This window comes from Macaca thibetana, chromosome 6 (assembly GCF_024542745.1).
Source record: "Macaca thibetana thibetana isolate TM-01 chromosome 6, ASM2454274v1, whole genome shotgun sequence".
Taxonomy (NCBI): Eukaryota; Metazoa; Chordata; class Mammalia; order Primates; family Cercopithecidae; genus Macaca; species Macaca thibetana.
The window spans coordinates 43,900,063-45,053,495 of NC_065583.1; the positions used below are offsets into that span (position 1 = coordinate 43,900,063).

At 41.8% G+C, this 1,153,433-nt stretch overlaps 5 protein-coding genes and 4 pseudogenes across 10 annotated transcripts; 4 read left to right on the forward strand and 5 right to left on the reverse strand.

Annotated features, from left to right (window-relative positions):
* Positions 1–25,174: 25,174 nt before the first annotated feature.
* LOC126957559 (putative neuropeptide Y receptor type 6) lies at positions 25,175–26,350 on the reverse strand. Its single transcript, XM_050795618.1, is given in 1 exon segment — positions 25,175–26,350. A coding segment is annotated over 1 exon segment (609 nt). The 5' UTR covers positions 26,119–26,350; the 3' UTR covers positions 25,175–25,509.
* A 13,219-nt stretch (positions 26,351–39,569) lies between these two features.
* LOC126957561 (transgelin-like) lies at positions 39,570–41,725 on the forward strand (annotated as a pseudogene). The gene is made up of 2 exons (XR_007726820.1): positions 39,570–39,944; positions 40,940–41,725. The product of XR_007726820.1 is annotated as a transgelin-like (transcript).
* Positions 41,726–62,908: 21,183 nt separating this feature from the next.
* On the reverse strand, positions 62,909–63,653 carry LOC126956110 (peptidyl-prolyl cis-trans isomerase A-like; annotated as a pseudogene). Its single transcript, XR_007726246.1, has one exon. The product of XR_007726246.1 is annotated as a peptidyl-prolyl cis-trans isomerase A-like (transcript).
* Positions 63,654–73,037: 9,384 nt separating this feature from the next.
* HNRNPA0 (heterogeneous nuclear ribonucleoprotein A0) lies at positions 73,038–75,886 on the forward strand. Its single transcript, XM_050795613.1, has one exon. The coding sequence runs from the start codon at positions 73,399–73,401 to the stop codon at positions 74,308–74,310; it is 912 nt and encodes a 303-aa protein (XP_050651570.1). The 5' UTR covers positions 73,038–73,398; the 3' UTR covers positions 74,311–75,886.
* A 15,079-nt stretch (positions 75,887–90,965) lies between these two features.
* On the forward strand, positions 90,966–208,702 carry KLHL3 (kelch like family member 3). Of its 4 annotated transcripts, XR_007726823.1 has the most exons (16): positions 90,966–91,489; positions 106,756–106,875; positions 117,367–117,473; positions 128,630–128,751; positions 134,625–134,787; positions 147,370–147,479; positions 163,747–163,863; positions 167,514–167,663; positions 186,363–186,480; positions 187,188–187,385; positions 188,929–189,030; positions 192,136–192,264; positions 197,790–197,930; positions 200,328–200,471; positions 202,632–202,752; positions 204,104–208,702. XR_007726823.1 is itself a non-coding variant. In XM_050795621.1 (15 exons), the coding sequence occupies exons 1-15, from the start codon at positions 91,476–91,478 to the stop codon at positions 202,640–202,642; spliced, it is 1,746 nt and encodes a 581-aa protein (XP_050651578.1). In that variant the 5' UTR covers positions 90,966–91,475; the 3' UTR covers positions 202,643–208,702. The 4 variants fall into 4 exon arrangements, 3 of the variants coding, with proteins under 3 accessions (XP_050651578.1, XP_050651577.1, XP_050651579.1); XM_050795621.1 differs by having other exon boundaries at positions 202,632–208,702; XM_050795620.1 differs by lacking the exon at positions 202,632–202,752.
* A 9,964-nt stretch (positions 208,703–218,666) lies between these two features.
* Positions 218,667–835,134, forward strand: SPOCK1 (SPARC (osteonectin), cwcv and kazal like domains proteoglycan 1). Its single transcript, XM_050795625.1, has 12 exons — positions 218,667–218,670; positions 318,539–318,706; positions 319,323–319,508; positions 546,826–546,871; positions 674,505–674,619; positions 702,447–702,573; positions 749,133–749,247; positions 817,771–817,887; positions 821,726–821,947; positions 825,442–825,504; positions 831,017–831,154; positions 831,653–835,134. The coding sequence occupies exons 3-12, from the start codon at positions 319,323–319,325 to the stop codon at positions 831,841–831,843; spliced, it is 1,320 nt and encodes a 439-aa protein (XP_050651582.1). The 5' UTR covers positions 218,667–218,670; positions 318,539–318,706; the 3' UTR covers positions 831,844–835,134.
* Positions 438,302–440,490, reverse strand: LOC126957565 (cyclin-dependent kinase 1-like). The gene has a single exon (XM_050795624.1). The coding sequence runs from the start codon at positions 439,999–440,001 to the stop codon at positions 439,108–439,110; it is 894 nt and encodes a 297-aa protein (XP_050651581.1). The 5' UTR covers positions 440,002–440,490; the 3' UTR covers positions 438,302–439,107.
* Positions 835,135–946,303: 111,169 nt separating the features above from the next.
* Positions 946,304–947,151, reverse strand: LOC126957355 (ankyrin repeat domain-containing protein 49-like; annotated as a pseudogene).
* Positions 947,152–1,047,947: 100,796 nt separating this feature from the next.
* Positions 1,047,948–1,072,020, reverse strand: LOC126956111 (uncharacterized; annotated as a pseudogene).
* Between the last annotated feature and the right edge of the window lie 81,413 nt (positions 1,072,021–1,153,433).

The window sequence follows — 1,153,433 nt, forward strand, 5'->3', positions numbered from 1 at the left end:
ATAACTTTTCTGCCCCCAACCTCTCTAAACCCTGCTTCACTGCTGCCAAATCCAGACTTGGACGCCCCATCCCATGAGTGCACTGAGATACTGGCTCAGGTGCATGGGGTGCAGGAGGACCTGCAAGATCGTCCGCTCCCCGACACAGAACTCATCTGGTTCACTGATGGCAGCAGCTACGTCCACCAAGGCCAGCGGTATGCAGGAGCAGCTGTAACGTCAGAGACTGAGATACTTTTTCAGGATGGACAGAAGCGTTCCCAACTAAGAAACTGCTCAGGTTGTAGCAAAGAAAATTTTGGAAGAAATCCTCCCCAGGTATGGCTTTCCCGTCCAAATAGGGTCAGACAATGGACCAGCCTTCGTTGCTAAGGTAAGTCAGGATTTGGCTTCCATTCTTGGGGCAAATTGGAAATTACATTGTGCTTATAGGCCCCAAAGCTCAGGACAGGTAGAAAGGATGAATCGGACTCTAAAGGAGACCTTAACTAAATTGACCATGGAGACTGGCGCTAATTGGGTAGTACTTCTCCCCTACGCTCTGTTCCGGGCCCGAAATACCCCTTACAGACTGGGCCTCACACCATATGAAATCATGTATGGCAGACCCCCACCCCTGGTCCCCAGTCTAAAAGATGACTTACTCAAATCTGAAACTGAAAATGTCTCTGAGCTCTTGTTCTCCTTACAAGCCTTACAGAAAATTCACCAGGAAATTTGGCCCAGACTACGAGAACTGTACGAGGCAGGACCTCCGCCGACGCCTCATCCGTTCCAGCCGGGAGACTGGGTCCTAGTCAAGCGCCACCGGCAAGAAACTCTTCAACCCAGGTGGAAAGGACCACTGCAAGTACTCCTGACTACTCCCACCGCTCTCAAGGTAGAAGGCATCGCTTCATGGATCCACTACACACACGTCAAACCAGTGGACCCAGCATCCGACCTTCTCGGGCTGTCTGGAGCACCGGTTACATGGACTGTAGACAAAGCTAAGAACAATCCCTTAAAGCTAACCCTGCGCCGTCATCCCCATAGCCGTAACCATGTCTAGCTTACCTATGCTTTTATGCCTTATGCATCTGACTCTCCTCACTGCTGCGCCGTCTAATCCCTATGTCTGGAGGTTCTGGCTCTATGAGAACAAAACTCACCCCGGGGAAACCCCCCAAGCAGGTAAACTGCTAGCTAGCGCAGACTGCCCCCCCTCAGGGTGTAATACTATAGTTTACCTCAATTTCACTAGGTTCCAGATTGCCCAACCAGCAATACCCATGATCTGTTTTGAATATGATCAAACTGAATATAATTGTAAAAATTATTGGTGGCACCAGAGTGCAGGTTGCCCATATAGCTACTGTAAGACGCACTCTGTCCGATACTGGAGAGAACAACAAGGGTGGTATTTTTACAAAACTGAGTCTCCCGTCACTTACACTTGGATAATTAGAGACCCATGGGACTCTCGGTGGACAACCCCACAACATGGGGGAGTATATTACTCATCAACTAGTACCTGGCCCAGTAGCCATTTATATCTGTGGAGAAGTCTAGTCCAGATTCAACCCTTAATCCATACACAAATCCACAGGCAAGAAACCAAGCTATCACAAGACTTGCAGCCCTTCTCCTGGCTAACTCTATTACAGGAAGGGCTAGCATTCGCCAACCTCACTGGTTTAGGCGACCTGTCCTCTTGCTTTATGTGTGCAACCCTAGGAAGACCACCATTAACGGCTGTTCCTCTATCCTCCCCTCCCACAAACTATACAGGTTTTAACTCATCGATAGTCACGATACCCGATGTGGCCCTGTACCGTGACCCATACCAAGAGAAATACCCCTATTGTTATTCGGCATTTAGCAACAGCCTCTGTAACCAATAGGCTACATACCCTAATAGTCCCATATATGCTCCCCCTGGTGTGTTCTTCTGGTGTAATATGACTGTCTGTTAAAAACTCTGTCCAAAAGCATCTCTGACGGACAGTTGTGTATCCCTGTTACCCTAGTTCCCCGACTGACACTGCTAACCCCGGCAGAGTTCATAGGCTGGGCAGGGACCGCCCCAACTAAAACTGCGCGACATAGACGAGCAGTTTTTCTACCACTAATTGCCGGAATATCCTTAACCACCTCTGTCGTCGCAGTGGGGTTAGCAGGAGGGGCCCTACAACACTCCATGATAGAAAACGACAAGCTGTTACAACAATTCTCTGTTGCTATGGAAGACTCCGCCTATTCCCTAGCCTCCCTTCAGCGGCAGCTCACCTCCCTAGCACAGGTCACCCTTCAAAACCGCAGAGCCTTAGACTTACTCACGGCTGAGAAAGGAGGTACCTGTATGTTCCTCAAAGAAGAATGCTGTTTCTATATAAATGAGTCAGGGTTAGTTGAGGAAAGGGTCCAACACCTACACAAACTAAGCTTAGAAATGAAAAAGCAACAATTCACTAGAGCCGCTAACAATTGGTGGAGCTCTTCAATGTTTTCCCTTCTGGCACCCCTTTTAGGCCCCCTAATGTCTTTACTACTTCTATTCACTATAGGCCCCTGTGTGGTAAATAAAATTTTACAATTTGTCAGAGAAAGGTTTGATACCATCCAACTAATGGTCCTCCGTAGCCATCACCAGCCTCTCCTGCACCCAGAAAGTGAGGCTACATTATAAGACTCTGGAAATCCAAGATTGGACATCCAGTTACTTATGGGAGGGGGAAATGAAAGGACACAAAGATACAAAAATGCGTACCCTCCCTTCCCCCACCGATGTTGCCAAACTCTTTGTTCTGCTTTCTAATCTCTGCACGTACCAGAGGTTTCGTAAGTTCTGTAAGTACATGTTTTTCTTTCTGAGGCCAGGTCACAAGGAATGTTTAAGTAAGATAGCCAGGTCACAAGGTGTGTTTAAGCAAGATAGCCATAAACTGGTCGTGCAACCTGATGCAATATAATTAACTGCCTTTGTGTAAAACTGCTCTTCCGCCTCAAGGGTTGTACTGAAATATCAGAAATGGCGGGAACCAATCATAGTTTGCCAAATCGCTTTGTTCAAACTCCAGCCAATCATACCTCTAATTTGTATAATGATTCTATGCCTACTTTCCTTAGACTATATAACATTGTTTGGAGCTCAGTGGGGGAGCTCTCCTGCCCGTCTCGTTTCACGAGCAAGTGAGAGCTCCAGGTTCGAACCTGTAGTAAAGATCCTTGCTGCTTAGCTTTGACTCTGGACTCTGGTGGTCTTCTTCGGGGAATAAACGGTCTGGGCATAACAGAATCTCTTATTCACTCTTAAAGTGATTCCCTTCCCTCACCACCATACCACCAAGTGCCCCTGGCTAACCTAAGGAAGTCCTGTACCTGTTTCCTGAGCTGCTTGCCTGGGCTCCAGGGTCCTTTCATTCATCCATGCATCCACCTCCAGCTTTTCCTAATGAAATTTTGACTCACTTTGGTCCTGCCTGTCAGCTCATCTTAAAGGCTAATTCTTGATAATTAATTCTGGAGATTTCTGATGGGTTAATGTATAACACTAATTGGTTAACATTCACATTTAAAAGGCCATCCAGAGGTTTGCTTTAATTCCTATTTATTTAAGGCCTAGCTCAAATACAATCTTATTTATTTAACGATCACTTCTCTAGTGGTACCGTGGGTCATATACTGTGCTAGAATGAGTAAGACCTAACTCTTGCCCTCTGGAGCCTCACATTCCTGAAAGACAGACCTACAAACAAATACAAGTTCATGTAAATACAGTAAAGGAGGTATGAACAAAGGTTCTGAGCACTCAGTGGGGGAATTGTTTGCAAGACCTAGGGCACTCAAGAAGAAAGACTTTTGTAATGGGCCTGCAGGAGAAATAGGAGTGGAACAGTCTGAGAATGTGAAGAGAATACTGGGCAAAGAAAACATCATCAAAGACACAGAGATAATGAAAAATGTCAATTGCTATTTGCTACGTCTTTCCTATGGTTCATGCACAAAGCTTTGCATACATTCTCTCAATTGACTCTCACAAATACCTTTTTAAATAACTGTCTTTATGATATGTACTTTACAGATCTGCAAACTGAGGCTTTGTGGGGGGAAATACCAAAAGTTACCCAAGGTTGTCTAATATGGCAGAAGTAGGATTGGAACCAAGATCTGTCTGATTGCAAAACATATACTCTTAATCCTTAACTTACTAAAGAAAACTCGTGTTCAGAATATGGTAGGGTGAGGGCAAGGTAGTAGTAGGAGAGAAGGCAGGGAAGGTTTGTAGAGGGCAGACTTCCGAAGGGTTTTATATGTTATACATCCATGAAATAGCTTTTTTTAAAATCCACTTTTGTCCCCTAACTCCCAAACCAGAAGGAATCTTATTTTTTTTTTTCTTAACCCCCAAGCACTTAATGTTTATATCTCACATCCATTTATAACTTTTTTTCCCCCCATTTCCCCATTTCCCATTAGGCAACACAGTTTTAATCAAAGGAATTATTTCTTTTTTGAAAAATTGTATAAACCAGGCATGGTGATGTATGCCTGTACTTCCACCCACTCTGGAGATCGAGGTGGGAGGATCACTTGAGCCCAGGAGTTTCAGGCTGCAGTGAGCTATTATTGAGCCACTGCACTCCAGCCTGGGTGAACAGAGTGAGACTCTATCTCTTAAAAAAGATAACAAAAGAAAAAAATAATAAAAATTATATATATTTAAATTATACAACTTGATTTGATATACATATTGTGAAATAATCACCACAATCAGGGTAATTAACCAATCCATCATAGTTACCTTTTGTGTGTGTGTGAGAATACCTTTTGTGTGAGAATACTTAGGATCAACAACAAATTTTAAGTATATAGTGTAACATTGTTACTAATAGTCACCATGCCATACATTAACTCTCCAGAATTTATTCATCTTGCATAACTGAAACTTTCTACCTTTTGACCAACATGTTCTCATATCCTCTTTCCCTCAGTCCGTGGTAAATTCTATGAATTAACTATTTTAGATTCCACATATAAGTGACATCATACAGTATTTATTGTCAGGCCTCTAAGCCCAAGCTAAGCCATCATATCCCTTGTGACCTGCACATATACATCCAGATGGCCTGAAGCAACTGAAGATCCACAAAAGAAGTGAAAATAGCCTTAAATGATGACATTCCACCACTGTGATTTGTTTCTGCCCCACCCTAACTGATCAATGTACTTTGTAATCTCCCCCACCCTTAAGAAGGTTCTTTGTAATTCTCCCCACCCTTGAGAATGTACTTTGAGATCCACCCCCTGCCCGCAAAACATTGCTCCTAACTCCACTGCCTATCCCAAAACCTATAAGAACTAATGATAATCCCAGTACCCTTCGCTGACTCTTTTTTCGGACTCAGCCCGCCTGTACCCAGGTGAAATAAACAGCCTGTTGCTTACACAAAGCCTATTTGGTGGTCTCTTCACATGGATGCAAGTGAAATTTTAGTGCCGTGTCTTGGATCTGGGGACCTCCCTTGGGAGATCAATCCCCTGTCCTCCTGCTCTTTGCTCCGTGAGAAAGATCCACCTATATATCTGGTCCTCAGACCGACCAGCCCAAGGAACATCTCACTAATTTTAAATCCAGTAAGTGGCCTTTTTTTACTCTCTTCTCCAACCTCTCTCACTATCCCTCAACCTGTTTCTCTTTTCAGTCTTGGCGCCACACTTCAATCTCTCCCTTAATTTCAGTTCCTTTCCTTTTCTGGTAGAGACAAAGGAGACGCGTTTTATCCGTGGACCCAAAATTCTGGCGCTGGTCACGGACTTGGGAAGACAGTCTTCCTTTGGTGTTTAATCATGCGGGGATGCCTGCCTGATTATTCACGCACATTTCAGAGGTGTCTGACCACGCGGGGATGCCTGCCTTGGTCCTTCACCCTTAGCGGCAAGTACGGATTTTCTGGGGGGCAAACCCCCCCCAACCCCTTCTCTCTGTGTCTCTACCCCTTCCCTGCTTTTCTGGGGGGCAAGAACCCCCCCCGACCCCTTCTCTCCAGGTCTCTATCCCTTCTCCGCTTTTCTGGGGGGCAAGAACCCCCTGACGCCTTCTTTCTGTGTCTCTAGCCCTTCTCCGCTTTTCTGGAGGGCAAGAACCCCCTAAGCTCTTCTCTCTCTGTCTCTACTCTCTCTTTTCTCTGGGCTTGCCTCCTTCACTATGGGCAACCTTCCGTTCCTCCCTCTTCTCCCTTAGCCTGTGTTCTCAAAAACTTAAAACCTCTTCAACTCACACCTGACCTAAAACCTGAATGCCTTATTTTCTTCTGCAACTCTGCTTGGCCCCAATACAAACTTGACAATTGGCTCTAAATGGCCAGAAAACAGCACTTTCGGTTCCTCTATCCTACAAGACCTACATAATTTTTGTAGTAAAATGGGCAAATGGTCTGAGGTGCATTACATCCAGGCATTTTTCACACTTCGTTCCCTCCCTAGTCTCTGTTCCCAATGCGATTCCTCCCAAATCCTCCTCCTTTCCCGCCTGCCTGTCCCTTCAGTCCCAACCCCAAGCGTCTCTGAGTCTTTTGAATCTTCCTTTTCTATGGACCCATCTGACCTCTCCCCTCCTCCCCAGGTTGCTCCTCGCCAGGCTGAGCTAGGTCCCAATTTTTCCTCAGCCTCTGCTCCCCTACCCTATAATCCTTTTATCACCTCCCCTCCTCACACCCGGTCCAGCTTACAGTTTCATTCCGTGACTAGCCCTCCCCCACCTACCCAGCTATTTCCTCTTAAGAAGGTGGCTGGAGCTAAAGGCATAGTCAAGGTTAATGCTCCTTTTTCTTTGTCCAACATCTCCCAAATCAGTTAGTGTTTAGGCTCTTTTTCATCAAATATAAGAACCCAGCCCAGTTCATAGCCCATTTGGCAGCAACCCTGAGATGCTTTACAGCCCTAGACCCTGAAAGGTCACAAGGCTGTCTTATCCTCAATTTGCATTTTATTACCCAATCTGCTCCCGACATTAAATAAAGCTCCAAAAATTGAATTCTGGCCCTCAAACCCCACAACAGGACTTAATTAACCTCGCCTTCAAGGTGTACACTAATAGAATAGAGGCAGTCAAGTAGCAATGTATTTCTGAGTTGCAATTCCTTGCCTCTACTGTGAGACAGAACTCAGCCACATCTCCAGCACACAAGAACTCCAAATGCCTGAACTGCAGCTGCCAGGGGTTCCTCCAGAACCTCCTCCCCCAGGAGCTTGCTACAGGTGCCGGAAATTTGGCCACTGGGCCAAGGAATGCCTGCAGCCCGGGATTCCTCCTAAGCCGTGTCCCATCTGTGCAGGACCCCACTAAAAATTGGACTGTTCAACTCACCTGGCAACCACTCCCAGAGCCCCTGGAACTCCGGCCCAAGGCTCTCTGACTGACTCCTTCCCAGATCTTCTTGGCTTAGCAGCTGAAGACTGACGCTGCCCGATCATCTTGGAAGCCTCTTGGACCATCACAGATGCTTTGGGTAACTCTTACAGTGGAAGGTAAGTCCATCCCCTTCTTAATCAATACAGAGGCTACCCACTCCACATTACCTTCTTTTCAAGGGCCTGTTTCCTTTGCCTCCATAACTGTTGTGGGTGTTGATGGCCAGGCTTCTAAACCCCTTAAAACTCCCCAAGTCTGGTGGCAACTTGGACAATACTCTTCTAAGCACTCCTTTTTAGTTATCTTCACCTGCCCAGTTCCCTTATTAGGTCCAGGCATTTTAACTAAATTATTTGCTTCCCTGACTATTCCTGGGCTACAACCACACCTCATTGCCACCTTTTTCCCCAGTTGAAAGCCTCCTTCACATCCTCCCTTTGTATCTCCCCACCTTAAACCACCAGTATAGGACGCCTCTACTCCCTCCTTGGCGACCGATCATGCACCCCTTACTATCCCATTAAAACCTAATCACCCTTACCCCGCTCAACGCCAATATCCCATCCCGCAGCACGCTTTAAAAGGATTAAAGCCTGTTATCACTCGCCTGTTACAGCATGGCCTTTTAAAGCCTATAAAGTCTCCTTACAGTTCCCCATCTTACCTGTCCAAAAACCGGACAAGCCTTACAGGTTAGTTCAGGATCTGCACCTTATCAACCAAATTGTCTTGCCTATCCACCCCGTGGTGCCAAACGCATATTCTCTCCTATCCCTAGTACCTCCCTCCATAACCCATTATTCTGTTCTGGATCTCAAACATGCTTTCTTTACTATTCCTTTGTACCCTTCATCCCGGCCTCTCTTTGCTTTCACTTGGATTGACCCTGACACCCATCAGGCTGAGCAAATTACCTGGGCTGTACTACCGCAAGGCTTCGTGGACAGCCCCCATTACTTCAGTCAAGCCCAAATTTCTTCCTCATCTGTTACCTGTCTCGGCATAATTCTTCATGAAAACACACGTGCTCTCCCTGCCAATTGTGTCCAGCTAATCTCCCAAACCTGAACCCCTTCTACAAAACAACTACTCCTTTCCTTCCTAGGTGTGGTTAGGTACTTCCACCTTTGGAACCTGACTAAACCATTATGTAAACTCACAAACACAAACCTAGCTGACCCCATAGATCCTAAATCCTTTTGCCACTCCTCTTTCTGCTCCTTAAAAACAGCCCTAGAGGCTGCCCCCACACTGGCTTTCCCTAAAAAGGAAAAGCCAGTGTGTTTCATTACACACAGCCAAAGTACAGGGCTGTGCAGTCAAAATTCTTACACAAGAGCCGGGACTACGTCCTGTAGCCTTTCTGTCCAAACAACTTAACCTTACTGTTTTAGGCTAGCCCCCCACATTATTCCTGATACCACACCTGAGCCTCATGACTGTATCTCTCTAATCCACCTGGCATTCACTCAATTTCCCTGTATTTCCTTCTTTCCTGTTCCTCACCCTGATCATACTTGGTTTATTGATGGCAGTTCCACCAGGCCTAACTGCCACACACCAGCAAAGGCAGTCTATGCTATAGTATCTTCCACATCTATCATTGAGGCTACCACTCTGCCGCCCGCCACTACCTCTCAGCAAGCTGAACTCATTGCCTCGGGCCCTCACTCTTGCAAAGGGACTACGCATCAATAAAATTAAATATTTATACTGACTCTAAATATGCCTTCCATATCCTGCACCACCATGCTGTTATATGGGCAGAAAGAGGTTTTCTCACCATGCAAGGGTCCTCCATCATTAATGCCTCTTTAATAAAAACTATTCTCAAGGCCGCTTTACTTCCAAAGGAAGCTGGAGTCATTCACTGCAAGGGCCATTAAAAGGCATCAGATCCCACTGCTCAAGGCAACACTTATGCTGATAAGGTAGCTAAAAAAGCAGCTAGCTTCCAGCTTCTATCCCTCATGGCAGTTTTTCTCCTTCTCATCTGGTCACTCCCATTTACTCCCCCACTGAAACTTCCACCTATCAATCTCTTCCCACACAAGGCAAATGGTTCTTAGACCAAGAAAAATATCTCCTTCCAGCCTCACAGGCCCATTCTATTCTGTCGTCATTTCATAATCTCTTCCATGTAGATTACAAGCTGCTAGCCTGCCTCTTAGAACCTCTCATTTCCTTTCCATTGTGGAAATCTGTCCTCAAGGAAATCACTTCTCAGTTGTTCCATCTGCTATTCTACTACTACTCAGGAATTGTTCAGGCCCCCTCCCTTCCCTACACATCAAGCTTGGGGATTTGCCCCTGCCCAGGACTGACAAATTGACTTTACTCACATGCCCTGAGTCAGGAAACTAAAATACCTCTTGGTCTGGGTAGACACTTTCACTGGATAGGTAGAGACCTTTCCCACAGGGTCTGAGAAGGCCACTGCGGCCATTTCTTCCCTTTTGTCAGATGTAATTCCTCGGTTTGGCCTTCCCACCTCTATGCAGTCTGATAACGGACTGGCCTTTATTAGTCAAATCACCCAAGCAGTTTCTCAGGCTCTTGGTATTTAGTGACTCCTGGATGTAAATCGCCACCCTTAAGTCTCTCTTGAAGTGGATCTTCAGTGGCAAGGTACCCTCCAATACTTTCACCCTGATGAAGTCCTATTCTTTACTTTTATACTCACTCTTATTCTGGTTCCCGTTCTTATGCCACCCTCTACCTCTCCCCAGCTATCTCCACCACACTATCAATCTCACTCTCTCCTAGCCATTTCTAATCCTTCTTTAACAAACAGTTGCTGGCTTTGCATTTCTCTTTCCTCCAAAATTGCCGAGGCCTCGACTTACTCACTGCTAAAAAAAGAGGACTCTGTATATTTTAAATGGAGAGTGTTGTTCTTACCTTAATCAATCTGGCCTGGTATATGACAACATAAACTCAAGGATGGAGCCCAAAAACTCACCAACCAAGCAAACAATAATGTTGAACCCCCTTGGAAACTCTCTAATTGGATGTCCTGGGTACTCCCAATTCTTAGTCCTTTAATACCTATTTTTCTCCTTCTTTTATTTGAATCTTGTGTCTTTCATTTAGTTTCTCAATTCATACAAAACCTCATCAAGGCCATCACCAATAATTCTATACAACAAATGCTCCTTCTAACAACCCCACAATATCACCCCTTACCACAAAGTCTTTTTTCAGCTTAATGTCTCCCACTCTAGGTTCGCATGTCGCCCCTGATCCTGCTTGAAGCAGCCCTGAGAAACATCACCCATTATCTCTCCATACCACCCCTAAAAATTTTTGCTGCCCTAACACTTTACCATTATTATTATTTTTATTAATATAAGAACACAGGAATGTCAGGCCTCTAAGCCGAAGCTAAGCCATCATATCCCTTGTGACCTGCACATATACATCCAGATGGCCTGAAGCAACTGAAGATCCACAAAAGAAGTGAAAATAGCCTTAAATGATGACATTCCACCACTGTGATTTGTTTCTGCCCCACCCTAACTGATCAATGTACTTTGTAATCTCCCCCACCCTTAAGAAAGTTCTTTGTAATTCTCCCCACCCTTGAGAATGTACTTTGTGAGATCCACCCCCTGCCCGCAAAACATTGCTCCTAACTCCACTGCCTATCCCAAAACCTATAAGAACTAATGATAATCCCAGTACCCTTTGCTGACTCTTTTTTCGGACTCAGCCCGCCTGTACCCAGGTGAAATAAACAGCCTTGTTGCTCACACAAAGCCTGTTTGGTGGTCTCTTCACACAGACGCGAATGAAATTTATCTTTCTATGTTTGGCCTATTTCATAATGTTCTCCAGGTTCATTCATATTGTCACAAATGGCAGGATTTTATTCTTTTTAAAGGCTGAATAATATTCCATTGTACATGTATACCACATATTCTTTATCCATTCATCTGTCAATGGACATGCAAGTCATATCCATATCTTGGTCCTTGTGAATAATGCTGCAGTGAACACAGGAATGCAGGTATCTCTTCAAGATCCTGATTTCACAAAGGAATTATTTCTTATTTGTCACCTTTATCCCATACAATACTCCACTCATTTAGTGAATGTGCTCTACTCACAAGGAAGGAAGGAAGGAGGGAGGGAGGGAAAGAGGGAAAGAGAGAGGCAGTGAGGGAGGGAGGGAGAGAGGGAGATCTGTGGGTTGTAGAAAGTTTAGGCACTTGGGCTTTGCATTTCTTTTATTTATTTATTTTTGAGACAGGGTCTCACTGTTGCCCAGGCTGAGTGCAATGGTGCGATCACAGCTCACTGCATCCTTGACCTACTGGGCTCAAGTGATCCTCCCCACTCTCAGCCTCCCCCATAGCTGGGACTACAGATGCATGTCACCCACCTGGCTAATTTTCTCTATTTTGTAGAAACGGAATCTCACTCTTTGGCCCAGGCAGGTCTTGAACTCTTAACTCAAGCAATCCTTCTACCTCGGCCTCCCAAAATGCTAGGATTACAGGTGTGAGCCACAGTGCCCAGCTGCAATTCTTTAAGAAGTTGTGGTTGCCTTGGAGAAATTGGAAACTCTCAGATTCTTAGGCTATCCCTATGTACTAGTTGGTAAGTCATAACTCCAGCATTGCCTACTGGGTTTCAGTGTGCATGACATCCATATGGGACAAGCCACCTGAGCTTTCTGCCAAAACTTACAGGAAAATCTGGGCTGAGCCACAAATATTACGAGCTCTAACCCAGGGACATAGCAGCTCTCCCTGTAGTTTTTGCTGATTTCTAGATGTTGTGGCTCCCTTGTCTGGGATCCGTTTGGTGTTTAGCACTTAGCCATAAATCAGCCTTGTGTCCTATGGGTAGGCTAGGGCTGGAAAGTAGAGGGAGGGAGAGCAGCTGGAGAGACCTAGAGATGTTAACTGAGAATGTGCAAACCGAGAAGGAAGACAGGAACCAAGGCTATCTACGTACCTTTTTCTAGAGACAAGTCGACTATGTAGACCTTTTTCTAAGCGGCCTGGTTGTGGCCTGTGGCCAATTAGTTGTGTCTGCAGAAGAAATTGAGCCTTTTCTCTTCTTAAGCCTCCTTCCTTCAAATTCCTAGACCTGGAGCATACCTAAACCTCAGTTTTACCCGTTTCCCTACACAGCAGAGAATGAATCACCTGATTTAGAATCAGGGAATGTGGGTTCAGGTACTGTCAGCTACTCACTGTGTGACCTTAGGCAAGTCACGTAGTCTCTCTGAGCTTTGGCTTTTCCAACAGAGTTGGAGTTATGCCTCCAGTCCTGCCACCCCGCCCCCTCTGCCCCCTCCCCCCGCACACCTCCCCCTTCCCCTCCCATAGTTGTTGGAAGAATGAAATGAGATAATAGGGTTAAAAGTGTTTTGTGAATGGTCAAGCTCTGTGCAGTTAATTGTAAGGGAGGAGGAGGAGGTTGTGGTTTCTTGAGGGGGATTTGGGTTGCATGACCCTATTGAGTAAGCCCTTCTTTCTGTGATGCCTAAAGTGCCACCAGGTGGCAGCAGGATCCTATCTTTGCTCATCTTTAGTGGAGGATAAATCTTGAAGAAGATGGGAAAGGCCTTTGGATGCTGCTTTGCTCTATCCTGCAAAGGTTATGTGGATTTATTTCTTTACCACTGTCTACATTTCTCACTCCACCAAATCCCTCTGGTTAATAATAAATACTTCCCCAAAGGACTCCCCCATCTCTTTTTTTTTTGAGACGAAGTCTCGCTCTGTCGCCCAGGCTGGAGTGCAGTGGCACAGTAGCGAGATCTTGGCTCACTGCAAGCTCCGCCTCCCAGGTTCACGCCGTTGTCTTGCCTCAGCCTCCCGAGTAGCTGGGACTACAGGCGCCTGCCAACACGCCCGGCTAATTTTTTGTATTTTTAGTAGAGACGGGGTTTCACCATGTTAGCCAGGATGGTCTCGATCTCCTGACCTCTTAATCTGCCTGCCTCAGCCTCCCCAAGTGCTGGGATTACAGCCGTGAACCACCACACCCAGTCAGGAGCCCCATTTTTTAAACTAGAATCTCAGGACACTTTCTCCACTTTTGAAGAGGCACAAAGAAGGGACATAATTTGTGCAATATTAAACAATTAGTTCATTTGAGAAATAAGACTTCAGTTTAGGTTTCTTCCTACGGGTGCAGTCCTTTTGAAAATGTATTTTCAAGATGTTTTGAGAGGCTTGAAGCGGCTTTGTTTCTTTCAGGGGAGGGGATTTTGAGGGCCTTCTGAGACAGAGGGAAATAGGAAACCTGTCTGTAGCATTCATCTGAAAATCTTTTGAAGTGTTGCCTTGATTAAGAAACTGATTGGGGTACCTTATTAGGAACCACCAAGTATCTGAAAGGCATGTACGCTAGATGGAGTGCAACAGACACCTCAGGAGAGAGAATCCATGGTACATTGTGTTAAGGGTTGCATTTCAGAATATGGAGTTTTGCATCAGACTTGCCTTCCTGATTATATTCTCCTCAGAGGCAAATGTTCAAACGAGACTATTGTCAGTACATACTGGCTTATGGCAAAGGAAGGTGAGAATGAGGGAAGCCAGCCTTAACTATTTGGTGTTGATAATCCACATAAGGTGGCAGAGTAACAGAAATAAAAGCATATGGACTTGAGAGTCCAACAGATGCTGGTTCAAAGCCTGCCCCAGTTACTTACTTTTACAGGTAATTTTCATAGGTTCCAGTTTTCTTATAAAATGGTAGTAATAAGACCTACCTTGTTAGCTGTGTAAGCTTTGACAAGCTATTTAGCCTCTGTGTAACTCAGTTATGTCTGTATAATGAGGGTAATAATCAAATGAAAAGTCCTACTTCATGACTATGCATGACATATAATAAGCACTTGGTAAACATTAGCTGTTATTTTTGGTGTTATTATTATCATCACCATAGAGGGTTGTTAAGAGGATTAAATGAGACAGTGTATGTAAAGGTTTTAAAGAGAGTAGACACTCAATAAAGTGGTATTTATTTATATGTAACTAATAACCACAGTGATGTAGATAGTATTCACCATAAATGAACCTGCTTATGATGTAAGTACGAGAGTATTATTTTGTCTTTTGTTTTATGTTCATTCTTACTCCATTATTTGAGGATATTCTTGGCTTTTTAAAATAGGATCTATCTTTTTTTTTGTAATCTAAAGGCAATAATAATGATTAACATTTATTGACCCCTTTTTATATGCCAGACCGTGTGCTTTATGTATATTGTCTTAGGAAAATTTAGTAACTTGTTTAAGTCCATACATCTACCAAATGATAGAACTGGGAGTTGAACCCAGACAGTGTGATTCTAGAGTCTGTTTTCTTTTATACTATCCTGCCTACTTAACAAAACATTTGGACTAAGAGGATCCCATATTTTAGCAATAGAATTGTATCTTGCAGCTGAAAGATATTTAAGAATTAATCATAAAATTTGTAATACATATGAGGTGTAATAAAAATGTTCATTACCAATGATCTGGCAGATCCACTTTTGGATATCTAACCTCAGGAAATAATCCAAAATACAGTCACAGTTTTATGGATAAAGGTGTTCATCACAGTGTTATTTATATTATAATTTGGAAAAGTTTTAAGGTATTCTAAACATCTGACCAAGGAATGGTTAGTAAAAGATGGTATATCTACTTGATGAATTATTATGGAGGTCTTAATAATTGTAAATGGTGATACTGTTTACAACTTTGTAAGAAAACAGATACTGTATGTATGTGAAGTCATGAGAAGATAAGTAATAGATGTTTTATTTTTCTTTCTTGTATGTTAATCTTTTATTTCCTTATTCCAGCAAGATGAATAGATCAAAGGGATTCTCAGTCCTTTTATACATTAGGAGTTGGGGAATTTGGATAATTTTTGTTTTTTTGAGACAGAGTCTCGCTCTGTTGCCCAGGCTGGAGTGCAATGGCGCGATCTCAGCTCACTGCAAGCTCCACCTCCCGGGTTCACGCCATTCTCCTGCCTCAGCCTCCCGAGTAGCTGGGACTAGAGGCACCCGCCACTGCGCCCGGCTAAGTTTTTGTATTTTTAGTAGAGACGGGGTTTCACCGTAGTCTCGATCTCCTGACCTCATGATCCGCCCGCCTTGGCCTCCCAGAGTGCTGGGATTACGGATGTGAGCCACCGCACCGGGCCCGAATTTGGGTAATTTTTAAAGGTTGAATCTTCTGTCACCAATAAGAAGTCTCAGGGAATCTTTTCTTTACTCAGCAAGTAGATTTGGCCTGTTAGTGTACACTTAGGGAGAGTCAAAAGATATAAAGTCCTGAATCTTCTAGTGAGATGCTCACAGTTTTGTTAGCAACAAGTTTGTGGCCAGGAAGCAGAGTGGTATATGTAGAATTAGAGAAGGGCTGGGCAACAGGAATAGACTTTGTATACATGCACTGAGGGGACCCAAGGACTGGAGGGACAGTGTGGCAGAGCTGAAACACAGAGGGGTTAAGTGGCATGCTTAGGGCAGCACAGTGAGACCATGGGAAGAGTTGGGATGAGAGTCCTTGGACTCCTGGCTTCCAGAGACATTGATAGTCCCCATCTCTCCAACGCCAGAGGCAGTTTTGTTGTAGTTCTAAATGTATGAGTAAGTGGATGCTCCTCGTGGCCTCTCAGAAGGATGCGTAAGCATATGAACTGTTTCCCACTAGTTGTTCTATAGAAGAATTGAGGAACCTTCACATAATACCGTAGATCAAGTTTCCACTCAGTTATTGACTTAGAAATCATATCTCAGACTCATTCCACGAAGCTAGAAGCCCAGCATTTTCATTAGGCTCTAAAATCAGATTTAACATCTGCTAGTGAAAGCTCCTGGCTGAAGCTCTTCCGGGAACAACTCGGAAATCCTGGTTTCATACGTCTCTCAATTCCTTTTAATCAGAGACAGGGTATTTTTTGAAGCCATATGGGTGAGGAGGGGCTTTATCTGAAAATGTCCATGAAATGCTCCAAGGTTATGGCAGGCGTGATTAGCTTATATATGTCTTTCTAAGAGTCCGTGAGGTGAATGCTGAAGTTCCTCATCAGTTTGGGAAGGCTGAAAGCCTGTTTATTCTGTGTAATAAGATGATTGCATGCCATTTGGATACCCATTCCTCTGGAAGATCCTCACCTGAAGAGACTGGCTTAATGGTATGGTAGATAGCAGACAGAACTGTTGCTCAAGGCCAGTCAGGGATGCTGGATTTGAGCTATAGGTTTGCAAATTTATCAATCTGTCTAGTCTTTCTCAGTGACCATATACGTACCTCCTGGATTTTTTGGAGAAGCTAGGGAATTAGATTCTGATGAAAAGGCATAGTCCTACTCTGCCTCTTTCTAAATACCTAACCATGTTGTAATTGTCTGGATTAGTGACATTGCCCCCTCAGGAAGTGCATTCATCAAGAGCAGGGATCCAATCTTAACTGTTCTCTTTTTCCGCAGTGTCAGGCAGATAACTTGGCGGGTACTCAGTAAATGATAGTTGAACAATGAATGAAAGAGGATGGAATTTGAAGCTGGACAGATCAGAATTCACCACTGTGTGACTTCAGGCAACTTGCTTAATTAACAGTTTTAAAATTTGTAGATTGGAATAGCATTACTTATTTACAAGAGTGTTTTTAGGATTAAGTTAATGAATGGAGGGACCTGTTAAGTGATGTTCCTTTGGATTCTGATACAGTAACAGTAACGAAGGTTGGAACATAGAATCACAGAATTACAAAGCAACTAAGAGAAAACTAGCCTCATTTCTGCCTGGCTAAGTCCTAATCCTTTGGATATCAGTTTAAAAATTATTTCTTCCAAGAAGTTTTTCTTATCTACTTCCTGTCCCCATTGTCCCCTGAGTAGGTTAATTCCTCCTAAGTACCTTCATAATGTTATAGTTTCTCTGTTACAGCACTTGTCACAGTTCTTTTTTTTTTTTCTGAGATGGAGTTTCACTTGCCACCCAGGCTGGAGTGCAATGGCGCGATCTCAGCTCACCACAATCTTTGCCTCCTGGGTTCAAGTGATTCTCCTGCCTCAGCCTCCCAAGTAGCTGGGATTACAGGTGGCCACTGCCACACCTGGCTATTTTTTTTTTTTTTTTTTTTGTATTTTTAGTAAAGATGGGGTTTCACTATGTTGACCAGGCTGGTCTTGAACTCCTGACCTCAGGTAATCCGCCTGCCTCAGCCTCCCAAAGTGCTGGGATTACAGGCGCGAGCCACCACGCCCGGCCTTATCACAGTACTTTTAAAGTATTATCTCTGTTAGACTGTAAACTCCATGAGGGCAGGGATTATGTCAGTCTTGCTCACTATTGTATTTAAGCACAAGACGGGCGGATCACGAGGTCAGGAGATCGAGACCATCCTGGCTAACACGGTGAAACCCCGTCTCTACTAAAAAAAAAAAAAATACAAAAAACTAGCCGGGCGAGGTGGCGGGCGCCTGTAGTCCCAGCTACTCGGGAGGCTGAGGCAGGAGAATGGCGTGAACCCGGGAGGCGGAGCTTGCAGTGAGCTGAGATCCGGCCACTGCACTCCAGCCTGGGCGGCAGAGCGAGACTCCGTCTCAAAAAAAAAAAAAAAAAAAAAAAAAAAAAAAAAAAAAAAAAAAAAAAAAAAATATTTATTGATTGAATGAAGCAGGGGCTTAGGAAGGATAGGTAATTTGCCCACAGCACAAGCTAGATTCCACGTCTCTTGACTCCTTGCAGCACAACTGCCTCATGGACAGGCATTTTGGATTCTCAGGTTTTTAAAAAAAGTTTTTGTTTTTTTCTCCTTCATTAAGAAAAATTATATAAGCATTGTATGTTCTTAGTAGAATATTTAGGAAATACAGTTAAGCAAAGAGACAAAAAGAAAGAGAGAAGGACTTTAGAAGGCACGGTGCAGATTTTTTTTTTTTTTGAGATGGTGTTTGCTCCCGTTGCCCAGGCTGGAGTGCAATGGCGTGATCTCGGCTCACTGCAACCTCAGCCTCCCGAATTCAAGCAATTCTCCTGCCTCAGCCTCCCAAGTAGCTGAGATTACAGGTGCCCACCAGCATGCCTGACTAATTTTTTTGTATTTTTAGTAGAGACGGGATTTTGCCATGTTGGCCAGGCTGGTCTCAAACTCCTGACCTCAGGTGACCCGCCTGCCTCGGCCTCCCAAAGTGCTGGGATTACAGACATGAGCCACAGAGCCTGGCCACGATGCAAAGATATTAAGAAAATCTTAAAGCTAGTGAATAAAAGCCACATTGTCTTAGAAGGAATGAAAAAAAAAAAGAGTTGTTTCCCAACTGAAATTATGGAAGACAATAGGATAACACCTTTAAAATAATGGAATAAATAACTGTCAATCTGTAATTCTATATCTGGTGAAAATATTCTTTAAAGGTAAAATTTAAAAAACATACATTCATTTTTAGACAAAGAAGTTGCTTGTTTACCCCTACTAGGCAATGAGATAAGAATAATAAATAAAAGGTTATATGTATAGGAAAGGAATATAAAATTGTCATTATTCACACACAAGGCCGAGCACAGCGGCTCACACCTGTAATCCCAGCACTTTGGGAGTCCGAGGTGGGCAGATCACTTGAGCCCAGGAATTTGAGACCAGCCTGGGCAACATGGTGAAACCCCATTTCTGCAAAAATTCAAAAATTAGCTGGGCATGGTGGCACACATTTGTAGTCCCAGCTACTCTGGAGGCTGAGGTGGGAGGATCACCAGAGTCCTGGAAGGTTGAGGCTTTAGTGAACTGTGATTGCACCACTGCACTCCAGCCTGGGTGACAAAGTGAGACCCTGTCTCAAAAAACAAAACAAAACAAAACAAAAAAAAACGACAAACAACCCAACATGATTATGTCCACAGAAAATTCAAAAGAAGCTACAGGTGAATCATTAGAATTAGTAAATGAATTTAGCAAGAGCTCAGAATACAAGTCAGCATAAAAATTGCTGGTATTTTAATATACCAGCAACAAATAATTAGAAAATCAATAGTACTGATTGAGTTTTACCTTAAAAAAAAAAAAAAAGGCAGCAAGCTGGAACAAGTAGGAAAGAAATAAAGACATAAAGACACATTACCCAAAAGTCTTATCACATCACCTGGGGATAAACACTGTTAATGCTCTGGGATACTTTCTTTCAGACATTTTCCTGAGTGTTATGCACATGTGCATACGTGTGCACACACACATAAATTAAAATATTTGTCTTTGTTGTTGAGAAATGTCATAGAAAATAGGAAGGGTTTATAACTAGAATTATTAGGAAACCAGGCTATCTAGTGACAGTGTCCAGAAGAAAGGGACACTGCTGCTGTGGAAAAGCAGAAAGCATCTTTGGAGACTCTAGGATGTAGAAAATGGCCTCCAAATCAATAACTCAATAGCTTTTACTTTTAGGCTGTATGTTCCCTTAATAGAGAAGGATTTGGCTCACTGACAAGGATAAAGTTCTGCCCTGCATTGGCCTTTTAGAGAGAATCTGGTTCTTCTAATAGAATCATAATGGGGCCTGCTCTCCTGGAGGCTGGTTGCCCTGGAAGGCCTTTTGTTTCTAAAAGCTGTTCCAAGAACCTGTCAAGGCAATTAATTAAAAGTTAATAGAGCATTTTCTTCGAGTCCTAGGACTTGTTCAGCTATCTTGTTGGCACAACTCTTATTGGCAAATGACATTTGAGCTATAAAAGTCCACCTTGCCCTTGAGCTTCCTTGTGACCAATGTGTGTTTTTATTTGTCCTCCTGCCAGTGTAGGTATCCTGAGCTCTTATATTTCAGATGGAAATTTAGCTTTCTGCTTCTTCAGATACTAAATCTAGAGGGTATAGTCCTCATTTACTATTCAGATCCACACACCAATTTCAAGCAAAGATTGTCATCCCAGATGTTATTCTACACCTACAGTTTACAAGTATCTGTTGAGTTCCCCTACTTTGTGTCAGATGCTGTACTTGGCACTGGAGCTACTACAGTAAATAAGGTACAAGTCCTGCCTTTGAGGAATGCATGTTCCTTGAAGGCACACATGTAAACAGGTCTTCCTGGTACTGCATGGTAGGTATACATAGCGTGTGGGAGCAGTGACTAGGGGATCCTAATAGCCCTGGGGAATTAAGAGAATGTTGTTGAGAAATGTTTAAGTGGAATCTTCAAGTCTCAGAATTTCATGACTTATTGACGGTACTATAATCCCTGTGTAATTAGGATTATTTCTTTATGTTCTCATTCGATAATTAATGGAACATAGGTTTGAAAACATTCCGGCATTTAATAAGTAAGTAATGCTGCCTGACTTGTTTTTCGTTTTCTTTTTTTAAAGATAGGGTCTTGCTCTGTTGCCCAGGCTGGAGTGCAGTGGCATGATCATAGCTCACTGTAATCCCGAACTCCTGGGCTTAATCCTCCTGCCTCAGCCTCCTGCCTCAGCCTCCGGGTTAGCTAGGTGCATGCCATCATGCCCAGCTAATTTTTAAATTGTTTTTGTAGAGACAGGGTCTTGCTCTGTTGTCCAGGCTGATCTCAAACTCCTGGTTCAAGGGATCCTCCTGCCTTGGCCTCCCAAAGTGCTGAGATTACAGGTGTGAGCCACTGTGCCTGGCCCTAACTTGGTTTTTAAAGAAGTAACTTTCGAGATCTATATGTATTAAATTCTTTTTCCATGCCTAGCACTGGTCTTTGAAAGTTCACAGTCTAGCTGAGAACAGGGTTATTTACCTAAAATAGAGAATAGCAGGAAACAGTCAATGACCAGATGCAACAGATATGCTTCTGTCACTAACATCACACATCTTTTCTTTCTTTCTTTTTTTTTTTTTTTTGAGGTGGAGTCTCGCTCTGTCACCCAGGCTGGAGTGCAGTGGCGCGATCTCGGCTCACTGCATGCTCCGCCTCCCAGGTTCAAGCGATTCTCCTGCCTCAGCCTCCCATATAGCTGGGACTACAGGCGCCCACCACCACGTCCGGCTAATTTTTTGGATTTTTAGTAGAGACGGGGTTTCACCATGTTAGCCAGGATGGTCTCGATCTCCTGACCTCATGATCCGCCCACCTCGGCCTCCCAAAATGCTGGGATTACAGGCGTGAGCCACTGTGTCCGGCCCCATCACACATCTTTTCATTCCTCAGGGGAAACACTATCCCAGCCTAACAAGGAGCTTGATTTGGGCGCAGAAACAGGAGAGAGAGACCTGTCTTGCCTCCCTTATCCAACTGGAAATATTCGTCTTCTTCTTTCTTCAATTTATTGCATGATCACATTTATTGCGTGGGTGACTTCAGGAAGGATTTTAGGGATTCCTGGAAATAATCAATCTTGAAATACTCCCCTCTTCTCCTTTCATCTAGGATGCTTCCTCTTCTCTCAGTATATTCTCACTTATGGGTATAAAGGTAAGTTGAGTCCTCCTTTGATATTAACTCTGCCTTCAGTTACCCTTAACTTTCCTTTAGTCAGCTTTCAACCTAGCCTGAAGGGAAGCCTTTGGCACCCTTGTGTACGTGTTGATGGGAATGTAAATTAGTACAGCCATTGTGGAAAACAGTGTGGAGGTTCCTCAGAAAATTAAAATTAGAACTACCGTGTGCTCTAGCAATACCATTCATGGGTATATATCCAAAGAAATTGAAATCAGCATATCAGGGAGATATATCTGTACTCTCATGTACATTGCAGCATTATTCATAATAGCCAAGATATGGAATCAACCTAAATGTCCATCAATGGATGAATGGATAATGAAAAAATGTGACACACATACACAGACACATACACAGATATATATCTATATACACAATGGAATACTATTTGGCTTTATAAAGAAGGAAATCCTGTCATTTGCAACAATATAGATGAACCTGGAGGACATTATGCTAAGTGAAATAAGCCAGGCACAGAAAGACAAATACTACATGATCTTAGTTTTATGTGGAATCTTAAAAAGTCGAACTCATAGAAGCAGAGAGTAGAATGGTGGTTACCAGGAGCTGAGGGGTGGTTGTGGAACTGGGGAGATACTGGTCAAAGTTTCCAAATTTCAGACAGAAGAAATGAGTACAAGAGATCTATTGTCTCTCATGGTGACTGCAGTTAATAGCAATGTATTGGATTCTTGAAAATTGCTAAGAGAGTAGATCTTAAATGTTTTCACAACAGAAAGTGATAAGTATGTGAGATGATGGATATGTTCATGAGCTTGATTTAACCATTTCATAACATTATACATATATCAAAACACATTGTTCATTATAAATATATATGATTTTTGTCAACTATACTGTAATTTTAAAAAGTAAATTAGAAAAGAAAGAAAGACTTCAAAACCAAGACATTGAATTACTCCCCTGGTATATTGTAAATGCTTTAAAGCCTCAGCTTGGTTGTAAATTCTTTAAAGCTGTGTCTTGTACTTTTTCTATACCAAATGCAAAGCTAAGTATATAGTAAAGGCTTAATATATTTTTCTTGATGTATCATTCTACAAAAAACAAAGCTTACAGGAATAGAGATTGACTCTGTTCATTATGCTGATGAACTATGCTGTTCAGGCAGAGAGGAAACTTAGGGAACTTGTTGCAAGAATGTTTTAGCATTTTCTCATTCAGCTCTGGTTTACTGGACAGACATACTCAGGATAGTTTACTAATTCTTTGAGGACATAAACACTTATTCATTCTACTAATAGTCTTCTTTTCTAGAAGCTTTTAAAGATATGAGAAATTATTCTCAATCCAAAATGATTTGAGGTTGGGGGATAGGAGGTTTTTGGAGTGCTGGCTAGAGGAACCTGTTTCCAGGACTATCTGGCAAACATGAAAGTCCAGTCTCCTAAAAGGCTTATCTGGCAACTGGAGAGAGGGAGGTGAGACCTTGTTTCATACACCAGTTTGCTCAATGATAGACCAAATTGATGTGAACTATCCACAGATACTGCAAAAATAGAGGAAATAAAGGCTGATTTTCTGAAGTCTTTCCGTGTTTCTTCTCATATATGAGTTTTATCCACAATATTTGGTTTATGTTTCCATTATACCTTCTTCTCGAAGTAGCTGCTTATAGACTTGTGTTCACCCACCTGTCAGAATGTAAGCCCCTTAAAGGTGAAGGCATGCATTAAAAATACATTTAATTCACTACTTTTTTTGAGGTAAACATAAACACAAGAAAGACTATTATTGATAGTTATACCATTTGCTCAAGAAAAGTTGAAAAGAAAAAACAAAACATCTTTATGGAAGACAATTGCTCTTATCGAGGAAAGAACACCATACTATTTAGTCATATACAGGAGATCTCTTCTGCGTATTCAGGGTGCAAGTTGGGATTAGAGGAGACTGGGTATATGTATGTGGGTGAGAGGAGGGAGGAATATTAGAATTTGATGCCATTTCCTGCTTTTGCTGGTGTGTTAGTTTGTTCTGAGTTGCTATAAAGGAATACCTGAATTCCTTTTTAAAAAAAATTTTTATTTTTATTTATTTTTATTTTTTATTTTTTTTGAGATGGAGTCTTGCTCTGTCCCCCAGACTGGAGTGCAGTGGCTGGATCTCAGCTCACTGCAAGCTCCGCCTCCCGGGTTTACGCCATTCTCCTGCCTCAGCCTCCCGAGTAGGTGGGACTACAGGCGTCTGCCACCTCTCCCGGCTAGTTTTTTGTATTTTTTAGTAGAGATGGGATTTCACCGGGTTAGCCAGGATGGTCTCGATCTCCTGACCTCATGATCTGCCCGTCTCGGCCTCCCAAAGTGCTGGGATTACAGGCTTGAGCCACCACGCCTGGCCTGAAGCTGGGTAATTTTTAAAGAAAAGAGGTTTATTTGGCCCGTGGTTCTGCAGGCTGTATAGGCATAGCACCAGCATCTGCTCAGCTTCTGGTGAGGCCTCAAGAAGCTTACAGTCATAGTGGAAGGTGAAGGGGGAGCTGGCATATGACATGGCGAGAGAGGAAGCAAGAGAGAGGAGGAGGTGCCAGACTCCTTAGACAACCAGCTCATCTGAACTAACAGAGTGAGAACTCACTCATCACTAAGGCAGTGGCACTAAGCCATTCATGAGGGATCTGCCCCCATGATCCAACACCTCCCGTCAGGCCCCACCTTCAGCATTAGGGATCACTTTCCAACGTGAGATTTGGAGGAGACACACATCAAAACCACATCAAGTGGTTTGATCAGAATCATTTTAGTAATGGCAACTAGAATCATATTTCTTTTCTTTTCTTTTTGTTTTTGAGATGGAGTCTTGCCCTGTTGACCAGGCTGGAGTTCAGTGGCACAATGTCCACTCACTGCAACCTCTGCCTCCTCAGTTCAAGGGATTCTTCTGCCTCAGCCTCCTGAGTAGCTGGGATTACAGGTGCTCACCACCACACGTGGCTAATTTTTGTATTTTTAGTAGAGATGGGGTTTCACCATTTTGGCCAGGCTGGTGCGAACTCCTGACCTCAAGGGATCTGCCCACCTTGGCCTCCCAAAGTGCTAGGATTACAGGCGTGAGCCACCATGCCCAGCCTAGAATCGGCATTTCTTTACCAAGTAAGTAAAGTAACATTTACAGCTACTGCCATGAGATGGTTAGATTTTATTTCGTTTGTGTGTTCTGCAGTGCTTTTGTTGTTCTTTATTCCAAAATGATAAAACAGAGAAGAGAAATCCTGAAGAGAATGAATAAAGAGAGAATAAGGGAAGAAGGGAAGGAGGAAGAGAGAAAGAGATTTTCAGGAGAGGAAAATGTGAAAGCTAATGTGCAAGAAAAAGCACAATAGAAAAATCACAGGTGTTCACAGAAATATTACTTTTTATTCAAAAGAAAATACAGTTACTTTTTTTTTTTTTTTTTGAGACAGGGTCTCACTCTGTCACCCAGGTTGGAGTGCAGTGGTGTGATCATGACTCACTGCAGCCTCGATCTCCCAGGCTCAGGTGATCCTCTCATCTGAGTAGCTGGGACTACAGGTATGCATGACCACACCTGGCTAATTTTTTGTATTTTTAGTAGAGATGGAGTCTCACTGTGTTGCTCAGGCCGGTCTTCAACTTCTGAGCAAAAGTGATCCTCCCACCTTGGCCTCCCAAAGGGCTGGGATGACAGGTGTAAGTTGCTGAGTCCAGCTTACAGTTACATTTTTAACATACAAATAAGCTGCAGTTCAAATTTGATAGATACAGGGGAGGTTTGTTCTAGGTTGCGGAAGGGCTCATCAGTGAGGTGGTAGGACAGGAAGAAGGGAATAGACAGCAGAAGGGAAAACAGCCAAATCAGTGTGATGCTCCAGTAGGCATGAGTCACACTGGGCTTCCAGCCACGGGGGTTCACAATTAGCTGATATCTTTCGACAGCAATGAGTACAAGTGAGAATATGGACACAGAGATTGAGACACTCTGCACATAGGATGTGAGTTTGCACATGGTATCCCCAAATATCTAGTGGTCCATCAGAGTGTAGATGATATTAAAAGGGATGCACATGACACACACCAAGATATCAGAGAGGGAGAGATTGATAATCAGTATGCTGGTGAAATTCTGAGCTTTTCTATGCTTCTTAAAGATGATGATGATGAGAGAGAGGTTTCCAAAAAGGCCCCCAATTAAGACCACAGTATAGGCTATAAGTAATAGGAGTAAAGCTGGAGAAGGGGGTTGACAGGACTCAAAGTAAAAAAATGCTGAGTTGTTCTTTGTGCTGGTTGTATTAGATGCTGGGTGGTTTAGGGAAACTTCCATTATGTCAGGATTGTAAGAAGAGATTTTATAAGCTTATTTGTCTTGTGGGTGGATATTTTGACCATTAGTTCTTGGAAGGCACTTTGTTCTGAGGCATCTGATGAGAAATTAGTAGGGTTTAATCTTCCCTGATCTGTGTCTGTATTTGATGGAAACACGTGAATGACTTGAGCATGCTCTTGAGACCCTAAAAAATGAAACAGAACCCAGAATATTAATGCAAGTTCTTAATATGGATAATTCTCTAGGGGTAGCAAAGCCCCTGAGAGGACAGAGAACAAATATCCAGGGGATCGCTCTGTACCTTTACTCTCCTCTCATCTCATCTCAGGTGCTTTCTTTGTCCCGCTAGTTTAGTCTTTAGAGCTCATGAGGCAAGGAAGGTAACAGCATCTTGTTAACTATAGAAGCAGCCAAATGTGTTTCTATCCCTATCAACTTCTGTTTTTCTTTTTTTTCTTTTTCGACACAGAGTCTTGCTCCGTCACCCAGGCTGGAGTGCAGTGGTGTGATCTCTGCTCACTGCAACCTCCACCTCCCAGGTTCAAGCGATTCTCCTGCCTCAGCCTCCCGAGGCAGGAGATGGGGACTACAGGAGACTGGGACTACAGGTGCGTGCCACTATGCCCAGCTAATTTTTTGTATCTTTAGTAGAGGCAGGGTTTCACCATGTTAGCCAGGATGGTCTCGATCTCCTGACCTCATGATCTGCCCACCTCAGCCTCCAAAGTACTGGGATTACAGGCGTGAGCCACCGCACCTGGCCAACTTCTATATTTTTTTAGGGTCACCTGACTGTGCACCCACTTGCTTCAATGGACTATAAAAAGTCAGGAGGATAGGGATTGTGTTGTGGAGGCCTGAGTACTGTGTTTGAAGTTGGATTCTGTTATGGTTTGTTTGAATGTTTGTGTTCCCTCCAAAATTCATGTTGAAACTTAATCCCCAGTGCAGCAGTATTAAGAGGTAGGGCCTTTAGGAGGTGACTAGGCCATGAGGGCTCTGCCCTCATGAATGGATTAGGAGGCCCTAAGTGAGTTCGCCTCTTCTGTCCCTTCTGCCATGTGAGGACACAGCAACAAGGTGCCATTCTGGAAGAGAAGAGCCCTCACCAGACACTGAACCTGTTGGCACCTTGATCTTGGACTTCCTAGCCTCCAAAACTGTGAGAAATAAATTTCTATTGTTTATAACTCTGTGATATTTTGTCTGTGTTATTTTGTTAAAGCATCACACGTGGACTAAGACAGGTTCCAGTTGGAGCGTCACTTCTTGGTATCTGTCTGAATTTGATGTAGGTCAGTTACCCCTCCTCCTCAGTTTTCTTATCTGTAAAACAGGGATAGATAATATCTATCTATCTGAGTAGTTGTGAAGATTAAGTGAGAACACACATCTGAATTTGTCCCTCAGCCCCAACATAGAGCACATAGTAGGTACTCAGTATATGTATGTTGAATAAAATTTGTCAGCTCTACTGCCCAGAGACAGTCTACAGCCTTTAGTTTGGGAGCCAGAATTACAGAACATGTCTGCTATGGAATAGCATATGCCTTCTCTTCTTTTCACTTCTTCCACTCTCTGGGATTGAAGCCATAGGCAGTTTCTGGGTACATTGCTCAGATTTTGGAGATCAAGGCAAGGAAGGCAGCCAGTGTCTAGTGAGCTATTACCCAGAATTAACTTCATTTAAAAAGCATTTCAGGCCGGGCGCGGTGGCTCAAGCCTGTAATCCCAGCACTTTGGGAGGCCGAGACGGGCGGATCACGAGGTCAGGAGATCGAGACCATCCTGGTTAACACGGTGAAACCCCGTCTCTACTAAAAAATACAAAAAAAACCTAGCCGGGCGAGATGGCGGACGCCTGTAGTCCCAGCTACTCGGGAGGCTGAGGCAGGAGAATGGCGTAAACCCGGCAGGCGGAGCTTGCAGTGAGCTGAGATCCGGCCATTGCACTCCAGCCTGGGTGACAGAGCGAGACTCCGCCTCAACAAAAAAAAAAAAAAAAAAAAAAAAAAGCATTCCTCCAGTTCTTCCTTCCTGCAGATCCCTTCTTCTAACTTCCAGAGGAAAAGCAGGCTCTGATTCTATGGCTCAGCATAGTTTAGGGTGGTTATATTCAGTAGAATTATTCATACCACGATGTACAACAGGCTTGAAGGATTCCTTGCCATTCAAAGTGCTGGGATTTCTGGCCCAAAGAGAAAACTTGGAAAGACAGCAAAGGGGGAAAAAAACCTCATCTTGGTTTATTCTTTAGGAGTTTGAGGAAAACAACATAAATAATGTTGATAAAGGGAACTGAGCAATAGGAATGAAAGGGAATGCAATTTTGTTTGCTATTTGAAATTATGATGGCCTGTTCTCACATTCCCTCTGAGATCTAAGGCTTAACAGTTTCTTATTGGAAAGAAATCACCTTAAGAATACTTAGGTCTGTCATGGTTTCAACAATGAAAAACACAATGAGGAACAGCATAAAAATACCACAGATTAACTGGGCATGGTGGTGTGCACCTGTAGTCCTAGCTACTTGGGAGGCCGAGGAGGGAGGATCCAAGGAACTGATCTGTGGCTCAGATGTGTTAAAAGAAAAACTTCAGCTGAATTAAATTTGAAGGAGTTTAACTGAGCAATGAACGATTTGTGAATTGGGCAGCCCCCAGAATCACAGCAGATTCAGAGAGACTCCAGGGATGCCTTGTGGTCAGAACAAACTTACAGATAAAAAAAAAAGGGAAATGATGTCCAGAAATTGGAGGTGAAGTACAGAAACAGCTGGATTGGTTACAGGTTGACGTTTACCTTCTTTGAACACAGTTTGAATGCTTAGCAGTCTATGAGTGGTTGAAGTATGACCGCTGGGACTGGCCAAGACTCAGCTATTGTTACAGGCGCATACTCCTAAGTTAGGTTTTCAATCTTGTCTGCCTATTAAGCTAGGTTACAGTTCATCCACAGGGACTCAAATGTAGAAGTACGGAGTCCTTCTCAAGCTATATTTAGTTTGCTTTAACAGACACTATGTGGTAATATGTGAAATAGCAAAATTTACAAATAATGGTATTCAAAAGGAAAGTTTAAGGCCTGGATGACTCATGAGACCCAGAGTTCACAGATATTGACCAAAGGAGAATTTCAAGTCAAATTTAAGCTCTCTATACAGTTGATAGATTAGAACTATACATGAGAGATAGAAAGCTTTGATTTCTAATTAGAGGCCTCCTGCGAAGCAAGCCTCACTTGAAGGAGGATAGGAATGAAAGGAAATAGGCATGAACTGCATATGTAGTTTGGTAAACTAGAATGAGCACTATATTTCGTGTCAGGAGACGTGTCCTGTTGTTTACTAGCCGTTTGATCTTGGGCAAGGCACTCTCCTCTTGGCCTCAATTTCTCTATCTGTCCAATGAAATAAAAAATAGCCTCCCTACTTCATACCTTGTTATAAAGGCCAATGAAATAATATATTTAAAACATTTTGAGAGGATTGAAAAATGACCTATCGGGTAGTATGCTTGTTACCTGGGTGATGAAATAATCCATACACCAAACCCTCATGACATGCAATTTACTTTTTTTTGTTGTTTGTTTTTTGTTTTTGAGACGGAGTCTTGCTCTGTCACCAGGCTGGAGTACAGTGGCATAATCTTGGCTCACTGCAACCTCTGCCTCCTGGGTTCAAGTGATTCCCCTGCCTCAGCCTCCCAAGTAGCTGGGACTACAGGCACGCACCACCACACCCAGCTAATTTTTTTTTGTATTTTAGTAGAGACAGGGGTCTCACCATGTTGGCCAGGATGGTCTCCATCTCCTGACCTTGTGATCTGCCCACCTTGGCCTCCCAAAGTGCTGAGATTATAGGCATGAGCCACTGCACCTGACCAACATGCAGTTTACCTATATAACAAACTGCACATGTGCCCCTGAACTTGAAAGTTTTTTAAAAATTAAAAAAATTGTATAAACTGTTAAATCCTGTTCAAACCCAAGTGCTCATTATCGTTGTTGTTATTCTTGTTGAATGTCTCAGACACTTGGACTGAACTGATCCAACCCTCATCCTCCAAAGAGCTATAAGTGCTTTCATATCTGCTATGCTGTTTATTTCTCCATCACCAGTTGTGTTAGGGAGGAGTGGGATTGTTATAGTTCCATTTCATAGAGGGAAAAACCAAAGTACACAAAAGTCCAAGGAGTTAGCTAAAACCAAACAAACCCAGCAAAGTCTTGTGTGTTTTTTCTTCCAACTCTTATTATCTACAAGAAAGAAAAGCTTCCTATGAATCTTGCAGGTTTTCTCTTTACAGATATGAAAACTCATATAATTTTGCAGGGTTCCTAGCAGATAGAGATGAGAATAAACATCGGTAGCCCTTGTGTTGCCTATTCTTGTCAATCTGGGCTGACTTCATAGTGAATGGGGATTATCTCAGTTTGGAGCTCAGAAAAGCCTGTAGGTCTGAAGGGCCTCATCTTAGGAGGGAATCAAAGGAGAGTGCTGGAGTTACATTATCCAGCACCCTCTACACCATACAGAGAAGATTAAATAGGAAAATGCCCAAATACAGACTTTAAATGGCAATGTGGGATTTACACTTTACATACTTGGTAACTATTAAGTTAAAATATTTAAATCCTGCCTATCTGGAAGCAAAATACTAAGCCCTGGTTCATAAAAAAATTCTTGGGATACATTTCTATTTTAGGAGAGTTCATCTTTGGCTTGTTTGGTTGGAATTGACCCATGGAAGTGAGATCTCAAATTATCAAGCGACATTTTGCTAAAAAATATTAGTAGCACATGGCAGCAATTAATCCTAAACATTCAACTTGATTGTATCTAGCTCATGAGGCACCTGCTTTGAACTAATTCAGTTTATGCCTTTTAATGTAAAAGTACAACATTATGTTAATTTTTTTGGGTAGTTTTGTGTTTAAAGTTTTAAGATGAACAAAATAAGAGCATAATTCCACCAAAGTTTTTATGTGCGTTATTTATTTCTGCATCTGAGTGTCATTTTGTTAGTGTGTATCTTTCTTCTGTCTCTTTAGTCATATAATTCTTTTTTTGAGGGGGAGGCAACTGGGGGTAGAGTTTGTGTGTGTCTGCCTTTTGGTCTGTTTTTTTCATTACCATTTATTCTCTTCCTCTCTTTCTGTCCATCTGTTTTATTTTCTACTCTTGTTTTCCCCCTTTCCCTTAATTGTCCATAGCATAGAAAAATTGTATTTTACATTATTTGTTCTATTTCATTTGGGGCTATGGTGCTTTGATCTGAAAGAGACTATAAAGGTCCGCTAATATATTCCTTCCATTTGGCAGATATTGCAGCATTGCAGTTAAATATTAGTAGAACAGGGACCAGAGCCCAAGTCTTCTGGCTTCCAGAGAGTTCTGTGTTCTTTCCATGATTTTCTATTGCCTCCTGTTTTATAGTTCTTATAACAAGTTCTGTATTTCCTGTTCTTAATTTTAAAAGCAAAGAAGTAGAACATTTTCTATTTGTTTTATGTGAACAAAATTCTGTTATGTAACTTCAGAGAGTTTATGGCTTTGGGTAAAGTTTTGTACATCTCCCAACCCCGAGTATATATGTGAGGATCCCAAAATAGGGTAGGACCACACTGTGAGCATCTCTCATAGAATTCTCTCTCCTTTTTCTTAAATCTCTAAGAATACAGATTCTGTGGTTGTGCTGATACAGATAATGTCTCATACTCTTCAGGGCTTAATGATTTTTAAAGCACTGCATTGTTCATTGATTAATTCAACAATAATTCATGTGCGGACAAGGCTTGCTATCTTACTTTATCTCTACAGTAGCCCTGTACTCTAGATAGGAATGATACTTTATTTCTGATTTACAAACATGGAAACTACGATCTAGTGGATTGGCTCATGGTTGTGTAGTTAGCTGCAGAGCCAGGAATAGACATCTACTTCCTAAATCATATACAAAACAATATTTCTAGTTTATTTGGTCATTTCACTTTTTAAAAACATCAGTCAAATTAATCATTTGTGTTCCATGAAAACAAATAGACTAGAATCTCTGTAAAGGTACATCTTAGAGCTTACCCTAAGAACAAAGAACTACATTAAGTAACCACACTAAGCATCAAGAAACAAATGCCTAATCTCTTACAGCGTTATTAAAAAGTATAATTGGTCTGGTTATTCAACATCATGCAAACCTCCTTAAGTTATTCAACTATTCACCTATTCCAAACATCAAATTTCATATCTATCTATTGCAGAAGTGTGTGCTGTCTTTTAAGACTTGAGGATTACATTTGACCCAACCATTCTTTTATTACATGTACTTTGATTTTCTCTGCTGAAAATGATTTATATGTTTTTTTTTTTTTTCCTCGAATTTGACCATTGCCTGAACCCATATAAAGTGGTAGTGGAAAATATACACGCTTCTCAAAGCTACTCTTTTAAAAACAAGCCAACACAGCTTGTCTAAATTGACTTTGATTTTCTTTGAAGGTTAATAACCGAACTTATCATTTTAGGAATGTGGGAGTTTTCAGTTCTTTAAAATAATAAAACATTAAGTGCATTAAGAAAGGAGATCTCAACTCTGCCAGTGAAAATAAGTATACCAGATTTTTAAGATTATTTACTAAAAGATAAACAAAAGTAATTAAAACCCCATTGTGCCAATACTAGCTTTTGGTGATTTCTTTTTATAATTTTCTTACAGTAGTGCATTCTACAACTGTAGGGTTTTTTCCAAATCATATACGTAAAAAGGCATCTAGTACAGTTTAGCCTAAAAGCACTATATTTCCAATTTTTAATGATCCTCACTTATTTTTAAAACTGGATTATTCTAACATGAAATACACATTGGATAAACACATTTGCAATATTTTTCTTAAGCATTTTAGAGGTTTGTTTCCCATTTTCTTACCCGTCGGAAATTTCCAGCTTTTTTGCTATTCTTTTCATCTTCTGTTGTTTTCTTTCTTCATTTCTATTATTATTATTTTTTAAAGTTTATGACATGTTAGCCTCTTCTCAAAAAGTCATAACATCTCCCATTCTTTCTTGGATTATTTATCCACTAGACAATCTGTAGCTTCATTTCAGACACTGATCCCTGCAGTTGGAATCATTGCACAGAGGAGTGAGCTTTGGAATCCAGTGGGCACTGAAGGCCACTGAAGAGCCGGAAGGGAGGAGTCAGAAATCTCAGCAGCAGTGACATTAGGTGGAGCTGTTTAAAAGATATTTTCAGGCCGGGCGCGGTGGCTCAAGCCTGTAATCCCAGCACTTTGGGAGGCCGAGACGGGCGGATCACGAGGTCAGGAGATCGAGACCATCCTGGCTAACACAATGAAACCCCGTCTCTACTAAAAATACAAAAAAATTAGCCGGGCGAGGTGGCGGGCGCCTGTAGTCCCAGCTACTCGGGAGGCTGAGGCAGGAGAATGGCGTAAACCCGGGAGGCGGAGCTTGCAGTGAGCCGAGATAGCGCCACTGCACTCCAGCCTGGGCGACAGAGCGAGACTCCGTCAAAAAAAAAAAAAAAAAAAAAAAAAAAAAAAAGATATTTTCAAAATGTCACTTTCAGTCATCTTGTAGAGATGATAATAAGAGTGCATCTTGAAAATCTGTGACATTTTCTGGCATATATATATACTTTAAAAATTAGCATTGCCAAAATCAGACATTTAACATAAATATTCCTGGAAAATTATTAGTAAACATTAATGATGGTTCTTAGAGCATTTACTGCATTTACTGTTAGTTAAGGGATGGACACATAGAGGGCAACAACACACACTGGGGCCTTTCGGAGGGTAGTAGGTAGGAGCAGGGACAGGATCAGGAAAAATAACTAATGGGTACTAGGCTTAGTATCTGGGTGATGAAATAATCTGTACAACAAACCCCCGTGACACCAGTTTACCTATGTAACAAACCTGCACTTGTACCCCTGAACTTAAAAGTTTAAAAAAAGAGATGGTGCTATTCCAGATTTTGCAGTAATTTATAAGATTAATAAAAACACTTCTAAAATGGAAATTAACCCCAAGTTTCTGGGCAAGTATGTATTATAAATATAAGATTTTTATCAACTACTTCGGAGCTGACAGCAGCTGAGCTGCTTATAGACTATAGATGAAAGTGGGGACTAAAAAGCGCTTTTCCTGTATTTGAAAAATTATTATTGTAAGGGGCCTATTTCTCATCATTATAAAAGACTCAAAAAGTAAGATTTATATTAAATATAAGAAATATTTTCTTATAATGAGTGTTTGAAGACTTTTGAAAACAAGGTTGTAGAAAATTGAGTGTAGTTGAAAATATTTGTGGCATGGTCTAGTGGATGAGCACACAACATTTTCAAATATTACAGTTCCTAAGCCAAGGACTCAGTGATAGAGCCCCACATTTTAGTACCAAGCCATGTGATTCAATTCTGTTTCCCTACCCAAATACATCCAACTACCCAAAAGAAAGTCAAAATTTCCAGGTAGTCAACAACATTGACATTGTGTATCTGTGTTTTATAGAATCCTGCCGGGTCACTGGCTGTGTGGACTTGCAGGCAGAGTAGGAGCAGGATGTGTACTACGGACGTGAAGCCAATCTCCTCCTCTGTAAGAACTTGAAGAGCAGATACTGTCAAAGCAGTTTAGTGGCTTGTATTTCTTTCCCCAGTCAGCTTTTAGCAGTGTCCCATTACTTATTTACCTGTTTGTATTTAAAATACAGAGAGCAGCAAACTTTGGAAGATTGTAGGGCTATTGAAAAGTACATTTTCCGTACATAGAATATTGGCAAAAGCTAGTGGTGCCACAGATTTGGTGGATGTTAAGAGATCATTTTAGTTATTTGTGATGATGATGAAGATTTTGAGAGTCAGCTTGAGTGGGAGAGAGCTAGGTCTGAATTTGGATTCTTCAGCATTACCTAGCTGGGTGATCTTGAGCTTCTCTCTAACCTTTTTAATTTTAATTTAATTTTATTTTTTGCCATCCAGTTCTGCCCCAAAAGGAGGAAGTAATAGATCTTCCTTTAATAACTTCCCAAAGTGTTACAAATAAAAAAAAGGAGCCTAAAGCATTGCGGGGGTGGCTGAACGCAGAGCAGGAAAGGATTTGCTCCTCTGCTTTCTAAGCTTTTGATTCCTTTCCTGTGAGGTGAATATAGCCACCTATCCTGCAGGATTATTTTGAAGATTAATGATAGAACATAGTAGATATTCAATAGTTAGTAGTTGTTACTGTTGTTGTTATTGTTTAGAATTTCCCTTAGTAGAAACATGTAATTTGAGTTAATAACAGAATTTATTGTTTATTATTCCAAAGAAAGTCTGTAATGAGTGGAAAATTAAGAAATGACAAAACCAGAGTCGTTTTTTAAAAAACTTGTAAGGGGATGTTTGGTGTAAATCTGTGTTCTGAGATGGAAGGTCCACTCTTGTTAACATTTTTGCTCACCTAGGTACACATAGAAAGTTGTTATAATCTGGTGTAAACAAATGATGAGGGGCTAACACAATGTCCATTTATTTGTTTTCCTTTTCAAAGACACTGCTTTGTCATCAAGGTTGGGTGTGCTTAGGAACTACGGTATATATATAAATGGAAGCCTACTAATTAATACTTCTGATTTCTCTGGAATCACCAGGAATACATTAATGCCTTCAAGAAAGATGAAATGGAAAAAAGGAATGTTTAGATGGAAAGACTGAATATTATAAAGGTTTTGTTTCTTCCCAAGTTAAATTGTATTTATAATTCAATTCCAATGAAAATCCCAAGAGGGGTTATAAAAAATTACCTATAAAAGATTCGTAAGTGCAAATAGCTTTGAAAAATGGAATAATTAAAATGAAAAGCATGACTAACAACACCAAATATTTTAAAATATTATAAAGTGTGAATAATTAAATCAATGTAATGCTCGGCCAAGAATTAGCAGACAGATCAAGGAATGGAATAGACAGAAATAGACCCTGGTATATATAACATGTTAATATATGAAAGCAGTGAGGATTGCTTTTTTTTTTTTTTTTTTTTTTGAGATTGGGTCTCACTCTGTCACTCAGGCTGGAGTGCAATAGCATGATCTTGGCTCACTGCAACCTCCGTCTCCCGGGTTCAAGCAGTTCTCCTGCCTCAGCCTCCCGAGTAGCTGGGACTACAGGTATGTGCTACCATACCCAGCTAATTTTTGTATTTTTTGTAGAGATGGGGTTTTGTCATGCTGCCCAGGCTGGTCTCGAACTCCTGGCCTCAAGTGATCTGCCCGCCTCGGCCTCTCAAAATGCTGGGATTACAGGCGTGAGCCACCATTCCCCGCCAGCAGTAAGGATTTCTGGGGAAGGAATGAATTATTAAGTAAATATTGCCAGAATAGTTAACTAGCTGCTTAGAAAAAATATTAATTTAGTTTTGTAGTATATACTACAATAAATTCCAGGCAAAAGAATTTGAGAAGACAGACTCAAAAATATTTTAGTAGACAATACAAGAAAATATAGAAAATAGGTGGCTGATGCCTGTAATCCTAGCACTTTGGGAGGCTGAGGAGGGCAGATCACCTGAGGTCCCAAGTTTGAGACCAACTTGACCAACATGGTGAAACTTCGTCTCTACTAAAAATTGCAAATATTAGCCACGTATGGTAGTATGTGCCTATACTACCAGCTACTCGAGAGGCTGAGGCAGGAGAATCACTTGAACCCAGGAGGCGGAGGTTGCAGTGAGCCAAGATCATGCCACTGCACTTTTGGGGTCAAGCGATCCTCCTGCCTCAGCCTCCTGAGTAGCTGGGACTACTGGCATGCACCACCTTGCCTATTTAATTTTAAATTTTTTATTTATGGAGGGAGGTTCTTGCCATGTTGGCCAGGCTGGTCTCAAACTCTTGGTCTCCAGCAGTCCTCCCGAACTGGTCTCCTGAGGCACTGGCATTGCAGGTGTGAGCCACCTTGCCTGGCCAAATAGAAACTCTTTGAAGGCAAGAAATATGTCTTATCTACTGTTGTGTCTTTAGTGTTACTGCATAGTTTCTGGCACATAGCAAGTCTTTGGTGAATATTTGTTGAATGAATGAATGAATAAGCTTAAAATCAAAAGAAGAAAATATAAGGGGAAAACTTGAGATGCCTATTTAAAAATTTTTTAACTTTCTTGAAAAACTCAATATGTAAGTTAAGACACAAAAATGGAAGTAATCACAATAAATATGATGCAAAAGACAATATTTTTCTTTATGAAGCATATATATGAATCACCAAGAAAATAGATATTAGTATCTATTAGTATGTATGGACAATTAACAGAAGAGCAAATAAAGACTAACAAATATTTGCAAAAAAAGGTTCTGTTTCACTAGTAGAGAAATAGAAAACAAAACAGCAATGAATTATTTTCATTTATCAGATTATCAAATACTGGAAAAAAGTCATGAATACCTGATACACTGATAATGGAGGGTGAAAAGGGCACTTTATACATTATTGGTGGACATATAATGTAGAATACCTTATTAGAAAAAACTGGTGACAAACATTCAAGGTATTTAAAAAATACGTATTTTCTTGGTTTCCATAGTCTAGTTCTACCCTAAGGAAATATTAGGAAATGCAGATAAAGATTTATAAATAAAGATATTCATCACAATGTTATTAGAGTAGTAAGAAACCAAAGATCAACCTAAACCTCCAACATTAGGGGAATGGTTAAGCAAATTAGAGTATAAGTCTGCATATGACTTATGCAGCCTTTGCAAATGATATTTAGGAATAATAAAATAATATAAGAAATGTTTATGATGTAAAGTTAAATGAAAAATGAATGGTTTAAAATCATGGTTCACAGTATGATCTCAAATAGGCAAGGCAGCATACACAATAAGGGAAATATAACAATGTTAATAGTTTAGGGTTAGGATTATGGGTGACTTTCATAGTTTATACCATTTTATATTTTTGTAGTTTTTAAAGTTTTTTATAATGAACATATATTACTTCCATAATTGAAAAACAAGTTTTGTTTCTTTTAAAGCATACAGTGTTGGATATAGTTCTCTCTGTCCTGTAATCGTTGGTGATAAAACTTAGTGAACAATAGGGTTTTGTTTGCCTCAAGTTAAAATTCTCTGCTTTAATTGCAAAAGTTAATTTATAGGCCAGTAATCTTATACAGCAGGCAGTTTGGTTGATAAAAATATCCAAAGAAAGAACTGAGTATCTGACTTTTCTTACCTCTCCAGAGCCTTTGTAACATTGATTTCTGCTCTCTCATTATATTGTGTTTTATTTTTAGTTATAAAATATGTTTTATTGCCTTTAATCTGATATACCTTTATAAGCTTGAATTAAGACACGAGATGATTTTCTGAACCCAGGTTTTTACCATATTAGGGAAAGTTAAGATTGAAAAATACAAGTAGTAGGTTCTAAACTCCCAGTCATCCATGTTATAATTAGTCAATTATTGCAGAAACTTGGTAGAGAAAGGTTTCCTGTTTTCTTTTCTCCCCCACTACAGCCATCTTTACTTCTGTCAAGAACTCTTCTGACTTTGTTAACAGCTCTCTCATTATATACATTTTAAAAAGAAAAGCTGTTATCAGTCTGCTCGAATTTTTTTTTTTTTCTTAGATTTCAGTAGATCCTGGGTGAAATATTCACTAAAGTTTAGAGTATCACCTTAAGACCTGGGCAACAGGGGCCCCTGCTTTGGATCTTACTTAAAGGACGCATATATCACAAATGTTCAAAATATAAGTGTCATTTAAGATCCAGCACTAAGTGGCATAGTACAATTTGTAATCCAAATGTCCACTGTAGTGACCTAACACCATTCAGGCTCCAGATAACACTTTCCTCCATCTCTTGCCGTGTGCCATTGAAGCAAAAAGTGATTCTGTGTGAATGTCATGAAGGTTATGGGCTGTTGATGCTGGTTATGGACACTGCTTTGGAGTATGGGGAGGATTTGAGTGACGTAAGTTCTTAGGTGAGGGAAAAGACAAATTAGCACAAACGCAGTAGATTCTTGCACATTGAAGTAATATTTCGCAGGGCTGCTGAGCATCCATTTTCTTGTTTCTCTTTGTATTCCAGTATGTGGTTCTGGAGATATAAATTAGGATGATATTTGTAACAGTGGCTCATGGCAGTTGAAGAATATTTTGCAATGTTAAACAATTCATATTACTCTTAAATTTTATGTGTGAAGGTGCTGATATTGTGGACATTGGCCGTAGATGAGCCTTGAACTCTAGAATTGTGAGTAGTTCTGTATTCGTAAAAATACATAATAGGACTTAGCTTTTTAAAAAATCACATTAAAGTTTAAACTTTATTATAATAAATTTACTTAACATTTGGTAATTGTTAATTATAATTTGTATTTTGTCTTTGAGTTTTTATAGATAATTTTGAATATTTTAGAAAAAAGATAACATATGATAGCTGGGCACAGTGGCACATATCTGTAGTCCTAGCTACTCGGGAGGCTAAGGTGAAAGGATCACTTGAGCCCAGGAGTTTTAAGTCCAACTTGGGTAACATAGTGAGACCCCATCTCTTAAAAAAAAAAAAAAAAAAAAAGGTCTGTCCAAGCCCAGACAAAGTCTTCACTCCTTCCCGAGGCCCGAGGAAGCCCTCTCTCCCCAGACATGGCCAATAAGGGTCCTTCCTATGGCATGAGCTGCGAAGCTCAGTCCAGAATTGAGAAGAAGTACGACGAGGGACTGGAGGAACGGCTGGTGGAGTGGATCATAGTGCAGTATGGCCCTGATGTGGGCTGCCCAGACCGTGGGCGCCTGGGCTTCCAGCTCTGGCTAAAGAATGGTGTGATTCAGCAAAAGAAACTACCATCAGAGTGAACAGGCAACCTACAGAATGGGAGAAAATGTTTGCAATCTACTCATCTGACAAAGGGCTAATATCCAGAACCTACAAAGAACTCAAACAAATTTATAAGAAAAAAACAAACAACCCCATCGAAAAGTGGGCAAAGGATATGAACAGTCACTTCTCAAAAGAAGACATTCATACAGCCAACAGACACATGAAAAAATGCTCATCATCACTTGCCATCAGAGAAATGCAAATCAAAACTGCAATGAGATACCATCTCACACCAGTTAGAATGGCAATCATTAAAAAATCAGGAAACAACAGGTGCTGGAGAGGATGTGGAGAAATAGGAACACTTTTACGCTGTTGGTGGGACTGTAAACTAGTTCAACCATTGTGGAAAACAGTGTGGCGATTCCTCAGGGATCTAGAACTAGAAATACCATTTGACCCAGCCGTCCCATTTCTGGGGATATACCCAAAGGATTATAAGTCATGCTGCTATAAAGACACATGCACACGTATGTTTACTGTAGCACTATTCACAATAGCAAAGACTTGGAATCAACCCAAATGTCCATCAGTGACAGAATGGATTAAGAAAATGTGGCACATATACACCATGGAATACTATGCAGCCATGAAAAAGGATGAGTTCGTGTCCTTTGTAGGGACATGGATGAAGCTGGAAACCATCATTCTCAGCAAGCTATCACAAGAACAGAAAACCAAATACCGCATGTTCTCTCTCACAGGTGGGAATTGAACAATGAGATCACTTGGACACAGGAAGGGGAACATCACACACCGAGTCCTATTGTGGGGAGGGGGAGGGGAGAGGGATAGCATTAGGAGATATACCTAATGTAAATGATGATTTAATAGGTACAGCACACCAACATGGCACATGTATACATATGCAACAAACCTGCATGTTATGCACATGTACCCTAGAACTTAAAGTATAATAATAATAATAAAAAATGGTGTGATTCTGAGCAAGCTGGTAAACAGCCTGTACCCTGATGGCTCCATGCCAGTGAACCTGCCCGAGAACCTGCCCTCCATGGTCTTCAAGCAGATGGGGCAGGTGGCTTAGTTCCTGAAGGCAGCTGAGGACTATGGGGTCACCAAGACTGACATGTTCCAGACTGTTGACCTCTTTGAAGGCAAAGACATGGCAGCAGTTCAGAGGACCCTGATGGCTTTGGGCAGCTTGGCAGTGACCAAGAATGATGGGTACTACCGTGGAGATGCCAACTGGTTTATGAAGAAAGCGCAGGAGCATAAGAGGGAATTCACAGACAGCCAGCTGCAGGAAGAAAAGCATATCAGGGCAGCAACAGAGGGGCCTCCCAGGCTGGCATGACATGCTACAGACGACCTTGGCAGATCAACAGCCCTGCCCTCCCCCAGCTCCTTGGCTGCAGCCATCCCGCTTAGCCTGCTTCACACATACCCATGTGGTACCTTTAGCTCTGGCCAAGCTTTGAGGCTCTGTCACTGAGCAATGGTAACTGCAGATGGGCAGCTCTTCCCCAGTACCCCCAGCCTCAGCCCAACTTCTTACCCAAAAGCATCACTGCCCTGGCCCCTCCCTCCCGGCTACCCCTGCCACCTCTACTGTCTCCCTGCCCTGCACCTCCTCTTCCCACCCCCCTGGGCTAAGCAGGGGAGAAGTGGGCTGGGGGTAGCCTGGATGTGGGGCAAGTCCACTGTTTTCCTTGACGGCAAAAGCCCATTGAAGAAGAACCAGCCCAGCCTCCCCCTATCTTTTCCTGGAATATTTTTGGGGTTGGAACTCAAAAAGGAAAAAAAGAAAATTACATCAATGTTTTCTCAAAAAAAAGAAGGCCAAGGCGGAGCCCAGGAGTTCAAGACCAGCCTGGCCAACGTGGTGAAACCTCGTCTCTACAAAAAATACAAATTTTTGTATTTAGCTGGTGTGTGGTGGCACCACCTGTAGTCCCAGCTACTTGGGAGGCTGACGCATGAGAATTGCTTGAACCTGGGAGGCAGAGGTTGCTGTGAGCTGAGATTGCACCACTGCACTGCAGCCTGGATGACAGAGTGAGACTCTGTCTCAAAATAGAAAAAAGAAGATAACATTTGAAAACCAATATGAAACTTTTAATTTTTAATTTTTTACATTTAATATAAATTTTGGTGATCTTTAAATTTTATACACTTTTTTCTTATGTCAATGTTTATTTTTTAATTGACATGAAAATTATATGTATTTATAGTGTACACATGACGTTTTGATATATGTATACATGTGGAATGATTAAATCAAGCTAATTAACATATCCATCACCTTACATCCTTACCATATTTTTGTGATGAGAACTTTTAAAATCTATTGTCTTGGCAATTTTTAAGTACCCAATATGTTATTATTAAACATTTTTTATGGTCTAAATAAATTGAATTTATTTTTAATCCTTTGGATACTTACTGGCAATATGATACAAATTTTGAGAAAAGGTTGTTAATAACCTGATTAGTGATTTGATAAAATTAAGGTAGAAAGATAAATTGTATGGACTATATTGTAATTTAAAAATTATATATGTCTTCATCTTATTTTTTATCTAGACACTGCTGGCTCATCAACATTATATCCAGACATGTGCAATAATGCTTAAATTCAGTTGTCTTTGATATTCTGTCAACTTTTAGTTATACAAAAATCATAACTTTAGGTTAGGCATGATGGCTCACACCTATAATCCCAGCACTTTGGGAGGTCAAGGTAGGAGGATTGCTTGAGGCCAGGAGTTCAAGCATGGGCAGCATAACAAAATTCTGTCTCTACAAAAAACAAACAAACACCAACCACAACAACTTAACCAGGTATGATTGGCATGTACCTCTGGTCCCAGCTACTCAGGAGGCTGAGGTGGGAGGATCCCTTTAGCCCAGGAGGTCAAGGCCACAGTGAGCCATAATTGCACGACTGCACTCCAGCCTGGGTGACAGTGAGACTCTGTCTCAAAAAAAAAAAAAAATCATACTTTTATTCGTATTTTAAAATTTTCATCAAGACACATGAATTAAACATTTTATTTAACAGATTGTTTTATAATTTTTACATTTTTAGAGATATACTATGGGCTTTCATTTATACTCTGGCTGTGGACCTTGCAAATATTAGGCCTGGATTTGCTTACAAGTATCTTATTTGTTTGCTTTAGAGTTCAATTATTTTAAAGTAAGTGATGTTTTAAAAATTTTAGATGTAAGTACCATTGTTTAACAAAAACTTGGGAAATACCATGAGGGGAAAAATAATCTTAATATTGTCACTGTAATACCTCAATTTTAGCATTTTAAAGGATTATCTGCTTTAAAATGTGTCTTTAATTCATCCTTTTTCAAACTCCATTGCCATTCTAGTCATCCTAGTTTAAGCCACCATCATTTCTCACCTGGACTAAAGCAATAGTGTGTAGTTACTTGTCTCTCTACATTTTCTTTTACCTCCTTCCAATCATTTCTCCACACTGCATCAGAGTAGATTTTGAAAAAAAATATAAATGAGATCATGTTGCTTTTTCTTCGTCTAAAGCTTGTTGACAGTATCTAATTGCAGTTGTGGTAAAATCCAAATTATCTACTATTCCTTATGAAGTCTTATATGATATCTGCCTCTCCAGTTTTCTGTCATATCTCTCGCCTTCCCCACATCTATTAAGGCCTTCCCAACGTTAGTTTTAGAGAGAAGTTTTAATAGAAGGCAGGATATCTTCTTCACTCTACAGGAAGAACTCTGTAGCTTGATTGTTAAATGGCAGCTAAAATAAATATTTTATTTTTGACAGTGCTTACTTTTATATCTATGTTATTATAGGATCCCACCTTCTCTTAACACTCTTTGATGATGGCTGGTTAAGTTTAAAGGGGTAAGGTAGAGGTAGGGGTGGGAATTGGCTACATAAATTAGAAAATATTTCAAAAATGCTACTGCTTTTATAATAAAAATCTATTTTTTTTGGACAGAACATAGTTTAACAGGTTTCTTGCTGATGGACATAGATTGTTTCTAGTTCTCCAGTCCCATTTGAAATACCGCATTATAAACAATGACTTTCGTGGTCATTTCTAGGAAGTAACAGTCTGGGGGACACTGTTAAATATTAGCCCACACTCATTTCTTAAGGAAGTAACAGTCTGGGGTACACTGATGTTTGAGCGTGCCTGACACATCTTCATATCCAGACCTAATCAGTATGCTATGATGCCATGGCAGACAAATATGTCAGAGCATAAAAACCATTGAAATAACTTTTACTAGGATTTCATTTGGAATTTTGGAGTCAGTTAATTGTACAGAGTTCTTTCATCCTGTCATCTTTGGTTTTTCCTCAAAATGTAAGCCCATTCAGGCACTGTGCCCCTCCAGTACCATCTTGCCCATTTTGTTCAGAGCATCACATGTTGCTTTTCTGACGACCCTGATTCCTTTGCTGACTTAACTGAAAATGTATGTTCTCTCACAGTCCAGGCCTCACAGGACTGAATACAGTAGTCCTCCCTTATCCTTGAGGGATACGTTCCAGAATCCCCAGGGGATGCCTGAAATTGTGGATAGTGCTGAACCCTATGTACATAGTGTTTTTTTCTGGACAGTAATGGATGGGTCGCATATGCAGCATGGATATACTGGACAAAGAGGTGATTCATGCCCTAGGCAGGATGGAGCAGGATGGTGAGAAATTTCATTATGCTACTTGGAATGACAATTTAAAATTTACGAATTGTGTATTTCTTAGATTTTCTGTTTAACATTTTTGTACCATGGTTGATCCCAGGTAACTGAAATCATGGAAAGCAAAATCCTGGGGGAGGGGGACTACTGTATATATATTCAGTTGAGCCTCATTCAAGGATTCTGTGTTTACGAATTTACCTACTCACTAAAATTTATTTGTAACTCCAAAATCAATACTCAGGACTTGCATGGTCATTTGTGGACATGTGCATAATGGTTCAAAATTTGAGTCACCTGATGACCCATTCCCAGTTGAGGTTGAACAAGGCAACATTGTCTTCTTACTTCAGTTCTCATACTATAAACAGTTGTCTTTCTGTGGTTGATTTAGCGCTGTTTTTTTTTTTTTTGGTTTGTTTTGTTTTTTTAACCTCTTTTTGCTTTTTGTTGGTGATTTCACTGTTTAAGTGGCCCCCAAGTGTAGTACTGAAGTGCTTTCTAGTGTTCTTAAATGGTTGAAGGCTGTGATGTGTCTTATGGAGAAAGCATGTGTTCAGTCATGAGTTACAGTGCTGTTGCCATGAGTATATTAAGTAAAGTATCATTAAGCAGAAACACTTATAAAACAAGTTATATATTGATTGGTTGATGAACATGTTGTGACCAGAGGCTTACCAGGAACTTAGCCCTATATTTCCCCTAAGATCAGTGCTTCAGTATTTGCTAGTGCAGTGTTCACGACAGCTTTATAGAGACAACTACTGTAAATGACACTAATTTTCTTTATTTCTGGCTGTCTCTTGCTATTTTGATGACTTCTTTTCTATTTTGTGGAATTTCATTTCATTTGGGTGTGCACCGCTAACCTTTTACTTCAATGACATTTTATAACTCAGTTCATCATCTTCAACAAACATTAATGTAGTGCTTTTCTGCTTCTTAGGAAATTCTTCTTTATCCTGAGATCATGAGATTTTCTCCTATATAATCCTCTAAAAGCTTTTCAGTTTTTATTCTTACATTTAGGTTTATAATCTATTTGAAGTTGACTTTTTGGTTTAGTACCAGCTAGAAATATAACTTCATTTCGTTCTCACAGATATTTGATTGTCCTACTACCATTTATCGAAAAGACAGTCCTTGGCCCTATTGCTTCACCATGCCATCTCCATCATTTATCAAGCATCTGTATATGTGCAATGGACTGATGTTTGTGTTCCCTCAAAACTCCTGTGTTGGAACCCTATTCCCAGTGCGATGGTATTTGGAGGTGGGGCCTTTGGAAAGTAATTAGGTCATGGGCGTGAAGCCCTCATGAAATAATGGGATTAGTGCCCTTATAAGAAGAGGCCAAAGCTGGGCATGGTGGCTCATGCTTATATAATCTTAGTGCTTTGGGAGGTTGAGGTGGGAGGATCACTGGAGCCAAGAGTTCTAGACAAGCCTAGGCAACATAGCAAGATCCTGTCTCTACAAAAAAATAAAAATAATAATAAAAAATAAAGCAGGGGCCCGAGAGCTAGAGAGCTTCTTTCCTCATGTGAGAAGCTGGCAACTGCAACCTGGAAGAGAGCCCTCACCAGGAGAGGCCCTCGCCTGGAAGAGTGCCCCACCAAGCTGGCACTGATTTTAAATTTCCTGCCTCCAAAGCCTGTGGTACTTTGTTACAGCCGTCTGAACTGACTGAAACAATGTGTATACAGCTATTTCTGGCTGGCTGTTTTGTTCTGCTTGTCTTCTTGCCCACCCTTGCATCAGTATCTTACTATATTAATTAGTATATTTTATTAACCTTGATATCATAGACTAAGTCTTCCTAGCTTGTTTTTCTTCTCCAAGAAAAACCAAGTGCTATGGTTCGAATATTGTCCCCTTCAAAACACATGTTGAAATTTAACCCCAAATGGGCCTATAGTTTTCCTTTTGGGAAGATTTTCCGGAAAAACGGAATGCTTGCAGGGTGAATTAGTTACTATTGGCTGCATTTGGTAATTTACAGCAATAAAGAGATGAGCTCAAAAAAGAATTGGCTTATTTGCAAGCAGAAAAGGAATTTAATTATTTAAGTTGAAAGGAAATTAAGAGAGCACATAAATTCAGTAGTTGCACGTTTGGAAGATACAAATGATTCTCATTTCCAGTTGGTAAAAGAGAAAACTGAGGCCTTTGAATATTAAAGTCTGATAAAAATGCTTAGCTGCTTAAGCAAGGATCCCTTGAGGATGTGACCATACAGTCATTGTTAAAAACTTCTGGGTGAGTTAAAGTAGTGTTGATTAAGTCCTTTTAGCTTGACAAAATGGTCAAGTAAAAGGAAATAAGAATGCCATCAAACCTGGTAGGTTTAAGTATCTGAACTAACTTAAATGAGGGAGAATTGTTTTGAAAAGAATTGTAGGTGTGGTTATTACTACAGGCAGCAGACTAAAACAAAATAAATAAAAAGTCAAGTACGTTTTTGAGAAAGAACTGTACTTCAAAAATACCACAGCCTGGACTAAAATTGTCTATGACTGTTGGCCCCCAATTTCTACAGGAAGGAAGCATAAAGAGAAAGCTGCTCAGTTCTCAAGGAAGGCATATTTTTCAGTGCCTTCTTTAGCACGACCAAGGAGGATAATTGAAAAGCAATGACATCCTGCCAGAGAGAAGACCAAGGGCCATGGTGAACAATGGGTTGAGGAGTCCATTAGTATTAGTGAAACCAAGAGCTATTCAAGAAATACTCCCCCTCCCCAGAGTAGGAACTCCTTGTAATCATCTGCCCAGTGAGATTTTAGAATTGCATTTTCCATCCTTCTCTTTTCCAAATGGGAGGGTTTATTGGAATTATTCTGACCCTGTTCCACTATTGTATATTGTATATGTATTAGGGTGGGTGGAACAAATAACTTGTTATAAATTTGTAGGTATCTAGGTGGAAATCAACCTCATCTGGATCTGATGTAGAGATTAAGGTATTAGATCTTCAATTTAGAGCTCAAGTCAGTGACTTTATGGGACTTTAGAGGTTTTTTTCCTTGGGGAGGAGGTAAGTATATTTGTATGTGAGAGGGTACAGAATCTGACAGAAAATTGAGCAGAGCTAAAGGGCGAATTAGAGAACTAGAGGATAGCTCAGAAGATATTGTCCAGAATGCTTTGAAAAGAGACAAAAGGATGGAAACTATGGAATATAAATTAAGATATATGAAGGAAAAACTAAGAGAATTTATCATTCATTTAGTTGGAGTTACATAAGGAAAGGAGAGCAAGAATGGGGCAGAGGCAGTATTTGAAGATGAAATGGTTGCAAATATTTCAAAATGAATTAAAGAAGCCCAATAACCCCAAGTAGGATAAATAAAAAGAAATCTATCCAAGACACATTCTAGAAACTGCAGCAAATAACAGGCAAAGAGAAAAATATTAGAGACACCAGAGGAAAAAATTAGATTACTTTCAAAAGAGCAACAGTTGTATTATCACTTGGCTGCTTAACGGCAAAAATAGACGCCAGGTGACATGGACTGGTATTTTAAAAGGGCTGACAAAATAGCTGCCAATCTAGAACTTACACTAAACAAAAAATATCTGTCAAGAATGAGGGCAAAAGAGACATTTTTCAGATAAACAAAAGCTGAGATAATTCATCTCTAGCTCATTTCAGGGAATTCTAAAGGATGCATACTTCAGACAGAAGGGAAGTGATCCCAGAGGCAAGAGCTGAGATCTAAGAAGGAAAGAAGAGCAGAGAAAGTGGAAAACATATGGGTAAACCTAAACAAAGACCTATTGTATAAAACAGTGACCATAATGTCCTGGTAGGTGTAAAAAATTAAAATCCTTAGCACAACAACAGTATAATCCAAGAGGGGGATAAATGGATTTTAAATGATCCTCGTGTCATCTAGGGTCAGGATAAAGATGTTTATTAATTTCAGTTTTGATAAATATGCATGTGATGATTCCTAATATAACTACTAAAAGAATAAAAACAGTATATTATTTCAAAACCAATAGATGAAGGAAAAGAGATGATAAAATACTCATTCTTTACAAGATGAGAATTAGGGATGCAGCAAGGATGATGTTAGATTTCCTGGATTTAGCAACCAGGTGGGGATACTATTCCTAACTGATTTGGGAACAGGAAAAAGAAAAAGTGTGGAAGGAAGGTACTGAGTTCTGTTTGGGACAAGTTGAATTTGAGGTGCTTGAGGGACAGCCATTAAGTTTCCTCTTGGAACTAGGGCAGCAAGTTTTCCTTTTAAAACCATTTTTTGGTACCTTTTTGAGCTAAAGTGATTCTTAGCTCTTTCTGGATTTATGAATTTGCCGAACAATTCTGAGCTCCATTAGGCTGTGCTTTACCGATGTGCGTTTTTAACAGGTTTCCCAATAATAAGTTAAGGGAAAATTGTGAAATTGATGTCTCTGGAAGCCTTTGAAAATAAGATGCTTTTCTATTTTAAAAGATTTAAGTTTGCCTTCCTTCCAGAGGGCTGGACTTCTCCAGGTGTCAGAGTCTTTCTTTTGATATTTAGGAATTTATTCTCTGCTCTTCTCTGCCATCTGGTGGCAAACGAATGGAACACTGCATTTGGAAGGAAAAGAGGGAATCTGAGCTTTTTATTTTAATTAATTTATTTATTTGGGGGGACAAGTGCAGATTTTTAAATATGCACATATAGCATAGTGGTGAAGCCTAGGCATTTAGTGCACCCATCACTGGCATAGTGAACATTGTACCTAACAGGTAATTTTTCAACCCTCACCCCCCTTTCACCTTCCCACATTTTGTAGTCTCCAATAGAAATTCGAGCTATTTTAAAATATGTAACTTGATGAAGAGAAGCAACCTATGGTTGTGTGTGTTTGTGAATCCAAACTTTGAAACCCTCAAACCACAGCAGTAGTTTTAGGGCACAGAAATTGTCTGTCTGTGGTATTTTCTTTATTCTTTACTCACTCTTCTCCTACCTTCATTGCCCTGCCTTACCATCTGGTATTTCTTTTCTTTCTTTTCTTTCTTCCCTCCCTCCTTCCCTTCCCCCCCCCCCCCTCCCTCCCTCCCTTTCTTTCTTTCTTTCTTTTCTTTCTTTCTTTCTTTCTTTCTTTCTTTCTTTCTTTCTTTCTTTCTTTCTTTCTTTCTTTCTTTCTTTCTTTTTCTTTCTTTCTTTCTTTTTTTGACAGAGTCTCGCTCTGTCGCCCCGGCTGGACAATATAAACATATAATCTCTCTCCTGGTTGTAGTGGGGGATTAGGGGTGGGGAGAGAAGGATGGAAAGGGGAGAGAGGAATGGAAGAAGGGAGAGAGAGAGAGAGACAGACACGCATGGAAGAAAGCAGAAGAAATTTGAAGCATGAAAGGAACTAGACTCACGACTGTTGACTTCGAAGCTCGAGAAAACGGACCATGAACCAAGGAAGGTGGGTGGCCTCTAGAAAGACACAGATTCCCCCCGAGAGCCTTCAGAAGGAAATGCAGCCCCGCTGAAATTTTAATTTTACCCACTGAAGCCTGTGTCAGACTTCTGGCCTACAGAACTGTAAAATAATAAATAATCTTGTTTTACTTTACCAGTTTTGCGATGATTTGTTATGGCAATGGTGGAAAACTGATACAAAGCTCCACCTTGTGTTAATGAGTTCGGAACCTCCACTGGGAGAAGTGCAGAGCTAGCTTGACTTTGGGCTAGTGGTAAACTTAGGGAACTTGAGGTAGAGAGATAATAAACTTGTTTCTTTGGCAAATTTAATATTTCTTCTTTCCAGGTTATATTGTGACCATCAAGTGCCCATCTACCCTATTATTTTACCCTCCTTTTTTTTCTACGTTATGTAGCTGCCTTTTTCCCTCCATTTTTCCTAGACTAAATGCAGGAGCTTGTGATTATTTTACAAATATTGATTGAATGCCTATCACATACAGGGTTATTCATGGTCCCTGACATGAAAAGGTTAATAATTAAGTGGGGACAAATGACAACAAACACTAAATAATGTTTGTTTCCCCACAAGTTATCATTTAGTGGGGAAAACAGAGAAGTAACAAAACCAAACATTTTCTCTCTAGCATTATCAATTTCTCCATCTGTATTGATTGATTCTCATCCCATCTTAGAAAAACAAACTCTGTATTTATTCCTTATGCCTCTGTAACCGGTACCCCATTTCTCTGCAATTACAACAAAAGTTTGATTCCACTTCCTCAGTTCTCATTCCCTCTTAGCTTACCCTAATTACCTTTCTCCATCACTTCACTAAACATTTGTTCATCAAGGTCACTAATGACCTCTATGCTACCCAATCTAGTGGTCTCTATTCTAATCAGCTCATCTCTCAGCAGTATTTGTTCTAGGTGATCCCTCCCTTATTTTTTTTAAACAGCTTTATTGAGATAATTTACATACCATACAATTCACCTGTTTAAACTGTATAGTTCATTGTTTTTAGTTTATTCACAGGGTTTTGCAACCATCACTACAATCTAATTTTAGAACATTTTTGTCCTCCCTAAATGAACTCTGTGCCCATTAACCATCACTCCTCATTTCTCCCTCCTTTTCTTCCCCTAACCCCATGCAACCATTAATCTACTTTCCGTTTCCATTGATTTCCCTATTTTGGACATTACATATAAATGGAATCATACAATATGTGATCTTTTGTGACTAGCTTCTTTCAGTTAGCATAATGTATTCAAGGTTCACCTATGTTGTACCATGTATTAATACTTTATTCCTTTTATTGCCAAATGATATTCCATATTTATTAGTTGATAGGCATTTGGGTTATTTCCACTTTTTGGCTATTATAAATAATGCTGCTATGAACATTTGCATACATACTTGTGTGGGAACATGTGTTTTCACTTTTCCTTGGCTATATATCTGGGAGTGAGGTTGCTAGGTCATATGGTAACTGAATGTTTGAGGAACTACCGAACTGTTTTCCACAGTGGCTACACAACTATTCACAATAGCAAAGACATGGAATCAACATAGATGCCCATCCGTGGTGGACTGGATAAAGAAAATGTGGTGTGTATACACCATGCAATACTATGCAGCCGTAAAATAACAACAAAATCATGTCCTTTGCAACAACATGGATGCAGCTGGAGGCCATTATCCTAAGCAAATTAGGCAGATACATAAACCAAATACTGTTTGTTCTTCCTTATAAGTGGGACCTAAACATTAAGTACACATGAACACAAAGAAGGGGCCTACTTGAATGGGGAGAGTGGAAGGAGAGTGAGGGTTGAAAACCACCTATCCGGTACTATGCTCACTACCTGGGTGATGAAATTATTTGTACATTGTACCCCAGCGACAGGCAGTTTACCAATGTAACAAACCTGCATGTACATCCTGAACCTAAAATAAAAGTGGAAAAAGTAAAACCAAAAACCAAAAACCCCAAGTGGCAATACCATTTTTACATTTTCACCAAGCAATGTATGAGTGTTCCAGTTTCCCCACATCTTCACTAATACTTGTTATTGTCTGCCTTTTTCCTCTCTCCCTCATTACTGGCCATCCTCTCTCCCTCATTACTGAAATACTTTCTTGCCTTGGCTTCCAAGATGTTACATTCGCCTAGTTTTTCTCCTACCTCACTTGCTGCTTTGTCTGAGTCTCATCTGTATGTTTACCTCATCTTCCTGCTCATCTTCCTCTTCTTTCTCCTCCTTGTTCTTATTTTCTTCCACCAAACTTCTAAATGTCGGAGTGCCCCTGGGTTCTGTCTGGAAACATCTTTCTATCTACACACTCTTACTATGTGATATTATCTCATGTCTTTACTACATGAAAATTACTTCCAAATTTGTATTTTTAATCCTAACCCTGATATCCAACTGTTTACTTAACAACTCTTCTTAGATCATCTAGTAGGGATTTCAGATTTAACATATCCAAAACAGAACTCATGGTTTTCAACCATGGACCTGCCTCCTCTTCATCTTCCAAATTTTGGTAAATGGAGTTGCTATATACCCAGTTGCACAAGCAAGAAGGCTGTGAGCTATTCTCGATTACTCTTTCTCTTATGCCCTATATCAAGTCCATCAGAAAATACCTTTTGACCCTGCTACCCTAATGCCTTTCAGAGTCTCACTCTGTCGCCCAAGCTGGAGTGCAGTGGTGTGATCTTGGCTCACCGCAACCTCCATGTCCCGGGTTCAAGCGATTCCTGCTTTAGCCTCCTGAGTAACTGGGACTACAGGCATGTGCCACCACACCTGGCTAATTTTTGTATTTTTAGTAGAGATGGGGTTTTGCCATGTTTGCCACCCAGGCTGGTCTCAAACTCCTGACCTCATGTGATCTGCCTGCCTTGGCCTCCCAAAGTAGTGGGATTACAAGTATGAGCCACCACGCCGGCCTCCAGTGTATTTGAATTCATTCACTTCTTTTTCTGTTTTCTACTACCAGCCTAGTCCCAGCCATCATTATCGCCTCCTTGAACTGCTGTGGTAGACTCCTACTGATTACCCTGCTTTCTATTCTACAGTCCAGAATTCTTATAGCAGCCAGTCATCTTTTAAATTTTAAGATATCACATCATTGGAAATGCTTTCATTTTCCAATGAAAGAAAAGGAAGAGGTATTAGATTATTTAAATGAAATTTCAGTTGTGGTTCATTTTAAAATGGTTATAAAAACTGTTTTAAGTTTTCAACCACTTATGAATAAAGCTTCTTGTGGATGGTGAATATAAAAAATGGAAAAGACTATCATTAAAAAGTTTTGATCAGGAATTGTATATGGCCATTGCAAGTATGAAACCTGTTCTTTTCTTTCTTTTCCCTTCTTTTCTTTCCTACTTTCATTTTTTTTCTAAATAATTCAGTAAAAAACCCATTAGGCAGGGCTGAGCAAGATAGACGTATGCATTGGATGGTGCTGGGGGCAGCCTGGCATGGGGTATCAGAACCCGTGTGGAGTGGGAAGGGGTCTGTGACGGGGAGGGTTGTAACAGCCCATGTGGTGGTTGGAACTTGAGAGAGGTGAGGAGGTTTTCTACATAGGAGGGTGGTAACAGCAGAAACCTGGCATGGGGTGTTGGGGCTTGAACCAGGTGAGGAAGGCACCTAGATTTTGGGATGGAGTTCGTAGCTCAGTGATAAATGTTAGAGCCTAAGTGGGGTGAGGAAGATACTTGCTGGCTTGGCACCATGTGTCAGAGCTTGATTGGGGTGGAGAGAGAATCTCTGCAGAGGGATGGTTGTGGCCTGGCATGGGGCATTGAGGCACAGCAAGGTGGGGAAGGCATCTACATAGGAGAGGCCTGTGACAGCAGTGATGCGCCAGCGCAGTGTATGAGAGTCTGAGCAGGGAAGCAGGCCATCTTTGTGAAGGGGTGGTAGCAGGAAGGGAAATTGGTTATACATAGGCAAGACTGAGCCAATAAGTAAATATATTGAGGAAAATGGGAGCCAAGTTTTCCACTGTCAGAGAAGAGAGTTATAAATATGCAAAAGAAAAAAAACTGGAATAAGCTTTGTGGTATTGGATTGGAATTGAGGTACTGGTGTGAACTCATGGTTAAATAGATTGATGTAGAAATAAATATAGATGTAAATGTGTGAATTACATACATTAATGTCTGTGTATACATAATGTGCCATGGGTATGTATATATACATATATCCCCAGCTCTGTCTTCGGGCAGCAATACCCCGACAGCAGTGTGCCATATCTAGTGCCAATAGTTGATTTCTAAGTACCATTCTCCACTAAAAGGAACCAAGATTTCTTGAAATTGCTGATTCCAGGATAGAGCAGGGAAAGTTCAAGATGAGCCTAAAATATCTTGTCAGGCCAGAAAGTAAAACGTGCTCAAAGAATTATGGAGACATGTCAAAAGAACACAGAAGTCAGTTTGAATGAATTCTCAGTGGCCAAATCTGACATACTTTGGGTGCCAAAATAAATAATAGGAGTAGAAGATTACAACCCATGGAATAAAAACAAGAATTCATAAGTCCATATGGATATAAATAAATGAATAAATAATTGGGGAGAAGAGATCTAGTAAGTGTAGATGTAATGCTTGAGTAGGAAAATCACCATTTATAAATGATCATGGATTTATAAATGATTGTAGATTCAGCCAAGAATCATCAATGAATATTAAAAATTAGTGGATGAAAGTTTGATAAGGAAAGGGATATTATGTAGTTTCAAAATACCTCCACACAAATTTAGTACTTACAAAGTGGAACAAAAGCAACTTCAGAGTGGAAAATCTGGCAGACACTGCCTTAATTGAGTGATTAAAATTAACAGTAATGGGACAAAAAGAAATCATGTGCTACCTGATAGGTTGCCTTGTCACTTCTGTGACATTCTTATCAAAATATATAATCTTAGTCTAATTATGAGGAAATATTAGACAAATTCAAATTGAGGTACATTATACAAAGTAACTAACCTATAAGTCTGCAATCTTCAAAAGAGTCAGGTTCAACAAAGGCAAGGAGACTTAAGAGGCATGACAACCAAAAGCAGAGCGTGATTCTGGACTAGATCCATTCACATTATTCGGACAATTGTCAAAACTTGAATGGAGATTGTGGGTTCATTGGTAGTGATGGATCAATGTTAATTTCCTAATTGTGATGGTTATATTGTGGTTACGTAGGAGAATGTCCTTGTTCACTGCAATTATACACTAAAGTCTTAGTGTACTGGGGCATCATGTTAGCAATTTACTCTCTACTGTTTCAGGAAAAATGTTATTTGCACTATTATTGTTGCAACTCTATTGTAAGTTTGGAATTATTTCAAATTACAAAGAAAAAAGTAATTTTTAAATTAGTAAGCTAAAGGTTTTTGTTAAAATAACATTAAGTATCAAGTATATCTAAATATCTTAAATATGGATATTTCTTAAATATTAAATATCTTCTGTATCGAATGTTTTAGCAAGTTCCTTGTAAATAACACCACATTCTTTCCACTTTACAACTGTGTATTATATAAATATTTTTTTCTGTGTCCACCATGACATTAAAAAGGCTGTGGAACATTAATTTAGACAAAGGGTGCCATATGTGCAAAGGCCTGGAGCTCAGAGAGCATGTCTTTTAGGAGAATTGCAAGCAGTTAAGCATATCTGGAAAGTGGAATTGGTGGTGGGGTGGTTGTCAAGGGAAAAGACATCTAGCAACCTCAGCTGGATGGTGGTGCCATTCCCTGATCTAGGGGGTCACTTATATGGCCCTAAAACTGATGGCACAACATTAGGGAGGGTGTACCCCAACTAGTAAAGCAACCACTTGTCTAGAAACTTTTCCCAAGATGCTTCCTGACATCAGAGTTCAAACACAAATTGCCCTAAACTTGTGCCTGTAAGAGGGAGACCTCAGAAATGTGAAGAGGGATAGAAAAGGTGGCTGGCCTCTGTCATATCTATTATACTATCAAGTAGTTTAGCAAAAAGGACACATTACAATAGACACATGTGATAGGATAATTGTTTAGTGCTCAATAGAATAAGGCTTTAATTGTTGATAATAAAAATAATATATGTCCATTATAGAAAATGTGTCAAAGTAAAAGAAGAAAATAACAGTCATCCATAAATCTACCATCTGGATAGAATCACTGAACCATTATGGCATATTTCCTGACAGTGGTATATAATGTGTTTCTTTGTTATGAAGATTTTCAAACATATAAAAGTTAAAAGTTAAATACAATGAGTACCCATATACCTTCCTCCTAGAGTCAGTAATTATATATACTTTGCCATATTTGCTTAATCTCGTGTGTGTGTGTGTGTGTGTGTGTGTGTGTGTATGTGTATGGGTGTGTGTGTGATTTTTCTGTTAATACCCTGTGTTGTTCAATGTTCTTTTTTAAATCTCTGCTGATTATTTTTTTTAATTTTTATTTTTTGTGGGTACCTAGGTGTATATGTTTGTGGGATACATGAAATATGTTGATACAAGCATGCAGTGGGTAATAATCACCTCAGGGTAAATAGGGTGTCTGTCACCTCAAGCATTTATCCTTTGTGTTAGAAACAATCCAATTACACTTTTTTAGTTATTTTTAAATGTACAATTAAATTATTATTGACTATAGTCACCCTGTTATGCTATTGAATACTAGCTTTTACTTATTCTAACTCTTTTTGTACCCATTAGCCATCTTATTTATTTTTTAGACGGAGTCTTGCTCTGTTGTGCAGGCTGGAGTGCAGTGGTGCAATCTCGGCTCCAGACATGATTAACTGCTTGCAACGTCTGCCTCCCGGGTTGAAGTGGTTCTCATGCCTCAGCCTCCCAAGTAGCTGGGATTACAGGCACTCGCCACCACACCTAGATAATTTTTGTATTTTTGGTAGAGACGGGGTTTCACCATATTGGTCAGGCTGGTCTCAAATTCCTGACCTCAGGCGATCTGCCCTCCTTGGCCTCCCAAAGTGCTGGGATTACAGGCGTGAGCCACTGCGCCTGGCCCCTTTAGCCATCTTCACTGCCTCTCCGCTAGTACCTTTCTCAGGCTCTCTATCTCCATGAATTCAATTGTTTTAATTTTTAGCTCCTACAAATAAGTGAGAACATCCAAAGTTTGTCTTTCTATGTCTGGCTTGTTTCACTTAACATAATGACCTCCAGTTCGATCCATATTTTTGCAAATGACAGGATCTCATTCTTTTTTATGGATGAATTTTCTGTATCCATTCATTTGTCGATGGACACTTAGGTCGCTTCCAGGTCTTGGCTATTGTGGATAGTGCTGTAATAAACATGGTAGTGCAGATGTCTCTTTGATATACTGATTTTCTTTCTTTTGGGTTTATACCTAATAATGATATTGCTGGATCCTATGGTAGCTTTATTTTTAGTTTTTTGAAGAACCTCCATCGTGGTCGTACTAATTTACATTTCTACCCACAGTGTACGAGGGTTCTCTTTACTCCACATCCTTGCCAACGTTTGTTATTGCCTGTCTTTGGATAAAAGCCATCTTAAATGGAATGATTTATCTCATTGTAGTTTTGATCTGCATTCCTCTGACGATCAGGGATGTTGAGCACCTTTTCATATACCTGTTTGTCATTTTTATGTCTTCTTTTGAGAAATGTCTATTGAGATTTTTTATCCATTTATTAATCAGATTGTTAGATTTTTTCCTAGAGCTGTTTGAGCTCCTTACATATTCTGGTTATTAATCTCTTGTCAGATAAGTAGTTTGTAAATATTTTTTCCCATTCTCTGTGTTGTCTCTTTACTTTGTTGATTGTTTTCGTTGCTGTGCAGAAGCTTTTTAACTTGATGTGATCCCATTTGACCATTTTCACTTTGTTCACCTGTGCTTGTGAGGTATTACTCAAGAAATCTTTGCCCACTCTAATGTCCTGGAGAGTTTTCACAGTGTTTTCTTTCAGTAGTTTCATAGTTTGAAGTCTTAGATTTAAATCTTTAATCCATTTTTCTTTGATTTTTGTATATGGTGAGAGATAGGGGTCTCGTTTCATTCTTCTGCATATGGATATCCAGTTTTCCCAGCACATTTGTTGAATACTCTATCCTTTCCCCAATGTGTGTTCCTGGTATCCATGTTGAAAATGAGTTCACTGTAGATGTATGGATTTGTTTTTGGCTTCTTTCTTCTGTTCCATTGGTCTATGTGTCTGTTTTTATGTCAGTACCATGCTGTTTTGGTTACCTTGACTCTGTAGTATAATTTGAAGTCAGGTAATGCAATTCCTCCAGTTTTGTTCTTTTTGCTCAGAATAGTTTTGGCTATTCTGTTTTTGTTTTTGTTTTTTGTGGTTCCATTTAAATTTTAGGATTGTATTTCCTATTTCTGTGAAGAATGTCATTGTATTTTGATAGGAATTGCATTGACTCTGTAGATTGCTTTGGGTAGTATGGATATTTTAACAATATTGATTCATCCAATCCATGAACATGGACTATCTTTCCATTTTTTTTGTGTGTCCTCTTCAATTTCTTGCATCATTGTTTTATAGTATTCATCGTAGAGATCTTTTGCTTCTTTGGTTAATTCCTAGGTATTTAATTTTATTTGTAGCTATTATAAGTGGGATTACTTTATTGATTCCTTTTTCAGATTGTTTGCTGTTGGCATATAGAAATGATACTGATTTTTGTTTTTGATTTTGTATCCTGCAACTTTATGAATGATTTTATCAGTTCCAACAGTTTTTTTTTGGTGGAATCTTTAGATTTTTCCAAATATAAGATCATGTCATCTGCAAACAAGGATAATCTGACTTCTTCATTTACAATTTAGATGCCCTTTATTTCTTTCTTTTGTCTGATCTCTCTAGTTAGGACTTCCAGTACTATACTGAATAACAGTATAGTATTCAACAGTATAGTATTCAGTATAGTAGTGAGTATTCAGTATAGTAGTGAGCATCCTTTTTGTGTTCCAGATCTTAGAGGAAAGATTTTCAGGTTTCCCCATTAAGTATGATACTAGCTGTGAGTCTATTATATGTGGGTTTTATTATGTTGAGGTACACATTGTTAGGTTATTTATTTGAAGTTTTTCTTCTTCTTCTTCAATGTAGACACTTGTAGCCATAAAATTCCCTCTTAGTACTGCTCTCACTGTCACCCATAGGTTTTGGTATGTTGTGTTTCCATTACCATTTGTTTCAAAAATTTTTTCAATTTTTTTTCTTTCTTCACTGACCACTGGTCATTCAGGAGCATATTGTTTAATTTCCATGTGTTTGTCTAGTTTCCAAATGCCTCTCATTATTGACTTTTAGTGTTACTCCATTGTAGTCAGAGAAGATGCTTGGTATTATTTCAATTTTTTTTAAATGCAGACTTAATCTGCACTACAGACCAAATGGACCTAAGAAATATTTATGGAACATTTCATCCAATGGCTGCAGAATATACATTCTTCTCACCAACATATGGATTATTCTCAAGGACAGACCATATGTTAGGTCACAAAAACAAGTCTTAAAACATTCACAAAAAATTGAAAATATACCAAGCATCTTCTCTGACTACAATGGAGTAACACTAAAAGTCAATAACCATCACACTGAGGGTTTTAATCATAAAGGGATGCTAAATTTTGTCAACTGTTGGTCTGTCTATTGAGATGGTCATATGATTTTTGTTTTCTTTTTTTTCTTTTCTTCTTCTTCCTCCTCCTCTTCTTCTCCTCCTCCTCCTCCTCCTTCTTCTTCTTCCTCCTCCTGCTCCTCCTCCTCCTTCTTCCTTCTTCTTTGCTCTCCTTCCTTCCTTCCTTCCTTCCTTCCTTCCTTCCTTCCTTCCTTCCTTCCTTCCTTCCTTCCTTCCTTCCTTCCTTCCTCTTCTCCTTCCCTTCCTTCCCTCTCTTTCTCTCTTTCTTTCTGATGGAGTTTCACTCTTGTTGCCCAGGCTGTAATGCAGTGGTGCAATCTCAGCCTACTGCAACCTCAACCTCCTGGGTTCCAGCGACTCTCCCGCCTCAGCTTCCCAAGTAGCTGGGATTACAGGCGTGTGCCACCATACCTGACTAATTTTTGTATTATTAGTAGAGACGGGGTTCTGTTGGCTGGGCTGGTCTCAAACTCCTGACCTCAGGTGATCCACCCACCTTGGCCTCTCAAAGTGCTGGGATTATAGGCGTGAGCCACCGTGCCTGGCCGATTTTTGTTTTCAATTCTGTTTAGGCATCACATTTATTGACTTGCATATTTTAAAGTAACCCTGCATCCGTGGTATGAAACCCACTTAATCATGGTATATTGTCTTTTTGATATGCTGTTGGATTGGTTAGCTAGTATTTTGTTGAGGATTTTTGCATCTTTGTTCATCAGGGATATTGGTCTGTAGTTTTCTTTTTTTGTTAGGTCCTTTCTTGGTTTTGGTATTAGAGTAATACGGCTTCATAGAATGATTTAGGGAGGATTCCCTCTTTATCTTTTGAAATAATTTCAGTAGGATTGGTACCAATTCTTCTCTAAATGTCTGATAGAATTCAGTGTTAATCCATCTGCTCCTGGACTTTTTTTTGTTAGCAATTTTTTTAATTACTGTTTCAATATTGCTACTTGTCATTGGTCTGTTCTATTTCCTCCTGGTTTAATCTAGGAGGGTGTATATTTCCAGAAATGTATCCATCTCCTCTAGGTTTTTTTAGTTTTTGTGCACAAAGGTGTTCCTAGTAGCCTTGAATGATCTTTTGTATTTCTGTGGCATTGGTTGTAATATCTCCCATTTGATTTCTAATTGCACTTATTTGGACCTTTTGTTTTCTTTTCTTGGTTAATCTTGCTAATGATCTATCGATTTTGTTTATCTTTTCAAAGAACTAGCTTTTTGTTTCATTTATCTTTTGTATTTTTTTGTTTCAATTTTATTTTGTTCTGCTCTGATCTTTGTTATTTCTTTTCTTTTGCTGGGTTTGGGTTTGGTTTGTTCTTGTTTCGGTAGTTTCTTGAGGTGTGACCTTATTGTCTATTTGTGATCTTTCAGACTTTTTGATGTTGGCATTTATTGCTATGAACTTTCCTCTTAGCACTGCTTTTGCTGTATCTCAGAGGTTTTGATAGGATGTGTCACTATTATTGTTCATTCAAAGAATTTTCTAATTTCCATATTGATTTCATTGTTGACCCAAAGGTCATTCAGGAGCAGATAACTTATTTTCCAATTTCCATGTATTTGTATAATTTTGAGGGTTCCTTTTGGAGTTAATATCCAATTTTATTTTACTTTGGTCTGAGAGAGTACTTGATATAATTTTGATTTTCTTAAACTTATGAAGACTTGTTCTGTGGCCTATCATATGGTCTGTCTTGGTGAATGTTCCACGTGCTGATGAAAATAATGTATATTCTGCAGTTGTTGGGTAGAATGTTCTGTAAATATCTGTTAAGTCCATTTGTTCTAGGGTACAGTTTAAATCCATTGTTTCTTTGTTGACTTTCTGTCTTGATGACCCGTCTAGTGCTGTCAGTGGAGTATTGAAGTCCCCCACTATTATTGTGTTGCTGTCTATCTCATTTCTTAGGTCTAATAGTAATTGTTTTATAAATTTGGGAGCTCCAGTGTTAGGTGCATATATATTTAGGATTGTGAAATTTTCCTGTTGGGCTAATCCTTTTATCATTATATAATATCCCTCTTTGTCTTTTTAAACTATTATTACTTTAAAGTCTGTTTCATCTGACACAAGAATAGCTACTCCTGCTTGCTTCTGGTGTCCATTTGCATGGAATATCTTCTTCCACCTCTTTACCTTAAGTTTATGTGACTCCTTATGTATCAGGCAAATCTCTTGAAGACAGCGGATACTTGGTTGGTGGATTTTTATTCATTCTGCCATTCTGTATCTTTTAAGTGGAGCATTTAGGTTATTTACATTCAGCATTAATATTGAGATGTGAGGTACTGTTCTATTCATCAGGCTAGTTTTCTTGTTCCCACCTTAGGTAGACAGAATAATGGTCTTGCAAACACGTCCACATTTTAATCCCTGGGACCTGAGAATGTGTTATGTTACATGACAAAGAGGAATTAAGGTTGCTAATCAGCTGACTTTATAATAAAGGGATTATTCTGGTGTCTTAGTTTGGGCTGCTATAACAAAGTACCATATCCTGAATGGCTTATAAACAACAAAAATTTATTTCTCACAGTTCTGGAGGCTACAACTCCAAGATCAGAGTGCCAGCATGGTTGGGTTCTGGTGAGGGCCCCATCCAGGTTGCAGTCTGCCTACTTCTCATTCATTGTATCCTCACTTGGTAGAAAGAGAGCTAGCTAGCCCTCTGGGCTCTTCTTATAAGGGCACTAATCCCATTCATGAGGGCTTCACTTTCATGACCTAATTACCTCCTCAGGGTCCCACCTCCAAATACTGTCACATTGGGATTAGGGTTTCAACATTTTAATTTTGGGGGGCACATTCAGTCCATTGCACCAGGATTATCTGGGAGACAGAAGAGTTAGTGTCAGTGAGAAAGTCTCAACTGGCTTATTGTTGGCTTTGAATATGGAAGAGGACCACAGGCCAAGGAATATGAGGCTGGCATTTGAAGCTGGAAAAGGCAGGGAATGAGATTCTCTTATAGAGCCTCCAGAAAGAAAGAAAGAAACACAGAAAGAAACACAGCCCTGCCAACACCTTGATTCTGACCTACAGAACTATAATATATTTGTGTGGTTTTTTTTAAGTCACTAAATTTCTGGTAATTTCTTACAGCAGCAATAGGAAACTAATATATACCATCACTTTTTTTTGTTATTTAGTTTTTATTTCATAATCATAAACTTAACTCTGCAATCCAGCAGGCATGGGAGGGAACAAGGAAAACATGGAACCCAAAGGGAACTGCAGCGAGAGCACAAAGATTCTAGGATATTGTGAGCAAATGGGGTGGAGGGGTGCACTCCTGAGCTACAGAAGGAATGGTCTGGTGGTTAAGATAAAACACAAGTCAAACTTATTCAAGTTGTCCACAGTCAGCAATGGTGATCTTCTTGCTGGTCTTGCCATTCCTGGACCCAAAGTGCTCCATGGCCTCCACAATATTCATGCCTTCTTTCACTTTGCCAAAGACATGCTTGCCATCCAACCACTCAGTCTTGGCAGTGCAGGTGAAAACCTGGGAACCATTTGTGTTGGGTCCAGCATTTGCCATGGACAAGATGTCAGGACCAGGACCTGTACGCTTTAGGATGAAGTTCTCATCTTCAAATTTCTCCCCATAGATGGACTTGTGCCATTATGGCGTGTGAAGTCACCACCCTGACACATAAACCCTGGAATAATTCTGTGAAAGCAGGAACCCTTATAACCAAATCCTTTCTCTCCAATGCTCAGAGCACGAAAATTTTCTGCTGTTTTTGGAAACTTGTCTGCAAACAGCTCGAAGGAGACGCGGCCCAAGGGCTCACCGACGACGGCAATGCCAAAGACCATGGTGGGGTTGACCATGGCTGGTAGTACAGGGTTTTCCTCAGTGGCGGCGTCTGCAAAGCACACCATCACATTTTTGATAGTTACTTTTCAATTCCAAACACAGCATGTACACACACCATTTCCTGTACCTTCTTGTAGGCCTAAATATTATACGTGCTTCCGAAGTCAGTTTTCATTTGAAGAATTTACTGAACTCTGGGTTTCTTCATTTCTATCCTAATACACTGTGTTTACAACTTCTGTTATACTACTTGTCATATGTATTTTAATTGTTGATTTTCTCTTTCTCCCAAGACTGTTGAGCTCCCAAGACTAGAGGCCAGAGACTTTTCTTTATTCACAACACCTAGCCCATGAATGAATTAAATGAAATGATAAATAAATGACAGTAGAAAGCTCTAAATACTTTCAATTTAGAAGGTACATATTCTGTGTATGAGTTTGTGCATCTGTATGTACTTGGGTGTGTGTGTTTTAGGGAACAGATATTCTGAGAAATGTTTAAATTTGTTTAGTCCTCTAATTCTGATCATCTGCCTCAACCTCCTACCCATCTGGCTGGCAATTCAATCCCTGTTATTACTAGAGTTGTGTATACAAAAGTTCCAGGTTTACGTGGATCTGGTTCCAACACCAAGGTGGTATACCTTACTTTCAAGATAATTAATGTTCAGCCTTCAGTGTTATCAATGATGTGGGGGATGGGGTGGAGTTGGGGGTGGAGGGGGCTGTATACTGGCTTCCTCCAGTGGGGAAAACTCAGAAGCTTCTTGTCTTCTAGACTTGGGAAGCTATCTTTTATTCACACTAAGCCCTCCTCCTTCAACTTTTTTTTTTCTTTTTTGAGACGGAGTCTCGCCCTGTCACTCAGGCTGGAGTGCAGTGGCTCGATCTCGGCTCACCGCAAGCTCCACCTCCCGGGTTCATGCCATTCTCCTGCCTCAGCTAATTTTTTGTATTTTTTAGTAGAGACGGGGTTTCACCGTGTTAGCCATGATAGTCTCAATATCCTGACCTCGTGATCCACCCGCCTCAACCTCCCAAAGTGCTGGGATTACAGGCATGAGCCACTGCGCCCAGCTCTCCTTCAACATTTCCTTCCATCTGGAAGAGACAAATACAATTCTCCCGTCTAAAAGCCTAGATTTTGCTCTTGAGGCAAGGGAATATACAGGCAGAAGAACAAGGTACAATTAACATCACCACAACAAAATGGTCTGTTCATTTTCTCACCTCAGGAGAGACCCTTTTAAAGACAATCCTCCTCTTGGGGTTTTTTTTTTTTTTTTTTTTTCCTCCACAAAAAGCATTTTATTAAAGAGAGAGAGGCAAGTGCCTTTGCATGAAAAAAGGTAGAAGGAACCCCCGTAATGACATGTTGACATTTTTGCCATTCTGACAAGTATGGGGTTCAAATTAAGTCAGACTTAATTTGATTTGGCAAAATAAATAGTGTGACTTTTTATACATTATCTTGATGGTATGAGATTTATATCTAAATGCAAGTCATGACTTTTTCCTCTGTAATATCAATTTTAGTACTTCATAATATAGTATTCTTACCTGGAGCACTTAATTGTTTCCCTATTTATTAGATAGCTATTTTGGGACTATTAGGTCATTTCCAACTTTTTTTCTAGTATAAACAAATTAAAATAAATATCTTTATAGCTAAATCCTTATATAGGTCCTGAATTATTTCACTGTGATATAATTCTGGAAGTGTAATTGATGGTTCAAAAGAATGGGCCAAATTTAAAAGCTTTTGATATGAGTTGTTAGGGTCCACTAGAAAAAATATACTTTCACCACAAGTGGCAAAGAATGCCCTTTTGAAATGTTCACCCTGAATAAATAAAAATGGAACCTGTACTAGTTTGCTAATGCTGTCAAAACAAAATATTACAGAATGAGTGGCTTAAACAATAGAAATTTATTTTCTCCTAGTTCTGGAGGATGGAGGTCAAAGATAAAGTGCTGGCATTTTGGGGTTCTTCTGAGGCCTCTCCTCCTTGGCTTGCAGATGGTCGTCCCTCTATGCACTTGTGCTCCTGTTGTCTCTTCTTGTGACACCAGACATATTGAAGTAGGGCCCCATCCTAATGACATCATTTTAATGTAATCACCTCTTTCGAAACCTTATCTTCAATTATGGTTACATTTGGAGGTACTGGGAGTTATGACTTCAATATATGAATTTGAGAGTGGGGACCAGGGGTGCACAATTTAGTTCATAGCAGAATCCTCACTGCACAATAAACATGGATGTAATTTTAAAAAGTTGATTTTAAAAAAATCACAGTTGCTGCTTTCTGGAAATATAGCTGGCCATAGTCTTTCCTTTCTTTCTCAGTTCATTCTTTCTCTTTCTATGTATAATTTAGATATATTAAAACACACTCTTTTTAGTGTGTGGTTCTATGACTTGTGTAACCATCACCTTCCATTAGGTTTTTGTAATCAAGCTTGCAGGAGGGATGGAAGCCAAAGGTAGTCTAAATTTCAGTTATATTTTTAAATGTTTTATTTTTGAAGGCTGAGATACCTGTAAGCAAGTTAAAGAAACAAAGTAAACTCAGGCAATGATCTAAAAGGCAAAGTAGAAAAAAATAGTTTTTCCCCCTTAATGACCTAGAGTAGGAAATTGACTGCATCATTTAAGTATTTACATAACACTCCTTTTATTGACTGTCCCTACCTTTACTGATCTAATCTCCAAAAAGAATCTAACATTCTGGCCTGGTGTGTTGGCTCATGCCTGTAATCCCAGTACTTTGGGAGCCAGAGGCAGGTGGATCACCTGAGGTCAGGAGTTCAAGACCAGCCTGGTCAACACTGTGAAACCCCAACTCTACTAAATATACAAAAATTAGCCAAGAATGGTGGCACATGCCTGTAATTCCAGCTACTCAGGAGGCTGAGGCAGGAGAATGGCTTGAACCCTGGAGGTGGAGATTGCAGTGAGCTGAGATTGCACCACTGCATTCCAGCCTGGGTGTCAGAGTAAGACTCTTGTCTCAAAAAACAAACAAACTGACACAAAAAAACTTAACATTCCAATCATACTGCGTGTATCCTGGCTTTCTTAATGTCTCTACAACATTCTTGTATTGTCTCTGATCATCCCTCCACCCTACTATATGTAAGTTGTCTAGACCTGACATTTGCCTCTATGAAGCTTTATTAGTCAATAGAAATGAAAACCCTAATGGATCCCCATTTAGGTGGTATAGGTCAGGGGATCCCACCTCCCGGGCCATGGACTGGTATCGGTTTATGGTCCATTAGGAACTGGGCCGCACAGCAGGAGGTGAGTGTTGGGTGAGCGAGTGAAGCTTCATCTGTATTTACAGCTGCTCCCCATTGCTCACATTACCTCCTGATCTCCGCCTACTGTCACATCAGTGGTGGCATTAGATTCTCATAGGAGCATGAACCCTATTGTGAACTGCACATGCGAGGTATTTAGGTTGTGCACTTCTTATGAGAATCTAATGCCTGATGATCTGAGATGGAGCTGAGGTGGTAATGCTAATGCAGGGGAGTGGCTGCAAATACAGATTAACATTAGCAGGGAGGTTTGACTGCACAGAGACCATAATAAATCACAGACTCATATCAAAACCCTATCAGCAAGTGGCAAGTGACAATTAAGCCATGGCTGGTGGTAGGCTTTATAGTGGCAAGCGAATTGATGTACTTCAATTGTACAGCTACAAGTGGTGGCAGGCTGTCAGAATCTGACACTTATTTTAGTCTGAGCATGGCCTGCCCATTATTTTATTTACCACTTCCATCCATGCCTCTTTCCCACGCTATGCACTTGTCTCAGTCACAGTTTTGTTAGCCCACAAGCTAACCCTAGCCAAAATGAGTAAAAAACAAATGTCACTGGAGAGCTTCTTTGTCAAGGGGGACAGACCGAATCATGAGACATCAGAAGACATTAAGACTGCCATCAAAAATAAAGCTGCATTTAAAAGAAAACACCAAGAGTCCTACTTAAATTACAGGTTCATTGCAACAGGTGATTAACATTCTACAAGCCTGCTTTGTATAACATATGGCAACTGGCTATCCAGCAAAGCCATGAAACCTTCAAAACTGCTTCTCCACATGGAGACCTAGCACCTTGTATTAAAAGTCAAGGCTTTGGAGTTTTTCAAAAGTTTTTCAAATGAACACAAAGAGCAGAAGCAATTGGCCAGGCACGGTGGCTCACACCTGTAATCCCAGCACTTTGGGAGGCTGAGGTGGGTGGGTTGCTTGAGGCCAGGAGTTTGAGACCAGCCTGACCAATATGGCGAAACCCTGTCTCAACTGAAAGTACAAAAATTAGCTGGGTGTGGTGGTGTGCACCTGTAGTCCCAGCTACTCGGGAGACTGAGGCATGAGAATCACGTGAACTCAGGAGGCAGAGGTTGCAGTGAGCCAAGATTGTGCCACTGCACTCCAGCCTGGGTGAAAGAGCAAGACCCTGTCTGAAAAACAAACAAACAAAAAACCAGAAGCAATTATTGAAGGCCACCACTTCATCAAATGTATCTGTACTGAGAGCATCATTCTTAGCGGCTAACTGCATTGCTAAAGCTAAGAAGCCCTTTACCGCTGGTGAAGAGTTGTTCCTGCCTGCTGCTAAGGACATTTATCATGAACTTTTAGGAGAGGCTGGAGTTCAAAAGGTGGCACGTGTTCCTTTTTCGGCTAGTACCATAACTAGACAAACTGATGAAATAGCAGAGGATATTGGGGCACAATTGCTAGAGAGGATTAATGCATCACAATGGTATGCAATCCAGGTTAATGAGTCTACCGATGTTGATAACAAGACAACAATGCTTGTTATTGTGCCATATCTTTTTCAGGAGGATGTGCAGGGGGATATGTTATGTGCACTTTTTTTGCCAACCAACACACAGGTGCAAAACTATTCAAGACTTCGAATGATTACATATAGGAAAACGGAATTGGTCATTTTGTGTCAGTATATGCACAGAGTGGCTGACATGACTGGATGACTTTCTGGTTTCACTACTCAGGTCAAAGAGGTCACTTCTGAATGTGAGTCTATGCACTGTGTCATCTATAGAGAAATGCTGGGTAGCTGAAAATCATCACCCAAACTTAACGTTTTGCAGGATGTGATTAAAATTATCAATGACATTAAAGTGCATGCCCTTAACTCACGTCTATTTGTGCAACTCTGTGAGATGTGTATAAGAAATGAGATGCCTTTCTAAAGGTAGATAACTGGCCAGAGTTTTTGAGTTATGAGAGCCACTCCAGAGATTTCTTTTACAAAAACAGTCACCACTGGCAGCACATTTCAGTGACATAGAATGGGTGGCAAAACTTGTTTACTTGTGTGACACATTCAGCTTGCTCAACGAATTCAATCTGTCACTTCAGGGGAGAACAACAACTGTGTTCAAATCAGCAGATAAAGGGGCTGCATTCAAAACCAAACTGGAATTTTGGGGGCGACGAGTGAACATTGGGATTTCTGACATGTTTCAAACATTAGCAGAGATTTTGAAAGAGGCTGAGCCAGGACCTTCTTTCTCCCAGCTGGTGCATGATCACCTAGCTCAGCTTTCAAAAGAGTTTCAGCTTTACTTGCCAACCACAAAAAAACCCTGAACTGGGAAGGAATGGATCCACCACCCATTTGTGAATAAGCCAGGAGAATCGACTTTGTCCATACTGGAAGAGGATCAACTGCTTGAGATTGCAGGTGACGGCGACCTTGTATGTTTGAGACAACTTCAAATTTCCATACATTCTGGATTAAAGTCAAGGTGGAATATCCTGAGATTGCCACAAAAGCACTGAAAAGCCTGCTTCCATTTCCAGCATCCTATATTTGTGATGCAGGGTTTTCTGCAGTGACAGCAACCAAAACGAGATTATGGAGTAAACTGGACATAAGCAACACACTTTGGGTGTCACCCCTAGATGGGAACCGGCTAGTTGCAGGAAAACAAGCTCAAGACTCCCACTGATTCTATGTTATAGTGAGTTGTATAATTATTATATTTCATTGAATATTATGATGCAATAATAATAGAAATAAAGTGCACAATAAATGTAATGCACTTGAATCATCCTGAAACCACATCCTGGTCTGTGGAAAAATTGTTTTCATGAAATAGGCCTTTGGTGCCAGAAAGGTTGGGCACTGCTGGTAAACTATTATTTAAAAACAATGTAGACAAAAACTATCTACTAAAATTGTAAATTCCTAAAGTAACAGTTTTCGTAAGTTATGGTCTTTATTCCTTCGGAAGTTCATCTTTTACTGGTTTAAGATTTGGATGACTCTAAAACAGTGGTGCCATCTCCGCTAACAGTAGCGTCTGCCTCCTGCATTCAAGCAATTCTCCTGCTTCAGCCTCCCAAGTAGCTGGGATTACGGCATGCGCCACCACGAATGGGGTTTCAATTTGTTGGCCATGCTGGTCTTGAACTCCTGACCTCAAGTGATCTGCCTGCCTCAGCTCCCCACAGTGCTGGGATTACAGGCATGAGCCACTGTGCCCAGCCCACTTTCCCTTTTCTTTATTATCAATAGGCAAATCCTGACATTTGAATTTTTTTTTTTTTTGTAATAACATGGTTAATAGCTTTCTCCTGTCCTCTTTCGTTTTTTTTTCCAATGTAATTTATCACTATCTAACATGCCATATACCACTCTTGTTTATTGTCTGCTTCTTCCCACTAGAATGTAAGCATCATGAGGGCACAGGTTTTTGTCTGTTGTTTACAGCCATATTGCCACCACCAGGCATAGGATTCATATAATTGGACAAACTGAGCACTTACTATGTGCCAGGCATGTATACATGTAGAATCTCTTTAATTTTCACTACAACAGAAAGATGTTTTACTATTCCCATTTTAAGATAATAAAACTGATTACATTTTTAAAAAGGTTAAGTAACTTGCCCAAAGTCACATAACTGGATGGTTACAGGGTAAGTGATAGACCAGACGAGTTTACCCTCAAACTTTAGTCCATCTATTTACCTTTGTTACAATATCCCCCTAACTACTTAACCTAAGATTCAACACATTCCATAGTATCATTTCATAGTATCAAAGACCCTCAACCTGTCTTACCTCTTACTGTTTTCTATCTAAAACTGCCTGCTCCTCTCAAACTAACTGGTCCACTCCCTGTCTCTTGAAGCTTATGTTCCCTCTGGATTTTGCTCAAGTAAACTCCATATAGAAATCTTTTTTTTTTTTTCCTTTCCAATTTTTAATTTTAGGTTCAAGGGATACGTGTGGAGGTTTGTTATGTGGGTAAATTGTCTTGGGGGTTTGGTGTATAGATAATTTTGTCACCCAAGTCACCAGCATAATACCTCATAGGTAGTTTTTCAGTCCTCACCCTCCTCCCACCCGCCATCCTTAAAAAAGACCTAATGTTCCCTTCTTTTGTGTCCATATGTACTCAATGTGTAGCTCCCACTTATAAGTGAGAACTTGTGGTATTTGGTTTTCTGTTCCAGCCTTAATTTGTTTAGGATACTAACTAGTCTTTGGCTCTGAGGTTCAGTGCAACTTCCAATTCTTTCCTAAATCTTTCCTGAATACTTGAGGATACGGTGAGGAATTCCTCTTAACTTCTTCAGTATTTACCATATAGTTTTGGAGGCTTTTGGTCACGTAATGCCTCATATTAACTATGTCCCACCCCATGTATCTTGCTTGGCACACAAAGGCTCAATAAATGGAAGCCGTTGTAATTTTCTTCCATTCCCATCTGAGTGAGGGCACTAAAAGCAGTGACTTGGGGCTATATGATCTCTCTTTCTCTCTGTAAAACGTTCGTCTAACCAACACCTTTAAAAAGCTAACATTCTACTTTTAGGAGGCCGAGGCGGGAGGATCACTAGGTCACGAGTTTGAGACCAGTCCGGCCAACATGTTCACCCTGTCTCTACTAAAAAATACACACATTAGTCAGGCGTGGTGGTGCGTGCCTGTAGTCCCAGCTACTCGGGAGGCTGAGGAAGGAGAATCGCTTGAACCTGGGAGGCAGAGGTTGCAGTAAACCAAGATCGTGCCGTAGCACTCCAGCTTGGGCGAGACTCCGTCTCAAAAAAACAAAAAACAAAACAAAACACAAAAAACAAGCAAAGCTAACATTCTAGGCCAGGCGTGGTGGCTAACGCCTGTAACCCAGCACTTTGGGAGGCCGAGGCAGATGGATCACCTGAAGTCAGGAGTTCCAGACCAGCCTGACCAACATGGTGAAACCCCATCTCTACTAAAATACAAAAATCAGCCGGGCATGGTGGTGGGCGCCTGTAATCTCAGCTACTCAGGAGACTGAGGCAGGAGAACAGCTTGAACCCAGGAGGCGGAGGCTGCTGAGCCGCGATTGCCCCACTGCACTCCAGCCTCGGCAACAAAAGTGAAACTCATCTCAAAAAAAAACAAAAACAAAAACAAAAAACTAACATTCTAGTTGAAAGAAAGCAACACATGGATGATGTAAATTACACATAAAAACCCATTCACTGAGGTTAAATGAAAATTTTGGAGTATGCCAAGGGGACCTGAAAGGGCCTCCTTCTGAGAGGGCGTCGTGGGAGGGCTTCAAGGATGGCGGGAGGGTGGCAGGGATGTCGCGCCTCGTCTGGTTCGTAATGTCTGAAGCTCTTTGGTTCCGTTGTCTTTCACACTGCCGCCTCGGGCTCGCTTTTGCGCAGGGCCACGTGGCAAAGTTTTAGTTTAACCGCATGTCGGCCCACCGTAAACGGTTAATAACCGCCTTCGTGGACCAGGCCTCTGCCCTCCATCTTTGTGCGGGCGGGAGGTGGGGCGGGGACGCCAGGTGTAGCGGACAAGCGGAAAGGCGGCGGGTAGATCCGGGCCCCCAACCCCAACGTCAAGTTTTCAAAAAGCCCGCGCGTGGCGCCCCAGGCCGCATCCGCTGGGAATGGCCCCCAGCGCGCCTCCTGCTCTCTCCCCTGCAAAGCCCTGGGCTGCAGAAGGCGAGGGGGTGGCAGACAGGCTCTGCATGCTGGGGGCGCCGGGGCAAGCGCGCACCGGGGAGCGCGCCCGTCCAACAGCTGCCGAAAACGGAAGTGGGTGCGAGGGGATCACGGTGATTGGCTGAACTGACATGTCTCTCAAGGGGCTGGCGCGAACGCCACTGCGGAGTTGGGCGCGGAGATGAGGAAAGGGGAGGGGGAGAAACACTGGGAACAGCCGCAGTGCTAGGAGGAAATGAATCGCGGCGGTGCGCGGAGGGCAGGGAGGGACCCATGTCAAGGGACAATAGGGCGCTCGGGAATGAGAGCGGGCTGGCAGAAGGGGAGGCGGGAGCGGCACAGGCCGCGGGCTTGAATAGACCGCGGAGGGCGGGGAGTCCGTGATCTAGAGCGGCGCTGCGGCGCGGTAGGCGGGATTAAGGGGAGCGAGGCGGGGATTGGAGGGCAGCCCTAGGCTGCCGTACGTCGGCGGTGACGCACGCCTCGGGGAGGGTGCGCGCGCGTTCAGCGGCCTCTTTGTGTGGTGCCCAGATAGGGGAGCGGAGGTGGCGGCGGCGGTAGCGGTGGCCTTGGTTGTCTTCCAGTCTCCTCGGCTCGCCCTTTCGCCGGCACCGCTCCCCTTCCCTCCCCCTTCCTTTCTTCCTTCCTTCCCTCCCCTTCCCTTTTTCCCTTCCCTGTCGGTGACCGGCGGGGGTGGCTCCAGCAACGGCTGGGCCCAAGCTGTGTAGAGGCCTTAACCAACGATAACGGCGGCGACGGCGAAACCTCGGAGCTCGCAGGGCGGGGGCAAGGCCCGAGCCTTGGAGATGGAGAATTCCCAGTTGTGTAAGCTGTTCATCGGCGGCCTCAATGTGCAGACGAGTGAGTCGGGCCTGCGCGGCCACTTTGAGGCCTTTGGGACTCTGACGGACTGCGTGGTGGTGGTGAATCCCCAGACCAAGCGCTCCCGTTGCTTTGGCTTCGTGACCTACTCCAATGTGGAGGAGGCCGACGCCGCCATGGCCGCCTCGCCCCATGCCGTGGACGGCAACACTGTGGAGCTGAAGCGGGCGGTGTCCCGGGAGGATTCGGCGCGGCCCGGTGCCCACGCCAAGGTTAAGAAGCTCTTTGTCGGCGGCCTTAAGGGAGACGTGGCTGAGGGCGACCTGATCGAGCACTTCTCGCAGTTTGGCACCGTGGAAAAGGCCGAGATTATTGCCGACAAGCAGTCCGGCAAGAAGCGTGGATTCGGCTTCGTGTATTTTCAGAATCACGACGCGGCAGACAAGGCCGCGGTGGTCAAGTTCCATCCGATTCAGGGCCATCGCGTGGAGGTGAAGAAGGCAGTCCCCAAGGAGGATATCTACTCCGGTGGGGGTGGAGGCGGCTCCCGATCCTCCCGGGGCGGCCGAGGCGGCCGGGGGCGCGGCGGTGGTCGAGACCAGAACGGCCTTTCCAAGGGCGGCGGCGGCGGTTACAACAGCTACGGTGGTTACGGCGGCGGCGGTGGCGGCGGCTACAATGCTTACGGAGGCGGCGGCGGCGGTTCGTCCTACGGTGGGAGCGACTACGGTAACGGCTTCGGCGGCTTCGGCAGCTACAGTCAGCATCAGTCCTCTTACGGGCCCATGAAGAGCGGCGGCGGCGGCGGAGGCAGCAGCTGGGGCGGTCGCAGTAATAGTGGACCTTACAGAGGCGGCTATGGAGGTGGGGGTGGCTATGGAGGGAGCTCCTTCTAAAAGAAAATTTAAAATGCCTGGGAGTGGCTATTGGGGTAGCTCTTTTCAAAAACCCAAGTGGGGTCAACTCCTAAGCCCCACCCCCTCACACCCACACCACCGCCTTCCCTGTTTTGCCCTTGGGGGAGCCACTTCTAAGGCTGCTTACCCTTGGGGGTGTTCCTCTATTTGCCTGCCACCTCTCTTGTCTCTCCCTCTGAAGATGGACTCGGCCCCACATACACATTTTTGTGTTACAGTCATTGATGGACTCTATTTTTTTATTATTACTTGGACCTTGGTCGTTTTTATACTAGCAAAATGTCTTGTTTTAATTTGTGTTTTTTGGGGGGAGGGAGGGAGTGAACTTGCTGATTCTGTAGCAAAACCTGGGCGGGGGTTGGGGTGGGGGGTAGTTTACTTTGTTGTAAGGACTTGATAACCTGGCTACAGCGTTTTCTATGAAATCTACTTGGATCCCATGCCTGAAATTTGGAAGCATATGTACAAAAATCATTTTTACGTTTTATTTTTAATAAATCATTGTGTTTGACCGTACATGTCTAACATTTCTTTTCTAGGATCCATTCCGTACCGTTTTTAAGGGATATTTGTTTAAGACTTTACGTGTTAATTCTTTATTCTTGATGTGTACTTAGAGAAACTTAAGAGGTCCTGTGGTCCCCCTCCCGCCCCCCGTTGCCCTGCTAGTTGCGTGTTGAATTATATCCCTTACAGGCAAAACTTTTGAAGTGGTGGATGTGGCTTTTTAAACTCTTAAGTTTCTGTGCATCCATCTCTTGTACTAAGCGATTTGCTTACCATCTTGACATGGTTGGTCATTTCTATGACAATTTACTTCAAACTGTGTACTGTGTAGTTCTATATAGTTTGTGTTAAGCATGTCATTCATATAAACTGTTTAAAATTTTTCAGATGGCCTAGTTTCATCCCTTTTACTGGTTTATCTGTAATGAATGGTTAAAAATAAGGGTTATATTTTACCCTCAGATGCGTTTTTGTACTTTCAGAGCAGGTTTAAACGGTTTTTTTTCCCCCCCCATATCTGAACTGTTGTCCTCATGGAAATCCTTTTCCCGATCTTTGTAGCACCACCTACTGGCAGAATGGCAGAGTAGCTGCGAAACAATTTGTTTAAAAACTTGCTTAGGACAATTGCATCAGATATAGAAGTTTTGCCATCAGAATTCTTTGCAGACTTGGAAGTTACACGTTTGCTTGTAACTGAGATGGGCTTCACAGGAATGTAGTTGCCAGTTCATATCACAATTGCCCTTTCTATATGAGGTTTGAAAATGTAAACTGCTATGCATAGCTTGGGCAATAGCCCTAAATTGCTATGACAACTAATGAACCAGCTACGTATACTGGTATTTTAGGTGCAAGTTGTAAAGCAAAATATCTGTGTATTCTGCTTGGTTAACAAATGTATATTTGTAGCCCTTTCATGCAATAGCATTCAAGTTGTTGTTTATAAGAGAAGAAAAAACTGATAATAGGAGAAAATTGCCTTTCTGAATAGAAATATAGAATAGCAACGTTTATGGATATCACAAATAAAGAATTCAATTCTTTACATGATTGAGTGAGAGTATGTATAACCTGGTGGGTGGGTTCAGAGTACCTTTTAATCTAGTGTGCTTAACTTGATGTTATGATAATATTTAACTTAAATATTTGACTTAAATATTGATGTTGAAGGCTCAAAGCTATACTAAGAAACTTTCTGAAAGATTATTGGGCTTTAAAATAAAATAATATTTTAATATTGAACCATTTTTTAACTTTTTGTCACTGTTCAATTCCTAAAGGTCTAGTTCTTGCCAGATTTTTTTTTTTTTTCTGATTGACAGGGCTTTTAAAGAAGTATGAAGAAAGGTTAAGATTATTAGGCTAAGTTATGGCTGCTCAGTAGTCACTTTGACAAAGGGTAGCGGATGCTTGGTACAAATAGTGTTATATCCTCTGACAAATGGGGTGAATGTTTTTGCACATTGATGTGATTAACACATAGTCAAATCCTTTGCTCTCAAATCTACAGTTTCCATACATTTCTGTCTTTTTTTTTAATTCTAGTGATATACAAATTACATGTGGGCTACTTCATTTGGTAATTTGGTCCAACTTTTTGTTGGCTGTAGAGTGGCCTCTAGGATACAGAAAATGATTCTGAGATTTTTCGTTGCAATTGTTAAATACTACTCTGCTTGACTTACTCAGTTTTGGTGGGAAGACCTGGGTCAATTGGAATAGTAGTTCACCTTTCTCAGGGTTTTCAGTTTAATAAGGTTATTGTCATTTTATATTCCCAACATGGGAATATAGTGGCTTCTAAAGTTTGCAATTGAATTATGTAATAGGATTTTCTGTTTATTAGGAAGGCAACCTGTCCTGTTCATGGTATATTAACACTTCATTGTCATGTGTCTACCCTTAAAATTGCTATAAACTGTAGTGAAGAAAAAAGCATAGTGGTATTTAGTCACTTCTGGGTTCCTCTTGTCACTTTATATGCAAAAGCATTTTGGCATGTGGGACTTGGGGAGGACGGACAACTGGTTGTATGTTTTGACCCCTTCCACCTATGAGAATTATCTGAACATTATTCAGATTTAAGAGTTCATGGGAGCAGGTGGTACAGAACCTAGTGTTGAATATAATTTTCGTGCTATGCTTGAATGTATTTTGACGGATTAGCAAAATAAAAGTGAACCTCCTATTTTTAATCCTATTTTTCATCTTAATGTGAAGAATTTTTGCATTTACATTCTTTTAAAAGTCTAAATGCAGTAGTCTTTAGTTGAAAGTGGTTTGAAAGGCAGTTAAAGATGATACAGGTTGAGTATCCCTTATCTGAAATTCTTGGGCCCAGAAGTGTTTTAAGTTTGGATTTTTTTCAATTTTTGAATATTTGCATTATATTTACCAGCTGAGCAACTCTCATACAAAAATGTAAAATCCAAAATGCTCCAATGAGCATTTCTTTTCAATGTCATGTCTGCACTCAAAAAATTTCAGATTTTGGAGCATTTTGGAGTTTTTGATTGGAATACTTACCTGTAGTGTTTCAGGTCATTTAAAAAGCTCTCATTGGTACTGATTTACTGTATCCAAAAAAAAAAAAAAAAAAAAAAAAAAAGCTTGCAAATGGTTAAGGTTCACAGTGAACTATCAAATCAGAGTGACGATTCACAGTGATAGCTATCAAATCAGAATGACTATACTGATTGATTGTACCCATTCACCCATTGTTAGTGATTTGGAACATCTCATATTCAAATCTAATTTTCATAATTTTTGTTTTTAAATAAACCTAAAAATTAAGGATACTCGAGAATTTTGCTTTATGATTTCCTTCAAAACCAGAAGTGACAGTATCAATTACTGGATTTGTAGGCTTATTTAGTTTACCTTTTAAGTGTGCTTAAGTTTTGAGAATTTGCATTTTAGGTTAAATTTTGTCTGCCTGTGTCTGCTGATTGCAGATAGGCATTTGCATGTTGGATTTTGAGCAGAACTGCATCTAGACTGCATGGATTTTACCCAAAAAAACAGCACTTGCACTTAGGGTGTCTTTCTAAATCTTAACCAACTTACCGAATCACTTTAAGGTGATCATTGGGGAAATTTTCCTCCTCTTAGCCTTATTTTGGCCTTTTGAAATAGCAACAAAGACTGCCTCATCAAATAACTCCTTAGCTGCCCTGCTTTTGAGTGAACTTCATATTTGCCTTAAATGAGAATGTAAATGTTACAAGATAAAACATTTATTATAAAAAATATATTTAAAAGCTGCTATTTAAAAAGGAATTCCAAACTAGGAAGATTAGAAAGGGCAATTGTCTATTTTCCACCTATTTTTTTACTTTCATTTGAAGCTAGATGATTTGAACCTTCAGAGAGGAAAAGGATTCAGGAAGACACCTTTGGTGGTAGTTCTTAACTGCTTCCTTCTCTATTCAGGCAGACTTTCTTTGTCTGTTTGATTCTTTTACCACTTTGTATGGTTTACTTAAAAAGTCTATCTGAAATAGGTATCATTTCCTGCTCTAAAGTTCTCAAGTGTAAACTTTTGCCATTTAAACAGTGTGCTTATTTCCCAGTGTTTATCCTCAATTTCATTGGGTGTTAGGCACCTTTGTGTAAGACAGTTCTATGTCTCACAGCAGTGAGACAAACGCGGTTGCTGTCTTCACATATCTTGCGTTCTTGTTGGAATTCAATTTATTTTGAGATGATGCATCTTTTCCTTTACAGCATTGGGTCACAATCTCTTATTGTTCACATCATCCAAATTGGAGTTAGTTCCATTGTCATTGAATGTATATTCTCTGATGAAAATTAAGATTCTTCTCCTTAATTCGTTACTTTTTAGAAATCAAAGGTATATTTTGTCTTTGATGCTTATGTTGCAAATGTAATTTGCTTCATAGTGGGTGTCTGGTTTAATATTTCATAGCCCTTAAGGACATAAATTTGGGCATCTAATAGATCAAATTCTATTCCTGACACAGTCACTTTATAGCACTGCGACCTTGGACAAACTGGCCCGAGCCTCACTTTCCTTATTTGTAAAAAATAGGCTATAGTAATACCTACTGCATAGGATTGTTGAGCAGATTCAATGAAAGAATGCATATAAAGAAGGGCTTACTATAGTCTCTGGTACACAGTAATCTTACTATTTGGCCCCTAAGGAAGAAGTGGGACAGACTAGCAAAAGGCATACTTTTATATCTTAGTACCCGAGACATGCATGGTCTTTAGGCTTTGCTCTTTACTTGCTGGGTGAGCTTCCATGTGGTAGTTATCTAAATCACTGCTGCTTCAACTCTAGTAGGAGAGAGATGAATCATGTTAGCTATCTGTAATGTTTTAAGTATTTGTTAATATTAGGAAGGTATAAATAATGTGAGTGTTGAGAGGTGACTTCAGGCAGGAAGAAGGATCAAGAAAAGCATTGTGGAGCATATAACATTTAATCTTAAAAGATTAAGGTTCTCATAGAGAAGGTGGAAGGAGAAAGGGGGCATTTTAGGTAGAGGACAGATAGGCAGAAACATGGAGCATATTCAGAGAAGTTTGCTAATTGATGTCCAACACTAGGTACATTTACAGATGTTCTCATTGCATCATTTAGTAACCTTCCGCTTCACAGATAAGGTTGCTAAATCTCATGCCAGAAAAGTAACTCCCAAGGACCCCCAGCTGATGACATGATAGAACTGAGAGTTGAATCCAAGTCTGACCAATTCTAGTCATTTTGCTCTTTTCATTAAGCTTCATTGACTTCCAGATAACAAATGACTAATTTGTACTAAGATAAAAGAGAGTTGTGAGAAATAAATTGGGAAAATTAAGGTGGAACCAGATTACTGAGGTCTTTGAGTAGTAGGCTAAGGAGTTTGGACTTACCTGGTAGGCAGTAAAAGTCATTAAAGGTTTTTGAGCAACAGTAGTGGTAGTGAAACTAATTCACAGAGATTAGTCCAGTAGCATTGAGTAACATAAATGGCAGTGGGGGATGTTTCAAAGTGGCAAGTTTGCTAAGACAACTGATGTTAACCAGGTAAGAGAATGAGAGAGCATGAACAAAGAGGTGGCATTGGAAATAGACTGACAGAGAAGAGGTAAATTGTGAAAGCATAATTGACAAATGATTGGATATATGAAGAATGAGGAAGAGGGAGTAGATTAATCAAAATTACTGTGTGAGTGAGAGGATGGTGATGCCACTGGTAATAGAGAAGATTTAGAAGGAAGATTTGGACATAGTCAAAGATGCTGGTAGCACATTGAAGCGTTGTGTCTTGTGCATATAGCTTTACAAAATGGCCATTGTGCTGGATATTCTTTTTGCCCTTTCTGATCCACTTTCCATCTTTATCTCTCTTGCTCTGTGTTCCTGGGAGGTTGACTACTAAAGAACTGCATACTCTCTTTTCTGGCTTTATTCATGGTGGGTTTGGACCGTGATACAAAGGTGAGGCTGAAATATTTGTTCCTGCTCTTTCTCATATACTTAGCAAGAGATTGTCAGTGGCCACAGCTCTGCTCCAATGGCTCTAGGTCTTTTCTGACTTCTCATAACTATCTCCTATTTGCTAGATTCTCTAGTCCCAATATGGTTCAAACCTTGTTGATTTGCCTTAACTGTGCCCACACTCTTGTAAATAGTTCCTTTTATTAAAACTCTTCAATAACTGAATATACTGTGGTCATCTCTTCAGTGAAATTTGAAAAAAAACTTTCACATTTTCTAATGACTTGATCTTCCAACACCACCAGACATGAAGACTTAGCTATTTGCACTAGGTTACTACCCCTAAATTCAGTGCCTCCCTGTTTCTTACTATGTCAAATTAAAATTTGTTACCCTTCTGCTTTTTGATTCTGCTGGAAATACAGAAGAAAAAGACAAAAATCCCTGCCCTCAAAGAGCTTATATTTTACTGGGCAGAGACAGGCAATAAGACATAATAAATTATATGGTGTGTTAGAAGATGAGAAGTATAGAAAAAATTAGGGTGAGGAATGGTGAGTGTTGCAAGGGATGTTTGTGAGGATAGCATACTTTAAAATAGGGTGGTATGGGTAGATCTATCAGAAAGTGACATTTGAGCAAAGACTTGAAGGAAATGTGGCAGTGAGCAATATAGGTATTTAGGGGAAGAGAAAGAGCATTCTAGGTAGAGGATTAGGAAGAGCAAAAGCCCTGAGGCAGGACTGTGTCTGGCCTCTGAGGAAACGCAAATTGTTCAGGGTTGCTGGACCTGAATGAAGAGGAGAAAAGGAATAATGAGGCCAGAGAGGGGCCAGATCATGTAGGGACTTGTAGGTTGTTGTAAGGATTTTGGCTTTTACTAGATGAATGGTGAGCCATTTCAGTTTTGAGCAGAGGAGTTCCATGATCTGATTTGAATTTTAAAAGATTCTGCATTTCTCAAAATTCCCATTCCTGTCATACAGCTGCTTTCAATGAAGGTTTATAAGGAAAGCAATTGGAACTACTTGGATAAGGCATGAATGATCCACAATCTTTTCAACTCTAACATAGGTATATACATATATATATTGAGAGATGCTGCTTTTTGGCTAAAATGAATCTTGAATTGGGGGTGTGCAGAAAAAGTTATATCTGGCCTGAGACTGGTATTTTTTAGAATGGCCTACTTGCATGGTTGGCCCTTATCTGAACATGTGGATTTAGGGGTATTCCCACTGTTCACTAACTAATAAAGGTGGTTCACCGTACCTAGACTGTGCAAACAAGATGATTTATACTAAATACCTGCTTTCCTTCTAGTAGTATGGAATTTTGATACATGCCAGGTAAAGGGTGTCTATATGACCAAACTCCCAGTGAAAACCTTGCATACTGAGTCCCTAGGCAGAAACATCGCTCGTATAAAAATGTGCTCTGTGTGAATCTTCATGGGAGGGAGAGATCCTAAAGAAGATTGCACGTGGATTCCTCCAGATTCTGCTTATGTCTTTTTCCTGTATGATCCAACTGTGTACACCTACTGTGTCACTGTAATAAACTTTAGCCACGAGTATGATACTTAGTGCTGAGTTTTGCGAGCCCTTCTATCGAATCTCTGAATATGGGCTTGGTCCGGGAGATCTCTGACACAGCTAGATTTTTTTTTTTTTTTTAAGAGTCACCAAGTTAATTGGAAAACATCAGGTTGTGGATAGAAGAAGCAGTTGGGCAACCTATCACAGAAGTCAGCCAGCTCTGTCTAGTGGAGAGCTCTTCTGAGCTGTTTATGCTTTGTTAATTCCTTTTCTTTTCTCCAAAAGCTTCCCTCCATTTGGTTTTGTCACACTTTATACATTTGTAACAAATTGCTGACAGGAATTTGTCCATCTGGTTATGAAAAATGGCAAATGAGAGTAAAATTATGGATTTATTTATTAAGAACTATTAAAGTATTCATATGCTTTGGGACACCATTACTAGGAATTTAACCTAACAGATAGTTTATTGAAAAATTTATTGAAAGGAAAACAGTCTTTGCATAAAAATTACAACGTGGCAAAAAATTGGAAACTGTCAAATATTAGGGAAATGTTAACTGAGGTCTGTCAGAAGGTGAAATATTAACTCAGTGTTATCAGGTGAATGAATTAACAAGATGTGGTATATACATACAATGGAATATTCAGCCATAAGAAAGAATAAATTTCTGGTATGTGCTACAAGATGAAGGAACCTTGAAAATATGCCAAGTGAAATAAACCTGACACAAAAGGACATACTGTGCGCTTATATGAGGTACCTAGGGTAGGCAAATTCATAGAGGTAAAAATGGAAAATTACTGTTTAAGGGGTACAGAGTTTCTTAAACTCTGTTTAAGGGGTACAGAATTTCTTAAAATTACTGTTTAAGGGGTACAGAGTTTCTGCCCTGTTGCCCAGGCTGTAGCACAGTGGTGGTGCAATCATGGCTCACTGCAGCCTCAAACTCCTGGGCTCAGGCGATCCCTCTGCCTGTGCCTTCTAAGTAGCTAGGACTACAGGTGCACACCACTATGCCTGGTTAAGTTTTAAAGTGTTTTTTTTGTAGAGATGAGGTCTCACTATGTTCCCCAGGCTGGTCTCAAAACTACTGGGCTCAAGTGGTCCTCTCTCCTTGTCCTCCCAAAGTGCTGGGATTACAGGTGTGAACCACCATGCCCGGCCAAAAAAATTTTTTTAATGAAATCATGGGACATTGAAATTACTTATTTGCAAATATTTACAATTATGAATACCTTTTAAAAACTCCATAGAATTATTAAGTTCTCAATTTATTTCTGTTCTCATATCATCCTCTCTCTCTCCCCAACTGGAAGTTGCCTCTTCTTCCACCGAGTTTCCATGATACCTTTTCTGTACTTGACTCTCATACTTTTTACCATTGTATATGCCTATGTCTAATTTTCTCAAACAGCTTGTATGCTCTTTGGCATTATATTAATATAGGATTTATGCTGTCACTCTCTGGTACAGCCTGCATAGTAGACATTCAGTGAGACTTAGTTGACTGAATTATAAGCATGCTATTTTATGAAAGTAGAGATTTACCAAAATATTTGAGCATACTTGCCCATGGGTTTTATATCACTTAAAGTGTGTGCCTCCCTCAATTCTCTGTACTTGCTAGATGTGCAGACCCGATCTCACCCACATACACATCATTGTATTCTTGACTTTGGGGCTTTGCATCCTTTATTTATATTTTATCTTTTAATGTGAAACAGCCCAATTTTCTTTGGATCCAGAAAGGAAAGAACTGCAGACGTGAGGCAGAGGCAGCAGATAGAGGAGAGGATCATTGCAGTCGGTTTAAAGTTGCATATACCTATTGGAAAGTCGTAAGTAAGAAATAGTGTTCTTTCCTGAAGAGAATGTCTATGAAGGAAGCAGATTTTTTTTTTTTCCTTCCTAAGCCACTGGTGTAGTAATTAGGTTTTACTTTTGTTATGAAGAGATGTATACTTTTGCCAGCAGAGGGCACCACTTGTAGGTTGCAGATTCATAGGAAGACTCAGAGACCAGTGTGCTGGTCTGTGTGAAGTACTCTGCTTGTTGCTTTAGTTGGTCTGCCCCAGAGCTGCCCATTTTTTTTTTTTTTTTTAAATTCCCTTGGGGTCTGGTGGTACTCTTCCAGCTTTCCCCAAGAGCATTCTTTGGCTAGTCCTGGTCAATAAGCTAGGTGCCCAGAGGAATCCAGGTGGAAGGACTTTAGTATAGTAACTGTTGGGAAGCCTTGGATGCCAGCCTGTATGTAATATCTTTAGGAGTTCAAAGCTGTTTTTCCTCATCCAGAGGTAAGGTGAAAAGGGCATTAGGCCAGGCATCTGAGGGTCTGGTTCTGCACTGAGCTTGGCTCTCCAGGTAGTTTTGACCCAGTTACCTTTTCTCTCTGTCTCAATTAGCTTATCTCTAAAATGGAGATAGTAAGATAGGGGTAGTACATTCTGTGTATAGCTAATAGTGGCCTCTGAGGTCAGGCAGAACTGGGTTCAAATTCCAGCTTTGCCATTTACTAACTGTGAGGACTTGGTTCAAGTTATTTAACTCTCAGAACCTCGATTCTCTCTTGTTTAAAAGAGAGATAATAGTCCCACAGGGTTGTGAGAATTAAATGAGAAGGGTACACGTGAAGTGTGGAATACAGGTTCTGGCCCAGAGTAAATATTCAAGGAATGGGAGCTATTATTACCATTCAGGGGATGTTGTCTTAAGTCAAAGGAGATGATGGATATGAAGCACTTTGTAAGCTTAAAAATGCAACACAAATGGCATGAGTGATTATACTCTGGAATCTACTTGGCGTGAATTATTTTACCTTCAGAGGAAGAGTCCTTATTCCTCTGGATAAGGTGCTGTTTTGTTTATCTTTTGACTTTTTGGGGTCTCAAGTTCCTTTTCAATTTCTGCCTGGCTGTCTGAGGGCACTTGGCAAGTGCTCCTGAATATGAGAGGGCATTTTGGTGATACAGGTGTGGGTGGACCTTAATTTAGCTTTGGTCTTGTCTAGTCCTTGTTGGTAATAGTAACCAGTGGAGATGTGAAAATAGCTCCAGGAGAGGCCCTGTTTAATTTTCTTCTTGAACCTAGGACCGAGTGCTCACAGAACTATAGTTTGGTAGCATTGGCATAGACAATGAAAATCATAGCTGCTAGTAGTTGCTGAGTGCTTATTATAGGCCAGGCTCTCAGCTAAGTGCTTTACATACTTTCACATTCTAACCTAACAACGCTGTGAAGTAGGTACTATTGTTCTCACCTTTTTTCAATCAGAAAATCGAAGATTGTAACTTGCCTAGGGTCATGTTTCTGGTAAGTACATTTGAACCTTGCCCTGTCTGATTTTAATGGTCTGGGCTCCTTTCATTGTTCAGGTGATGTTTGCATCCAGCTGTGCATTAGAGTCACCTATGAAGTTCATTAAAATTCCTGTTCCCAGTGGGTGCAGTAGCTCACACCTGTCCATCCCAGCATTTTGGGAGGCTGAGGTGTGAGCATTGCTTGAGCCCAAGAAGTTTGAGTCCAGCCTGGGCAACATAGAGAGACCCCGTCTCTAAAACTAAAGGAAAAAATTTTTTAAAATTCCTGTTCCTCAGGCTCTAATTCTATGGGTGTGAGGAAGAGCTGGACCCTGCAGTGTTTTTTCATTTTTCCAGATTTATTGAGGTATAATTTGCATAAAATAAACCCTTTTTAAGTATATAGTTTAATGAAATGCAGTACTTGTATACAGTTGTGCAGGTATTACCACAGTCAAGATACAGAACATTTCTATAACCCCAAAACTTTCTTCATGCCTATTGATCCGACACCTACCATTTTAACCAGCTGGGCAGATGTTTCTGATGCACAGCTAGGTGTGGGACCATTGTACTGTGTTATGGTGCCTGCCAATGTGAGGAACTGATGTCCTGGAGAAGGAGGGTAAAAGCGAGAAAAGAAAAAGGGCATTTACAAGGAAGAATGATTGGCTTAGCTGTCTTCAGATAAACTGTACTGGCTCCCTGTACAGAGATAGAGTATGGAAGAGAGAACTTTCTAGATAAAACCCAGCTTAAAGAAGTTTCTCCTCCCAACATGGTTTCTTCCTAAGCCACATAAGAGCTGAATGATTCTAAACAAAGTCGGTGTAGATAACTGAATAAATTGCTTTGGGGTAGAGATCTGGGGTCACTGGGGACTTTTGATAAGCTGTAGAAGAAGGCTGGGGTGTGGGAAGGACTAGGCTAAGACGGGGGTCCCCAGGTCACAACCGGTACTGGTCCGTGGCCTGTTAAGAACTGGAATGCACAGCAGGAGGTGAGCAGCTGGTAGGTGAGCATGACCACCTGACCTCTGTCTCCTGTTAGCTCAGCAGTGGCATTAGATTCACCTAGGAGCATGAATCCTATTGTGAACTGTGCATGCAAGGGATCTAGGTTGTGCACTCCTTGAAAAGCTATCTAATGCCTGATGATCTAAGGTGGAACAGTTTCATCCTGAAACCATCATCCTCCCTGACCCCCCACCCCCATCCTTGGAAAAGTTGCCTTCCATGAAACTGATCCCTGGTGCCAAAAAGGTTGGGGCCCGCTGGACTAAGACACTATTATTGCTGGGCAATCCGACGATGGTACCTTTTTCTCCAGACAGATACCACTTTCATTCTTTTGACTCTCCTCTACTGCAAGACTCCAACAGCAACTGTCCTTAATCTGAAGTCCAGTCAGGAAAATTAGCCTAGAGCAAACAGGTTCAGGCTGTGGTCCAGAGAACATTTGGATAATAAGGTAGAAAATGTAAAATGTATCTCTGAAACTGGAAAATATTGGGGGTAGGAACTTTGTGCTAGGAGTCTGGAGACTTTGCTTCCTGACTCAGCTCTGTCCCTGGTTTTGCTAGATAACCTTTCTTCCTTTTTTTTTTTAAATTTCAACTTTAATTTTAGATCAAGGGGTACATGTACAGGTTTGTTACATGGGTATCTTGCATGATGCTGAGGTTTGGGGTATGAATGATCCTGTCACCTAGGTAACGAGCATGGTACCCAGTAGCTTTTCAACTACCTTTTAAGGCTTGCTCCTTGTATTAGGTGGTTATTGTGTTGCTATAAAGAAATACCCGAGGCTAGGTAATTTATAAAGAAAAGAGGTTTAATTGGCTCATGGCTCTGCAGGCTGTACAGGAAGCGTGCTGGCATCTGCTTCTGCGGAAGCCTCAGGAAGCTCACAATCATGGTGGAAGGCAAAGGGGGACCTGGTATATCACACGATGAGAGCAGAGGCAAGAGTGAGGAGGAGGGTGCCACACACTTTTAAACAACCAGATCTTGAATGAACTCAGAGTGAGAACTCACTCATTATTTTGGGGACAGCGTGAAACTATTATGAGTGATCTGCCCCTATGACCCAATTACCTCCCACTAGGCCCTATCTCCAACTCTAACACTGAGGATTACATTCCAGCATGAGATTTGGATCCTACCAACATCCAAATCATATCACCCCTTTTCCCTCCCTCCATCCTCTAGTAGTCCCCAGTATCTATTGTTCCCATCTTCATGTCCATATGTGCCCAGTGTTTAGCTCCCACTTATAAGTGAGGACATGTGACATTTGGTTTTCTGTTTCTGCATTAATTCACATAGAATAATGGCCTCTCACTGCTTTCATGTTGCCTCAAAGGACATGATTTTGTTCTTTTTTATGACCGTGTAGTATCCATGGCGTATATATACCACACATTCTTCATTGAGTCCACCATTGATGGGCACCTAACTTGATTTTTTGTCTTTGCTATTTTGAGTAGTGCTGTGATGAACATGCAAGTGTGTGTACCTTTTTAGTAGGATGGTTTATTTTCTTTTGAGCATATACATAGTAATGGGATTGCTGGGTCAAAAGGTGGTTCTATTTTTAGTTCTTTGAGAAATCTCCAGACTGCCTTCCATAGTAGCTGAACTAATTTACATTCACCAGCAGTGTATAAGCATTCCCTTTCCTCCACAGCCTTGGCAACATCTGTTATTTTTTGACTTTTTAGTAACAGTCATTTTGACGGGTGTGAGATGAGATGGTATCTCATTGTGGTTTTGATTTGCATTTCTCTGGTGAGTAGTGATGACGAGCATTTTTTCATATTTGTTGGCTGTTTGTATGTCTTCTTTTGAGAAACGTCTGTTCATGTCCATTGCCCACTTTTCAAAATGGGTTTATATGTTTTTTGCTTTTTGAGTTAAATTCCTTATAGATTCTGCATATTAGACCTTTGTCAGATGCAGTTTATGAATGTTTTCTCCTATTCCGTACACTGTTTACTCTGTTGATAGTTTCTTTTGCTATACAGAAGCTCTTTAGTTTTATTAGGTCCTACTTGTCATTTTTGCTTTTGCTGCAATTGCTTTTGAGGACTTAGTTGTAACTTCTTTGCCAAGGTCAATGTCTAGAAGGGTATTTCCTAGGTTTTTTCCCTGGGATTTTAATAGTTTTAGGTCTTACATTTAATTGTTTACTCCATCTTGAGTTTATTTTATTTTATTTTATTTTTTGAGACAGAGTCTCACTCTGTCACCCAGGCTGGAGTACAGTGGTACAATCTCGGCTCACTGTAACCTCTGGGTTCAAATGATCCTTCTGCCTCAGGCTCCCAAGTAGCTGAGACTACAGGCACATGCCACCACACCTGACTAATTTTAGTATTTTTAGTAAAGATGGGGTTTTGCCAGGTTGGCCAGGCTGGTCTCAAACTCTTGACCTCAGGTGATCTGCCTGCCTTGGCCTCCCAAAGTGTCGGGATTACAGGCATGAGCCACTGCACCTGGCTGAGTTAATTTTTATATATGGTGATAGGGTCCAGTTTCATTCTTCTGCATATGGATAGCCAGTTATCCCAATATCATTTATTGAATAGGAAGTCCTTTCCCTATTGCTTATTTTTGTTGACTTTGTTGAAAATCAGTTGGTTGTAGGTGAACAGCTTTATTTCTGGGTTCTCTTTTCTGTTCCATTGGTCTATGTGTCTGTTTTTATACCAATACCATACTGATTTGGTTACTATAGCCTTGTAGTATAGTTTGAAGTCAGTTAATGTGGTGCCTCCAGCTTTGTTCTTTTTGCTTAAGATGAGCTTTCTTTTCTAAATGGCGTCTTCTGAGTATTCTCTATTCTGTCTACTTCCTGTGAATCGTGAGTGGTGAATAAAGTATGAAGGTGTAGTAGTATGGTTTTGACACATACATTATAATGATATCGGTTAGCATGGCAAAAGTGGGTTGCAGGGAAATTTTGTGGGTTTTGATATTGGCTCTTAATAGTTGTATTTTGAAACTTGAATACCCACAACCCTTACATATTTCCTTTTTGGATCTTTTTTCTTTCTGTCTGGTGTATTAGATGTGGCATTTCCCCACCTTCCTGTAAGGCAAATATGTAAACGTGGGTATGTGCAAAGGAGTCATCTCTTTCTTATGTCCCTTTTATGAATCACCCAGTTGTCTTCCTGGTGGATGTCTGAACTCTGGCATGGATTCCGAGATTCAATTTCCTTATTTGTGATGTTCAGTTTTTTGTGGTCCCTGTGATTGACCTCAAGAGGAAATATCTGGAGCAGGGCCACAAGGCTGATTAGAGGAGGAAGGGACATAGAGGGAACAAGATAGGAGGGGTATTGTTGTGAAAGGAAGAAGTGAAGATACAGCCCTGTGGGGTGTAAATGAAATTATCCAGGCCTCTTCTCACTTGAGAAAGAGTGAGTTTGAGTAATGGCCTCGTCTAAGAGAACACTGAGGTGCCAGGGGAGGTAATCTTTGAGAATAACCCTGTAGCCAGTTTGAGTTCAGGAGGCTATATAAAGTATTAGTTACTTTTACTTTCTGTCACCCCAGTGTTTCTCTCTTCCTTCTGTGGTTTTAGAGCTTTGTAGTAGTGAAGACATTTATCAGGTTAAAATGATAAGAATGATAGATTTACTAAGCGTCTCTTCATACTTTCACCTACATCATGTTATCCTCCTTGAAGCCCCCTACAAAACATTAGAGCCTAGTGTTCCTTCTTAAACAATCATACAGATTACTCTGAGAAGAAAAACAGACCATTTAAAACATTTTTAGAATCCTGTGATTTTGGAGCTGAAAGGGACTCTAAAGACTGTCTGGTCTTGACCCTATATTGTGAATGAGTAGCTGAGCATGAGGTCCAGAGTGTGGAGAACACTACTCAGGAAAGTCACTCACCCAGTGAGAGCTGGTGCAGATTCGGAAAAGCCCAGGAGTGTCTTGAGGGGTCCCAGAAGAGAGATGCTCATAGCTGATTTTTCTGAGGCATTAGGGTAGCTTCTGCACCACTTTTTGTGGCTAATTGCCCCAGTTACCTCTAAGCCTCTGTGGCTAGGATATACAGACTGGCCTCCTGCCTTCCACAAGATTATGTTTTAGTTTGGGAAAGAAGATTTATAAATAATGAATTAGCCAAGACAGTATATTAGGTGTGAGATGACAATACAGGACAGTATAGTTTGTAGCTATTTTGGTGGTGATTGGCTGTCATTGGTGTGATTCGGGAAGTTATGAAGACATGGGATTTTGACTAGCCTCCCAGAAAGACTAAAGGACTGGGATTGGAGAAGCCTTTCCAGGCAGGGAGAGTTAAATTAGTCTAAATAGAAGCTTAGCAGCTGGAGATTACAGGATGTGAAAGATCTTTGGCTGGATATGGGGGTTCAGTGGGAGACTTACTAGTTGGAGCCACAGCTTAAGTTAAATTCCAATATGACAGATTTTAGGAAGATATTTTAGGATTGTGCTAAGATATTTTAGTATTCATTGTGATAGCTTTACTGCAGTAGTCTTTGGCCTCTTGGAGTAAAATAGAGTTTGTTTCCGTTTCACCTATTTGTACTACCTCTCTTTTTCGACTAATTTTCCAATTTCTCTCTGTATTCTTTTAATTTCTCTCTGTGTTCTTCTCACTTCTGTCAGGTGCTTTTTCCTTAACTTCTCCCCATCTATCAGACACTCAGAACTACTATAGAATTTGGGAGGAGGATTTGGAACATAAACTGTGACCTACAAGTGAATTTCCCCAGGTGGATGATAAACTCCACTGCAGGCCACAGAGGGGCCTCCTCATTCCAGCAATCTGGCCAGGCTAACAGACTCATAGCCTATGGGGGCAGGGGAGGGTGTAGGGGCCAGTATTTCTCGGGCTAGTGACGAACTGCCTGATTCTTTGCAGCCTAGACAGAGGAGGCAGGAGCCCCAGGGGCGGGCTAATCGCCTGGGCTGGGGATGCCTGGGCAGATGCAGAGGCAGCTGGAAAGGTGGCAGTGCACCTGGGTCGCTGGAGCTGCTGCCGTTCCTAGGAGACCAAGGAGCAGCAAGCCTGCGGGGGAGGGGGAGCAAGTGGGTTGCTGCTTTTAGCAGCTGAAAGGGCTGCAGGGAGCTCTGGGTAAGACATTTTCTGCTGCTGCTGCTTTTGCGGTAGAAGCTGCTGCGAGTAAGTCAGAGGAAGGAGGATTGAGAAGGGAGGAGGCTTCACTTGCAGCCATGCTGAATCACTGTTGCTGATCAGATCTCCCACTGGTCTGCTGGGAGAATCAAGAACAGAACTAGGATCCCCGGGTGCATGCACACAGTTCAGCGGCTACCACCCTGACTGGGCCTCACACAATGGAGGGTGAAAGGTATGTATGTATAAGTATGTGCTGTGTTGTGTGTGTATATAAGTAAATGTGTGCTTGCGGTACAGCCACCAGCTTTTGTGTTTGCATTGGCTAGGCAGGGTTGGAAAACCTGGCCACTGATGGATCTCAAAGGGCGGCAGAGCAAGAGCAGGAAAGCCGCTTTCCAAACCACCCATTCCAGGGCTTGAATCTCCAGAGATCTGGCTTCCGCAAAGGCAGGTCTGGGTTTGCTAGGCAGCGGAGCACCCTGAAAGAAGGGACTTCCTGGCTGGTGTTCGGGAATAGTTTCAGCACAGGCTGAATTAGATTGCCTTTCTCAGGCTGTTTCAAGGAGGCGTTTCCCTTTCCTGGCTACTTTCCCGGGGTGTTTTTTCTTTGGTGGGGGGTTTTTGATGTCATAGTGGGGCTGGCCTGACATAGTGTACTTGCATTTTCACGCAGGAGTGCTCGAATCTTCAGCAGGCATGCCATGCTGATGGCTGTGTGTGTGTGTGCGCGCAGGCACGCCGTGTATGCCTGTATACACACACATTCAGGGATGAAGGAGAGAAATCCAGTCAGATGACACTTGCTCTGAACTGAGTTTCATATTTGTATTGAAAAGTTTATGAGTTATACTGGAAAGTCTGTGCTTCCTCCATCAGGGATTTCTTTTGAAATACGAACCAGCAGAAAAGATTTCAAGTACTTTTGTTGAGCTGGATCTAACTAGCGAGGCAGTTAGATCCTGGCAGGCACACCCATCTAAATTTTTAAATTGTTATCTGAAGATCTGAATCTTTCATTGTGAAAGTACTCAGTGCAGTGCAGAGGTGACATTCCTCTGTCTATGAAGTAAAATATCTCTTGAGTGCCAACCTCTTCATTCTTTGGTCTGCAGTTGGTAGAGTACAGGGCTTGCCATTTTATCCGAGGAGAGAGCACTGCAGGGAGGGGTCCGGCCATGGCAGTGCACCACTGAGGGGAAGGCTGCTGCTCCAGGTTGCCAGTTTGATGCAGACAGTAACTATCTGGTTAACAATAATAGGCTCAACTAAGTCAACACTAGAGAATCTCTCAGTGAACACTTTCCTTTTCATGAGTTGTTGTGACTTCTGCGTCTCACGGGGCTCAGTGATGCCATTGAACATCTCTAGACCCTATTAGAACTGGCATGATGGTTGAGTGTCATCTCATTCTTTTGTCCGTAGAGGCCCTGGGAATTGTGTTCTTGATGACTCCCACAGGAAGAGCCTGGGACTGACTGTGCTGCTGGTGCATCGTCTTTCTGGGTGCTCTTTGTAACAGGAGTTTAGTGTTGAACTGCATGTGGCCTGCTGGGCAGCAGAACATGTGAAGGCTTGTTTCCTAGGTGTGGGGCAGAGGTGAGCAGTGTCTTTGGTCCCCCAAACAGTGTTCCATTGATCTGGTAGGTGGCAGAGAATGGGGCTGATGTGATGAAGGTTTAGAGATTCTGGGCCATGCCTATTTGCTTGATCTGTGGTGTAACTGGGGTTGAGAGATCAGTGTGAGACTACTAGCAGCGGGTCAAATGGTTTGGGGCACTGTGTTCCCAGTTCTGTGTTCAGAAATGTAATGAGTCCCTGCCCCTGTCCTGGGGCCTCTCAGCTGGGATGGCTGATGTCTATGGCTTTAGAACACCAGGTTGCACATGTTCTTGTACTTTTCCTCTGCTGAAGGCAGATGGTAGACAAGAAATCCAAACCGAGCAGCTTCCAATGTTCACCAGGTCATACCTTTTGTTCCTGCCTCAAGCCCAGCTTACCATGCCAGGCATTCAAGTCTTCTGAACTCCAACTCCTGTTCCCATTCCCACTGCTCACTCATAAACCTACTAACAATTCTATTGATCTCTTTCATGATCACCCATCCTATACATTACTTCATCTAGCCTCATATCCTTAGCTCCCAGAGTTTCTTTTGCTGGATGTCTTTCCCTTCTAATTTTGCAAAAGTTATCTATCAAGGTTATTCTAAAATTCTACTTTATCTTGGAAACTCAGCTTTTCTAGTCCTGGCTGATGTTCTTCTGAATTCTAATCCCTCTAGTTTGCATCTCATAGTTGGACACTGAATAATAGGCCCATCAGATCTTTTAGTGCTTTTATTTCATATATCTTAGCAGTCCCCAAACTTGGAGACAGGTCCTCAAGGGCAAGGCTAGTACCTTGTACTTCTAAATACGCCCATTGACTACTGTGTGGGTACACAAATAGCAGGTGCTGAATAGTTATTAGCTGATTAACTAATAACCTTTGTGTGAGGCTCTGATAACTGAAAAGAAAGTTGGTGAGAGAAGAGACTGAAGCCTTTGGCCAATAGGTTCATCTTTGGATATCAGCCTTATTATCTTAGCACGGGTAACTGACTCCATGGAATGCTTTGAGGTAGGGGGGAGAACAGAGGGAAGTAGCCTTGTTTTGCAAGTTCCCTGGGAAATTGAGGTCCGGAGAAGCTGAGTGACTTGCCTAGGATCACATGTCCAACCTCCAGAGACTGGAGGGATCCTGAATCTGGTGCTTGTTCCACACTTAACCTGCTGAATCTTAATTGGGGCTGTTTTTAAGCATTACAAAATTTCAACCAAGAGATTGCTAATGAACAATTTTTTTTCTTTGCCACGAGGGTATGAAAATACTTTGTACCTTGAAAGGCTATTAATTAAAAGCATGGGCTTTGGAGTAACTTAGACCTAGTGGTGAATCTACTTTACAGTGTGACCTTGAGTGTGTCACACTCTTTTCAGAACTAATTTTTCTCTTCTGTGTAAAGGGAATAATAACAGTACTTATACTTCATAGAGCTGTTGTGAAGATTAAATGATACAATATGTGTAAGGTACCTAGTAAAGTTTTTTAGGCACTGAGTGAGTACTCAGTAGATGGTAGTTGCTATTATCATTGGTATCTACCTATTGCTATGTTGTAGCCTATACCTCGCTGCTGGGTTACTAACCAAGGCATATTTTAGGACCTCTCTCTGTTTATCATCCAAAGCAGATTATGTAGAACCATTTCCATGAGGAAATGAGGGAGCTTATCAGGCCATCATCTTGCTTCTTACCTAAAACTATCTCCGTATAGTAAGTTCCCCCATAGGGTTTGGCATTTCTTCTTTTAGGTTTCATCAAGATCTACCTTAATCTTTCTTTTTATAGACAACCTGTGGCATCTAGTTGCCTCAGTGATTTGGAACCATGGGCTGGATACATGTTTGTTCAGGCCAAAATCTCAAGAAGAACTTGTGAATTTGCACTAACCTTTTCTGTATCTTTCTAGATTTCCAGGTCTCTCCTGGAACTTATGATACTAAGTCTTCCCCAGTTCCCTCTGTGGGAGAATCACTGTGGCTTGACCAGTCAGACGAAGGTGATTTTGTCTTCTCTTTTGCAAAGGGAAAGGGTCTCTGGCTGTTAGCTATTACAATGATAAATTGTGTCCATGTGAGTGGGTATGTAGAGAAGATAGGTATCACAAATGGCAGTTGTCCTTGCAATTGGGATTTTATTTCAGTTCTGGAAATCAGCCTTGTGGATAGCTTAAAATAAAATTTCAAAATAAATGGTTAGTCAGATTCATAGAGACAGAAAGTAAAATGGTTGCCAGGGGCTGGAGGGAGGGAGGAGTGGGGAAGTTATTGTTTAATGGATAGAGAGTTTCAGTTTGGGAAGATGAAAGAATCCTGGAGATGGATGGTGGTGATGGTTGTACAACAGTACGACTGTACTTAAAAATGGTTAAAATTATAAATTTTATATTACATCTATTTTACCACAATAAAAAAAACATTCAGGCCCAGACTGTGGCAGATCTGCAAGAGTTACAGAGCAGCACAACTTTGGAAGAAGCATCATAAAAAGGGGAAGTTAATTGTCTATTTTTCTTAAAATCATGATTATTTTCTTCATCAGAAGCACAGCGATGCCCCTGCTTGAGACGGGCATCACGTACCGGGCACTGTGCTGTGATTTTGTGTGAGGTGTCCTCAGAGGATAGTTCTTACTGACTGGTTTTTACGAAGGAGAGCCTGTTCCTGGACCTCAGGGAACTTCTGATCCAAAGGAGCTCATCTATTTACCTTTGATCCAGGAACGACAGATAGAGAATATTTTCTGAGGAGACAAGACTTTGAAAGCCAGTATACTTTAAATGTTGAGTTTTCTAATGTCAGGTTAAATGCTGGCAAGACCCAGGGAAGAGCAAGTGTTGAGCAACCTCGCCTTTTTTCTGTTCCCAGTGGCAAGTCACTTAGTCCTCCCCGAACCTTAGAAGTCAGGGATAGAAAATTCTGTAAAAAGTTTTGGGCATCACTGCTGCCTGAAGCAGATGTGCATGCATTTCAACCATGATAATTGAAACCAAATTTTTCCATTTTGGAAATACTTTTTGGCAAAGTAAAGTTTTCAACTGCAAAAACAAAGTCAGGGAAAGAAACCTCTTGATTTCCCTGCACCCAGATTTGGATTTTTAGGATTTTGCTTGCTAAGTTTTGAATTGGTAAGACAGATCTGGACAAGATAATTTTTGTGTGAGTTTTCCTAAAGCAAGTGCTTTATTTGATGAAATTTGCCATCATCAAACTAACCTTTTTTTTTTTTCATTTTCTGGATGAATGTTCAAACTAGGTTAAACGGAATAGAGCACTAATAAACCATGTAAAAAATAGATTGAACATGTGCTGGTAGGTTTTTTCGTTTTTTTGTTTTTTTCTGAGACAGAGTTTTGCTCTGTCGCCCAGACTGGAGTGCAGTGGTGCCATCTCGGCTCACTGCAAGCTCCGCCTCCCGGGTTCACGCCATTCTCCTGCCTCAGCCTCCAGAGTAGCTGGGACTACAGGCGCCCGCCACCACGCCCAGCTAATTTTTTGTATTTTTAGTAGAGGCGAGGTTTCACCATGTTAGCCAGGATGGTCTTGATCTCCTGACCTCGTGATCTACCCGTCTTGGCCTCCCAAAGTGCTGGGATTACAGGTGTGAGCCACTGCGCCCAACCCAGATTTTTTTTTTTTTCTGTTAAATAAGTTCAATGCCTCTCAGGTCAGAGATCTAACTTTTTATCATTTATGAGGATTTTTGGAGTCTTAGCACAACTTTCCTGGACTTTTCATTTTCATTTATGAAAGTATATCGTAGCCACTATCAAAATCACACACATGCAAGGGCTTAGCTCTCCTATTCAAACTAAACATAAACTTGGCTTCCAAAATGTCACATAATGAGTAGCATGTTTTCTTTTAGTCTTTCTCTCTTCTTGTCTAATTTTATCTGTCTGTGTAAAATGTTTTACATTTTTACATAGCCCATTTAAGAGTTTTCCCCTTGAGTTTTGCAGAAAGTGGTCTGTGAGTTGGGGTTTTAGGAATGTGATTAGTAACATACCTGTTCTTGAGCTTGTTTATGAAGGAGCACATTACAGGAATGACAGCAGCTGCTGGTCATCTTTGGTGAATCATGATTGGCTTGTGTGAAGGCCCCAGTGTGTAAACTCCAAGTTCAGTACAATTAATAACACTGACTCCAGTACACACTGCAATTTCCTATAATCAGAAGTGAAGTAGTGCTATATCACAGGTCCTAGGAGATTTAGTCTTTTTTCATTTGGCCTGGTTTGGTCGTACAAGGAAGAACGTCAGAGAGTGGGACATGAGGGGTTGTGCCTCCCTTGGTCTGATGGGCTATGGACATTATCCTGAGTCGGTGGACATTGTTATTAAGAGCCCAGGCCTTGGAGTCAGATAGGCCTGAGTTTCAGTGCCAGTTCTGCACTTACTAGTTATGTGGGACTTTTGGACAAATTTTATCTCTGTACCTTAAGAGATAATACTGCCTACTTCCTAGGGTTGTTCTGAAGATAAAATGAGATAATGGAGGTAAGGTGCTTTAACATACCCTCAACTTTCAGGAAATGTTAACTCAATCTATACCTTACTAATGCATATGTTCTGCATATCCATGTGGGCTATTACAGGGGTTCAACCTAATGCTATGAACTGAGGTGGCACTGCTGAAAGAGGATGAAGAGTATGGGGCTCTCTGGTAACCTGTGTGTAAATGGTACTTTGTGGTGGCAGGACTGCACCACCGAGTCCTGAATCCTGCTGGCTGGACATCTTCACGAGTCAGGTTCTTCATTAATCCAGAAGTAGCAATCTAAGTTTGGTCATTTTGGTCTTGAACTTTAGGATTGGGATACTTACTAGATCTGCAGTTTGACCAGAGTGCCAGGGGCTCAGAAATCCTATCTGGATAGGGTCCCATTGCTGCCCAGAGTTGGAGAAGCAGAGTCATGCCAATGACCTCATGAGAACCTAAAGTACAATAGTCAACATGTCATCAGTTTATTGATTTACAGTAAAATATTACTGGCAAGATATTCCTGAGGGCCTGCAACCACATTCTGGCTCTCTGAAGGACAACCACGGGGGAGGCCAAACTGGTCAAAACACTGCAGAGTAAACTAGGGACTGAGTTATGGCATTGGAGTATTTATAGGCTTCAAGCTCCACCATGGGGATCTGACCTGAGGCTGAACCAGCTGATGACATCTAGTGATTAAATCACTTTCCTAGACAGAGTGAGATGGGTTGGACCGAGGGCTTTCTTCTCTGTCTGATTCTTAGTTTTTGGTTATTCCTTTCTAAATTACACTTTCTTTGTTGAGAGTTTTTAATGCATTCAGCACAGCTTTGCCCTGGCTCAGAGTTGTTTTGCCTTCATTGAGTGGTTTTGCCTCTTTATTCCATCTCATCTCTAGCTTGAACATAATGTGCTTCTGCCTCTTGTATGTGGCTAGTATCAGCTCACGACTTCTGAATTTTATTTGCATCTCTTGGAGACCTTTAGAGGTGAAACAGATCATAACCTTTAACAGCATTTCTCAGACTCCCCTTTCCTTCCTTCTACATTCTTGCACACCGAGGATGTTCTGGAGCTCCTCATTTGATTTTTCTTTCTTTTTTTTTTTAACTTTTATTCTAGGTTCAGGGGTACACGTGCAGGTTTGTTATATAGGTAAACTTATGTCACAGAGGTTTGTTGTACAGATTAGTACCTGTCATCACCCAGGTAGCCAATAGTTATTTTTTCTGCTCCTCTTCCTCCACCCACCCTCCATCCTCAAGTAGGCCCTAATGTCTGTTGTTCCCTTCTTTGTGTCCATGAGTTCTCATCATTTGGAGCTCCTCATTTGTTAGATTCCCCCAAACATGGCTGCACAATCAGCCTGCTTGGAGACTCTTCTATCTCCTGCCTTTCTAGCATGTTTTTTAGTATCCTTTGCTTTCCATTCACTGCTCCATTTTCCTCAGCAATAGAAAGACTCTAAGAATTGACACAGTAAGCAGCAACCCATCTGCCTTTCTTCCCTCTTCTCCAGTTGTTGCTGGCTTTCTCTCACCCCCATCCTCCTGATTCCGTGTCATCAATGCAGGGGACTGGGCTGCCTAAGAAAGTACTCCTCTCTGAATGCGGGGTGGAGGGGTTATGGAGAGGAGGTTGAGGAGGACAAAGCCATCAGTATTTTAATGAAGGGGAGTAAGGAAAGCTACAGTGGTCAGTAGTTAAACCTAATTTACTTATCTATCAATTAATTTACGCAATAGTCATTTATTGAGCACCTATCACGTGACAGAAGCTAAGAATTCAGAGGCAACTAAGACACTGCCTTGGTTCTCATGGAGCTCACAATCTAGAGGGGGCAGCAGTGTGCTGGAGTCAGCACTCACCCACTTGCAAAAGCTGTTTGTTAAATTTTCAGGAATTTTGTGAGCCAATTATTAAATGTTGCCATTATTAACGATTAAATTATGTAACATAAATTATATTAAAATTGAATGTAATAAAGTACCCCAAACTCATCACTTTCTAATTATTTTTACTATAATCTTCTAGGGCTTTGAGGTTGTGTCTATTGCGTCTTGCTGTAGAAATACTATACAGTGATATAATGGTGTGCTGTTGCACATCTCTTCCCAAATCTCATGTTTGGTGGCATCATGTTGGTAGCTTAAAATCTGCCATGGTGGGAGTATTTACACTCTGGAAATTGGCAAATGTTACAAATCAGGGCTCCTTTCCTCCCAACCAACTATTAAACATTTACCAGCACGCAGTGTGTGGGGCAGACAGATAAGTAAGAGGTAATTAGAATACAATACAGAAGGTAGCACAGAGTACTGTGGGAATGCAGAAGAGGGGAAACTAACCTAGTTTCCCACTAGATTTTATCTAATCTAGTGAGTAGTGGAGTAAGAGAGGGAAGGCTTCAGGGAAGAGGCTTGAAGGCTGGTAGGAACTAGCTAGACACAGGGGAGAGTGAGTGGGGAATAGGATAGAACAGTTTTCTAGTCAGACAAAACTTCACAAGGCAGAGAGCCTAGTGTATTTTGGCTATTGCAAGTATTTTAGTATTACAGTAATGAGAAGTCTTCAGGGCAACGATGGGATTAAGGGCCAGGCTAGGTGCCTGAGATTTATTCTGAATGCAGTGAGGAATCAGTGAGGCTTCATGTAGAACATGCCTTGAACACATTGACACTTTGGAAAGGTCCCTCTGGAGTGTGGGAGGAGGTTATTAGAATAATCCTGGCAAGAAACAATGATGGCCTGGAATGGGGTTGTGGTGGTAGTGAAAGTGAGAAGGAAATGGGGTGCAGGGATATTAACACATAGGATTGATAATGATTTATGGCTGTATGTGAGGAGTGAGAGAGAGAAAGGGAGGAAGATATCAAGGATAACACCCCAGTTTTTGACTTAGATAGGTGATTGGGTGGTTGGTTATGCCTCTGAGATAGAGAATACAGAAAGAGTAGCAGGCTTAAGGAAGGGTAGGGAACTTAAATTTTGACTAAGTATGAGTTACCTGTGTAAAATCTAGGGGACTCAAATAAGACATTGGATATGTGGATCTGGAATTTAGAGGATAGAGGAGGGCAGGAAAGAAGGCTTTGGAAGGTGTGGTGCTGAAAGAGGGCCTAAGTTTTAGAGCTTATATATTTTTATCTATAACTTTTATAATTACTATTTTATGTATATTTATTTATAGTTTAACTCTGAAGGCCAACTCTATTTTCATTAAAAAATAAAAGTGTTGGTCAGACTATCCCCTTCTGCTCTATCATCTAACTCTTGTAAAGACAAGTGAAGGGTTTTCAGGTAGAGTTCAGATGACAAATATGTAATGAGGACCTACTGTGGGCATGGCCTCATGCTGGGCAGGCTAAGCTATACAGAGTCCTCAGACACATGTTCCTTGCCCTCCAGGTATGTTGAATCTAGTGTGAGGCAGGTAGATAGTTGGATTTGTACCATGAAGAAGTAATCAGGCACAAGGCAGAATTCTATGTGCCAGCTGAGTTACAAGCCAGAAATACTACAGGAATTCAGAGAAGGAAGAGCTCATTTAGAACTGACGTATCCCAAGGGCTTCATAGAGGAGGCAAAGCTTAATTGGTCCTCAAATAACAGGTATTTAGATTATGATACAGGGAAAGAGAAGGGAAATCTAGGTGTCTGCAGTGAATAGTTCATCTGCTTGGCACATAATAGGTACTTAGTAAATATTTGAGTAAACGAGAGAGGTAAGGCTGGTATTTAGGTTCAGTCCAGGTCAAGGAAGTCCTTGAATACTAGGCAAGAATCATGACTTTATCCTGTAGACTGATGATTTTTCAGCTGTTTAGCTATAGAGTCCTTTGAAAGGAAATTTTATTTGGACACTCAACATATAGAACAAATGGAGGCAGAGGGCTGTGACTGAAGCTTCAGCTCATAAACCTCATAGCCCCTGAAGAGACCTGTGTGCAGTGAGGATCTGAAAGTCATGGTCAGATGACATTTTAGAAGGATGAGTTTGGCAATGGTGTGCAGGAAGTACTTGGAGGGAGAGTATCTAGAGTGGGAAACAGCAGGTGGGAGGCCACTGTAACAGTCTAAGTCAAGGGAAAAGAGAAGCTGAAAGCCCAGGAAAGAAGGGCCAACTATGTCTATCCTTATGGCCATGAAGCTTGACTGTCTCACATGTATGTCTTCTTGAATGGGGTCAGTGGGTATCTGTGAGTGTGAGGTAAGTCGGAACCAATTTGGACACCCTTTCTGTGGACTGTTGAAGGAATCATCCACTGCAGTGGGTTCATCATGGCACCAGTAGTGGTTCATATAAGCAAGTTTACTAGTAACAGGCCAGTGTGGAAATTAATTAAAGTATTGAGCCAGGTATCTGATGCTTTGACAAAGTTGAGTAGATTTATGTGTTCTGATTGTGCTGCAGCTTATTTAGAAAATGGCTTAGATGATCATTTCTGTATATTTCTACAGCAAAGAGCAAAGATTCTGCCTGGCCCATACTTTCTCACTACATCTACGATTGTTGACCCATTTGAATCTTAAATATGGCTGCTCAACTTGAATGTTGCTGGAACCCTGGACAGTGGGATACAGATGAAAGTTCCTTTGGTTAGCAGCTTGAGCTGCAGGTCTGGTGGGAGGGGCACATATAAATTAACATTGACTATGGTTTTTAGTAGAATCTGGGGCCAGTTTTTGCTCTTGGTGAAATCAACCATTTTATGCTTAGAGTAAGGGCATTTACTGTGAAATGCTTTTCAACAGAAAACATCTTGTGGCTGAGTCTGCCTGGAAAATTGTGTGTGTGCGTGTGTGTGATTTTGGTTGGGTCTGGGTAGGGTGAAAAGTATGGTATTAGACTTGAACAAGATAGTGGGAATATACCTTAGTGTGGTCTGTGTTTCACAGGCGAGGAGAGGGGATCCTCTAGCCTTATTTTGGAACAAGAACTGAGAATTCTTGGGATTGGGACTTGATAGCGTGGGGATGGGGCAATCTATTGAGGGTTAAGTAGTTAAGATCTGGTATGAATGGAGGGAAAAAGGTTTAGGGGATGAAATGGTAAGATCTAGCAACTCTGTTCTTGGGCATGTGACCTTAGGTTGAGAAATATGTATACGTATGTGCATTTGTGTACATGCGTGAACTATATTGCTGGAGGGTATAGGTTGTGAGCTTCAAGTACAGGATACCTAAACTCAGATCCCATCTCTACCACTTACTATTTGTACAATCTCGTAAATATTTTTTTGAACGTCTCTGGGCCCTCAGATGTTCTTTTCTTAATTTCTTGTTCTCTGGAAGGTTGATGAATTGCCAAGAAGCTTGTACCTTCCAGAGACCAGGGACTCAGAATCTCTTCCAAATTCCCTGTGTCTTTTCATGGAGGAGCAGAGGAAGAAAGGAACTTTGGGTTCCTTCAGATGTCAAGCCTTGCCTGTGCATCAAGGGTGGAAAGGGCTCTGAATGGATTTGGGGAAACCGGTATCTTTCCCTAGCCAGCCCTATGGTCATCAGCAAGTCACTTGCTCTTTCAGGGAGGCTCTAGTGTGAATTATATTTTGTTGAACATTGATCCTCTGATAATAGGCAATCTGTGTTTGAGACCTTTCGGTAAACACAACATTGTATTAACAAGGATACATCGTTATTGGACCATTTTGGAAAGTGCAAAGAGCAACACACCAGAAGAGTGAGATTTCCTGCTCCCTAGCTACACTGGAGATTGTGTCAGTGCTTCTAAAATGGCTCTTTTTAGTTTATACCTGTTCCATATCTTTGAAGTGAAGCTAATAATATCTGTTCACTAGGCTTTTCTGTGCTTTAATCTTACTAATTCCCTGTCAAGAACCTTCAGTGGTTCCCTGATCCATACCAAATTATGCTTTCTCATCCTGGCTTTTAAGTCTCTCCACAGTTTGAAGACAATATTTATAATGAATACTTACAGAGTATTTTACAGTTTGTAGATTTATCCCAAGGATGCAAGTATGGTTTAGTATTAGAAAATATATGTGTCATTCATCACATTACAAAATTAAAGGAAAAAACCCATATGAACATCTCATTAGATACACAAAGACGTTCGATAAAATTTAGCATAACTTTATGACTTAAAAACTCTTAATAAAAATAGAAGGGAATTTTCTTAATCTGACAAAAAACATTTACAAAAATCCTGTAACAAACATACATAATGGGGAAACATTAGAAACATCTTTAAAAGCAGGGATATGACAATACTACTCATTAGCATCCTTTCTGTTTGACATTATGTGACCGTCCTAGCCAGTGCAAACTTTTTTCAAAAAAGAAATTAGAGGCCTAAGAATTTGATAGGAGAAAAATCTCTGGCATTATATGCAGATAATATGACTGTCTACATAGGACACCTAATTTATGTTCAAATAGTTAGGAATAATAGGAACATTGACAATGGCTGGATATATGATCAATTTGCAAAAATCAATTGCATTTTATAAACCGTAACAATCAGAGAACATAATTTAAAAATACATCATTTCTATTACAAAAGAGCAATAAAAACCATAAAGTACTTAGGAATAAATCTAATCAAACGTGTAAGGTCTTCATACAGGAAAATCTAAAAGTTTGAGTGACATTAAAGAAGACTTAAATAAATGGAGAGATATCCTGTGTTCATGGATAGGAGGGCATAGTATCAGAAAAATGATGGTTCTATCCAAATTGATCTATAAGTTCAATGCAGTTTTTATCAAAATCCCACTCGAGTTCTTTACGGAATTTGACAAGCTAGTCAAGACACTTCTCAAAAATAATAATAGGATTGGGAATTTTCCTGTCAGATATCAGACCTTATTATAAAGCTACAGAAATCATGTGGTACTGGTACAGAGAGAGACAAACTGACCAGTGGAATAGGTTAGTAAGTCAAGAAATAAATCTCTTTATATCTGGAACTTTAATATATGACCTAAGATGGCATGACAGATGCATGAGAAAAATAAAAAGTTTTAAATACATCGAATTTATGGAGAAAATGAGATCCTTATGTCATATCCTGACATAAATATCGGTATTAGGACCTGGCACAGTGGCTCACGCCTGTAATCGCAGCACTTTGGGAGGCTGAAGTGAGCAGATCACTTGAGGCCAGGAGTTTGAGAACAGTCTGAGCAATATGGTGAAACTCCCCATCTCTACTAAAAATACAAAAATTAGCCAGGTGTGGTGGTGCACACCTGTAATCCCAGCTACTTGAGAAGCTAAGGCACGAGAATCACTTGAACCCAGGAGGTGGAGGTTGAGCTGAGATCTGCACTCCAGTCTGGATGTCAGAGTGAAACTATCTCAAAAAAGAGGAAAAAATCAGTATCAGATGAAATAAGGGCTTAAATACTAAAAGCAAAAATGTTAAACCTTTAGTAGAACATAGCAGATAATGTTTTTCTAGCTTTGTAGTAAAGAAAGACACCATAAAATAAATTATGCTTATGGAATTTCTCATCTTTTGAAGAAATTTTTCATCTTTGCTGGTTGCTTCCCCTTCTGATCACATTTGCTGGCTTGAGACTTTCTTCACTTGCTTTAAACACAACTCTAAGCATCCTCCTTTGTGCACATCTTCCTCTGCTCAGCTAACTTCCTTGTACACAGAATCCAGACAGTCCCAAAGTTCAGATATTCATGGCTTACATTTGCATGATGAACTGACGGTGGGGAAGGGAGTCAAAAGAGGAGTCTGTTATGGTCAGACAAGCTGTGGGTCTGCCACGCTGGTTGTATTTGAATGTTCCAGTAGTTACGAATTCCAGTGTGAGATCTATAGGGATTCTCAGGCCTCTGAAATATACTCTCAATCATAGAAGCCTCTTTCTCTAGCCAGTCTGCAAAGTTAAGTGGTAGCATGGATAGAGGCTCACTAGGGAAAATCAAAGGAGAGTACCATCATTGTCCTAGAGTTGGAGTGAACTATGGGTCCCTGAATCTACACAAGTGGAGAAGGTTCTGTTGTCCTAGTAGCAAAGCAAAGCTTCACCTGGTTCAAACAGGTAACTCCAAGGTCTCACACTTGACCTGGGAGCTGAATGGTTTCACCAATTTGGGGAGAAACACCTTTCCTTGCTCATTCTTTTGATTCCTTTTTTCCAGCTTCCATAAAGTTGAAAGATGTTGCTCAGGAGTTGTTGGGTAACTAGCTGGCACCCCACAGGGATTTGAATTATTTTGTCTTTCTCTTTCACTTTTTTTAAGAGACAGAGTTTTGCTCTGTTGCCCAGTCTGGGGTGCAATGGCATGAAACTCCTGGGCTCAAGCAGTCCTCCTACTTCAACCTCCTGAGTAGCTGGTACTACAGGCATGAGCCACCATACCCTTGTCTCTTGATTTCAGTAGAGAAGGCATTGAGATTATGGTTGACTCTTGCTAGATTTTACTTACTCAGTTAGTCTACACAGATAGCCTTTCTTTCCATAATACTTATAATCCTTTTGTCTTTCTATGGGATTCTTTGCTGTTGTTCCACTGCTTCTTGGAGTGTAGCCAATGTGATTTTTCTAAAGCACAGATTTGTTTACCTGCTTTCTGTCCCAATTCTCTGTTTAAAACCCTTTGATGGCTTCTCATTATTTCAGAAAGAAATCCAAACTTCTTAGCTTTGCTTATATGACACTTAAAAGGCTGCTCAGTCTTCTAGTTTTTTCTCTTGATAGTCCCTCTTGTGCTCTCCTCTAGTTTTACTGAACTGCCAGTACTTTGAACACACTTTGTGCTTTTTCTCCTCCAGGTCTATGTGTATACTGTTTCCTCTGCCTGGAATAATCTTCTTTCTCTTTACCTGGCTTGTTTCTGTTCTTTCTTCAGGTCTCAGATTCTAGGAAGCTTTCCATCAACCTGTCATCACTGGGACGAGTTGGCCATCCCCTGTGCTTCTGTAGCTTCTATCAAATCATAATACTTAAGATGTGATGTTTAAATGTTTACTTGGCGTTCTCCTCTACTGAACTCTAAGCTTTGTGAGGGTAGTGATGGTGGCTTTGTCTATCGTTTTGTTTCCCTTAAATCTAAATGTGTGCCTGGCACATAGTAGCCTCCAGTAAATGCCTGTTTAATGAACAAACAAACCTGTGAAGTGAGTGATAGAGTGCTTAGTCCCTTTCAGTTTTCAGGATGGAGAGATGGAGAATGAGGACCTCACACAAAATCACACAGTACTTGGTGGAAGAAGCTGAACTATGACTTTCCTTCCCTCAGAGGAATGCACTTTGCATTGGAAGATACGAAGAAATTCCCAGTACATTCTCTTTCCTACTGGGTCTGTGTGAGAACAGGCTGATAGATGCCTCTGGTGGGTGGGTAAATGCATGAGCTTTTGGCAGTTGGATGAACGGGTTTACCAATGAGTGATTCTCTTTCCCTCTCTCTTCCTTCCTGTTCACAGCATCAAGCTGAGCTCCCAGACTCTGACACAGGCTGGAGATGATGAGAAGAACCAGAGGACGATCACTGTCAACCCTGCCCATATGGGGAAAGCATTCAAGGTTATGAATGAACTACGGAGGTACTTTTTCTATCTTGTCTATGCCCTTGCAGAAGGAACTTGTCCATGAGCTTCATCAAGGACTAAGAATAGAAGTCAGAATATGACCACTTAGGGAATTCTGACTCTTTCCACCCACTCTCAGTCACTTGGTTTCCCCTTTCTTTCTCTCTGTCTCTCTCTCTCTTTTTTTTTTTTTTTTGAGATGGCGTCTCACTCTGTCACCCAGGCTGGAATGCAGGTGATGTGATCTTGGCTCACTGCAACCTCTGCCTCCCGGGTTCAAGCAATTCCCCTGCCTCAGCCTCCCGAGTAGCTAGGATTACAGGTGCATGCCACCATGCCCAGCTAATTTTTGTATTTTTAGTAGAGATGGGGTTTCGCCATGTTGGTCAGGCTGGTCTCGAACTCCTGACCTTGTGATCCACCTGCTTCAGCCTCCCAAAGTGCTGGGATTACAGTTGTGAGCCACCGCGCCTGGCAGGTTTCCCCTTTCAAACTCTGCTTGAGAAAGAATGACTTTGCCAGAAAACTGTCTTTCCTTTGTATGTATTTAACACCTATCATTTTAATGATTAATCACAGGGGAAAAATCCTTTATGGTTATAGCAAGTCTGTTCATAAACTTGATTTCTAACAGAATGAGCTACTTGGAAACCAGTAATAGAATGATTGCAACACCCACACACAATTGCAGATTAAAGACTGGATGTCATGTATTTTCTTCTAGTTTCACTCTCTCTTTCACTGGTCTGAACTTAGGTTGGCAAGACAACCACATGGGTGGAAGAATACCTGGCTCCTTAAATGTAAAGAGAGAAATGAAATGTGAATATACTCATCCTCTCTGAGCTAATAGTGAGGGGTACACGGGCTGTTTGTAAGGCCAATGTGCATGTTTGACAAGCTTGTTGTAAGGCAGGTTCAGAGCGCTGAACATGTGTTTCTGTACGTGTTTTCCTGTACAAAGCCTGTGCACATGATCTCTTCTTTACCAGAGAGCTCAGAAGCTTCCTTTGCCCATGCAATTATTTACTGCATACTTCATCCTGTTATGAGGTGTAATTGTTTATTTCATCTTTTCTGTGTAGCTCATGAACTCTCTGAAGGCAGAGGCAACTTTTGAGTAATTTTTATCTCTAGCACCTGGCACTTCATAGGAGCTTCTATTGATTCACCAAAGATGCCCAGAGGCACTGGCTAGGCCCTAGAATGGGTCAGTGGGGTACAAAGTAAAAAATAGAAATAGGTCAATGAAAATAATCCTTCTGTAGTACAAATAGGTATTATGATGGCGGAATGCATCCACTGCCTGATAGGTGGTAGGTACGCAATAATTATTTGTTTCTTAAAGAGGGCCACAGAAGCAAGTATGACAGGTGGGAACTTTGGAGAAGAGGGTTGATGCTGGAGCTGAATTTTGAATGACAAATAAGAGTTAGACAAATGAAGGGTAGTGGGGATAGGGAGAAGCCTTCCAGGCAGAGAAAATGGCACATAGCCAAAGAAGTGTGTGTTGAGTGGGGAGTTGAACTACTTTTAAACAAAAGTTCTACCTGATTCTATGTTTGTTTTCTTATTTCTCCTTTCTACAGGGCCTAGTCTTTGGCATTAATAACCATGTTAAATTAAATTTGCCTTATGCTCCACTGCTCAATTTTTAGTAGGCCTCCTGCCAGATTTCCTGGAAGCTCTGCCCATAGCTGTCTTAGGCATCGGGCTGTGCTGATGTCCATGCTTATGGGCATGGTTCTCTTGTTAACTGAAGAATTTGTCTTGTGTTCCCTAGACACTATTGAAATTCCTCATTTAGTTCTTTTGGGTATGCTTGTGCCCTTTGTCCGATTGAGGAGTCTTTCACCAGGCCTTATTTTGCCTGGTATTATAGTCAACTCCAGTGATGGCTGAAAGGGAGAATTTAGGAATAGATATGTACACAAGATTCCCTGCACCCTTGCTTTCTATTACTAGCATCTTTTCTTTGTTTGTTTGTTTTGTTTTGTTTTTTAAAGAGACAGAGTCTTGGTCTGTCACTTAGGCTGGAGTGCAATGTCCCAGTCACAGCTTACTGTGACCTTGAACAACTGAGCTCAAGCAGTCCTCCCACCGTGGCCTCCCAAAATGTTGGGATTATGGGCATGAGCCACTGTGCCCAGCTCCCTTTTCCTTAATTAATTTTTTAAAAAGACATCCTAAGTTCTCATTACTTCTGTTACAAGTTACTAGGTTTTTCTCTTTCCTCAAAAGCGTTGACTTAGATTTAGCCATCTCCAACTGTCCTGCTGCTTCTTCTCTTTTGTATAATTCGGCATTTGTCAAACTCTGTTCTGAGAAATGCTAGTTCCCTTAAGATGCTCTGTGAGAAAAAAGAGCTCTGTGCCCCAATGAGTTTGAAGAATGCTATATACTGTACCCCTCTCTGAGGTTCATAATGCCTACTGGCATATTAAACGCTCTGAGAAGTCCTGCACTAAATTTGTCTGATTGAGGGTTTTCCACACATATTTGACTATAGAGTCTTCTTTGGTGGTGGTTGTAGATAGACCAAGTGTTTTGTGAAATTTGTTTTGGGAAATACATTTCTAATACCAGACATAGTCCTTTGCTGAAATTTAAGTGAATAATCTTATTCTCCCTCTTTTTGTGTTTTTTCAAATGGACCACAATCTGTATATATTTGACTGGCTGGGAAAATTTTAATTCAGGTTTAGGCATAGATTTTCCTATCATTTTTCTTTTAATTTTTGTTCTGTAAAAGGAATATATTTGTTATAGAACATTTAGAATATACAGATGAGCAACAAGTCATCTATAATTTTAGTACATAGTGGTAACCATTGTAATACTTTGGACAATATACCTCTCTTCTTTAGAATATATGTCTCATTGCAAAAGACACTGTGGCACAATAAAAGTCTCTACGTTCCTTAGCATAAATCATTTTGGCAAAATATTTATTTATTTTTATTTTTTTGAGGCAGAGTTTTGCTCTTGTTGCCCGGGCTGGAGTGCAATAGTGTGATCTCGGCTTACCACAACCTCTGCCTCCCGGGTTCAAGCAATTCTCCTGCCTCAGCCTCCTGAGTAGCTGGGATTACAGGCACCCGCCACCATGCCCAGCCAAATGTTTATGTTTTATATAGCTAATGGCTACAAGTCTTTAGCTAAGACCAAGATTACAGTAGTTCAATGTATAGAACTTACAGATAAGTCAATTTAGTAACTTTGCATTTTGGCTTTGGTTTTTGGCTATGTTGCTTAAAAAGTTTTATGGGTTTTGATGAGTGCCTGCCCACCTCCGTTCCCATCTGACCGGGAGTATTTAAATTGGCTGTAAGTCTTTTGGCTCTAAGTCCTTGGCCATAGGGGTCCCACCAAGGGACAAGATGGACCTGGGGCAGGCAGGCATACTACCCTGGCAAAGAGATAGGACAGAATGAAGGTTTGGCCATCAATGCTGCCCCTGGCAGATCTTGTCTAAAAGGGTGAGAATGTAAATTAAAAATATAATTCTAAGCCCCGCAGTGGACTGGAACAGACCATCCCTTGGCCAAGGGGGCCCCTGAGTAACTTTGAAAATGGAGTTCTCAGCCATGATGGGATGGGAGGGTGGTCAGACCCCCTCCCTTGGTGACCGTGATTAAGCTTTCCTCCCTAAGGTTCTAACAAAAAAGACCCCACCACTGATATAAACAAACTTTCTGACACTGCCCTTCCTTTTTTACCTGATAAGAGACCACTGACCACAGGAGTGGTTCTGGCTAGTCTTTTTTGAGAATGTGCAGTAAGGGGTTTCACGGCCTCTGCTTCACTTTTTAACGTCAGAGGACTGAAAACTCTGCCCTCTGATCACCTCAGTTTTTGAACTTGGAGAGCAAGAACCTCAATTGCACATGTGTATGTTTCTCCTTTCATAAATATTCATGGCTCCTTCAATAGCTTATTGAATATGTGTATTTGGCCACCTTGATCAGCATAAATTCCTGTTTCTTTTGCCACTCTCTCGAAGTATCTTGTTTCTGGCTTCTGACTGGAGGCTGTGCTTCCCAGCCTGTCAGAATAGCCACCCTGCAGGCCATAACCTTTAAAAGAAATAAAGTTTCCTCTTCTTTTAAACAAACAAACAAATGAACAAACAAACATGTGCCTTAGTTGGGCATGGGAGTTTGTGACTATAATCCCAGCTTTGCAGGAGGATCACTTGAGCCCAGAAATTTGAGGCCAGCCTGGGCAACATAGTGAGACCCATCTCATTAAAAAAAATGAAATTTACGTCTCATCCTAACTTAACACTATATTGAACACATTTTTCTGTGTCATTAACTGTTCTACAATATTAAGTGGATCAATGATATTCTATTTTTCATTTATTTTTTAAAAACAGTTCCCTATTGTTAGATGTCTAGGTTTTCCCAGTTCCTCATATAAATAACCCCTGCTGTGGTTGTCTTTGTAGCCGTATAACATAGTGGTTACAAACATAGACTCTGGTTTCAAATCTTATCTCTAGTACTTATTGTGTGACCCTAGCCAAGTTAATTAATCTCTCTGATCTCACTTTTGTCAACTATAAAATGAGGCTAATAAGAGTACCAGTCTTGCTGGCTTGTTAAGAAGATTAATGAATAAAATGCTTAAAAACAGTGACAACACATATATTACTGTTGTTGAATACTTGTGCACATTCATGATTATTTGTATAGAAGAGAAGTAGAATTGCTGATTTGAACAGCCTGTAGAATAATAATAATAATAATAATAATAATATTCCTTAGATACTGTTGTGAGATCCTGGCACATAATGAATATTCTGTAAGCATTAGCTATGATGATGAGGATGATGATGTGCTAAGCACTGTGCTAGGTTCGGGAATATCATAGGAGATGAGAGGACCAAAATCTTGCCCTTAATGAAGCTTGTATTCACATGTTGTTGAAAGGCTACATCAAATTCCAAGGTAATTAAATGGCTAACTTCTGAAAACTAGAGTGGAAAGGGGAGGCAGGGAGGAAGGGGGTCTGCATTGATACTTTATTGATCTGAGTGAGTTTAATGGGAACTAGAGAGAGGCTGGGTATACTTATGGAGGTCTGGGCTAAAGAATCTTGCCATCCAGGGGTTAAGCTAATAAAATGTTACATGATATTCCAGGGATCTGGGATTCTTTCTTGCATTGCTTTCACATTCCCTTCCCTTAATTTTAAGCTATTTGAGTTAAAGCACACATGTTATTTGCAATTTATGAATCACAAATTCATGAGTTTCCTATTCTTTTTACCTCCATGGTAGAGAATGGCTGTTGGCATAGTAACTGCCAAGGCTTCTTCCTCCTTTTGCACTTCGTTGCTCTGCTGTGGCCAGACCGCAGCTGCTGCTTCTGAGTGGCAGAGCTCTAGTGACTCTTACTCCTGACTTACCATCCAGCCAGCAAACGGGACTGTGGGCCTTCTTAGAATAGAACATCCTAACCAGGCCTGAAAAGAAGAGGGCAGAGAGAACGGAACAACCAATGAGTAGAATCCACATGCAGTCTTTCTTTTCTCATTTTGACAATTTTAATCTCCCATTTCACCATTGCAAACAGTTCTCTGCTCTCATTTTTTTTTGATGATCTGTCACTATGCTTTTATTATTGTTATGAACCATCTTAGCATATTGCTTTCTGTTTTTCTTTTGGTAACAGCTTTATCAAGACATAATTCAGATGCCATACAATTTACCTGTTTAAAGTATACAGTTTAATGGCTTTTAGTTTATTCACAGAGTTGTGCAAGCGCAATCTTAGAATATTTTCATCACCCTAAATAGAAACCCTGTATTCTTTAGCAGTCATCCCCTCCATAGTTTACCCTGTCCTTACCACCACTCCCCATCAGCCCTAAGCAACCACTAGTCTACTTTATGTCTCTATAGATGTACCTGTTTTAAAAATCATACAATATATAGCCTTTTGTATCTGGCTTCTTTCATTTAGCATAATGCATTTAAGGTTCATTCATGTTGTAGCATGTCTCAGTACACCATTCCTTTTTATTGCAAAATAATATTTCATTGTATAGATATATCACATTTGACTTTTGGCTATTATAACTAATGCTGTTATGAACATTCATGTACAAGTTTTTGTGTGGATGTATGTTTTTGTTTCTCTTAGGTATATGTCTGAGAGTGGGATTATTGGGTCATATGGCAACTTTAATCTTTGGAGGAACTGCCAAACTGTTTGCAGAGCAGCTGCACCATTTTACCTTTCCATCAGCAGTGAAACTTCTAATTTCTCCACATCTTCTCTGACACTTGTTATTGTTTGTGCTTTTGATTATAGCCATTCTAATGAGTGTAAGGTGATATCTTGTTGTGGTTTTGATTTGCATTTCTCTGATTGTTAATGATGTTGATCATCTTTTCATGAGCTCTTTGGCTATTTCTATATCTTATTTGGAGAAATGCTTATTCAAATCTCTTGTTCATTTTTAATTAGGTTATTTTTCTGTTTATTATTGAGTTGTAACAGTTTGAGTTCTTCACATATTCTAGATACAAGCTAATTATCAGGTAGATGATTTGCAAAAAATTGTTTATCATTCTATGGATTGTCTTTTCATTATCCTGATGGCATCCTTTGAAGCACAAGTGTTTTAAATTTGGATACCTAATTTATCAGTTTCTTTTATTGTTTGTGCTTTTGGTGTCATATCTAATAAACCATTGCCTTATTTGGAGTCATGAAGATTTACCCCTGTGTTTTCTTCTAAGAGTTTTTATAGTTTTAGCTCTTACTTTTAGATCTATGAGCCATTTTAAATAAATTTTTGTATATGGCATGAGGTAGGGATCCAACTTCATTATTTTGCATATGGCTATCCAGTTGTCCCAGCACAATTTGTTGAAAAGACTATTTTTTCCCAGTTGAATGATCTTTCCACCTTGTCAAAAATCAATTGAACATAAATATGAGGGTTTATTTCTGGACTCACAATTTTATTTTATTGATCTATATAGCTATCCTATACTAGACCACACTGTCATATTTTTTGAGATGGGGTTTCACTATGTTGTCCAGGCTGGTCTTGAACTCCTGGGCTCAAGTAATCCTCCTGCTGCAGCCTCCCGAGCATCTAGGATTATAGGCATGTACCGCTACACCCAGCTACACACTGTCTTTTTTTTTTTTTTTTTTTTTTTTTTTTTTGCTGGTTATTCCTCCCTTCAACCTCTTAACCATCTCACACGTCTGAATTCCAGAACCATGTAACCACTTGCCTGCTTGGTAACCTTACTTACGCATCCAGTGGGCAGCTCAAACTTAACATGTTCAAAACTTAACCTCTAATCTTAAATGAAATATTATATGGAAAAAAGAAGATATGGAGAAAAAGTGAAGCAGACAGTCGAAAAAAACCAATTTTTTAAAATATAATTTTTTTCAAAATATGAAAAGTTAACATTTGCTAAATATTTACTATTAGCACTATGCATTACCTGATTTACAGCACATCTTAATTCCGTGACACTCTGGGGACATTGTATACTTGGCTACACTAGAGAGTGGTGAGGCAGAGGTTTGAGAGGCTTGAACTCAGGTAAGTTTGATTTGAGAGCCTGAGCTCCTTCCTAACAGCTACACTGTACTTTTCCACAAATGGCAAAGTGTCTAGTCCTACTTTTCTCTCCTCAAGATGGAGTAGTGATAGCTCAGAAAAAAGGATCCCATAGGATCCCAGGTAAGTTGAATAGGAGTGCTTGTGAGCCATGCAGTGCTTTAGAGCTACTACTTCCTTCTTCCATGTAGCACGTATACATAAAGATGTCTCCAGTGTGCAGACAGACTTCCCCACCCCCAGGGAAAGCCCATCTTAAGTATTTGGCAAGTTTCTTTTGGCCAATTTCCCAGGTTAGAATTTCTCTGGCCTTAAGATACACTTTCCACCCATCAGAACTGCTGTCATCTATTTGCTTAACTGAATTCTCCATCTTTATTCTTCATTCCCTTGTGTTTCTTTCCCATTTGTTCAAAAATTGTCAGCCTCCCTGGGTTTGTGCAAGATAACACACCCTGACATTGTTTGTTCAGCTCCTAGCACTGAACATTTGCTCAGCATTTCTGACTCTTCTCTGCCAACAGTTTTCTTATTAGTTACCAAAAAATATGACCGATTACTCTATTTTTTTATTTTTTAGACAGAGTCTTGCTCTGTCACCCAGGCTGGAGTGTAGTAGCATGATCTTGGCCCTCTGCAACCTCTGCCTCCTGGGTTTCAAGCAATTCTCATGCCTCAGCCTCCCTAGTAACTGGGATTACAGGCATCTGCCACCAAACTGGGCTAATTTTTTTTTTTTTTTTTTTTTTTTTGTATTTTTAGTAGAGATGGGGTCTCACCATGTTGGCAAGGCTGGTCTCAAACTCCTGGCCTCAAGTGATCTGCCCACCTCAGCCTCCCAAAATGTGGTTACTCTTAAATGGCAGTGATAATTCAATTTTCTTCCTAAAATTGTTAATATAAGTAAAAATGTCCAAAATGAGTCTATTCATGTTGGAAATACATTTTTAGAGTAAAATTTAATGAGACTAAAAGGCCGTTTTCAGATGGCACCTGTAATCCCATTCGGCCCCCATGATATGTGTCCCAAAGGCAGCTAAAACAGCTGAGAAACTGGGGTGACCTTATTTGCCCATGGTCTCATAGCCAGTTAGGGGCAGAGCCAGTTCTGTTCCTGGTTGCACTGGTTTATCCTGATATAGTTGGTGATTAGGGTCTGCTGTCCATTGTAGGGTAAGATCTCAATCCCCCGGTTTTGCCTCTTGCTGCCAAAGGTCTCACCCTTCCAGGAAGCCTCCTTAACGATACCTTATTCTACTTCCTGACCACTTCTCCCTGTTGAGCTAACCTGTCTTCTGTCTTTTCTCATTCTGAGTGTCAGCCAATCATGAGGCATTGTGGTACTGTGGAAAAACTACTGTATCTGGAGTAAGGAGAATTGGATTCAAGACTTAGGCTTCTGTGGCTTTGGGCATCTTTTCACCTCTCTGAATTTCATAGACCAGATGATCTCTAACAGCATTTGCAGCTCCAGCCTTCTCAGGCCCTGTGATTCTATTTCTCTGATACGTGAACCTAAACAAATATCTTAGTAGTTGACAGTGACTTAATGTGCTATACCAGAGATAGCAAATATGTAGCTTTTCTTCCATCTGTCAACCATGGCAGACTCATTAATTGGCCTCAACATTCTCACACAGAATCTAGTCATGACCTCAGCCCTCTCAAACCAGGGTAGCGTGCCAAGTAACCACTACCAGTAGCTTACAGTTGAAGTGGGTTTGTCCTCCTTGTCTTTCCTCCTCTCTCCAGTGCTTTAATCTCAAGGAGGAATGAGTGGTGATCAAGATACCACTCAACTTAAGAGCATGGGTTCTGGGCTTCAGCTGCCTTCATTTAAATCCCGTTTCCACTGTTGCTTTTCTGTGTGGCCTTGGGAAAATTACTTCTCTGGACCTCAGTTTCTTCACTTGTAATATAGGCATAACAATTAGCCCTATCTCATGGGGTTGTAGAGAGGATTAAAAGAAGTAGTATGTGTAAAAAAGTGCTTAGAACAGTGCCTGGCACATGTAACTCAATAAATATTAACTATTATATTGTTAACAGTCATGATAAGAGCTTAGGAGAGTGATGAAGGAAAAATTCTTGGGTTGATGGAAGCTCGTGGCACCCTATCAATCTCTAAAGTAGTCAGATCTCCATTCTGTCTATGAATGTGGATTGATTACATTTCATTCATTAATTTATTTATTCAGTAAAAATTTAGGGTCTAATATGTGCTAGGTATGCAGCCAGGTGTCTAGGATATGACATTAAATAGGACAAGTCCCTTTCTGAGTTCAGTGGGGGTGACAAACAGAAAGGTAATTACAGTATTTTTAATAATTTCAGTGATTGGAGTTTGCACAGGGTCTTTAGGGAGCACTGTGTTTGCAGGCAGAGTCTTCTTGTTGAAAGTGTTAAATCTGGGTGGAAAGAGAAATACCTAAGGCTGGCTTGCCTCTTACTGGTGTTACATATACAGTGGATCCCGTGGGGAATCGTACTTGGTCTTGCTGGTGATACACTCAGTGGTATGCTCACGTTCCTCAGCATTCATTCGGTCACTCGAATGATAGCCCCAAGCTTTTGCCACTGTTCCCTGAGCCACTAAACCCCTAATTCTTAATCTGAGCTGATGGAATTGGGGAACGGAGAGGTGAAGATAAATGAAGCAGCCCAGAATTTACAGCCAGAGAGTAGTTGGATCTCTCCATGGACCTTAGGAAAGCATGAATGTCAGGTTTCTCAGGGACTTGGAAAAGTCAGTGAATCCACCCGCCTCTCTAACTCAAGGTAGAGCAAGTCCCTGTGACAGCTTTGTATAGTGATAGTGTGAAATCTGGGTGGGAGAAAAAAATACCCTTGTAAGATGAGGGTAGGTGTCCATGCTGTGACCCATCCTGTCCTCTCACTGGTGTCTTACAGTAAACAGCTGTTGTGTGACGTGATGATTGTGGCAGAAGATGTCGAGATAGAAGCCCACCGTGTGGTCCTGGCAGCCTGCAGCCCTTACTTCTGTGCAATGTTCACAGGTATGGTGAGTGGCCAGCATTAACCCATGGTTATGGGGCTGCAGCCCCAATGGGAGAATGTTGGGGGTGTGACATGAGGGGAGGGAGGAAAGAGAAAGCCCTTAGCCCACTATGAGGGGCTTCTCTATGCCAGATATTGTGCTTTGTGCCATGGAGGACTTGATGGAACCAAGTCCAGGCCAGTTGGGCATGTCGCCAGTGTCCACCATGAGGAAAAAAGGTAGACTCACATAGTCCATTAGTTCTCAAAACTCAGCCTGCACCATAATCATGTGGGGGAGATTGTTAACAATGTAGACTCCTGGGCTCATGGCCAGGCCTTCTGATCTCTCACTTTGCAGATGGAGGACACTGAGGCCGAGACAAGGGAAGAGACCTGTCCAAGGTCACAGTGAATGAGTGGGACTTGGCTTCCTGGCACCTGGCCCAGTGCTTTACCAGCTGGCCTGCCTATTGTCCTTTCCTAGACCTTCATTCCAGACAGGGGCCCTGGGCCTCCTCTAGTCTTTACAGAGTGGAGGAGATTTGGAAAAATGATGATGGATTTTGAGAGGGATGAGAAATAGGTATAATCAATATCTGACATTCAGTTTCAGCACCTTTGCCAACTTTCCAGGGTCCCTATTTACTGGGCATGCCCAATAGTCTTGTCCAAATATTTCCCATCTGTTAGTTCTGAGATTGAATTACCTGAAACCCATGGGCTAATCTTCCTGTCTATAGTTTCTCTCAGCACCTCCCCTGAACCAGGTACTTTCAGTGCTCTGTAAATCACTGCTGACAGAAGGAGGCCATCTGGGCTTGGTGAGACCTCCATACTGGGTCAGGTGTTCCTTCTACATGCTTTCCAAGTGCCTGTGCCTACTCTGAGTATGGCAACTGTCACCCTGCATAATTGTCTGTTTCCTGTGATCTATAATGCCCATGCCCTGTATCTAATGTAACTGACTGCTTTCCATCCTGCAAATGTCTCCTCCTCAGGCAGGCCCCCTCTCACCACTCTGACCATAGTTCCACACCAGGCCTCTCTCTTTCCTATAACTTGACTTCATCTTTTCATAACATTTATCACCATCTGAAAATCATCTTGGTTTGTCGTTATGTGTTTTTTACCCGTCTTGCCTCACTAGAATATAAGCCCCATGAGGACAGGAACCTTGTTGGGCTTGTTTGTTACCATATACTGAGCACCTGGTACATGGCAGGACACAAATATTTTTTAAATGAGTGAATGAAGTGTCACCTGCACCTTACTGTGAGCTTTGGGCACTTGGGGAACATGTCTTGTTATTGTTGAATCCTCCATGCCCAGCACAGGAGGTAGTGAATAAGTGAATGTCTGAAGAATGAACACAAGCTTGCTAATGATGGGTGAGTGCAGGCATATTTTTGCTGAATGGGCTGTAACTCTTTTCCTAATATGGTACACAGCTGGGAAAGACTGGTTTTGTTGGGAGAGACTTGGCACTTGTGCATTGAGAGTTTGTCACATGTGTTTCCCCCTTGACTTGTCATGTGAAGGAGCTGCTCTCAACTTGGAGTCATGCCTCTGCTAAATGGACCAAGCTACTCTTACCTTACTTTCATCCATGAGCCAGGAATTTCACACTGTAGCCTGGAAAACTAGCTAAGTTCAGTATCTGGAAATTTTGAGCTGCATTCCGTTTTGAGTTGTCTTAAACCCTAGTTGCAAGGCCTTTATTTCCTTTTTTCCCCCTTTCCTTCATCCATCTATATTTTAAAATGGTTCATCTTGTCTGTAGAAGTTATTTAGCTATAACTTCAATAAATACCTCTGCCAGTTATTCTTTGTGTGTGGGGTTTGGAAAGTTCAGTGTTGAGAGAGGAATCTGTTTGGAATTGCAATGAATTGTCATGCTGGCTCCACTTTTTGCTGATGAACTTACCTCTGAAGTAGCGGAAGTGTCATAGCAAAACCAAAGTGATTTTACAAATTGGAAGAAAAAGTGCTTCTGGGGCATTCTTAGATTCTAGGAATTGAAGGGACGGGAGAATCAAGAGAAGAAAGCAGTGTAATGCAATGCCCAGCCCAAGCCTTCCATTAAACCCTGGTTACCAACCATCCTTCCACCCATCCATTCAACCATCCATCCAAATACTGTTCACATGTGTTTATTACAGATAAAAATCAGAAACTGTGGGCAAGCAAAAAGTAAAAAATTATGTGTACTACAACATCTAGGTAAGAATATGGTTTATGTCTTTTTAGATTTTATATTTATGAATGTATACATATATAAAATATATATTTTAACAAATAAGTGCATTTAATGTGTACAGTAGAATAGTCTTTTTTTTTTTTTTTTTTTTTTTTTTTTGAGACAGAGTCTTGCTCTTTTGCTCAGGCTGGAGTATAGTGGTGCAATCTCAACTCACTGCCACCTCCGCCTCCTGGGTTCAAGTGATTCTTGTGCCTCAGCCTCCTGAGAAGCTGGGACTACAGGTGTGTGCCACCATGCCTGGCTAATTTTTGTATTTTTAGTAGAGAGTGCGTTTTGCCATGTTGCAAAGCAATCTTGAACTGCTGGCCTCAAGTGATCCACCTGCTTCGGCTCCCAAAGTGCTGGGATTGCAGGCGTGAGCCTTTGCTCTCAGCCGAAATAGCCTTTTTCGATGTATGTTTTTTTTTTTTTTTAATTACTATTCATCTTCCTGGAATGTTCTGTCCTCCGTCTCTTGGCCTGGCTGACTCCCATTCATCCTTCATTACTGCTTAAGCATCACTTCCTCAGGAAGGCCTTCTATGACCTCTCTGGCTTAGGTTAAATTCCTTTGCTACTTACTCCCATGGTACTTTATGCTTCTCTTTAGTATTACTACTGATCTTATTACTTCCTCAATATTTGATTTCCCTGGCCAATCATAAGCTTTATGAGGGTAAGAACTATACCTTTAAAATTCACCACCACATCTCTGCTACCTAGCATGGTCTTCCATCTAGCAGGTGCTCAATAAAAATTTCTTTAATTGAGCTTAGCAATATATAATGAATATCTTTCCATGTCAATGAAATTGCAGTTACAACCTAATTTTAATGCCTTCATAAGATTCCATTATATGTACTCTAATTGAAAATTCATTTCCTTCTTTGTTGGAAATTATAGTTTTATGTAATATTTTATTATTATAAATAATGTTATAATGGGCATCCTTGCATCTTAGTCTTTATTTACATTCCTGATTATTTTACTAGAATAGATTCCTAAAACAAGAAGTACTTGGTTAAAAGGTATGCACACTTTGAAGACTTTTGAGACATGTGCCGCATTGATCTAAAGAACAGTTGTATCAGCTTATACTCCCATCAGTAATATATCTAAGATTTATATATTTTAAGGCTCCTTGGCTTTGCCTAAACCTTGGTAAGTGGGTACTAAAAAACTCCAGTAACACTGCAAAATTTTGTTCTAATTATCTGGTTCAACTTCAAAACGTGTAAAATGCATCGTGTCCTGGGGGTAAGAGGCTGACTCTCGTTAGGTCCATTTCTATCAGTATGTTTAAAGCCAAAAGGAAAGTAAAATACACATGGCTTTCTTCTGACTTGAGTTGTGTGATTACGGTCTTTTACTCAAGCTTAAATGTTTTTATTTTTTTGTCCTCTGAGTTCATGTTGCCCAAATGTCCTGAGATGGTTCCAAATACCAATCCCACACTTCTTGACCATTGTCCTTTGGACAATAACTTGGAATAAATGTGAAACTGAGGTCTGAGTGCCCATCAGAGAGTGTCCCAATCCAACCAGTCTATGAGAAGATCTGGGGTGAGCAGTCAACCTATTTGCCCTTTACTGCTTTCAGCATAACTTGAGTGGGGAGGCCAGCAGTGCTGTGTTCTGCCCATCTTTTTCCTATAAAGATGAAATACTTAAGACTCATTCCCCATCCTCCCCATCTGGCACCTCCATCCCAAGGGAAGCAATTTTCCCAAAATCTCCTCATCAGTGTTTCTCTCTTTTTATCATGCCCTTTACCATGGCTTCTGTGTACTGTAGTATTTGTTACTCCATATGGGTCCCTGACCTACATGTCATTCAGATACAGCCCCCATTTTATAGTGTTAAAGAAACTGAGGTCTACAGAATATATGCGCCCAGGGTCTTATGCCCATAATCATGGCTAAAAGACACTTGGGCTTCCATCGCAAATGAAGCCCTGGGAGTGATCTGTCCCACTCATCTGGTCATATTGTACTGTATGTAGTGGCTGATTTAGATTGGTTTTTTAAAGAGGAGTTACTGTCCAGTTTTTATTAGATTTAGGCTGATGTTTGACTGGTATCTTTGAATATATGGTAAGTAGAAATAGGGAGGAGAGTTCAGGAATATGCTGGGGGTGAGAGACAAGGGGCTTAGACTTGGAGTAGGCATGAATTGTCCACAAGTCAGAACCATGAGGGCCTGGCTGTCTTACTCACTTCCCAGGCATGAAGTTCCTTCCATAGAACTGTTTTTTCACCCTTGCTGCCAGCCAGACTCTACCAGGCCCTGGCCTGTGGCCCGTGTCTGTGTTCCCGGTGTTTGTGTGGTGTATCGATGCCTTTGAAGAGCTCTGCATAACATGCAGCTCAGCAAAACTGAATACAAGGCAATGGACAATGAGAGAAGGAGAACTAGGGAATAGAATTCTTTTCTTAGACAAAGTGGACCTTCAGAGAGGTTGCAGAGTAATAGTGGTAGTAGATAGCATCTGGTTTATGAGAGTTTTGCCTCTGAGGAGTCAGGGATTAGGTAGAATGGTTCAGAGAAAAAGGGATGGAGGTGTGAAACGCTGCCTGGGATCAAGAAGCAATGGCTTCACCTTCCATGTGACTATCTTCTAGAGTTAGTCACTTTTGGACTAAGTGACAGTGACATAGGGCTTCTTCTTCCTGTCCCTATCATACCACAATAAAGTCAGGCATGTTTTTCTGGCTCAGGAGACGAAGATTTGAGGGTGAGGGAGCCAGCAGTCCTGTCTAATAATGTTACCCTTGATGCAGAAATGGCAAGTTTTTTGAGCAGGAATTTGGCTTGTGGTTCAACAGAGGATGGTGTGGTGGTCAGGAATAGAGACTGCTATTCACTCCCAGTGGTTTCTCCATTAAGGTGCAACTGGTTTGACTGAGATGGTCTGAAGTAGACTTGTTTGGGTTTAGAGTAGCTCAGCCTTAAAATTGAGACCATCGTTGGAAATAAACTATTGGTAAGGAATATTTTATGAATGTTCATAGAAGAGGTTTGGAGTTGGTGATGTGGAGAGGCCTCTTTACTAAAGATTAAACACAAGTGTGGTAATGCCACCTTGCACTGGGAGATGGTGTGGTATCTTGGAAAGGGCTTTGGAGTAATAATGACCTGTATTCCAATCTTAACTGCATAGGTGTGTGGAGAATTCACTTTCCTCTCTGATCCTCAGCTTTCTTATTGAAGAGACTGGAATAATAACAATAACTAGGGAACAAATATAGGTAATGGGTATAAGGCACTCAGCACTGCGTACTTAATAAAGACTACTTTTATTATTGTAGAGTATGTCATAGTTTTAAAAATTCTTGTGGATATTGGGGGTGGAGGTGATAGGGTTGATTTTTTTTTTTTGTAGTCACTATGTAATGACACAGAGGCATTTTTTTCCTGACTTTGTGCTTCCTGTGCTTCTAGTTGAGCAGAAATATATTTCCAGGTGGAGGAGGGATGAGATTCCAGGGAGGGTGGGTGAGGAAGCGGTGTCTATTACTGTGGTTCTGCTGGATCCTGCTGTCCCACCTTTCACAATCTCATTGTCTCCATTGATTCTCACACAGCCTTGGGATAAAGGCAGAACAGAGAATGTCTTTATTTCACAGGTGATATAGGGTAACCTGTGGTTCAACAGAGGACTGTGTGGCACCCAGGAATACAGACTGCTATTCACTCCCAATATGACATAAGGATCTGTGAACTAAGGACATTCCCTGATCTGCAGTCAAATGGCCCAGACCACTCACCTGCAGCAGGGTTGGCCAGGATTCAAGGAGATGGCAGAGCATTTCTTTCTCTCCTGTGAGGTTAATGTCTTTGGCCTTAGAGCTCAGCTCTAGCCAAGTGGGTTGGCAGCCCAGATTTTAGGACTTGGATGAGGGTTGGAGGGAAGAAATTCAATAACCATCTTAGTGCCCATGAAGAATCATTGTGCAAAGGATAAGGATTTTCCTGTTTTCTCTCTACCCAGAACATGAGACTAAATTACAGTACTAATTCAAGTTAGCAGCAAGAAGGTATTCTGTGGCATAAGGACTCTTGAATACCCCCTTTTCTTGTTTCTAAGGACATATAACTATGTAGAGGTGGTCGGTGGTTTAGCTGTGGTGTTCTTCAGAGAGACCTGCCAACCAATCTATTACATTTTCATTCTCAAGACTTTATTTACTTAATAATAGGGTTGCTTTTATACCAATGACCTGGAAGATGAGCTAGTGATTTTTCTAGACATCTTGAGTCTTCTGTGATAATGAAAGATTTTCCTTTCACTCCTCCAGTCCATCCTTCTCCCTCTTGCTCTTCTTTGGCAGTCTTCCACCTAAAAATATCTCAGCTGTGCACATAGTGTGCTTGTTAGGATCTAGAATGAAGACTTAGATGCTTTTACCTAATAGGCTTCTGGGATTGCTTGCTCTTCTGGGCCCTCTGTGGTTCTCAGAGGCTGCTAAGTGCAAGGCCGTAACGGTCTAAGTATTTAAAGAAGTTCAAGATACAGTCAGGCCAACATCATCTTTTACCTGATATTCTGCAGCAGTCTTCTAATTGGTCAGTCTGCCACCTGTTTTGTTTTCCCATTCCCCACCCATTCTCCACACTGTGGCTACAGTGATTTTCCCAATATTAAAATCTGATGTATCCCTTACCTGCTTAAAATCTATCAGGGGCTCCCTGTTGCCCTTAGGAAGGGTCTAAATTCCTTAGCATGGCTTGTAAGTCCCTCAAATGGTCCAGCTCCTGCTTTCATCTACAGCCCCGTCTCATCATTCTTCCCTAACATGCTCCAGCCAGACTGAACTTGTTATGGTTCCCAGACAGATCACACCCTTTGTTACCTCCAGACCTTTGTATATACTATACAAAGTTTATGTCTGGGATACTCTTCTCTCATTCTCACTTCTCTTCTGAATAACTATGACTCCTCCAGATCAGTGGCTCTTAACCATTATGCATCAATCTGATGAAAACAATGGACTTTATCTCTGGAAGAGCAAACCTGTGCTCTTGTGTGCTCATCATTTTGCATGCAGCTTTAGGGTGCAGGAATCCCTGGCTTGAGGACCTTTAAAGCTAAGTCCCCATTTCTAACATTTGACATCTTTTGCATTTGTTGGTTTTCTTGTCTCTCTCTCCACCAGACTGAGCTCCATGAGGGCAGGGCTGTGACTTGTTAACCACTGTATTATCTGGGCCTAGCACAGTGCTTGACACGTGAGGACACATCTGATACATGTTTGCTGAATTGAATAAATGAACAAATATCTGCCCCTGAGAGAATCATGTTGTCTTTGGAGAAACAGGACATGCATGTTGGCAGATGGTGAGCAGAAGATGGAAAGGGTAAAAAGATGTGCAGCTGACAGACATTCTCTGTAAGTTCAAAGTCTGAGGTGGCTGTCTGGGCCTCTTGGGAAGAGCTAGCAGAAGAGAGCACTTGGACTGACCACAAACATGGAAGGACTTACAGGGTTCATCTTCTGTTTTCTGGAAATACTTTGTCAAGCTATTAGGGATGAGTGAAGGAGCAAGAATGACCAAGTCCTTAATGGTTTTCCCCCTCTAGAATTACTGAAGCCCATGGAATTATGATATGTCAAGAGAGCCTCCCTTCTTTTTTTTTTTTTCTATTCCAATAACTACTTTTTAAGTGCTTCTTTTATGCCAAGCACTTTGTTATGTGTTGAGGATAAGCCACTTGGTTTTTGCTAGATATTAAGTACTAACTTGTCCTCAGAATTAAGATCAAGGCCTTGAGTTTGGGAATACTTTTATTAAGGTTATTAGTTAGGGTGAGATTTTATTGAGGGATGTATTAGAAATGACACAGGGTCTAGAGTTAGGCCAAAGTTCAAATCTCAGTCCTGCCTCTTAGTATCTATGTGTAAATCCCTTTTGAAATGCCATTTTTGGCCAGATGCGGTGGCTCACGCCTGTAATCCCAGCACTTTGGGAGTCTGAGGCGGGTGGATCATCTGAGGTTGGGAGTTCGAGACCAGCCTGACCAACATGGAGAAACTCCGTCTCTACTTAAAAAAAAAAAAAAAAAAAAAAAAACAAATTAGCCAGGTGTGGTGGTGCATGCCTGTAATCCCAGCTACTTGGGAGGCTGAGGCAGGAGAATCACTTGAACCCGGGAGGCAGAGGTTGCGGTGAGCTGAGATTGTGCCATTGCACTCCAGCCTGGGCAACAAGAGCAAAACTCCGTCTCGAAAAAAAAAAGAAATGCCAGTTTTATAATTTGTAAAATGGAAGTAATACTGTCTACCTCCTGGACTTGTTTCAAGGGTTAAATGAAATAATGTGGGTCAGATACACATTAGTGTACCTTAGCAGAAGGTCAGGTATACAGTAGTGACTATTACTATGAGTATTTTTAGGGCCCATTTAAACTAAAGTCTTAGTTTGGTGTAGTCATTTTTGCTGGTTCATAAAAGATAATAAGATTGGATTCTACAAGCTTTCTCAGAAAATAAGTGGTGTGTTTGAGCCCTTAGTTTTTCTTTCACATTGTTTTTTTCTTGCTTGTTTAAGTTTTAAGTACTTTATATAGAAAATTAGAAATTTGAGAGTCACGTAAAGGAGCAAGGAAAAGTCTCCTAAAGACCTACTGTCTAGAAAACTGTGTCTTAAACTTTTCTGAATCATAGACACCTGTAAGAATCTGATAAAAATGACCTGTCATCCCCCTAGAAAAAGTGAACTTTTGCACATATAGAAAAATATTTTATTACAATTCCAGGAGTTTCCATTTATTTACCCCAAAGTTACAAAACCCTAACCTGACTTTCAACCACAAATTCCACAGGTGGAAAACAGTCAGCCCAGGCTCTGATTTACACTGCTGTGAGGGCTTCTGAATCCCTTGGTTCTTACAGTCCGGCTGCTGTATTTTTTTAGTCTTATTTTTTGAGGGCTAACTCCTTAAAAAAAGAATCGGCTATCTTTGATTATCTTTTGCAGTATAATTACCAACTGGACCCTCATCAATGAACTTTTTAATAGCTTAACTTCTGATTTCCTTGTGTATGCATGTTTTTGTTTGTGTGTCTCAATAAACTCAAGAGAGAGATTGTGGAGCCTGTCTTATGGGTGGAGGAGGAATATACTATTTTTCCCTGTTTTTCTTTACCTGTTCGTTCTGCCCCAGGGCACTGTGCTGAGGCCTTTCACGGGCTTCCACTGGCAGTCAGAGAAGAGAGACCAGGGTGGAGGGTCTCAGGTCCACCTGATCTGGCAGTTAAGGGAGCAGGCAGGGTTTGGAATGTCTCCCCCGTTACTTTCCTCTCCGTTCCAGAGTCATTCAGCTCTAGAACTGTGTCAGGATGGGACTCTGGATTGGTGGAGGAATCATGTGCAGTCCGTACAGCTTGGAGGTGGGTGTCTGCAGCCCACATGCTGTACTGTACTTTATTTTCTTGGCTCTGGTGTATGAATTCCACAGAGAGAAAACAACCACCCAGGCTCTGTTTTCACATTCACATTCACATTCACATTAAGGCTTCTGGATCTCTTGTTTCTTGCAGTCAGGTTGCCCTTTATTTTAGTCTACAAAGACATGTGTTGCCTGTCTTTCCTGAAATCAGCAGCCCTTGTTGAATGGGCCTGGCTTTAGATAAACCCGTGTGTTGTATATAGAGTGCAGGCTGAAGGCAAGGGGCCTCAGGACTGTGGAAATGTGGTGCTGCTATTGCCATTATTTACAGCCCTGCCTTCTTTCTTTCTTGGATTATTATCAGGGCCTCCAGGTGTTCTCCCTGCATGTAATCTAGCTTCTACCCTGCATCCAAAATTTCATTCAAAAATGCCCATCTGTTGATGTCATTTCCCTGTTGAAAACTTCTCAGTGGTGCTACACCTGGGATAAAGTCCCAGATTGTTTACGTGACTTACAGGGCTTGTCAGGTCCTGGCCCTATTTACCTCTCCAGCTTCCTTCTTCTTACTGTTACTCCATGTACCAGCCACACCAACCTCTTGCCATTTTACCAAAATTTATTCTTTTGGTACTTTCCTCTCTTTGCATGAATGGATTCCAGATTCAGCTCATCCTTCCTCACCTTTGCTGCCTGTAGAACTCTTCCTCATCCTCTAATGCCTCACTCAAATGTGACCTCTTAATAGGATGCCTGACTGGAGTTCCCAGGAGAGATTTGTTGCTCCCTCCTCTGTGTTCTTGGGATTTAGTATAACATGGTGGTTACAAGTATGGACTCTAGAGTCAGACTCCCTGGGTTTCCACCCAACTTGGCCTTTCCTAGGTGTGTGACTGTGGGCAAAATGAATTACCTACCCTCCTGTGCTCAGTTTCTTCATCTGTAAAATGGTGATAATAGTAATAAACCTCATAGGTTGTTGCGAGGATTAAAAGACTTTAAAGTGCTTAACACAGTGTATGGCCATAGTTAGCTCTCAGGAAATGTTACTTATTGTTGTTGTTATCACAGTACTTTGTGTATAACTCTATCTACTAAGCTGTTGTCACCTCTGTTTATAAACACTTTTATATATCTGCCTTACTTGTGTTCCTTAAGGACAGGCCTAGACTTGTGTTCCTTAAGGACAGGCCTAGACTTGTGTTCCTTAAGGACAGGTGCATATCTTGTTCACTTTGTCTGGCCTTGTATATGGAAGTTTACAGTAAATGTTGGTTAAATGAGTGATTGCACACAGATTTTCCTTCAAAATGGAAGTGGGCAATAGATAGAGTAAGGAATACTTAAGGCTAGGTTTGTAGGTGATCACACATCCAAAGTTGATGTGACTTTGATATTACCTGGTTTATCCTCTTCTGCGCCTGAATCCCTTCTGCTGCCTCCTGGAGCCCAGGTAGTGCTTTTATGTTTCCAAGACAGGGCAGGAGGCCATGTGGAAGGTAAACATATCCCATATGACCTTTTTGTTTTTGTTGTAAACTCTAGGTGACATGTCTGAGAGTAAAGCCAAAAAGATAGAAATCAAGGACGTGGATGGGCAGACACTGAGTAAGCTGATTGACTACATCTATACTGCTGAAATCGAGGTGACCGAAGAGAATGTCCAGGTAAACTCAGGCTCACTAATAGCTCAGTGTATTGCACACTCAGGACCCACTGTTTTACAGTGTTATTTTATTTAACCTTCACAACAATTCAGTTGGTTACTGAAGAGGAAACTAAAGCTCCAGGGAGGTCAGGTGACCTGCCCTGGGCCACATGGCCAGGAGGTGGGCCAACTGGTCCTCAAACTCATGCCTTCCTGGCTTGGGCACCCATGCTCCTAGCCACTAGGCCATGATATGCCTGAATGAGCCTGGACCCTGGGAGTAGAAAGTCTTTAACTCATGTCTGTTCAAAATCTTGTGAAGGAAAAGCTGGGAGCTTGAGTGACTCCTCTTCTCCCCAGGTCATCATCTCATCTCAGAATTCAAACAGCTCAATAACTTTTGGGTACGAACAGTAAATGCAAAGTAATTTGGTATAAAATGAGTAGAGGGGAGGTAATAGAATTCTATAATTGGGACCAGCTCTCTTTGCTCCTTTCATCATGTATTTATTTAATAACTTTTTTTTTCCTGTAAAATACAAAGTGTTTCCAAATTTGGATAATTAGAAGATATTCTACTCTGGATCCTTATTGCCTGGTTAGGATTAAGAGGTACATAAAGCAAGGTATAGTTTGTGTGGACATAATGTTCACTGTTTGGAGGTCCTGAGTCCAGAAGCTTCTGTCTTATGAGGTTGGATTATGTCACCCTCCCAGCATATGGATGCTTTCACCAAACTGAAAATTCTCTGAACTTCATTGTTTAGGGACTTTTAACCTCTTCACTTTAAACTGTGGTTAGGTCAAGGGTGATGTTGGAGAAAAAACAAAAAAGATTGGGAAGGGGCTGGGCATGGTGGCTCACACCTATAATCCCAGCGCTTTGGGAAGCTGAGGCAGGCAGATCACCTGAGGTCAGGAGTTTGAAACTAGCCTGGCCAACATGGTAAAACCCCATCTCTACTGAAAATACAAAAACTAGCCAGGCGTGGTGGCAGGTACCTGTAATTCCAGCTACTTGGGAGGCTGAGGCAGGAGAATCACTTGAACCTGGGAGGCGGAGGTTGCAGTGAGCCAAGATTGCACCAATGCACTCTAACCTGGGTGACAGAGCGAGACTCTGTCTCTGGGGAAAAAAAAAGATTGGGAAGAAGAGAGTTTGGATCAAAATGTGGATTCTTCTCCATGCTGTTATGTATCTGCTGAGGCTGTTGCTCACAGGTTGTCTGTGAAGACAGGAGGTATTGAGGATTTGGTGCACTGAGGAGATGAGCATGTAGGCACTGGGGCTCTCCTGAAAGCCTTAGAAACAAAGGTCAGAGATCTGGGACTTGGTTAAATGGCTGAGAGCTATACCCCGAGTCGCTTCCCAGCCACATATACCTTGGAGAGACCCTGAGTTCCCCTTCCATGGTGGAGGTACCAGCAGTCATAACTGACTTACTTTTATAAGCAAGCATATGCCCATCAATTCACATGCATTATTCCATTCAATTTTTATAATCACCCATTGGACCATACCAATATGATCCCTCCTTTACAGCTTGAAGAAACTGGTGCTCAAAGGGGTTAAATAACCTGCCATGGTCACATAGAGAGTAAGTAGTAGAGTTGGGAGCTGAAGCCAGTCCCCGCTGACTCACTGTGCTCTGTGGCTATGATGAATTCTAGTTTCTCATTAAATGAATGATCAGAACCTTGACTTTGGCTCATAATGGTTTACAATAATAAAAACTAACATCAGCTGAGCACTTCCTATGTACGAAACACTGTGTTAACTGCTTTCAATTTTTCTCATTTGATCCTCATAACAAACCTTATTGTCCTCATTTTATTTTTGAGGAGACAGAGGCATTGAGAGGTTAAGTAATTTGTCCTCAGTTGCATGGCTGGTAAGTGGAGGAGTCAAAATTCAAAATGACACTTAATCACAGTGCTGTTCTATCAGCTTCCCTGTTCATCTATATACCCCCTACCCCTTTTCCTTTCTTTCTTTATGTGGCACTGATTCTGTGCCAGACCCACTGTGTGGTTGGGGCAGAGACCCTGGGTGGCCCCAAAACCTGGGCCCCCTGGCTGGTGCCCTCCCTCTGTGCATGGCCCTGCCTCCCTGCAATTCCAGGAGAAGGTGCTTTCTGAGGCAGGGCATTTCCTTTTGTTTTTACTAAAGGAAGCAAACTCTGTGGCAGGATATCCTCTGCTATGTTTTCATGTTATCTGAGAGAGAAAAAAAAAAAAAAAAAAAGGGGCCTGCACATGAAAAATGGAGGGGAAGCCATTGCAAGCTGAAGGGTAACCTGTAAACTCTTTGCCGGGGGCCATTTCAGGGCCTGTTTTCCAAGAACTGTAATGCTGAGGTGGCAAAAGGCAAGCTAGAAGATTTTTGACTTAGGGTAATCTTCCATCCTGATGGGTGGTTTTGGCCAACTACTCCTCTGATCTCAGCCTCCTCCCTCCAGGGACCAGGCGGTACTGCCTTAGTGATTCTATGAGGATGGTCTTGCTTCCGAGCTGAGGACCCACGCTTGGCCTCTTGTTCATAGTCTTGTCACTGCTGCTGCTTTGAAGGAGTAGAGTTTTAGGCAAGATAAAAGGAAGTCCTCTCAAAGTCCTGTTGATGTGAGGAGCGGGAACTGAAGACAGTCATTTCATGGATGTGTTGCTCTTTTTTCTTTCAGAGCCTCCGGGAATGTGTTTTGTACTTGTGTCTAGATCCCAGAACCCCATTGGATGGGGCCCTAATTTATCCCTGAGACTGAGTCTGAGCAGTGATACATCTTCCAGCCTCCAAGCCTTCCCTTCAGTATTCTGATTTCCTTGACTTTTTTTTCCATACCTTTCTGTATGAAGCAAGTAGAAGGAAGAAAAGGGCCTTTGACTCTAAGCTAGTCTCATAGTCAAAGAGAGGGAAAGAGCAATTAGAGAAACCAGAAGCCTAATTCATTTTAGGAAGTCAGTTTGGGAAGGCTTTTGGGTAGGAGAGGACTCAAACAGGATAAGGTGTGTGGAGTGGTAGAAATCCTTATAGTTTTTGCCTACTAAGTAGGTATTGTGAACAGTAGGGAAGTTGAAAGCTATGTGGATAGCTCTATCCAGGGAGGTTTTAAAAATTGAAATTGTAACCTAAGGAGTATATTCAGGAAATATTTATTATTTCATTTCTCTGGCTGGTTGTCATGAGCTTGAGAATTTAAGCACCACACTGTGCTGTTGTCTCCTTGGAAGAGGGGAAGGGGGAAGGGACTGTGTGTCACTGGCATGATCTTGTGTATGTGTATAGGGTGGGGGAGCTCACTGGAATGCAGTCTGGGGGCAGATTGGACTCTCAGAAATTCTCTTGGGTGGTGGGTGATGGGGAGAGGGTTGCTGTTGAATTCCTGCCTCTTCTCACATCTGGCCCTTTTGGAGTTACCACACCTCTGAGTAGGGTGTGTGCTGGCTAACATTTGATGGCTTCCTCTCCCTCCGGGGCTTCTTAGGGTCACTGGTTAGAGGTTACTTCTCCCTAGGATGAACACCTAGCCTAGTTTGCCCAGAAGTGAGAGGCCTTCTGGAATGGGGACTTTCAGCGGTAAAAATGGCGAAGTCCCAGGTAAATCAGCATGATTGGTCAACCTATGGCCTTAACTCCAGTCTTAACTCTAGCTGATACTGGCCAGGGGGCGTCATGGAGGTCATTTGGAGACTGGGGGCAGAACTTTTTATTCCTGGTGTGCATTCAGCAAGAATGGTTAATGGATCTCCATTTGACTAGCAGGCAGAGACTAATCTGGTCCTGGAATCTGTTCGGCCAGGCTGAGCAAGCTCACAGGTTAATTGAGTTTCCCAGTTTATGTCTGCTTAGTGGGGATGGTGGCTGCTTAGTGGGGATGGTGGCTGCTTAGTTGGGAGAGAGTTCAGGTGGTTAGATTAGATTTGGATCCTACCTGTGTTCATTTATAGTCCAAAACTTTCAGAAGAGGGTGATTTTATCTTTTTCTTGCTCAGGAATGTATTAGTGGTTCAGAAAATATCACAGACATGGTGTTAATTTACTGTTTTCCTGCTGGGGATATAGGATAGTGGAAGAGAGGGTGGAGGAAGGGAAAAGGAGCACATTTTCTAGAACTCAGCTGTCGTGAGGGAGAAGTGTAAGCCTGTGGGTAGGAGCAGCTTTCCTTGTTGAGCGTAGGCATTTGGCTCAGGAGTTCGAGCACTGATAGTGGAGGCTCTTGCTGGTTATTGTCTGTGGGCAGGGATAATGAAGGGTGACCGACTGTCCCACTTTTAGCCCTGAAAGTCCTGGGAAACCCCCCAGTCCTGGAAAAACTAGGACTGTTGGTAACCCCAGTGGAGGGACAAAGCCCCCAAATGGGCAGTGGGGCAGAGTTTTTGGCCTGAGTACATAAAAGTGATGAGAGTCAGAGCTGAGGACTCAGACCTGTCTTGGGAGAAAGTCAGAGTCCAGAATTTAAATCACTTAAAAAAAAAGGAGTCTTTTTTAAGTGTCCTGAATCAAGAAAACAAATACATCTGCAGCCCATATCTTCCTGGGCAAGCGCTTGTGGATGGGAACAGCTAGAGTGTAGCTGGCTCAGTCACTCTGTCTCAGAGCCAGGGCAGCAGCTAAGAGCAACGGACTGGGGCAAGGGGATTATTCTGGGGTGAAGTGGATGCCGGGGTCCCCAAGATAAGCAGCCTTAAATCAAGCTATTCTGCAGTGTGTTTTTTAAATAAATTTCTTTTTGGAAAATAATTCTCAGACTATCTGCTGCTTCCATAGGTGAAGGTCAGGGTAGCAGAGCTGAAGTGGGACAGGACTTTGGCCTTTTGTCCTGTATGTTTGACCTAGACGCAGGCTTCAGCAGCTGAGGGAAAGTCCTAGGGAAACTTGACAGAGGTTGGCTGTCTGAGCACCCAGCGGGCCTGCTCAAGCCAGTCTTCCCTGACCCTTAGGAAAAACACATGCACATATACCTGAGCAAGAACTATTTCTGTCTTCCAGCATATAGTATAAGTAGTCATGTGTCCTGTGACCTTTTAAATGGAAACTTAGCCATCCTTTCTCTAAGAATGTACCCAAAGATGTTCTTTGCTTTGTATCTGTTCAATGGGAGAATGAAGTGTCATTGCTTGAGTCCTGAGGGATTTGGGATGAATCTTGTTCCAGTAGACTCTAAGCTCCAGGAGAATAGGATCTGGTTTCTCTTGCTTACCCCTGAATCCCAGAGCCTAAACTAGTGCCTGGCACATAGATGTTCAGTAATTAATAATTCATTAAGTACCTTTCTGAATGAGGACAGTACACTGAAGGTTGTGGGGCAGTGGCTCTCAAATGTGGCTGCACATTAGAAGCACCTGGGGAGCTTTAAAAACCATCTTAATGTCCAGGCCACACTCTATACCTATTAAGTTAGATTCTTTTAGGGCAAGACCCAGGCATCAGTAGTTTTAAAACTCTTAAGGTAATTCCAGTTTGCAGCCCAGCATGAGAACCGTGTGTGTGTGTGTGTGTGTGTGTGTGTGTGTGTGTGTGTGTAGAGTTTTGTTACTCAGAGTGTGGTTTGTGGACCAGCAACTGCAAGTATCACTTGGGTTCTTATTAGAAATGCAGGCTCTCAGATCCCATCCTAGACCTAATGAGTTAGAATCTGTATTTTAATGAGATCCCCAGGGAATTAAAGACTGGGAAGCATGGCTGTAGGGATACAGAGAATCTGCTGGTGTTTAGGGTCCATGAAGTGCAGAGTAGTGGGAAATAAGGCTGGAAAGCAGGCTAGGAAGTTTGGACTTATTGGGCAGGCAGTGGAGAGCCATGAAAAGATCTTGAGCATGGAAGTGATATGATAGGAAAAAGGGGATGAGTCCCTGCCAGTAGGAGCCAATGTCTGAGAATGTCACTTTCTCTTCCAGGTGCTGCTTCCGGCAGCCAGCTTGCTGCAGCTCATGGATGTTCGGCAGAACTGCTGTGACTTCCTGCAGTCTCAGTTGCATCCCACCAATTGCCTGGGCATCCGTGCGTTTGCAGATGTGCACACCTGCACTGACCTTCTGCAGCAGGCCAATGCCTACGCAGGTAAGGGGGAGCTGGACTGCTGCACCTCCTCCGAGTTTGTGGATCTAATCACCTGGTCTTCTGCAGACTCCTCAGAGATTATGAGAAGTGGTCTCTGCTGTGAAGCAGCTATGATTTAGGTAGAGATACAGGTGGAAAGATAATTAATGATAGGAGAGTTTAGCTCATTGCCAAGTGGAAAATGATTGATTGCCAAGGGGATGGTACAGACAGTAATTTTCACTAGAGTAGAGGAAGGAGATCCAAGAAGACTTGGGCGGTGGGGAGAGCAAACTGAGCTAGGTCTTGAGCTAGGTCTTGTTATTATTAAGAAAACTTTTGTTTTTTTCTGAGTGTTCCATGAACATTCTTTTAAAAGTCACGTACTGGCTGGGCGCGGTGGCTCACGCCTGTAATCCCAGCACTTTGGGAGGCCAAGACAGGCGGATCACAAGGTCAGGAGATCGAGACTGTCCTGGCTAACATGGTGAAACCCCCGTCTCTATTAAAAATACAAAAAAAAAAAAAATTAGCTGGGCGTGGTGGCGGGCACCTGTAGTCCCAGCTACTTGGGAGGCTGAGGCAGGAGAATGATGTGAACCCGGGAGGCGGAGCTTGCAGTGAGCCGAGACTGTGCCACTGCACTCCAGCCTAGGCAACAGAACGAGACTGTGTCTTAAAAAAAAAAAAAAAGTCACGTACTATTGCAGGGCTTGTAATGATGAGGAGTGCCCTGCTCCACCTTTCCACACCAAGTCTTGTGCTCCAGAGCCACTCACTTTCAATCCTTTAGGAGTTAAAATCCTGGTTCTGATCCAGCTAAAAGCTACTTCATCTACTACTCACCTCCATTTATCAAAATAATATGTATAACTGCTATTCTTTGATTTATTAGTTTTAGATATTATTTGTTGACTTCTCCAGAAGAATAAGATTGAGCTTTTGCAGACTTTCCCCTTATACACATGCAGCCATCCCTGTCTTTATTGTCCAAATATAATTTCCACAACGGAACTAAGTCATCTATTACAATTATAGTGTTTTTTAAATCAGAAAACTTTAATCAGAAGGGCAGTTAGTAATTGTCTTTTTCTCTTGCATAGTGTATGGTTCTACCACTACTTCTTGTTAGAACAGTCCTCAATGCATCAGATAATCTGTTGGTTCACTTATTTTTCTTGGAGATGTTCTCTGTGCTAGAGCTTGTCATTCTATTATTTTAATGGGGTTTTGGGAGGGAGTAGAAATGAACATTTATATTCAGTCCACCATGTTTATTTAGCTAGCTGGAAAGAAATCTTCATTGCCACTTGTTCCAGCCTGAGGAAAGATGATGAATGACTAGGAAATAGGTCTGATCATTTAAATTGAAAAATTCAGTCATGGCCACCTTCTTCCCTTGCAATATGGCACCTCCTTCTTCCCCCTGCTCAAGCACTGTCATGGCTGCTATTCTGTTCAGTGTCTCCTGTTCAGCCAGTGTCTGGAAATTAGCTGAGGACCTACTGGCTGCCCACCTGCCAGCTAGCTACCTGTGCTGTGCTAGCCTCTTGGTCAACAAAGCAACAAGCATTTGCTCTGTTCCTTGGCATGCTTTTTCTCTCTGATTAAGTCCCTGACCCCAGGAGCCTGCAGAGACTCTTATGTCTCCCTGCAGCCTGTTTCTGAAGGCACAAGCAAGTCTTCTTTCTGAAGACTTGTAAAGATAGTCTTTATATGATGATTTTTGTGAAGGACATTACCCAGTAGCCTCAATTCTGAGTCCTGCTGATTCTTTCTGGTTCTGAACCTTGACCCTTCTGCCTCTCTGCTGTTCCTGTGCTCTCTTTTCCCTGCATATTCTCCACTGCCTTTCCACCTTCGCTTAGGGAGCCCTGGGGAGGGTTCCCAGTGAAGCCTTTGAAGAGGTCACTTTCTAGATGGATGGATGTGCTAAGGCTTTGCTTTAGCAGGAGCCAAGCTCTTTGCTAAGGCAAACATTTTCTCTGCAGATTGTTTTCACAAATATTTGCTAGTGCAGTGGCAAAGGGAGAGTGCTTAGATGTCAGAAATTCTCTGTCTCCTTCTTCTGCATCTCTTCTTGCCAGCCCTCTCCTTCCACATAGTGTGTGCATACATGTGTGTGCACACCTAGCACATATCCCGCCCTAATTGGCTGGTATGGTTGTCTGAGGTTTGGGGAGTATACTGAATCCCCACCTTTTTTAAAATTTAAAATTACATTCTAGATTCAAGAGGTACTTGTACAGGTTTGTTACATTTGTATATTGTGTGATGCTGAGTTTTGGCTTCTGTTGATCCCATTACTTAGATGGTGAACATAATACCCAATAGGAAATTTATCAGCCCTTGCCCCTACTCCTTTTGGAGTCCCCAGTGTCTGTTGTTCCCATCTTTATGTCCATGGGCACCTGGGGTTTAGTTCCCACTTACAAGTGAAAACATGATATTTGGTGTTCTGCTTCTGTGTTAATTAACTTAGGATAATGGCCTCCAGCTGTGTACATGTTCCTGCAAAGGACATGATTTTATTCTTTTTTTTATGGCTGTATAGTATTCCATGGTGTGTATGTACCACATTTTCTTTATCCAATCCATTGTGGATGGACACCTAGATTGATTGCATGTCTTTGCTATTGTGAATAGTGCTTAATGAACGTATGTGTGCATGTGTCTTTTGGTAGAACAATTTATTCTCCTTTGGGTATATACGCAGTAATGGGGTTGCTGGGTCAAATGGTGGTTCTATTTTTAGTTCTTTGAGAAATCTCAAGACTGTTTTCCACAGTAGCTGAATTAATTTACATTCCCACTCGCAGTATATAAGCATTCCCTTTTCTCTGCAACCTTGCTGGCATCTGTTGTTTTTTGACATTTTAATAATAGCCATCCTGACTGGTGTGAGATGGTATCACTTGGTAGTTTTGATGTGCATTTCTCTAATGTGAATCCCCACCTTTAATAGGGCTCCCAGGCTCTTCTGGCCTGTCTTTTCCCAACTTTCAATGTCTATGTTTTCTCCCTTTGCCCCTTTCACTCTATGATGATGAGACTCATCTGTGGGAGAGTGCAGCAGATGCAGCTAGGAACACATCCATCATTCTGGTGTTCCTTGGTCCTGTTGCTGTCATAGTGATTGTGTTCTGTCCACATTATGGGTGTGTGTATGCAGACATCCTGATGAATTATTCTTAGCCAGTGTTTATTGAGCTCTCCCTTTGGGTCATACCCTATGCTAGGCATTTTATTGGCATCATCCCATTTAATGCATATGATAGCTGAGGAAACCAGGGCATAGAGAGGTGAAGTAATTTGTTGAGGTCACATCGTGACAGATGGGACAGAAGGCAGGATTCAAGCCCAGGCAGTGCTGACTCCAGAGCCAGTGTTTATTACATTCTACAGCTTCTAGGCCCAGTTTGGACATAAGGATGCCCTGTGAATCAGTAACTGAGGAGTGCATGTGGCTAGAGTTGGCATTTTCCATTGAAAGCATGTTCCTGGAAGCCTGTGCAATGTAGTCACCAAATCCCAACAACCAGACAGTGTAGACAGACATCCAGCTGTCCACTAGACACAGGGTATGTCGTCATCTTGGGATGGAGGAAGCACCATGTGGGTGCTTCTGTTCCCTGTCGGGTGACTTCCTCCCAGACACATGGAGCCTGTTCCCTCACTGCATGAGTGAGTAGGCCCTCCTACTTTCCCTGGCTGGGTCAGCATGATCTTCAGGCTGAGAGTCTCCTCCCTGTTATGTAGGCCTTCTGTGGAGCCTGTGATCCTCTCCTGGGTAGCTTTCTCTGCAGCCCACTCTGCTCTACACACTAGGGAGGTAATATTTTTAAAGTAGTATAATGCAGAAGATAAGGCTATGATGCAAAGATGTTAGAAGAAGGGAATGAAGGTTAGATTTTGCAGTATTTAGAGAAGAAGTAGAAAATGATTATCTATGCTTACACACTTGAACCCACCCACTGATGTGGGCCTGCTTTTTTCCTTGTACCCTTGACTTTAGATGGAGCCTGGGGTTCTCTGCCATCGCTGCCTCTTGAGACAGACCTGTGACCTCACTCTACTGTAAGTGCAGGGGTGCAGGCACCCACTAGGGTCACACACACGGGAAAGCATTGGTCTCTGTGGTCAGAGGCCTCCCTGGACCCAGGCCTTGAGTTAGAAGGTACTTCATGCCAACAAACTACAAGGAGACCTTCCAGATCAGAACTAGGAATCAGACCAGCTAACACTTTGGAGCTGAATAATCCTGAGCCTATTTTCTCCTCTCTATCCTGGGAGTAGCACATCCTATCCTGTTTCCAGGATCATCTGGGGAACAGGGGGAATGGGGAGGAGAGCATTCTATGGAAGTAGACACCACTGGGGCTGTGCTGTGGAGCCTCCCTCCCAGCCTCATCATCTGCAGTGAGGGAGCCTCAGAGTTGGGTCCAGGCAGGAGAGACAGGAATCCTCAGGTCACTGCTGTTGCAGACCACATGCACTTTGTGGGAAGAAGGATTTCCAGTACTTCTGGTTTTGGTTTCTCTTTATCTAGATGTCTACTGCAGGCAGGTATGTTCTGTGCAGCCTCCCCTACTCTTCCCAGTTTCTGGCTAGCATTGCTTTGCCTTCACTTGTCTGTAGATTCCAGTTTTGCTGCTGAATCCTCTTTCTTTTCCTTCTCTAAAAAGCTTTCTTTTTTGTTGTTATTATTGTTGTTGTTATTGCTATTTTAATAAAAACTCATCCCTGACTATTACAGAAAAAGCACACGGGTGGGAAGAATATACCACAATCCTACCCAGAGAGAACTGCCAGCAGCACCTTGATGTGTATCCTTCCAGATCTTTTTCATTGTACATGTATGCTTTCCAGTTTAAAAAAATTCTAGCCAGGTACAGTAGCAGGTGCCTGTAGTCCCAGCTACTTGGGAGGTTGAGGTTGATAGCTCAAGCTATCATGCATAGCTTGAGCCCAGGAATTTGAGTCCAGCCTGGGGAACATAGCAAGATACCCCATCTCTTAAAGAAACTTGTTAGCAGTATATTCTGAATGTCTTTCCATGTTAGCAGATACATTTCTATACCATTGTTTGAGAAATGTAGGTAATATATTCAATAAAAGCAATTTATACTCATGACCAAAAAATGCAAACAGTACATAGAGGTATAAAATGCAAAGCCAGTCTTCTCCCAGGCTGTCTTTCTGAAGTGGGGAGATCCTTGGTAACCCCACAGAATTTATATATTATGCTTTTTAACTTGCACAAACAGAAGCACTCTGTACTCATTGTACTTTTGTTTGACAATACAAATCTTGCAATTATTTCCAGACCCTTGTGTATGGCTATATCTTATTCTTTTAACCTGCTGTATCACATGGATGGAGTATAATTTATTTAACCAGTCTTCTAGTGATGGACATTAATGTTTCCAGTTTTTTCTTTTATTTAAAATGCTTCAGTGAGAATTCTTATACATAATATTTTGGAGTATACTTGCTAATATACCTATAGGGTGCAATCTTAGTAGCATAATTGCTGGATCAAAGAGAGTATACATTAAAATTTTTTTTGATAGATTTTGCCAACTTGCTCTCTAAACAAATGTGACTTTATTTTAAAGCCAGTTCTTGTCTTCTGATAGGTCCTTGGCTTTTCCAGGGAGAGCACAACTTTGTGGGGGCTGAAGCTTCATCTCTATGTCCAGCTGCCTATTTCGTTTCCTGTTTGGAAGGGCCCTGTCTCTTCCTGCTGTGGCAGTCCCTCCTGCTTCCTCTGGATTCAGTTTCCCCCTCAGGGAAGTCCCCCAGATCTTTGCTATGATATATGTTATTCTGAGGTAGGGAGGGTAGGTCCTGCATTTAGAAGCTGACTGCTCAGACTCTTGCCTCAGCTAATGGCATCACAGTCTTCCTGGGCAGCTAGTAGCTGGGAAATGGACCCCAGTGTCTTTCACAGCCTGTTTCTTATACCTCATTATTGTTGTTTCCAGGGACTGCTTAATCTTTAACCTCAGAGGCCAGGGCTTAGGTTTATGGGGACTTTGTTGTTTGGTAATTGGACAGCCATGCACTGGGCCATCAGCAGAGCTGTTTCGGAGGGATGTTAATGGGACTTCATTAATGAAGTAGCAATTAAAATTCTTTGGACATGTTGTTTACATCAGGCTGCCAAAGCTAAGCGAAAACCTCCAGCCATGGGATGGAAAAGCCATTGGATTTCACGTGCTCATGGAGTGAAATGGCCTTTTTTTGATTGATTGAGTCATTTGAGATCATGGAATGAAGTAATTAAATTAAGGGCAGCAGAAAAATTTGAAAAAGCATTAAAAAACATAAATCTCTGACTCAGTGAGAGTCCTCTTCTAAAATTGCTGCTGCTAACTTGTCACCATGAAATAATGATGATGATAATGATGGGCATTTCTATCAGTTTTGAACACTTGCTAGGTGCCAGGAATGGTGCTACATGATTCATAGGCATGGCCTCATTTTGTTCACTTAAGTATAAGAGATAGTTATTATTTTCTCAGCTTATAGGTGAAGAAACTGAAACCCCAGAGAGGTTTAGTAACTTGTCCAAGATCATATATTAACAGCTTGTAAGTGGCAGGGCCAGAGGGAGGCCAGCTGACTGCAGAGGTCTGTGTCCTAAGCCCCGCTACTTATTTCTCACCCACCCAGACCAGCCCAGCCTATTTTCCATGATGGTTGCCTCACTCCTGCCTCTCTTGGATTTTCTGCATCTAATTTGAAGGTGGCAAATAAGGCAGTAGTGCAGACACAGATAGGTTTCGTTGCTTGCTCTTTGTTAGGATTTTAGGAAACTTCCCTTGTTCCATTTTCTGGGTTACGGGGAACCTCACTGTTGAATCAATAGCACTGTTATGGCCCTTGGCTGTGTGTGCATGCGTGTGTGTGTGTGTGCGCGTGTGTGTGTGTGTGTGTGTGTGTGTGTGTGTGTGTGAGAGAGAGAGAGAGAGAGAGAGAGAGAGAGAGAGGAGAGAGAGGACAACACATAATATTTCTGGAGTAAGGCAACATGGAAAGAGAGCTTATTTCCTGCCTTCCCAGGGAATGTGGAGGTAATAATATTTAGAGTCTGAGGGCTGGTGGTCATGACCCTTCTGAGAAGAGATCAAGGTAGGTCTCTGTTACTTCCCTGTGGGAGCTGAGCCTTTTCCCTAGAGCAGAGAAACTGTGAGCCTGGAAAGCTAAATATTGATTCAAGAAAGCTTGCCTCTGGCCTCTAAAAACAGAGTAATAAGGGGCAGAAGAGAGGGTTTTAAGGCAGTTCTGTGGTTTTATTTTTTCACCCTGCCAAAATGTTTCCATTTTGTTTGTGTGTCCACCTGTGTCAGCCAGTCTGTCCTGAGGGTGTGACCTGTGGTTCAGTTCAGAGGCACTCACACCTGTTCCCTGGGGCTGCTGGCCCTGGGAATTATGGCTCTTATGGGGTTTATTTCATCTGTGCAGGTCAAGGAAGTCACAGATGGGTCATCATTCCGTTTGTTCTAAGCTTGTAGGTTAGATGAACCAGATCAAAGGTTTAGGTTTATTTCATTCCATGAAGAGAGAGGAATAGTCCTGGGGCTAGCTTGAGAGGTTGCCTGAGCCCTAGGCAGTCTTGAAGAACAGTCAGGAAAGTGCAGTAATAATTTTAGAGCTCAATATATACAGATATTATGCTGGAAACTGAGAATTCAGCTTCAAATAACACAGACTTGGTCCCTGACCTCATGGGGCTCCCAGTCCCAATAGAATAGAAAGATTCATGTAATAAAGCAGGGTGATTAGGGATATGATTGTTATTTCTTGTTTGAGGGGCTTTGGGAACCCCAAAGACTATCATTTCCTCTGGCCTAGTGGATGGAGGGATTAGGGAAATATCTTAATTCCGGTGTTAGGTCTGAGATTTGAACCCAGAACTGACTCCAAAATGCCAAGAAGTTAGGAATTTAGGGACTAAGATTATTCTATTTTTTCCCCAAAAAAAGGTTTTTAGATGCATATCCTCTGTCTATGCCTCTCTCTGTCTCTTTCTATGTCCAGCACCCCGAGAGGGATTCTTAAGGTTTTCTGATGTTTGTGTTGAATTTTATCCCAGTGGACTGCTCAGGATTGGTGTTTATCTTGGTACCTAAGATACTCGTCAGAATATCTGTTATTACAATTGGGCAGTCTTGTTTTCAAAACCTGACTCTACCAGGTTTACTGTTCTGTAAACCTAAGCACATGTCTTAGACTCTCTGAGCTTCTGTTTCTCCATCTGTAAAATGGGGTGTTGATACTCACTTTAGTAGGGCTTTTGTGGGGATTGAGAGACATAATATATGTAAAATGCTTAGAATGGTGTTAGCTAGTATTAGGAAATGGCCTCAACTTTCTCCAAGATGCAACTGTATCCCCAGAGAAAGCCCTTGCCTGGGAATGTATCACCCAAATTTTATCATCCTTTTAACATTGGGAAGATATGTTTGTGTTGCTTGGATGGGGAAAAGACTGAAAGTTATATGGTGCCTCTTCCTCTTCTCTATAATTTCCCATCCACATGGACAGGAACATACTCATTGTGTTTTACCAAGCAGGATATGGAACTTAAACAATATTTGTTACTTATAGTAAAGCCTGGTTAACTAGGACTCTTAACCAGAACTCTTAATTAACTGACTTATTTTTCTCTGTGTCCACTCCTCTTTAAGAAAAAGACGCAAAACGATAAGAAAAGTTAGTTATTATTAGAGAGTTACCCTTCAAGGGCTAGCCCATGGTTAAAAGGTACTATGCCCCCTGGCACATGAATTCTTCCCCCAGAATCTAGCCTTTTCTGCCTCTCCGTTGCATCTCCAAAAGCCGGGCAGAGCTCCTCATACTTAGGGAGTGCTCAGCAAACCTTTGTTGGACGAATGAAGACATCACCTAGGTTCTAGCTAGACTTCACTATTACTGTTCTTTACACATGCTCTGAATTTTCCTGTTCCCTATCTTTGTTTGTACTGAAAGTACCTCTCTGAGTCATGTGAGAGATAGACTTTGGGATGGAGTTATTGGTGCCTTGTTTTGTCTTGCTTGTGAGGCTGCTTGTAGACATCAGTTCTAGTTTCTTCATTTTTGAAGAAATGCTGCATTTGATGCATCATACATTATGAGTTATCTAGCACCTGCAGTGGACTCAGTAAATGTGAGTTACATCTATTTCTTTATTTAATGCTCATATCACCTTTATGAGATATGTACTATTATTATTTCCATTTAATATATGGGAAACCTGCAGCCTCAAGGAACTGAATAACCTATATCACTGGACAGTTTGCTGAATTCGATAGAATTAAATTTGGTCTCTAAGATCTTGCAGGTGCACAGCCTTGCCCATAGGACCTGCAGTCCCAAAGGATGTGTTACATTTTTTTTTTTTTTTGTAATAGAGAGGGGGCCTCACTTTATTGACCAGGCCTGACTTGAACCCCTGGCCTCAAATGATCTTCCTGAGCAGGCTTCTAAAGTGTTAGGATTATAGGTGTGAGCCACTGTGCCGGGCTCCAAGGGATATCTTGATTATACAGAAAATCTTTTCTGTTAAAGAGTGGTGCTGCTGGCCGCAGTGGCTCACACCTGTAATCTCAGCACTTTGGGAGACTGAGGCGGGTGGATCATCTGAGGTCAGGAGTTCGAGACCAGTCTGACCAACATGATGAAACCTTGTCTCTACTAAAAATACAAAAGATCAACTGGGTGTGGTTGTGGACACCTGTAATCTCAGCTACTCGGGAGGCTGGGAGGCGGAGGTTGCGGTGAGTCAAGATTGTGCCATTGCATTCCACCCTGGGCAACGAGCGAAACTCCATCTCAAAAAAAAAAAAAAAAAAGTTACTGCTCACAGAACCGGACTTTGGAAAGCGGGAACACAGGTTGATAATATTCATCCTTCATAAAATGGATGGCAAAGCCTGGGAAGAAGTGACTATAAGACGTGAGCCCAGGTCTTCTGACCCTTTAGCCAAGGCTCTTTACTATATTCTCCATTAATACATTAAAAGCAAAACAAAACAAAAAACCCAAATAATTGTTCAAAATAGAAGATGATTCAGGAAGGTATCTTCTGGGAGCAAAGTGGGTTCTTTCCAGGAAGCAGCTGTGGAGAGGGCTGACTGGAATACAAAGTCTTCTGGGGAAATCCTATTTCCCAGGAAATGGAGTTAGCTGGAGCATCCTGTTTCTGTCTTTTCTATCCTGTTGTTTCTTGAGTGTTGCTAACAGAGAGGGGACCCTAGTTCAAAGACTTTGGGGGTTACCCCTGTCTCCTCAGACTAAATGGAAAAGGGAAGGCATTTTCCTCTTTGATCCTTTTCTTTGTCTCTTTCCGCTTATGCCCTACAAACCTCACAGATCCCTGGGTGCCAGCCCTGGGTGAAAAGCTGCTGCCTGCTATTTCTCTTGTTGCCCCTTCCCCACTAGATACTGCTTCCTGGGAGGATTTCTGAATGGGATTTCAATGGAAGGTTTCCAGATGGGCAGAGAAGCGGCCCACTTCAGAAAGAAAGGGTTTAGATTCAAACCTTGCAGCAGGGGAGGGACAGAGAGATGGAGGTGGGGTGCTGACTACTTTCTGTCTTGATTTATCTCTAAGGATTTCTAATTTGTTCCCCACATCACCTAGAATATACATTACTGCACTTCTTTTATCTTCCCTTTTAAAATCGAAGCCTATCTACAGCCTTATGAGCTCTAAGGAAATTTTTATTTCACAGCATAGAATTTTACTTTCTTACCTCCTCTTGTTCTTTTCCCTTCTCCAGCTGTCAGGTATTTGGTCAGCCAAAGATACATGTGGGAAGGCCAGATGTGGCTCTGGGCCAGAGATGTTGGTGCTGGTTTGCGGGACTCTCCTTAGAACCATGTGGTCCTGCTGAGCTCAGCTGTGGCTGGTCCAGAGAGCCTCAATGTCCTGTGCTTGCTCATGGTGTGGTGGCTTGTGTGGTGACTACTGTTTCTATCTGCTGTTTCTTGGGTGTTACCAATTGACAGGGGACTGTGGTTCAAAGACTTTCTGGATCAGAAAGGGAATGGAGGGAGAATCCAGTACTTTCCCAGCCTCCAGCCCAAGAATAAATTCTCACCATCCAACGAAGATTGCTCTCTTGCTTTTATTTTAAGATCTTTAGCAATGAACACTTAAAAAATAATACTATCTAGTCTTAAATATTTCCATAGTTAAGAAGGTTTTTTGAATGTTTCACTTAAAAATTAAAGGCTTTTTTTGTATTGATATACAGAGAAGCAAAGACCAGCTTCTTACCATGTTGATGTTGACAGTTGGTTCCCTTCATAAAGAAACTGACTTTCAGATTTGTCTTATTATGTGTAAATATTTCTGAGTTTCAAGATGGACAACCTTTAGTTGTGACCATGGTAATATCAATAGGCTGGTGTGGAGCAAGTGGGGAGCCTTTTTTGTCCAGTGGAAGATGGAAAATATTATTTATAACTCAGTATTTGAGAATAAACTATTCATGTTTAGGGAATCTGGATGAAGGTAGAAATTTGTGTGAGAATTCTTTGGGTCTGAAATTATTTCAATATAAAAAGTTAAAAATGATTTTCACAAGAAATGATTTAAATCTTAAATTATTTGTTTGATTTTTATGAAGTTAATGAAGTCAGGTGCAGTGGCTTGTGTCTATAGTCCCAGCTATTCAGGAGGCTGAGGCAGGAGTATCACTTGAGCCTAGGAGATCATGACCAACCTGGGCAATATAGCAATGATGCCGTTGGCCCAAAAACATAATAATAAATGGCAAAGCCAGGGTTTGAACCTAGGCTCCTTCTTTCTGAAGTAGATGACATTTCAGTGAATATAATTCTCTAATAGCAGGATGATGACCTGGAAAAATGTCAGGGTAGGAATTGTTCCTGGCATTTCCCTTCTGTGGACCTTCGGCCTGTGGGTTTTATCTTATTCTAGTTGTCACCACATTCCCCTCTGTCTTACAGTTCCATAGGCCTGGCTCCGTCGACTGTTCTAGGGGTGGTGGGGTCACCTTGTTGCCACCACACCTGGATGAATGCTTAATTGGGCCTCCTCATGAACCAGAGGCTCACAATAGTAGGCTTGACTTTGGGCAAGAAAGAATGATCCTGTCTTCTGACCTTCTAATGTTGACTTCCTATAAGAACCCCCAGAGATCTCTCAGACACACAACAGTTCTGACCCATTTTTGTTTGGCTGAGCTTCAGGGTGCACTGTCTGCAACTCCACCAGCTTACACTCTGAGGGGAAATGAGCTCAATTATGGAGGCAGGTCCCAGTGAGGCTTTTCTGCAATGCTATTATTAATCTCATGGAGCATGGAAAAAATACAAACTCAGATCTGTCTGCCCCATTTTCGTCTGTGTTGATGTTCAGGACAGAGGATCATAGTGGATGCCATCACTGCTGAATTAAAAGGCAAGTTTCCCTCCAGCCATGCTGTCTCTGTCTTTGTTTCACTCCCTTTCCCTCCATGGCCCCCCCGGCCCCCTCCAGGACTCTACTGTGAATCCCACAGATTGTCTTGGAAGGGCAGGAATGTGTTATAACTTTGTTTTGTTCTGCTTTTTTTTTTGGAACAGAGCAGCACTTTCCAGAGGTGATGCTAGGAGAAGAATTTCTTAGCCTGAGTCTGGACCAGGTGTGCAGCTTGATATCCAGCGACAAGCTGACCGTTTCTTCAGAAGAGAAGGTATGATGTGGCTCATTGGGGAAACAGGAACCTCACTCGTCAGGTGGTCATGGGAAGGACTTGTGGTTTGGTGAGATCTTTTCTTTCTTTTTTTTTTTTTGAGATGGAGTCTCGCTGTGTCGCCCAGGCTGGAGTGCAATGGTGAGATCTTGGCTCACTGCAACCTCTGCCTCCCGGGTTCAAGTGATTCCTCTGCCTCAGCCTCCTGAGTAGCTGGGGTTATAGGCATCTGCCACCACGCCCAGCTAATTTTTTGTATTTTCAGTAGAGACAGGGTTTCACCATGTTGACCAGACTGGTCTCAAACTCCTGACCTCAGGCAATCCGCCTGCCTTGGCCTCCCAAAATGCTGGGATTACAGATGTGAGCTACTGCGCCCGGCCAATCTTTTCTTTTCTTTCAGAGAAAAACAACAGCTTTTTTTTCTTTTAAATCCCTTTAAAAATAATAATAAAAAAAAGACTTTCTGGCTCATGACGGCTACATTCTAGACTCTTTAGAGAAGAAATGACAGTGATGACGATGACGACAAAGCTGTCACTATTTACTGAACACTTATAGTTTGCCAAACACTATGCTGAGTGCTTTATGTTCTTGGGCTCATTCCCTCTACGATAACCCGGTGAAGCAGGCATTGCTATTGTCCCCACATTACAGAAGAGGAAGCAAATTCAGATTCCTCTTCTACCAGGAAAAATGTCTCTGTGCTGGTAGATGTAGTCTACTATAGTGAAAATAACATAAGCTTCGGTGTTGGCCAGCAGGGTCCAAATCTCAGCTCCAGTATTTACAAATTAGTTATGGGACCTTGGGTGAGGTACTTTGCCTCTTCTTTGTTTCCTCATTTTGTAAAGTGAGGATTATAGTATTAGAACATATTCCACAGGGCAATTAATTGGGATAATATATGTAAAATGCCTGGTATAATCCTTGGTACCTAGTAGGTGTTCAATCAGTATTAGCCCAGTTTATTATTTACCCTGCACCTGGAATTAATCCCTTCCTCCTCTGTGTTTCAGGATAACACTCACCTTGTTCTCCTTTTCATTATACATAGTTAGTTCTGAGCTGATCCTCCTTCCACATTCAGCTGAGTTCCTTGATGGTAGGGACTACATCTTATTCCTTTCTGTACCCTCAGAGATGCTCAATACATGGTTTTTGAATGTCTTAGTTCACTCTTTGCATCCAAGCTTGAGGCTCTTTCTTGAGGGAATATTTCAGGAGAAACATTGACAAGAATTTTATATACGAGATGAAATTGTATTCGCATGTCCAGAGAATGGGGTAGAATTCACGAACCCCTGCCTGCCATCCTGGAAATGTTTGATCAAGAAGAAAAACAGTCGTTTGTTAAAACTGTGGGCTTCCCTGAGATTAGCAATGGATCCCCAGAAGGTGACTGGCACAATCAACTGGACTCTCCCTTAGGCTCAGGGAGGCCTCAGCTTCCTTGAATGCATAAGTGCACATAGGACCCTTCCTGCCTTAAGGTCAGAAACTGAGAGGATGCCCTTCCTTCTTACCAAGCATATTTACTGTCTGCTCTGATTTTGCTACCAAATTGGCACAATTGGAAGGAATGAACCAGTCAGTTGATTGGCTATGTGAATATTGAGACAGTTGGTCAATTTGGGGCCCCCTTGGTTATGTTCTAAGTGTAGAGTGAGAAAATGGAAGCACTCATATAAACAGCAGGATTTGAATCATCTTGGGGTATGTGGGTTGAGAGTGGGGGACCCTGTTACTTTGAATTCATGCTGGCCCATCCTGCTCTTGAGATCATAGAAAGTTTTCTGCACATGAAGGCTAATCTGTGCTTGCTGTGTCTGGGTGGGAGTAGGGGTGGATTGTTAATAGGGAGAGGCATTATAGTGCCCTGAAAACCACTTGGGCTTTGGACACAGGCAAACCTGGTTCTAGTGTCTGCTTTCTGGCTATATGACTTTGAGAAGTCACTAGTCTCTTTCAACCTTAGTTTCCTTAAATTTAAAATGGGAATTCTGAGTCCCTCCTCTATAGCGTTGTCACGAGGCTTAGAGATAATGGATATAAAATACCAAATAGAGTGTTTGGCAGGTGCTCAATAAATGGCAGTTGTCATTGTAATTGCCACAATCATCTGTTTTTAGGCACCATTAATAATGATAATGGTATCAATTTTGCCATTGATAATGGTAAAATATGCCATTGAGTTAATTATATCTTTCCAGAAACAAAGAAACATGACTTTAAATGTATACACTTAAACATTGTTTGCAGTGTTGCTCAATAATTCATATGCTTACATATGAGTTGCTCTTTCTGTATAGCCAGAATTTGGAGTATAGGTATTTTTCACATTAACGAAGTTCTATTTCATATTTGCTTCTTGGAAGTTATATGTAACTTCAGAATTATGTGCTGCTTTTCATGATCTTGATCCCTTTAGTACCGTTAAGGTTGGCAGTGTAATTTTGAGGTTTATCAAAGAATAGTGGGGCTTGGGCTACATTTTCTCTTTGGCTAACCTCATAGTTTTATTTCTCCATAATTGATCATGTCTTGCTGGAAGTTAAATAGCTGGAAGCTTCTGACAATTGGATGTTTTTCATTTTAATGCTAGTCCTTTAGGCTTTGAAAATTCTGTGTCTGCTCCAGGAGATTTAGTGATTTCTACCCCCTTTAATTACATTGTGTGTGACAAGCAATCTCTTGCATGCATAATAACCTTTCCTTTCAATACTGTTTTATAATGGAATTTTAAAATGTATTTGAAGTAATATTAGGAATCTTAAGTTAAAATTCAATGGCATATAATGTTAACAGTTGCAGAAAACTCAACTGGGTTGGTAATCAAATAACTTGTGTTCTGCTAAATCCACACTTAACAGCATAACAGCAATTATGACTTACTCTGCGTGCAGCCCACAGATTTCTTTGAACATATATTATAAAATGAAGCCAGATTTCACACATTAACAGGTAAAAAACACATGCATCTTAAAATAGAGGAAATGTAATATTTTACTATTAATGATGAGTATAAGTAACAGGCAGCTTTCATCTTGGGAGTTTGCAAGTATAAGTTGTACAGTCAGAGGGGCTGAGTTTGAATCTTGAGTTCCCTACTTAAACAAGCTGAGAACCCTGGGCAAGTTGTTTATCTCCCACAAGAATGTATGTACCATCTACAAGTAGACAGACAGGAATTTTGTCTGTCTGCTTGTCACTGCTGGAGTGGTATCAGGTTCACGGTAGACACTGAAAAAATAGCTGTTGAAAGAATGAATAAAAGAACCTCCCCATGGCTCAGTTTTCTCATCTGTAAAAGGTGAGTAATGGTAGCATAGTATCTATCTTGTAAGGTTATGAGGATTAAATGGGATGATATATGAAAAGTGCTTAGAATAGAGGAACTGTTCATTACTGTAAGATACTGTTGTTATTGCTGCTATTATTATGGTTATTACTACTAGTACTGCTCCTAGTAGTAGTCATAACTGTTGACTGGGTCCTTTCTTAAGGGGAAGTCTTCCCAGTGCCCATCTTGGTCTGGGCTGTTGGCGTGACCTGGGGCCCAGTGCCTAGCAGAGTCAGAGAGTGATTGTGACCTCATGCTCCCCAGTGTCCCCAGCCCTGCCTGGACCCCTCCCAGAGCTCAGAGACTGTTCTTCTTCCAACATCAATTACTTTTGCTCATTCCCATTCCTTATCTCCTCTACTGCCCTCAAACACCTTGAGGGCTGTGAGGGTACCTTAGTCATCTTTGTATCACACACAGTGCCTGACTCAGTGCCCCAGGAGGTGCCACGGAAGGACTCAGCAGATGTTCCCCAAGGGATTGAGGCACACTGGGGCTGGACTCTGCACTGAGCCAGCTGAGGTTATGGGAATAATTTTAACAGTTTTCTAGAGAGTAAGGACAGATAGGGGAATTAGAGGGTAGGGGAGGGCATGAATCCTTGCCATTTTCGCTCTTGTTTTTCCTTCATGTGGTTTCTATTTTAGAATTCTTGTTATTGAGAGAGGTCAAATGGTTGTGATGGGAGTTACACAAAATCACTAGTTCACTGTGTAGGACCTTCCCCTTCCTCATGTCATGCCAGACCCCTATTGACTTCAACAGGGATGGCACCATGTTCAAGAGGTTGAAGAAGAGGCCTGGAGGCAGTGAACAAGACTTAGGGTTTATTGAGGGCACTTACATACCGGGCTGTCCAGTGGTGGCAGGCTGGACAGGAAATTGCAACTGCTTGTAAAATACATGCAGTTTATATAGCATTTTCACTTAACACCCTCCTGCTGGTGACCTTCACCTGGCAACCTTCATTTAACACAAAACAAAGGGCCTCAATCCCCGACATGGCCTGCGTTTCCCAGGATGGGCTGGGGTTCAGATGTTCCTCATAGATAAGGAATGAATCTCCAGGTTCTTGATTCCTTAGCTTGGAACACTGAACACACATTCTTTGTAGACCATAGAGTCATTCTCAGGGTATGCTTAAGTTATTGCTGTCAGGTGCATCTATCATACATTCCACTACTCTGAGGGCAAAGCCAAGAAGATTAAAGCAAGGCATCTGATTCTTCCATATGGTGGGTGTTGAGGGGTCAGGGCTAAGCCTGTAAGCTGACAGCATGTTTATTGTATTTCCTTTTGAGACACAAAGTTCAGCTCTGGCCATGAACATCCTCAGTGACCAGTGACCCAGGGGCAGTGTAAACAACCTTCTGGGACAAATCCACTCTAAGGAAAGAGATATGACTCCTGAGTTCGAGCGCAGTTTTGCCGTTGAATTGCTCTGGGACCTAGCAACTTACTGGCCTTCTTTGAATCTTGGCTTTCCTAGCTGGTAAATATATTTCTCCATCTCAAGATCCCATGTCTTCTTATGAAACACTATTGAGGCTTTTCAGAGACACCTCTGAGTGAGACTTAACAGGGAAATGGCCTGCATTTTAGATACCGGTCAGGGAGAAATTTATTAAGTCTCTTTAAAAAATTAGTGTTAAGTATGTTCTGGAATAAGAACTACAGGTTACTTTCTCTTTGCACTATCACATTTTAAAATGTGCTGTTGTCTCCTTAAACTGCATTTTACAGGTCAAATTCTGATATCTTATTTCTTGGGAGCAACTGGGCCCTTGTCTCCCAGGATCATTGGTGTTCCATGCCCTTCTGTCTGAATTCTTTGCCTTTCCAGCCAGGTGGTTGTGGGAGGCAGGCTGCGAGAGGCAGGCTGGAGAGCCTCAGCCGGTGGCCTGGGCTTACATGATTGCTGTGGAGGCATTGCCAGGTGACTGAGCAGGTGTACCCTGCTGTCTAGGCCGAGCTGTTGGCAGCCCTGCCTTACTCTGAGGTTATCAGAGTTGCCAGCTTCTCAGCTTGCCAACAGTGATCTGTTAACGCCCTACCTTGGTGTTACTCTTGCACAGAATGGGTGTTCTCCCAAAGGACACCCATGCACAGAATACCACAGCACTGTGCCCCCAAATCTACCATGACCAACCAGTGTTCTCCAAGTACATTTCACACATCATTTTTGTTTTAAACAGGAAGCTTGTATTGAAGTAAGTTCATGGAGAAGTAAACAAATAAAGTATACAACTAAACTTTTTACAAAGTAAAATACCCACATAACTAGCACCCAGATCAAGAAACAAACCCCAGAACCCCCTTCCAGTTACTACCCCCTATCCTGGGAAGGGCACCTACCTTCTTGGCTTCTCACCCGTTGGATGAGTTTTACCCGTTTTGGAAGTTTATATAAACTGAACAATGGTGCATGTGTGCTTTTGTGTCTGATTTTTCTTGTCCAGCATGACGTTCAGAACATCATTTCTTACCCTCACAACAAGTTGCAAGGCAGAGATTACTGTCTTCATTTTGCAGAGGAAGAAACTAAGGGTCAGAGAGGTGACACAGCTCATTAACAGTAGACAACTCCATGATGTGAAGCTGTGTGTGTCTGCCTCCCAAGGCCCGCTCCTTATTAATGCATCCCCACCCTGATGAGGGGTACAGAGATGAGTGACAGCTAGTCATTACTATTCAGGGGCTCATAGTCTGGTGGGCAGACATACTGAAAACATGTGTCCACAGTATGTGGCCAAGAGAAATAATTGCTTATAATTATAGTTCAAGGAAAGCACGTGGAATATTTTATTCCAGGTTGTTGGATAGGAAAGACATCATGGAAAAGAGAATCTTTGAGCTAAACTTTGGAGAATGAGAGTAGAATTTTGGAAAGCCATTTAGGTTGGAGGAATAGTAGGACTATTCCTACTGAAGACTTGGAAGTTTGGAATAGTTTGTTCTTGGGGAGAAAAGTAACCTCTGTGATGAGAATCAAGGATCTTCGATGGGGTATGGTGGGAGATGAGGCTGGGAATGGGGTAGGAGTCTGTGAAGAGATTTAAGAAATGAGAACTTTCTTCTTGAAGTCAGTATTTGCCTAACTGTATCCCATAAAGATAATATTACAAGATTTTTTTTTTTTTTTTTGAGACAGTCTCACTCTGTTGCCCAGGCTGGAGTGCAGTGGCGTGATCTCGGCTCACTGCAAGCTCTGCCTCCCAGGTTCATGCCATTCTCCTGCCTCAGGCTCCCGAGTAGCTGGGACTACAGGCGCCCGCCACCACGCCCGGCTAGTTTTTTGTATTTTTTTAGTAGAGACAGAGTTTCACCATGTTAGCCAGGATGGTCTCGATCTCCTGACCTCGTGATCCGCCCGTCTCGGCCTCCCAAAGTGCTGGGATTACAGGCTTGAGCTGCCGCGCCTGGCCAATTTTTTGAATTTTTAGTAGAGATGGGGTTTTACCGTGTTAGCCAGGATGGTCTCAATCTCCTGACCTCGTGATCCGCCCGTCTCGGCCTCCCAAAGTGCTGGGATTACAGGTGTGAGCCACCACGCCCAACCAGTATTATAAGATGTTTATAGGTGTTTGGGTTTTTTTTTTTTTTGTTGTTGTTGTTGTTGTTTTTGAGATGGAGTCTTGCTCTGTCACCCAGACTGGAGTGCAGTGGCATGATCTTGGCTCACTACAACCTCTGCTTCCCGGGTTCAAGCGTCTCTCCTGCCTCAGCCTCCCCAGTAGCTGGGATAGCTGGGATCACAGGTGCCCACTACCACACCCGGCTATTTTTTTTGTATATTTAGTAGAGATGGGTTTTCTCCATGTTGGTCAGGCTGGTCTTGAACTCCTGACCTCATGATCTGCCCTCCTCGGCCTGCCAAAGTGCTGGGATTACAGGCATGAGCCACGGTGCCTGGCCAGGTTTTTTTTGTTTTGTTTTGTTTTGTTTTTAAAGCATTCTCAGGTACATTTAGAAGACACTGGCTGAAAAGAGTAACCGGGTTTCTTTACTACAGGACTTGTCAGAGCTTTTATATGGTAATGAGCTTTGTGAACCTTTAAGGAGTATTTGAGGATACAGTATGATGTGTTTCCTAGGCTTATTTGGCCCCTGAGCCCCTTTGCTACAGAATATCTCCTGCACCTAGTATCCTTAGGAACACATTATGGAGAAGAGTCTTTAAGCCACCTTTCATTGGTTGTCCCAGGTATTCTACTATTTTTTGTATCTTTGATATGTCTTTTGGTAGTTCATTTCCTTGGTGATTTACAATTTTTGACTGTCACTCCATGTTCAGAGGATGTCATATCCTGGGAATCTAGGTTTTCCCTGGGCTGTGGACCCTATAGGGCAGGTTTACTGGTTTAGGAAAAAGGTTTTGTATTAGACATTGTCTTAGATATTTCCTATACCACCTGGGTGATATCAGTTCAAACTCTAAATTTGTAGGTGGCATGAGCCTAGGGTTTGGGTTTCTTGAAGATGTAGTTTTTACTCCCTATCTTGCCCCTTTCCCTTGCCTCCCACCCCACTGCATTCCTCAGCCCATAGGAGATGGTGAGCTTCCTTCCCCTTACTCATAGCACATGGGCAGAGTTCATGTAGTCTTAGTTTTACAGCTGGGGCAAATCTGTCCACAGGAGCCTATGGCCTAGACACCCTACCCAATGGGACACCAGTCCTCAGTTAAAGCCCATATCTGAATTGTCTCTGGGAGCCATTTTGGCTTCAACTTCCACTCAGCTGCCTGGATTGAATTCCTTCTTATTTAAAACACTCAGGCATTTTCTTCTGGCTTTTGTGTATGGCTCAAATCTTTATTTTTTTTCTGTAATACATCATTTTCACGTGTTTGGAGCTACAGGGAAAGATTCCTTCCAAAGCAGCTCAGTCTACCATATTGACTGGCAGACATTCTCCATCCCTATGTCATCCTGCACTCATGGTTAGAATTAGTTCCACTGAAGTCTCTCAGCTTGTAAACGTTCCTATCAAACCAGTATGCTTCAGTCCTTTCCTTATTCTTTGTGGACTCATAGTGAAAGTCTTTTTTACTGACTGTAGGCAGTAATAGAAAGCTGAAGAACGATTTCCAGGCTGAGTGATGTTGCTGTTTTAATTTTTTCATCATTTTTGGTTATCTGAAGTCAGATATCTGGTAGTGTACTGCTGTAGGAAGAGAACCATACGTACATTCACTCATGCTTTTATTAATTTATTCATCCTATGAAGAAATATTTCTCTGTGTGGCAAATAGCGTATTAGTCACAGGAGAGACACTGGCAAACAGATAAAAACAAGATACCTGCCTTTGCAGAACTTATAATCACATAGAGGAGAGAGATTTTATCAAATATGTGGACAAATAAATATATAGCTACAAAGTGAGAGATGTGGTATGAAGGAAATGTGCAGTGTACTGTGAAAGTGTGGATTGAAATCAGTGGTTCTAATTGCTGTCTTCTCAACAATTTGCTGGGTAGTGTCAGGCAAACGACTTTGTCTCTCTCTGCCTTGCTTTCTCCTTTTGCAAATGGCTAGCAGTTTCACAGGGTCCTTGTGAATCTGAAATGAAGCGACTACAAGAAAGAGCTTTTAAGTATTGTGTGAAAGGGTGATGGTATGGTCAGAAAGGAGAATTCAACGGGGTAGGTTTCTAGGGAGCCTTCAGACCAGGACATCGCTCAGTCAGTGGTGTGCTGGCAAATGTTTAACTGACTCTCTAAAAAACATTCTAAAAGCCCTGATTCATGTGTTGATTCATTTGCTGATTTCCATGGTGTAAATATTTTCATCAAGGCTGACTTCAACTACCAGTGTAATGTCACTAAACGTGGAGTTAGGAAGAGATATGCACAATGAGCTCCTATTGCCACACACCACTGCTCCCAGTTGTCCCTGGAGTTGTGTGTGGCAATGAGGTGAGAGTATGTTAACAAGAGAGTTAATACAACTCCTGTTAAGCTTTCAATTAAGAAACGAAAACAGGAATCCGACAGAATCATTCTTTTGTCTAGAAGCACTATCTTCTTGATTTAAAAGCATGGCAGGAGATTTGGTAAATGGTATTGCCTCAATCCCCGGGAAAGGAATAGGAGACCTAGGGGAGATGTCCCAGGAGGGCTGGGGGATTGTAATTAGGATTATAGGTTTAGGAACTTAGTTTCCCAACTCAACAGTCTGCCCAGGTTTTTGTTTGTTTGTTTGTTTTGTTTTTTGTTTTGTTTGTTTGTTTTGAGACGGAGTCTCTCTCTGTCGCCAGGCTGGAGTGCAGCGGTGCAAGCTCAGCTCACTTGCAACTTCCACCTCCCGGGTTCAAGCGATTTTCCTGCCTCAGCCTCCCGAGTAGCTGGGGACTACAGGCATGCACCACCATGCCCAGCTAATTTTTGTATTTTCAGTGGAGACGGGGTTTCACCATGTTGGCTAGGATGGTCTCGATCTCTTGACTTCATGAGCCGCTTATCTCTGCCTCCTCGGCCTCCCACAGTGCTGGGATTATAGGCATGAGCCACCATGCCTGGCCTAGGTTTTAAAAATTAATTTTATCTCTGAGGTGCAAATTGCATAATGTTTGAGCATGGGTTTTTGGAGTTAAAGGTGAGTTCACATCAGATCTACTCTTCCTGGCAGTGTGACCTTGTACAGCTTGCTAACCTCTTTGAGGCTGTTTCCTCGTCTGTAAAAATGTGAGCAGTGACACCTACTTCACAGAGATTGTTGGTAGATTCAATGAGATCATATGTTTAAAATGCCTAGCACTGTGCTTGTTGTTATTGATAAAGTTAGTCCTTCTCAGATCGAATAACAAATCAGGTCCATGTATAGGAACCTAGTTTTTTTTCCCCTGATAGTGTCAAAATTAGCTTCTTTCCCTTCTTCCTATGTTTTGCTGAGAATTGCTCCCAATTGAACTTCTCCCCTTGCCAAGTCAGTGCCCTGCCTTTTTAACTCGAGTCCTTCTTGATCTTCAAAACACATTTTGAAGCAGGGAAAAGTGCCCCAGGACTCCTCATTTTCCTTGGGACATGCAAGTCCACCCTAGCTTGGCTGCCTGTCTGTCCAGAGGGGTGGAGTGGAAGGACTGGATTCGTCTGGTATTCTCTGACCAAGACCTGTGCTTACATCTGAAGTGTGGTGAGCTGGGAGCTATGGAATCTGATTTTCTCCAACTGCTTTCCACATGACAGTCTTGTAGCATACAAGAAATTGGTTCTAGGACATTAATCAGTGAGGAAATGGGGCTATTTCTTTGTTTAAAAAGTGAAACCCTAAGTGTACCTATGAGCAGCTGATTATTTCATCACAAAAAGTAGTAGCTAAGTAGATACCACCCTGTCCTATGATTGAATCTATAGTCTCTGCTTAGATTTTATAGACCAGGGGTTGACAAACTTTTTCTAGGAAGGGCCAGATAGTAAATATTTTAGGCTTTATGTGTTATGGCTTCTCAACTCTGCTACTGTAATGTGAAAACAGCCATAGACAATACGTAAACGATGAGTGTGGCTGCCTTCCAACATAATTTTATTTACCAAAACTGGTGGCAAGCTGGATTTGGCCTGTGGGCAGCAGTTTGCAACCCCCCTGCTATTAGACCTATTAGACATTTGAGAGTCAGCTAAGAATAATGGGTTTAGAGCATGAGCACTGAAGTTGGTTCTGTATGTAACCAAGCAGAGCCGGCTCTGCTGCTTTTCAGTTCTGGGAGTTGGGCAAGTCATTTAACAAGTCATAAGAGTATTTAATCATTGGGTTATCTTGAGAATTTGGGGAGGCATTGTTTATGGAGAGTCTCTTGGTGGGAAGGGTTTTTGGGAATCATTTTAGGTACATTGAAAGCTAAAGCAAGTTGGAAGTTTATTTGCTTGTTTATTTTTCAAGCATGAAGTCTAAATGAAAAAAATATGTGGCCTTCTCTAGCTGCTGAGAAGGTCAGTGTTGTTGCCGAATGCTGTGGCTTTCACAGCTGAGTAGGTAAACAGTGCAACTAAGTGGAACCAGTTAGACAAGTGAAACCAAAAATAAAGATAAGGCTAAATATCGACTTTGGTAGATCAGCTTGCTTTTTTGTTTTTATAACAAAAATTAAGCTGGTTGATGGGGAAGAATGTGACCAATAAATGCTACCCACTCAAAGGACTTGTCGTTCATTCTTCAGCAAAGCTTTGCCAATTAATTACCTTGTGTTGTGCTAGGCAGCATTGGGGGATGGCGTGCAGAGACAGAGCTGGTATACTTCTCACTCTGCATAGGCTCACGGTCTAGTAAAGGGGAGTAGAAAGAGGTGTGGCTAACCGACCACATACAAGGCAGAATGGGGTTGTGGCTGCCCATCACCTAACCTAGCAAAGGCAGACTTTATCTGCCTTTGACTCTGTCTTACCTACCAAGATTCCAACTGCCTGTTCCCCAGCCCTGCTCTGTGCTCCAGCCCGGGCAGCTTCCACACATCTCCTTCCATGCTTATTCTGAATTCATTTTCCATTCATTCATTTTAAAAATATTTGAGTTTGTGTTATGTGCCAGCAAATAAGACAAGGTCTCTCATGGATCTTAAGGGCTAGTGGAAGAAACATAGTCAAACAATGCTGTGAGGGTACGGGACATAGCTCGATGAGAGTTCCTAATAAAAAATGAACTAGACAAGGATTTCTATGGTATATGTGCTTATGTTTGTACACATACATGTTATTTTATATAGAAATAGGAGCAAACTATACATACGTACTACCCCTTTCCTTTTCTGCTCCCTTCCCTTCCTTTCCTTTCCCTTCCCTTTTCCCCTTCCCTTTCCTTTCCTTGCCAAATTCAAGTTATGTCCAGCCTGACTTAAGTGTATAATTAGGAAACAGGGGCAAAGCATCATTAGCATATTAACACAAAAAAGTGTCCTTAGGTTATGAAAAATTGGAGTCCTTTTTTCCCCGGCAGATAAAGCTTTCATTTCAACTTTCTGCCATCTTGTAAATTTTGTAGTTTTTTCCCTTAGAATTTATTTTCTTCTCCCTTACACTTCTTATTCTGAAAAATTAAAAACCTCTTGTAGGTTTGAAAGAATGAACATTCACGTAGTCTTTACCTAAACTCACCATTAACATTTTGCTTCATTTACTTTATCTCTCTAGATTTAATCTTTCATTTTGCTGAATCATTTGACGGTAAATTGCAGACATTATGACATTCACCCCTAAATATTTTAGCATGTATCTCTTAAGAATGAAGAAAAATTCTCTTTTCTAGCCATAAAGCCAATTATCATACCAATGAAATTTAATATTGATCTAGCAATATTATCTAACATATAGTAGTTATTCACATTTTCCTATAGCCCCCCAAAAGTCATTTATGGCTATTTCTTTTAGAGCCATAATCTAATTAAGATTTATGCACTGCATTTAGTTACCTTGTCTATAAATCTCTCTAATCTAGAACTGTCTCCCTATCTTTTTTTGTCTTCCATAATATTAATAGTTTTGAAAATCCAGGCTAGCCATCCTGTAGAATGTTGCAAACATAGAGTTGTCTGATCATCTCCTCACTGTAAAATTCAGGTTATATATTAGTATTTTAGGAAGAATTGTAGTTAGGAGATACTGTGTCTTTTCCATTAAATCACAATCAGGAATATAAGCTTGTCCTCTTATTGGTGGTGTTAAATTTGGTTCTTTGTTTAAAGTGTTGTCTATCAGGTCTCTCTATTTGAGGATATTTTCCCTCCACGTGATATGTAATCTGTTGGGTGATTCCTTGAGAATTGTGAACGTTTCCCCATCCAACAACATTATTATTATTTTTTTAAAGCTAGGCTCTTGCTGTGTTGCCCAGGCTGGAGTGGAGTGGCATGGTTACAGCTCACTGCAGCTTCAACCTCCTGGGATCAAGTGATCCTCCCGCCTCAGCCTCTCAAGCAGCTGGGACTACAGACACGTGCCAACATGCCTGACTGATTTTTTTTTTTTTTTTGTAGAGATGGGGTCCTGCTAAGTTTCTCAGGCTGGTCTCAAACTCCTGGGCTCCCACCTTGGCCTCCCAAAGTGCTGGGATTACGGGTGTAAGCCACTGCACCTGGCCTTTAACAACTTGATTTTAGCATTCATTGGTGATCTTTGTTCAATCAGTTATTACATTGGTGGTATTGCAGAAATGGTGTTTTTCTAATTCCATCATTCCTTTTTCAGGCTTTTTTTTTTTTTAAATAGAAGAGACCTTCTTGACACTTTTTTAGTATCCATATGGGCTCATGAATTTTTTTTTAAATTATTATTATCATTTTTTGAGACAGGGTCTCACTTCGTCTCCCAGGTTGGAGTGCAGTGGTATACTCATGGCACACTGTAGCCTCGACCTCCCAGGCTCAAACAATCCTGCCACCTCACCCTCCCTAGTAGCTGGGACTATAGGCATGCATCACCATGCCTGGCTAATTTTTGTATCTTGTAGTGATAGGATTTTTCCATGTTGCCCAGGCTGGTCTTGAACTCCTGGGCTCAAGCGATCTGCCTGCCTTGGCCTCCCAAAATGTTGGGATTATAGGTGTGAGCCACCATACCTGGCCATATTATAATTTTTTTTTAAAAAATTAAGAATATTTTATATTGAGGTATATGGATATTAAACACACAACTTGATTAGTTTTGACAAACATATATGCCCATGTAATGCCCACCCTAAACCACAAAAAGTTTCCTTTGAACCTTTTTCAGTCATTCCCTGACCCTCCTTCCCCTCAAAGCGGCAGCACTGATCTGATTTCTTCATTATTCTCTTTGATATTTAACTTGTCCCAAATATTGGCATTGAAAGCCCCATCCAGCTGGCTCTTTTTGACGTGTCTTCTCTAATCACATATAAGAAGATGTTTGCTTTATTCTTTTTAATAGCTGAAAATAGAGTTGGCACTCTGTATCCATGAGTTCCACATCCATGGATTCAACTAAGAAAATATTCAGAGGAAAAAAATTCCATAAAGTTCTGAAAAGCAAAATTTGAATTTGCTGCAACACCAAGTACTACATCGAATCCACTTGCACGAAGTGATGTATGGGTGTTATATTAGGTATTATAAGCAATCTTATATAATTATTTAAAGTATATTTATTATTTATATACTTTAAATATATATATTTAAAGTATTTAAATTATATGGGAGGATGATTTAAAGTATATGGGAGGATGTGTGGAGGTTATATGCAAATACCATGCCATTTTATATAAGGGACTTAAACATTGGCAGATGTTGATACCTGTGGGTAGTTGTAGAACCAGTGCCCTGAGGCTGGCCGTGGTGGCTCATGCTTGTAATCCCAGCACTTTGGGAGGCTGAGGCAGGCGGATCACTTGAGGTCAGGAGTTCGAGACCAGCCTGGCCAACATGGTGAAACCCTGTCTCTATTAAAAATACAAAAATTAGCCGGGTGTGGTGGTGCACGCCTGTAATCCCAGCTACTAGGGAGGCTGAGACGGGACAATCACTTGAACCCAGGAGGTGGAGGTTGCAGTGAGCCCAGATTGTGCCACTCCACTCCAGCCTGGGCAACAGAGTAAGAACAACAACAAAAACAAACAAACAAACAAGAAACACCCAGTGCCCCAAGGATGCTGAGGGATAAGTGTATCTAATGGTATTGATACTCCTTTAATAATTTCTCCATTAGTGGGCTTTAGGTGGTTTCATTTTTTTATCCCGTTACAACCATGCTGCAGCAAAGATCTTGGAGCACATATTCTGTTCTCTTACACTGATGTGAGTATAGGCTAGAGCTCTAGAAGTGGTATTTTATTTTATTTTATTTTATTTTATTTTATTTTATTTTGAGATGGAGTCTCGCTCTGTCAACCAGGCTGGAGTGCAGTGGCATGATCTCGGCTCACTGCAAGCTCTGCCTCCCAGGTTCATGCCATTCTCCTGCCTCAGCCTCCCCAGTAGCTGGGACTACAGGCGCCCGCCACCACGCCTAGCTAATTTTTTTGTATTTTTAGTAGAGACGGGGTTTCACCGTGTTAGCCAGGATGGTCTTGATCTCCTGACCTCATGATCCGCCCACCTCGGCCTCCCAAAGTGCTGGGATTACAGGCGTGAGCCACTGTGTCCGGCCAGAAGTGGTATTTTAAAGTCAACGAGTATGCACATTTAAAATTTTGATCGATATTGCCAATACTTCCCTCCCCTCTTAAAAAGCATTATTAATGAAATTTTTACAGACACTGCTGGTTTCCCCATGGCCCCTCCAACGTTGAATTTTATCTGCCTGTGTGTGTCTGGTGGCACAGGGTTTGAATTTGGACTTATCCTTGAGTAGAGTGAACATCCAAAGTATAGGTCCGCCTTTTTGGTTCTAAGCCCTCTAGTTTTGATTCGCATAGAAATGAAATCTCTCCTCAAGGAGAAATGTTTGCCATTCCTTGTCATTCAGTGTCACATTGACCATCACAGCCGGCTTTGGGCAGAGGGCATTCTTACTGTTTTTATTCTGCATTAACTTTACACAGGACATAAGTGAGGAAATGGAGGCATGGGGGGATGATGACATTGCCCCCAGGGTCTGATCTTCCTGAGCAGCCTCTATAAATTTGGTTCACAGTTACTGCTGTGTATTTTTACCCTTAAATAACTATTGGAACTGGTTTTTATTTTAGAATGAACCATGATGATTCTACGTTTGGGATAGCAGGTTTGTCCTTGTGTGTGTGTGTGTCTGTGTGTCTGTGTGTCTGTGTGTGTAGAGTGTGTGTGTGATCACTCTCTGAGGCCAGCAAGTAAACCAACGCTTTCTGTTTTTATTTTAAATATGAGTCTCAGATTAATTAAACACCTGTGTGGATGACGCATAACTTTTTCTCCTTTTTTTTTTTTTTAATAGATTGGGGGTTGTTTGAAAGCTTTTATCTCTTTACTGAAGTTGCCCATGTTGCTTTTCTTTATAGGTGTTTGAAGCTGTGATTTCATGGATCAATTATGAGAAAGAAACCCGTTTGGAGCACATGGCAAAGCTGATGGAACATGTCCGGCTTCCTCTCTTACCTAGGGACTACCTAGTCCAAGTGAGTGTTGTATGAAGAGCCAAGCACTTCTGTGTTCAGCCAGGCCTCTAGGAATAGCAGTGGGCAACCCTGGTTGGACGGAGTAGTTGAGGGGTTTAGTGGGTGGTTTCCGTATGTGCTGAGGGAACCAACCCACTGGGTTAAGTGTTAGGTGTTGTAAAGTTGAAGATCATAGGCTTGAAAATAGGACACTTAGGTTTCAGTCTCTGCTCTACTGCTTATTAGTTTTGGATTTTTATTTAACCTCTTCAAGCCTCAGTTTTTCTTCCATAGAACAGATATTATAGTAGAGCCCAGCAGGGTTGTTGTAGGGACTAAAGGAGTAGAGTATGCAAGTCAGCTGTTTAGCATGGAGCCTGGGGTAACAAATGTTCCATGAAAGTTAGCTGCCTTTGTTGTAGAAGACTGAAACAAGAAGGGTCATGTCCACAATGTTTCTATGTTCCCTTTTTGTCTTAGTTTTAGGCAACTTGAAGCCAAATTCAAGACTGTAAAAACTGGGTGCCTAGAATACGTAGTGCTTCCACTTCCTCTGAAGAGGAAAGAAAAATTAAGAATTATGGGGTTCCCTTATGGTGCCATATGTTTTCTCATTTAATCCTTATAATAACCCTGAGGGGCAAAGATTGTAACTCCTTTTTTACACATGTAGGCCTTGAGGCTTGTGGAGGTTGGGATTTATCAGGGGTCTCCATCCTTAGGGAGGCTCAGGATTCAACTCCATGTCAGTCTGGCTCTGCAGTGCATAGTTCTTCCACTAAGCTAGCTGCCACCATTGATACGCTCTTTTCTGCTTACCCATTACGTGACTTATTTTATATAGTAAATGGCATTAGATACTTTTATAAGCAGAGAATAAACCTTAAAATATATGAACAAAACAAAACATTGAGACAGCAGGTTAGCCCTCAGCTGTCTCCAAGGAGTCTCTGGAAGGAAGGGAAGGTGTGATGCAAGGATAAAGAGGAGGTTTAGCAGCCTAGCAGCCCAGCAGACCAACTCTTGTTACTTTCCAGCCATATAATACCAGGTACATACTTAACCTTTTTAAACCTCAGTTTTCTTATCTGGAAAAAATGGCACTTGCTTTATAGGATTGTTTGGGGATAAACAATAAAATGAGATAATCCATGTAAGGCCTATAATACAGTGTTCGGTGAATGTTACTGATCTTACTCTGTAGTTTTTGTGACCACTGCAGTGATTCTTAGTAGCAGGTGACACAGTATCCTCATGAGCATGTGTAAACTCCTCTGCTGGTAACACTTGTTGATTGCAGGTATGAGGGGTCAGTGAAATGTTCCCTGAATTGCCTTACTTCAGCCTCCTCAGGTGCTGAGGGATATGCTTGCAAGCTCTTAAATGGGGCATGCATGCTACTTTGGGTGGTACCACTGCCACCTGGTGGCAGCATATCTTTCCTTTAGAAGAGGTCCCCTAAGCGGAGGGAGTGAACCGGCCTGAGCATCCAATGTCAGTCAAACCTCCCACTGTCCTGTGGGAAGCTGGCCAGAGGTGGAGGAGGCACCTGGACTCCAGCATAGTCTTGCTTCCACAGGGAATGTTGGCGACCTGGGGACCTGGGTTCCAGAGAAAGCTAAAGCACCTTAGAGACCCTTGGTCACAAACTCCCATCAGGCATCCACAACTGAAACTTAAATGTCACCATTAGGAAATGGTTCTTGGGTTATTATGCCAAAGTAGAGTTTAGATCTGGAAAAGAAGGGGGTCGGAGGCAATGAGCATGAGAACTGTAGTGTGGGACTCCTCCTCCCTTCGCCCTTTTTTCAGAAATGCCTTTTGTCAGGTCTCTCAGAGTGAACACCTCTGGAAGGGGATGTTTCATTAACATTCATTTGACTTTGAAACTTCAAATGAGTATAATTGCTGGGATGGCTGATGGTGATGGGGAGGAGGAGGAGGAGGAGGAAAGGAAAGCCCTGGGCAGACCTCCACCAATGCTGCCTGACTTCTGGGAGAGTTTTTTTTTTTTTTTTTCTTTCACAAAAGGTAGCATTTATTAGGCTTTTACTCAGCATTTAAAATATTGTACTAAATATATAATATGTTGTGATAAAATATATATAACGTAAACTGTTATTTTAACCATTTTTAAGTGTACAATTTAGAGGCATTCATTACATTCAAATTCAGTACAACCATTACTATAAAGATTACCAAAACTTTTTCATCACCCCCAAAGTTGAAACTCTTGTACCCATGAAGCACTAATTTTCCAAGAGAACTTTTAATTCAAGCTGAGTAAGTTCTTCTGGAGAAATAGCTGCTCATGCATTTCTCCTTCCTTCCAAGCTTTTTTAGACATCATCTCCCACCCTTTTCATTTTGTAATTGACCCTAGAAGTTTATGATTTGTCTCAAGCTGGCTCAGTTCCTTACTGGGAGGGGGAAAAATAAAACCTTCCAAGGAAAACAGTTCTTGGGGACTGTCTCTGGGGAGGGAGGTGGTCAGAGGTACACATAGGCCTTCTCTTGCCAATTGTTTTTTCCCTGCCAGCTCCAATGCTGCCCAGCAGGTGATGGCCCTGGCCATGCTTTCATTCCTAGTGACAGATTGGGACCCAGGAGAGGCTCAGTCATGCCTTGTACATCACTGACTTGAGGGCTGAGATAATTGAGGTGGGAGGCCCTTCTCATTCTCTGACTGGACTTGAAGTCTTCAGGGTCAGAAATTTTGTCTTGTTTATCAGTTTTCTTCTTGGGGACCAGCACAGGACTGCCCAGCCAGGAGACATTCAATCAGTGTTAGCTGTTGAATAGAATTGATCTTTCCTAACACAAAGCAGCCTCAGAAGACCACACTGCCCATTCCAGATATACCACACAGTGATCTGACCTGGGCCAAAATGTGGAGATTCGAGAGTTAGAGCACCAGAATGGCTTCATGCTTGGTCTTGCTCATGAAACCTTTAGGCTTACATTTGCTGAGCACTTGCTTAGGTCCTAAGCGCTGGAATAGGAGGTGAAGAAGTCAGAGCCCCAGCTTAGATGGAGTCCTAGGTGAGGTCAATAGGTGGGACTTTGTGCAGGATAATTTTTCTGCTCTGATGTTGTTACTCTGTTAGAAAGAGCTCACTGGCCGATTTTCTGCCCTGAGACCTTCACTATAAGACAACAAATATGAATGTTTCTCCTTGACAAGCTTATTTTACTCAATGCCTCCAAAGGTTGGCTGATGGCTCCCACACCCTTTCCTCTTTCCCCTCACTCCTCCTCTCAGATATCTGTTTGCCCTAAACATTATAATGCATTCAAATCAGGAGAAATGTGGTTAGAGGCTTTCAGCATGGCTACTTGTCTTTTGTTTTGCATAAACTCATTTAAGCCTCAAAACAAACAAAACTAGTCAGGTTGTAGATACCTTTAATATGCCCATTTTACAGATGAGGAAACTGAGGATCAGAGATGTTAAGTAGTAGATCTGGTCTAATGCCAGAGCTTGATCCCTTATCCCACTGTGTTCTTAAAATTCAGGAGGTAAGCAGTAAGTTGTAACTCTTTGGCTTCTGAGATGATGTGGTGAAGGAGTGAATGAGTGTGGGAGTGCAGGAATGACTGAGCCCAGGGTGAAAGCTTGGGAAATGTGGCTGAGCTCTGCTCCAGGATCACCTGTGGATTATTACCTCTAGACGGTTGAAGAAGAAACTTTGATAAAGAATAACAACACCTGTAAAGACTTCCTCATTGAGGCCATGAAATACCATCTGCTCCCTCTGGATCAGAGGCTATTGATTAAGAACCCAAGGACCAAGCCCAGGACTCCAGTCAGCCTTCCCAAGGTAAGCCCCAGCCCAGTAACCGCCAAGAGTCAGGAGTGTGCCCTGGGAAAGTGGCCTTCCACTCCTGCCTCCAAGTCTTTCCTCACCCATGGCTGCCCTGCATCTGGGTTGCATTTACAACCTAGGAGATGGAGTCTGCTGGTTCCTCTTGAATCTGCTGGTACCTCTCTCTTCTGGGGTCTTCCTTTCCTAAGAGTTTCAAGGTAACCTCCAGTGTCATCAGGGAGGTTTGAGAATAACTCAGAGCTCTCTCTCACCCCCACCCTGACTTCTCATTTCACACCATGGCTTGTACTCTATTTCTGTTGGAAGCAGAGGAATGGCTATGTTGGTTTCACTTAGTGATGGCCATAGTATTCCTCTTTCTAGGCCATTCTTTGAGTTAGAATAGTCCTAGTCTGTTTCTTTCCCCCACTTCAGGGAAGGACAAAAAGGACAATTAGGGCTGCCAGAGGGAAGAAAAGGGGTTCTGAGAAAAGGACCCTGTCGAATTGAGGAGTTCGACAGGTCATGAAGCAGAGGAAGGAAATGGGAGAAATGAGAATTTGTGAGGGAGCAACCAGGGAAAGGGAAGGAAGACATAGGAGGGGACCCCATGATCTAGAGATCTAGAGTTTATGGTGTGTGCTGGCTGCTTTGGTTCCCTGCAAGTCTCCTTTCCTCTCTGATCCTCAGGCTCCTTATCTACAGAATGAACGATGCTCCACTTGATCCCTAAAGTTCTGTCTGGCTTGGCACCAAAGTAGTCGTTCTAGGAGTCTAACATGCTGATGTCTGGGGGAAGGAATCAGTCAACCCAAGAGGAAAGGTGGGAGGAGAGGAGTGGGTCATGCTGTCTCATTGATGACACAGTAGGCAGCACCAGGAAATTATTTAGCTCTTGCTTTGTCCTCCTCGTCCTCCTCTTTCCAGCTGGCTGCCGTCCTCCCTGCCTGCTTCTTCCAGGAAGGTTTCACAGTGGCTGGAGAAGCATGTTGTTTTCCAAGACCAGGTGTTGGAATTCTCTGAGGTTTGCAGGACCTTCTTTCCCCTCTGCTCCATGACCTTGGATCATGGGGAATATATTGGTTGCAATGTGAACAAATGTCTCAGTGTCCCAGATAATAATACAAGCAGCTAACCTTTATTGAGTGCTGAGGTTATCACTTGAGTATCTTATTTAATCTTTTCAACAACTCTACAACGTAAAGATAGTTATCCTAGTTTTATAAAGGAGGAAACTGAGGTTCAGAGAAGTTAATTTATTTGCCCAAGGTCAACACAGCTAATGTGGTAGAATCAGCATTTGAACTGAGTCTTTATCACTCTCCATACCTGTTTTCTGAACCCATACCATCCTGCACCTGGCTTCACCTTCGTAAACCTGAGAGTGCATATTTGCCTGCTGGCCTCATGTTGCCTAGTGCCGGTTAGAAGAAGGCATAGCTGCAAGGCAAGGCCTTGGTCTGGCTGGACATTGGTCTTACTGCAGGTTGATGCCTTTTGTTTTGTTTGGTTGGAATATTGCATAGAAACTTCTTCAATATTTTTCAAAATGAAAATAACTTAGCTTTCTTTAATTATAGACATATGTGCTTATTGTAGATTATTAAAAGGATACTACAATTTTGAAATTAAGTAAAAGTCACTTGAAATGTCTCCTAGGGTAAGAAATCTGCTATTATTTGGAAAGTTTTCTTTCAGACATGTCTCTGTGCACTTTTTCACAGATAGATAAAAATGTACAGTGTATCGCTACACAGATTGAAATATTTGCCCCCCATGCAACCATGTGGTGTAGACTGCTTTTAATATTATCATATAGGTGAAATCAGCATTTAAATTGTAATAGTACCTGGTACTTAATTTTATGCACTATTATGTACATGTTATAGACAGTCCTCTACTGATGGGCTTTGCAGTAATTTCCTTTTTTTTTTTTTTTTTAATTGTATCCTTTAAAAGATGGCATCAGGTTTGAGTTCATATTTCTTTCATTGGGAGTGAGATTCATCTTGGTTTCATATGGTTATTGGCAGTTGTATTTCTATTTTGGAGAATTCTCTGTTCATGTCCCTAGCTCATTTTTCTGTTAGATTGTATATTTTTTATTAATATTTTTTTTATTCCTTTGTTTTCTTCTTGAGGCAGAGTCTTGGTCTTGTACCCAGGCCAGAGTGCAGTGGAGTGATCTCAGCTCACTTCAGCTTCAACCTTCCAAGCTCAAGCGATCCTCCTACCTCAGCCTCCCGAGTAGCTGGGACTGTAGGTGTGTGCCACCACACCCAGCTAATTTTTTTTCTTTTAATTTTTTTGTAGAGACAGGTTTTTGCCATGTTGCCTAGGCTGGTCTCGAACTCCTGAGCTCAAGCAATCCACCCACGTTGGCCTTCCAAAATGCTGGAATTATAGGTGTGAGCCACTGTGCCTGGCCTTATTTATAGTTTTTAAAGGCTGTTTGTACATTAAAGAGGTTAGGCCTTTGAATGTATATATTTCAAATACGTTTTTTCTTAGTTTGCAGTTTGTCTCTTGCTTATAGTAATTTTTTAGTCCAAAAAACCCCAGTTTTTAAGGAGTCAAATTGATCTATCTTTTGCTTTATAGCTTGGGTTTTGTGTCATGTTTAGAAATATTTTCTTTACTCTGAAATGATTTAAAGAATGTCCCCATGTTTTCTTCAAGTACCTTTATAATTTTTGTTTTACATTTGAATCTTTGATGCACTTAAAATTATTTTGTGTGTGTAAGGAGTGAGGTCAGGGATTCAGTTTTATTTGTATTGCAAATGATGAGCCAGTTGTCTCAAGGTTATTTTATTCATTAATTCCCCTTTTCCCCCATTGGTTTGAATACTATCTTTATTATGATCTAAGTTTCCACAAGCTTCATGTCTTGAGAATGTTGATTCTAAGTGCACTGCTTTTTATTTAGCATTTTTACTTCCCTGGGTTTTCAGCTGGTGTTCCGTCTGTGACATTTCCCTTTGGAAGCTGTGGTTCTCATCCTCTATAATATCAGATGAATGACATCTTTGCCTGAGGAGTGTAGCTTGGAGCTAAGGGAATGGTTCAGTGCTGGCCCAGCTTTTTTGTGTAGAAACCATACCTAGTGACTTCTCCTTTTCTGGACTCCATGTCTAGCTCTTACCACATATACCCATAAAAAGATAGTTTGAAAATTAAAGCCCAGTTTGTGCCTGAGCCTAGACGAAGCATGCTGAGAGCTGCTCCACCATCACCCCTGTTTCATCCTAGGGATTGAATCTGTAGTTGAGAAAGAGTCTACCCCTTGTTTCAGGAGGTCAAAGCCATCCTTCTGTCTACCCTACTCCTTAAGAAACATTTATTTTCTGAATGAAGACATTTAGATTCCTGGGCCTTCTGCAGGCAACTGAAACCATGACTTCCTTAGAATCTGTTAAAGAAAGAAATAAAGAAGACATCACTGCTGTTTGTCTCATTGTTCTCCTGTATTCAATCCTTGAATGATTTAAGGTTATGTTGTCTAACCTGCTTCTTAAACTATACTCTCATCACCATTGTTTGAGCACTTAAATTAGTGAGGGGATCCCCACTGAGGGCTTGAAGAATGAATGGGGTATGCTGAGGGAAATGATTACTTAGGGATTATCAGATCGTGTACTGTCTTAATAAATCATCACAGTAATAGGTCTGTACTATTCATATCCCCACTTTACTGAGATTACTCAGAGAGGTTAAGAAATTTGCCCAGTTAAGTACTGGCTAAGTGCAGTGCTGGGGTTTGGTCTGTCTCACTCCAAAATCCATGCTTTTCTTTTTACACCAAACTGCTTCCTGAGAAACAGCTTTGAGGTTTTGGTAGCGGTTTAAAGAGATTTCTTTTAGATTAGTTGAGGTATAATAATTTATATGCAGTAAAACTCACACTTTTTAGAGATATGTGATAAGATTTTACAAATGCACCATCATGTAACCACCATCCCAATCAAAACATAGAATATTTTAATCACTACAAAAAGTTTCCATGTGCTGCTTTGTAGTCAATCCTCTTCTTCTACCCCCAGCCTCTGACAACTACTGATCTGAATTCTGTCCCTACGGTTTTGCCTTTTCTAGAGTGTCATATAAATGGAATCATGCTGTATGTAGTCCTTTGAGCTTGGCTTCTTTTTCTTACCATAATGCATTTGAGATTCATCCCCGTTGTTGCATGTATCAGGAGCTCATTCCTTTTTATCACTAAGTAACATTCCATTGTATGGATGGACCATAATTTATTCATTCACCAGTTGGTGGACATTTGGGTATCCAGTTTTTGGCTGTTACAAATAAAGCTGCTGTGATTTCACTTACAGATCTTTGTGTGGACATATGTTTTAATTTCTCTTGGGTAAATACCTAGGAGTAGGATTGCTGGGTTATATGGTAAGTATATGTTTAACTTTATAAGAAATTGATAAATTGTTTTTTAAAATGACTGTACTATTATGCATTTCCACCAGCAATATATGAGTTTCAGTTATTCTGCAGTCCTGCTACTACTTGACATTATCTATTTTAAAAAAATTTTAGCCATTCTAGTAGGTATGTGGTGGTATATCACTATGGTTTTAATATGCATCTCTCTAATCGCTATGCGGTTAAGATTTTCTCATGTGCTTATTTGCCACCCATATTTCTTCTTTGGTAAAGTGTCTGTTAAAATCTTTTGCCCATTTGAAAAGTTGGGTTATTATTTTCTTATTGAGTTGTAAATGTTCTTTATATATTCTGGATACAAGTCTTTAATAAGATATATATTGTGTAAATATTTTCTCCCAACCCGTGCCTTATATTTTCATTTTCTTAGCAGTATCTTTGGAAGATAGTTTTTTAACTAATTAATTTTTTAATTGACAAAAGTTATATGCATTTATCATGTACAACATGAGGTTTTGAAATATAGTTACATTGTGGAATGGCTAAATTTAGCTAATTAACATATGTATTACCTCATATACTTATTTTTTTTTTTTGTGGTGAGAACACTTAAAATCTATACTCTTTTTTTTTTTTTTTTTTTTTTTTTGAGACGGAGTCTCGCTCTGTTGCCCAGGCTGGAGTGCAGTGGCCGGATCTCAGCTCGCTGCAAGCTGCGCCTCCTGGGTTTATGCCCTTCTCCTGCCTCAGCCTCCCGAGTAGCTGGGACTACAGGCGCCTGCCACCTCACCCGGCTAGTTTTTTTTTTTTTTTTTTTTTTTTTTTTTTTTTTTTTTTTTTTTTTTTTTGAGACGGAGTCATGCTCTGTCGCCCAGGCTGGAGTGCAGTGGCCGGATCTCAGCTCACTGCAAGCTCCGCCTCCCGGGTTCACGCCATTCTCCTGCCTCAGCCTCCCAAGTAGCTGGGACTACAGGCGCCCGCCACTTCGCCCGGCTAGTTTTTTGTATTTTTTAGTAGAGATGGGGTTTCACCGTGTTAGCCAGGATGGTCTCGATCTCCTGACCTCGTGATCCGCCCGTCTCGGCCTCCCAAAGTGCTGGGATTACAGGCTTGAGCCACCGCGCCCGGCCTTTTTGTATTTTTTTAGTAGAGATGGGGTTTCACCGTGTTAGCCAGGATGGTCTCGATCTTCTGACCTCGTGATCTGCCCGTCTCAGCCTCCCAAAGTGCTGGGATTACAGGCTTGAGCCACCACGCCTGGCCAAAATCTATTCTCTTAACTATTTTCAAGAATACAATACATTGTTATTAACTATAGTCACCATGTTGTACTATAAATCTCTTAAAGGTATTTCTCCCATCTCACTGAAATTTCGTATCCTTTGATCAACATCTTCCCGGCCAACCCCTTCCCCATCCCTTGGTAACCACCGTTCTATTCTCTGCTTCTATGGGTTTAACTTTTTTAGATTCCGCGATGAATGAGATTGTATGTTATTTGTCCTTTTGTGCCCTGCTTATTTCACTTAATGTAATATCCTCCAGGTTCATCCATATTGTCACTGATGACAGGATTTCCTTCTTTTTTAAGGCTAAAGAGTATTCTACTAAGTATGTATACCACAGTTTCTTTATGCAGTCATCTGTTGATGGACATTTAGCTTGATTCCACATCTTGGCTATTGCAACTAATGCTGCAGTGAACATGACAGTAGGTATTGCTCTGACATACTGATTTCATTTCCTTTGGATATATACCCAATAATGGGATTGCTGGATTATATGGTAGTTCTGTTTTTATTTTTTTTGAGCAAGTTCCACACTGTTTTCCATGGTGGCTATACTGTACTTGGAAGAGCATAAGTTTTAAGTTTTTCAATTTTTTTTCTGTTATGGTTTATTTTGTGTTCTATCTAAAAAAATCTTTGCCTAATTTGAAGTCACAGATTTTCTCCTATACTTTCTTCTAGTAGTTTTAGGTTTTACATTTAGGCCTATGGATCCATTTTGAGAAATTTTTTTTGGTTTTAATATGGTGCATGAGGTGAGAGTCTAAGACTCATTTGTTTTGCATATGAATGTCCAGTTGTTCCACACCATTTATTGGGAAGATTCTCTGTTCTCCATTGAATTACCCTGTTACTTTTGTTATAAATAATTGATTGTATATGTGTTCATCTATTTCCAGGCTCTCTTCTGTTCCATTTTATCTATTTGTCTACCTTTACACCAATACCATGTGGCCTCGATTACTACCTTTCTAGTAAGTCTTGAAATTAGGTAGTATGAGTCCTCCGGTTTTGTTCTTCAGTGTTGTTTTTGTGAATCTGGGTCCTTTGCATTTCCATTAAATTTCAGAATCAACTTGTCTATCTACAAAAAAGCTTGTAGGGGTTCTGCTTGGAATGGTATTAAATCTCTAGATCAAATGGGGGAACTACCATCTTAATAATATTAAATCTTTAGATCCATGAACACAGTATTACTCCATTTATGCAGGTCTTCTTTAATTTCTCTCATCAGTGTTGTATAGTTTTCAGTTTATGGGTCTTATGTGTCTTTTGTTAGATATATCCCTGGGTATTTTATAGTTTTAGATGCTATTGTAAATGTTTTCTTTTGAAATTCCAATTTCTAATTGTTTATTGCTGATATGTAGAAATGTAATTGGTTAGAAAGCTTATTTAATGGGGGAGAGGTCAGGTTGGTGATGGCTTCATTGCTTTCTGAACAACAAGGACAGTAGTTTCAGAAGATTACTGAGTAGCCCAGACTGATGCTTCAGGCATGCATTTTGGGCTCTCTTCTAGAGTGTTAGCTCCTCAACGCAACTGTAGGTTCCATGGCAGCAGGCGTTACTCATCTGTGTCCTTGGCACATGACCTCAATTAAAGAAATACATTTTTAAAGATGAAATAACCTCATTATTTATTAATACTTAATACTGACCATTTATATTACCCCTCATTTTTTCCTGATGGGCTTATCAGCATTCATACCTGTGTTTTCACATGGCTTTAGTGAAGATTTATATCCTACTTTATATCCTCCTTTGATCACTAATGTAGGTTGACCCTAGTTTGATTCAAGCCTACAAGTCCAGATTAGAATGAATCCAATTGTCGTTTCTAGAGGATTAGAAGGGTTGTAAAGCTCTTTGTTTTTCTTTTTCTTCTCTTTCTTTCTTTCTTTCTTTCTTTCTTTCTTTCTTTCTTTCTTTCTTTCTTTCTTTCTTTTTCTTTCTTTCTTTCTTTCTTTCTTTCTTTCTTTCTTTCTTTCTTTCTTTCTTTTTCTTTCTTTCTTTCTTTCTTTCTTTCTTTCTTTCTTTCTTTCTTTCTTTCTTTCCCTTCCTTCCTTCCTTCCTTCCTTCCTTCCTTCCTTCCTTCCTTCCTTCCTTCCTTCCTTCCTTCCTTCCTTCCTTTCTTTCTTTCTTTCAAAATCTGAAATCCAGCTATAAACAATCATGTATGCATTAATTCATTACTTTTCTTTGAGATGGAGTTTTGCTCTTGTTGTCCAGGCTGGAGTGCAATGGCATGACCTTGGCTCACTGCAACCTCTGACTCCCGGGTTCAAGCGATTCTCCTGCCTCAGCCTCCCAAGTAGCTGGGATTACAGGTGCCTGCCACCATGCCCAGTTACATTTTTTGTATTTTTAGTAGAGATGAGGTTTCACTATGTTGGTCAGGCTGGTCTCGAACTCCTGACCTCTGGTGATCCGCCCTCCTCAGCCCCCCAAAGTGCTGGATTACAGGCGTGAGCCACTGTGCCTGGCCGATTCATTACTTTTTAATTCACTCATCCAACATACTTCCATAGAGAAACCACTAATTGCCAGGCACTGGGGTAAGTACTGGATTCATGAAGGCTGATATGAACTGGTCTCTTCTCCAGGGGACTCCCAGACCAGAAGGAGGGGAAACAGCTGTGAAAGGACAATTACAATGGAGTGAGTAAACGCCCCCATAGGGGTACAGGCAAAACACTCTGGGAGCACAGAGAGGGGTAAGGAATTAAGGAAAGCTTTCTGCAGGAGCTGACAGGAGCTGTGTCTCCAAGGTAAAATGCGAATTGTCTGTGAGAGTGAACATCCAGAAACTGGTTCAGGTGACTGCAGGAGAAAACTGGTTTACATCCTCTGGTGACCACTTAGAATAATTTGTACTTTGCATCTTCTTCTCTGGGTCATTGTCCTGGTCTTCATCACTGAAGGTATTGATAATACAAGTAGTATTGTTTAAATACTAATTACTGAGCAACTTCTTTGTGTTGTTAGCCTAAGTACTTAATGCCCATTATCTCATTTTGTCTTTATTACAACTCTGGAGGCTTTAATGTTGGAGAAAACCAAGATTCAGTGAGATTGAGTAAGACTGAGTGACTTGCCCAGGGTTTTACAGCTCTTAAGTGGCAGTGTGAGGACTTGAATCCAGGTCTGGCTGACTCAAAACCTGGGCTTTTAATCACTACATGATAGTAATCCCCACAATAATGATAACAGCAGATACCAATTACTGAGCACTTATCATGTGCCAGCCACTGGGCTAAGTGACTTATATTTGTATCTCATAGGATTTTCATAACTGTAATTATCCTCATTTTGCAGATGAGGAAGTTGGACCTTGGGTTCTGTCACCCACTCATTATGCATTAGTTATCTATTTCTGCATTACAAATTACCCTAACTCTGATGGCTTAACACAGTAAACATCTGTCATCTCACAGTTTCTATGGGCAGGAATCCTGGAGTGGCTTAGCTGGGTCCTTTTGGTCCAGGGTCATACAGTCAAGCTGTTGGTCAGGGTGCAGTTATTTCAAGGCTTGTTTGGGGAGGATCTGATTCTAAGCTCACTCATGTGGTTGCTGGCAGACCTGCTTCTTGCCATGTGGGCCTCTCCATAAGCTGCTTGAGTGTCCTCATGACATGCTGGCTTTCTTCCAGAGAAAGTGATTCTAGAGCAGGAAAATGAGCGCGCACACCTAACACAGAAGCTGTAGTCTTTTTATAACCTAATGTCAAAATCCATGTCCCATCACTTCTGTCTTTTATTTGCTAGATACAAGTCACTAAGTCTAGCCCACACTCAAGGGGAGAGGTATTAAGTTCCATGTCTGAGTGTAGAAGTATCACAGAATTTGTGACCCGTCTTTAAAGCACAATTAGTAAATGGCCGAGTGAGTTGAGGTTTAAGCCTAGGATGACTGGCCTGACGCCCTGCGCTCCAAACTGTTTTATTATATTGCTTCCAAATGTCACAAAAGCATTATAGCCGAATGCTGTGTTGAAAGAAACCTGATTCCTGTCCTTTGGGGACTTTTAATTTTAAGAAGTCTCTCTGAGAAAGTAAGATAGACATATAAGAACAACCAAATAAGTAGAGGAAGAGAGAAATTAGGAGATAATTGGACTAGTTGGAGAAGCAGGCATGGGAATTCCAAGGGCAGGCTGTTTTTGGCTTTCATAAATTCAGTCCAGATAGGCTTTCTAGCAGAGCAAACTTGAAAAACAACGTGGTGGAGAGAGACTGGCACTATATTCAGTAATTCTCAGCAGTAACTCTGTTTGCCAGCCAAGTCCCTTCCCTGAGAGGAACAGGACTCTGCCTTGAGATAGCTGCAGAGGCTAATAAGGGTGTTTTTCCTGAGCCATATATGCACAGAGCATACTGACACATTCCAGCCGGAACAGCTAACAGCATCATCTTGGCTCCCACACATTCACCGCCCAGCACTTTCCCTGAGGCTGTGTTGCCATGGACAACCCGAAGCTGCCTCCCAGCCACTCAGAAGTCTCCTACGTTACCCTGTTCCACAGATGGCAGCAAGGAAATGAGGTTTCAGGAAGATGCAAATGAACCTTTTGGAAATGTACTGAACCTGGCACTTTTCACTGTCATTCCAGTTCAGTTGGCATCTCTATTCAGCTCTTTAAAAATGCTACTGAAACGCCATTTGGATTGGAAGTGGGTGGCTTGCTCCTGAGTTGGGCTGTCCTGCTTTCAGTAGATGGTGTTGGAAGAAGCTGTTGACAGGGTGGGTGGGATGACCTCTCATTTGGCCCAGGCCCCTGGATGGGCACTGCCCCTTTCCACCTTGGTCCGCACCCTGGCAAGCACCCTGGGGTCCTGAAAAAGCCCCATAATCACCCCTAGAATTAGTGGTACTTACCCTCCCTTCACAGGTTCATTGTATCCTTTTCCACCTTTCATTGGGAATCTGTTTTTTAGCACCTGTCTTAGAAGCTAATAATGACACTAGTGTTAATCAGATAACATTTAGTGTTTACTGTTTAGCAAGCATTGTGCTAAGTGCTTCATATCATTTAAGCCTCCTGACACCCATACGGGAAGCATCCTATTATCCTGATATTACAAGTTATGAAAATGAGGCTTAGGAAGGTTAAATGTCTTGCTCATCTCATAGCCACACAGTTATATAGTGACTGGGCTGATACTATATTTGGGCCTGGATGTGTCTGATTCCAAAGCCCATTTTTTCCACTCTTCTTCTCTCCACCGGGCCTTGACCTCATATTACCTGGTTCTCAGACCCCCATTGTCTCTGCACCTTGCTATCAGTACTTGCCTAGAGCAACTGTTGCTCAGGAACCTGCTTGGACAAGTCTTCTGGCTCGACCTCGACATGCTCCTTCGGATGAATTGCTGGTGTTAGCCCTGCGGCCCCACGCACCAGGGTAAGAGAGAGTCTCGCTTCCTGCCCTGGCCCGAGGGACCGACTGGCTGGGCCTGCCTCCTGCCCAGCTCACCGGTCACAGAAGAGAGTTTGGACATACATTCTACTCTTGCCCGATGAAAAAAGTGTGTAGAGCCCAGATTGTTCCTTTCAACTGAGTGGAAATTTGAATGACCTATGTAGTCCTGAGGCCAGGGCTAGGGTCTTAATCTACACGTAGGCTGGAAATCTCTACACTCTTCATGGATTGTCCCTTTCCCTGGCTAGTCTCTGGCACCTAATGGCTCTCAGACACAGGGTGGTTGTGATTTCAGTGAGGAGGGACCAACATGCCTTCAATCCCACAGTCATGCTGGTGGAATCAGAATCATCTATGTAAACAAGAGAGCATTATATATTAATTTAAAAAAATGTTATGCTGGGAGTAAAATTTCCTTCCTAAGGAATCAGGTAGTCTTTTCCATGGGCTTACTAGTCTTCCTAAAATAAATGGCTATTTGACTTTTCAAAATGAGAGTGTTTTCCTTGGGAGGTATCTAATAACCATTCCTGCTACAGTGGAGTTCAGCTCACTCAATCTGTCAACCAGAGAACCTCCATTCACCAGAACTTCTGCAGCCTTCAACATAGTGACAGTTAAGACTTGGGATCAAGAACCCTGAGGCACCCTGCCAAACTCCTACGTATGCTGCAGTTCACCAGAGTGATTAAATTATGTTCAGTCTAGCACAATTGTTCACCTAGAGCCAGTTCTTTAGTTTGTGATTCCTAGATGACTGATAGTTCTTACTCAGGGTTACCTTGAAAGATAAATGTTAAAAATAGTGATCATTAAATAGGCTGATTTGATTAATTTCTAATGAAGGCATATTAATCTTAAGTATATTGGGGTTTAGGAGTGTTGGGAAAAGAAAGAACTCCCTGGGCCTGAGTGTTTCTGAAATATAAAATGAGGGCATATAGGAGAGAATGGTTCACGTCTCTTTCTCTGACATCTTGTGGTCTTCTTAAGTAGCTAGAAGTTTGTGATTTCAGAGATGTGATACGTGTAGACTGTGGGAAATACTTATATTTGCCTAACTGGTTGCTAACATCAGGTATCCATGGAAACAAGTATCCATTAGCACTCATGATAAGAAATTTATTCTTTTTACTCTGTATGATCAACACAATAGTGGGTATAGTGCTCCATGTATGATGGCTTCTTGCAACACCTACCGTAAAAATTGGATTTCTTTTGACCATACTGGGCTGTACTAATTTACATTCCCACCAGCAGGGCATAAGAGTTCCTCTTTCTCCACATCCTTGCCAGCATTTGTTATCTTTTGTCTTTTCTACAGTAGACATTCTAATTGGGGTGAGGTGATGTCTCGTGGTTTTCATTTGCATTTCCTAGATGAATAGTAATGTTGAACATTTTTTTTCATACACTTGTTGGTCATTCATATATCTTTTTAAGAGAAATATCTATTTAGATCTTTTTGCCTATTTTTGAATCAGATTATCTGTTTTTCTGTTATTTAGTTGTTTGAGTTCCTTATACATTTTGGGTACTAACACCTTGTCAAATGTGTGCTTTTGGCACGTTTGTCAAAAATCAGTTGGCTGTAAATGTGTGGATTTATTTCTAGGTTCTCTAATTTATTCCATTGATCTATGTGTCTGTTTTTATGCCAGTACCATGATGTTTTAGTTACTCTAGCTTTGCTGTATATTTTGAAGTCAGGTAGCATGATGCCGCCAGCTTCGTTCCTTTTACTCTAGATGGTTTGGCTATTCAGGATCCTTTGTGGTCCCATATGAGTTTTAGAATTTTTTTTCCTATTTTTTTTGTGAAGAATGTCATTGGTAGTTTGATGGGGATTACACTGAATCTGTAGATTGCTTTAGGTAGTATAAGCATTTTAACCTTATTAATTCTTTCAATCCATGATCATGGAATATCTTTCCATTTATTTGTGTCCTCTTCAATTTCTTTCATCAATGTTTTATAGTTTTCATTGTAGAGATCTTTTACGTCCATGGTTAAATTTATTCCTAGGTATTTTATTTTTTTGTAGCTACTGTTAATGAGTTTTTTTTCTTTATTTCTTTTTCAGGTAGTTCGCTATTAGTGTATAATGAATAAATGAATTCATTTATTCATTCTAATAGTTTTTTGGTGGCATCTTTAGGCTTTTTAATATATAAGATCATATTCTCTGCAAGCAGGTACAGTTTGACTTTCTCCTTTCAATTTGAATGTACTTCATTTCTTTCTCTTGCCCGATTGCTCTGGCTAGGACTTCCAGTACTATGTTGGATAGAAGTGGAGAAAGTGGGCATCCTTGTCTTGTTCCAGTTCTTAGAGGAAAAACTTTCTACTTTCCCCTTTCTAGTATGATTTTAGCTGTGTGTTTTTCATATATGGCCTTTATTATGTTGAGTTACTTTCCTTCTATTTCTAATTTGTTGAGAGTTTTTATTATGAAGGGATGTTGAGTTTTATCAAATGCTTTTTCTGCATCTATTGAAATGATCATGTGGTTTTTGTCTTTGATTCTGTTAATGTGATGTATCATTTTTATTCATTTGTGTAGTGTTGAACCATCCTTGCATCCCTAGGATGAATCCGTTTGATCATGGTGAATGATCTTTTCAATGTGCTGTTGAATTTCATTTGCTAGTATTTTGTTGTGGATTTTTGCATCTGTGTTCATCATGGATATCAGTCTCTAGTTTTCTTTTTTGTCGTGTCCTTGTCTAGTTTGGTATTAGAGGAGTGCTGGCTTCAAAGAATGAATTTGGAAGGATTCCCTCCCTTTCAGTATTTTAGAATAGTTTGAGAATAACTGGTATTAGTTCTTCTTTAAATGTTTGGTAGAATTCAGCAGTGAAACTGTCAGGTTCTGTGCTTTTCTTTGATAGCAGACTTTTTATTAGTGATTCAATCTTGTTGCTTGTTATTGGTCTGTTTGAGTTTTCTGTTTCTTCATGATTCTATATTGGTTGGTTGTATGGGTCCAGGAAAAATTAAAAATAGAACTACCATATGACCCTGCAGTCAATACTGGGTATGTATCCGAAGAAATTAAATCAGCATGTCAAAGAGATATTTGTACTCTCATATTTATTTCAGCAGTATTTACAATAGCTAAAATACAGAATCAACCTAAGTGCCCATCAACAGATGAATGGATTTTAAAATGTGGTATATATACTATTCAACTATAAAAAGGCTGGGCACAGTGGCTCACACTTGTAATCCCAGCACTTTGGGAGGCTGAGGCGAGTGGATCACCTTAGGTCAGGAGTTTGAGACCAGCCTGGCCAACATGGTGAAACCTTGTCTTTACTGAAAATACAGAAAATTAGCCGGGTGTGGTGGTAGGCACCTGAAATCTTAGCTACTTGGGAGGCTGAGGCAGGAGAATTGCTTGGACCCGGGAGGTAGAGGTCGCAGTGAACCAAGATCCTGCCGTTGCACTCCAGCCTTGGTGACAGAGCGAGACTCCGTCTCAAAATAAATAAATAAATAAAAAGATGAAATCCTGTCATTTGTGACAACGTGGATGAACCTGGAGGACATTATGTTAAGTGAAATAACCCAGGCATATAGAAGGATAAACACCACATGATTTCACTTATATATGAAATCTAAAACAGCCGAACTCGTAGAAGTAGAGAGCAGAATAGTGGTTATCAGAGGCTGTGGAAGGGAGGAGGGAGGGGAGATGGGGAAAGGGAGATGGGGCTGATCAATGGATACTGTGTTACAGTTAGATAGGAGGAATACCTTCTGGAGTTCTATTACACAGTAGGGTGACTATAGTTAACAATAATGTATTGTATATTTCAAAATAGCTAGAAGAGAGGATTTTGAATGTTCTCACCACAAAGAAATAATAAGTGTTTGAGCTGGTAGATATGCTGATTACCCTGATTTGATCATTACCCAATGTATGCATATATCCAAACATCACACTCTACCCCATAAATATGTGTACCTATTATATGCCAACTAAAAATAAAACAAAAAAATTGAGTTTCCTATGCCTGTGGGAGAAGCAGATGTATACCTGCTCTTCCCGCTGCCTTGAGCTACCCCTGAAACTGATGGTCCTATCCCACAAAACCTCATAATTCCTTTTCTCAGATAGTTGTACAAGTTTCGTATGTTTAAAGTCATCTCTTACCAGTGGTTTTATGAGCTCAAAGGCAAGTTTGTTTTGAAAACCTTATCTTGTATCCTATTTTTTTTTTTTTTTTTTGAGACAGGGTCTCACTCTGTTGCCTAGACTGGAGTGGAGTGGCGCTGCAATCACAACTCACTGCAGCCTCAAAATCCTGGGCTCAGGTGATTCTCCTACCTCAGCCTTCCAAGTAGCTGGGGCTACAGGCAATGCACCACCACACCCAGCTAGTTTTTTGTATTTTTTGTAGAGACAGGGTTTCACCGTGTTGCCCAGGCTGGTCTTGAGCTCCTGGACTCAAGAGATCCACCCGCCTGTGCCACCTAAAGTACTGGGATTACAGGTGTGAGCCACTGCACCTAGCTGTCGTGTATCATTTTTGTCTTTCTACTGAGGCTTTACTTTAACATTACAAAATTTGCATTCTGTAACACTGTTTCTGTGAAAATTCTCAGAGATGAGTGGTAGATTTTCTCCAATATGAATGTACCCTCTACTTCCCTGGTGGGAGATAGTTTCTGGGGCATGGTGAGGGTTCCTGAAAACTTTGCCCTTTTTTTTTTAAATTTACAAAAGAAGCTGGATAGCTTATGCCAAGAATAAGCAAACTTTCTTTTGGTGGTCGAGTCAAAAGATGGAAAAAGCTCTCACTTTCTCTTTTTATTTTGCTTGTTTTTTCCTCACTGTCTCCAGAATTTTAATCTGGTGTTCCAACATATTTTAACTAAAGAAAATGGCATTCTAGTTTAGTTTCTTTTTTCATTTTTAAAAACTCTGTATTGTTGTTGAACTCCTTGCATGTGCTGTTTACTTTTTATTCATGTATTCTTTATTCCAAACAAATACTTGAGCCCTCACTTTTACCTGGCAACATAAGTTTGTGGAGTTATCTTGGTGACTGAGGCAGATACATCTTCTGCCCAGGCAGGGCTCACCGTCTAGAGGCGCAAAAGACAAGTCACTGATGGTCCAACACAATGCAGAACCCACAGGGCAGGTGAAATCTCAGAGGATGGATGTGTAGTTCTGACTTGGAGGCCAGAGAAGTCCATTTGTAGGAAATAACATGTAAACTGAGACCTGAAAGATAAGCAGGTGTTAAGGCAGAGCGCTCAGAGTTGGGAAGAAGGTTTCGAGTCAGGGAACAGCACGTGGGAGGGTGTGGGGTGCCTAAAGTCCTTGCAGAAAGAAAACTTAAAACTGCTTTTATTCTCACTCAGCTTCAGAAATCAGATTTCAAAGAAAATCTTGCAATATTTGCCTTCAGTTTGGCTTTACCAACTCAAAACCGGAAAGACAATGCAAGTTCTGGGCATATTTACGAGCACGTAATTCTGCCCTTGAAGAGTAGATTAGGCATTGTCTGGAGTTTGCCAAGGGGCTGTGCTCATTAACATCCCCCTTGAACTGTTCATGGATGCCTGTCTAAGCAAAGAATTCCAGATGGGAAGTAATGTAGAATTCATCTTTACTCTGAAAAAGGCTACTCTTGACACAGGGCAGTGGGCCCTCTGAACTGAGGCACCCAGGAAAGTCAAGAACAGAATGTTTCTGTCTGGAAGCAGCAGCAGCAGCAGCTCGAGGCTGGGCTTTGTGTCCTGGGTTCCTTTGGAATGCTTTAGAAGTCAGAACTGATATCTGAATTTTTGAACACTGGTCACCCACTTTTGGTGACAGACAGCTATGGACTAAATCTGATGACCAGTGACCACCCACATGGCAGTGGGTGAGCCTCTTCTGGAATATTGGGGAATAAAAGATTGATCTGTAGTAATGGTGAGCTCTGGTTTTGCCTCCCGTATGGTGGGAAGTGTTCATTTGAGGGATGTGCTCCTGCGAGTTCACACAGAGTTTGATGGGCACTTCTCTCCCCAAAAATACATCATGGGGAAGTAAAAAGCCCTATGATAATTCATAATGGCAAAAGTTTTTCATGGCATATCATCAGGAAATCTACACAGTGTGGATTAAAAAGGTAGTTCTCAAAGTATGAACCCTAGAGTGGCAGCAGCAGCAGCACCTGGGAACTTGTTAGAAAGGCAGCCTCTGGGCTCCACTCCAGATCCACCGAATCACACTCTGGGCACAGGGCCCAGCAGCTTGTGTTTTCACAAGTCCTCTAGGTGATTCTGATGTATGCTCAAGTTTGAGAACCACTGGGTAAAGGAGACAAGCTACAGGTAATGATCAAATGAATTTGCTGGTTGTAACTTCCACCCTTTCTCTCCACTCAAGAAAGCATATCGGAATGCCATTGAGTGAGAGTGACATCATTGTGGGGACAGCTATGAATTTGCACACGCTTATTAAAATATGTAAACTATAGGTAACTGGTACTTTAATATTTATTTATTAATAACATGTGACCAAAGTCACAGCAGTGATACCACAATTAAGTACTGCAGTTCTATTAACCTAACCAGAGCAGTAGTTTTCATTGTTTTTGACCATGCCCTTGCAATACAAAATGCATTTAAATTTCTATCCAGAAGACACATGTAAGTGTGTACAACTAAAACAAATATTTCATGAAATAATATTCTTATTATCGTACTTTTAAAAATATATATGCTGGTCATAATCCATTAAATTGATTTCATGACTTACTAATGGAAAGTGACCTGTGTTTTGACAAACACAGATGCAACCAGCTGTGTTTGCTTGGATCCTGTCTCTAGAGCAGGAGTTGCGGGGGTGGCTGGCCTCACCCTCTGTCAGATAGACTTGGATTTCAGTCTCTGCCTACACTCCTAGCTGTGTGACCTTGGGCCGCTTAATGTGTTCTCTGAGCTTTACTTTCCTATCTGTCAATGTGGATGATGATGATTACCTCACAGCTGTGGTGACGAGTAAATGACAACACATTTCACATAGTGCCTGGCAATGGCGGCTACTACCTTGTGGAAATAGGACTGCTAGCACTAGTTTTCAGAACATCATCAGTTTAATAACTTTTGTAATAACCACCTCACAGGAGTTTTTCACAAGTTTTTTCTATACTGCAGTGCATAAGTGCACCCTACATTCTAGGCATTCAGAAATACTTTTGAATAATACTTTAAAAAATGCATCCAAATTCTGCACTCTTTTTCAAAGTATATTCAAGTTTGTTTTGATATAAGATTAAGCACCTCCCATTCCCAATCTTGAGGACACTGAGATTACAGATGATGCCCTACGTGGCTTCACACACCCACAAGATAGCCCCTAGTGGGGCATTTGGGAAATAGAACTTATGATTGTGTTTCTGTGGGAAGATGCTTGTTAGACTTTTCTTGAATACTCATACCTGTTGGTGACTAGGGGCAGCATCTCCATGTATGTAGCTCTGTAAACTGGCATCTTGGATCATCCACAGACCCTAAGTGATAAGCCATGTGGAAGTACCAGGGATACCATAAATCCAGATTTTGGGGAGACCCCGCTAATGTCCACTTGTCTCTCTGGAGGTCATGATTGTGGTTGGCGGCCAGGCACCCAAGGCAATCCGCAGTGTGGAGTGCTATGATTTCGAGGAGGACCGGTGGGATCAGATTGCTGAGCTTCCCTCCAGAAGATGCAGAGCAGGTGAGCAGCCTCCCAGTTCTGCAAGCTGTTTTTCCCCTGCTGGTCCCCACTCTGTGCCAGAAGTCGTGAGCTACTCCTTGTTTCCTCAAGCATCTGTGCATTTCAGGCTCCCTTTCTTTTCCCTCCTGCACAGTTTTTTTTTTTTTTTCTTTTTTTTTTTTTTTGTTTTAAGACAGTCTTGTTCTGTCACCCAGGTTGGAGTGCAGCGTCATGATCTTGGCTTACTGCAACCGCCGCCTCCTGGCTTCAAGTGATTCTCTCACCTCAGCCTTCCAAGTAGCTGGGATTACAGGCACACACCACCATGCTTGGCGAATATTTGCATTTTTAATAGAGACGGGTTTCACCATGTTGGCCAGGCTGGTCTTGAACTCCTGACCTCAGGTGATCCACCCACCTTGGCTTCCCAAAGTACTGGGATTACAGGCATGAGCCACCACGCCCGGCCACTTGCACAGTTTTTGGCTCTTTTGGGGTCAGTTCTTATGAGCTTGGGGAGTTAAAGCTGATTCAAGTATTTACTTGAGTCAGACAAAATTAGAAAAGCAAGTAGGAAAGAAATCCAGTGAATCCCATGACTGCCAAATATCTAAAGTATCTTCGGTGGTGACTTTTCCTGTGTCTGTCTTGCTCCTCCATTGTCATCCATCAACTTGAGCAGTCATGCGCCTGACCTGACCTTGATGTCTCGGTTTCCTGTGCCTCAGGTGTGGTGTTCATGGCTGGCCACGTGTATGCCGTGGGAGGGTTTAATGGCTCACTGCGGGTGCGGACAGTGGATGTGTATGACGGCGTGAAGGACCAGTGGACATCCATTGCCAGCATGCAGGAGCGCCGGAGCACGCTGGGCGCAGCGGTGCTCAATGACTTGCTCTACGCGGTGGGAGGCTTTGATGGCAGTACTGGTAGGTTCAGGGTGTGTTCCCAACCCCTCCTAGCCTGGGACACACCCTCCATGAAACCCTGTTTTATTCAGCCAGTTCTGGACCAACTTTCTGTCCATTTGTAGCTACTGCCCCAGGGAGATACCACCCTTCTGCCTCATCCAGCTTTCAGGGGAAGAGCCAGGCCTTCTTGCACACAGAATATGTAACTGCCCATGTACTAGGCTTTCTAGGACTCAGAAGAGTCCCTTTCCTACTTTTCAGTGTCTGGGAACCTATTTACTCAGAAGATGAGACTTAGAAGGAGAGCATGCTTAGCTGGGGGGTGCCTCAGGCCTCCAGTTTGATCCTCTGCCAGACAGATGAGGGAGCTGAGTTCAGCACTTGGAAGGAACCTGGCTCAGGTCACGCAGTGGGCCAGGCTGCCCATTTTTTCTGTTGCCCTTTCTACTACCCCACTTGAAGCTTTGCCAGGCTTTTTCACCATAGGTGAGCCTTCTTGCCTCTGGGATCTATCTAGCTTCAAAATTTCAACCCGAAACCATTAGTTGACATAAACTCAGAGAGGTGATCTCATCTCTGCTCATGCTGCCAGGTAGGTGTCTCAGTAAACAGTAGCTCTATTAAACTAATATGATATCCTTTGGCCCCCAGGGAGAGGAAAAGCACTGTTTTTTTACTTCTCTGAATTTTTATTTGTGTCTTCACAATTTGGGGATTTTTCTCAGCCTTCTCTTTGCCTCACTCATATAATTCCAGGGCTTTAGCCCCTCTGGAGGCTGCCTTTAGTGAGTGGGGCAGAGAACGAAAGGGTAGTGGTGCATTGTTTCTTTTGGAAATTACTTTTGGCTATAAGTAGAGAACCTGATTAAACTGTGCCTTAAAACATGAGGGATTTTGCTTTACACATGAAACAAGAAGCCTAGAGGTTAGCAGTGGCTGAGTTGGTCCAGTGGCTCATGGACATTGAGACCCCATTCTTTAAGATTAGATTTTCTTGGCCTTTTTCTCATGATCATGAGATGGCTGTTATACCTCCAGCCAACACATTTGTGTTCCAGGGGAGAATGGTATCTATATCAGAAAAGCAAAGGCCGTTTCTAAAATCCCCATAGACTTCTGCTTAGGTCTCATTGACTTGGTCACCCCTAGCTGCAAGGGAGTCTTGGAAAGCAAGTGTTTAGCTTTCCACTGCTAAGACAGACGAAGCTGGGGGAAAGGGGATTGGAATAGGTGTTCAGTGAGGCTACCTCAAGTGACTACTTGGAATCAAAGTATCTCACTCTGCAGTTTTTATGATCTACGTTTGCCATGCATTTCAGACACACCCCCTGTCCTTTCACAGCCCACTCTCTGGGTCAAGTCTTAATAGTCCCCGCAGGTAGACACTGCAGATGTGTTTGAGGGAGTCGCCACAGGCCACATGGTGATTCAGAGGTGGCACCGAGCCATACATTTAGGTTTCCAGCCCCTGCATTTGGACTCCTCCCCCATCCTCACTGCTTCTTACACAGCAGGGTGAGGCCTGGTGCCATGGAAGTCTCATGAGTCTCTTGTCTCCCAGGCCTAGCATCGGTGGAAGCCTACAGCTACAAGACCAACGAGTGGTTCTTTGTGGCCCCGATGAACACGCGGCGGAGCAGTGTGGGTGTGGGCGTTGTGGAGGGTAAGGAGGTGCAGTGGCCGGTGGCCAGGCCTATCCGGCCCACAGGCCTTGTCCTGGGTCCAGCATCCTGCTTGGTGCTTCCTCTACCTTGGTTTATTCCTGAGATCACTCCTCTGAGTTAGGTACTATTATCCTGATTCAGCAGACGAGACTCAGAGAGGTGGTGGAGCTCCTGGCCCTTGGTGGAGCTGGGCTGGGGGAGTAGAAGAAGCCCAGAGGGGAAATGCCGGCCTGTGGTTTGGCCCCTTGTCAATAGCTCTGCTGGAGGTTGGGGAGGGGAAGGGAGTAGGGAATCTATAGTCAGCATGTGACCCAGGAGGATAATGTAGTGGAGGGAGAATTAAATGTGTTTAATGAATTTTGTCCTCATATTCATATGTTGAACATTAACAGAACTGTGGGTGAGGTAGGCACGCCTTCTTAGGTCTGATGACTATCTCTGCAGGGCAGGCTGGTGATCGAGTCCAGCTCTAGTCAGGAAAGCTGTGTAGGGTAAGGCAGGAGGGCGTGGTGAGGTCTCGGGCCTGGTCAGATGGTACACATTCGTTTGTAAAAAAAAAACAAAAAACCAAAACTCTCACGTCTAGTCTCTCGTTTTGTTTGCAAAACCCTTGTGAAGGAGATAGGCAGGACTCAGATTTTCTCCATCCTCCAGATGCCCCACATTCTAATGACAGTAAATAGCACAGCCTGTCCTTGAACTCAGGTCTTCTGACTCCTAAGCCGGTGCTCTTTCCACTGTGCTATGCCCCTTCAGAATGCTGACAAATGCCAGTAGGTAGGAGTTCTGTAAATATGTGTGAATTCAGTGTACCAAAGCATAGACTATTACTTGAACTAAAATGTTATTTGCAGGACAACACTGATTCATCAACCTGTGCAAGTGTGAGAATTTAGATGGAATATCTGTTCATTCAGACATGTGTGCAGACATTCCATCTCTCATGTACATACTCAAGAATACACATGCAAACACAAATGTGTCCTGGGGACAGCGTAACATTCAGCGAGTTAGACATTCATAGAAATATTCTTTTCTCGCACTGTATTTCTCAGTCTGCACTGGTATTGTGTAATTTAAGTTTTCGTTTAAAGGTATACTATTCTAACATACTAAATAAGTCATCTTTGTGAGGGCAAGGATTTTGTCCTCCTTCCAAGGTGAATTGTGTCTTGCAATCTCATTCTCTTGGTGGAACAGAAATTGATTTGTCTGCCAAGTATAAGTGCTTTGTCTAGCCACCTTCTCATTTCTTCTCTTGTTCCTTAGCCAGGAATATCAAACAATAGAGTAGGGGTTAAAAATAGCAAATCCCTGTTAATAGACTGAAGGAGGAACCTTGAGTGTGTATTTTTTCAGCTGATGCAGATGGAATGGTTGATGGGGGTTAGAGGAGGTGCCATAATGGTGGTAATTTAAAATACTCCCCTTGACAAAAGCTTTTGTGAGCATGTTCTGTATGTGGAAGAAGTGCTGTCTTGTAGCACGCCCTGTTGACATGGAAGACAGGCTGGGAATTTGTTTCTTCTGCCCCTCCTGAATCTGAAGCTCTTTCGGCTGTGGGCACCCTGGGGCAGCAGAGTCCAATTTACAGCTGTGGTGAGAATGTTGAGGGAGGAACTTAAGTGGACTCTGCTTCACTGTGGCCTTGAAGAGACAGCTCTCTGCAGTGTCTGGCTTCCTCTCCTCCCTCTCATCATCTCATTACCATGGCTATACAGTTTGAATGACACTGAAAAAAAAAATGGAGGAAATCGCAATAATTTGCTACTGGCTGCCTCGAAGAATAGCTATTTAGGAAAAGACTGTGTGGATCAGAGTACAGGCAGAAGCTCCCCAAGAGAACGGAGAGTGTGCTATGGAGATTGTCACATCTGAAGCAGCACACACCGTACAAGTAGCCTGGACCATAGAAGGGCTGCTTAGTCAGGTTTTTAAAAAATTTTCACTCCGGTGCGTGCAGAACTGAGGGGAGGGTGTGTTTGTTTCTTCTAGATGGGTCAATTGAGAGGACCCTGGGGCAGAAAATAAAGCCAGGCTCGATGATGATAGAAGAAAAACATTTTTACATTTGATAATACAGCAGTAGTTCTGGTAGCAGAGTATAGGTTTGAGCCCGAGAATCTTTCTAACTTAAAATAATTGCGGATTTTCAAATACTAGTAGTATTCTTGGTGTCTATCCATCAAGAAAGCACATATGACCAAAAAATCTACCAAGTAATCCTGTTAAATGGATTTGCATTTGGCGATGTTTATTTAGTCTGCAACTAGTGTGACTCCTCCCTCTGTTCCCACAGAAGAGACCATCCCATTGCATTTTAAGACTAAATTTTAAACCCAAAATGTTTGAATTTCTGCTTTGGGATAGCTCAGATGCCAAATGTTTCCTCCTGCGTCCAGCCTCACTGTCAGCTCTCAGCCCCAGGCGGAAATGATACTCTTGGGTAGCAGCTTAATGGTATTTTAATTTAAAAGTAGATGACGGCACCTCAGGGCTCTTGTGTATGGCTCAGAGATCACAGGGTAGTCTGCAGAAAAATTCCAGCCACCCTGGCCCACGATGTACAAAGAACACTCCATTCACACACTGTACCTGCCAGGGTTGTGGAAGGGGTAGAGACAATGGCTAAGACGGGTTTTGGGTTCTCATTGAAGAAGATTTTTCCATATTTATTTCATCTGCTATTTCAAGCCTTGAGCCAGAAAGGTGGTCTGCCTGCGTATAGCTGGGGGCCTTCTAGCTTTCCATCTATCCAGTGCTGGTGTCTTGTTCTAGAGAAAATTTAACCTAATTCACCAGCAAGATTATGTTGAGTCCCAGTGGTGCCAGGCCATAGCTTTGGGCTGGGTATTTGGGGGTGCTTATTTAGAATGTTCAGTGTTTGCTTCTAAGGAGCTCATGGCTTAAGAACAAGTAGAATATATGAAGAAATGTGAAGGATGCTTTGCTTGGTTGAGGAGTAAGTTGGTGGTCCCCTGGAGAAAGAGGGAACAGAATTCTGAGGTAAGGGTGCCCCAGTTGGTTGCAGATAGGGTTTTAGCTGAGCTCTGGTTTCATGCCAGTGTCCCTGGCACCACACTCAGCCACTTTGTGTGTTGCAGGGAAGCTATATGCTGTTGGGGGTTATGATGGAGCTTCCCGCCAGTGTCTGAGCACTGTGGAGCAGTACAACCCAGCGACCAATGAGTGGACATATGTGGCGGACATGAGCACCCGTCGCAGTGGCGCAGGTATGGGAGAACCTCGGGATGCTGGCTGTGTCTGATTTGCTCACAAGTGGGTCTTTACATTTTTTTTTTTGTTTGTTTCATTTTAGATTCAGAGGGTACATGTGCAGGTTTGTTACATGGATATACTGCATAACAGTCGGGTTTGGGCTTCTAGTGTACCCATCACCCAAATAGTGACCATTGTACCTAATGGGTAATTTTTCAACCTTCACCCTCCTTCCAGCCTCATCCCTTTTGGAATCCCCAGTGTCTATTGTTCTCATCTTTATGTCCATGTATACCCATTATTTAGCCTGTACATGTAAGTGAGAAGATACGGTATTTGATTTTCTGTTTCTGGGTTATCTCACTTAGGATTATGGCTTCCAGCTCCATCCATGTTGCTGCAAAGGACATAATTTCACCCTTTATTTGGCTGCATAAGATTCCATGGTGTATACATACTGTATTTTCTTTAATCAGCCATTGATGGATACTTAGATTGGTTATATGACTTTGCTGTTGTCAATAGTGCTGCTTTAAATGTAACGACTGTACATGTCTTTTTAGTATAATGATTTCTTTTCCTTTGCATAGATACCCAGTAGTGGGATTGCTGGGTCAAATGGTAGTTATATTTTGAGTTCTTTGGGAAATCCCCATACTGTTTTTCCATAGAGGTTGTATTAATTTATATTTCCACAACAGTGTATAAGCATACCCTTTTCTCTGCAACCATGCTAATGTCTTTTTTTTTTTTTTTTTTTTGAGATGGAGTCTCACTCTGTTGCCCAGGCTGGAGTGCAGTGGCGCCATCTTGGCTCACTGCAAGCTCCGCCTCCCTGCAAACTCCACCTCCTGGGTTCACGTCATTCTTCTGCCTCAGCCTCCTGAGTAGCAGGGACTACAGACACCCACCACCATGCCCAGCTAATTTTTTGTATTTGTAGTGGAGATGGGGTTTCACTGTGTTAGCCAGGATGGTCTCGATCTCCTGACCTCGTGATCCATCTGCCTCAGCCTCCCAAAGTGCTGGGATTGCAGGTGTGAGCCACTGCACCTGGCCTTTTTTGACTTTTTAATAATAGCCATCTGACAAGTATAAGATGATATCTCATTGTGGCTTTAATCTTCCTTTTTCTGATGATAATCATCAGATGTTAAGCAGTTTTTCATATGATTATTGGCCACTGGAGTGCCTTATTTTGAGAAATGTCTGTATGTATATCCTTTGCCTGCTTATTAATGGGGTTGTTTTTTCCTTGTTGAGTTGTTGGAGTTCCTTGTATATTCTGGACATTAGTCCTTTGTTGGGGGCATAATTTGCAAATATTTTCTCCCATTCTGTAGGTTGACTGTTTACTCTGTTGATCATTTCTTATGCTGTGCAGAAGCCTTTTTGTTTGTTTGTTTAATTAAATTCCATTTGTCTATTTTTGTTTTTGTTGCACTTGCTGTTGGCATCTTAGTCATAAATTCTTTGCCTAGGCCAATGCCCTGAAGAGTTTTTCCTAGGTTTTCTTCTAGGACTTTTATAGTTTCAGGTCTTACATTTAAGTCTTTAATCCATCTTCAGTTAATTTTTGTATATGGTAAGAGACAGAGGTCTAGTTTCATTCTTGTGTATGTGACTAGCCACATACAGCACCATTTATTGAATAGAGTGTCTTTTCCCTTTTGTTTTATTTTTGTCGACTTTTTTGAAGATTAGCTTGTTTTAAGTATGTGGCTTTGTTTCGAGGTTCTCTATTCTGTTCCATTGATCTCTGTGTCTATTTTTGTACCAGTACCATGCTGTTTTAGTTACTATAGCCTTGTAATATAATTTGAAGTCAGGTAATGTGATACTTCTGGCTTTGTTCTTTTTGGTTAAGATTGGCTTTGGCTATTCGGGCTCTTTTTTGGTTCTGTATGAACTTTAGGATTGTTTATTCTAATTCTATGAAGAATGATGTTGATAGTTTGGTAGGAATTGTGTTGAATCTGTAGATTCCTTCAGGGAATATGGTCATTTTAATGACATTGATTCTTCCAATACATGAGTATGGGATGTTTTTCCATTTGTTTGTGTAATCTGTGATTTCTTTAGTCAGTCACAAGTGGGTATTGGTTCAACAACCTAACATTTTATTTTAACTCCTCCTTCTTTCGTTTTGCTGTATATAATCCCACTAGCACCTTTGCAGCTAGACACAGCACTTATAAGTTAACCTTTCCTGGGGGATCACTAGAGAATGGATGAGATAATACGCTCCTCATCATCGCTTATGTTTCTATGAAGGTGTTTACATCTTTTGAAAGTGAAGGCTTACTATGTGCCAGGCACTGTCCTAACAAATACTTTTTATGCCTCAATCCATTTAATCCTCACTACAGCCCTACAATGTGGATACAATATGAATTCCACTTATCAGATTTAGAAAGGAAGGCTGCCAGTGGTTGAGTAATTTGCCCAAGGTCATATAATTAGTAATGCTGACTCCAGAGTTAGTTTTTTAAATCCCTAAATTATCAGTCTTATTCCTCTGAAGTAGTAGGACAAGTCTTCAGTTGACAAAGCTGAGCTTGCCTGTCTGGGATTGAAAGCCAAGCTATTAGTGTTCATGTTTGGAGATAACTTATGTCCCCTGCTCCCACTTTTCCTCACTTCAATGCATTCCCCAACATGGGAAGAAAATGACTTTCCAAAAGGTTTCCACTTCTACTTCTTGTCAGAAAACCAGAAGCTCTATGGTCCTTTGGGATTTTTCAGGAAGCGGAGCAACAACCCCTTCTCCCCTGCTTTGTCTTCCCATCCATTGTCTTAGAGGCCCAAAGGGAAGGGTCTGAGGGCAGACAGAGGCATCAGTCCACTGGTTCTTTATTGCTGGTTCCTGTGGTCAGTGGTGACTGATTACCAATCTGATCCTGGCGGGAAGGCTGTGTGACTTCTGAGAAGGGTAGCCACATTCCCACAATGTTATTCCTTTCTCTCTCTCTCTCTTTTTTTTTCGTGTATTTTTGGAGATTGAGTTGTGATCTCATTTTATAGTACCAAACATATGACCACTTCCTCAGCATTCTTTAAAAAGTATGCTATTTTAATATTTTTAAAGAGCCTTTGTGTGCTCACTGGTTTCAAAAATAAAATCTGCATGATGCCATTTAAGAAGTGTTTGTGTTTGGAGTGCTATTTTTAGGGAATTTTTGTCTCTGCTGATTCTGACAGGTTGGCCCTTCCTGAATGTGGAGCCATTGCCTGGAAGTCAGGAGGCCCGGGACTTGGTGCTGGGTCTGCTCTCATTTGCCATATGACCTTCCTTGGGCAAATCCCTTCCCTTATTCTGGCCTCTAATTCCTTATATGTGAAATGAGTGGGTTGTAGGGGTGTAGTAGATGTTCCCTAAGAACCAAGTCAATCCACAAATCCCATGATTCTTTTCCTGTCGTAAACCTCTTTCGGAAATTTTGGTTTCTAAAGTTTCGGTAGAGTCTTCTTCGTACTCCCTAGAAATCCTCTGTTGTGACGTAAGGGGTGAGAGCTCAGCATGCCTGGGGCAGCACACCCTGAGATGCGTGACCGCTCCTAGGGCCGAAAGCCTGGGGAGGCAGCCGGGCGTGAAGCCGCCAGGGCAGACCTGCGTTAGGAAGCTCAGGCTTGTCTCTGTGGAGGGAGCCGCCTTTGGAGACTACAGCTGCTTTGTCTCTGCCAAGCTGCTGAAATGGTTATTGCTGGGTGGACATCACCTGGCCCTATTCCTGTCTCTTACCTACACTGGAGGACCTGGAGGGTGACACGTCTGTTGCCTGGGAGTGCAGTGTCCCTGGGAGGCACACTGACCTTGATTTAGGAAATCAAAACCAAGCCTTTTTCCTGAGGTTACTGTCAGAGCCCTGGCCTCCGACTCCCAGGTCAGCCTTTCTTCAGTGCTTCACTTTCGTGAGATTTGGGCAAGTCTCACCTCTGGAGTTGGGAACCCACATACTTATCAAGGTGGGTGTTCTTGTTGGCTGAAGACCCAGAGACCAGAGGCCCTGGCCTTTGGCTGCCTGAGGCCCTTTGAGGTGCCAGGAGCGCCTGTGGCTCTAGGTCCAGGACGCCGCTGCATGAATGCTTATGGATGAGGCTGCACTAGGGCAGAGGCAGAGTTGCCTGAGTGCCTGGAAGGCAGCTCGCTTCCTCAGCAGGGTGTGGGCAATGCTACCAGATGGTTAGGGGAAAAAGAGGCCCTCTCTCAGGGAATGCGTGTTCCTGCTGAGCATGGAGGAAAGGAAGGTGAGGCAGCTTTGGAACTCAACTAATTGTATTAAACCTGTCAGTTAGAGAGAGCCATTGTTGATACGACAGCGCCATCTGCTGTTAGTTTAGAGCAACTGCTGGGAGCCACTAGCATACCCACGTAATTGCTGGGAGGGATTTTATTAATTTATATTTTTGTCATTCAAGCAATATTTCTTGAGAACCTACTGCCGTGGGGCACAGGGAAGCAGACGAGGACAAGGTAAAAACAGTCCTCATCCATATGGAGTTATAGTTTACAAGTCTGGTTCTTGGGTCTGAAACCTGGCTGCACATCCCAGTCACCTGAGGAACTTTTTCTGACTCCTGACCAGTGTGGAATCTATCTTGTAAAAAGCTTCCCAGTCCGTTGAGATGCAGCCTGCCCACGGAGTGGAGTAGTCTGTGGTCCATGGGAACTACTGATCTAGTACAACTCTTTCCCTTTACAAATAGGGAAACTGAGGCCCAGAAAGGGGAAGGGTCACCCAGTGAGCAAGTCAGAGAGGCAAGTCCGGAACACAGGTGTCCTAGCTACCAGGTCAGTTGCACTTTCTAGATACTGTGCTGTCTTCCCTCTTTATGGCTTTCGTCTTCTTGTTGTATAAAAGGATTTTAAAAGATTATACTAAAACTTGTAAACGAAGCAATTCTAGCACTCAGCTCAGGCCGAGCAACATGGTTAGTGATCTAATAATGCCCTCTGCAGTTCAGGAGGAGAGAAGTGGGCAGAAAGGTCAGCTTCTGCTTACATGACCAGCAGGGAGGCCTCCTTAATAATAATTTCAGCACTTTTGCTGTGTCGCTAGTTTCAATTTTTAACTCTTTTTAATCAGCTAATATAAGGATGAGTAAGTAATACAACATTGTAGGAAAACTAGGCAATATAGATAGGCCAAAAAGGAAAATGAATGTAATTTACCACTCAGAAATAATTATTCTTAATATTTTAATGGATTTCTTTCAGTACTTTTTGTCCTTTTTTCTTTGCTTATGAACATCGTCCCCTGTATGTATATATGTATGTATATATTTATGTTTTTTCAAAACAGAATTTGGGTCACATTTGCTTTATACTTCAATGTTTTGAGCTTGCGAGTCTTATGAGGAGGCGGGTAGGGTGTCATTATATTTGTTTTACAGATGAGGACACTGAGGTCCAGGGAGACAAAATGGCACTCCCCAAGTCCCCTCGCTGGTCAGGGCTGTCCAGGACTGGACCCCAGGCCTCCTGATTTCTGGTTACTGTAGCCAGCCTGAGGCTGGGACACTGTGCTCTGCCTTTCAGGGGTTGGAGTGCTTAGCGGACAGCTGTACGCCACAGGTGGGCATGATGGGCCTTTGGTGAGGAAGAGCGTTGAGGTTTACGATCCTGGAACAAATACCTGGAAGCAAGTGGCAGACATGAACATGTGCCGGCGCAATGCAGGTAATGACTGCTCTCTCCATCTCCCCTTTGGGGGTCGTGTGCCTTTTCTCCCTGAAGACACTGGCTCTAAACAGCAGGGAGATTCCCAGGGTCTGGAGCTGAGTGTATATCCTGAACAGGGAGTGTCCATTTTCCAGGTGGGCTCTCGGTTAGAGGAGGGGAGAAATTGAGACCCCGAAAGCTAGCTGCAGATCCTGCAACCTAGATGCAGAGGATCCCCTTCCTCCCCACTGAAGGGTGATGACTTTTACCACACACGGATGAGCACAGACCTGGAAAAGTCCTTTGGTTGCCGTCAGTACCCCCTGCCCGACAGCTTTGTAGGTAGCTAAGCTCAGGGCTCTGTGGACAAGGGCCAGACAATGGCACTTGGTTCTATCTTTTCTTTGCCAGTGCCTGGCTAGGAGAACCTCTCATTTCCTACTTGAAACCAGTCTCCTTCCTTGCAGGGACAGTTGGACCCTTGATCAGTTCTCCTTTCCTTATTGCGTTCTTTGTATTCCTGTCTCTCCTTTCCTTCTTGTCTCCTATGCCTTCCTGTAGGAATGATTTACTGTAGAGTATTTAGGTTTATATTTCCTGGAGCATGAGGCCCCTTTTAAGCTATTTCCTTTTTGGGCTTTGCCTTGTGGGTTGTGTACTGTGTCGGTATACCTTTATGCCTCTTTGCTCTAGGACAGTGTTGGCTTAGCCCAACTTCCCAGGCTGGAAAGACACACAGGTGACTTTCAGGCAGATCCATTTTCATTATTCTCATATTACCTGTTTGCTGAGCCCATTCGTGTCTGACTTGGAAGTGTAAACAGGGGCTGAGGGGATGCTTATTAATTTACTCGTTGCCTAAGCCTGCTGTGATAGAAGTTCTCATTTGGCTTGAAGCCACATGAGCAAAGAATTACAGGACCCTTAAGGCAGCTAGTCTATCTAGAACCTGGGAATTCAGTTTAGATGTAAATGTGTGTTTGCATAAAATTCATGCATAGATATTTCTATTTTTTAATAACAAAAATGGAATTACACTATAACACTATTTTGTAACCTGTTTTTTTTTAAAAAAAAACTCACTTTACAATCTCTCATGAATATCTTATTACAACACTAAACTTACTTATATGATATTATTTTAAATGACTATATCATAATTTAAGCAATCTACTATTGGACACAGGTTATTTCCATCTTTTCTATACTATAAGTAATACTTTAGTTATTATAAATGGTCTTTATAGCTAAATCAGTGCACACATTTAAAATTATTTCTTTAGAATAAAAGGCCAGAAATGGATTTTTTTTTTTTTTGAGACAGGGTCTCGCCCTCTCAGGCTAGATTGCAGTGGCATAATCTTGGCTCTGCAACTCTGCCTCCTGGGCTCAAGAGATCCTCCCAGCTCAGCCTCCTGAGTTTTGGGACCACAGGTATGTGCCATCACATCTGGCTAATGTTTGTATTTTTTGTAGAGACAGGGTTTCACCATGTTGCCCAGGTTGGTCTTGAACTCCTGGGCTCAAGTGATCCATCTGCCTTGGCCTCCCAAAGTGCTGGGATTACAGGTGTGAGCCACTGTGCCTGGCCAGAAGTGGACTTTTTTAATTAGAGGGAGCACATGTATTTTAGATGCCATCCAGGAAGGTGTCCATTTTATCGTCTCACCAGTATTTGAGAGTACCTTCAGCAACACTGGTAATTGCTACTTTTTGGAGTATCACCAATCCCTTAATCTAATTTTGAAAAACACACAACATATTGGACTATGGCCTTTGAAAGTCTTAATGAGCAATAATTAATTACATTTTCGTACGCCTTAGACCCTGCTGCATGAGACCTTGCCCAAAACCCATCTCACGCTGAGATCAAGGTGGGAGCTGTTCCTCATCCCTGGGAGCTGTGTGTGAATGTAGACCCCAGACTTGTAAAGGGATTACAGACATAACCATCAGCATCACACAGTGTGGATACACCATAGGGCTTATCCGGGAAAAACTTAGCAGCAGAGAAGTAGTAGCCTGCATGAAGTCCCCTGAATTGTTTTATTCTCTAGCTCAGGCCTGGCACAGGAGGTCTGTGTACACCTTTCCAGTAGAGAGGGGTCTGTGCCCATATGCTCTACATACTTATAGTGTAGGTATGTGTGTGGTGGAGGGCATACACGTTATAAGTAATCAGACCCCCTGGTCAGAGAAATGATCTTGTTAGGAAGAAGGATCCTTGGAGCCCAGTGGCTGTTGTCAATATTTTCTTCCACTTAGCAAACTCAAACCTCCGGAGCCAAATCTCCGTTGTCTTACCATGAAGGGAGGAAAAGAGCCTCCCAGGCTCTCTGGATTTGTCTCTTGATCAATTCTGATCTCTTGGTGCGCCTGCTGTGATGTCTCCTATGGCTTTTGTTTGACTCCCAGGGGTCTGTGCAGTGAATGGGCTCCTGTATGTGGTTGGAGGGGATGATGGATCCTGCAACTTGGCTTCGGTGGAGTACTACAATCCTGTCACTGACAAATGGACACTGCTTCCAACCAACATGAGCACGGGGCGGAGCTATGCAGGTCAGTGTGTGCCATCTCCATGCCCATCCCAGAGGCCTCCAACACACTGGGGGAATGAGGGGTGGGTGGGCCGGTGGGATGAGGGGATGTGAGCTTGCTTAACTTGGGCCTGAGTGCCTCCTCTAGGGATGACAGGTAATTGTTACATGGCCACCACTCTTTCATTCTGAGCTCATGACAGATACTGATAATTAGCACTTATTACCCCCTGCCCCTGCCCTGACCCTGTGAATCTGAAGGTAGCCTCAGAATTTATAACGTTTGTTCCATCGAGCCACTCCAACTGAACTGAGTTGTCACAAGAGATTTTAGAATTTCATTGCCATTCCTGGTTTACTTTGTGCCAGGCTCCTAGATGGCATAAGATGCAATTCTTGCTGTCCAGAGTTGAATTGGACAACTGGGAAGACAAGATGATGTATATACAAGTTCTAAATGACATACACTAGACAGGCTTTAGCACATGAAAGACTGGTGAGAACTGGCAAAGCCAGGGAACCCTTCCTGGAGGAGACAGGCTCAATTACACTTTGAGGCTGGATCACAATCACACAAATGGCTGTCCTTTAGTGGGTGGCTGGCCCCGTGCCATGGGGCAGTGTGTTAGGAACAGAGTGTGCATTTGTTTTCATCTTTTCTGCAACTCTTGGGCTGAATGGGACTGTATCCATTTATTTTATGGATGACGAAACTGAGGTTTGGAGAGTTTAAGTAACTTGCTGAAGGCCACACAGCTAATAAATGGCAAAGTCAGTTCAAACCCAGAGTTCTAAGTCCATGCCCTTTGTGCTACCCCAGCTCAGGGTAAGCCTTAGAGTAAGGCAGCAGGCGGGTGTGGAAGCTTCTTCTTGGGGAGTGTGTGTGAGGGGTTTGGTGAGTGGCAGGGGCAGGGGTGGCGTCAGAGTTGGTGTTTCTCTCTATGGGGAGATGAGCAAATATATATCCATAGTGTAGTTCAGTTCCTTGTATCTGGTTTTCCAGAACCTGGAATAGAGATAACATTATTTATCCAGCACACACAGAACATACCAGGCATTATCCAAAGTATTTGATAGTCATTATCTCTTTTAATCCATACCACAACTCCAGGGATATTCTTCCAATTCCCATTTTGCGTTATAAAGGTCAGTCATTCCATCTAGTTTGACTGCAGAGGAAGATTGTGCTGTGCAGATTTGAAGGAGTTTGCGGCACAGTCTTTCAACGTAAGACTTCTGTTGCAATGGACTTTAACTTTTTTCTTCCTTTAGAGTTTTTTTCACGTTGTAATGCTTTTCTTGGCTAAGTATAAAACATTTTAGAAGAAGTTTGGTCCTGGAGTAATTCTGTTCTGGGATGAGTGAGACAAGTGAGGATCTTCCCTTGACTCCATGCGTGCCTTAATGAGAGGGGAAGAGTTAAGTGTGGGTGGTTAGAATTTCATATATATGCTGAATATTTCATGTACCTTTCTTCATTGCCTGCCCTCTCCAGAAGTAGGTAGGAAGCAGACAAGCAAACCTGCAATTTTATGTTCAAACCCACTTACTGAGTCTATTATCTTAAAGTCTAAGGAAATGTTCCAAAATGCAAAGATTTGTGGACAGTTATTTATTGGGGCCTTACTCATGATAGGAAAAAACTGAGAATAACTTAATGTCTGACATGAGGGAAATAGTTAATAATCTATGGGATATTTATATAGTGTATGATTTTTAATGTTATGAGAAAACATTTGTAATAGCCTGTTAGGTTAAAAAAGGATGCAAAGTTGTATGAACCTTGTGAACTCACACATGTAGTCCTGTATTGCTGGTAGCGGGAGTGGGGGTTGAATAGCTGCTGCTTCTTCTGCAGATGGATATTGGAGTCAGATGTGAATTTGAATCCCAGCTCTGCCACTAGCCCTGAATCTCTGGGCCAGATATCCTATCATACTGAACCCCTGTTGTCTTATTTGTAAAATGGGAATAAAATTAGACTAAGCCTTTTAGGGTGCTGTGAGAATGAAATGCAGTAATACTTGTGAAGAGCTAAGCACAATGCCTGCCTGGCAGTAGACACCATGCAGTAAATGATTGTAATTATTATTAGATGCTAGAAAGTATTCCAAAAAGACAGTGGTGGTTTTCTTTGTGTGAAGGGATTAAAGCTTTTTTCTTTGTGTTCTGCATTTTCCAGATTTCCCATAATGAGAATATATTACTTTTATAATCAAGATAAAGGTTATATGAAAAAGCAACACAGGAGCCTGCTTTCAAAAACAAAAAGCTACCTTCTGAAAGAGATGTCTGAGATTCAAGTAAGATGCTGTCAAGACCAGGCACCTGGACTCAGGTTCTGCCTGCCTCGAAGCTTCAATGTCTGCACCTTTAGCCAGGAATAAACAGGAAATAGATGTCTTAGCAGAATATCTCCAGTGGGGTATCCTGGCTTGCTTTTAGCCATGTTCTGTCAATCTCATCTTCAACCAGAACATTTTATAGTTGTGGGACTATGTTAAAATAAGGCTCCAGTAACCATCCTGCCTGGAGACACCTATAAGTTAGGATTTCGTTTAGCAACAGGCACCAGAAACCCTGACAGATACTTTCCTAAATAAGGAAGTGAGTGTATTTGTCTCAAGTAGAAAGAAATCCAAGGTTGGCCTGGGGGCTCAGACTGACATTGAAGAACCAGGTTTCTCTTTTCTTTTCTGTTCTGCCAGCTTTATCAAGGGCTGCTGCCTCCCCTTGGCCTTGCGTGAGCATTCCAGTCACAACAAGAACAAAGCCAGCGTTGCAACACTGGCACACTTGCCTTTATAGTCTTATTGGCCAGCACTGGGTCACATGGCACATCTAACTGCCAGGCAGTCTGGGAACCCGAGCTTTCAACTTGCTGGTGGCTGTAGTCAAGGACAGCAAGTTGGAAGGATGTTGACGGAATCAACCTGTACTATCTGATATGTAGCCTCAGTCCCTTACAGTGAGGTTCTGGGTCATGCGTGGATTTATAGTTAGGTGTTGAGCGTGGTTCACCCGGACTAAAACAGTAACACAGCGTACATGTCTAGAGCATTTATCAAAGTCGAGATTGTCACATTGGCAGGGTCTGTTAGATGACATTCGTGTGGGAACTGAGCATAAAGAGGTCAAAGAACTTGCCAAAGGCCATAGTGCAGGTTGACTGGTGGCAGAGTTAGGATTGGAATTCAGTCTTTCTTGCTCCCATGAAGGCAGCCTACTATACTTTCCACTTCATTCCAGTGTCTTCTAAAAGTAGAGATGAATCACCCATCGCTTCTCTTACAATGATTCAAATTTAGAGCTGCATAGCTGCCCCTGGGCACTGAGCATTGTTGGGCTGGGTGCTAGGGCTGGGGACGGGAGTCACCACAGTGAGTCCATGTGATGACACCCAGTGAGGCCACTAGCCAGCGGTGTTTGAGGGACTGTGCTCGTAGGTTCAAGTGTCTTGCCAGGACTTGGCTCTTGGAGTGGGGAGCGGCCAGCTGCTAGCAGCCTGAGTCTACAGACACTTCGATATTAGGATAAAAATTGTACACATTTCCCTTGGCTGTGACTCAGGATATCTTGGATTCATGAACTCACTGGGACTCTGAGTAATTTTGGAGAAGCTAAGATGATAACTTTCTCCCCCTTTCTTATTAGGTGTTGCCGTGATTCACAAGTCCTTGTGACCCAAAATCCCACTGCCAGGAGGTGGAGGAAGGAGCAGGTGCTGCCTGTGACTCTGAACAGCAGGACCTTGGTGACTGGATTCAACTCCCTTAGGAGGGTCTGTGCTGCTGTGAGAACTGCTGTCCTCTGATTTGGCAGACTGGTGTTGTTCATCGCAGTGTGGACACCATTACCCACCCCCGCTCCCCTGAGGTGCTCTGGCCTATGCTCTGAGCAATGGGATCCTGACAGCCCCAGGCAGCACCTTTGGGCTTTGTTTTGGTGTTTCTACAGGGACCATACAGACCCTGGAATGTGTGTGTGTGTATAGAACATGGTGTTTCTCTAAGTTGGGGGGTGAGCGTGTGTGACAGTCTACTGGATTTCTTTACTACTGATCCTTTCGCTGTGTTAAAAATCAAATCACAGAGACCTCTCTTCTGGATTTGTCCCATGGGGACCCTGAGACTACTAAAGCTGCTTTCTTCCGAAGGTCCAGTTGGACAGTCTGGGAATGTCCAGAAATAACCAGTGAGGGGGCAGTTCCCTGGCCACACCCACTTATGTACTTTAACTACTGTGACTTTGTCTGCAGAAGAGCTAGAGAATTTTCAAAGCTGCACCGTGTCCTCTGTGTGCTAGAATAAGGGACAAATGGGTTCCCTGCGCTTCTCAGCCCACTGTTTTTCCTTGAGTTCTCCTACAGGAAGCAGATGAGAACTGCTCAGTCTTCAGGTTTAGGCCATTGGTCTTTGATGTCATAGATTCCAGGCCTGGGAGATATTATGTCTCTTCAGCTGGGAAAACTAGCTCTTCAGAGAAGCCTCGGGTAACACTGAAAAAAAAAAAAAAAAAAAAAAAAAAACAGGAAAAAAACAAAAAACCGAAAACCAAAGTGGTAAGGATTCAGTTCCTGCCTGTAATGGTCTCAGAGAGGGTCCTACTTTTAGGTTTTCCCAGAATAGGACAGTCCCCATTTATACTTAAAATCCGGGTTTAATTATTCACAGCACCCCGTTTTACTCTCTGAAGTGTTCTGGTTTGGAGGATAAATAAGAGGTCACCCTCCTCCAAAGGCAAATATAGATTTGTGCCTGTGTTGGATGGAGTCGTGTGTGATTCAGATGGACGTTGGATGGCTTCAAAGGAATATACCACTAGAGCTGGCCCTTGGCGCTTTGTGACAGTGGTCAAGTCTGTCTAATGTCCTTGTCTTCTTTTTCTTGTGCTTTCCCCCATTCCAGGGTGTGCACCCTCTCCCCAAGCCCCAAGAACCTCACTACTGCTTTCCCTGTGAGGTAGGAGGTGTCAGTGGGCCCTGGGTTTGAGGCCTCCTGAGGTGTGCTTGCGTTTTAAAAAGGGAGCTTGGGAAGAGCTTTGCTAATTCACAGGTAAAAATGATTAATGATAGAGCTTCAAGCATCTTGAGGAGTGAGCATTTGAGGGTGCATGGAGTAATTTGTCTTTAAAAAACTTTAAAGTTGTGCTGTTCGTAAACTAGCAAATTGCTCATGCTGGAATTTCTGGCATAAGCAGGGGAAGTCTTGTGTCTGGAGAGTAGTCTCATACCTTGCAGTCTGGGACACTCCCTACTTTGAGAATCCACCTACAGGAAGCCAAGGAACTTTATCAATCCTGATGTTGGACTTCTGATACGACTGGGCTACTTCCAAGCAGGTGCTGCAGGAGATCGGCATCCCCCAACCCCTGCAGTCAGAAACCCCGAAGTCTTCCCCGCCAGTGGGCCGCTTTGTGTATTTACTGTATATTTATTGTGCCCTAAATGTGCAACTCTCCTAAAGACAAAACTTCTCTTTCTGATGTTAAGCACATGTTTCTTCAACAAGACGCTTGGAGAACAACAAGGTACCCAGAAGTTGTAGAAGCCTTCAGAAGAGGCTAAAATATCCAGCTTTGGGGGACCTGGAAGAAATGTCTCCAAAGGAAGCAAGGCATGTTTTAGTTGAGTACTGTGGTCTCACTATGAAGTGGGGATGACGGTGGCTTCAGAACTCTACCTGGCTGTGGGTTGGAAGCTGATGGAATGAGAAATGTCCTTTCTCCTTCTCTGAGGAAATTTTGAGTCTTGTTTTGGTGTGTCTGTGTAATGGGGATGGGGTTGGGGTTGGGATCTGATGTATGCCGTCCACAGAAGCTCTCAATTTCAGATGACAGGTGAATTCCGCGTCCCTCCCCCACCATTGAGAAGCTAGACTTTCGTGCTGGAGAGGCTATTTTTTTATGTGTCATCTTCCAGGGAAGGGTCCCTCCACTGAAAGCTAGTCAGTCATGTTTTCTGTTTTTGGATTTTTGCAATTGGTTTCGCCTCATGTCTCCCTCCCTACAAAGCACTGCCTCTGCTGGGCGTGATGGCGAGGCTGTGTCTGTTTCACCCTCATGTGTCCTTTCTCATGGGGACCAGAACACTGGTACGTCATCACCAAAGCCAATCTGCTCCAGCTGCCCACAGATGCCACCAAAACCTGCTATCTCTTCATTACCAGGTAGGATTCTCTTTCCCCAGTGGACACAGCAGGCTATTTTCGAGTTTGTGCTGGTCACATGGTAGATGAAGCCTCTTACTGCCCCACTTAGGGTGGCCACGGCTGCTTGTGAATGCAGCTTTGCCAGTGGCGTATCTGTCATCTGACTGAGGTGGTGAAATGGAATTGAGGCTCAAGGTTAGAAGCAGCCGAGACGCCACTTGGATACTGATTTGAACAATGTAGAAGTCAGATTCTGAATTCCAAAGTTATTTCTCATAAGTACCCAATGGCATCTCTCCATCTACAAAGTTGCAGTATTATGCAAATGAAAGTGACCTCATTTTCTGCTATGCAATAAGAATACTTAATTCTATTTCCTGACAAGCCAGTTGCAATATCCCCTAAGATGCTTTTTGAGCTGTCTTACTTTGATATCTGTTGTGTAATGTTTGTATATTTCTGAGCCAGATCCTTTCAAAGATTGCCTTTTTATAAAATTGAAGCTGTAGCTTTTAGGCTAAAATTTTAATGTAGATATTTTTATAAGATATTTTTTTCAAGATGTTTGAATCGCTTTTTATTGCCCATGATAATATGTTATGTTCTTTGCATCATTCACTCTCAAACATAGTTCATGCCTGTAGCTCTCTTCCTTTTGTTTCTCACCCTCCAGAAGCATCTTTTTCAGTAGCGCCAGGTAGATGAGCCTTTTTTTTTTTTTTAAATACCATATTCAAGGGAGTCTGCTGCATTTTAAAACACAGTCACTGGTGTTTCTTGAATTGCTAGGGACTGATGTTGTGTTCGACTCAGCTCTTGCCCATCTGTATTGATTGTGTGTGTGTTTTTTTTTTGGAGTCTGCTTTCTGTGGGGGTGAGGCTGGGCTGTCTCATGGTGGCTCCCACTGACGGGCACTGAAGCTGGCACCCTGTGGCATGGAGAAGCCTCAGGGAAAGGCCTGCCCCCCAGCACACACTCCCATAGTGTCCTAGGTCCAGCCGACCATTCCTTATTCTCCTCTATCTCCTTGTTCATCTGAAGCTTCCAATAGCTTGAGGCCTTTACTGCTGGATGATGCCCTTTTTGGGAGCATCTTGTCTCTGACCTTTGGAAGAGGGGTCAGTCCTCATGATCCCCATGTGTTAAGCATGTGCTTTGCAGGTGCTCACACGACACTTACAACTTACTTCCTGAGCTGTGTCTCTACTCCAGGCTCTGGTTTGTGTATTTATCTGCCATTAGCATCATGATTTTTAAAATTAATTATTATTATTATTGTTGGGACAGGTGCCATTTACATTGCCTCCATGCTCCCCACTTGCACCTAGCTGGATCAGGTTGGGAGGATGAGCAAACTCGTATTCCAGTTAGTTGGAGTTTTTAAAGGCTCTGTTTGCCTGGAGAAGCAAGGAGGTTAGAATGTATTTTTTTTTTAAGCATTTGCACTATTTAGAGTCCTAGCCCCTCATGTTCAGCTGTGCTGTGTTTCTACTGACCAAACAGGAGAGCCAGCAGCACTTCCAGCGTTTGGGAATGGAAGAGATTACTTCTGTAGTGGATAATTGCAGCCTCATAGCCCCTGTGCAGCCTTCGTCATGGGACTCAGTGACTCATGGATATAGCATCAGCCATGGCAGGAATGCACAGGACTGTGGCATTTGCAGCATCAAATTGCCCTAGTGCCATGTTTGGTTATGAGATTGTAAATTATTCGCTCCCCCATCCTCCCCTCCCCTCGTTTTCAGTGGCAATAGAGGACCCTTGTGTTTTTTGTTTAATTTGCATATTATGTGTAAAATACTTTCTTTGAAAGAAAAGTGAAGACGCTGAATGTGTATGTCTGTGTGGGTGCTCTGTCCCTGTGGTTGTCATAGCCAGTCAGACTTGATCACTGACACCCCGTACAACATGTTGCATAGGTAAGATCCTCAATCTGGTGTTCTCTGCATGGCTGTTAGGGACTGTATATCTTGTAAAAGAACACTTGTCACATGCTTGATCAGTTACAGCGATAGCTGAAGAAACATTTCCTCAAATGTATTATTTTAACAGGAATCATGTTCTAATTTCCCATCCTTTAATTTTAATAAAAGTTGAACTGTGCAAACTTTTCTCAGTATTTCATTTGTTTAGTCCACTCTCTCTGCTATGTCTCAAACATGAAAAGGACAGATTTATTCCTGTAAGTCTTTGGATTAAAAAAATTTTAAGATGTACTGGACAAGATCTGGGTTCCTTGGTTTCCATCACTGGCCCCAGCAGAGTGCCAGGCCCACAAAGACCTTCTTCAATGAGGCCAAGAGAGGACAGTCCCTCCAGGGGGTGTTAGGTGGTGTGGGCAACTGCCAGATAATCACTGGGAACCACGGAGAGTCAGGTTTGGTGGGGAAGACAGCTAGCTCAGCTGGGCATCACCATTTGGGAGAGGAGCCTTGTATGAAGTGGGGGGGGGGGGGGGTGGATCCCTGGCTCAGCTGTAACTTCTCAAAGCCTCCTGCTCAGAGACCTTAGCTCTCTCTCTAGTTAACAAAGCAGTTCCAGGCCCTTTTGAGATGTCAGTAGCTCTGGCCTGTACCAGGTGACAGATGGACAGCACAGAGGTGTTGGACTTCCCTTCAAGCTGGAGAGACTCAAGGGACGAGTGGGAACCCTTAGCCAGATTCCTCCCCATATTTGGGAAAGTAAATTTTGAGCTCCAAGGGGGCACAGCCTGCTTGACTCACTCTGCACTCCTGGTGCCTGGCACTCAGCTGGCACTCAGGAACAGTTGATGGAAGAGCAAAGAAAGGCACGTGGTAGGGCTCGGGTGGCAGTTTCTTTCCTTCCTCCAACTCCTCTCCCCTCTCCTGGGCTGGCCTCTGCCAGAGCCTCTGTTCTCCCAGCTGTCACCACTCACCCTCTGCTCCTGTCGAGCAGTTAGACTGTTCAGAAGAATGAGGTCAGGCCTCTTTGAGCCCCACAGATCCCGAGCAGGTGGGCAGGAATGTGTGCCCCTGGGACAGAGGAGGCCCACAAAGGTGAACCCATTTATCTGGGGGTGTGTTGTGAGCAGTGGAGCACACCTGGATGAAACCTACTAACTCTGTTGACCCACAACTGAATTTGCGCATCAGCCTGAGAAGAGGGTTCCGGCTGCGGTTGTTTCAATAATCATAGCAGCTGGCATTTATTTTGCATTTGATGTGTGCCAGGCCCTGTGCCGAATGCTTTAATTCCAGTTAATCTCCATAACACCTCATGGAGGCAAATGACCACATGATGCTCTGCCTAATTCACAGGATTACCGGAGTTAATTAACAGACCCTTGAGAAGAGGTGCAGGCCCCCTCCTCCTACTGAAGCTGCTTGCTGAACTGTGCCATCTTCAAATCCCAGAGGCCATACCCTATGAGTGCATTCTGCAGCTAGGAGGTCACCAGCGTCTGGCCCTCAAGGGTGGGCAGGGAAGCAGATCCCAGAGCTAGGCTGGAGACCCCCTCTGCGGTCAACCTGCTCTGGGCCTCAGCTGGCCTTGGAGTGGCCTGGCGAGGGGCTGATGGCTAGTGAGGGCTTTGTCTCAGGGCACACATATTTCCCCCACTATGCTTCTGGCCTGGTTTCTCCTTACAGGAGAAGTTTCAGAGTAATTTCATATTTGGTGGTTTTTCTACCAACTTATGTTTCTATAGTTTACAAATAGTGTCTTTTGACCCTAATAAGCTATTTTACTTTAATAAAAATATCTTCTGTTCTGTTTGCCTCATGTGATTTTCACATAGGAATCTGTATTCCCCATTGTCTATCCCTTTCTGCTCAGACAGCTTCTCCTACTGCTCCAGGGTCAGTGCCCATGGGAAGGGGCCCCTGACTGCGATTTTAGACATTGTCAGATGCAGCCCATGTATTTGCACGTGGGGAAACTGCGGCTTGGAGCTGTAGAGAGGCAGCTGGCTCTTGTTCTTAGGTAGTTTTGATGTGGCTTTCTCTAGATCATTTGCAGCTCCAAAGCTGCACACAAGTGCCTGAAGTGAGCCAGGTTTCCCATCAGCCCAGTGGAGGCTCCAGGGCCTGTGCCTGCCTACCTGCCTCTGGCGGGGCTCTGGGGCTGAGGAAAGGCAGTGACTGCAGGCCTGAGGCCCATGACCCTCAGGGGTGGAACAGAGAAGAGGGGTGGCCCCCATCATGGCAGGGTGGTCTCTCTGAGACTCCTGCTCTGTGGCCACTCTAGCTTCAAAGGCTGCTCCAGGCTCCCAGGGTCGCTGGAGGCTGCAACTCTCCTTCGCAGGTGTCGGGGGCGTCTACTGGCCCAGGGTGGAAGGAGGCCTTGTTCTTGGCTGTGTGACCTGCAGCACATCCTTTTCCCTCTCTGGTTCCTTATCTGTCAAATGAAGGAACGTGTGTCCTTATGAGCATTTACTGCACTCGTCAGGCCCTGTTCTTGCTCCTACGTAACTGGCAAGGAGATGGGGTTCAGAGAGCTGAGGGATGAGGGGAACAAGGATTTGAACCCACATCTTCCATGGTAGTAGTTTTTGACTGCTATGCTGCACGTGTTGTTAATCTGTTAGGACCCTGGACCCTGCCAGTGAACATGCATGATGAAAATGTTTTGATGAATCTCCTAATTGTAAGCTAAAGGCCGGAAAGTTTGGCTTTAGACCTCTTTCCTTTCCTCGGTTTTTCTTTCCTTCCATTCCTAGTTCCCAGCAGCCTCTAGGAAAGACCCCACTGTCCCTCCCAGTGTTGGGAGTCTTTCATTCTCTCTTTTCCGCGTGTTCAACAGTTACTCCCTTAACCAGAATATATCCATTATCTATGTTGCGTGTTGCTGGGAACTTGAGATGCAACTGCTAACAGAACAGGCGGTCCCTGTGGACATGGAAGTTTGAATTTCTACAGAACATGGTCAGGTAAAGACGCAGGTACAGTCTGGTGCTGTGGGGGCAGGAGTGGGTGAGGAGGGGAAACACATGCCCCTGAGTGAGAGTCACAGGGAACAACAGGAGAGACAGAGACATGCAGGGACCGGGGGAAAGCGGGTGAGACTCACACAGAGCAAGAGACAGAATGTGAGAGATGGAGACACACAGAAACACAGGGTGGCAGAAGCATAAAAAAGACGACGCACACACACACACGGCCAGGGAAGAAGAGGTACCATCCAAATGGAAACACAGAGGCAGAGACCCAGAGAGAGAGAATGAGAGGGCGAGAGTGTAAGACAGAGCAAGAGTCATTCCTGGCAGAGGACGGGTCAGCATGGCAGTTCAGAGGCAAAGCTTTAGAGTCAGCAGACGCTTTAGAGTCAGGAGACTTCAAGTCTGAACTCAAGAAGGGTAATCACGTGGGTTTGAGGAGCCTCTTCCCCTCTCAGAGCCAGTGCCCTGATCTGTAAAATATGGATGATGCACCACGTCTGTGAGCTTGTGGAGATGAACATGAGAAGGCCCTAAAACAGAAGGCAGCCACTTCAGGCCCCAGGAGTCAGGCACGGCCTGGCAGAAGCGGCCTCCAGCATGAGACACTCTGAGTCTCTGGTGGTGGGTGCTGGTGCTGGAGATGTCCTGACTGCGTGTAGGCTCGAGGGACTGGAGTGTGTGTGGACAGAAGGTCTCTGTCCCGGGGTCTTGTCTAGGCCAGGAGATACACCTAGGACCTCTTTTCTTTTTTAAAAAACATTAGATCTTTGATAAGTAGAACCTCATTTCTGAAGGATGCCCCAAGTGGAGCCATCTGGCAGGGCCTGGTTTCACCTGTGGCCACTTAGCTGCTCTCTATTTGGCACAATGTGTTGAAATCCCTTTTTCTTTCCTCCTCCCTTGGAGGGGGTGGAAGGCATGAGTTTCAGGAGCTTACTTCCTGCTTTCAGAGTAGGGCCTCTTCTTGGTTTCGACTCTGTGCACACCAGGGAATGTGGGCTTTGGTAAGCATGTGTGTAAGTGTTGACATGACTAAGGAATCTCCCATGTGGTCTCATCTGATGGACAAGTCCTGTGGGGTAGCCTTAGCAGATATTATTGTGTGCACTGTCTCTGCCTGTTGTATACAATGGTCACTTTCTCAATTTGTGGGTGGCACACGCCAAACACTCCACGTGGTGCCTGTGCATAGTAAGTAGTTTACTGGGGGGAATGAATATTATCGTCTTATTCCCTTATATAGATAAGCTGAAGCTCAAGAGACGTTAAGGAAGTCAATGAAGTTCTCCAGGCTTGGATTCTATCACGCAGGATTGTGTTTGGTTCCAGGTGACAGCAAAATGACTACAGTGGCTTAACCAAAGAGTGGACTACTTTGCTCACATAACCACAGGTCCAGAGGCTGGTTTTCCAGGGCTAGCACAGCAGCTCCCTGGTGCCCAAGTATTGCTGTCTTCCTGTTCTTCCATCCTTAGCATGTTGTGAGATAGATGCTCCATAGGTATTCTGGTATCCCCACAACAGGATGAAAAGGAAGGAGAGGGGAAGGTGGACAGTGCCTGTGACAGGAAAGCAAAACCTTTTCAGAAATCCCTAGTAGAGCACCCTTTACATTCTCACCGTGCTCCAGCTGCAAGTGAGTTGGGGCAGATGAATACTTTTACTTGGGCATGCTGCTGCTCCAAACAAACTCCGAGTTTGCCTTGGGAGAAAGAAGGGGAGAATGAACATTAGCTGGGCAACTACCAATGAGGCCACAGTGGAAAGTCCTTGTAGCCTTATGTCTCCAAATGCCATGTGGCTTCCTTTCCACCACTCAGCTTGGACTTTGCTTTCTTGGATCCAAAAGTCCAGGTCTTTTTGGTCCATTCTCTAGCATCTGCCCTGTAGGTTATTTTGGCTGGATACTGACTGTATGCAGGGCTTCTTGTCAGTGAGTGCTAAGGATGCTCCCTGTGCACTTGGCATCTACGGAGGGGATGCAGAGTAGGGGCTCAGAATAGGGCTGGGCAAGGAAGGCTTCCTCTCACAATTGCACTCCAGTCTTCTTCCTTGCTCCGTTTGGCATCAACAGTGGATGTCCCTATTGCAGGATAAATGAGAAATCCTAAGCCATGGAGACCTTTAGGAGCCTATTGCTGAGGCTTTAGTGGCGGCTCATTTGTCAGCTGTGGAAGTTTTCCTGAAGCACTGATTGAAAAGACCTGTCAGCTGCAAGATCTATGAACTTTATCTCAAGAATGACCCATCTGTGCAGCACCATTAATCTTTCTGAGCCACAAACTGGAGGGTGGAGGTGGGAGAGATTTGGTGTTGGCCTCTTGGAGGCAATTTTCCCAACTCCCTTGTCCTCTTGCCCTCCAGCACGTCCTCACATTTAATGACGGCCCATCCAGTGGTGTCCTCAGCTGAGCTGAGCTGAAGGAGGTCACAGAAATGATGTGAACAGGCTTGCTGCCAAGGGGCTCTCCCAGCTCTGTGTCCCCCAGGTGTGGGCCTGACGCTAGCCTTGGCACAGAGTAGGGAGGGAGGAATATCTGGGCTGGAGGGGCTTGGGCCTTGCCCTGCATCTCATAAGGAGGATGTGAAGCAGCATGGAGAGGGTGGAGTGAGAACCGGAAGATCTAGTCTCAAAACATCATTTGACGATAGGGCGCAATGGTTAAGGGCACGGGCTCTGCATTGGACAGCGTGGATTTGAATCTCTGTCTGTGAATTACTAGTAGTGTGACACTGGTGATAAAAGGCCCTCCCAGGACAAATAGGTCTGCACAGGCAGCGCACTCCAAGGGTGAGGAAGCCCGCACTCTAGGGGAGCTAACAGCCCCCTGCGGGCCTTTCCCTTGTTCTGGACCTCACCTCCACCTGCAAGCAGCAGTCTGGATCTGAGGTGAGAGTGTGCAGGCGAAGGCTGAGGCTTCATAGGGCTTTCCAAATATATTTTCCAGCCACAGATCCATCATTTTAATGTAACCCAGACCTCCTATTTGAATGATTAACTAAGGAACTGTCTGTCCTGATGCCAGCAACTGCTGCAGAGTCCAGATAAGGACGCCCATAAAACCATCTCTAGGCAGCCAGATGAGGCTTTATGCATGTCCTAGAAAGGGTAGTTTGATTTCTAGCAGCTTCTAGCAGAAATTTTCTATCTGGATCTGGGAAACTGCTAGGCACCAGGAGCCTGTGAACACAGGCGTGCCAGCCCCAGGTGGCTCCAGAGGCCCATGTGGAGATGGGTGGGGTGAATGAGAGCACCAGGAGCCTGTGAACGCAGGCGGGCCAGCCCCAGGTGGCTCCGGAGGCCCATGTGGAGATGGGTGGGGTGAATGAGAGCACCAGGAGCCTGTGAACGCAGGCGGGCCAGCCCCAGGTGGCTCCGGGAGGCCCATGTGGAGATGGGTGGGGTGAATGAGAGCACCAGGAGCCTGTGAACGCAGGCGGGCCAGCCCCAGGTGGCTCCAGAGGCCCATGTGGAGATGGGTGGGGTGAATGAGAGCACCAGGAGCCTGTGAACGCAGGCGGGCCAGCCCCAGGTGGCTCCGGAGGCCCATGTGGAGATGGGTGGGGTGAATGAGAGCACCAGGAGCCTGTGAACGCAGGCGGGCCAGCCCCAGGTGGCTCCGGGAGGCCCATGTGGAGATGGGTGGGGTGAGAGCAAGGAGCCTGTGAGAGCGGGCCAGCCCCAGGTGGGAGCCTGGGGTGTGAACGCAGGCTGTGGGCGGGCCAGCCCCAGGTGGCTCCAGAGGCCCATGTGGAGATGGGTGGGGTGAATGAGAGAATGAGGCTTTGCTGTAATGCCAGCTATACATCACGGGGTACCAAAGTGAGCTCCAGAACTCTGGGGTGGTGTCATGGAGCCCTCCCACTGCCAGCCTGGGGGACTCCTGTCCACGGTGAAGCCCTGGGCGGGAGCTACCCCCTTTCTGAAGCAGACCCTAGCTAGCTGCCGCCTTCTCTGAGCTGCTTCTGTACTTTGCATGTGTCATGCATGCACTGCATATTTTTGAGTGCTTCATGAGTGTCAGGCTCTGTGCCAGCTCTAGAGATAGGATGTAAATGAGAGGATCCCTGTCCTCGTGGGGTTCATGTCATGTTGTGGAACAAAGTCATCAACAGGGAATTACAATATGGTATGGTAAGCATAAGGGTTAGGGAGTGAAGGGGCCTGTGGAAGCACTGAGAGAGTCAGGGCAAGTGTCCTGGTGGCAGTGATGACAAACTGAGTTATAATTTTGGATGGATGATGGGTGTCTACCAGGTGAGGGGATAGATGTAGGTGTTAGGGAGGAAGGAGGAAGGAATTCCAAGTGCAGAGGCCTGGTGGCTAGAGAGACGGCCTTTATGGGAAAGCACAAACACTTCAGTGTGGCTGAATCGTAGTGAATGAGGAGAACATGTGGAGAGAGATGCGGCCGGAGAGTGGGCAGGGCCCATGTCACAAAAGGACTTGAAATCATGGTGAGGAGGTGACCCTCTGTCTTGAGGTCAATGAGGGAACATCAAAAGTGTCTAAGATTGGGTATCCGAAGAAACAGACTCTGAGATGCTGAGATTTTCATGCAGAACGTTATTGGTTAGTGCTTTTGGCAATAACACCATGAAGGGGTGAGGGAAGCAGGAGAGGGCAGAGGGTGAAGAAGCTGCAGCGGCGGCCTCAGAAAATCCCACGGGGAGCTCTGGAGTTGGATGGCCTTTCAGTGTTGTTCTGAGTTGACACAAGGGAGACAACCCTTTGTATCTTTGCAAACTTAGTGATTGACACCAAAAGTCCAGGCAGCCAAAGAAAAAATAGGTAAATTAGACTTCATCAAAATTAAAAAATTCAGTGCTTCAAACGATACCATCAATAAAGTAAAAAGGAAACCCACAGAATGGGAGAAAATATTTGCAAATCATATATCTGATAAGGGTGTAGTATCCATAAATATAAATAATTCTTACAATGCAACAGTTAAAAGATAAATAACCCAATTAAAATAGGCAAAGGATTTAATTTCCAAAGAAGATATTCAAATGGCCAATAAGCACATGAAAAGATGCTCAACATCATTAGCCATCAGGAAAATGCAAATGAAAACTACAGTGAGATGGCACTTCACACCGCTTAGGATGGCTGTAATAAAAAAGACAATAACAAATATTGGCAAGGATATGGAGGCATTGTAATCCTCATACATTGCTAGTGGGAAAATAATATGGTGTACCTTCTTTGGAAAATGGACTGGCAGTTCTGCAAAAAGTTAAATGTAGAGTTACCATAGGGCCCAGCAATTCCACTCCTAGGTATATACCCAAGGAAACTGAAAACGTGACCACACAGAAACTTGTATGTGACTTTTCATAGCAGCATTATCTATCATAGCCCCAAAGTGAAAAAAAAGAAAACCCCTACATGTTCATCAGCTGATGAACGGATGAACAAAATGTCATATATTTACAGAGTGGAATATTATTTGGCATGAAAAGGAATGAAGTTGTGATACATGCTGCCATAAGGGGGAACCTTGAAAACATGCTCAGTAAAAGAAGTCAGACACAGGAGGCCACATGGTTCATGCATCCATTTATATGAAAATCCACAACAGGTAAATCCACAGAGAGAGCAAGTAGATTAGAAGTTGCCGGGGGCTGAGGGGAGGGGGATAGGGCATGGCTGCTAATGGGCTTGGGGTATCTGGGATATCTTTCTGGGGTGATGAAAATGTTCTGGAGATAGTGATGACAGTTGCACAACTTTGTGAATATACCCAAACTCACGGAATTGTAATTTAAAAGGGTGCATTTTTATGGCATGGAAATGACGACTCAAATAAAAAACAGTCAGTGAATGTGCATCCCCCCACCCTCGAACCCCACAGGTCATATAACTGGGTGAGGCAGCTCCCTTTGGCAGAGGAGCTCATCTGTGAGCATTAGCAGATGAACACTGTAAGCAGGCCAGAGGGGTGAGTGCCTTTGGGGATGTGGGTTACACACCACTGCATCCACTGCTTTATGGGTAGAAGTAGCACAGTCAGACTGTCGCTTTAGCATGTGACTCCCATGACAACCCTAAGAGGCAGGCATTATTATCTCCCCTTTAAATGAGTGAATCAAAGCCCCAAGAGGTTAAATAGCTTGCACAGGGGTTTGGCAACTAGTGACGATTTGGACAGGAATGTGAACTCGTGTCTAGCTCAGGTTGGAGGCCATGTTCCGTATGATTCTGAGCAACTTTGTGTTCACTCATTCACAGATTTGTTTCCCCTGAAAGATTAATTGGCATCTACTACAGATGCTGTTCCACTGTGAACGTTCGGCGCTAGTATTCTCCCAAGCCACAGGAAAAAATTAATGGAAGAAACAGCATTTCCTCGTTTTTAATCTTTTTTTGATGCAAATTTTTGCTTAGACTTTGACAACTTGTTTCTACTAAAATCTAGTATCAGAAGTCATCTTATTTGTCAAAAATATTGTAAACTTATCTTCATCAATATTTCAGTTTCCTGTCAGATGTTCCCACACCTAAACACATTCCCTTGACAATCTGGGGAGAGTTATGGATTTCAATCATTGAAGCCAGGGCTGATGGAAATACAATTTCACTGCCCTTTTCCCCAGGCTTCTTCATGAGGCTGCATCACTGTGGCTGATGGAGAATCGAGGATGTTATCCTTGACATATATGCCACCGACTCACTCCCCTGTCAGACCTGCTCTTTCCAAAGTCCCATATTGGTGCCTTTTGGATACACCCTGGCTAGGGGTAGGGGAGCAGAGGGTGTTGTCAGGGGCATCTGAGATGCTTTTGGTAGATTCTTCTCCATATGAGGGAGGGTGGGAGAAGGTGCATGGGTTGGAGCTGTTTAGCAGGGAGACAGAGTGAGCACCTGGAAAGGCACTTTTCAGATAACAGGACTATGGGGGTGATTTTCAAGATGCCCCCATGTGAGGAAGGAAGGACCCACACATGTTGCTCTGCTTACTTACTGTCGCCTGAAGTTTCATCCTTAGAGCTCAGCCATGGAGGATGTTGATGCTAGTAAAATGAAAACACCGCTGCTGCCCAGGTTACAGCCTCAGTGGTTATTCCCATCTTGGTGTGAATGCCCAAGCACATTTCCACAGTGGGGGAAGCAAAGGGCACTGAGGACTTGAGTGGTAGCCAAGAGAGCAGGGAGGGGAAAACTGGGGGGCAAAAGAGCAAAGTAGTAAAGAGGGCTCTGGGAGTGCAGTGTCTAGTTATGAGCCTGGCTCTGAGTGTGACCCTGGGCACAGTCTCTCTGAGTTTGCTACCTCATCTTTGAAGTGGAGGTAATAATAGTTCTTACCTTGTTGGGTTGTTGGAAGGATTAAATGAGATAATACATATTTGGCAGGCATACATGAAAATATAGTCATATGAGCAGAGAAAAATGCAGTCTCTAATAGTGTTCTAATTTGTCTCACAAGTTTCCCACTTACTGGCTTGTGGGAAGGGAAACTTTTCAATTTTTGTCTAATCTGGTAAACATAGACTTGGTTCTTGCCTAGTCAGGGCTCAGTTGCAGAGAGAGAGACATATAGCAGGATATTTAGTGGCTTATGAAGTTGTTGGAGAGGTAAAGAAACACACTTGTAGGCTGCCATGGCTCTCAAAGCTATACTGCTGAATTAGGGTGCCAGGGGTGTGCCGCCTCTGCCCCAGGCAGGAACCTGCAGAACTAGAAACAGCTCCTGTCCCCACCTTTGCCACAGTCTACACTAGGAACATGGGTACTCCACAGATCCTCAGTGCCCACTCTCTGTTTCGCTTCCATGCATCTGAGTAGCAGAAGCTAAACTGCATTCAGAAACCCTCGCTGCAAATGAGTCTGGAAATGTGGTTTTTAGCTTTCTAGCCTCTTGGTAATAGGAGCGGGGTAGAAAGCCTGTGGAACTATCAGTCCTCATTGTTTGCTACATTCCTCCCATGTGGCTGCTCAACATCTGCACACACCCTTCTTCCCATGCGCCTAAACAACCATGGCGAGAACTGGCTCCTTCCTAGCCTGGTACAGCTATCCTCTGTGAAAATTAAAACGCGCTTACCCTTCTTCCACAAAGGGAAAGCTTCAAATGTCATCAGTCACTGCATCTGTAGGTGGCATTATCCCTCCTCTAGTTTAGTGACAATTCTGCCTTAATATCATATAACCTGAAGCCTAAATATGAAATTAACCATAGTATATGCTATGCAAAGTAGAAAAAAGGAGAGAAAGAGGGGAATTGAGGTCTGTGTGTATGTATATTGTATAACATGTATATATACTCACATATCTGTTGGTTTTTGTGGTATAACAAAGTGCTCCGAAACTTACTGGCTTGAAGCAATCACTGATTATTTCTCACCATTCTGAGGATTGGCTGGGCAGTTCTCTTGGTCTGATGTGGCTCGGTTGATCTCTGCTGGGCTTGCTCATGCATCTGTCATCAGCCAGCACATCAGCTAATGGCTGGACGATGTAGGATCACTCAAATATCTGGTGGTTGGCAGGTTATTGGAAAGGGCATCTCATCTCCCAGCAGGTTAGCTCAGGCTTTTTCACATGGCAGTCTTGGGGTCAAGCTCCAATGTGGAAACACTTTTAGAGCCTTTGTTTATGTTGCATTTGCTACTGTCCCATTGGCTGAATCAAGCCACACGGCCAGCCCAGACTCAAGGTATGGAGAAAGACTCCATCTTTCATTGGGAGGTAAAGAATTAATGGACATCTTAACCATCTCCCATAATATGTGTGTACAAGACAGACCATATGTGGGGCCATCAAATAAGTCTCAATAAATTTTAAAAAGCTGAAGTCATACAGAATACTTTCTCTGACCACAATGGAATTAAACTGGAAATCAATAGCAATAGTATATCTAAAAAAAAAAAAAAAAAAAAAAAAAAAAAAAAAAAAAAAAAAAGAAACCCAAATATTTGGAAATTAAACCAAAGTCCTCATCAAGGTTTGGGGAGGTTGATAGGGACCTGTTTTCACTTTTCCTTATCCCCATCTGGTCTTAATTTTTTCACAAGGATGGCAAAGAGTTAGGAAATTTGTCAGATAATGGTTCTTTATTCTCTCAGGCACAAACTGTTGCCACATTTGCTGATGAAAAAAGATTTTTTCGCTTGAACTTGGGAGGCAGAGGTTGTGGTGAGCTGAGATTGCACCACTGCACTCCATCCTGGGCAACAGAGTGAGACTCTGTCTCAAAAAAAAAAAAAAAGTTTTTTTTTCTAAGGACTGCCTTGATCAAAGTGGCTATTTGTTAAGATGGCTTTCATCATATTCCAATTGTTCAAACTCTGTTTTCCATCTTCTGCTGATTGGCTCTAAGCATTGGGCCATCCTCCTCCTGACCTCAGTGCTCTCCTCAGGCCACCCTCTTTGCTGTCGCAACTGTTTAGCAGAATGTGGTTATTATTACTGGTTTTCCTAAGTGTCTGGAGAACTGGCACAGACTCTACTGATATAAAAAACATATCAAGAAGCCTCTGGTATCCTATTCTGAGCCTAAGGCACACATCACTCACTAATCGACGATGACACTGGCTTATTGACCCCTGCAAGACAAGGCACCAGGCCGCCCCTGCCAGTCAGTTGGAGTTGGCACCAGGGATGAAACTGATTTGCCCTTTCAGTTTTAAGCACTTGCCCTTGGGTTTTTCTGTCTGGTGCAAATATGATATATTGTGCTGATGTTCCAGATGTTGGAGGCTGAGGTTTGAAATGTTGTATACTAGGAATACGCTACACCTGTTCTAAGTGCATGAAATTGACTACATGCAACAGTGAAACAAGTTATGGCTCTTTCCTCCAACCCTGGTCCCTGTAACAGTGTAAAATTTGCAATTTTTTTTCAAGTTGGAAATTAAAAAAAAATACCCTGTGTAGTGTTATGTGAGCAGACCTAACATCAAGCCATCTGTGCCCTCCCTCGAGCCGTCTTCCCCCTTTATTTCCAGATCTTAGGGACATCCTAGAAGCTTTTTTGTCTTCCTGTAAAGAGGATCTCAAAGATTTTAATAGTCAGTTTTGCCCTGCAACATGGGAAAATACCTTACTTGCACACCAGAGGCCCCTGTTTGATTTAGAAGTACAAATAGTTTAACAGCTACCAGCTCTTGAATTTCTTCTGTGTGCCAGGCACTCCCCTGAATAATTTATCTGCACCAGCTCACTTACTCCTCGTAACAGTTCCGAGCACCTGGTATTAGCATCCCCATAGTGCTCATGATGAAATGGCTCAGAATGGTCAAGTAACTTGTCCAAAATTGCATGCTAGTAAAAAATGGAGTTAGGATTGGAATCCAGGTCTGTCTGGCATCAGAACCTTGATTAGTCCTCTCCTTGGTCTCTCCCTCAGGGGATGTGATGCTCTTTGTTTTGGGGCTTATATGCTCCTCTGCCTTTTTTCCTGCTTTCTCCCTATGTTTTACTTGCACTAAATCAGATGCTTTTCAATCTCAATCCCAATCTCTCTTTCGCACCCTCCACGCCCCCCACCTGCTGCCTGCCTCTGCTAGTCTGCAAATGTTAGGCATCCCTCAGGTAGGGACAACGTCTTTCATCCCAGGCACCCAGCTTAAAACGCAGGAGTCCTGGAGCAAGGAGATTTGCCTGAGAAGTAAGCACATGTCCCTTCTGGAGAGCAAAATTTGAAAGAGGAAGGGAGCTCAGCAGAGCAGGGGAGGAATGGGCACGGGAGAGCTGGGAGCAACAAAGTCAAGTTGCACTGACCTCACCAGCTTCGGGCCTTAGACTGAGAGATTTATTCATTGTTTACTCACTGGACTCGGGTATCGCTTGATGACTAAGACTTGCCTCTAGCAGTCACATGTAGAGTGGGGAGAAAGTCAGGTACACACGGAAGCCTGCAGCTGCTGAAGAGGGAGAGGCTGGCATGTGAGGAAAGAGACTTCTCTCTGGGGCTGCGTCCTTTGGGTGCCGGGTCATACTGAAGCTTCAGGCCATGCTCTGCATCTTTTCTCACTGCTCTCTGTTTGGCTAGTTGCAAAGACCAACACCCCCTTCCTCTATCCCTTTTGAGGCTCAGATCAATTATTAAATATCAGGAGGTAAGTGCTACTCACTGCCTGGTAAGAAGCTGCCCATCACAACCCAAATCCGGTAAGCCAGGGAGTCTGTGTACCTGACTTTTGGTTTAGAACCCACACCGAGCATTCCTGTGTGTTTTCTCCATCTGCAGCGTCTTACAATTCATGCAAACATTTTACCTGAGGGTCTGGCCCTTAGGTGTCAATAGCTGTACTTTGGTTTCAACTGCTTGGGATGAAGAGGCATCACCTCATGCTGCTCAATCACTATGATGTGTCCCTGTGTTTTAGATCAGACTATCTCATACATATCCTTAACTATAAAGAAAAAATATCTCCAGCCTTTTCACATGTTGTGCTGGGACAGAAATGTAATTTTCTTTGGAAGAACCTTGGTGATGATTTGCCCAAATCCCTGGCCTGGTAGAAGTTGGTTCTGGAGGAACCCTGTCAGCTGTCTCTCTCCTTCCCCTGCAAGTTCCATCTCCTGCCTTTTCCCGCCTTCAGCCTTCCGGGATCCAACACACATGGATTTGCCTCTGGGTCTATTCTATGCACAGACACCAAACCAAATGGGAAAGCTTCATCCCACCTAACTGGGCCTTACTGGAGAAGAGAAAGAAGTGCTGCAGTTTCTCGTGATCCTGGTGGTCTGATTTCCTTGAGGCCCCTGAGAGAGGTTGGTTTTGACTTCTTAGGTGTTGACCAGGCTTTTTCGGTTAGTGTTAGACCTTGAGACTTAGTATTAGCACATAATATTAGACCTGGGCCCGGGAGCAAATGGCAGTGTTTTTTTTTTTTTTTTGCCTGCTTGCTTGGCATGTAATAATATTAGACCTGGACCCATGTGTTCCATCCCGTTGGAGCATGCTGACTATGGGACTGGCAGCAGGGGCGTCTGCCTCACTATCTCTGCCTCTCATACAAACCCTGTGCTGACAATTCCACATTGTTTTTGTAGAAGCGCTGCCTCAAAATGGTAGGAGAGAGGCAGAGTGCTCCCAAAGTCTCAGCATAATTTGGTTTTATTACAAGGGTTTTCATTTTGATGGCAACATTATTCTTTTCACGGAAGAAATTATCTTCAAATTATTTAATCTCACTCTTTTTTCTCTGGGGATACTTTGGGGCATATTGCTGCAGTCTTTATAGATTGCTGGAAAGTAGCTAGCCTGTCTATCTTTTTAATCATTATCACAGGCCCACATTTGGAGGGGAATAAAGTCTCTTGTTACCACAGAGACATTTGGTCCCTGAAATAATCCTGAAATATCTGTGCTTTCCAGAGTAGAAGCATTTAGGATCTTTTATTTCTCCAAAGGAAAATATTATCAAGCTAGGAAGAGCTGAAGATTTCGGTCAAGGAAGGTTAGGAAAGAGATTGACTCCACCATCTTTCTGGGGTAACGTGTTACCGTGAGATGCAGATCCTGGGCAGAATATTCATTTTAATTTTGCTGTGGCCTAGGAAGCTTTACAAAATCATAATAGTAGTTGTTGATAATAGTAAATCAGCCAGATAAGCTGGGATCTGGAGAAGAAGACCCCTTAGGGGTAAGTGGTAGGGTTCAATCTGATGAAATCAGGACAGGTGGCACCATGGTCCCCAGCTTCCAGCCCGGAAGCAGCCCTGGAAGGGAATACAAGGTGAGCGAGGGTTCCAAGTGAGGCTGAGGCCAAGGCTGCTTGAGTCTCATTGGCTTCTTGAGCCAGCATCAGGAGCTGAGCAATCCCAGACTTTTGTGCCCTCCTGGAGGGTAGGCACTTTGTGGAAACCTGTGCCTCGTGGTCAGGTGAGTATTAGGTGGTCTGAGGAAAGATCTGGGGACTGCTGCTGTGGATTAATCAGGGGGAATCCTAGGAGAGTGGACCAGGGCACCCTACAGACCCATAGAGACAGGAACACAAGGCATAGGTGGCCACTCCAGTTAGCTGCCCTCAAAGTAGCTCTCAAATTCCTGGGTTTGGAATGCCCTTCCCAGACACATTCGTTTACCTGGCTTAGGCAGCCCCACTTCCTGGCAGCCTCTGCTTTTGACCCTCCTTCCCTAGCAAGGTTGATTGCTACCTCCTTTGTGTCCCTAAGGGACCTTGTGCCGACCCTTGGTGAGGTACCTCTACCCTCAAATGCAATCATCTGTTCATGATGGCATGCTTGTCTGTCCCTAGAAGACTGTGAGATCTTTGAGGACAGAGCCTAGCATAGTTTCTGGCCCAAGATATGGACTTCATAAATGAATGACAAAGTGCTCACTGGCACGCTCCATATAGAAAGACACAGAGGGTGTGAAACAATGGCGTATGCGCTGGATCAGGGCTTGATTCCTGGAGCAGTCCTCACTGACTGTGTAGCCTTGAGTAAGCCACTTCACCTTTCTGAGACTCTATTTCCACGTCTGTTGCATAGAAAGGGTGATCCTGAAGGCCTGAGGCTCCCATACTGGTCAGGTGGAGGGATGGTGCTTAGCCCCATCCTGCGTATGGATGTGGGTACAGCTGCCCCCAGAAAGGCCTCCTGGCAGAGCTGACATGGTCAACTTCGTTCTCCCAGATGGATGGACCATCTTCCAGGGTGGAAGGTGTGATGCCGGCTGACACAGCCTGCCGGGTGCCAGGCTTTACATGCATCATCTCCTCCATTCCTTGCAACAGCCTCACGCAGTGATTTCCACATCACAGATGGGAAAACTCAGACTCAGAAACAGGAAGTGCTTTTCTCAAGATTCTTAAGGCTGTAATCTGACTCCAGATTACATGGTGCTCCACTGCCTTTCTGTGCCTTAGAGGAACCTGGGGATCAGTGAGACTTGAAGTGGAGGGTAATGAAGTCTGCCCTAGAGACAGGTGGAGAGGGGAAGGGAGAGCCGTCACCGTTAGTCCTGGATTCGGGGTTCTCAGGGTCTTCCCCTTCTGAGAGCTGTACTCCAATGGCCTCAGGGGCCCAGGACCTGAACCCTTGACCTTTAGCTCTGCAGCTGTTTCTCTCTGTTTTACAGCCCAGCAGGCAACAGGAGGCTTGCTGTCTGCCAGGGACAGAAGTAAGAACCATCATTCTCATTCTCATTGCTGAAGAGGGAACTGTCAGCCCTTCCCTCATCCCTCCACCCCCCTCAGCTGACTTAGCCAACAGTATCTGAGAGATGGCCCAGGGGGCCCAGTAGGAGGCTTAGCAAAGTGGCTAGAATGTGGCTCAGAAGTCAGACAGACCTGGGGCTCGAGTCCTAACTGAGTCACTCATGAGTTGCTTCACCTTTCTGAGTCTCAGATCCTTCATCTGGTGTACAAGGCTTATTTGAAATGTTGCTCTGGCTTTCAATAGCTGCTCAATAAATTATAGTTGTTATCATCATTAGTAGGCCTGGGGTGGATGTGGGGGTGAGAGAACCGGGGGCTGCTCTGTGAAGCATGAGTGGAGGTGCGCTTATGGAGGGCTCGGGGCTGCCACGAGGGCTTAGCCTCAGCTGTTGGCTCCATCGGGCATGGCACCTTCTGTAGGTAGAGTTATTGCTGCCTTTTCTTTTCTGAACTCAAGCATTTGATAAGGGCAAATGTGTTTGTGGATCCTGCCTAGAAAAGTTGATTTGAGAGGAGATAAAGGATGGCACTTAGAAATGACTGGATATATATTTCTGACAGTATCAGGATTTTTATTTAATTAGAAAACATTTATTTCCCACTTATAAGTGAGAACATATGGTATTTGGTTTTTTGCTTCTGCATTAGTTCACTTAGGATAATGGTTTCCAGTTGTGTCCATGTTGCTGCAAAGGACGGGATTTCATTCTTATGGCCGCATAGTATTCCATGGTATATATATAACATATTTTCTTTATCCAATCCACCACTGACGGGCACCTGGGTTGATTTCACATCTCCCTAAAGATGGGAACAATAGACACTGGGGAATATAAGAGAGGGGGTTGGGGACAAGGGTGGAAAAACTACCCACTGGATTCTATGCTCACTGCCTGGGTGATGGGTTCATTCATATTCCAAACCTCAGCATCGTGCATTTGTAACAAACCTGCTTATGAACCCCCTGATTCTAAACAAAGTTAAAGAACAAACAAAAAAAAAAAAAAAAAAAAAGAGAGAAAGAAAGTATTTATTTGGGATTTGGGCTGGGTTTGGGCTGGATTTCCCTGCCTCTTGATATCTTGTTTCTCCCTTTTGTGAAGCACTTTGATGACATACATCTTTTCCCATCCACCAAGGGAGGGAGGTTTGTTTTCACCTGTTTTCCTCTCAGGGGTGCACCTCCTTCCCCTGCCCCAGGGAGCTCTGGTTGGGGACAGCCACTTAGCTGTCAGTGGGGAAGGGGCCCACATCGGGGAGAGAGCTGGGGAAGCAGCCACCCAGAGCTGCCCTTGGCTTTTTCCAGTATAGGGGAGTGGTGTTTGGAGAGGCTGAGGCCTCAGGAACGTCATTCCTAGAACTCAATGTTGGGCCGTTGCCCCCAGAGCTACGCAAGGTCTAGATGAGAAGGTGTTGGGCTCCAGCTCTTCTCTGTCCTATTTGCTACTCCCCCTCCCCAATCCCCACCAAAAATGTCACCAGACTTTTTTGCATAGCTCACCACCACCTCAATCTACCATCCTCTCCAGGCCAGCCTCCACTCCTACCTGGATGAAAGCATTAGCCTCATAACTCGTCTCTCTGCATCCAGCTTCCCACAGCCCTCATCCATCCTCTGCACAACAGCCAGTGTGACCTTTCCAAAATGGAAAACTGTTCCTGTCTCTTGCCAGCTTAGTGACTTGCCATGGTACCTGACACATTAAAAAAAAACCACTCCAAACACAGCCCCTGGAGCTCTTTGTGCTCAGGTCCTGTGTCTCTTAGGCCCATCTCCTCCTACCCACCTTGCAACAACCTTCCATCTGCCACCCCAGCCTTCCTCCAGCACTCAGACCTCAGGGCTTTGCCTATGCTCTTCCTCTGCCCTGTGATGTTTTCTCACCCCCACTCTCCCTTGGCTCCATGAACTCCTACTCACCTTTCATGTTTCTGCTTAAATGCCTTAAGTTAGGCCTTGCATGACCCCATCAAACTAAATCAGATTTCTTCATCAAATACTCTCACAATTTGCTTTTCCTTCATGGCATCCATCACAGTCATTAATGACATATATTTTGAAGTTGCTTTATGCAGGGTCTCTCCCCAACAGACTGTGGGCTCCGGGAGAATGTCTTGCATAGAGACTGGTGCACAGTAGGTGCTCAAGATTGTTTACTGAGTGAATGAATGGAAGTTTCTCTTTTTTCTCTACATTGAGCCTACCTGTTAGGACTTTCTCTGGAGATGATTCCCTTGTATGTTTTGAACCTTGTGAATTTTGGCTGTACAGTAAATTGATGCTCAGGAAAGAAGACGCTCACGTTGACTACTACCCACCCCACGTCCCTATTCATTTCTGATCCTCGGCAAGGGTCGTGCTACTTTTCCCGGTGTTGTGTGCAGGCCTCCCTGCTTTTCTTGCAGCATGGTCACAAGCATGTGTGAATATCCTCCCGGAGCTCAATGTGATCCACCATTCTTCCATTGAAGAGTTTCCTGTCCTTCTGCCATATGGACACACGGGCTTTTCATCACGCCTTTGGTGAGCACCAGGCACAGTGCCAGGCCCTGGAGGGAGTCGTTACAAGTGTAAGCTATCAGGTCAGAAAAGCCTGGATATGACTCCTGAATCCATCACTTACTAGTGGTGTGAGATTAGGCCAGTTAAAACCTCTCATCCTCAGTTTTCTCATCTGTAAAACAGGGATAATAATAGTGCTTAAAGCATGGCATTGTGGAGAGGACTAAAAGAGGCAGGCCATGGAAAGCACTCAGGACAGTGCTTGGCACATGGTAAGGTGCACAGATGGTAGCTGCTGCTGCTGTTATTAATGTCAGGAAAGGGAAATTAACATTGGTCAGGCCGACACTTCCATAAATCCTCTCCGCAGTGTGACTTGGTCTCTGGTACTGTGGGTTCCTGCTGGGAGGAGTGGAGGGCCGAGGCAGGTGGGCTGTGGAGAGGCACACAGAAATCTGGTGGCCCTGTGGGGCTCTCAGGAAGTTTGTTCTGGTTGTGTGTATGGGGGCCTCCCACTCAGCATATGGGGCTGCTTGGCTGGGAGCCGCATTTCCATGGGAATCCACGGGCTAGTGGGTCTGAGCTGTGTGCTGAGATCTGTGGGATATTTTATTTGGAGAGAGACAGAAGAAACTTCCATTAGGTTTCTTGCTTCTCAGAAGACACCTCTCCTTGGTCTCCAAGGGCTTCAGACAGGGGGGTTGGCCCCACACAACAGCGAGTGAGCTGGTAGGGGTGGCATAAAGGTGAACATGGGTCCCCTCCACTGTGCGGTGGAGGCAGCTTCTTTCCATTTCTTGAAATCACAGATTCCTAGAGGTAAATGGGAAGTGAGGGATCATTAAGTTCAATCCTACAATTTCATACATGAAGAAACTGAAACCCAAGTGAGCCATTCTGCTTCGCTGTGACTCAGTTTCCTGATCTGTAGACTAGGGACATGAACATCTCTTTTGCAGACTGGTGTGAGGATTTGATGTATGCAGTCCTTGGCTTGCAGCAGATGCCCAGGCAATTTCACTTCCTTCCTCTGTGCATGCCACTCCCACATTCTGCTAGGTTTCTCTTACCAAATGGAGGTGACAGGTAGATTTCTGTAGGGATTTCCAATATAATTTATTTTTATTATTTTTTATTTTATTTTATTTTTTGAGATGGAGTCTCGCTCTGTCACCCAGGCTGGAGTGCAGTGGGGCAATATTGGCTCAGTGTAGGCCTTGCTTCCCGGGTTCAAGCGATTCTCTTGCCTCAGCCTCCTGAGTAGCTGGGACCACAGGCACACGCCACCACGCCTGGCTAATTTTTGTATCAATATCATTTTCATATGTGCATAATGGACAGCTTTAGCCCTGGAACCACAAAACCTAAATTTGAATCCTTGCCTTGGTACTATTGGGGAAAAATATCCTCAAATTGGACAAATCGCAGGACTTCTTGGGAACTTGGCTTCCACATCTAACTGGAGAACATCGGCTCCCTTCCCTCACAGGGCTGGTACAGAGCTTGGGTAAAATCATGTACATTAAAGGGCCTGCAATATCTAAAATGCCCAGAAAGTGGAAGGCACCATCCTTTCTGCTTATCTGTGTTGTCTCTTCCATGCCCTAACATGGATTTTTCCGCGAGAGGAACGAGGTCTTCAGGATTGAGCTGTGCGTGGGAGTATGAGTTGGAGTTTGATCTGGTTCTTTGAGTGAGTCTACAAGTATGTACAGGTCATGAGCCGGTCTAATTGATTCCCACCTGCAAGTTATCTTCCCCTTTCTTTTCCCTTTTTCCTAATTTGTATGAAAGCTGGCCCTTCTGTCCTGTATGTTGCTTCTGGTGGTGATCTATATAACCAAGAGTGAGCAGCTGCTGAACTGGCTGGAAATAATCCCAGACTTACTGGATGAGAGCATTACAATCTGATCCTAATTCACAAGACTAAGGTTTGAATTCCATTACAGAGGAGTCAAATCTCTGGCTTATTTACAGGAAAAAGGGGCAATTTAATCTGATGCATGTAATGAGGTTTTTTTTTTTTTTGAAAACAGCAATGGTAATTGTATCTTTCTCATGTATAGTTAATTGCATCTTTTAATATTTTCCCTCTAATGACATTTATTCTTTTATCTTCCAGGCATCCTTAGTAAATTCATGTCTTTTTTCTCATTAATATGTGTATTAATCCTCAAACATTTATTGTGCTTCATCAGTAAGGTCAGAGGATGAACAGAAATTTGGATTTTGAGCAATTAAAGCTACAGCCAGGTCAAATCACAAAATATAGGATTTCAGTCTGCTGATGGCTTCATTGCCCAGCATTGGTTCTGGGGATCAAGAAGCTGGGAGTGAAGAACAATTCAAGGTCAGTTTTCTTCCTGACTGTTGGGGCATTTTCAGCTCGCTGCCTGGGGCACTGGGGATATCTGAGGTGCGATCTTGCTGGCTTCGATACACATGTATCCCAAGAAGCATGTTCCTGAGAGAACTAGTCTCAGTCTCTATAACAAGTTAGGGTTTAGGATTCAAAAGAAATTATTTTAGAATCTTGTTCTCTTGCCAAGTCTTCTTGAAGCTCTAATACCTAGTTTCTTCATAGGTAAGATGGAAATTAATAACATTAGTAATAATAATGAGAATTCTCATTTATTGAATACTATGAGCAAGACTAGGCATTTCACATAAATTACCTCATTTGATCCTCATATGAACCCAAAAAGAGAGGTGCTAATTGTGTTCCTTTTTTAATAGATGAGAGAATTTGGGCACAGAGAAGGTAATCAATTAGCTTACTCAAGGACACATGGACAGTGAGAGGCAGGTCTGGAGTGATCATCGGGTAATGAATAAGCCCTGAATTGGGAACAGAGACTTGGATTTCAGCCTCGATTATCTCCTTCTAATTCTGTGACTGTGGAAGTCACCCAACTTCTCTGGGTTTCAGGGTTTGTTTTGGGGTTGTTTTTGTTGTTGTTTGCTTGTAAATGGAAAACATGCTTGGAAAAAATGGACTTAAGCACTATCTTAGCTCTGACATTCTGGAATACTGAGAAATTCTGCTGAGAATAAAAAGGGCCACTAAAGCGAACTGAATAGAATTCTCTCCCATGCAGAACACTCCAGATGGCCTTGATTTCTAGTGGTGACACCTCTATGCCAGTGCCTGTGATTACTTTGCAGCAAAGTTCCTACCAGGCTCCGAGCAGTTCTCAGCCATCTCATACTCCAAGCCCCTTGAACATTGCCCTCAATTTCGCAGTTTCTCCTCATGTGCCCTGAAGCCCAGGCTGCACGTAAACAACCAGTCCAAGAAGAATAATTCTGCTTCTTGGGATTGAGGAGTGTATTCATTTTCTGTAATTCTTTGTAGCAGAGTGAGCATACATTATAGAGTTCAAGTGTTTTGAAAATAAGCTGTGAAGAATTGTTATCTGCCGAAAGAACTGGCAGTTTGTCAACGTTCAGCAGCTGCAGGGCTGAGTGACTCTGGGCAGTGTATGCTTTCAGTGCTGACCCCAGGGAAGTATGAGCAGAGGAGGAGGGGACAAGGAAGGGAGTTCCCCTCAATCTCTCAAAGAGAAAAACAATTTAGCTGTTGGAGGTGTGAGAGGACTTTTACAAGAGCCTGAAAGAAGCTATGTCAATTGTGACACATAAGTCCTAATTTGCAGCAAGATATAAAAGTAAAATTATAAAAACGCTGGTACAACTCAATCTTATCATCTTGACCTACCTGCTGTTCTCATCCAGCCCTAAGAACTCATTTGCTTGTATCAACACTAACAAATCTCAGTATCCTTGATAAACTTTTTACTTTCCTTCAGCAATTTTGTAGTTCATATTTCAGTTATGTTGAAAAATAAAACAGAAGCCTTCTTTTTCGTTTTGCTAATTGATCTTTCAGTGGTCTCTGCTTTTGAAATAGCCTGTTTTTTCCTCTCTCTCTCTTTCTCCTCCTCCACCTTTTCCTGCTTTCCTTCTCTCCCGCCACTGCCTTTCTTTTATATATATTTAGAATTCTTGGAAGAGGTTGCTCAGTTATCATTGATCTCTCAGGTTAGGAGTGGTTGGCAAGCAGGACCAGAACCATGGACAGTACCACACACACGCTTGCTTCTCCAGATGCACCATTCTGTTTAATTAAAACGCATTTAATGGCATCACCTTAGGGCAAGACTGAAACCTGTAGAAAAAGTTTATATACTCATTTAGAAGCTACAGAACTGAAAGTGGACTAATATGTCTCTTGTTCTAGGAAAGAAAATGTTTTATTCCTAGGAGCCTAACAACTCCAGACAAAATTTGTGTCAGAAAGTTGCTAGTTGTTAGCAGGGAATGAGGATCCTGTGACAGCTGGTAAGATTAAGAAGGAAGAAAAAGCCAGAGTTGACTTTGATTGGAAGTTTTGGGACCAGATTTGGGGCTGTGTATTCCTCAGTGGAGACTAGTGAGGGGTTTGCCTAGGGGTCTTGGTCAGCTTGCCTGAGATGGAGACATCTGGACAGTTATAGGAGTTATGGATGAGAAACTGGGGTATGTTTTGTTCTCACAGGAATAGAGTATCAAATGACATGCAAATGACATGCAAATTGGCTGCCACTATTTTGCTGCCATTAGCTAATGTAGTTTAAAGGATGTCACAGAGCTAGGAGAGTAATAATCTAAGTATCAGGAACATCACCTAGAATAAGGGATAATTCAATAGGGTAGAGCACATTTTCCCAAATAGCCACGATTAGGGGAGGCCCTCTGTTGAGGAATGAAGGTTGAGATCCTTTGCTGCTCAGAGGATCTGGTCCTGGAATTAATAGTAATGTAGAAAGGGACAGAGATCTTATGAGGTTCATGTAACATTAGAGATTCAGAAGTATTTAAATATTATTTTATTTATTTTGTGGCGTGTGATACATGCAATTACATAATATAAAACTTAAAATGTGCAAAAGATGTTGTGATGTTTTTATTGTCATGCAGGAACATTTAATTTTGGCTATTTGAATTTGTTAAATTTGTTCTTTTATATCTTGCTTTTGTGTCATTTTAAAAAACCTTTGACTTTAAGATTATAAAAGTCAAAAAATTATAAAAATATATATTGCCATATACTTTGTCTAGCACTTTTATGGTTTTATATTTTTAAATGTTATTATGAAAAATTTCAAGTAGCTCTCTCTTTCCTGTTTGCAGCCATCTACTTCTCCTAACCAGAGGTAACTGTAGTTATAAATTTTTCATGAATCCTAAAATATACTATGCACATAAAAGTGTACACCTACCATATTTCTCCCTCTTTGTACACAAGTAATAGCCTACTGTATACCCTTTCTTTTTCAATTAACATAATGCAACTTTCTTTTTCAATTAACAAAATGTCTTAGAGGTAATTTTATATCAGTACACATCAAGTTGCCCCATTCTTTACAGATTTCAAATACTTTTAGGATATGTGATTCTATTCAAGCTTTGTACCAGCCCTGTTCCATAAGTAGACAGACATTTCTGTGTTACAGATGAAGAAAACTGATTTACCAAGAAGTTCTGTGACTTGCCCAATTCTTATTTTCTCCAATAGTGATGGGCAGGATGCAGACTCAGGTCCTGTGGTTCCAGTGCTAAAGCTCTTCTTTCACTACACACAAACATTGTAGTAAGTATTCCTCTAAAAAGCTCCCTGTCAACTTCTTCTAGTAGAATTGAATTATCCAGTTTTCATTTGTCTTTATTTTATCCATATCTAGATTGGTAGCAATTTTATTTCAGTATATTTTACATATAATTCTACCATGCTCAGGCTTCCCTTGTTGCTAAGTCAGCTGTCTGTTGAACTCATTCCCCTTTGTCGTATTTCTCTGAGTGTTTTTATGTTTTTTTCCCTTTATCTTTGGTGTTCTGTGCTTTCACTATATCACATTTTAAGATATGTGTGTGTGTGTGTGTGTGTTAAATCGTATTCTTCTTGGGATTTGTTGGGCTTCCTGAATCTGTGGATTGGTGTCTTTTATGTGTTCTGGAAAATCCTCTCCAAACTTTGCCTCTGACTCATTTTCTCTTCTTTCCTACTTTTGGAACTCTGGTTAAACATGTTAGATTTTTTTCACTCTACTTCCTTGTCTCTTTGTTTTTGTAATAGATTTTATTGGGGTATAATTCACATACCATACAATTTTTAAAGGATACCATTAGATGGTTTCTTAGTATGTCCAGAGTTGTAAAACCATCATGGCAATTAATTTTAGAGCTTTTAATCACCTAACAAAGAAACCTCATGTCCTTTAGCTATCATATCCCAATTTCCCACCTTACCTAACCCTAAATAACCACCAGTCTACTTTCTGTCTTTATATATTTGCCTGTTCTGGACATTTAATATAAATAAAATTATATAATATGTGCTCTTTTATGAGCAGCTTCTTTCACTTAGCATAATGTCTTTAAGATTCATCCATGTTTGGATGTATCAGTACTTCCTTCCTTTTAATGACTGAATACTATTCCATTTTAAGGATATGCCACATTTTGTTTATCCATTCATCAGTTGATGGGCATATAGGTTTTTCCCCCCACTATTTGGCCATGCTGCTATAAATATTCATGTAAAAGTTTTTGTATGGACACACGTTTTCGTTTCTATTAGGTGTATACCTAGGAGTAGAATTACGGGAATGGTAACCATACATTTAACTTTTTGAAAAACTTCTAGATGGTTTTCCATAGTGGTTGCACCATCTTACATTCCCACCAGAAATATATGGGAGTTTTTATTTCTTCACATCCTCACCAACCTTGTTATTATCTGACTTTTTGATTATAGCTGTTCAACTGGGTATAAAATGATATCCCATGGCGATTTCAGTTTGCATTTACCTGATGATTAACAATGCTGAGCTTCTTTTTAAATGTGCTGACTGGCCATCTTCTTTGGAGAAACAACGATTCAGAATTTTTGCCCATTTTGACTGAGTTATTTGTTTTCTTAAAAAATTATTAAATGTGTTTTTATATATTTTGGATATAAGTTTCCCATCAGATACAGTTTGCAAATATTTTCTCCCATTCCATGGGTTGGTTGTCTCTCTCTTTCTTGATAGTGTCCTCTGAAGTAAAAATGTTTTTGAAGAAGCCCAATGCCTATTATTATTATTATTTTTTTTTGAGACAGGGTCTTGCTCTGTAGCTCAGGCTGGAGTGCAGTGGCACGATCACGGCTCACTGCAGCCTTCACCCCCTGGGCTCAAGCAGTTTTCCTGTCTCAGCCTCCCAAGTAGCTGGGACTACAGGCATGCACCACCATGCCCAGCTAAATTTTAAATTTTTTGTAGAGATGGCATCTCGCCATGTTGCCCGGGCTAGTCTTGAACTCCTGAGTTTAAGTGATCCTCCCTCCTTGGCTTTCCAAAGTGCTGGGATCACAGGCATGAGCCGCTGTGCCTAGCCTAACTTTTCTTCTTTTATTTCTAGCACATTTGGTGTCATATCTAAGAATCCATTGCCTAATCCAATGTCATGAAGATTTACCCCTATGTTTTCTTCCAATAATTTTATAGTATTGGCTCTCACATTTAGATATTTGATCCATTTCGAGTTATTTTTTGCATATGATGTGAAATAAGACTCCAACTTCATTACTTTGCATTGGTCATTCGGTTGACCCGGCACTATTTGTTGAAAATATTATTCTTTCCCCATTGAGTTGTCACAGATCCTTGTTGAAAACTAATTGATCATAAACATATGGATTTATTTTTAGACTCTCAATTCTATTCTATTGATCTATATATGTCTGTCCTTATGCCAGTAATACACGATCGTGATTACTGTAGCTTTGTAGTATGTTTTGAAATCAAGAAGTGTGAGTCCTCCAATTTCATTCCTCTTTTTCAAGAGGGTTTTGACTATTCTGGGTCTCTTATATATGAATTTTAAGATCATGTTGTCAATTTCTAAAAAGAAGCCATCTGGAAGTTTGATAAAAATTGCACTGAATTTGTAGATCAATTTGTGGGAGTCTTGCCATCTTAACAACATAAAGTCTCCTGCTCCATGAACTGGGAATGTCTTTTCATTTATTTAGATCTTGATTTCTTCCAACAATGATTTATAGTTTTTGGAGTATAAGTTTTGTACTTCTTTTGTTAAACTTATTCCTAAATATTTTATTCTTCTTAGTGCTATTTTAAATGGAATTTTGTTTGTAATTTCACTTTTGGACTGTTCATTGCTAATGTGTAGAAATACAATTAAGTTTTTATATTGATTTTATATTCTGCAACCTTACAGAACTCATTTATCAGTTCTAGACTTTTTTGAGTGGATTCCTTAGGATTTTCTACATTTAAGATCATATAATCTGCGAATATAGTTTTAGTTCTTCCTTTACAATCTGGATGTCTTTTAATTCACTTTCTTTCCTTATTTCTCTGTCTAGGACATCTGACACAATGTTGAACAAAAGTGGTGAAACTGGATACCCTTTTGTTGTTTCTGGTCTTAGGGAGAAAGCATACAGTTCTTGTACCATTAAGTATGAGGCTAGCTGTGGGTTTTTTGGAGATGCCCTTTAGCATTTTGAAGATTTTCCCTTCCATTCATAATTTGTTGAAGGTTTTTATTTTAATCATGAAAAGCTGTTGGATGTTGCCAAATGCGTTTCCTGCATCTATTGAGATAATCGTATAGTGTTTGTTTTTTAATTCTGTTGATATGGTATAATACATCAATTATTTCCATATATTAAATATCCTTCTTGTCTTCTTCCCATATTTTCCATCTTATTATTCCACTTATATTTTATTGTAATGTGTGCCTCCCAACTAAAATATGAGCCTGATGAAGGTAGAGACTGCATCTTGAAATTGATTCTTGGTTTTCAGGTGGGAGATCTTTGTGGATCTTGAAATATGTGAACCCACTAAACAGCCCCCTGGCAAAATACCACTAAGAATAAAGGAGAGAAAAACTAAGTTGGATTGAGGTGTGTATTTCTGGGTAGTCACTGGGGCTCAATCACCAGGGAGGTCTCTTTTCCTTACAGACAAGTCTTCAAGCAAATAATTCAAATTTGTGCCTCAGCAAAATGACAAACCGTAGACTTCAGAGTCACTCTTGGATCTCATAAATTTCCAGTGCTACATTCTCTGGGGCCACAGGCCACTCATGTTCATCCCTGTGGTACCTGGCATGTTTGGAGGAAAACAATTATTTGTTCATTTTATTAGGACCGTGTTCCATGCACTAAGCAGCGGGTCAAGTTCCGAGGTGATGGAAATGCATGAAATATGGCCTTTGCTTCAAGGAGCTCAGAATCAGTGGAGGTAGAAGACACTTAAAATACAGGTGAAAGTGCTATGGTGGTGCAAATGCAGAGGAGGAGAGAGGATGAGGCTTCCCGTAGCAAGTGAGGTCTGAGTTTCCCCTTTCTCACCTCCACTGCCATCTCCTGGTCCAAGTCACCATCCTCTCTCTCCTGGAATGATAATAATGTAGGAGCCTTCTAACTGACCTCCCTGCTTTTCCCTGCTACCTGTGCCATTCATTTTCAGTAGAGCATCCAGAGTGGTCCTTGAAAAGCTTAAGTCTTCTCATAGTCATGGCCCACACTGACTGCCTATCCTTCCACAGTTAGAGCCCTATTTGCTGCCATGGTTTACAAGTTCCTACCGGATCTGGTCTTCTACTATGTCTCTGACATTTTTTACACTTTCACTTTTGATAATACCACTGCACACCCTAATTTCCTTGCTGGTCTGCAACCACATCTCCACCTGGGGTCTTTCCTTTTTTGCCTTCCTCTTCCCGGAATCAATCTTCCCCAGATAGTACTCCTTCATGCTCCCTTGGCCTCTGTGCAAAGCCCTTGTGAAGAAGGCCTTCTCTGATGTCTCTGTAGAAACTGAAAGACTATTTCTCTCACTCCCTCTCTGCCTGAATCTGCTTTTTCTCTATACCACTCATTCATTTGTTGATGGTCTGTCTTTCCAGACTAGAATGTAAGTTCCACGAGATCAGATATTTTTGCCCACTTGATTGATTATTGTTACTTCCATTGCCTGGCGTGTTTCCTTGCACATCAAATATTTGCTGACCAGCTTAATGCACTGACATCCTGGAGGCTGAGTAGGAGGCACTTAGGATGAAGAAATGGTCTGGAATATGGGGTAGATCAGGTGTTCATCGAACTGAATGATTTATTTTCCCCACATGTAAGGGTTGATTTTTGGACTAGATGGTTGCTGATGTCTATTTTCATCAACTCATGGTACCTCAAAATGGCAATTTTGGAACCTAAAGTGGACCAAGGGTCTATGTGAAGGACGCTGACAGCTTTTAGCAATCTGAAGGTGGAGGCATGCCTGAAGACACCACAACACATTTCCAGGCAGTGAACATGGTTCCTGAAACTGCAGCTGGTCATGGAAGCCACCCAGCACCAGTTCTGAAAGCATCTGGTTCTCTCATCTCAAGAACAACCCTTGCACAAAACCCCAAAGCTCAAATGTAATAAGAGGCTTCCTTAGCATAATGTATTATTAACAGCCACTGGCTATTGAGTGCTTCCCTTGTGCCATACTCAGTGCTGGGAGCTTAACACAGTTCTCTCTTTTAATCCTTTGAGTTATGTATTGATATCATCTTCATTTTACAGATGAATAAACAGAAGCTCAAAAGATGTTTATTATTTGCCTAGGGCCATGTGGCTGGCAAGTAGCTAAACCAGTATGTTTTAATTCCAGTCCACTAGAGTCTAAAACTCATGTTCTTGGCGACATTGTATATCCCCAGATCAGCCACCTGCAACAGATATATTACTTCTGAGGGTAAGAACACATTCCTGCAGTTTCTCTGCTTTTCTGCCTTTGGAAACACGGAGAGAAAGGTCTGGCTGGAGGACCCATGAAACAGCAGGGAAGAAAGAGGGAGGTGGAGAGCCATGGAGACGACTGGAGAGAATGCTATTGTACAGGAGATGTTGGACTCTGTGTATGTATCACAAGCTAATTAGGAGAACAGATTAAGCTGCTTTGGTGTCAAAATAGCTGTGGGGAAAACAACCTTAATAGCAGGTTGCAGATGAAAGAAAATGAAATGAGAGAGAAATGAGGAACATTTTAAAAGAAAACAATCAGGCTGGAGGGAATGGAGAGAGGAGAATAAAATAGTGTATTTTAAAATTAAATAAATTGGCATGGAGTGGCTTATGCAAGTCTGGTGAGTGACAGTGGAAGAGAGTCTAGTCTCACAGTTTCCTTAGCCTCAATGTTTGCCATGTTCAAAGACTCACAGTTTCTAGGGTACAGGAGACAGAAGAAGAAAGATAGTAGACAATTTGAAGTGAATCACCCAAGAACAACTTCAGGGATCAGAGTGTGCTCTTTCCCTGCTCATTCTCAGCCTCTCCCTAAGATTCTGCCCTGTTTCCCTCTTCTCATTCCTCCCAGTGAGATCCCTGGTCATTCTATCCCTCTCATGAATCACCATCCCTTAGTGGATGGCTCTCAGATCCAGGTCTCCAGCCCAGATGGACCTCCTGAGTTCCCTAGCTTTTGCCTACCCCATCCTGCACTATCTCACCTAACACATCAAAAAGAAAACTCATCTCCCTCTCCATGTGCCCTTCTCAGCACATGGTACCACCATCCACCCAATTACCTGTGCCAGAAAACTGGGAATTTTCTTGACTCTTCTCTCTCTCATATACCCATCAGTCAGTCACTGCATTCTGTTGCCTCTACTTTCTACATTTATCTCTAATCAGGTCAACATTTCTCTTTACTTTACTGCCACTGTCCTGGTCATCACTTATATGTACAACTGCAGTCGCCCAAAGAATTGTTCTGCTCCATTCTTCCCACTTCCCAATCCATTCCCCACACAGCAGCCTAAGTGGTCCTTCCAGACTAAATCTAATCATGTCACCTTCCTTCCTGAAAACCTTCAATGTTCCTTTTCTTTTCCGGTTATCTATTGCTACATAAGAAAAGACCCTAAAACTCAGTGACTTAAAACAACCATTTTATTATATTTTATAATTTGTGGGTTAGGAATTTAGGCAGGGCTCAACTGGGTGACTATTCTGTTCCATGGGGCATCAACAGAGTCAGTTAGTGGTATTCAGCTGGTAATTGGCTTCACTCACAAATGTGGCACTTTGTGGGGACGGTCAGAAGGCTAGCCTCAGCTGGGGCTGTCAGCTGGAGCTCATACATGTGGCCCCTGCAGCATGGTGGTCTTAGGGTGGTTGGTCTTTTTGCATGGTGGCTCATGGCTCCACAAGTGTGAGCTCTAGGGAACAAAGTGTAAGCTGCAGGGTGTTTTATGGCCTAGCCTCAGAAGTCATGTAGCACCATTTCCATACCACACTATTGGTTGAAGCAGTTACAAGCCTGCTGAGTTTCAAGGAGAGGGGATATAGACACGACCTCTCAGTGGGAGAAATGTCAAGGAATTTGCAGCCATGTCTTCTGACCACCCTCAGGGTAAAGAATGGCCTCTGTAGCATGGTATGTGTGGCCCTTCATGGGCTGGCTCCTGCTGATCTCCTTCCTGCCCAATATTCACAAATTCATTGCATTTTATGCTCCAAGGCTCCATCCATCCTTAGTAACTTACAACTCTTTAAGTAGTCTGAGCTCTCTTGAACTGTTGGACTCCTTTCTCTGTTTAGAATGACCCTCTCACTCTGTATTCATTTGACAAAATTCTATTCCCATTCAAGTCTCAGCTTAAGTGCTACTCCTTGTAGGGAGCTTTCTGTGAATCAGTCCAGGTTAGATAATTTCCCAGATGGTCAAATAATACTCATTACACAGTATTGTAACTGCTTGTTTAACAGCCTACATCTGTCACGAAACTGAAAGTTGTTAGAGGGTAAGACTATTACTATTCATCTCTTTCTCAGAATTTAACACAAGATCTGGCACATATCAATTGCTCAATAGATGTTTATTGAATCCCTTACCCTCTCTGTGTCTCAGTTTCCTCATTTTTAAGTTGAGCAGGTTGACTAACAGTTGGGATGGCAACTAGGTTTATTATATGTGCAGTTGTCTCATTCAGTTACTTAGCATAGAACTGGAAAGAATTCTGAAGTTATGACTGGATTCGTCAAGAAAGAAGATGGTGATCCATTAGTGATGTCTACCATGGGTACAGCAGAGGGAAGAGGCAGCATGTATGCTGTGCATTTGACACACCTAGATTAGATCACCTCCAGGGCTTCTCCAGCATTAAATGTCTATATATAGTTCTGTCTATATCACATTTATCTAGAATCCCACACTGTAAGAACTGGGAGTGTCCCATGGTATCACTCAGTCCAATGTCTTCATTGCATAGATGAGAAAACTAAGACTCAGAGGGAATTAATTCACCTGGATGTCAGAACCTGAGTACGGGGACAGATCTAAATTGAATTAATTTGCACTTACCTAAGCCAACCAGGAATAGAGGGTTATTATATAATAGGTGCTAATCTCAGCTCAATATTAATTCTTCCTTTACCTACTCTGAGGTATCAGACAACTTGGAAATAGAACAAACTGGGTTTTAATCCTGGGCACAATCACTCACTGGCTGTGTGTTCTTGAGGAAATTACTTGACTTTTCTAAATTTCAGTTTCCTTTTCTGTAAATTGTGGATAATATCTACTGTATAGGTGAGACAATTGTAGGGAGAACACTTTTCACGTTTCTGGAACACAGTAAGGACTCAAATGTTAGCTATTACTACTAGTAGTAGTAGTATGGCCACCTCTGGTATTATCACTAAGCTTTTTACCTGGCTTACTCCCTAATGCTAGCACAGAGACCCAAGCAGTGCGGGCTGCAAGGCACTGGTTATCTGGACTCTCAGGAGTGACTTGGTACTTTGTTAAGGAAAATTTAAAGAATCCATTTTCCCCAACCAAATGCTTTGAAACTGAATGCAGTGACAAACTGTGGCTTGCTCCTGGGAAATGTTTCTAGACCACTATCAGAGCAGCCACATTTTCAATCAGGATTTCTATAAAGGAGAAAGGGTAGCTCATCTAACAGGCCAGATGCTTGATCAGATCTAAATAGTTTTGTCTTTAGGAAAGAGAGGGAAGAAATGGTAAAAGTCAATAGAAAACAATTGACTTCAGACAAATACATATATCTATCTCAACCAGAGGGGATAGGATCAGAGTCTCCCAGTGTTTGGGGTTTTTCACCAAAAGTTGAATACGAATGAATTAAGGTGAGCTGACTATAAAGTTTTAAAAATAAATAGTTTGGGGAAAATCAATAGAAGGTGATTATTGTAGAGGCCTGGCATAGCAGTGAGGACTTGGGGAGCAGCAGGGAATGGTTAAGTGTTAATCTGATTTGGGGAGGGCTAATGCATGAAGCTCTCCAGGCAACAATGACAAATGCACTTCTAATCATCTCCATATTAAATTTAGTATCAAGGAGGGGGACTTCTCTCTCTTCAGTTTCACAGGAATGTGATTAACATGGATATGAAAAAAGTTAAAGGAAACAGAATTTGATTTGAACTTCATACCTATTTCAGTGTGAAAATTAAGATGTATTTGTAGGGTTTTAGTGGATAAGTTTACAGGGATTCTAAATTATGATTATACCAATTCCATCTTGTACTTTTCTTCCTCCCTTTCCCGTTTCCTGGAGGTGTAAGTCTGCTGAGAATCAAGCAGAAGGAAGAAAAAGCCAGCCCAGCTGAGGGCGAGCCTTGCTAGGATGGGGAGGAAAACCATTTTGGGAACACAACAGTGTGAAGGATCTCAGGCTGGTTGTCGACAGGGGAAATGGACCCCTTGGTTTACCCTGAACCCTGAATGGGCACTCTGAATTTGGAATAAGAGAGTTGGACACAAGAAGGAGGTTCTCTACAGTAATTCTAAATTTGATGGTCAACAGTTGGCTTTAGTGCTGACATGTAATAGGCTGCAATTCCATTGATAGCGGTCCCGGTGGCACAACTCTGAATTTTCTTCTTCCTGCAGTCACTCTCCCTCACCTTTTGAGTAAAAGGTTTAGGATTCAAAGGCTGATAACGTAAATGGCTGCCTATGGGCATCTGCACCTGGGAAGAACTCTTCCCACCGAACAGAAACACACCATCAGTGACAGTCCCCAGAGGGTAGTGCAGGGTTTGCATGCTAAGATTCTCTCCCTCAATTTTCACCTTTTTGGGGCATAGTGAAGGAAAAAAGGGCCAGAAGAAATCTGGAGCTCCTCCCGTTTTGACAGTGAAGGCGCCAGCAGCTTTCCTGCCTTGCGTTTTGAACACAGGCTGTGCTTTGTGGCTGTCATGCTATGGTTTTTCAGATTTACTTTTCATAAGAGGTATCTTCTTGGAGTGTGCTTACACATTTATCCCCTTTAGGGATAGGCTTTCTTTGAACATGCTCTACCTTTAGTAAGTAATTTAAGGAACACAGATCATTGGTCTGGCTATACGTTAGAAAACAGTGTAATTAAAGGGATGGATTTAATTGAGAAATTGACTCAGAGCTCAATTTAGCATCATCATCCAGGCCAGACAGGGTCAGGCTGACGTCAGTGGGAGTCTGGCTGCCTCAGGAGTTGGGGACAGAGCTTGCTTGATTAAGGTGTTTCCTGGCAAATGAAATTAAGCCTAATGATTTTCAATGAAAGGGACTGCTAATTGGGGAGGCAGTGCTGCTTAATTGGGATCATCTGCAGGTAATTAAAGGCTTCCATCTGATGGCCTTCCCTGCTTACGACTCTGGGAGGTTAAGATAATGTGAGTGATACAGACGTTTTCAGTCCCTGTGCAGAACCTCTCCCTTTGACAGAGGGCTGAGGCAACCCAACTAGGGTACCTTTCTAGTCCTTGGAAAATAGTGCTTAGAGTGATGTCTTCCATAGACCCTCAGAAGCCTGGGTGAGTTTAGTTCTCTGGAGCAAAGCTGCTGCCAGGGAGTCTGTGAGCTCCCTGGAAAGGGGAAAAAAGGCAATGAGGTTACATGGCATGCCAAGGAGGTGCCCTGTGTTTTGGTTTTGACACCCTGACCTCAGAGACCTTTGTGTCATGTAACTCTGGCTGAGTAGGACATAAAGTTGAGAATCTGATCTTCTGTAGAGGTAGGTATCCTGCCCCATGTGGGAAGGAAGTCCTAGTATAAAACACTCTGAATTAGGAGTTGAGAAAACTGATTTCTAGTTCCAAATGTACTGCCAATTGGCATTGTGACTCTTTCTCTTTAAGCCCCAGTTTTCTCATCTATAAAATGGGAATGGTTATACCTAACTATGTTCTCTGTAAATATCCTTTCATTCTAGGTATCGGGTAAGGCCTGGGGAAGGATGAAATTTTAATCTGTGTGTTTTTTTTTTTTTTTTTTTTGAGACGGAGCCTCGCTTTGTCGCCCAGGCTGGAGTGCAGTGGCGCGATCTTGGCTCACTGCAAGCTCCGCCTCCCAGGTTCACGCCATTCTCCTGCCTCAGCCTCCCAAGTAGCTGGGACTACAAGCGCCTGCCACCATGCCTGGCTAATTTTTTGTATTTTTAGTAGAGATGCGGTTTCACCGTGTTAGCCAAGATGGTCTCGATCTCCTGACCTCGTGATCCGCCCACCTCGGCCTCCCAAAGTGCTGGGATTACAGGCGTGAGCCACTGCGCCTGGCCTTTAGTCTGTGTTTTATGGAACTCAGTCTAGTGGGGAAGACAGACCTGTAAACTAACAATTGCCTTTTGGTGTTACAAGCCGTACTGGGCAATAGAGGAAGAGGTCAGTCATCAGAGAAGGCTTCAGAAAGAAGGGAACATGAAGTGAGTTTTTCAAGAGAAGAAGTTTTATGACTGGATGAGGCAGTTGGAGAAGGTATTCCAGGCAGAGAGAACAGGGTGTGCAAAGACACAGGCATACAAACCCTAGGGCACATTCTTGGGGATTGTCCCCAGTGGTGCATTTCTGCTGGGTGGGAAGGATGTGAGTTGTGGGGAAGGAGAAGAAAGGGGAGGAAACAAGGCAGTGGCGGTCACAGGTGACAGATCATAAAAGGCCATGTATGCTACTTAGGGAACTTGCTTGGGCTCTCTCTAATAGGCAGTTGGTGGTCACCAAAGAGTGTTAAATGTAGGAGTGACAGGTCAGAACTGAGTTTGAGAAAAGCCACTGATAGAAGTGTGCTCCCAGGCTGGGCACGGTGGCTCACACCTGTAATCCCAGCACTGTGGGAGGCTGAGGTGGGTGGATCATCTGAGGTCAGGGGTTCAAGGCCAGCTTGGCCAAGATGGCAAAACCCTGTCTCTACTAAAAGTACAAAAATTAGTCAGGCATGTCACATGCCTGTAGTCCCAGCTACTTGGGAGAATTGCTTGAACCTGGGAGGCAGAGGCTGCAGTGAGCTGAGATTGCACTACTGCACTCTAGCCTGGGTGACAGAGCAAGACTCTATCTCAAAAAAAAAAAAAAAAAAAAAGAAAAAGTGTGCTCCCACACTCTGAAGAGAGAGGCTCCCTGGGATCTGACTTTCCAAAGGAAACTTTGGGGAGGCTTTGGACTCCCCACCTAGTTTCATCGGATAAGAGGAGTGAGATAGGACCAGAATTTGGGGCATCTGGCCTCCCCAGGAGGCTTAGAAAAGAGAGCTCTGGCAACAGGCAGGAACCCAGCCCAGCTCTTGAGTTTCAATGGCTTTTGAAAAACATGCGATGAAAAGCAGCCGAGACTGGAAGGACAAAGGTGAGCTGGAGCCGTGGGTAATTGCAGCTTTCACTGGGACTGCCATCTCATGTTCTCTCCTTTCGTACCTGGCAGTTTGGGTAGTAGGCAGAGCATTCATGTTGCAATGGATAAGGTAGGGTCCCATTTACAATTGTTTTGAAAAGCTGTTCCCAAGAGTTGGGTCACCTTAAAGACTCAGTATCAACTGTTGGTGCCAGTGCGGTCTCTTGGGACTAAAGCTATTACCTTCTAACCCCATCAAAAAGCATCTTCAGTGTTGAAGTTTTTTGAAGTGTTCAGCTATGATTCTCTACAAAGTACCTTTTTGAATAGCTCCTGTGCAAAGTATGAGTTAATAGGGCTGAGATAAACTAGATGGGGTATTTCTTGCTTTTCCATCTGAAACCTGAACTGATCCACACCTCCTCTTTTTTTCTTTTTTTTTTTTTTTTTTTTGAGATAGAGTCTTGCTCTGTTGCTCAGGTTGGAGTGCAGTGGTGTGATCTTGGCTCACTGCAACCTCCGCCTCCTGGGTTCAAGTGATTCTCCTGCCTCAGCCTCCCAAGTAGCTGGGATTACAGGCGCCCATCACTACACCCAGCTAATTTTTGTATTTTTAGCGGAGACGGAGTTTCACCATGTTGGCCAGGCTGGTCTCAAACTCCTGACCTCAAGAGATCTGCCCACCTTGGCCTCCTAAAGTGCTGGGATTACAGGTGTGAGCCACCACGCCTGGCCCTCTTCTTAACTCTTACAGCACTGACTATCTGTACCACCCCTCAGCAAAGAATGCCCTAGGCCAAGAGTCAAACGTATGTGTGTGTTCATGGGAAAAGGACTGCTGGGCACATTTTCAGAATTCTCATTCCAAAGAGCAAGTTCAATTTCTTTCAACTTGTTTTGTTGTTTCCATTTGACATCCTGGGTTAAAAGAACCGGATTAGAACAAGAGTGTGAAAGGGCCTTTTCTTCTGCGGAAATCACAGGATGACCTACCTCTTTCCTCAAGCCCCTAGAGGGCAGGAGCCTGTGTTTTCTCCACATTGCTGGGCGGAGTACCCATTAGTTCTTTAGGACAAACTTTACACCATTGACCATGTGAAACTGATTCACCCAGGGTGTGTGTTTGTCTTATTACCTTGGTACACTCTTGCTGGATGAATGAATGAATGTACTTTATTCTAGGAAGGTGTTTCTCAAAAGGGAAGCATAGGAGCTGTGCTTTAAGATATATGCCCACACATCTCCAAGCCTTTGAAAGAGCTGTCCTACATAAGCACCTTCTCACTGTGCTTCAGACAAAGCCCAGCCTCTTTACCATGGCCCAGCCTCTGTGGATTCTGTGGCCTCGTCTAGCTCTCCTGGCCCCGTTCTTGCTCTGTTTCAGCTGCACAAACCACTTGTCATAATCCCATTCCAGTGACACAGCACAGATGGTTCCTTTGACTGGGAGGTTCTTTTCTTCCATGTCCAGGTTAATTCCTAGTCATCTTTTAGCTGGCCATGGGGAGGCCTTCTCTGACCCCTAATCTACATTAGGTTCCCTTTCTATTCTCTGTCATCAATCCCCATACTCTTACATCCCTTATTAAAATGTGTCCTTCCATATTTATGTGTGAGATTATTGGCTTAGCCACTTCCATGTCTAGACTCTAAACTCACACAGGCTGCACCTTGTTCTGTCTTAGTCGCCACTAAATTATAGTGCCCTGTACAGGGCCTGGCATATAGTGGGTGCTTAACATATGTCTTTGAGGAAATGAATAAGATGTTGACTCTTAGTTCAGTGTAGCAACCAAGGTGGCCAGAATTGGGAAGCATTAGCTACAGTGCATACAAGCCTAGGTCGGGCCCATCCTAGGAACAATGATGGCCACAATGCTTCTAGAACTTTCCTGCCTCTACCCAATAGGGACTATTGGAGCAGAGCAAAGAGGTTCATGCCAGGATCTCAATGCTTCTGACTCAGAAGTAGTTCTGTATTTGCTTTTCTCATCCTTTGACTCCTGAAGTACCCTTGGTACTTTTTTCTGTCTTTGAAGGGTTTGGTGGTCTGATGGGCTGGGAGCCCGTATCGGGAGGGAGGAGGGATGAGCTTGTTTGGCCAGATTGGAGGCTGGCAAAACAGTTTTCTTAGCACGATGTCTGTTGATGAAATACCTGGAGCCAGTTGTGAGAGGTTATTAATCTCAATTAAATCTGATTATGACATGATTGGATTTGGAAAGAGACTGTCCAAGTCAAGTCTGGCCCTCTTGATGTTTACTCAATGGCAGGATCATATCACACAGACTAGTGTCCACGTCAGACAGAAGGAGAGCCTCTGACACCTGCAGGAAAGAGGGTCCGGGTGTCGTGGATATTCAGGTCCCCAGCCCCAGAAGGCTTCACAGATTGTAGGAGTCTAATTGCTGCTGGCTTCTTGGTGAGATGTGACACTCATTTTGGGAAGTTTATTAATCATTACAGTTATGGAATTATTACCTTGAAAAATACCACTTTCATTATCTTCCCAGGAAGGATGTATTGGTAGAGGACTTGGTCCTCAGCATTAAGCCAGAAAAGCAAGCTGGCACCAGTAACTTCCCAGGTTCTGCTGAAGGCCAGATGGATTCCTGAAGAGACAGGAATATTGGCCTGACCTGGTGGGCTGATAAGGGCTCCAGCTGTTGAACACCATGGCTCAGCCTGCTGTTATCATAGGACACAATGAATGGTTCCTTAGCTTGTAGGCCAGACTGGCTGGGCCAACTGTGAAACTGTTAGGTGCCAGCCTGGACTCAGAACTGCAGAGGGCTGGGGAGCGATTAGCTACTGAGTGCTAGAAAAATGTTAACAGATGAATCACTGCCTTTGTACAGAACATGTGCCTGAAAGTACAGGTGAAAATCAAATAGGTCCAAGTTGAACAATAGACTTATGTGTTATAAGGGAGTCTGTTTTCAGAGAACAGGAAGGATCACAAAAAATTTAACATATTTAAGCATTTAAACATTATTGATAATAGTATGGTAGTGTGTCATGTATGTTATTTCAAAAAATAAAACTTACTTTTATTAAAGTAATATATGTTCATACATTAAAAACTCACAATGAGCTGTAGCAGTCAAGAGTCCTAACCCTCATCCTTTTCAGTCCTCTCCAGGGTCCACTACTTTCAACATCTTTAATATTTCTTTAGAAACTTACCTCCATATTTGTAAATAATACGCTACTATTGCTATTTCTTGACTCACTCATTTTGGACATTATTGAATTCTTGTTAGAGTATGGGTAGGTTTAGGATCCTTACACACACTCCCTTCTATTTACCTACCCCTACCTCACTGCCTCTTCCCCAGTAAAATGACATAATGTATTTTGGTTGAATTAGGAGTCTATGGTTACATTGGTATGATGACGATTGTTCATTGATAAGCCAGGTAAAGTACTCCAGTTGTTTTCTTTCTTTGAGAATTTTTATTTTGTTTTTTATTTTTACTTGGTTTTTATTGAGAATTTTTATTTGGTTTTTATTTTCTAGAGTTAATGTCTTTTTCTATTTTTTACTCCCAGACCTTTTTTTACATACCTTTTTTTCATTAGACATTGTCACACTTCTATCAATTATTTTTTTGGCAAACTACATATCAATATTCTACAAATTTTGTGTTATTGTTTTCCTCCTGGAGTCCCCCTCCTTGGAAATTTCCATCTTCCTGCTTCTGACTTGTACTGATTATTCTATAGCTGATATGGATTGGCTGTGTGTGTCCCTACCCAAATCTCATCTTGTAGCTCCCATTATTCCCATGTGTTGTGGGAGGGACCTGGTGAGAGGTGACTGAATCATGGGGGCGGGTCTTTGCTGTGCTGTTCTTGTGATAGTGAATGGGTCTCACGAGATCTGATGGATTTAAAAACAAGAGTTTCTCTGCACAAGCTCTCTCTTTGTCTGCCACCATCCATGTAAGACATGACTTGCTCCTCCTTGCCTTCCACCATGATTGTGAGGCTTACCCAGCCATGTGGAACTGTAAGTTCAGTTGAACCTCTTTCTTTTGTAAATTGCCCAGTTTCAGGTATGTCTTAATCAGCAGCATGAAAACAGACAAATACACTAGGCCTTCATCACTTGGGAACACTGTAGCTTTTCTGCTTTAGATTCTCTGCTTAAGTTATGAGTTTGTTCAAGTTTGAAATGTTTCCATTTACTCTCAACTGCAGAGGGCTGGGGAATGATAGTTTTGGTGGTTATAAAATCTCAGGTTTAAACATTCACTCGAAAGCAGTGTCCTATTGTCTTCTGCACCCCATGTCCAATTCTCACCTCTTCTTTGGTCTCTCTTTCTAGAGAAGTGGAAACTAGGCAAAAACAACTTTCAGGAAAAATTCTTTATCTTTGTCTTCCAAATCTTCCATTGAATTTTTTTATTTGAGCTATCTTATTTTTAATTTTAAAGTTCTTTCCTGAACTCTGTTCCCTTAAAAAAGATAGGATCCTATTCTGGTTTCTTGGATGTAGTATCTTATTTTTTTATTAAAAATTTAGGCATTTACTTCTCTTTATTAGTTCATTTTTTTCCTGATTCTTTCCCTTTTTCCTGTTTTGCTTTTTCTTTCACATTGGAGGGATTCCTCAAATATTAAGTGATCCTGTTTGCTGTTAATATCTAACACTATGGTTTTTAAAGGCTCTTTGGCAGGTAGGTATGTGTGTGCATGTGTGTATGTGTAAGAGAGAGAGACTGGTCAATTAGTAGGCTTCACTGTAGTAATATCAGGCAAATATAAGAATCTGGCCATCTTTTCTATGGATAAAAATCATCTTGTCTGCAGCCTAGGGGAAAAATGCCTGATTCTCAGCTTTCTGGGAGTGCAGCAGAGGAATGGGGACTGCAGGCTTTAAATTAACCTCCTGTTATCTCTAGTATGCCTGATGGTTTGAGTCCAGAGCCTCTCTTCTCTAATTTCTCCAAAGAATAAACCTTTGGTTTCTTTGGGAGTAGGGTGGATGGAATTAGTCACTGGGCTGTGTGGAGTTGGAGAGGAAATCTTGGGGCATAGCACTTCTGTATGTCGACTTTCGATAAGTCCTGTTTTCAGCATTGTGCCTCCCATTCCCAACCTTCTGTCTGTTGTTGCATATAGAAACTTAAGTCTTGAGGCTTTCTGGAAGGTGTCGAGGGAAGAATTAGCTTATTTATTATAGCGATCTCCATTTTGTGGGCACATTGGCAGTAGCTTCCTCTGCCCTGCTGTGTAAGTTACCAACCCTGCATTTATTTGTATTCCTAGTTTGTAGAATATATATATATATATATATATATATATATATATATATATATATATATTTTTTTTTTTTTTTGAGATGGAGTCTGTCTGGACTGTCGGCCAGATTGGAGTGCAGTGGCACGATCTCGGCTCACTGCAAGCTCTGCCTCCTGGGTTCACACCATTCTTCTCCTGTCTCAGCCTCCTGAGTAGCTGGGACTATAGGCATCCGCCACCATGCCTGGCTAGTTTTTTCTATTTTTTAGTAGAGACGGGGCTTCACCATGTTAGCCAGGATGGTCTCGATCTCCTGACCTCGTGATTCGCCTGCCTAGGCCTCCCAAAGTGCTGGGATTACAGGCGTGAGCCACCGCGCCCGGCCTTGCAGAAAATTTTCATTCACTGTTATCTCCTCTCTCACTCTCTTTTCCTTTGGTTATTTATACTTAAAATTATTTTACTTTCCGGCCGGGCGCGGTGGCTCACGCCTGTAATCCCAGCACTTTGGGAGGCCGAGGCGGGCGGATCACGAGGTCAGGGATTGAGACCAGCGTGGCCAACACGGTGAAACCCCATCTCTATTAAAAATACAAAAAATTAGCCGGGCGAGGTGGTGGGCGCCTGTGGTCCCAGCTACTCGGGAGGCTGAGGCAGGAGAATGGCGTGAACCCGGGAGGTGGAGCTTGCAGTGAGTCGAGACCACCTATGCACTCCAGCCTGGACGATAGTCAAGAGAGACTCAGTCTCAAAAAAAAAAAAAAAAAAATTATTTTACTATCATTTTAGTGGGATTTTCAGAAGAAGAAGAGACAAATGCTTGTGGTCAAATTTTTAAAAAATATTTTTGTTTTTTTCCAAAATTAAACATGTAGTTGACTGGGTTAGGTCCAGCAAGTACTATTCTGCTTTCGTATCATCAAATAAACTTTATCTTTTTCTAAACTGTACAGTGCTTATATGCTGTTTTTCCTCTAGTAATAGGTCTTTGGTTTTATCCGCCTATAATCTAATATTATAGAGTTGGTAAAAATAAGGAACAACACACAAATATAGTAAAGCTAACAAAACTGAACTGCTGTTTGGGGAACAAGGCCACCCAGTAATAACTTGAAATGTTTGTCCATTAGTTAGGAAAGTCTACCTTTGGAGAACAAAGAACAGATTAGAAATGATCATGTATAAGACACAAAAGTTAGACGTGGACATTAAGGGCTGTTAGTAGACAAAACTAATGAGGTTTCCCATTGTGCTTCTCCCCATCTGCCTTCACTTTCAGTGTGTCTACAGGACGCCAGCAACCCACTAGCTCCAACTCCTTTCATCCTTCAGCACCCAGCCCAGACAGTTCCGCCACTGAAAACCTTCTCTCTTTGATCCTGGCAAGGCAAATTTCTCTGCAGATACTTTGCTCTTGCTTTGTTTTCCAAATTCTTATGGTGGTTTCCAAATGTCCTTTTGTGAACTGGTGTGATGAAATTTCTCTGGTCTTTAGAAAAATTAGAAAAATAAGGAAATGTAAACTGTGTATTTGTGTGCGTTGTGGATATACACATGATGTGAAGTGCCAACTCTTTTTTTCTGGTGATGAAATTCATTATGAAACTTCATTATGAAACTGTCCTTTATTTTTTATTCTTAGATAATAAGGAAATGTCTTTCACAAAATAGTGATGTTAGTAGACAAACAAATGTTTGCTTGGCAAAATAACAGGTTGTAAACATCAGAAGCCTAGCTTTGAATTAGGGGACTAGAATGTCACATGGGAGCAGTCAGTGCAATAAACCACCTGATACAGCTTGGCTGTGTCCCCACCCAAATCTCATCTTGAATTGTAGCTCCCATAATCCCCATGTGTCATGAGATGGACCTGGTGGGAGGTAATTGAATCGTGGGGGTGGGTCTTTCCCTTGCTGTTCTTGTGATAGTGAATAAGTCTCATGAGACCTGATGGTTTTATAAAGGGCAGTTCCCTCCACATGCTGTCTTGCCTGCCACCATGTAAGATGTGTCTTTGCTCCTCCTTTGCCTTCTGCCATGATTGTGAGGCCTCCCCAGCCATGTGGAACTGTGAATCCATTAACCCTTTTTTCTTTATAAATTACTCAGTCTCAGATATGTCTTTATTAGCAGCATGAGAACAGACAAATACACCACCTATGGAATTAGCTACATACTTTGCACTTAGTCTTTGCCTTTCTTACGGCAAATATCTTTGCCATGAATTCTCATTCCTATGCTGAGTGTGTAGGGTCTTCAGAAGACACTCAGCACACCCCTGGAAATTAACGGATGAACTTATCACATTCCCTGGCTGCTGGGTTAAGCTTATGAGCTTGCTTTCAAGGGGTTGGAATTACTTGTATGGGACTCAGGTCTTGCTGTTAATATCATTGTTGTGTGTTTGGTGCCAGGGCACTTCCCTGCCTTTCCATTCCGCCTGCAGCTTTTATAGGAAGGCCAGCCCCAGCTTGGCAGCATCCCAGGGACCAAAATTCTTCCAGTACTTCCTCTTCCTTCCTCCTCAGCATGACCTACATCCTTCCCTTGCCTCTCCCACTTAAGCGAGTTCCTTAAGGGACCCTGTTTGATTCATCACCACATCTTTACTCTCTTCTGGCAACCAGCCCAATGCCTGGAACACAGTAGACACTCAGTCAATGTCTATAGAATGAATAGTAAAGAATCATGCCTAGAAATTTCACAGTACATATAATTTGCAGGTGCCTCCATGCTTTCATCATTTACTAGAAAAAACAAATGAACACTGAGGACTTTGTAAATCACAAATCCGAAGAAATTCATGGATGACCCTGTGTAAGAATTTGTGAACCTCTTAAAATTATGTGAAAAATCTTGTGTTTGGTTGAAGAATGTGCATTTTTCTGGGGAAAATAATTTTCATGACTACACCTTTAAAAGGTTAAGAGCAATCAAAGAAAATGAGGCTTGGACCTATGCACAAATACACCTGAATATACATTCTAAGATGGGGGAAGTGCTGTATCGATACAAGAAATTGTTATTATTGTCTTCGGGAGTCTTGCTTTGGATTACCTGACCTTCTGCCTTGACCACATTTTTTTCGTCATTGCCATCCTTGTTGGAAACTCTATAGCTTTGGGGTCTAGCATTTTACCACTGGAAATGAAGCCTGGAATTTTAGAGTCAGAGTCACCGAGCTTATTACGTGAACCTAAAGCTCCAGGTGACTCAGAAAGATTTTTAGGTTAATAACTAACTGGATTGGGTAGAGTGTTTTGTTTCACAAACATGATCATAATTTGCTCTTATTTACTTTTAAATATAAATGATTATTCAGTAGTTTTTCCTCCTTTTTAAATGGGCTCTTGAAAACATTGCTTTAATGAAATATAAAACTTAAAAACAGCTGTGGTGTTGGTACGTAATGATTGAAGTGTAATTAAGAGTCGTAATTATTCCCAATTAGGCATTTGGAATGCCAAAGTAGGAGCTCTAATCAGCTCACTGTGCAAGGGAGGATCAGACTTGAATCAGGGACAGGTTATGGGGTGGGGAGGGGTTGACTTAGGGACCCCCAAGCATCGAATTGAAGAGGTCTGGTCATGGGATGGGACATCTAGGGATTGATTCCTCATGTGTGGTGGGACTGTAGAGGGAAGGAAGGCCCCAGCCTTCTCAGGTTTAAGGAGGAAAGAAAGCCCTGCTCAAGGGAAGGTGCTTCTGATGAATATTTCCTTGGACTTCTAAGCCTTAATTACTCCAGATCAGACAGACACTCTGGAATAACTTCCTTCCCTTATGAAAATGTAAGTCACTTGAGGGCATATCGGGGGCCAGAAACTCCATCCTCTGTAGTCCACAGGGACACCATGACCTGGTGTCATCTCCAAGGCTGCCAGCTTTCCCCACTCCCACAATTTTGTGCTGCCTTACCCTCACCTGCCTTCTCCAAGGCTCCACTAGAAACCTTTCCCCACCTTCTTTTCACAGTTAATATGACAAGGGTTCTGTACTCCCATGGCCCTTGGGCCTCCCATGGGCCCAAAGGAGTAGGAAACTCCATTACCTACCTAACCTTCCTCTAGGAAACTTGGTGTAGATCAGAAAATGTGGTGGTGACTTCCCACTTCTGCTCTGGTTATGAGTCTCCCTAGGGACAAGGGAGGCTGCAGAACCTTTTTCTGCTGTGAGCTCATGAATGAACCCAACTTATGACTTGATGACGTGGAATTAACATGGGCAGCAATGGCTTAATGCCTGTATCATTCGGCTTGTGAGGATGGTCCTGCTGATGTTGTTATTTTCCTTGAGCCCTGCTCCTGGATGATGACGGTGCCTGGACCAGGGTGGAGGAGGAGGCAGGTCTGAGAAATGGCATGCCTGACAGAGTCATCAGCTGGGAGTGCAGGCACATGTTGCAGAGTCATGGTGGGATATGGCTGGAAAGGTCCCTTACAACCAGCTCACACTAGTAGGCTTTGACACTTGGGTTTTACTTACCAATGTGGGTTAATATGGGCTCACTGGAGGATTCTGAATAAAGGAAGGACCTGGCCAGAGTTGGGCTTTGGAAGATTTGTCAGGCATCCTGTTTGGGGGTGTTGATAGGTGTGGGGAGCCTGGAAGCAGAGAGATGTACTGGAGACCGATGTTCAGTCCAGGGAACGGTGGTGATGAACTGGGAGCAGGCTGACCATGGGAATGGCATGGGAGGGCCATGGGCTGATAGGTTAATGGGTAGGGTATGGGGAATAGCAATAGAGGAGCCCAGGTACCTAGCAGGATGGCACAGGGGAGTAAGGAGGAGGGGGCCAGGTAGAAAATTCAGGGTTGGGATATTTTGAACTTAGATAATTGGAAGGATTAAAAGAGAGAGGGGGCGGGGGATGTGAGACTGTTTGGGAACAAGAGCAGGAAGAGACTGAGTTTGGGATGAGTCATATTGTTTGAGAGAATGTCCATTTGGAAATGTCCAACCAGCATGAGGAGTATGGGAGCTGGGTTGGCGCCTCTGGGTTGGGAGAGTGCAGAGTGAAAATGCAAGATGATGAGGACCAAGTCCCTTGCATGGGGGCGGGGGGTGACTGTGTGAACCCAGAGCCAGGAAAGAGCCAGGGGAAAAATAGTTCTGCTGGCAAAGCCAATGGCTTTCTTGGGACCTTCATCCTTAAGGACTGGAGCAGCTTGGGTTGGGTCTGTGAACTCACTGTGACTCTGGTCTGTTGAGGGCATGAAAGGAGGCTCCCATGCTGGTTAGTAAGCTCTGACCCCAGAACTGGGCAGATCTGAGTTCTAATCCCATTGTACACTTCTAGCTGTACAGCATTGGCTAACTTATTTAACCTTCAGGATGTCAATTTTCTTATCTGTAAAATAGGACCTGCCTCAAAGATCTTGCAGCAAATATTTACTGAGCACTTTTGGTGTGCTAAGCATGGTGGGTTTACAGAGATGAGATGTGACACATCTCTGCCTTCAAGCCATTCACCACCTAAAGGAGAGAGACAGAATGCCAAACACAGTAAAATGTGGTGGATGCTACAGAGCCTGGACCAGGGAGGGTTAGGAGCTTGTGGGAGGGCCATCAAAACTGGACTCGTGCGTGTGTGTGTGTGTGTCGGGGGTGGGAGAGGAAGTTTCCTGGAGGGAATGTTGCAGATAAATTTTGAAGATTAAGTAGAAGTCAGGCCAAGTGCTTCTCAACCTTGGCTGCCCATGAGGAACTACCTGGGAGTCAGGGTTCCACCTTGACCACCTTGACCAATTAAATCAGGATCTCGGAGTGGGAGTTGAGGGGTGGGTTGGATAGGGCCCAGGCATTGTTATAATTTTAAGGCACGCTTGTAATTCTCATGTGCAGCTAAGACGGAAAACAACTGAATTAGCCAATGGGGGAATGAGGAAGAGAAAGTGAATCCTACGGGAAAGAGTGCTGTGTATGAAATCTCAGACGGGCAAGAAGAAAAGATTCAGAGGGACGGTAGAAATTCATTTAGTATATGGTTTGAAAAACTGGAGTTCATGGTTTGTTAGTGAGTCATGAAACTGATTTACTATGTCATGACCTGCTTTAAAAAACAAATAGAATGGATGGAACTGAAAATATCAGGGTACACGGTACATAGTAAAGATCACTGTTTCCAGAAACTTTTGTTTCACAAACGCATGTGGGTGTGTGCCCAGGGCCCTGCAAAATGTACCTCTTGCCCTGGGCACAGTCACAGGCTTCTGGGAATGTCGGCTCAGCTGGACTGAGTGCAGGAGTTGGGCGGTGATGGGGAGGTGATGAGGACTGGGCTGTGAAAGGCACTTGGGCTCTGTCCCTAGAAGAGGGAGGAGCCTTTGAAGGGTTTTTAACAGACAGCAACAAGGTCACCTCTGCATTTCAGAGCCATCCCTCACCTAGAGAGCAGCCCGCAGGAGGAAGAGAGGCTGTGGCTGTGCGATGGCCGCAAGGGAGGTGATCAGGTGTGACTGGCAGCAGCTTAGGGAAGGAGTGGAGGGGACACAACAGGAGGACACTGGGGCTGATGGATGGACCTCGACCTCTGTCCTCATCTTTCCATTATTATTATTATTATTATTATTTTTTTTTTTTTTTTGAGACAGAGACTCACTCTGTCACCCAGATTGGAGTGTGGTGGCATAATCTTGGCTCACTGCAACCTCTGCCTTCCAGGTTCAAGTGATTCTCCTACCTCAGCCTCCTGAGCAGCTGGGATTACAGGAGACCACCACCAAACCCAGCTAATTTTGGTATTTTGTTAGTAGAGACGGAGTTTCACCATGTTGGCCAGGCTGGTCTCAAATTTCTGACTTCAAGTGATTCGCCCACCTCCACCTCCCAAAGTGCTGGGATTACAGGCATGAGCCACCGCGCCCGGCCTGTCTTTGCCTTATTGCTCTTTCTGTGGCAAGTCCCTCGGTCTCTAGCCAAGGCACAGACAGTACCTCCGGTCAATCACAAGGGCTTGATTTACAACCTCGATAGCATTTTTCTCTCATCTCTCTACCCGCTTTCTGTCTCCATCTGGGGAGCTCAGCATCACTTCAATGACTCAAGCGGGAGGGAAAGAAACCTCCGGAATCTTTCTTTAAACGAAGGCTTTTTTTTTGGGCTTCCTGCTCCCCTAGATGCAAAAATAGCAGAACAGATGTAACTAATGCTTTAAGAGAAAATTTCCTTTGAGCTGATATCAAACATAAATGTTGGGCCCTGATGGGGATGTTCAGAAAGTTCTAGGTTGGAAAACACTCGATTTTATCTCATTTAAGGATGAACACTCTGTGGGCTCTCTCTTAACAGCAGGATTTGTGGGGCCTTTGTGGTGCTAGAGGCTCAGATGAGGGGTGGGAGAAGTCAAGCTACAACCTTCCTCTGCATCTCCCTCCTGGGCTATGTACTGGGGATAAAAGAAGAATAACAGGCAGCACCTGCTGTGAGCACACTTGTAGTGAGTGAGTGGCACCACCAGCCACCATGAGCCACCTCCTCTAGCCCCTCCCGACCTGGGCCACCCTGGCCCCCTTGCTGTTCCTGCCATACCCACCCCTGCCTTAGGGGTTTCATTTCTGCTCTTCCCTCTGCTTGGAAGTGTCCTCCCCCAGATCTTCACAAACGTCTCTACTCATGTGCCACACTTCCTGCAGGTGGCCTTTTCTGACCACCAAGATAGATTTTTCTTCCAATTTTTAAAAATTTGAGTCAGGGCCTTGCTGTGTTGCCCAGGCTGGAGTGCAGTGGTGTGTCCACGGTTCCTTGCAGCCTCAAACTCCTGGGCTCAAGCAATCTTCTCACTTCAGCCTCCCGAGTAGATAAGACTAAGGGTACATGCCACCACGCCTGGCTAATTAAAAAAAAATTTTTTTTTTTTTGTAGAAATGCGAACACACTGTGTTACCCAGGCTGGTGTGGAACTCCTAGCTTCCCAAAGTGTTGAGATCACAGGCGTGAGCCACCATGCCCAGCCTCTTCCAGAACTTTTTCTCTCTCATCTTGCTTTAATTTTCTTCAATTGCCCCGGCCCCTACCTAATATAATCCATTTGTTAGTTTTTGGTGGTCTTTTCCCTCAACTAGAGGGAGAGATCCATGAAGGCAGGGACCATGTCTGTCCAGGTCTGCCTCGTTCACTGCTGTGTCCCTTGTGCTGGAACATGTGCATGTGCAGTGCATGTGGCGTGAGGCAACTGGTGCTGAATAAATATTTCTTTAATGAATGGATGGTAGATGTGGGCGTCACTGATGGATTGACACATTCATTCTGCATTCAACCATGTGTGAAACACCGTGCTTGCTGGTGAAGGAGGTTTGGGAAGTTTGGTTCATGTCCTGGGGCTTTTGTGGGAGACAGTCACTTGTGGTGTGACACCACATGGTTTTGTACCCAAGTATCTTCCCCTGGGGCTGTGATACAGTTTGGTTCTGGGTCCCCACCCAAATCTCATCTCAAATTGTAATCCCTATAATCTCCATGTGTCACAGGAGGGACCTGGTGGGAGGTGATTGGATCATGGGGGTGGTTTCCCCCATGCTGTTCTTGTGATAATGAGTGAGTTCTCATGAGACCTGATGGTTTTATAAGTGTTTGACAGTTCCTCCATCACATGCTCTCACCTGCTGCCATGTAAGACATGCCTGCTTTCCCTTCCAACATGATTGTAAGTTTTCTGAGGCCTCTCCAGGCATGCAGAACTGTGAGTCAATTAAATCTCTTTTCTCTATAAATTACCCAGTCTCAGGCAGTTCTTTATAGCAGTGTGAAAATGGACTAATACAGGCTGGGACTTTGCTCAGAAGGCACCCTACTTCCCTTGGGGCTTCCAGATGGTTTTTTTTTTTTTTTTTTTTTTTTTTTTTTTTGAGACGGAGTCTCGCTCTGTGCCCGAGGCTGGAGTGCAGTGGTGCAATCTTGGCTCACTGAAAGCTCTGCCTCCCAGGTTCACGCCATTCTCCTGCCTCAGCCTCCTGAGTAGCTGGACTACAAGTGCCCGCCACAGTGCCCGGCTAATTTTTTGTATTTTTAGTAGAGACGGGGTTTCACCGTGTTAGCCAGGATGGTCTCGATCTCCTGACCTTGTGATCCGCCTGCCTCGGCCTCCCAAAGTGCTGGGATTACAGGCGTGAGCCACCGCGCCTGGCCCCAGATGGGTTTTAGTGGTTTGTCCTGGGGGACTGACAATAGGAGTCCACGTCCATGCTGAAATCAATATGTAAGTTACGTCTGAATAGGCACTGTGGTTTTGTAAGCACATATACCACCAGGCTCAGATCTGGGACTCAGCTGCACGCCACTCCTTGTTCCTGGAGCCTGTGTTGCATCCTTCTTCCCGTGTGTTCTCAATGCCTCCCTCCTCTGCACTGAGGCCGAAATCTCTACTTCCTTTCTTTGTTCCTTCTGTCATCCTTTCAGCTGGATTTGAGGCTGATGGGAGTTTCAGGTCACAAACTCAGAGGTGTAATGTGTCTCATTTTCTGTAAATCTGAGTCCCCATCCCACCAGGCTGGCAGAAACTTGGGCTTAGCCATTCTTGGGTACTGCCTCGCCTCAGGCAGTGCCAACGGCTTGGAAAGCCTCTGCCATTGGCCACTGAGCTGCCATCCTTCTAGCCACATGGTCCCCTAGGTCTGAGTTCCTGCTGTTTCTTCCCACACTGGGGCCCTGAGCCTCCTGTCCACTCTGCCTGCTGCGTAGGGGTGGCCATTCCCACTGCGCACCTACCCCATGTGTGTTACAAAGAGAAACAGGAGGCCTTGTCGGTGCCCTCAGGGATCAGCCTGTGTAGCTGCAAGTCACAAAGCTCTACATGTAAAAAGGACAGGCAGCAGATTATGTGTTAAAAAGACCAAAGGTGGCTAGGCGTGGTGGCTCATGCCTGTAATCGCAGCACTTTAGGAGGCTGAGGCGGGTGGATCACGAGGTCAGGAGATGAAGACCATCCTGGCCAACAGGGTGAAACCCCGTCTCTACTGAAAATACAAAAATTAGCTGGGCATGGTGGCACATGTCTATAATCCCAGCTACTTGGAAGGCTGAGGCAGGAGAATTGCTTGAACCAGGGAGTTGGAGGTTGCAGTGAGCTGAGTCGTGCCACTGCACTCCAGCCTGGTGACAGAGTGAGACTCTGTCTCAAAAAAAAAAAAAAAAAAAAAAAAAAAAAAAAAAAAAAAAAAAGGCCAAAGACTCCAGCAGTTGGGAGGAAAGTGAGGGTGGGGAGGGTTGGAGAGATGGCGGAGGGCACCTTGCAGGGAGACAATGGTAAACCTGCATTTGGAGAGAGGGCTGATTTGAGGGTTTTTGTGTGGGTGTTGGGGAGTTTTGTATGAGGGATGAGGAGAACTTAATCCCCATCCCCCATGCAAAACCCAGCCAGCCAACTCCACAGCCAATATGAGGTGAATCTGCTGAAAGAAAGAACCAACCTGACCTATTGAACTCTGAAGAACTTGAAAAGTGTGCTTGGCTATTTCTGCATCAGTATTCTCCCCCCTGCTGCCAGCCAGGCCTGACAAAGTTGGGTTTGAGATGCTGCATCTCTGGATGGCTTTGCCTCTCTTTATAACAATGTGTGGCTTTGAAATGTAATATAACAAGTTCGCCTGTCACAGGCCTGAGCAGTTCCTCAGCTGTCGCCCCCAGCTCTGCTTCTGCTGCAAAGGGGCCACATTAGAATCCAACCCTGGAGAAAATGAATCTGGAGTTTGTGGAAGACGGCAGGTGCTTTTTATAGCTTTCAATGGATTTTGAGTGGTGCACAGAACTGACAAACCACCTCTCGAGGCAACGGCTCCTCTGGACACAGTGTTTTGAAAAGGATTCAATTCCACTTAAATGATGACATTTTAAGTATTTTTTTTCCACATTCTGTACCCCCTGTCTTCCTTTTTCTTTTCTGTAGGAAGAGTGTAGTGTGAATTAAAATTGCCTGGGAAAATCTAGGCATAAATATTAAAATGTTTGGCTGCTGGTTAAAGGAAATTTATGTTTGCAATTTCCCACTGTTGCAGAAGCTTGCTTTTATTTTTAGTGGAGGTTGTTATCCCCAACTTCAGAAGATGTTCTTCTTGGTGTTTCTCCCTCTTTCTCTACAATCCCTCTGTCCTGCTCTGCCACACCTCTGTGTCTGGAGGTCTTGGAAACAAGTGGCCATCATCTACAAAGCAGGGGAGCAACATTTGAATGGCTATAGGGTCCTGCAAGTAATCAAATATTGGAAAGGGAAGCTGCTGCCCCGCCAGCTGTCGGTCATCTCAAGGACGCAGAGCTGAGGGTGGGGGAAGGCCTCCGAGTTTTCATCCAGATTGTAAGGTGAAATTTCTTGAATTTTAAATGTGGGTAACTAAAAAACAACCCCACTATGTGGCTGAATAAAACACACTCATCAGATCCAGCCCTGAGGCTACCAGTTGGCAGCCGCTGCCATAGATGCATTAGGCCAGTTATGGCATCTTATCACACAGTGATAAGTCCAAGTTATCCACCAGCATAAGGAGTTCTCTCGACGCCCGCAGACCTGCTTGGCCGGCAGCTGCCTCTTTAGGGATAGTTTTAGTTTGAAAGAATAACCTTGTGGCATAGAAGAAAGAGCCTCAGCTCTTGTACTTTTGTTCAAGTTCTGCAACTTCTGGGGCCAAGTGACCTTGAGCAAGTTGCTTGAACCTCGTGGGTCTTAGTTCCTCTAATCTTTTAAATAAGAAAAATTATATCTGAATTACCTACTAGGTTTCTTTCAAGGCAAAAGGGATCACATCAGTAACCATGACTGGAAAAGTGCTGATACCAATTGCTGTTCTTGTTTTGAGTGGCCAGCATGTGGTGGGAGGGAGTTGTGAACCTGAAAAGATGCCTACTCCATGCCTGTCCAAGTTCCAGCCTGGTTCTTAGTTCTGGCCTAAACCCAAGGGAAGTGAGGCTTTCTGTCTGTAGCAACATGATTTCCCAAAGCCATCGTGGCACAGAAGGCAGAGTAGGGACGGGCAGGCGGGAAGCAGGGGCACCTCGGACCCTGCCCCACCTCACCTGGCTCTGTGGCTCAGAGTATCTTGAAGAACTGCGTCTTTACCAGTTCGTTTAAACAGAACATTTAAACACAGAAACATGATCTAGGATAGTGTTTCCCAAACTGCTATTCTAAGGCACACTACTCTCTAGGATGCTGAAGGAGAGGAGAACAGGATTTCACACTCAGCTAAGCTGGGAAACATCGCATTAAAGTTAAACAGGTTTCTTTCTTGCAGGACGGTGAGTTCTTTTTTTCTTATGCAAATGCATACTGTGAGGTGAGAGCTCACTGTATTTCTCAAACTTTTACTTACAAGCTCTCATTGGCATTTCATTAAGAGGCAGTTTGGGTAATGTTGACCTAGGTTAGTTCATGCATTTCTTCTCTCCACAGAATTTTGTTGCATGCCACTTGAGTACTGGCGGATAAATGAGCCAAAGTCGACCTAGTCTTGGCCCTGCCCTCCTCACATTGACAGTCTAGTGGGGGAGGCAAGCAATAAACCAAGTAAGCACACACTTAGTGTAGAGTCACGGCAGGAGAGAGCCCGTGTGGGAGGAGTGTGGTGCCCTGGGGGTTCTGCCCCTCTGTGTGGGTGTCCTGGAAGGAGGGAACACTTTAGAGGATGCAGAGGCCTGAGTCAACCTTGAGAGGCCAGAGCCAGGAGGTGTGGGTGGACAGAAGCCAGTGTGTCCATAGCCCTGGGAATGAGGGCTGGGGGATGTGTGTGGGAGGCTGGAGAGGCAGCAGGGCTTGGCCCCAGGAAGGATTTTGGCCTTTATCCTGAGGGTAGTGGGATCTCCAGAATCTTTCTTTGGAGGGAGAGGGGAGGCAGAGCAAGAATATTGTTTTTGTTTAGATTTTGGGGTGACTTGTCAGGGAACTGATGGAGATTATGGGGGAGGCACTAAAGCTTCCCTAAGCCATGACTTGGTGTGGCCATTGGCTGACATCTTGGGGCTGCTGGGGTGGCTGGGGAATGTCTGCACAAGGGATGCCCCCTTTTTGCTGCCCCAGTTGCAGGATGCCTTTACAGACGGAGCACATAGATGACAAATAAACGCCGGCTGTTTAGAGCAGCACTGAATGTTTTGCTCTGTCTTGTTACGTGACCTGTGGGTGCAGTCAGCTTTCCACACAGAGGTACTGTTTCCCGGGAAGGATGCTCCTGCCTGCTGGGAAACTAGTGCTGGGACAGCCAGGTCACAGTATGGTTTTTCTTGCCCCTGTTTGCTGTGGAATCAAGAATGTGTTGATTGTGTCTCCCTGAGGACTAATATCCCCCTGAATTTCATGTTACTCAGCCAGTGCAGCATGGAATGCCCTCCATGTGTTCATGCTTCATTCCATGAATATTTATTGAATGTCTTGCCAAGCATGGGAGATAGGAGAATGAACAAGTTAGGCAAGACCCCTGCTCTTACGCAGCTCTTCTACTAGTGGGAGACAGACCATGAAACAAGATTGCCAAAGGTGAAGGGCCCCTTCCTAGTTCAGGGGCTTCAGGGAAGGTTTCCAGAGGAAATGCTATCTAGGGTGAAGAATGAGTACACACTAGCCGGGTGAAATGAGGGGTGAGAGAAGAGTTCCTGGAGAAGAAGGAAGATCAGACAGTTCTAGACGTGAGAGAATGGGGCTTGTGCAAGACTAAGGGGAGGCTGGGTGCGGAGGCTCATGCCTGTAATCCCAGCACTTTGGGAGGCCAAGGTGGGTGGATTATCTGAGGTTAGTAGTTTGAGACCAGCATGACCAACATGGTGAAACCCTATCTCTACTAAAAATGCAAAAAAATTAGCTGGGCATGGTGGCAGACGCCTGTAATCGCAGCTACTTGGGAGTCTGAGGCAGAAGAATTGCTTAAACCTGGGAGGCAGAGGTTGCAGTGAGCCGAGATTCTGCACTACACTCCAACCTGGGTGACAGAGTAAGACTATCTCAAAAAAAAAAAAAAAAAAAAAAAAAAAAAAAAAAGGTAAAGAGAGATTCAGTGTGGCTGCAGCATGGGTGCAAGGTGAGGTGAGGAAACTTTGTAAGATTTCCACTTTCCTTGCTCTCCTGGAGAATGTGTGGGGGCGTCCTGAGTAGTCTTGGTGGCAATTGTCCAGTGCAGTCATCCTGAGCACACTAAGTCCTATTCACAGCAAACTAAGCTGTGCTTCTCAGCCGACGGCACCCACAGGTCAAGTAACAAGACAGAGCAAAACATTCAGTACTGCTCTAAACAGCCAGTGTTTGTCATTCTATGTGCTCCATCTGTAAAGGTCTCCTGCAACTGGGGCAGCAAAAAGGAGGATCCCTTGTGCAGACATTCCCCAGCCGCCCCAGCAGCCCAAAGATGTCAGGCAATATGACAACGTCAGGCAATACGGCCTATATGAGGGGTTGTGACACTGGTGATGTCAGAAGTCACAGGAAGTAATTATTGCAAACTCTTGCAGCATGCTTACTGCTAAGAAGCCTTTGCATGGATGTCCTGAGTCCTGCACCCGTGAATTGACATAACTGCAATAACGAGGAATGGCTTTTTGTCATTTAATGAAAGGAATGGGGGATAGCAGAGCTATATTGGCTGCAGTGACCTTTCACGGTAGGCAGAGAAATGCCAGTGTTGAAACAATTATCTCAAGTGCCCGCGGGTACCAGCTTCCTGTTGATAACATGTGCTAATTACATTGAAGAATTTAGGGCAGATGTTGTGTCTAGAATTAATTGGCCTGCAGAAAGGCCGAGCCTGGCTCAAGACCAGAAGGAAAGATGTCAGCCTCTTTCAGCGCTGAGTGTGTGGGGCAGCTTCACCTTCTGGCTTCCTCCTTTCGTGACTTCGGATGAGGTTCCTCTCTCCTCCAGTCACTGTGCTTTATTGCACTCTCTTAACCTTTTCAGTGAACCAAAAATCTGACTGGCCAACCACTCACCCGTTTTTCTGTTTATAGTCTTCCAGACCTGCAGGGGAGGAATCAGTGGCCAGTTAATCAAAATACTCTATGCGGAAAAGGTCAGCATGGTGGGGCCCCTGCAATATATTTCCCTAGAATGGGAGGTATTAGCATTCTGCCTCTGCATGCCTTTCCGGATTACCCAAGTCAAACCCTGTGGTCAGGAAATTGCATCAGTCCTGTGGGTTCCTGATGGCTATGATTTTAATTAGAGAGAGGAATGGTGCCAAGTCTGATCAAGTTGTTCTTTCCTCCTACTGGACCACTGTTATTGGGAAAGGTGGGCAGCGGTGCTGGGAGATGCTCAATGATTTCCCTGCTGAGAGCACCCAGTCCCTCCTCTGGACACTCTTCTTTTCCAACAGCTCATTACAAGTGTAAGTGCTGATGACAATATTAATTAGCCTTTAGCCGGGCTGCTTTGCGCCAAGCCTTGTACCAAGCATTTCACGTGCATCATCTCATGGAATCTCTGTTACAGCCATGTGAGTTTATTATGCTTCTTTGTAAGACAGGGAAACAGAAGGCCAGAAAGTATAACTAACATGCTCAGGCCACCCAGCTAGTAAGCAGGAGCCAGGATTTGAACTCAGAGAGTTTGACTCCAGAGTCACTTTGTATCAGTCCCCTATCCCTACCAGATCCTGAGTTCCATGAGGACAGGGATGGCGGCATGCTGTTTTGTTTACCCCATGCCTTGGCTCCTAATAGACGCCAAATACAAAGGGTGGGGGTGCTCACAAGCACTTGTCAAGTAAATAAATGAACTTAACACCCAAACCTTGTATGAGTGTGAGAGCAGGAGAAGTCGTCCGGAATCAGGTTCATACCCTTTCACCCACTTCTGTGTCTTTTACAGACAGGATCTGGAGGGATGGCGTGAGGGCCCAGGCATGGTGCTGGTGAGTGGTTTGCTGTTCTTAAAGAATCCAGTGGGCCGGGCGCGGCGGCTCACACCTGTAATCCCAGCACTTTGGGAGGCCGAGGAGGGCGGATCACAAGGTCAAGGATTTGAGACCAGCCTGGCCAACATGGTGAAACCCTGTCTCTCCTAAAAACACATAAATTAGCCAGGTGTGGTGGCACATGCCTGCAGTCCCAGCTACTCAGGAGGCTGACGCAGGAGAATGGCGTGAACCCGGGAGGCAAAGGATGCAGTGAGCCTAGACTGTGTGTGTCATTGCATGCTAGCCTGGGCCATAGAGCAAGACTCCATCCAAAATAATAATAATAATAATAATAAATCCAGTGAAAACTGCTGTGGTTGTCAAGTACACTCACTTCTGAGAAATAAAGACATTGTTGCCATTGAAGGTAATCGTGGGCCATTTGGTATCATTTCTTATTTTCCAAAATCTTTAGCATTGAAAACTCTAATCTGTAATAGTCAGCTAACCAAAAACAGAAGAAAACTCTAGACATCTTCATTTACTTTTCAGATATCTTTAAAGAATTTTGTCCTCCAAGTGAGTGGTGGGATGGGGTGGGGGCAGGACGCACCTGCAAGTGTCTCCGTTACTGAACTCAGCACATTGATTTTCTGCGGTGAATATCTCTTATTTTTATTGTAGAAAGCTATTTCATTTAGAAAAATTTAAATTATATAAACAAAACAGAAAGACAAGAAGAATACAGTAAATAAAAGTCCCTCGAAAACCAACCACCCAGAGCTAACTAGTAATTTGGTGAACATCTTTCCAGAATTTGTGTGTGTATAAAATACAATTTTAAAGAGAGTAAAGTACTGTAAATACTCTTGTGCAATCTGCTCCCCTCTCTCCTCATTTAATATACCGTGGCGATCTTTCCATATCAATGGAAATATGATATGAATATGATGCTCTATTATTCTTTTTAATGGCTATATAGGACTCTATTGTGTGGCTGTTTCATGATTGATCCATCCCTTATAATGTACACTTATCCACATTCATGTGGCACTATAATTATCCATTTAATCATTTGTCTGTCCCTCTATGCTGTGAGCTCATTGAAAACAGGGACACAGCTAAACCCACGGGCATACAATAGGTGTCCTATAGATGTTTGCAAGTATAGATGGATGGATCTATACTTGCCCATCTATCATCTGTGATCACTATGCAGGATCAGCCATCTTTCCTTTGCCTTATGGGCTTATGAAGGAGAGGAAGAGGCTTTGTTTGGTCATTGCTGTGGATGGTTTCTGGCTTAACCTGTCTGAGTGACAGCCTATTAACCCAGGGCTGGAGGAGGCATTTAAGTGATTATATAGCTGGAGGGCTCTTGTTCTTTTGGTGCTATGAGGAAGTATTTCTGACACCAATCAGATTAATTCCTGATCTTCCTGAAGGGAAGTCCTTGGTTTCTTGACCCTGTGGGTTACTTTCCATGCAGCTGCAGCCGCTCTTCTGCTCATCTGTTTCAAAGGCGCATTGGCTGTCCAGGAGAAAATGCCTCTTACACATTTCAGGAAACTGGAATTGGCTTTTTGTGGGGAGTTGAGGGACAGTGTCAGGGATAATGGTCTCTCTCTCTCTCTCTCTCTCTCTCTCTCTCTCATGTTTTAGAGTTCTGTGCTGGATGCTTAACCCCATTCCAGGGATACAGAAGGTGCTGGAAAGTAAAAAGAAAATAAAACCTCCAAGATCACTAAGTGAAAATAAAATTAACATCCTAGAGGCCTGCTTCTGGGGACAGTGAAAGGTAGAGTCAAGCTGTGATTCTTAACCTCAGACACAGCAGTGGGAGGCACACAGATGGCCTTCACAGGGTCCATAGCTATTGTTAGATTCTCACAGTGTTTTGAGACCCCAAATATGTTTAGACCCCTGTTTGTAAAGGAAAAGCAAAGTAAGTACCGGAGCCTCATTTTCCTTATCTATAAAATGGAGCAATAGCTACTACCTTACAGAATTGGGTAAGGATTGATAAAATAAGATATTTAGAGTGCCTGATTCAGGGGCATGGGAAATGGCTACTATTACTGATGCTTACAGGGTAATGCAGCGTGACTTTCTCTGCTCCAGGGGTGACTGTCTAGTCCAGCATCACTGTTTGTGTGTGTGTGTGCACGCGTGCACATGTGTGAGTGTGTGTGCGTGTAATGGGCTATAACCAGAGATGTGCTTTAGCAGTAGCTGTAGTCTAAATGTTTGTGGCCCCCCCACCTGCCCACCCCTTCGTATGCTGAAACCTAATTCCCAATGTGGTGTTATTAGGAACTGAGACCTTGGGGGAGGTGATTAAGTCGTGAGGGTGGAGCCTTCATGAATGGAATTACTGCCGTGATAGAAGAGGGCTGGGGAGCTTGGTTGCCCTTTCTGCTGTGTGGGAACAGATAGAAGATGCCATCAATGGAGACTCCTCACCCAGCACCAAATCTGCTGGCACCTTGATCTTGGACTTCCCCAGCCTCTGGAACTGTGAGTAATACATTTCTGTTGTTTACCTATTACTCAGTCTAGGGTATTTTGTTACAGCAGCCCAAAGGATTAAGACAGCAGCCTTGCTCTGACAGAGTGTTGGTCCAATGGACCACAGAGAGAGACAGAGAGAAAGACTGGAGCCCAATTAGAGGTTGTCTCATTGTCCCAATGTGAGCCTGGCAGTGCTGAGGATGGAAGATGAGAGAAGAAAAGAGGAAAAGCCCATTAGGACTTGGTGACTAGAGGTGGAGTTGAGAGAGAGGATCAAGAGAAAAAGGGGTAGTGGTGGAGAGGTTTGCAGGAAGAATTCAGTTTTCTCCTATTGGGTTTGAGGAGAGGTAGACTAGCGGAAATCTAGCAAAAATACAGGTCTCAGAAACATAATCACTTCGAGCCTATTTAGTTCTTTATTTGCATGAGTTGCAGTTTATGGGGATTTTTGGATTTAACTAAAAGAAGGGGGCTGGCTTCTGGTAGAGGGAGAACCTGGAGCAGAGGGAGAAGGAAGGGTGACGGAAGGGATGCCCTGTTGTCTCAGCCCAGTCCCTCAATGTGATGGTGAAAATGCTTAAGGAGAGAAGCTGAAGTTGCCATTTTTGCAAAGGACCCCATAAGTCATGGAGCTGCTGAAGGATGCCCTGTCCCCACGCGACAGAGTGATGCAGAGTCAGGGCAAGGGGATTTTCCACTTGGGTATAGAAGACAGAATGAGTCTGTAAGCACTGGAGGTGTCAGGAGAGGCACTTTTTTTTTGAAATAGAGTCTCACTCTGTTGCCCAGGCTAGAGTGCAATGGCACAATCTTGGCTCACTGCAACCTCTGCCTCCTGGGTTAAAGTGATTCTTCAGCCTCAGCCTCCCGAGTAGCTGGGATTACAGGCATGAGCCAGCACGCCCACTAATTTTTGTACTTTTAGTAGAGATGGGGTTTCACCATGTTAGCCAGACTGGTCTTAAACTTCTGACCTCAGATGATCCAACTGCCTCGGCTTCCCAAAGTGCTGAGATTACCGGCGTGAGCCACCGTGCCACACCAGGAGAGGCACTTCTGGAGTGGATGTTGGCATATGTTGATGTATTTGTGATGGGTACTATCAGAAGCAACAGAAATGAGACTCTCTTGTTGAGTGTAGGGGAGAATGTAGATAAGGCAAAGGAAAGATGGCTGATCCTGCATAGTGATCACAGATGATAGATGGGCTTATGAGCCAAGGGACACTCCATGGGACTGTTAGGAGATGGAGGATCTCCAAGGACCGGAGGACTTTTGTAAGTGCATAGGACAAGAGTAGGGAATCTGTTTTTAAGGTCAACGTGCCTTCATTTCCATCTATAGACTGGAGAGACTGGGGAATTTTTGGATAATGAAAGTAGCTCCCTGAATGTTTGATTCAAGGAAACTCAATTCAAGAGTTTGTAGACTCAACTGATAATTTTTCCCCCAGCTTTCAGTATCAGCCAGACCTTTGGGTCTTTCTCTCTCTCTCACCCCGGCCTCCTTCCTTCCCTCCCTCTCCAACCCTCTCCAGCAAGAATCTGCATCTCAGTCTGGGTCTTGGCAAAGAAAAGCCAGCAAATCAAAAGAACTGAAGTTCTTGATTAGAATTCCAGTTTTTTCAAGCCCACTGCTGTAGACCCATCTCTTGGGACCTCATCACCTCGCAGTTTGCTCTTGTGTGAGTGTTCCTTTGTAAGGTGACTCTGTGGGTAGAAATATCTAGAAGCCCTCTGTTGAGAAGGGGCCATTCATTTCCCAGCCTACCACATGATGCTTGAGCTCCAAAAGGCCTTCTGGGCAGAGCCGCCTGGTCAGCTCTGAGATCCACTGAGTGTGTTTCAACAACTGTCACCAATTTCCAACAACTCAGGGGCTGAACTTAGAGCCTGTGGCTAGATTCTTGGGTCTCCCCTTTCATTCTCTCAGTGTATCCACCTTTTGCTGTCACCCACCCATGAGGCTAGTTCTCACTTTCCATTGTCTTACATGATTATTCCCCACCTTCCCCAAAGAGGAATAAGATGTGGTTCCAAGGGGGCAGAGTTTTCAGCTTTTAGGCCAGAGATGAGGCATGGGCTTGCCAGGTCCCAGTCTCTCTCTCTCTCTTTTTCATTTTCTGTTTTTTAAAGTTAAAAAATTATTTACTTTTTAAATTTTGTGGGTACATAGTAGGTATATATTTATGAGGTACATAAGATGTTTTGATACAAGTATGCAATGAATAATAATCACATCATGGAGAATGGGGTATCCATCCCCACAAGCATTTATCCTTTGTGTTACACACAATCCAATTATACTCTTTTGGTTATTTAAAAATGTGCAATTAAGTTATTATTGACTATAGTCACTCTGTTGTGCTATCAAATAGTAGGTCTTATTCATTCTTTCTAACTATTTTTTTTTGTGTCCATCAACCATCTCTACCCCTGTCTCTTTTTGGTCGCACCATACCTGGTGCCCAATGTCTGATGGGACTCTCACACCTGTCTCCCAGTTCTCCTGGGCAGAACCCCCTGCTGTCACCCTCCTTGACTTCAAACGGATTTCCCGTTGCCACAGGGCCCTGAGCTTTGCTGGGTGGTAGTGGGTGCTCACATGACCATCTTCTGTTGTAACACCTATTAGATTCCACATCTTTCCTAAACTTCTTTATGGTGTAAAATGCCACCACTTAGCGGTAATAGATTCTACATGCACCTAACATTGTCAAGGAACTTATTTATTTCACAGAAAAAAACTTTTCTACTTTAACAACTCTTTTTGGATGGAAATATTTTAAGATTATATTATAAACTTCCTTGCCTTTGTGATCAGAGTATTGATTATATTAGTAGGAACAATTTTTATTAATCCTGTGGTAAGACATATGTATTTCCCTCCCTCCAAAAATCTGTGTTCCATGGGGCTGGGCTTTTCTAGTTCTGCACCTGCTCATTTTTACTCTCCTCCCGTGCCCTCTCATTTTTACTTTTTTACTTGCCTTGCCCTCTCATTTTTACTTTTTTACTCTTTTAAAAAATGTTGGTGCAGTGCGGTGGCTCACACCTGTAATCCCAGCACTTTGAGAGGCCGAGACAGGGGGATCACTTGAGGTCAGGAGTTCGAGACCAGCCTGGCCAACATGGTGAAACTTTGGCTCTACTAAAAATACAGAAATTAGCCGGGTATGATGGCATGCCACTGTAGTCCCAGCTACCTGGGGGGCTGAGGCATGAGAATCTCTTGAACTCAGGAGGCTGAGGTTGCAGTGAGCCGAGATCATACCACTGCACTATAGCCTGGGTGAGAGAGTGAGACTCTGTCTCAAAAAAAAAAAAAAAAAAGTTTAAAATTTTCCGATTGTATCATGAGGTCAGGAGTTTAAGCCTAACCGAGATGGTGAAACCCCATCTCTACTAAAAATACAAAAAATTAGCCAGGCATGGTGGTGGGAACCTGTAATCCCAGCTACTTGGGAGGCTGAGGCAGAGAATTGCTTGAACCTGGGAGGCAGAGGTTGCAGTGAGCCAAGATCACGCCATTGCACTCTAGACTGGGTAACAGAGAGAAACTCCGTCTCAAAAAAAAATTTTTTTTTTCTGATTGTAATAAACACATTTACCTAGAAAATAGAAAGATACAAACAAATATGGAGGAGAAAGTACAAACAAGTATGAAGAATAAGCATTTTTCCATCTAATTCTTCCCTCCTCCCTTCCTCATTACACATATGTATGAAAATTCAATCATACTGAATATATATTAATATATATTTCATATTATTGAGCTACTTTACAAAATGATTGAATAGAGTTTTATCATAAGATGTACAATTTTAATTTACCTCATCTCTCATGATTTAACATTCAGGCAATTTGAATTTTTAAAACTAATTAAATGTGTGATGAATATTTGTGGGTATTTTATCCTTATTTTTAATTTTTTTTAAAAAGATAGATGCTTAGATTTGAGATTAATTTGATCACATTCTAGAGTTTTGCTTTGTTTTTTTTTTTAAGCCCAATTTCACTGACTGACCATACCAATTGTTGCTGATAGCAACATCCCTCCTCTTCTCATACATTGCTTGTGAGAGTGTAAAATGGTACAACCTCTTTAGAAAAGAGTTTGACAGTGTCTCCAAAAGTTGGCTTATCATATGACCCATTCCTAGGTACTAACCCAAGAAGAGAGGAAATATATGTCCTCAGAAAGACTTTTACATAACTGCTAACAGCAGCTTTACTGTAATAGGCAAAAATTAGAAGAAACCCAAATTTCATCAATGCATAAATAGATAAACTGCAATGTATTAATAGAATGGAATACTACTCAGCAATAAAGAGCAATCAACTATTTTTACGTGCAACAACATAGGTGAGTTCCAAAATCATTTTGCTGGGTGAGAGAAACCAGACAAAAAAGGAGAATACACTGTGTGATTCTGTTTATATAAAGCTCAAAAAATGCAAACTAATCTAGAGTGACAGAAAGCATAGCAATAGTTGTCTAGGGATGGAAGAGTGGGAAGAAGTGGTGCAGAGGGTTTACAACGGTGCTCAAGGAATATTTTGAGTGATAAACATGTTTGCTATCTGGATTGTGGTGATGGTTTCATAGGGGTACATATATATATATATATATATCAGAATTTATCAAATAATACACTTAGGTATAGTTTATTATATGCCAATTATATTTTGATAAAGCTAGTTCTTAAAAAGATATTGTTGCATTTGGCCATTTGTTTTCTAGGAAAGTAGTAGTTAATATTCCAACTAGGACTGTGTAAATCCCTTCTCACCAGATTGATGCTATTAAGTTTTATAATTTTTGAGCATCTGTGATCAATCAAATAGGTTAAAAAACTGATATACATATTAAGGGTATTAACCCTTATGCTTATGTTTATTTTGTATACCTTTCCTCCAGTTTATGGTTTTAATTTTTATGGAGAATTTGTGATACACAGGAATTGTAAAAAGTTACAAGGTTAAATCAGTTGAGCATTTCTTTTATGTTTTTCTGCCTTCCTAATGTGCAACTTTTAATTTTGGAAAAAGGATTAGTCAAGTATCTTAAAATTTCTTTTTAAACAAGAGTGAATGAGGCTGCAGTGTAGAACTGTGATTTGTTTTCCCACATAGTAGTATGTGTGAGTTTGGTGACAACTGTTTAAGCCCTTTCAAGATCATTGTTTTCTAAGTTTATTGTGTTGAAATACTCTTTTTAGTGTTAAAAAATTGTAGGCCTCCATATGATAGTGATTATACTTTTAGGGTCTGTTGATGGAGAATATATAATGACTCAAAAACTTCTACATATTCAGTTGCTTTAAAAAATGTATTTGCTAAGCCAATGTCTAGAAGGGTTTTTCTGACGTTATCTTCTAGAGGTTTTATGGTTTCAGGTCTTAGATTTAAGTCTTTGATCCATCTTGAGTTGACTTTTGCATAAGGTGAGATATGAGGATCCAGTTTCCTTCTTCTTTATGTGGCTTGCCAATTATCCCAGCACCATTTGTTAAATAGGATATCCTTTCCCCACTTTACGTTTTTGTTTGCTTTGTCAAAGATCAGTTGGCTGTAAGCATTTGGCTTTATTTCTGGGCTCTCTATTCTGTCCATTCATTGGTCTGTGTGCCTATTTTTATACCAGTACTATGCTGTTTTGGTGACTATGGCCTTATAGTATAGTTTGAAGTAGGGTAATGTGATGACTCCTGATTTGTTCTTTTTGCTTAGTCTTGCTTTGGTTATACAGGCTCTTTTTTGGTTCCATATGAATTTTAGGATTGTTTTTTCTAATTCTGTGAAATGATAATGGTATTTTGATGGGAATTACATTGAATATATATTGCTTTTGGCAGTATGGTCATTTTCATAATATTGATTCTACCCATCCATGAGCATGGGATGTGTTTCCATTTGTTTGTGTCACTTATGATTTCTTTCAGTGGTATTTCATAGTTTTCCTTTAGAAGTCTTTCACCTCCTTGGTTAGGTATATTCCTAAATATTTTATTGTTTTGCAAGTATTATAAAAGGAGTTGGGTTCTTGATTTGATTCTCAGCTTGGTCACTGTCAGTGTATAGCAGTGCTACTGATTTTTGTACATTGATTTTTGTATCCTGAAACTACTGAATTCATTCATCAGATCTAGGAGCTTTCTGGAGGAGTCTTTAGGGCTTTCTAGGTATACAATCATATCATCGGCAAACAGCAACGGTTTGACTTCCTCTTCACTGATTTGGATGCCCTGTATTTCTTTCTCTTGTCTGATTGCTTTGTCTAGGACTTCCAGTACTATGTTGAATAGAAATGGTGAAAATGGGCATCCCTGTCTTGTTTCCATTCTCAAGGAGAGTGCTCTCAAGTTTTCCTCATTCAATGTAATGTTGGCTGTGGGTTTGTCATAGATGGCTTTTAGTATCTTAAGGTATGTCCCTTCTATGCAGATTTTTGTGAGGGTCTTAATGGTAAAGGGATGCTGAGTTTTGTCAAATGCTTCATGACCAAGAACCCAAAAGCAAGTGCAACAAAAACAAAGATAAATAGATGGGACTTAATTAAACTAAAAAACTTCTGCACAGCAAAAGAAATAATCAGAAAACAGACAACTCACAGAGTAGAAGAAGATCTTCACAAGCTATGCATCTAACAAAGGACTGATATCCAGAATCTACAAGGAACTCAAAGAAATCAGCAAGAAAAAAGCAAATAATCTAATCAAAAGTGGACTAAGGACATGAACAGATGATTCTCAAGATATACAGATGGCCAACAAACATATGAAAAAATGCTCAGCATCGCTAATGATCAGGGAAATACAAATCAAAACCACAATGTAATGCCACCTCACTCCTGCAAAAATGGCCATAATTTAAAAAATAAAAAAAAAATAGATGCTGGTGTGGATGTGGTAAAAAGGGAACACTTTTACACTGCTGGTGGGAATGTAAACTAGTACAACCACTATGGGAAACAGTATGGAGACTTTTTAAGGAACTAAAAATAGATTTACCATTCGATCCAGCAATCCCACTACTGGGCATCTACCCAGAGAAAAAGAAGTCATATGAAAAAGACATTTGCACACTCATGTTTATAGCAGCACAATTCACAATTGCAAAAATATAGAACCAGCCCAAATGCACATCAATCAATGAGTGGACACAGGAAATGTTGTATATACATACAATGGAATACTACTCAGCCATAAAAAGGAATAAAATAATTGTTGTTGCATTTGCAACAACCTGGATGGAGTTGGAGACCATTATTCTTTTCTTTCTTTTTAAAAAAAATATAATTTAAGTTCTGGGATACATGTGCAGAACGTGCAGATTTGTTAAATAGGTATACATATGCCATGGTGATTTGCTGCACTCATCAACCTGTCACCTACATTAGGTATTTCTCCTAATGCTATCCCTCCCCAGCCCCCACCCCCTGACAGGCCCTGGTGTGTGATGTTCCCCTCCCTGTGTCCATGGGTTCTCTCATTCGACCCCCACTTATGAGTGAGAACATGCAGTGTTTGGTTTTCTGTTCCTGTATTACTTTGCTGAGAATGATGGTTTCCAGCTTCATCCATGTCCCTGCAAAGGATATGAACTCATCTTTTTAATGGCTGCATAGTATTCTATGGTGTATATGTGCCACATTTTCTTTATCCAGTCTATCATTGATGGGCATTTGGGTTGGTTCCAAGTCTTTGCTATTGTGAAAAGTGCCGCAATAAACATAAGTGTACATGTGTCTTTATAGTAGAATGATTTATAATCATTTGGGTATATACCCAGTAATGGGATTGCTGGGTCAAATGGTATTTCTGGTTCTAGATCCTTAAGGAATCACTACACTGTCTTCCACGATGGTTGAACTAATTTACACTCCCACTAACAGTGTGAAAGCATTCCTATTTCTCCACATCCTCTCCAGCATCTGTTGTTTCCTGACTTTTTAAAATGATTACCATTTTAACTGGCATAAGCTTGTATCTCATTGTGGTTTTGATTTGCATTTCTCTAATGATCAGTGATGATGAGCTTTTTTTCAGACGTTTGTTGGCCGCATAAATGTCTTCTTTTGAGAAGTGTCTGTTCATAGCCTTTGCCCACTTTTTGATGGGGTTGTTTTTTCCTTGTAAATTTGTTTGAGTTCTTTGTAGATTCTGGATATTAGCCCTTTGTCAGATGGGTAGATTGCAAAAATTTTCTCCCATTCTGTAGGTTGCCTGTTCACTCTGATGATAGTTTCTTTTGCTGTGCAGAAGCTCTCTAGTTTAATTAGATCCCATTTGTCAATTTTGGCTTTTGTTGACATTGCTTTTGGTGTTTTAGTCATGAAGTCTTCGCCTATGCCTACGTCCTGAATGGTACTGCCTATGCCTACGTCCTGAATGGTACTTCTAGGGTTTTTATAGTTTTAGATCTTACGTTTAAGTCTTTAATCCTTCTTGAGTTAATTTTTGTATAAGGTGTAAGGAAGGAGTCCAGTTTCGGTTTTCTGCATATGGCTAGCCAGTTTTCCTAACACCATTTATTAAATAGGGAATCCTTTCCCCCTTGCTTGTTTTTGTCAGGTTTGTCAAAGATCAGATGGTTGTAGATGTGTGGTGTTATTTCTGAGGCCTCTGTTCTGTTCCATTGGTCTATAGATCTGTTTTGGTACCAGTACCATGCTGTTTTGGTTACTTGTAGTATAGTTTGAAGTCAGGTAGCATGATGCTTCCAGCTTTGTTCTTTTTGCTTAGAATTGTCTTGGCTATACGGGCTCTTTTTTGGTTCCACATGAAATTTAAAGTAGTTTTTTCCAATTCTGTGAAGAAAGTCAATGGTAGCTTGATGGGGATAGCATTGAATCTATAAATTACTTTGGGCATTTTCACAATATTGATTATTCCTGTCCATGAGCATGGAATGTTTTCCCATTTGTTTGTGTCCTCTCTTATTTCCTTGAGCAGTGGTTTGTAGTTCTCCTTGAAGAGGTCTTTCATATCCCTTGTAAGTTGTATTCCTAGGTATTTTATTCACTTTGTAGCAATTGTGAATGGGAATTCACTCATGATTTAGCTCTCTGTTGGTCTATTATTGGTGTATAGGAATGCTTGTGATTTCTGAATATTGATTTTGTATCCTGAGACTTTGCTGAAGTTGCTTATCAGCTTAAAGAGATTTTGGGCTGAGATGATGGGGTTTTCTAAATATACAGTCATGTCATCTGCAAACAGAGACAATTTGACTTCCTCTCTTCCTGTTTGAATACTCTTTATTTCTTTCTCTTGCCTGATTGCCCTGGCCAGAACTTCCAATACTATGTTGAATAGGAGTGGGGAGTGAGGGCATTCTTGTTTTGTGCTGGTTTTCAAAGGGAGTGGTTCCAGCTTTTGCCCATTCAGTATGATATTGGCTGTGGGTCTGTCATAAATAGCTCTTATTATTTTGAGATACATTCCGTCAATACCTAGTTTATTGAGAGTTTTTAGCATGAAGGGGTGTTGAATTTTATTGAAGGCCTTTTCTGCATCTATTGAGATAATAATGTAATCATGTAGTTTTTGTCATTGGTTCTGTTTATGTGATGGATTAAATTTATTGATTTGTGTATGTTGAACCAGCCTTGCATCCCAGGGACGAAGCCAACTTGATTGTGGTGGATAAGCTTTTTGATGTGCTGCTGGATTCGGTTTGCCAATATTTTCTTGAGGATTTTTGCATCGATGTTCCTCCGGGATATTGGCCTGAAATTTTCTTTTTTTGTTGTGTCTCTGCCAGGTTTTGGTATCAGGATGATGCTGACCTCATAAAATGAGTTAGGGAGGATTCTCTCTTTTTCTATTGATTGGAATAGTTTCAGAAGGAATGGTACCAGCTCCTCTTTGTACCTCTGGTAGAATTCAGCTGTGAATCCATCTGGTACTGTGCTTTTTTTGGCTGGTAGGCTATTAATTACTGCCTCATTTTCAGAACTTGCTATTGGTCTATTCAGGGATTCGACTTCTTCGTGGGTTAGTCTTGGGAGGGTGTAGGTGTCCAGGAATTTATCCATTTTTTTTTCTAGATTTTCTAGTTTATTTGCGTAGAGGTGTTTATAGTATTCTCTGATGGTAGTTTGTGTTTCTGTGGGATCAGTAGTGATATCCCCTTTATCATTTTGTATTGTGTATATTTGATTCTTTTCTCTTTTCTTCTTTATTAGTCTGGCTAGTGGTCTATCTATTTTTTTAATCTTTTCAAGAAATCAGCTCCTGGACTCATTAATTTTTTGAAGGGTCTTTTGTGTCTCCATCTCCATCAGTTCTGCTCTGATCTTATTCATTTCTTGTCTTCTGCTAGCTTTTGAATTTGTTTGCTCTTGCTTCTCTAGTTCTTTTAATTGTGATGTTAGGGTGTTGATTTTAGATCTTTCCCACTTTCTCCTGTGGGCATTTAGTGCTATAAATTTCCCTCTAAATGCTGCTTTAGCTGTGTCCCAGAGATTCTGGTACATTGTGTCTTTATTCTCATCGGTTTCAAATAACTTATTTATTCTTGCCTTAATTTCATTATTTATCCAGTAGTCATTCAGGAGCAGATTGTTCAGTTTCCATGTAGTTATGTGGTTTTGAGTGAGCTTCTTAATTCTGAGTTCTAATTTGCACTGTGGTCTGAGACTGTTTGGTATGATTTCTGTTCTGTATTTGCTGAGGAGTGTTTTACTTCCAATTATGTGGTCAATTTTAGAATAAGTGTGATGTGGTGTTGAGAATAATGTATATTCTGTTGATTTGGGGTGGAGAGTTCTGTAGATGTCTATTAGGTCCACTTGGTCCAGAGCTGAGTTCAAGTCTTGAATATCTTTATTAATTTTCTGTCTCATTGATCTAATATTGACAGTGTGGTGTTAAAGTCTCCCACTATTATTGTGTGGGAGTCTAAGTCTTTTTGTAGGTTAGAGACCATTATTCTAAGTGAAATAACTCAGGAATGGGAAACCTATGTTTTCACTTATAAGTGAGAGCTAAGCTATGAGGATGCAAAGGCCTAAGAATGGTACAATGGACTTTGGGGACTTGGGGGGAAGCATAGGAGTGGGGTGAGGGATAAAAGAAGACACATTGGGTGCAATGTAGTGATAGGTGCACCAAAATCTCAGAAATCACCACTGAATAGCTTACCCCTGTTTCTTAGAAGCCTATTGAAATAAAAATATTTAAAAAATGAATTTGCATTGTAATAATCACCACAGTACTTACATACATTTTGGGAAATGGTGTACCTGTGTGTGAAATACATATTCTGTCTACAAATTTGGTGTGCCTGAGGATGCTTGATCCCCTGTAATAATTTCAAGGCCTTTCAGGTTTGGGAACGCACCCTGGGAACCACACCTTTCTAGGTAGAGCTGAGACTCAGGTATTTTCCCTTTGCTGAAACCTGTCCCTTCCTGTAGACTACTTTCAGCTGCGAATTGTGGGGATGTGGATTTGGGGCTTCCAGGAAGCCTGAATTTGGTGTAAGTGGGAGTATTCACAGGCTTTTAAAAACTTTTTTCTCCAACCTACCTTTTTCAGTTATGAAGGAGCATCTTATTCAAGAGTCCTGAGTGTGGGTGAAAAAGATATTAATTATACCCTTCTCATTTTCTTTCCAAAAGGGAATGTCTTTACCCAGAACAATCAGCATATGGCTTTTTCCTTGTTCCTTTGTCATTTTCTCTCAGGGGACTGGAAGCATGCCTGTTTTAATGAGATAACATGTGAACTGCCCAGCACAGGGTCTGACTATAGTTCATGCTCAACAAATCTTTGTTCTTCTCTCCTTCCTTCTTCTATTTGATAGCAGGTTCCAAGCTCACATGCAAATTGAGCATTGATCTCACAGCAAATATGTTTTGGCTTAGTGATGAGTCCACTGAAAAGGAGAGAGTTATTTAAATTATTGAAAAACCTTAATCCATAAGTTCACATAAATGTTGTTTTGAACTAATAGTTTTAGGCACTTAGGCTCCTGTGTTCCATCTTATGGGTGGTTAATGTCTCTTGGTGTTACATACCAGGCGAAATCTCTCTTGCTGTCACATACTTTAAAAATTCAGGCATTTGAAATTTTCTTTTTGTTAAACTTGCAGTGGAGTATTGGATTCCTTGGTTCATTTTAAAAAAAGCCCTTTATCAAAATGTTAAGCTTGGTTAATTTGCATAAAATATTTCTTCTGCAATTTATTCCCTATTACTTTTGAAGCACAAATTGCCTCTGCTGCAGCGTGGAGTGCTTGTGATGGCACTCAAGCTATTAGGGCGTTCAGTTCTAGGAATGAACAAGTCTCAGGTTTGAAGCTCAAGGAGACAAATTCGAATCTTGTCTCACTTTCTTGGGTGATCTGAGTTGATTTGAATAAGGAAAGAAAGAAAAGGAAGCCAGGCTTGCAAGGAGAGGGTTCAAAGGCCTAGGCTAAGAGTATAGAATGGTGTGGATAGAAGCTGGGATCGGTTTTGTGCTCACATGTTCTCAGGGAGCACAGGAAGAGGAAGAAAAGCCTTGGGGATATCTCCAGAAAGAAGCTCAGTGACAAATCTAATGGGCATTTACAGTGGAATTCCCCTGCTTTCCATTAGCCCAGAATCAACTCTACATTCAAACAGGGAATCAGAGTAGCTGGTGGATATCAATGCTGAAGGAAATAAACAAGCTTCAGCACAGCAAGCAGGCTGTTGGGAAACCAGAGGCTGAGAGACTTTCCTGGGGCTTGAGTGACAGGAGCCTTGATGGTTCTGCCTTTGCCCAGAGACAACCCACCTCAAACCCGGGTTTGATGCTTTCTATGCAGGGCAGCAGAGGGGAGCCTTTCTGCACTTACTGACAACCCCTCCTTTAAGGCGAAGCTACTCAGCCTGAAAAACACTGACATTCACAAATAGCAGATGGGCAGGCCATAATTAGGCAGTTGCTGGCTCCTCTCACTCCACTTTTCTTAGAAAGGGGAAAACTCACAGAAAAGTGGGGGAGGGTTCCCTGCTGAGGAGAGGTCTTTCCTTTGCACACAGGAGTTTCTTCCTGACTCACCCTAGGCTTTTCTCTGAAAGTTCAGGAAAAGCTAATGTTAGTAGGAACAAATTTGGTGAAAGGTGGGATTCGTGTGCAAGGAGATGGGTTATTTTTAGACCGGTGTAATTAAAGATCCATTTATGTCTGAGCATCCTTAAACAGACAAATATAAAACTCATGAATACCAAATTCTATTTGGGTAAGTGGCTGGAAGCACACACACATTTTCACATATGCACACTCTAAGCTTGTCTCTGTCTATTCACCTAGAAATAAAGGCCACCACCCATCTCGGCTCAGGGCTAATGAATTTTGAGCCTCGCTTCTTAGGGCTACAATAAAGAATTCTTCAACTCTATGTTTAGATAGGAAATCAGAGCTGATAGAGGACATCAATGCTGAAGGAAATGCCGAGAATCAGAGTAGGTGGTGGATGCTGAAGGGAATAAACAAGCTTCAGGACACCAAGCAGGCTTTGGGAAACTAGAGGTTGAGAGACTTTGGGGTTTTAGTGACAGAGGCCGTCGTAGCCCGGCCTTTGCCCAGAAACACCCGCCTCAAAATCAAGTGTCCTGTTCTCTCAGATTTTGAAAGTCTGGTTCTCTTGCAGCCTGAAACCGGAGATGATCTGAGATCAATATTGACAAGGGAGAGACCAACATTTCTTCTGAATTGCTTTTCTCCTGGGACTTAAATGTTCACAACCTAAAAACAAAGAAGTCAATGATTGACAGCTATTGAAAAACAGTTTGTTTTTCACTTAAAAATACTTAAAAAATAAGAAAAAACACAAATTCCCAATCTCGTAAAAGCCCAGCCAGTCTAGAAAATGGGGGAAACTTCCATTTTCAATAACTTAGTGGTAGTGAGAGAAAGGCCACTGATATAGACTTTCTCCACATCAGAGATATCACACATTTCCATAACACATCAGAGATAATCATGTGAAATTACTGCAATCATGTTGTTTTCCAAGCAAGTGGGTACAGGTAGATCTTTGGATTTCAAATGTGCTGGAGTTTAACGACCATATCTTTTGCCACAGAATCCAGCAGAGGCCCGTCTCCCTTTTTCCCTCTCTCCTCGGAATGCCACACACACAGGCACATGTTCTACACAAATCCGTTCTATCCTGTCTGGTGTTTATACCCCTGTGATGCAGCATCTGAAGGAGAGAGAAAGCAACCAGGGGAGCCATAACTCTGGGTGTCACTAAATCACAGAGGGGATACATAGGACAGTGGAAGTGCCAGGGACTATGGGATAGAGTGGACATGTCCTCCTAGAGTTTTCTCATCAAGGACTTGAATGAAGATAGAGAGTATCTTCTCAGCAACAGAGATGGGAGAGATGGCCAGTATGTTGAATGACAGGTTCAGGGGTCAAAGAGAACTCGACTAGAGGGAGCTGAAGCCTGGAATTCAACAAGGCAAAAGCTAAGGGGGAAAAGGTAAGGCCTAAACTAACAAGGGCACCAACACGGAGTGGAGGAGGAAGGACTTAGCCTGTATGGATGTGATTTGGGGTTGTAGGTGATTGTGAGGACATTCTAAGTCAACAGTGGGATGTGGGATGCAGGGAAGTAAAGTGATCTTTGGCTCCTTCATTAGAGGTCTGACTAGAGTGGAGGAGCTGACAGCCCTCTTCCATTGTGGTATGGACACATTGGAGCATCCTACTCAGGTCAGGATCCCCCAGTGAGAATGCACAGAAAACTGGAGTGTGTTGGAGGAGGGTCCAGGCCCTTGGAGGAACTGGAAACCCTACCAATGAGGGGGAAGGCATTGAGCTTATTTGATACAGAGAATTGAGGGCTGTTGAGTTTATTGTAAAGTATCTGCAGGACTGACCTATGAAAGAGGGATTTAATTTGTTCTGGGTGGTCTAATGCAGGGGTCATCAAGCTATGGTCTGCTTCCTGGTTTTGTAAATAAGGTTTTATTGGAGCACAGCCATGCTATTTTATATATTGCTTATGGGTACTTTCATGCTGCAATACTAGAGTTGAATAGTTGCCAGAGAGACCATATGGTCCATAAAACCTAAAATATTTACTATCTTATTCTTTTCAAAGGAAAGTGTGCTGACCCCAGGTCTAATGTATGGGAATAAGGTCTGATTTAGAGGAGTTGATGGTGAATATTTTAAGAAGGCATATTTTACTCAATAAAAGGAAGAAAGGTTAAATTTAAGGTATTAGTTGAAGGTAAGAGTTGAGCTACCTTCTTGGTGGGATTGAGTTAGAGGCAATTCAACCTTTAGTGGGTGTTTGGTCTTAGTGGCCTTTGACTGTTCTCCAGTTTTGGGCATTTCTGATTCACTGCCTTGTGAAGTTACTTAAGTTACTTTTGGTTTATTTTCTGATTAACAAATATGATCATCTCTATTCTTCCCTACCCTCCTCTCCTTACACGCAGAACTAACATCTTACTCTGATTTGTAACTCCTGCCATGGCTAAGGTAAGTCTGCCCTGCACTCTCTTCAAGTATGTTTACAATGAGAATTCTAAGAGGGTCCCCTCTTAGTGTTTCACCTACAAAGATGTCCATAGGCAGGCAATTCAGGGGCAGTATTGTAACAACAATCTAGGGAGGTGGTATGGATTAGAAATAGTATAGGTCTTAGAGCCAGTCTTAGGTTTTAATCTCAACTCTACCATTTACTGTGATCTTGAAAAAGCTTCATTCATTCATTCATTCATTCATTCATTCATTCATTCATTCAATGTGTATTGGATACCTACTATGTGTCAGGCACTATTTAAGGCACTTATGATATGTTAGTGAACAAAGGAGTAAAAATTCCTTCCACCTGGGAGCTTATAGTCTTCCAGTGGAGACAGATAATAAATATAGTAAATATGGAAATTATGTAATATGTTGGAAGATGATTAGTACTATGGAAAAATAGAAAGTAGAGCAGGATAAGAATATTTGGAAACTGAGGTTTACGGTTTAGAAAAAAATCAGGATTCCTTCACCTCCTTTTAGTCTTTGATTAAATTTCACTTTCTCAATGAGGTAGTCTATCCTGACCTTAAACAGTGAATCAATAAAATACCTGCTCTGCCATTGGCCTCCCCCAACCTGTAGAAGGAATCCCATCCTTCTAACTTCTCATACCAAAACCCTGTAGTTTTCCTTAAATCCTGTCTTTCTCTCACATTCCCCATCCAATCTGTCATTAATCTTTTCAGCTCCCCACCATTCCTCCTGCTATCACTGCGGCCTAAGCCATTATCATCTCCTGCCAGGATTTCTACAGTAGCCTCCTAACTAATCTCCCTACCGCTGCCCTTGCCCTCAGTCATAGGTTGAATGCCCCCCCAAAAGATATATCCACATCGAAACCCCTGTAACCTGTGAATATGACCTTATTTGCAAAAGACATTTATACTGTCTATCCTGACCTCCTCCTTGAGAAAGTGAAATTTAACCAAAGACTAGAACGAGGTGAAGGAATTGGCCACCCAGACCTCAGGAGAAGATCAGGGCACTAAGGTGGGGTCATCACTGGTGTGTTCAAGGAACAGCAAGGAGACTAGTGTGGCTGGAGTGGAGGGGCAGGAGGGAAAGCAGCGGGGGAGGAAATCAGAGAGGAAACGGGGAGAGTGGGAGCAGATTCCTCAGGGCTTCGCACATACTTTGTCTTTTACTCTGAATGAAATGGGAAGACGTTGTAGGAGCTTCCATTATGAATAAGGGAGTGGATCTGACTTTTGATTCAACAGAATCTTCTGCCTGCTAGTTGAGATTAGATGATAGGGGCGTGTATTTGTTTTCGGCAGCTGCCAAACAAATGACCACAAACGGGGTGGTTTAAGACATCAGAAATTTATTCTCACAGTTCTGGAGGCTAGGGGTCTGGTCAAGGTGTTGGCAGAGGTGTACTCCCTCTGGGGCTGTATTAGTCAGGATTCTCCAGAGAAACAGAACTAATAGGGTGTGTGTATGTGTGTGTGTATGTGTGTGTTTGTGTGTGTGTGTTTATATATGTACGTAGACAGTCCCTGACTTACAGTGGTTTGACTTAATAACTTTTTGACTTCACAATGGTGTGAAAGTGACACACATTCAGTAGAAACCTACTTTGAATTTTGATCTTTTCAATAAATCACATGAGATATTCAATACTTTTTTATAAAATAGTCTTTGTGTTAGCTGATTTTGCCCAACAGCAGGCTGATGTAAATGTTCTGAGCACATTTAAGGAAGGCTGGGCTAATCTATGATGTTCAGTACGTTAGGTATCTTACATGCATTTTTGACTTACAATATTTTCCATGTACAATGGATTTATTGGGTTATAACTCTGCCCAAATTGAGTCAGCCTCTGTGTATGTATGTGTACACACACACACGCACGTGCGCGCACACACACACATATGTAGAGATTTGTTATAAGGAAATGGTTCACATAATTTTGGAGGCTGAGAGGTCCTAAGATCTGCAGTTGGCAAGCTGGAGACCCAGAAGAGCCAATGTGTAGCTCCAGCACCAGTCCAAAGGCCTGAAAGCCAGGAGATCTGATGGCGTACGGTCCAGTCCAAAAGCAGGCAACCTTGAGATTGGGAAGAGCCAATGTTTCTGTTTGAGTCCAAAGGCAGGAAAAGACCAGTGTCTCGGCTCAATCAGTCAAGCAGGAGGAGTTCTCTTACTGGGGGAGGGTCAGCCTTTTTGTTCTATTGAGGCCTTCGATTGATTGGCAGAGACCCTCTCACATTAGGGAGAGCAATCTGCTTTACTCTTCTACTGATTTAAGTGTTATTCTCATCCAAAACATCCTCGCCAGACACACAGAGTAATGTTGACAAAAACCTGGGCACCCTTGGCCCAGTCAGGTTGCCACGTAAAAGTAACCATCACAGGGACTCTAGGAGAGAACTTGTTCTTTGCCTTTTCTAGCGAGTAGTGACTCCAGATAGTCCTTGGTTTGTGGCTGCATAATTCCAATCTCTGGTGCTGTCTTCACATGCCATCCTCTCTCTCAAATCTCCCTCAACCCTACTTCTATGGGGACGCTTGTCATTGGATTTAGCCCACTCAGATAATTCAGCATGATCTCATCTTGAGATTCTCAATTATATCTGCAAAAACGTCTTGTGCAACTAAGGTCATATTCACAGGTTACAGGGGTTTAGATGTGGATGTATCTTTCTGGGGCCATTCAACCTATGACTGGGGGCAAGGGCAGCGGTAGGGAGATTGGTTAGGACACTACTGCAGAAATCCTGGCAGGAGATGATAATGACTTAGGCCAGAGTGATAGCAGGAGAAATGGTGGGTTGGATGGGGAGTGTGAGAGAAAGACAGGATTCAAGGATAACTCCAAGGTTTTGGTATGAGAAGTTAGAAGGATGGGATTCCTTCTATGGGTTGGGGGAGGCCAGTGGTGGAGCAGATTTTTGATTGATTCACGGTTTAAATTATTTTTTTGGTGGAGCAGATCCAGAGTTCAGTTTTGGACATATTAAGTTTGGAGTGTGTTAGGCATTCAAGTGGAGCTATTAAGCACACAGTGGGATTTACAAGTCTGAAAACTGAGAGGAGACATCTAGACTGGAGATGTGAATTTGGGAATTGTCTGTGTAGAGAAGGTATCTTAAAGCCTCATGACAAAGTTTCTTAACCTCAAGGAATAAAAATGCAATTAGGTGGAAAGGTGTGTGGAATCCAGTTTGTCTGGGAAGGGGGAGTCCCAGGCTCATCTGGGGTGATACCCTTTAGTCCTTGCTACTCCTGGGACTTGCTACTCCTGCACTGACATCACCTGGGAGCTTGTCAGAAATGCAGAAGTTCAGACCCCCCACCCCACAGCATCAGAACATGCACAGTACAAGATCCCAGGTGTTTTCAAGGCATGTTGAAGTTTGAGAAGTGCCATTCTCATCAGTACAATTGCTCACCTCACTTTCAGTGTTTGCGGGATGGGCTTAATTTAAATTTTCTGGGAACACTCATTTAGAATGTCTGCTAGAGTGAAACAAAGGATTAGGGAAAATTCTACGGGAAAGGGCAGACACCTCATTATCTAAAAGGTGTCCCCAGAGGTCCCACAAGGTGCATCAGCCTCAGGGGAAAGCAAGTGCGAAGGTGCAGGTGAATGGGGATCCTCGCTTGTTGACCATTTGACTCTTCATACCAGTTTTCACAGCCCAAGAGTCCTTGTGATATTTCTTCTCTTTCTCCAACCTCCTCTCACCACCTCCTGATACAATAATTGCAAATTTTACAGTCCTTAGAGGATCTGGGGGCGCCTCAGGTGCATGGATTTTTTTTAACAGATAGAATGTGATTTCTCTAAAAGTCTTAAAACATGTATTTTAGAAGGTGAGTCTATCTTTTTCCCTCTGTTCAGTAAGGTTTGTACGAAAATAATCTATAAATCCTTGTGTGTGTAGGTGAATAGACTAATTTTAGGAGACACTCTCTCCTGGGGAATGGCTTACAGCCTGAGGACAGAGATACTGATGTAATTCATCTTAACCCATGATTTGAGAAATCCGCTTTCAAATATTTGCTTTATGAGGATTTTGAGAATAGGTGTGTCTTGTTTTATATGATAAGCCCATTTCAGAAGACTTCTCATGAACTCCAACTTCTAGAAGCCGAGTCACATTTCTCTATTAACTAATGTGATCGTTTCAGAGACACTTTGCCCTCATTTCTGAGTGAGGCAGAAGCAGAACTTATCTCAGCTTGGGAATAGGGTGACCAACTGTCCTTGTCTGTGACTGAGAGGTTTCCTGGGATAAGGACCCTTTAAAAAATAGACAATACTTTTAGAGTAGTTTTAGGTTCCCAGCATAAATGAACAGAAAGTACACAGACCTCCTATATTACCTCCTTTCCCACACATGCACAGCCTCCTTCACTATCAACAATCACCACAGAGGGAACATGTGCTACAATCAATGAACCTACTTTGACATGTTATTATCACCCCAAATCCACAGTTTACATCAGGGTTGGTGTTGTATATTCTATGGTTTTGGACAAATGTATAATGACATGCATCCACCATTATAGTATCATACAGAATAGTTTCAGTGCTCTAACAATCCTCTGTGTGCCACCCGTTTTTCCCTCCTTTCTCCCAAATCCCTGACGACCAGTGATCTTTTTACTGTCTCCATGGATTTGCCTTTTCCAGAATGTTATATAGTTAGAATTGTATAGTATGTAGCCTTTTAAGATTGGCTTCTTTTACTTAGCAATAGGCATTGAAATTTCCTCTATGTCTTTTCCTGGCTTGATAATCTCATTTCTTTTTAGTGCTGAATAATATTCCATTGTCTGGATGTATCACTGCACTGCTTACTTATACATTCGTCTACTGAAGGATATCTTGTTTGCTTCCAAGTTTTGGCAATTATGAATAAAGCTGCCATAAACATCCATGTACAGATTTTTGTGTAGACATAAATTTTTAACTTATTTGAGTAAATACATTTGAGCATGATTGCTGGATCCTACGGTAACAGTATATAAGAAATTGCTGAACTGTCTTCCAAAGTGGCTGTAACATTTTGCATTCCCATTGGCAATGAATTAAAATTCTTGTGGCTTCTTATCCTCACCAGTATTTGGTATTGTCAGTGTTTGGAATTTTGGCCATTCTAATAGGTGTGTAGAGGTGTTTCATTGTTGTTTTAATTTGCAATTTCCTAGTGACATTTGATGCATCTTTTTATATATTGATTTGCCATCTGTGTATCATCTTTGGTGAGGTATCTGTTCAGGTCTTTTTATTTTTTATCAGGTTATTTGTTTTCATACTGCTAAGTTTTACAAGTTCTTTGTAAATTTTGGATTAAAAGTTCTTTATTAGATACGTCTTTTGCAAATACTTTTCTCGTTTGGTTTGTCTTCTCATTCTCTTGATCACGTCTTTCATAGAAGAGAAATTTTTTATTGTAAGGAAATGTAGCTTATCAATTATTTCTTTCATAGATTGTGCCTTTGGTATTGTGTCCAAAAAGTCATTACCAAGATTATCTAGATTTTCTCCTGTTATCTTCAAATAGTTTTATAATTTTGCAGTTTATACTTAGGTGTATGATCCATTCTGAGTAAATTTTTGTGAAGGTTGTAAGGTCTGTGTCTAGATTCATTTTTTTGCATGTGGATGTCTGGTTCTTCCATCCACATTTGTTAAAATGTCTATATTTTCTCCATTGTATTGACTTTACCTCTTTGTCAAAGATAAGTTAACTATATATCTATGGGCCTATTTTTCAGCCCTCTCTGTTCCATTGATCTATTTGTCTAATCTTTCACCAATACCACACTGTCTTGAATACTATACCTTTATAGTAAGTTTATAAAAAGTCCAAACTAGGTTATTTTTAAATTGCATATATTTAAACTGTACAATGTGATGTTTTGATATAGTTATCTTGATATACATACACATTGTGAAGCAATTACTATGGTTAGGCAAATTATATGCTCATTGTCCCATATAGTTACTCTGTGTGTGTGTGTGTGTTGTGTGTGTGTTAAGAGTGCCTAAAATCTACTCTCTTGGCAAATTACCAGTATATAGTATATAATATAATATTATTAACTATAGTCCTTATGTTATACACCACATCTTTTAGACTTACTCATCCTCCATGACTGCAACCCACCCCTCCATCCACCCCGGTAACCTTTTTAGTTGTTTTTTTTTTTTTTGTATATGTAACCACTTTATTGAGGTTTGATTGACATACACAAAGCTGTTTGGATATATGGTGGATATGTTAAATTGCTTGAATATAGGAATCACTTTACTATGTGTGTATGTGTATCTATCTATCTATCTATCTATCTATCTATCTAGCTATCAATCATCTATCTATCTCAAGATCATTACAGTCGCGTGCTGTATAATGACATTTTGGTCAACAGTGAACAACATATACAACAGTGGTCCCATAAGATTATAATGGAGCTGAAAACTTCCTATCACCTAGTGAAGTCATAGCTGTCATAATGCCTTGACTTTGTAGCTACCATAAAGTTGTAGCACAGCACATTATGTGTTTTAGGTGATGCCAGTGTAAACAAACTTACTGTGTGCTGCCAGTTGTACAAAAGTATGGAACATACAGTTAGGTTCAGTATATAATACTTGATGATGATAATAAATGACTATGTTAGTGGTTTATGTACTTACTATACTATACTTTTTATTGGTATTTTAGTGTACTCCTTCCAGTTATGAAAAGATAGCTAACTATAAAACAGCCTCAGGCGGATCCTTCAAGACATATTAGAAGAAGGCATTGTTATCATAGAGAAGGCTGCTCCATGTGTGTTATTGCCTCTGAAGACCTTTCCGTGGGACAAGATATGCAGGTGGAAGACAGCGATATTGGTCATGGTGGAGGAATTACCCTGTGTATGTTTGTGTCATAGTTTAAAAGTTTTAAAAGTTTACAAAAAACTAAAAAATTCTAAAAATAGAAAAAAGCTTATAGAATAAAGACAAAAAGAATAAGGCTGTAAAATGTGTTTGTATTTTAAGTTGTTATCACAAAAGAGTTAAAACATGAAAAAACTTAAAAGTTGATAAAATAAAAATGTTACAGTAAGCTAAGGTTAATTTATTGAAAAAAGAAAAAACTTAAAAAATAAATTTAGCGTGGCATAAATGTACAGTGTTGATAAAATCTACAGTAGTGTATAGTAATGTCCTAAGCCTTCACATTCACTCACCAGTCACTCATTGACTCACCCAGAGCAAATTCCAGTCCTGCAGCTCCATTGATGGTTTGTGCTCTATACAATTGTACCAGTTTTCATCTTTTGTATTTTTTTTTTTAACTGTACCATTTTTATGTTTGGATATCTTTAGGTATACAAATCTTATCATTATATTATGGTTGCCTGTAGTATTCAGTACAGTAACATGCTATCCAGGTTTGTAGCCTAGGAGCTATAGGCTATACCATAGAGCCTAGATGTATATAGTAGGCTATACCATTTAGATTTGTGTAAGTACACTCTATAATGTTCTCACAATGATAAATCGCCTAATGATGCATTTCTCAGAACACGTCCCCATTGTCAGGTGACACATGACTGTATATCAAAACATCATGTTGTTCACCTTAAATATATACAGTAAAAGAAAGAACGAAGTTGGAGGACTGACCTGGCCTAACTTCAAGACTTACTATAAAGGTATAGTATTCAATTCAAGACAGTGTGGTATTGGTGGAAGAACAGACAAATAGATCAACGGAACAGAAGGGAGAGCTCAGAATATGGACCCATATAAATGTAGTTAACTGATCTCTGATAATACGAATATATATATATATATAAATTTAATTTAATTTAATTTAATTTAATTTAATTTAATTTAATTTTTTGAGATGGAGTCTCACTCTGTCGCCCAGGCTGGAGTGCAGTGGCGTGATTTCCACTCACTGCAAGCTCCGCCTCCCGGGTTCACGCCATTCTCCTGCCTCAGCCTCCCATGTAGCTGGGACTACAGGTGCCCCCCACCACGCCCGGCTAATTTTTGTATTTTTAGTAGAGACAGGGTTTCACTGTGTTAGCCAGGATGGTCTCGATCTCCTGACCTCGTGATCCGCCAGTCTCCGCCTCCCAAAGTGCTGGGATTACAGGCGTGAGCCACCGCGCCCGGCCAAAAAATATGTATTTAATGTATACAAACTTGATGGGTTTGAAGATGAGCATACGCATGGGAAACCATCACCACAATCAATGCCATAAATATATGCATCACCTCCAAAAGTTTCTTCCTACCCTCTTTATTTATTATTATAATTATTATTTATGATAAAAATACTTAACATCAAATCTACCCTCTCAGTAAATTCTTAAGTCTATAATACAGTATTGTTAACTTTAGGCACGATGTCTTTTTTTGTTTTTGTTTTTGAGACAGAGTCTTGCTGTGTTGCCCAGGCTGGAGTACAGTGGTGGTATGATCTTGGCTCACTGCAACCTTTGCCTCCCAAGTTCAAGCTATCCTCATGCCTCAGCCTCCCTTGTAGCTGGGATTACAGGAACGCACCATTGCACCTGGCTAATTTTTGTATATTCAGTAGAGACAGGGTTTCATCATGTTGGCCAGGCTGGTCTTGAACTCCTGGACTCAAGTGATCCACCCCCACTAGGCCTCCCAAAGTGCCAAGATTACAGGTATGAGCCACTTTGCCTAGCCATGATGTCTTTTAATTGGTGTGTTTGGACCACTGACATTTAAAGTAATTGTTGATATAGTTGGATAAGTATCTACCATTTTTTGTTACTGTTTTTCTATTTATTCCTTTTGTTCTTTGTTCCTATTTGTCTTCCATTATTTTTCTACCTTTCTTGGTTTTAATTGAGCATTTTATGTGACTCTACTGTCTTTTTTTAAGCATGTCCATCATATGCTAAAAAGCGTATACTTTAAAATTTTTAAGTGGTTGGTGTATAGTTTGCAATATACATTTACAATGAATCCAAGTTCATTTTCAGATAATACTATATTGCTTCCCGGGTAATGCTAGTACCTTATAATAACAAAATACTCATATCCTCCCTCCCATCTCTTGCATCATTGCTGTTATTCATTTCACTTATGCATAAGCTGTAATCCTTGCTAACATGATTGCTATTATTATTTTGAACAAACTGTTATTTGTTAGGTCAATTAAGAATGAGAAAATAAGAGACTTTAATTTACTTTCAATTTTTCCTTCTCTAATGTTCTTTCTTTTTAAATGTAAATCTGAGTTTCTGGTCTTTATAATTTTCTTCTTTGAAGAGGTTTTAGTATTTCTTACAAGGCAGGTGTACTGGTAACGAATTTTCTTAATTTTTGCTTTTCTAAGAAAGTCTTTATTTCTCCTTTACTTTTGAAGGATAATTTCACAGAATATGGAACTCTAGGTTGGTGAGTTTTTTTTTTCTTAACATTTTAAATATTTCATCCCATTATCTTCTTGCTTGAATGTTTTCCGAAGAGTCAGATGGAATTCATATCTTTGCTCCTCTATAGGTAAGGATTTTTTTTCTCCTTTGGTTTCTTAAGAGTTTTTCATCTTTGGTTTTCTGCGGTTTAAATTTAAGGCTCATGCCTGTAATACCAGCACTTTGGGAGGCTGAAGTGGCAAAATTGCTTGAGCCCAGGAGTTTGAGACTAGCCTGGGCAACATGGCGAAACTCTGGCTAATTTTTGTATTTGTTTATCGAGACAAAAATGACAAAAATTAGCCAGGGGTGGTGGCATGTGTCTGTCGCTCAGCTACTCAAGAGGCTGAGGTGGTAGGATTGCTTGAGCCCAGGAGGTTGAGGTTGAGGCTACAGTGAGTGGTGATTGCCCAGCCTGGATGACAGACCCTCAAAAAAAAAATAAAATAAAATAAAATAAAATAAAATAAAAAAAAATAAATAAATAAAAAAATAAGAAGAAAATAAAAGAGAGAAACTAAATGTCTAGTGTGGTTTTTTTTTTTTTTTTTTTTTTTTTTTTTTTTTTTTTTTTTTGGCATTTGTCTTGTTTGGTGTTTTCTGTGGTTTGGTGTCTGACAGTAATTTTGGGGAAATTCTCAGTCATTATTGCTTCAAATATTGCTTCTGTTCCCTTTCCTTCTTTCTTCTTCTGGTATTCTCATCACACGTGTGTTATTACATCATTGGTAGTTGTCCCACAGTTTTTGGATATTCTGTATTGCTTTTTTTCAGTCTTTTTTCTCTTTGATTTTCAGTTTTAAAATTTCTAGTGACATATCCTCAAGCTCAAAGGTTCTTTCCTCAGCCATGTCCAGTCTACAAAAGAACCCATGGGAGGTATTTTTCATGTCTGTTACAGTGGTTTTTATTTTATTTTTTATTATTTTTAGAGGTAGGTTCTTGCTCTGTAGCCTAGGCTAGAGTGCAGTGGCGCAGTCATAGCTCACTGCAGCCTCAAACTCTGGAGCTGAAGCAGTCCTCCCACCTAGCCTCCCAAGTAGCTGGGACTAATGGCACACAGCACAATGCCTGGCTAATTTTAAAAACATTTTTGTAGAGATAGGGTCTCACTATGTTGCCCAGGCTGGTCTTGAACTCCTGGCTTCAAGCAATCCTCCCTCTTCGGCATCCCAAAGTGCTGGGATTGCAGGTGTGAGCCCCTCCCCTGTGCCTCGCCTGTTAGTAAGAATGCATTTATTTCTAGCATTTCTGTTTGGTTCTTTCCTAGAATTACCATCTCTCTGCTTATGTTACTCATCTGTTCTTGCATATTGTTTATTTTTTCCATTAGAATCCTTATTGTATAAATCATAGCCGTCTTAAACTCTTGTCTGATAGTTCCAACCATCCTGCCACACCTGACTTTGGTTCTGACACTTGTTCAGTCTCTTCAAATTGTGGTTTTGGCCTTTTAGTGTGCCTTGCAATTTTTTTCTTAATAGCCACACCTGGATGTAGGGAACTCTGGTAAATGGGCATTTAGATGTGTGGTAGTGAGGTGTTGACTAGGGGAGGTGCTCTATAGTCCTATAATTGGGTTGTGGTCTTTTAGTGAGCCTGTGCCCCTGGATTGTGACCTTCATAATGTTCTCCAGTGTTCCCTGTCCCTGACCTTGTGCGGGACAGGATGGTTAGAGGTGGCCCGAGTTGTGTATTCTCCTTCCCCCACAAGGAAGGCCACAATGGGATGCAGTTGGGTATTTCCTTTCCCCAGTTAACCTGGACTCTGATACAACTCTGATAGGTTAAGCTCTGCTAAAATAGTTTGTCTTGCGGGCAGGCCTTATTAAGAAGGACAGAATTCCCTGGTGTATTTCAAAATGGCTGCTTTCCCCCTCTTTCTGCCGTAAGCATGAGGGGATTTTTCTCCTGCCTTCCCTGTGAGAAACTGGTAGACTTCTAGAGATAAGAGTCACAGGAGTGTGAGGGCCTCTCTATAACTGGGGCCGCCTGTAATTTTTAACTCTCAGGCTTGTCCACCCTGAGCCTCTAGCAATTCATCAATTACAGTTCAGGTCGTCCTACTGCAGTACTGGTTCCCACAGAAGTTTCTGCTCATGGGCTTCTGCTCTGGTACATTGTGATTTTCTGTCTCTGCCTCTCTGTATGTCCAACTTTTGGGGCAGTGGTTTTCCCCATGAACCTCCCTTTTCTGATGAATCTGAGAAGAATGATTAATTTTTCAGTTCGTTTAGCTTTTTACTAAGACAGGGTGATGACTTCCAAACTCCTTACCTGTCGGATCAGAAACTGGAAGTCAGATACGGGCCTTGCCATACTAAAATGGGTACAGTTCTGGGAAAACCAGAATGGTTGATCACTGTAATTGGGAGTAAAAATTTCCTGGATCCTGTCTGAGTTCAGGTGAACCCCCTGGGAAATGGAATTCAGTGTGTTGGAGCCTTAGTTTCCTTTGGGTGAAATGAGAGAAGGTTGACATTGGGCTTCCTTCTATCTACTTTTAAGTTTGTAGGATCTGATTTTCTTATGCTGGCTTTTCTTAAAGCAAGACATTTCTGGACTTAAACTAGTGGAGACTACTTGCTAGGAGACAAAACCTAATTCTCTTGTTAAACATTCTTATCCTTGGCTTGGAATAATCATGGTTTGGAAGGCACAGTGACCCTTTGCTCTCAAAGGGCCTGCCTGCTGTTTTCACCCATTATAACATTTGTCACACAGCAGGGAGGTTTTGCCCTTTAACATCACCAATTTCAAAACAGAACAATTTTGGAAGGTATAGACTTAGGATATTCTGCCCTTTTTGTTTGAACTTGACTGAAAGGATCTGAAGTAGAGGTAGGAGCGGGGCAGGGGTATGGTGTGAAGGCCTGGCCCAGCCTATTAACCGAGGACACAATTCTTGCAGGTTGGCCTCTGATTTACTTCTTTCCAAATGCCTTTCAGCCTCTGTTATCTCCAATTATTCCATGATCTCTGATTTGCCCAGCAACATAATCAGAAACATTGAGTGCGTCATTATCTTCCAAAGTCCACAGCAGAGAAATAGCTAAGACAATTTTTATGAAATTGTAATGTGCCCACTTGAACACAAACCCTAATTTCCTGAAGTCTAGCTGTAGTTTGAAGAATTGCCTGATTTTTAAAAGTTGAATTTCGCTGTCAGAGAGGCTGCCTATACTTACTGCCAGCATTGTTATTTATCTTTATGTATTTTAGTCTTAGCTCTTGAGTATAAAAAGCTCTCTCCTTCCTTCCCTTCCAAGAGTTGAGTTTCAACTGCGTGACTAGATTGTACAATTTTGCCCAGGCTTAAGGCTTCGCAGGGAAATGGAACATGCTGCTGTCTCATTGTTTCTTCTGGCAAAGGATAGATTTTCCCAGTGGCAAATAGACATGGGGAGAGGTCGATTCTAAAAGGTAGAATGGGCCTTAAGAGGTCTTCTGCTCCAGCTCTTTGCTCCCTGGCAGAATTACATTTGAACCATTCCAGGTAGAAAAGGGTGTGTCACAATGTCCCTTGAGAATCATTTCATTCCCAAAAGAGTCTTGTGGAAGGTCTTTAATTTCAAGCCAAGTCATCCACAACTGCAGAGGACAACACTACATAACAGGTATGGTTTTAAGTACTGGGATACAGCAGTAAGCAAGATAGGTGAATAAATAAGAAAATCAGTAATACTATCAAGAGAATAGAACAGGGACATGTGGTAGAAAGGCCTAGGGATGCAGTGAGGGTTATAGACCTTGAAAGGAAATGGGTCAGGAGAGGTTGGGTGAAGTATGTGGTCATATTTAAGATGAGGTCTGGATGACAGTCATTTAGATTCTATCCCATAGACAACCAGGAACCAGCAAAGATTTCTCAAATGGGTGAACACAGTATGATGTAATCAATAATCCATAATCATACCTGGATAAGCATATATGTCTTATTTTTTAGAAGAAGCTCAGCCTGGCCAACAGGGCAAAACCCTATCTCTACTAAAAAAAAAAAAAAAAAAAAAATTAGGCGAGCGCCTGTAACCCCAGCTACTTGGGAGGCTGAGGCACGAGAATTGCTTGAACCTCGGAGGTGGAGGTTGCAGTGAACTGAGACTGTGCCAGCCTGGGTGACAGAGCAAGACTCCATCTCAAAAAAAGGAAGAACCTCCGTGAAGTAACTATTATTCCCATTTTACATGCAAACACTAAGATTCAGAGGCCTCAGTGATCTTGTGCCGGAGAGGACCGACAGTCTCATTAGTTTTGATGAGCAATGTGGAGACCCCTTTCCTTTTCTCATTCCCTTCCGTTCCCCAAGGCCACACAGGTAGTCTAAGGAACTGGCTCTTTTCCACATGTTGTCTGACCTTGGGTCAGTCATCTTTGGAATGAATTTGCCTATCTATAGATGGATGAGGTGCCCTCGAGAGGCCTCACAGACTTCAAATATTTTGAGCATGGAATTCATCCTTACATACACTCTTTTTAGGCCCAAGGGAAGCAAGATGTGTGTGTGTGTGGGACTTCTGGCTCTTTTTATGAGTTGAGGGATGGTAAAACAGGGAGCCATTTCCTCTCCCCTGTGACCTGGAGGGAGAACCACAGAACACACTGGGGTCCTTGCCAGCCTACTTTGGGGGTGTTCAGCTGCTTTTGAGACCCCACATTCCATCTGGTCCTTATAATAAATGGGTGCAAATACGTGTATCTCCCCCTTTACCACCATCCTCATGATAGTGGACTTAACACTGACCTATTAGGTTGTTTATTATGAGGTGAGGAGTAAAAACAATCTTTGTTAATTTCTCAAAAAGTAGGTCAAACATTCTGAATCTGTTATCGTGTTATTTAATCTTCAGATATTAACTCCCATCTATTCTGCAACCTCCCCTGGGGAGTTTGCAATGAGAAGGGATGTTTTATAGCCTGAAGTGTGTGTTTGATGATCTCTGCCTCATTAAATTGGAATAGAACCCGTCATTTGTTCTTCTAATAGACACTTAAACAACACACCATATATTAGCACTGTTTGTTACAGTTTCTCTTTGAGATACCTAAGCACTCAGAAAGAAGCCAAGGTCTTTACCCCCGCTCAACCTTCCCCCACCCGAATGCCCTGGCCATTTCTGGGACTGTTAACAATAGATGTTAGGACGTCCTGCCCCTCCTCCACAGGGCAATGGCTCTATTTTTTTGTGGTGAGGGGAGGTTGGTGATGACTTCAACAATTGTTTTGTGGTAAAATACATGTAATAAAATATGTACCATCTTAACCATTTTTAAGGGTACAGTTCAGTGGGATTAAGTACATTTATATTGTTGTGCAGCCATCACCACCATTCACCTACTGTACTTTCTCATCTCGCAAACCCAAAATTAGATACCCTTTGAACATTAACTCATCCTTCCCTCCTCTCCCCCATCTCCCCAGCAACCACCATCTTACTTTCTGTCTCTATGAATCTGGCTACTTTAGGTACCTGTTGGGAGTGGAATTTGTCCTTCTCTCACTGGCTTATTTCACTCAGCATAATGTTCTCAACGTTCATCCATGTCGTAGCGTGTGTCAGAATTTCTTCTTGTTTGGGCTGGGCGCGGTGGCTCACGCCTGTAATCCCAGCACTTTGGAAGGCCAAGGTGGGCAGATCACTTGAGGTCAGTGTTTGAGACCAGCCTGGCCAATGTGGTGAAACCCTGTCTCTACGAAAAATACAAAAAAATTAGCTAGGCGTGGTGGCACATGCTGTAATCTCAGCTACTTGTGGGGCTGAGGCATGAGAATTGCTTGAACCTGGGAGGCAGAGGTTAGAGTGAGCCGAGATCATGCCACTGCATTCCAGCCTGGGCCACAGAGTGGGACTCTGTCTCAAAAAAAAAAAAAAAAAAAATTCCCTTCCTTTTTTAGGGCTGAGCAGTATTCTATTCAATGTATAGACTAGTTTTGTTTCTCCACTCCTCAGTTAATGGATACTTGGTTTGCATCCGTCTTTTGGTTATTGTGAATAAATGAGGATGGCCTGAATGTGGGTGTACAAGGATCTGAGTTCCTGTTTTCTTTTCTTTTTTCCTTCCTTCCTTCTTTCTTTCTTTCTTTCTTTCTTTCTTTCTTTCTTTCTTTCTTTCTTTCTTTCTTTCTTTCTTTCTTTCTTTCTTTCTTTCTTTCTTTCTTTCTTTTCTTTCTCTCTTTCTCTCTCTCTCTCTCTCTCTCTCTCTTCTCTCTTTCTTTCTTTCTTTCTTTCTTTCTTTCTTTCTTTCTTTCTTTCTTTCTTTCTCTCCTTCCCTCTTGCCTGCCTGCCTGCCTGCCTGCCCGCCCGCCTTCCTTCCTTCCTTCCTTCCTTCCTTCCTTCCTTCCTTCCTTCCTTCCTTCCTTCCTTCCTTCCTTCCTTCCTTCCTTCCTTCTCCTTCCTTCCTTCTTTTCTTTTCTTTTTTACTTTTCTTTTCTTTCAGCAGAGTCTCACTCTGTCACTTAGGCTGAAATGTAGTGGCATGATTATAGCTCACTGCAACCCCTGCCTCCTGAGTTTAAGGGACTGTCGTGTCTCAGCCTCCCGAGTAGCTGGGACTACAGGTGCCCTCCACCATGCCCGGCTCATTTTTGTGTTTTTAGCAGAGATGGGGTTTTGCCATGCTGGCCAGGCTGGTCTTGAACTCCTGGCTTCAAGTGATCTGCCTGCTTCGGCCTCCCAAAGTGCTGGGATTACAGACGTGAGCCATTGCGCCTGGCCCTGAGTTCCTGATTTCAATTCTTTTGGTTGAATACCCAGAAGTGGAATTGCTGGATCATATGGTAGTTCTATTTTTAATTTTTTGAGGAAATGCCATACCGTTTTCCACAGGAGCTCCACCATTTTACTGAATCTATGTATAATTATTTTTATCATTTAAATTCTAATGATATGTAATTCATTATACATTCAAATATTTTACAGAAAAATTTCCTTTACCTTAAAATATTCTTTATATGTTTCCTTTGGATCCTTGTCAGTAGGTCTCCTTTTGGAGTCATCCTTGACTTGTCTTTTTCCCCCCTATATCCAACATTCAAAGAATGAGGAAATTCTGTCAACTTGGTCTTCAAAATATACCCAGGATCCCATCAATTCTTATCACTTCCACTTGCCTGACTTGCCAGTCTGCTCTCCCCAGAGCAGCTGGAACAGTCTTTCTAAAACCTGTCAGATCATGCCATTCCTCAGCTTGAAATTCTCTTAAGGTCTTGCGCATTTCATAAAACCAAAGGCCTTACCATGGCTGCATGGCCCTTCCATCCTTGTGCCTCCCAAACTCGCCTCCCATCATCCCTGCCTTTCCTGAGCTTGCCTCCATCATCCCTGCCCCTCCTGAACTTGCCTCCCATCATCCCTGCTTCTCCTGAACTTGCCTCCATAATCCCTTCCTCCCCTGAACTAGCCTCTTTTCATCCCTGACCCTCCTCCTGAACTTGCCTTCATCATCCCTGCCTCTCCTGAACTAGCCTCCCATCATCCCTGCTTCTCCTGAACTCGCCTCCATCATCCCTGCCCCTCCTGAATGTGCCTCCATCATCCCTGCCCCTCCTGAACTCGCCTCCATCATCCCTGCCTCTCCTGAACTAGCCTCCCATCATCCCTGCTTCTCCTGAACTCGCCTCCATCATCCCTGCCCCTCCTGAATGTGCCTCCATCATCCCTGCCTCTTCTGAACTCGTCTCTATCATCCCTGCCCCCCTGAACTCACCTCCATCATCCGTGCCCCTCCTCCTGAACTCGCCTTCATCATCCCTGCCCCTCCTGAGCTCGCCTCCATCATCCTTGCCTCTCCTGAACTAGCCTCCCCTCATCCTTCCTTCTCCTGAATTCACCTCCATCATCCCTGCACCTCCTCCTGAACTTGCCTCCATCATCCCTGCCTCTTCTGAACTCATCTCCATTATCCCTGTCCCTCCTGAACCTGCCTCCATCATTCCTGCCCCTCCTGAGCTCACCTCCATCATTCCTGCCCCTCCTGAACTTGCCTCCATCATCCCATCATCCCTGTCCCTCCTGAGCTCACCTCCCATCATCCCTGCCTCTCCTGAACTCGCCTCTCGTCATCCCTGCCCTTCCTCCTGAACTCGCCTCCTGTCATCCATGCCCCCTGCCCCTCTTGAACTCCGCTGTCATTATCCCTGCCCCCCCTCCTGAACTCACCTGTCATTATCCCTGCCCCTCCTGAACTCGCCTGTCATTATCCCTGCCCCCCCTCCTGAACTCATCTGTCATTATCCCTGCCCCTCCTGAACTCGCCTGTCATTATCCCTGCCCTTCCTCCTGAACTCGCCTCCATCATCCCTACCCTTCCTGTACTAGCCTCCCATTATCCCTGCCCTTCCTGAACTTGCCTGTCATTATCCCTGCCCCTCCTCCTGAACTCGCCTCCCATCATCCCTGCTTCTCCTGCAGCCACACGGGTGTTCTGGCTGCTTCTGGAACACCCAGGTGTGTCCTTTCTCATCTTTGTACTCAATGTCTCCTCCCCTGGGGCACTTTCACTTCCACCTTCTCCCCTACCCCAGCTGCATGGCAGGGTCCCACCTTCACTTCCTCTGTTCAAATATTACCTTCTCAAATAGGCCTTTCCAGACCACCCTATTTGAACGTTTAAACTAGCACCCTCCCCACTTGCTCCCATCCTCAACCCTGCTTGATTTTCTTCACAGTCCTTAGCTCCACCAGTCACATTTACCTGTCTCCCATCTCCACCACAAGGTAAACGCCATAAGAAATATACCCTTCTCTGTTTTGTTCATTTTGTATCCCAGAACCCTAGCAAGGGCTGGTGTATCTAGGAATTCCTACCTAGTCCTTGAATGCATGTTCATACATGCATTTCGTATAGTAGTGATAAACTCTTAAAAGGCTCTGGAGTCAAATTTCCTAGTTTCTAAAATGGGTTCCAGTTTAATTACTTTGAATATTTTGCTTAAGCTAAACCTCAGTTTCCTCATGTGAAAAATGGGGACAAATAATAACACCTCCCTCATAGAGTTATACCTGAGGATTCAATCAGATAATCTATGTAATGTGCTAGTTGCTACATCTGCAAATGATAGGTGATCAAAAAAGTTATTTTGTTGTAATTGATGTTATTCTTTTGATTTCTGCATTTTTTTTTGCTTGATCTTGTTTCATGTGCACAACAGCAAATATCATGTTTTAGGGCTATATGATCTGCATTCTAATGGTTTGTGACACCTGGCTTAGCCATTCCCCAGGTAGATGATTATGGGCTTTTTTCCCCATTATAAATAGTGCTGTGACCAGCTCCTTTGTACACCCTGTAAATGTGTACTTTTTGTTCATCCTTGTTAAATATAAACTGTTTGGGATGCTGTCTTTTTATTTGGCTTGATGGATGAAAGGCTTGGAGGTGGTCATGTGTCCTTTCTCCAATTGGCTGACCCAGCACCCCCGGCCCACTTCCAATGACACCAGCTGGACACAGTGCTACTGCTTGTGGCTTTTCTGGTTGAAGTGGAGGCTGATGAAGGGCAGGAGTTTTTCTGTGGAGGAACATGACATAGAGGAAAGGGAACAGGCTCTGTGACTAGGCAGACCTGGGGTAGAATAACAGTGCTGATGTTTCCTAGCTGTAGGATCTTAGTCAAGTTATGTAACCTCTTTCAACTTCAGTTTCCTTGCTTAACACAGAAAACTGAGATGACCTACCTGAAAGGGTTGCTGTGAGGACTTCAGATCCCATTTGAAGCACGTTTGGTATAGCACCTGGCACACGAGAGGTGCATAGACAGTGTCTGCTGTCATTATTGCTATTTTTCTTTGTAGGGAGATAGTCTCTGCCCTACAGGACACTGGTTAATGGGGGAGGGTGGGTAAAATGTTAAGGTCGAATGATAACATTGCCACTCAGTCTCATGGAAATGCAGGTCTGTCTAGTGTCTTTGTGCATTGGAAGATAGGTTCAGCCCTGCAACTTCCCCTTCTAGAAGATGCTCTGACTTGGTTTAAACACCATCAGTGAAAAAAGCTTTCTTTCCCATCTAGCCTGACCCTTCATTTCATGGCGTTCATCATGTAAACGCTTGAGGCTGGTGCCATCAGGGGCCTTGCCCGAGATGACTGAACTGGTTGGCTCTGGCCTGAAAACACAGATCCTGGCACCTCCAGTCTGGCTGCCTCCTCTGTTAGAATAAACCTGCAATTGTAACCCCAGAAGAATGATGCAAGTCTTTCTCCCTGTATTTTTCTCTTCTCTTTTTAAAAATGCCATTTATTTTAGAGCCGAGAGAACATTCAAAGTCTGAGTTAGAGGCTTCAAATGTGTGATGCCTGGGGAAGGGGGCTGGTGGGACACCTGATGGCTCTGGGAAGAGATGTGATTTGTAAATCTTATTGAGATCTGAGGTGAGAGGGAAGACTAGACACACGAGAGAGAGGGAGAGAAGATAATTAAAACAGCGACAAAGATAGGATTATTTATAATGGTACAACAGAGTGAGTGAATTCAGACATGGACCTGGGTTCTGAGATTGCAAATAAGATGTATATATATACTCCAGTTGAAGCTGACTTAAGCAAAGACAAACTAAATGGAATGTGTTGACAGATGTACCTGGCTGCTCACCTTCCCCCTCAGCTCTGATTTTCTCTCTGCTGGCCTTGTTCAACATCTCCTCCAAGAAGGGCAGGATGGCCACCTTTGACTCCTGGCTGTCATCTTAGCATCATCAGTGAAAAGACACCTCTTTCCTACTAATTCCAATGAAAGCCCTATAATTGAGCCACACTGGCCTGGCTTGGGTCATGTGCCCATCCTGAACCAATGACTGTGGCAAGGAGAATCATATGCTTGTCGGGCAGGCTGGGCCATTTGTCCAGCTTGGGAGGCACCTGCCTTCCTGCGTCATATGGGCTGAGGGAGGGCAGGAGGGGCCCCTCATAGGAAAATCAGAGCATGTTTAGCAGAAGAAAAAGCAAAGAATACCGGGCAGGCAGAAGTCTCAGGTCTCTGCTCCATTTATTATGTGCTGATATTTACTCATCTGAACATTTGCCTTTATGCAAATGAAGGGTGCCCCATGAATGGCTTGTGTCAGGTGAATAAACCCAGTCTTCATAAGAATAAAAATATAATGTATCACCTTTTGTAATTTTCTTACAACCTTTGTACACACCACAAGTAGGGGGATTGTAGATGACTATTGAATTTGAGTTCAATAAAAGATTTGTACCTCCTGAATTACACTTCCACACACAAGATAGGATACATTAACTTAATTACTGTTGGATTCAATAACATAGGCCATTGCCCTGGGAATTTATTTTGTGTTATACTCAGAGAGAGAAACTAGGCATCATTTCTAAAGGCAGTCAATTTCCAATTATCCATGCTAATGGAAGAACACAGCATGTGGAGACTCTAAATACAGTTTCTGTTTGGTTTAGGGAGTGGACATGATTTTTTATTTATCTACCTGAGTTATTTGTCTTGCTTGGGCTTAGGAAATGTTAAAAAGAGTTTGCATTATCTGGGTCTATACTTTCTTCTTTTTCCCTTAGTTTACAAAATGTGAAGTGTATTTTATTATTTGGATTAAAAATTTTCATTTTGAACTAATTTTAGACTTATGTAATAGTTGTACAAATAATATAGTTTCCTTATACTCCTCACTCAGCTTAGCTTAATGTTAACATCATATGTAACCATAGTACAAAGCCAGAAACTAACATTGGTACGACACTATAAACTATAAACTTTATTTGAATTTCACCCATTTTCTACCAATGCCCCTTTTCTGTTCCATAATCCCACATTTAGTTGTTATTTCACTTTAGTCTCCTCCAATTTTTGACTGTTTCTCAGTTTGTCTTATTTTTTATGATCTTGACACTTTTGAAGAATACTGATCGGTTATTTTGCGGAATGCCTCCAGTTTGGGTTTGTCTGATGTTTTCTCATGCTTGGAATGAGGTGGGCATTTTTGGCAGGAACACTAAGGAAGTATCCTCTGTGAATTGTATTAAGAGGTTCATGATGTCAGCATGTCTTATTATTGGTGATTTTGACCTTCATCCCTTGGTTAAGGTAGTTTCTGCACCGTTTCTCCACAATAAAATTACTATCCTTCCTTTTATAATTAACAAATATCTTCGGGGAAATACTTTGAGACCATGCAAGTCCTGTGTTTCTTCAAACTGTCACCTGCTAATTTTACCATCCATTGATAGATCTTGTCTGCAACAGCTACTGTAGTGTTTGCCTAATGATGATTTTCTATTTCCCTTTTTCCTTCTACATTTATTAATTAGAATTCTACTGTAAGGAAGAACTGTCCTTTCTTCGCTATTTGTATGTTTATTTATTCTGTGGGTTAAATCCAATACTATCATTATGTTTTTTTTCCAAAATTTTTCTAGCTTTGACCATTAGGAGCTCCTTTAGTTTGGATTCTATTCTTTTATTTCTTTATTCAATAGACTTCACTTATTTAGAGTAGTTTTAAGTTAACAGCAACATTGAGCAGAAGGCATTGATACTTCCCACCTACTCCCTGGTCCCCCCACATGCACAGACTCTCTTGTTATCGACATCCCCTGCCAGAGTGGTACGTTTGTTACAATTGATGAATCTACATTGACATCATCTAAAATCCATAGACATGATGTTTCAGTGGGTGCAGTACATTCTATGGGTTTAGACAAAGTCTAATGACATGTAGCCCTCATTACAGTATCATACAAAGTAGTTTCTCTGCCCTAAAATGCTCTGTGCTCGGCTTATTCTTACCTCTCTACCCTCTGTTTTCTGGACACCACTGATCTTTTTACCGTTTCCATAGATTTGCCTTTTCCAGGGTATTGTATAGTTGAAATATCGTGCAATCTGTAGCCTTGTTTCAGCCTGGCTTCTTTTGATTAGTAATATGCATTTAAGTTTCCTCCATGTCTCTTCACAGCTTGACAGTTCATTTCTTTTCAGTACTGAATAATATTCCATTGTTTGGACATACCACAGTTTGTTTATCTAGACCTTATTCTTTTGACAAATCCACATCCTTTGTGAGCATTTTCTGACTTTCTATCACCAAAAAGTGTTCCAGCTTTATCTCATATTTTTCCTGCTCTAGCACTGAAATCAAGCACTTTTCAAGGAACTCTAGTTCTTTTAATTGAATAGTGCTTAGAATAGAATAGTGCTTTGAAACCAAGACCTAGGGACTGGGTATTCTTATTGATCCTGGGTTGCATTTGTTCTAGACCCTCTCCATAGAGCTAGGAAATACATGATTTTACTAATCTGTACATATATACCATCTATATTTCTTGCACCATGGTTTGATGAAAGGAGTGGCCATGTTGCAGAGATAAAAACTATGTATGGTCCCAACAATATGGGTTCCCTTATCCTAAGGCTAATTTAGCTACTGCCACAGCTGAATGTTCCATCTGCCAGAAACAGAGACCATTGCTGAGCCCTTGTGTATCAGACCTCTTCCAACTTGGAATGTGCAATGTTTTGTTCTGACTGGGATTGACACGTATTCAGGGGTCAGATTTGCCTTTCCTGCCCACAGTGTCTCAGCCAGCACCACTATGCTAGGGACCAAATCGGTGTCTGATCTACTGGCATGGGATACCACATTACATTGCCTTTTATGGCAAGGAAGGTATAGCAGAGAGAACATACCATGAGATCCACTGATCTTTTTAAAAACTATACCATCTGAAAGTTGCTGGCCTGGTTAAGGATTGAAACAGCCTCTTGAAGATATAACTGAGGTACTAGTTTAGAGATGATATTCTGCAAGGATGGGGCAAGGCTAAAGGATCCTTTAGGGTGAATAGACACCTTAAACCAATAGACATTAGATGGTGCTGTGTCCCTAGTAGACAGAATACACGAGTCAGAGAATCAAGGGGTGGAAGAAAGAGTACCCCTGCTCATCCTCATACCCCTCCACCCTGGCAGCCATCAGCCAATGCCAGGGGGAAACAAAAGACCAACCCCTCAAAGGGCACCAAGAAGGGGCACCAGCTCTGTGTTTCTGAGCTCCCTGGGGACCGGATGGAAGTGGTCTCCAGCAGAGATCACACCTTTGCTTGGCTTTCTTCCCCTGAACTTGTCTGCTTCCCTTGCTGTCCTTCTCAGAGCATGCTCTCAATCAATCACTTCCTCAAGAATCCTTGTCTCAGGCTCTGCTTCTAGAGGGATATTGCTAATTGGTCATTTTTACTCAATTAATGTCATACTTTCCCAGCTCTTAAATATTCTCAAATAATAAGATTTCTAATGGCCACATGATGTTCTATTATATGAATATAGTTTATTGAACCAATCTGATTCTAGACATTTAGGTTATTCCTGAGCTTTCACTATTATAAATAATTTAGAGAAGAACATAATTGTTGCTAAGCCTTTGTAAACGTTCTTAATTATCTTTCAGGTTAAATTCCTATGGGTGAAGTTACAGAGTCACGGGTCACAAACATTTTATGGCTCTTAACATAAATGTCAAGAACCTTGGCCTCCAAGAGGACTGTACCAGTTTATGAGCCCACAAAGACAGCAACTTTTTTTCATTTTCGCCAGCCCAGAGAATAATGGTTTTTAAAAGTATCTGCAAATTTGACTGGTGACTTATTATCACAATGTGTTTTACTTTGGTTACTGGGCAGTTTGGTTATTTATATTTCTTTGGTGAATTGTGTATTTAAGACTTTTGCCCATTTTCCCATTGACGTATTTTCCTCATTAATTTTTTTCTCTATCTTTTTTTTTTTTGGAGACAGAGTCTCACTGTGTCACCCAGGCTGGAGTGCAGTGGTGTGATCTCAGCTCACTACAATTGAGTTCAAGAAGTTCTCCTGCCTCAGCCTCCCCAGTAGCTGAGACTATAGGCATGGGCTAATTCTTTGTATTTTTAGTAGCCACGAGGTTTCCCCATGTTGGCCAGGCTGCTCTTGAACTCCTGAACTCATGTGATCTGCTCACCTCAGCCTCCCAAAGTGTTGGGATTACAGGCGTGAGCCAACGCGCCTGGCCCCTCATTAATTTCTTTGAGCCTTTTTTTGGTAATTGATTGAAAGTACAGGGAACTTTCAAGTTTAGATGTAAAGGGCACCACACAGCTTTTCACAGAGTGCAACAACAGGGTAGAAGTACAATGGCCCTGTCCCTTCATTTTGCAAGAGAAGAAACTGAGTCCTAGGAACGTCCAGGGAAATCTGGCATTGATTGAGCCAGGCCTCTTGACTCCCAACAGAGTTCTCCCTCCACCATCTTTGTCAGAGTGAGGGCTAAGAGTTGACAGAATAACAGCCACTATTGCCAATCCAACATTAATCGTGCACTTAGTATGTGTCATATTTGGTGCAAAGCACTCTATGTATATGATCTAATCTTCTCAAAACCCTGATAGGTATGTGCTATTATGATTACCACTTTACAAATAAGGAAACTGAGGCACAGAGAGGGTGAAAATTGTGTAGAGGTCATCCATGCTAGGAACCCTTTGGAAGAAGAAAAAGAACAGTCCCCATGGTTGTGCCCTAACATAGTCACAGCTTGTCCCTGGTGCGGTTCTTTTCCTCTTCCCTTCCCCCCTGCTAAAGTCATTCTGTGCACCCAATTCTGTAACTTGCTTTTCTTTCACTCTATGTTTCATGTTGCTTCATGGATTTTATAGCCATCATTTTAATGCCCTGCATAATATTCCTTTGTTGAGCAGATGCTAAATTCTTGAATTTAGTGTACTCCCACTGAAGATGTTGGGAGAATTTCTGGGGACCCCTGCTGTCTCCCCTGCAGTTCTCCCTGGCTTGATAATTCCCTTTTCACTTCATGCCTTGAGTGAAATGATACAAATTTAACTTGCAAATTGCCCAAGGATGTCTTTCATAGTTGGAGGCATCTGTAAATTTTATGCAAATATGTGTGCAGCCAGGCGAATTCTTTCCAATGCTTTGACCTTAAGAAAAATCTAGTGGAGATGAGTGTGTAAATGGTTAAAATGTCTTCTCTGAGCCTCAGTTTCTCAGTCTATAAAGGGGTGAACTAACCTGCTTGTGTAAGCCGCATGTGTGAAACTTTAAGGAAAAATTACATGGTACGGGATTATGAAATCCTATCAATTTAAGGGGTACAAGTACAGTTTTATTACATGTATGTATCGTATAGTGGTGAAGTCTGGGCTTTTAGTGTAACCATCACCTGATTCTTGTACCTTGTACACATTAAATAATTTCTCATCCCTTACGCTCCTCCCACTCTTCTAAATCTCCAGTGACTATTGTTCCGCACTCTATGTCCATGTGTACACCCTGTTTAGCTCCCAACCGTAAGTGAGAATATGCAGTTCTTGAGTTTCTGCTTCTGAGTTGTTTCACTTAAGATCATGGCCTCCATTTCCATCCATGTTGCTTCAAAAGACATGATTTTATTCCTTTTTAAGGCTGAATAATATTCCATTTTGTGTGTGTGTGTGTGTGTGTGTGTGTGTGTGTGTATGCACCACACTTTCTTTAATCATCTGTTGATGAACACTTGGGTTGATTCCATATCTTTGCTTGAATAGACGTTTCTCCAAAGAAGGCCTACAAATGCCCAACAGATGTATGGAAAGATGCTCATTGTCACCAGTCATCAGGGAAAGGCAAATGAAAATCACAAGGAGATATCATCCTACACCTGTCAAAATGGCTATTACAAAAAAAACAAAAAAGACAGGTGTTGGTGAGGATGAGGAGAAACTGAAACCCCTGTACACTGTTGGTGGGAATGCAAAATGGTGTAGCCGCTGTGGAAAACAGCATGGAGATTTCTCAGAAAACTGAAAATAGAACCACCATATGATCCAGCAATTCCACTTCTGAGTATTTTTCCAAGAGAATTGAAATCAGGGTCTCAAAGAGATATTAGCCTTCCTGTGTTCATTGAAGCCTTATTCACAAGATGTGGAAACAACTTAATGTTCATGGATAGGTAAATAAAGAAAACGTGACACATATATATATATATGTCACACACACACACACACATATATACACTGCATGATTCTTCTTATATGAGGTATCTAAAATAGTCAAACTCGTCAAAGCAGAGAGTGGAGTGGCAGTTGTGAAGGGCAGGTGGAAGGGGGAGATGGAAGTTGCTAATCAACAGGTATAACATTTCAGTTATGCAAGATGAATAAATTCTAGAAATCTGCACAACATTGGGCCTATAAATGACAATATTTAAGCATTTTACACTTAAAAATCTGTTAAGGGAGTACGTCTCATGTTAAGAGTTTTTAGCATTAATAATACTAATAATACTAATAATACTGATGCCTTTCCAGTGTTGTTCATTCCCGGGTGCTTGAGCCGGTTCAATTTAGTGTGCAGAACCTTGCTGACCCATCTGTATTCCGTTTTGGAAGTTTTGGTAGGAAATATTTACAGGAAGTATGGTTTTGCTTCATGCCAGCTCAGTGGGTGGTTTTGGAACCCCTTTTGAGTAAGTTAACACTCCAGTGAGATGGGGCTTCTCAGGGGGCGCAGCAAACAAGTTGGGTTCATTTCGTTGTGTTTCCCGGGCCCTTCTGGCTATGTGGGACTCCTCCAGCTCCAGTTTTGCTCTCTGGTTTGCATCCCAGCTTGAAAGCCATTTGGGGCACTTGTTCCTCAAGGAACTCCATTTTGCTCCCAGTCCTGGGATCCTCAGTGAGCTGGAGCCTCTTTCAGCACCCTTGTCCTGTGGGGCACAGCCACACTCTGTTGACTCAGCACTCACCATCTTCTATTCCTCAAGGCGTGAGCCCGCATTGCACCCACACTGTGCAGTCCTTCTAAAGGCAGCCATCTGGCACTGACCCTGAGAGGAAAGGAGGGCCCTGCCAGCCTATCCCAGAGCTTCGCAGTGTGCGTGGAGCCTGATGCCAACATGTGGTTGCATTTCTCTTTGTAAATGAATACAAAGCTAATAAGAAAAAGAAAAAGAACCTGGATTGCCTTTCTGAGTAAGGAAAAGAAAACTGTCTTCAAGTCTCAGATGGCTTGTTATTCAGCCAACAGAGATCAGGTGTGTACATATTTTCCATCAGACTATGAAGCGCATAAGGCTTGCACATCAAGGGAAATGCCGTGGGTTCCATGGGCGGTGGCAGCAGTGTGCCTGAGTGCTGTAGTGGGTCATAGTGGGAGCTTTCACGTCAAGCAGTCCCCGGCTCTTCTTCCATTTACTCACTGAGTCATCTGGGATAAGGGATCTCTCAGCTCTGGGACTCAGGCTTTTGTTTTTAACACGAGGCTTCTCACAGTGCCTATTTCATGGGGGATTGTCAGGAGGATTACATCAGATAACACACAGGACTATAGTGTCTGACATGCCGTAAGTGCTCATGCATGTCAGCCCATGTTGTTAGTCTTGTGGGCCTCATAATTTTTTCCTCTGTAGTCAGGGCTTGGGCATCCTCTTCTCTGTTTCTGAGTAGTTGCTTTGCCATTAGTTTTCTGGTATTTGTTTTCATTTCGTTGTGAGGTATTCATTTGCTTAAAATCAATTCCTCCTAAGGTGGGTTATCCGTACACCATGGCTCTGCATAGAGGAAAGAAAGCAAGAAGGCATATGTGTGTGTGTGTCTGTTGGTGGTGGGGGCGGGTGTGGGAAACGGCTGTGAGGGACGCAGGGAGATGGAGTGAGCCTGGCTCTGCTGAATACATATAATCAATGGGTGAAATCGACGTGTTCGCAAAAGTTACAAGCCCTGCTGGGTGAGCTGCTTTCAATGGTGTCAAGAAATGCATTTATTTCATTACTCCTCTTCTTGGGACGAGGAATTATTCCAACATCACCTTCAAACCACAGCAGAAGAACCTGGGAGTGGGAAGGTCATGTAATTCCCTCACTATCCCTACTTTCTATCCAAGGGGTGTTTGGGGGTTAAAATATTCAACATAAACCTTGGAGCTTCTCTGCTTCAAAGAAGGGAAGGAAACAAATACATTGAGCTATGAGTATTTATTAATTCACTCAATATTTATTGTGTACTTACGTCCCTTTTTTTCAGCACTATGGGTTCAGCAGCGAATGACAGACCCAGACCCGGACCCTGACTTTGTGCTGCTGAATGTCAGGTGGGAAGACGACATCAAGCAATTGTGCAGCTGTCATGAGTGCAAAGTTGTGAGGGTCAGGGATGACTTTTCTGAGGACTTGCAGAAGTTGTGGCCAGAAGGGTGAGTGAGGCTGTCCAGGAGAAGAGGGGACAGGGAGGAGAGCATCTCAGCAGGAGGGAGCCCTGCAGGAAAGGACCTGAGTGGAGGGGGCAGGATGCTGGTGACCAGAGCATGAGGGGCAGGAACATCCAGGACAGAAAGAGCTAGAGGCCCCTGGGCTTAGCAGGATGCACCGGGAGTCATGGGGCAGTGCCTGGCCTTTGTCCTGAGGGCACAGGAGGGGAAGTAAGTAGAGAAAAGTGATATTTACCCTGAGAGAGGACCACTCTGGCTTCTGTGTGGATAATGAATGACCATAGGTGAGCTGAGAGAGGGAGACACTTATAAGGACTCTGTGGTGTGCAGGTGGCATGTGGTGGGAAGTAGAGTCTAGAGGTACAGCAGTGGGGAGTGGGTGGAGCTGAAAGGAGTGAAAGGGAGATTGACGGATGAGTGAGTCACTGAAAGTGGGGGCTGAGAAGGAGGGCAGAGGGACACTAGGGTCTGGGTGGGGTGGGAAGTGGTTTCCCCAACATGGGGACACAGGAAAGAGGGTAGGTTTAACAGGGAGGATGCAGCTCAGATGTTCAATTTTGGACACACTGAATTCAGAGAGTGCCAATGAGACAGCGAAATGGAGATGCCATGTAGCGGGTAGATATATGAGTTTGCAGCTAAAAATAAATCTGTGTTGATGATAAGGTATTATAGGCACCTCTTTTATTGGATGGAGCCCAATGGGTGATTTGATTCTTGCCCGCATAGCATCATGAACAGAGGGCAGTGGGTATACCTAGAACTTTCTGCAAGTAGGTCCATCTTTCTCTCACTCTCTGTGACCTTCAGCAATTTATCTAGCCTTTCTGGGCTCCCCTAGCCTCAGCATAAGATGGTGATAGTTATGTCTGCTTCTGACTACCAGTAGCACTTGTTTGAGGATCCATTAAACTGAAAATAAAACATGTGGGTCTCGTAGAAATAAGAACTATGTTAAACAAGGAGTTATTATAGTTGTGCATAAGCCAATGAAAAACAGAAATACAGCCCCAAGGCTCAGTATTGATTTTGGTCCCAGGTGCTTCCCGCGGCCGAATAAATCTGCCATTTCTCCCCTCGAGTGCTGGCTGAGCTGATGGCAGGTCTCCAGCTCCCAGCCTCCTTGCCCCTGCTCCAAGGTTACGTCCTTCCTTGGCTCAGGACAGATCCAGCATGCCCACACCTGCCCGGGCTCCTCTGGTCACCCTTCCCATGCAGGGGATGGTTATGGGGAAGATTCTAGTTGTAAGTTGGAGCATGACTAACAGCAGATGCCCTCTGATTAAACTGGGGACAGGTCTTAAGGAAAGTGGAACTTGGATCTGCAGAACAAGGAATTTAAGGAGGACAAAGGAATGGCCCTAGACAGGGTTTTCATACTTCAGGATGCATTAAGGGTTATGGAACTTGCTTCATTCATTGAACCACTGGATAAATATTTATTGAGGGCCCACTGAATGCCAGGTTCCAAGATTAGCCCAGGGATACAGGCGTGAAAAAGACAGTGTTTGCCCTCTTGGAATTAATATTCAAACTGAGGAAGAGAGAGATAATAAACAAAGGAGTAAAACACTCTTGAAGGACTGAGCAATCAGATACAACAAGAGAGAACACTGATGTGGCTGGGAAGGAAGTGTCTATCTTAGACGGTGTGGTCAGGGAAGGCTTCAATGAGGTGGTGACATTTGAGTGAGACCTGACAGCTAAGAAGGAGTTGCCTTGTGAAGAGCAGGGAAAGGAACACTGTGGTCAGAGAGCCTGGCCAGAAGAGAGGACCTGTGGGGCCCAAGCTTGCTAAGTTTGAGGACCATGAGAAGAAATGTGGCTAGAATCTAGGGAATGAAGGGCAGAGGTAAGGGACCAGATGGTGCAAAGTTTTATGAGTAATGGGAGGGAATGTGAATTTTTGTTTTACTGTCATGGCAAGCTATTGAAAGGTTTTATGCAAGGGAGTGATTTCTATTTTAAAAAGATTGCTACATATATACAATGGAGTACTATTCAGTCATAAAAAGAATGAGATCCTGTCATTTGCAACAACATGGATGGAACTGGATATCATTATGTCAAGTGAAATAAGCCAGGCATGGAAAGACAAATGTCACATGTTCTCATTTATTTGTGGGATCTAAAAATCAAAATAATTGAACTTATGGACATAGAGAGTAGAAGGATGGTTACCAGAAGCTGGGAAGGGTAGTGGAGGGTTGCGGGGAAGGCAGGGATGGTTAATGGGTCCAAAAAAATAGAAAGAATGAATAAGACATAGTATGTGATAGCACAACAGGGTGACTATAGTCAATAAGTTAATTGTACATTTAAAAATAACTAACAGAATGTAATCGGATGGCTTGTAACACAAAGGATAAATGCTTGAGGGGATGGATACCCAATTCTACGTGCTGTGATTGTTATGCATTGCATGCCTGTATCAAACATCTCCTGTACCCCATACCCCATAAATACAAACACCTACTATGTACGCACAAAAATTTTAAAAAGAGAAGGCTCTCTTAAAAAGATTGCTCTGACCTGAGTGGATGATGGGTTGCAAGGGAAAGGAAAGAATCAAGGAAACCAGCCAAGAAGCACCACAGTTCTCCGGGTGAGAAGTGATGGTCTTGTGGACTTGGGAGTGTCTGTGGAAGTTGGGTGAAGTGGGTGGCTCCAGGGGATGTTCGAAAGTGGAATGGACCCCCCTTGCTGATGGATGGGAGGTGAGGGGTGAGGAGATGGATGAACTGGAGATGGCTTGCGGGGTTCTGACTTAAGCAGTCATGTGGATGAGGATACATTCACTGTAACAGGGATGAACGGAAAACACAGATGCATGGAGGACATCCAGACTTCTGTTTTGGCCTGGTCACAGGTCTGACGTGCCCATGGGGCATTGAGGAGATGTAAAGTATGAAGCTGGAGGTGCAGTTGGAAGTCATTGGAATTTCCGGGCTGGAAGCGTACCTGGAGGATCTCAGCATACGAATGGACTTGGGACCTGGGGAAAGGGTTTTGGGGGAAAGAGAAGAGGGATAGGTCTGAGCCCCAAGAAACCCTGGAATATCAGCAGGAATGACGGGGGAGGAAGCAGGAAAGCCAGGAGGGTTAGAGCCACGGGAGCCAAAAGAGACTGCTCAGAGGCCACACTGGTGAGGATCGAGGGTACCCACTGGGTCTGGTGACTTGGAGGAGGCTGCTGATGGTGACAAGTCATTTCAGTTAGTGAGGATGAAAGGCAGATTGGAGTGGGTTGAAGAATGAGTTGGAGGTGAGGAGGCAAAAGTGACATTTAGGGACAACTCCTTGGAGAGATTTTGCTATCACACTGGGCAGATAAATGGGGAAGTGCTGCTTACTTGGGTTTCTACGAACATAAGAAACAGTCTCTTCATCATTTCTAAACCTCTCTCCCACTCTGATGCACCCACCCACAGCATTCCATGATAAAATAAACCGTGGATGATGTGCAGTCCCCAACATAGTAGCTGTGACTCCACTCCTTTTTCTCCCTTTTGAGAAAGTTTCTAGGAATGCAAATCAGTCAGAGTAATGTTGGGAAAACCACAGATCTGCTGACTTCCACACATTCGACTATTACATGTAACCAAATTATTTGTAGCACAACTTATTATTGACCACACCATACACTATTGTTGGCATGCTGGCTGCGACATGTTGTTGTTCCAGACATGGTTGGGTGGCATTCATTCATTAAATCATTCATTCATTTGTCAAATATTTTCTGAGCATTAACAGTGTGTCAAGAGCTTGTACTCTGGGCACTGGGAGAAGTGGTGAACAAGACAAACATAGCCTCTGCCCTCAGGAGCTCTAGCCAGGTGGGGAGGCAGACAGAGTAAGTTATATCAATTGAGCTTACAGCCAGAGAAGCACAGTGTTCTCAAAGACAGCGTCACTGTGGGTGCTGGCCTGGCCCACAGGCGTAGCAAGAGTCTCTCTGAAGAAGTGAGGATGAATAAGCAGAGAGCAGAATTAATGAGACTTGTGCTGGGACTGGGTGTGGACAGAAGCCCAGGCAGAAGTGAATACCCAGGAGTGGAGGGAGGCCATTTCCACTGGGGTCAGGGCCAGCCCGTCCAGAAGGTCTGAGAAGGAGGAGAGAGTGGGGTGAGAGGGAGGGTCCAGACGTGCAGGGCCTGTGGGCTCAGGCCAGGATATTGGTCTTTATCAGGAAAGCATTGTGAAGAATTTTGTGTTGAGGGGAGAAGGGTGATGGGATGGTCAGACTTGTTTTGAAAGAGCGCTCAGGTGTCTGGGGAATGGGGTATAGTCGTACAGAGAAAGGTTACAGGCCAGTGTCACCTGTATACAGGCAGGGGAAGGCATTAAGTCCCTTCCAGCCCTATTTCACCAAACATTGCTGGGTATTTGGAAAGGGGGTGGGGGATGTGGCAGGACCAGCTTCCCACTTCTCAGTGTTCTGTCCCTGTAGCCTGATCTGTTTTTCCTCTCTCCCCTCCCTCCCGCCTAGGGGAACCCAACATATTAGTGCTGGGGCCGGTTCTCAAGGGGCAGGACGGTGGTAAGCATGGCATAGGGCACGGGAGTGCAGAGATGCAGGTGGGTGCATGACTTGGGATGGGCAGTGCAGATATTCACTTATCCAGGGAATGGCAGGACAGTGGTTCTCAAACTTTGCTGTGCATAAAAAACGCCTGGGGAGCTCATTAAAAGTGCAGACTTGGAGGCTTTCCTAAGGCATGCTGACTCAGCAAGTGAGGCCAGCGGGGCAGGAATCTTCATTTTTAAGACGCTCGCTTCTCTCTCCACCCAGGTGATTTTGATCTAGATAACCCGATGGCCTTCCTTTTGAGAATGCCTCCATGCTGGCCTGCGTCTTGGCCTCATATCCTCAGTCTCCTCTTCTGTCTCGCACCAGCCTGGGCCTGAAAGCTGATTTCAGCCCTGCATTAGGATGTGAATGACCACGTTACGGGCTGAGGCGGCCGGGCTGTCGGGCAGGCAGCGCGCGGCCGCCAGGGGGCGCCAGAGCCTTGGCTCGCGCGCTCGGCCTCCTCCGCCCGCGGACGCCGCGCCCGAGCCAGCGAGCGAGCGGAGCACAGCGCTGCGGGCTCACAAAGCGGCCAGACGCGCGGCGGCGGCGGGTGGCAGGAGCGCAGGGACGCGAGCCCGCGATCAGCCTTCCGGGCGACCGTGCCGCGGGAGCTCGAGCAACTCGGACGCGGGGACCCGGGCCGGCCCCAAGGTACGTGCCCAGCGGAACCCCGCGCCCCAACTTGGAGTAGTTGGGACCTTTCCGCGGCCGCCTAGGGGGCTGGCAGGGTCAGGGCCTGGGGTTACCTCCGTGTGCCCTTCTTACCCCCGAGACCGCAGGGCGCGCGAGGGAGACCTTTCCCTTAGCTGTGGTCGGGAACCCCCCAGCTGCTGGCAGTCCCCACCCCGCTTGCCGGAGCTCGGGTGCTGCTGGAGCCCTGTTCTTCCTTCCCCTGCCCCAAAGCTGTGTGCACCGTCTGTGGGAGTGTGGCTTGCGGACCCGGGCTCCCCGCTTCTGGGGAGGGGTACCAAGCCCCTGATAGGAAGGCGGCATCTGTGGGACACTCGGAGAATAGGCGAGAGGGTTCCCCTGTAGTTGGACGGCAGCCTCGGATTCGTGACGCAGCCTCCTCGTTCGTAGCTTAGTCCCCCATTCGTGAGAGGGGTCCCTGGGTCTAGAGGCGCGACAGGCGTCCCAGGTGCGCGAGCGCAGCCCGTCCCCGCTGCGGGGTCCCCTCCTCCGGGCTGGGGCGCTGGGACGCCTGGGTACCTGGGGCTCGCGGCCGCCCGCCCTCCCCGCTCACCGCCCCGCGCGCCCTGCCCCGCAGATGCCGGCAATCGCGGTGCTGGCGGCGGCCGCCGCGGCGTGGTGCTTCCTCCAAGTCGAGAGCCGGCACCTGGACGCGCTCGCCGGAGGCGCGGGCCCCAACCACGGCAATTTCCTAGACAATGACCAGTGGCTGAGCACCGTCTCCCAGTACGACCGGGACAAGTACTGGAACCGCTTTCGAGACGTGAGTACCTGCGCTACCCGGCCCTGGGGGGCGCGGAGCCTCTCGGAGGGGACCCCTGAAACGGGGTTGGTGTGTGTGTGTGTGGGGGGGGGCAGGTGGGCATCTCCCGTGGGGGCTGGTTGGTCCCTGCTTCCTGGGCACGGTCTTGCCTGAAAGGAACTTTAAAGAGAACTTCGAAGGCTCCATGCGCTTACCTGTTACCTGTGGGCCAGGTGTGTGCATTTGTAGGGCTGCGGGAAGTGACTGCACTAAAATACTGCACAGATCACCAGCAGCTGTGGAGAAAGAGGTTCTCTGAGGTTCCGACTTCTAACCGTGATGGTAGACTTTGCCTAGCTTCCGAGAAGACCTCCCCAGGGCAGCGGTGGCGTGGACCATCTCTAGGGTGTGTCAGGAGAATCCCTGCTGGAGAGGTTGGGTCTGGGAGTGGTCCCAGCTATTTATGGGGGAGTCAGGGGTTGCATGTCTGTGTGTGTGTGTGGGGGGGGGGGCGGTCATGGCAATGGGCTTGATAAAATACAGGGAAGGTGGAGTGGTTTGACCCTCGGAGTCTTGAAATAGGAACAGCTAGCCTGTGCAGTTGGTCCCCTGCCCTGAAAGGGACCCTGGGTGGCAGCGCATTGCTCTTTCAAGGGAGCCCTGGGAGTGGAGAAAGTTACTCTCGGACACCCAGAAGCACACTTGCGGCCTGTTTCTGCCCCAAGGCTGGCTGCCACTCCCCAGGTGTGCCCCAGGGATGTGCGGCAAGAGGCATCTGGTGCAGTCTTTCCAGCAGATGGCATCTCCTCTGTTCTGTGGGCGCCTCTGCCAGCTTCTTCAAGGACTGCCCCAGCTGGCCAGGGCCTTCCCCTTCTAGGGGACTTGGAAGTACCATATTTTATGGCACTTAACATTAGGAATTCCTGTTTCTGAGAAGACTTAAATATTGTAAAAGTGCCCAAGGCATAACAGTAAAAAAGGGAAAAGCTTTAATGTTCAAATGCACTGTTTCTTTTTGTTTCTGATCAGTTTTGGTGTTAAATTAATATTTTTAGCAGCATGTATTTTTAAAAAATGATAATTTGACCTATACCACAGACCCCCTTGTTAATGTCATGGGGCATGGTTTACAGACTCTTTGAGGTGGAATATGTATGGGGGTCAACTTCCTCCACTGGACTCCTCTAAGCTCTGCTCTCAGTATCTGCAGGCCTTGCAGCGATGGGGGATTTGAGAAACGGAATGAATCGCAGATGTTTCCATACACTTTCTAAAGAGCACCCTCTCCAGATCCCTATCCAGAGGAGATGCACTCATAGCTTCGTGTGGGGGCTTATCACTGTCCTCTCTGTTCCTCCTCTTCCTCTTTCTAGTTGATATTGGACTGCTTCTCTTGGAAAGGGGATTTCAAACACTTTCAACGAATAACCACAGTTTTTGGGGGCTTTTAATCAAAATTGTAATTTCATTAAAATTTTTAATTGATACATAATAACTGTTAGGGTCTTACTTTTGCAGTAGATATGCCCCCCACTTTCCTCCCCTACACCAGTGAGATTCCTCCTGTTCATTGCCCTGTTCCTGACCTACTCCTTTAACTGCTCAGATCTGAGAATCCTGCATTGATTACCTTTGCCTGTGGGTGAAAAAGATGCCCAAACCATGAAGAATTCACCTGGGGCAGAGATAATTTTGCTTTTTGTTTTGTTTTGCTTTTACTTTTCTATGGTTATGTTTTAGGTAGAGTTGAGGAGTAGGGCAGTTGCTTGACTTTGCTAGAGGTGGAAGAATTGAGCCAGGATTAGAAGTGCAGGGCCACCTCTGTAGATGCCTTGGTGCTCCTGGCAGCTGGACTGGGTTGAAAACACTTGTGCTTGTTGGATCTTTGGATTATGGAAAGGTTTACCATGCTTTCATGCCTGTTCAAGATTTTCTAGTCTCAGTGTATCATAAGCATCATATTCTGAATTCCTGCTTAGCTTTAATTTTTTAAAAATTGGGCTTCTCTTCATTTCCCATCTTTCTTATGGATGGTGGTGACATTTTTAGATCTTTCAATCAGTGTGTTTCCAAACCTGACTGAGGATGAAGCTCACCTGAAGTGCTTGTTAAATTATAGCATCCACGGTCCTCCCCTGGAGAATCTGACTTTACCTTTCTGCGGTGAGTGCAGGGAATCCATATTTTAAGCAAACATACTAGGTTATTATTATGATGTTTAGGAAATACTGCCTTTAGATAGTGTAAAAATGTCCAAGACATAACAAAAAGAAAAGCTTTTATGTCCCAGTACACTATTTTTTTTGTTTGTTTGTTTTTGGAGCAGTTTTAGACATTACACTAATATTTTTAGCAGCATATATTAAAAAAATGATAATTTAATCCAGCATGCCATTAAAACATCTAAAAATGTTCAAAAAATATCCCAAACATCTTCAACAATCACCCATTTTAAATGCTGTATGGAGTCACCTGACACTAACAGTGGCTCAGACATAGTTTAATGTCATTAACCTCTAAAGTGTTGTAGAACTCAGACCAGACACACTTTTAGGGCAAGTCCCTGGAATAATCACAAAGCCTGAGCCTGGGAACATGGGGTAAGAATTTGCTTTCTATAGAAACCTACTATTCAGTGGGCAATTGATAAAGCCTGAGCTAGTCTTGCAGTTGCTCAGCCAGCCTAATCATTTTCATTGAGCCAAGCCTTGCTTGAGGTCAACAAAGCCCCAGCTTCTTTGCTATTTCTTTGGTTGTTTTGTTGAAGCTACTGATAACTTTGAAAGGCTGTGTCCCACAATTATTGTTACGATGCCTGTCAATTTTTGGAACTCATTGTGAAAGAGAACTTGTGGCCTTCCTCCTGACTTGTCTGTTTTTTGGACTTGGGGGAGAGAGATTCAGATGTGATTTTTGAACCTTGGAAATGGAAAACTAAGGGCCGTTGTTAGAGAGTTGATTGTAACCCTTGGTTGTTGTTACACGGTCAACTTTGAAATGAATATGACAGTGGGGTGTGTGTTCCATCTCCCTGTTGGGTGTGCTGTGACATTGCCAGAGGTGACCTGGCAACCTCTACTTATCTTGAAAACTGTCCTATTGCTCTAGATATATAAATACTTATTATCCCCTTATTTTTAGAAGTAAAGTCTTCAGAACAACTCCATGGTTTATTCCCTGGAGTTACAGATCCAGGACAAATAGAACAACATTCAGATGATTGCCCCTAAACGTATTTGTGGTCTGTTAGTTTCGTCATTCTTCTTTTATAAACACGAGCTATTGGGAAGTTTTGGCCAGGCGGAGGCCCGGACTTTTGTACACAATGTTAAGGAGGCGATGAAGAAGCAGATGTTTGTATTAAGTTGTTCAATAATTTTCCATTTTTAGCCGACATGCATTTAACTCCTTCATGGCTTGAGGTTGAGGAATCAAGATGCCACAACCATTCTCCTAATTTTTCTGAATCTGATTTGGCTTTGGCTTTCCATGACCATTACTGTAAGGAAATTTTCCTCTGTTCATTTGTACATTCATGCATTCCAACAAATATTTATCTACCATTGGCTAGGCATTGGGTTATAGGAGTGAACAAGATAAATACATGTAATGTCTTCTTTCATGTAACCTCTTGCCTGCTAGAGGAAATTCTTCAATGTGTGGTATGCTGTCATAGACTTCTTATTCTGTTTTCTTAAAAAAATTTTTTTTTTCTAGAAACATAATACAGTCTGGTTGTAACTGAAAGATTAAAACGTTGCAGAAATAGGTAATAGCTAACATTTATGGAGGACCGAGTGTGCCAGACACTGTTTAAGGTACTTTCCATATATTATCTCATTTAATATTCATAACAGTCCTATGAGAGAAGTACTCTTATTATCATCTCCTATTTTCTGGGAGGTTAAGTCTCTTGATCAAAATTAGAGCTGAGATGTGGAGGAGCTGGGGCTGGAACCATGCCATCTGACTCTAGGCTCTCTCTGTACCACAGCCAATCAGGAGTTGAGTGGATTTGGGGTGCAAGCCTCCACGGATAGCACATTACAAGTTTTTCCTGCTTTATGAATGAGGGCAATCCATGAATAACCTTAGGTTAAGACAAAGTGGGATGGGAAGTCAGGTGGACGCAATGTACTGTTGGGGTCATGTCAGAGCTTATCTTCTCCTAATAATGAGCTGCTGATTTGATTAAAATAATATTGTTGCTTACACCAAACATGACATTTTCTTTCTTTTGCACACATGAAACCCTGACATTTAACTTTAGGATAATTACCTTTAGCGGGCCTGAAGAATCAGAAGTGTTGCCTTGGCTGGCATTTATCTTACTGTGGAGTGACCTGAGTGTGTAATTCTAAGAAGAGCACAAGGACCAACTTCTGTTCTTTTTCCTTCTGGCACATGCTTTGTGGGATTTGGTGGTCTTTGTAGCAGAGCTGGGGTGGCAGCAAGCATCTGATCTGCTCATTTGATCTTAATATATCAGCTATAATGAGTTTCAAGGGCAAGTGGAGCCTATTGATAAAACAGTGGCTGGCTCAGTCAGTGGGACTGGTGACAGAAGAGGTGGTATGGCTTAGTGGATCAGTCATTAATCTGTCACCACGGAAACTCAGCCCGTAATCGAGAGTAGCAGAAAATCATTTTGATTAAACAGGTTCAAGGAGACTTAAATGAGTTTGTGATCCTGACTGTCTTTAATGAACCCACTATCTTAAATCCCCTGTACTAGCTGACCATTGATAGAAATAATTATTTCACAGGGATCATTATAAAGGGACAGTTTAAAAGTTGATAGGCCTAAGAGTCTTGATGTCTTCTCTGTCCTTACCTTCAGTGTGCCCTTGCCAGAGAAAAGCTAAGTCTTTTTAGATGGCAGAACTCCTTGCCCCAGTTGGCCTTCCCAGGCCTCTCCGTGATACTTCAGCAGGACTGTATCACTGGGAGGATAAGTGCTCTCCTATGTTCTGATGAGGCCAGTTTCAAAACTAAGAAGTGGCTCCAAATGGATAATGAACCCATAGTACTTGCCTAGAGGAGTGGGACCTCATCATTCACTCAATCACTTTGTTACTTGAGGAGACAAAATAATGTTAGTAATTAAATAATGTGTCATAATTTCTTATTGATTGACTCAATATAATGTGTTTCAAACCAAACAAAATATCTAAACACAAGAACATTCGGGATGACTCATTTTACCTTTCTGTGGTGAGGTGACTGCCTGTGTTCCTTGGAAAATTCAGAAGACCCAGACTTACACTTGATCTTATCTCTCCAGGTGAGATAGTTACAAACAAAATAAATTTCCTCTAAGAGATTATGTAATTCACTTAAGGTTACAAGTATTTGTCCATCATGTTTCATTCAGTGTGAGATGCCACCAATGGTGAGATGCACCATTTTAATGAACCGTCAAGGAGTAAGACAGTGCCTGGTGTGAAGAGTTTAATAGACCTCTGGATAAAGCTGGAATTCCAAAGGGCTACACCGTCTGTGTAGAGGTAAACAAGAAATAAACTCACCACGAAGGGAAGGGGCCACAGCAAGGCTACTTGCCTCTCTCCACCCTGCATTGGTGGATGGAGAGAAAAGATATGCTCCAAGCAACTGAGCAGGCTGGCACTCTTGCAGGTTTCTGGTCTACATGCACACTCTCATTGTGCCCTCCCCCTATAAAAAACTTACACAGTTCATTTAACTTAAAACAATCTCAGATTATTTATCATCTCTGAGCCTCTGACTCCTCATTTGTTAAGAAGTGATGATAATATTCCTTTGGTGAAACTCTAGATTGCAAGTGGTTGAAATGTGGTCCAAGCTGGCTTAAATGGAAGAGAAAACATATTCACTTGTATAACTAAAAATTCTAATAAGCTGTGGTTTATTTAAGGCTGGATCCAGGGGCTCAAGTTACATCATAGGACTAGGGGTTTGTGTGTGTCTTATTCTGTCTCCCTGCTCTTATGTTGGTTTTGTGCTCAGGCTGTTTGGTTCCATGTAGTGGCTCATGGCAACTGCAAATCTGCATCATCATAGTTTTCATGTTCTCAATAGTGCCAACAGTAGTCCCAGAACTGAGACTTGTCAGATTTCCCAGTGTTAGGCACCTATTCCTCTGTCAATCACTTTGGCTAAGTTGGTAGAGTATGCTGATTGTCCAAGACTGGATTATATGCCCGGGGCTGGGGCCTAGGGCTAGAGTGGCAGAGGTGGTTTCATTGGATCCCACTGTTGATGGATGGTAGAAGGGTAATTTCTCAAGGGGAAATGGATGCCTGTTGGGCAGACGTCAACAGATGTCCACTGTGTTGACCAAGCTTATGGGTTTAGCATGAAGAGTAAATTGGTTAATGCAGGTGAAGCTCTTAGCACAATGCCTGGAGTCATATATACTCAGCAAGTGGAGGCTATTCTTTTTATTAATGTCAACAACTCCTATAGCGCTGTTATGCCATATTCCTCGATTTATAGTTGTATATATCTACATTTTAGCTTATTTATTAGTTGGATGCCTCCTGAAGAACCTAAGTCTTGTCATGCCTCACACACAGCAGGTGGCCAGTAAGCATTTTGTTGACTTGAATTGCCTCCTGAGCAAACCTCTTGGATGAACCTGAGGAAGGAAAGCTTTTACGAGCATACTAGGCACATTTGTTTATAGTCTTTCAGAGGTGGAAATTCTCAGGGTCACACATATTGAAAAAGTGTTTTTTAGTCCAACTCCTATCTCTAAGTCAGGACCTCACCCCTTTGTAATGCCTTTTAAGATACACCATGGTATATAGCTTGGTGTCCTCACACCTTTACCACAGAGCCCCACTCAGAAAGCTGCTCATTGAGTGTTGGAATAAATGAATGGCTGAGTGCACTGTCCCAGGCCAGAACTTTCCACACCTCTGGCAAGTGGAGGGGTTCACTACAGAGGGCTGTCATGGCAGAGTGAGTCATACTAGCTTTGAATGTGTATGTCTCACTCTATTAGTAATTGACAATGATGATGGATACTAACAAATGCAGTGCGGTTGAGAGGCAGAGGGAACCCAGCAGGGAAATGCAACCTCCCTCGCAATTCCAGCACAATCTCTGATTCCGTGAAAAGCTCTTTGAGGCTGAGTCATATTGTGGTGTAAGTGCCCACTCTTAACCTGAGATCAAGCTTAGGTCTTTGGCTAGAGCATCAGTTTCCTCTTCTGTAAAACTGGAATGGTGATACTTGCATTGTGAGGCTCTGGTGGAGGACTGGGTAAGCACGTGGCACAAAGTAGGTGCTTGTGATCTTTGAGTGGCTGGTGTATCTATTTTAATTCATAATGATCTATAATCATTTAATTTAAGGGAGCTTACTTCTTGTCTGGCTTGTGAGTGTGAGTTGTTGGCACTCAGCTCTAGATACTGCTTTCTGTCTCTTAGAAACATGTTGGGGGAGTTAGTTCCATGATCCTGAGCCTGTCTTCACTCCATTTCTTGCCAGTCTGGAAGGCTGTGTGAAGTTCCATATGGCCCATTCTTTGTTATTTTCCAGTTGTAGCTCCTGGCACAGAAGATCTCGCTATCATATTTCACATTCTTGCTGGACCTCCTCCCCGAAACTGGCAACTCACATCATGAAGTATCTGGGAGGGGGTTTGTGCGCAACTGTGCCTGAAATCCGAGTTACGCGAAGGGTGCCCCTAGGAGCTCTGTTATGCAACCAAGCACTACTTGGTGTCACTTCAATATTAAGCTCTGAGCCAGTTGCCTCCAGCTCGTCTCGAGAGGTAGAAACCTCATCTTGTCCTGCCAGAGTGGTCCCAGGCAGGCTTTATGGGCACCAGGGGATGGAATCCATTTTGAGACAAATGATCCAACCAGTCTGTGTATTACTGCGGCGTTCTCAGCACCCTCTGTACATCTGGTGCCCATAATTTGGTCTTGATTTTGCATCACATTGGCATCACTATACTTGGGGAAGTTCTTGCAGGGTCTAGCACATGCTTCTTGGCACTCAGGCTGTCCCCAAGCTCCAGATTTGGCATTACAACCAAAGGAGAATACTAGTAGGATTAGCCAGACCTTTGATCCTTCTCTCCAAAGACCCAGTTCTTGCATTCCAGATCATTACAGGTCATCAGAAGGTCTGTCATTCACTACAGCCCAAGCAGGTTGGTTGTGGCTTAGGAGAAACCCAGCGATAACAGTTAATGCAGGTAGGGTAATTTGTTGTCACACAAATATTCTTCCACTGCCAGCTATGTGCCAGGCCTCTGCTAGGTGCTGGGTGAAGAAGATAGACACGTTTATACCTTCCTGGTGTTTATGGTCTAGTGTGGTAGACAAATAATCACAAAACAATCATTTAGGTTCCTTTGAGAAAAGCGCTACAAGGCAGAGGCACCGATGCTCTCAGAATATGTCATGGGAAAGGGGAAGAGGAACCCATTAACCTTTTTGGCTGGGGACTGCTTCCCTGGGAAGGACATTGAAGCTGAGCCCTGCAGGAGGATGGCAGTGAACCAGGCGAGGAGAGGCCATGGGAAGAGCGGGTCCAAAGGCCTTGAGGTGGGAAAGACCTTGATGTGTTTTCATCAGATGCCTTGGCCCTAGGGTTCCCTTAAGTAGCAAGCTTTCTCCTAGTGTATTTTAAAGCACACTTCACATGTTTTCAACTTAACACACATTTGGGGGCAGGGGAATGAGTCAACTGCAAAAAGTGAGGCTCACAGATGGCCCAAGTACTTGGAAGAATGGCCTGTTCTTTTCCTCCCCTCTTTGTGCCTCACATGCCATCTTCTGCAGCCATCTCTATTGTATAAACATCCATCACCCTGGTCCCCCACTTAATCCTTCCTACTCCTCTGGTGTCCGTAGTCTGGAAGTTTCTCCTTCCCTGTGTGGTCAAGTGTCCTGGGCTTTAGAGCTCCTACAGTTCCCACTGCTGTTTAGAAGTAAGAGGACCATAGTGTTTCTGGGACAGAGTGGTGATCTATGGAGTTTATATTTTAAAAATGAGACATGGGGCTTCTCCTTCCCCTCCTCCCCTCCACTGTCGCTTTGAGGTTAAAGATGAAAAGCAAGACATCCCCACTGACGGATCAGCGTAGCGGCAGAGATGGACACGCGTGCGGTTACTTCAGCACCATATGGGGAGTGTGTGGATAGCATGTGCACCTTCTTGCCTTTGGGTCTGAGTCCGCCTAGCGTTCCTATGACAGACATGAGGGTAATGGTTTCTTTTTGGGGAAGATGAAAGATGCATTCACAGACTGGTGATGTGAATTATTGGAGGTTCCTTTAGAAGGGTATTGCTAAGATCCAAGTTAACTTGATTGGGTAGCTTTTCTCATGGTTTTATGAAAGTATACCCTCTCACTTGATCCTTAAAAACACACTTTTCTCTGGGGAAAGGGAGGAAGGGAGGACATATTATACAAGGATTTGTAATGCTTCCCAAACCCTTCCTGTGTGATCTGGGACACACCACACTCCAGAGGGCACCGTCAACATTCCCCAGCGGAATTATGTGGTGGGTGGGTAGGCATTTATGTAAAGTCCGTCGGCGCCTGTGATTGGAACAGGGAAGCAGAAGTTACTGCAGGTGTTCCAGGCAATCTTTGCACAAATAAAACATGGAGAAAACAAACATGCAGAGAGCAGAGGCCTCCACTTTCTATTTCAGCTGTACTTGTTCTGTCCTGCCATGCAGATGGAGTCACACTCTAACTCAAATCTGAGAGGCCTGGCCAAGGCAAAGAGAAAAGATGCCCAGAGCGGTCTGTTAGAGTGGCATTCTCAGACTAATATCTTTACAGTCTTGAGAAATCACTGTCAGGGTATATTTAAAATGCAGATTTCATCCTCCTAGTCCAGAGCATAGTCTTTAGCAGGTCAAAGGTGGCACCCAGGAACCTGCATTTTAAATAAGCAGTCCAGGTGATTCTTTTTTTTTGAGACAGAGTCTCGCTCTGTCGCCCAGGCTGGAGTGCAGTGGCGCAATCTCAGCTCACTGCAACCTCTGCTGCCTGGGTACAAATGATTCTCCTGCCTCAGACTCCCAAGTAGCTGGGACTACAGTCATGCACCACCATGCCCAGCTAATTTTTGTATTTTTAGTAGAGACAGGGTTTTGCCGCATTGGCCAGGCTGGTCTCAAACTCCTGACCTCAAGTGATCTGCCCGCCTTGGCTTCTCAAAGTGCTGGGGTTACAGGCATGAGCCACTGGTCTCGGCCTAGTCCAGGTGATTCTGATATAGGTAGTTCTCAGACTGTATTTTTAGGAAAATCCTAGAGAATTGTTATTCATCCCAAATAGCCAACACCATTTAGCCGCAATGAATAATAACATTTTAGACAAAATGAGCATTTTATTTTGAAGACTTGCAATAGATTAATATGAGTGCAGTATTTTCCCCTTATGCCAACAGGGCTACCATTCACATCAGAAAAAATGGTCTTGTTTTCCAATATGTGACTCTACATAGGCCTTAGCAACAACTATTGTCATGAGATTTTCCTGGAATGGAGTAACATTTGGGTCTTGATTGGCTGCCAGGGCCCAGGGATGCTTGCAAACATGAGCACAGTGGAATTGATGTAGGACCTTCTACATGACAGAATTCCAGGGGATCATCTCAGCATATTTGTCTCCAAAAGGCCTGATTCTAGCTAACTCTGGCCTGACTTTATATCTTCTCTACCACAACTGATGTGTTTTCTGGACAGATGAAATGAAGGAAATTGACTCTGACATTGGTTTTAGTTTATAGTGAAAATAGTATTGAAACTGAAGTGGTGTTAAAGGTATGTAGCAAACAAGGAATGGTGGATGTAATAAAGAATGTTTACTCTTGGGCACTGAGATGCAGATACTGATAGTCGGAACCACAGAGGGAGTCTGAGACACAGGGGCTGGATGGTGACATTACCTGATACTCTTTTTTTGGTGTAGTCAATTCTTTTCTTGGTTGGCCAGTTTTTTTATTTTTCGAAAGATCAGAAGGCATCCACTCCCCTGCCCCCCAGCCCAAAAAAAAAGGACTCATCAAAGTTTAGAAAATTTATGAGCGTCAACCAGACTTGGCAGTATTCCTCATTCTGAAGTCATTCTATTCCTACTGAACAAACTCTCAAATGTTCTTTACCCCAGCTTCTTGAATTTCCTTTAATTAATGGTAAATTCATGGCACCTAAAATTGATAAAAAAAATATTGCCAAGAGGAAGAAAATAGTTAAATCTGTTGGACAGACTTATGTGACTATTTGGGGGCCTTTCCATTGTTCCACTGTTAGGGGAATATGGGGAATTTCTGGATCTTTTCATGCTTATTGGACATGATGATTCCCTGTGACTTCTGTGGACATGGTTGGCTGGTATCAGCACTTTCATCTGGCCAAGGCCTCACTTCCCATCTGAGTCAGCCAGCCTTGTCATGACTCTGGACCTGGTCTGGAGCCTTTGTCCAGCCACCTGGAATGAGGCCTGCATCACTTCCAATGAATAAGACAGTCAAATGCTATCCATAGCAAAGATAAAATAATACTGTATTTACTTTTAGAGAAATTGTGAGATTTTTACATGCCAGAATTGTTGGTTTAAAAATTCCTATATCAGAAAGACCTTTTCATGTGTTTTTTGGAATATTTTGTTTCTTTCCATGGCCATCCAGGTCCTAGATATTGGCCTTTTTAGAAACCAGATCCTGGTGCACTGATTCAGTAGGTTTTGTTTATTCATGCATTCATACCAAAGATACTTATTGACCAGACTACCATGTACCAGGGCACTGTGCTGTGCACTTTGGATGTAGCAGAGGGGAAACAAACATGATTCCTGTCCCCTGGTCAGGCTGCAGGCTTTCTATTTGCGACAAAGGGAAGAGAAAGAGGTGCTTGGAAGTCAGGGAAACCTGTTGCGAATTTTTCTGCAAAGAAAAGGGCCTGCTCTGCAAATGGCCCAGAGCCGTTCTGGCAAGCGGGGCTTCCAGAGGCGTTGTCCTTCTTGTGATCCAGGGCCCTGTCTCTGAATCTGTCTGGTGTTCAGGTCACTTCAGCTTGCCTCAGCTCTTCCTGGCATACATGGGCAACCTCTGTCATTTTACCTAATTTTATGAGTGCAGACACTGCCAACAGGCCAACCTGAGGGTGCGGGCCTGTACAATCAAGGTGGAGAGTTCAGATAAGACAGAACTTGTGTGTGCATACATGCCGAAGTGTGGTGAATTTAGCCTTGTCAGGGCTGTTGGTCGAGGGCTGTAGTGAATGGAGAGAGAATTATGGAGAACACACCCTGCCCTTAGCAGCCCTGGATTGGTAGGGAGTGTGTTTTATTGGAGCACAGTGTACCGAGATCGAAAGGTGCACATTATAAATGTCCCACTTGATGCAGTTTCTCAAAGTGAACACACCCAAACAACCAGATCAGGAGACAGAATATTACCAGCATCTTCGAAGACCGTTTCATGCCCCTAGCAGTCACTGACTTTTAACACCATAGATGTGTTTTGACCATTTTCTTACTTGTATAAATGGAATTAGTATGTACTTTTAAATGTCTAGCTTCTTTTTTTTCCAACATTAAATTTGTTATACTTTTTTTTGTTTTTGTTTTTTTAATTTTTCATTGCTGTATAAATATTCCACAATTTATTTTGTTGAAATATATTTGTTACATTGTTATATAACAATATATTGTTGAGGGGCAGTTAGTTTCCAGTTTTTGCTTATTACATAATAGCGCTCTCTGAAGCATGTCTTTTGGTGAACTCATGTACACATTTTTCTCAGGTACACACCCAGGTGTGGGAATCCACTGGTCACCATTAAGATAGGTGAGTGTTTAACTTAAAGAGATGCAGTTAACTAGTTTTCCAAAGTGGTTGTGGCAATTACTCTTTCATTCATATGTAGAGGTTCACTGGGAGCAGCATCTTTTGTTTTGCTGATTGAGAAATTAAAAAGAGAAATCCTATAATCTAGCCCATACATCCAATTCAGCAAAAATGTATCAACTACGTGTCAGACATTTGCCTACCCTTATGAAAATTATGTTCCAGTTGAGGGAGAAAAGCAACACAGTTAAAGATACAATGATTGGTTTTAAGTGCTAGAGACAAAGATACCCTAGTATAGAAAGAATATAGAGGGGACATATTTATGCTCTAATGGTGGGTCTTCCATTATTCTTTTGACTTTACAGTGTTCTTTTCCCAATTTCAAGAAATAGATAATTTTTAAAAAAGAACTATTCACAATAGCAAAGACTTGGAATCAACCCAAATGTCCATCAGTGACAGACTGGATTAAGAAAATGTGGCACATATACACCATGGAATACTATGCAGCCATAAAAAAGGATGAGTTTGTGTCCTTTGTAGGGACATGGATGCAGCTGGAAACCATCATTCTTAGCAAACTATCACAAGAACAGAAAACCAAACACCGCATGTTCTCACTCATAGGTGGGAACTGAACAATGAGATCACTTGGACTCGGGAAGGGGAACATCACGCACCGGGGCCTATCATGGGGAGGGGGGAGGGGGGAGGGATTGCATTGGAAGTTATACCTGATGTAAATGACGAGTTGATGGGTGCTGACGAGTTGATGGGTGCAGCACAGCAACATGGCACAAGTATACATATGTAACAAACTTGCACGTTATGCACATGTACCCTAGAACTTAAAGTATAATAATAAAAAATTAAAAAAAAAAGATACAGAAAAGTGAAATTACTTCCCTCCAAAATGCACTCACCTTGAACACTTTTTAGGAAGGGTCTATTTGCCTCAAGTAGACTTTTGAATACGTAAGTTTTTATTTTCATGGTTAATATCATGCTGCTTATATGATTTGGTGCTGTCTTTTTTCATGTAACAACACAACATAAACATTTTAGTATGGTGCTATTCTTTGTAAATGACATTTTAATGGTGTTTTTGAGTCCAGTGAGTGTAGATGCTACAATATACTAAACTAAGGTATCTGATGGTAGGCAATTGATTGTTTCTATTTTTTCCTTATTCTAAATAATTGTGTGATGAATATTTTTGGTTATATGAGTCTTTCCACATTTACAATGATTTCCTTTTGGTATATTTCCAGAAGTAGCAATGCTCGGTGTGCCGGCGCGTGTATTTTAAAGGGCGTTGATGTATGTTATCATGTGGTACTGATTCTACCCCTGGAACTGTAGAATGTGTGTTTTATTGCAACGTTTCCAATCGTGGGTGTCAGTGAATTTTGGTAAAGAAGAAGAATTTGATGGAAACACGGCATGCCAGGTTATGTGCAAGTACTAAATCAGCACAGGGAAGGTGATGCATGATCATCAGAGTCCCGATTGGGAGGAATGTTTTTCTGATCCCACTTGAGTTTTGTTAGGGAAACAGGTGTGAGAGCCCACAGCTCACCCAGAACTGTGGAGCAGAAGCTGCTGCCCTTCCTCATGCTTGTGCCTGGCCTTGGGAATGCTTTGCAGGGCCTATTCTCTGAAGAGCCCTTTGAACTGGTTGTGGGGATATTAATGAATCCCAGCCTTGTTCCTAATTAGGAGCAGGAGCAGATGCTCCAAGCTGGATTTTAAGTGAAATTGCTGCTGACGGATGCCCTGTTCCTGGTGCAATGTATAGATGTTTCAATGCCCTTGTGGTGGATGAGGGTGAGAGGAGATCATTAAAACCCAAGTCCATTCCCACCACAGTGGTAAAGTGGTTTTTCCTGTCGAATACAGACAAGGCTTGGGCCCGCATCTCAGTCTTCATTTGTGTTCAAGACATCTACTTGATTTTCATTACCCAGGTTTTCCTCCCACCGCAGGCGTGTCTGGTGCACTCACCTCAGAGAGCAGGCAGGGAGAAGGGTTTCCCCGGGTGCTGTCTCAACATCATGAATGAGACAGAAAACACAACCGTTCTCTCGGTCTGTATCAGCTCTTTGGGACCTCTCTGCAGGCCTAGGGCAGTGATTCCTAGCCAGGAGATTTTGCCCCTAGAAGACTTTTGGCCCTGTCTGGAGACATTTTTGGTGCCATACTGGTTGGAGAGTGTGCCACTGGCATCCAGTGAGTAGAAACCATGGGTGCTGCTAAACAGCCTACAATGAACAGGGCAGCCTCCCTCCAACCCAAAATAAATTGTCACTAGGGTCAAGGCTGAGAAATGCTGGCCTAGAGATACAGTTGCTCCTTTTACAATTATTTTTTAATGTGAGATATAGTCCAGGTGGATGAAGGTAAGGTTGTTGTTCATTTGAGAAATACATGTGCCAGGTACTCTCCTAGGATCTGGGACACAGGGCTCCTCTTGTTTGTGACGTTTTGACTTTTCCAGAGCCAAGAGAAGGGAGGGCTAACTGAACAAATACATTATTTTTTATCTTTTATTTTTATTTTTGAGATGGAGTCTCGCTCTTGTTGTCCAGGCTGGAGTGCAATGGCGTGATCTTGGCTCACTGAAGCGTCCGCCTTCCAGGTTCAAGTGATTCTTTTGTCCCAGCCTCCTGAGTAGCTGGGATTACAGGTGCCCACCACTACACCTGCCTGATTTTTGTATTTTTAGTGGAGACAGAGTTTCACCACGTTAGCCAGTCTGGTGTCAAGCTCCTGACCTCAGGTGGTCCGCCCGCCTCGGCCTTCCAAAGTGCTGGGATTATGGGTGTGAGTCACCGTGCCCGGCCTAAATACATTACTTTTTATATCTCAAGGAAGTTTGACAGATTATTACATCTAATCAGGTATAATAAAGACTATATGATTTTTATTATTTTTGCCAAGATAAATGGCCACTGGGAGATGTTGTTTATTTACCTATGAGTTACATTAAATTGGCTGCACTGTGAATCAGAGAGCCCGTTTGATTTTGTTACTCTGAGGAGTAGGAAAATGCAGCATAAAAATATTGCTCTTCCCCAAGAGAACTGACAGTCTCCAGATGGATGGGCTGGGTATTCTCCCTTGATTCTTGTTTCTGCGCACATCTTGGGTAGTATCTGTTATTTCCAACAAGATGATCCTTGTTCACAGCTTGCTTCTTTTTCATCTGCTGCATGGCAAATTTTAATGACCCAGTCCCCTGAATTCTATAGCAGTGACAGCCAGTGCCACATGGCTGGGTACTGGGGAGCATGTTCCTCACCCTGGTTCCTGTTTGGTCAGTTTGAGGCACACCTGGATTGTGAACTCCTGTGTTCCAGGCCTTGGCTCCTGTATTGCGGCATCTAGAAGCCTCTCTAGATGGTCAATATACATTTGAGGCTGTGCTGGGAGAACGTTTTCTCTTTCCCTGTATAATTCTAGTATTTCTGCTTTGGGGTGGGAAAGGGGACACGGTCCATAACAAAGTGATCAAGCCCACCAGCCTCTTGGAGGATGTCTGATCACGTCTCTACTTCTGGTTCAAGTCATCTGTGAGTTCACATCAAGTCCATAGGATAGTGGAGATGGGGAACAAATGCCTCTGCTTTATTTGGATATTTCTGCAGCTGCTGCTCATGGGTGTGAAGTCTTAGTCCAGCATTATGTGGTGTATGTACCATGTGGCCCATCCCATGGCTGGCAGAGAGAGAGTTCCCTTGGGCATTTTCTGCAGTTTCCCCTTCCCTCCCCTGCCCTTTATTCTGTATCCCTCCCCAAATCCTTCCAATTTCTATTCCCGATGTCCAGCCTGGGTTACTGTCTCTGCCCTGGCCAGTCACTTGCCAGGTAAAGGTCAGATGTCTTAGGCATAGGTAGGAGTATGGGAGAAAAAGTCTTTTGGGTCCAGTCTGAAAGTTCCGTTTCCCTTTAAATATTAACTTCCTGCCAGTATAACTCCTGAGCAATTCTAAGCTAAAGTGTATCTTTCTCCTTTCCAGTCTTGAGTTGAAAAGTCCAAAGGCCTGCTGAGCTCTTTGGTATACTTTAGGGGGAATGGAAGACAGAGAAGAAAACCTGTAGTGTCATAGCCATAGTCTGCTCCCTTACCGCAGCTTGGCAGGACCCCATCCTTTGAGGTGCTCACACAGACCTGTAGCTGACATTGCTACTCCATGACTCGTCATCCGACAAGGGACCTTGACACTCCAGGGAATCTTCTGGAGTAAGCTTTTAAGATACTTGTTATAGTTTTAAAATCTTTCCCCTCCATTCCCTTCCCCACTACAGAGTTAGTGTTTATGTGAAATGCATGTAAGACTGACCAGCAGAATGGTTGAGCTTCTGCAGAAATAACACAGATGTTGATGCATAGGCAAGAAACGCAGTTTGTGTTTTATGGGACAAGGGAAGCAGATAATCATTTTCTTCCCATATTTTTGATTTAGTAAAATTTTGAGTTTGAGAGATGCTAGATTGTCTTAATTACTGAATACTTGTGTGCTAGGCATGGTACCAGGCCGGGGGTGTGAAATTCAAGACTAAATCTTGGCTCTAAGGAGCTGAGACTATACTTGGATAAACAGGTAAATAGTTATAACACAAGTGGATGTGAGGGGAAGCATAGGACATCAGGGGAGCCTCGGAGGGTCATGCGATCCCAGTGGAGAGGTCAGAGAGGCTTGCAGAGAGAAGGCATCTGCTCTGAATTGTGAAATGCCTTTTGGAGAAGTATCAGAGGAAGAGGGCAAGGGGGAGAATGATGTGGAGAATCTGTCACCCAAATAAACCGCAGAGCCTCACACAGCCAGGGCTTTGCTTAAAGTTCCATTCACAGATGCACATCCACCAGCCAAAGGAATTCAAGAGGAGTTTCAGTTTTTACTTCAAGTAAACTATTAAAGAATACTCAAAATCATAACCCACAGTGAAGGTTCTCCAAAGCTCTGTCTTCCTCTTCCTCCTCTTCCTCTTCCCTCCTCATTCTTTTGGTCCTTTTGTGTGCTCAGGGGTCTCTCTTATGACAACAGCATAAAACTCTTCTCCTTAGCCAGGAGGTATTTGCCTCTCCGGTTAAATACTTCCCACTTTCCCCTGGCTTCTTAGGTGCTCTTCTACCCTCCTGACTTCCAGGCTAGAAATAGATAAAACGGTTCTTTAGAGGGCATGGGGTGGGTGATACGGAGTGGGAAGAAGTTGGGGAAGCTTGACATCTTAATAAGTCTCCTCCCTGTCACACTCATGGGCCATTTGGCTGTTCAGTGCCCATCCTCTCAGTAATGATAGTTGGGCTCTTTCTTGGACACATTATTTTCAGGCATCCTAATCTCTCTTTCCCAGCGGGTGTACCCTCTCTGTGCAGAGCAAAACAACTCTATGTCCAAAAGAAGCAGGAAGGCCACATAATAGGATTAGCATGTCACAGTCGGTAGAGCCGATTAGAACTGATTGTCTTGGGGCACTATTGATTGTCTTTTGGAAATTATTTCAGTAATACGAGTGAATGAGTGTGTGTGTGTGTGTGTGTGTGTGTGTGTGAAGGAGAGCAACGTGAACAGCTGCAGCTTTCTAAGACCAGTCATAAACACATGTCCTTGTTTACCAAACATGTACGGGCAGCCAGCGTATTGAAGACTTTCAGCTTGGGAAATAAACACGAGGCAGTTTTGTTTATTTTTAATTGCTGCTTTCCCTTAATAACATCTTGGCAGATTGCATCGTTTTCTATCATTTTTAGCCTTAAAACTAAGTCCAGTTGAGTTTACAACTTCCATCTTACATCAGATTTGAGGTTTTCTCTTCCTCTTCCCCTGCACAGTCTTGACTTGTGGCTTGAGGAGTCTGAGTGGGGATGAATGTCTGATTGATTATTTAACCTTTTTCCTCCCAGGCTTGCCATCAAGGTGTGCCCTCTAGAGGACCAGGCAGGGGACTTGCCTACTATATAATTTCTTGATGCAGTGGTTTGAATCTAGGTCAACCTCTTCCTTCCTATTCCACTTTTATCAGTTAGGACGGGTTAAATTATGCTGTGGGAACCAATAACTCCATATTAATCACACTTTTGCTTAAAATAACAAAGGTTTATTTCTTCTCATGCTACACATCTCTCATGGATTGGTAAGGGCTCTGATCTGCGTTGTCCCAGGACACCAGGCTGATGAAGGCTCCATCTCCGTGCGTTCACAATCACTGTGCAGGAGGAAGAGTGTGCTCTGGGGCCTTGCATTAGCATTTCAGTACATCTTCTTAGAGGAGATGCCATTTTTGAGAGCAAGGTAGGTCGCATGGACAGACCCCCATTAATGGGCCAGTTAAAGGTGATGCTATCATGTGCCTAGGAGGTGGAGAAGTCACATGCTTGGCCAGTGGTATTAATACTGTCCCAAGGGCATCACCTCCCGGGGATCTATCCTGCAGCCTTATGCTACTAAAGTCCTCTCACCTGTAGGTGGTCCTCATGGGTGGACATGCATGCAGTGGCTCCAGCTGAGCTACTGTTTATGATGCTCCCTAAACTCTCATTCCTTGCTCTACTAACCCGTGGGGACAGAGACTTCCCTAATGCTGCCTCTTCTCTCAATTTGGCTAGACCTCTTGAATTCCCTTTTCTCTGTTCAGTTAGTCACAGGACAGATAAGCAAGCTCGCTGCCTGAGAAAAGGCCCAAGTGGGGAAACAAATCTTCTCTTCTTGCTGGTGCTCCACTTTTTGAGCAGTTCTCCTATCTAATATACCCTTACATGACACTTGAATTGGGAACACACCTCAGTGGGAAAACCTGGTAAACCTTGCATGTCCCCAAAGGCGGGTGACCACCACCTTCTCCCTTTGGTTTTCTTCTCATACAGATGAGGGGAGCAGGGAGGGCTGGTGTGGAGTAATGGCAGGGGTTAGTTCTTTGTACCCCTTTTATGAAGCTCTCTGGGTAAGAATTGATCTTTCACATCTGAAAGCTTGTTGCCTGCCCCCCTACCCCTATCTTCCTTATTGTTATTATTTTTAGAATAGTCAGGAATTTGGTGTTGAACTTTGGTCTTGGTCAAATTTGGGTTGGGGGTGGTGGTGAATACAAAGTTCCATTTGAAAAATACAGTCTAGATATAAGAGACCTAACTCTCTGCTTGGAAACGTAGTAGTTTATTGATAAATAGAAAATCTTACTAATGTATACCAATTTTAAAATCCTTTAGATTTGTGGCCTAGCTTATTTTAGTGGAACTTTTACTGAATGCAAATTTCTTTTTCTGTTCAAATCTACTAGGGACTGGGGAGAAAGCTTGTTTAATTTCTAAAAACAAACATTTTATTGGGTCATTTAGTTTATGTTGCATTTAAAGTAAAACTAGTGATTATTTCAAATCTGAATGTCTCTGACATGTAGGACTTGGATGTGATTTTTACTTTAAATCCAGTAATTTCTCCCCTTTTTGGGGATACCAATGCCAGGCTTGTCTCCTGGAGACTTCGAATCTTGCCACAAGGGATTATGTCTCAGGCCCTCATGCTTGGTTATCTGATCTGTTGGTGGGTGACTCCAGCTCACTAATCTTTGCTCTAGCAATAATAACAGCTGGCATTTATTATGACTTAGCCTGTGCCAGGTGTTATTCTAAGATGGCCTTGTCACTGTTTTCCTCTGTGTTTATCCGTCCTTCCATGCTTGTGTACACCTACACATGTACTGGACTTCTATCCAAGCCTTACACATAGCCTGTTTAATCTTCCTAGTTCTGCTAGAAGATCCTATTACCTCCGTTTTATACCTGAGGAACCTGAAACACAGGGTGAGGAGGTGACTTGCCCAAGTAGAAGAGCTAAGGAAAAGAAGGGGCGCTTAAATCTGGGTTTGACCCCAAACCTGCATTCTCCAGCATGCTGTGTTGCTGAATGAAGTCCACTTCATTCTGTTCCCTGGCTCGGCAGCCAGCAAGTTGACAGAAACCAGGACCTTTTCAGCTTCCTTACATGAAGCCAAGTGTCCCTCTTTCCAGAGTCAGCAGGATATGCTGATGTGTGGGAGCTGCTTTTGTCAGCTTTTTACAGTGGTCCTTAGCTTCAGGTGCTGTCTGAGCTGACATGTGGAGCTTAGCAAGAGGTGCTCTGTTGAAAAGAGGCTCTGTTTTCCCCCTCAAATGTGATCATTCCCTGGAGAATAAGTGGGGAAGCGTCACAGTCCAGTGGACATTGACCTACTCTAGCTGCTGTTAGGGGTTGTCAGCAGGTTGACAGGTTTGCTTTGATATCTTAGCCAGCAGGCTGGCCCCCTCTGCTTCCCTGCAAGTTATACTGAGAAATGCTTCGGAAGCTAGAGATGCAAGTTGGCTATATCCAAACTGAGTGGTCTGCAAGTGTCTTCCCAACCTTGAAGCTGATGAGAAAGACATCTGGATCGTGCCTCTCCAGAATTCTCTGCAAGGGCCTTCCCAGTCCCACTTACAACACTAAATTCACTACCTAAAACAAAAAACAAAACATAACATAAACCTCACTTTTTGAGAGAATTAATCAGAAGGAAAATCTGTAATCCTGTTGCCCCAAGATAGCTGTATTGCTTTATGCATTTATATATTCACACATATACAATTTTAAATGAAATCATGAGTTGTATGTGCCCCCTTCATTTTAAAATGCTACATAAACATCTTTCTGGGTCATGGCATATACTTTGACCATGACTGCCTAGTATTTCTTTGGGTGGATAGTCCAATTATTTATTTAAATAAGGCTTTTTAAAACATTTGGACTGTTTTCAGTTTTTCCCTATTATAACAATGTTGTGATGAACATTTTCGGTGATTAAATCTTTGTTCATCTTTATTATTTCCTTGGGATACATTTTTAGTAAAAGAACTGCTGAATTGCTGGGAAATAACAATATGAATATATATATATATATATATATATATATATATATATATATATTTTTTTTTTTTTTTTTTTTTGAGACAGAGTCTCATTCTGTTGTCCAGGCTGGAGTGCAGTGCAGTGCCACTATCCCAGCTCACAGCAACCTCCGCCTCCCAGGTTCAAGCGATCTTTCCACCTCAGCCTCCCAAGTAACTGGGATTACAGGCACCTGCCTCCATGCCTGGCTGATTTTTATATTTTTAGTAGAGATGGAGTTTTACCATATTGGCCAGGCTGGTGTTGAACTTCTGACCTCAAGTAATTCACTTGACTCAGCCTCCCAAAGTGCTGGGATTACAGGCGTGAGCCACTGTGTCCGGCCAGAAATCTAAGACTTCTGATGTGTTTTGCTGAGCTGCACACCTGCTCTTCCCCACTCAGCCTGAGAAGGTCATGTTTCATGATACCAAGGATATCGCTGACACCCCTAGAAAATGTTAAGGTCCTCTCCCTTAAGGTCTCAAAGTTCTTAGTTCTTTCACTGACCTATTCCTTCCACCTTCTAGATCTTCATTTTTCTCTTCTAAAACACAATGCTGACTTTTTTTAAGTACATAATACCTATGCATGGTTTGAAATATTTTGAAAAGGATACAGCGAATGTACTTGCTCCCACCTCTGTTTCTTATCTGCCCTGTTTTGTTCTCTGCTTCTCTTTGCTACCTGCCATAGGTCACCATCTTTGTTAGTTTCTTACACAGTCTTCCAGAAATTGCGTACGTGCATATAAGCAACTGTATAATTTGGGGCCTACCAGAGAGTGGAGGGTGGGAGGAAGGAAAGAATCAGGAAAAATAACTGTTGGGTACTAGGCTTAATACCTGGATGATGAGATAATCCATATAGCAAACCCCCATGACATGAGTTTACCTATGTAACAAACCTGTGCATGTACCTTTGAACTCAAAAGTTAAAAAAAACCCTATAACTTGCCCCCTCCCCAACATTTTACCCCAAAGTAGGAGTCTATACACGCTGTTCTCTAGCCTGCCTTTTTAAACATAAAATAAACTTTAAAAGTAATCATAACAGAGACAACATCTTCATCTTTTTTATGTTTAAAGACCCCCTAAGCTGAGTTTGGTGGCTCATACTATAATCTCAGCACTTTGGGAGGTTAAGGCGGGAGGATTGTATGAAGCCAGGAGTTCAAGACCAGCCTGGGTCACATAATGAGACCCCCATCTTTACAAAAAATAAAATTAGCCAGCATGGTGTGCTTGTAGTCCCAGCTACTCATGAGGCTGAGGCAGGAGGATGGCTTGAGCCCAGGAGTTCAAGGCTGCAGTGAGCCATGGTTGTGCCACAGCCCTCCAGCCTGGGCAACAGAGTGAAACCTTATCTCAAAATAAATAAATAAATAAATAAATAAATAAATAAATAAAGACACTTTAGGTGATATATTAATTATCTTATGTTTTCAGTAACAAAATTATCAGACCCAGGAAATTTAATATAATAGTGATATCAAGTTTGCATTAAAATGTCTTTAGCCAGAACCTTGTTGAAAAACATTTTCTCTTACTTTCCAAAAGCATTGTATATAACTGTGTTTTTCTTCCATTCCAGCGTCTGTGAGATACTGCATTTGGTTGTTATGTCACCTTTGATCTAGAAAAGAGAAGAGTACTGCTACCATTTGGGGGAGAGGGGGGTCCTTCAGGATACTGTTATTTTTCAAGGGTTCAGGCAGGTTGTCCTGTTGAATGTCACCCCATCTGTACTTGTATGGTTGCTTCTTCACGATTGGACTCTGATCAGACACTTTGCCAGGAAGATCACAGCAGTGCTGGGCTGTATTATACTTCCCACTGTATCATATAAGATGCCATGCCGCCTGGTCTCACTGTTGGGGATCCTTAGTTTGATCACTTGGTTAAGGGAGTGTCTGCCGGCTAGTTCAGTGTAAAGGCACCCTGTTTCCTTTGTATCCAATAAATAATCTGTGAGATGGAAGTTTGAGACCATGTGAATATCCTGTTCTTCAACAGCCTTTTACCCAAAGACTTCAGCATGCATTGATGGTCCTTTTGCTGTAGTATTACATTGCAAAGTGATGGTTTTCCAAAATTACCCACATTTTTTTCACTAGTATTTTTTTTAGTAAAGAAGAGCTTCATCTCTCTCCCACCTTGTTAATAACACTGTGGACTCCTGGATTTTCTTTCAGTTCAGTGATTACCATTCAGTGTGTTGTCATGGACATCACTGTGCCTACTGATGCACTAATTGTCCCAAATCTGACCATGGGAGCCCTTTCAAACTTGCTTTTCTGTTCTTTTGAGCACTCACTTACTTTCTGGCATAATAAGATATTCTAGGCTTATCTTGCATTTCCCCAGTCCTGGAATCAGATCCAAAGAATCCTGGTTCCTTCTAATGAAGATTGGTGTTTACAAACCAAGATCTAGGGGCTGGGTGTGCAGATTGCTATCAGGACTTGTCATTACTTTGAGCCACTTTAAGTGCGCAGAGGCAGGAATGCTATAAATTATGAGCTCTTATCGATACTTTCAGTGTAAATCAAACACCATACCATTAGACTCCATAAAATAGGCTCTTTATTTTTCCCACAGTGAGAACCCTGATTCCAACTAATATCAATACATTTACTTATTTATTGTATTCTGTGATGTATGCAAGAGTCTAGGAATTACCATACTGTTAATACAACAGACCTACCAAAGGTTAATACAAATGACCTACCAAAGTTCAAAATTTCTTTTTTTTCTTTTATTTTTCCATAAGTTATTGGGGTATAAGTGGTATTTGGTTATGTAACTTCTTTAGTGGTGATTTGTGAGATCCTGGTGCACCCATCACTGCTGCAGTATACACTGCACCATATATGTAGTCTTTTATCCCTTACTGCCCTCCCACTCTTCCCCCCAAGTCCCCAAAGTCACATTGTACCATTCTTATGCCTTTGTGTCCTCATAGCTTAGCTCCCACATATCAGTGAGAACATGCTAGATTTGGTTTTCCATTCCTGAGTTACTTCACTTAGAATAATAGTCTCCAATTTCATCCAGGTCACTGCAAGTGCTGTTAATTCATTCCTTTTTATGACTGCATAGTATTCCATTGTAAAGAAACCACAGTTTATTTATCCACTCATTGATTGATGGGCATTTGGCTTTATTAAAATTCTTGAAGTGAGGTTATCCTAACAGTGTGGAGAAAATAATTCAGGTGCTGTAGAAAGTCAGCTCTTTTTGTTCTTGCAGTATATCCCAGTAAAGGTTTAAAGGAGTAGTATTTTGAAAATTACTTGGACCAATCCTTATTTTTAAAGTGATTTTGTTTCTATGTTAATATATGATTAGGTTTTCTTATTGCTGTTTATATTCAACTTTAGCTTTGTTCATCACTTTAAAATTTCTTGAAAATATAAAACATTTATGTTCAAAATCAAAACTATATGGAGAGGAATAGAAATCTTACTCCCTGTTACTATCCTTCTCACCCCGTTCCTCCTACCCGCTGTGGGAACCATTTCCAGTAGCTGCTAGTTTATTATTTCTGTGTTTCTTTCTACAAAAACAAGCATGTATATTTGTATGTTTTGTTTCCTCTTCTCTCATGTGTATACATGTATACCTGTTTACTTTTGTACTTTGCTGTTTTCCACTTAACAATACATGGAAACAGCTTATAGCAGTTCATCAAGATCTTTCTCACTCTTTCATATGGCTGCAGAATTTTTTCCATTGTGTGGATTTATAGTAGTTTATTCAGCCAGTCTCCTATGGATGCACATTTAGGTTTCTTTATTCATGAGGGTGAGTGAATAACCTTGTGCATCTGTTGTTTCATATTTGCAGAGGTGTATATCTTTGGGGGTAAATTCCTAGAAGGGGAATCGCTAGGTCACAGCAGAAGCATATGCAGGTCTGTCAGCAATTGCCAAATCCCTCTCCACGGGGCTGAATCATTTTGCACTTTATTTTATTTATTTTTTTTTTTTTGAGACGGAGTCTCGCTCTGTCACCCAGGCTGGAGTGCAGTGGCCGGATCTCAGCTCACTGCAAGCTCCGCCTCCCGGGTTCACGCCATTCTCCTGCCTCAGCCTCCGGAGTAGCTGGGACTACAGGCGCCCGCCACCTCGCCCGGCTAGTTTTTTGTATTTTTAGTAGAGACGGGGTTTCACGGTGTTAGCCAGGATGGTCTCAATTTCCTGACCTCGTGATCCGCCCGTCTCGGCCTCCCAAAGTGCTGGGATTACAGGCGTGAGCCACCGCGCCCGGCCTCATTTTGCACTTTAACCGGCAACATAGAACAGTGCTTGGCTCCCTACAGCCTTGCCAACAGAATATGTGATGAAGCATTTGGACTTCTGCAAGCAGGATAGGTGAGAAATGGTATCACAGTGTAGTTTTAATTGGCATTTCTTTTATTATGAGTGAAGCAGAGCATCTTCTTTTTAGGAATTTTGTCCATTTTTCTATTGGGTCCTAATTCTTTTTCTTTTTGAAAGTTGCAAAGTATTCCATTGTCTGAATGTACGTTGATTTATTTACCTTGTCTCCTATTGGTGGAAACTGGGGTTGTTCCCTATGTTATGCTGTTAAAAACAATGCTGTAATGAATAATCTTAGGGAAGCCTCATTTCACTCGTGTGCACCTGTACTTGTAGGTTACATTCCAGAAATGAATTTGTTTGGTCCAAGGGTATATACATTAGTTATGTTAATGAATGTTGCCAAATTACACTCCCCTTCCATGGGTTGCCCCAGTTAAAGCCCCCACCAGCAGCACACCTGAGTGGCTATTTTCTCCCAACTGGCTGAGTGATTGCCTTTTGGATTTTTGTCCTGATAGGAAAACATGTGATCTCAGTGAAATGCTAGTTTGCACTGAGCATTTTTTTTTTTTGTACACTTAAGACATTCTTTAAAGGTTTGAGCCCCCTTTTTCCTGGCAGAATCCCTTCTTCCTGGATGAGGTGGTGATGGGGGAGTCAAAGAGAAGATAGTATGATGGGGATTACTCCTGTCTGACCAGAAACTCTGCCTCTGGAGAATTGCAGCCGCAGACTAAAGTGCTCATCAAGTCTCCCTGTTCCTAAGGTCCACTCCAAGTGTGGACAGGGTCTGCTGGCAGCACTGAGCCAGGGCCCCGGGCATGTCCTCCCATGAATTCATGGCAGTGAGTCTTTGGCAAGTCACCCTCCAGATGAATTCCTTAGTAGAGAGAGAGTCTGACTCTGGAATCACAGTTTGTGACTTGAGGGATGTTTTCATCCGTCTTATTTCTGCTCACCCTTGTCAGTTGCTCTGTTCTCCTCTCCTGCCCAATCTACCTGGGTGAAGTTACTCTGCCCTATTATTTTCCATGCCCTCAGGTCCCATGGGCATGTGATTACCTCTTCGCTGATTGCAAGGCTGTGGAGTTCCCTGATCACCTTGTTCTCAGCCTCTTATTTCCCTGCTGAGAAGTGGAGAGAGTGATGGGGCCCCTCCCGATCTTGGGAGACGCTCCTTTTCTGGCTGCCGAGACCTTGCCATCCTAGGCGTGGTGCACTTTGCCGTGGGCCTGATCCGCTGACTGCTGGCCTCCAGGAGCCATCATTATTTATGCTGGGTAGGAAAGGACTGCTTCTGGGCTTTCACATTACTTTAGAATAGTCACCAGGGTCCTGCAGTTTCCAGCAATGTTTGTTAGCCACACTATGTCAGAAAAAGCAGTGGTGATGGATCTTTCTCTTGATTCTGGCAAATGTAGATGCACAAATAGGAATAGCGGCTACTACTGACTGATAATTTACTATGGGCTGAGCACATTACTTGTATTCCATTTAACCTTTGCAGCAACTGAATGAAGTAGGTGCCATCATCATCTCCATTTTTACAGAGAAGGAAGCTGCCCAAATCCTCACAGCTATTGGGTGTCAAAGCAAAAACAAACAAACAAAAACACAAGTAATTTAACTTTGGGGAGTATTATGATTTGGTGGGGATGGCAGCAAAATCTGCCATCTAATTATGTAAAACATAAATTTCGCTTATTGAGCCTATGTCGTCTGAATAGATCAGCCAAGGATCACCCTATGTGGCTCTGGGGACCTCAGCTTGGATAGGAGAGTTGGACAGAGCTAAGTCCTGCACAGACCAGGTGGAGCTGTTGATCAATAATGCCAACATTTAGTGAGCGTTTACTGTATGCCAAGTTCTGGGCTGAGCACTTTGTGCAATTAACTCGTATTACTCTCGCAACAACCCTATGAAAAAGGAAGTTTTCCCCCCAATTTACATTTACACGTAAGAAGACTGAGGCCCTGGACACTAACCATGTTGCCCAAGGTTGGATGACTCACCACTAGAGAGTCATGATTCAGACCTGGCTGATCTGCCTCCGGTTACCCACGCTCCTAGCTCCCATGCTACACTGCTTCCTGTGAGGCTGGGGAAATTCCGCCAGACGCCGGGCAGCTTCCTCCAGGCAGATTCTCCCTTTTAGTACTGGAGAGAAGGCAACCAAAATTTTTTGCTGTTTACTGTTTGGTGAACCAGTGACCAGTGATTTTAAGAAGCAGATTTCCTCTCTGGCTTCGGTGGGCTTGGTACCAAGTCACTCTCCATGGGCTGCAGAGTGCATGGCTCTTACATGAGCCACCAGACTACACTTGGAGATGGTTGGCCACTTCAGGGCATGGTGGGGTCTCGAGGGCACCATGCTCAGCAGCTGCACCTTCAGAAGCCTTTCCAGATGTCCCTGTAGCCTCCTCTACCTCTGTCTGGGTTTGGACTTCTTATTAATACTATCATCACAGTGTGGGGACAGCCTCACCTTCCACACTGTGCCCGTGGATAAGACAAACAGCATAGCTCTTATCTCAGAAGGCCAATGCCAGGATGGCTGACTGAGCTTGACTGACCTCTTTTCGTAACAATACCTTGCATTTCTCTTTAAATTTTTCTTGATCAATCAGCCAAAATTTAAAAGTATGTTCTCAGTGTCACAGGGAGACACAGAGACACTGCTCTTGTGGAACATATTGTTTAACTGAGGATGCACCCACAAATCCGTCCACAATAAAGGGCCAAATACATTTCACTGTGGATGGAAATTCATAAGGCAGAGCCTGGTGAGTGCTACAGACATCATGCAGGCCATCTGTGGCCTCAGTGGAGCAGGAGATTACTGTGGCCTAGAGTCTTTCTAAGGGAGGTGGAGCTTCAAGGGTGGGAGATAACTTATTGTAGCAGCATCATGGAGTGAAGAGTGTTCTAGGTCCTGAAAGGTTTTCACCACCAGCCTGTGGGTCCTGGATGGGAATGTCAAGTTTGGGCTGCTCTCAAAGCCCACCTCATAGCAGCATAGTCAATAGTGGAGCATGACTGAGTAGTGTCCACAGCCGCCACCCATGAAATAGCCTCTTGGGTAGGGGTGGCCAATGAAGGCATTTCCATGCAGCAGCTCATCCATATCACCAGCCCACCCCCATGACGGAGGTCCATGACAAGACAGTTCTGAGCCATCAGGAGCATTTACTCAAGGAGAATGGGACATGTATATCACAGTCTTTCCAAAGTATGTTGCACTGAACTTTAATCCCATGAGAATAAATGATTCCCTGGAGAAGTACATAATATACTCCCTTTAGATATGTGCAGTACACATTAGTTTTTTAAGGGCTCTAAGATGTTCTGTAGTTAAAGAAACCTATTTAACTTTTCAATCCATTGTTTTCCAAGCTTACTGACTATGGGATCTCCCTACTTTTTTGTATAACTCTTATTAATATTCATAACAGTCAGGGGTTGTGCCTTAAAAAAAAACTTTGGAAACAGTGAGATACTATATTTCTGAAAGATTTCCATGGCAAAAGCACTTAACTGCTAAAAAGCTGTTGTATTTAAAGGTTCCATCTTTTGGAGGATTGAATAACAGAGTTGCTCCTGGCCGGTTCTGGAAAGCTGACTACATATTCGTGTTTCCTTCCTGAGTTAAAATGTTAAGTTCCTTGAGGGCAAGCAATGAAATCCTAACATCTTTTGTATCAAGCCCACAGCTTTCTCAGCACTGACTATGCAATAGCTATTCAATAATTACGTGTTAATTGATTGATTGAAGGCGTTTGTTAAAGGCCAAAGAGTTAATTAGTTGATGCTGGAATCCAGTTCTTTCAACTTCCAGCCAGAGGCTTGTTTTGTCAGCCCACAAACTCTAAATTTAGGGCCCTCCAGCTTCCTACTGTTTACCAAAACTATTTTAAAAGCTTAACTCTTTTATTAAGTAGTTTTCTGCAGGCCCATCATTCCTGACCCCCCTTCCCCCATTATCATGGGCCTTAATTGTGATGAGGTGGGTGAAAGGACAGTTGTCGGCATGTGTGTGTGAGTTGGGGGAAACGGCCCTTCTTTCTCAGTTTTATCTCACTACAGCTCTTGACCCAGGAAAGCATGTAACTGTGATCATGCTGCTTCATTCTCCCTGTGGCTTTTACTTTGGGAATTCGATCCTGAAAGTGGGGCTGAAGGCCGGCTTTTCCCATAGCTGGTTTTCAGCTGACACTCAATTTTTGAGCATAATAAAAATGTGTTACCAGTTCCCCAAATTTCCACTGCATTATTATTATGTATGTATTGGCTGCTGACAGTGAACTTGGGGGTTTCACAGCATCAGTAGAAAAGATGGTCCTTTTTCAATAGGATTACAATGTAGGCCATTTGCCATAAGTATATCAGCCCAGGTTAATGTGTCTGTAATGAGCAACTGTTAATTTCTTTCCCTGTACAAATGTATCAGATTTCAGATGTAATGAAATGTGTCCTTTTATGGCTGGTACTTGAACCTGCAGCTTGCTGGTAAGCAGGAGAAAGCTCTGGGCAGAATTCAAATGCCTTGCAGCAAAGTTCTTTAAACATTCACTGGTCTGTGTCTGGTTCTGGGTTTATTCATAAAGCACAGCAATCAAAAGAAAAGCATCTTTGAGTGTTTCAGTTTGCCTCTGCCATGTACTGGCATCCCTCTGTTCTCTTGAACTCCAGGAGTCACTAAGTAGCATTACTTATGTAAAAATTGATTGAATTTAAAGAAATGGAATAAGGAGTCTTCATTGTTCTGAGTGAGTGTCTTTTGGTTAGCAGCAATCCATTGTAGTGAGATCTGATTTTGGTTAGGGACAGTGTGTCCTATTGTATAAAGCTGTTTTAATGGAAAAATTATTAAAATAATTCTAAGCCCTGAAGGCATTGGAGGTTTTAAAAGTGTGGAGGATTGAGACCAAAGGGGATTTTATTAACTTTGTTTATCTGGATGTTTGTAGATCTAACCTGAACCATGGAGGGCCAATTTGCCTGAATTACATTGTTGAATTTAATTTAGTTGAGAACAAGGGCCAGTTAGAAACGTTTCTATTTGATGTTGCTTGGGCACATATCTCCTCCACCCTTCCATTTGCTGAGCCCCTGCCATGTGCAAGACACTTTCAACCTCACAGTCTTCATAAACTCTATTCCCTTTGTGTCTGAAATGCTGTCTCTTTACCAGCCCTGCCCTTTACCTGGTTAACTCTTCCTCATCCTTTTTGTCTCAGCCTGACTCTCTTCCTTAGGGAAGCCTTACTTGAATACCAAGCAGGTCACATTCTTCCTGCGGTGTTATCAGATGTACTTTTTCTTCATTGCCCTTGTCATGCCTTTAAGTCAATGATGATTTGTTTTATTTCTTTAATATCTGTTTCCTCTGCTACGTTATATGTGTCATGAGAGCAGAGGTGTGTCTGTTTTCTTTAATATGTTTTCAAGGCTCTTGCACAGTGCTTGGCACCAAGTAGGTACTCAAATAGTTGTTGAAAGAAGGAAAGAGTTGGAAGCTCATTGTGAATATTTTGGTTTTTCAGGTTGCAATAGGTACACCTCTAAGAACGTCCCCAAATATTCTCACCTGACATTTATGCCCTTGTGTAGTCCTCTCTCCCTGAGTATAGGCTGGACCTAGTGACTCATTTCTAACCAGTAGAATATTGCAAAAGTATAGGATGTCACTTCTGAAATTAGGTTACAGAGAACTTGGCTTCCAGCTTGTGTGCCCTCTCTCACTCCCTTCTTTGCCCACTCTGATGGAGGCCAGTGGCTATGCTGTAAGCTACCCTACCAGAGGCCTAGGCCATGTGGCAAGGAACTGGAAGCTTCTAGTTGCCAGCCAGTGAGGAGCTGAGGCTGTCAGCCTAGTTGTCCCTGAGTTCCTGAATCCTGCCAACAACCACGTGAGTGGAGTTTGAGGTGGCTCCTTCCTCCATCCAAGCTTCCCATGAAACCTTGGCAGATCCCTTGATTGCAGCCTGTAGAAACCTTGAGGCAGAGGCACTGAGCAAAACTGTGCTCAGATTCCTGACTCAGAGAAATTGAGATCATTAATGCTCACTATTTTAAGCTACTAATTTTGGGGGTAATTTGTTACGAAACCATAGATAACTCATACACAGATTTTTCTCTATTAGGTTATTAGCTATAAATGATGCTCATGGAAACTTAATACAGGTGAGGTCTTGTGCTAAACACTTAAGATGCACACACTTATCTGTTCCTCACATTAACTCTGTGTAAGTTCCATTATCTCCATTTCACAGATGAGAAAAATGAGGCAAAGGGAGATTGAGTAACTTGTCTAAGGCCTTGGCAGAGCACGGGGAGTGTGATCCTGGAGTCTGTTTTACCCATCAATCTAAAGGTAGACTATGACTTGTAATTGCTTTGGACTCCTTCCTCACCTAAAGACCAGGGCTCCTGACTTTTTGAGCTTCCAGCACTCAGTGCAAGTAAGTTGTTCAACTATTCAGTATGAAGATTTGGGCAGTGGCTCAGCTTGGACCCTGTCTCTTTAAGGAGCTGAAATAAGCCCCTTTAGGACGGATCCAGCTGTTGTTTTATTTAGGCATGACCCTCTTAATACCCTAGGAATTAGCATGCTTAGTGTGGAAACCTAGGAAGAAATTCTGGTCAGCCACTCCACTTGTGTCCAAGAATAAAATCCAATCAGGAACACAAAAGATGGTGGCTTTTGGAATAAAATGAGCAGCATCCACTGTGATTACAGCTTGTTTTCAACTTCTGCAAGATGAAATTAAATCGAGTAATTGTTTGCACATTTAACCACATGACTCTGATTTGTCTGAGGCAGATTGTGGCATTGTGAATATTTAAACCAGTAATAAAGTCTTTAAGCTTATGTTCCATTTTATCTCATTTATTTGTAGATCTTAAAATGTAATGAACAGAATGTGAGATGTTTGGGGGGAAGAGACAAATGTTGTGTACTATCACTGTGGATTTAGGTTATGAGGTTCTAAGACCTTGTGCTATAATTTTGTATGCATTGTGATTCTGAGCCCTGGATTCTGGAATATATGTTCTTCCTTAGAAATATTGGAAGACCAAGACGCTTTTGTTGTCTGTTTTTCTATTCTTTGGTGTGATTCTATGTCTCTTGCCTCAGAACTGATTTTTGACAACTTCTTGAGTACTGTGGGGTTGCATGATAATTGCTTACCCAAATAGATTTGTTTTGAGTGATTGCCAAATAACTCGGCATATACAGATACAGATTGCAAATAAATGTTGGGTATAAAATGTGTCTTGATTGTGTGACTACTTGAAATGTTGCTTCAGATCAGACCCTGTATTGCAGAGATATGCCTGTGTATCTAGTAGCAAAAACCCCTGGCAGTTCAACAGAAATTTTCCAGCTAAACAAGAAAGTTGGGGCTCTCAGGAAAAGATGAGTTTATAATTTTTAGAAATTATAAGCTTATATATTAGTCTTAATGTTGTTATGACAAGGAATTTGGGTGGAACTTGGATTTTATATTCCAAGGCTTTGCTTTGCCCATGGTGTTCAGCTGTCATGATTTTAATTTTTTAAAAGCTGTCATGATTTTAATTTTTTTAAAGCTGTCATGATTTTGGCAGCTTTCTGATGTTGGAGTTGTTTTCTAACCTCAGTGAGATCACAAGCAAATTAAGTAAGTATGTTTGATTTGGTAGTCTCTTCAACAATCTAAATTTGGAGAAATGTGTTCACTTATTCTGAGATCTTATATCTTCTTTGTTGAGGTATTTTATGAATATAACCAAAATTGATGGCCTTAGGTGCCTGTTGGTTACTTCTAATTCAGTCGTGAATCCTGGACTCTGGTGTTATCTGGCACTCCCTTCGTCTCCGCTGGCTTCTATAGCGTTGTTCTCTCAAGGTTTTCTGCACGGTCTCTCTGATACCTTTGGCGCTGTCTTTTTGTCTAGGTCATGTTGTTTCTCCCAACCTTTAAATATTGGTGATTCTCCAGGGTTCTGTCCTCAGACCTCTTTGTGCCTTACTAATCTCTCCTGGATAATTTAATTCACTGGGAATGCTTTTGCTGCCACATATATGCCCACACTCCAATACATGTCTCCAGTCCAGGTTGTTCTCCTAGGTTCAAGATACTACTCGTTCCTTTGCCCAGCAACCTCTCCACTTGGATGGCCCCCCCACCTTGTCACCCCACAGTCAGCACGTGCAGACCTGAGTTCCTCTTTCTTCTAGACCTGCTCCTTTTCCTCTTGCTTCTCATTGTGGTGAGTGGCATTGCCATTCATCCTGTCACCTAGACTGGCAGTCTGTTGCTATCTACCACCCCACCGCCCCCCACCGCACCCCACCCCACCCAGGCCTGTCCATTTGACGTCCTCAGTTGCTCTCAAACCCATCTTCACTGGCTTCTTATCAGTCTCTTAGTTTAGGCCCATACCGTTTCTTGCCACACTATCTTTTCTATATTCTTAATTTTTTTAAATTATAATTTTTAATTTTTTGGGTATATAGTAGGTATATATGGATTTGTGGGGTACATGAAATATTTTGATACAGGAATGCAATGTGTAATCATCATGTCACAAAAAATTGAGTATCCATCCCTTCAAGCCTTTGTTTATTTATTTATTTATTTGAGACAAGGTCTTGCCCTGTCACTAAGGCTGGGATGCAGTGGCATGATCATGGCTCACTGCAGCCTTAACCTCCTGGGCTCAAGTGATTCTCTTGCCTCAGCCCCCCACCAAGTAGCTGGGACTACAGGCATGTACCATCACACCTGGATAATTTTTGTATTTTTTTTTTTAAGAGATGGAGCTTTGCCACGTTTCCCAGGCTAGTCTCAAACTCCTGGGATCAAGTGATCTGCCCTCCTTGGCCTCCCAAGGTGCTGGGATTACAGGCATGAGCCACCGTGCCTGGCCCTCTCAAGCATTTATCCTTTGTGTCACAAACAATCCAGTTACATTCTTTTAGTCATTTTTTATTTTTTGAGATGGAATCTTGCTCTGTCGCCCAGGATGGAGTGCAGTGGCGTGATCTTGGCTTGCTCCAACCTCTGCCTCCCGAGTTCAGGCGATTTTCCTGCCTCAGTCTCCGGAGTAGCTGGGGCTACAGGTGCACGCCACTGTGCCCAGTCAATTTTTCTATTTTCAGTAGAGTTGGGGTTTCGCCATGTTGGCCAAGCTGGTCTCGAACTCCTGACCTCGTGATCCGCCCACCTCGGCCTCTCAAAGTGCTGGGATTACAGGCATGAGCCACCACGCCCAGCCTCTTTTAGTTATTTTTAAACGTACAATTAAATTATTATTGGCTATAGTCCCCCTGCTATGCTATCAAATACTAGGTCTTATTTATTCAATTTTTTTTTGTACCCAGTAACCACCCTCACCTCCCTCCTCCCAACCCCCACCCCCCCACTACCCTTGCCAGTCTCTGGTAACCATCTTTCTACTCTCTATCTCCATGAGTTCAATGGTTTTGATTTTTAGATCCCACAAATAAGTGAGAACATGTGATGTTTGTCTTTCTGTTTTCTGTGCCTGGCTTATTTCACTTAACATAATGATCTCCAGTTCCATCCATGTTGTTGCAAATGACAGAATCTCATTCTTTTTTTATGGCTGAATAGGACTCCGTTATGTATATGTACCGCATGTTGATGGGCGCTTAGGTTGCTTCCAAATCTAGGCTATTGTGAACAGGGCAACAAACATGGGAGTGTAGAATCTCTTTAAAATACTGATTTCCTTTCTTTTGGGTATATACCCAGTAGTGGAGCACTTTAAGCCACCTTCCATATGGACCTTGCTCTGAGCTCTGTATTTCTGAAACCTAAATCTGATCTTATCACATTCCTGCTTAACACACTTCAGTGGTGACTCCTGGTTGTCCGCAGTATTAAGTCCAAATTTTTACTGTGGCCCATGAGGCCTCTGAATGATTTGGCTCCTGCTCATCCCTTTAGCCTCATCCTTTTCCACTCCCTGAATGGTACCAAAACTATCAGCACTTGTTGAAGCTGGAATGAACTTGCTGTTCTCAGTGAAGCTCTCCCTGTTCCTTCTAGTGAATTTTTGGTTTTGTATTTGGCTCCTAGCCTCTCTGTTCATCTCCCTGAGATACTATTCAGCATGCTACATTCTCACATATGGACTTGTTTCTCCTCATCCCTTTCTTTGCAGACTCTCTTAACCTTTTAAGAGCAATTTATCTGAAATAAGAGCAATTAATGACAATAGCTTACATTTATTAAGCCCCTGCTTAACGGTCTAGACACCATTCTAGGTGCTTTGCAGGTATTTTCTCACTTCATACTCACAGTAGCCTCATGCCATCAATACCACTATAATCCTCATTTTTTCAGATAAGGAAACCAATGCACAGGCAAGGTAACTTGCCCTGGGTCATACAGGTGGGAAGTGGTGGAGCTGGGGTTGCAAGCCTGGCAGTCTGACCACGAACCTGCCCCTTAGCCAGTGCACGATCCAGCTGCCCAGTGTCTGTGGCTTGCAGGAATTAGTCTGACCTGAGGAAACCTTTCTCACCTCGGAGTGTGAGCCACGGCCTTGTCTGTGTCCAGCTGCAGTGAAAATTTGGGCTGAATGCCTGACTGGTTGGAAGCTCCAGGCTCTGGCTGCTGCCAGAGGAATAACGGATGTGGTTCCTGCCTTTGGGGTCTTTCTGGATCCTGGCTGTCAAGGAGAAATGTGTATGCTAGAAACAATGGGAAATTCTACCAGTGAAAAATAAGGGAAAATAAAGTGGCTGTAAAGGTGTGAGGTTTGCCCAGATGGGGCCTCCTGGTGTCCCTGGCCCAGAGGCTAAGCACAGGGGACCATCAGGACCTTCCCACTTCCTCTCGCTCCAGGCTTTAAGTGCCAGCAGATGCAGGCACAGATTGGGCGTTAACCCCTTCAGCAGAGTCAGAGGGTCATGGCTCGAGTCCTCATTTGGCCTTTTATCTCGGGCTCTGGATGAGTCTCCTTGTCGTCCTGAACCTCAGTTTCTTCATCTGGTGATGTTAACAGTGGCTTCATGGGGAGTTTGAGGATCACAAGAGATAATGGGATGTGAAAGTGCTTTGTGAGTAATCAAATGCTACATAAATGGTGGTAGTTTTTATTATTAGATCATAGAGAAGTTTGCTGGAAGATATTTCTGATTTATCTGAGTTTCAGTTATTGTCTCTCTGTCTCGTTAGTACCAGTAAGTGAGACTTGGCAGCATTTTGCTGTTTCTAGGTTAGGAAGAAATTTTCTTAAAAGGCAGCTCTGCTTTTCATAAAGCCTCATTAGAGCCCAGAGACAGGGGCAGAACAAAAACGCAGGCCCTGGAGCACACTGTGACTTGCAGCCTAAGCTTTCCAGGAGACTCTCATTTCAATCACAGTGGAATGCCAGTGATCTTACCCTTGTCTCTCCTGCCCTTAAGTCCACGGTTATGGGAGTTTTATTAGCAACACTGACAGCATTTCAAGGGGCTGCCCCCAAAAGCTGCTTCATTAATGAAGACATTTCTGGAAGTATCCTCTCTCGCTGACTGTGAGTTCAGCCGGTTCCCCGTGGCTTTTCCTCCATTTGATGTGAGCGTGCACAATACCCAGCTACCGGTGTCTTGGATGCAGATGGTTTAAAAGAAACTAGAAACTCTGTAGCTGCAGTCTCTTTAAGATCTGCCTGAGCATCACATACCCTTAAACAGATTTTCTACCCAGAGAGGTAAAGTTTCATGGATCTCCCAAGACACCGACTAATTAATTATTCCATTCATTTAACAAAAATGTATTGAGCACTAATGTGCCAGGCACATTTATAGATCCTGGAGAGACAGACTTGAGCAAGATGGAAGAGGTCCCTGCTCTCCTGAGTTTTATATTCTAATAGGGCCATGGACAACAAACCAACCATGTACATATATTAGAATTAGATATGTACATATATTATAATTAGATAGAGCTATGTCCAGAGAAGAAGACATGACGGGGAGATGTGACACGTGTGATATGCCTCCTTGGAGGCACAAAAGTTAAATAAGAGCAGCCAGGAAGACCTTGCAGAAAGTTGAGTGGAGGCAGCTGGGTTAAGATCTGGGGAGAGGCATTCTGGTTGAGGGAGCAGCAACGCAGATACCCAGAGGTGGGAATGAATATGGTGTGTTTGAGGAATATAAGAAGGATGTCTAGAGTGCATTCAGTGGGCAGCAGTGTGGTAGAATTGATAGGTAGAGCTTTGTGGATCATACAGGGCTATGTAGAGCAGTGTAAGGAATTGGATTGTATTTGATGTTAGAGATCACCTTCTCTACTCATCAAGTTTAAGTGCAACAAGTAGAAACTCAGAGTGGATTTGCTTGGAGAGTCTTTGTAACTCCATGTTACTTGCCTCTCTACTAGAGACAGTCACCATTGTCCTCTCTGTCTGTCCAGTATTCATCCTGGAGCCTGGCCTGCGTCTGCTGGCTGCTGGACCAGCTTACTTCAATGTCTCCTGTAGGGCTGGGGCACAGGAGGAGGGCAGGGAGCGGCTGCTGAGCTCTACTCCTTGTCTCTTCTGTGTCCCCTAAGTGCATTAAACAGGCTGGTCCTCATCCTGTACCTTGACCTGGAAGACTCTCCTTGGAGGCCTCATATCCTAAGGGCTTACTCCCCTGCCATGAAGATTGTTAAGCCTATAGGGGTGGAGATTTTCAGAGGAGTCCTGGTTGGTAGACACCTCACCCCGCAGATGCAGAAGCCAGATCTCCCAGACTTCTTGAGCCTTTGCTTATTCTCCAGCACAAACCTTCTCCACGCTGACCATCTGTGCCTGATTCATTTGTCTTTCCTATTTTCCTTAAATGTACCTGCTCAGGTGCTTTAAAAACTAATTCAGTTCAGTGAATTGAATCCACACCTCTTAGCTTGGATTTCAAGACCCTTTACCATTTAGTCCTACTTATTGCCCCATCCTTCTCGCTCATACTTCTACACAGATTCTCTCCCATACCGTACATGTTTACCCACAATCTGTAGATACCACTATCCTGTCTGCATCTGTACATGCCAAGCCCCTTCTCCTAACATACCTTTTCCATTATCCTAGCACTCCAGGAACACCTTCAATTTCCAGTTCAAACCTGCCCCTCTGGACAGCCTTCTCCAATTGCTTTAATTCATGAGGATCTTTCATATACCTCTGAATAGCTCTAGTGCTTACAGTCTTTGTAATGGCCTCACCATGTAGTTATTTTACCTTTTTATCTCCTCCAGTGTACCATCAGCTCCTGGAGCGCAGGGCACTTGCTTTATTGATGGTGTTGATAAAAGCCTCAGAGATGGTGAGGATCTGTGAACAGGCTTGGAACCGCATGCACCTCCTTCAGGTCAGGGTGGGAGTATATTCCCCATGAAATAGTTCAGAAAGATGGAGTAGCATTGCTTAAATTTCTTGGTGTTCCGGTCAGCAATTCAGATAGTTTCCAAAAGAAGCCCCTGGCTGCAATAATTCCCCACGACTCCAGCTGTGAGCAATGAATTAAAGAAAAAGCCTTGCATTAGCCTCTACCTCTTTGTAGAAGGCAAGGACATCCTGCTCTTGGAACTACCTCTTCATTGTTGGGAAATTCCCCTAAGGCTTGGAGTTGGGAGTTGCCTATTTTTGTCTTATGGGGAAGGTCAGCTCTGGAGATGGGTGGACCTGGTCACAGAGACTGTCTTGTTGCTTCTGGCATTGATTTGATAAATGTTCTTTGTTTCTGTCTTGAGGATGCTTCCCCTGCCCTTAACTTCAATAATAGGTCTTGTTTTTAGCTCACAGGAGACTACATGACACATACACCACACCCACTCAGTTTGAGCAAAAGCGGGTCGCTGTCTGGTTCAACTTGTAGTCACCAACACACTCACTTGATATAGGGCGTTGGACTAGGGCTGCTGGCCTCACTGCACCACCTGACCACATGGAATTGTGTGTGCAGCTTCACTGGGAAATGGTAAGATACAGCCAGACTTTCCTTCCTGTCTGTTTTCCTGTTGGTAAACATCATTCCAACTTAGCACAACCAAATTGGTAGCCCATCTTTACGAGCTTAGAAGATGGTAAAACCACCCCAAAACAGTTGCTTCTAGTATTTGTTTTGACATTAGTGTTTCTATAGTATTTTATTTTAGCTGGAGGTCTAATCCATGTATTGTCATTTGATGCTCAAGTGCTTCCCTTGTGCCCACAGAGCACATGTGTTTTCTCAAAGGGACAATGTGATACACCCAAGAATGTTGGATGTTTTCTTGCCTTTATTGGTAAAGGCAAAACAACAACAACAACAACAACAACAACAACAACAACTGGAACTCTTACTCCAGGAGAAATTTAGTTGGAGCAAAATGAGATAATTGAAGAATAGTAATGTTTCTTAAATTTAAAACACATGAGTTTTTACCATATCTTACCATAAAAACTTGACTGAAGGTCAAGATTCACTGACTTTCTCAGGAAGAGTGAATTATTTTGCAAAGTTAAGGAATCTAGGGGCTAAAGATGTTGTCCCATGCAGTATTTAATACTTTCTGTATTTTAAAAATTTGTTTCTCTTATTACAAAAACAATAGTAACATATGTTCATTGTAGAAAATTTAGAAAATAGTGTCAACTCTTGTTTTTTTTTTTTTTTTTTTTTTTTTCTAAGACTCTTCCAGGCTGGTCAAGAGAACCTGATTATGGAGCCAGGTTTGGAAATGATGACCAAAGCTTGCGGTGTCTTCAGGAGCACTTGCTGGCCAGTCCATATGTCTGAAACATATGTCACAAGAAAGTGACACTGGTGTCTGTTTATGTGGGTTCTTCACCAGGTCTTCTCTCCCATAGCCTGTTTCCTCTGAAGTGTGCTTCTCTGATTTATCGAGAAGAGTTCAGCCTAACCTAAAATGAGAGCTTACTGGAATGATGATGTTGTGGTCCATAAATAAATCGTCTCTTTAAAAGACACCTCAACATTCCTTTAAGTCTCTGCTTGTATTTCCTAGCAGTGCACTGGCTGCCATTGTTTTCTTTATTTTTAATAACCACAAAACAGAATTGAGTCATTTCTGTGGGTTTTCTCATTTTGTGTCTTTTGGTTTATCCCCCATATGCAGCTCCCACTTTGTTTAAAACTGAAGGAGAGTTATCTTGTTCGAGGAACAAATTCCCTTTTATCATCCTCTGGGATAATTAGACAAGCCAATATGTTCTTGTTGAAATTAAAAGGAATGTAGTAATTCTGTGAAGGTAGGCTCAGTGCTTTTTAATCTTTGCATCTCCAGTGCCTTTCATGCTATTTGGCACATAGTAGGTACTCAAACAAGGCTAGCTAAATTACTGATTTTAAACACATCCTTATTAGCTTATCTCATTGAAAGAGGACTGTCACACTGATACCTCTAGGGGCACCTTTTCACAAGTACTGTCCTGCCTGTGCAGCCTAATGGAGCAGCCTTGTCTAGAAGGAATAGTCAGTCCAGGGTATGAGATTTGAAAGGCTCCATGATTCTTGGTATGGTGAAAACAAAAATCTCAAAAAGTGACATTGAGTCTGAAAGCTGCTCATGCTCTCCTACTGCGCCACACTGATGTTATTCATCAGTCTCCTGAAGCCTAGGAGCATTATATTCTGCTCAAACTCATCCTGCATGGATGGACTTTATCTAAATTCTAATCCATGCCAGCAGTGCTTCCACTTTATATCATTCTGATCCAACCCATTCATGTCTATTTTCTCTTTGATCTTCCTCTGAAAAATTTATAAGGACCTCTGCAGGTATCTGCGTATGTGTGGGTTTCTGCTCAAAACCAGCCACATGTGAAACTCCTTCTTCTTGATAGTGAAGCCTCATCTTAGCTAGTGATTTCTCTATCTGATGAGTTGTTTTCAAATTTCAATTTATTCTCTACTGGATGTCAGACTAAACTGAGAGCCCCAGACCATTAAGTAGGATAACTATTTGAAAACATGAGTTGGCCAAACAACTTGCAGACTTACTTCAGATTTACTGAATAGTTTCTTGAAACAAGGGTTAATATACCCACTAGCAGAGGTATAGTAGTTGGTAGTGTATATTAATAATGAATTTCTTCTGTAGGTGTCAAGCTATCTTGTATTGAATTAGCCTGTTTGGTATTACGATTATAGTCTCATAGATAAAATTTATATAAATTTCCCTTTGGTTCTAGGTGACTAGTTATTGTTTCAGTCCACCATGGTATCCATTACAGACTTCTGTCATAGTCCCTACAGACAATGATTTTACTGGTTATGGGTTCTTTCCTTCATCATTCATTATTACCTCCTTGAGGACAAAGACTTTTCCCTTTCATATACATTCCCAGTGGTGATAATTGTGACAGAACATAATACCATTTAGTAAGTGTTCATTGACTGAATAAATACATCAAAAATTCTAATTAAGCCGATGGGTCAAAAACACCCTTGGGTCGTTGGATATAATGATACAATCTGGGATCAGGGGTTACCAAGATTCTTTAGCATTTAATATAGTTAGATAATTAGAAGGTATAAAGGGCACATTTCTTCTCAGTTTGCCAAAAGGAGAGAAGAAATCATTGTATTTGTAAGTATTAAAAGTATGTACAAACAGCTCCATGAATTATGATGCATGAGTTATTGGTTATGTTAGTTTTGTAATAATACAGAATTCTGTTTCTCCTCCTGTCGAAAGCTGTGAGCACTGGATTGAGCAGGAATCTCCTGAGAAATAGGAGAAGCAACTGGGGGGGGGTGATAATTAAACACTGTGGACAGCTACAGAAGTTTCTCAGATTCAGGCTGTGGCCCCTAATATGAGCAGTCTCGCTTATTAAATTGGACTAGGAAAAGAAATTAGTCTCTGAATTCTTTTCCTCCTTCTCCTCCTTCTTTTTCTTCTTTCTTCCTTCTCCTCCTCCTTTTTTCTTCTTGCTCCTCCTCTTTAGAGATAGGGTCTTACTCTGTTGCCCAAGGTGGAGTGCAGTGGCGTGATCAAAGCTCACTGTAACCTTGGACCCTTGGGCTCAAGTGATCCTTCGGCTTCACCTCCCTCGTAGCTAGGTGTGCACCACTGCACCCAGCTATTTTTTTTATTTCTACTTTTTGCAGAGGTGGAGTTTTGTTATGTTGCCTAGGCTGGTCTAGAACTTTTGGACTCAAGTGATCCTCCCACCTTGACCTCTCAAAGTGCTAGGATTACAGGTGTGAGCCACTGTGCCCAGAAAGTCTCTGAATCTTAAGTCATGAAGAAAGCTGGTGGCTGGCAGGAAGGAATGATTCCATTTTAAGAGAAGATCCTCTAAGTGTGTCAGATCCCCAGGGCTGCAGGTATTACAGACAAGGAGCAACCTGTTGCTATAGACCACATCAGCACAGATACCCATGGTAAATTGTTGCTATTATTCCAGGCCGTCTGAGGGTTATGACTTTGACTGACTGCTGTCTCTTTAGCATTGTCTTTATTTAGGCTCCAAGAAGCAGCTATTCTTCTCATATACCCTGTTAGACCAGCCTGGGCCCTGTCTCCTAGGAGACATGCTCGATATTCTGAGAGAAACTATCTTAGTTTGATTCAGGAAGGCTGGTGTCTACAGGGTGCCCTGGAAACAAAACCATCTGTAAAGAAGGATCTTTCCTTCTTGATGAGTTACTGTGAGACTCCGGGTAAGTCCCTCTACCTTTTCTGGCCTCAGATAACTTTATTGTCCTTAAAATAAGGTGGTATGTGTAAATAGACCAAGATCCTTTGAGGAAACATGCTCCTAAAGATGAAAGTGAAGTAACATTATCACAATGATAAACGGGTGCATTATCTTGTGTAAGGTACGAAGTCTTGTTACAGCTTCAAAATGTGGCCCCATTTCTCCACAATTCCTAGCTAAGTGAACTAATAACCCAAAGGTTTGAGAATTGAACATGTATCTGAAGAAGCTTAGCCTTTAAGACAATGGAGGTCTTGTTTGGTGATAAATTTACTTTGGAAAAGAGAGACCATTTTCTCATGTATTATTTTCTCTTGGTAAAAAACAATGGAACAGATAGATAGATATATGCTTCATATTCAAGTGTTCCAAATTATGCATGACAGCTTTCCAAAAAGCTGGCATCTAAAAGCAACTCCCCTTTTGCATATATATGATTTGACAGCATTCTTGGTCTTGGATTGTATAAGAGCTGTCATTTATTGCTGTGATTCAACAATTGTGATTAATTGTTCAAGGGCCTTCATTGTCCTTTGCCAAAACAAAATTAAGGGAAAAGAACGTTCTCATCATGCCAATCATGTAACTTTAATGTTTATTTATCCTTCCATAGAGGAATCAATATCCTATTTTTGAATGAGAATACAAATCACTGTGAACCTCTCTCAAACACTGCTGGAATAAATCATTTTGAATTCTTCTAGGGGACTCACCTCATTACCTTAGCAAGTTATATCTCATTGTTCACCCCTTCCCTCCAGACTCAGCAGATTTTGAGGGACTTGTATGGATCTATAGGGATGTGGACTTTCCTTTAGGGTCTTTTGGTTATGTAAAAGAGATTTTAAATGCTCTTTCATGTGAATGTTATTGAGCCACCTTAAGCAGGAGCTCACTGATCCTCTGAATGTGTTTCTCATTCTTCTAGGTATTTTTGGGGAGATCCTTGCACTGACTTGTAACCCACCCTGTGGTTGCCAGAGTTGGTGTAGGGGTGGCTGTCCTCTTAAGTCTGGCTTTCTGTCTGTTGTTGAGCTCTCATTAATACCCATCTAGGCCCAGGTTTTGCTTGTTAGATGAGCCACCTTAAGTTGTATGAGCTGGGCTACACTAACAGAGGCAACAATTCTATTTTATCCTGTGGAGATTTATCTTCACTATTCTCACCAATGCTATTCTTGAATGCAATATATGGACTCTGAACTCTTGTTTTTCTTACTTTTTCTTTCTGATCCCAAGTAGTATCTGTCTTTTTTTCTTGATAATGACATCCTTGTACATCATAATGTTTGTCTTTAGGGAGCATGGCATGAATTTGCATTCATCCATGCACAAACAGCTACATTTAGTTTGGAGAAGTGAAACCCAGGGGAGAAAGGGACTCCACTACAGTCACATTAGACCTCTAAGACCTTGATTTTTCATTTACTTTTAATTTTCTGTACCCCCTGTACCCACAGAACAGGGCAATAAGAAACACACAAGGACACCGTGATCATGTCTCACTCTACCCCTTAAATTGCATCACTGTTGTAGCATAGATACCTATGGGGCAGTGGTAATACGCATCTCAGCAGTCCTACTTGGAACTGTCCGTGGTCCTGATAGTCTTATTAAGAAAACTATTCTTGAACAAGAGTGCAGCCTTGGATGGAATGAAACCTTTTGCCCCTGAAATTAACGCTCTAGATTCCCATGGCTGGGTTTTGCCATAATGAATGAAATAGAAAATTGGGGATGATTGTTTCACTAGATTGAGCCAAAATAATGGTTTTAGCTTTCAGTGCCTTGATATTTTGGGTCCAAGTTTTCTTGGTCTTAGACATTGGAAGAATTTCTTACTACTGGGCTGTTTTCGGTAGATAAAGCTCGTGTTTTCATTTTTTCTTTCCTGTAGCTACCCAAGAGTATCACAGAGAGCACACAGGGAATTGACAATTATTTTTAATGAGAGGTGTATGTTGAAGCAGCTTCTTACTCTGAATTTCCTGCACTGCTTTTTAGTGGAATCAGGTAGTTTGAAATGTGCTTCTGGTACCGTTTGCATTGACAGTGAATTTCATAACCACTTTCTGGAAGGACCAAATGGGACTTTTTTAGTTTTATTTCAGAAGTATGCCTGATTTTTTCTAAGCAAACCTACTAGTTGTGAAATTTGGGGAAAACACAGCTCTCTAATATTTGCCTGTGGTTTGAATGAGGTGAAGAACATGATAAAGTGGAAAAGGACTCAAAAGTCAAGTAATGTTCATCTTCTCTTTTTCTAAAACTCAGATTTATGGACTTGAAGGTGTTCTGGATTCTTAGGGTGCTAGTGCCCTAGAAAATTCTTAGGAAACAAGGGAGTGCTTTTTTCTCCACCCAGGTAGCTCTGCCACTTTGATACTAGCACCAGGACCAAAAGCGATATTGAATTTAATGTATATTTCTTCAGAATTTATATCTGGGCGGTGGAGGAAACAGACATAGGATAGATAATTGCCCATGTGCCAAGGGTACCATGTAAGCAGAGAGGGAAACTATAGTTTTTGCATTTGAAATGCAAGTAATCAAAATACAAGTACCATTGTGAGTCAGAACTATGCTTTGGGGATTTGTTTTTGTTGTTTGTTTTCTCACTAAGAATTATTACATAAGGTATTAGATGAGACATGTCACCTATGCACATTACAATTTCAATTTTTAGGGTGTCTGTTAGACACATCCAAATTAAAAAGATGACTTCTTTCAAAACTGTTGTGTTATAAACCTTGAATCAGACTCACTTTTCTTCTTTACTAAGTGGCAGTAGGTAATAGCCAATGGAAATGGGGAAAAAGATAACTAAATCATTTGGAATGTGGTAAGCCCCACCCTTTCAAAATGACGGCTTCATAATGACTTGGCAAAACACTCCATTTTCATATTTTCTTAGTATGTGCAGCAACAAGCCAGCAGAATTGGTATAAAAAATACATATCATTGGCAAAAAGCTCATCTAATCATAATATCATTTTGATGCAAAACAAAGAGCATGTGATGGCGAAGTTATATACCACAAATGTAAATAATTAAATTTTGGCTTGTTTTACAAAACATACTTTCAAGGTTTTCTACGTGGTTAGTGGTCTAAAGTATGTAGTTGTTATATGGATTGAACATCCCAAATCCAATATCTGAAACACTGGAAAATCCAAAACATTTTGGCCATCAACCTGATGCTCAAAGGAAATACTCACTGGGGCATTTTGGATTTTCAAATTTGAGATGTTTAACCAAGGTCAGTATATAATGCATGTATTGCAGAATATGGAAAAAATCCAAAATCTAAAACACTACTGGTCCCGAGCATTTTAGGTAAGGGAAACTCAACCTTTAGTGTCTAAAATTACCCTGATTTGTAGAACTCAAAAGCATACATGCTTGCTTACTGAGCTAAAAAGTTATAGGACTGGCTGAAGGATACAAATGTAAATGGGTGAAACAAATCAATGGATTCTGCTGGCAGCATCTTATACAAGCCAGAATTAGTGTGCTGCAATAGGATTAAGATTTCAAGTGGAGGCATAAAATGTGTGTGCAGGACCAAACACAATCTGAATGGGCTAAATCCATTTTTTATTTCTACATAGATCAAGGGAATGAGATTTACCAAGATGATGCTTGTTAAATATTCAAATGAGAGCTGGGTTTCTGTGGTGTTGCAGGGAAAGCACATTAGCTGGATTAGTGCAGATCTTTCATATTACTTTGAGGTAGATTTCTAGAGTCTGTTTAAGCTTAATGTAATTCTTCTGTTTGTGTTTATTGTCACTAAAAAAAGAAGAAAAGGAGGTGACAGATGTCCTGCAAAATTGAATACATTGTAAAAAGCACTGTGATAGCATTGAGTTCATCCCTGCTAAGGCTGAGACGTGAGCTTGGGGCAACATTGAAACTGTGTATTGTGACAGTCACTTTGAAAAAAATTCTGCATTGTGCAGGAGTGTTTGGGGGTAAGCAGAGATGGAATGATCAAGCATGGCTTCTGGCTGCAAGGAGCACGCAGTATAAAAGAATCGTGTATACCTCAGAAGGGGAAAACTGTTCTGTTTTAGACTAAGGATCAAGGAGGGAGAGGTGATTCACCCTGTGGCCTGTGGCTTACCTGAAAAGTTTGAGTCCTGGGTAGGGTGGGTCTGTTCCTAGACTGGGCCAGGTGTGGGGATTATCAGTGGCTTCAGAGCAACTGAACTGCTATACTGGGAGAGACTTAGGATCTTTGAGCAAGAGAATGCTATGATTGCTCTTGCGTTGGTGGAATTACCTGGCGTGGGTGGGCAGGGCAGGTGAGCTATTGAGGAGTCTGGAAGAGGGGACACTGGTCGGGAGGGTATTTTAGTAGTTTGGGTGAGGGAGAGAGATGGAGCAGCCACAGTGAGAATGGATGGGATGACATGGATGCAGCATGGAAATAGAATTGGCAACATCTAACAGCTTTCAGATGCAGAGGGCTAGTGAGGGGAGAGAGCCTATGACTTCATGCCCAGGTAATAGGAAAGATAATGGTGCCGTTATCAGGAAAAAAGAGGGAGAACAGTTATGAAAGAAGCTGAATGTTGTGAAATTTGGAGCTAACGACTGTCTACATAATTTTCAGGGCCCGGAAAAAAGTGAAATGTCAAGCCTCTTGTTAAAAAGTTACTAAGAATTTCAAGATGGCAATAGCAGAGCGTGGCCCTTCTAAGCATGGGCCCTATGTGAATGCACAGGTCACACATCCATGAAGTCATCCCTGATTGGGCTGGAGGTGCTGAGATGCATGTACACCCCACACCTTTCCTGGGGAGATGCACCTGCCCCCATTTTTGGAATGCTAAAGTTAAAAACTCAGAGCAGATTTGCATGCACTGGTGTAGGATGCCACAGAGTGGTGACCAGGGCTGAAAAGGACAAGAATCACAGCAGTCTTTGAGTGGAACCAAACCCACTCTATCCCAGTGGGCTAACAGCTATCATTACCAAGGGTGATAAATTCCCTAGAACAGATGTGGAGACACAAGTCCTCTGATAGTTGTCATCAATTGCAATTTGAGTGAAAACTATTAAAGTTAAGAAGAAAGGTCCTCCATCTTGCCCTTCCCCACCCCAGCATCTCACTCTCCCAAGGGTATAGCTTGAAGATTCCCTGGGCTTTTTTGCATTGAGGAAGGAAGATCCTGTGCTTTTTGGGAGGTATCTACCATGTGTTTTTGGACACACTCTTCTAGAGAGTTTTTAAATGAATGCAATCTTGTTTAATTTTAAAAAATTAATGGTTCATTTATTTCTTATTTACTTTTTGTTTCCTTTCATTTTCTTTCTTTCTTTTTTTTTTAGACAGCCTCTCACTTTGTTGCTCAGGCTGGAGTGCAGTGGCTACGATCATAGCTCACTGCAGCCTGGGCTCAAGTGATCCTCCTACCTCAGCCTCCTGAGTAGCTGGGACTACAGGCATCTGCGACTACACCTGGCTATTTGTTTCATTTTTTTTTCGTAGCGATGGGGTTCTACTATGTTACCTAGGGTGGTCTGGAACTCCTGGCCTCAAGCCATCCTCCTAACTCGGCCTCCGTTAGTGCTGGGATTACAGGCATGAGCCACTGTGGTAGGCCCCTTGTTTAATTTTAGACATGGGTTTTGCCTTGTTTTACAGATAAAGAAACAGGAACTTAGAGAGGCAAGAGGCTCTGAAATTTGACAGTTACTACTTGGCAGAACCCATCTCTGTGATGCTGCCTCTCTTTGCTGGCCATGGAAACACAGACAATCAGAATGCTTAAGATTGAAAAAAACACAGTTTTAGCAGAGCTAATGTTAAAAGTACTTTCTGAGGAAACTAACTGGTTGTTTTATTTAGGGCTGAGAGGAGAGATGTGGGGTGGAGCAGAGGATATTTTTGAGTCAAAATTATTGTACATGTCTCTGACACATGGCCCAGGAGTGCCTGTGTCTGCTCAAGGAGACTATCTCTCTTTTTGTGCCACTGGGCAGAAGGCATTGGGCCCTTGGGTCAGTTGAGAAGAAATCATTTTCTACTTTGTGATTGTGACCAGCCAGCAGGCTGGAAAGAGTGCCAGGTCCTGCAGCTGTCCCGGGGGCTGAAGCCAAGCATCTCCTTCCTGGCTTCTTAGCAGTTCTGATGCCTTGAAGAAGGGCCTTGAGGGTAGGGAGATCACTGGAAGACTATGGAAGAGAGGTGACACCTGAATGAAGAGTGCTGTCTCCCTTCCCTGGCACCCCGCTGACAACTCTGTGGAAATCAGGTGTCAGGCCAGATTCCTGTTGAAGGGCAGACCTTCTTCTCTCAGGCAGGGCTTTTCTGATAGGGCCCTGCCCCACGGGAGGAGGGAAGTTGGGAGGGCACAGAAAGTAGAGCAGGTGCCAAGTGCAGGATGTCTCTGTACAAAGTGTCTGCTAACTCTGAGAAAGATGGAACAACGGAGAACCTGATGCTTTGGAGTTTGAAATCATCATTGAATTAATTCTGAATGAATGGTTCAAATTGATTGATGGGGAAAAATGTCTTTGATATGCTGCTGTTTATACATGCAAGTTCAAGGAAATTTTACTGTAAAGTTAAAAAAAAATCTGATTATTTGTCACTCATACATTCTTACCTGTATTTGAATTCCATTTAGTGGCTACACCTAACGAAAAGAAATCACTGAGTCCTGGCCCCTGTAGTAGGTGTTTGGGGATCTCTGGGGTTGCATTTCACAGTGGAATTCTATCCAATCCTCCTTACCCTAAGAGCCCCAAAGAAACAACCAGATTTCTAATCAGATGATGGTGGGTTGAAGGAGGGTGACCCTAACTTGCTCTCAGATTGCGTGCCCTCTGTAGTACGAACATGAGGTGAGGTGTGGTTCTTACTGAGATACCAGTAAGTGGGCATGTATTTTATTTTTATTTTTGAGATGACGTCTCACTCTTGTCACCCAGGCTGGAGTGCAATGGCATGATCTTGGCTCACTGCAACCACTGGGATTACAAGCGCCTGCCATCAAGCCGGCTAATTTTTGTATTTTTAAGTAGAGGTGGGGTTTCACCATGTTGGCCAGGCTGGTCTCAAACTCCTGACCTCAGATGATCTGCCTGCCTTGGTCTCCCACAGTGTTGGGATTACAGGCGTGAGCCACTGTGCTCAGCTGTATTTAGTTTTTAATACCAATACTTAATGCCTATTTGATGTTGGAGACTGAATAATATATATTATGGAAAGCCAGGCATCAAGCCCCTGGGCTTTTGAACATAGCCGGATTATATCACCTACCTTGAGGTTGCCGATGTTTTCGGCTGGCTTTATAGGGGCAGATTAAATTTATTTGGGAATTTTCTTGCAGGCAGAGATGGAATCCTGGTCATTTCTCTTACAGTTATGGTGATAGGTTCACAGATGCCTGAACAGGTGAGTAGGGGGGTTTAGGGAGGCGTTCCCCACTTCTGGCTTGCAGATCCCTGGGAGAGGTGGGAGGTGTGGTGATGGTGGTGGGTCATGTGTTGTGGGGGGTGATTTCAAGCTGGTGAATCCATGTGTTTGCCAAGCTTTGCCTATTCCATGTGTGCGATTGAGTGTAATATAATACTGATTTATTTCAAAACACCTCTGATTTGCCGGTAGCTTTTTGTCACAGTGTACCTATTTTAATTAAGGTTTTTCCAGATATTTAAGGGAGTCTCCTCAGACAGAAACAGAACAAGTAGAGGACCCCTGGTTTAGGGAACAGCTGCATCCCTGCTACTGGGTCATGCTCTTGTCTGTGCATCCAGGGACATACATTATGAAGCACACGTGACAGTCCTTTAGTGTGGACACTCTTCGCCTCTGCTGGTGAAGGCCTTTCTCAGCTGTTGCCCTCCTTTGCTCCACATTAGGCAAGAAGGAGCAGTAATTTATGTTAGGAAACAATGAAAAACGTTAGGCTGACCTTTTGTTCAAAATAGGCATTTCTGCTTATGAGAATCTGCTTATAAGAATTATCTCCATATCTGTACTCCCCTATTCATAGCAGCATTAACCACAACAGCCAAGAAGTGGAAGCAATCCAAGAGTGCACTGATGGATTGATGGGTAAAGAAAATGCAGTGTATACATACAAATGGGATATTTTTCAACTTTAAAGGCAAGGACATTCTATCACATGCTACAACATGGATGGATGTTGAAGACATAATGCTAAATGAAATAATCCAGTCACAAAAAGACAACCACAGTATAATTCCACTTTATGCAGTATCTAAAGTAGTCAAACACATAGAAACAGAAAGTAGGATGGTCATTGCCAAGAGCTGCGGGGAAGGGAAATGGGGTATAGTTTAATGAGTATAGGGTTTCAGTTTTGCAAGATGAAAAATTTCTGGTGATTGGTTGCACAACAATGGGAATATACTTAACAGTATTGAACTGTACACTTAAAAATGTTTACAGTGGTCAATTTTATGTTGTTTTTAAAATTACAATAAAAAGAATCATTGCATTTTCTAGTTTCTAAGCCATGTTGATTTGTGCCCGTCTTGTCTTTTCCATGGTGTTGGCACCTTCCCAATTTTCTCATACTGTGCATCTCACATACCTTCCTTGTATGGGAATTCCTCAGAATGCAGGTTAGACTTGTTCTGGGATCTCTCACCTGTGGGATCCTGCTGAGACCAAAGGGAAGACTGCCTTTGCCTCTGGGCCCCTGCCGTGGTGGGTATCTACTCTTCATGTCTCCTAGCATCTATAATCTGTTTCTTCCTGGCCCAACAGCTCTCTGGAGATTTGTGTCATTTTCTGCAGCTGCATTGATTAGTTGCATCATTAGGTTTACTTTAATTGCAGTGACTCTGCTGTTAACGATTTATACAAGGTACAGCAGGAAAAAAGTCTTTGGGTGCTTCTGTCTCCCCCAAAGATAAAATGTAACCATTTTCCCATGTCATTTGAATTTTTATTGTTAATAAATGCCTGGCACTGTTTTTTTTTGGTGTGATGTTTAAGTCCAAGGGGATATGTGGAGCCTGCATATACATAATTTAATGTAGGACATAGAATTTTAGTGCTGGAAGGGATTCCTGAGAGCTTTAATTTCAACTTCTTCTTCTTCTTTTTTTTTTTTAATAGGGGAGGAATTTGGGGCCCTGATTAGGGAAGTATTTAATGGCAAAACTGGAATCAGGCTTAGGTCACAGTTTGTATTGTGTGCTCTATTTCTTGATGCATCCCCTTGGGATTTATAAAACTATATCTAGTTCCAGGGATCTGAACACCATTCATTTTAGAGCATAATATATCTATTAGCTTGAAGTGATTGTATGTCCAGTCTGTCAGCAGTGAGAAGTGGCTGTACCTTTTACAAATTCTTCAGACCATGTCTGAAGTCCTATGTCAGTTGCCTTCTCTTTACCCCAGATAAGTGCTTCTGGTGCCATGTGCAAAAGTCACCTTTTGAACTTAATGCTTCCAAAGAGTTGGCTATTAGAGGATTGCTGGATTAAATAGTTTTGAAAATGGAAAAGTTCTTCTATAACGTGACAAAAATCATCCTTGAATTAACCTTTCTTGGGAAATAATGTTTGCATTCACCTTTGACTCCCTTTTCCCTTTCCTCATTTAAACTTGTATGATACCCTTCAGGGACCTTATACATTACTTCTTGCGAGATTATAAGCTTCCTAAGCCTCCCTGTTGCCTCTGAGTGCCCAGCACATGGAAGAGAGTTTTAATTTTTTTTTTCATCTTAATCTGGCTGTACTGAATTTAAGTAGACCGTTCATAGGATTGAAGGAAAAGTATGATCACAAATAAAATGCAGCTTGCTAATGCAATGTGAATAGCATTTTGTAACCAGTTAGAATTAGCCACACCCAGTTTCATGGAGAGGTGAAATTTGGTCTCAGTTCTGAAGACTGGGCAGATAATTTGTGAAGATAATTTTAGTAGAGGAAAAATAGCATACCCAGGAAGAAGGGAACATAGAGAAGGGGGAGTGGAGGAGAAAACGCAATATCTAGGGTGGAGGTGGGCAGTGGACTTTCCTTTTGAAGTGTTTACTTGGCTCATGTGAGCCCTGATGCTCTTCCTCATTCTCCACCATTTGTAGTCGTGGGCTCCTCCATGGCCATTCTGTCTGGAAGCATCCTGCCAGATATCTACATTTGACTGAGCTAGGGACAGGCCCCTAACCCAAGATCAGAGCCTCTTTCCTGAGTATTTGGACTAGGAGCTGGGAGAGGAACTTAGGTAGCTGGATTTGTGTCATGTGAGCTTGGGAGCTGGGAGGTGGATAACCTGGTACCTGCCAGGAGGCTGGACAAGCAAAAGAGAATGGTCAGCAGAAGATGATTTTCCAGTCCTTAGGGCCTTGCCTGGTTGTAGGGCCTGGCCAAAGCCCTGCCTGCACATCCATGTCAATATTCTTGTGGCTGTGGCATAGATTCTCCGCAGGTCCCCACTCTCCTCTGGGGAGAAGTGAAGATGACTATATTACTTGCATCTAAGAGTGTTAAGAATAAAGGGGGTCTCAGGAAGCAGAACGAGTCCTGGCTGTATCTCAGGAGCTTGTTGCTTGGTGTTGATCCCCTTGGAGGCCAGGTCTAGTGGCCTGCTTGGTCTTAGTGTGCCTGGGTCAGTCTGTTCTCTCTGCTGTGACTTAGCACCTCTGGCCATTCTGAGCTCAGCACCTGAGAGAGGGGATCATTGGTTGGAAGCTTATGTATATCTGGTAAAGCTTGGACACCTACACTGCATTCTGCACCCAATCCTATTGTGACACCAGGCAGAGTCCATGTGATCCATGCTCAGGCACTTGAGAGGGTGGTGAGTGAAGGAGCCAGGGTGCTCCAAGGAGCAGAAAGACATCACAGGGAAGGTGATGTAGGGTTGGATGTAGGAACCTGCCTGGTGGAGAGGGGGAACAGGGGGAGCATCTAGGCAGAGGTAGCAGGATGTGGGAAGAGCAGATGGGGAAGAGCATGACACAGGGGATGCAGGGAGAAGTCCAGAGCAGATGGCATTTGAGAGAGAAAGGGAGCTGTGGTTGCCCTCACAGGTGGAAGTTAGGTTACAAAGTGCCTTCGGAGCCTGGCCTAGGCTCACTCTTCATAGGTAGGATGACTGTACATCTCACTGTGTCATGGTTTATGCCTGTTATCCTGGTACAATGATGAACAGTGCCCCTCTTTCACTCCCAAAAGTGCCCAGGTTTGATAAGAAATGATATGTTTGTCCTAATTTTAGATGATGGGACCTGATGAAGGATTTTAAACAACAAAGGGACAGGGTGAGATTTCAAGTTAGGGAGATGATTCAGGAGGCAGGGGAGAGGATGGAGGGACAAGAACATGCCTGGAGGCCAGATTAGAGAGAAGGGCCTGAGCAAAGCGGTGGTAATACAATGGGGAAAGACAGTGCTCATGTGAAAGCTAGCAAGGAGGTACAGACCACAGCCCTTGGTGAACCCATGGCTGTCTGGAGAGGGCACTAGTGAGGGTAGCTGAATAAGGGCATGCTTTGGCAGGGGTGCAGTTGAAGTTTGTTTTAGGTCTATGGTTTGGGGTCATGGGGAGGCCGGACAAGGAGTCAAGTGTGGACCTGAAAGTAGTGGTCTGGGGCCCAGGAGAGAAGACTGCCCTGGGACAGACATCTGCAGGTCATTCGGTTGTAGGTGAAAACTGGATCCATCAGTGTGGATGCTACTGTTCAGGGGAAGTGGTGTCACAGAAGAAGAGAAAATGAAAGACTAATCCTTTGTTTAGGGATACAAGTGTTTAAGGAAAAGGCAAGAAGAAATGAGTGCTCACAAAGTACATTGAGAAGGATTAAGGAGAGAAGGAGAAGACCTAAGGGCATGGCAGGATAGTTGTTACCATGAACTGGAGGTCTCCTATGACTCACATACTATGCTGAGAACTCCAGGTCCCTCACTTTGCAAATCTGCAGCAGTTTTGCAGGTGGGTGGAATTAGCCATGACTTAGGGGCTCAGAGTTTAAATAACATGTCCAAGTTTAGCTGTCCAGCCAGAGTGGCAGACCTATTTTTTGTTTTGTTTTTATCAAAGTCCATGTTCTTTTCCACCCCATGGGAATGGTGGTAATAGCAGAGATGGAGGCTCCAGAGTCCAGAAAAGCTCTTCCTTTAGGGGACCTCAGCAACTTAGGCAGATGTCAAATTGGAGGAACTTGAGCATTACAGGTGCCAGTGAGAGGGAGGCCCGCTGGGTTCATTTCTCTGTTGGCCCCACTGAGCAGGTCACATGACAGAGACCTGGACAAGAAGGCTGTTTAAAATGGAACATGAAAAACAATGCCAGGGATTTAATTGCACCATGAATTGTGGCCAGAAAAGGAACCTAGCAACAAACTCATTTTCTGCTGGGCACAAGGCACAGAGGATCTACTATAATTATTTCTGTTTTTTCCCTTGTTGGCACGTGCCTCCCTATTTAATATTTCCTTCCTTAAGTGCACATGGTGGATCAGTTTTTATCTAAGGTGCTGTTGTTAGAATTGTCTAGCTACGTTATAAAGAGTTTGTGGCATCCTCAGTTAGTGTGAATGTAGACACACACCTGAATCTGGCATTTATGGAGCACCTACTCTGTGTGCAAGGTAGTGTACTTCAGTTTGTACATGCACTATCTTACTTAATTCTTGCCACAACCATGTGAGTTAGGTAATATTATCATCGTCATTTTACCAGTGCAGAAACAATACTAAAGGAAGTTAGCAATTTGTACAAGATCCCATGGCTAATGAATGGCAAATTGGGGATTTGAATCCAATTGTCTCTGGCCTTCCCAGTTACTCTCTACATCTTCTCTGGGCTGGTGTCTTACCAAGTCAGAACCTCCTTGGCCTGCATCTTTTTTTTTCCCCCCCTGAACTATAATTGTTCTTGAAGACTCGTAAGGGCTAGCATGACTGTTTAAAAAGTAACTGGTTGAATGACCCAAAACATTTCAAACAACCCATGTAGAGGCCTTAGTCTGCAGTTGGACTAGCTGAGGTCTTGGGATTAGCTGAAGTCCCAGGAGGAGTGGATCAAGATCTGCCAGAATGTCATCAGTAAGTGAACACTCCAGGCCTGTCACTGACAGACTTTGTTCTTTTTGCCTCTTTAGAAGTGGAAGGTGGCTGTTTCTGAGACTCAAGAAATTGTGATGCTATCAAACACCCTGTGGCCTTTTGGGGTGGCTCTGGCACCTTTATTATTGCAGGTGACATGCTTTCTGACTCTGTTGGGGGTTCTGCACCTGCCTAGTTGTGAGTAGGTAACTGCTCATCCCCAGAGAGCTGGAGTGAGTGTCATTTTAAAAGCCAACGTCTTACTACATAGACAGAAACATTCCCTCTGTTTGAGATCTCTTGCTTATGGATTTTCTTTTGTTACCAGAGTGGGTCTATGCTCTTTTGCTAGTGAATTACCCAGGAGTCAATGGCCCATGCACAATGGATTGGTGTTGCCATCCATGCAGCATAAGACACAGCTGCCAGCCCTGTGTGACTGGGACCCAAGGGTCAGAGCCTCTGAAGTGATTACAAAGCTCTGCCATTAGCCATTTTTTCCTTTCCCTTCCTGTATGCCAGGGAGCCCTGCAAATATGCATTTGCTCATTTGCCTGTGGTGAGCAGTGGTTTAAGCCTGGCAGGTGGCTGAGATGGCTGATTTGATTTATCTTACTAAATAGTATGATTTGATAAAAGTCAGAATCATAGACTTAAAGCTGGAAGGAACCTTGGTCCAGTCCCAGCAGAGAACACCAAGGCTGCAGAAAGGTGGCGATTTCCTTGGCTAGGTCTTGAGGAGACTCCGAGGTGACAGCTGAGGCAGCGGCCCTCTGCCTTGTACCCTGGTGATTTTTCTCTGCTACCACTTCAGATGTCCCCATGGCAAATGCTTCCAAGGCTGGTCCTGTTGCCTAAGAAAATTGGAAAAGAAGATTATAAAGAGATTGGAGAAACTTCATCAGTTTCCCAGTAGCTGTTGGTGAGTTTCTTCTCAGCCACTGTAATGTTGAACATCGGATTGTGACTCACCTATTTCTATCCAGAATCACAGGAAGAGTTGTGACGAATGTTCAATCACCTGCAGACAAGTGAACGAGCATCAGTTGTCATATTAGAAAACTCCTTCATTCTTCAGGTTATTAAAGAACTATTACTGCCCTCCAACAGTCATGTAATAAGTGAAGCCTCCTGAAGCTGAATGGCAGCAATAAGTGCCTCATTTGCACCTAAGGATTCACTTGCTCTCTCAGCAAGATCTGGGTCAATAGACATTATTTTCATAAGACATTCATCTTTCTTTACTCATATTAGACAGGCTTATTTTTTCAGGAACTTGCTTTTGAAGCAGTAGGCTTTGGGGAAAAAATAAAACTGGCAGATTATAAGAATAAAAGCTTAAATCAAATTTAGATATAAAAAATAAAATATAACTTCCAGGGAACCAAATCACGACACCATTTCCATTTATATCAACACTTCACCATAATGTGGTTTAGACTCAAAATTTGATTCTGAGTTCTGTAAGATCATTGCTCATAGCAAAGGTACAGTTATCCCACTGGATGGTGCTTAAGTTGGAGAGATTATTTTAAAAAGATCCTGAACAGCAAGTGGCAGGGGTTAACCCTTGACATAATCAGATTTCACTTACGAGAATTTGTCATGTAATCATTCCTGTAGCTCTTGGCTTTGCTCTTTAACGAACATCCCTCCAAAGCTATCTGTACATATTCTTCCCTACAATTACATTCTTGGGCCATGCAAACTTATTTCTTCCCTCCCTTTCTCTCTTCTTCCTTTGTCTTTTCTTTTTCCTTCCTTCTCTATTTTCTAGGAGCTTTTCTCAAGTTTATTTTTCAACTCTCTATTAAGTTTTCCATGTCTGTGAATATACACAAATATAGAAATGTAACTTTCCAAGCCTTTTTTCTTTTGTCTTTCCAGATGTCGTTTTATTTTATCATATTATTACTACTTTACGGTTACTATCCTTTCTTATCTCTCTAAAGATATTCATGGTAATTTTTAAAAAGTTTTTTCTCCCTCCCCGCAGAGTTTTTTCCTCCAGGGTTCTTACTTTCTTTTCCCCTCTGTTTTGATCTCCATTTTCCCATGAAAGGCTTTCCTCCAATGTCTGATAATATTCAGTTGTTGGTTCATCTGTAAGAGGGACTACAAAGCTGTTTGGAGGCTTTGATGTGTGGGTGGGGCTAGTCGAATCTGAGCTTCACTGTAGGGTGATCTGGCTGGGCTGTTTGATTAAGAATCAGAGTTGGTATCTTTAGGTCTTTCCTCTTAGGCTTCTCAGACTCCTCAGAGAAGATGCTTATCATCTCTCACCTGTAGAGTGAAGGGCCAGCTGCCATTTTTACTGGAAGCCAGCGAGGATGAGAAGGTTGTGTTTGTGTGTGGTGGGGTGTGTGTCTTGGCATCTCCCTTTAATACTCCTAATTTAAATGAGGTACCACAGCCTTAAACCTATGCCCTCAATGAACAGATCCTGTGATATACTAGTTAATTAACCTGCTGTATTTTGCCATGGGAGAGGAGGAGCAGGCAGCTCTGTTGTACAGTGGCAGAGGAGGTCTAGGGGCCTGACTGCTTGTTGATCACAATTGCAATGAATTCTTCTTACTTTAACCCTTTCACCCCCTACCTCTGGAGGAATCTATTAATATAGCATGAGCTCCTCAGCCTTTTGGGACTCCCAGTGTTAAATGGATCAGTCCTTAGCTGTCCCTGTGCTAGTTTACACTTCAGTGTCCTCAGATCAGCAGAGACTTTAATGAGTGAGGAAGCCCAGGGCAAGAGAAGGGAAGTGGCTTGTCTGTCCTCACAGAACTAGTTAGGCCAGAAGCTGGCTTAGAAACTGGGTCTTTTGACTTTTCCTCCAGCATTGAAACTATCCTGTGTACTTCACCACTGTGTCACAGCCACACCCACATGCAACATCCTCATCCTCTGTCCCTTCATCCCCTGTCTTCCCCTTCTGTTTCGTGTGACTGCCACACTAATCCTATGAGTTAGGCTTGATTATCTTGATTTTACAAATAAGGAAACTGAAACTCAGATGGTATGATTTGCTTGTGGCCACAGAGCTATTTAGTGGTAGAGCCAGTGTCTGACTCCAAAGTGTGCTTTACTGATGCATTGTACCCTCTTAAGTCACGTGTTGAGCTGTTGAGCCTTGCCTAAAGAAACCAAAGTTTCTGAAAACTTTACTTACTTTTATCATGTACTTTTACAGCTGACTTGACTTGGAAAACATAAGTAATGGCTATTTTCCTTGTGATTAGGGAGTCTGTCTAGTCTACCTCCTACTGCTCCGCAATTCAGCAGCCTGCCTGCCAGTTCATTTGGACTGAGAAGAGATGCTCCCTTCCTTTTCGAACCTATGGGTGGGAATTCAGACAGACATGTCATCAGGTTCAGCTTGGTGGCGTGTGTGTGTGTGTGCATGTGTACATGTGCAAATATCTCCAAATGAAATTTTAGAAATGAAGTTTTCTTACAAAGGCACACAGTGGTGATAGATTGGTCAACACATTCTAAGAGGCAAATTGGTTGTAGACATTCCCTCCCAGGGCAGGACTGGGTTCACTGATTTGAGGACTTATATTTCTCCTTTGGGTTGTTTAGGAGGTGCACTGAGGAGCTGCTTGGCTTGGGTTTTCTCTGTTCCCTGTAGTCTTTCCTCTGTTAGGCAAAGTGTTACCCTGGGGCATTCCTCTCACTTTCCCACATCCCATTAATCTGCAAGTCCTCTCATTTTATCTTTAATTATATTAATCCAAATATGTCTTGAACTCATCTACTCCCATCCGTTTTCCCATCTCTCCTTGAGGGCAGACCGCCATTATCTCCTGCCTGGACCCATGCAGGAGCCCCCAGTTCCTGGTCTCCCTCCCTGCTCCCTACTTCTTCCCCCACTGCCCCCTTCCCTCTCCCTCCCTTTTTCTCTTCTCTTTAAAAAAGCTCATAATGTATTCAACCTAAAAAGGGAAGAAATTCTGACATATGCTAAAACATGGGTGAAGCTTGGGGCCATTATGCTAAGTGAAATGAGCCAGTCACAAACAGACAAATACCGTTAGGATTCTACTTAGATACTTAGAGTAGTCAGAATCACAGAAACAGAAATTAAGGTGGCAGTTTGCGGGGACTGGATGGGGAGAGGGAATGAGGGGTTACTGTTTGATGAGTATAAATTTCAGTTTCTCAAGATGAAAAAGTTCTGGAGATTGGCTTCAGTGAATTGACTTAGCACTACTGAACTGTAGACTTAGAAATGGTTACTATAGTTTACAATAATCTGTACATTTCAAAAGAGCTAGAAGGGAATAATCTGAATGTTTCTAGCATATGTAAATAACAAGTATATAAGGTGGTAGATACCCCAAGTACACTCATTTGATCTTTACAAATTATATGAATGTGTTAAATTATCACATGTATTCCATAGGTTTGTACATCTATTGTGTATTAATTAAAAATTGTTTTAAAAAGGTTAAGATGGGCAAGTTAATGTATATTTTGCCACAATTTAAAAAAACTACAGGATTTCTTTTAGAAGTGATAAAAATGTTCTAAAATCCATTGTGGTGATAGTTGCACAACTCTACTAAAACCTATTGAATTGTGCACTTTAATTGGGTGAATTGTATGGTATACGATGATGATCTCAATAAAGTTGCTTAAAAAAACTTAATCTCTTATTGCATACCCGCTTTTTAATATGCATCAGGGCTGACCTCTGTCTCCTCTGTGCTCCTCTGCAGGGACTCAGAGATGGTTTTCATGAGGAGATATCTCTGTCTTGGCTCAGCTCCAAAGGCTAGTCATTCTGTCCCAAACTGAAGTTCCCTAGAAGGACTTTGGCTTGGTTGTATGCACCTCTTGGGATGAGATGGAGGGTCAGGAGTGGCGGGAGAGTGTACCATGATGGCAGAACTATCAGAGGTAGTTGTGTGATTATTTTAAGATGATTTTTTATTCTTTGAAAATATAAAATTGGCACTGAGCATGAAAGAACAACTGTGAGTCTGTTACATAATGTAGCCCACCCAGTTCTGTCCTGATACTAGGGCTTTTGGACCCATTTGTCATTCATTCATTCCGGAAACGTTGGGCCCTCTCTGTCAGACCCTAAAGAGAGACAGGCATGTCTTTCATGATGTGGTGTTGAAATTTAGGCATACAATCTCAGACTTTCTTTGCTTGGTGTAGTTTACTTAGGAGTAAAAATGTATAAAACACACAGGAATAGCATAACAGGAAATGTTGCAGAATCCATATGAGGAAAATCACAAAAATTTACTGACTGACATAAAAAGAGACTTCAATAAATGGAGATGTGTGCTGCCAGTTTCTCTCTGTGTGATAAAGATGTCAGTTCTTTCCAAAGTAATGTATCATTTCACCCCATTCCAATCAGCATCTCAGCTGGGGTTTTCTTTTTCTTTTTTTGGATTGTGTCAAATTATTCTCAAATATGAATATGCTGGCTGGAATCGCTAAAAAATTTTTTGGAAATGATGCATAATAGGGGAGATTTGCATTTCCAGATATAAAACGTACTCAAATGATGCTAATTAAGACCACGTGGTTATTATTGCAGGAACATGCCAGTAAGTGGAACAGAATAGTCTAGAAACAGAGCCTAATGTGAAAGAGGGTTTAGTGCATGATGGAGGGAAAGGATGAATTATTTAATATATTCTAAGTTACTACTTGGAAAAAATATGATTAGAGCCTTTCCTCACCCTATATACCAAAATAAATTTTGGTTTGATGCAAAAATTTTAATAATAAAAAACGAAAAGTAGGAAAAATTGTGGGTAACTCCGACATTAGGGAAGTCAACAGAAACAAAATATCACCAGAGGAAGAAGACTCATTTCTCCATATAATAATATTATATATATATATATATATATATATATATATTTTTTTTTTTTTTTTTTTTTTTTTTGAGACAGAGTCTCACTCTGTCACCCAGGCTGGAGTGCAGTGTGGAATTCTGGCTCACCGCAACCTCCACCTCCTGGGTTCAAGCAATTCTCCCTGCCTCAGCCCCCTGAGTAGCTGGGATTACAGGCATGCGCCACCACGCTCGGCCAATTTTTGTATGTTTTAGTAGAGACTGGGTTTCATCATGTTGCCCAGGCTGGTCTTGAACTACTGATCTCAGGTGATCTGCCCGCCTCAGCATCCCAAAATGCTGGGATTACAGGTATAAGCCACCACACCCAGCCAAAATTAGTGTTTTAATAAGTAAAAAAGCTCCCCCAAGAAATTAAAACTAAGATGCTGGTAAAAAAAAAAATCTAAGAAAAACACACGCAACAAAGCATTAATTTTGTTAGTATATAAATAAGAACAATACTAAAACCTTAGTGGGAAAATTGGTGATGGGTGTAAGATGGCAATTCACAGAAGAAATACAAATAGCTAATAAACACGAAAAACATCTTAAACCTTTCAATGCCTCCCACTTTACTTAAAGAAATACATTTTATAGGATGGCTTATATGTGCCCCTTAAGAAAATCATGTTTTCAAAGAGCCCTTAATATCCTAAGGAAATGAGTTTAATATGAAGCAGAAACAACAGGAGACAAAATAATGTATCAAAAATCTGTAAAACAAAGAGAAACATACAGAAAATTGGTAAGACATTCACTGAAAGTTAAGTAATACTCTTGGAAAGGAAAGAAGAGAGTTTTAAATTTGAGCTATTTATTACACCATTGGTAGAAATGTAGATTGGTGTATAACTTTTAGATAAAGCAGTTTGGCAGGTCTTATTAGGAACTTTAATGAGTCAATGAATGCCATCTGAAGAGTTTATTTTTGAGAATTCCTCTTAAGGAATTAATTAGAGATGCAACCATAGGTTTACCTATGTGAATGTAAGTCAGTTTATTGATGAAAGTTTAAAAATTGGGAACAAGCTATAAACCCAGCAATGATAGGTTACTGAAAGAAATTAAGTTAAATGCACTTGATGTCATGTTTAATGATAGAACAAGATGTAAGATTATAAATATAACATGTCCACATTGTGGTAAAAGTATGTAAGCGTAGACATGACATTGGAAGTAAGGAGAGCAAAATGCTAATTGTGATCATACATGGTTAGTGGGATTGTTGGAAATTTTAATTCTCTGTGTTTCTGTATATGTTTTCCATATTTTCTTCTTTGAACATTTATTACTTTTATAATCAGAATCTTGTCTTCATAGAATACTTAGTATTTAAGCAAACAGTTCATTGATATTTCAGGAATTATACAAATTCTCTAGGCTGCTGATATTTACCAGTTAACATTCTTTAGAAATGGAGAAGGGAAATCTTTTTCTCAATCACTTTTAAGGATTTGTACCTACTTCCTTGAGATCTAATATAGTTTGAGTGTGAGACCTGAAAGGTAATAGTAGGAGAGTTCCCATTTATCCTGCAGATCTATCAAAGATCATTGGAATGGGGGATGTGTTTTAGGAGTTGAAGTAAATTCTATTGTGAAGGACTGAAGATCAATATAGAAATGTCTCTTTTTTTTTTTTTTTCCAAATGACAGCTGAGGAAGAAAGATAGATCATTACTCACTGCCTATTTGGAGGCTGTTCACGAACTGCTTTTAAAAACCAGTGCTCGGTTCAGCAATTTTGCCATGTCTTCAGATGGCCAGTTTTGGTGGATCTATTTAATTAGATTTAAACATGGCATCTGTAGCCCCAGTAAATTCAAGTAATTAAGCTTCATGATTTCTTGTGTGTTATAAATGTCACTAAAATTGCTGTTGCAGAACAGATTATTTCTTTGGTAATTGCAATTTTTGTCATGAATTGTTTCATCACTTTTAGTGATTAGAACTTAGAAATAATTCCTTAAAATGGTCCTCAACTGAATACATGTTTGTTTGCTTTTTTTTTTTTAATTGGGTCTCCTTGTCCATTTTTTTCTCCTCAATTATTTGTGCTAGTGTACTTGCCTTCCATATAGAAAAGGACATGGAAAATGCTTTCAAAGGGCACAAGGCCCAGAGTTAGAGTTGTCCTGGGAGGGTAGCCTCAGTGTTTCTTTAGAAGGGAAGCTCTGTTCTAGTTGGTTTGATTCCATCTGGGAGCATGCATGATATAGGTTTTTGGGAGGTCAGGACTGGCCTGTGGTGTCCATGAATAACCAAAGGCCTTTTGAGATGTTCGCCTGTTTGCTATGTTCCTCCATCTCTTGGGAAGTAGCCTAAACAATAGTAACACCAAAGAGGTGGTTTTGGCGGCCAAACGGGGCCTGCCTCTCCTGATCATCAATGCTAGACATCTGTAGAGATTCTACAGATCCTCCAATCTGCTGGTCAATGATTGAAATGACAGTTTTGACAACTTGATGTGTGCTAAGAGAGTCCTAGGTGCTGCGGATGCAAACACATCTTTATCTCCCGCCCTCCTCCATGAAATGAATATGTTGACTTCCCTGCCTGGTGACTGGCTGTTGTCTTTTCTGTTCACCCTAATGTACAGTTCCCTCCAACCAAACAAGATGCTCTGCTGTCTCTGCTCACATTGCTGCTATTTCTACCTGGAATCATCTACAATGCTCCTTCTGTTTCAGCAGTAAAGGTTCTGATTTTTCAAGTCCAGCTCCATTTCCATCTCTTCTTTGGAACTTTTATCAAACTCCAAAGCCAGAAGCAGTGACTCTGCTCTCTGAAGATTCTGCATTTGTCTTCAAGGCAGGTGCTACATCTTACCTTGTAGTGTGGCTATTTGTGAACATCTTTTTGCTTTCCACAGGGCAGGAAACCATTTGACTTACCTTTGGTTTCCTAGAGAAAGAAGTAAATATACTTGTTTGCTGTATGGATGAAATGCCTTTTAGATATGTTGATCTAGGACAAATATGCAATGGGGGCAAGCATTTCAGCATTTGACCCAGGGTTGTACCCAGCCAGTTGTATTGTCTGACAACTTACTGTGTTACTGAAAACTCAATAAGATGATAATATCAGTATTAGGCTCAGTAATGCAGGTCATCATTTTGTTTCATTTTTATTTTAAAAATGTATTTAAAAATGCAATAAAATATAACATAAAAATCACTATTTTAATCTGTGAACTTCTGTGGCATTAGGTATATTCACATTGTAGTGCAGCCATCACCACTGTCTAGCTCCAGAATGTTTTTCGTCTTGCATAATGGAAACACTGTTCTCCTTTTCTCCCAGCCCCAGGCAACCACCATTCTACTTGCTGTCTCTATGAATAGTCTGACTACTCTAGTTGCCTCACATAAGTCAAGCAGGTATTATAATAGCATCTGTCTTTGTGGGTCTGGTTTATTTCACTTAGCATAATGTCTTCAGAGTTCATTCACGGTGTGTCATATGTCAGAATTTCCTTTTTTAAGGGTGAATAATATTTCATTGTATTTTATACTCCATTTTAAAAAAATCTTTTCACGGGTCAGTGAACACTTGGGTTGTTTCTACCTTTTGGTTATTGTGAATAATCCTGCCGTTAGCATGGGCATACAGATATCATCTCAGGTCCCTGCTTTCAATTCTTTTGGGTACATATCCAGAAGTGGAATTGCTGAGTTACATGGTAATTCTATGTTTATCTTTTTGAGGAACCTCAGTGCTGTTTTTCTATAGCAGCTGCATCATTTTACACTCCCATCAGTGGTGCACAATTTTTCCATATCCTCGCCAACACTTGTTATTTTCTGGGATCGTTTTTGTTTTATGTAATAACCATCCTAAGGGGTGTGAAGTGGTATCTTATTATGGTTTTGATTTGCATTTCCTTAATGATTATGGTTATTATCTTTTCATGTGCTTATTGGCTGTGGTTTATCATTTGAGTAGTTATTTAACTAGACATTGCACAAAAACTCTTTACATGCACTTAGTCCATTTTGTGTTGCTGTGATAGAATACCCAAGACTGGGCAATTTATAAAGAAAAGAGGTTTATTTAGCTCATGGTTCTTCAGGCTGGGAAGTTCAATGGCATGGCCTTGGTTTCTGGTGAGAGCTTTTAAGCTGCATCATAACATAGTGAGAAGGTCAAAGGGGAAGTAGACACATGCAAAGAGACAAAAAAACCCAAGGGACATCCTGGGTTTGTAACTATCCACTCTTGCAGGAACTAATTCATTTTCCTTGAGAAATAATCCAGTCTTGCCAGAGGAAGAACTTACTCACTACCTCCAGAATGGCACCAAGCCATCCACCAGGGTGAGACCCTCATGACCCAAACACTCCCCACTGTATCCCACCTCCCAACATCACCACACTGGGGATCAATTTCAACATGAGTTTTGGTAGGGGCAAACAAACCATATCCAAATCATGGCATATACCGTGTCACTTATTCCTAACAGCAAACCTGTGAAAAAGGCAGTTATAGTATATTCATTTCATGGAAGATGGAAACAGAACTCTGGGCAGTTAAGTAACTTGTCCAGCCCATGCATGAGTGACTGAGCTGGTACACAAACCCGAGTGTGTCTAGTTCAAAGGCTGTGAGCCTAATCATCTCCTGAAGCATGCATTCCAAGATTGTTTGACTGTAGGTAACAGAAAACCTCTCCTACACTGGTTTAAAGAATGAGGAGTTTGTTTTTCTTACTTAATAACTAGTCTGAAGGGATATAGCTGCTGTCCTTGCCTCATTAGCTCAACAACAACAGAGCTAACATTTGATTCTCTAGGTATTTCCCTTATGGCTCCCTCATTGCTTCCTTTTGTGGGGTGGCTGTTACAGCCCCAAACATTACATCTGTGGTGAAGATGGGGAGAAGAAATAAGGGCCAAACTAGCTTGGACTGTCTTTATAAAAAATTAAAGCAAAAGCATTCGTAGAAGCCTCTGAACAGATTTCTACAGACATTGCTGTGGCCAGAACTAGATCATGTCATGACCCCTCAGTGTAAAGGAAGCAAGTGGGTGGATGACTCTGCCATCTCTGTAGTGAAAGGCAGCAAGGGAAAAGGTGTTTGCAGTGGCGTTTGGGCAGCCACTCAACAGTCAGTTATGGTATACATTTCTAGAGGAATCCATGGTTTATTTTTCCTTAATTAGAATTCTAAAACCAAAATGAGAGTGATTAAGTTCCTCTGCTGCATTTTAACTGGAAACAAATTTTATGTCAAAATCTTCTCCAACCAAGGAAGGCATATACAAAGATAATGAAAATACCAGGAGAGGTGGATAAAAGGTTTAAGTCCAAATCACTTAGTAGATTGTAAAGGACTATGCAAATTTAGTTTTGCTAGTGTGGGAGCTTCCTGGGGCAGAGGCCGTGTCTCATCATTGCGGAATCCCCAGGGTCTAGCACAGGGCCTGGAACACCATGGGCAAAATAAATAGGCGATTACAGAACTGGCTGAAGCATCGTTTTAATAGTCAGTGGTAGAAAAGCTTCCAGGACACACGGCTGTCCTGGATGAGGGAAGGAGAAGCTGTTTTTGAATTGCTGAGTATGAGCTGGGGTGATGGATAGTCTTTTTGCCCACCTGTGAATAGAGCTTTTGGTATATTCTATAATAATGCTATAGGTAGGTTTAAATCAAAATTTAAATTCCAAGAAAATACACTGCTGGCAGAAATCAGCCAGCAATGTCATCTTTTTAAGATGGATCACCTGCCATGTGGCTCTGTGTGCTAGAATGTTGAACACACCTCTGTGTAGAAAGATTAGTATCATGTATTTATCATCCTCATCAAACGCTGTTTACTGGCTGCCTGGGGGAACAGCAACTGCTCAATATGAAATGCTCTTCTGCCTTCCCAAGTACTTGCTATTCTGGCCTGGGTCGAGGTGGACACACAGGAATTGAAGACACACTTCACAAGCTGTCCTAGAAACAGCCACATCCCTAGAGAGACCTCTAGTCTGAGAGACTACTCAGGCCAGATTCTACACCAATCATAGTGTACGCATCACCTTGCTTAATTTCTGCCACAGTGTTGTGAGGCTTAAGTGGTCAGTCCATCCAGGATTTGAATAGAGATCTTTGGTCTCCACAGTTTAGGTTTTCTCTTCTCTTTTGAATTATAGATGGATTGATCTCTTGGGTCTAGAGTGACTTCATTGTCAGTATGGGCTAAGGATTGAACTGTGGATTAAGAGTCCAGGGTTTAAACCACAGCTCTGCCAAAGAAGACAAGGCTTTGGGAAATCCCCTTTCCTTTTCTAGGCCTCAGTTTATTCTTCTCAGTTTATGTGGGCATGCTGAATGTGCTAAGCCAAATCATACTTACTAGTGCCTCCTATGTGCTAGGGAGTGCACTGGCACTGAGGCCATTGTACTGAGCATGTTGAACTTGTTTCTGCCTTCATGGAGCTTACAGTCAGCAGATGTGACAGCCATTAAACAAATACCCAAGTAAGTATTAATTACAGTGGTGCTAAGTGCTGTAAATGAAAGCATAATACAATGAGAGACCTGATATAACGGGGGTGGGGGTGAGCTGGAAACACTTCACAGAGAAAGTTTTGCCTTAAACAGAGATGAAGGGTACATATGAGTTTTCTGTGGGATTATGTTTTGCGGGATATGTGATCCCAAGAGGCAGAATCACAAATCTATTTCCAGAGACAGAGCAGCCTTAGAAAGTAGAATCCTGCTGCATTTCAGGAACTGAAAGGAGACCAATCTGTGGAAACAGAATGAATAGGAGAAAAGCAGAAAGACTGCTGGAAGAGTAGGCAGGGCCCAGATCTTCACAGCATCATGAAAACCATGTGGAGATTTTGGTATTTATCCAAAGAATAAAGGGAAACCACTCAAGGTAGGGCAAGAGTACCATGATCAGATGTAAGTCTATAAAGGATCACTCTTCTTGCAGGATGAAAAGAGGTTGGGGAAGAACAAGGGCACCCAGGTTGGAGGGAGTTCCATGGGTCCATGTGAGAGAGCTGTTGTTGGCTTGGATGATGGCAGCAGTGGAGATGGAGAGAAGCTGAAGGGCTTGAGAGAAACTCAGGAGGCAGAATGGATAGGATTTGGTGTTTTACTTTAAGGTGGAGGAATTAGGAAGTAGGAGGTGTTAGGACAACTCCCATGATTGTGGTTGTCTGCCTTTGGGAGTGGTGGGCTGGGGCCAGTGAGGAGAGCCAGAGGGGACCCACAGTTTGGCAGCAGGACATTGAGGGAGAACTTATGCCTAACAGGGATGAACTACTGCTTCTTTAAAGCTTATCTTAGGGAGAACACAACATTTCCATTCAGTGAGTAGACAGAGTCTACAAATTTTCCAGGGAAAGATGCAGAATGAAAATGGTTGACACAAACAGTGAAAGAAGCTTAGATTCCATGAGGTCCAGCAAACCATGAGTAACTCCAGGAAGAATCGAGGGAGTTGCCTTGAAGGACAGGTTGGGGACTGGCTCTCCCATGGCCATCTCTCCTGGCTGGTTGGCTGTGATTGCCTCTGAACTGGGCTCCCTGCCTTTCCATTTTCCCCACATGACTCTCCTAGTGATGTGACTATGTCTCAGAAACCTCTTGCTTAAGAGGTTAAAAGCCTGAATGAAGGTTCTTTGTTGTGTAAAGGATACAGTCTACCCTCTCAGTCTCTCTCCTACTGCTGTCCTCTCCACTTTCTCCTTCCTTCACACATTCTAACTTGTTTTTAACCTCAGTCCAGCCAGGTTATGAAGAGATTGGTATGTCTACAGTAGCCCCAGGGAGTCAGGGAGTGACTTGTGCTGGGTCATGGCTTGGCTTATCCATAGAAAGAGCTGAAGTGGACAGAAATGGAAAACTTCTGGGTTCTACTGTGCAGGTACAAGTAAAGGGAGCTTACTCCTGGCACAGCAGTACCTTTGAGCATGGAAACAGGACTTGGCCAGGGTAACATGACTTGCTGAGTAGCCAAAGTTACTGCCTTTTATGGTTAAGACAAGTTGTTTCTGGGTTCTGACCCAGAGTGGAGTAGTAGGGAGATCACAGTTCTGAGATCTTTGGCCTGGTAGGCATCTTACTCCATGGGGGATTCTGTGATCACCAAGCTCTGGATGCACCTTTGTAAGAAAACAAGGGAGACCACAGAGAACTCAGCCCTTGCCCATGCCCTTGGCTTCTTCCTAACCCTGGCCCTGCTTAGTTGCTTCTTCCATAAATGAAAAAAACTGTGTTTTTATGGGGACATTGGTGAGATAGATGAGCACAGCCCGCACTGCTTTTGGGCCCAAGCATAGAAGTATCAACCAGTGTTGGGGGAAAAGGCTTCTTTCCACTTCCGCAGTGAACACAGTGCTTTTAGTAAAGGTAATACTAGCTGCCATAGGAGAGAAATCCCGGCACCTCAGTGGGTTAGGGGAGGGTTCTGCTTCTTGGCATCATTCAGGGACCTAGGCTATTGGCGGCAGCTGCTCTCTCTGAGTCTGCTGGCAAATGGGGAAAGAATATGAGAAGGCATACCCACTTCTTAACTATTTGACCTGGAAGTGACACATATTATTTCTAGTCACTTCATTAGCAAGAATTAGTCATATGGTCCCACCTACATGCAGAGGGGTCTGGGAAATGAAGTCCTTGGCTTGGCAGCTGCTTTCCAGCAGCGCATCTATTCTGGAAGGAGAATATGAATGGTTGGTGGACCCCTCACTCTCTGTGCCACACACAGCAATATTGTGATGCACCTTATGAGAGTCCCTTGGCATCTGTGACCCCTGGCAGAGATGTCAGCACTCTCAGGGTGTTGTGTGGGTAGGACTGAGCAATGGGGGTGCCGGATTGGGAAGGATTTCTTGTGAACTCTTGTTTTCACTTCTGGGGACTCCCAGAAATAACTGGGTGGCACTTCTGGTAGCAGGAGTTCTTACATTATGTTGAGACAGTCACCCAGAGGTTAGAGAAAGGCCTATAGGCTAATGATGTTTAAGGAAACTCAGGTCACATGTAATAAGAATTTTTTCTTATTTTCAGAGTTTTTCTAGGGAAGATGATTCACATTTGTTCCATAGAACTATCCTACAAATGTAGGAGAATAACTCACCAGGCTGCCCTTGTTTGAAGTATGTTTTGAAAACATGCCATTTGTCTTGACTCTTATCTGGCACTCAAAAGACAAACCTCTGATGTGTGTTGAGCTCAGCATGAGGGGCCCTCCTTGTGTGGATGTCTGGCTCTTGATCGTAGATACTCCCGTCACATGTGAATATGTAAGTGGACGTTCCGACTTATAAATCAGTCTTACATTTGTTTCAGAAGGAATGAGTCAGTTCTTAAGCTCATCTACACTGGAAAACTGAGCATCAGTATTGCTTCAGGTAACTTTTCAAAGCTCAGCCCTAAAGAGCCCTCATTTCTTTTGCTGATGTCATTTGGTATCCGTGCCTGAGTAAGAGTTCCTGAAAAGCTGTGCGTTCACATTGGGTGTCCAGAATTCTCATTGCCTCCCTCTGCATTTGGGAGTAAGCAGTTGATAATCTTATCACCAATGGACTGCAGTTGATATGTAAAAAAGTTATGCCATGGTATATATAGATTAAAAATAACAGTCGGCCGGGCGCGGTGGCTCAAGCCTGTAATCCCAGCACTTTGGGAGGCCGAGATGAGCGGATCACAAGGTCAGGAGAACGAGACCATCCTGGCTAACACGGTGAAACCCCGTCTCTACTAAAAAATACCAAAAAAACCCCCAAAAAACAAAAAATTAGCCGGGTGTGGTGGTGGGCGCCTGCAGTCCCAGCTACTCTTGGGAGGCTGAGGCAGGAGAATGGCGTAAACCCGGGAGGCAGAGCTTGCAGTGAGCTGAGATCCGGCCACTGCACTCCAGCCTGGGCGACAGAGCAAGACTCCATCTCAAAAAACAAAAAAAAACAAAAAAAAAAAACAAAAACAGTCAAACAACAGCAGTGATGATAGGCAGCTAACACTAATTGATCACTTAACTGTTGGTCAGGCATATGAACTGTGCGGTACTTTATAAGCTAGGTACTGTTGTCATGTCTATTTTATGGATGCAAAAACTATAGCAATCCTTCAAAGGTTGTATTGTAGAGATGTGGCCAAGCCAGGGTTGGAGCCCAGTTGTTGGGTGTAGTACCTAATTTCTGGGATAGACACTAAGCTAGAATGAGTTGGTGTACTTCTGGCAACCTTTTTTTTTTTTTTTTTAAATGTACCCTTAACAATATAGAAGACGGAATGTATACCCCAAAGAGGTTTGAGGGTTTGGGGAGTTTAACTAGAAGCATCTATTGCAGTGGGAAATGTCTTTTTAAACATCTTAATTCATTTTGTGAATATTGCTGTCTATTCTATAATACAGTGTGACTCTTTTACCATGAAAACATTTTCATTTTATCCTTTTTAAATTCCCATGTAAAATTGACACTCCAGAAAATATACACCATGTTATTTTGTGGCTTGCTGTACTCTCTGGTAAAATGCAGGGCACCGATAGAGGTAAGCAGGTCCCAGCTTGAGAAGCTTTGATATATGGTTTGCTAAACCAGAGGTTGTGGATGTGTGATCAGTATCCAGACACTGGCATTCAAACGTGGATATCTGGACAAACTTTAGTTCTCTGCTTCAGAAAATGCATGTGGTATTCTTTTTTTTTTTTTTTTTTTTTTTTTTTTTTTTTTTTTTTTTTTGGAGATGCATTTGGCAGCAGAATTCCAGGTAATTCTTTTTTGGAGGGCAGGTTGTGGAGGATGTTTGATGTGACACAGATGAAAAGCCACACATGGGAGCAGGAGATAATGTACAGTAGGATATATCTTTGTTGAATATTCTCTCATGTCTCCAGGATCATGGTTTTTTGCCATACCAATGCTTTATGGGAATCCAGAAAATAAACAACTGGAGCAGATCAATAAGTACATTAGTAATAAATGTATCTCCACTAGGTAAGGCCATCCATTGTACTAAGCCCAATCTTAAGTGTTGGTTTAAAATATTAGCCTTGTGAAAGCATTTTAAAAATAGTCAGTAGAAACAAGGGACAGACTGAAATCTTTATTATTTGTAACTGTGTTGTTTTTATTTATGAATGTAGACAAAGCCTTTGGTAAACTTCTAGAATGGGAAGCTTGTATTGATAACAGGGAAGACTGCTTTTTAAAAGACTGATTTTATTGAGGAATAACTTAAATGCAGTAAAATGCATCCATTTAAAGTATACAGTTTGAGATTTAACAAATGTATTCACGCATGTAAATACCACCACCATCAAGATTTAGAACATTTTTATTACCCAAACTTTCCTCATGCCCCTTTATACTCAGTCCCTCAGTCCCAGGAGACCTCTCATCTACTTTCTGTCACCGTAGATACATTTTACGTATAAGTGGAATCATATAGTATGTAATCTTACTGTCCGGCTTCTTTCCCTTAGCACAACCTTTTTTAGATTTGTCCATGTTCTTGTGTATATTGGTAATTCTTTGTTATTGTTGACTACTTTCCATTGTATAGATATAACTTGTTTATCCATTCACTGTTGATGGACATCTGGATTGTTTCCAGCTTGAGACTATTATGAGTAGGGTTGTCATGAGCATTCACGTACAAAGCTTTTGTTTGCCATGAGCATTCATGGCAATGAATGCTTTTACTTCTATTGGGTAAATAACTAGGAATGGAATTGCTGGGTCATATTTACAGACCAGTGGAACAAAATAGAGTGTCCAGAAATAGACTCACACATATATGGTCAGTTGAAGTTTTGTTTGTTTTTAGAGATAAGGTCTCGGTCTGTCACCCAGGCTGGAGTGCAGTGGCATGATCATAACTTGCTTCAGCCTCAAACTCCTGGGATCAAGTGATCCTCCACTCAGCCTCCTGAGTAGCTAGGACTATAGGTGCATGCAACCATGCCTGGCTAATTTAAAAGTGTTTTTTAGAAATGTGCCTTTGCTGTGTTTCCCAGGCTGTTCTGAAACTCCTTCATTTAAAGCAGTCCTCCTGTCGTGGCCTCCCAAAAGACTGAGATTACAGGTGTGCGCCACCATGCCTGGCTTATTTTGTTTGTTTTTACGAAGATGTCAAGGTGTAAATCACTGGCGAAAAGGATAGACTTTCAACAAATATTGCTGGAACAACCAGGTATCTGTATGAAAAAAAAAAGAATCTTCACTCATACCTCAAAACATATACAAAAATGAACTTGAAATGGGTTATATACACTTGAACATCAGAGTAAAATGTAAAACTATAAAACTTCTAAAAAAATCTTCATTAACTTGGAGTAGGCAAAGATTTGTTAGACAGGACTCAAAAAGCATAATCATATGAGAAAAAAAACTGAACTTCATTAACATTAAGAACTTGGGCTTTTAGAAAGTCCCCATTAAGAAAATGAAAAGATGGGACACCTGATGGGAGAAAATATTTTATATACACACATGTGCATATAAACATGCATGTACACATATATGTATCTATATATGTGGATATGTACATGTATGACAAAGGACTTATACCCAAAATATATAAAGAAATATTACAACTTCAAAATGAGAGGACAATTCAATAAGGAGATGGGCAAAATATTTGAACAAAAGCTTCACAAAAAGAGATCGATAAGTGGCCAGTGGGCACATAAAAAGATGTTCAAAATTTGTACTGATCATGGAAATGCAAATTAAAATCACAAGAAGATACTATTTCACCTTCACGATAGTGGCTAACATTTAAAAGTTTGGCAATACTTGGTGCTGGTGGGGATGTTGAACTCTCATCGATTGTTGCTGAGAGTGTAAAATGCTACACTTGCTTTGGAAAAGTGTTTGGCAGTTTCTTATTAATATTATTTTTGATAGCCTTCTGATTTGTTCTTAGTTACAGTTACATCCTCCACTATATCTTTTATTTCCCCCAGTTTTATGGCTCTTTGGGGACAGCAATGGGTTTTCTCAAGTTCCATTATTATCTTTGAGTAGGGTTATATAAGGCTATCACTTTTGCTCCTCTGCTTAACTAAAGGTAATATCCAAGAAAGTGATAGGTATATTTAAAAAGACAATTACTGTAAGAAAAGCAGCTAATATATATAACTAATGTTGATTCTGAGAACCCATGTAGTTACCATTTCCAGAGTTTTTTATATCTTTGTGTAGATCCAGGTTTCCATCTGGTATAATATTTACTCTGCCTGAAGCATTTAATTTTTCTTTTCAGAGGCGCAGATCTGCTGGTGATGAATTCTCTAAGGTTTTGTATGTCCGAAAAAGTCTTTATTGCAACTTTTGAAAGACATTTTTGCTGAGTATAGAATTTTATGTTGACAGGTTTCCCCCCCCCCCACTACTTAAAGATGTTGCTCTTCTGTCTTGCTAGGGTTGTTTTCAGCAAGAAATGTGTTCTTTTCCTTTTCTCTTGTCCTCTGTAACATGTCTATTTTTCTTCTGGCTGATTTTAAGGTTTTGTGACTTCTTCTCTTTATGACTAGTTCGGAGCAATTTGATATGAGCCTTTGTATCCTTTTCTTCCTGTTTCCTGTGCTTGAGGTTCATTGAGATTCTTGGATCTGTGGGTTTACAGTTTTTATCTGCTCAGGTTTCTGAGAACTAACAAGGTGATTTGAGCTTTTGGGATATTTAGGAAGATATGATTTCTCAGGGTTGCCAAGGTAACAGTGCCAGCTAATGTATTTTCATTCAATTAAGTTAGCAGGTAAGTAAGTGGATATAGATCAGCAAAAGTTTCTCTTTTTTTCCCCCAGAAACCTTAAATGAGCTTGCCACCAGACTCTTGGTTAAGAAAATAAGGACCTTCATTTTAATTTTTATTCATCTGGGCAATTGACCAGGTAGAGATTTCCCATTTGTGGCTTTTTGGCTCAGTGCTTATTGGAATCACACTTCTGGAATGTGGTGAAGAATTCCTCTGAACCAGGGAACTGCCTGTTTACCCCATTATGGGGATCCGAGCAGTTTTCATTATTCTTCACAATGGAGGGAGAGGGAAGGACCTGGCTGTCATCTTGACCTCATCCCAGAGGACCCTTCCTACTACCTTTGGGTGCATGTCCCTCAACCTTGGGCCTGTGTAACTCACAGTAAGCTTCATAACCACTGGTCTTCAAACATATGGCTTGTGTTTCTTCTCCTCCCTCACAAATCCTATTTAAACAGTCAGCCCAGAGAATTACCTGTAGCACTGATTCAGCTCACAAATATTTGTGTGCTTGTAATAGGAAGGGATTGCTTTTTGTGATCGGAATCTCAAACTGTTTGGGCTCTTCTCTATTTGTCTCACCTTCCTCCCTAATTCAGGAACTATTCATAAATCTCTATTTACACATTTATCCTGAAATACGGTTTTCTCATCAATTTTAAATTTAATCCCCCAAATGGCTTGTATCCTTTAAGTAGGACTTATAAATATTATCCTGTATCTCCTCTTCTGGCTTACTTATAACTGTGCTAGTTCCTAAATTGGAATGCTTTCCTGGTCCTAATTGAATGTTCATTTGTGGATTCAGGCCAAATTCAGATTCAGGGAGGTCTTTGATGGAACAAGCTTTGATCAGCAAAGATATAGCACCTAAGGGACAGGATGTAATATCCTCCAGTTAGTAAGGGGGGGTGGGCGGTGACATACTTGGGATTATCTATGACTTTTTTTTAGCTTCCGAATGTGCGGCTTTTGAAACTCTAGACCTTAGGTGCTAAAATATAAAGTCTTGGAAAATATTTTTAATACCTTCCAGAAACACAGAGTGCTTATTTCAGGAATTAATGAAAATGTAAATCTCTGTTATTTTATTTTCCTGGCAATGTACTTAATAGGTGGATACATGGTCACATCCCAATTTAGTAAAATTTCTCCAGCAATAAATCATGACCAGAAGGGTATTTTCAATGTTTTGCCACCAGCAAGTGAATGTCTTCCCTTTAATATGGGGAAATGTAAACAGAGCAAGCATTCCTGTTTCTTCAGGCTTTAAAATCATTAATAAAGATGTCTTTACTATAGAAGGGAAGGGTGGTGAGCTGTCACATTTTTATTATTCTACTGAGTAAGTGAATTTACCCAACACATAAATTAGCAAATACATTTTTTTCCCTGTAGCACATGTTGACATTTTCCTGCAGATGGCTCGGCAGAAGGGGAAGCTCGAAAGGTGGTTGGTGACAAAGGACAGGCATGTGTGGTCACCATCTTTTGCCACTCAGAAACACTGGCCTGCTCACCCCTCTCACCCAACCAGCGTACTTGCTGGGAGGGGAAGCTTTGTGACTGCAGACACTGTAGTGAAGAATGGAGGACGAACAGGAAGTAAGTAGAATCTGTCTGATCCCTAAGAATTATATTTTTGCTCTTCTGTATTAAAATTGTTCATATGGTTGCAAGTAGGACAAAACATTCTTTGTGTATGTTTTCTTTCCATTTGGAGGAATTTACCAATCACGGTTTGTCTATAGATGATATTTTTTTGAGCCAACAGTTGGAAGACAGGTTATTTGACCTGTAAGTGCTCATACGTTTGTTTCAGGAGAACAGGTGGGTGGAGGGAGGGTAATCTCTGTTTTAAAAAAGTACGTGTGGGGCTGAGGAAATTCAGATTCTTGTCATGCACATACCTGGTAGAACCTTTGTGATAGACAAACTAGTTGTTGATGGGAACAGTTAGGGGCTCAGTATGAACAGTTTGGTACTTCTTGATTATAAGAGATAAACGTTTAATCGGGTATTTGAGACTGAAGTTTGTATAGAGGCAGAAGCCTTCCAAATAGAGTTGTCACATCACATTACACCCTGAGGTGACACAGGGCATGGTACTACTCCCTCCAAAGGTTGTGCCTTCAGAGAAGCCAGGAGTGTAGCTCAGGTCTTGGTCTGAGGGCTGTGATTTATGCTCAGATGGGATGGAGTTCATTCCAGGAGCTGTGAAGGAGTAGATGTGACTGAGATCTTCCAAGAAGGCAGGACAAGATCAGGGGGAAACTACCCTAGTGAGTGAATAGAAGTCCCATTCATCTATCCACTCAGCTGTTAATTATCTGCTTATTATTATTATTAAAACTGTTTAATACCAAAGCCAATTTTGAAATAAGAGAAGTTGGTAAAATCGTAGATTATGGTGCACGTGTATGTGTGTTTTTTTGTTTTTGCTCACGATTTAAAAAATTTAGCTTGTCATCAGTGAAAGAAAATTAGTGTTTATGCATTTTTATATTTTCTTCCATGAGTTTATATTTAGAATGCAGTATAATTCTGGGGGAAAAAAACCCAAAATAGACTAAAAGTCAATGAGAAGCAAAGTATAGCTCTTCATTCAGCAGAGTTGACTGAGGAGAAAAGAATTTTGAGCTACTGTCCTCATTTCTAAAATGAGGTAATAGTGGTATTTACCTCATAGATAACTAAATGAGGTTATGACTGTAAGTTTTTGATACAGCACCTCCGAAAATTACTTTTAAGATTTTATAAAAATAGCATTAAATGCTACATGTTGTTTTTTAAAGGTACCTTTTTTTTTTTCCCCACTTAACACTAGATTTGGGACAGCTTTCTCTGTTAGAACATAGTGATCTAGTCAGATAATCAGAGTACACTTGGACTCTCATTTATCTTCCAAGTCTTCTGTTGAAGGAAATTTAGGTCTCCTGCACTTGTCTTGTCTCACAGAGCAGTAGAGAACATTCCTGCACATTTATTTTGCTTTATTTATTTATTTGCTTTGAAGAATAACATCTCTGTCACTTGTTCTTGAGGCCTGTGAAAGGCAACACAGTCCCTGCCTTGGATCACAGGCCCTGGTGAAGACTCCGCTGAAGTTCCCTGGCATCTTCTGAGGTGGGAATTGGAGTCGATACTGTTCTCTTTCTGTCTGAGGGACTGCTTCTCTTTCTGAGCTTCAGTAGCTCTGAGTGGGTCAACCTGGTTCCTTTCATTTGGCCTAGGAATGATGTTTCCCAGACAGTGACTTTGTGCTTCCCTTGTGTCCCTCCCTAAACCGAAGTGGACAGCTATGCAGTTGTTTTCTCGTTCATTGACGTTTCAAGGTGACACATTTTACTTGGGAAACACCTATCCATACTTAGCCATCTCCCATGAGTTGCCTTTTCCAGGCCTGTCAGCTGTAGAAGGGAAGTCCAGCTAATGTTTCACTGTGGCTAAACTTCCGTAGGGTTGCCAGATGTTCATTTTGGCATAATGCACTCCAGCTGGCAGAAACTGGGTGCCGACAGGAGCTCTATACCTGCCCCTTGTCAGTGAGGTCCTGAGGTAGAAGGGGCCTGCAGAGTGCAGACCTGCGCTCTGACAAACTAGAGATTTTGTCTGAGTGGAGTGGGGCTTGTGGGCCTGGAAAATGATTGTCTGGTGAGAGAAGTAATACATGAGGTCACTGTTGCATTGGGCTCATGCAGTCTATCTCCATGACAGGTGACTCTTCCCCTCAACTCTTCACAGTGTGGGCGGATTGTTTATCTGGAGTCGGAGGGCTCTGCATCAGAGTCCTAGAGTGTGTCTCTCCCCCATTCTTTCTCCTTGGCTGCTGCGATAGCCATACGGCCCTTTTCTTTACTGCATAGATGAGGGCTAGGAAGTGCAGTGGAAAAACATATTCAACCTTTTCCTTTTCAAGGTCTAAATAGATTTTTAAATTTTTTGGAGAGGGTTGAAGCTATGGGATGAAGTGAAATTTTGGTGTTTGAGAGAGCTGTCATTATCCATTGCATTTATTTAACTTCCTGCACTTTGCCATGCTCTCATTTGCAGGATGGGAGCCTCCCAAGGCCCTGGTGAGATAAACAGCCCCAGAAGTTGTTAACCCCATTTTACAGAAGATAAAGTGAGGCCCTTGAGGGGAGGTGGCACATCTAAAAACATACAGCTGGGAAGTGGCAGAGTGGAAAGAAGCCCGTGGTCTCTTTGCTTCCAGTCCAAGGTGCATTCCAGAACATCACATTGGTTACTCAGAGGGATTGTCTTCAAATGCCAATAGTATTATGTCTTTACTGTTCTCGAAATTTGGGGCTGCTTGTTAACTTCAGAGCGACACCCAAACTCTTAACATGCCCGACAAGGTCCTTGGTGATTTGGCCCTGCCTCTCCCTCCGTCCTCCTCACTGGTGCTCTCCCCTTCTTCAGGTCTTTGCTGTAATCCTACAGAACACCCTCCATCTTGCCTCCTGCTTGTAACTATGCTCATCTCTCTACGTGTCCTCATTCTGTGGATAATTAGTACCCATCCTATAGGCCTCAGCTGGGAGCTCCCTTTATCTGGGAAGTCTTGGCTAGATCCCAGACTGGGTTAAATAGTTCCAGTTGCTCACACTGCACCCTACTCCATTGTATTGTGATGAGATTGTAAGGGGAGGGACTGCACCTGTCCTTTTCCCCACTGTATCTTCATTAGGGCCCAGTACAGTGCCTCCATAAGAGGATGCCAAGTAAAGACCTTCTGGCTGGAACCCATGCTGCCACTGGTCCTGAGAAGCATGGGCATTTGTGACTTGCTTCTGGAGTTTATCCAAAGCAGGACACTAGGAAACATACTTTCCTGAGGTCCCCAAACTTGATGTGCTCATCTGCAAATCTTGGTCCTCTTCTCAAGGTGGTATTTCTGTCTTTTCAGTGGTTTGCATCCCCTTCTTCTTCCCACTGCATTGCTGCCTGTCTCTTCATCTGGGCCTCCTTGGAGGGAAAGCAGGTCTCCTTTGTGCATGGGATGTCTCTGACTGCGCTGGGCGGTGTCCGTTAGAGAGCTGGTGTGGCACACTCCCCTCTGAACTCAAGCTCATGCTCACAGGTGTGAATCTTGCCTACTCTTTGTGGTACACCCTAGGCAAAGAGAGCTGTCCAGTGGTGTGGGGCACAGTCTCTATTTAATACTTGTTGACTTTATTAAAATGCAGGGATATCTTCTGGGCCAGTTATCCAATGGGCACAGAACGGAACTTGTTTGGAATAATGAAACCAATAACAGAACCTGACAGCCGTGATCCATGCGGCCAATGAGATGGTTATCAACAAGCAGCCTTTCCCTGGCTACCTGCAACCAGCCTGCTCATAACATCTTAAAAAGGCTCTGTTGTCTTGATAAACCTACATGGTCATCAGTTTCCAAGGGCTGGTTCCCCTTAACATCGTGATCAATTTTTTTTTTTTTTTTTTTTTTTAGCAACCCAGATGCTTTTAATAGGTAAATGGATAAACAATCTGTGATACCTTCATACAATAGAATATTATTCAGTACTAAAAAGAAGCCAAGAAAAGAAATGAATGAATCTTAATTGCATGTTGCTAGTGTTAAAAACCAATCTGAAAAATGCTGCACATTGTATGATTCCAGCTATATAGCATTCTGGAAAAGGCAAAACTGTAGAGAATATAAAATAAATAACAAACCTGCACGTTATGCACATGTACCCTACAACTTAAAGTATAATAATAATAAATAAATTAAAAAAAAAATCTGAAAGACCAAGAGCAACTTCAAAGGAACCCCAAAGCATGGTGACACCTGTAGGATAAAGCTTCTCTCCAGACTTAATGAAAGAAACTATATGAACCACTAAGGGTGAGGTGGTTGTGGGTGATCAATTCTTAAAATTAATTATCATCAGGAACAAGTCAAATGATACCTCAGAAAGATCCTTTTAAACACTAACAGGCACTGTGGTGAAGTGTCTAGATAAGGGAAAATAGATCAGCTGGAAGATGTAATAAACCAGCAGAGCACCTTGATTAAGTGCCTGTGAATGCCGAATATCAGGAGCATGATAATAACGGCATAAAATGGGAAGGCTTTCAAAGATAATAAAGTCTGTGGTGTGATGATTTGGGAAGTGTGAAGCTGAGGGAGAAAGTGAAGTTTTCAGGGCTTGAGGAGACAGCTGGGACCCAGGCCAGCTATGTGGTGGCAGTGGGTGGCTCATGGGGGACCATTGCTAGACCATATCTGATGTGCCTGGGCATCCCTTCCCACCACCGCAGTGCTCAGCCCTGGCCTGAAGCATAGGAGGTACCTGGTAAATGCTAAACCAAGCTAAACTGAATTTCCATTCAACATAGTTTCCCCAAGGGCTAGACGTCTATTTTGCTCGGCACTTAGTAGTGAGCCTAGCATTTAATGGCTGTCAAATGATGGAAGGCATGGAGTTCTGGTATGCATATCCTTCTAACCTAACAGAGAAACATATGAATGTCAAAACCAAAAAACAAAACTAACTTTGCCAACCCAATCGTTGTGGGCACAATAGCTAGTCTTCCATGGCAGCTGCCATGTGCCTCTTACCCATGTAATATTCATCATGCGCCAAGTAGTGCTAATTTATCATGTGTTAAAATGCTGTTAAGGCTAATTTTATTTAATCCTTATGGGCAACCCTAGGAGATGGGTACTATCATTATGCCATTTTACAGGAAGTGACACACAGCTGGCACATGGCAGATTTGAGATGTGAGCCCAGGCTGTCTGACTCTAGATCCCGTGCTCTGAGATGCTAGGCCAGACTTCCTTCTCCAGATTTCCTTTAGCCCAGCACTCTTCAGCCTGATCCCATGGCAGCCTCCCTTTCCACCTGCATGCTGCCTGTGGATCTGCAATTCCTCAAACCCATGGCTTTGGTTCAGCCCACCTGCCTAGGGTTATGAAGCTTATGTCTCCTATGAAGGGTATAACAAATAAGATTGGTACAGACACTTTCAGTGCTTCTAACAGTATTGCCTCCTTCCAGGCTTTTCATAAAGAAAGGGAAAACCCCCTTTGAGGTTGGGGAGGTGGGGACCATGTCTGGTGCTTCCTGGATGGAGTTAGGGGTGGGTGGTCATGACACTTTGGAGATCGTATGGGGGACTGGAGGTGGCCTGGATTCCTTCAGACTTGGAAGTTCTTTTCCTGGAGTCTGATAGGCTGTGCTCTAAAATGTGTGTTTGGGGAAGCGGTTTTGGAGGGAGATGGGACTGACCTTCGTGAAACATAAATTGAGCACCAGGCACACAGTGCTGAGGGCTGTCTTCCCACTCACCCAGTGAGGAAAGTAGAGTTATCCTCCCATTTTTTTGGTTGAGGAAACTGAGGCTCACAGAGGCTAAGAAGCATGGGCAAGGCCATGCAGCTAGTAAGTGGTGGAGCTGGGCTGCTCCTGGTCTATCTCAAGTTCTTTCCTTGACATCTTATTCTGATTTCCAGGGGAATTGGCTTTTGGTGGAGGCTGGTGTCCTTTGCCATGACAACATTAGAAAATGAGCTGCGGGTGACCTTAAGAGTTATGCAGTTAAAAAAAAAATAAAGTAAATGGGGTCCTGAGAGGGTAAATATGTTCCTTTCATGTTGGCCATAGCTAGGATCTTAAGGCTGTTCCCCTTTCCCCTTACTTTTTCTCAAGAATGGGCTGGGATTAGAGACAAAGATAAGCTTTTTATCTCTGAGAAGGAGGGCAAGGACTGATGTGTTTCAAGGGCACTTAGGAGGTATTGCATGCTAGAGGTGGCACTGGTAAGGCAGGAATGATCACAGCAAGGGGCTGTGGTGTTTCTACTTCTGTCTCAGTCTACTGGGCATCATGGTTGAGACTATGTGAGAGGAAACCTGTCCCTGTCTGTCTCTCTCCCCTCCACATCCCCACTCCTGACTATCTGATGCTGAGACCATATGACTCACCATTCATGGTGGGGTTGGGGGACACCCAGCCTCTTCTGTCTTCTAAAATGTATGGGGAGTGCCAGGGACACAGCACTGAATAACACAGCCAAGGTCTTTTTTCTCATGGGCCTTATGGGCTAGTAGAGCTAATAGACATTAAGCCAGAAAACAAATAAATCATCTATTTTCAGGTAAGGGTAAGTGTTGTGAAGGAAATAAGTCAAGATGCAGTGAAAAAAATCTTCCAGGGAGATGGAATATCATCTACGAAGAGTCCCAAGTGGTACAGAGCTTGGCCTGTTGCAGGGGCTGCAAGGAGGCCCTTGTGCCTGGAGCCAAGTGAGCAGTGGGGGTGGGAGCGGGAGAGGAACCCAGGAGGCATAGACCCTGCAGGGCCTTGTGGCTTGGAAGCAGGACTGGGATGTCATTCTAGGCACAGGGGAAAGCACCAATGGGTTTTAATCTAGGAAATGATGTGACCTGACATAGGTTTGAGATGTTCTCTGTGTCTTTGGCTCTGCTGATAGGTGCATAGTGGCTTATGTTTTCTTACAGAGCAGAAAGACTTGAGGTTCTGTTTTGTGTTGGGGGGAGAATGAGATTTTTATGTTAGCCTGGGTGATCGGCTTTTTCTCTACGGTCTAGTCTGAATCACTGGCATTTTATGTTGGGGTCTGGACTCAAGAATGTAGTGTTTTGTGCTGATTTTGTCTTACATATATTTTTTACAGGGACCTTGAGAAGGGGAATATGGGCTCAGGCAGGATTTATGCATTCCTGGGTCACTACCAATTGCTACCATCGAATAGTTTCCTAAACTGATCACCACTCCCCCTTCTCAGGTACACCAAGCTAGTGAGTGACTGCAGGAACCCTGGGGTCCTGTGTCTTCAGGAAGGCTTGATTTTTATAACATCCTGCCCTCTGGGTTAAACCTGTTAGTGCTGCTCTTTTTCTGCCTCTTGTCTCTTCGCAAGTTTCTCCCCAGTTGTGAAATGCAGCTTAAAGAGCACAGCGTTGTCACATTTCCCTAGAGAAAAAAGATCAATTGCTCTAAAATTGCCCATTCTCCTTGGACAGCAGTGGTTTAAAGTGACAGCTGGGGAGTTGAAGTAAAAATCTTGTATCTGTTTTTTCCAGACCATGAAATTATGTCCTGCTCCAGTACGTATTTCACTGATGTAATTTAGCTCTTAATTCTTTCTGAGTTTATTTCAGCCATGTTTTAGCAGCATCCCAGGATGCTGTTAATGCCTCACAGGGGTTAAAGGCAAGACCTTAGTTCAAGACCCAGCTTGGCTACTCACTTACTTTTTGGCCTTAGGCAGACTTCTTTCTCCTGTGAGTGTCAGTGTCCTCAATATAAAATTCTTATAATGGTAGAAACTAATGGAAGTGAACATTCATATTAGTCTATTGAAGCACTTGCTTGAATAATTCATTGAGTCCTCTTAACAGTCCTATGTGGCAAATGCTATTATTATTTCCATTTTACAGGTGTGAACACTGGGGTGAGGTTCAGTTACTAGCCCAGTGCCACTCACCAAGAAAGTAGAGGAGCTGGGATCTAAAGCCAGAATCTGTTCCTGGCCCCTAACTAGAGCTATCCATAGAACCTCTCTCTGAGGGCTGCTCTGACACTTACATGGAAAAATGTGTGTATTGTACTTGTTACAGTGCCTGGCACATAGTCAGTGTTCTTCTCTAGTTCTGAAGGGTTGCCCTCTTGGAAGACTTCTAAGTAGAAGGGCAGAAGCTTTGAATCCAAATGGGCTTTCTGCTGATGGTGACAGTTCTTTGGCATCCAGTGCTCAAGATGGACTACATGTTAAGTCATTAGATGTTGACAAGGTAAGGCTGTCTGAAAATTGGTGTTCTGCCCATACCCCCAGGCCCATTGGTTGCCTTCAATATTGTGGGCATGCATCTACTCCTGCCTGGCCTTACTGCTCCTGTGGGAGTCCTCACTCATTGATACACACCTCAGTCCTAGAATTAATCTCTTCCTTCTGATGACTTTGGCACCTACAGGATTTGGCACTGGCATCAAGCACTAGGGGCTGACACCACTTTTATGCATCCCTAGGTATGACTGTCCTGGTGAGAGGCTGCCCCTGTCTGGATGCCTGACTCCTGGGCTTTAAGTATCTGATAGTGGTGAGCCTCTGTAAGAGGCTGGCCTTCTCTAGCAGGGAGCCTACAGCTTCTCTTTTTGACTCCCTAGGAATTGGGACATCCTCTCAGCTGGACTATCACAGCAACCTGGAGAGCCACAGCTTGTCCAGGGACTCTGAATCAAGGTGTGACAGAGCCAGGCTGCCTTCCAGCCAGTCTTCTGTTTCCCCTCAGTTTGTGGGCCAAATAGGTGAACAGAGGAGAGCTGGAGACTCGGCCATTGCAGGAAGCCTGTGGGATGGTTCTGTTTGCCTGGTCTGAGTTCCCAGATGGTGTGGCGAAGATGTACTGTTGATCCACAGCACAGCTCTGAGGGCCCCTGCTTCCTTTTCTAACCACAAAGAACATCCTCTTAAATTAGGAATGGAAATATTTGGCTAGACTGGGAAAGGAATTAGCCAACCTTTTCTCTTTCCCTTGCCCTCTGCAATTTAGATGTTGTTGGTGGGTTTGTTCTTCTTGGTGCTTCTCACTTGTGTAGCTGGGAGGCAATCTGGAGCTCAGATGGATTCGGGAAGAAGAAACAAGAAGAGCCCTCTTTGGCCCAGTAGGGATCTGTCTGCCGGTCCTTGGCTTATTCATGGTGACAGAGGTGGGACGGTGAAGGGAGTGCCTGGCATTCAGCCCTGGGCTACTTACAGGAGGACCCTCGTTTCTGTCTGGAAAAGAGGATGCAGGAGAAATGGGCAGCCAGCTTTATCTCCTGCCTCTGGCCCTTCTCCCAGGAAGTGCACCCCAAGCTCTCTCCCTTCAGAGACTTAATAACTTGCAGTTGAGCTGATTTATGGGACTAAGATAAGCTCATTATGTGAGTTGTCAGTAATTATATGAATTGATGAGGGGATTCCCCTGTTCCTTCTCTTTGATGCTTGCAAAATCATTTCAGATTGATTTCACTTTCTTGACCTAAATAGTGATGAATTTAGACATTAGCTTCTTTTAGTTCAGAATAACTTCTGATCTCGGCACCTATTGCTTTGCAACAAGCTTGTCTTAGGTGGGGCTCCTCAGGAAATTTTCTGGCACTATGGGTGACCAAAGACTCCCTGCATCTTTGATATGGTTGTGTTGTCTTTGTTTTCCTAATTGCTATATATTTATTAAGAGCATCACCTGGGAGGACTTCAGCCTGCTGGCTCCTGGTATGAATGTTTGCTGCATTGGCAGCCAGATTCAAATGGAACGATGGAGTATTTTTAAACATAAAAACTAATAAGCACCTGGAAACATAACTTTGTGGGTAGTACTGAGGCAGTATATTTCTTTATATATTAGTAGGCTAGTTTTTCAGTGATTCATCAAACTAATTAGCACAGGAGCACCAGAGGTGTCAAACCCATGGGTTAACTCTGGCTTGATGTGTTTTGTTTGGCCTGTACCAATGATATTTAAAATGTTATTTTAGGCCAGGTGCGGTGCCTCATGCCTGTAATCTCAGCACTTTGGGAGGTTGAGGCAGACATATCACAAGGTCAGGAGTTTGAGACCAGCCTAGCCAACCTACAACATAGTGAAACCCCATCTCTACTAAAAATACAAACAAACAAACAATAAATAAATTAGCTGGGTGTGGTGACAGGGCCTGTAATCCCAGCTACTGGGGAGGCTGAGGCAGGCAGGAGAATAGCTTGAACCCAGGAGACAGAGTTTACAGTGAGCTGAGATCGCACCATTGCACTCCAGCCTGGGCGACAGTGCGAGACTCCATCTCAAAAAAAAAAAAAAAAAAAGTTATTTTGAATTAGTTGTTAACATTAAAAAAATAGAAGATGACATCTAAAAACATCTATAAATCCATACATCTGGATTGCCTGATCCTTTGGGAAAATCCTCAGACTTGAGCACACCAGCCCATGATCCCTTTTGGAGACGGCTGGCTGTCGTAGCAGCTGCCCCTTCCAACGGGGCTGGTGTGCACTTGCCATCCAGCTTTTTTCTGTTTCTACCTGATCTTCTTTATTTCATTTATCAGTTTGTCCTCCTATGGGCATTTGAATTGGTGACTTCAGCACCAGAGCAGTGAGCGTGGATATGCTCAGTGAGTTATTGCCTGTCAATCCTGGCCTGAGCTAACGTCTCTGGTCGGGATTGACACAAACACCTACCAGCAGGCCTGTCTGTCTCACCTTTGCGTCCTCCTTGTTCCTCCCAACCCAAGTCTATGCTCAGCACAGAAGTCAGACTGCACCTTTGAAAATGTAAGTCAGAGCGTATCACTCCTCTGCTCCAAACCTTGCTATGGGCTCCCATTTCTCTCAGAGGAAAAGCCAAAGTACCCACCTCGTCTCACAGGCTGTGATGACAGGCCTCCTGTTACCTCTCCAAGCTGGCCGCCTCCTCCCCCTCCCCCTCCCCCTCCTCCTCCTCCTCCTCTCTGCCTTACTTGCTCTGTTCCAGCCACACCGGCCCCCTTGCTGTTTTCTGAACAAGCCAGACCTTAGGGCCTGTGCCCATGCTGCCTGGAATGCCCTCTAGATATCTGCTTGGCCAATTCTCTCACTTCCTTACCAATGAGCCCTCCCCTCACCATCCCATTTACTACTACAACCTGGCCACACCCTACCCCCTGCATTTTTCAGCCCCTCAGCCTGCTGTACACTTTCGTTTTTCCATAGCATTTATTCCCTTGTAATACATTAGATGCTTTTTAAAAATCATGTCTCTTATTTTCCACTTCTGCCTTCTACAATGTGAATTTGATGATGGCAAGGATTTTTTTGTTTGTTTACCATTTTATGCCAAGCATCTTGAGGCATGCCTGGCACAGAGTGGGTATTAATAAATATGTGTTGTTGGATGTTCCTGTTTTCTGAGTGCTTCCAGGTGCTCAACCACTAAAATGATGGGAATTGGGGGTTGTCTTTCTATCTGGGTGAACACTGCCCAGCAGGGAGGCTCAGCAGAGGCAGTGCAGTGTCACTGTTCTCAGGTGGAGGTGTGAGGGCCGGAATCCTAGCAGTTTTCCTTGATCATCTTCCATAGTGGTCTCCTTGCTCTTCTATCTCTTTCTCTGTAAATGGGAATTAAGGTGCCAGCATATCTGTCAAACGGAGCAAGGTGGAAATGGAGAAGGAGGGAAGGAAGGTGAAGGGATAAGTTTAGGTGGTTCAAGTTCTGAAGTCATCAGCTGTGTGACCTTTGGCACATTTCTGAGCATCAGTTTTACCATCTATGAGATGAACCTGTTGTTTCAGAGAATTCTCTGAGGTTTCTCACAACTCTGTAAGCCATCAATGGTTCTAAGAAGGTCCTGACCCACACTGACTGTATTTCACATTTAGCAGGAGAAACTTTAAGTAAAATTATTTGTGCCTCTCATCTGTACTGTGTAGGATCCGTAATTGTTTCCTAAATCTAAATCAATGCTATTAAAAACATACTTTTTCTTATTTTCAGATTTCATTAGAAATTCCATTTTGGGTTCAGATATTTTCCCCCCACTCAGTGAAATATGACATGATTTCAAAGAGCTGCTTTACTGGGCTGTGGTTTTAATATCCCTTCTGGGAAGGCAGGGAGCAGGTTGAGGTCTGACATCCGGGGGCTGCTTTTGCAACCCCAGCATTTACCCTGTTGTGTGTAATTAATGGAGTTGTTGAGATTTTCACCACCATTCTTACTAAGAGAATTAATTTCAGTCAAAGATGAAATAATATAGGCCAACTATTGCCTCGGCCAAGTGGCCCAAAACACATCTCATTCCCACTCCAAATGGTTGTCAATAAAAAATGACATTTAAAAATGCTGACTAAATTCAAGTCTGTGAAATGCTTTCTTCCATAATTTAAATTCATTTTTGGGAAGATGTGCAAGTCTATTTTGCTATAATGCCTATAAGCATGTTAACCTCCGATGAACTAGAGTATCTACAGTGGTTGTACCTTTTCCCGAAAGCTTTTCCAAGAGAAACCTAACAGCTTCTAGGGAAACAAATGAAAACTCCTCTGACTCAGGGGAACTGAAATAAATGGGCCTATTTTCTTCAAGACACGACAGGTTTGCGCTTGTAACCTGTCTTCCCTGGCTTTTTGGTGCTGGCCTGAAGGTGAAATCTTCGTGAACAGATGGGGCTCCCCGTTGCTCCTTGAGAGGGCGATGGAATGCCTCTGAGGTAACACTAATAAATGCTTCATTTCAAAGTGCCTCTTTCTTCCCAGAGAAACATGAGACTAAAATCTTGATATCTTAGGCAAAATAGAAGCCTTTCTTGAGTAAAAACACCTTTAACTTTCCCCTAAAAGAAAGAGGTGTAGGGACCCAAGGAGAGGTGAGTGAGAGAGAAGGTGTGGGGAATTTGTGCACATCACACGTACACGTATCATGAGCAGATTTTTCTTGGTGCAAGCTGTGTGACCTTGAGAAAATTATATAACCTCTTTGACCCTCCATTTCCCAACCTTTCTTTTTGAGTCAGGATCTCACTCTGTCACCCAGGGTGGAATGCAGTGGAGAGATCATGCTCACTGTAACCTCAAACTCCTGGGCTCAAGTGATCTTCTTGCTTCATCCTTCCAAGTAGTTGAGACTAGAGATGTGTGCCACCATGCCCAGTGAATTTTTTTAAACTTAATTTGTTTTTTTTTTTTTTTTTGTAGAGATGTGGTCTTGCTATATTGCCCAAGCTGGTCTCGAACTCCTGGCCTTAACTGATCCTGCTGCTTCAACCTCCCAAAGTGCTGGGATTACAGGCATGAGCCACTGTATCCAGCCATCATTTCCTAGCTTTAAGATGAGAATGTTAATAGTGCCTGCTGCATAGGGTCAATCTGAGGACTAAATAGGATGATGCATATAAAACTAGCACATGATAAGCACTTAGTAAATTTTAGCTTTTATTAGCTATCATTTTGCTAAGTTTTCCCCTGCCCCCCACAAGACTCTTCCTTGTCCCTGTTGGAATGATGGAAAGATAAACTCTTTAAGTACTATTACTTTTCCTCCAGCTGAAGTGCTTCCATGAGTGGGACCTGGTGTACACCTCTCTTGATGACCTAGTCCAGCATTACCCCACCGCTGGAACCATCAGGGATGACCCCTGGTTTCTAGCTTCTGGTTTTATATTGGATATGGTACAAGGATGCTCGATAGCCCCTGTTGAGAGACAGGCCCTCTCTGTGCACTGGCCCCATACTTGTCCACTGACTCTGGCTTTGGCAAAGGCAGGACATGAAGGGGTAGGCTGGAAAGGGGTTTCCAGCGGGTGCTCTGCTGGGTAAATCTGAAAGTGGCTGTGGAAGAGCTGTCCTCTGGGTAGTGGGAACTACCCCTGATTTGTCTGTAGCTTGGCCTTTTCTTTTCTCTGATCCACACTTTTCCTCCCTCCTTGCCAGTTGTTCTTTGGACCATCTGTGTTTGGGTGTTTGCCCATGCAGCATTGAGCTCCTTGGCTGGGAGAAGTGCTTAAGTCTTCTCAAGGGCCCTCTAAAGTTCTGAGTGCTGTGTGTGCTGAGGGCCCTGCAAGGACCATTTGATGGCCACTGTGCTGACCACGCTGCCACGGTACTCCATAAAACCCTGAAGATTAGTTAGGTGGAGAGCTCTTCCACTTGGTTCCTCAAAGCAGGAGTTATATAATCCAAGGCACTTTTTTCTAGGAAATACAGTGTAGCTTGCAGATTTGCTGTGCCAACTAGGTGAGGTGAACAGGGAGAGATGAGACCTCTTTCAGGTGTAGGTGTGGGTAGGGACTCTACATAGATTCTTGGAAGACTTCAGTGGTCTCCTATCTACCTGTGGATGCTCCCATACAGAGCTGGCTTGAGCTCCTTCTCTGTGAAGACTCCTATAGTCTTTCTCTAAGTCATTTGCATTTGTCCTGGGGACCTGCAGAGTCTGCATAGGCTGTCTTGGTACAGTCTCTGTTTGTGGTGACAGGCAACAAGAATCAGCCTGTATGAGATTGTGCTTGGAACACTGTCCTCTTCCACACTGTGGTCTGGCGATCACTCTAGCTGGCCAGAAGCTACAATGACCATAGCCTTGTGATGCACAGGCTGCCTGTAGAGGGGCAAGAAGACCCCAGTCAACTTAAAGCCCTTGTGTGTAAGCCAGGCTTTTGCAGATGAATCAGCTTATCTGCAGTCTGATGGATGAGACCTAAGCAGAAAACTTTGAGATTAAAAAGCGTTCTGTTTATTTTCAGGAAATGTTGACCTCAGAGATAGCAAGTCCAGAAAAGAAGTTAAACTCTCTCAGAGTTAACAAGCCTAGTGGTTTCTTTATTCTCACAATGTCCCCACCTTTTCCCTGCCAACGCTGTTAAATGGTGGAGTTTGCCTCTCTGTCCTCTGTTAAGGTACAGTGGTTGAACAGGAGGGCTCTGAAGAGAGACTTTCTAAGTTCACTTACTATTTCTTTAACAAAAAATATTTTTTACAATTAAAAGCAGTCTACATTACATCAATTTAAAAAATATATAGTTTGAAAAGGTCAACTTTTAATCACTGCACAAAGCTTTCCTCTGCTGTTGGTGGGGTCTCTCTTTATAATGCAAACGTCTGGTCTACATTGGTCTTTGGAGTTCACCCATATCACTTGGCTGGGAGCTTTGGTGGTGGTGGTGAACCTCTGCATGGAATAAATGTTTTCGATGATGGAGACAAAGTCACAGGTTTTTTGTTTTTGAATACTTAAAGAGGCAATATGGTGATAGTTTCATGAGTATATACTTATTTGCAAACTCACCAAGTCATATACATTAAATACTGACAGCTTTTTGTATGTCAGTCATACCTCAATAAAGCATTTACAACAACAACAAACAATAAAGAGGCAATATAGCCCAGCAGTGAAGAAACTGTGCTCTGGATATCCCCTAGTAGGTTTATTAGAATTAAATGAGCTCATGCCTGCAAAAACTTGACACGTACAATGCCTAGTCCTCAGTATTAGTTATTAAGGTTACTAGGTTTCCTTGATGTCCCCACTCCTGACATATTTCAAACCTTTTCTGGCATTGCTTTTGGCACCCTACATAGGCTACTGTGACTCGAAAAGTAGAACTTTCAGGAAAAATAAAAGGCATGTTAAAATATAAATGTGAAGTGCCTGTCTTTTGGGTGGCATGCATTGTCTCCTTGCCTTTCATTGCACAAGCTTTAGGATGGTGTCATTTGTATGCAGATGGTCCTCCCCACTCCTATTCATTTGGCCCTCTTCAATTCTCCCTAGTTGCTTGCAGTGTCAGGTTTTTGGAAAATCCAATTGGCGTGGTGCATGCTGTATACCTATTGGGTTGGTCTCTGCCCTGTTTTGTGGGCTGCACATTATGGTAGGCTGGTGCATTTGGCATCTTCCATAAAGTATTTTTCATGCAGTTTGTTCATTTGCAGGAATAAACAAGTGCTGTAGTATTAGATTTTATCGATCATTTAACTAGGAAGAAATTATGGAAATATTATCCATAAAATCACCATAAAACCTTGTTAATCTGCCAAATTTTCAAATTAGAGAATCAATTAGATTTGTTGAGTATTTGTTTAGCTGTGGTCTCTGGGTGACTCCTGCTTTATTTACTCTCATAATTCCCCCAAAGATTTGTTTCTCTCTTCCTTAGAGAAGAATGTGTTCTGCATATCCTATCAGAAGCTGCTTGAAGATTGAGTCAGAGATAAATTAAGCAAATATTTCAGATTTGTTACTATATTTTTGTGAACCATATAAGTTAATGATCCAAGGCCAGATACACTGCTTAATGCCAGATACAATCACGTAACATTCTGCTTTTCCTGGGGAAGCTGAGGATGGATTGCAGTTCAGGTTTCTCTGGCCCATCTCCCAGGGTGATGGGAATCTGCCTCATGCCACTTTATCTTGGACTGAACACTTAGTCTCTAGGCACCAATTATTTCAAAGGCACAAATTATTGTCATGGTGCTACCTCAATGCAACCCATCAGCTAACGAGGCTTCCTCACTAAGGTTTGCACATGCTCAGAAATGGCAGGCAGGCTGGCGGGCAGGCCTCATGGAAGTGTTGTGGGCCAGTGGAATAGGCTCAGGTGTCAGTGATATTGGCAGCCTCCTGTATGGTATGGCTGGCTGATTAGACGGTGTCCTGGGTAATCTCTCCAGGCTATTGAGAATTGACCCTACCATTGCCATTCTAGTAGTTCATCTTCTTTCTTTTAGGTTCTGATGATTCTCTTTGGGAAATTTTCTTCAAACATTCACTTGATAAATATTTACTGAGCATCAAGTATATGCTGGGTGTAGTGCTGGCATCTCTGGACAGGAGGGTGGGTGTGTCCAAGGTTTCCTGGGGGAGCGATGTTTGAGCTGAGTCTTGAATATGTGAGAGCCAGCTGAAATGACTCAGGCTCCTTGCAGCCCTGAGTAGTGTTATTCCCACTTGATGGAGAAGGACGTGAATCTCAGAGAGGGTAAGTGACTTGCTCAAGGTCAAGAGCTAGTAAGTGAACTTAGGAAGTCTCTTTTCAGAGCTCACATGCTCAACCACTGTTCTTTAACAGAGGACAGACAGGCAAAATCCACAATTTGACCCAGTGTTGGCAAGGAAGAGGAGGAGACAGTTGTGAGGAGTGAGAGGACAATTAATAAACCTGACCTCCAGGGCTGCCTCTATGAGAGGAGGGGAGCTTGGGGTGAAGAGAAGGACAGACTTGATCTCTGTCCTTAAGGTTTTAAGGAGTTTTTGATTCAGTTGGGAAGGTAAGGCTGGAAAGCTCTGTTTGACAGAAATAGAAACTACGATCACATGCACAGCCCAAACATCGATCTCCAGACGACAGCAAGCGGTCCATAACCTCTGGCATCCACACATACCCAGTCCTCAAACATCGAGGAGGAGTGGGCGTGGCTCCACTCACTTCTTGGACCAGCTCTTGCTAGGTGGGATGCCATTGCTGTTCTAGAGGGTCATCCATGGAGCTCCCTGCATCCCACTTCAGGATGAGTTCTTTGGTAAGGCTCTGACTCTTTGGCCTGGCATCATGGTGGGATCATGGAGCAGGGTGTTTAACTTTTGGACCAAGAATCTGGAAGTCTCCATTCTGATCCTGCCTCCATTGCTCACTTACCAAGTGACCTTGGGCATCTTGCCCAACATCTCTGGGCCCTGTTTCAAGTAATATGACAAGGTAAATAGGTGTTGATGGTTGCAAAAGTTTTTTTAAGTGTTCAACATATAAAAGCATAAGGCTCTTTGGAGAGCAAGTTCTTAGTGTTATATTTTTTAGAAGGGGGATAGATGGCCACTGAGACACCCTCTCTTGGGTGGCAGTGAATTGGTTCAGCCACATGTCAAGTCCAGATAAGTCACTCAATGCATATGAGATTAATAAATGTACTACTTTGGACAACTACTTAATGTCTCTGGGTTTTTTCCCCTGACTATGAAATGAGGAGGCTGAGTTTTACCTCATAGGGTCATTAGGGAAATTAAATGAGACAGTGCATAAATGGCTCCTGAAGCAGAGTAGATAACCAGAGAATGTTCATCGCCTTCCTCTAATCACAACCTAGATGTGTGCTCGTAGGGAGCTGCAGGTGCAGCAGGTGCACCAGGCAGGGGTCTACAATCTCATGTCTAATCCAGTGTTTCCCAGAATTGTGGTACCCCAGTCCTGATTCCTGCCACATTTTCAGACACCTGAATTAATGTAAAAATATTTTAAAAAATCAATTCCTCTTTCCCCCTAACTTAGTTTTAAGGGATAATCCATTTGAAGCCACAGGTTTAATACACTTTCATGTAAATTATTTAAATAAAAATATATGTATATGTTCTAAAGTCCGTAGTCGTATCATACTTTGAAAAACACTGTGCTAGTCAAATGCCTTTGAGATGCTTGTCATGCTTGCTGGTGGTGTTTCCTCTGTTCCTTCTCATTAAGAAATACTCAAGGAATTTTGGAGATAGGTTAGTGGAAGGAATTTTTTATCCCAGGAAGCCTGAGGAACAGAACTGGCTGAATTTCAGTGAGGAACCCTAAATCCAGTTTGGTGTCTGAGTTCTGAGGCTTAAAATCTCCATCTGTCTCTAGAGAGTGGAACCCAAGAGCCTCAACTGAGGCAGTCCTTCAAAAAGCTGCAAAATATTGAGTAATATTATTGGCTGCAAGGAAATGTAACTTATGTTGGAGAGATATTCAGAGTTATGAATGGGTGCCATTAGTATGCAGTTGTAGCCTTTCTATTTGTATTGGTAGAGGGGGGGTTGGGATCTTTCTGGGAGGAAAATAAATAAATGACCTTGGTTAGCTATTCCTATCTAGGCTTTTCTCAGAGGGTAAGTACACATGCAGGATAGAATCCCACCCAGGATAAACAGCATGCTTTGGACTGGCCTGCTGAGCTTACCTCCTTACCTCTCAAGAATACAGCTCCATGCCTTGCAGGAACTGACTTGTATCTCTTCCAAGCTGCAATGCAGGAACATTATTTCTGCTCCATCAACCACCTCACCTCACCATAGCCCTGCCTTCTCCTTTTTTCCAGGGCACACATAATGTAGCAGCTGCCTGCAGTTTGGCTGGTAGCTGGGTGATTATGTTAGTTATTAAACACAGTCAACTGGGAATGAGTCACCAGGTGTCAAGTGCCAGATCTGGTGTGGATGAGATGTGGGGAAGATTCACAGGCCTGATAAAGTGTCCTCCTGTTTACCACTTTGTTCGCTGATGGAGACCAGCTCATCCCAGACCAGTGAAAATGTGTCCTGTTTGTCAAGACTGCACTTTCATTCCCTTCTGAAGAGAAATGTGGTTTTAATTCCAAAGATCAGGTGGGATGGCTTGTGTTCATATGGCTGATAAATCATTTTAAAGAAAATTACTTTGGCATGCCTGACATTTGTATGAATTGCTGATGAATTAGAGGAATGTATCCAGATCACGTCAGAAATTTTTTACCCTTACAAAACGTTGTGGTCTGCGGGAAACAAACTCCAATAAAGCTATAAAGCTGTCTGACCATCCTTCCAAGCTGCAGAAATGCAGCGTTCTGGGACCATGTCATTGGCATACACATGCCACATGCTGGGCAGCCTACAAGGAAGAGAAGACCCCAGAGTAGAAATGAGGAGGTCTGGGTTTGGTCCCAGCTCTACCCATTGGCCACCGTGCACCAATGGGCAGAAGTCATTTGGTCTTGCTGGACCCCAGCTTTGCTGAGTCATTGACTCCAATTCTGATCAAAGCTTTACCCTTTCCCTGAGAAACATGTACATATCCAAAAGTATTTTTCACACAGTACCGGGGCTTGGTGGACCCTGTGAAGTCCATCCATGGGTCTCGGGTTAAGGACCCAAGACTCAATGAGCCTTATAGACTCACTCTGCTCTAGAGACTATCTTAAAACCCTATTACACTTTATAACACTTCGCTCATGGAAGAAACAAGAGCTGGCTCTTGGAGCTGACTTTCTCTTTCTTGTGGTCTCTGCCTCCTGGTTCAGCTCAGGGAACATTTATTGAGCACTTATTGCATGTAAGGCACTGGTTCAGATGGGAGAGTTGCAAAGATGAATGAGATTCATACCCAGCCTTTAAAGGGTATAGCCTGTGGGAGGCTGTACATGTGGTCACCAGCACTAATGCTGATGAAGGCTATAAGGCATGGTGGCAGCAACACTGGAGGAAAGGTCAAGGTTTGAGACCTGATTCCAGCTCTGTGATGAATTATAATGCTGTCCTTTGTGATCCTAAGCAACTCACTGTGCCTCACTTTCTTCAAATGTATGACAATTTTAGGACTTTCTCTGTTTCAGAATTATCATAAAATTCAGAGATGCTTCCAGCCTGGGTGACAGAGCGAGACGCCATCTCAAAAAAAAAAAATTCAGAGATGCTAGTGAATTAATTTTTAAAAGTCGACATTAATTACTATGGGACTGCGTAGTGTGTAGCGTGTAGCGTGTAAAACTCTTAATAAAGAGTTTTACGGTCTACCGGTGGAGATAAAGATCCACCAGTAAAATGTACAACTCTTAATATCAGGAGTTTTTATCTAAAAAATTAAAAATGTAAGAATGAATTACACTAAAAAAGTAAATACAAATGCAAGAATGAATGACAGTGCACACCAAGGGTTCAGAGAAGGAAGCATTGCCTGGGGTTTGGCTGACTGAGAAAGCCTTTGCCTGGAATCAGGGGCTTTCATTTTGAAGGATTTATTACATTACTCTTATTACTTTATTATATAAGTCTTCCATGTTAACTGTAGAAAAATATAAAATACTTATTAAAGAAAAAACCTAAAACACAACTCATCATTTGAGCACCTGGAGATAACCACTTTTTACCATTTGGTGCGAACCCTCTAGATCTGTGGATGCATGCACTTGCATGGACATTCATTCACTTAATAGTGTTTATTATGAGTATACAATGTTCCTGGCCTTTACTTAGGCACTTAAGTTTATTATGTTAAACAAAGCAGATATGGTTTCTTAAGAACATTGTCTGCTAGGCTGGGAAACAGCCTAGCATTGGTTGAACAATTATTAGAAATATATAATTGCAGCCATGTCACCTCCTATGAACATGAGCACACATACACAGTTGCGACCATGTTATTGCTCTGCTGTCTGTGATCTTCCCTTTCTAATGTGCTGTGAACTTTTCTTGATGTCACTTGATGTGTATATCAGCTATCTGCTGCAAATCAACCAGCCACTGAAACACACAACAATAAGCATTTATGTCCGTAGTTAGCTAGGGTTGACTCACCTTGGCTGGTCTCTGTGCATCCACTGGCTGTCAGCTGATGCAGGATGGCCTTGGCTGGGGCAACTCCATGTGTCTCATCTCCCAGCAGCGATCTCAGGCTTGTTCTCATGGTGATGGCTGAGGCAAAGGAGCAGTGGCTGAAACACTCCAGTGTTTTTTCAAGCTTCTGCTTGTGTTCTATCTGTTGACAAGTCACACGGATGGGCTCAATGGCAGAGTGTAAGGCCTCTGCAAGGTGACCTGGCTAAGAGTGTACATACAGGACGGGGTGAAGAATTGGGACCCCGAATGCAATTGATCTACTGTAATATACATCCTCATTGCCCTTCTTGCTTGCTGCCCAAAATTCTGTCATGTGCATATAGATGCAGGGGGTGTGGGGAGGAATTTTAAGACAAATGATATGTATTGGCAAAGATGTGGAGAAAGCACTGGATATTGGGGCTGAGTCTGCCCATTTGCTATGAGAAGAGGAGAGTCACGGGGCATCATGTGTTAGGAGAAGGAGGCTGGACTTTATCTTGTCAGTAATGGGGGATGATACAATAAGGGTAGGGCCTCAAAAAGTACATCTAAGAATGATAATAGGCACATCTTTAGGTGAACAGAGGCTGGAGAAAGGGAACCAAGTCACTATGTATTGGAATAATTCAAGTATAGGCCTGGGGTAGAAGGAAATGGAAAGGAAGGGATGCACCAAAGCAATCAGATTAATAATTGCAGCTTTCATTAATGGATTTCTTACTGTATGCTGGCCAAACTCATTGTGTTTACCTGTAATCCTCAGAACAGTACTCGTATTATCCCCTTTTACAGATAAGGAAACAGAGCATAGCAATTAAACAGCTTGTCTAAGGTCACACAGACACCTTGTGTCTGTGCTGGGTGTGAGCCCAGGCAGTCTGTTTCCAGAGCCCGAACCCTTCACTGTAACTCCAGAGATCACCCCTGGGGGCAGCACATACCACTGAGTGAGATTTGCTAAGACTTGGTAATCGTTGATGGAAGAAAAGAGGAACAGAGACAAGTTATAGAAATAACTGAGCTTTGCAGTCATAGGAGTCATACTTTGGACAGAAGTAGGAAAGGTAGATAAAAGTCAAGTCGTGGGCTGGCGTTAGGGATTGTAAAGTTGCTGATGTTGGATATGCATTGGGCAGTTGGATGTCTATGGACTAGGGGTGCAAGCAGTGGTAAAGCCATGGACTTGGGGGATCTGGGAAATATGAAGAGCAGGGAGGGCTGGTAATGGGGGCTTGAGGCCAGTGTACACTTAGGAACAGAAAGTTGAGCCAGTGAAGGAGTAACCTGAAAGGTAGGTGGAAATTGTGGATAGAATTAACTTAGACTAAAGGAGAAGAGTTTCAAGGTGGAGGAATGGGGTATGGTCAAGGGGTATGGTCAAGAGTGGGAAAAGCCACGAGGAAGAAAACTGAGAAGAGTTCTAGGATTTGGCAGTGTGGAGGTCAGTGAAGGTGTTGGAGAGGGCAGTTTTACGGAGCTGTGGCAATAGAAGGCAGGTTGCATAGCTGCCTGGAGGGCAGTATGTGAGTGTCAGATTTAGAGCCTGCACTCAGGGAGTTTGGCAGCCAAGCCCAGGACCTTTGTTTGGGGCAACAGGGCTAGGGGAGAAGGCTGTCTGTGCCATAGAGACTGGGAGTTCAAGAGGATGCAGTTGGGGATGATTGAGGATGCTGGAGAGAGGGCCCTGATTGCAGGAGCAGATCCCAGGGCATACATGAAAAATGCAGACCAGGAACCAACTGAGGAGAAGGAATTGACCATGGAGGGGAGGAGGGAGAGACTTGTGGAAGGACCTGGGGAGGCACCGAGTGAATCGGGGGTTTGGTGGGGCTGGGAGAAAAGGATAAGCCCCATTCTGTCACGGGGCAGTCACCATTGCTGTTTTTGCAGTTATAGCTTCTCACACAGGAGCTAGAGGGTCTTCTGAAAATAAAACGATTCTTGATCTCCCTTGCCCTCAGGATGAAGTCTGTTCTCCCTAAAGTGGCCTGTATTGCTGGGTGCCCTTCATTTTGGGGTTCCTGGTGGTTCTTCAGCCTCATCCAGCCACTCCTTCCCTCAGTACTCCCGCCAGCACACGTATGCTTATTGCTGCACTATTCACAATAGCAAAACTTAGAACCAACCCAAATGTCCATCAGTGATAGACCGGATAAAGAAAATGTGGCATATATACATAATGGAATACTATGCAACCATAAAAAGGATGAGTTCATGTCCTTTGCAGGGATATGTATGAAGCTGGAAACCATCATTCTCAGCAAACTAACACAGGAACAGAAAACCAGACACCACATGTTCTCACTCATAAGTGGGAATTGAACAACGAGTACAATGTTCCTGTGTCCCAGGGACACAGGGAGGAGAACATCACACACCAGGTCCTGTTGGGAGGTGGGGGGCAAGGGGAGGGAGGGCATTAGGACAAATACCTAATGCACGCAGGGCTTAAAAGCTAGATGACGGGTTGATGGGTACAGCAAAGCACCTTGGCACATGTATACCTATGTAATAAACCTGCATGTTCTGCACATGTATCCCAGAACTTAAAGTATGTATGTGTGTGTATATATATATTTATACACACTCCCGCCAGCCCTGTTCCATTTGCCACACCCACCACCAGCTACTCCCTAACTGTAGGCCTTGGTCCGGACAGTTGACCTCTGGCTTCTTTCCTGAACTCCTCTGGAAAGTGCTGGCCCTGACACCATGCCTTGCTGGCAGTAGGGGCTCACAACAGCTTTTCTGAAGGCAATTGAGACAGACCATGTCAACGTGCAGAGGGAAATCCTTTTTGCCTCTTGTAGTTGAGAACATCTATGAAGGTGGAGATTTCTCTGGTGTTTCTCTCAACCTCTTTGTATGCTCACCAGGAGAACCATTGTGTATTTTTCAAGCCCAAGCAGCTGTCGTCTGCCAGCCAGTCCCCTTTTCTCTTATTAAAAACGGAAATAGAATGGGCAAAGCAGACCTCACAAGGACCTTCTTCCTCAAGACAAATAGCTGGTATTCCTATTAAAATGGTAATTTCCTTTATTTAAAAAGGCAGATGTGGTCAAATTAAGCTAATCTAATTTGCAATTTTTCATTAAAAATATGTATGAATTAGGCTGGGAGGCTGTTCAGGTCCCAGGGGTCATTGCGTTAGCAGCCATGGGAACAAACGTCCTTTATTTGCTTATAGATACATATGGCTTCCAGGAAAGCATGATTTCCCCACATTGACTTCTCCATGACCTTGTTTCAGACCACAGGGGATTTTTGACTGCCAAGTTGTCTTGTATTTTGCCCTTTTTATTAAATAGAAAATCCCCAAGTCCCCCCAGGTTGCAGAGTCCCTTCTAGAGAGAAGAGGAGAAAGGGTTTCCTTTAGTAGGGAACATAGGACAAAGACATGGTAATTTTTATGTCAGAGCAAGAAAGACTGTGAAGTTCTGCTTGAACCTGGGTGGAGGTAGAGATCCTCACTCACTCACATACATGGACCAGAGTAGACAGGACACGGTGGGTGGAGTAGGATGCGGGAGTTGGTATCCCTGCATGCTGAATATGCCCTTGACAGTCTCACATCACAGAATTAGTTGATATTGTCAGTAGCCTAGGATTTTCCCCATAAAATGCTATCAAGCATGTCTGAAACCTGTATGTACCCATCAGAACCTTAAAGAGACACCACAGCTAAGCTGCATGGAACTTGAGATGTTGTGGCCCACTGGTTTTTCTTCCACGCTGCAGCCATGAGGGACTTGATTCAGATCTGTTCCTTAGCATCTCGGAGACCTGGATGTGAACACCAGCTCTGCCTCTTGCAGCTTTGTGGCTCTCGGTCTGTGAAATGGGGATGTCGCTGTGCTGAGGACGGACCCGCAAGTGCTCCGTGGAAGCTCAGCACGTGATGGTAGTCAGAAGCAGTGGCTCTTGCCGTCACCACCAGCTTTGGATTGCTCATCACTTCATCAAGTGTTGGGACCACGTGTCAAATCCACAAAGTCAGGGGTCCCTCCCGCTTCTGGTTCACCTCAGCAATGACATCTTGAACCCTGATAAAGGATGTTTGGTGCAGTGATGCATTGTACTGTCAAAAACTTAATACAAATCTGAGTAATATTAGACAGTGGGGATTTAAACATTTAGGATCCACAAAGGCAGGCAGTCCCCAACAGAGGACAGAGCATATCAGCTCCTGAGGGGACAGACAGGACCAGGGCAGGGTGTTCTTGTAAGTCTAGAAAGCTCTTGGCCCTTCTGGTAGTCTTGTGCAGCACTAGAGCTTGTGAGGAATTGGAGATGCTTCTGTGCTATTTTAAAGAGGGCTGTTATACTTGGAACTTATGTATCTTATTTGGATGATCATTTGTAAGCCTGTGATAAAAACCATCTCCCAGGAAGTGTGTGGCAGTGTGCTTTATTTGTACCTCTTGCATCCTGTCTTGATTGGTCTTTGGAATGAGCCTTAGGTGTTTTGCTGTAGTTGGCCTATTTTCTTGCCTACCTAAATTATGCCAATTTGTGCAAAGTGCTGTATATGATGACAAGTGAATGGTCTGTGGCAAATTCTCTCTTCTGCAGCCCTTTTCTTGTCAGTGTCACAGCTGTGAGTGTTGGCAAGATCCCCCAGATAGATTTTCTTTTCCTCTTAAATGTTTGTCTAAAATTAATTTTGACTGTTTTGAAGAGGTTGCTGAGCAGTTGCGGTGTTTTGTAGAATAGAATCTGGAGCCCTGGCAGAGGCGCTAAAAGCTTCTAGTTTGGTATGATGTGTGAATGCCACATCCAGAAACTGGGTCCACATCTGTGGAGAGCTGGAAGATGAGAGTGGTCATCCATGCTGTTGAGCTAAACTGGAGGGGTGCCTCTGGGTCTGGGGCCCTACATGCCATCATACCATGTGGACTTCAATGAGAGGTTGAAGTCCTTCAAGGGCAGGAGATGGTATGGGTCATCATAGACCCACATACTCTAGACATCTGGCTGCATATCAGGAAAAATAGAGCATAGTTTTGTGACCTTGCTTTTGTTATACAATATCTTGTAAATTCAACATCATTTTGCTCCCTGCCACCAACATACCCCTTACCCTAGAGATTCCATCAGAGAACACAAGAACTTGGCACAATTTTTGAAAGAGTATCTGTTTTCAGTGGGGTTTCTTGGTCTGCCATGTGCTTATATAGTTTGCGTGCTTTCAGTTAGCATCTAGAACAATGCTGTTATCCAGGAGATGAAACTCTCATCCACTTAGTAAATACTAGTTAAATGTGTGTGTGAACAGACTCTTCATATCTGTTGATTGGATTTCGTATTATAAATATTTCCTCTCTGCCATCTGACAAATCATTTTGGTGTTAACTGTTCCTATTTTATCCTTTAAATGCACTTTTAATTGACCCTGGATGGACAAAGTAGGACTTAGTTCAATAGCCTTTATGGGAATGGGAAACCTGGATTCTATTCTCAGCACTGTCTCTTCCTCTCTGTGTGACTTTTTCTTATTGTATGAAGACTGCATCTTACTCATTTGTGTATCCTCAAAAGCAGGGGTTACAAACTATATATAGCCCACTGCCTTTTATTTGTTAAATAGACTTTTTTTTTTTTTTAGCAGTTTTAAATTTACAGCAAAAATGAGAGGAAAGTACAGAGATTTCCCATATAGCCCGTGCTGTAACACCTACACAGCCTGAGCTATTATCAACATCCCTGCAAGTCACACATTTGTTACAGTTGATGAACCTACACTGACACATCATTATCATCCAATGACTATAGTTTACATTACTACAGTCACTCTTGGTGTTGTGCATTTTATGGGTTTGGACACATGCATACTGACATGTATCCATCATTATATTAATAGTATCCTACAGACTAGTTTCACTGCCCTAAAAATCCCCTGTGCTCTACAGTATTGTAAGCCTTTGCACACTGGCTTCTTTCATTTAGAAATATGCATTTGAAGTTCCTCCATGTCTTTTCATGGCTTGATAGCTCATTTCTTTTTAGTGCTGAAAAATATCCCATTGTCTGGATATACCACAGTTTACTTATTCACCTACTGAAAGATATCTTGGTTGCTTCCAAGTTTTGGCAATTATGAATAAAGCTGCTGTAAACATCCATGTGCTGGTTTTTGTGTGGATATAAATTTTCAACTCCTTTGGAAAAATACCAAGGAGAAAGCACTTGTGCTAGATTATGTGGTGAGAGTGTGTTTACTTATATGAGAAACCACCAAATGGTCTTCCAAAGTGGCTGTACCATTTTGCAGTTCCACCAGCAATGAATGAGAGTTCCTGTCAGCATTTGGTGGTGTTAGTGTTCTGGATTTTGGCCATTCTAATAGGTGTGTAGTGGGATCTCATTGTTGTTTTATTTATATTAAAACAAATTTAATGACATGATGTGAAACATCTTTTCATAGGCTTATTTGCCACCAGTATGTCTTTTGTAAAGTGTCTGTTAAGGTCTTTGACTTATTTTTTTAAATCAAGTTGTTTGTTTTCTTAGTGTTGAGTTTTAAGAGTTCTTTGTATATTTTGGATTACAGTGCTTTGCCAGATATGTCTTGCACATATTTTTCCCCCCAGTCTGTGGCTTGTCTTTTAATTTTCTTGACAATGTCTTTTGTGCAGCAGAAATTTTTAAGTTTAATGAGGTCCAGCTTATCGATTCTTTCTTTCATGGATTCTGTCTCTGGTGTCATATCTAAAAAGTCACCATCAAACCCAAGGCCATCTAGATTTTCTCCTATGTTATCTTCTAGGGGTTTTGTAGTTTTGTATTTTTCACATAGGTCTGTGATCCATTTTGAGTTAATTTTTGCGAAGGGTGTAAAGTCTGTGATTTTTTTCTTTGCTTGTAAATGTCCAATTTTTCTAGCACTATTTGTTGAAAAGACTACCTTTTACCCATTTGCTTCCTTGTCAAAGATCAGTTGACTGTATCTATGTGGGTCTATTTCTAGGTTCTCTGTTCTGTGTTGTCTTGATTATGGAAGCTTTATAATAAGTCTCAAAGTTGAGTAATGTCAGTCCTCTGACTTTGTTCTTCAATATTCCATTATATATTCAGAGTCTTTGGCCTCTTCATGTAAATTTTAGAATCAGTGTGTCAATATCCACAAAATAACCTGTGGGAGTTTGATTAGGATTGCATTAAATCTCCAGATCGAGCTGGGAAATACTGACATCTTGATAATATTGAGTCTTCCTATCCATGAACATGGAATGTCTCTCAATTTAATTCTTTGATTTCTTTCATCAGAGTTTTGTAGTTTTCCTCATATAGATCTTATACTTTTTAAAGATTATACTGGAGTATTTCATTTATTTGGGTGCTAATATAAATGATATTGTGCTTTTAATTTCAAATTCCGCTTGTTCACTGCTGGCAAATAGGAAAGCAATTGACTTTTGTATATTAACCTTGTATCCTGCCACCTTGCTGTAATTGCTTATTAGCCACCACCTGCTTTTGTAAATAAAATTGTATTGGAGTATGGCCATTCTCATTTGTTTACATGTTGTCTGTTGCAGCTTTCATGCAGAAGAGTTGAGTACTTGCAACAGAGACCATATGGCCCAGAAAGCCTAAAATATTTACTATCTGGCCCTTGACAGAAAAAGTTTGCTGATCCCTGCTCAAGAGCATTCAGAAGGCATTTAGCAGATGGTAGGAACCTGGCAGAGTATGTGTTCAGTGAATGCCTGTAGAATGGATGAATGAGTTGGTTTATTAATCTGCGGGTGGGGTGTTCACTCCTAGGAGATGTGGAGGAGGTAAGGTTGTGGGCTCAATCCCAACACTACCTCTAAGGACCAGAAATCTGTGCAGGAGCATGGATGGTGATCTGACACCTCCGTTGGACTGTGAGGAGGAGTGGCTGTTGGTGTTCATTTATTTAGTTATTAGACATTTATTTAACAAAATAATTCCCAAACACAATAATAAATCATTATTCTAGTTGTGGACCATGTACTATTTGCTGGTTACTCTTTGGTGCTACATATGCAATGTCTGAAGTGTTTTTAACATTCCTACAAAGCTGGTCATATTCCTGTTTTACAGATGGCAATGGTGAGGCTTAGACATTGATTCACACATCTGACATCACATCATTACAATGCAGCAGAGCCAGTTTCCAAGCATGGGTCTATCTGATGCAGGAGCCCATGATCTTGCCACTGAGACCACGGGCCTTTATATGTACCACATTTTTAATAGTACTGAGGAGGTGGGTATCAACAAGCATGGTTCCTGCTCTTAAGATGATTGTGATCTAGAGTGGAAGTCTGAATTGCCTCAAATTCTTTTTGGAATGAGATATTAGGAAGGCTTCCTGGAGAGGGAGATGAAGATTATGACTGTGATAAAAGCAACATGTAATGTTTATTATTTACCATGTGCCTGATACTGTGCAAAGCATGTTGCAGACACTATCTCTTTTAATCTAAATAACTCCATGTGATTATGTGATAGACACTGCAGGGCTGAATTATGTACCGCACCCGCTCCCCCCACCCCATCCTGCAGTAGTTATGTTCCAGTCATCATGCCCAGTACCTGTGAATGTGACTTTATTTAGAAAGAGGGTCTTCGCAGATATAATTAAGTTGGAAATTTTGAGATGATATCGTCCTAGGTTTAGGGGAGACTCTAAATCCAATGATTAGTTGTCCTTAAAAGAGAAAGGAAAGGGATATGTGACACACAGAGACACAGAGGGGAAGGCCATGTGCAATCGGAGGGAGAGATTGGAGTTTTTCTGCCACAACCAAGGAATGTCAGGTGCCACTAGAAACTGGAAGAGGTAGGAAAGAATTCTCCCCTAGGAACTTCAGAGGGACTCTACTGGGCACATTGATTGTGAACTTCTGGCCTCCAGGAAAACAAAAACAAAAACATATATATATATGTGTGTGTGTGTGTGTGTGTGTGTGTGTGTATATGCATGTATATGCCACCAAGTCTGTGTTAATTTGTGATGGCAACCACAGAAAACAATTATTACCCTACCCAGGGAAGTTTCATTAGTTGTCCATGGTGGCATACCTGGTGAGTGCTAGAGCTTTGAATCGAAGCTAGAGCTTTGATAAGGTAGTCTACTTTAGATTGCTAGAGCAGGGTTTGGGTTCCAGATGTGGTGGAACCTGATTAACAAAATGTTGTGGGCAGAATCCCACTGGGCAACTCTGCCTGTCAACTCTAAGTGAGCATTTGTGCTTATTCCTCAGAGGCCTTGTTCCCGCCACAAAGGGCAAATGCCCCTCTGCCTCCTGTGTAGAGAGGCCCAGGTGGAATCCCCATAGGGAGCTTGCTGGGCCATATGTCCATGCTGTGCTGACAGTCCTTGTGCCTGGAACAGAGCCCACGTGGTATGTGCCAGCTAGGGACTCAGAGGGCAGCCTTGAAAAATGTGGCCTGGAGCTGGATTGGGCATTTGAGGCACAGTCTGTGGACATAGCAGGAGGAAGAGGCCTCCATGCTTGGTCTAGGGGGTGGGGAAAACATTGTGTGCCTTTTTGTGGTCCTTGAAAGAACAATGACCTTGGTTGGGCTGATGAGGAGGGAGCTAGTGCTGAGTTTTACCGGGAGCTTCATTTTAAATTGCAAATGATTCAGGACTCCCCAAGGGGGAAAAAGAGTTGAAATAGACCCCAATGCCTGAAGGAGTGAAAGTGTGTCCTGAGAGCTGCAGCTGTGGAAAGGCTGTCGATGCAAGGATGGTCTGGGCCTACAGGGACCTCACAGTTAACTGTTTCTTGAACTTCCCCCGTCAATCATTTCCATGCCAATCAGTAGCTGTGTCTATTTGGCCAAAGCCTGTGCCACTGCCCTCTTCATTCTTAGACTGCCTTGGTTTATCTCACTGCAGCTCCATCTTAACTAGCTAGAGGGAAGGAGGAAGTTACCCTGACTAGGTCACCTTGCAAGTCCAGCCTTTCACATTGGCTGGCTGCATTCTTGGGGGTAAGGATCATTATTAGCTTCTAAAGGCTTCCTGCAAATCTGTGTCCATCCCTTCTTCATGGGGAACAGACATAGTTGAAACTCAGCCAGTCAGTTAACTGCTAGTGTGGTTGGAAAGACCAACTCATCAGGCCAGCAGTAGATACTAAGGGCTGGGTGGGTCAGGATGTGGGGAGGGGAAGGGCAAATGGAGCTGCCATTTGTTGAGTCCTGCCAAGTGCCAGGCAGTATGCTAAGATTTTTTTTTTTCCTGATTTTCTTAAACTTAAGTATCACAGCAGCTCTTTGAGATAAATTTTCCTGTCTCAATTTTATAGGTAGGAAAAAGGGTTTGAGGGCTTAACTCTTAAGTGACTAATCTAAGGACTCACAGTAAATGGCAGTGATGGGATTTGAACCTGGAGTCTTTCTAACTCCAAAGGCCACGCCCTTACCTACTGCTTCTGAGGCCCGAGATGCAGACCAGACAGGGCCCTCAGGGGGCTGCTTGGTGCTAGCTCTTCTATGTGGAGATTGTGGAAAGGGACTGGAAAAACAAAGAGGCCATTTTTTACTTATTTCATCATTTTAACCAGTTCTGGCCCAGCAACTAATCAAATTTCTGAGAACTTGTCAAATCACATGCTTTCATTTTAAGGTGAATATGTTTAAGCTCCTTTCTCCCACTGGGTAATGTTATGCATTCTCTCCTCCTGGGCGTGTGATATGGTTTGGATTTGTGTCTGCTCCAAAATCTCATGTCAAATTGGAGGAAGAGCTTGGTTGGAGGTGATTGGCTTATGGGGGTGGATTTCCCCCATGCTGTTTTCATGATAGTGAGTGACTTCTCATAATATCTGATAGTTTAAAAGTGTGTGGTACTTCCCCCTTTACTCTCTCTCCTGCTACCATGTGAAGAAGGTCCTTGTTTCCCCTTCACCTTCTGCCGTGATTGTAAGTTTCCTGAGGCCTCCCAGTCATACTTCCTGTTAAGCCTATAGAACAGGGAGTCAATTAGACCTCTTTTCTTCATAAATTACCTAGTGTCAGATAGTTCTTTATATCAATGTGAAAATGGACTAATACATAAAATTGGTATCAGCACTGCTATAGAGATACCTGAAAATGTGGAAGCGACTTTTTAACTGGGTAACAGGCAGAGGTTGGAAGAGTTTGGAGGGCTCAGAAGAAGAAAGGAAGATGTGGGAAAGTTTGGCACTTCCTAGACACTTGTTGAATGGCTTTGCCCAAAACGCAAATAGTGATATGGACAGTGATGTCCAGGCTGAGGTGGTCTCAAATGGAGATGAGGAACCTGCTGGGAACTGGAGCAAAGGTCACTCTTGCTATGCTTTAGCAAAGAGACTGGTGGCATTTTGCCCCTACCCTAGAGATCTGTGGAACTTAAGAGAGATGATGATTTAGAGTATCTGGGGGAGGAAATTTCTAAGCAGCAAAACATTCAAGATGTGACCTGGTTGTTTCTAAATGTATATGCTCGTATGTGTGAACAAATAGATTATCTGAAACTGGAACTAATATTTAAAAGGGAAGCAGAGCATAAAAGTTTGCAAAATTTGCAGCCCAGTCATGTGGTAGAAAAGAAAAATCCATTTTCTGTGGAGAAATTCAAGTCTGCTGCAGAAATTCACATAAGTAAAGAGGAGCTGAATGTTAATAGCCAAGACAATGGAGAAAATGCCTCAAAGGCATTTCAGATACCTTTGTGGCAGCCCCTCCCATTACAGGCCCAGAGGCCTAGGAGGAAAAAATGATTTTGTGGGCCAGGCCCAGGGCCCAGCTGTTCTGTGCAGCCTTAGGACATGACGCCCTGCATCCCAGCTATTCCAGCTCTGGCCATGGCTAAAAGGGCCAAGGTACAGCTCAGACCATTGCTCCAGAGGGTACAATCCCTAAGCATTGGTGGCTTCCATGTGGTGTTGAGCCCGTGGGTATGCGGAAGACAAGAGTTGAGGTTTGAGAACCTCTGTCTAGATTTCAGAGGATGTATGGACTTGCGTGGATGTTTAGGCAGAAGTCTGCTGCAGGGGTGGAGCCCTCATGGAGAACCTCTACTAGGGCAGTACAGAGGGGAAACATAGGGTTGAAGCCCCCACACAGAATCCCCACTGGGGCGCTGCTTAATGGAGGTATGAAAAGAGGGCTACCATCTACCAGACCCCAGGATGGTAGATTCATGAACAGCTTGCACTGTGCTCCTAGAAAAGTCACAGGCACTCAATGCCAGCCTGTGGAAGCAGCCGTGGGGACTGTACCCTGCAGAGCTGCCCAAGGCCTTGGGAACCCAGCCCTTGCATCAGCGTGGCCTGGATGTGAGACATGGAGTCAATGGAGATTATTTTGGAGCTTTAAGATGTAATTACTGCCCTGCTCAGTTTTGGACTTGAATGGGGCCTGCAGCCCCTTTGTTTTGGCCAATTTCCCCCATTTGGAATGGCAGCATCTACCCAATGCCTGTACTCCTGTTATATCTTGGAAGTACATAACTTGTATGTGATTTCACAGGCTCTTAGTGGGTGATGATACTTTGGACTTTGAGTTAATGCTGAAATGAGTTAAGACTGGGGGACTGTTTAGAAGGGATAATTGTATTTTACAATGTGGCTTGGGTTGTATTGCAGGGCTCCCAGGGGAGCTGAAGAGGCTCAAGAAAGGACATGAGATTTGGAAGGGGCCAGGAGTGGAATAATATGGTTTAGATTTTTGTCTCTGCCCAAATCTCATGTTGAATTGGAGGAGGGGCCAGGTGGGAGGTGATTGGATTGTAGGGACGGGTTTCCTTCCTGCCATTCTCACAATAGTGAGTAAATTCTCATGAGATCTGATGGTTTAAAAGTGTTTGGCACCTCCCTCCTCGCTCTCTCTCCTGCCACCATGTGAAGATGGTTTCCCTTCACCTTCTGCCATGATTGTAAGTTTCCTAATGCTTCCTAGTCATGCTTCCTTTTAAGCCCGTGGAACTGTGAGTCAATTAAACCTCTTTTCTTCATAAATCACCCAATCTCAGGTAATTCTTCATAGCAGTGTGAAAATGGACTGATTCAGCATTCCTCTTCCTAAGCAAGAGACTTTTTCAGAAGCTCACACTCATACATTGGATACACACAGATCATTTTATTACCTTCTGTCTCCTTTCTATTGCACAGGAAAATGTACTTAGAAGCTATTGTGGTGACTACACCAATAAAGCAATTACATTAATGAGTTTTCTGTTGTGTTACATTCATTTTTAACTTTGGATGTTGTCTAACTTGTCACATCACCTTTCCCCCAGCCCCCACTATCTCTAATCCTGCCTGTGCCCTTAGTGAGTCCTTTTGGTGGTAGGCAGATATATTACACCATAGATGGAGCGTGATTCACACACACAGCGTTTACTCCACCAAGCTGTAGGTCTGGCGTTTATTGGGTGTGGGTCTCAGGGAGTTGCTATATGAATATCTTAGAGGGAAAAAAGGAGAATGATGAATGCTTGGAAAGCTCTTTCCTGACATTCTAATTCTTACCCACTAAGTGTTAAAGTGGCAATATTTAGTTTGATGATTCAGTCTGTGTAGGGGAATTGGTTTTAGTGCTGTCACCACTGGGGCTCATGAATTGATCCACCCCTAAGGTCTGCATGACTTGAGAGATGAGTTTATTTGGACTTTGGAAAGAGAAGATAGTTTTAAGCCCCATTCACCTTACAGCTTCTATTGTCATATCAAGCCCTGGCTGGTGACTGGTGTGGTGGCACCGCCAAGCATGTCTTGGCTCATCAGAGCAAAATCTCACATTCAAGTCAGATGCTGATTTCATGTGTGATTTATGGCTGTTAAGCCAAAGACATGAGTAAAGTTTAAAATCATTGGCTTATCTTGTGTGATTTTTAAGTAGCTCCCAAATCCCTCTGGTCAGCAATGAATGTTGCTTAGGAGAATTTGCAAGGTGTTTAGGAGTGGTGCGGTGGCGGGGGGGTATTAAGAGACCTTGTTACTTGAGCAGTATCTTTGTGAACATTAAACCTTCCTTTTTTGTTAAAGCCACAGGATGGCTCAGAAATGCATTCGCATATTACCCAGGATTTTTTTTTTCTTTTCAGTAAAGATAAATCTGTATATGTTTGATCTCTCATGTTTGAAGGAGATTAAAATAGAATCATTATGATGAAACTCTTTTCAAATGGTTATTCTGTCTTTGCTGTGATGGAAAGCTAGAATAAGTTTTCATTCTGGTGGCTTCAAAACATGATCCTGACATTATCAGTTCCATGCAGGGCCAAGGCGGGAGATGTTTGGGGGATTGTGGGGTGGGGGTAGGGTGGCAAGTGCTCCTTGGCCCACAGTAGTTTATAGCATCCCCCCATCCCTGTAGACATGCCTTTGAGGTTAGATGGTGATGGGAGAGTGTTTAGGTCTCTCTTAGGCTCTTGGAGAAGAGGGTGGCTTGGGTTGCACTGCAGGGCTCCCAAGGGAGATGAAGAGGCTCAAGATATAGTCTTAGTTGTATGAAAGGCAAGCCTTTCAAACAGCCAACCCCGTGGAGCCCTGGGAAGTGGCTCAGGGTACAGCAGTGATTTCCTGGGTCTGGCTCCATGGCTATCTCCAAGGCTAGCAGTTTGCCTTTCTGGTGCCTTTCTACCCCTCTGCTGCTGCTTTCTTCTCTCTCTAGCTACTGACACATTCTTCAAGCCCCACTTCAAACTCCCCACAAGGAAACTGAGTTGCTGCAAGTATCCTGTTGCTAGCTAGTCTATATAAAACAGCCTTTGCCTCAGGCACCAAGCCCTGGTCTGGCTTGTTTAGGCCAGGCATGTTTGCCTGGTACCAAGCATGCTGACCTATGACCATGGAACTCTGTCCAGCTGATTTACTCAAAAAGAAAACCGTCAGTGTGTAGCTCTTTGCATCATCTCAGGCTCCCCTCTGGCTCAGGTGGGGTTTCCAACCTCGTTCCCATGAAGGACCTTTGGGTTCATTAGGGTATCTAGCTCAGAGACTGCAGCCATCCATGCGTGGGACAAGTTATCACCATTTAACTCAACCTTCAAGGTGGTTTTTCAACATCAACTGGCCTGTCCACAGTGTACGGAGCTGAAGTCACTATGCCTGTCCTACCTGTATCCCCAATGCCACTTCTTTCTTCCCTCCTACTAGACCTGTTCTCTCCATTCTTCTTCTAGCTGTAAAACCATGAGAACTCAAGCATCTGAGTCTCCCTGACATAGCAATTCTCATGCAGAACAAAGCTAAGAAATGGAAGGGAAGGCCAGGCGCGGTGGCTCACGCCTGTAATCCCAGCACTTTGGGAGGCCGAGGCAGGTGGATCACCTGAGTTTGGGAGTTCGAGACCAGCCTGACCAACATGGAGAAACCCCCTTTCTACTAAAAATACAAAAGTAGCGGGACGTGGTGGTACATGCCTGTAATCCCAGCTACTCAGGAGACTGAGGCAGGAGAATCACTTGAACCCCGGTAGGCGGAGATTGCGGTGAGCCAAGATTGCACCATTGCACTCCAGCCTGGGCAACAAGAGCAAACTCTGTCTCAAAAAAAAAAAAAAAAAAAAAAAAAAAAGGAAGAAGTGATTGTATTGCATTTCTGCCAGCTCTGTCTCCTGCTTTGCATTTAGGCTTGCCTGATTTCTTTTAGACCCTGTCTGATTTCTCTTTAGGACAAGAAATTCCATTCAGGACTGATTTGATTAATTTGTTGATCTTGGAACCCGTCCATTGTAGAGAATGTCAAGGGGTTTCTTCTGAACACATTGTAAGAGAATCTGGAATCCTCCTACACCTGGTGGTCATGCAGGAGCATAAGAAGTGGCCCCCTCCCACGATTTATCTGTCAGCTTATTGTATTGCTTATGTCTTGCCTTCTTCCAAAAACTTAATTTATTATTCCACAAGTAGTACATGTTCCTTGTAGATGAAAAAAAAATAACAGGAACAAATTGTTCCTTGATACTTGGAGAGTAAGACATCACACGTTAAAATATTTTTCTAAAGTTAAATCAACTTTAAGCATAGCTTGCTGAGATAGACAAGAAGCCCAGTATCAGGCGTTCCTCAAGGCTTCTTCCCTTGAGAGGAGGAATTTATAAGACTCAGGAGGAAGAGGGGATGACCAGGAGGCTCTGCAGGCCCTAGCACTGAGTGCTCCTGTCTCAGTGGTACCTCCCTGTCCTTCCCCACATTAAATTTCTACCCTATCAGAGTCCTGTGTTGCAGAGGTGTCAGGCTCTCCCAAGGGAGGCCTCATAAGCTCATTCATTCCTGCCTTGCCCAGTAACCTGTGTGGGGCCATTTCCTGATACAGTGCTTGAAGCACATACCTTCATCTCTCCTATTTGGAAATGCTGGTACAATTAATTTGCCTTATTGGGCCAACAAACTGAAGACAAAACATTGGAGGAGGACTTATCCACTGCCCGTCGTTTCCTCCCTCACTTTTGGAAACCCACAAATAATAATGTTTACTCTTTTGTGGAGCAAGGAGAGTCCAGACCTTAGGGAGTTCAAAGCTGGCCTTTCCTTCATGAGTTAGGAAGCAAAGTGCCATATTGCAGCAAAAACAGATGAACAGAAGATACCAGTAAAATTCTTAATGTACTATTTTAACGTATTGGTACATAAAAAGAAGGCACAAGTCACCCATGGTTCTTCCAGTCATACTTAACAGCTGTTAATATTTTGTTGTTGACTTAATCTTTTTTTCTATGTATCTGTATAGAGGTGTACCAGAAAGGTTGGAGACAGCTTTTGCAGAGTCAGTATATCGCAGTATTTAAAGAAGAAACTGACACAAAGAGAAAAAACCAAGGGCCTGAAAATAAGTCCAGGAGTTACTTTTCCTATAAGGCTTATTCTTTTCCCTCAGCTCCAGAAGGGGTTTTTCATGAAAAAAAGTCTTCTACAAGGAGCTAAAAAGTGAAACCTCTGTTTGTATGGTGGATATAATTCTCCTTTTAAAAGGCCCCCCTCTGCCCCCATCCCAGGGGAGCTCTATGGCTGAGGACATCGTAATTGCTGAACTGCATTTCAAATCAGAGTGTAATTGTGATCAAACCAAGTGACTCTCATTACTCCTTTGCCTCTTGCATCAAAACCACTTACATTGACACCAAGCAAAGCTGAGCACACTCAGCCTGTGATTCTTGGCAGGCTGGCTTCCCTTTTAATAGGCAGGGTTGCACAAGCGGGCAGGGTAGCTGGTGCCATCTGCAGGAGGAAGGTGGTAGGTGGTGAGAGGTGCTTGTGCTGCTCTCTTCTTGGAACCAGAAATACCCAGGGCTCTGGGTTGCTTTCTGGGAGTGTAGCTAGGTGGGTCCCTGGGCTTTTATTCTAGGCCCCACCTGTCCCCAGACCTGGAAATAATTAGAGGCAAGTGTGCCTGCAGTTGTCTACTGTGTGGTGAAAGCCTGGTGGGCTGTTGGCTTCCTTTTGTCATGTATGCCCATTTTACTTCATGTACTTGGTTGTTGAGATAGCCAGCAACAGTTTTATCACGTTCAGTGGTTTTGAGTTTCTCATGGTGCCTTTTTAAAAGGCCTGACGCTTCTAGGCACAGAGGAAGGGAACGTTCTTCTAAGCCCCTTTGAAGTGGCAGGCATGGGCTTTGTTCTCTGCACACACGTCTTCTGAGAATCAAGCTGTGGATCTCCCCAGCAGGGTGCAGTGGGGTAGCTGGAGGTCATGCGTAGCCTGTGCAGACTTGGAGCACAAAGCTCCTGTTAGCTGGTTCCATTGCTCAAGTGTTCTATTGTCGATGCTGAATTTCTGTTTTGGAATTTAAAAAATTCTTATTTTTAGTTTTTTATAATGAGGAGACACAATTGCTCTCTTTCTTAAATGTCTGGCCTCATTCTTACCTAACAGTGGAATCCTGGATTACATAATTTACTGAGATATTTTTGAGTTTTTATTTTACATTTCTATTGAGGTATAATACATGTACAGAAAAAGTACACAGATCTTAAGTGTACATCTCAGTAAATGTTTACCTCTAAATACTCCTTTGTAACCTTATCACCTTATCCAGATGAAGATATAAAGCACTTCCAGCACTTCCAAAGGCCCTCTAGTGCCCTTCCCAGACAGTGCTCCCTTCCCAAGGGTAATGACAGTTCTAACTTATCACCAACTGTTCATTTTGCCTGTTTTTGAATTTGATATAAAATGAATTCATCCAGAATATATTCTTCTGTATCTGCCTTCTTTCATTCATTATGTCTATGGGATTACCATGCTGTTGTGTCTAGAAGTAGTTGTTTGTCATTGCTGTGTTTTATTCCTTTTTGTGAATTTATTACCACAATTTATCTGTTCTACTGTTGATTGGACATTTTACTTCTTGACATTTTTTAAAGCTTGGCTTATCAAAAACCATCTTTTGATGTTGGCCGTCATTTATTCCAATGATTTAAAAAAAAAATTAGCAGTGGATCTTTCTTTTTTTCCAAAGGAAATGTCATGTAGAGTCCATTCATAGAAAACAGATAAAATGTGAACTGCTGCAACTGAGATGGGGGAGGGTGGCTTGGAGCCCCCAGACTCTCTGCTTTTTCTTATTCCCATACGATGGCCCTTAGGTGAAGCAGTTTAGCTTGTTGGTTCAGACCTGGCTTCTGGAGTTGGGCTGCCTGCCTAGTTTCTCTTTGCTGTACATTCTTGAACAAATTACTTAACTTCATTTTCCTTATCTGTGAGATCGAGTTTTTTTTTTTTTTCTTTTAATAATCCTCAAAGAAAACATTAAGGAAAGCAGTGCAAGGAAAGCACTGCATGCTGTGTTCCACTCATCAAGGGTGTCATAAATGGTGTGGTGAATGCTGCTGTCATCACTGTAGTCAGTGTCATTTTCTGCAGAGTCCTAGCACACCCTGGGGCACCATCAGAAAGCCATGGATTCATGGCAGTGGCAGAATCACAGCCTTCACTGTCCCTCCAGTCCGTGACGATGTGACATGCCACAGCGTGTTGGAATGCCTCTGAGGCCCTCCTCCCTTCTAGGGCAGGAACCCGTGGGCAGCAAGTGCATCGCTCATCATGAGACTGGCAGAAGGCTGGCACTCTCCTGATGAGTGGAACTGGACCCCCCAGAGCCCTACTTCTCAGACCCATTTTTCACTATGTACCTGGGCTTGGTGGGACTATTGAGTCTGCTAAATAAAGACTACCTGGGGCTTCATCTTTGTGACAGGATGTCCTTGTGGCGTGAATCCAGAAAGAGGTTAGGATGTGAAGAATGGAGCCCCTTTTAGGCTTTTATTCTACCCTGGTTTCTAGCCAAATTGGTCTTTTGGAGTCAGGCCCAGGCCCATGTGTTGCTGGAAGGATTAGATATTACTATTATTACTGTTTGTAATAACAATAGACGACAATTATTTAGTGCATGCAATCTCCATTAGATGTGTTATTTAATCTTCCTGACAGCCCTATGAGATAGGTATAGTTACATGTGTTGATCTGCCCACCAGGCACCTCCCCATTTTAACTAGAATTAAATTCCATGAGGGAGAGATTTTTTTTTTCTTTTCTTAACTGTTGTATCCCCAGAAGCTAAAACAGTGTGGGCTCACTAAATATGTGTAAAAATGAATGAATAATTCTTTCTATTAAAGAAGAAGAATTTAGGGGCTCAGACCAGTTAAATGACTCACCCAACATCACACTGCTAGTAGGAGGCCGAGCCAGGTCTGTTTGATTCTGAGCTCCTGCTGGTAACTGTCCTCCTGTACAAGAGTTGGAGGGGAGACCCCTCCTGAAAGGATGGGATGAAAGAGAGGGATCTTACCTTGAGCTCAGTGTTTGTATGTACCTGTGATAATGAGACCAGCATGCTGCAGAGTACACATGGGACGTGCCACCTGACGTCCAGGTGGGGTCGTTCAGGACCCTCATCTGCATGAGTCCAGGTCTTTGCTGCCCCCAGACAGTCTGACAGGGCAGAGGACTTGGCGATGGGCTTCCATCTTGGCCCTTCATCAGGATTCTGCAGGCACTGGGCAGATATTCCTGTCCTGGATCCTTCTACAGGGATACTGCAGGGGAATTGATGGGGCAGGAGATGAAATCCACCATTGTCTGATAGAGGTCTTAGATCAGTCCTGTGCTTAGGGAAATGACCGTTCATACTTGGGGATTTTCATCCCCTTTCTTTTTAAACTCTAGGTATTCCCAGTAGGAAACTGCCTGTTGATCATGTTAATCTTAGGGAGACTTTTCAAGCCATTTGATTTTTTTTTTCCTGACATCAATATTATAGTTTTGTTATAGTAACAAATAGTTGTTACAGTGAGACCTACACACATATACAGAATTATATTTAAATTCATATAGAATATTTACATTTTTAAGTTATACTTTTGAAATTAGAAGAAGTACAGCTTAATTTTGATAACAAAGAAATATATATAAGACAAAAATAGACAAGAGTTAACAATAAAAACACAACTATCTGTTGTTATAACATGTGGAAACTTTTTGTCAGAAAGCTACATCTTCTTAATCTGATTGTCCACGTCATTAAAATATGGATGATTCAGTGCCATTTTGCCAGAAATTCGTTTGGCTGGATCATAGATTAACATTTTCGAGAGCAAATCCAAGCCATTTTCATCCAAGTTTTTGACATGGGATGCTAGGCTTCCTGGTTTCCATTTGGGAAATGTATTCTTATAGTCCTGTAAAGATTCCACTTTTGGCCACACTTCATTGTTGGGAGTGCCCAAAGCTCTGAAAATCCTGAAGAGTTGATCAATTTCTGAATCCCCATGGAAAAGTGGTTTTTTAGTTGCTAGTTCAGCAAATATGGTGCGTATCCTCCAAATGTCAACTGGAGTTGAGTAACGAGCTGACCCCAGCAATACTTCTGGAGATCTGTACCAGAGTGTTACTACCTCATGTGTATATACTCTAATAGGTATTCCGAAAGCTCTGGCAAGGCCAAAATCAGCCAGTTTAATTGTTCCTTTGTCATCAGTCAAGAGATTTTGAGGTTTTAAGTCTCTGTGAAGAACTCTTCTAGAGTGACAAAACACAATCCCCTGTAGGATTTGGTATAAATAACTCTTAACGAGTGAAGAATCCATGTACTGACCAGGAGGGATAGAATCCAAGTATTTCTTCAGATCTATGGAAAGAAACTCGAAGATGAGATATAACCTGGAATCCTGCATAAGCATGTCTTGAAGACTGACTATATTTGGATGACGAAGTTCTTTTAATAGAGAAATTTCCCGAATTGCAGTACTAGGAACCCCTTCCTCTTCACTTTCTAGTCTGATTTTTTTCATAGCTACCACTTGACCTGTAGTTTTGTGTCTACCCTTATACACAACTCCATAGGTACCTTCTCCAGTTTTCTCTATTTTGGTATAATCTTCCATAGTTAGTCAATGGGTATAGCAGATCCTGGCTTATTATCCCGCGGTGGCCACAGCGGCAGCTACCACAACCACGTCGCTCTCCGCTCAACTTCCAAGAGCCAGCTTTGAAGCCAAGTGCCGCCATTTGATTTTTAAATGCACTTTTACTCACAGTACAGTTGGCAGCAGGTAATTACCATTAGGCCTGTCTTAGTGTGTTTTGTGCTGCTATGACAGAATAGTTGAGACTGGGTAATTTACAATGAATAGAAACTTGTATGGCTCAAAGTTCTGAAGATTGGGAAGTCCAAGATCCGGGGGTCTAAATGTGGTAAGGTCTGTCCTGCTGCATCATTACATGGTGGAAGGTGGAAGGGCAAGAGAGCATACACAGAGAGAACAAGAGAGGGAACTCACAGCCTCAAGCCTTTTTAGAATTGGCATTAATCCATTCATGAGGGTGGACATATTCAAACCATAGCAATGTCATCATACCACAAACTGTAGCTGCAAAGAGTTCCTCTCCGCCATCATTTCTACATCCTTGGAGGAAGAACTGAAGATTTATGAGATGCAGGCAGAAGAACTGAAGATTTATGAGATGCAGGCAGAGAGTGGCTGCTCACCTCCAGGCCTTTTTTTGCTTGGTGCTTATCCTTTCTTTATCTCCATTTAAGTGTGTGTGTACCCATTCCCACTTAAGTATGTATTATCTCCTCTTCTATTCCATATTGTTCTGTGCTTAGCGTTGTCATTTTCTGGTATTTTACTTTGGAATTCTTACCAAATTGTATCTAATCTCTGTAACACGCTCTTTACCCTTTCTTGGAATTTCTGACACAGTGTTGGACCCTTTTTTGTGTGTGACAGTTTTAGAATTACCCTCTGACGTCAGCTGGGTTGAAAAAGTGCTTGTCTCCTCTTAGCCGTTTCTTACCCTGGGGTCGTTTTTAGCAAGTTTTAGTGATGGTGCCTTGCCAAGATATTTTCTTTAAAAGTTACAGTGTAGGTGTCTCCTTATACTTTCCCTCAGCATGCAGGAAGGGGTTTGCATCCAATCCTTGTAAGGAAAGATCAAGCTTCTATTGCTTAGGGAGGGTATTGGTTGGCAGAATGTGGGGTTCAGTGGATTCAGCAAATGAGACACTGAAGAGCACAGTAGTTAGGAGCTTGGCTGCGGACACGGACTGTCTGGGTCCACGGGAGGAACTGACGAAGTTTCTTCCTGTTGCTTTATCATTCTTGAGACCTACACAGTCCAGTACAGTAACCACCAGGCTCGTGTGGCTACTCAGCAGCTGAAACTGGGCTAGCCCACAGTGGGATGTGCTGGGAGTATAAAACACCAAGATTTCAATGCCTTAGGATGAAAGATCATTAATATTTTAAAATATGGATGGCATGTTGAAAAAATACTTTGGGTTAAATAAAATATTAGAATTAATGTTCCCTGTTTTTGCTTTGTAGTGTGACTGCCAGAAATTCAAATTATATATGTGGTTCACATTGTGGTTGACGTTATATTTCTATTAGATAGTGCTGATCTCACCTGAGGATAGTAACAGCCCCTTCCTTTTTCATGGGTTGCTGTGAGGGTTAAATGGGCGAATAGATGAATGGTGTTTAATTTGGTACTCAGCATATAGTAAGTATTTACAAAGCCTTAGACAATCATTGTTGACGTTATCGTCATCGTCTTATCATCCAGGGTGGAAACCTAAGCTAAGAGGAGAAAGTTTGGATGTGGAGACATCTGGATTGTGGTTTGAGGTAAACTTATCAACCTCTTAAGAGGTTGTTTATGATTTGGGACTCTCTGGTGTTATAAGTAATCCTTATCCCCTTGGCTCCTCTTTTATATTGGTAATGGAAGGCTGTGTATACAGTTCATGGTAAATCCTGTTACCTAAAGGGATGGCTGCTCACTGCAAAATGCTTTGTAGAATCCCCAGAGGCTTATTTATTTACCAAGCTACTTTGACTCTTGCAATGGAGTGAAAAATCAGGTTTTCATGAAGCCAGTTATAAATAGCTAACCTTTGGGAAGGGCTTACCATTTGCCTAGCACTACGCTAAGTGCTTGCCATGTATTTCTTTATTTAATGCTCACAGTAGCCCTCCAAGGCAAGTGCTGGCCCCACCAGTTTAAGTGGAGAGAAGCAGAACTTAGCATAAGTAACATCTTGCAGCCAGGACGTGAGGGAGCTGGGACTTGAATCTAGGTCGGTCTGATTCTCAAGTTGTGGCACTATTCATTCTGCCTCCTTGGAACTCAAAAAGCAAGTCTTTTAATCAGGAAACCTTATGCAGCACACTGGGTATTTCAGAATGTCTGAGACACTGGAGAGGGCATAAGCCTGAAGGCATAAGCCCAGAAAATGGCTGAGTCCTCAGGCCAGGGTTGAACTGGGTTCTGGAACCAGAGTGGAGTACATGGTGGCCATGGGCAGGTGTGGCCAGGTACTGTGACCAGCAGTGAGAACAGCACAGCCCTGGTCTCAGGCTGTCCCTTTGTGTCAGCCAGGCAGATTTTATAGGATGTATTCATGGACCTGAGGCCCATCCACCTGAGAGGCTTTCCCAAGACCCTGGAGAGGCAGAGATGCTTGACAAATGCATTAACTTTGCCAATGCTGCTTAAAGGAGGTATGTGATATAACATTTCCAAAGACACAGTGTTTTCTTGGAGCAATCTCAGTACAGCTAAAACTCTAATGACTGCATGTGTCAGAAAAGGAGCTTCTTTTTCACTTAGGCCTGATGTAAATTCACTGGTGACTTTACCATGTTAGCTAAATTCCAGGAAAGATACATGTCACTGGGTTGGGTGTTTCTGTTGCCGCGGGACATTGAATGATGCATTCTTTAATGAGCGAGTGTCACTCATTGGAGCAGCTGCCTTTCAGGGAGCCTTTCTCTTGAATAGAAGAATTCTATTTAGTATCCCAGTTATTTCCTCTTTGACCCCCTTTCAGTCAAAATATGCAAGGTTTATTCCTCACCTCTTGACATCCAACGCCTGTTAGAGCCTTATTAGCATTTGTTCTCATTGATGTTCATTGCATTTTAAATCTGGCAGGGACGTGATTAAGAGGTGGAAAATCAGTGGACTTGGTCGGCGTGTGACTGTCTGATCGTGGCATGATGACCAGCTCAGCATTTAATCACATCTCTGTTTTCAGTTTCCTTTTATACCCCTGGAGGGAAAAAGTTCAATTCTCAGTTATGCTCTGGCTGGCAGAGGTAGGCAGTGGGTGAGAGGGGTGCAGAATCGGTTGGTCCTGAGTGTGCTGAGAGGCAGGCTAGGTCCTAGGAGACGAATTCTACCTACCATTCACCCTAGGCACCATCCTTGCATCACTCGCTACCCGAATAAGCGGGCCAGCTGGGCTTATTCTTATAAGGAGGTGTACCTGTGGGATCCCAGTAAATCACTGCACTCATCCTGTGGGGTTGGCGGTTGCTATGGATGGAATTGTGTCCCTCCGAAGTTCCTTTGTTGAAGCTGTCACCCCCAGTGTGATGATATTTGGACATGGGGCCTTTGGGAGATGTTTAGGTTTAGATTAGGTCATGGGGGTGTGGACTTCATGATGGGATTAGTGTCCTTATAAGCAGAGACATCAGAGACCTTGCTTCCTCTTTCTCTCAGTCATACGAGGGTACAGCAAGGAGGCAGCCATCTGCAAGCCAGGAAGAGTGCCCTCACCAGGGAACTTAATTGGCCAGCACCTTGATCTCAGATTTGCAGCCTCCAGAACTGTGAGAAGTAAGTTCCTGTTGTTTAGACCACCCACTCTGATGTATTTTGTTACGGAAACCTGAGCTAAGACAGTGGTCCTAGTTCCAGTTCACGACTTTGGGAAGCTTACATAAGTTCCCAATGAGTAAGTGGCACACCCAGGTCAATCTGGGGGCAACAGCCGGTCTCCCTGGCACTTCTCCACCCCTGTATGGATGTTGCCTGTTGGGGTTTTGCTTATATATGTTCTCCTCAGGAGGATCTCTTAGCCCTGTCATTATTTTTGGGTCCCTTGCAAAGCCATGTGTAGAGTAGACATTGAATAGACAACAGCACAGTGAGTGAATGAATATGACAGCCTGGGACAGAAACCAACCAAGGGAAGAGGTAGATAGATGGAGGAAGCCACAAAGTCACTCACCTTTTCCTTTCACTCATGTCTTATATATGAATAAGAATGAATAAGAATTCCCAGAGAAGTTTCCTCTGCTGTCCAGACACCTGCCCACCTGTCAGGGAGCATTGCCTTTGTCTTCAGGAGCAGCTCTGAAGGGTCTCAAACTGTTCTTTCCCACATAGGTCTAACTCAGCCTACTTGTCGGCTCAACTGACACCACCCTGGTGGGAGTCCAAACCTCTGCTTCCATCTGAGCACCAGGCTGGATGGGAAAGAATGAGTTAAAGCCTGCAAGTATGAGTCTGTTGTGCAGAGCAGCATCTAGGTCATTCCTTCAACACAAAAGAAATGAAATACAGCTCGTCTAGCTGCAGCTTGCTGCATGAACCCCGCTGCTCTGTGCAGAATAATACCAGGCGGGCATGAGGCCATTTTAATAAGATACAGCAAGATTAATAAGGGAGCAGACCACATGTTCCTCTGGAACACATAGTCCTGTATGCAGTCGTGAAGGAGACACATGGGAGATGTGGAAGCGGTGGGGACAGGGCTGTGGGGAAGGGAGAGGGAGGCACAGGGCCAGCAGCCCCAGACAAAAGCCAGCCTAAGACACTTCCTGGGAGGAAGGGCCGCATGATGACAGGGGTCCTAAACTTGGGTCCAGGATGGGTTTCTAGCAATCTGAAGATGCCCTGAAGCTGTGTGTGCAATGCTGCGTGTATACCCCTCTAGCCTAGCTGGCTGTATTTGGGGCTGCACAGGGCCTTTGCCTGTGCCCTCCTCCCTGCCTGAATCAGCCTCTCCCATGGCTGCCTAGTTAGATCCCACTCTGCCTCCAGGTCTCACTTGCTTGTGGAAACCTTTCCAGACCCCCAAAACAGGTCACAGGTACCCATTTTTCCCTCTCAGGACCCTGTGCTCCTTTTCTTTGTGGCATGGTCCAGTTGTCATTGTACCTTAACTTGTAACCCTCCTCCCCATGTCTTTTGCCCACTTGGGTTATTCTGCTTCACTAAGTAAACCGGATTTCCCTGGCTGTTTGTTCATATGTTCATGCCTGGAAACAACTCTTCCAGCCCTGGCTCAACATCATCTGGTTCAAAAGCCACAATTAGCTGACCACAATCTTTGTGACTGTTAGGTACACATGTTTGAGGGGGAGTGTGGTTGGATTAATTTGGGCTAGTGAGTATATCTTCTAGGATCAGGGTTAATCTAATGGAAACTGCTTTGAAGAGAGGGTCATGTGATAGTGAAACTGCCTTTTGGGGGCAGTTGGATAGTATAAGTGGGGTGAGGAAGCCTGGTGTGGAGAGCACGTGGGCTGGTATTTCCACTGTAGTTTCCTAACTAGAGGTGGACCTGAGCACCCTTTGCCCTCGCCTTGGCTACAGCCCTTTTCCTGCATCCAAAGCAGTAGCTCCTCTGACTTTGGGGGCAGGGATGTGCACTTTATGTTAGCATCCCAAGAACTTGGCCCAGTTATTGGCAGGTAGTTGGTGCCTAAATGGTGTTGGTTCCAATATGAAAGAGAAGAGGCATCGGGGGATTTCCAGACTGTTTAGCCTGCGCTGCTTTGTCGGGATGTGTGGTTTATATGGGTCAGCATGAAAGACTGCGGGCAAAGAAAAACAGGGAGCTAGAAGGAGCTCAACATGGGATAGCCGTGGGGAATATAGATCACGTGTGTTGGCACTTTTGTTCTATTCACTGCATGCCTGCTTTCGAATTTAATGTTCCTGAGGCATGTCTCAAATTGAGTTATTTATATTTTTTTCATTAAGTTGTAAACTTCTTACAGAAAAGTGTCCCCCAGGTGCCTTATCTGGGGCCTTGATCCCCTGGAGCTGTTCTAGAAATACTCAGTGACTTGGTTTCTGTAAACCTGAACTTCATATTCTTCTGTGCACCGTGCTCAACAGTGCTGCTGCTTTTTGAGACAGGTTGACTGCAGGGGTGGGTGTGACTGTTCAGGGATGTTAAAGACTTATGGGGAGTCTGGGCCAGGGCTCCTCTTGTCAATCATGCATTTTGTACCAGTTGTTGCCACCTGGTGATTGTCAGCATTTCACTTCGAGTAGTAAAGGAAGGGCATCCGCTTAGGCAGGAAAGCCGTTGATGGAGGCAAAGCAGAACTGTAAGTACTCAGTCCCCTGAATCCAGGGCTTATATGAAGCCAGTGTAATCCAGATACTTCACGTACTTTAAGATATGTGAACAGGTGAATTGACGAAACAAATGAAAACACTGGAAGCACAGAATCACTGGCATTTGACTCAGTTGTCACAGTGCACTCTCTGTCTCCTTCTCATCTCTGGCTCAGCAATTTGAGCAGTCTAAGGCCTTGTGTTTAAAAATTGCAACCACAGTTGTTTGTTATTCTTCTCAGTTACTTGGTCTGATACTTTTCTTGTTTTGCTGACAACTGGTCCACACTTAGCTGGAGCATCCATCCCCCTTTCTGTCACCATTTCTTAGAGGCATATGCTTTTCCCTCTGGTTCTGACTTTCACAAGGCCGGTGAGAGACTCCCTTGCCCCACCTATTTTGACTAAACTCCTACTTAATCACTTACGTCTTGGCAGGACTCGAAGACCTTCCCATTCGAAGCAGCTAAGCTATTCTGACAAGCAGTTGGTTAGTGTTAAATGGCATCAACTCACATCACCTGAATGTAGTCCTACACCATAGGGGGTGGGGTGGGGCAGGACTCCAGCTTTGACCTCCTAGGCCAGTTTGGTGGAAGGATTTAGGGCACAGATGTTGGAGTCCAACCGGCCCCAGTTCCCAGCCTGCTCTGTCACTTTTTGGTGGGGTGGTCACAGGCAAGTTTGTCTTTTCTTGTCTGAAAAATGAAGATAACACCTGCTTCCTAGGGTTTTTGTGGGGATTAAACAAGATCTTCTGTCTTTACATTAGTTAGCGTGATGCCTGGTACTGAGTGTTCAGTAAATGGTAGCTATTTACTGGTATGATTATCTAGTTTATAGATTTTGATAAGACAGTTCCAAATTTTCTATTTTGAAAACATCAAAATTGTCATGTTTCCTATGTGACATCCTGGATCTTGATGAGGTTGAACAGTGCTGTCTTATTCTTGGAGCACTGGGGGAGTATTCTTGGAGAAGATTCAGTGAAATTCTTGACTAAAGTGCAAAAATCCCAGAGTTTTGTCTGTTTCCTGCTCACTGAACTTCACGGCAAAGAGCTCTTCTGGGAACCTGTCCCCTGTCCCTGCCTCCCATGGCACTGATTGGGAGTCCATGCCATGCTCAGAGCTTTTGCTGCATCCTTTTGGGCAATTCATGAGGATTTGCATTTTTCCAGTGCTGCCAGAAGTTTTGGTACTGTACTTTTGTGCGCCGTTGTGTGTAAGTGGTGCTACAGAATATTTAATAAGGTCAAACATAATACATGTTTGAAAACTGTGTAAGTTGAGTTAGGAAAACAGCTTTGATTGCATGAGTAATATTTAAAGTGCCTGTTAAAAATATAGCAACTTTTCTATCAATAATAGAAAACCTTCTGAGCTCTGGAGAGATTTTTAAAGCAAGATCCAGTGGCTCTTGCCCGTCTTGGTGAAAGTTTTCCATTAAACAGATGATTCATATTACGAGAGTGGAATGATTAACATGAATTATGGGAAATTATTCTAAGACTTGAGTGTCTGATTTACGAATGGATTAGGAGGCAGATTGCTTCACAATTGTTTTATTAAAAGGGAGAATTTTAGCTGACTAACCAAGACCCTCCAGAAAGAGGGTTTGCCCAAGATTGGTGTTCCTTTGAGGGGCAATTTCTCAGGGTCCTTTATTTAAAGGGGGAAACTTACTTCTAGGGAAGAGCGGCTACCTGCTTCTGTCAGTTCTGGAATTGACTGTAGAATTCCTCCCAAACCTGACTCAATTAGAAAGGCTTGAGAAAGCCAGAACTACCCCTTGTGGGGTGAACCTTTGCATCCTGGACATGTGCCAGAGAGCTGGGAAGAAACCAACTTAATTCAAGTTGGTCAGAGATTCCCATGTGGATGGACAGAGTGGCTGGGGCTCCCCTCCCTTGTTTACTGGCCCCAGCACTGCTTTCAGGAAGGTCTTAGTGGAGATCCCTGGACTGAGAACTGCAGCCTGGGAGGAGAGGGGATGACCGAGCAGGGGAGCAGCTGTGGCAAGCTGGGTGTTCTGCAGAGGCATCCCACAAGCTTGGGTTGGTATCCTCACCAGAAGTATGACCTGAGGCCCTACTGTGTGCCAGCACCTATGCTGGGCACTTGGACATGAGTCCTCCCTGTGAGGAGCTCACATTCCATCTGGGACAACAAATGAGATGACAGTGTCCTGCAGTGAGCATGAAGGAACAGTTTACATGCAACTAAGTCATTGATCCTAATGGCACCTCTTTGAGGGAGGCACTATTATTAGCCCCATGTTACAAATGAGGGGCCTTTAGACCACATGGTAATAAGTGACAACCTCAGCTAGGACACAGCTTTGGCTAATTCCAAGTCTTGGCTCTTAAATCCTGCTCTATCGTCAGTATAAAATGGTAGCTAATGCTGTGGTGTCATAAGCACTGAGTACTGGGCACTGTCCCACCGTATAGGCTCAGGAGGGGCAGGTTCAGATTTTGCCCTTTTTATACAGTCCCCCTGTAGTTGTTTGTTAGGGAAATGGGTAAATTGCCCTTGTCTTAGGTGGGGAAGCTATAGATGGAGGCAAAGCAGAACTATAGGTGCTCCTGTCTCCTGGATTCAGGTATCACCAGGGCTGTGGGACCCTCATGCAAAAAGCTCTTTGTTCTGCAGCCTTATGCTTATCTACCTCATCCAAAGGCTGTGTGAAAATGACTCAGTTTTTCTTTGGCTTTGTGCAGATTCTTCTATCAGGTCACTTAGGCTTCCATTGGCAGACAAATCACTCGTAATTTGAGTGTTAAGCCCCATGGTGCCTGGCACATGGCAGCTGCAAGAAACATCACCCCGCTCCCCAACATCCTTGCCTCTAGCTTCGAGGTTGATGCAGCAGCCACAGGTGGGCAGATGGTGCTTAGGTATTAGGGAAAACTGCTTACGAATCTCGGTATTTAACCTCTGTCCTTCTCCAGTAAGGCAGCCTCTGTCAGAAAGGCCTGTGAAGGGGCAGGCTGGGTGTTCACTCTCCCATGTGATGGAGGTTAATAAGATCAGAGTTTACTTAGAATCAGAAGCAGGAGATGAATGGGTGCGGGAAATAAGCAGCAGGGCTGGGCTGGGGCAGGTGCAGGGCCCTGGGATCTCAGGCTGTTTATGTAGAGATAGGTAAACAGAAGATGCGCCTGCACCTCTCCGCTCACCTTTACTGCCATCCACATGCTTCCTGCAGAGAAGGGCCTCCCAGGCCCATTCTGAGCATGGATTTGTGCAACTCAAGTCTGTCCCCAGTGACTGGCTTACCTAGGCTGGTTCTGCAGGACACCTGTACCTTGCTTCTAGTGCTAGACTTCTTTAATTGGAAGGTTATTTGCAAAGTAAGTCCCATTTTCCTTTCACTGAGGTTATTTCAAAAAGTCTCCATTTTTATTTATCCCCTTGTATTTATTTTGCACCTGGTATCTGCCTGGTGCTGAGAATATGATGATGGATAAGACAACTCTAGTCCCTGCCCTCCAACCCTACATTGTCTTCTGACAGCTCTAGGACAGTAAGGATTCTTAACCTTTGTGTACAGGTGAGGTAGCTGAGCCTTTTAGAGCAGGTTGGTCACTTACCCAAGGTGAGGCAGAGCTGTGATTCCAATCCAGGTCTTTCTGTCTTCAGGTTCTATGCTCTTAACCATGAAGCTGAATTGTGACTCAGTACAGTGAATTTCTGGTAGAGCTTCTCAGGCTGCAGTTTGTTTCTTGGCCTCTGCACTTGGGACTTATGGATGCGTAAGCCAATATTTACAAGTTCTGAGTGGGGTCACTTCTTAGCAGTGTCCTGTGTAGAGCATAAAATCCTTTTGTAAAGAAATGAGGTATATTTGGCCGGGCGCGGTGGCTCAAGCCTGTAATCCCAGCACTTTGGGAGGCCGAGACGGGCGGATCACGAGGTCAGGAGATCGAGACCATCCTGGCTAACACGGTGAAACCCCGTCTCTACTAAAAAATACAAAAAACTAGCCGGGCGAGGTGGCGGGCGCCTGTAGTCCCAGCTACTCGGGAGGCTGAGGCAGGAGAATGGCGTAAACCCAAGAGGCGGAGCTTGCAGTGAGCCGAGATTGCGCCACTGCACTCCAGCCTGGGCGACAGAGCGAGACTCCGTCTCAAAAAAAAAAAAATAAAGAAATGAGGTATATTTAATGCATGTCTGTGGTGTGAGTTTTTGGCATCCCTGGACCTATTTTATTCTGTTGGGGACATACTTGTACTGGGGAGGGAGAGCTAGGTAGGTACTTGTGGGGTAGATGCCCATCTCAAATTATGAACTTTGGAAGGCAAAGTCTGGATCTTATTCATCCTTGATCTCCCATACTTAGCCTGATACTTGCACAAAGATGTGCTCAGTACGTGTTCACCTGGTAAAGGAGGATTGATTACTGTCATGAGGGCCTCTGAGGCTGAATTACCTCATGAAAAAGTGTGTCCCCTTTGGAGTCAAACTGACCTAGGGTTGAGTTGAGCCTTCCCACCTTTTGACAGTATAGCCTGGCAAGCGATTTAATCTCCCTGAGTCTCAGTTTCCCCACTTGAGGATTGTGGGAATTAAATTAGTGCTAAGTCAGGAGCTTAGTACAATGCCTGCCCATGTTAAGCCAGGGGTTGCAAACTATGGCCCTCAGGTCAAATCTGCCCTGTCTGTTTTTACAGAGGTTTATTTGAATGCAACCATGCTCATTCTTTTATGTATTATCTGTAGCTGCCTTTGCACTACAATGGCAGAGTTGAGGAGAGGTCAAATGGCTCACAAATATTTGGAGAATATTTACTACCTGGCCCTTTACATTGAAAGTTTGCTGGCTGGGCGCGGTGGTTTACGCCTGTAATCCCAGCACTTTGGGAGGCCAAGGCGGGTGGATCACAAGGTCAGGAGATTGAGACCATCCTGGCTAACACGGTGAAACCCCATCTATATCTAAAAAAAAAAAAAAAAAAAAAAAAAAAAATCTGGGCGTGGTGGAGGGCGCCTGTGGTCCCAGCTACTCAGGAAGCTGAGGCAGGAGAACGGTGTGAACCCCGGAAGAGGAGCTTGCAGTGAGTGAGTGGAGATCGCGCCACTGCACTCCAGCCTGGGTGACAGAGTGAGACTCCGTCTCCAAAAAAAAAAGGTTGCTGACGTCTGTGTTAAGTCCTTAATAAATGGTAAGCTGCAGTGGTTATTGCAATATTCTCATTATCTATAATTTCACCACCTCCCTTCTAACCCTTAAATAAGTCATTTTGAAAGCAATGACCTTCTTCTGTACTTTTGAGTTTTGGGAGGAACTTCTCAGTGCTTGATGAACATGTTTGTGCTTCCCTTGGTTTTGGTCTTGATGGCTCTGAAGATTTGGGTGGAATTCCTTCCCAGCCGTTTTCTTCTGGTCTCTTGATCCCTCATAGTTTTGTATCTGTCCTCAAAAGCTGGCATTTCTTCCACCTTCATCTCTGAACAACTCTCCTTACTGAATGGCTGGGGCTGAGAGGAACACTTAAGGGGGAAGCTCGCTGTAAAATCATTGTGTTTGAGGATCCCTCATGCTTCTGGGAAATCGGGAGAGACAGGAGCTCCTAAATTCTGGGAACATGAACTCACCCAGGGTCTTCACTTCTTCCCCGAGTCTCTCTGCCCTGTTTTTATAGGTGAAAACCTCGTAAAAAGTGAAGGCAAGTTTTTTCTCAGTAATTTCCTTTTTAAAAATGTAATCTTATTTTTGAATCATAAATGTAATCTATGCAATTTGTGGAAACATGGGAAATGAAGGCAACGGCAGCAATTCACCCAACTCTTACCACCCAGATAACCATTATTAGCATTTTTTAGTATATTTCCTTCCAGATTCCTAATCATGTGTAAATGTTTACATAATTGAAATCACATTGTTTAAATAATTTTATTTCCTGCATTTTTACTTATGCCATAAAGCATTTCCTCTAGTGTCCGATATTCTTTAAAACCACAATTTTTACCTATGCGTGTACACGTGCTTCCCATGCATCCACTCACTCAACAGGTATTTCCTTAGTGCCTCTTATATCCCAGACCCTGTGAGGTGACTCTGATACAGTGGTGAGTAAAGCTGACCTTATCTCTCCCTTTACAGAGCTCACAGTCTAGTAGGGCATATATAGAGATAATTAATCATTGTAACATTGTCATAGCTCAGGCTGCTATAACAAAATACCATAGACTGGATGGCTTAAACAAAAGACACTTATTTCTCACAGTTCTGGAGGCTAGAAGGTTCAAGGTCAAGGTGCTGGCAGATTCAGTTCTTGGTGAGGCCCTCTTCCTCACTTGCAGATGGCTGACTTCTCGCTGTGTCCTCACGTGGAGAAGAGAGGAGGCTCTGGGATCTCTTCCTCTTATAAGGATGCAAATCCCTTCATGGGGCACCACCCTCATGACCTCATCTAAGCCTAATTACTTCCCAAACACTTCACCTCCAAATATCATCACTTCACCTCCAAATATCATCACATTAGGGGCTAGGGTTCTTTTTCAACATGTGAGTTTAGGGGGGAACCCAAACATTCAATCCATAATAGACATCATATGATAATGCTCTAATGGGAAGTTGAGGATATGTAGAAACACGTACAGAAGGGACCCATCAGTTCACTGGAAGTGTTGAGGGAAGGCTTCCCAGAGGAAGCCAGTCCCAGTTTCTGAGTCATCTCTTTGGAGGAAGCTTGAGAAACCCTGATCTACCAGCTTTCTTTGGGATGGTAGACAGTCTTCTGAGAAATGTGTGCCTAAATGGGATGGAAGGAAAAGAAATTAGTAGTTACTGTGAGTGGTGGAACCCCAAATATCCCTGTGCTGTATTGTTATCAAGACTATCTTCCTAAAATAAAGCACTTTAGAAATGAAGTGAGGCACTGCAGAGATCACAGTGCACAGACTCATTTGGAAATGATGTACTTATTCCTGATATAGGAGGCAATGTTGCAGAGAGATTCACCTCCATTGACTTAAGGGCACATCCTAGGAAGGGTAGTATTTGGAAGTACTCTTGACTTTTGAAGGTTCACCAGCACTGTTGTGAGATCCCAGATCTTGTCTGCCTTCTGGCGACTTTAGGGATGCTCAAGGTCCATGTGGGTCCAGATGACTCTTGGATTAATGTGGACAAGACTGTGTGCCTTTGTAAGATATGAGGTGACACAACATTTTAGCAAGGGCAAAACTCAAACCCAACACTGTTCCCAAGTTCTGAGCACATAAGGTCTGCCTTCTTCCTTTTGCCTTGTTACCTGTGTGTTTGTTTTTATGTTTCCTGTGAGGAATGACATGGGGAGAGGTGGCTGTTGTGGCAAACTGATTGCATATTGGATCTTGCATGTTTATGTTTGACAGCTGACCTGGGCTTAGACTTGTGCATCTGCAACAAGAGACTAATGGCACCAGTTGCTCTTGGTCTTAAATCCTCTCTGAGTGGTTGAAATATAAGTTGGCCCTGTTTATTACTTGGGTGATCAGGAGATGGAATTGGTCAGGGACTCCCTTGTGGAGATTTAATAGTACATTTGTCACCATGAGGATCTCTGAAGTTGCTTCAGGACAAATCTGGACCACAGCCACCTCCCAGCAGTGGATAGGTAACCACATAGATGTGCAAGGGATGTATATAAAGCTCCATGCTATATTATGTCCATCCTAGAGTGAAAAAAAACCCAGTTCAGGAAATATACCTGCCTATGTATTTCTTCTTGACTTTTTATCTTTATCCAATTTGGGCAAGCATATAAAAATGCTGACTGCATTTGCTCCTTAGTGTGGACTGCAGTGCTTTATAAAAAAAGTAAAAATGACTTTTCATTAGCAAAGGCCTGCAAGCAAGGCAGAAACACAATTTGCATTTCTTTACCTTCGTCTGTAAAATGTGAGGGTTAGCACTAGCCTGTAGGGTTAGCTGTTAGGATTAAATTAGAGAACACGTGTGCTAACCTACTGCCTGCCCTGTCGTAGGTACTCAATAAATGGAAGCTATTATTTTTATTGATATAATAGCTAATTTTGATTCAGGATTCAAAGTGCTTTATATGTGTTAACTCTCTTAATTGATTTTGTATGCTCTGGATCAAACATATTTTGGTGTTTAATCAGAGAGGGAGGTGATGATGAGAATGCCTTGTATCTTGCTCCCCTTCCTGTGGGCAACTGCTTTCCTAGTGATGAACGGCCAGAGAAGGGTCTTACAACCAAATGAGAGTATCATGCAGATTTCTAGTTCAATCCCTAGATTGCTTTCTAAGATACAGTCATACTACTGTGAAATGATCCAAAGTTTTATTCTTAAGAGGGTCTTGTGCCCCAGTTAGAGGGAGAATTCTTACTTCATATGGACATGATGCTCAAAAGATTGCTCCTAATATAGGTCTTATTTCACAGACTCCCCAGTGGGCTCGATTTATTTAGACTCCCTTTGAGGCTAACTGGCTGTGATAGACAATTTTTAGCCTTCATCCCAGAAATGATGCCTTAAGAAGCTGTGCTCTGTTCTATACTGCAGGCTTTGTGATGAGTTCATACTTTCAGTACCATCCAAAAGTGCCTATTAAATTGGAGTTCAGGGTATCTAGATTCTTGATTTGATCATGTAAGTCTTGAAATTTTGTCCAGGAGGCATAGAAAAACCCTTCAAAGTTTTGATTGTTTAATCTGTTTGAACACAGTCTTAGGGGTTAGCCAAAGAATATCAAACTCTGATATAAACAGTTTATAAAAAACCAACAGAAAATGTCTCTTAGATGCCCAGCCACCTGGAACATTCCAGGTTTGCAGGAAAATGCTGAAGACCTGTTGGATAGGTTCAATTTCTTATCATGGTTGGTGGAAAGATACGGCTGTCTGGGGAGGTATTACAAGGGGGAGGAAGTTTATCTCCCCTTTCCTCTTCCTCTTTCCCTTCCCCTCCTCCTTGCCCCCTCCTGCACCTCCTCCCTTCCCTCCTTCCCTTCCTTCCTTTCTTCCTGCATGAAGGTAATAAGAGCCAAATGTGTTGTACAGATCAGGGGCAAGAGATGCCCTGGGTCAAGGCTGTGTCCTCTTCTGTGAGTTGCACGGTGGTGGTGGATGAACATCACCTGTTGGGGATGCTTGGCAGGTATGAAGGATGGTAGAGAGACTTTTTGGCCTTGGGAAAGTGACTGGTTTGTTCAGTCATTGCTCAGTGATGTGTCTCATGGACACATAGCAGCCACAAAACACCTTTACTCTACCCCTCCTCCCTAAGCAGGCTGGTTGAGTCACTTGGTGCTCTCCAATTTCTGCATAGAAAAGCCTTCAGGATTTGCAGTGACTGGTATAGCCCTCAGGAAGGAAATGGGACTCCAGAAGTCCTTGTCGGAAGGCAAAGTTTCTGGTTTTTTTTTTTTTTTTTTTTTTTTTTTTCCCCACATCTGTGTCTCAGGGTGAGGTGAGCCTAGCAATGATTTCTTGATTCCTAGGAAGATCCATAAGGTTTAAATGGAATGGTACCTTTGGGTAATGATATTTTATTCTGATGAAAGGTGGATTATTAACAGAAGGTAAGAAGAGGGGATTATAAGGGTTCCAATTATTCTGTTGCGACAGCATGAGACAATTTCCATTTCCTTCCAACTTCACAAAGATTGTATGAGAATCATTTGTCACAAATGGAAACACACTGAACTCTTTAAAGGAAATATGTAGTCTATATTCAGCCTGTCCCAGCAGTACAAGCTGGGTTGCATCATGATCCTTAAAGCCTTTGTGTATACTCACCTGCTTGCCATCCCCCATATGTGCATGTGGGTGTAACATGTCTGTCTGGCAAACGCCTACTCATTCTTTATGACCCAGTCAGGCATCTCTTTTCTCTGTGCAGCCTTCCCTGACCCTCTCCTTCCACAAGCAGAGCTGATCATGAACTCCTTTATATTCCCACTGACCTTGAACATGTATTTATTACGGTTCTCATTCCCATATCCCCCAATCGGTTCTCATTCTCACATCCCCCAGTGCCTCATACTGTGCCTAGAACAAAGTGTGCATCAGGGCTAATTTGTTTTGTAGTGGTTTGTTTGCATGAGCACCTACCCTTCCGGTCCCTAACAACAGAGAACATGTTCTACTCACCCCTTTGTCCTTGGTGCCTGAATCATAATTATAGTTGTTCAATTTTGATTAGCTGAATGGATGGATTTAGCACAGTGGCCTAAGAAGAGGATGGACTAGGGTAAGATAGCAAACTCCATGAGTGGTCCTCTCGTTGGATTCTGTTGTAAGCTCTAATACCCTGTTCAGGGGAGTTTCTATAGGGAAGATGGAGCCATGGGAGAGCAGAAACCAGTTCTTTGTATAGACGTGAGAGAAAGGAAGGGAGTCTCTGCTAATGGCCAGGTCAACAGTAGGCCAAGTTTCCCTTTGTGTTCCTGGGAGACAGGAGAAGCTCCTGTAAAGAAGGTGCCCTATAGCTATATTAACGTGGAGCTTGGCTCTAGGATCTGGGGCTGGGAGAGGAAACATAGTGAGTAGCTGGCCCCTTGGTTGGTCTGCAAACCTCTCTAAATATAAATATAAATATATAAAAATATATATGTATATAAATATATATGTGTATATATATATATTTTTTTGAGACAGTCTTGCTCTGTTGCCCAGAATGGAGTGCGGTGGTGTGATCTCAGCTCACTACAACCTCTGCTTCACGGGTTCAAGTGATTCTCATGCCTCATCCTCCTAAGTAGCTGGGATTACAGGCATGTGCCATGATGCTTGGCTAATTTTTTGTATTTTAGTAGAGATGGGGTTTTGCCATGTTGGCCAGGCTGGTCTCAAACTCTTGGCCCCCAAGTGATACATCCACCAGGGACTCCCAAAGAGCTGGGATTACAGGCCTGAACCACCACACCCCACCTCTAAAATGGTTTTTGGTGGAGATAAATGGAATCCATCTGCTTGGGTTCCTGGCAAATAAAATGACAACAGCAACAAAAGAGTGCTCTCCGCTTACTAACGTGATGCTGGGCAAATGCCCACTTCCCTTTTAGATTTCCCACTAAGTTTCCTAAATGTCCAGATGGCAATTTGCGGGTGAATAATTTATACCAAGATCTCTTATGCATTATGCAGTACAGATTTAAATTACAAATTGACCTCACTTGGCAGTCAACTTAGTAATAAGTGCGCTTTGTGGTGGTGGGCTTGATAGGCTAGCCTGGGGCCGAGTTAGAGTTAGGCAAATGGAATTGGCGTGGTCAGCCTAATCCAGCCTGCACTGATAAGGCAGAGCAGGTGTAAAGAGGTCCCAGAGCTTGGTGCGCTTTGACTTAGTTGAACCCACCCTCTAAGGGTGAGCTCAGGGCAGGGCCATTTAGGCACCTCAGTTACTGTCTCAGGAGTACACAGGTTCCTTGCAACAGGAGGGTAGTGGAAGTGACAGCTGGAAGAACTGAGCCTCTCCCCAAGTCTATGGCTTCCCAGGAGGAGCAGGTTCTGCTTCTCCAGCAGGATGTGTCCAAGATGGTTGAGCTACCAGGCTGGAGTCTGCTCCACTGGGTCTGTTGTGTTCAACAGCTGCTGCCTGAGCATTCTTGTCTCTGTGAGGGAGGCATGCAGGACTCCATCTGGAGGCTGGGCTATGATCTGAGCCAGAAAAGGAGAGGGGGAGGCATGAGGGCAAGAAAAGCTATCAGAGAAGAGTGGTGTGGGGGGTGTTGTGGATAACATCTGGAACGGCTCAGGTCTGGTGAGCTCAGGTCTGGTGAACTGGGTGAAAAAGGTGTGGCAGGAATGCTGAGACAATCCAGCACCTCTCCAGGATGGTCATTGCAAATACTCATGGTGCCCAGCCCCACACCAAACCCTCATCCTGGATTACTTCACTGACTCCTCATGACTGCTCTTTGAGATGATACTATCCTGTTCTCCCGTTTTAGAGGTGAGAACTAAAACTTGGAGTCAGGATTGGGTGTGGCGGCTTGTTCCCTGTAATCTCAGCACTTTGGGAGGCTGAGGTGGGAGGATCACTTGAGGCCAAAGCATCAAGACCAGCTTGGTTAACATAGTGAGACCCTGCCTCTACAAAAAATAAATTAGCTGGGTGTGGTGGCACACACCTGTAGTCCAAGCTACTCTAGAGGCTGAGGCAGGAGGATCACTTGAGCCCAAGAGTTTGAAGTTGCAGAGAGCCATGATCGTGCCACTGCACTTCAGCCTGGATGGCAAGAGTGAGACCAAAACTCTTAAAAACAGACTGGATGCAGTGACTCACACCTGTAATCCTTGTACTTTGGGAGGCTGAGGTGGGCAGATTGCCTGAGCTTAGGAGTTCAAGACCAGCCTGGGCAACATGGTGAAACCCCGTCTCTAATACAAAAAATTAGCCAGGCATAGTGGTGCTTGCCTGTATCCTATCTACTTGGGAAGCTGAGGCACGAGAATCACTTGAACCCAGGAGGCAGAGGTTGCAGTGAGCCGAAATTGCGCCACTGCACTCCAGCCTAGTAGACAGAGAGAGATGCCTTTTCAAAAAACAGAAAACAAAACTTAGAGCGAGCCACTTACCTAACGTGATACAGTCAATAAGTGATACTTGGAAGCAGGTTGTTCCTTCTAGGGGCCAATCCTTTCCTGGGTGGTGGGATACAGCAGGGAATGAGAAACACAGCTCTGTCCTCAGGAAGGTTACATTTTGGTGGCTGAGACACAAAGCAGTCAATAAATAGTGATGTGGGGGGTGTTGTTGTGTTGTGGGTAACATCTGGAATGGCTCAGGTCTTTGACGCAAACTGGGTGAAATAGGTGTGGCAGGAATGCTGAGACAATCCAGCACCTCTCCAGGATGGTCATTGCAAACACTCATCATCTTCCCACCTCATTCCACATCTGCAGCTGATGGCCAGGCCCTTGCTCTTAAACTTTATGCTCTATGGATTGATTAGACAGTCTGTTCCACAAATATTGATAGAAAGCCTATGGTGTGTAAAACTGTCTGTACCATGAGAGATGTGCTCAGGAGCAGATACACTCAGGCCTGAGTTCCAGGAGCTCACAGTTGGGGGTGGCAGAGAGAAGTCGAGTATGCAGGTTACACAGGGCAGGATGTGGCCGCAGGGAGAGACTGAGGAGGTTGCCTGGGGGGTCAAGGGAGGGTGCAACATCATCCTGGGGAATCTTGGAGAGGCCTCAGTGGGAGCCAGGTTTGAGGTATTCTTGAGGAGTGGGGAGAGGACCCATGAGGGCAGGGCCTTGCAAGGGCAGAAATCCACAGCAAGCATTCTGGGAAGATTTGGCTGGAATGAAGGACATAAGCAGAGGAATGAATACAGTAGACTAGGAAGGGAGAGGTTAGGAGCAGTGATCGGTGCTTAGCGTGGTGAGGGCTGGGGAGCCACCACTGGGTTTCCTGCATCAGTGGGTTAAGAAACACCCTTCAGGATGAGTGTGGGGATGGCATTAGTAAGTGGAAAGATGTTGCAGTCAGGGAGATCTGATTTCAGAGCCCCTGAGAGTCGGAAAGTGAGTGAAAATGGTGGCAGTGGAAAGGAAAGGGAAGATGTGAGTTTCCCACTTTTGGCAGACATCAGGAAGTGAAGCTGGTGATGCTGTTGGGGAGGGGAGACGTGGTGTTTAGCTTTGTCGTGTGGTGCTGGGGAGGCCAGCAAGTGTCTGTAGAGGGAGGGTGTGGCTAAGGAATGGAAACTTAGGTGTTACCCTTCTGGAAGTGGATGGGTCTGCCAGGGAGAGACTGGGGACAGGAAATTGAAGAGGGGACGCCTCGGCTTGCCCCTGCTGAACCTCCCATCTAGGAAGGAGTTCCAGGTCATGAATGTGTGCTGCTGTGTTCTGAGACTCTTGATTTGTTTGTACATCACTGCAGTCCCTATTGGTCAGAGTGTAAAGTTAGTTTCCTGGAGGGACCTGGCAGCAGCTTCAGAATTTGAATGGACTGAGTAATTAGTCTCTGTTGAGGGTGCCATTCAACTGATCAGGAGCTCTCTGTTATCTGAGCAGAGACATTTATTTCTGATGTGTAAAGATAACCCATCCTGAGGTGTGTGGTGGCAGGTGTGGGGCCAGAAGAGGCTTTGTGATTGGGCTGTGTGTCTGGTTCATCAAGGAGGCAGCAGTGGGCTCCCTTAGCCTGTGTCACAATTTATTTTTATTGATCGATTGATCGATAGATTGATTGAATCAGGATTTTTCTCTGTCATCCAGGCTGGAGTGCAGTGGTATGATCTCTGCTCACTGCAGCCCCGAATTCATGGGCTAAAGCCATCCTCCCACCTCAGCCTCCCGAGTAGTTGGGACTACAGGCATACACCACCACAACCAGCTAATTTTTGTATTTTTTTTGTAGAGATGGGGTTTTGCCATATTGCCCAGGCTGGTCTCTAACTTTTGGGCTCTATCGATTGGCCCACCTCAGTCTTCCAAAGTGCTGAGATTACAGGAGTGAGCCACCACACCTGGCTCCTGTGTCACTTTTAGGAAAGGGTTCTGAAAGATGTTTCCTCTCTGTCATCTGTCAGTTTGTCATCTCTGACTTGACCAGTACTGCAGTAGTACTTGGTAAATCCAGAACTACAAAGATGACAGCCATCAAAAGGACTTTGTATGTTTTTGCAAATATAGAAAATAATTGTATGTGTCTGAGAGAGAAAAGAATATGGAGAAGGGTCACTGCAATGTCCACCTTCTGCAACCATACGTGAAACATCACCCACTCTTTCCCTATCTTTGTTTTGAACTAGAGAAGTTATTTCACTAGCATTTGCAAGAGATGACAAATTCTCCTTGGCTATGGCTTATCAAGGTCTCTGACTGAATGGTTCTGGCTGCCTTTTCAGGTTATTTCTGACTTAAGTGCCTCCTCCTCCTCCACCCCCTCCACCCTTTCCTCTTTCTCCCCCTTTCTCCTCCCTCCTCTTCTCCCTCTTTCTTCCTCCTCTTTTCCTCCTCCTGTGTCTTTCCACTGTGACTTCTTGCTGAGCTCTTATATGAGCTGTGCCAGGCCCTCTACTAGCTCTGTAACAGATGTGGTTTAATCCTTCCAGAGAAGGACAGTCATATGCAAAAAAAGATTGATAACAACTTGGTGAAAAAGATAAAAAATTCTTTAGCAATCACGTGCCCAAGAATGCCGCATCCTCAGCAGTCACCGTCTTATAACCACCTTGAGGTGAGACGCGGTGCGCCTTATTTGTTTTTCTGCCCCCACAATAGTTGACTGTATAAGGGGCTTGTTAAATATTTAATGAGTGATTAACAGAGATGCCTTTGTGGATGAAATTTAGTTCTGTGCCTTGAGGAAGAACATCTAGTCTATTAAAATATTTACTGGCATGGTAATAACAATGATAGTAACTGCCGCTGGTTGGCGGCCTGCCGTATATCAGCTGTCATTCTGGATATTTCTCCACAATTTTCTCAAGCCTTCTAAACAGCCTGGCAAGTCTGGATTTTACTCATGAGGGAGAAGAGAAGTTAAGAGATTTGCTCCAGGTCACACAGCCAATACACTGTAGAGAGGATTCCAACCTTATCCTGTCTGATTCCAGAGCTGGAGCCCTTTGAATCTCTCTCCACATCCTTGTTTACGGATTGATCTTAATGTCTTTTAGAACCTCCACAAAAGTAGCTTCTCATGCAGGTTCTTCACTGTGCCATCTAGAGCAAGGCTGATGAGAGGCTGAGCTGGGATTCATGCACCTCCATGCCCATCCTTTAATTTTGGTTTACATGGGCCCTACTCCCATCATGGTTATATGTCTGTTCTGATGTACATGACAACATTATGTGTCCTTTTTGTGTTTTAAAGGGTGCTATCTTAAAGGATGCATGAAAGATGGTGATATTTGAAACTTTGAGTTACCATATAATTGTGGCAATGTACTGCCCTTGGTTGTGGTCAAAACATACAACTATCTTGGCTACAAATTTACAGCACTGGACGTCAGGCACTTTACAAGGCAGGCACTTTGCACTTTGAAACAGAACTGGGAGGGCCTGGAGAGTAAGATCCAGGAGTTTTCTCCCGTTCTGGGAATAGAAAATGCAATATTCCTTGGATTCTGTCTAACCCTACATTCCTCTCCTTGTCAGGAGGAGGTGAACAACAAGGGGATTGTGGTTTCCAGGAGGACCCTTGGAATCAGCAGAATGACAACGAGAATATCTCCCGTAGAGGGTGCTTCCCGCTAATCAGCTGTAGTTGTCACAACCACCTAACAAGAAGAGGGCATTGTGTTTCCATTTTATCAGCGAGGAGCCTGAGTGGCCAAGCACTTTGGGCAGCTGCAGACAGCCGTGAGTGGCACTGTCAGCAGATGTGGCTGAGCTCTTTCTAAAGGACCATCTGCTCTGGTGGGAGATGGGGATCCAGTGCAGATGGTCTGCCTTTCCAACCCAGCATCCTGCTTCTCTGGTGCTCTTGTCTTCGTCCAGATTCTTCTGGCTGTTGGGCTATCTCAAGTGCCTATGGTCCTTGGTGGGTCAGGATTGTTTTTATAACTGCTCTCTGAAACAGATGTGGCATTTGCCGAACCTGCCACTGAGCCCTAGTTGGACACTGTGACTACCTACACTCAGCTGAGTCATGATAGAATCATGAATGAAATATGTCCTTCATGTGAAACACATGGGAAGCATGCATGTTGATAAAATAGAAACTCATGTCCCTTGAAAACTGATCAAACTTGATCTTAGTATAGTAGTACTTCCATGTCCACTTTGATGCTACATTACACACACACACACACACACACACACAGACACACAACCCTATATGATTCCTGCTTTTTGAAGAAGGGGTCCCACACTTTCATTTTGTGTTAGGCCCCACAGATTCATCTTGCAGCTGAGGATTGCTTCCGCTGAAACCAGGAGGATGAGGAATCATGAACTAGAAAGAGCCCTGCCCTCAGCCCTGCCCCTGAGACGAACAAATGGGAGAAGCCATGTGTGTGCACTCTTTTGGATGATTGCAGCTGAGTCCAACCTTCTAGCCATTTCTCCTGCACTCACTCCTACAGGTGCCAGACATGGGAGTGAAGCAGTGTTGTACCCTCCAGATGAGTTCATCCCTCTCCGAGATGAACCTCCTCCAATTTACCTCAGTTGATGCCACGTAGTGTAGAAGCCTTGCTCAGCCAAGCCTTACCACAGAATTGTGAGAGAAAATAAGTGGCAGTTGTTGTAAGTTACTAATTTTTGGGGTAGTTAGTTACACAGTAATAGATAACTGGGACAGTGTAATTAGACCAGTGACATTTCCCTTCAGACCTTCTTTTCCCTTGGCTTCACTGAGGTTGCCCTCTGGGTTTTCTTCACCTTATCGGCAGCTCCTCTTCTCAGCTCTCCTTCTGTCCATAGCATTGTAACTTTTCTGGGGGCAGCCTCATTCCTGTCTGTGGCTTGAGCCATGCCATCCACACCAGCGCCTGACTCTCAAGCATCTGCTTCTGTTTGAACTGCTAATGGAACATGTCTCTTAGCTCTATATCTCTTGGGCAAATTTTTCTTCTGATCTTAGCACCTAAGCATTCATAGATAGCTTACTCTCAATAGGCTGAGAATGGGGCTTAACGTTCCCCTTTCTCTCCACGTTATGGCTTGAATTATATCCTCCCAAAAAAGAGATGTTGAAGTCCTCATCCCCGGCACCTCAGATTTTGGAAATAGTCTTTAGAGAGGTAATCAGGTTACTCTGAGATCATTAGGGTGGGCCCTTAATCCCGTACGACTGGTGTCTTTATGAAAAGGGGAAATTTGGACACAGAGACAGACGTGCAGAGAGAGAAGAGTGTGAAGACACAGAAACACCATGTGAAGATGAAGGCAGAGACCCGGCTGATGCATCTACAAGCCAAGGGATGCCAAAGATGAGCAAACCACTGGAAGCCAGGAGAGTGGCGTGGAACAGATTCTTCCTCCTGGCCTCAGAAGGAACCAACCCTGCCCACCTCCGTCTTGGGCTTCTGGCTTTCAAATCTGTGAGACAATAACTTCTGTGCTAAGCCACCCAGTTTTTGGTCATCTGTGTGCCTACTCTAGGAGACGAAGATACTCCCCTATACCATTTACGCTGTAAGCTTGATCTTCCTCCTGTAGCCCTGGTCTCAGCAAGTCATTCCCCAATATCTCTACTTGCTCAAGCTGGAAACCTGAATCTTCAGTCTCAAGAACTGGGCTGGCTTGAAGTTAGGCACTCAATAATATTGACTTTTTAAATAGATGCCTTCAAATATTGCAGGTCTTTGGGCCATTATAGCTACTACCCTGAGGATGTACAGAATTGGAATTAAAGAGAGATGCAAACCCCAAACATCTTTTATATCCATCCCATCCCTCTGTACTTGAGGTTTCCTGGGAGAAACTATTGATTTCTTCTTGCAGCCATGGGGAAGGCATCTATTGAGAGCCACATATATGTAAATAAGGACTCAGCAGCTTGCCTGCCTTTCAGTTCTTCAGAGAACTATTGATTTTGAGTTGGGAGAGTTACCTAAAAGTTCTCTTTTGACCAGTTTCTCTGTCACTGTGTAAGAGCAGCACCAGTGTGTTGAGTCAGACAATGTGATCTTTGTAACCGATCTCGCAGGTTTGGCTGAGCTCTTTGGACGGCTCAGGGCGAGGAGGGCAGTGTTAGAGCTGTATTGATCTGCAGTGGGTTATTGAAGTTGTTGCAAATGCTTATCTCTATTTTTTCCCATTCAGTGATATTGAAATCACCAGTCTGCAGAATTAAGAGTCAGGTTCCCAAAGATACGTTGTGCTATTTTTCTCTCTTTTTTTTTTTTTTTTTTTGTTTTCTGTTTTTTGAGACGGAGTCTCGCTCTGTTGCCCAGGCTGGAGTGCAGTGGCGCCATCTCGGCTCACTGCAAGCTCCGCCTCCTGGGTTTACGCCATTCTCCTGCCTCAGCCTCCTGAGTAGCTGGGACTACAGGCGCCCGCCACCGCGCCCGGCTAATTTTTTGTATTTTTAGTAGAGACGGGGTTTCACCGTGGTCTCGATCTCCTGACCTTGTGATCCACCCGCCTCGGCCTCCCAAGCTATTTTTCTCTAGACGGTGATTTGAACAAGTCTGTGTGCTCCATCCTTTCAGAGCATCTGGACTACCCTTGGCAACAGAGGAGCAATATAATTGTTGCAATTTTATTTTATATTGTAACTACTTCAACATATTTCTGATACTTGGTCTATGCATTTTTTTTTTTTTTTGCAAAGAAATTATAGTTGTGTGTTGAAGCCCTGAGCAGGGCACAAAGACATCAAAGTCAGCTATAATCATAAAAAGCACATGCAAATATTTCACATAAATAATTCACAGTTAAGCACAGGCACTATGCCCTGCCCTCCCTCCCCCAACCCCTCTGGGATTGCAGCAAGTAGCAATTTGTTTAGCTTTGGTAAAGGGCACAAAATCACCAAGTTTAGATGTTCTATTTTGGTCAGGCACTTGCTGTATGGATTTGATTTAGGACAATAATCAACTTCATAAATGGATAAATATTTGTCAGTCAGGTCTGATTTGTAAGGGATCGTGCTAATTTTGTATACATTGTCAGTGTCATTATCCCCTGTGAATATTGTCCTGATGAAACTATTACTTGAACTCCAAATTACTGAATGTCCACTTCCAACCTGTTTACCTTCTTCATTTGTTCATTCTGTAAAAATTTACTGAGTGCCAACAAACATGTGCGAGGCTTGGGCTTGGTGCTAGGGATACTTAGTGAACAAGACAAACTTGGCCCTGCTGTCTCTGGGCAGCAAAGTCCAGTCTGTATACACCAGGTGTGGCCCACAGCCCAGCAGCAGCAGCATCACCTGAGAGCGGGATAGAAACGCAGCAATCCAGGCCTTGCTGCTGACCTACTGACTCAGAATGTGCAGTTTAACAAGATGGCCAGGTGATTCCTGTTCCTATAGAAGAGGACATACATATTCAACAAGTTATTCAAATATGGTGTGAAAATGCTCAGGAAGGGCATGTGTAGGGCATTCTGAGAGGAGCCATCAGGTTCCACCTGTGCCAGAGGAGGAGCGGCTCTGGGGGCTCTGGGGAGGCTTTGAAGCAAGAGACTGTTTTTTTTTGTTGTTGTTGTTTGTTTGATTGGTTTTTTGTTTTGAGATGGAGTCTTGCTCTGTTGTCCAGGCTGGCGTGTAGTGGTGCCATCTTGGCTCACTGCAACCTTCGCCTCCTTGGTTCTAAGTGATCTTCCTGCGTCTGCCTCTTGAGTAGCTGAGATTAACAGGTGCGTGCCACCACGCCCGGCCAACTTTTGTATTTTTAGTGGAGATGGGGTTTCACCATGTTGGCCAGGCTGGTCTTGAACTCCTGATCTCAGGTGATCTGCCTCCCAAAATGCTGGGATTACAGACATGAGCCACCACGTCTGGCCTAAGAAGCTGTTTGAGTTGATACTGGAAGGACAAAGAAGCATGAACCAGGCAGAGATGGGTGGTTGTGTGAGATCTCACGTTCCAGGCAGTGTGCCTAAACTTTGATGCATGAGAAATTACACCCTGTTAGAGGAATTACAATCTCTCAGCTCACAGCACTAAGGGGCAACATGGGAGGCAGAGAGGGGCTTCAGGTCCCAAAACAAGAAGTTTGAACTTTCCCCCAGGTGGTCACAAGGAGCCATTGAGGCATTTAAACATTATTTGATTTGAAAACATGATTGGACTGAAAAAAAATCACTTCAGCTACGATGTGGGAGATGGGTTGGTGCAAGGGAGGGTGGAGGGCTAGCCAGGATACAGAGGACAGGCCTGAACCAAGGTAATGATGCTGCAGGGGAGGTAAGTGGTGCCTTTGAGATATCTTTAGGAGGCAGAACTGGAAGGTAACAGTCAAGGGATAGACCGATTAGGAGGTGCCACTGGCTGGTATCCTGCAGAAGGTCTGAGTAACTTTTTCTGACTCTCACATTCTAGAGTCTGCCCCACGAGGCATATGCCATGTGGATTTGGGGCTATTTTTTCATTCCCCTCTTTATCAGATCATCAGTTTTTTGAAGACAGGGCTCGCATATTGCACATTTTTGTTTGACTTACAGTGTCTAACACTGGGCCTGGCACACAGTGCTATCAGGAGTTGTCTTTCAGAGCTGCGAACCCCTTTTCAGGAGAACATTGGTGTAAGGAGGCAAGCCTTGGAGAATTGTCTGGAAAACCATGTTTCCGTTTCTTTTAAATTTGAATGACACCTTCTGTTTGTATGGCGCTTTACCATTCAGACATCATTTTCATCACCACCACCTCATTTGCATTCCTCCTGTTCACCCTCTGTGCAGCTTTAGAAAAGGTTGTGCATTCACAGCTCAATGTTAATCAAGGGCTGATTATCTCAGTCTTTTTCTCCTCCCTGTTCTGACTTCCTGCCTTTTGACTTGGGAGTTATAGCTGGAAGCAGGTTGGGGTCAGACAATGCAGAGTTGAGTCAAATAAATCCTATCCATTTAAATTAGCCATTCAGGAGAAAGGACAGGTGGAGGAGGGATGCAGGGAAGGAGGGGGAGCAAGCTCCTGTTCTGTGACCCCAGCTTCCAGGTGCCCGGCTCATGAGGGCAGGAGGAGCCCACAGGGAATTGCAACTTCCCAGCCTTCCTGGGCTTCTCATTCTTTGGGGTCTATTCTGTTGTGTGCTGGGAGAGGAAGCCAAAGGGCATTTGGTGCGGGAGAAAGGAGAGTTGAGGCCTTACCAAAATTGCCTCTTGAGAGGGAGCCTGTGCAAAGTAAGACAGGGGCCTTGGATGGGCCACACCTGAGTTTGAATCCTGACTCAGCTACTCTTTAGCCCCATGGCCTTGGACAGCTGCTTTGCTTCTCCAAGTCTATTTTTTCTAATAAGATGGCAGTGATAAGCCCTGTCACACAGGTGTGCCAGGCCCAGATGAGGCAGAAGTGAGTGCTCTTTGGTGCCCCCAGTGTCTGGTGGAGTGCCTGCATTAATGCTGAGACATTTATGTCTATCTGGCAGCCTTCCCTTCCCTGCCTTTGTAGAGATGAAGCTCCTTAAGATCTGGGAGGGCATCATGCTGTAAGTAATTTCTATATAGAGTGTTAGGGTCCTCAACCTTAATGTGCAAAATTTTCATCCAGCAGTTTGTTACACATTCCTGGGCTCAGCCCCTAGAAAGAGTGATTGGTCCAGAATGGCTCCCAGTTGATGTTTTATAGGGACCACATTTTGGGAAAGTTTGGAATAGAGCCAGAGCTAAAGAGCCACTTAGGGTGTTTGCTAAAAATACAGATTGTCAACCCTGCTCCAGACCAACTGCGTGGGACTCTCCAGAGGGAAAGCCTGTATTTTTAGCAAGCCCTAGGTGATTCTTGGATGAAGCAAGTTTGGTTAACACTGAGCTGTGGAATCCAGGTAATGCCCAGAGTAAATATTCTGCAGGGGTATTCACTGCAACAGGTGCAAGCAGCTGGGATGTGTTTCAAAGGCAGACATAGGCTCACCCCATAAACAGGAAGAGCTCATCAGGGAAGGGATTCTGAAGTACTCACTATTGGGACTGAGTGGGCACAGCATTGCAAGGTCTCAAATTCTAGAAACTGGTCATTTACAGGCAGTCATATTCTTTGCTAAAATGAGGCTATGGAACTAGATGACTTTAGTCCTTCCAGCTCTGAAATCACTTGGCTCCAAACAATTCCATGTAAGTTACATTAGGCAGAGATGAATATTTGTTAGAAGGGTGCCCCAATGTCTGGTGTTTGCATTCTTTTTAAATATTGATCTATATTGTGTGAGTTTATTCACTTTCTGTATTTAGTTCATGTTTCTGCTTACCTGTGATTGTATTTTCGTGGGGAAGTAGAGCATGTGTGGTTCGGTGAGACTCTGCCTAAGAACCTTCTGTAAAGCTTTTGTTACCCCAGCTAACAGCACTGCTACCTGGTGGTATCTTTTGGAATTGCAAGCCCATCATTTTGAAAATATAGGAAACACTTGCATCAAAATCCCTTGGGGAAGGGGGAACAGTTTTTTTTTTTTTTTTTTTTTTTTAAATGGCAAATTCCCATTTCAGACCAACTGAAACAATCTCTGTGTGTAAAATCCAGAAACCTGCATTTACACTAAATACTTTATGTGAACCTTATGCCCAGTGTTGTTGAAAACCATTACTTGACAGCAGGGTTTCTGCCAAACCTTGGCAGTATTGGCTTTTGGATTGGAAAATTCCCTGTTGTAGGCAGCTGTCCTGCGCAGTATAGGATGGTTAGCAGCATCCCTGACCTCTGCCCACTAAATGTCAGTGGCATTGCCCCCTCCCCATGTGTGAAAATCAGAATTATCTCCAGATATTGGCAAATGTCCCCTAGGGGGCAAAATCACTTTTGCTTAAGAACTGCTGCCCTGAGGTGTGCTGTGAACATCTACCCCATTTCAATGACAGCAAGTGCCACAGGGCCACTAAAAGTTAAGATGTGACACCTGTCTTCACAGAAGGTTATTCATGCAAATGTGAAATGACTTCGGACTTGTAAGTAGAATAAAACATTCTGGCTTTATGACCTTTGTTTTGATTTTTAAATAGTCATCAAGGAAAGCCATATAGGATAGACTGAAATTAAGGACTCCTCACACTTGAGCATGGGCCACCCTGTGCCTTTCTCAGGTGACTATTTCAGCTCAGACTCCTGGTGCATGGGAGCCTCTCGGGAGGGATCAGGAGAGAGAAGTGTGACTTCTTTTCTCCCAGAATCCCTCTGCAATAATTACATTCTATTAGGTTTTTCCATTGTGGGAAGGGGCTGTTTATTGTGTGAATTATATTTTTATACAGAAAACTTATTCCCAAAAGGTTACAGACAATATTCAATATGGGGAAGAGAGTTCACTGGGCATTCCTGTGGACCCTAGTCTGGTTAAATGAAACTTGCTGAGCCTGTTCTATGACGGGGAGCTGAAGTCTGTATGGCACCTGGTATGGCTTTCCCAGAGGTGACCTCTTGGACTCAACACTTCCACTGGAAGTCAGTTAACTGGGGGGAGTGTCAATACACCCACGGCACCTTACAGGCTTTCTGATCTTCTCATGCTGGGACAGAGGGCCCCACACAGGAATAGCCAAACGCCAGGGAACCTGTTGCAGGATGAATCCTTGAGTATCGTAGAAGGGATTGACTACTTGTTCTCTGAAAGTAGAGGGTTGGGATTGACCCTAAGCAGGAACGGTGTGAATATGTTTCCTGTTGGACCTGGGATTTCATACAACAGGGCTGGGAAGCTGAGCTTCACAGGTGGCTGTGATGGTTGCTGGAGTCAGGGCAGCTGAGTGGGTTGGAAGCAGTGAGGTGCTTGCTTTCTGCAAGGCTCTTCCATGGGTCCTCTGTACAGCCCTGGGGAAGCTCCTGCCCTTCTTGGGGCCCTTCTTCCACTGTTGAGTGGGAGTGTGGAGCTTGGACATCTCCAGGGCACTGAAAGTGGCATCACTGTGTGGATGGACCTTGTGGGGAGAAGAGCTCGCCTTTGCACCTCTTCTGCTCTGGTTGAGCCTAGACAGGAGGGTCCTCAGTAGGGAGGGGAAGGAAATGCTATGTGGTTTTTGACCTCAATATAACTTATCGTTCCCTTCTGAAGGTCTGCAGGTCTAGCTAGTCTCTGCATAAGCATGAACACTGGACAGGGGACAGCCAACCTTCCCAGACCTCCCCTTTGTGACTCAGGCCCCTGCGGCTTCCTCTGACACCTGTGGGGGTGGACAAGTGTCGGGATGTACTTGCACTTGATTGAAGGCCTTCTGCTCAAAGACAGTCACCCAGCAGCCTTCTGATGCCTGAAAGCCTGCTTTGGGAGTACAGTTCTTTTGGTTCAACACTTGATCTGGCATCAGATCATTTATCTAGCATTAGTCATTACATTTTGGTGTGAATGAGGTTCAGCTCATTTCCTGAGATCATATTTCACTGGGAAAGGAGAATATAGATATTGTACTTTTAAGGGGGTCAGGTAAGAACAAAGAGTGGAACAAAGAGCCAGGAGGAACAAAAAGGGCACCAAACTTAGAGACCAGAACTGACAAAAGAAGTTTCTACTCTCCGGTGTTGCCAAAGGGCAAGGTTCGGTTCTCTGACTCCTTCCTCAACCACAGGTAATTTTCCGTGAATAACGGAGCATCTTCCATTTCAGCCTGCTCTCCTCTTCTAGTCTGAAACTCTAGCCAGATTTCTTTGTTTTAAATAACCTGTGAAGACCCTCATTTTCTTCCAGGAGCCTACTGTCTTTGTCATTCTACACCACTATTGTTCACACTTCTGCCTGACATTCTTCTAGTGGAAATCGACTTCATTTGCTCCCGAATGGGTAGGAAAGAGGTCATGGAAATTCCTCTTGAGATAACAAGTCTTACCACCCTCCATGGACACAGCAGAGATTGGCTGGGCTACCAGATGAATTTTTTATTTATATTTTCAATTATTCATAGTGACCAGTTCCATGGGGTGAGCTGAAAGAAATGCCCAAGACAAGATTTTTTTTTAAGTGACATAAAGAATACAATACCTTTCAGATTTTTAATTTTATTTTCTTCCATTGGAAGAGATTCTTACTCTGAAGGAAACCTGGCAGTTCTGTACTGGTGCATCAGGGCAATGGCATACCTGGCAAGGAGGGCCAAGGTGAGGCTGGGATTGCATCTCCACCGTAGGTCTAGCTCAGACACGATCCTCCACAGAGGTGTCTTTCTGAAGTGCTCTCTGTGGAACACCATCCATCAAAACGCTCTTTGCTGAGAGTTTGATCACATACATGTTTGCAAGGCTTTGCTCATTTCCTGGAGTTGGGCAGGCCTGTGTGCCCACACACCACAGCCCTGGCACTCTCTGGCAAGTCACTGAGCACAGTCACATGGGAAAGGATCAGAGAAGTCCTGCAATAGAGAAAACAGTTTGCCAGCTTTCAAAGCACTCATTCTCAGCTAATTTGGCTACAAAAGCTTTTTGTTTTCTTCCCGTGACACATTATTAGAAGGAACAAGTTTTTAGAGATGTTTTGTCGTATAAAATGATTTCCTCCTGGGATTAGCTGTTACCCACATCATTGTAAACATGGAGTTTTTGCACAATGATTTGAGTGACTGGCACAGGATGCCGGGAAGTGTCCTCTACTCTCAGCAGGATGGCCAGGGCTGTATCTTTCCTATTCAGGGGTGTAGCCTGAGGGTCTACCACAGTGTCTGACACATAGAAGCTCAGTAAAAACTCATGGAACAAATGAGTGAATAAGAGAAGTTTTGTTTAAAAAATGTAGTAGGCCTGTAAAACCCTTAGTTCACACACGTCCTCTGTGCTAGTAGGCACAATCTCAAAAGCCAAGCGACATATTTCATTTTGCTTTTATTTTTTGCTATCATTTTTTCAAACCTGAGACACAATTGCATCCCTGAGGCCTAAGCCATCTTCCTTGGCAGCGTCCTGATTTTCTTTGTACAGTGAGACACCTGTTCGATTTGCTGGGTTTTCTTGACACTTATGAAGAGTAAAGTCTCTGGGAACAGGTTTTGTTTATTCTGAGCAGATCTTAAAATATAACTACATTTATACTATGCCTGCAAGGCACTCTGAGCAAACACACACTTTAGGAGAGGATAGAACTTGTTTCTTATCTCTGAGACCTTGCCTTGCAGAGCATAAAGTTTCTGCCAAGTGCATGCAGAACATAATGCTTGAAGTTGTTCCCCCTTGAGGAGACTGTGACCTGGATGGTGAAGCGAGTACATGAATAGAGACAGTGAAGAGAGCATCACAGATGGGCATGTTGACTTCAGAATCGTGGAGTGCCAGAGGGACCAGGCCTATGGTCCCATGGAGGGGTGGGCAGAATATGAGGGCTCTGATGTCAGGACTGGATATGAGTCCCAGATGCTGCAGTTATTAGCTCTAGGATCTTGGGCAAGTCAGACAGCCACTGTGGGCCTCAATCTTCTTTTTTTTTTTTTTTTTTTTTTTCGAGATGGAGTCTACTCTGTCACCAAGGCTGGCATGCATTGGTGTGATCTCGGCTCACTGCAACCTCCGCCTCCCAGGTTCAAGTGATTTTCCTGCCTCAGCCCCCTGAGTAACTGGGATTAATGACATACACCACCATGCCCAGCTAAGTTTTGTATTTTTAGTAGAGACCAGTTTTTGCCATGTTGGCCAGGCTGGTCTAGAACTCTGACCTTAAGTGATCCACCCACCTTGGCCTCCCAAAGTGCTGGGATTACAGGCATGAGCCACCGTGACTGGCCTCAGCCTTCTTACAAGTAAAACTGAAGTAAGATCTGCCGACTCCCTGACCACCTCACTTAATTCTTACAACCTGGTGAGGGGTACTACACTTACTCTTATTTCACAGATGCAGAACTGAAGGCTCAGATAGGTAAAATGTCTTGCTTTAGGTCATAGTTAGGAAGTGGCAGGGTGGGTCAGGAATCCAGTCAACTCTGGCTGTTCTGAAGGCTCAGAGTGTGGCACTAATTATGATCCAGCATTCTTTCTCAGTGAAGACCTGTTTACTGGGGAGCTCCAGGAAGGGGTCAGAAGGAAGGGCTCAGCAGAAAAGTTCAGGCGGCCAATGTCAGGTAATGATGCATTGCACCTGTGCAGTGGAGGAGAGTGTGCCATCCAGCTGTTCCAGTTCCCCTTTCTTGAAACTGGGATCAAGATCTCCTTCAGTGATGACAGCTGGAGACTGAAAGGCCCCTGTCTGCCTTCTCTGGTGTGTGTTTTAATCAAGTGTTTTTCCTTTGAAATAGTAAAGTAGAATTTATGAGGTGCTTTCACACCATGCTCTAGAGACCATGGCCCTTGTAAATATCACATTCCCACTCACCTGGAAGGATGAGACGACTAGGAAATCAGAAGCTGGCACGTGCAGGAGCACACATCACACCTGAGCTGGACCCCATGGGCAGACCTCAGGCTCTCAGGCTTAGAGGGTGATGTCCCCAGGTTAGGAGCCCTCATCCCAGGGGCTTCCAATTTGCTTTCAGTCCCAGCCACTTCTTCAGAGCATTTTCTATAGTCTACAGTGAATCAGGGCTCCTGGCTTTGAAGTAGAATCATGGTTCACCAAGCATAATCTGGGTGTCTCTGCTTGCTCCCTCAAAACCTCTCGCCAGCCATGAATACCCTTGCTACATGTACCTGTCTGGTATCTTCCAGTGTCATGAGACAGAATACTTATTTCAAACTGATTTTAAAAAAAGGAGCTTCAAGACACTACCAAGAATTCAAGAGATAGTTCTGGTTTTCGGTTTAGCTTGATGCAGAGGCTCATAAATGCCATTGGAACCTGGGTTCCCCCTTCCCGTATCTGAGCTCTGTTCTCTGTGCATTAGGTCTTTCCTTTGGCAGGCTGTCCTCATGGGGTGAGCTGGTTGCAGCAGGGCCAGTCTTACAGGCCCTTACATTTACATTTGGTAGAAAATGTCTTTCAGCCATTCTGGTGAGCATCTCATTACCTTTCCCTGTCCAAGGAAAATGTGCCCATCCATGGACCAATCACCTTGGCCAGGAAAATGCAGTGCATTAGTTGACTGAGGTTTGAGTCACATGCTCCATCCTGGAACTGGGGGGAAGTCACAAAGCCAAGGACTAAATGTAGGGGACAGCTGGTTTCCCAAAGGAACCTATAGAAAGGGAGATGGATGCTGGTGGCTGTGATGTAAAACTTATTACTTCCCTTAGAGCTCTTTGATCCTCTGGTCACTGGCTGTGTGCTGGGGTTATATGTGCTGTGTGGGGAGAGTCTGGTGTACACTTCTGACTATATTACAAAGCAGACACGTATGTGTGCCCTGGCCATGTGCTAATGCTGATGTGACAACTTACACTTAAGTTGGTATTATAGTTACCATTCATTGAGTCCGTCCCACATGTCAGGCATTGTCGGTCCCTTTGATGCACAATCTCTGACTCAATCTTTGAAATAACAATACGGAGGAGTGTCACTAGTTCCAACCTACAGATAGAGAAACAGACTCAGGGAGGTAAAATGCCTTCAAGATCATATTGTTAATTAGTGGAGAGGCCACGATGAGAAGTCATTCAGGTCTAGTGGCCAGAGTGTATTCTTGCTACCAAATCACTCTCCCACTCCTGTGGACATACTTATTTGAAAGAGAATCAGATGTTTATTAATCCTTCTTCAATGACAAGGAGAAACTGAAAAATGTCTTTGTTTAGGAGGGTCAGAGCTTGATGCAGCTGTAAACTGAATTCTCTGTGTGTATGTGAATATATACACTTGTATACGTGCTATTACAAAAATGGAGAAAGTTGAATCTCTGGTGTTAGTGTGAATTGATACTTGCTCCTTGTTTTTAGCTGAATGGATGCTGAAGCTGATGTTGCCTCTCTGATCCTGTAACTTGAGTTATTCGGTGCCTGTAGTCAGAATGTCCAGAAGTGGAGGATGTTGTGAAGTCTGAGACTACAGCTTCGGTAGACTTATTATTTTCATGGTACGTGATACAGAAAGGAAGATGCCATCAAGTCTCCTGGGTCAGTAGGGGTACCTAGGAGGTGGAGTGAGAAGGCTGCATAGGAAGTATGTGTTTAAGGAGCTCCAGTGGAAATGTGTTTTGGTCATTGGAAATGTTAGCTGCGGGATGTTCACCCTTGCAGACAAAACTACTTCTTTAGCCTGATACGCAAAGCTTTCTCCCTCATAGTCCCAACCTATAGCTCTGCAAATAGGCTTGATGTATCTGCCGAATGGAGTTTTACCTGCTCCTTGTACATACACTGTAGATTTTTGCTTCTGCCTTGGTTTATGTAACTTCTTGAGCCTGTGCCTAGAATTACTTTTTGCAAAAGGTAGCTGCCCATCAAATATTTATACACCCATGAGTTAATTCAGCAGGTATTAGTTGAGATTCCGCTGTACCAGGTGCTGTTCTAGGTACATGGGATGCAGTGGTTAGTAAGGGAGACAGTGTCCCTGGTCTTTGCCCTGGGGGAGCTCTCATTCTGACCTCCACTGAGTGAATCATTCACTCTGGAGGCTCTGCTGGGCCTCCAGCCTAGACACCTGCCCTAGGAGCCCTTTTCTTAGGAACTTGCACTTGAAGCTCTCTTGGCCTCCAATCCTGAAAAAATGTTTAATTCCTCTGGCTGTCCTTTTGCTAATGCCTCCAGGCAGAGAGCCCAGGGAAGTATTTCCTATTTTCAGAGAGGAGTTTATTTTGTAGGTTCTTTATCCAAGCCTCCTTTGGATGTAAGTGACAAAGACTCATTCAGGCTAGAAGGAGCAGTAATCAGGAGGCAGAAAGGGTAGTTTGTGCAGCCTGATTGCTGACCTCACAGAGACTGTTACCAGGAGCTAGAGAGTTAAGGGGTCTAAGAAAGCAACTCTGGGTCTTTTCTCTCTCTGTTCTCTGCTTTTCTGCTCTGCATTGCTCTTTCCTGAGCCTGGATTTACCTGCTTTACCAGGTACATTGGCGGCAAATGTCTGTCACACAGCTCTGGAATTTATAGAGCCTTATTTCAGATTGCCAGTGGAGAGCAATAGTCCTGTAAATTCCCGTTCCCGATGTCAGAGGAGAGAATAATTGGGTCAGCTGTGCTGCCCACAGCTCCGGCAGCTGTGATCTGAAAGGGGATGGTGGGTTCTGGAATGCAAACCGGGCTGCAGGGCCTGTCCCTGTGATAGACAGAGGTCAATCGTAGAAAAATGCTGATGAGCTAAGGATACCACCCTCAAGCTTTCTTCCTGAGCCAGTCAACTTGCTGTCTGCTCAGTTTAGGATCCTTCTCCAAACCAGCAAACTGCGGGATTGGCCTCAGCTGACCCTTGTCCTCAATCTTAACACCAAGGATGGAGAAACTCCTGTTAGCGTGGGTAGAGAGTATTCATTATTTTAGAAAATCCTGTAAGTACTGTAAAGTACCTAGAGATCCAGTGTGTGATATTAATTTTGAAGGAGAGAAAATCATTAGCTAGGGTCAGTGAATCCTCTGTTACGGTAAGACTGTGTATTCCGAGAAAATAAAGAGCCTTTCTCACAGGGGGAAGAAAAGAAGCATTTGTACAGATAGGCTGTGTTCTAGATTGGCGACGGGCACAGGGCTCATGCTTTATAATGTAGTTCAGGTCCTGTCACCTGTATTTGATTGACTTGAACACGTTGAAAATTGTTCCAGTGTGTTAACGGGGGACTGGTATGTGTGCACGTGCAATGTGCAAGTTAATTAATGTTTGCTTTCCCTGTGCAAGGCCTGACCCTTTCTGGGAATACATACAGTGGGCCTGATGAGGGGAGGGGGGTGTGCTTACTTGAAGAGGGAGGCCTTAAATCTTTCAGGTCCCTGAGTTTCACAATAGCCATTAAGTGTCTGCTCAACTGCAGGGACCGTAAGCAGCATCGTCTCAAACTTGGCTATTAACTCTTCAGCTATGTACTCTTGGCCAGTTATTTCATAGGTGCATTACTAAACTACAGCATCAAATTTTGATGATGAAAGCAAGTGCATATTCATGGTAAAAATTTGGAATATACAGGAAACATAAAGAAGAAAGTGAAAAGCACCTGTCATTCCATCACATAGAGAACAATTACTATAAACATTTTGGCATATTGCTTTCTCTTATTCCTCTGAAGCCAATGTGTGCATGATGCATTTTTTTTTAAATAGCATATGATTTAATATCTGGTATTCTGTGTTTTTTAACCTGTATTTCCCCATATCGTTAACTACTCAATGGATGTATCTCTTTTACAGTTTTATTCATGTGTAATTTAATTTCATAGCATTAGCCCATTTTAAGTACACACTTAATGCATTTTAATAAAATTACAAGTTTTGCAACTATACCACAATCCAGTTTGGGAACATTTCCACTGTCTTCCCAAATTCCCTGAGATCTCACTTGTACCCTAACCTCAGGCAACTGCTGGTCTGCCTTCTGTCTCTGTAAATGTGCCGTCTGTGGACATGTCATGGGGTGAAATCTCTCCACACGTGGTTTTTGGCATTTGGCTTCTTTTTCTGAGCATTGCTAATGGTATCCCCCTTAGTGAGGGGTGCGCCCTTGGGTGCAACACAAAAGTGCAAATATCATACCAGCGGTCAGTTTAAATGTTCTTAGAGACCCACCTGTTTTCAGTGCGTTGGGAACCACAGTCTGAAGGCTGTGAGCATCTCTCCCGTCAGAGAAAGGCAAGACAGCCAAGGTGTCTGTCCTTGGGCCGGAGGGCAGCGATTACAAATGTTAGCAGGACTGTGAGGAGAAAATGAGGCATCTGTGTCAGCATCTCTCTGACCTCAACAGGGGACCTCATCTTAGAGCCTGGGTTATTGCTTCATTCTGAACCAAAGACTGTGTTACAGCTATTGATTTTTACCGTGAAGGTTATCTTTGAAACCACAAGGCCAGAAAAACATTGTCTGCTTTGGAGAGAATGTGTAGCACCAGAAGAAGAAGCACAGGAAGGCGATCTGCGACCAGACCCTCCCACACTCCTGGAATTGAAACATTTTTGCTCTCTGTTTGCACTAGCTAATTAGAGAGACCTGTCTCAAGCCATTTACTTTCTTGCAGGGAGCTTAAAGGACTCCCCAAACATCTTGCTGGAATGTTTACAGCCTGTCTGCCTTCAGACAGGTGGAAATGATATAGTTCCTTTTGGCTGGAACCCTGTTCATATATTTGAAAGAGGAAAGCTTTTGAAAAGTCACCTCTTCTGTTCATCTCAGCAGAAAAGAAACTTGTTTGGACGCTCATACACTTTGTCAGCTGGAGTTCAAGTTATGTATCTGCATTGTTTTGAGGCAAGTCTGTCTCATGGAATCTGTGCACTCTTGTGAAGACAGCGAATTTTGTATAACTCACAGCACAAGAGCCAGGCAGAAACAGGGAGGGAGAGAGGAATGCCTCCATTGGCAGAGACCCCCAGAGAGTAGGACTCCACGGGGACCTGATGGGGCACCCTTTAAACTCCCTTGTCAAGATGGAAACTACCAAACCTTCATGTTCACAGTGATTCATTGGACATGAAGTTTATATAGCCTCCAACTCCTGATTGTTTTTGTCTTTCTTTTTTTTTTGTTAAGTAGTAGTAGAGGTCATTGAGATTCATCTCCCAACAAACAGACACATCTATTTGGAAAAATCTCACACTTCTATTTAGTGCTCCCAGAAATCTTTATGTATTTATAGATTTAATGTGCATATGCCAGTGTTCCTGAGAAATGTAAGTTCTCGGCTTTGACCAGATTACAGTTATACTATTTGTTTCCAACAACTTGGGTGCCTGGCATACAGCACATCCTTGCCAAGTACCACTGCCTGAGCACTTGAATTCTGAAGGATCTCTTACTCTCTTGGCCTGCAAATAAGAGTTTCTCACTTGTGCCTTGAGATCCTGTGTGTTTCTTTCTAATCAAAACATCCTCAGGCCTGGACTTATCAGGAAGACCAGAGCAGATGTCCATGGATGAGACCAGGGAGGCTTCTCCATGTCCCTGATTGGTCCCTAGTGGTGGCCAACGTGGGGTTCTCAACCTGGGGAAGGGCCCAGTGTCCGCTGGAGGTCTTGTGGCCTCCTGACTTGGCTCCCTCCTCCTCAACTTTTTCCCCAGTGCCTCCTGAGCTGTTTCCCAAGCTTTCTAGAACATCGTGTTCACTGTGTGACTCCTTTATCCAAAAGCCTGCAGTGTTTTCTCTTTACCTATAGAATCCAGACCTAACTCTCGAGCCTTAACATGTATTTCTAGCTGCTGCTTCCTAGTTCTCTCAAATTATAGTCCTACACAGCTTTGTACACTTAGGCCCTTTTGCCTGGTGGGCTCAGTGATGACTTTTCTTTAATGTGCATCAGATTCACCCGAGCGTGTGATAAAAACTAGACTCCCAGGCCCAACTCCCGGGGCTCTGGTAGCAGGCGGGGAGTTGACCAACACCCCAGGTGGTACTGATGGAAGTGGGTTGGGGCCACACTTATGCTGCTCTGGCTGTTGACATCTATTGATCTGTGCCACTTTTTAGAGCGTGATTGAAGTCCATTTTCCCTGGGTAACCTCCCCTCTCCCTCTTGGACTCACCGTCGTTTTCGTGGCACTCATTATTTGTGATACTCACTTTGCACCTAGGCTATTTTGCCTTGGACCATGATTTAAATGTTTGTTATAAATGTATTTTTTTCAGCGGACATCTGTCTATCTGTCCGCCTCTCTAGACACATGCAGTCACTTCTCGGCCTTTTGGATAAGATCAAGTATAGTATCTACACACATACAGACATATATATGAAAGCACTTTCTATTTGCATGGCACGGTATCATGTGAAAACACTTTTGTGTGTATTCTTTAGCTCCTGCAGAGCAGAACCTTTGCTATCTGCACAAAATGTGGCACATCCCCTTCCTCCAGCCCGTAGAAGTGGAGAAGTCTCCATGGTGCTGGCCAGCCAGTTGCTGTGGTAATCATACAGGACCTGTTGAGATAAGCAATGCTTGTTCTTTCAAGCTTTCAGCAAGTGTCACCGACTGCTGGTTTTGTGCTAGGTGCTCTGTTGGGTGCTGGGTGCAGAGCTCAGATGGTGGATGAAGCACACAGAGTTTTCGGGCTGGGGGAAGATGAGCGATGAACCTAAGTAGAAAAATCACTAATCATGATATTACTGTGAGGCACCAAACAGGGCTGGAGTCTTAAGTAATGGGCAGGAAGCCTTCTCAGAAGAGGGGACTTGTAAGCTCAGGTCAAATGGAGGGGCAGAGTCTTGTGAAGAGAGCCTGGGGAGTGTCACAGACAGGGGGAAGGGTGGGGATCCCAGGAGGAAAAGATCATGAAGAGCTGGGTGCCTGGGGAGGTTGGAGTGGAGAGCTGGGGTGTGGGAGCCTAGGCAGGGCCAGAGAGGGGAACAGGAGCCAGAGTGACCACCTGGGGCCTCGCAGGCCTTGCTGAGGAGTCTCTATCACTGGCTTTCAGGTGTGTGTGTTACTTTGGATGTGGGGGAGTGATGTGATCTGGGTTAGTAGAACTTGAATCTGTAAAAAATGGCTCTATTTCAACAAGTCAGATGAAATCAGGGTGGAACCTGAAGTGATGGGCCTGGGGAGCGTTCTGTTTGCCTGGGATGTGCTGTGGCAGGTTGATATGGTTTGGATTTTTGTCCCCTCCAAATCTCATGTTGAAATGTAATTCCCAGGGTTGGAGATGGGGCCTGGTGGGAGGTGATTGGATCATGGGAGTGGATCCCTCCCCAGTGGCTTAGCATCATCCCCTTGGTGATGGGTGAGTTCTTGCTCAGTTAGTTCACCAAGATCTGGTTGTTTAGAAGCATCTGGGACCTCTCCTTTCTCTCTGTCTTGCTCCCTCTCTCACCATGTGACATGCCTATTCCTTCATGAGGAAAAGCCCCCAGAGGGCTCATCGGAAGCTGAGCAGATGCTGGCACCATGCTCATACAGCCTGCAGAACTATGAGCCAATTAAACTTTTCTTCACAAATTACCCAGCCTCAGGTGTTTCTTTACAGCAATGCAAGAACAGCCCAACACACAGGTCTTTTGGAGTCATCTTCTCTCTTGTGGGCCCTGGTCAGGGTCTGATTGTGGTGCTGCATGCCCTGGGAATGAGTTAGGTCTTCTTGGCCACACTTTGGCAGGTCTTCCAGTTGCAGGGATTCAGAAGACTCTGGAGTTGGAAGACGTCTTATGGAACCCTTTGCTCACCTTCCTTATTTGAGAGATGACAAGGCAGATTCAGGGGAGGCAACTCACCTGGGACCTACGGTTGCAGCCTTGCCAGTCACGTTGGTGCTCCTTTTTCTGACACAGAGGAAAAAACAGTCCCTTGGCCTTAGAGTAGCATGAACACTGCTGTGCAGCTGAGTGAAGAGCAGGCCTCCTTTGAACCTCTTGGGAATCACAGTGGATGCCCAGGAAGTACAGAGAGGCTAGGAATGTGAATCCTAGCTCCACCACCATTTGCTGATTACATGACTTTTGGAAAGTCATTTAACATCTCTCTGGCCTCCTCCTGTAAAATGATAGTACATAATACATACCTTGCAGAGATGTCAGGTGGATTAAATGGTATAATGTGCATAGTACTTATCACAGTACCTAATATAACAGGTGCTCAATAAATGGAATGCTGAAAATACCTATGGCTGAATAATGCTTGGCATGTGTGACTTCCTTAGATGAAAGCTATAATTATCAAGGTGAATGTGGGACTAGGAAGATCTTCGCAAAGATTCACACAGGTCCTTCCTGGCAAACTGAGGGAGGTTTGGTAGAGTGAATTAGAACACTGAGCTCATGTAGGCATGGCCTCATCTCTTCATCTCCTCATTCTATGTCTGGCACATAGTAGTTTGTCATTATGTATTTGTTGAGTTGCATGAGTGGGTATTTTTACTATCAAGAACTTAAAGCAATTTACATACCTAAGTATCAGCCTTGCATTCACATTCACTTTTAATTTTTGCTTCTAGCTTTCTGTGTGAATTTGACAATGCATCTGGTGTTAGGTTTGGAGCAGGTTCATGTCCTGTGGTCTGAGAGGTATGTGGCTTTAAAATAAATGCTGTTGCATTTAAGGAGTGAATTAAACTGGCTTTATCCTCATCTAAAGAGGTAGTGTCAGTTTGCATTTTGGCTGAAGCTGGTGGAAGGAGCTGGGAAATGCAGGAGGATTGTGGTAGGTATGTAGCCCTCACCATAAAAGCTGCTCACCACTGACAATTGCAATTATAGTTTCCATCCCCACAGTGTCTGGGGGGGGGGGGTCTCTGATTCAGCCAGCCAAAGGTACTGAGCGGAGACAGAGGGCAGTGAAGTGGCAGGAACATAAATATTATGAATTGGGCCCATAGGTCATCTCTTAGCTCCTGCGCTTTGGGCAGCTCGTCGTGATGAAAGAGCTAATTTTCAGGAGCGGTGGCCTGGTGGGAGGCCTGGCAGAGCAGAGTGAGGTCTCAGGTCTGCTTCCCATGGGACATACAATAATGGCTGATCTGGCTCCAGCTCATGACAGTTAGTTCCCACTGAGCCTAGTTTGAGGACTAGGGCAGTCTGTCTTGTAAATGAGAGAGAGACAGGAACTACAAAGAAGGTTCCGACCCCAAAATAGTATTTCCTTCTACCATTTGTTCAGTCTCCTTCAACTCCTTACCTAGATTCATTTAGGTGAGGAGACCTGTGGGTGCTATGCTGAGTGAGCCATGCATATGGCTTCTTGAGCTTGCACTATGGGATAGTATGTGTGCGCAAAGGGATGTGGTGCATTAGAGGAGCCAAGAAGACAATAATGCAGAAAGGTTCTGCAGGGGCATGAGGGCACACCATTCCCCTGTGTTCCCTTCTCCCTCCCCACTACATCCCATGCTTTGCATCAGTTCCCATTTTATTTTCACAGCAGCGCTTTTTTAGGTTGGACATTCCTCTAAAGTTTAGTTTTAAACACTGGGTTATTGCATGCTTAGTGTCCAAATGACCCGTAAAAAATTTTCTACTGTTAACGAAGGCTTCAGATGGATTTCTGTGATGCATGGCATCTGTATTAGGGTTCTCCAGAGCAAAGGAAACAAAAGGAGATATTAGGAGATACAGACAGATGTATATGTGTATATATAGGTGTATATACATAAATAGATTTATTATAAGGAAGTGGTTCATGTGGCTATGGAGATTGAGCAAGCAGGAGACGCAAGAGAACCAACGGTGTAAATCCCAGTCTAAGATTTGGTAGGCTCAAGGCCCAAAAAGAGCCTATTTTTCAGTTCCAGTCTGAAGTCAGGAAAAGACTAATGCCCCAGCTCACAGTTACGCAAGAGAAGCTCCCTCTTCCCTAGCCTTTTTCTATTCAGGTTTTCAACGGACTTGATGCGGCCCACCCACGTTGGAGAGGGCCAGTCGGCTTTACTCAGTCCACTGACTCAAATGTGAATCTCATCCAGATACACCTTCACAGACACAGCCACAATCATGTTTCACAAAATGTCTGGGCACCCCATGACCCAGTCGATTTGACACATAAAATTAACCATCACAGCATCCGAAGGCTGGGGTGGGGTGGTGAAAGCACGCCAATTGTTTCTGACTTTATATACCATTTGCAATTCCCAAAAGGGTTGCAGGTAGCAAAAGCAGATTTAAAAGATCCCATGGTATACGGAGACACTGTCGTTTAGAAGTAGTGATGCAGATGGCTTGGGTTGGTGGTGTGGTTCTGCGGCGTACTAATTGTGTGATCCTGGCATGTCTCCTAGCCTCTCTAAGCTTCAGCTATCTCAGCAGGAAAGTGCGAATGAGAATAGCACCTGCTCCTTAGGATTGTTTTGAGGAGAAAATTAAACAATTCATGTAAAACACTTAGCATTGTGCCTTGGCCTGTAGCACACTGGCTGCTGTTATAGCTGTATTCTGCATTGAGAAGGGGGGCAGTGACTAGCGTCAATATTAAGTGAACACTAGGGGCCTGGCACAGCGTTAAATGCTTTGTCTGTGTGAACTCCCTTCTGGCCTGTCTGCTCAAGAGCTAGGTTCAGGTCTTAGTATCTGACTTGCTCTCTCCCCCGAAGACCACACGGATCATATTTTCTCTTCTGGGTTTTTTTCTTTTGTCATTTAAATGAGAGGAGATTTATTTCTTTGGGGAGGGCATAAGTCATCCTTGTGAACTTTCACTCTTCCCAGTCCATCCTCTTCCTGCCATCCCTGTCCCCAGAGTACAGATGAGGATGGGGATATGGCCTGGAAACCTGAGGTCCCTGACCCGGGGACTTCAGTAAGTTTGCCTTCTATCTGGGTGAGATTTACAGATTCTGCAGAATCACGTGGTTGCCCTTCCAGTGGATTACTGGCACAGATTTATTGGTCAGTCTAATCATTTTGCACAATTTGTTCTCCAATTACTGGCAAAGAGGAGTTCAGCTCTCAGTGGGATGTCAGGCGGCAGAAAAGGCTGTGATGAGCTGCTGCTGTTTCCACCCTAAATGGCTTCACAGGTGGGCGTGGACCATGATGGTTAATTCTGCAGTGTGATCTTAAGAATCTGAGGGGTCTCTGTAGGAACAGTGTATACATTTTTTCCCCTTGCTGTGGCTTTTTTCCACTGTTTCTTTGGCTTGAGGATCTGGACTATTTCCCATGTTAGGAAGGCCCACTCTAGAACAGGCAAATGGGCATGCCTTTCCAGCAGCTCATGCGTATGTGTGGCAGGACTTGTCTATGATTTTGGTTCATTTTCTTCACTGTGACCCTAGGAGCTGTGTGTTTTTATTATTTTCTACCTTACAGATGAGGAAACAGACGCACAACCTGGTTATTTGCTTTGTCTGAGGTTACACAGCTTGTGTGTAAAAATTAAGGCTGTATTTCAAGAATGTACTGGCCTATTGGAACAGGAAACATCAAGACACCATTTAAAGAGTCATGAAAGGCTGGGCATCTTCCTGTTTTCTGGAAGATTGAAACCAAATGTTTCAACCACTGGTGTCTCAGTTTCCCTGATGGCAAAATAGACATGGTTGTATTGGTTTCTGCCAGTGCCATGGGGATATTTAACACTTCATTATGTTATACTTAAGAATGTATTTTCTTATTTGTTCTCGTGAGTTGTTTTATAAGATTATAAAATAAATCTGTATTTTTTATATTAGAAAAAGTAAAAGTTACTAAAAACTGTGAGTTATATATTTTTGGTAACATCAGTTTTCATGATTGGGATACATCCAATGATAATAACTACAGCTGGCACTTACTATGGGGAAGGCAGCATTTTAGGTGATTAACTCATGAGATCTTTAAAGCTACCCTGTGCAGTAGGTGCACCTGCCGTTCCCATTTGACAATAGGCAAGTGGTGGAGCGGGGACAGGAAATCACTCGGACTCGGGGTGTGTGCTCTTCACCACAGTGCTCTCTCCCTACCCTCATCAGGAAGCGTAACTCCTGGGCTTTTCAAAAAGTTCTGTTTAAGTCACTGATGAATGAACATTTTTGTTTTTTTAGAATTTAAGGGAAGTGTATTCAGAGTGAGGCTCTTTTGGATAATGTCAGAAATAATGAGGTTTAGTGTAGTATGTATCAAAATACACCCCACTTGAGGACATCCTGAGAGAAATTACTTGCTTGATGTTTCGCAGTGGGTGTAAACACAGTGGAATGATAGATGAGACAAATTCAGGTAATCTCCAGATTAAAATTCCAAACAGTCAAATAGTATTTTTCTGGGAAAGGTTGAATCTCCTGATAAGCTCCAAATTATATTCCCACCTTATTTGAGAATATGTGTTGGCAGGTTTAACAAGATCTTGGCACATTCTAATTTGAGATTTATTACAAGATGTGTGCATGTTTAATAGGGCCTTAATTATTCATATCCACATCTTCCTGACAGTAACTTCCTTCAGCTGTAGATAAATTCCTGGCACATTGGGGAATATTGGCTTTTGCTGTTAAAAAGATCCAGTGAAAGAAAAATCAAATGCATATGCAAGAAATTACCCAGGGCAACCAGCTCCACTCAGGCTGGAGCTTGTCCCTCGTATGGGATTGCCAACCAAGCTCTTCTGTGCTCCTGGACTAGGGAGCAACCTGGTGGAATGGAAAGAGCTCAGGTTCTGAAGGTAGGCTCACCTGAGGTCAATTCCGGTTATAGCCTAAGAATCGAATGCCTTTGGCCTGATTTCTTAAAGTCTGCAGGATCTAGATTTTTTGCATGCAAAAGTAGGTACCTAATGCCTCCCTTAAAGAGTTGATGTGAGGATAAATGGAAACATCTGTCAACTGGGAGGGGTGCAGTGTATGGTACAGGGAGTACTGAGTGGGAGCTGCTTTTTTTCATTTCCTCTTCTCTTGTCATCAGTGCTTTGAGTCCATCTATGGATATGACACAATGGTAATTCTCTTTTATGGAAATAAAGGGAATATGGTAAGAAGTACTGGTCGAAATGTAGGGAAACAGGTGCTCCCCGATGCTGTTCATGACTGTGAATTGGCGCAGCCCTTTTAGAGGTCGACCTGTTGATATCAATCAAAACCAAAAGGCCTGAGGGCCTTTGCACTTGCTGTTTCCTTTGCCTGGAATGCGTTACTCACACATGTCTGTGTGGCTTTCTCTTTATTTTAGACCTTGGCGCAAATATGACTTAGAGAAGTCATAGCTGATTGCCCCGTGTAAACTGCCACTGCCCATCGCTCTGTGGATTGCTTATGCCACTGTTTTCTCCATAGCTCTTAATATTTCCTGGTATTAACATATCCATGTGTGAGTTTGTCTGTCCATCTCCCCCACAAATGAGAGGTCTGAGAGAGCAGGGGCCTTTGATTTGCTCCTTTCTGTGTACCCAGCTCTGAGAGCCTCCCAAATTGCTGGAATTACAGGTGTGAGCCACCGTACCTGGTCAAAATTTTCTCTTTTCTTAAGGTTGACTAATATTCTTGTGTATTTGTACACCATATCTTATCCATTCATCCACAGATGAACACTTGGGTTGTTTCTACCTCTTAGCTTTTATAGATCATGCTGCACTGGATCTGGGAATGCAAATATCCCTTTGAGATCTCGATTTTAATTATTTTGGGTAGATATTTGGAAGTGGGATTGCTGCATCATGTGGTAGTTCTCTTTTTAATTTTTCGAGGACCCTCTATACTGTTTTCCTTAATGGTTGTGCTAATTTACACTCTCTGATAATATGTGAGAGATTCCTTTGCCCCACACCCTTACCAACACTTATCTTTTGTTTTTGGTGATAGTCATTCCAGCAGGTGTGAGGAAATATCATATTGTGGTTTTAACTTGCATTTCCCTGAGTATTAGTGATATTGAGTATTTTTTTTTCCCCACACATGTTGGCCATTTGTATGTCTTCTTTGAGAAATGTCTATTTCAGGTTCTTTGCCCATTTTAAAAATTGGGTTGTTTTCTTGCTGTTGAGTTATTTGAGTTCTTGATATATTTTGGATATTAATCTCTTCTAAAGTATTGTTTGTAAACATTTTCTCCCCTTGAGCCCATGTCATGTCAATGTTTGTTTCATATATTTGTCTCCTCTAATGTTAGGTGCAAACATAATTATAATTGGTATGTCTTCCTGGTGAATTGACCCTTTTATCAATATATAAGGTTCTTATTTGTCTCTTATGACAGTTTTTGACTTAAAGTCTATTTTGTATGAAATACATATGACCACCATGTTCTCCTTTGGTTACTTTTTGTGTGGAATATCTTTTTCCATCCTTTTACTTCCATCCTGTGTGTGTCCTAAAATCTAAAATAAGCAAAGAGTCTCATCTTCTTTTAAAAAAAAATCCATTAAACTACCCTATGTCTTTTGATTTGGGAATGTAATTCAGTTTCATTGAAAGTAATTACTGATAGGGAAGGACTTACTATTGCCTTTTTGCTATGGCTTGAATATGTTTCCAGAAATGCTCATGTTAAAAACTTAATCCCCAGTGCAGCAGTGTCTGGAGGTGGGGCCTAATGAGAGGTTATTAGCCATAAGAATGGAGTGAATGAATTAACACTGTTATTGCAAGAGTGGGTTTGTTATAAAAGAGAGAGTTCATCCTCCTTTTACTCTTTATCTTGCTCTTCTACTATATGATTCCTTTCACCATGATTCCTTTTACCATGTTATGACACAGCAAGAAGGCCCTTACCAGATGCTGGTCCCTCAATGTTGGACTTCCCAGCCTCTGGAACTGTGAGAAAATAAATTCCTGTTCATTATAAATTGCCCAGTCTCAGGTTTCCTGTGATACTAAAATGGGCTAAATTGCACTTTGTTTTCTGACTGTCTCTTAGTGTTTTTGTTCCTTTTTCCCTGTTTTGATTTTTTTTTTTTTTGGTAAGGATATGCTTTGATTCCTTTCTCATTTTCATTTCTGTATCTTACGTAGGTTTTGTGGTTACATGGGGCTTATTTTACAGTTGTAATACCTATTTTAAGCCAAAATCAACTTAGCTTCAGTCACATACAAAAATTCTACTCTTTGACTTCTTCCCTCTGTTTTGTTATTTTCACAAATTACATCTTTTGTATTGTGCATCCACTAACATATCTTTATAGTTATTTTTGTACTTTTGTCTTTTAACTTCTATGCCAGAAATAAGTGATTAATCTACCATTGTTAGAGTATTACAATATTCTGTATTTGTAGTATTTATATATTTACCTTTACCAGTGAGTTTTTTTTTTTTTTTTTCTTGAGTCAGCGTCTCACTCTGATGCCCAGGCTGGAGTGCAGTGGCACAATCATGGCTGACTGCAGCCTCGACTTCCTGGGATCAGGTTATTCTCTTACCGCAGTCTCCCAAGTAGCTGGGACTACAGGTATTGTGCCAACATGCCCGGCTAATTTTTGTATTTTTTTGTCAGAATGGGGTTTTGCTATGTTGCCCAGGCTGGTCTCGAACTCCTGGGTTCATTGCCCTACTCAACCAATGAGCTTTATACTTCTATATGCTTTTATGTTGCTGACCAGTGTCCTTTCTTTTAGCATTCTTTCTTTTCAACTTGAAGGACTCCATTTAGCTTTTCTTGTAAGGTGGGTCTAGTGGTGATAAATTTTATCAGCTTTTGTTTATCTAGGAAAGCCTTTAATTTTTCTTAATTTTTGAAAAAGACACGGGAATCTGGATTGACAGTTTTCTTTTCGTTTCCTTTCTTTTTTTTTCTTTTTGAGATAGAGTCTCACTTTGTTGCCCAGGCTAGGGTGCAGTGGCATGATGTTGGCTCACTGCAACCTCTGCCACCAGGGTTCAAGCGATTTTCCTGCCTCACCCTCCTGAGTAGCTGGGATTACAGTCACCTGCCACCATGTCTGGCTAATTTTGTTGTACTTTTTTAGTAGAGATGGAATTTCACCATCTTGGACAGGCTGGTCTTGAACTCCTGACCTCGTGATCCACCCACCTCGGCCTGCCAAAGTGCTGGGATTACAGGCATGAGTCACTGCCCTGGCCCTTTTTTTTCTTTTTTAATCACTTTGAATGTATCATCCCACTCCCTTTTGGCCTGCAAGGTTTCTGCTGATATATACACTGATAGTCTCATGGAGACTCCTTTGTATGTGATGAATTACGTTTTTCTTGCTTTCAAAATTCTCTCTTTGCCTAACTTTTGACAGCTTGATTATAATGTATCTCAGTGTGGACATTTTTGGGTATGTTCTGGTTGAGATCTATTTGGCTTCTTGGATTTGGATGTTCATTTCCTTTACCAGAGCCATTATTTCATACAAGCTTTCTGCCCCTTTGTCTGTCTTTCCTTCTTCTGGAACACTATAATATACCTATTGGCCTTTATGGTGTCCCATTGTAGGTCCTTTAGGGTTTCTTCACTTTTTCTTTTTGGTTGGTGTTTCTATGACTGAATAATTTCCAGTGACCTGTCTCTGAGTTTGCTGATTCTGTGTTGTTTAAACAGTTTTGCCCTTGAATTATTCTAGTGAAATTTCCAACTCAGTTATTGTGTTCTTCAGCTCACAAATTTCTTTGGTTAAAAAGTACTCTTTTTCATTTTATAGACACCCTCATTTGTTTATACACAATTTTCCTGAGCTTGTTAAGCATCTTTATGGTGGTTATTTTGAATTGCTTATGAGGTAGTTCGTATAAGTCTGTTTCTTTAGGACCAATTTCTGGATATTTTTATTTTGTAACTTTGACTGGGCTGTGTTTCCCCATAACTTTGTGAGCCTTATAATTTTGTGTTGGGATTTGCACATTTGAAAAAACAACCACATTTCCCAGTCCTTGTGGTTTTTCTTATAGGGAAAGACCTTCAGCAGTCAGCCCAGCTAGAGATTCCAAGCATCTCTTAACCCTTTTTGGGGGAGAAATCTTTTCTAGGCTTGTGTGTGTAATTTCCCATTTAGAGAGATTTGCTGGTCTCTTTTTCGGGTGCTTGTAGCCTCTTGCTCCCTCTGGTGTCTGTATGAGGTATTTCAGGTTTTCTGGCACTTTTTCTGGCATTGAACTCTTTTCTGTTCTCTGGCTCCCAGGTATCCAAAGTTTTCTGAGTCTGCCAGCACTCTAAGTCAGGCAAAACAGAAACCACTCCCTCTGGCAGTCCTTGAAAAGCCAGAACACAATATATACATTCCACCCTTCCTTTCCCTCCCAGTGGAGAAGCCATGAGTTGGGTGCTTTCTGCAAATTGTGGCAAGCTGTGCTGGTGTCTCTGGGTGATACTAAAAGTTCTCTGGTGCTGCCACAGCTTCTGAGCTCTCTTTTGTTCTCTGTGGATCCCAGGCATCCAAGGTATGTCAGTTTCCCATCAGCACTCTGAATCAGGCAGGACAGAAACCAGTCCCTTGGACAGTTCCCTGAAAAACTGGAACATTGGAAGTGTTTCAATTTCTTCAATTTTCCTCCCATGAGAGAATCCACAAGTTGGACTCTTCCTTTTGATCATGAGCTGTGCTGGCTTGGGAGAAGGATTGATATAGTTGGAATAAAATAGCATTTTGTTACCCATTTCAATGTAGCAGTTCTTGATTTTGAGCTTGCCTGGGGTACTGTGACTTCCTAACTGATTTCTGGAGTTCTCATAAAGGTTTTTTTGGATCATGTGTTGTTGTTAAAGCTGGTGTTTCCATTGGGAAATGAGCTCTCGGGTTTCCTTTTCTACAGTCTTGCTGATGCTACTTCAATAAGAAGTATAGTTTTATGGCATTGCATAAAATTGTATCCTAGCATCACTCTACTGAAAACATAACTAGTTTTATCATTGATGCCTTCCAATAAACTATTTACAAGTATTAAAAGGACTTGCTCTTGGAGAGATGTCAGTGTGTTAGTTACAGTGAACAATAAGCATATTGGAAAAATGTGTTGGATGAAAGAAAAGGGTAATGAATGGCTTTAAATTAATAGATCTTTCACCTAAAGCTATCCATGGAGTATTGCTTGTAAATCAATTAAAGGCCAAAGGAAATATTCATCATCGAATTCTATGGGTTTTTACCTAGAAAAATTTCCCTCAAAATGCAGTTTCCCTGGAAATCTGTGAATCCTCAGTTCTCTGATGAGAAGCAGCTTAAAATTCAGCTGGGTAGTTTTTGTGATGTCTCAAACAGGCTCCATAGCCTTCGTGATATATAGTCTTGGAATTTGTATGTGCCTCCTCTTTTCTCTGAGGGCAGAGATTGGACAAACTTGAACTGCTGATATAGAGAAAGTGACTTATGTTTTTTAGCTTTCAACTGCATTGCTTGGCAAATTTTAGGGGCTAAAGCATGAATTGTATGCTCTGGATAGAATGGCAACTATTAAACGTCTTCTGTCACTGAGCAAGTCTGTGAATGAATGAACTTTGATTTCCTGCAGAGACGTAGGTGAATTGGTCAGTAAATCCACATTATTGAGTGTCTCTGCCCTCAGCAGCATGTCGTGGGATTAGGAAAAATTTTATCTCGACCAAGAGAAAAGTTTAAGGAGGGCCTGCTCTGTGCTGTCTCATATATGCCCTAGTTTTTAGAGTCTTAGCTTTCTCCCCAAACACCCTACTTGCAAAGAAGGGAAAATTAAACAATAGGCAATACTTGTTTCATCTTTGAATTCCCATTAATCAAGGGGTAGTCTCCTAGTAACATCCTGGATCTGTTTCTATTTCCACTTCAAACCCACTTGGCCATCTAAACAATTATCTGGCTCACCATTCACCAGAACCCTAGTTACAGGGAGAGGAATCTCGAGCACTCTTACCTTTCCTCAGGGTACTGAGAGGGGTTCCCAGGAGACTGGGCTGAGAAGACAGACAAAGCCCCTCATTATGATCAGGTGGTCCCTCTGTGCTGCTACCTGGAAATAGGAATTCTGCTTGACATTCTAGACAATAGAGCCATGCTTTTTTTATTATTTAAGGACAGCCTTTTTTTTCTTCTCAGGTAGTCGACAGCTAGCAATTTAAATGAGCTGGGTTTATGGATGGCTGCAGAAATCCTCTTTACTCAAACCCAGTATCTATCCATCAGCCACTGTGCAGCACTTTACCGTGGAGGCAGCGGGGGGACAGCTCATCAGAATCGCCCCAGTGGAATGTTATGATAGGAAGAAAGAGGAATAGATTACATATTTATGTGGTCTTTGAAAATGCAGTGGGACAGGAAGATTGCTTGTAACGTATGCAGTTACATTAAATGACTATTAACCTTCACTGGTTGTGGATGTCTGGCGAATACATTTGTGCCTGTGTATGTTGTGTGGCTTGAAAAATTAATGAGACTTTTAAAATAATCAAATTAAAAGTATTTGTTACTCCAGGTTCTGGTGAGCTATCAAAACAAAACTGGGTACAGCTTACAAAAATAAAGTGTCTGCTGAGAAGAATAAAAATATGAATTGCAGGGGGAAATTGACAGCTATGTGGATCTTGGAAACTAGTTTCATCTGATGGAGTAAAAGAAGAGAAAATATGCCCATCGTGACTAGTTTTATTTGTAGATTATGGTTAGTGAATTCTCTCTTTTGTCATGAATACATCACATTCTGGAGGAAGGAGGTGGCCTTGCAGTAACGTTTTATTTTTGTGGATGCCAGATTTTTCTTCAACCTGTTGACCTGTAGAGTTGACTTGTCAGACATGGTGAAACACGGTACCTGCTGAGCTGAGCCTCCATTTTCTGAAACAGGGTGTGTCCAAGAGGTTTTTTTGACAAGGATGTTTTAACTATGCTGTATACACCATTAGAATTTCAGTTTTGTTTTTAAACATTCCCATCTGACTGGAGCTTCCCTCCATCCATTCCTGAAACTCACTTATTCCTGATCTGCTGAAGCCCATGTTCTCTCCAGTGTCCAGGATTGCACAAAAACAGCAACAATATAGGTCAGGGATGAATCCCCTGGAGCCCCTGAAGGTTAGAGACCACCAGATCTCACCACCCTTACTCCATGGCCAGGAGATAGGAGGAACAAGGAAGAAAAGGCTTCCAGCAATTTCACTGTAGGACCTAAAAGCAGAGGCTCTTTCTGCTTCTTGACTGAACATTTCTTACAAAGCCCTCTGTGCTTACATAGCTGTAGTGAAAACTGGGGAGGGAGACAAGGGCTGTAGTTGGTGACCAGAAACTCTCCCCCAGGATACCCGCACTCACCTCTGCCAAAAGACATGTTCCTCTGCCTCAGTCAAGCAGTAAAATCAAGGAGCAGCCATGCTGTGCCCAGAGGCCCTTGGAAGAAGGTAGGCTGCTTGATCTTCCTAGCTGAGTGGCCATTCAGAGCTCTTATCAGCTTGGAAAAAAGAGTAATCCTCAGAAGGATTCACAGGTTCACCCTTCTTAGATGGTGAGGCACCATGGGGACTCTGGTTCTTAAATGAATCTCCTCCAAAGGCAGGTAGATTTGTTCTCCAGTGGACACACAGCGGGCCCACGCTGAACACAGAAACGGTGTTATTCTAATTGTTAAATAAGAAAAATGACATGTTGTGAGTTAGGCTAATTGATCTGCAGAATTCTGGTTTCCTGCAATTTAAGACTCTGTCCTGGGCATGAATGAAGTATTCAGAGGGCAGAGGAGCTAGAGATGAAAACTGCAGGGAAAAAAGTAGTTAGAATAAGGTTTAACTTGTACAGTTCTGAATTCCAGGGATTTAAAAGTAAAGGCATCCAAAAATGCTCCTGCTGCCAAGGCCAGGTTGTCAATAATAAACTGTGAGCCACAAGCCCTGGGTGTAGGCCTGGAAGCTAGCAGAGAGAGGATTCAAACTGGCAGGTTCTCCAGCTCCCAGCTTTAGCTCTTCAGGGCTGAAACTTTGCTCTGAATTCCTTGAATCACGTGATATCAAGGACCAAGAGGGAGGGCTCATGTCATAGCTGAAAGAAAGGACAGCTCCAAGTGCTCAGGAAAGACAAAGTTCTTTATTGAAAATAAGAGGATTGTCTCTAGCTAGTCGCTGTGGTTTGATTGCATCGCCTCCAAAATTCGGGTGTTGCTCATTGGATAGCATTCAGAGGTGGGTCCTTTGAGAGGTGATTTGAGGGCACCTTCCTTCATGAACAGGATTATGACTCTTATAAAAGAGGCTTCACACAGCAGCATTTGGCTCTTAGTCCTTCCACCATGTGAGCACACAGTGTTCCTCCCCTCTGGACGGTACATCCCTCCTTGGATGCCAAAGGTTATCACTTCGATCTTGGATTTCCCAGCTTCCAGAACTGTGAGATACGAGTTTCTGTCCTTTATAAATGACCCAAGTCTCAGCTATTTTGTCATAGCACAAGTGGACTACCAGCCAAGCCTTCAACAACTAGCAGCTCGCCTCTCAGAAGGCAGTCTGCTTTCCAGTGGCCCTGGCATAACCTGGGAGCCATCGGAAAGGCTGAGTCTCCAGCACCCCGCCCCCCAACCCCCCACCCTGCCCAGGACCTACTGAGTCAAAATCTGTATTTTAACAAGATCTCCTGGGGATTCATAGGCACCATGAAGTCCGAGAAACAGAGAGGGATGGATGAGTTGTCTGTATCATTTCAGCAGATCTTCATGGGAACCTACAGCCCGGTGGCCTTGCTAGTGCTGGACACAGCGGGAGGAGACAGACACTGTGCCTAGTCTCAGGAAGCTAACTGTCCAGAGGAGAAGATGGCAAATAATGATCATGAAATGATCTCAAAGGGGTGTTTGTGAGAGCCTTGAGCCATCAGTGCAGCAGGAGGCCACTCGATGTGCTCTGGTGGCAAGTGTCCTGGCATGGAGGTCTCCTTTCTCTCCTGTGTAAAACAGAGGCATAGAAGGTAAAGTGCTCAGTTGCTCTTAGCTACTGTTTCTCATGTATCAAAGTGGAGATAGTGGGGCGTGGCGGGGGGGTTGGGATGCCAAATTTGCTTCACAAGGCTGCTAAGTTATTCACCAAAAGTTTGCTGAACCTGTATTCTATACCCATCGCCATACGTGGTTCAGGGTGGAAGACAGATCCTTGGAACTCATAGCCTCATGAGAATGACAGATGAGATGGAGAGGGAATTACAGTTCCATGGAGTACAGCCCCATAGAATATGAAATACAGAGAGACACTGAGGATTAGTGTTGAGTTCTGTCCATGGTGAATCTTGGAAGGCTTCCTAGTGGAAGAAGATGGATTTTTAGCTAAGACAGTGAAACTATTCATTGACGTGGTTCTGGTTCTAGCTTTTGCCTTTTTTTTTCTCTGTCAGAGCTACATTAGGTCATTGATAAACTCAGGTAGAGGAGAGTAGGGACCTGTGGGGATTGGCAGGGGTGAGCAGACAGGTGAGGGTTCCTATTTTAGAGAAGCTACAGGATTTGGTGCATACTGAAGCTGGCTTTGGTGCATACAGCAACTCTTTCAAATGTTCCTGAAGACAACTCATTTCTGCTGGGTATTTAGACTGAACTGGTGGTGCATGTAGGTGGACAGACAGTTTTAAATGCTACTATCTCAGTAAAGCCAATTAAAGACATGGAACTGGCTGGGGTTGTCCTGAGAGCCTAATTTATGGAGCACCTACTTGGTGCTGAGCTCAGGATGAGAGGCAGTGGAGGAATAAAGAGAACATGGAAAACGTGGTCCATGTACTCCAAAACCTTTAAATATGGCAGGATCCCATATGTCCTCTTAAATAGAGCCAGGCAGTAAACCAATAGCTAAGGACTGTAGCTGTGGATAAACAACAGACACGTGACAAATACTGATACTGGCTACTTTTCATAGAGAACAGTGTGTTCCTGGCACTCTGCTGGGTGCTTTATAGATGGCATTGCTAATTAATTTTTAAAAAATCCCCAAAGCAGGTTTTATTATCTCTGTTGTACAGGTGAGGAAAATGAGACTCAGAAAGCTTGTCACTGGAAGAACTGGGGTTGCAGTGCAGGTTTGTTAGGTGCCAAGTCCTGTCTTCTTTCTATGGAATCATGTATCACTTCTAAATCCAGCCCATGGAAGCTGGTGGAGGTACTAGAGTGCAGAGGTGGTAGCGTTTGTGGGGCTGGAGTTTGGAGACCTTTGAACTGATATTAGAAAGTAAGAATTGTCCAGTATCATGTGAGAGAACGATGTTTTCTGGTCCTTATTCACTGATGAGCAGTGATGTGCCTGGTTGCCTTGTTAATTAAAATGAGCCAAGGAAAGGAAATGAGATGGGCACTGCTTGTCCTCAGTGGCTGTCAGGCTGGGGAGAAATGGAGGGTTAACTGGGATAAAGCCCTTGGGCAGGAAAGCCTACAGGATAGAGCTCAGAGCTTGAGGCCAAACTGAATTGAGATGATCTAGAGACAAGGAGCTCTGTGAGGGTGATGGGAGGAGAGCTTGGATGTCTGCAGGTGGGTGTGGTGCAGGACCATCTGGGAACACAAAAAGCAGGCTCTAGCCAGTCTCCTTATCTCCCTGTTGTGAGAGTCTGTCAGTTCGCTGCTGCTCTCTTCTGTGGGAAGCATTTATAAGGGGGTTCTTCATTTCCCCCAGGTTATGGAGCCTTGCAGTATATGATCAGAAAGAGCTAGGTAGGAAAATGGTTCCTTTTCCTGTCGTGCATGAATGCAACTCCTCTGTAAATGCCCTTGGTCCAAGGAACTCTGGAAGAACTATAGGTAGCAGCTGGGTAGGGTAGGGTGGCCTCCTGGCCAAGCAGTGGGTTGTAGCTTGGATAGACTTGGATGATTGTTTTCCCCAGAGCATCTATATTTGTGCAAAGTAGCAATATGTTCTGGGAGCTTAGAAGAATGGGGTCAGGTTCATTTTAAGAGGAGGTAGGAGGGAGGCTGGAGCCTGTGACTCTCCTACGGATCCCTTCTGGGGCTGTTGGTGTCCTTCCTTTGAGTGGGTGTCCCAGGTGCCTGGCCTGTGTCCTGAAGATTTCATGAGACTACCCCTTGCAGCAGGTAAGACACTTTCTGCAGCAAGATGCTGGGCTTTACTTTTCCTCTCTTTAGTCTTGTTGTCCTGTCAATGTCTGCCTCTTCTGTGCCCATACCTCATCCCTACTTCCAACTAAATGATTGTAGTGTCCTATCAATAAGGCTAATAGGATTAATGAGTATAGCAGGGACTGGTTTATGTGTTGCTCCAAAAGTATAATGCTTTATGTTTATTAAAACGCACACATCTCCACTGGGCTCTCAGGAGAGACTCTAGCTGTGGGAATTTCAGGCACTGTTGGGAATGGATGGTAGGGACACCTTTTGGTCCAGGTAACTTAACCCCACCCTCTGTTACCCCAAGTAGGTGGCATTGTGTTCTCCTCCTGGGTCCAGCCTTCCTTTTTCTGTAGGAGCTGCAAGGGGAAGACAGCAACCCAGGATACTCCTGGTTGGGATTCATGTTTACCTGACAGTAGGAAAAGGGCCTGTCTCCGGTTTACTGTGGTCTGGTGGTAGCTGTCATCCTTCAGATCCATGCAGAAGTGGGCATTCCTCCTCCAGGGGCATTTAGTCTTCAAAGAAGTCCTCCTAACACAAAGGAATCTCCTGCTGGTGGACAGTTTACCAGATGGGGATGGTGGGAGAGAGATGGAAGTAGGATTTTGGGGCAGAGAGAGCATCTCTTCTCAGAACCTCTACACACAGCCCCTGTGGGTGCTTTTCTGCCCACTGTACCCTACTCACTGTGTGCTTGAAGGGTGGGCCTGCTGCTCCTGAAAGAGCACACATTCCAACCTAAACCACCCCAGATTCCTGACAGCTGTGGGCTCCTACATTGGCACTTCTTGGAATAATATAATGTATAACCCAGCGTCTGAATTTAAATTGAGAGAAAACAAAACAAAAAGATAAAAAATAAAATAAAACAACCAAAATTCTGGGCCTTCCTCACTGGTGTGGTGACAAAGGGTTTTGACTGTTTATGGCATGGTTTTCCTGAAGGCCTCAGCGATTTTTTGCTTTATTCTCCAACCCTCCTGGAGGAGGTCTCTCTCATTTGAGTGCTGTGGGGATGAGATCAAGCAAATCTGTGATCCTCTGAGGTCCCAAGCCTGGGCCAGACCCTGGAGTCTGGAACCTGTGACATCCCTTCCCTCTCCACCTCACCTGACAGCAGGCTGCCTGGGACCAGGCGTGGTAAGCTCTTTCAGGCCAGCTCTGCTGCTAGGGATTTAAGGGAGTTGAGTTTGAATATTGAGCCATCCCCTAGGGGGTTTCCAGGCATTTTTTTGAAAAGAGATGTGTCTAGGATCTCTTTGAAAAAGAAGTACCTGAAACAATTGGCATATTAATAGAGCTACGTGCCAAGGAATGAAAGTGTCTCCACATTTTCAAATACCTGGGTACCTGATTTTTCTAGTTTGGGGATAGAAATGGAAGACTAACTTTTGTCAGACAGTAAAGCCTAATTAATTCAGGCGAGCTAAGTAAATTAGGGCATAGGCATACACTGTGATGCTAGGCAGCCACTAAAATGATGCTGTAGAATATTTAATGATGTGAAGCAAAGTTCATGCTTTATTAAGTGTAAAAAGCAGGTTACAAAAGACTGGGTACAGACTTATCCTATTCTCTCATAATTAGAAAACAAGATACAAAAAGACTGACTAGGCAGACATCAAAATGTTAACAGTGATTCTTCCTAGGAGTTCTGCTTTCAGGTGATTATTTTAAAATTTTTACATATTTATATATTTTTCAGTGTATACATGGTATTTATCAAAAGAAGAAAAGTCAACAAAAGCGTACACGTGTGCTTATGTGTGTGTAAAGGTTAGACTGAAGGAAAAGAGCGGAGGAGTTTGAAAGTATTTAAAATTACGTTGGACACATTACTTATGCTCGCAGATGAAGAAACCGAGGTTCAGCAGAGTGGGAATAACCTTATCTGTTATACATGCTTGTTGTAATTATGGAAGAAGAACATTTGTAAGGTATCCAAGACAGCGGTATAATACTCTCCAGGTGGTTTTAATATGCAGTCCAGATTGAAAACCAAACATTAGCATGGTGGCTTGGGAACAGACACAAATTTACAGTCACCCTCCTTCCCGCCCCTCAAGAGAATGTAGGGAGGTGCTTAGCACATAGTAGGTGGCTGGAAGATTCATCTTTTTTTCCTGGGATCTGTACTTTTGTTCTGGTTAAAATTAAAGCATGACATTCTGAAGCCAAGGGGGAAAAGAGACGACTTTGTATTTGTCCCTTTTGGATTATCTCTGTTTGTTAAACCAACACTCAGAGGCTCTACCTTGTGGCCCGAGCTCCTAGTACCCATTTGGAAACGTGTGCTTTTTAAGAGGAAAACAGCATAGATTTTCAGACTGGCCTGTAGGAGGTTTGCTCTTGAATGAGAGAAGGGTTCCCCAAAGCCTGTTCCCTCACAGAGGGTGCCTATGTTAGGGACTTGAGCAGTCTTTCTGTTCCTTTCTCATGAGAGTCAATTTTAAAGTTGTGTGTTACCTGCATCTGGGGGAGGTAGCTTTTTCTTCTTTTGAGCATCATAGCTTCTCATTTCCTGGGTAGCTTTTGCAGTTTTACATGGATGTTATTCAGTAGAAAATAGCCAGTAAATGTTCTCCAAATTATTAATTCATTAATAACTGCATTAAACCCTTGCAGCTTTGCAGCAATTAATGATGAGGTCCATCTTCCATTGAAACTGTCATTTTCAGATGCAGATTCCCACTCTGTTTGAGTGGAACAGGGCAGATATAGGAAAAATGCCAATGAGTTGTTGGATGACAGGGCTGGAGATTTTTGTGCAAATTCTTTCGTCACAGAAAGCAAGCTCCGCAGAGGCCAGCTCATCAAATATATATTGCTATTTTGATGATTAATGATTCTGGCGTGTTGATCCACCCTACTTTCTTCAAAACAATTATTTCAACTGTAGTCTTCTCTGGGGAATGGCTTCTTATGGCTAATAAATCAGTAGACGATATAAAATTCTTAAATGAGGACGACACTAGCATGGTTCCACCTGGATGCCATTATGCTGTGGTGTTTAAAATTACAGCCAGGTCTGCTTGCTTTTTTCCTGAGCTCAGAAAAGCTTGGTGCCATTCATTTAAATGGGAGAGACAGGAACTTATATTTATAGAGACTGCCCATGCTGGGAGCTGTGTTAAGCACTTTGTGCATACGTTTTCTCATTTTATCCTTATAAGACTCCTTTTGAGGAAGGTAATGTCTTTTCTATCCTACAGAACTGCCTCAGAGAGGCTCAGTAACTTGGCTGAGACATACAGCTAGTGAGTGGTGCCACCTGACTTGGAAGAATCACAGGATCCTGGCTTAAAAGTCTATGTTCTCTTTAGACTTTTGTGCTTCGGGAGTTACTATACAAAGAGGCAAGCATTTTTGAGTGGGGTCCTTGGTGACTAGATTAATGATGTATATGTGGAAAAAGAGACATTAAGTAACAACTATTTACAGAATGCCTATGACATGGGATATGTCAGACCCTCTTGGGAAAGTAGAACCTATAAATTGAATGGGGGATACTCACTGTTTGGGCACCTGCTACTTGGGAGACATGATACTAGGAGCTTCATAGATACTTTCTTATTTAATCCTCAGGATCATTCTATGTGATAAGTGTGTAGCCTTAACTCAGAGCTCAGTGAAGATAAGTAATCTGCACACATACACACGGATTTTACGTGGCAGAACCAGGATTTGGGCTCGTTTTTGAGTTTGTTATTAACAGATAATTACAGTGAGTGAGAATCAGGTTACAGCACACTTAATCCATGACAGAGGATCAAAGTACTCACCAGACACATAGGTTGTGTTTAGTGCATGTCCCAAGAGGAAGGGAGCAGGCACTGGGTGGAGAATACCAGTGCCTGGCTGAGAAGGTGGGCAAGGCTTCAGGAGGACGGGAGGTTTGGTTTGGTTCCTAGGGAGCTGGAGGGGGCTCCTGAAGCAGGTGGTGAGGACAAAGACCTGGAGACCAGGCTGTGGTGGCCAAGAGGAGCCCACTGAGGAGGTGCCTGGCATCTGGGACCCTGAGCAGGAATTCCAGGAACTCTTTGCCCTTCTTCTTATCCACACACTTTTCCTGTGGGCTCTCTGCTGCCTCTTTCCTTGTGCCGGGAACCGGTTTGGAAAGCTGTGCCCCTTAGGAATCTCTCAGTGTTGCAGAGGAGAAAGAAAGATGGCGATGATGTATGCATCCTTCACTTCACATGGAAGCTCTATCTACTTTTAGATGACTTTTTCCCCAAAATGCAATGGGCATTTATTTTTTTGTCCTGATATGACAGCAATTCCCGCTCATTACAGAAGAATCAAACTCTTTAGAAAAGCACAAAGAAGGGGGGAAAAAAAAATCCAGCATCTCACCACCTGGAGGTAACCACAGTCAAAATGTTATGTATATTTCTCCAGTCATTTTTTTAAGTGTGTAAATGTGCATACTTCTCAACATCTGCTCTCTGGGTATAGCACTGTTTCACTGTCTTCCGGTTCTCTTCACCATAACCCTCAGTCATCTTTATACATCAGTATGTTTAGCTATGTATCATTGTTTCTAATGGCTGCTGAGTACTCCATAGGATGGTTGTATAAAAATTCTTCTTTAGATGGTGTGTCTGTCAGGATCCAATCAGGAAAACAGACCCACATTAGATGTTTTTGTTGTTGTTGTTGTTGTTGTTTTTGAGACGGAGTCTGGCTCTGTCGCCCAGGCTGGAGTGCAGTGGCCGGATCTCAGCTCACTGCAAGCTCCGCCTCCCGGGTTTACGCCATTCTCCTGCCTCAGCCTCCCGAGTAGCTGGGACTACAGCACCCACCACCTCACCCGGCTAGTTTTTTGTATTTTTTTAGTAGAGACGGGGTTTCACCGGGTTAGCCAGGATGGTCTTGATCTCCTGACCTCGTGATCCGCCCATCTCGGCCTCCCAAAGTGCTGGGATTACAGACTTGAGCCACTGCACCCAGCCCACATTAGATGTTTTAAATGGAGAATATTTTATACCGGGAATTGGTTACACAGGAGATGAAAGAGCTGAGAGCAGCAAGAAATTGCTACCACCCCTGGGCTAGGGGTCACATGGGAGGAGGCAGTGACAATACCAGAGGCCAGGAGCCAGGGCCTTCTGGTAGGAGCTGGAACCGTAGATGCGCTGTCCTCTGGAACCGGGGCCCTGGGAGAGATGCATGGCCCTGCTCTCTCACTGCTGAGGTGCCCCTCAAAGCAGGGCAAGCTGGGGAGAAATGCCCTGGCTTCTGGTTTCCTACCTCCCAACATTCCATCTGGGCCTCCCACTGGACAAAGCTGCCTTGCTGCAGCCAGAGGTCAAAGGAGTATGAGAAATGCTTTTGTCTCTGATACAGAGCAGAGGCAGAGCCAGGAATTGTTCTGAGATCAAACAGGCAGATGACTGGTAAGGATGAGAATCAGTCAACTTAGTCCAAAGGCTCTTTGTGTGTTTGAAAAATCTTGGTAGAATTAATGAGATGTCTTTTTATACTTTTGTGTGCCCTGCACTGACTGAAGTCCAGTTGGGAACACAAAGAACTATAGGACATGGCTCCTGCTCTATAGTAAAGTTCAATAGGGGAGATAATAGGAACACTAACAACACCTGCTGTTTATTGAGCATTTACTAACTGCCAGGCACTGTGCTCAGCCCTTTGTGTATATCATCATTTTAATCTTCATGGCTCATAGCATCACGTTCATTTCTTTTGGACATTTACCTTGTTTTGTCATTATGGAAATGCATACCTGGTTTAATGTAGGTTGTGTTCCTGGAAACAAAGGTGCTCACTGAGTCAGCACTATGCAAGGTCATGACACTTGAGCCTCTGCAGCACAGCATTCTAGTCTTCAGATGTTGGCAGTCACCCTTCCAGGCAAAGTCCCATGTCAGGCATCCATCTTTGCCTATTATACTCCCAATTTCTGACAGCTGCAGGGCAGTCCATCCAGGCTGCAGCAGTTTTTATGATGTCCTCTCTAAGTCACCAGGGTGGTCCCCAATGACTAAAAGACTGCTCGCCTTTGCTCTATGTTCTGTAGGTTTTTATCTGGGAAACTGGCATTTTAGCATCATGTGCCAGATTCTTCCATTGTTAGACAACTTTTGCAAACCATTATGAGTGTTACCCACAATGGGTAAAAACCGTGGACCAGAACACAAAATAAATGGTGAGAAGAGAAGCTTCAGCATAGTGCATCAGAATTGAATTGGCTCAGGACGGTGTGGCAGAGTGTGTTGGCTGAGAGCTTTAGCTGTATGGTGGGGCTGTGTTTTTTCTCCCTGGCTGAGAGCATAAATAGTTCTTGGAGAAAAATAGGTAAATTTCAAAACTGTGCCATTGTGGCTTGTGTGTATGTATGTTTGGTAGTTAGAAATGATTTTGGAGACAGCAGTTAAGTGGCCGGGCTTTTCCATTGGCAAAGGCCTGCCTCCAGCTTTGTCCCATGAGAATAAAGATCATGTCTTGCTTTTGCACATAATTGTATCTTTATCTCCTACTGTGTGGAAACTTAACAAATATTTATTGGGGATTGGATATGTACACTACCATATAAACAATCCTCATTTTACAGGCAAGGGCATTGAGGCTCAAATAGGTTAAACAACTAGCAAGGACTAGAGTTGGGTAAGGGTGGAGTTTGATACCAGGATGGGCCTGCCGGAGGGTTCTGTGTGTGCTTAGTGCATTCTAAGACCACTGGATTTTCCAGAGAGAGCAGTAAACGCAGAGATTGCAGTCGTTCAAACATGGGTGCACCCAGATTTTTTTGGGCCTAAAGCTTGTGTGACATAGTGGCCTTCTTTATAAAAAATCCCCACAGAATTATATATCCATAGTTAAGAGTAAAATTATGTATTTTTAGGCTGATAAATAATCACAAAATTATAAACTTTAAAAAGCTTATGCACATTACAAACATGGTCCAGTCTGAAAAAAAAAAAAACAGATTTACATTGTGAATTAACTGCCCAACACACCTTTATAATAAAATTTCCCCGTATGTTATGTTTTTTGCTGTATACTTTTTGGTTGTATCTTTATATGACATCAATTTTGTAACCTTCCTCTACTGAGAGATTGAAAAGTTAATTCAGTCTTTCCTCTAGCATGGCTGAGGAAATTTGTTTTTTATTTTTGATAACTGGATGAAGAAAACACACAACTTCCTACACAGATGTCCCCTGCTCACTGCTTGTAATACTGCTTCCCTCAAGCACAGAACTCTAATTAATTCTGTGTCATGTGACTCCCACCCAGAAATAGAGGAACAAAGCATGAGCATTTGTGATTGTACATGGTGCATTATTGGAGACATTCCTGTTGGATGAGAACTTCCATTTTAAACAGGCAGCAATGAGCATCAAACCCCCGTGGTGGTTTTACGTGTCTGATTACTGGCAGGTTGTGCCACAGGTTGGATTCTGGCTCTGTAGGTTTCAGAACTTGTTTCTCCTCCACTTTTCCGGACTTCCAGTGCTGTGCACTGTACGATGTGTTCCTCTTGTCACATGACTTCTGGCCTCATTTCTTAAGTGTTACTGTGAGTTCCTGAAAGCCATTTCCACGCCATGGTGACTAGCAGTAATTCTAACTATACATAGAAGTGACCACCAACTACACAGTCCACCCTACTGAATCCTCCCTGAATACATCCTACCCCTTTGCTGGATTCCAGTGCTACCTGGAACAAGGTGAGATAGAAAGAGAGAGGTCTTAACTAATTGTTGTTAAAAGATCTTACTTTTGCACATTTTATGCAAACATATATCCCTGTGAATGCATTGCTAGGGCCTGCCCCGAGGTTTTGGAAGGAGCATGCACAAGAAGGAGACCTGAGGCTCTCTCAACCTCATAGCGTGGCTGCCTCCAGCTCAGGGGAACTCTGGCTGTCTTGAGTGAAGAAGTTTGCACGGACGAACTGGAGTTGAGCTGGGTGTGAAGGCAGTAGGACTGGGTGCAGCCTAAATGAGGAGGCGTGTTTTTACAGTGGCGATCATAATTAAACGGCCAGTAAGCTGTGAGGACAAGGAGATGGTGTAGATTAAATGGTAAGAATGGCCATCCCGAAACCCATCTGTGTTGTTGATTACAGCAGAGCGGCTGACATTCATGGAGTACTTCCGGTAGCTGGGTGAGTTTCTCCAGCCCTATCTCAGTGAGTCTCCAGGCCATGCATTCAACTGTGGCTTCCAAAAAGATATTAAGTCTTAACCTCTGGCATCTATGAATGTGACCGCCTTTGGAAATGCGGTCTTTACAGATGTAATCAAGTTAGGATAAGATAAGCAGGATGGGGCCAAATCTTATATGGCGGACATCTTTATAAAGGGAGAAGCGACATGAGGCACAGACACGTGGGGTGAGAGTGCTGTTCAAGGCCGAGGGTGAAGTGCTGCCTTCAGGCAACACCCAGGATGCCTGACAACCACTAGATGCTTATCATGTGCTAAGCATGAGTTTGGTGGGTCATTATGTGTTATATAAGGAGAGAGTTTACTAATAGTGTAAAGACATAAGCCTGAATAAGGGCTACAGCAAATTTGAGGGTGGTTAATAAAATTAGAATGATGAGTGTAATTGAAGCTATGGGTAAATTAACAGTTGAAGCTAGGAAGGGGCCAGGAGAGGGTTCTCCCCTACAGCTTTCAGAGGGAACATGGCTCTGCCAACACTTTGATTTTGGATTTCCAGCCTCTGAAACCGAGAGAGTAAGTTTGTGGTGTTTAAGCCCATGGTTTATGGTGCTTTGTTTTAGTGGCCTTAGGAAACTGATGCGTGCTCCCCTGCAGAACGTACAAGGTAGGTGCGGTGATAGCCTCCACTGGCAGAGGAGGAAGCTGAGACACAGGTTAAGTGACTTGTTGATGTTACACGCCACTCATGGTAGAGTCTGGACAGCGCCTCCACCCTCTCTGGAGAGAGGCCCTTCTGGTGTTATTCACGTGGTACATGGGTCGCTGGTCCAGAGCAGCAGGGGTCTTTCTCCTCAATTGACAGGGACAATCTGCCTTGCTCACCCAGTGGGGAGAAGCTGCTTCCCTTATGAAACCTGCTGGTTTCCCATGTTGGAGACCTCACCAGGGCACCTTCTGTGGCACATTCTTAAGTTCTTCTTCCCATAAAAGTCCTATTCCTGACTGCCCCACACATTCTGCAATTCCTGTCCCCAGCCCCACACAAGTCAGCTTACATCTCAGCCGGCACACTTCAAACTGATAAACTTGGCAAAGCACATGCCCTTCATTTGAGGGCCTTCTGGAAGCCTGAGCGGAAAAGCAGCTGGGGCAGGGCTTGTGAGCTGCTGTTTACACAGGTTTATTGGCAAGCCTGTGTGTTCCAGGGTCTTGGTCAGGTGCTGTGGGAATGCAGAGATAAACAGAACATTGCTCCTTTCCCTACCTTGAGTATTACATGTGGATTCAAGCCTTTGAACATCAAAATCTAGTTTCTTATGGATGTAAAATTTTGACTGTGGTTATCTCCAGGTGATGAGGTGGTGGATTTTTTCCCCCTTCTTTGTGCTTTTCTGAAGAATTTGATTCTTCTGTAATGAGTAGGAATTGCTTTTATAACAGAAACAAACAAACAACAAAAGCCCACTGCATTTTGGGGAAAAAGTCATCTAAAGGTAGATAGATCTTCAGTGAGAAGTGAAGGATGCCTACATCATCATCATCTTTCTTTCTCCTCTGCAACACTGAGAGACTCCTAAGGGGGAAAGCTTTCCAAACCGGTTCCTGGCACAAGGAGAAGGGGCAGCAGGGAACCCACAGGAAAAGAGTGAGTACAAAGAAAGGAGAAGGGCAAAGAGTTGCTGGAATTCCTGCTCAGGGTCCCAGGCGTCACGCACCTTCTCTGTGGGCCCCTTCTGGCTGCCCCAGCCTGGTCTCCAGGACTTTGTCCTCACCACCTGCTTCAGGAGCCCCCTCCAGCTCCCTAGGAACCAAACCAAACCTCCCGTCCTCCTGAAGCCTTGCCCACCTTCTCAGCCAGGCGTTGTTGTTCTCCACCCAGTGCCTGCTCCTTTCCTCTTGGGACAAGTACTAAACACAGCCTATGCGTCTGCTGAATACATTGATCCTCTGTCATGGGTTGAGCATGCTGTGACCTGATTCTCAATTGCTGTAATTACTTGTTAATAACAAACTCAAAAATGAGTCCAAATCCTGGTTCTGCCACATAAAATGTGTGTGTGTATGTGTGCAGATTACTTATCTTCACTGAGCTCTGAGTTAAGGCTACAGAGACTGATCACGTCGAATAATCATAAGCATTAAGTAAGAAAATGTAGGTGAGGCATCTAGTATCTTGCCTCCCAAGTAGCAGGTGCTTGAGCAGTGGGCACCCCTCCCCGTACCTTATAGGTCTCGCTTTCCCAAGAGGGTCTGACATATCCCATGTCATAGGCATTCTGTAAATAGTTGTTACTTAATGTCTCTTTTTTCCACATACACATCATTAATCTAGTCACCAAGGACCCCACTCAAAAATGCTTGCTTCTTTGTACAGTAACCCCAGAGACACAAAAAGCCTTAAAAAAAGTAAACACTTTCAAATCAGGGTCTTGTGATTCTTCCAATTCAGGTTGCACCGCTCGCTAGCTGTATGTCTCAGCCAAGTACTAAACCTCTCTGAGTCGGATTTGTAAGATGGAAATGACATTACCTTCCTCAAAAGGGTTCTTATGAAGATTGAATAATAAAATATACTGCTAGTATTTATTGAGCACCTACTTTGTGCCAGCCTTGTATCTGTTCCAGACCTGAAAATACTATTGTGGAAATGAATGGAGCAACCCCAGCCTTGTAACTCCCCAAGACTGAGACAGCAGTGGGAAGCAAAAGATGCACTATTTTGAGTTTCTTAACGTTGAGTCAGGAACGCCTAGTGGATGCAGAGTTCAAGGATGTTTTGGAAGGTGTACCTTACTCCTGAAATTATTTATAACATATATGTATGTGTATATATGTTTATTTCCATGGGAGAAGAAATATAGTTGGGTTAGAGTTTTAATGCCATCTAAAACTGATTTTATTTATTTATTTATTTATTTATTTATTTATGAGATGGAGTCTCGCTCTGTCTCCCAGTCTAGAGTGCAGTGCTGCAATCTCGGCTCACTGCAAGCTCTGCCTCCCGGGTTCACGCCATTCTCCTGCCTCAGCCTCCTGAGTAGCTGGGACTATAGGTGCCTGCCACCATGCCTGGCTAATTTTTTTTTCTTTTTTTCTTTTCGTATTTTTAGTAGAGATAGTATTTCACCATGTTAGTCAGATTGGTCTCGATCTCCTGACCTCATGATCTGCCTGCCTTGGCCTCCCAAAGTGCCAGGATTACAGGCGTGAGCCACCGCACCCAGACTAAAACTGATTTAAAGGAGCTTCAATGTTAATTCCTCCTGTAAAGCAAAGGAATCGCCGACAATATGCATGTTCTCCTACAATTTATCATTCAAAACTATTTAATATATAATTTGATTTTCTCTTTCCCTTTACATTCTGATTCTAAAACATCTCGTTTCTGTAGAGTGGACCAACCTGAATTTCTGGACAACTGTTTATAGGTTCTGCAATATTATTTGGCAGTAAGTTCAGGTTGTTTATAAGATGCCTCTTCAAGAACCAATTTCATTTTATAATGTTTGAAAGCACATTGTTTTAGAAGCGCCATGACCCTCAGCATTATGGGCCACCTGGAGTGGGCTTGTGGATGTCAGTCATCATACTCAAAGCTCTTGCCATCCTCCCAGTATTTAAATTATTCATTGATGACTCTGGAGCAGCACTGTTTAGAGAAAATTTGTGAATATGGAGTTGTCATAATAGAAAACCTGAAATCAGCTGGCTTTTCATTATTCTCTAAATTGTCTCTGCTTGTGTACAGGAAATTTTGTGAGGCATAGAATCATCTTGCCAGTATTAGTTGAGTAGACTGTGTCATAGTTCTTCCTTCTGTGCCCTGAGTAGTCCTTGCCCCAAATGAGAACACACTCAAAAAAAAAAAAAAAAAAAAAAAAAAAGATAGTGACGAAATGCTTAATGAGTATGTTTGCTGGTAGTTCCTGAAGATCACAACCAGAGTTCATACCCTAGAAACAGGAGATGCGAAGATACTGCTTTAGTATTGACTGACTCTTCTAGAGGAGACCAAGGGGAACTGATGGTGGAGATGGAAGGAAGGTTTATGTGGAGCTGTTCACGCTTCTGAAGGAGTTCACAACTAGTGTTGGCAGGGAATGGTACTACCTGCATCCTGCCCAAAATAGTTCCTCATGGCTGCCCCCAGGTGCACAAATATTATTGTCATGATGCCTCTTAGTTGGTAAGCTGCTTTGAGTAATATCAATGACAAATAGGTCCAGGACAGCCAAGGGCATCTGCTCGGATCTGCTCTTTGATCAGGCTGGAGGAGAAGATCCTGCAGGTGTGAGTAGAACAGAGGCATTCCCCCTTTCCTGGGAAGGGGGAGAAGGTCCCCTCTATAGACCCTGGGCATTCCTACTGGGAGCTACAAGGCTGTAAAAGAATTCTTAATTCCAACGGAGGCATGGACAAAGAGTCTAAGGGGTCAGTTAAGAGGCTAGAAGATTCCCAGGGATGTCTCTGTTTCTTCCCTGTTTGGCTAAGGATGAGCCTCTTCCTCTATTAAGACTTCATGGTCTTAGACTGGACTCCTAAAGAAGCCTGTTCTCTTTGAGGAACAAACCCAGTGGCCACCAGAACCTGGGAGGGAATGGACCCTTGTGAGAAGAGAGCTGCACTTGGCACAATCTGTGTTCATGGGGCTTTCTGTGTGAGGGTGCCCTCCACTCACTGTGGCACGGAGCTGCTGGAGGTCAAGCTGAGAGCTGTGTTACAACTGGGTTTCAGAATTAGAGGACACAGTTAAGAACTTCTAGAACAACTGGAAAGGGAGGGGAAGACATTTCAGAAAGGGAGGAACCACAGAAGGGGAGCACTAAAATCATTGTAAACTCTATCCATATTATTGGTATCCCTCTGAATTCACATGAATGGGTGAAACTCCAAGGTCCCCAGCAAAAAGCAACAGGAAAAGTCTGGAAGAACTGAGCAGTTTCAGCTGTGGCTCAATGCAGGGGAGACAGTTTGAACTTGGAGTCTAGCCACATTAACTGCCTATTGGAACACAAAAATAAAAATTAGACTCTGGCCAACAGTATGTTCTATACGATACAGATCACTCAGCATGCAAAGAAACAGGAGTGTTTAAGTCATGGTTATGAGACAATTAGATGAAACTGACCCTGAGATGATCCAGATGTGAGAATTAGGAGACAAGTACTTCAAAACAATGTTATAAATATGCTCAAAGACCTAAAGGAAGTAGGAGACGTAATACACAAACTGGAGATTCTAAGCAGAAAAATGGAAACTATTTTAAAAATGAAAATTCTCTCTGAAATGAAAATTTTATCAGATGGAGTCAAGAGTAGATTGGAAATGGCAGAAGAAAAAGTCACTGAATCTAGACTTACATGAATAAAAACTTATCCAATCTGAAAAAGAGAAAAAAATAGGGAAAAAAGTCGAGTATCAGGGTCCTCCAGGACAATATAAAGTGGTCTAATATATGTGTAATAGGAATCCCAGAGAAAGAAGAGGAAAGTGGGACAGAAAAAATATTTGAAGAAATAATGACCTAACATTTCCTAAAACTGGTGAAAACATTAATTTATAGATACAGCAAGCTCAGCAAACCTAAAGAAGAATATATACCAATAAATCTGCACTTGGGTATATCATAGCCAATATGCTAAGAACCAAAAGAAAGAGAAATTTTTAAAGCAGCCAGAGAGGGCAGAAAGATACATTATTTGTAGTGAGAATAATGATATTTTAAAAACCTGACTCCTTATTAGAAATAATGGAGACCGGATAACAATGGAACAAAATATTTTAAATTTAAATTTACTTAGAACATTAAAACCTGCCAACTCTTAAATCTGCATTAAGCAAAAATATTCATAAAAAATGAAGGTAAAGTATTTTCAGATAAAAGCAGAAAATTTGTCACCAGCAAAACTATACTGTAGGATATGCTAAAGGAAATTCTTCAGGCTAAAAGACAGTTGGACCAGATGGCAACATGAATCTACAGGAATGAATGAAATATATGTATTTTATATGTAAAGATAAATTTATATATAAATATAAATGTATATGGGACTATATATGTATATATTTTTCTTCTTGGTTTATTTAAAAGACAGCAATTTGGAACAAAAACTTAAAAACTTTATTGGATTTGTAATGGGTATAGTGTATAAACCCAATATATATTATATAATATGTGCATATATATTCATGTATATGAACATCAGCAACAGCCTGTAGGAACAGGATGTGGGGAGGGGATGAATAGAATTATTGTGTTTCCTACATTAAGTGGTGCAACAGGAACCCTGCCTAGACTGTTTTAATTAAGGGTACATATTGTGATCATCATCATCAATTACTAAAAAAAGTAAAAGATGTAGCCAAAATAGACAGTGTTAAGAATTAAAATGGTAGGCTAAAAATATTCAATTAAATGAAGAAAGGAAATGAGAATTAGAACAGACGGAACAAATAGAAAACAAATAGGAATATATCAGACCTAAATCCAACCATCTCAATGATTATATTAGATGTAAATAAACATTCATGTAAAAATCAGAGATTGCCAGACTAGATTGAAAGGGAGGACACCTAAATGTTGTCTACAAGAGGCTTACTTGAAATATAGAGGAATGGGTAGGTTGAAAATTAAAAGGTGGAGAAATATATACCATGCAAACTGTACGAATAAGAAAACTTGAGTGACAATAGTAATATCAGACAATAGACCTTGAAACAAGGCATATTAACCAAGATAAAGAGAGGCAGTTCATAAGAATAAGAGAGTCAGTTCACCCAGAAAACCTAACAGTCATCAATATGTATGTACCTAGTAACAGAACTTCAAATTATTTGAACAAAACCAGACAAGTATAGGAAGAAATAAACAGATTCTCCCTTGTAGCTGGAGATTTCAATACTCGTCTCTCAGCAATTGATGGAACAATCAGATTAAAAATTGGTAAGAATACAGAAGATCTTAAAAACGCAACCAACCATCTTGACCTAATTGATTTTTGTAGAACAGTCCACCCAAAAGAAGAATTTACTTATTTTTAATAAGTGCATGCGGAATATTTGCCAAGAGAAACCATTCTGTGTCATAAACAAGCCCCACATTTCAAACCATGGAAATGTTACAAAGTTTGTTTTCCGACCACACTGGAATTGAATTAGAAATAAGTATCAATACATTATCAACAAATTCCGAAATAAATGGAAATTAAACATGCTCTCAGGAGACCCCATTCTGGTGTCCAACGCAAGACAACCTGCCCTCAGGGTGGGGTATGGTCAGCCCATCACAGGAGAAGCAGCCGACATTCACTGGGTCCTCACTGCACACATAGCACTGTTAAAAAGTACCTTAGATGCAATAACTCATGTAATCTTCATACCACTGTTCCTGTTTGCGAGGTGAGAAGAATGAGGCTCAGAAAGTTTGAGTGACTTGCCCACAGTTTCACAGCTAGTGGGTGGGTGAGCTGAGGTTGGGGCCACGTCTGTCTGATTCCAGAGACAGACTTCTCTGGGCCACAGTAAAATATGGCCTTTGAATGATGTTTGTATGGTCACATTTCCTGTCTTGATGAGATTTTGAAACTGTACCATACTCTTTCTGATGAAAATATGTCCATTCCTATCCAGTTTGTACTTTCTCCTATCATTTTCCTCCTTCTGTTAAAATTAAGTGTGACAGAAGTCTGCCCTGTGCACCTCGACTGAAGACATTCACTGACCTGCTAGATCTTGGGGAGATAACTTCTGACCATCCTTGGTCTGCTCATGTCTGTGCCCTACCAGGCCTCCCCAGGCTCTCACTGACTTTCTTCCTGCCTTTGTCCCACCTCCCCACCCTGTTCCTCGAGGATTTGAATGCTCACTGCAGGCCAGGCCCTCTGCTAGGCCAGAAGGGACCCCTCCTCTCACAAAATAGAGGCACAACTCATAGTCTCCTTAAAACATAGTCTGATACTTATCATTGTTAAAACAATTCATGCCTGCCATAGAAAAGCATAAAGGAAGAAATCTCTCTTATCACTAAGAGGCAGCTACCCTTAAGATTTTTTTTTTAAATATTTGCTTCCACTGTGTTTTTGTTGTGCATGCTTAACAAAAATCTCAATGTTTTTCAGTTGTAATTTCATAAAACTTTCTCACTATTTCAGATTCTTTGGAAGCATCTTTTCTAATGTATCATGATATACTGTTGAGTGAATGAATAATCAGTTATTCCAAAGGAGACGCATTCTGAGGATGGTCTTAATTAAAGGGGGATAAGTAGACACATACACCCTTATTTGTATAAAAATATACATGTATGTGTGTATTCACACACATAAAGATATGCACACATACATGTATGTGTGTGTATATACATCCCTCTTTAATTGAAGCTTAACTTCAACAAAAGGCAAAAAGAAAATATACATATTATGTTTATATACATATGCACATGTGTCTATTGCATGTGTGTGTATGTGTTGTGTGTTTGTACATATATATACACATAGATACTCCTGTCTGTCTTTTCTTGAGGTTCACTCAAGCTAAAATTCTTTAAGCAAAGTACATTGTAGTTCATTGGGGTTAGCTGTGCCTCTCTCCCCCTTTTACAGGAGGGCTTGGGTAGCCTGGTCTCAGGAAGCCTGCTGCAGAGGTCTCTGCTATTCCATACATGTGCTTCTTCAAATCCCAAGTCCCCAGCCCCCCACCTGTGTGAGCCTGTGTCAAGATTCTGCATAGTGTTAAATGTACCTTTTAACCTGTTTCTCTGGGATGATGAATTATGCTAGTCAGGACATCTCCACCAGTCCTTCCAGAGGAGAGCCCTAAACTGCGATTTATCGGTACTTGTCACAGATGAGTGCTATTTACTTATGAGGCCTGCATTAGTGCCAGGTCAGTGGGAAAGCCTTTCCGTCCCCTGATTCACTGGGCAGCACTTGTCCAACATTAATGTTCATAGACAGAGCCAGGAGCACAATTTCGCAGCCTGGATGCTCCTTTAGTTCACGTTCAGTCGGCCATGCCATGCTTTGCAGTCACCCGTCCCAGCTTCTCCATTACTTGGACACCCAGCCTTGCTGCTTTGCTCATCACTCGTGACTAGAAATGACGTCCTTTAATGCAACCTGAGTCCCGAGTTTGAATGCAGGTTCCCCCTGCGTGACTTGGTGATATTTGAGAAAGGCACGCATATTGCCTTTCTGTGCTTTAGTTTCCTCAGCTTCTGACTTAGTCTGTTCAGGCCATGGTAACAGCAATACCATATGCTGGGTGGCTTGTAAACAACAGATACTTATTTCTCACGGTCTGGAAGCTGGGAAGTCCAAGATCCAGGCACTGGCAGATTCATCATCTGGCGAGGGCCCATTCCTCATAGATGCTGTTTTCTCACTGTGTCCTTCTGTGACAGAAGGGATGAGGGGTCTCTTCAGGGCCTCTTTTATGAGGGCACTAATTCCATTCACGAGGCCTGTGCCCTCACAACCTAATCACCTCCTGAAGACTCGACCTCCTGACACCTCACAATGGGGGTTAGGTTTCAACATAAAAATCTGGGGGAGACACAAACATTCAGCCCATGGCAACTTCTTAACAGGAATAAGAGTAAACTCCCCCTTACTGAGTTGTTCAGAAGATTCAGTAAGGTGATACCTGAGGGAAAACACTGTAAAATGAAGTAGTATACCATGTGTATTTATTATTTTAATATATGATATAACTCCACTGATATTTGATTTACATAAATCAGAAACCACACCTGATAATACATATTTTTTTTTTCCAGTAAAAATATTAATTAACTTGCTTGGTCAGTGAAGTGAGTGTGCCCTTAACTTCCTGATGCCAGCAGTATAAACAGTGTAGTTGCCTTTATTGGGGGAAAAAAATCACGTGGCTACGTTAGCAAATACTGGGTCCTTTAATTCGTAGCTTTCAATGCAATTGTAAAATTGTCAGAAATGATAAAGTTCTATTTTTCTTAAATGAAATAAGTGGAGACTTGTTCATTGGCTGGCCCTGCGGTGAGCTCCTGGATCCAACAGTTTTGATGAAATGTAGACATGCTCATCTCTGTTTCCAGGGAATATTAGCTCTGTGCCGCTGGTGGCGGAGCTCTAAAGAGGAAGAGTGGCAAGTAGGGTGGATATAAGGTGACCTTTCGTGGAGGCAGTGACTTTTAGGGCAACACAGTGACCACTGAGTAGCATTATGTGAAAGACATGTCAGTTTGTGACTGCAGGGGACATAGTTTATTGTAGAATGTTAGGGAAGTACAGAAAAGCATAAAGAACAAAAAACAGCTGTATTGCAGCCATGCAGGTGAACTTTGGTTGTATATCTAGGTATTTATTCAGGGTATTTGTGCAGTATCTCCTGTGGGTCAAGTGCTGGGATGCATCAGTGACCAGAATGAAATTCCTGCCCTCATGCAGCTGGTGTCCTAGAGGGAGTGGAGGAAGACAGGCAATAAACGAGTGATGAATCCTACAGAGAAAAATAAAGGGAGAAAGGCAGTGACAGAAGTAGGAGATCACGGGGGTGGAAAGAGGAGTCCGGTCTTCTTTTAATAGCTAGTGAAGGAAGGATTCATTTGTAAAGGGCAGTTGGGCAGAGATCTCAAGAAAGAGGGAGTAAACTATGTGGATATCTGCAGGAAAAGCATTTCAGATAAGAAAACAGCAAGTGCAAAGGCCCTGAGGCAAGAATGTGCCTGAAATGTTGCTGCAGCCGCAGATCAGTGACTGGAGCAGAGTGAACCAGAGGGGAGAGCTGGAAAGTAGGAGAAGCAATAGGGTCAAATCCTGCCCCTGGAACATCTTCCCTTCTCCGTGGGATGCTGTCTTTATTTATGTATAGAGCCCCGCATAGGAATGCCAGCTGATATGTGGAAAACAATGGAAAATGTCAGTTGGAGATAAGGGAGGTGACAACTTCCACGGCCTTGGCCTTTGTGTTTTCAGTTGAGCTCATCTCCACGGATGCAGTGTATGGTGATGGAGACAGCATGGGTGTTGGAATTGTAGGACTTGTGTTCAGCTCTTGACTGTGTCATGGCCAGCCCTGCATCCTTGGGCAGATCACTTAGCTTCTTGGAGCCTCAGTTTCTTCACCTATAAAAAGTAACTAATACAGAGTTCTTGAGAGACTTATAATGCATAGTGTGTACTCAGTCCAAGCCATTTTGCCTATATCTATTGATATAGGGAATTGCTGTAGTTTTTCTCATGATGGAAAGAAATATGGTCCAGCACAGCTAACTCTCAATTATTTTTTCTTAGATGCTGCTGTTTCATGTAGAACCATATGGTTCGATAAAGAAGCCAAAAGACACATGTGGCCATTTAAATTCATTGAAATTAAATAAAATTAAATGCTCAGTTCCTCAGTCATACTAGTGATATTTCAAGCGGCCAGTAGCCCAAGTGGCTACTGTTTTGGGCAGTGCAGAACAGAGACCATTTCCAGCATCACTGAAAGTCTTTTTTTTTTTTTTTTTTTTTTTTGAAACGGAGTCTCACTGTGTTGCCCAGGCTGAAGTGCAGTGCCGTGATCTCGGCTCACTGCAAGCTCTGCCTCCCGGGTTCACACCATTCTCCTGTCTCAGTCTCCTGAGTAGCTGGGACTATAGGCGCCCACCACCACACCTGGCTAATTTTTTTGCATTTTTAGTAGAGACAGGGTTTCACCATGTTAGTGAGGATGGTCTCGATCTCCTGACCTCGTGATCCGCCCGCCTCGGCCTCCCAAAGTGCTGGGATTACAGGCATGAGCCACTGTGCCCGGTGCATCACTGAAAGTTTTATTGGTTGGTGCTGCCCTACAGCAAGTGTCAAGCTTCTGGCCTATTCCGAGCTCTTGTCCGGGTATAGGGAAAGCGGTATTACCTTTCTTTATGGTAGCGTTCATGATTCATACCAGGAGGACAGTCACATTGGGGAGTGTGTGGCAAGGTGGGATTTCAGAGCCCCATGACAGGTTTTCTGAATCAGAATTTCTGTGGGCAAGGCCCAGGGATCTGCCTCTTTAACCACTTCTTCTGTGATTCTGATGCAGGCTAAAGTTTGAGATTTGAAGCTCTAGAGGGCATTGTCAGAATTTATTAAGGCATGTAGCCCATCCTAAAATGCTCAGATGATGCAAGCTACAGAATTGCAGAATATTAGTACTAATTGTGTATTGCTTTGGTGGATCACTTCCCTTCATCATGGTCCACTTGAGATTAAACTAATTTGTTGGGCTCTGTGAACTCCCCTGGAGATAGCATTTCATGTGCTCTAATAAAAGCTGCCAACATGTTATTTGTGCTTTCAAAATATTCCTGAAATAAATGGTGTTGTGTGTTGGTTTGTTAGATTTATTTAAAGAAATAAGCCCAATACCCAATGGCCTACAATGTACCTCGAAAAAAAATTCAACCAACCAACCGCAGTGGCCACAGTTTTCTTAAAAGAATGTGCCAGATGGGCACTGGCCACAGGGGATTACTAGACCAAGAAGATAAACAAGATTAAAATGGAATTATTTCTCATTCCAAATCAGGATTTTCCGCCGTGTTTGCAGCAGCAACTCCGAGGGAAATGTGGCCTGCAAAGAGTTTACCGTCATGGTGCCAATTGTTTGTTTGTCCAGTGATAAATCAGTGGATTTATGGATTTAATTTCCTCTTATTGCCAACTCCCTTCCTATCTGAAGATACGAATTTAAAAGTTAGAGTGTGTATCTACAGGTAGTAAATATTCTTTCTCAGTGGCTGAATCCTGTATGGAATGAAAATCACAGGAAAATCTTGTTAAAGATGCGTCAATGCATTACGCTGCAGAGATTCATGTGCAGGAGACTAGCTGGCTATGCACTAGTTCTGTCCTGGGAAGGGCTTCGTTCTAACAGTTGCTTTCTCTGGAAGGTGATGGGTGATGTGACTCAGTCTTTTCAGATCGCATCCACCCCCGTGGTGGCTGCCCCAGCATTTTGGTCTGGCTCCTCCAACTTTTTTTTTTTTAACCATACCAGTGAATGGACAGCATAGGGTTTTCCTAGGAAACCAAGCTCCTTCCTTTTCTGGATGCTGAGCAACACTTTTAGGGGTTTAGCTTAGGGTAGTTCCCATTCGAAACTCTCCTCAAGGGTAATTAAAACTGTTCAGCTTCACCCCCCTGTAGTCTGCAGTTTCTTGCTTTGGAAAATGTTCCTCCCTCATACCTCATCTAGAGACCTCTACTGTGTTAGGATTCTCATGGTTACACATGAATGAAATTGAGTTCAGCGTGGCTTACATACAAAGCCAAGTTATTGTTCCTTGTAATTTGAAAGTTCATTGTTGGATTTCAGGCATGGCTGCATCCAGGCTTGCCCTCGCTTTCTCCTCTCTCTTGGCTGTAGCTCCTTTGGCACATTGGATTTATCCTCAGAGATGCTTTTATCACGTGACTGGGAAGATCTTCTCTGGCAGTTCCAAGCCAACCTCTTCCTAACAGGGCCATGTGGAGAGAGAACCCTTTCCCTCTGGCATCCACATGCAAACAGGAAGGATTTTTACCAAGCTGTGAAGGTCATGCATCCATTCCTTGATGCATTGCTGTGGCAAGGAGGGTGAGCTCACAGTGGCCAGCCTGGCTGGGGATGTGGTCAGCCATGCCTGGACCTTAGGTAAATGGTTTGCTTAGAAGAAGGGGGAAGCCTGTGGGACAGACAAAACAGGTCCTCTCTACCACTCCAGGCAGGGCATGTCCAAGCCTCCCATCAGCTTTCGTTTGCATGGGGTTCTCATAGCTCAGCTTACGCCTCTCCTTGCTGGAGGGAGCTTCGTTCTTATTTGCTGCATTTGGTTCTAGCGTAGGCCTATCAAGCAATCTTATAGGTGTGAACTCCTCTGCCCACACCTGACCTCGGTAATGGTGGCCTCCTGGAGTTGCCATGGAAACCCCACGATGTCAGGGCCTGTTCTGATTCTGGTTTGTAGGACCTGGGAGACCTTACTGACCTTTCAGGTGAAGGAGTTACACACTTGCAACCTGCCTGTGCCCCTCCCTGGCTGTGTGAAGTTAACTTTTCTGAGCCTCACATTTTTCATCTTTCAAATAGGGCCAGTAATCCTAGCTATATTAGAAGACTGTTGCGAGAATTAAGTCAAATTTGGGACAGAGAGCTTGCTTAGCCTGTTGCCTGGCATGTGGTCAGTGCCCATCCCTGGTGGCTCTGCTCCTCCAGTGTCCGTCTTCTCTCTTCCAGTGGCTGGCATGCATGCTTCTGCTGAGGCAGATGGATGGATTTCCTGTTCTAAAGATAGCTAGGTAGTTCAGGGAGGTGGTCAGTTGTGCTGTTAAGCATGTGGGCTCTGGATCAAGACTACCCAGGTGAATCTAGGCTCTGGCTTTTACCAGCTGTGTGTCCTCAGGCCAACCCCCAAATCTTCTGTGCTTAGTTACTTCACTTGAGAAATAAAATAGGGAGTAATGAGGATTACATCAATTGAGATGTTTTATGCACTTGGAATGATACCAGTACTTAGTACGTGATCGATATATTAATTACTACTTGTGCCAACGCTAGGCTTCCCTTGCGCCTTTCTGGCTTTCCAGACCTGTCAGAGTTGAGACTAGACAGGAGCCCCACTTCTCCCTGACTGTGGGATGTACGCCTTCAGCAGTTCACCTGATATTAGGAAACCTGTCCATTCTGCCATGTGAAGGTTTCCCTGGAAATACCTTTTTCTGGCTCAGAGTATTTCTTTATTTACAACTAAGCAGTGGCCCATGTCAGTCATATCAAGACATCAGAATAGCCTGTTTCTGTTTCACTTATTTCTCAAACCTTTATTAAAGTGTGACATGCATGTGTGCAAAGTACATGAATAGAATTGACTTACCACAAAGTGAGTACACCCATGTAACCATCCCTGATTTCAAGACACAGAATATTACTGTTACTCCAAAAGCCTCGCTCATGCTCCCCTAATCGTATTCTCCTGACTCCTTTCACCTCCCTTCTTTCCAGAGGATCCTCTGTTGTAACTTTTCATCATATGTTAGTTTTGCCCTTTTTTGAACTTTATATAGATGGATAGATTAACTCACACAGTTTATATTTTTCTATGTCTGGCCTTTTGTCAATCATTGTTATGTAGGTAATATTATCTCTGGTAATGCATAGCAGTTTTTTTTGTGTGTGTGTAAAATTCCATTATGTGAACATACCACAATGTCCATTGGATTAATACTCCTGGTGGATATTTGAGTTTTTTCAAGTGAGGGTTGACTATTTCTGTTTATGAACGTTCCTGAACATTGAGGTCCTTTTGTGTTCCTGTACTCATTTCCACTGGGTAAAATCCTAGGGTTGGAGTTGCTGGACTGTGAGGTTCATGTGTTTATCTTCAGCTCCTATTGCCAAACAGTTTTCTGAAGCAGCTGTACCACTTTAGTGCTGCCCTCCTGCCAGCAGTGTGCAGGAGTTCCAGTTGCTCCACATCTTTTCTTATGCTCGGTATGGCCATTATCTTTTAGTTTTTAGGCATTCTGGTATATTTTGGCCTATGGGTATCCTATTTTGTAAAGTACCTATTCCTACCTCCTGGGTCTTATTTTTAATTGGATTATCTGTCTTTTTCTTATTGATTCGTGTAAGTTCTATATGCAAGTCATTTTTTTTATTTTTTTATTTTTTTTATTTTTTATTTTTTTTTTATTGCTGATGACGTTCACTTTATTTTTTTTATTTATTTATTTTTTAAAATTTATTTATTATTATTATACTTTAAGTTGTAGGGTACATGTGCATAACGTGCAGGTTTGTTACATATGTATACTTGTGCCTTGTTGGTGTGCTGCACCCATCAACTCGTCATTTACATCAGGTATAACTCCCAATGCAATCCCTCCCCCCTCCCCCTCCCCCCTCCCCATGATAGGCCCCAGTGTGTGATGTTCCCCTTCCTGAGTCCGAGTGATCTCACTGTTCAGTTCCCACCTATGAGTGAGAACATGCGGTGTTTGGTTTTCTGTTCTTGTGATAGTTTGCTAAGAATGATGGTTTCCAGCTGCATCCATGTCCTTACAAAGGACACAAACTCATCCTTTTTGATGGCTGCATAGTATTCCATGGTGTATATGTGCCACATTTTCTTAATCCAATCTGTCACTGATGGACATTTGGGTTGATTCCAAGTCTTTGCTATTGTGAATAGTGCCGCAATAAACATACGTGTGCATGTGTCTTTATAGCAGCATAATTTATAATCCTTTGGGTATATACCCAGTAATGGGATGGCTGGGTCATATGGTACATCTAGTTTTAGATCCTTGAGGAATCGCCATACTGTTTTCCATAATGGTTGAACTAGTTTACAGTCCCACCAACAGTGTAAAAGTGTTCCTATTTCTCCACATCCTCTCCAGCACCTGTTGTTTCCTGACTTTTTAATGATCGCCATTCTAACTGGTGTGAGATGGTATCTCATTGTGGTTTTGATTTGCATTTCTCTGATGGCCAGTGATGATGAGCATTTTTTCATGTGTCTGTTGGCTGTATGAATGTCTTCTTTTGAGAACTGTCTGTTCATATCCTTTGCCCACTTTTTGATGGGGTTGTTTGTTTTTTTCTTGTAAATTTGTTTGAGTTCTTTGTAGGTTCTGGATATTAGCCCTTTGTCTAATGATCTGATGAGTAGATGAGTAGATGAGTAGATTTGAGACGGAGTCTCCCTCTGTTGCCCAGGCTGGAAGGCAGTGGCTCGATCTTGGCTCACTGCAAGCTCCGCCTCCCCGGGTTCACACCATTCTCCTGCCTCAGCCTCCCGAGTAGCTGGGACTACAGGCGCCCACCATCACGCCCGGCTAATTTTTTTTGTATTTTTAGTGGAGACGGGATTTTACCATGTTAGCCAGGATGGTCTTGATCTCCTAACCTCGTGATCTGCCAGTCTCAGCCTCCCAAAGTGCCAGGATTACAGGTGTGAGCCACCACGCCCAGCCTGTTGGTTTTAAATGATGCAAGTATCTTCTCTCTCACAATGTGGCTTGACTTTTCACTCTCTTTTTGGTGTTTTTTTGAGGTGGGAGATGCTTTATGAATTTTATTCTTTGCATGCTCATTCCCTTACACATTTTAAAGCAAGATCTGGGAAAATGTGGTTTTCTTCCTCTTGTTGAGCAGGATATACAGCTCTACATGGCATTGTTCTAGCTTCAACCAACACTTCTCTAGCTGGGAAACTTGTCTTTTGCCCCTGAATTGCTGCTGCTTTATGATAAAAAATAACCACTTTCTCTCACCTTTGCCTCTGGCTTACATGTTAGACCTCTTTTTAAAAGACTCTAAGTCACTGACTTGTTGGACCATATTTTAGACGATGGAGCCAGATGTGCCGTGTTTTAAAGAAAAGCAACAAGCCAATTGAGTATTTCCTTTAACCATTTTCCCCTAAAAATGGTTATATGATGAGCAGGCCTTGGAAAGAAAAAAAGGAGGTAAGGGTTAAAATACATATAATTTATAGTCATTTATTAAACAATAGTATTACTCGTAATGAGCATTCATCAATCCTTTAGCTAAGCACATGACATGGAGAAACTCATTGTGACTTGGTAAACTCTATGAAGCTTGCCTTATTAATAACCTCATTTCATAGATTGGATAAGTGAGGTTCAGTTTCTAAGGTTACGTAGTCCATAATCTTGTTGAAGCCAAGACTCAAGCTAGGTTCTGTTGGACCCCATAGCTCAGTACTCTACTGCACTGCTCTGCTGGTGAGGATGTATCCTTGCTTTTTGCAGTTTGCATTAAGCTAATCAAACCACATTTCAAGCTTTCTGCTATGAATAGTTTGGTACTGAGGAAAAATTGGGCAGCTTCTCCTTCCCCAGTTCTCTATCACAGAAATAAGTCAATGAAGTCGACTGTCATCTTAGTGGCTTTTCAAGTTGTTTACTAAAACATCATTCCAGATGGCATTGTGTCCTATTCCCCTGGTACAGTTAGGAGAGCCTGGAGGTTCTGGATAAACCATGAGGGACTTCGATAACCTGGCTTAGAATTCTGTATGTAAAAATCATTGTGAGTCCAGATTTTCCATCTAAATGTAGCCTGGTGTCCAGGCTTGGCAGCAAATGACTGCCAGGTCTCAGGAGATGCTAGTGATTTGATTCTCTGGCTGCTTCTGGACCCTCTCTGTATTCATTGGTTAAAGACCCTGGCTTTATACCCCACTGGCCAATTGTTCACAAGTAAGAGGGATTCAAAGTAGAGAGTGAGAACTGGGAAGATAGGGCCTTTAGAAGGGGAAGCATTGTGTAGGATTCAGGACACTGTGCTGGTCTTTCTGTGTTGTGGGCAGCTTATTGTCGAGATCTGGGACACAGTCAGGATTGGGTATGTCCAAGGGTTCCAAGTCTCTTAGGTTCTTGGCTTATGTTTGGAAAGGAGTAATAGGTATGCTGCCATTAGTTGTTCTTTCAAAAGTCAGTAGCAGTGTGCACTGAGCCACAGACTTTACCAAAATTGAGATAGAAGCTGCCTTTACATTGTGGAGTTGTGTGCATCGAAGGAGAAAATCACACAGAAGCTGAGGACTGCGCCTGGCTCCCTGTTGCTGAGTGAAGCACCATCAATGCTCTTGGGACCGTAACAGTGGTGAAGTTAAGTCTCTCTGGGATTGTTACAGCTCACTTATTTGTCATTTGGAGGGAACTCTTGCTGCTTCCCTTCTCTCTTTAACCAGAGGGTCTTTTCTTATTGTGCTTCTTCTTGATTATTGATTACCTCTTGCAATGGGACTTCCCTTTGCATTTAACTAGAAAATAGTATTTTCTCAATTTTATGGCTTGTGACTTCTACCCGCCCATTGCTTCTCTCCCCATGTAGGTACTGCCTAAAGCACAAATAGCTGTTTTCTGGGTAATTTTCCACATTGCATTTAGCAGTAGTGAAGGGCTCTGGGAATGATTGCCCTAGCCTGAACCAGCCGTCCATAGACACAACTACAATGGCAGCATAAAGATTGGCTGTTTAGGGAGTTCAGAGCTTAGTAATTGCGGGGAGCAATTTGCTTTCTGTCTTCACTAGTGTCTGTCTAGAGACCATTGCAGAAACTTTTAGAGACATCTGAGAAAATCTTGTCCTTGAAGTTGGAGATTAAAAATGGAAAGTGTAGTTTCTTCCATTTGTTAACTAGTCCCTATCAATTTCACTAAATTTTTGCCCTCTGCAATCTCAGGGAGATGATTCTGAGTATATTTTTTTCCAGTTGGGTAGGATGGGGGAGAACAGAAGCCTCAAGGGTGTTTAAGGACCCTTTCCCAGCACTGTCACTACAAGGAAGTCTCATCGAGTCCTGAGGCAGGAGCACACCTCTGTGTGGAGGCGCTTCTGGCAGTGTTTGGTTTAGTTTGCCTCCTGCAAGTTATGACCAGAAGGTCTGAGTCCAGGAGGAAAGGCATGATGAGCAGGACATACGGTCGGTCTTGGGACTGGACCCCGGCTGTCTTCTGACAGGGAGCTTTAGGGCAGAAACAATTTGCACCATGGCAGCCAAGTGGGGACTTGTATGTCCCTATAATGCTTGGGTGATGACCTTGGAGGCCGTGGTCTGAAGAACTGTGGGCTGGGAGCCTGCAGGACCAGCTGAAGAGCAGTGTGACCCTGGATGCTGCCTATTTTTCTTCCAGGTTCACAGTGTGTTTTTGTTAAGGATGGCACTTGTAGAATATAAACATCAAGAAATTAGGGAAATTCTTCAGCACCTCCTGTCGCCTTTCAGTAAGCTCTTGTAAAGTGATCACTAAGAGAGCCAATAATTGTTGAACTGAATAGAATTTGTGTAACTCTTCCTTTAAAGTACCTATTTTCCACTGTTGTCTTTTGAGATAATGACGTATGTTAATTTATACTGTGCGTGAAACAGTGGTCTGTTTGTCTTCTTACTGGAAAATTCTATCCTAAGGTTGTTGGGGGGGGGGAACTTGGTTCTCTTTGTGGCCGAGACTTGGTACCTGGGTCCCTGTCACTGGCTTCACCCACCACTCACCTGCTCTGCGATTTGATACACTCAGACTCTATTCTATCTCCCTTTGCTGTTCTAGGCTGCAGTCTCCCCTGGATTTTAGTGAGGCTGGTCCTCCCTCATTCTGCCTCCCTGGGAGGTACACTAACAGGGCTGCTGCAGCCACCATGGCCCTAGTAAGAAATAGAAGGAAGGGCCCCTCTGGGTGAGTGCAGACCTGCTCCAGGGTGCTTGGTTACTGTGTGCAGTGCAGATGGAATTTCAGCCTTCGTTAGTTTCCTGACCTGGCATTCTTGTGCAGTGAGTGACCTATACAACCATCCATGGCAGCCCTGTGGACTCAGGGCAAGGGCAACACATAGATGTTCAAGAAGCATTCGTTCCCTACATCCCTTCTTACTCATAGTATAAATTCACTCTTCTGAGAAGAGAATTGCCAAATTTAGAATGTTTTTGAGGCCATGTGATATAGTGGGAAGTGTCTGACCTTTAAAAACGAATGGACCTAGATTTAGATCCTGCCTGGCTTTGTACTTTGACACTTAGCCAAGTGTGTGAACTCAAGCAGGTTCCCTAACATCTCTGCACCTCATTGCCTTTATCTTTAAAATGGTAAAAACAGCATCGGCCACCTAGGGTGGTGAAGAACATTAAGAGATGTAGTCTATTTAGAGCAGGATGGACAAACTCAGCCTACAGCCTGCTCCAGCTGAGACCATCTTGTTTAGAATGATTTTTAAAGGAGGGGTTAAAAAGAAGACGAATGTGTGACAGGGTCTGTATATGGCCTGCAAAACCTAAACTATTTACTATTTGGCCCTTTATAGAAAAAAAAAAAAAAAAGCATTGTGCTGACCCCCACTTTGGAGGGTGAGCCCTGCCTGGCACAGAGTAGTGGCTCTGCATGTGGTATTCTCCCCTCTTACACATATCTCCCTAGGGTTCTTCCATGCCTGAAGAATTGGTGCAAAGGCTTCCATTACCAAGATCACACACAAAGGTCAAAGCGAGCCTGAAATGCAGAGCTATTCAAAATGGAATGCCACGGCTGCCCCTGTTTCATGTCTTTTTCCTATCTTTAAGTGGAAACCTCACTGAGGACCTTCTGTGCTCATAGTTACCACAGATGTGAGTGGCTCTTGATAATTTCTAATAAATAACTATGTTTAAGCTGAATATGAGTGGGCCATTTTTCTGATGGTCTTTAAACTGGTTATTTATTTTCTTGGAGAAATATAACCCAAAATGGTTTGGTAATGAACTGCTGCTGCTGTTAGGGGACTTATTCACATTATGGTGAGGGAGATTTATGTTCCCAGGTAGATTTTAGCTGTGAAAGATTCAGGAATAATGTGGTCCTCTAAAGAGCAGAGAGACAATGTTAATAAGCGCAAAAGGTCTGTGTTGCTGTGGTTGAGCATGTGTTCATAATTTATTTAATATTTTCTCCAGTTCTGTCATCAGGTATAATCATTGTGTGGAAGAAGAATGCAAAGACCAGCAGGAAGGCAAGCAATGACCAAAATCAAATTTGCATCTAATTTTAGTGAAGCAGGCCCCAGGTTTCTTAACGTGTGTGTGTCTGCCAGTAACCTGCTTGGCTGTTGGGTCCGATCTGTGCTTGTGCTGCTGCTGGGGACAGAGGCACTTTAGTCTGGGGCAATTCACATATCGGACTGTGGGCTGATGCACATTAGCGAGTTGGTCTCCATACATTGAAAACTGGCCCTCCCCGGAACCTGTGTAAACAAATGCTGTATCAGCAAGACTCCTGCTTTATCCTCTGCCCACTGCCCATCTCTACCCAGGAGCCATGCAGAGGTCCAGTGTCATAGCGAGGTTGGCGTGGGGCCAGCTGTTCCATCATCCTGTAGTTCCCAGAACTTCCCTTAAGTTACAGAACTTGCCACTTCTTTGAACCTACCCCTCCTTTCTCAAAGAGGAATCATTTGCACACAGGTGTTAGTGAGCACAGTGGAATTCACTAAATATTTTGGGAGGACACTTAAGAACTAGCAGAGATCAGGCACAGTGGCTCAGGCCTGTAATTCAGCACTATGGGAGGCCAAGGTGGGCAGATCACTTGAGGTCAGGAGGTTGAGACCAGCCTGGCCAACACAGTGAAACCCTGTCTCCACCAAAAAATACAAAATTAGCCAGGTGTGGTGATGTGTACCTGTAGTCCCAGCTACTTAGGAGGCTGAGATGGGTCTTAACCTTATACACTCCACAACAGACACTCTCAAAATTTGTAATTAAACGTGTATTTTCTCCTTTCATGAGGTCACTCCGCCACCTGAGGGCCCTTCCCATTGACTGGCTTTCTCCTGATCTGACTGTAGTGCAGAGCCAGGCCCAGCACCTTCCTCGTCCTTCCGTCCCCTTTCTTCCAGATGTCTCTTAGGATTTCAGTTCTTCTTCCCTCTCTACTCCCTGTGTTCACTCATATTTCGGCACAGAAAGCTCAGTTTCCCTGGGCTTTATCAAGGGTGGTCCTTTTCCTTCAAAAGGATGTTAGTTGCCAAGAGGAGTCATAATTTCTCCATGTAGCAGCTTTTATTCAACTAATACCTGTTCTGAGTCTCTGCTAGTTGCATGAGTCTGAGTTGGGTGCAGCAGAGTTCACCCTTTGGGAGCTGATGGTCTAGAACTTGGTGGAACCTGTAGCCAATTTGGGGTGGTAGGCTATCGTGGTGCACAGAAGGAGCAGTTGGACAGAGCCAGATTTGAATGCTGGCTCTTGTGTTTCCTGCCTTGTGTCACCTGGAACAGGTTATGTAACTGAGCCATAGTTTCCTCAGCTACAAAATGTAGAGGCCACCACTATGCTTGCAAAGTCATTGTGATGATATTGTGGAATAATCTATGTAAAGCGCAGAGCGTGGTGCTTGGCAGGCCATGGATGCTCAGTAAACATTCATTTGCTTCCCATTGTAGGTGGAACACAGGCTCAAGTTGCAGTTTCTTGATTTCCCCTTAGAAAATGGCAAGGTACCATTACCTCCCCTAGGACTTTGGTCCTTGCTCTGCTGCCCACTGGGTCTATTTCAGGTCTGTAGTAGAAAATATTTTCACATTGACTATGCTCGTTTTCTTGGTCACTGTCTCTTCCTTGAATGCTATTTGCAGAATATTTTCATTCCCTTTTACCTCTACACTAGTTCTTTTTGTTTTGTTTTGTTTTGTTTTTGAGACAGTGTTTTACTCTGTCACCCAGACTGGAGTGCAGTGGCATGATCTCGGCTCACTTCAACCTCCACCTCCTGGGTTCAGGTGGTTCTCCTGTCTCAGCCTCCCAAGAAGCTGGGACTACGGGTGCACATCACCACACCTGGCTAATTTTTGTATTTTTTGATAGAGACAGGGTTTCACTGTGTTGGCCAGGCTGGTCTCAATCTCCTGGCCTCAAGTGATCTGCCCACCTCGGCCTGCTGGAATTACAGGCCTGAGCCACCACGCCTGGTCTCTGCTAGTTCATAAGTGTCTCACCTTTCATCCTTTCCTGACTGAGGCTGACAGGCATGCCATAAATTCAGGACGCAGACACTCTGGTAGAAGTTTGTCACTTTAGGCTTGGATCCCTTGTAACATGTGAGTGATCTGGGAGCTGTTATAGTCTCTTTATCGGATTCTGAGGAAGGATCCAGGAGCAAGTGTTGAGGAGCAAAGGTAGGGAAGAAGATCATGAGGACACAGAAGCCCCACTGCGAGGTAGAGGTAAAGCAGGTAGAGTCTCCAAGGATAAGCCTTACCCTAATCAAAGATACCCACTTGGGGGCCAGTTGTGATGGCTCATGTCTGTAATCCCAGCACTCTGGGAGGCTGAGGCGGGTGGATCATGAGGTCAGGAGATCAAGACCATCCTGGCTAACATGGTGAAACCCCGTCTCTACTAAACACACACACACACACAAATTAGCTGGGCGTGGTGGCGGGCGCCTGTAGTCCCAGCTACTCAGGAGGCTGAGGCAGGAGAATGGCATGAACCTGGGAGGTGGAGCTTGCAGTGAGCCAAGATTGTGCCACTGCACTCCAGCCTGGGTGACAGAGTGATTCCATCTAAAAAAAAAAGGTACCCACCCACTTGGTCCCCAAGGAAATGTGGCAGGTGCCTCAGTGGATCAGATTTAACATGAGGAACTGAGCCTCACATCCTTACCTGAGGGCATCCCAGCCTGTGCCCCTGTAGATGCCCACATCTGCACTGCACTGCACACTTGCAGTTGGATTGTGAAGTGGCTTTTTCACGAGTTCTGTATCTATCCAGAGCGTAAAAAGTCTACGCACCTAATGCATCTGCAGTCAGTTCTTGGCACTTTTCTGGGCAGCTTTAGTCAAATGGGAACCCTTGGGATTTTAGAGCCCACTTCAGAGAGGAGCTGGAGTCTAGTGCAGTATTTCTGGGTTTTCTCCTTTGGTGCTTGGTCTGGCACTAGGCACTGCTGAGTCAAAAGTGGATGATACCATAGCCTCTGAGGAGGCCGAGTCTCTCCATGGCTGAGTCTCCTCCATGCGAGGAAGAAACTAGAGATTTCCTCTGGCCCAAATGATGTTGGGGAGTCCCAGCATCATTTGGAAGCTAAAGAAGGGACTTTTAATGGCTGACTTAGAACCTGGCAGCTTTTCTCCAAACAAACATTTCTGTTTGCATTATCACCTTATTATGAAGGCATCACCTCCTTCCTGCTGGGTCTGTTCCCACTGATAGCAGGAGTGTGGGCCCATCAGGAGCTGATGTAGACGTTCCCAGGCAGGACGCCTGCAGACAGCTGGATGGACTGCAGTAGCAGTCAATAGATAATGAGAAATCCATCACACATGCATGTTTGCTTGCAGCTCCGAGCCACATGTGTTAAGCTGTGAGTAATGTGATTACTTAAGTGGCATTTTATTTACACTTTTGCACAGAGCAGTGGCTGCCGCTTTTCCAATGCAGCTATCACCCAGATTTGATTTTTAAAAATCTCCTCAGAGTCGTAATGGCAGCATCACAAATATACTAATCCAGAGGAAACTGATGGTAAAGTTTGAAAACTCTGTTATCAGCTTAAGACAGAGGATATACTGGGGTCAACTACAAAATATAGTCACCATTTCTTGGTGCATCCTATGTGCTGGGTGTTTGGCATATAAGTCTCAAATAATCCTCCCGTTAACCCCGACAGAGGAGGCACCATTGCCTTCGTTTTCAGATGAGGAAACTGAAGCCTAGGAAGGTTAAATGTTTGTCCAGAGTCACTTAGGCAATGGCAATAGAAACATCAAGAAAATTTACCAGTTAAAAAACTGCCATAGCTGTTGATATATTTCATGTTTTAGACCAGGAAGCAGAACTGTTGATTTTAGCTCCAGGCTGGGCTGAGAGCTGAGTTTTGTAAACAGAGGTGTGAGAAACGGACATCCGAGGCTGTGATGGGCAGCTCGACAATAACCCACACAGCGTTGTTCCCAAATAATACCAGCAGGCAGCCCTGACAAGGTGCCTTCAGTTCTAGCTGTGACTTGTGTGTCTTGCTGATAAATTAGATGAGAGAGCTCAGCCCCGAATGCTTGAATAAATCGAACCACAATTTGGATATTTTGTAGGAGCTGTCACTGCCTTGTGGGTAAACATGATTTCTGGGGCTTTCTCCTGCATATTTCTGGCATGGGCCATGGGCTATGTGTTGGTGGGTGAGCTGAGGGTCACTCCTTGCTTATTTCAGATCTTTCATTTCTTAATAGGGTAGCAGAAATGCCAGGACAAAAGAAATAAATGAATGGGTGACACTATTTGCCATCCCAGAAACAGGCTAATTATAAGGGTTTGTGGTTCTATTCAGCTGCCTGGAAACATTCCTGGACTTTATCCATGATCATGGCCCAAGAAACTCTTCATTTTTACTTCTCACGTCTGGGATGTAGATACTTTTCTCAGAGTCTATGCCACTGGTGTACATGGACTTTATAGTGCAGATTTTAGTGCTGTGTGAATTCATGTAAAAATGATTTTACTTTTCTGGGGTACAGTTTCCCAGATTATAATGTTAGGGTGATGCTGTCTTCCTTATACCTACTCCAGAGGACTTTAAATGAATGAGTCAATGATTGAAATAATAAATAAATGAATGAATATATAGACAATATATGAATTTAAGAAGTAATCCGTGTTTTAAGTGAAAAGTAATAAAGTAGAAACAGGAAGAAACCCTTCATTTTCCCATAACCATTGTTACCATTTTGATTTTTCTCTAATCCTTTTCTGTATTCCCTTCTCTTCTTCTTACAGTGGGTCACGGGCACTAGGTAAGGATGGTTGAGGCTTCCAGCACGTTGGTGGAGGTGGCTGTTCTTCCTTTGCAGGCCTCTGAGCCCTGGGAGGATGGGATTGGTGCACTGGGGCTGTGTTTATGAGGTGGATGAAGTAATCACTGTGGCATCTTTAGCCTTCTTTCTTATTGTTTTTCTGTTTTCTTCTGATGTCTTCCTATGTAACTTTCCCCTAAGAGTCTTCAACTTGCAAGAGAACATAATTTTGCCAAAGAATTTGGTCTTGGTAATTTGTTCAAGAGATTCTGTTTTAGTAGTTCTGGGCATCATGAGAAAAATCCGACTGGAATCTTTCTTTAATATTCATAAGTTATTTAACAGGAAAGGGGTTTTTAAAGATCTAGGACATCATTACTGTTTGTGTTCGTGTTAGGTCCTTACAATTTGGAAGCAAAAATGAAAAGAAAAGCAAAAGCAGCTTATTGCTTTAGTCTGCCTTGAATTCTTTCAGTGCATTCCAGTCCTTGCGAGTCTGAAAATTGCTCCTACTTTATTTACACAGAGCTTTTTGGCATATTTGATTTATCATTTGACATGTTTAGAATCACAGAATGTTAGGACTGGAAGGGACTTGCAATGTTATTAACATTCCTATTGTTTCTCCAAATAATAAATGAAAAGAAAACATGAAAGTATTCCATGGTTTCTGCCAGCTGAGTGCTCCCTACAAGAAATAAATATGTCCTTGTTGATGTGTATTTTTTTTTATCATATAAATGATCTTACCTGATAATTTTACCCTGGAGAGGTTTTATTTTAAAAGATGGGAATCAGGGGACCCTGGTTGTTCCTCTTCCCCTTCTCCAGTCCCCTGCAAACTAGAATGGGACCTTTCAAAGTTTGAGTGACAGCCAGAGGCCAGGAATCATGATCCCTGGCTGTGGGAGGGGGGGGGGACCGCCAGGGTCCTGGTTTCATGGGCACATGGCATGGCCCTATGGGCTCACCTTCAGAGGGAAAGACATTTAATTATTTAACAAAGGAAAGGTACAGAAAGCTCTCAGTATTTCTCTTTAGGAGGGAAAGAGGGCAGGCAGAAGACTAGTTGGTTTTAATTATGCTTCCTAATGACTCACACATGTCCATAACAGGTGGCAAAACTTGCTGCTGGATTGGAAGAGTCAGGGTGTGGGCTTGCTTCTTGTCCCTTGGGTGGCATAGACACAGTGTCATGGCTCAGCCTTCCAGCTAAAGTGGAGGGATTGTAATTATCATATGCATTATCCCTGGCAGCCAGCTGCAGTAGCTACAGAGTTTCCTAGTGACAGAGCAAAGGGCAGACTGAGAGGTGCAGGAGACCCTGAGTAGAGCTGCCAGTGTCTGCCGTTGTCTCTTCTCTGTCGTTGCACCTGGGCTCATGCTTCATGGCCTTTTGTCGTAGCTTAGAGCTGCTGCGGCAAAGACTGCATGCTCGTGCACCTGCCAGATCCCCTGAATGCAATGTCCTCTCTCGCACCACTATGTGTTCCTCCTCTGGAAAACTGTCCTTCAAGAGCTAGCCTCAGTGGTCCTTCCTCAGTAGAATCTTCCCTGGTTCTCTGGAATAATTTGTGGCTTCTTCCTCTGTGTACCCATAGCTAATTTTTCTAAGTGATAGTTACCAGGTCATATGCTTAATCTGCTTACATTTCTTGTTACTTCTCCTCTGGCTAGACCATGGGTTTCATGAGGGTAAGGGCAGTTGTTAGTCTTCACTGGTGTCCTTAGTTTCAGCTGGGCTCCCTCTAATTTGTCCCACACAGAGAGAGTGGAGTATGCTTTAGAAAATACGAGTTTCGTGGGGTCACCCTCCAAATAAGCCCTCCAGGGGCTCCCCAATGCTTATAGGTTAAATCTGGATGTGTCATTGGGCATTGAGGTCCTAGAGCCTTTGATCTCCATTTCTTTCCTAGCCTTAGCCTCACTCTGTTTCTGTGGGTGCCCAGGCCCTAAATAAGTGGGACAAGATCATAGCATTCCCCCTGGGGGGAAGCAGGACAACCAGTTGTTCATGGCGTAGACTAGTACATGGATCCCCAATAGTGGGGTCCGGACTACTATCTGGGGACTCATGTGCATTACTCTTGTCCTAAAGACAATTCTCTTGTAGGTTCTCTGGACCATCCCTCTTGTCCAAATGACATCAGTACATCATCTCTCTGTCCAAGGGGCCAGCTGAACAAGTTATGAAGAGTGGAGCCTGGCTGAAGTGCCTTGTGGTCATCTGTTTCTATCAGGCATCTTTCCGTCAGTACTGGGGAGGAGAAATTGTGTTAAAACAATTACAGAGTTGCATCAGGGCCTGTTGGGTAACAGGCAGGGTGGCTCAGGTCTCCTTGACCCTGCAGCCTTTGGGAGTGTGGGTTCTGTGGAGAGCCTCCAGTCAATCTCAGAGGACTGTTCTACCCACGTGGTGGGCCCTGGTGTCAGCAGTGGCTGTTGCTCAGAGAGGGGATGCCTGCTCTTCTCCATGGAAGCCTTGTTGGTGATTTTACAGGAAAACTGTGGCTCAGGAATGTGGGTCCCTTTGTGGCAGGCTTGCCTACTCTGGTTACCTCTTACCATGGGGAAAATGTCACTTCCAAAATTGCAAATTTCAAAGAAGAATTATCAGATCAAGACGGCACAGGCTTGGAGTAGACAAAGACTTGGACTGAATTTATTTCTGGGACTTTTGTGAGGAGTATTTGCTGTATAAGTTGATCCAAAGACTGGAGCCTCAGGACACAGGGCTGCAAGGTGGCAGCTAGGACAGTCTTAGGGACACACTGAAAGGAGTTTTATTGCTTTCTTTCCCAGATGTTCCTTGGAAGAGAAGCTGCTGAATGGCAGGGCTGGGAGAAGCCGTAGCAGCCCTCACTTTGCAGCTAAAGAAAACTTCATGCCAAGCCTGCAGCCGTAGTTTTCCAGAGAGATGATTGATGCTAAAGCCACTACATCCTCTGCGTGGTGCTTTGATGTTGGTGTTGGATGTTTCACTTTGCACAGGGCCACCAGGGGTGCTGGTGGTAAACAGGTGTGAGTGCTCAGTTCAGGGCACACAAAGGCAGGAGACTCCTGTGCATCTCATGCCAGCCTGCGCTTGAGGCTGCTATCTTTGGGGCCGAAGGCCATGATTCTTCCCAGAAAACCATCTTAGTGAGGCTGGGCCTGAGGGTAGGGGTGGATCAGGAATCCAAGGTGTCCTGCCTGCTTTCTTGGGGCAGACACACGATAGATAGACCTGCTGTCCACTTACTTAGAGACCTTGTGAGGCAGGTGTTTTCATCCCCCATTTCACAGATAGGAAAGCTGAGGCTTCAGACATAATGAGAGTCCTGGTGGTAGTAGTAGTGAGAATCTCTTGAGAGGCCTCTGATCTGTGCTCTCACCTCGCATTTCTTGGTATCTCCTGTATCATGGTGCATCTCCACAGGGCAGGCAGCCCCATGCCTTCTCTCCAGGGTCTCTGGTGTTCACATTGATGCCGCTGATGCCGCGACTTCAGTCGGTCCCTCTGCGGTCCCTGACTTCCTGCAACAATTGAAGCAGTAGTACATAGTGGTTACAGCATGATCTTTGAAGTCAGGCAAAAATGGAGTTCAAATCCTGGTTCTGCTTCTCACTAGCTGTGGGAACTTGTATAGTACTTTTCTCTCTCTAAGCTTCAGTTTCCACAACTATAACATTGAGATGCTTGTCTCAGATGGTTATTGCAAGAGTTGCTCATGCCTGTAATCCCAGCACTTTGGGAGACTGAGGCAGGAGGATCACATGAGGCTAGGAGTTCAAGACCAGCCAGGGCAATATAGCAAGACCCTATCTCTAAAAAAAAAAAATTAAAAATTGGCTGGGCATGGTGGTATATACCTGTAGTCTTAACTACTTGGGAGGATGAGGCAGGAGGATCACTTGAGCTCAGGAGTTCCAGGTTACAGTGACCTACAATTGTGCCACTGCACTTCAGCCTAAGTGACAGCAAGACCCTGTCTCTTAAAAAAAAAAAAAGTGGTAGCTGCTGTTATTACTACGACGATTACTATTAATATTACTATTACTTTGATGTTTTGATTTGGGCTTTGATTTGATGCAAGTCCTAAATCTTGTATCAGATTTTGGCTCAGCTGTGGTGTTCCAAATCGTGAAGTCCTCTTGGTCCCTGAGGAGACTCAGGGCATTAGGGGATGTGGGGTGGGGCCATTGGGCAGAGGTCTACCTGTCCTCCTCCTATGGAACCTGGTTGATCCCTCTGAGACCTTCCATTGTCATCCCCATTGGTTTCCAGTTTGCTGTTACTGCCCCAGTTAGTCATTAAAAGGCAGTTATCTATTTTACCCTCCTCAGAAACCTCCAGGTCACAGTACCATCAGTTTTGAGACAAAGGGGAAGAAGTTGCAGAGCTGCAGTGCAAGATACTGGCATACAAAACCAGCAGAAGTTGGATCGTTGTCTTATTTGTTCAGTAGATGTTAGAGTACCTGGTGCCAAATGAATGCTGTGCTGAGGTTTGGCAGTGAGGCCACCCAGCCCCTGGCCCTAGGGACTGCCATCTGTGTGGCTGAGTTGCAGAGGAGTAGCCAGCTTCTATAGTGTGAGCAGTTCAGTGCTCTGTTCCGGCAGCCCAGGGGCTGCAGATCACACAGCAGCGGTGCCTCAAGTGCAGAGGGATTGGAGACAAGGAAGGCTTCCCATGAGAAGAAGTGTCTAAACTGGGATTTGATAGGGGAGTAAATGTTAGCAAAAGAAGGGTGAGGAGGAGTGTTTCAGGCGCAGAAGGAATAGCACGGACAGAGTTTCAGAGAACGAAGAGAGCATGGGCTGCTGAAGGATTAAAACGTAGTTCATTGGTGGCTCGAATGGAACACGTAAGCTAGAGTGTAGCCGTAAGGGGACTACAAGGCTCAGCAGGCTGGGGCACAGAGGTCCTGTGAGCTGGGCTGGGCTTGGCCTTGACCTGGGAGCCCCTCCAGCATTTTAAGCAGGGGGATGATGTGACCAGAACATCCCTTTAGAAGGTCACTATTGAGGCAGTGTGAACAGCCAGGGCAGGGCTCAGGGGAGGCAGGGAGGCTGGTTAGGGCATGTGGCCATGTTGTGAGGAGAAACTGTGGAGGCCTGACCCATGGCAGAGGAGAGGGGAGATGTGAGAGAGACCCAGGAGTGCAAGTGAAGAGGACTTCGTTGTTGCCTGAACAGCTGGCAGCCTGGGTTCTTGCCTTGGCAGCAGGTGGACAGAGGTACTATCTACCGAGCTGGAGACTCTTACAGCAGCAGACCCTGAGAGTGGTAGGTGGATACAACTCTGGAAAGCTCCAGAAGCTGGGGGAGAAGGCCCCTGATGTTCTGTACCTGGTTTGTTATCCATGGTGGGCCTGGCCTTCCCTCAGTCACCTCAGTCACTGTGATTTAGTGTGTGGCTTCCTATGGAGGCTGCACATTAGAATCACCTGGAGAGCTTTTAAAAAATCCCAGTGTAGAGGCTACACTCCAGCCACTGAATCAGCACCTCCTGCGCTGGGCCAGGCATCAGTGTTTGAAAAGCCCCACAGCATCCCCAGCCATCAGCCAAGGTGGAAACCACTGCTCCTGCCAATCCCTGTGTTTGTCACCTCCCAGAGAGGATAAGTGGGGAGGGATGGTGAGGTGGTAGTTAATAGCTGGTGTTTTATTCTCTAGAAGGTGGCATCTGGATGTTCATGGAGGCCTGCCAGCTATGGCGGGGGAAGGGTGCAGGCATTCTCAGAAAGATGGCTGGACCTAATTAATTTGGAATTTGTGATACTCGGACAAGGCTGGGCCTCAGGCCAGTATAATTTGTACTTTCTCGGAAATGAAGGTTTACATGCTATAAGCTATAATATGGCAATGGCTTTGTTTGGTGTGCCAAGGAGACATACCCTTTCAGGGTTCCTCCATCTGTTTTCTACATGTAAATTAATGATTACACAGAATTTTTGCCTGTTCAGAGCAGGTTCAGGTCCCTTATCAGGATATAGTTAATCATAATTGAAACTTTAATTAATTTGTGTACACTTACATGATAGGTAATACCTTTCAGTGGTTTAAAATACCACACTCAACGTACAAATAGGCCCAATGGTGTAAGTATTATCTTTTTTAATAGATGGAGTCTATTTAATAGATGGGGGTGACCGAATCTTAGATAGTAGGAGTCTGCTCTTTACACAAAATATGCCTGTAGCTCAAGTTTTCAAATTTCATTGATTTTTAAAAAATCTCTCTTCATACGTGAGACTAATAAAATTACATGCATTTAAATATTTCATAATTATTTTTTCCAGTTGCAATTGGTTTCCCTTCACTTGGGCCTAATTGGCAAGATTCAAATACGCAAGAATTGCATTATTGAAATTTAAAACATATCCATAAAGACTAATGTTTCTCTCAATGTTCCTGGGATATCCCCCTACCATAAACTTCAGGAAATGGACATGAAAGTGTGTACCTCTTATTTATTCTATGTGCCAGATATAGAGCCCTTTGCATCATTATTGCAAGTCATTGTGACCATCCTTCAAGGTAGGTGCAAGTGGTCTTGTTTTATGGATAAGGAAATTGGCTCATAGAAGCTGAGTAGACTGTGCAAGGCCGAATAGCTGGTGAGTGCTAGAGCCAGAATTTGAACCCACATCTGCGTCAAAGCCTGCCCTATTTATGGTATCTTTTCTGCCTTTAACTCCCTCGTGCTGACCTATTCTTTCCTTCCTAGATACTGAGAAGGCTGCTCTTGGTTAGCTCCATTTGTTAATTTTGCTAATAAAGTCAAGGTTGTGGATGGTTTTGAGTCTGAGGAGATAACACATGTCTTGGCCAGAGTACAAATGGAGCATCATATGCCCATTCATATCTCCAGAAGAAAAGCCCAAACACAGAGCATATTTTGGGGAAGAAACCTCAGACTCAGTTCTTTCCTTTGGGAAAAGAACAAGCCAGTGGGTTACTTCTCTCTACCCCAGCTTGGATGGACTGACCGAGACAGACAGAAAGTCCCCAAGAAGAGGGAGCTCTTTCTGTTGGTGATGATCCTTGAGTCAGCTAGAGGAGCAATGACAATACTATTCATTTTACATATTTCCTAGGAACGTAAATCCATATCTTTCTCAGTTTTGAGGACCCCTCAAGCTATTTTGAAACTGCAAGGCAAAGGAATTTCTTTGCAGAAATGTAGACGGTATACTGCTCTTGGTCTCGGATGTCATCTTGGGGTTTTTATTGAATTTTGCCCTTTGGACCAATGTCACAGGCGTTTACATTTGAAATTCTCGTGGATGGTAATCATGGCTGAGTGTTTGGATTTAATCATGATTTTGCTAGCTGTTCGGCAGCAATGACATAGATCACTACAGCACACTCAGATTTCTTCCCACTTCAGTTATTCTACCCCATAACCTCATGTCCTTTCCCATGAACTCAGTGAATTGTTGGGACCTTTTCAAAGGAATGATGGTAGGTGACTTAAGGGAGCATATCTGGATGACCTTTCTAATGTTATGATAATTTGAAAATTTGATGCAATTATCAAAAATGTATACATTTCTTCCTATTGTTTGATATGATTCTTTTATTTTTTTTCTCATTTATAATGCTTTCGTACTCAGGAAGTTGAGGTAGGTTTTTGATTTTTCAACTGTGTGTAGACATAGCATCAAAGTAGTTGCCAAATAAAATGTAAATTTCATTCTAAATCTGAAATCTCAGTAGTAAATATTTGTTTTAGTTCAGTGAACCAGTACCACACACATTTATTTTTCATTGGTATATCCAAGGGATGCAATTTATCAAATGCATATAAACAGTCCATTTGCTGCTTTATCTTTTCTCATTAGTTACAGTACAAGTATGATTGTCAGTTATTATCTGTGTTTTACTGGTGGGTTATTTATTGAAAGAGCAGAGCAACTGACATTGTTATTTTCTGAATCATTTTGTCTAAGACCTGCAGGACTTTAAACCAAATGTCAGGCCAATTTATCAAAGAATTGCTCTATTCAGGGTGAAGGTGATTTAGAGTATGTGCATCAACATATACCCACCTGTATTTACACACACCAGTAATAGTTATGGGAATTTCACAGGGATACAGAGATGTTAATAAAAGTGGAACCACTTTCTTATATTTGATGTGATTTAGCAAGGATTTACTGTGTGCTGTTGAGTGATACCTTAGGGGATGGTGCAGGTGAGTAAGACCCATCCCTGCTCAGAAGCAGCCTAGGCCCGTGTGTGTGTGTGTGTGTGTGTGTGTGTGTGTGTGTGTGTGTGTGTGGTGGTGGGTGGTGGGGGGGGAGGGATGGTGGGGGTGATTTGTGCACACGGAAATGTATTAATGCAGACAACTCGCAGGCCCTGTTGTACAGAGTTCTCACGAGTGATAACTTTGGATGGAAGGCTGAGAAGCCTGAAGTCACTGCCCAAGCTGGGTGAGTTCATTCAGAAGGATTCTCACTGAGGCTTCTCACCAGAGATGGGGAGCAGAGAAACAGCAAATTATTTGCCCAGAGATGTGAATGAAAACAGCTCAGAGGTAGGGTAGTTATGTGTGAAGCTAGCTCCTTTCTTTTTTTTCTTTTTTTTTTTTTTTTTGAGACGGAATCTGTCTCTGTCGCCCAGGCTGGAGTGCAGTGGCGCAATCTTGGCTCACTGCAAGCTCCGCCTCCCGGGTTCACGCCATTCTCCTGGCTCAGCCTCCCACGTAGCTGGGATTACAGGCGCCCGCCATCATGCCCGGCTGATTTTTTGTATTTTTGGTAGAGACGGGGTTTCACTGTGTGAGCCTGGATGGTCTCGATCTTCTGACCTCGTGATCCACCCGCCTGGGCCTCCCAAAGTGCTGGGATTACAGATGTGAGCCACTGTGCCTGGCCGCTAGCTCGTTTCTTAATAAATGGAGTGTTTTGTACCTTATAATAGTGGGATTAGCAGAGATTTCCATTGCACACAAAATTACAGGCAAATGTCACATTATATAACGGATGCGTTTACATAATGGTCTGGAAATCTCACTTTTCTGGTAACTTCTATTAACATTTTTGGGGACGTTTCTCCCACCCACCAACCAGACCTTCTTCCTATTCCCCCCAGTCAAGTAGTGTGAAGATAAATGGAACCAGTTTGCACTGAATCCTCTTGAGAGCAACTGGCTACAGTCCCTTCATTGATCTCTTTCTAAAGGTTGCAGTTTTGGTAAAGCGGGGTCTGCCTCCATCTGGGATCTACAAACTCAGTTCTGATCCACTTGGCCTTGCAGGGAAGTGCTTCTCCATTTTGTGTGTATCTGCAATTGGCCCACAGACAACTCCAAAGTGACTGCCTGCCCTCCTTTTAATTTGCTTCCTTCAGTTTATGTCTCTATTGCTCCCTCCTGGTCAAGACAAATGAGGCTCCCATTTATTTTCTAGGCTGGTAATTTGTATTAATATTATCTCAGGTAATCATCAGATGAAACGGCAGGGTTCAAATAGCTTAGCTAAAATATGTATGAAGGAGAAATGATCTGTTTCAGGAGAACTAAATGTGTTTGATCTGTAGCATCTGAAGCTGTAGTATGTAATAAATTACATTATCATCTTCATAATTGGGTGCCAAGGCAATTGGGTTTCCATTTGGTTCTGCCACCCCGTCTTTTTCTCAGAGTCAGCTTTGACATTCCTTGGAGATTAAACAGGCACCTCTTGAAAGGCAAATCCCTGGGGAATATTTGAGCTAAATTGCATCAGTCATTTTGGGGCTATGGTATAGTAAAAGAAAATTCAGGTTCTTATTCAAAATGGGCTGGAACCATAGGCTATCATCATCCATGATGAAGAGACTTAATCACCCAAATTATAGCAAGAATATTTTGTCATTTCATATTAAGCAAACTTAATTATTTCTTTGGAAGATGCATTATAGAGTGGAATATATGCTCTTGGCATATTTATGTGTATGAAAAACATGTAATATATCATAACAAATATATCTTTAATAGTATATATTAAATATAAAGTGTGTATATATGTATATGTAAAACATATTTTCTTTTTCATTGATGCTTATCAGAACAGAATATCTCTAAAGCATTAATAGTTGAATTCCTTTTTAACTATTGAGTTAGAAATATTAGAATTTCTTGATGGCACTCAGCCATCGAGTGCCAATAATTTCACAGGTTTCAATACTATGTGAGTGGAGTATTTACTAAGTTAGATAAATGGAGAAATATAGTTTTATCTTTGTTGATCAGCTGTAGAAAATAAAACAATAACTGGAGCCTTATTTGCTACCAGTCTCTGTTTCCTCCTCTCCCACTAACACCAACCCTCCTCCTTTATTCTGGACATAGATTATTTGTCACTTTCTTACCATGATCTTTACGGTGACTTTTAAAAAATTAATTAATTAATTAATTTTGAGACAGAGTCTTGCTCTGTCTCACCCAGGCTGGAGTGCAATGGTACGATCTTGGCTCACTGCAGCCTCTGCTTCCCTGGTTCAAGCGGTTCTCCTGTCTCAGCCTCTCGGGTAGCTGGGACTACAGGCATATGCCACCACACTTAGCTAATTTTGTATTTTTAGTAGAGATATGGTTTCACTATGTTGACCAGGCTGGTCACAAACTCCTGACGTCAGGTAATCCACCCACCTCTGCCTCCCAAAGTGCTGGGATTACAGGTGTGAGCCACTGCACCTGGCCATGTCAACTTTTCATGAGAGTTCCTGCTGCCCTGGAATACTGTGTGATTCTAGACCTAAGTCAATATGCTTAAGTTTGGGCCTCTGTTTACATTTATAGGTTCTTTCAGGTTTTAACAATCCCTAAAAAAGGGTTGAATAATATTCATTTATGAAATGCTACAGTGAAATGGCATCAGTCTTTCCTCATATGGGTTAGTCAGAATTTACAGCAAGACTGTTCTCTGTCCTGTCCAGAAGATGCCTGATATAATTACATTCTTCAGTGTAGCCCATAAAATACACGTGTAGTAACACTGCCATCCTTCATTCCTCAACTTGTGAAATGCATTAATGGGAGCTATTGAACTTAATAAATGACTGTATTTAGATATGCATCTTTCTATTTGGGTTTATGTTTTAAAAATTAACTGTTGCTGGGCTCCTTGCAAGTCTTTATAAAAGCTTTATCATTAGATGACAAAATTGCCACTCAAGAGGCAAACTCAGATAGATATGCCTTACCTGACAAGTTTGATCTATCCAGTATGTCTTTCACCACAGTTTGAATTTTAACAAGCCGTAACTTTATGGGGCCAGAGGGAAGGTCAGAGGCAAGGGTTGTTAATGCACGTTATCAGCTTCAGGGCTTAAGTCTGGGGCCTACACAGCACTGGGGTAGTGCTGGGGCAGACACACTACTTGCCAGGGTAGAAGTGATAGAATTATCGACAGCATAGCAAGTCATGGGTCTCTTCATTTCAGGACAATGTAAAATAGATACGATATGTTTTTATTTAGATATAAAATAAGATTTTTTTTAAAAGCCTGGCTCTGCCACCTGGGTCTTAGGCCCTGGAGAAATGCCCAGCCTTGGTATTGGTGGGGTATTGGTTCAGGACCACTGACAGCTATCCTGATGTCCTTTGAGCACCCTAATCGTTAAGTGGATCTCAGGGATGAACAAATTTTCAGGAGGTGAAGCTCTAGAAGAGCCATTCTTTTCTTTTTTGTCTTTTATCTTTGACTTTCTCCACTTGAGTTTGGACTGTGCCTTACCAGAATTTTCTCAGATGCAGAGTGACTTAATCGATATAGCCCAGCCTGCTTGTACTCACCGTGTGTGGAAGCCCTTGAACCTAGCTAGGACAGTGTGCAAGAGTGATCACGGATGCTGCAGCACTTATTCCCTGACACAGACTGCAGCAGTGGCTGCTAAGAGACCCCTCCCCCATGCTCAGTGACCATCCCCGAAGTGGGCTCTGGTGCCTAGAGTCCTTCACATGTGTTCATGATCTTGGCCCCTGATTTGAGGTTTCCTCTCTCAGCTGCAGCCAAAGCAGTGACACCCAAGGTTTTATCAGCTCTGGCTCATTGGTTTTTGCTTTGGCAATCCACTTTCCTGAGGCAGGGCAAAAGTAATCAGATGCAGAGAATGATTTTTCTTCCCTGCTTGGCCTGGCTGGGCAAGGGGTTGTTTGAAGGACTCATTTTGCATAATGAGTTTTCACTCAAGGTATACTTTCACATTTTGGCAGCAATTAGGCAGTATTGTTACATTTGCAATGGGTTTTAAATATTCTAATGCAGATAGCTACTTTTGGAGGCCTTATACTTAAAACTGTGATTTTCCCCAAGAAATATGTAAAAATGGTAATTATAGTTAACCTGAAAAAGTGGCAAGGTCCAGAAGAGTGCTTCAAATTCCATCCATGTTATAAAGTATGTTGAAATCATTAGGGAATATCCAGTTCTTGAGACTTGCTCAAACCTTTCTTTGACATCAAAGAGAATGTGGCTTGTGAAATTAAAGTTAAAGGAACTTGTCTTTCGTTTCAGCCCTTCCCTATTGGACACACAGCCTAAGCTTCCAAGGGCTTTATCTATTAGAACACCATGTTCAAGTAGAAAATATTTCACAAGATTCCACATTGCCATTAGATATGATGCCATCCTCTGTATGTGGAGAGAGGATTGATAAACCACAGTTGGAAGGATGAACGGTTTGATCCTTTTTTTCTCCACTGGTGAGAATGAGTTCATCTTGGGTTATCTCTTCTCTTGCCCTTGAGAATAGCAGAAAATGTTGGTAACATGGTTGTCTAAGGCTAAGAACACTTTGGTCATCAAACCTAGAAATTGGGTACTAAATTTCCTATCTACCATCCAACCTTTAACTTAAAATCATTTAACAGTGGCTGCCGAATTTCTGACAGCACAATTCCAGAAGTTTGGGATTGTATTTAAAATTATAAATGGGGAAATATATTGCAGAGATTGTTTTAAATTTTCTCAGTGATATTTCATGGTAAAGAGCTCAAAGACTCCCTAACCAGATGGGTGAGAAGGCTAGTTATTCTATAAAATTAAAGCCAGAGCAAAGTGGGCAATTCTTTGAAACTAAAAATAATTTAGTGCTGAATCCTCTGGATCCAGAGGAAGCTGTTTATTTCTTAATGCTTTGGAAGATGGAATCACTGGCCAAGAAACAATATTTTCTGATTTTACTCTAAATCTAGTTTCCTAAAATCTATTTAAGGGCTTAGGTGAACTCAACAAGGATATTATAAAGCTGTATAATTGAATGACACTGAGGCTGATAAAATTCACAGGAGATCATGTCAGAGATAAACTGCATCAGAACACAGCATGGACAATAATTTAAACTAATTGTGCACTTTGATGTAAATTAGCTTTTCCAGAAGAGATACTGAGGCTTCATTTTGGACAGCTTTCTGAAACTGCAGCGTGCAGACTGCCTGCCAAAAACACATATAGCAATTGAGTATTAACTACAAAGGGACAAATCCTTAAAGATGATATGGGGATAATGCGCATGGGTGACACCTCTTCAACTTGCAAGCTGTTCAGTTTTGCTGATACAGTGGGTGTGCTGGGAAACAGTGGGGTCAAAGGGTGCTGACAGGGAGAATAAAGGGAGTACACGGTGGCTGTTAGCAAGGAAAGGGTTATTAGGAGTGGGGAAGAAGTTAACATAGCTATGAAGAATTGAGGGATTGAGATCCTTGCAATTTTAAAGTAATGAATTGCCTAGCCTCAGAGCATAAATTGATGCAAACCAAATGCAAGAAAGACATGGTTATGAAGAGACCAGATTGGGCAGCCTTTGTTTTTTCATCTTTCTATACCCAGAACAAATGGTATTAAGCTAAATGTATGCCTTTGGTTAATTCTAACATTTGGAAGGCCGTCCCTTTTTAGGTTTTGTGAGTATTGAAAAACTGGAACTGTGCACCACAAGATGCATGTCTCTATGTAAAAGAAATGTTGACAGTTGAATTATCAGCTGTTACAAACACAAAGGCTTAATCATAACTGAGAGCAGCAAGGCATCACCTATAGTATAATTGATAGCAAATATACCTTGCACTTAGAAGGTGTCTGGGTTTATATGTCAAACTAAGAAGAGCAGCGCTGTTTCCATACTGGGCTGAAATGTTTTTACTGTTCCCAGTATTTAATACACACAGTTTGAAAGACAGGAATTTGAAAAGGAAATTGATATTTTTTATTACACATTAATGCATGTTTTGGGAAAAATTTCTAAGCTTTCAGTGTTTTCCTTTGTGTTTTGGGAGGTGAAAAGGAAGGCAGGTTTTTATGCAGTTATGTGAGAAGCTTTTTGAACTCTAACCTTTGTTTTCTATTTTTTCCTTATATAGGATGATTATTTCAGAAACTGGAATCCCAACAAGCCCTTTGACCAAGGTAATGGATGCAATACGTCTTGCTGTATAGTCTGTGGTAAATGTGGTTTCATTTTTCCTTCCTTGCATGCTGAGTTAATGTTCCCACAAAGGCCAGCTAGCTGTGTTATTTTATTGACTTCAGGGACTGAATTGACTGGGGTGATAGAAATTATTTTATCAAATTGGTTATTTTTGAGGTTATGTCTAGGGCTGATTTAAACAATTTCTTTTAATTGGCTTGACCAGTATAATCATTGATTGGTTTTGTTTAAAAAAAAAAAAGTGAAATTTGATTATCATATTAACATGGTGAACTGTGGGGCCGAATGCAGTGCTTTCATTCATGAAACAGACTGTACCTGGAGATGCTTCCCTAATTCACACGAACCATAAAAATGAAACTTTCTTTTTAGAAAAAGGTTAATCCTGGGAGACTTTCAAGGGTACTGCGATTTTATTTGTTAAATAACTTCTTCATGGTTTCTAAATAGAAGCCTGTTTCAGTGTCAGCTTGGGTTTAAGCATGGCCCACAGAAGGCTTTCTGCACCCCCATCCCCCCAGCAAGCAGCAAACCAGTCTCTCATGATAGCTGTTGTGAATCACTAACAGTGTCCTCCTGTGAGTTATTTAAGACACCGTGAGGACCTGCCATGAATCACATCCCTTCCCCTGTTGTTCCATGTGTGGTGCTGTTAAAAATGATGGTAGATTGCACTTCATATGTTTATATGCAGTTAATGCCAGAACACAATGAAATGGTATTACCTACCGCATCTCAAAGTGTTCATGCTTCTGAGAATCAGCTTCAGTTCTGTAACATGAGTATTTGATGTGATCATGATGGTCAACTTGACATGAAGAAATCGAGGGAGGCATTGATATGTAATGTGGAGGAAGGTGCTCCTTTCTGCCCTCTGCTTTGTCAGTTTAATGGGTCACTACCTCTGGATTCTGGTTTTCTCATAAGCAAAATTAGTATTAAAATTTCCATATATACATTTATCATATGCCTTGAAGTAGTGTAACTTTTTTTTCATTCATGCATGCTTGCATTCTCAAACATTTATTGAGCTTTCGCTGTATGCACAAGCACCAAGCCAGGTACTAGGGATAGAGCAAAAATGGTGTGTTGCCTACCCTACAGGAGCTCAGAGTGGGGAGTAGGGAAATAAATCAGTCAACAATTGTGGTGGGATCTGTTAATGGCTGTGATGCAGGTGTGTTCAGGGAAGCATGTGAATCTACAAATGGAGAACTGTATGTGTTTATGTAAAGGGCAAGGTGTCCAGCAAAACCTTCCTTTAGAGGCTTTGTCTGGACTATACACGTCTTAGCAGCTTTAGAGTGGTAACAGAATTACTCCTTTACAATTCTAACAATGACTGAATCATCACAATGATTCACCCAAAAGCATATGAAGGCATTTGTAATTTAGCTTAGAAATGTTTTATTAAAAGTGATCAAAAATTTTAAAACTTTTTAATAGGATAAAACTTTATGAAGAATATTTGTAGTTAAAGAGCAAGAAATTGCCTGTCTGTGCCTGATAAACAAGCCCTTCTGCAAACAACCCTACCAGGCTTTTGCTTGCAAAGGTAACTCAACTGACAGTCGCTGTGAACTGATTCTTTTTAGCTAAGAACTAGAAATAGGTTCTTGTGCTATAAGGATCAAATGTTGCCTAAATAACTGCAAAAATTACTCTTTGCTGAAGCTTGCACATGAATGCAAACACTCCCGAGGGAAGACATTTTTGCTTTTACTAATGCACTTTGGAGAAGGAATACATCAAGGTAGGTGTCATTTGCCACTTGGGATATAAATGATAGCTTCCCTTGGTTTGGGAGTTAACACAGAAATTTTGAGAACCACAAAATCACCGTCTTTAACCCTGAGTATATAAACAGTCCAAACAAGGATTTTTGTCTCCTAGAAGTGATGGCAGCTATATTCAGCAGAGCCCCATCCTGTTCTCTTTTTCTAGTTCTGCAGGTTTGAAAACTGGGTCTGCTCAGATTAACCCTCCCAGAAAACCTTATGACTTTATGGGATATAATCAAGGACCTTAACTGAGTAGCCCCACTTTGTACCTCAGGGGTGGCTGCTGTTGGCTATTTATATACAGAACCATGAGGAGCACAGGCAGAGCCGAGAATAGCCTTCACTTAAAATATCAGCCCCAGCAGATGTCATCAATTACATTGTGTACGGCTCAATAAAAATGGGAGGTTACTCTAACAGTGCTGACACCACTCGGTGAAATATAAACCACAGGCATGGAAGATGTAGAGCATTTCATCTTCTCAGAAAATAGGAGAATTACTGAACTCCAGTGGAAGATGACAGCGAAAGAGGAGTCATTTCCTCTCCTGAGCTGAAAAAAAGAATCAAACATAGTTAAAATGGATTTGTGGTTGGGGGAAAGTTTTAGTTTGTAGAAATAGACTTGTTGAAGTGTGTCTTCAGAATTTCAGATGACAAATATGGTTTAGGATGAGGATGGAAGGGTCTTCATGACGGAGGTGGGTGTGGAGTAGGCTTGGAATGTAGAGGGACAGGAGGGGAAGGAAGGCCCAGCACAGGGAATTCTGGTAATAGTGTAGTCAGAAAGGTGGATTTGAAATGGGTTGAGGGGACATTCCATACCGATCTGCCAAGTTTGAACTTTGTTTTCTTGGCAGTGGGGTGCCATAGAAAGTCTTTGGACAGGCAAGTGACATGATGAGGGCAGTATTTTAGAGGATTTGGTTTGGTGACTCAACAGCTATAATTAGGAACCCAAAACATACTTGCTAAATGATGTCACTCCTCTAAGACTCGGGTAACTTCTTCATGGCATCATTCATTGCCTTGGAGCCCTGGGCTCTGGCTGTCACCAGTGGTCAGCCTTATTAATTCAGCTCTCCAGTTTGACCTCTGAAATGCCCATGCAGCTTCTGATTGTCGTGTTGTTGTGGTGAATAGTTAGAAGACTCAAAGTATTCAAGAAATAGTTACTTAGCCGTAATTGCTCTCTCTGCTTAAAGATATTTACTAAACTTTGAACAACAGGGCTTCATGGAGCAAGTGCTATCATCATGTAATTGACTCTAAGGTAGTTAGAAGAAAAGTATCTCACCTGGTGCTCTCCAATGCTGAGACTCAGGATGTCTTTAACTTATCTTTAAGTGAATCATTAATGCTCTGTCAGTGGAGTATAATGGCCATCAACTTCAGACTTTTCTAAGAATTCTTCCTGAGATTAGGGTAAAGTGGCATAAGTAGCATATCCTTTTGTCTTGTAATGATTTAATGCCAAATCTCCTCACAGAAAGGATGGACGGGAGTTCAGAATTGATGGCAATGATTAACTCAGGTGAGAAATTTCCCTTGTAAAGTCCGCAAAGACAGACGCCCTGCAGACAGAGTTGGGCAGGCTGCACAGTTTGAGAGAGCCATGGGCCAATGCAAATGGATTTCTTATCTTGCGTAGTCAGGAGAAATGAAGGCCCCTGGATGGACCTTCAGAGAGCTGACTGAGGCTGCAGAGCTCTAGGGTGATTCCAGAGCTTTTGGTTGCCTCTGCCACTTTGCCCTGCCAGCACCTTCCCTTAACCGGCTCCTGACAAACTCGGGACTGTATATGAGGTTAGTGCTTCTCAGTGGGGATCTGGGTCAGCAAGATGCTTCCCCAGGAAAACCACTGATGGTCAAATAAGGGACACACATATACCCTCATCTCTTGGAGATTCACAGTGCTCATTATCAACTTAAAAACTCTGAGGCATCTTTCAGTAAAGAAGACCATTTAACCTATCATTTTCCAAATTTGCCTGTGACCATATTTTCAATTTTTTCCACTACACACCTATCGGATTCTCAGAGGAGGTAATGTATTTGGCATGATACACTTTGGTAAGTGCAGTCTAGGGTCCTAGGGTTAGGAGTCAGATTCTCCAAGTTTAGAATTTGACTCTGTCAGTTACTAGCTGTGTGATCCTGGGCAAGTAGCTTAACTTTTCTGATTCTAAACCTTCCTACCTGGAAATGGCAATAATGATAAGTACTTTCAATGATAGCACTGAGAAGATGAAGCAAATTAATATGCCTGGCATATAGGGAGTGCTTGACAAGTGATCAGCAAGTCATTGATTGTTTTCATTCTCTTCCTATTTAGCAGCCTCTCCTAGTGGCTTTCTTCCCACTCCATTCTAGTTTTATTCCCTTCTCCTTTTGTTCCTCTCTGGTGGCCTTCCAAGTTGTGATGCTCTGAAGCTCTCGGAGCTACACAGTGACTCATCTTAACTAGTGGTGGGTCATCCTACTGGTACACTTCAGATCCCCATTATTGGAGCTGAAGAGGTTCAGGCTCTTAATGTGTTCATTCCTTCCTTCATTCTATAAGCAGTTACCAAATGCCTGATGTTTAAACACACTGAACTGGGTAATAGGGATGACACTAAGGAAGACCTCTCTTGGGGGACACTCCCAGTTATCAATCCTAAGAGACACCCATCCAAGGTTCTACTGGGGGTAGGGAAGTGAGGAGGGTCGATCTGGGTAACAGGGAAATGCTTAATATGTCAAGTGTTTATACAGGTGACATAGGTCAGTTTTAGTTGAGGTGATGCTTTTTGCTACGCCCTGGCCTTATGCAGTCTGTGCCTTTGGTATGTGGACCAGGCTCCCTGATGCTGTATAACCAACACTTGCTGGTAACAGTTACCTTCAATGCAAATAATAAAGGTATTGTCACAAAGATTGTCTCTTTTGCCTTTAAGTGAGATGACTTGATGAGGGTCTGGAGGGGAATGAAAGATAGAATTTATTGAACCACAAAGCTGTTGTAAAAATAAAATAAAGGTAATGCTTTGGGGATTCATTGAATAGGGGGTGAACATACAGCGAAGTGAATTCTAACAAGATGTTTCAAAGCTTCCTGACTAGTTCTTTTAGAAGAAGAAAATGGAAACTTCTTTATAGTACTTCTGTTGAACAAAAGGATTTTTTGTGCACTGGAGGGTTGGGAAGGTAATTTATGTATATAACCACTGTACTACTTTAGAATAAAATTCTGATTGCATGAAGATGTCTCAAAGTGATGAAATACTAACAGGTTCTCTGCTGGAGCCATGGTGCACTCAGGAAAGAACCCCCCAATTTATTTGGCTATGAAGTTCCACTTGAGGAGACAAGCCACTGTAGGACAAATGGCTGAAGAGATTTAGCATGGAACTTTCCTGAGACAAGTGGGTTCCTTTAAAGTGGAATAAATGAACGTTTTAGATAAAGTGTATAGACATTGGTTTTAAAGATGATGCTTTTTATTCTGGAGTGAATACTAATCATTCTTCCAGAGCAGACTGGCTGTAGATAAACCTCAGATGTTGCTGGTGATCTTCAAAGCAGCATGTGAACTTGTAGAAATTGATCTCCAGATAAAAATAAAACTCAGAGAGTCAGGGGCCCCTTTCACTCATGCTGTTCTCGGAATAGAAGAAAAGAAAGACCTCGCCCTTTGACTTCTAGTCTATTATACCAAGATCCGGACAAACTCAAATCCTGACCAAAGCCCTGAACTATTTTGAGGCAAAAATTCTAAAACTCAAAAGGAGGGAGTTCTTCTCGTGTTCCAGCTGTTTCTGGAACCGCAGCCCAGTGGATTATCACAGCATTTGTGTTTCGCCAAGGTCTTAAAGGGTGCCTGGGGAGTCAAGATTGCTTATTTCTAAAAATCTTCTATAGAAGGGGAGTTTTCCTTCTCTAGATTAATCTGAAAATTTACATAATAGGCTTAATAGAAATCTTAAGTCCCCATAGCTTTCTTCTTAATGTGGAGTTTAGCCTCACCCCAAAAGAACTTCTGATTAGCATTTATAGGGCCTTGAAAGTTTTTCAGTTTTTTAAAGAATTTGTTCACCTTATCTGATCCCTGGAGCTGTGAATTTTCAGAGGCAGCTGGCCTCGTTTGTGGGAAACATCTTAATACTTTTCTCCTGGCTCCCTCATGTTTGGTCTGGTTGGTTTCTCCCTCTCACCACTGCCTTTTCCACATAATTAGGAATATGCTTTCCCCAACGGCAACTACTCATCTTATTCACATTAACCTACTCTCTGCCCCAGACGTGCACACTCAGCTCCAGCCTAATTAGCCTCTTCCCACTGCCATCTTTTCTTCTGTTTCTTGATTGTGACAATAAGATAGTTCTATTTTAAAACATGTTTTTGGAGTATTGATTTTTAAACATTCTAATTCAGTACTCTAGGGAAGAAACAGAAAGCTATTAATTCAAATATTAGTGTGCTCCTACTTTAACCCAGTCTCTCTGCCTTGATGTTTGATGAAATTGAATGTTTTCTCTTTTGTCTTTGTCTGCTTTTGCCTGTTTGCTTATTTTACAGAATAAAACATCAGCTACAAAATTTGAATCTCATGGGTGCCCCTTCTTTCCCATTTTCTTTTCTCTAAAGGTGACCATATCATTAATTTGCTTTTCTGTTCATGTCCTCATGTTTTTATGTCATGTAAATATATACAGGCAATGTTACATTATATGTTTTGCAGTAGAAATTAATGTTTCCCTCTCTAATCTGTTTATTCCACTTAACATTGCTTTTGAGATACCTTTTTTGATAGTTGTCGATATAATGAATTCTTTTATGTTGTATTATTCTATTGTATTAATATATCACAATTAATTAAATTATTCACCCACTGATGGATGTTTCTCTTGACTCCATCTGTTTTGCTATTGAGGCTGCTTTTTCTTAGTATTTTTAAATGCAAATTTCTTGGCCTGAAGAATGTGGGATGCCAGGAGGAGGGCTGAGGTGGGACATGGCTCTGCCACTGGTAAAATATGCAACTTTGGGCAAATCACATGTCCTTTCTGGACTTTAGTTCACCCATCTCTGAAATAAAGTGGGTAGATGAGATAGTTGCTGAAGTCCTTGGGAGCTATGGTAGTTAAGTTCAGGCAGAATAGTTTTCTATATATGTTTTCTCATAAAGGAAAAATGAAAAATTTGAAGCATGATGCTCTTATTTCAAAGGTTACAGTTTAGCTAATGAGTTATGAATATACTGTAACCAAAATAAAACTAATGGAATTAAATGGGCCTTTTAACCATCAGGGGTGGAGAGGGTTCAGAATAAAAAGCAAAAAAGGCCAAAGAAGTTTCTTCCTGCAGAATCCTATGGGACACTGAGTTGTGGAGGAAAGAGCAAGAGTTGAAAGCGCTGAAATCAAATCTTGCCTCTCCCATAAGCTTACTGTATACATTTGAGTAATTTGACTTATCTAGCCTTTGTTTTCTTTTCTTTTTTTTACTTTCATGTGTCTTTATTTTTCATCTCTTTTCAGTGTTTTATTATTATTATAATTTAAGTTCTGGGGTACAGGTGCAGAACATGCAGGTTTGTTACATAGGTAAACGTGTGCCATGGTGGTTTGCTGCAACCTTCAGCCTGTCATCTACATTAGGTATTTCTCCTAATGCTATCCCTCCCCTAGCTCCCCATCCCCCAACAGTCTCCAGTGTGTGATGTTCCCCTCCCTGTGTTCATATGTTCTCATTGTTCAACTCCCACTTATGAGTGAGAACATGCAGTGTTTGGTTTTCTGTTCCTGTGTTAGTTTGCTGAGAATGATGGTTTCCAGCTTCATCCGTGTCCCTGCAAAGGACATGAGCTCATCTTTTTTATGGCTGTATGGTATTCCATGGTGTACATGTGCCACATTTTCTTTATCCTATCATTGACGGGCATTTGGGTTGGTTCCATGTCTTTGCTACTGTGAACAGTGTCACAATAAACATACGTGTGCATGTGTCTTTATAGTAGAATGATTTATAAGCCTTTGTTTTCTTATCTGTAGAGTGCCTCTAATCATAGCTGTCTGGTAGGCCATTTGTGGAGAGATCATATTTTCAAAGGGCCAAGGAGTGGGTATGTGGTATATTCTCTACAAAGAGTGTTTCTTCCTGCTCAGTCAGTTCTGCCAGGAACTGTGTAGGTTCCATTTCCTTATTGGGTGCTGGGGTCGGCTATGAGTTTGTGTTCTGGCTTCACTTTGACTTCATAAAGAGCTCTCAGGACTCTGTGCCCCTAGAACCAAGGAGCAAAAGCCATTCTGGGTTGTGTTCCGCCCTTCGGAAGGAATCGTAGTGAATGATGAAGGGTGGTAAAATTCTCCCTGCAATTATGGGGCACTACAGCTTTCTAATACTGTGTTGAAGAGGTTCTTTCAGCATGAACGAATCCATTTTAAAGACATGTTTATTACCTTTCCCCAAACTCATAAAATGTGGTGTTAGTTTTATAAAAGGGGAAAAAAAACCTTCCTGTTAATCCACCTGCTAGAACAACAGTCCCTGAATTAATTATATTGTATTTGTTGAGTCCTAATGAACCAGCCTTGGTTTGGGAAAATTCTCAATAGGGAAAAAAATGTCAGCTGAATTTTAAAATCAATCAATAATGCTGTTAAATTTTTCTCATTTGAGAACGTAGAACGGATTATTGCATTTTCCCAATCAGGTGATGGCTGCTTGGAGAAAAACATGCAGGCATCACCTGCATTCTCTATACCTTTCAGGCCCAAGATGGGGGTTTTGTTTTGTTAAACTCCTTAATTGTACTATGTAGCAATTAACTGCTGGAAACCTGTTAAATGTTCATTCTGCCCCAGAAACCATGCCTGATGAAAGGCAATGTGGTATAGTGGAAAGGCCCTGGGGCTTTGCAGTCTCAGAGAATGGGTTCATTTCCTAGCTTTTCCCTCTAATAGCTGTATGTAGCTAAGTGGGTGCCTCAGTTTTCTTATCTGTAACATAGAAATTATGACATTTATTACACATGTGGCATGAGGGGTAAAACTCCTGATTCAATCTCATAATGAACATGAGAAAGGCAAGGAAGCTTTGGCAGGAGATAGAGTACTGCTATCTTCTTCTGGTGTTTCATATTGGGAAGGATCTTAGCGGTTTTTGATGTCTCTGCCTATTCCACCAGGATGTGACCTCACTGATCAGTTAATCACTGAATCAAGAACTCACAGATCCCCTAGGAGGTATGTGTTGGTCACAGGCAGGACTGTGGAGGGGAGTGTGACAGTGCTCTCCTCAGGGGGCTTGTGGTCTACAGAGCCAAGAGACACACATGAAATAAAGTCACTCAGAAGATGTGTTTGAGGTGCCCTGACGGAAGCTGGGAGAATTGGGGCTCAGGCCAGGGATTAGTCCTTCCTGTTTGAAGGTTAGGAAAAGGATCCTAGAAGAGGTGACCTGGGGTCCTTTCTGAAGATGGGCAGGCGTTTAGAGGTAGAGAGGAGGGGTAGCATCTGGTGGGGAGAAATATTTTCTGATAGCTGATTGCTCAGTGCTGCAGAAGTGAAATCTGATCATGCTTTGGTCCTTTGGGGCTTCTGTTCTAATACCATAGGCCAGCTGGCCTACAAACAGTAGAAATTTATTTCTTACAGTTCTGGAGGCGAGAAGTTGGAGAGGAGGATGCCAGCATAGTTGGGTGCTGGTGAGGGCCCTCTTCCAGGTTGTGGATGGCCATCTTCTTGTGTCCTCATGTTGGGGGGAAGAGAGCTCAAGAACTCTCTGGGGTTCCTTTGATAACAGCACTAATCACATTCAAGAGGGTTCACCCTCATGACCTAATCACCACCCACAGGCCCTACCTCTAATGCCACCACATTGGAGAAAGGATTTCAACACATAAATTTTGGGGGGACACAAATATTCAGTTCATTGCAGATAGGATGCTGCTTTTAAAAATACTTTTGTTAAGAGATATGAAGGAAATGTCAACCATTACTTTAGTAGGCTGTTTCACTTTTTCCCTTTGTCTCGAGTCTCATTCTGCTGGGCACCTTGAAACACCCAGAGCAGGACTGTAGATAGCAAGGTGGGCCTGATGCAGTAACCCTGGGAGTGGTGGGACTGGGACAAACTAGCACCCATGCCACCGGCAGAGAGCAGCCCTGACCCAGCTCTAGCTGATGATGGTTATGAGGGCTTGGGTCAGCATTGTAAGGACTACGGATTGCTCAAAAAGAGCTGGAAATGAAGATTTGTTTTTGTGTGTGAAACCAAATTCTTCAGTCCTGGAAAATCAGTTATTAAAAAAATACAGCAAGAGGGTAGATGTGCCTTTGGGCTGTTTGTGGCTTCTCTTCTTGTCTTTTGCTTGTGGCATGCGTGCGATGGAGGTTGATCCGTCCTTGGGGTCCCTCTGACTTGGTGCAGCTGCATGGCCCTTGGGATGGAGGCAGTGCCTCGCAGAGCTGGGGACAGTCTGCCTGAGCGGAAGTTGTCTTTGTTGGGACTGTGCTCAGAGACCACAGGAGGCCTGCAGTGGTTTGAATGTGTCCCCCCACAAGCCTGTGTGGGAAATCTAATCCCCAATGCAACAGTGTTGAGAGGTGGGGCGTAGGGGAACTGTTTAGGTCATGAGGGCTCCACCCTCACGAATGGAGCCGTGCCTATCTATTATAAAAGGACTTGAGGCTGTGAGTCTGACCTCTTGCCCTCTGTCACCATGTGACACCTGCCAATATGTCCTGAGGCAACAAGACGGCCTTCACCAGATGCAGACCCTTGATCTTGGACTTCTCAGACTCCAGAACCATAAGCCAAATACATTTCTGTTTGTTGTAAATTACCCAGTCTGTGATACTCTATTATAGCAGCACACAATGGACCAGTACAAGGCCTAAAGCCACTTGTAATAAGCATGAGAGCCTGAATTGCTACTTCTGTGTGGCCTCTATCACCTGGAGATGGACTGGTTTAGCCTTTAAAAGAGGGAAACAGAGCCCATGCCCTCATACATGCACACATGCACAAGTCTCATACTCAAAAATCCATACAGAATATGGTGCCATCATGATTTAGAAACATGCCAGTTCCCAAAGAACAAAAGTGGAACTCATGTGATCTCAAGAGTGATGATGTGAGGTGCTGAGTTTCCTTGCTGTCAGGAGGGTGTGGGTAGTTCCATGGGCACCGGCAGCCTGGCCAGGAGGAACTGCTTAGCAGAGGATGGGTGCTGTGTACAGTAGATGGTCCTGCACTGCTCGTCTTTTTCTTTGGCTCCAAAATTCATGGTAGAAAGGGCTATAGAAGGTGGAAAATGTCAGTTGTAGTCATTGCCAAGTCAAGACAATCCCTAATTAGGTGAAAAATTGTCCTCCGAGCCCACTGGAGCCACTGTGACATTTAGGTCCTAAATTTGCCCAGGGTTGTACCACTCTCAGGCCCTTGCCCTGAACTCTGCTCTAGCTCCCCTCTCCCTTCCTAACTTCAATACATGGTGATCAGTGCACTCGAGTTCTCCTGCTGCCTTCACTTCACGTCCATGAATGCTCACTTTCCCTGCAGGAACTTACTTGAACTGTCACTCAGTGGTCCTTGGATCTGTAACCAAATACATGATAACCTGTTATGTCTTTTTGTTTTTGTCTTTGCCTCATTCACCAAAAAGCAACTTGTAGGCATGTATGTGTCAAGTGATAACACGAATAGATGAAAATGTTTGAGTGTAAGAAAAAAAACTTAGTGTAAGTAAATTAAAGGCATAGCAAAGCCTTGCTATGTATGCTGTTACTCCATCACATGCCCAGTCAGTTTCTGTACACTTCTGTAACTGGGCTCAGAGCTTCCTAACAAAGCAAAGAAGGATACACAGAGCACTATGTTTCCACAATGTGTAAATAAGGCAGATATTCAGGAGAATTACAGGTATTTATAGTAGTGAGGCCAGAGATGCTTTCCTCCTGTGGGTTCTCAGAAAGGGGTTTATCAGGGTGGACCGTATTCCCGCCAGTATCTGGCAGTGAATACCCCAGTAAGCTTTTATGATTACTTCATCCAAGATCTTTCAGTATACAATGATGCTTAGTGCCAAAGTACAGTCCTATAAATCAACTCAATAATTCAGAGTGCAGTGAATTCTATAGGGCTGGCTTAATACATGGACGAAATCGACAATATCAGGAAGAATGGTTGGCCTGCATCGCCATCAGGGAATACTCTGATTGTTTTGTTGCTGGTAACTGATTAGCATTGGGAACAGAGAGTTCTGGGCTTTTCCTGGCAGGAACAAGGAGTTCAGATGATCTGTGCTGCCAATTAATGGAAGCATATGGTTCTTCTCTCTTCAGCCAAGTGGGAGGCAGAGCCAGTCTTGTTGGTTAGACATTCAGAATCCAAACCAGAGCTTTGATGCCTGACTGCATAGTTACCTTCCTCCATGGTAACACTGTAGATTAGTTCGACCCCACAGGCAAATGAGGGATTAAGAATGTCAGCATTCTTCCCTATAGGCCACCAGGACCAAGGGCAGTGTTATGTGGAGCTTTGCAGTGTAGTGTGGACTTTACGTGGGTGGAAATGCTTTCCTTGCACACATACGCTCATATTTACATCTATTTCTCAAATGTGTGTGGATGCTGATGTGATCAATAAAATCCACATCTTATTTAAAGACATTAGCAAATCCGTATTAGATCTTGTCATTATACAATTCTCAGCAACTAACAGAACGATTAGCATGATAGCTATCTTTGGAGGAGTCAAGGGGAGGTGGAGTTTATAAATTTTTTTTTTGACAGTGGAAAGGGTTCCTCATGGTGGAAGAATTTGGGCACATTACTACAGTGCATACATGCAGGAGTTTCATTTTGTAATGTTTTCAAGCAGGTATTATGAAACAGTCATAAAAAATACCAATAGAAACCAACAGAATGCCTAATTTTAAGCCACATCTCTTTGCAGTGACCCTGCTAAGATAAAATTATTTGTAGGAGAAAAATATACCCTTGGGAAAAATATAATTTTTGGATATAAGCCATGTAAATGTTGACAGGCATCTAATAATTATGATTTTTTCTTTTAGCGAGGTCGATCCTGAGTTGTTCTATCAGTAATTAGGCAGGAGAAGAAATTCCCAGTTTGTAATGATAAAATTATACCGTCAGATTAAGAGTGAGCATCCATCATTCTGTTCTCATAGCAAGGCACAGATTCCTTCACCCAGAAATTGTTTTGAGCGCTTTATGAGTAGTTTTAAAAGCGGGGGTAGCATGGTGAGACACCTAGAACTGGGGGCAGCCTCAACATAAGCTGGTGCAGTGTGTGGACATTTGAACTCCTTTGGACGTAATAGCTATACCTGGATATTTGTAGGCTGCTCATAGGGAGTTGAGAATTCTATTTGGTTCCAAAGGGTAGCCCTGGAATTAGTGGGTGGGAGTTGCAAAGGGATGGCTTTGGCTCAATCCAAGTATGCATTTTCATATCCCAAGCTGTGTGAGGATAAGGTAGACTGTTATGGTGGAGACTGAGCCACCGTTCCTGGATGTGTACATGTAAGAGTAGAGAGCCACATGGCTGGTTTGATGTAGGGGGAATTAGACATTGGACAAGGACGGAGACACTATTGAGATTGTTTCTGACCTTGAGTTTAGGCAGTTCTGTGATAAGGCAGGTCTGTTGAGAGGTGATTATTTTATACAATGACTCCCCATAGAATTTCCTCAAATAGCCTGTCTAATTGATATGTCTGAGGTAGATTCAGTTTACCAAAGTTATGTCTATGCAGCTTTACAAGAATATCTAATAAGTAAATTAGGTCAATCTTTTACAATTGAAGCTTCATTCATTGCAAATACAAGGGAGTAAGAAAGAAAAGTGGCAGAATTACTGGATGTTCCTAGTAAGGTAACCTTCCCACTCATTGTAGAGCTTCAGTTTCATGAATTTAGAACTAACCTATTGCTCTGAGTGGATTCTATTGTCTTTGGTAAGAAAAGCAGGGGAATAAATGACGTTGGTGCCCCATTTTGTCTATTCAGAGCTATAGACGCAGGCATACATTTCCAAATGCAGTGTGACTTCTCCCTGTGAGGCTCATGAAGAGGGATTGTTGTCATCTAGAAAAGGAAGTGCTTTTGCCTGACATTCAGGTGCTTGGGGAGGCAAGTAGCAGGTGAGTAAAGAATGGCATAGGAAGTCATTGTCTTTACAGAGTAACCACTGACGTTCTGGAAGGGGTAGGTTAGATCCCTACAAGTCCCTACCCATGTCCCTGCCAGTGTGCTGTTGTCCAGCTTCGAAGCATGGAGCCGTATCCACAGATCCCATGCCACAGCCCCAGAGGGCTTGCTCTTAGGAATTCCTGCCCTTCTGACTTAGCTCATGTTGTTTGAGAATTGAAGTGCATGCCAGATTAATTGTAGTTTTGTTAGTGTAGGAAGTAACGACTTCTTACATTTTTAGAACATTATGCTATCTCAGACACCAAAGAAAAAGGCCCTACCACACTCAGATGAAGAGGCATTATGATGTGTTTGGAAACTATGTGCCTAGTGTTTATATCTGGTCAACACTGAGCTGGCCTGCTCTGGAAGAGAAAGGGGAAGAACTGTTTCTGTCTCCAGGGACGTTCAGGCTGAAGTATGACAGGGCAGGGATCAGTCAGGAAAGATAATGCCTGACATTAGGTAACTCATGCTCTAGGAACTATTGTGTACAATATTCTCAGTGGCTGCTGTGTGATCATGACTGTCATCCACATTCTTCTCCTTTGCTCTGTATTGCTGTATATGTCTACCATTTTTCTTAGAACCATGCTTTCCTCCATGAGTTTGATTCTTCAAATGTGCCAAATGGAAAATTATCCTGCTGGTATATATTTCCAGATAGCATGGGGGGAGGTGGGAGAATTGTAATTAAGAAAGTGAATCAGGCCGGGTGTGGTGGCTCATGCTTGTAATCACAGCACTTTGGGAGGCCGAGGTGGTGGATCACCTGAGGTCAGGAGTTTGAGACCAGTCTGGACAACATGGTGAAACCCTGTCTCTATTAAAAATACAGAAATTAGCTGGGTGTGGTGGCAGGCACCTGTAATCCCAGCTACTCAGGAGGCTGAGGCGGGAGAATTGCTTGAACCTGAGAGGCAGAGGTTACAGTGAGTCGAGATCATGCCACTGCACTCCAGCCTGGGTGACAGAGTAAGACTCTGTCTCAAGAAAAAAAAAAAATGAATTAGAGCTCTCCTCTTGGTTATGTAGCTGTTCCTTTAAGAGCTCACTATATTATAATAATTAGCACACAGTTTGCCCCACAAGGATCTGCACATATTCTCTTTCCCCAGCTTATCATATTTCTGGCCCCTTCCTGTGTCCTCTCCAACTCATTCTTGAGGTGTTGGTTTGCATGTAACTAACTCAGGGAGCTTTCTCTGATTGACCATAGACTAGATTAGACCACCCTCTCCTAATACGCCATGCTTTGTGTTGTTACACAATTGTAATTTAATAATTTTAAAGAATGATTTGCTACTCGTCTTTGGCTAGACTGTGCTTTCCCTGGGACCAGGCTTACATCTTTATATCTATCTTATGCCCTGCTGTATTTCCAGGGTCCAGCATAGGACTGGATGCAAAGTAAATGCTGAGTTAATAGCTGTTGAATAAATAATAATTACCACTTATTGAGCACCTGCTGCATGCCTGTACTGCTACTCCTGTTGACAATGTTTGTGTGTGTGCACGTGTACACAATCTTGAGTGCTGATCACTCTATAAAGAAAGCATGATTGCACCAATTTTACCACTGAGAAACTGGGTTCAAATCCTGAGATCCCTCACCAGCTTTTAAAAGGTGTCAAAAAATTCATATGTGGTCATCTGGAAAAGTATCTTTGGTATGATAAGTATAGAAAAGCAAATAGGCCAGGCACAGTAGGGCTCATGCCTATAATCCCAGCACTTTGGGAGCCCTAGGCAGGCAGATCGTGAGGTCAGGAGGTCAAGACCAGCCTGGCCAACATGGTGAAACCACATCTCTACTAAAAATACAAAAATTAGCTGGATGCGGTGGCAAGTGCCTGTAATCGCAGCTACTTGGGAGGCTGAGGCAGGAGAATTGCTTGAACCCAGGAGGTGAAGGTTGCGGTGAGCCGACATTGCGCCACTGCACTCCAGCCTGGGCAACACAGCAAGATTCTGTCTTGAAGAAAAAAATAATCAAATAATATGTCTAATATGATTCTAATTATGTCAAAGTGTTTATGTATGTATATATCTGACAAATGCTTGTGTTTGCATATAAAATACCTGAATCAGTACCAAATTGTAATGTAGTATCTCTGAGGAATGGGCTGAGAGGGGTAGGAGGAATTTACTTTTTGCTTCATAATTTTTTTACGCTGTCTATCTAAACATTTTACTGTGAGCTCTCTTACTCTTTAAATAAGAAGCAAAGGGGGAAAAAAGGAGTCTGGGCCAAGCTTAACCAGTTGGTGTGGTGGCCAAGAGGGATTTGAACCCTGGTCTATCTGTCTCTGAAGGTTGTGTTCTGTTCTTGGCCCCCTTTATGTATCTAGGACAGTGGTTCTCAGCTGGGGAAATTTTGCCCGTCAGGGGATACTTGGCAAAGTCTAAACATTTTTGGTTGTCATAATTTGGAGAGTGGGGCTGCTACTGACTTCTGGAGAGCAGAGGCCGGGGATGCTGCTCAACACCCTCCACTGCATAGGACAGCCCCACAGCAGTGACCTCATGTCAGCAGGCAGAGGGTAAGCAGCCCTCCTCTAGGGAGGTTGCCTATCTTACAGGTAAGGAAATGGTGGCTCAATTAAGTCAGTGTATAGGGCAGAAATCAGCAAATTTATTTTTGTGAAAGGTCAGATAACAAATATTTTTGGCCTTTGGGGTCCATATGTGTTGCAACAACCCAATTTGGCCTCACAGAGGGAAGCTGCCATTATAATATGCAAATGAGTGGGTGTGGCTACGTTTTAACAAAATTTTATCTGTGGAAACTGAAATTTGAATTTCATAAAATTTTCATGTGTTATGAAATATTGTTTTAAGTTTTTCACCTACCTTAAAATGTAAAAATAATTCTTAACTCATGGGTTATATAAAACAGGTGGCAGGCCAGATTTAGCTGTGGGCCATAGATTATTAACCCCTGATTTATGGTCACCTGGAATCAAGGTTCCAATCCAAGTGTGTCTCCTGAACCAGGTTTTAATCTCTGCTTTAGTGCTCCATAAAAATTTCTCCATCAGTACATAATTTTTGTAATGTAGTATTCTGTGTGGTATACTTCTGAAATACTGTTATTTATTTAACCATGATTCCATTGTGGGATTTATTTCTAGTTTTTGGTTATTACCAAAAATAGTTCATTCAATATGCTGTAATTAAATCTATCATGCATCTATAAAAATTCTGTAAGTTCCTAGAAGTGAGGCCACTGCATCAAAGGAAATGTGCATTTTTGATTATTAATGTTTTTCTTACGTTAAATCTCAAGCAAATTATTTGCCTGAGCCATGAATGTCCACAAAGAATGGCATTGCTGATAGGAAGACTGACTCCTTCCTGCCTCCTTTAATGCTTCCAGTTGTCTGTTGTTTTCTGTTTGGTGAGAAAATAGATTGTGTTTCATCTTCAAAAGAGTTTGTAGAGAATTAGTACATGGTGACACTAAGGTTTTGGGCTCCAAATCTCATCATGATCTTTGACATCTGTTTAAAGAAAAAGTCACCTTTTCTTTGATAACATAAGAAATGTTTTCTGGGCCTCCTTGGCCAAGATTCTTAGATGCGGAAGCAACAATGCTTTGTGAAAACCATAATCTCTGTAAATGATCCTCAAAGCCTAAGGGAGGATTGTAAATAGCTTATACATCAATTGATGTCTACTGATTTTGACCACTGACTATATTCCAGCTTCTCCACTAAGCCCTCTATATGAATCATCTCTTTGAATGTGCATGATAAACATGTAAGACTGGTACTATTCTCTTCCCTATCTGTGTGGATAGGGAAACTGAGGTTCAGAGAGGCCCAGGGTCAGAGAACGAGGAAATAGTAGGGCTAGGCTTCGAACACAGCTGACTTCAAAACTCTGTTTTTGATCACTAGTCATCTCAAAATTTTGTAAGTATTAATTTACTGCATGATAGAGATCAATGAATTGTTCTGAGGGAGCCACAGAAGTAGCTGTTGCTTATGCTTTCTGCTTCACAGCTAGACATGGAAAAAACAGGTGTTTCTGTCAGACTGAGTTTTGAGGACAGGATAGTGGGTCACTTATACTTATATGACCCAAGTACAGAAAGGTGCTCAACAAATGTTGACTAACTGAACAAATCAATGAATGAATTTGACACATACACATAAAATAGAAGATATATTAAGGCTTTATAATATCAGGGGCTAAGTAGTAGGGTATAAAGATTAAGATGCTATAGATTTTTAAGGGAAAAGAGGGCTTAGAAAGTATATTCTTCTCTATATTCCCTCACTTAGTAATGAGATCAAAAGAATAGTAAATTTTATTTTTAATATGTTAAAAGTTTGTTGGTAGCTAATCCTTCACCTCTAAGTTATGTGTAGGGAAATAGGTAAGAACAGTTAACCCAAAGCCTTTTGCATCTAAACTTTTATCTAAAACTGCTGTATTTTAGATAAGTTTGTTTGTCTCAACCAAAGCTCATGTTGAAATTTGATCCCCAATGTTTCGATGTTGGGAGGTGGGGCCTAATGAGAGGTGTTTGGGTTTTGGGGGCAGATCCCTCATAAGTATCTTGGTGCTTTTACCCAGGTAGTGAGTTCTTGTGAGACTGATTAGTTCTCATGGAAATGGATTAGTTCCTGCAACAGTGGGTTGTTATGAAGCCAGGCCACCCCCTCAGGTTTTCCTCTCTTCCCCTTTGACCCCCTCTGCCATGTCATGATGCAGCAGGAAAGCCCTCACCAGACTCTAGGGCCATGCCCTTGAACTAAGCCTGTAGAACCTTGAACTCAATAAACTTTGCTTTACAAATTACCCAGTCTCAGGTATTCTTTTATAGCAACACCAAATAGACTACAAGATAAGCAGGTTTTTTTTAAGTGCTCTGCAAATCTATTTGGTGATAATTGGTTGTGTAGCTGGGGTCCAGAAGAGGTGTATGTTGTGTTTTCTGCACTATGGTTAATTATGGATACGTAAGCAGAAGAGAGATTGCAAAGAAGTTACACAATTTGCATTAATTCCATAATCGTAGGGTGATATGGGTACTCACCATAGCAAGGCCATCATTTCTGTGTGGCTAGTAGTACCTGAATCAAGGGGGAGTCTAAACCTTTTATGTTTGCCACTGACCTGCACCAGGACTGAGTGACCTAGAGGAGCTCCTCCAGCTCTCGGTGCAAGAACTGAGCTTGCTACTTGCCAGGCCCTGGGCGAGGCACCCATTTTCATCTCCAGCTTCCCTTCACAGTGCCCTCTTCTGCCCTTCGTCACTCTGGCACATGGGCCTTTTATCTGTGCCTTGTTCATAGCCTCTGCCTGCCATGTTCTGCCTTCACTCCGTGGTTTCTTCTTTATCCTGGTTGATGTTTCTTCATCCTTCAGACAGTTTTGCAGGTTGAATGAACTTCAACTTTAGATGTCCTCCAAACTGCAGGGTTGTGGTACAGTAGTGTCCTGAAGACATGTGAGGATATGTGCTGTAATGCTGATCCTGGGCTCCACCCACGGAGATTAGATTCAGCAGGTCTGGGATGGGGCTTATGATTTAGGTGATCTAAAGACCCACCTGAAGAACCAGTGTAGTAGAAGCTCCAGGCATGTGACTCAGTGCAGCTGCCAGAAACTCACTCTGTGATTTTCAGCTTGTTTTGGGGTTCTTGCTTCTACCCTTCATGTGCCACGGCCACATGTTGGGCAAGGTTGCTTGGACAATTTTAGGTTGAATGTGTGACAGAATGAGATCTAGAGTAGTGGGTGGAAGTGGTCATTCATGGCAGATTCCAAGGGTGAAGACCCCCTCAGGTCACACTGTCCTTACCCATGTCAGGGCCATCAAATTTAGAGTCCATCATTACAAAGTGAATAGCAAAGTTGGAGATATGAGAAGCAGTGAAATGTGGAGATGGCAGTGGAAGCTCTGGAAGCCTTGATGGAAAGTTGAACTGAGGATGTTTAATTTAGGAAAAAGCCAATGTAGTAAGGGGGAATAGGAGAAAATATGTTCTATTTGATTCCAGGAGGTAGAACTAGTCTTAATGGATGTAGGTTATAGGGAGGTCAACTTTATCTTGATAGAAGGAAATGTCATATCATAATGACAATAGTAATAGATGGCAGGCAGTTTACTGGTCACATTATAGATAGTGTCTCTAAGATTTACAGCATCACTGTAAATGGTTACTATTACCCCAGCTTTACAGATGATGGAACCGAGTCTCAGAGGTAATTAAAAACGTTGCTAAGGGTACACAGTGATTAAGTGGGTAGTGACAATTCAAATATTGGTCAGATTCACTTTAAAACTTGAAGTGTGTCCACTCTGCTGTTTCAGTAAGTAGAGTTGACTATAATGATGGGCTGCTTATAGGGGGATTGACGTCCCATCACTAACTGTTCAAGTAGGACATAGAGGACAACTAAGAAATCCAGAGAGAAACCTTTCCCAAAGATGCTCCTAGTCCCGTTAATAGGTGTTAATAGTTATTATATGCATGCATGCTGGTCAGAGAAGCTGGGTCAACATTAGTTTAAACATTAATTAGACATCTTTCTTGCTGGACTTCACAAAGCCTTTTATATGTTAATAGACAGGCAGCATATACAGTGATTCCAAAACTTATTTAATCATGGATCCCATTCTTAAAGAATATCTCAAGACCAGTTTTTTTTTTTTAAACAAATGCAGCTGTGAGAAAATTCATGCTGCAGAGAATTCATGATTGGGCCATCTGACCATACATCCCTTGAGGTTTGAGGTTGTGGATGTCTCTGTGATTCAATTCCAGAACGCTCTGTGCACTTTTGCAAAGCGGGAGCTCTCCATGCCTCGGCACTTTCATCTGGAACTTGTGCTTTTCTGACTCCTACTAAGTTCTTGATGCTTTTATTGCCCTCAATTTTGCTTTCATTTTTAAGGAGCAATATTGAATGTTTAATGAATTCCCTCCTCTGCTGTGTCCTTAACTATTGATTAGAACCAACAATTGGCATAATAATCATTTGAGGTATAATTATTTCTTATAAATGTTATATGAGTACTAGGAAGTGGCCTTCTAAAGTTCCAGAAAGTCATAGAAAGATACACTTACATCTATGTGTTTCTAAAACCAATTATTTTTCTAAAATTACTTTTCGCATTGGCTATTAAGTTGAAAAGATGATTGATTTTTTTTTAATACTGGCATCAAGGAGAATCTTAGTGAAATATGATGTGTTTACTATTAGTTATGTTAGCTCTCACCTGGCAGCTTAATGCCAGTAATATTTATTTTCTCTTTAGTGGGACACGTGGTCATGTTCACTAATACCTTAATTTTGTGGAGGATCGGAGTGGGAGGGAGATAGTCATTATCTTTTTTATTCAAATCTGTAGAGGATTGTTTTGTATTACTCAGAGTTTAAAATCAACCTTTGAAATTTTCATCCATTTCTATGAGCAATTTTCTCTTATTAGGTAGAGGTAAACTTTGTCCTGGACATAATAAAATTAGTATTTAAAAACCAACAAAGATCTTTGAAAGAGTTTGCCCTCCCCACTCTGTAGGGGTTTTGATCTTTGGTTCTTATGTTGGAGGGCACTAGGCCAAGGTGACAGAAACTGGCATGATAGAGCGCATCGGGTGGGAAAAAGGGCACCCAGGTACCAGCAGGTGCCCAGCACCTTGCCTTATGGAGTTATTTGCAGTCATAGATAGGGTTGGTAGTCCCAGTTCCTTTTTTCTCTGGGTGTGAGCTCTTTCCATTGAGGGTGGAACAAAATCTTGATGGTCAGTGTCAAGTGGGACTCTGTTGTCTGGCGGGATGCTACTAAATTAAGGCCCACAGATTTCACATTCTTTTGACTTCAAATTCAAAATTGATTACTGTGTTTTATAGTTCTTCTGTCGGAAATTAATTTTCCACGTTGGTATTATGGTTTTTTGGAAGCATCTAGGATTCAGCTTCAATGTATGCAGTTTCTTTTTAGTTGCCTCAAAATTGGTTTTTTCCCCCTTCAAACTCTGTTATGTGTTTTTCTTTCTAAATATCTTCATTTTGAAAATGGCATAGTGGAAGCCACAGGCTCACAGTTACCTGAAAGACAGTGTGTTTCCCAGAGCAGTCTCTCCAAGTCCCAGCATAAATCTGAATTTTCTACACACTGAATTTTGGAGGTTTGATTTTTGTGGATCCCTGTGCCACTAGCAGACTCTTTAAGTCCCTGACTTTGTGTTTTTGAGTACCTGTATCAAACGTAATATAGTCTCTTTATAGGCAACATGTTATTTTTATGTGCCTTTCTTTATTACACATGATACAAAACCATCTCTGACATTTTTTACACTCACTGAATTTTTATTAGAGTTATATCTTTCATCAATAATAACCTAAGCTGTAACACTCTTCTCTGGAATATTTACTGAGATTGCCACCACTGTTGGGAAAGAGGGCTGTTGCCACCTTATTATTAGAAATAGTTTCATCCTCGTTGCTTTTATCTGGTTAAGTAATCCTTTAATCCCTGTTCATTGCCATAGATCCTGACTCTCCTTGCCAGTGCTGTTAATGCAAGCCTGCAGAACAGTGTGGTGGGTGAGACTGGCCTGCTAGTTTATCAGTTTTGAGTCATTATGGAATCATTAGTTCTGGTGGCTGCAGTGATTAGAACTGGAGGTCTCATACCTGAGGCTAGCCGTGTTCATTCATAATAAGGGATTTAGCAGATATTTATGCAAGCAGAAAATTGAATCAGCAGCACCATCAGTGTCTTAAATTATGGCATTTTTCCTGCAGAATTCTGTGAAATGTAATAGTAGATTTGGACAGAATCATTTTTTACGTGGATTAGTTTAGGGTCTTTTGGTAACACAGAAAGGTAGGAGGTTTTCTACATGAATAAGTCTTCCATTATCTTAGAGACTTTAAATCAGTTTGTTCTGGATGGTACCCATATGTGAATACAGCAGTTCGCATTTAAATACTCACCTTTTTTTCTATTAATTTCAGAAAATCATCTTCTTGATGATGTCTTTGGTCTTGGAAAGTGAAACTGAAAACACATGAAAATAGAAAGACTCTGATACTGAATTTAAAATTTAAAATACTAGCCTGCCTTTGACATTTGGGTGAGTTTCATTGTAATTTTAAGAGATTAAAAAATAGCCGCTGATTATGTGGCATCTTAAGACCTCAGCGTGCTTTTCCCCAGGTATTAGCTGTTAAGAGAAAGGAAACATGGGACTCAAGAATGAGCTAAGGAGGCCGGGCGCGGTGGCTCAAGCCTGTAATCCCAGCACTTTGGGAGGCCGAGATGGGTGGATCATGAGGTCAGGAGATCGAGACCATCCTGGCTAATACGGTGAAACCCCGTCTCTACTAAAAAATACAAAAAACTAGCCGGGCGAAGTGGCGGGTGCCTGTAGTCCCAGCTACTCGGGAGGCTGAGGCAGGAGAATGGCGTGAACCCGAGAGGAGGAGCTTGCAGTGAGCTGAGATCCGGCCACTGCACTCCAGCCTGGGTGACAGAGCGAGACTCCGTCTCAAAAAAAAAAAAAAAAAAAAAAAAAAAAAAAAAAAAAAAAAAAAAAAAAGAATGAGCTAAGGAAAAATCAGTGGCTCAGTTGTAGGTGGGACGAGGCACTTCCCAGGACACGTTTGGATAACATTTTCTTAAAAATCATCCCGGAAAAGATCACATTCCTTTCAGTTTTTAATCTTTTTATTGAATGTAGTTTTTAAATAAGGAATAAATGCAGTTGGTTCAGGAATGAAAATAGAAGTACAGTAAAAATTCTCTTTGTGCATAATTTTCTCATCCTGTAACCACTGTTATTAGTTTCTTATGTATTCTTCCAGAGGAATTTTAATACACACAGTAGTTAAGCATGTGTATGTATATCCTCTTTCTCCAACACATATGAACATGTTATATACAATGTTCTCCACTCTGCTTTTTGCAAATAATGTGTCTTAGAGATCTTTCTGTGTTTTTGCATAGAGATAATTATTAACTTTTTTATTCTTCTACAACTCTACAGTTTTTTGGGAGTTGGGGGAAAAGGGTTTTACCCTGTCTCCCAGACTGGAGTGCAGTGGTGAAATCACAGCTCACTACAGCCTCAACCTCCTGGGCTCACGTGATTCTCCCACCTTAGCCTTCTGCGTAGCTGGGACTACAGGCGTGCATCACGATGTCTGGATAATTTTTAAAATTTTTTTGGTAGAGACAAGTGTATTAGTCCATTTTCATACTGCTATGAAGAAATGCCTGAGACTAGGTAATTTATAAAGAAAAAGAGGTCTTAGGGACTTACAGTTTCACATGGCTAGGGAGGCCTCACAATCATGGCAGAAGGTGAAGGGGGAACAAAGGCAAGTCTTACATGGTGGCAGGCACCAGAGTGTGTGCTAGGGAACTGTTCTTTAAAAAACCATCAGATCTCATGAGACTTATTCACCATCATGAGAACAGCACAGGAAAAACCCCACCCTCATAATTCAATTACCTCCCACAGGGTCCCTCCCATGACGTGGGGATTATGGGAGCTACAATTCAAGAGGAGATTTGGGTGAGTACACAGCCAAACCATATTAGTGGGGTTTTGCCATGTCCCCCAGACTGGTCTTGAACTCAGGAGCTGAAGTCTGCCTGCCTTGGACTCCTGAAGTGCTGGGATTACAGGTGGGAGCCACCATGCTGGCCTGTATGGTTTTTTAGTGTTTAAATAGACCATAATTGATTCAACCTATCCTCTGCTAATGAGTCTTTGAATTGTTTCCAGTATTTTACTATCATAAGCAGTTCTGGAATGAATAATTTTGTATATATGTCATTTCATAACATCATGTGCCAGTTCTTCAAGATGCTAAATTCCCAGAAGGGGAGTTGTTGGGTCAGAAGATGTATGCATTTTTAATTTTGATGGCTATTGGCAAATTGTCCCCATTCCATAATGGTCAATGTCTTAGTCTGTTTGTGCTCTTATAACAGAATACAACAGACTGGGTCATATATAATGAACAGAAATTTATTGGCCAATGGTTCTATAGGCAGGGAAGTTCAAGATCAGGGGTTAACATCTAGTGAGGCCTTCTTCCTGTGCCATCCCATGGCTGAAGGGCAAAAGGGGTGACAGAGCAAGAGATCAAACTTAAAGACTGGAATCGTTTTATAATTGACATTCATCATTCATGAGGGTGGAGCTCTCATGACCTAAACATCTTTCACTGGGCCCCACCTCCCAACACTGTTGCATTGGGGATTAAATTTCCAATACACGATTTCTGGGGGACACATCCAAACCATAGCAGTCAGTATTTGGGAATAATTGTTTCCAACCAGCCTTGGCAGTAAGTATGTCTATTCATAGCCTTTGCCCATCTTTCAGATGGGTCCTTGGTCTTTTACTTGTTAACTTCCGGAAGCTCTTTATATAGAGAGATATTAGCCTCTTACCTATAGTTGAATCAATTTCCTGTGGTTGTATTTGTCTTTTGACTTTGCTTATGTATACTACTAAGTAAGAGTTTCATTGTTTTGTGTTCATATTTATTAACCTTGAATTTTATGGCTTCTGGATTTTCAGGTATGTCTTAAAGGCCTTTTCCACTTTGAGGTTAATAAGAGATTTTTCTAGTTTTTATCCCATTATTTTTAAAATTTAACTTTGCCCCCCCATACCCCGCCACTTTCATGGGACTTTCCCATCATTATTCATTTGGAATTTATTTTGGTATGTGATGTCGGATATAGAAACAACTTTAGTCTTTAGATGCTATTGAGTTGTCCTTATGTCACTAGTTGAATATAGATTTTTTTTTTTTTTGTCCACTGATTTGAGATGCCATCTTCACTATATACTGAAGTATTTCCATTTGTATTTGGATTAGTTTCTGGACTTTGTATTTAGATCTATTTGTTTGTCTTATAGTCACATTCCAGTACCAGTACCACACTATTTAATCATTGCTCAATAATGTTACACTGTCTGATAGGCTTGTCCTTCCTCATGACTTTTCTCTTTCAGAGTCTCCTCTTTTTTTTTTTTTTGGATAATCCTATATTTTTCTAAATGTACTTAAGGATAAACTTGTATAATCTCCAAACTAATAACAAGGTTATCATTAGGAGAGCATTACATTTACAAATTTCCTTAAGGAGTGTTGACAGCTCTGTGAGTTTGTCTTCCTGTCTGATATGATTTGTATAGATATCCCCACCCAGATCTCATGTTGAATTGTAATCCTCAGCGTTGGAGGTGGCATCTGATGGGAGGTGTTGGGATCACTGGGGCGTAGCCCTCATGAATGGTTTAGTCTATTCTCTTGATGATAAGTGAGCTCTCACTCTGAGTTCTGGTAAGATCTGGTCATTTAAAAATGTGTGGCATCTCCTCCCACCTTGCTCCATTCTTGCCGTGTCATGTGCCTGCTCCCCTTTGCTTTCTGTCATGATTGGAAGTTTCCTGAAGCTTCCCCAGAAGCAGATGCCACTATGCTTCCCAGATAGCCTGCAGAACCTTGAGCGAATCCAATCTCTTTTCTTATAAATTACCACAGTCTCAGATGTTTCTTTATAGCAATGCAAGAATGGTTTAATACATTTTCCAAGAACGTGGTATGTCTTCTGATTTGTTCAAGTTTTCTTCTGTGTCCTTCAGAAGAGCTTTAAAGTTTTATTCTTACAGCTCTGGCTTATTTAGTCAATTCCTTGGTATTTTATTTCATGTGTGCTATATTACATGGAATTTTCTCTTCACATCGGTCTGCTACTTGATGGAAGTTTGCATAGGAAGCTATGGATATTTGCAAGTCAGTTTTGTATTTTGCCAGCTTTCTGAGCTGTGTTGGGTTTATTATAGTTTTTTAGCTTGTTCTTTTAGACTTTCTAAGTATATAATCAACTTGTTTTTAAAAAGTCCTAGATTTAAGTACTCCTTACCATTTTTATACCTTTTTAGGTTTTTCCTAGTTTCCCTTATTCAATGTAAGATAACAATGATGGTAGTGAACTCCCTTGTCTTATTTTGATCTTGATTTTTCTTGGCTGTTAAAGGGAAAAACTTTTTGTCTATAGACATAACACTTTTAATACAAAATGTCTGAATTTTTTTTTTTCCACACCAAGCAATCCTCTGATTCTCTGTGGACATTAACTGGGTGTCCTCCAGTTCAGTTCAATTCTCACACTATCCACTTGGAGTTGGTGTCAGATCCCACAAGTTAAAGGACTCAGTCCTACAAGACTGCCCCCCACTTCAGGTGCCAGTTACAAACCTCATACTTCCGATGACTGACTATACATTCAAGAGTTCCCACAACTCCCATCTCATGTTTAATACATATAAGGGGTCACAGTGCCAGGTAAATACTTAAAACACAGGTAAATACTATGCTTATTTATTACTGGTTTGTTATAAAGGATATAAATGAAAGTCCAGATGAAGAGGTACATAGGGCAAGGGTCTAGAATGATCTCGGGTACAGGAGTTTCTCTCCCTGTGGAGTTGGGGTGTGTCACCTTCCTAGCATGTGGATGCATTCGACAACTCAGAACCTCATCAAATCCTGTTGTTTAGGGTTTTTATAGAGGCTTTGTTTTGTTGGCATCGTTGATCAAATTAATGGTCATTGGTGATTAGGTCATTCTCTAGCCCCTCTCCTCTCCCTGAAAATTGGGGATTAGGGCTGCAAGTTAAAATCTTTTAATCACATGGTTGGTTCCTCTGGAAACCAGCCCCCATCCTTCAGGAGTCACCTCATTAGCATAAACTCATATGGGGTTAAAAGGGTCTTACTGTGAATACCAAAAGATGCTTCTCTCCCATGTACCACTCACATTCCAAGGGTTTTAGGAGCTCTGTGCCACAAACCAGGAATGAAGACCAAATGTATATTTCTTACTATATCCCACTATTAATCACTTTTTAGCCTTTTTGCTAAGATCAAGTGCATATCTCACTATCACACAGGTATTTTAATGTTGCCCCATTAAACGTGATCTTAGCTTTGTAGTTGAGAAAAATATATTTTATCATGTTAAGCAAGTATATATTTGTTCCTGTTTTATTGAGTATTTTTGTTGTTATCAAGAGTGGTTGAATTTTGCTCAGTACTTCTTCAGAATCTTTGGAATGGTTACATGATTTTCCTCGAGCTCTATTAATATTCACTGGTTTGATGGATTTACTGATATTGTTCAACATTTGCCTTTCTTGTATAAACTCTATTTGGTCATGACATACTATTCTTTTATTGTGCTTCTTTATTCTATGTGGTAATTTTTTTTGCTTTGCTTTTCATGAATGAGATTCATTTTGAGTTGCCTTTTATGTGTAGCACTTATTTTAAAGAACTTACATTTAGTTTTTCTGTGAAAGAGTGTTTTCTAAATAATTTCACATTGTGAGCAAGATTGTAAGGAGCATGTTTAGCATAAAGGAACAAGTGGTTTCAAGGACTGCAGTGTGTTCATGTATTGAGTGCAAATTTCAGCCAGTAGTGAAAATAGGGTTTGTCTCTTTGGGGAGGCATATTATGGAAAATAATTTGTTAACACTTCATTAGCGCTAATAAGACCTACTGATAACAGTCATTAGTTAATTGAAGTAATTGTTTAGTTTAATATAAGTAGCTTGGGTTTACATATATTAGTTCATTTTAATTCTCTCTACAGCCCTGCGAGGAATTGATTTCAACTCATAGAAGAGAAAGCTTATTTTGAAGAGGTGAACCAGTCTTGCCCAAGATCACACAGCTGTAAAGGGAGAATCACACTTTAAAGCTAGATCTCCTTCATCCCAGTGTCCATATTCTCAACTACCGTGATGTATTGCTTTCAAAATAAATTTGAGTTTTTGTAGGTAATTTGAGGTTACAAAAACCTGTTTCCTGAAGCAGTGCCTTCAAGTGTAACCCCCAGACCAGCAGCATCTGCATCCCCTTAAACCTTGTTAGATTCCCACAACCCAACCAGATCTACTGCAGCAGGAACTCAGGGAATGAGGGCCAACAATCTGTGTTTTAATAAGCCCTGCAGGTGATCCTCACATACCCTAAAGCTCAAGAACCAGTGCCTTAGAGACTACATCCTCTTCTTCCCTTCTGCTGTCTGAATTGTAGGAGTTATTAACATGTTGACTCTTTGAATAAGGGCAAAATATTCTTTCTTCTTTCCAGAAATAAAGGCTAATTATTTGTTTAACACCATACATCTTGTTCACAAAAGGGAGTATTTGCTGAGCTTAGCTCCCTGTGAAACTTGTAAGAATTAAACGTTCCTGTGAGTAATGTCACTAAAGCATCATTTACTCAGAGCCTCAGTCCAGGCAGAGGTCTTAAACAAACTGATTAGACTTCATTTTAGGAGTGAAAGCAGTTCACAGATGTGTACATTTTCCATGTATGGCCTGTCTGTGGAATGTTCCTTCCTGGGACTAAGTAGATGGGGGGCTCTGAGGGGAGGGCCTAGCACCCTTAGTCCTCTGCCTCCCAGAGAGGCACACACTGCCACTGTTCAATTCACTGAATGAGTGAATGCTGGGAGTGGGAGCTCATGCTGGGCTGCCCGCTTGACCTCATCTGCGCACAGTGCCACCAAATGGAGGAAATAACGATAATTCACTTAACCTGAAAGGCAATTAATGATTTCCATGCAATTGCCAGTTACTTGCCCTTCCCTTCTGGTGCAGAATTCATTCCATTGGCATCGCTGATTTATAAAAGGCAGACTGCTAGCAAGCTAATTGGGTGAAGTCATTATAGAGGGCAGTGTGGCTGTGAGCTGGAGCAGTGCTAAAGTGGTTTTCGATAACATGCCTCTCATCCCTGCCTTGGTCCTCACCCCAGAGTAATTAGATCTGAATGGTGTTGGTTGGGGGCTGTGAGGGTGCTACGGGATTACCAGTGACCAAGTATAGTTTGCTGAAACGAGCTCTTCATTATATTAAGGTATCTTGTCCAGTTCAGGAAACTCCCAGCCTGACATATTTCTATGCTCAGTAGATGTTTTCCTGCTGTGCATCTATGTGTGTGACCAGTGGGGAATCGATAAGGGAAAGGAACCAGTTTTTAGGGTCTGCAGCGTGTGTATTTGTATGAGCTGATTCTAAACGATTCCCTCCCCAATCCAGGTCAGATATGACCACAGCCCCAGTCTACATCTCTGTGCCTCAGGACCTAAGGGCTGGAGACTAGGTTTGGTAGAACTCAAAGAAGCCTGGGCAAGCATACTCTTATGTACATCTATGCACAGCCTGCCTCTAACATTTGTGGGGCCTACAGGGAGAATTTAAGCAGAGGCTCACATACCTCCTGTCTAAATAACTAAATTATAAATCAGGCTAACCCACTGTTAAACAGTAACATGTGTTCTTTCCTTCTTCCTTGGCAAGTTAACCATGATAATGCTTGGGGTGTGGCTGCATGAAAAGAGCTCCCGTTCGCTGACCACCATTGGCTTCATCCTACTCCATGAAGGGCCTGGTGTGCATGCTGGCAGGCAGCCAGCAACGTGCTGATCGTAACCCCCTCCTCACTGCAAACCACTGCCCTGTGGCCTCTCCTGGGCCTAGAGGGCCCTCACTGGCAGCTCAGGCCACCTCAAAAGGATAGACCTGGAGGATAGGCCAGATAGCCGTGGAAGGTGGCTCAGGGCCATTTGGCCAGAAAATTCTGGAATCTCAGGGACCAAGGACATGGGCTGGAAAGGCAAAGCATGAGCTCTGGCTGGACTTTTTTTTCTAAGCCCTACAGAATCCCCACCACCCTGGGAGGGACACAGTCAGATGAGGCACAGAGTGGAGGCTCTTCCTGCCTGTGTCTGAGCATGATGATGGACTTGCGAAATGTTAGCATAGTTTCATTTCTCTGTACTCCTAGTGGTCATAGCTGTACTACTCTTATGTATAAACACACACACTTTGTAGTTCTCACTTGTCTGTCATACTGTGGCACCCACACCCAGATACCTGTTGAAAATCTTCACACAGAGCAGTGTTTTCACACAGACATATGCATCTACCTGTTCACACAAGTATGTATACCCACCAGCACTTCACTTGTATTCATGCCTCCAAACGTAGGCATCTTTCTGCCCATACTCATTTCTCTAACATGTAGCCACACTTTATCTGGGCATGTTTTCCTTGTCAGCGCCTGTGATCATTGGTATTACCAGGAGTCAGGTTGAAACTAGTGGTTGAAATAAGGCGTGAAGGTTTTGGGTGCAGTTATTTTACAGAGGTTCTACTTATGGCTCATGAGTGGGTAATGAATACCAGCCACATTGCTTTTCCTGATGACCATAAGGTAATCTGAACATAACACCCATTTACCCTGTCTCTCTAGGTGACACACTCCCTCTCAAGGTTTACACTTGCCATCCAACGGGTCAGAGGACTTGGCCATGGCTCCCTGGCCTGGATATTTTAGGAGCAGTATTCAGCATTCCTTACAACATCCTACATCAAAAAACCCATGCAGGAAAGACTAAGTGATGCTAGATCTTCCTGGGAGCTTCAGCTCCCACTTTGCCAGTGATTCAGCCCCAAATGTCTGGTGCCCAGGTCATTGCCCACTAGAAGGAGCAGGCACAAAGCATGTACTTGGTTTGGTCATTTTGGTAGCAGTACTGTCTCTGAGATGAAATAATATGTGCTCAGTGAGGCACTTCCAGGTCAGCAATATTTAGGCAAAAACGCTTTAATGTCAGTGTTGTAAGATGTTCATCTCTCTGATGAGCGGTTTTTGTTGGAAGAATGTTTGGTATTTAGTAATTGTCAAACCTAAGAAACACATTAGTACATCACTAATTAATTAAACTCCAGACTTCGATCAGTTGGTGAACATGGTGTTTTTCAGGCTGCCTCTCTGTAAATCCATGATTTCCCCTTTCCCGACTCTTCTTTGGGGGCAAGTCACTAACCCCAGCCCAGCCTCAAGGGGAGGAGGGTAGGAATTAAGGTCTGTTTCCTGTAGGGACCAGCATCTACATATATTATTTAGAATTGTATTGAAAGAAATCTTTCACTCACCCTAACTTTTAAAAAGATATAATGGGATTTGATGTGATTTATGGCCTGGACAAGATGGTATAGACTTGTTTCTTTCTGCTCTTCTCTGTTAAATATGATGATAAACGCTGGAAATAGCACAAGAGGCAACCAAAAGATAATGATGAAAGTGGCAAGAAGAAGGTGAGATGGTTTGGGAGTCCAGTGCTGCACAGGCAATGCAGCAGCAGGGCATCTTTGTACTCCCCTTGCCCAGCAGGAGAAGGTGGCCCAGGCATGGTGTTTCCTGACCCACCACCCAGCAGAAGAAAGCAGCCCCAGCAGGGTAAGAGGCTGAACCCAGCACCTGGGTAAGAGGCTAAGGGAAATACTGGCCTCCCTGCTGGGCCTGAGAATCCTACTGAGAGAGACCACAGTGTCTGGGGGCCATCAGCAGAACAGGCCCCACAATGAGTGGCCTGGTATGGGAAGCCTCTTTATCCCTGTGAGCCCAAGACTCCTTTTCCCTACCCAGAGACACTGGGCAGCTGGGGACACTGGCAGAGGACACTCAGGATGTCTTCTCATCCTCATGGGCCTCAGACTGTCCTTTCCAGCCAGATGACACCAGATGGCCTAGTCGGAGGAAACCCTTTGCCTTGAAGAATGAGGCAAGAATGTCTGCTCTCACCACTCTTATTCATCATAGTACTGGAAATTGTGGTCACTGCAGTAAGGCAAGAAAACAAAATAAAAGGCACCAGAAGAAATAAAGCTGCGCCTATTGGCAGATGACATGGTTGTGTAGTAAATCCCAAGGAATTTTTTTTAATAGGAAATAAATCCTCCTAGAATCAGTAAGTGAGATCAGCAAAGTCACAGGATACAAGATCAATAACAAAAAAGAAAAAAAAGTGAATATGCTCATACTAACAATGAATATGTGAAAATTGAAGTTAATATCATTTATAATTACTCCAAAGAAAAAGAAATATTTAGATGCACACTTAAGACAATCCCCAGGTCATGGACTAGTAGTGGTCCATGGTCTATTAGGAACTGGACTACACAGCAGGGGGTGAGCAGCAGGTGAGCAAGCAAAGCTTTATCTGTATTTACAGTCGCTCCCCATTGCTTGCATTACCACCTGAGCTCCACCTCCTGTCAGATCAGCAGCAGCATTAGATTCTCATAGGAGGTTGAACACTGTTGTGAACTGCACATGTGAGGGATCTAGGTTGTGTGCTCCTTATGAGGATCTAATGCCTGATGATCTGTCACTGTCTCCCGTCACCCCCAGATGGAACCATCTAGATTCAGGAAAGTAAGCTCAGGGCTCCCACTGATTCTACATTATGGTGAGTTGTATAATTGTTTCATACATATGTAATAATAGAAATAAAGTATACAATAAATATAATGTACTTGAATCATCCTGAAACCATCCCTGCCTGTCCCTCCCCTGGTCCCTGGAAAAACTGTCTCCCATGAAACCAGTCCCTGGTGCCAAACAGGTTGAGGACTGCTGATATTTAGGATCGGTATTCTGAATATTATCAAACACTGATGCAGGTCTAGAACGGTGTCCAAGTGGGCAAATATGATGAGCAGGACTGGGATCTGCCACAGTATGTTCCATGTAGCCTAAGACAAAGATCTTCCCTCCATCCATGATAGTGCAGAATAACGCATCTATTTCAATTGACAAATACAAATTGTGTTATACTTACAGTAAAAAAAACACTGATGATAGAAATCAAAGAAGACCTGAATGAATAGAAAGACGTATGTTGTTTATGGATTTGGAGACTTAACATGGTAAAGATGTTCATTTTCTTCAAATTGATATACAGGTTCAATGAAATTCCTATCAAAATTGCAGCAAGGTTTTTTGTAAACACGGATAAGGTTATTCTGAAAATTTATATGGAAAGGCACAGACCCTAGAATAGCTAAAGCGATTTTGACAAAGAAGAATAAAGTAGGAGGAATCACTCTACCTGATTTTAGGCTTACTATATAGCTACAGTAATCAAGACAGTGTGGTACTGGCAGGGGGATAGACACATGGATTCGTGGAACAGAATAGATAACCCAGAAATAGAGCCAGGTAAATATGCTCAAGGCTTTTTCACAAAGGTGCCATTCAAGGGAGAAAAGACAGCCTTTCGAATAAGTGGTGCTGGAGCAGCTGGACATTCATAGGCAAAGAAACGAATCTGGACTGAAGCCTCATCCATAGACAGAAATTCACTCAAAATGCATCATGAACTTAAATGTAAAATTTAAAACTATACAACTTTTAGGAAAAAAACATTAAAAATCTTCAGGATTTAGGGCTAGACAAAGAATTCAGACTTGACACCAAAAACCTGATTCATAAAAGGCAAGTTTGGTAAACTGGACTTATTAAAAAATTAAAAAATAAAAACTTGTGCTGGGTGAAAAACTCTGTTAAGTTAAAAGACAAACTATACTGGAAAATATTTGCAAATCACATATCTTACAGAGGGCGAATGTTGAGAATACGTAAAGAACTCTTAAAACTCAAGAGTGAAGAAACAAGCCAATTTGAGATAAGTAAAAGACATGAAGAGACATTCACCAAGGAGAATATACAGATGGCATATAAGAACATGAAATGATGTTCACCATCATCAGGGAAATGCAAGTTAAAGTATAACAATGGTATACCACTAGACACCTATCAGAATGGCTAAAGTGAAAAATAGTGGCAACACCCAGTGCTGGCAAGGTTGTGGAGAAACTGAATCACTCATACGTACCTGGTGGGAATGTAAAGTGACACAGTCACTGTGGAATGCTAGTACCATAGAGTACAGCAATTGCACTCTTGGGCATTTATCCCAGAGAAATGAAAACGTATATTCATGTAAGAACCTGCACATGAATGTTTATAGCAGCTTTGTTTATAATAGCTACAATCTGGAATCAGGCCAGAGGTCCTTCAGTGAGTGAGTGGCTAAACCAACTATAGCATATCCAAACCATGGAATAGTACTTTGCAATAGTAAAGGAATGCACTGCTGATACATGCAACATCCTGGGTGAATCTCCAGAAAATTTTGCTGAGTGAAAAGTCAGTCCCCAAAATGTTATAGACTGTGTAGTTATATAATATTTTTGAAATGCCCACATTTTAGAAATGGAGAAAAGATTGGTAGTTGCCAGGGGTTAGGGATAGTAGAGGATCAAGGGGGCAGGGTCAGCAGGAAGGTGGGTATGTTATAAAAGGATGACACTAGCCAGGTGCAGTGGCTCACGCCTTAATCCCAGCACTTTGGGAGGCTGAGACAGGTCTTGATCACCTGAGGACAGGAGTTTGAGACCAGCCTGGCCAAGATGGTGACACCCTGTCTCTACTGAAAATACAAAAATTAGCTGGTTGTGGTGGTGCATGCCTGTAATCTCAGCTACTCAGGAGGCTGAAGCAGGAGAATCACCTGAACCTGGGAAGGTGGAGGTTACAGTGAGCCGAGATCACATCATTGTACTCCATCCTGGGGGACAAGAGTGAGACTCCATCTCCAAAAAAAAAAAAAAAAAAAAAAGGGTGACACCAGGGATCCTTGTGCTGATGGAACTGTTTTGTATTTGACCATGGTAGTGGATACAGGAAGGTATACATGTGATGGAATTATGTGGAACTAGGCATACATACACACACATACGCAAACAGTGTGAGTACAGTTGAGAAAATCTGAATAAGATTGAATTTTATCCACCAATATCCTGATTGTGATATTGTACTTAGTTTTACAAGAAGTCACTTTCTGAGTAGGTTGGGTAAAGGAAAATGGGATGTCTCTGAATTATTTCTTACAACTGCGTATGAATCCATAATGATCTCAATAAAAAATTCAGTAAAAATATGATGTGATCAGGCTTACTATATTTTGAAAGTATTAAAAATGATCAAACTGGTCCTACTATAATATTTTCAGAAAAGAATATAGAAAAGGACTAAACAATGTGACATCTGAAATTCCTATCCCCAAAGTTGGTAGATACATAGGAAATAATTTAATACATATCAGCTTAATTCTGATGTTATATATTTTTTAAAATGAAGTTTTACTTTTCTTCTTAAAGAAGTAGTAAAGATTCATTGTGTTTAAAATTTCCAAATAAGCACAAAGAATAAAATAAACATTACCTATGAGTATTTGGTTTTTAATAGACAGCCCAGGCTGTGGTGTTTTGTTTTGCTCTCACTTGTTCCTTCTGTCATTCATTTTGCAGGAAGCTGACGGCACGATTTTTCTTTCCAAGGAGAATCCTCAAGTCCTTGGGTGTGAATGTCTTTGACTTGCTGGGTCTGTCTTTCTGCAGGGATGCTATTGGTTTGAGACAAGGCTCTTGCACAAAGTTTAAGAAGTTAGCTACCCAAGAGACTATAACCAAACATGCATCTTATGTGCGCTCAGTGGCTCTGAGTTGATATTAGGCGGTTGCCAATAGATGTTTGCATATAAAGAAAGATGGAGAGAGCTTAGTTTCCAGAATATCCAATCTTGTCTCTGACTAGCCCCTTTTGTTAAGAGTGGAGCATGGGCGAGTCTTGCATTGCCTTTCCTTCAGAGGTCAAAGGCTGCCTTCATTGTCTACTACTCTACAGCAGGGGTCCCCTACCCATGGGCTGCACAGCAGGAGGTGAGCAGCCGGGCGAGTGAGCCTTACTGCCTGAGCTCTGCCTCCTGTCAGATCAGCTGCGGCATTAGATTCTCATAGGAGTACGAACCCTATTGTGAGCTGTACATGTGAGGGACCTAGGTTGTGCACTCCTTATGAGAATCTAATGCCTGATGATCTGAGGTGGAACGGTTTCATCCTGAAACCATCTCTGTGCACCCCTTTTCCCCTACCCCACCTCCTGGTCTGTGGAAAAATTTGCTTCCACGAAACCAGTCCCTGGTGCCAAAAAGGCTGGGGACTGCACTCTACAGCACAGTGACAAGGCTGCTCTTAGCTTAATACATCTCTCATCTGAGCCCCCTGTTATGGACATCTGTTGTTTGGTCTGACCAGACCTTAGCCATCCACCTTTCTAGCAGATGTGCCTCTCCTCTTGCCTAATCTTGTGATTCAAGTGAGAGTGTCATCTTCCCATAGAGTCTGTCTCCTGATCAAAAGGCGTGACTGGGGGCCTGAGAGCTACCAGAGGTGTCTCTAGGACCTGGTACTGGGCTAGCCCCTGGTACCAGTCATCCTTGAGACCAGCCCTGCTTTTAGCTCTTTGTTTTGATGAGCTAGGGAGGTGTGTTCCTTGGCTGAGCTAGTTCACATTGAGTTTGCTTCACATGCATTCACATGTCCCAATTCACACTTTCGCCAGGATCAACATACATTATTTTCTTTTCTTCTCCCCTTTATCTTACTGTTCTTAACTATAAGTGGAAAGGCAAAAATCAGTTCATCATTTGATTCTGTCTGTAAGTTTCCTGCTGTATCCCAGACAAGGTGGGTTTAAGATTCCCATTGTATGTGTAGTGGGGATGATGCTTTTCCAGGAACAGCTCCAGTCTGACCACAAATTCCCCCAATCAGAATTTAAGAAGGCCTGGCGTGGGCAGCCCTAGTTGCTCCCAGCACCTGTATTTGCAGTGCATGAGCTCATCTGGTTACTGAAAGCCACCCAGGGTAAGTTCTAACAAGTTCATGAATCAAGACCAATGCGGGATTGCAGAAGTATATTTAGATTGTTCCTAAATTCTGACATGCTCCAAGGTAAATTCATTATTTGGGTAAGAGCTACTATGTAGTAATTAAACTGAAAATATTATATTTGTACATGCTTTCTGCCCCTCAGCAAAACATATTTAAAATGTTCTTGGGGGTGATTTTTAAAATTTTGCAATTTTGTACTGCAATTCCACCTAAGTAACATTCAAGCAATATTTTGAGAAGATGATTAGGTTTTTTTTTCTTTCTTTCTTTCTTTTTTTTTGTTTGTTTTGAGGCAGATTCTATGTCACCCAGGCTGGAGTGCAGTGGCCGGATCTCTGCTCACTGCAACCTTTGCCTCCTGGGTTCAAATGATTCTCCTGCCTCAGCCTCCCAAGTAACTGGGACTATAGGCACACACCACCACACCCAGCTAAATTTTTTGTATTTTTAGTAGAGATGGAGTTTCACCATGTTGGCCAGGCTGGTCTCAAATTCCTGGCCTCAAGTGATCCACCCACTTCAGCCTCCCAAAGTGCTGGCATTACAGGCATGAGCCACTGCATCTGGCTGATGATTAGTTTTTTAAGTCTCATATTGGGTGGGTCTTGGAAAGAAGTCCTTTTGTGATTCACTTCTGTGTTCAGTCTGAAGTCTCACTTGGTTGGTTAAGGCTTACCCTGTGGCTTGGGAGCCATCTTTATAAACTGTGTACAGTGACAGCCTCCTTGGTCATTCATGTTGGCTGAAGCCCTCTCTGCAGTTGTACCAACCATGTATCATGTATGAGTACTGGGGCTTCAGTCATTCAGGGATGCTCAAGTCAACTGGCATTGGTCAGAAAGCCATGTATTCCTGTTTACAGATAAATGAAGAGGAGAAAATGCAAAGAAAAAGAAACAGGTTTTGTTTGCTCATCATTGCATATTTGGGCTCATTCGCTTTATTAAAGAAAGGGTATTTACACTTTTTCTACATTGGATATGGATGAGGAAATGTCCAGATCACAGAGTTTTGTGGTTCTTCTTCATAGATGTATCTGTCTCACATGAGGCCCCAAGGAATAGGACAAGAAAGATTCAGAGGAGGGAAGGGTCTAAGAGGCACAAGCTTATGGCACAAATCTGCTTTGGTGGTCTGTAGGCGGAGTTACTGGCACTGTTGGCTGTTCCCTTTGTTCCTATGATAACTTGCCCTCATCTTTGTTTGCAAAGCCCCAGGGTCTGATCTGAAGCTATGACCTTTCTTCGAAGAGAATTATTGAATATGCGTTATTCCCTGTGTTTCCTTACTGTATAGACTTTGCTGTGTAATAAGCTTTGTTCTTTTCACCAGAGTAGAAGGCTTTTAGGCTCCTTTGCAATTCTCAATGCCTGGTAGTGAGTTGGGCAAGAGATGCCAAATTCTCAAAGACTCATCTGTTTCGAGCATACCAGAGCCAGAGGATTATCAGGATTTCATGACCCTCTGATCATGATGTGCTTTAAATCCTAATTCGGTGACCAGTTCAGCTCATGCTTTCAAATTTCTTTTTCGTAAGCAGCAAAATCTACTTTTCTTCCAAATGAACTCTCACCTAAAACATAGTACATAAAATGGATTAAGGTACAGTTTCTAAGACTGGCCTACCCCTTGCTTTCTACAATAGATGTTGAGGCACTTCCTTGCAACCTCAGGATTTCGGGGTCCATGCTTTGAGGAGTATTGCTGTTGCACTGCCTTAAAACTGAGGGAAAAGTACTGTAGTTCACAAAAGACAGAAAGGTCCTGGAGTAGGGTCTTTTGATTCCCTGCGTGCTTTGAACTTCATTTCTTGCAGCTTCTCTGGAGCCCCTGTTTTGTCCCCTAGTCACAAACCTTGTTAGAAATCATTAGTCAAAATTCCTCATTTTGCAGATGGATAACAGGGAGTTGAAAGAGGGAGTTGTCAGAGCTAGCTATCCATGCATTCATTTATAAATATTTGTTGAGCACCTGTTATATCATGTCTTTTATTAGGTACTTTATTAGATATGGTTCTTGGCCTCACAAAGCTTATAATCTGAATATGAATAATTATCAGCAACATGATTGCTGTAACATGTGAGGTATAAGATACTACAGGGCACACAGTAGTTATACTTAAACTGAATGAAGGACAGGTAGAAAATAAACATCTAGAGAAAGCAGGGGAGGGCCATCTTCCAGGCAGAGGGAACAACCTGTGCAAAGGCCCAGAGATGGGCAAGTCCTGAGCCTGTGGGTAGGGGTTCCCTAGGGTGTAGAGAGTGAGACCAGAGGCGATTGGAAGCTGTGAAAATGAGAGTCTGATCATATGGGGTTCATCAGCCATGTTGAGGGGTTTGGACTTAACCCTGAAGGAGGTAGGGGGTGGTTTGAAGTGGGTAAAGCACAGTGGAAGATGAGGTGGCCTCTGGGGGCTTCCATGGCATTAAAGACCCAGCCTGCATGCATGGCACTTTGCAATCTAGCATCACTTACTGAGAATAAATGTGGATGGCTTTGCAGCATGATGCTTCAGCCCTCGGGGCAAGGAGATCAAGCCACAACGTGTGTGGTAAACAGATTAATTTGGTCAATAGTTTAATTCTGGCAGCAGCTGAATGACATTATAAAGAATGCAGTGGCATTTCTACTGGAAATGTCTGCCATCATTTTCTTCATGACATGAGGAAATAAAGGCTTCCCAACTCCAGAATAAATTAGCATGAAAGATGCCCATCAATCTCCCTGTGAAGAATCATTGTGCTGCAGAATTGCTTTAACACAGAGGAGGAAGAGATGATAATTGAGCAGGAGGGTGTGCAGTTCACTGATAGTCTTGTTTCAAAAACCCCACCTCTTTTCAGGGTTTAGGTTGGGTATGGATGTCCCTGTTAGGTTGTGGCCTTGCGTCAGCCCAACAGTCCAAGATCCAGGAGCCTGGTAAGGCTGGCTCCAAGTGGAAAGAAGGCTGCCTGCACCAGGAGACTTCGCTGAGGTGAGACCTCCTAGTGTCCTCGGGGGCTGGACTCCTGGTTCTGAGCATCTCACAAGAAGCTTTTGTTTCCCCATATTCCTTTCTCAGTTCTTGAAGTTGGCTTCTCTTTCTCCTTTCTTTAGCACAGTGGTCCTCAAAATGTGATTCCTGTACCAACAGTATTAGACATGTCAATTTTGCGGCTCCACCTCAGACATGCTGAATCAGCACCTCTGATGACAGAGTCAGAAACCTGTGTTTTCACAAGCCTTCCAGGTGATTCTAAAGGATGCTCAAGTGAAGAACCACTGCTACATCAAATGTGTATGTTGAGGCATTGTGTGGCGTGCCCTAGCATTTGAGAGTGCGGAAGGTCTAAGTTAGTGTTTGAGTATGGGTGAACATGTTGGATCCATTTAGGGAAGGTTCTGTGTGGGGAAATAGTTGTAGGTAACACCTGAGTAGGGGTTGAGTGAAACTTGAAAGTTCTTTAATACCCATTAGTACTTAATGAAGACATTGATGACAATAGCTAACAATTTTGTGTGTGTACTGTGTGACAGTTACTTTACCAAGCTTTGTAAACATTATCCTATTTTATTTCTGCAGAAACCTCTACGAGGTAGTTGCATTTACTGTCTCCATTTCATAATGACTAAAAGTGAGGCTCAGAGCAGTTAATTCATTCAAGATCATCCAACCAGAAAATGGTAGAGATGGAACCTGAGCCCAGGTCTGCACTTGGCCATTGAAGTCTAACTCTTGTCATGCTCTGCTCTTGTACTGGCTTTTCTGGGGATGGCCCATTTCAGGAGCACCTGGGTTTCCTATGTGTGGCTCTTGGGCTGCCTTGGTGGATGTATTTCAATATATAGTCCTGCAAAGGGATTGAGCATGAAGGGCTTTCATGCTCTCGGGAAGAACGGTGCTTAATCTTCTCTCCAAGAGTAACTTTAGAAGCATAAACAGGAACCAAGAAAATGAAGTGAGCTATTTTACACTTGAAATGTACCGCAAGTGAATGACTGCCTATTAAATTGGGCTGGACCTGTGCTTCCAGCCCCCTGTGATTGAAGCCATTAAAACATAGACCTGGAGTGCGGGAGGAAGCCTGGCTAATTGTCTTCCCAGGTCATTGTAGCAGCCTGTGAGAAGGACAAGGCTCCCATGCTGCCTGCGGGTCTCCCTGGGGATTTTCTTCTTGTTATTAAACAGTTAGAAGTAACAATTTTTTTTTTAACTGGGAAGAGGAATCTGGCAGAGGCTTAGACACCTTCATGAAGCCATGTGTATGAGGTTTCCGTTTTATTAAGTTTAATAGAGTTAGCTTCTGAATTTCAGCTTGCTACTTTCAGGTTGATCGGTGATGCTTTTTCAAGTTCCTACCTGGTTGTGAAATCTGCATGTAGGTAGGTACTTTGGGAATCAGGTATGAACTGGCATTTTGATTTCACAGCAGTTTCCTTTCCCAGCTAACATTCTTTAAGGATTTCTGTTTGGCTGTTTTCTCCTTATGGACCCCAACTTTGGAGTCTGTACCTTGAAAGCATGTCACTTACTCCAAGGAAGAACCTGGCTAAATGTAAATTAAGTCACAATGTATGTGTATATCCTGCCTACATGACAAGCAATCCTCTGTTGAGTGTCTTACCATTTTCCAGATTTATATTGGAGACATCCAGTGACGGACTGTATTTCCCTATGATTTCTCCTTCCTAATAAGCTTGTAGACAAGTTCCAATAATATATTAAGCTGAGAGCTTTTCTTGTTAATTTCCCTGTAGAAAAGTTGTGGCAAAGCCACAGGGAGGCTGAACTTAACATACAGTGCTGAGCTATGCTGTTCTTCTTTGCAAAGAATCAGCCTCTCCCTTGGAGAGTAAGTTTGTTTAGCATCTTTTATAATGTTAGAGTGTTGCAGGAAGTTGGAATCTCCGTGGCATCATTAGTTAGGGGAAAAACACCTCAGAAGTAAACTTCATGAAATGACTCTTAACCATTCTCTTATTATTTAGTAGGTGCGTGCACTAAAGTGATTCCCACTTTTTCCGATTTAACTTTTTCATAAACTTTATTTTGTGCGTTATGAACTGATGCCCACAAATGACCCTTTTGTTCACTAGCTTATATTTTTTTCAGATGTTCCTGAGTAGACAGGGACCCTGGCAGGGCATGTCAGCTAACAGTTCATGTTTTTGGCAAGATCATTACCTTTGCTTGTACAAACTTACATGTTTAAGCAAGTTTTTGAACTTTTAGAATTTGTTTTTGCTCATTATTTTATCAACATGTGATCAAATGAGAATAATTTCATCTCACTGTTGAAAATATGTGTTGAAACCTGGGTCTCATAAATGTGGAGATAACATTGGGAGTCATTAAGCATGCCCCAAATGGCGAATCATTAGTCTCAAATGGATGGACCCTGGAATTAAGACAGCCAACTACGTATTCAATTGTGAGGAAAGAGGAAAATAAAGGGCACAAATGAAATGCTGAAAATGTGTCATCAAAGATGATATTTCAAAAGCTGAGTTATTAGGCATTTCATGCTGTTTTAATACGTAGGGAACAGACAGGGAACAGACAATCCCCCATAGATAGACCTGTTGTTTCATTGTCATGCTTTTTACTTTACTTTTTTTTTTTTTTTTTTTTGCATGTTATAGCACATTATGTACAGGCTGCCTTGGGTTATAGGGGCTACCCCTTGAATTTGTCATCAGAAGTTCATTTTTCTCACATCATGATTGTGAGAAAAGTGACAAATTAATTGATGGAAATGGTGGTCTGTTCCTGTTTCCATCCTCAGTCTCTTCCTGCCCAGTTGTTATCTCCTTTCCCTGCTTTATTTTTGCCATAGCATGGACACTTGCTGTTTATCATCTGTATGCCACCGGTAGACTCTTAGCTCCATACAAGTAGGGAGTTTTGTCATTCTAGATCAGCGTGTCTCAACAGTTGTTTTCATTATCACTACCCTAAGAAGACTTTAGATTTTTTTTTTTCCTAATTGCCTCTCCCCTTTCTGAAATTTAAAGCCATTAATATGCCATGTATCTGTTTAGATGTTATTTGTATATCTATGCCTTATATGTAAAAAGAAGTGTAAGATTTTGTTTTCATCCCTCAAAAACCAGTTTTCACTCCCTTGAGGGACAGTGTGGCCCCCTTTGAGAAAGTACATTCTAGACCTAGTATCAGGAGTACATGGAGCACAGTAGGTGCTCAATGAATTTGTGTTGAATTAATTTGACTTACCCAGGATGTCTGTCTTCATGAAAATGGTTAAACCCACACATAAATGATGTGCTTGCAGTTTTCAAGCATCTATTTTTAGAACTTCATTGTCTTTTTTTTTTCTTTTTTCAGTAGAGGCCAAACAAATGTTGACTAACCACTTGACAGATATGTGAAGGGGGTCTCCCTCTTACAGTTGTATTAAATCCGTGCTCTTCTTTTAAGAGTCGGTGATTATCCAGGAGAGATAATGCTTTAATTGAGGGTCTTATTTAAATCTATAGATAATTATCCCTGATGATTTATGTATACACAGAAAGCCAATGCGCAAATTTACTAAATGTTCCTATTAGCTACTAGTGTTAGCCTTTGTTCCCACTTAAGATCTGATACTGAACCTGAACTGTTTGGTGACGGAGCCCCTGACAGTATTTTGCTTGGCCCCAGTAATGGCCCTACCCAAAGAGAGGTTCCCCCCACCTACTCTGAAGTAGGGGTGGGAATCAAATAGAAGCACTTAAACAGATATTCTTAGTATGCTCTGGATTTGCCCAGGCAGCCTGCGTGTTTTTAGATCCCTTGATACTCTGGAGCTACTTTGTCCTGTCTCCTGATGGCCTGTGTATGTGACATGATAAAAGCCAGAGTTTTTAGTACATTAAATAAAACAAGAAAACTCAAGGCTTCATGCTGTCCTGTGTGATGGGAGTATTAATAAAAGCATGACAATTGGTGTGTTAAAGAAGCCAGACACCAGGAAGACCTTTTCAGATGGAGTCTGATCAAGGCTTTCTCATCAGACAGAAACAAACCCAATGCCTAAGCCTTGTGGAGGGTGGGTGCTGCTTCCCTGAGATGCCGTGGGCAGAATAACTGGTTGTATACATTCCCAGAAGGAGAAGTATTCATTCATCATTTTCATCATTGCCTTGTTTCTCCATAGAAATATTTCAGATGTTAATTTTCTTGGAAGAGAAGATTGACATTCACACTTACTTTTATTTCAACAATTAAAGAAAAATAATGAATATTCATGCCAAGAAAATGAATTTAGTTACAGTCTAAACAGATATCATAATGAATGGTTCTGATAGTTGTATCCTCATGGCTGTAATAATACAGTTAAGTTCCTAAAATTGGAACCTATTGTCATCTCAGTCATTGACTGAAACTGAAAATATCTCATCGAAGATGTATAAAAGTGTTGGTTATTAGGAATTTCATGCTGTTGTCAACACCTGGAGATGAGGCAACCTTCCTTATAACATATATATTTGTTGAAGTTTTTATTTGCTTTGTTGGTACAGATTCCTTGAAACAAGACCTTTGTGTGTCATATATATTGCCTTGTAATAATTTTCATTTTAGGGGGGTTAGGCATGCTGCATCTTCTAGCGCTTTTTTACAGCTGGATGCACGTGTCAGTTTCTGATATGGGCCTGGACTTTTATAACATGAAGCCATGTGCTTTTCTTAGTAACTATAACTCATTGGTCATTTACCTTAGGATGGACAGACATTTAAAAGATGGGATTTTTGGGAGGTGCTGAAATCAGACATTTAAAATGGAAATTTCCAAGGCAACAGGCTATTTAGAGGAAACTTGTGAATCCTTTTAAAATTGGAATGCCTCCCTCATTTATGTTTCTACATAGATATTTGGTTTTTATATTCCAGTCTTTCTCAAAGTGAGACACACCTGTTTAAGCAGATGTATTTCTGCTGGCCATGTTTCTGTGGCTATTGGCTTACTGTGGTGGAGTGTTAAATGAGTGATTCTAAGAATAATTGCAAAGATGCTTTGAAAACATGGATATAAAGTCAAACATCTTAAGAAAAGTTGGGGGACTTTTTCACTAGACTTTCTTTTGAATGTTAACATTTTCTGCTCTGGAACTGTGTGTGTGCCCGAGAGAGGCTGAGGATTCAATATGGAGACTAGCAAACTTCACTTATTCACTCTCTTACCTACCTATTTGCTGACATATCCTCTTAGTGACCATTTGCTCAGTGCCTGCCAAGCAGTGATTCCTCTCTAAGGTGAAACAGATGACTGTAACTCAGTCATTGCCCTTCGTGTCCTCGCCGTTTAGAGAAGCCCAACAATTACACTAGAGGGCAGTGAAGTTCACAGTGGTTACTCAGACCTGGGTGATGTTGGCCAAATTATTACATACTATGTGATGTGGTTTGTTCCTCTGTAAAGTGGGGTTAAAATACAAACAACCTCACAGGGCTTCTTGAGGATTAAGTAATCTAAATCCATGTAAAGTACAGTGCCTTGCATGTGATAATACTTAGAAAATGATGATCCATTCATGGCTTCACAGCCAGTGCTATAGAGAGTGACTCAAAACGCATCCTGGGGGGCACTGCCAGTCAGGGCGACTCAAGTAAAAGGATTGGTTATGTGCATGCCCCCCAAAATGAGAGAAGGTCTTTCTCTTTTTCCACAGATTTAATTGAAACAGTGCTTTTGGAAATGAGGAGTTGTCAATATGGGATGTGGAGGACATGATTTTGAGGTCGTTTGGTTTTGTTCTGCACTGCTCTGTCTCTGTGATCTCCGTCTTCCTTCCTCTCAAACATGGGTTCTTGCTGCTCTATCTAGAAACACCACCCTCCTGGGTCAGGAGGTGCAACTGACCCCACTAGATGGAGGGCGTGGTGTCTAGATACCCTGGGCTATCCTTTCAGAATCTGCTTCTGGGGCAGATGGAGTACTGGGTGGGTTGCCCAGGGCTTAGAGTCTAGACCAAGAGAATCCTGAAGGCCATGGCTCTAGACAGGTGCACATTTTCTAATTACTTCTTCAGGACCTGCTCACTCTAAGGAGGCAAAGCAGCTCTAAAAGACACCATGGAGGCTCTATAACATCATCATGTCTCTCCAGGAAAAATGGTCACCTAGGTTATCTTCAGTGAAGTAGACTAGGGGCCCAGCCAGGGCCAAGACCTCAGTTTCCTAAGCACTCAACACAGCCTGGACAGACATATGTTCAATGAATACTTTGATCACGATGAGCTCTAGAACACTGGGCAAAGGCACTGTGCCATTTATTGCTTCTCCACACATCTGTGTGTTTTCTGGCAATAAGGTATACTTTCTCATGAAATTTGACCTGGAGTTTTGTTTGGTGGTATTTTGAGCTGCTATTCATTTGGAGGAAAAAACCCATGATTCTTAATTGCTGTAATTTTACCTTCATGAATTCAGAAATGTGAGTCCTGGAATAGTGAATCCCCTTTTAGAAAGAAACATATTTGCAGCAATGCCAATTCCTGGCTCATTAGGCCCGTTTTAGCGGCAGAGATGTCTGGCTTTCCCTGGGGCAGACCCTGCTAAGTGTTGGGACTCTCTTACATTTTCCAACCCCTCTGCCTCCACTGAATTCCACCTCTCACAAGGAAGAGTTAACATTTAATGAAAGGTCCCTTTGACACCCACTGCCAGAATCCTGATTACTTACCACTCTGCAAATACTTTTAGATGAGTGATTTTTGTCATCTTAGCATCATTAATTCAGGTTCACACAAAGAACACAGTATATTTGTGTAAACAGGCCACTGGACAAATTAAGAGGGTGATGCTAGCATTTCCTGTGTGCAGACTTGGCAGCCGTCGTCTATTTGGAGAGATTCCAGGTGAGATCCTAGGGAAGAGAGATTTGTATAAAACAGGTTTCTTCTCATATGCCTCCTTAAGGTTCCCCCTTGCAGGGCTTACAATAAAAGAATGCCTTGGTGGGGACCCTGCATTTTGTCTGTCCCACTTCGGCCTGCTTGGAGCCAGCCTGGGCATTGTATTTTTCCTTGTTGATTATTTTCTTTCATATCACCATGCCGCCTCTGCCCAGGCATCTGGCAGCTAGTTACCTTTGGTGGTATTGTCTGGTATGGTGGTCTGATGAGAAGGAGCTCCTCCTTGGGCAGGTTTGGGACCACCTGTGCTTGTTGTACACCTTACATGTAGGGGAAGAATCTGACTGGCTACTATAGGACTCAATTCTGGCAAGTCGCTTCTGCTGTGTCTCAGGAATGAGACCAGTGGCTCATTTGTTTGATGTAGCTGAGTCATACAACTTGTCAATTTTCCCAGCAAAGCTTGAATAAAATCTAGTCTTTCCAGAAGGATTAAATAAGTGGCATCGTTGTTCTTTTGCTTAATTCACAAGTTTTCTGGGATTCCAACTTCAAATATTTGTTACCTTGAAACAAAGTTAATTTCTCAGCTTTACAAATTGTTCACTTCAATCAGAACAAAGCAGGAATGCTGTTTTACAATGGCCATTAATTGGATAACTTGTAATGTCCAAGACCCACGTGTTAGGGCTGGATTTATAACAGTCTCCTCTGGCACCTGATAATGTGGTCATCTTTGGTATATCTTATATTATTTCTCTCTGGTCAGTTAGAAAAGGCACTGTCCTTTGCATAGGGAGATCTTACCATCAACCCATTAGACTGAAAGTCAAGAGACCAAGATTGTAGTTCCAACCCTGTCACTAACAAGCTGTGTTTCCTTAAACAAATTACACCCCTCTGATGGGATTCTATTATCCCAGAGATGAAGATCAAGGATCGAGCTTCATCTTGAACTCTGATTAGTTAGAAATGGATTAGTGGTCACAAGTCAATGGGGAAGAATTCTGTAATCGATTAGCCATGTCTGCCTTAGGGGAGGAAAGGGTGAGTGCTGGCAATCTTGAGCTGGGTCTTGCCGAATCTCCTTCACCTTCTGACCATCTGTACCTATGTAGTAATATAGATGGGTGAGGTTGGGTAAGTAAGATAGTGCAGTATAATGGATAGGAGTAGGGTTGGAGCCACACAGCCTGATTTCTATTCCAGCTTATCACTTATTAACTGTGATACCTTGGATATATTGCTTAGGTTCTCAGAGCTATAATTTCCTCATCAGTAAAAGGAGAATGTTACATCTTACCACAAAAGATTGCTATGACTGAGTCAGGCGTTTTAAGTACTTTGCATAGTAGATGATCAGTAAAAATGTTATCAAGCTGTTCTTACTAATATAAGAAGTACAGTGAATACTTCCTTCTGTAACAGTGGCTGACTTTGCCAAGCAGTTTTTTACTTCAAACCACAGTGTGGTACCGACATTTGGATGTGGATGGCAACCTCTAAGCAGCCCAGAGGCATATTATGTCCCATCCCTGAAGAGGAAATCCCATGTTTAGAATCAGAGCATTTGAGCTGGAAGCAATCGCAGAGTCCATGTTTTACAGATCAGAAACAGAGGCTGTGGTGGGGAAGGCTCTAGTCCAGTGTCCCTGGGTGGAGGCAAGGCAAAGTGGGGCCTGTTCTCAGACTCTAGCACATTATTGAGCTCTGTCTCTTTCCCCTTGGCTTAGTGCTGCCCAGCCCAGGGGCCTCTGCAAGGAGAGGAGTTGCTGCTGGATGAGATGGTGCTCTCTCAGTGCTTCTACAACCATGGGCTCTGGGGAGTGATTTAGATAGAGGTAAAATGCTGCTTTGTCACTAGGAGCATGTTTATTTATTCATTATGTTTGAAAAGAGACTCCAGTACAGAAAAGAAATTCTTCAGTCAACTGAGTTTTGTTGTCTTTGTTGGTTTATCTTGATTCCTTGTGGCTTCTCATGGACCTCCCTGTCTTGTTCTCTGTTCCCAGTGTTAAGTCTGAGCTCTCTACTTCCTTCTCCTGACCTAGGCCTTCAGAAAATTGCCTCCTAACCCACCTCCTGCCTCTGGGATCCTCTCCTTGTCCTCAAGCCTCCTAATGCCTGCCTTATGCCTGTTTTAAAGCATGACTTTTGCCCACTTCTTTCCATTGTGATTTCCTAGTTATCCTGAAAGTCAGCCAAAAGATCACCTCTTTTACGCCTTTCCCAGTGATAGTTTCACCACACACCCCCCGACCTCTGATTCCTCCAGGTAGAGTTGGGTGGTGTTTTATTCTCCCCTGCTCTCATTCTCTCATTTCATACTTGCTTATTTTACTAACATACTGCATGAGCCTTTCTTTTTTTTTTCTCCCCTGACAAAGTCTCCTTCTTTCGCCCAGGCTAGAGTGCAGTGGTATGATTTTGGCTTACTGCAGTCTCTGCCTCCCGGGTTCGAACGATTCCCCCACCTCAGACTCCTGAGTATCTGGGACTACAGGCATGCACCACCATACCTGGCTAATTTTTATATTTTCAGTAGAGATGGGGTTTTACCATGTTGGCCAGGCTGGTCTCGAACTTGTGACCTCAAGTGATCCACCCGCCTTGGCCTCCCAAAGTGCTGGGACTAGAGGCACGAGCCACCGCTCCTGGCCTTATTGCATGATCCTTGAAAGAAATATTGCTATGTTATACAATTTTTATTTGCTATCACTAGCATAATAGCTGCCCTGGGTGAGTATTTTATAAATGTTTGGATGTTGAGCCATAACAACTGTTTGTTGCATGCTTTCTATGGGCCCAGTGCTCTGCAGGGCCATATACAAGCATCTCATTTGATTATCTTGAGACCCCTGCTTAAGATAGCCTTCACCTGCTGAATATGTCGCCCATTCTGTCTGAGTCCCTCCTGTCATTTAGGGTCTACCTCAGTGCCCCCTTTCCCTGCCATGCCATGGATTGCCTGGTCATCCTCACTCACTCCAGAACTCATGTCATAGGGAGCATTACATGATGAGCCATCCTTTCATTGTACATTTGGTAAGCCCCCTGGATCATTTGCTGTATAAAAGAGGGGCCAGGCTTTGACTTTGAACCTGGATGGAACCATAGTTCTGCCACAGTTTGACCTTGGGCCAGCCACTAATCTCTTTAAACCCTAGTTTCTTTATCTCTAGAATAGGTAGTTACATGGTCCTAAGAACTTTAGCATAGAATCTGAGGATTAACCTCTGAAATGAACCCTTATGCATCAGATCAAAAATGTGCAGTTATCCTAAAGATACCTTGTGGTTCCTGAACCTACAAAAATTGGCAAACTCAGAGCTTTACCAAAACTTTCTACCACAAACTGCTCACGGTAGGGGAACATGAACCCTATTGCTGGGAGGTTTGGGGTATGGCCTGAAGCAATCTTTCATAAACCTTAAATTTCTTTGAAGTCTTAGGTTTCATCTTAAAAACTCATACACATTTTGAATTCTACTTCTTAACATATCTGTGTTTATTTTGGTATGAAAAATGTGTAAAATTATCATCCAGTAAAATTTACATTCCAGGAAGGTGCTGTCATCACAGCTGTTCTAATTCTCACTGAAGACGAGACATTTTAGTGCCGTGGCTTTTCCTCTTGTCCCTCAAAGCTTAGTTGATGTAAGTCTTCTCTAGGTGGGAGGGCAGAATCTGACGATAAGGACCCGGCAGAGCACAGTTCTTCCTTTCCTGTTCTGAAGGCCAGACCTGTGTAGAGGGTGATTTCACCAAGTGGGTGAGGCTGCCTAGAAGACATTTTACCTCATTGCCCGGGTGCAAACCAGATTCTTAACATTAATTTGGAAGGAATATACCTGTTTTCTATAGAGGTAAAAAACATCCTTCTCATATTTCTTAGATGTGAAAACCTACAGAAAGTTTGGTTCTTGGCACATAGTAAGCGTTCAGAAATATTGTTTTCTCCAATTGAAATTATAGACCCTGCCACCTACCCACCCACACTAGCCAATATTTATCCAGTATCTTTTGTGGGCAAGACTTTATCTTTCATTTATTGAGTCACAGTGTGTGTGTGTGCTTAGGACATGGTATGCCTTTGGTCTGCACCTAATTAAGGAGTAAATATTAACTTTTCCCTTGTAATGGTTACATTGAGCTTTTGTTTAAAAAAATTGGGGGTAGGATTTGTGAATTAAAAAATTTGCATAGGAGTGGAATATTTCTACAACAAACTGATCATGATGTAATATACTCTAAATTCTGCCTCACGTCATCTCTACTCATTCAGGTACTTTCTTTAAAATTCAGCTCAAATATAGTTTCCTGACCACATGAGGCCCCACTATCTCTTGCTCATTCCCCCTTATCTCTTCTCATTTGTATCCTGACACTGGCACATGGTATGTGAGGTATTGTTTCTGTTTATCTTTTCATGCCTGTGTCTTATTATTTATCCCAATTGGTTTGAAGGTATAGACCACAGCTACTAATACATGCCTATTCAATCAGTCATCTGACATCGTTGTTGTTGTTGAGTGATTGCAATGTGCCACAAGTCTGCTTGGCTGTAGAGAAATACTGGTGAAGCAGATAAACATGATCCTTTCTTTCTAAATGAATGATGGAGCCACATGCTTCTGCAAGGGCGGATTCAGCCCGTAGAAGTGGCATCACTTTCTGGTGTCGGGATGTTTTTTTATTGTGCCTCGGCAATGGTACTCTCGGGAGGTGGGCTGTGTATTTGATTCAGACAAACTTGGGTTTCAATTCTGGCTGCACCACTTGCCAACTCTGTGACTTTGGCCAACATATATCTCTCCTCCAAGCTTCAGTTTTTTTCATTTGCAAAATAGAAATTAAAATAATCTCTTTTTTATAGGTTGGGGAGGTAAGTTGAGATAGTACAATGTCTAGTTCATAGCAATAAGTAACAGTAATTTTGTTAACTATTTACTGTCATTTGGAAATATTTTCACTCTTATGTGTTTGGTCCTGGACTAGGTATTATGCTAAATATTAAGGAATATTATAATGACAAAGGTCATTGCACTTGAGTTTTGGTTGCAGTTTTCTTTGGTCTAAGTTTCCTAGTGTTGGTATAAATTAAATGCAGACATGAACAGATGCACATTGGTTTTGTTGTTGTTGTTGTTGGCAGAACTTCTGTTGACACTGTTCTTGCTTCAAGAACACAATGAATTAAAATGATGAGACCAGGGCAAGATTTGGTTCCAGGGCCTTGCTGTATACAACAGCAACCCCAGATGGCAGGAAGGTCATTATCAACACAGTAATAACCATTCTCCCAGGTGTGTGCATGCTGCGCCATTCTATTGGAGTCTCACTCAGACTCCAAGAAGGAAGTATTGTTCCTCTATTTCACAGATGGGAAACTAGAGGCTCATTAAGATACTGAATTAGTTTGGAGCATGTGGTCATTGAGTGGTGAAGACAGGACTGGAACCAGGTCTCCAGATTCCTAATCTAGTGCTCTTGTGAGCATGGTGGTTAGAGACAGACCCTGGCCTTGTCACCCACTTGTGTAATGTGACTTGAGTTTGTTTCTTCTTCTGTAAAATGAGGATAACAATGGCACTTACTTGAGGGAGGTTTGATAGCACAAAAAGAGAATATAATTGCTCTGCACAGAGCTTGGCTCATCAAGTCTAAAAATATGAATTCTGAATAGTGTTGTTGTCAGTATAGTCAGTGTGCAGAATCTATGAGACTCTCTGGGTGTGAGGTCTGTTTCTGCACTTACTTGTTATGTGACCTCGGGTTAGTTGCTTATCCTCTCTAAGCCTCAGATTCCTCATGAGTAAATGGGGATAGCTGTAATGAACACGTGCTCAGTAAATAGCAAGTGCTCAGTAAAGGGTAGTTATCACTACGATGGTGCTGGGGTGGATGATTTCACTTGATTTCTCCACTCTTTTTCCCCTCATCAAGAATGAAACCCATGACTTTGCCCCAGATTATCACCATTTATGGTCTCCAGCTGCTGCAGTGGCCTTTCTCCTTCCTGAAAGGATCCACGGTGATTTGCATAGGCCTCTGCAGTGCATTGAAACCAAGACTCATTGCCTTGACCTCCCCTAGACCTGGCTGAGCACCTACCCCCTGGTCAGCAGCACTTGAGTCTGGGAGGTCAGAGGCTGAGCTTGGGGTTGTGTTTACCCCACTCTCCCCACATTTCTATTTCAACAGACTGTGCAGCATCTTTGTCCAGCCAACCACTTGAGGTTGTTATCCACGTGCAAGAAGTGAGCCTTTTGCTGGGTGCAGTGGCTCACGGCTGTAATCCCAGCACTTTGGGAGGCCGAGGTGGATGGATCACGAGGTCAAGAGATCAAGACCATCCTGGCTAACACGGTGAAACCCCGTCTCTACTAAAAAGACAAAAAATTAGCCGGGTGTGGTGGTGGGTGCCTGTAGTCCCAGCTACTCATGAGGCTGAGGCAGGAGAATGGCGTGAACCCGGGAGGCGGAGGTTGCAGCGAGCCGAGATAGCGCCACTGCACTCCAGCCTGGGTAACAGAGTGAGACTCTGTCTCAAAAAAAACAAACCAAAACAAAACAAAAAAAGAAGTGAGCCTCTGACACTGTCTACTGCAAGGAAGCTCAGCTTCAGGGTGAAGCAATCTGGCAACACACAAAATACAAATTGAGGAAATTCTGGAAATGCAGTTTGAAAGGACTAAGGCTCCTTGCCTTTGGCGCAGGGCATCTAGGTCAGTCATGGAGTGAAAAAGTAACCATAGGGCTTTTCACCTGACCAAGATAAGATTGTTAATCAGGCACTATGCAGGCAAATCAGGCCAAGGTTGGTGCACAATTCCTGCTGTCTGCTTCTGTCCAGCAGAATCCATAGTGGCTGCCCCATAGTATATGTTCAGCTTATATTTGTTGAATGAATAAAATTAATCCTGAAAGAATTATGCTTTAAAGGGATTCTAAGAAATTGCACCATCATTCATGTATTAGTTACAATATATTGTATACTTATTATGTGCCAGGCACTGGGCGAAACACTTTCTGATTGTCCCTGATTTTTAGTCTGAAACAAAAAAAAAAACAAAACTGTTTTTTCTCTCTCACACACTCAGCACACTCAATACAGAATACTTCACCTTTAGTCACCACAATATGTGAAGATTTCTCCCCACCAACACTGATTCTCCAGCAGACACTAACTGGATGTCCTATGTTTAACTTAATTCTGACACTGTCTACCTGGAGTTGCCGTCGGATCCCACAGGTTAATGGCTCACTCCCACAAGATGGACCCCCCTTTGGATGCCAGTCATAAGCCCCAGGTTGTGACCTGTGCTTCTGACTGATTGGCTGTAAATTGGGGTTCCCATAACCTCTTCTCAGCTTTGATTAATTTGCTAGACCTGCTCATGGAACTCAGGGAACCACTTTACTCTCATTTACCCATTTATTATACAGGATATTACAAAGGGTACAGATGAACAGCCAGGTAAGGAAATGCGTAGGACAAGCTGTGTGGAAGGGGGCAGGGCTTCCACGTCCTCTTGGGGTGCACCACCCTTTTGGATTGTGTCAACAATCCAAAAGTTCTCTGAACCCTGCTTTTGTGGGTTTTATGGAAGCTTCATTACATAGGCGTGATTGATTACATCATTGGCCATTGGTGATCAACTCAACCTGCAGCCCTTCTCCCCAGCCGAGAGGTTGGGGTAGAACTGAAAGTCCCAACCCTCTATTCATACCTTGGTCTTTCTGGTGACCAGTCCCCATCTTGAAGCTATCTTGGGGCCCCCAAATGCCAGTCAACTCATTAGCATAGAAAGACACTTATCACTCCAGAGATTCCAAGGGTTTTAGGAACTGCCTGCTAGAAGCCAGGGTCAAAGACCAAATAGTAGAACAAAACATTCCATATCTATAGAATCTTTCTATACCCTTATCCGTAAGAGTTTTAGGAGCTTTGTCTCAGAAACCAGAGCAGAGACCAAATATGTACTTCTTCTTATATCACAATATCACAGTAACATCCCTATTGAAATAGGTGCCCTGTATTTTGTAGTTGTAGGACCTAAGCCTCACAGGTACTTAAAGACTTGCTCAAGGTCATACAGCTGCGATAGAAATCTGAGATCTGTTTGACTCTGAAGATCCTGCTCTTAACTTCTATGCACCAATGGGATCCAGGATAGTAGGGGCTAAAGTGTGGAACTGTGTTTCTTTACCTCCCTGGACCTCTGTTTCTTCATCTTCAAAGAAATAGCATTAGATGGAGGCTTTGGAGGTTTCTCTTAGAACTATCATTCTCAGTCTTCTTGCTCTGTGGGCATCAGGTATACGAGGGGCTAAGTTCTGACCCCAGCTCGTCTCCCTGCTGCTGGTGTGTTGGCTGCTGAGAATGACAACTGTGTTTCCATATTGTTTTGGCTCATTACAGAGAATTATAGCTGATTGGCTTTTGGACAGAGTACTGGGGGAATGAACAACCTTAGAATTGAGCCCATGGACTCCAGTGATGTCATGCGGCCAAGTTTACTGACAATTTTGGGTCTAGATATCTCTCTTCCCTAACTGGCATAAAGCCGGACTGGGGAGAATACACATAACAGAATTAGAAGATGAGAGCAGTGCAGTGGAGCACTGGGCAAACCTTCCCCTCCATCCCAGCTGCCCCTGTGTGCCTTGCCTGGTGACTGGGTTATATAGAGAATGACAGCTCTGGGACTCACAATGATGACTTACTGGTAAAGGCTCACCTTCACCTCTTCAGATGCCCCCTAGTCCCAGACCATGTATCTGACCTGTATTACAAATATGCCTTTTATTATGTCCCTCCTGAACCTTCGTGAGTTAATAAAAAGGATTGGTAGGAGGCTTTTAAATAATGGAATGAAATGACTCTTAAATAAAACCGTTTATTCTAAAGCATTTCAAAAACAAATGCACATGTTTTTGTGTATTCATTCTCAGTTCTCCAAAGACTAAGACGTGATATCGCCTTAAGGGTTCCCTAGATAAATAATGTATCCAGTTCTAGCCTGGGAAATATTAAGAAAGCAAGGAAGTTCTCTGCTTCTTTAGTTGGCATTTTAAGTGTTTCTTTGAGATGAATTCATATAAAACTTGGCCCGGTTTCTTTTTCCTGTTCTAAGAAAGGAGGGTGTGTAAGAAGAAGGGAAACTGACAGAGCATGGAATGAAATTGAAACTCATTTAGCTGATATTATACAACCGACATCTCCTTATCATTTTGCTCAATCGTCCTATGTATAACAGGGTGAAGTGTCACCCTGAAATTTTATAGAACTGGAAATACAAGGAGAAGAAGGGACCGCTCTGGATCTTATGCTTGGTCCCAAGATCTTGCAGTTCTGGCTTTGTAACAAAAAATCAATATCAAATCTAGTTGTGTTGGCAAATACACAAGTTTGAGGAGACTATAGTGGAACATTGAGAGCACTGAAAGTACTTGGGTCTTAATGCCCAAGAGCATAAATATGGATTTATTACCTTTGGTGTTTGAGAAAGTTTATATTTCTCTGTACTTCTGTGGTTTTATATTTGTATACCAAGTGTATCGTGTGCCTCTTTTAAAACTTGATCCCAGTAACCACATGCTAATCAACTGTATGAATCAATTTTCTACCTTCTAATATAATGTAACTTTCCTGGCCATTGTTAGGTGAAAGGGTTGGCTTCTTGTTTTGTCCTAATTTGACTGACACTGAGACGGAATTCTCAGGAGGGCCATAATGGAGGCAGAGTGCAGTCTAGCAATATGTGGTTAGTCTGATTCAGTCAAGCCCAGTGACTTCTCATCTGTCACAGAAGCCACTCTCGAGGTTCTTGGCTCAACAAATTATTATGAAAATGGTTTCACATTTACTGCCAATGGTAATGTTGCCTGCATCCAACTTTGGGAAAGATATTTATGGTGTTTCTATTAGTTTGAGTCATATCAGAGCAAAATCAAACTACCTCCACATCTACTTGCGTTTAGAAGCAATTCATTTATAGCATGCAGGTCATGCAATGCTGGCTCTGACGTGGCCTGGTTATTTAGGGTTTTGGCAGCCTTAATAGCTTCGAATTACCCAACAGAAAATATATTTTGGAGATAGGAAATAGTAAAAACAGTCTTTGTGAGTAATTCCTACCATGGTGTGGGATTTGATATTGAAAGGGAAAAAGATTGTTGCTGCCACATTCAAGAGGCTACATATAGAACTTTTTTTTTTTTTAAAGATGTCTCATTAGGTCGAAGGGTAGAAATAACATTTGTTGAGTGTTACATTTTCTTTGAATTCTTACAACACTTCTATAAAACAAGCACTTAATTATCCCAGTTCTACAAATGAGGAAATGGAGGTCAAAAGGGGCTAGGAAACTTGCTGTTGGGTGATTGTTTCATCAAGAAGGAATGAAACTGGGTTTTACAGTCAGACAGAGCTAACTCCACATCCTATGCTCCTTCCTTTACTCCATAAAACTAGAATTCTGCTTGGTTTTATTTTTTTAAAAAAATTTCAACTTTTATTTTAGAATCAGGGGGTACATATGCAGGTTTGTTACCTGGATATAGTGTGTGATGCTGAGGTTTGGGGTACACTTGATCCCATCACCCAGGTACTGAGTATAGTATCCAATATTTTGTTTATGGGTCCTTGCCCCATTTCCTCCCTGCCCCCCTGTAGCTGTCTCCACTGTCTATTGTTGCCATCTTTGTATCCATGAGTACCCACTGTTTAGCCCCCACTTGTAAGTGAGAACTTGCAGTATTTGGTTTTCTCTACCTGTATTAATTTGCTTCGGATAATGGCCTCCAGCTGCATCCATGTTGCTGCAAAATATGTGGTTTCATTCTTTTTAAGAGCTGCATAGTATTTCATGGTGTATATGTACCACATTTTCTTTATCCAATCCACTGAATTTCAGATATGAAACGGTGTTTTGGATGGCATGGTCTCTTTAGGGAAGCAGAATTCAGTCTTTCTCCTATCTATGAGTTGTGTGGCCTTTCTTAACACCTCTCAGGCTTCATCTCCTCATCTGTAAAAACAAGGACAACATCCTCAAGTTCACACAGTCATCCATATTATAATAATTATGGGGCAAAAGTTACTGAGGTGGGCATATCCACAGAGCTCCCTGCTCTGCCATACAACAAAGAGAATCCTATAATTGCCAGCCTTTTCTTGTTTTTCTTTCCTTCTATTCATAAATAGAAAAAAAAATGGTTGGGAGAGAGGTTAAGTCAGTCAAAATAATTGGGGGCAAAGAAAAAAATACATTTAAATTGGGATTATTTTGGGAGTGCACATAGTGAGGCTGGCTTTTTTGTGGGTGTGAGGGAGAAGAATGGGAGAGGGAGGGATTTGATTAATGTTGCTGGGGACTGTATGTTTAGAACCTTTTAAAATGCCTTCCAGGGACAGTAAAGGATGAAATTTCTTTTTTTTTTTTAAGTTGATAAATAAATGAGCTGTGCTCTGATTGTAAACCATGTAGGATTGTGGACTCATAGGGTATGATAATAATTAAAAATAAGAATCAATGGCAATAGTAACTCACAGAAACCACAAGTAGCATTGGTGGAGCATGAGCAGAGCAGGCCCAGGGCTGAGACTTTACATGCATCCTCTTATTGAACCCTCCAGCACCCCAGAAGCATCTAGCACAGGGCCCAGCACATCACATGTGCTCAGTAAATATTGGTTCCTGACCCCTGTCTTTTGTCCGTGAGTCACATTGCCACCTCCTTCACTGTCTCTGTTCCTGCTACAGGGCTCTATTAAGTCCACCTACAGTGGTGTCTCCATTTACCATCTCACACTGGCAGAGGAGGCAACCCAGGGGACCTATTGCTACCTGCAGCTAAAGCATATGGAAACCCAGGGTAGTGCTGCAACTGATGCCTATATCTCTTCCTGCAGTTAGAAAAAGTTTGATTGAAAAAATTCATGGAGGAAATATTTGTGCACCTGTAAATCATTTATTCACCATCCCTTCTACTACATAATACTAAATCAAGAGAATGCAGGTGCTGGTGTGTTGGTTCCAACTTATAACAGCCCCCCACTGGAAAGGCTCCCTGCTGGTGGGCCTGTTCCAGGCCTGCAGGTACTCCTTCTGGACAGCTGGGGTTGTCAGTGACCTTGGCAGAGTGATAATAGTGCTGGCTGGTCACAGGCATGGAAGGAACTCATCAGACAGGCCACTCTGGGTTCCCTACCTAGATACCAGAGGACCTGGGCAAGAGGACATTCTGGAGACCTGAGACTGGACCTGGGAGAATCTATGTTACTCAGGGCCAAGGACTGCACTTTTATATACAGGTGTATTTACATACACATTCAGGGGCAAGCATGCCCTACTCTCATATTTTTCATAGACTGGTGCCTCTGTGGTTGGGCATGTGTCCTCTGGAATCACCTGGCTGAGTTCAGATCTGGGGTCTGCCACTTCATCATCATCATGTCCCTTTGACAAGTCTTTAAATCTCTCTGGTTCTGTTTCCTTGACTGTAAAATGGGCTTGATACTTGTCCTGTCTTTATGAAGCATTTGAGGATTAAATCAAGCAACCCAAATACATTACATAAGATGTTGCCTAGAACATAGATAATGCTTAATAAATGTCAGCTATGATGATATTTACGTGAAGTTTCTCCTGTTTAAATATGCTGTTGTAACATATTAAAAGGAACTTTAATTTGTAGGATTACAATTAGCATTTCCTAAATACACCTACTGATACCTCACAGGAGCCCTAAGGAGCAGTTGGTTGGTAGAGGTGAAGAAACACACACACGGTGGGACAAGTCTCTTGCTTCTTGTGCCCCTGCTAGTAAATTGCAGGGCCAAGAATTCCACTGAGTCATGGCCCCTTTTCTCCCACTCAGTCGTGTACGCTTTTAAAATCATTTCACCTTGTTGGCTTTTTCATATGCTAAGGACTCTTCCATTTCTCTTTCTGTGTTTGGCAGGTTCCTGTAACTTGAAAGCTGTATAGAGACAGGCAGGTAAACCCAGTGTGGGTAGCCTAGGAGGCCAGCATGGCCTCGGGGGCAGGAAGCTCCAGAGGCTTGGAGGGAATTCTCAGACCACTCTGTGGCTTTGTGTTTGCACTCTCAGAAGCCCTTTTCTTTAACCTAACCTTAAGTGTGCTTCCACTTAGCGGTTATTATTGGCTTCTTGGAATCCAGCCCAGTGTGGCAGCCTTAACAAGGATGTTGAGTAGGTTTCTGAGCACAGCTAATGGTTCTTGTAGAGCAATTGAAATGAATGATACATATTGAATCTTGCTTTTGAGTTCTTGTGCTGCAGGATAGTGTGAGGGTTACCAGTGTGTTTTCTGGTCTGCCTGCCTGGCTTCTCACCCTGGCTTTGCCATTGTAGATGTTTGGCCTTGGGCATTGTATGTTGACCTCTCTTTGTGTCTAAATGTTCTCATCCATTCAGTGGTGGCAATGATAGTGTCTTTCTCATAGGGCTTTGGTGAGGACTAGATGAATTAATTTATATAGAGTGCTTGGAACTGTGCCGAGTACATATAAGTGCTATGCAAAATTCAGTTGTTCCTTTTCTCTTTTATTCCACTGTTTCTCTCCCCAGTGACCAGCTCAGGCTATTCTGGCACAGAGATGCTCTTCAGGCTGTTTATAACAAGTAAGAAATGTTGTTTGACCTTCAGTAGTGGCTGTGACTTGATCATATATCTTCTCTCAAACTGAGTCCAAGAGGTGTGTTTCAGGATCTGAGGACACAGGGACACCTGCAATCACAGCAGCAGCTGGGAGAGCCACTGCATCCCAAGTGCATAGTTCCACTGTCTCCTTTCCTGCCACCCCACTCAGACAATTCATCACTGCTGTGAGCAGAGCCTTTTCATCTCATGGAGTCATAGGGTGAAAGCCATCTACCAGGTTGTGTAGTCCAATCATTCATTTCCTGTAAATTGTTGACTTGTCCCTGCTTCAACACTCTCAGGCCTGGGGAACTCACTACCCACAGGGCATGCAGCTCTTTAGAGAGCATGGCAGCTTCCTTTCACTGACATGCAATTGGCTGCCTCATATTTCCCATTCATGGCTTTTCTTTTTATTCTGAAACCATGTAGAGAAACATCCACATCTCACTTTACTCCTTGACAGCACTTGAATAATTCATTCTTACCAAGTATCGTGCCAAATTCTGTGCTACATAGCGACAACATGGCAGTGAATGAACTTGCTCTTGTGAAGCCTATAGTCTAGTGGGGAGATCAACAGGTAAACAAGCAAAAGGAGCATCAATTTCAGCAAACTTGTAAAGAAACAAATGGGGTACGGTGATAGGGAATAAATCATCTTCTTTGGAGTCATTGGGATTATCACTTCCTAGGAGAAAATCTTTTAGCTGTATCTTGATGACAAAGAGGGAGCCAGTCAAGCAAAGGGAGCAAAGGGTGGTGGAGTTGGCCTTTCATGCAGGCGAAACAACTTGCACATGGCCTTGAGGTGGGAACAAGCTGAGCGTGCTCGAGGGGCAGAGGTGGGTGCTTCTAGGGTGTATAGAGTCAGGGGAAAAGAGCAGGATATGAGATTGCAGGGGTCAGTGGAGGTCAATTGGGATATGGACTTTATTCCAAAGGCAGAATGACGCTGCTCAAGGGTTTGAGGCAGAGAAGTCTGGCTGTTGGATGGAGACTGGTGGGGTTGGAAGTGGAGAGGTCGGTTACAAGCTGCTTATAATATTGGAGGTGAGTGGATGATGGCCTAGGGGCAAGTGCTAGAAGTGCAAGAGTGAAGGGGGAGGCTTGGGGGTATGTTTTAGAGGTAGAATCTATGGTACAGCGTGATGGGCTAAACAAAGGGAATGAGGGAAACGAGGTAAAATTAAGGATGGCTCTTAGATTTCTACCTTGACAGTTAGGTGGGGGAGGGTGCCATTTATTGAAGGGTCCTGGAAACCAACTGATATGTTTCCCTCTTTCCAATCTGCTGCCTCGGTTTTCCGTCGGAGCTGAGTCATTTCAGCTGAGACAGTGCACGCTCCCAGACACAGAGTGGGGATACGTGAAGCACTGTAGGTTTTGTTCCATCAGGTTTACAAAACTCTCTTCTATTTTTAAGCTGTTTTACTATTGGCTGAATATCACTACAAATATTCTGCACAAAATAAAAAAATAATATTAGCATCTAATGTTTATCAAGCGAGGGCTAAAGACTTTGTAGGCATGATATTGATTGATGCCTCATAACAAACCAAGAGTTAGAAGTAGTTATTTCCATGTTACCGAGGAGTAAAACAAGGCTAGAGCTGGTTGGGTAACCAGCCCAAGGCCACCAAGCAAATGCAGAGTGCAGGACAAATCCAGATCTGTCAGAATCCAGAGCCCCAGCGCTTATCCACTATCCAGAGTTACTCTGTGTGTTGCCAACATTCCATGTTTAGGGAGAATTCAACATTTCCCCTCCCTTTGGAAGTGGCAGCACATCTACATTGCTAATCCACATTACTTAAGAGGGATTTTCCATAATGTCCTCCAATCAGCTTGATTAATTGATGAAGGAGAGACGGTTATGCAAGAGTGACATTGCTCCCAATCTAAGTAGTTTCTTGTTTACATGTGCAACGTTAGAAAGCACCCTGCAAATCAAAAAAAGTTGTAAGCGGACAAAGCAAATAACTTCTGTTGATGACTTGGTGAGATACTTTAAATTCATTTACACGGCCCCATATGCCAAGTTCTTGAGGATTACAGAGAGAAAATGATTTTCTCATTTAGCTTAAGCACACATTACCCTTCAGGTAAACATGGTAATGTCATCCTAAGGAAAAAAGTGTAAATAGCAGTAATGATAAGGAAATCATATAGTGAACATCGGTAATTAGAAGCAGCTCCCTGGGACTTCCCCAGGGAGTTAATGATAAGCTGCTCAGGCCTGGAGCCACTCATCGCCCTTTTCATTTCATGAGATGAATGACATGTCTTTAGCCTTGCCACCCTAATTTGGGGAAATGTTCTCATCACACCTGGGTGGTGGTGCTGAAGCTCTCGTGAACCTTATCAGTGAAGATCTCACATCAGGTGCCACTTTTTCCCTCGATGATGAGGCTCAGCTCATCACCTGGGGGCTGGGACACACTAGATCGTCTGCCGACTGTCAATGGCCAAGCCCAGAAAAGTGTTTGAAATTTATCAACCATGTCCATGGTGTCAGTTACCACATTTAGGGCATTAAAAGACAGGCAGTCATCAGTTAGTTACTTGGTAAACCAAGGTAATCATTAGCCTAAATGAAGTTTCATTAAGGGTAATGTACTCATTAAGCACAAAATGGCTTGAAAAAGCTGAACTATCATCATTTCTTAGAATAACTCAAACCTTGGATAGGAAGGTTGACTTTCACCTTTGTGCAACAAGCAATCAACATTTAATTAGTCGAGTGCTTTGATTTGTTGATTAGAATGCATCAAGGACGTGAATATGTATGATGTTCTTAAAGCAACATATTCAGATCAGCCACAGCTTTTCTGAAGCTACTTGTCCAGCGAGTTTAAAAGGCTTACAATGAATATGGATGCTAGTGATTATTTATAGAAGAACTCTTCTATTCCCATCCTTAGCCTTTACAAAGTTATTTTTGAGTTTTCTGTGACCTGATTTTTAATTCCAGGAAAAGAATGCTTTGCTGTTATTTTCCTTTTCAAACCAGAGTTCGTCAAATGAAGATGTTTCAGTCTGTGAACACCTAATTCGTTTACGAACTGAGGAAATGACTTTTGAACTCAAAGCCTCTAAGTGCTATTCAACACAATTTTTACTCACTGGTTCTCCTGGAGGCATTTATGCATGCTAGGAACACCAAGAAATTGATGTCATGTACATTTGTGTATGTACATTTCCACATACAGCTATATCGGGATGGATAAAACTGGGCCTCAAATGGAGTGGAATGCCTGCTTGTCCTGGGCATTCGTCTGGCTTCTCTGGGTTGTCATGTTGCATGAAACCTTCTGGGTTTCTATTTCCAACACAAGAAAAACATTCCAAAAATTGCGTATTAGCAGTATATTCACAAGCAAGTGTTTTATCCAGATTTTGAACAAGTAGACAAACCATACCTTCCCCTATGACTTCTTTATTTCAGTTTTTCCTTTTCATCATTCGATTCCTAGCCTTTCCTGTGTTGGGATTGGAAGTGGTGAGGATTTGCTACAGCTCCATGAGTCTGGATTGTCCCTAGAGGCTGAGTCATAAGAATGGGATCAGTATGATTGGGAAATGATTGCATCCAATGATGCAAAGCCCATGCTTTGCTCAGATGGTTGGCCACGTATTGTTCCTTAGCGGCCTTAAACATCCCTGTGGGTTGGAGTGTTCAGGCACAGGCTGCAAAGCGAGTGGGCTGTGAGCCTTGGTACCAGTGCCACATATGGGCCTTGGTTGGAATGAAAGTTTTATGGCTTTCTGAGATGCTGTTCAATGTGTATTTGTCACATGGGTTTTGTTTTCTCCTTTTATTTTCCCTTCCATGGAATAGAGCTGAGTGTATTTTTAGTATAGACCCCTCAGAGTTGATAGAGCGTTGGTATGAAAATGATGAAGAAGAGACAGTGTGTACCATTTATTGCAGCCTTTATCCAAATTGGGATTAAGCAGTCTTTCTCAATGTGGTGCAGAATTATCTTTGTTTTTTCTTTCCATTTTCCTAGGGGAAAGCTTATATTGCCTTAATTGTTCAAATGAAGTATGCACATGAGGTATTTTCCAATGTTAACATTGGCGTTGGTACCAGGGCTTGGATTACATCCCAATCTGGGCATCTCTGGGACTTAGTTAATAAGGTTCTGTTTATATTAGCAGTGAGAATATTAAAATTCTCCCCCAAACAGCTGGAAATGTTACAGTGGCTTTGTTTCTGAAGCATAACAGGAATGAAGCACATTATTAATTTGGAAACAGGTAGGTAGAGCAGTCCTTCTCCCCCACTAGAATTAAGTGATGAGAATGGGTATTTGTGAAATTGACTGAATGGTCTTTGGGGGATGCTTATTAAAATCATAACATCATTCCAGAGTTTTGTAGTGGATTCATTATCAGCTGTAATCTTATTAGGACTGTTTTGTTTTGTAATCAACATTCCATCCATGGAGCCCCTAGATGGGCAGCATGCTTCTCTGCTGGTCCAGCCCTTCTGGTCTCTTTTGTTCTGATGAATTAATTCCTCTCCTTTTCTGTCAATCAGATCCTTCACTCAATGCGAGACATTGCCTTGCTGATGCCTTTGCCTTCCTGGGACGGCTCAACAGGACAGTTGCCTTGATGTCTGCATTGTTTCTTTTTTTGTTGTTTTCTTTCTCCAAGAAAACCACGTTCTAAAGATGCCAGTGGACAACTCTGCGACTGTGTTGTAAAACAGAGTGGGGCTTGCTAAGTAGATCCAGGGTCTCTTCACAGTGTCACTGGCCCAACTTTTCAATTCATACTCACAGTGTCATAAACAGAAGCCTTATTCTAGAATCAGCTCTGGGTTCCAATTCCAACCTCAGGAGGTTTCTAAATTACTTAAAGCCTCCGTTTCCTTGTTTATAGAAGAGAATTCCGACAAATACCTAATGCATGAGGGGCTTAAAACCTAGATGGCAGGTTGATAGGTGCAGCAAACCATCATGGCACATGTATACCTGTGTAACCTGCACATTCAGCACATGTATCATGTATCCCAAAACTTAAAATAAAAAATAAAAATAACAAAATTAAAATAGAAAAAAGAGGGATTCGAATTTGTAAATTCATCCATTTACTCCCATTCACTGAATGAATAGTAAGTACCTATTATGTGCCAAACACCGTTCTAGCAACAGTAAACAGACAGGAATGCCTGTCTTTCTGGAGCATAGATGCTGGTGAGGCAGACAGCCAGCAATCAGGCTAAATCAGTAAAACACAGAGTCTGGTAGTGTAAGTGTCAAGGAGAAAAAGTAAGGCAGGGAAGTGAGGGTATAAAGTGAGGAGTTGACATTTTAGTTTTTGTTCATTTTAGGAGGTTTGATATTTCAGTTGGGCCCAGAGAAAGGCCTCACTGAGAAGCTGCCAATAAGCAAAGACCAGAAAGAAGTGAGGAGGCAGGGACATTGGGGAGAGGGAAGCAGCAGGTCCAGAGACCCAAAAGGGTGCATCCGGCGTGTCTGAGAAACCACAGGGACATCTGGTGGAGACTGGAGGGGGATGAGAATATTCCACAATGAGAACAGAGAAGCCATGGGGCCATGACTAATACAGAAGGACTCTTCACTTTGATATGATGGGATCACAGACTAAATGGAGGAAGCAGGGAGACCACTTACAAGCTGCTGCTCTAGCGCAGGCTCAGGGTGCTAGGGGCTTGGGCCGGAGTGGTGGTGCCAGAGGTGAGAAGATGCTGCTGAGTTCTGGCTGTGTTTTGGTGAGTTTGCTGCTGGAGTCTAGAGGGAGCTGGCAGCAGGAGGTGCTGGTTTTCAGAGAAGGATGGGCGTTCATTTCAGGACGTGTTAGAGGCTTCTGTGTTGATGGTTGAGTCTATTGGTCTGAATGTCAGGGGACGGACCCAGGTTGGGCATGTAAAAGCTTTGGGAGTCATCAGCTTATAGTTGGTATTTAGCACCATGAGGTGAGATGCATCACCTAGGCAGAGAAGCAGGGGCCTAATGACTAAAAACTGGGTTCTCTGACATTCTGAAGTTGGAAAAATGAGAAGATAGTAGTAGAAGAGGCTGAGAGGAAATGGCTAGAAAGGTGGAGGAAACTCATGAGAATGTGGTGTCCTAGAAGCAAAATAAATGTTCAAGGAGGAGGAGGAGGAGATCATTGGGGTTTAATGCAGCTGACGGGTCAGGGGAAGCAAAGACTCAGAGCTCATGAGCTTTCAGTAGTGGCCACAGAGAGCTGAGCACCATCCTGGTTAACTTTGTGCTCAACAAACTAGGTCTGTTGTGACTCATGCAACCCAGGAGGCTCTTTTCTAACCAGCCCGAACTCAAGAGAACCTATGCAGAGAACAAAAACCACAGCTGAGAAGGGGATCCATGAGGTGAGGGAGGGTCATTGCTGGCCCGAGTGGTATTGATGATATTGGAGGCATGTGTCAGACTGATGCCTTGTTATTCTGAACACAGGGGTCATTGTATCAATGTGCAGGCTGGTTCTAAGACAGGCAGCTGTCATCCCAATAAGGTGGCAGCACCCTGTGTTCTCCTGGATCACAATGTGGCAGGATCCGCTAACTCAGGCTCTGAGGAAGATGACTTTTTCCTCCTTAAAAGCTCAGTAAACAGTGAAAAAGTTAATGGACAGAACAGTGAACTAGAATCCACAAGTCAGAAATAAATCTTGATAGTCATTGGTAGGTCTTTGACAAACGGTTATGGCAGCATCACATAAAGGATTGTTCTCTAGATGGTGCTGGGAGATTTTACAGATAATTTAAGGTGGATTTTGCAAATGCTTTAAGGTAGCATCCCATGCTACCTACCAAAATACATTTATTCAGTTGTTTAGTATTTATTCAGAAGAGTTATGTATAAAAATTTAGAACACGTAATAGAAGACATGGTTGAGTTTTCATCTAACCATAAAGACAATAGATCTTAAAACAAGTTTGGATACACTAAAATTAAAACCTGTAAAAAATAAAACAACATGCAAAACAAATTAAGAAAAATGTTGCCACAAATAAGTCAAGGAGATGCTAGCCATAATATATAAAAAGCATTTACAAATTAATAAAAGTATTAAAATCTTACTAGATAAATAGACAAAGAGAAGAGCAAAAAATTTCATAGACTATAGATAAACAATTAGCATGAAAAAGTTCAACCTCATTAGCATTCAGAGAAGTGAAAAATGAAACAAGATACAATCTTTCTATTATTAGCCAGTATTTTTTGAAAAGATAGTGCTGACTTTCCTTTCTCCCTTTGACAGCTGTTTATCCAGTCCCTCAATGTGGCAAGCACGAGGTATAAATTCTGGAAAGCAATTAGCCATATATTGAGAATTTTAAAAAATACATATGTTTTGTTAAACAGTAATTTATCCTTTCAGAGTCTCTTCTAAGGAAATGAAATTAGGGCAAAGACATATGGAGAAATACATTCATTGCAGCATTATTTATAAAACCAATATTTAATAAAACATTTGTTGGTGAAATGTTATGATGGATTGATTTTGGTACTTTTATAGAATAGAATACATGAAACTTTTTTACATTTGTTTTTAAACAATTATGAGATAAAAAAGTGAAAAGGTCAGAATATGACAAAGTTTATATCATATGACCCCAATTTCATAACAGAAAAATATTGATGTCAATATAAGGAAAAAACCATTCTATTATGTCTATGGTGGGGATGGTATTACACATTATTTGCCTGTCTTATTTTTGTACAATTCTGACTTTAAAAAATTTTACTGGTAGCAGTGAGAAGGATGATTATAATAATATTTATGTAGTCCTCACAGTTGTCAGGTACTGTATCAGGAACTTTATATAGATTGTCTTGTTTAATTTCCACAGCTAGGGTATAAATTGGGAAATACTATGATAGCTATTTAGTAAATGTAGAGACTGAACTCTGGTAGGTAAGTAACTTGCCCATGGTCAAACAGCTGTTAGGAAGTGGAACTAGATTTGAACCCATTTAATGGCTTCTTATCTCCTATTCCACATTACCTCTCAATGAAAATGTATTACTGTGATAAGTCAGAAAAAAAGAAACTTAAAAAAAATTTTAAAGGAATACAATGTGTTACCAAAGTTGATTCTTAGGCTTGTTAATTTTTTAGAGAAGTAGTATGAAGATTTTTCTCTTCTAATGGCAACTAGAATTTGAATTTCTTGTGGCAGGCGTGTCACACACATTATCCTTTTCAATCCTCACGCAGCCTTGGCAGCTAGATATTGTGATTCTTAACCTGACCTTGTTGTGCGTGGGAAAACTGACCCAAAGTGGCACAGTGACTTGTCCGTGGTCACATAGCCAGTGCACTGCGGAGCTGGAATTCATGGTTCTGCTTCCTTTCAAAGTGGAATCCATAGTTCAGCTCCCTCATCCCTCTTCTCCTCCCAGAGTATCTCGATCTTCCTCAGCCATATCTTTTTAATGGAGCAAAACAAGCAGTCGCTAGCAGCTTGCTCAGGACAGTCATTTGTTCTGATGTGACAGGGCCCTGAAGCTCCTGGACATATGAGTTCCAGAGCAGGTTTTGGTTGTATGAATGGAGAGATTCATGTCTAAATGAATTCTGGAGACTTCACAGAACCAGTGAGCCTCCCACAGTCATCCAAAGAGTGTAAGATCCTGATCATGATGTCAAGATTAAGGTGATGGTCCTCAAGTGGGTATCCTGGCTCACAGGGGACTTTGGTTAACCTCTTTGCCTGGATTTCTTCAACTGCTCTGAGGTGGCTAGGTTATTTTCTTTGCTGGATGTCAATTTTATTGAAGCTAGATGTGGATCCTGTCATGAAACTAGACCAGCTATTGCAAGCCCCTTGATGCCAGGATTTTCTGATTCAACAAATATTTACTAAGCTCATATTGTGCAGGGGGCACCGTGAAGAGTACTGGTGACATGATGATAAAAACAAGCATAGTTCTTGCCCTCCAGGAGCTTATAGTTCAGTAGGCAAATATTAAACAAATGATCACATAAATAAATGTAAGTTTTAAACAGTGGCATGTGCCAAGTAGAGGTACACAGTGCTCCAGAAGTTTATAAAAGGAAGATCTGACGTAGTTGGAGGCAGTCAGGGAATGCTTCCTTGAGGAAGTGGCATTTGAGCTGAGACTTGAAGGAGATAAATAAGTTAAAGCAGAGAAGGAAGAGCATTGCAGCCAGTGATTTCACATGTTTAAATACTCTGTGATGGAAGGCAGTAGATGAGAGGGGTCTAAGAAGACCAGTTGCAGAGAGTAGGGAAAACCTGGTGAGATGCCACGGAGGGACCAGCTGAAGCCAGATGGCCCAGGGCCATGCACCTTGTGGAGTACTGTCCTCATCCTAGTGGCAATGGGAACCCACCGAAAGGTTGTCAGGCAGATGCAGAGGGCTAGGCAACAGATTTACGTTTTGAAAAGTGCTCTCTGGCTGCCATGTGGGGAATGGGTTGGGCAGGGAGAGCTGGGATTTGAAGTCTGCAGTTGGGAGATTGTTGCTGTACATTAGTCTTAGGTTGCACTAGAAAGGAGCTGGTGCTGGAGATGCTGGCAGGTAGATGAACTCAGAGTGGGTGAGGGGTGTCAGAGGGCCTGAGGGCCTGAGGCAATGATCTATGAGGTAATGGGTAGCAAAAGCGGGTCTTCTATTTTTTGAGATCCTTCACAGCATTTCACATTGCCCTGGGCACATTGTAGATGCTAGTTTGATTGACTGGTGCTCTTGGGTGACCTGAGAGAGTTATTATCTTCTCTCTCAGTCTTCCACATGCCCAGGGTGAGGTATCTTAGTGACTCTGGGGGCCATACTTTGTGATAGTAGCTCTAAGAGACTTGTGGGGTGCACACAATTCTGCATATTTACTACCACCAGAGTGCTGGCATCTGCATCCCTGTCTTGGCCCAGCCTATTCCAGCCATCCTGGAGGGGTGTTCCCCTGGTGCTGCCAACCAATCATGTACTCATACCTACCTTTGTGTTTCCTGCTGCAGGAGCCTGCCTGGGCTGAGTCACCTGCCTTGAAGTAGGTAGTCTGGGTGATGACTGACATAAAGTTTCCAAATCTGGAGCTGTGGGCCACCCTCACATCATGCCATGTCCATTGGCAGCAGTCCAAGCTCAAGGCTGGCCTACTGTAGCCTGTGGCCAAATAGGGTGGCCATCATGCCTGAGCCCCATCCTTCATCCACTGCCCCAGCTCCCACATCTTCCTCTGCTTAGTGAGGCAGTAGTGGTGTCAGGGCTGGAACTCAGAACTCATTTTATGGCTGCCTGCATGCTTTGTTAAGATATCTTTAAACACACACACACACACACACACACACACACACACACACACACACACACAATTAATGTTAAGCAAAACCACAGCCTTGAAATTGTCTTTGTAAATGTCTGTGAGATTCTGGTGAACTGCCCACTGCTCATCAAGCAAAGTGGCAGGTAAGTATCTGTGAGAGAGGCTTCCATGGAACCCAAACCACTAAATGGGCAGAGGCTCCTAAAAATTGGAAAGAGAATCAAAGTGGAAGCGAGTGGAGGGAGTTTGAAACCTGTCTGCATATGTTGGTTATGCTTTCGGTGAACAGGCATTAAAAGGACAGGCCAAACGAGCTTATTTAGTTTGGTTTAAGAGGGTCATTTTACACTGTTAGAGTGAGAAGAAAACAAAAGAAGTGATGGATGACCCCTTTGCTGTGTAGTGAATTCAATTAGTGATGGGGGTCTGGTTGTTCTTTCTCCCTGACTCACGTGTTGGATGTGGAGGGAATCAGAACCACATTGAAGACAGAGTGGCTGCTCTCAGCATTTTGTTTTCATTGTGGTTAAACCTGTGAAATCTGGCCAGGCAGGACCAGGGTCATTTGTGGTGCTGTGCATGGTGGTGGCATCCTTTATCCGAAGGCTCTGACCAAAAGTGGGCATGTAGCTGCTGGCTCAGGGCTTATGGGAGGCTCAGATGGGAGCTTTCACTGAGTGTTCGTGGACCTGGAGAGAAGAGTGCTCAGTGAATGCTCTGGGGTAGAGGGTGGAGCCATGGGGTGATCACTGCCCTCCCAGAAGGAAATCAGGTGGGGTCTGGTATGGGGAGCAGGAGTCTGGTCCCCGGGAAAGAAAAGGATGTGAGAGGAGGGGAGGAAGACTTGGCTGTGCTCTGTCAGCTCCTAGAGGGCAGGGCTTTCCATGTCATGCTTCTATCTGCCCAGCATAGGGTGGCACAGGGCTGAGTCCTGAAAGAGCAAAGACCAGTGCTCTTGCCTGGCCTGCAATTCTCAGCTCTTGGCACTTTCCACCTGCCACTCTGCTTCGAGGAAACTGAATTGCTGCAGTTCTGCTAACAGGCTGCATGTTCTGTCACTCCTGCACCCTTGTACAAGCTGTTCCCTTTTTCTGAAACGCTCTTTCACTTCTTTGACTAATGCCCTGACCCCCCCACACAGTCAATACCTCATTAACAAAAGTGATCAAGGCCACCATGCTACTCTGTCCCCTCATGATGAGCTATTGAATCTGCAAAGCATGAAGGAAGAAAAGTTGCTATTGTAGCCATCTGTTTTTCCACCTGTGGGTGATACTGTTTGGAATGGCTGGCCCAGGCTCTCCCTGCCTTCTGCAAGCAGCCCAGGAATTAAATAAGCAATGAAATCCTTTCCCATTCTGCCCAACAGAGTGAGGTGTACATTATTTTTTCATAGGATGAAGGGAAGAAGCTGTATAGGGGGCTTCAGAGCTGCCTCTAGGGGAGGAGAGCTGACCCTGGGCCATTTTGGGGCTAGGGTAGCCTGATAGGTTATCTACATGATTGCCACGTCGTCTCTCACCCATTCTAATTTCCATACTATTAAATCTGCCTTTCCTAACATATCCTTAAAGGGGAAATAAATTACCAGCACCCTGTACCTATAGCCCTCCATGTTATTACCGCTAATGTAACTTCTCAGGAGCAGCCAGGCGCTGTTCATATTTCCTAGTCATTTGTACCCCCAAAGCCATATTGAGCTATTGAGTATTCATGGACACCATTCAGACTTCCCATTTTTCTCTGCTGGTTGTACCCAAAGGTTTGAGGGCAGAATGAAGCAAGGGCTAGCTGCATTACTTGGGGCTTCAGCTCTGCCCTTTCCATCCCTTCTTTAATTGGGTTATTTCATCAGAGGCAGGCACCGGGCATGACTTATAAAATAATTCTCATGATATTCTATGGTGACTGCCCATTATGAGTCTGGGAGATGTCTGTATCTCACTTAATTTACTAGAGAATGGTGCTGGGGGTGGTTGGTTCTGATCTATCCCTGGAATGGCTGGATGTTTCTTCTGCACTGCTTTCTGCCTGCTCCAGAGCCTCCATCACCCAGTCACTATAGCCAGAAAACTGGACATCAAAATTCCTTCTCCCCTTCCATCACTTTCTACCTCTCCTTAACGTCCCAATCAATCCCCCAGGCGTTGGGTCACCTTCCAGGCATATCCCAGGTCTCTTTACTTCTCACTGTCTCTTGCCTGGACCTCCTAATTGCAGCAACCTCCTAATTGGTCTACCCCTTCCTCTACCTCTTAGGACTTCCTAATGTAACATGACCCTCTTAAACCTCCTAGTTGCAGCAACCTCCTAATTGGTATACTTCTTCTAGTCCTTCCCCTTCCCCTCCACTCTCTTTGCCACACAGACATCAGGGTGATACTTTCTTCTCTGTTTAAAAATGCAACTTTTTATCTACCTACCAGCATTAATATAGCCCTATCAGCTTCAGAGCTTTTACTTCCAAAAACAAAACATCAGAGATTTGTCAGTGAGGACCCTAGTATATCTTTTCCAGATCTCATTCTCTCCTTGCCTCCCTAGAAGTACTTACAATTCTGAATTTGGTATTTTTCATGCCCATGTATATGTTTTTACTATGATCTGTAAGTCAACATTACATACTATTATTTTGCATGTATTAAACCCCGTACAAATGGTATCACACTGTTTTTTTCCTTGGCATAGTCTTGAGATTTTTCCATGTTGTTGGTTCATGCAGTTCTAGCTCATTCACTTTAGCTGCTGGGCCGTAGTCTATTGTGTACACAATGATTTATTTGTCCATCTTTCTGTTGATGGATATTGAGTCATCTTTGCAAAGTATGAATCACATCATGTTTCTCCTTTGTTTACAGCCCTTCAGTGCCCTGGTTAGGAGGCTATGCAGGATACGTGGCCTTGTTTGCCCCTGCCCATGCTGGGGACTGCACAGCCCACACAGGCAGATGCCAGGGAGGCAGCCTCAGGAGTGGGAAAAATCCTTCTAATGTAGGCTAACTCCATGCCTTTCTGTATTCCCACCTAACAGTGACTGTTCTTGGTGCATGACTAACAAATAACACTGGACTTTGCCGTGTTGAACTTTAGGTCTTGGGAGCTGGGTTTATGCTGATTTGCCAGGCTTTCATGTGTGTGAGGCTTTTCTGCACAGCTCATTTCTCCCTCCGTCTCTCCATGCAGCACACAGCCCTGGGAAGGCGACTCTCTGAGCTTGTTTTCCTTTTCTACGATTTTTTTTTTTTTTTTTTTTTTTTTTTTTTTTTGGAGATGGAGTCTTGCTCTGTTGCTCAGGCTGGAGTGCAGTGGTGCGATCCTGGCTCAACCTCCACCTCCCAGGTTCAAGCAATTCTCCTGCCTCAGCCTCCCGAGTAGCTGGGACTACAGGTGCACACTGCCACGCCCAGCTAATTTTTTTTTTGTTTTTTAGTAGATACGAGGTTTCACCGTGTTGACCAGGCTGGTCTTGAACTCCTGAGCTCAGGCAATCTGCGTGCCTCAGCCTCCCAAAGTGTTAGGATTACAGGTGTGAGCCACTGTGCCTGGCCGCTTGTTTTCCATACTGCTTACTTTTTCATTATCTCTTTCCTGTATCTTTTCCATAAGGACAGATGGTGAGTTTGTTGGAATGTAGCATACAGACATTGGGAATTTTCTGGAGCTGAGCACCTTAGTTTTAAGACTCGTAGACTTTAGGTATTATTTTCCCCCAATCCCCACACATTAATGTCTCCAGTGACCTTGGCCAAAGGCAGTGAAGGTCATCAGAGGCGTACATGGCACATAGAATGTGCCATTTTCTATAATGAACAAGTAGCTCCAAGCCTGTTTTACCTGATAGGCCATTGGTATTGTCTGTATTTTGGAAGAGTATGATTGATCTATTGATACTACTGGTCACATATTGCAGTTTTGAGAAAAATTTATGATTCATGCAAAGGTTTTGAGGCACTGGATGAAACCTACTTTATTTCAAACAAAAGTTTATATGTTCAAAGTCCAAGTACATTAGACTTCTCAGCTAAGCCCTAGGGTATGGGCTGTGTCTTAGAGTCTACTGATACAGAATTGTCATCATACAGCAGGCCTTCTCTGGAAACCAGTGGGTATGGGATCCTGTGGTTTGCTTAGCAAAGATTATGAAAAAAAGAGAATGGAGAAGAAACGCATATTAACTAAGGACTTACTGTGGGCTTTGAAAGTTATGTGTTAACTTATTTATTCTTCATGAAACCCATGTGTGGGGATGTTTTATGTTTCTTGTTTTACAGAAGAGGCAATACTCAGAGAGGTTAAGTAACTTGCTCAAGATCCCAGTCAAGAAGAGTTAGAATCTTCTTTCTCCCATATCCTGTAGTTTCTGGCCCTCTGTAGTTTCTAGCTGGGAAAATAAGACAGAAGAATTAATGGAGAAGAGAATAGAAGACAGCCAGGAACATTCTGTATCCCCAGATACGAAGAGTAGACACAGACAGGAAGGTCTTTCAAAGCTTGCTTCTCCTTGTCTGGGATAGACTTATTTCCTAAGGCTCTGAAACAGGTGGACCTCAAAATGAGTTCTCCTTGGTTTGCTCAGAAAATATACATAGACCTGTATTCATTGCCAGTGTCTGGGTTAGACACAAGCCCTGCTCAATCTTGACCTCAGTCTCATGGAGGAATGGGGAGGAAGGCTGCAGATGAAAAGGAGCTCTGAGGAGGCAAGTGGTTTGTCAGGCTTTCCTGGAATGTGACATGTGACCTGAAGGACCTGAAGGCTGGTAGACAGGGTGGGAAAAGGATTTCAGGAGAGGGAGAACAGTATGACAAAGGTTCCAAAGTTTAGGGAGCACAGAGTACAGGCATACCTTAGAGATACTGTGGGTTTGGTCCCAAACCATTCCACTAAAGTGAATATTGCAATAAAGTGAGTCACACACATTTTTTACTTCCCAGTTATATTTACACTATCCCAAACAGTAGGATTATATCTTAAAAATCAATGTGCATACCTTAGTTTAAAAATATTTTATTGCTAAAAAATGCTAACCGTCATCTGAGCCTTCAGAGAGTCATTGTCTTTTTGCTGGTGGAGAGTCTTGCTTCAGTGTTGATGCCTGCTGACTGATCAGATTGGTGGTTGCTAAATGTTGGGGTGGCTGTGGCAGATTTTAAAAATAATACAACAATGAATTTTGCCACATTGATTGACTCTTTCACAAAGAATTCTCTGTAGCATGCTATGCTGTTTCATAGCATTTTACCCACAGTAGAACTTCTTTCAAAATTAGTCAATCCTCTCAAACTCTGCTATTGTTTAATCAACTAAGTTTATGGAGTATTCTAAATTTTTTGTGGTCATTTCAGCAATGCTCACAGCCTCTTCACCAGCAGTAGATTCCATCTCAATAAACCACTTTCTTTTCTCATCCATAGGAAGCAACTCCTCATCTGTTCAAGTTTTATTAAGAAATTATAGTAATTCAGCCACATCTTCAGGCTGCACTTCTAATTCTAGTTCTCTTGCTATTTCCTCCACATCTGTAGTTACTTCCTATAATGAAGTCTTGTACCTCTCAAAGTCATCCAGGAGCATTAAAGTCAACTTCTTCCAAATATCTGTTAAAGTTGATATTTTTACTTGCTCCCGTAAATCTCTAATGTATTTAATGGCATCTGGAATTATGAATCATTTTCAGAAGGTTTTCAATTTACTTTGCCCAGATCCATCAGGAGAATCACTATCTATGGTAGCTATAGATTTATGAAATATATTTCTTAAATAATAAGGCTTGAAAGTCAAATTACCTCTTGATCATGGCCTACAGAAAGGATGTTGTATTAGCAGACCTGAAAACATTAATCTCCTATATATTTTCATCAAAGCTCTTGAATGACCAGATGCATTGTGAATGAGCAGTAATATTTCAAAGGGATCTTTTTTTTCTGAGTGGTAGGTATCTTAACAGTAGTAAACCATGCTGTAAACAGATGTGCTGTCATCTGGGCTTTGTTGTTCCATTTCTAGAGTACAGGCAGAGTAGCTTTAGTGTCATTCTTAAGGACCCTATGTTTTCTAGAATGGTAAATGAGCACTGGCTTCAACTTAAAGTTACCAGCTGCACTAGCTCCTAACAAGAGGGTCAGCCTGTCCTTTGAAACTTGAAAGCCAGGCATTGACTTCTCTCTAGCTATGAAAGTCCAACATGGCTGCTGCTTCCATTAGAAAGCTGTTTTGACTACATTGAAAATCTGTCATTGAGTGTAGCCACCTTCATCAATTCTCTTACCTAGATCTTCTGGATAACTTGCAGCTTCTCCATCACCACTTGTTGCTTCACCTTGCACTTTTATGTTACAGAGATGGCTTCTTTCTTTAAACCTCATGAACCAACCTCCGCTAGCTTCAAACTTTTCTTTTGAAATGTCCTCATCTCTCTCAGCCTTCAAAGAACTGAAGAGAATTTGGGCCTTGCTCTGGACTAGGTTTTGGCTGGTTTGATTTTCTATCCAGAGCACTGAAACTTTCTCCATACCAGCAATAAGGCTGTTTTGCTTTTCTATAATTTGTGTGTTCACTGGAGTAGCACTTTTAATTTCCTTCAGTCACTTTTCCTTTGTATTCACAACTCGGCTAAATGTTTGGCACAAGATGCCTAGCTATTAGCCTGTCTCGGCTTTCGACATGCTTTCTTCACCAAGCTTAATCATTTATAGCTTTTGATTTAAAGTGAGAGATGTTGGACTCTTCCTTTCACTTGAACACTTACAGCCCATTGTGGTGTTATTAATTGGCCTAATTTCAATATTGTTTTGTCTTAGAGAATAGGGAGGCCTGAGGAGAGGGAAAGAGATGGGGGAGGGGCCGGTCAACGGACCAGTCAGAACACTCAAAACATTTGTTGATGAAGTTCACCATCTTATATATGTGTGGTTCATAGTGCCCCAAGACAAATATAATAGTAACATCAAAGATCACTGATCACAGAGCACCCTAACACATACAATAATAATGACAAAGCTTAAAATATTTCAAGAATTACCAAGATGTGACACAGAGACACAAAGTGGGCACATGCTGTTTGAAAAATGATGCCAATAGACTTGCTCAACTCAGGGTTGCCACAAACCTTCAACTTGTAAAAGATGCAAGATCTGAGAAGTTCAATAAGCAAAGCACCATAAGATAAGATATGCTGTACAGGCAGAAAGATAGGGAAGAATGGGGCCACATACATGGGATCTTGGATGGCATAATAAGAGCTCCCACCCTTTCTTCTGCCGTGATTCACCTGACCCAGGATGTCCTGTGGATTTGCCTGGGCTGATGCTCACCTAATACGATTGTATCTCCTCATCTCTACACCGCTGCTAAGCAAGAGATGTGCTCTTACCAGACAGCATTGTATTTGCTCCAAGGGGTGGAAAGATAACCTTCTAAAAACTCCTGTTCTTAAGCCATTGTTACTTCCACTAATTTATCCTAATTACTTGGCTATCTCATAATGGATCATAACCCTCCCATGTGTCAGGACACCACTACTGGTAGCTTTTTGAGGGCATCTGCAGGGAAATCACTGAGAGTTGTTGAGGGGAAGCAGCATGAATAGCTTTATCATTTTCTTTTTTAGGTTCCTACATAACTATATACAGATTTCTCCTATTAATATATTGAATTTTAATGGTTCCTGTCTTGTTTAGCAGTGACAGCCACCAGAAGCATGCCCAGAGTGAGCGTACCATTTTGTCCATAGTGCCCAGCACAGTGCCTGGTACACACTGGGTGCTCCATGCATGTATGAGTTACAGTTGCGTTGGGGGTAGCTAACAATGGCAAATGGGAGGGAGATTTCGCTTGAACCCAGCAACATCTCAATAAGGAGATATTTGCTATAGATGAGAAATTATGATAGGTTGCTGGAGAAGGGGTCTGATTGGAGTGGTAACTAGAGGGTAGAAGGGTGAATTTAGATGTGGGGAGAGAAAGAACGACACTCTAAATGGCTAAGTTTCTGGCATTGTTAACTAGACAAGGAATGCAGAAAGAAGAGATGAACACGGAAAGAGAAAGCATGAGGTAGACACTGGCCCCAGCTTGCTGCTCTGTTTCCAGTGAATCACCCTGGGGAGGAGGAGAAGCAGGCTGTTGACAGATGGGCTTGGACCTCAGGGTTGAGGTCGGGCCTAGAGAAATGTCTGGGAGTCGTCAGCATGAGGCTGGTGTTTGCAGCCGTGGAGTGGGCGGCATGCTGCACTATCCTTTCAGGGAGTGGGAGAGAGGGAGAACCTAGGACAGAACCCCAAGGAACAGCAAAGCATAGGGAATAACAAGAGGGATGAGAGTTTACAGAGAGACCAAGAAGCTGCCAGAGAGGTGGGACATGGACTGGATGGGGCAATGTCACAATATCACAGAAACTACAGGGAGTAACATGTTTATGAGGGAGGGAGACATGATCGGGGCCAAGCGGTTCTCAGAGAGGGGCCAGATGAAGACTCTGATGTGGACTTTGGAGTTAATGGACCAATGGTCATTGGTCCTCTGGTGAGAACAGTTTTGTGAAGTGGAGTGACAGGGAGGGAAGCCAAGGGGAGGAGGTGAGGCAGTGAAGACAGTAGCTGTACACTGGATGGAGACTGGCACCTAGCTCACTGCCTTGTCCCTCCCCAAGCTGGACGCTTGGGAATCCTGAGATAATTGAAAGGAATGCAGAGAACACCTGACTCACAGACTGGAGGTCTTGGCTCCACGTGGGTCAGAGAGCCCTTACATAAATCCGACCCAGCAAATGAGATTTCATAAAGTCACAGTAACTGTTGCGTCCTCCTAAGCCCCATGTCTTCTGTCCCTTTCCCATTGCCTTGTGAAGCTGGAGGAAGGTTACTGATGTTATCTTGTCCAGTTTGGTCCAGGGCTTTGAAGATGTTTGCTTTAAGTGGAATTGGGTCCTTCCAAGCTAATGCTGGTGACAGTGGATGAAATCCAAAACAGATGGCTGAGCAGGAGCAGTTCTAGCCCTTGTGTCATGGTCTAGCCATTAATGCAATCCCCCTATACCCCAAACAGGGGCCTGTGCAAAGGGAAGGGTGGCTCATAAAAGTGTTCTGATCAATTTAGCATGTCTCCGTGGTCATGTACTGATCATGTACATGATCTCAATGATCATCAGTACTACTTCTCCACAAACTCCTCCAAGAAGGTTGTTTGTAAAAGGACAATGAGAGAGGAAAATATCTGAAGGGGGATATGGAACTGAGAGTTGTTAAAGATGGGGCGACTCAAGTCTATTCAGCTGTCCCACCTCCAGATCTGGATTTTCAGGAGGCTTTGTGCTTGCAAGGACAGGAACTTTTTTGGATTTCCAATAATCATCTCTGTTCTGTGGCACAGATAAATTTGGTCTCTAAGGGAATTTGTTTCCATACGCTGCCTTTTCCACTTCTGCCCCTTTAGAAGACTTCGTTTCTCATGGCTTATCAGGATGGAGCACTGTATTTTGTTACTGCCTGTCTTGTAGCAATACCACATTCATTTTGTTTTCAATTACCAAGATGTACTTTGAAAGGCCTTATCTAGCAGACACACAGCTTGCATCTTCCCTGTGCAGTATTTCTCTGCGGTCCTGCAGGGGCCTCCTTAGGTGCCAGCCTGGCTCACATCTGTTTTCTGCCCCTTGGTGAGACAGCCTCCTCTCGGCACCCTGGCACCATGGTACCGTGCTAGTCCATCACCTAATCTCATGCCCATCCAACCACGTTCTCTGCATTCCTTCTGAAAATTTTATTTATTTCTTTATTTTATTAAGACTTAGGAGCCTCAGAGGGCCCTAGATGGAAAAGTGATTGCTACAAAGCTGTCAGGTATTAAAGTCATACAAGTGTAGCTAATTTGTCTGTTTCTATTTCCTGAATTAAAAAGAGAAATGCAACAAATTAAACTAATTGCTGAGATTCCTTTGGTGCTAGAGCCAAGCCATCTGTGCAAGGAGTTCAGGGTCCTGCCTCAGCTCATGACCTGCAGCTGTACTCTGATGACAGTCAGGTGGTAGGGGCTATCTTCTGGTGTCAAGGGCTTCAGGGAAGATGGCCTCAGCCTTGGAGCAAGTAAATTTGAAATGAATGGAGTGGAACCTGTGTAATCCCTTCATAGGCCTCCAAAGGAAAGAGAATGAGAAATAAAAATATCCCTGGCCACTCAGGATATAAGACAGGCAGTTTCTTTTCTGTTTCACCTTCTCCATCTCTTCTTCCCTTCCCCTCTCCCAACTGACCCTTTCCATTTTCTCCTCTCTCTGCCCTGACTTCACCCTGTTCCTCCCTTTGTTTGTCATTTCATTCATTCACTCTGCCCCATTTGCTGTGCTGGGTGCTGGATACAGTGGTCAAGAAGACAGATAAGATAGTCCCAAGTGTGGTTAAGTTCTGGGCAGGGAATCAACAGGTGTCAGTGATGGAGAATGACAGAGAGAGTGTGTTGAGGAGTGGCATCTCTGAGGCAGGGACATGGGGATGAGAAGGAGCCAAGCTTGAGAACATTCAAGGGGCAGGGCTCAGAGGGAACTGCAATTCCAAGGCCTCCTAGAGAAGCATTGAGAGCAGGGGTCAGGAGGGAGAGAAGGCATTGAGGGTGGGGGACAGGAGGAGTGATGGAGGAGTTGGAGAGAAGCTGAGATGCATTCACCTGTTTCAGATCCTCATGAAGAAGTCCGTTGTCTTGTGCTCGGTGCCTTCCATCCTCATCCCCTGAGCTGGGTTGTGATGTGGCTGACCCAATACTCTCTGCACTGGGCTGTGGAGGGCAAGATACCCCTTGTGATTTCATTGACCCATGGGTGTTGATTTTACTTGAAACTCTGCAGAGCTCTGGCCAGAACCTCTGCTACTTGCCCAACAGCTTAGGGAGGGTTGGCTTTACCTTCTCCCAAATGGAGAAGCTTGGCACATGCTGGGCAGTGGATTCCAGGAGCTGATGGGACATTCTGGGGCAAGGACAGACCCAACAATCTGAGTCAGGAGTAACGTGTGTGGGGCCAGGGGAGAGAAGGCTTCCTGTGGCTGGATGCTAGGATCTGTCCAAGAGGAGCTGAGATTCCCCTGCACCAGGCTTGTGCCTCATTGGCTTCCTCTGACTCTGGTTATCGGAATCATGTCTGCTTATGCTTATTTGGCTAGCCTCCTAAACACAGCTGTATGCCCTTGGGAGAAAGCTGAATCTCAGATGCTCACTGGCAAAAGCCTACTTTACATGGTCATTGAGGAAAGCAAATCTATACTTAAAAATTGGTAAAATTTGTTCTTGTCCTGGAGAATGTTCCTGCTTGTGGAGGACTAAATCCTAAGGCCATACCTTAGCAATTGCTGCTGACAATCATAATAGCACAGAAGCAGTCAATAATGTTGGGCATCATCCACTGTGCTAAGTGTGTTGGCTGGATTGTCTCCTATGTGATAGATAATAGTCACAGTTCTGTGTTATAAATAAAGAGAGCTAAAGCATAGAGGGGGCTAGGTGACTTGCTCAAAGTCACCCTCCTGGGAAAGAATAGAGCTGGAATTTTGATCCAGGCAGTCTAATTCTCTACCTCTATGCCTTCCTGCCTGCTGATGAGGAGTTCCTGAGAGGCTAAGCAACTTGCCAGCATCTACACAGCCAGTGAGGGCTGGAAACTGGACTCACAGTCTTTCCAGAGACTGAGGCTCTCTCAGCCTTCCCTGGGCTCCCTCTGACCTGTAGCAGTGACTACCAGGTTCCACCCCTAGACCAGTGCCAAACAGGCTGCAAAAGTCCCCTGGAGAACTTAAAAGTACAGAATCTTGGTCGCTACCACCAAGATTCTAATTTCAGGAGGTGAGATATAGGAATCAATATTTTGTTGTGAAGTCAGGTTTGAGAACCACTGACCCAAACACTTACACTGTTATTTCCTTGAATAAACTTTCTACCCTGATCTCTCTTCATCCTCTTTAAGGCTAATAACTTTCTACACAGGGAACCAAGATTTGCAGGCCAGGATGTCTTCCATGCCCCTTTTATAGACCTTTTTCCTGACTTTCATCTTTGTTGAATTAGCCATTCCTCTTTCTGTGACCCCATGCAGGTTGCTTCACACCATGTGCAGACCTGAGCGCCTGCTCATTCTTCTTTGCCAAATGTGATTGGGGATGAGTACTTTTTAATCTTTTTATTCATAGTGTCTGCCACATAGTGAGTATACATAAAGATTAATGAGACTGATGGATGCTTGGAAGGATATATTTACATGTAACCAAATGGCCTGCATTTGCATGTGGAGTTACCTGTTTCTTCCTGGTAGAGACTATAGGGGATGTATATGAGGTTCTCATGCTTCAATTATTGCCCTTCACATAGAGAACACCAGTGTGGGTGCCTTGTACCTAATGAACGCACTAGGAATTGTTTTTCAAATTGTGGGTGTGGCTCTGCACTAACCCATCCACATTCCTTTACCAGGCCTCCATGGAGATTGGTGACCTGGGCCTGAAAGGCAGGTGGCCAGAGCTGTGGGCATGTGGATCTAGAGGGGAGGAGAGCTTCAGCTTAGGAGCTTAGCCTGATGATACTGTGGCCACTTCTATTGAGCAAGTGAAGACCTTTAGCTTGGGGACTCTTTTTTTTTTGAGGTGGAGTCTCGCTCTACTGCCCAGGCTGGAGTACAGTGGTACGATCTCGGCTCACTGCAAGCTCTGCCTCCTGGGTTCACGCCATTCTCCTGCCTCAGCCTCCCGAGTAGCTGGGACTACAGGCACACACCACCACGCTGGACTAATTTTTTTTTTTTTTTTGTATTTTTAGTAGAGTCAGGGTTTCACCGTGTTAGCCAGGATGTTCTCGATCTCCTGACCTTGTGATCTGCCTGCCTCAGCCTCCCAAAGTGCTGGGATTACAGGCTTGAGCCACCACACCTGACCTAGCTTGGGGACTCTTGACTGAGCACCTGCAGCAGGCCAGCACCCTGTGCTGGCCAGAGGGATGAGTCAGACCATCTCTGCCCTCAAGGAGTTCATAGTCTGGCAGGCAAACCCAGAAGAAGAACTCCTGACCCCAGAGGTTTAGTGTAAGGAGGAAGGTCACTCAGACAAGGGCCCTGAAATCCAGTCAGGAATGTGGGGTGAATCCAGGCTGTCTCTATGTGACCTCTAGCCAGTTAAGCTCTCTGGTCTCCCTCGTTGTAAAGAAGGGATTATAATAGTATATACTTGGTGTATACCGATAGGAAACACTGGCAAATATCTGTTGAATAACCGAGAGCTGAGACATTGTTTAGGAAAAGCTTCCCAGCAAAGGAGATATCTGAATTTTGTTTTGAAGAATGAGTAAAATTTAGCCAGGGGAAGGGTGTTTCAGATGGAGGGCACTGCAGGAGCAAAGGCCCAGTGGTGTGGGAGGTAGATGAGGGAAGCTACTGGCAGTTCATTTATTATCTAGACATTAAGTTTTAGGTGAGGAAAATCACAGCTGATGAGGGCCAGAGAGGTGGGTCCTACTAGGCAATTTAAACTTTATTCCAGAATTGATGGTATCCATTGAAGGATGCAGGGCAAAAAAGTGGCACGATTGAGCCTGCACACTTTACACAGTCTCTATAAGAAAGAGACCCTGATCTCTTTAGCTGTGCATTGATCAAGCTGGGGATCTGCTCCTGTAGGCCTACTGCTGCAAAACTATTTGCAGATTATCTTATTCATGTCCCTTTTAGCTACCAGTGGAGGTTCGGCAGAAGAGTGCCTTGGGGCCTGGACCACTAGGAGCATGTCAACTTCATGGCCAGGTCCTGTCTACCATGCCCTGTAGTCTCCTGGGGAATGAAAGGGAATCATCAAGCAAATCCTAATCAGATTTCCCAGGCAGGCATCTGCCCAGCCCGATTTAGATTATCATACATTATCCTCAGCTCAGAGAACTGGTGATGGTGGCAAGATTAGCTCACACTTTGCATTTGCCCTGGGAGTTTACACAGCAGCAAGCCTGTTTGTCAGCTAATGCTCCAAAGTTTCTAGCCCCCGTGGGGATCCTGTTTCCAGCTCTGTTTAATGTTTAATTCAAATGCAGCAAATGAGAGGGGCAGAGCTGATGGCAAGCTGTAGACTTCTGGGCTTGGGAAACTGGCCATGGGGCCCCTCCAAGTCTAGCCCTGTGACTGTTTCTCCCATTGCCTGAATCCAGCCTAGAATTTTCATTTCTGAGGCAGAAATTTGAGAGAGCCTCATTTTGTGAGCAGAACCATAGCCCCCTGTTGATTGGTGCCTCTAGTCCATCCTACTCCTCATTACTGATAGAATGAAGGACCCTAAAGCAGACACCCTTGTGTCACTACCTTCCTCAGAAACTGACAGTAGCCCTCACTGATTATGGAATAAAGTCCAAACTTAACAGCCCAGTGCTTCATGTTCTATCTGCAGACTAGACCCTTGTACACCACCCCTCCACCTTCCTCTCCTGCCTGTGTTTGCTCATGCTGCCGCTTCTCATTGCTACCTGTTGGAAATCTTGTATGTTCTTCGGTGCCCAACTTGATACTATTCCTTCCATCGGGCCTTTTCGCTTCTGTTAGTCTGCATCCTTGTTTCCCATTTGGTGTTTTAGGACCGGTGTTAGAGTCGTCTGTGAGGTTGGAACTCCAGACTAGAAGGTCCTTGAACTGATGATCTTGGTGTCACCTTTATCCCCCATCTTTCTGCCTGGTGCGCAGCCCAAGACCTCACAGGCAGCTCATGATATGTGTATAAGATTGGATTCGATTCCAAGCAAAGCTGGCCAAGCCATCCACTTATCACCCATCACTGCAGTTTTTCATTGTGAGGACCAGGAGAATGAACAGCCCCTTCATGGCCTTTCTGTGTTGTTCCACTATCCCAGTGCCTAAACCCTGGGGGTTTCTATTTTGAGACTGTTTGTCAGAGACTAGGAAGAAAAACGCTGAAGAGGGGAAATGAGGCCTCCTCACAGCTCTGACCTGGATATTCTAGAATTGGCTCACCTGGTTTTCTTTTAACTAAACAGTGGGGGTTCTTGGCCATAGCTGGAGGTGTCCTTGAGGTGGTGAAGGAAACTGTCCCAAGGAATAAAATGACCCCCTAGTACAGGTCACTGTCAGTCCTGAGTCTCTTAGTAGCAGGGTCTTTGAGAACTAGAACTCACTGGTTTCAGTTTAGGAAGCTGGAAATTTCTTTGAATTTCGTGTTTCCTCCTGTGAAATGGGATACTAATGTCTAGCTCAGAGTCATTGAGGAGTAAGAGAATTCAGGTGATGTGTCTGATGCTTCAGGGAGTCAAGTATTTCTTCTTTGTCACCTACCCGCCCCACCCCAGTCATCATCCCCTTATCTAAACCCACTGAGGGTGGAGTTACAAACATTATTTTACAAAACGTAAACATTAATACTGGCCTCTTACACCTGCATCTTTTTGCTGTACAAAGCGTATTACTCTCGGCTCAATAAGTGCTTGCATGTGTTGTGTACCTGGTGCTCCTGGCCAGCCATGCCGTGCAGGTAAGTACAGAGATGATTAGGAGGCAGGTGCTAGAGGGGTGGAGAGCCGATGCATGCCTCTGCCAGATCCAGGTAGATCCCCATTCAGCTACTCAATGGCTGTGTGACCCTGGGCAAGTGGCTTAACCTTTCTGAGTCTCTTCACTGTAAGGTGGAGATGCTAGCAGTTACATGGTAGTGTTATTCTGAGGATGAAAGGAGATACCTCCTCTGGTGCTCTGTTGCCTGGCATCAGTGAGGGCACAGTGATGTGAGCAGTGGCAAGGTGGGAGGGGTTGGGGCCTGGTCTTCAAGGAGCACATGGTACAAAGTGGTAGAAGACCTCATCTGTGTTGAATCCTCAGAAAAGCCCCAGGAAGTTGGTAGGGACAGTCTTATTATTCCCCCCATCTTTTGTTTTAAGTGAAGTCAGGGGCCTGCCCCAAGTCTTGTGGCTGGCAAGTCATTAAGTGGGGCTTAGAGCAGGTCTTATGCCTCATACTCTTGGCTACCCCACTCAGGAATGAGCTCCCCTCAATCTCTGCTGGAGCTAGAGCAAGGCAAACAATCTGTCATTGTGCCAGGCAGGATTGAGGCTGCTACCGGGGGGAATTTCTGGTCAAAAAGGTGGTTAAACAAAAAGGTGTCATGAGTGGGTGATGGGACCCCCTCCCCTAAGAAAAGAGTGGTTCCCAGGTGCCTAGGGTGCTCTGATAAAGCAGAGAGGAAATTGGATGACCCCTGAAAGTCTGCCAGCCCTGGGAGCCTGTAATTCACCCTGTGTGACAACTTAAATGTGTAAGTTAACTAATTGGTAGCATTATGTCCTATTAAGGGAGAGCAAATGGCTATGCCTTTTCTGAGACAAAATCAGAGCTGAAATCAAATGCTCTCAGAGGAATTCAGAGCTGGTGCCTTTATTTTTAGATCAAATTGGGAAAAGGGGACAGATATTTTGTTTTTGTTTTTGTTTTTCACTGGATATGGGTAGAAACCAGTCCCTTTATGTTTATTAACCCACTATAGATGTGGTTCTTAGCAGACTGGGGATGGATTCTGCGTTTTTGCACAGTCCTATTTTTGTAATAAAACTTATTTTTTGATATTGGAGGAAAAATAACATCAGAGTTTAAATAGCCTGAATGGCCTTAGAAATACTCTGTAGTCAGTCATGTATTAGCCAGGTTGGAAATGGAGGAAGTCACCATTCCCTACCCAACACACCATTGTTTTCTGAGCACCTGCTCTTCTGAGCCAGGCACTGTGCTAGTGCTTGGGGATGTGGAGGGACTCTTAGCCATTTATTAAGGTTATGCTGTACTACTATCTTAAGCCCAGCCCAGGCAAGATAGTGGTTTACACGGTAGAAAAGATCACTGCTCTCGTGGATGTGCCTTCTACTGGGAGAGAGAAACCAAGTGTCTCTGGTGGGCCAGCCCAGATGCAGGCCACTGGTAGTCTTAGTCTGAACAAACCTGCATTTACTTCTGCCCCCTTCCCACTTGAGGGTGCAGGATTGGTGTGAGGGTGGCCCCAGAGGAAGGGGAGTTGGTTGGGCTGGTACTAGGCTGTCATTTGTTTTTCCTTCTTCCCCCGCAGACTCTGTAGAGAAAGAAACTTCAGCATTTAAGTTCAGTTCTTGCTCTGGTATTCAGTCATGCAAAATGTTGAGTCACTTGGCCTCTCTGAGCATCAGTCTCCTTAAATACAAGATGTGGATAAAGATGCTTCCTCATAGGAAGTTGTAAGGATGAATTGCAATCATGTGCCTGGTGCCCACCAGACATCACAAACGTGAGGCTTTCTCTCTTTGCCCGCTAAGAAGGTGCTGCCCCAACAGTGGTACTCATGTTGAGAACTGGAATTGTTGGGAAATTCTTTCTCTTGTTCCACAAACTGTGTGTTTACCATGTGCCAAGCACAGGGGATTGAGAGCTAAATAGACAGACAAATTTCCCTTACTCATGGAACTCACGTTCTAGCAGGGGAATCAATGTGAAATAACCAAACATGTATTGGCCAATTTTAGGGCAGTGTCTTGGTGAAGCAGCAGGATGATCTGGGAGGCCTCTTGGAGGAAGTGTTGCTCTCATTGGTCTGGACAGTGAGATGGGCTGGGGGTGAAATGGCCTCAGAGATTCATCTTTTCTCTGCTTGCCTGCCAGGGCTTTGGAGGAGATTTCCTGAAGGAAGCCAGTGTAAGGCCCATTTTCCTCTCAACCTGTCGTCCTTGAGGTCCTTCCATGTCCCTTGTCCTCACCTTTTCCTAGCTATGCTGCCTCTATTTAGGACAGGCGGGCATGGGGACTTCCCCAACTTTCATCTCTCAGTCCTTACTTGGAAAGATTTTTGGTTGATTCCCTGTCTTTCCCCACCCACTCTCCCCCTAGAGATCTCCTTTCCCTCCCACTCCTCATTTCTCTCGACTGGATCACACCAAAGACATTTCTTAAAAAGACTCTTCAAAGTGAATGCTTGGGGCTCCCCTTCCTCTTATCTTTGAGTCCAACAGCATTTTTGCAGGGGAATACTTTTTTTAATGTGCATTAATGTTAAAGGGAAGTTTAAATTTTGTTGTCTTAGAAAATTCCATTTTCTTTTTCCTCCTTTCCAAACCACCCCCCTCCAACCTCCTGAAGCCCCTTTTCCTGAAGCATGTATTCTGATCTTATCTTCTCTTTGCCACACCTGCATGATTCCTACCTCTTCTTTTTTTCTGCTTTCCTCCCTGGTTTTCCCTTGCCCTCACTTTCTCTGTCCCCAAGCCAGACTCCCTGAGCTCTTTAACCCGGCTGTTGCCAAGGGCTGTTTTCTAAGTGAGGGGCCTCTGGTCTCCTCCAGCCCCAGACTCCTTTGAAGATGCCTTTGATAACCTGGGGATGGCCCCCAGCAGACCTGTACCGCAGGACACGTATTTGCCCACTGGCTGAAGTTGCCCTGATTTCAAAGAAAGCAAATGTTGTCTTTTAACTTCACATGGTAGATTTTCTCTGGGAGGAATTTCTGCAGCTACTAAGAAAAAAGTACACCCACCATTCATTATTGAGGGGGAGATGCTGCTCTGTGAGGCCATTCATTCATCTCTTTTCTCTGAGCATACTGTATCCCATCTTCTGTTAATTAATTCCTTTCGTGTCCAGGGATTTACTCCTGTCTGTAAGTCACAGTCCCAGTTTTTGGGTGTTACTGAATTTTTTCTGGCAGAGGAGGACATGATCTGAACTCTCAAAGAAAGCAAATGAATTAGTGAATTGTGGTTGTACTCTTATGTACTCAGACCTAGTCACCGCCCCTCTGCCTGCCCTGACCAGACCTCCACCACCACAAATGCCAATTAGGAGACTATTGTAAGAAGAGAAACCAGGGCTTTAGGATTCTTTTGGCATCAATTGTTGCTGCATTTCATCAACTAGATGCCAATTATTAGCTCCATATGCAGTTTATTAGCATCATTTTTCTTTTCTATCCATGCCAGCCTTCAGCCTGTCTGGTCCCTGCAGTTGATTTGTATTGATGAGAACATCAATTTGAATTGTTGCCTTTTCTGATGAAGGGTTCAACTTTCTAAGGACTTAACAAGTATGACAGGTTCTTAGAGTCATTTTTAATTACAGATGAATAAAATTGAATAAAATGTACCTTTCTAGTAAGGTAAATATATATACACGTGTGTATATACACACATACCTGCATACACACACACACACACACACACACACACACACACGCATACACGCACACACACACAAGTTGTGGTGGGGGAGATTTTTGTAAGCATTAGAAGCCTGTCAGGATCCTGAGTCTCACCATTAGAGCATCTCAAGTTCACTTTAGCAGGGTCTAAATATCCTCCAGGACATCCAAGGGTCTTCCCTGCTTCTAGGGGATCTGCCAACTCATGGCACCACCCCCTTGCTATTGCGTTCACTACCAAGAGAATGTCTACCTGTGAACGTGTTCAAGATGACCTTGATGGAAAATGCTGAAGGGGGTTGAGGACCTACTGGCCATTTGTGTGATTAAGGAACAAAGTCTTTCTTACTTGACAAATAAAACATCATTGTGGGATTTGCTTGGTGCTTTTCATCTTAGGAGCTTTTACGAGTAAGAGCATTGGTAGTTTTAATGGCTGTTGCCTTAGATTAATTCAGTCATTAGGAAAATGAAGTAAAAGTTTATATTGTTGGCATTCTTCTGGGTTTGATATCCAGGTCTAGAAGTTTCTTTCTATAGTATTAGAGTTAGCAGTTAGCATAAATGTAGTCAAAAATACGTGTGGACAGTGCAAGCCTCCTGCCTTTACTATTATTGTAGAAAAGTTTTTATTGTGAAATTTGAACAAATTATGCATTTTTCCCAAGAAGTCACTGCCTGTTCCTTGCCATAAACATGTATTTGCATGTGCTGAGGTGTATCCACATGCACATGTCTAAATGGATGGTGGTGGAGGAGATTGGTGGGGCTGGGTGGGATGGTTTAGGAGCTTTTCTGAGTGCATTCTATATGCCAGGTACTCTGCAAAAACACTTTACATGGATTGGTTGCTTTATTATTTGACATCCTAGTGAGAAGTGAAATAGCTATGATTGTTTTTCTACTTCAAAGATAAACTGAAGCCAAGTGACTTATCCAAGGTCATGAAGCTAGTAAACGGTGAAGCTGGGATTAGAACCCAAAGCCTGAGCTTTTAACTACTAAGCTATATTGACTGACAATAACACTTAATAGAACAATCCAGCAATTCCAGGAACTGGCAGGTCAAATCATAACCAACATGTATTAGTCTCCCACTGCACCATTCCCTAGCACAACTGTATGCTTTGCCCCTAAGCAGCTTACATGCTAATTATAGACATACAACTTTTTTACTTATCAAGGGGTTGAATCAGCTCTAATCATGCCACCATTTTACTCAAAATCCTCACTGGCCTCCTACCTATCCAACCCACCAGTGCTTCATTGGTGGCCTCCGGTCCTTTGATCACGTGGTTTTACTACCCACAGTTTCTACGTGTCTTGTACTACCCATTTTCCAGGGCCCACTCCTAACACCCTCTTTTCCATAAGGCTTCATGCTTGGTTCAGGTAGTAATTTCTCCCTCTTCATAACTCATTTCCATAGTAGTTTGTCATTTTTCTCTCTTGTGACATTTGGCACCTTTCTTTTAATAGTTGTATAAACTCCTTGAGGGCAGGACTGAACTGTAGATTTCTACAGAATGAGTGAGAGTGGTTCTGCCAAGGTGTGTGGTGGTCGGGTCCACGGGTTTGGGCCTGTAATGCTACACAGAACATCAAGAAGGTGGTGGCGGCCTCAGCCTCTAGCAAGGTTTTATTCCTTGAGTGAGGGGTGCTCCGTGGGCATATGGAGCCTTTATGCCATCACCCCTTCCCATGGGTTCTGGACCCCTCTTTTCTGTCTCAGTCATTCGTTAGAGAACACTGGGGCTGGTGAAGAGCCAGGACTTCCCTGACACCAAACCAGAAGAATACTGTTTCTTCCCTGATCAATACCAACCTGTGGGTTCTTGGGCCTGCCAGTGAACTGCCTTTGGAACAAAATATCTGATTAAGACAAATGCTTCCTTTTGGAATGGGGACTGTCCTTTTTATCTCTGCCCCATGGATGCAGACACCTGGGTCCGGGATGAGAGGATAAACAAGCCCAGACACTGGGGTGCACTGCTTGTGTGTCAGGACCGCTGACTGCAAAGGACAGCTCGGACATGGTGTCAAGGAGAGCAACAGATTTGGTTGTGGAGTTGGAAATTAGGGCATGTATGAAAAATAATTAGGAATTGTAGCCTCAGGAAAAGAAGCCTGCAGGGAGATCTAGTAATTGTCTTGAAGCATATGAAAGCCAATTTTACCACTGAGTTAGGTCAGCTTGTCTCTTCGCTGTGGAGGGGAGAGAAGTATGTTTAAGCTTGGAGAGGAAGGATTGCAGCTAAATGTGCAGTTGTTACCTGCTGGCATGAGCTGTCACCAAAGTGCTTGCATCGAAGTTGCAGAAAGAGTTCCTCTTTACAGGAGGAAAGCTTAGGCAAAAACAGGGAGCTGTCTTAGATATGTCTTAAGCTTCCTCTTGTCCCCTGGGCCTGCTCATTTGATTTAAATGTGAAAAGTACCACAATATGTACATGAGAGTAAACATGACGTGACATTACTTGGTTAGGTTAGACACAGATGCTTTTGAGTTTCTTAAAGCAGGTTCAGATCTCAGCTCTGCCTTTCATCGGTTGCACAAGTTTTCCTTTCTGGACCTCTATCCCTTTTATTATAAAATGTTAATTACACATACTTCATGGCATTGTTGCAAGGATTAAAGGATAACAAGGACACACAGATTTTAGTAACTGTTTAATGTATAGATGGTGCCAGTTATATAGTAGCTAGATATTTAGGAGGATAACTGTTGCTCAGACTTTTCCCTGAAGGAGTCATTACCCTCGTTAAGGAGATATGATAAATGCAAAGATATTTGTACACTGAGCAGAGCTAGGCTGAAATTTTTAGGATCCTTAAGTTCTGACCTCATGTGCCACTCAAACTAAAAACAATACTGAGCTACAAAATAAATTCAAGAAAGACGGATTTGTACTGTATCTGATGTTTGTGATCATTCTAGTCCATAGCTTGGTGGTGTTTAGTTTTTGTTTTTGAAGCATCACAGTCTTAGAAAAATATTTTTGGTACCCTAAGCACATGTTCAGGCTGCTGGTGATGAAATGGAATAGCAATTGGATCACAGCTTCAATCTCTCTTTCAGCAAACAATTCTTGAGTGCTTGATCAGTCAGCATCTTGGTTGCAAGAAACAGAAGCCAACTCTGGTTAAGAAAAAGGTGATTTATTAGGATGACAGGCTCACAGAACTACCAGGGGGCTAGAACAATGAGCAGAAACTGAGGGCTCTGCTGAAGGCCATACATTGGAAAAGGTCAACTCTAAGGGCTACCATCTTGGCTGTAGTGAATTTGATCTTGAGATTTTCTTTGAGTTACTCTCTGAAGACTTGGAGGTCTGAGAAAGAGGTCTCGTGTTGAGTTCAGCCCATGTACCTGCCCACAGCAATACCAGGACTCAGGTAAAGGAAATATCTGGTACCTTCACTTATGAGTTGAGGGGAAAGCATCATGGAAGCTGCATTCCCACTAACACTATACACAATGGGAGACTGGGGGCAAGAAGAAAGGCAGTTAGATATTGGGTAGGGAATAAAAAAGACAGATATTTTCTGTGCCCTTGACATGCCAGGCCCTGTGAATCACTTGTGTCCTGGTCAACCATGTGCCTAGCTGGTTTGTAGTCTCTGTCTTTTGCCTGTCCATGAATTTTCATCTTGTCTTTGCAGACAGCCTTTAGGTTCCAGGGTACAGGGACCCTGGGTTATAAGCTTTGTACCCCCAAGTATGGCACTCAGTAAATGCCTGGTGATCAGTTGCATCCCATTTATTAGATTCTGAAGTGAGCTCACCTTCATTAGCACAGATACAGATTGGGTGTCCCTGGGGTAAGGAGTGTATTAGATACTAGCAGTATGTAGTTAAGACTAGAAACAGCCCCTTGGCCTCAAAAAAATCAGCAAATATGTCTCTAGGATTGCCCACCAATTTCTAGCACTGTGTGCACTGTGGGCCTAGTGTCTCTGGTGGGAAGGTTGAAAAATAAAATAAACTCATCCCTTCAATTGCTTTATTAAATAATGCACAGATGACAGTACGTGAAATATTGATGCACAGAGAGCTCATCCTCCTGCAGGGGAGAGAGGCCCCTGGATAATTGGTTTTTCTGCATGGCAACTGAGATAGCTTGGAAATATTGTGACTCTTTCGGTCACTATATCAAGCCCTGTCTATTAATGGAGAGATAGACCCAAGTGATTCTTGTTTTCCAAATCCTCATTATCCTGCCATCATTGAGGTATCAAAATGAATGGAAGGGCACAGGAAAATCCTGGCATTTTCATATAAACCAGCTTGCAAGATCAGGCACTTTCTGTGGGGTGAGCTTGAGAACCATTCTGACCATCTTTTTAAAACTTGGTAGAATCTTGTTTTGTTATTTGTCTGTCTGGAAGATTTAGAAATGTTGTGAGTTGGGTGTTGAGGGCCAGGGCTGCATTGTTTGGTGGAAGGGGTTTAAATGAAATAATTGTTGACTTTCTTGTATGACAACCTGCATTCAAAGGCCAGGTGCTCAGGCCATTCACTGGCCACAGAAGCAGATTGTCCATGGTGGTTTCATATGTAAGATGAACAGGACAGAAACAGCTGATCTGGTCCTCTCAGTGGAATTTTAAGTCACAGTAACCTTTATAATTGGAGGCACACAGATAGCATATGTTTATTAGAAAGGTACGAGGGTACCGATGTTGCCCTCTCAGATGTGAATGGCAATTCACACTAGCACTAGTTTCTCTTTGTAGGAATTGTTAGTTGTGGGATATGTTAGTAGCGAAATGAGTTCTGCAGGTCAGAAAACAGTCATTGTCATTGAATGCCTACTTTGTGCCAGCGTGAGGTTTTTCTCTCGTCTTTATTTTATTATTTTTACTTTTGGTCAATTGTAATTTTTTTCCAACAACTACTTGGGTCTGAGAATAAATTGAAGATGTCTGCATATAAATGGTTTTTAGTTGCTTAAAAACCAGTGGGTGGAGTTTCCTTGATCCAGCAGACATTTACAGAGGCCACAGTTCCAGCTGGGTCCTGATGCGCCACGTTGGTAGCATGGTTGGCCCTTTCATGTGGTGGCTTCAAGAAGGTTTCTTCCCAGTTAAACTCAGCAAAGGTTGATTGAGTGCCAGCTCTGTATCAGGCACCATGGAAGTCAGTGGGGGCATAGATATGAGCAAGATCCACCCTCTGTCCCCAAGGAGCTCACCATCAGGGAGAAAGATATGCAGTAATGGCAGAGAGGACCACACACCTTCCCGTGTGTGTGGAATTGAATATGGGTCATAGGAGGCTGTCCAGACATGAGCATGAATTCAGAGGTAGGCATGATGGGAGAAGAGCAGATTGTCAGGACACAGTCTGGTGATGAGCAGGTGGTCTCGGGTGCATCGAGGATGCTTGCTGTCTCCAAAGGCTTGCTTATGTTTGAGTTCCATTGGAGGCTCTTCCTCTTCACTCTACAGGACGCTCCCCACTGGGAACCCCTAAAACATATGTATTTATATCCCTGCTATGGGGACAGTCTCTCACCTGGTTCATCACTGTGGACATGGTCTCAGAGCACAGTGATTAAGGATAAGGGCTTTGCAGTCACCCACAGGAGGCCCCAAGTCGCAGCCTATGACTCTGTGCACTCAGGTGAGTCTCATAGCCTCTCTGAGCTTTAGTTTCCTTATCTTTAAAATGATAATAGTAGTAGCCCCTGCATTAGTCATCTTGGGCTGCTGCAACAAAATACCATGTAATGAGTGGCTTAAACAACAGAAATTTATTTTCTCAGTTCTGGAGGCTGAAAGTCTTGAGATCAGGGAGGCAGCATAATTAGCTTCTGGGGAGCGCCCTCTTCTTGGCTTGCAGGCAACTTGCCTTCTTACAGTGCTTACACATGACCTTCTGCTGGCATCCACAGAGAGAGAGAGAGAGAGAGAGAGCAAAATAACAAGCTCATTGGTGTCTCTCCTATTCTTATAAGAGCACTGATGTGATCATGGGAGCTCTACTTCATGACCTCATCTAACCCTCATAGCCCAAAGGCCCCATCTCCAAATATTGTCACATTAGGGGCCAGGAACTTCAACATACACATTTTGGGAGGGACAGAATTCAGTCCATAGCATCACCTGCTTCATTTGGTTGCTTCTAGATAATGCTTGTGGAGTGCTTGGCCCAGTGCCTGGTATGCGATAGGTACCCTCAGCCCTGTGTGTCCAAGGGTCTGCATTCCCAAACTCAACCAACCATGAATCAAAAATATTAGAAAACAAAAATAACAGTACAATGGTTAAAATACAAACAAAAACAATATAACAACTATTTACATAGCATTTACGTTGTGTCATAAGTAATTTAGAGATGATTTAAAGCGAACAGGTGGATTATGGAGGTTATATGCAAAAACTACATCATTTTATTATATCAGGGACTTGAGCATCTGTAGATTTTGGTATCTGCATGGCTCCTGGAACCAATCCCTCCTGGATACTGAAGGACAACATTACTCTGTGAATGTTAACTTCTGTAGTTGCATGGGTATATCTCTTTTCCCTGTAAAATTATGAGATACTTATTTCTGGCTTTCTACCAGAAATGATTGCTACAATGAAGATGTGGGTGAAGGGAGAAAGACCAGAGATTTTGGATTCAGAATAGTAGCTTTGAATCTTGGCCTGGCTGTGTCATCGCCACATGCTCTGGAGCAGCGGTCAAAACTCTGAACCTCAGCTTTTCCGACTGGTAAAATGAGAACAACACATCTTACTTCCCAGACTTCTGATAAGGACTAAATGAGATCATCCATGTGAAACCACCTGTATTTTCTGATGCATAGTGGGTGTTCTCTAAATGTTGGTGGGATGAGGTTTATTGGTAAAGTATTCATTGATTTGGCACAGTTAATTGACTTGTGGTCTTAACTCCTAGGTTGCTCTGACTCTCCTGCCCTTGATGTGGGCGTCTAGATCCAGTGGGTGTGTGCCTGGGCAGATAGGCATTTGGTGAAATTTTTTAAAATTAATTTTTAATTTTGTGGGGTGCATAGTAGGTATATATATTTGTTGGGTACATGAGATATTTTGATACAGGCATGCAATGTGTAATAATCACATGGGGATAAATGGGGTATCTATCATCTTAGGCACTTATCCTTTGTGTTACAAACAATCCAATTATGCTCTTTTAGTTATTTTAAATGTATAATTAATTTTTTGACAGTAGTCACCTTTTTGTTCTAGCAAATATTAGGTCTTATTCATTCTTTCTAACATTTTTGTGCCTATTTACCATCCCCACTTCCTCCCAACCCCTCACAACACTTTCCAGCCTTTGGTAACCATCCGTCTATTCTCTATATCCATACATTCAATTGTTTTAAAGTTTAGCTCCCACAAATAAGAACATGCAAAATTTGTCTTTCTGTGCCCAGCCAATTCCCTTAGTGTAATGACCATCCTTGTTGTTGCAAATGACAAGATCTCATTCCTTTTTACGGCTGAATAGTACTCCATTGTGGCCATGTACCATGTTTTCTTTATTCATTCATCTGTCGATGGACACTTAGGTTGCTTTCAAATCTTGGCTATTGTGAATAATGCTGCGACAAACATGAGAGTGCAGACATCTCTTCAGTATACTGATTTCCTCTTTTATATACCTAGAAGTGGAATTGCTGGATAATAGTGTAGCTCTATTTTTAGTTTCTTGAGGAACCTCCAAACTGTTATCCATAGTGATTGCAGTAATTCACATTCCTACCAACAGTATACTAGCGTTTCCTTTTCTTCACAACCTCACCAGCATTTATTGGAAAACAGCCATCTTAACTAGAGTGAGGTGGTATCTCATTGTAGTTTTGATTTGCATTTCTCTGATGATCAGTGATGTTGAGCACCTTTTTATATACCTGCTTGCCATTTGTATAGTCTTCTTTTGAGAAATGTCTATTCAGACCTTTTGCCTATTTTTCAATTAGATTATTAGATTTTTTCCTCTAGAGTTGTTTGACCTCCTTATATATTTTGGTTATTAATCCCTTTATCACATGGGTAGTTTGCAAATATTTTCTCCCATTCTGTGGGTTGTCTCTTCACTTTGTTGATAGTTTTCTTTGCTGTTCAGAAGCTTTTTAACTTCATGTGATCCCATTTGTCCAGTTTTGCTTTGGCTGCCTGTGCTTACTCAAGAAAGTTTTGCTCAGTCCAATGTCCTGGAGACTTTCCCCCAACGTTTTCTCCTAGTAGTTTCATAGTTTGTGGTATTAGATTTAAACCTTTAATCAATTTTGATTTGATTTTTCTATATGGTGAGAGATAGGTGTCTAGTTTCATTCTTCTGCATATGGATATCCAGTTTTCTCAGTGCCGCGTATTGAAGAGACTATCCTTTCCCCAATGTATGTCTTCTCTCTTTTTTCTTAGTCAGTCTGGCTAAAGGTTTGTCAATTTTGTTTATCTTTTCAGAAAAATCAACATTTTATGCCATTTATCTTTTGTTTTCTTTGTTTCAGTTTCATTTATTTCTGCTCTGATCTTTAGTATTTCTTTTCTTCTAGTAAATTTGGGTTTGGTTTGCTCTTGCTTTTGTAATTCTTTAAGATGCATTGTTAGGTTGTCGTTTGAAGTTTTTCTTCTTTTTGATGTAGGCACTTAAAGCTATAGAATTCCCCCTTAATGCTGCTTTTGCTGTATCCCATGGCTATACCCATAGGTATAAGTATGTTGCATTTCCCTTATCATTTGTTTCAAGAAATTTTTCAGTTTTCTTCTTAATTTCTTCATTGATCCACTGGTCATTCAGGATCATATTGTTTAATTTCCATGTGTTTGCATAGTTTCCAAAATTCTTCTTGTTATTAATTCCTGGTTTTATTCCATTGTGGTCAGAGATGATGCTTAATATTATTTCAATTTTTTTGAATGTTTCAAGATTTGTTTTGTGACCTAAAAAAAAAGGTCCATCCTTGAGAATGACCTAAGTGCTGCAGAAAATAATGTGTATTCTGCAGCCATTGGATGAAATGTTCTGTAAGTATCTACTAGATTCATTTGGTCTGTAGTGCGGATTAAGTCCTGTGTTTCTTTGTTAATTTTCTGTCTGGAAGATCTGTCCAGTGCTGAAAGTGCGGTGTTGAAGTCCCCAGCTATTATTGTATTGGGTCTGTCTCTTTCTTTAGATCAAATGTTTGCTTTATATATCTGGGTGCTCCAGTTTTGGGTACAAATACATTTATAATTGTTATATCCTCTTATTGAATCAACCCTTTTATCATTATATAATGACCTTCTTGGTTTCTTCTTATGGTTTTTATCTTAAAAATCAATTTCACCTAATATAAGAGTTGCTATTCCTGCTCTTGTATAGTTTCCATGGCATGAAGTATCTTTTTCCATCCCTTTATTTTCAGTCTATGTGTGTCTTTATAGGTGAAATGTGTTTCCTGTAGGCAACAGATCTTTCAGTGTTTTTTTTTTTTTTAATCCATTCAGCCACTCTATGACTTTTTACTGGAGAGTTGAGTTCACTTACTTTCAATGTTATTATTGATAAATAAAGACTTCCTTTTGCATTTTGCTATTTGCTTCCTGGTTGTTTTGTGGCCAGCCTTCTCTTCCTTGTTTCCTTCCTTTCTGTCTTCCTTTAAGTGAAGGTGATTTTCTCTGGTGATATGACTTAATTTCTTGTCTTTTGTTTTTTGTGTATTCATCATATGTTTTTTATTTGAGGTTACAAAGAGGCTTACAAATACTATCTTATAACCCATCATTTTAAGCTGATAACAACTTACTGCTTGCATAAGCAAACAAACAAAAAAAACTAAGACTCTACACTATAACTTTGTCCCCCAGCTTTTTTGTTTCTATTTGTATCTTATTATATTGTCTGTGTCTTGAAAAGTTGTAGTTATTATTTTTGATTCATTAACCTTTTAGTCTTTCTGTTTAAGATAAGTAGTTTACATACCACAGTTTCAGCATGATAATATTCTGTGTTTTTCTGTATATTTACTATTGCCAGTGAATGTTGTACCTTCAGGTGGTGTCTTATTGCTCATTAATGTCTTTTTTTTCCTGATTGAAGTACTCCCTTTTGCATTTCTTGTAGGAAAGGTCTGGTGTTGATGAAATCCCTCAGCTTTTGTCTATCTGGGAATGTCTTTATTTCATTTTTGTGTTTGAAGGATATTTTCACCAGATATACTTTTCTAGGGCAAAAGTTTTTTCCTTCAACTCTTTAAATATGCCATGCCATTCTCTCCTGGCCTATAAGGTTTCCACTGAAAAGTTTGCTGCCAGAAACATTGGAACTCCATTGTATGTTATTTGTTTCTTTTCTTGTGTTGCGTTTAGGATCATCTCTTTATCCTTGGCCTTTGGGAGTTTTATTATTAGATGCCCTGAGGTAGTCTTCCTTGGATTTAATCTGCTTGGTGTTCTGTAACCTTCTTGTACTTAGATATTGATATTTTTCTCTAGGTTTGGGAAGTTCTCTGTTATTATCACTTTGAATGAACTTTCTACCCCTATCTCTTTCTCTACTTCCTCTTTAAGGCCAATAACTCTTGGATGTGCCCTTTTGAGGCTATGTTTTAGATCTTTATGTGTGCTTTATTGTTTTTTATTCTTTTTTCTTTTGTGTTTTCACTGTGTGTTTTCAAATAGCCTGTCTTCAAGCTCACTAATTCTTCTGTTTGATCAATTCTGCTATTAAAAGACTCTGATGGGCCAGGCGCGGTGGCTCAAGCCTGTAATCTCAGCACTTTGGGAGGCCGAGACGGGTGGATCACAAGGTCAGGAGATCGAGACCATCCTGGCTAACATGGTGAAACCCTGTCTCTACTAAAAAATACAAAAAAAAAAACTAGCCGGGCGTGATGGCGAGCACCTGTAGTCCCAGCTACTCGGGAGGCTGAGGCAGGAGAATGGCCTAAACCCGGGAGGCGGAGCTTGCAGTGAGCTGAGATCCAGCCACTGCACTCCAGCCTGGGCAACAGAGCAAGACTCCGTCTCAAAAAAAAAAAAAAAAAAAAAAAAAAAAAAAAAGACTCTGATGCATTCTTTAGTAAGCCAATTGCATTTTTAAACTCAGAATTTCTGCTTGATTCTTTTAAATTATTTCAATCTCTTTGTTAAATTTATCAAATAGAATTCTGAATTCCTTCTCTGCTTTATTCTGAATTTCTTTGAGTTTCCTTAACATTTTGAATTATCTGTCTGAAAGGTCACATATTTCTGTTTCTCCAGGATCGGTCCCTGGTGACTTATTTAGTTCATTTGGTAAGGTCATGTTTTCCTGGATCATCATGATAACTGTAGATGTCCATTTGTGTCTGGGCATTGAAGAATTAGGTATTTATTACAGTCTTTGCAGTCTGGGCTTGTTTGTGCCCATCCTTCTTGGGAAGGCTTTTCAGGTATTTGCAAAGACTTGGGTGTTGTGATAAACTGTATCTCCTTTAGGGGGACACCTCAAGCTTAATCATGCTGTGGTTCTTGTAGACTGATAGAGGTACCACCTTGATGGTCTTGGACAAGATCTAGAATTCTCTGGATTAGCAGGTGGAGACTCTTGTTCTCTTCCCTTACTTTCTCCCAAACAAACAGAGTTTCTCTTTCTGTTCTGAGCCATGTGGAGGTGGGGGTGGAGTGACACAAACATCCTTGTGGCCACCACCCCTAGGACCACACTGGGTCGGATGTGAAGCCAGCACAGTACTGGTTCTTGCCCAAGGCTTACTATAACCACTTCCTGGCTATGGCTTATGTTTGCTCAAAGTCCTGGGGCTCCACAATCAGTAGATAGCAAAGCCAGCCAGGTCTGTGTCTTTCCCTTCAGGGTGGCGAGTTCCCCCAGGCCCTGGGCAGGTCCAGAGGTACCATCTGGGAGCCAGGGACTAGAGTCAAAAATCTTAGAAGTTTTCCTAGTGTTCTATTTTACTGCATCTGAGTTGGCAGTCAGACCACAAGGCACGGCCCTTCTCACTCTTCCCTCCCTTTTCCAAAGGTAGAACAGCCTCACCCCATTGCCACCACCATCACAGGCTCACAGGGAGTACTGCCAGGCTACCGTTGATGTTCCCTTAAGGCCCAGGGGCTCTGTAGTCAGTTTGTGGTAAAGGCTGCCATGCCTGGGACTCATCCTTCAGGGCAGTGGGCTCCCCTGTGGCCCAGAGCAGGTCCAGAAATGCTGTCCAAGAGCCACGACCTGGAAGCAGGGATTCCAAGAGCCCACTTGGTACTCTCTCCCACTGTGGCCACGCTGGTACCTAAGGTACAAGAGAAAGTCCCCTGAATCTCTCACTGTAACCACCTCAGCTGGGATTGTACTGGGTCTCTCCTGAAGCCTGCACATCCTATAACCTCACCTAAGGCCCACAGTGAGCTACCTGGATATCACTGCTGGTGATTCAGGACCCAAGGGCTCTATATTCAGCAGGTGATGGATCTTTCCAGGACTGGGTCCTTCCCTTCAAGACAGTGGGTTTCCTTCTGGCCCAGGATGCGTCTATGTCTAGAAGTGTCGTCCAAGAGCTGCAGCCTGGAATGGAAGCCTTCCGACTGACTGGTGCCCTATCCTGCTGTGGCTGAGCTTGATGAGATTCTTGATAGGGATAAGAAAAAAAAAAAGACAAACTTAATCTGGTGGAGAAGTAATGACTAGATCAAATATTCTCATAGAAAAATGGGTTATTTTGAATGTTCTTGGTCCCATTAACAAAATTTAATCTAGTGGTGAGAATTTATGTGGCAGCAAGTGATCTGTCTTGCCTAGTGGTGCTCAAAAGTGCAAATGACCTCTTCATATAATCTCTCTGCTTTCAGAGTTTAACAGCATATAAGCATTTACATTTCAAACAAGGTGGTCCTTACTCCAGTGTGTGAAATATATGGTCTGCTAACAATTTAAATTTTCTGAGAAGCTACTTTAAACAGAAAGAAATATGAGCAATATATATAATTAAGATAGGTGTTTGTGTGATATGAGATCTTATAGAGAAACTGTAGCTGTGCCTTGGTAAAGGAACAGGGAAATTGAGAGTCACATGTTGTCCTGGAGTAGCTGCCATACTGACTGATGGATCTTAGCTCCAAAAACTTAGGAAATCTTCGTGCCATCTAGCCTGGTCACTAAGAGAATAGGCCTTGAAGGCTGACAGACCTGAGGGTGAGTTCGTCTAACTTGGACTAATTATTTTATGTCATCAAACCCAAGTTTTTGCATCTATAAACTGGGATAATGATATCTACTTCAAAAGATTGTTAGTGAGATGGTAAGATAGCATCCTGCACATACATTTATGTCCAAGAAGTGTTGGCTGACGTTATTACTGTTCTTTCGTTGCCTAGTAGTGAACTAGTTAGTGACCTGTGGAATTTTTAGAGCCTGAAGTAAAATGTCACATCATCCTAAAATAGCTTGTATAAAGGTACTTAGGGAATTTGCCCACTGAGGTCTTTGAGCCCTGGAGGGTACCGGATGTATCTTAGACTTCTTTGCTACCTTTCCCTGGCAGCCATGCTGCCTCTCTTACATATATCACTAGAAAGTAAGTCTCGTGGCAGCACGGGCTTTTTCTTTCCCATTTATTGCTATATTTCCAGCACTGAAACCAGTGCTTGGTATATAGTAGGTGCTAAATACATATTTGTTGTTGAATACATTTACTGGCTTCTCACTTCCCATCTCTCTTAATTAATTTAAAGGCCAGTGGTAGTTTTTGGAGCAATATTTCCTCTTCACTTTTCATTAAGATCAGCATGATACAGTAGGCAGAACACTGGGCTAGGGGTATGAGGCCAGAGTTCCAGTTTCAGCTCTGCAGCTGACTTGCTTAAGAACCTTGGAAAAGCCAGCCTTCCCTTTCTGCTCCTGCATTCCCAAATAGCATCACAAGGAAATGGTTTATATTATTTCTGAAAGACCCTTCCAGTGCTGATGTGGAGTAAGTAGGCTCTCAGGAGATTCTTTAGGGATATGTCTCAGTTTCCTGTCCTCTTTTTTTATGTCTCCAATAACTGCCAGGTTCACTTATTTCCTTCTTGTCTCCCATACAGAAATCACTGTAGCTCCATAGAAGTTTTTAAACAATAGCTTCTCCCAGCACATCTTGTATATCGAAGCTAGGATTTGTCAGCCTCGGAACTATAGACATTTGGGCCACATAATTCTTTGTTGTAGGGGAGGAGGCTGTCTTGTACATTGTAGAATGTTTAGCACCATCCTGGCCTCCACCCACTAAATGCCAGTAGCATCACCCGCACCTCTGCACACAGTTGTGACAAGCAAAAACGTTTTTAGACGTTACTAAATGTCTACCGAGGCAGGGAGAGGGAAAAATCATCCCTGATTTAGGCACACATTCTTTCATAGTCTTATTTCAGAAAGCGTTATAAGGCCAGGTGCAGTGGTTCCCACCTGTAATCCCAGCACTTTGGGAGGCCAAGGTGGGAGGATCACCTGAGGTCAGGAGTTCAAGACTGGCCTGGCCAACATGGTGAAACTCTGCCTCTACTAAAAATACAAAAAATTAGCCCGGCATGGTGGTGCATGCCTGTAGTCCCAGCTAGTTGGGAGAATGAGGCAGGAGAATTGCTTGATTTCTGGAGGTGGAGGTTGCAGCGAGCCGAGATCCCACCATTGCACTCCAGCCTGGGCAACAGAGCCAAGGCTCCACCGAAAGAAAGAAAGAAAGAAAGAAAGAAAGAAAGAGAGAAAGAGAGAAAGAGAGAAAGAGAGAGAGAGAGAGAGAAGGGAAGGAGGGAAGGAGGGAAGGAGGGAGGGAGGGAGGGAGGGAGGGAGGGAGGGAAAGAAAGAAGGAAAGAATTATAAGAAGAAGGAAGGTTTTATCAGGAGACTAGAACAAATGGGAGTGGTACATTGATAAGGGGCATCTTTTTCCCCTAGGGAGGGAGGAAAAGAAAGAAAGAAAAACAACTTTCTTACCAGCTTGGTAAGTAAAGTAAAGATATAAAGCTAGCCCAAATATTTTGTTGGGGACCTGAATTCACACTGAGATAATTCTATGTATAATATATCACCAAAGATGAGAATAGGGAGTGACAACTTTTAGATCTTACCCAGAATATGACAGCTATTGTATCTTATTCTTACATAATGGAAATTGGATAGCTGTGGCATTGAATACTTGATGAAAAAGATAAGTTTTAAAAATCTTCCATCTTGCTCACATCTTAGATGCAGGCAAATCCTGGATTTTTGAATACAAAAACAGTTTGGAGACGGCAACATTTTCAGTGTAGCCAGGATGTTATCAAGCATGAGTTTATTATAAACTTGTTAATAACATTTCGTCAGCAAAAGTATGATACTGGCTGCTCTGAGTGAAGTAAAAATGTTTATATAAGATAGAAGCTCACAATTTGTTACAAGAAAGACAAAAACCAGGGAAGCATAACTCAAAATATAAATCATAAAAATTGTGTAGATGAAAGCAATGATGATTTTATAGCATAAGCAATTACTGCCATTGGAGCCCAAAGAAACCCAAGTGTGGGGTCATGTTGGCAAGCCAGGTAGTCAACCTTACTTGGAGAGAGAGTTTAGAGGCTCCTGGGTAACATGGGATGCCCTGAGTATAGTTTGTGTAAAGCATTAGGTTTATTTTTTTTAGTCCACTTCTTTTTTTAAAAAAATTTATTATTATTTCAATAGCTTCTGGGATACACGAAGTTTTTGGCTGAATCAATGAATGAATGGATAAATTATATAGTAATATGGTAATAAAACAATTCAAGGATGCCCACTCTTATGATTTCTCTTCAACGTAGTACTGGAAGTCCTAATCAGTGCAGTCAGACAAGAGAAAGAAATAAAGGGCAGCCAAATCCATATAGAGGAAGTCAAACTGTCGCTGTTTGCCGATTATGTGGTTGTATACCTAGAAAACCCTAAAGACTCATCCACAGAGCTCCTAGAACTGGTAAATGAATTCAGCAAAGTTTCCAGATACAAGGTTAATGTACACAAATCAGTAGCTCTTCTATACACCAACAGCAACCAAGTGGAGAATCAAATCAAGAACTCAACCCCTTTTACAATAACTACAAAAAACAAACAAACAAACAAACAAAAACAAACAAACAAAAAAAAAAACACTTAGGAATATAACTAACCAAGCAGTCAAAAGACCTCCACAGGAAAACTGCCAAACTCTGCTGAAAGAAATTATAGACGACACAAACAAATGGAAACATATCCCATGCTCATGGACGGGTAGAATAAATACTGTGAAAATAACCATACTGCTAAAAGCAATCTACAAATTCAATGAAATCTCCATCAAGACACCATCGTCATTCTTCACAGAACTAGAAAAAAAATTCTGAAATTCATGTGGAATCCAAATAGAGCCCGCATAGCCAAAGCAAGACTGAGCAAAAAGAGCAAATCTGGAGGCATCACACTACCTGGTTTCAAACTATACTATAAGGCCATCATCACCAAAACAGCATAGTAGTGGTATAAAAATAGGCACATAGACCAACGGAACAGAATAGAGAACCCAGAAATAAACCCAAATACTTACAGCCAACTGATCTTCGACAAAGCAGACAAAATCATGAAGTGGAGAAAGGACACCCTTTTCAATAAATGGTGCTGGAGTAATTGGCTACCCACATGTAGGAGAATGAAACTGGATCCTCATCTCTCACCTTATAAAAAATCAACTCAAGATCAATTAAGGATTTAAACCTAATACCTGAAACTATAAAAATTCTAGAAGATAATGTTGGAAAAACCCTTCTAGATATTGGCTTAGGCAAGGATTTCATGACCAAGAACCCAAAAGCAAATGCAACAAAAGCAAAGATAAATAGCTGGGACCTAATTAAACTAAGGAGCTTTTGCATGGCAAAAGGAACAATCAGCAGAGTAAACAGAACCCACCAAGTGGGAGAAAATCTTCAGAATCTGTACATCTGACAAAGGACTAATATCTACAATCTACAGTGAACTCAAACAAATCAGTAAGAAAAAACAATCCCATGAAAAAGTGGGCTAAGGATATGAATAGACAGTTCTCAAAAGAAGATATACAAATGGCCAACAAACATATGAAAAAATGTTCAATATCACTAATGACCAGGGAAATGCAAATCAAAATCACAATGAGATACCACCTCACTCCTGCAAGAATTGCCATAATCAAAAACAAAAAACAAAAAACAAACAAACAAAAAACAGTAGATGTTGCTGTGGATGCAGTGAACAGGGAACACTTCTACACTGCTGGCGGGAATGTAAACTAGTACAGCCACTATGGAAAACAGTGTAGAGTTTCCTTAAAGAGCTAAAAATGTAACTACCATTTGATCCAGCAATCCCACTACTGAGTATCTACCCAGAGGAAAAGAAGTCATTATTCGAAAAAGATACTTGCACATGCATGTTTATAGTGGCACAATTCACAAAGGCAAAATCGTGAAACCAATCCAAATGTCCATCAATCAATGAATGGATAAAGAAACTGTGATATATATATATATATAATGGAATACTATGCAGCCACAAAAGGGAAGGAATTAACAGCATTTACAGTGACCTGGATGAGACTGGAGACTGTTATTATAAGTGAAGTAACTCAGGAATGGAAAACCAAATATTGTATGTTCTCACTGATATGTGGGAGCTAAGCTATGAGGCCACAAAGGCATAAGAATGATACAATGGACTTTGGGGACTTGGGAAGAGTGGGAAGCAGGTGAGGGATAAAAGACTACAAATATGGTGCAGTGTACACTGCTCGGGTGAAGGGTGCACCAAAATCTCACAAATCACCACTAAAGAACTTACTCATGTTACCATACACCACCAGTCCCCCAGTAACTTATGGAAAAAAAAGACTTATTTACCTCCTTATGTTCACCAAGGCAAAGAAAACATGCCAGATTTCCAATAAAAATATAGACATGGGTTGGCAAAAAAATTAAAGTAAAAATAGAAATAAATGGCTTCAAGGGACTCAAGACCTCAGCAGAGGAAGTAATTGCAGATGTGGTAGAAAGAGAACTAGAATTAAAAGTGGACAGTTCATAATTGCAAAGATATGGAACCAACCTAAGCGCGCATTGACCAATGAGTAGGCAAAGAAAATATGGTATATATACACCACAGAATACTACTCAGCCATTAAAAAAAAAATTGTGCCTTTTGCGGCAACTTTGTTGAAGCAAAGTGAAGTAACTTGGGAACAGGAAACCAAATACTGCGTGTTCTAACTCATAAGTGGGAGCTAAACTATGGGTATGCAAAGGCATAGAGTGATATGTTGGACTTTGGAGACTCAGAAGTGGGAGGCTGGCATTGGGGCTGGCTGGTGGGGGTGAAGGATAAAAAAAAACTACATATTGGGTACAGTGTATGCTACTCAGGTGATGGATGTACTAAAATCTCAGAAAGCATTGGGTTTTTTGATGATCCTAATTAGCTTTTCTTGGAGATTTGTGAGACAACATATACTTGACATTGTCAACTCTAAGGTATTTATTCTATGGCCTAGAATATTTAAAGTAGAAGTGATCCCATTTTAAGAAATCTGTATTTTCTTGCCTTATGTAACTCTTTCTGATGTTGATATTCTTTGAAGTATTTTTCCACTTCCAAATTACCCATTCTCTAGGAATATTGTATCTCCATCAAAGAAAGGAAGGGCAAGAAAGACTATGAGTGGGCTCTTTGCTTCCTGAGATAAGCCTTCCCTCCCTGGGCCATAGTTGATTTGGTCAAGGGGAGCATCTGATTCCTGCTGGACCAGTCAGGTATACCTGATCATTTAGACTGAGAATTTAGATTTGGGAATAAGAGCATGTCAATCTCTTCCTGTTATTGGAGCTGGGAGCCATGGGCAGCCATATTTCCCCTGTGGATCCTGGAGAAGCCACATGAGAAGTTGGCAATTTGCCATCTCTTTAGGAGATCCCTTCCTTTGCAGACTAGGTCATTCACCTCATCCCTGTGAAATGGATGAGATTTGCTCAGAGGTCTTCTCACACCCCCAACCTGTCCTTTCTCCATGGTCCCTCCCTTGTCATGGTGCCCCCTGAGACTCCTTCCCTTCTGTGGCACAGTCACTGCCCCCTTTCCAGATGTACTTTGTGGAGTGTTCTGTGTACATTTCATGACACCCATTCCAGTGATATACATAGTATTTTTCATCTCCAGGGAGCAGCTTTCTGTGGGCTGTGGTGTTGAGGAGAATCAACTCATCCCAATCACTCAGAGCCTTCACAGTAGTAAGGTTCAGTGTGCTAACTTGCCCAGATGTTGGCTGCATTTCAACTGACGTGTTCCATGTCCCAAAACTGGTTTCTAACCAGAGACCGTTTTGAAGTTCTCTGCAGAGTATGAGCCTATATTGCCAAGGAGTTCTTTGAACGTTAGCAACAGAATGTGACTCAACTGTCACAGGAAGGGTATCCAAAGCTCCCAGAGGCTGCCAAAGCCTGGAAATCCCCAGCTTGGAAATGTGAAAGGACTAAGGGGAGGCCAAAGGGCTAGGCAACAGGAACCCCAGTCTAATCATTGCCAGTGTCCCCTCTGCCCTGGGGCTCCTCCTTCACATTGCAGAGTCTCTGGACAGTCATTGGGATGGAATCACCAGGATGGGGAGAGGCAGGATCAGCTGGCCACATCTGTCTTTTTAGTGGGGAGTGGGCATTTGGGACCCCACATCACAAAAATGCCCATAAAGTTTTGTGTGCAAGTTTTTTTTCTCTGTGTGTGTATGGTTTCTTTTTTTTGAGACGGAATCTCCTTCTTGCTGCCCAGGCTGGAGTGCAGTGGCACAATCTCTGCTCACTGCAACCTCCAGCCTCAACCTCACTGATTCTCCGGCCTCAACCTCCCAAGTAACTGGGATTACAGGCAAGCACCACCACACCTGGCTAATTTTTTGGTATTTTTAGTAGAGACGGGGTTCACCACGTTAGCCAGGCTGGTTTTGATCTCCTGACCTCAGGTGATCCACCTGCCTCGGCCTCCTGAAGTGCTGGGATTACAGGTGTGAGCAACTGCGCCTGGCCCCATATGCAAGTTTTAAACTATCTAAAAACTGTTACCAGACCCAGCACTTTGGGAGGCCGAGATGGGCAGATCACAAGGTCAGGAGATCGAGACCATCCTGGCTAACACAGTGAAACCCCATCTCTACTTAAAAAAAAAAACAAAAAACTAGCCGGGCGACGTGGCGGGTGCCTGTAGTCCCAGCTACTCGGGAGGCTGAGGCAGGAGAATGGCGTAAACCCGGGAGGCAGAGCTTGCAGTGAGCTGAGATCCGGCCACTGCACTCCAGCCTGGGCGACAGAGCCAGACTCCATCTCAAAAAAAAAAAAAAAAAAAAAAAACAAACTGTTACCAGAATCCTAGTGACCAACCTTTCATCCATAGGAGTTTCTGTTCATTCATATCATTTCAGAGATTAGTGCCTGGGGAATGGGATTGGAACCAAGTGATTAACAAAACACTCTATGGAGAGAGAAATCATGTAGAAGGCTTCCTCACTTGCCAGCTTTTGGATACATGGTGGTAAAGACCCAGCCCAGCAAAAGCACCAGGAGGAAGAGGTCCCTTTCTTGCTCTGGGAGTCACCTCTGGAATCCAACAGCATTTAGACAGCACGCTTGAGACTGAAAGAAAAAAGCAGAGTCCAGCCTAGTAGGAGGGGAAAATTCTCCAGGACAGAGGATTGCTAAATTAATTACTCAGATGCAAAAAAATTCAAAGGAAGAATAATTAGACAGCCTATTAAGCTAAAAAAGAAGTTATCATGTTGTTTGCCACACAATGAAGTACCAAGGACTGGGAACTGCTTTTAAACTACAGAAAACTAATCCTCCTGGAGCATTCCCATCCAAATTGTCTTGGGAGTCTTTGGAATTTGAGCAGTGTGGTTGTTTATTTTATGAAGAAAAGATGTGTTCTTATGGAGCTCTAGGTAGTGCAAACACCAGTGCCGGTGGGACCAAGCGGCAATTCATGTAAAAGTGCAGGAGGGAGGAAGGGACCCGGGCAGCGGAGAGTAAAGGGGGAGAAGGAAATGATAACAGGACGGAGGCAGCCATGGGGGAGTGCAAGCCCAAGTGTGGCCAGATCTTTCTATTAAAAATAACCCCAAAATTTATGATAGATTTTTGTATGATATTCCTTAATTTCTTACTGCTAGCCACTTATTTTAAAAGCACTATATGGACTGGTCACCACATACCTGTGGGCTCATTGGTGCAGGAGGGCTCTGGATCCACTTGTGTTTGAATTCTTGCTTGTCCTTTCTAGCTCTAGATGCTTGAGCAAATTCTGGGTCTTCTCTCAACAAGTTTCTCTGTTACCTTGGCTATAGAATGAGGATGAAGGGAACACCTGGCTCATGGTTTTACTGTACAGATTCCTTGAGGTCATATACACCAGGCACCTACCAGATACCTTCCACAGGCCTGCAATTACCTGAGCACAGGAATAGGCCCTCCCTTTTCAACATGTATATTCATCACCCCAAATGATGTAGTAGTAGGTGCTCAGTGAAGGTCAGTGCTTCACACACACATGAATTATTGGATATCAGACTACTTCAGAGTAAACTCTATTCTCCTATTAATTTCCCTTTTGAGGTCAAAAGGTGAGGGGTTGCTATGGCAATGTGTTCTCATGAGGAATTATGCCCCAGGATATGAATATGCAAACTCTGCTGAGATAGAGGAGGATGGTTTGAGGAGTCTTTGGAATTTAAGCATTGTGGTTGTTTATTTTATTCATGACCCTTGGAAGCCAGAACAGCAGAGGCCAGCTTCACAGGGCAGACCACGTTCACATGTCACCTCATTTTTGCAGCAATACTTGGTGCAAAAGTAATTTATATTGCTACAGGCCCTTCTCACTCTCAGAGTGCAGAGGCACTTACCCTGCTCCTCCAGGACCTGAGGAGCCAGGAATGCACCTCAGAGGCCCCTTACATTGTGGTGCTACCCTATCTGGTGATGCTATGTGGTTTTGACTTAGTCCATCCCTTAATGCTACTGCCTGAAACAGGAGTGAACGTAGTCTGAAAAGTTGTCAACTTGCCATTTAGAAATCGGTGGAAATCAGTGGCCTGCTTCATCAGTTGAAAATTCTAGATGTTGACTTGGCTTCCAATGAGAGAAACTTTTCAGGAGGGAGCAAGGCCGCCCAGCGGGTCTGCCCTCTAACAGGGCTTTGAACAGGCATCAAGGGCCTCTTGCCCTTGTTGATTGGACAGGGCCCACAAAGAGACCAGACGGAGCCTTTGTTTGCCAGAGAAAGGAACACACTAGGGAGATTTGTTGCCCATTTAAAAAACGATTGGGCATGAAATGGATACTGTTTGAATTACACAGACACACATCTTCTCATTAGCTTTTTCAGGATCACAAAAAAGCCTGATGGCTGGTTTAGTCCCAGCCAGTGGGAAGTGGTGCCAAAAATCTCTGTTACACATTTGCATGGGGAAGGACTATTTGGAGAAAGGGTATCGCCGTATTTCATCTCCTTTCTGCTGTTGATGGAGTGCCACGTATCAGTTTCCAGCGTGACCTCACTGAGTGGAGGGTGTTAAACCATCCTTTCACCTTTCCCCACATTGGCTAACTGGACAACAGTGGAGGGAGGTGACCAGTCTTCTGATTGGGGGAGTTGTGAGAGTGGAGTGCAGGCCCATTAAGATGGGGACTCACCAGCAGGGGACAGGGGACTGCTGTGGATAGCATGGCCATTCTGGCACCAGGGGCAGCTCACAGGAGGTCTCCTGGGAAATAGAGATTAGAGGCAACACAATTTCAGGACTGTAATTTGGCTTAAAGATGACCTGCTGGAGAAACCTGGAGAGGAAAAGGGGCCCAGTTTGGGCTGCTGCACCTGAAAGGAATGCTTAAAAGGGATCATGTGGGAAGAGTTGACACTAACACTTACTGAGGACTTGCAATCAATGTTAAGCAATTTGACACATTGTCTCACCCAGTCCTCCTGACCACCATATCAGGGAGATGTTACCACTCCTCTTTAAAGCTCAGAGGAACTATGTAACTTGTCCAACCTCACACAGCACACAGCGTGCAAGGAGCTAAGCTCAGATTTGGAACTGGCTATGTCTGAAGCCCACAGTTCATTCTCCTTTGGCCCTTCCACATAATTTCTATCATACATGTTGGTGATTTGCTTATAGGAGTAAAGACCGTGACTAGGAAGTTGGCGATCTGGGTTCTCTGCAGATTGTTCACCTTTAGCTTTGGCACTCTGAGCAATGGTCACTCAAGAACCCTGTGTTGAAGCAGCCCCTTGGGTCTGTGAGGGCATTATGATGATCATAAAGCTGGGTACAGATCTGGAGCAAGGCCAGTCCACTGTTGCTGATGAACCTCAGTTAGACTTCAACATGTTCATCAGATATCTGGAGACTCATTGCACCAACAATGCACACGCTGATGTGAGAACCCATCATTCTAAAGATACCTCCTGGTCCTGGTTCAATAGTGTGTCCTTGGAAAAGTCATGAGATCTATTGCTACCTGTTTCTTTATCCAACACTCCAAGGCCATTTCCCATCCTGGGGCCCTTGCAGTCCCTCTCCTGGGATTGCACTGTTCCTCAGCAGATCTTCAAAACACTGGCTCCCTCTTGTCAGATCATGGCTTAAATGTCACCTCCTCAGAGGTATTCCCTGACCACTTAATCCAGAGTGACCATCTAGGAGCTCTCTATTATATCACTCTTAAAATGTGCTGCTTAGGTCTTATCATTATCTCATGTTTTCTCCTTACCTTTCTTCCGTGTCTATTTCTTCTTTCCTCTCCCTGCGTTCTTTCTTTTCTTTTCTTTTTTTTTTGTTTTTGAGACAGAGTCTTGCTCTGTCACCCAGGCTGGAGTGCAGTGGCATGATCATGGCTCACTGCAGCCTTGACTTCCTGGGCTCAAGGGATCCTCCCACCTCTGCCTCCTGAGTAGTTGAGACTACAGGCATGTGCCACCATGCCTGGCTAATTTTTTTCAAAAAATTTTGTAGAGACAGGGTTTTGCTATGTTGCCCAGGCTGGTCTTGAACTCCTGGACTCAAGCAATCCTCCCTCTTTAGTCTCACAAGGTGCTGGGATTACAGGCATGAGCCATAGTGTCTGGCCTCTTTCTCCTCCCCTCGTTTCTTTCTTATCACCTCTCTACTAGGTCATAAGTTCCTTAAGAGCTAGGACTTTGTCTGTCTTAAGCATCTCTGAATTCTCAATGGTTATAATAGTACTTGACATATAAAATGAGTTTCATAAATGTTTGTTGAATTGACAAATTGAAGCCTTCCCTACATTAAAAATGAGTGTTTTTATTCTCTGAAACAAAAAAACAATAAAAGAAAAATGAGTGTATTGGTCTGGAAATACTCCAGGGATTCTCACAGCTCTGAATTTTTGTGACCTGGAAATCTTAAGTTATTAGATCCATCCAGAGATGCCCCTTGCACAGAGTTTTTCAGCATTAACTGAACATGTCCTTTACAGCAGACACATATCAGGGGACTTGGGATTCAGAAATAGTGAGCAAAACTTGGCCCCTGGCCTCACAGAGCAGGCTAGAGTAGTGGTTAAGACCAAGGACCTGGGCTCAGCAATAGTTATTGAACTCCCATGATATTCCAGACACTGTGTTAGGTGAGAGGCAGCATGTGGCAGTGAAGAGGATAGACACTGTCTTTAGTCTCTTGGAACTTCAACTGGATTTACTAGACTTACAGTTCAACCCCAGATTGGCCACTTACTAGTTGAATTATCTCTGGCAAATTCTAATTCTTTCTTTTGGCCTCCCAGGGTGGTGTAAGAATGGAATGGTATTTTGTATTGGACAGTGCAGTCAAGACTCAAGAGACATGAAAGCACCTCAAATGTTTGAAGGTTTGTGGGTTGTCCATGTAAATTAAGGCAGGGTAAATATTGGACGATAAGGAGAATATTGGCAGGAAATGGGAACTATATTCTGGAAGGGAAGTTTCAAGCCAGACTGTAGAAGACAGTCATGAGGCTCCTTTAAAAGAAAAAATTAGAATCCTTAACTTTAACAAAAACTAGAATGTCAACAACCCCTCTGGTGGAAAGAATTTTGCAGCCATTATAGTAGCCAAAGATGATTTTCTTGCTGCTCTGTCTTACCTGTTAGGTGATCAGTATTTATTGCCATAGAACAAAAAAAGAAAGATTTTGCCCTTTGTGTTTGTTTTATGCTTGTCTTAGGAAACCCCATAGGTCCTTTTCCATTATTTATTGTTGCAACTATCTTCCATGTGCAGTTAAGCCCTGTTTTATGTTTTATATTAGCATGATAGCCCTTATCTTAGCCAATGTAAGGGAAGTGATTAGCTATTGAGTGGCGCATTGGTGGAGAGAGAGGTGGGAAAGAGCTGGTTGCCAGCAAGGCAGGAACTGAGAATTGTTTAGCTTATTTAGATGCATTGATGAAGTATTTTAGCCGTGACTGAATAGCACAGGACACACACACAAAAACAGAGAAACAACAGGAATACGTAAGACTTAAGTTATATGGCACTTGCCAATTCCGATAGTGGGGGATGCAACCATTTTTCTCTCAGCTTGAGGTGGTTTCTAATAGTAGATGCCCCAAGAAACCTCAGCTCCAATCAACACTAATTTTGTCATGATTGCTTCAATGTTATCAGTTGAGGAATGAAATTTAACAACCTTGGGAACCACCCTAAGGAAGCAGAAAAGAACCTGCTCTAATTGGAGAAAGAAAGGGCTTGAAAATGAATAGTCTTCAAATATCCATTTACACAGCCAAGTGTTTCTGAAAAATTAACAGTGAGAGGGATGAAAGTAGTAACAGCTTTAATTTTAATATATCTGGGGAACTGCAAATGCTTTGTAGCTCATTTAAATACCTCACCCAGTGCTTGGCATTTACAAGGCTCTCAAACAAGCTTTGAAGTTTATAGGGTCAGTTCTCTGAAAACCTCTAGGACCTTTCACCTGTGGGATTGAGATTCCAGGGAGGAGATGGTATGGAAATCTGCTTCAGGGGGCATGGGATACATTTTCAATTAGTCAGATTTAATAGGAGCTGCTTTCTGGTCCTGCGAGAATAAAGAATTTGCTTATGAGAGTTCTTTGTGTGTACGTTTACTGGTATTGATTTTCTGTCTCACATAACAGTACCCTGGAGAGCTTACCACTTCATTCTAGGACCCTTTAAACTTGTTCAATACTTTCAACACTGCTCAAACTTTTCTACCAAAGAGCTCCTAAGGACAAGTAAGAGCAAATACCTATTTTGAGGTTCAGGGGGCAGAATCCACTGTGAGACGTACGTTCTTGAAGTCTCTTCTATACAAGTGTATATACATTTTCCTTTCTATTCCATAGTAGATCGGTGATTGCCTTAACATAAATAAGTTCTAGCCAGGCTCAGTGGCTCAAGCCTCTAATTCCCGTACTTCTGGAGACTGCCATTGGTGGACTGCTTGAGGCCAGGAGTTTGAGACCAGCCTGGACAACATAGCCAGATCCTGCCTCTACAGCAACAACAACAACAAAATTACAAAATACAAAATATAAGTTTTAGATTACCTACTACCATCTAGTAAAATAGATGCTGCAGGGAGATTCAATATAGATTTGCATTCTCCTTGGCATATCATATAGTCTGAGAAGCAAGGATTAGGTTGGATTATGGGAACACAAGAGAAAGAAGAAGTGACCAGGCTGTGCCAGATGCATATGGTGTAGGGCTACCTGTTTCCCTTCCTTTAGTTGATTTTTAGACTTGTTGAGAGATGAGCTCACCAGAGTGCTCCACTGAAGCTCTGTTCCATAGGCTGCTCTACTGCAGAAGTGACCTCTTCATCTGAGGCTCTGAGAGGTGATTTGAGGTCCCTGTTTCCAATCTGGGGTAGGCTTTCCCTACAGACTTTCCTGTTCTGGTTTCAATGAACACCTGTCACTGCCAGGCTCTGTAGGAGAGGGCAGAAGACATTCACGGGCTGAGGATCAGAGAGCACCAACCTTATACACCACACTTGCCTTGCTGAGCCCTGCCTGCCCATTTGTCGGCAACATACCCCTTGCCACCAACTTCCCTGGACTCCTGTCTGCTTGGATCAACAATATTTGCCAGATTCTGTTTCCCTAACCAAGCTCTTCTTTTTTTCTAGCCTCTTACCAACAGTGCTGGAATGTAGGCCCTTAGGATACTTTAACAATTAAACTCTGTGACTCTTTAATAGTGACATTTCAAAGCCCAAAAAGCATCTCTTAAAACAAAAAGAGCACGAGCATAGGTTTGTGTACAAGGCTCTGTTGTGTGAACCTAGTGCCCAGAACTTAGGAGACGAAGAGGATTTTCATCCTTTATCCCCAGCCCTTACTATCTGTGGGTAGAGACAAGGCAGAGGGCTCTACTAGAGAGGCATGAGCTACCTGGTGGTTGTAGGGTGGTTCATCAGTGGTGTGGATGTGGTTAGTCAGCAGAAGTTTTCGCGACAAAGTGGACACCATGCTTGATGTTGAAAAGCTTTAATGTTTCTTCTTACAGAGTTTACCATTTTGAGATTAGAAAGACTGAACAGAATTATGGCTCCAGGATCTTGTGTTTCTGAAGTGTCCAGGGTCCCTTGCCCTTAGTGGACATCCATTTTCTGTATTTTAGGAGCAAGGTAAAAAGAGGTGGTAAGAGCCATGAAGATAATAAATGAGTATGAACTGTGCGCCAGGCCCTGTGCTAGACGACCTTCATGTGTTATCCCATCAGATCCTCACAACATCTCAGTAAAGTGGATCTGTTTGCCTGCAACTGAATCCTAAAGAGTTAAGCAACCCATCAAGATATCTCACAGGCAAGAAGTGGGACAGCTGCCTCTCTCCTCTCAAACTTCCATCTCTCCCAGCCAAATGCTTGGGTTCTTATCTTCTAGGTACACTAAAAATTTGGCAGAAATTCTTGGAGTTGCTGAGTTTCCCAATCCTTACATAATCAACAACCATGGCTACTGAATAATGTCAGAATAATCAGAACCAAAAGAGTTAATTCTCTGGATGTCTTTGGCCTGGGGAAAGCTCCATGTTTTTATAGAAATTTTAATTGCATTAAAGTGAAGCACAGGTACAAAAGATAGACTTTATGAGCCACAGTGATCTTTTAAGTATACTTTTTTCCAGGAAATATTTGATTTTTACTATGCTTTTTATGCCCTCTTATTCTCTTAGGTTATAGAATTGGTTCTTTTGTATTTTGAGTAAATCTCTCTCATTTGTTCGTAAATGTCTTATGAATAATTTATGTCAATTATAATGAAATAGAACCCAAGTACCTTTACTATTATAGCATTTTAATAAATTCTGGCCATTGTGATGGATGAGAAGGTAAAGACTTCTCTGTGGATGATATCTTTTTCTCTACTTATAGGCAAGGCCATTCTCAGCTCCTGTTGCCCACACTGCCCTGTCCCATGCTGCACCAGGCTTCATGCATCTCCCCATTAGCAGTGTGGAACATACGCACACTTCACAGAAACCTCTCACAGAAGGAACCACAGTTAGTTCACCTGGTCCTGTTGTTTCTTAAGGCAGAGGGAGTTAAGTTCACAGGACAGCAGCATTGCCTTTAAAAGCAGCTTGCACTTTTGTATTCATTATAAAAGTAATAAAGCTTATTAAGATAGCCAACAATTTGGCTTTGATTTCTGATAGCTCAATCTTTTTTCACAGGAAGGCTTTTTTTATGAGGTCTTCTGGGTAACATGAATCCTGGGGAAGGTGGACAGAGGGGTGTGGTACATTGCTAATTGACACTTTAATCATAGCCTTTATCCCCATCACAAGTTATTTTCATTAGTGGTTTAGTGACTTCAAGTATCAGCCTTGGTGTGAGACTCACCAAGATTAAAATCCAGGCTCACTGACTGTGTGACCACAAACAGACTTAACATTTCTCTGTCAGTTACCAGTTGGTAAATTAAGAATGATCTGATCTCTGTATCCATTTCTTTATTGTTGAATTAGGATAATAGTACATTATTCTATAGTTGGTGGTTGTCATTGTCTCCATGTCAGCCCCCTAATTAGGTGACAGAGTATGTAATATTCTCCCTCCCTTTCCTTTCTATTTTATCCCCCCTCTCCTTCTACTTCCTCTCCGCACTCCCACCCCACTTTCAAAGGGAAATCAATTTCTTGATGGAAATGCTGAGTGAGGGTCCTTGTCAGAGCAGCTGGGGAGCAGGGAAAATGTGAGATGACAGCTTTGAGAAGGGAGGCTTGGCTGCCCAGGCTAATAAAATTTTGTGATCGTTGGTTTTATGACTCACATTTCCACAGCTGCTCTGGCAGACCCCTCTTAATGCCTTCTTTTCTAATGATCAGGACGTGTAAATTACCATGTTGGGCTTATCAGTGGTTGCTCATAATGTCTTGCTTTGCATGTGAGCAGAGGGGCCAAGCTCTTCCCAGCCACTCTCAGTAGTGGGTAGTGCTTAACTCCTTCATCTCAGAGACAAATGCCAAGATCTCCCAGGGCTGGGCACCTGCTCTGAACCCTGGCCACGGTCACGGCTTGTCATTGTCTCCTTGCTGCACACAGGATTTGAGATAGAGGGCAATCAGGAGAAACTGAGGGCCCTGGTCTGGGAGTAGGGCGGAGGCTGTGGCTGTGGCTATGGGGAGAGGAAGGGTAGGGAAGGGAAAGGCACTTCCTTTGGAAGAAGGCAGGTCTGGTTCTGAGTAGTGGCTTTGCCGTCAAGGCTTTATGGTGCTGGGAAGTTACTTTACCGTTTCAAGCTGGTTTTCTCATCTTCAACTTGCCTTTTCACTTAATTTATCATAAATATCTACCTATGTTACCAAATATGGATCTGCTAGTTTCTGTAAAATAGCTGCATGACGTTTAAAATATGTATTATGTAATTAACTAAACCATTTCCCTACAGTTGGCGTTCTGGATTGAATGTTTTTGTCCCCCTCAAATTCCCATGTTGAAGCTCCAATTCCTAGGGTGTCTGTATCTGGAGAGGGGGCCTCTAAGAAAGTAATTAAGGTTAAAAGAGGTCCAAAGGGTGGAGCCCTGAGCTGATAGGATAAGTGTCCTTATAAGAAGAGACACAGAGAGAGCTGACTCTCTCTCTCTCCAAGTGCTTGCATCGAGGAAAAACCATGTAAGCGTGTAGCAAAAAGCTGGCTGTCTGCAAGCCAGGAAGAGAGCCCTCCTAGAACCTCACCTTACCGGCACCCTGATCTCAGACTTCCAGTCACCAGCACTGTGGGAAAATAAATTTCTGTTGTTTAAGCCCCCAGTCTGTGGTACTTTTGTTATGGCTGCCCGAGCAGACTAACACAGATGGACATTCAAATGGTTATAATTTCCCCTTATTATAGATTATTAAGATGAACACTTTTGCCTAATATGTTCACTTGCTGGATCATAGGATGTTTCTTTTTTCCCTTTTTGCTTGTTATAATTTTTATATGTACCAAAATGGTGAGAGGATACCATAAACTTCTATACACCCATCTACCTGTTTAACAATTGTTATCATTTAAGGGCACAAGCAAAATATTGGCCCCCCAAAAAGGCTGTTATCAGTTTATAACCCACTCCCCGACCACACACAAACACACACACACACACACACACACACACACACAATGTAACAGAGAAGATGCTTTTAGCTTTGACACAGAAAGAAGTCCCCAGGCCTTCAGTTGAAAGGGGAAAGAAAAGGTGTCTTCCCAGGAGGGCTATCTTTGGTCAGACTCATCTTTTTATCCTCTGCCTATTTGTCTCTGCCTGTCCCGTGTCGCTCCCCACAGATTCCCCAATCCTTAAATGCAGGAGTCCGATCTTGGTGTCACTCTGCTCTCTGCCCTATCCAGGCACATGACCAATAGGCCCTTTATTTGTCCTGGGAGAACTTGGCCAGCCCCTTGAATACGAAAGGAAAGAATGGTGAGGAGGTTTTCCAAGCTGCCATTCTTCCCTGGTTACAGCAAAGACTGTATGGGCAGAATCTTCTGTTTTATATTCTGAGAGACTCTGTCGTCAGCTGGTGAACAAGCCTCTCTGGAGACGCGGGAGGCAAGATGCATGCACGGGTTACCATGGGGACAGACAAGCTGCCATAAATGTTCCTGCTCTTAGCTTGAGCTTGACGAGGTTTTCACAGTTTGGAGTAATTTCTTTGTCAGTCGTCCATTAAGTCACTCCTAATGAATCACTGGGAGTGTCTGCTCTTCACATGAACCTTGGGTTAGCATGACTCAGGCAGAGAGCAGTCTTAAAAGCAACAGCGAGACAACAGGCCATCTTTAACTGGTGGACTTTTTGCAAATCGAGGGGCCTCTGACCTGAGGAAGATTCTGGAAGTCACCAGAGTGGGCCAGGAGTTCATGCTGCTGTTTTAGATTAATCGTTTGCTTACTGGTCTCAGCCGGTAGGCTTGTGCCTCCCAGAATCCTGTGTGGCTTGATGTTCCTGGGGAGAGGGAGGAAGGAGGTTCCTGGCAGGAGAAAAGGGGTTCTAAGAGGACCACTGGGCCCTCCAGCCCTGACATCCTCTGTCATTTGGAGGACAAGAATATATGTAGTGTGTCTCTTCTTACTAAGTGCCACTTTCTACATAAAATGCATATTTAGGGTTCCCTCTTCCTGCCCCTCTCCCCCGACTTTAGTCTGGTCACAGGTTCTTGCATGCTGGGTTGAAGGCATGGTGGAACTCAAAGGCCCTGGCTCCCCAGCATGGTCCCTGTGGCTCCAAGGCCCTTCAGGACCAGGCTCAGCCGCCTCTCCAGGCTTTTTACTCACTGGCCTGCTCCAACCTCTGCCAGCCCGAGGAAACACTTGGATTCCTTAAGCCTGCCACAAACTTTCTTACCCCTGGAAAGACAGCTTCCTGTTGTCTGGAGTCTTCTTCCTCATCCTATTATCTGGTTTGAACCTACTTTTCCATAGATGTCAGTCTGTTCAGGAATTCTCACATGACCCCCTGAAAGGCTGAATTAGGTACCTCACCTGTCCCCCATAGAACTCTCCTCTCAACAGTGCTCAACAGTGAACCCCTGGCGAGCTGGAAGGACATCGTTTTGCTCACCTCTTTGTATCCACCTTTAGCCTGCAGAAAGATGCTTCACACTGAATGATACTCTGTAAATGTTAATTGAATAAACACAAATGTGTGTGATTTGCCCCAGGTGAGGAACCCTTTGGGCCAACCCACAAAATGGAACCTTCTTCTCATCTCAGCATCTCTGAGATGGTATCAAGCTCTGCTGTGCTAGGTGTCATGACCCTTTGCCAATTAGCCTACAGGATGTGCTCAAGGAGAGCGCAAAGGCTTGATTCGGGATTTTAAAATCAATGTCGCTAATTAAAAAAATAACTTGTTGCACTGAAAAACAACTTCAGAAACAATTAAGATAATTAAAATATCACCACCTTAATTGAGACCAAGTAGCGAGCTTAAAAATAAAGTTAATAAAAAAAAAGTTACATGAAACTAGTAATTAACTGGCTTTTGAATTCAGTGCTTTACAGCTTAACCAATCTCTTTAAATTAATTCATTCTTGGTTTGTTCCTTGAGAAAAGTTTCTGTAAAAAGTCATTCTGGAAAAAATAATTGGATATGTGCTGGGTGCCAGTTGACTCTTGAATACTTGTGCATATAGGTGGGAAAGATAAAATTAACCTTTGGTGGTCACCTGCTCTGTGCTAGGGAAGCTGTCCTGTTTGGGTCCACAGGAGTCCTGCAGGTTTGGCGATAGAAGAGGTAGAGAGGACACAGGGCTTTGTCATCCTCTGGGGATGTCTGCATCCTGTCACTCCTCGTATGCAGAGAGAGATTGAAACTTAGAGCAAGGTCCCCAAGAAATCAGTAGCACCATGACAAGGAAACTTTGAACCCTGCTCAGGGCTGTCACGCTCAGCTGTCTCTCCTACCTTCTCACCTGCAGTTTCCCCTACTTATTAAAAGGCCTCTCAAATGCCACTTATTATTCGGATCTCTTATCCTTCTCTTTACAAAGTGCCGCTACAGTCCTCTCCAGTACCGGTGCTGGGTGGGTGCCTTTCAGGAGCATCCGTCACCCTGAGCGTTGAGGCTGCTAGAAAAAACGTACTTGGGAGGCCTGCGTTTAAATGGAAATGACACTCCTCATCCCCTTTCAATCCCAGTGTTGCTGTTTTTCAAAAACAAAATGCGGCAAGGTGATGAAACAAACGCTGACAGCTTGATTTGTTACTGTTTTGTTGCTCTGTGAAGTTCATTTACTCTAAATAGTTTGCATACAGGTTTGAAGTATTCAGACTCTAGTAATTGATTTTTAGCAGACTTGATTTCTGTATGCAAATTGTTAAGTATGTGTAGGGAGTTTAATAATGAACAGTTTTTATTTATTAGTATTTTGGATTGGAGGTTTTTGGTTTTTAAAGAAATGTTAGCTTCCAGAAGTGGAGGGTGGTCTACAGGAGTTAGCCTAAGGTAGGGTGACAGATGGCAAGACTATAGGAACAAAATTGACCAGACCATGGTTCCTTTGACTCAGTTGGGGGATGGCTGCATTCACAGGCGGTAGGCTGAGGGCTCAGGTGTCCAGAGCTGGGCACCCCACCCTCTGGGGGAAGATCAGGGCTGGTGACCTCATCCTGTGGGGCGTACTGAGAGGGAATCATGGACCATTCTCTGCAGCACCAGCTCACCTGGCTGCCCCCTCCTTTTACCCAGTAAGTCTCATTCTGCCCCAAAAGCCTCTCAAGAATATGGTGCACCTGGGCCCTTGGTGTGAGGTAAGCCCCCCAATCAGCTTTTAAAAGAAGATAGTAGGAGATTCTCATGCTTCGAGCATACCCTGGTGAAGAATTTGGGTTCTGGAGTCACAGCCCAGGTTTGTTCTGCATCTCTCATTAGCAATTTATTTTTAAGACCTGCACATTAATAGCAGCTACCTCCTTTGATAGCTATGAAAATTAAATGTGGTAATCCAATCAGAGGGCTTAGTTCACTGCCTGTATGTCAAAAGCACTCGGTGAGTGTTAACTATGGTTCTTTGTTACTATGAAAACTCATTATTTACTCTGGGAACAAAAGACAAACACAAACAACTTAATAAACACATATGAGGTGCTTAGCATGTTCCAGGTCTGTGCTAAGTACTTACAGATATTAACTCATTAAATGTTCATGACAACCACCATGCAATAGCAGGTTCTGTTTTTATCCCCATTTTCACAGAAGAGGAAAGTGAGGTATAGCAAGGTTAACAAGCAGCAGAGGCAGGGTTCAGTCACAGAAGCTACACCGCCCTGGAGTCTGTGCTGTTCCCGGCTCTGCTCAGCTGATTCCTGATCCTTGTGATTGCACTGTCGGTTGAGACCACCCGGGGGGCAGTGTGGCATGTTAACAAAGTTGGCTGCAGAGGCAAAAATAAGCTCAAATTCTGCCACAAAACTTGTCATGTAGCACTGCAGATTTTGACACCCATCACCCTAGGCCAGCCTGTTTTTGTCCATCTCTGACATCCACTCAAGTGAAAATCTCAAGTTCTCTGCTGCAGCACTTGGCATGTATTGGGGGAAATACCTCATCTGGTAACTATGACTGAGGCTGCCAGTGGTCTAGTCCCCAAGTTTCTTGAGATCTATAAATGTCTTCATCCTGTGGTGTGTGGAAGTGTGAGAATGGGCAATGAAGGACTGACATGTCCTGCTAAGCTGTTCAAGGCCCAGAAACGCCATTGGGTGTTGTGTGTTCAGGACCCTTGAGAAATTTTCATCATTACTGGTCATCTGGTAATCATTCTTAATTGTTGACTCAATTTTGGATGATTCTTGGAGAACGAGTCAAAGTTGGCTGAGCTGTAGTCCCAGGTTTGGCGTGGGGTGGGCTGAGACCACACCAGCCTCCTGGCTTCTCATGCAGACATCCCCAGGAACCAAAAGAGTTCCACTTAGGACCAGGAAGCTCTTGCTGCAAGTTTCTGGAAGGCCCAGCCTGGGAAGACTCTGAAGGTAGACACAGGGCCCTGCCACCTGCCTTGCAGAGGTTGCCTTCAGCTTAAGAGCTCTGAGTGAATGAACACTTTGTCCCTGGGGCTCAAATCAGCCTCTTTTATCTCACAGCCTGTTTCTCTCTGCTAAGATCCAAGTATCAGAGCCACATCCCTTGGGGAGTAGACTCTACCAGGTGACTCCCCTAGGACTGGGCCTTGGGTCTTGTTACTTTCCAGATGGGCCTGAGAATGCAGCCTGGCTTCTGTTTACAGCTGCTGAAGCTGCAGCAGTGGAGGGAGCCAGCTAAGCTGTTCAAGTAGCAGAAATACCTTTGGATGTTGTGTGTTCAGGACTCTTGAGAAATTCTCAGCAGGCATCTGAAGAAAGTAGCGTGCAGATTCTGGGCCTGGGCAGGAAGAGAGGAACGGTGACGTCCTCTACATGCTGAGGAGTCAGGATGGCTAAGAGTCCATGATTGAGGGCTCTGTGACATTTCTTTATGTTTGTTTTGGTTTGGTTTTTTGACCATGTCATTTCTTGTAGAAGTTTTGCTGTACCTGCTCAGGATACCAATTTGTTTAACCAAATGTTTGCATGGGGAGGACATGGGGAGACATCACCTTCCCTGACTGTGGAGAGCAGTTATGAAAGATTTACTACTTAATAGGCTTTAGGCCCCAGAGCTGGAAGATGGCACAATTGCTTTTGTTTTGTAGAGAATTCCCCGAGGCCTCTTCTGTGCCAATGATGAGCATGTGCACCTCAGCATGCAGAGTGCTGATTAGCCGAGGGCCTGCTGCTCAGCCTATTCCAGGAAATGTTGCAATATATGAACTGCTGTCTTTGGAGACCCTTTCTGGAGTTACTTGTTTGAATCAACTCCCCCCACCCCCTCCCGTCTCATTACTGCCTCCCCAAAAACCACACTTAATAGTCAGATTGAGTATCTTATGATTGCCCGAACATGCCTCCCTGCACTCGCTGTGCCGGTTCACTCTGCCTGGATTGCTTTTTCTATCTTTGCTTTTCAAAATCCTGCCCATCCTTCAAGATCCAATTCACATATTAATGCTTCACCAATCCTTGCCCTAGAAATTGATCTCCATTTTTCTCTTGAGCTCTGTTATCATTTTATATGCCCGTCATGGTCCTTATCTAATTCTGCCTTGCACAATAAATATTTATGTGTAAGCTTTCCACTCCCTGGTACATTGTAACTTTGCACAGCACAAACTGTCTCATACATCCTGAAGTTCTTCAAAAACTTAAAATAGGTTGTTTATGCACATAGTTAGTGTTTATTGAATGGAAGCAAAAAACTCTGTCCTCAAGGACTTTTTATAGGAAATGAGTAAACTTAGGCATGAATGAAGTCATAAAAAGCAACACCAGATTCATAACCAAAGAGGTAAAAGTAGCTCTTGTTTCTTGGATCACATAAGATTTGAAAGGATTTTTTAAAAGTAATTCCTGCCTGAGCTGAAGATGCTGAAACACCCAAAGCACAAAGGAATTGCTCCCCTGATGTTGAGGAAGAATGTGTGATATGCACAGAATTTCCCCAGGCTTGGGCTTTCATGCTGTTCCCCTCCAGCCTCACAGAACAGCACCGAGGGCAAACACATGGTTGGTTTATTTTCTACCTGTTTATTTAAGTAGAAATGGAAATTAAGGCCGGGTGCAGTGGCTCAGGTCTGTACTTCCAGCACTTTGGGAGGTCGAGGCAGGTGGATCACCTGAAGTCAGGAGTTTGAGACCAGCCTGGCCAACATGGTGAAACTCCATCTCTATTAAAAATACAAAAATTAGCCGGGTGTGGTGGTGAGCGCCTGTAGTCCCAGCTACTTTGGGAGGCTGAGGCAGGAAAATCGCTTGAACCCGGGAAGGGGAGGTTGCAGTGAGCTGAGATCACACCACTGTCCACCAGCCTGGGCGACACAGCAAGACTCCATCTCAACCAAAAAAAAAAAAAGAAAAATTAAATGTCCCTGGAGGTCCTAACCCCGCCCTCCTTCTTGTTTTTGCCTCAGCCCTGGACCCATCCAAGGACCCCTGCCTGAAGGTGAAATGCAGCCCTCACAAAGTGTGTGTGACCCAGGACTACCAGACCGCCCTGTGTGTCAGTCGTAAGCACCTGCTCCCCAGGTAAGGCAGGAAGGCTGGGGGCTGGGGGCTGGGGGCTGGGAGGCATTCTGCAGCTGGCAGATCTAAGGGTTTCTAGTCTTTGATGTGGGGATATGGGGAGGGGAGAGCATAGTATTAGGGTCGCCATTTGTATGGTGTTTGGTGCCTGTACTCCGACTATGATAGGAATCTCAGTTCTCAAACACAGGTTTACAAAGAATGTCCATCTTTATTTCCTTTAAATCGGCTTCATTTTGACTCTGAGTCCGGATCTGCACAGATGAGGGGAAAATTCCTTCTTGGTCATTATTGGGACCTTTCTCCTCCCAGAGTGATGCCACGACCCAGGAAACTTACAACTAAGAAAACAGGGGCCAAGTGTTTAGTCTCCTGGTTGCACTGACAGCCTCACTGTGATGATTCTTCGAGGTCCCTTGAGGCTCAAGAACTCTCTGCTTCCATGTCTCCATCGGATGTAGCATCTTTGCCAGCCTTGGTTTTTGGGTCCTGCTTTCTCAGGACCACCACACCACCATTCCTTCTGGGAACATGCTATTTCCTCAGGGTACAGCCCCTGATATCCTCTTTTCCCCAGCCCAGGGGGAAGTGTCCCCCGTCTTCTTCAGGGTCCTTAAAGTCATTGCTCTTTCCCCTAACTCCAGTCCCAGCATCATCTATTCAGTGGGTTCAGGCTTTCACAAATGATGGATGCAGCCTTTCAATTCAGACTGCTCCTTCCTTCGGTCCTGTAAAAATACCTGAAGCATGAAAGCAAACAAATATACACATGGAAACGGGCTTTCTTTAAGAAGGGAGTCGGATGGGGCAGGGATGAGAGGAAGGCAATTTCAGTGCATATTCTGCATTTCTCCCTGTACTGCCTGTACAATTGAGAGGTGTCACAATGGGGCTTTTACCCGTGTCCATTTCCCAAGGGGGTAATATGCTTTGCCGCTCACTTGCACTGCACCTTAGGCAAATAAAGCAACCTTTCTGAATATAGATAAAGATTCCCACTTAAATCTGCTCCCCACCGAGAACTTTTGCTCTATATCTCCAGCTTGAGCTGGGACCATGCAGAATGGGTCCTATCCCCTCCCTCTGTTCCTGAAGTCCAAGCAATGCTGGTCCCCTTGGCTGTTCCTCTTGGGGTATGTTTTAATTTCCCCCAATCTTGTAAATGGTTCCCTCTGGATGTGCCTGGGGAGCTCCTGCCCTCTGAAATCATGGTCTGGCAGAGAAATGGTGCTCCTGACATAAGGTGAGCATCTAGAGCAGCCCTCACCCCACACCCTTCTGGCCTCTCTAAGCCTGGCACCTGCAGCAGTAGACCTTGCCTCCAGGGCCATCTTGCTCTGGGTCACTGTCAAGGTTATTTTTAAAATAATCAGACTTTGTCTCTACAAGAGCAAGATGCAAGGTATCATAATGTGCTTTTCTCTGTCCCCAGACTGAACTGTTTTCCTGGTGGTAAAGCTAGATTGCATCCCTGAAAGACTTCAGCCTGTGCCAGCATTGTGCTCAGCACTGTTTCTTTGAGTTCTTTCAGCCATTTTGTAAATTTGGTATTTATGTTGTCTCTGCTTTCCAAAGAGAGGACTGAAGCTAGTGAGGCATTAGTAATTTGTTTGCAAGCAGCAGCATGATTCAAACCCAGGATTGTCTGCCTCCAAAGTTCATGGTTTTCACTACTACAATATGTTGATGTCTTCATTTTACCTGTTATTGTCTGCTCATCCATTCAATGACATTCAATGAAAAGGTATTGAGGCTTTAGGCACTAAGGCTCCAGAGGTAAACAAGAGACTCTATTCCTACCCCCAAGGAAAGTCAAGTTCATTGGGGAGTTGTATGTAAAAAAATATTTTTGGGGGGATTTATTATTTGAAGTTCCTTTTAAGGTATATATTATCTGAGAAAACTAGCGTAGAATCTGCTGCTGCATGCAATGTCTTTCTTCTTGGATGGAGGGAAGATGTGGCCATATTAATTAAAAATACCCGAATACCCTTTGGGATGGTGCTCTAGGTTGTTTAGCCATGTGTGTTGCGTGTGTGTGTGTGTGTGTGTGTGTGTAAGTGTCAGATGGGGAGTCCATTGCATGTTTCCTCCTATAATGCAGAATATAGCCCTTTCTGGAAGTGTTAGACAAGACATTTTTAGTTTTAAACTCAAATCGGTTTGAGACCTACTCAGCAACCTCATTGATATTCATGCATATCCAGGTGTAAATGGTGTTTTTCTGGGCATGCCATGATTCTGTGTTGGAAGCACCAACACTGTTGTGCTTGTGTTGAAAATTGTAATCCTCATCTTTCACATCTTCTGGTGACCACAAAATTACAGTGGCTAAGAGCATGGATTTGGGAAGGAGACCCATCTGGGCTCAATTCCCAGGTTGGCTATTTCCTTTTCCAAGTGGCCTTGGCAAGTTACTTCATCTTTCTGAATTTGTGCTTCTTTATCTGTTAAATAGGTTCAATGGCAGTGCTTCTACCATTCCTCTTTTTCATTTGCTGGAACACATCCTCTAGTAATTCTTACAGGGAGGGTTTATGGGTGATAAATTTTATGAATCCTTGCAGAGTATTGTGTGTGTGTGTTTGAGTGTTCAATAAAATGATGGTGTGTAAAGTACATAGTCTAGTGTCAAATAATGACAGCTGTTCGTACAATTACTGAAACAATTATGGTAATAGTTATTATTGTCTACTTCATTTCGGAAGGTCAGCCAGAAATCTCCAGAGTTGCAAGTTACTGACTACAAAGTAACTCACTACAGGTGCCTTGGTCCCTACCCAGTTTGATTGTGCCTGCCTCTGCAGTTTCTGCAAGAGGAAGCCTTTGCAGTTTAGTGTGAGGATGACAGCATCATTTCTGCTGCCCCCTTTACAGTTCACAGCAGGTGTAGACTAAGAAGATGATGGGATTTCTGATAATTGGACCCATCGATTCATTGGAAAAAGCCCAAAGAGGAGGTGCTGGCTGAGATGGCATGCCCACTCCTTTATCAAGGTCTGAGAGGCAGCCTGGCTCAGGAAGCCCCTGAGTGTGTTTGCTGTGGTTGTATGTCCAGCCTTTCTTCTCTTCCTCTTAGAGGCTGAATCACTCAGCCCACGATATCAGTTGAGTGCATACCTCTTCGAAGGGTCTTGGACACCTTCCCAGAAGAAACATCTGTCCTTCCACATTATACTCCAGGGGTCCCCTCTGACCAGGGAAACCATGTTGACAACTCTATTCATTCATCAATCAGGGAAGTAATCTTTCTCTCTGTGAAACATCTGTAGGCAATCTCACCAGCCAAGTTGGCCTCTGCAGCAGCTCAAGAGGCAAATCTCACCTGCCAGACAGTCAGGAGTGCACACAGAGAGGCAGCCAGGCCAGCCGTTAGCTGATTATGAGGCTCCAGACTTAGGCTATCTTTGCAAGCAGATCAAGACAGAAGGACAGTGAGCACATCAGTGAGAGAATTTCATTAGCTTTCCTTGCCTGCGGAGATTGAGTGAACAGAGGAGCTGTTTGACACACACATCTGTGACTGCAGTGTGTCAGGGCCGGCAGGCAAGCAATTTCAGTGGGGGGCCAAGCAAGGCAGCCAGCCCTCCCCTGCTGGAATTCTTCTCCTTGATTAGGGTGGCATTTGTATTTGGTTTCAGGTAAACTCACATTCTCTTTGGAGAATTCTCTTTGGAAATTCTTTGTTTCACACCTTCCCGCTGTTAAGCAATATTGAGTGGGGTTGCGGGGGACAGATTTTTGTAGTATGTTCATCTTTCAAGTTCTCTAAAGGGGCCGGTTATGCACAAAAGAGCAATGTGAAGACCGCTGGGAGTCAGGAAGCCTTCTCGTAGGTTACTTTAAAATAATTTTGAATTAGTTTGGTGTGATGATAGTTGATGCTTGTTATAGAAAATATTAAAAGTAGAGAAAGAAAAAGAAACAAGAAATAGGCAATGGTCACACTATCTAAAAATTAATTAAAATATTGCAGAATATTTTCTTCCATTCTTCCATCATGAGTTTTTTCTATTGGTGTGTTTTTGTCAAAATGGATCAAGTGGTTCCTATATTGTATATAAAAATTTCTATTACGCCCTCTTTAGTTAATTTTTTAAGTGAGTATTTTGGTAATACTACAAATTATTGGCAGATATAATTTTTTTTGAGACAGTGTCATCTGGGTGAAGGGCGGTGGTATGATCATACCAAGCTCACTGTCACCTTGAACTCCTGGGCTCAAGCAATATAGATATATATTTTAATCATTATATAACATACTATACAAAAAATAACTTGAAATGAGTCATAGACCTAAATATAAGAGCTTAGGCTTTTTTAGAAGTCTTGGAAGAGGCTTAGAAGAAAACGTAAGAGTTATGACCTTGAGTTTGACTAAGATTTCTTAAGTAGGACACAAAAAGCCTGAATGGTAATGCAAAAAGAAAAGCAACAAATTAGACTTCATCACTGGTCTTCTAAAGATACTTTTACAAAAATGAAAAAGACAAGTCACTCTGAGAGAAAATATTTGCAAAACATGTACAACAAAAGATTTGATTCTAAAATATAATGAAAGCATACGTGCATTTAAAGACTCCCTCCTGCGTGTTCATATCAGCTTTATGTGTGATAGATAAAAACTGTGAAACAACCTTAATGTCAACAAGAGGTGAGAGAGTAGACAGATTGTGGTCTATCTCATAATGGATTACTATTCAGCAGTAAATAGAAATAGGCTATTGATACATCCAACATAATGGATGAATCTGGTAACAATTAGGCAGAGTGAAAGAAGACAAACCTCCCACACAAAGGGGGAGATACTGTACAATTTCCATTTACATGAAATTTTAGAGAACACAGACCAGTCTGTGATGACAGAAAACAGGTTATTTGTCCTCAGAGCAGTGATCATTGAGTGCCTAAGCATTCTGTAAGGCTCGATCATAAAGTAGACCCTTTGGAAGACATTTAAGTCACACTCTGGTCTTAGATGGCCAGGATCCCATTGGTAAATGGGGTTGTTTGCGGAAGAAGGGTTTTTATTGTACTATTCTTCCTGACTTAGGTTTTAGAAACATTCTCATAGGCATTCTTAAGAAAAATGTTCTCTTAGGGGACAGGGGGATAAACAGAAAGTCCTCAGGCCTGCAGAGGGTTCTGCCCTCAGGGATTTTCTGCTAGTCTGCATGGCTGGTTCTGATTTATTGTCCTGTGGGGTGGGAGATTGTGAGGCAGAGGGTGGAGGTTTCCCTACAGAGCGCTGAACATTGATTTTACCTCTCTGTTGCCATTGATTTTCATTTGGAGAATGGAAAATTGAAGCATTTGTTTTAAGCCTTCCAGACAAGCCACATTCTCAAATTCTGCAAGTGTATTGTGAATGGGAGGGAGGGATGTCAGGATGGAACTTACAATATCTAAGTATACCCTTCAAGCCTTTGGGGAGCAGTGGGAACTAATCTGTTTTTAAATAAGGAGCAGACATGGCCCGACTTCCCAATGGGCTGGGCCTCTCTAATGTAATGGCCCTTTATCTCCGCTTCTTAACTATCTGGAATAACAACTAATTCTCCACACCAGCAAAGAATTCAGATCCAGTCGAGGCTCTCGATACAGTAGACCGATCTGAGAGCTTTCTGTCTTTTATGTGAACTTGAAAAAAGGAATCAAAGTGTTCGAGGTCAGAGAGAAGTACATCACAGAATGTGCCTCAAATACCAAACTCTCAGAGGAGATTTGAAAGGATGATGGTTATTTCATCTCAGTTTTGTTTTACAACAAAGCACTGCCTCCTGCTACAGGGGCTTTGAACTGGTTGATTATACATACACATAGCTGTCGAGGTTTGGAAGACACGTGGCCTTGCAGGAAGTGGGTAATTCCTGGGTGTCTGGATGGCTTTCTGGCACTTCACAAGTCAAGGCATTGCCAGTGACCAAAGAGTGATTGTGTCCATATTCATTACTATGATTTTATATTTAGGTAGCTTATGCCCCTTCTCCAAGTGGCTCATGCATTGCTTGGGGGTCCTCCTTTAAGCTCAGAGGATCTTCATTTACTGTGTTCTGGGTCTGGATAGGGTGCCAATGAGAGCTTGGTGCTATATCCCTACACTGATTGTGGAATTAATGCAAGGAGTTTTGGGTTTCCCTCTTCCAAATCAGTCATCTTTGTAAACAGAAACATCATCACTGTGATCTGTTGTTTTGCAAATAAATACCACTGGACAGTAAAGAAGATGAGATGGAAAGTGGCTGGCTCAAGGATGCTACTTACTGACCACCTGTCTTGTGTTAGGCACCCTTTGCAGGAGGAATCTTACCGACTTCTCACAACAGTCTGCTAGGTCGGTATTATAATACCCATTTTACAGATGGGATTGTTGAAGTTCTATAAATAACTGTCCTAATTGGACACTGCCAGTAAGGGGAAGATTAGGAACCACAGTGGAGGTCAGTGCACTTCCAGATTCCATGCCCGTTGCCTGTGCTGCGCAGCCTCCTCTGCTGTGGAGTCATGGGGCAAGCTCCCAGGAGCCTGACGGGCATTTCCCTTAGTGATAACTGCCCCTCCCCCGCCCCAGCCTATCTGTTCCTGGCCCTAGAGGTGCTGCTATATAGATGCCTGGGACCTTTTCTCCTGTCCTTGCCCCTTGCAAAGCAACTAGTCCGTGCCCTGATGTTAAACCTGTTTCTTCTTTCTGTGCCCAAAGCAATAATTCTGAGTTCATTTTTCCCCTTCTTGGCTTTTCCGAAAGTAATCATTCAAACCACATGTCACTTAAACATAGAGATATTTAATTACTTTAAACCCACAAGCCCCTCTCTTCTTTCTTTTAAACAGCAGAAGCACTTTATGGCTGTGCTCAGGGTAAGGACCCAGCTGCTTGTGGAGCCTTCACTGAACAAGATTTTATAACTCAAGCCACTTAACTCCTCTGTTCCTTTGTTTTTCTCTCTGAAACGAAGACTATTGATTAGATGATCTTAATGACGAGCAGCAGAGAGTAAAATGCAATTCATAATGGAGATGTGAATAATTATGTGGAATTTTTAGTCCCTTGGATTAAGGAACAGAATGAGAGGCAGATCCTGCACATTGTCAGGCAAATTCGCTAGGCTGGTTTTACAAATACAATTTTTTTTTTTTTTTTTTTTTTTTTTTTGAGATGGAGTCTTGCTCTGTCGCCCAGGCTGGAGTGCAGTGGTGCAGTCTTGGCTCACTGCAACCTCCGCCTCCCAGGTTTGAGCGATTCTACTGCCTCAGCCTCCCGGGTAAGTGGGACTACAGGTGCGTGTCACCATGCCTGGCTAATTTTTTTGTATTTTTAGTAGAGATGAGGTTTCACTGTGTTAGCCAGGATGGTCTCTATCTCCTGACCTTGTGATCTGCCTGCCTTGGCCTCCCAAAGTGCTGGGATTACAGGTGTGAGCCACTGCACCCGGCCTACAAATACATTTTAAAAATAACAAAAGAAGACTACCAGTAAAATGTGTCACACTCACCTTGTTCTGCCTTGTTTTCCCATTTTTCATTTAACATGCTTTCAGTGCCATCTGAAGATGGGGGTGGGTGGGGCAGGTTTACCTGGCAAGGTCGACCAGTGAGACTCCTACCTCCTGCCTGACCTGGTAGTTTCTAGATGTACCCTCAAGAACCAGAGACTCTGCCCTGGGAGCTTGTCATCTCCCCTCCAGGCTGTACTTGCTGGAAAACAAATAAACAAACAACAACAACAACAACAAAAAACGCTTCCAGAAGGGGCAGTTCATATTTTCCATTGACCCCAAAGCACTGGATCACCATCTTTTTTGAGCCATGATTTATCTGTAGGAGATGGAGAATGTTTTATGGTTGAATTCCCAGGATGTGCACATGCTCAGATGCTAATAAGTCAAGTGTCTGTGAAGCTGGGAATGGCAGGGCCAGGGATTGATTAACTATGCCCTCTGATTTCCTACCTCCATTTCCAGTAAAATGGCATTAAGTACACTGCCCTTCTCTGCGGTTCTGCCCAGAATGATGGGGCTGCAGTTGCTGTATTTATTGGTGTCCTTGCTTATTAAGGAATGTACATATTGGTGTATTTCCTGCATCGAATTTCAGCGGATTAGAAAAAGGAGGTTGAGGTAGGTGTGCCTATTTTGAATAGATAATTACTAGCTGTGATTTCCACTAGGGATCAGGACTTGCTGGGCAGCATACAGGCGTGAACTGCTATATGAGCACATCTCTCCCTAAACATTGAGAAAATAACAAACCTGAGCCCCCCTGCAATTCACTAAAGATGTTAAATTGCCCATCTTGAGTAAAAATTCCTAGCAAGCTCTGGAGACTTTTTTTTTTTTTTTTTTTTTTTTTTTTTTTGAGACAGAGTCTTGCTCTGTCGCCCAGGCTGAAGTGCAATGGCACGATATTAGCTCATGGCAAGCTCCGCTTCCTGGGTTCACGCCATTCTCCTGCCTCAGCCTCCCGAGTAGCTGGGACTACAGGCACCCGCTACCACGCCTGGCTAATTTTTTATATTTTTTAGTAGAGACAGGGTTTCATCATGTTAGCCAGGATGGTCTCGATCTCCTGACCTCGTGATCCTCCCGTCTTGGCCTCCCAAAGTTTTGGGGTTACAGGCTTGAGCCACCACGCCCGGCCGGAGATAATTTTTAGTATTCAGGTAGACCAGAGCCTGTGTGGCCTCAAACAATGTCATTTTTTTTTTTTTTTTGAGATGGAGTCTTGCTCTATTGCCCAGGCTGGAGTGCAGTGGCATGATCTTGGCTCACTGCAACCTCCACCTCCCGGGTTCAGGATATTCCCCTGCCTCAGCCTCCCAAGTAGCTGGAACTACAGGCATGTGCCACCATGCCTGGCTAATTTTTGTATTTTTAGTAAAGGTGGGGTTTCACCATGTTGGCCAGGATGGTCTCGATCTCCTGACCTCGTGATCCGCCGCCTCAGCCTCCCACAGTGCTGGGATTACAGGCGTGAGCCACCACGTCCAGCCGATATAATCTTCTTTTATAAAAGTTATGAGATTGAACTTTCCCACTTTTACTTCATTTTAATTTTTCTTTAATCACTTTCCTTCTCCTTTGTTGTTAATAAATCCACTGTCACTTACTTGCTGTTCTGCCGAAACTCATCAAGATCCAAACCCAGAGGTTTTCAGTTTAGACATTTTATATCAGATTAATCCAACCAATGAACCGTGAAAAACATTCTTTATGGATATGAGCCACCACAGTAGGACCCATCTGGGGCGCTGACCATGTGGGTTCTGGGCCGGAAAATGGACTTCGGATGATTTAGATGGACATTCCAGGCTATGTTCAGAAGGACTTTTGTTTTAAATAGAATGTTCTCAAGCTAATGTTCTGTCTTTAATGTTCCTCATGGAGAGAGGGTACGCAGGGCAGGCCCTCTGTACACAGAGGGACAGGAGAGATGAAAGTTAATTAGTTTGGGGACCTTGGCACCTTTCCAAGGCACTCTTTTAAATGAGGTTTTTCATGGGTATGCATTGAACCCAATGTTGCTGTGTTGCCAAGTAATGAGAAGTTCTCCTCTCAGCCTGCCTTGTCCATTGATGCATCCACAGCTGGAGGTGCTGTGGTGTCATGCTTCCCAGTGAACTTCAAGTCCAGCTTGGGAATGGTGACATTGACCTGAAGGAAAGGAGGAGACCTGGCTCAAACTTTCCATTGTTGTGAGGAATTCCCAAGTGGACAGCAAAGTGACAGGGGACCCTCTGGCCTGGAGCTAGATTCCTTTTCTTGGCAGGCACCAGGGGAGGGCATCTCTGAATATGGTGACAGTGATGAAATGCTTTAGAGCTTGAGTCCTTCCTGTAGTTGCTTCAGCAGGACTAGCTCAGAAAACTGCTCACGTGCATGCTCTGGTGATGCTGGGTTATGGGTCATTATTTCAGATCCCACTAAGTTGGAGTTTGTCATAATTTCTTTATTCAACAAATATTTATGAGTGCCTTCCATTTGCCAGACACTGTGTTATATGTTTGGAGTTTTGTGATGAGTTGGCATGGTCTACCCATGTGGAGATTAAAGTCTGTTGAAAGAGACAGATGAAAAAAACTTAAATATCTAATAAACTGTGATAAGATTAAGGAGGATAAGAGTGGAGTGGTTTAAGAATCACTGCCTCTGCAGGGGGCAAAGGTAAAACCGCCTTTGGAAAGATTATGACAGCGAGGGAAGTCTAGCATGGGTGACTCCCTCTTGCCTCTAGCTTCACAGGCTGGCTGTCTTCGCTTAGTCCTGGACACAGGTCAAACCAACCATGGGAAGAATTTAGTTTATAGTTAAACTTTGAAAGAAGGATGAGGGGGGAAAGAGTAGAGGGGAAGTTCCCTCTTTAAAATGATCCCTTTCCTTGCTCGGGGACCAAAACCATCTTTGTGAGTCTAATGAAAAGCCACAAGATTAGGATTACGGGAGGGGTCTGAATTCGGCTAACATGTAGGTATAGCTAAACAATAACCAGCCATTGTCTACCAGCTTACCTTTCTCTAATCCCTTGCTGCTCAGGAGTCACGTGACCAGAGGTCACAAGATTTGTGACTTTCCCTATTCTATCTATTGCTCCTATAGGTAACACCACTATTGTAGAACCTAAGATTGATCTTTTGAGATATTTTTCAGATCTGCGCATGCAAGCATCTGACTGACTCCACCTGGACCTGGGACTCATGACTCAACCGGTCCTGTGGCCTCTACCCTGAGGAGGACTGAATGCATGGGAACCGTTTTTCACAGCCCTATGATTTTATCCCCCATCAATCAGTGGCACCCATTCCCTAGGCCCCTGCCCACCCGATTATCCATAAAATCCCTGGTCTCTGAATTCTCAGGGAGGCTGATTTGAGCAAGAAAACTCCTGTCCGACCACTTGGCTAGCTCCGCATTAAACTCTTTCTCTTCTGTAATATCACAGTCTCGGTGAACTGGTTTTTCCTGTGTAGCAGGCAAGAAGAACCTATTGGGCAACTACAAAGGGGTAGGTGCCAGCAAGGCAGAGAGGAGGGGAAGTGTTCTCAGTGGAGGGAACAGCCTCTGCAAAGGCCCTGAGTCAGTGAAGAAGAGAAGGAGCTTGATGTCCAAAAGAAAGTGAGAAAGGGGAGGCCTGTGCTGCAGGAAAGAGGTGACTAAGGGAGTGTGGATACCTGAGGCTGGAAAGAAAGGCAGGGCTAGATTCTGCAATACCTTGAAGACCATGAGGACATGTGCAGCTCTCAGACCAGGTATGATGGGATGTTTTATGTGACTTTCAGTTGGAGAGTGATAGAATTGTGTGGTTTAGGGTGGACTGTATTTCCTTAAATTCTTTTTCTTTAAAGCAGACTTTTGTCCCACATGAGAGAATCTAGAGGGTTAGATTCGTACCACATGAGAGAATCTAGAGGGTGTGCATTAAAAATCCTAAAGATATCCTGATTGAGCTTGTAGACTAGTAGAGGAGGTTAAGAATGTGAATGTGTGTAATCTAATCTAGAAGATAGAAAATCCCATGAAATAAATTGGAAGTTCTAAGAAGGAAGCAAGCACTTCCAGCTGCAGTTGGGGTTGAGGGAGGGGTGAACTCAGATAAAGAGCATTACTTAGTAGTGTTTATTAGTATTTACTAGTGTTTAAGAGCATATGAGGACACTGGCTCAGACCCACTGGGACATGCTTAATGTTGACACCTGTTAAATGGCACAGCTGGGGGACCAGGGCCGTGCTGCCCCAAACCCATCTTCTGTGTAAGAGCCACTCTGCCCTCAAGCTGCTTCCTGCACTGAAGCTCCGTTTCCTTCTAAAATGATTACTTTAAACTCCACATTGTGGTATTTTTATAAGGAAAGCAGTGAGCTTAGTATCAGTACATAGTAGGCACCCAATAAATTTAGTCTTTCATCTGAACCTCTAGTTCCTCAGGAAACAAATCAGATGGAGGAACAATCTTTGCTAACCTCACAGAGGTTTTCAGGCTCATATGTGCAAAGGGCCCTGCTATTTTTAATGTTCTGGGTGGTGTCAGTTGTTATCTTAGTCCATTTGGGTTGCTATAACAGGACACTATAGACTGGGTGGCTTATAAACAAATTTATTTCTTACAGTTCTGGAGGCTCGAAAATCCAAGATCAAGGTACTGTCAGATTCTATGTCTGGTGAGAACCTACTTCCTGTTTTGTAGACAGCTGTCTTTTTGCTGTGTTTTCACATGACAGAAGAATCCAGGAATATCTCTGGGGCCTCTGCTATGAGGTCACCAATGCTATTCATGAGGGCTCCACTCTCATGACCTAATTACTTTCCAAAGGTTCCACTTCCAAATATCCTCACATTGGGGATTAGGTTTCAACATAGTAATTTTGGGGAGATGCAAACATTGTCCATAGCATTCTTCTTCTGACCCCCACTAAATTCATGTCCCTTTCACATGCAAAATATATTCATTCTATCTCAATAGCCATAAAAGTCTTAATTCATTCCAACATCAACTTTAAAGTCTGAAGTCCAAACTCTCATCTGAATATCATCTAAATCCAATAGGAATGAGATTCAAGATACTGTTCATCCCGAGGCAAATTGCTCTCCAGCTGTCAACCTGTGAAACCAACATGTTGTGAGGTTCCAAAATATAATGGTGGGATAAGTGTAGGATTACCATCCCAAAAGGGAGAAATAGAAAAGAAGAAAGGGATAATGGGCCCCAAGTAAGTCAAAACTTCAAAAGGGCAAATAGTAGTAAACCTTAACTACTTAATCTTAAATAAAAGATTATTGAAGAATAATCTTTTGTGACTTGATATTCTGCCCTTCAGGTCCACTGGGCAGAGTTCCTCCCTTCCAGACCCACTGGGGTAGGGGTACTGCCTTCCAGGCCCACTGGAATGAGAGTCTCACCTTCTGTACCCATTGAGATAACTGTGTTGTCTCCACAGCTTGCCAGGCAGGGGTTGGGCCCCTGATGGCTCCAGGTAGCCCTGTCGCCCTGCAATGTCTCTGGTTCTTGCAACCATAGCTCCCTTGGGCTGGAATCATACACTGGTAGCTCTGCTGGTGTGGAGCTGTTGGAGTAGGTGGGTGTTGCCCAAATGGGGTCTTTCTGAATGGGGTCTTTCTGTGGTGGCCTCGTAGTACTCACTGTGGCTCTTGTACTCGGGGCCTGTGATGGGTAGAGCAGCCCTGATGATTTCTGAATTGCTCTTTCCTTGTCTTTGATGATAGCTCTTGGCTTTTGTTTAGGTCACTGACTAATCTCACCATTGTGCTGAATAGTGCCTGGCTTGTGTTGAGAGGACTGACCCATACTGATCTCCTTTATACATTGTCACTTTATCAGACCCTTAGCATTCTCTCCAGAACATGTTTTCTTATTCTTTACAACATGAATAGGCCGAGAGCTTTCTAAATCCTTAAGTTCTGCCTCCCTGTTGATGAACAATCTCATCTTTGAGTCATTTTACTAAAAGCAATCAGAAGGAGCCAGGCCACTTCTTGAACACTGTGCTTAGATATTTCCTCAGCCAAATATCCGGTTTAATTGCTTGCAAGTTCTACCTTCCACAGACACTAGGACATGAATACAATTCAGCCAAGTTTCTTCCACTTTCTAACAAAGGTGGCCTTTCTTCTTCTTTTTTTTTTTTTGAGATGGAGTTTCACTCTTGTTGCCCAGGCTGGAGTGCAATGATGCGATCTCAGCTCACTGCAGCCTCCGCCTCCCAGGTTCAAGTGATTCTCCTGCCTCAGCCTCCTGAGTAGCTTAGATTACAGGCATGCAACACCATGACCAGCTCATTTTGTATTTTTAATAGAGATGGGGTTTCTCCATGTCTGTCAGGCTGGTCTCGAACTCCCGACCTCAGGTGATCCACCCACCTTGGCCTGCCAAAGTTCTGGGATTACAGGTGTGAGCCACTGCACCTGACCACCTGTAGTTTCTAATAATATATCCCTCATTTATGCCTGAGTCCTCATCAGAGTAACCTTTGCTATCTTAGTATGTTTGTGTTGCTGTAAAGGAATACCTGAGGTTGGGTAATTTATAAAGAAAACAGATATATTTGGCTCATGGTTCTGCAGGCTGTACAAGAAGCATGGTGCAGCATCTGCTTCTGATGAGGACTTCAGGAAGTGTCCACTTATGGTGGAAGGCAAAGGGGAGCAGCATCACATGGCAAGAGTGAAAGCAAGAGAGAAAGTGGAGGGAGGTCCCAGGCTCTTTTTAACAATTATTTCTCATGGACACGAAAAAAGCAAGAACTCACCACTCACTCATTACAGTGAGAATGGCACCCAGCCAGCCATTCATGAGGGATTTGCTCCATGACCCAACACCTTCCATTAGGCTCCACCTGCAACATTGGGGATCAAACTTCAACATGAGATTTGGGGGGGACAGATATTCAAACTATATTACTGTCCAATTTCTACCAATATTCTGTTCAGGATTACTTAGGTATTCTCTAAGGTGATCAAAGCTTTCTCTACAGGTCTCTCCTTTTCTTTCTGGGCGCTCACCAGAATAGCCATAAAGATCCTTTCATGACAATATAGGTTCTTTCCAGCATGCACATTCAGACTCTTTCAGCCTCTGTCCATTGCCCTGTTTCAAAGCTGCTTTTCGTTTTTAGGCACTTGTCACTGCAGCACCCCACTTCTCAGTACCAATTTTTCATCTTATCGTGTTTGAGGCTGCTATGCAAAAATACCAGAAACTGACTGATAAACAACAGAAATTTATTTCTCATAGTTCTGAAGGCTAGGAAGTTCCAGGTCAAGGCACTGGCAGACTCTGTGTCTGGTGAAGTCCCTTTTTACTAGGACATTTTTTCACTGTGTCCTCACATTGTGGGAACAGCTAGCCAGCTCTCTGTGGTCTCTTTTATAAGGGCACTAATCCCTTTGTGAGAGGTGAGTTAATGACCTAATCACCCCCCGCAAAGGCCCCACCTCCTAATACCATCACCTTAGGGGTTAGGATTTTGATATACAGATTTTTGGGGAGACACAAACATTTGATCTACAGCAGTTGTTGCTTTTCTCTACTGGCTGAACGAATACTCCATTGCTTGTTTTGCTCTTACCACTCACTTACAATGCCCAGATTCCCTCTAGAGTATCAGCCCTAGCAGGGTATGACTAGTTCACTCTTGTATCCCTTGTGCCTAGCTCAGGCCTTGGCACACTGCAGGTGTTCATGGCATATTTAATGGATGAATGAATCAGTTAAATCAAGAAAGGACCTGGGGGTGCAGGGCCAGGCTGGTGCACTTAATGGAAGCTGTGTTAGGTCAGCCAAGTTGCAAAGTGATGCTTAGAGTAAGAGTTAGGGCTGTTAATACCATTGAGAGAAGTGAGTATATCCTATTTCCTTTTGTTTGCTGCATAGAACCTATCACATTCCTGGGTACACAGAAAATACTCCGAGTGTGTCTATGAAACTCCCCAGGGAAACTGGAGGTAATGTGTCAATCTGCTGTGAAAGTGGCCCTGTTCTTGAGAAAGAGCAACATACCTAGACTCTGCACCCTGCCCAACCTGGTAGCCTGCTTATTTAGGGCCTCATCTCTTTGCCTTCCTCTCTCTGTGCCAAGTGACTACACACATCTAAAGTCAGCTCTCCTCTGCAGCTGCAGGCTTGGCCTTAGTGGCGAGAGGATGCCATCCATCTCATTGGCCCCGGGAGTCTCTCAGAGCCGCAGTTCCGTGTTCTTCAGAGTGCTGCAGAATGGCCTTGGTTCTGCCTCAAGGAAGTAAAAAAGGAGAGAGACGGGTATTGAGTGTCCACGCTGCTGAATGTCTCAGTGAGGGCCTGCATGGCTCTTCACTGCTCCTGAGCCCCGAGGCTCTTCCATGCCTGGCCTAGGTGTATCCTTAAGGACTGCCTCAGCCATGAGGCTTGTAGTCTCCAGAATCTCTTCTCTCTGAGGTCTGATTCCTCTCCCCTTGGTCCACAGGATTCACCCATGTTGCCCTTCAGAATAGGAGGCAACAAGGCTGCCTGAGGCCTGTGTTGCCCACACAGCCAGAAATAAGCCTGGGGAAGCAGCAGGCGGCATCCTCATGGGTTCACTTTCTGTCCTGGGGAGAAGCAGAGAAGAGGGGCTTGGTGGTGAGCTGTTCAACCCTGAGAGGGGCTCAGACCCACAGCTGCTGCTCTCTGCCATGTGGGAGCCCGGGATACACCTACAAACTAATTGAAATATGCTGCAAACTAATTGAAATGTGTGATTTCCCTCCAGTCTACCTGGTCTCCAACTTGAGCAGTTTCTCCTTGCACCATTTTCTTCATCTTGTGTTACGCGGGAAAGTTGGCTTGTTGCTCTTTATGGTTCTGTGATTACCTACAGATCTTTGGTGGTATTTCCAAATCCTTTGCATCGGAGCGGTTCTCAGAGCAATACCTGGTGGAAATAGGCAGAGCGGAGTCTTGGGGTCATGAAGTCGTGCTCCTTCAGGGTGCTGACATTGGGGATGCAAATTGGTGTAACATTTCCGGTGGGTATCTTGACCTCCTTGATTGATCTATCTCATGGAAGTAAATAGACATTCACACACAGGTTTATATACAGGGATGTTCAGTGTGATTCAGGATGTTCAGTGATGACAAGGTGAAATAAATGGAAACATCCCCTTCCTCTAGGTGATTTCTGCTTGAACTCTGGCAGTATTGGGAGCCTCCCTACCAACTTTCTGAGGCAGCTTTCCTGTGTGGACTGCTCTTCTGTGATGTTTGAGTTATCTTCCTTAGGTCGAGTCAAAAGGCTTTTTCCTGATAACTTCAACACAGTCCAGGTAGAATCGGTTCTATCTGGTTCTGCTGTGGAACAGCATTGGGACACATTGGCTTACCACTCCCTGTCCTGACACAGTTTTGAGCATCTTGTCTCTACGTGAGGGGCAGTTGAGTACCCAGCTGTATTGCCCAAAGTGGCCAGTGATAAACAGCTATGTATGAGTGGCTGGGAATACAGGGCAAATGTGTGTGGAGGTGGAGGCTATCTGAGACCTTCTCAGAGAGGGCTACTACTTGAGTTCACACTTGGGAAGGGATGGGGCATACTGGCAGAAGACAAGTGTTGGAGAAAACACAAGGCCTGGGGAGCTAGCCAGAGTTCTTGACTACCAATCCAGAGAATGTCCTACCAGCGAGGGCCACATAGGAGAGAAGGAGCTTCTCTGGGGCTCCGTCTACTCTCCTCCGACACTGACTGTGAAAACACTTCTGAAGCAGGGGATAAGTAATGGTGTGCATCTGGCTGTACCAGCCTCCTGTAGCACTTTTGTGAATGACCCACCACTAATGTCTTATGGGGAATGGTGTTCAGCCTAAGCTCCTCAAATGCCATGTCTCGATCAGGATCTAGCCTGTCTCTGTGTCTGTCCTGGCATCATGTCCCTGAAGACACTTCTGCTTCATTTTACTGACTTGCTCCTTCTTAAGGGAGATCACACCCAGCCCTCCCAGGACAGGGGGCTTTGCTGCTGGTGACCAGAAAACAATTACAGGTGTTTTCTCTCCTATGGGCACATCCCATGATAATTAACTGCCCTCAAGGAATGTAAGCAAGTGTTTTCCAAGATTAGAACAGTGAAGCTGACAGTGGAATTACATATGCTTGCGCCAGCCTTTGTATGCACACCTGAGCCTACAATTAGCTGGAATCTGTGCTTCCCCAGCTGGTCTGGCTCCTCATGTGAAGAAGCAGGATTATGAATGCTCAGGACGGAGATACCAAATGAAGTTCTCAGCCCTGGGTTTGCTTGATGAGTATTTGCTTTTTTCCAATTAGTGTGTCCATTGCTAAAGATTTCCTCTAAGGTCTCAGGGATAGAGATGGACCTCTCTTTACTGGGCCAATGAAAAAAGAAAAGCAGCAAAACAATACATCAAACCCAAATGCCAAAGGTCAGTGGACAAAATGAACAATTTCTTTTCTGACCCTTGTTAGTAAGAAATGGATTTTTAAAACAGAGTACATCACTGTTATCCTAAGGGAATAAAAAAAAGCTCAACTGTTCATTTACATTTCCCTAATAGCTTGCAATTAAACTGCTGCTTGGCACTTTTCCTTAGCAAAGCAGAATTTTAGAGCCTGAGAGTGCCTCTGTGTGTGTGTGTGTGTGTGTGTGTGTGTGTGTGTGTGTGTGCATGCATGTAAACTGCTTTTGTGTGCAGGTCCCAGGGGCCTTGCTTGTTCAACAACTGAACTTTGAGGTAAAACCCCACTGGTGTCTGCCTTACAGACACCCTTAGTGTTACTGGCTGTGCTCTGTCACTCTCTTAACGGCAAGTGCAGACTGCAGTCTCATCCCAGTTAGTGGACTTTACCTGGTCACATCACCCTGTTAGTCTTCATGATCTGGTCAGGAAACATGGAGGATATTGTGAGTTTAATGCTGGAAGTAGGTTTGACTAGTATCCTTGAACATTATATATTTTTTATATATATATATATACACACACACACACAGACAAAAAATACATTATATAATAACATAGTATTATATATTACATATAATAACATACTAATAATTATATATAACAATTATATATCATATATATTTTAAACCAAATATTTATACAATATAATAATAGGGATAATAAGGATATTAGTATTTCTATTTTATATATGTATATAAAATACATATATATACACACACGTATATGATGTCCAGGAATACTAGTATCCCTATTTTATAAATATATATATGAAATCAAATATATAGTATATAATTATATATAGTATATAATTAAAGTCACTATATGTAATATAGAATAATGTTATATGTAATATAGAATATATTATATATAATATATAATGATACATATTATATATAATATATAATAATACATATTATATATTTAAATATATGCTATAAAAATGTGGTTTCACTTATAGGGAAACGTTGATTCAAGTAATGTTCCAAAATGTGTGAACCACCAGAAATGTAGATTGTGATCTGGCAAGTTCATTTTCTTCTTACTGTTTTCCCATTCGCCACATAATTTGCTCCTGGCATATTTAAATATAGCCTGGCTCATGGGATTCCTGAAATTAATAGCAAATGTCTTGCCATATAAATATTTTGTTGGAAAAGTTAGCAGTCTGTGATCTTTAATGTCTCAAAATAAGAATAAGAACAAAAATAGTTAAGGTAACACCTTTTCTGAGTAAATTTAGCTGTTCAGAGAAATTAAATATGATCATTATGCTTAATAATCATCCGATTTAGTGTATGTTATGGTACGTACATTTAATGCAGTGCTAGCAGTATCTTTGAATTTGTTGCTCAATTTCTGGCACATTATAGGTAATTAATAAGTGTTTGTTGAAAAAGTAAAGACTGTAGAATCCTAGCACATTTGGAATGTTTATACCTTCAGCTTTGATAGCTTTGCTTAAACAGGTCCTCAAAATATTAAGGTGGAAATTTAATTCAGATAAGATTGATCTCATCTCTTCATCTCCACTGAACTTTTGAGGACAGTCAGGAAGCTTTTATCTAGGTGAACTCCTTTCTTCAGCCTCCTTCCTGCACTTGGGAGATCTTTCTTTGATTGTGACAACGTTGGTTTCTTTAAGCATTGCTATAGAAATGTGAGACGGGCGGACAGGTGTGAGTCCAGCAGCGTATGTGTCTTCAGAAATTCTGAAAATGCATTTCCTTTTTAGATTTTGAACGATTTAGATCAGCAATACACGGTCGTAAGAGAACTGAGCAACAGAAAGGCATATAGAGTAACAAAGCAGCAGTTCTGTTTCATGTCCTCAATCCTACTTTACTTGAGGGTGTGTTACACATTTGGTGTGTGCCTCTTTACTCATTTTCAATTTATTTGCACCTACACATAAAGTGTTTTTTGGAAATTCTCATTTGAGGCTGTTCAGTCCTCTCTCATCTATGAAGACTAGATTCTCCTCAGCTGCCTTGGCCATTATGCAGTCCAGGTGAGAGGTACATCATGGCGTCCCAAGTTGAAATGAACCACAGTCTAGAGTTCGACATTCGGGTACACCAGAGAGATGTTCATGCTTTTGGAATTGCATGCATACCAGATATGTATCCTTCTGGTGGGCCTGATTCTGCTCTAAGACTTTTTAAATGTGCACTTTTCCTAGGAGTTTTGAAGGTGCTTGAGAAACCTGGCTTGGGGCTGGTTTGGGAAGCATGCCCTGGGATGATGGCTCTCTACTTCTTCTGGGGCCTGCTTGTCTCTCCTGATATGAGCAAGTCTTGACCTGGATGTGTGGAGACCCTGACTTTCGTTATCTGGGCCAAGCAAGATGGGGGGAAGCACATAAATGTGCTGGCATTCCTGTGGTTGACCTCCCAGCTTGAATCAATGGATGCCCTCCACCCTGATGCTGGGGGTTCATCTTGTGAGTATGGGTCCTTCCCATCGCCCCAGGTCTGCTTTCCCATGAAATCTCCCCAACTCACCCCTTCCCTAAGATTCTCATGCTCTTCCTTGATTTTTCTCCCTCTTGGGAATGTTGGGAGGAGGAGATGGACAGATCACATAAAGGGCTTGAAAGAATGCCTGGTACATTACAGGAGCTGGACACATGTTATGTGAACTATTATGGGTAATAGTAACAGCGTTAGCAGCAGCGGCATAATAAGGCCGCAATAAATGTTTAGCTGCTGTTATTTTTATTATTACATATTTGTCCTTTTAAATTTCAAGTTTCTGTAAACAGCAAGTCTTTTGCACCATTGCGTGCCCAGTAGCACTTGGGATACCCTCAGGCGCACAGGAGTCACTCTCTTCAGTTCTCTTTGCCTTGTTAGGAAAATTGGACTCTTTGGACATGATCTCGTGTCTGGGATCTTCTTCATTTGGAACAGGAGGGAGACATGTGAGCCCACATACCCCACGATGGAAAATATCTCTCGTGGGAATCTCTTTCATTTGTAAATGACACAGGCCATTATGCTCTTCCTGTATAATTTTATGACTTAGCATAATGACTCAAATAACCCTAACAACAGAGGAATTACAGCATCATTTTACATGACAGATTATTTCAATGGTTAACATGTTTTTCATTTCAATTAACATTCATTATTTTGTCTCTGGTTCAAAATAGCCACTATGTTAACTATCTGCTTTAGAAGCAATTAGTTTTGATTTGGCAAACAAATTCAATATTATTTCTGAATAGGCAATTTGATAGTAACATGAAAGTAAAATGCATGTAATCCTTCTGTGCCAGGAAACACTCTTATTATTGGAGAGGGATCGTTCTCTGGTGGGTTCTTCATCCCTTTGAGCTGACAGGTCTCTGTCTTAGAGATGTGATAAGAGAACAAAGACAGGACAGAAAAGAAGGTCCAGTTACTAGGACTGGTTATGTAAGCCTCATTTTTTTCCCATCTGTAAAATGGGGTTATTAATAGCATTTACCCTCAGAGTAGTTGCTATGCGTGAGGAATCAGGGAGATGCGTTCAGGGCAATTAGATCGGCATGTAGTAGCCACATGAAGCAAGTGGAGTGCTGCTGCTGGTCTTCAGTATCTGGAATTGCTTTACTCCTTCAGCAGCTGTTCATATGCAGAGCAAAAACAGTTTTATCTAAAGTTATACAAACATGGTAGATGGCAGAGTGTACTGAGTAAAGTGAATGGCCCTCCTTCAGTGACTGAAAGAAAAAGTCAGCAGTTCTCATGTTTTTAGCAGCTACTTTCCCCATTATTAAAATATTTTTGACACAGATTGTTGAATTTCATTTAGCAGGATTATGTCAGGAAATTTACACCTGTACATGTATTTATTGCTAAAAAAAATTACTCTGTCTTGCCACCTGCTTGCTGTGGGGCCTGGCTGTGGTCCCATTATGCCATGGTCAAGTGAAAGGCTGGGTCACATTGATGTCATCAAGGACTCCCTTGGTGTCACCTGTGGGGGAGGTAGCAGGGTGTGGGTTGGTGAGGGTGGGGATATCTCAGTGGGGTCCAGTCTAAAGCAAGAGTGGGAAACACTGAGGTATAGAGTTGAAGGTTAAGGTTGATATTCCCAGGAACCAGGACAGGAGCACCTTGAAGAGAGGGTTTATGACGTGGGCAGTCCGTCTTGCTTGTAGCTGTTGCCATCTTAAAAGAGTGTGCTTATAGTCCTGTCAGCCACTCATGGAGAGTTGTTCTTGTGAATAAGATGAATGTGAATAGATTTGTTTCAATAGTATATTTTATAAAAATCCTCTGAGTGGGGTTCCAAAGAATTGTTTCGTAGCAAAGTAAGTCTTCAATTTGACAATGTCAATATGTGATTCTGGGCAGTACTGTTAACTTGTTAGAGGATCCAATTGTTATGTTAATTAAGTACTACCCAATAATGCTGGATGACAGTTTCCAGTGTTTGAATTTTTGCTCTAGGCTGCATGTCTTTATAAATACTACTAAACTTAGTATTTCTTGCTTGTATAAAAAAACACATAAAATATTGTGAGAAATATAGAAAAACATGATTTCAGCATTCTGATTTATCATTCCTGAATCCTGAAGATTAATATTTGCTGACAATTTGGAACCACATCATCAGAGGCCCTCACGCAGCTTTGGAAACTGTCTGACTTCTAGACAGAAGAGTGTGGGAATCCTTAGTCCGCTGATGCACAGGGGAGCTCCCTCCACCCATTTCTCAGTTGTTTCTAGAGTTTTGTGGGGTTTTTTGCTGAATGTTTTTTTTTTTTTTTCCATAGTCTGAATTAGGATTTCTGGAAACAAGAGCCTGTTGAATTCTTGTTGCTTAAAATAACACACCATTTTTGTCTTTGCCATAGTGCTAACATTTTCCAGAAATAAAAGGAGAACATTCTAAAGGTCCAAAACAATATGTTCACTTATTGACTGAGTAGGATCATGTGCCAAGTGTTGCCCATATTTCTAAGTATGGAAGCACCAACATGATTAAGACCCAGTCACCTCCCTTAAGGAGTACATAGTATATTGAGGAAGAAAGACACAAAAAGAACTTTCACGTTGTAGTGAATGCCACAGTTGGGACTGAACAGGTTATAATGTTGGAAAAACAATGTCATGGTTAACTACTTGGGATGAAGTTTACAGGGTCAGCAAGACTTCACAGAAAGCAATGGATTTGAAGCTTGAACAAGGAATAGACATTGTTATGCAGATGAAAAATAATTGTCCAGTCGTATAGACTTGAATTTGCATGACACGTGGAAGAGACACTTAAGTGTTAGATATGGCTGGCTGGAGATAGAACTTAATAGGACTGCATGGTAGGGAAAACTGGTGTGAGCAGGAAGAGGGAGGTATCCAGCATGGGCTTCCCAGGCTTTTAGCCTGGGTGTGCCCCATGTCCTGTTGGAATAATAATAACCTCTTAACCTTTTGTCAAGTTAAATCAAGGTGCTCGCTTGGAAATTAGAGAGCCCAATCAGAAGTGGTCACAAGGCTTTGATGGAGTGGGAGTGCAGCCAACCTGCCTGTGGAGGGGCCTAGGAGGCTTTCTGAGGAACTGATATTTTAGGCAAGCGGCGGAGAAAGGTGGATGAGGGGAGAAATGTGGGTCAAGGAAAACCCACATGATGGCCCATGGGAAAGAGCTGGCTCTGGGAAACAGCTGAGAGTGGCTGGAGCAAAAATTGGTGTTGGTCGTGGTCAGTGTGCATGTGTGTGTTGGGGAGGGGAGTAGGCAGACAGGGAGCCTGTGAAGGTGGGCTGGGACAGTTTAATTCTCAAGCTTGGAGTGTAGACTATGCCCTAGGAGGTAGGGAGAAGATAGAGATTTTTTTTCTTTTTTCTTTTTTTTTTTTTTTGAGACAGAATTTCGTTCTTGTTGCCCAGGCTGGAGTGCAGTGGCATGATCTTGGCTCACTGCAACCTCCGCCTGCTGGGTTCAAGTGATTCTCCTGTCTCAGCCTCCCGAGTAGCTGGGATTACAGGCACCCACCACCACACCCAGCTAATTTTTTGTATTTTTAGTAGAGACAGGGTTTCACTGTGTTGGCCAGGCTGGTCTCAAACTCCTGACCTCAGGCGATCTACCCGCCTCAGCCTCCCAAAGTGCTAGGATTTTAGGCGTGAGCCACTGTCCCCGGCTGAAGATGGCGGTTTTAAGCATGAGAATCACATGATGAGATTTGTACCTAACAATCATTCCTCTGCTTCACAAACATAATGCTGGGAATTTGAGTATACTTTTAAAAAAAGATGGAGAAGACACAGTTGAACAAAAAGGAATAAGAAATGCCAGTGATCTATTGATTATCTGTCTTCTTGCCATCATGGAGGGCTTGAGGGTTGGAATTTTGTGTGTGGTGCCATCAGCCTGCAGGAGATGTGGCTGCCCCTTGGTACCAGCTGGGCTGGGGTAGATTTAGGGTTCGCTGGCCAATGAGAAGGCTGACAGAACCTGCCGCTCAGACTAAATTGTTGTGTCACCCCAACTGACAAATAACTGTGACATTGGGCATAGCAATCTCATCAAGATACCTTCATTGGATTTCACTCTTCATTGACTCAAGAATGGAAATATCTCGAGTTAAAAATCTTAGTCCCTTGCCTTGACTGGGTTAGTTATTTTTTATGATTTGCACTGAATTGTGGGGATTAAAATACACAATAGCCGGGAAAGTTCTACTTCCTTGGGCTCACATATATTTGTACATAACTTTACATACTTGGCCTCTGGAAAGAGACTTCAGAATCATGTGCCATCTCCACTAGAGTCTTACCTTGTGGAGGTAAGCAACAGCTGAGTTTGCCCCCATCTAACAAGTATTCTTGTTTCATTGGAATTGAGAGCATTCAGAATGGCTTGGCCTTTGTGCCCAGAGTCCCCAAGGTGTCCTAGGAGAAGTCAAAGATGGTTTTACCTGGGCATAATTCATAACCACCTGATATCAAGTATGTCCAGCTTGCTCCTCTGCAGGTATAGAGCCAGGAACAATGTTTCAAAGGAATATTATTTATAAAACTGAGGCATGGTAATGAAAGTACAGATGCCAAAACAGGGGATGAAAATAGTCCCAGACTGATGCAGGTTTCCTGAACAACTTCCATTCAACAAATATAGATGATGTAACTTCGCCCTATTTCTCGGTGACACCGGGAAAGTCACTTCCTCTCTGTGTCTCTGGTTCCTTACCTAGAAAATAAAGTTGTTGAAGTAGAGTAGTTTTAAGGTGTTTTCTGGTTCTGACATTCTGTGATTTTGCGATTAACTATTGAGATACCACTGCAGTGGTCAGCACATAGGGACCCCCTCCCCACCACCCCACAGGGATAACATTCGGGATGCACCAGGCCCTCTCATAGGCACCAATCAGCCTCACCTCCTTGCCTCCCCTTAATGAATTTACTTTAATGGTGAAGTTCAGGTCCAGTGATAAAGATGATTTGTCATTAACTGGTGATTGATAGCTGGTTCCATCTTTTCTTCAAAGCCATTGGTTCAGTGTTTACGTCTTCCTCCCCTGACTTTGACTAAGCTCCCTCAGGCTTTTTTTCCTCTAGGGCATCATTGTACATGGTTATGTCTGCTGCAGCGAAGCTACCCACTCTTTGGACTTTATAGCCCTTTTCTGGGAACTCATAACAAGAATTGCTTCAGCTGTAGACATGCACACTGGGGACTGACCCAGGGGCAGGGCTGCCAGATGCCAGAACTTATGTCTGCATTTGCTGATTCATTATCAGTGTCAGACAATCTGCTGTGTGAATGACGATAAATGTCTGGTGTTCTGCTGAAGGAATCATGTACCCTAAGATTAACCCTATGCTGACAGCCCGCTCATTCTCCACAAGGAGTCGCACCCACCATCCCTTTACCAGTAGCCTAGAACAAATCCTGAAAGAGTAATGTATGTTTGATGAAGGATAATAGGAAACCTCATGTCCATGTAATTTATAAATGGAAATAATAGACTTTAAAAAATCCCAGAGGGCAAAGCCAAGGTGAGCAGCAGCTGTGAAAACAGTGAGGTGTTGGAGAGAAGACCCCAAATGACACACATATGGGTGCCTTCAAATAATTTTCAAGCTGGTAATCTAGGTTGGGCTGAGATGCGCTAAAGAAGAGAGACACATCCCTGGACACTCTCTACAGCTGCGTGGATGCCATCCCAAGTCTAGCTACTGATCAGCCCCGTGACTTCAGGCAAGACTCTGGCTCTCATTGAGTTTCCGTTTTCCCCACTAGTAAGACAAGCAAGTTGAACAAGCAAGGTGATTTCAAGGGACACTCATAAGACTTTCTTCTCTGGTTCTGTAGTTAGATAGGCTCAGCCCTGTGGCCTGCCCAGCCTAGGATTTCTGGGGGCCCCACGTGCTGTGCTGTGGGTACCTATTGATCCTCTCCGATATCACCTTCAAAGGTTGTTCCCCAAACAGACCTTTTTCCTTCTCCTGCCTCCCCCAAATTGCTAGGGTACATTTGAATTAGAATAAGAACCAAATTAACGGTGCTCTTGGCTTCATGCATCTTTCTTTCTTGCTTACTTTCCTTCATTTGGAAGAGGGTAGGTTACCCTAGATACCAAACCTGAATTCCTGAGGACTGGAGATTCATTCCACACCTGGTAGAAAATATTTCCTTCTTCCGCTTCCATGAATTTTTTTGAAAATAAAATGCTGTTTCAAGCCTGGGGACTGAGGATTAATCACATTTCTATGGTTTGGTAATTTCATCCTGCATGTGGGGGCAAGTAATAATTGTAGTAATGGCTACCATTTTGACTGCTTCCTATTTTGCAGGCACTCTGCTGAGTACTTCAGGTACATATGCTCATTTAATTTTCATAATATCCACTTGAAGTCAATTCTATTTTCCTTCATTTTACTAATGAGGAAACTGAGATTTGTGCCATTAAATACCTTGCCAAGGTCGCACTGTGAGTGAATGACAGAGCTGATATTTGAACTTGTACTTTCTGACTCCAGAGCCCAAGCTCTAACCATCATGCAGGAAGGCCAGTGCCAAACATTTCAAAGGCACAGTAATTGCCTGATTGATGGGCCATCCAGAGACCGGTATCCTTCAACCAAAACTCGGCCCCAGGCCCTGGGAGTCACTCCAAGTGGTTTGCTGGGAGAATAGCTTTGGCTAAGAGAGGAAGGGTGGCAGTAACTGCAGGCCTTTATTTCAGTGGTTTATGATATAGTGATGGGGTTCCTTCCGTGGACATAAGCCATCCTAATAGCATCATTTATCATTATGACAAAGGTTAGAATCGGGGGAAACTTGAGCTGGAATGAAAGAGTAGAATTCTGATTATTTTAACAGTTGAAAGTGACATCACCTCAGAGCCTCTATCAAATGGCAAATTGGAAGCTGGACTGAAATTACTTTAAAATATATCCAGAGATAGTTTTCTACAGCTGTGATAAAGTCTTTCAGTTGTGTTCGGAGGTGTGCTTTTGTCTAAAGCACTCATTGAGATGCCTGTGCGTCATCCACACAAAAGGCTGCCTGTGAGCCCCAGGAGAGTCTCAGACTTTGGGGTGCTGTTCTCTGGGCATCTGTGATATGCCACATATGGTATTGGGGCTGATTAAGCCATATTCCCTCACTGTTGTTTTTTTCTGTGTGTTGTAAAAATCTTCCCATGTCAGTAGTCATGTTTTCAATGGCTACATTGTTTTCCTCAGTCCATCTGGTTTGTTGAATCTATGCTTCTGGGACAAAATCCTCTGCTTCCTATCAATGAGTTGGAGCAAATGGAAGTGCTGGCAAAGGCCCTCAGGATCCCTCGGCCTGGTTGGGTAGTCCTTTATTTATTTGGCCTTTTATTCTGGGAACCTAGAGGAAAGACTCATAGCATCTGGAACTTCAACTAATTTATCCCCTTTTTTTCTCATCTTTAGGCAAAAGAAGGGGAACGTGGCCCACAAACACTGGGTTGGACCTTCGAATTTGGTCAAGTGCAAGCCCTGTCCTGTGGCACAGTCAGCCATGGTCTGCGGCTCGGATGGCCACTCCTACACATCCAAGGTTGGCTTTCTTGTCTTTTTTTGTCATCAAAAATACTTCATGTCAGCTTGTTCTAACATGTCTCTGTGCCAAAACTGGGGCTTGGGAAGTGTGGTGGGCTCCGGGCCTTGCCCTTCAGAAGCTGCCGCATGAACAGACTCAGAGATGTTCTCTGGCCATGGAGACAAGCAAAATAAAAATATTCTATCCTGTGTAACTGGGCTGGTTGAAAGGTAAGAAGAAAGGATGATTCTGAGAGTGGCGTGTGATCCTGAAGTTAATCTAGACAAGCTTCCTGGAGAAGGTGGGATAGCCAGCTGTTCAAAAGAGGCAAGTCACATTGCTTGGCTGATGGGGAGCAAACCGGTAAGGGAGGCTCAGGATGCTGCCTTGTGCCAGTGCAGCGGGAGGAAGGGGTGTGATGTCAGTGTACACCTAATCCACACTTACTGCACATCTTGAATGCATCTGCCCTGCACAGGCCCCAAATAAGGCAATGTTCTTTTCTAAGGGGGTGCCTCAAGGATTCACAGACTAATGGGGGTAGGGACAAGTGTGTGACAGGTCATTTTAACTCAAACCAACAAAAAGAAAATGATTTCATAGAAAAAGGGGCTGGGATAAAATATGTCTATTTATATTTATTGGAGGGATGAGGAAAGGCTTTGTTTCTGTTGGAAGGATGAGGAAAAGCCTCTTCTAGAGGGGCATTTCACCTAAGCTAATAATAGGATTTACAGGCAGGGAGGCAGGGGTTATGGAAGTAGAGAAAGGAGGTGATAATTTGTTCTTGGAACTCTCTTTGGGTGAAGCATGGCCATTTGTGTTTGAGAATGGGTACCGTTTTACCAGGATAATGGGACTCTCTTTGGGTGAAGCATGGCCATTTGTGTTTGAGAATGGGTACCGTTTTACCAGGATAATGGGACTCTCTTTGGGTGAAGCATGGCCGTTTGTGTTTGAGAATGGGTACCGTTTTACCAGGATAATGGGACTCTCTTTGGGTGAAGCATGGCCGTTTGTGTTTGAGGATGGGTACCGTTTTACCAGGATAATGGGACTCTCTTTGGGTGAAGCATGGCCGTTTGTGTTTGAGGATGGGTACCGTTTTACCAGGATAATGGGACTCTCTTTGGGTGAAGCATGGCCGTTTGTGTTTGAGGATGGGTACCGTTTTACCAGGATAATGGGACTCTCTTTGGGTGAAGCATGGCCGTTTGTGTTTGAGGATGGGTACCGTTTTACCAGGATAATGGGACTCTCTTTGGGTGAAGCATGGCCGTTTGTGTTTGAGAATGGGTACCATTTTACCAGGATAATGAACTAAAGGGAAACCGTAGAATTGATGGGAGTTTGTTTCTTCATTTTCATATCCTACAACCACCCTCTGAGGGTCTCAACACTGTGGTAGGCACAAAGGAGCCAGCATATGGGTGCGTGTGTCAGGGTTTTCTGTAAGACATGGTGGGTGGAAGTAGAGCTCTTGCCCTCCCCATCTCCTCCAGCCAGAGCTACACCATTTTCATCTGTCTTCCTGTTTTTCTGTGTAAGGTTTAACTTGCAGAGTGGAGTCCGTGACTAAAGAGAGTTGCTGTAGGGGACATCGTGGTGATGGTTCTTGGGCCTTTCTGCTGGGACCTCCTCGTCGCCATGCTCCCACTGCACAGACAATTGGCAACTTCTATTCCCTGTGATCCCCTCACCACCTTGACCCTCACACCATGGAGATGTCACAGGCCCACGATGATCCTCACTGCTTGCTGTCCTCAGAGACTTATCAGGGTTATTTAGAGGCTGTGACCACTTTTCCCTACTGATTTTGTGATGCGTGGGTCATATATCCTTAGGATTTTGTCCACTAATAGTTGAGTTTTATCCTCCCAGGTGTTCACATTATTCTAACAAAGGAGAAGAAAAGTGTGTTTCTTACAAACAGGAAAGTGGAAAAGTACATATGTCTGGCTTGTACTCAGACCCGTGGAATCTGCTTTAGGATTCAATAGCGTATTCATTGTTTGATTGGTTCCTTGGTTCATTCAATAGACATTTGAGCCATTTCTAGTGCCAGGCACTATACTAGGTGCTGGGGAAATTTATAATATAGTGGGAATAAAAGAGTTGGCTCTTCTTCATGGCCAGACTCAGGAATCCTTAACTCTGTAACTCCAGATCTGTGCTGTGAGTTAGAAATTCTTTGTCTAAGATTATAGCCTTTCTCAGTAGCCATAGCCCATCTCAGCTCAATTAAACCCACACTTCCCCATCCCCTTACTCTTTTTAGCCACTAATAGATTCAACATTTTTGATAGTTTGTAGTAATAGGACTTGCTTTTGACACTCCAGCCATGTCTGGAATGGTGAATTTAAAGGGGACATTGATAAGTCATTTCTACCCCCCATTGCCAAAGGCAGATCAGGCCATCACTGCCTTTCCCTTAGGGCGCAGATGCTAGGTGTGTAAATAGTCATCTGGAGATGCTGTTAAAATGCAGATTCTGAGATGACGGGGTCTGACATCTGCACTTCTAGCAGTTTCCCAGGTGATGGCCAAGCTGCTGGTCCACAGACCACACTTTTAGTAGCGAGGATGTCAGTGTTTATAGGACCCTTCTAATAGGTCTCCCTGCCTCCAGTCTGCCCCTCCTGCTACCCCAAAGTCCATTTCCACATATCCAAAGAGGGGGAATTTTTGTAATAAAAGTCTGTGTGTCTCCTGTGCTAAAAATGCTTGGTGAGCTCTCCCTTGCTACTAGAACTGAGCTCAGGCTCTATTGTTATTAACAGGGCCCTCCAGAGCCTGCCCCCTTTTACTCCAGGTCACTCATCATAGAAAGAATCTTTCAATGATTTGTTCAGCAGCTCTTATTGAATACTTGCAGTTGTTGTACGCACTGTGCAAAATATGGGGTAGGGGCAGTAAGGGACTAAGACAGGCACCATTCCTGCTCACTTGGAGGTTACCATCTGGTAGGGGACACAGAAATAGGTAACCAAGCAAATAAATATGTAATTTCAAATTTTAGTAAGCACTACAAAGCACAGTTCTGAGACAGAGGTTGGAGAGAGACTTGCTTTATAGGGGATGGTGATCTGGGAAGCTGTCTCTGAGGGGGTGTCCTTTAAACTGAGAGTGGAGGAGTAGAATGTTCCAGATAGAGAAAATAGCATGGGCCAGTGCAGTAAGGCAATGTGAGGTGTTTGAAGAACCGTGAGGATGCCCCTGTGGAGAGACACGAGATGAGGAAGAGAGGGAGGATATCGAAGCCGTCTAAGCAGGGACACTTAGCCAGCCTGGAAGATGAGAAGATGATCTGGCAATTCCAGGCTTGAGGGATACTTGGTATTGTAATTGCCTTAAGAATGTGAGATCCCAGAGGCAGAGACCTTTTGTAGTGGCTGCTCAGGCATGGGGTGCAGTACATAGTGGCTGCTCAGAAAACATCATTACCAAGAGAGGAGCCAAAAAAGAGTCTAGCTGAGAAGGAATGGGGAGATTCCAGTACACATAACTCAACTTGGATTTGAGTTAATGGGGTGGAGAGAGCTTTGCAATAGAAAAAAACAAGCCATCCCTATCGTGGGCCAAACTGCTTAGCTGAAAACCCAACCTGGGGCTCTGGCAGAGACTTAGCAGCTCCTTGCAATGTTTCTCTCTTTGTGAAGATCCTGTTTGTGGTGTTCAAATTATTCCTTCCAGCTCTGGAGCAAACTGATCCTCAGCCTGAGACTGGAGATGAGCCATGAGATGTCTGAGTGCTCAGGACCGTTTGGGCAAGTGGCGTATTGTACATCAAACCCCGGTACAAACCTGCTCACTGACCTCCGTCTCTCATTCACAGAAGGAGCTTAAAATGCCAGCTCCCTGTGAACCTTGAGCTGCAAAGAGCAGTGGTAACCTGTCAGAATGGCTGAAATGCTGTCAGTTGCCCAGAGAATAGCTCTGGAAATGTTCGCTGGTCAAAGCCTCCTGGTAGTTTGGGCAGGAAAGTTGACTTTTTGGATATGGGAAGGCTGCCTGCTTACAGGTACTTAATAGCTTGCTTGAGAGTCAGGATTAGGATTGAGGAGACCCCTTTGCAATGACTCCTTATTCTTCATAAGAGGAGCGGCATGTACATACTGCTGGGCCTGGCCCTTAGACCTTCCCAAACAGCATCCTGATGTTCCTTTGGTGTCTTTAAGTTCCTGAACCAGCCTGACCAACTTCTCAGTTTCCCAGACCTGCTGAACCCTTTTCCTGGGGTGGAAGAAGATGTCTAGAGCCCTCTTACCAAAGGTTATAGTATTCTTCTCCCATATTCCATATAGGATATACCGAAGCTCCAAAAGACAAGGATAGTGGGAGTTTCACACCCATGGTCTCCTGCCTGGGTATCTGTGATCTATTCACTTCTATTGGATGTTAAAGGGAAAAGAGTGGTGGGAGGGGCACTGCAGCAGTGGGAAATGGCATGGGTGTTTATTCTTGGCATTAATGTGCTGGTCTTCTGTCTTATGTGAACATATAGAAGTTTGTGTTTTCTCTTTCTTAACGTAGTGGGGCAAATATTACTTAATCCGAAGCTGTGCATTGATTACTGAAGACTTCTGAAGCAGAGGACAATTCTAGACCCCTGTCTCTGAGACTTCCTTCCAAGAGGGCTATTTCAGTCTGGTTGGATTGACTACTGGAGTGTTTTAGACATTGATCCTAAATACATGGCCACTTATTTATGGAGCTTCAAAAAGATGATTTAGTCTCCCAGACAAAGCTGTTGGAGACCACCAGTAGATGCAGATGCTCAATTAATAAGAGTGAATTAGTTAACCGTAAAGGAGCAAATGACTTCCCATCCCATGGAGTTAGAACCTTTTTTGGATCATTGGTGTCAGGAAACAAAGGACAGATGAAACCATGATGCATGTGTAGCTGGAGGTGATTCAATGTCATTAAGTCAAAAATCATAAAAATTAGTTTTGGCAAAAATATATTACTGCCCCTGTCCCATCATCACCAGGGAAACCCACACTCCATAATACATAGTCACACTTCTCCAGGTGAATTGTTTACTCCTTCAAGACGGGTTCCACGGCTGCGGGAGCATCACTGGCACAGCTGGAGGAAGAAACCTGAGCATCTTCCTGTCCTTGATGCTGGTATCTGTCCTTGCATTTCATCAAATGAGCTTTCCTTCTGCTTCTGGGTCCCCAGTAGTCAGAGGTTCCTAGAAGTGGGGGATGCATTGAGGAGTCTTTGTCTGCAGCAGGCCTCTTCTGTTGCCGTGATACCAGGGACACCACTCAGAGCTGTGTGACTCCCCCAGGATCAAAGATAAAGTACACAGGAAGGCACAGAGTCTTGAGATGAAGGGATATGAGATGTTACATGGCAATAAATGTTTATTCAGACGCTATAAAGCATAATCCATAAAAGATAAGGTACAGAAGGGCACTACAGGGAATTGACAAATGGAAGGCCAACAGTGCAGCTGCTTTGAGAGTGTGATATAGACTCTGACCCTCGCTTGGCTTCCAGGATCACCCTAGTAATTTCTTAACTACTCTTGATACTACATTTTTATGGCAAGGAAGACTGAAGTAAATTTCTGAATTTATTGAATTCAGAAATTCAATAAATATGTATTGAGTTCTTTTCTCCTCTGTACCATACACTGTGTTAAATACTAGGGATATGGCAAAAGACAAAATAGACAAAGCCCCAGTTTTCACGGAACTTACAAGGAAGATAGACAAATTGAAAAGCAGTCTCCTTTCATTAGAATAGATGTTTAGATAAGGGACATTTGGGAAGCTGCAGGAACACAGAGCAAGGCCACTTCAACCAGTTTGGATGTAGAAGGAGTCTTCTTTGGGCAAGCGATAGTTCAGGTGAGATCTTAAGACTGGAAAAGTCAACTAGAGTAAGAGCTGGGGGCACAGGAGCTCATTCAGTCAGGGAGGAGGGGGTCGAAGAGGTGAGAGAAAGCATGGCACCTTGAAGGAGCTGGTGACTGTCAGTGTGGCCAGGTCTCATGTGAGGTAGGGAAAGGGGTTCACTAGCTATAGAAATGAGGCTAGAAAAGTCACCAAGGGCCACATTTTGCAGGGGCCACATGAAGGGGTTTGGACTTTACCTGAAGAGTATTGGGGAACCTACCAAAGGCTTATATTTTTGAGTATGCTTACAGTGGCTGCAGGGTGGGCATGGTTGGGGCAGGATTGGAGGCAGGGTGACTATGAGAAGCCTCCTGGAATCATCTAGGCCTGGTGTGAGGGAGGCCTGGATTTGCAGAGAAGGTACAGGGATGGATAGAAAACCATCTAAAAAGGTATTTAGGAAGCTATAGCTGGTCTTAGCAACTATTTGAATTTCAGATATAGAGTCATTACAGCTCTGAGCCCGGGAGGACTTTACCTTCTTCATCTTAGCAGGACTTGCAAGGTCCTCTTGCCTGCAGCTTTGTGGTTTTGTCCTGGACCATCTGGGAGCCCAGCACTTCTGGAATCCTTTCCTTTCTTTTCTGTTATCAGCATAGAAAGAGTAAAGCTTGCTGGGGGCCTGATTGCCAGCTTTTAATTCTGTCTGCTGGAAGAGAAGCACTGATGCTGCTGACTGGACCCTGGGTAGCCCAGGCTTCACCCAGGTGGGCAGTCCCAGGCTTTCTCTCTCTGGGGGAGAGAGCTGCTTTAGAAAATGGGAGGAGATCTGGTGAGGAACTGGGCTCCTGGGAGCTCAGAAAGGAGCAGAGGAGGAGGTCGCTACTGCTCCAGGTCCTGGCCGTGGTTGGGGTGGGGAGGGGTTCTAATTGTCAGGCCTCCTTTGATAGGACTGTATGGACTTCTCTCATCTGGGCCCACCTGACTGAAGCTCAGATGTCAGGGCTGACTGTTCACTTCCCAGCACTGGGCCTTGTCTTTGAGGAGAGGGCTCACCATGCACCCACCACCACTGTGAATCTTGAGAGCCAGCACCGTTCTCTGGCATCAGCTTGGCTGTTGGTAACCGGCGACCAGGCAGGCAAACACCCGTTTGCTGTCACTCCCCTCTCCCTGACATTCTCTTCCTTAATTGCTGTTAAACAATTAGCAAATGGCTCATTTATGTCTTGACACAGAAGAGAGATGCAGAGTTAAGAGCTGCTGTGGAGGAAAATGTTTCTCTTCCCTTCTGCCTGCGCACGTGAGGGAGTGGAGAGAGCACTTGCTTTACAGGGTTGGCATTTCTTTCAGCATATTGTCGCTGCAGATTATATTATTTTTTTCAGAGGCATCTTAATAGTTTCCAACAATTGCTACCTTGTAAAGGTCACGTTTGAAGTTCTTGGCAAGTGGAGTCTGTATTGGCCCACATTTCCTAACAACAGGCTATTCTCAGGGTTGGAGCAAATCAGGGGTGTGGATGTGTAAGACTTCTCAAGATGGCTTTAAGCTCTGCATGACTTCTTTGTTTCCCACAGGCTTTTATGACCTTGTGACCATGTCAGGCATAGGAGGTTTTTATGTGTGGCTACTTTTCTTTTACGCAGAGTTGAGACTGTTGGTGTTTTCAGAAGTGTTTTTTCTGCTCCCACCAGACCTGTGGGTTGAAAATTGGCTTTACTTGCAAATGGCTTATTGGTGATGGCCTTGCTTCTGAATAAGCAGAAAATAAAATTATTGGAAACTGAAGGCAAAAGATTGCACTTGCACATGTTGTGCATCGACAGGCTGGAACACAATGGCAATAGCAATGGCGTTAAGGATGAGAGAAGCAGCAGCTGCAATTAGGCAAGTCACTGGGTGTTCCCATCTGTGCAGCACTGAGGGGAGATGAGAAGTTAAAATTCTGATTTCATCTATGTCTACTCTTGGGTGGGAAAAAGAGACTTGTGCAGATAGACCGCAGTGGACACCAACAGTCCAATAAGGCAGTGGTCCCCAACCTTTTTGGCACATGGACCAGTTTCCTAGAAGACATTTTCCCCCCTGGGCCATGGCAGGGGATAGTTTGGGGATGATTCAAACATATTACATTTATTGTGTACTTTATTTCTATTATTATTGTATTGTAATACCCAATGTTGTATAATTATTTTGTTGTAATGAAATTAATTATACAACTCACCATAATGTAACATCAGCAGAAGCCCTGAACTTGTTTTCCTGCAACTAGATGGTCCCATCTGGGGTGATGGGAGATAGTGACAGATCGCCAGGCATTAGATTTTTATAAAGAGCATGCAACCTAGATCCCTTGCATGTGCAGCTCACAGTAGGGTTCTCACTCCTATGAGAATCTAATGCTGCCGCTGATGTGACAGGAGGCGGAGCTCAGGCAGTAATGCTCGCTTGTCCACTGCTTATTTCCTGCTGTGGGCCGGTTCCTAGCAGACCACAGACCAGTCGCAGTCCATGGTCTTGGGGATGGGGACCCTGCAATAAGGCATTTGGTGTAGATTTTATTATTTTGATTTTGTTTGTATTAGTCCATTATCTCACTGCTATAAAGAAATACCTGAGACTGGGTAATTTATTTTTTAAAAAGAGGTTTAATTGACTTATGGTTCTGAAGGCTGTACAGGCTTCTGCTTCTGGGGAGGCCTCAGGAAATTTATAATCATGGTGGAAGGTGAAGTGGAAGCAGGCCCTCTTTATGGCAGGAGCAGGAGGAAGAGAGAGCGATGAGGAAGATGCCACACACTTTTGAACAACCAGATCTCCTGAGAACTCTTACCATGAAAACAGCACCAAAGTAGGGATCAACCCCCATGGTCCAATCACCTCCCACCAGCCCCACCTCCAACACTGGGGATTACAATTCAACATGAGATTTGGGTGGGGACACAGATCCAGACCATATCACTGTTGCTTAGAAAAAGCCAACAAATGAAGTGGTATGTGTTTGGAGACGTACTCAGTGGCATCTAACCAACTCCATGCGATTTTGCTTTATACATTCAACAATTCGAGGGTTGGAGACAAACACTCAGTGTCAGATGCCTCAATTTTGCCTTTTCCACTCAGTCCTTACTCATTTTCAACCTTTTTTCCTCAGCCAAATATCATTTAATAAAAAGAGCTAGTTTACATGATGTGAAAATCCTCAACTGTTAGTTTAAATAGAGCTCATGCCCTAGTTTTGTTAGAATCATCCTCTTTTCTGATTTTCAGGGCTTTTGGAAAGAGCACTTTGGAATGATAGTTAAAATATTAATGGTGCATTAGGATATAGGTTGTAGCTGCCATAACAAAAACCCAAATGAAACAGAGGCTTATAATTGGATTACATTTTAGCTCTTGCTCCTGTAAACATTTACCAAGGTAAGCAGCCCAAGGCTGATGTGCAGCCTCCAGACTGGCGACGACCAGGATCTTTTTAGCCTGCTGTCATTCTCAGTAATTGGAGTTGTTGAGCTTCTGTCTCTGGGTCCAGGATGGCTGCTACATCCAGCCAGTAGGATGGAGGAAAAGAAAGGGGGCACAATTGCAAAGCCACCAGTGTTACTTCTGTTTACATCCCACTTGCTAGAATTTAATCATAAGTCCACTGCAAGCTTCAAGGGAGGCTGGGGAATGTCATTTTTATTATAGGCAACAATGTATCCAGCCAAAATAGGAAAGTTACATTTTTAAAAGAAGGACAAAACCGGGCATGGTGGCTCATACTTGTAAACCCAGCACTTGGGGAGGCCAAGGTGGGTGGATAACCTGAGGTCAGGAATTTGAGTCTACTCAACATGGTGCAACTCTGTCTCTACTAAAAATACAAAAGATAAGCCGGGCGTGGTAGTGGACGCCTGTAATCTCAGCTACTCGGGAGGCTGAGGCAGGAGAATCTCTTGAACCCGGGAGGCAGAGGTTGCAGTGAGCAGAGATCACGCTATTGCGCTATAGCCTGGGCAACAGAGCAAGATTCTGTCAAAAAAAAAAAAAAAAAAAAAAAAGGAGAACAGAGTAGATATCCAGCAGTCACTACCACAGTGATATTTAAATAATAATAACAATAACAACAGAAAAATAGTAATTATTGAGCATATTAAGTACTATCACATTGTGCTAAGTGCTACAGTATTCTTTATTTTATTTTCTGTATTATTTGATCTAGCTCTCACAGTAAACCTATAAGGTAGGTACTATTGTCAGTCCTAAATTGAAAATGAGAAAACTGAAGCTATACAACTTTTTTTGAGGTCAATATGGCTAGTAAGTAGCAGAGTAGATATTTGAACCTTGGTCTGTCTGACTCAAGAGCCACCATTTTTACTTCCACAAGTGAAAAACCATCTGAAAAGTAATGTAAAATACTAGTTGTAATATCAGAATGCTTTTGATTTTAATGACAGAAACATGACTCAACCCAAAAAAGGACACTTACTGGCATAAAAGACTAGAAAGCATATTGGGGTAGCCAGGCCTTAGAGAAAGAAGGAAACTTTCAGTGTTGCCACCACACTGTTTCTTTTCATCTCTCATCTTTGTTTGCTTCTACTTGTATTTATTCTGCAAAGAGGCTTTCTTCCCTCAGCAGAGAATAGGGATTTTCATAGCCCCAGATTCACTTGCTCCCAGCCTAGAAACACCAAAGAAATTTACTTATGTTTTAACCCTGGCAAAAGATTCCAACTAGCTCATTTTGAATCATGTGTTCTTCCCTTAATTAAATATTATATCCAGGCTGATATGGCCCTGTAGTTGGCCTACTCTGGTCACATGAACCTCTTCATCCCAACATTCGCTGTGAATAAGAGTTAAGATTTTTTTCAGCAGAAGAAGTGGGAGGAAAAGAGTTTATACTGCATGAATTAAATTTAATAAGTAGTGTACCACCCAATCACCTTTTTAAATATTAACTATGTTAGCCTCATTAAATGCCTGAGCCGGATGACCCTGGTTTGAGCTGGTAAGAATGTATTAAGGCATATTGTGTTTCTAGGAATGACAGGCATAGAGGGACATGCAAGGCAAGTTTTTATCCCAGACATGATTTTTAGTTGAAGAGAAAGTTCATCTATGGGAACGTGATCTAGTGTCATTTTAATTCAGGATGCTTTTAAACCATTTGGCCTAATGTTTTAATACTTTCTTCTGATCATGGGACACATCTGTCCTCAGTTCTCCCAGCATTTATTTCTTCTTAGAACGTGCCAAGATAACACAGTCTTTTTGGCTCCTGAAGATAAACTTTCAGGCAAAATGGTTATCGTGACATTTTCAGAAAGCACAGATGTTCAGACATCGTCCATTGTGAAAATACATCCACGGAATTTACACAGACTACTTAAGCATGCAGATTAGTCATGAAGTTAGAGCAGAAGGAAGCAATTCAACTAATTATTGTACCACTTATTTCTATGTTCTATATGCAAACATGCATTTAACCAAGATTTGAAGAATAAGTTTTCGTTTCTTCTTCTCAAATGCCTTGAGTAGAATGCCATGTAATGCATTCGACTCATTAGTTAGTGCTTTTGTTAAAAACACATTAGGAAGAATACCTTCTTGTTGTCAGTTCTGTTGAATGCACAATTAAGCCATTTGATAAAGCAATTACCTGAACACAAAGATGCTTGGCCTCACTTCATCAGGAGATGAAATTAAGGATTAGGTAAAATTGCACAGCGCACAATATCTCTGCCTACCAATCCTTTAAAAGACAGAAAGGTCCCTGGCCAGAATGAATAGACACAGTGCTATAAGCCTAATTAAATCATTGCAAACAACTTTAATTAAGTTCATGATCATGTCGCTTTTGTTTTTCTTTAAAAGAGACAAACAAAATATTCCCTTGCTGACATTCTGCTCAAATGAGTATGGTTACACTTCTTCACATTTTCCAAGAGAACATTTCAGTGCCAGGATATAGGTCGTGCTCAGAGAAGCTGATCTTACTTTGTAAGCCCTAGGCTGGGGCCTGTGTGTTATATGAGGGAATTAAGGAATATTAACTGGATTGAAACTTACCATGAGTTGTTGCCATAATTGCATATTGAAGGAAATGTCTTTAACGATGCTCTTATTTTTACCAAAGCAATTTTTTTGTTTCCCTTTTGCAAACAAATGAAACATTTGGGAATCTTTGTATACCATGAACAGAACAGAAATGCTTCTTCCTTTGGACAATGGTGTCCTTCTTGAGCTGCTAGGTTCTGTCCAGGAAGGTTCTCAGAACAGCAAACCTCCAGTAGTAGGAAGGGCCCTGTGTACAAAAGAGTGAGTTTTCCCCAGTTCTCATCCAAAGGCAGTAAGGACAGCTTTTGAATCCAAAGCTCCCCAAAGTCAGGCTGTACAACAGCAGGCAGGCAAGAAACTTGGGTGCTATAGGCACCTGGTGACCCCAAACAGTTTGGTCAGATTGAGCTCATTAGAAGTATTTCTTTGCTTTCTCTTCTCCAGCAGAGAGACCAAAAGATGATATGTATCAGTGAGGGTGGGGTGCCCCAAAGGTGGCTCTGATCAAGATTCACTACATCATGCACGTTGTCTTCTACCATTTTCCGCTGGAAGCTGTCTAGGCCAGCCACCTGGCTTCTCTTTATAGGAAACCAATGCACAACCCAACTGCCAGGTACCAAACGAGGGACGAGGAGAGGTGGGATAGAGAGAATGCATCAATTGTTTTTGGCAATTTAATGCACTATGATGATCCCTCACCCACATCTAGCCCTACAAAAAAGGAGGAACCATTTTCCTGGGATTTTAACTGTAAGGCTTAGCCTAAGCACCATCTCCTCAGTGAACCCTCCTGAGCCCTTCATGCCAAATTAGACCATTTCTTTCATGTAAACTTTAACAACACTCCATATATACTTCTGTTGGAGCACTGATTCCATCACATTGGAAACGTTGTACATGTGGGGAAATCCAGCTGTATAATGGACTAGAGACCCTGAAAACTCTCTGATACTGAACTCCTAGTTATAATGCAGACATTATTTTAATAATTGAGCTTGCAAGGTGTAAGGGAAATCTCCTTGTAGGGAGACAGGAGCACTGAAACCTAGACAGAATCCTGACCACGACTCTGGTGGGTGGGGAGGTAGAGAAGCTACCTCAAGAGGTTTTGAAGCAACAGCTGCATGCTCCAGTGCAACAGTATGCAGCTGTTGCTCCCACACCTCTTGATTAGCTTGACTGGCTCCTTTCCATTCACTGGAGACAATGCCTTAAGTCCTAACATAGTGAGAAGTTGGAGCTGAAACCACAAACATAAATCCAAATCCTTCAGTGGATTCACCCTGAGTTAAAGGGTGGGAGATTTTATATATATAATCATCTACATAATATATAGATTATATAGATTATATATAGATTATATATTATATGTTATATATAATATATAGGATATGTTATATATATATGATATATGTTATATATCAATGTATATATTTATATACCATTGTGTATATATACTATATATAATGGTGTATATATGATATATAGTATAACATTTGGTATACTATATATTATATATGCACACATATACACACACATACACATACATACACACATGTACATATATATACATATGTGTGTGTATATTTATATACACACACACCTATTTTTAAAAAATCTGCCTGTTAGTAAAACAGGGCAAAAGGACACTTGCCAGTTTCAGCTTGGACTCTGGTTAGAGAGAAAAAAGATCCCTGGTGAAACTTCTGTAACAGAGAACTTGCATTCACTCAGGGCAAAGGTGTTACACAAAACATTTAAAGACACGTATAGGAGCCAGACATAAACCAATCAGAAAAATTAGTGACAAAAACTGCAATTACTTTTGCCCCAACCTCATATGTCCATTATACCTCAATAGAGCTGTTTAAAAAGTATATATATTAAAACTGAAACCTGTGGAGTGTGCCCAGAGATCAGCACATTCTTCCAGTCACCACGTTTGTTTCTGTGTTTCTCATTTCTGATGCTGGTGTCCTCCATCATTTAGTAAGATCCTGCTTTGTTCTCTCATCTAGGCTGAGGAATGTCAGAAAATGGAGGTGACACTTTTCAAATGTTTTTCCAGTGAAAAATTGAAAGATAAAAAAGGTGTGGGCACCCTGAACACTCAATCACTCTGGACTCTCCTTTCCCGAAGAAAGTCTGTGCTTGAAGCATGTCCTGGATTTTACCATCCCTTTGGGAACAAAGCCTGGCTCTCATTTGTTGGTGTTGCCCTTCTTCCCCGCCTTTGAGAAGAGGTCTTGGGGGCTGAGCAGCAGCTGGAGGAGTCAACCAGGTTGCAGAGTAGGTCTCCTGAGGTGGCCCATGGAGCCTGTGGAGCCAGTGGCATTTCAGAGAAAGTCTGCTTTGGTGGGAGGAACAGTTCAGACTCATGGTATAGCAAGAATAAACTATGCAAAGTTTCTAAGTATCTGGGAGACAAGAATTGATGGTCAGTGCAGGTGAGGGAAGAGCAATGTGTTTGACATGGCCTCTGAGACTGACGTGACAAACTTTCAGCCAGGTAGGTAGGTGATGGGAACAAGGGAGGTTGTATCTGTGAAGGTTATGGGTTGGGAGAGGCCACTTTGTCTTCTGACTGCAGGTGTTTGGGCTCCATCCACCGATTCCATGCTCAGACCTTTAGTCCACAGAGTTGGTTGAGGCCACAGACTTTTCTGGCACCTGCTTTGGGATCCTCTTCCGGGGTGGTCCCTTTAAAGTCATCTAACACACCCACCCTTTGCCAGGCCCCTGCTAGGCGACTGGTCCTGTGTCCAGGTTGCTGCCTGGTTCTGAGGAAGTCACATATGTAAATGTAGATGGTTTCACAGGTCAGCCAGGTGAGGGGAGTGCTGGAAGTAGAGCAAGGGTGAGGTACTGTGGGGCGAAAGAGGAGGGCTGGGTGTAGCAGTGTCAGGGTTCCGAGCTTGTCCTTGGCTTGTTAGATATGTGATCTTGAGCAAATTACCTAATCTTCCTATGGTCCAGTTTCCTTGTCCATGAAATGGACATAATAATACTTGTCTGGAAGGGTTTTTGTGAGAATTGAGTTATTACATATTAAATTCATCTAACAGTATCTGTCATTGATAAGCCATTTATTAGTACTCATGTATTATTAATTACCCCCTCTCCAAGGAAGTCTGAAGGATCTTTTGTAGCACACCAGTCCTCCCCCTAACTCCATTGACCCAGCTTTTACATTGCACCTTCCATTTGCTTCAGAAAGCCTTCTCTGCCTTCTGCTCTCAGGTAGGTGGGATTGCACCATGTTCTGCCTGATGGTGGTGGTAATGGCAGCAGGCACCTCTGGTTGAGGGCAGACTCTTTAGCAGGCACTGGCTGGGGCCAGGCTTTTCTTACTTATTATTGATCCTGTGGCAGCACCCAACGTGGCAGATGCAGTGGTAGTCGGGTCCGTTTTTGTACATTTTGCCAACGTGTAGTGAGCATTAGGCCTTAGCAGGTTCGGGTTAGTTTTCGTTAGTGAAATCGGAAGAATCTTACATAGACTGTGAGGCTCCAATAGGAAGTGAATAAAAGCCTGCCCAGCATTGCAAGGGGGAATGTTTTTGCATACTCAGTTGTTCTCCTGGCTCTCTATGACATCCCCTTATTCCCATTCCACCATATATCCATTTGTCCAATGCTTGCTCGGCTCCTCTGACATGCTCAGTCTGTGTACAGGATGCTGAGGCAGATGAATTGAGCTGGTTGCATTTGCTAGGGCCTGGCAATGGTTATTTGGGCTTTGCTGGAATTTCTAAGCCACGACTCACATCTCTCTCAGACAGGGTTGTGTTGGAAGACTAAGTGACCAATAACTTTGGTTGCTGGGATGACCATTCCTGTACTGGAACCTTCTCAGGTCTGCCAAATGTGCAAGGGAGTCAGAAAACTGGGCTTAAAACTGCTTCTGCTGGGCAAGGCTCCCTCCCTAATAAATTAAGCAAAAGCAGCTCCTCTATTCACAAGGCCAGAGACCAGGGTCTGCTCCTCAGTGGCCAGCTTCACCTCCCTTGACCTGGGCATCATACTCCAGCTCCTCCATGTGTGTAAGTAGGTGTGATTTACATGAACACTAGTACTGATACTGCACTACTGTCTGCTGTGTGCCACCTGCCATACTGTGCACATAACATGACGTTACATGCCAGTCTCGAAAGATGGGTGCTTCTGCAAAACCTCTTCTTCAGATAACACAGAGAGGGAGACTCAGTTATTAATGCTCCTGTGCTCCCTTGGCCCGTAGGTGGAGGAGCCAGGCTTCAACACATCACCCTGACTCATAGAGTCCACACAGCCAAGCATCCTCCACACTACAAAAGCCACTATGACAGAACGACACCAATTCACACTATCCTGGGAGGGGTTGGATTCAGTTAACAATGGCAAGAAGACTGGATTTTAAATGTATTTACATAATTTTTTAAACATTTTTAAAAAAGTACTATGACTACAGACTTCGGGTCTGTTAATACTGCCTTGGCAAATGAGCGCAAACGATGACTTGGGTTGGCTCATCGATTTCTTGGATACAACTCTGTGCTATGATGATTTATTTTCAAGTATGACAAGCAGCCTCTTTTCCTGAGTAGTTGAGATGTTCCTATTGCGGTTGTGCCTGCATTAATTTCTCCCTTTGAGTGGACCCTTTCTTTCCTAAACTCCTGATTTTATGATCCCAAGCCTAGCCCAGGATGGCATTTCACTGAGCAGAGGGGTCTGAGTGTTGGGGGGTGAGGTGGAGGGTTTGGCTCCATAGACCATAACTGACCCCATTGGTGCTGCCTCTCTGCATGGTACCATCTCCCAAGTACCTCACTCAGAAGTGGTTGTCATGGAAACCTGTTTTTTTTTTTCTTTTTTGTCTTGGGAAGGGTCACTGTTTTATTACAGCTATCTGGAAAGAGTGGAGTGCCCAGCTACAGCAGATGAGTATAGCATACTGCTGAGCAATTTCAGGGACGGCTGCAGCAGTATGCTATTCTTGGGGGGCTGAGGATGGGGTGCACCACATGGTACCTCTCAGGGAAGCCGCTGTGTATACCACCCCATTATCATATCCTATAAACAAAGCGCTTCTGTCACTCTCCTTTGGTGCTGTCAATCTCCCGAAATCTATTCTCCTTGATGACCCCACCCCATCAATGAGGGAGGCTCCCTCCTTCCCCCTGCCCACCCACCCATCGACCCAGATTCTTCTGTGCTACTAGAAGCTGGTGCTCTGGGGAGGGAATGAGGGTTCCTGAGGTTACTTGGTTTTCACAGCTCACAGGTTTTCTTGATTGCATGTTTTGTAGATCCACATTTTTATCCCTATAGCTGTCAGTTTTTTGACCTGCTATTTCAGTCACTCAAAACAGTATTACTTTATTGCTTTGGAATTTCTAGGACTTTTTTCCTTCCTAAGGTTTCCATTAACCTAGGGATAATACTGGCTAATGATAAGAATGGAGAACCACAGCTGGCTTTACTGAGCTGCTTGCCAGCCTGGCTGTCATAGGAGTAGTGCTGGTGGGCCCACGTGCAGTGTGTACTCTGTGCCAGGTTCTACTCTGGGAGTTTGCTGCTCACCATTATATCTGGTCCTTACAGCCACCTGGGGATGCACAATTCTGTTTTCATTTTTACAGAAGAGGTAACCAATACTCACAAAAAGGTTGCTCCTTGCCTAAGATAACACAGCCATAAATGACAGAAGTGGAATCTCAACCTAGACTTAGCTGAACCCAAACAGTTTTGGTCTTTGGTTAATACAGGCATACATCATTTTATTGCACGTTCTTTTATTGTGCTTTGCAGATACTGGGTTTTTTTTTTTTTTTTTTTTTTTTTTTTTTTTAACAAATTGGAGGTTTGTGGCAGCCCCACATTAAACAAGTCTGTTGGTACTAGTTATTCAACAATGTATGCTCACTTCATGTCCCTGTGTCATACTTTGGTAATTCTCACAATATTTCAAACTTTACAAATTATTATTATATTTGTTATGGTGATCTGGGATTACTGCTTGCTGATGTTATTGAAATTGTTTGGGGGCATCATAAACCACTCCAATACAAGATGATGAAATTAATTGATAAACGTGGTATGTGTTCTGACTGCTCCACTAACCAGCCTTTCCCTTGTCTCCCTCCCTCTCCATGGGCATCCCTGTTCCTTATGACACAACAGTATTGAAATTAAGCTAATTAATAACACTGTAGTGGCCTCTAAGTGTTCAGGTGAAAGGAAGAGTGACATGACTCTCACTTTAAATCAAAAGTTAGAAATGATCGTGCTTATCGACAAAGGCATATTGAAAGCTGAGATGGGCCAGAGCCAGGCCTCTTGTGCCAAGCCAAGTTGTAAGTGCAAATGAAAAGTTCTTGGAGGAAATTAAAAGTGTTACTCCAGTGAACATCTCAGTGATAACAGAGGAGACAGCCTTATTGCTGGTATGGATAAAGTTTGAGGGGTCTGGATAGAAGGCAAATCAGCCACAACATTCTCTTAAGCCACAACCTAATCCAAAATTATCTCACCAATTCTATGAAGGCTAAAAGAAGTGAGGAAGTTGCAGAAGAAAAGTTTGATGCTAGCAGAGGTTGGTTTATGAGGTTTAAGAGAAGAAACTGTTTCCATAACAGAAAAGTGCAAGATGAAGCAGCAAGTGCTGATGTAGAAGCTGCAGCAAGTTATCCAGAGGATCTAGTCAAGAGAATGTATGAAGGTAGCTACACTAAACAACAAATTTTCAATATATATGAAACGGCCTCCTATTAGAAGAAGATACCATCTAGGACTTGCATAGCCAAAGAGGAGAAGTCAATGCCTGGCTTCAAAACATAGGCTGACTTTTTTATTAGGGGCGAATGCAGCTGGTGACTTTAAGTTGAAGCCATTGCTCATTTGCCATTTCCCAAATCCTAGGACCCTTAAGATGTAAGCTAAATCTACTCTGCCCATGCTCTACAAATGGAACAACAAAGCCTAGAGGACAGCACATCCGTTTACTGCATCGTTTATAGAATGTTTTAAGCCCATTGTTGAGATAGCTACTGTGCAGGAAAAAAGATTCCTTTCAAAATATTATCACTCATTAACAATGTACGGAGTCACCCAAGAGTTCTGATGGAGATGTACAAGGAGATTAATGTGTTTAATGCCTGCTAACATAATATCTACTCTGCAGCCAAAATTATTAAGGGCTAATTTTTTTACTTTCAATTCGTATTATTTAAGAAATATATTTCATGGCTGGGCACAGTGGCTCACACCTGTAATCCCAGCACTTTGGGAGGCCGAGGTGGGCGGATCACAAGGTCAGGAGATCAAGAGCATCCTGGCTACCACGATGAAACCCCATCTCTATTAAAAAACAGAAAAAATTAGCCGGGCATGGTGGTGGGTGCCTGTAGTCTCAGCCACTTGGGAGGCTGAGGCAGGAGAATGGTGTGAACCTGGGAGGCGGAGCTTGCAGCGAGCCAAGATCCCAAGATCGTGCCATTGCACTCCAGCCTGGGCGACAGAGCAAGACTCTGTCTCAAAAAAAAAAAAAAAAAAAGAAATACATTTCATAAGGCTGTAGCTACCATAGATAGTAGTTCCTCTCTCTGATGGATCTGGGCAAAGCAAATTGAAAACTTTCTGGAAAGGGTTCACAGTCTAGACACCATTAACATTTGTGATTCATGGGAGGAGGTCAAAATATCAACATTAACAGAAGTTTGAGAGGAGTTGATTCCAACCCTCATGGATGACTTTGAGGGGTTCAAGACTTCAGTGGAGGAAGTAATTGCGGATGTAAGTAGACATAACAAGACAACTGAAATTAGAAGTGGAGCCTCAAGATGTAACTGAATTGCTGCAATCTCAGTATAAAACTTGAGCAGATAAGGAGTTGCCTCTTATGGATGAGGAAGGAAAGTCATTTCTACAGATGGAATCTCCTCATGGTGAAGATGCTGTGAGCATTGTTGAAATGACAACAAAAGATTTAGAATATTCTGTGAACTTAGTTGATAAAGCAGTGACAGAGTTTGAGAGGACTAACTCTAGTTTTTAAAGAAGCTTTACTTTGGGTAAAATGCTATCAAGTAGCATCACATGCTACAGAGAAATTTTTGGGAAAGGAAGAGTCCATCAATGCAGCAAACTTTATTGTCTTATTTTCAGGAATTATAGCCACCTTAATCTTCAACAGCCATCACCCTTATCAGTCAGCAGTCATCAATATCAGGGCAAGACCCTCCACCAGCAAAAAGATCATGACTTGCTGAAGGCTCAGGTGATGGTTAGCATTTTTTAGTAGTAAAGTATTTTTAAATCAAGGCGTGTACATTATTTTTAGACCTAATGCTATTGCATACTTAATAGACTGTGTTATAGTGTTAACATAACTTTTATAGGTACCAGGAAGCCAAAAAGTTTGAGTAAATCACTTTATTGTAATATTTGCTTCATTGTGGTTGTCTGGAACTGAACCCACAATACTTCTGAGGTTTGCCTGTACTTGAATTTTATAAAGTATTAAACTCTCCTGGTTTAATAGTGGCGAATAGGAATAGCATGGTGCATATGTAGAGTAGATTTTGAGTGGACTACTTGAACAATCCACCCTGATGTCTGGTTGGCATCTCACATTCAATGTGTCCAAAATAGAGCTCCTGATTCTCCTTGGTCCCCAGTGTTTCCCCCAATCTGCTAATGACTCTATTCTGTATCCAGTGACTCAGGTCAAAAACTCTGGAGTCATCTTTGACTATTCATTTTCTCTCATTTTCTTCAACCAAATCCTTAGCAAGCCTTGTCTTCTCCTCTAAACTATATCCTGATTTTGCCCACTTAACACCGTTGCTACTCCTTAAACACTGGTGAGAGCCCCAGGGACATTTCATGGTCTCATTACTGGTTTCTGTTTCCATCAGTGTTTGCCTGTAGTCTATTCTTCACAGAGCAACTGAGTGATCATTGAAACAGCCTATTCTTTTCCCCTCACTTACAAGTGGTGTCCTCACCCTGCTCCCTCAGGTTCTCTATGATCTGACCTCTGTCTTACCATGTTTTTCTCTCCATGACTCCGCTCCAGTCACTTCGGTGGCTTTTCTGCCTCCAGTGTGCTGAGCTCATTTCATGTCAGCATTTTGAACATCCCGTTCCCTCTGCCTGCATGCTATTTCCATAGACTGTCATGGGACTGGCTCCTTCTCCTCATCCCCATCTTAGCTGGAAGGTTATCTCCTCAGAGAGACCCTCTCTGACCACCACACAACAGAGCTGTCTTCCCCTCAGTTACTTTCTAGCCTACTGCTCTGCTTTCTTCATACCAATTACTTGCATCTGAAATCTCTTATTTCACTTGCTACTCAAGACTGTATGCTCCATAAAGGCAGGGTCCATGTCTATCTTTTTTCCTATTGAGTTTCTACGATGGGGCCTAGCATATGGTAGATGCTCAGTAAACACTGTGAATAAAAAATTAAATGATTAAAGTGCTATAGTTCTCATAATGTGCCAGAAAAGCTGCTGGATGGACCACTGGATCTCTCCAGGGCTGAGAGAGACCCTGCCCTTCTTCAGCCCCCCGTGAGGATGCTAGCCTCTTCTAATTGCTCTTTCAGGATCCCAGAGAGACAAAGAGAACACAGGATTGTGACGCTTAATACAGAAATGCTGCTGACTGCTGCTACGATTTAAATGTCCTCTCTAAAACACATATTGAAACTTAATCGCCAATGTGGCAGATATTGAGAGGTGGGGCCTTTAAGAGGTAACTGGATCATCCAGACTCTGTCCTAATGAGTATTTTAAAGGGTTAATGTTTTATTGGGTTAATGGATTAATGAGTTATCATGGGAGGGGAACTAGTGGCTTTATAAGAAGAGGAAGAGAGACTTGAGCTGACACATTAATTTGCTCGGGTCCCTGGCCGTGCCCTAGACAGAGTCCCCACCAGCAAAAAGGCTCACAGCAGATAAGCCCCCTCAACCCAGGACAGCCTCCGTGACTGTGAGAAGTAAATTCCTTTCCTTTATAAATTACCCAGTTTCAGCAACAGAAAATGGACTACTACAACTGCCCAAACACTGATGTGTGCAAGCGTGAGTGCTGGAAAGAGGCACTGTGCTCATCCATCCATCCATTCATCGATCTTTTCTCCTGTTCGTCAGGAAAGGACTGGGTGCTTGTTCCTCTCTAGGCACAGGATATACAAAAATGTACTAGGCAACGTCCCTGTCCTCATGGAATTCCCAGTTCAGGAGGGGAGATGTATTGAATGGCTTGAGAAAAGTGGGTGTGTATCATGTTGGCACACAGTAAGAGAACGTCTGACCTCACCTGGGTATCAGGGAGGGCGTCTTGAGGAGGTAATGACTGAGCTGCATAAGAGAAATGTGAAGAAGGGCCTCTGGCAGAAGCGCCAGTGGGGCCAGCCCTGGACACCCTGCCCTCCCCTTCACACACCTGCGGCACACTCCTCCTCCTGTAAATCTCAGCCCCTTGGTCACTTCCTCAGGAATGCCTTCCCTGAGGGCCAACCAGCTCAGGGCCTCTTGTTACACATCTCAACAGCACCATGTGCCTTTTTTTCCTTAGCATTTGCTATAGTTATAGATTAATTTTGTATTCGTAAGATTATTTAACATCTCTGTACTCCAGTAAACTATGAACATGGAATATGAACCACGTTTGTTTGTGGCTCACTGCTTTATCCTCAGGATCTTGTACAATCCCTGGCACAGAGAAATTAATGGACACTGGGTATAGGAAGGTGGGTGGAGTGGCAGGGAGTATGGGGGCAGATAGGGCTGGAGAGGTGAGCAGGGGACAGATCAGGAAGGTCTCTGTGGCCCACTAAGGGACTTGACAGGAAAATAATGGAAATGTGAGTTTATTGTGTTTATAAGGAACTGACATAATTGAGCACTTTGGGGATTCTTTCTAGTCTTGGTGGATGAAATAGCTTCATGAGTAAATATTATAAAGAATCTGTAAGAGCAGATGAGCTCCCATATGCAAAGAGTTTTCAGTTATGGAAAGAGGGGCTAATAAACTTCAATTCACCATCCAGTGTCCTCTGTGTACCTTGGTTCCAGGCTTTGTGCCCAGCTCTGGGAATGCCTGAGATGAATAATTCAAGCTCCCCTGCCTGGAGGCGCTCTCCATTTGAAGGGGAGGGCCAATCTGTGATCCTCCAACAGACTGACAGTGAGAAAATTTGAACTGCTGAAGCTGTGGGAGGCTCAGAGAGCCTGAGAGCCAAGGGGAGTGGCAATTAAATTAAATGTGGCTGTCAAGGGAACTGTTATTTTTATTTGTCCTTACCTAGAAACCAAAACATAAATGTAAAGGCTGCCAGTGGGCACCGCTCTCAGTAGACATGAACGCAGGTCTTCTCCAAATACATCCCAGGGAATGCTGCCTGGCGTTGATGTCATGATGAAGGATAGTGTCTCAGCTTCGTCTACAGCGAGGGTTTTATTTGACTAGCATAACCTTTGGGGTTGTCTTCTTATCCTGGCTTTGGTGGTTTTGCTAGAGCCTTCTCTTTATATTCACAGCACCTACTACTGTGCCTAGCAGCTAGTAGGTGCTCAGTAAATGTTGGTGGAAGGGTGGGATGGAGCAGGGAAGAGATAGTCCTTGGGAGAATAGGAGAAATGACCTACTGGCTGCCCAGATTGAAAGCAGAGTTCCCATGTTTGTAGAGAAGCTGGCTGATTTGTGACACATGTCTTTGCACCCCCTTTAGCCAACTCTCCTGTGCTTGTATCTTCATCCTGCTCAGCTCCCCTTTGCCTCCTGGCCATTGAACACAGAGGATCCTGTGGCCCCATTTTCATTTCTCTTGTGCTACCTTTTTTCCTGGGTCCTGGCTCGGTTCCATGGCTGAATTAGTATGCAAAGAGATGGGGGTGGAGAGGAGAGGGCTTTAGACTGGAATTTGAAACTGAGCCAGAGAATACTGAAAGAAAGAGAAAACGCTTCATGACTGCAGGTGCCTGAGAGTCTCAGGAGAATCAAGTTGCATCTTGTCAAAGCCCCTTGCTGAAAAACCCAGGGGAACAAAGAGATTTTCCTTTTACAGGATCTGCCCATTCTGTTTGTGCCATGACCCTTTATCCTCTTGAAGCTTGGGGACTGTGGGATATTTGAGAGGTGTTTCATACTTTTGGGATAAAACTTTACGTGACAATCAAGCTTGACTGAATTCTGCTCTTTCATTAACTTCAGCCAGCAAAGGTACCTGCTGAGTTTGGGTCCCCATGCCTGGCTGTGAGGTGTGGGGTGTGGAGATGGCTGGACACAGGCCCTGTCCTTGAGGAGCTGACAGTCCTAGCTATCTCTTGTCTTATGCTGGCTGGACAGTGAGCACCACTCCAGTGGAAGGTTGGTTGTTCCCTGAACAGTCTATGCTTGTGTGCCAGATGCCTGTGATCTGCAGAGAGGAAGGCCTGGATATGGCTGGAGGCAGAGCCCAGGGTAAAAATCCCTCTTACAGAGCAAGAAAAGAGAGGTGTTCTGGTATTCGCAGATGTGTCTGTTGGCTAATTGCTTCTTGGTGGGAAGTTTAGAAATTACATAGCAGTTTTGTTGACAAAGGATGAACTTCAAGTTGCTGTTTTGCAAAAAATTACTTGTTCGTTCTTGAGGCAGGCTCAACCCTTCCTTATTGGAATAGAACCTTAAACTAGCAGCTTGTCTTGCGTGGGATTTGCTTTTTGTTAGAGAAAGTATTGCTTCCATTTCTGTTGTTCTAAATGATGGGCCATCTCCAAGTTGATTCCATATCTCCATGTAGTCCCAACCAAATCAGGAAGCAAAAATGCCAAGTATCTAGTGTTAGATCCTAGTGCTTACGCCTGGCCTGGTTATTTGAGGAGGGAAATGCTGTAGCCTGCCAGTGGCCTCTGTGGCCTTCCTGGCTCATCTCTCAGTGTATTTCAGAAGAGGCCCTTTTCTTTATTCCAGATCAAACTGTGCAGCTATCTTCGATAGTTATAAAGGCCTCGAACCCAGAGCTTCACAAAATGTGTTTAGAAATGTAAATTTCTAAAAATGTATTCTCAATTAAGAATACATTTCTAATTTTGTTACTCAAAATCAGTGTAGATTTAGTGTTTCTGTTTCAGCATGAGATGATGCATCTGATGGGACTTTGGAGTTGAGGGGACCTATGATTTTAGTAGAGACATTAAAGTTTCATCTGCTTTATATGGCTTCTGAACATCAGCCTCTTAGTGACTCCAGGCACTGGTAGGTGTGGCTGCACTAGGTCACTGAGGAGATGCTGAGGGGCAGCGGCACAGTTCCCCAGGTCCTAGGTACAGAGAAGAGCTTGCTGGTGCCCCACTGCCCTCAGGTCACTGGCTCCAAGGCCCTCTGCCATCATGTTGTAGCAGGTGTGGGAGGAGGAGGAGGAGGAGGAGGGTGGCCACATCCTGCTAGTTAGTATGGTGGCCATGACAGCTACTATATTCAATATGAGACGGGAGCTGTCACCACAATTTTGAGCCTGGGAGCACCTTCCCTAGGAGGACTAACCAGAAAATCAGAAAATGCTGTTGAGACACGGTGGCTTTTGAAGTTTTGTTGTTGTTGTTGTTGTTGTTTTGTTTTGTTTCAGTTTAATTCAGAGGCAGTGTCAAAGATTTTGACACTCATGAGCAGGGACAAAGAGGGGGATGGGAAACCAGAAGGGCGGCACTGTGTGGGCCCCACCAGGCACAAGCCCCCTTGTCCTCCCCTTTCACCTGCATTTCTGTGCTAGCTCCCCGTTCTAGTCCCTCCTCCATTCTCCTGCTCAGTCCCAGTGCTCTCCTGGCTTCCTCTCTTGGCATGTCGACTTTGCTTCTCCTTTGCTTGAGAACCCACAGTAGAAGGTTCTTCCTTCTCACAAGACCAGGCTCCAAATTAGATTCTAAACCTCTTTCTTAATCTCTTTGCTTCTGATCCCCCCCCATACATCCTTCTTTCCAAATTTTTCAGAACCTTGCACCAAGCTGCAAATTCACCTGGAAGATTTCTCCCCACAATGGCTTTCCATCTTTCAATTCCCATGGTACTTAAGGTCCCTTGCCATGGTTCACCATGGATTGTTACCAGTGTGGCATCATCATATGCTAATTGATCCATTTGTTGATCTACTTGAAATCTCTTTAAGGGCAGGGACTCTGACCTTGCTACCTTTTTTGTGTATTTCTCAAAATACCTACTCCAGCAACACAAAGATGATAGGCATGAAAAGCTAATGATATCTGGAGGACTGGGGGTGATGGTGGGTGAGACGAGGGGCAGGAGGATGAGCAAACTTTCTCTCAGAGGTTGATGGATTTGGCATCCTGATAATGTTCTTTTTATCTTTCTTTACAAATGCCTGGGAGCAAGTCGATCAGGTGATTTGCATCCAAAAGTAGAAACAAGCCCATATGGGAGATAGACATCGTTCACCTTTCAAGTGTGTGAGAAATTGCTGAGCAAAGGAAAACATACAACCGGGTCACATTGATAAAACCAATGCAGTTATGAAGTTAAGGTTTACCCGACAACTATGCAGGGGAAGGATGTGTCACTGCTCTGAGACTTCAGTCACATTTTGTGAGAGGTTTGTAGGAATAGAAGCTGTAACCACTCCCTGGAGAGGCACCCAGATTAGTCCTTGAGGCAGGATGTTCTGGTGGCTGATGAAGGCCTGGAGGGAAGCCTAGAGCCCATCTAGTCCAACCTCCTGTGGTCCCTACTCCCTGACCCCCAACAGTCTTCACATATGTGGAAACCGGACCTGAGAAGCTGGGTCATTGTCTAAGCACAGACTGGAACCCAAGTCTCCCCACTTCCACCTAAGAGCTTTACACGAGAAAGTGATAGATGCTTCTGGGCACCAACGGGCTTAGAGAAAGCATGTAGTGTCGGCAGTCCTTTGTTACAGAAATCCTGGGTGGGAGGTTCCTAGATACAGCCACCCCTGTGTTTCCCTTGGTTTACACACTTTTTTCTCTTTCTTCCTGCCTGCTTCCTGACCTCGTTTCTGAACCTTCTTAGTGTTCTCTCTCTCATGGGGCTTGGAAAATCTTCCCTAAAACCTCTGAAAGAATCTAGTGGAGGCTGGGCTCCTTACCTCAGTGTCTTCTGTACACCAAGGTCCTGGTGCTCCCCAGGGCCCTGCCCTGGGACACATACTACAGTATTCACTGGAAGAGATGCTGCCGGTGGCTGCTTCACAGAGAGGCCAAGTCTCCAGCCCTCCCTGCCATGCAGAGGCCTCAAGTTGCAGGATTTTTGAGGGTGAGAGACCTCGAGGAGGTAGCTCTTTTAGTGAACTTGATGACATGAATAACAGTATTAATGATGGTGATAATAGTGATAAAACGGCTACTGTATACTGAGTGCTGCCCACTGCTAAGCGTTTTACTTCTGTGATCTCACTTAGTACATAGCCCAAAGATGTCAGTGGGACTAGTTCTCTTTTTCGAGGAAGATGTTGAAGCGCAGAGAGATATACTGACTTGTTTGAGTTCATGCAGCTGAGCCCAAGCCCAGACCTATTCCTCCAGCAGTCAGCCCTTCCAGATGCAGCTGCACACGTGGCCTTCACCTGGAGGGAGGAAGGGGGCTCACCTAGTGACACCTCCCTGCTGCAGTTCATCAGACGGGAGGGAAAGAAAAAAAAACTGTGCCTGGCTCCCTTCACCATTCCCTGTAGGAAGCTTTTCTGGTGGCTTTTTATTGTATCGATTTGATTCATTTCAGCAAATATCTAAAGGATTTCTCTAGTTGCTGGGGAAATGACAGCTTGTTACATAGCAAGAGCAGTTGATTGGAACTCAGAAAACATTAGTCAAGTCTCAGCTGTATCTTGTATTATCCCAGTGACCTTGGGCAAATCTTGTGACTTCTGTGAGTCTCGGTTTCTCCATCCATCAGACGCAGCTGGCTTCCTAGGTCCCTTAAAAGCTTGCTGCACAGGGAATAACTTAGTAGAAGGGAGGGCACTTTATTAAGAATAAGGCGTAGTAGAAAGCTAGGTGTTTCTTTTCCCTATTATTAACTCGAAACATGCCCATTAAAATTTAAGCTTTCTGGGATCAGGAATTGGGTCTGCCATAATCCTGCTCAGCTGGTAGCTTCAGTGACTGGTGACATCAGGCACGTGACAGGGGCTGCATAGACATTGCTCGCATGACCTACTCAATGGGTGCAGGAATGGTGGAGGGAGTGAGTGCCTTATGCATAGTCATTCCAACCGGGCATACAGAGCCCCAGCCAACCACCTCCCGAGAAGGCCTTTATTCAATTTGGGTTCTGTAGACGACGCTCTGCCTTCTAGAGGATGATTTTGCCCACCTTCCGAGTAAACAAAGAGCCTGTGCCCTCATGTTTGAGTCTTTCTTTCATGACCTCCTCCCTGAGGGCTGCTGAGGGCTGGGTGCGGTGTCTTCCCAGCAGAGATACTGCTGCTATCCTTGCCCAGTTTCTAGCCCCATCTAGGTGGGGGCTGGAACATGGAAGGTAAGCCCTTGACATCTTGTAGCCTGTGGGGTGGCTTACTTTGTCCCTAAGTGAAACTTTGTGACTGGGCAGTGTGGGATGCAGTGAGAGATGCAGGGAGGGGCAGAAGGAAGGAGCCCCAGAGCTCAGGCAGAAGGTCTGGCTCCTTAGTGAGGGTCAGGTGTGCTCTGCCTCCGAGCATCAAATTAACCCAGTGAGAAAAGGGAGATGGGTCAGATGGGGAGTCCCTGTGCTAAATACTCTATGAGTGTTTTTAATTTCATTTGTCTTAAAACAGCATTTGAAATAGGTACTATTACCTCTGGTCTATAGATGGGAGAACCAGGACTCAACTATGATGTTGCCGAAAACATTGTAGGTCTGTCAGTCTGTCACTGCACAGCCCATGACTCCAGCCTGAAAAACACTGTTGGGGCAGGGAGGAAGGGCTTTTGCCTTGGGTGAGGAGGTAAACAGAAACAATGGTGAGATATGGTTTTCCACCCATCAAACTGGCAAGTAGTTTAAGAACCAAGCATACTTACCTTAGAGGTTTATCAAGAAGATCAGATGAGCTAATGGATGCAAAGCTCAACTTTAGTACTTACTACTCAGTTTCTGTCATCGTCATCACTGTTAGGCGTTCACTTCAGGAATGACTGGCCGGGAGTGGAGCCGGCCTTTTCCTTTGTTGTGGGTGTAGATCTGGCTTGATCTTCCTTCATTCCCTTGCAAAAGGTGAGTGTTCTTCCTCCCCAGTGTGGAGACCCAAACTGTTCTGTGTTTTCCAGGAACCTGGTCTTTCTCTCTAAAGCCGTCTCCCCACAGGCCTCTCTCTCAGTCCCCACTTCCTCCTGGAAGAGGCATGGCCGGCAGCTCTACGTGCAGGTGGTGAGTGGGATCATCTCACTGGGGCTGAGCTACTGCTTGGGGAAATGTCACTTTCTGCTCTTGCCTCGCAAATGCCTCAGATCTGTGGTTGGTGATGGCCCTAAATTTAAATCATGGCTTTTCCTTTCTAGTAACACAGAGGTCCTTTCTGATAGCTACCCTCACGCCTGCTTCATGCTGTGCTGTCCTTGTCAATGGCCTTGTGAGTGTAGGGTGGGTCAGGTGGGGCATCTCTGGACAGCCCCAGTAGTGCCACTTAGGGAACCCTCCGACCCTGAGGTGCCTTGCCACCTCCACACGTGGCTTGTTACTCTCAGCGCTGAAGGTTCTTTCATTTAGAATCATGTATTTAGTTGTCTTCTAGATACATGGGACATTTTTCTTTTCAACTTTAACACATTTTATTGCTTTGTTCTGATTATAAATCCAAACAATGTGTGTGATGGTGCAATTTTTTTTTTTGTTTGCTTTGTATAAATCTCTTGCCTTCTGATGATGATGGATCCCAAAGCGAGTGCTTTGCTTCCTTAGAGGGATAGGGGTGTAAGGACCCCGAGGAAAAGCATTTGGAGTGGTGTAGTGGGGTTGGCATGGAAAGGTAAAGGCAGGCCTGAGTCAGTGGCAGCTGAGAGGACTTTCAGTGGAGATTAAAGGATCTAATAGAGATTATTTTCTTTTCTTTTTTTTTTAAGGTTTGGTAAGGTGCTGTGGTTTAACCTTCTCCTCTGTGGCCCTATGAAATATTTAGCAGAGCATTCCTTTTTCACTAATGTGTCTTAGGACTTTTGGTGAGGGAATCAAAGAGTATTAGATGCATCCCTCTCTAATAGTGGTTTCCCAATGTCCCCGCCACACTCAACTTACTTGGCCTCATTTCCATCCCTTGTGTGTTTCCTGTGCCCTAGAAATGCCCCTGGCTGGCACTGGTGCTCAAGTCTCTACCCTGCTGGAGCTCAGTCTGGCAGGGGGGAAGAAAGACGTTTTCCATGCCATGGCCCCAGGTCGAATGGGAAGTTACGGGCAGTGCACTGCCCTGGCCGTGCAATTTCCACACCACTCTGCGGCTTCTGAGGTGTGTCCTGCTGCTCACGGATACCCTTAGCAAGCAGGAGGAGGCAGGGCCAGCTTGTGGGGATGGAATTTACTGCATCTTTGTGGGCGATAAGTGAAATGACTTAGGCACTCTGGGCACAGTTTCAGAAGTGAGATGGAGGCACCATAACAGCCTTAGCTTCCTGAGTCTGCATGGCGCGGAGGTGGGGCTGGCAGAGGGGGATGAGCACTTACTCTGCACTGGCACTGAGCTGAACTCTCATCATGATCCTGGCTAACCCTTGTAACACAAAGAGGCAGGCGCCATTATTATCCCCATTTTACAGATGTAAAAACTAAGTCTCAAAGCTGTAAGTGACAGGCTCAAGGCCATAGAGTGGGCAAGCAAGAGCTGGGATTGGAGACCAGGTTTGTCTGCCTCCACATTCTTTCCTCTCGGTGATATTGCCTTGCTCCAGAGCCCAGTAGGATTCTTACCACATTGTAGCTCTCTCCTGTCACACTGGAGGGACAGAAGCCTGGCAAATTTCCCCAAAGTCAAGGCGTTAAGAATGCCCATTCCCTCCATAGGCTGGGTATTCGGGGCGATGTGTGTCTCAGATATAACCTGTGGTTTCCAGCTCTCACATAGCAAGTATTCAGTGTCTGGCATTGTGCCAAGTACTTCATACACATTGTTTTATTTCATTTTTTTTTTCCAATGCCTGGCTTTCGTCTCTAGAATGTAAGCCCCAAGCTGACAGCAGCCTTGCCTGTTTTGTTTACCATTGTATCCCTAGCAACCAGAGCACTGCCTGGCCCATAATAGGTGCTCAACAAATACCAGGTTGAATAAATGGAGTGCCACTGCCTATTGAGGGAGGCATCATGGTTTCCCCAATTTTACAGATCAGAAAGCTAAAGCACAGGAGGGTTAATTGAGTTCCTCGGAGCTTGTAAGGCTGGAGCCAGGGAAGATTTGAATCCAGGTTAGTTTGTTTAGAGCCTCTGCTTTCACCACTCTGCTCTTCTGCGGAGTCAGCAATGCGGCTCCCAAGGATTTGAGTAGCTGATGTGTTGGCTTCCCTGTGAGCTCACAGTGACATCCTCTTAAGGCAGTGAAGGAAAGGAGATAATTGATGAGCTTAATTATCTGTGGCAATGACATGATGAGGGCACCGCAACGTGAGTGCTCGTTATTACTTTGCAGTGCAGAATTCCCTGAAACGGGAGCACACATATTGCAACAGGCACCATGAGACAGGAGCCGTTCTATTTTGTTCACGGGGTCCCCCCCTGCCCCCGCCCCAGAGCTTGGTGTTAGCCTGTTTGAGAAACCACTCAGCTGTATGAAACACAGATTATGTTAGATGGAGAGCAACTAGCTTCCTGGAGATCACAGTTGGCCTTCGTTAATGAATTTTGGCCTGATTAACGCAGGATTCGGACTGACATCAAAATATGCAAGTGGAAACTTGGTAGGGGTGGGAGGAGACTAGTTTGAACTTTCTAACTTTGAAATCAGGGGAGGAGAAGGCTCGTGCAGACTTGGAGCTGAGGACTGAATATGTAATGAGCTCTCGGGTCTTTGAAGCTGCCCCACTTTGCTTAGGCCGCTGAGGCCCAGCTCAGACTCTGGGGCCTTCTTGGCTCTGTTCCATGCCCAAGCATACAATCTAAGGCTGATTGACCCTCAAAAGCTGTGCCAACTGCTTCTCTTGCATCTCTTTTCCTAAAACCCTGGATGCTTGTCATGCATCCTCATCCAATGTCACCATTCCCTGAAATCTTCACAAGGACTTTCAGAGGTGTCTTGTCCCTGAATGCCTGCCTCTGTATCACAGGGTTTGTGTTCTCACCCCTCCTGTCTACACCCATGCCAACGGCTTCTCCGTGGATCTTTCTCCATAAGCATCCCCACCCACCTGGTTAGGCTTGTGGCATCTTATCCCAATAGCTTGTTGCAAGTAGCTGGCATGTCTCTCCTCCCTTTGTCCACATGGGCTGGCTTCCTGGCTCTAGATCTGCTTCTTTCTGTGCACACCAAGAAGTTACCCAGATATTTGCCTTCCCACATCAGATGTCTACATCCCACCCAGCCTTGTGAGTTTGTGTGCTCAAATCATGACCATCTCAGTATCACTGGGGCTATAGTTCTGGCCTCAAAAGTAAATAGAAAAGGAGAGTGGGGTCTGCATGGACCATGTGACTTGGGCATTTCTGGCCATGGAGCAAGTGGTGGGAGCAATCAGCACACAACTTGCCTCGCAAGGCAGAATGGTCACCAGGGCAGGCCTGGTGGGGCACCTGGCCTAGCCAGCTCTCCTTTCATCAGACTCTGGGAGAAATGAGATCAGACATGTTCCAGAAAAACTGTGTAATCAAAAGACAGGAAAAATGACAGTCTTTGTCCAGCCCTCAACCATTTTCACACCTCAGCTCCATCATCAGAGAATGGACTCTTGCAAGGGCATTTTATTACTTAAACATATTTTTCACAGAGGTGATGCCAAGCAAAGAAAATCCTCTTTGAGTTATATGGCTTTTTCGTTCAGCACTACAGCGTCTTTCATCTCTAAGCAGTAAAATCAGGCAGTAATTCAAAGTTTAAGTTACTGTTTCATTTAAAAAATATCACTTTAATCTTGTTGCATTTGGTCAAAAGTCTGCTTTAGCATTTTTGGTCACCTTTATCTGTGGTTTCGTTTCTGTTGGCTCTTATGGACATACGCTGGCTTTATTCAGAAAGATATTTGGGGTTTATTTTCTAGAGCAAGTGAGAAAGGAGAGAGGAAGAAATTGGGCTGAAGTACGAAAGTAAAGCAGGCTGAATGGCTGGTGGTGGGTATCTTATGTCAGCCCAAGGTGAGATTTTAATGGCTTTTTTTGACCTTGGGAAGTGTCAGCTTTGGACAGAAATTGGTGGATACGCTTAGCTAGTATCTGTTTTTCCATTTTCAGAGTACACTGGGGGCAACTATGGATGGAATACTGCCTCTCTATCACTTTTTAAATCTGCTGTTATTCTTTGTCCATCTGCATTTCTTCTCCCTTATCTGTGAAGTCTCTGTAGGTAAGTGAGGAGAGGTGTCTTTAGGCAGAGGGTCTAAGAGAGGTCACTGCTTCAGAAACTAAGGCTCAGGAGCCTGCCCTCTACAGTGTGTTAGTTATGACAAAGAAACACAGACAACATGAGAAGGGCAGACCCCAGGCCTGGAACGGCCCTCAGAAGGCTGATCTGCAGAGATGCTCGGGTGCAGGAGATGCAGCCCCCCTGCTGAGTGATCAGAACAGAGCAGCTGGCTTCACCATTGTCTGAACTCTGAATGATAAAGTACCTATGAAGCCTGCACCCTTGGGAGTTCAGAATCAGTACAGAATTGGTTTGAAGTTGCAAAAGAGGCCATTACTGAGCTGCTTTGTAGCAGTTACAGATCTGATGTAGACCTCTGTTCACTCCGACCTTCCTTTTTATTAGTGACGTGGTCACCTCACCTGTGCCTTCTGGTGGCTGTGAAGTGTTCTCTCTGATATAGCTACTTAGATTTTCTGTAGTTTTCTTTACTCTTTTCACCAAGAAACTTGTTCCTTCTTGGTGACAGGTGTGGCAGGGCTTTGTGGGGCTTGCTTTCTATCTCATTCATTCATTCTTTTATTCAAGAAATAATTAAAGGACACCTACTGTGTGCTGGCTGTGTTCTGCATGCCTGGGGTGCATCTGGGAAGGAGAAAACCAGGATCTCCACCCCTTGCTTCAGTGAGATCATGGCAGGGGTCCTATAGAGACATCTGGGAGGGACACTGTAACTGAGCGTGCACTCCCTTGGTATAGTTCTCAGAGAATTCCCTACCATTTGTGTGCCTTGGCTTTGTTTGAAAGATAATGGTTCCTGCAGGTACCACGAGCGGACACAGAAGACCATTGTCAGCACAGTCCTCAACACTGAAAACACGTGACCTGAGCAAACATCAGAAAACATTTTGACTTGAGACTACATAATTAACCTCTCAAGAGCACAGACTTGAGAGTCACATAGTCTGGATTTGGACTCAGGCTTCGCAACTTAGCGCTGGCTTTCATTGGCCAAACGACATCTGTGAGCCTCCGTTTCTTCATGTGTAAGACAGGTGTTGTTATCATTTTTATCATATAGGGGCTGGGGTGAAAATTAAAGGAGAAAATATAGGTAAAACGTTTAGCACAATGCCAGGTTCATGATTAGTTATATTAAACCTTATATACATTATGAAGACTTAGAAGCCGTTTCTACCAGCACTGTGAAGAACAGAAATATACTTAGTGCTCGTATCTGTATTATGAAGAATCCATAGACATATGACACAAATATCCTGAAGTCTAGCAGCTAAATTATAATTGGGAAGAAAATATTAGAGGGTAAGAGGAAACCAGAAGAGCAGGCATGGGACTGTGTGTGGTTGAGTGGGGTGGGCTGGAAATGTCACTGGAGCCAGGGGGGCTCTGCGGGAGGAGGAGTGGTCAGGGTAGTGTCCAGAGGAGGACACGCCTGGATGGGGAAGGTTTGGGATGGGAAAGGAAAGAGGTATTCAGATGAGGGCAACATCAGAGTAAAGCAGGGACAGGGAGGAGGGAGAAGACACCTATTGAAGGATTGTTGCGTGTTGAAGAGTCAGGGCAGTGTTGTTGAAGAAGCAGCATCAGTACCAGATGGTGACCAGCATCAAAAGGGAGGACTTGAGCTTTGATCAGGGCTTGAGAGGGAAAGGTTAGTTTGAGATCTTTGGTACGACATTCCACTAAGTGGGGGGAATCAGATGGCTTGGTAGGAGAGACAGTCAGAGCTTTGCACCTGTTGGACTGTGACAGTCCAGATGCTACTCATGGAGCCAAGGAGTATCAAAGCCTGGAGATGGATAGTGAGAGATGACTTCATTTGGCCAAGTGCTTTGGAGATGACAACAGAGCTGTGTTGATTGCTCAGCAGGTGGTTAGATGGGTGGGGCTGTCCCTCCATCCTCCTGCCCATGCATCTATATAGCTGTCCAACATTTATTTAGTACATACTCTTTTTTAGATTCTTTTCTAGGCACTGGGGCTAACCAAGTGAATTAAAACCTAGTCTTCATGGAGTTCATAAGAGAGAGAGGCAAGAAAGCTGTCATTGAAGTACAGGGCAAAAGACAGAGTGTTAGAGGTGGGCAGGTGCTAGAAGTACTCAGGGATACCTACTGCAGGCTCTGGGGGGAACTGTAGACAAAGCAAAGCATCCAAGAGGAAGCCTCGAGGGACATGGCCAAGGAGACAGAGCGGGAGTGAGCATGGTCTGCAAGCTGGGTCACAGTAAGCATGTGTTTGGAGAGACATAAGAGATGTGGGTGGAGAGATATGTGGGGTACAGATCTCGGGGGACCTTTTCTGCTGGGCTAAAAATCTTTACTTTGGCCGGGCGCGGTGGCTCAAGCTTGTAATCCCAGCACTTTGGGAGGCCGAGGCGGGCAGATCACGAGGTCAGGAGATCGAGACCATCCTGGCTAACACGGTGAAACCCCGTCTCTACTAAAAAAAATACAAAAAACTAGCCAGGCGAGGTGGCGGGCGCCTGTAGTCCCAGCTACTCGGGAGGCTGAGGCAGGAGAATGGCATGAACCCGGGAGGCGGAGCTTGCAGTGAGCTGAGATCCTGCCACTGCACTCCAGCCTGGGCGGCAGAGAGAGACTCCATCTTAAAAAAAAAAAAAAAAAATCTTTACTTTTTGTCTGAGGATAGCAGGATACAAGGAATGATTGTAAGCTGGGGTAGGGTGTCACAAACACATTTGCATTTTACAGAGATCACTCTGGCGTGGAGAAGCTATTGGAGGAAGAGAAGAATGAATGTGGGCTTTGGGGGATGGAGGAAGGAGCAAAGATTAATTGTCTACCATGTGCCAGGAATGCTGCCAGGCAGGTGCCACCTCAACTTGCCCTCTACCTCCGGTGAACTCTGTCTGTGGAGTAAACTGCCCCAGCCAGTGGGGAACAGACAGCATGGAGAGGAGGCTTAGTGTGGGCTGGGTCCTCTCCAAGGAAACCAGGACAGCTGGAGAGACAGGCATCTCGAGGGCATTTATAGCTGCAGAGACATTTTCATTTTAAGCAGGTGCCAGCACCTCAGAACATCCTTTTCCTTTCTCCTAGCGCTGCCTGAGCCCACATATCCTGGCTGGGGGAGAGACCTGTGAACAAGGTCTCTGCTCCCACATTGCCTCTTGCACCTCCCAGGTCTCTCTGGGATGTTTTGTGCTTTTTTCTATACTTGAAGCATCTCTGTTCTTCTTGTATTCTTTCTTTTCTTCCATCGTCTCCTCTGCCATGCCTCCTCTACGACTTTCTTTTCTTGCTGCCTCCTCCTTACATTCTTATTTGTATTCTTTCCTTTCTTACCCTTTTTTCCTTCTCATCTGTAAAATGAAAGTGATAGTCTCCAACTTCCTAGAGTTTCTGGGAAGATGATGAATTTATTTCAGCAAGCTCTTCCTGTCCACTTTCGAGGTACAGCTTATCTGTGGCCTTGGGGTGTATGAGCATGGACAGCTCTCTCAAGGAACTTGTATCAGGTGGGAGTCAAAGGCCAGATCCTATGAACAGAACTGTCTTCTGAGGCCCTGGCTGGGCCACTCTGGACTGCTTGGGAGAGCTCTGATGATCACACTTGACAGTTAATCTGTTAGCTAGGAATAGCTGCAGGCCTTTACACCTCCAGGAGAGGCTAAGTCTGGCTGCTGTCAGCTTCTGGAACACAGAAGGTGGCCACATCACCTGATTCAGGTCTATGAGCTGATCAGCTTCATTTCTGTAAGTTGGATTAGCTAATTGCAACATGTTAAAGTGGCTTTGAATAACGTCACTATCACTAGGGACAAGTCACAGTTGACAAGCAAGGGTTGTATTTGGCTGACTCCATTTCTTCCCTGCAGGTCAGCACCATACAGCCGCCAGCAGGGCACCTCCTGTTCTCTCTCCCTTTCCCCAGCTCTCTCATAATTTCTCCCTCCTTTCTGTCTTCCTAGGATGCCTGTAAAGGCTTTGCCAAACCCCTCACTGTTGTAGAAGTCTGTGAGTCATTACACATAGCACTGGACTAGGGAGAAGTGAAGGGGTTGGATTAAAAATTAAATCTGCGGGGGCCGGGTGCGGTGGCTCATGCCTATAATCCCAGCACTTTGGGAGGCCGAGGCGGGTGGATCATGAGGTCAGGAGATCAAGACCATCCTGGCTAACACACAGTGAAACCCTGTCTCTACTAAAAATACAAAAAAATTAGCCAGGCATGGTGGCGGGCACCTGTAGTCCCAGTTACTCGGGAGGCTGAGGCAGGTGTATGGCATGAACCCGGGAGGCGGAGCTTGCAGTGAGCTGAGATCATGCCACTGCACTCCAGCCTGGGCGATAGAGCGAAACTCTGTCTCAAAAAAAAAAAAAAAAAAAATTAAAATCTGTTACTTATTCACCTTGTGTCCCCAAGGCAGTCATTTACTTTCTCTAGTTTCAGTTTCTTAATCTATAGAATGAATGTATTAACACCTGCTCTCACATAGGGTTACATAAGGTATATCCCATAAATAAACAAAAAATGTATTAGACACAGATGGTCCCTGACTTACAATGGCTTAACTGAAAATGGTATGACTTTAGGATGGTGCAAAGGAGATACAAATTTAGTAGAAACTGTACTTTGGCTACCCTTCAACATTTTTTTTTTTTTTTTTTTTTTTTTTTTTACTTTCAGTGCAGTATTCAATCAATTACATGAGCTGTCCTACCTTTTATTATTAAATAGGCTTTATCTTAGATAATTTTGCCCCACAGTAGGCTAATGCGAGTGTTCTGAGTACACTGAAGGTAGGCTAAGCTAAGCTATGATGTTTGGTAGGTTAGACGTATTAAATGCACTTTCAGTTTTTGACAGTTTTACCTTAAGATGGGTTTATTGAGATGTAACCCCATAGTAAGTTGAGGGGCACCTGTACTTGTGATATGCTAGGCTCTAGTCAAAGATACCTATTTCCTTCAAGAAGTAGATATATGTAAACAGATAAGCACTGTCCAGTGGTGAGTGCAATGAGAGAATTGTCCTGGGGCACAGAGGCAGGAGCCTGAGAAAAGCTTTCCTGGAGGAAAGGCACCGCAGCCCAGCTGGGAAGAGGGGAGGGCTGCAGCTGGCCCGACTGTGGGCCTTCACTGAGAGCCCTTCGGGTCTGGGCTCTCTGCTGCATCCAGGCCTTGCCTGGTGAGGCTGTGCATGGTCCCACCTCTCTGATGTACACCAGGCTGTCCTCCCTCTATGGGGTCAGCCATCTCCTAGAGAGGATGACAGGCCCAGGAACTTCAAGTCCTTCTTCATCTGCACTATTCTCCAAAATCCCAGATAAGTAAAAAATCCCACAGAAATTTAAAATGTCAAAATAGTGTCCAGTCCTAAGAAAATCCAAGGCAGAGGAGAAAACAGGGAAAAGGCCCAGAAGTAAGAACAGTGGAGGTGAGCCAAGGCAGCTCCTCTTGCGTGTAGCTGGGGAACTTAAAGCAGGGACCAAGAGCCTGCCGGGGGTGGGCCTGCACATGCAGGGCAGGGCAGGGCTGCACTCCTCTCCATTGTGCCGGTCACTCTTGGATGTGTTGCCTGGAGGATGGCAAGACTCTCCACTGGTTTGGTTACACAGTTTAGAGAAACTTTATTTAGGCTTGCCTCTAAAACCAAGCCTGTGACAATCTGTACATGAACTGGACTGAAACTTACCTCCTTACTCACTGGAAAAGGGTTCGCTAAATCACTGACAAGATAAACAAGGTGAGAAAATGAGCAAAGCTAATTGCTGATATCAATCAAGAGAATTTTGTGCTTTAGGAAAACCTCAATCACTTGTTCCTTTAACAAATCCTTACTGAAGGTCAGCTCTTTGCCAGGTGTAAGCCAGCCTGGATACAGCGGGAAACAGGATCCAGTCCCTGCCCCGAGAGCCGCCCTCTAGCGGGAGCTGCAGGAGGGACAGTAATTGCAACAGCTGAGAGTGGCAAGCCACTGACGAGGGAGGAGTTTAGGGAGAGAAAAGAGGAGTGGTTTCTGGGAAGAGTTCTCCTAGCACCACTGGGCAAAGCAAGTTAAATTTTCTTCCCCTGTCTATTAGTTTAATAATTATTCAATGTACAGAGCATTTAAAGAATAATGCAATGAATACTATATACCCATCATTAAGATTTGACAGTTGTTGCAGTGGCTCACTTCTGTAATCCCAGCATTTTGGGAGGAATGAGGCGGGCAGATCCATTGAGGTTGGGAGTTTGAGACCAGCCCGGCCAACATGGTGAAACCCGTCTCTACTAAAAATACAAAAATTAGCCGGGCGTGATGGCGGGTGCCTGTAATCCCAGCTACTAGGGAGGCTGAGGCAGGAGAATCACTTGAACCTGGGAGGCGGAGGTTGCAGTGAGTCGAAATCATGTCACTGCACTCCAGCCTGGGCAACAAGAGAGAAACTCAGTCTCGAAACACAAGCAAAACAAAAATATTTGGCAGTTGTTAGTATTTTGGCACATTCGTGTACTCTTGCTTTCTGTATATACATACACACTTTCCCCTGAACTAGTTAGGATTTGCAGCATTGTGACACCTCACCCCTAAGAAAAGGGGCATTCTCTTATATAACCACCTTAACCTTAGTAGGTATTATTATACCTATAAGAACATTCCATAATATCACCTAGCATATAGTTCACATTAACATCACAGAAATTATTCCCAAAATGTTTGTATAATAATGTGTCTTGTATAATTATTAGTCAAGGTTCAATTAACTTTTGCTCATTTCATTTGTTTCTGATTTTTAATTTATTTTAATTAGAAATGATTACTCTAGTATGATAATCCACTCGCCCCAGGTTTGTTTTGTTTGCTTTTAGAGTTCAGACTGTTATAAAATGTCCTCAATTTTGGATTTGTCTGTTTCCTAATGCATAGACTTGGGTTCAACCTTTTTAATATCAGTGCCTCACAGGTGCTACTGTGTACTTTCGTTTGTTGCATATTAGGAGGCACATGCCAGCCCGTCCCACTGCCAGTGGTATTAGCTTGGACCCTTGGTCCCTTTGTTAAGGGGTGACTGCCATTTGTTTCATTGAAAGTGTGCATTTTCTTCTTTGTATAATAATAGCAATGCTGTAAGGAGACATTTTGAGACTGTGAATGTTTCATTCTCTAATAACTTTCACCCAAAATTTTTAGCAAACATTAAATGGTCCTTTTCTGACTCAATTAATTACATGAGGAGTTTCAAAATGGTGACTTTCTAACTCTAGCCTTTCTTTTACATTTTGTAGCTGCTATTCTCTTGTAAAAAAAAAAAAAAAAGCATTTTCCTCTTTTATATTTTTAGCAGCTTGGTCTTAAAGAAGTTTAAGGCTCTGATGTATTTGGAAGTCTTAACTCATAGAAGTGTGTGTGTACCACACAGAGGGAAAGAGAGAGTGAGAGAATGCAAGACTGTGCCCTGGGCCACACACAGGCCAACCATCAGTTCCGCTGAGATGGTCCTTTCCACTCTCCTCATCCCTCTCCAGCTTCCTCACTGTTTCTCAAGTGTAGTCAGAATCTTCTACCCTGGGCCTTTGTGTTTCCTTTTTCCCAGACCCTCCTTCCCCAGAGAGCTGCATGGCTCACTTTATTCTGTTCTCTGCTCAGATGTTGTCTTTCCAGAAGATTTACTGATCACACCATGCAATACACCATTCCCTCTCCTTTATTCCGTCTCTTTCTCTCTTTTGTTTAATTCCTTGACTCTCACCAATGCCTGCCATGTGAACTTCATGGAAACAGGCCTTTGTCCCACTGGTTCTACACCTAGACCAGGGTCTGGCCCATAGTAGATGCTCAGTGAATATGTGTTAAATGCAGAAAGGAACACATGTATTTATGGATGTTCAATAAGGTTCTAAATGAGACCAAAGACCTTCCCTTGTTTCTGTGCATAGCTTCTTCCAGATGACCACTGAGCCACTCAAGCCCTGTGCAGAAATGGGTGGTTATTCTCCCGTCAGCCGGGAACAGCATGTTGGCATCTGACTGGTGCAGTCAGCAGTCGCTCACTTCCCGCCCAATTATTAAAGCCGGCAAAGCCTCAGGATTGCTCCCCCCACCTACTGTGACATGATTTTGGGCAAATAAAAACAAATCAGAATTCATCAACTGTGAACAAAATTGTCAACTGTGAACTGTCAACAGTCTGGCTTGAAAAATGGATGATAGGTTGATGAAATACAGTGGAGAAAGCAATTTGAATAAAATGTTAAAAATAATACCCAAAGCATGCGAGGCAGAGCAGAGTGTGGTGTGGTAGAGAAATGTACTTGGTTGAGACCTATGTGAGCAATGAACCAGAAAGAGGTTGTTAGCTGTGCTTTACAAATCATAGAAGAGAAAGATTTACTGGCCATTTGCAGGAAAACATTCACTCATTCCAACCAATGTATTAGCGTGTTATGCAAAATGGAAGGAAAGATTGGTTGGAAAATCTCCTAGCACATTTATTTTTAAGTAGGTCAACATTTTGAATGTATCTGCCCGTTCATGTCATCATTGGCTCTCACTGCTTCTTCTCTCTGCAGTGATAAGGGCAGGCATTTCTGTTTCAGCGGTCGAGGGTCTAGAATCCCCAGGGGTTTGTATTTATAATAATATTTTGTGTTTATATGAGCATAGGTTCTAGTATCATGTTTAAAAGTCCTTAACTTATTTCCTAGTTTTTCAACTCTCCTCCTTTAGAGAGTTAAGAGTTAATTATTTATTTGACTGCTTCGTCATAAAATCAATATAAAGGTTTGAATTTTTAATAGTTCCTCTTCTCTGGGCATGCGTCACAACTGATACAATTTGGCCAAGTTCTTTAGGTCCAACTGCTCATATCCTGAGGCTGCTGTTTCATAGTTTTTGTTTTGTTTCTTTCCAGCAGAGCTGAGCCATCTTGGCACAAAGATCTGTGCTTTATAAACCTAAGACAAAGTGTCTTCATTCCTTAGAGTCTCTCTCTTTTTAAAAAATCTGGATGGAAAGTATATTAATTTGTTAGTGCTACTGTAACAAAGTGCCAGAAACTGGGTGCTTAAAAAACTGAGATTTATAGTCTTTACATAGAGTCCTCTGCGTGAAGCTGGAATGGTGATCAGGTTTTGGCTTCTGTATCTGTTCTTCCCTAGAAAGAACCTGGGAGAAGGGAGGAGGGAAGATGAGGAAAGTGATAGGAAGGGTAACTTCAAGGGTGAGAATTAGAGAAGTGCTGTGGGAAGAGAACATCTGTGGGAGGCCGTGGGCTTGGGAGCAGAGCTTCACACTCTCAACCCTGCATGGAGGGCTCTCCCCACACTCGCTGGGCTTGCTCATGGAGTTTTCTGGGAGGTGTGGTTCTAGTTTGGTTGTCACCTCCATAGGAGCCTATAAACATTGTTTTATATTTTATCATAAAGTCTTTGATACATAAAAATGTATATATTATTTATAGAAGTTGTCAAGCTTAGTAACAGAACAAAAGCCTCAGAATCTAATGCTTACTTTATAAAATAAAATGTGATCAATGTTTGTGATGCTTCCTTTGGGCTCCTCTCTGACCAATCCTGCTGCCTCCTCTGGGGAGGTGACCCCTATCTTCATGGTATTTGTCATGGTCCCCTCCCCTGCCAGGTTTTAAGGGAGCTTTTACCACATGTATATGTATCTCTAAATAGCCTGTTTTGAGCTTTATAAAAAATGGAATTATGGCTGGATATGGTGGCTCTTGCCTGTAATTGTAGCATTTCAGGAGGCTGGGGTGGGAGGATGGCTTGAGCCCAGGAGTTTGAGACCAGCCTGGGCAATATAGTGAGACCCCATCTCTACAAAACATTAAAAAAAATAGCTAAGCATGATGGCACATGCCTGTAGTCCTAGCTATTCATGAGGCTGAGGCAGGAGGATTGCTTGAGCTCAGGAGTTCAAGACTGCAGTGAGCTATGATTATGCCTCTGCACTCTAGCCAGGGTGACAGAGTGAGACCCTGTCTCCTAAAAAAAAAAAAAAAAAAAAAAAAAAAAGAAAGAAAGAAATTATGCAGCCTTTTGGGCTTCATTGAAATGCCACATATTGTCCTGAAAGGTAAAAACAAACAAACAAAAAACCAGATCTGTGCCCTTGAACTTGGATTTTCACTGATGCAGATAAGAGACAAGTACTATTTTCTCTGGTGGTGTCTTTCTGTAGCTAGGGAGGAGACTGGGCTGCCTGCAGAGATGGCCACCAGGGCTGGACAAGAGAGGGGATGCTGCAGGCCAGCTGAGAAAGTGGAGTTCCAGGAATTACAGTCCACAGGGCCCGCAGTCATGGCGAGGCCACCCAGAGAGGCTCATACTCCAGTGATAGGCTGGGGTGAGCAGGGAGGCTGAGGGTCAGAGTACTGAATGTGGAGCTCAAAGAGGCGTCTCAGGGTGTAGACATGGGTAAAGGATGGTTTAGGATGAATGTGTCAAGTACTGAGCTCCAGCACTTCCTTCCTTGTGCAGGCAGATTGGTAAGCACCCAGGGATTGGAACAGAGGTCCAGAGCAGCAAAGTGAATTGTGGTTCCCTTCTTTCTGCCTTTGTCATTCAGCAGCTGTTTATTGAACACCTACTCTATGCCAGGGCTCTGTGTATGTCATATCATGCCTAGGATAAAACAGTAACTAAAACCTTTTCTTGCTGTTAAGGCCTTCATGGTCTAGTAGGAAGAAAGTCATTCTGTTGTTCAGAGTTTTCTAAGTTATACTGTAATAACAAATAATCCCCAAACATCATTGACTTATTATGATAAACCCTATTTCCGTGTTCACATTGTGTGTTAGCTGTGGCTCTGTTCAGAACACTTCAGCTCTGTTTCATGTTCTCTGCCTTCTGGGTCTTGGGCAAAAGGGAGCAGCCCTTATCTGGCACATCATTTTCATGGTAGAGAAGAGCAAGAGAGGTAGTGAAACCAGTGATTCTTGACATGTCTGCTCAAACCTGGCTTGCATCCCTCCTACTAACCACCACTGGTTAGAGTGAGCATGCAGCTAGAGCTGGTGGGAAAGTTGACCCTCCTACGGGGAGGTGCTGCTGCAAGACACAGGGCCTGCAGCAGAAGTGTGGATCCCTCTCTCAGAGAGAGCAGAGAATGGGGTGGAGAGGGGGAATCTCACAGTCTGTCACAGATACAATCAGGCAGTAATAGCAATAGCATGATAAGGCTTTATGATAAATAAAGGTAATAATTTTGACTTTATAAAATAAATGGACACATAAAAATATATTTTCCCCCCTAAATTAGCTTTAAGGATTCTGTTAATGAGCCGGAGAACCACTAGTCTGAAACAGAGGATTGTTCCAGAGAACTAGCCTAGAAGAGGCGGAGGAGGCAGCAGGCCAGTCATGGCAGCTGTGTCCAGCCGTGGGCACGTGCACACACGCTGTGCTGAGTGAAAGGAAGCTCCTCATGCTAGTGACCTGCCTGCTGCCTTCCCAGCATTCCACTCAGCTCACCTTCAGTCCACGTGCTGTCTGTAGGCACACCCCATACCTGAGGGCCTCTTTTGCACGCCATCCCTACAGAGACATATGTCCTGCCTCACCTCAGAGTCACATCCACATGGCTTTACAAGGACACACTCTTCTTTGCTTCATCAGCTCAGTTGATGTGTGAGATGTGGGCAATGACTTGTTTTTGTATAGCCCCCTCAACGCCTGCTGCCATGCTGGGCACATACTAGGCACTGAACACATATGCACAAGAGGGAGTTTTGTGTCAAGAGGAAGCCAGCACTCTGTAGGTTTGCTCTGTTGCCCTCTCCCTGAACAGGCAGCCAGCGACTATATGGGTGATCATTGGAGTGACACAGGAGTGACTTCAGTACATTTAGAACCAGGTTTAAAGTACTCTTTCCCTCCGTTTCTAATCGGTATAGGGACTGAATAGCTTGTCCTCTCACAATGAGCCAGTATTTATCTGCACTCATGTGTGTGGCTTTGCAAATGCTAGTGGACTTTTTTCAAAGGTATGCATTTGTGTTTTCCAAGGGCACGGACTGTATCTCCTCTTTTCTTTCATTTAAAAGATTCCCCATGGCACCTGATAAGAGCTGCACGCACAGTGGGTGCTCGTTAAATTTCACCTATCTCTTTTTCCTTTGAACCTCCACCAGATACGCATGTGGTCCTTGGCCCGTGGGTCTTTGCAGAGGACCGATTACACACCGGCCTTGATCTTGAGAAATTTACAGACAAAAAAGGAGTAAACTCTCAGACAACACAGATCCAGGCCAATAGCAAAGTTGCATAATTAGCCACACACAGTTCAGTATGGGATGTCTGTATTCTGAAGCCCCATCTACACAGTGTTGTGGAATGCATTAAGTGCTTGGCCCTGAGCTTTGTGATCTTTTGCAAGTTATTCAACCTGAGTCTCAATTTCTTCTTCCATAATGTAGGAATAATAAAAATGCTGACAATTGTTGCGGTCTTTTGCACCTACTAATAACATTCCTGTCTCCTGCCTGTGTTCTGAGAATTCATTGAGACTTAAGAGTAAAGAGCTGATAGAAAAATGACTAAAATATTACCATTGCTACTGATAAAGGGTTGACAAGATAATGTGGATTATGGGCTTCTAATATTTAATCCTAGAATTAGGTAACCATTTCCACGGAGTCACAAGCTAGTTAGACCACAGGCATCCTCTGATGGGGCAAGACCCATGGAAACTTAGGTTTTGGACAATGGAAGCAAGAGCATTCACTCCTTGTTGGTCCCAAGGGGAAGGGCTGAGCCTCAGATTACCATACAGACTTACTAAAGGGATTGTTCCTCTTCCCTCTCGGGAAGAGCATGTGAGCAGGCTGAGAGGGACCGGGAGTGGTATTCCAGCAGTGCTGCCTCCACACGGGAGGAGTGTGGACAAGATGCCTCAAAGTAAATGGAGGGGGTTCCTGGACCACATAGGACTCTACTGATGTTAAGTTTCATATTAATAATTTTATTTTCGAAATAGTGACAGTAGGGTTTACCATCATTAAAGGAAGTCTTCTAGGGCTTCCACAGTGTTTTTAGTAGTTATCCTCTGCATTTGGTAAAATATAAAAGGCCATTTCTTATTCAGTATTCTGTAATTGAGACCTCTACTTGAGGCGGACCTCTCCCTGCTTTGTCTGCTTTTGTGAAGCAAAGGGCACTGAAAGGAGGTGGAGTAGGGGGTCTGTTGTGGCTGCATTCTTAAGACCTGTTGTGTCTCTCTTTTGCAGTGCAAGTTGGAGTTCCATGCTTGTTCTACTGGCAAAAGCCTCACCACCCTCTGTGACGGGCCCTGTCCGTGTCTCCCAGAGCCTGAGCCACCAAAGCACAAGGCAGAAAGGAGTGGTGAGTGGGGGTCTCCTCCAGAACATTCCTGGGCGGGAATGGGGGCGTCACGGAGGGTTGATGTGGCCGAGCTCTGTCCTAGGCACCAGGAACAAACTGGAGAAATGAGCAGACAGGACAAGTAAGTACTCCAGATTTAGGGACCCTAAACTGACTTGCCTTCAACTACCATTACAAAGAAGAACAAGAGCCTATGAAAATAATCCTGTTAGACCAGGATATCCACTAGGTTCTTTCAGAGGTCATAATCGCTTATGGCGTGGGAGGAGTATGTTTTTCAGCATCTAAGACCAGGACCGGCCCTGGGGTACATCTTGGTCTTTCTTGAACTCGAATCTTTCGAATCCTTTGAACTTCTCAAGGCCAAATATCAAAACAGAGACTGCAGAGATGTCACCACAGTGGAGAGAGTTCTCTCCTAAAGTATTTCCTTATTAATATATTCTGCTTGTAAGGCAGCACAGAGCCAGGGGACAGATGAAAGAGAATACCTCCCTAGGGGTAGCTGCTTCTCTTCCATGGCTGAGAGGGGCAGGAAAGGTTGGGCTCATTTGGATGTTTTCATGATGGAGAAAGTCATGTTGTCCCACTGGTCTCAGCCTCTTTTTGAGCCTTCCTTGGTAAGACCGAAGATAGACGTTTGAATTTGCCTTCTGTGGAATTGGGCTTTCTCAGCTATAACTGATTTCTCTCTGTGTGTGTGTGTGTGCGTGTGTGTGTGTATGCTTATGTTTTAAAATCTAGGAGTGATTTGTAATGGAGTGCAATGAGTGTGGTGTGAGTGTTTATCTATTTGACTCTTTGTAAGCCATGTTGTCTTTTCCAGGGCAAATAGATGATGAAGATTTCAAATCTAAATGTGATCATGGTGACTTCAGGAATATTGTGTTTAAAGGCTCTTTAGGAGGTTTAAGTCAGGATGTGGAAGGATGCTGTAAACCATGAAACACTGTGATGATAAATAATCTCCAGTGATTATTCTTGATTTCTAAAAAGCTAATCTTATTGCGGTTAGGCCTGATTCACTTAGTTATAAATGCAGTAATAAAAGTTAACTGATATACATAAGCCTCTTTGTAGTCTGGTCAGAAAATCTAAAGCCATGTGGTGTTAAGCAACTACATAGCCCAGAAAATTAACTTCTGTTAGAGATTTCTTAAAAATCTTAGGAAATTTCAGAAACCTCTCTTACTCTATGTATATTATTTATTGCTTTTATTCTGAGGCTAGGAAACCAAACTAAGAAAGTCATTGCCAGCCAGGTGTGGTGGCTCACACCTGTAATCCCAGCACTTTGGGAGACCGAGGTGGGTGGATAACTGGAGGTCAGGAGTTCAAGGCCAACCTGGCCAAAATGATGAAACCCCGTCTCTACCAAAAATATAAAAATCAGCCAGGCATGGTGACTGGCGCCTGTAGTCCCAGCTACTCAGGGGGCTGAGGCAGGAGAATCGCTTGAACTCGGGAGGTGGAGGTTGCAGTGAGTCAAGATCACGTCACTGTACTTTAACCTGGGCAACAGAACGAGACTCCATCTCAAAAATAAATAAATAAATAAATAAAAGAATGCCATTGCCACTGTTTTGCCTGTAACATCTATAAATGGGGGTGAATGCATCTCTCCTTAAAAGAGATGGCCTCCAAGTCTGCCATTATAAGGTAACAGTCCAAGTTTCTGGGAAGGCCTCATGATTTTGCAAATAAAGAACAACCCTTGTTTCTTAATGATGTGCTTCATATGTAAGCAGATGAGATTGACACTCCAGGTGTGGCCTTGACTGTGCCATCCATTTGTTCAATTATTTATGTGTAAAACTGTGAACAGATTCTTACTGAATCTATACAAGTAACCCCATTGCCATTAAAAGTAAAGAGACTCAGACAAAGTTATTCCTGAATTCTGAAAGGTCAGTGAGCACAAGATTACCATTTAAAAATCTTTCATTTCAAAATGCTTACAAAAGCACAGACTACTAAGTTAATAATGAGAGAAAGATCAGGAAAAAACAGTAAAAACTACATGATATCAGAAAATAAAACATTAAAAATAATACCAACAATATTACAAAACAACTGAAATTCTATTTCCTCATCAGTTCCTTCAGTCCAATATAATTATTTTTGCTCCACCAGATATTGGGTCAACAGTTTGCTTTTATGAACACCCTTTGGAAGTTGTCTAAGAAATATAACCTCAGAAGCCTGCACCAATGAGTCTGTTACTTGAAGTGTCAGTAGTTCAAACTTGGTACGATTCTTTCCATGAGGTTCTAAGACTGTCCTTCCTTGTTAAAGATCTCATTTCTAGGCTCTGACTTAGAGCCGAGTTTTCATGTAAGCATGAGGGGAAGCAGAAGCTACCTGTTGGTGGTAGTTAATTTATGACAGTACCAACAGTATCCTAATGCAGGAGGAAATAATCACCTATTAGGGTAGAATGTTTAACTATCTAATACGGATTTATTTATTTATTTTTTTTTGAGATGAAATCTTGCTCTGTCACCCATGCTGGAGTGCAGTGGTGTGATCTCGGGTCACTGCAACCTCTGCATCCAAGGTTCAAGCGATTCTCCTCCCTCAGCTTCCCAAGTAGCTGGGATTGCAGGTGCCCACCATGACGCCCAGCTAATTTTTTATATTTTTAGTAGAGATGAGGTTTCATCATGTTGGCCAGGCTGGTCTTGAACTCCTGACCTCATGTGGTCTGCCCTCCTCGGCCTCCCAAAGTGCTGGGATTACAGGTGTGAGCTACGAGGCCTGGCCAAACTATCTAATATGGATTTGACAGTGTTTTCCTATTGGTTAAGAACACATTCGGGGGAGTGAAGGCATTGATAAATTCCCAGAGTCATTCTGTGAAATGAAACACTTAAGTAATAATGCCTTACCTGGACAAAATTGAGCAAGGGGAGGCTGACCTTTTCCTTTGATTTGACACCTCTTTCCATGCAGCTCTCACAATAATTTGTGACAGTCAACAGGGCTGACCTGAGGTGGTGGCAGTTCAAATGAAGAGGAGGGCATGAGTACAAGGGAGAGATCAGAGGTGAAATAAAAGGCAACTTTCAGTTGGCAACTTAGCTGTGGAGAGAGGGAGGAAGAGGAGGTGAGCATACAGTCTTCCTCCCCTTACCTGTCAGCAGCCTCTTCCAGAAGCTCCAGGCAGTGGGCGTGGTGTCCACAGGCAGTCCTGGCCTCTGAGTCACATTATGGCTCTCGACCGTGGGAGGAGCTGTCTTATTTCTGTGCCTATTGCAGAAATGAGAGTTTACAGTCTTATAAATGCAGGTCCATAAAAACTGTGGCAATACACACACGCGCACGTGCGTGCACACACACGCACACACACACACAAACTGTTGTGTTGATATTTTATTTTCAACTTTACCTCTATTTTGAACCTCATTTCTGAGGTGAAACCTTTATAAAGCCACCCCCAGGTCAGTTCTGTTAATGCAGGGCTGTACCTGAATTCCAGGAAGTAGAGGTGGGCTGAGGGCTTATGAGCAGCAGTGTGGGTGGGAGGCTTTTCCTGGTGTTTTCTCTTTCTTTGGGATCCATCCACTTAGATGGAGTTCTTAACATCTTCAGTTAGGCCAGTGGTGTTCATTCTCACTGTGTCTGCCGAGAGACCTGTGCACCTTGTCCACTAAGGTCATGGTGAATCCTCTTTCTTCTCTGTTAAACTCCTCTGGTTTTACTGGCCCTCTCAGCTGCTTCTTGGCCCTATTCAGGGGCACAGAAAACTTGAGGAGGCCCTTCTGTGGTTTTCTGGCATCAAGAAAGACTGTGGTAAGGTTGCTGCCTCAAGCCTTCTCTTCATGGATCTGTTTCGTTAGACCAAGATATGCACTAGGTTCTTTTAGAGGTGACTGGCAACCATTTCTACTCAATGCCGAGCTCAGTTTTATGAGGCTTGCCTTAAATTGGCTTTCAAGCTGGTATCCAAACACAGGTCCTCTTTACTGCCAGGGTTTCCCACCTGTCTCAGGTTTCAGAATCACCTCTTCTCAGCCTAGGGTCCAGAACTGGGTGAGAGATGGGGAGAATTATGGAGAGCAGAATCCGACACTCACCTGCATGATCTTTTCCTTCTCAGAGGTTTACTTCTTGTAGCCCCACTTTGGTGAACACTGGATGTCAGCATGGAGGATGTATGAGGCTGGTCTAACTCACTCTCTTCCAATCTCCTAGTGTGCTCTGCTTCTCTGCCTCTTCCAGCCTTTGGTCTTTTGAGTTATAACATATCCAGCTCTGGCAAATCAGAAGTCTCTTGTCTCACCTTTAAGTTTCATATGTTTTTTTTTTTTTTTTTCCAGAAGTCAAAGCCAAGTGGATGATTTTTTTTTTGGTTCTCTTTGTTTATCTGGCATCTCTCCTTTGGCATGTCCCCTGAAGAGATGGTGGAAGGTGGTACCATCCTTTAAAATTTCTGAATATTTCCTACAACACCTCTAAATTACTTCCTGACATGGGCAGGTGACTTCATTGCCTTATCTCTCTCCTCTCCATAAAGTCAGTCCAGCCTCAAGAGTATGAAGCAATGGTTATCCACAAAAACAAAAAATAAACAAAGGAAAACACAGTTTAAAAGAGGGAGATGAAATTGAAATCTCTGTGTTGAGCCTGGGGTTCTGTGCATTTTTTCTGAGTCTTTTCAGGAAAGGTCTCTCCCAGTTTCTCTTGGTATTTTTTAGGACCCAACTGTCAGCCCGATGAGCAAAGTCACTTTTTAGCTCTGACCTGAATTCTTCAGCTCCAGGGCATTGCTGATGCTTTTTCTTCAGTACTCAGTGAAAACCAAGAGGAAAGTATGAGGTGCTGTCTTTATTATTATTATTATTGTTGTTATCATTATTATTTATAATGCTTGAAAATCTGAAGAGGAAATAGAGGTCTCTCAAAAGTGGAGGCTTTAAGGTAGATTTTTCAGCTAGCCCATACTCCACCTCTTCTGAACCTGGACATCTGCTCGCCTTGCCCCACTTCCCTTGTTTCAGGGACATAAACCATTCCCTTCCAGCCTGAGCACAGCACCCCATTCCCTGCACCTCATCTGAGGAAGGATTTGGAGCTTCCTCTTCCCTGAGGTGAGGACTTGGCAGGGTCGTAGGATTTTGGATCAAGAAGGGTCTCACTTATCCCATATCACACCACGTTGAGGAGTCTTCTTTGTTCCTCCAAGGTGCTGCAGCTTTCCCCATAGGGACCAGAGGAAGGCCAAATGGGTGGGGCCTCAGACCTCCCCCAGAGTGACTCCATTCTTACACTTTACCACTTAGATTACATCTGTGGGAAGAGTTTGACCACCACTGGTCTTTATTCAGTCCACATTCACCAGAAGAGAACCCTGGAGGCTCACTGAGAAAAGACCCTTGTGTGCCGTCAGCTGACAGCTCACCTGACCCTGGGTCTAGTGAGTGTGTTCCTATCACGTGTGGGTACATCCTCGGTCACAGTCAGCAGCATCTTTAGCCTGAAGATGGTGGCAGGTCTGTATGGTGGGAGTTAAGTTTCATTTCTCCTGGGTCTGAAGTCACTTGCCCACGTATTACAGTATTAACCATCAGGCGGAGAATGCCACCACACTCCCAAACCAGCAAGGTTTAGAATGGCATCCTACAGACGCTCTCCCACCCGCCCCCTCCACTCTATCTCTAGAAGAGGAAACAGAACAGAACACTCTCCAAGGACAGCTCCTTTTCTTCTGTTGGCACAGATTAGATTAGAAGGGATGTGGCTCCAGCCTAAGAAATTATGGAGAAGGCTGTGGAACTGTTACCCCCATACTGGCCTGACATGAGCTGAGAGGTAGGAGCAGGATGGGGGCAGGTTTGGTGCAGGAGGGGAGGAAAGAGAACTGCAAATTTTTCCAACAGGGCGTGATAAAGAGGAAATAACAACTTCCCTCCAGCTGAGCTATTTAGAACAGTAGAAAAATAGTCTACAGTGATCTTCTTTTCTCAAACGGTGTTTTCAACCCGAGGGCTAGATTCTGGGGGAAACTGTCTTGGGTTGACAAACGGTTGTCCAATTCCATTACTTATCACAAGTGGAGCTGGAAAAATGTGTATAAAAGGGAACAGGAGGCAGTACAAAAGAGAATGGGGTAAGGAGTTCCTCCTAGCTGTAATGTCTCAATGGAAAATTCCTGAAAGAATCCTGCTGCAGAGGCTCCTAGAAAAATGGAGATTTATCTTTGCATCCAGGAAAGAACACTTTTCTTTAATGCCCATTGTGTAAGAGAGTGAAAGCCTTGGGCTTGCAAACTTGCAATTTAAAAGCAGTTTATACTAATGTTTCTGTACCTATTCAGCTTCATTCACTTGCCATTCAGTACTACATTCGGGTCAGAAATTAAGCACATAAAGGAATATTTAATTTTTAGGGCCTTGTTATTCTCAATGTCATGACCTTAAAAAAAAAGCTTGAGAATTAAATTGGCAACTGCATCAAAGAAGAAAAACTCATTTGTCAGGACTCTGAGGTAACTGCTGACTTTGACTTTGATCTCAGATTCTCCCTCTTCTGTGAGTTCAACTCTGGGAAAGTGCGCCACAGGTTTTCCTGGTCCTCTGAAGTCTATTTGATAGCAAGTGATTGGGGAAAGCTAAAGGTGAACAGAGAAAGAAGGATAAGCTGAGGCAAAGGGTAGCGGGGGTCGGAACCAGAGTTCAGTGAATGGGATAGAGGTTTGTGCTGGAGATTAATGGCTTTGATAGTTTGCCCAGACAGCACTCTTCTCCTGCCCTTACTGTTTTTTTGTTTGTTTTTTTTTTTTTAATTTACAAAATTAATATACATTCTTTTTTTTAACTTTTAGTTTTAGGGGTATAAGTGCAGGTTGGTTCTATAGATAAATTGCATGTCGTGAGGGTTTGGTGTACAGATTATTTCATCTCCCAGATAATAAGCATACCCAGTAGGTAATTTTTTGATCCTCACCCTCCTCCCACACTCAACCTTCAGTTAGGCCCTGGTATCTAGTGTTCCCTTCTTTGTGTCCATGTGTACTCAGTGTTTAGCTCCCATTTATAAGTAAGATAATGCTGCGTTTGGTTTTCTGTTCTTGCATGAGTTTGCTTAGGATAATGGCCTCCAGCTCCATCCATGTTACTGCAAAGGATATGATCTCATTCTTTTTTATGGCTATGTGGTATTCCATGGTATATGTGTACCGCATTTTATTTATGCAGTTTACCTCCGATGGGCTTTTAGGTTGGTTCCATGTCTTTGCTATTGTGAATAGTGCTGTGATGAACAGACGCATGCAGGTGTCTTTATGGTAGAACAATTTATATTCCTTTGGGTATATACCCAATAATGGGAGTGTTGGGTCAAATGGTAGTTCTGTTTTAAATTATTTGAGAAATTGCCAAACAGCTTTCCACAGTGGCTGAACTAATTTACAGTCCCACCAGCAGTATATAAGTCTTCCCTTTTCCCTGCAGCCTTGTCAGCATCTGTTATTTTTTGACTTTTTAATAACAGCCATTCCAACTCATGTGAGATGGTATCTCGTTGTCGTTTTGATATGTGTTTCTCTAATGATTAGTGATGCTGAGCATTTTTTCATATGCTTGTTGGCCATGTATATGTTTTCTTTTGAAAAATGTTCATGTCCCTTGCCCATTTTTAAGGGGGTTGTTTGTTTTTTACTTGTTAATTTAAGTTCCTTATAGATTTTGGCTATTAGACCTTTGTCAGATGCATAATTTGCAAATATTTTCTCCCATTCTGTGGGTTGTCTATTTACTCTGTTGATGTCTATTTACTCTCTTTTGCTGTGCAGAAGTTCTTTAGTTTAATGAGGTCCCATTTGTCAATTTTTGTTTTTGTTGCAATTGTTTTTGGCATCTTTCTCATAAAATCTTTGCCAAGGTCTATGTCTAGAATGGCATTTCTTAGGTTTTCTGGGAAAAGTTTTATAGTTTTAGGTTTTATATTTAAGTCTTTAATCCATCTTTCCAGTTTGGTTATTTTTATTTTCTTTTTTTGCATATGCCTTCAATTATTTTTATATGCATATAATAATTTTTTAACTTTACTCACCCATAATTGGGATTATAGTCTACATAATGTTTTGCACCCTGCCTTTTATATATCATACATATATTTTCATGTAAGTACAAGTAGACCTGTCTATGTATGCGCGTATTTGTCTGTCTATCACCAGCTAACCTGCCTACCTGCTTCCTCGAACTCCAGACTTAAATATGTAATGACTACTTAGCATTTCCACTTGGATGCCGCTAGGCATATCAAGCTTAATGTCCCCAAACAAACTCCTAATCTTCCCCTGAAATCTGCTCTTTCGTCCTGCAGTGTTTACTATTTTAATTAACTGCAACTCTATACTTCCATTTGCTGAATTAAAAGCCAGAAAACAAAAATATACCAACCTTCTTTTTCTCTTACATGCCACATGCAACTCATCAGCAAATCATATTGGTTCCACTTGCAAACATAGTTTCGAACATAACCACTTCTTACCACCTCCACAGAGGAACCATCCCAGAGGTTTAAGACATCCTTGTCTTGTATTGTAATAGCTTCCTAATTGATCTCCTGGTCCTTACCTTCTTTTCTTTGCACACGGTAGTCCAACTGATGCTGTAAAATGTAAATCAGATTATGTAATCCCCTGTTCAAGACACTCCATCTTGTTAAGATTAAGAGGAAAAGTTAAAGTCCTTTCAGTGACCTGCAGGGCAACATAATCTGGTCCTCTGTTACATGTCTGTCCCCATCTTTTGCTGCTCTGATACTTGTGTGCTCAGCTCCAGGCACACAGGTCTTCCTGGGGCTCCCCAAATGTGCCCTTCAAACCACTGCCTCAGGGCTTGGCACTGACTATCCCCTTGGCCAGGACCCTCTTCCCCAGACATCCACGGGGCCATTCCATCTTTAAATCTTTGCACAAATGTCACCTTCTCAGGAAACCTTCCCCCGAACTTCCTGCCTACCTTCTCCTATTTATTTTTCTCCATATCATTTATCACCTTCTAATATATTAGTTTACCTACCGTTTTTGTTTATTATCTTGCCCAAGTAAAATGGAAGTTACAGGAAGTATTTTTGTCTAGATTCTTGATGACTGACAAATGTCAAATGAATCTACCTCATTCTTTTTAAAATGTTGTCCACTGTACATATGTACCATAATATACAAAGTTTAAAATAGTAAACAGATGATTTATGGCACAGGATAGTCTGTATAAGGCGCTTAATTTGTGAATTGTGCTAAGCACTTTATACTTATGTTTAATCCCTCTAACAGTCAAATAATGTTATTTCCTTTGCTGGTGAGAAAATTTGAGATTTGGATCTGCTCAGTACCTTGCCTAAGGCCACACAGTTAATAGATGACAGAACAGGGATCTGAAGCCTTTTCTGGAACTTGTGTTCTTACCCTTACATTATACTGTGTTCTTAACCTAAATTCAATGTCCATTGAAAGGTCAGGCTTCCTTTGAAAAAATAAAAAATGCACACCCCACTCTTCCACACATGTGTCCATCCACACACTTTAAGCTAAATTTTCCCATGCTTTCAGTACTCAGAGAATATAGCCCTTTACTGAGATCACAGCCCTCACTGACGGGATTTTTCCAAAGTGAAAGAATTAATGTCCTCACACATTTTCTCCTCTCTTTTTCTCAAGCAGGCTTAGCGCTCTGAAGTTTATCAAAACACTAGCACGGGCTCATTGTTCACCACCATATTATGTTTTTCTGATAGCCACAAGTTTCCAACCTAGCTCTTAAAGATAAAAATTTATTTGTAATCTGCCTTGAGGTTGACTGCTCTTCCACTGCCCTGCTATCTATTACCGTGAAAAGAAAAGATAGCATTACAATAAAAAATAAATTGAAATTATCACCAGAAGAAAGTAAGTGGCTTGCACCCCACAAAGCAGGCTGCTTAGTGAAATGTTAGTAGGCCTCTTTCCTAGATCCAAGTGGTGGGAGCTAGGCCTTTGACAGGGCAGAGAGCAAAGAAAGGTGTGGCACCAGTCCAACAGGTGTAGTGAGAATCAAATGAGCTCAATTTTAGCTATAAAAGTAGAGTTACAGTTCACAAAATATAACTTTTATCATCATTGTCATATCAATGATGATGATACTGTGTTTGAGAACCCAAAGTGGCCATTACACATAAAGCAGGAATGTCACTTTGATGATTTAACTTGAGGAATATATAATGATGCCAGATAAATCTCAGAATCAATAGCTGGTTGAATGTATAGTGATAGATGTTCAGATTGGTTAGAGCTGCAACAAAAACACAACCAACCATCCAGATCTCTCCTTATTCCAAAGAGACTGAAGTATAAAAGGGAGCTGAGAGATGTGCTCAAATCACAAAGAAGTAATTAGAGTAAAACCTTGTATTCCTCTCCTAGTCCCAGAAGGGTGACCTCCAAGGCCCTCCTGCTTGAAAAGAGTGAGCAGAGTTCTATGACAAGAGAAGAGACCTGCTGACACAGTAGGAGATCTGGTTATGAATCTTATTATTTCAAGACTTAGAATGAGCTTAAAGCAGCAATAACTTTAGAACAATTTAGGGGAAGTACTGGGAGGTTGAGGAACAGTGATATTAGGAGAGAGGAGACCATAGGTCTGCAGAATATGTGAAGCCCTCCTTTCAAGTTTCCCAGTGATATAGTAGCAGGTCTTCCTGGAGGCAGGTCATTCATGTTTGCATAAATTTTACCGTGTAGAAGGATCTTGAATGAACAAACCCAGCCCACCTGTTGCATACCAGTTGGTGGTAGGGGAAGGGTCTCAAGAAAGTAGTTATGTGTGCCTGTCTCCTCTCACCCTGGCCAAGAGAGCACCAATTTATTCTGGGCTCCTTGGCGTTACTATGTTTGGTCCAAGCTTGAGTCTCCTAAATGGCTGTTACCACCAAGTCATGTGTGGAAGTGGAGTGAGGCTGACAACCAAGTAGATCCCCTGGGCTTCACTCAAAAATGGATGTGATCATAGCCCCAGCTTCAGAAATTACATAGGCAAGGGATACTGATGTTGTGAAGCCAGATTTAGAAGTTGAATGTCAAAGACCAGAAAATTGGTGCTGATAAGGGATTTGATTAGAATTCTGATCATGTACCAGTGCACCGGGCCAAGAAATACTCCCAAAAATGACTTGCAAAAAAACTAAGTTAAAAAAAAAATAAAAGCCCTTTTTTATGAGGGCTACTAATCCTATGGAACTACCTCTGAGAAGTATTGCAGAGGCTGAAGAGGCCTAAATCTCCCTCCCTGTATCTCCCAAAATCTTAGAATTTAGGATATTATATCCTAAGCCAGGCTAGTCACCACGGAGTTTTAGCACTCCAGGACAGTAGCTTGGAGTGGATGGCATCATGTCCCCTTAGTCCCTTGACCTGATCTAAATCCAAATCTCAGTCTATGGCCTGGTTCCTTTAGGGTGGGATGCTGCTGGTTCTCCCCAGCCTCCAGGATCTGGTATCCATACTTCCCAGAGACCCCCTGTGCCCCACCACCACGTGGTTGGGTGGCTGCAGCAGCATCCCCTCACCTGCCAGGCTCCTGCCTGTGATTCACACCTGCCAGCCTGTCTTCTCCACCAGGGTCTTCAGCTCCAGCTTTTCCTACAACCCGTTGGCTGCTGTGTGTACCATGCCCAGGAAAGTGCATGGCACAGATTAGGCTGACTTCAATCATTTGTGGAATGAAGTAACTGAGCAAATGTATAGGGTCTTACTGTTTTCCAGGCACATTTATGTACTTGAGATTTTGGTGGTCCCAGCCCTTGGAAAAGTTGGGTTTTGTAGGTGGCTTAGGTCCCAAAGTCGAAGAGGCAGGTTCTTCCACCTGAAGGTACTTGTCTATGGCCTTCCCTACATGGGTCATTCTGGGGCATGACCTCAGGCTAACAGGTAACTGCTGTACATTTCTGGCTCCTCTGCACTGGGAAGATTCCATCATCCGAAGCAAGCTCAGGCAATTCTGTTCTCTCCCTACAGCCTACCTCCCTGACTTGAGAGAAGGGCTCAAGGTGTCTCAAGAAGGAAATATTTTTGCCTTGATGACAGAGGTGTAGCATCATGTGGTATAGAACATTCTGTTTAGTGTTTCCTTGGGCTCTTGTGGGAACACAGAACATTTATAGCCAGAGGAGGGAGTATCTGGAGATTACGAGCATTTGTTCTCATTTGAGTGAAGAGCTTCTGTTGCAAGAATTATACATAGCACTGTGTTGTGAAATAGTTGGATTAAAATCTGATTACCACTGTGCCCAGGAAGAAACTTGCCTATTTGGGGAAAGTATAGTGAGTTAAAATAACACAGATCTGTTACGTCGTGTACCTTGCTTCTCCAGGCCTCTGAGCTATATTTAAAATTTAAAGCCTAAAGCAGTACCCCCAGAGGGTTTTTTTTTTTTGCCCTAAAATTGAGGGCAGTGACTGGGTCTGTTGGTAGTGATTAATGTATCTTCATCCATTCAGCCATCCATCCATCCAGCTGGCATGTATTCAGTGCCTGTTCTATGCCCAGGTCCTATGCTGTTTCTCCCCTAAGTGGGATAACAAGAACTCTTAGGACCAGATACATCCACAGTGTGTTGCTCATGGGTCTGCATATGGAGCTCAGTTATGTCTCAGGGTAATAACTGTGTCGAGCTGAGCTGTTTTCCATGTCTTTATAGAGCAGAGTTTATAAGTCCAGGACTCCAATAATTTTTTATTGCTTTCTGAGTACGTTTCTGTAATTTTGATGTAGTACCATCATGGTCTCTGTGGTCAGAAGAGCTAGGCTTCATTTCATGTGGTTGAAACAAGGAAACCTACTTAAAAATACAGGTGATTCTATTACATTTGGGACCTTATGTGCTGGCATTGTAAACTCATTAGACTGTGACCTCCTCGAAAGCAGGCATTATGTCTAATTTATCTTTACATCCCCAGCATAGGGTCTGTCGAATGCATGGTCACCACTAAGTGTAAATATTAATTTGTAATATATCTGTTACACATTAGAGCAATATTTAATAAATATCTAGATTAAATTTAGCATGTTTCTACTTCCTGTCTGTTATGAGTTGTTTATTCTCCATATGGTGGAGACTGACCTTCTTCTTGGTTTACTCCAAGACTTCTGATTCAAGATGGCCTCTAAACTCTCTGGGGGGCTTTCCATGATAACCACATTGACTCCTTTGTCCTCTGGGGCCCTGTGCACCTGGTTTGTTGCCTCCTTGTCCATGAGCAGCAGCTAAGGGACATCACAGTGTGGCCTCTGCCACATGTGCCGCCTTTGCTTTCTGTCTTCTACAGGAAAGCTCCTGTTCCCCTGACCTTCCATGAGCCTAACTCTGTATCTTCAAGGTTTAGGCAAACTTGTTTGCACTTCTCTATTATTTGCCTTCAATTTTATATGATGAGACTTGTTGATAGGGAGTGTTATACGCTAGAAAATGCATTGCCTGTGGAACCAGGGAATTGTAAAGTTGAATTCTAGCCCCAGAACTTGCTAGCTGTGTGGCTTTGGGCAAACTATTTAACTTCTCTGAGTCTCAGTTTTCTCATCTGTAAAAACAGAGATAGGCCTATCTTGAGAGGTTATTAGAATGAAACAAATTAATTGAGATAATTATGAAAGTGGCTAGTTCTAAAAGGTGCTCAATGAATATCATTTTCCTTCTTTTTTTTAACGTGTGTGCGCGCGCACACACACACACAAGCACACCCATTAACATGGATCTGCTCTTTGTACAATTTGACAATACCGGCCTTCCAAAAGACCGTAGAATTCTAGAATTCATCTTGCAGACATGTAGCAGAGCCACTGTTAGTTGTCTAGCCCACAGCCATTTGATGCTGGTTTTCTTTGAGGAAGAATAAGCTCACCTGCATTCTTATTTTCCCAGTCTCTTCCAGCCGAGGGTGTGGCCCTGTGATTCAGTTCTGGCCTGTGAAATGCAAGTAAAGTCTTCTAGAGATTTCTAAGAAAGCTTTTGCTTTTATAACAAACAGGAACGGGCAGAACTCGTGCTGTGTTTTATCCTTGCAGAGGTGTGAGTGGAGCTGCAGCAGCCCTTTTGTAGCCGCAAGATGCCAAGCATAAGGCTTCAAACCCACCCCCCACCCATTAAGGATGACTGAGCTAAAGCCCAGAAAGAACCTGAGTCCCCAGTGGCACTATGGAGTAGCTGAAGCAACATTGTGACTGCCTTTCTTCTGATTTCTTGTGTCACAAAGTAAATCCCCATGAATTTATGCCACTGTTAACTAAGCTTTCTTATTTGCAGCTGAACACATTTTCTAATGGACATAGAGCACAGCCTTTTTTACAGGCAGTATTGGTGCAAGGTCAGAAGTTGCCAAGCTGTCAGGAACAATGGCAACGTGGTATCTAGGGAAGGAAGAGACCAGAGATGGCCTCAGGAGCCATCTCTGGTTTACTCCAAGACTTCTGATTCAAGTTGGCCTCTACATTCCCTGGGTGGTTTTCTTGTTGGCTTTCTATGATAACCACAACTGACTACTTTGCCCTCTGGCACCCTGTGCACCTTGTTTTGTTGCCTCCTTGTCCATGAGCAGCAGCTAAAGGACATCACAGTGTGGCTCAGAGGTCATGGGATACTTGTCTCAGGAGCATGCAGTTCCTAGAACTAGCTAAAGGGCTTCGAATGTCCTGGAGAGGGAATATTTGACCTATGGTTACAAATCATGTGTTGCTCATCCCTTGTAAAGACTGACAAGGGAGCAGAAAAATTGTCCCGTGGTACAAGCCAGCAGGGCATGCTGGACCAGAATACCCTGTGCCTGCAGTTGAGCAGAAGGAACCACCCAACTGGAGAAGACAGGTATGTGATGGAAGACAGGAGACATAGGCTCATTTAACATGAGCGTTAAAAAAAACCATAGCAGTTATGCATATTTATTATGAACACTTAAAAATACTGCAAAATACAAAGAATAAATTTTAAAATTACCCAGCCTCCCAAACTGAATATAATAAAATACTATTTAAAAATCTTTACTTCTAGCTTAATAATACTTAATAATATTCCCATATCATCAATTATTCTTTTAAAACCCGATTTTTAATGGCTGCATGGTGTTCAATTCTGTGAAAGTACTGTAATTATTGTAACTAGTACTTTATTATTGAACATTTAGCTTCTCTAATTTTTAGTTATAAATACTGCTTTTATGGACAACAATGTATATTAATTTTGCACACAGTTATTTTCATGGGATGCATTTTTAGCAGTAGAATTTCTGGGTAAAATGGTTTGTGTACTGTAAGTCTTCTGTTACATACTAACAGAAATTCTTTCAGAAAAGATGTCCCACAAGTGATGTGTAGGAATGCCTAGTCAGAGGACCACTATCATCTTTGGATACTATAATTTTTAAAAGAATTTTTCCACTTTGTGAGTTAAGAAAAAGGTAGCTTTCTTAGCAGGGATTTGGTTTAACAGTATGTGATTGACACTCCTGTCCCTAAATAACAGTGGTTTAAACAAAAGAGGGTGTATTTCATTTTCACATAAAATGAGTCAAGTGGTAGGAAGTCCAGGGCTTGTATGAGGCAACCTTAATCATGAGGGAACCAGGCTCCACTCTTGTTGCTCAAACAAGTCAGCCTCATGGTCCAAGATGTCTGCTAGAGCTCCACTCTCTCCAGCTTTAGTCCAGTCAGTGGGAAAAATTGAAGAGCAAAGAAGGGCACCCCTTTCTTTCAAGCAGACCTCTGTGAATTTGGATACAGTTCTGCTTATATCTCAATGGCCATCTCAGTCTGAATTTAGTCTGAGTACAGTCACATGATCCTACCTAGATGCTGGGGAGTACAGAGTTTTCAGGTCGAAAGCAGTAAGCCAGCTGAAAATCAAAGTTCTTATTACTAGGCAGAAGAATGGATCTTGGGAGACAATTATCTGACTCCTACGCATTTTGATTTCCTACTTCTTTGATCATACTGGAGGTTTAAGGTGTGTATGTGTGCGTGCATGCTATTTTTAATTATTTTTTAAATGCCCCATATCCTCTATGATTTCCCTTTTAGGATGCCGACTTTTTTTCTCAATAATTTCTCAGGTGATTCTTTTATATTCTTAATTTGATGTGAATTATTCATACTTTTCCCCCAATATGTCATTTGTCTTTAACAGTGCTTTCTGATGAACTAAGATTTTGAGGTTTTTATCCATTCAGGTCCATCATTCTTTTCTTTTAGAATTTCTGGCATTGATGTATGTTTAGAAATCTCTCTCTTACTCTGAGACCAGATAAAATTTTACTTATGTTTCTATTTTGTTCTGTCATGGCTTGAATTTTTCATGTTTGATACGTTAGGCCAGTAGCATTCAAACAAGAAGAAATCATTTCTACGGTAAGCCAGTACTCGAAGCTTTCACCAGGCAGCACCCTTACTCTGTAAGACATGCCCTATTTTCTTTTCTCTGCTATCATTCCTCATGTTTGAGAAAGATTTTTTGAGGAGCCATTCATAGATTGCAACTTGTAGTTGGAAAAGTACTACTAATAATCAGTCTAATACTTTTTGGAATATAATAGGAAAACTGAAATTATATATTTTTTGTGTTTTAAATGGCCAGTTCAAAAAAATGATTTTTACTCAATAATTCATCTTTCATCGAACAAGTTATCCTCTTTTTCATATTTTTTCATGGGTATCCTTATGTAGTCTCTCCTATGATATTCAAAATCACTTTGCAAACTTTAAAGAAGTGATATTTAGATTGGATTTACAAAGTGATTGGAGAAGAACTGATAACTTTAGAGTTAAGTTGTTCTATCTGGAAATGTGGCACACATCTCTCCAAGCCTCCTTGGAAGACATCTGCAATTTCCTTTCAGAATATGGGAGTATTTCTCATTACATTTATGACTAGAGAGTCAATGTTTGAGATTGCTTTTTGTGAATGAAATCTGTTTTCCATTTTTATTAAAATGACTATTTCTTTCAAATAGGAAATCTTGATTCTGACAGTTTTTAGTTTATCATTTTGGATTTTCTTTAGAAAATTGTATCATCTGCAGATAATGGGCATTTTTATCTTCCTCTCCAAAGTATATTTTAAGAAATAGTCATTTATTTATGTCTCACTATTGCTGGACACTCTGTACCTTATATATGTTTCTATGTAATAGTCCTGAAAGTCCAGTGTTGGGAGGGACTATGATCTCCATTTTAAACACAAGAAAATATACCTCTAAAAATTCAAATTTCTCCAAGTCACCCATCTGGCAAATGGCAGAACCAAGATTTGAACTCAGATTATTCTTACTCTTACACCTGGGCTTTTAAGTACTTCATTGTACTATCTATATGTATGTTACGTTTCTTTTTTATGTGTGTCTTAATGCTTTGGTTAAAACTTTCACAGTAAAGTGAATAATACTTTGCTAAGAAGTCCCTGGTATGGTAATTTCCGATGTTGCTGGGGCATAAATGGGAATCAAGGCTGTGAAGGCCTTTGCACACACCATCCTTCTAAGATTGGTCTGGTGAACTCCTGATGCATCACTTAGAGAGAACTCTCCTCACTTTCTTGGCTTGGTCAATTCTTGGTCATTCTTCATACTTAGAACACTGTGTTCTCCTTCTCTTCAGCAACTGGTATCCAATAAAGCTCTACGATATCCCAAAGTCATTAATTTAATGTTAATTTTTTCACATAAACTATTTTAGAAAATTTTTAGATTTACAGAAATATTGCAAAGATAGTAGAGAGAGTTCCCAGATACCCTGCACCCATTTTTCTCTATTATTAACATCTTACATTGGCATGGTACATTTGTCACAATTAACAAACAAATATCAATACATTATAATCAACTGAAGTCCATGTTTTAATTCATATTTCCTTAGTTTTTACCTAATTTCCTTTTCCTTTTCCAGGATCTCATCCTGGACACCACATTGCGTTTAGTCATCATGTAGTCTTAGGCTTTGCTAACATTTTCCTTGTTTTGGATGACCTTGAAAGTTTGGAGTACTGGTCAGTTACTTTCTAAAATGTCCCTCAATTAGGATTTGTTCCATGTTGGTCTAATAATTAGAGTAGGGTTATGAGTTTTGGGGAAGAACCCCCAAGATCCACAGAGGAATCAGCACAAGTGTCATTGTCATCCTATGAAATCATAGGTACATGCTTATCTATATGACTTATCACCATTGATGCAAACCTTGATCACCTGGCTGAGGTAGTGTTTGTCAGGCTTCTCTACTGCAAAGGTACTAATTTTACCCCATTTCTATACTATACTCTTTGGAAGAAGTTACTATGCATAGCCCACACTTAAGGAGTAGGTATTTAATGTTCCATCTCCTTATGTAGATGCTTCAGGGTAGAGTGTCTATATAAATTATTTGAAATATAATCATCAAATATCATTATTTGAATTTTTTTGCATGAGAGATTTATCTTTTACCCCATTTATTTGTTTCTTAAAGCATGTATTAATATTTATATAATGTGGACTCATGGATATATATTTTGTACTGGAGATTTTAATCCAATACTAACTATTAATCTAATACCGAGATTTTACATTTCAAATTGTTCCAGCTTTGGCCATTTGGCACTTTTTCTGTTGGTTTTGTGTCCCTTTGACATACCCTCACTGGTGTATTTTATTTACCTACTCTTGAACACTTCTGTAATTTCTGGCATTATAAAATATCCAGGCTCATCTTATGTGTTTCGTATCCTATCTGTGGAATCAGCCACTTCCACAAACGGACCTGGCTCTTTTTATTGTAGAATGGAATTAGAAACCAAGATCCTAGCACTCAGTGTGCTCACTACTTCTGGAATGTTGTTGTTGTTCTGCACTCTCATTTGACAGAGCAAGGGAATATGTATGTGTATACTAATCTATATGTGTGTGTGTATATAAATGTATGTACATATATAAATTATTCTATATGTATCCATATGTATCTAAGCTAAATACAAGTTTATGCTAATGTTTCCAACTCATTACCATATCATTATAGCTTCCTCCCCTTGCTTATCTGTAATTCTCCACTCCAACAGTGGGAAACTTGGCTCCCACCATCCACTATCCATTTACTTAATTCTTCAATCCCAGTATCAAAATTATTAACCCCTATTTCCATGGGAAACAACTTTATCAACTACAGTTCAGTGCTTATGTATAGGCTGTTTGCTGATAATCTCCACTCATTTCCAAAGCTACACAGGTCAGCACCTTTATAATACATTTAGATTACTGTGTCACATTCTGCATTACATCCTAGGATCCCCTGGCCTCCTAAATGATTTTTTAAAAATGCACATACATTAAGGTTCACTCTGTGCTGTGAAGTTCTATAGGTTCTCACTAATTCATAATGTCATGTATCTGCCCTTATTGTATCATGACAAATTACTCTAAAAATATTCTCTGTGCTTCATCTTTTCAACTACTCCCCTTTCCCTACTTCAAAACCCTAGGAACCACTGATCTGTTTACCTTCTCTACAGTTTTGCCTTTTCCAGAATGTCATATAAATGACATATAAATGCATTACATAGCCTTGTTTTTTTTTTTTATTTTTTTATTTTTATTTTTGAGACAGAGTCTTGCTCTGTCGCCCAGGCTGGAGTACAGTGGCGTGATCTCTGCTCACTGCAAGCTTCGCCTCCTGGGTTCATGCCATTCTCCTGCCTCAGTCTCCCTAGAATCTGGGACTACAGGTGCCCGCCACCATGCCCGGCTAATTTTTTTTGTATTTTTAGTAGAGATGGGGTTTCACTGTGTTCGCCAGGATGGTCTCGATCTCCTGACCTCATGATCCACCCGCCTTGGCCTCCCAGAGTGCTGGGATTACAGGCATTTGTATTTTGGATACACGTCTTTTATCAGCTATGTGTTTTGCAAATATTTTTGTTGAGGCTGTGGCTTGCTTTTTGGTTCTCTTAACAGTGTCATTCACAGAGTATAAGTTTTTAATTTTAATAAAGTCCAACTTTCTATTTTTTCTTTTATAGGTTGTGATTTTGGTTCAGCACCAAACTCAAGATCACATAGATTTTTTCCCCCATGTTTTCTTCTAGATGTTTTATAGTTTAGTAATTTACAGTTAGACCTATCGTCCATTTTGAGTTAATTTTTGTGTAAGGTAGATGGTCTCTGACTAGGTTCATTCTTTTGCATTTGAATATCTAATTATTCCAGCACCATTTATTGAAATGACTATCCTTTCCTTGCTTTCGTGCCTTTTAAAAAAATCCGTTGGCTATATCTCATTTCTCTATTCTGTTCCATTAATCTGTTTATTTTTTTCACCACAACCATGCTGCCTTTACTATTGCAGCCTTATAGTAAGTTGTGAAATCTGGTAATATGAGACCTCATATTTTGTTTCTCTTCTTCAAATGCTCTTTTAAAAAAACGTAATTAAAAAATGTTTTAAATATATATGGTTCCTAGCCTTTTTGCCTGATACATGTACATTGTCTGGGCAATCTAGTGCTGGCCGAGTACACAGTAGGTCCTCCTTTATCACTTGCTGACTGCTTTCAAGGACAGTAGGAACAATTTCCTTGGCCCATGAGTTCAGCAGATGGTTGGGCATGACCATCTTGATGGGCCATTGTGCCTCAGCATCTCTCATGGGATGACAGATACTTATGGTTCCCAAAAGAAAATTGATTCCTAGTGCTGATGATTAATACAGAGAGATATGAAATTTATTGTTCTTAACAACTACAACAAAAAAGTTTTGGGATGAACTGGAGCTCATAGTTGAATGGGAATTAGAACATCAAACATACCATACAGAAACAAAAGAAGCGGTTTATGCAATAGATTTAGCTAAGGCTTCAGCTGATGCAGAAACTTCTCTGGTCGCTTTTATGGTCTGTCATATGGCAAATTGGGTATTGCTAAATGTCTCAGGCAGTATTTGTCCCTTATGTATTTTGTAGGTCTATATTTACAGAATGTTTTTCCACCTGTCTTCCCTTGCTCCCAGATATGCTTGGAGATTGTCTCCAGCACTTGTCTCCTCTCTGCAAGGCCTATGCATGCTTTGTGATGAATTCATAGCCACAGTGCAGTGCTTGGGCAAAAAGACATATGCCCAGTGTGGATTGGCAGCAGATGGTGCTCATCAGAATGCATTGAACAATAATCCAAGCCCTCATGAAGTGCTAGCTTGCTGTTAACACCATACTTCCCACCTCTTCGGATTGCTGGGTGGGCCCACTTCAGCTGGAAGCCAATCCATACTGACGGTCCTTTTTGCTCCAGGCTCACAGCCCAGTCTCTCCTGGCATCACCACCTGGTGGGTACTGGGAAGCTGCTGGACACAGCCAGAGCAGAGAAACAAGTGCAGGAGGAACAACAAAGGCCTAAGTGACAATCTGGCTGTGCATGACAGCTCCACATTAACCTTCAGAGAAGCTCTCCTGGGAGGTAGCCTTGGCAGACTCCAACCAGCAGCTGGTTTTATTATTATTCAAAGTATGGGAGCAATGAATGGGTTGCCTGCAGGGATATTTGGTCGTAACCTAACCTTAGGAAAGCTACCATAGAGGGAAGCTGTTGTTCAGGTGAAGAGCCAGGCGCCTGTATACCTGTGAATACCCAGCATTGCCCTGGGTGCATAGAAGGTTCCCTTTGATGGGGCTGCTCTGTTCTTCTCTTTCAGGACCTGCTCAATGTGGTGGCTTAGTAGAAGTTAATAGCAGTTTTGGGTTTATAGGCTAAATCGTACACAGGGCTCTGATGCCAGGGCTACTCCTTCCTCTAGGCCATCATTAGCAAAACCTTTCCTCCTGATGGTGTGGGCCCTGCCCATGGGGGTGTGGGACCTGTTGCATGGATGAGCTGGTTTGTAGGAGAGCCAGAGAGGTGGCAGGTAGCAGGTGAGGTACCTTGTAATCTGAATTTCCATCTTCCAACTTGAGTCTTCTGCAAAGGCCAGCATACAGGGTGGAATAATATTGAGGAAAAGTAGTAACTGAAATTCAAGTACTCAGTGGATCATTAGCATGAACATGGACATTGAGGTCCTCAAGGATCAAGATCCATACTTTATTTTGTCTACACATGTCTCAAGTTTACCTCTGTTCTCCTAGGGCTTCAGGTATAGGCAGAATGTCCCTGTTGCAAAAAAAAAAAAAAAAAAAAGATGTGTGGCAGGCAGAAAGGCAGAGTGATAAAGTCTCTTTCTAGATTCAACTTCTACTAGTTAAATCACTTTTAGCAAATCCTTTACCTATTGAATTCATGCCTTCATTGGAAGAATGGAGATAAGAATAACAATACCTCATTGTGGAGTTGTTTTGAGGTTTTAATGAAATGATCAAAATAAAGCACTTGGAATGGGATCCAGCTTATAATAAGTGACATTATTACCACCCCCACCACCATCACCATCTACACCTCTACACCGTTATTAGCAATAGGAAGGTCCGTATGTAACAGCATTCTTTCCACCCTCTGTTGTCAGCTCTCTGCATTAAATAAAAATCAGAAAACCCTTTTTGGTTCCTACTATATGCCGGACATATAGTAGGAACCTGAAGTAGGACATACTGAAGGATACAGACATGCATACACAGTTTCTGCTCTCATAGAGCTTATACCTTCTAGGGGTGAAACTTGATAAATTTATTAAATTCATTAATAAATATAAAAACAAGCAATGCAATGTGTGATTATTAATTGCTTGGAAAACCAAAGTAATAGCATCCATCTGATTTCAAAGAGCCCTGACCCATGAGTTCTTTCCTTGGCTCATGTCATTGTCAATCTGTGACAAAAAAATACATTTCTATAAAAAGTGATGAGAGCCAGAGAGGACAGGAAAGTAAATTAAAGCTACTGCAAAGCTCCTCACCAACTTTTTGTTGTTGTTCTGGCATTAAGTAGTTATTCCCTTTGCCCTTCTCTGCCTTCTTCCTTTTCTATCTCTTAAATCCCTCCATTCCATACCTCTCTTCTTCACTTTCAAACCACCCGGTCAGTTGAAATCTTGGCACTTAAAATATTTCTGCAGGAGGAAGAGTAAAGGGGCAGAAGATGTCTACTGGGATCTTCATCCCTTCCCAGTCCTGGTTCTGAACATTGTCAGGTACCTGCTCCTTTCCTGCCAGATACCAGCATCCTATATCCAGGGAAGCTTCACTGGGGTGAAGGGGTAGAGGGAGTGCTCAGAGGTCTGGTTTCCCTTAAGACAGAGTAATATGACATCCAGTAAGGTCTTTCATGAGTCCCAAACTTTGGTGACAAAAGCATGGATCTACATAGCTTCTTAAACTGTCTTGTCCTCTATGTCAGCAGAGGAGAGGAATCATTCAGTGGCATTTCTTTCTATAGTCCATGAGGCTTTTGCCTCATGTTGCCCCAGAACAGGCTCACGGGAGAGATAACTCCACCCTCAGGCAAGGGCATACATCTCAACCCCTCTTGCAATTAGGTCGAAAGGTCTGTTGTTCCCTAATACCTAGTTTCCCAAAGGGATTTTTCTATTCTATGACAAGTCTGATATGGCCTCTGCCACTAACTCCCATTTATGTGATCATTAAAATATGTAAATGCAGCTACTGGCTGCATTCCACCCGTGTGAATGAGACCAGCACCCCTGGGTCACCTCTCCCTGCTCAGCTGTGCTACAGTCTCAAACATCAGGGGTAAGCAACTGGAGTTTCTGAAACTTCATTTCTAGGTCTGTTATTCCCAATACATATTTATGTATCAGGAAACTTTTTTTTTTAGGTTAGGGACTCCCACAAGTTCAAGGAGTACAGCTCACCCCAGAGAAATCTGCAAGTGAGGCTAAGGGAGTATATGTATGCTGATCTTGCTCCTCTCTGATCTTAGTTGGAGAGGACAGTGGTGATTGTACATTTTCTTATCCTAAACCACTTAGATGTTAGGCATTTATTATAGCAGCTACTGTTACCTTAACAAAATACAAAATGAATTCAAAGAGTGTTTGTTGAACACCTGTTACGAGACAAGTGTACTAAAATTTGGGAGCCTAACAAGGAAGACTACAGAGGAAGGTTTGCTCTCATAGAGCTAGAATTCCAAGGCAGCACTTAATTCATCTATCTAGTATGTGTGGTACCCATGTGTTCTGTCCATCATAGGCTAGCCACAGGGGATGAGGGCTACATTGTTATGTGCCTCCGTTTCCCAGTACCTATTCCCATCTAGTAAGATCTCTGTCTAGCATCTAGTAAGTGCTTGAAAAAACTGTTGATGATGCCATGACTTGGATCAGAGGCTCCTCCTCTTGGTTCTTGGGGAGGCATGGGCTCCTGTCTTTCTCTCTAAGTAGGGGAGAAGGGTGCCTTGGGTTCAAGTATACAGAATGTACCATCTGAAATTAGCTTTATTTTTCATTGTCTCATAGAAAAAGGAGCTTAAGCTCTAATTGCCACTATCGGAGCCAGAGCACCTGCTGGTTCTAGCGCCGCCTCCATTAGCGTGCAGCCACTCTCTCTCTCTCTCCCAGGGCTGCCAGGCTGGTAATCTGAGAGGGAAATGACTTCTGGCTGGGGGGTGGATGGGACTCATTGTTGCTAACTGCTCACCATGTCTATCACTGTCTCACCTCTCCTTCTGAGGAGAGAAATCAATAGCATTTTAAATGTCTTGCTAAGTAAGTGTTTATGAAGCAGGTTCCCAAGGGCTTAGCCTGGGGGCAGTGCTTAGGGCAGCAGGAAATGCCTGGAGCAGGAAAAGCCTTGGAGGTGGAGGGGCCTCCCTCCCATCACATTGTGGCCTTACTGTCCTATGAAGTGACTGCCTCAGTCCCTGGGCTCTTTGAACTGCGAAATGAGTCGGCATGCTTGTGAGGGTCTGAGAGAATGGCAGTCACTCATTTATTCATTGATTTACCCATTTATTCCATGACACAAATTCTGAGCACTGTGTTCAGTGCTGGACATGCCTTCCCTGCCCTCAGCTTCTTGTTTGCAGGGCAGATAAACAAACAGGTTTATAGTTTTATATTGTACAACATGAAGGAAGGAAAGTAGAGCTTAGGGAGGAGGACACAGGAGCAAATGGGATCATCAGAGAGGGCTTCCTGGATGGAAGAGAAGGAAGTCTTCATATGTCTTGCCATTGACTATTCCTTACTTGCAAACTTTCTCTAAGAGCTGCTGATTGTTAAAAAAAAAAAAAAAAAAAAAAAAAAAAAAAAAAAAAAAAAAAAAAGGGTCAGGGGATGGGCAAGGCAGAGAAATCCAAAACGACGTGATCAATTCCCCTGCTCAGAGTTACTGGATGGATAAGGGTTAATTAGAAAAAGAATTGATGTTTGCCAGAGCTGTTACCCAGCAGGTATTAGCTTCTTTCCTCTCCAAGAAAACAGATGCACTACCCTTTAACCCACCACCCTTGAGTGTTGCTCAGCCCTTTTTTGCTGTCAGGGACATATGATTTCCTAGGCAAGCCCAGCTGTCTCCCACCTCCCCCGCAGTAGTTCTCAGGACACCTTTCTGCTAGTTTCTGTCTCCTCCCTCTCATCCTTGTGGGGAGCTCCACGAGGGCAGCTCCATCTCTGCCTCAATCCCTGCTTAATCCCCAGCATGGAGCACTGGGCTGACACATAGAAGGAGTCTGAGCAGAGAGACGGTGTAACCCTGCTCCCATCCTGGCATTGGTCTCTCCTTTCCCCACTGCCTGTGTTCGGCTTAGCCAAGAGAGAAGGCGAGTTGAGTAGTCTCCTGGGCACCGTGGGGTGAGGACTTGTTAGCAGACACATGCTCCCCACCACAGCCCCAGCGTGGGTTAGGCACAGCCCCAGCTTGGGTTAGTCACAGTCCCAGCAAAGGTTGGCTATGATTCATTCTTGTGACAAGGGAGGGCATGAGCATGCAGTTACCTCAGGATCATGCTTCTTCTCCATGGAGTCTCAGACTGGAAGCCCCACCCTGAGGGATGGTCTGGCAGACAGGCCATCCTCGAAGGGCAGCAGCCGGCAGTCCCAGGTGAGCATTCTCCCTGGTTATAGCTTGCACCTTGTCGTCTCCCTTGCTAATTCACCCTCTTCCAGCTTTGTCGTCCTTTCCATCTACCCTTCCTTTGGAAAAACAGCCACCTTGCAGAGAGGTACAGTGTCTGTGCCTTTTCCTTGCAAACAGGAGTCTCTGCCCAGAAATGGCTTCCTGAAAGCAGTGAAGACCCTATATCTTCCCCAGGGATTCTGTGATTCAGACTGACAGCTGCCATCCGCTGGGGGAGCCGTGGGGACTGACAGTCACCACTCTGGTCCTGATATGACTAGCTGTGCTCCTCGGCTGCCTGCTTTCTCCCTCTCCTCCTTCAGGCAGAGGGAGAGAAAAAAGAAGTTGCAGCACAGACACCTGCAGAAATAGCACTAATTTGGCCTGATTTAAATTCAGATGCTAACTTGTGGCAGTCCTGTGAATGCCAGGCTCGGGCCCTGAGGATTTGCTTGTGGTCTCACTCATAGGGAAGGCGTGCATCTGACAGAACGACTCAGCCACAGCCAACCCCCAGCAGTGGAACCCACTCTGGAGGCAGCCAGTGCCCCCTCCTGCCCCCACCAAGGCTGGGCAGGCCTACACCTGGACCCCTCTGGGCCACCCACATGTGCCCTTTTGTGCTCTCCAATTTTCCTCTTAGACACGCTTTGTCAATTGGAAAAGGCGGCTGCTGTAATCCATCCCACTGTCCACACCAGCCTGGCCCCAGTGCCACATCTGCCTGCCCTGTCTCAACTGTTGATCTGTTTCTGTCATCACCACATGGCTCCTCTTTGGACTGAGGAACAAGTACAAGGTGCCATGAAAGAGAAGAGCACAGCCTCATAGTTCACTCTGGAGCCCCGCAGACCTAGGTTTGATTCCTAGTTCTGCTACCTCCTAGGCTTGGGATAGACAAATCATTTAACCTCTGTGAGACAACCTGAGTTTTCTCTGCCATAAAACAGGCTTATTGATAATGCTGAGCCCATGGAGTGTGACAAAGCCAGGAGACGATGTCTGTGAAATATTTTATATAGGGCTTGGAATACAGTGAGTGTACCATCATGCCATCTGCCATCATCACAGCTATGGGTGCAAGGGGTTCTTACTACCAACAGCTGCCTGTGGGGACTGACAGCTCTGCCTCAGGGAATGCCATCTCTTGGCTCACCGTAGGGGTATTATGAGAAGCTGCATGAGGTCATCTTGGTGAAGTGTCTCCAACAAGTTTAACACCTGGTAAGACCCCACCAATAATCTCAGTAAGTGGTAGAGATTGCCCCCTCGCCACTGTACACGGTACTCACACAGCATTCTTCACCCTCCGTTGAAAAGCTTGGTTTCATTTGTCTCTCTCCTTAGGTCAAGAGCTCCTTGAGGGCAGGGACTAACTGCATGGTAGACCCTGAGCAGCCTGTCCTCCAGGGAAGGAGAGAATGCAGCACATGTCTATTGGAGTCCAAGTCATTCACCTGCTGGTTATTTGACAGGGATGTCCTGAGTGCCTACTTCTTCCTGATTTAGCTGCACTGAGGCTGTGGGGCCGAGTTCTTGTGCATCTCTTCTTCTCAGGAACAGGAAGAAGAGTCCCTTTACTCCTGGTGAACTGCCTTCCTTTTTCCTGTTGCCGCTTCTCTGCCTGTTCCATCCTCAGCCTTCAAATCCATTAGGGTATCTTCTATATTGAACACCTCCTTACCACGATGCTTCTGAGTTCATCGTGAAGAACATACTGACTGCCTCCCTTTTCTCATCACCTGCCCCCACCACAGCAACCCTGATGGCTAAATCCTCAGCTACTTTCTCTCTGTAGATTTTGGGGATGTTGACCACCTCCTTCCTTCTGCAAACTCTTCTCCTTTCGCCTTAGCTGATTGCTGGGCTTCCTCACCCTTGGGTTTCTCATGAGTACTGTCATTTTCTATACTGCGGGAGCCCACACTTCTGTTCACTTACACTACCTCGTGCCTTTTTCTGGCACCATCATCTCTCAGCTTCACCGCTGCAGTGCCTGCTCACAGGCTTTCTTGCCTGTTCTTTCCTCCTCCCCACTCCCCTGTTCCCCGGCCCCAAATTAATCTTTTAAAATCACGACTTATGGAATAGTCATTCTTCCCTTTTGGTATAACCAGGCTCATTCTCATTGTCCCGTGAACACGATTAGACCTTTGCCTATGCTGTTCCCAAACCCAAGAATCCTCTTTTCTTTGTCAACTCACGAAGCCACGCTAACCTCCTGGGATTTCTCCTCTGGGATGAGACATGTTTATCTGTTTGTTTGTGGCGAGGATCTTTCTCACTGGTACTCACAGTGAGTCAGCAAACATGAACTGAGCTTCTAACTAATGTACCTTGCTGTTCAGAAGTTTCTAGTGGGTTTGAGGAGATGGTCAGATATAGAGAATGCCAAAAAAGAAATGGCATTCCTGGCTGGGGAATACACACACACACACACACACACACACACACACACACACACACACACACACATACACACACACACATATATATATAGTGTGTGTGTGTGCATGTATGTATATTGTAAACTCCTCTTTGATAGTTCACCCACAAGCTAGAACTGTATGTATACCATACGTTTGTTAATCATTCTTGCCACTGTCATTTTCACCACCCACTTAATTCTTGATGATGATAAAAAGAGTTTTTCTGAGATAAAGCTTAGGCTTTGAGGACTTGATATTAATTCCCTGGATGGCATCTACCCTTAAAAAATAGGATCTGCTAATTCCTGATAGTTGCATGGTACAGGCTGTGAGTGTTTTGTGTGTGTTAGAAGGAATGTGTTAAAACGGAATCTCTTCAAAACGAGACCCAAAACATGGCCCATCTTGCTGTAGTTATGCCATGTATAATTTACAAGCAAGAATGTGCTTTCATAATTCTGGGGAAAACACTTACAAAACAAAACTCTTCATTACTGTACATATTATAATTTTTAAAACTCTTTGGGAAGAATTAGAATTACAAACATATAGTAGCTGCTAGGTTTTCCCATTGGGGGATATTTACATCTAGAGAAATGGCATAATTACATTTGATGTTTTTGAAGTCCGCTGGGTTATGTTAACTCAGAGAAATTCAACATGAGAGTCAGTGAATTTTGGAAATTGACACTGGTTCAGGGCAGACCTAGCTTTAGTTTAATGGAAAGAATTCTGCTTTTGAAATGAGGGAACTGGGTGTGAGGTGGTATTTAATAAGTAGAAAGCATTGGATGTATTGTTTCTTCTCTTTCCAAGTCAGGGATACTGTGGGGAACAAAAAGAGTTAGGAAATGGTACAAAGTCCCACGCAAATTTGAGCGGTTATTGTCAGTTTTATTTGTGAGACTTAAATGCTATTTTAAAAAATTACAAAATATGTATTATTGAACATGTGGGAAATATTATTTTAATGTAGAGAAAAAATACAGAAAATGTGGATTTGTAAAACAAAACAGGAATGATTTTATAGGTAGTGCCTTGGAACCTACTTTTCTGACTTTAAGATATATCACAGACTCCCCTCAAATCAGTTTCTTGAGGAATTGATTTTAAAGGGCTGCATAGCATTCTGTCATAGGATGTATTTAACTAGTTTCCAGGTTTAAGTTGTTTGACTTTTTTTTTTTTTTGCTATTCAAAATCTTTTGTTAGCATTATTACAGATAGGCTTTTGTCCACATCTTTGATAGGATAAATGGCTAAAATGAAATTACACATCAAAGGTATGGATAACTTCAGGTGTTTTAATCCATCCATACTACCAACTTATCTGCACCCAAAAATGCCCTACCAACTCATACTCCCATGTTCTGGTCATTTGCCAATATATTTTCTAATCCTGAGTTGTTAAAAAGACACAGAATTTTTAAAGTGTTTCTTAGTTGCTCAACCTTCCCCCAAAATTGATTCCTATTTTAATTTGTATTGTTTTGGTTACTTGTGAGGTTGAACCTTTTTTCTTTTTTGTTTGGCAAGCTGCAGTCCTTCTTTTGTAAATTGCCATTTGTGTCCTTTGTACTTAGAGGCCTTGTTCAACACCTCTGCTCTTGCATCGAATTGCCACTGCATAGTCACTAATGGTTCATTAAGCTGTGTTATGTCCTCTTGGATCAGACCTTTAAACTGCTCATCTGTCCAAAAATAAGTGTTTGTTGGATAAATGCTAAATGAATCATAATGCAGTAACTTGAATGGCCATAGGGCCAAAAGCTAATGGCTGTTATCCCCAGGAATGGCAGGATATTACTTCATCCATCCCTCTACCAGATATATATTTTTAAGTGTGCCAGGCTATGTATTAGGCTTTAGTTCCTGCTTTCAAGAATGTTGGTCTAAAGAAGAGTTTATAATACAGTGTGTGAACTCATGAAAGGAAATCCTTTTGAACAGAAGTCCGTCTTAGAGAGGGGGCATTTTTGACCCATGGAAAGTGCTCATGCTTTCACGAACTAGCAGAAGCCTCCCAGCCCACATGATTTCTAAGGCATGTGTCTCTTTAGTCCCTGCATGTTTCCTTGGGGAGGCAAATTTGAGCAACAAACAGATGATCAAATCCAGTTTGTAGTAAACAAAATGGAACCCCCTCTAGTACCCTTTCTTTTTCATATTATTATTAAATAGAGAAGGGGTCTCACTATGTTGTCCAGGCTGGTCATGAACTCTTGGCCTCAAACTATCCTTCTGCCTCAGCCCCCCAAAATGCTGGGATTTTAGGCATGAGCCACCATGCCTAGCCCTCTAGTACCCTTTCTGTAGAAGCTAATAAATTTGGTTTCTTCTTGGCTTTTGCCATGACCCTAGCATGATCTCTGGCTTCCCTGCCAAAGTTGGAGTTGCACGTGTGAGGACTTTGAGGCCAAGTCGACCCAGGGCCTAATCCCAGCTCTTCCACTAAAAAGTCTTGGGCTCCTTACTTACCTTCTCTAGGTCTCAGTTCTCTATTATTTAAAATGGATAAATACATTGCTGCACAAGGGTTTCTGTAAGGATCGGTCAATGTGATGATTTAAATTATTATTATTAATCAAGTCATATAAGTTTATCATTAAAGGAGCATATAGGTGGTTGGTTATGACAGAAGATTGTACAAGGTGGCCTTTTCTTTGACAAATTCACTACAGCCTGGATCTGTCTGGATCTTAGTTTTTACAGATCTGAAACTTGATTTTATTTTTACATTGAGAGTGGCTCAATCTCTTAGGGATGAGGTCACATGAACCAAGTTCTCAAAAGACTGTTCTATAAACCTAAACCAAGATAGTTTATCAAGTCTGGACAGTTGTTAAATAGATGGAGACCAGAATACTCCCATCCTAGGCCAGTTTTACTCTTGGGGTATGGCTCACTCAGAGTCAGCTTATAATTCGTGCTTGTTAGGTGAGCTGGGAATTACAGCAAGGGGACTCAGTTGGTCATAAGCAGGCAGCCCTCCACCCCCACCCTGGCTAAGATAGCTTGATGACCTTGGCTGCTTTTAAGTTTAGTCTTGCTTACATGACCATCCATGGACTGAGGTCCCAGCCCCTTGGGAGAGGGCTTCAAAGGGCACCTCCAGTGCTTGCCTCTCAAGCTCTCATTTTCTTCTTGGTTCTACAATGACCACTTTTTTCTTTTTTCTTATTTGACACATTGTCTGGATGTGTCAATGTCTTGAAACTGGCTTAGTTCCCACTAAGTCTTGCTCTCATTCTGGGGTTGAGCCACAGGGAGATATTTTTGCATGTGTTCACTTGCCCATTGGTTCTGTCATTCACTTCTCTGAGGTCAGTCTCATTTCCAGAGAGTCCTAGAGTAGGTAGGTAGGAGGTTTATACCTCTCTGATCTCTCTACCCCAGGACCCATCTGCAAACTTCCTACCTTAAGCAATGGTCTGGAATATGAAGCCCAACCCCAGGGCTAACATCCCCAACAACACACACATTCTGTCTCAGTGTCTCCGGGGAGCTGGAAGCAAGCTCGTGGAACTCCTGCTGCTCCAAGGGGCCACTGAACATGTTTGTAAACATGCTCAAAGCCACCAGCCCTGTGTTGCTGTGCTAGAGAATACCTTTTTCCAGTGAACCTTCTCTCCAGATCCTGTATTCTGTCATTTAGAGTGTGCAAGTGGTAGTCCTATGAATTACATTTCCTCTGGGACATAGCATTTTGCCCAGTGAGAGTCTGTCTGAGGTGACTTTTCTACTCCATTTCATGTGGCCAGAGAGCATGTGTCCTCAAACTGTAATTTCCACTCCTTCAGCCCTTCACCTGTGTCCCTGGGGAAGCAGCTTGCATCCCACAGAGGAGATTCACCACTCTAACAGCTGGATGCTTTAATGTGTCAGAGTCACCTGACTTAAAGAGAGGAGCACAGGAGGTGTGGGTACCCCAAGGCGGAAAATGCCCTTCCTTTTAGTTATACCATTTTGGAGCGGGGAGGGGAGAGGTTGGCTTACTGAAATCTGAAGGACAGCAGCTTGGGGGTGGTAAGTATATTCTGACCACAGAGCTTCATAGACATCCATTCTCCCTGCTGCCCACCTTATGGTTCACCCCGGGGTTCTCATCAGTTCCTTGCCCAGCAGGCTTTTCAGCAGTGCAGCTATAAGGTCTCTAGTGAGGTTTGGCTTCCTGCCTGCTTTTGTGCAAGAGAGAATGAGGGGTGCAAAAGGGGTGGTGAGTATGGGGGCAGGAGGCGGGACGGCAGCCAGACTGACTGCTGATGAGCTCTGCAAGGGGGTTGATGGAAGACGCCTCCCCATGCCTGGAGAGACCTACTCTGTTAAAATACCCTTTTACCAAACCCTTCAGTTAGTATGTATCTGCTACTAGCCACATATGGATATTGAGTGTTTATGGCTATTAAAATGAATTAACATTAAATAAAACTAAAAGCTTAATTCCTTGGTCACACTAGCCACATTTCAAGTACTCAATAGCCCACACATGGTTAATGGCTGCCACATCAGATACTGATGATATAGGGCATTTCTATAGTCACCAAAGTTATATTGGATAGCACTGCTCTGGGACAGGGCAGGGGATTACTGGCTCTACAAAAGAAGCCGCTTTGGGATTCCATTAGCACTAGAAGATTTTTATAAGCATTGAATTCATATAAAGCTGATCTAACAGCTTCTGATGGCTACATTATTTGTATAAATCGTGACCTGCTTTTCTCTGAAGGCACTATCTCTGTGTCATCTCTCCTTCCCCCTAGCAAAAAATCAAGTTCAAAGCATGGAAAGAGCTTGACAAAGTCTCAGCCATGTGAAGCAGGGTCCCAGAATTTTCAGTCTCTCACAGGAATTCTTGCCACTGTCACCTTTAGGTGATGTTTGTCCTCTAGGTATTTTGACCCAAGTTCCTGATTTAGTCATCAGAGTTGGAGTTTTTCAGAAAATAAAACAATCACAAAAATACATGAGTTTAATTATTTTAGAATGAAGATTTTATTCATTCATTTGAAGGATATTTACTGAATACCTGCTTGTATCAGGGCCCAGATTCACCAGCACCTGACACAGGTCCTGGAACATAATAGATATTCAATAAATATTTATCAGATGAATGAATAGGTTACCCTAAAACAAGTCCACCAAGCCATCCAGCCTGCTCTTCCTTTTTGTTTCCTGTGAAAGTTGTGGAGGTCCTTGGCCCAGCAACTCAGACCAGCACCTGGGAAGCAGCTTTGGATTGACTGTGCTCCAGGCTTAGTTGGATTCTTCTGGCTGTTGAAGCCTGTTCTGTATTTTAATGTAGTTGTGCTAGCGTTCTCCAGAGAAACAGAACCAATGGAGGGTGTGTGTGTGGACAGAAAAAGGGAGAGGGAGAGGGAAATTGTATTTAAGGAATTGACTCATGCAGTTATAGCAGCTGGAAAGTCCAAAATCTGCAGGGTGGGCTGGCAGGCTGGAGACCCAGGGAAGAGTTGATGCTGCAATTCAAGCCCAAAGACAATCTGCTGGCAGAATTCCCCCTCCTTTTCAGAAGAGGTCAGTCTTTTTCTCTTAAAGCCTTCAAATAATTGGATGAGGCCCAGTGACATTATGGAGGGTCATCTGCTTTATTCAGTCTACTGCTTTATTCAGTCTACTGACTTAAATGTTAATCTCATCTCCAAAAATACCTTCAGAGAAACATCTAGAATAATGTTTGACCTACCATCTGGATACTATGGCCTCAGCCACATTGACACATAAAATTAACTGCTCTGGTATTCTTTTCTTGCCTACCCTTGGTGGCGATGAGTTGCAACTGAAGGAGACCCATTTCCTGACCATGCTGAGTGGTTGTTTTTCCTTGTCTGGTTCTTTCTCCAGCCTGGTCCTACTCCATCCCTGTGGAGAGCTAGATGACCTCAGGTATATAGAATTTAGATTCTTACAGACATGTTTCTCTGCATGCCTTCCTTCTATTTAATGATAGTTTTCATCATTCCTCAAAGCCAGCCTCCTCACTTGTTTGTATAAGTCCTTAAGCCCAATTTTCCTTGGCAATGTATTCCTGAGTGGGGGTAACACCTCCCCAGCTGCCTTGACTAGTTTCTTCTCCTTCCTGCAGCTAGAAGGAGGCTCATGATGGACTGGAAATATCATAGGTTTGGACTCAGATTTAGATTTCAACCTCGGTTTTATTGCTGGCTGACCTCTCAGAATCTCAGCTATCTCATCTGTAAAATGGTATGCTAGTTTATTTCATGGTACCCTTTGTATCACTTTTCATTCAGTTTTAGAATTTACTCCTGATCTCTTTGTTTTTCCTTATTTGTTTTGTTTTGCTTTGCTTTTAAAAACAGGTTCTGCTATGTTAGCTAGAACGAGTGATCCTCCTACCTCACCCACCTCAGCTTTCCAGTACCTAGGACTACAGGTGTGAGCCACTACACCCAGTTGCTTCTTTGTTTTTGAGGACAGGAATTATGTTTTATTTACCATTGTATAAATATAACAGCCAGAATGCATGATGCTCATGAAATATCTGTCTATTAAATGTTAAATGATTGTATTAGAAGGGATATGGGCAGAGGTAATGTATGTAGCAGGTGCTTCAAGTGTAGGATTCTTTCCCACTGTTGCTGGCTTGCTGTTAATGTCCCTTTTCCAGGCCTTATCTCACCTGCGATGCTGCCAGTCTTTTTGGGAAAAATTTCATTGTGCTCTGGCAGCACCACAAGTGAGATAAGGCCTGGAAAAGGGATCTACCTTAACATGAGATCTACCTTCTTTTTAAGTATACAATACATTATCATTGACTATAGTTACAATGTTGTACAACAGATCTCTAGTGGTTATTCATCTTAATTGAAACTTTATGCCCTTTGATTAATAATGCCCCATTTTCTCCTCCCCCTGGCAACTGCTGTTCCACTCTTTGATGATATCCATTTGACTATTTTCAGTACCTCATATAAGTGGACATGCAGTATGTATCCTTCTGTGACTGGTTTACTTCACTTAGCATAATGTCCTCAAGATTCATCCATGTTGCCACATTATGAGATTTCCTTCTTTTTAAGGCTGAATAATATTCCATTATATGTACATACCACATTTTATTTTTCCATTCATCTGTTCATGGGCATTTAGGTTATTTCCACATCTTGGTTCTTATGAACAGTGCTGCAGTGAGCATGGGAGTGTTGTCTCTTTGAGATCCTGATTTCTATTCCTTTGGATAAATACCCAGAAGTGGGATTGCTGGAGCGTATGGCAGATGCCTCCAGTCTTATCTCAACTACATGGTAGAGATGACTGACATATCATGACATCAGTGGGTATTCAATTTTTTTTTATTTTCCTGGTCTAGCTTTGTGGTTCTCCTACCTTTTTTTTTTTTTTTTTTTTTTTAACATGTCAGATGGCTCCCTTCCTAGTAATTGCTCTGTACAACAGGAAATTATTTTTAATGATTCAGATATTTGAATGTAAGAGCCACAGAGGGGTAGATAGCAGTAAGCAGGGCATTTTCTCCCATGTTCTGCATTGTTAGTTTAAATATTTCAATAGGTCAAAGGTTGGTACTCCTTTTATTCTAAAAACCTGGTGAGATGTTATTAATCACAGCAAAGTTTAAGAATCCCAGCTTTACATCAGTGTTATATTTAACAAAAAATGAGCAGTCAGTTGTAACCACCCCCCCTCAAACTGGTGCAATTTAGTGCTTATTGAATTTATCCGTCTGACAGATCAGCAGCCGAACATAATTTTAATTACACCTGTCACCCTCAGCCGCACTCTCTCATTCTGTGCTAACCTTATCAGGGTAGCAGTACCTGTGCTGCTGGGTTTTGCTGTTCAAAAGCCAAAGTTTTCTTCCGTGTCATTTAAGGAACTGCCTGGCACTACAATTTCAGAGAGAAGCTACCTTATTAACATAAAGTGACTTAACAGGAAGTACAAGCTATTAGGTTGCATGTCTAAGAAGATCTTCTGCAGACTTCCTGAAATAGCAAAGGATGCAAGTGTTAAAGTTAGCAAAAAAAAAAAAAAAAAAAAAAAAAAAAAATACTATATTGACACTTGCTAATTAGATCCAATTTCACCATGTAGCCTGCTATGGTTATGTGAATTTTACTACCTTTATTTGCACTGTGCTATAGAAGCAGTTCTTGCTAATGATACACTCAGTGTTTTTGCGGGGAGGAGTCTTTTAAAAGAGACAAATCAGCTTGGCTGTCCTTCATTTCTGTGAGAGCAGAAAGGAAGGGACAAAGGAAGAACATCACTTAGGCTGACAAAAATTGGCATTTCCTCTCTTGTGATAATTAGGGTATTGAACATGTCTGGGCATCGCATTGCAGATGGAAGAATGCCTTCCTCGTGGCACCTTCTGTCCATCGGTAGCACAATTTGATTCTCATTTCCTCATCTATTCTTCTAGCCCCAGTCTGGTATATAAGTCACACTTTTCATGTCACTTTTCTAGGAGCATGTTTTATGTGTTGCAGACTTTAGAAGTACGGCAATAGTTAGCCTATCACACCCTGCCTTCAAATCTGTCCCTATGCCTGCCAAGCAATGGCTACCAGAATGTGTCTTCAAGATGTCACTTTAGGGGTACTGAATCCTCTAGCCAAAACCCAGTCCCTACTCTCTGCTGGGGAGCTGGTTGGAAGTGAAGCCAGCCCTTCTCTTTCTATTGAGGTCTATGTTTTACATTACCAAAATAAGTCACTTTATCCACCTTAGTGACCAAGTGCTCTCAATGCTTACTAAGAGATTTACTATATACCAAAGTTCTAAGTACTATATATGTTAATTCATTTAAATGAATCCTCTTAAAAGCCCTGTAAGATAGATACTATTCTTAGTCCCATTCTTAAGATGAAGACATTGAGGCAAAGAAAGCATACAAGTTGTCCCAGGTAACAAAGATAGCAAGAAGCTATCTTTGCTATCTCAAAGCTATCTTTGCCAACCTCAGGCAGTCAAAAGCTCTAGCATTTATGCCCGTATCCACTATACTGTGCTGCCTCTCTTATTTGCTAGGCTTTGCTGCCTGGGAATCAGAAACAAGATTAAGGAATAGGAAAGAAAGAATAAACTCAGAGAAAAGTGAAACCAAGTGGTCCCTCATGTGAGTTGCAGACACAATTGATGTGTTCTCAGCCAATGAGCAGTGGAAAATTCTATCTATGGCCCATATAGGAATGGAAGAGGTCTGGAAGAGAACACTGGCCACCCAAATGCCAGCCCTAACAACAGTAATACCAATGTCAATAGCTGCCCTTTGTTGTTTACTGTATATGATCTGACTTTCATGTGATATATCCTATGCTTGAAAACCCTTGAGACATGTAAATTGATATAAATCTACACTTATTTTTCACTTAGGGAAATTGAAGCTCACAGAGCTTAACCAGGCACACAGCTATTTAGTAGCAGGGCTTCATTGCACATCCTGTGCTTCTGGCATGAGTGTAATATTCTATACCCTCTTTCCTCTATTTGCCTTAAGGGAGCTTAAAATCATAGTTTGTTTGAGTTATCTCTTGCTGTGTAACAAACTGCCCCAATCTTGGTGACAAGATAATAACAAATTATTGATCGTCAGTATCTATGATGGTTCTTCAGGTCAACTGGGGTGGTTTGCACTTGGGGTCTCTTATGTGGTTGCAGGTCTGGGACTGGAGTCATATTAAAAGCATTCTTCCATGTTTGGCATTGAAACTGGCTGTCAGCTAGTACGTCAGTGGGGGCTGTTGGCTGGAACACCCACTTGTGGTCTCTTGGGCTTCCTCAGAGCTTGGCAGCTAGATTCCCAGGGCAAGTGCCCAGAGACAGGCAGAGCTAGCAATGTGGTATGGAAAGAAGAAGGTGAGGTTGAGGGGAAGCTCTATCACCTTTAATGACCTAGACTGGCAAGTCATAGTGCATCAGTCCTTCCATACTCTGTAGGTTGGTCACAAAGCTCTGTCCAAGTGAAAGGAGGGGACAGAGAGATGCCATCTCTATAAGCAAGTGTGTCAAGGTCACGTTATAAAGAAGAGCATATTTTGAAAGTATAATCTGCCACAGTTTTTTTGAAAACTTTGTTTTCTTTTAGAGCTAAAACTTCTGCATCAAACAAACATTTGTCAGCATAGATCTTTCTCTTTAAACTCATTATTGATATCAACTCTTTTCTCAGTGAAACATATGGGTATTAAAAAAATCAACTGCATCTTGAGCAGTACCAATCAATGCAAAATATTGTCATCTTCGTCCCAAGCAAAGCATAATTTAGAGTAATTCCAAGGATGTTGAACAACCAGAATAATCTGTAGAATAACTACATTCCATTTTGGAGTTTTCTAGTTCACAGAAAGATGTTCCCTCATGGCTGCCAGATTATTGTGAATACAGTTAGGCTCAGAACTACCTTAATGAAACATTTATAGCTAGTATATTCATTTTTAATTTGTTAGAATTTTTATTTAATATAAAATAGGTAATGTTTTAAATCTATGAAATGTGTGTAAGGGATAAACAGTAACCATACAAAGAAAGAACACCAGTAGCTTTGATTATTGCCATTAACTTTCAAGTTGCCTTGTGTCACCTCCTAACCCTATCGTCTCTCTTCCCTACTTTGTGGTAACTATCATATTGACTTCTGTGTTTATTGCTACATTAATTTTTTATAGTTTGGCACATATTTGCATCCCTTAATGATATTTTGTTCAGTTTTGCTTGCTTTAGAATATTTTTGTAGTTGGAATTATATCGTATTCTTTCACTTACTGCTGCATTCCCAAAACTTATCTATGCTGCTGAATGTAGCTAAATTTCAATCACATTTGCTGTTATATAGTATTCAACATTGTAAACAAGAACACATACGTTTGATGGGCATTTCTTTTTTCCAGTTTTCCCTATCATAAACAATGCTGATATTAACATTCTTACACTTCTCTGGGTATACATGTACAAACGATTTTATGCAGGGTGTATACCTAGGAATGAAATTATTGAGGAATAACAAATGCTTATTTTCAACTTTATAAGAAATGGCAAATCGTATTCCACAGTCATTGTTCCATTTATGCTTGTGCCATGAGTACATGAAAGTTCTCGTTATTTCACATACTCACCAAAACTTCTTTTCTATTTGTTTAGGTTGTTTTTAACTTTTGCCAACCTGGTGTGTATGAAATGGGATCTTTGTGGTTTTCTTTGGCATTGATGGGCATCTTTTCTTATATTTATTGGTCATTCTGGCTTTCTCATTTATTAAGTCCCTGTTCATGTCTCTTGTTGATTTTTGTATTGGGTTGTCTTTTAAAAAATTTATTTATAGAATTATTCTTCTATTCTAGACACTAACCTTTTTTCAGTTGTGTGCTCCAAATATCCTCTGCCAGTTTATAGGCTGCTTCTTTTTACTCTTTGTAGTGTCTTTTAATACAAAGAAATTGTTAATTTTATACCATCCAATTTTTTAATCTTTTGGGTCCTTCTTTAAAAATCCTTTCCTACCTTACTTGAAAAATCCTTCCCTATCTTGAAGTCATAAACATATTCTATTTTATTTTCTTCTGAATATCTTTTGTATTAAGTGCATACATTTTAGGAAGACTCTGCATTCCTGGTGATGTGAACCTCTCTTATTGTGTTTTGATTCTGTTTTCAGTAGTCTTTTTGAATTCTGATAATTAAGAATTCTGATATTAAAAGTCTGATAATATAGCTACTGCCACTCTCTTAGTATGTGCCTAGAATATCTTTTTAAAAATTTATCCTTTTATATTAAATATTTCTTTATCCTTTTGTCTTGGTTGTCTGGTAACAGCAATCAGATAGGTTTTTTTTTTTTTCATTCTGGTATAATTTAACCCACATAGATTGTGGAAATTCCACTCTTTTATTAATATTTTCTGCTTTTTATCTCTTCCTTTTTTTTAATTTTGGAATTTTTTTCCTTTTTTTTTTTTTTTTTTAAATGCTCATCAGTCTTGAAGATAAACACCCTATTCCTATTCTCTTAGTTTGTAATCCAGAGATTTTGGCATGCATACTTTACTTATCAGAGCCTAAACTTAATCCGTATCTCTGCCTTCCTCCCAGACAATACAAGGAAGAATCTTAGGATACTTTAGCTCTAACTTATATGGCATCATTGATATGGGTGTGTGTTTTACATTTTCTAACTTCCAAGATATTATTATTTTATATAGTTTATGTTTTGCTTGGTTTTACCTACATATTTTCCTTTTTCTTTGTCTATCATTCCTTTTTGCACTTCAGCAGTCCTGTCTGCAGGCACTTTTCTTCTGTCTGAAGTACAGTATATTTTAATGGAAATTCCTATAACGAGGGTCTGTTTGTTGCAAAATATCTATTTTTTGTTTGTCTCACAATGTCTTTATTTTCCTGTCATTCTAAGTAAAATCTAGGCAAATAGCAATCATTGAAAATTCAGAAAAGATTGAGGCACAATGATGATCTTTACCGCATTGTTTATGAGAGACAAAAACAAAAGCACAGTGAAAAACCTACATATTCAACAATAGGGGAGCGGTTAGCTATACAGATATGAGATCATATTTTACAGCCATAAATTATGTTTTTAAAGGTAATGTGATCGTATAGGAATACACTCACAATATAAGTGAAAAAGAGCAAGGCACTAAACTGTATGTATAACATGATACACACATACCCACAAACATCCTGAGAAAAAAATAGGAAAGGTATAACAAAAGGTTAAAATTATGTCTCAGGTGTTGAAGTAATAGGTGATTTGATTTTCATTGTTATACTTTTTGATATTTTATAAAATTTCTGCACAAGCAAGTGTAGCATTTATAACTAAAAACCAGTAATTTATTTTACAAATTGCCCATAATCAAAATGATTTTAAGGAAGATTGGATTGTTTGCATTCACATCTGACCCCAGCAGTGTATGAGTAGCAGTTATATTTTTAATGTCTGCCAATTTTATATGTGTACTATACTATTTTATTATTTCCATTTACTTTTTTATTACTATTGAAGTGAAACACGTGTGTGTGTGTGTGTGTGTGTGTGTGTGTATTTATTGGCTATTTGTATTTCTTCTCACTCTAGAGCATTTGCTCATTGCCTTTGTCGATTTTTCAATTACATTCTTAATGGTCTTGCTATTGATTTGAAAGAACTTTTTATATATGAAGAATATTGACTCTGCCTTTTTCCAAACTGTTTTCCAGCTTGTCTTGTAACATCATTTATAGTAACTTAGTTGTTTCTTTTTTAAAATTTTATAAATGATTCAGGTATACATTTTGAAAAAAAGGAGAGGAATAATTACAGTCAAGGTAAAATATATACTCAGAAAAGATCCTAATATGCATTTTATAATAAGGAGAGAAAAAGCAAATAAAATATGCCTCTAAAACAAATTTCAGAGAAAGAAGAAGGAGAGGGGCAGAGCATTCCTCTAGAGTTTTTAACTAATAGGGAGAAGGGGTGATTTGCCTCATCAGTCATTCCTTTGTGAATGTACATATCCATACTTTTGTATCAATATCTTCAGTGGTTATCATGTAACTTCCTGAGGGTTATAATAATTCATCATCACTATGTGAGATATCTGAGGGAGGGGACAAGGTGAGAGGAAAGGAAGGCATCAGCAAATTACAACTATTAATATATGTAGGGTAATGATGTATAAGTACTATAGTAGGAATTAACCCAGTGATGGTTCCACGTTGACCAGAGTCCTGAGGTTTAGACCTGTGTCCACTACTTCTTCTATGTCACCTGACTGCCCCCCACTTAGTCATATCTTCTGCAGAATAAACCCCTTTTCTCTTCTACACCAGAATTTTTCAACCTGGGCACTCTTGCCATTTTGGGTGGGATGATTTTTCTGTGGCGGGGGCTGTTCTGTGCATTGTAAGATGTTAACAACATCCCTGGCCTCTACCCACAAGACGGTGGTAGCACTGTTCCAGTTATGATGGACAAAAGTGTCTCCACACATTACCAAATGTCCCCTCGGGGGCACAATTGGCCCCTGTTGAGAACCACTGTTCCAGGCTAAAGCTGACACAGGGAAATGACTGCTAGAGGTTTCCTTCTAAGCTTTGGGGACTTTTTGATTGAATTGTAATTTGGAGAAGTTTCTTGCTTGATTTGCTTGGATGGAATTGTGGCTGGTTGCCCATAGGCTCTCTTCCACAGTGTGGGGCAATAGCGAGTCTTTTAATGAACATAAATCTTTCATTTTTATACTCGATTTTATAATTTCTTTTTTAATTTTTCCTTTGTGGCTACACAGACCCCCTCTTTATTCATCTTTTAATAATTGGTACTGTTAATTGTTTTTATCCTAATCATTTAATGCCTGTAAAACTTACATTGATGTGTTTTGTTAGGTGAAGTTTTAACTTTTTGTAACTTTTTTCTTTTAAAATAACAAATATAATGATGCCACTGGTTGAATAATTCTATTATGATGTCCTTTAAGATATTCATTATGTTATTACCTTTTCAGAGTCATATATTCTGTTTTGTGGTTCTGTCTAAAGAATCTTGCAATATTATAGCTTTTTAATTATTAGAGCAAAGATGCTACTTAGCTATTATTTGTTTACATATATTCATAGCTAGGTGTTGAGAATAATGTAATTCAAACATTTTTATTCTTGTTTTCTTTTATGACTTTGTAAGTCATTTAAATTTCCCCTTGGAATTTGGCTCAGAAAAGAAGCAAGAACACCAGCCTCAGCTTCTTAATTGGTCACCAATAGCAACTGTGTACGAAGCTCCTACCAAGTCAAGGTACTGCTGTAAGAGAGACAGAAATGTAATGCTGGCTATAGTTGCCAAAGCCTTGTAGTCTGGTAGGGAGGCAGACTCAAATCCAGAAGACTCATGTGCTGCCTCCTGTGGCTGAGTTGACTATTTAATTCCCCGGTCTGTGGGAGCTGAGGTCCTCCCTTCACATAAGCAGCAGGGAGCCTTGAGAGCTCCTGCCTCAGCGGGTCATGTGATACCAGCTAGAAGAACAGGGGAGGAGAACTGTGGGGGCCACAGCATGCTGCAGGGCCTCCAGGACTTCCCGTTCAGAAGGAGGAGCCTCAGCACTCCAGCCTCCACATGTGCTTGAGCACACAGGAGTGGCCCAACACCTGTACTCAAAACAAAGCTCCATCATTCCTGGCTTCTCCTTCTTTACTCCCCACCAGGTTCCACTCCTTGGACCTCCCGCAGGGCCATCTCACAGCATTGTGAACGTGAGGCCATAGTAGGCTGCTGTTTTTGATTGTTTTGCTCTCTTAAAATACAGCAAATAGTTTTGGTCCTAGGCAGCCTCATTTGATGCTTGGGCAACCTTTCTCTGCCCTAACTTTCAAACACCAAGTTGGGTTGTTTGTTTCTTACCAGAAGTCTATAAAAATATACCACGTCCCCATGGTGAAAATTGTGCAAGAATTAGATGACTTCTTCATGTTTTTACTGTTAGACACCGGTTGGTGTTAAGATGACCTGTTTGAAATTTCCAAGTTCTTATAATCTGGATTATTTTAGTACAAGCCTGTTTCCCACAGAAAATTTATTGTTCGGTATAGAATTTATTTTCTAGGTCTTCTTATTTGGGAAATGCTGTTTGAATTTGAACTTATGAATGTATTATCTATTCAGCTCCTCACTTGCAAAGAGTTCTAAGTGGGTAAGGCAGAGAGTGAGTGTTCTACTGATGTCTGGCTTGTTAAATACTCACTTCATGCTGTGCTCATTCTTGAGGTATTGCATGACCTTCATTTATTCTGCATGACAATGTGTGAGGTCGGAATATTATTTTTACCACTATTCACATGAGTGAAATCTCAGAGCTCACAAGGATAGCATAGCAGTTTGGAAGAGATGTTCATGTTTGTAAAGGTCCAGAGATAGGAATGCGTGGGGGTTTGTTAGTGGTCTGATTTTGTGATGAAAAGCGGCCTTTTTTCCAGTGGGGCATTGACACTGTGATTCCATCACCCTTATCTCCCCTAGACCTTCTCCTTCCGCAGTGAAGTTGACCTGCCTAACTCTAGCCATTTCAGTAGGAGTATCCTTCAGACTCCAAATCTTGGAACCACAGTATGGAATGATTTCTCTTCTCCTTTCCTCCACACTTCTCTGTGCTGGTTAGGTTCCCTTCAACGCCATCTGTCATTGGGTTCAGTGTCACATGCTTCGGTGCTAGAGCCTTTTAAAATGGCATCCTGACCTGGGGGTATTAAAAGCAGTCCCATTCTGTGCCCCTCCCCCTGATCTGCCCCATGCCTCCAGAGGGGCAGGCCACAGACATGTCTTAGAACAAATCTGTCACCTTGGGAGGATTTGCATGCAGAAGGGCACGATGGGATTTCCTCCTCTGTAGTCTATTATATGGGCATGTGTGCACACAAACAGACCCCATTTTCTGCTATGCTGAGAAATGTCAAAGGGTGACAACATCAGAAGCAGGACCTTTTAGGGCTCTTGACTATGCTTCCCAAATTCCTTCAGGCTCCTATTTGGGGAAGGAGAACCTTGTGGGAAAATGTGCCCTGAATGTGAATGTGAATGTGAATGCTACCGGCACTAGTGTCTGAATCTCTGCTTTGCTATCTCTCTCTCTCTCTCTCTCTCTCTCTATCTTTTGAGACAGAGTCTTGCTCTGTCACCCAGGCTGGAGTACAGTGGCGCAATCTTGGCTCACTGCAAGCTCTGCCTCCCTGGTTCAGGCCATTCTCCTGCCTCAGCCTCCCGAGTAGCTGGGACTACAGGCACCTGCCACCATGCCTGGCTAATTTTTTTTTTTTTTGTATTTTTAGTAGAGACGGGGTTTCACTATGTTAGCCAGGATGGTCTCAATCTCCTGACCTCATGATCTGCCCGCCTCAGCCTCCCAAAGTGCTGGGATTACAGGCGTGGGCCACTGTGCCCGGCCTGCTCTGCTCTTTAAAAAGCAGACCAACTTTACTTTCCCAAGACTAATGTGATAACCATGCTACAAATTCTTCTCCACAGCTACTTAAGCCACCTCTTGGCAAAAGTAGAAAAATGAGGTTTTAGAATTTGCTTTTACCCAAAGACACTTTTTGAATTAGTTTCACAGGAAAGAATCTGTCTATTCGGGAGAAGTCACCTCCAAATGGGCTTGACCTTTGTCTGTTCACCCTGACGAGTTTTCTCGGTAAGACCCCCACTGTGTACAGACTGTCAGATAAATGGGTGGTTTCTGCTGGAGTCATTGGGGGTTTTCACATCATTACACAAGATTAAAAAAACAAAACAAAACAAATGCAAGATGATATATGCTGACCCTCTCAGGAATTTGTTCTTGTCAGGATTCTAATATCCCTTGAGATAGAAAATTGGATTAATGAGTCTTAGCTATGTACATATTCCATTATGGGTGATAAGCTCAGGTATATTGACACAGAAAGTCCCTCTTGCAGATAGATCTGAGAGACCCACGAGGGTCCCTCTCTTCTTCCTCTATCCTGGATACTTACAATCTGGGCATAGCAGGCTTAACTAGCTTGTAAATTATGTCTAAGGGCACTTTTAAAACAAAACTCCAAATCTTGATGCCGTAAGATTTCCACTTCCGGACTAGCAAGGATATGTGTGTGAACCTGAATATCTTTAGGCCATAGCCCCACTTGGGACCACATGGCCAAGGAAAATAGGCTCAGTGAGTGTCTTAGGCTGTTTTTGCATTGCTATAAAGAAGTACCTCTGAGACTGGGTAATTTATAGAGAAAGAGGTTTACTTGGCTCATGGTTCTGTGGGCTATACAGGAAGCATAGTGCTGGCATTTGCTTCGGGGGAGGCCTCAGAAAGCATTTTACTCATGATGGAAGATGAAGTGGGATCAAGCATATCCCATGGAAAAAAGAGAATAAATCAAGAGAAGCGGGGGTGTGGGAGGAGGGAGAAGAGAGGTGCCACACACTTTTAAATGACCAGGTCTTGCAAGAAGTCCATATCATGAAGACAGCCCAAAGCCATGAGGGATACACCTCCATGATCCAAACACCTCCCACCAGGCCCCGTTGTCAGCACTGGGGATTGCAATTCAACATAGATTTGGGCGAGGATAAATATCCAAACTATATCAACAAGGAAGGAGATAGTCAGAGCCATCTCTGCTACCCTGATGCGCCCCACTGTTTCCACTACCTGAAGATCTCTGCTGACCCAGCTCCCAAGGCAAGCTATCAAAAAAACTGTAACTCCTGGTGATAACACTCTTAGCAATACTAGCAGTAGATGCAGTGAAAAAGAGAAGCATTTCATATTTCACAAAGTATTTTGACTGGAATTTATGTCTATAGATCCAGGTATCCCATGTCTAGAGAGAGTACAAATATTTCTGCATTTAGTTGAATTCTGAAAGTATTTATGGGGGATGCAGAGAGGAAAAATTCATTAGTTTCACAGGTGTTAGAGAATGAGAATTTCTGGAGGGAGAGGTGGGCATTTGGACTACACATAGATTGTAGATATGAATAAAAAAATGTTTTCTAGGCAAACAATTCCCAGACTGGGTTCCTCAGAGCTGCAAGCTACCAATTATGTCCTGCACACAAAAAATGTGTGGTCATGTAAATTGGGGAACCTCCAGGTTAAGCAAATTTAAATAAACTCTTTAACACGAGGCTGCAGTCCAAGTCAACAAAGTAAGTTTGCCAAGTGAATGTTACCATGAAAGACTTTTCAGGAAATATCCATATACTCGAGACTCTGAGATAAGTTGTTCTGATCTCTAGCAATCTTTTCTGAGTCTCATTGGAGTGTTTTTGTCTTATACCACATATATTCAAGATCTTAGGCCAAAAAGAAACTTTAAAAAAAAGTCACAAAATGATGGATACAATGTTAATTGTAGAAAATTAGAAAACATCTACAGGCAAAAGGTGAAAAAGAACCATGCTTGTCTCATGCAACAGACCCATTGTTAACCTTTTATTATACACCTTCCCCTGTCTCTTTCTCTCTCTCTCTCTCTCTCTCTCTTTCTCCTTCTCTCTCTTTCTCCCTCTCTCTTTCTCCCTCCCTTTCTCCCTCCCATTCACTCCACACATCCACATTATTCATTTCATGTTACAAAAGTGAGGTCAAACCATAGATGCTTTTGTAAGCTGCTTTTTTTCATTTAATGTATCATAAACATTTTCCATGTCATAATATCCTTTGGCATAATTTTTTATGCATTCTTAGTTTTCCAACATATTTATGAACCACAATTTAACCCCTAATATTAGACATTATTTCTAGGTTATTTTTTCTGTGATAAGCCTTATAGTTGTAAGAGTACAGCAACATCTTTGCACCCACCTGTGCTTATTCGACTTAAGTCTTACAGAAAATCTAATGGGTCGTAATTTTCAGTGTTTGTCCCTCATCTTGAGGCAGAACCCTAATTAGAATTAGCTCTTGGATCATCAGAAACATGCCTCTAATTATTAGATTAACTGTTATAGAACCTTCTGGCTGAGGGGATGGGACCTGGAATCAGACAGCCTTGGAGCAAACTTTGACCCTACTATATATTTCACTGAATTTGAGTTGGTTATGTCACTTCCCCAAACCTCAGTCTCCACAGCTATAAAATGGGAATGATAATAGTGCCTGCCTCAAAGAGTTGTGAGAATTAATGAGTCTGTCACTTGGAATTGTGTTTGTGGAGGAGGATGGCAGGGAGAAGAAAGGGAAGAATTATGTACCAAGACCAACATAATCTCTGCATGCCCAAAGTGCTTTTTTTTTTCAGCTCATCCTCATTTTCTGGCAATTAGAACCTCTTTAAATGGTGAGAATGCAGGATACAACAGGACAGACATGACTGTGGCCATGATCTGAATGTGACTCCCAGTTCTACCACTTATTAGCTCCTCGACTTAGACATGCTTTATAACTTCTTCAGGTTCACAGTCTGGAAAACGGATATGAATTAAAATCCCTGCCTCATGGAGAGTTTGTGTGCTGATTCAATGAGATCACATTTGGGTGTCTAGTACCTGTCCTACAACAAGCAGTCAGTGGCAGCTGGATAAAAGTCACTTGAAATAATAATTTCAGTGGATTTTCTCCAGGATTAAATGAAAAAAGCAATACATGAAGGCAAAGTGCTAACATGGTTATTGACAACAGTAGGTGTTTAATATGTGGCAGCTCTCGGGACTCCTGGTGTTCTTGATGAACACGACAAGCTGAACTGCACTGGTGCCACTTGGACCCTTGCAGTCAACTGTTGGCAGTTTGAGCACTGCAAGCTAGTGGACCCCTTAGGTGCAGCACCTGCAGACAAATGAACCATCTTGACTTTGGTCTACAAATTGGAAACTACTTACACCCAAGTACTCTAATTTGACTTGTCTAGGAGTTTTAAAGTCTTTAACGGTGTCTTATAAGGTTGCTCTTCTGGGGTGATATTTTTACTTACATTATCAGTGCAATTTATTGCTGATGCAGTAGATGGGACTGAGGCAACAGGACCTGGTGGAGAATGGAAAAGGTATGTAGTAAATTTCAGGGATGCTTTAACCATTGCAATGCTTTGTGAACACAAGGCATGTCTAGAATTCTGTCTCTGGGCTTCAGGAGAAAAACATGCTGGGAAATTATATAAAGCATGAGGAGTCACTGTGGAATTCAGTCTGAAACGTACAACCTCATCACACCATGAATTTAATCTCTAGACACGTTATGGGGTATAATTCCTGGGAGTCCTTAGAGATGCCGTAATACCACCTAAAATTAACCCTGTTCAAATTCTTGTTTGTGCCTGTGCTCCACATTATAAACCATTATTTTCCATTCATATCCGAGCTCAACTATTCTCACAAACCAGTAATTCTGTATTCCTTTCAGAATGACTCGATTGCACTAAAGTTTCTTTGGAAGATATCTTTGTTTTCTTCAATGCTCTGAAGTGTGAAGTCTATATAATTTGCTAAATGCATCATGTTTACATATGCATAAGCCAGTTACCTCCAAATCACCATCTCCTGCCTGCGCTATTGGCTGGATGCTTAAAGAAAATGAAGCTTAATTTTCTGTAAGCAGCATTCCATGGTTTTCAAATAAGCTTGTGGAGACACAGATAAACTAAATTACTTAGTGTTAACTATCTAGACAGGAATGAGAAGCCAGTGCAAAACAAGCCAGGTGTGCAATCGTTCTAGCATCCCTCAATCACAATAGGTGAAGAAACATGAAAATGACATTCCAGGGACCTCAGGCTGCTGCCAAGCTAAGCTGAGGTTTGAGGTGTTATCAGGGTGGGATAGCAACAATCTATAAACCCAGAGACCCAATTTTGGCATATGGAACCTGGTAATTCCTGTTCTCAGGCAAGGGATGTTGGCGTGATATCTGTGGTAGAAGAATTAGGTCATATTTTTCATAAATTAGTCAGCATGGGTGAAGTTAAGAGCACAGATTTGAGTTATTTTGTCCTGGTGTCAAATGCTCACTTTGGCCTTTATGTGTGTGCCGGCGAGAGAGCTGGAGGCTGGAGTGAGCAAGCCCCCTAGCCTGTTTAGGGACCTTGGTATTCTCAGGTGTGTAGTAGAGATCATAGTGTCACCCTCCCAGGGCATCCTGAGGCTTCAATGAGACAATGTATGTCCTTTTATCTATGCTACATCATAGTGTCCCACACACATGCATTTCTCCCTGTCCCTCTCTTCCCCTCAAGTCCATTTTCTGTTTGGCTGGAAGTTATCCCTCTCCATGGTGGCTCTATCTCTCCATAACATCCTCAAAGGTACATGCTGGCCCTGACCTGTTTGGCATGTTTATTCCTGGTGCTCTTACGGTAATTGGAGCAGCGTTTTCACCTAAGTATTCACATTCTTCCCTTTATACCTCCTGTAAACACATATTGATGCCGACTTTTGGCCAGGTGCTCTACTGGGAACTCGGGTGAGTATAGATGTGACTACTGCAGAATTCTTACTGCGTCTGACATCAAAGTCCAAAAGAGACAGCAGGTTGTGATACGGCATGGAAAAGTGGAACTGCATGAATAGGGCGCTGGGGACACCCCACGGAGGGGGAAGTAGACTCTTCTTGGATGCATGTTGGGAGAAGATTCCCCAGGTGAACACATATTTGAACGAAACCTTGGTTCTCCAGGAAGGAGGATTCTGAGAGAGAATGGGCCTGTGTCTTCCTTGTTAAAATTCCACCAACACAGTGGAGGGAAAGCATTCTCCTTTTACAAATTAGGAGAGGGGAGACCAAGCACCAGGCAAGGGCTGTGTCTTAATCATCTTTGTATCCCCCAGAGTGTCTGACTTAGGGAGTGCTGGAATTGAATTTAGACCTGCCCAAGGTCACAGGGCAGAAGGGAGAACAGCACACAGATTGTGTTGATTAAAAAATCCTGCATTTAGGAATTATTTTCTCCTTTTTGGTTTAAAAGAAAAATGTTAGTTTGTAGCATGAGAACAAATGAATTGGTGCAAACTGTCTTGGGTTATAGCTAACAAGTCTCTTACGTTCATTTCACTCAAGCTTTCTCCCACCTCAGGGCTACTACCCTGCACTGCCTTTGCTCACTCACTTATATGTATTTATATTCTGTGTATGCTTGAAGAGGCTCTTGATGCACATAGAAACAAATGCAAATGCAGATTATCTCTCTCCCTTTTAACACATATATAGCATAGAATATACACTATTCTGCACTTTAAGTTGACTTCTCTTGGAGATCTTTGCATCTCATACAAGTAGCTTTATAGTTTTCCACTGGTGGATATACTATAATTGATTTAACCATGGACATTTGAATGTTTCCAGCCTTTTGCTATTTCAAATAATGCTGTTATGGATAGCCTTATACATGCAACTTCTAATGTATTTACATGCATATCCGTAGGTGTTAGTCCCAAAGTGAAATTTTGGGGTCAAAATATCTAGCAACCTTTCTGAATCACTTTGCCATTGTTATATTTCTTATAAAACTCAATATAGAGTTAGGCTTCTCTTTGTGACCTGGTCTGAAAATAAAATCTTATTCTTTTGAGAGGCGAATTTTAACTCATTTAGATTTATTGAAGTAAAAACTTATGTTTAGTACTGTCAGCTCTGTTATTTTTCCATATTTTCCTTTATGTTTTTAAATATTGTGTCGTAGGGCATGTGTGTGTATCATTCTTCTGATATTCAGGAATGTTCTCACTTAAAACAGTGTGATAAAATTAATATTCTTCTCGCTCTTCCCTTCTCCCCCAGTTTAGCCTCCTCTTCATTTCTCCTGACACTCGATCATAGTTGATATGATCATCCTCTTAGGGTTTAACCTTTGTTCAGTGAAATATGTTCAATCTTATATTACTCAGCTTCTAATTCTGTCATTTGACTCCAACTATTATGTTTAAGGCAATCAGTAAACTTGTTGTACTTTGCATCTTCTTCTTCCCTTCCCCTCTTTGTTGTTGTTGTTTGTATCATTTCTTCATTGTCAGGACATGTAGCATTTGCCTTCTTATCTGTCACTCCAGTCTCCATAGTTGTCTAGAGTTCTCTAGTATTTCCTTTGGAAGGGCTCATGAGAACAATAGTTCCTGGTTAACTGTACAGAACTGGTTTTCTGTAGTATTTATGATTGATAGAGAGCACAATTTGATGTAAAATCCTTGGTTCAACTTTCTTTTCTTGGCTGTTTTAAGGATAATGTTCTATTGACTTCCTCCTTTGAATATTGCTGTGCTGAAATCTGAGGACAGACTTGTTCCTTTTTTCTCTCATAAGTTACTTGGATATCTTTTCTGCTACTGTGTGGATATATGTGTGTGTGTGTGTGTGTGTGTGTATATAAATAAAAACTTCATTCATATATATATATTTATAAATTAATATATATATATAAATATATATTCAGATATTTCTGTGATATATATATATATATATAAATATATAAAATACTTTAAGTTCTGGGATACATGTACGGAACAGGTATACATGTGCCATGGTGGTTTGCTGCACCCATCAACCTGTCATCTACATTAGGTATTTCTCCTAATGCTATCCTTCCCCTTGCCCCCCACCCCCCGATAAGCCCCAGTGTGTGATGTTGCCTTCCCTGTCCCCATATGTTCCCATTTTTCAACTCCCACTTATGAGTGAGAACATACAGTGTTTGGTTTTCTGTTCCTGTGTTAGTTTGCTGAGAATGATGGTTTCCAGCTTCATCCATGTCCCCGCAAAGGACATGAACTCATCCTTTTTGATGGCTGCATAGTATTCTGTGGTGTATATGTGACACATTTTCTTTTCCAGTCTATCACTGATAGACATTTGGGTTGGTTCCAAGTCTTTGCTATTGTGAATAGTGCCACAATAAACATACATGTGCCTGTGTCTTTATAGTAGAATGATTTATAATCCTTTGGGTATATACTCAGTAATGAGATTGCTGGGTCAAATGGTATTTCTAGTTCTAAATCCTTGAGGAATTGCCAAATTATCTTTCACAATGATTGAATTAATTTACACTCCCACCAACAGTGTAAAAGTGTTCCTGTTTCTCCACATCCTCTCCAGCATCTTTTGTTTCCTGACTTTTTAATGAGCACCATTCTAACTGGCATGAGATGGTATCTCATTATGGTTTTGATTTGCATTTCTCTAATGACCAGTGATGATGAGCTTTTTTTTTTTTTTTAATTTATTTTTTATTATTATTATACTTTAAGTTCTAGGGTACATGTGCATAACGTGCAGGTTTGTTACATATGTATACTTGTGCCATGTTGCTGTGCTGCACCCATCAACTCGTCAGCACCCATCAACTCGTCATTTACATCAGGTATAACTCCCAATGCAATCCCTCCCCCCTCCCTCCCCCCCATGATAGGCCCCGGTGTGTGATGTTCCCCTTCCCGAGTCCAAGTGATCTCATTGTTCAGTTCCCACCTATGAGTGAGAACATGCGGTGTTTGGTTTTCTGTTCTTGTGATAGTTTGCTAAGAATGATGGTTTCCAGCTGCATCCATGTCCCTACGAAGGACACAAACTCATCCTTTTTTATGGCTGCATAGTATTCCATGGTGTATATGTGCCACATTTTCTTAATCCAGTCTGTCACTGATGGACGTTTGGGTTGATGATGAGCTTTTTTCATATGTTTTTTGGCCACATAAATGTCTTCCTTTGAAAACTGTTCATATCCTTTGCCGACTTTTTAATGGGGTTTTTCCTCATAAATTTGTTTATGTTTCTTTTAGATGCTGGATATTAGCCCTTTGTCAGATTGATAGATTGCAAACATTTTCTCCCATTCTGTAGATTTCCCATTCACTCTGATGATAGGTTTTTTGTTTTTTGTTTTTGTTTTTGTTTTGCTGAGCAGAAGCTCTTTAGTTTAATTAGATCCCAGTTGTCAATTTTGGCTTTTGTTGCAATTGCTTTTGATGTTTTAGTCATGAAGTCTTTGCCCATGCCTATGTCCTGAATGGTATTGCCTAGGTTTTCTTCTAGGGTTTTTATGGTTTTAGGTCTTACATTTAAATCTTTAATTCATTTTGAGTTAATTTTTGTATAAGGTATAAGAAAAGGGTCCAGCTTTCTGAGTATGGCTAGCCAGTTTTCCCAAAACCATTTATTAAATAGGGAATCCTTTCCCCACTGCTTGTTTTTGGTGGTTCAACATATGCAAATCAATAAGCATAATCCATCACATAAAGAGAACCAGTGACAAAAACCACATGATTATCTCAATAGATGCAGAAAAGGCCTTAAATAAAATTCAACAACACTTCATACTAAAAGCACTCAATAAACTAGGTATTGATGGAACATATCTCAAAATAATAAGAGCTATTTATGACAAACCCACAGAAAATATCATACTGAATGGGCAAAAGCTGGAAGCATTCCCTTTGGAAACTGGCATAAGACAAGGATGCCCTATCTCACCACTTGTATTCAACACAGTATTGGAAATTCTGCCCAGGCAATTAGGCAAGAGAAAGAAAAAAAGGGTATTCAAATAGGCAGAGAGGAAGTCAAATTGTCTGTTTGCAGATGACATGATTGTATATTTAGAAAACCCCATCATCTCATCCCCAAATCTCCTTAAGCTGATAAGCAACTTCAGCAAAGTCACAGGATACAAAATCAATGTGCAAAAATCACAAGCATTCAAATATACAATAATAGCCAAATCATGAACAAACTCCCATTCACAATTGCTACAAAGAGAATAAAATACCCAGGAATACAACTTACAAGGGATGTGAAGTATCTCTTCAAGGAGAACTATAAACCTCTGCTCAAGGGATTAAGAGAGGACACAAACAAATGGAAGAACATTCCATGCTCATGGATAAGAAGAACAAATATCGTGAAAATAGCCATACTGCCCAAAGTAATTTATAGATTCAATGCCATCCCCATCAAGCTACCAATGACTTTCTTCATAGAATTAGAAAAAAACTACTTTAAATTTCATATGGAACCAAAAAAGAGCCCATATAGCCACGACAATCCTAAGCAAAAAGAACAAAGCTGGGAGCATCATGCTACCTGACTTCAAACTATACTACAAGGCTACGGTAACCAAAACAGCATGTTACTGGTACCAAAACAGACATATAGACCAATGGAACAGAACAGAGACCTCAGAAATAACACCACACATCTACAACCATCTGATCTTTGACAAACCTGATATTTCTTCACTTTTAAAACCCAGTAACTCTATTTAGGTAGATCTTAGTATTGACCGTTCTTGGTCCATTTTCCCTAGCTTATGCTGTGCCTTTTAAACATGTAAATTCAACCCTTATTTCTGGAGTGGTTTAATGAATTGTATTTTAAGTTATGTCCTGTTTCACTGTTGTCTTTTGTTTCTTCAGAGGCTTCAGTTATCCACATATAGGGTTTCCTTTGCCTCTTCTCTCTAGTTGTATGTTACTCTGTAACCTTCTGTAATTCCTTCTTTATTTCCTCTTTATATTGTTCACTCTTCTCATTTCTGGCATCCTTCTCTCTTGTATTTTTCCACAGTGTCTGTTCTCCCTTGTGCTTCTCCACTTTGGCTTCATTTTCCCCTAGGTTCTAAATGCTTCCATGCCATTTCCTCATTGACTCCTTATCTCTCCCCTGAGTTCTTGAATACTGCTTTGTTGTCTTTCTTTACAAAGGTGATTGTTTCATTTTAATCCATGGTTTTACACTTGGCCCACATACTCATCTTTTCCATCTTTCTGATAAGTGTTCTGTGGTAAGTTTTACTATTTTTCTTTCTTTCAAAACCTAGAACATAGATGCAATGCTGCTCTTTTGCAACTCATTTTAAAAATCAACTTGCCAGCCCCTTAAAAAAAGCTATTATTGGAATAAGTTAGATGTTACTGGCCTACCTATTCAAAACGACGCCCTGCAGATGGAAGGGGAAGAACCAGGCTATCTTTATAGATTCACACTCCAAAGGCACTTGCTTCAGGGATTTACCAGTGACAGATGGCCCCCTATAAAAATGGCTCCTCTGTATGGTCCTGTCTTTTCTGTTTCTATGAAACAGATCAGGTCCAGGGTTTCTCTTATCAGCTGTGCTCACTCTGTCTCTAATTTTTTTTTTTTTTTTTTTTGCCAGACCCAAGTTGTACTTTATGGTGAGCCTCTTGCTTACAGGAAAAATAATTTTGTAGACCCTTTCCGAGATCTGCTGCCTCTAGGCCACTTTGCTCTTTTCTTCCTTCCCTTGTTTTACTTTCCTGTGCAGCTTCTGTTTAATCTGTGCACTCTCCTTTCTTCCAGATCCCTTAGTTCTTGCTGAACAAGAAGTCTATCACTTCAGAAGGAGCTCTTTGCCTATAGGAAGTCTATTTTTGCTGGGTCATTGTGTTTTTATTGGTCCACCTGAACCTTTTAACTTCCATCTGGGTGGCTTCTGTTGTACTGTTCAAGCCTGGGGATATATCTCCTAGTTTTACTGAAAATAAAATTTAGGGTTTTCTTCCTGGGTACATTGTTGTTTACATATGACATTCAGGAGGGGAAGAGAGAAATTACTAGCTATGTCATGCTGCGTTGTTAGATACTGGATCTCTAAATAGGCAATTTAGATCAAATACAGCAGTTTTACTAGAAATAGAGATAATAATAATAGCAAACATTTCATCACTGTGCTAGTCACATGATCCTCTCTGAGCCCAGAGGAGGTCACTTGAGGCTTGAATGCCAGCTACTTTTCATGCCAAGTCACTATACCTAATCATGCCCTCAGGAGAAGGGGAGATGATTGAGAGAGTTGCATGACCTGAAGGGTGAGAAGAGTAGTAAGCCATACACCCAAACAAGCAGGATTTGGAATAGCCTAAAATGCCTTTACGGTTTCAAGAGGTAGTTTGTCTCTAGATCCTCATTTATCTATCTTCCTCCTTCATCAGCTTGTTCACTGGAAGCACTATAATGCAGGTGTACTGCTGCATCTGGTCCAGGCATCTCCAGGATTATTCTGTTCTGGTCTCAATTCCAAGTGGGAATTTTCAGCTCCAGCTCAATGTCCACCATCTTACCTTAGACTCTGGCACCCCTGGAGATGTTGCTGGACCTTTGTTGCAGGAAAGAGTCAATGCTACCACCCTTCCATCAGCACATATCCCCATGGCACCATCCACTCTCAACCAGGGCAATGGTGGAGTAGTGGGGGGGAATTAAGAGGAACTCATGGTTCTCTGCATTCATTTTAAGTCTATGCCTGATCCTCCCCATGTAATCTGTGAATGAAAGTGTACCAATGTTCTCCTCCCACTCCCAAATGAAAGAGCCACTCCCAGGTTCCAGACACCTCCTAAGATTCCTATCACCTTCAGGATCTGATCTCAAATCCCAAGCTTGATCCTCTACCAATTGTGGCTTTCTGCTCCATTAAATAACAATTTAAGTTGTTTAAGTGTAAAAACATATACGCATATTTTGATACTTTTGGGATTGAAAAATATAGAAACTAAAATTTTTCAATAATACCTGGATTTGGTTTTTGAATTTGAGCAGATCAAACTGGACACAAATTGCTCATTAGAAATACAGACTTGTATATACCCTAAAAAGGCATCTTCTGTCAACAACCTCTTACAGATATAAGTTCATATATCAGCCCTGGAACAAGCAGTGCTACCTTTGTCAGAAGTCATCCTTTGAGATGTATATATGCATGTATATAATGAAATATAGTGGAATAGCTTAAACAGATATGCAGAACATATATGCATATTTATACAACTTATGATTTATTTTTGAGATGGAGTCTCATTCTGTCACCCAGGCTGGAGTGCAGTGGCGCCATTTTGGCTCACTGCAACCTCCGCCTCTTGGGTTCAAGCGATTCTCCTGCCTCAGCCTCCTGAGTAGCTGGGATTACAGGCGTGTGCCACCATGCCTGGCTAATTTTTTGTATTTTGAGTAGAGACAAAGTTTCACCATGTTGGCCAGGCTAGTCTCGAACTCCTGGCCTCAGGTGATCTACCCTCCTCAGCCTTCTAAAGTGCTGGGACTACAGGCATGGGCCACTGCACCTGGCCCCAACTTATGATTTTATATACGTTGACGATTTAGAAATGGTATATTTAATTTGAGCAGAGCATTAAAAATAAATCACTTTATTCAAAGTGGGCTCCTCATAATTTCTAAGGCCTGCCTAGAATGTCTTCTTCCTAAGTCCTCCCTGCATATAAGCCTCAGCTCAATTCTTGCCTTCTCCAGGAAGCCTTCACTGACTGCTATTGGCCAGTTGAGCTTATACATTAACAAAAGGCAAAATGACTCTCAGACACTCAGTCTGGCTCTCCACAGTGGGAAAGCCCATGAAGGAATTAGGCATCATCACCTAGCCCCTTTCCCAGGACTCTGTTCTTCCCCTCCCCACAACGACTCTCTCAGTAGTCCAGGTTGAGCCTGTTTTGCACCCCCATCTCAGAGCATTTGCCATTGCTGATTTTAGGTGAGAACAGCAGTTGTCATTTCTGCAGCTTAGTCTTTATTAGTTGAGGGCCTAAAAAGTCTGGTTGGCCATGAAATCCTTCAGTAAAACTGCTGGTATGATGCTGCTAATCGATTTCAAGTCTCCCATGTAGGAAAATGCTCACCCACTGGCTAGGGAACACAATTAAAGCCAGACTTGGCATTTTAAACCAATATTTTACATATTCAATAATTTTTTTTTGCCCCAGAGCGTGAAAATGGCTGTGGATTTTATCAGAAGCCTTAAAAGCTTATTTCATCTAGCTAACTTCCCTGATCTAGATTATTCAGGGAGAAAAAAAATAAGCGTTATTCCACTCATGCACATTTACAGATGTTATACAAGTTCTAAATGTGTTTCTTTTTCCACATGAAAGATTATCATTAGAATCAAGGGAAACATTAAAGTCTCCTCAAATCAGCTTACCTAGGATAGTCTTAATGGGTTTAATAGGGAAATTTATCCATCTTTGCTTGTAGATTGTACCATTAATTAGTATAACTCATCTTTTTCCAAGTTTAATGTCAGTATTTTAAATTCTTCCAAAGATTGCTTTTTAAAGACTTTATTAGCAAGTTCCTGAATAATGACACCTAATTCCTTTGCTCATGCCTGTTTTTACATAAAATGATGCATTCTCTAAGGATAAGAGAACACGCATATATATTGATGTTTTAGGCAGTGAAAAGTAAAAGCTGGAATTACATATAACGCAATTTAATTTGAGCATGCATAACCTGGCTCAAAGATCTCTGTTAGATGATCTCCAATTAGAAAGGCAATTCACCTTGTATATGTTTTTTAAATCCCCTCAGTAAGCTCCTGTTGTGTTTTCTATTACAAAACTGCTTATGGCAAGGAGCCTATTATCTATCAGCCTCTCAAGGGTAAGTGTTCCCAGCCTCTGATGCTCCTTGGAAGAGACTAAATAGTGGCTGCCTGTCAGTATTTAAAAGCAAAATACTCACCACAATCATTATTCCCATTTTACAGATGAAAAAGCAGGGGATCAGAGAAGAGCAGGAGCTTGCGTGAAGAGCAATAACTTGTACACTGAGGGCTGTGAGAGCTGGAAGTCTGAGGGAGTGTCGGTCCCAACCTTGCACTCAAGTGCATGATCTGTATCTTGTGGAGGAGTTGCTCAGCATGCCTAGTGGAAGAGCAGACACAGATGCCTTTGGGGAAAATGGGGTTGTCACAGATGAGCAGATGAGTGAACCTCTAGTTGAGAGAGCTGGGCTTGAATTCTAGTTTTGCCGTTTACCATCCATAGGACTTGGGAGATATCATCCACCTTCTCTGAAAAGCAGTAGAAAAGATTCCTATCTTGCTGGATGGCTTCATGTGGTGGTTTCCTGTGAAAACATCACATGCATGATCTTGATTCCCGTACTTTTCTATTTGATGGATCACCATGCTGCTCTGGGTCCACAAACACAAATCAGATCACAGCCAACAGCTACTGAGTATGGCCTGGCGCTACCACACGGCAAGCCTGGTGCTGAGCACTTAAGTGCATTCTATTATAGTTTCATTCTCCCCGTGATCCTAATACTAGTTCTGTTATCACCTTCATTCTAGAGATGAGGAAACTGAAGATTAAAAAGTAACATGTCCATAGTCTCAGTGAGGATGGCACCACTGGGATCTGCATTCAGCCTTGTCTGACTCCAGAGTCTACTTTTACTTTTTATCTTTTATTTATTTTTTGAGATGGAGTTTCCCTTTGTCTTCTAGGCTGGAGTGCAGTGGCATGATCTTGGCTCACTGTAAACTCAGCCTTCACAGTAGCTGGGATTACAGGTGCCTGCCACCACGCCCAGATGATTTTTGTATTTTTAGTAGAGACAGGGTTTCACCATGTTGGCCAGGCTGGTCTCAAACTCCTGACCTCAAGTGATTCGGTCTCCCAAAGTGCTGGGATTACAGGCATGAGCCGCCATGCTTTTAAGCTTTTAAGGCAGAATGACTGTGTGAAGCAGAATCAACCTTCACCTGTTTGCATTCAAGTTTATTGGGGCCCATGTTGCTAAGGGAATTGTAGACTCACTCTTTCTCCACATTCATGCTCCCATGGCATGCAGCATCTTCTCCTTGATGTTCCTACACATTTTTTCCAGCACTGGGGCACCTTCTCTTTGCTTAGATATTGAATGACAGGAGGGACCTGGTCCCTGTTGGTGAGGAGGAGCCTACCGTCCTGTACTGGGAGACAGACACTTGCTGTTGAAGGCGTCCAGCAGCCTGAGAACACCATGATGCAGGGAAAAGACCCAACCCAGGCAAGGCAGTTCAGGAAGGCACCCTTGTGTTTGCTTAAACCCAGACTCTGGAAAGTATTATTTCATCTCAACTCATCTTTGCTCTAAGGAAGGCTCAGCTGGACCTTCTACAGGAGCTACTAATTGCAAACACTCTGAGCACATTGATCCAGGGCTGCTCTGATTAAGTAATTATTCACAACAGCACCTAGGAGGGCTGAAGGAGATTAGTTTGAAAGAATCAGCATCAAGTCTCCATTTCTGAGAGGCCTCCCAGCCTGCTCCCAAAGAGAACTTGAGTTTCGCCCAACTCCTTAATCACCTTTGGAGGCACTAAAGTTTAAATTAAATTCTGATTGTCTTCATATTCACTTCTGCTAAAGCCCTGAGATTGCATTGGTGAGGTTTGCCTGAGAGAGGGGGGCTGGTCCTGTGACAGAAGGGGAGGAGTGGTGTAGGGTTATTTTTATCCTTTGGTTCTTTAGCTGAAAGATTTCATGCATTACAAGAATATACCAGTAATTGGTTCTCCAGCAGAGGTTTACAGATATTCTCTGATGCCTGTGTGTCAGATTTGCCATTTTCGGACATCCCCAATTGGGTGTTCAAATGTGGCTTCAGTTAGGATTTCTAACAGAGACACGCTCACTCACACTTGCTCGCTACTTCTTACTCTATTAGATAGTAACACTATAGCTTTGAATAAAGGATTTCTATCCTGTCTCCCTTTCCATTTTTTATCTCATCTCCCAAATGTTTTTTATCCCATGATTGTTTCCTTGTCTTCCCCTTTTTTGTCAAATCCTCAGAAAGGGCTTTTTAGACTGTCATTCAGCCCCTGAAGTCATCAATGAGCTGAGACCAGCATGGAACGCCAGTTATAGCCTTTGGGAGCATTTTTCAAAGACGCTTGGATTTCCTAGCTCCTATCTCTCCACTTTCAAAACCAATACCTATTTTGAAACTTCCTCACTAGCTCTTCACTAGACCCTGGCTTTGTCTGAGGGAAGACACAGGGGCCAGGGAGAAGGGGACAATGGGGTCCCAGGGTACAGGCAGAGCCAGACCACTGGCACTCATCCAGGTAAGAAGCAATCCCTCTTTCCTCCAAAGACTACTGTCTGGGGAGTCTAACTGCCACATAAGCAAATACTAATAACTTAGAGCTCCCCTTCCCCCTTACAACCCCACCAAGGCTGCAGTAACCCTGGAGCAGCTTCTCTGTGCTACAGTATTGGCAACAGTGCCTCCTTCTCCCTCCCATCAGCTGCGTTCCTCATGCTGCACTCCAAGCTTTGTTTTAACACTGTCTGCATTCAAATCCAGTCTAGCTTAAAGCCCTTTAAAGCTCCATGCCTTGGGTGGAGGGGGCAAAGGTGGCCAGGTGGAGAGCGATCACATTTTCTTCCCAGGGCTATGTACTTTCCATGGAGACTGAATGTGCCTTATTTACACTTGCTTATTGCATTTTGTTCATATTTTCCAAACAGACAGAAAAAGTCCACCGGGAGAGCACCAAATTACCTGGGCCCTTCTCTGCCTGAGTGCTGTGCTTTCCTGGGGGAGGGAGCTGTCTTTTTCCACATTTTGGAGTAATGTGCAATGGCACTATACTTTTCTCTAATGAAGCCCCAGTGGCCACATGTGACACAGGCAGCAGGCTGTTTGCAGTTCTTCCAAAAGACCATTGTTCTCACACCAAAGCTGACAAAGGCGAGAGCCTACTTGCTTTCCCTCTATCCTATATTGCTCAGCTAGCTACCTCACCTGCATCATTGGCAGAGCTTCCTACACAAGGCAAGGCCTGACATTTTAATTTTTTTCAACCCAGAGTATGGACGAAGTATATGAATTGTTAGGTTAGTATTCACTGCCCACAAGACCAACATACCCAGGAAGTAAGTCCTGCTTATGGGGATGGCCCAGCAAGATGACAACCCGATTCAAATCCTGTCTCTTCCACTTAATAGTTATTCGACGCCGGGAGTCTGTGATCTATTGTTCATTCATTTAAAATATACTTACGGTGATAAATATATTTTTGAACAACTATTACATACCACCTTAGAGCAAGTGCTAAGAATACAGGTGTGGGGAAGTCAGACCAATCTCCCAATCCTGGAACTTATCCACAGCAGACAGTTATTGCAACCTGTATTTCTTGGACTTCTACTGACCCACCTGTAAAATAAGGAGAGATGTTATTCTTTATATCACAAGCATCTCCTCAGGCTTAAAAAAAAGCATAACCATAAAATTCTAACATATTATGCAGACAGTTGAGATATGAGAAGGGGAATATAAATTTATTGAGTTCCTGCTATATGCCAGTAGCTGTGAGCTATGTTTTACTAATATTGTCTCATCGTATTCCATGTAGTGATGCTATGAGCTAAGTTTTATTACACCATTTTGCAGATGGAAAAATTGAAGTTTACAAAAGGCAGTAAAAGGGTGATTGTATTCAGTCAGTAGGTGTGTATTGAGAACTTTCTTCATGCCAGGAACTGACTGTGTTAGCTGCTGGGTCCTCAGTGCTGGGCAGAGTCAGGGCATGTTTTATGTTGTTATGATCTAGGGGAGAAATGGGCACTGAATGAGATGGGTGTTATGAATGCTATCAGAGAAACAAGGCATTAGGAGCACAGAAAAGGGAAAACTCAAGTTTGAGGAGTAGGGAAGTCCTCTAAGAAAATGTCACTCTAAAGCCGAGATCTGATGGAGGAATTGGCATTACAAAGGCAGTGGGAAGAGGTGTTTGTTTCCCAGTGGAAGAGTGTGTCGGAAGGGCAGTAAGGCCAGAGCATGAAGGTTGAGGAGGAATAGATATAGAAGAGAGATTCGGTTTTTCAGTGAGTGTGTCCTGCAGGCCATTTAGCTCACATTATGGAGTTTGGACTTAACCTACAGAATAACTGGAGCCTCTGACGTGTCTCAAGCAGGAGGGTGACTTGATCAAATGCCCGTTTTAGAAAGATCACTTTGGTTGCTGGATGGAGAAGGGAACATGGTGGGGAGGGGACAAGATGGGAGACCGATTAGGAGCCTGTTCCAGTTATCCTGGTGGGAGCTAGTGGTAGCATTGGAGACTAGAATAGAGGCAGTGGAGATAAGAAGGAGTGAACTTTTTCACTGTGAACCAGGACAATTTCCAAGTGTTTGCCCTGAGAATATGAGTATCTGCTGGTACTATTTTCTGACAATGGGAAGAAGCAGATATGAGGCCAGGGAGTGGATTCCAGAGACGTGGCTCACACACCAGCCCTGTTGGAGCAGATGGAGATTGTGTAAAAATGATACGTCACAACCTGTAGAAACAGGAGGGCAAGTGGGGAAACATCATTGAGAAGTAGTGTGTCTGGAGTTGGTTCCTTCCATTGGGTTCGTGGTCTCGCTGACTTCAAGAATGAAGCCATGGACCTTTGCGGTGAGTGTTACAGCTCTTAAAGATGGCATGGACCCAAAGAGTAAGCAGTAGCAAGGTTTATTGTTAAGAGCAAAAGAACAAAGCTTCCACAGTGTGGAAGGGGAACTGAGCGGGTTGCTGCTGCTGGCTGGGTTGGCCAGCTTTTATTCCTTTATTTGTCCCCTCCCATGTTCTGTTTCTGTCCCATCAGAGTGTCCTTTTTTCAATCCTCCCTGTGATAGGCTACTTTTAGGATCCTGCCAATTGGTGCATTTTACAATCCCCTTGCTAGCTACAGAGTGCTGATTGGTGCATTTTATAATCCTCTTGCTAGCTACAGAGTGCTGATTGGTACGTTTTTACAGAGCACTGATTGGTGAATTTTACAATCCCCTTGCTAGCTACAGAGCACTGATTGGTGCATTTTACAATCCTCTTGTAAAACAGAAAAGTTCTCCAAGTCCCCACTCGACTCACAAAGTCTAGCTGGCTTCACCTCTCAGTAGGATGCTGAGGAGAGAACTTGGGAGCACAAGAGCAATGAAAAGCAAGCTGAAACCAGAATGGAGGGTGGAGGGAATGTAATTGAAAATGGGAGAATTAGAGGGCTAGCTGGCATATGTCCACCCAGGAGGGTAAGGAGAGCACAAAAAAGCAGGTCTTGGTCTTCGTGATTAATCCAAATCCTCTCCCAAGAAAGCACTGTCTTTTCCTCTGAAGGGTCTGATACTTGTAGCCCAAGTGCCATGCTCCTCTCGCCAGGACCCCTCTCTAGAAATTGCCGGGATTGCCACAGGGTAGAATGCCAGAATGGCACCAGAATAGCAGGGGGATATATGACTATATTTTTTACCCCACAAACATTACTTTTCCCTAGGAATGTACTAAGTGTGTGGGATGTGTCCTCCAGGTCCCCACTTCTGACAGCTTCAGTCCCCCGCTCAAACCTTTATTGGGGGCGGTGATGAGCACCTTAAAAGGCGGGCACTTTTCTCCCATCACCGGCCTGTGTGTTGTGGCTGGAATACCAAATCTGAACAGCCCTCTGCAGGCTGTTGCCTTTGATTATTTCCTTCTTTGGGATGTATCAAGCTCCAGGCAATCTGTGCCTGACTTTTTTCTCATAAGGACCATTTGGTTGAAGATGCTGTGAGTGAACGGGGCCCAGTAATTGAGAGCCTCCTCTCTCCATTTCGGGTTTCTGGTCTCTCTCGACCCACGCCAGTGGCTCCCTGCTAGTGGACTTGTCCCTGAGTGACAGATTCATTATTTCAGGATTCCAGTGCCTGATCCTATCAGACATCCAAGGCTTGTGTACTTTGGGGAGCCTGTGGAAAATCCAGCAGTCTTGTAAGGATACAGATTACCTGCACATCTGTCAGGATTTAGTTAAACACGACTGACTAATTTATCTTGAAGCATGAGATTTCCTCTGCACGTTGACTTGGCAATTTTCTCTGTTCAGAGGACATTTAGAGTAGATGGTGTGCATGGCAATAGAGAAAAAATAGAGGCTATTAATTTCCCATTTTCAAATGTTAAATTGACTATGGAGTGCACAACCTATTTCCCTTAGAAAAACGGGCCACATTCTCTCCTGCTTAGAGCAGGGCGGTGTCAGAAAAGTGAACAACTAGGTTCACAAGGTTCTGAGTTGGGGCCAATAAGCGTGTCGGGAGGGCCTGCTCCTGAGAATCTGCCTTGGCATCTGGGCTAAGCCAGGATTCTCCACCTTCATAACAATAACTACCTTCCCTACTATTTGGGAGCATGACTTAGCAAGAGATTCTGGTTCCTGGTTTGTGGGGGCTTATCTTCTTTCTCAGCTCATCTTAAACAGCTGAAGGGAAGAAGTATGGGAACAAACTTGGATGGCAGAATATCATGATGATGCTCCAGAAAGTTAGCTCAAAATGATCGCTAACCTGATTCAGTGCTGCCCAGCACAACAGCCTGCTGTGGTGGTAAGATTCTGCATCTGTGCTGTCCAGTGTGGAGGTCACTAGCTGTGTGGGGCTGTTGAATGCAGTGGTGCAACTGAGGAACTATCGATTAGATTTTTAAAAATTTTTATTTTTGAGACTGAGTTTCTGCTCTTGTTGCCTAGGCTGGAGTGCAGAGGCACAATCTCAGCTCACCACAACCTCTGCCTCCCAGGTTCAAGCGATTCTCCTGCCTTAGCCTCCCAAGTAGCTGGGATCACAGGCATGCACCACCATGACTGGCTAATTTTGTATTTTGAGCAGAGACAGGGTTTTACCATGTTGGCCAGGCTGGTCTAGACCTCCTGACCTCAGGTGATCCACTGCCTCCCAAAGTGCTGGGATTACAGGCGTGAGCCACCACACCTGGCCTAAATTTTAATTAATGTAAATAGCCATATATGGCTAATGGCAGCTTACTAGATAACACAAGCATCTATTTTTACTTATTTCCTATGTGGCTAAAGCCAGTTGTGTGTAGGTGGATTTGTTGTTGGTTTTCTGAATGCTGTGATGCTAGCCCTAATGTTAACTATAACTCTTTAGTTTAAAAATAGCGATAGCAATAATAAAATCATAGGTGGCACATACTGAGTAATTACCATATATCATGTACTTTGCTAAGAACTTTATATACATTGTCTGATTTATAGTTATATAACCATATTATCCCAAGTTTTTACAGATAAGGAAGCCGAGGTGCTGGAGGCTCACTGACTTGTCTGAGGTCACCCAGCCAGTGAGTGGCAAAGCTGGGATTCATTCCAGCCAGCGTGACTCCTGAGAAGTTATTCTTTGCTGCCTGTCGAGACATTTCTCAGTGCTGTTTCCTGGCTGGTGTTTTAAAATACAGCCAAACCCTGGTTATTAAAAGCAAGGCAGTGTTTTAAGGTCATTAAAAACTGGGGTACAAACACCGGACACTCAATCATTCCATGCTTTGCAGAGTGTAGAGTCTGGATCCTACCTGGACAGAAGGCAGTGTCGTAAATGAGAGTCCTCAGGTTGCAGAGAACCAGTCAGGGCCTGGTCACCTTTCTTTTAATATGGAGAATGGAGAAAGACCTTTTCTGCCTGAGCTCTGGGAAGCTGGGTTCTCCGTCAAGCCCTAGGGTGAGAAATGGGCTTGCCTGATAAGCACATGTGGATGCGAAAAATGAGGACAGGATCTGCGTGGTATTATTTTCTTCTGGAGAAGTTTCACCTTGTCCTTTGCAAGGCAGGCCGATGGAGGTTGATCACCTTAATTCAATCAGGGCCTGCATTGATTGAAGGCTAGCTTGGAGTTTTGGTGAGACTGTGTCTACTCCTTTTTCATCACTGTCCCTATGGCTTCCAGTGAAGACCCCAGGGATTCCCCCAGGCTCCCTCTGCACTGGTAGGTTCTGAGCCCTAATCTGTGTCTCTTGAGCACCATGAGATATTCAGAACTTGACTGTGCCTTGTAACAGCATTTGTGCTTAACTGCTTAGCAGCCTGCTCCTGTAGCTTTAGAATTTGGGAGAAGTTACAGATGTGGGGTTCTGTTCTTTGTCCCTTTTTACTCATTGGAATTTTGGCTCCTCAGATCTTTAATTTGTCTCTCCAGATGCTAACGGCCCCAAACGCATTGCTGGGTTCTCTGGGTCTTGGTAGTGGCCTACTGCCTGGACTCTTTGCAGGTTTTCTCAGTACCAAGAATTAGTGTATGCCCTGAGGGAAGAGGGAGGGGCTAGGGAAAGTCAACTCCTTTCTCTGCACCATTTTTAATCCTTTGGGATTTCTTTCCTCAAGTTTTAGCACTCTACAAGACCTTCAAATAGCTTGCACCTACCTACTCACCTGCCCACCCATCCATCTGTCTGGATTTTCTTGTTCTCAGGAGTGTCTGCCCCAGTGATTCTGTCTTACCCTAAGAAATGAGCTAAATAGTTATAGATGGGCTGAAAGGACTCTTTCATGGAGAAGGCATCCATTTGTTTATAGTGGAAAGTCAAGAATGAGACCATTGGAAGGCTAGCAAAACAGGCCCAATCCCCAAAACCAAACCTTGGGCTAAAACAAAATTGGGAGTCTGCTATTAATAGGATCTTTTGGTGTCCTAAGCAGCCTCTCTCTAAGAGCATTAGCTGTGCCTAGGTGTTAATCTCTTGACATGAGTTTCGTGGAAAATGTAATCTACTCTGGCAAAACTGCAAGAGCAAGCTTTATGCAGTTAGCAAAAGTGATCTGTGATCGTCTTCAGAGGATGCTGCACAATTATGAGACCGCCGCAGCCTGCTTTCACAGCACAGAGGCCATCTAAATTCAAGTTCTGAACAATGGCTGCTTGTCCTGGGGGTCTAGGCTCTCTTTTTGTCCCACTCTTTGTGCTAACAGCATCTTTGGGGTGTTTTCCACATGAGGTAACAGTTGGATAGAAAGGTTTGCTTTGAACATGGCTTTGCCAGTAGCCCTATACACAGAGGGCAGAAAGCCCCCAGACCCATTGTCTGTTCTGTTTGCTTTTCTCTAGCCTGTACAGACAAGGAGTTGCGGAACCTTGCCTCCCGGCTGAAGGACTGGTTTGGAGCTCTTCACGAGGATGCGAACAGAGTCATCAAGCCCACCAGCTCCAACACAGCCCAAGGCAGTAAGGCCATTTTACTTTTGCTCATTTATTTCATTTTAAATATCACGTTTCCTCAATTTATTAGACAGTGATTTAGGGTTAGCAATGTCATGTGGGGGTAAAAAACACCCACTACCTTAAATATATACTTTATGTCCCAATCTCAAAAAAGTTGGATTAAAAAATGTTTAGTATAGGCATTTTGAAAAAAATATATGATCTCACCATTTTAATGACCGTAAGCATGCTGTGGTACCTACTTTGAGGTTTTCTTCGGTGTCATATATGAAACTGTGTGTGTGTTTATAATTACAAAGTTTGGATCATACTTTCCAGACTGTTTTATGATCGTTTACCATGTAGAAGTGTGACCATCTTTTCATGTTGTGAATTGTATTCTGCTGATAGCTACACAGAATCCCAGTTTATGGAGATAACAATTTAGTTAATTTGATCTTTATTTTGGGACACTGAGGTTGTTGCCCATGTTAGGCTAATAGAAGTAACACTGTAGCAAACATATTTGGTGCTATGTCTTTTTGTACAATAGTCAGACTGCACATTGTCTTCCACAGAAACTCCCAGATAGGTGTCCCCTCTCCCCATCCATAACATGCAAATTGCTCAAGGAGCCTCCCCACAGCATCAGGTGATGAGTTGGCAGAGACCATACTCAGCTTTGTCATAAGTTGCAGAGAACACTGAGAGTGGGTCCTCACATTTGCACATCGATGGAGTCTCTTTGATGCCTTAATTCAAAGGCAGTTAGGGATAGGCTGCTCCACGCTGTGGCCAATGAGCACAGAATAGATTACTAAACACAATTATTTGATAGATGTAGTTTGGCCGCAGCCTTTTCTATTTAGCCATTCTATTATTTGGTCAAAATATAAAAACACATCATTTAAAACAGCATTTCACCTGATCCCATGCTTGTTTGGAATTTCTGAAAGTAATGCTCCTGGATTGAATGTAGTAAGTAAGAAGTTAGAGTAGCAACTGTTGAGATTCTGAGTTTGACTAGCATCTGTTTTTCAGCCAAAACAAAAATGATCTCCTTAATTTTTAGTTATTTTTGGCTGCTCATAGAGATATCAGTGGAGAACATCAATCCAGGGGACAATTATTTTAATAGTTGGGATCTTTTACCTTAAGGAAAAAATAGCTTTTAAGTGTCCCCAAAGTGGTTCTTGGTGGCTGGGTCTGTTGGAAAAGCAAAATAAGATTTTTTTCCCCTGGATCCACTAGGAGCAGCCTGACCCTTGGGTTTTCTGAACAACCTTTCAACAAAGAGTAGATTGATGTGAGGAGAGCAGCTGCTTGCAGCCTCTAGTCTCTGGAGATTTCTCCAAAAGACCTGCCTTTTCCCAGAAGCAAATTGAGTCCCCTACGAGGCTTTTAGGTTTGATATCCTGAAGCAACTGGAGTGAAGGGAATGTTAAAGAATGATGCTTGGTTAGCCCAGAAGGCCAGAGGAGTGAGCTGCATTTGAGTCTAGGAGTTCTGAAGGGGAAACCCTGGAACCCTGCTTGGTCCTGCACTCTTGGGGCCAACAAGAAGGGCTGCTGTCCTTTCCCCTGCATGACAGGCAGCCACAGATGTCAAGATGCAGGCACCCATTTTCTAGTAGTGGTGGGGTGGGCTGGGCTTGACTTTTTGACTACTGCCCAACCAGATTGGCACTTCTTTTTGCTGACCAGTCAGCAGTAAACTCCTCTTGCCTTATGTATTAAAATATCGATATCCTATAAAATTGATGCATAGTATGTAAAATATTGTATACAAAAGCATAGAGCTGGGTAGTGCCAAAGTAAATTATCTCCTCTCATTCAGCAGCCCCTGAGGACAGTGTCGTCAAAGACTAATGACAATCATGACATTCGGTCAAACAAGGGGCCACGTTATGTCCCATAGCCTCTTTTCTGAAAAAAAAAAGGGGGGGATATTTTAAAATGTGTTCTAAGATATTGAATAAATTTAAAAATGGAAAGATTTTATGTTTAAAGCAATAGAGTTTACAATAGCTAGAAAACTCCTCCCAACATTTTTTTTTTTTTAATTGAGCACTATATGCCTGTCATGCCTGAGGCTGCTGAAGGGCACAAGACAGTCTTTCTCCTAAGGGAGCTAATAGTCTGATTAACAAGCACAGACAATGAGGGGAAGCATCGGGTTGTAAGAGAGCTCAGAGGAGGAGATGCTGTACTTATTTTACTGGCTTCTGGACAGTGAAGACTTTTCTGCAAAGATGCTGCTTTAAAAAGAGTGGGTACACGGCTGGGTATGGTGGCTCACATCTGTAATCCCAGCACTTTGGGAGGCTGAGATGGGCAGATCACGAGGTCGGAAGATAGAGACCATCCTGGCTAACATGGTGAAACCCCATCTCTACTAAAAATACAAAAAATTAGCCGGGCATGGTGATGGGCGCCTGTAGTCCCAGCCACTTGGGAGGCTGAGGTAGGAGAATGGCGTGAACCCGGGAGGCGGAGCTTGCAGAGAGCTGAGATTGTGCCACTGCACTCCAGCCTGGGCAATAGAGTGAGACTCCATCTCAAAAACAAAAAACAAAAAACAAAAAACAAAAAAAAAAGACTGGCTGCACTTTACCGTATTCTACATTTCACTAAGAAAGGGTTCCTAGTGATGCACATAGAAACTTAATGACCAGGCTGTGAGCAACTGACCCCATCAGGCCCCCCTTGCACTGCCCATCCCCAAACATGACACTCTAGGCCAACCCGATGGCCTCAGGACAGGAAGATCAAGTCAGGCAGAAGGCTAGCAGAGGAGTCATTGAGAATATGTAGATTCTGGATTAAGCTTGCTGGGGTCTGAATCTCCATTCTACAATTGTATGACCTGGAGTCTTATTTTTTTCATCTGTTCATCTGTACCGTGGAAATGATATAGCACCATTTCATAGGACTGTTACAAGGATTCAATGAGAAAATTAAGTACAAAGTGCTTAGAAGCATGCTTTCTATATAGCAACAGACATTCACTTTTATCATTGGCATTCCAGAAAAATACAACTAGCCCTAGAAATCCAGTTTGTGGAATAACCTGAGATTGCATGGCACCTTTGATTCTGAAAAATGATGAGTTTTAAATCTGGGGCATGTCTACAGTAGACTCAATATCCTGAGTATTGAGCTAAGTGTTATTATTTTAGTGTATACACTTTCCATTGTGGAAACAAATAATTCTTTAAGAAAACAACTTCTTCTCCCCCAGGGAAATAAGAAAGAAATTATTGTCTGAGTTGATTTGGATTCCATCTCATGGATCTCCTTAGGGGATTGCAGAAGAGAAGAGTGGGGAACAGAGGCAGGCACCTGGCTTGTTTTGCCATTAATGTTCAGACTGCTTGGATTGAAAGGGCCTCTGGGATGCAGTCGGTGCTTCTGGATTATGCTATATTGTTTCATTTCACTGCTATCCTTTTAAAAATATTTTATTTTGGTTTTCCAATATTTTTTGAAATATAAAAGCATAGTTTTTGGTACCACAAGCTATACCTCTCACTCACCATGTTTCTATTATTTCTTTCAGGCATACCCCATTTTAAGCAAATGAAAACACAGATTTATGTCACAGACATGTTAATGTTGGGGATTTTTTCCCCTTTGGAACATATTTTCCTCAAATGATGACTTTTAAACCATTTCACTTAAAAACAACACAAGAAAACACAAAATATTGTAGAGAACCACTAACTCTGTATGTGGGGAGGGAAACAGCCTCAGGAGGGGAGTCAGGTGGGCCTTGGCATCTTCTTGGGGCAGGAAGCTGGGGAGTGAGCAGGGAGGGAAGCACCAGGTTTGGTGGCAGCTGAGATGTGCCTTTTGCTTGGCAGGGTTTGACACTAGCATCCTGCCTATCTGCAAGGACTCCCTGGGCTGGATGTTCAACAAGTTGGACATGAACTATGACCTCCTGCTTGACCATTCAGAGATCAATGCCATCTACCTGGATAAGTACGAGCCCTGTATCAAGCCTCTTTTCAACTCTTGTGACTCCTTCAAGGATGGCAAGCTGTCTAACAATGAGTGGTGCTACTGCTTCCAGAAGCCTGGAGGTAAGGTGGGATGGAGGGGTGGGGTCCCTAGCCCAGGGCAGCCTTGCTGGAGCAGAGGAGGACTGCATATGTCTATGAAGTGGGCAGAGAGCCACAGCCAGAGAATAAATAATTCATTCCATTTAATGCCAGGCCCAAAGTCTCATTTCTTCCAGTTTATTTCTGCTTTTAATGTGGTATACGAGAAAATCCAAGAGTATTAATCAAGGAGTCAGTTACTTCTGTCTATTCCTTCTGTCTGTTCCTTCCTTGGGAAGTCTCTCAACTGTCTGTTTTTTTCCTCTATAAAATGGGTATGGAAACCTTCACTACACAATCCTCTCAATGTAGAACATACCTTACAAACATAAGAGACAATGAATATCATTCTCATTGAGAAAGTCACTGGTCAGTTTCTCTAGGATAAGTTCAGATTTATACTAAGTGTCCTAGACAAGGATATTTTGGTTATAAATAAACTCCAGCTAATGAAAAAAAGAGACAAGATTTGGAAAATAGAAGAAAAGATACTGGGATATTTCATATAACCCAAAGTCAGACAGGTCGGCCTGCTGGGGGATTCAGAGTAGGGACAGGTAGCCAGTGGCAGATGCTCTGACTTTACCTCCCTCTGCCTGGGGGGTGCACCTGAGTATGGCAGTCACAGTTAATGGGACCAGCAGAGACTGGCCCACATCGGGAGAACATACAACTACAGGCATAGCTGGCACATCTCACTGCCAGGAAAGGAGGATGGCTGCTAATATGAAAATATTTAAGTTACGGATGCATAGACAATACACACACAACAAAAACGTGAGCATTCAGTGAAAGGTAAGTACGTGTGCATGAGATTTCAAGATATGTTCTTAAAATTACTAGTCAAAAGGCATGTGCCTTTTAAAATTTGAGCAATATTTCCCATTTGACCTCACCTCCAAAGAGGTTGTAACAATTTTTACTTTCACCAAAAATATATGAGAATACCTATTCTCTATGGCATTACCAAGCTTCTTGATTTATGAGTTAGGTTGAACATCTGTACATACGAAACATTCTTGAAATGTCTATATGTTCTTTGTATATTGTTTCCATCAGGTTCTTGTGTGTTTGTTTTTTAAGGATATTGGAAATTTTCTGGTCATAGGTATTGTAAATATTTTTTCCCAAATTACAGTTTATGCATTTTTGTTAGGGAGAAATTTTAAGATAGCTAAGCTTCTCTATATTTTATGGCTTCTAAGAAGCCATAAATCTTAGAAAGGTATTTCTCACTTTATCTCTTATGTTTCCTTCATAAGAGGAAAACTTTTGTTGTTCACTTAAATTCTGTATTACACAGTCAAGTAGGCTCCCAGCCTCCCTGGAGATGGTCATCCAGTTGCTATACATATTTAATATATATATTTAATTATATATGATATATAAATATATTTTATATATTTAATTATATATAATATATAAATATATTTTATATATTTAATATATAGCTATATTATATATTTATATTTATATATTATATAATATAGCTATATTAAATATATAGCTATATATAATATATATTTAGATCTATTGATCTATATTTAGATCTCTATTATGATCTGTATTTAGATCTATAGATCTATTGCTGAATACTCTGTTCTTACTGTTAATCAGTTTTAGACTTTTAAATCACAGTTGTTTTATAATATGTTTTAGAATCATCCTTTGCTGCCATTAATGTTTTTCTAGAATTTTCCTGGATATTAGTATGTTTCTTTCCCTCTGTGAACTTTAGCATTAGTTTATCCAATTAAAAACAATTCCTATTGGTAATTTTTAAGTATCAGGCAAAATTAGATTGATCAAATAAAAATCAATAGCAGTATAATATGGAATCATTTTGTTTTAGAACAAGATCTATCAACCAGTGGTGTTACATTTTTTAATTTTGTTCTAACAATTATACTTCCCTTGTATTTTTTATTGTTACCATTGTAAATGAAACAGGGTTTATTTTTGCATTATATTCTCTCCCTGGTGGTGGTTTCAACATTAATTTTGTTCCCAACCACCTTACTAAAATCTCGTTTTGTTTATAAGTTATTCTGTTCAGTTTGCTTAGATTTTTCAGGTGTGCAATCATACCATCTGCAAATAATTGTTCTCTTCATTTTCAATTTTTATACCTCATTTCTCTTTTCTAATTACATTTGTTAGTACCTAAAATCAATGTTAAAATAATGACCATTTAAAAATTTTTGTCGTGTAAATACTTGTAGTGATTCTCAGCATTAGGCCTAGTGGTAGTTTCGGGTTTGAGTTCATATTGTAACATCTGATTTTTAGCCTGGTTTCCTTACAACACAGAGCCTGTGTGTTAATGCTTTGCTTGGAGGTAACAGTGCCACAGCTGGCCACATGGGACGTCTCAGGATAGACTGCCCTTACTCTTGCAGTTGCTAAAAGCCAGAACCCCTACCTGTGGCACAGCATCCAGGAAATGCTACCTTTTATAATCCAGATGAAATTTGCTTCTCCTTTCCTTTGATGTTTTCAGTTGATATATTTCTCCTTTACTCTGAAAGCATCTTAAAACAAGAAGTCAACAAAATGTATTTTACAAGCAGTTTCTCTCATGGAACAAGCAGCAAGACCAGGTAGCATTGTGCAGTCTACAGGGTGAGAGTTGTAAATAGTTGCTTAGATACTTTATATGCAAGTGTGAGGCCTGCAGAAAGAGGCAGTATCAGCCAAAGATAAGAGCTCAGAGAACCAGAACTCCTCTGCCAAGGACAGGAGAACCGTGAACAAATAGCAGAACTCCCAGAGCCACAAGGTCTGCCAAGGCAAATTATGGTAAAACTCTGAAGAATTTTTGCTTGGAATGAAACTAACTTCTTTTCTATGACATGTATTTTGTCGCTGAGGACCCAGAGGCTGGGACAGGTGAAGAGACTTGCTCAAAGTATTCAGCTAGGAGGTAGCAGAGCCTAAAGTCTCATCGCTGCCTCGCCAGATCTCTTCTGTGTCTTCATATTGTCCTTCAAAGCATGTGTTTTACTTTCCTGGGGTAGTGAGCCATGAGGTCTGAAGTAACCATTCCTATCCATCCTTTTCTACAGCAAAACCTAGGCTATATAAGTATTTGTCACCTTTGGTGGGTTCGTCTGTGGATTCAGAACACTTCCCCACTAATAAGCCTTGGCTGATCACTTGCTTCCTGATAGAAAGGAAAAAGTCTATTATACCACCTATTAGATACTTGGTATTTGCTTGAGTTGGTGCTAGAAAGAAAAATTTCTATACAATGTAAGTAGCCCCCAAATACTATTTTAAGTGCATTGTGGTATGAGGTTTGTTTTTTAATTAGTAACACTAATGGCCCAAATTTGTTTTGTTGCATAGTAACAGCATATGGAACAATTGCACTCCCAGGTGTGTCATTGTCTACATTTCACATCAAGAGTGAAGTCAATCATTAGCGATTATACTCCATACCATCTGGAAGCTGACTTTCAGAAATTATTTTTTAGGTCTCCCTTGCCAGAATGAAATGAACAGAATTCAGAAGCTGAGCAAGGGGAAAAGCCTGTTGGGTAAGTACAATTTCTTGCCACTCATTTACCAACAACTAATTAAACCAGCCATGTCCCTTGTAATGATCAGCATGGCAATGGTTATTCAATTAGGGCTAGTGTTTCATGAAAAAAATGCCTTGTTTTACCCCAGGCAGCTGGACATAAACAGAGGACTGCCTGGTTGAGAACTGCTATGTGTTCTTTCGGCAGGAATAGTGGTTGGCCAGGGCTGGAGTCTAGCACCTTCTCCACTGCTAACTCCTCCCTGATCTTAGGCTAAAACAGATGTTGGCTTTTTCTTTCTAAGTAAGATCATTGAATGGTGCTCTCAAGTGCTCTTTCCAGTGCTAAAACTATCAAGTCTAAAAATTACAGCATTTCCTCTATTCCCCAGATAGGGTTGTCTGTTGAAGGAGGCAGATGAGCTGTACTCTCTTCAGAATTTATCAGACAGGGTTGAATGACATGCATGTGCTTAAACCTATTTCTGCCTTCACCTAATCCCTCCAGGAAAGTGTGCAGGCTCTTTGGACACCACGGAAGCAAGTGGGTTGAGTGAATATATGTTCCCCTGACATGCACATCTTGCAGGCCTCTCAAAGTGTCCCTGTTAGCTCCAAGCCTGCCTTCTCCAGCACGTGGAGGAAGTCCTGGCATTTGTCATAGAAACATTGGCCATTCTCATTGGTTTTCTGAAGAAAGGAAGAGCCTGCTTCGCTTTCCTTGCTTTTAAAAAAAGAAGTGTCAGCTGAAACACAGTAATACAGAATTATTCCTGTGAAGCATTCAGAGGCAGGTGCATTCCCCAAGCAGCCTGCCATTTCAGAAGTTTCTCTATTCATTTGAAGGAAATGAATAGAGAAGGAAATGGGCAAGTTTTCTTGCAGATTGTCAAATGTAGGCAGTCTATGAATTCCAGTGATTTCTTCTCAGGATTTTTTGAGCGATTTCAAAATGCATGTAGACTTCCCCAAAGTTGTCATGATTTTGAACTCTTTGGGCCTACATTCTTCTGCTGAGTAAAAGGACGTAAAGATATATTTCTGGTCTGAAGGCAAAGTGGCTGGATCCCCCCTCCCTAGGTTTTTCCAGTGCAAGGACTTGTGTTTATGGATCTCATTTCTCCATGTGGATATTATTTTGAGTGACATACCTATGATCCACAGGTAGTTGAAGAATTAGTACATTGCTGTTTATTAAAACATTCTTTTCATGCAGTATAGATATCTTAAACATTGCCTCATTGGTAAGGGTCACCTGTGATAAGAAGTCTCATTTACCCCAGTGCACATGAATGAAATGCCTACCTTTCTCTTAAACCCCATTTTGTTTTAAAGCCGGCTTTATCAATTTCCTACTTACGGAGATTACTCCAGCTGACTCAGAAAAAATGTCATTTGCTTACAAATTCTTTATGTATTCAGGGGTATACGGAGTCAAATAAATAAAACAAATTATTATCAGCTATAATTATCACATTGTAGATTTAGAGCAGCACCTACTTCTTACCAACCCAGGAGCTCAGCCCATTTTTTCTTTTTCTTTTTGGTCCAAAGAGGAGCCAGCTCTCTACATGTTCTCTTTCTTTGCAGTCCTTGATTATCTGTTCACAAATCTCTTTTTGGGCTACTGACAGCATCTACATTTTCTTTTTTATCTACTGCTCTTTGAAAACTAGGGATAACATGCAATGGCATACACTCCTTAATGAGAGGGTGGGCACCACTAAGCCTCTAACTGTGGCATCAGCAGCCTTTCCTAAGTGATAGATATGGTGTTTCATGGTCTCATTTAATGTCTGAGAATATGGTCATCTTGGTATAGCCTGGTGAGTAGCATGTTCTAGACTAGACCCTAGAGTCAGCTGGGTCTGGGTTTAAGTCTTGATTCAATAAGTCTTGATTCAAAATAGGAGCAATCTGTCCCTCCCATGCCACGCTTTTATTCTGGGATTGTTCCACTAAATAAAAGGCAAATTTGAAAATGTGAGCAAGCTCACAAAAATCAGAAAATTAGGGCATAGAAAGATACAGTGGTAGGCAGGAACCTCTGTTTTCAGGAGGCTGATGTAGATGGTGTTACTACCCAGATTATCTTCCATAGAAGATGCACACTCTCATGAAACACACACACCCTGTAAGGAAAACCAAAACTAAAAACTGTTATAAATAAAGATTACCCACAGTACGATGAGAATCAGGTTGACATCAGACCTACTGTTGGCAACACTGACTTAAGAGAAAATACTGTCTTCAAAGTGCCGAGGGGAAATAACTGTGAACCTACAATTTTAAATTTATCCCAATGATCATTCAAGTGTGATGCCAGAGATACTCTGAAACCATCTAAGATTCAGTCAGCTTACTAGCCACAGACTCACTTAAATATCACTAAAGGATTTATTCTACCAAACAACAAATGATCCCAGAAAGAATTATTCAGATGCAATAATGAAAAAGAAATGACATGCTGCTAACTGTAAATAAAGAAGACCAATAAAATAGTTTTATAGCAACCTAGAATTAAAATTCCAGACAATTGGGGGAAGTGAGAAAAAGGTAGTAAGAATGTGTTAAGCTTCTAGTTTGTTCATGGAAAAAAAAATATATAAATATATATATATAGACTAAATGTAGATTTCTTGATTTCCATAGAAGGCAGGAAAAATGGTAAGTAGGAAACAGATATGGTGGCAGAAATTCTGTAATCACAATAAATGTGAACAGGCCAAAAATATTATTATTGATTAGTATTTTAAAGGAGAGTTATAACAAAAATAATTCCACAGAAAGTTGAAATTAAATGAGGGTAAATACTCTTTTTTAAACAACATTAATATCTGACAAAGCAAATCTGTTTTTTACAATGCAATCATCTTGCTGAAATATCTCTTTTACTGTATTTTGCCACCAGTTGCTGTATAGACATGCCTTGCTTAGTGACAGGTCCTCAGAAATGTGTCCTTAGGTGACTTTATCATTGTGTAAACATCATAGAGTGTACTCACACAAACCTAGATGGTGTAGCCTATTGCTCCTAGGTACAAACCTGTACATTATTTTATTGTACTGAATACTACAGGCAATTATAACACCATGGGAATCATTTTTATATCTGAACACAGAAAAAGATTAGTAAAAATATGGTGTTGTAATGTTATGGAACCACTGTCACATACACAGTCTATTGACTAAAACGTCACTATGTGGCACATGACTATACTCATAACTTAAAATGGAATAGAGCTGTAAGGGAGAATTATATCCACAGTGGTCTTCAGAAACTTTGACATTTTCTTCTTGAAACTTACAGTTCAAGTAGACAAAGACTTGTTAGCATTCACACTTACATATGTATTCCTGAATCTAGGCATTGAATGTAGTCTTTCAAACATCTGCCACAGACCATACCACAAAAGCAAATTCAACAAATTTCAAATAAATGATCACAGATCAAACTTACTGGCCACGACACAATAACAATAGAAGTAAAATATGAGATTACTAAACCCCCATACATTTGGTTTCGTGAATACATATTGATCAAATATGAAGTAAAGTAAAATATACAAAATATCTAGAAATGAATGAAAATGAAAGCATGGTATACAAAATACATGGGAAACAACTAAAGTGAAACTTCATAGCTTCAAATGCATTTATAAAAGAAGATCAAAATGAAATTCACTAGATTTAACTTAAACTATAGGAACAACACAATTTTCTGAACAAACTAATGAAATAGACAAACATTTGACAATATGAAGAAGTGAAAAGGCTCAAATAGTGTCATGAATTCAAAAGTAGGATTTAAGCTCATAGAAGAATACTGTAAACTTGTGGTTCTCAAACTTTAGTGTGTACCAGAATTAGCTGGAGGATTAAATAAAGGAAGAGATTGCTGAGCCCCACTCTCTAAACCTCAGGTGGGGCCCAAGAACTTGCATTTCTAAGAGGTTTCCAGGTGGTGCCACTGCTGCTTGTCCTGGAACCTCACTTTGAGAACCACTGCTGTAAGTCAATTTATAACAATTATGAAAACCTAGTTGAAATTGATAGAAGACCCAAGTAAATCAAAACCAGGAAATTAATCAAAATGCTACTTTCATCCCTCAAAATGGGCACCAGGCTCAAGATATTTTTATGGGCAAATTCTTCAAAAGAGAGATTCTCATAAAAAAATATCTAGAGCTTACCTGAATCATTTTATGAATTAGGAACTTCAATAGAAACAATGCAGAAAACACCAAAACAAAATTATATGCCTCAATCACTGTATTAGTCCATTTTCACACTGCTATGAAGACATACCCGAGACTGGGGTAATTTATAAAGAAAAAGAGGCTTAATGGACTCACAGTTCCACATGGCTGGGGAGGCCTCACAATCATGGCAGAAGGAAAGAGAGCGTGTACAGGGGAACTGCCCTTTACAAAACCATCAGATCTTGTGAGACTTACTGACTATCATTAGAACAGCATGGGAAAAACCCACCCCCATGATTCAATTACCTCCCACAGGGTCCCTCACACAACACGAGGGGATTATGAGAGCTACAATTCAACATGAGACTTGGGTGGGGACACACAGTCAAACCATATCAATCACTTAGTAACATACTTGTAAATTTGTGCCACTAGCAATCCATCTTGTTAAAAGTATATAAAGCATAAAAAACATGATTTTCTCATGTTAAAAATATAATTAATAAGAGTAGTACCCATTCAAGGTTTAAAGGGAAAAATTAGAACTAATCAAAGAAGGAATTTTGCTTAACCTTGGGCAAATTGTTTAACTCCAGTTTATCACTTTTTTTTTTTTTTTTTTTTTGCCTATAAACAGCGAGATAGTAATAACAACACCTTATGGTGATATTGGCATGGCTTGATGAAATAATGCAAGTAAAGCACTTAGCTATTATTACCTCTTTCTTAGAGGCTAGAAGACAGTGACAAGGAATAGCTTAGAACTGTGTGATCCATAGACTGGTGGTGTTCATAGAACATTTGTTACTAGTCAGCACCAAGTGCAGTAGTTAATGCATATAAAAAGTTTTGTAACAATTTCACAGAGTCACTTTATGTGGTTGGGCAAAGTATTGGTAATGCTGGACTTGATATTTACTAGCGGATGCCTTGGGAAGATTAATTTTCCTAGACATCAGTTTCATATTAAAATGTAATGATGGTACGTATCTCTTAGAGTTGTGGGAATAAGAGATTCCGCAAACATATGTGTATGTACACATACATATGTAAGCATGGTTTAGGTCAGTGCCCAGAATAGAAGTGTTCAATACATGAGAGCTATTATCATTCCCATTTAAACACTGACATCCTTAGAGCTCATTGCATTTGGGCCTCTAAAGGTTAAGGGCCCTGTAATTTGACTAATAGCCAACCATCCCCATCCTCTGCTGCTGGCCCTGCAGCAGATATTCTGACATGTGAGCCCTCTTCCCTGTGTTGAGGGGCATTAACCCCGAGTATCTCTGCATGTCTCTGATTAAAGTTGCACCTTTTGTTCCCCAGGGGCCTTCATACCTCGGTGTAATGAGGAGGGCTATTACAAAGCCACACAGTGCCACGGCAGCACGGGGCAATGCTGGTGTGTGGACAAATATGGGAATGAGTTGGCTGGCTCCAGGAAACAGGGTGCTGTGAGCTGTGGTGAGTAAGGCCTCCTGCATCAGCCCCACAACGACCTGGGTGGCCTGTGGGTCCTCACTGTGTAAGGATCTCTGCAGAAGAATGTCGAGAGGTAACTCCAGTCTACATTAAGTTCATAATAGAGGCATAGTAACCCTGAAATCACATGAGCTCACATGTAGCTAGCTTGGCAAGTGACAGGAACTCACTATGAACAGAGAAGGGAGTTAGACAGAACTGCTGTAGGCAAAGAGCAACTTAGGCTGCCTTCACTTCTCATTTAGGGTTGTAAACATCCTGGGAAGGTAGGAGCATCTCAAGAATTCTAGGGCTCTTAAGAGAACACAGTTTGTAATCTGTGCCCTGAAGACTCACCTCAGTGGGGCAGGGATGTTCCTGTTTTCAGAAAGTAAACTGCTTGGTTTTACCCTACAATTAAGTTACATGCAAAGGAACCCCTGATGTGGGTCATGAGGTATAAGTGGAAACTAACCTCAACTCTTTTCTTCAATCTTTCAGAAGAGGAGCAGGAAACCTCAGGGGATTTTGGCAGTGGTGGCTCCGTGGTCCTGCTGGATGACCTAGAGGATGAACGGGAGCTGGGACCAAAGGACAAAGAGGGGAAGCTGAGGGTGCACACCCGAGCCGTGACAGAGGATGATGAGGATGAGGACGACGACAAAGAGGATGAGGTCGGGTACATATGGTAGTGCCCACAAGAAAGAGGACACAAGTTTTGCACAAAATTGCAAGTCACTTCCTATTCCTGCATTTGTATCTAAGACTCCAAGGCACCAAGGTCTCTTCTCCATTGTTGCTCTCTATACCCGACCTAAGGTTTGGAAGACAACTGCTTGTTCCCAGAGGATTCTGATTTTGCATATGTTTGTATGGGAGAAAGGGTGTTGTGTTTTGTTGTTGTTTATTTTTTGGATAGGGAAATGGCTGACTTAATTAGAGCCTCCTTCCTTCCTGTGAGATTTTTCCAACAAGCATGTGATTTATGTGGAATTCTGACAGTGCAGGGAGCCCCCACCCTCTTAAACGTCAAAGTTCCTTTTTGATTACCCACACTGGTGGTTATTACAGCATGGTTCCCAGCCTTACAGTGTCTAAGTGCTTTTCTTGTGTCCTGTAGATGTCGTGAAAAACAAAAAACACACCACACTGTACCTTTTCCCCCTGCCCCCATTACTCCCAGTGTTTATTATTAAAAATTAGTTTTTTTCACATCATTATATCTGGCTTCCTATAAACAACAGCCTTAATTCAGTCAAGACTCCCTTTGGGGAATTCATTTTATTAAAAATTGGTGTCTGGATACTTCTCTGTACATGCATAAAGACTGTGTGTGTGCCCTGCACACATACCTCTCAGAAAAAGTGTTTGGGTATCTTAAAAACTCACTTGAAAAACAATGATAAATTTGTCAGCTTATCCAGACCTGGAACAAAATTATTTGTATCAAAGTCCTTTTTTGCACTAACAGTTGGCTCTTGTAGCCTGCAGGCTGGGGAGGTCTCTTCTCTGTGCATCAGCAGAGTTACCGAAAGCCTCTGATTGAGCAAAAACCTCCGTTTGCCTAAATCACTTTTCTCGCAGAAGCCATGCGACTCCCACACGACACGGGCAGCTTCACAAGCCATCTCTTTCATTTCTGCTTGAAGCCCCCTTGGCTGCAGCAATCCTGTATGCCATAGGTTCCTTCCTTCCTTACCTACTCAAGGGCTTTTTCTAAGGCGTGCACACATATCCCCTGTTCTCTGAGAAGAGAGTACTATGGTGTTCCTTAAGAGAAGAACATTTCTAATTCTGAACTCAATGTTTTGCTTTTACTCCCTTTCTACTGACAAATCATGATAAGGGCACAAAAGCTGTACAGATTTTTTTTTTAACCACTCAATCCCAAATGGAGGCCTACAAAGAACGTCATAATAGCACATGGAAGCAAACCCTGGGTTTTTAAGAGCAAATTCTGTCCCCCTCTCACTCCCCACAAATGACAAGATACTAATGAAGAAAGTTCTTCACCATACTGTTTGTTTTAACTAAACTCACTCCTCCAAATTTGGTAGGGTCATCATCCCTACATTCCTTAGGATTTCTCTCCCTATCAAGCTGGCCCAGATACCAGTACCAAACAGTAGTCTCTGAAGTTCCCCCATTTCCTTCAGTACCAGTCTGTAAGCTCCTGCCCCATCTGGTTTTCATCTACCAGGATGCCCTCATCAGAATCAACCATGCAAGCAAGCCTTTCTGGCCCACATGTCTATGTCTTGCCTTCCCCATCAACTTCAGCCTGTCCACACAAAAGCCACATAAACTCAAGCAGAAATATGTTCAACCAAACCATGATCACAGTGGCAGCTGACCAATTCGCCATCCCAGATTGACCATTTGGATGTACCAACTCACCTTAAATTAGCATGTTCCAATCCTTGCATTGGCTGAATAAAGTGGCATCATACCTACAGTTGGTCTTAGATAGGAAATGAACTACTTGATATAGCAAAGTCTGTTGGCTTTGTAAATAACCCTGAGGTTTTGTACTTACTTTCCCCATAGGAAGACAGACCATAGGCAAACTCTGTATTGGGATCTCAACTCCATCACCTTTGTTTCAATATTCTTTTCTCTCTTGAACAAAACTGAGATAATTTAGAAAACAGGTGCTTAATTGTAACAACATTACTATAAAGTATATTAAAAATCAAGACATTATAAAATCTCAGTTTAGATCACCAAAGAAAATCATTGTTACTATCTGCTTTGAGCTTAGGAAAATGTACAAGAGAACAGATTAAAATTGAAAAATTGATTTCACTTAGAAAAACTTCTAGGAACAGGGTGAACCACTGATTTTAATTTGCCTAATTATCTTATGACAAGTATCAAATTAAGATGACACTTAAAGATCCTTAGCATTAACTTAATGATGGAGAAGAGTGCTCAATAGACAATTCCCGGTAAGGCAATGAGATGCCATTTTCAGAGACATTCTAAGAAGATATTTTGATTCATCAAAATATTAAATAAAAAGCCCTCATCAGACTGGAACCCCCAAATCGATGGAGCCACATTAGTAATACTTTTCATGCCTCACTTTGACATGACAGCATGAGATTTTTAAAAGATCCTTAATATTTTCCATGAGTACTAAAGATTATGAGTTACCTTATGCTTAGAAGTAGAATGTTTGCTTTCTTCATTTTGGAAATAGTCCTCCGAAAAGTCCACTTGTACCAGTGACAAGGAGTCACTTGTACAGTGACCAAGTACACATAAAATACTGATTATAAAAATAATATGGTGATAAACTAGTCCCTTGTTTGACACAGGTATTAAGCTGAATCCTCACGAATTCACTTTTGAAAAGTTCTTAATGAACAGTTTTATTCTTATTCCATAAACAACTCTTTTAATACAATTTCCTTGGTATCCAACTTAAATCCCAGAATTTTGTTCCACCCTGCTTAGTTGTTTGTTTATGAAGGTATTCTTGTTTCTACCAATATTCTAGGCATGAGAATACCTTATTACTGAGTTGGAGGTTTTGTATCTCTTTCTCCTCCTTTATGCCCATTTTCTTACCCACAGTGGCAAATGACAATGTGTCTGTTCAGGTCTGCCCCCACCACTCATCCCAGGATGCCACTCGCAGTTTTTTCTTGTTACTTGACCACGCTGTACAGTAACATCCAAGAGCCCGTTCTACAGTGGGTGGTTTTGGTCTTTTTATAACTTTTTCTCAAAGTCACTGATGTTTGTCCCTGTTAAATGTATAGCATTGTAATGAGAGCCCATCAAATCCTGAGTGTCAGTTTGTTGTCCCTATTGTAGATGAAATAGTGACGTAGCAAAAACCTAGTAAATTCTGAATGCTTTTCCACGTAGACTTATCTGGAATGTGAACACAACTCTTTGGTTAATAATAAATGCTTAACTGTAGTCCTGAGTAGGTGCATTTCTGTCTGTCTCAATAAATTTTACTTTGTCTGCAACATCTGAGTGTTTGTATTTCATTGGGTGGAATGTACATTTAGAAGGTCATGTCCCACACGCAATCACTACAGTATAGTATGAGCAGACACAGGGGATAGCTAATAAGGCTCTGTCGGGACTTCTGATTGTGGTGGGGAGGTCTGCCTGCCGGTGGTCTAGCCTGGCGCCTGCAGCACCTCTGGCACATACATGCCCTGTGCTACTCAGTCTAGACCATGGGTCCCCAAAACCTGGGTCACAGACCAATACCAGTCCGTGGCCTTTTAGGAACCTGGTTGCATAGCAGGAGGTGAGCAGCGGGTGAGTGAGTGAAGCTTCATCTGTATTTGCAGCCACTCTTCATCACTTGCATTACTGTCTGAGCTCTGCCTCCTGTCAGATCAGCAGTGGCATTAGATTCTCATAGGAGTGAGAACCCTATTGTGAACTGCGCATGCAAGATATATAGGTTGCATGCTCCTCATGAGAATCTAATCCCTGATGATGTGTCACTGCCTCCCATCACCCCCAGATGGGACTATCTAGTTGCAGGAAAACAAGCTCAGAGCTTCTATTGATTCTACGTTATGATGAGTTATATAATCATTTCATTATATATTACAATGTAATAATAATAGAAATAAAGTACACAATAAATGTAATGCACTTGAATCATCCTGAAACCATCTCCCTCACCCCTAGGTCCATGGAAAAATTGTCTTCCATGAAACCTGTCCCTGGTGCCAAAAAGGTTGGAGACCACTGGTCTACAACCACTCACCTGAGCCCTTCTTTTGGCTGCCTTTGCCTCTCTCAGGCTCCAGCTTTACTCCTTGCCTATCAGATTTCACTCTTGTCATCCTGTTTACAACCTTAAAGTTTTTAAACTCTGCTTATCCTTTCCCTCCCCAGCCAGTTATTCTCCAATTCTCTGAAAAACAAACAAAAAACAACACAACTTACCTCTCTTCCCTTTATGGGGACCCTAGGGTCTCCTCTCTTTGTGAATACACCACATATTTGTCAAACATCAGAAAGCACCCAAACTGGAACAGGAATTATTTCCGTTTCCCTTCTATCCACTTTTGGGCCAATGTGTCTATGACTTAATTATACCCTGAGTGAGTAATTTCTCCATGAGCTGAGGTAGAAACTATCTTATGAATAATTCCATTCCTTTACCCTCTGGACTAAATTTTACAGACAATTTACAGATTGACAGTTCAAGAAAAGTTGCTTCATAAATCCGCAAAATAACTAAGCAGGAGAACAAGGACCAATGTAAAGTCTCTGAGGTAGTTAAAGGGTACATTAAAGAGTTGTTGGCGTTTGTGAACACACTTCAAATTCCTCTCAAATCAGCAGGTAAAACCCCACATTTCTCCTAAAGTTGCACCTTCATGGATGCTGTTAGTATGTTAAAGGCCAAGACTAACAGAAGAAGAATTGGAAGCCAATTTTCGAGCTTTGTTTATAGAGCTGAACATAAAGGTCACGGTAGTTTCTTAAAGTTCTTAGTGGTAAGATTTGCTTTGATATATTGACTTAAAGGAAGATTTTAAAAATATTCATTCAACAAACCTTTATAGATTAATTGGTAGATTTATAGATTTCACTCTGTTGGATGGATGGATGGCACCATGGGCAGGAAACATACTCAGTTCTAGGAATATAAAAGTGAGTAATATCTGGTACCCGCTTGAAAAAGTTATTACCACCTTGAACAAGACAAGTGTAAATAATTTTTATTTTTTTATTTTTTTGAGATGGAGTCTTGCTCTGTCACCAGGCTGGAGTGCAGTGGCACAATCCTGGCTCACTGCAACCTCTGCCTCCCAGGTTCAAGCGATTCTCCTGCCTCAGCCTCCCAGTAGTTGGGATTACAGGCATGTGCCACCGCACCTGGCTAATTTTTGTATTTTTAGTAGAGACGGGGTTTTACCATGTTGGCCAGGATAGTCTCGATCTCTTGACCTTGTGATCCGCCTGCCTTGGCCTCCCAAAGTGCTGGGATTATAGGCGTGAGCCACCAAGCCCAGTCAATAATTCTTTTAGAAAAATAGGTTGAGGCTGGATGTGGTGGCTCACACCTGTAACTCCAGCACGTTGGGAGGCTGGGGAGGGCAGATGTCTTAAGCTCAGGAGTTTGAGACCAGCCTGGGCAACATGGTGAAATCCCATCTCCACTAAAAACACAAAAATCCATTGGGCATGGTGGTGGGCGCCTGTAATCCTGGCTACATGGGAGGCTGAGGTAGAAGAATTGCTTGAATCCAGGGGGCAGAGGTTGCAGTGAGCCAGGATCACACCACTGAACTCCACTCTGGGCAACAGAGTGAAATTCCATCTCAAAACAACAAACAAAAACAAAACAAAAACAAAACAAAACAAAACTAGCTGGGCACAGTGGCATGTGCCTCTCGTCCCAGCTACTTCAGAAGCTGGGGTGGAAGGATCACTTGAGCCTGGGAGGTCAAGGCTGCACTGAGCCATAATCGCACTACTGCATTCCAGCCTGGGTGACAGAGTGAGATCCTGTCTTAAAAAAAAAAAAAAAAGGATTGACATTGTCATGATCAAAATGGGTCGATGTTGAGGGCAGTAGCTACTCAACCCTTGTTAAACTTGCCTTTCTTGGTTCTTTTTATTCATCATTCCCTGGCTTTCCTCCTGCCTCTCTAGACATTCCTTTTAGGTTTCCTGTATATTCTTTTGTTCAACCAGTTGTTAGTATGGGTGTACCTCAGATCTGCATCCCTGTCCCACTTCTACCTTTACATGCTTTCTCTGGACAATCTTATCTATGTCTATGGTTTTAAACATTTCCATTCTGAGATGCCCCCAATCTGTATCTCAAGTGTAAGTTTTGATTTCTGCTCCATTCTGAAACAATCACCTGCCATTTAGATAATTCTACTTGAATTTTTCACTGACACCTCAATTGCAAATTTTAAAAAAATCCAAATGACAGAATGAAATATATAAGAAGTATACTTATGACAATAGGAGTCAGCAAGGCTTTTCTTAAGTCCTAGCACACATGAGCCAAATGGAGAAGATGGAAAAATTTGCCTCCATCAAAATTAGTAACATAAACTTAAACAAGAGACTAAAAAAGATATAGGTGACATAAAAGAGATGGAAGATTAAGGTCTAATATATGTATATATTTTACAACTTCATAAGAAAAATACAACCCAACAGACTAATGGTCAAAAGATAAAAACAAGCAATTTATAGAAGACACTAATGGCAGTGAAACTATATCTGATCTTATCCATGATCAGAGAAATACAAATTAAAGCAGTGATATATTATCACCCAGAAAAGAATCTTGATCACATCAAGTATTGATGAGTGTGCAGGGTAAGGAGCCCTCTCATATGCTGTACAGTCAGAGGAGCCATGTGGAGGGTAATTTGGCAACAGCTCCAAAAATAAGAATGTACACCCTAGGACTTAGTAAGTCCACTTCTCCATAACTACTTCTGGAAAAACAAAAATTATACTAATTTATAAAGTTATATGTAAAAGTATATCCATTTGTTAGAACAGGAAACTTGGAAAAAGCTAAATACTAATCAGTGGTGACATTGGGTGAGTCAAAACTGTGGAATACTATGTAGCAATTAAAAAGAATAAAGTAACTTCTATACACTGACTTGGAAAAACCTATAAAATATTGGTTGTATGGGGAAAAATCAGATGACATACAAAGTATAAAATATGTAAGTTAGATATCTAAAAGCTGATACTCTCCATTTTCTTAGTGTAGGTGTGGAAATTTACAGAACAAGTCCTGAAAAGATACACATCAACCTGTTAGGAGTGGTAACCTCTGAGGGAAGAACTGGGATTGGGGCAGGTGGCCAATGAGGACATCAACCTCATCTCTAAGTTTCACTTTTTAAAAAGATTATGAAGCAATACACCATAATGTCTTGTGGGATTTAAAAATTAATGATATAAAAATAAGTCATCAGGTTCCTCTTTAAACTGGCTGTTCCAACAGCCCTTAGCTTCAGAAATGGTACCACTATGCCATTATCTCCCAGTCTCAACCTGTAACAAGTCACTAAATTCTGTTGATTCCTCTAAATATCTATTCCTCTCTATCCTACCACCATTGCCATGGTTCTGACCTTTGTCATTTGTCTTAACAGTCCAAGGAGTTTCTTAACTAGTGACCCTGCTTCATCCTTGCCTAGCTCTAATCTATCCCACATGCGACTGCTGCTGGAGTCATTTATTCTCAAAGGCAAATCTGATCATATCATTGCCTACTTAATTTCAAGGTTTCCTGTCATCTTCAGGCCCAAATATGAACTAACTGCCTTGGCAAACAGCCTCTTTTGTAATTGATCCTTTGCACTTCTTCATTCCCTTATATTTATATTCCTCACTTCTCAAGTGCTTTTTCCCAAGTATCTCCACTCTTATCAAGCTTCTGCCAGTGCTCCTGCTGGTTTATTTACTGGCATTATTCCTCCTCTATAAATCCTTCTAGATTACTCCCCAAACCAGGGATTCCTTCTTTTTCTAGCACCCTATGTGTGTCTGTCAATATAGCACTTGGCCACTTCCCATGTTCAATTCTCTAATCAAACATGAGTCCTTTGAAAGCAAGACATGTTGCAAAATGGTTGACTATGGACGTTCCAAGCCTTCATTCTCCCCGCAGAAACACCAAAAAAACAAACAAAAACCAAATCAAAACTGGTTAAAATAACCTTAAAGGAGCTCTGTAAAATATGTTAAAGGTCTACAGCAACAAAGTCAACACTTGATCAAGAGAAGGTCACATTCATAATAGTAGGTCTTCTCTGTTTTCTCTGGTTCAAAGGAGGTCCTTGGTCTGGAGGAGGTGGCAGCTCAGTTACTGAACCAGAGGGAACAGAGAACATGTTATTTGCAAAGTTTTAACTTGTCTGGAGGCTTCCTAAAGGGCTAGTCTCTGTTTCACCTAACTTGAATCTCAGGTTGAGAAAAGCAATGGACACTATCCATCAAAGCTCCAGGAGGACTACAGGCCTGCAGATGCCTGGGGCACGAGGTTTTGGTAGAGGCATATAATATGTCATCTAAGGCTCTGAAGAGAAGCTGGGTTAAAATTCTCTGTAAAGCAGCCATGCACATGGAAAAATAAAAAGGCACACACAGGCCCAAGCAAGATATATACTCAGGCCCAATGCATGAGAACACTTTAAGATCTCACCATGGGCTGATCCTGAAACTCAGACTTGCCTAGTTAATTAGCAAAGGACTGCCCTGGAACAGTGAAAGTCTGCAAAGACTGAAAGAGATGGATGTTTTTTCAAATGCTCAATTTGTAACAAAAAATTGCAAGGTATACAATGCAACAGAAAAACATAGCCCATTCAAAGGAAAAAAGCAAGGTGGCAAAAATTTTCCCTGAAGAAGCATAGGACCTACTAGACAAAGACTTTAAAACAACTATTTTATTTATATATATATATATATACACACACACACACACACACATACATACACACACACATTTATATATATACACATACATACACACACACACACATACGCTTAAAGAGCTAAAGGAGCCAGGCATGGAGGCACATGCCTATACTCCCAGCTACTTGGGAGGCTGAGGTGGGAGGACTGCTTGAGCTCAGGAGTTTGAGACTGCAGTGAGCCCTGATCACCACTGCTCTGCAGCCTGGGTGACAATGAGACCTTTTCTCAAAAAAAAAAAAAAAAAAAAAGCTAGAGGAAAACATGGACCAAAAACTCAAGGAGATAAGAAAAATGATATATGAATAAAATAAAAATATGAACAAAGAGACATAAATTATAAAAAGGAAGTAGGCCAGGTGTGGTGGCTCATGCCTGTAATCCCAGTATATTGGGAGGCCAAGGCGGGTGGATAACTTGAGGTCAGGAGTTTGAGACCAGCCTGGCCAACATGGTGAAACCCCATCTCTACTAATAATATAAAATTAGTGAGTGTGGTAGTGCACTCTTGTAATCCCAGCTACTCGGGAGGCTGAGGCAGGAGAATTGCTTGAATCCGGGAGGCAGAGGTTGCAGTGAGCCAAGATTGAACAACTGCACTCCAGCCTAGGCAACAAGAGTGAGATTCCATCTCAAAAAAAAAAAAAAAAAAAAAAAAAAAAAAAAAAAAAAAAAAAAAAAAAACCCAGGAAGTATTAGACATTCTGGAGCTGAAAAATACAGTAACTGAATTTATGAATTCACTAGGAGAGTTTAACAGTATATTTGAGCAGGTAGAGGAAAGAATCCAGAAAACTTGTAGATAGGACATTTGAAATTAACAAGTCTGAGAAACAGAAAGAAAAAAGAAGAAAAGCAAGTAGAACTTAAGGAACTTCTGGGACATCATAAGATGGACCAATATGCACATTAAAAGCAGATTCCAGAAGAAGAGATAAAGGTTTACAGGGATTACTTGTGAAAAATTAGAGCTGAAAATGTCTCAAGTTTGAGGAGACACCTAACATTACAAATCCAAACAGCTCAGTGAACTTTAGGTAAGATAAACCCAAAGAGATCCACACCAAAATACATTATAATTAAACTGTTGAAAGCCAAAGCCAAAGAGAGAATCTTGAAAGTAGCAAGGGAGAAATGATTCATCAAATACAAAGACTCCTCAGTAAATTATAAGCTGATTTTTCAGTAGAAACCTTGGAGACCAGAAAGGAATGAAATATTTGAAGTGCTGAAAGAAAAAAAAAATTGTCTGCCAAGAATCCTCTACCCAATACAAATGTACTTCAAAAATGAGGGAGAAATTAATACATTCCTAGGTAAATTCCAAAGCTAATGGATTTCTGTACCACTAGACCTGCCCTATAAAAAAGTGCTAAATGGAGTCCTTCAAGTTGAAATGAAAGGATGCTGAACAGTAACTCAGAGCCATACAAAGATATAATTTCCTTAAAGGTAAAGGTAAATATATAGTCAAATACAAAAACCAATATTATTGTAATTTTGGTTCATAATAGTTTTCAACTTCTATGGGATTTAAAATGCAAATAAAAAATAATTACAAATCTAGGTTAATGTGTACACAATATATAAAGATGTAATTTGTAACAATAACAAAGTTGAGGGGGGTGGAGCTGTAAAGGAGTAGAATTTTTGTATACAGTTGAAGTTTGCCGAGACCAGCTCTGTCAGGGACACCCTAGCCCAGCAACACTAGAGGAATTAAAGACACACACACAGAAATATAGAGGTGTGAAGTGGGAAATCAGGGGTCTCACAGCCTTCAGAGCTGAGAGCCCTGAACAGAGATTTACCTACATATTTATTAACAGCAAACCAGTCATTAGCATTGTTTCTATAGATATTAAATTAACTAAAAGTATCCCTTATGGGAAACAAATTGGTGGGCCGAATTAAAGGAATAGGTTGGGCTAGTTAACTACAGCAGGAACATGTCCTTAAGGCATAAATTGCTCATGCTATCATTTGTAGCTAAAGAATGCCTTTAAGTGGTTTTCCGGCCTGGGCGGGCCAGGTATTCCTTGCCCTCATTCCTGTAAACCCACAACCTTCAAGCTTGGGCGTTAGGGCTATTATGAACACGTTACAGTTGCTGCAGAGATTTTGTTTATGGTCAGCTTTGGGGCCAGTTTATGGCCAGATTTTGGGGGGCTTGCTCCCAACAAAGTTATTACCAATTTAAAATAGATTGTTATAAATTTATTTATTATTTATTTAATTTATTTTTGAGATGGAGTCTTGCTGTGTCACCCAGGCTGGAATGCAATGGCGCGATCTTGGCTCACTGCAAGCTCTGCCTCCTGGGTTCATGCCATTCTCCTGCCTCAGCCTCCCTAGTAGCTGGGACTACAGGCACCCACCACCATGCTCGGCTAATTTTTTGTATTTTCTGTAGAGATGGGGTTTCACCGTGTTAGCCAGGATGGTCTCGATCTCCTGACCTCATGATCCGCCTGCCTTGGCCTCCCAAAGTGCTGAGATTACAGGCGTGAGCAACCACACCAGGCCTGTTATAATTTTAAGATGTAATTTTCATAGTAACCACAAATAAAATATCTATAGAATATACACAAATGGAAATGAGAAGGGAATCAAGACATGTGACTACAAAATAAATCAACTAAATCTGGCCCGGTGTGGTGGCTTACACCTGTAATCTCAGCACTTTGGGAAGCCGAAATGGGTGGATCCCCTGAGGTCAGGACTTCGAGACCAGCCTGATCAACATGGTGAAACCCATTTCTACTAAAATTACAAAAATTAGCTGGGCGTGGTGGTACATGCCTGTAATGCCAGCTACTCAGGAGGCTGAGGCAGCAGAATCACTTGAACGCAGGGGGCAGATATTGCAGTGAACTGGGGTCTTGCCGCTGCACTCCAGCCTGGGCAACAGCGAGACTCTGACCAAAACACACACACACACACACACACACACACACACACACACACACTCCGAAGGAAGGCAGTAATGGAGACATGAGGGGGGAAAAACTATAAGACACACAGAAAACAACAAGATGGCAAGAGTAAGTTTTTTCCTATTAATAATTACTTTAAATAGACTAAACTTTTTAGTCAAAAGGTATAGATTGGTAGAATGGATAAACAAAAATATGATCTAACTCTTTGCCCTCAACAAGATGCTCTGGCTTTATATCTAAGGACACAAATGGTCGAAAATGAAAGAACAGAAAAAGATTTTTCCTGTAAATATTATTATTAACCAAAAGAGAACAGGGATGGATATATTATTATACAAAATGAAGTTGACATTAAAAATGATTACAAGAGACCAGGAAGGACATTGTCTAATGTCAAAAGGTCAATTCACCAAGACAACATAACAATTATAGACATGTATACACCCTAAATCATAGTTCCAAAACACACACAGCAAACAGACTTGGAGAAATAGCTCTACAATAATAGTTGGAGACTTCAACCCCACTTCTAGACAGAAGATCAATGAGGAAATAGAGGACTTGAACAACACTATAAACCAATTGGACCTAATAGACATATACAGAACACTTCTCTCAACAATAGTAGAATATGCATTTTTCCCAAATGTATATGAAACATTTTCTAAGATAGACCACATATTATGCCATGAAACAAGTCTTCTTAAGACGTTAAGTTGTATGTATTTAAAAAGACAGAAATCACACAAAGTATTTTTTTCTAAACACAGTTGAATGAAACTAGAAACCAATAACAAAAGGAAAACTAGAAAATGTACAGATGTGTGAACCTATAGCCATACCACCCTGAACACACCCAATCTCATCTATTCTCCAAAGCTAAACAGGGTTGGGCCTAGTTGGTACTTGGATGAGGAAACTTACAAATGTGGGAAAATTAAATAACACACTCCTAAACAACCAGTAGGTGAAAAAAGAAATCACAAAGGAAACTAGGGAATATCTTGAGACAAATAAAATGAAAATAAATAAACCAACACTTGTGGGGTGCAGCAATACCAGTACCAGGAAAGAGAAACTTATAGCTCTGAATGTTTACATTGAAAAAGAAGAACAATCTCAAATCAACAACCTAACTTTAAACCATAAGGAACTAGGAAAAGAAGGACAAAATAGAGCCAAAGCTAACAAAAGGAAGAAAATTACATAGATTAAGGTAGAGACAAATAAAATAGAGAATAGAGAAATAATACAGAAAAAAAGCAAAACCAAAAGTTTATTTTTTGAAAAAATGAACAAAATTGAAAAAGTTTTAATTAATTGACTAAGAAAAAAGAGACGATTTACATTACTCAAAACAGAAAGTGGGAAGTCCTCTACTGATTATATATTAATAAGAAGGATTATAAGAGAATGCTATGAAAAACTGTATGCCAACAAGTTGGATAGTCTAGGTAAATAGATAAAATGAAAAAAACTTCTAGAAATTCACAACCTACCAAGACTGACTCATGAAGAAATAGAAAATCAAAATAGACTCGTAACTAATAAGGAGACACAATCAGTAGTCAAAAACTTTCCAACAAACAAACTCTATGGACCAGAAAGCTTCACTAGTGAATTCAAACAATTAAAGAAGAAATAACACCAGTCCTTCTCAAATTCTTCACAGATACTTCCTAAGTAATTTTATAAGGCCAATATTACCTTGAAACCAAAGACAAAGATGCTACAAGAAAACTACAGACCAGTATCAATAATATTCTTATAAAAATCTTCAATACTAGCCAACTAAATTCAGCAGTATATTTAAAAAATTATTAACCATGCCAAAGTGGAATCTATTCCTGGAATGTCAGGTTGTTCAACATACAAAGCTCAATGGTAATACCATACCTGGCATTAACAGTGAAGAATAAACAATAACACATGATTATCTCAACTGATTTGACAAATTCAACACCTTTTCAAGATAAAAATACCCTAGAAATAGAAGAAAACTATTTAATAAAGCCTATATGTGAAAAGCATTTAGCTAACATCATACTCAATAGTAAAAGACTGAAAGCTTCTCGTTTGTGATCATAAAAACAAGACAAGGATTCTGCTTTCACTACTCTTATTCAATATAGTATTTGAAGTTCTAGACAGAGTAATCAGGCAAGAAAAATAAAATCATCCAAATTAGAAAGGAAAAAGTAAAATTAACTCTGTTTGCAGATGACATAATCTCACATATATAAAAGCCTAAATATTTCACACACAGAAAAACTTGGAATAAATGAATTCAGCAAAGTTTCAGGATACGAAATTGACAGACAAAAATCAGCTGTATTTCTAAAGAACGACGAAACTCCAAAAATGGAATTAAGAAAACAATTCCTTTTACTATAGCAACAAAAAGAGTAAAATATTTAGGAAGAAACTTAATAAAGGTAGCAAAAGACGTGTGCAATGAAAACTATAAAATATTGCTGAAAGTAATTAAAGACATAGATAATGGAAAAACATCCAGTGTTCATAGAAGACTTCATAGGATTAAGATGTTTCTGAAAGTGATTTACAGGTTCAAAACAAATCCCTATAAATATTCCAATGATTTTTTTTTTTTTTTTTTTGCAGAAATAGAAAAACCCATCCCAAAATTCACATGGAATCTCAAGAGGCCCTGGATAGCCATAACTATCTTGGAAAAGAAGAACAAAGTTGAAGACCTTACACTTCCTGATTTCAAAACCTACTACAAAACTGTGATAATCAAAAGGGTGGTAATGGCATAAAGACAGACATATAGATAAATGGAATAAAGAGCCAAGAAATGAACTCTCATATATACGGTCAAATGATTTTCAGTGAGGGTTCCACTTTCCATGCAATGAGGAAAGAATAGTCTTTTAAACTAATTGTGCTGGAAAAACTGGATATCCTTTGCAAAATAATGAAATTGGACCCTTACCTTATACCATATATACAAATCAACTCCAAAAAGGATCGAAGACCTAAATGTAAGAGCTAAAACTATAAAACTCTTAGAAGAAAAAAAAAACTTCAAGACATTGGATTTGGCAGTGGTTTCTTTTTGACACCAAAAGCACAGGCAACAAAAGAAAAAATCGATAAATTGAACTTAATGAAAATTAAACCCTTTTGTACAAAAGAAACTATGAACAGAATGAAAACGCAAATCATAGAAGAGGAAAAATATATGCAAATACTATATCTATAAGGGATTAATATTGATAATATATTTTAAAAACTCTTATAACTCAGCAAAAAACAACCTGATTTTTAAAATGGGCAAAAGACTTACTTGAATAGACATTTTTCCAAAGAATATGTATGAATGATCATTAAGCACACACACAAAATGCTCAACGTCACCAATTGTTAGGGAAATACAAATCCAACCACTTTACACCATTTAGGATGGCTATTTCCAAATAAATAAATAACAAGGATGTGGAGAAACTGGGAACCTTGTGGATTGCTGGTAGGAATGTAAAATAGGACAGCCATTGCAGAAGACAGAACGGCAGTTCCTCAAAAATGTAAATATAAAATCCCAATATGATCGAGTAATTTCCCTCCTACTTATTTATCCAGAAAATTGGAAACAGGCTTGAACAGATACTTGTACGCCAATATTCATAGCAATATTTTGCACAGTAGCAAAGAAATGGTAACCCAAATGTTCATTAATGGATGAATGGATAAAGAAAATGTGGTCAATATATACAATGAAATATTTTTCAGCCTTCAAAAGGAAATTCTGTTACAGGCTACAACATAGATGAAGCTTGAACATATTATGCTAAATGAAATAAGCCAACGTCCAAGGACAAATACTGTATGATTCCACTTACCTGAGGTAACTGGAGTAGTCAAATTCACAGAGATAGAAAGTAGAATAGTGGTTGCCGGGGGTTGGGGAAAACAGAATATGGGGAGTCAGTATTTTATGGATACAGTTTCAGTCTGGAATAATAAGGGGAAAGATAACAGTGATGGTTGCACAAAAATGTGAATGTACTTAATCCCATTGAACCATACATTTAAAATGATAAAAATAGAAAATTTTGTTACATATATTTTAGTACAGTTAAAAAAAATCCTGCTCTTATTCCTCAACGTTCAACACATGGTAGATGAGCAATTACTATCTGTTGAATGAACAATGAACATAGTAAATAGCAACAGAAACAAGGAAAACTGACCAATTAATTCTGCCTGGATATATTTTTAAAAAGAAACTTCATAGAAACAATGACATCTGATCAATACTTTTATACACATTGAATTTTTCATCAGTTCACACAAGTTGAATTTATAAATTATTGAGGAATAATTTTTTAGTATAAAGTCCACCCGTTTGAGGTGTGACCTTTTTGAAATTTACTGAATTGTTAACCACAGCACATCTAATGTTAGAATATTTCCATTTCTCCAAAAAGAAACCTCATGCCCAGCTATACAGTCCTTTCCCTTTCCCATGCTGAGCCCCAGGTAACTGTCAAACTATTTTCTGTCTCTATGGATTTGCCTTTTTTGAACATTTCATAAAATAGAATTATACTCTATGTAGTGTAATGTATAGATCCAAGATTCATGTAGATCCAAGATGACAAATCTACAATGTCAAGTTTCTACTGTCCAAAAGTTCAAATATCATAAACTCAAATGGTAATCCTGGTGCCAATGATTTGTAAAGGTTTTCAACCATGGGTCTTGAGACTCTAAACGACTGACAGCACATGCTCTCCAAATCAGAGGGCAGTTCTCTTTTCCTGACATTCCTGTTGTTTTTACTATTTTATTCCACTATTCTTAGTTTTACTATTCACTGTTTCCTTTTTTTGTTTGTTTGTTTTTTTGTTTTTTTGAGACGGAGTCTCGCTCTGTCACCCAGGCTGGAGTGCAGTGGCACGACCTCGGCTCACTGCAAGCTCCGCCTCCCGGGCTCACGCCATTCTCCTGCCTCAGCCTCCCGAGTAGCTGGGACTACAGGCGCCCGCCACCACGCCCGGCTAATTTTTTGTGTTTTTAGTAGAGATGGAGTTTCACCATGTTAGCCAGGATGGTCTCCATCTCCTGACCTCGTGATCCACGCGCCTCAGCCTTCCAAAGTGCTGGGATTACAGGCTTGAGCCACCGCGCCCGGCCTCTTTTTTTTTTTTTTTTTTAAAGGACTTAGAGACCATTTGATTATATATAACAAGAATATTTTCTTCATACTTATTTTTCACCAATTTGACCTCTATTTCTATAAATCCAAGCTTAATTTTAAAAAGCTAATCACATTCTGGCAAAACAATGAGACACATTAAAACTAAATCTTAGTTTTTATGAAAATTCTGGCCAGTCCTTAAAATAGGGACCTTGGTAATGCTGTTTCCATGGCTTGTAGATTGGAGGCTCAAGGCAGCTTTCACTCACCTCCTGATCATCTGTGACCATCTTCAAAAACAAATGAATGCATCAACATTAACAGTCTACTTGGTGGTTCACACTCTTCTCCCATGGAGAAGAACACTGATTGGAGGCAGCTTTGCAAGCTAGGAAAAGCAACAACGCCTTAATGTGAAACTATGCTATGAGAATACTGTGTCACAAGTAGATGTAGTTCAGTGTCTGCATAGAGTTTGTCATGGGGGAACTGGTGCAGGAGTGAATTAGGATGAAAGGGAAATAACATTAACAACCATCATTAGAGGCCAAGATTGCTTACGTACAACTACATTATCTTGTAGAAGTCTCACCACAGTTCTATAGGTAGATACAATGTCTCATTCCACTTTACAGAGAAGTTATGCCACTTGTCTAAAGTCACACAGTTAATAAATGGCAGAGTGAGGATTTGAACCTTGCACGGGCAATCACCAAAGCCGACATTCTTAACTGCTATGCTGTGGGGCTATGTGATCTGACTTAAAAAAATAAAAGCAAACCACCACGGCACATGTATAACTATGTAACAAACCTGCACATTCTGCACATGTATCCAAGAACTTAAAGGATAATTAAAAACATAAAATAAATTTTAAAAAGGTAACTACATATACACATCCCTCCACCCATCTGTACACAAAGCATACCACTCTGGACCTCGAGGAAAAATCCAGTAATACATCAATTCACAATATTTATCATTTACCAGGTACCCAGCACTATTTGAGGAAGAAATCAGACCCTGTCCTTAAAGAATTACTGATTTCTGCACTGGAGAGAGCAGAAGATGGAGAGCTAGGCATTCTGCACACAGTGTTGAGTGAATAGGCTAGTCTGATTATAAGCCCTGTTGGGTAAGAATTTCACTGGCTCTCTGATTCCTTAGACAATTTCCTTCCCTTTCTGGGCCTCATGTTCCTCACCTGTGAGATAGATGGGCTGTCCCTGAGGTCCTACGATTCTGTGCTCACTGACAGTCTGTGCTCTTTGCTTTCTGTATGACACCATTTCTGCACATCAAACCCTCACCCCTGGGCTTTCCCCTGATTTCCGTGGCTTCGAGGACAACGAAGCCCCACATATTTCTTAAACACCCAGCTGTACTATGTGGAGTAGCTTTCTCTTATAAATGAGGATGAATTAAGATGAATTTTGTTTGGGGAATTGCTTTACACTTTAATCACACACTGCCCTCCCCTCTCTTGCTGATTTTAGCCTCCCTATGGTTTCTCAAAGTTCGAGTCTCAACTTCCTACAGCACTTAGTGCCTCATTCGCCACAAACTGCCATATTTCACCTGTGGCTGAGTGAAGAATTCATTTCATTTCACTGTTCAGTCTCAATAGTACAAGCATATATTCAGGGCTGACATATTTTCATTATGGAAAAGCAAAGCTCTCAAACAGACGCTGCCCATAGGGATTAATGAGGGGAATAGTTATTTATTCTGCTGCTTGACATTTCGTGCAGAATAATTCCCAAGTTATTTTATACTTTAACAAATAGTTCGCGAACAAAGGAACTTAGCATTTTGGATAAGCATTAAACTAGGACTTAGGAGCTGGCTAACATTAACCAATAGAAATGAAGCCACTTTCCAGAATCACATTTAATGTAAGGATATTACCTAATGTCACAGCCAGCTGGCCACAGGAGATAGTCATTATTGACACCAGACAGCACCACCTGCCCTAGAAACCAACCACAACAATCACTCCTAGAGAACTCTAAGGATACCCTGTAGTCTCTTACCCCAACACAAAATCTCTGGCCTATGGATTCAGTCAACTGCCTTTGTTAGCATGAAATATGCTGGCCCATTTTTGGTCAAAAGCCCATGACTTTTTGCCACATAAATAACACATAAACTCCCTCTACAATTTCTCTGTGTATGCAAAGCCTACCTCCATCACCCTTGACCTCCTTTTCCATGTTAATCTTTTTTTCTCAATCTGCTTCACTTTTATCCTACAGTCATTTCTCTGTTTCTGGAATATCTCCTCTGTTTCCCCATCTCAAGCCATGTGCTTGGTGGAAGCACCTGCATCAGCACTGATATCTTCCAGGTGATATGTTAGCTATCGCATATGGCCCCCTCAATTGTCGAAAAAGGCCACTTCTCTAGACCCCACAAAAGCATAGCCTGGGCCTTTTAGCTGGTTTGGATGCTCAATAAAATTCTTTTTTTTTTTTTTTTGAGACAGAGTCTCGCTCTGTCGCCCAGGCTGGAGTGCAGTGGCCGGATCTCAGCTCACTGCAAGCTCCGCCTCCCGGGTTCACGCCATTCTCCTGCCTCAGCCTCCCGAGTAGCTGGGACTACAGGCGTCCGCCACATCGCCCGGCTAGTTTTTTGTATTTTTTAGTAGAGACGGGGTTTCACCGTGTTAGCCAGGATAGTCTCGATCTCCTGACCTCGTGATCCACCCGTCTCGGCCTCCCAAAGTGCTGGGATTACAGGCTTGAGCCACCGCGCCCGGCTAAAATTCTTTTTTAAATGAAAAAAACGGAAATAGCCCAGGATCAATCATGGACTAGAACCTCCAGTAATATTCCAAGGCTCAGAAAAATTCCTGTGAACTCATCTACTCAACAAATATTTATTTTTCCCCATCTTTACTGTATTCATTGATGGGGTTTCCCCCATCCTACAACATGTGACATTCATAGTAGAGAGAATTTCCCAATTCTGGGTCCATGTCTGAGGGTACTGCAGTTGCTAGATCCGGGATATCCAGTATTGTTGCTTTTACTTCATTGTTCTGATCTGCAGCCCGTCTCCTTTGAGGTTCTCTGATGGCACTTGGGCCTGCCCCTTCTGAGCAGAGATTGAAGAAAAAGGGGGACGTTACTTCCAAAACCCCACCCTCTCCAAGTTGCTCTCAGGTTATCTCAGGCCACAAAACTCCCAGTGAGCCAGAATAAGGCCTAAACTCTTATGGACAAAACTCCCATGGGTTCCCCAGGGAATTTGAACCTGCCTCTCTTCCCATCACCCAAGCTTATGACCAAGTGAATTCTCCAGAGCACCTACTTGGTACTAGGGCCAGCACAATCACTAGGTCCAGGATATTCAATGAGGAGTATGGGTAGTGATAAGAACCTCAGGTTATGGGAGTTAGATAATTCAAGTGACCTCAATGTTTGGTAGCAGAACTGATAAGAAGCTCATTAAGTTTCAAAATATTGAATAAAATTAATGTACTTCACTGATAGCTCAACCACCAAATATAGATATAAATATAAATGTCCCAATTAGTAACGGAAAAAACAACAAGCTAGCAAAAATCCACAAGGTTAAGCTAATTTTAGAACTAGCTTTTGCCCCAGAGTATCTGCTAATCTTTTGGTGGTTTCTGTCTTTGTTTTAATAGTCTGTGGGTTCAGGAGACAGTAGACAAAGCCTAGGCCACAGAAGTAAGTATACAGGTGGTCTCAGAAACTTCTGGAAAGCCAAGACCTTCAAAAGACAATGACCTCAGTGAATGGATTTTTTAAAAAACAGGAAAGTTGGGGTAAAGGAGTAGATATGCTGATCTTGGCCTTGGTGTCATATAAAATAGAATAAAAATAAAAAACATTTCCCATGAGAATTTTTACACAATCTGCATTCATGTGGGTTTGAGGGAAGAATTTATATTATCTATGTGGTTCAAAAACCCAAGAAGAAAATTGAATTTAATGTGTCCCTAGCAGAATTAAACACAAATCTTCTCTGGGGAATAGCTGAAAAACTGATCCCAAATGTAAACATAAGATATAGAAAACATGGGGAAATAATTTTAAAATATGAAATATAAAGTGAGAAGGTCCAATATAAGTATAATTGAAGTTTCAGAAGAATATAGGAAGTAGGGTAAAATCAATATTTAAAGAGGTATTGGGTTACAATTTTCCAGAATTAATGAAAGCCACCAATCTTTAGACCCAGGAAGCCCAAGAAATTCCAATTAAAATATATAAAAGTAAATTTATTTATAGACCTATCAGAGTCTGTAGAACATTAAAGACAAAGAAAAATCCTTAAAAGCAGCCAGAAATAGAAGATGAATTACCTTTACCCTTTACAGAAATAACAATTAGATAGCTGGCTCTCAAACTTAAGTGGGTAGTAGAATCACTGGGAGGACTTTTAAGAACACATTTCTGAACCCCAACTACAAAGTCTGGGTTCAGTAAATCTGGAATAAGATTTTTAAAAGTTGCATTTCAAAAAAGCTCCAAAGTGATACTGATGCGGCTTGTCTAAGAACCACTTTTGAAAATCACTGAAATAGAGTGATATTTGCATTATAGAGAGCAATATTGGAAAACAAAAGACATTAAGAATGATATCTGTAAAGTACCAAGTAAAAAATGTCACTGTCAATCTAGAATTGATACTTGGGGAAACAAACTATCTTTCAAGAACATATGCAAAATAAAGATATTGTTGGACGAAAATTGAGAATTTAAAGCAGACTTTCACTGAAATAACTTCAAGAATATATGCTTCAGGAGGAAGAAAAATTATCTCAGAAGGAAGACTCAAGATGGAAAAAGAAATAGGGAAGAAAACAAAGCAGAAAATTTAAACCAATATTGATTATGGAAAACAAAAACATTACTTTCTAATCTGAAGGGCTGTAAAAATGAATTTAGAATTAACACTGTAGCATACAAAAGCATACAGATCAATATTGGAATGATCAGATTTAAAACAGATTCTTATTTTGTGTGAGGAAAAACAATACATTTATTACACTTAGACTCATTAAATTATAAATATTAAAAATTTCACTTCATTCACTATAACAATGGTAACAACATATAACACCAAATTAGTCGAGGGGAATGTATGGAATGAGAGGAAAAGAATAGTCCAAAGGAATTTGTGAAAATAAAAAAATAAGATAATAGAAAATCTTTACTTATTTTAATAAATATGAACCTTTATTTTTCTTTTAATATTTAATTCATTAAATAAGAAGCCTATTACATGTTAATATCAATAGCACTTTATAAAAATAAGTATATATTTCAAAACAATAATGAGAAGAGTGGCAATGTTCTATACTTGTGCAAATCTCTTATGTTCAACTTAATAGAAGACAGCTGGATTGTCATATCTGTTTCTGCATTCAATCTGTTGCAATATGTTGTGCTAGTTGAAGTACATAAAGAGAATCCAACTTCACATAGATGTGAGGCTGAAGAAGGAAGAATCTTTTATACTCTCTAAAAGAGTCTTTGTGATCTCCAGGGGTCCTTGGATCACACTTTAACAATTACTACACTAAAAAGTTTCCAGTTGCAAGATTGCAAACTAAACATGTGTACCAATCTTCTGCATCCTATGCCAAACTGAAACAAGTTACAGAAAATACATTAAAATAAAAATGTATGGCTGTACCAAAAATAAAAAAAAATTCAGTATAGGCTGAGTGCAGTAGCTCATACTTGTAATCCCAGCACTTTAGGAGGAACGAGGCAGAGGATGACTTGAGGCCAGGAGGTTGAGGCCACAGTCAGCCATGATCATGCCACTGCACTCCAACTTCGGCAACAGAGTGAGACCCTGCCTCCCTCACACCCACCTATAAAGAAAAGAAAACTAGATATTTGTGCATCTGGGGACAGGGAAATTCCTCGAAGGAGAATTCTATCATAAACAATTGAAAATGTCATTTTTAAAAGTCCTATGCATTGAGGTGGTGGATGTCAGAACCTGAAGGTGATCCAGAAGCAACAAATAGGGTGCTAAGTTGAGATACTCCAAGCAGATAAAATCTTGTGCATCACTCCTCAGGGCCCAGGCTGCAGCCATAGGGGTGGGGGTAGAGATGGAGGGTTGGTATCTGCAAGTGGGAACTGAAATCAAAGAGGCAGGACATTGCTTCCAGGGCCAGGAGAAACATAGGATGCTCACCAAATGCCAGCTACTACTCAACTCATTCAATCCACCCTTGCCCATTCTTACCAGACACATTTCATCCAAAATAGTAACACCTGCTAAAGTCTCATAGTGTAGACATACTGGATAGTGGAAATTTTAACAGGAAATTTCAAGCACCGAGATGAACACACAATAAAAAAGTCATCAAATATAGGAGGAAATTTGACACCATGGAAGAAGCAAACTCAACCAATGGCAGAATTTATATACAAAGACAAAGAATTAGTATTAGAAATAAGAATATGATTTTTAAAAAAGATAATTTACATACTTAGAAAATCTTCAAAATATATTATTACCTTCTTAGAATGAAAAATATAAGCTAGAGGGGAAAAATGCTCAATAGATGTACTGAAACATCAAATAAATACTAAAAAGGAAAAACATTAACTAACTGGAAAATTGAGTAAGGAATTTTTCCAAAATACAGCCAAAGGAGTAATCAGGTGAAAAGAAGGAAAGTAAGTTAGTAAATGTAAAGGAGAGATCTAAAACAAGTTTGTAATGGAAGTTCTGGAGAGAGTAAGAATTGATAATGAAGGGAGAGCAATGAGAGAAGAAAGAATAGCCAAGAACTAAAGACGGGCCCAAGTCTTCAGTTTAAGAGACCATTAATTGTCAAGTAAGATAATGTCAAGGCTACATGTAAAACTCTAAAATATGCTGGAAACTCATAATAACTACACATGAATAAATCAGATTGACGCAAGAGACTAGATATACAAACAGACAATGGCCAGGCCATATATAAAAATAGAACTCTGACTCACAATCTGCAGCAACCAGCTCAGGAAGTCAACCCATAATCTGTGGTAAACAGCCCAGGAAACCAGTCTGCTATTTCCAAGTCAGACTTGTAGGGTGTCAGATCTCTACTTGTATCAAAAATCCAGGAAACTAAACAATAATACCTGTGATAATTGTCCCCAGGCAGGACTTTATTAATAACTGACAGCTTTCCTAATTTTGTACCTACTTTTGTACAACAGAGGACCAATTAGGTAAAGTCAAATACTTACCCCTAACCAAGGACATAGAATGCTGTTTCTCGTTAGCCTGCCTGCAGCTTCCCCATGCCAATAGCCTCCAATAGGGCATACCTGAAGCCTTCCCTTTATTCTCTATAAAGCTTTACCATTCCTCTGCCTGCCATTGAGTCTCTGCCAAGCATGAATGATGGTGGCTGACTCCCCTGCTATGGCAGGCTCTGAATAAACCATGCTGGGTTATTCTCATTTGGTTGGTCTTCATTCATTTCCATAGTTATTGTGGAGGCTCCACAGAGCCCCTGTCTGCACTGTGCACTGCACAGACCCCAGCCTTCATCCAGGTGCACTATTCACGAAGGCCCCTCATGCCTTGCTGCTTGTGGCTTATGAATCCTGTGATGCTGCACCCTGGGCATGAACTCTGCTTTCTTTGTGTTGAGTTTCTTGGCTATTTATTCTCAGTTTAGTCATTGGCTTTGTTATTGGTTCCTATTTGTTTGGCATCCTTGTTTGAATCAGGTCATCTCTTTTCATCTCCCATGCCTTTTTTTTTTTTTTGCTATTTTTTGTGTTACTGTTTTGTGTCGTGCTGTCTAAAAGTGTTACTTGTCAAAAGAAGGAGAATCCTAGGGCAGAACATGGGCAAAGGTCTTATTGGCCCCTTCACAGGCAGGGAAGTTTTCAGATCTTGTTGGACTGGTATCCATTGGACAAACTTTGCTGTGGGTCACCAATGAAACCAGATGAGGTTCTTCTTCTAACCTGAATTTGTCTCCTGAGAGCTTGGCTTTGATCCAGAGGGAATGTTATTTCTGGTTTTCCACCAGCCAGGGGCACAGACTCTAGGGTCTATGTTCAGAGGCAGCCAACTGTCAGGTTGTGGACCTGAGACACGAAGTGCACAGCATTACATTCCTACCAACTATCACCAGCTCGCATGGGGTTCTCTAAGTCTAAATTCTCTCCTGTATCTGGAAAAATCCCTGCTTCTTGTATGTAATCTGATTACAGTCCTAATTCTTGTCTCTCTCTATCTCTCTAAATGGCATAACTTCAGAAGGTGACTTAGGTCTTCAGTGCCACTCTGGGGAACACTGAATTTGAATAAAATAGTTGGGGAGGCACCTAAGAAAAGAAAAGGAGTAAGATTCTACAAGCTCCATGGGTAACATTTCTTTTTTTTTCTTTCTCTCCACCTTTTTTTTTTTTTTTTTTTTTTTGAGACAGAGTCTCGCTGTGTCGCCCAGGCTGGAGTGCAGTGGAACAACCTTGGCTCACTGCAAGGGTAGCATTTCTTGATTGGTGTTCAGAGACCTCCAAACAAAACTCTGAAGTAAAAATTACATCACGAAAAAAGTCTCTAGCTAATGCTAAAGGGCAACTTGACAAAGTTAAGCAAGAACAAACTAGACTTATTTCCCTAGTAAATCCTCCCCCGAGTCCTTATCCTCCAGGTGCTAGCTCTTCTAGAAACTGCCTCCCTTCCCATCGCCCAAGCTTACAACCAAATGAATTCTCCAAAGCACCTACTGGGTGCTATGGACAGCACAATCACTAGGTCCAGGATAATCAATGAGGAGTATGGGTAGGGATAAGAACCTCAGGTCAGGGGGGTTAGACAGTTCAAGTGACCTCAATGTCTTCCTCTTATGCTGCTGATCTCTCTCCTTCTGCACCTCCTACCTCTTCTTCCCTTTGTCCAGCCTCCATACCTTTCCCAACAACTTTCCTAAAACCCCCAGATGCCAGTTGCCTATAAGGACCCACTCCTCTCATGAGCCAGTCATGCAGGCAACTGTAGAACTTAAGCCTTGAACTTGAGCTCCTTCAAGAGCTGCACCTAAAGATTTCCCTAAACCCAAACAAGACCAGCAAATATACAATAGCAAAGACTTGGAACCAACCCAAATGTCCATCAATGACAGACTGGATTAAGAAAATGTGGCACATATAACACCATGGAATACTACGCAGCCATAAAAAAGGATGAGTTAGTGTCCTTTGTAGGGATATGGATGCAGCTGGAAACCAACATTCTCAGCAAACTATTGCAAGAACAGAAAACCAAACACTGCATGTTCTCACTCATAGGTGTGAACTGAACAATGAGATCACTTGGACACAGGAAGGGGAACATCGCACACTGGTATCTGTTGTGGGGTGGAGGGAGTGGGGAGGGATAGCATTAGGAGATACACCTAATGTAAATGACGACTTAATAGGTGCAGCACACCAACATGGCACATGTACACATATGTAACAAACCTGCATGTTGTGCACATGTACCCTAGAACATAAAGTATAATAAAAAAAATTCATAGAAGAATTTGGAATTATTTTGGGTACCTATGACCTAGGGTTACCTGACCTATATCAACTTGTACACACGTTGGTCCAAACCTCAGATACTAAATCCTAAATGGCAAAAGCTAATTGGGCTGACCCAGAAAGCGATCTACAGGATCCTTCTTTCCATAACAAACGTGAGGGTCAAAAACAGGCCAGAAAATTAGGTCAACCTCTCATAAAAAGCCATACCTGAAACATTAACAGTAAAAATTGATAGAACCACAATTCAATCATGCAAATAGGCACCAAAGATGAAACTACAGATTGCTCAAGATACAGTACGAAATACTTTCTGATGTCTCTTGGGAGATAAAGAAGGTGCTGTTGTGATAGCAGCCCTTTCATCTCACTTTGTCGATGGAGTTAAACCTGACGTTAAAGACCTAATGTGAAAGTAGACATTAGAATGGGAAACCACCCCATTAGCTAAACTCTAATACCTGACAGAACATTTTGCCAGGGCTTCAGGACAAAAGTGAGACAAGCTCTAAAGTAAATTTATGGGACTATAGATTAAACAGCTAGGTAGTCCATTCCCCAACCAACAACCTGCTGACAAGGACACATGTAGATATTGTTAACAGAAGGAACACTGGAAAAAGATGAACCCATCTTGTAAAAGAAAAACCAAGACAAAGAAACATCTCTCAATTTGGATCAATGAACGCATTCCAAGGAATGAAAAAGCATTCAATATCTTGTCATACCCTCAAACACTCGAAGTAAATTAACTATGAATACAGTCATGCTAATCAATTCCTAGTTCAACTCATACTAAAAAAGATATGTGTGCCACTTTTTCTGCATTATACCTTGTTACCTTCCTTAACTTCTTCCTCAGAGTAAACTTACAACATATGTGGGAGGTATTTCAAATAACCCTCAGGTTTTCCCCATCTCCCAGCTCTTAACCTAACCCTTGTGTCTTCGACTGAAAAGCATTCCTTCCTGCTCTGTGATACCACCCCTGCAAATTTAATAGAAAGATTACTTTGCAAATGGAACTTCAGTGATTAAAAGCATGCCAGGAGGACTATTTCTTGAGGTTCCAGAGAACTCCTCTGTTTATAGTCAAGTTGTGTCTGCTCTGGATATGCCATTGCTTCTCCCATTACATTTAATGCATACCACAGAAAAGTGACACTCTATGGGCAAAAATTTTACTGATATAGGCAAAATAATCAGAGCAGAACCTATAAAAATTACAGATAGAGTCTATCAAACCATTACATAAACTTCCCTAATATTCCTTGAACTCAGACACAGGTAAGGGATCAAATCTATAGTTACAAGCCTTGTATCTCAAGGTCTTCTCATATCCTGCATTAGCCCTGTAACACATCTGTCCTGTGAGTAAGGAACCCAAACAGATGACGATGTCAATTTGCTCAAGACTTCAAGGCCATTGGCAAAATTGTTATTCCTCACTTTTCAGAAATACCCCAACCCACGCAATTCCTCTAGAAGCTACCTGCTTACCTGCAGTGAATCTTTGCTCTACCTTTTTCAGTGTGCCTCTAGACTAGGAGAGTCAATACATTTTTGCCTTTTCCTGAGAAGGACAACATTCTATCTAGACAGTCATGCCTCAGGGGTTACTGAAGCCCTTTCCTACTTTTCCCAGGTCCTCAAACAAGACTTAAAAAATCTGGGAGTGGTTGGCAAGATGGCCAAATAGGAAAAGCTCTGCTCTGCAGCTCCCAGCGAGATCAACGCAGAAGGTGGGTGATTTCTGCACTTCCAACTGAAGTAGCTGGCACGTCTCATTGGGACTGGTTAGACAGTGGGTGCAGCCCACTGAGGGTGAGAAGAAGCTGGGTGGGGCGTTGCCTCACCCAGGAAGCACAAATGGTCGAGGAACTCCCTCCCCTAGCCAAGGGAAGCTGTGAGGGACTGTGCTGTGAGGAACAGTGCACTCTGGCCTAGATACTACGCTTTTCCCATGGTCTTCGCAACCCACAGGCCAGGAGATTCCCTCCAGCGCCCACATCACATGGGCCCTGGTTTTCAAACACAAAACTTGGCAGTCATTTGGGCAGACACTGAGCTAGCTGAAGGAGTTTCTTTTCACACCCCATTGGTGACTGGAATGCCAGCAAGACAGAACCATTTACTCCCCTGGAAAGGGAGCTGAAGCCAGAGAGCCAAGTGGTGTAGCTCAGTGGATCCCACCCCCACAGAGCCCAGCAAACTAAGATCCACTGACTTGGAATTCTCTTTGCTAGCACAGCAGTCTGAAGTCGACCTGAGATGCTTCACTTTGGTGGGGGGAGGGGCATCTGCCATTACTGAGACTTGAGTAGGGAGTTTTCCCCGCAGTGTAAACAAAGCCTTAAGGAAGTTCGAACTGGGCGAAGCCCACTGCATCTTGGCAAAGCTGCTGTAGCCCAGACTCCTCTCTAGATTCCTCCTCTTGAGGCAGGGCATCTCTGAAAGAAAGGCAGCAGCCCCAGTCAGGGGCTTATAGATAAAACTCCCATCTCCCTGAGACAGAGCACCTGGGGGCAGGGGTAGCTATAAGTGCAACTTCAGCAGACTTAAACGTTCCTGCCTGCCAACTCTGAGGAGAGCAGCGGATCCCCCGGCACAGTGCTGGAGCACTGCTAAGGGACAGACTGCCTCCTCAAGTGGGTCCCTGATCCCTGTGCCTCTTGACTGGGAGACACAGCAGGGTCTACAGACACCTCATACAGGAGAGCTCCAGCTGGCATCTAGCAGGTACCCCTCGGGGATGAACCTTCCAGGGAAAGGAACAGGCAGCAATCTTTGCTGTTCTGCAGCCTCCACTGGTGATACCCAGGCAGACAGGGTCTGGAGAGGACCTCCAGCAAACTTCAACAGACCTGCAGCAGAGGAGCCTGAGTGTTAGAAGGAAAACTAACAAACAGAAAGGAATAGTATCAACATCAACAAAAAGGATGTCCACACCAAAACCCCATCTGAAGGTCACCAACATCAAACACCAAAGGTAGATAAGTCCATGAAGATGGGGAAAAACCAGTGCAAAAAGACTGAAAACTGCAAAAAACAGAACGCCTCTTCTCCTCCAAAGGATCACAACTCCTCACCAGCAAGGGAACAAAACTGGACAGAGAATGAGTTTGATGAATTGACAGAAGTAGGCTTCAGAAGGTGGATAATAACAAACTCCTCCCAGTGCAAGGAAGCTAAGAACCTTGAAAAAAATTAGAGGAATTGCTAACTAGAATAACCAGTTTAGAGAAGAACATTAATGACCTGATGGAGCTGAAAAACAGCACAAGAACATCATGAAGCATACACAAGTATCAATAGCTGAATTGATCAAGCAGAAGAAAGGATATCAGAGTTTGCAGATCAACTTAATGAAATAAAGCATGAAGACAAGATTAGAGAAAAAATAGTGAAAAGGAATGAATAAAGCCTCCAAGAAATATGGGGCTATGTGAAAAGACCAAACATACCTTTGATTGTTGTACCTGAAAGTAACGAGAAGAATGGAGCCAAGCAGGAAAACACTCTTCAGGGTATTATTCAGGAGAACTTCCCCAACCTATCAAGACAGGCCAACATTCAAATTCAGGAAATACAGAGACCACCACAAAGATCCTCCTCAAGAAGAGCAATCCAGAGACACGTAATTGTCAGATTCGCCAAGGTTGAAATGAAGGAAACAATGTTAAGAGCAGCCAGAGAGAAAGGTCAGGTTAACCACAAAGGGAAGTCCATCAGACTAACAGTGGATCTCTCTGCAGTAACTCTACAAGCCAGAAGAGAGTGGGGGCCAATATTCAACATTCTTAAAGAGAATAATTTTCAACCTAAAATTTCATATCCAGCCAAACTAAGCTTCATAAGCGAACAAAAAAATAAAATCCTTTATAGACAAGCAAATGCTGAGAGATTTTGTCACCACCAGGCCTGTCTTACAAGAAGCAATAAACATGGAAAGGAACAAACAGTACTAGCAACTGTGAAAACATACAAAATTGTAAAGACCATAAACACTATGAAAAAACTGCATGAAACAATGGGCAAAATAACCAGCTAGCATCATAATGACAGGACCAAATTCAGACATAACAATATTAACCTTAAATGTAAATGGGCTAAATGCCCCAACTAAAAGACACAGGCAGGCAAATTGGATAATGAATCAAGACCCACTGGTGTGCTGTATTCAGGAGACCCATTTCACATGCAAAGACACACATAGGGTCAAAATAAAGGGATGGAGGAAGATTTACCAAGCAAATGGAAAGAAAAAAAAAACAGAGGTTGCAATCCTAGTCTCTGATAAAACAGACTTTAAATCAACAAAGATCAAAAAAGACAAAGAAGGGCATTACATAATGGTAAAGGGATCAATGCAACAAGAAGAGCCAACTATCCTAAATACATAGGCACCCAATACAGAAGGACATAGATTCATAAAGCAAGTTCTTAGAGACCTACGAAGAGACTTAGACTCCCACACAATAATAGTGGGAGACTTTAAAACCCCACTTTCAATATTAGACAGATCAATGAGACAAAATTAACAAGGATATCCAGGACTTGAACTCAGCTCTGGAACAAGCAGACCTAATAGACATCTGCAGAACTCTCCACCCCAAGACAAAAGAATATACATTCTTCTCAGCACTACATCACACTTACTCTAAAATTGATCAGATAATTGGAAGTAAAACACTCCTCAGCAAATGCAAAAGAATGGAAATCATAACAGTCTCTTAGATCACAGTGCAATCAAATTAGAACTCAGGATTAAGAAACTGCACAACTACATGGAAACTGAACAACCTGCTCCTAAATGACTATTGCATAAATAATGAAAATAAGGCAGAAATAAAGAAGTTATTTGAAACCAATGAGAACAAAGACACAATATACCAGAATCTCTGGGACACAGCTAAAGCAGTGTTTAGAGGGAAATTTATAGCACTAAATTCCCACAAAACAAATCAAGAAAGATCTAAAATAAACACCCTAGCATCACAATTAAAAGAACTAGAGAAGCAAAAGCAAACAAATTCAAAAGCTAGCAGAAGACAAGAAATAACTAAGATCAGAGCAGAACTGAAGGAGATAAATACACCAAAAACCCTTCAAAAAAAGCAGTGAATCCAGGAGCTGGTTTTTTGAAAAGATCAACAAAATAGATAGACTGCTAGCCAAACTAATAAAGAAGAAGAAAGAGAAGAATCAAATAGATGCAATAAAAAATAATAAAGGGGTTATTATCATTGATCCCACAGAAATACAAACTACCATCAGAGAATACTATAAACACCTCTATGAAATACACTAGAAAATCTAGAAGAAATAGATAAATTCCTGGAAACATACATCCTCCCAAGTCTAACCCAGGAAGAAGTCGAATCCCTGAATAACAATAAGAAGTTCTGAAATTGAGGCAGTAATTAATAGCCTACCAACCAAAGAAAGTCCAGGACCAGATGATTAACAGCCAAATTCTACCAGAGGTACAAAGAGGAGCTTGTATCATTCCTTCTAAAACTATTCCAAACAATAGAAAAAGAGTGACTCCTTAGTAACTCATTTTATGAGGACAGCATCATCCTGATACCAAAGCCTGGCAGAGACAAACCAAAAAAGAAAATTTCAGGCCAATATCCCTGATGAACATTGATGTGAAAATCCTCAATAAAATACTGGCAAACTGAATCCAGCAGCACATCAAAAAGCTTATCCACTATGATCAAGTTGGCTTCATCCATGGGATACAAGGCTGGTTCAACATATGCAAATTGATAAACGTAATCCATCACATAAACAGACCCAATGACAAAAACCACATGATTATCTCAATAGATGCAGAAAAGACCTTCAATAAAATTTAACACCCCTTCATGCTAAAACCTCTCAATAAACTAGGTATTGATAGAACATATCTCAAAATAATAAGAGCTATTTATGACAAGCCCACAGCCAATATCATAATGAATGGGCAAAAACTGGAAACATTCTCTCTGAACACTGGCACAAGGCAAGCATGCCCTCTCTCACCACTCCTATTCAACATAGTGTTGGAAGTTCTGGCCAGAGCAATCAGAAAAGAGAAAGAAATAAAGTGTATTCAGATAGGAAGAGAGGAAGTCAAATTGTCCGTTTGCGGACATGATTGTATATTTGGAAAACCCCAACATCTCAGCCCAAAATCTCCTTAAGGTGATAAGTAACTTCAGCAAAGTCTCAGGATACAAACCAATGTGGAAAAATCACAAGTGTTTCTATACACCAATAATAGACAAACAGAGAGCCGAATCATGAGTGAACTCCCATTCACATTTGCTTCAAAGAGAATAAAATACCTAGGAATACAACTTACAAGGGATGTGAAGGACCTCTTCAAGGAGAACTACAAACCACTGCTCAAGCAAATAAGAGAGGACACAAATGGAAAAACATTCTATCCTGATGAAGAGGAAGAATCAATATCATGAAAATGGCCATACTACCCAAAGTTATTTATACATTCAATGCTATTCCCATCAAGCTTCCACTGACTTTCTTCACAGATTTAGAAAAAAAACTAAATTTCACATGGAACCAAAAAAGAGCCCACATAGCCAAGAAAATCCTAAGCAAAAGAACAAAGCTGGAGGCATCACGCTGACTTCAAACTGTACTACAAGGCTACAGTAATCAAAACAGCATGGTACTGGTACCAAAACAGATATACAGACCAACGGACAGAAAAGAGGCCTCAGATATAACACCACACATCTACAACCATCTGATCTTTGATGAACCTAATACAAACAAGCATTAGGAAAAGAATTCCCTATTTAATAAATGGTGTTAGGAAAACTGGCTAACCATATGCAGAAAACAGAAACTGGACCCCTTCCTTACACCTTATATAAAAATTAACTCAAGATGGGTTAAAGACTTAAACGTAAGACCCCAAACCATAAAAACCCTAGAAGAAAACCTAGACAACACCATTCAAGACATAGGCATGGGCAAAGACTTCATGACTAAAACACCAAAAGCAATTGCAACAAAAGCCAAAATTGACAAATGGGATCTAATGAAAGAGCTTCTATACAGACAAATAAACTATCATCATAGTGAACAGGCAACCTACAGAATGGGAGAAAATTTTTGCAATCTACCCATCTGACAAAGAGCTAATATCCAGAATCTACAAAGAACTTAAGCAAATTTACAAGAAAAAAAAAATCAAAAATTGTGTGAAGGATATGAACAGACAACTTCTCAGAAGACAACATTTATGCGAACAACAAACACGAAAAACAGCTCATCATCACTGGTCACTAGAGAAATGCAAATCAAAACCATAATGAGATACCCTCTCATGCCAGTTAAAACTGGTGATCATTAAAAAGTCAGAAAACAACAGATGCTGGAGAGGATGTGGAGAAATAGGAACGCTTTTACTATTGGTGAGAGTGTAAATTAGTTCAATCACTGTGGAAGACAGTGTGGCGATTCCTCAAGGACCTAGAACCAGAAATGCCATTTGACCCAGCAATCCCATTACTGGTTATATACCCAAAGGATTATAAATCATTCTACTATAAAGACACATGCACATGTATGTTTATTCCAGCACTATTCACAATATCAAAGACTTGGAACCAATCCAAATGCCCATCAATGATAGACTGGATAAAGAAAATGTGGCACATATACACCATGGAATACTAAGCAACCATAAAAAAGGAAAAGTTTATGTCCTTTGCGGGGACACGGATGTAGCTGGAAATCATCAGTCTCAGCAAACTAACACAGGAACAGAAAACCAAACACCACATGTTCTCAGTCATAAGTGGGAGTTGAACAATGAGAACACATGGATCTAGGGAGGAGAACATCACACACCAGGGCCTGTCAGGGGATGGGGGAGGGGTAGCATTAGGATAAATACCTACTGTAGATGATGGGTTGATGGGTACAGCAAACCACCACGGCACATGTATACCTATGTAACAAACCTGCATACTCTACACATATATCCCAGAACTTAAAGTATAATAAAATATTAAAAAATAAAAAAGATCTAAATGTATCTTGTGATTTTACTTGCTCTGTCTTAGAAAATGGACTTAAAGTTTCAAAAGATAAATTACAATTTTTCCTGAATAGTTTATTGAATAGGGCACAAGAGGGGAAAAACTGTTAGACTGAAGGCTATTCAAACGTGCTCTAGATGTCTTACAAACTACAATAGAAAGGATTTGTAGGTTTAAGTGGCTATTGCAGACAATGGGTGCCAAATTTTCCTGAGATTGCAAAACCTTTTTACGAATAAATCCTCAGGAACAGTCTTCTGCTCTGAAAGCCCAAACAGGAGCAGGACTTCTGGAACCTGGAGAAGGTTTTTCAATTGCCTCCTTTTCTAGGTGTCTCTAACTAAACCAACAACAACAAAAACCAAAAAGCATTTCATTTATTTGCACATGAGTGATTGGGACAAGTCCTTTGGGTTTTAACTGCATCATCAGTAGACCCAGGGGCAAAAGTTCGTCCCCCTCGTCTGAGGACCACAGCCTCTATTGCAAACTTAGTGATGTTTCTGCTGAACTGGTTCTAGGCTCCCTGCTTGCCTCAGAGCTCCTCACACAGTACAGACATTACTGAGGGCACACAGCACTTTTCAACCATCTGATTAACCTCTTACGAGATGGTATTACTCCCTACCTCTCACCTGGGTTATTCCCCGCAACAAAACCTAAACCCTGTCACTCTCCTGCCCTACAAGAAGATGGGGAGCTGAACCTCAGGATTATCTTTTCTTAATTAGGGAACCCTTGGTAATTCAATCAGATTTAACAGAGACTCATGTTGAGAACCATGACCTCATAATCTTTGTTGATGGATCATACCTCAAAATGTTAGTAGTGGAAGGTATCCAAGTCACAAGGCACCAAAATATGTTAATAGTGGCAAATAAGTACTGGCCTGCAGCAACCTCAGTTCTTACCTCCTCAGAAGAAAGAACTCGACTTCGGGGCTTAAGGTGGAAGGAGGGACTGAGGAAAGTTTAAGAGCAGGAGATAAAATTTATTAAAAAGCTTTAGAACAGGAATGAAAGGAAGGAAAGTACACCTGGAAGAGAGCCAAGTGGGCAACTTGAAAGACAAGTGCACCGTTTGAGCTTTTTGAGTTGGGGTTTCATATCTTGGCATACTTCCGGGTCTTGCGTCACTCCTACCAACTCCTAAGACCTTATTGCGAAGCTGCTAATCATCAGTTTCAGGTGTTTTGTATCCATTAGGAGACGGTCTTTCCCTAGTGCCAGCTGGTACCAATTATTTCTTTAGCGCGACAGTTAACACTGCCTGACCGTCACTGGATGGTCACCTGACACTCCTGGAGTGTGTTGGGTGGTGGGGAGCCCTTTTATGCCCTGCTCATACCTGACTAGTTACTTACTGTAACAAAAACTGAATCTGGAGGTTATTGAGCAAGATATTCCATCACTGATCCAAGCGCTCCTTTAGAATACAGTCCTCTGAGGAAAAGGCATCCCAGGTGGCAGAATTTATTGCACCTACTGGAGTTTGTCAACTAGCCAAAGACCAGAGAATAGACGTATATACAGATAGCAGGGGTACTCTAGAGTAGTACATGACTTTTGGATGCTTTGGAAACAAACAGGGTCTCTCACCTCCCTGGAACCTCCATCAAAAGTGGACAGCAAGTTAAGAGACATTTAGTTATATTCCTACTTCCTAGAGAGGTCGCTGTTATAAAGGTTGAAGCCCAGGTAAAAAGATAGCATAGAAGTTAAAGGCAATGTAGCAGCAGGCCATCATGCCGCTGGGCAAGTGGCTTTAGTCAAGGTTATGATCCTCTCTAAACCTTCCAAGGATACATTTCTGATCAAGGGATTCAAAATGGCCATTATAAAATTGCAACACAACAAACATCAAAAACAGTGATTTAGTTTTACAAGAAGCACATCTGAAATAAAGTGACATAGGAAAGTTGGAAGTAAAGGGATGGAAATGCACACATGAGGCAAGTAACAACAAGAAAGTTAATTGCTATATGATGAAGCAGAATAGAAGGCAAAAAATAAAATAGATTTTATAAGGATTAAAGAAAAACTGACTTTACTCATGGAGAGTCCTACCTTGTTTCAGGATGTAGGATAATCTGCTGGAGTGTTTTTCTCAATGTCTGCTCCCCCTCTGGCTTTGGATTTACTGGCTTGACACTGGGTCTTCCCTTTGCCCTGCTCCCCAGAGAAAATCCACTTCTTGTGCTTCTCCTATCTTATTCCACTGTTATTTTTTCTTAACACTTGCTGCAAAGCAGAGCAATGTTCTCTGATCTTCTGGTTAAGCCTCAGTTGTGGGCAATCCCTGAGCACCTGTCTCAAGGGGGTGTGGTCTTACCCTCCTGCAGACTTGTGCTGGGGTACTCTTCCTGCCTTTCTCTCAGGGATAGAAAATGTTTTCCTTTTCTCCATGCCCAGCTGCAATGAATTGCTTCCAGCTTCTTAAGGCTACAATTTTTTATTGTGCTTCCTTCTGAAGATCAACGCTTTTATTTGAAAGGGGCGATGGGTCTCCATGAAGTTTCAGCAGGAGCTAAAGCTAAAGTAAGCCAAACACCTGAGGGAAATTGCACCTGTAAGAGTTTGCAAACCTCTGTTTCTGTGGCTCCCAAGAAATTCACACTCTTATGGCCCATATCCAGCCTTTAGGAATTCCTTAGAAGTTTCTATATGAACCTTCTTATGCACTTACATGGTGTTTGGTATTCTGCATCAGATAAGCAGCTGTCCTGGTCCTGTTTCTCTCTGTAGGCACTTGTCTCTCTCCAGGAACAATGCTGAAATTTACTGAGTCTTGTGCTCTCAGCAGACAGCAATAGTTAAGTTCTTCGATTATTTGGTGTTTCAGGAAAGGACATCACGAAGAACCACCCGTCCCAATATGACTCAGCTAAAATTTGCTGTCCACTCTTTGTCATGACTGGCATAAGACTTTTGTGTTTACCTGAGACAAGGTCAAACACAGATCTTTTTTCCCCCCTTTTGCTTGAACCTGTTGATAAGTCAGATATAGAGCTTTTCCCTTTCGAATGGGAATGAGTAGCTAAAGTTAGAACTGTTTGTTTCCCTGAAACCTGGTAGACATACAAATAAACACCTCTAGTTCAACAACGTGACTGAGACTTCCCATAATTGCAAAATGATCCCTTCTGTAAATCACACCCAGCTGCAAGTTATCTACTGCTCCCTAAAATGTCCAGGATGAAACCACGTTGCTGAGATACTCTGATCTTTGAATCCAAGGTGTTCTTCTATTACAATAGTCTAAATATAATCATCTCCTTAATTGTCTGGTGCATTTTGTCTTCGACACTAGATTTCAGGTTAGTTATTTGCCCTGTGACCTCAGTTCTCTGAAAGTTCAAGAAAAGTTGCTTATTTACATTTTTTGAACTTTTTTCATGCTGTAAGTGTGGGAACAATACTGCTTTCTACTCTTTGTATCTCTGAGCTGAAACTGAGTCTTGATTCTCTTATTTACCACTTCCAGAATAAAGAGGGCGTTCCCTAGTATCTTGCAAAAGTGACCAATCAGGTATTTGTTGTTGTTGTTGTTGTTGTTGTTGTTTTTGGCAGTACTATTACGAACTAAAGGATTTTAACATTTTAAGGTTTTCAATCTGTTGCAGTCATTCTTTTAAAAATCATTATTTTCCCAGCTTTAGAGAGTGGGAGTCCCTTCAAATTGGTCTTTTAAATCTTTGACACAACTCAAGTAGTCTTTGATAGCTTCTTTGCTTTCTGCATAACAGGATGTTCTAGTCTTATTCTATGTTTTTCCCACACTAGATCTAGAATCAGCCATTTCTCTAGGAGGCCTTTGTTCATTTTAGTAGGAAATAGCATTTAAAGATTATAATCTGGCCTCTAGTAGTATTTTAACTCTGTTTGAGACAGAGTCTAGCTCTGTCACCAAGGCTGGAGTTTAGTGGCGCAATCTCGGCTCACTACAACCTCCGCCTCCCAGGTTCAAGCAATTCTCCTGCTTCAGCCTCCCAAGTAGCTTGGATTACAGCCATGATGCCCAGCTAATTTTTATATTTTTAGTAAAGATGGGGTTTCACCATGTTGGTCAGGCTGATCTCGAGCTCCTGACCTCAAGTGATCCACTTGCCTCGGCCTCCCAAAATGCTGAGATTACAGGCATAAGCCACCACACTGGCCCCATTTTAACTATATGAAAAAATAATTCATGTATTTTCTTAAAAATATGAAAATAATAACATTACTCATAGTATTGTATTAATGAAATGAAGTAAAGTGTATAATCAAGACTTACTAAGGGCTAGCTTTTTCATTTGTTTAAAAAATATTTTTTGAGCACAAGTTTTAAGCTAGACATGTTCTAGGCTCTGGGGATAGATGTAGGAGGTGGAGGAGGAGAAAGAAGTCAAAACCTTTGCCCACATGGCATTTACATTCTAGTGGAGGGAGGAAAATAATACAAAAATAATAAAATAAATAGTATATCAGGCAATATGTGGTATGAAGAAAACTAAAGCAATGAAGGGGCTAAGGGAGTGCTATTGTTATTTTTAGTAATACTATTGTTATATGACTAATAAGGAAGGAATGAATCAACTTTCCATATATATATATATCTATATATGTATCTATATATAGCTGTATCACCCCAGGCAATACAGTTGGGAAGGTAAATCTAATTTATGGAAGCAAAAAATCTATTTTCAATGTTCTATGAGGCCTCCTTATTTAAATAGATTATAAATAAGTCATTGTGTAAGGCCTGCATATTATCCTCCTCCTAAACCACATCCAGGTGTCCATTTCTCCAATGAACTCGGTTCATGGTAATATCTTGTTTCTCCAATGAACTCAGTTCCTGATAATATCCAAAGATATTATTATTAATATCCAAAGATATGACCACAAACTGAGTTCATTGGAGAAATGGACAACTGCATTTTGTTGGTGTCTGGAGATAAGGCCCATGTGTGCTCTGCTCCCACGCTGGCAGATACAGGAGGCACAGAGCATATCAACGATCCTCCTCTGGATGTGTGATAGTACATATAAAATTCTATTATGATCCTTCCTTCCCAATAAAGGTGAAGTGGCCAATAGAAAGATCTATCCTTTTAAGAGGTAATAATCCCTCAGCTCTGCCTCCTCATTCCCACTGATGGGTCCTTAGAGACCCTCCAGCTCCTCTTGAAAACACTTTGAAGGGGACTATTGCACCTAAGTACAGGAAGTTTTTATTTTAATGTCTATTGACATATCACCAAAGAACCAAATAAAAACATTTTATTTGGTGATACTTTCTTAAGGCAACAACTATTTGTGAAAAACATTTAGGTGCCAGGGATGAATGACAGCCCCAACCACATTTCCAATGTATCCGCATAAGAAATAAGAACATTGCTGGCTGAATGCTATAAAGTATTTTTATGAAGCTCTAAATTCTGTTGGTGTATAGTAAACCAGGCACTAGAGACAAATTTCCAAGATTGCGTATATATCAATATAATAGGCAGCCCAATCTATTTCTAGGGTAATCGTTGTATATATCTTAAAGATACATTTTTATTATAAATGAGATTTATACTATATGAACAGCATTACAAAGTGACTGCTCAATGGTATGGCATCAACTTTTTTAGATTATTATTCAGAGTTGGTACTGTAGATTAGTGTCTTCAGCATGCTATTGCTTTGGGTACCAGGTCACCCTAAAATCCCCAAAGTCTTGATGATTAGATTGTTAAATCTCTTAAAAATCTTCTTAGATGCTTTTGAAAATATGGTAGAGACACATAAAGCCTGCACTAATGATGTTCTGGGTTTAATCCTCTGCCTTACTTATTTGCCATGGCAAAACATGGCTCATATACTGAGAAACCAGAATCCATGGGTGACATTTCAGTCTCTGAAATGTGTGAAGCATGTGCCTGTTGTTTCCAACACGTATTCTTCTGCCCACTAGACTGTGGACTTCTCAAAGTTTGTGCTGTGTCTTATTTATCTCTTTGTCCCTAATACTTGACTGGCACACCATAGTAGGGACATACCCAGAGCCTCGCATACAACATAGTAGGGATCAAGAAGTAAATTGAATAAATGAATATTGGTTTCATTCATTTGAGCTCTTATTAAACTTCCTTCCTACAAATTCCACCCTTTCAACACATTTCCTGCTTCAAAGGATTTGAACTCTGGGTCTTACACCAGAGTCTCTGGATAGCTGAGGCAAAAACATGGAAGCTTGCACAGGAGGGGCACTCACATTTCACCCTGCAGACTGGAGAGTTCAAAGCATTGAGACTGGTTACTTGAATCTCTCCTGCACAAAACATGGTCTTTCTGACCGCCAAGATTTTGACCATGCTATTATCTCCACTAACATGCCCTTTCCCTCCATCCTCCAGGAAGTTTTCTCAGGTAGCATTTATCTTACAGATAAATTGTTGAGAGGCTGAAGTCAGATAAAAACACACTAGCAGATGCTTGGCACAGTAAACTCGAATTTCTTTCTCACTGCCACAGACCATACTCCTTCTGCAACCTGAGGCACTGAATCTTGGCCTCACAGTTCAGCTCATGGGTAAATACTGTTGCATATTGACCAGGAATTTTCTCTTCCATGTCTCTCTGGTCTCCCCAGCTGGGTCCTTAGAAGGTCATGCTTTATTTATCCCTTATGCATTAGCCAGCATTCTCCAGAGGGACAGAACTAGTAAGATATATGTACTTATCAAAGGGAGTTTATCAGGGAGAATTGGTTCACATGATTACAAGATGAAACCCCAGGATAGGTCATCTGCAAGCTGGGAAAAGCAAGAAGCCAGTAGCATGGCTCAATGTCCAAAAGCCTCAAAACCATGAAAGCTAACAGTGCAGCCATCAGTCTGAGGCCTAAGGCACAAGAACCCCCAGGAGGCTGCTGGTGTAAGACCCAGAGTCCAAAGGCCAAACTAACCTGGAATCTGATGTCCAAGGGTAGGAGGAGAGGAAGACTGGAGACTCTGCAAGCAACCCTGTCCCCCTTTTCCTGCCTGCTTTGTTCTTGTACTGGCAGCTGATTGAATGATGCCCACCCACAATGAGGGTGAGTCTTCCTCTCCTAGTCCACTGACTCAAATGTCAATCTCCTCTGGCAATACCTTTTCTGGGTATATACCAAGACACATCCAGAAGCAATACTTTACTAGCCATCTGGCCATTTCTCAATTCAGTCAAGTTGACACCTAATATTAACCATCACACCTTGTGTTCATTCTAACATCTAGAACATAGTAAGACACCTGGGAGAAACTCAATAAATGTTAGCTAGCCAGTTTTCTCCTTTGTTGGGCTCTCTTCTCCCCTTTTTTTGTGGTGCATGCTTTTGTGAGGGTTGTATTTTTGTCCTCACCTCATTGCCTTGCTTACTCTGTGACTCTGCCTCTCTTGGCCACAGCAAACTGGACCAAGAGTAGAACATTCACCCATGTTCATTATACATCTCCTAGGGATGTATAAATAAGAGATAACCCAGAAGTCTCTGGATAGCTGAGGCAAAAACATGAAAAATTGCCCAAGTGGGGTACCCACATTTCATCCTGCAGACTGGAGAGTCAAAGCTGTTGTTACCCAATTTGCCAGTCTATGTCTTTTAATTGGGGTATTTAGCCGATTTGCATTTAAGGTTAATATTGTTGTGTATGATTTGATCCTGTCATTATGATGCTAGCTGATTATTTTGCCAGTTAGTTGATACAGTTTCTTCATAATGTCAATGGTCTTTATAATTTGGTATGTTTTTGCAGTGCCTGGTAATAGTTGTTCCTCTCCATGTTTAGTGCTTACTTCAGGAGCTTTTGTAAGGCAGGCCTGCTGGTGACAAAATCTCTCAGCATTTGCTTGTTTGTAAAATATTTTATTTCTCCTTCACTTATGAAGCTTAGTTTGGCTGGATATGAAATTCTGGGTTGAACTTTTTTTTTCTTTGAGAATGTTGAAGATTGGCCCCCACTCTCTTCTGGCATGTAGGGCTTCTGCCAAGAGATCTGCTGTTAATCTGATGGGCTTCCCTTTGTGGGTGACCCAAACTTTCTCTCTGGCTACCCTTAATATTTTTCCCTTCATTTCAACCTTGGTGAGTCTGACAATTATGTCTTAGAGTTGCTCTTCTCGAGAAGTATCTTTGTGGTGTTCTCTGTATTTCCTGAATTTGAATGTTGGCCTGTCTTGATAGATGGGGGAAGTTCTCCTGGATAATATGCTGAAGTGTGTTTTCCAGCTGGTTCCGTTCTCTCCCTCACTTTCAGGTAAACAAATCAAACGTAGATTTGGTCTTTTCACATAGTCCCATATTTCTTGGAGGCTTTGTTCATTTCTTTTCACTATTTTTCTCTAACCTTGTTTTCTTACTTTATTTCATTAAGCTGATCTTCAATCTCTGATATCCTTTCTTCTGCTTGATCAATTCAGCTATTGATACTTGTGTATGTTTCATGAAGTTCTCATGCTGTGTTTTTCAGCTCCATCAAGTCATTAATGTTCTTCTCTAAACTGGTTATTCTAGTTAGCAATTCCTCTAATCTTTTTTCAAAGTTCGTAGCTTTCTTGAATTGGGTTAGAAAAGCTCTGTTATCTCGAAATAGTTTACTACTCACCTTCTGAAGCCTACTTCTGTCAATTCATCAAACTCATTCTCCATCCAGTTTTGTTTTCTTGCTGGGGAGGAGTTGTGATCCTTTGGAGGAGAAGAGGCATTCTGGTTTTTGAAATTTTCAGCCTTTTTGTGCTGGTTTCTTCCCATCTTCGTGAATTTATCTACTTTTGGTCTTTGATGTTGGTGACCTTCGGATGGGGTCTCTGAATGGACGTCAAGACCCATCAGTGTGCTGTATTCAGGAGACCCATGTAACATGTAAAGACACACATAGGCTCAAAATAAAGGAATGGAGGAAGATTTACCAAGCAAAACAAAAGCAAAAACAAAAACAAAAACAAACAAAAAAAAGGGGTTGCAATCCTAGTCTCTGATAAAACAGACTTTAAATCAACAGAGATCAAAAAGGACAAAGAAGGGCATTACATAATGGTAAAGGGATCAATGCAACAAGAAGAGCTAACTATCCTAAATATATATGCACCCAATAAAGGAACAACCAGATTCATAAAGCAAGTTCTTAGAGACCTACAAAGAGACTTAGACTGCCACACAATAATAGTGGGAGACTTTAACACCCCACTCTCAATATTAGACAGATCAACGAGTCAGAAAATTAACAAGTATATCCAGGACTTGAACTCAGCTCTGGAACAAGCAGACCTAATAGACATCTACAGAATTCTCCATCCCAAATCAACAGAATATACATTCTTCTCAGCACCATGTCACACTTATTCTAAAATGGACCACAAAATTAGAAGTAAAACACTCCTCAGCAAATGCAAAAGAATGGAAATCATACCAGTCTCTCAGACCACAGTGCAATCAAATCAGAACTCAGGATTAAGAAATTCACTCAGAACTGCACAACTACGTGGAGACTGAACAACCTGCTTCTGAATGACTACTGGGTAAATAATGTAATTAAGGTAGAAATAAAGATGTTCTTTGAAATCGATGAGAACAAAGACACAATGTACCAGAATATCTGGGAAACAGCTGAAGCAGTGTTTAAAGGGCAATTTGTAGCACTAAATTCCCACAAGAGAAAGCAGGAAAGATCTAAAATCAACACCCTAACATCACAATTAAAAGAGCTAGAGAAGCAAGAGCAAACAAATTAAAAAGCTAGCAGAAGACAAGAGATAACTAAGATCAGAGCAGAACTGAAAGAGTTAGGGACATGAAAAACCTTTAAAAAAAATCGATGAATCCAGGAGATGGTTTTTTGAAAAGATCAACTAAATAGACAGATCACCAGCCAGACTGATAAAGAATAAAAGAGAGAAGAATCAAATAGATGCAATAAAAAATGATAAAGGGGGCCGGGCGCGGTGGCTCAAGCCTGTAATCCCAGCACTTTGGGAGGCCGAGACGGGCGGATCACGAGGTCAGGAGATCGAGACCATCCTGGCTGACACGGTGAAACCCCGTCTCTACTAAAAAATACAAAAAACTAGCCAGGCGAGGTGGCGGGGGCCTGTAGTCCCAGCTACTCGGGAGGCTGAGGCAGGAGAATGGCGTGAACCCGGGAGGCGGAGCTTGCAGTGAGCTGAGATCCGGCCACTGCACTCCAGCCTGGGCAGCAGAGCGAGACTCCGTCTCAAAAAAAAAGAAAAAAAAAATGATAAAGGGGGTATCACCACTGATCCCACAGAAATACAAACTACCGTCAGAGAATTCTATAAGCACCTCTATGCAAATAAACTAGAAAATCAGGAAGAAGTGGATAAATTCCTAGACACATAAACCCTCCCAAGACTAAACCAGGAAGAAGTCAAATCCCTGAATAGACCAATAACGAGTTCTGGAACTGAGGCAGTAATTAATAGCCTACCAACCAAAAAAGTCCAGGACCAGACGATTCATAGCCAAATTCTACCAGAGGTACAAAGGGGAGCTGGTATTATTCATTTTGAAACTATTCCAAACAATAGAAAAAGAGGGAATCCTCCCTAACTCATTTTATGAGGCCAGCATAATTCTGATACCCAAACCTGGCAGAGACACAACAACCGAAAAAAAAGAAAAAAAGAAAATTTGAAGCCAATATCCCTGATGAACCTCGATGCGAAAATCCTCAAGAAAATACTGGCAAACTGAATCCAGCAGCACATCAAAAAGCTTATCCACCACGATGAAGTTGGCTTCATCCCTGGGATGCAAGGCTGGTTCAACATACATGAATCAATAAACGTAATCCATCACATAAACAGGAACAATGACAAAAACCACATGATTATCTCAATAGATGCAGAAAAGGCCTTCAACAAAATTCAACAGTGCTTCATGCTAAAAACTCTCAATAAACTAGGTATTGATGGAATGTACCTCAAAATAATAAAAGCTATTTATGACAAACCCACAGCCAATATCATACTGAATGGGCAAAACCAGGAAGCATTCCCTTTGAAAACCAGCACAAGACAAGGATACCCTTTCTCACCCCTCCTATTCAACATAGTATTGGAAGTTCTGGCCAGAGCAATCAGGCAAGAGAAAGAAATAAAGGGTATTCAACTAGGAAAAGAAGAAGTCAAATTGTCTCTGTTTGCAGATGACATGATTGTATATTTAGAAAATCCCAGCATCTCAGCCCAAAATCTCCTTAAGCTGATAAGCAACTTCAGCAAAGTCTCAGGATACAAAATCAATGTGCAAAAATCACAGGCATTTCTATACACCAATATCAAACAAACAGAGAGCTGAATCACTCCCATTCCCAGTTGCCACAAAGAGAATAAAATACCTTGGAATACAACTTACAAGGGATATGAAGGACCTCTTCAAGGAGAACTACAAACCACTGCTCAAGGAAATAAGAGAGGATACAAATGGAAAAACATTCCATGCTCATTGATAGAAATAATCAATATAGTGAAAATGGCCACACTGCCCAAAGTAATTTATAGTTTCAATGCTATCCCCATCAAGCTACCAATGACTTTCCTCACAGAATTGGAAAAAAACTACTTTAAATTTCATATGGAATCATAAAAGAGCCCGCATAGCCAAGACAATTCTAAGCAAAAAGAACAAAGCGGCAGGCATCATGCTACCTGACTTCAAACTATATTACAAGGTTAAAGTAACAAAAACAGCATGGTACTGGTACCAAAACAGATATATAGACCAATGGAACAGAACAGAGGCCTCCGAAATAACACCACACATCTACAACCAACTGATCTTTGACAAAACTGACAAAAACAAGCAATAGGGAAATGATTCCCTATTTAATAAATGGTGTTGGGAAAACTGACTAGCCATATGCAAAACACTAAAACTGGACCCCTTCCTTACACCTTGTACAAAATTTAACTCAAGATGGATTAAGGAGTTAAATGTAACACCTAAAACCATGAAAACCCTAGAAGAAAACTTAGGCAATACCATTAAGGACATAGGTATAGGTAAAGACTTCATGACTACAACACCAAAAACAATGGCAACAAATGGGATCTAATTAAACTAAAGAGCTTCTGCACAGAAAAACAAACTATCATCAGTGTGAACAGGCAACCTACAGAATGAGAGAAAATTTTTGCAATCTATCCATCTGACAATGGGCTAATATCCAGAATCTACAGATAAACAAATTTACAAGAAAACAAACAACCCCATCAATAAGTGGGTGAAGGACGTGGACAGACACTTCTCAAAAGAAGACATTTATACAGCCAATGAAGATATGAAAGAAAGCCCATAATCACTGGTCATTAGAGAAATGCAAATCAAAACCACAGTGAGATACCATCTCATACCAGTTAGAATGGCGATCATTAAAAAGTCAGGCAACAGCAGATGCTGGAGAGGATGTGTAGAAATAGGAACATTTTTCACTGTTGGTGGGAGTGTAAATTAGTTCAATCATTGTGGAAGACAGTGTGCCGATTCCTCAAGGAACTAGAACTAGAAATGCCATTTGACCAGCAATCCCATTACTGGGTATATACCCAAAGGATTATAAATCATTGTACTATAAAGACACGGGCACATGTATGTTTATTGCAACACTATTCACAATAGCAAAGACTTGGAACCAACCCAAATGCCCATCGATGATAGACTGGATAAAGCAAATGTGACTCACATACACCATGGAATACTATGCAGCCATACAAAAGGATGAGTTCATGTCCTTTGCAGGGACATGGATGAAGCTGGAAACCATCATTCTTAGCAAACTAATACAGGAACTGAAAACCAAACACCGCATGTTCTCACCCATAAGTGGGAATTTAACATAGAGAACACATGGACATGGTGGGGAGAACATCACACACCAGGGCCTGTCAGGAGGTGGGGGGCTGGGGGAGGGATAGCATTAGAAGAAACACCTAATGTAGATGACGAGTTGATGGATGCAGCAAATCACCACGGCATGTGTATACCTATGTAACAATCCTGCACATTCTTTACATGTACCCCGAACTTAAAGTATAATAATAATAATAATAATAGTAATAATAATAAGCTGTTGTTACATGAACCGAGAGGAGGATGAAGCAGTTAAGCAGCATGGACAGAGAACAAGAGTTGCTGGACATCCTGTCCAGTTTCCAGTTCCTAACTCTAGTAACTCTTCCTAGGGCCCAGCACTTTTCTGCTCTTGGGTTCTGTGAGCTGACCCTTGTCATTTATTTAATCTCTCCTCATCCCTACCCAAGCTAGCTTGCCACTGAAAGATTCTCATTTAACATACTCTCTTTCTTTCACTTCTTTCTCCTCCCCCCAAATACTTCAAAGAGCACCCTTTGGGAACTTTGAGGGCATGGAGCACCTGGGACTTGTCTATCTTCTTTGCTTAATGGATCTAATTCTGGGGTGAAGGGGAATGGGGGAGAATTGGGAGAGTAGAAGTTGAGACTCCTATTGAGAATGCTCACTAGTTTGGAAATCCACCCGATGTCTGCATTACGCATGTTCTTGGCCAGCTGTGGCTCCTAGGATAATTAACTCTTGGAAGCATCATGATCTGAGCAGAGAACTGTGCCAAGAGGACTAACCTCAAAGCCAGACACACCTAAGTTCTATGACTTATAGCCTGAGGCTCCTTTGTTGCATTTCTGATGCAGCCCATATGAGGATTAAAATGAGTGGTCTCTGGCTGCAGTGCCCAGCCCAGCGTCTGGCGCATAGTCGTGCCACTCTCCCTGCCATGCATCCTCACTGTGTTCTGACCCACGGAGGAGGAGGGATGCTGAAAAGAGAGGTTGATTCTGAGACAACAATGATGTCTGTGGTCCCTGGGCAGGGAAATGTATACCAATTCTTAGTCTCTTAGAAGCTAGTTCAACAATGAGAACACTTGGACACAGGAAAGGGAGCATCACACACTGGGGCCTGTTGTGGGGTGGGGGGATGGGGGAGGGATAGCATTAGGAGATACACCTAATGTAAATGACAAGTTAATGGGTTCAGCATACCAACCTGGTACATGTATACATATGTAACAAACCTGCACGTTGTGTACATGTACCCTAGAACTTAAAGTATAATAAATAAATAAATAAACAAACAAACTAGTTCAAAGGCACAAGTAACCCAGCATTTTTCCCTCGGTGGGCCAAGGGTTGAAAGCAGGAAAGAATGTTGAGACAGAAGAAGGAAGAAAAAGCTGGATCTCTTCATTTTCCTTATACTCGTAGCTATTCCTTTTTCTCCCCTCTGGGTATCACAATCTGTTTGGGCTGCCATAACAAAATAACATATAATGGGCGGCATCAACAACAGAAATTGCTTTTTCCCACAGTTCTGGAGGTTGCAAGTCCAGAATCAGGGAGCCAGTGTGTTCAGGTTCTCGTGAGGGCTCCTTTCCCAGCTTGCAGGTGACCACCTTCTTGCTGTGTGCTCACATGGTGCCTTTCTGTTGTGGGTTCAGGGAAAAGAGATAAAGAGAGAGATTGAGATTTTATAAGGCCACCAATCCTATCAGATTAAGATCTGATAGGATCCTATGCCCTTATGAACATATTTAACCTTCATTATTTCCTAAGAGCCCTATCTCCAAATATAGTCATATCGGGGGTTAGGGCTTCAACATACGAATTTGGGGAAGACACCATTTTGTACACAGCTCTGCAGTTTGAGAGCTTGGGCAGGGGGTGGTAGGGAAAGAACAAAGTGAGTGTATCTCTCCTCTTTACCACAGTCATAAATAAACATCAGACGGGAGATAGATGCAAATTCAGGAAAGAGCAAGATATCATCGCTATCCCAGGAGGGAAGAGGCTGTTACATTTCAAATTATTAAAGATTCAACCACATGCACAGAATAAATGTATCTCATTTAGGTCTTGAAGTTTTCTGCCTTTATTCTTATTTAATTAGAGCATTTGCTATGTAAAGATCTCATATTTTTGTGAGACGTATCATCAGCAAATTTAACTCCAGAAGAAAAGTAATTAATTTCAGAAGTAGAGGCTGTCAGTCAGTTACACCTTAGCATAAACCATCCTACTTGTGAACGGCCACAGCCTTTGGGGGTTTTTCCTGCTACTTCTGTTTCAGTTCCTGGGCTAAGTACAAGGCATGAACTGTGCTGAAATGGTGCTTATATTGGTTTGAAGTCTTATGGATATTGATGTAATCTAAATCAACCTGGTAGAAATGGCCAGTTTACACTCCCTACACACACACACACAGGGATACACACAATGCTTTTGGTTCTAACCTTGACATTTGCTTACATTAGTCATCATGCTTGGTAATCAAAAGCCTTAGAACTTCAGGTAAAATAACCACAGCAATGAGTAGTAAGCAAAAGCTTTATTCTGAATGTTGAATACAATGAAAGAATTTTTCCGTTTGTAGGAGATGAGGATACAGTGTTGCTTGTTTAAGGGACTGATAGGATAATTATATTAGCAGATTAATTTATGACAATGTACCTATGTATTCTGGGAATAAATCCAGTTAGTTGTGGTGAATTATTCTTTCTAAATGCTGCTGGATTGTGTTTGTTAACATTTTATTTAAGGGTTTTTCTTTTTAATCTACCAGCCTGAAGGTTGGGTGTGTGTTGCACAATCACCAGTTTTTGGTCAGATTAGGGAAAGCATCAGCGTGAGGCTGCTTTGTAAAATGTCAGGAAATTTGAAGAGTACCACGATGAACGAACACGGTTTTTGACAGTCTGATGGTCCTGTGTTGTGAGGGTGGGAACAGGAGTCAGCCAACGACCTGATCTTCTTAGTTGCACTCGTGTATTTGCATGTCTCTGATGACCTCATCTGTGCAGCTCCTCCCTATCATCTCCTCTCACAGCACACAGCTCATTCCCCTGCAGAACACGTCACACTTTGTATTAATAGCTATATACTAATTGGTTTGTTTACCTGTTTTTCTGTCCCTCATTGACTTTATGCTTCATAAGGGCAAACCCTTGTTCATTTCATTCACCAAAATGTTACACAGTACCTAGCATACTGCCTGAACCAAAGTAGGAAGTCAAGAAATAATTATAGAATAAATGGTGGATGTTAGGCAAGATTCAGCTTAACTAAGATAAACTCTATCACTGTGCTATTAATAGAATATAAGGAATTTATAATACTACTAATAATTTTAATACTTACAATACCTAATACAATGCCTACACATCACTTCACTTGGATTTGACACAGCACTTGGTGTGCAACAAATTCAAGTTTTTTTCTTTTTGGGACTTTATGAATTTTTTTTCCCAAGTATTTTTGATCTGTGCTTGGTTGAATCCACAGATGCAGAACCCATAGGTATGGAGGGCCATTTGTATACTATATACTAAAAGCATTGTATACTAATAAGTTGATATATGTTCTTCAATGTAATCCCTCCAAAAAGCCCTATAAAGAAGGCTCACTAACCTCAAATAATTTACTTGAAGTCACAAGGTTAGTAAGCTAGGATTTGAACCCAGATCTTTCAGAGGCTTCAAAGCCTGTGTTCTTTACAACCATGAAAAATTGTATTCTTCCTAAAACAAGTTGCAGCAGAGAACTAAGCTCAGTACATTTTCACTAATGTGAGGCCACATCTTGGTTTATTCATTCCAAATGTGAGGTTCCTTGGGCCAATGTTGCATTAACATTTAGAAGGATTTTCACTATATATAATGAAACTACTGTTGCATGTAGAATAAATATGATTGTTTAAATGCCTAAGGAACTTCATTTAAAATGCAACATTCATCACAAGAAAATAATCCTCCTTCTCCTGCCTTTGTTCATGACAATGTGCCTTGAAAGGCAAAGAGAAAGGGGTGGGGCCTCCCTCCCTCCAACCCCCAGTCCCAGGTCCAGAGCCTGGCAGGTAGGGGCCAGAGGTTGCAGAACTGTGATTCCAGTAATGGTGGGAGCTCAGTGGAGAAGGGGTGGAGGACTCGGGTTTTTAGCACAATGGTGACCAGAAGCCCACTCCTGCATTTCTCCCTCCTAAGACAGCCCTCCCCATCTTGTATATCAGTGATTAGCTTGGGCCACCTCAAGAAAAGAGTAATTCTGTGGCAGATACATTAATGATTTTTTTTCTACTTTGGGGTTGAAAAGGAGAGGGGCTTGGAAAATGAGGATGGTCTGTGCAGTCAGATTGGATGGAGTTGATTCATGCAGCAATTATTTATTGAGCAATTACTATATGCTTGGAGATGGGGATGCAATCAGGGATGAAACTCAGTAGAGTAGGAGCATCCAATAAATTATTATTTTTAATAAGTACACTTATAACAGGGGCTAAGACGCAAAAATCAAGAGTGCTCTGTGGAGGTAATCCGGCCGCCTTCTACACTTGGGCTGAGGACAGAACTCACTTTAGATTAGTGACATTTACACTAAAGCTTGAAAGAAGAGTAGTGGGTAGTTGTTACTCATAGGGTAGATAGTACCAGAACTCTATGCAAGGAGATCATTATGGGCAAATTCTCTGGAGAAGGAAAGAAGTGAGGCCAAAACAAAGCGCAGTGTTGGAGATGGTTTTGCTGTAGCAGGAGTAAAACCAGGGTGCGAGGCAGGAGGCATTGGCAGAGGCTGGATCACTCAGAGCCTTCCAGATCCTACAGAAGACCATGACTATCAAAAGCAGTGGGCAGCCAATGACAGGGTTTGACCAATGGAGTGACATGGCCAGATGTCATGGGCACCCAATGACAGGGTTTGAGCAATGGAGTGACATGGCCAGAATGAGGCCAGAACCTCATTCTTTGCAGTGAGGAGAACAAGCTGGAAGGGGCAAGGTGGGTGTTTGAGACAAGGTCATATTTCACTTTAGAGAGAGATGACAATACCAGGTGGTGAGAAATAAAGATGGAGAGAAAAGGGAGGGTTTGTAATTCATTTTGGGAATGAAATAGCCAGTTCCTGGTATCTGATTGGCTATGGGAGGAGAGAAACATGGAGGTATAAAAGGTGATGTCCAGCATTCCCACTTGAGCAAGTAATTGGGTAGATAGAGATGCCATTGTTGAGACAGGAACACTAGGAAGGGGAGAACTGCAAGGAAATATCAAGACCTCATTTTGACTGTGTTTTGTTTGAAAAACTTGAGACATCTTGTAGACCTCTGGATATATTTATCTGGACTTTAGAAGTAAGGAAGGTCTGAACTGGAAAGTTAAATTCATTTTAGTACAACAAATACTGAATATTTACTCTCAGCCAAGCATCATGCTGGGACCAGGGAACTTCCTCATCTTGCCCAGAGAGAATTAAAACTAAGCATGAGACCGTATCCTGAAAATGTCAAAAGTGAGATATACACGCACTACAATGGAAAGGGCCCTACAGGACCCTACAACTCACAATGAATTGTGACCAGCAGTGGGGAGAGGAGAGAGAAAAAATGAGTATGGGGAAAGGAATCCAGGGAAGTTCCATGGAAGAGGCAGAAGTTGGTCCAAGCCTCAAAGGTTGAGAAGGGCAAAGTGCAAAGGAGTAGAAGGCACTCCAGGCAGGAAGAAAATTCTGAGCCAGGGCATGGTGTAAGTGCAGAGGAGATAAAGGACACAATGCCCTGTCTAAAGGGCACAGGGAAGATAGGAAGTAAGGCTGGAAAAATGTGCTAGACCCAGTGTCCAAGACCTCAGGTGAGATCAGCGAGTTTGGATTTTAGGACATCTAGTGACTTCCAGCACTTACAGCTCATCAGAATGGCTTGGGGGGGATGATTAAAGTTTATATTCCCAGACTCCAACCATCGAAATTCAGATTCTATAATTGTAGGGTGAAAATTAGAGACCCCAGGAGGTTCTTGCAGAGCAAATCTGGAAACTGCCACGTGAGAACTGCTCATATCTATGATAGGAACCAAAAGTCCATGACTGCTCTAGCAGTCTACCTCTACCGAGTGGAACCGTGCAGTATTTGTCTTTTAGTTCACTTATCAGACTCAAGCATGAGATATTCTCCAGGTTCATCCATGTTGTACTATATATCAGAATTCCCTTCCTTTTTAAGAATGGATAGTATTCTATTATATGTATACACCACATTTTGTTTTTCTACTCATCCATCAGTGGACACTTAGGTTGCTTCCATCTTTTGGCTATTGTTAATGATGCTGCTATAAACATGTGTGTACATGTGGGAGTCTTTAAACAACTCAGGTTGCACCCTAGACCATCCAAATCCAATGAGACCCAGGCATCAGTATTTTTAAAACTTTCCAGGTAGTTCTGATATGCAGCCAAGGAGGCGGGGGACCACCATGTAAAAGGAAGTTGTTCACAGTGGAAGCTGAGAAAAGAAAAATGGAGGCACCTGCATCTTGGTTCCCCTTCCCTCTTTCTGCCAAGGTCTTCTTGCAGACATACCTCTACCCAGGACAGAAAATGACACCTTTGAGGTGAGCCCTTGGGATGGGGTAAAAGGCAGCGCATGGGGTGGCAATTCCTTAAATTCTTTCATTGTTCAACTGAATTGTATGGCAGGGACATGAGGTACATGTTAAGGGCAATTGTCTTTTCTTTTCTTTCTTTTTCTTTTTTTCTAATTTCAACTTTTATTTTATATTCAGGGAATGCATATGCAGGTTTGTTACATGGGTATATGGTGTGACATTGAGGCTTGGAGTACAAGTAATTCTGTCACCTAGGTAGTAAATATAGTACCCAATAGATAGTTTTTTAGCCCTTCCTCCTTTCCCTCTCTCCCTCCTGTAGTTGTCCCCAGCATCTATTGTTCCCATCCATGTGTTTCCCAATGCTTAGTTATCACCTATATGTAAGAATGTGTGGTATTTCGTTTTCTGTTTCTGTTTTAATTTTCTTAGGATAATGGCCTCCAGCTGCATCCATGTTGCTGCAAAGGACACGATTTCATCCTTTTTATGGCTGCATAATATTCCATGTTGTATATGTACCATATTTTCTTTATCCAATCCACTGTTGATGTGCACCTAGGTTGATTCCATGTCTTTGCTACTGTAAATAGCATGGCAATGAATATATGAATCCATGTGCCTTTTTGGTAGAACAATTTGTTTTCCTCTGGGTACATACCCAGTAATTGTATTGCTGGGTCAGATGGTAGTCCTGTTTTAAGTTCTTTGAGAAATCTCCAAACTGCTTTCCACAGTGGCTGAACTAATTTACACTCCCACCAACAGTGAATAAATATTCCCTTCTCTTTGCAGCCTTGCCAGCATCTGTTATTTTTTGACTTTTTAATAATGGTAATGGCAATTTTCAAGTGATTTGATTGGCCTAGGTGATTTTTATTCTAAACAGCCTTAACCTGGTCCTTGGTTTCCAGGACATCTATGACCCAAGATTGCGAAACTAGATATTGCTGGTGCAGGTTTCATGGGAAAGGGACCCAGTTTTCCTACAGCAGCTGTGCTGAGGTTTCAGGCTAGGAGGAAGAAAGAGGGCTAGACAGGGAAGGCAGAAGCCGCTGTAGAAATGCTGTCCTGGGTTACCATAGAGAAGTTTCTGAAGGTGGCTGCTCGGAATGAGAACGCCTAGATGCAAACCTGGAAGGGTTTGCAAGCAGTCCTGGAGAGGACAGAGGTGAATACAGGTTAGTTATTTTATAACCTACTGAAGGCTTCCTAGATGGACAAGTGTTGCTGATAGGGCTCCCAATCCATTCTAATGAAGTACACACCACTTCAGTGGAAGACTAATAATTCACTCTGACTATGATGGTATAGACACAACTGCTATATAGCTAGGGAACTAAGTTTTAAATTCTCCATTTTTCCTTTTTTTTTTTTTCTTTTTTTTTTTTTTTTGAGACGGAGTCTCCCTCTGTCACCCAGGCTGTAGTGCAGTGGCGCGATCTCCGCTCACTGCAAGCTCCGCCTCCCGGGTTCACGCCATTCTCCTGCCTCAGCCTCCCGAGTAGCTGGGACTACCGGCGCCTGCTACCACGCCTGGCTAATTTTTTTGTAGTTTTAGTAGAGATGGGGTTTCACCGTGTTAGCCGGGATGGTCTTGATCTCCTGATCTCCTGATCCGCCCACCTCGGCCTCCTAAAGTGCTGGGATTACAGGCGTGAGCCACCGTGCCCGGCCCAGTATTTTCAATGTAATAGTTCTACTTGGGAGGAATTTGTCTTTCCTAAGTAATTTTGGAAAAGTTCAGTTGTGTTTAATAAGGAATTATAAATCAACTAGCCTTACATTATTTTGTGCTCACGTGATTATGTTGAGTTAATCCCTCATATATAATCAAGAAATAAATTTTCCCCAATTGCTTTTTAAAAAATGATCACTACACAGCCCAATGCTCCAACTCCCATATTTATATGAAGGTGAGAGAGAAAACAGATCAATATTTATAATTTGCTACAAACACAGTGACTTCTATCAAGACACAGGCAGAAAAGGGTAAAGTACAGTAAAGTACAGAGAGGTAAAGACTGCCTGAGAATGAACTTGCTGCATCTCAAAAATCTACAGAGAAAAGCAATGAACCAGAGCTACATTAAAGAAAAAATATATCCTTCCAAACCAGGCGCAGAGTTGGAAGATGGCTAGACCAGGGAGAAAAGCATAAATCCAATGGGAGAAGAACAGCATACAAATGGCCTAATTCAAACTCCATGCATAAATACAGCATCCTAAATAGTACAGGCTAGTTGTTGATATCCAGGGTCCTGAAGTCCTCCAGACCTAGGATTAAGCCCCTGCTCTGTCACTTAACAGATCTTGGGAAGGTTGTGCTGTCTCAACCTCAGTGCTCTCATCTGTAAAATGGTATAACAGCGCCTACCATTCAAGGACGTGTGAATTTGAATGGGTTAATTCATGTGAAGTACTTGTACTGAGGGGTGGTCTGTTCCCAAATGCCTCTCAGAGGAGGCTGAGATTTCCTTCTCTGGGACCTGCTGGATGCAGGTTTTTGGTCTTGATAAGAGAAGAAAAATGCTGTTTTTGTTTCATTCTACACTTCCATTTCCTAGTATTTTAAAGATGCTCAACCTCATTCCTAAGATAAATGCAAACTAAACTACCCTTAAATACCATTTTTCACCCATGATATTGGCTAACATCCTAAAGTTTGATAACACTCTTGGATGTAGAGGCTTGAAGAATCAGGTCCTCTCAGACTGCTGACTCGAATGTAAATTGGTATAACCACTACAAGGGTGATTGGCAATATGTCAAAACTACAAATGCACAGACCCTTGGACTATGTACAATGTTAGTCACTAAAGAAAATTTTTCTAAAATCAAAAGCCTAGAAATAACTCCAATGTCTATCAATGAGGCCATTCAATTAAATTATGTTTCATCCCTCTAATAAAATACTTTGTACCTGAATATAGTTCTTTTTGTGTTCATATGAGAGTTCTCCAAGATATATTTTAAATTACAAAATAAAGATGCAGATGAGTATGTGTAATATGCTACATTTTGTGTCATAAAAAGGAAGTAAACATGAATATCTATTCACATTTGTCTTGAATAACCATAAAGAAATTTTAAGGCTGGGTGCAGTGATTCACACCTGTAATCCCAGCGCTTTAGGAGGCCCAGGTGGGATTGCTTGAGCTCAAGAGTTTGAGACCAGGGGCAACATAGTGAAACCTCATCTCTCCAAAATTTTTTTAAAAATATAAACTAGCTGGGCATGGTGGTGTGCACCTGTAGTTCTAGCTACTTAGGAGGCTGAGGTGGGAGGATTGCTTGAACCCAGGAGGTCAAGACTGTAGTGAGTCATGATTTTACCATTGCACTCCAGCCTGGGTGACAGAGCAAGACACTGTGTCAAAAATAAAATATTTATACCTTTTTATTCTTTTAAAGTTTCAAATCATGCAAATTGAATTCTCATCAAAAGTTAGTCAAGTAATAATTTTAAAATTTAATTTTGTAGAGTCAATCAATGTGTTCTGTGGTCAGCTTTGTGGGAGTAAACCTAGTCTTGCTAGAGTTATCATGGCCCACTCTCTGTTTATTAAAAGATATTTTTCATATATTTTTTATGCTTGTGTCCCAAACCTTGTTTACTTTGAGAGAAGTAAAACAAGTACTGCTCTCCCTGGAAGAAGGCAGGATTGCTCATCAGATGGGGATAGAACAGTGCACAGAATAAACCTACTTCCTGACCATGTCTCTGCCTGTAGCTATTTGACTTTAACCTTGGTTGGACAAGTTGCCTTCTTTGCCTGCATACCTCAGTTTACCATTTCATAAACTAAAGATGTTACTCTAGAATATTTTCCTTTCAGTTATTCAATTTTAACATGAATATCAATGACACATGCCAGTGCCCTTCTCTACTTAACCTCTCACACTCCCTTCAATTTCCTGACCACATTCTTCCTTTTTCAAACATTTAATAAGTATCTATTATGTGCCTGGCACGGTGCTAGGTGCTTTGGAATTCAAAGATGAAAGACCAAGTCCCTGCTATCAAAGAGCTCATGGTCTAGGGAAGGAGAAAGGCAAAAGACAATTATAATACAGAGGGAAAGTTCCATGATCAACCACATCCTACCCACAAAGCTCTCAGAAATGAAGAGTGCCAATATGACCCAGAAAAGTGTAGAGTCCCTTGGCTGTTACACTGTCTCTATGAGTAATATATTTACTTATTTCCCCCACAATCCAAGTGTTCCTGCTGCCTTACAGTAGGAACAGTAAGGGCATCCTTGGCTCATTGCCCTGACTGTTTGGCTGTTTCTCGGGGAAATTTATCCTTTCCTTTCACTTCCTTTCTGGATTTATCCTGGAACCCCATAACTGGTCTTCACATCTACCATTTCTTCTTAATCCAGTCTATCATATATGCACTTGCTAGGCAAGTACGCCTAACATACTTCATTCCATTTAGTCTCCTGAACGATCAATCTCTGAATATGAAGGTGGTAAATGAACAAAATGCATGGCAAGCTGTGCTGTCTGGTATCTGGCTAATCAGAGCCCTCCTCTGTGACATTTCCATAGATCTTCTACACAATGACACATGACGAATGATGGCCCCATCCCCAGACATTCTAAGATCCGGAGACACTTCTTTAAAAAAAAAAGATAGGGTCTTGCTTGCCTCATTGACCAGGCTGGAGTGTAGTGGTGCAATCTCAGCTCACTGCAAACTTCACCTACTGGGCTCAAGCGATTCTCATGCCTCAGCCTCATGAGTAGCTGGAATTTTAGATGCCCAACACCATGCCCGGCTAATTTTTGTATTTTTAGTGAAATGGGTTTTTGCCATGTTGGCTAGGCTGGTATCGAACTCCTGGCCTCAAGTGACATGCCTACCTCAGCCTCCCAAAATGTTGGGATTACAGGTGTGAGCCACCGTACCCAGCCATGAGACACCTCCTTAACATCCAAAAAAGATATCTGTTTCATCTAAATTTAGTGATACACATTTTATTGTATTCTAGGTATATCACATGTGTGGTAGTTCTTTATTAACTAGTATATTTGATTAACCTGGAAACCCCATTTCATGACTTCAAAAGCCAAGTTTATCCTACTTAATTAATATTTTTGCTCCATAAACAGTGTTTAAGATTGTAGATTTGTATATTTTATCAATGGAAAAACAAAATTGTGATTTTAAAGATCACAGATTTATTGTAACACCTTATATAAAATTTCTATTAAGTTGTTACCTTCCCCTCAAAAAAAATTCAACAATGGATAAATAACAACTAAATAATCACTAAAAACAAATCCACACAGACTAGAATAAATATCAGTGTAATCACCTGTTCAGGAAAAAATGCAAAACAGTTGGGCAAATTGCTTAGCAGATTATGCAATGGGTGTTTGGGAATTTTAAATGTGTCTCAATGGAAGCACAAATATTTATCTTTCTATTTCTCAGTATAATGTATAGTCAATAAACATTTTCCTCTAATGTACGAGCCACCTGTGGTATCACTCACTGGAATTTAATTCATTTGCAAATCCTTTCTCACTGTCTTGTAATTATTTGCTTCTAACCTGACAATTGGGGCCCAAATGCGATAAAATATATTTTCTCCTTTTATACTTTGGACAGTGCCCAGTGTACCTCAGTGTCCTGCCAGGCACTCAAAACACTTACTCAACATAGAGAAATAAAAACAAATCATTTCACCAGAAAGCTCAGAGAACCACAGAATTTAAAAAGCAAGCAGGACCATGGCTCTATCTTCATTTTCCAGAATTTTCCTTAGTGGAGAATATTAAAATGTCCATTCAAAACCACTCTTAGGAAACGAGGCTACTTTTTTTTTTTCTTGAGACAGAGTTTCGCTCTTGTCGCTCAGACTGGAGTGCAGTGGTGTGATCTCAGATCACTGCAACCTCCACCTCCTGGGTTCAAGCGATTCTCCTGCCTTAGCTTCCCAAGTAGCTGGGATTACAGGTGCCTGCCACCATGCCTGGCTAATTTTTTTATTTTTAGTAGACACAGGGTTTCACCATATTAGCCAGGCTAGTCTTGAATTCCTGACCTCAGGTGATCCATCCTCCTCGGCCTCCCTAAGTGGTGGGATTACAGGCGTGAGCCACCATGCCTAGCAGAGGCTACTTTTAAATGTCAAAATTGTAAGTTACTGTTTAGTTTTCAGTTCCCTATATTAGCCCTTGTGTCCCCATCTTTGAGATTAGAACCTTGTGAATTACTCCTTGGACAGTGCTTCTGGCACTGATGCATGCTTAGGGGGCTCCTCACTCCCCAGGAGGTTTGCTTTGCCCCTCTGCCGACCTGGGCTGGTAGGAGCCTCTTGGTGCTCTGCCCAGGCAGAGCGTTGGAGGTGCAGGGTCAGCGCCTTCTCTGGCTACTTTCCCTCTCTCTGCTGAAGGTGATTTGATGGGAGAGGAGTCCTGTCCTCTGGCAGAGATCAGTGTTCATGCTTCTGATGTCCCAAAACTTCCATGTTGGCCACTTACTTTACTCATAATTCCTAACCTGCATATGCTCCTGAAGCACATGGGACATACATCTGGCTTACAATTGTCTTGTGTGTCTCATTCTGCTTGAGCCAGCAGGGCCTGGCTGCCTACTTTTGTTCACCTCACTGGGATCCAGAATGATAAAAGTTTGTTCTGTGTTCAAGTGTTTCTAGAATATTAATACTGTAATATTCTTCATGAGATTTGTCTTACTACCCACGCACCCTTCATAAAATCATCCAGACCTGGACAATAGTAAAACAGGTATTTGGGCAATTATTCCTGTGCCTGTTCAATTTCTTCTTTTTACATCCCACTCAACACTATTATGTAGCAGCAAAAGAGCCAATCCATGGTCTCTCACTGCCAAAGTCTTCTGCCTCCTTTTAAATGTCTTTATGAAAGTCCCTGGTCATATTTACAATTTTTTACAACATATCAAAATAGATGAAACTAACTTGTTTTTCCTTTTTGAGTCATGCCCAGGTCTGAACTTAACTAGGTGACTTAGGGATGTGATATGTTCATGCTTGGAAAATAACTGCTGATTCAGTTTAGAGGGTCACGGAGCAAGGCTAATGCTCTTGCCTAATCTCCAGCTTCATCAGTTTCCATACCCCTGAAAACAATGTACTCCAGCTAGATACAATATATTCAGCAGAATGGTAAAAATCTCTCTCATTTCCAGGTGTTTGCAAGGGCTATTCCCCTTGACTTAAACACCTCCTCTGCCCCTTCCCTATTGCCTGTCAAACTCTCCCCTCATCATCTGTGACTTCTGAGCGTAGTCATTTGTTTTTCCATGAAGCCTCTCCAAATCACACCCCTAAACTGGGTATAGTAAGATTTACCGCACATTGTTATTGCTTATCTGTTTCCTTTACTAGAACTATAATCTATGGGCCTCATGCTGTGCCTGTCTTCCTCCCCAATAGTGTGCCCAGTGCTTAGTACACTGCCTGACATGTAGCAAGCCACAAAACGAAGATTGGAGGACAAATGGATGAATGGATAGATGAATAAATGAATGAACAAGTATACCATACCACTATGTGCCTGATTATGATTTAGTCAGTATCTAGGATACCTCACATCTATTAGCATTGTCAAGGAAATATATATAGAACATCTGTTGAGTGAAAAAAGCTAGTTCTTAAAAAAAAGAAACTAGTTATAGCCAAGTATAGAAATTTTAATTTTTAGAGAGAGAGAAAGCATGAACTATCTGAAAGATGTTTATCAAAATGTTAATTCACATCAGGATAGGGAAACTGGGGGACATTTTATTTTTACTTTCTTCTTTATACATTTCCATAATGCTTGAATATTTAACATGAGTATAAATCCTGTTTATATTAACTCTGTCACTAAACAAAGCTACTAATTTGGAAAAGATAAACAAATGCACACATTTGTGTTTTGTTCTTCTGAAGGCTGCAGGATAGAAGTGCAGCTATCTGAGATCCAGAACCATGAGAGGGTAGCGGCACTGATCAGAGCTTTAGCCACAAGATGGGGTGTGCAAGCCTATGGGGTGTACAGGAAGTAGCATTTACATGGAATGTCTGGAAAGAAAGGGGTCTTCACATGCCCAAAACACTCTTCTTAATTAAGAGTTTGTTTTTCTCATATCTGCAGGAGATTTCTGAGAGTTTCCATTAAAAACACCAAGAAATCAAGATGAAAACAATGACTGTTTCATATTGTTTGGTAGTCCTTTTTATTGTCTGAAAAATATATAATATCCCAGAGGTGATATCGCAACAGCTATTGTTTACATTTTTAGCCTTTTGCTTTCTCCATATCACCATGCTCAAAATAAAATGCAGATAATCCTGTCTGTGATTGGATCCTGGAATTGAGCTCTGGAATCTGGTCTGTGTAACCCGGCACACTAGGCTGTGGCCAACTTTGCATTTGCAGTACCTTCTCACTGGCAATAAGAAAGCTAACAATCACCAAATACGATGGAGACTGTGGAAATTCACCCATTGTGTAACCACAAAAGGAAAAAGAAAGGCAAAAAGAAAACCTAGCTGTGCATTAAAAGGGCAATAGCTAAATAAAGTTTACTGCTATCCTGTTATGGAAAATGAAATAGGAATTTAAAAGAATGAGCCAAAACTCTCTTACCAACATGGGGAAATACCCAGGACATATTGTTGAGTGTGAAAAGCAAATTGCAGCATAAAACATATTGATGGTTCTATTTATAAAACAAACACACACACAGAGATTCATGGTACTATATCTCTTTTACAGAAACATATGTATGTAAGTGCATAGCAAATTCTGGAAGGACACACTAAATTGAAAATGTGCTACTTTTGAGTAGAATAGCAGAGCCTTGAGTGAGAACAAGGATTGAGATGAAATTGAGTTTAGTATTATTTAAATTATTTGAAATGTTTAAGGAGAATGTATGTATATATTTATAAACAAAAATTAATTTTTACAATTAAATAGCATTTTTAAATGCCTTAATATTATCTAGCACAAAGTACAGATCAAAAAATGTTAGTTGCTTTTATTATTAAAAAAAAATAATCACGCAGTGTTGATTTAATTAGCCTTAAGGTGCTAAATACATTGCCAAAATTGGCTTATGTGTGTTACGGATATGTATTAAGGGAGATATTTTATTTGCCCATTTATGTACTTTTAAATCCAGGTAGAAGAGAAGAAAGAGAAAGAGATAATATAAGATTAGGCAGTGATGTTATCAGTAAAGCAAACTGCCTCCAAGCCTCTTAAAGAACATACGTTTCTACTGCAGTCTTAGCAAAGTCACATTCCATTTTTGCATCCCTCTTAATGGGCCATAGAGACTGAAAGAGTATTTTAAATATTCCATTCACTTCCCAAAGGAGCCGATATGACATTTCCACAGAAAAGAAACTTACACCGTATTACCTCTTAGAAGTATATAAGCTCACGACTGTACAATTTGATAATTGAGAAATCCAATTGGCTCTCTCTGAGGCAGGGAAAATGGATTTGAGAGGAGATGGAATTTGGGCAATGACTTTCAGGCAGCCCGGTCAATAGCTCTAAGAGGCCAGACTGATTGCAGGCAAGGAGTAAGTAAGGAGGTGGAGAGGGGATGGGAGTAGATAGATAGAAGCCAGGCTTCTGGTTGGTTGCCTCTTGCTGCTCTGCTGCAAAGCCCCTGAGGAAACTGATTCAGCTTCTTTCCTGCTGAGTCCCTGCATCCAAATATTTCCGTTTCTCCAGGATAACATTCCCCAGGCCTTGAGTGCTTTCACCCTGATAGGTCAGGAAAAATTATGACATGGTGGCTCATGTAATTTGTTGTGTATAATAATCAAGACACTGAACTGTGCAAATAATTTTTTCTTAAATAAATTGAGATTCATGGTTAAGTTTTAACAATATCTTGCTCATCTGTCTTTTAATTTGCTTCTTGAGTGGGTGATAAAGTTCTACTATCTGTCTCTTCTATACTGTATACTTGAGGTCTGGAAAAGGCTGAGAACTTCTGATACAGAGAACAATGTGAAGTTCTCTCCTGTCTTAGTCCATTTTGTGTTGCTATAAAGGAATACCTGGGCTGGGTCATTTATAAAGAAAACAAGATTAATTTGGCTCATGATTTTGATGACTTGAAAAGTTCAGAATTGGGCATCTGTATCTGGGGAGGGCCTCAGGCTTCTGCCACATGGTGGAAGGAGAAGGGGAGCTGCTGTGTGCAGAGATCACATGGGCAGAGAGGAGGCAAGAGAAAGTAGGAGGGGTGGGGTGGGCAGACTCTTTTTAACAACCAGGTCTTCTAGAAACTAATAGGGAGGGCATTAAGTGATTCACGAGTGATCTGCCCCCATGACCCAAACACCTTCTGTTAGGTTCTACCTCCAACACTGGGGATCAAATTTCAACATGAGGTATGGAGAAGACAAATGTCTAAACCATAGCACCTCGTAATTTGATAATCTATCTGTTCCGAGGCAAAGCAGACCATGAATCATATCCTGACTAGCTGTGAAACCTTGAGCAAGTAGTAAAAGCTATCTGAGGTTTAGCTCCTTCTCTGTCCAACAGGGGCCCTGAGGCAGCCCTGGTAGAACATGGTGGGCACTCAATATTTAGTTGTTCCTGCCCTGTGGTAGGCATGCCCAATTGGACCCACGGAGCAACCCCTTGTCTGCCCACATTTTGCTCCTATTTCTCAGATGGCTCAGTAAATCATTGCTTAATAAACTCCAGTGCTTTTTATGTTTTTATTTCTCAGCGTGAATTTCATAGTGGGTTCTTCCTATCTTCCTCTAAATTCTATACTGTCCTGATTAATTCTCCTGTCTGATTTCTATAAGACTATATAAACTGTTTTTACTGGGGAACATTGGTGACAAGGGTCTGAAAGGGTTCCCCCTTATGGGACATGAGGTTCTAATTATGAGGCTTGACTCACGCCCTGTTGAATATACCTGAAACTCAATAACTGTCCAAATAGTCAGTGTAGATATATGTCTTGGGTCCACTTTGTGGCACTAGCTCAGAAGACCAACGTATCTGGGAACTCTGGCTAGGAGAGGCAGTTTGATCATGTTGCCTATATCCTAATGTCAGAAATAAGAAAATTTATTGGTGAAATATTTTTATCATGTGGAGCAGTAGGGCAGTCTGGATCCTGACCCACTGCCATTGGATTCCACCCCTCCCTATCTCCCTGATGGAATCCCAAAAGAGAACTTCCACTTCTAGGCATGATGGAATAAAACAACCTCCCTCTGCTAGAGAAAACCAGTACTAATCCTGGATATGATACAAAACCCAAGTGCCTAACGATCCTCGAAAGTAAACAAAAGCAGACAGACTAGTGGTGAGTGTATGTTAGTTTAGATGAGGGAGCCACGGAACTGTATAAATAAGTTTCCACCTCTGAGGCATTTAGCCTAAGGCTAAGCTGAATACACAGAGGCAGACAGGGTTGCATGAAAAAACCTGTAATCTTTCCAGCCTGGGGAACCAGAAAAGTAAAGTTGGGCAATTGAGCTGGGTGCTGAAGAGAAGAGTGAGAGACCCTCAAAAGAGAAGAAAATCCAGATAGGAGATCCCCAAACTCTGCCTACCCACATCTCTGTATAACCCCTAAACTATTCAGGCATGGAACAGATTTAGAGCAGCTAAGCTGAAGACAAAATGTCTTCTTTAAGACCAAAGCTGCTGCCTGAGAAATAGAATTTGCAAATTCAAGCTCAGCCAAGAAAAATTATCTGCTGAAACAAAGAACAAAGGAAGCAACACCCATTGGGTTAAAAACAGACAAACCCTCAAAACCCAAGATTCCTAAATCCTCCTAACTTAACATTCATAATGTTCAGGATATAATCTGAAATTACCTGACATTCAAAGAATTAAAAAGATGGGCTGAGTTTGGTGGCTCATGTCTGTAATTCCAGCAGGCAAGAGGATCACTTGAGGCCAGGAGTTTGAGATAAGACTGGGCAACATATTGAGAGTCATTGTTTCTACTTTTAAAAAAAGAAGAAGAAGGAGAAAGGGGAAGGGGAAGGGGAAAGGGAAAAAGAAGGAGAAGGAGAAGGAGAAGAAGAAGAGGAGGAGGAGGAGAGGAGGAGCAGGGGAGAAGGAGGATGGGGAGGAAGAGAAAGAAGAAAGAAGGAAGGAGGGAGAAGGAAGGAGGAAGGAGAGGAAGAAGAAGAAGAAGAAGAAGAACAACAACAACAACAACAACAACAAATTAGTCAGGTGTGATGGTACCAATTTATATTCCCAGCTACTCAGGAAGCCATGCTTAGCTGAAACAGGAGGATGGCTTGAGCCTAGGACTTTGAGGCTACTGTGAGCTATGATTGCGCCACTGCACTCCAGCCTGGGAGACAGAGTGAGACCCTGTTTCAAAACACAAAAACAAAACCAGAAACAAACAAACGAAGAGGATGGAGCACATTCTCAAGATAAAATAGTAATTGAGTCCTAGCCTGAAATGAACTAAATGTTGAAAGTAACATACAAGGATTTTAAAGTAACTATCATAACTATTCTTAAAAAGTAAACCCAATCATATTTTCAATAAAGGAAAATCTCAGCAGAGAAATCTAGATAATAAAGCAATGAAAACTATAGAACTGAAATATATAATCTCAAAACTTAAAATAAAAATTCACAGGATGGACTTAATAGCCCAATGGACATAATGGAGATAAAAGTAAACTCAAAGAAAAAGGAACAGAAATTATACAAGGTGAAAGAGAAAGAAGAAATATTAAAAACAAAATGAACAAAATATGTGGATCTGTTAGATAACATTATATCAAACAGTAAACATACATATATTTGAAATGCCATAGGAGAAGAGAGAGTAAAAATGCAGAGAAAATATTTAAAGTAAATAATAATAATGATAAAATAACAAATAAAATCCCTGGTATATAGATATTAAACAATACAGTTCTAAATAATCTTCTGAAAAAAGAAATCACACAAGAAATTGGAAAATATTTGAACTGAGTGATAATAAAAATGTGATATCAAAAGTTTTGAGTTGAAGGCAATGCTTAGAGGGAATGTTGTAAGTTCATAAGGTTATATTTAAAAAGAAAGAACTTAAACTGATGATCTAAACTTCTATCTTAAAGATCTAGAAAAAGAAAAGCAAATTAAACCTAAAGTAATCAGACAAAATGAGATTAAAGATAAGAACAGTTAATAAAATAGAAAATAACAATAAAGAAAAAAGAAATCAAAGCTTGTTCTTTGAGATCAATAAAACTGATAAAATTTCTAGCCAGAATTATCAAGAAATAAAGTAGAAGAGTAAAAAGGGAGATATCACTACAGAGCCTTCAAATATTAAGCAGATAATAAGATAATATGAGAAACTTTATGACAATAAATTTTATAATCTAGACAAAATGGAAAAATTTCCTGAAAGACACAAATTGCCAAAACTGACCCAAGAAGAAACAGAAAACTTTAACAGATTTAGCTCACTTAAGAAAATTGAATTTTGTAATGTAAAACTTTCCTGAAGACAAAAAACTCCTGGCCCCAGTTGTTTGGTTGGTGAATTCTATCCAATATTTAAGGAAGAAAGAATATTAATCTCTCTGGAAAATCAGAAGAGGAGGAATACCAATCAAGTTAATTTAATAAAAAATCAATCAGTACAATTTATTATATTAGTACAAAAGAGAAAAAAACACAAAATTATTTCAACAGACACAGATACCTCCCATCCCTTAATTTAATATTCTTTTATGGTAAAAGCTTTCCACAAACAGGGAGCAAAAAAGAATTGTCTAAACCTAATCAAGGGCATCCATATAAAACCTACAGACAACAGTGCAGGGCTTAATGATACCTTCTTAAAATAATAAACAAGGCAAAGATTGTGTCACCAATTTAACACTGTACTGAAGGTCCAAGCCAGTGCAATACAGCAGGATAATTAGATAAATGGCAGATTGAAGAGGAAGAAGTAAAACTCTTATTTGCAGACATGATTAGGTATGAAGAAAACTTTCCAGACTGCTAAGTGGCCAAACAGTACTTTTGATAGCCTCATTGGAACCGGGAGACAAAAGTTTTGTACAAGGTCTGCCAAGGAAGTGGATTCTCCCTGATAAATATTCTGTGCTCAAGGTTAGACTTCTAAAGGGTTCCACCCTAGGAAAAATGACAAATGAGACCTAGACAAGCTGTCACAGAACTTCAGCTCAGCTTCAAATATTTCAGTCCCAAAAATTGGTTTAAAAGGCTCTGTATTACTAGCATCACTAGAAAGTTGGCAGAGACAAAAATCAATTCTTTCTGAAGGAAGATATCATCTTGGCTTTCACATTATCTCTACACTTTTTGTATATGCAATTACTGACATCCAGTAAAAAAATAACCAGGCTCATGAGAAAATGAATAAGAGCATATAGAAATAACAGACAATATGGAGACACCCACAGAAGCTCCACATAGCAAATTTTAAAATAATTATGCTTACTATATACTTGAGGATTAAAAAAAAGTATGTGAGTTTTTACAGAGAATTAGAAACTAAAAAAAGTAACATATTTGCAAAAGAATCATATAAAAATTATAGAACTGAAGAAGCTGAATTTAAGAATTCAAATGGATGGGTTTAAAAAATTAGACATATTGAAAGAGAGAATTAGTGTGCTAGGATTTAGGATAAAATAATATATTAGTAATAAAACACTAGGAGACGTAAAGGTAGAAGACACAAAAAAGAGGGAAAGAGACAAAAAAAAGGACAGTTAGATGGTCTATCATACATGCAACTGAGGTTCCTAAATAAAAGGGGAGACGAATGGAACAGAAGCAACATTTGAAGAGAAAATGACTGAGAATTTTCCAAAGCCAATGAGACATTGAAACTTAGATTCAAAAGGCACTATGCGCCTCAATCATGATAAACTGAAATCCATACATATACATATATTAGTAAAACTTCTGAGAAAAAAAAGAGAAAAGTCTAAAAAGCAGCCAGAATTAAAAACAAACAAAACATTAACCTTTATACAAGCAACAATTAGACTGAGAGCTGACTTTAAGAACAACAAAAAAAGAAAGAAGAAAATAACTGAAGTACTAGCTTCCAGATACCAAAAGGAATACAGAGCAAATGAAAATGGTAAACATATGTATAAAAATAATAAATATTAAGTGAATAAAAATAGCTTTTACGGCAAAAAAAGAGTAGAGATTGCAATTCTAGTCTCTGACAAAACAGACTTTAAAACAGCAAAGATCAAAAAAGAAAAAAAAGGACATTACATAATGGTAAAGTGATCAATTCAACAAGAAGAGCTAGAGCTAACTAGCCTAAATATATATGCACCCAATACAGGAGCACTCAGATACATAAAACAAATTCTTAGAGACTTACAAAGAGACTTAGGCTCCCACTCAATAATATTGGGAGATTTTTAACACCTCACTGTCAATATTAGACAGATTAATGAGACAGAAAATGAACAAGGATATCCAGAACTTGAACTCAGTGCTGGACCAAGCAGACCTAATAGACATCTACAGAACTCTCCACCCTAAATCAGTAGAATATACATTCTTCTCAGTAGCACATGGTACTTATTCTAAAATCAAACACATAATTGGAAGTAAACCACTCCTCAGCAAATGCAAAATAACTGAAATCATAATTTATAAACAGTCTTTTGGACCACAGTGCAATCAAATTAGAACTCATGATTAAGAAATTCACTCAAAACCACACAATTACATGGAAATTAAACAACCTGCTCCTGAACGGCTTTTGGGTAAATAAGGAAACTAAGGCAGAAATCAAGAAGTTCTTTGAAACCAGTGAGAACAAAGAAACAACATACTAGAATCTCCGGGACACAGTTAAAGCAGCGTTAAGAGGCAAATTTATAGCACTAAGTGCCCACATGAGAAAGCTATTAAGCTCTTAAATCAACACCCTAACATCACAATTAAAAGAGCTAGATAAGCAAGAGCAAACTGATCAAAAAACTAGCAGAAGACAAGAAATAACTAAGATCAGGGCAGAATTGAAAGAGAGACCCAAAAAACCCTCAAAAAAAAAATCAATGAATCCAGGAGCTGTTTTTTTGGAAAAAATTAACAAAATAGATAGACTGCTAGCTAGACTAATAAAGAAAAAAAGAGAGAAACTGGATCCTTTCCTTACTCCTTATACGAAAATTAATTCAAGATGGATTAGAGACTTAAATGTTAGACCTAATACCATAAAAATCCTAGAGGAAAACCTAGGTAGTACCATTCAGGACATAGGCATGGGCAAAGACTTCATGTCTAAAACACCAAAAGCAACGGCAGCAAAAGCCAAAATTGACAAATGGGATCTCATTAAACTAAAGAGCTTCTGCACAGCAAAAGAAACTACCATCAGAGTGAACAGGCAACCTACAGAATGGGAGAAAATTTTTGCAATCTACTCATCTGACAAAGGGCTAATATCCAGAACCTACAAAGAACTCAAACAAATTTACAAGAAAAAAACAAACAACCCCATCAAAAAGTGGGCAAAGGATATGAACAGACATTTCTCAAAAGAAGACATTCATACAGCCAACAGACACATGAAAAAATGCTCATCATCACTGGCCATCAGAGAAATGCAAATCAAAACCACAATGAGATACCATCTCACACCAGTTAGAATGGCGATCATTAAAAAGTCAGGAAACAACAGGTGCTGGAGAGGATGTGGAGAAATAGGAACACTTTTACACTGTTGGTGGGATTGTAAACTAGTTCAACCATTATGGAAAACAGTATGGCGATTCCTCAAGGATCTAGAACTAGATGTACCATATGACCCAGCCATCCCATTACTGGGTATATACCCAAAGGATTATAAATTATGCTGCTATAAAGACACATGCACACGTATGTTTATTGCGGCACTATTCACAATAGCAAAGACTTGGAATCAACCCAAATGTCCATCAGTGACAGATTGGATTAAGAAAATGTGGCACATATACACCATGGAATACTATGCAGCCATTAAAAAGGATGAGTTTGTGTCCTTTGTAGGGACATGGATGCAGCTGGAAACCATCATTCTTAGCAAACTATCACAAGAACAGAAAACCAAACACCGCATGTTCTCACTCATAGGTGGGAACTGAACAATGAGATCACTTGGACTCAGGAAGGGGAACATCACACACCGGGGCCTATCATGGGGAGGGGGGAGGGGGGAGGGGGGGGGGGGGGAGGGGGGAGGGGGGAGGGATTGCATTGGGAGTTATACCTGATGTAAATGACGAGTTGATGGGTGCAGCACACCAACAAGGCACAAGTATACATATGTAACAAACCTGCACGTTATGCACATGTACCCTACAACTTAAAGTATAATAATAATAAATAAATTAAAAAAAAAAAAAAAAAAAAGAGAGAAGAATCAAATAGACACAATAACAAATGATAAAGAGGATATCACCACTGACCCCACAGAAATACAAACTACTATCAGAGAATACTATAAACACCTTTAAGTGAATAAACTAGAAAATCTAGAAGAAATGGATAAATTTCTGGATATATACACTCTCCCAACACTAAACCAGGAAAAAGTCAAATCCCTGAATAGACCAATGACAAGTTATGAAATTGAGGCAGTAATTAATAGCTTACCAACCAAAGAAAAGCCCAGGACCAGACAGATTCACAGCCAAATTCTACCAGAGGTACAAAGAGGAGCTGGTACCATTCCTTCTGCAACTATTCCAAACAGTTGAAAAGGAGGGACTCCTCCCAAGCTCATTTTATGAAGACAGCATCATCCTGATACCAAAACAGAAACACAACAAAAAAAGAAAACTTCAGACCAATATTTCAATCAACATCGATGGAAAAATCCTCAGTAAAATACTAACAAACTGAATCCAGCAGCACATCAAAAAGCTTATCCACCACAATAAATTCTGCTTCATCTCTGGGATGCAAGGCTGGTTCAACACACGCAAATCAATAAACATAATCCATCACATAAACAGAACCAAAAACCACATCGTTATCTCAATAGATGCAGAAAAGGCCTTTGATAAAATCCAACATCCCTTTCTGTTAAAAAGTCTCAATACACTAGGAACTGATGGAACATATCTCAAAATAATAAAAGCTATTTATGACAAATCCACAGCCAATATAATACTGAATGGGCAAAAGCTGGAAGCATTCCCTTTGAAAACCAGTACAAGACAAGGATGCCCTCTCTCACCACTCCTATTCAACATCGTATTGGAAGTTCTGGCCAGAGCAATCAGGCAAGAGAAAGAAATAAAGAGTATTCAAATAGGAAGAAAGGAAGTCAAATTATCTCAGCTTACAGATGACATGATTATGTATTTAGAAAACCCTGTCATCTCAGCCCCAAAACTCCTTAAGCTGATAAGCAATTTCAGCAAAGTCTCAGGATACAAAATCGATGTACAAAAATCACAAGCATTCCTTTACACCAACAATAGACAAGCAAAGAGCCAAATCATCAATGAACTATCATTCACAATTGCTACAAAGAGAATAAGATACCTAGGAATACATCTAACAAGGGACATGAAGGACCTCTTCAAGGAGAACTACAAACCACTGCTAAAGGAAATAAGAGATTAAACAAACAAATGGAAAAATATTCCATCCTCATGGATGGAATATCATGAAAATGGCCATACTGTCCAAGTAATTTATAGATTCAATGCTGTTCCTATCAAACTGCCATTGACATTCTTCACAGAATTAGAAAAAAACTACTTTAAATTGCATATGGAATCAAAGAAGACCCTGTATAGCCAAGACAATCCTAAGCGAAAAGAACAAAGCCGGAGGCATCATGCTACCTGACTTCAAACTATACTATGAGGCTACCATAACCAAAACAGCATGGTGCTTATACCAAAACAGATATATAGACCAATGAAATAGAACAGAGATCTCAGAAATAATACCACACATCTACAACCATCTGATCTTCAACAAACCTGACAAAGACAAGAAATGGGGAAAGAATCTCCTATTCAATAAATGGTGCTGGGAAAACTGCCTAGCCATATGCAGAAAACTGAAACTGGACCCCTTCTTTATGCCTTACACAAAAATTAACTCAAGATGGATTAAAGACTTAAATGTGAAACCCAAAACCATAAAAACCCTAGAAGAAAATCTAGGCAATACCATTCAGGACATAGGCATGAACCAACACTTCATGAATAAAACACCGAAATCAATTTCGACAAAAAGCAAAATTGACAAATGAAATCTAACTGAACTAAAGAGCCTCTGCACAGCAAAAGAAACTATCATCAGAGTGAACAGGGAACCTAAAGAATGGGAGAAAATTTTTGCAATCTACCCATCTGACAAAGGCCTAATATCTAGAATTTTCTAGGAACCAAAACAAATTTACAAGAAAAAATCAAACAACCCCATCAAAAAGTGGGCAAAGGATATGAACAGACACTTCTCAAAATAAGACATTTACATGGCCAACAAACATATGAAAAATAAGCTCAACATCACTGATCACTACAGAAATACAAATCGAAACCACAATGAGATACCATCTTACACCAGGCAGAATGGTGATATTAAAAAGTAAAGAAACAATAGATGCTGGTGAGGCTGTGGAGAAACACTTTTCCACTGTTGGTGGGAATGTAAATTAGTTCAACCATTGTGGAAGACAGTATGACGATTCATCAAGAGTCTAGCACCAGAAATACCATTTGACCCAATAATCCTGTTACGGGGTATATAACCAAAGTAATATAAATCATTCTACTATAAAGACACATGCACATGTACGTATATTACAGCACTATTTACAATACAAAGACATGGAACCAAACCAAATCCCCATCAATGATAGACTGGATAAGGAAAATGTGGTACGTATATACCATGGAATACTATGCATCCATGAAAAGGAATAAGATCATGTCCTTTGCAAGGACATGGATGAAGCTGGAAGCCATCGTTGTCAGCAAACTAGCACAGGAAGAGAAAACAAAACACTGCATGTTCTCACTCATAAGTGGGAGTTGAAAAATGAGAGCACACAGACACTGGGAGGGGAACAACACACACCAGGCCTGTTGGGGGGTGGGAGTAAGGGGAGGGAACTTAAAGGACAGGTCAATAGGTACAGCAAACCACCATGGCACACATATACCTATCTAACAAGCCCGCAAGTGCTGCACATGTATCCCAGAATGTAAAGTAAAATTTAAAAAAAATAGATATTATGTGTTAAAATATATATAAATGAAAATGCAAGATAAGAGAATTAGAGTTTATATGGCCCTTGAATTGTTAAAGAAGTTGTAATGTTAGATCTGGATGCATGTTATAATCTCTAAGTGAATAACTAAAACATGAATAAATAATGAAAGGTAGCTTAATTGAAAAATTGTAAAAAAGAAAAAAAAAGGAAATAAAAATATGTAACCCAAAAGAAATCAAGAAAAGAGAAAAAAGAAAAAATGTAGAACTGTCAGGATAAACAGAAAATATTAAAACTCAAATGTAATAGGAATGTTCTTAATTACAAATGGATTTAAATATTCAATTAACAGAAAGATTGACATAGTGGATTAGGAAGGAAAAAATCAAACTATATCCTATTTGCAAAAGATTCACATAAAATATAAAGACATAGACAGGTTGAAAAGTAAAGTGATGGGATATGATATCCCATGAAAACACTAACCAAGACAAGTTAATCTAATTATATTAACATCAAAGTAGACTTTAAAGCAAAAAATCTTACCGGAGATAAAGAAGTGATTTAAATAAAATAACATAGTTCAATTTACTAAGAATATGTGACAGTTTTAAATCTGACTATATCTAGTATCATAGTTTCATTTTTTAAAATAAGGAGCAAAAAATCTGGCAAAATAGTCAAATTCACAATTATATAAAGTAATAATTTTAATATGTGATAAACAAAGATTTGAATAACAGGTTATTCAACCTGACTTATTGGACATATAAAAGCATTGCATACGTGGACTAACAGAAGTTGACCATATCCTGGGCTAAAATGTAGTCTCATCAAATTCCAAAGATTGGGCCTGGCGCAGTGGCTCATACCTGTAATCCCAGCATTTTGGGAGACTGAGGCAGAAGCATAGCTTGAGACCAGAAATTTGAGACCAGCCTGGGCTACATCGTGAGACCCTATCTCAACAACGACAACAAATTAACTGGGCATGGTGGTGTCAGCCTGTAGCCCTAGCTATTGGGGAGGTTGAGGTGGGAGGATTGCTTAAGCTCAGGAATTCAAGGCTGCAGTGAGCTATGACTGGGCCACAGTACAATAGCCTGGGTGACAGAGCAAGACCTTGTCTCTATATAAAAACAACAACAACAACAACAACAACAACAACAAAATTCCAAAGATTGAAGTCACATAAAATATATTCTTTGTCCATAATGCAATTAAGTTAGAAATTGATAACAAAATGAAAACTCCAAAGTCCCTAATTATTTGGAAATTAATAAATACTTCTCTAAAAAACTCCATGAGTCAATCTGCAATTGATATTAGAAAATATTTTAACTGAATTATAAGAAAATATTACATATGGAAATATTACATATAAAAACCCATGGAATGAAAGCCATGCTGAAAAGAAAATTTAGAGCTTCGTGTGTTTATTGGAAAATTTAAAAGTCTGGGAAAAATCAGTAAGTTTAAACCCATCTAACAATGTTAGGAAAAAACTAAGGTATTAAAACCAAAAAGACTTTTTAAAAGAAAAACAAAAAGGAAGTACATAAAAAGAATAGAAAAGCTGAAATGTTACATGACAAAATAGGCTCAAAGTTGAACGTTGGCTTTTTAACAAAATTAATAAAATTGACAAGTTTCTTGTGAGATCAAGTTTTAAAATTGCCTAATAAAGGACATGACTAAAGAAGATACACATCAGTGTACATCCTGCAGATCTTAAAAAGATAAGTTACATTATTATGAATTTATTTTAATTTTTAGTAAGCTAAAATTTAGATGAAATGAGAAAGTATTAATAAATACATCCTAAAACTAATATGAGAAGTGGGAAATTTGAATAGCTTATATTCATTAAAGAAATTGAATCTATAAGATCTTACTACAAAGAAGCCTCTTTGAGAATTCTACCAAATATTTAAGGAAGAAATATCATTAATCTTACATAAAGTGCTTCAGCCATTGGAAAAAAAAATAACTTTCCAAATCTTTTTATGAGCTCAGGATAACTATACAGTAAAACATAAAATAATCTTAAGAATAGAATATTATTTAATTGAAGCCAATATCATTCATGAACATAGATACAAAAGTTATAAGTGAAATATTAGCAAACCACCTTCAGTCATATGTTAAAAAGACTATTTCTCTTTTAAATTTTTTAAAAGTGATACCAAATAGATGTACACAGTCTGTAATCCCAGCGCTTTTAGGAGGCTGAGGTGGGTGGATCACCTGAGGTCAGGAGTTCAAGAACAGCCTTGCCAACACAGTGAAGCCCCATGTCTACTAAAAATACAAAAAAAAAAAAAAATTAGCCAGACATGGTGGAAGGCGCCTGCAATCCCAGCTACCAAGGAGGCTGAAACAGGAGAGTCATTTGAACCTAGGAGGTAGAGATCGCAGTGAGCCCAGATTGAACCACTGGACTCCAGCCTGGGCAACAGAGTGAGACTCTGTCTCAAAAACAAACAAACAAACAAACAAAAAAAGATGTACATATTTTCAGGATACATGTGATAATAAATTTACATAATTTGAAAAAATCAAATCAGTAAAATTGGGATATCCATCACCTTAAATTTGTGCCTTTTCTTTATGCTATAAAAATTCAAATTATTATCTTGTTGCTATTTTGAAATATTGTAAATTATTGTCATCCTACTGATCTATCAAAAAGTAGGTCTTATTTCCTCTATCAAACTGTATGTTTGTACCCATTTATATACCTCTTTTCATTTTTCCTCATCTGTATCTTCCTAGCCTTTTATAACTACCAATCTACTTTCTATATTTCACGAACCAGTTGGGTTGATTCCTGGAATGTAGGCTTGGTTTTACATTAGAAAAAAAAATCAATGTAATTTCCTACATTAACAACAACAAAAAAGATCATTATATGATTGTCTCAGTAGATACAGTGAAAGCAGTTAATTAAATTCAATATCCATTTATGATTTTTAAAATATCTTAGGAAATTAAGAATAGAAGAAGTCTATTAACCTGAAATGTGATATTTACAAATAAGTTATAGCAAACAATCAACTTAGTGGTGTAATATTAAAAGATTTCCCTGTGAGGTCACAAACTAGAATGGATGCTCACTATTGTCACTTCTAATCAACCTTGCAGTGGAAGTTTTAGCAAATGCAGTGAAAGAAATTTAAAATAAACACAAACATTCAAGGTTTGAAAAGGTAGAAAACTTCCATTAACAAAACTGCCATTAATTATAGAGATAATTATATTTATAAAAGATTCAAAGTAATATATAGAAGAATTATTAGAATTAATAACTAAGTTTCAAAAAGATTGTTCAGTACAAGATCAGAATATGAGCATTTATTACATTTCTATATGCCCATTAGTAAATGAAATTTAAAGGTATGGTTACAATAACCTTAAAATAATCAAATACCTAGGAATAACCTATGTGAAAGAACTTCACACAGAAAACCGTAAAATATTATTTAGAGGAATTAAAGAAGATCTAATTAAAAAGAGGAATGTGCCACATTCACAGGTTTGAAAACTCAGGACTCTATGGACGTCTTCTCTCCCCAGATTTGATCTATAAATTTAAAGAAATTCCAATCAAGAGCCCACCAGATTTATGTTGTATGTGTGTGCATGGGTAATTCGACAAACTGATCCTGAAACAGAGAAAAATACAAGGGGCCAAGAAAAGTCAAGATATCTTTGGAGAAGAAAATGAAAAAAACAGGCTCTACTGGATATTAAGATCTACTATAAAGCTACATTGTAATTTTTACAATGCAGGATTGAAACCTAGGAGAGACAAATAAATCAATGGACTACAACAGAAAGCTCAGAAACAGAACCATACACACATGAACATGTGATTAATGGAAAAGGTGACACTGCAGAGGAGTGAGAAATCAATGACTTTTTAACAAATGGTACTAGAACTACTGGCTATCTAGTTCAGGAAATACTTGACCTCGTCTCCCACATATATAAAAGTCAATCTTGGGAGGATGGTAGACCTAAAATCTGAAAGGCAAAATAGTAAAGCTTGTAGAAAATAACAGGAAAATTTTCTTATAACCTCAGGGCATAGAAAGATTTCTTAACCAAAAACCAAAAATGCTAACCACAAAGAAAAAAATTGATAATTTTTACCACATTAAAAGTAGGGACTTTTACCATCAGAATACACTCTTATGGGAATGAAAAGGCAAAGTCACAAAGTGTGAGAAGGTATTTATATTCCAATAACTGACAAACTGTATCCAGAATATGCAAAGAGTTCTTATAAATAAATAAAACAAAATGCTAATTAAAATATAGAGAGATTTAAGCAGGTAATTCACAAAAGAAGTTATGCAAATGACTAAAAGCCACAAAAAGTGCTTAACTGCATTAGTAATAAGGAAAGCATAAAGTAAAAGCACAAAGAGATACTAGTGTTCATTTACTAGAATTGCACACAACAATGAAAACAAACCACTTCTACACATAACAATATGGATGAATCTCATGAACATAATATTGAGCAAAAGAAATCAGACAAATAATTATACACACTGCATAATTCCATTTTTAAAGATCTTAAATACAGGCAATTCTAAACTGCAGCTTATGGGGATAAAACTTAACTGATAAAACTATAAAGAAAAGTAAGGACTGTCAACTATTAAAGTCAGCCTAGTAGTTTTCTTTTTGGGAGTGATGGTGGTAATGGGAAAGATTAGGCAAAAACCTACAGGGGAACTTCTGGGCTGCTGCCAATATTCTATTTTCTGACCTGGGTATTTGTTATGTGTTTGTTTTATGATAATATATTTTTATATTTTTCTGTATGTCTGTTACATTTCACAATGAGTAACTTAAAAAGAGTGAGGGGAACATCCTTCTTTCTTACTTCCTTGGTGGAGAATCAGGGTTACTCAGTATGAATGGCAGAGGGAAAACTGGGTTCTAGACCATCATGGTGATGCCAAGTCAGCCCTGGACCATATACCTCTGAACTGCTTCTACACTACAGAGAAACCAGTTTCAATCTCATTTAAGTCACTCTTGGGAATTTATGCTTCTTGCAGCCAATCTAATCCTAACTTCTACAAGGTAAGAGTTGGAATTAATGCAACTTACACCTAGAAAACACCTATTATATATTTGACTCAATGCTTGGTTCCAGGTACAGCAAGAGGAACACATAGACAATGAAGGATTGAGAAAAGGTAAGACACCCTAGATCCCTGGATGGGCTAAATGCTTCTCTCTGATCTCTTAAATCCCATGATTAGAATTGGACAAAAGTCAATTTTTTATTTCTGAGAATAACTTAGATCAGCTGCCAAGTCTCCAGGGTAGTTGCTACCAACAACCACCACCCCCACACAGGTTTCCCTGGTCCCATGGAAGGCTGATCTATGGTCATTGCCAAATAGTAAACATGTTTTTAATAAAATTAGACCAACTCTTTGTTTAAAAGGAACTTTGGGGCCTTTTCAATTGTCCTTGGGCCCAAGCACAGTCAGACTAGGAAGATTTATTTTTCAGAACTGAGCTACATTTAGCTTTCTATGTAGGGCACAGGGTCTTGAACTGAGCACTAAGCAGAAGCAGGGACGGGTCATTCTCATTCCCAGAATTGGATTGAGCCCAGGTTATTTTAAAGCAAGCTATGAAGAAAATCAAAGTTGTTTTTAAATACATAAATCCAATAAGCCAGCTGGACTCAGGACTAGACCTATATCTTTTCTAGAATTATTCAACCAGAAAATAAAAATATTCCCTAAACTGAACCTGAATTGAATTGTACTGTTTTTGCATTTGGTTCAGGTCCTGGGATTTTGGTAGGAGGGGACAGCCGTGCGTTTGTGCAGGGGGAGCTCAGGTCTGGAGTCTGTCGGCAGGGCAGAAGGTTCTATGAGCCTGCTTGTGTTTGCAATTTAAAACAAAACCTTGTTAGGGGTGTGACATGCAGGAGCTCTGGCTGCAGATAGCAATTCAGCCACTGAAGGGACAGATGACCTATATTTGTCTGTAGAGACTTGGCATTTGCTGTTGAATCAGTCCTTGAGAAATCAGCTATGGTCCAGGGAAAACTGCAGAGAGTTTGGACTTGTGCTTAATTCTCTCCAAGATGGACAGCCTACCTGGCAGGTATGATTTGTTACACAGAGAATGCAATGTTTTCTTCTCCAAACATACTCCTCAGGCATAGCAAAGAAAGCATTGTACCTCTCCAAACACTCTACAGAAGTTGTGGAGTTTGATCAAGGGAAGGTTTCACCAGCACAGACACTCCGGCTCAGAACACAATGTATTGTAATGCAAATGAATTCAGTCCTTCATGGGGAATCCGGAGATTTTCAAAGAGGTACAAGAGGAGGGAACAAATGGCTGCTCAAAGAAAACTATAGAAATAAAGCAAAGCAGTGTCACAACATCTTGTCCCTGTGAGCCTCAGAGCTGCCTAAAATCAGAAATAACTGATTCACGCCGCACCAGGGCTTCAAAGGAGGAAACGGATGTTGAGGCCCCTGTCCCACCCACCAAAATCATAAAGATCAGAGTGAAAAGGAATCTGGGGTTGGTGTCTTGAGCTCCTAATGATGTCAGTACTGGTGATGGTTCTTAACAGCCACCATTTACACATGGATCAATTTATATTACACCTTATAGTATAGTAAACACTGAGGGTGTAATTGGAAAAGAAAAATATGTGGTATCATTTTCCTCTAGAATTGCATCCTCTAGTGGGGAATGCCAGACAGCAATGGTTGAAGAATCAAATTTTTCAGGCCCCAGAGTTTTCCCAGATTTGTCCCTAACTTTTAGACTGCTGAGATGAATTACCTAATGAAGCTGTGAAGAAAGAAAGCATTAGGATGCCTCAGTGGCCAAAGGCCATGTCCTAATCTCATCTTGTAGCTCTAGAGATAGAAAAAGACAGTGAGAAAGTTGCCATATCACTTCCCTGCTTAAAACCCCTTGATGGTTTCTGATCTTCTTTGGATCAAGTCTGCAGTCTTCAGTTTCCTTCCAAAGGCCCGCACCATCTGGTGCCTGCCTGTGCCTCCAGCCTGGTCACCCTTTGTTTCCCCTCAACAACACAAGCTTGGTCTCAGCTTGCCGTGGTTCTGTCCACCCCAGGACCTTTGTACCTGTCATTTCCTCTGCCTTTTGGCTGGACAAATCTCTCTAATTCTCAAAGCACAGCTTTACTGTCACTTCACTGGGAGGCCCCTTATCCACATATTCCAGATCAAGTTTCTGGTCCATCTGCCCATTGACTTCTTTACACTGCTTTCCCAGCACTTAGCATGATTTTAATTATAAGAATACTGTGTAATTATTTGTAAGCCACATTTCCTGCTGGGTTGTAAGCTTTGTTAGGTCAGAGTTTGCATCTATTTTAACTTAACACTCTATCCCACCCCTAGCATGGTGCCTGGCTCATAGTCATAAAAGTGGCTAACATTTGTTTGGGTACTTGCCACCTTCTTCATGCATGAACCTAATTAATCCTCATAATCACCCATGAAATAAATGCTATTGGTATGCTTGCTTTGCAGATGGGGATTTGGAGGAATGGTGAGGTTAAATAACTTGCCCAAGGTGACCCAGCCAGTAAATAGCAAGAATTCGAATCTAGATAGTAGAGCTCCAGAGCTTGTGGTCTTAGCAACTGTATTGTAGTGGCTCAAGAAGGGTTTGTCAAATGAATACGTTTATAAAGAAATGAATGCAATTGGGTTTACATGGCGTTCATGAGACTAATTGACCAAGGAGTGGCAAGAGTGTGAGGTGTGTTTTCTCTCTGCCTGTTACATATGCTAACATTTATTTAGTATTTATTACAAGCCCATTCCCTTGTTTTGCTGATAAGGAAACTGATGCTTAGAAAATTTAGTAACAGGCCATACAACTAACAAGTAGTTGAATTTGGATTTCAACCTTTCACACTGTATTACGCTGCCTCCCACATAAAATTGGGAATAACAAATGTCTATAAAAATGAAGAGAGAGCGCCACACTTGTGGATTTTAATCACGTGCACCCAGACACACAAAGCCCTTTCAAATGAAAGCAAAGTGGATGGGATTTAGATTCTTTTCTCTCTTTCCTTTGGAATTCAACCCAAGTAAGGTATAGAAAATGACCGTGGATGACAGCTGGGATCTTGCACTGGCAGACAAAGAATCTTTTTCTTCATATTTAGACATAAACACTTGCATTTCAGACTAGGAGACTTGTAGCTAGCAGACAGCCATCTGCTTTTGCTAGGTCCTACCTGGCTCCCCAAATCCTTACCTCTCTTCTACCAATTGCTCAATCTGGCTATCCTGGCCCCAAGTATTATTAACTCTGGTCCTTGGAGTATTAACTGTGGTCTGAGGACTTGAAGGAGCATCAGTCAGCCCTTGTGAAGTTGACAGAATTCACCTTTGTAGGCAGTCAGGTTCTGACCACGGGCACTGATTTGATGGCTCCTTCATTCACCCAGTGAACAGTAACTGAGCACCTATTACATGGCAGGTCACATGCACAGTGTTAGAGCTATAACAGTGAACAAAAACACGGATGCTGTCACCATGACACAGGCTGCCTCCTCCAGCAAATGAGAAGCTGACATAAAGCAACTGGTCACAAAATTAATTATATCATTATGGCACAAGGTGATGTAAAATGTCACCAGAAGATGCCTTCCCTGCTCCAGCTGGTTATTTGCATGTCCCCACCCCCACCAGTGCCCAATTATAGGAGGCAAGCTCGCCGCTGACAGTCAGAGAGGTTGTGTCCTTCATCTTCTAAATGAGAAGAAATATATTTCCTGGGGCCAGATTCTCCCAGTCGATACCAAGTAGAAAATAAAGCATAACTATTTTAGTAGGGTGGCGGTGGGGGGGGGGTGGTTATTTGCCACCAAGACAGAAGGAATAAAAGGACTGGGAAAGAGAGGAGAGGAACTTTGCAGAAAGTCAAGAAGGGATTTCCAGAGAATGTTCTCAACAGTTTTGGAGTGGCTATTAATACAAGGTCTAGTACCCACTTTTTGATGGGAGTTTCCTTAGCAGAAACCCTTAGGGAGCTGGACAGAGCAGCAGAGGTGGTAGGGCGGCAGAGGGAGAAAGCAGATGGCAAAGCTTACTCAATCCCTGCAAGCTTAAGCTAGCATGGCAGACTCCTGTGGGTCTGGACCAGGGAGCAGCTGGCTGTCCTATGACAAGGTACACATTGAGTACACCTTGCAGAACAAAGGCCAAGGTAGAGAGGCTAACTGAGGTGGGTGGAATCTTCCATGCCTCCAGTTCCAGGAGGATACAGAAGGGGTATTCGGGGCACCAATAGAAAGACAGTCTCCCTCCACCTGTCTACCCTTTCTGCTTGTTGTTCCTCAAGATACCTGGAATCAGTAAGCGTGTGTGCATCTGTGGGAACCCTGGAGGGAAAACTCTGAATGGTGGGTAGTTCCCAAATACTGACAGGATGTAAATTTGACTCAATACCTGGGAGAGACTTTTAAACTAAAAGTGACCAAAACACAATAAATTGAACTGAATATAGTCTGTTAGACTAAATTTAATTTTTTCTTTGCCAGGCAGAGGGATGAGGGATTATCTGAGCCAGCTCTTCCCTGACCTGTAAGCCAGCACTTACCCCACTGAGCCCAGCCCCATCCTCCTCCTCCAGCCCTTGCTGCTGCCACCATGGGTCCAGCACTGGCCAGCTGTGGGAACCACCACAGGAGAATAAGACTTTGGGTCTCTGTCCTTACAATCAACTTAATCCTGTCATGTGCCAGAAGCAGAAGCTATGGGAAGAAGAGAGCAAACAAAACTCTAGGAAACAGTTTATGCCTCTGAGCCTGCAGACTCAAAGATGCAGTTTACAACAGAAATTGTAAAAAAGTTTCCAATGTTTCTTCTCCAGAGTGAAATAAGAGCTCTCCTCTGCTTAAGAGAATGCTTGCATTTCTGATTTTCCTGAGGATACTTATAGAATAGAACGAGCCGATCAGGGATGGGACAGCATGTCCACTGAGCAGGGAGAATACAACCTGGTAATTCATTTCTGTAAGACTTCTTGCTTAGGGATTGCAAAGTCCTCTTACAACTAATACCTTGTCATAAAAATGACTATAGGATCCCCGATGGCCAAGTCCAATAAACTATAGAAATGAAAACAAAACTTCAATGTTCCCTTGTTTCCAGGTTTTTCTGCAGAGGAAAGAGAAAGGGAGGGAAGGGGGGAAGAGAGAGAGGAAGAAAGAGAGGGAGGGTGATGGAGGGGAAGACAGAGGGGTATGTGAGAGAGAGGGGAGTTGAGGAGGGGAAAACAATGCAGAATATAGGATTTAATTATAAATTCAGGTTTTCTCACCAAAACTGGGGTATTTCTGGAGGCCCAATTTTATGACCATAATGGAACATTATTACTACTACTACTAACAATATTTCTGTTAGAAAAACAAAGCTATAAGTAGCCTAACTTTCCATCAGTAGGAGGCTGGTTGAGTCAATTATGGTAGCATAATACTATGTACTTACTATATTAACGTGCTGTTTTGGATAACATGAAGCTCTTCAAAATAATAAGTTGATTTATAATATTGACCCAAGAGAGATATTTGTGAAAGTAGAAAAAGTAACTTTAAGGACATTATGATTTCATTTTTGTAAAACAACAACAAAAACAATACATATGAACTTAGGGAAAACAGTCTCTGATGTTTACATGTGTATTCCTGTGAGTAAAGAGAAGGGTGTGAGGGATCCCCATGAAACTTACCATTGGATACCTCGGGAGAGTGGAGGAAGTACTGGAAAGGAGGAAGAGAAAATTGAGATTTTCTTTGCACTCCTCTGTATCATTTGAGTTGCCACAATGCACACAGATTACTGGAATCTCACTTAAAAAGAATAAAACCATTAGAAACATTAAATTGCTTAGCATATAAAGTAGCAAATAGTACTAAGGGGTAATAGAAAGCACTGTCTTTGTAGCCTATTACGTGTCATATCCATTGCTAAGTGCTTCATATACACTCTTGCTTGTATCTTACAACAGCCTTATGCTCACATTTTACAGGCTCAGAAATGCTAAGTTGCCTGAATTTGCACCACACTTTCCTGACATAGTTGAGGTCTGAACCCAGGTCAGGCCAACTACATAATCCCTGTGGAGAGGGATACAGCTAGAGGGCTTCCAGGTAACAAGAGGTCCAACACAAGGGCTCTGTACAGGAGTATCAGGTGGTGGTGAGCAATTTCCACTGTACCCAGTGACAGGGCAGGAACTGTGACAGCTGTGAGCTGGACCCAGGGTTAGAATAGCTTCCCTGGCATATCAAATTTTAATAACTCAATTCTCATGACTGGGCTCAGCTGAGCAAGCTGCTATTACCCATCAGCTTCTACACAGTATTTCCCTGGAACAGGTTGTTTGGAACATCTTATGTCTGGAAGCATTTTATCATCGATGAGACTTAACCAAGATGCATTCAAATTGTCTAGCCCACTTTCCCATGCCCGTGGGCAGGGAAATTAAGGGTATTCGGGTCTAGCCAGCGTGTGGAGTTAGGCAGTCAGGTCTTATTAATGTGGAGTTTTGAGACAATTTAGTATAAGCTTCGCTGAAATTTGCTTCTGCAACATCTGTAGATAAAAAATTTGCCAGATTTCTTGATAAACAAGGAAACAGACAAGTAAGGATAGGAAACATTTAATCTACTTGAGAGATTTAAGTGTTTTTCTGTTGTTGTTGTTGTTTTATTTGTAAAGAACTTAAGCATGGTGTCTGCCTGAAAATGCCAGTTCCTAAATAGTTATTATTAATGGTGAAAGCAGATTCAGTAAGATCTAGGTCATAACTTTTTAGAAATAGCCAAGTAACTATACCTGCTTTAAAACTGTAGTCTATTTCTCCAACAATGTTATTTCCTTAAATAACTAGACATGCTCCCATCAGCATTGGGGATGTCCTGACATATTATCTCTGAGACTGAAAACACCAAGTGTCCAAATCTTTCTTGCAGTTTATTCATTTTTCAGATGACCATGTTTATCAGTTTAGAACTTAGCTTGAGAACTTTAGATTTCTCTGTTTCTACAGGCCAGCAGATGTAAGCTGCACACCGTCTCAAAAAGAAGAAATGCCTTCTATTTCCGTGGAAAAGATTTGCTTGTTCCTCCTTTTTTAAGTCTCCCTTGTGTTTTGAAACCACATCTCTTGCCGTTCCAGTTTTTGTGGTCTCTGTTTTCTAGTTTCCAAGATTGTTCCCACTCTCCTTTTAAAGTGATCATTCCATTTCGTCCCTCTGCAATTTACAGATGGGAGAAGAGCAGTCCACATCTGCAGTCTCCATTTCCTAGTCACTATTTCTTTCTCTGTCTTTAGTCCCTACCATCGACAGAAACTGCTCTCTCAAAGATCATGAATGACATTCTACCAGCAAATGTGGTGACCTTTTCTCAGTCTTCATGTTGCTTGCCCTTTCTGAGTGTCTCACGCTATGGACCACCTCTTCTGCCTTTATGGAAAATTCATTTTTGTTTCCATTATCCTGCAATTTCTTTCTTCTTTCTTTGGTTCTGGATGTGGTTTTTGTTCCCTTTCTTTGCTTTCACTTGCTCCCTCACTCCCTTAAATATAAACATTTTCAAGTTCTACTTTCTTCTGGTGGTGGTGGGGGGGGGGGGATTATGTCTCATCTTCTTTTTTGACTATAAGTGCATCTTTGTGGATGAGTTCCAAATCTATAGTAAAATCAAGTCCTGCCTTTCTAATTAAATTCCACCATGCCAAGTGCACACATTTCATTCTCAGTCTGTTCTTTTTTCTATACTACCTTCTCGAGTGACAGGGCTTGATATCTTGGGATTATCTTTAAACTACTCCCTTCTTCCCTTCCCTTCCATCCTAACAGTAAGCGAGCCCTGTTGGTTCTGACTGTGAAATATCTATCACAAACTAGAGCTTGGCAGTTCTTTCAGAAGTGACTTAGGATAAACTCAACCATCCTGAGCCTCAGTTTCCTAACCCTTGCCACATAGATCATGGCAGATACAGTTCAGGTGTTGTTAAGGGTTGATAGCCCCGCTATTAAAGCACCGAGAGACTGGTACTTTACTACTTTGAGTAGATGCTTTGAGTTGTTTATTTTATTTTGTTCTGTAGAGGTGGCGTCTTCCTATGTTGCCCAGGCTGGTCTCTAACTCCTGGGCTCAAGCAATCTTCTTGCCTCAGCCTCCTGGATTGCTGGGATTACAGGTCTGAGCCACTACAGCCAGCTACTTTTAGTTGTTCTTGCTATAATCACTACAGTTGATTCTTGTTATTCACAGTGGTTATGTTCTATAAAGTTGCCACAGACACTAAATTAGTGAATACTGAACCATTGGTTCTAGGGAAATACAGGGCTAGGTTCCTATAAACCTATGATCACAACATTATCGTTGAGCAATCAGTATGTAACTTTGTTTTATGTGTGTTTCTATTTAAAGACACTTAATATACTTTGCTGATTCACGGACATTGGGCTTATAGCCAAGAACATTATAATTTGTGCTTGAATGAAGCTTATCTAACACACATATTTTCTCCATAAGGCATATCAGAGCCTTTTTGCACTTAAGAAAACTAGACAGCACTTGAATATTATGCTTGGGGTCATTTTAAACAGTTAAATCACCAATAAAATGCACAAAAATGCAAAAAACCATGGCACTGTTAAATAGACCACAAAAAGGACACTTGTTTATGGCATGAGAGGTGAAACAGCAAGGCAGAGTGTATTAATCCATTTTCACACTGCTATAGAAAAACTGCCTGAGACTGGGTAATTTAGAAAATAAAGAGGTTTAATTGACTCACAGTTGTGTATGGCTGGGGAGGCCTCAGGAAACTTACAATCATGATGAAAGGCAAAGGGGAAGCAGGTACCTTGTATACAAGGTAACAGGAGGAAGAATGAATGCAGGAAGAGCTACCAAACACTTGTAAAATCATCAGCTCTCATGAGAATTCACTCACTATCATGAGAACAGCATAGGGGAAATCACCCCCATGATTGAATTACCTCTACCTGGTCTCTCCTTTGATACATGGGGATTATGAGGATTATGAAAACTATAATTCAACATGAGATTTTGGGTGGGGGCATAGCCAAACTATATCACAGAATGTCACTTTGCTGCAGCTCAGCTGGGAGTGTGAGTATTGGGCAACTCAAATTTTCTGATCCTCTGCACATGCCTGTAAATAGCAGTGAAAACACCCTGAGTATTGATTTTGAGGTTACAAATAAATTGTAACCAGTAGGTGAATTGACAAATATGAAATCTGTGAATAATGAAATTCAACTATGTATTTTCCTTCTTTTACCTGATACACTTGCCCTCACTGAAGCCTTGGCTTCCCTTTGCCTAAATTTACTGCAGCAACTCTCCTGAACTATTTTTCTCCCCCAGCCTCCCACTTTCCATGCCCATCTTATACTCCCCATTATCTGTGCCTGAATTCAAGGTTCTGGCTGACAGGAATTCTCTTTACATTTCTCCCTCTCTGCCTAGCTCCATCTCTATGAATAATACTCTTATCAGCTGCCATGTTATAAATTTATCATTTTAAACAAAACCACTTACGTTCATTTTCCTAATTTCTAGAATGAACTGATGGTTTTCAGCCTGCCTAATTTATAGGATTTTTGTGAAGATCATGTAAAATAGTAATTCTCAAATTTTCATGTGAACAAAAATCACTGGGGAAATGGGCCAGAAAGGGAAGAGAAATAACTTAGAAATTCAGATTTCTGAGGCCTCACCTCAGAGATTCTGACTCAGTAGATTAAAATCAGTCCCAGTCCTACTTTCAACAATATCGTGAGATGTTTCTCGGATCACACTTTAAGCAGCACTGGTAAGTCAACAGATGTGAAAATGTTTTGTAAGCTAGCTACCTTCCTCCACCAGAAAAATAGCAAGTGAGCACCTACTATGTGTTGCTCAGTGGTGAGCAAGGGATGTCACAGCGAAAGGGACAGAAAAGCAAACTCAAAAAAGAGATGAGAAAGGATGACTAGTATGTTTTTGTTAATGCTGTTTTTTCATAAGAACATCATAAAAAGAAGCCAAATTTCTACAAAGAAAACAAATAGGCAAGTGCCAAGATCCCAGAAACAAGTGTGCAACTAAAACCCAAAATCAAGCTCAAATGCTCCTTCCACCATCCACCTTCTGTGAAAACGGTTTGCATGCACCTTCTTTGTGTCTTATTGGCTAGAACTCTCCTTGAGGACAAGGAGCTAACAGTTTGTGTGTCTCCAAAGATCACACTGTGGGCATTGTACCTGATGTGTACTCAGCAGAGGTTTCAATGGTTACTTTGTTTACACATGTGTCAGTTGGAAAATAGCCCCTATTCAACACAGTTAGATATATGGGCATGTAAAAAATAGCCAGTTAATAACTTCTTATTGTTTAGTAAACTTGTAGTCAGGGATGGCCACTAGCCACTCAAAGAGGCAGGTAAGGAAAGGAAAAGAGAAAAGATAGACATATATAAAAATGCTCACAGTGTGGCAGCCATTGTGCTCACACTTCTGTCACCAGCACTGTGACTCTAGTTAATGCAACAAAATCATTAATGAAATACTTTATAACTTTTCTGCTAAATATTCAAAAGCCAAAGTGTATTTTATTCTTACAGCATATCACAATTCAGACTAGCCACATTTCAGGGGCTCAATAGCCATGTATAGCATGTGGCTACTGTGTTGGACAGCACACCTCTAGCAGAGGGAACAAATGGATTTAAGTGAACTGATTTAGCCAGGAAAACACATGGGCCTGGGTTTAACTGATAAAAATATTTTCGGGTGAAGAAACCAAACCCTTGTTATTCAGTATTCAGATGCTGCAATGTTAAGTCAGTGTTCTTCAAGGGAGCAAGGCTGAAGATATTTTATCCTAAACTCAGGCTTTTTCTTGAGTCATTACTTTTGAAACATAAAATTAAGATACATACAAGTCCAAAGGAAACCAATGATATTGAGATTTTTTTGCAAAATATTAAAAAAGAAACTTAAAGAGATAATATGACAGTATAGGTGCTTCTTTATTGTTGCAGTAAATAATTAGGACAAAAGCATATTTGCAGGACTAATAATAATAACTACCATAATTTTAAAGAAATAATAAACATAAATAGTAATATAAAAGCTTGTAATATGAAATGATATGGGTTTTCTATTGGTGGCAAAGTCACAGGTGCTACAAATGATGGTTTACTACCTACATTTGTAACTAAAGGAAAATTTAATTTGTAGCTAGACCTTAGTGAAAATAAAGATGTAGTTTTCCTCCACACAAGATCATGGGCAGCCTTAATTCTGTCCATGGATCTTCTGGTACCCAAGTTTAGAATAAGTTCTAGGTAGAGGTACTTGGATAAGTGACCCAGCAATTCAACTTCACAGAGACTCCTTTTTGTTCTTTATAAAGACACGTAACCCTCCAGTCTATCTCTGCTTTGCACTTTAATTTTTATTCACTGGTATTTAAGAAAATTTTTAGAAAGTCCCATTGAAACCAGTTTCTTTTGAGCCTACTTTGTTTAATTGTCTACTAAGTACAATTAAACAAAGATCTTCTGCTTTCTACTTGAGATAAAAAATTAACAATTAACTGACTTTATTTTGTTTTTATTTTGTCGTTTTTTATTTTTTAATTTAATTAGTATTTTTATTTCTATAAATTTATGGGGTACAAGTGCGATTTTGTTACATGCATAGATTTCATAGTGATGAAGTCAGGGCTTTTAGGGTACCCATCACCTGAATAATGTATGTTATAGGCATTAAATAATTTCTCATCATTCACCGCCTTCTCACCCCCTCACCCTTCCAAGTCTCTACTGTTTATTATTCCACACTCTATGTTCATATGTACACATTTAGTTCCCACTTATAAGCAAAATCATGGAATATTTGTCTTCTTGTATCTGATTTATTTCACTTAAGATAATGATCCCCAGTTCCATTCATTTTGCTGCAAAAGACATCATATCATCATTTTTATGGCTAAATAGTATTCCATTGTGTGTATATATGTATATTATATATGTATATATACCACTTTATTCAGCCATATGTTGATGGACACTTAATGTCAACATATATGTATATTATATATGTATACGTACCACTTTTTTCAGCCATATGTTGATGAGCACTTAACATCAACATATGTTAAGACTGATTTCATACATTTGCTATTGAGAATAGTGCTGCAATAAACATATGAGTATAGGTATCTTTTTGATATACTGATTTATTTTTCTTTTGGTAGACATACAGTAGTGAGATTGCTGGATCCAACAGTAGTTTTATTTTACCTCTTTGAGAAATCTCCATACTATTTTCCATTGAGGTTGTACAAATTTACACTTCTACCAAACAGTGTATGAGTTCTCTCTTCTCCACACCTTCACCAATATATAGTTTTTGTCTTTTTAATAATAGTCATTATGACTGGTATAAAGTGATATCTCATTGTAGTTTTAATTTGTACTTCTCTGAGGATTAGTGATGTTGAACATTTTTATATACCTGTTGGTCATTTATATGTCTTCTTTTGAAAAATGTCTATTTATGTCACTTGCCCACTTTTAAAAAATGGGATTACTTGTGGTTTTTCATTGAGTTGTTTGAGTTCCTTGTGAATTCTGAATATTAGTCCCCTGTTGGATTCATAGTTTACAAATACATTCTCTCATTCTGCAGGCTGCCTGTTCCCTCTGTTGATTATTTCTTTTGCTGTGCAGAAGCATTTTAGTATAATTAAGTCCTATTTGTCTATTTTTGTTTTTGTTGCCTGTGTTTTTAAGGTCTTAGTCATAGATTCTTTGCCTAGACCAATGTACAGAAGAGTTTTTCTCCATTTTTTCTCGTGTTTTTATAGTTTTAAGTCTTACATTGAAGACTTTTATCCATCTTGAGTTGATTTTTGCATATAGTGAGAGACAGGGATCCAATTTCACTCTTCCGCCTATGGAAATCCATTTTTCCCAGCACCATTTATAGAAAAGCGCCCTTTCTATAAAAGGGCACTTTTGTATGTTCTTGTCAACTTTATCAAAGACTAGCTGGCTGTAAATATGTGGCCTTATTCCTAGATTCTATTCTCTCTTTTGTTTCATTGATCTATGTGTCTATTTTTATACCAGTACCATGCTGTTTGGGTTATTACAGCCTCATAGTATATAATTTGAAGCCAGACAATGTGATGCCTCCAGCTTTGTTCCTTTTGCTTAAGATCACTTTGGCAATTAAGGCTCTTTTTTGGTTCCCTACTAATTTTAGGATTGTTTTTCTAATTTTGTGGAAAATGACTTTGGTATTTTGATAGGAGCTGCATTGAATCTGTAGATTGCTTTGGGCAGTATGTGCATGTTAATGATGTTGATTCTTCTGATTCATAGTCATGGGATGTTTTTCTATTTGCTTGTGTCATCTATTATTTCTTTCATCAGTGTTTTGTAGTTTTATTTGTAGAGATCTTTCACTTCCTTGATTAAATATATTCCAAAGCATTTTATTTTATTTTTTTGTAGCTATTTTAACTGGGATGGGCTCCTAGATTTAATTCTCAGCTAGGTCATTATTGGTGTATAGAAATGCTACTGATTCTTGGGCCTGGCGCGGTGGCTCACGTCTGTAATCCCAGCACTTTGGGAGGCTGAGGGGGGTGGATCACGAGGTCAGGAGTTCAAGACAAGCCTGACCAACATGGTGAAACCCTGTCTCTAAAAAAAAAATGCAAAAATTAGCTGGGTGCAGTGGTCTATACTTGTAGTCCCAGCTACTTGGGAGTCTGAGGCAGGAGAATTGCTTGAACTCAGGAAGTGGAGGTTGCAGTGAGTGGAGATTGCACCACTGCACTCCAGCCTGGGTGACAGAGTGAGACTCTGTCTCAAAATAAATAAATAAATAAATAAAAGAAAAGAAAACAACAACAACAAAAGAACCAAAACAACAACAATAAAAAACAGCTACTGATTCACGTACATTGTTTTTTGTATCGTAAACCTTTACCAAGTTCATTTATCAACTCTAAGAGTTTTTTTGGGGTGGAGTCTTTAGGTTTTTCTAGCTATAAGATCATATCTTCAGTGAACAGGGATAATCTGACTTCCTTTTTTCCAATTTTGATGCCTTTTATTTCTTTCTCTTGCTTGATTCCTCTGGCTAGAACTTCTAGCTCTATGTTGAATAGGAGTGGTGAAAGTGGGAATTCTTGTCCTCTTCCAATTCTTAGAAAATATACTTTCAACTTTTCCCCATTTGGCATGATGTTGGCAGTGGTTTTGTCATATATGGCCATTATTACTTTGAGGTATGTTCCTTCTGTGCCTAGTTTTTTAAGTGCTTTTATCATGAAGGGATGCTGAATTTTATCAAATGCTTTTTCTGCATCTACTGAGATGATTATATGATTTTTGTCCTTAAATCTGTTTATGTGATGTATCACATTGTTTTATTTGCATATGTTGAACCATCCTTGCATCCCTGGTATAAAACACACTTGATCATGGTGTATCATCATTTTGATGTGCAGTTGGATTTGATTTGCTAGTTTCTTCTTTTTTTTTTCTTTTTTGAGGATTTTGGTTGATGATCATCAAGGATATTGGTCTGTAGTTTTCTTGTTTTGTCCTTGTCTGGTTTTGGTATCAAGGTAATACTAACCTCATAGAATGAGTTGGGGAGAATTCTTTATTCCTGAAGGTTTTGGAACAGTTTCAGGAGGATTGGTATTAGCTTTTTGTATGTTTGATAGAATTTGTCTGTGAATCCATTTGATCCTGGGCTTTTCTTTTTTGGGAGATTTTTCTATTATTACCGATTCAATATTGTTACTCATTATTGGTTTGTTCAGGTTTTCCATTTCTTCCTGGTTCAATCTTGGGAGGCTGTATATTTCCGGGAATTTATTTCCTCTAGGTTTTCTAGTTTGTGAGTATATAGCTGTTCATAATAGTCTATGATGATGTTTTGTGTTTCTGTGGTATTAATGGTATTCCTTTTTCATTCTTGTTTTATTTGGATCTTCACTCTTCCTTGGTTAGCCTAGCTAGAAGTTAATCAAGTTTTAAAATCTTTTGGAAGAAGCAGCTTTTTGTTTTGTCAATCCTTTGTATTGTGTTTTTGCCCTCTATTTCATTAGTTCTGTTTTAATTTTTGTTTTTTCTTCCTTCGGATTTGGCTTATTCTTGATTTCCTAATTTATTGATGTGTGATGTTAGGTTGTTAATTTGTATTCTTTCCACTTTTTTATTTATTGTTATAAGTGTCTCTCTTCACACTGCTTTTGCTGTATCCTACAGGTTTTGGTATGTTGTGTTTCCATTTTCATTTATTTCAATTTTTTAAAAATTTCCATCTTAATTTCTTCGTTGACTCAATGATCATTCATGATCAGGAGCATGTTGTTCAATTTCCATGTATTTGTATAGTTTCTGACATTGCTTGTGGTATTGACATCTGGTTTTATTCTACTATGGTCTGAGAATATACCTGATATAACTTCTATTTTTTAAAAGTTTGTTGAGACTTGTTTTTTGGTGTATCACGTAGTCTGTCTTGGAGAATGTACTTTGTGCTGATGCAAAGAATGTATATCCTGCAGTTGTTAGGTAAAATGTTCTGTAAATGTCTTTAAGATCCATTTGGCTTTAAGTCTGATTTAAGTCCAGTATTTCTTTGCTGATTTTTTTTTTATCCTGATAATCTAATGCTGTGACTGGGGTTTTGAAACCCCCACTATTACTGTATTACTGTTGATCTCTTTCTTTAGGTCTAGTAATATTTGTTTTTATGAATCTGAGTGCTCCAGTGGTAGATGTATATATATTTAGAATTGTTATATCTCCTTGCTGAATTTATCCCTTTACTATTATTTGATGACCTTCATTTTTTTGGCTATTTTTGATTTAAAGATTAAAGCATAAAGATACAAGCATAGCTACTGTTGATCACTTATGGTTTCCATTTGCATGGAATATCTTTTTTCACCCCTTTACTTTCAGTCTATATGTCTTTACAGCTAAGATTAGTTTCTTGTAAGAACCATATAGTTGGACTGTGTTTTGTTATTGATTCCACCAGTGTATATCTTTTAAGTGGAGCACACATAGGCCATTAATGTTCAAGGTTAATATTGATATGTGAGGTTTCGTTTCTGTCATATTGTTAATTGTTTTCTAGTTGGGTTATAAATTGTTTGTTTCTTTTTCTTTGTCACCTTATATATTAAACAAATAAAATATATTCAATGTAGAGAAATAAAAGAAGCAATCAACAAAAAAGAAAATTAATGCACTATAGACATAAATACCATGAATATTTTGATGCATACCCTTTGAGACAAATAAAAATGTATCTGGTATGTACACAGGAAAATATGTATTTATTTTTAAAATAAAATGAGATGGTATTGTATATACTCTCCTGTAACCTACTTTTTTGCACTTAAAACATCATAGGCATCTCTGTATGTCAAAAAATATTTGATACCATTTTTTAATGTCAGGATGGCTGAATTCCATTGTATAACTGTGACATAATTTAACAAATTCCCTTCTTAGACTTTTAAGTTGTTTCATTTTTTTATAAGTAAAACAATACTTAACAGTAAGCAAGTATTTCATTTTCAAACTCTCTATTAAATTTAGATGACCCTTTCTCAAAAAAAAAAAAGAACATAACATCCCCCATCTCATAAGATTATTGGAAATATTAAATGAGATGAAGTACATAAATTACTTGGCACAGATCCTTTCATGTAATAAATATGCAGTGGAAATTAGCTATTTTATAATTTAATTTTTGTTATTATAGTACCTCTTATCTGAAATACTTTGGACCAGAGAAATATTTGATTTGAATTTTTTTGAATTTTGGAATATTTAAATACTATATGCCAGCTAAACAATCCTTATCTAAAAAATCCAAAATCTGAAATAATCCGATGAGCATTTCCCTTGAGTATCATGTTGGTACTCAAAATGTTTCAAATTTTGGAACATTTTGAATTTCAGATTTTTGTGTTAAGGATGTTTAACCTGTATTTCATAGGGTAGCTTTCTAAGTATGAAATTTCTAGATCAAAAGGTATAGTCAAATTTGAAATGTGATGCCAAAGTTTGACCTAGAAATATTGTTTCCAAACATCCATGAATGAATGTAAATATCTATTTCCCTTATCACTGTTGATTTTAAAATCTTTGCCATTTTGCTATGCCTTTGACGTCATCACTAGGGGAGTTGAATACTTTGTATACACTTATTGGCTATTTTAATTTCTTTTAAAAATTATTTGTCCTTTGTCATATGTTGTAATTTTTTTTTCAGTTTAAAAAACTTCCCTTTTAGCTTTATCTACAACATCTTTTTATGGAAAACTTTAGAAATAATTTAATGCTTATAGTTTCACCTATTCCCTCTTCACCTTTTTGGTGGGTTCATTTTTCGGAGTCATACTTGGAAATATCGCTTTGTTTCAATTTTATAATGTATTAGAATTTCTTTAAGTAATTTTATCATATAGATGTTTATATATAAACTTTTAACTCATCGGGAAATTATTTTGATATATTACATTAAGCATAAAATTAGGTTAAAAATTAATAGCCACTTGAACTAAAGTAATTACTACATAGGTAGATTCTTTGCAACAAAGAAATGTTTAAGAATTTGTAAAAATTCTGTTTAAAGTACATTTCAAAAGAAGTAGATTTGATTATACTTTATTCGCTTACATTTTGACTTCCTAGTTCACAGTGGTAGGGAGGAGGGGTTACGTTAGACAGAATATTGTTAATTAATCCTTCCCATTCCCTAAGTAGTAATTACCACCCAACCTTTATGGGTACTTTATTTTCTTTTCCTTCATTTCTCTCCTAATCACCTTTATATTTCTAGCTTTGTCTTAAGCCTCCACTGATTTCATCAAGGAGAATGAAACAGGAATAGCATAATAGCTAAAATAGCAAGACGAAGTTGGGCACTTTTGCTAGTAGTGTTGATTTTTTTTTCTAACACATCAAAATATAGCCCTATGTGAAAACACTGACTTTGTAGAGATGATTGGTTCTTCAAAAACAGAATGGTACCATTGATTTATTTTGCATGATGTCTTGGTTATAGGTAAATATTTTATGATATTGGAATATGGAAAGCATGAATCCACCCAAGTGTTTAACATGAGATAATTTATTTTTACTTTTCTTGTCCCCATTTCCTGTGGCAATATTCTGTTTAATTCAATCAGAACTTTGTATCCTTACGATATGTAGAGCACCAGCTTCACTGAGACAGTGCTTGAAGAAGATTGGCACAGATAGCAGCTCCTCTTGTCAGAAATGGAATCAGACTCCTCTTATATAGGAGATACTAAATTGGCATGGTGGGCTGAATGACAGCAAGGCTGAAGAAAAGCTATTTAGACAGAAAAGGTACCTCAAAAAGGCACTGTATTGACCAAGAAGATATCTAAGATGTCAAAAGGTGATAGTAAAAGGAAGTATGGGTTCCTACCTTCCTTGTAGAAACTCACTCAAAACCAAGTTAGTTTCCTCACCAACCCAGAATTGAGAGGAACAACCACAGAAATGTCTTGCTTCCCCAAGGTCTTTTGAAAGGCACATTTAAAGCTATGCATATGTGCCTATCGACTGCACTTTACATCTCTAAACTGTCTATGTCATTGGGTCTTCTACCTCAACAGGTAACTTCATCTGTGAACACTGGGGCGATTTCAACTGAGCAACCACTATTACAGACAGAGCTAAGCCTGCTAGAAGTAACTATTTATCAGTCATCTGCCAATGACATCCAAGCCATGTATCATACATTCAAACTTCAGGTGGAGTAGTAGAGAGCTATTTAGAAAATCTAACTCTGTCCTCCTAGTCACACTTCTTTGATTTGTATAAGACATTCCCCTGCAACCCTGCCTCCAACCTGCTTTCCTTTAAATAAGGTGAAGAACAAGAAGAATTGCTTATTACCCCAGTTCTCATAAAAACAAGTTAGTTCTTATATCAAAGCTATGACAGAGTCCAATGTCTAGAATGTATCCAAGATTCCTGAGTCCTGTGATCTACCGTCAAACCTCCATCCCACTGCTAACCTTCACTGGAGAATGCCATGTGCATACAGGCTTGAGTTCTCTGGCATTGAATGTATTTATTGGTATGTTCAACAAGTGATGGGAGGAAAACTACAAACCAGGTATATAAATTTAAAATGTAGGAGGAGACGGTGACAGCCAGAGAATAAATGATATACTCTAGTACAAACCAGGTATATAAATTTAAAATGTAGGAGGAGACGGTGACAGCCAGAGAATAAATGATATACCCTAGTATCTCGAACCCTCTTCCTTTTAACTTACCCTTTTCTGAGGGGATGGCTCCCAGGGGGCAATATCTATATATTCTGTTTGGAAGGTGGGGAGGGGTGAGAGGAGGTCTAAAGCTACATTTGTCAAAACTAAGAAAATGTTCCCTGTGCCCATCCAAGATGGAGAGGGGCAAGTGGAGACTAAAAGAGTAGCTCAGCCTTTTCTTTTCTACCATTGGCTGCTTCTAAAATCACATCTCCCCAACCCACACAGTGCAGACCACTCTGGTGTGCAATCATCAGAGTATCACTTCTTGGTCGGACACTGGTCAGACACTTTAACTGGAATCAAATTACCCTTCAGTGAATGCAGAATTTGTTTCATTTTCTCAGGCCCACTCCTGACCTCATGATCCGCCTACCTTGGCCTCCCAAAGTGCTAGGATTACAGGCGTGAGCGACCACACCTGACCAAAACAGGCTCTCATTCTTTTGCCCAGGCTGCAGTGTAATGGCATGACCACACCTCACTGAAACCTCAGAGGGTTTCCTTGTATTTCTTTTTGCTTATGCCCTACTTTCAAAGGCCCAGCTTATGTCCTACCTCTTCCAGGAAACCTTCCTTGGCAGGCTGAGATCTCAATCCTAAAATTCCAGAGTCCCTATAATCCGAATTGCTTTTCTTGGTACCACAGTAGAAGAGACTCTGTATCTCATAAGCTCCATGCTTCCTGTCCTCTGCCTTACTGTTTGAAGTATATATATGAAATTCTCAAAAACACATGTGATCATGGCTCCTTGACCTAGTACAGTCTACAAAATCCTGAACCAAACTCATAATGTCTTCTTCCCTCTGAGACCTCAATTCCAGAGTAGGCTAGAAATAAATTGATGCACTTGCTTTGAAGTCCAACACCAGGCACAACGGTGATCCCCAGTGCTACCCATATCCAAGAATCAGTAAACTATTTAATCTTTCTAAGTCTTAGTTCCCTGATGTTAAAATATGAGTAATTATAGTCCCTATCACATGAAATGTAAGATATAAATGCACAAATACAGTGCTTGGTTCAGTAAAATGTGAACTGTTGTTATTTTCCTCCTCCCTCTACTTTTTACTTTCTACCACTCTCCAACATTTTCCTCATCTATTTTTACTGAAACACAGTCTCTATTGATACTTACTACTTTCCACTTTCCTTTCTTTCTGTCACTTAATTATATGTGACATTCCTACAAGACTATAACCAGGCCTACTATGGGCATGACCCTAATCCAGTTTTAGCACCTATCCCACTCCCCCTTTCCCCTGCCTTGCATGGTGTATACTGGTATGAATACATGAATGAATGAACGATTACCTATGACTTTTAAAAACTGGTACCTGCTTTAATACGTGTTTGTATCAAAGTTGGCTCTTTTTCTGTCTGCCCACATCGGTGATCTTGGTGTTTTGAGGACAGGGACTGTCAGGGTAATTGGTTTTGCACCACAGAGCATGCAAAAAGTCCTAATTGATGATGACATTTTAGTAGTCAACAACAGTTGAAGTCAGAAAGGATTTTTTCTTTTTTGCATCATCTTTATGTTTAATGAAACATTCGATCCTCCTCTTTAGGAGTTTTATTTTCTAATTTCCCCAAATTGCATTTCCAGTTTCTACATGTTGCTTGTCTCATGGTGACAGTCTCAGGCATTTTCCCAAATGCTAATGATACAAAGGATGAATGATAGTGTGGGTAAATTGCTGTGGAACTACGCTTTTGAAAAGATAAAAAGAACAAGAAATGGGACTTCTCTAGTTTCTGTTCAATTTCAATAACACATTTCTTATTAGCTGCCTTTGTTTTTACTCTGTGGGTATTTAAATTTTAGCAAACTGAGTAGTTTCTCCCAGAGAACTACCAACTGAGCATTTTTCAACTATGGCAAACAGGATTTTTCTCATACGAAGCAGATTATGTTATTACTAAGAATAATTGAAAACACACTTGAATTGTTGAGTTGGTTCCCAAAGTGGATTTTACTTGCAGAGAACATGGAAAAATGAGACTGATTGAAGTGAGCCCCATTCTTAGCACCAGGCTCTATTTCCAGCATATTTCTGGGTCTCCCCTACCCTCCTTCAATCCATAGTCCATTGTTGCTGTCAGAGTGTTTTCTAAAATGCACTTCTGGTAACATTGTTCCCCTCCTAATACCTGATTATGGCTCTTCTTTACTTTCTGTATAAAAGCAAACTTTTTCCCTCCCCAGGCTTAGCTACTACTCTTATCAAAGCATACTGTAGTCTTCCTGGCCTTTGGAAGTTTGTGTATGTGTACCTATTGTCTAGAACCTAGAAGAAACTCTTTATATGCCTTCCCAGACCTCACCCAAGTTACCATGCATTCTCTTGACTTCTGTTCATCTCTCAGAATTTTACCTGGATGTCACTCCTACCAGGCAGTCTTCCATAACTCCCAGCTGGTTTAGGGGCACCTCTCTGATTATACAGCCCCATATACCTCTAACATCATAACCATACCATAGCCTTGGTAGTCTTTCTCTACTTGATGTCCCTCAGTAGACTGCTCAGGTGAGATGGTTGTCTCATTCACAACTGTCCTGTAGGGTCCAGCATAATGAATGCCTCACATATTTTTTAACATGATGATATATTAGGGATAAAAAGGAAGACCTAATAAATATTAGGATCCTTAGTTCATTTTGCTGAGGCTAGATTCAGGCATTTAGCTTATATTTCATTTGAACTTGAATACTTCATGAGATGTTTCCCCAACTACAACAAAAGGGACTGCTGAGCTGACCCTTCAGAAGCCTCCTGTGGGGCCTGCCTGCAATAGGTAATATATATTTACTGTTAGCTATGCGAATCTTACTTCTCTATGAATAGTTTCTCTCTCAATGGTGTGTCTAGAAGTGATTAATAGAGTTTGAGCACCTAGTTCCTGGTTATTTTTGCAACTAGGATAAAACACGATACAAAACAAGTTTAAATTATAAAGGCAGATTTTCTTGACCAAGAGACTTGTGAACTTTAGGAGAATTTGCATAGGAAGATGATCAAATATTGTGTTTTAGCTAGGGATCTAACAGGCAAATGAAGTATATGTCATTTTTTGGCTTCCATGGTGGATCGCCACCTTGACATAGTAAAAGCCATCAATGTGGTCACACTTGGCCACCTAAGTCAAAGTTGTTACAATGCCCAGGACAATATTCCACACAAATGTAAGGACTTATCCAATCAATAGGTTCCAATAGAGTCTTAACACTTGTAGAATTCAGTTTGGTGCTCAAGATTTCTTTTTTTTATGGAGTCTGGCTCTGTAGCCCAGGCTGGAGTGCAGTGGCGAGATCTCAGTTCACTGCAAGCTCCGCCTCCCGGGTTTACACCATTCTCCTGCCTCAGCCTCCCGAGCAGCTGGGACTACAGGCGCCCGCCACCTCGCCTGGCTAGTTTTTTGTATTTTTTAGTAGAGACGGGGTTTCACCGGGTTAGCCAGGATGGTCTCGATCTCTTGACCTTGTGATCCGCCCGCCTCGCCCTCCCAAAGTGCTGGGATTACAGGCTTGAGCCACCGCGCCCGGCCCGGTGCTCAAGATTTCTAAAGCAACAGCTGGACCAGAAGAAGCTGTTAGAAGAGTTAGGATCAGCTCACAACAATTATCCACTTAATGTGGCATTTATCTGAAACACTAACTCTGTGCAAGGTCATTTAGATTAACCACCATTTATTTCATGAACACTTTCCTAAAACTAGAAATAGTCATAAAGATAATAATTTATTGCAAGCATAATCAATTTCAGAAAAATAATTAGCATGAGCTATTATTGTAGGGGAATATTAGCTGTCCATAAAACATATGCTCAAATGTGTTTCTTGTTTCCCTTGGAAGAGATTAGTTACATATGGTTTATATGGTATGCCTCTTGCAGATGTGGATACTTAAAAAAATTATGAACTAGCATTATTAATCTTTTTGTGAATAACAAAAGAATTAATTGAGAGCTTCATTATCATAGATGATAGAGGTTTTAGATGATAATGGCATTTTATTTCAAAAGTTCATCAAAGAGAGGATTTTAATTGTGAAGCTTGACTAATCATGACCACTTCAACTCTTGATAATTATGTATCAAGATGGAAGTTTTTAATGAGTCTTCTTGAGATTAGGGGTACATTCTGCCATTGTGCATTTGACACAGAAAAAAATGTTACAAATTCTAACTGAAAAAATGTCAAAAACCTACTTCTAAACATACTTGTTCTAAAAATGTATTCTGAGTTTAGATTAGAAGTATATGAGCTGAGAGACAGTATTGTTAGAATGGTTTTCAGCAGTTGAGAGGGAACAGTCATGGGGACAACTTCAATAATTAGCTTAAAAAAAGGCACTGACAAATCTTTTGTTCAAAGAGTTGCCTTATAACTCAAAGCAAAGGGGTTAAGGTACATGTGAGAGGATTCCAAATGCCCATCCACTAGGTAGACCCACTAAGAAAATGTTTTGCTGTGAGTTTTATTGTTCCTCAAACTCTCCATGACAGATGACTTAGGAGAGCAAGTTCCTTCTTGTTTCAGAATAATTAAATAGGTGGCATTAATGGCTGATATCTAACATCTATGAGGCTATACAAGTGTCCCTCTATGAGTCAGCTGCTTCTGGGGCTGGTATAGCCTTCAGAGCTGAAGTCGGATGAGGAAGACACTGACTTCCTTGCAAACTAATGATCTCTTTCTCCCTTGACTTTCACTTTGATTCTGATGTAAACACAATTAATTGAGAAACTGATCTGCCATTAGAAAAACTTTCTTTTATAGGTGGCATTTCTAAAATGGGACTCAAGAAGGGAAGTTACTTCTTTTTTATAGAAGAAAACAAAAGCTCAAAAAGTGTGAAGAATTAGAGAGTTCTAGGCCTTCTCTCAAACTTTTCCTAGGATCCCACCAGTTCCCTGAGTGCCATCAGCATTTCAATAGTGGAATATAATTTCCGGTCAACAACATTCTCAACTAAGTATAACCAAGTCACACATCAAAAGAAATTTAGGATGTATTCAGAAGCCAACTGAATTCCAAGACATATCATTGGAGCATACTTTTATTTTCTCATGGAACTTTTATTGGGACCATCCTGAACCGACAGCCCTTCCCAAACCGTAGTTTCTAGAACTGAAGACAGCAATTTGGGATCATACAACACACTATTTCCTTTAAATAGCAGACAGCCCTCTGGGCAAGACTAAGAACCTGAGATGTAAAGATCCTAGGTAGGTAAAATAATCTCTGTTAGCTAATGAGTGAAGCAAATCTACCCAAGGGCTGACATAGGAAAATATCAACTGATTACATAAAAGGAGAAAAAAAAAATGCATTGCAGGTTCAAACTCCTTGCCTGAGCTATGTTTGCATGAGGGTGGAGAGGGGTGATTAAAACTCATTTAAAACCATCTGGGGAAGATGCAGAGTCTTCTGCCCTGTATTAGTCAGGCTTCTTCCGAGAAATAGAACAAATAAGATTTATATATTAATATAAAGTCATATAATTTATATATTAATATAAATATATTAATATAAAGAGATTTATTATGAAGGTTTTGGTTCATGCAATTATAGAGGCCAAGAAGTCCCATGGTCTGCTATCTGCAAGCTGAAGACCCAGAAAAGCCAGTGATGTGGCTCCAGCCCAAGCCCAACCCAAAGGCTTGAGAACCAGGAGTCAAAGATGTAAGGCTTGGTCTGAGTCTGGAGGCCTGAGAACCAGGAGTGCTAATGTCCAAGGGCAGGAGAAGAAGGATGGCTCAGCTCAGGCAGAAAGAGCAGATTTCCTTTCCTCTGCCTTTTTGTTCTATGTTGGCCCTCAGTGGATTGGATGATGCTCACCCCCATAGTGAAGGCAGATCTTCTTTACTCAGTCTATTGATTCAAATGCTCATCTCTTCTGGAAACACCCACATAGACATACCCAGAAATAATGCTTGCCAGCCATCTGGGCACCCGTGAGCCCAGTCAAGTTGACACATAAAATTATCCATCACATGCCCCATCGCTGTTTTTAGCCATAGTTGCCAGAGGGGACAGAGGTGTCATGTTTTGGGCAAAGACTGGTAAATACTTTTATTAGGAAAAGGATGATAAGCCCAATTTGAATTGGACAATAAAGTAGACTTTGAGTTTTTGTGCAAGTTGGAAAAGAAACAGGGCCAATGTCAGGAAATCCAATTTCAGGAAGCAAAGCAAGTATGTGAGATGGCCCTGCTCAGAAAATAGGGTGTGCAGTAAATTTAGACAACATGGGCGTAGTGCTGAGGCCACAGTTAAAATGAAAGAAAATAGGCACATATTTGCTTGTCTGTGCAGTTTCTCACTCTCTGCAGGAAGGACAGATAGGCTCAGAGCTGTAAAGTCAACAGCTCAAGAATGTACCATTTTGTGGTGATTCTAACAAATCTACATCTATTTGGTCCTCATAAATTATGTTAGTTCACTCAGACATACATGAATGCAGCCAGCCTGTAAAAGAAGCCTGTGTGCTCACTCTTCCCCCTTCTGATTCCTGCCCTTCCTCCCCACCACACAAAGATGCTGGTCTCAGACTGATCACTCTAAGATCTCTGTTTCTCCCTTCCTGCTCTATCCTCACTTCTGTTAGCTGTTTGAGATCCTCTTGACTCCCAGTGTGTCTGGAGTATCCTTTTCCATTCTGACCCAGCAGCCATCAGCCTCTTCCCCACACAGCTTCCCCCATACTGATATCATACCTCTGAAACCAACATCGAGTTTCTTGCAGCAATATTTGCAATACTGGCTTCTTGGCCTTGTTTTTGGTCCCCCTCTCAGTTTGGCTCTGTCTCTGGCCTTACACTTTCTGCTCTAACTCTGATCCCACAGTGATCAGAGTTCTTATATTCTACTCAGACTGACTATAGCTGAGTTAATATTCTCTTAATATCCAGCTTTGACACAGGATATAGTCTTATCCCTGGCACGCACAGAGTAGACACACGATAAGTATTGGTTGAAATATTGCTAAATAAAGCAGGTGACTGAATATTGCCACTGGTTGTTTCTGGACTGCTGGTTGATCTTATAGACTTACGGATTTATCTCATTTATTTAGCCTCAATTAGGGCTTTGTTAATCAATCTATCTCAAAACCATATTAGTTGCATGGTTAAGCCTAAGATGAGCACAATTTATCCATTGGTGAATGAGAACAGATTGAATTAGCTAAATATGGTTGGATTAAATTAGCTGCAAAATTGAAGAGCTTTTGTCATTTGGATTTAGTTGTCATCCCTTGAAATCACTGGATGTTCTAGGCCAAGACCTTACCTGAGCCACCAATGTGATTGAGCACCAAATAACTGCCATTCACGAGCAGGTAATACGTTACGTGGGCCTCAAGAGAGAAATCTCACCGCTGAAAGATAAGCTTCGTTTTGGCCATTTTACAGATAAGAAAAAGCCGAAAGGTGAAGTGACTTGTCCGATATAACTAGACAAGCAGACAGACGCTGGGGCCTGAATTCAAACTGAGGTCTGGATAATTCCAAAGATCATATTCTTTTTATATTTCCATTTAGAGTTTCCTCATTATGGTCCAGGCACAGAGTAGACACCCAGAATTCAAAACCTAAAAAAAAAAAAAAAAAAAAAAAAATCAGAGCTCTAGGTCCCAAGGAACTCATAGCCCAGTAGGAAAAAAGACTGCATTTATAACAGGCAGATGGCCAGAAATGGGCAGCCAGTCACAAGGTGGGAGGTGGTCCACTGCAGGGAAGAAGCTCAAGGATGGTTACTAAACACACACAGCCCAGCGAGCTCCTTCAAAGATACCAACCGGGAGTGAGCTTTAATGCTCCCTGTCTTTTGCTGTCCCCATCCTGGCTTTCCCTTCTTTCTGCTCTACCAGCCAAAGCCTCAGGATCTCATTCATGACAGCTGTCAGAGGCCACAACATTCCCTACTGGTTGATTTCCATTTACTCACTTATTTATTTGGCTCTCTGCTTCCCCCTGCTCAATCATAGGTGTGGTTGAGATTCATTTTACTTCCTCCAAATCCCTTGACTTCCTGCTAGCTTCTCTGACCCTCGAGTAACATAAACAGCTGCAGAAATGGCACAAATGATTTCTCACACCTGGGCTTCCTCCATCACCTGAGTCAGCATGGATCATAAAGTTCTAGATCTCAAATTTGATTGATTATTTTTCTTTCCTCTTAAGTGCTACACCATTGAAGTCATTTTATAATCCTCCAATTCCACCATGAGCAAGGATGCTCATGTCCTGTGCCCAGGTCTGCCAGTCACCAGGGAAATTTGATTAGTGTGCAGGGAACTAGGTAGGGGGAGCAGTAGGAGAGTATCCAAAGAAGTCATCCAGATCCTTCTTCTCAGGGATTAAAGGGAGGACATGATGGAATAATTTAAGAAGGACACAGGCAGAACCGAAGTAAATGTTAGAATGGTTGGAAGTGATTAGATGATGATAAAATTCTCCTTGAATACTTGCTACTGAGTATCATCACAGTAACATTGTTAGGTGTTTTTTTCCCATTTTATAGATGAAAAAACTAAGTCTGAGAATCAATGAGCCTAAGGTATATAGCTTATATGTAGCAAAGCCAGTTTTCAAACCTAAGTCCACCAGAATCCTGCTGTTAGTCCCACTGCACCATGCTGCAAAGAAGAAAGATGAACAGCTGGGCCTGCTGGGTAGGAGTTTAGGAGGGAGATAAGAGGCGACAGCATGAAGCTGGAGTGTGCAGCTGTGCTCGGGAGACTGTCCTGAGGGATAGGCAGGGCATCTGGGCTTCAGAAGAAGAGGTGTAAGCTGCAGCAGGAGGGAAGCAGGGGTTGCAGTCAAGGATCAGAAATACCTTCCCCCTTGAAGGGCTCAGCTCCTTTTTCCTTTTGCACAGAGGATGAGAGGACATGCAGGCCTGAATCCTCCGGTGGGCGTAATGCCTGGCTACACAGCACTCATGCTGAGGCCCTGAAAAGATGAACTGCCTTGGACAGACTGTGAGAGCAATGAGTAAAATCCAGCTCTCATTTCCATCCACTGGAACTCAGACCTCATCAAACGCCCACAACAGTTTTAAAGAGAATGTTAGTTACAATCCAGAGCTAATTAAAACTTTCCATAAAATGACTCTTTAAAATTTAAGTGGCCTTGAATGCTAACAGCCCAGGCTTGTCTCTAACTGCAGAAATATTATTAACACATTAGCACAGCAATACCAGCCATTGAATTTGCTCGGCAATTTCGAAATAATGATGTTTTGAGTGTTTCCAGCTGAAATGGTGTGTCCCTTTCAATTCTGACCTAGCAGCCATCAGCCTCCTCCCTCCACTGCTTCCCCCATACTGATGTCATCCCTCTGAGACCAACATCGAGTTTCTTGCAGCAATATTTGCAACTGCCCAGGGCTCCTGGGTTTAGTTCTACTCTGATGCCTATCTGCTTAGTTTGGACTTTTTATTTTCACCTCCCCTTGAAAACACAGACTATGTTCATGTGGATTACACTGTATGTAAGTTGAGGGTATAAAATGCACCAAGCTCATTTCTGTCCCTTAGAGGCTCTGGGACTTTAGAACAAGTTATTAGGACATTATGGCTACTAATGACAATAATTGTTAACATTTGTTGAGCACTTACTATGTGCCAAGCACAATTTACATACATTACCCAAATTCCCCCAACAAACCTCATTTTTATTTATTCTGTTTAACAAACAGCTATAAAGTACTCACTACAACACTCAGTATGTGCCAGACACTGTTTTGTTTTATGTACATTCACAACTTAATCCTTATAACAATCTCAACAAAGCAGATATAGTTATTATTTCCATTTTACAGATGAGTGAACTCGGATGCAGATGGATTAAGTAACTAGAGATTTAGTAAGCAAAGTAACACGACCAATAAGTATAACAATGAAACAATGCCAGGGTTCAAAACCATGGACTCAGACTCCAGAATCCATATCCTTACTGTACACCACCAGTCTTCCAAATTGAGCATGCTTTGGAATCACCTAGAAGGCTCATGGAAACATAAATGACTGGGTCCTAACCACCCCCTCCTCCACCATGCCCAGTTTTGATTCTGTAGTTGGGCCTGAGAATATGCATTTCTAAAAAGTTGCTAGGTGATGTTGATGCTACTGTTTGAGACTGCTCTAGACTGTATTCTAATATTCCAATTATCTCCCTTATTACAACTGAGGAGACTGAGTCTCAGGCTAACTAAATTACCCAAAACTACATAGCACAGAAGTAGCTGAACTGCACTTTGGTTGTTCTAAAATACATGAAACACCCTGAATCTCAGTTTCCCCATCTTGATAATGGGGATATGAATATCACCTAACTTACAAACTTGTTAATACTAGCCAAAGAAATTAACATTATAGACTATGGCATGTAGCAAGTACTGAGTGCTTGCTTGTATCCTGAAAAACCCTGTATACTGTATCGCCAAATAAAAGTTAAATTGTGTTGAATCCATCCAATTGCTCAGAAACAAACTTTTGCTGTTGTTGTTGTCCAGATGCTCCTGACATCTCTAGGTTCGCCTTCCCTTTAGTGCCCAAATATCAAATGTCTGAACAGGCCTTTCCCTTCTAGAGTCCAAGTTCCCAGAGCTGTCATGTTCTCTAACTGCTGGGAGACACTATTACAATTTTATAACGTATGAATAGCACCTTATGGAGTTGGCAGTGTGGCAGCCGGGCTGGTATTTATATCTTCGTTTTTGTTTGTCTTTTTTCTTAGATCCAGAATAAGAATAAATCAAATTTCCTCTTACTTCCAGTCTGGGGCCTGCCTCCTGATGCTGTTATATACAGAGATAAGTTAATACACTTAAAAGTTTAGTTCTCCATTGCCTCAGCCTTGACAATTTTGCATAAACAAAATATTCTTGTATTCTCCCCCACCCCTCTATAATACAAAGGCAAAGCAAAACAAACAAACAAAAAACTCTGCTTTCAAAATTGGGTCTAAGCATTCATGTCAAGGGAGGAAAAAGGCTGAGAAACACTTTGATTTAACAATCTCACTTCTAAGGATTTACCCTGAAGATTGATTCTCAATAATATTAAAACCACTCATATGAGCAATATTATTCATTGAAGAGTTATTTGTTATAGCAAAATATTAGAATGAATGAAATGTTTAGTCATAAAATACTGTTGATGTTTTCATACGGTGAAATGATATGCATCTGTAGAAATAAATAAGGATGATATTTGCAAAATGATCTGGCATAATTTCCAGAATATGTATCTTTAAGTGAAAAGAAGCACAATGCAAAAAATTATATATAGTATTTTACTGTTTATGTTAAAATAAATTTCCTTGGTGTTTGCCCAAAGGAGCTGAAAACTTATGTCCACACAAGAACTTGCAAATGGATGTTTAAAGCAGGTTTATTTATAACTGCCAAAATTTAGAAAGAACCTAGATGTCCTTCAGTAGGCGAATGGGTAAGTCAACTATGGTACATCCAGACAATGGAGTATTATTAAGTGTTTAAAAAAAAAAAAAAAGAAAAAGAAAAAAAACAAGCATCAAGGCATGAAAAGATACAGAGGAACTTTAAATGCATAATATTCACTAAAGAAACCAATCTGAAAAGGTTACATATTTTATGATTCCAACTACATGGCATTCTGGAAAAGATAAAACTATGAAGACAGTAGAAAGATTAGTGGTTTCCAGGAGTTGGAGGTGGAGGGGATGAATAGGCAGAGCATGTAAAAGTGTTAGAGCAGTGAAAACACTCCATAAGATACTATAATGGTGGACACATATCATTATACACTTGTCCAAAACCATAGAAAGTAAAACACCAAGAGTGGACCCTAATGCAAACTATAGACTTTGAGTGATTATAGTGTGTTCACCAATTTTAACAAATAAACCATTCTGATGAGGATGTTGATACTGAGGGATGTTGCATGTGTAGGGGCAGTGGATATATGGGAAATCTCTCTATCATTGTATCATTCTCTCAATTTTGCTGTGAGCCCAAAACTGCTCTAAACAATTAAATACTTTTAAAGAATCCAGAGAATTTAAAAAATAATGAGTGTGCGTGTGTGTGTGTGTGTGTGCTATTTTGCAAAAAGAAACACAGGAAGAATAAACCAGAAACCAATAAAATTAGTTACCTAATGTCTTAGTCCATTTGTGCTGCTATAAAGGAATACCTAGGCTGGAAAATTTATAAAGAAAATACATTTGTTTGGCTAATGGTTCTCCAGGCTGCATAAAAAGCATGGCGCCAGCATCTGCTTCTGTTGAGGTCCTCAGACTCTTTCTACTCATGGTGGAAGGTGAATGGGAGCCAGAATGTGCAGGGATCATATGGTGAAAGAGGAAGCAAGAAAGAGCAGGGAGAGACACCAGTCTCTTTTTGACAATCAGCTCTTGAGGAAACTAATAGCATGAGAACTCCCTCACCCCCACCACCCAGGGAGGGCATTAATCTATTCATGAGGGATCTATTCCCATGACCCAAACGCTTCCCATTAAGCCCACCACCAACATTGAGAATCAAATTTCAACATGAAATGTGGAGGGGTCAAATAAACCTTACTGTAACAAGTAACTAGTAATGTACGAGAATGGGTAGGAATACAGTATAGGAGTGACGGAAGAAATTGGAGTCTTTCCAAGTATATCCTTTTTATAGTTTTCTTTTGATTCCATGTTAATGTTTCACATATGCTAAATAATAAAAATAAATTAATAAAGATGGAGGAAAGCTAAAATGAAATTTAAACACAGACTATTGATCCTATGTTAATATCAAATAGCTATCAAAAGCATAGAAAAGAAAACCAGGATTTGTCCAAGTAACTCTTGAATATATCACTAGATACAATTGCTGAGATTTATTTTAAGGACAAAAAGAACAACAAAGAAACCTTGAACTCTATTTAGAAGATTTGTTTTGATAGTAGTATTGGAGTAGTAACTTTGAAAGCACTAATCATTGTATTGTGAACTTGAGCAATGAGTAACTATATTGATACTGAGAACCTGAGTTCTCATTATGCCTATTTACAGACTATTCATTCTCATTGTACAAGAAGGAATATACAAATACAAAGTGCAGAAATTCAATGGAGAAAAAATAGCCATTTCAACAAATGGTACTGGAACAATTGAATATCAAAATTCAAAAAACATCTAGAAATGACCACTTAAATAAATGAACTGTAGACCTAAATATAAATTGCAAAATTATACAGCTTCTAGAGGAAAATACAGAAGAAAATCTAGGTGACCTTGGGTTTGGTGATTAGAGGTAATAAAAAAGCATGATCCATGAAAGAAAAAATTTGATAAGTTGTAAAAAAGTTAAAATCTTTTACTCTGTGAAAGACACTATTAAAAGAATGAAGGCCAGGCATGGTGGCTCACGCCTGTAATCCCAGCAGTTTGGGAGGCCAAGGTGGGCAGATCACGAGGTCAGGAGATCGAGACCATCCTGGCCAACATGGTAAAACCCTGTCTCTTCCGAAAAAAAAAAAAATTAACTGGGCCTGGTGGTGCGCCTGTAGTCCCAGCTACTCTGGAGGCTGAGGCAGGAGACTTGCTTGAACCCGGGAGGCAGAGGTTGCAGTGAGCTGAGATCGCGCAACTGCACTCCAGCCTGGGCGACAGAGTGAGACTCCATCTCAAAAAAAAAAAAAAAAGTAAAGATAGCAACAGACTGGGAGAAAACATTTACAAAACACGTGTGTGATAAAGGACTTACATCCAAAATGCAAATACACTTGAAGCTCAACAATAGGAAAACAAACAACACAATTTAAAAATGGGCAAAAGATCTGGGGCTGGGCATAGTGGCTCATGCCTGTAATCCCAGCACTTTGGGAGGCCGAGGTGGGTGGATCACCTGAGGTCAGGAGTTTGAGACCAGCCTGGCCAACATGATGAAACCCAGTATCTACTAAAAATACAAAAATTAGCCAGGCTTGTTGGTGGGCAACAAGAGTGAAGCTGTCTCAAAAAAAAAAAAAAAAAGATCTGAATAGACACATCATCAAAGAAGATATTCAGATAAAAAAATAACCATGTGAAAAAAATTCAAAATTATTTGTCATCAAGGAACTTTACATTAAACCAATGAGATACTCCAACACACCTACTTAAATGGCAAACAAACAACCCCAAAAAGAAAACCTGGCAAAGCAGCAAGAGTTCTCATTCATTACTGATGGGGACGAAAAATGTCATGTTGGAAAACAGTTTGTCAATGTTTTACAAAGCTAAACATAGTCTTACCATATAATTCAGCCATCATCTTCCTATTTAAAGACTTATTGCCACAGAAAATCTTGCAAGCAAGTGTTTACTGCAGCTTTATTCATAATCGACAAAGACTGGAAGCCACAAAGAGGTCATTCAATAGGTGAATAGATATTTATTCACTGATTAAAAAGAGATGAGCTATCAAGCCACAAAAGGCTACGGATAGACTTTAAATGCATATTGCTAAGTGAAAGAAGTCAGTCTGAAAAGACCACACACTGTATGATTCCAATTACATGATATTCTGAAAAAGACAAACTATATAGAGGTAGTAACAGATTCACGGTTCGGGGGAGGGGTAGAGGGTTAAACAGGTGAAACACAACAGATCTTTAGGATAATACAACTATTCTGCATGATACTATAATGTTAGATACGTGACATTATTTTCAAAGTTTATAGAATTTTATATCACAAAGAGAGAACTTTAATGTAGACAAACAAACAAACAAACAAACAAAAAACATTAGGAGCTCCAGGAATCCCAGGAAGGAATTCAGACTGTGATAAGAGACTGATTGTTATCGCAAATATAAAAAACTACAGCACTGAAGGGGGTAGAATAGGTAATGACCCATGTAACTTTAGTCTAGAAGTAAAGTCTGTAAGACTAAAGTCAAAAGGGACTCAAATAAGCACTGTATGCTATTTGATAAAATTGTTTCTTATGGGGAACAGATTAATAATCCAGATACTGCTACACACGTATACTGCAACTGAGCAATTAAGTAAATGTACAGTAGAAGCATGGGAGCCAGGTTCCTCACTGTTAAAGAAGGGGGCTACAGATAAGCAAGGGGTTATAGATAAGCATGGAATGGTCCCTGTGGTAACTCATTACAGTTGGAGACATCAGTATGAATTTATATTTAGCTTAATACAGATACAGAAATATTTATGGATAAATGTATATTCATAATTTAGTACATACGTATATATTTCCTTGTTCTGGTAGCAGAGAGGGGCTGGAAAAAACAGCATCCCAGCAGCAATGAACACACCTAGAATCCAGATCTTGGTCTATAATACAATTACAGGAACCTTTAAAAAGAACCAGGATTCCTTGGAAAAATGGCTGATTACAGTATTGGGGTAGGAAACAAACAAGATGAGCCTCGAGCATCTTGTAATATCATAAAGTAAGGAAGTGCTTAAAAATTAAAAGAAACTTACAATGATGGGTTTATGTCAGAGGAACAGAGGGACACAGAACCCAACTGCAAGAACTTCCAATGGTCAAAGCCGGAACAATTTGAACAACAAAATACAGTAGTATTGGGTTATAACCCAAAGTGTAACATAAATATCCATAAGTCCACACTGAAAATGACTAAATAAATAATTGATGGAGAAGAAACAAATGTCCCTTTCAAAAGAATTCCAAGTGAATCATGTAGATACTCCATTCTTTTTAATCATTAGTGATGTATGCAAACAACTTTCAAATATATTTTGACATCAAAGTCAGGCAATTCACTTGGAAGAACATTATAACGAAAACCACTGAATTTTTGTAGTAAGATGTTTAATGTCAACTTTGATTATGGGAATACTTTACATCTCACACAAAGAAAGCACTGGTACTTAGAAACTTAAGAAAATTACTAGAACTGTTAAGACTGAGGTGAAGAATTTGTACAGCCTTCCACAGTTTCAAAGAGGTAGTGATAGATACTTGTCCTCCTGGCAATATCAAATGCAGTTTCTTCCAAGTTGTTTTTCAGCCCTGGCTTGATGTAACAACTCACCAGGAGGAGTTCTAGGATATCCTTGCTGTCTCTGTTCCCAGCAGCAAGATGCAAGGGGGCCAAGAGGCCTTTTGTTTGGGCATTGATATCTGCATCATGCTGCAGTAAGAAAGAAGCCACTTGCATTATTCTACTTACAAGCACTGTGCAGGGGCGTCCAGCCATCCGCAGTCACTGCATGAGCATCTGCTCCCTGCGCAATGAGCTCCTGGACAATATCTAAGTGTCCACTGTAGGCTGCACGATGAAGAGGGGTATACTCATCTTCATCTCTAGTGTTCACATGAGCGACCTTTTCAGAAAGTAATCTCTGCACTGTAGTAAGCCGATTTTTTTCAGCAGCCCAAAGAAACAATTTGCTTGGGTCTTTTTCCCTTTTTTTTTTTTCTTGCAACTGATACCACTCTTCATTTTTTTCATCTTGCTCCTCGTCTTCATCAGAACTGCCTACCCAAAGACTTTGAGTACCAGTAGGAATAAGGTGTCCATATGTTTCCAAAAATTCAAGTTGGTTACAGTGTTCAGAAAAATCCAAGGAATTCCCTTGGTCTGGTATTCCATCATTATTTCCTTTTTCTTTTTCCATTTTTACTACTATTCTAAATTAAAAGCATTTCAAATGCCAGGGTATAAATAACCTTTCTAGAGATGAATTATGACTGCTTTATTCATCAAGATCTGACAGAAGGGAAAATAGCCGCCGTGCATCTGACTTCCGGGAGCATTTTTTTAAACAAATTTTTATTATTATACTTTAAGTTCTGGGGTACATGTGCAGAATGTGCAGGTTTGTTACATAGGTATACATGTGCCATGGTGGTTTGCTGCACCCATCAACCCCTGACCCACACTAGGTATTTCTCCAAATGCTCTCCCTCCCCTTGCCCCCCACCCCCCAACAGGCCCCAGTGTGTGATGTTCCCCTCCCTGTGTCCATGTGTTCTCATTGTTCAACTTCCACTTATGAAGGAGAACACGTGGTGTTTGGTTTTCTGTTTTTGTGTTAGTTTGCTGAGAATGATGGTTTCCATACTCCACTCTTAAGAAGGGGAGCATAAATCTGTACTCTTTAATTGTAGGCTTCTCATAGTGACTTCCTTTCAAAGAGTACAGCATGGAAATGAAGGAGGGAGGGAAAGAGTAACTTTACAGTGAAGAAACCTAACAAAACACCCATGGCCAGGTGATCAGGGCCAACATCAGCAGTGAGAAACCATGTTGATAAAATGTGATGAAAATGGCACTTTACCTCTGTGGTTTTCCCCCCAAGGCCCACAATCTCAGTCTAATTGTGAGGAAAGATAACAGACAGATCCAATTTGAGAGGCATCCTACAAAATATCTGACCAGTATTCAAAACTGTCAAGGTCATCAAAAACGAGAAAAGCAAGAGAAGTTTTCATAGCTAAGAGGATCCTAAAGGGACATGATGTGAGTGTAAGGTAGTATCTTGGATAGGATCCTGGGACAGCAAAAGGACATAAGGAAAAACTAAGCAAATCTGAGTAACTATAAACTTTCAGTTATTAAAAATATGGTCTCAATGTTGGTTCATTAATTGTAACAAAAGTTAAGTGGCTAATAAGGGAAACTGGGTGTGGGGTACACCAGAACTCTGTATACGGTCTTAATTTTTTTGTACACCTGTAACTGTTCTGAAAAAATAAACTCTATTGGGAAAAAAAGTTCCCCTGGTTTTGATTCCATTTATGTAGAGATTTGGGTCTTGTCTGCAATATGATTCTTCATTCAGCTCCTTACTCTTTGAACTATTTCCCTTTCTTGTCCCACATTGTTCTGCTTCTGCCACACTGATTCCATCACTGGGCAGTTCTAGCAGCTTAGAAACCCTATTATTGTGCTCATTTATTCATGGTTTCTGCCCTCGTAGAACAACATAGAATGAGTTTGCAGCCACAAAGCTGTTCTTCAGTCATTCAAGGATACTACTTTCATGAAGCCGTCCTCCCAGGATTAAAATTAGGTAAATGCCCTCCCCATTCCTCATGTGGTGCCATTTCTGAATACTTCACTACCCTGGACACTTTCCTATGAATATTTATGTTTGCTAAAATGAGGAACCTAGATCTAAATATGTTTTCCCTGTTGTATTCCAATCAGAATTAAGCATAATAGCATAATATCATTTTTTAAATTATATTTCCTTTTACCGACTGCTTAAAATACATATTATATCATTCTGGTTTTAGACCTCCATTTCAAGAAGGTGAGCTAAATATAATTAAGTTTCCTTTACGCATGCTCCCACTGTCATTAAATGCACCCCATTGATGAAATTTCAAACAATTCATTTAAATTCCCTACCTCATTCAGTTGTTCTCACTGTTTGAAATCAACAACTGTTTTTGACTGACTTTCTGAATGAACTAACACTTTCCTTAGTCCTTATTGTATACAAAATTTTACACTTATGCCAAGGATGCATAATAAACACACTCAAATATATGTCTTCTGTTCAGCAATGGGCTTTGTGTTGATTAGTAAAATCATAGCTCTCTCAAACAGGATATATCTCAATAGTACTTTTCCCAGAGGGGTTAGCTGAGGTATAAAATAGTGAATCAGTACCAAGGAATTTGGTGGCATGAAGTCTTAGGTTTTCATGCTGAGCGTAAAACCAAACATAGCAATAAAATAAAATGGTGATAGCATAACTCCCAGGGGAATATAGAAATTATAGTGCTCAGATATGAAAGCTGGAATTAGTTGCTACCTTTTTGTGTTCCAGAGTAAATCTTTCTGAACATTGCAGAGAAGTGATTTGGGACTTCCGATGTTTGGAAAGATGTCTTTACCCACTTGGATGATGTTTCTTTCAGGATTTGGCAATCTGTCCTATCCTTGACTCTCTCCTTGGGAAGAGTGTGGTGAGTATAAGTGTAAGGGTACAGCATCAGCTAAGAATTTCTGAACGTACTCAGTGAAGGCGCATATATATCTGTTGGGTGACTTGTTCGACAGCCCAACTTCCTGTTTTTTCCCCCCTTCAACTCCACATGGATCCCAGGTTTCCCCTTTCCTCTGAGCCTGTTGCCCTCATTGATATTTTTGGCTTTTCCTCATGACCCAAAACCTTCTGTTTGGTTGTTTGATGTTATTCACTAGGTCTGTTTATTAGAGTCTGCCATATATTTGCCTCTCCTGATAGCATATGGATAAATAAAATGTTAAAAAATCACTTGTGTGGCAATGGTTTTGAGGATGGAGCCATGTCCTGCATTTCTTGCTTTTTCCTCTTACATCAGCACTCCAAGGACACTGAAATATGGATGTACTCAATGGTCCTTTTAAATCTACCAATGGATACAGCGTAAAAGCTGACCTAGGCCAAGTCCACTTAAGCCCCCCAAAATAAAGTTGATTCATTCAGAAGCAAAATCAATTTCATTTGATTACACTCTCAGAGCTGAGTGTCCAGAAAAATGCTTGTGCTTGAAAGAACTGACCAAATGTTGGATTTGGCACAGTTGGTGGCAAATCCAGTTTTATCTTTCTCCTCTATGCATGAGTAGGGGGAGAGAAAGATTTGTCTGTCCTTTTATAAACAGTTTGAAAGCAAAATGAGGCTGGCTATTTATGCTGCTGGGAATCTTGCTTGGTTCAGAGATTTAGAATTAGTTTTGTGGTGTTTGACAGCTTATACATCTCTGTCTAAGCTTGTGGTAACTGAAGTTGCCCAGTGGGAGGAAGGTTAAGTTGTCTTTCTGAACAGCTTCCAGTCATCCTTCTTTGCAGACCCAGAGGCAGCTCTGGTGGTTCAAAAAGAACAAATAATTTCATCCCCCAGGAGGAAGCACTGCTTGAGAGCAATAACTGCATTTTCTACCCCATCAGAGCTTATCTGTATACTTGGGATAGCGCTGACTGTATTTAGCATGCACCATAATCGTGGTGTGGTCCAGTGATGTCTCTGCTAGTCCTTCCTCAAACGTTGGTGTTTCCAAGAAGCAAGCTCTCAGAGTTAGTATCCATTCCTCCCCTTTTGGGTGGGGAGCCTGCTGTGTAACCATCACTGTCTCCCCTGGCCAACCTCCAACAGGGTATGATTTTGCTTCCCTTTTGGAAAGGTATTCCCAGAAATTAGGATTGCAAGCCAGAAGGCCCCTGAGCAAATGGATTGGAAGTTTCAGAAGTTTTGATTGTTGCTGAGATTTGTTTCCATGTCTTAGTCAAAGAAATTTGGGGTGGCAAATTGATTTCATTTGTGTGTCAATTCAGATCAATTGGTATGCACAGAAGAACTGTGTGGAGAGACTCTCAGGACATGTCTTATCTCTGGTGTTGAGAAAAAGTAGAGCCTGACTGTTTAGAGATAGCTGTCTGGAGTGGGAGGCAGCCCCACTGAGGCACTGGGTTTGAGTGCCTCAGAGTTGTCAACAAAGGGATGCAACAATTGTGGAGCATTCTATACATACCTAGTACTGTTCCAAGTGCACGGTGGAGCTCTGACATAGAAGAAAATACAGTTATTGCTCTCAAAAAGAGTATACATGGAACAGGGTGATAGTGGTATTATTGGGCTCTGTGATGAGATTTATCACTGTCCCTTCTTAACACAAGAACGCATACACACATACTTAAAAACATAAGTGGAGGGGCATCTGCCATTACTGATGCTTCAGTAGGCAGTTTTCTGGTCACAGTGTAAACAAAGCCGCTGGGAAGTTCAGACTGGGTGGAGCCCATCCGCAGTGACACAAAGCTGCTGCAGCCAGACTGCCACTCTAGATTCCTCCTCTCTGGGCAGGGCATCTCTGAAAGAAATGCAGCAGCCCCAGTTGGGGGCTTGTAGAAAAAATCCCATCTCCCTGGGACAGAGCATCTGGGGGAAGGGGTAGCCGTGGGTACAGTTTCAGCAGACTTAAACGTTCCTGCCTGCTGGCTCTGAAGAGAGCAGTGGATCTCCCATCACAGTGCTGGAGCTCTGCTAAGCGACAGACTGCCTCCTCAAGTGGGTGCCTGACCCACATGCCTCCTGATGGGAGACACCTCCCAGCAGGGGTTGACAGACACCTCATACAGGAGAGCTCCTGCAGGCATCTGGCAGGTGCCCCTCTGGGATGGAGCTTCCAGAGGAAGGAGTGGGCAGCAATCCTTGCTGTTCTGCAGCCTCCGCTGGTGATACCCAAGCATACAGGGTCTGGAGCGGACCCCCAGCAAATCCAGCAGACCTGCAGAAGAGGGGCCTGACTGTTAGAAGGAAAACTAACAAACAAAAAGCAGTAGCATCAACATCAACAAAAAGGACGACCACGCAAAAACCCTATCTGAAGGTCACCAACATTAAAGACCAAAGACAGACAAATCCACAAAGATGAGGAAAAACCAGCACAAGAAGGCTGAAAATTCCCCAAACCAGAACGCCTCTTCCCCTCCAAAGGATCACAACCCCTCACCAGCAAGGGAACAAAACTAGATGGAGAATGAGTTTGACAAATTGACAGAAGCAGGCTTCAGAAGGTAGGTAATAACAAACTCCTCTGAGCTAACAGAGCATGTTGTTACAAGGCAGCTAAGAAGAGCTGCTTTGCAGCTAAGAACCTTGGTAAAAGGTTACAGGAACTGCTAACTAGAATAACCAGGGTACATAAATGACCTGATGGAGCTGAAAAACACACCACGAGAGCTTCGTGAAGCATACACAAGTATCAATAGCCAAACTGATCAAGTGGAAGAAAGGATATCAGATTGAAGATCAACTTAATGAAATAAAGCGTGACGACAAGACTAGAGAAAAAGTAACAAAAATGAACGAAGAAAAGCCTCCAAGAAATATGGGACTATGTGAAAAGACCAAACCTATGTTTGATTGGTGTACCTGAAAGTGATGGGGAGATTGGAACTAAGTTGAAAAACACACTTCAGGATATTATCCAGGAGAACTTCCCAACCTAGCAAGACAGGCCAACATTCAAATTCAGGAAATACAGAGAAAACCACAAAGATACCCCTTGAGAAGCGCAACCCCAAGGCACATAATTCTCAGCTTCACCAAGGTTCAAATGAAGGAAAAATGTTAAGGGCAGCCAGAGAGAAAGGCCGGGTTACCCCAAGGGAAGCCCACTAGACTAATAGCAGCTCTTTCTGCAGAAACCCTATAAGCCAGAAGAGATGATTCTTAAAGAAATGAATTAAACATTCTTAAAGAAATGAATTTTCAACCCAGAATATCATATCCTGCCAAACTAAGCTTCATAAGTGAAGGAGAAATAAAATCTTTTACAGACAAGCAAATGCTGAGTGATTTTGTTACCATGAGGCCTGCCTTACAAGAACTGAAGGAAGCACTAAATATGGAAAGGAAAAACTGGTACCAGTCTCTGCAAAAACATACCAAAATGTAAAGATCATTGACACTATGAAGAAATGGTATCAACTAATGGGCAAAATAACCACCTAACATCATAATGACAGGATCAAATTCACACATAACAATATTTAACATTAAATGTAAATAGGCTAAATGTCCTAATATAAAGACACAGCCTGGCAAATTGGATAAAGAGTCAAGACTCATCAGTGTGCTGTATTCAGGAGACCCATCTCATGTACAAAGACACATATAGGCTCAAAATAAAGGGATGGAGGAAGATTTACCAAGCAAATGGAAAGCAAAACAAAACAAAACAAAAAAGTAAGGGTTGCAATCCTAGTCTATGATAAAACAGATTTTAAATGAACAAAGATCAAAAAAGACAAAGAAGGGCATTACATAATGATAAAGGAATTAATGCAACAAGAAGAGCTAACTATCCTAAATATATATGCACCCAATATAGGAGCACCCAGTTTCACAAAGCAAGTTCTTAGAGACCTACAAACAGACTTAGACTCCCACACAACAATAGTGGGAGATTTAATACTCCACTGTCAATATTAGACAGATGAATGAGACAGAAAATTTAAAAAATGATATTCAGGACTTGAACTCAGCTCTGGACCAAGCGGAACTAATAGACATCAACAGAACTCTCCACCCCAAATCAACAGAATATACATTCTTCTCAGCACCACATCACACTTATTCTAAAATTTACCACATAATTGGAGGTTAAACACTCCTAAGGAAATGTAAAGGAATGGATATCATAACAAACATCTCTCAAATCACAGTGCAGTCAAATTAGAACTCAAGATTAAGAAACTCATTCAAAACCGCACAACTACATGGAAACTGAACAACCTGCTCCTGAATGACTACTGGGTAAATAACGAAATTAAGACAGAAATAAATAACTTCTTTGAAACCAATGAGAACAAAGACACAACATATCAGAACCTCTGAGACACAGCTAAAGCAGTGTGTAGAGGGAAATTTATAACACTAAGTGCCCACAGGAGAAAGTGGGAAAGATCTAAAATCGACACCCTAACATCACAATTAAAAGAACTAGAGAAGTTAGAGCAAACAAATTCAAAAGCTAACAGAAGATAATAAATAACTAGGGTTAGAGCTGAACTGAAGGAGATAGAGACACGAAAAACTTTACAAAAAAATCAATGAATCCAGGAGCTAGTTTTCTGAAAAAATTAACAAAATAGATTCGCTAGCCAGACTAATAAAGAAGACAAGAGAGAAGAATCAAATAGATGCAATAAAGAATGATAAATGGGGTATCACCACTGATCCCACAGAAATACAACCTACCATCAGAGAATACTGTAAACACCTCTACACAAATAAACTAGAAAATATAGAAGAAATGGATAAATTCCTAGACATATACACCATCCCAAAACTAAACCAGGAAGAAGTTGAATCCCTGAATACACCAATAACAAGTTCTGAAATTAAGGTAGTAATGAATAGCCTACCAACCAAAAAGAGGCCAGGACCAGACAGATTCACAGCTGAATTCTGCCAGAGGTACAAAGAGGAGCTGGTACCATTCCTTCTGAAACTATTCCAAACAATAGAAAAAGAGGGAATCCTCCCTAACTCATTTTATGAGGCCAGCATCATCCTGATACCAAAACCTGGCAAAAACATAACAAAAAAAGAAAATTTCAGGCCAATATCCCTGATGAACACTGATGTGAAAATCCTCAATAAAATACTGGCAAACCGAATCCAGCAGCACATTAAAAAGCTTATCCACCATAATCAAGTCGGCTTCATCCCGGAGATGCAAGGCTGGCTCAACATATGCTAATCAATAAACGTAAACCATCACATAAACAGAAACAATGACAAAAACCACATGATTACCTCAATAGATGCAGAAAAGGCCTTCGATAAAATTCAACAACACTCTATGCTAAAAACACTCAATAAACTAGTTACTGATGGAACGTATCTCAAAATAATAAGAGCTATTTATGGCAAACCCACAGCTAATACCATAGTGAATGAGCAAAACCAGGAAGCATTCCCTTTGAAAACTGGCACAAGACAAGGATGCCCTTTCCCACCACTCCTATTCAACATAGTATTGGAAGCTCTGGCCAGAGCAATCAGGCAAGAGAAAGAAATAAAGGGTATTTAAATAGGAAGTGAGGAAGTAAAATTATCTGTTTGCAGATGACATGATTGTATATTTAGAAAACCCCCATCATCTCAGCCCAAAACCTCTTTAAGCTGATAAGCAACTTCTGCAAAGTCTTGGGATAAAAAATCAATGTGCAAAAATCACAAGCATTCCTATACACCAATAATAGACAAACAGAGAGCTGAATCATGAGTGAATTCCCATTTACAATTGCTACAAAGAGAATAAAATACCTAGGAATACAACTTACAAGGGATGTGAAGGACCTCTTTAAGGAGAACTACAAACCACTACTCAAGGAAATAAGAGAGGACACGAACAAATGGAAAAACTTTCCATGCTCAAGGATAGGAAGAATCAATATCGTGAAAATGGCCATACTGCCCAAAATAATTTATAGATTCAATGCTATTCCCATCAAGCTACCATTGACATTCTTCACAGGATTAGAAAAAACTACTTCAAATTTCGTATGGAACCAAAAAAGAGTCTGTATAGCCAAGACAATCCTAAGCAAAAAGGACAAAGCTGGAGGCATCACACTACCTGACTTCAAACTATACTGCAAGGATACAGTAACAAAAACAGCTTGATATTGGTACCAAAACAGATATACAGACCAATGGAACAGAATAGAGGCCTTGGAAATAATGCCACACATCTACAGCCATCTGATCTTTGACAAACCTGACAACAACAAGCAATGGGGAAAGGATTCCCTATTTAATAAATGGTGCTGGGAAAACTGGCTAGGCATATGCAGAAAACAGAAACTGGACCCCTTCTTTACACCTTATAAAAAAATTAACTCAAGATGGATTAAAGATTCAAACATAAGACCTAAAACAATAAAAACCCTAGAAGAAAACCTAGGCAGTGCCATTCAGGACACAGGCATGGGCAAAGACTTCATGACTAAAACACCAAAAGCAATTGCAATAAAAACCAAAATTCAAAAGTGGGATCTAATTCAACTAAAGAGCTTCTGCTTAGCAAAAGAAACTATCATCAGAGTGAACAGGCAACCTACAGAATGGGAGAAAATTTTTGCAATCCATCCATCTGACAAATGGCTAATATCCAGAATCTACAAGGAACTTAAACAAATTTACAAGAAAAAACAACCCCATCGAAAAGTGGGCGAATGATATGAACAGACACTTCTCAAAAGAAGACATCTATGTGACCAAAAAACATATGAAAAAAAATGCTCATCATCACTCATTAGAGAAATGCAAATCTAAACCACAACGAGATACTATCTCAAACCAGTTAGAATGGCGATCATTAGAAAGCCAGGAAAGGCCAGGCATGGTGGCTCATGCCTGTAATCTCAGCACTTTGGGAGGTCAAGGCAGGCAGATCACAAGGTCAAGAGATCGAGACCATCCTGGCCAACATGGTGAAACCCTGTATCTACTAAAAATACAAAAATTAGCTGGGTGTGGTAGCACATGCCTGTAGTCCCATCTACTCAGGAGGCTGAGGCAGGAGAATCTCTTGAACCTGGGAGGCAGAAGTTGCAATGAGCTGAGATTGTGCCACTGTACTCCAGCCTGGTGACAGAATGAGGCTCTGTCTCAATAATAATAATAATAGTAATAATAATAATAAAGTCAGGAAACAACAGATGCCGAAGAGGATGTGAAGATATAGGAATGCTTTTACACTATTGATGGGAGTGTAAATTAGTTCAACTGTTGTGGAAGACAGTGTGGAGATTCCTTAAGGATCTAGAACTAGAAATACCATTTGACCCAGCAATCCCATTACTGGGTATGTACCCAAAGGATTATAAATCATTCTACTATAAAGACACATGCATACGTATGTTTACTGCAGCACTATTCACAATAGCAAAGACTTGGAACCAACCCAAATGCCCATCAATGATAGACTGGATAAAAAAAATGTGGCACATATATACCATGGAATACTATGCAGCCATAATGAGTTCATGTCCTCTGCAGGGACATGGATGAAGCTAGAAACCATCATTCTCAGCAAACTAACACAGGAACAGAAAACCAAACACTGCATGTTCTCACTAGTAAGTGGGAGTTGAACAATGAGAACATATTGGCACAGGGAAGGGGACATCACATACTAGGGCCTGTTATGGGGTAGGGGGCAAGGAGAGGGATAGCATTAGGAGAAATACCTAATGTAGATGAAGGGTTGATAGGTGCAGCAAACCACTATGGCACATGTATACTTATGTAGCAAACCTGCATGTTCTGCATATGTATCCCAGAACTTAAAGTATAATAAAAAAAGAAACAATGTATTATATTGAGGTATATGAAAGACACAGAAAAGTGTACAAGTAGTAAGTGTACAACTTCATATTTTTTTATTGTGGTAAGAACACTTAACATGAGTTAGCACTTAACCGTCCTCTTAACAAATTTTTAAATGTACACTACATTATTATGAACTGTAGGTGCAATGCTACACATTATATCTCTAGTGCTTATTCATCTTCCTTGACTAAAACTTTCTGACTGCTAATTAGCAACTCTATTTCTCTCTCCTTCTAGGGACTGGCAACCACTATTTTACTTTTTGATTCCATGAATTTGACTCTTTTAGACACCTAATACGAATGAAATCATGCCATATTTGCCCTTTACTGACAGGTTTCACTTAGCAAATGTCCTCCAGGTTCATCCATTTTGTTACAGATAGTGGGATTTCAAGAAAAACCACAAATGTTTTGCATTGAATTCTGTATTTGGTGGTTCCTCTACTATAAAAAAACGCTCTAGTTTCCAGTGCTTCTCAAACATAAATATGCGTACAAATCACCTGGGGAACAGATTCTGTTTTGGTTGGCATGGGCTTGTGCCCTGGGATTAGGCTTTTCTAGCATGTTCCCTGGTGATGCCCATGCTGCTGATCCATGACCCACACTGCAGAGCAAACTTCTAAACTCTCAAACGGCTTCACATTTCTCTTGAGATACACACATAGCTTAACATGGCTTACAAGGTCTTTGCATGATTTCATTGCCATCTAACACAACAGCTATTTTTCTTCGCTCCATGACTTTCTGTGCTCTTTTCGGACACTGTATTTGGCCTTAATATTAAGTCCTTTCTACTAGTCAAGCTCTGTTCACCTCAGTGCCTCAGATGCTGTTCATTCTGTCTGGAAAAATCTGTCACCATCTTTTCTCCTAGATACATTTCACTCATGCTTTGAATCTCAGCTCTAACACCACTTCAACAGGACAACTCCCTGACTGCTCTGACTAGAATACTCATCTTTATTATCTATTCTCATAGCAGAGAACATTTTTACCTTCAACTTTGGTTATGATTGGTGTAAGTTCTATCAGGGGAGGGATCTTGTTTGTTTTTATTCACCATTATATTCCTAGAACTTAACATACCATTTCTTGCATCAATTCCTAGACTTTGCTTTTCTTGGAAACGCCAATCCCTAGAGTAAGTTTTTCAGAAAAGAAGAAGCCCCTGACCCTCTAAACTGCCCCGTTTGGGCACCAGGCTGTGGGCAGGAGGTGAGATAAGGTTTAGCGTGTCCATTACTTTGTGAGAAACTGACTGTGAGATAGAACTTGGGTTTGTGTTATTTCAGAATCCTATTGCCGTTCTTTATCCATCCTTTCAAGCTTCAAAGGACTGAGGACATGATCCCATTCTGCTTTACATCAGTTTCCTGTAGGCTTATATAACTTCCCTCCAAACCCTATCTCACTACTGAACAAGAAGTTCTTTCTGAACAGAAATTAGATCTTCCCTTACTTTTGCTATGTAAGCCTTGTTCACAGAGAAATTTAATAACGTATGAGGTTAAATCAAATCTGGAAACATTTATAGGAAAACGGGTTCATGGGAGAGCAGAGTTTGGCCCATTAGTATCTTCCCTTGGATGGCTAGGATAACATAGTGATAATTTACCCTGCAGATATGTGAGTCACATAAAATGCCATGTTTCCCTTTTTGCATTGGATGTTGGAAAGTCTAGCATCAAGTTCTGTCCAAGTGTATCATGCTTTAAGATAAGAATTTGTTAAGCTATTTCAACTTCTTCTTAGATAAAGTAAGGGTAGAGAAATGTATTGCAAATATTTAACGAGATGCCTATTAATGCTCATGATGTATTAGGAGCTCAACACATGTTAATTCCAATTCTATTTAAAAAGCTAAGTAATATTACCCTCCGTTTTAAGATAAGCAAATAGAATGCCTATATAATTTACCCAAAGTTATAGGCCTAAACTCTGGTCTAGACAAAGAAACTGAGGCTCAGAGAGGATACATAACTTGTTCAACTTTACTCAGCTGATTAGTGAGGGTCGTATTCTTCTAGGGCTGCTATAACAATTACGACCACAAACTTGGTGCCTCAAAACCACAGAAACTTACTCTTTCCCAGTTCTGGAGGCTGGAGTCCAAAACAGGTGTTGGTGGGGCCATGCTCCCTCTGAAGCCTCTGGGGAAGACTCCTTCCTCGCCTCTTCCAGACTTCTCATGGCTCATGGCTGCATCTTTCTCATCTCTGCCTTTGTCTTCACATGGTCTTCTACCGTGTGTGTGTCTCTGTGAGCCTCTCCTCTTCTTATAAGAATATCAGTCATTGGTATAACCCACCCTAATTCACTATGACCTCATCTCAACTAATTGCTATTTCCAAACTAAATCCTATTTCCAAATAAGTTCACAGTTTGAGGTTTTGAGTGGACATGAATTTTGGGGGTACACTATTCAACTCGCCACAGTGACTGAGCTAGGACTGTAAGTTAGAACTAACTCAAGGCCATGTTCTTTATACTACACCAAACTAACTACCTCTGCCTACGTTATCATTGCCATGATGCTTCACAACTGACTGATCCCTATGGGAAAGGCGGCACTGGCTGATTCTAAATTTAATTTGGCAGTTTCTCTTAAAAGTGGACTGGTGGTTAATTTGAATGGAAGAATTGCTGAATGGTCAGTTTAGAGAAGATGTAATTAGTGGATTAGGGTTAAAGTAGAATTATGTTTTGAGAAGCCAAATGTTCAGATAATTGGGTTGACTAGATAGAGTTGGGTTTAGCTGACATGGAATTTCTACCCTCACAGCAACAGCCTCTTCATCCATATTTTCCCTTTTCCCAGCTTCCAAACCCCATTGTTGAGAAAAGTGCTTACTTTGCAAAATACCTCCTCTCTTGCAGGGGTGGGCAAAGCTGTTTCCCAATCACTTTTTGATCTTAACATTATTCTGAAAATTACATCTCATTCAGCATGATATTTTAATGAGTCTTTGTCTGTTCTAGTTAAGTCAATTTGGTGCTGAGCTAATGAAATACAGGAACGGGGTGAGATGGCCCTCAGAGATATTGGATATCTTCATAACTCTATGGCTTAGAACAGCAGTTCCCTTAGCTGCTCTGTTCAGCCCAGTCATGAGAAATTGCAATTCTGAGACTACCTCTGGGCATGTTCTTTTCTAGGTGTGATTTCCCCATATACTTTATTGTGGTGGCAAATATTGTGGGGTAGGGGGAAGGTAGTTGTACATAAGACTCTTTACCCAGGGCCTAGATAAATTAGCCATATTAGAGGGCAAGAGGAACCAAGCTTCCTCAAGAGGCAGGCTGGATGGGACATGTGACAGGAACCTGGATCCAGTTAAGAAGGAAGGCAAGGGGGAAGGAGAGAAGACCACCTGGCCATTTCCTGGGCTAGACGGCAGGGAGGCAGCCTTGGGAGAAGAGCATTGCCCACTGATGGTTTGAAGGTCAACTAAGGAGGTTAACCTGCTCAGTCTACCAACCATCTCTCCTCTTGAACCCCATCCCCAACAGAAAAACCTCCCTCTTCTTGGCCCTGATGGTGACCTCAATTCTTCATGGTGACTGATTCCTCTCCTTGGTGACTTAATTTCCACTGTGCCTGATTTCTTCTGTGATTCTTCACCTTTGAGGATATTTTATTATTGCTAAGGCTTAGCACTTCTTCTATGAGGCTTATCAACCATTTTTACTTTCCTGCAAATGTGAGACCCTTGAAAGAATTTTCTGATAAGAAAAGGGTCCAACACTTTTCTTATCAGAAATTTCTTTCAAGGATCTCACATTTATAGGAAAGTGGAAAGCACGTGACCTTTGCTTCTAAATAGGAAGCCTTTTGACACAGGGAGTCAAATACTGGTTTCAACAATATTGTTAGAGGTTAGGGAGAGTTTCTCAAGAAGTGCAGAAAGAAGGAAAAAAAAAGAATAAAATCAAGAAAGAGAAGAAAGGAAAGAGAAAAAGAGGGAGGGGGAGAAGGAAGAGGGAGGAATTAAAAAGCCTGGGTCCTCTGAATAACTTTGGCAGCATCTAAGCATGATTACCAAGCACATTGGCAATTTCTTGTAGAACAAACACATTGCAAGAGATAATTAGAGATAAGACTTTGTATTCTAAGGTTAGAGAAACCTTGATTTAAATCTAGGCCTTTCTCCTTTATAAATGTGTAAATTTGGAAAGTCATTTGACTTTGCAGAGTTCTGCTTCTTCACTTGGAAAGTAAGGATACTGAAAACCACCTAACAGGCTTTTGGAGAAGATTCAGTGAATGCCTAATGAATATAGTGGCCAGCACAGTGCCAGGATAAATGCCACATTCATGTTGCCTTTTATTATTTGTACAAAGTAGTGTGCAGTAGAGCTGGAAGCAGTTTGGGATGACCCCCACAGGCAGTGCTTGTTTCCCTTGGAAGGGTCCAGCACAGGTTCAAAGCACAGGCTTAAGGGCTAGTCCTGTGTTTCTCACATGGCTGGTTGGCTTCTGTCTCTGAAGCCTTGCTTCTATTGTCCCAAGGATTTACAAGTTTCCTTCAGTGCCTTCAGTTCCTTCTTCCGCATACGTTCACAGTGGGGAATGCCTAACAGGGCTGTCTGTGCAATGGGCAGGGACCTCGCTGGGAAGGTAGATTCTCTAACACTCTTGAAGTTCTCCAGTAGCTCCAGTGCTCCAGGTCGTGGCAGCATTACCCCCCGCTCAACTCACCGGCTTCTCCTGGGCTTGTTTATTCTAGGCTTTTTGTAGTCTTGCCTGCTGCCTCCACACAGCCTTGCTTCTTGAATATGAAGTGCTGCTGGTTTGGATTTGAGATGACAACCCAGGTGAAGCTGAGTGGATCCTGTTTGTTTGAGCCAGTGTTGTGCATGCAGGTCAGAGACTCAGAGGGTGGACAAAGCATTGGTTTGAAAAGTGGCCGCCTTTCTCTTTTTCTAAAACTACTTGCATTTCTTCAGCCAGGCCTCAGAGGGACTGGAAACATTCTTCTTTACAGACCCCATCAGTGATTTGTGAGAGCATTTGTCCTAGATTTACTCAGTTCTGCAGCTGAAAAATGTAGCAGGCAGAAAGCTAACTTTGGAAGAGTTGGAGGGCTTACCCCCTGACACCAGCATACATTTTCTCTCCTAGCTGAGGACCAATTATATAAAGGACCATATGGAAAAACTTCACTGGAAAAGAAATAAAATATGTCTAAGCTCACACTCAGCTGGCCAAGAGGGGCCTACTGTAGCCAGGGGATAAATTAAATACTGACAAGACAAGAAGATCGCTCAGTGAAAGGGGAGTGCCGCGGGACTTGGCGCTCAGGACCGCCGAGTTCATCCATAGCTTTGTCCAGCATGACTTTTTGACCTTGGGTAAATAGGTTGCTTGATTTCCTTGGGCCTCAGTTTCTTCATATATAAAGGAGAAGAATGTACCTGACAATCTAAGTCCCTTATCGTGTAGATATACTGCAAGGCAGAAGCAATGATGCAGCTGGCCAGAGAAACACAGATAAGAATGAGATTTGTGTTCAGAGTGACCTTGTTTTAGATATAACATTCCTAAAAATTTGTGTATTTGTAAAACATATTTAACATAAACTTAGGAAACTCAGTTTTTAAAGAACTAGTCCTTGGCTGGGCACAGTGGCTCATACCTGTAATTCCAGCACTTTGGGAGGATGAGGTGGGAGAACCACTTGAGGCCAGGAGTTCAAAACCAGCCTGGGCAACCTAGCAAGACTCTGTCTCTACAAATAATAATAATAATAATAATTTAAAAATTAGCCAGGTATGGTGGCATGTCCTATAGTTCCAGCTACTCAGGAGACTGAGGTGGGAGTATTGCTTAAGCACAGGAATTCAAGGTTACAGTGAGGTATGATCACACTGCACTCCAGCCTGGGTGACAGAGTGAGACTCCATCTCAAAAAAAAAAAAAAAAAAAAAAAAGAATTAGTTTTTAAGTTCAAAATTGTTTCTTAAGTAGAGGCACCTGGCAATGGGCACATGCCTTTTCTGGTGGAGAATATACAGAAGCCTGAATTGGCTTAGTAGCAGAACACTGAGGTTCACAGCACTCATGCACAAATCCAAAGGAGTATTCATGAAAAGATGGATTACTTTCATCAGACAAGTGTCTTAGAGATTTATAGTAAGAGATATATATCCACCAACATCAGTGCCCATTTAAGGGCACTTATTGAAAGGACACAAGTCTCAAAGACACCCATCGGTGAAGCACTATGTACGGCCATGGAGTCCCTGTCTCTGAATGTCTGGACCTTTCGTCCTTGTCCTCATCCCCCACATGGAGTTCCCCAGCTCCTCTCTTATATGAGCTCCACTCTCCCCACCATCTGGCCACCTCTGCCCACCCGGCCTCCTCTTCTCACTTTGGTTGCTGTGTGGCTTTGCTTTTGGGGGCACTGGGCCTAACCCTGACTCTTCATGTGGCCTTTCAATTCCAGAACCCTAACAAGACTGATTTGGCCTCTGTGGCATTGAAATTCTCAGGAGAGGGAATTCAATTCATTCCTGGTAGAGCAGTGACTTGAATTGCCAGCTGGTTGCTGGGGTGCCACCCTCTCATGGTTGCACAGGCTGTGGGTGAATGGAGAGAATTCCCAGAGAACAGGGCTATAGGCAGAATAGTCACCACGAAACTCAGTCACGCTCATCAGGAAAAATACAGCATGTACCACAAAAACACTTAGAACCACTTGTTTGCTTTCCAACCTTCTGGTCTCCCCATCCCTTTTCAAGAGACACAGAGTGAAAACCCTGGTCTAGAATAATCTAAGACTGGAGTAATAATGAGTCTAGGACTTTCTATTGCACTTCTAGGTCTCTGATCTTATTTATCAAATAGGGTAAAACCCACACACTCAATCTCTAGGAACTATTCAGAGACCAAAGAGACATACAAACTTCTTGTCTTTTTTGACATCTCCTGAAGCCATACATCATTTTCAAACAAAGAACCACCTCCTTATTTCCACATTAAGAAAAAGGCACAAAATGTTATCAATTCAATAAACTTTTATGATTGGCCTACTACTTAATGGTAATGGAGAACCAGGCAATTAACAGATTTCCATGGACCTGGTGAAGCAGACAGGTGCACAGGGAATTCCAACTCAGGCAGTGATCATGATATTATACATTTGTGTGGTGATGTCACATTGCTCCTCTCACAGAGCTTCCACAGAGCCCACGGAAGCAGTGTCTGCTCGAAATATAGCCAAACACGAACAGAGGCAGGCTTGAAGATGAAGACAAAGACGAGAGAGTTCATTTTACCCAGTTTTCCCCACAAGCTCCATCTGTCCTCAACACATGGTATTCTTCCTCCCAACACCCACATGCAGCCTTATCCCTCCCTGAAAACTCACCCATAGTGGTAACATATCTTCTGCAGACTTAGATGTTATAACAAAAATAATTTCACTGGAATGGATAACCTCTCAGATCCATTCCACCCCTAAGATACTGGGTTTCTCTGGTCATTATCTGTGTTTACAGGAGAGGTGCATTTCCTCCATTGTTTATCTATTTTTGAGGAACCCAACTTCTAAGTTATCTTTGCTGGCTTATTTTTTTTTCCTTAAAAAAATAAAATAAAATTGAAGTGCCAGTGTTCACCTTGATAAACTAAAAAAGAAAGCTTCTCCCACTCCCTTCCCTTTCTTTTCTCTATTGCGATTTCCCATATCAGTGGTATAGAAAGAGCACCTGCTGAAGTCTGTGCTCATATCCACGAAGAATATGAACAAGCAGCTGATCTCTTCTTATTGCAACTTAGAGAAAATAGAATGATACATTTAATACCTTTGGGGAAGGAACATATGTGAAACAGTCCTACACTCTGTAACATGTAAACTTCTTATTCTCCAGTTAGCCATTTGATAGAGAAAATGCTAATTTATTTATATTTTAATTTATTAATAATGTGTTAATTTATTGCAGTGTTGCCTTTGAAAAAGGAGTTATTTATTTATCCAACAAATATTTGTTGGGTGCCCTCTGTGGGCCTAGCGCAGTGTTCGGCCTCAGGGGTGCCACAGTATGTAATGCATAGTCACTGCCTTCCAGCAGCTAGTAGAGAAAAGACAGTTTGAATGAATAATTATGATAAAGATGAGAGGAGTGGAAGCACACGGTGTTAAGGAAACACACAGTAGGGAAAGGAGCTTATAAACTAATTAGGACCTAATTATCTAAGTGGTGTGCAAGTGTGTATGTGGTTAGGGAGAAATGGAGGAAGGTACTTCATTGGTTTTCTCTACTTTGTACATAAGAATTTTTTTCAATTTATTCAGGTGTGTCTATTCAGTTCAGTCATTGAAATAGCACAGTGCTCAGTGGGTTTAATCAACTTGGGATTGTCTGAAAATAGGGTTGCTTGAGAGTGACAGAGAATAACAATTTATTGAGAATGACCACACTGTGGATCAATTAGATTAGGTTCACCTGCCTTATGGTTTAAAAACGAGCAGGGTGAGGAAGCAATACTGGCAGCTTGAACAAGATGGAAGTTTCTTCCTCATATAAAAGTACAGAGTGGGGTGGGTTGAGCAGTCCAGAGCCGGCATGGCACTTCATTGCATCAGGCAGCCAGACTCCTATCATCTTGGCTTGTCTTGTCATCCTTAGCACGTGGATTCCTGGTCATGGCCCCAAATGCTTGAGCTCCAGCCATCCTGGCCACACACTCCAGGCAGCTGGAAGGAAGAGAAGGATGGGCTGAAGCCCCATCCCTTTAGGAACACCTTGCTTTACATTTCTCTCATCCCATTGGCTGAAACTTAGTGACATGCCACGTGACTGCAAAGGAAGCTGGGAAATCCAGTCTTTACCCTAGAGGACCATGCGTGCAGTTAAAAATGTGGGGTTTTATTGCTAAAGAAGAAGAGGAGAGCAGAGATTGAAAACAAACAGCACGCTGTCACATTCTGTGCTGAAGACTACAGAAGGTTTGCTGCATAGAGACAATACCAACAAATCATACTGACCCTTTATAGCTCTACTATGTTCCTCCTCATTAAGGGACTCATGAATACCCTTCCCCTGGGTAGCTGAGGGATTAATTCCTATAGACTGAATTTGTCTCTCTTTGACCAACATTGTTCTTGTTTGCCCACAGTGGGATGTCTAATTCTCACCTTAGGACCGCTGTTACTGACCTCAGTGTGTTTTTAAAAATGTTCCTTTAAAAAATATTATAAGGCAATGTATGTTTATTGTATAAAATTTTATAAAATTCAGAAAAATATGAAGAAGAAAGGATTCCAACCATAATCTCACTATCACAGATACTTTCTATTAATATAATTACATAATATAAATGTTTAGAAGCATATTTCTTCAGTCCTTTTTTTAACCTTTTACTAAACATTTAAAAAATAATACATAGTATATCATTTAGGTAAAAGATTCAAGTGATACATACGTATACAGGGTAAAACATGAAAGTTGTCCCACAGCATCCTTTACTTTGACTCATTCATTTATCTAAACATTCAAAAATACTGAGTTTTAATTATAGAGTTATAGCAGTAATTATGACAGATGTATACCTCTCCTTAAGGAACTTACCTTCTAGAATGATACAAAGACCACTTATGAGAGGGAAAAAAGATGAGATAGAGAGGGTTCCTTCAGGTATGGGTGGTGGTGATGCTTTTGCCAGTCACAGAAAGCCTAGGGACTCTAACCAAACATCCAGAGGCACAATTTGACTCAGCCATTTGAATGACATTATCAAAGAACTAGATGCTTGCTCCAATTATTGGCTTAGCTACCTCTGCATTGGTACTGTTCTCAGGTGGGCTCCATTCTCCCTGACATGAGATACCCTCCAGCAATAGCTAGGACTGCAACTTTTCTCATTCCTAGCCATTACCTCATGAACCCTACAAACCATAGAATGAAATTTCTACTTGAACTGACTTGGCCCATTCCTAAATCAATAGTTATAGCCAGAAAGATGGAATACATTGATTGACTTAAGCTAGTTATGACCCACTCTGGGAACTCAACATGGAATTAGTCCTACCAAAGCCACTTGACAAGGAAAACTGTGGTCCATTAAGGAAGAGGAGCAGGAAAATTGTTGCTATGCGGTGGAGGTGGATGGCTGACTAATAATCACTATATGAGTAACTTGACGCTTCATGGATGAGAAGGAGGCAGCCTCCTGAAGAGTCAAAGGAAATGTGCTTAAAAAAAGAAAAAGGTTCCGTGAGTTGGGAGAGAGGCTGGCATATTCAAAAAGATTAGAAAGCCAGAATTGTTGGGTGAGAGAGAGAGGTGAGACATTGTGATGGTCATCCTTCCAGTCATGTTTCTATGTAAAACAAATATTTTTGCTTTTTCTACATATAATGAAAATCATATTCTATGAATTGTTTTCAGACTGGCCTTTCTCACTGACAAAGAAAAATGCCTAACAATCTTGCACATGTACCCTTAAACCTAAAATAAAAGTTAAATAAAAGAAAAATGCCATGCAAATATTTCGTGTCAGTACATAAAGATTTATCATATTCTTTCTGAAGGCAGTGGTTTATGTGTATCAACAGTTTTTTTGAACTATTCTTCTAGTGATGGATATTCTTCCCAATGCTTTTCCATGAATCTTGAAGAAAATACATCTTCCTGAGAAAAAATTCTGAGATACAGATTTTCTGGATTAAGGAATGTGCATATTTAAAACACTGGTAATACTTCCAAGTTAACCTCAAAATGACTTTGCAATGAATACACCAAACAAGAGTATATGAGTGTCTATTTCCTTAACAACAACACTGAATATGATCAATATGTTTAATTATTTCCAATCTAATGAATAAAAAATATGAGCTAATTGTTGATTTAATTTTCATTTCCCTGATTACTAGTCAAGTTGAACAACTTTTCATATGTTTATAGTCTGTCGGCATTTCTTTTCATGTTAATTGCCTATCTCTATTCTTTCTCAATTTTTCATTTTTTGGCATTTATAGCTTTTATATATTCTGAATATTAATCCTGCCTATAATTTGTGTGATAAACATTTTCTCTTAGTGTGTTGCTTATTTTTTCCCCAAATTTCATTAAGAAAAATTTCAAATACTCAGCAATTTTTTAAAATGTTGCTTATTTTTTTTAACTTTTCTTATGCCTTTTGTATACAGAGTTTAAATTTATTTTACACATCTGTGAACAGCTTTTTTTTTTCAAACTTCTGACATTTTGTATTCTACCTAGGAAGACTTAACTGACTCCAAAGCCATCAATATATTCTTGTTTATTTTCATCTAATATTATCATTGTATTGAATACAGCATTCTTTAGCCCATCTCAGTTATATTTTGCTGCTGGGAACAGAGAGTTGGGACACATCTAGTTTTATTAAATCAATGACATTGGGACAACTAGTTATCCATTTGAAGGGAAAATAGACCATTCTTTTTCTTTCCACGTGAAATTCAATCTGTTCCCTAAGCTAAATTTCTGTATCTACTTGGAAACATTTCTGTATCTTCTGTTTTATTCTAATGATCTATTTATTAATTTCTCCACCAATAACACACTGTTTCAATTACTTTTATCATAGATTTTTGTTAGGTCAAGTACATTAGTCACTTCTCTGTCAACAGTTTTTTCTTTCTTTTTTAGGTTTCTCTTCCTTATAAACTTTATAACCAGAAGGGTTATAAAGCTCTCTAAAGGGAATGTATTGGGTCTGCACTCTCCAGTGATTATGTCATCCCTGAGGGCTCAGTATCCTTCTGCTCTCTATAGCAAAGAAAGGGTAACGTCTTAGAGTCTGATAGAAATAATCACTTCCTCTCAGGTGGAGACTAGAGAGAGCGACCCTATTAGGCTGAGCCTTGGCAACATGACATCTTCTGCACAGCCTCTGGGACTTGTTCAAGATAAAAAGAGCTGCTGGAGTCTTGCAGTTTCATCTTTCCATGCCCAATACTGTATATCTCTGCTGCTTCACAGGGTCACAAATGAGGGTCACAAATATGGACACTCAATTGGTAATAAAAATCTTGTACTCCTATCCCCATTTGCTAACTTTCTCTGAGTCTAGTTCCTTTGGACATTTAGTTTTGAATAAGTGGTATGGAGGAATTTGTAAGAACTTGCCCTCTCCCATGATCTGCCCCCCGTCTCCTTCTAAGTTGCCGATATGGTTTAGCTGTGTCCCCACTCAAATCTCATCTTGAATTGTAGCTCCCAAAATTCTCATGTACTGTGGGAGGGTCTTGGTAGAAGATAATTGAATCATGGGGGTGGTTTCCCCCACGCTGTTCTTGTGGCAATATATAAGTCTCATGAGATCTGATAGTTTTATAAGGGAAAACTCCATTCACTTGGGTCTCATTGTCTCTTGTCTACCATCATGTAAGACGTCCTTTGCTCTTCCGCCATGATTGTGAGGCCTCCCCAGCCACGTGGAACTGTAAGTCCATTAAACCTCTTTTTCTACATAAATTACCCAGTCTCTGGTATGTCTTTATCAGCAGCAGGAAAATGGACTAATACAGTTGCCTACCTGATTTTGTTTTCATCATTTATTCCCTTCGCAGATCTTATACAATGTTCAGCTTTGGGATGCATATATAATACTCTCCCCTTGCCCCTATTAACCTAATGCTATAACAAAACTGTATGTATATATGTAAATCTTTAACCATCAGGAAAACATGGAGAATATTATAACTAAGGAATAGGGCCTTATAATTTTTCTGTAATAGGACAGTGCTGCCTACTTGAACAACTTCCACAATACAAGCCATAACTGCTCACCTAGTGAACAACAGAGAAGACAAAGTCATCAGAGTCAGAGGGATAGACATCTTGGCCTTTTGGACTACATCCCCACCCAGATTCTTCAAGTGGTTGTAATGACTCAATCTAATGAAATAAAACATAATTTCAAGAGAATACAAAGGCCCTTTGTGAAATAGATAGCATAAATAAAAAACAATCACAACTTCTAGAAATCGAGGACACATTTAGAAAAATGCAATTTGCACTGGAAAGTCTCAGCAATAAAATCAAACTAGCAGAAGAAAGAACTTCAGAGCTCAAAGATAAGGCTTTCAGATTAACCCAATCCATCAAAGACAAAGAAAAAAGAATTTTTAAAAATGAACAAAGGATCCAAGAAGTTTAGGACTATGTTAAGCATCCAAACCTAAGAGTAATTGGTGTTCCTGAGGAAGAAGAAAAATCTAAAAGCTTGGAAAACATGCTTGAGGAAATAATTGAGGAAAATTTCCCCAGCCTTGCTAGAGATCTAGATTTCCAAATACAAGAAGCTCAACGAACACCTGGGAAATGCATGTCAAAAAGATAATCACCTAGGCAAATAGTCATAAGGTTATCTAAAGTCAAGATGAAGGAAGTAATCTTAGGAGCTATGAGGCAAAAGCACCAGGTAACCTATAAAGGAAAACCTATCGGAGTAATAGCAGATTTCTCGGCAGAAACCCTACAAGCTAGAAGGGATTGGGGTCCTATTTTTAGCCTCCTTAAACAAAACAATATCAGCCAAGAATTTTGTATACAGCAAAACTAAGCTTTATAAACAAAGGAAGGATAAAGTCTTTTCCAGACAAACAAATGCTGAGAGAATTCGCCACTACCAAGCCAGCACTACAAGAACTGCTAAAAGCATCTCTAAATGTTGAAACACATCCTCAAAATACACTAAAATTGAACCTCCTTAAAGCATGAATCTCACAGGACCTACATAGCAATAGAACAATGAAAAATAAACAAGGTATTCAGGTAACAAATAGCACAATGAATAGAATAGTGCCTCACATCTCAGTACTAATATTGAATGTAAATAATGGAAGAATGGATAAGAACTTATCAACCAAGTTTCTGCTGTCTTCAGGAGATTCACCTAACACATAAGGACTCATATAAACTTAAGGTAAAGGGGTGGAAAAAGATATTTCATGCAAATGGACACCAAAAGTGAGCAGGAGTAGCTATGCTTACATCAGAAAAACAAACTTTAAACCAATAGCAGTTTAAAAAGGCAAAGGGGGATATTATATGATGATAAAAGGACTAGTACAACAGGAAAATATCACAATCTTAAATATATATGTGCCTAACACTGGAGCTCCCAATTACTACTAAAACAATTACTACTAGGCCTAAGAAATGAAATAGACAGCAACACAATAACAGTGGAGGACTTCAGTACTCCACTGACAGCACTAGACAGGTCATCAAGACAAAAAGTCAACAAAGAAACAATGGTCTTCACACCCTAGGCCAGGTATGGTGGCTCGCACCTGTAATCCCAGCACTTTGGGAGGTCAAGGCAGGTGGATCACGAGGTCAGGAGTCCAAGACCAGCCTGGCCAAGATGGTGAAACTTTGTCTCTACTAAATATACAAAAAATTAGCCAGGTGTGGTGGTGAGCACCTGTAGTCCCAGCCACTCAGGAGGCTGAGGCAGAGAATTGCTTGAACCTGGGAGTCAGAGGTTGCAGTGAGCCAAGATCACACCACTGCACTCCAGCCTGGGTGATACAGTGAGACTCCATCTCAAAAAACAAAAATAAAAATAAACAAACAAAAAACTATACCCTAGAACAAATGGACTTAACAGATTTTTATAGAACATTCTACCCAACAACTGCAGAATATACATTCTATTCATTAGTACATGGAACATTCTCCAAGATAGACCATATGATAAGGCACAAAACAAGTCTCAGTAAATTTAAGAAAATCGAAATTATATCAAGTACTCTCTCAGAGCAGAGTGGAATAAAATTGGAAATTAACTCCCAAAGGAACCCTCAAAACCATGGAAATTAAATAACCTGCTCCTGAATGATCTTCGGGTCAACAATGAAATCAAGATGGAAATTTAAAATTTATTTGAACTGAACTATAATAGTGACACAATCTATCAAAACCTCTGGGATACAGCAACAGTGGTGCTAAGAGCAAAGTTCATAACTTTAAATGCCTACATCAAAAAGTGTGAAAGAGCACACAAATAGACAATCGAAGGTCACACCTCTTGGAACTGGAGAAACAAGACCCATCCCAACCCAAACCCAGCAGAAGAAAATAACAAAGATCAGAGCAGAATTAAAGGAAATTGAAACAAGAAAATACAAAAGATAAATGAAAGAAAAAGCTGGTTCTTTGAAAAGATAAATAAAATTGATAGACCATTAGTGAGAGTAACCAAGAAGAAGGAAGATCCAAATAAGTTCAATTTAAAAAAACAGGAGATATTACTACTGATACCCCAGAAATGCAAAAGATTATTCAAGGCTACTATGAACCCCTTTACATGCATAAACTGGAAAACCTGGAGGAGATGGATACATTCTGGACATATACAACCCTCCTAAATTAAACCAGAAAATATACCAACTCTAAACAGACCAATAACAAGCAGCGAGATTGAAATAACTAAAAAATTCCCAACAAAAAGAAGTCCAGGACCAGATGAATTCACAGCTAAATTCTATCAGATATTCAAAGAAGAATTGGTACGAATCCTATTGACACTATTCCATGGTGTCAATAGAGAGAGAGGGAATCCTCCCTAAATCATTCTATGAAGACAGTATCACCCTAATACCAAAACCAGGGAAGAAAATAGAGAGAAAGAGAGAAAGAGAGAAAGAGAGAAAGAGAGAAAGAGAGAAAGAAAGAAAGAAAGAAAGAAAGAAGAAAAAGAAAAGAAAGAAAGAAAGAAAGAAAGAAAGAAAGAAAGAAAGAAAGAAAGAGAAAGAAAGGAAAAGGAAAGAAGGAAGGAAGGAAGGAAGGAAGGAAGGAAGGAAGGAAGAAAGGAAGGAAGGAAGGAAGGAAGGAAGAAAGGAAGAAAGGAAGAAAGGAAGAAAGGAAAGAAAGGAAAGAAAGGAAAGAAAGGAAAGAAAAGAAAGAAAAGAAAGAAAGAAAGAGAAAGAAAGAAAAAGAAAGAGAGAGAGGAAGGAAGGAAGGAAGGAAGGAAGGAAGGAAGGAAGGAAGGAAGGAAGGAAGGAAGGAAGGACTGCAGACCAATAACCCTGATGAACTCTGATGTAAAAATCCTCAACAAAATACTAGCTAACTGAATCCAACAGCATATCAAAAAGATAATCCACCATGATCAAGTGGGTTTCATACCAGGGATATGATGACGGTTTAATATCTGCAAGTCAATAAATATGATACACTACATAAACAGAATTAAAAACAAAAATCATATGATCATCTCAATAGATGCAGAAAAGCATTTGACAAAATCCAGCATCCCTTTATGATTAAAACCCTCAGCAAAATCGGCATAGAAGGGACATACCTTAAGGTAATAAAGGCCATCTATGACAAACCCACAGCCAACATTATACTGAATGGGGAAAAGTTGAAAGCATTCCCCTTGAGAACTGGAACAAGACAAGGATGCCCATTTTCACCACTTCTATTCAACACAGTACCAGAAGTTCTAGCAAGAGCAATCAGACAAGAGAAAGAAATCAAGGGCATCCAAACGGGTAAAAAGGAAGTCAAACTGTTGCTGTTTGCTGAAGATACGACCATATACCTAGAAAGCCCTAAAGACTCATCTAAAAAAAATCATAGAACTGATAAATTAACTCAGCAAAGTTTCCAGATACAAAATTAATATACGAAAACAAGTTGTTCTGCTATACATCAACAGTGACCATGCTGAGAATCAAATCAAGAACTCAACCCCTTTACAATAGCTGCAAAAAATAAAAAAATAAAAATAAAAAAATAAAATAAAAACTTATGAATATACCTAAACAAGGAGGTAAACGACCTCTACAAGGAAAACTGTAAAACACTGCTGAAAGAAATCATAGACGACATGAACAAATGGAAACACATCTAATGCTCACAAATGGGTAGAATCAATATCATGAAAATGACCATGCTGCCAAAAGCATTATACAAATTCAATGCAATTCTCATCAAAATACCACCATCATTCTTCACAGAATGAAGAACGGTCCTTCATATAGAACCAAGAAAAAGCCTACACAGCCAAAGCAAGACTAAGCAAAAAGAACAAATGTGGAGGCATCACGTTAATCGACTTCAAACTATAAGGCCATAGTCACCAAAACAGCATGGTACTTGTATGAAAATGGGCACATAGACCAATGGAACAGAATAGAGAACCCAGAAATAAAGGCAAATACTTACAGCTAACTGATCTTCGGCAAAACAAACAAAAACATAAAGTGGGGAAAGGACATCCTTTTTAACAAAGGTGCTGGGATAATTGGCAAGCCACATATAAAAGAATGAAACTGGATCTCATCTCTCAGCTTACACAAAAATCAACTCAAGATGGATTAAAGACTTAAATCTAAGACCTAAAACCATAAAGATTCTAGAAGATAATATCAGAAAACCCTTTTAGGCATTGACTTAGGCAAAGGCTTCCTGACCAAGAATTCAAAAGCAAATGAAGCAAAAGCAGAGATAAATAGCTGGAACATAATTGAACTAAAAAGCTTCTGCACAGCAAAAGAAATAATCCCAAACAGACAACGCACAGAGTGGAAGAAAATCTTCACAATCTATACATTTGACAAAGGACTAATATCCAGAACCTACAAAGAACTCAAACAAATCAGCCAGATAAAAACAAACAGTCCCATCAAAAAATGGGCTAAGGATATGAATAGACAATTCTTCAAAAGAAGATATACAAATGGCTAAGAAGCATATGGAAAAATCATCAATATCATTAATTATCAGGTAAATGCAAATCAAAATCACTTCACTCCTGCAAGAATGGCCACAATCAAAAAATCAAAAAATAAAAGATGTTGGCAGGGATGTTATGAAAGGGGAACACTTTTACACCATTGGTGGGAGTGTATACTAGTACAACCCCTATGGAAAACAGTGTGGAGATTCCCTAAAGAACTAAAATTAGATCTACCATTTGATCCAGCAATCTCATTACTAGGTATCTACCCAGAAGAAAAAGAAGTCATTATAGGAAAAAGATACTTACACATGCAAGTTTATAGTAGTACAATTTGCAATTGCAAAAATATAAAGCCAGCCCAAAAGCCCATCAATCAATGAGTGGATAAAGAAAATGTGACGTCTCACACTTATATATATGTAAATATAATAGCTATATAATAGATATTATATATGTGTGAGATATATATATATATATATTCCCTGTACCATGGAATACTACTCAGCCATAAAAAGGAATGAAATAATGACATTTGCAGCAATCTGGATGAAATTAGAGACGATTATTTTAAATTAAGTAACTCAGGAATGGAAAACCAAACATTGTATGTTCTTGCTCATATGTGGGAGCTAAGCTATAAGGACACTAAGGCATAAGAATGATACATTGGACTTTGGGGATACTGGGTAAAGGGTGGGAGAGATATAAGGGATAAGACTACACATTGGGTATAGTGTACGCTGCTTGGGTGATGGGTGCACCAAAAATCTCAGAAATAACCACTAAAGAACTCATTCATGTAACAAAACACTGCTTGTTCTCCAAAAGCCTATTGAAATAAAAAATAAATTTAAAAAGTCAATTGAGTTTAAATAGTTGAACTCTGAATTTCAGTGATCTCCAGACCACCCAAATTGTATTTCAGGTAGTGAGTAATAAATCCCATAAACTAGGGCAAGGAATCAGACCTCACAGGTGGGGACATGACTTTAGATTGAAGCTCCCTAAAATTGGATGGGAGTCTGATTGTGCACAGATCTTGGTGTGAAGCAGGCTGCAATCCCATATGCCTAATCCTTCTTCCCACTATGATGAGAGACTTTAGATGAAGTCCAGGAACAAGGACCCCAGTGTCAGACTGCCTGGATTCAAACTCTGGCTCCACCCTGTACCAACGGAGTCACTTTGGACAAGTTAGTTAAACTCTCGGGGTCTCAGTGTCCTCATCTGCAAAACAGAATTAATAATTACACCTATCTTACAGAGGTTTTGTGAAGACCAAGTTAAGTTGCCATATGTAGAATGTTTAGGACAGTACCTTATTCATAGTAAAATTTTAGGTTAATGGTAAATTAATGTTAGCTATCCTTCCATAATTATCACTCTGGACAGGTCACAGGACTTGCCCTGTGAATTTCTCTCTATAATATACAGTGCCAGCGTTTGACTCCCAGAGTGCAATGATGCAATGCTGACGTCCTGTCACTTGTCTTTTCTATCAGAGGTGCACTGTGATCCAGGCAGGTGTTAGGATCCCATTAAATGTTCCTGCACAGCAAACACTACAAATGGCTCACTCATAGACCACAGGTGGTGATTGGTTTAGGACACACGGAGAACTGATTAAGCTAGAAACAAATAGAGATTCTGTGCAGATGAGTCCTGCAAATACCACATCCACACCAGTAGTTCAGATGGCAGGAGGCTCTGAGATGAGAGGGATAGAACGCCACACATTTTCCAAGGCAGTAGGAGCCTTTAGTTCAGCTGAATTACAGTGATGCCAGAATCTTCTACAGACTGGCTGTCTCAGTGTGGCTATCACTGCTTTCAAAATCTCCTGGTCATGTTTCCATTACAATAATGCAGTTGCTAATTTCTTTGCTCTCTCAAGCTGAAATCCTGCATAATTTTCTCAATCTCTAATTGCTTTTCCTATTTGATTCTGTAAAATAACAGGAAGGTTTCTATTGTGCTACCAGAATTAGAAAAGTAAGGCAGAATCACTCAGTTGTAGAATGCACTCCAGTTCAGTCCTGATGTAGCCGTGTTTTCCCTAGGGGCCATGCGAGCACACAGTCAGAGCCATAGCAGCATTCCCTGGGCTCCAACATAGAACTTCAGAGCTACAAAGTTAGCCCAGTGCTGTGCACCTCCAGGGGGTGACTTGTCATAGTGAAGCATGGAGAGCCTCCCAAATAGCCACTTGAATCCCAATTTGTGTGTGTTTTCATGTCACCCCGCAGGTTTTTTGTGCAAGGTCCTGCCTTGAAAGCCTTTCTCTCACCTTCTTTCTGCATTATCATTTCCTCATTCACCCTTTGATTCCTTTCCCAAATGGCACCTGAGGGATAATAAGCCTTGTTAACTCTTTTAAGGGCTTGCATTAAACATCTGATGGATATAAATTTGGTAGTGGTGGTAGTGGAATGGGGTAATGGAGTAGGAAACAGGACTTTTGTCTTTTACTCACTGATGTATCCTGGTACTTAGAACAGGACCTGGCACGATGCAGGTGATACATACTGCTGAATTATGAATGAATTAATTAATGAGTGATTTACACAGATTAAGGACTTTACACAGATTATCACACTAAATCCTACAAGCATCTACAAAGTATTATAATCATCTCCATTTTATAAAGGAGGAAACTGAGGCTTAGCAAAACTAATCTACCCACAATCATACAGTCAGCAATTGGTGTTGACAGCCCTCAAATCAAAGCGATCTGGTTCCAGAACCCTACTCTGAACCGCTAACTACCCAGCCACGGGCCTACACTCCTGACCCTTCAGCTATGCTGCGTCTGTGTTCTACTCTGCACCTCTGCTGACCGAGTACACAGGACTGATCAGGCTGAATTCCAACTGGCTGTTTATCTGTGTAACTTGAATCACAGGGACATGTGCTTCACCTGCTCTCCTGTCAGGATATGGCCCCATCTATGGGTTCCCCAGTTGATGCCACCATTGTGGTCACAGAGGACATTGTTCTAGCCTTGTCCACTTCCCCTGAGAAAGAGACCCACCCTTCCCACCCTTCCCACCCTTCCCTGCAGTAGGGCATGGGTCAGGCTCTAACTTTGAAAGTTTACCAAAGTTTCAAGACTTGTGACAAAGAAGTATAATAAAGGGTAATAAAGAGGAATAGCATTCAAGTCAGGCAAGCTTCATCCCACTATTTTGTTTATTCATTACTAAGTGACTTCCTTGTGGCAGGGTACTCTTATACCAGGATACCTCCTTGTCTCAGAATCAGGCCAGATGGACCCTGGAAGAGAGGGACATTTTTGCCTCACCCCAATCTAAAGCCTGCCTTCTAAATCATTTATTGCCCAGGATAATGGACAGCATATGTTTTCAATCCCTCCAGGAAGAATGCCATCACCAGACTGACCCTAAGGGACTAAGCTGAAAATCATACAAGAAATCAACATCAATAGATCCCAGAGTTGGGGTTACCGAATTTCAAGAAGAATCTGTGATCCATCCTTCAGGTGGGACACAAACAGTCCAGTGCAGCAGGACCACATGAGCCCAGGCCGACTCTTTTCCAGACTCCCCTCAGCCTTAATGCCTCATTGTCCATAAGTGTCTCACAGTGGCTGCAAGTCCCTTGAGAGCTGTGACTTATTCACCCATCTTCCCTGTGCCTAGCCCAGCACCTAGCACATCATTCTCTTCAAAGGCTGGTTGTGGCAAGCCAAATGCCCGTTGTCTCTATCCTGCCGCTGATACGGTTTTACCTCTGAGCTCTGGAAAACATTAGCTTTCTGCAGCAAAACATCTGTGGACTCAGCAACCTGGAGCCAGTGGAATCAATCTGAATATTTCAAGCCCTGGAGAGAAAAGCCTTTTTTTTTTTTATGTTGCCCTGAGCGTAGGTGCCAGGCATACCCTAGGATTCTGGACATAAGGTATAGGACAAGATGCACAAAAGTCAGGATTAGTAGAGCTCAGGTTTCATCTTCTTTTCATGGTCTGTGTTGACACAACAAATAGTGGCTCTCAGACAGAATTATCCAAAGATGTGACAGAGGCAGAGGCACATGCAAGTAAACAGACAGGCTCAGTGTGAAACTCTGAGTTCTCTGCCAGTTAGTTCATTCAGGGCTATCTGGGGACCTGCCCTGATTTGTGTAAAGGGAAGAGGCCAGTGTGGTCAACAGCCTAGTACTGTCTGTGAATTCTTTAATCCATTTGGCTTACACAGGCACTATCCAAAAAATTACAAGGGAGAATGGGGAAAACAGTTTGCTTTAGCAGAAAAATAGTTAGAAAAATAATTATGGGAATATAGCCAACTTGAGACTCTTCTATATATATTTACTTATATGATGCTTTATTGACATAAGAGCCATCAGAAGGTGTTATGGGTTGAATTTTATGCCCCTAAAGTTCAAATGTTGAAGTCCTAATCTCTGGCATCTGAGGATGTGACCTTACTTGAAGATGGGGTCTTTTCAGAGGTAATCAAGTTAAATGAGGTCAACTAGGCTAGGCTTTAAGCTGATATGATTGGTGTCATCATAAGAAAGGGAAACTTGGACACAGAGACATGCATAGAGGGAAGGTGATGTGAAGAGACACAGGGAGAAGATGGCTGTCTATAAGCCAATGAGATTGGGCTGGAACGGATTCTCCCTCACAGCCCCACAAGGAGAACCAACCCTTCTGAAGTCTTGATTTTGGACTTCTAGCTCCAGAACTATGAGATGAAAAAGTTTTGTGTTTAAGCCTCCCAGCCTGTGGTCCTCTTACAGTAGCCCTAGCAAACTGATACAAAGGGCATCTGGGTATTGGTAGTTTGTGTTATATACCTGCTGCCAATCCTGATGGTGGCCTGACCTCTGCTTAAGTGTTGTGACTTTCTTATAACATCACCAATGAGGGGCATCTCCTGGCTCCTAAGGCCTGAGGATTGTTCACATTCAAGGCACAATTGGAAAAGGCCAATAAACCCTGAGCATGCAATCAAATCCAAACATGGGCAGTCTTCTCTAGATTTGTATTTTGACCAGTCTCTGACAGAAGACTCAACACAACTAGACCTGGGTGGACTGGCTGCACAGTTTTGGCACTGCCTTTGCTAATATACTCACTTGAGTTTCTATAGGCTGATCTATAAAGGCTGACTTAGTGGCTGGTCATACTCTTGGGTTGACCACACATGAAGCGCTTGCTGCCAGTCCAAGACTGCATCCACACCAGGGACCTGGCTCTCCAGGAGTGTCCAATGCTCTAAAAATGCCAATCACTGCATTTATTTTTGTGAACTAAATTAAAGCTGAATTAGGAAAAGGGATGTCCAGACATGTTTGCTGACAGTAGGGAAGAATCCCTTGGAAAGAATGAAACTGCAAAAGAGAGAGGGATTACTGATATGATTAAAAGCATATGAGGAAAGATTGGCCTGGCAAGGATATTTGCCATTTATTGAAGCCTCCTGGATGCCAGACCACATCCTACTGCTTTATATCTACCACAATGGTCTCATAAAATCCCCATAAAATATGTATTATTGCCATCATTTTTCAGAGGTGAAAACTGAGATGCATACAGATTCAATAGTATGCTCAAGATCATACAGCAGGTAAGTATGAGTAAACCAAAAACATCCGTTCATTCTATTAGGCTACTTTCCTTGGACTAAAACATCCCTCTGTTCTTTTCCCCTGAGTTAGTAGGAATGGAAGTAGGGCTAGGTGATTTTGCCCTTCGTCACCTTCTCTCTGATACTGTAGATTGTTCCCTGCCTACCTTCCACTCTGCTCTGTGCCCAGGAACTTGATCTCTGTGTGTTGCTTCAATGGGCTCCCTTGCCTGCGGCTTCTGTTTGAGGTCAGCCAATGGAAGTCACCTGCAGGAGACCAGATGACAGAAGGAGAGTTATGTTGGTGTTTATCTCCTTGCCTCCCTCTCTGCTGAGTTCCCCGGGTTGGCTGTGTGCCTTGAACCCAGGCTACAGTTTCCATCAGGTGGCCCTCTCCATAGAGCTCTTTCTCTGGGTTCCACTAACATCACGTCTGTTTGTCAGTACTGGAGTACTGCATCATCCCTAGCTTTTTCTGTAAGCCCAGTCCAAGTCTTTGTTAAAAAAGTGTGCAGTACTCATGCTGAATGATGTTGTGGACCACTTTGAGTTACATAGCCAAAGATTTAAAGTAGAACAAATTGATCTGGCTTCTGGATATGTTAACCTGAGAACAGGAATAGACAATGTGTACCAAGAGCCTGCAAGGGTAGAAGGAAACAGAGATGAGCTCAGAGATGCCTAAGGGTTTCTAGTCTAGCAGTGGAGGCAGATATGGAAGGGGCTGGCCACACCATAGTATGTCAGGCATTAGACCAGAGCTCTGCCCACGATGTGGCAGATAACCTGGAAGGCATGTGACTGGGGTGGGCTTCAGGTTCTGGGTGCTTTCTCTTTCATATGTAGGTCTCCCATATCTAGGTTTCTCTAGAGCGCGTGGGAAAAAACTCTGGAGTCTGTGCCTCAGTCATTCAAATAGATCCTGTGGTTCTGGGGTCTGGCCTGAGAGAAGGCATGTGCCTGACAAGTTTTAATGGTGTCCCCAGCTGGCACTAATAGTGTGTTCACTGTACTCTTAGATATTATTTTTGCTAAGCACTTGGAAAGTCCTTAATCCTGCCCTGCCAATCAACCTCCCTTTCTTCGAGGCCCCAGAGGGACAGAGGAATATGGGAAAACGCCCGCCAAAAATAAAATATAACAAATAAAACAGTATGTTATCAGCTGTGGTATTTCCTTCCAGCCCCAAAGCAGAGAATCCTAGTCAGCTGGTAAACACGTTTTTCTTAAGCTAGTTAGGCCTAATGAACTTCAGACCGAGGATTGATCCAATGCAAACCCATCCGCTACAGGAGGGATGTAACCAGAGAGAAGTGGTAGCAGAAGAACGGGTTTGGGTTCCAGTACTTAGTTCAGAGCTGTCCTGGACCTCAGTGGAGGCAGATGTCCTGGGCTAGCCCGTCTAGCAGGAGAAATAGAGGACACCCAGAGAGAAAAAGATGTTGGCTGGATAGGTCTGCTTCCCTCTGCCACCAAAAGGGAAGACATAAAATCGATGCAGGAATAGAAAACCGAATTCCACATGTTCTCATTTATAAGTGGGAGCTAAGCATTGGGAACACACAGACACAAAGATGAGAACAATAGACACTGTGGACTACTAAATTGGGGATGGGGAAAGCGGTGAAAGTGGAAAAGCTGACTCTCAGGTACTATGCTGACTCCCTGGGTGACAGGGATCATTCATACTCCAAACTCCAGCGACACACTTTTACCCATGTAACAAGCCTGCACATGTGCCCCGTGAACCTAAAATAAAAGTTGAAAAAAAAAAAAAAGAATTGTGCTGTGTGACAACCCTTTAACTCATAGTTATTCTACTCACGGAGGCCTTAGAATCCACGTTAGCATTCTTCCTTCTTGGGGGGAGTGAGCAGGAGAGAAGCATGGGGCTTCCTAAGGACCTGTGGCCCTTCCTTTGTGCTGTGACTGAGTAGCTCATGACCGTCTGATCCTCCTGCAATAACAGCTAAACTGGACAAAGCATCAAACCCGAGGATCTGCGGGCACAGGAGACTGGAGACTGAGCACCGACAGGCAGATTCTGGAACGGGGATGACACTCAGAACAAAGGAATGGTGTGGTGTGAGACTGCAGTTTGTATGGGGTTTTTGACTCTAGAGCAAACTGAAATCTGCATTCTGCAGGGCGGCTAAAAGTCTGCTAGAAACCCCGTATTCTCTCCGATCCGAAAAACTAGATGTCTGAGTTTAAGGTCACCACACGTACCGGAAAGTGAGGGAGCAATCCCTGAATGGAGCGAACCAGAGAAAGAGGGCCCCCAATTTTGCATATAAACTCTGCCAAGTCTCTGCGTGAGCCCTGCACCATGTACACCCAGAAGAGACTCCAGGAAAGCTTAGGGTCATTGCCAAAGAGACAAAGCTTGTCGTCTGAGTTTAATCAATTGCATTATCTTCTGGGGATAGGGAGGAAGTACTCTTCAGGATATGACCAGGATAAAACATAATCAGTCTCCCAAATGTAACATTCACAAGTTCCGAGACACAATCCCAAACCACAAATGAGTAACTAGCAGTATCTGACCTAAAAGCCTGGGCCTCTTGCTTCATTAGAGATGGTAGGTGCAGCTGTTCTCAAAGTGGGGGGTTCCCTGGGATCCTTTCAGGGTCCATGAGGTCAAACTATTTTTATAATAATGCTAAGTTGTTATTTGCCTTTTTCATTTTCTTGCAAGTGTACAGTGGAGTTTTCCATAAGCTATATATATGACATATGATGTTAAAACAGACTGAATATAAAAGTAGTTATGAGAATCCAGCTCTCTTCTATTAAACTAGATATTGAAGAGGTTTGCAAAACTGTGAAACTATGCTATTTTTCTTACTAACTTTTTTTACCTAATTTGGAAAGTCTAGTTGTTTTTTATTAAAAAAAATGAGCTTATCTTAAATAAATTAATAACATTTTTAAAATTTCTAAACTTTCATTTCTAATGTGGTAAATAAAACTATTACCCATATAAACAAAAATTCTTAGAGATCCCAGGTAAATTCAAAGAGGATAAGTGGTTCTGGGACCACAGAATCTGAGAATTGCTGGTATGAGGCAGTTATTCTCAAACTTCAGCATACATCAGAGTCACCTGGGCAGCCTGTCAAAACAGGTTGCTGGGCCCCATCTCCAGAGTTTCTGATGGAGAAGGCCTGTGTAAGGCTTAAACATATTCATTTCTAACAAGCTCCCAGCTGATGCTGATCCAGGACCCTCACAGGTGTAAGAGATGTGTGTGTAGGACAGACCCCCCCCCCCCAACCCCCTTGCAGCACCAAGGCATTTATTTCCCAGCTGCCCCAACTGCTAGGTGGCTCAGAGCTGAGTCTGTCTTTAAGCATTGCTCCGGGAAGAAGGGCTTTCCTTGTCCAGTGCTACACCTCCTCCGGGATCCATGTTACATCACACTCAGCGACTGAGTGATGTGGGCACACAAAGGCCCAGCCTCTTTGCCTCCATGTGTGATGATTCTGAAAAGCCCTTTCAGCTTTGGAGCTCCCCTGGGATGAACTGGGGTCCTCTTTTCAGGTACATCTCAGTTCAACATCTCCCCCTGCCCAGTCCTGCCACCTTCATTCCCTCAGAGGTGTTCCCAATAACATTCTCTAATAAATACAAATCTCCATGGCAGAGTTCCCTACACCCCTGAGAACTTAATCTGCAACAAATGTTGAAAGCATGGGACTGCTTTGTATCCTTCATAGTCCCCAGTCTTTCTTTTTATTTTATTTTATTTTTAATTTTTTAAAAATTTTCCATAAGTTATTGGGATACAGGTGATATTTGGTTACATGAGTAAGTTCTTTAGCTGTGATTTGTGAGATTTTGGTGCACCCTTCACCTGAGCAGTATACACTGCACCATATTCGTAGTCTTTTATCCCTCACTCCCCTCCCACTCTTCCTCCCAAGTCCCCAAAGTCCATTGTATCATTCTTATGCCTTTGCTTCCTTGGAGCTTAGCTCTGATGTTTGGTTTTCCATTTCTGAGTTACTTCACTTAGAATATAGTCTCCAGTCTCATCCAGGTCACTGCAAATGCTGTTAATTCATTCCTTTTTATGGCTGTGTAGTATTCTGTCATAAATATATACCATAGTTTCTTTATCCACTTGTTGATTGATGGGCATTTGTGTTGGTTCCACGATTTTGCTATTGTGAATTGCGCCACTATAAACATGTGTGTGCAAGTATATTTTTTGAATAATGACTTCTTTTCCTCTGGGTAGATACCTAGTAGTGCGATTGCTGGACCAAGTGGTAGTTCTACTTTTAGTTCTTTAAGGAATCTCCACACTGTTTTCCATAGTGGCTATACTAGTTTACATTCCCACTAGCAGTGTCAAAGTGTTCCCTGTTCACTGCATCCACACCAACATCTACTGTTTTTGTATTTTTTGATTAGGCCCATTCTTTGCAGGAGTAAGGTGGTATCACATTGTGGTTTTGACTTGCATTCCCGATCATTACTGATGTTGAACATTTTTTCATATGTTTCTTGGCCATTTGTATACCTTCTTTTAAGAATTGTCTATTCATGTCTGTAGGCCGCTTTTTCATGGGGTTATTTTTTTCTTACTGATTTAAGTTCATTGTAGCTTCTGGATAGTAGTCCTTTGTCAGATGTATAGATTAAGATTTTTTTTCCCAATCTTTGGGTTGTTTGTTTGCTGACTGTTCCTTTTGCCATGAAAAAGCTCTTTAGTTTAATTATGTCCCACCTATTTATCTTTGTTTTTATTGCATTTGCTTTGGGTTCTTGGTCATGAAACCCTTGCTTAAGCCAATATCTAGAAGGGTTTTTCCAATGTTATCTTCTAGAATTTTTATAGTTTCAAGTCTTAGATTTAAGTCTTTAATCTATCTTGAGTTGATTTTTGTTTAAGGCGAGAGATGAGGGACCAGTTTCATTCTCCCACATATGACTTGCCAATTATCCCAGCATTATTTGTTGAAAAGAGTGTCCTTTCCACACTTTATGTTTTTGTTTGCTTTGTTGAAGATCAGTTGGCTGTAAGTACTTGAGTTTATTTCTGGGTTCTCTATTCTGTTCCATTGGTCTATGTGCCTATTTTTATACCAGTATCATGCTGTTTTGGTGATTATGGCCTTACAGTATAGTTTGAAATCAGGTAGTGTGATGCCTCCAGATTTGTTCTTTTTGCTTAGTCTTGCTTTGGCTATGAGGGCTCTTTTTTGGTTCTATATGATTTTAGAATTGTTTTCTCAATTCTGTGAAGAATGATGGTGATAGTCCCCAGTCTTTCTGATGGGCAGAGTGGCAGTTCTCCTGCTGGCCAGACTGCTTTGCTTTTGCTTGTGTCTGGACAAGTTTGAAGTTCAAGTCTCCAGTACTGAGCATGTGGCTTCTCCTGTAAAGCATCCCCACTGGTGTGCAGGGTCCTGGAAAGATGTTGAGGGGAAATGATCTGGGTTTAGTCATCCTGACAATGGGCTGCTGGAGCTGACTCATGCCTGCTCACAGTGCTCACTGTTCTATTTTTAGGAATTCACCAAGCTGAGTGTTAAACACAGTGATATTACAAATTAAATTATATAAAGTTACAATTAATTAGATCATATAAGTATATAAATATATAATTAAATATGAAACAAATTATAGTTTTAAAAGGTAATGTGCACTCAAAGCTTATCATTTCCTAATTATTTGACTACATTTTAACTATATTGTTAGGATTATTGACATCTATTGTATCTGTGTAATGAAAATGGTATGTGATGGTGCACCACACAGATACAAAAGATATTAATAACCTTAAGAAAATAGATAATAGGAAAGGTAGTCAAATAATTAGAAAAAAAGGCAGGCCAAGTATTTGGAAGATAAAAGAGTTGCTAAACTCTGGGAAAACAGTCAATAAGGGACTGAGTTGATATCTTTCCCATCCCAGCTCAGAAGCTTCCCGTTTTCCTGAGCCAAGAGACCATTGGAGCCTATTCCATTTCTTTTAGCTCTTAGCTGATGGCAACGCTATGCCTTCTCCACTAGTGTGGATGGAATTCTGACTTTCTTATTTATTTATCTGGTCCTATCTATGCTTATCTTCTGATATCAACTGTGTGCTGAGCATTGGAATAGAGAAGACATGTCCTTGTCCTTGGGCAGTTCAAGTCTAACAGAAAATACAGACATGCGTAAAAGAAATGAAATATGTACACATCTAAGTAAAAAGAAAACCACATAAATATCTATTGAATAGAACCCTGGAAGCATCAGATAAGTGATTGCCTATTAGGAGAATTTCACAGAACTGAGAAGACACAAGCAATGTCTGTGTGGAACAGCTGAGATCAGCCAGGTAGGCAAATGATGCCAGTTGAAAAGAACATTATATGCAAAGCCATGTCAACAATTCAGGGTATATCTTTTGGTCATGGGGACTGTGCAGAGCTGCCTACACTCTCCTCTGGTTGTTGAAGTCCACATGTTATCCTATCAGCATTAAGTCTGCTGGCATCAGAGAAAGGCCAGCTGGCTTACATGGGAATCACAGCCCTGACTAAGGCTGTGCTCACATGCTATTATAATCCCCTGAGCTAATTGGACACTATTTCTATATTCGTGTGCTCCTGCAGCTTTGTAGGATGATTCAGAGATTTTATGATTAATCTCATATTGGAAAGGGCACCTGCGGAACCACTTCTCTGAAAATCTTCCAATGACAAGATTTTCTCATTGTTGGTGATGGTTTAGACAGACTTGCTGGGTGGAAGGTGTTGGCAAGGCATCAGATGACCTGTAACTTTTGCTGTCGGACTCCCGAATCACATCTAGTGCTGGTCCACTGACCTTGATCTTAGAATAATTGATTTGGATGAACTAAAATTCTGGCAAAAGTCCTAGAATCTTCAGCAGCTTGTGCTAAAGAGTTGTTTTCCATTTCCTGTACAGCAAAAGGGAGCTTGCTGTGGTATTGAAATCAGGACATAGCACAAGTCCCTCTAGACCCCTTTGTAACCATAGCGTCCAGCTTTTTCTCTGGAACCAAAAGGCTTCATTGAGCAGCCAAGAGCAATGAGGATGTTGGACTCTTCAGGCAAATGAAAGTGGTCTCTCTGAGCTGTCCCATTACTGGGGAAGATTGACAAGTTCTAATTGGCGGGCGCTAAGCCTTTCAAATATATCATGTCATAATCAACCTGTTCGCATTTCTGTCTCTCTGGCAAGACTGCCAGCTCTTTGAGGGCAAAGACTGGGTTTAATTTATCTATGGGATTCCAGGTGTTAAATGCTTGGGTGGGTGCATGGATGAAAGAATGGATGGATAGACAGATGATTAATCTTGCCCTATAGAACTTAGAGTAAAAAATTTAAGTAACTTACAAAATGTTCATTAAACAGTTAACTATGTACAAGAAACTTTTCTAAGTCTTCTTTATGGATTATTTTATTTGATCTTCATAGCATTCCTATGAGAAATATATTATTAACTTGTCTATTTACAAATGAGAAGTCTTATTTTTAAAAGATTAGTCACTTTCTCAAGATTACTTTTCTCACAGGATCACTTTCACTTTCTCCATTCACTTTCTCAAGATTAATGAGAGGTTCAGGATCATTTTTTCAGACTCCAGAGTCCTGATTCTGAAACATGGTTGAGTAAGGGAGATAACCTAGTGCCCAGGCATTGAGGAGAGGTAGGGAATGGAGAGGCTGGGGCAGTGAGAGAATGCTTCTTGGGGAAAATGGAATCAAAACTGAAGTCTACAGGGTAGTTACAATGTAAACAACTGCAAAGGGGATGGGAAAATGCTCCAGAAGGGAGGGTAGAGTGGGCGAAAGCTTGTTGGGATTATGATGGTCTGTGCCAGGCTGTGAGAAGATGAAAAAAGGAGGGGACTGGAGGGGTAGTCTGCAGCCAAATGTGTCTCTGAACCAACCTTCCTCCATTGCCTTTTTCCTGGAACTTGTCCATTAAGCTGAAAGAAGATGTCAGTCTTGTAACTTACTTCCTTCATGAGCAGGTCTGGGTCTCTTGCATGACTTAGACCAAGCGAGTAAGTAAAGCAGAAATGCCCACATTCATACCAGGCTGGCACTGGAGTTACTTCATCTGAGAAAGCTGCCTGCTGCCTGCTACCTGTGGCTTAGCCAGCCTTGCTTGAGGTCTCCACAGAGGCTACCATTGGCATTGTGAGAGGCAAAGAAAATAGGCTGAGTCAGAGGCAGATTTGCAAGTAAGCAGGAAGCCCCTTAGAACCCTTGCCAAGAGGAACTGCAGTACTTAGCGTTCAATTAGACAGCATAAAAGAAGAGGGCACTCGGAGTAAGTTATAGGGCAATTGAAAGCTGCTCCATTATGTTTGAAAATGGGACATAGAGTATTCCCCATTTCAGATTACAAGGTCAGGGTGTCAAATGGGATCATCAGTGCAGATATTGAAGACTCTGTGAAAGGGTGGTGATAATCAATAGTTATAATGGAGGCTTACATGCTAGGCAATGTGCCAGGCACTCCATATGTGTCATCTAATTAAATTCTTACAACACTTCTGTGAGGATATAGAGATTCAGAAAGGTTAATTAACTGGCCTAAAACCATCCAGCTTTTAAGTTGTTGAGTCATATTTGAAAGCCAATTCCATCAGGCTCCAAGAGCTTTGCATTGTAATTGCTTCTTCAAAAATATTCCAAATATTCTCCTCCTGAGAATTAAGTATGATCTACTCCAGTGAAAACCAAATGTCCCAACAATTAGGACTATGAGAACACTCTAGACCTAGAGTCATGTGAATCGTGGGGTGTTAGAAAGGTTATTAGACCAGTTATTAGAAGAACTGAAATATGGTTTCTAGACCTTTTGATGAGTACCTGAATGACTCCTCTTAAACTTAGAGGGAGTATATGTAAAGGAGTTATCATAGTGACTAGCTTGCAGTGAATGTGTAATAGATGTACCTTCTTGTTATTATTTGAAACACTAAATATTGCTTAAAGACTTCCAGAAATGACTTTATGATTGGAAGCCACAATACTAGACAATCTCTAAAGTCCTTTCTAGTTCTAAAAGTTTGATTCTTTCTGCTTTCTCCATCCCAATCTTCAAGGTTTTCCTAGAAACTTTTGAACCTGCATTAAAGTATAAAGCTCAATCCTAATCCTCCTATTTAGAGGCACCATAGTTGACATCAAATATATTTTCTTCTGATCTATTTTCTTTTGTGTTTTTACATGATAAATATTATTGTGCATAACAAACTTCTATCATGTTTTCTTCATTTAACTTTTTATTGTATTTTTTCCACATCCTTAAATTTTTTCCTCAATATTACTTTCAATGACTGAAGAATAATCTGTCATTTGGATATTTCTAAGATATTGATCAGTTAGCTTATAACATTTAGCTAAAAGAAATAATGCTTCAATTAATATCTTTGTATAATAAATCATAGCATTTAAAATTATTTCCTAAAGGCAGAGACTTTGAATTGAAGAAGAAATTGCCATGCTTTTATACAAGTTTTCCGAGTTCTTGACTTATGAGTCATTTTGCCAATTGAAGCTATTTCTTCAAGCATTACTTTAAAGACAGATGTGTGGATGGTACATTTATTTAACATATGTGTACCTGAGAGTATTTTCCTGTTGCTTTCACATATGAATTATTGTATTCTATTATTATCCCCTCAAAACCATTTCTCTCTTTTTCTCTATAGCTTGGTATCACAGAGGAAAAGTGTATTGTCAAACAGATATACATTTCTTTACAGGTCATTTGTGGATCATCTGAAAGGATGCTTACAGAATTTTATTTTTACTTATAATTAAAATATTCCATTTTAGGCCGGGCGCGGTGGCTCAAGCCTGTAATCCCAGCACTTTGGGAGGCCAAGACGGGCGGATCATGAGGTCAGGAGATCGAGACCATCCTGGCTAACACGGTGAAACCCCGTCTCTACTAAAAAATACAAAAAAAAAAAAAACTAGCCGGGCGAAGTGGCGGGTGCCTGTAGTCTCAGCTACTTGGGAGGCTGAGGCAGGAGAATGGTGTGAACCCGAGAGAAGGAGCTTGCAGTGAGCTGAGATCTGGCCACTGCACTCCAGCCTGGGGGACAGAGCAAGACTCCGTCTCAAAAAAAAAAAAAAAAAAAAAAAAAAAAAAAAAATCCATTTTAGATTTACATTTAGATTTGGGTCATTTTCTTTGATTCTATCTGAGAATGTAGTAAGATTTCTCACCCTAATATCTTCCTATTAAAATTCTCCTTAAAAAAACTGTGCGGAACATTCTTCAATTATGTTCTCCATTATTGATTCAATATTAATGATTCTGGATTTTTCCTGAGAAATTCATGTAATTATTAGGTGGAATGTTTAGTCTCTGTTTTCTCTATATATATCATCACTCACATTTTAATATTTATCCCATTCCTCTAATTATTAAACACACTTTAAAGTTTGTCATTTGTATCACTAAACTGAATTTTTCTGCCACTTCTGATCTTTAATACCTCAAATATAGATTTAATTCTGTACTTTTGGTTTACAGAAAATCTACATTTTATTTTTTTCTTCCATCTTATTATGTTATCTGTTAAGTTTAGGTTTTCCTAGAAACTTTTGAAACTGCATTAAAGTATTTTAACTGCATTTTAACCTTGTGGAATTCTGTTTCTGTTCCAGAGAGGTCACACCTTATAGCATCTTCTTAAATATACAAACAATTTTCTAAACTCCATTTTCTGATCCCTGTAGTAAATTATCTTCAAAGATTTGCTATTCCTCTGCATCTTTACAATAAAATAGCCTTTCATCAATCCTGTAGAATATTCTAATGGATCCCATAATGTTTTTGTTCTCGTGTGCTTGAATAAATGTGCTTTATGCAGAGTCAAAGTTTGCTATGTGTTATTAATCATTGAGGCCTTTGAATTCTGGTAAACACTTTTCTCGTATTTTATAGTCAAAGAACAAAATGGTACACACAGTTCCCAGCCCAATTTCTTGTTTCCACTGGGCACTCAACCTATGTGGAAAAAAATGCTGAGTGCCGGGTGCATGTAGCCCCCGCCTCATCCCCACAGACATACCCACTGTACATACTCCCCTCCCCTATATGTCTTGTTTTGTTGTTTTCTCAGGGGTTATGTATATGGGTAATGTAAAATTTACTGAAAAAATGTGTATTGAGAGTGCACTAAAGAAGTAAGAAGCCATATTTTGTCTGCCAAAAAGAATGACATCCATGTAGTTGAGAGCCATTGCTCCATTTTTTTGGATGTGTTTCTTAACCAGATTGATGGTGATGAACACAGGTTCTACCTATTTATTTTAGGACCAGAGTTTTTCATAGGTGAATTAGCAAAAATGCAAGAAAAGTTGTGTCTAAGGCTACAGCAAGGTATAATCTTAAGCCAGAAGCAATATTCTAGGAACCAAATGTCTGCCTCACTTTCTTGGGTCACAGGAGCTAAATTAATTTACTCTAGGCTGTGTTTAAGATTAGAAGCTAGTTTTACTGGTATATCTTCCTTTTTCTTCTTGTCTTCATCAACATCTTTCACCATCATGTCTTCTTCATTTTTCTAAGTAGCTCTCTCTTTCATTTAAAATTTTCACTTCTTTCCTTTGAAGTCAAACATTCCTTTTAGTAGAATGAATTCTATGCGATAATAAAGAGATCTTTCTGTAGCAATGAGATGTGAAAATAATCATTTTCTTCTACATGTCTCTAATTTACACAACATAGATACCATCAATTTCTAATGCACTGGATAGTTATGCTTAATTATTTTTTACATCATTTCCCACTAATGAGTTTAGGGGAAGTGATTACTGGAGATGTGATTGAAGTACTAGAAATCCATTTGGGAGACAGATGGTTCATCTCAATCCAAGAGCTCAATCCATCAGTACGAAAATAGAATCATGCCCCAGGTGAGATAGTAGATGTGTGAAATGCCATGTTTGTGTGTGTTCCACACACCTGCAGGCATGTGGTTTTATAGGCCATTGGTTATGACTCTGTGTGGATATAGGACCTGTGTAAAGAGTTTAAGATTCATTAAAATAGTATACACTCTGAAGTGACAAATTTTATAGTTCTCTGAATGTACAATGTTCCCTTTAGTGACTTTCTACATTTTGAGACGTAATGATCATTCAGAGTTTATTATCATGTAAATGAATAGGGGGAGTTGGTAGAACTTTGCAATTGTCTTTCACCACTGCTAATATCTGCCATTGGGGGCAGAAATAGAAGTTGTAGGAAGAGGAATAAATGCCTAAACTCACTTCTCTCTCTCTTTCCTAACTCACTCCTGTTTTCTCCTATCTCTCTTCCCTACAATGTGGCAAAACTGTTCTCAAGGATTCTTGCTTCCTTCTCCACTTTAATCTTTCTGCTTTCTTCCGTTAAATACTCAGAGCAGGTTTCCCTTCTTACCCATTGGGAAATCTTCCTCTCTTCACTTAAATTCCATCTCTTTTTTAAAAAAAACCTGTGCTGTCATTGGACCAAATTCTAACCTTAGATATCCTCTCCCTTTCTGCCCAAACCAAATAATCCAGAAGATAGGAGTAAAGGTGAGCGCAAACATCTTTGTAAGTATGAATTGTAAAGTTATGAAAAATGACATCTCAGAACCTCCAAAAAGTTTTAGAATGTTATATATGGCATGCTGCCAGATTATTGACATTCATGAAAAACCTCTTCATCTCCCCAAATGTAAATAATAATAATAGTTTATTGAGAGTCTATTATGTGCCAAGCATAAGCTTAGGCTTGGAATTCAATGATGAATTAGATGTAATCCCTTTCCTGTAGGAGCTCTCTGCACAGAGGTACTGCTAGGCACTCAAAATAAGAAATAGCAACATAATGTAGTCCTAAGATCACTCATGGGAGTACCAATAGAGGAGTCATGTGATGGTTAATTTTAGGTGTCAACTTGACTGAATTAAGGGATACTCAGATAGCTGGTAAAGCATTATTTCTGTGTATGTTTGTGTGGGGGTTTCTGAAAGAGATTGACATTTGAATCAGTAGACTGAGTAAGAAAGATCTGCCCTCACCAAGTGTGAGCAGGCACCATCCAATCCATTAAGGGACCAGATAGAACAAAAAGGCAGAGGAAAACTGAATTTGTTTTCTCTTCTTGAGCTGGGACTCTCATCTTCTGCTCTTGGATATCAGAACTCAAGATTCTCTCCCCTTTGAACTCTGGAACTTGCACCAATCCCTCCCCCAACCAAAGCTTTTGGCCTTGAACTGAGAGTTATACATTCAGCTCTCCTAGTTCTTTGGCCTTCAGACTTGGACTGAGTGAGGCTACTGGCTTCCCTGATTTTCCAGCTTGCAGACTGAATAATGTGGGACTGCTTAGCCTCCAAAATTATGTGAGCCAATTCCCATAATAAATACCCATAGGTAGATAGATATAGATATAGATAGATATAGAGATAGATAGATAGATAGATAGATAGATAGATAGATAGATATAAATTTTTGAGATATGGTCTGGTTCTGTTGCCCAGGCTGGAGTGCAGTGGTGCAATCTTGGCTTACTGTAACCACCACAGGATCAGGTTCAAGTGATCCTCCCACCTCAGCCTCCCAAGTAGCTGGGACTATGGGCACATGCCACCATGCCTGGCTAATTTTTGTATGTTTTTGTAAATGTGGGGTTTTTCCATGTTGCCCAAGCTGGTCTCAAGTTCCTGAGCTCAGTGATACAATCCACCTCAGCCTCCTAAAGTGCTGGAATTACAGGGTGAGCCATGGCATCTGGCCCCCTCTCACATATTGATATCTATTATCTGTATCTGTGTGTGTGTGTGTGTGTGTGTGTGTGTGTGTGTGTCCTATTGGTTCTGTTTCTTTGGAGAACCTTGACTAATACAAGTGATTATATCTGGAGATTTGGGAAAAAAATATCCTGGAAACGTGACCTGCTAGTTGGATTTTAAAGAGTGAGAGGGATTGGTAGGTTGAGTAAAATAATGAATAAACTCTTATGCAGAAGAAAGAGTAGGTACAAAACTTTGGCGATATTAAAGAGCAGAGCACATTTGGGTGAAGATATCTTAGTCCATTTTGTGCTGCTATAGCAGAATATTTGAGACTGGGTATTTTATAAATGACAGAAATGTATTTCTTACAATTCTAGAGACTAGGAAGTCCAAGATCATGCCATTGGCAGGTTCAGTCTCTGGTTCCAAGATGGCATTAGGTTGCTGCAAAAGTGATTGCAAGTTTTGTCATTGAAAGTAATGACAAAAACCGCAATTACTTTTGCACCAAACTTATACCTTGTTGCCGTATCTGCTGAAGGGAAGGAACATTGAGTTCTCACATAGCAGAAGATCAAAAGAGAGTGAATTTACTTCTTTTATAGCTTCTATAGTGGCATTAATTATTCATGAGGGCTCTGCCCTCATACCTAAACACCACCAATTAGGTCCCACCTCCCAACACTGTTGCACTGGGGATTAAGTTTCCAACATGTGAATTTGTGGAGACACATTCAGACCATAGCAGAAGGCAGGAAGTTCACTGTAACTGGATCCCACAGTATTACAAGGAGATGCAGGAAGCAAAAAGGCATAACACGAAGCTGGGAAAGTGGGTAGAAGCTTCATTTTGAAGGTAGCATAAGGTATGTGAAGGCTTTTATCTTCTAGATGGTGGTGAACCACTGGTGGGCTTTGAGAAGGGATGTGAAAGGATCCAACTTTTATCTTAGAAAGCTCATACAGAATGTAGTATGCAGAGTAAGGGTGAGTTGGGTATGGAGATGTGACCCTGGGGGAAGGAACCCTGATCAGAACACTATGGCCATGGTCCATCCAAGAAAGAAGCTCAGATCACAGCAAGGGATAGATGACTTCAGAGAACACAAACATTCTCCTTTCAGCTAAAACTATAATATATCAACATCATCCAAGGAACAAAACGTAAAAATGTTGAGAGGTTGTTTCTAATCTTTTCTGATATGCTCAACTCTACTGAGCTCTAAAAGGAAATTTTGCATTCGGCTCTATTTCTCTGTTTGTATTTTATTGTTGTCTGCAGTAGTGAGAACTACACTAGAAAATATCTGCAGTGGTTTCCACCTAAAACAGCTTAACATCTTACTTTATTATGGCTTCCTTTTCACTTTGAAACAAGTTGGTCTGTGTGGCTAAATCTGCCAAATGGAGAACCCCAGTGAGCCCCTCGGAAAACAGTTCCCTATGCCAAACACCAGTTTAATATTCCTTCAGTGAAAGGTGTCTCTCTGAGGGAAACCATCTAAAAAATTGTCAGCCTCCTCTTGAGACCATTTCTGTTTTGTTTCTGAAACAAATTATGGGCCAGCAGTGCCCTCACCTGGCATCTTGAAATCATAGAGTGACATTCCTATTTTCAAGCACAGAGGAGGATTTTTATAGAAATAAGCCATTAGTAGTATTAGTTCTCTCTCCTTGAAGACCCAAACTAATGAGTTACTTGGGGCCACAAGTTGTGGCTGAAATGGGGATCAAGGAGAAGGCTATTTTTCCATGGTCAATGTAAAGGAGGCAATTGAAGTATTCAACAAAACAAACAAAAAGACAAACAAACCTGAATTTGTTGTCTGAAGCTGAGTCCAAATGTCAGCATTGCTTCTCACCTCGGCTGTGACCCTGGCAGGTCATATTCCTTTTGCTCACCTTATGGAACCCTTGTAAGCGTTAAATGCAAGAATGTATCTGAAAGCATCTGTCCATGGCAAATGTTCAATTTATGTCATATAAAAACCTGAAATTTCCCTAAAGGACTGTAGTTGATACAAATTTTCTAGGGAAAAAAAAAAAAAAAAGAATCTGCTAGCAAATACCAAGAGCTATAAACATGTATGGGCCTTTCAAGCCAATAACTACACTTTTAGAACTTATCGTAGGAAAATTAACTGAATCTATAAAATGTATGCACAAAAGATGTTCATTATGGTGATATGTATAATAAAATTTGGAAGTAATCCCAAAGTGAATATCTAAGAAACTAGAGAAATGGTTAAATTGACTTGCTATGTCTATGCCACATATTGATGCTGCCATTTAAAAACAAAGTTTCAAGAAAATTTTAATTATATAAAAATATGATGTTAGAAGACCAGGCTGTATATTATATCAACTATATTATAAGAGATGTAAATAAAACAAATAGAAAAAATCTTTGAAATAAAAAATTAGATGATATCAAGTAATGGTAAAGATATGGGGAAAATGGGTACTTTCACATATTTCTAACAGAAGTGAAAATTTAAAATACTCTGGACAGCCTTTTTGATAAATTTGTTAAAGTAAAAAAATATATAAATGCATATGATAGAAAAAGTTTCATCTGAGCACAAAAATGTGCATAAAGATATTCACCAACATCTTGTTATAATAGTGAAAAATCAGAAACAGCTTGCTTGTCCACCCATATTGAAATGATTAAATGAATTACGATGTGTGTGTTTGGACAGACCACGTGATTCTGTGGGAGCAATCAACATATAAATCATGATGCCTTAAAAAAACAATAAAAATTTTCTCACACTGTAGTGAAAGTAACTAATCACACTTCAGCTGGGGCTCAGCTGCGTCATCCTTAAGATCCAGACAGAACTGCACTGTCCCACATGGTAGCTACTAGCCACATGGAGCTATTGAGCCCTTGAAATGTATCTAGTCCAAATTGATAAACACTGTAAGTATAAGATATGTACTGTATTTCAAAGGCTGAGTATAAAAGTGTAAAATATCTCCTTAATAGTTTTTCATGTTGAATGCATGTTGAAATAATAGTTTGGGTATATTGGATAAATAAAATCCATTATTAAAATTAATTTTGCCTGTGTTTAACATTTTTTAAATGCAACTTACAGAACACTTAAAATTAAATAACAGCTTAGATTATATTTTTTACTAGGCAGTGCTGGTTGAGAATGCCACTAGTCACAACAGCAAGTGAAAAGAGAAAGATGAAGCATGTGTCACCTCTTAAAGCTTTTGCCTGGGAGTGACATATGGGACATGGGTTTATGTCTCCTTGACCAAAGCAATCATACTGGCAACCTGAATTTAGTAGAGTGGGACGCTCCCATCCTACTGTGTTCCCAGAGACAGAGAGAGAGAGAGAACTAGGACATTGGAGAGCAGCCCTCCTATCAACCACGCTGTGGACACAAGGGATTAAAATAATGTTAGGTCTCTACATGTTGATGTGAAAAGAGTCCAAGACAAATCATTGAGTAAAAAAGCAAGTTATTTAACAATACATATTGTATCACACTGTTTACAAAACACACGCCCACACAGGCAGAACAAAATTGCACCTATTATGAGGGCATATATTATACAGGTAACAAACTAGAAAAATGTCTGGAAGATGTATGCTAAATTTAAAGCAATGGTTACCTCTTTGTAGGGGAGAGGTTGCTTTATCTTTAATGTTCGAATATCAGACAATGAAAGTGAAGTGTGTTTGGGCTGTTTGGGCTGGATATCTTCTGTTTGCCCCTCTGGTTGAACTCTTTACCCTCCCTGACCCTGTCCTATGCCCAGGGGTGTAGGCTGCATAAATGGGCTGCAGCCTTGATTGCTGGTTTCTGATGTATCTGGTCAGAGAAAGCCACTGGTAGGGAAGGGGAAGAGTGAGGATGAGGCATGTATTCTCCTTCCAGTGATGTTGCACCACCTCCTCTCACTGTCAGGAGGTGGTCCCTACACAGTTCTCTCTGTCTTGGGTTCTGACCATTGTCTTCTCCCACTCAGGCTCCAGGTGGCAATGTCATCCCCACTAATACCAAACCCTAGGTGCTGCACTATCTCTTGTGGTTTCCTTACATTCCATCCAGTCTCTTATAAATAGGAAGTTTACTAAACTCTCTTCAAGTTGCTCAACTTTAAAATATCCTGTACTTTTGCTGGGACTGTGAGTAATGCATTTTAAAATGAAGAAAAAAATCACAGAAGAAAAAAAAAACCTTGACCAAATTATGACCAAAAATGACAAGATTGTTTGCCTCACCATTTTTGGCATCAGGATTATCTGTATTTTCTGTGCTGTTGTACTTCTTTGTGGTTACTAAGTATCTCTATAATAAATATTACGTTTACAGTTCATTTAAAAAGTAAAAGTCTAAAATGAAAAAAAAAACAAAAACAAAAACAAAACACAAGTAAATGAAGTTACTCTAAAAGTGAATTTGAGGTCCTAATAAATTCTTTGCTTAAGCCAGTGTCCAGAAGAGATTTTCCTGAGCTTTCTTCTAGGAATTTATAGTTTGAGGTTTCAAGTTTAAGTCTTTAATCCATCTGCATGTGGCAGATGGATTAAATAGTCATCTGCATATGGCTAGCAAGTTTTTTCAACATCATTCATTGAATAGGGAGTCCTTTCCAATGCTTATTTTGGTCGACTTTGTCAAAGATCAGTTAGTTGTAGGTGTGTGGCTTTATTTATGGTTCTCTATTCTGTTCCATTAATCTCAGTGTCTATTTCTGTATCAGCACAGTGCTGTTTTGGTTACTATAGCCTTGTAGTACAGTTTGAAGTTGGGTAATATGATGCCTCTGGCTTTTCTTCTTTTTGCTGAGGATTGCTTTGGCTACTCATGGTTCCACATGAATTGTAGAATTCATTTTTTATGATTCTGTGAAAGTTGACCTTGGTAATCTAATAGGAATTGCAATGATTCTGTATGTTGTTTCGGGCAATATAGACATCTTAATGATATTGATTCTTCTAATCCATGAGCATGGAATATTTTTTCCATTTGTTTGTTTTATCTCTGACTTCTTTAAGGAGTGTTTTGTAGTTCTCCTTGTAAAGATCTTTCACCTCCTTGGTAGATGTATTCGTAGGTTTTGGTTTGTTTGTTTGTTTTGAGATGGAGTCTTGCTCTGTCGCCCAGGCTGGAGTGCAGTGGCACGATCTCAGCTCACTGCAAGCTCCGCCTCCTGGATTCACACCATTCTCCTGCCTCAGCCTCCCAAGTAGCTGGGACTACAGGCACCCACCACCATACCTGGGTAATTTTTTGCATTTTTAGTAGAGACGGGGTTTCACCGTGTTAGCCAGGATGGTGTCGATCTCCTGACCTCATGATCCACCCTCCTCGGCCTCCCAAAGTGCTGGGATTACAGGCGTGAGCCACTGTGCCGGCTGCCTTTTTTTTTTTTTTTTTTTTTTTTTTTTTTTGTGGCTTTTGTAAATGGAATTGAGTTCTTGATTTGGTTCTCAACTTGAACATTATTGATGTATAGAAATGCTACTAATTTTGTACATTGATTTTATATCCTGAAACTTTATTGAAGTCATTTATCTGGTCTAGGAGTCTTTTCGAGGAATCTTTAGGGTTTTCTAGGTAAAGTATCATATCATCAGCAAACAGATTATTTGACTTCATTATTTCCTATTTGTATGTCTTCTATTTGTTTATTTTGCCCGATTGCCCTGGTTAGGACTTTCAGTACTACGCTGAATAGAAGTGGTGAGAGTGGACATCCTTGTCTTGTTCCCGTTCTTTAGGAGAATGCTTCCAGTTTTTGCCCATTTGGTACGACATTAGCTGTGTATTTGTTATAGATGGCTCTCATTATTTTGAGGCCTCAAAAGCAAACACAACAAAAAAATTGACAACTGGGATATAATTAAACTAAAGGACTTCTGCACAGCAAAAGAAACTATCAACAGAGTAAACAATCTACAAAATGGAAGAAAATATTTGCAAATTATGCACCCAACAAAGGACTAATTTACAGAATCTATAAGAAACGTAAACCAATCAACAAGAAAAAATAAATAACCCCATTAAAAAGTGGACAAAACACACAAGCAGACACTTGAAGACATACATGTGGCTAAAACACATGAAAAAATGCTCATCATCACTAAATTATCAGAGAGGTACAAATTAAAACATGGTGCAATACCATCTTACACAAGCCAGAATGGCTATTATTAAAAAGTAAAAAAAAACAAAAGCAGACATTGGCAAGGATGCGGAGAAAAGGGCATGCTTATACACTGTTTATAGTTTAGCCCTGGTGGAAAGCAGTATGGAGATTTATCAAATAACTAAAAATAGAAATGCCATTTAACTCAGCAATCCCACCACTGGTTACGTGCCCAAAGGAAAAGAAACTGTTCTACCAAAAAGACATCTGCACTCAAATGTTTATCACAGCACTATTCATAATAGCATAGTCATAGAATCAACATAGGTGACTATCAATGGTGGAATGGATAAAGAAAATGTGGTACATATACACCATGGAATACTATGCAGCCATAAAAAAGAATGAAGTCATGTCCTTTGCAGAAACATGGATGCAGCTACAAGTCATTATCCTAAGTGAAATAACTCAGAAACAGAAAATCAAATACTGCATGTTTTAACTTACAAGTGGGAGCTAAACAATGGGCACATATGGACATAAACATGGAAAAATTGACACTGGGAACTATGGGGAGAGACAGGGGAGGAGAGGGGCAAGGGTAGAAAAGCTACCTATTGGGTACTGCGTTCACTATTCAGGTAACGGATTCAATAGAAGCCCCAACCCCAGTGTCATACAATGCATCCATGTAACAAAGCTACACCTGTACTCCCTGACTCTATTCTCTGCTTGTGACCTTACAACCCATTGCTAACAGCACCACTGCTTTGCTCTCATCGTGGCAGGGCAGCTTCCTGACTTGTGAGTGGACTCTGATACATCATCCCACAAGGACAGGCTGAGGAGTCCCAGTATGAGAGATCTCAGATCTCAGCGTAAGTAATGACAGAGCACTACTTCCCATGGCACACTGAGCCAAAACACACCTGCCAAGTCCCTCTGTTGAGACAGTTAGATTTTTCAAGAACCAGAACCACAAAAATTACCTTTACTGGCCTATGTGAAACAAGGGTTCTTCCCACCCACGAGTAACATTTGTTTAATTTCTTCATTCACTTACATTACTGAGTCATGCACTGCCAATGTCTACCAGAGCACACATGGTGATTTCCACATGCAATAAGACAAAGAAGCAAGGCAAACCAGGGATAGGCATTGTTCCTTTCTTTAAGGCTGTGTGTTCCATTCCTTAATTATATCATCCATAGTACATGAGGTTGGCAGGGGCCAGGAGAAGAGAACCAGCACACCAAGGAGGGCAAAGTGACTGAATTAATTAATCCATCCCTAAATAAATGTTATCTTACAGTAGTGGTTCTCTACCAGGCACAATTTTTCCTCTCTACAATGGCAATGTCTGGAGACACTTTTTGTTGTCTCGACTGGGAGAGGGGCTTCAGCTGGCATCTAGTGGGTAGAGGTCAGAGATGTTGTTAACCATCTTTTTTTTTAATTTTTTTCTTTTTGAGATGGAGTCTCACTCTGTTGCCCAGTCTGAAGTGCAGTGGTATGATCTCCACTCACTGCAACCTCCGCCTCCCAGGTTCAAGTGATCCTCCTGCCTCAGCCCCCCTAGTAGCTGGGATTACAGGCAAGCACCACCATGCCCAGCTAATTTTTGTATTTTTTTATAGACGGGGTTTTGCCATGTTGGCCAGGCTGGTCTCGAACTCCTGACCTCAGGTGATCCACCCGCCTCTACCTCCCAAAGTGCTGGGATTATAGGTGTGAGCCACTGCACCCAGCCTGTTGCTAACCATCTTGCAATGCACAGGGCAGCCCCCACAAGAAACTTCCTAGCCCAAATGTCAGTAGTACCCAGGTTGAGAAACCCTGCCTTAGGGCAATGGATAGACACCACCGGTTAGTCTCCTGGGAGCATTTGAGGTTTCAGAAGAAATTGGAGCTGCCCAGGACAAGGCCCAGCCTCATGCACTCACCTGATTTTCTGGGACGGGTGTTGGTACAGCTTAGGGTTCGATATTTTGATAAAAGCTAGTCTTCCTCCTTAGCTCAAGAAAGCCAATTTTGTGTGCATTATTATCTGAATGGAACTCTTATTAGTAGATCTGATTGGCCCAGATAATGTTTGATTTGATTAGAACTTTTCTGTTATCTTAATTGTAACTGCTTCCAAACTAAACACAGACTTCAGGTCCAGGGGACCTTTGAATCTCACCAAAGCTCATCTTCGAATCACAAGCTTTTCAAATGAGGATATGGCCTGGACTGAGGGTGATTTCTGAGGAGGAGTCTCGGGAAGCAGGGTCTGCTGGGATAGTTATATTAGGGACATGGGTTCAAGTCTAGACTCACCCTCTTACTGGCTGTATAGCCAAGAGCAATACACTCTCTGAGCTACGGTTTTATTTTTTATAAAATAGAAATAACAGCTTCTGTATTGGGTAGTAGTACAGTACACAGAGTAGTATCTCCATACATGGGAGTGTGCTATTATTATTAGTGGTGAGAGTGATATAATCAGTTAACCAGCCACTTGACTCCTATAGGTATGTCCACCTCAGACTATCTCTTAGCTTTTGTAACAAAGCAGGTTTGCCAGGATGTTCTAAGTCAAGTCAGTGTAATTGAATTCCAGCTCCTTCTTTGTGCCAAATGCTAAGAGTAAAGTAGTGAACCTGCTGGGCTTGGCCCTGCTACATGGAGCTTGCTCTTTCTTGATGTGGCCTTACCTCTGTGCCTCCTCATCACAGTCAGAGGCAGCAGATGCAGGACTCAATCCCTCTCCTTTTGTCTCCAAATCCAAATCCATTTCCCTCAACCACGCCATGTACTAAGTGCCATACATTTGACTTGGTATTTTCTATACATTCTCTTTTCACCTGTTTGGGCTTTAGAGAGAGAGATAGATATGAATCTCTTACTCTGCTACCCAATGTTTTATCTTCAAACAATGGTTGAAACCTGTTAAACACAGTGTTTCTGGCACATGGCAAGCCCTCATAAATACGAGTCATGCTTCTGTTCCTTCATCAAGTGCCCATCGTCCAGATGTGACCCTGTGGCACCATGAAGGCAGGGACCATGCTTGTTTTGTTACCGTGAGAGTCCCCAGTCCCAGCATGGTGCCTGGTGGTCAGTGTTTACTGAATGAGTGCAAAGCCAAGACCCGTGAGCTAGGCTGTGACTCCAGGGTCTGAGTTTTTGTAATTCCACACTGTCTCTCTGGGAGTCCCCAAGTAACCCCATGGGGAGACAGATGATCCAACAAACTATAGCAACTAAATATGTCGCTAGCCACTCTTTCAGCCCATGGGCTTCTAAGATACGATCTCAGAGTTTAGGTGGGAGAGGAGTTCACAATATTGCCTCAGCTCTGTTGATAAAGGGGCTTTTATATTATTGATCCTGTGCTGCCATTAACTTCAGCACTGGTTTAAGAGAAGAGGAACTTCTGAAATGTTAAGATCAGAAAGAAGGGAAAGAGAATGAACCAGCCAGAGAGACAGGAAAGGAGTCCAAGTGGGAGGACACAGAGTAGGATGCTATTTGATAATTTCTGACCTATCTTTGCCTCTACGTGTTTCTGCTGCATAGCTCTTTGCTTTAGCATCGAAGTGCCTCAGGCTCCTCACCTGGAGGATGTATAATATAATTTCTACTTTATCACTCCAAATAATGTTTATAAGTTTGCAGGGCACTCCATAGATGTGAAGGTGGAAGATTCAAAAGTGCTTGAAAAAGGAATGATGAAGGCATATTAATGTACGTGATAAGCATTTAGTGATCACCTACTATGTGTCAGGTGCTGTGCCAGGCACACAGAGACTAGTAAGATATTGTCCTTGCCCTCAAAGGACTTCCTGTTGAACAGTTTTAATTTAAAATGCAGACACTGACAGCAGAGATTACTATGTACAACCTCAACATCCTCTCTGCAAACTGCCACCAGGAAAGATAATGAACATCACACTGAAGTCACAGCTGAAAAGTTCCAGAACCAACCACCCCAATAGAGAAGTTTGGAATGCGCTGCAAGACAGTTGAACTTTCCTTACCTTTTCATAAAAAATATTTTAATTCTACAGAAAAAGTAACAATAAAATGGGTGACAACTAGGAGTACCAAGATCTGCTCAGCTTGATTTCTTTGGGCTTTTCTACTTCAGTCACTTGGAGAGCGAGAGTGCCCTGGAAGTACCAGCCTTGTACTTTGCAGAGAGGGCTGAGAGGCAAGCAGGGGTCAGGCTGTGGAAGTGTGGACTGGTGCAGAAGGGCAGGGCCCTGTCCTACTGGACTCCAAGGGAGAACAGTGCTTTGAGGCTACTAGGCTATGAAAATCAAGTCCATCCACTCTATCTGCAGGAGTTCACTTTCTGAAGGAAAGGTAGTTCAGTCTAAATTAACAAGATTATCTAAAGGAGGAGATGAGCCAATGGAAAAAGAAAAATCGGTTTCGTGTAGAAAGATGTAGATTCTGATCTGACCCTAGTAATTAGCAGATGTGTACTTCAGCAAATTATGTAACCATTTAGAAATCTGGGGTGCCTATAATTGGGATTATCAGCAACAACAGATCTCAAAGGATTGTAAAAGGATGACCCAGTACCTGATCAAGGTATGTACTCAATCAGAAGTACTTTTTTCTTTTTCCCTTCACTTTTAATTCATAAATAAAAATTGTATACATCATGTGCAAAGTGATGTTTTGAAATATACATACATTGTGGGAAGATTAAATCAAGCTAATTCACATATGCATTACCTCACATACTTATCATTCTTTTGTGGTGAGAACAGTTAAAACCTACTCTCTTAGCAATTTTCAAGAATGCAGTATGTTGTTATTAACTATAGTCAACATGTGTACGATGTATCTCTTGAACTTATTCCTCCTATCTAACAGAAATTTTGTGTCCTCGAATCAACATATCCCCAACTCCAAAGAAGTTATTTCTTAAAAGATACTCAACTTTATTATGTCTAAATTCCTACCTATGAAAATTTAAATTGATGACTAGATATCAACAGCATAAAGTTTTATTAAACAAACAGATAAGCATATGTTTAGTGAGAGAATTGTCTACAGCAGAGGAAAGGCTCCCAAATTACTTCATAACAGAGTCCTATCTTCCAAGTTCCAATCCTGCCTGTACAAATACAATCCCCTTCACACTATTACTCCATTTGGTAGGCACATATTTCTGAAAATGAAAAAAAAACAGAAACTCTGACAGAGCTGTAGTTATCATATTTTGCACACTAGTGACATACAAATTCAGAATTCATGTGATTAAAAATAGTCAGTGACTACTTTGACATGATCCACAGAACCGTCATTGGATTTACACCTGGTCACCTCTGAGATACCCCAAATACTCCCACTCATTGCTGCTTCTTATGGGAATCCGTTCCAGAAAATCATTTTTCTTGGAAAAGCTATATACCAGCAACCTGTCCCCAGATGCAAGAGATCTCTTGAATCACAAGATTAGAGTGGCCACAGAAGAATAACATAACTTACCAGATTGTTCAAGCCACCTAAATGTGAAATAACAGAGGAGATACTATACAGTAGCACCCTATCCCTGCTCCCCTTTCCCCATATCCATGCCACTTATAAGGACCCTCAGGCCCCTGCTCTTAAAAGAGCACCAGCCTAGCAGTCAGCAAATATGCTTAGATAGTGTGTCGTTACTAGAGGAAAGTTATAAATTAAGATAATAATAAACCTAAAAATTAAAATCACTTATTTTTTCCACTCAGAAAAAATAAAAAGAATTTTGTTGAATATAATCTAACAATTTATTTAATGTAATTAGAATCTGGAAAGAAATGCTGTTGATAACTTAAAGAAATTTTTTTTAAATGAAATCTCCCTCTGTTACCCAGGCTGGCGTGCAGTGGTATGATCTTGGCTTACTGCAGCCTCTGCCTCCTGGGTTCAGGTGATTCTCCTTCCTTCACCTCCTGAGTAGCTGGGATTACAGGCGTGCACCATCACACTGGCTAATTTTTGTACTTTTAGTAGAGAGGGGGTTTCACCATGTTGGCCAGGCTGGTCTTGAACTCCTGACCTCAGGTGACCTGCCCACCTCAGCCTCCTAAAATGCTGGGATTACAGGAATGAGCCACTGTGCCCAGCCAATAACTTGAAATTTTTGACCTAATAAACTGTTTATAGCTTTTCAAGTCTATATATTTACTTTTTAATTTTATAATACTGTTTTCTAATGTATCACAGTTTAGCAAACCACTTTTTGTTAGACAGTAAGGCAATTTCCAGGTTTTCACTATTGTATACAATGCTATCTTGAACATTTTTTTTGTAGCTAAATCTTTTTACTTTTTTACACATTCTTAAGCATTTTGTTAGGATAAGTTACTGGAAGTAGAATTCCTGGGCCAAAGACTATGTAAATGTTGATGAGCTTTAATGCAGATTAGCACTTTGTCCTTCAGAAACTGATTGCATGAGTTTATGCCCAGTCTTCTCCATCCTCATTGTTTAAACAAAAGCTTTGTTGTAGTACAACATACATGCAAAAAAAGTGAGCAAATCTTAAATGTACATTTTGTCAAAAAGTGAACTCAACTGTGAAACAGGAACACAGATTATTAACGGAGACAGAACATCACCAGCAACTCAGAAGCCCCTCATGTTCCTCTGTCATTACCCTCTTCTACCAGCATAAAACCACTATTCTGACTTCTAAGATCATAGCTAAGATAGGTAAGTTTGGCTGGGCGTGGTGGCTCATGCCTGTAATCCCAGCACTTTGGGAGGCCGAGACAGGTGGATCACTAGGTTATGAGTTTGACACCAGCCTGGCCAAGATGGTGAAACTCCATGTCTACTAAAAATACAAAAGTTATCTGGGTGTGGTGGCATGCACCTGTAATTCCACCTACTCAGAAGGCTGAGGCAGAAGAATCACTTGAACCCGGGAGGTAGAGGTTGCAGTGAGTCGAGATCACGCCACTGCACCTCTAGCCTGGGCAACAGAGCAAGACTCTGTCTAAAAAAAAAAAAAAAAACAAAACAAAAAGGTAAATTTTCCAGTTTTTCTGCTTTATAGACTTGGAATCACATGGTATGCATTTTTTGGCCTGGCTTCTTTTGCTCAATATTTTTGAGATTCATCCTTGTGTTGCATATAATTATTCATATGAATTTTCTTAGTTGTCTAGACTCCATTGTGTGAAAATGGTGATATGCCATAAATTATCCATTGTATTATTAGTATACAATGTTGGTGGGTTATTTATACTTTTTGGCTCTTAAGAATAACGTGGCTGTATGTACATTCTTGCATGTTTTTGGTGAAGATATTTCACATTTTTTCTGTATATACAAAAAAAGTTATAGGTACTGTTAAAGAGTTTTTCTAAAGAGTCATTCCAATCTAGACTTCCACCTTCAGCATGTGAGAGTTCAGTGGTTCCTGTCCTTGCTAAGATTTGATATAATCAGTCATTTTTATCTCAAGCATTCTGGTAGGTATGTAGTAAAACCACATTGTAATTTTAATTTGCATTTCCCTGATAAGTAATGAGGTTAATAATCTTTAAATATATGTTTTGGCCATTTGTCATGTTGCTGTAAATGATAGGATTTTATTCCTTTTATGGTTGAATAGTATTCCATTGTGTGTACACACCACATTTTCTTTATGCATTCATCTGTTGATGGATACTTAGGTTGGTTTCATATCTTGGCTACTGTGAACAGTGCTGTGATATTGTGAATAGTGCTACAATAAATAAGGGAGTACAAATAGATTTCAATATACCAATTTCTTTTCTTTTGGCTCTGTACCCAGCAGTAGGATTGCTGGATCATATATTAGTTCTATTTTTAGTTTTCTGGGGAACCTCCATACTGTTTTCCATAATGGTTGTATTAATTTACATCCCCACATTGTGTGAGTTCCCTTTCTCTGAATCTTCACAGACATCTGGTTTTGTGTGTGTGTATGTGTCTCTTTTATAATAGCCAATTTAATTGAGGTGAGATAATACCTCATTGTGGTTTTGATTTGCATTTTCTGGATGATCAGTAATGTTGAATATTTTTTAATATACCTGTTGGCCATTTGTATGTCTTCCTTTAATAAATGCCTATTTTGATTCTTTGTCCATTTTAAAAATTAGATATTTTGGGTTTTGCTATTGAGTTGAGTTCCTTATATATTCTGATTATTAATCCCTTGACAAATGGAGAGTTTGCAAATATTTTCCCATAGCTGCATAACATTCCATAGTGTTAATATAATACCATTTATTTTTATTGATTTTTATAAGTTTATTATGTGCTTAGGTGTGGCTTTCTTTGTACTTACTTTGGGTTTGCAGAGCTTCTGGTGTATGTAGCTTAATTTCTTTCATGAATTTTGGAAAATTCTCAGACATTGACTCTTCAAATACTACTTTCAATCCATCCTTTTCATCTCAACTTCTCAGACTCAAAAAGTATGTATATATTGTGTGCTCTTTTCTGTATTTTGCATTATTTTATTTCTCTGTGCTTCAGTCTAGATATGTTTTGATCTATATTCCAGTTTATTAACTCTCTCTTTAACTACATCACATTTTGAGGGGTATTTTTTACTTTTAAAATTTCTGTTGAATTCTTTCTCATGTTTTAAAGTTATTCACTCTAAGTCTTCATTTGGTCTCTTAACTCTTTGAATACATTAATAATGACTGTTAAAATCCCTATCTCATAACTCTAATATCTAGATCTCCCATGGAACTATTTCTATTGTTTGGTTGACTTTTGGGGTCATATCTCATATTCTGTTTTGTCTGGTTAATCTTGATTGAGTATGAGGCTTGTGTTCAAAAACTTTAGAGATCACGTGAGGATCTGTATGATGTTCTTCTCCAGAGAGGATTTACTATTACTTATGACAGGCTGATAGCCTAGATGCACATTAACCTAGTGCAATTATGGATTGAGCTTCATTCTTGGTGAAGACTAGACTAATCTAGTGTAAGGCCTTGAGGGTAGGGATCTCAGTTGAAACTCTGGAATATTTGTCAGGGTCGCTCCTCCTTGCCCGGCTCTGAAATAAGATGTTCCCTCCATCTCATGACACTGATGAATATCTCTGCTTAGGTTCTCAGCTTCTCATTTCTGGCTCTCTGCTCATCTCTTCATCTTTGCCACTGCTTTCCAGTCTCCAAATGTTTCAGAGAGGATGCCTTGGCAAATGTGATTACATCTCTAGGCTTCCAGTCTCTTGGAAATCTTAGGTTTCTCAAGTTTTCATTACCTCTATAACTCTCTGATACCTTCAGACAGATTAATTTTCAAGTACTTTTTGCAACTTTTGGAGACTAAAAAAAATATATCTGCAAGGTTAAATAAATTAGCCAGTGTTATATGGCTGGAAGTGTACAATGGGATTAGAACTCACACCTGTAAAACAGGATAATGATAGGAACTGCCTCAGAGGTTCATGCAACAGCTATTTACTGAGCACATTTTGTGTGCCAAGTAGGGTAAGTTTACAGGCATATCATGTGATACATCCATCCCTTCAAGCCATTCACCACCTAGAGCAGAGAGAGCTAGAAGAGCAAATATACTAAAATGTGGTGAATGTGATAGAGACTGTACCAGGGAGAGCTAGAAGCTTGTGGACTCATGAGTTTGTGTTTGTGTGTGTGTGTGCACACGTGCACGCACGTGTGTGTGTGTGTTTTGGGGGTGGGAGAGAAAGTTTCCTGGAGGGGATGTTGCAAATAAATTTTGAAGATTGAGTAAGAGTGAGGTCAAGTGTTTCTCAATTCTGGCTGCCCATGAGAAAACACCTGGGAGTCAGGGCTTCACCCTGACCAATTAAATCAGAATCACAGAGTAGGGGTTGAGGGGTGGGTTGGAAGACCAGGCATTAGTATATTTTTAAGACATCCTGTGTGATTCTAATGTGCAGGCAAGGTAGGAAACAATTTGTGATGATAATACTGAGTGTCAACTTGATTGGATTGAAAGATGCAAAATATTGATCCTAGGTGTGTCTGTGAGGGTGTTGCCAAAGATTAACATTTGAGTCAGTGGGTTGGAAAAGACAGACCCACCCTTAGTCTGGGTGGGCACCTTCTAATCAGCTGCCAGCGCAGCCAGGATATTAAGCAGGCAGAAAACTATGAAAAGGCTAGACTGGCTTAGCCTTCCAGACTACATCTTTCTCCCACACTGGATGTTTCCTGCCCTTGAACACCGGACTCCAAGTTCTTCAGCTTTGGGACTCGGACTGGCTTCCTTGCTCCTTAGCTTGCAGGTGGCCTATTGTGGGACCATCTGATCATGTGAGTTAATACTACTTGATAAACTTCATATATATATATGTGTGTGTGTGTGTGTGTGTGTATATATATGTATATGTGTGTGTGTGTGTGTATATATATATACTATTAGTTCTGTCCCTCTAGAGAACCTTAATAAACAACTGAAGTAGCCAAAGGAGGAGTGGAGAAGAGAAAGTGAATCCTACCAGAAAGAGTGGCATGTGTGAAATCTCAGAGAGGCAAGAGGAAAAGATTCAAAGGTACTGCAGAAATCAGTTTAGTATATGGTTTTACAAACTGAAGTTCATGGTTTCTTAGTGAGTCATGAAACTCATTTTGTATGTCATGACCAGCTTTAAAAAACACTTAGAATGAATAGAATTGGAAATATCAGGGCATGTGGTACATAGTAAAGATCACTATTTCCAGAAACTTTTGTTTCACAAACACATGTGAATGTGTGCCCTGGGCCCTGCAAAACATGCTTCTTGCTGTGGGCATGGTTGCATGCCCACAACTTTTCTGAGAAACTTGTGTGTGTAGGGGGAAAAACTAGCCCACTAAGCAGGTATGAAAGGGCAGTAATTGGGACAGAATTGCTTTGTGACTACACCCTATTGAATTCTGCTCTTTCAACAGCATGTGTGCATACCTATAGCAATGAGATAAATATACAATAACAAAAAAAACATGATTAATATTTCAACAAATTACCCTGCTATTTATTCATTGATTGGTTTATTCAACAAATAGTGACTTAACACCTAACATGTGTCAAACTCTATCCAAAGCACTTGGAATACAGTTGTAAGCGAGAGTGACCTTGTTTTTTCCTCTCTCCTGGAGAATATAAAGGAGCTTAGGTACAAAGTTTGAATTAAGAACCCTGGCTGTGAAGTCAGAGCTGCAAATTTCTGCCCTCAGGGACCTCAGAGGAAAGGATCTAACTTAGGGAACAAATAGTGTAAATTGTTTTCTCCAATATTTTACAATGAAATGAATGAGGTGATTAATCATTGCTGTGCTGTTTCTAATTTTGGCTGACTGAGCAAGCCTTTTACTCTCTCATCTTCAATTTGACACCTATACAAAAGTCGTTGATGTTCACTAGATTATCTTTTTTTAAAATTATTATTAAGTGATAATATTTTGGAATCTGTGACTCTGTAATTAGTGGTAAGAAGGCATTTCCAGGTTCAACACATTCTTAACACTCTGAGACACTAGAGGGCAGTAAAACCACACACATGAAACAATGCACGCTTCAGGGCTTATCACCATGAAAACGTTTTTGCTAAGTTGCATGCTTTCTTGCTGTTCAGGTTGATTCTGCTGTGAATACCAGGCATGGATTTTCTTCATCACTTATATCTCTGACACAGGTCAATTTCACAACCATCTTATTGCTCTCAATCCTCATTGCAGTGAGTGTTTTCATAATTAAAATTTAGAACTCTTGATTTGAAAATAGAATGTAGTCAGTCCTTTATGTCCATGGTTCTGCATCTGCGGATTCTACTAATGAAGGATCTAAAATATCTGGAAAAAAACAATGAAAAATAACCATATAGCAATAAAAGTAACACAAATAAAAACAACACAGTAAAACAACTATTTCTATCATTTACATTGTATTAGGTATCATAAGTAATCTAGGACTGATTTAAAAGATATGGGAGAATGTGCGTAGGTTATATGGAACATCCCCAGATTTTGGTATCTGCTCATGGAGGTTCCGAGAACCAATACCCCACGGATATGAAAGGAGGCCTGTAATATCTGAAATTGTGACTATCCTGCAAAATTCTTGCCGTGAGATTGTTATAACTAAGAACTTTTTGTATTTGATCAAAGCCCCTTCTGATTCAACTCATGTACCAACCAAGTCAGACTGGAAATAAGCAAACTTTCATATTGTGCACCAGATATTTGTTTGGGTCGAGGTGACGGGGAGAGCGCACGGAATAAAAACATCCTTTGCTGATATCAGGATGATCTGACGTGCTGCATTGTGCTGTCAGCCAGCACCCTGGTGGTTACACAGCTGAGGCTAGGAACCTCAGTGCAAGTATGAAGCAAGAAATCAGAAACCAGAGGAAGTCCTGGGAGTTCGGAACAATGAGAAGCTCTTTTTTTTCTCTGTTGAAAGAACAGGGAGCGCAGGAGCAGACTTCAAATACAACTGACACGATTTTGATTTCATAACAAGGGAGACAGTCCCTGATCTTGAGGCATGAATTGCCAGTCAGAGGCTTATATCATTGATCAACAGGATGCAACTTGGGGGAGGGCCCTGAGACTTTCCAAGTCCAGCCTACTCAGTTTGTAGATCGGTTTATATATGGAGCTCAGAGAGGGGTGGTCTCGCATAGTCTCACAGCAAACCTACGACAAGGCCATTCCTATTGCAAGTCTTGGTCTAAGATGATAATTCCTTAGACTGAAAGTTTAGGTTTAAGGAATAAGTAATTTAGGGCCCTCAGTTGGTATCCAGATTGTTGTTGGCATTGTTCCCAGAATGTGTTAAAGTGGTACAGTCAAACATAGGATAGTACAATTTCTGGCTGACTATGATTTTGAGACTGGGAAATCATGATGCTCCTAGAACAAATCGTCAGACAAGGGTCTTTGCCCAGTAGGTCAGCTTCTTTTCTTGTGTATTCCAATTCTTCCAACACTCCAGAAAATTTGGTGGTCATTGAGAGAGGCTGTTAGGCTTCTATGTGACCAAGTCTTAACCCTTTGCTTTGTTAAAGGACTAAATGCTATCTTACCTGCCTGACATTCCCACCTCTCTTACTAAAGAGAACCTGCTTTTTCCTCTCTCCTATTAGTGAAAATGAGCTTTTCAATTCATTGAGATTACTCAGGGAAATAGAAGGGAATTGATAGAGCTTATAATCATTATGAATCAGATAATAAGGAAGCTACTTTGAGCATATGGCTTTATTTGATCTCCCAAAACACCCTCATTAGGGAGAGATGATCATTCCCATTTAACAGTTGCATAAAATGAGTCTCAGAAATGAAAGAAACCAGTTAAGTGTTCAAAGAAGCTATAAGCCACAAAGTCAAAATTCAAAACCAGGGGTGTTTGATTCTAAAATGCATTTTTCTCCAGGTAGAATGAAAATCTTGATTGTGGAAGTCAGATACTGAATTATAATATACCCAAAGCAGGGCGAGAGAATCAGAAAAGAAAGTGCTCCCAGATAAAGAGAGGATCTCTCCAGGTTGGCTTAAGGCTGAGCCCAGGCTCTGTGATATAAATGTAGGTAGATGGGGTTGTGCTTGTCAAGTGGAGGCATGCCGATTTACTAATGTTGGATTCTAATGTTGCATGATGTTTTGTGCTTTATGGAGCACTTTTATGTATATTATCTCATTTGTTTTCTCACTGCAGTCCCACAAAACAGGAGGAAATAGTGTTGATGACATTGGCTATGTTTGATAGATTTTTATAGAATTTAATATAGTTTGATAATTTCTCGGAAGGAAGGAAACACCAAGCCTGTTGTACAGTCTCTCTGTGTTCAAGATGGGAAAATTTGGGCTCATAAGAATATATTTCACCACTGTGATGGGAGAAGGCATTTGACAAATCAAGGGATCTTTGATGTCAGCCTAAGAGAAGAAAAATAAAGTTGAACAATGCCTAGGGGACTCTATTTTTCCATGTATGGGATGACACTGTGCAATATTATAAAATGGGAGCCCTTGCATGTATCAATCTCATTCATTTGCCCATTCATTTATCTACAAATGGGCATTAAACATCCACTAGTTGTTTGGCATTGTGCTAAGCTTACAAATAAAATGGTGAGCAGAAATGCATATTGTCTCTACCCTCATGAAGCTGCGACTTTACATTTTTGCCAATATAATAGCTATATACTGATCCTTACTTGTGGTTTTAATTTTAATTTCCCAGGTTATTAATGAAGTTGACACCTTGTCATATTGGCAGCCATTAAAATGTCTCATGTGAAGGGAAGAAACCAATAGATCTGTGTTTCCATAAGGTCTGTCTGGCTCTGCTATAGAGAGTGGACTGAGAGAAGCCTGTCAGGAAGCTTGTTCAGCAATCCAGTCCAAGGCAGATGACAGCTTAGGTTGGAGGCAGTCATAAAGGCACCAAACTAAGAAATTTAGGAGTTGTAGTTGACAGCAGTGTTTCCAAATTTCTGAGGGTCTTTAGAATTTGGAAATTGGAAATTGGAATCCTGGGGATTTTCAGGAATTTCCAAAATCATATGTTTTTTTAAAAAAAACTTTGAACATTTCTTGTGTTTCTTAATTATTATTATGGATAGCAGAAAAAGTTGTTTCAATAAATAAGAAGTAAAAAGAAGGTTTAGAGACTTTACAAAGAATTGTAGCCTATAGATTTAAACACTTGAAAATGCTGGCACATTTTTGGATGGTACTGTGGTAATGTAGTTTTCAGATCTCCTAGGGAGACAAATGATACTTCACAGAATCACATGTCAAAATTGCCCACTTTAGGATGTAATTTCTTTGCAAAACTTGCTGTTTCTTGAAACACTACTCATAAGATTTGTATAAAGCATACGACGTGTATAAGCTTATTAATACTCATTTTACTTGAAAAAATGACTCACTATTAGCAACAGAGAGGGCCAGGGACACACACTCATAAACATATCCATAGCTAGAAAGGAAATATTAATTAGATTCTGACTGTCTTTGGGCTAATGTCTGGTTCCTAGAAATGTCCACCTTAACCTTTGATTTTTCTTGCCAAATTTTCCTACTCTTGCTTTGAACTTCAAGCCAGGAGCGTCTTTGTGTTACTCTTTAAGTGTTAACTCTCAAAGGAAATTTATATTATTTGTTTTTCATTTTCCTGATTTCTTAACTGATTTTTCTCAAAATTGAGGAATTCAGAAAGGTATAAATTTTCCAAGAAATACTGGAAAGGAATTTCAGCATGGAAATACAGGGCTCCTGGTAGATTGGCATGGTGAAACAGTCTGGCTGAAAGGGGGCAGATGAATCTTGTGCCTGTTTTTGTGTGTTTTCTCCAAATCAATTAGTTTCCCTAAGATTGGTCATCATGGGAAAGCTGAGGCAGGTCAACAGCTAACACACCAAATAGACATTTGAACATCAACAACTAACACACCACTCCATTATCCACAATGAAAATGAAATTTCCAAACAGAGCTCTCTTACTCCTCTTTGAAAAAGTAATACACCCATTCAGACTGGACAATGTTATTAGTTTGCATGAGAACCAAGAGATCCACCAACAAAAGAGGCCCAGCGGAGGAACAACCGAGAAGAAAGGGAGACAGCTGCAAGCACACAAGAGGCACTGCTTTCTCTCCTAAATTACTTCTTTTTAATGTACAAATGGTGAGGTTTTTCTTATTACTGGGGGAAAATGTTAATTTGTAAAAAATTGGGACTTTTTTTCCACAATAAAAGCAAGAAGAAGAAATTGGAATCATTCACAATTCCAACTCTCAAAGATAACCACTGTTTATACGGAAAAGGAATTCTATATATGAGTACACACAAACATGTAAAACTGGTCCTGTTTTGTTTCCTGTTTTTTTCTACTAAGTACGTTGTAAAAATGTTTCTGTGCTGAATCAAAGACTGCTATTTGTGCTCATTTGCTCTTTAGTAACAGAATCCATCAAAATGTTTCATGATTGTCCACAATTCTTTTAAAAACCCTACTTCCCAGCCTCCTTTCCATCTACATGTAGCCATGAGACCAAGTTCTAGCCAGTGGAAGGGATGGCAGTACTGCACTGAAGGAAAGGGATATGCCCTCCATTGCCCATTCTTGCTACTTTCATCTAAAGGGAATGAAGACAAAGTGTGGACTGTCTTGGATCATGCTCTACAAGATAATAGGATAGAGGAAGACTGATAACAAGATAGATAGACTGATAACAAAACAGACATAATGATACAGAAGGCTGGTATGACAAAATAGATTGTTAACAAGATAGACAGCAGAAGAACAAAATATAAAGAGACTGAGGCCCTCAGTGACCTCATGGAGCAAAGCTACTGCAAGCCCTGGACTGACCATCTCCAAACTGTGAATAAGGAAGAAACTCCCATTTTCTTTGCTTTATTATAAACTGAGTCTTCTTAATAGTAGCTGAATCTATATCCTAATACATGTCTCCAAGTATCCCTCTACAATACAGTTTGAATGACTGTGTATTTTTCATTATATTGATGTTCAATATCAAAATTTACTGAACTCAACTAAGTATAAATTGTTGACCATTTCTGTTACTTTTAAACTTTTCTTCAAAATCAATTCCACTGCAATGAATATCTTCGTACATTAAAGCAAGTAATATACCCATTCAAAGAGCAGAGAGCAGGCTGAAACACAAGTCTTTCTAAAATCTAGGGCTCTTCCCATGGGATCAGATACTCTGGACTTGGTATGGGGACAAGATGGGTCAACTAGAGATTTGCACATGATTCCTGGAGGTTGATTCTCTTTTAGGCACCTTACCAAATTATTCCTTGATTCAAATCCTGGAAAAAAAAAAACACGTTTTTTTACATAGTCATTATCTACTCGTGAAGATTAGGTGATTGATAAATTGCAAACCATGTCTGTGTCATAATGAAATATGCATGGTTTAAAAGATAGAATATAGACAAAAACATTAATGTAGGAATAAGACAAATTAATTGAGATTAAAAGATAAAAAATAATCTGATTATCTCAAGTATCCAAACAAAGTCCAAAGTCATCAAATAATCTCAATCCTTTTCCTTTGTTTTTGAATACAGGCAGTGTTCACCAAGATGCATGAGGGAGTCTGAGCAGAGATGAAAGTAGAGGTTGGATTCTTCTATCTACTGGTTTATGATAATGACCCTTGTTAGAGCTTCTAGTAGCACAGTCTTCTCCAGGTGCTTTCTCAGAATTGTGACATGTATACTCATCTAGGAATGTGTAGCTATTGGTAGTGCTGAAGTTTATATGTGAACTTCACTTATAAACTTGGCACAGTCCCCCTTTTTTGAAGCATTTGTTATAGCTTTCTCCACAGGGAATATTTTTCAGGCTGTGTGGGAATAAGAAAATTGGGAGGAAAATGAACGCTATGGAGAGTCAGGAATACAGTGTTCTAGAAGAATCTTAAAAATCCACAGCTATGTATATATGTTGAAATAAATGGCCTCCCTTTGATTGGAAGAGGCACTTCTAAAAGAACTTTTTTAAAAAATTGAACAACAGCATGATGGTAAAGTGGGAGAAAAAATGATCTAAGATCTGTCTGTCTGGTATAAGTTTTTCTTAGGACAAAAATCAGAATGACCACATTTTCACACAATGTGAAGGAAAAAAAAGTTATTTGAAGAGGTAGATGGCAGATCTTCCACAAAGTCTTTTGTGAGGCAAAGGATAAAATCAAGGAACTGATTGACAACGGGAGAAGAAACCTTTGGCTTGCTAGTGTTTTTTTAAGAATTGAGTTTATTTTGTAAAGGCATTTGTGGCTAATGAAATTGGATAGGATGCTCTTGTGTTCTTAGAAGACATTTTATACTGAGAGGATTGGGATATACTTTCACTGTTTTATTCTGTTGTTTTTTAAAGCATCAATTAATTGCTCGACTTTGGTTCATGCCCATTGTGAGGTAATCAAAGCAAGATTAGGATATGAGGATGCAGAGTGTCAGGAATGGGCAGTGAGGTGGATTTGTGGCCACACTGTGCTCTGAAAGCTGCTGCTTATCTTTTAAGCCCTAGATCTTAACTGACCACGTGGATGATGGCATAAACTAAATTATCAAAATCTGCCAAAAAATCCAGGAAATTCAACATTAGGTCAAAGAGTATTCTAGAGCAGTGTCTCTCAGCCTGATCACTGACCCACTGAAATATGTTTTAGAAAATTTGATGCCTGGTTCTTACCAATTCTTATTTAATTAGTTTGAGGAGTGACCTGACATTAAGATGTTAAATGCTCCCCAGATAACTCTGATGTTCAGACTACGTTGAGAACCACAGATCTAAAAGGCTGGCCAGGGCAATGAATTAGTGGTATCTCTTTGTCTTTGTCTCTTCACTATCTCTTGCAAGTCTAGGGAATCTAGAACGCAGACTTTCCTTTTGGACACTAGTTAAGCCAGACAGGGGAGACTACTGAGTAAGGTGATATCTCTCCCCTCTGCACCTCAACCCTTTGTGCGGGGTTTAAAACTGTGTCTTTGTTCTTGTTCATACCAGTGTTTCCCCTTCATCTGGTCAATCAAACCCTATGTTTAGAATCAGAGCAGTTGGTGGTGCAACTCCGGATTTATACAATCAGTTCTTTCTTTTCCTTTGCATTCTTTGTTTTGTTTTGTTTGTGCTTTGTATTTACCTTGTTTTTAAATATTTGTGAATTTTATACCAACATAAAACAAAAGGAACTGTCACTTTTGCTTCCTAAACTACATAGCTGGTTTCATGTAAGGGCATGTTTTACTTTTTAAATTTTTACATTCATCAAATATTAAAGCATGCTTTAAAAAATTATTTATGATTTTCTTTTTGATATTGCCCTGGGACTCACCAAGGGCTCATAATTGCCCTGCTTATATTTGACATTCATCGTCAAAGGACCCTGGCAGCCCTAGAACTGTAATATCTGACTGCAGAGCAATGAATTTTCAACTTAGGTTTTCAGAGCTTCTACAAATTACCTGCTTCTTTTTTAATGCCCTATTAATGAAGATCCAAAGTGTGGCATCATTAGAAAGTGCATTTTCCAGCTGGACAACCCATCGTACATACAGTATATCTGCATTTGGACTGTCTGTCCATGTTAGGAGTCTAGGGTCAGCCTGACCTGAAGAACAGCAGAGATGCAACCACACAGGCAAACATGAGAACCATGCGTTTACTATGAATTTGAATCTCTTGCTCCCACCTGCAACTAGACCTTGGCAAGGACTCAACTGAGAGGGGCAGCACGTCCTGGGACATGAGGGGGTAGGGTCTTTTGAGCTCCTCTATTCACCACCCCCTGGCTACTGTATTTCCCATCTCCCTTTTCACCTCCAGCTGTCATCTTCTATTGTTGGGCTGTGTGGGGAGTAGAGGTGGGAGGGGACTGTGTGCCCTTGGAGCAGCAGACAAGGCAAGTGTGTCTGCTTCTTGATCTTGAAATGCTAAAACCAAACCTCCAGAGATGCACACTTCAGATGTTTGTGGTTTGGACAAAATAAAGACTAAGATTGGGCTGCCTAGCTGGGCTCATGGCTGGTGGCTCAGGCTCCAGCACTTGCAGACTGTCAGAGTCCCTGGAGCCTCCCACAGTAGTGCTGTCCTTGTGTGATGCATTAGCCCCCTGGGGCCTCTTTCAAGGCTCAACAGTGCAGTGCCCACCTCTGTGCTCCGCTCCACATTAGCCAGCCATGAGGGAGAGGATCTGGCTCAGAGCTGGTTACTGCTACAGCTAAGAAGTGCGTCGGCATCACCAGTCCAGTTTACCCCCAAATGCAAGATGATACACATCCCTTTTGCCATTGAACTTGGGTTGATCTTGAGTAAATTATTGAATAGCCATCCAACTTCTAGAACAATCGTTTTCAAGCCTCTGAGTCATCTGGTAACTTGTCAAAAATGCAAATTTTCAGGCCATGCCCCAGACCTGTTAAATCAGAAATTCTTGAAGGTGAGGGCTTCAAGGTGATTTGATTGAATACCTCAGGGGAGTATTGTATCAAACAGTGATTATGGGCAGAGGGGAGGGAACCAGTCTCACCAGATTAGGAACCCTTGAGCAAGTTACCTAAGCTTCCCGAGCCTCCATTTTTTCATCTGTCAAATGGAAGCATGAGAATTCTGGCCTCACTAGGTGGTTATGGTGCTCATTTGGAATGGAGCAGCCCAGTCCTTAGCACATAAATCCCATGAGCCCTTGTTCTGATCTTGTGTGGAATCTGCCTTTGTGCTTCTCTTGCATTTCTGTCACTTGTCATCCTATAATCTACTCTCAGGTAGTGAGAATCATTGCCACAGGAAATAGTCAGCTCAGTGAGCAGTTAGCCAAGACAGCCACTGGGGGGCGAGGAAGGACCAGACTGTGAGTGGGCTGGAGCATCTGAAGGAGGAGCCCAGGCCAGGGACTCAGGAAGCAGGGGCTGTCACATCACAGTCAGCGAGGATGGCCCAGAGAAAAGTTCTTCAAGGGGGGTCAGAGGGCCGAAACCCCAGCAGAGGAAACGGACCAGAGCCAGGCCCCTTCAAACGTCCCACGCTTGTTAATATGCCTCCAGTCATCCCAGAAGGGCCTGGGGCTGCCTCTGGGTGGCCAGAAATCTGAGAGCCGGGCAGTTCCTCCGAGGGAGCATGTCCCTTCTGTATCAGACACAGTGCTGATGTAGGGGGCTCCTGACCTTCAGGGCAGCCAGGTTAACCCTCCACAGACCAGGGTCGTGGAGGATGGGTGGAGATCATACTTTCTGTGGCCTCAAGAAGCCAAGAAAAATACCCCAGAGCAGAGAAATCCATAGGTCCCACCACACTGTGCTCTGAAAGCTGCTGCTGACACAGCCTTAGCTTCTTAGCAGCCAGTGCCAATCGATTTGGGGAAATTTGCCAAATGGGCTTTATCCTGGTTGGTGCTCCCAGCCAGCCTAGCTTTGCTGCCCCACCATGGGCCCCTGCTCCTTGCTCTGAGCTGACAAGAACTACCTCCTTCCCTTAGTGATGTGCGATTGTCACCCTCCTTGGCCTCACCCACACAGCCTCAGGGACAACTCCCAGGTTCAGGCAGGAGTAGCTCTAGGGTGCATAGGGGTTTCATTATTTTTCAGCAGCCATATTTCCTTTAGGCCTTGGCCTTCGTGGGACTTGTGAGGAGGGTTTGCCTCTGCCCTGTGTTCAAGATGAAGGTTGTTGAGGTCATGGTTTGTTGGAGGGAAGCTTTGGCCGCAGTTGCAGAGGTAAAGCAGTGGTTGGTGGGGTGAGAACATGCTGTGCGCTGGCCTGGGTGGCCTAGTGGGGTTTCTTTCCCCTGATGTCTGGATGAATGTCCTGGGGAATCGCCCTTTGCATGACAGCTGCAGTTAATTCTGATTTACGGCCTCTGAGCCTCCCTCTACCACCTGGAGAAGGAGCTGTCGAAATGACTTTGTGGCAGACATTGCTGGTATTTTTATTGTGGTGCTCCCTGCCCTGGTCCTGGTGCGGCCTGTGCTCCCTCCGTCTGCCAGCTGTGTGGAGAGAAGGCCAGCTAAGTCTTTCCCTGCCTGTCTTGGCCCAGTTGACCCAGGTCTGGCTGGCCATGCCCTCTCCTTCCTGCCCAGCTTATCTTCCCTTGACTGGCCTTGCTGATGCCCTCCCTGGCAGATCCTATCCCTGCCCCTGCCCTGTCCCTTGGCTGCTAGGTGTTCCTTTGGTCCTGTCTGCATTTGCTCTTTCTCACCTGTGACTAATGTTTAGTGACATATCCTTCTCATTCTGGCTATGAGTCCCTGGAGTATAGAACCATGGTTGCTAGTCTCTGTTAAATCAATTTAATAAATATTAACTGAGTGTCCTCCATGGGCCAGGCACTAGCTAGGTGCCAGTGATGCTCATGGAGCTAGACGAGCAGAGAATCACACAACACAAAGGTCATGGGTAGTGACAAATGCTACAAAAAAAGCAAACAGTGCATGCGATTGGGATCTACTTTCAACACATCAGAGGGAAGTGACAGCCATATTGAAACCTGCAAAAAGAAGGTGCCCACGGGTGAGAGCCCTGCCTGTCTCTCAGACGGCTGCACCCCACTGCCTATGTAGACAGGAAGAGCATCTGGCTGAGGGTACAGCAAGTGCAAAGGCCAGGAGGTAAAACTAGCTTAAATTTCTAGAAACTGATGAATGAGCAGTATGAATTCAGCGGTTGATAGGAGATGAAATATTGTCAAATTTCCCATGTCCAAGCTGAACTCATTTCCCCACAAAACCTGCCCCTCCTCTTATCTTTCACATCTCCATTCTTCTACTGCTCAGGGGCCAAACTTTGCAGCTATCCTTGACCCTCTCTCACACTCTGTAGCCGCTCTCTCAGCAAGTCCAGTCAGCTTCATTGTGCATGATGACCATCCTAGTTCAACTCCACCTGGAGTCAGCAGAAGCCTCATACCTGATTTCTACCCCTAAGCAGCCAGAAGGAAACTTTGAAAATGTAAGCTAGATGACAGTGCTGTGCTGCTCAAATTCTTCCGTAGCTCCCATCTCATTCAGAGCATAACCTGCAAGTGTGTATGGTGACCCACAAGGCCTGGCATGCACTCTGTCTCTCCTATCCGCTGTGCTCCAGCACCAGCCTTCATTTCTTCATACATGCGAAGCACACACCCTACCTCAGGGCCTTTGCACCTCGCTGTGCTCCAGCACCAGCCTTCATTTCTTCATACATGCGAAGCAGGGCCTTTGCACCTCGCTGTGCTCCAGCACCAGCCTTCATTTCTTCATACATGCGAAGCACACACCCTACCTCAGGGCCTTTGCACCTCGCTGTGCTCCAGCACCAGCCTTCATTTCTTCATACATGCGAAGCACACACCCTACCTCAGGGCCTTTGCACCTGCTCTTCTCTCAGCTGGAGAACTCCCTGTTGCCTCCCCTCATACACACATACCCACATGGCTTTTTATGTCTCTGCTGGAATATCAACTTATTATGGAGGCTTCTCACCAACCTGTCTACTCCTCCTCAATGTCTCCATCACCTACCCTGAGCACTTTCTTTCTTTTTTTTTCTTTAGTTCTTTATTTTATTATAATTATTTTTTTTGAGACAGAGTCTTGCTCTGTCACTGGGCTAGAGTGCAGTGGCACGACCTCAGCTCACTGCAACCTCTGACTCCCAGGTGCAAGCAATTCTCCTGCCTCAGCCTCCTGAGTAGCAACCTCCACCTCCAAGGTTCAAGTGATTCTCCTGCCTCAGCCTCCCGAGCAGCTGAAACTACAGGCATGTGCAACGACACCCAGCTAATTTTTGTATTTTTAGTAGAGATGGGGTTTCACCATGTTGATCAGGATGGTTTCGATCTCCTGACTTTGTGATCTGCCTGCCTTGGCCTCCCAAAGTGCTGGGATTACAGGCATGAGCCACTGTTCCTGGTGAGCACTTTCTATTTTTCTCCCTGACCCTTATCACTCTTTGATGCATTCATTGTTTGTTGTCTGTTCCCCTTAGGATGGAAGCTCATTGGATGTAGGGACTTCATTCTGTACATTGCTGTATCTCCAGCACCTGCCTGGCATGTGGCAGATCCCCCAAAATATTTTGGAGGTCTGAAACATACATGGGTTGGACCATGGAAAATGTAATAGACAGATTTAAGCACTATAGGTTTTATTCTAAAAGCAGTAAGAAGCCATTGGGAAGTTTTGTTTTTGTTTTTGTTTTTTTTGAGACAGAATCTTGCTCTGTCACCAAGGCTGAGTGCAGTGGTGCAATCTTGGCCCCCTGCAACCTCCACCTCCTGGGCTCAAGTGATCCTCCCACCTCAGCCTCCTGAGTAGCTGGACTACAGGCATGTGCCATTATTCCTGGCTAATTTTTGTATTTTTTGTAGGGACAGGGTTTTGACATGTTGCCCAGGCTGGTCTTGAACACCTAGGCTCAAGCAATACACCTTCCTTGGCCTCCCAAAGTGCTGAGATTACAGATGTGAGCCATCATGCCTGGCCCCACTGGGAAGTTTTAAGCAGTAGATAATGTGATCCACTTTGCATTTTGAGTTTACTGTGGATATATTGTGGAGAATGACTGAGAGCAGGGGGCCAGAGATGGAACTCAGGGAATTTGCTGGTGGCTTGCATCAGGATGATCAGTGGATGTGAAGAGAAGAATATGAGCAAAGTAATTGGCAGATGAGCTGGAAATAAGCTGGTGCCCAGGGCCACAGATTCCACATATGGCCCCAGGCATCTGTGACTCACCCTCAGCTAGGCTGGGCATCGAGGAGGGCCCGCTGTGCTGGCACTCAGGCAGATGCAGGGAGTTTAGACTCTGAATTCTTCTGCAGATGGGAGTCTGAACTGAACCATCTACACTTCTCCCTTCATGCCCAGTGATGAACATCTTGAGAGCAAGGGTGTGTCTGTTTGCAACACTCTTCATTCCACTCCTCACACACACACACTGCTGAAGATGTTCAACACTGCTGGAGGTTGGAGTCTCTGACAGTAAATGCCAAGACAAACTGGAGTGCAAGATGTCTATTAGGTCACACCTGTAATCCCAGCACTCTGGGAGGCCGAGGCGGGTGGATCACCTGAGGTCAGGTGTTCGAGACCAGCCTGACCAACATGGAGAAACCCATCTCTACTAAAAACACAAAATTAGCTGGATATGGTGGCGGGTGCCTGTAGTCCCAGCTACTCAGGAGGCTGAGGCAGGAGAATCACTTGAAACCAGGAGGCGGAGGTTGCAGTGAGCCAAAATCATGCCATTGCACTCCAGCCTGGGCAACAAGAGCGAAACTCCCTCTCAAAAAACAAAACAAAACAAAACAAACAAGATGTCTATTAGGAATGAACACCTGTGGAAGGAAGGGGAGGAAGCAGGATGGCTCAGAGGGAAAAGTCAAAATACAATGTAGACCTGATAAAGCCTTGGCCCACTTGATAAGGAGCATGAGAGCAAAGATCACCCATCATTGTTGGGCTGGGCTGAAATGGCTGGCCTATGCCACTGAATACAGGCTGCCCAGGAAGGTGTGACCCAGGCTTTCTGCAGCTGAGGCAGATCCTAGAGGAGCTGACAGCTGGAGGTGCCTGCTTTATTCCCCCAGCAGCTGGGGAGCAAGTCCTTCCTTGAAGGGGATTTGGGTGGCTTGTCTGTGAGTCTACTATGGAGGATATGCAATTGCTGAGGGCAACTTGAGTGAAACCCACTGTTCCTCCCTATATGATATAAACTGGTCCCCAAGAAGAGTTAGCAACAGCCTGGGCTCTTTCTAGGCCTCTGGCCTGAGCCAACTGGCCTGAGTTGAGCACATGAACTAGACACTAGTCTTGTATCAAAGCATCTCTTCAGACTCCAAAGAATACTTACAGATGAGATTCATTGAGAGGGCAATTCAGAGTCATTTCAGCCTCTGTTACATTGGAGAAAGATATAGGCCTTGTGATCCCATTCAGTCTAGTGTTCCAATCTGATTCTGCCAAACACCAGCTCATGAGCCCAGGCAAGTTGACAAGCTGTCTGGAGGTATTTTCCCTCTTCTGTAGAATGTGTGTAATGATATTCAAGAGATAGGGCTGTCTCACTAATCTTGTCTTTTCGTTGACCTGCAGGTTTTGTTGAATGAATGAGTACCATTTGTTGTCAGATACTTGCACCATGGTCTCAGGCAGGTCACAGCAGTCATAAGCTCCTGGAGGGCAAGGGCTTCTATTCACACACGGAGGTGTGAACAGGAGCCACCCCTATTTTACCACTTCTCAGTGCATGAGATTTCTTTGTCTAATTGCCACTTCTCCAGCTTGTGTTCACTGCCAATTTCATGACTGAAAATGTAGGGCCTGGTCCAGAGCCTGGCCCAGAGTTGGCCCCCACATTAGTTGGAATGATTGACACTGGCCATAACACCCTGGGGTTTCAACATCACCCCAACAGTCAGCTCATGACATCCTCTGAGAACAAGTCCCAATTTTACCCTGATCTCAGCCCATCTTTCTGGAATCTCATTTGCATGGCAGGATGTATGCTGCCCCAGCTGTATTATAAAGTTGATCCAGAGTGGAGCATTTGCCATAGCTCACTGGTTCGGAGGCAATTTAATGTCACCCTGGAAAGCCTGTCTAAATTCCTTCCTGTCAGCTTTCTTTCACCTATAAATTTTTTTTCTCTAGGTTGTGAGATTAAAGATTGAATATCCACAGAGGAAAACATAGCCTTTGATAGGACTCCAAAGAACTTATGTTTGGCCATTTCAGCAAATTGACCCCTGGTTGTTCAAAGCACAGTCCTTCACTTTGCTCCATAAAGCCTGGTGTAGTAGGATAAGTGCCTGCTATGGACCTAGAAAGACCTGAATTCAAGTCCTATGAGGTCTTGAACAAGTCTGCCCAACTTCTGAGAGCTTTGATTCCCATATCTGTGATGCTTATCTTCCAGGTTGGTTGAGAGTTTAGAAAAGTAATTGCCTGATACACTACACCTGCTCAACAGCATGCACTTACCATTTCCTTTTGCCAAGGGAAGGGGACAGAGGGTAGGCAGTGCTGATATCTGTTTTGTTTAATGCTGTGTGATTTGCACTCAATGTGGGGACATGGAAAGTTCTGGCATCTGTTGCACTGACTCAGGACTGAGGAGGTCAGCAGGAGTGCAGGCACCTGAAAGAGTAAAAAGCCATAATATGGCCCTGAGGGGGACTGTCACAGAAAGTAGGAGCCTCTGAATGGTGAGCCAAAAGACAGAAGATTGAGCTTCTCTCCCATCAGTACCATCTGCACTTACATTACTCTTGTGGCAGATAGAACTGAGAATATGACTGAGACCCCTGCTCTGTCCTCTGCCTTCAAGAGAGCCTGGATGTATCCTAAACACTGAGAAGCACGCTGTTAGGTAGACTTTTTCAGGGAGGGAGAAGGAAAAGGGTTGGGGCTTATAAACTTATAAACCAGATTGGAAGCTCCTTAAAGGCAGTAACTATGTCTGTATGGTCACCACTGAATTCTTAGCACTGAGTCCGACACATAGGAGACATTCAATATTTGTTTAATCCAAGTCAAGTTGTACAATGATTTTTTTTTTCATCCATCCATCCATTTGACACCCATTTGCTGAGGGCATACTCTGTCCTTGGTACTGGATTGGGTTGAGTTTATAGAGACAAAGTCAGCCTCTTATAGCTCACAGCCTCAGCAAGGGAGACAGTCATGGGTAACCAATAGTACCAGTGGGGACCAAATTTTCTAATAGAGAGGAGCCCTGGGAGCATGAGGTAGGCATTCAACTTGCAGGAGGTAAAGAAGGACAAACAAAAAAATTCTGGAGGAAGGGCAGGCAAAGAACTGTGAGAAAATAAATAGTTGTTCTTTATAAATTACCCAGTCTCAGTTATTTTGTTATACCTGCACAAAATGAACTAAGACAGAAATTAATCTGAGCATACTTGAGAGAAGTGAAGAGGGAGTTCAGCTCTGGTGTGGACCTAAGTTTTCATGGAGGGGTGCTAGCGGGTACCAGTGCTGGCTTTAGGAAGCACACTTTGTTCAGGGCACAGGACACATGCCCATCAATCCAGGCTCTCCTGAAGGCTCTTGATTATGAGTCCTGTTCTCATAGTAGTTAGGAGACACTGTAGGCATTCATATGTGGGAAGGCTGATGGGGAGCTCCAGCATTCAGTTTTCCATCAAACCACACATCCTCAGCCTCAACGTGGTATGAACCAGCCCATGGCCAACACACCGTTTCTTTTTGTTGCAAGGTGGCCAGTTTAGATTGGCATTCAGAATGGGAGTTTTCTAACTGAACCAAATGCCAACAAACAACCCTCAACCTTCTAATCAGGAGACAATTTAGTGGTGAGTGAGTACTCCCAGGTCTGGCTGTATGCTAGTTACATGCAAAATAAAATCTAATAGATCTAATCAAATAACTCAAATACATTTACTTGTGCTTAATTAGGAACAAAGGGGCTATAGTGCTCAACACCTCTATTCTCTTGGCATTTGGCTTCTAAAAATCACTGCTATGGCCTATGCAACTCCAAAACATGATTTTTTCCTACAAATTTGGTCTCTCTCTCTCTCTCTCTCTCTGTGTGTGTGTGTGTGTTACAAATTATTTGGGGATTTATAACCACATTTGATAATAAATTAACACATTGCTAGAATTTATACTTCTGGTGTAAAAAGCATAGAAGGAAGTGATCCAACACCCAACTTCTCTGCAGTGTAGGAAATTATTGAGTGAGAAGGGTCTGGATGATTGGAAATTATATCCTCCTAACAAAAATCCACTATGTTTCTCTGCTTCATATGCATGTGAACCCATGTTCTCTCATGTTTTCTTGCTGTCTTTTAATTATATATTAAAGTATAATTCAAGTCCAATGTTTCTAGCCAGAGCAATTAAGAAAGGGAAAGAAATAAGAGACATAATTACAGAAAGGGAAGAAGTAAAATTATCTCTATTTGCTGATGACATGATCTTATGTATAGAAAACCATAAATGCTTCACCAAAAAAACTGTTAAAACTGATAAGTAAAATAAACCAGGCACAGAAAGACAAATACTGCATGATCTCACTTACATGTAAAAACCTAACAAAGTTGAACTCATAGAAATAGAGAGTAGAAAGAGGCTGAGAGTGGGCTGGGAGGGAGGGAATGAAGAGTTGCTGATCAAAGGGTACAATGTTTCAGATTGAGTTGGGAATGGGAGTTGTTAATCAAAGGGTACAAAGTTTCAAAAAGACAGTAGGGATAGATTTTGAGATATATTGCACACCAGGGTGACTACAGTCAATAATACTGTATTGTATATTTCAAAACAACTAAGAGAGTAAATTTCAAATCCTCACCATAAAAAAAGATAGGTAAGCAAGGTGATAGATGTATTAATTAGCTTGATTTAATCACACTCATTGTGTATATATATGTTAAAACATCTATTGTTTTAACACCCCACAAATGTATACAGCTATGATTTGACAGTAAAACAATTTAACAGCCCACAGAACCACGTCCTAAATAAATAGTTGTTATAAATTAAAATGAATAAAAGCAAAAAAAGAGGTATGTGTGATTGTGAATATGCTTGGTCTATGCCTGCCAGTGATGCTCTGGGGCAAGAGGCTGAGAGAGTTGAGGTTTCTAAGAGGTTCTGTGGGGGCGTCCCTGCTTTCTTTGGCAGGGTCAGGCATTGCTGGCAAGTCAGGCTTTGATACACACTGCTCTTTGAGACTTGTTGTCTCCTCCTGGCCCTTGTCAAGAGGGCTAAGTCAAGCAGTGAGGGGCAAAATGACAATTTAACAAATGCCACAGAAAGTTATTGTTGGCAGTTCCCTGGGTAGAGCTAGTTCAAGAACCCTCCAAAAATCTTCCCTCTGGTTACATGTTACTTTCAGATATCTCAAGAAGACTTCTGTTGGAACAGGAATACATTATCTGGTCAGGAGACTACATTAATCAATAGTAGCTACTGATAGTTTTGCAGGAAGTAGCTTACCTCCTCACCAGAAAGCTGCTTCAAGGTTCTATGGACACCGAAGCCAGAATGAGTGTTTCTCAAGAGTGAAGGTTAGGAGGAAGGCAGAAAGGATGGGAAGATGGCAGAGGTCTAGCATAAAAGACTCTCCCAGCAAGGCATTTGTGGGAGTAATGTTGGGACAATGAGAAACTCGAGGCTTGAAAGGAGACCTCTGATAAACGATATCTTCTTGTTTTATTAGGGTGCAGTCTTGTCCCATTTTCTACAGCACTGTTTCCCTTTCCTACCCGTCTACTTTGGAGAGATACAGAGGAGACAAATACAAAGAGGGGATTAAGTCTGAAAGAATTCTACTTTTTATTTTTTTCTGAGATGAACCCAAGGGGATTAAGTTCGAAAAAATTCTACTTTCTATTTTTTTTCTGAGATGAACCCAAGGTGATATTTCTCAAAGGGGTGATAAAAAACATATTATTTGAAATTGCAGTGTAGTGTCAATAAGAGGCTATTTCCTATTCAAGCCAAGAGGTGTCTGGAACCAAAGGAAACTTCTTTGTGCTTTTTCAGCTTGGTCTTGCGATTTCTGGCATTGCCATGGGCCAAGGCAAGCTGCCTTCTGGCACAGTGACCCTTTAAATGTCAACTAACTGCTGTGCTAGAGAGAAGAGAGAAAGACAATTAGCCTGGGCATGGCATTTGGGACTCCCTTTGCCAATATTCCTATGTATTTTGAATGCCATTATTTATAGTTAAAATTTTCTAAGTCACCCAGGTGTGCAGGATTTGAACTATAGTTTTTTAATCAAATGTTTACTCTCAGAATCCAGTCTTATTCCTTTCAAGAGAGTACTTCCCACAGAAATACAAACTACTGTCAGAGAATACTCTGACACCTCTACGCAAATAAACTAGAAAATCTAGAAAAAAATTGATAAATTCCTGGAGACATACACCCTCCCAAGACTAAACCAGGAAGAAGTTGAATCTCTGAATAGATCAATAACAGGCCCTATAATTGAGGCAATAATTAATAGCCTACCAACAAAAAAAAAAAGTCCAGGACCAGATGGATTCACAGAAGAATTCTACCAGAGGTGTAAGAAGGAGCTGGTACCATTCCCTCTGAAATTATTCAAATCAATAGAAAAAGAGTGAATCCTCCCTAACTCATTTTATGAGGCCAGTGGCATCCTGATACCAGAGCCTGGCAGAGACACAACAAAAAAAGAGAATTTTAGACCAATAACCCTGATGAACATCAATGCAAAAGTCCTTAATAAAATACTGGCAAACTGAATCCAGCAGCACATCAAAAAGCTTATCCACCACGATCAAATTGACTTCTTCATTGAGATGCAAGCCTGGTTCAACATACGCAAATCAATAAACATAATCCATCACATAAACAGAACCAATAACAAAAACCACATGATTATCTCAATAGATGCAGAAAAAGCCTTTGACAAAATTCAACAGCCCTTCATGCTAAAAACTGTCAATAAACTAGGTATTGATGGAATGTATCTCAATATAATAAGACCTATTTATGACAAATCCACAGCCAATAACATATAATGGACAATAACTGGAGGCATTCCCTTTGAAAACTGGCACAAGACAGGGATGCCCTCTCTCACCACTCCTATTCAACACAGTGTTGGAAGTTCTGGCGAGGGCAATCAGGCAAGAGAAATAAATAAAGGGTATTCAATTAGGAAAAGAGAAAGTTAAGTTGTACCTCTTTGCATATGACATGATTGTATATTTAGAAAACCTCATTGTCTCAGCTCAAAATCTCCTTAAGCTGATAAGCAACTTCAGCAAATCTCAGGACACAAAATCAATGTGCAAAAATCACAAGCATTCTTCTACACCAATAACAGACACACAGACAGCCAAATCATGAGTGAACTCCCATTCACAAGATGAAGAGAATAAAATACCTAGGAATCTAACTTACGAGGGATGTGACGGACCTCTTAAAGGAGAACTACAAACCACTGCTCGATGAAATAAAAGAGGACACAAATGGAAGAACATCCCTTGCTCACGTATAGGAAGAATCAATATCATGAAAATGGCCATACTGCCCAAGGTAATTTATAGATTCAATGCCATCCCCATCAAGCTACCGATGACTTTCTTCACAGAATTGGAAGAAAACTGCTTTAAAGTTCATATGAAACCAAAAAAGAGCCCGCATTGCCAAGACAATCCTAAGCCAAAAGAACAAAGCTGGGAGCATCACGCTACCTGACTTCAAACTATACTACAAGGCTAAAGTAACCAAAACAGCATGGTACTGGTACCAAAACAGAGATATAGACCAATGGAATGGAACAGAGCCCTCAGAAATAACACCACACATCTACAACCATCCGATCTTTGACAAACCTGACAAAAACAAGAAATGGGGAAAGGATTCTCTATTTAATAAATGGTGCTGGGAAAACTGGCTAGCCATATGTAGAAAGCTGAAATTGGATCCCTTCCTTACACCTTATTCAAAAGTAATTCAAGATGGATTAATGACTTAAATGTTAGACCTAAAACCATAAAAACCCTAGAAGAAAACCTAGGCAATAGCATTCAGGACATAGGCATGGGCAAAGACTTCATGACTAAAACATCAAAAGCAATGGCAACAGAAGCCAAAATTGACAAATGGGATCTAATTAAATTAAAGAGCTTCTGCACAGCAAAAGAAACTACCATCAGAGTGAACAGGCAAAATATAGAATGGGAGAAAATTTTTGCAATCTACTCATCTGACAAAGGGCTAATATCCGGAATCTACAAAGAACTTAAACAAATTTACAAGAAAAAAACAAACAAACTCATCAAAAAGTGGGCAAAAGATATGAACAGACACTTCTCAAAAGAAGACATTTATGCAGCCAACAGACACATGAAAAAATGCTCATTATCACTGGTCATCAGAGAAATGCAAATCAAAACCACAATGAGATACCATCTCACACCAGTTAGATTGGCGATCATTAAAAAGTCAGGAAACAACAGATGCTGGAGAGGATGTGGAGGAATAGGAACACTTTTACACTGTTGGTGGGAGTGTAAACTAGTTCAACCACTGTGGAAGACAGTGTGGCGATTCCTCAAGGATCTAGAACTAGAAATACCATTTGACCCAGCGATCCCATTACTGGGTATATACCCAAAGGATTATAAATCATGCTACTGTAAAGACACATGCGCACGTATGTTTATTGCAGCACTATTCACAATAGCAAAGACTTGGAACTAACCCAAATGTCCATCAATGATAGACTGGATTAAGAAAATGTGGCACATCTACACCATGGAATACAATGCAGCCATAAACAAGGATGAGTTCATGTCCTTTGCAGGGACATGGATGAAGCTGGAAACCATAATTCTGAGGAAACTATCACAAGGACAGAAAACCAAACACCACATGTTCTTATTCATGGGTGGGAATTGAACAATGAGAACACTTGTACACAGGGCGGGGAACATCACACCCCAGGGCCTGTCGTGGGGTAGGGGGCAGAGGGTGGGATAGCATTAGAAGAAATACCTAATGTAAATGACGAGTTAATGGGTGCAACACACCAACATGGCACATGTATACATATGTAACAAACCTGCACGTTGTGCACATTTACCCTAGAACTTAAGGTATAATAATAAAACAAACAAACCAAAAAAAAGCAAAAGTTCTAATATTCACCCACCTCTTTTATTAGCTGTGGAGTTTTCAGGTAAAAAATAAGTGTTTAATTGGCAAAAAATAAAAATAAAAATAAAGTGCTTCCTTGTTAGTGGGTTAATAGCATCCAACTGGTAGATTATTGTATGGATCATATGTTGTAATCTCCCTACAAATCTGGAACTCAAGAGTCTGGTCTCTGTGCCTATTGTGTTATATAGCCTTTCACATTTTGTGTAACCTCTTCTGGCTCACTTTTCTCAATGGCAAAATAGTAATAATAATTCAGGCATGTACTGTCTAGTTTTATTTTATGTTTATTCGGTGTTTTCTGCTCTTTAGTGATAGGAAAAATAAAAGCATACATTGGCAAACAATGTAAAACCTTATTCAATAACAGATGGAAACTAGGAGGATGTGGACAATCATCAGTGAGGCTCCTGCACAGCTCTTTTGAATGCGGTCCACACAGGTCCAATATGTGATAAGACTGGGCCTTTAAAAATTCATACCAAATCTCACAGTTTCTATCCATGTACAAATTCCATGCTGGCTCAGGGTAATTTCTGCAAAGTGACTGTGCCTTTCACGTAATTTATGTTCTCTTTTCACTCTGTGGGGGCTGTAGGCAGATGCCTGCAGGAGTGTGAATTTGATGAAGTCATCAGCCAGCTCTGTGCTGTTCCTGACTGGGCTGGTGCTTCCGGACCCTGCTGGGCAGAAAGTCTGTGGAAAGCTCTCAATCTGTGCACCAAAAGGGGTGTAATGACTCAGCTAGGAACCCCAATAACCAAAGAGGGAAGGCATGGCACTGCATTCCCTCAGCCAGAGACAACTCTTATTTTCCCTCAAGAGTCATCCTGGGCCTGAACAAGCTCTTGGAATTATAAAGGCTGATTCCCAGGGTCAGCATAATGGGTCTAAAGACCACAGGAGAATTTCCTGATCCAGAAAGGTTGGGGTGGGATGGAGGGAGTGGTGTGTATGTGTGTGCACATGCGTTTATGTGTATTAGGGAGTTAGGGATGGAAAGGGTCTGCTGTTACTGAGAATCCACAGTCTTTTTGGGAATAGGCTTCTTGCATCTGTGACGTAATGAGATATTGAGTCAACAGGCCCCTCCAGGGAGCACCAGGACCGGTACTTTGGTTTCCAGATATTTGGGGTGGGGATGAGTTGGAGGATCCCTCTTGCCTTTGAAGTCGAGCCTCTCTGGGTAGTTTATCTCACTGTAAAGACATTGCTCTTTTATGTCCAATTATAGTCCCACAGAAGGATGTTCTTTACTGGATCATAATTCTCTTCAAGTCACCAAAGGATACTGAACACTCACTCTATGTCAGGCCTTCTGTATCAGAAACTAAGGAAAAGCGTGAATATGATGGTGGTTCTGAGTTCAAGAAGCTTACGAAACAGCAAAAGCTTCCTGTGAGCTAGCTGTATACCAGGCTCTGTCCTAAGTCCTCACAACAGCCATATGCAGCAGTTGCATTAATATTATTGTTACTTTAGAGATGAAAAATTGAGTCATGGATTAAATGATGTAAATTAATACAGCTAGTCAATTGTAGAGCCAGGCAGTCTGACTCTAAGGTTGATGAATAAACTGTTCTGGTTGCTCAGCAGTTTGAAGACCAGCCTGGGCAAAATGGTGAAATGCTGTCTTTACTAAAAATACAAAAATTTAAATAAACAGCTGGGTGTGGTGGTGCAGGCCTGTGGTCCCAGCTACTTGGGAGGCTGAGATGAGAGGATCACCTGAGCCTGGGGAGGTTGAGGCTGTGGTGAGCCATGATGGCGCCATTGAACTCCAGCCTGGGCAACAGAGGGAGACCCTGTCTTAAAAACAAACAAACAAACAAAAACACTATTATTGTTTGCTGCATTAGTCTATCAAGAAGAGAACATACAGAAAAATATAATGTGTTAAGTGCTATGGAGGGGTAAGTACACAGACTGAGAGGAAAGAGAATGATGTATGGGAAGAGGAGAGCGACCAGACGCTGCTTCCCAGAGGAGGTGACGTCTGAGCTGAGCTCCAACATTGATTGCTCATTAGCCAGGCAAAATGGGGATGTGGGTTTCAGGCAGAGAAAAAAGAGTGCAAAAGTCTCACAGTGAGAGAGAGCATGGTTTATTGATATTTAAGGAATTCAGTGAGGTTGAATCATAAATTTCACAGCAGGAAATATTCAGACATGAGATTGCAGAGGTTTGTTTATCCATTTAACATTTGTTTAGCACCCACAATATGTCAGGCAATGTGTTAGACTCAAGTAAGACATCAATTGAAAAAAATACGGTGTTTGCCCTCATGAAACTTATAGTCTATAAAATGAAATGACATCTCACCTGGCAGAAAAAAAATTAATTAAACTTGGAAAGAAGGTAAAAAGGTGAATAGCATGTTCTCTCAATGTCATACTCGGACTTTGTTTAATGGATTAACTCAACAATAATTTGAATATCTAGAATAATGTACCTGCTTTTGATTTTGATATTCCCTATTAACTATGAAATCATACTCTGACGTTAAATGCTTTATTATTCTGTTCTCACACTGCTGTAAAGGTAGTACCCAAGACTGGGTAATTTACAAAGGAAAGAAGTTTAATTGACTCACAGCTCCACATAGCTGGGGGGGGCCTCAAAACTTACAATCATGGTGGAAGGGGAAGCAGGTGAAAGAGATCATGTGAAAGCACAGGAAAAACTACCATTTATAAAACCATCACATCTCATGAGAATTCACTCGCCATCATGAGAACAGGGAAACTGCCCCCATGATCCAATCACTTCCTATTAGGTCTCTCGCTCAGCACCTATGGGTTACAATTCAAGATGAGACTTGGGTGGGGACACAAAACTTAACCATATCAAATGCATAATGTAGGTATCTGTGTGGTAGAAAAGATAAGTTTCAAGGTCACAATTTTATTGTCCTGTAGGATGTTAACAAATTAAATCTCCATTCGAGTATGTTAGTTTTCTATTGTTGCTATAGCAAATTCCCATGAATGTCATGGCTTAAAACAACTCAGATTTATTATTCTATACTTCTGAATATCAGAAGTTTGGTACAAGTCTTACCAGACTAAAATCAAGGTCTCTGCACGCTTTGCTCCTTTTTGGAGTCTCTCAGGAGATAATCTGTTTCCTGCTCACTTGAGTTATTGGAAGAATTCAGTTCCTTACAGGTATATGACTGAGGTCCCCATCCATATTCTTGCTAAGTGTAAGTTGAGGGGTATTCCCAGCTTGTGGAGGTCATCATGTTTCTTGGCTCATGGTCCCCTTCCTCTAACTTGAAAGCCAGCAACAGCAGGTCCTTCTCACATAGCATCCTTCTGACCTACTCTCTGCCTTCCTCTTCTACTTTTATTCTGTGATTAAACTGAGAGCACTCAGATAATCCAGGATTATCTCCCGATATAAATATCCTTAGACTAAATTAATTTTTAAAATCTTTCTTGCCATGTAAGATATTATATTCACAGGTTCTGGGGATGACAGTGTTGGGGGACCGTTTTTCAGCCTACCACAATATGGTAAACACAGTCCATGTTCCTCAAAATTCTCTTTTATTACTTACTTTTTGTGTAAAATGTAAGTTTTATTTTTCATCCTTACTATATTTTAAAGAGATATTTTTCTTAGTTTCATAGTAAGTCTTTTTAAAAAATCTATTTTTATGTTTTATTTTTGTGGGTACATAGTAGATACATATATTTATGGGGTACATGAAATGTTTTTATACAAGCATGCAATGTGAAATAAGCACATCATGGAGAATGGGGTATCCATCCACTCAAGCATTTATTCATTGAGTTGCAAACAACCTAATTACTCTCTTTAAGTTATTTTAAAATGTGCAGTCATTATTAATAATAGTCGCTATTTGTGCTATCAAATAGTAGGTCATTTTTATTTTTTCTATTTTTCTTTTTTGTACCCATTAACGATCCTCACCTTACCCACCCCCTCCTACTACCCTTTCCAGACTCTGGTAAACATCCTCCTACTCTCTATGTCCATGAGTTCAGTTGTTTTGATTTTTAGATCCCACAAACAAGTGAAAACATGCAATATTTGTCTTTCTGTGCCTGGCTTATTTCACTTAACATATTGATCTCCAGTTCCATCTATGTTGTTTATGTTGTTGCAAATGACTGATTCTCATTTTTTTTTATGGGTGAATAGTACTTCATTGTGTATGTGTACCACATTTTCTCTATCCATTCATCTGTTGATGGACACTCAGGTTGCTTCCAAATCTTTGCTATTGAAAACAGTGCTACAGCAAACATAGGAATCCACATACCTCGTCGATACACTGAGTTCTTTTCTTTTGGGTATATATCCAGCAGTGGAGTTGCTGGATTATATGGTAGCTCAATTTTTAGTTTGCTGAGGCATCTCCAAATTGTTCTGCATAGTGGTTGTACTAATTTACATTCCTACCAACAGTATACAAGCGTTCCCTTTTCCCCATATCCTTTCCGGCATTTGTTATTGCCTGTCTTTTGGATATAAGCCATTTTAATTGGGGTGAGATGATATCTCATCATAATTTTGATTTGCATTTCTCTGATGATTAATAATGTTGAGTCCCTTTTTATATGCCTGTTTGCCATTTGTATATCTTCTTTTGAGAAATGTCTATTGAAATCTTTTGCCCGTCTTTTGATCAGATTATTTGATTTTTTTTTCCCTGTAGCTTCTTATATATTCTGGTTATTAATTACTTGCCAGATGAGTAGTTTGCAAATATTTTCTCACATTCTGTGGGTTGTCTCTTCTCTTTGTTGATTACAACCTTTTCTGGGCAGAAGCTTTTTGAGTTGATGTGATCCTATTTGTCTGTTTTTGCTTTGGTTGTCTATATTTGTAGGGTAATACTCAAGAAATGTTTGCCCATACCAATGTCCTGGAGATTTTCCCCAATGTTTTGTTATAGTGGCTTCATAATTTGAGGTCTTAGATTTAAGTCTTTAATCCTCTTTGACTCTATTTGTTTATATGTTGAGAGATAGGGCTCTAGTTTCATTCTTTTGCATGTCTCTAGTCTGATTAGCTAAAACTTCTAGCACCATGTTGAGTAACAGTGGTGACAGCAGGCACCCTTGTTGTGTTCCTGATCTTAGAGGAAAACCTTTCAGTTTTTCCCCATTTAGTATATTAGCTGTGGGTCTGTTGTTTTTATCATGTTGAAGTATGTTCCTTCTATCCCCAGGTTTTCAGAGTTTTTATCATGAAGGGATGTTGAATTTTATCAAATGCTTTTCCAGTGTCAATGAAATGATCATATGATTTTTCTCCTTCATTCTGTTTATATGATATATCACACTGATTGATTTGTGTATATGGAACCATTCTTGCATCTCAGGGATAAATCCTACTTGTCATGATGAATGATCTTTCTAATGTGCTGTTGAATTCAGCTTGCTAGTATTTCATTGAGGATTTTTGCATCAATATTCATCAAGGATACTGGCCTGTAGTTTTCTTTTTTGATGTGTCTTTGACTGGTTTTGATATCAGGGTAATACTGGCCTCGTAGAATGAGTTTGGCGGTATTCTATCCTCATCTATTTTTTGGAATAGTTTGAGTAGGATTTATATTAGTTCTTCCTTAAATGTTTAGTAGACTTAGAAGAAATAATTGGTATTGGTTCTTCTTTAAATGTTTAGTAGAATTCGGTTTAGTAGAATTCACTAAAAGCCATCAGGTCCCAGGTTTCTCTTTATTGGGAGATTTTTATTGTTATTATTATGACTTCAAGCTTGTTACTTGTTATCAGTCCGTTCAGGTTTTGAATTTCTTCCTGTTTCAATCTTGGTAGGTTTTATGAATCTAGAAATTTGTCCACTTTTTGCAAATTTTCAAATTTATTGGCATATGGTTGCTCATAGTAGTCACTAGTGATCCTTTGAATTTCTGCAGTATCAGTTGTAATATGTCCTTTTTATTCTGATCTTATTTATTTGAATATTTTCTCTTTTTCTTTTAGTCTGGCTAAAGATTTGTCAATTTTGTTAGACTCTGAAAAACTTTTTTGTTTCATTGATGTTTTGTATTGTTTTTCCATTTCTGTTTCACTTATTTCTGCTCTGATCTTTATTATTTTTTTCTTCTACTAATTTTTGGTTCTGTTTTCTCTTGCTTCTCTAGTTCTTTAAGTTGCATTAGATTGTTTATTTGATCAAAATGCTCTTTTAAATAGCTTTACCATCTTATTTCCTTATTGACGAATCAGTAAATTTTGGATACATGTTGCTTCTATATTTGCATGTTTTTAAATCTTGGGGAATTGAAATAATTGTTGGTTTTTGAAGCTTTGCTGAGATTGTCAAGTGGATTAACCTGCCAGTTTTCATCAAATTCTGAGGCATTGGAAGCACACCTGGGCTGCTGCAGCTCCGATCAGTGATTTTTGACTCCTACAATGGATCTCAAGTGGTAATAAACCTTTGTCTTTCCTCTCTCTCTCAAACTTTCACTTGCTCACTCTTCTAATCATGTTTCTCTTTTTTATTTTGGCCCTTGGACAGATTTAGCCCTGGTTCTGATTTAAGCATGGCCAAGAGTCATTTGCCACTGGTGACTGCAGTGATGGGACTCTGGCTGCATAGTGTGATCATTTGGTGATCTTTACTGGAACGATGGGATATACTCTTTTGGGTGAGAAATGAGAGATAATTCTGTCAGTCTTTTCAGTTTGTTTGACCATTTGTGAGCTCAAGTAACTAAGAAAGTATGTTGTGCTTCCTGGAACAAAGCATATTCCTTTGAGATCTGGATAAGTGAATGTTTGTATTTCTATCTGTTCTTGACCCATGACTTAGTTTACAGAACTGAAACTGCAAGCTCTCTGTAGGTTTGTGTGAAATTAAGAAAAGCTTTACTTCTCATTGTGAGTGTGAAACATTTTCCTTCTCCTGAAGGATATTAATAAATTAGATTACAATGTCTCTTAAATTAATTAAATGCTTCATAATATTAAGGAATTACATAGATATAATATTCTCAGAATTCCCCATATTAGTTTATTCTCACATTTCTATAAAATATTACCTGAGACTGAAAAGTTTATAAAGAAAAGAGGTTTAATTGGTTCACAGTTCCACAGGTTGTACAGGAGGCATGACTTGGGAGCCCTCAGAAAACTTACAATCATGGCAGAAGGCAAAGGGGAACCAAACACATCTTCATATAGTGACAGGGGAGAGGAAGTGAAAGGGGAAACACTACACACTTTCAGACAACAACTAGATTTTGTGACAACTCACTAATTATCAGGAGAACAGCAAGGGAGAAATACACCCCCATGATCCAATCAACTCACACCAGGTTCCTCCCCTAACATTGGGAATTAAAATTTAACATGAGATTTGGGTGGGGACACAGAGTCAAACCATATCATTCTGTCCCTGGACGCCCCCCCCCACCAAGATCTCATGTTCTTCTCACATTTCAAAACATAATCATACCTTCCCAACAGACCTCCAAAGTCTTAACTCATTCCGGCATTAACTCAAAAGTTCAAGTCCAAAGTCTCATCTGAGACAAGGCAAGTTGTTTCCCCCTGTGAGCCTGTAAAATAAAAAACAAGTTAGTTTTTCTATGATATAATGGGGGTATAGGCATTGAATAAATTCTCTCATTCCAAAAGGGAGAAATTGTCCCAAACAAAGGGAGCTACAGGCCCCATGCAATTCCCAAACCCAGCAGGGAAGTTATTAAATCTTAAAGCTCCAAAATAATCTCCTTTGACTCCATGTCTCACATCCAGGCCACACTGATGCAAGGGGTAGGCTCCCAAAACCTTGGGCAGCTCTGCCTCTATGGCTTTGCAGGGTACAGCCCTCATGGCTGCTTTCACAGGCTGGCATTGAGTGCCTTTGGCTTTTCCACATGCACAGTGCAAGCTGTCAAAGGACCTACCATTCTGGGAGGTGGAGGATAGTGGCCCTCTTCTCACAGCTCTGCTAGGCAGTGCCCCAGTGGGGACTCTGTGTGGCAGTTCAAGCCCCACATTTCCCCTCCACACTGCCCTAGTGGAGGGTCTCCATGAGGGCTCCATCCATTCAGCAAACTTCTGCCTGGACATTCAGGCATTTCCAAGCATCCTCTGAAATCTAGGCAGAGGCCCCCAAACCTCAACTCTTGCTTTCTGTACATGCACAAGCCCAACACCACTTGGAAGTCAGCAAGGATTGGGCCTTGCATCCTCTGAAACAATGACCCCAGCTGTACTTTGATCCATTTAGTCACGGCTTGAGCTGGGGCAATTGGGATGCAGGGTACCATGTCCCAAGGATGCACAGAGCAGCAGGTCCTTGAGCCTGACCCACAAAACCATTTTTCCCTTTTAGGCCTGCAGGCCTGTGATTGGTGGGGCTCCTGCTAAGGTCTCTGAAATGCCCTGAAGGCATTCTCTCCACTCTCTTGGCTATTCACATTCAGCTCTTCTTTACTTATGCAAATTTCTGTAGCCTTAATTTTTTTCCCCCCAGAAAATGAGTTTTTCTCTTCTGTTGCATGGTCTGACTGCATGTTTTCTGCGCTTTCATGCTCTGCTTCTTTTTAAATATAAGGTCTAGTTTTAGGTCATTTCTTTGTTTATGGAAATGAGCATAGGCTTTTAGACACAGCCAGGCCATATCTTGAACACTTTTCTGCTTAGAAATTTCTTCCACCAGATACCCTAATCATGTGTCTTAAGTTCAAAGTTCCCCAGATCTCTAAAGCAGGGGCACGATGCTGCCAGTCTCTTTGCTAAAGTGTAGCAAGAGGGATCTTTTATTCCAGTTCCCAATAAGTTCCTCATCTCCATGTGAGACCACTTCAGCTTGGACACCACTGTCCATATCACTATCAGCATTTTGGTCACAACCATTCAACAAGTTTCTAGGAAGTTCCAAACTTTCCCTCACTTTCCTGTCTTCTTCTGAGCCCTCCAAACTGTTTCAACTTCTGCCCATTACACAGTTCCAAAGTTGCTTCTACATTTTCATGTATCTTTATAGCAATGCCCCACTTCTCTGGTACCAATTTTCTGTATTAGTTTGTTCTCACATTTCTATAAAGAACTACCCAGGACTGGATAGTTTTTAAAGACAAGAGGTTTAATTGACTCATGGTTCCATAGGCTGTACCAAAGGCATGGCTGGGGAGGCCTCAGGAAACTTGCAATCATGTTGGAAGTAAAGGTAAAGCAAGCAAATCTTCACATGGTGACAGGAGAGAGAGGACAAAAGGGGAAGAGCTACACAATTTTAAACAACCAGACCTTGTGAGAATTCATTAACTATCATGAGAACAGCAGGGGGAAATCCACCACCATAATTCAATCATCTCCCACTAAGTTCTACCCCAACATAGGGAATTACAATTAAACGTAAGATTTGGGTGGGGATACAGAGCCAAACCATGTCATTCCCCAAAATAAAGAAACTAAACTAATATTTTAAATGGGCTAACCTACAAAAATTCTTTCTTACAGAAAATGCTAGCTAGGAGACATTTTCATAAGAATCAAAATTCAAGTAATCAAGATGAGTCAATGTCCAAATCAGATTGATTTAATAATTAGGATTAGCAACAGTTACATGTAATTTCCTGCAGTTTTATCAGTGTGGGGTATAAATATAAGATTTTTTGAAAGTAAGGTTTGTTATATTTTCTTTTACATGAAGAGACTAGTTAATCTGAACTTCCTAAACTTTTTACACTAATTCATTTATTAGATTAGCTAATATTAGGCCTATATAATATTTAGGATTGTGAAAAAACAAAATTTTCAAATAAATTGAATTAGAGTTTTTACAAACCTTTTCTATTAACAGCAATTATATTTGTAGTATGTCTGTTTGAACATAATTTCTAACACCCTCAGTAAACTTTGAATCTATAGACTAATGTTAAATTGATAATGGATAATGATTAATGAATAATCTCTGGCTACCTGGGTAATTTCTAAGTAAAACAGAATACAGAAATCTTGGTTACTGAGTGTCATCTTAACATCTAAATGGGTATACTTATGCTTCCTATTTGCATATATTATAGAGTGGCTGTATCTTTGGATCTTGTTAGTGGAAGTGTTTCTTTTTACCACTTGGAGAAGGTGTAAAAGGCATGTGGATGGCAGTAGGAGGTTGTATTATATGTTCCTTTATGCTTTTGGGTATGCTTAAATGCTTATGTATGATAGATAATTCTTAATTACATACTTACTTATAAATTCCCTTTTTAAAATATAATTTATCAGTTTTAATGAATATAAACGGTTAAGACTACACCAGGGGCTGGGCATGGTGGCTCATGCCTAAAATCCCAGCACTTTGGGAGACTGAGGTAGGCGGATCATTTGAGCCCCAGAGTTCAAGATCAGCCTGGACAACATGGTGAAACCCTGTCTCTACTAAAAATACGAAAATTAGCTGGGTGTGGTAGTGCGAGCCTGTAATTCCAGCTACTTTGGAGGCTGAAGCAGGAGAATCACTTGAACCTGGGAGGCAGAGGTTGCAGTGAGCTGAGATTGCACCACTGCACTCCAGCCTGGGCAATAGAGTGAGACTCCACCTAAAAACAACAACAAAAACAAGACAAACAAAAAAAGACAAAAAACAAACAAACAAACAAACAAACAAACAAACAAAAAACTATACCAGGCATTATGGCAAATAAATTCAACTATTTGCAAGATCATGGGAAAGAAAAATGGCAAGGATAAAAGAGGTAGTTTTGACCTAAGTAAAGTGTCTGGTTGTTCCATGTGTGAAAAAGAATAATGGAAGACAAAACTTGAATATAGAAAGTTGTAGACGGTTTTTAGAAATTGATTTGTAATACTTACAAATGATGAGTCTGAAAGAAGTGAAGGAATGTCCTCAAATTCTGGAAAAGTTTGCTCAGTGCTGATGGGCTCATCCGTAAGTTTAAAAAAGGAGGGCCAGAGGAACCTGAAAATCTTCACTGCGGAGTCTGACATTAATGAAAACCTAGAATATGATTTCTCTCTGTCAAAATGATAGATTTGTCTTAGAGTATTTATTCTGCTCTTATGAGGGAGAGAAAAAGGTTATTTTTTACACCCTGTGTTATCTGTCTGGAGAGCAAGGATTCAAAGTCTCGCCAGAATAATTTTCTGTTCTTTGTGTCACTTTATCATGCCTTTGATTCTAAAGAGCCAAGATTCCATATACTTGTGTCATCTTTTTCAATGTTTATTTAAAATATTTATGGTCTCTTTGATTAATAGGTAACCAAGCTATTGTTTCTATTTTAATCAAGTGCCTAAATCTCCTCTCATAACTCTTGATTTTGTCATTCCAAAATCAAAGCATAATTTAGAAAAATAATCAGCATGTCTTTTTACACCTAATATTCTTTTCTTTTTAACTTTTAGTTTAGGTTTGGTGGTACATGTGAAGGTTTATTATATAGGTTAACACATGTCATGGGGGTTTCCTGTACAGTTTATTTCATCACCCAGGTATTAAGTACAGTACCAAATAGTTATCTTCTCTGCTCCTCTCCCTCCTCCCACCCTCCACTCTCAAGTAGACCTCAGTGTCTGTTGTTTTCTTATTTGTGTTCATAAATTGTCATCATTTAGCCCCTACTTATAAGTGAGAACATGAGGTATTCGGTTTTCTGTTCCTGCATTAGTGTGCTAAGGATAATAGCCTCCAGCTCCATCCATGTTCCCACATAAGACATGATTTTCACTTGCGTCTGTGTGAAGAGACCACTAAACAGGCTTTGGGTGAGCAACAAGGCTGTTTATGTCACCCGGGTGCAGGCGGGCTGAGTCCCAAAAGAGAGTCCGTGAAGGGAGATAGGGGTGGGGCTGTTTTTATAAGATTTGGGTAGGAAGTGGCAAATTACAGTCAAAGGGGGTAGTTCTCTGTTGGGCAGGAGCAGGGGTCACAAGGTGCTCAGTGGGGGAGCTTCTGAGCCAGGAGAAGGAATTTCACAAGGCAATGTCATCAGTTAAGGCAGTAACAGGCCATTTTCGCTTCTTTTGTGACTCTTCAGTTACTTCAGGCCATCTGGATGTGCAGGTCACAGGGGATATGATAGCTTAGCTTGGGCTCAGAGGCCTGACATTCCTGTCTTCTTATGTTAATAAGAAAAATAAAATGAAATAGTGGTAAAGTGTTGTGGCAGCAAAAATTTTGGGGGGTTGTATGGAGAGATAATGGGCGATGTTTCTCAGGGCTGCTATGAGCAGGATTAGGGGTGACATGGGAACCTAGAATGGGAGAGATTAAGCTGAAGGAAGATTTTGTGGTAAGGGGCGATATTGTGGGGTTGTTAAAAGGAGCATTTGTCATATAGAATGATTGGTGATGGCCTGGATACGGTTTTGGATTAATTGAGAAACTAAACGGAAGATACAAGATCTGAATAAAAGAAGGAGAAAAATAGGTATTAAAGGACTAAGAATTGGGAGGACCCAGGACATCCAGTTAGAGAGTTCCCAAGGGGGTTCAGCGTAATTACTTGCTTGGTTGGCAAGTTTCTGGGCTCTGTCCTTGAGTTTTTTTTATGTTGTCATACACCAGGCCAGATTGATTTAGGTAAAAACAACACTCTTCATTTAAAAATATACAGAGTCCTCCTTTTTCAGCAGTGAGTAAGTCAAGGTCTTGGCAGTTTTGGAGGACAACTGCAGCTAAAGAGTCAACTTGGGCCTGGATGACTGATAAAGTTTGTGATATGTCTGTGATGCTAGCAGAGAAGTCATTAGAGAGGCTATGGAAGGTCGTGACAGAGGTTGATATGCCTGCTATTCCAGTACCAACAGCAATAGTGGAGGCAGAAAGTCCTAAACTGAAAAGCAAGGGAATTAGTGGAATAACTCTTTTTTGTCATGTTGGTGTCACGAGGGGAACAGGGAGCTCTTTGGTCCCATTTGCAAATTGAATTTTGGGGGTAAGGAAAAGTAGTGTGAATGTGCCTGTCCAATTAGCAGGTAGACACATGTAGGTAGAGGATCCACAGAGGAAGAAGAGACCTTGTGAGAGGCAAAACTGGAGATGCAAAGTAAAAAGATGAGAAGGGGGTGCTGAAAGAGGTGTTTTGTTCCCAGACTCCTAGGGATCCAGCTACGGCAGCAGCCATCAGAGGTTGTAATGGGGACTGATGGGGCGACTGCTTAGAGGGGAATGTTTGATTTTCATGGTGTATGAGAAAATGTTGAGTGTCTATGAGCAACCTTTCACTGTTATTTTCAGCGCCGGGTATAAGTAAACAAGAAGAGGGTCTGGGGGAAGAGTCTGACAAGCAAGGGGAAGGCAGCCAAGAATGGAGTGAAATGCAGGGTAAGTGTCTTCCTAAGCAATAATTACTGCGAATGTTTTTAAGTTTGCCAGTATTGATAGAGGGCTTATCTGTAATACGGAGCTGGAAGGCTCCAATTGTTTCAGTGATGTGTGTAGTCGGGCTTTGGAGATGAAGACTGAAGGAACATCAATAGGGTGAAAGGTTACCTAGGGGAATTCCAGTGGGTCTTTGCTGAGAGATACATAAAGGAGTGGCCACAGGAATAGTAGTTTGTATTGTGAGGGGTCCAAATATCAGGGGAGTAGAGTTGATATAAGGAGAAAGGTTTTTTAAGTAAGTGAGGAGGAGGGAGGCAGCTTGCTGGTGTGAAATGTCTGGGGAGGTCTTGCTGGACCTGTCTAGAAAGTAAATGAGTTCTTCAGGAGGGTAAAGGTGAGGGCTGTTAAAGGAAGTTCAGAGGTGTAGGGAGACAGGAGATGTTGCCCAGTCTGTATGTAAGGTGGGGACAGCTGTGTAGGCGCTGGAAGAAAGGGAAATGCAAAGCCAGCAATTGTTTGCTAAGGAGGGATTAGAAATGGCTAGGAGAGAGTGAATAAGATTGATAGTGTGTTGGAGATAGCTGGGGAGGGGTAGAGGGTGGCATAAGAATGGGAATGAAAGTAAGAGTGAGTATAAAAGTAAAGAATAGCCGGGCGCGGTGGCTCCCAGCCTGTAATCCCAGCACTTTGGGAGGCCAAGACGGGCGGATCACGAGGTCAGGAGATTGAGACCATCCTGGCTAACATGGTGAAACCCCGTCTCTACTAAAAATACAAAAAACTAGCCGGGCGAGGTGGCGGGCGCCTGTAGTCCCAGCTACTCGAGAGGCTGAGGCAGGAGAATGGCATAAACCCGGGAGGCAGAGCTTGCAGTGAGCTGAGGTCCGGCCACTGCACTCCAGCCTGGGTGACAGAGCGAGACTCCGTCTCAAAAAAAAAAAAAAAAAAAAAAAAAAAAAAAGTAAAGAATAGAACTTCATCAGGGTGAAAGTATTGGAGGGTTCCCTGCCAGCAAAGATCATCTATCCACTCTAAGAGTGAGTTAAGAGTGGTGGTTTGGGGATAGCACCAAGAGATATCGGCTGTGATGGCTTGGAGAAACAGTGTAAACCAGCAGTATAAACAAGAATAGGGTATTTATGAGTAGTTGAAAATGGTGAATAGGAGTATGACTAGACAGAAGGCAGTAGGGATGACTAGTTTTTAGGGCTCAGTCCAAGTAGTGGGGGTGACTTCATAAAGCCCTGTTGCAAAAAGTAGGGTAAAGACGAACAGACCTAATAGAATGAAGGGGTGTATTAGGCTAATAAGGATTATTACTGTTCTTCAGAAATGCGAGTGAGTTTAAGGGAAGTAGGGGAGAGTACTTTCGACTTCCAGGAGAAAGAGGAGGGATTAGGATGGCTGTCTGACAGACACAGCTTTATCCTGGAACAGTGAACCCAGTGGGGAGGATCCTGCAGGTGGACGGCAGTTGGGGTACTATAGATGACTAAGTAGGGTCCGGTCCATTGAGGTTATAGAGTTTGAGGGGTCAGATTCTTAACAAGAACTGATCGTTCAGCTGGGATGTCTTCATATGACTGGGAATCTACAGTAGGCAAGAGAAGATTAGCAGCCTGGTGAATTTCCTGTCTAGCCTGCTGGAGGACTGGAAGATAAGTTGCCTAGAGGGCTGGTGTCTGGGATGAGGTTGGGGCTGAGCAAGAAAGTGCATCCATATAAAAGTTCAAATGGACTGTACTCTGTAGTATCTCGAGGACAGGCTCTAATTCTGAGAAGGGCAAGAGGTAAAAGTACTGTCCAGTCCTTTTTAAGTTAGAGGCTGAGCTTGGTGTGGTGTGTCTTTAAAAGACCATTAGTCCATTCTGCCTTTGATGAAGATTGAGGACCGTAAGGGATATGAAGGTTCCATTGAATACCAAGAGCCTGAGAAACTGCTTGGGTGATTTCATTAGTAAAGCCCGGTCCAGTATCAGACTGTATAGAGGTGGAAAGGAATTATGTCTGACAGAAGGGAAGAAATGACCACGGTGGCTTTCTCAGACCCTGTGGGAAAGGTCTCTACCCATCCAGTGAAAGTGTCTACCCAGACCAAGAGATATTTTAGTTTCCTGACTCAGAGCATGTGAGTAAAGTCAATTTGCCAGTCCTGGGCAGGGGCAAATCCCCGAGCTTGATGTGTAGGAGAGGGAGGGGGCCTGAACAATCCCTGAGGGGTGGTAGAATAGCAGATGGAACACTGAGAAGTGATTTCCTTGAGGATAGATTTCCATGATGGAAAGGAAATGAGAGGTTCTAAGAGATGGGCTAGTGGCTTATAACCCACATGAAAGAGGTTATGAAATGAAGACAGAAGAGAATGAGCCTGTGAGGCTGGAAGGAGATATTTTCCTTGGTCTAAGAATTATTTCCCTTGTGTGGGAAGAGATTGATAGGTGGAAGTTTCAGCAGGGGAGTAGGTGGGAGTGACCTATAAGAAGGAGAAAAATTGGCCATGAGGGATAGAAGTTGGAATGCTAGCTGCTTCTTTAGCCACCTTATCAGCATAAGCATTGCCTAGAGCAATGGGATCTGATGCCTTTTGAGGCCCCTTGCAGTGAATGACTCCAGCTTCCTTTGGAAGTAAAGCAGCCTTGAGAAGAGTATTTATTAAAGAGGTATTAATGATAGAGGACACTTGTGTGGTGAGGAAACCTCTTTCTGCCCATGTAACAGCATGGTGGTACAGGATATGGAAGGCATATTTAGAGTCAACATAAATATTGACACGTAATCCCTTTGCAAGAGTAAGTGCCCGAGATAAGGCAATGAGTTCAGCTTGCTGAGAGGTAGTGGAGGTGGGCAGACTGGTAGCCTCACTGATAGATGTGGAAGATACTATAGCATAGCCTGCCTTTGCTGGTGAGTGGCGATTAGGCCTGCTGGAACTGCCATCAATAAACCAAATGTGATCAGGGTGAGGAACAGGAAAGAAGGAAATATGGGGAAATGGGGTGAATGTCAGGTGGATCAGAGACATACAGTCATGAGGGTCAGGTGTGGTATCTGGAATACTGTGGGAGGCCGGATTGAAGTCCGGGCCAGGAACAATGGTAAGTGTGGGAGACTCAACAAAGAGTGAGTATAGCTGAAGAAGCCAGGGAGCAGAAAGTATATGCATCAGATGTGAGGAAGAAAATAGATTTTAAAAATTATGAGAGCTGTAGAGAGTGAGTTGAGCATAGTTTCTGATTTTGAGGGCCTCTAAAAGTATTAGGGTGGCAGCAGCCACTGCATGGAGACATGATGGCCAGCCTAAAACAGTAAGGTGAAGTTGTTTGGACAAAAAGGCTACAGGGTGTGGTCCCGGTCCTTGTGTAAGAATTCCGACTGCACAGTCCTGCACTTCAGCTGTGAGTAATGAAAAGGGTTGGGATGAGTCAGGGAGAGCTAGTGTGGGGGCAGTCTCTAAAGCTGTCTTCAAGGAATGGAAAGAGGAGTGGGGAAAGGATTTAGGATCTATGGGGTCAGCTAGGTTTCCTTTGGTGAGTTTATATAATGATTTTGTTAGGATGGCAAAACCAGGTATCCAAAGGTGAAAGTATCCAACCATGCCTAGGAAGGAAAGGAGTTGTTGTTTTGTAGAAGGTGTTGGGGTTTGAGAGGTCAGTCGGACATGATCGGCAGGGACAGCACGTGTGTTTTTATGAAGAATTATGCCGAGGTAGGTAACAGATGGAGAAGAAATTTGAGCTTTGGAGGGGGATACCCAATATCATTTGGAGAATAAATGTTGAAGGAGCAGGAGGGTGTCTTGTTGAGCAGATTCAAAGGAGGGGCTACAAAGAAGAAGGTCATCAATATATTGAATAAGGTGAGAAGCGGAGGGGTGGAAAGAAAGTAAGTCATGGGAAAGAGCTTGGAGGAAGTAATGAGGTCTGTCCCTGAAACCTTGCGGCAGCGCAGCCCAGGTAAACTGCTGGGACTGATGGGTGTTAGGGTCAGTGCAGGTAAAAGCAAAGGGAGGCTGGGATGAGAGGTGCCGGGGAATAGTGAAAAGAGCATCTTTGAGATCAAGAACGGAACAGTGAGTTGTGGAGGAAGGTATTGAGGACAAAAGAGTGTATGGGTTGGGCACTACAGGGTGGATAGGCAAAACAATTTGGTTGACAAGGCGCAAATCCTGAACTAACCTGTAAGACTTGTCTGGTTTTTGGACAGGGAAAATTGGGGAATTGTAAGGAGCGTTCATAGGCTTTAAAAGGCCATGCTGTAACAGGTGAGTGATAACAGGCTTTAATCCTTTTCAAGCGTGCTGTGGGATGGGATATTGGCGTTGAGTGGGGTAAGGGTGATTAGGTTTTAATGGGATGGTAATGGGCATGTGATCGGTTGCCAGAGAGGGAGTGGAGGTGTCCCATATTTGTGGGTTAAGGTGGGGGCATATGAGAGGAAGACACAAAGGAGGCTTTGGGTTGGGAAGAAGGGCAGCAAAGAGGAGTGGCTATAGCCCAGGAATAGTCAGGGAAGCAGATAATTTGGTTAAAATGTCTCAGCCTTATAAGGGAACTGGGCAGGCGGGGATAACTAAAAAAGAGTGCATAAAAGAATGTTGTCCAAATTGGCACCAGAGTGGGGAGTTTTAAGGGGTTTTGAAGCTTGGCCATCAATACCCACAACAGTGACAGGGTCAAGGGAAACAGGCCCTTGAAAAGAAGGTAATGTGGAGTGGGTAGCCCCTGTATCGATTAATCAGGGAATGGACTTACCCTCCACTGTGAGAGTTACCTGAAGCTCGGTGTCCATGATGGTCCAGGGGACGTCCGAGGCAATCAGGCAGCATCAGTCTTCAGCCACTAAGCCAAGCTGATCTGGGAAGGAGTCAGTCAGACAGCCTTGGGCTAGAGCTTTAAGGGCCCTAGGAGTGGCTGCCAGGTGAGCTGGGCAGTCTGATTTCCAATGGGTCCCTGCACAGATGGGACACGGCTTGGAAGGAATCCCAGGCTGCAGGCATTCCATGGCCCAGTGGCCAGATTTCTGGCACTTGAAGCAAGATCCTGATGGAGGAAGTCTTGTAGGAATGCTTGACTGCTGCAGCTTAGGCATGTGTAACTTAGGCATTTTGAAGTTCTTGTGTGCTGGATGTGTGGCTGGGTTTTGCCTCACAGCAGAGGCAAGTAATTGTAACTCAGAAATGCGTTGCCATCTGGCTGCCTCCTCTCTATTATTGTACACCTTGAAGGAGATGTTGATTAATTCCTGTTGTGGGGTTTGAGGGCCAGATTCTAATTTTTGAGGTTTTTTTCTAATGTCAGGAGCTGACTAGGTGATAAAATGCATATTTAGGATGAGACGGCCTTCTGATCCTTTGCATCTCAGGGTTGCTCTCAAATGAGCCATGAACTGGGCTGGGTTTTCGTCTTTACCTTGGGTAGTTTCTTTAAGTTTGTCATAATTACCAGCTTTGTAAGCTGCCTTTTTAAGCCCTTCAGCTAGGCAGGAAATCATGTAATCTCGCCTAGCTATACCTGGGGAATCTGCCTGATAGTTCCATTGGGGATCCTCTCGGGGAACTGCTCTAATGCCTTCCTGGAGGTCTGGCTTATGAAGCCGGCAGTTGTCAGCATGAGATTGGGCTAGAGAAAAAACTCTTTTCTGTTCATCTGGGGAGAGGGTAGAAGTTAGGATGACATTTAAGTCACTCCAGGTTAAATTGTAGGACAGACTTAGATATCTGAATTCCTGTATATATTTAGTGGGGTCTGAGGAGAAAGAGCCTAAACGCTAACTGATCTGAGAAAGGTCTGACAGAGAAAAAGGCACATGTATCCTGACTATGCCTGCAGCTCCAGCCACCTCTCTAAGAGGAAATTGTTGGGCAGGTGGAGGAGAGCTAGTCACGGAACCAAACTGTAAGCCGGACCGGGTGTGAGGAGGGGAGGTGATAGAAGGATTATAGGGTGGAGGAGTGGAGGCTGAGGAAGAATTGGGACCTGGCTCGGCCTGGCAATGAGAAGGTCAGATGGGTCTGTAGAAAAGGAAGATTGAAAAGACTCAGCAACACTTGGGGTTGGGACTGAGGGGACAGGTGGGAGGGAAAGAAGGAGGATTTGGGAGGAATCACATTGGGGACAGAGACTAGGGAGGGAAGGAAGTGTGAAAAATGCCTGGATGTAAGGCACTTCAGACCATTTGCCCATTTTTGACAAAAATTATCTAGGTCTTGTAGGATGGAGAAATCGAAAGTGCTGTTTTCTGGCCATTTAGAGCCATTGTCAAGTTTGTATTGGGGCCAAGCAGTGTTGCAGAAGAAAATAAGGCATTTAGGTTTTAGGTCAGGTGTGAGTTGAAGAGGTTTTAAGTTTTTGAGAACACAGGCTAAGGGAGAAGAGGGAGGAATGGAGGGTAGAAGGTTGCCCATAGTGAAGGAGGCAAGCCCAGAGAAAAGAGAGAGTAGAGACACGGAGAGAAGAGGTGTGGGGTGCTTGCCCCCCAAAAAAGCAGAAAAGGGGTAGAGAGATGGAGAGAAGGGGTCGGGGCGCTCTTGCCCCCCAGAAAAGCAGTACTTGCCACTAAGGGTGAAGGACCAAGGCAGGCATCCCCGCGTGGTCAGACACCTCTGAAACCTGGGTGAATAATCAAGCAGTCATCCCCACGTGTTGAACATCAAGGGAAGACTGTCTTCCTGAGTCTGTGACCGGCGCCAGAGTTTTAGGTTCACAGATAAAATGCGTCTCCTGTCTCTACCAGAAAAGGAAAAGAACTGAAATTAAGAGAAGGGAGAGATTGAAAGATAGCACCAAGATTGAAAGGAGAAAGAGGTTGAGAGATAGTGAGAGAGGTTGGAGAAGAGAGTAAAAAGAGGCCGCTTACCCGATTTAAAATTGGTGAGATGTTCCTTGGGCTGGTTGGTCTGAGGACCCGAGGTCGTAAGTCGATCTTTCTCACAGAGCAAAGAGCAGGAAGACAGGGGATTGATCTCCCAAGGGTCCCCCGATCCAAGTCACAGCACCAAATTTCACTCGTGTCCATGTGAAGACATCACGAAACAGGCTTTGGGTGAGCAACAAGCCTGTCTATTTTACCTGGGTGCAGGCGGGCTGAGTCCGAAAAGAGGGTCAGCGAAGGGAGATAGGGGTGGGGCTGTTTTATAAGATTTGGGTAGGCAGAGGAAAATTATAGTCAAAGCAGGTAGTTCTCTGGCAGGCAGAGGCAGGGGTCACAAGGTGTTCAGTGGGGGAGCTTCTGAGCCAGGAGAAGGAATTTCACAAGGTAATGTCATCAGTTAAGGCAGAAACAGGACATTTTCACTTCTTTTATGATTCTTCAGTTACTTCAGGCCATCTAGATGTGTACGTGCAGGTCACAGGGGATATGATGGCTTAGCTTGGGCTCAGAGGCCTGACAATGATCTTATTTTTATGGCTGCATAGTATTCCATGGTGTATATGTATCACATTTGCTTTATCCATCTGTCATTGATGGATTTAGGATGATTCCATATCTTTGCCATTGTGAATAGTGTCGCAATGAGCATTCGCATGCATGCGTCTTTATGGTAGAATGCGTTATATTCCTCTGGGTATATACCCGGTAATGGAATTGCTGGGTTGAATGCTAGTTCTGCTTTTAGCTCTTTGAGAAATCACCATGCTGCTTTCCACAATGGTTGAACAAATTTACACTCTCACCAACAGTATATAAGCGTTCCCTTTTCTCCACAGCCTCACCAGCATCCATTATTTTTTGACTTTTTAATAATAGCCATTGTGGCTGGTGTGAGATAATACCTCATTGTGGTTTTAATTTGCATTTCTCTAATGATCACTAATATTAAGCTTTTTGTTACATGCTTGTTGGCCACACGCATGTCTTCTTTTGAAAAGTGTTTGTTCATGTCCCTTGTCTACTTTTTAATGGGGTTGTTTATCTCTTGTAAATTTTACACCTGACATCCTTTGAGATCTTCTAATGTTTAACAGGATGCTAGCAATAACAAGTTCTTTTATGCATACTTCTTAATTAGCTCAACACAGTTTTAAAACTGAATGACAAAAATATAGAGGTTCTGCATGTGAAATGTGGTGGAGTTTCTTGGGCCTGGTTTTTAGCCACAGGCTGGAAGATAGAACAACTGAGTCTTTTAAAAAGCTCTACCTGAGATTCCTTAATGAAATTTCCAGACAGAAGTTAAATTATCTGGCCTTAGTAGTTGCTTAGTACCATATGCTCATGGAGGCTTATATGGTTAATTAATACCTCTTGTTTCACTTTTGTAAATAATCAAGCTAAAACATTATGAGACTGTAACGCCAAAGGTTCTTGCCTTAGCCACGCCAAAGATTTGGTGTGGTGGCAGCCCGCAGTGAGAGACAGACACGGATTGGACCAAGAGTAAAAAAGCTGTAGGCTTTATTGAGCAGAGTGACAGTACAAAGCTTCCGCAGCGTGGAAGGGGTCTAGTGTTAGATTTTTTTATCACTGGAAGGTAGCCAGTGTTAGATTTTTTGATCATCTTTTAAACTCTTTAAGGAGGGAAATACGTGAGACCATGGGAAGATGTTATCAGAGCAAGAAACAAAGACAATTAACATGCTCAGATCTTGAGGAAAACTGGAATTGCAACTTGAGTTTTATCTACTTTATGACCTTGCAGCAGCATGGCAAAGGAGACAGGATCTCACAGGATTTTACAAATTGTGTTTACAAGGAATTGGAATTGGGAGCATAGATAAGGTCTGCTGGTCTCAGAAAAATGGGCTTTTAACGTTGCTTTTAATTTCAGGGAAGTGGGAAGGGAGAGAGGGAGAGAGAGAGGACATAGGGAAGCTTACAACAAAATTTTCGCTGTTTGTAGCTTTCTTGGGGAAGAAAACACATGCACAAATTTTGATGTTAGGAATATTTTTAGCATATATCTTCAGTATTATTCATCCAGGACCGAAGTAAGTCCTGATGCAGAGAATGAGTGAGATTCACAGCTTTCTGGGCCCCTGCTCGACCCAGGAAGCCCAGCTGACACCTCCTCTCAAGACCATCAGTTTTTCTGTGATAGAGAATAATCTTTGCAGATTATTTATGATCAAAATAGGGGGACTGCTAGGAAAAAATCTTTTTAAACTTAGAAATAAGGCAGAAAAGTGAGCACCATGTCCTTTCAATGTCATATTGGAATATTATTTCACAGGCTTATTCAAAGATTACTGATACATGGGGATATATCTGCTTTTAAGGGATTAGATACAATCAAGTTACATGTAACGTAGATTTCGCTCTGTTAAAGTAGATAATCCTAAAAGTTATATTTTATTGTCCTGTATGATATTCCAATTTTCTGTCTAACAGCAAATTTATTTCAAGATGCCTTCTTTCCTGGATTATGTAAGAGTCCCTTATTTTTAAAAATGCTCTTTGAACCAGTTTTACCATTTTACCAACTCCCTCATTATTAAATTAATAATCTTTAACACATAGTCACACTCTTAATTGTTTGGAAATTATAATTAGACATACCTTATGTTGCAGGACAGAGAACCTGGTAGAAGCAGCCTCTCTTTCCTTCTCAGCTCTAGGATGAGCCATTGCTGTGTTTCTTAATTAGATGGCACTTCATTTATCTCCCTCTATTGGCCTTCCTACTACCCAGTCTCCGGGCAGTAGCTGTGGGTCAGCCAACCTCTCCGTGAGCCTCTTGTTAACTGTCTCAGAGTCCAAGGCCTGCATTACAATTTATGTCTCACTTTCTACGGAATAAATCAGTGGTTGTGCTCAGTTGTTCCAGATATAGAAAGACCCAGGGAAGAAGATGTTTTTGTCATCTTATCCCACTCTGGAGCACCTACCCCTGACAGGCCTGTTTATTTATTTAATCAACGATTTACTTAATTGTCTACTTTTTCTTTATCCAGTGATTTGTTCAGCATTCATTAAGACCCCAGGAACTGGATCAGAACCATAGTGGATGGTTTATTGACTTAATTAGGTGAAAGCTTAAAAGCTCCCATTGAAGAAATCAATAGTGCAAATACCTTTTTTTTTTTTTGTATATAGGCAGACATTTCTATATGTGGCTAATTTAGTTGCTGTGACAAAAAAAACCACCCAGATTTTCTGCAGTTGAACACAAAATAAGTTAATTCTTTACTCTTGCAGAGTGTAGTCTGTGGTGGAAGACAGTCATTCAGGAACCCCGGCTGCCATCTTCAATTCAGCTGGCAGATGGGTGGCAACAGGGAATTGAGAATTAGGTGAGAGGTTTTCATGGGGTAGGTCTGGAAAAGATATCATCCACCCATATTCTGTAGGACAGAATGCCATGACAAAGTAACAACTACCTGCAAGGAAGGCCAGGAAACTTAGTCTACTTGTGTTTCTGGAAAGAGAGGGCAATGAACTTGGTAAACAACTGCTGAGTAACCACAGCCTCTAATACCCAGAATCCCAGAGTCCAGGTAATCCTCACTGACCTTGAATCTGGAGGTTGCTAGAAAGGGGCTGTCATGTCTGTTTAAAACCTCACATCACTCTGTCGAGCTACTTGCTTAGCAACAATTACTGTGGTAGAAAGTACAATGGTGAAAGTGATTTCATTTCTCACCTGGGGGCAGAGACAATTCCTTTTTTTCTTTTCCTTTATCCTCATTAGTAGGAAGCTTTCGATGGTATCCACAGAATTTTGTTCAGTAGGTGTTGGGAAATGATTGACAGTTTTCAGGAAGAGATTGAGATGTTCACAGTTGACCTTCTTGAAGATAACTCAGGGCCAATGTCTCTAGCTTCACCTGTAGTACCTGGTAAATGACTTGGAAGCACATGGAAGGCACTTAGAACTATAGAGTCTTATAAAGTCTCCAATTTGATATCTTAATCCAGTTGAGCATTCTGAACCTCCAAGAGGTTAAGTAATTTCCCTGAGCCACCAGGCTACTTTACAGCAAAATACAAACAAGGCAAGTTGCTTTTTATCCAGCCCACACTATTATGCCAGGCAGCATCTCATCAAGTAGTGAATGATTAACCTTTCATTCTAATGCAAAATAAAACAAAATGTTGAGTAACCAAAAATATCAGCGATTATAATGTTTTTCCAAACTGAATGTTCTGGTTAACTCTGTTTTAGCCATAGAGCCTTTTAAATTTTAACTTATGGGGTTGAAAATATTTCTAAGACATACCAACTGGTTTTCTTGCCTTAGTAACCAGTGTTCCAAACTCCATGAGCAATGTTGCCCTAATGTTCATAGGGACAATTATTATTCCAAAATGGGGAGGAAAATAATTTTCAATAACCTAAAATTCAATTTTGATGAACTGAATGAACTGTGAGAAACTGTTTCGGGGTATTTTCTCTCCTCAACAACCTTTAAATTTCAGAACTTGAATCAGAGAAAAAGATCCAGCTTCAATCTGAAATAAATCCTGTGATGTGTATGTCTACATTGGTAAGATTCACCAAAAAACAAAATCACCTTTAGGCTAGAAACCATGTGAAGTTTCTCCAAGTTGGGTCTGCAGATTTTCCTGAAGATCACATTGCTGACGGTCAAACAGTGGGATGATTCTGAGGTGGTTTTGTTGTATTTGTTTGGTGGTGAGGAGGGGCTTGGTGGAAATATGTGACCTGAGAGATAAAAGAGATTTCTATTACCAGGAAAGGTCTTAAAACCAACTTCCACTCTTAGAGACACCCACCTTTCTTATTTTAGAAACAACTCATTTTATTTGGTCCACTTGATCAGCATTTTCTTGAACTTGAAATGATTTGAGAAGTTGCTGTTTAATTTGATTTTCCTGGCTCATTCTCCTGGAAAGGAGGTTCTCCTATTTTAAAACATAAAGTTGTGTTTAAGCACTGCTGCCAAGGAACTGAGGGTTTGCCAGGAGCAGCCTCTATGGTTTCAGGATGCTTTGCCGCTACAATTGAATTAATTTACTGAAGGAGCTTATTTCTACCTGCTGTTAAAATCACCTACATTATGCCATGCACATAACAATTACATTTTGTGGGTTTCTTTCCTTTTTTCCTTACACACCCTCATTGGGTTGTTTCTCATAGTAGTAAAATGGGAAAAGTACACATAAAATCTTAGTGAGATCTGGCAAAGTTAGACTTCTCTTAGCATGTGCATTCCCCTCTGTTCACTCACCACTGGTGATGGCCTTCTTACATGAGTTTGCTAAGATTATTCTGTTTGATTCCACCCTGCCTTACCCAGCTGACTATGGAAGGGCAGGGATCATTACTCATTTTTCTTTTCTGCCTCTACCCAAAGCTTAAAGTGTAAGAGGTGATTTTCCACATGCCACTCTTGACACTGTGTGCTGTTCTGAAAAATCTCTTCTGGAAGTTGAATTTTGCTAACAGTGGTTAGTTACATAACGAACATTTTATTGAACTCTTACTGGGAACATTGTATTAATGACAGAGAAAAGAAAAACCGTTCTTGCTCTCACCTTAGCTGTGGAACACCAAGCCAGGGTTAGAGAAGTGTAACAAAAACAGTGCATTTCCACAAACTACAAGAACATAATATGTCTTCCGGATGGAGAATAACTCAGTGAACAATAACCATCTGTGTCTGAGGGCCTACCATGTGCCAGGGCAGAGTAATTTTTGAGATGCTTGTCTCCCAATATGTGCTCTTTGGGATAAAAGACCAGTTGTTCTTGTTGATTACTCTATCCTTAGCAGTGAATGCGGCTTCTGGCACACTGCAGTCCTCGGTAACTCCTTGTAGAGGATAGGAGGAAGTTCAGAGATTGCACCTGACACGGGCCCTATCTATTTTATCCTTGAAGCTATCCTTAAGCACATTTATGATTTTCATTTTTACAGTTGGGGCATTCTTTCTATTAGTCATTTTATCTTTCTAACACATCAACAGATTCAGTGACACAGATGTTGTACCTAAAGGCACACATCTTTCACCTGTGAGGGGTGGATTTGATTCTGAGTCATTCTGTTACCAAAGACTGCTCACCACTGTGTAGCTGTTGCCTCCCAGCAATGAATGACTGCTGTGGGGTTGCAAGTGGCTGCTCCGAGGAGGTTAGTGCTGCCCTGAAGAGAGGTTACACTCAACAAGCATTTGAGGGCCCTTGCAGAGAACCAGAAGCAAAGTAAGGCTGGGTGGCACTTGGGCCTCACTTCATGGTGTCCCTTGCAGGTGATGATTATCACATGGCTAAGAAAGGATAATTCAGAGAGGTAAAATGTTTGTATGAAACGAAGAGAGGGTATTCGTGTTTGAATACCTTCACCAGACTCACATCAGAGACTGGGAGATTTCCGATATGATCCTCTGATGGTTCCGAGCATAGGCTGCAAACACTGAGTGATAAGAGAATCCCTTCCACAGATATTCAAGTTCAGGCATAGGGCATTACACATTAAGGCCATTAATGTTATGAGGGTGAGTCACATCTCTCAGTGGGAAGCCAGACTGCCTACCTCTTTTTCCTGTTAATCACATAACATTTTAAAGCTGGAGAATTGTATGAAAGGAATGCTAGGCAAAGCGGCATCACAGAGGGGAATAATCATAAAGTAAACAATCGGCTTAACTATCTGGCATTCTTGAGTCATGCAAATGATGAGTAGCTTGTTTTTCTGAAGACTGTTTTGACCCTAAATAAGCCCATTTTGTGGCTGTTATTTATTTATTTATTTTGAGGAAGAGTCTTGCTCTGTCACCCAGGCTGGAGTGCAGTGGTGTAATCTCGGCTCACTGCTACCTCTGCCTCCTGGGTTCAAGCGATTCTCCTGCCTCAGCCTCCAAAGTAGGTGGGATTACAAGCACCCAGGGTCATACCTGGCTAATTTTTTGTATTTTTAGTAGAGATGGGGTTTCCCCATGTTGGCCAGGCTGGTCTCAAACTCCTGGCCTTGAGCAATCCTCCTGCCTCGGCCTCCCGAAGTGCTGGAATTGCAGGTGTGAGCCACTGCACCAGGCTAATTTTGTGGCTTTTGGTTTTAACCTACAAACTGAGTATAAAATGTCGGTCAGCCCTATGTATCTTTTGGAGAGTAGGGAGCTTGGAAAGAGAATGCCAGAGAGTTTTGAGAAGCTCATCTCCAAGTGTATGTTCCAAGGGGGAAGGCCATCCTGGTCCAGAAGAGGAGCTCATAAGCCCTTGCAGAGGATAGAAGGAAGGACAGAGGCTGCACAGGAACCACTCCTGCTCTTTTTATTCTCAAAGCTACCTGGATACTGGTCATGCTGGTGGTTTTCAAATTTGGTTTTATGATGCCTCAGGATGAACAATTATTTCGAAGTTCATCACAGAAAATGTAGAATGTTCTTGAAATGAAAGACACTTGTTAATGCATATGCCTTACACCCAAAGAAGGGTTGAAACAGCCTGCTTATGCCACTCAGTGCTGCACCACAAGGTAATGAATGCAGGGGGCTCCTCATCTGAGATGTGGTCCTCTCCTGGGTTTCCCACACATTGCCGATGTCTTTTGATTATTTAATACTAAACAGCATCTCCCCCTACAACAGACACTAGTTTTGGGTGACTGCACTTTTAAGACCAGAAGAGGTAAAAATTTTTAGAAGAAAGGGGAGAACCACGATAAGCTTAGCCTCTCTGGTGATGCTCTGGCCTTCTATCCCCTAGAAGTGATTTTTTTCTCCCAACCAAGTCTCTGTCCTGAAACCTGGCCCCATCTTCCAAACAAGTTCTGCTTGCCCTTGGATCTGACCCCAAACTCCAATTTTCACACACTGCTCAGATTAGATGTTTCCTGCAGAGTTGGCTTAGCCTCAGACTCTAGGCCCCTCCATCCTCTCGGCCCCTGCTTGGCCTCATTTCACACTCCTGCATCTGACCTTCGATCCCACTCCCCCCACACCTGCTCTGGCCTCCCCCTGATTTTGGCTTCTCCTGCTTCAGTGCTGACAGCTGGCCATGACTGCTTCCAATTGAACTGCTAAGGAACAGAGACTCCTTCCCACCGGGTTACATCTGAGTTGCTTCTTAATCAGGCCCAGGATCCTGGAAGGAGAGATGGGGCATGATGAACCCTCCAAGCTGTGCTTTTGGCCTCGCCTAAAAATGGGAACAGACCAGCCTGCCACCCTGGGGCCCATACCCCTGCTATCCTGTCCAAAAATAGACCCAGAATCCTCAGCTTGGGGGGAGACCAGATAGACACTGATGGTTCAGAAAACAGCATCTTACAAGGCTACCTGTTTCACCAAACTCTTAGATTTTCAATTTCTTATTTAATCATTTTCTAGTTCCTTTTCCTTTTTCTGCTTACCATCACAGCACCCACTGGACAGGCTGAGGTGTGTGTGGCTCTATATAAGAACATGAATTCTATAGTAAGTCATGGCTTATGGGGATGCAGGGGCCTGTCTTTCCTAAGCAAGACCACTTCTCTGATCCTTGTCCCAGAGCGCTGAATGTGTTTTGCCTTTCTAAGAGTAGACATATCAGATTTTTGCATTTCATACAGTCACTATGGTTTGGGATACAGGACAGATCAGAGGCAAGATTAGAGAATTAGAGCTTTAAGAGTCATTTTAAGAGTCCTGATAAGGGGCATTGGGGACATCTATTGTCCATGACCATTTGTGATGACTTAGTTGAGCCTAAGTGGCTTTAGACAAAAGAGGCTATCAGAACAGTCTGCCTGTTCCCTACCTCCCACTTTCCCAGCACCCAATTTAAGTTTCAAACCTTATCATTATGTAAGAAAGACATCCACCAGCTGCAGGAGGGATGGAATCAAAATCATAGTCTGCCTATCCACAAGGCTCGTTTATGTCCTGAAGGCTTCCCAATCACTGGAAAATGAGGCCCTGAAATCCAACCCATCAGATTAATACCTCCCTCAGAGTGAAAGCAACAGAGTTAGAGTGAAATCCTGGTTTGAATTCCTTCCTCTAAGCAAGCTTGTCCAATCCGTGGCCCGTGGATAAGACCCAGGACAGCTTTGAATGTGGCCCAACGCAAACCTTTTTTTTTTTTTTTTTTTTTTTTTTTTTGCTCATCAGCTTTCATTAGTGCTAGTGTACTTTATGTATGGCTAAAGACAATTCTTCTTCTAATGTGGCCCAGGGAAGCCAAAATATTGGACACCCCTGGTGAAGCAGAAGTCAATTCCTAAGAGCCTTTGGGCTTAACAGTAATGGCCACTTTTGCCTCTTCACTGGCATCTTTTGTGACTTCCTTCAAGGACAGAAGAGGATTAGCTGGGCATGGTGGTGCACACTCGTAGTCCCAGCTACTCAGGGAACTCAGGTAGAAGGATTAATTGAACCCAGGAGTTCAAGGTTACATTGTGCTACGACTGTGCCACTGCACTCCAGGCTGAGTGACAGAGTAAGATTCTTTCTTTCTCTAAAAATAGTAATAATATTTAATAAAAGGAAAGTAGAGGGATATTTGGGCCCAACCTGGGAAGCCAAGGAGCAATAAGGGTGAAGTGGAGAAAGGTAGTTTTCTAAAGGAGGTAGAAAGGTTTGAGGCTTCAGTGAGAGGAATATCATTTAACATGCATCCCAGAGACATCATGAGATGGTGGAACATAAAATATCCCTGAGACAGTAGGTGCATTTTCAGTTACGAATTAAGAGACATTGAAGTCAAAGGTGCCAGCATACTTGACACATTAGATTCTCTTTTAATGTTGAAAGAGAAGGTTTCAATTAGTCTTTGTTTAAACTTTTAAAAATTTGATTTTTTTGAAAATCGTTAGAGGGTACGAACTGGTGGGGAGAAGACCAACAAACGATAACCCAAGTAGAAGGGCATGACTCTAATCAGAGTTAGAAAAAAAGCAAATGGACAAAGATCAAGCAAACACAATGCCTTCCCATCACTTGGCTGATAAGGATTAAGAAAAGAGGAAGGAAGGAGAGGAACTATATGGCAGAGCTTTAGTGACCCAAATCCAAGTATGTGACATCTTTCTTAATAGCTTGAAATCTATGGGTATGCAGTCAAGCCTAGAATAGCAGGAGAATCCTGCAGGAAGCAGCAAGACAAGGACAGAACCAAGCAAGTGTTCATTCTCTCGTGGGCCAAAAAATAGCTTATAGGCTTTATATTTGTACAGTACTTATCCTATTAAAAAGGAGTAGCTTCTTAAAACTCTGTATTGAAAAAGGGTCTGAGGCTCTGTCTGGGATCAATAGTAGAGTACTGCAATTGATTATGGCATCTGCCATAGGCCCAGGGTTGGAGAGTGGGCTCAACTAATGTGGGAAAAAGGAGTGCTACTTGTGGCACAGTCTATCCCACTGATACTCTCTATATTGGGGTTTAGGTTCAAAGGCCCAACTAACACTGAAGTGTGTCTGTCTTTTATACTTGACTTGCATCTGATTTCTCTTGGGGACTCGTAGGGAAAGTGGAAGGATCATAAGTAGAATGTGTTTCTAGATTCCTTGGCCATGATACAAATCCAAAAGGGCCTGTTATTAATGCCCCAAATTTTAAACACAGACTACTTTTGGAATTTGGGACCTAAAATTCCAGGTAGGGATTCTAGAGGTGGCATTGGTTACTTGGGGAGTGGGGTAGGAATGGAATCTCTTGGTGGGCTTCAAGAGTCATTCCCAGTTTCCTGCCTGCCTTCCTGCCCAAAGGAGGGGATGCTCATGTCTCTGGTCCCATAGTTCAGGACATCACTGAATACCACCAGCTCAGGTCAGGGGGGCCTAAGGGGATGTAAACACTTGAGTTGAGATGACATAGTTCACCTTCATTTAACACAGACGTATCATGAGGGGGAGGTTGACATCATCTAACTGGATCTCATCACTGCTTTTCCCTCTAACAGCCAGAGGTAGATGTTCAGGCACCCACATGAAAAGATTCTTGGCATAAAAGTAGATTGAGTATGAATTCTCATTTATGGGTTTGGGAACCCCCTCAAGGAATTAGCACAAGAAACCTACATAGCAACCCCAACAGCTTAAACGCAAAGATTGCCCCCCTCTCTCAGGATGACAATTCATGTTACACAGTCTGAGTACAAATAAAACAGCCCCCAATTGCCTTTGGGCCAGAGCTCACATAATTTTGCTCATAAGAATATATAAATCAGGCCAGGCATGGTGGCTCGAGCCTGTAATCCCAGCACTTTGGGAGGCCGAGGCAGGCAGATCATGAGATCAAGAGATCAAGACCATGCTGGCCAACATGGTAAAACCCCACCTCTACTAAAAATATAAAAATTTAGCTAGGTGTGGTGACTCATGCCCGTAGTCCCAGCTACTTGGGAGGTCGAGGCAGGAAGATAGCTTGAACCCAGGAGGCGGAGGTTGCAGTGAGCCGAGATTGTGCCATTGCACTCCAGCTTGGCGACACAGTGAGACTCCATCTCGAAAAACAAAACAAAACAAAAAACAAAAATATATAAATCAAAGCATTGGTCAAGCGCTAAGTACCAGGTCAATAAGACTTTGGTTTTCTTGTAATGTTGGCACTTTGTCATCAGGAAAATAAAATGAACAAAACAAAATAAAACAGTGATTATTTTTAAGATAACATTATAAAACTGAAAGGACCACAAAATCATTTGGGAATATGGCAGGAAACAAATTTCAATTTAACTACAGGGATATTACTATATTACATATATCATTTGAGGACAGCTTTGTGTAACTCATTTCTGTGTTCCCTAAAATGTTTGAGCAGAGTAAGTGTGCTCTATAGCATTATTAAACTGAAAAGATGGGATTGCAGTGTTGAGTAATAAAAATATCCCTGCACTTAAATTTGTATTTGTTTCCTGCCATATTCCCAACCCCTAGAACAATACCTGGCACACAGGAGAAGCTCTTACTAGCAACACAAGTAATATGGTCACAGGCAAGCTTTTAACCTGTTGGAGCCTCAGACTTCTTATGAGTAAAATGTGAATAAACATGTCCACGTTGTTTCATGCCTTTGTTCAGTGTAGCTTCCTCTCCCAGGAATGTCTTAACCCTCTCATTTCGAGACCTTGCTCAGGGGTCAGCTTTTCTTTGAAGCTTTTCTTGACGCTGTAAGGGCCAAGGCCTTTGGCCCTTTGGAGATTTGCTGGAAATCATGGACATGAGGCAGACTGATTAACAGGGGAAAAGGCATAGGAATTTATTTAATGTATATACATAGGAGCCCATGAAGACCCAAGATACAGAGGAAATTATCCATTTTTATGCTTAGGTTCAACCAAGTATGGACAGCCATGTAGAAACATAGACAGGAAGGTATGATCTGACCTAATGGACTGGGTAAACCCAGCAAGGCCTGTCTGTCTAGATTCTTCTTGGCACACATTCCTCCCTTCTTGGTATGGGGCAAGCCTCTCTCTGGAATGGGATTCTAATGACATGCAGTCAAACAAGGTAGGTCATATAATTTCTTTATGGCCAGTTTTTGCATAGAATATTTAAGTTTTATGGATGGATTTTTAGAAAAGTGGTTCTTGTTTCTATGATCTGCTTTGGGGAAGAAGGATTCTAGTTTACAGGACTAGTTTTGAGGGAGAATGGTACTAAGACACAAGAGGGCAGGAGAAGGTCAGAGAAAACCAGGTTTCTGAGGCTGCGTCTGTGGCCTTCATTTTGGGATATTGTTTTTTGAACCTAAACAATGTCCTCTTGCCTTCTAGAAAGAAATGAAATCATTCTCCTTTAGCTGTCCTAAATCCCATCATTTCCATCAAGCTATGTACAGCTCTTTGTGACATTTGTCTGCTTACATAAAATGCAGGTCTAGCTGCCTCTGCCAGACAGTATTTTCCTAGAGGGTAAGAACTATGTCTTATTCATTTCACTTTGCCCAGAGCCAAGAACAGCAGAAACTCGATATATCATTTTGAATAAATAAATGAATGAATAATGAAGGACTATAATGAGCCAAGTGATGTGATCCATTTGGAGCTTTAGAAAAATCCCCCTGGCATAGTAGGCCAGACAAACTTATAGTTCAGCAGGGGTTAGACTGAAAGCATCAAGATTCCCTGGGATTCAGACGCTGTCTCCAGAATGCTTCTGTTAAATTTAAAGGCAACCCTGGCTTGCAAGTCATTATTAGTCACCAGTACATTATTTGAGAACAGAGTCTGTAGAGCCTAAGACATAAGCACATTTCATGAGGGTATCAAGAAAGGGGTAGGGTCCAGGCATGGTGGCTCATGCCTGTAATCTCAGCACTTTGGGAGGCCGAGGTGGGCAGATCGCGAGGTCAGGAGATCGAGACCATCCTGGCTAACATGGTGAAACACTGTCTCTACTGAAAATACAAACTAGCTGGGCATGGTGGCACGCACCTGTAGTCCCAGCTACTTGGGAGGCTGAGGCAGGAGAATCACTTGAACCCGGGAGGTGGAGGTTGCAGTGAGCCAAGATTGTGCCACTGTACTCCAGCCTGGCGACACAGTGAGACTCTGTCTCAAAAAAGAAAAAGGAAAAGAAAAAGAAAAAGAAAGGGGTAGGGGTAGGACATGTTGGAGCATGAAGCCCCTTGGGAAGGAATCAGACTTGGTAGGAGTCCTGGTACAGCAGGGCATGCCCTGCAGGGGCACTGATTGAAAAAGTGGGCACCTGTGACCTTCCACCCACCACACGGTGCTCCCAGGGCCCTTTGGAAAGTACTAAGTACTAAGTAAAATGGACCTAACTTCTTACAAGCAGGGGCAAGCCAGTCATCTATTTGGGTACTGAGAGCACCCAAAGCCAAGTGGAGTACCAGTAGCCAAAGCTGCCTGGGGAAGAGGATGAATCTGTTTGGCCTCAGCAGGTACAGAGGCAGTGTCCAGTTTTGTCCTCTGGGGCCTGGTCATAGAGGGACAAGTGTAAGCCCAGTGGGGTGAGAGGTTTCAGGAAGGGAGTGGTTTCTTTTGCAATTTTCTCTTGAGTAGCAGGTGACATAGTCATTCAGTTCTGGAGTAAGGGCTAACCTGACTTTTTTAAAAGACTGTATTAAATCTACTGGGCCAAGGTCTGGCTGTTTCTGGCCTATTCTATTTTTTAAAACAACTTTATGAAGATCTGTTTTATCTATAATAAACTGCACTCATTTAAACCATACAAATTCATGAGTTTTGATAGATTTATATATCTATTGCTATAGACTGAATTGTGTCCACCCAAAATCCATGTGCTGAAGCTCTAATCCCTAGTGTGACGTGTGACTGTGACTGTATTTGGAGACAGGGCTACAAGGAAGAAATTAGGATAAATGAGGTCCTAAAAGTGTGCCCTGATATGATAGGATTAGTGCTCTTGTAAGAAGACACACCAGAGAGAGAAAGAAAGTAAGAGCTGTGAGGACCCACTGAGAAGTCAGCAGTCTATAACCTGAAAGGGAGCCCTCACCAGAACCTGACCATGCTGGAACCCTGATCTTGGACTTCCAGCCTCCAGAACTGTTGAGAAATAAATTTCTGTCATTTAAACCACACAGTCCATGGTATTCTGTTATGGCAGTCCAAGATGACAAATACACCCATGAAATGACCACTGTAGTCAGGATACAGAACAATCCCACTGCTCCCAATTTTTTATTCTTTTCTACAATAGGCTGAAAAGCTCTAACCTTGAGAGTGGGGAGATATCTGCTGTAGGAAAAAAAAAAAACACACAATTATTTCCAAAATGCTCCTGAAATGTTTTGTTGCATATGATGTCATTTGCCAAATTTTAATGAACAAAATAAGCCATTATGCAATTAAAGCAAAGAATGCATGGCAATTCAGCCCTGAGCATGCAATCAGGCTGGGCACCATTGCCAGCTATGAACTGGTTGTGGTAACCTGCATACATTTCCGGCTGAAGTCTGATCAGAAACAACAGGTTGCCTGGGCATAGAGAATTCCAGAATATTTTAGAAAAGGGAAGTCTTTGACATTTTCTGGCCTCTTCATCCTCACTTCCCAGGAGCCAAATTCTCTTCTCCTCCCTCTGGAAAGATTGTCTTAGTCTTTCTCACTCTTCCCCTCCTCTCCCATCTCCAACCCCAGGCAGGTCCATGCAGCTTCCCAAACCTGTCAACCACTTGGGGGAAAAGGGCCTCCTTTGCTTCCCTGCTATACCCCGTGGGCCTGGCATCATGCCCAGCAAGAGAAGCTATACAAGGAATGTTTGTTAAATGAATCAATGATTAAATGAAGCAGAAAAAGTCAATGGAAAAAAAACCCAAATAGCAGCCATTTGAGGTCTTACATATTAGGACATTCTAGAGTGTTGTCTAGTAAGTTACCTTGATTTTTATGGGGCTTTTGGGCAGGCAGAGCTGGCAGAACAGAGAAGTTATGATATGGCTCAGCTGTCATATCATGGCATGAGAGGCCTCCCTCCATCTGGTCTAATCAACGTTTCCAGCTCCATTTCCCACCTGCCTTATGTGTGCCTAGCAGTTCTGATACCATAGCTTAAATATGTTGTGTGGGTTCTGTCTCTGATTTTACCTGTGCAGGTGCCCTTTCTCACATGCACTACCCAGCTTGCCTACTGCATCCTCCTTCCTCGTCTTCATATCCAGGCTTTAAGTCTCCTCTCCTTCACTGCCTTTCTTCATCTCAGTTCTAGCAGCATGCGACTGACTGTCTGCTCCCACACGTTGCTCTCACCATCTGCCTCTTATTTATCTTTCATGCCAGACAGTGAGCCCCTTGAAGGGATGTTGTCCAGCCTTAATCATTTTGTAAACCCCCTGCTTACTCCAGGGCTATGCACAGAATGGTTGTCAATAAACACTTGTAGAATGGAATTGTCCAGTAAACGCTTCTTATCTCTCTTCCCAGATGGAAGAAGTAGAAGGCAGAGGCAACTACTACAGTGGGAGGAGCGTGGCCTTTGGGTCCAGATAGTTTTGTGTTCTAGCTCATCACTGTCTGCATTCATGTTATATTGCTTTGTAACCAATTAACACAGACTAAGCAATTTCAAACAATAACCCCTTCTTTCCTCCTGGTTTCCATAGGTCAGAAATCCAGCACAGTTGAGCTGAATCCTTTGCTCAGTTACACAAAGTGTCAGCTGGGCTAAATTCATGTGGTTGTTGGCGGAATTGAGTTCCTTGTTGTTGTAGGACGTAGGCCTAACTCTGTTGCTGGCTGTTAGCTGAGAATGCTCTAAACTCCTAAGGCCACCTGTATTCCTTCTCATGTGGCCCCTTCAACTTTGAAGTCGGCTATGGAGAATCTCTTTCAGGTCTAATCCCTCCCATTCTTCAAATCTCGTACTTTCTATTTCTCTGACCTCTTCATGCAGATTTAAAGGGCTCTGGTAATCAGGTCAGGTCCACCTGGATAGCTTCTTTTCTGATAAACTCAAATGCAATTGATTATGAATCTACCTACATCTGCACAACTCTTTTGCCATATAACAAGATAAAATCATGAAAGCGATGCCCCATCCTATTCACAAGTTCTTCCCACATTCAACAAAAGGAAATTATAAAAAGGTCAGGGTCATTGAAGTTCATCACAGAGTTCTTTCTACCACATCTCCTCTGGCTACATTACCCGCTTTGGAATACCAGTTTCCTCAGCTGAGAACAGGGATAAATAAACCTACCTCTCAGACTTGTGGTGAGGATTGAATTAAATACAAAATGTGAAAGAGCCACTCAGTGACTGCAGGTCTCTTCCCCTCCTCCTGTTATTTCTGTACTGTCTGCCTCATAACTATACCCAGATTATCCAGAGAACAGACACCAGCTGGACTGTGTGACTATGAAATAACACTAAGACCCTTGGTAACAAATGCAGACTAAAAAAAAAAAACTAATTGGTAATGTCAAGTTACTGTCTTTGGAGGGTGGTAATAGCTGAAATAACCCCGGGTTAGCTCATGACTCAAGTGAAAGTGATTTCATAAAGATTGAAATCCAAGCTCCTGAAGCGGAAGATTACTTCTGTAAAAGGCTTAGGTCATTATTTGTTTTGATAAAACCAAAAAGACCCTTTGTCCATGAAACTTGGGTTGTAATAAACTGGATACTATGAGCAGAAAGGAGCCCAGAGAAAAGGATGCTGTTGGCTTTTAGAATTCAGCCGATATGGAATAAGGCAAAGTTGGTCCCTATCAGCTCTCCTTCTCACTCTGTCCTTGCTGCAGGGATTTTCTGCTTTTGCTGACTCCCTCCCCCAGCTGCCTGGGACCTTCCTAGCAGTGCCCCACTTGGGCAAGTTCTACTCTTAGGAATTATCTAACTCTTACCCAGAAAACTTATCACTCCCGAGTTTCCACAACTCAATGCCCAGCTGGGTGCCTGCCTAATTAGGTACAGGAAGAACGGAGATGTCAGTTAATGGGAATGGCTAAATATGATCCCCTCTTCCTAGTTACCTTTGTACTTTAAAGACACCTTCAGTGTTATTCAACCAAAACAGACTTCCTTCCTTTTAGGGCTCAGATGACCGCTCAGTTTCCCCAAGTGCATGGAGCCATAGCTCTCTCTTGTTGGAGCAGACACCTACTGCTCACTGTGATGGTTAATTTTATGATCAGTGGCCCAGGAGACACCATCCCTACAGGGAGACAATGTCCCAACACTGCACCCCCTCACCTCAGACTTACCATTTGACTTTTCTAAAGGACCCTTGTCCTTTGTCTCATACCTGTGAGGCAAGACATCACCTCTGGGTTGGGGAAATACAAATAACTAACAGTAAAATGCAATTCTTAAGTATGAACTTGTATCAAAGCTTTTCTGTAGCAGTGGGATTTTCAGGTGAACAGAAAATTGGCTGTATCCTTCAATAACTGCATTTTACAAACATCTGTTTTATTTAGATAATGAGGAGAAAAAAAAAACAGTGTTCCTCCCTTTTTGGTCACTAATAATATATTTAAAGATGCAAAAATTCAATTAACCCTCTTCAAAGGTGTGCAGTGGTCAGGGGCCTGCATGCTCTGAGGCTGAACTCATCAGCTGCAGGGTTCTACCCAGTGGGAAGCACTGAGGTGCCTGTGTTATTAAAGCCAGCTTGGTTGTTCCAGGGAATCAATGACCCTGAGTGGCTGGAGAAGGCTAAAGCTTAGCAGTATGAGCTGTGTAGCCTTATTTTCTGCTTTGGGGACTCTCTTGGGGTAGCCTGGAATGCACTCCGTGGGCATACCCTTAGAGCTCTGCAGCCCTGATGCAGGGGGTACTCCATCAGAGATATTCTCTGCCTCCTTGCCATCCCTGCAGTCCATCCATGGATTAGACCACCACCCTTTCTCATGCAGATTTCAGGCTCTCCATTCTAGTCTTTGGTCTGCAGCCACAGACACATTCCAGGTGCACCCGAATTGTGCCCCTCCCCACATCCCTCAGGATAAAGTAGTAATCACCAGGTGTGAGTAAGGCCACTTAGGATCTGTAGCCTTTCTGCTTGGTCTACTTATTGCCTTGCTGTGCTCCTCACCTCTTCCCCCAAACACACTCCCCTGTTCCTTCTTTGGGCCCTAAATATGGAATGCCTGGCAGTCCCTCACATACCTCATGAGCTTTTTCACTCACAGGCCTTTGCACATGCTGTTCCCTCTCCCAGGAGGAAAGGGTCCCCTCCCCTCCTCATGCTTCACCTTACTCACACCTTGGTCCTCAGAATTTAATCTAGGTGTTACCCTCTCTAGGAAGCCTTTTTCCTTTCCCCTGCAAGTCTGGAGTTGGTGCCCTGCCCTTTGCTCGTACAACCCCATTATGGTTCTTATCATGTTGGTAGTGAAGCTGCCTACTGGCTAGTGGATGCTTTGAGTCTCCACTAGAGTGAGTGCCTGACATTGGCCTAGTGTTCAAAAACTTTGTGAAAGAGGGAAGGAAAAGAGAAAGGGAGGGAAGAAAGAATGGAGGGAGAAAAAAAAAAGAAAAGGCAGAATGAACATGTGGATATTAAAGAGACACGGTCTTTGAGGTAAAGCAGGTGGTTGGGGAATGTGTAAGAGTACCGAGGTCACTGTTCTGTTTCATCTTGAATGAAGCAGGAGGAGTCACAGACACCCTGTATCAGCATTTCAGTTTGTGTAGGGAACAGGCCAGAAGCAGGCAGTCAGACCAGCCAGCAGGCTCTGCCATATACTCCCCACAAGACCCGAGATGTGTTCCTTAGCCTCTCTGAGTCTCAGCTTCCTCCTTGGAAAATGAACGTTTTTGCTGGATTCTCTGCCAACTACGAGGAGAAGTTTAGCGGGAGCCATAATGTCCCTGAACTAAGCATCATCTCTTCCCAAAGCCTAGCTGTGAGTTTTCTGCCTGTTACTGAGTCAGGGACTCATGATTGGGTTGATGAATGAGGTTCCGTGACCTGAGATTTCACTAGTTAATATTGAAGCTCACTGCAGCCCCTACAATGGCCAAACACACCATAGCAAATGAAAGCTGATGGGGAAGGATCAGATGTTTTCTAGGCCAGATCCATCAGTTTCTCCATTAGTCTATGTAATCAGCAGTACTAATGAGGTGTTCTCAGGCAGAGGAGTCAAAGAACAAGGGAAAAAGGTCTGTGTTGCCTTTCCATAGCAGCGTCTGACTCAATGTACTGGTTTTCCTCTGGCACAAATGCCATAAAGTGCAGTTTGTGGGCAGGTGTGAATTGCCAGGGTTCCACAAAGGCCAGGGAAGGAGAGCGGATGGCCCATCTTTTGCTCTCTCGTCCCCCCAGTAAGGGGCCCTGCAGCGAAGTGAGTGGTACAATTCATTTAACTGAAAATGTCCAATAAAAGGGAGTGACAAAGTAAACTGCAGCCCTCACTCTCAGCTTATGACATTTACTTTTAAAAATGTTGGTTATGAAAATACATAAAACATGGGGAAATACTTACATTTTTAAAATTGATTAATGTCAAGTGAGAAAACAAGATATGAATGTATATTTGTAATGGGGTTATAATTATGCAAACAAACAAAAGCAAAAATCCCAGAAACTGATGCATATGGACAAATGATAGCATAGAGATCTTTAGCCAACAGAATTATTGTCCTTCAAAAATTCTATCTCTACTCTTCTGACTTTTCTGAAAAGTGCCTATATTTTAGATTGTTAAAATATAATTAAATATTTTCAAAACAATTATATGAGAAAAGGCTCTTGAAGGTTATTTCATTCGGTGGCTCCCAAGTATGGTTTTGCTGAGGACCCAGCTGCTGCCTCAGTACCACTAGGGAAGCTCACTAGGTACACAAGGTCCAGGGTCACAGCCAAAGGGATCCTGACTTAGCAAGCCTGGCATTGAGCCCAGGAATCTATATATTTCCATTAAATTAAATTAAAACAAAACAAAACAAAATGTTTGTCAGGTAACACCAAAGTGGAGCCAGCGTGGAGCGTGTTTGATCTAGCATAGTCCATTCTCACATTTTGCAAAATGAGGAAACTGAGGCCCCAGAGAAGAGAATCACCTGCTGAGTATGTGGTAGAAACAGGCCCAGAGCTCAGTGTCCATTTGGTGGAGCACAGTGGACTTTGAGTAGTCAGACAAAGCATCTGAGCAGTGAAAACTCTTCATCCCTCTGTGTTCCTTGTCATTGTTTGGTGTGGCTTTCCAAAGGCTGAGCCTTCTGGGATGGTCTGACCTGAGGGACTGCTTAAGAATGCTGATGGGAATCAATGTGCTCTTCTTGTGACCTTTTATGAACAAAGAAATCCAACCCTCCAGATTTGAAATGTTAACCTCTAAGAATTGGATAAAAGGACTCTGATTCTGCCTGCCTTTCCTGAGGGCTGGCATTATGATGTCTCTTTATTTTGGCCTTCAAGGCAGAAAATGAAATGGCTCATCCTCCTTTGAGGTGTGAGGTTGGTGTTTCCAAAAGGGATGATGGAAGGACAGGCTGTCCCCAGTCTGAGCAGACCACTGCTCAGTCAGGGGAGCTAACCTTCAGTCTGTGAATGGAGGGGAAAGGGCAGGAGCAGGGGGAGGCAGCCAGAGATTTGGGTGCAGCCAGAGTCTCTGAGCAAGTTCTGAAGCATGCACCCACCAATCACACTACATGCCATTCAGCCAGCTCCTTCCCATCAAAGATCCCTGAAAGCTTCCTTCCTCCTCAAGCATAAGTCACTGGGGATGATGGGGGTCAAACTCTACATTTTTCTGGCTCCTGTGAAAACAGCTGCACCTGGGATGGTACTTCCTTCTCACTTCCTACAGCATAAGCAGCATCTGCTCCATTTGTACAAATAAGGTTGGGAGGATTTGGAAATCACCTTGTGTCCTGGCCAGAAGCTAACTGGGGTTACTTCAAGGGAAAAGGGGCTTTATTATTGGGATGCCCAGGGTCTGGCACAGAGACAGAAAAGCAGTCAAGAAACTGGCTGCTTAGGTGCCTGCAATAGCAATGATGATGAAGATGATGATGATAATGATGCCACCTAGTGTGGCAAGATAGGGTTTCCTTCCCACTCGTCTTCTTTACTCCTCCTCCTCCCTAATGAAGAGGGTGTCTGCAATAAGACAGCATAAACAGACGGAGGCTTTTTGGAAAACATCACAGAGCTCTAAAAGGTATCTGTACCACAGTATCTAAAAGACCCACTGGAGGCAAGCAGGAAGAGGCTCAAAATGAGCCCGGAGTACTTTCAGCACACGACCTGGATGGCAATGAGGGTCCTGAGGAGAGGATCGAGGCCTGGTTTCACAGTATAAAAAGACTTCAGGGCAGGGTGAATAGAGAACACAGGGAGAGAAGGGTCTCCTGGACAGACCTCAATGGCAGACATTTATGTTGCAAGTGAATTAAGAAAAAGTTAAGAAATGTGTTATACTAACATCAGAATTCAGTGTGTTTCATGCACCTGTATGTTCATTGCAACACTATTCACAATAGCCAAGACATGGAATCAACTGAAATGCCCATCAGTGGTAGACTAGATAAAGAAAATATGGTACATCTACACCATGGAATACTAAGCAGCCATAAAAAAGAATGAGATCATGTTCTTTGCAGAAAATGGATGGAGATGGAGGCCATTATCCTTAGCAAAGTAAAGTAGGAATATAAAACCAAATACTGCATGTTCTCACTTATAAGTGGGATCTAAATGATGAGAACACATGGACACAAAGAGGAGAACAACAGACACTGGGGCCTACTGAGGGTGGAGGGTAGGAGGAGGGAGAGAAGCAGAAAAAAAAATAACTATTGGATACTAGGCATAGTACCTTGGTCACAAAATAATCTGTATAGCAAACTCCCATGACACAAGCTTACCTAGGTAACAAACCTGCACATGCACCTCTGAACCTAAAATAAAATTTTAAAAGGAAAACAGAAAGAATTCAGTGTGTTAAGTCTACTTTTCGTTTTGGTGATGAGATTCCAACCTGTCAGTTCAGACCTTGCAGATGGAATTGAAGACATGCATAATGTTCTTCTAAGCCACTTAATCCTTTAAAATTTACTTAAAATTCATTCAGATTTTGAACCCAAGTGTAATAGGACACACAGCTTCTATTACCACCTCCACTCTTATCCCCAATTTATCTGGAGATTCTTGGGAAGCATTGCATTGCACCTGGCCACCTAAGTTACAACCTCTTACTTTCTTTAAATTAACTGTCAACTTACTTCTGGTATCTCATAGCAGCAACCATCAGCCCATTGCACATTAGCTTGATTTCCTCCAAATACCGTCAACACATCATATTCTGCATACTCTCCTTTTTTTTTTTTTTTTTTTTTTTTTTTTTGAGACGGAGTCTCACTCTGTCGCCCAGGCTGGAGTGCAGTGGCCAGATCTCAGCTCACTGCAAGCTCCGCCTCCCGGGTTCACGCCATTCTCCTGCCTCAGCCTCCCGAGTAGCTGGGACTACAGGCGCCCGCCACCTCGCCCAGCTAGTTTTTTGTATTTTTTAGTAGAGACGGGGTTTCACCGGGTTAGCCAGGATGGTCTCGATCTCCTGACCTCGTGATTCGCCCGTCTTGGCCTCCCAAAGTGCTGGGATTACAGGCTTGAGCCACCGCGCCTGGCCAACATCTTTTACATTAATAGACTTTACTTTTAGATTCACAGAAGAATTGAGCAGATAGATAGCACACAAAATTCCTATAACCCCCTCTTCTCTTCCACAGCTTCCTCTGTTAACATCTTGGATTAATACGGTACATTTGTTACTATTAATGAACAAATATTGAGATGTCATTATTAACTAAAGTTTATATTCTTTATGCTGGTTCACTCTTTGTTTTGTACAGTTTTATGGATTTTGACAAACACATGATGTTATACGTCTACCATTACAGTATCAGTGAGGATTGTACAGAGAAACAGGACTGATAGAATACACACACACACACACACACACAGAGAGAGAGAGAGAGAGAGAGAGAAAGAGAGAGAGAGAGAGAGAGGAGAGAGAGATTTATTTCAAAGAATTGCTTCACATAATCATGGCGGCTGTCAAGAACCAAGATCTGCAGTCAACAAGCTAAAGATTCAGGGGAGCTGATGGTATAAGTTCCAGTCCAGGTCTGGAGACCTACAGCCTCAAGTGCCAGGAAGAGCCAATGTTTCATTTGGAGCAACACAGCAGGAAAATAATGATGCACCAGCTCAAGGTGTTCAGCCTGGATGAAATTCTCTATTGTTCATAAGACTTTGCCTTTTTTTTTTTTTTTTTTTTTTTTTTTTTTAGGTTTTCAATTGATTGGATGAGGCCCCCTCACATTAGGAATGAAAATCTGCTATTCTCAGTCTACCAGTTCCAGTTCAAATATTAATCTAATCCAAAACACTCTGACACACACACACACCCAGAAAAATGTTTGACCAGATAACTGGGAACCCTTTGCCCCCTAGTCAAGCAGACACATAAACTTAATTTTCACAAGTATAATATAGAATAGTTCCATCTTCTAAAAATCTCCTGTGCATAAACTTTTCATCTTTTTCTCCTCCCCCCAGCCCCTAGTAACCACTGATCTATTTACCATCTCTGTAGTTTTGAATTTTCTAGAATGTCACATAGTTGGAAAAATATGGTAGCCATAAAAAGAAGTCAGACTGGGAGAAAATATTTGCAAAACATCTGATAAGTGACTTGTATCCAAAATAAACAGAGTTATGCACCACATCCATGAGGGCAGAGTGTCTGCATAAATTATTTGGAATTCTTCTGAATGGGAGGTATGTCTAGTGTCCCTTTGGCCTGTCTCTATCATCATTTTTGTTTTTGATTTTTGTCTTTGTCTCTCTCTCTATTTCTCCCCCCCCCCCACCCCCCCCCTCTCTCTCTCTCTCTCTCTCTCTCTCTCTCTCTCTCTCTCTCTCATTTCTTTCCTTTCTTTCTTCACAAGATACTCCAGGCTCATCTTTCCTGTCTCAGTCCAAGAATCAGTAATTTCTCTAAGGAACCCTGGTTCTTTTTATTGGAGAATGGCATTAGGAACCAAGATATGGGTACTAGGTGTGCTAATTGCTACTGGGTTGGCATTGCACCTAGGCCCTCTCAGCTGACCGAGATAGGAAATCAATGTGTATATACTAACCCATGTGTTTTAATAAACATATATACATTTTAATAAACGTTTCTATTTGTAACCATCTGTATCTGGATTATGGTATGAGTTCATGCTGATGTCTCCAAATCTAATCCATTACCACTTGATCATTTAGACTCCTACTCTTGCTTACCTGTAATCTCCCACTCTGTCAGTGAAAAACCTGGCTCCTATCATCCCCCATCTATTTACTTAATTATTCAATTCTGGCATACATGTATAGCAATATCAGAATTATTAATACTCCCATGGCAAACAGCTTTATAAATTAGAGCGCAGTGCTTATGTATACAGTTGTCCCTTGGGATCTATAAGGGATTAGTCCCAGGACCTCCAGTGGATACCAAAATTCATGAGTGCTCAAGTCCCTGACATAAAATGGTGTAGCATTTCCATTTAACTTATGCATATCCACCCATATATTTTATTGCCTCTAGATTAATTTTAATGCCTAATACAATGTAAATGTTATGCAAATAGTTGTTATTCTGCACTTTTTAGGGCATAACAATGTCAAAAAAGTTAGTACATGTTCGGTACAGACAAAATTTTTAAAAATTTTCAATCTATGGCTGGTTGAATACATGGATGCAAACCCACAGACATAGGGGGCCATCTGTAGTTTATTTTGCTTTTAGTCTTAAGAGTCTCCACTCATTTCCAAATTTACTTGTAGTACGATTTTCTGCCACTACCTTTAGTAAGATTATTCCATATATTTGTGATACAGTTAGGCTGTTTTTTCACATTCTGCATTCTGTTCTGGGATTCTTCAAACTCCTAAATGATTTGCTTTTAATTTGCAATCACTAAACTTCATTCTTTGTGCAGTGAAGTTCTACGAATTTTAGCAAATGCATTGTGCTATGTATTCACCTTACAATATTATACAGAATTGTTTCACTGCCCTAAAAATGGCCTATGCCTTTCCTAACCAAACATTCTGTCCCTGAACCCAAGGTAATTACAGATACGTTTACCATTACTATAATTTTATATTCTCCAGAATGCCATATATTTAAAATCACATAATGCATATCCTTTTTAGACTGGCTTTTTTTCTCTTAGCAATATTTATGATTCCTCCATGTCTTTTTGTCTTAATAGCTCAGTTCTTTTTATTATTAAATAATAATTGAAGTACCACAGGTTTTAAAAAATCCATTTATGTATTGAATAACATTTTAATTTTTTCAAGTTTTTTTGATTATGAATAAAGCTGCCATGACATTCCTGTGCAAGTTTTCATGTGGACACAAGTTTGAAACTCAGTTGGGTAAATACCTTGGAGCATGATTTCTGGATCGCATGTTTAGCTTTGTAAAAACTGCCAAACTCTCTTTTAAAGTAGCTGTACCATTTGTATCCTTACTAGCAATGAATGCATTTATATTGATCCTGATCTGCATTTAATGTTGTCAGTTTTTTAAAATTAGCTATTCGAATAGGTGTGTGGTGATACTTCATTATTTTTTCATTTGCAATTCTCTAGAGATATACGATGTTGAGCATTGTTTCCAATGCCATCTGTATAGCTTCTTTGGTGAGGTGTCTGTTCAGATTTTTTGCCCATTTGTTAAACTGCCAAGGCCAGTCTCAGAGTATCTTTCCCACTGTCCTGAAGTCCAAGGTCACAGGATGAATTTTTAGAATGCTACATGTGGTGGGATGAATCAAAGGCCTCCCTTGACATTTAACTTTGTTATTAGGCAGAGGTAAGAAATTAGTACCCACTGACAAGAACCAAGAAGAATCATGGTTTAGAGAAGAAAGAGTGGAAGTATTGGGAATTGGCAGTAAAAAGGTCTAGAGCACAAAGGTGGGATGCTCAAAGTTGGAGCTGGAGGCCCTTTGGATCTAGAGACAACTTGTGGGCTTTACATAAAGGAAGGATCTCTGAAGACAAATCTGATTGACTCTGCTAGTGTGTTATTTGGGCTCTGGAGACTCTGAGAGAGCACTTTTCTTGATAACTTTAAGGCAAAAGCAAAGGGACTCACTCAGGTTTACCAAAGGAATTTGTGTAGGTCTAGGTCAGGACCCAAGTGTCTACTTTCCATCCAGCGGTCTTTATCAAGGCTAGGTAGCCACTCACCTCATTTTTGGGGATGTAAGTTATCTCTCAGCTGGACCTTTTAGGACGTGATGGAGGAATGGATGGAGGAATTGAAACTTCCTTGGATGGGAAGAAGAAGGAGTATGAGCACTGCAAAATATAAACTTGGTGATGAATAAAAGATAACTTGCTTGAATCTGGAAAAGGAAAGACTAGAACCTTGGGGAGAACACCAGGATTAAATGGGATGGTCTGCAAGCAATGCCCAGGAAGGTCTTGGGAGTCACGCAGAGAACTGGGAGGGCCACCAGGTTTAGAGGCACAGAAGCAGCCACAGGCTGCCACCAGGATGTGAGTTTCTAGTTTTGCCTGCTCTTGTTTATTTCTAGTGACAACTTGTGGCTTCAGTGGAGCATTTCTCACACATCAGTGCAGGTTAGGTATATTTCAGTCCATTCTGACTCAAATTTATTATGTATTTTTGTAATATATATTAGATAAGAATATTCTGAGAAGCAAATTCTGTCTTCCAAGTTCAGTTTTTAACACTCATAATATATTAATTTTTGTCATTGATAAACCTAATGTAGCTGGCTAATAATGAATCACCATAAAATTGATAAAATTGGTGAATAGTGCCACAATAAACATATGTGTGCATGTGTCTTTATAGCAGCATGATTTATAATCCTTTGGGTATATAGTCAGTAATGGGTGGGGGGAGAGAGGAGGGATAGCATTAGGAGATATACCTAATGTAAATGATGAGTTAATGGGTGCAGCACACCAATATGGCATGTGTATGCGTATGTAACAAACCCGCACATTGTGCACATGTACCCTAGAACTTAAAGTATAATAAAAAATTGATAAAATTTATTATTTTCCTTGAAAGAGGAAAGAGCAAGAAGTAGCCATATTGTAATCACTAAGTTGATATGTTTATACAATCTTTATATACATATATATATTTAGATGAATTACAGGATAAAAAGTTACTGGAAGAAATATGAGTATAACTCTTTATAGAAATACCTCACTTCTCAATCAGCTATGAGAGCTTGTCTAACTCACTGGGAGTATCTTCTAAAGAGTCTTAAATCTCAAGAAAAAGAATAAGCTACCAGAAGCAAGGTTATCAGTCACACAATGTAGATCAAAGACTACTGGATGAAATGCAGAGATTTGAATTCTTTTTTCTTTTTTTTTTTTTTTTTTTTTTTTTTTTTTTTTTTTTTTTTTTTTTGAGGCGGAGTCTCGCTCTGTCGCTCAGGCTGGAGTGCAGTGGCGCGATCTCGGCTCACTGCAAGCTCCGCCTCCCGGGTTCCCGCCATTCTCCTGCCTCAGCCTCCCGAGTAGCTGGGACTACAGGCGCCGCCACCACGCCCGGCTAATTTTTTTGTATTTTTAGTGGAGACGGGGTTTCATTGTGTTAGCCAGGATGGTCTCGATCTCCTGACCTCGTGATCCGCCCGTCTCGGCCTCCCAAAGTGCTGGGATTACAGGAGATTTGAATTCTTAACCTAAACCTATAACAAATTTCTTTTTTAAACCTCAGCAAGTGGCTTCTCTCTCAACCAAGGTGATGGAATGAGTGCAAGAAGAAAAACAGGTTTCAGCTCTGTTCTTCCTCCAGTGATTTGGGGATAGCTATTTGGAATTGGAGGTAGACTTTACTTCCAAAATGGATGACAAAAGTGCCCTGATCTACTACTGGTATTGTTTATGACCCTAGAAGAGGAGGGTAGATTTGACTTTCTTGGCTATATAATCTTTATAGGGTCAGCCTCAGTAATCTCAGTATAGAAGGTAAATTTGTTATTTATGAGCCTAGGGAGTTATGCAGACCTAGGCTGAAATCCTGGCTTTGCTTCTTACTAGCTGTGTAACTGCTTCAACTATCTGACCTATATAAAGTAGGAGTGATTATTGTACCAACTTAATAGGACTATTGTAAGGATTAGACGAGACAGTGACTATAAAGTGGCTTGCCACATTGTAAATGCTTAAAACATACGTGTATTATTATTGATACTATTAATGACGATATTATTTAACATTACTGCACACTCTCTTAAGATATCCCTTTTATCACATTTTAAAAAAAATGTTATTTTATTGATACATAATATTTTACATATCTAAGTATAGTCAACTCTACCCTGATATCAAACATTAGAACTTCTTCCATTTAACTCTATATTTTTACCCATTAACCAACATTTCTTCATACCCTCATCCCACACGCACACTCTTCCTAGCCTCTTGTATCTATCTATCATTTTATTCTCTACAACCATGAGATCAACTTTTTTAGGTCCTATCTATGAGTGAGAACATGCAGTATTTGTCTTTCTGTGCCTGGATTATTTCATTTAGCATAATGATCCCCAGTTCCATCCATGCTGCTGCAAATGACATAATTTCACTCTTTTTTTAATGGCTGAATAGTATCCATTGTGTTTATATACAGCACATTTTATTGATCCATTAGCCCACTGATGAACATTTAGGTTGATTTTCATATCTTTGCTATTATGAATAGTGCTGTGAGAAATGTGCAAGTGCAGATATCCCTTTGATATACTGTTTTCTTTTCCTTTAGATAGATATCCAGTTGTGGAATTACTGGATTGCATGGTAATTCTGTTTTTAGTTTTTTGAGAAACATACATATTGTTTTTCATAGTGGTTGTACTAATTAATATTTCCACTAACACTGTATAAGAGTTCCCCATCCTCTGCATTCTATCCAACAGCTGTTATTATTTTTTGTCCTTTCAGTAATAGCCATTCTAACTAGAGTAAGAATATCTCATGGTGGTTTTCATTTGCATTTCACTGATGATTAGTGATGTTAAGCATTTTTTCATATACCTGTTCATTTGAATGTCTTCTTTTGAGAAATGTCTATTTGTGCTTTTGCTCACTTTTTAATGATATTTGGTTTTTTAAATATTTGGATTGTTTGAGTTTATTATATATTTGGGATATTAGTCCCTTGTCAGACAAATAGTTTGCAAATACTTTGTCCCATTACACAGGTTGTCTCTTCAGTCTGTTTATTGTTTCTTTTATTATGCAGAAGCTTTTTAGTGTAATGTCATACCATTTGTCTCCTTTTTTTTTATTTCCTGTGCTTTTGAGGTTTATCCATAAAAGCTTTGCCTAGACCAATGTCTTGAAGTGTTTTCTTTATGGTTTTTTCTAGTACTTTTATAGTTTTGGGGCTTATGTTTAAGTCTTTAATCTATCTTGAGTTGATTTTTGTATATGGTGAGGGATAAAGGTCCAGTTTCATCCTTCTGCCCATAGATACTGAATATTTTAAGAACCACTTATTTAAGAGGGTGTCCTTCACCAGTGTGTATATGTTGTGCATTTATTGAAAATGAGTTGGAATTCATTTCTGGATTTTCTGTTATATTCCATTGGTTCATGTGTCTGGTTTTTTTTCTTTTATTATTATTATTATTTGTTATACTTTAAGTTCTAGGGTACATGTGCACAATGTGCATGTTTGTTACATATGTATACATGTGCCATGTTGGTGTGCTGCACCCATTAACTCGTCATTTACATTAGGTATATCCCCTAATGCTATCCCTCCTCCATCCCCCCACCCCATGACAGGCCACAGTGTGTGATGTTCCCCTTCCTATGTCCAAGTGTTCTCATTGTTCAGTTCCCACCTATGAGTGAGAACATGCAGTGTTTTGTTTTCTGTTCTTGCAATAGCTTGCTGAGAATGATGGTTTCCAGCTACATCCATGTCCCTACAAAGGACATGAACTCATCCTTTTTTATGGCTGCATAGTATTCCATGGTATATATGTGTAACATTTTCTTAATCCAGTTTATCATTGATGGACATTTGGGTTGATTCCAAGTCTTTGCTATTGTGAATAGTGCTGCAATAAACATACGTGTGCATGTGTCTTTATAGCAGCATGATTTATACTCCTTTGGGTATATATATCCAATAATGGGATGGCTGGGTCAAATGGTATTTCTAGTTCTAGATCTTTGAGGAATTGCCACACTGTCTTCCACAATGGTTGAACTAGTTTACAGTCCCTCCAACAGTGTAAATGTGTTGCTATTTCTCCACATCCTCTCCAGCACCTGTTGTTTCCTGACTTTTTAATGATTGCCATTCTAACTGGTGTGAGATGGTATCTCATAGTAGTTTTGATTTGCATTTCTCTGATGGCCAGTGATGATGAGCATCTTTTCATGTGTCTGTTGGCTGCATAAATGTCTTCTTTTGAGAAATGTCTGTTCATATCCTTTGCCCACTTTTTGATGGGGTTGTTTTTTTCTTGTAAATTTGTTTAAGTTCTTTGTAGATTCTGGATAATAGCCCTTTGTCAGATGAGTAGATTGCAAAAATTTTCTCCCATTCTGTAGGTTGCCTGTTCACATTGATGATAGTTTCTTTTGCTGTGCAGAATCTCTTTAGTTTAATTAGATCCCATTTGTCAATTTTGACTTTTGTTGTCATTGTTTTTGGTGTTTTAGTCATGAAGTCCTTGCCCATGCCTATGTCCTGAATGGTATTGCCTGGGTTTCTTCTAGGGTTTTTATGATTTTTGGTCTAATATTTAAGTCTTTAATCCATCTTGAATTAATTTTAAATCAGGTGTAAGGAAGGGATCAAGTTTCAACTTTCTACATATGGCTAGCCAGTTTTCCCAGCACCATTTATTAAATAGGGAATCCTTTCCCCATTTCTTGTTTTTGTCAGGTTTGTCAAAGATCAGATGATTGTAGATGTGTGGTATTCCTTCTGAGGGCTCTGTTCCATTCCATTGGTCTATATCTCTGTTTTGGTACCAGTAGCATGCTGTTTTGGTTACTGTAACCTTGTAGTGTAGTTTGAAGTCAGGTAGCATGATGCCTCCAGCTTTGATCTTTTGGCTCAGGATTATCTTGGCAATGTGGGCTCTTTTTTAGTTCCATATGAACTTTAAAGTAGCATTTTCTAATTCTGTGAAGAAAGTCATTGGTAGCTTGATGGGGATGGCATTGAATCTATAAATTACCTTGGGCAGTATGGCCATTTTCATGATATTGATTCTTCCTATCCATGAGCATGGTATGTTCTTCCATTTGTTTGTGTCCTCTTTTATTTGAGCAGTGGTTTGTAGTTCTCCTTGAAGAGGTCCTTCACATCCCTTGTAAGTTGGATTCCTAGGTATTTGATTCTCTTTGAAGCAAATGTGAATGGGAGTTCACTCATGATTTGGCTCTCTATTTGTCTATTATTGGTGTAGAAGAATGCTTGTGAGTTTTACACATTGAATTTGTATCCTGAGACTTCGCTGAAGTTGCTTATCAGCTTAAGGAGATTTTGAGCTGAGACAATGGGGTTTTCTAAATATACAATCATGTCATCTGCAAACAGGGACAACTTGACTTCCTCTTTTCCTAATTGAATACCCTTTATTTCTTTCTCCTGCCTGATTGCCCTGGCCAGAACTTCCAACACTATGTTGAATAGGAGTGGTGAGAGAGGGCATCCCTGTCTTGTGCCAGTTTTCAAAGGGAATGCTTCCAGTTTTTGCCCATTCAGTATGATACTGGCTGTGGGTTTGTCATAAATGGCTCTTATTATTTTGAAATACATCTGATCAATACCTAATTTATTGAGAATTTTTAGCATGAGGCGCTGTTGAATTTTGTCAGAGGCCTTTTCTGCATCTATTGAGATAATCATGTGGTTTTTGTCTTTGCTTCTGTTTATGTGATGGATTATGTTTTTTGGTTTGCATATGTTGAACCAGCCTTACATCCCAGGGCTGAAGCCCACTTGATCATGGTGGATAAGCTGTTTGATGTGCTGCTGGATTCAGTTTGCTAGTATTTTATTGAGGATTTTTGCATCAATGTTCATCAAGGATACTGGTACAAAATTCTCTTTTTTTGTTGTGTCTCTGCCAGGCTTTGGTATCAGGATGCCTCATAAAATGAGTTAGGGAGGATTCCCTCTTTTTCTATTGATTGGAATAGTTTCAGAAGGAATGGTACCAGCTCCTCCTTATAACTCTGGTAGAATTCAGCTGTGAATCCGTCTGGTCCTGGACTTTTTTTGGTTGGTAGGCTATTAATTATTGCCTCAATTTTAGGGCCTGTTATTGGTCTATTGAGGGATTCAACTTCTTCCTGGTTTAGTCTTGGAAGGGTGTATGTGTCCAGGAATTTATTCATTTTTTCTAGATTTTCTGTTTTATTTGCGTAGAGGTGTTTTTAGTATTCTCTGATGGTAGTTTGTATTTCTGTGGGATCGGTGGTGATATCTCCTTTATCATTTTTTATTGCATCTATTTGATTCTTCTCTTTTCTTCTTTATTAGTCTTGCTAATGGTCTATCAATTTTTTTGATATTTTAAAAAAACCAGCTCTTGGGTTCATTGCTTTTTGAAGAGTTTTTTTGTGTCTCTATCTACTTCAGTTCTGCTCTGATCTTAGTTATTTCTTGCCTTCTGCCAGCTTTTGCATGTGTTTGCTCTTACTTCTCTAGTTCTTTTAATTGTGATGTTAGGGTGTCAGTTTTAGATCTTTCCTGCTTTCTCTTGTGGACATTTAGTGCTATAAATTTCCCTCTATACACTGCTTTAATTGAGTCCCAGATATTCTGGTACATTGTGTCTTTGTTTTCATTGGTTTCAAAGAACATCTTTATATCTGCCTTCATTTCATTATGTACCCAGTAGTCATTCAGGAGCAGGTTGTTCAGTTTCCATGTAGTTGAGTGGTTTTGAATGAGTTTCTTAGTCCTGAGTTCTAGTTTGATTGCACTGTGGTCTGAGAGACAGTTTGTTATAATTTCTGTTCTTTTGCATTTGCTGAGGAGTGCTTTACTTCCAACTATGTGGTCAATTTTGGAATAAGTGTGATGTGGTGCTGAGAAGAATGTATATTCTGTTGATTTGGGGTGCAGAGTTCTGTAGATGTCTATTAGGTCCACTTGGTGCAGAGCTGAGTTCAATTCCTGGGTATCCTTGTTAACTTTCTGTCTCGTTGATCTGTCTAATGCTGACAGTGGGGTGTTAAAGTCTCCCATTATTATTGTGTGGGCATCTAAGTCTCTTTGTAGGTCTCTAAGGACTTGCTTTATGAATCTGGGTGTTCCTGTATTGGGTGCATATATGTTTAGGATAGTTAGCTCTTCTTGTTGAATTGATCCCTTTACCATTATGTAGTGGCCTTCTTTGTCTCTTTTGATCTTTGTTGGTTTAAAGTCTGTTTTATCAGAGTCTAGGATTGTAACCCCTGCCTTTTTTTTTTTTTCCATTTGCTTGGTAGATCTTCCTCCATCCCTTCAGTTTGAGCCTATGTGTGTCTCTGCACATGAGATAGGTCTCCTGAATACAGCACACTGATAGGTCTTGACTCTTTATCCAATTTGCCAGTGTGTGTCTTTTAATTGGAGCACTTAGTCCGTTTACATTTAAGGTTAAGATTGTTATGTGTGAATTTGATCCTGTCATTATGATGTTAACTGGTTATTTTGCTCATTAGTTGATGAAGTTTCTTCCTAGCATCGATGGTGTTTACAATTTGACATGTTTTGGCTGTGCCTGGTACCAGTTGTTTCTTTCCATTTTTAGTGCTTCCTTCAGGAGCTCTTGTAGGGCAGGCCTGGTGGTGACAAAAATCTCTCAGCATTTGCTTGTCTGTAAAGAATTTTATTTCTCCTTCACTTACGAAGCTTAGTTTGGCTGGATATGAAATTCTGGGTTGAAAATTCTTTTCTTTAAGAATGTTGAAGCCCCCACTCTCTTCGGGCTTGTAGAGTTTCTGCCAAGAGATCCGCTGTTAGTCTGATGGGCTTCCCTTTGTGGGTAACCCGACCTGTCTCTCTGGCTGCCCTTAACTTTTTTCCCTTCATTTCAACTTTGGTGAATCTGACAATTTTGTGTCTTGGAGTTGCTCTTCTCAAGGAGTATCTTTGTGGCATTCTCTGTATTTCCTGAATTTGAATGTTGGCCTGCCTTACTAGGTTGGGGAAGTTCTCCTGTATAATATCCTGCAGAGTGTTTTCCACCTTGGTTCCATTCTCCCCGTCACTTTCAGGTACGCCAATCAGACGTAGATTTGGTCTTTTCACATAGTCCCATATTTCTTGGAGGCTTTGTTCATTTCTTTTTACTCTTTTTTCTCTAAACTTCTCTTCTCACTTCGTTTCATTCATTTGATCTTCAATCACTGATACCCTTTCTTCCAGTTGATTGAATTGGCTACAGAAGCTTGTGCATTTTTCACATAGTTCTCGTGCCATGGTTTTCAGCTCCATCAGGTCATTTAAGGACTTCTCTACACTGGTTATTCTAGTTAGCCATTCGTCAAATCTTTTCTCAAGGATTTTAGTTTCTTTGCGATGCGTTTGAACTGCCGTCTTTAGCTTGGAGAAGTTTGATTGTCTGAAGCCTTCTTCTCTCAACTCGTCAAAGTCATTCTCTGTCTAGCTTTGTTCTGTTGCTGGCGAGGAACTGCATTCCTTTGGAAGGGGAGAGGCTCTCTGATTTTTAGAATTTTCAGCTTTTCTGCTCTGTTTTTTTCCCATATTTATGGTTTTATCTACCTTTGGTCTTTGATGATGGTGACATACAGATGGGGTTTTGGTATGGATGTCCTTTCTGTTTGTTAGTTTTCCTTCTAACAGTCAGGACCCTCAGCTGCAGGTTTGTTGGAGTTTGCTGGAGGTCCGCTGCAGACCCTGTTTGCCTGGGTATCAGAAGCAGAGGCTGCAGAACAGCGAATATTGCTGAACAACAAAGGTTGCTGCCTGATCGTTCCTCTGGAAGCTTTGTCTCAGAAGGGTACCCAGCTGTGTGAGGTGTCAGTCTGCTGCTACTGGGGGCTGCCTCCCAGTTAGGCTACTCGGGGCTCAGGGACCAACTTGAGGAGGCAGTTTGTCCATGCTCAGATCTCAAACTGCATGCTGGGAGAAACTTTGCTCTCTTCAAAGCTCAGTTGGAAATGCAGAAATCACCCATCTTCTGTGTTGCTGACGCTGGAAGCTGTATACTGGAGCTGTTCCTATTCGGCTGTCTTGGAACCACCTCCCATGTGTCTGTTTTTATACCAATATCAAGCCGTTTTTGTTACTGTAACTTGTAATATTTCTGTAGTCAGCTAGTGTGATGCCTCCACTTTTTCCTTTTGCTCAGGATTGCTTTGGCTGTCTGGGCTCTTTTTGGGTTTCATATTAATTTTAGGATTGTTTTTGTTTGTTTCTGACAGACAAAGAATGTCATTGGTATTTTGATAGGAGTTATGTGAAATCTATAAATTGCTTTGGGTAAATTGGTCATTTTAACAATACTAATTTTTCTGATCTGTGAGCATGGAATGTCTTTCCATTTGTATGAGTCTCCTCTTTAATTTCTTTTATCATTGCTTTATAGTTTTCTTATAGAGATCCTTTACCTCCTTGCTTAAATTTATACCTTGGGGTTTTTGTTTTGTTTTGTTTTGTTTTGTTTTTGCTATTGCAAATGGGACTATTTTCTTGACTTCTTTCTCAACTAGTCATTACTGGTGTATGAAAACACTATTGATTTTTGTGTGTTGATTTTGTATACTGCAACTTTACTGAATTTATTAAATCTAATAGGTTGGTGGTGGAGTCTTTAGGCTTTCTAAATATAAGATTATATAATTGGCAAAGAAAGACAATTTGACTTCCTCTTTTCCAATCTGGATGCCTTTTATTTCTCTTTCTTGCCTGATTCTTCTGGTAAGGACTTCCAGTACTATATTGAATAAGAGTGATGAAAGTGGGCATCTTTGTCCTGTTCCGATTTTTAGAGGAAAGACTTTCCGCTTTTCCTCATGCAGTATGATGTTACCTGTGGATTTATCATATTTTGTCTTTATTAGGTTTAGGTGCCCTCCTTCTGGATCTAGTTTATTAAGAGTTTTTTCTTTTTTAATCATGAAGTGATGGTAAATTTTATTGAATGCTTTTTCTACATTCATTGGGATGATCATATGGTTTTTGTCCTACATAAACTCCATCTGATTATGATGTCTTTTTCTTTCAATGTGCTGTTGAATTTGCTAGTATTTTGTTGAGGATTTTTGCCCTGTGTTCATCATGGTTATCCATCTTAGTTTTGGGTTTTTTCTTTGCATTTGTCTGGTTTGGTATCAGGGTAATGCTGGCATTGTAGAAGAAGTTTGGGAGAATTTCCTCCTCTTCAATCTTTTGGAACAGGTCGGGGAGAATTAGTGTTAGTTCTTTGGATGTTTGGTAGAATTTGAAAGGGAAGCCATCTGGTCCTGTACTTTGTTGGGAGAGTTTTTATTACTGCTTTGATATGAATATGGTTTGGCTCTGTGATCTCACCCAAATCTCATCTCAGATTGTAATCACCATGCATCTAGGGAGGGTTCTGGTGGATGATGGGCAGTTTACCCCATGCTATTCTCATGATAGTCAGGGAGTTTTCATGAGATCTGACGGTTTTAAAAGTGGCAGTTTTTCCTGCACGCACTCTCTCTCCTGCCACCATGTTAGATGCACCTTGTTTCCCCTTCACCGTGGTTCTAAGTTTCCTGAGGTCCCCCAGCCATGTGGAACTGTGAGTCAATTAAACCTCTTTTGTTTATAAGTTACCCACTCTCAGGCAGTATGTTTATAGCAGTGTAAGAATAGACTAATACAGATATTATTACTTGTTATTTGTCTGCTCAGGTTTTGTAGTTCTTCCTGTTTAATCTTGGTAGGTTGTGTGTCCAGGAATTTATCAATTTCTTCTAGATTTTTAGTTTGTTGGTGCATGGTTATTCATAATTTTTTCTGATGATCTTTTGTATTTCTGTGGTATCAGTTGCAATGTCTGCTTTTTGATTTTTGATTTTGTTTATTAGATTCTTTTTTTCTCTTGGTTAGTCTAGCAAGTGATTTACCAATTTTGTTTATCTTTTCAAAACAACAATTTTTCACTTATTGACCTTTTGTATTGTGTTTTACTCTATCTTGTTTAGCTTTGGTCTGATCTTTATTATTTCTTTTTTTTTACTAATTTTGGGTTTGGTTTGTTCTTGCTTTTCTAGATTGTTGAGGAGCATTATTATATTGTTTATTTTAAAATTTTTACTTTTTTGATGTAGCTGCTTATTACCTTAAATTTCCCTCTTATCAATCTTTTTGCTTTATTCCATGGGTTTTTGTATGCTGTGTTTTGATTTTCATTTGTGTTAAGAATTTTTAAAATTTCTTCCTGGTCATTTAGGAGCATGTTGTTTAATTTCCATGTGTTTGAACAGTTTCCAAAGTTTCTCTTGTTCTTGGTGTCTGGTTTCATTCCATTGTGGTCTAAGAAGATATTTGAAAGGATTTCAATTTTGAAAAATTTGTTGAGGCTTGTTTTGTGGCCTAACATATGGATTTTCCTGGAGAATGTTCCATGTGCATTCGAGAAAAATGTGTGTTCTGTATTCATTGGATGGAGTGTTCTGTAAATGTCTTTTAGGTCCATTTGGTCTGGTGTGCAGTTTAAATCCAATGTATCTCTGTTAATTTTCTGTCTAGATGATTTGTCTAAACCTGAGTGGAGTGTTGAAGTTCCCTGCAATTATTGTATTGCAGTCTATCTCTCTCTTTCAATTTAGTAATATTTGCAGTGGGAATGTGGATCATGGAGGTTCTGTAGCCTTTTTCTCATGTTGGGTAGTCTCTCTTGGCTCCTGGCTGATTTTGGCCAAGCATGCTGCCTCGGTTCTCTCTTCCTCCTTGCTTTAGGGGTCTCTTGTCTCTTTTCTGTTGAATTCCAGTGTTCTCTTTTGAATAATATAATAGTAGTGTGACTACTCACTATTTTAGTTATTCTTAGTGGAGAGGCATACACGAGATGCCTCTAATCAGCCACCTTGAACCTCTCATTCTGACATTTTTTCCCAGACTTATTTTCAAAACATATTCCCAGAGCCTCCTTTTCTGTGCAGAAACTAGACTTTAGCACTGTGGATCTAGTGGTGCCATCAAATACCTCATGAGAGAAAAGAGCCCGCAGTCCAAGTAAGTCATTTCCAGTCATTTTAGGAGAGGGTAGAAGGGGTGCAGTTATGTCAAATGAAGGAAGTAAGAGTCAACTTTGCTCTGGAGATCAGAAAACATGTCATGGAGAAGGAATTGTAGACTCTTGAAGGATGAATTCACCAAATGTGTCAGGAAGAACTACATTTTAGCTGTGTTGACAGCAAAGGTCTGCAGGCTGGTATCTTGCCTTGGTCCTAGGGTGGTACTTAAGTCAGGGAGCTGGTAGTAAGGTTGGCCCATGAAAAAACCATGATGATGAAATCATTTATTCATACTCCCCATAACCCCATCCATACCCTTTGTTCCCTCCAGACAGAAGCATTTTTACTTGAACAAAGAAAGTTTATGATTTTAGGTCCTAGAAAGGCCTAGCAATGTCTTCACATGGTCTTATGTTTTTGTGAATTTTGCAAAAATAATATATTTTAGCCACAATTGGTTAAGGCTGCTGTTTTTTTCCATGCCAGATTCTTTTCTGTCACTTTTCCTCTTGTTTTGGGTGGTACTAGAATAGCTGAGAGGCATTTTGGGGATCTGGCTAAGGAAGAGTTGACTTATAAACACATTTTGTTTGGGTCTAGTGGGATATGTTTATGGAGTTTGCCATCATCTCTGTGTAAAGTTATTGATAGCCATCTGGTGTGAGAATGGTATCCAAGCACACTGCTGTTGCACTCTGCCAACTCACCAGGCCTCATGAGAAGAAAGATGCAGGGGACTAGGATAAGTATGTGCTTCAGGGGTCTGGCATTGGAAGTTTGTGTATAATGGAGGAGAAACAAGGTTTAAAAACATAGAGCCAGAGACGGATCCAGGAAAAATTTGTCATCAGGCATGCAAAATTCTAGCAGAGAATTTGGGTCTCATTGACAACTTATCCAAATGGAGATTCTGCCCTGTCTAGGGTATACCCAACATGTAATGATAATTGCACCATATTTGCTTTCTCCTTTTCTAAACTGAATTGCATGAAATAGGATTTGTTTAAATGCCTGTGTTTGTAGGGCACAAGCCCTGCAACCAGTGCTAGAAATAGTGAAGACATCTATGTGGAAAGTCATAGGTTTTATGTATTCCAACTGTAATAAAAATACCTTTTATTTTTACTATGCTAGAAGACTGATTTTTCCTTCTATGCTTTCTATAAAAATTATAGCAAAGTTGTTATATATTTGAAGCGATATTAAAGGATATACAGGGAAAAACCAAAGGAAAAATTATTAAAGAGATGTGCTAGTTTGTTAGTTAATAAAAATAACATCTCTTTAAAATAATTGTCATATTTTAAAAATTTGTATGGATTTATTTTCTCATCCTAGGTAAATAATCACCTGCACATCTAATCACATATTTATATATTTTTTTCTTTTTCTTTAAGAAGGCCCTTCAAATTCCATAAAGTTCCGGTCCCATAAGACCTGGCTTGACCCCTGCCCACAGACTAAGTCTCTCTCCATGTATTCTTTGCCTCTATTGTTCTCCTCTTCCTAGAAAAATAAACTGCTGAAAACCTTTATGGCTTTTTCACTACGAAAATCTGAAAAACGGACTCACTTCTGCCTCTCTATATTCTCCAATTGCCTCTTTCCTCTACTCATTTTCATTTCTTAATTTTCTGTTCCTTTGCTTTACCCTTTCCCTTTCTGCCAGTTGCCTTCTTTTTTTTTTTTTTTTTTTTTTTTTTTTTTTTTTTTTTTTTTTTTTCTGCCATCTGTGTCTTGTGCTAAGACCTCTCAAGGAGTGGATCAGAAACTTCTGAGTCTTAAAGACTTACTTAGTGTATCTCCAGAAAGGAGTCCACAAATATTTGACATTTGCTGGGCACTGCCTTCTCCACTTTGCAAGTGTCTCTCTTGAAAGGGTTCTCTGACAGATGCATTGCCCTCTGCCATTCCTCTATCTTTTGCGAGCTGTACTTTGTAGGCAGCAGGTGGGTGGCAGCAGGCTCAGGGAAGACATCACCCCATCCTTAGGGGTGAATGGTTTCATCCTGTCCAGATAATCTCAGTCTTCTTGACTGGTGATTGCTCTGGATGTGGGCATGTGACCCAGTTCTGTCCAATGAGACTAAGGGGGGATCTTCTGGGAAAGATTTTCTTTCTTAATAAGAGAAAGAACATTGCAGGAGTAAGAGCCCGTTTACTTACCCCCATTCTTATTGCTGCATGAGATGCTGTTACTTAAGGGTATGTTGCTTGAAGCTTCAGCAAACATCTTGTCATTCTTAGTGAGAGACCAAGAGTATTTCAGCCTGTAGACCCTGAGTCCTGACATTGCTAATCCTCAGAATCAACCCTGCAATCACTTGCCTCCAGACTTTTTATATTTGTTGTAAATAGCAACTATCTTTGCAGATTTAAGTCACTTTTAGTCTGGTTTTGTGTTACTTGCAGCCAAAATTAATACTGATATCTGTAAATATTCAGCACAAAATTTTGAATTAGACCAGTTACTCACAGCATAGCCTAGCCCTTGATGTCTCTGAGTTGGGAGAACCTGTTACTCCAGTTAGGAAATGGGATACCCTATTGATGCGGCTGGGAACCTCTGTTGTTATTGTTCCTGAGGGCAGAGACCATGTGCCAAAGGCTTTACTTTTAGGGGAAGTGGTAAGAAAGCTCAGGCTGTAGGTATGTTTTTAGCCACTTCTTTCAGCTTCAGCGAGGCCTTGCAAGAGATCAATTTAGCCTACACTGGATTCTAAGAGCAGAGAGGGAAGATCGTGCAGCTTTACTAAAGAAGGTCCTGTTTGCTTATGTCCTAAAACCTAAGTTGAATATGAGTCCTATAATTTGTAGATATTCAAGGTCAGAAAGGCTGAAGTCTCTTCCCCAAGCTAAAGTTAGACATTGAAGAGGCAGAAGACTTAGAAAGAGAAAAAAGATAAGCCCCGTTCTATAAACCTGTTCCCACCACTTTCTCTCAAGTATTTTCCATTTGTCAGAGGGTATTACCATGCCCACCGGAAAGAAGTGTCTGAGATGAGGCTTGGGTCAAGGGTATGTGGCTAATTTTTCAAATGAGGACATTGGTTTAACTTCAGGCCATGTGGATGAAGAAGACACAGTGGCAGAGAAGATATCTAACTTTGTGTACTTGAGTGCCTAATGAAATGCTTAGAAGCAAATAGACTGAAACCACTAAATTTATAAAGGAACTGTATTGCCAATGACAGCTCTCAGCTAGCTGACAACAGCAAACATGGTTAATTCCTAAAGCAATTCTTTGATCTTGAAATGTGTAATGTCAGGAAGAAGACTGCTGAAGCTGGGCACCCCCATCAAGGGCACATATTATTCACCAGTATACATACCATCTTCCAGTACAGACCCTTAATTTTGTTCTGGTGGCCAGAGGTGGCCATGGAGGAAAGAGGAACAGGAGCGTTGTCCCAGAGAGAATAATCAAGGAGTGTCAAGTTGGCTGGCCAAGAGTCATGCCATTGTCTGGGCAGAAGGTCCTCCCCAGTTTTGTCCAGCAGCAGGATATACTAGTAGCAGAAACCACTGTGCATGGTTGCCTTTCTCTCCTTTTTAAATAGAATGATTAACCCATTCCTTTTGCACAATTGAATACTGACGGGTTTGAGAATTTTACAATGATGATTCAGTCATAGTAAGAGGTAGACTCTTACTATGAAGTTAGTGATGTTTTGGTGTTGAAACCCCTCACTTGCATGAACTCCTTCCACAGCTCAATGTGTTCTCCCTTGGGGCATGAGGGAACAGGATACAGAAGCTGGAGCCCTGAAGTGCTTTCCAGTGTGGGGTTTTACTCTTTACACCCAGGAGTGGTCTTGGTGCTTCAGGCAGCCAGTGGGCTATCAGCTCTACCTCCACATCTGTCTGGCTCCAAAGGACAGCATCCCTCTGCTGGACCACATTTCAGCACCTGGAGTGTATCTTTAACCCAAAGGAGAAGTGCCTGAATCAGCAACTGCTCTGCTTCCTGCTTGAAGACCGAGACAACCCAGGATTCACCACCTTCCGGCCATCCTTGGCCTCAGGTCAAGAGTGGCGACGCGAGGTGGGGAGGAACGGGGAGTACCACAGGTCAGACTGAATTGGTTACTGTGGAAGCTGCAGTCTGGACCACCATACTGTGAGATTAAAGGGCTGGAATCCTCCTAGAGTTTATCTCAAAGCAGATCTGCCTAGTAAGAAACTGCAGAGGGTGTTAAGAACTGTGGTACTAAAAATAAGGAAGGAAGTTGCAAAGTTGAAAGAAATTTTCTAAACTTTCAGTAATAAAAAATAACAACTGTATTATTTTTCTCTTCTTTTCATAGAACGTTGAATTATGAAATCATTGTCATATGAAGAGATGATCAGTGTATGCACACAAAAAATGTAGGAAAAGAGATCAGTCAATTAATATAACACTTATTATGTAGTAATATATTCTTTTTTCTGAATTTTTTGATGTTTGTGGTATTTATCAGCTTTTTAAAATATATAATTTCTTGTGATTGGTTTTCTCATTTTAAGTAAATATTCCTTTTGTGTGCCAAATTTTGTGTTTATAATTTAGCATTATTTTTCTTTAATAGGGCCCCCCAAATTGTGTGAGCTTCAGGCTCTAAAAAACAAACAAACAAACAAACAAACAAAAAAAAAAAACCCTTTTCTCCCTGACACTATGTCAGCAGACAATTTAAATCTGGAAGGAAGGACTGCCCATCACCCAGAAAGACTGGATCTGGGACTGGATGAGACTAAGGAGTGTGAGTGTTTTATGCGCGTGCCAGGATTGTTGAAATGTACGTATGAGAAGATGGGTGTGTATATGTGTTGAGAAATAAAAAAGATGATTGTGGTGAACACTATCATTTGCTAATTCAGCACCCATTGCCCCTCTTTTCCTTTCAATATTGTTCAGATGTCTAGTTACCCCCTTGCTGGGCCCCACCAACAAGCAGTAAACTGACTTCATCCCACAAGCCCTGGGGTGGATTCTGATTTGTTAACAAGGAAGCATGTGGCATTTCCTAGGCAACTGCTACGGTTCAAAAGGGGGCACATACATTGACATTGTCTATCTTAGAGAAGGGAAGGATTTTTATTCCATGCTTCAGGTAGAGTTGCCTCTCCTCCTAGATGTGAACAGAAACATTTCTCCAGTTGTAGTTGGCAGTCACCACAGCACCATGAAAGGGAACTGAGTTAGGATGAATTTGATACTGTGAATGGTAGCACGGACAGATGAAAATGCAATGCTCCATTTGGATATGGCTGGACTGCTGGCTCCACCCGCCCTGAAGCCTGCCTTACCTCCTGACTTTCAGTTATACAAGATCAGGAATTTATTTTAAAAATCACTTGAAGTTGAGTTAATATTTCTTGCATTTAAAAGCATTTTAACCAGTACAATGTGTAGCTTGAATTCAGTGTATCGAGATTCTTGTCAGCTTGTTTTCTTCAAAATACATGAGTTAGAAATTGTATAATATTTACTCAAAGCACATTTAGCTAAATTAGACTTTATTTCACTGTACCATGCATAGTGACATTTTTATTATCAAAGAACAAGTTTGTTAAGTTAAATAGGATGATGTTGCTTTTATAACTTGTGTCTTTGAAAGAATATGCATTTCTCTTCACCTTGATAATACTGGGCATAGCGTATCTGGTTTGTTTCATATATCACTCATTGGTCTTTGAATAAGTAATATGCCAATTGTCATTTTCATAGCACATCAAATTGCTACATAATTTAAAATGTATTTGAATGAACAATATTTGCTTTCAGAAAAAATACTAGTATCTCTGTTTTTAACTGTTTATTAATATTTATGAAACTTGTCAGAATCTAAGTGGAATCAGTAATGTTAAGAACATCCCAACAATAGAGCTGAGGAAAGCCATGAAGAGAGGGTTCTCACACTTGTATGCCTGGTAACTAAAAAGACTCTGCAAGAACCACAACTTTGTGCAGAGACCATCACAATCTTAGACACAAAAAAATTTTTCTCCAAAGACATCTGCCCAACAACTGCTTGTCCAACCTCAGACTGGTATCGCTGTTGTTATTGATCTTTGTAGCCAAGGATAATTATGTCAAAACAATTGTATGTCCTCCTCATTTTTCTCTTTAAAAATCTTTGTTTTTGTTTACCTCCCTGAATATGCACATATGGGATGCATATTCCCCATTGCAGTGCTCTCTTCCCAAATAAACACCTTTTCTTTTGGAGTGCCTCTTTCTGTTTGTTTTTTATGTTGACCTATATGTGTCAGAAACAGGGCTTGAAAAAGATCACTATCAGGATGCATTGGCGATTCATGGACCTGTGGTCGCACTACTCGCTTGAGCCCTCTGAGCTCTCTGCTTCCTGGGTTCGCTTTTTCTGCCCTGATGAGTCTTCTCTCAGACTGAGCCTTCCTCCTTTTGGTAGATGCTTTTTAGTATTATTTGGGGTCTGGTTTGGATAAGGCTGACTTAATAAAGGACAATACATCCCTCCTGGGATGATAAAAGACTTTCTGTCTTTTCTGGTAAGTCCTTTCTGATACAAAAACAAGCATCTTTCTGGATTGAGTACTCTTGATTCTACAGAATATGCATTCTATTTGTGAAGCATGCCTCCTGGTGAATTTATTTTCAGTCCAGTCTGTGTACCCAGTTAAATTTTTTTTTTAGATCTGCATGCCTAGGTAAAAATTTTTGTGAACATGCTTATCTTGTTTCTTTAAAAATTTGATTAGACTCTTTCTTCTTGAAAATTTTCTGAAAGCAAAAATAAACATTCTAAGTAGTGGGGACTAGATGGCTAATTAAAAGCCATTAGGGTGGTTTCCTTCATCTAAAGCACCAGTCTAAACTCCTGATGTTCCCTAACAGGATTTATAAGATTTTCTTTGTTTATGGAGATCAATAAGGGACAAAATGGGATTCTCAAACACTAAATCATGCCAGGTTTTTGAGGTATTCTAGAGGGCTACATATTTTGGCCCCTTCTTACACACGTTTTAAACAAACAGGAAAATTACATCAAGGAAAAATCAGAACTCAAATGGTCATTATTTGAAAAGCCTGCAACTGTAGAATTTACACGTAGAGTCTTCTAAATTGTCTGTCTACCTATTTTTTTTTTTTCAGCCTACTTTGAATCTGCTCACTTGTCTACTGGTGTTGAGATAAACTCATTGGTTATGGCATTCCAGCCAGAATTTTAAAAAAGTTTTAAAGGGTTATCAAATTGATAGTTTTACAAATTGCAATAGCTCCATGGTGACCAACAACCTATACACCATTTATAAATATAAATTTAGGTTTGCTTGTGTATGATTTATGATCATCAGTTGTGTATGATTTTTCACTTAATTGAAAAATTAATAATCTAAAATAAAAACTACATAAATATTTATAAAAGTTAGCCTCTCAAATCAAACAGGTCAAAATCTTGAGCTCAGAGATATAATATAAGGTGTCTCTGTCCAGTGTAAAAATTTTGCTTTTTTTTTTGCCATGCAAAGGTCAAGAGAAAAAAGAAAAAAAAAAAAAGGAAGAAGAAGAAAGAAAAAGAAATTTTTAAAATTATTTCCTGCTAGTCAAGCAAACCAGACCAGCAAACAAAAGATAGATTTGTTACTAATTCAAAGATACTTGGAGATTTTGTTTTTTTATGTAAATCAGCCAGTCCTACCTGAAATGTAAACATTGAAAATTTAACCCTAAACTCATTAAAAACTAAGGAAAGAAAAAAATGGGGGATGAAAGAGGTTTTTGAAAATCAAACCGACATTGAAACTGCATTACCCCAAGTTTTGGCCCACAGCCTTCTTTAGATTATTTATTGGGGCAAATAAGTTTTATCCATTTGAATAGGTCCTGGGTGAATCAGATATAATTTAGATCTATCTGTCTTTTATAAACTCATAAGTTTGTATTATTAACTCATGATAAACTCTAAAATGAAAGCTATATAATCTCTATATGTGTGTTTACATGTACTGAATGTGTCTATGCATATGTATATGGATCATGTTATACATCATGTCTACATGGTATAATCTGGCATAATCAGCCAGAATTTTTAAAAGGATGTGTGAGTATTTCACCAATAACTCAGAAGATATGGTTGTTTTCATTAAACTAACAATATTAAATTAATCTTACTTATCCAAAAATTGTATAAAGATCATTCTGCTTTAGGCTGGGTATATAGTTCTACAAACTTTATATCAAACCTTGACATTTAAAAATATCTAGCAAAGACAAATATAGATACTAGATCTTTTTTCAGTTACATTTGTGGTATGTTATTGATATAAATATTCCAAAAATTATATACATTCATAAAAAATGTAATGTTATCAGTCATAATTTTGATTTTTATGTTAATTATTTTCTAAAGTTACATTTGTATGGATATGTTGTATAAAGTAAGTATTCTAAAGATTATATGAAATCGACTGGGCGCAGTGGTTCACACTGGTAATCCCAGCACTTTGGGAGGGCGAGGCAGGCAGATCACCTGAGCTCAGGAGTTTGAGACCATCCTGGCCAACATGGTGAATTCCTATCACTACTAAAAATACAAAAAGTAGCTGCATGTGGTGGCAGGTGCCTGTAGTCCCAGTTACTAGGGAGGCTGAGGCAGGAGAACTGTTTGAACCTGGGAGGTGAAGGTTGCAGTGAGCTGAGGTCCCATCACTGCACTCCAGCCTGGGTGACAAAGCAAGACTTCATCCCCCCGCCTAAAAAAAGATTATATGAAATTTATAAAAGTCTGGGAGTCTTGATATGACACTGCCCGTCATGATTCTGGTTATCTTAAAATGCTGCAAGTAGTAGAAATAATTAAATTTCCTTGTCAGCTGGGAACTTGCATCAGATTTTAACCATGGTTATTCTAAGTTTTTGTCATTCACAGTTATTATTTTGAATTCTGCTCTAAAATCACTTGCAGTCAGCTATAAACCAAAATTCCTTTTCATGGGAAAAGACTATTAACGTGTACTCTTGAACATAGACTTGTGATAACTTTATGATCAATAGACTAAATAAAAATTTTTATAATTCTAATAATGAAACTGATGGGTTAATAATATTGCTAATAAACTCAAGCAAAACAAGAAAAATGTGAAATTAAATAATTGATGAAGATAACGTTTTTATGATTTATTTAAACTATTATTAGTTCTTTACTTAAGAATTTTGTTTTCCTCATTTAAGGAAATTTTCTCTCATAAGCTAGCTATAGTTTACAAGAATTTAGTAAAGTATACTCCTGTGAACCAAAAGTGGAAGCATTTGCTTTTTCTCCCTAGTTGATTCCTCCAAAATTAGGAAACTCTTTGTTGAATATTCTCAGTTTTATTTACATAAGTTCAATAAAAATCTGTTCTCTCTTCACAAGCAGGATACAATTAGAAACATTACTTATATTACCAATGCTTTGATTGAAGTGTCATATTTAAGAATGTATATAAAATGCCTGGCTTCAAGAGTTCCCAGCCTTACAGTAAGTGAGCAAAAATTATCACTTTCCGGCAGGCCCAAGAACCTTATGACTATAGGTAAAATCAAAAGTCTTTGTTGGCTTGGCTTCCTAAGTTCAAGAGATTCTTAAATCTGAGATTCCCATATGATCAATATGGAGAGAAAAGGTATGTTTCTGAAGAAAATCTGTAATACACCTGTTGTTAGATTGTAGCCTTGTTCATTGTCTTCAAGTTCATGTTATCTACACGTAGACCGGATTAGTTCCTGAATTTTCCCAATATCCTCCAATATTTGGTACAATTTTCCAACTAAAAACAAAAGCTTCTCTGTTCCAAAGCCCTGTAAGCCATATAAGAAGCAAGTCTCATGCCTGATGTATGGACCAACAAAAAGTTCACCAAACTGCAGAAAGTCATGACTAGAAACATTCAAAAAAAAAAAAAAAAAAAAAAAAAAAAGGGGAAAAAAAGTTAATATTTTCATGCTGCAGACAACTTTTCCTAAGTTTTTGGAACAAGATTCTGTATCATAAGGAGACTTTTACCCCCTGCCCAACTTAATGCTTACCTTTTCACTTGATGGAATAATGGTATAATTGAAATCTTATAGTCAATAGCTTCTGCTGGTAACTTAGCAGAAACTAATGAGAAATCATTTAATACATATTGGTTAAATAAGAAAATGTCTGTGCTATTGCCAATATTATGTGCTGTACCTGGATACATTCCTCCTGGAAAGTTGAGACTCATATACACAAAATAAGCAAACAGGACTTACGGTTGTAATAGGTCTCACCCAATTCCCTATGGTCATTTGATTTTTTCAATTGGTTGTATTTAAACATAAGTTCATGACTTAAACCATTATGTAAACTGAAATTGTCATATGATTATTAATATCCCTTCGTATTTTCTCTTTTTAAACTTGTATCTGTTACTTGCTACACTTTTGCAGAAGTGTAACTCCTAACAAAATAATTCTGGCCCAACACTTCGAGATGAAAACAAGACTATGGGACAGACAAAATTGAACTTCATAATGGGCTTCAGGTAGACTAGCCTGAAAGCTACTCCCTTAAAATCTCCTTTGTTGCTCAAATGTGGCTAAAAGAGTTTTGACACTGACTTCTATGACCAATCACTCTCCCCAAAATAAAACAAGGTTAACAACCGGTACAGGTGTATTTCAACATGGAGGGACATCAAAACCTAATTACAGGGTGATTGATCAGTGATGCTTTAGAAGAACCTGATCAAAAGGGTGAAACGTGAAAGTTTTCAGAATCAACATGGAGTCACTAATGATAAGAAACCCACAACAAATAGAGCTGGGAAAGACCCTGAAGAGAGGATTCTAATGCTTGTATACCTGATAACAAAAAAGACTAAAAAATACCATAACCTTGCACAGAGACTACCACAACCTTACACAAAATATACTTCTGCAGGGACACCTACCAGAAACTGCCTGTCCAACCTTGAATTGGTGTCGCAAACGTTACTGATCTTTGTAGCCAAGGATAATTATTTCAAAACAATTATGTAATTCTCATTGTTTTTTCTTTAAAAACCTTTGACTTCCTTACCTCCCTTAATATTCACATAGTTTACTGTGGCATGCATATTCCCGTTGCAATGCTGTATTCCCAAATAAATACCTTTTTCTTTTAGAGGGCTTCTCTCTGTTACTTAGGGTTTAACATATTCAAGAAAAAGAAAGCAGGCCCCATCACTGTTTCCGTAAATACGTTAGAGGTGAGATTACATGTAGCAAGGGATTTAAGCAATTCACCTTGTATCTAATGATCAATTTATCTTAAATTGTTTCCGTAAAATGAAAACGGTCATGTTCTGCAAAAATATTCTTATCCCAGATAATCTGAGATGAAAAGAGGGAGCTGAAGACCAGAATGGTCAATGAGGTGATACGAAGGAGGCATGAAAGAGCAAATTGCTTTCCCTGTAATGATGGCTGAACCTTTAAGACTTAGATCAGAATCCACAGGGATAACAAAATTCAGACCCCTGTCTGGCCAAGCTGGTGTATCAGAAAAGGTGGTGTATCAGTTTCATTCTTGAAAATTGCTAGGAATAGAAACTCTTTGTCTCAACAGCATCTGCTTCTAGGGTTGTTTTCTCTGACAGCAGAAAGATTCTCTCCCATATCTCCTTGAAGTTTCTTCCTTTTTCACTATTATCTATTATTATCTTCTTTTCTTCTAACCCAACTCCTACCTCAGTAGTGAACAAGAAATTATTACAAAACTCTTTGTATAGGGCAGTAGGTAAGTAACCCTTCTTTCTTCTGGAATAAGCAAAGCTGGAAGGTGGAGATAAGGCTGTTTCCTTTCCAGTGTCTCATTTATGCCATATACAGCCGTGAAGTTGGCTTCTACTCTGTATGCACTTTTATATTTTGCTTTTTTATATTTAATATAAACATAAAAATATAATCACTTTTATGTTTTGCTTTTTTATGTTTAATGTAAACATTAAAAAGCAGGTTCTGGAGTTCACATAGGGACCTGAATCTCAAACTTAGCTATATTTTCTAATAAGTGACTTTGGGCTAGTACGTAATTTCTCCAAGTCTCAGTTTTCTTATCTGAAAACAGAGATAAAAGCAGTCTCTACATTACAGGATTTTTGTAATATTTAAAGGAAATGATGCATTTGTTAGTAGATCCCCTTGACACATAAGTAGCACTCAACAAATGATATAATAATTGTTATAGCAAAATGTAACAGGAGCAGAATGTATACATTGATATATGTTGTTATAAATATAATAAAATAAAGTTATATATTTTATATATTACATATAACATAAATATTTATTTATTTATTTATTTATCTTGAGAATTAGAAAAATGCAGAACAGTAGAAAGAAAAAGTGTCAACCCATTTCATACCGATTTTTCACAAGTTGGCATATCCTTATAATTTTTTATTGAAGTTTTTTTAATTACTCAAATAAGATATGATTTCATTGTTCCTTACAAAAATTATAACATTGCAGGTAAATATAAGGTCAAGGCATAACTTTCCCAATCTTAGCACCATCACAAGTTCAGTTAGATTTGTTTTTTTAAAATCACCTTTGTTCCAACAGATGGTCTTAGGACTCTTGATTCACTTCTCTTGTCACCTATGGTTATTCATCCTAGGCCTCAAACCCACCAATTATTTCAAAATGCACATAAACATAAAATCTACTCCTGCCCTAACCTTTGCTTATACTTGGACTATTTCTTCCCATTCCAGGATTGAAGCACATGATCATCTTAGTTTCTTTTCAAATAAACTCAATTATAGATTCTGGATATTAGATCTTTGTTGGATGTATAGTTCACAAATATTTCCTCCCATTCTGTAGGTTGCCTATGTACTCTGTTGGTAGTTTCTTGCTGTGCATAAGCTCTTTAGTTTAATTAGATCCCACTTGTCAATTTTTGTTTTTGTTGCAATTACTTTTGAGGACTTAGTCATAAATTCTTTGCCAAGGCTAATGTCCAAAACGGTGTCTCCTAGATTTTCTTCTAACATTGTTATAGTTTGAGGTCCTACATTTAAATATTTAATCCATCTTAAGTTTTTATATAGTGAAAGGTAGTGGTCCAGTTTTATTCTTCTGCATATGGCTAGCCAGCTATCACAACCCCATTTATTGAATAGAAAGTCCTCTCCCTATTGCCTTTTTTGTTGACTTTATCAAAGATCAGATGGCTGTATGTGTGCAGCTTTATTTCTGGGTTCTCTATTCTGTTCCATTGTTCTATGTGTCTGTTTTTATACCAGTACCACACTGTTTTGGTTACTGTAGCCTTATGGTATGTTTTAAAGTTGGGTAATGTGATGCCTGTGACTTTGTTCTTTTTGCTTAGAATTGCTTTGACTATTTGGGCTCTTTGTTGGTTCCACATGAATTTTAGAATATTTTTTCTAAATCTGTGAAAAATGATAGTAGTAGTATGGTAGAAATAGCATTGAATCTACAGATTGCTTTGGGCAGTTTGGTCATTTTAATAATATAGATTCTTCTAATCCATGAGCATGGATATTTTACCATTTGTTTGTGTCATTTATGACTTCTTTCAGCAGTGTTTTGTAGCTCTTGTTGTAGAGATATCTTTCACTTCCTCAGTTATATGTATGCCTATGTATTTTATGTTTTGTGGGGCTATTATAAATAAAACTGCATTTTTAATTTGGCTCTCAGCTTGAATAATATTGGTATATAAAAATACTGCTGATTTTCATACATTGATCTTATATCCTGAAACTTCACTGAAGTCATTTATCAGTTCCAGAATCCTTTTGGCAGGGTCTTTAGGGTTTTCTAGGTAGAAAATCATACCATCTGAGAAGAGAGATAGTTTAACTTTCTTTCTTCCTATTTAGATTCCTTTTATTTCTTTCTCTTGCTTGATTGCTCTAGCTAGGATTTCCTGTACTATGTTGAATATGAGTGGTGAAAATGGGTATCTTTGTCTTCTTCCATTTCTCAAGAGAAATCCTTTCAGTTTTTTCCTGTTCAGTATGATGTTGGTTATGTATTTACAATAGATGACTCGTTATTTTGAACTATGTTTCTTCAATGCCTAATTTGCTGAGAGTTTTTAATCATAAAAAAGTGTTAGATTTTATCAAAATGTTTTTCTGTGTCTGTTTATATGAACATAAGATTTTTGTTTTTAATTCTGTTTATGTGGTGAATCACATTAATTTGTATATGTTGAACCAATCTTGCCTTCCAAGAATGAAGCTTACTTGATCATGATGAATTAACTTTTTGATGTGCTGCTGGATTCAGTTTGAAAGTATTTTGTTGAGGATTTTTGTGTCTATGTTCACCAGGAATATTTATCTGTAGTTTTCCTTTTTATGTTGTGTTTTTGTCAGACTTTGGAATGAGGGTGATACTGGCATCAAAGACTGGGTTAGGAAGGACTTCCTCCCTTCCTCCTCCTCAATTTTTTATAATACTTTCAGTAGAATTGGTACCAGCTCTTTTTTCTTTTTCTTTTCTTTTTTTGAGATGCAGTCTCGCTCTGTCACCCAGGCTGCAGTGCAGTGGTGTGATCTCAGCTCACTGCAACCTCTGGTTCAAGCAATTCTCATGGTAGAGAACAACACTCTACACTCCTGGTAGCTAGGATTACAGGTGTGTGCCACTACACCGGGCTAATGTTTTAGTAGAGATGGGATTTCACCATGTTGACCAGGCTAGTCTCAAACTCCTGACCTCAAGTGATCTGCCTGCCTCGGCCACACGAAGTGCTGGGATTACAGGCATGAGCCACTGTTCCTGGGCAATACAAACTCTTCCATATATGTCTGGCAGAATTCAGCTGTGAATCCATGTGGTCCAGGCTTTTTTGTTGTTGATAGGTTTTTCTTATTACTGATTCAATTTTAGAACTAATGTTGATCTGTTTAGGGCTTCATTTTCTTCCTTACTGAATTTTGGCACATTGTGTATTTCTGGTAATTTATTCATTTCCTCAAGATTTTCTAGTTTGTGTGCAAAGAGGTGTTTATAATAGACTGAGGATTTTTTGTATATCTTGGTATCAGTTGTAATGTTACCTTTGTGGTTTTTGATTGTGCTTATTTGGATCTTCTCTGTTTTATTCTTTGTTAATCTACTTAGTAGTCTATTGATCTTGTTATCCTTTCAAAAAACCAACTTTTGGTTTTGTTGATTCTTTATATGGTTTTTTGGGGGTCTCAGTTATGTTTGGTTCTGCTATGATTTCAGTTATATATTTTCTTCTGTTAGCTTTGGAGTTAGTTTCTTTTTGTTGTTCTAGTTCCTCCAGCAGTGATATTAGATAGTTAAGGTGAGATTTTCTAACTTTTTGAGGTAAGTGTTTAGTGCTATAACCTTTCCTCTTAACACTGCTTTTGCTACATCCCAGATATTTTGGTATGTTGTGTCTTCATTTGTACTTATTTCAAAGAATTTTTAAAAATTTCTGCCTTAATTTTGTTGTTAATCCAAAGTCATTCAGGGGCACATTGTTTAATTTCTATGTAATTGTGTGGTTTTGTGAGATCTCGGTATTGATTTCTATTTTTATTTCACTGTGATCTGAGAGTGTGGTTGGTATGATTTCTATACATTTTAATTTATTGAGTCTTGTTATATGACCAATCATATGGTCAATCTTGGAGTATGTCCCTTGTGCAGATGAGAAAATGTATATTCTGTGGCTGATAGCTGGCATATTCTATAGATACTAGCTAAGTCCAATTGGTTAAGTATATAATTTAAGTCCAGAATTTCTTTGTTGGTTTTCTGCCTTGATGATTTCTCTAATGCTGTTAGTGGAGTGTTTATGTCTCCTACTATTACTGTGTGGCTGTGTAAGTCTTTTTGTATAACTAGAAGTACCGATCTTATGAATCTGGGTGCATATATATTCAAGGTATTTAAGTCTTCTTGTTGAATTGAACCCTTTATTATTAGTAAGGCCCTATTTGTTCTTTTCTACTGTTGCTGGTCTAAAGCCTGTTTTATCTGATATAAGAATAGTGACCCCTGTTCTCTTTTATTTTCCATTTGAGTGGTAGATATTTCTCCAGCCCTTTACTTTGAGCCTATGGGTGTCATTATGTGTGAGATGTCTTCTCTTGAAGATAGCAGATGGATAGGTCTTGTTTTTTATTTAACTTGTCACTCTGTACCTCTTTAGTGGGTCATTTAGATCATTTACATTCAAGGTTAATATTAACATGTGACGTTTCTATCCTAGGTGAAGTTGTTAGCTGGTTGGTTGGTAGTTTCTATCGTGCGATTGCTTTATAGGGTCTGTGGGCTATGTACTTAAGTGTGTTTTTGTGGTAGCAGGTATTGTTTTTTTGTTTCTATGTTTAGACCTCCCTTAAGAATCTCTCATAGGCTGGTTCAGTGGTAACAAGTTCCCTTAGCACTTGCTTGTCTGAAAATATTTTATTTTTCCTTAGCTTTATAAAGCTTAGTTCAGAAGGATATGAAATTCTTGGTTGGAATTTCTTGTCTTCAAGAATGCCAAAAATAGGCCCCCAATCTCTTCTGATTTGTAAGGTTTCTGTTAAGAAGTTCACTGTTGGTCTGATGGAATTCCCTTTGTACGTGATCTGACCTTTTACTGTAGCTCCTGTTAAGATTTTTTTCTTTAGCATTGACATTGAACAATCAGTTGACTATATGCCCTGTTGATGTTTGTATTGTCTAGTATCTCACAGGTGTTCTCTGAATTTATTCTATCTAGCAAGATAAGGAATATTTTCTTGAATTATATTCTCAAATATGTTTTCCAGATTGTTTACTTTTTCTCCTCTCTCAGGAATGCCAATAGTTCTTAGGTTTGGTTACTTTACATAATTCCATATTGCTTGAAGGCTTTGTTTATTTAAACAATTTTTGTCTTTATTTGTGTTTTACTTGGCTAGTTCAAAAGACCAGTCTTTAAACTCTGAGATTCTACCTTCTGCTTGGTCCAGTCTATTGATAAAACTTTCAATTGTATTTTGAAATTCCCCAAGCGAGGTTTCTAATTCCAGGAGCTCTTACTGATTTCTTTTTAAGATGTTTATCTCTTCCTTTATTTTCTGTATTGCTTTAGATGTTTCTTTGTGTTGATTTTCAACTGTATCTTGGATCTCATTGTGATTCCTGGCAATCCATGCTTTGAATTCTTTATCTGTTATTTCTGAGTTTCCATTTTGTTTAAGGACTATTGTTGGAGAGATTTGGTGATGTTACTACATTCAGATTTTTTATGGTGCCAGAATTCTTGCATTTCTTCCTTCTCATCTGGAGATGTTGTCACTTTCTAATTTTTGCAATTATTTTGGTGTAGGTAGAATATTTTATTTTTTTCTCTATAATATTATTTTGTTCTTTTATTTTTCCTTTCTTCCTTTCCCTAGGGGATATTACTGTAAAGAATTCTGGGTAGGGTCTTTTGGCTTTACCTCTATAGCCCTATATTCTTCTTTTGACAGAGTTTATATTGTGCGATGCAGTTTGACCTACAAGCCAGTAGATGGCACTTATAGGCAAGAGCCAGCTACAGCCAATGTGGCTGGGTGTATACTTGATCGTTGTTTACTGGGAGAAGCTTTCTATTGCCTTGGGCAATGAGCTGATTCATGGAATGCACAGAAGTCTGAATTTCATGCTCAGCCTTTGGGGAGTGGGATCTAAGATGGGTGGGGTGGACTGGACAGGTCGGCTTATAGATTCCCTGATGACAAGCACAAGCACAAGCACAAGCACTGAGAGGTAATCCAGTGGGTAGCCACCAAGCACCTGGAAGGAAAACAACCTGGGTAATTTCAGCATCACACAGTGTACAAAGATTCTTCTGTAATAACTCTCCTGGTTGAAGAAAAATGCATTATTGAGCATCTTAAGACTATAGGAAAAATAGAGTTAAGAGAACCAGGTGTGAAGCTGGGAAATCCCTTCAGCCCCAGCTTCTCAGGATGTTTATGGAGGGCAGCCTAAACTCCTAATTCAATAAATAGGGTGCTCCACATGCCTGGATGTGGAGCAAAGAGGACTCCCCTGCACCAAGATCCCTGCACAGGAAGAGTAGAGCAGCTCAGGCTGCTATTCCAGGTAACTGAGTAATCCAAATGCCTGGATATCTGCCTGAGCATGTAACAGAGAGGGCCCCCCTCCCCCTGCAGATATCTGCACAAGAAAAATGGGGTAGCTCAAGCTGCCAATATGGGCAAGCAGGTGCTTTGAATGCCTAGAGATCTTCCTAAGGATGGGGTAGAGAGGGCCCTGCTGTAACACAATCTATGCATAGGAAAGGTGGGGTAGATCAGGCAGCTGATCCAGGTTAGCAAGTACTCTGAAATTCTGGAGATCTGCCTGGTGTGGAGTGGAGATGGTCTTGCTGTACCACAGTTTCAGGGAAGTGGACTAGGGCACTCAGCAATGACACATGCAGACCAGTCCCAGGTTGCCAAGCTGGCCCTAGCTGCAAGTCTCATCACCCAGGAGAAACCACAGTTGTGGCAGCTCTCCTCTAGTCCCAGAACTGCAAAGGAGGAGAGCACAAATCTCATGCCTATTACTGAGGTGCTTTCCACAGTTCTGTCTGTGGAGTCCTTACTCTACTCCAAAGCAGGCACTCCAATCACTGGCCCAAGATTTAAATCCCTGCATGACCATGGTGCTGGGTCTCCAAAGAATGGCTGATTTGTGTGCACCCAGATTAAAAATGGTTTCCTGCTCTTGTTCCAGGATCTGCAAAATGTCTGCAGCTTTTCCCAGTGTCTTACCCTTACAGCATCTCCAAGTCTCTCTCCAAGTTAGCTTCAGGGTTTAGGAGAAGCAAAGTGCTCTGCCTCAGCTGGGTTGCTTGGATCCCTAGTGGAAAGGTGAGTCACAGAGGGAGACTGTCTGCTTCTCTCACATACTGGAGCTTCACTCACGTTTACCAGCCGGACAAGGTCATAAGGGCTGTTTGCACACATTCTCTTCCCCAGAACCTGTAGTGTCCTTTACAATTTCAGTGGATTCCCATTTTTCTTCTGGAACTCAGGCTCACAGAATTGATCTTTATACACTCTTTTGCTATTTCCTAGTGGCTGAGGCACACTAAAAGCCTCTAATCTGCCATCTTGGAAAAACAAACAAACAAACTTGATATTCTTTTAATTGGATTGGATTGGATGTATTTTATATTGACAAAAGTGAAAGTTTTATAAGGGCATTCATAGAGTTTTCTGTGACCTTGGTTCTCTTAACTCTATTTTTCCTATGGTGTTAAGACGCTCAATAATGCATTTTTCTTCAACCAGGATAGTTATTACAGAAGAATCTTTATACACTGAGTGATGTTGGAATTACCCAGGTTGTTTTCCTTCTAAAGTGGTTTCATTCCCACAAGTATCATGCTGTTGGAATCCAGTCAGGACAACATAGAGATGTGCTTTCATTTTTCTCTTAGAAGCCTTTGGATCAACAGCTGCCTTCAGAAGAGATCTCTTGGGTGCATTGTTAGGAACTCCATCTTGTCTTCTAATCATTTGACTTGCTCTATTTCCTCACTTCATTACTCTCTTTTGGCTTCATGACAGTATCCTAACATTTCTTCCCTTCCCCCTCTCCCAACACACGCACACAACTCTTGTCTGTTTTCATTTCACAACAGCAATCTCAACAGAGCACTGTGCCACCATTAGCCTTTTCATTTCCCACCTTTCTGCCTCATCTATTCATGTCCTCAGCTGGATTCTTTAATGCCAAGCCACCGAGCATCATTGAAGAAAGTTCTACAACAAGGGGGCATGCCAGTATGTTAAAGTGATTAAATTCATGAACTTGGGCATCAAACTGATATGACTTCAGTTCAAAGGTGAATAATTATTATTTTTGTGACCTTGGGCAAGTTATTTAACCTGTCGGAGTTTTAGTTTCTTCATCTCTTAGAGACAATAAAAGGACCGACTTAAAGTGTTAGGCTTATAGTTGGTGATTATTAAACTCTAACTTTTAGTACTGCATCATGATGTTAGTGAGGTACCAGTGACTCTAGTAGGCACTGATTTATTTCATTTACTGTTTTAACAGCAATTCTTTGAAGATGATTTCTATATCTTATAGATGAAGAAGATGAGGTTCCAGAGGTAACATAGCAAGAGTCACTTACTTATTAAGTGGGGTGGTTGGATCATGATCACATGATGCTAAAGCCCATTTTATTTCTCTTATACCACACTTTGTCTTCAGTGTATTTTTTAAAACATTATTTAAAGAATTGTTTACTGAGTTAAATACCAGGGTCTGTTCTACATCCTTTCCTTGCATTATCTTGTTAAATGCTCACAACATCCCTCTATTAATACAATTGTTAAATATATATATAATTTAAAAATTCATTCACAAGCAATGAGAGGTTTAAGTTTTAGGTACAAAAGAAAATCACCTTTTCTCTTTAACCAAGGGACAGTTCTGAGGCTGTTGGTGCCAGTTGACCCTTCTGCATGCCTAGTAGGTGCTAGCAAGCAGATGCTACAATTCCTATTTCTAAATTTTTCCTGGTTTGATTACCAGCTTATTTAATGATTTTCCCCATCCCCCTCAAGTTGGAACACTTGGAATTATTGCCACACAGATGCCAACATTTCAGGGATAAGATTGTGTGATTAAAATGAAATTAACAGTGTCAACAGTGATGCACAGTGGAAGGATTACTAGCATTTTCTGGTTCAAGATTGTATTTTGCTTTACTGCAGGATTCAAATTAACTCATAAATATTGGATGGTATATAACAAACATCCCTTTTAAATAAAAAAAAACAGGGATTCTTCATTAGTGTCAAACAAATGGGATTTATGCAAGTGCTTGGGAAAATCCTACATTGAAGCTTTATTCAGTGCTGTGACTAACTCACAGTAGATCATCAGCATAGCTTTGAGGTTGCTTCCTGAACTCTCATTCATTCTAAAATAATTCAGATGGAATCTTAGCAGAACACTAAGCTGGGATATGAAAAGGATAGGTGGACAAAAGTCTATTTGCACAAGAGAGTGAGGATCTTGGGAAAGTATCAATCCAGAGGGAAATAGGAGCCAGGTTCCTTTAGCTTCACCCAGTTGCAAAGCTTCACTATTGGACTGGAGTGCTGGGTCTTACCAAGGCATGGTGGGTGCCCTGCCACTAGCAGCTTCTCAGACTCAACCTCAACCCCATGAACTTGTGTCTGGAACTGGTTACAGGAAGAGAAGGATGCTGTCAGCAAATACTAAAGGTGTCATATTGATAAAACAAAAGCAAACCCCAAAACATATAGCTTCTTGAAGAAAATGTGTCACAATAAAAAGGTAGAGATGTGCTCCCTTATTTCAACCTATACTACCACCACAGCTCTGACACGTGGAGAGCCCCAGGGTGATGGTGGTGGTTCTCACATAAGTTGGCAGCAGTGGATTATAGGAAACTATAATATAGTTTCCTATAGGCCATATTTATTGGAAAAGTAGAGGCGTGCCTGGCAGGAGATGGCAGACAGGTCAAGACAAGGAGGTTGTATTCACTGGACTTCATGGAACCCAATCAATTGAAATGGATGATGGGATGTGGCAGTAAATATGTGACTGAACTTTCCTGTGAGCACATGTGTGCCCCCCTTGGTACTCCCAGGAATAATGTCACGGACTTTTTAAAAGTTTATAGCAAGGGAAGAAAGAGCCTGAGAAATTTAGCTTATCACTGTAACCATGACTCCATCCATTAGTGAGCAGTTGAGACCTGGCTACCTCAGAACTCAGAAAACTATATCACATAGTAGTATTAATTTAAAAAGGGTGTGCCACACAATGGATCAAAAATCTAAACATGGATCTGAAACTATAAAATCCTGGGTTGAATTTGACAATGATTTCTTGAACATGGCACCAAAAATCTGGCAACAAAAGTAAAACCAGATAAATTGGACTACATCAAAATTAAAAACTTCTGTGCATCAAAGGATACAATTAACAGAGTGAAACGCAATCTACAGAATGGTAGATATTATTTGCATATTATATATTTGATATATAATATCCAGAATATATCAGGAACTCCTACAACTCAACAAAACAAAAGACAAAGAGAATGATTAACAAATGAACAAAGGACTTCAATAGACATTTCTCCAAAGAAAGTATACAGGTCAACCAGTATATACAAAGATGCTCAACATCACAAATCATTAGAGAAATGCAAATGTGGTGATGGAGAAAGGGGAATTTGTTCAATGGATGGCATGTCTTAGTCCATTTTGTGTTGCTATCACAAAATATCTCAGTCCAGATAGTTTATAAAGAAAAGAGGTTTATTTAGCTCACAGCTGTGAAGGCTGGGAACTATGAAAAACATGGCTCCAATATCTGCTTAGTTTCTGGTGAAGGATATGTGCTAGGTCAAAACATGGCAAAGAAGGTCAAAGTGGAAGCAGACATTTAGGAAGAGACAAAACCCAAGGAGTGTTCTGGCTTTATAACAAGTCACTGTCATGGGAACTAATCCATTTTCATAAGAACTAATCCAGTCTCACAAGAACTCACTTACTACTGTGAGAATGGCTGTAAGCCTGAAAGATCTTCCCCCATGACCCAAACACTTCCCAGTAGGCTCCCTCCCAATACTGCCAAAGTGGGGATCAAATTTCAACATGACTTTTGGTGGTGACAAACAAATGATATTCAAACCATAGTAATGGGTAAAAAGTTATAGTTATACAAGATTAATAAGTTCTAGAGATCTGCTGTACAACGTAGTGCCTATAGTTAACAATATGGTATTGTTCACTTAAAAATTTATTGAAAGGATATATCTTCAGTGTTATTACTACCAAAAATAAAAAGGACACAAAAACTTTGGGAGGTATGTACATATTTATTACCTTGTTTGTGTTATCACTGATCCACATGTGTATGTCAAAATGTATCATATTGTATACATTAAATATATACACTTATTTGTATATTAATTATACTTTAATAAAGTTGCAAAGAAAACACAAATGAGATATCACCCCACATTTATCAAGATGGCTACTACAAAAAACATAAAATAACAAATGTTGGTGAGAAAGTGGATAAATTGGAATCTTTGTGCATTGCTGGTAGGAATGTAAAATGGTCCAGGTGCTATGCAAAACAGTCTGGCCATTCCTCAAAATATTAAAAATACAATTGTTGTATGATCCAGCAATTCCATTTCTGGATTTTTGTCAAAAATAATTCAAGGTAAGATCTCAAAGATATTTGTGTACCCATGTTCATTACTCACAATAGCCAAAAGGTAGAAGCAACCCACATGCCCACTGGCAGATGAACAGATAAACAAAATGTGGCATATCCATTCAATGGAATATTACTCTACCTTAAAAAGGAAGAAAAGTCTGACATACAACAATATATATGAACTTTGAGGACATTATGCTAAGTCATATAAGCTGGTCACAAAATGACAAATTCTGTATGAATCCACTTATATGAATGGGAGACCTAGTGTAGTTCAATTCGTGGAGACAGAAAATAGAATTCCAGTGGCCTAGTGCTGGGGGAAGTGGGGAGTTTAATGAGTATAGAGTTGCAGTTTTGTAAGATGAAAAAGTTCTGGAGATTGATTGTACAACAACGTAAATATATTTAACAATACTGAACTGCACACTTAAAAATAGTTAAGATAATAAATTTTGTGTTATGTGTATTTTCCTACAATTTTAAAAAATGTGCCAATTTGAGGGCATTATTTGAAAGCTAAGCTTTCTTCTCTGCCATTGAAAGTAAAGGTAGTGAGTGAATGGCTCCTCCCTCACCTTACCCATCTTTTTCATGCATCCTTAGCTTGTTCTCCAGTGCATCTGGTTAAGAGAGTGTGGATAGTTTAGAACAGTAGTTCTCAACTGGGGAAGATGACAATGTCTGGAGACACATCAGTTTTCACAGGACAAGGATACTGCTAAACATCGTACAATGCACAGGACAGTCCCTTCCCCCCACCTCCCAACAAAGAATTCTCTGGTCCCCAATGCCAATAGTGCTGAGGTTAAGATATCCTGGCTTAGAGCAAGCCCGCTCCTCCTGCTGGGAAAAAAAAAATCCAGTTGGTGATGGGTACCTCACTACAATGTCACAGGCAGAGAATCTTGGTTATCTACAGATAATCGGTACTTTCTGTCTCTTCTCCCACAAGCTTTTAAGCCAGATTTTAAAGTATCCCCGGAAAGATGTCTCCAAAGCATAATCTGTCTTGTTTTGTCCTCAGTGAATATGTCCTAGATCAGCCATCATCTTTCACCAATCTTTAGCAAGCTGAAGCCTGAGAAGAATAAAAGGAAAGACTGTTATCTCTGCAGGCGTGCAGTGAATCTGTCCCAGCCGCGTGTGACATTTTTATCCACACATCCAGATTGCTTAGTCACACACTCAGCTTCATTGCATGGATGTGGCCTGCCTCTGTATGAAATCCTCACGCCAACCTTTCTGTGAGTGAGAAGAAACCCTGTCTCCCCTCTCGGTGATTGTCCACAAGAAAGTTTAGTTGGATTATTTGACTATTAGTATTAGTGTGACCAAAAAAAATTGCTGACTATTGTGCATATTCTCAGAATCAGATGATTGGATTAGGCAGGCAATTAAATTCCTGCTCTTTGGGGGTTTGCATTTGGGTGGAAACAAGGGGGTTGTTTGCAATAGAATAAACTGTTTACCAAGCAAATGACTACTTAGGAATTAGGGGTCCAAAAATAAATGCCCCTTTCCTTTTCCTGTCATACGGTAATTATAAGTGCAGTAATTTATGCTAATTTAAAATTAAATATATTTAGACTGTTAGAGCTGGAAAGGTGAATTGTGGCAACCCCTCACTTTTATGGGTGAAGAATGGAGACCCAGAGAGGGGAAGTAATTTTCTTATAGGACACAGAGTGGAAAAGTGGTGGAGGGCTTTCTTCTCTGAACTGTATCACACTGCTGCATTCTGATGTGTGGATTCTCATACTGTTCCAATCACTGCAAGGCCCTGAGCAAGTCAGAATTAAATGATAGAGAGCGGGTAGAGTATACGCTACATTTACATGATCAGTATGTGGTGTAATATTATTTAGTATTCGCCCAAGTGAGTTATACGCTCAATAAAGACAGAAGCAATGCTTTCTCTTTTGTAACATTACTCACTGCCAGGCACATGGCAGGTTTTTCCCCCAATATTTTACTATAGAATTTTCAAACATGAAGTATGTTTTAATTGTCTCCTATTCACCCAAAGGATGGATTCTCACCCTTGGCTTACGGGGATGGCTAAACACATAACACCCTACACTAGACAGATGAGATTTATCAATCACACATACTCACAATTGAGGGAGGAGGACACCAGTGCCACACAGGGCTACATGGGGGTTCCACTTGGGAACAAAGTGAACTACCAGGGGCTGAGGGTGGCAGGCTTTGTAGTACCAAGAGAGTGAGGTGCCCCTGGTTCCCATAGGAGGATATGATTGACTTGACTGAATAATTCTGTGGGCTGGCAAGGAACTGAAACCCACTACTCAGGGATAAATAGGAACCTGTGTATGACCCCCTGGATAAAGAGGGCTGTTTGGGTTGGGGTCTTTTTTTTTTTTTTTTTTTTTTTTTTTTTTGAGACGGAGTCTCGCTCTGTCGCCCAGGCTGGAGTGCAGTGGCGCGATCTCGGCTCACTGCAAGCTCCGCCTCCCGGGTTCACGCCATTCTCCTGCCTCAGCCTCCCGAGTAGCTGGGACTACAGGCGCCCACAACCGCGCCCGGCTAATTTTTTGTATTTTTAGTAGAGACGGGGTTTCACCGTGGTCTCGATCTCCTGACCTTGTGATCCGCCCGCCTCGGCCTCCCAAAGCGCTGGGATTACAGGCGTGTGCCACCGCGCCCGGCCCCAGATTGGGGTCTTATCTATGATAGCAGGGTAGGGAGGGGAACTCACAGTAAGGCCATTCGCGGCCCTCCTGGTTACACCAGATGTCAAGGCATCTCACAATACGGAGTTTTACTTTCAGACTTTACACTACTCAGAAAGTTGAAATAATTTTTCAGTGAATACCTACACATCTACCTCCTAAATTCTAGCACTGACATGCTACTATACTTGCTATAACACATATTCATTCCTCTATCCCTCTATCCATGCATTGATCCATCTCATATTTTGGGTTTCAAAGTAAATTGGAGACTACAAGACACTTCCCCCTAAATACGTAATACAATCATTAAGTGAAATTTAATATTCGTGTGCAGTTTTAATTTTTGATGAAAATCCACATGCAATGAAATGCACAAGTCTTCAAAAGTGTATATTCTGAATTTCGACAGGTGCATACAACTAACCCAAACTTCCACCAAGATGTAGAACATTACCATCATTTCAAAAAACTCCCTCATGAGCCCTTTCAGTCCATCCCTGACTTCACCTTCTGCGGAGGCTGATCTGATTTCTTCGAGTATATATTAGTTTTGCCTCTTCTAGAATTTCATGTCATACAGTATGTCCCCTTTTGTATATGGCTTTTTTCACTCAGCGTATTTTCCAGGTTTTGTTGCATATGTCAGCAGTGTATTGCTTTTTATTGCTACATAGTATTTCAAGGCATGAATATGCCACAGTTTGTTAATGCATTCTTGTACTGATGGACACTTGGACAGCTATGTACATTTAGCACAAGCCCTTCTGTGGACATGTTTTCATTTCTTTTGGGTAAAGGCCTAAGGGTGATCCAGGCTAGATGTATATTTGGTCTCAAAAGAAGCTGCCAGCCTTTTTTCAAAGTGGTGGTTTATTATTTTCACTTACATCAACAACGTATACAAATTCCTATTGCTCCAAATCCTCACCACCTTGGGGTTGTCAGCCTCTGCATAATTTGCTTTTGAATTTAGTTTGAAAGTGAAAAGTGTGAGTGTGGAGGAAGGTAGGACTGCAAGGACTACAAACAAGTTTTGTAGAACCCTGCCCCAAGACTGCCGAGTTGTTGTTATTCTCCAGGTCAAGACTAGGGTGGCACTGATTCCCTTTTCTTTGACATTTAAGAACTGTGATATTCCTGGTCCCTGGTAAGGAACTTGAGAACTTAGCAATTAGAGGCTGTAGTGCTAGAAGTCCTGACATCCAGAGGCCACAGTTATGCTTTATGACACTTCGTAAAGGGTATTTTCTGCATCAGCTAAGGACCTGCTAATGCCTTGTGACATAATCACTTAAAGCTGGTCTGCAGTCTACAGACTTGGGAGCCTGCAAACCCTTCAGGGATCTGGAGATGGTGGTGCACAAACACAGCCTCTTGACTCCCTTCAGTGGGACTGAGTCAATCAAATGCCAGCTTGCACTATCACTTTGTGGCCATTTGCAAGTAGAGCTGGTAAAAATAGAACTTGTCCCCTTCTACCTACCCATCACTGCCATGGGGACTTTTGAAACCAACTGCTGGCCATGTGGAGGGGTATTGCAAACACTGTTATACTGGCTGAGAAGAAAAGTCTCTGCAACCCCTCTCTTCTATTAAAGGAAAACTGTGGCTGGCACCATCAGTGCTAAAAGAGCCAAAGAAGGATGAGAAAGAAAGTAGGCACCTAGACTTAAAGAAAATGGAGGTGTTTCTCAGCTCTGACCTACTGCTAAACTTCCAGTGTAATCTGAAGATGAGGAAAAGAGGGAAGAGAATTCCAGGTGTGTATGTCCAAATGTGTTGGTGTTTCCTGATCCTAGGACTAAGATGGGCAACAACAGTAAGGAATTAGCTAGTTTGTGCCCTCCCAGAACATGTAGGATAGATGGATGGCAAAGATAGCCATTGAAGCTAGGGAATAAATGGCATGAGAAATATGCTCTTGTCTTTCACAGAAGGGAATTTCACTTATTTCTGATAGGCAGGGCCAATTCCAAAGACAAGAGACGGGAGACCAAAGGACATGGTCCTAGAATAGAGTGCGGTCCTGTTGGGCCAATAATCCAAAGAACAGTAGGCAATAAAAGGCAGAGGTACTTTGGGGACTTGAATGCAAATGAAAGAACTTCAGTTTAATTCATTCTGCAATGGTGAGCCAAGAGAAAATCAGGGGTGTGGTGTCCTGAAAACTGATTTGAGAAGATGAGTCAGATTTCAAGGCAGGCCTGATTAGCAGAAAATATTGGAGGTTCTAAAACCAGTTGGGAGGCCAGTTAGAAATCTATTGCAGCAAGCCAGGTGAAAGGAGGTCGGAGTCCAAACTGAGATATCAGGAGAGAAGCTGGGGAAAAAAAAAGGAGATTGACAGGAGAGATACCGAAAGCAAAAATACGCAGGGTTCATTCATCACCAAAAAGCAGAGGCAGGCAGCATCTTCCCACGGGCAAGAATCTTATGCAGTCATTCCCAAAAACAGAGGTCTGCAACTCTGCTGTGTTCTGGAGGCCAGTGTGGATGAGTGGACCATGCAACGACCATGTCAGCTTCCATCCCATCCACCTCGTTCTTCCAGGCACAAAAAACACAAGTGCTGACAGGTAGCAAACACACTGGCTACTTCCTCACCTGAGGACACGGGCTAAAGAAGGGGAAGGTGGTCAGCTGGGTGAGAATGCTGTGAGCCGTTGACTGGCCCTTCTCTCTGGTGTGCTCACATCCACTCTTCTTTAACTCTTTCTCCTCTCTGAATGCAAACGCGGTCATGTAACCTCAACCCCTCTGCCTCTAAGGCTTCTCATGGCACTCAGGAAAACATCCCAAATCCCCCTCCTGACCTCCATGGCCTTGAGTGATCTGACCTCAATCTCCCTCTCCCACCTCTTCTAGGGTCCTTGCTCTGGCTCACTGCCTCCCCTCTCATCATACGAATTCCTTGCAGAATGGGCTAGCATTATCCATGACTCCTCCTTCCTGGAATACTCTTCTCCTTCCTCCAAGCCATATCTCACTCATTCCTTAAACTTGGGGTGTCTGCCCCTCCTCCCACCACTCAATCTCAAGAAGATTCTTCCTATTATGTTCTCTCATAGCCCTTTTTTCTTTTCTAGTTTGTATTACTGTTTGTAGTTACTTATTTGACTTTAATCATTTAACATCCATCCTCCTCATTAGACCGTGAGCTCCATAAGGGCAGGGGCCACATCTGCCTTGTTGGCTGCTGGTGCCAGGGCCCGCAAGGCTGTGGCAGGTGTTCAGTGGTGTGACTGTGTTAGTGAGAGGTATGAGTGAGTTATGCTGAGCTCTGGCTTTATGTGGCTGCCGCCTTGCCTCCCTCATCAGTGTATCCAATACTGCTCATTGGAAGCAATCCACACTTTAGACTCTTTTCTGAAAAGGGGACTGGTATTCCTGAAGATAGGAACCAGCTGATCACTTTACTGGGAGTAAAGTGCTAAGTTTTCTCGCAAGCCCTAGTTTGTGCTTCTCCACTGTGGTTTTACCTGTGAATGTAAAAACTCAAACTGCTAAATATTTTCCTGGCCCTGATAGGTGGGACAGGCCTCCCAAAAGCACTGGCAGGTGTAAAATGGAGATAAGTAAGACTGTTTTTATCTTTCTGTAGTTGCACAGGAGCTGTGTGTATTCCATGGTCCTAGTTAGCAAAGACTTTGGAAGATAAAAAACGCTCTATTTTTAGAAGAGCCCTTCATATTACAATAGCATTTACAAAGTGACAGCTTCAACAGCTGTAGGGATTAGTATAAATAGTCTGAGAGATGGCACCATGCTATTATACCTAAACACATGCCTTTCAAGGGCCCAGCAGTAAAGGACATGCAGAAATAGGAATCTAGCAGCTAAATGAATGGCATGTGTGTGTGTGTGTGTGTGTGTGTGTGTGTGTGTGATCATAACACAGTGATGCTATGTTGTAGAACTGTGATGTACCTGAATTTCCACTTTGGATGGGTCTAAACTGATACATTTTGTGTTTGCTTGTGTCACCAATACCTAGAAATAAAATCAGTTGAGCTGGAGTGAGTCCTTCCTTGTCAGGTGAACCAGCTGATGCCCAGGTTTGTTACTGCAGTGGTTCTTAGCCTGGCTGCACATTTGATTCACCTGAGGAGCTTTCAAAATTCCCAATGCACAGAACATAGCCTGGATCAGTTCCTTCAGAATCTTCAGGTTAAGACCCAGATATTACTACTTTTGAAAGTTCCCCAGGTAATTACAATGAGCAGCTAAGTGTGAGAATTCCTGTTTAAGGATTTTTGAGATTTGGAGGAGTGTCTTGAATTAGTCAGGTATTTATGACTCCAAACATGAATCAAGGCATCATGACCAGTACAGGCAGAGTTCATTGCATAAAAGGAGAGAAAGGGAAACTGATACTGGTTGAACATTTGTTATAAAAGGCCGTGAAAGAGAAGTAGCTAAGAGCATTGACTCTGACATCAGACCTCTGAGAATCAAATCCTGGTTTTACCCCTCCCCAGATATGTGATCTTTGGCAACTTGCTTAAGCCCTCCGTGCTGTAATTCTGCCTTACTGCAAAGCAGAAGTGAGTTACTATGTCTTCTCCAACATGATCAACAGAGGAAGGCCAGGAACTGGTAAGAGGCCCAGAAATGTAATGGACCCAATACGTAGAGAACAAAAATCAGTGCACGTGGATGAAAAGTTCAAGTATTCTCATGGAAAATCAGAGACATGGAGTCCTGTACCCTTCACGCTCTGATTGGATTAGAATTCATTGCCTGCACTGAAAGCCTGAATCACATGGGGGCCCAGAGTCAAGGAAAGTATATGAAATTATAAAATTGATTTTGTTTTGAAATGTATCCAATTTGTAACTATATGATCTATACATATGAGCTTGGTACATGGAAGGTTTTATCCCTTACCTCCATATCTCTCTAAATTGTTCTTTATATTATAAATAATGGTGAGGTCATCATAAGTGGTTCAGGTCATTGTAAATCTCCATTTATGGCCATGGAGTCCTATTCAACCATAAAAAAGAATGAGATCCAGGCATTTACAATGTGGATGAAACTGGAGGTCATTATGTTAAGTGAAATAAGCCAGGCACAGAAAAACAAACTTTGCATGTTCTCACTTATTTGGGGGAACTAAAAAGTAAAACAATTTAAGTTATCAAGATGAAGAGTGAAAGAATGGGCTGGGAAAGGTAATGTGGGTAGGGAGTGGGAGTGTGGATGGTTCATGAGTACAAAAAAAAAAGTCAGAATTAATAAGATCTAGTATTTGCTAGTATAACAGAGTGACTATAGTTAGAATGAATAAGATCTGTTATTTGCTAGTACAACAGGGTGACTATATTTAAAAATAATACGATTGTACATTTTTAAATAACTAAAAGAGTATAATTGGATTGTTTGTAACACAAAGAATAAATGTTTGGGGTAATGGATGCCCCATTTACCCTGATGTGATTATTATGCATTGCGAGCCTCTATTAAAATATCTCATGTAACCCATAATTATATACACCTACTATATACTCACAAAAATTAAAAATTAAAACAATTTTAAAAAGAGATACATGTTAAATCCTGGAGTAGCTACTACACATCTAAACCAAATAGTATAATGAAAAGAACATTAAAGAAATTGAAGTTATTTTTAATTTATAATATGGAAGTGTTGAGACCTTAGAACTTCAAAACAGGTAAAGAGTAACATCGATTTTAAGTTTTAGGGAGTTGGCTTTACACAAGAAGAGAAGGTAAAGAACTCTTTACATAGTTGAGTTTCTCCCAAAACACAAATTTCTAAAGTCTATTGTATTTTCAAGTCCTTCTGAATAGTGCCATTTATTATTCGTTTGTTTATTTATTTGTTTTTTTTTTTTTTTTCCGAAATGGAGTCGTGCTCTGTTGCCCAGGCTGAAGTGCAGTAGCAAGATCTCGGCTCACTGCAACCTCTGCCTCCCAGGTTCAAGCGATTCTCTTGCCTCAGCCTCCCAAGTAGCTGGGACTATAGACGCACACCACTACGCCCAGCTAATTTTTGTATTTTTAGTAGAGATGGGGATTCACCATGTTGGCCAGGCTAGTCTCAAACCCCTGACCTCGTGATCTGCCTGCCTTGGCCTCCCAAAGTGCTGGGATTCCAGGCGTAAGTCACTGTACATTTTATGTTGTACTGTAAAATAGTCTTTTTTTACGTAAATAATGTCAATTGGGAGACTGATTTAAAAATATTTTAAGTGTGTAGTAAACATAATTGTATTTATGTTGTATTTAAGGTTAAGTGTGTAAAAGGGAGATGTTGCATTTATCTTAGTAATTGATGTGATCATGTTCAACTGTCTGACTTTTGAGAGATTTTAGGTTATTAGATGATAATAGCTTTTCTTCTTTCTAAAATAAGATTGTCCAATACCTTGGCTCTGGCAGAAAGTTCACAACACTGAGGACACTAATGAAAGTGAAGTGTCTACTTTGATACTGCTCCTGTCTAATATGCATTAATATTTTAGAAAGATTGAAAACTGCATAATTAGCTGACTATATTTAGTACTGAAGAGTTGTTAAACACCAGTATCACACAATCTGTAAAAAGCAATAATTATTTCTCCCACAACAATAGAGTAAAATGTATCACTATCTTAAAAATCTAATCATTTAGGAAAAAAGTTAATGTATAGAAACTATATGCAGGAAATTAAAACAAAATGCTGGGAAAAATAAAATAAGACTTTAAAAATGTGGCAGATGAAATGTGGTCCTAAATAAGAAGAATGGTAACATGAAGATTCTAACTCTCTTTATATTATTTTGTAATTTTAATGTAATTTCAAAAATCCTAGTAAAACCTGGGTGATATGCAAAAATAATTTTGAAATCCTGTATACAAAAGAAATCAGTGAGAGTAAACAAAGAAGTTTGTAAAAGAATAGTGAGGTTGGGCTTGTATTGCCAGATAATAAATGTATTAATGAGTTACAATGACTACTGTAGTATGACACTGATATAAAAGGAAAACAGACAGTCATGAAAAAGAAAATAAAAGTCTAAAGTGGGGCCAGGTATCATATTAATATAGATCAATCACCTTAAATATTTGTCGTTTATATGTGTTCTAATTTGCATTTCCCTGATGATTAGTGATATTGAGCATTTTTTTATATATATCTGCTGGCCGTTTGTATGTCTTCTTTTGAGAAATGTCGACTCATGTTCTTTGCCCACTGTTTAAAAAAACTTTCTAATGGGATTATTTTTTTTTATTATTAAGTTGTTAGAGTTCCTTGTGTATTCTGGATATTTGTCCCTTGTCAGATGAATAGTTTGCAGATACCTTCTCACATTCAACAAGTTGTCTGTTCACTCAGTTGATTGCGCCCTTTCCTGTGCGGAAGCTTTTTAGTTTAATATAGTCCAATTTGTCTATTTTTGTTTTTGTTGTTTGTGCTTTTGAGGTCTTAGCAATAAAATGATTGTCTAGACCAATGTTCTGAAGTGTTTCTCCTGTGTTTTCTTCTAGCATTCTTAAAGTTTTGACTCTTACATTTAAGTCTTTAATCCATGTTGAATTGGTTTTTGTATGTGGTGAGAGACAGGGGTCCAGTTTTATTCTTCTGCATATGCATATTTAATTTTCCAGCACAGTTTATTGAAGAGAGTGTCCTTTCCCCAGTATATGTTGCTGATGTCTTTGTCAAAAATCAATTGGCTGGAAATATGTAGGTTAATTTCTGGGTTTTCTATTCTTCTCCATTGTTCTATGTGTCTGTTTTTATACCAATACCATGCTATTTTTATTACTACAGCCTTGTAATATATTTTGAAGTCAGGTGATACCTCCAGCTTTTTTTTTTATTATGTTTATTTATTTATTTATTTATTTTTGCTCAGGATTGCTTTGGCAATTTGGGCTCTTTTTCTGTTCTATGCAAAGTTTAGGACTATTTATTTTAATTCTATGAAAAAATCACATTGGTATTTTGATAGGGATTGAACTGAATCTGTAGATTTCTTTGGACAGTACGATCATTTTAACAATAGTAATTTTTCTAATCCGTAAGCATAAGATGTCTTTCCTTTTGTGTGTGTGTCCTCTTCAATTTCTTTTATCAGTATTTTATAGTTTTCCTTGTAGAGATATTTCACCTCTTTGATTAAATTAATTTCTAAGTACTTTCTTGTTTTGTAACTATTATAAATGGGATTCCCTTCTTGAGTTCTTTTTCAGTTATTTTATTATAAAGGTATAGAAATGCTACTAATTTTGTGTGTTTCTTTTATTTTTGTTTTTGTTGTTTTGTTTTGTTTTTGGTTTGAGACAGTCTCGCTCCGTCACCCAGGATAGAGTGCAATGTCACCACCTTGGCTCACTGCAACCTTTGCCTTTCAGGTTCAAGCAATCCTCCCTGTCTTAGCCTCCCAAGTAGCTGGGATTATAGGCACCTGCCACCTGGCCTGGCTAATTTTTGTATTTTTAGTAGAGATAGGGTTTCACCATGTTGGCCAGGCTGGTCTCAAACTCCTAACCTTAGGTGATCCACCCACCTCGGCCTCCCAAAGTGCTGGGATTATAGGCATGAGCCACTGTGCCCATCCTGTATGTTTACTTTGTATTCTCCAACTTCACTGAATTTGTTTATCACTTTTAAGAACTTTAAGTATTTTGGTTTTTCTAATTATAAGATTATTTCATTTGTAAAGAGGGATAACTTGGTTTATTCTTTTTCAATATGTATGCCTTTCATTTATTTCTCTTGCCTGATTGCTCTGGCTAGGACTTCCATTACTATGCTGAATAGGAGTGGTAAAAATGTGCACCCTTTTCTTGTTCCAGTTATTAGAGGAAAAGCTATCACTTTTTGCCATTCAGTATGTTGTTAGCTGTGGGTTTGTCATATATGGCCTCTATTATCTTGAGGTATATACCTTCTATGCTTAGTTTGTTGAGAGTTCGTGTCATGAAAGAATGTTGAATTTTATCAAATACTTTTTCTGCATCTATTGAGATGATCATATGGTTTTTATTTTCATTCTGTTGATATGATGTGTCACGTTTATTGATTTTCCTATGTTGAACCATCTTTGCATGATCTACTTGATCATGGTGTATTTTTTTTATGTACTCTTGGATTTGATTTACTAGTATTTTGTTGCATATATTTGCATCTATGTTCATCAGGGGTATTGGCTTATGGTTTTTGTTTTGTTTTGTTTTGTTTTTCTGGATTGGTATTAGGTTAATGCTGGCCTTGTAAAATGAGTTAGCGAGAATGCTTTCTTCAAGTTTTTGAAACAGTTTGAGGAAGATTGGTGTTAGTTTTTCTTCATATATTTGGTAGAATTCAGCAATGAATCCATCCGTCCTGGGCTTTGGTTGGTTGGGGGATTTTTTATTGCTGATTCAATCTCACTACTAGTTATTGATCTGTTCAGATTTTTAATTTTTTCCTGATTCAATCTTAGTAGGTTGTATGCGTCCAGGACTTTATCTCTTTCCTCTAGGTTTTCCAGTTTGTTTGGTGTATAGTTTTTCATAATGGTCGCTGAAGATCTCTTGCATTTCTGTGATATCAGTTGTAAAGTCCGCTTTTTCATTTCTGATTTTGCATCTCTTTTCTTTTCCTGGTTAGTCTAGCTAGTTATTAACTTTGTTTATCTTTTCTAATAACTTTTCATTTCATTGATCCTTTGTTGTTTTTCAGTGTCTATTTAGTTTAGTTCTGCTATGGTCTTTGTTATTTCTTTTCTTCTGCTAATTTGGAGTTTGGTTTGTTCTTGCTTTTCCATTTTCTTGAGGTGAATCATTAGATTGTTTATCTGAAATCTTTCCACTTTTATGACGTAGGTATTTATTGCTATAAACCTCCCTCTTAGCACTGCTTTTGCGGTATCCCACGGGTTTTGGTAAAGTTTTGCTGGAGACTGGGACTCCCAGTAGGCTGATTTTCAGATTCCAGTGGTGGCAGTGGTGGGCTAAGCATCATTGTCTCTGGCTCGCAGGGTGGCATACACTGGCACTGGTGTTAGCAGATCCATGCAGACTGATTCTTGGGTCTCCATGTGGCTTACTTCCATTCTGGTAGTGCCAGCAGTGGATGGGCAGATGGACTGGGTGGGTGGGCAGATTTTCAGGCCCTTTGGCTGCCAGCATGACTTGGGCTACAGCAGTGGCAGTGGCAGGATGACCCTCTGGGCCTGAGTAGTGTGTGCTGGTGTTGGCAGTGGCTGCAAAGAGCGGGGCAGACCAGTCCCCAGTACTCCAGGTGGCATGTGCAGGTGACAGCTGTGGTTGTAGTGGCAGAGGGAGCAGACCCCACCTCAAGCCCCCAGGAAACAGTGTTCAGGTGCCAATGGTGGTGGACTGGGCTGGACAACCCTCTGGCTCCTGTACTGTGTGCTCTGCCATGGGGTGGGGGATGAAGTTGGGCTAGGTAGACTTGTCCTCAGGCCCCCTGATGGTGTGTGTAGGCACTAGTCATGGCAGGCAGAGGTGAGTGGCCCCCAGGCCACCCATGGAATGCTCAAGTGGGTAGCAGCAGTGGCTGCACTGTTCCCCTGCCACCGGGGAATGCAGAGCCACCTTCATTGGTGGCAGCCTAGGTGGGCGACTGGGAAATGCAAGTGCTGCTCATGCCCCAGCCCCAAAGCACTCATACCTCAGCTCTAGTGGTGGTAACCCATGCCTCGCTCTCCTCAGTCCTAACAGTGGTGATAGCCCATGTGATGGTTGTGCCTCAGCCCTGGTTGCCCCAGCCCATACCTGGCTCGTGCCTCAGCCCCAGGGACAGTGGCCTGCACTTCTCTTCAACCTCAGCCCTGACGCCACTGGGTCCCAGGACAATGTGCAGTCTGTTGGGGGCAGGGCTCTCAGATAGTGCTCTCTCCAGCTGCTTAGGTCTTAGGGAGGGTGTGGGGCCCAGCAGGAGCTTCCTTCCTGGAGGAGTGCTATCACACCGTCTCTTGGTAACTCCCCATGTTAGTTTCAGGACTTACAAGGCTTAAGGTGCTCTCCAATGGCTAGAATTGCAGGAGTCCAAGGTGGGGATGTGGGTCACTGAGGGGCCACTGTGGGAAGTCCCTCGGCTCCCAGCTGATCCTAGCAAAGCAAGCTGCCTTGATTTCCTCTCCTTCCTCGCTTAAGTATTTCCTGTCACTTTTCTGTTGAATTTTAGTGTTCTCTATTGGACGATGTATTTGCCTCTAGTTAGTTACCTTGAAACTCCTCCTCTAAACATACTTCCCTAAATCAACATGAAGCCAATACCCTCGCAGAAAAATGGCAACAGACATAAAAGGCGGTTCACAAAAGGAGCAACATAAGTGGCCGAGTTAAAAAGACAAAGCTTAAGTTTGTTGTAATCACAGATGGAGATTAAGATCATTATATATCATTTTTGCTTCTTACCCTGATTGAATGTTTTTCATTGTGATTTACAGAAAACCTGACAAAACATAGCTCAGAAAATACAAACTTTTATTACCTTGCACAAAGAGTACGTGTGGAGTTGTTCCCTGTCAGTTAATTTAGTGAGTTGTCACGCTGTCCAGGAACAGCATTTTTATTTTACTTTAAGTTCTGGGATACATGTACAGAACATGCAGGTTTGTTATGTAGGTATATACGTGCCATGGTGGTTTGCTGCACCTATTAACCCATCATCTAGGTTTTAAGATGGAAAGTTTTCCATCTTTCCCTCCATTGTCCTCTGTACACTGTCTCTTCCTCTCCACACATGTCTTCTCATGGTTACCCTATGGGTGCAGGAGCTCTTTCCGCACATTCCCTTCCACTTTAAGAACTGGAAAAATGGTCCATTGAGGGAAAATGTATTTCCCTTCTGTGTCTCTTTTAATCGAAGCGGAACTCATTTCCTGGACACCTGCAAATATTCTTCCTTTCAGGTTCTATGAACAGAATTGGCCATGTGCCCATGACTAAACCTGGTCACCAGGAAGGAAGATGGAATTACCACAGTTGACTTAGATTAGCCAAGTCTTATCCCCTGAACATATCAAAACCCTTAGAACTATGTATGCCTTTTAGCCCACAGTTCTACTTCTTCCTAAGGAACTGTTGTTGGACAGACTCATAGATGTCGCTAGAAGGCTATTTGTCAGTTAGTTGTTTATAAGAAACAAGACGTTTGTACAAAAATGGGAGGTTGGTTAAATAACTAAGAGTATCATTTCAAGGTGGAGTACTGTGAAACCATCAACATTTTACATGTTTTAGATACAAATATTTGCATGGATATATGTTCATATTCTATTAAGTCGGGGAAGTGATGCTAAAATAGTATCCCATCTTTAAAAAACCAAATATATATATTTTTTGTTTTTTTTAAAGAGATATATATATGTCAGCAAGGATATACACTAACATGCTAACAGTGACCTTTGACACTGGTGATATGATTACAATGACTTGAACTTTTTTACTTGATTTTGGGGGTATTTTCCAACACTTTATATAATAAATGTGTTACTTTTTGTGTGTGTGTGTGATGGAATCTCGCTCTGTCACCTAGGCTGGAGTGCAGCGGCATGATCTCGGCTCACTGCAAGCTCCACCTCCCGGGTTCATGCTATTCTCCTGCCTCAGCCTCCCAAGTAGCTGGGACTACAGGCACCTGCCACCACGTCCGGCTAATTTTTTGTATTTTTAGTAGAGACGGGGTTTCACCATGTTAGCCAGGATGGTCTCGATCTCCTGACCTCGTGATCCGCCTGCCTCGGCCTCCCAAAGTGCCGGGATTACAGGCGTGAGCCACCATGCCTGGCCGTAAATGTGTTACTTTTATAATTAAAATGGGGATAACATTTAAAAGGAAAAATACCAAATTTTGTTAGATATTCTCTTTCCTTTTACAGCTGAGGTGAAGGGACTGACTACTATGCCAGCCTGGGACATTTGCCTCAGTGAAGAAATTGGCTCAGCTCTGAGCTGCCTGGTAATTGGCAGCAGACACCCATGGTGGGCGTAGAGTTCTAACTGAGTACACTCTGTGTGTGGGGAAACCTCAGCTCCTTCCTCCTAGGAGCTGGAGGAGCATCCTAGTTTCCTCAACAGATTGTCTTTCCCTCGTTCAGTTCTTAAAATGAAATCGAAATGGCTTTGTGTGATTTGTAATTGGAATTTTAAATAGGTACACATGCTTTTTCTGAGAACTAGCTAGTAACAACAGAAAGGAGCTGAGAAAAAAAATCTACAGAGATGTCTAGCAATTTTGTTTTCTCATTAAATAGTACAAATGTCCGCTGTTCTTTTGCCTCCATTTCCAAGGGAAATGTGAAACCACTATTGCTCATAACTGCAGGATCTATTTGGAAGAGTTTCAGTAATGACTATAATAATAAATGCTTACAGCTATGGCACACTTACAATGTGCCACTTCGCTAAATCCTTTGCACACATTTCATTTAATACACACAACTACCTTGGTAAGGTGATACTATTTTTATGCTCGTTTCACTGAGAAGGAAACTGGTAACTTTTTGTTTTTTAAAAGTAATCTTTTCAAAGTCCCAGGGCTGGAGAAGCAGCAGAGGCCAAGTGAAACCTCATCAGTCTCTGAAGCAAACGCTGTTCACTTCTTCTGTGTTACTCTTTAGGAGGAGAAAGGTTTTGGGATTGTGATATATGTCTGAGCAACAGGGTCAGAGAAGGTATGGTATTTGTGTCTTATATACCTCCTTGGAAAATGTGCATAAGATGAGAGCTAACTGTGAAGGTGGTGCCATGGAAGTTAGGCAGCAGTGTCTGCATATTTGTATCTGCATGAGAGGGTTAGTAAAAGCAGTGGGTCTGCTTCACTCAAGCAAAGCACATAAGCATTTCCCTTGGCCTTGGATCACAGAAAGGGAGACAAATTAAATTGCAGCTACATCTCTCAAATTCTGTGGGACGATCTTTCTATTTTAAGCATCCGGGTTTATAATCTTTGACCCCTGATTCATGAAGTTGTGCGACTGTCACCTTATAGTCATGGATTTTCCTGTGTGCTCCTATAAGCCCACACACACTCACACACACCCATTCACACACCAAGACTTAACATTTTAAAGTGTTTTGGACTAGAAAGAATGAACGCATCAGCTTTAATGAGGCCTGAACTTGGGTGGGCACTATTTGACCTCCAAGGCACATAACTTTATAGGAGAAGTTTCCTTCTGGGATTTTTATTTTGAATGTTAAGTCTATGAACAATTTAAGCATGGGGATTACCATGGCTGCCATTCATGCAACAGATTTTGTTGAATATCTTACTATAAAACAGAAGCAGAAATGATATAAGACTGGCATTCTGTAGTCCCTGTTCTTCCAAGTTTGTTACCTTGATATTCTATGACATATAGAAATGACTTTCCAGATTCCTTGAAAAACTCTGGAAGTTGGTCCAAGTAGCATTCATGGGAGAGCTATAATAAACTTCCTGTTTTAAGGTGGGAGGGTTTTCTCTTTATTTTCCCGTGATAGCTATGTAGGGCCTAAGATCCCTCATTATTATCGCATATACTATTGGGAAACCTTGTTCTAATCATGAGATGTCCACAACATGTCTAGCGTCTCTCAGGTTCAGTGTTCTCTTGGATGAGTTTCTGCTCTGAAGGAGCAATGGTGTGACATTGCTATTGAATTTAGTTTACCTTCAGTCTCAAAAGCCAACAAAATATTTTGAAAGAAATTATATTCCCATCTTCATTCCATGGCTCATCAGTGTTTTAATAAAGAAAAAGTTTAGGAAAGGCAATTTACTAACGAGAAAAAAAAACAATTAATGTGTGAAAATGTTCAAAGATATGTAAATCAGACTGAGAAGCCTGATAAACCATCTTAATTTTTTAAATTGGTAAGTGTTTTTAAATTAAAATAACCAGTTGGCAACAGTGAGGGGAAACCGGCACCCTTCTGGCAGAAGTGAAAATTGGTCTAGCATTTCCCGTGGAAAAATCTGACAAGATGTAACAGAAGTTCTAAAACTGTGCACATCCTTTGACCCCAAACTTCTGTATCTAGAAGTTTTTAATAAGATTGTAATAGTAATATATACACAGATGTATGTTTCAAGATCTTTACCAAAATGTCATTTAGAATATTTTAAAAGTGGAAATAAATTTCAAACAATTTGTGATGTCAAATTTGATTAGGTAGAATAATTTTTACTGATATGAAAAATGTTCACAATATTTCACTCAGTGCTAAAAAATGAGCCACAAAATATTATGGACATTATTGTCTCATTTGGTTTTATATAATACTCTGTGTGCATGTGCGTGTGCGTGTGCGTGTGCGTGTGAATAGAGGGTGAGGTGGGGGGAAAACACACTGGAACAGATATCAGAATATTACTTACGGCATGCTGCATGTGCTGGTATTAGAAGCGATTTAAAAATTGGCTGATGAAAGATATAAAGCCAAAAATGTTATTTTGTGACATTATTTTTCTGTGTGAAAATAACCAATTGTGCTGTGACTTCCGTGAGCCAGTCAATGCCTTGTGGAAAGCTGATATTTAATTTCCTGCATTGTAAATCCACATACAGATTCACACAAGTCCTGATGTCAGGGTCCCAGTCAATAATAGTCTATGAGCCTGTCCAGCCCCATCTCCGAAGTCCTTTGTATTTATAAAAGCTACCTTGTAAACAATTACTTAATGTGTCTTGAGCCCAGTGCTAAGTACTTTTTGGTACAAATTCATATAATCCTTTCACTAACTCTATGACCTAGGCACAATCAATCCTCTTATTATTGAAAACTTCAAGCTTGAGAGTGATCAGGAGGCCTGCCTAGGTCACAGAGGCAGTCAGTGCCCAAGCAGGGTTGAAATACAGCTCAGCGCAGCTCTACACCTTTGGATATAACTTCCATTAACATGGCCTCCCACTCACAGTTCTGCTGTCAGAGCACAAGAAATATTTAAGGAAATCTTATTGGTCTTTCAACTGCATTACTCTTCCAAAGCATGCCTGTTTCTGTGCAATTGAAAGCCAATTGAATACTTTATTATTATATAATCTGACAAATATCTGGTAAGCAAAGAAGAAAAGACATATGTTTGCCAAATACCCAATGCATGTAGGGTTAAAAACCTAGATGGGTTGATAGGTGCAGCAAACTACCATGGCACAGGTATACCTATGTAACAAACCTGTACATTCTGAACATATATCCCAAAACGTAAAGTAAAATAATAATAATTATTATTATTTAGGTATTTGTTCATAGGAACATGCATCTTGGAAACAGGAACGAGGCTCAATGAAGTTAATACATTGCATAAATACCATTATTCCTGTGCCTTGGAGTTAATAAAATATTGGCTTATATGTTGTCTAAGGAGCCTTGGGGAAAAAATAGCACAAAAACCATTTGCTTCCTAAATACAAAACTGAAGTCACAAAATCTGCCTAAGCTACAGGTGGCACAGTGAAATAAATCTGACAGTAAATGTCTCTGAGATGACTTAGTGAAATAGAGGATACCTTGCAGATTTGGATGAATTGTTCAGTAATCTGACAGGTAGTTCTCAAGGCCCGACACTGTGCTCTTCACCCTGCTGGTTGGCCCTGCAGTGAGATGTTGTAAATCCAGGCAGAGGCAAGCAGTGATCTGATGGGCTTCCCAAAATGCCAGGACATGTCACAAGAGGAGGAAGGGAAGTACACCAGACCTAACATATCTTGGCAAACCCAGGAGGAAAGACTTGAACAGTGATCATTCTCAGGATTGGGCCCTTTGGCATTCATAAAACTCAATCCTGCCCCCAGAACCTGGTTGGAATGATACAAGAAGAGCAGCCTTCCTGTTTCCCAGAATGTGCCTCCAGCATATTCACAATTGCTCAGTTTCCTGAAGTTTAATTTTGTTGTGTTTGTACTAGAACAACCAGTCCAAAGCTGAAAAGGCCAGAGTCCTTTTACTTTTCTGAATAGTTCAGAGGTGTGGGTATTCAGAAAAGTGAAGATAAGGGGGTGGAGATGGGAGTTATACTGAGGGGGTCAGATGTTGGTCAAATTCTGTGGGGACCCTCCACTGAAAATTCCACATTAACATTGCATCACCACACCATGCACCCCTTCTCTGTGCTTTGCCTTTTAACAGCACATCCTACCACTCAGGGCTGGCATCATTGTCCCTATCCTATTATCAGCCAAGGAGGAAAGGCCATGTAAGATGGGCTGACAGAATTTTCCAGCTCCTGCTCAAATCTGTTGTCTACTGAATGATCACAGAGTTGGCAAAGAGAGGCAGACTAGATGGTCTGCATCCATCTCTAACAACACTGGGAAGAATTCCCAAACAGCATCGTTTAGAAAAGAACCAGAAAATAACTCTTTCCTGACATAGCCTACAGCTTGTCACAAAATTCATGTGTCATTCCAAAAATCACTGTAATTGTATGTTTTGTTTTCCTTCTTGATGCTGTTTAGATAATTTAGATTCTAGAAATATGATGTGTGCTTAAAACATTCTAAGATAGCTTTATATGTATGCTGCTGTGGCTGCTGTCATAAATGATGCTGTGCTAATGTTTGTGGTTTTAAAAACATTTTTACTCCACTCTACTATTGGTCAGCATGCCCAAGGAAGTAATTTGAATTTTACGGAGGAAAATCAAAGAGGAATTTAACAAACTGCAATTCGTTTTTCTTACGAATCGTGAGGGAAATATAAAATAGGCATTTTATAAGACTTTGGTAGAAAGAATTGATATTCAATTAGTAGTTAGAACAACAGGAGAAAATACAGGTTCTTCAGAATTCAACGGATCAACCAAGTTAGTAGATTAAGCCCTAATTAACCTTAGCAAGGTATTTAATCTCTCTAAGATCCCACCTTTTCATCTGTAAAATGAGAATAATAGCTATTACTACATGGAGATTAAATTTTAAAGGGAGTCCTGGTCCGTAGTAAGCCCTTCTTAAATGCTCACTATCACCATTGCTATTATTGCCAGTTTTCCTCTTCACCATATGTTACTTGTAGAAAACACTAAAGTCAATGAAGATGGAAATAGGGTGTTACGGGAACTTGCTCTGTTAGAAGGTTGGGATGATGAAGCAAAACCCCTATTATGCAGGTGGATTGGTGGATCTTGTGACCATACATTGCACATAAAATCTCAAGGAGGTGTTTTGTAAATATGCACCTCTGGCAATACCAGGATCTGGGTAAAGTCATGGTGCTGCCTATCAGATTCACATCTCTCTACCTGAAAACACGCCTGTCTCTCAGATGGCACAGTAACTGCTATTGGAAGAACCACTTCAAGACTCCACTTGATCCTCTTGAATGTGGATTCTCATAAACATTTTCATTTGCCATTCTTCATCTACTATTTATTGAGTATTTTCTTTGTGGGAGGTAGAAGACTAGTTGCTAGGCCTATGGGCTTATAGTGAATTCGGTCAAAGACTCATTTGAGGCAGCAGGGGACACTTGATTACACTGCTCCCCAAGAAGGGTTCTGGTTGCAGGGTTTCCACTTTCAGAATCATTGGTCTTTTGTATGCCTAACCCTGGGAGCCTCTTATGGATGGCTCAGGCCTGGACCCCCACAACCCTCTGTTCTATGAGGTGAGATGAGGGTTAGGTGTTCTTACCAGTAGGCTCTTTAGGTTCTCAAGTGGAATGTATAGATGCATACAGCAATTGGAAAATGGCAGGGTTTTTTTTTCTATGCAAGTCTTTGAAGGCCTGTTGGCTCACACAGTGTAACAAATTTTAGTGGCTGAACAAAAAAGTTGCATATAGGTTCCTGGATCCTGGCAATGTGGGGATTCATGAACCCACCCATGGAGACTGCCAGCTTCTTAAGGCATGGGAGCAGGGTGTGGTATATCAAGGACACAGCCTGGTATGGCCGTTAAGTAAATCATAAATAATTGATAATGATGGCATCAATAACTTCATTATCCTTGAATGAAACATTTATGGATGTTCTCATGAAATGATGACAATGCTTGCCCTTTGCAAGCCTAATATTTTGCATAAAAATACTTATCACACAGCTCATGGAACTGGAGAGTGATTGTTAAAGGGGAAAAGAGATTTTTAAAGATGTGAAGTGAGACTGAAAGCTTACGTTCATTTTAACATGGGGGCTGTGTGAAACACCAAATCCTTGTTTAGAAAGAACATTCCTGGTGACTTATCTTGTAAGAATGTTGATTAATGCCTTTCAATTATGGCAAATAAGAATATACATAGCCATATGAGTTGAGGCTCTATTGGCTCATGAAAATAATCCTTGACAGAGACTAGAGCACTAAGGAGTGCAATTAAACAGGCAGGTCCTTCGGCGCTAAAGTTCTCTGTGTTTGATAAAGCCATCTCGCTGGTGTTTTCAGTCATAAATCACTTTTTTACAAAACTAATCATTTTCTTTGCTAAAAGAATGGCCACCAAAACTCAGAAATGCCCCCAGATAAGAGTGAATCTGGATGACCACCAGGTAATGCCCGTAGAGCCCTTAGCATGAGCCTGGAATGTAATAAGCACTCAATACATTGAAGTGAGTGATGATCTTACTATTGTCATTTATTTTTTATTATCATTTCCACTTCACATGTAGGTCACTGATGAAAAGAGAGCCACTATAAGTATGAGAATCCTTTATGAGAATAAAGAATTGAATTGGTAAATTGCTATTTATGCAAATGATGGATGTGGGAAAGTGAATATCTTGACATGGGTGTCGGAGAATCGGAGAGTCTCTAGCCCCATCTGACTGTTGCATCGATGAGGGTGTCCAAGTCAGAGCTCGCGAGAAAATATGAGTATTGTGCAACTGACTGCATCTTGGGACCACAAAGGGGCAGTTGTTGGAGTGGTCTGGCAAACTCCTGCCCCTGTGGAATCAGATGCCTCTTTGAACCTTGCTACTGTGCAGCCTGTGGCCAAGGACCTGGGAGTGGGCCTCAAGCTGCGGTGGGGCCAGCAGAGCCAGATGAACTTCACGAACAACAGGAAGAGAGCAAGAGCTGGTTGAGGCTCGCCAGGCACTTCTGTACTGGTTCATCCTTGTGTCTGATTGCTTCAATCAATGGGAGTATGGTCCTGCTTCAATTCTGCTTCCAAAATTTCAGACAAGTCCTCTCATGTGGGGAAGGGAATCCTGGCAAATGTAGTTTCCCGACTTAGACAGGACAGGCAGTTCCCTGTTACGAGAATGCAATGTGTGGTTATGTGTCAGAATATCTTATGAGTTTTTCATAATTTGGTAGTTTGAGATCCAAGTAAGCAACGTATAAAATAGTAGCTTGAATTGCCAAGTCTAAAGAGGTAGCTTACTAGAGTAGAAAGTGCACTGTACTGGAGTAGATAACCTTCATTCTAGCATTTATACCTGCAAGAATAGGAAATGTCACTCACTTCCTTGGTCTTTCACTTGGGGAAATGACCCTACACCATGGTCAAGATTCATTAAGTTATGAATAACACTCTTATTTCTACTTCCCTCAAGCAAAGACTGGAGCAAGGGTATTTATTGGAAAATACAATGGTATCTCATGAAATTCAAGGAAAGAAAAGGCAGAGTAGCTTCACAAGGACCAGTTCCAATTCACCAGCATCTTATGAAGGGCAGCAACTCTCTCAATCACCTTAAGTCTTGGATTTTTGTCTCCATTTATGTGTTGCTTTTGTTGTTGTTGTTGTTGCTTTTTTAAAAAATTATATTTTAAGTTCTAGGATGCATGTGCAGAACATGCAGATTTGTTACATATGTACACATGGACCATGGTGGTTTGCTGCACCCATCAACCTGTCATCTAGGTTGTAAGTCCCACATGCATTAGGTATTTCTCCACTTCACTCTGCCCTACATGTTTTGTGGGGTATTTATGAGTTTCAAGTGTGATCATAGATGTGAAAGCACTTGGGAAGTCCTAAAGCATTGGGCAGACAGACAGTTGTGTGGGCTCCTGGCCTAGACAAGAGCTGCCCTGAATTGTGTATACATTTGAAGAAAGGTTGTCTGTCTTAGAATAATGATGTCATACATGGGCTCTGAAGTCAGACTGCACATTCCAAATGTGACTATACCACTTACTACCTCTGCAACCCTGACAAGTTTCCCAACTTCATGAAACCTCCATTTTTCCAATGTAAAATGGAGAAAATAATCAAATCTATCTCATAAGGTTGCTGGTAGGATTAAATGAAATAAAACATGCCAAGGACTTTGTTCAGGCACATAATAATAGTAATGATAATGATAATAATAATGACAAGGGTGTGAAGTCCAGTTTGGTCTTCTACACCCAGTACCCCAGAAATTGGTCAAGACTGCACTGATTGATAGCTACAGCAGTTCAGCCTGCTCCATGTAGTCTTTGACAAGATGCCATAGTCTGCAGGAAAACATATGTTATCCTATTCTTCTAAGCATGAGGGCTAGCCAGCAAATTACATGAGGAATGTGCTTGGATGCCAAGAAAACCCTTTGGGTTAGCTGTGCACTCAGAGTGATGTATGGAAGAAGTGGAGATGACTTGCTATGCTGTTTGACTTAAAAGATGCCACAGAAAGATTGACTCACTGTCAAGCTGGATGGATGCAAAGAAACTGTTTTTTAACATTGTGAGTTACTCCTGATGATATATTTAGTCAATCCAGTTCTCTTCTATCCAACAGTCACATTTGAACACTTAAGGTATATGTGTCTTCAGTAAGCTAAGAGTTTCCATTTGTTGGGCAACTATGAAGGGTCAGACATCATGTTAGGCATTAACCATTTAATGAAATGTCATAATTAAAATGGAAACTTTTAGTGAAAGTTTCAGTGAAGAGATAAACAAAACAGTTTCTTCCCTTAAAGAGCTCATACTCTAACAGATTTGGCCAGGAGGTGAAGACAAAATAAATACCATATAGATTATGAGAAGTAACTTTTAAGTAGTACAAACACACTGCTGGGGGCCCCAGATGGAAGACAGAGCACACATTCAAGTGTTCAGGTGTCAGCCCACATGTCACCTTCTCAGAAAGGCCTTTGCCCAAACTAAAGCATCCCATCTCTCTTCATTACAATACCATTTTATTTTCCTCAATAGCTGTTACCATAATTGTCATTTAAAAAAAACTTGTTCTTTACTACTGTCTCTTTCAACTAGAAGGTATACTCTGCAAGATCAGAAAATTTCTTATGTTATTCGCTGCTGTAAACGTCTGTTAAGTGAATGAACATTTGGTCTATAGGATCAGAGAAGGCTTCATAAGTGTACCCATTCTAAATGTGTCTTAAGAAAGTAAGGCTTTCAACAAGTATTGGTTGCAGTTAAAATTGGGGGTCATTATAGGCAAAAGTAATAGGGCAAACAAAAGCTTAGATGGGGATGTCTCAATTCCCAAAGAAACTGGAGTAATGTGTGAATGCACATGTTAGTTTAAAGAAAATATGACCACAGTGGGCTTTGGTGGAAGGGATGACTGAGTTTGATGATGGGAACTCTCTGGCCCTCTAGACAGATTGTTTCTCCTTGGGGGACTCACACATGAACCCACCAGGCACTAGGCTGCCACACAAGCTGCATGAACTTTCTGACAGAAACAAACTCTCCCAGCTAGAGTACGATATTTCACTTACTGCCTGTGGCAGAGGCTGTTAATCCCCACCTAATATCCAGTAGCTATGCATCTTTTGGGGAGTCATGTGACTAATTATTGAGTCTAATTTATCTGTTGCTTCTTGTCCTAGACAATTAAGAATGGAAACATGTTCTGTTTGCTCCTTTTCTGTGTAATCTACACTATCAGAAGCAAGGGATTCCAAGGTGATGAAAAAGCAGGATAAAAGTGGCCCGAGCTCTTGACTCACTGCCTGGAGGAGAGTAAATCAGTAAAGACCCCAGTCCACATCATACTGATGTAAATAAAAGATAAATCTTTGTTATTGTAAGTCTGAGACTAGGGAGTGTTTATTTTATTGCAGCATAGACTAGACTAGCCATTCTGACTAATGTACTCCACCTTTTTTTAAAAAAATACATTTATTCTTTGTTTTTTGGAAGGGCAGTTGGCTTTGATTAAATCTTTGCATATACCATAATCATGATGATCAACCATTTAATTTAACCAATCAGACTAATGGCCCTGCTTGAAACCTATTGCTCCCATTTAAACTGGGCACATCTCAATATAATATTAATGATATTCAGTATTGATTTGATCACCATTTTCCATAATGGCACAGTCAGTAGACTGTTATTAAGGAAGTAAGTTGTAAAACACTTACTATTTTAAGGATTATAGAATCTGATGTGCGTAAGGTCTGTCAAATTTTCCTACATTTTTTACCACCTCATCTTCCTCCTACATTGATCCTTATTCCAATTCATGACTAGCATAAATAATTCAACCCAACAAAATTATAAAGTTTGAGGGAAGGAGAGAGGTGAGGAATCAGTTAGAGTAAAGCAGGAATTTGTGTAAAATTCAGGACCCTTGCTACTCCAGGGCATAGTGCCCACCAGAATGTTGTATGAAGAATGCTCTCTGGAAAAAAAATCCCTGAGATGCTGTGCACACAGTGCTCCAGGGCATGCTGTGTGCACAAAATAGTGCTTCTCAGAGATGTGCAGTTTGGTGGCTCTGTGAAAAAATGTAGCAATAATCCAAACCCATAGTGAATTATAAATACCAACCCTCTCAAATATAAGTGAATCAAATTAGACCACAGTCTCTGAGTAGAATAAGCAAGTGTGAAATCTTTTCCCCACATTAATCCAGGGGAACGGGATTTAGAGAAAGACAGAGGCTGATTAATGCTCATAGTGGAGTATTATCTTATGAAAATGGAATGACATCGGGCCTCAGACACTTTGGCTCATTTCTGTTGTGTGCCTCTGTATTCACATTTAACATGACTTCCAAATAATTGGTAAAATTGCTCTTGATATTGGTTCAATAATTGCATAAGCATTTAAGCTTGAATTCAGATGGAAAATTAAACAGACATAAAAATTTATATTCACTTGGGCCTCATTTAGTCTCTGAAGAGTTTAAGTAAGCAAAGTTTAAGTTCTAACTCTCAGCATCCAAAATTCCTTCTAATGTGAATTTTTTTTTTTTTTTTTTTTTTTTTGAGACGGAGTCTCGCTCTGTAGCTCAGTCTGGAGTGCAGTGGCGCAATCTCTGCTCACTGCAAGCTCCACCGCCTCCCGGGTTCACGTCATTCTTCTGCCTCAGCCTCCCTAGAAACTGGGACTACAGGCACCCGCCACCACGCCCAGCTAATTTTTTTGTATTTTTAGTAGAGATGGGGTTTCACCGTGTTCGCCAGGATGGTCTTGATCTCCTGACCTCGTGATCCGCCCACCTCGGCCTCCCAAAGTGCTGGGATTACAGGCGTGAGCCATCATGCCCGGCCTAATGTGAATTTTTCAATGTATGCATGTATATGTGTATGTGTAATATTTCTGTTCACTAAGGAAAACTTAGAAAATACAGAAAAGTAAAAATAAAGAAAGAAAAGTCACCTGGGATCCTGCCACCCAGGGCTAACTATTGAGAATATTTTTATATATATTTTATAGAGTTAAATTAGAGTACAAAGTTATTGTATTATTAATGAAATTAGTAACTTGGCATTTTTCTTTTCACAAAATTTACTATGCTTCCTCTAAATCATTAAAACCTGTTTGTAAACATTTTTAAAGGCTGTATAATATTCCATACTACAACTATATAAACCTCTGTTTCCTTCTACCTATCCTTATTACTGAATATTTAAATTATGTTTTAAAGTATAACTCATTCATCACTTCTCGACCTTTTGGCTAAGATCAAGGGTTAAAGTATAGCTTATTCACTGTTCTAAATAGTTCTTTATATATCATCCTTTTGTATATAAACATATTTTCTGTATTTCAAATTACTTCCCTAGGTCATATCTCTAGAAGTAAGAATACTGGGTCAGAGCATATAGTCCTTTCTTGAAATATATTTTCAGCTATACCAAGGTATTTCTGAATATAAAAATTATTGTGGAAAACTATAATAAACCATCTTTATCTATCAAAAGATAGTTGCTGCTAATATGTTAGCCCATTTTATTGAGACATATGTTTCTTTTCATGTGCTAATATAAGCTCAAGTATACATGGTATTAAGACTAAACAATTGCCATTTATTTAAAATGTTCTGGTGCCCTTTTTGTACTAGCCTCCAGAATCTCCAGGGTTGCAGCAGGTAGGGAGAAAACTGACCATCCAGTCCTAAGGATAAGACTAGATTTGCACATGAAGAAAAATGGAGCACAAATGGACCATGCTGGCTGTGTTTAAGGCAATCTGCCTCAAGCCATCCCCCTTGCTCATTCCTCCATATTCAACATCTTCCCCTAAGAACCTCATTCAAAAGAGTCTGTGACTTTGCTTCCAAATGTATTCTGCCCAGCAGGATTGGCTCCTCTCCAGATACTGTTGACTTCATAGAAATCAATGTGGTGGTGGTTGCCCATTCCAAGAATAATCACTTTAAAGACTCCTTGAATATACAAAATCAATAGCAGAGCAAGTCATTGCAGTCCATATAATTAAATCACTCCCAAGTACCCTCATTTTTTTTTCTCTAAGCAATTGTGATAAGAGCCTGAGCTGACAGAATCTCCTCAGGGTGCCTCATCTGAGCTCCAGAAAGGCCAGGGCTTGATGTACTCATCTTGCTTCTGTGGTTGTCAAGGCTTCTGACCTCAGAAAACAAAGCCATAGTGCCAGATATATAAGGAGAGAGGCTGGGTGGGAACACACACACTGCTTCTCTGTGAGAGTGCCCAGCCATGTGTCTGATGGGGTAACTATTTGAATCAAAGACAGTCACTGACCTATGGGGCAAGACATGCAGCACCTCTGCCAGTAAAAGTGACAGGAGACAGACAAATGCCTAAGCAGTCAGGGGTGGGTCCCCAATGAAATCCCACCTTCAAGCCCAAAAACAGCCTAAAGGCTGAAAGACCTGACTGCTGGTCCTGGATGAAACCTATGACGCAGAGTGAGAATTTCTGTTTCTGTTTGCCCACTCTTTCCCAATGGATTCTGTCTGAATAGTGCCTTTTAACCAATCAAATGTTGCCTTTTCTAATACTACCTAAGGCCTGCCCCTCCCCCATTCTGAGCCCATAAAAGCCCCAGACTCAGCCACACTGGGGGTACTTTACTCCCTTCACATAGTGGGACCGTTCTCACATCCCCTCTCCATTGAAAGCCATTTTCATCACTCAATAACACTCCCCGCCTTGCTCACTCTTTGATTGCTGGTGTATCCTCATTCTTTTTGGGTGCGGGACAAGAATTCAGGAACTGGTACACAAGCCAGACTCGGTTGGGGCAGGCTGAGTGGGTGGGCCATCTCCTGCAGCAGGTAGCATGGCTGAGGGAGGCCTGGGTGGATCATCACCAGTCAGAGGTCCCGGCTTGAAAGGGACTGAGAAAAAAATTCTGTGTCACTAGCCAGACAATAGTTGCTGCACACTTAAGGGGTGTGACCGGCAGCAGACTCACCTAGCAGTCAGGTGTTAGAATACACCCTTGAAGAGTCCTCCTGTATGTAAGGTGAGCCTTGGATGAACTTAAATATAATGTCCTCGATGTAAGGAGTGGTGAGAAGGAGTCCAAATACAATCAGGAAAGAAGGAAGAGCACAACCCTCATTGACAGAAATACAGGAGTTGATTACACTGTATGGAATTGGATAGAGTACACCAAGGAAAGAGAATGAAGTTGGAATAATTAGGGAAATCTTTATGAAGAAGTAAACCTTTATGAAATGTTGAGAAATAAAGTGGAGTGGGAGTTCTGCTTCTGATAATCAGAAACTATTTATTGCAGACCAATCTTTCCACTGAGAACAACCAGAAAATAGAGACAAAGTATATAAGATGGTGTGTGTGCACATACGAGTGTGTGTTTGTCCTAGGCAATCCCTGTATATTTCAAAATTAAGAGACACAATTCTATATAAACCAAGGATCAATAAAGAAATTATAATGGAAACTTGAAAATTTTTGAGTCAAATATTAAGGAAGATAAACAATGAAATTTTAAGATGAAGCTAAAGGTGTGCTTAGAGAGATATTTATGGCCTGAAACACATGGAAGTTTAAAAAACAGAAGAGCATAGAAGCAGTGAGCTAGATGACACAAACAAATGGAAACGCATCCCATGCTCACGAATGGGTAGAATCAATATTGTGAAAATGACCATGCTGCCAAAAGCAATCTAAAAATTCACTGCAATTCCTATCAAAATACCACCATCATTCTTCACAGAACTAGAAAAAAGCTATTCTAAAATTCATATGGAGCCAAGAAAGAGCCCACATAACCAAAGCAAGACTAAGTAAAAATAACAAATCTGGAGGAATCATGTTACCTGACTTGAAACTATATTATAAGGCCATAGTCACCAAAACAGCATGGTACTGGTATAAAAATAGGCACATAGATCAATGGAACAGAATAGAGAACCCAGAAATAAACCCAACTACTTACAGCCAACTGATCTTTGACAAAGCAAACAAAAATATAAAGCAGAGAAAGGACACCCTATTCAACAAATGGTGCTGGGATAATTGGCAACACACATGTGGAAGAATGAAACTGGATCCTCAACTCTCACCTTATACAAAAATCAACTCAACATGGATCAAAGACTTAAATCTAAGACCTGAAATCATAAAGGTTCTAGAAGATAACATCAGAAAAACCCTTCTAGGGTTGTCTTAGGCAAAGACTTCATGACCAAGAACCCAAAAGTGAATGCAATAAAAACAAAGATAAATAGGTGGGACTTAATTAACCTAGAGAACTTTTGCATGGCCAAAGAAACAGTCATCAGAGTAAACAGACAACCCACAGAGTGGGAGAAAATCTTCACAATCTATACGTCTGACAAAGAGCTACTATCCAGAACCTACAAATAACTCAAGCAAATTAGCAAGAAAAAAAAGTACCATCAAAAAGTGTGCTAAGGACATGAATAGATAATTCTCAAAAGAAGATATACAAATAGGCAACAAATATATGAAATAATGTTCAACATCACTAATGACCAGGGAAATGCAAATCAAAACCACAATGTGATACCACCTCACTCCTGCAAGGAGGGCCATAATAATAATAATAAAAAAAAAGATGTTGGTGGGGGATGTGATGAAAAGCAAGCACTTTTATACTGTTGGTGAGAATGTAAACTATTACAACCACTATGGAAAACAATGTGGAGATTCCTTAAAGAACTAAAAGTAGATCTACTGTTTGATCCAGCAATCTCACTCTTATAATAGGTATCTAAACAAAGGAAAATAAATCATTATATGAAAACGACACACAAACACACATGTTTATAGCAGCATAACTTGCAATTTGCAAAATATGAAACCAGCCCAAATGCCCATCAATCAAATGGTTAGAGGAAATGTAATATATATATACACAGAATAGAATATATATAGAGATAGAATATATATACAGTAGAAATACATATTTATATGTGTGTGTACACACACACACACACACACACACACCATGGAATACTACTCGGCCATAAAAAGGAATGAAATAATGGCATTCACAGCAACCTGGATGGAATTGGAGACTATTATTCTAAGTAAAATAACTCAGGGAATGGAAAATCAAACATTGTATGTATGTTACCATTCGTAAGTGAAAGCTAAGCTATGAGGATGCAAAGGCATCATGATAATGATACATTGGAATTTAGGGACATGGGAGAAAGGGTCAAGGGTGGTAAGGGATAAAAGACTACACATTGGATACAGGGTACACTGCTCAAGTGACAGGTGCACCAAAATCTCAGAAATCACCACTAAAGAACTTATTCATATAAATAAACACCACCTGCTCCCCCAAAAACCTATTGAAACTAAAAAATAAAAAATTAAAAAAAAATAAAAATTAGGAAAAGAAAAGTAAGCCAAATACAAAGTAAAAGGAAGAAAACAACAAAGATATGAGCAGAAATCAATGAAATAGAAAGAAAACAGTCCTAGTAATGAAGTCAAAATTGATCTTAAAAAAGGCTAATAAATTAAATTAAAAATGACGGAACAGATTAAGTTTTTAAAATGGACAGCAGACACAAATAACCAACATCAGCAAAGAAAATCAGCACCCCAAGGTAAGGATATTAAAAACAAATGTGTGCAAATAAATTTAAAAGGTTAGATGAACTAGTCAAATTCTTAGAGAAACACAAATTTCAAAACTGACAGAAGAAGAAATAGAAATCTGAGTGCTTCTAGGACTATTAATAAAATTTAATTCACAATTGAAAATTTGCACCCCTGCACCACAACACTTCATCACCAAAATCCAGACTCAGGTGGCTCATTAGGTGAATTTTACCAAACATTTAAGGGAGAGAAATAACATGATTTTAGAAAAACTCTTCCAAATTACTGAAATAAAAAGAAATACTTTCTACCTCATTTAATGATGCTAAAATAACTCATAACATAGCTGTAAAATTTTTAAACAAAATATCGGTCAATCAAATACAGCAATATGCAAGAAGGACAATACATCCTGATCACATTTATTCCAGGAATCCAAGGTTGATTTAACATTTGGAATTGATCAATATATTTTACAACATTCCCAAAATAAAAGAAAAAAACAATATGACCAGGTTTATGGATATAGTAAAAAGACTTGTTAAAATCCAGCATCTACACATAATAAAAAGTCTAAGCAAAATAGAAATAGAAAGGAGCTGATGTGGTTTGGCTGTGTCCCCAACCAAATCTCATCTTGAATTGTAACTCCCACAATTCTGACATGTCATGGGAGGAACCTGGTGGGAGGTGATTAACTTATGGGGGTGGGACTTTCCTGCGCTGTTCTTGTGATGGTGAATGAATCTCACAAGATCTGGTGGTTTTAAAAATGGGAGATTCTCTGCACAAGCTCTTTTTTTGCCTGCTGCCATCCACGTAAGATGTGACTTGATCCTCCTTGCCTTCCACCATGATTGTGAGGCTTCCCCAGCCACGTGGAACTGTGAGAGCTCCATTAAACCTCTTTCCTTTATAAATTGCCCAGTCTCGGGTATGTCTTTATCAGCAGAGTGAGAACAGACTAACACAGGTGCTTTCTAAGTAACACAAGTTTTATTTATATACTTACTGGTAAAATGTTGAAAACTTTTCCTCCAAGATTGAGAATGAGGCAATGGTGCTTTCTATACCTACATCAATTTCATATTATACTAAAAGGTATAGTCTATGTAATAGGGCCAGAAGAAATATAAATGTACAAGGATTGGAAAGGAAGAAGTAAAATTATCATTTTTCACAGTAGATATGATTACATAGAAATCTCAGAAGAATCCATGAAAAGAATTAATAAGTAAATTAGCAAGATTGTCATGTACAAGGTCAATATTCAAAAATCAATTGTATTTTTAAATATCAAGAAAACAATAATTCAAAAATACGATTTAGAATAATACTATTAAGCTAAAAGCTTAGTTTATGCCCTGCCTCCTGAGGGTAGGCTAAACTTAGTGACATATTTGAAGAATAGAGAGAAAAGTGAAAATAGTAAGTTCACAGTAAAGAAATCTGACAAGCACCACCTTAACCAAATGATGAAGGTTAAAATCATCACTGATATCATGTGGTTAGATTGTACCCTGTAATATAATGTAACTTTACCCCTGTATAATCTTTTAAATAAACCCATATCACCAGTCCAATAATGAGGAAAACACAGATAAATCCAGATTGGAAGATTTCTACAGGATACCTGGCCAGTAATCTTCAAGATTGTCAACATCACAAAAACAAAGAAAGAGTAAAGAAAGACACAGATTCCAGACAAAGGAGGCACAACAACTAAGTGCAATGTGGTTTCTTGAATTTGCTCCTATAACAGAAAGAGGTCATTTACTGAAAAAAGTTATGAAATCCAAGTAAAGCCTGGTGTTTAGTTAATACCAATGCAAAAAAAAAAAAAAAAAAAGGTAGCATTTCTAGTCAAGAGCATCGGTGGAAGGGAAGGTGATATTTATTAAGGCCAAACCCTCCACCTAAAGTTTTATCTCCTGGCCTTACCATTAAAAGGTTACCTAACATTAACTTGCCTTCTTACAGTGACAAGGTCACTGCCTGTAAGTGCCTGGTCGTTAGGAAGTTCTTCTTTATGTTTTCCTAACTATCTTTGACCATGGGTTCTTGTTCTACCCTCTGGGTGCTGATGGGCATGTAGGGCTAGGTGCTGAGAAGATAACACCAATTCCCTGCAATCTTCTAGATAGGAATCTTCCCCAAGACTGTCTTTGAATTGCTGTCACAAGTATTTTCATTGCTGACAGTTTGGAAGCTTTGGGATCTTAGAATGCATAATGGGCCAGAGGAGTACAGGATGCAGCCTTTATTAGTACAGCCAGCGTCACTCAAGGGACTTCATGGCATGTCTAAGAACACGTAAGTAATTTGGGCTGCTTTCTTTTTTATTCTGAAAGCTTGTAACACCTTCTGTTGCTGTCAGACAGGAAATACCAACTCATTTTTAATAGCAAACTTAACAAAACATAATGTGGAAAGAAAGTCAGAGTTGAGGATTATTGATAGTTTGATTTTGTTTGTACATTTCCTCCTTAATTCCAATGTCTTAAAAAGAACTTTTAAAGAAGTAACTGTGGTGTATATCTTAAGAGAAAATGATTTGATGATAAGATGCTAAAATTAACATATGTCATCAGTAATGGTCTTGAAATTAACAGATGCTTTGAAAATGAATATGTAGTGTCTTAAAATGACTAAATATGAAAACTTCATTAAAATGAATACTCTGTAGGGGGTCTGCCCATTCTGTATGAACTTGAAATTTTCAGAAAAGCAACTGAAGATGACCCTTTAAGCCAACCCAATCCAAACATCTACTTTTTAGAAAATCATTATTAGTTATGTTATTGTTGGTATTTGTGTTCATTCACATGGTTTTGCCTTTCCATACTATAAGTGAATTCGAACAGTAACTATCAATTTCAAGTACTTGGAAAATATTTTCATGCAAAATGTATTCTATCAACCTCAACACTTTTCCTTCCCCTCCCTTTTTCTCCTCTCAGCTTTAATGTTAAATATATTCGATCTCTCTTTTTATTATTATTTTTAATTGCTACGTAATAATTGCACATATTTACATGTACAGTGTAATATTTTTTGCTACGTGTGTGCAATGTGTAATGAAACCACCTCCTTTAATGGAGGGGAGAACTGGGATTCAGAAAATGAATATAGTTTGCCTAGGGTCACATAGTGAGCTACTAATACATATTGTACTAGAGCTCATTTCCTGCTATTCCAAGTCCAGGACCCATATTAAGTGGCCTCCAGATACAATAGAAAATAATGGGTTTCTAATTATTTTCTATAGATAATTGGCCACTGCCAGGAATGGCAAAGGAAAGCATTCCCTCTCATCCTAGTTTTTTTTCTTGACCTCTTGGGATTCCTTCTTTTCTTCCATAAATTTTTGCAATGTCTGACAAATCAAACAAACAAAACCAACAAATAAAATAAAAACTAAGAAATATAACTTTATCTAATAATTTATTTATAATTGTTATTTAATAGAATTGCATAATTCCTTATAATTCTATAATTATGTAAATTGTATAATTCTTATTTCTCATTATTTATCTAAGAATTATTATACTATCCACCATTTAATGAGGGCTTTCTACACGCCATTTGGTACGCAGCCCTCCCAACAAATCTATGAGGTAGATACTGTTTATCCATTTTCCATGGGCAGGTGTAAAGCATCCAGAATCAGATAACCTGGGTCTGAATTCCTGCTCACCCAAGTTACTTGCCAATATCAGCCTCAGTTTCCTCATGGGTACAATGGTGGTGGCACCTACTCTGTGATGCATGGATAGTAGGTAGCTCAGCTCCTGGCACAGAGTGTCTAATTTATGGCAATTATTATTTATATGGTTATCAAGAAATGGAAACCCCAGAGAAAAAATTAACTAGTTGTTTGAAGTCTTGCAGAGCTAGGATTTGAAGGTAACATCAGTTTATGCAATACACGTCTGACATCGGTCTACACTGCACACACACACAAACACACACACATTCAGAGTAAACTAGAGACTTTTTTCTCATATAAAATAAGCCTAGATTTGACAGTCAAGACTATTATGATGGCTCTGTGATGCCTTCTACAGCCCAGCCTCCTCCTCTTTTCTGCTCTGCCTCCTTGGTGCTGGGCTCCATCTTCAGGTATCCTCATGGTCGCAGGATGGTGGCTGTAACATCACTATGTTCCAAAAAAGGCAGAAGGAAGAAGGAGTAATGAGGAAGAATAAAACATGTCTCCAAAATGGCTTCTTAATGTTTCTGTTCAAATACACAGGCTATCCGCGTGCATTGTGCCAGGAACTAAGACATCCAGGACTATTTTTCCTGGTGTGTAGTATTAGATCAAGTGCAAAGAAGAAACTGGGAGTTAAGCAAACAGGTTTCTTAGATCATATTGTCCCACTGTATTAGGCCATTCTTGCATTGCTATAAAGAAATACCTGAGACTGGGTAACTTATAAAGGAAAACGGATTAATTGACTCATGGTTCTGCAGGTGTTATGGGAAGCGTAACAGTGGCATGTGCTTTTCGGGAGGCCTCAGGAAGCTTCCACTCATGGTGGAAGATGAAGGTGACCAGGCGTCACACAAAGTGGGAGCAGGAGTAAGAGAGAGAAGGGGAAGGTGAGACACACTTTTAAACAACCAAATCTTGCAAGAGCTCACTCACTATCATGAGGATAGTACCAAGAGGATGGTACTAAACCATTCATGAGAAATCTACCCCATGTTCCAATTACCTTTCACCAAATCCCACCTCCAACATTGGGGATTACATTTGAACCTAAGATTTGGGTGGGAACAACTTCCAAACTATATCACCCACCAAATAAGACAGTCTTTCTCCCATAACTCAGTTTCCCTACCTGTCGATTGAGAAAGTTGAGTAAGGTGGATTATTTAAAATTCTGTGCTGTGCATTTCTCTATGGCAAATGTTCGTGGCCTCCTCAGAAGGGAGTGTTCCGTTGATCAGGTGACCATTTGGCGTACAGAGCAGAACATCACTGCCAAAATCACACAGCTGGCCCTTGGCTGTCACTGTATGTTGCAGGCCCACGTCTTGCTCTGAGCCATGATGCCAGGGAGCCCCTCTGCACTAATCTCCTTCTCTGTGTGCCAACAAGCCTCCCACACTTTAGAGTTTGCAGCCAGTGGTTTGCAGGCCCGAGCTACTGACAATTATGAGCACTGCCACATTTTTTGCATTCTTTTTTCTATTGCTCACAACTGCATGCCCCCCAAACCCCAGCTTTCTGATAGGATTGATCTCATGAATAACTCATCCTATGGTGTTAACAGCCAGCTGAGTGCAACTCAAAAGGAGCAGGGGAGGCAAAATGACATGCTTTTTTTGTGTTGTTTTGTTTTGACATGGAGTCTTGCTCTGTCACCAGGCTGGAGTGCAGTGGCACGATCTCAGCTCACTGCAACCTCTGCCTCCCGGGCTCAAGCGATTCTCCTGCCTCAGCCTCCTGAGTAGCTGGGATTACAGGCACGTGCCACCATGCCCAGCTAATTTTTGTATTTTAGTAGTCGGAGTTTCACCATGTTGTCCAAGATGGTCTCGAACTCCTGACCTCGTGATCCACCCACCTCGGCCTCCCAAAGTGCTGGGATTACAGGTGTGAGCCACCACGCCTGGCCCAAAAATGACATTTTAAAATTCCCTTCTAAGTGCCTGCCATTGTACTGTTGCCACCTTCCCATGTCATCCTCATAACGAAATTTGTGACAATATCCCCACTTGATGGATGAGAAAACTGAGGCATAGAGCAGGTAAGTAAGATTATACAGCTAGCATGGTGCCAGTCAGGATTCAAATGCAGGCCCATATGGCTCCTAAGTTTATAAAATATTTGCAATTTAATTTCAGGAAATGCCTGCATTTTGAGCCTTCTCAATGGTAGGCGCAATGGTAGACTTTCCAACTCTCTCTCAAGGTTGAAAGATGAATTATTTTGTACACAAGGCCATCTCTTTGTGCTCCAAGGTCACCTTTTGCCTTCTCTGTGCTCTATCCTGATAGTTAGTGGCAGTAG

Excerpts from the sequence above, each read along its gene's own strand:
- HNRNPA0 (XM_050795613.1), top strand. The coding sequence starts at position 73,399 with ATGGAGAATTCCCAGTTGTGTAAGCTGTTCATCGGCGGCCTCAATGTG.
- KLHL3 (XM_050795620.1), top strand. Across the intron at positions 106,876-117,366 it reads GTTATGAATGAACTACGGAG|TAAACAGCTGTTGTGTGACG; the intron begins GTACTTTTTCTA and ends GGTGTCTTACAG. Across the intron at positions 189,031-192,135 it reads GGGTGTGGGCGTTGTGGAGG|GGAAGCTATATGCTGTTGGG; the intron begins GTAAGGAGGTGC and ends TGTGTGTTGCAG.
- LOC126957565 (XM_050795624.1), bottom strand. The coding sequence starts at position 440,001 with ATGGAAGATTATACCAAAATAGAGAAAACTGGAGAAGGTACCTATGGA.
- SPOCK1 (XM_050795625.1), top strand. The coding sequence starts at position 319,323 with ATGCCGGCAATCGCGGTGCTGGCGGCGGCCGCCGCGGCGTGGTGCTTC. Across the intron at positions 319,509-546,825 it reads ACTGGAACCGCTTTCGAGAC|GATGATTATTTCAGAAACTG; the intron begins GTGAGTACCTGC and ends TTCCTTATATAG. Across the intron at positions 817,888-821,725 it reads CTCCAACACAGCCCAAGGCA|GGTTTGACACTAGCATCCTG; the intron begins GTAAGGCCATTT and ends TTTGCTTGGCAG.